Source organism: Balaenoptera musculus, chromosome 8 (genome assembly GCF_009873245.2).
Source record: "Balaenoptera musculus isolate JJ_BM4_2016_0621 chromosome 8, mBalMus1.pri.v3, whole genome shotgun sequence".
Taxonomy (NCBI): domain Eukaryota; kingdom Metazoa; phylum Chordata; class Mammalia; order Artiodactyla; family Balaenopteridae; genus Balaenoptera; species Balaenoptera musculus.
Window position 1 is genome coordinate 42583247 of NC_045792.1, and position 1153433 is coordinate 43736679.

The 1153433-nt window shown below is 37.4% G+C and overlaps 4 protein-coding genes, 2 long non-coding RNA genes and 1 other non-coding gene across 14 annotated transcripts; 4 read left to right on the forward strand and 3 right to left on the reverse strand.

Moving 5' to 3' along the window:
* The first annotated feature begins 358 nt into the window (after nucleotides 1-358).
* On the forward strand, nucleotides 359-143323 carry NOX4 (NADPH oxidase 4). 2 transcript variants are annotated; one of them, XM_036862588.1, is made up of 18 exons: nucleotides 359-525; nucleotides 2877-2972; nucleotides 23855-23965; nucleotides 25521-25605; nucleotides 29888-29985; nucleotides 33344-33371; nucleotides 39873-39945; nucleotides 41892-41972; nucleotides 56000-56216; nucleotides 58497-58661; nucleotides 58778-58840; nucleotides 75847-75907; nucleotides 104719-104800; nucleotides 122777-122896; nucleotides 124447-124555; nucleotides 128878-128946; nucleotides 130331-130431; nucleotides 140578-143323. In XM_036862588.1, the coding sequence occupies exons 1-18, from the start codon at nucleotides 469-471 to the stop codon at nucleotides 140696-140698; spliced, it is 1737 nt and encodes a 578-aa protein (XP_036718483.1). In that variant the 5' UTR covers nucleotides 359-468; the 3' UTR covers nucleotides 140699-143323. The 2 variants fall into 2 exon arrangements, with proteins under 2 accessions (XP_036718483.1, XP_036718484.1); XM_036862589.1 differs by lacking the exon at nucleotides 359-525 and having other exon boundaries at nucleotides 2890-2972; nucleotides 23859-23965.
* LOC118900326 lies at nucleotides 58031-58137 on the forward strand. The gene has a single exon (XR_005021105.1). It is a non-coding gene; the product is annotated as a U6 spliceosomal RNA (small nuclear RNA).
* A 22224-nt stretch (nucleotides 143324-165547) lies between the features above and the next one.
* TYR (tyrosinase) lies at nucleotides 165548-273843 on the reverse strand. Its single transcript, XM_036860937.1, has 5 exons — nucleotides 272909-273843; nucleotides 256714-256930; nucleotides 213430-213577; nucleotides 175234-175415; nucleotides 165548-166184 (listed from the first exon to the last, which is right to left on the reverse strand). The coding sequence occupies exons 1-5, from the start codon at nucleotides 273725-273727 to the stop codon at nucleotides 165958-165960; spliced, it is 1593 nt and encodes a 530-aa protein (XP_036716832.1). The 5' UTR covers nucleotides 273728-273843; the 3' UTR covers nucleotides 165548-165957.
* Nucleotides 273844-354914: 81071 nt separating this feature from the next.
* Nucleotides 354915-886583, forward strand: GRM5 (glutamate metabotropic receptor 5). 4 transcript variants are annotated; one of them, XM_036861062.1, is made up of 10 exons: nucleotides 354915-355012; nucleotides 369550-370411; nucleotides 562097-562346; nucleotides 749120-749355; nucleotides 798857-799103; nucleotides 806609-806777; nucleotides 811525-811651; nucleotides 833163-834102; nucleotides 866178-866273; nucleotides 881711-886583. In XM_036861062.1, the coding sequence occupies exons 2-10, from the start codon at nucleotides 369751-369753 to the stop codon at nucleotides 882606-882608; spliced, it is 3624 nt and encodes a 1207-aa protein (XP_036716957.1). In that variant the 5' UTR covers nucleotides 354915-355012; nucleotides 369550-369750; the 3' UTR covers nucleotides 882609-886583. The 4 variants fall into 4 exon arrangements, with proteins under 4 accessions (XP_036716957.1, XP_036716953.1, XP_036716955.1 ...); XM_036861058.1 differs by lacking the exon at nucleotides 866178-866273; XM_036861060.1 differs by lacking the exons at nucleotides 866178-866273; nucleotides 881711-886583 and adding an exon at nucleotides 834552-834771.
* Nucleotides 640686-745435, reverse strand: LOC118899394. 2 transcript variants are annotated; one of them, XR_005020939.1, is made up of 6 exons: nucleotides 745364-745435; nucleotides 742618-742679; nucleotides 714130-714219; nucleotides 705356-705504; nucleotides 660940-661003; nucleotides 640686-640982 (listed from the first exon to the last, which is right to left on the reverse strand). It is a non-coding gene; the product is annotated as an uncharacterized LOC118899394 (long non-coding RNA). The 2 variants fall into 2 exon arrangements; XR_005020940.1 differs by lacking the exons at nucleotides 640686-640982; nucleotides 660940-661003 and adding an exon at nucleotides 702926-703363.
* Nucleotides 886584-970128: 83545 nt separating the features above from the next.
* Nucleotides 970129-1047676, reverse strand: LOC118899395. Its single transcript, XR_005020941.1, has 3 exons — nucleotides 1047625-1047676; nucleotides 1019252-1019382; nucleotides 970129-971423 (listed from the first exon to the last, which is right to left on the reverse strand). It is a non-coding gene; the product is annotated as an uncharacterized LOC118899395 (long non-coding RNA).
* Nucleotides 1047677-1055393: 7717 nt separating this feature from the next.
* Nucleotides 1055394-1096318, forward strand: CTSC (cathepsin C). Of its 3 annotated transcripts, XM_036860974.1 has the most exons (7): nucleotides 1055394-1055668; nucleotides 1057870-1058015; nucleotides 1075690-1075856; nucleotides 1078893-1079048; nucleotides 1081272-1081387; nucleotides 1088257-1088388; nucleotides 1095171-1096318. In XM_036860974.1, the coding sequence occupies exons 1-7, from the start codon at nucleotides 1055497-1055499 to the stop codon at nucleotides 1095671-1095673; spliced, it is 1392 nt and encodes a 463-aa protein (XP_036716869.1). In that variant the 5' UTR covers nucleotides 1055394-1055496; the 3' UTR covers nucleotides 1095674-1096318. The 3 variants fall into 3 exon arrangements, with proteins under 3 accessions (XP_036716869.1, XP_036716870.1, XP_036716871.1); XM_036860975.1 differs by lacking the exons at nucleotides 1075690-1075856; nucleotides 1078893-1079048; nucleotides 1081272-1081387; nucleotides 1088257-1088388; nucleotides 1095171-1096318 and adding exons at nucleotides 1063268-1063352; nucleotides 1075570-1075675 and having other exon boundaries at nucleotides 1055398-1055668; XM_036860976.1 differs by lacking the exons at nucleotides 1075690-1075856; nucleotides 1078893-1079048; nucleotides 1081272-1081387; nucleotides 1088257-1088388; nucleotides 1095171-1096318 and adding exons at nucleotides 1063268-1063352; nucleotides 1065012-1067398 and having other exon boundaries at nucleotides 1055398-1055668.
* The last annotated feature ends 57115 nt before the right edge of the window (nucleotides 1096319-1153433 follow it).

The following is a 1153433-nucleotide window of genomic DNA, read 5'->3' on the forward strand; positions in this document are numbered from 1 at the left end:
TATGTCTGAGTACCAGTCTCCACATCTTGGTGGGTCTTTCGGAGCCGGGCAGGCCGGGCTGAGGCTGCTGGGGGACGCCTCCTAGATCCTAGCCCAGGACATCCTGCCCTGCGGCAGCCACAGCAACAGGCTCGCCCCCAGACAAAGGGGCCGGCGCGGCGGGGCGGACTCGCGCAGCCGGGGAGCGCGCGCTCGGCGCAGGGGGTCCTGGCGGCCGGAGGGCGCAGCGCAGACCCAGCGAGGGCCGAGTCCGCGGCGCTCGAGAGACCCGGCACCGGGGCGCATACCCCGCCCGGCCTGGCGCGGCGCCGGCGCCGGGCTTCCATTCAGTCTTTGACCCTCCGTCCCCACCCTGCCCGCCCCCCGCCCCCCACCCACGCAGGCCGCACCACTGTAACCGCTGCCCCGGCGGCCGCCGCTGCTTGTCGGGCTGGCGGGCGGAGAGCGCGGCGCGGCGGGGCCGGCGGCATGGCTGTGTCCTGGAGGAGCTGGCTGGCCAACGAAGGGGTTAAACACCTCTGCCTGGTAGGATGGCGGGCGAGGCTCTCCCGGCGTTTTGTCTCTGGGACAGCGATTTTGATTCATTCTCTGAGCGAGCGCGGGTGGGAAGCTGGAAGTTTTGCCTCTAACGCAAACATTCTCAACTAACAAAAACTTTCTGCCGGGAATACCTGGAGATAATAACCATCCGCTTCCTCCCTTCCTCCAAGTGCTGGGCAACTTTCCTACACTTTGATGGGAGAGCGGATGTGGAGGAAGGGAGAAGAGATCGCTGTTAGTGAACACAGCTTCTTCCTTAACCATTTAAACATCTTTCCCCCCACTTTGCTCTTTTTCCAGATTGCTTCTGTTGGTTTTATTTTATACAGCAAAGTCCTATTTTTCATTATCTATTGTTCATACAACTGATATTTTTGAAGTTTAACAACATGCAACGCCCGGGACGTGGTGATGTCGCTCATTTCTTAGTCTCATTTTGTCCTGCAAGGGGATATCTGCGATCTTTAGGAGACCTGTTTGCATCCCAAATGCTTAATCTCAGGTGTGCAGGGGCTGAGTGAGGTCAGATAGGTTTTCCTCTGAGTGGTTTTCAGCTTGCTGGTCAATTGAGAATGCTCTCCAAAGCCTTTCCTATTCTGATGTTTTTTATGACTTTAAAACTTATATTATTTAACATGGATTGCAATAGTTATGGCTTAAGATTTTTATGATATGTTTAGAAAGTGAAGTGAGACTGGGAAAGACCATCTTCTGATTCAGGCCTTTAGGAATGTCTACTGTGCACTCACACAGCTGGGTCAATTCCCTGAGAAATACTGAAGAAGCTGAAGCCCTCAAGGATCAGATACTTTGTTGGAAAATAAGGCTTGCTAATGAGAAGGCAATTTAAGAATGCCAGACTGAAGAGGCTCAATAAAAGTTTGTTGAATAAAACTGAATGATAATGAACTTTTGTTCGGAATTGCCCTGCATAGAACCCTTTTCCAAACTTCTGAATATCATAGACAAATAAAATTTCAAAAAGCAAAAACTAAATGGAAACCAACACAGACTATGCAAATTTTACTGCTAGTAAGGACAATTTATAAAATGAAAAACAAATAAATAAACCAAAATACTATTGCTGTGCTCATTAAAGAAAATTTACTTTTAACACAAAAATAGCTGTAAGAAATACTGATTACCTTCAGCTTCTACAGAAACTCATTACATTTCCTCCTCCCCCCACCTCCCTCTCTCTCGCTCCCCACTCTGATTATTTTTCATTATTTTATCCTCAGATCTATTCTGTAAGATAGGTAGGCCCATTCTTGACTTCATCCTAATTTTGTACACGAAGAATTTGAAGCACATGAACAGTAACAAATCTGCCCAAGGTCTCGGAGGCATTAAGTAGTAGATCCCCAGAAGCCAATACCCATGCTCCTCCTCTGCACCATTTAGTCATTGTTGAACTAGAATTTCCCTACGTTCTGAGCTGTAAAACTTTAGACCCCAAATGGAGCCATGGTTGGCAACTCCCCCCAATAATCTGAGGTGTGTAGGAACTTACCAATGTGCTGCTAAGACAGTACACATTCTCAAAGGACGGGCTTGTCTATTATTTATATTATTTGTCTTTTTATTGTGTGGCATTTCCTGAATGCAGCCATTAACAGAATAATTCCTGGATGTTTGCGTTATTTTATTGTTCTTAAAGTTTTAAATAGAAGTGTCCCAGGAGGCCCAAAAAATTATCTTAACACCTGCTTGCATGTTTCTGGTTGCATCCTCAAACAGCTTTGAAATGCTAAGGAAATAGGATTGGACTTCTTTCCTAGTCTCACTTCACTTTCTAAACATATCATAAAAGTCTTAAGCCTTAACTATTGCAATCCATGTTAAATAATATGAGTTTTAGAGTCATAAAAAACATCAGGATAGGAAAGGCTTTGGAGAGCATTATAACTTCCATTGAATTTGTTAGAGAGGAGATTGAAACCCTTTTCTCAGCCCTTTGAGTTCACCAGCCTCCCCCATCAACCCCTACCCCTGGGCCATTGCACAGCCTGATAGCCTGTATTTATATATTTTTTCATGAGTTTATTTGATTAATGTCTATTTCTCTCATAAAATGTGAACTCCCCAAAGGCAGGTACATTTCTGTTTTTGCTCATTCTTATTTCCCTGGGCTTGAAACATGAGTAGGTTCTCAGTAATTATTTTGAAAGCCCGGAGGAGAATAAATTTCCCAAGTTCTCTTCCAATAATGCTTTTTTGCAATGACTAATTGAGGTTCCATTGGAAGTACTGTGTCCAATGAATGTACTTGAGGTTTCCATTCATCAGGTAATGTTTATTTTTAATTTTTTCCTCTCACCCTTCGTATGATTTAGCTTATCTGGCTGTCCCTGAATGTCCTGCTTTTCTGGAAAACCTTCCTGCTGTATAACCAAGGGCCAGAGTATCACTACCTCCACCAGATGTTGGGGGTAAGTGGGACTTGGGTGACCTGTGGAATGGCTTAAATGTGGGCAGATGATGCTACAAAGCTTGGTCAGTTTTTACATTCATTAAAGAAACATTGTGTGGGTTGTTCATTTCAGAAACGTTTTTTACTCTCTAAAGGGGTCAAGTTTTCATGATTTATCGTTTACACGGGTCCAAGTTAAAACGATTGACTCTTTTAAGAGCCAAAGATAGTATCTTCTAAAGTGAACTGTTGGGCTAGCAGTATCTGAGAAAAGTGCTACTCCTTGCCAGCTGCAAAGTGTCCTGAGGTCTCCTTCACTTGGAGGACCAACCCATGACAGGATTTTAGTTTTTACTAATCAAGACTTCAGCCCGCCCATCAACTTACAGAGAATTTCTGCACTGCTTCATTTTACTGTCAGTTCTCACAAAGTATGTGTCTCAGGCGGTTATTCACTGCTGGGCATTTCTCAGCTGCTTGCCCTAGGTTAATGGCTGCTTATGGTGCCGGTGTTCTGGTCTAATAGGAGAACGATACTGTGCAAAACTTTGCTCTGATTTATCTCATGTCGATATTTTTCTTCTCTCCATTCCATGATGTTTCTGTTCTTATTCTTCCTCTCCTTCCCCTCCCTACTTGTCTCCTGAACAAAAGGCAGTGGCACTGAAGACATCTTTTTTGTACAATACAAGGAGACAGCTTTTTCTAAGCAAAAGCAAAAGATATAAAACATATTGAAAAATCTTAGGGCATCTGAAAAAGCAGATTTTGTCATTCCTTTTCATTGGGGAAGAAAATACATTCTAAATAGGAGATGCATTTTTTTTCATGGTTTAATGACTATTTAAAATTCTGATTAGTTCAGATGAATTTAGTGGAACCAGCCTTCCATTTCCTGCTTTACAGTTATAGATCTCATTTATCTTTAAACCTCAGCTCCTATAGTAGTGCTTGGCACATATTAAGATTGCAATCAATTGAGGCTGAATTAATTGATTTATATTTCATTTTATACAGTAAGGTACTGTCTTCGTTATCGGTTGTTCACACAGTTGATATTTTTAAAGTTTAACAACTGTTTTTTTAAAGAATTTTTTTTTAGAGCTGTTTAAAGTTCACAGTAAAATTGAGGGGAAGGCACAGAGATTTCCCATATGTTCTCCTATCCCCACACATGCATAACCTCTCCCATTATCAACCTCCCACACCAGAGTGATACATTTGTTACAATTTGATGACCTACACTGACACATCATAATCACCCAACATCTGTGTTTTCAACTGATGGATTGATAAAAATAGTCTCAAAGATTAAACTCATTTTATTGCAGATTCCTAAATCTGAACATTTCTTTCTTTTGTCCAACTAACCTGACATCCAGCCATCCAGAAAACTGTCATGAAACCTTTACTTTTCAAATGGGCACATAGAGAGTAACACCTCCCCTTTGCCCTCAGGTTGCTTACAATCTAATGGAAACTCCAACAACTAATTCAATAAACAAGTTAAGAAAAAATTTTCTCTAAGGAACACAGGAAGGTTTACTGGCCTATCATGTTACTTTGTTTCCTAGAAATTCCCCCTTCGGTATAAATTAGCAAACATGAGGTTTTTCAGTGAGAGCTATATCTGACCTATTATATAACTTATGAACAACTTGGAGAAAACTCTTGAAAGTTACGATGGTAAAATTTGCCTTTAAAAAATGGTAAATCTTGATCAGGACGTAGTTTTAATAATATAAAATCTAAGCCTAGACAACTTGGAACGTCATAATTGAACTTTGGATTTCAGCTCTATGACATTGTATAAGCTAAAATGATAACTTATTTAAAAATTAATTATGTTGGAAACCAACAAGTTAATTTTTTATGAATTTGGATGCTGTGTAACAGCTTCAAATTTATTTTGGTGACAAGTCAGATATGAAGAATACACACACACACACACATATATAACCCAACTAATTAAAAATATATATGTTTCACCTCTCTCTACCTCATCCCACTTCAGTGGTTTTGTTTGAATAATATGACAGGCTAGTGAGGTTCAATGGTGAGGCCTACAGAATAGCTGGCACATAGTAGGGGCTCAATAAATATTAATCAGTTGAATGAAGACAAAAATGATAAAAGGATTCAATGGAAGACTATGAGTAAAAAATGCAAGAGGCAGACTGAAGGAGAGAAAGGTCGTAAATTAGTTTTCATGGAAACATAAGAATGATCACAGTGAGTTGACCCTTAACCCATCAAGTCAGGAGTCAACATTTTATGAAGAGTCATAGTGGAAAGGAATAGCTTTTCTTCTTGGCATCATGGCGAAGGAAGAAGGATGACTTACAAATGTCTCACTTTTCAGTAATCACCTATCTGAATTTTCTAGTCATTAATTTATCTACACCATTTGGAATAGATATCATCCGTACTTTTACTGAAAAAGGAACTCTATGTATAGTTTGACTATTTGTTTAATGAAGGAGTATTTAATTTTATTTGTCCTTGGCTTATCTTTTCTAATCTTTTGATGATTGTGGCATTGTTGCATAGTATAAGAATTTGCAGGCATTTTTTCAAATTGCAAAGAAATACAGTATAACAATGAGATATAATTAATTTTAAAATAAATATTGCAGGCTCCCATGTTTTACATGTTTAATAACTATATATTATGAACTTAATGCCTTAGAGCAGGTTTTCTTAGAGCCTACCAAACACTCACAAGAACATGGTCCCACCGTGATAGAACTGTAGAAATCCTGAAAAGGACATAGGTACTCTGATATTATAAGTCCCTTTTAGGTAAATTTTAAGTTCATAAAAATTATGATGGTATTTTTGGAAATGAATTTGATTGCTACCACTTTAAAACACAAATGGAAACAGTACTTCCATTTGTTGAACATTTTGATAATAGCCTTTAGTCTAAGGTTGCTGTTATTCATCTGTAAAATGTAAGGTAATAATAAAGTTGGACTAGTATTATAGGAATAAAGGGTCCACAGGATATAGCTCATTTGCAGGAAGACATAGACATTCAGAAGCAGTAAATTCTTTGTAGTGGTGGTCTGACATCTCTGCTTTCTATTGAAAGATGATTTATTCAACTGCTTATTTATACTGATGATATACTAGTCACTTTACAAATGCTGTGTTTAAGCTAGGAAACTATTCTTCCCATTTGCACCTGGGGAAGTATAGGCTGAGGAATCTGAATGAATGATTTGCTCAGGTTCCTTTGGATGGTCAGTGTCAAAGCTAGAATTTGAATGCGGTGCTGTCTGGCCTTTTGCTTTTTCCTCGTTCTACACAGATTTTCTAAACCACTTCACTGGCCCATCTCAGATATTTATGTCACTGGTTAGTATTACTCTTTATCAGTGCTGCCCAATAGATATATAATGTGAGTCATATGTAATTTAAAATTTTCCAGTAGTAATTCAAAAAAGTAAGAAGCCAGTGGCATTTAACTTTAACAATATATTTTATTTAAAATAATATATCCAAAGTACTGTAATAGACTGAAGCATTCAACATGTGGTTAGTATTTTTTAAAACTATTACTGAGATATTTTACAATATTTTTGCCTGTTCTTTGAAATATAGTGTATATTTTACACTTATGTACATCACAATTCAGTCACTAAATTTTCATCAGAAATACTTGACCTGTGTTTAAATTTCATAAAATTTTACAGATGAAAAAGTGGATTCACATACCCAAGTTGTTCCAAACATATTTAAAGATTTTCCTATAACACAAATGAATATCAACTTTTAAATTTGAATTAAGGGACTTCCCTGGCAGTCCAGTGATTAAAGACTTCGTCTTCCAATACAGGGGGTGCGGGTTCAATCCCTGGTCAGGGAGCTAAGATCCCACATTCCTGGCAGCCAAAACACCAAAGCATAAAACAGAAGCAATACTGTAACAAATTCAATAAACACTTTAAAAATCGTCCATATGAAAAAAATCTTCAAAAAAAATTTAAGTTAATGAAATCAATGAACCTAAAAATTCAGTTCTTTTGTGGCCCTAGACACATTTCACATGCTCAATAGCCATGTGTGGTTAGTGGCTACCATTTTGGACAGTATATGTGTTGGCTGTGGTGGGGGGAGATTTTCCTACCTTCATGGCCAAATAAATGCATTTATCATTTTGCTTTAAGGCAACCAATCAGCCCAATAAAAAGACATCAGCATATGGGTAGTCCTCTTGTTCCCTCTCTCCTGAACAGGAATTAACATTGGGTAGGAAGTTGTGCACTCTAGTTATTGGCATTTAACTATAAAAATATCTCTGACTTCTCCCTAATCTTCCTAGCTTTCTGGGGTGGGAGCCTTTGAGAATGAAGGTAAAATTCAGAACTGGAGTATCCATTTTTATTACTAGTAGCCTTGGTGACTGTCCTCAGACCAAAATTAAGGGTTAAGGGAAAAGAAGAACTTAAATGATGGAAGATAAAATAATGTTGGGATTTAATATGTCTTAGTAGGAGTTTTCATCAGAATTGTTTTTTCCCAGACTAGGCTGACCCAGGCCTGGAGGCAACATGGTCACGGCTGGTTTATGCCTGAGTTAATGTGCTAATCAGACTGTGCACTTCCTAGGAGATGTTTAATTATGACATGCTGTGAATATTGGAATCTTAAAATTAGCTAAGAGGGAAAAAGAAGTCTTTTGAGGAAAGCCAAAACAAACACCCGAACAAACAAACCAGACAATAACTTTCCTTACCTTCCCATAACGATATTTTAAACAAAGGACTCCATTGATTACTTAAGTTGAAATCTGTCTTTGATTTATTTATTTTCAAAGAATGGAAAATGTATTTAGTACTTTAATAGCAAATACTAATGTGTTGTGACAGACTCTGAGAAATTCAGTTTCCTAAATTTTTTGAAATGTTGGGGCAGTTTAATTCAGGATACTACCTATAGAAGCCTTCATATTCATGTTCACCTATTTCTGAGTTCTATTTCTGACATTTTAACAATTAAAGGATATAATTTAATTGATATAAACATTTTAGTTTGCGAAGAGAATGCATTTTATGGTACCAGATTCAATTAGTCTTTGTTTTATATATTTTTCCCCAAAGCTAACATTTGGGGGAAAAAACCTAGTTTTTCTCACGGTGCCATGATGAGAATTTAATTTTTTTGCTTCATCTCACAATTATTCTTTTAGATTTGCTACATGGTCATGAAGATCTTTTCTTTCTTGTTTTTAAACTCTTATTGAGATACCTATGTTGATTGGTATCTCAGTAAGAAGTTGTGAAGAAGAAAGCTGTGAGCATTGAGGTTTTTTCTAATCTTACAATGATGATCTTTCTTTGGTCAATCATTATGCTTCAAGTGATTTAGAAACATTAACAATTTACCCTCTCAAGAGTCCTAAGAGTTGTATCATAATTAACATTTTTCAGAGACAGAAGTCTGCTGTCATGTGAGTTTCTTAAGGTTGGAGATTGGACAAACAGACCTAGGATTTTAAGTCACCGTTGGTTTTACAGCTGGCAGAATTTAATTCTGCTGAGAAGGAATATATGCCTCCTGTATGCCTCCTGTCATTTTCAGAAAAGGCTTGATCATTAACTCTTTCCTTCTATTGCACAGAATACTGTGGTTTCAATTCAGAGGATACTTTTAAATAAGTTGGTTTTGTTTGTTTATTTGTGTTTATCCTTAACATTCTGCGATTGAAAACAATTTACTTCTTGTTTATTGACAGGTGAAATGAGTTACATTACATTGATGCAATTGTTATGTACTTAATCCACTTACAATAGAGACTCATATAATTTTAGACTTGAAAGAGAGCTTTGTAATCTTTACTTAGATTTCTTCCTCATTTTCCCAAATAGAAATATGAGGTTGAAGTGATTTGCTCATTATTACTCACTCAATTAGTGGCTTGGTCACTATCCTGGTTCATTGCTTCTCTCAGTCCAATATTCAGCCTGTTATAATTAACAACTCTATAGATATATGCAAGACACATTAAACCCCATACTCTGTAGACCACTAGTTTTTCATCTTATGTGAAATGATATTTAGCAACGACGTTTAGCAATTTAAGAAGTTATGGAAAATTATTGATTTACACCCAAGATAACATATATTTCCAGTATTACAGTTGTTTTTGACAAATTGTTAAGGGTTATGAGATTTATTTTTATTTAAATTTTTTCTGATTCCATGATGTTTGGCAGAATTTTAGCACAATGATTAACCTCTTTGTTATATTCACCTAAATACCCACTGTATAATTCTCTTTTATCAATACCATCCAAAATAGCATAGAATTGGAATTTGGAATTAATTTCTGAGATTTTCAAATCTACTTCCTTCATTTTATTATTAATAGTATCAATTACATTGATTACATTCATTGAGGACTAAGTACCAGGTATTAGTCTAAGAGCTTTGCTTGGATAAATTTATTTAATCTTTTCATCCATCCTATGGAGTAGATATTTTTAGTTCTTAATTTTGCAGCTAAGAATTGAATTAAAGAAGCTCTGTAACTTGCTAGTGAGTGACAGAGCCAGATCTCTAGCCCAAACATCCTAATTCTAGAACTTGTACTCTTAACCATTGGGCTCTTCTGCCTCTAGGCAACATTAGTATTACTGTAGGCTGAACCATATGGAATTGTCATTTCGATAGAACAAAAATAATCCAATAGCAGCCATTGATGTGATTCAACCTAATAACAACTATAACCATTTGTTAATCACATATTATGTACCAGACACAGTTAGTTCTTTGCTCTTTTATAATCTCATTTAATCCTTACATATTTAATTTAATCCTTATAATAACACTGGAGGATAAGAATGATCACTTTCTACAGAATTGAGAAACAGGTTCTGAGTGGTTAGGTAACTTCCCCCAGGTCACACAACTAACAGCTGGAGAAGCCCAATTTGAGCCCACATTTGTCTCATACTAAGACCACACCCTCAATCACGCTACTCCTCCAGGGAGGTTTCTGAGACACAGAGGGTTAGAGCCTGCAATTTTCTACTCCTATCCAAGGTTCTTATGCATCCCACCACAGTGGCTCTGGGTAAGACTGTTTGTATGTATGTTTGTGTGTTTTTGTATTAATAAGTAAATGTAAGAATATAGTGTATAGATTATTCTTAAACCTGAAGCAGACTTATACACCTCATCCTAACTGATTCCTACTGCATTAATTTGCTCAGGCTTCCATAACAAAGGACCACAGACCGGGTGGCTTTAACAACAGAAATTTATTTCCTCATAATCCTGGAGGCTGTATGCTTTTTCCTAGGGATCACCCAGCCTGAGGGAATGAAGCTTGTAGAACTGCAGAATGTTATAGGTACCTTAGGTATTGTTCTAGCTCATTTATCTCATTCAATAGACAGATTTAGTATTGGGAAATGCCTTCTTTATGGATTCAGTGCAAAGTTGAATGTGGACAGTAGGTCTTCAAACTCTAGTCAGTGTTTCTAGTTCATCATGCTAAGCATTGTGTTGATCATAAAATTGACTTTAAAAATGCCTAGGTAATTCTGTGGAGGAAAATCAATCATCCTTAATTCCTTATTGACAATATCATAAGCTTTGGAGCTATATGGATATGAGTTTGAACCCTGGCTCAGGCATTTATCTCCCTTTATGATTTTGGCAAATTACTTCTCTGAGACTAAGTTTAACTCATCTTCCTCTTAGGTTAGTTGTGAAGATTCCCTGAGAAAATGCAAGTGAAATGTTTAGCACTTGGTGCATATGTGCTTAGCAAAAGATAGCATTACTATAAATATTAAGTAATATTATTTAGCATTAATGGTATTAATACTATTAATAGTAAATAGTAATAGAAATTATTTATGTTTATCAATAAAAATATTAAAAGGAATTCAGAGAAATATAAAGATGGAAGGAATTTGCTGAGCATCTGGCAGATGGCATTAAGACAGAGAGACTTTTCCTTTCCTTTGACCTCTGGCTGCCCCCCTGATCCTTGTGGACAAAGGAAGCCTATCAGTTGCTATTTGTAATTGGCACAAAATTTGTAGCAACTTGGTTATGATTGCTGAGTGGAATTTTATCTTGAGGTAGAACGCATTTCATTCAGAAAAGCTTGTATTAATCTTCATTGAATTTTGGAGTCTTCAGCAGATAAACAGGGAAATAATGCCTATTTCACAAGATTACTGTGAACCTTAAAGAAAATTAAAAGAAATAACCGCAATAATAGCTAGAGCCAAGATTCACTGAAATGTTCTCATGGGCCAGACATGATAAATTCTTTATACATTCAGTGTCAGAGTCCTGACTAGTCTACAAGGTAGGTTCTATTACAAAAGAGGAAGCTAAAGCACAGAAATTATAAATAATTTGCTCATGGATTAAAGTACCTTGCACAAAACCTGTTATGTAATGAGTTCCAAAAATGCCAGCTTTCCTCTTTCCTTCCCTTTTCTCTCATCCTTCATATTCATATACAGCAATTCACGTAACTGTTCTGTACTCCCATTAAAACATGATGAAATGATCCCACTTATCTCAGAGTGTTGTACTGAGGATTAGGTATGACTTAACAGGCAACTACTTTGAAGAATTGAAAGCATCACAGAGGTAAAAAATAATGGTTATTATTACATATTATTTCTGTCTCCTATTCATTCCTCCCAGCTTTTAAGGCTCCAGCCATTGGTACTCTAACAGAGCTCCTTTGGGAGTCGTAAAGGACAGTTTGGACAAAGAAATGAGAAGATTTCATTTTCATGACAGAAAAGCAACAAGTGGCCCTTAACATCTAATATGCTTTACTCCAGTATTGATTATTGAAGTGGGATCTTAAAGGGCTGTGACACGTTGTAATTAATAATTGCCGAGGCATGAACTAAGAGTGAGACTTTAGTATAAGAGTAAATTACCTAGAGGCGGAGTGAGCTTACCTTACTTCTTAGTATCCATGTCTTTTTTTTTTCTTTTTTAATTAATTAATTAATTAATTTATTTTTGGCTGTGTTGGGTCTTCGTTTCTGTGCGAGGGCTTTCTCTAGTTGTGGCAAGCGGGGGCCACTCTTCATCGTGGTGCGCGGGCCTCTCACTATCGCGGCCTCTCTTGCTGCGGAGCACAGGCTCCAGACGCGCAGGCTCCAGACGCGCAGGCTCCAGACGCGCAGGCTCCAGACGCGCAGGCTCAGCAAGTGTGGCTCACGGGCCCAGTCGCTCCGCGGCATGTGGGATCTTCCCAGACCAGGGCTCGAACCCGTGTCCCCTGCATTGGCAGGCAGATTCTCAACCACTGCGCCACCAGGGAAGCCCAGACTTGTACTGGGTTTTAAAGCTTGAGTGTGTCATGTTAAAGAAGAAAATATACTTTGTTCAACCACAAATTTTATATATATGAAATTTAATTTGTTAAAGTCTTGTGTGACAGTCATTCTAATTCTTATTAAAACCAAGTGCCTGCTATTGCTTTTTCCTAGCACGGAGCAACTATTAGCTTAAATTTCAAATAAAAAGTAATATCTGTAAAAATTTCAGAGTATCAATGGCAAAAGTATAATGTAGTGAAAAGAACATGGATTTTGTGGACAAATTGACCTAAGTTGAAATCTTGACTTTACCTCTCAATAACTGTATCTTTATTGAAATCTTCAAAACCTAGTTTCCTCAATTTTAAATTGAGAATTATATTATTAGATTGAACTACATGAAAATTTCAATATTGAAACATTTTGACTTACAAAAATGGCAATTTGGCATAGTTTAACCTAATTTCCCTCTTTTCGGATTATTATTATTATTATTATTTTGAGGAGAGGATTAAGTAAGATGAAAAAGAAATGAGTGTAAAGACCACAGATTGTGTTACTTCCCTTCTTTCTAATGGCTAGTTATAGTAGACAAATTCATGACAATTCTAGACTCATTTCTTTCAGGAAACACTGTTGAAGTTAAGAATGTTTTGATATTGCAATCTCCTTGTAAATGTTTGCTAATGACTAAAAGTTTCCAGTAACTAAGAGAAGTGTTAATGTCTAATTTTGTGCAATGTATAAATTCTGAAGTATTTAAAAAGATAGTTTGCAAATTACAGTATACATTTTTTCTTCATTATGGTTTCAGAAATATTTAAGCTCACAATTAATTGCTTTTCAATTGGCAGTAGTTTTCAAATTTTAGCTCCAAATTTCTTGGCCTTTTTTAAACTTTCCATCAAGCAAACCAAAGATTGAGGTTCACATGAAGAGGACAAATTTTATAGGACACTAGCAGTGAATCCTCTCTGTAAAAACAAAGGCGTTAGAAAACTATGTTTCTGATGTTAGGTACAGAGTGTTTAAACATGTACCTTAGTTCACAGCACACTGTCTTCATGGGTCTGTGCAAGGCCCCTGTTTGCTTTCTTCACCATTTATTTGGCAAATTTTTTAATAATGTGTGGACATGTATCATTCTATATTGAATGCTGATGACACAGAATTAGAAACTTCACTTCTAAGAGATAACCAACTATATATATAAAATCTATGTCAATTTCTCTATCTATATTTATGCCTGTATATGTAGATAAACATTTATATGCATGTATATTATTAATTCAAAAATATGTCACAGATATTATTATTTCATTTCCGTTACACAAGTTTAATTTATTTTTAATGGCTACATAGTATCCCATAATGTGTATGATAATTTGTTTTATATTTCTCCACTGTTGGCCTTTTTAATTCTATTCTTTGTATCACAGATTGTACTGCAGTGAATATCTTAGAAATTTATCCTTGGTTTGCTATTTTCCTTTTTTAAGAAAGTCCAAGATGTGATATTTTGGTCTTATTTAATGTTAGTATTTAGGGGAAAAAAGATTAAACTTTATTTACATCTTCTCTCTTATACCAATATATCATCTTGTATTTGATTTAATGTATTGTTCTACCAGCAGATGAACTAGTGTGGCCACTCTAAGTTGACCAATTAAACACTGAAGACTTTGTCAGAAGAGTCTAATGCTTAAATATGTGTGTATCAGGAAGTTTAAGTAAATGGTCTATAACAAATCATCCATCCATCCAGTCCATCGTTACTTTACCTATTCTGTTAGGTATTTGGGCCATTTTAATGCATCCAGAGTTCTTACTCTTAGAATTGATAACTTCTTGGAGACAGTGTATATATATATATATCTTTATCTTTATATTTGCATATATATATATTTTTTCCTCAAAGAAAGACTGGAAGAAAGTGAACTTGATTCAAACTTGGAAGTTATGGTTAAAAGATGCTGAGTTAGCTAACAGTGCTAGTATTTCAAAGACAAAGGCAGAACTTAAAGACACTTTTATAGTTTCAATTAAACATGTTATTAACTAACAGGATTGAGTTCGGCAGTTATAAAATAGATATGTTTAAAAGTAGGTTATGCTTGACAGACGTGTGAGAAAAATCTTAATTTTGAATATCCTATATTCAATATATGAGTTTTAATACATGTCATTATGGATATTCTGATTAAAGTTCTAACCAAGTGAATGGGTGCCATTGCTATGAGTATTGTTTCCTTCCAAAAATTACTCCATATGCTCAGGTTACTACTAGTATATCTGTTTTGGCTTCCAAATTTTAGGAGGAATATTGAGAAATTGAAAGTGGTGTGAAGATGAAGAAGAAAGATAGAAGAATGATTGTTTCTGATGAAGAGTAGCTTAGAGGTGGCTAAATACTCAATAATTGTGATCAGATATGCTGGACCTGTGATGTAGGAGAAACAAGGCCTTTCTCAGCTTTTTAGCCAACCAATCTCTGCAAAATACATTTCACTCCTCAGTGCTTTCCCCTGTGCATGGATCATTTCTGTAGGAGGAGGAAAATGTAACAATGACGTCCAATCAAATGCTCTGTAACTCTTGAGGCCCTTGTTGCTGGGCCTTAGAAAGGAGTAGAGGAAAAGGGATAGGTGTGAATATCCACAGGGATGTCATAGATGAATTTTTAAAATTCCATTTTAATAATGTTTGTCAGCTAAAGAGGTCAGATAATTTTTGCTTTATATGTTTTTACCTTTTAGAACAATTCCATGAGGGAAAGTGGAGGACATTTTTATTACTGTTCTGTTAAATTCTTCAGTGCTAGGTTTTGGAGACAAGTGACCTTGGTAGAGGTCACAGGTGTTAGCTGTGGTAAAAATTTCATACCTTTTAATCTGGTGACTGTTCACTAGACAGCGTTGCCTTTAGAAACCCATGAACGTGTCCATATGCAGTTCTGACTGCCATTTATGTTGAAGTTTAACTTTTCCAGACAGACATATAGTCTAGAAGTGAATCTCTTCTGCTCTCTGGGCTTTTGGTACAGGAAAAACAAGGTAGACAAAATCAGGACAGAACTATCATGTATCCATCTTGCTTTCTTCTCTCTGTGTAATAGCTACATTTCCTTCCAATTCATAATAGATTTCTAAGGAAAGACCACATTCCCACTGAAAATGGAAGAAAGTTCATTTCTAGAAAAGGTAGAATGAAGGATGATGACATATAAAAGGGAAGATTTGAGTTCAGCATAAGGATATCTGGATAAAGTATCAGGATGGACACTCTACTTTTGGTGGTCCCTTGAGCTATATGGAAAAAAAATTTTTCCCCCAGCTTCCTTCTTTGGAACTGATAGCTTCTTTTAGAGACAGTGTTTTTTTTAAAAAAAGCAGTTTATAGATGGGAAGAAAGGTCAACTTGAGTCGAAAATTACATCATAGTTAAAAGTCTCCAGGGCAGTTAGTTGACAGAAACCAGCTAGGATTATTTGGAATGAATTACAGTTTTTTATTATGGCATGAAGGGACATTCATGAGCTTTTGGATATACCCCAAGAGCACTGAATTGGTAGTCTATATTGGGATTATGTTAAGAAATAATTACTCCAATTATTATTAATGACTTTCTGGTTGCTCATGACATGTTATTCATTATTGTTTCCGTATGAAACCTTATCAAAATAGTTAGGTAATCCACTTTTGAAGTAGCCTTTCGTTGAAATGTCATTTTTTTATTCTTAAGTGCAATCTTGCTCCCATGGAATGCTCATCATATTCTAAATTCATATCCCTATTAGAATATATTAATGGTACAAACTAAACATTTAAATTAGAACCACAGTTTTGATTTATAGATAGAGGAAAAATAAATTGTTCTGATTTTCTGCCATGAACCCTTTTGGTTACTATAAAGACAATTAAAAAATTCCTACCATTGCCTTGGAAATCATATAGACTACTTTATGGGGTTGTCTCTTCTTGCTCATGTATTTGTCTCATGACTACTTTCTTTGGCTTTCACTGCTAAGGGAATATTTTCCCCAAGGAGTATTTTTTTGAAATAATTTTCTCTAGTATTGACCATGCGTTTTTGAGGTTCCCAAGGGTAAGAGGTAGTTTGGGCTTGTCCACTTACTATGCTGCCACTTGCTAGCTTTGTGGGAGAGATAAGGATATGATAAATAGGTAAACCTTTACAATATAGTGAGTTAAGTGTTCCAGAGGACGTATGGTGAAAGGCAGAAGGGAAGCTTTGAGAAGGATGCTCCAAATTTTTCAGGGTATTTGAAAAAGGGAAAAATGTGGAGGTGTAAATGAGGGTACTGTCGGGGGTGTGACCCTAGCAAGGCCTAAGAGAGAAAATGACCCTGGTCTGAGACTTGAAGAATAATAAAGAGTTCATCTGGTAGTTAGCACGGAAGTGGGTGGAAGAGGTGGAAAGCCATCACAAAGCGAAGTAATGGCCACAGCATGAGCTGTGGGTAGGCAACTGAGATACGCAGGGAAAGCTTGGAATAGCTGGTCTGGATAATGCATCCAGGAGCTGAACTGAGTCATATAATAGAAAAGTATAGCTGACTGGCCTTATGGTGTCATCAGTTTGGCTTATTTACAGGATTCTGATACAAGTTGGATGGAAAAGAAGGTTGGACTAGATGACTTATCCAGTCTTATCAGAGAGCTACAGTGGCCCTGAGGGTTTCCTTCAAACTGGGTGTTGCTCAGTTGCATACAGTTGATCCCAGTCTCTAGAAGGGTGGGTTCTGGGGGCGTGGACGTAGAGTTGGTATCCTGGGAGACGTGCTGTGCAAGAAAGAGCAGGTCCTGTGCTCTGGTCCTGGATGTTAACCAGATCTCTTGGGTAATCACTTTTGGTTTTGATTCTTTTTTCCTTTATTCCCAAAATGAGGGCATTGAAGGATCCTCTCAGAGGCTCACTCATTCATCATCCGCCATATACTTATTGCACACCTACTAGTTACCTAGAACTCTCTTTGACTTCTTTAGATACAGTTGAGTGGAATAAAGCTCAGCTCCCATAGCTCCAACTGTAACGAGAGCTGAGGATGAAAAGACAGGCTTGGAAAGAGTGATTTTCAGGAAACTATGCCATAAGAGCATTTAAATTCTGTAACTAGACCTAATTTGTGGATGGCCAGGGACCAGGATGATAGCTTCTATTTACTTCTTACTATATGCTGGGTACCACACTTAGTATATATATGTTCATTGAATACCATTACCCTTTGGGGTGCTTATTTTCATTTTATAGATGAGGAAAATGAGACAGAAAGGGTAAGAAAATTACCTAAGGCCTCACAGCTAATAAAAGTGCTTAAAACTCAGGTTTGTCTGACTTCAAAATGGATTCTAAAACAGTGATTGCCAAGCCTGCTTGTACCTCCTGAGGGCCCCACTCCAGATCTAAGGAATCAGAATTTCAGGTGGTACAACAGAGATATGTTTATTTTTAAATAGTCCATCAAGTGATTTCAATGTGTAGTTAGATTATGGAAATCTTAGATAAAGATTTACACAAAATGGGGCTTCCCTGGTGGCGCAGTGGTTGAGAGTCTGCCTGCCAATGCAGAGGACACGGGTTCGAGCCCTGGTCTGGGAAGATCCCACATGCCGCGGAGCAACTGGGACCGTGAGCCACAATTACTGAGCCTGCGCGTCTGGAGCCTGTGCTCCGCAACAAGAGAGGCCGCAATAGTGAGAGGCCCGCGCACCGCGATGAAGAGTGGCCCCTGCTCGCCGCAACTAGAGAAAGCCCTCGCACAGAAACGAAGACCCAGCACAGCCATAAATAATAAAATAAATTAATTAATAAAAAAAAAAAAAAAAAAAAAAAAAAAAAAAAGATTTACACAAAATGACAGGAAAACCTACTGGTTGGATAAGAGGCTAAGCAATTGAAAGAGTAAGAAAGTATTATGGTTTGGAAAGAGTTATACAAGGCATCTGAATTCACATCTCTTTTCTGGAGAGTGACCTGTCCTGTTCTGTTCTCAGGGAAGTAACAGCGAGGATAAACGGAGGCCTGGGTTCTAGTGCTTTGTGTCTTTACGAACTAACAGTGCAAATAGAGGCAAAAACGTTGGCCTGGATGATATGTAAGGCCCCATGAAAGAGCTAAGTTCTATGATTATAAAATATGTAAGAATTAGGTGTTGTATTGGCTTTATTTGGTTTGATTAAAAATATTTCCTTGGAGGAAAAGAGTCAATAAAATTGACCTTAATGAATACAAATTTACATACTTTTTGACAAACATAAAATGCCAAATCAGAATATAAACTCTTTAATAAACCTCTATGGTAATATTTATTTTTATTTTTTCCTGGAAATGACTAATTGTTGACCCACCAAGAGGTAGCTAGAAAATGGACCAATTATTAAAGCTTACTATTAATACTACTCTGGCCTTTTCAAATCCCTTTGAATACCAGTTTTGCATAGATATTTTCATGTAGAATGTCATTTTATATTTCCCTAAAATTGCTGAGAAAATTCCCAGCTGAGAGCAAAATGTTCATTTGAAAGTTAATTTACCAGAAAAGGTAGTTTTCAAGTCCTCTCTAGAGTCAACTATTTCAACAGAATTTTGTTACAGTTTAATAGCTTTGTCAAGAACTTGGATGAAGATGAGGAAACGTGAATTTGTAAAATTTTCAGCTAAGGTAAAATTGGGAAGGAAAAATATCAAAATACAGCATTCACACCCAATATAACATAATGGGCTGACACCAATAAATTCCTACATTTATGTACCTGCTCTCTCACACCTCCGTTTCTTTGTTGCTTGATAGCAAGTCATGTGAGAAAATTGTTGTAAACACAAGATGAGCCATTATGCCGCATGGTTGCCCCACAATATAACACTGTCTTAGAATCAGCAGGTCTTAGAATCAGCAGGTCTTAGAATCAGCAGGCCTTGGACCGTGTCCTTGGTGAGGGAGAGCATGATCTTAAGTACTGAATTCTGGTGAATGGGGAAAGGTCACTGAGATGATGAGGGAGTCTTAAATGTATATCAAGAATTTTAGAGGCCTAAAGAATTGTGTTTAGCCTGAAGAAAACAAGATTGAGCTAGGAAACCATCCTACTTTTACCTTCAGTTTTTTAATGTCTATTTAGGAATATTGTTATCCAGAGTAGCCTGGTGGGTAGAAGTTATAGAGACACAGATTTCATGTAAGTGTAAGAAAACAAAATAGAAGTTCTTGACAGTAGAACAGTCTGCTGTCTCTGGACACATTCAGCAGAGGGTGGGTCACCTTTGGTCAGGTGTCATAGAGGAGGTTAGTCACTGGGTGGATGGTGGGATGTGGGTTAGACCCTTTTAGTTCTCCAATCTTAGATGTATATGTTTTAGGAAATTATTTAGCAAAATAAATTTACTGATAAATAAATACTCAGTTGAAACTGAATCCCTTCTATATGTAAGGCTCAGATATAATTACCATAAAATGTAGTCCCCGTCTCAAACACAATTTCACTTCTGTGATGATTAACTACACAAAGTCCTGTCATTGCCCAAATTATGTCCTTCCGATTTGTTCTCCACACTTCATTCAGAGTTATCATTACCAGATACTAATCGCTCCTTACCACCTCCCTACCCAAAACACAATGCTCTGCATTGACTTTAGGATAAAGATGCACGTTCTTAATATGACCTACAAAGTCCATCAAGGTCTAGCCCTACCTGCTTTTCTGGTTTTATGTTGTACCCTCCTTCACTTCCAATCCAGCCATATTGGCCTACTATTAATTTCTCGTGTATACACCATGCTCCCATTTGCCACACATCCATTCTCATGCTGGTTTTTTCTGCACAAATGTCCTTCTCATTCCTAGATGACTTCTGCTCACGCTCTAGATCTCAGTTCACTTTTCACTTATCAAGGAAGCCTTCCTGACCTTCCTATTTAGATTGCATTTCCTGTTAGGCACGCTCATACTCTGTATTTCTCATTCACAGCATTGGTCACTGTGTATTGGTTACAATATATGTTTGATTATGTAGCTATTTGATTAATATCTGTTTCCCCTACCAAAATATAACATCCTAAGGAAGAAGGCATTTTTTGTTTTTAGTTCACTATTGAACTCCTGGTGCCTTGTGATATGTGCATATCATAATAAATATATCTTGAATGAATAATGTAAGTGGAATAGATAACACTTACTATGGAAGCACAGAAGAGACCATTTAGAGAAAGGATGTGATACAGTGACCCTAATCAATAAATTAATTTTATGTAGTGCTTGCATTTTTTAGACCAGTTTTGCTTTTCACAAAAGTCTTGCAAGCTAGGATTATTATACCATATCATATTATATTATATTAATTTTATGGATAAGAAAATTTTATTCCTCTCAACTTTACAGATAAGGACAGTTAACTAGCCCAAGAAGAATAGTTATTAGGTAACAGATTTAAGATTAAAAAAAAAAAAAAAAAGTGTTTGAGATTTTAAGAAAATGACCATGCACTTGTTATACCCAGATATTACATTCTTTTATAACTTGCTTCAAATGGCATACTTTCTTATAGGACTGTCTTAGTTCAAGCTGCTACAACAAAATACCATAGACTGGGTGGGTTAAACAACAAACATTTATTTCTTTCGGTTTTGGAGGCTGGGAAGTCCAAAATCAACTCTGCCAGCAGAGTTGGTGTCTGTTGAGAGCCCTTTTCCTGGTTTGCAGATAGCTGGCTGCCTTCTTGCTGTATCCTCACGTGGAGGAGAGAGAGCGAGCTCTGGTCTCTTCCTCTTCTTAATAAGGGTGCTAATCCCATCATGGGGCTCTACTCTTATGATCTTATCTTAACCTAATTACCTCCCAAAGGCTCCACCTCCAAATACCATCATGTTAGGGTTTCAACATACGAATTTGGGGGAACGCAAACATTCAGTCCATAGCAAGGACCAAACTGTGTATTATTTATACATATTCATCTAAAATATATTTATAGTTTAAAAAAATTACGCTTGGAATTTTCAGTTAATTATGTTTGCGACCTTCACAGGTAAGATGTGAAAGTAACGCTGCCATCTAGTGATAACTAACCTGAATGAGATTTGAAAACTAGAGTAGCAGGTTGAGCTCTCTAGGAATGGTAGAACACGTCATCCACATAGAATGGGCTGGGCACATAACGTAGGCAGTCATTTCTTTTTAGTGAACATTTGAAGTAGCTGATTCTTATGAAGGTCATGAATTAATAATGACTAAATAAAACAAATCTTAGCTGTAGACTATTACCCATCTAGTAAGTAGATAAAATGGTTTCCTATGATTTTGTCACTTAACTGAGATCTGTCTCCGTTTCCTTACCCTCTTGACTGCTTCTGAATGAGGGAGTTTTGTACTCTGATAACCTAATAAAAAGAATTTTTCATCTTGGTTTAAAGAGCTAAATATATTCAGGAATAAATATACATGAGGAGATGAGTCCTTGGTAAAATTTCCAGTAAGATTTTGCAGCATCATAAGGAAGAAGTGGAATGCCAAAATAAACTCCATTCATCCTAACAGGACACTTAAAGCCACGTTGAATTAAATTACTGTATGAGTTAATGTAAGCACAGCAATAAAACACTTCCAGACATGCAATAAATGGTTAGAAAATGCAAAAATATAGGAATGCTCTTTAAAGCACTAAACTGCAAAGATAATTTGGATAATTTATTTGTAGCTCTTAAGCCCTGAACGTATATGGTAGAAGTTAGCTGATATATTTTAAGTGAGTTATTGTCTTAGTACATTAAAATTACAGATAAAATTATTATCCAAAATCCCTCGAGCTAAAATTTTCTGGTTACATTCAGATGCCATATCAAAAAGATATAATTATTCCTTCTCTGGAGGCCTAAACAGCAAAACCTATCACTTTGAAATGATATTAATTTTGCTCATTGAGGTGAGAAAATTATACTTAACATTTTTTTAGATAGTCCAGTAAGGATTATTTCTACTTGTCTACTGACTGGTATACTCATTGAACTGTATCCCTTAGGTGTTCAAATTCGTGGTGTAGAAATAGTCTAACTGGAAATATCAATTACTTTTTATATAACTCAATGAAAATTATGGCTTTCCTGACATGAGTTATTACTCCGTCTCCCTTTCAGGAATAATAGTTCGTATGCTGACAATAAACACTGTGTAACAGAGTTGCTATTTTGCCAAGAGTTAAGCTGGGAATCTCAGGGGCATGAACAATTTTAAGATAAGAAAAGCATCTGACTTACACCTGTTTCTTAGTTGATATCCTTAACATAAAGTAGTTTTGTGTTTATTTCAGGACAAGTGCACAGATATGACCCCATCTCTTGTTTTTGTGTGATACATTCATCATATGAAGAATGTACCAGACAACAGTAGATGTCAATCTAGCAAGAATTTGATTTAAAATTAGTTGCCAAAAGTATTGGATCATACCAAGGGGACTGATACTTTGAAAAATATGTTGTACAATATGATTATGATCAGCTTTGTATGAGGCACAGCTGATCTGGGATCTCTCTTGGTTTTGGGTTGGGGAAGAACTTATTAATTTATTTTGTTAGTTGATTTACAATGTTGTGTTAATTTCTTCTGTACAGCAAAGTGATTCTGTTATGCATATATGTTATACATATATATGTATTCTTTTTCATCTTCCTTTCCATTATTTTTTATTATAGGATACTGAATATAGTTCCCTGTGCTATACAGTAGGACCTTGTTGTTTACCCATTCTATATACAATAGTTTGCATCTGCAAGTCCCAAACTCCCAATCCATCCCTCGCCCACTCCTCTCCACCTTGGCAACCACAAGTCTGTTTTCTGTCTGTTAGTCCCTTTCTGTTTCGTAGATAATTTCATTTGTGTCATATTTTAGATTCCACATATAAGTGATATCATAGGGTATTTGTCTTTCTCCTGACTTACTTCACTTAGTGTGATAATATCTAGGTCTATCCACGTTGATACAAATGGCATTATTTCATTTTTTATGGCTGGGTAATATTCCATTGTATATATGCACCACACCTTTATGGGTCAGGGGAGAACTTTAGAGGAGGAGTGCTTAAGATGAACCCTGAAAGATGGGTAGAGTCAGTAAAGTGAAGAGCTTAAAGGTGGGTGCTGGTGTGGAAGGGAGTTGTGGGGAGGCTCAGAGTGTTCTAGAGAGAACACAAATGAAAAACCTCTGTTTTAAATTCTTGGTACCCTACCAGTGAACAAAGGATTCAACGCTGCACCTGTGTGGAGGTACAGAATATACTGAAGCTCTCTAGGGCTCTTAACACCCGGAACAGTCCAGTGTGGGTACAATAAGAAATTGACCTTGCACTGAAACAATGTAGTGAGGTGATTGGAACACTAGTAGAAATGAGAGGAGGCTAAGTTTTATGGCAGTGCGGAGCAGAAAGAGACCGGTTTCTCTTTTGGTGAGAGAGAAAGTGGAGGGTTATTGAGGTCTCTTGAAGGAGTTGGCACTTGCCACAGTCCTGCAGGGTGAGGTCTGCAGCATGCTTGTAGTTTACTTTTGTCCTTGACTGTGTTTTGCCCCTTGCCTTATTCGTTCAGCTAGGATTGTGTCTAAGCAGAGCCTCCGCATCAGTTCTTAACCTCAACTGCAGCCTTATCCTCTTACCCATGTGCCGGACGCTCCTGGCTTACCTTCGAGGATCCCAGAAGGTAAGAAAAAAATCCGTCACTGATTCCAGCATAGAAATCAAGTGTAAAAGTGGCATGTTAGTCCTACTTAGTTTGCATGGTCTGACTTTCTGCTGGAGTGATTTCTTCAAAGATGATAGTAAAGACCACGTCACATGTCAAGGTGATCAGTGAGCTCTTCTACAACAGTAGATAAGGGCAGAGGATAACAGAGTATCAGGCACTGTGCTAACATCTATAAAATTCACATATATTGAATCCTTGTGAATCCTCACATGATTCTGTGGGTACTGCAGATGAAGAAACTGAAGCCTAGGGAGTTTAAGTAACTTGACCATGACCTTGAAACTAGTGAATGGTAGAGCGGAGATAAGCCCCAGTTCTGAGCTCCTTCTCATTCTTCACTGAGAGCTTGTATTTTCATTTAATTAAATTCAAGTGAGCAAACTAGAGCTGTGTGGACTTTGATTAATATATAGGATGACTGCTGGTATTGGTGTTAGTTTCTTAAAACACATACCTGTTTTGAGCTATGTAAAAGGCTTGAAATAGATTTCTTGATTAAGATGTGATGTCATATATGATATTTAGTATAAAACAAAGGATTTAAGAAAACAGAAAAGCCCTTTGAAAGTTAAAATTCATCTAAAATTGTTTTTTGTTTTCTCTTATCCTCGTGTGTGTGTGTGTGTGTGTGTGTGTTTGTGCGCTATATGTGTGTTTATTCCTTTCTTCAGTAAGATAGTTAGGCACTGCTGGATCGATACTGATATTTTAAAAGGAGTTGTTAACATGAGGTCATTTTGATGTTCTGTGAAGTTCATGTGAGTGGATTTACTGTGGTAAAACTTCTCAACCTTTTCACGTAATTATATTTAGAAACTCTTTGCTTTTAATGCAGTAATTTGTGGAAATAACTCTTTCTGTAGGTTGCCAACTATTGCGAAATGCTAGGTTTTGATCCCTGTGGCTGGCCATTGGCTTGGTGTGAAGAAAGAGAAGATAAATGGCAGGAAATGAAAACTGCCCACATAAGTCTCTCAGTATTTAATGTCTTAAAGAATTATCCCCCAGCGTGAAACCTAGGTATTTTATTTTTGTGTAAGATCAAGCAGGCATTTAAACCTGTAGATAAAATTGCTTCATTTAAAAATAATCATATTTTTTGACCACAAAAGGAAATTGTATATATTGTAAAATTAAAACGTTCCAGAAATATGCAAAGTAATCAGTGACGGTTCCCCTAAATGTTACTCTGCCAGAACAACCACTATTTGAGATAAATGCCTGCAAATATGTTAACATACATAATGTCATTAATTTTAAACAATATAGGATCGTAGTTTAGTTTATGTGTTGTAACTTTTTTTACCTAACAATATATCTTGTGTATGTTTCCATATCAATAATAAGCCTTCTCACATTCTCTTTAATGATTTGAGTGTTCCATTGACTAAATATAGTATACTTCATCTCACCAATTTTTAATTGATAAGCCTCTGCCATATTTACAAAGACTCATGCATGTATCTTATTTGCTACATCATTTTTATCATATTAAATGATTTTTATTTAGGTTCCAAGCAGGAGAACCAGAAGATTGTTGGATAAAAGCAGAACATTCCATACAACCTGTGGTGTGACTATCTGTATTTTCTCAGGTGAGAAAACCAAAAGATACTAAATATTATGTTAGAATAGCACATTTTATGAATGGTATTTTTATTGTTTATGGTTTTCTTATTATATAATTTAATTTTCTCTTCTGTGTATTTATCTAGTGGTGCTATAGAAAATGGGTGTGTTTTATATATATATATATATATATATATATATATATATATATATATATATATATATATATATATAAATGTGCAAAGTTTGGCCCCCAAGCTGGTAATGATTATTTTCTAAAAGTAAGTACTTTCATTTAGAAAGATTGGAAGAAAGTGATTAAAAGTTTTTAACCTCTAAAAGTAGTGATATGATAGAAACTTAAATGTGTGAAACTTAGAATGCAAAATGTGCATTCACAGAATATGATTCTATCAAAATTATATTTGTTAAGTGTTTCTTTGATATTAACACTTGGGCAGAAAAGCAAATGTCAAAATTTGTGGAAATTTATCCTGCTCAATTCCAAGTTAAAATATAAAGTGAGACTCTTGTGGTTTTTTAAGAGTCATTTTAAAATAAATATTTATCCTGAGCATTTATATGATACTTTTCAAATTTTTGAAACAGAAATTAATTAACATATTAAGTACAGAAGGGACTCTGGAGACGGATTTTGTAGGATCTATCCCCAGCCGCCCTTCTGCCTTACCGAGTGACATCATCTCTCTGATCTTCAGTTTGTTGTTAACTGTAAAATGGATCGACAGTAGCACCTATCTCGTGGGTTTAAGACTAAAGTAAGAACATGCCTATGAAGTTCTTAGGATAGAATTAGTTATTATAATTTACAACCTCAGGGGTGAATTATCTCAGTGGCATAGCACCTGACATTTTCATCTGTTCATTATTTGATAGGACATAGGTGTCTTGATACTTGGGACATTTGATCTGGATATGCGTGTATGGCCATTTTGAATCACAAGTGTTTCGGTATAGCTATTGCCAAGAAATCATTAAACTTTAAGCTTTTTAAAAATTGCCAAGTATTGTTGAAACAGGCATCTTCCCAGTGTTTTATCCCTCAACATCTTCCCACTGGTAGTTACCACCCTGGAAGTGAGAGATGGGGAGAGGCTCAGGGATGGGCTGAAGATTCCAGTATAGCTCAAGGCTAAGAACGGAGTAAGAGTCCAGGATATGATGAGGACCAAGGGTGTGGTCAGGGTTAGGGTTGGATTAGAGCTAGAGAGAGTGAAAGGTCAAAATGGAGGAGAATCGGGAAACGCTGGCACATTCCTAACTTGATTTGTTCTAAATGGTAGCTGTGTCCAAATATTCTGTTCAGTTGGAGAACAGCTGAAAGACTCAGATAGTGTGGAGTATTGCCATGAATGAGTATGTGTTCCAGAGGGTTTGCCTTCTGCCATTCACTAGGGGTCTGACTTTAGGTAAGTCACCTTTCTTAACCTTAGTTTTCTTATCTGTAAAATAGGGATGAGGGAATTCCCTGGCAGTCCAGTGGTTAGGAGTCCATGCTTCCACAGCAGGGGGCCCGGGGTTCGAACCCTGGTTGGGGAACTGGGATCCTGCAAGCCGAGAGGTGCAGCCAAAAAAAAAAAAAAAAATAGAGAGGATTCTACCTACCTCATTGTTTCGTTATGAGAATTAAATGGGGAAATCCATGCAAAGTGCAATGCTTTCGCTCTCTTGCCTAAAATTAGAAGCCCTGAAGTCTTTTTACCTAAAAAGCCTTTTAAAGAAGGTGAATGTATCCCTTAAGGCTGTATCTCATACAGCTGTTACCTAGGACTTTTTTTTCAGGAGAATTCAGAAAGAATGGTAATTCCTCTAAGGATGCCCTTGCACTTTTGAGCCATATAATAGGTAATGAACGTATCAACCTTTCATTTAAAATGAAGGAGTTTTTTTTCCTATAGATTTTAGAAGTGCTGAAGCTATAGGACACAGACAGTTTTGCTTCTATAATGTTTTATATCTGTGCCATAGTTGAGTCTCACCTAGACACCCTTTGTTTATTTCTTTGGAACCCTGTCCTTACTTGTTAGTTAACCCACTTTCAGTTTCCTGTCCATTTTTTTTTTAACAATCTTTATTGGAGTATAATTGCCTTACAATGTTGTGTTAGTTTCTGCTGTATAACAAAGTGAATCAGCTATACGTATGCATATATCCCCATATCTCCTCCTTCTTGCGTCTCCCTCCCACCCTCCCTATCCCACCCCTCTAGGTGGTCACAAAGCACCGAGCTGATCTCCCTGTGCTATGTAGGTGCTTCCCACTAGCCCTGTCCATTTTTTATGGGACCCTTTTCCCTCCTCTAATTTGGTCACTGACAGGAGTTTAATCCTTTAAATAACTTTTAGGTTATTTAGCATTCTAGCCCTTCTCTCTCACTTTCATTTGTCTTTGTGTGTAATTTGGAACTCTTGGCTTACCTATGTACATCTCGTATGTTAGGTTGGAGGGGTCATAGAATTTTCTAGTTTCCAGGCCATGTCTTCTTTTGAATCTCAACACTCCATATATCAGTGTAAATTGTAATAGTTTCCTAAGCAATTTAGGTTCACTTATCTCATTAAGTCTCTTATTTCTGTCATCACCATTTTACAGAGAAGTAAACTGAGGCATTAGTAGGCAAGCAATGTGGCCAAGAAAACAGGTTTTCTAACTAATTAAATATTGTTCTTTCCCATACATTACAATGTGCTGTTAATGTTAACTTTATTTCACCTACAAGGAAAGGTTGGGAAGGGAGGAGGGTATTACATTTCTGTGCAAAATGTCATTAGCTTCTTTCTTGTCCAGGCTTCTCAAGATAATTTACTTTTCCCTGACCATGCCGAAATGAATTTGTCTTCAACTCTCTAATAACTTCCTAACACTTTTATCTCTAAGTCAGTTGACTACTCATTACTGTGCCATTGTAGGTAGGTTATTAAATGCTGGTCATCATCTTCCTGAGTTTTTGTCCCATGAAGTGGTTACCAACACTTTTGCTATTGGGTTTAAACACTATGACTTGAATCCGTGGATTGTGAAAAATGTTAACTGGTTAAAAGCCTTTTCATGGGCCTATATTTTAGGTTGAGTGTCAGTGAAGTATACAAGATATATAACAGGTTTGGAACTATGGGAGAAGTGAAAGATGTGGAAAATCTACAGTACAGCGGTTCCCCCTTATCCATGGGGGGATGCTTTCTAAGACTCCCAGTGGATGCTTAAAACTGAGGACAGTACTGAATCCTATATACTGTTTTTTCCTATACAAACATACCTGTGACAAAGTTTAATTTATAAATTAGGCACACTTAGAGACTAACAACAATTACTAATGATAAAATATAACAATTGTAATAAAAGTTACTTGAACCTGGTCCCTCTTCTCTCTCAAAGTATCTTATTGTACAAATTTAATGCCTTTTCCATCTTAACTAAACATGAGTTGCAATTTGAGGTGTGACAGCAAAGTGAGCACGAATTTCTTTTTTCCTTCCCACTTTCCCGGATAGACAATTCATTCTTACCAAGAATCTTAGCAACCTCAACATACGAAATTTTGTCCTTTCCTTATTAAGTCAAGAACTTTCACCTCTTCATTTAAAGGAAGGACTTTATGGCTTCCTTTGGCATAAATGAATTGCCAGTATCACTACTCTTGCAGTTTGGGGCCATTATTAAGTAAAACCAGGACGACTTGATCACAAGCACTGCAGTACCCCAGAAAGTTGATCTGATAACCAAGCCAGTTACTGAGTGACCAACGGGTAGGATGTGCTGGACAGAGGGATGATTCACATCCCGGGTGGGATGGAATGGGATGGGTGGAGATTTCATTACACTCAGAACAGCATGCAATTTAAAACTCATGAACTGTTTATTTCTGGAATTTTCCACTTAATGTTTTCAGACTGCAGTTGACCACAGGTCACTAAAGCTGCAGAAAGTGAAACAGTGAATAAGGGGGGATTACTGTATTCAGGAGCTGCTTAAATGAATAAATAATTCCCATATTATTATACACATACGTGTGTGCATGTGTGCCAGTGTGTGTATGTGTGTTTCTAACTCTTGACTTACTAGGGTTATTTTATTCCAGCCTTTGAAAGTTCTGTTTCTTTACATGATTTCTCATACTAAAACTGTCTATAATTAAGATTCTTTGTGCTTTTAAAACTTCCCTTTTAATTGAACATTTTATTGCGCCCATAGCTGTCAAATTGTGACCCTGTGTTTACTTAAGGAGAGGAACTGACTCCCTCTTATAGAGCATATCTGAAAATCCCAGTGATTGGTGTGATTCTATAGGTGTGCACGTGGCCGCCCACCTGGTGAATGCCCTCAACTTCTCAGTGAACTACCGTGAGGATTTCGTTGAACTGAACGCAGCAAGATACCGAGATGAGGTGGGTAGTCTCTGTCTTCTCATTTTCCTTTCACTCGTCGTGAGATGACTAATGAGGGTCTGTGATTTTCACAGAAAATTTGTACCTTGCTGCTCCTTTTGAGTGCTTTTAAAATGCACTTGTCAAGTTGAGTTTTATTCTTTTCAGTAGAAAATATAGGTAATTACTGTTTCACAGTCTCTCCCGCCGAAAATGAAAGTTCGGAGAGGGTCTACTTTTTATATTCTGCCGTGTTCAGCAGGTTGCCACTCAGATCTGCTTTCTGCCTCCCAACAGCTTTTGTCCAATTCCTGTCGCTCAGTGGAGACTGTTGACAGTGCCATTACAGGGTAAAAATCCTTCAGTAACTCACACAGTGCTTGGGGGAAAAAAGGCAGAAAAGAAGGTTGACTATTTGAGGATCCTGGACCATCAGTTGATTTGACTTAAAAATATTATTGAGTTTTAGTGCTTTACTCTGTTTTATTTTGTTTTTAATCCTTAGAGTAGGTGACCTTGAGCTGAATTCTATAGTGGGCAGTATCTAAGTTAGGGGTGCTTTTCTCCATGTGAAGCTGCCCATGAAATGAAATTGTATGTGCAGGGTGCTGGGCTGGACCAATGAACAACACACGCACAGCCCTAGTTAGGCGTGTGTTGCTCGGCATTTTCATTATGTCCTCAGGCTGCCTCTGATTCCCAAAGCCAGGATTGCATCAACATCGAAATGTTCAGGGTCCCATGTGATCAGAACCCCACCCCGTTCTGCTAAGTGTGGTAGTGACTTAATGGATTGTTCTCCATCTTCCCCTTACATATCACCAGAGTTCTCTAGATTAATACTGCTGTGACCATGTGCTTGACCTCCCTCCCAAAACAAAACAAAGGTCAAAGTAACAACAAACAAGCATAGACATAGATCACGAAACCAAAATAACAAGCAGCCCTGGATAAATCCCATAACTATGCCAGTATTTTTTAAAACACCAATGTAATTTCATTGATCTGGGTTAGGGCCAGGCACTAATATTTTTAAAAAGCTCACTAGTGATTGTAGAGTGTACCTAGCATTAAGAACCATGGAAAAGTCTAGCTCCTTAGCATGCTGGTGGAAGCTCTTCACATGTAATGATTTCAGAGCAGAGCTTCCATCTCCGCCTGTCTCCCATCACTTCTCTCATTCCTCTATCCTCCTCTGCCCAAATCACATGGGGTTACTTGTGTCTTACTCCCTCCATGCAGTTTCCTTTTTTATCTTTTCCTTCTTTGCTTCTCTTGCTTTCTAAATTCATGTCTTCAGTAACTACAATAATCTTATCATTTTATTACAATATACTTTTGTTTAATGTTCCAATATTTTAGTCATTTTAAGATTTCTAGTTATTAAATTTATTTCACTTTAAGAGAGATATAGGCTCAATGGAAAATATTTTAAAACTCCCAAGTAAATGAAAAACAAAAGCTTCTCTTCCAAAACTAGCCACAGTTAATGATTTTATGTTTTCTTATAAGATATTTTGAGTGGTATTTTATGATATATATGCTTCAGCAATTTGTAAATATATGTATTGTGGCTTGCTGTATCAGAAAGTATACATCTACCTCATCCTCTTCATATGAATATAACACAATTTATTTTTAGCTTTTTCCTTATTCACAGATGTTTAGCTTGGTTCCAAGTTTTTGTCATGCACTGCATGCCAATAAATTTATTTTTTTGTACACTTCTGCTAGGCAGATTCATGGAAGTAGAATTTTGGTTTCAAAGTTATGCACATTTTTAGTTTTGATGGACAAATTACCTTCCAAAAAAGCTTCACCGGTTGATGCACTCTACCAATTTTATCAGAATGCTTATTTCTACACTTCACTTGTTTGTAAAAAAACGTTGCTGATCTGATGGATGAAAAATGCTAACTCATTTTAATTTACATTTTCCCTTTTTTCCCCTTCCTTCCTTCCTTCATATCTTCCTTTTTTCCCCCTCCCTCTCTTCTTTCTTGTAATAAATATTTTTGAGTACCTAGTAGGTACCAGGCCATGTACTAGATGAAGATGAAAAAATACACACATACACAAACACACACTCACACACACAGATACTGCATATATAAATGGTTATATTCTTCTGTGAATTGTCTTTGAAAATGATGGTTTTATGACATGCACCTTATTGTTCTGTTCTGTGCTTTCATTCTGTCTTCTCCACATCTCCAATGACCCCTCCATCCTCCAGTTTGTGATGGTGGAGCATTCCTGACGGCCTAGCTCAGTTGGCCTCATCTTGTCATCTGTGAAACAGTCTCTTACTCTTCTTCTATTCTATCTTCATTCCCTGGCAATATTAATTGTTCCATCTTCTGAGTTTCCATAGTTATTTATTCATATTTCTGGTATTACCACTTTGTTCGGCCCATCTTGTATTTTTACTAATTTTTTATGTATTAGGTTACTCTAGATTAGCCTTTAGTCATGTTTCTAACATCAGTGGTAGAATTCAGTTGACCTAAACTGGATGAGGAGCTATTCTTGGGCAAATGGTCCTCGTTCAAGACCCCTAAAATTGTATCATATAAATGGCTTCCTACTTTGTATATAGCCTGGCCTGACCCCAGATTCAGTGGAGGCATGAGGAAAGAAATTCAGAAGTTGTGCAATATTAGGCACCCTTAGGATGAAAAATTAATCCATATTCTACTGGGAATTGATCTAAAGTTTTCCAGAAGACAGAAAGGGAGTTGACTTCAGTCCATTATACCACAAGAATGTAGTTTAAAGGAAATACTACAATAACAATATTAATGTGTTATATTTCTGAGTAGCAGGAACCTGTCTTCCTTATTTGAATATCATCACTTCTTTTTACAGTAGCCTTTGAAACATTTTAGTTCTCAGTATTCTCTGTACTGAATTTACACAGTACAACCACCCCTACATATTTTATCATTTTTGATTCTCACTGTCTTGACACTTGTTAGGTGCAGTTTGGCAGTTGTGGTAGATAGAGTATATATTAACGTTTCCACAATATAGGTAAGGTATTGAGCCCCCAAATGGTCAAAGGGTGGGCTTCAGGCCAATGCCACTAGCTTATAATAGCTTATAACTGGCCATGAAGATGAAAGCCTAGGCCTTCTGACTCTTCATCCAATATTCTTCCTTTTTCAGATAGCTAAACTTCTTGGAATTGGGTTTTGTATGTATTATAATCTCCTGTGACATTGTAAAAACATTATGAAATTCAATTGCGTCTTATTTCCATTGGGAGAACAGTCTCTTACATACCTAATACATGGCTCTTATCTCTCTCAGACTCATTGCAGAATTTTATGTTATCAGTGTTTTATTTTTCAGTCAATTTTTTTTTCCTTTTTCTCAGGATCCTAGAAAACTTCTCTTCACAACTGGTAAGTTGTTACTCATTTCTGCTTCTGAAGATTCAGGGAAATCTTGGAAAATAAGCATCATCAAATTACACAACATTTAGATATATGCTAAAATATAACATGGAAAATTTGCATATGAGAACAAATGATTAGGAGTTCAAGCATAAAGTTGCAATGAAAACAGTCAGGGTTCAGATGAATGAAGAGTAAAAGTAAGCAAATGCATTTGCGTTTCATATATTCTTTCAAAGAAAATAACATAATGCCTTATGCTTATTGAGGGCCTGCTATGTGCCCACTGCTTTGGCAAGTACTATTGGAGATAATACATATGGACCAGTTCTCTGTCCTCAAGGCTTAGAAAGAAACACCAAGCACTCTGAGTGTCAGTGTAGTTCTTCTAATTCAGTAATTTAGTAGGATATTTTGTGATCTTAAAACCCATGGAAAAAGAGGAGAAACAGTCATTAAAATAAGTTATCTTTCTTGAAATGTCTTCTTTCTCATTTCTAATTTACTTTTCCTTCTCAAACATATTGTCCATGAAATCTCAGTATAGACTATTCATTTGTTAAAGCACATTTGAACATCTCAAAATTTTGCCCTGATGTTAGTACAGTTCTTACTATTTTCTTCTTTTTCTCAACCTTACACTTATAATAATGAAAAGGAAACTGTATTTGAGGGATTTTTAACTTGTATTTCAGGGACAAGGACGATTGTGTAGCGGAAATGGTCTATCATAAAGGCTTGGCTGTACTCCCTTATTAAGGATCAGAATTGCATATGGGACTGAGACATGGCTCTGTCAAATGCATTGTTTTTCTTTTGAATCAATTTTATGATGAAAATAAGAATAATTGGGGTGTTTTCCCCCTCCATGTCACAACTACATATTTAGATTGATAATATATATGTATATTTTCTGCCTATATTTAGATTGATTTTATATATATATATATATATATATATATATATATATATATTTTCTGCCTATCAATGTATGATGCTTACCAGTTGCAAAGTACTCATTTCAGTTTTCTGTGTAGGAACACAGTTTAGTTTTGTTTACAAATTTGCTCATTGAAAACATGTTTTTATTTAAGCCTTAAGAATTGGGTGAGAAGTAGAAGGGAGAAAAAGCAGAAAAACAAAACTTAATGTATGAATCAATGTATTTTTTGGTTCATATGAATCATTTTAAGAGAAATAAACAAGAATTTTGTTTTAATATTATCTTGTGCAGCACAGAGTATAGTTGAAGACTTGGAACATTTGAAATGCTTAAAAAAGTTTAGTTTACAAAGATATAAGAGGATTTCTTATATGACAAAGATATTACATTAAGAAACTTAGTAAAATTAATACTTCTTTATAAGTAGGTGATCTCTCCACCTAGCTTGAAACACCATCATCCTATGTTCTTTCCCAGAAGTGACCATGAGTGTATTGGGCTAGGTAAAGATGATACTTAAAAACACAAATTCCTGATTCCAGCCTAGAGAGAGTCCAGGTTGGGACCTGCCAATATGTTTTATTAACCTTCCCACTACTGTTTTACCCTTTAGTGAGCATCTCATTATACTCTAGAGCATAACTTCTCACCACTACCTACCTTTTACCTACCCTCTTACTATCTTTTTCTCACCTGGTCAACTCTTGCCTATCCTTTAAGCCTCAGTTGACATGCCTATCATGCACAGATTTCTGCCAAATTTCACTAAGTAGAGCTGGTCTCTTCTTGCCCTGGGTCCCTAAAGATACATAGTGAAAATACTATGAATAATTTATTTCCTTTCATATACTGTAGAATAATTATTACCTTACATATACTGTGTTTTCCACTCAAAGATGAGCTTCTCCAGGGTGGAAAAGGGATGCCCGTAGGGCATGCAAAGAAAATATTTTGTGTGGCATTTCTGTCAATACAAACAACTTGAATTATCCAAAATCAGCATGTCAGCATCACTTTAGTGGCCTAGTTACATAAAATTTCATGAAAGAAATACTGTGCTCGCCATCAGGAGCCATCTACTTCACAGGGACACAGACCCCCCTTAAGTATGAGGCTAGAGCTCATCAGGCATCTGGTCAACCCCACTGAATAGTAGCAAGTGAGAGAGCAAAGCAGAATCTAAGGATGGTAATGGGATGAGTGACACTGTTCACTTAGTCCAACTTTGTGTTATGAATACATCTCTGACTGAGTCTATTTCACAGCTCTCTGAATATTGTCAGGCACAATACCTAGGAAGAATAAAGTTCCTGATGAAGAAATGCATGCATGTTTTTAGGTGTTCTGATGATAAAGCATATTTTCTATTAGTTGATATAGTTCTTGAATTTTAATTTGTTTAATGTTACATAGAGTCTTCTCTCTCTCTGTCTTTAAAAGTTTTTCCACGTAACCTAGGCCTAAGAAATAAGGTTGTCTTGTAGAAAATAAAGCCTGTGGCAGCACAAGTGACATAAAATATGGGATTTAGACTCACTAAATAAGAAATGTTAAAGACATTTCAATTAAGAATTTATAGAATAAAGTAAGTTTAATAGATTGAATTTTTCAAACATTTTATAATGCTTACTACATATCTCCAAATTTGGTAGTACTTGTATGATGAGAATAAAATGCACAGTATCTAATTTTAATTAGAAAAACCCTCACAAACAAATACAATTATGTCTCCAATTATGTTCGTAAAAACAGGATAATGAATACAAGATGGTATATTTCTGGCTATATCTGGGTATGAATGAAAATGATCTTTCAGTTTCATCTAGAAATGGCAATATAGTGCAATTATTCATTTGAAGGGCTACTAATTAATTAACCTAATATGCGTAGATAAAAGAGTAATAAGAGTAAACATAACAAGCATGTTTTTTCCTAAGGAAACAAATATAGGTTTTGCTTCATAACTTGAAGACTGAGAGTTCGCAGTGTACTTCACTTTGGCAAGCAACTTTCCCCAGTGAGCTTAGACTAGCGCAATAATTTCTAACCTGTGCTTCCTGACTCTTGGAATATGTGTGGTAATAGAGGCTAATTTATTGGGACTTGGCTGCGCTGTCGTCCAGTGCTAGGTTAGGATGCCCTTTGATGTACCTCGAAAACACTCAATGCTTAGCATTCTTTCAGCACTTAATACCCTATGTTGTAGTTGCCCGCTTACCCTGTCTCCCACACTGGACTGGGATTTCTTTTAGAGCAGGATTCATTTTTTCCTCTAGCACTTAACAGTACAGTACAGATGCCTAGAAAATATTCACTGAATGGATAAAAGTCATTTATTTTTAAACTCTACTACTTGTTGCATAGATATTCTCTACAACATTCCAGATAATTGGTTGGCCAACCTGTTCGTTTAATTCCAGTAAAGAAAACCATAACTTTTTTTTCTTTTTTTTACTGAAGTATAGTTAATTTACAATGTTATGTTAGTTTCAAGTAGACAACGAAGTGATCCAGTTATACATATGTATACACGTATATTCTTTTTCAGATTCTTTTCCATCATAGGTTATTACAAGATATTGAGTATAGTTCTTTGTGCTCTAAAATAGGTCCTTGTTGTTTACCTATTTTATTCAATATATATATAGTAGTGTGTATATGTTGATCCCAAACCCCTAATTTATCTCCCCCCCCAGAATCCCCTTTGGTTTTTAAGTTACCCACCCCACCCTTTTTTTTTGACCACCATAATTGCAATTTTTTTTTCATTGCTAATTATAAGTCAGTTTTTCTTCTTCATCGCTCTGAAGTCTGTTACTCTATAAATTACAAACTCTGTTCCTTTTGTACTTCTGGGAGACAGAAGGGAAAAATGAATTCTTTAGATAAAAAAGTTAACTTCATAAATCTGAAAGAACCTTAAGAAGCATTGAATTGATCCTCAGTTTACAGGTGAGATTCAGTGAGCTAGGGGTTTGGCCTAAGGGACACTAACAGGACCGCAATCCCAGAATATACATACATACCCCAGGCTGTCTGGGGCCTCTACTTCATGTTGAATTCAAATGACTGAGGTCAACTATTTCACCCTCTCTAAGTCTTTCCTTTCCATGTTCTGCTCTAAAAGGTGTGCTCTAGTTAAATGTTTGAGGAAGTATCTGTTCATCTTTACACTGGTTTCTTGACTTTAGTACTTCTCAGAAGCTTTACATTAATGTGCCCTGTGATTCTTCAAGGAATGGTTATAACCTTTTTGAGTAATATAAATTAATACCTCAAGGAATTAATGTTTAGATAATACCCTTTGGAAATTATAACTTTGTTCTAAACATACTCCGTTTTCTCAGGTGCCCTGATGAAATGATTTGCAGACATTCTGTAACTAATCTTGGCATGTTCAGGACTACATAGGAAACCTTGTGTGTAGACACAGTAGACATTCATGAAGCCTCAATAAAATTACTGGAAAGGCCTCTCCAACCACAAATTTTACATTTTAGTGAAATTAGTTGAAGCCAGAGAGACAGACCTCTTTTTTTTTTTTCTTTAAATTTATTCAGTTACAATTGAAGCACTCAGAATTATACATATGTAAAGCATGCTACTTGATTGGTTTTGATATATGTATATACATGTGAAACCATGATCAAAATCAAGATAACAAATATGTCCATCATTCTGTCCTGCTCTCTACCCCTCCTAACTACAGATCTGCTTTCTATCACTAAAGAATGCTCTGAATTTTCTAGAATGTTGTATAAAAGAAATCCTAGAGCTTATGTTTTTTCAGGTTTTTTTGGTGGGGGAGGGCAGTCTGGCTTTTTTCACTAAGTCTAATAAATTTTGTGATTCATCTGTGTTGTCATGTATGCATAGCTATGTATCAGCGGTTCTTTTCTTTTTAAACTGCTGGTTAGTTTTCCAGGTACAGATAAACAATTATTTATCCATTCATCTGTTGATGGAAATTTGAATTGTTTACAGGCTTTGAGTATTAAAAATAAAGTGGTTATGCACATTTTTGAACAAGTTTGGGGTGGATATATGTATTTTGGGGGGGTAAATTCTTGGGAGTGGAAAGGCTTGGTCATTTTGTAGGCATGCTGTTCTTTTTAAACAGTGTTTTGCTGTGCTATTCGTCCTTTCGTGTGAACTAGTGTAGTTATCTTGCTCTTCTCTTACCCCCTAGGAAGTAAGTACTCACCTGGGGCAATGGGAAAGACAATGGGAAAGGGAGTACCCTATGAAAGAAGTGTAGAGAAGAGATGATTTGGATTAGGCACATCTGGGAAAGGCAAGGATTGTTAGGCTTCCAAATCTGTGTATTGGGAAGAGTGAAAGGAGAGCATACTCCAGTATTAAGTTCCAAAGACCAACTGCCTTATTTCTCATGTGTCCCTTTACAAGTGGAAACTTGTTTCTATTGTACTGGGATTTCTGACGTTATTTTCCAATGATTCTAAACCCTCTGTGATCCTAATGGTGCACATCACTGTTGCTCTTATATTGTCCCCAGCTTGTTTGCTTCTGCTGGTGGCTTACAGTCCCTGATGGTCCTTCTGTTTCATAGGTGGTTCCTTGTCAAGAAGAAGAGTGGGGGGATGTCTATACTTTTGGAGGCAGAATTGTTTCAATACCTTTTCTGCAAAGATTTAAGATGGAATCTCTCAGCTAGGTCATTTAGTACTTATTGTTGCTTGTATGATTGTAAGAGTAAATAAAGGTGACTTATAGACAATATTTTATTTGGTAGTAATAAGATAATAAGAAATGAGGCTATTGTGATTTTCACTCTTTGATAAAGCATACCACCTATTCATCTTGGACATGCTGTATGAGCTAACACTAGATTTGTAGCAACCTATTATGTCAGTATTAATTTTGAAAATTGACATGTTTGCACACTTTTAAAAATGTTATGTACTATCAGAAGCACTGATTTCAAAATGTTTTCCATTCTGAGGAGAAATAAGCCTGCAAGTGTTCTTAAAACATCAACACTGTAACTTTTTTCTTCAAATTCACCATTGTTTGTTCTACACTCGAAGTTGCAGTTTTTAGAAAGGTTCAGGTTTTGTTTATTTTTTCTTGGAAATTATTCTAGATAGTGAAGCCCAAAAGAAATTATTTGACATTGAAACTGAAGGAACTACTAGTTTCGTTAAAGCGGGGAGGTGAGAGTAAGGAGGGTTTAGTACTATGGTGGAGAAAACCAAAACAACAAGGGAGTTGAATGTCAACCCCATCCTGTTGTATTAATTACTGACTTTTGTTATAGTATGTACCTATAAAAGTATGCACATATTCACCATTCTGAGTAGAATATTTGAAAACACCAAAATGGACTCTTCTGTTAAAGGTGGAAAAGACTCTGCTTTGTCCTAAGTACCTTGAAACTTATGCTAATTCAAAAAAGGCTTTTTTAAGAGGGAACATACAAGGAGACATACAATTTGAATTGGGCTTCCCGCAGATCAGCCTAGTACTTTGAATTTTAAGGTAATAACTTTTTGTACATTTTTTCTCAGCATGACTTAAGTTAAACATACTTATGTACATTTTTATAGTTCCTGGCCTGACAGGGGTCTGCATGGTATTGGTGCTATTCCTGATGATTACAGCTTCGACATATGCAATACGGTGAGTGTCAGAGCCATTATTTTGATGTTTCTTGGTCAGATTATTTAGACTTCCTTAAGATTATCTTCATTTTCATATGTAGAAAATGTCTTGATTAACCCGAATGTTTAGCCAATGCAATATTCTGGTTACTGGACTGTTCTGTGTAACTAAGAGGGAAATAGAGAGGCATTTCTAGATATCATTTCCTGTTTTTGAAAAATCTCTTTCTTTCAGTCAAATATTCTGTCTTGTAAGGAATTGTGTATGGAGACTTTCCAAATACATGTTCCAAAGTGGAATAAAAGGGGGCGGGGTGTGGCTTACTAAATATTAAAATGATTATGCTTCAGTAACTTAAAACAGGATAGGGAATTACTATATTGTACACCTGAAACTAATATAATATTGTAAGTCAACTATACTTCAATGGAAAAAAAACAACCAGAATAGGACTTACTTGCAAAAAATGACCAAGACGTTGAACTAAATGATAGTAGACAGAAAGTGCTGTAAAAGACTTAGCTATATGTAAGAACCTGCTAAATAATAAAGGTGCCATTACAAACTTATGAGGAAAGTAAGGCTTAAGTGAATTAAATTCTAGATAAATTACAGAGTTTACTGTAAAAAATTATACCACTAAAGATTTAGAAGAAACTTTAAGTGGATATTTATCAGCTCTCATAATGGACAAGGAAAAATATAGGAAATATTTGGCTACCTAAAAATATGAAAACTAAAACTCCTGAATGTCAATATACATTATAAAAATTGAAAAATAAACATGCTATTGTGAAAATTATTACACTCATATGGAAGTAGTACATTCTTAAATTTGAATAGTTTAACCCACAGCAATTGAGAAATATACTATAGAAATGGGTAATTATTATGAACAGATAAGTCACAGAAGAATACAAAGTGAGTAACACAAAAATGAAATAATACCTAATTCCACTTATACAAAATACTGAAGATGTATAAAGTGGAGTCTGGGTTTGGGGAAACAGGCCCTCCTGCACTATGATTGGGTTCGTAATTTATAAACATGTTTCAGAGAGCAATAGGTAGTGTGTATCAAAAGCCTTACAAAATGTGTGTCCTCTGATGTCATAATTCCACTTCTAGAAATTTAGATTCAAAAAGAATCAGATCTGTGCAAAAAGGCATACGTTACAAGGATGCTAATGATCTTGTTTATGATAGCAAAAACTGTGACCCATGTAAATGTGACTCTATTGGCTCTTGCCTAAATTGGGGGTTCCTAAAGTTTCTAGGGGTTGTTATCAGAATCATCTAAGCTTTTACGAATACCTGCCCACCACCTCCAAGATTCTAATACATGAATATCTACCGAGATATATGAAATAAAATAACTGTTAGTCTTTTTACTTATCTCAAACATTCTAGGTTGTGTTTATTATACCCATTCCTCTTCAGACTCTTTGTCCTTCCCCAGGACAATAACACAAAGTGTTACTTTAAAGTTATACACTGTCCAGGAAGATAAGAGAAAATTTTAATGAACACTTATTTAGTTTATCTCCATCTGAGTTTCCTTTGAACTACTCTCAAAATATATATTGGGATAGAAACATTGGTTGTCTTAGAAGTCATTTGCAAATTGAGAATATTGATAAAAAGGACAGCAGAAGTACATATTAACAGACTATTGCCTGCGCCTTCTCCTTACATCATAATAACTTTAATATAAACAGCTTATTTTAATTCTTTCTGTGTATCTTTATTTGAAATACAAAGAACCTTCAAAATGATAAAGCGTTACTTATAATTTTTGTCAGTTCTCTCTGCAGTGGTATGCTAATACTTTGATATTAATAGATAAATCTCAGACGAACTCATACTTTAACTTTCAATTGTGACATGTATTTGAAAGGATGCACGATATTTTTAGTGAGATGGAGTGTAAAGTGGAATTGAAATTAAGTTACTTGTTTTTTCAGAGTTTCTAACTATGACATCTTCTGGTACACTCATAATCTCTTCTTGGTCTTCTACATGCTGCTGATGTTACATGTATCAGGGTAAGTTTAAAAAAGTGTTTTTAAAGCTATGTGTGCCTAAAAATGGGGTAATAAAAGAGAAATCTATAGAAATTTTCATAGGAAATGGTAAAATTATTTGGTTACTTGGAACTGAGGGTAGTGTCAAGAGTGGAATAAATAGTTCTATTTTCGACATAGCATGTTTTAACAAAACTAGCATAAAAGTATATTAAAATGGAAAGACAGAGTTACTTCTCCCTCAATGTTGTAGTTTTTAAAGCCCCCTATAGTTATATCCTGATAAGCCCTAAAAGAAAGTGAGTAGGAACTGAAGAACTTCAAGAAGATATTTAGTGTTTGAATTTTCAGGAATTTATTATGTCTTGCTGCTGCAGAGTTTGTAACAGTGGAGTTACCAGTTTACTAATATTTGCAGAGACAGCCAAAGATTTATAAGACCCAAAGACAAGGATCTGTCAAAAACACCAGAAAATCACAAAGGGAAGAGAGATAGCATCCCAAGTTGTTACAAAGGATTTACCCCAAATACTCTGAAAAGTATGTGGACCCAAGCAGTATACTCAAATGTATGGCGCTTAAAATAATTCATTAGGTCAGAGGATGTAAAAAATAATATATTTTTGTGTATGTATATGTCTGCATGTTTACAGAGTGGACCTGTGGTTTTGTCTTGGCACTCATACTAATATGACACAATAGGCTATTGTCTGGCATCAGGTTCACTTGGTTTAGTAGAAGGATACAGGACAGGAAACATGGAATGTCAACAGGATAATGTCAGGTGCTTCGTCAGTAGGGCTCCCTCTAGATGCACAGTGACCATTTTCCACCTTCTCTCCCTTACCTTGCATGTAGTAACTCAGTTTTAAGATGAGGAGACCATATGGATACACAAGGACTACCTTGCCTTGGGAAGGCTCATGGTCCACAGGAACCAGTCTCTTGGTAACAGTCCAAGTCTCCTCAAGGGATGCCCTCAGTTGCTAGAACACACTGCATCCGGAAGCTGAGGTCACTCAGTATCCTCCAGTTCCAGATGCTTTCCATCAATAATAATCAATGCTGGCTGGTAACACAGCTGGCACTCCCTGTTTATCTTAACTCAAAATGTTTCCAGGGAAACAGTATTTGGAGAAAAGTTCAGACCTGCTGTTAATTTTTTCTTCGGAATGTTTTCTAATGTACTTTGTCAGTACAGTAAATCTTATCCATAAATTATATAGTTATTTCAAGGTGCATGTTCAAAATGTTGTCCCCCCAGTTTTGGAGGCCATTGATTTAGACATCAGTATTATGTGGATCTCTGTCTCCTACGTCCCGGTTCAATTTGTTCTGTATCATGGTTTTAGAACATATAATCGTAGAGCATTAGACACATGGCCACACATAATCCTGACTTCCAACTAGCCATGGCTGCCACACAGGGAAGAGGGCCACAGTCAGTGGAACCTCTGGGTTCTGTTCTTTTCCCTTTGTGGGGCTAACACATTCTGTAGAGCATTAGGACACCGAGAAAGCCCTTGGTAGAGAAAATCTGCTTTATATTCTGTTCTTTAAATGGCTTGCATGCCTGTCCAGGGCTATTATCATAAAAATAGACTGTGAGTAAACAGACGTGCTACTAATGATAATACTAATTTAAAACATTTGCAAAGTGCTTACTATATGCCAAGCATAAATTCAAAATGATTTAGATGATTTATATTATTAAAGGATTATAGTTTTATAAGGATAAATAATATTGTTAAACCCTTTTTGTGGGTGGGAAAACAGATTTAGAGAGAGTACATAATTTGCTAAAGTTTGCTTAACTGATGTATCCTGGATTCAAATCCAGGCATTCTGACTCAAAAACTTATATTGTTATACTTTTTTTTTTGAGAGTTCAGTACTTCTAAGAATTTGGTCTTAAGTTTTTTTAAAAAGGTTAATATCTTGATTTATCTGGAATTGTTCTCTCTTCCTCTCTCTCTCTCTAGCTATAACACATGAGAGAAAAATATAATAATTTGTTAGTATAATTAGTTATGCATTCTTTTACCTTTATGTTGTACTAAATTAAAACTGAGAAAATCTGTTTCTTTGTAATTCAAAGTGGAGTTATTTTTCAAAGTTTCAGGAGTTCTAACAGGCTTCTGAAGGTAAAGAGAGTATTAAGAGTCCTTTCTCCATTTTTTTGGAAGTAAAAGAAGGTATATTTAAAATTTGATTTTACTTCTGTAGAACAGGAGTCATAAACAGAAAGTGACTTTATTTTATGTAAAGAAATAACCAAAGACATCAACAGAATGAGTTAAATATAATCACTCTATTATACCAACGGAATTAATAGTTCTTTACATATGATTGATAAAAATGAAGAAAACAATTATTAAAATACTGAAATAACTGTTGTGCAACAAATATACAATACTCTAAGCTTTCTATAGTGCACATTTTTTATAAAGTTTAATTTTTTAAATTGAAGTATAATTGGCAAATGAAATTGCATATATTTAAAGTGTACAAGTGAATTAACACATCTATCATTTCACATAGTTTCCTCTTTTTTTTTTTTCTGGTGTGAACTTTTGAGATCTACTCTCTTAGCAAATTTCAAGTATACAATACAGTATTATTAACTGTAGTCACCATGCTGTACACTAGATCCTTAGAACTTATTCATCTTATAACTAAAAGTTTGTAACTCTATGAAGTTTAATTTTTAATAAAGCTACATAGATTATGCTTCTGGTGTAGGAAAAATTATTACTGATAAATCTTACAGCTTTCTTAAAATGGAACATTTCTCAAAATGTTCCTTTTTATCTTTAAAGGATCTATCTACAAGTAAATCTATTGAAGCTATTATTTGTGCCAATGTAGAAGACTTAGACGTATCTTTATTTATGAAATACCTTGATAATGTCATTCTCTAGCTTTTGGTTATACAAGTAAAGTGCAGCTATTCAAAACAAGCTTTTTGAATTTATACTGAGATTTCTGTTAAACGGTATGCTTTAGGTTTGAACAGAAAAGCACTATATGTTGGGCATTTGCTTCTTTCTCTCTCAATGTGGTAAGTACTATAATAAGGTATGAAAGAACGATATAATATATGATACTTAGTCTCCCAGAATTAGTAATTGGTTTGACATTAAAAAAAAAAGAGTTGAAAGAGCTAAAGACAATTTTAAACTGCATAATTTCCAAGTGTGAACATATTTTATTTTCAAGAATTCTGGTAGCCTAGAGAATTGAAGGATGAATGTGGGCTAGAAATTTTAGAAAATTTTTGACTTCAACAATGAAGCAGTTTGAAATTGTCGACTGGTTTCCTTATATAAGCAGACTTCTGTAGTAAGGAGGAACAATTTCTTCATATGATTTTCTAAAGTCAATTTTATTTTTATAGTAAATATATAATTGTGAAAAGCCCGTTCTGTTTTTGGAAAGCTCTCACTTTCACAAAGTCATTTCTCTTTTGAAACAGAATCTATTTTACTTTAATTTCTACCCAATGATTTAAAAGTCTGTGACTCTGGAGGCCATGGAAATTGAGTTCTTCTCCTTCTTTAAATTCTGTTCCTCTGTTACTTTCTCCTTTGAATAAATTAATAGTTAATATTCATTGAGTACTTATCTTACTAATGGTTGATTTCATTAAGTCCTCCCAACAACTCCGGTAAAATTTGCTGTTATTATTATTATCATTATTATCATTCCCATTGTCCAGGTGAGAGAACAGGGGCACTGAGAGGTGAAGAAACTTGCTGAAAGTCATGGCTAGTAAATAGAAGAGCTTGGGTTTGAACCCAGGTATCAGATTCCAGAGCCCACATTCCTAACCAGTAAATCAAACTGGCTACAGTTTGGCATGGCTTCCCTGTATCCTTTTCAGATCTGGAAACCAAAATTAAATACGGTGTTCTTGGGGTATGCAATCTATATCGGCAAAGTGGAAGTCTTACCTTCTTTGCTCAAAATATTACAACTCAGTATTATTTAGTATCCAATTATCATGTTCCACGATTATGCATGCCTTTAGCTTAACCTAGTTTTCATTCCTATTACCTATGTTTTAGGGTTTTTTCATTAGTATAAGCAATTGTATTGCATGGCACCCTAAAAAACCCACATTTCATATACGCTAAATTCAGATGTTCTATCAGTGTTCAAATAGATCTTTAAAATACATTAATTTTGGGCTTCCCTGGTGGCGCAGTGGTTGAGAATCTGCCTGCCAATTCAGGGGACATGGGTTCGAGCCCTGGTCTGGGAAGATCCCACATGCCGCGGAGCAACTGGGCCCGTGAGCCACAATTACTGAACTTGTGCGTCTGGAGCCTGTGCTCCGCAACAAGAGAGGCCGCGATAGTGAGAGGCCCACGCACCGCAATGAAGAGTGGCCCCCGCTCGCCACAACTAGAGAAAGCCCTCGCACAGAAACAAAGACCCAACACAGCCATAAATAAAATTAATTAATTAATTAATTAATTAAAAAAAATACATTAATTTTTTTTTTTCCTAGGAGGTCAGTATAACATGGCAATTAAGAGCTACATCACTTAATAGCTGTATGACCTTGCCAGATAATTTGCCCTTTCTTTTTCATCTATTTTATGGGATTAATAATAAAATATCTATATCATAGAGTTGTCTCGTGTTTAAATAAGTGAATGCAGCAATGTAGGCAGAATATAGATATACTCAATAAATGTTAGCAGGAAAAAAAATTATACTGGTACTAATACTAATAACTGTGTAAGGAAGAAACTCCACATTTAATTTGTTGAAGAATCGTTTTTGTTTTGATAAAGACACTGCACTTTTGAAGAGCCCAGATTTTCCGATCAGCAAAGTAATTTGATAAACACATAATGAAAACTGCTTAGCAGATCAAAAGAATAATCCTAAAGGGCAACAGTTTTTATAATGTTGTTAGGTCTCAAAGGTTCAACTGATTTTAATGATAAAGGTTTATTTTGGGATTTGCAAGACAAGCCTTCCCCTGAGGAATTTTTTTTCTGATTTTTAATACACCTTTCTAGGAGGTTGCCATTTGTACACTGTACTGAAGATATTTCAATTCAGAAGACATTCAGAAAAAATTTTTAAAAGCCAAAAATGTTTCCTCTTTCCAGACATGAATGTAACTGTCCGTTTCTTTCTTCATTTTCATTTGAAAAACTCATCAGGAGGCGAGATATACTGCCATTCTCACTTACTGATAAAAGGGTATTGGAGGGAAAAGCAATTATGAATGTCACAGAGTCTCAGCCCAGAGCCTAAGCCCACTCCTTTGAAAGGCATGTGGAGGGAAAGCATCGTAAATGAGATTTGACACCCTAGCCTTTCAATTTTAAGACAGTCAACACTCCCACTGGCTTTAGCTCTCGGAAGTGTTGCGTGGGTAGTAATTGTATTTTATTTTTTATTTACATAAGAGAGGAAATATAATGTGAGAATTCTGGGAAAGAAAGGGAGAAGGTCCTTCTCAAATGTGTAGATGGCAGTGAGAGCCAAACAATAGTGAATAACTGAGCCAGCTGGACTTCCCAGACTATATTTTGTTACAAAAATGAGACCTGGATTATTCTTTTAAACAGAGCTTTCTGCCATTTGGGACTACTGCTGACAAGAGTTCGTTGTAGAGCATGATTTATATTCTGCTTGAATCATTTTTTTCAGAGAATTTAAAAGGAATGGTTTTCTAGGTGCATGTTTCTAAAAACATTTGTTCTTTAAACCCGAGGAACACAGTGAGCCTCCTTTGTCAACAATGACAATGAACCAGAGGTGCTGTCAGCTTCATAGGTATTGAAACTCAAGAAATTAACCCGAGGTAGACAAATACTTATGAGATTAGGCTTATTGTGTTGGTTTATCTTCCCTCTACTATGCCCTTAGGAGGAGAAAATTAAGAATATACTCTTGGGGGATGGAGGTATTTATGCAATATAGTTAAGTGTTAGAAGTTGCCGATTCCCAAGAATCTTCTCTTTTAGAAGCACTTGTACTGAGGGCTCCTTTTACCCACACTGTTGTGGAAGGAGGAGGGGCTTGTGGGATTTTCCTACTGGGGAGAGGCACCAGCTCTTCTTAGAATGTCAAATGGAAACTTGGTGAAGCCAAGGGAAAGGAAGGCCCAGAAGCTGTATGTTAAGCCAAAAGTACAGAATATTAAACACTATATAAAACCTTAGGTAAACGGGAGAAAGTCAGGTTATAGCTGAAGTTGTAGTTGAATAGTAGAAAATTCCAGTGTTCTCTGCAGCCTACCCCAACTATGCACCTGCGAGTTACAGTATGAAAGAGAAAAGAAAATTTGGCAGAGTGACGTATCCTAGGTAAATTATAGTGTTTTTGAAGGTAGGACTGTTTCTTACTTATCTTCATCAGTGGAATTCCTTTCATCATCGATCCTAAATCATCATTCACTCAGTGTTTGCTGGATTACGTGGAACTGTATTAATTGGCTTTTAGTTAGGAATGTGTTATTCTTCTAGGCCCTTCCAATTTTCCTCAAATATTAAAGTATTGCAGATAGCAATAAAAATAATCTGTGTATTTATTTAAATGTAACTTGGATTACCATTTTGGGCCTGTCACTTACATTTAGTGTTATCTAGGTAATAAGTTATTTTGGCAACTGGAATATCAATTCCTGTGCCTGAAGAATTAACTTTTAAGTCTTAACTATTTTCGTTGTATTGTAGACTGGCACATTTTTGCTGGAGATTTTTGTGTGCTTCTGTGGCTAAAAATTCTTTGGATCATGGAGGAAAATTTTTCATCTCTTTTTATTTGTCTTCTTTCACTTTTTTGGTTTTTTAATTTTTTACTTAAAATATATAGGGTGAATAAAATTCCTGAGGAATTAAGTCTTTGTTATGTGGAATTCAAATCCCCCTCCCATAATATTTACATATTCTCCATATGTTAATAAATATAGTGTTCTATACAACTATGATCTTTAGACATGTATGTGTTTTTTCTCATTTCTAATTTCCCATTCACAGGATTAATTTTCCTTCTTGTGTAAAAAATGATTTTTCTATGTAATAATTCCTGACTGAAGTCTTATGATTTATTTATTTTTGGTGATATTTTATCCTGAAAGCCAGGTAGGGGTGGGAATTGAGATCGTGGGATATTTTCTCCCATAAGGATGCCATTTGTACAGATAGAGATGTGTAGTATATTTGAAGCATTTTCATGTAAATGAATTAATTTATGCTATAAGCTATACTTATTAATGAATTTTTAATCTTCTAAACTGTGAGTTAACTTTCTCCCCACTTTGAGGATAGAGGTAGTGAGCTTCAGCCCAAATACTTTCTCACATAATTTGAACCTCAGTTTTTCTCCTGGGACCTTATTTATAATAACAAGTGGTTCTGGCTAGAGGTACAGGGTGAGAAAGTTGGGGAGGAAGGAGAAAGAACTAGGGCTAAATTTATTGTAAGAAATATTTTCAGTACATTAGTGTTTTTTCTGAAATGTGGAGTAATCATTTTCTCTCCCACTGCCCTTTTAGTAAAGCCTGAAAGCAGAGGAAATAGTAACAAATATTAGATGCTTACATATTTTTTCCTTCCCAAGAGATCAAAGTCCTTTCCTTTATATACCTGTGAAGTAGAGGGTAACAGGCACTGTCTCTCTCTTTCAGCTGAGAAAACATATTAAAATGACCTATTTTACTTCACACACTTAGGGAAGGTTGGATCTTGATCCTATGTCCTTAGACTCCAAGGCTTTGTTTTGCCAGCTGCATAGTGTCTGTGGCAGGGTGCTTAATTGCAGGGCTCACTGCAAAATGAAAATGCGAGGCCCTTTGATAGAAGATTATTAAGCATTTCAAGATGATGGCAACAGAGCATTGAACCAATTACAGTGCCTTTCTAAGATCAGGGTCCCGTGAGAGCACACAGGTCACACACCCATGGTGCTGGCCCTGTCTGTGTGGCCCAGTCTCGTACCTTGGGCATCACCACCAGCAAGAGCTAGACACGATACGTGCTCCAGTCAAGCTGCAGGTTGCGAGTACACTCAGGTATCTGTAGCAAGAGCCCAGCAAAGAATGCAGAGGCAAGTATCTGGCAAGAATCTGGCTAGACCCGACAAAGTGGGGGTGAGAGTAGAAGCTTTGGTTGGATGGGTATCCGATGCTTAGGGTTTCCCTGAGGCACGCTGGATCCTTAGTTTAGGAAAGCACTCTATTTCTAGACGCTGCTAACAGATAGCCTTGACTCTCTCGATGACTTGTCTACCTAGGTTAGGATGGGCTCAGGTTCAGGGCAGGGCTGAGATCTCAGGTTGGACTTTGCCGTACTCAAGGGTGAAGAGGGATGCTGTAAGTTGCAGACCAATGTAATGCTATTCCCTGCGAAGTTGAATGAACACACATGGTTTATTTTACTAAATGCCATTTGCTAAAGTCTAGACATCTTTATTGAAATTAGAATGAGTTCAAACTAACTTCTGTGTTTGTTAAAACCGGGTGACTCTTCAATCACGTGTTTCCAAAATAACCACAACAAAAAATTGTTTATATACTTCTAGCCATTAATCCATTCAGTGAATATTTATCGAACACTTGTTACAGATTATAGGCACTGTTCTAGACACCAGAAAAATAGAGGCACAGGACAAATCTTTGACCTTAAGTAGTGTATATTCTAGCGGATTCCTCAGAATCCAGTGAATTCCAGTGGGTTTTGCAATATTGAATTTGGATGTATTTTCTTAAGCTCTTTTTTTGTACTTGAAGCAAAGTAAAAAGAATGGTCAGAAACAAGTTGTTATATTTTTTCTGTAAAGAAAAGAAATATTTTGTATGTTATAGAATACAAGGTAAAAAATAGATTCCTCATGGGACAAGGATTTTTTTCTCCACTTTAAAAAAGGATTAAAATCACCACAAACATAAAGGTCTCATAAGCGACACTGCATTTGTTAGAAATTTGTAACTTGCAGTTAAAGTAGAGATGATTTTGTGATTCTCTTTTTGGCAGGCATAGTGTTTTGTAATATTTAACTTTTGCCGTAAAAAGTTCTTGTGATTTCTATGTTTTAACCTGGTAGGATTTATTCTGTGTACTATATTATTTTCTATGACTTTGTCACAGCCAGGCATTAAAAAATAGTAGTATAACTATAATGCCTAGGGAGGAAAAAAGGAAAGAAAGAAAGAAACCTATTTTGTGGAAACACTGTTGAGTGTTGAAAGCACATCTTGAAATCCTTATGAGTGCAAAAACAGTAGTGTCCACAACCATGTGTTTTGATACACCATAAAATCCTTGATCTCTCATGATTGAAGAACGCTAGACATTCCAGAGATACTTCAAAATCTCTCTTTTAGAACATAATGCAATATACCTAAAATAAATTAGTAATAAGTGTTCCTATTCCCACCTAGGCCATGTGCCTCCTTCCCCAATCCCCTGCCACATCACTGTCTTAACTTGGCAATATTCTCTGCTTACCATTCACTAACATCTTTTTCTTTTTTTTCACTTTCAAATGATTTTTCATTTAATTATGAAAGGTACAACAATATAAGAATGTTCCCTTTATTTTAACTTTTAGATGCACTTGCTGTATTCAAACAAATTATGTAGTTATTATTTGCTTTTAAAATCAATTCACTAGAAACGCACTGAAGACTTACTACGTGCAAGAAACTTGCTGGAGGGCTGATGAGATTTGGCAGTGAGTGTGGTTATAAGGGGGATATATAAATGCACAAGATATTATCCCTTCTACTAATTTGGGAATAAACAATGTGCTTTTGTTCATACTACTCCCTCATATTGGAATGCCATTTCCCTAGTCTCTAACATTGGAATCTCCACATCCTTTAGTTACTTCCCCGTGAAGCCCTTTCCAGAATGTCATAATCAGAGTTCATCATCTCTATGTACTCTCCAGGGGTCACTATACATCTATATAGCATTACGCATCTTGGTTTTTAGTTGTTGTTTTTGCTTTCATGCCTAATTATACCCATTAAAGTCGTGCTACTCAATTTAGATTAATTACAATGAAATAATATGAAAAATTCCATTTTTTGCCTGCACTACCACGTTTCAATTGCTCAATAGCCACATGTGGCCCATGGCTGGACAGCACAGATTTAGACCATTTCCACCACCACAGAAAGTTCTGTTGGATAGAAGTGCACTAAATTCTAAGCTTCTTAAAGACAGAGGCCATATCGTTTAAATTAATAAGTTTCAAAACTTAAATAATAATAAATGTGAAATAGGTATATCTCAGTGGTGATGTGGGGCAAGGAAGAAGATCAGGATTATTCGTCAGATAGATACAGCTGTGCATTATTTAAAGTGTTAATTAAAGTGGGCTCTGTTGTATTTGAAAAGATTGCATTAAACTCTAAAGAAAGACGAGTATGTTATGTTTGCTGAAATAAATATAGGTACTAGGGATTCAAAGAAATCACAAAGACCACATGTAATATTGAACTCAGTTTTAACAAATGTGGTCACAGTGAAGTAATTGGATTAAAAAGATGATATCTGATTTTTATCTATCAGTCTAATATCTATAATATCTAATATACATTCCTATTCAAAATTCTTCAGAGTAAAATTATTTTATGGACTTGAAATATAATTTTTAAAGAAATATTATATTCTAGGGTTGCAAATTCTAAGAATTTCTTCAGTAGTACCAAGGAAATTTCTAAAACTTCTAAAAAGTTCTGCACCAGTACTAAAAAAGTTTTATTTTTTACTAGTACAATGAAAAAGTAAGTTACTGCATTTATTTGAACTTGAAAAATAACATAAAATTATTGGTTTGGTAGAAATATACTACCTCCTTTTCCAGATATATAACCATGTAGAGCCATAAAGTTTATTCATTCATTGCACACATTGGCCTTCAATTTCAGAATATTGTTCATAAGTAGAATGGGAATTCTGCAGGGAGAGCAGGTCTAGTACATGGGAAGGTGTATGGCCTTTGTACTCTCTGACTTGGCTACTGACTGACAGTGTGGTCTTGGGCAGATTACTTAACAGTTCTGAATGTTTTCACTCATTCTGAGATGGGGCTACTGACCTTTACCACACAAACGTATTATGAAGTTTGTGGAAATAGGTATTGAAACATCAAGTACCTGTCTGGCATGTACTACCTATCCTTCCAATACTAAGTTCAATACCTGCCAGTGTCCTTCCTTTTGAACCCGTCAGTATCTTTACCGCCTAATTTATCCAAAAAACCCAGAGATTCCATGCTTGATTTTTTTCTGATGAATGATATTTTTTGCTTCTTATCATTGTTTGCCTGTAGATCTTTTCTCTCTTATCCATGTTTCTTCAATGGCAACAATTACTATCTGAGACAAAGAAAAGACCATTTTAATGGGCATAGACAGAGGTAACCTATGCCATTAAGCTTGATAATAGCTTAGAATAACATAAAACTCTCAAAATTAAAAGGGATTTTAGAATATTATATGCTACTTTATATACCAAGAACGGCAACATTGTTTATTTGATTGGGCTGTCCTGAAGATTTGTACTGCTTAGTAAAAACATTTGTCATTCTAAGGACCATTAGCACATGGGGTGATGTCCACCTGAATGCTGTGATGACATAGGAGAAGGAATAAATAACATTTCTTTGCCTGATGTGAAGCAACCCCTTCACACACACACACACACACACACACACACACACACACACACACACACACACACTCTCCCTCTCTCTCTCTATCTGACCTAATTTTCAGGCTTTTGTTCGTTTTGAACCCCTTCCCTTGATGTCTACTTCTTTAACCAACTGATTTGCTATGCACAGTATAGGTTTTTGGAGTGAGGGAGCTCAGGTTTCTGAATCCCATGCTTTGACTACTACTCAATTAATCTCTGACCTAAACATAGCCTTGTGTTTCTCATCTGTGTAATGGGAATAAAAACACCTGGTATGTTATTTTGTTTTGAAGTTTAAGTGGGAAATAGATGTTTACAAAATTCCTGACATACTTTCTTAATAAATATTGATCTTCCCCTCCCTTACCTTTTCAAAGGTATGTTGTGAGGATCCAATGATCCAATGAACTAACATGCTGTATAGTAAGAGGTGAAGAGCTTAGAATTTGAGTCAGACCTGTGTTCAAATCTTGGCTCTGCCACTTATTAGCTGTGTGACCCTAGGGTATTAATTTATTAAAATAGTTTCTTAATTTGTAAAATGGGAATAATAATTTGTATTTCATGTAGCTGTGGTGAGGGTAATGTGAAATGTATACAAATTGCTCTGGACTGGACCTCATGTCTTCTATACATTACTAAGCTCTTACTAAATCACTCTACTCAAATTATTATTTGTGATCTGAGTTATGTTCACCTTCTCTAAAGATATCTTCTAAACTGGATTTTAAGTTTTTGGAGGGTTAGGGGCCAGATCTGACTATCTGTAGCACCACCTAGGACGGTGCCAGTTGAAATTATGCCAATGTTTGTTCAACTTAACAACCAATAGAAAAAAATGCTCGAGATTTTTGGCCTGCCCACCCATCAGCCACTACCCTTGGGATAGTTAATAAGAGCAACAGGTTTGGGTAACTCATTACTTGTAATAAAAGCTGCATCAAATTAATGGATTTTTCAAGTATTAAAATGGCACAATTGTATTATATGACTAGAACTCTATAAAAGATTATGTACTTGGCTCACATTTATATAATATGCATTCATTTATTAAATACCTAGGCCATATCTACTGCATTACTGAAAAAAAAATGTGTGTGTGGTCTACCATGGATGTTATGTAATACAGCCACTACTTAGGTGCTCCTGACGTGTTCTCTGTGCTCTCCAGTGACTTCATAATGACTGGTTTTAGGGAAGAAAGTAAAATAAAGTGAGGAGAGAAAGGGAATTGAACATAAGCAAAAGGGGTAAAAGGGAGAATGATCAGGTTGAGTAGATGGTACATTCCACCAAAGACTACCTTAGTCATTGCTAAGTCATTGACCTATTTAGTATCATTTTTCTTGTTATAGTTTTTGTTGTTTGAAAATATCATCCTTGTAATATATCATTTGTAAAATTATAGCTGTGGTGAACTTAAAGATGTACTTTTTTAATGTACTAAAATTGATTATTTGAGAGCATGAAGGGTAATTTAAAAACACACTCAGACAACGAGGAAAAATAATTTTGGAAACCAAAATTTTAATATCTCGAAATTAAAATAAACATTTTCAATGCTTTTCAAAATCTTACATTTTTCTTCAAGATTTGCTTATGCAAAAAAAATTTTTTTTAATATAATCTGTGGTTTCATGCACTATCCCTGTGGGGTAGATCTTACTTAACTCCTTGTAAGAAATAAAGAGCACAGAAAGTTGAAGGCTTATCTTAAATCTCACAAAATATGAAATAATAAGAATGGTATTTTAGGGTTTTAAGTTCTCCTTCCTGATTCATTAATTTGAGCCTTTTATGTGGTCCTGTTTATGGAGAAATTGAAAAGTAAGCAGGTTTAGGGCCTGATTGCTGTGTATTGTTTTCAGATCACAGGAGATGCAAGCTTCCAATTTCTGTTATTATGTTTGTTTAACGTTTCTCTGTAAATCAACAAGGCTTGTTTTATCTAGTCTTAGCCAAATCAAATATGATCCCCATACTTTTCCATTTGTGTTTGAAATTATAGTGAAAGTACTCATCATTATGGTGTTTATTGAAGTGAAAACTTGTATGTGATTGTATGAATGCCTAATAGACTTGAAGTAAAGACTGTCAAATTCAAGAATATTTGGAAAGATTGCATGTGTCTTCTCTACCATGTATTTGTGGCATTTGTCGGGGGGGGTCTAAATTTTTTTATTTAGTTCCATAGTAAAGAATTTATTAAAAATTTTAAGATTTCTCAATTGCTCTTAAGTAAGATATATGAGAAGCATTTTTTTTTGATAAATGCAATGTAAAGTTAACAAGAAAATAAGGTTATCTTCTTGTACTGTGTTCTCTGATTTCAATCTCTTTTTCATCTCCTTGTTTTTATTTTTTTCTTAACTTTAGAGGGCTGCTTAAGTATCAAACTAATTTAGATACGCATCCTCCTGGCTGCATCAATCTTAATGGAACCCGCTACCAGAATATTCACTTACCAGAGTATGTCTCAGAACATTTTCATGAATCTTTCCCTGGAGGATTTTCAAAACCAGATGAGCTTACCCAGAACACATTTGTGAAGATTTGTGTGGAAGAGCCCAGATTCCAAGCTAATTTTCCACAGGTCAGATTAATTCTATGTCTTTACTGGTCTCTGCAAAGTCCATGTTTCCATAACAATTGATCAACATTGTATTTAGACATGTTTTTGAAGGTAATGAAGCAATTATTCTTGCAGAAGAGAATGTTTCAGGATGTTTCAATAGCAAGTTAGTACCTATTGTTTCATTATAGGCAGCCAACAGCTCAACGAGAAAGACCTATGATATTACAGAATATAGAAAATCCCTGCTTAACTGATCATATGATCTTTGCATACTGTGGCACTGGTACTTGCCACAAGAAAGGTAGCAAAGATATTTTCCTTATGCATTGAGAAAAATAAGTTGAATAAGGAAAACAATAGTGAAAGAACTAGTACTACTACTAATAATTATTATGGTATAATATTATGGTACAGTATTATATATAATATTATAAATACTAAGCTGTAAAATCAATTTATTGAATACTTAATATCATCTGCTAGGAACTATGCTAAAATATATAATATGCATAATTTTTTCAATATTCACAACTCTTTGAAGTAATTACTATCATCCTCAATTTTCTGATGAGGAAATTGTGGCTTAAATACATAAAATACCTTGACCAAACTCTACAAACTAACATGTGGGAGAAGTAGAGTGTAAAACCAGGTTGTTGATTTGCTCTTAGAAAACTTCTTTCCCAAATACCCAGCCAGTAGTTTAATTAAGGTCCTAATCTTCCCTTGTGGCCATGGGAGCTGCCCACATGCGTATTACGCCCTGTATTCTTTGTCTGTAGCAAGTGAAAATCAGGGAATAGTGATGTTGAATGTCTGTTTTAAAAAGAAGAAAGGGGGGTCAAAAGGTGGAGTTTGTAGATGACTTTGGAGTGAGTGAGTGTTAGTCTTGTGTTTATTATTAATAATAACCCTCTAGATTTCTATTAGACTTTACAACCTTCATTGCTTTTCTGGGCTTCACACAATGCTATATGTTAGGGAGGGCAGGTATTGGGACTCCCATTTTACTTGTGTGTGACCTGATGCCCGAACGTTGACTGTCCCAAAGTTGCAGAGCTTGTCCTGTGATACTTATTCTTCACACAGTTTCTAACCAAATGTGAGGAAGAGGCATGATTTGCGTGGAAGAATAGAATTCTGGAATAACTCTGTAAATAAGGTTTAAAAAAGTGACCATGAAAATAAGTTTGGGTTGGAGGCTTCCAGGTGTTGAGGGAGATAAAGTATGCAGCTGTAGGAGAAAGGTTGGCTACACAGGTTATGCAGTTATCCTGGGATCAGGGCTATCCCTCCAGCACACATGCAAAATTGTCATGGTTTCCAAATTCTAAATATTATCTGCTGTTCATATTATGTAAAAGTAAGTTGTGAACAACACATGTGGTATACCCATATTTAAAAACATGTGCATATACATATTTTACATTGGGTATACATTTTGTATATGTACATTATGCATATACATTGTGTGCATTAACAATATCTAGGGTTCTCATTTTTTTAACAAACATTGAACTGGTACATTTTTGTTAAAATCATCTTCAGATTTATTTGAGCTTATACTTCCCTTTCTTCTCTCATTAGATAAAGATATTGTATATATATACATTATATATATCTGGTGTGCACAGAAGGATATATGAAACAATGTATGCTTACCTGTTAATGGTAGTTATACCCTTATCAATGGCTAGAGGGTAGGGTCTTGATATTACTTCCCCTTTTATTTTATACTTTACTCTTGTTTAAGTTGCAGTGAGCATCTGTTGTTTTTTACGCATTTTTATTTACACTTTGTTATTTAAAATACAGATTAAAATATTATTACGGTTCTCGCTTCAGCAGCACATATACTAAAATTGGAACGATACAGAGAAGATTAACATGGCCCCTGCACAAGGATGACAGGCAAACTCATGAAGTGTTCCATATTTTTGGCCACGTAACTTGCTTTGGCCAATGGGATGCTAGTGGATGTGATGTGAGCAGAGGATATGATGTGTGTGCTTGTCTGATTGGGCTTGTCCTCTTGTACTTCTACCAGCACCATGGCAAGAGCATACCTGGGGTCGCCACTGCTCCTCAAGCTTTGGTCCTATGATGTGACACATGGAACAAACACCCCAGTTGTCCTACAGATATGTTACCAAGAAATAAATGTTTATTATTGAATGCTAAAAAATATATATTATTACTGTATTATTACTGTAATGTGTCAAATAAGCAGTTGGGCAGGATATAAAGATTCTTATAATACAAGTGTTTCTTAAAGTGTATTTCAAAATTCTCCGTTAGACCTGGCTTTGGATTTCTGGACCTTTGTGCCTGTATTGTGCTGAAAGGCTTTACAGGTGTATCCGGAGCAATAAGCCAGTCACCATCATCTCAGTCATAAGTCACCCCTCAGATGTCATGGAAATCCGAATGGTCAAAGAAAATTTTAAAGCAAGACCTGGCCAGGTAAGTCAGTGTCCAGCAACTTTTAAAATACCCTTTATCTTTACATATTTTTTGAAAATTAGCATCATTAGACTATTTCTTTTTTGGTCATTTAAAAATTGTTTGTTGCTTTTTAGTATATTATTCTACATTGTCCCAGTGTGTCTGCATTGGAAAACCATCCATTTACTCTCACAATGGTAAGAAACTTGTTTTTTGATTTTTTAATTTTTAGAATGAAATGTGTCTTTTTCTTTTTGTGTGTACACTCCACCTCATTCTAAAAATCATTCAAACCTGTCACAATATCCTTAATGTTTAAGTAAGCCATCTTTTTACAAAGAAATATAATTATTCAGAAACTTTTAAACTATTTATTATTTTCTACAACTTTAAACTTCAGGAAATAGTATATTTAATTTATTAAACCTTGTTGATTCAAAATGCAGAAAATTTCCTGAATATTTGGACTCTTCCTTTTATGAAGTATGTACCAAAATATAATATGTGCATGATTTTCTTTAGTGAGATTAAAATTATAGAAAAAGAAAGTACTCTGAGTTGAGGCGGAAGCATAAGAAAATGTTTAGAAAAGAAAAAGCCCAGTATAATTGGCACCCAGGTTGTGTATGGAGAAAGGAAAGGAAAATAAGGTCAGAAAAATAAAATGGAATAATAATGAGGGGAAATCTAACTAAATAACGGCATTATCAAATATTGTTAGCCCATTGTTTAACGTTATTTTTTTCCATTATACAAATGGCATGAGCCCATTATAAAAAAGTAAACAATTGACAAGCATGTAAGATCACATTATAACTTTCCCTCATTTCCCCACTCCCTAGTCCTTTTCTTGAGTTTGACCTATAGTCTTCCAGATATTTTTCTGTATACTTTGGCATATATAGGTGTCTGGCATTTGTTTTCTGGATCCTTTGTTTTATCATTTTCTCTTTTTACACAACAATATGTCATGGACAACTTTCCATGTTACTGTATTTGTATATGCCTCGTTCTTTTTGATCACTGTATAATATTTCACAGTAGGAATGTACTGTAATTTATTTAACATTCCCCATTGATGATAGAGGTTAAGATTTTATTCAGTTTCTAACAAAGGTAACTGAGACAGGGACCACATGTTTAAAATATATGCTAAGATATGCAAATAAAATTGAACAAATTATGGGGGAGAGGCCAGAAAAATAACTAGTGTCAAAGTGCTGAGGTTTCAGGATGAGGCTGTGCTGGGATTGGAACCGCTGTTAAATTTGATGTATTAGTCAAGTTGAAAACTTGGAAACATTGGCCAAGTTACTTCATCTTTTTGTACATTCATTTCTCAGTGTAATGTGATAAAAGCAACAGCTATTCACACATTTATGAGTTTAAATGAACTACTACAAATAAAGTATGTAGAACACAGCCTGGAACGTGAAGTGTCAGGTACATGTCGATACATGTTAGCAAGTATTATGATTTTTATTTTCAGTGTGAACTTGCCCCTTGAGAAAATGTACTTGTGAAGACGGCTAGACCAGAAAATTTTGTATTTAAAGGATAAAACAAGCAGAAAGGAAGTGTCAAACGGTTAGAGAAAAAACAGAAGTTATTTATCCAATAGCAATTCTTTAAAAAGAAAGAGAATTTTTTGCTTCATTTGCTCCAAATTTTGCATTCCGTTTGTATGTAGCAAATTTATTTATCTATTTATTTATTTTTAATTTGTCTTCCAGTTTTATTGAGATATGACTGACATATACCACTGTATAAGTTTAAGGCGTGCAGCATAATGATTTAGCTCACATATGTCATGAAGTGATTAGCACAATAAGTTTAGTGAACATCCCTCATCTCATACAGATTCAAAATTAAAGAAGTAGAAAATAAATATATTTTCCTTGTGATGAGAACTCTTAGGATTTACTCTGTTAACAGTTTTCATATGTATCACACCGCAGTGTTAATTATATTTATCATGTTGTATATTATATCCCTAGTACCTATTTATCTTATAACTGAAAGTATGTACCTTTTGACGGCCTTCATCCAGTTCCCCCTCCCCACGCCCCACCCACCTTCCCCTGGTAACCATAAATCTGATCTCTTTTTCTTTGAGTTTCTTTGTGTCTTTATTTACTTTTGAAGTATAATTGACCTACAGCACTATGTTAGTTCCTGTTACCCAGCATAGTGATTTGATATTTCTATATGTTTCTAAACGATCACCATGATAAGTCCAGTTACCGTCTGTCATCATACTAAGATATGACATAGTTATTGACTGTATTTCCTAGATTATTAATTATTGAGGAAATGTAGTTTGGTATCTAGTGAAATAATTAACAACATTCCATTTTATCAAGAAAGATGGCAACACTGGCTTACCTTGGAGACAGGTATAGTATAGTAGTTTACAGTAGTTACAGTATATATATATATATATATAGAATACATATAGTAGTATATATATAGTAGTTATAGTAGTTTCTCCAATAGTGATGATAGACACCCTTTCATCTGGTGCTGTGTGGGCTGCAGGTGACAGTGAAAGGGGAAATGTGTCACCATGAGGAATAGTGGAAACTTAGTTGCCCTCATGAGATATAAAACCAACAGGGACCTCGGAGTCCTGAGGTCATCAGGAGCCAAGTAGCCATGTCACACCCTTCACTCCTGTAGCATACACACCCTACAGGGTGGCTGAATAAGATTGCCCACATTCTATTAGGACAGCAGGAAGCTTGGGGAGTAAATCTGATCAACAAACATTCAGGTGTGATGTGTCAGCTCAGTCATGAAGCCATTTTCATGGGATTGAACCCACTACAGTCAGAAGCACTGTGCTTTAGTTCTGATAGTTGTAAGACATGTTTCTATTTCTCTGCATCCCTACATCCTGTAGGCATAAAGTTGGTAACATAAAAAGAAAGGGGAGAATGAAAAAGGGAGAAATACACAAGTAAAAGTTTGTCTTGATAGAGTAGTTTAGGAAATTTGGCCCAATCTTGGGGTCATATGAAATTTACTTCAGAAATTAACCTTTCTTTGCGTTCGAAACTTTTTTCCAGGTTTATTGAGGTATAATTGAAAAATGAAAATTGTATATATTTAAGGTGTACAACATGAGACTATATTTTGAAAATCGTTTCTTCATCATAGCATTAAGTAGAGAATATGGAATAAGAAAAGAAGGCAGTTGCTGAATGTCAACTACAGAGAAGAGAGGGATTTTTTATAAAAATGTTTTTCAACATACACAAAAGTAGAGAGAATAGTATAATGAACTCCCACATTCCCATCACCCAGCTTCAGCAACAAAAAAAAGAAGATTGTTTACTTTTTAGTACATATTCTGTCACTGAAAACTTTTATGTTCTCTCAAAACAGAAAATCCAGGAACTTTTCACCCGTGTTACACACTGAGTAGATGCTTCTAGATCTAGTCTCTTTCAGCTGGCCTAGAACTTTTTTTACAGGGCAAAGGAGAAATAAAATAAAGTGTTGTGTAGAATCTGAAGGACTTTAAGCAAATGCTTTATGTGGCCTGGTCTGCTTCCTGAAAGCTGATTGGGGAAGAGCTGTGATAACCCTGTAGCTGGCTTGAGGCACGGATGGGAGGAAAAGAAAAGAGAAGGGAACGGAGGGAACAGACAGAAGAGCAGCAACTGGAAATAGGAGAGAGAGCTAAGAAAGGGAGAACAAATTACATGTGAGGTAAAAGGTAGTAAATATTCACGCAAATGACAGGAACTTTAGAATTCAGTCCCAACTCTGTCACTTATTAGTTCTGTCTGTGAGTGGATCTCTGCTCTCATCAACTCCCAAATAGTAGTGTTTGGATATGAATCAAAAGAAAATATAGGGATAGCAGTCTAAAGATAAAACAAGCTAAAATGATATAAGAATTTTCTCAGGTACTTGACATTTTGTTGTGTGAATGAAGGACTATTTACATTCCCCACCGCCCCACCCCATGGAATCCTAAGGTGTAAGAATAGGAATAACAATACATTATTCTTGGAGAAAGAACATTGCTTTAGTGAATACTTTGAGAAATAGGATGTATTTGGCCGGGTGGGGAGACGGAAGAGCTTCTGCTCACCTCAGTGAAGCGCTGTTAGGTATACAGTCCTCCTGAGTACCCTATGAGCAGCTTCCTACAGCAAAGGACCATCACCCTGACTCTAAAGGAGGTCTGGTAAGTCCTCAGCACAAGGGCTCTGTGTCCAGTACAGGCTTGTTTCAGAAGATTCAGGGTCAGAGTGTGTTGGATGGAGGCAAAGAGGTTGGATGCCTGGGATTCCGTATCCATCATAGTTTTTCTTCTTTATTACTTTCTTCAATTAAGAAAAGATTTTTCCTTTTTCCTTCTACTTCTTCCAGGCCAGTCTTCCGTTCTCTTCAAGGAACATGGTTCTCTGAATATTCTCTAAGAAAAACAAGAAAGAAAAGACCTAAAATAGTTTGGAAAATAGTGCTTAGTATATATCGCTTTTAAAAATTCATAGTTTCTCTTACCATATTAATGGTTTTAAGACGTTCTTTAATAAATAATCTCATTAAATTTTATTCACCCATTTATTTAACCCTTTTTTACTTTCTCACTTTTAGATCTTTGTCTAGACTAATCTCTTTGCCCTAGAAACCAACCACTGCTTCTTCCACTTATTCACTCTCCAAATACCATACATTCTCTTGACCTTTTCCTTTTATAAGACCCTGTATATTCTCTTCAACAATTAGTGCCATTAAATTACCTGTTTAATACCTGTCTTCCTCCTAGACCATAAGCTCCAGGAACCCTTTCAAAGTTACGTTCATAGCACACCATCTGGTACACAGAGTAACCCAATATATATCTGTTGAAAGAGTGAAAAACACTTAATATATAATTCGTGTTTGGGACTTAACCTTGAGAAATACTTCATAGATGGATTTTCTTTTCCTCCCATCTCTCACTTGGAAGGTGAAGCGAGAGAAAAGGAAAAGCTAGAGGATTTAAGGAGAAAGAGGAAATGCTTATGGCTGATGTGGCTCTCAGTCAAAGAGCAGGTTTCCAGTCAGGTTCTGAGTCTAATCTTTAAGGTCATGATGACTATTTCTCTTTAGCTGATAAGAGTAATGGGAAATGTACTTAGGGGGGAGGTAGTTTGGGAAGAACCACCAAAGACAAAGGGAAACAATTTACTGAGAACATCTGGTTAGAGACAGCAGGTCAGTTTTTCACCTCCACTGCCCCATTCTCAGGGCTAACAATGGAAAATTACTTGCTCCTAATTTCTGTTGCTTATTTGACAAATGTTATCAATATATCTTAGGTTTGCCTAGCAACCTGCAGGTCAAAATGGATCTTGACTTTGCAAGTTTAGGTTTTGTATTCACATTTATCCTTATTTTAAACATCATTTTTTGTATGTTTTGATTATGCCCTATTAAACCTCAAATAAAGGTTTAATTGTTTTAAAAAGAATTATATCTCATAGATATTTTAAATTGCAACAATAGATGGCTTCCAAAAGAAATTTTAAGGCAAAGGAAGATTCTTTTCACCAGACCATCTGTGTACCTTGTACTTTGTGTAGGCTTAGGAAATGGTTTATAGCCCTCCCACATTTGGGGGAATTGCTAGCTGTCTCACTCATACCATGCCCCAAGGGAGTCTCTGTTTTTGTAAGAGGGAAAAGAGGTGAATGGTACTGCTGCCTGGAAATGAATTTGAGTAAAGCAAAAACATTTCTAAGCTAAATTTTACATTATGCTATTATGTTAATTTACTGTCTTTTCCTGCCATTTCCTTCTTTTTGTCCAATTACTTCTGTTTGGCACTTACATGTAAAATACATGCTTTTCAAGCATTTTCACTGGATAGTTTTAAGGGTTCCTTTGAAATAAAACAAAGCAAAACAAAGTGACTTCCCATATGCCAATTCCCACTAAAATTGTATACACACCCCATCTTTGTCAAGGATAATAGTACCTACTAATTAAATGCCTAAACAAACTTTGAAAATATTATATTATTTAGTTCTACTATATTCCTATGAGATGTGTATTGTTAGCTCTCTATGATGCAGAAAATAATGTGACTCAGAAATATTAGATAACACACAACTAATTAGTGGCACAGGTGAGATAGAAACACAGACTGCCTGGCTGAAAGGTGTATTGTCAGCTATTCTGCCCTGTCTCTCTCATGCCTCACCACCTAGCCATGTTCAGGGTATTCATATTTCTAAAACTCCTATTGCTCTTAGACATACTTGTTGGAGTCAACAAAAAAGAATTACCATTTAAAAGAGAAATTTACTGAAACTATAAAAATGTATTTTCAAGAGAAATATGAAGTTGAAAGTTTTATATTGCCCACACTACTAAGCTCTTCAAATACTGTGTAGAGTTGAAAGTCAAATTCCCCTGCTAGAAAAGTCTAATATTTACTTTAATATATTGTGTCAGTATAAGGAAAAATCAAATCTATAAAATATACATTGATCCCAAATTCAGTAGCTTGAATTTCAACTCATTTTTTAAACAGAGATGAAGCTTTTACAACTGAAAATAACAAAAAAAAGTTGGTGCAAAGATAAGGTACAGAAGCACTATAATATTTTTCATAATTTCAGTCAAAGTAAGGCTAAGTTTTGACTACTGATTTAATTAGGAACTCAAAGGTTGGACTTTTCATTACTTAAAGTGCTTCAGCATTTCTTATACTTGACATTGACTTTGCTACACATGGAAGCCATGCTAATTTGGTGGGTGTTCCCAGAAAGTTGTGATTGTTTTCTGCGATAACACTTGCATTCTCTCAGGGTGTAACCAGCAGGAACATTTGCTAACAAAGGTTGTTGGAGATCAGAGGGCACTGTACAGTAGTAGACCATAGATTTTGGAATCCTGGACAGCTGGGATTGGAGACCTGAATATCCCACTTATTAGTACTGTGACCTTGGACAAGATAATTAACACACTTACCTTTGGTTTACTTCTTTATAAAACATGGGTAATAATAGTAACTTCTCTATGAAGCTTTGAATATGAATTAAAAAGATATAATCAAGTGCTAAGCATGGTGCTTGGCACACAGTAGGTTCTCAGTCAGTTAGAAGTTGTTTTTGTTGTTGTTGTTGTTTTTCTCACTCCAATCCCACAATTTAAAAAAAAAAATTTTTTATTGGAGTATAGTTGATTTACAATGTTGTATTAGTCTCAGGTGTACAGCAAAGTGAATCAGTTATACATATACATATATCTACTTTTTTTTAAGATTCTTTTCCCATATAGGCCATTACAGAGTACTGAGTAGAGTTCCCTGTGCTATACAGTAGGTCCCTATTAGTTATCTATTTTATATATAGTAGTGTGTATATATCAATCCCAATCTCCCAATTTATCCCTCCCCCCGCTTATCCCCTGGTAACCACAAGTTTGTTTTCTACATCTGTGACTCTATTTCTATTTTGTAACTAAGTTCATTTGTACCTTTTTTTTAGATTCCACATATAAGCATTGTCATATGATATTTTTATTTCCAATAATGAGTGGACAGTCAAAACAGGATTAAACTGACTTTTTTTTTTTTTTTCCTTCTCCAGCATGCAATAACTGACTAAGCTCTGGCCATAGACTGGTTTAGAAACAGTCATTTGGGGGACTGATGATTTGCCTCTTGTGGTTTACTAGCCCGTGGGATGAAGGATGTTTCAGGTTGGGTTTCCAGGGAAACAGACTGGGAGTAGAGATTTGTGTGCCACAGGTTTGTTGGTTAGTGTGCTCAGATCAACACCTGGTAAGGAGTGAGGGACTAAGGAGGCAGGGCAGAAGTTGAACTGTGATATATCTCCACAGAGGCCTCAGTAGCTCACACAGGAGATCTGCAGGTAAAATGATAGTTCAGAGTTGTCCTGTCTTGAAGTCAGGAGGACAAATCTTTGTACTCCCAAATTACAGTCATTGGATTTGACGCTTAGACATGGGTGGGGAAGCGTTTGTCTGTGGATGGCAATTCCTGGGGAGGGTCTCAGAAGTAGCTCTCAGCAGGCAGCACTTTGAGCAGCTGGGAGATTGAGGAAATGAGTGTTTTAATACTGAAAATTGGGAAAAGGGAGAAGGGAAGAAGATCTGAACAGTGCACCACAGTTTCCACTACACACAACACTTAGATAGATGTATTTAAATTTATATATTTATATACATTTATATACCTATAAATATATAAAAGGTGTATTAAAATATAGCTTTTGTGAGATAATTCTATTTTTAAAACTTAAACTTGAAACACATATAAATTCTAATAGTTTATCTAATGTTATTGAACTTTACAAATTTGTAGTCCAAACAGCAGATTTACTTGTTTCTTTGCTGTGAGGGAAGGAGGTATCTAAAGCATAAATTGTTTAAAGGATCAAAAAAACCAAAGTAACACAATTGATGACAAAGTTGGAACCAAAATTCAAGTTTTCTGATTCTTTTCCGTCTTTAAACCTTTATTGACTTAAAACCTGGGTAGATTTTTCTTTTCTTTTTTTTTTTGACTATGTAGTTGATCTCTTAAAGTGTTTTCTAGCTGTGCTCTGTAATTACCAAACTTTGGATTTTCTGCCAAAACAAATATATTAAGGTATGCGCTCATCTAATTTGATATGTAAATCAGAGATGATTTTAAAAAGCCAAACTTAAGAAAGCATGAAACCTATTGCTTACTACAGAATGTAACATCTCTTAGTATTTAACTGAGGTAGATATTAATTATGTTTATTAAGATTTTTCATGGATTCTCAAATAAAGAATGCAGAATCTGCTTTTGTATATCAGTAATTGATTGAAGTTTGCATAAGTATCTCTGTATCCTTTCATTATTATTTTTATTCAGAAACACACATGTGCTTTCCTGACATCTGTATTTTAAATTGTATGATTCATTATTTTTAAACTTGGATAACCTGATTTCACATATTTTTCCATGAGTCACAGGAAAGTCTAGTTGTTAGTTTGTTATTGTCTGTACTTTTACATAGCATGCCTGCACTTGCCATTATTTTTCTGATTTTTGTTTTTCATCTCTCAACCAGTCACTTTGGGAATAGTCCTTCCAGTTTTCAATGAAAACCAGACAAGAATGGCCATGGATTTCTCAAGACTGGCAAACTATTTTTGTTATTATTTGTTTAATTCCATGGGTTTAAATATAACCAGGAAGTCTGCATCAGTTGTTTTGACCTTGGGTCTTGATCTCATCTATTTAACTCTTAAAAATTACTTTTCTCTAGGGTTTCACAAATCTTTTGCTTGCAAAATTTAGAAACTCAGCTGGGATGGATGATAGGCAAGGACCTATAAAACAGGACCTATACCTATAGGCAAAGGACCTATACCTATAGGCAAAGGACCTATTCCTATAGGCAAGGCAACAATGTGTCTTAACCACAGAGCAGACACAGTGGTGGAAATTGTTCCAGAAGGTCACTAATGTTCAGGAAACTTAACAGGGCATCTGAATTCTCTGAAAATTAGACATTATCTAACTGCTCTAGTTTGACTTTTTTCCAGGGGAAAAGAAAATATTCCTTCAGTGCCTAATGTGATCCTGCATGATAAATCTGATCTTAAATAGGTCAATGTATTCAGAGCAAACCTGTTGTTTAATATTAAACTTGGTTTATTCAATTGGTATTTTTGGATGCCTCCTTTTACCTAGATACCAAAGAGAAGATGATCAATAAAAGCTCCTTTCTTGACTTAACATCTCCTTTCTGCTACTGCCCCATTTCTCAGTTCTTCCTTTCCTCTTATTCTCTGTTAAATCCACCAACTTTGTCCATACCACTCTACTTAAACATTTCTGAGGTCAACAGTGACCATGTTATTGCTAGGTCCGAGGGTCATTTCCCAGTCCTCAGTTGGACTGACCTCTCAGCTCCATTTGGCACAGCTGATCACTTGCTTTATCGACACCCTGCTTTCATTTTGCTTCCAGGACATCCGCTCACCTGGCTTGTCTCCTAGGTTTCTGGGTACTTTTACTCGGTCTTTCTTTTTTTGCTATTCCTTGTCATCCCATGACCTCTAAATATCAACACTCCAGCATCCATTCCTTGAACTACTTTTCCTCTCCAGCTAAATTCATTTCTCTGGTGATCTTTCCTTTTGATGTATCTGTATGCTATCATCTCCCAAATTTATATTTCCAGCCCAGGCCCCATCTCTGAAATTCAGGATCCTGTATCCAATCGTCTACCAGGAACTTCCACTTGGATGTCTAATAGACATCTTAAATTAACATGTCTAAAATTGAACTAACCTTTGGCCTTCCAACCTATCCCACCCACCATCTTCTCCCACTTCAGTTAATGCCAACTCAATTGTCCATGTTGCTCGGGCTGAAAACCTGAACATCATTCTTGACTTTTATCAGTTTTTAAAAATATAGACAAAAATCCATCCACAAATTTTCTTGGCTCTACCTTCAAAATATGTCCACCATTTCCACCGTTGCCATCCTGGTCCAATCTACTACCATTGGATAGCCTCCTGACTGCTCTGCATCTGTCTGCCCTTACTCAGCTACCATTTAATCTTAACAAGCTGCCAAGGTGATTATTTTGAAATGAAAATCAGATTATGTCATTTTTCTGTTAAAAAAACAGGCAGTTTTCACCTTGAGCTATACTTGATATCTGTTGACTTGTATCTGTGTGAGTGTGTGGGTGTGGGGAGGGGTGTGAGTGGAGAAGGGAGGTCAGAGGTCAGAGTGTCTGGAATAGATTAAGGAAAAGGAAGGATGGTAGGAAATAATGTCAGAGAAGTCATGAGGAGTCAGATTATGTAAGGTTTATATGACACTGCAAGGGCTTTGGTTTTTACTTTGAGTGAAGAAGGAGCCATTGGATGGCTCTGGGTAGAGGAAGGACATGACCTGGCTTAGTTTTTAGCAGGAACACTCTGGATGCTATGTTAAGGTTAGATGAAGGGCAGAGCAGAGAGACCCGTTAGGAGGCCGTTGTGGTCATCCACCTGGGGTATGATGATGCTTGGACCAGGATGGTGACAGTGAAGCTGGTGAGAAGTATCAGGTTCTTAATATATTTGAAAGAGTTAGCAGGATTTCTTGATAGACTGGGTATGGAATGTGAAGGAAATACAAGAGTTAAGGTTTTTATTTTATTTTATTTTTTTTTGTTTTGTTTTTTGGTCTGAGCAACTGGAACTGCATTATCTGAGATAGAGAGGGCCCTCCCTATCAAATTCTCATCTACAAAAACTCTCATTCTGATGAGAATTTGTAGAGCTCAGTTTGGGATATGTAAATGTGATATGGCACTTAGTCTACTTATATCAAATATTTCCTGAGCAAATGAATGACATCTCAGCCCTACTTTCCACTGTACAGGTTATTCCTGTATCTTGAGCCCTCTTTTTCCCACCTCTACTTGTCCTACTTGTGTTTGGATTTGTGGGAGCGTAGCTGCCTGACTTGTGCTTGAGGTGAGGTAATTTGGGGGTCAAGTTATCCCATATACAGACATGAACACATTTCTTCTCTTTTTTAAAATTATAAGTCCAACCTCAGCTTTCTTCTATTGTCTGTGAGGTCTCTGAGACGTAAGTTTTCCCAATGAGGTGTGAGAAAGATGCGCTTGCTTCTCAAGGTGATCCCCTTTTTGAAGGTTGTGCGATTTCAGCTTTGGAATTTTTTTCAGTCAGTTCCCAAACCACCATGTCACCCACATTTCATCTTTCAAAATGTGTTGACACCTCTCTATTGTTATTATCATTCCCTGTGTTAGCTTTGATATTGTCATGTGTATTTTTATATTCATAAATTGTTATTTCAGTGTTTTGGTTTTTTTCTTTTGAGGGAGTTGAGATAAATGCACATATTCCATCGAAGTTAGCAAAAATCTCACTTACATACTTTTCCAGGATCTTTCTGTTTAATATTTAGCATTTTTTTCATGAAACTATACAAGTAAACACTAACTTTTTCCTTCAAGTAAACCAGTAAATATTGAAATGTTATGTTTGTCAAAACGTTTAGAGTCACGATGCTGCACTAATTGTGATGGATTTTGCGCTCCTGGCTCTTTATCTCCTCTCTTACTTTTAGAACAGTCCTCATTTGTGAAGTTACATGAGCTCCTAGTATAGTCTGTGAAACTTTTTAATACTCAATACATGTTTGTTGAATGTTTGAATAAATTGTAGAAGAATTGCCCATTGCTGGAGTCCTTATTCATTCTCAGGTTAATTCTCCAATATTTTATTAACTGATATTTGAATGCACACCCAATAAGGGTAAGATGTTATGGAATATATGATAATGATTTAAAAATAGTTCTTGATCTCAAGACACTTATAGTATATTAATACTGGAAAAATTACACAAAATTAAAGAGGTAAACTGTAATAAAGGGCATAAAAGTCAAGTAATTTGGAATTTCAGAGAAGAGAGGGATTTTTGTAGCATGGGAAATCAAGATTTCTTCATGAAAGTGGTAGCATTTGAGATGGGCCTTAAAGAATTACCAGTGTCCAATATGAGAAATGGGAATGAAGTCATTCTAAATGAGTATACTAGTAAGTGGGAAAATGAAGAGACAAGAAAATATATTAGTTGATCCATGTTGGCTTAGCTGGATTAGAGTGAATCAAAGAGGAAAAATAGAATATAAAATTGGAAAGAATTTGGAACAAATGTGGTTGGTCAGGGACCGTAGGAAAGAAAGAATGTGCGTGTTTTCCCATAAGAGGATACGAAAGGTTAATCAGTAGGAGATTGCTGTGATCAGATGTTTTCTTTGGTAATATTATTTGAAAGGACTTGAAAATTGATTGAATGCTGGCAGGAAGAGAAATACCTGGTATTACTCTGAGATTTGAACCTCTGTTCTGGTGGGATGTAGGTTCCATGTCCAGACCTAGGGGAATTAGAAGGAGAAGATAATTTGGGAAAGAAGATAACAGCAATTTTAGATATATTACGTTTAGAGCAAATTTCAAGTAGAAATTATCTAGCAGGCATAGAAAATGTGAAACTAGAGCTTTGGAAAAGAGGGTTAAAAATAAAGACCTGACAATAATGATTAAAGAACATCATATTCTGTGATCATTTTCTCTGGTTTAAGAAATTTGTTACATTGAAAATTTAATATTTAACATAGTAGCATCCATTTTAGAATTATTTTTATTTATTGTTGCAAAGCTCTTGATTTAAAATAAACACATGGTGGCTTTTAAATTCATTTTCCGTGTTGAATGAATTCTTGTGCAGTGACATCATTTTTACATTTTGTTCTCAAATGTAAGATGATTGTGTAATATCTGTTTATATTTTTGTGGGACTGTTGTAAAATCATTAGTCATTTGAGCACATTAAAAACCCAATGCCATTTTGAACAAATAATTTGAAAGAAAAGGTTGTTTTTCTCCAGGACATCAAACTACACATTCCCCCAGGTCTCTTGCAAATTCTGTTATTTTATTTTCTTCTCCTTGAACTAGGTGATGTGTATTCTGCTACTTATATTAAGGTCAACATCAGCCAAACTCCATTCTCTTCATCTAGGAAACTTAAGTGAGACTAAAGTGAGACTCAGGAATGTTTTAATGTTTATATTTTAAATTAAACTTTTAAAGTATTTAAAATTATAAACATTAAAAAGCTTAATAATAAATTTTAAAAATAGATGTGTATGAAATGAGTTATTTTCTCTGTCTTCAATTTTACTTCCCAGAAATTAATATTCTTAACAATGTATCATACAGTCTCATCAATGTATTTCTATGTATAGAGGAAAAACACTAATATCTGTTTTTTTTAATTTTATTTATTTATTTATGGCTGCGTTGGGTCTTCATTGCTGCATGTGGGCTTTCTCTAGTTGTGGAGAGTGGAGGCTACTCTTCATTGCGGTGCGTGGGCTTCTCACTGTGGTGGCTTCTCTTGTTGCGGAGCACGAGCTCTAGGTGCGTGAGCTTCAGTAGTTGTGGCACGTGGGCTCAGTAGTTGTGGCTCTCAGGTTCTAGAGCACAGGCTCAGTAGTTGTGGCGCACGGGCTTAGTTGCTCCGCAGCATGTGGGATCTTCCCGGACCAGGACACGAACCCGTGTCCCCTGCATTGGCAAGTGGATTCTTAACCACTGTGCCACCAGGGAAGTCCTCTAATATCTGTTTTAATTTTAATAATGTGAACTTTACTACATGTCCTACAACATTTTTTAACTGAAAATTTGTCATTAGCATATTTATTTTTAATGTTCTAAGAGAAACAAGGTAGCCAAAGATATGAATACTTTATTATTTCTTCCCTTTGAGAAGTTTTCTAAACACTTTTAAAAAGATAGTGAAACAACATTAAGGAATCACTACACTGTGCTTTAGACAACATTAATGAATCTGAACATTATTTGTGCAAAGGTACTAAAATGTGATTCTAAGATTTTCAGTCATGTTTTCAAACCACACATGCTGAAGTCATTCTGTGTGCTATTCTGTGCAGGCCCCCTTCAAATCTGGGGTGATATGATTGGGCAAAGACTCTGTTAAAATCTGTCTTCTTAATTCCTAGCTAGTTTGAGGAAGTATCAGTAATTTATAAAGGCATCATTCCCAAGAGTTTGAGAGGAACAATATTGTGTTCTACCTGTTCACAACCAGATCAGCCTTAAAAGCTATCCTGATACATTTGGCCAACACTTAGAAGAAGGAGGTTTATAGGCTCCTACAAGGCCTGAGGGAATGTTAAACATCATATGTAATTATCTTTTACAATGTCTGCACTGAAAGAATAGAACAGAGTTATGAATATTTGGCAAAATGTACATTTTCCTTTAGAATACATTATAAGATTAAATCAAGCCAGATGCGCACTCAGGCATAGAAAGACTAACTTTGTTGCTCCCTATTCTATCTTCTTGGCTTAGATCTTCTTTTCGTAACCTAAGATTTAGTTCACAATAAGGGAAACATCAAGAGACATGGGAACAATCAGATTGGTAGCTTGGAACTCTGTTGGGATTCTTGCTTTCTGGCAGCTACAACTTTTACAGCATAGAAGCTCTGGCCAGCGTTAAGTATTGATAGTACGAAGTAAAAGTGGTGGTGGGTTTTTACAGATCACATCATCTTATTTGGAGATTTACTAATGACAAAACATTGCTCTTGGAGTTATTAAAAACTAGAATGTAAATTAAATAATTAAACGTTAGAGTCAGAATTATAAATGAAGTAATATCATTTTAATAATATAAATAATATTTAAGTAATATGATTTTTATATTCTTTTCATTTATTTCAATATTTTAAACTACGGTTAGTAGTAATAATCCTATTAGAAACACTGATTGTGGAATAGTGGTTTGGAAATTCCATGTTATAATAAATCTCAACCCTGAACATGTGCTTTTTAGTTTGTTTATGATTTGTCATGAAGAAATGATTAATACCTAACTTTTTATTTAGTGTTTTCACTGACCTCCAAGCTACTTATCTGCTTTGATGAGTTGTTTACATATCTCCATGGTGTCTTCACCTTCCTTTATTTCTTTTCCTTAGAGCATCCCTATGTGACCTACGTTAATTAGTCAACGTAGTGAGCTCGAGGATCTTCAACTTACTTCATGTAACCCATTCTCTATCACAAGGCCCTCAGAGCCACTGGCATATTCTTTCATCTGTGCTTTAACTTCAGCCCATATTTCCCCTTAATTCATATTGTTGTACATTGATTCCACTAATTTTCAACAAATCCTTTTTTTCCCCCTACTCCATTTGACTTCTCATGCAATCCTTAGCCATTTTCCATATCTTTGCTTTAGTGGAGACAGTGGCCTGCCATAGTTACGAACTGTGTAGTCAGACAAACCCAGACCCAAACTCTGTCTTGGGCAAGTTGATTTATTTTTTTCCTTTTTAAAAATTTTTTTTTATTTTTAAAAATTTTTATTGGAGTATAATTGATTTAAAATGTTATGTTAGTTTCTGCTGTATAGCAAAGTGAATCAGTTATATATATATCCACTCTTTTTAAAATTCTTTTCCCATAAAGGTTGTTAAAAGTTGATTTGAAGTCTTAATTACTCAATTTCCTTAACTATGAAAGACAACTCACCAGGGTTATTGTGAGCTTTTAGAAATGAGGCACTTAGTCCTGCCCTTGGTACATGATATTCAATGAACACTGGCTAGTCACATGCAGATGATCCCTTACCCATAACCCTTATGCTAGATGTATTTTCGGAATTCAGAATTTTGAGGGTTGTAAAAGGTATGCATAATTAATATATTACCTAAGATCTCTAGTAGGATATGAGGCAGCATTCTTAAACAAATGGGCATTTCTGTAGGAAAATAGTTCTGTATGAACTTTTATACAGAAGTATTAACCTCCCATCATTACCTTCCCATCAATTCAGGTCTGATAGTGCCACCAAATGCGTTATGAAAAAACTCATTTTTGAAAATTTCTGAATTTTAGAATTGTGGAAAGGGATTGGGATTCTGTAAAATAAAGGGAGATACTGCATTTTCTTATTGTGAACTAAAAATTATTCTCTCATTTTTACTATGTGGCTGTTTCCTATATTTGCTAAACATGGGACCACAGGTACTTTTTCTTACCTCCAGTACCACAGCTCACTCCCCTCTTCAGGTACCCTTGCCACTTTACTCCAGATTTCTTCTGAGAATTATGGGAGGGAATGAAATAAAACTCTTTCAGTAGGAGTTTCTTCATTGGACACAGAAAATTCAGGTCACATTGATAATTATTTTTTTCATTTCCCCGGAATTTGTTAGGATGTGAAGCGTATAAGAATATCTGCAAAGAAAAAGACACTAAAATCATTAGTCTCCATTTCTTCCTTCGTGGTTAAAAGCTGTGTCCTCTTAAATATTTTAACTCAAAATATATTTAAGCAAGATTTATGGTTAGATGTAATGTACTAGCCGTTTTAGACTGTGTATTTTTTGTTTTATATAATACATATGGGCTTTTCGAGAAACGTATAGTGTCTTATTGACTGGTTGGCATTGCTTTTTTTCTCCCACTAATGAGGATCTGTATAGATTTTTTTTATTCCATTCCTTTCTATTTCGTATTGATTTTGGAGATTTTCTATGAGAATAAAAGTAGTAATTGAATCATATTCTGGTACTATATAATTATTATTCAGAATTGATTCCAGTATTTATTTATTTTTTTAGTGTCCTACTGAAACCAAAGCAACATTTGGGGTCCACCTTAAAATAGTAGGAGACTGGACAGGTATGTAGAACATAGAGTTTTAAAATATACGCTTTGAAAATAATGGGTCATACAATAATTTTGATGTCTAAGTAGTGGAATGGCCAGCATGTATAGAAATGTGTATGTGTTCTCAAGCTGTTGTTTTGTTTTCCTTCTTTCCTTGTACAGTTTTAACATTCATGTGTCTTTTTTTCTTCTGTAAGATGCATTTTTGGAATTGGAATACCTTGGATATCAGTAATTGTTAATAGTGTGTTGTTCATGTGATTGCAAATCATAGATTTCTACCTGCTTGTCAGATGTACTGGAAATAGTGGGAACACTGAAATGTCTTTGAGAAAATGTCATTTTAAAATTAGTGGTTGGTTTTACTTTCAAAATAATCGACACCTGGGATTGAGATCACACAAATCTTCCAGTTCTTGCATGACTGTCTGCATGGTATTATCTGTATGTATAGCAACTCTACAACATCTTTTGAATAGTGGTCATTTATAATAGCAGGTCTGTTGGTGATGTTTTACTCTTTTATTGATAAGATTTTTTTTATTATCTGAAAGGTGCATTGTATTAAGAGTTCTGAGTAAATAAACATTATTCATTCTTATATTCCCTTTGCCCAACAGAGTGACTGACAAGTGAGTGCTCAGTAAACATGAGCTTGTTGGCTGGTTGTTTACTTTGACTATTCAAAGGAAACGATGCAAATGTAAATAAAAAATAATTTTTAATTGAATGCTAAACTAGGAGTTGGTTTGTGAAAACTATACAGAATCAGAAAAAGGCAGATTCAGTGTAATCTCGGGCAATAAGAGAAGCTTCACAGAGAAGATAAAATTTGAGCTGAACATTGAAAATTAGACAAATGAAGAAAGAAGAAGGTCATTTAAGTGAAATCCACAGCACTGTCAAAAATCAAGGAAGGTAATGATTAAACCTTATTTGAGAAGTGTGAGTCAGTCAGCCTAGCAGAAGCAAAGATATTGTTCTGGGGAGTAGTATGGAAAAACCATTTAGGGTCAGCATGGTAAAGATCTTGAATGCCTTGACAAGATGTTAGAACAACTTAGAGATGTTAGGGAATCTTTGAAGGATTTGGAGCATCGTAATGTAAATGGTATTGATAACTTGCTAGTTGATTAGATTAGGATCAAGGGAAGACTTATTGGTACTGGAAGGCAGAGGAGAAGGAGTCAATAAAGGAGTGAGGATGGAAACTGAGGACTAGAAGAAATGTATTTGCAAATGCAGCTTAAGAAGTTAGTACTGGAAAGGGGGGGACTAATTATTGTAAAAATTAAGAAAGGACAAGATGTTATGTAATAGAGAAGAGATATTTTAGAAAGGACAGTTGAAAGAGCTTATACTATACAGTTAAATAATAATAGTGTGTATAAAATCCTTTGTCTCTAGAAAGAGCACTCAGCTTGGAAATGGAGATGAGAAGAAAATGGGGAAAATATGCAACATAGGATTTAATGGGCAAACAAAGAAACTAATCCAAAGATCTTTGAGCAGTGATGACCTATTTGGAATCATGAAAAATCAGGCTTAAATTCATATTATTCGTTTGATAGCTTTCGAAAGAGATCATTGTAGTCCATTGTTAGAAGAATACTGGTGTAGTATACAAATAGTAATTCTCATAAGCCCAGAACTAGTTGATATAATAAAAATTGTTTTGCACTGTTTGGCAAATAAAGAATGAGCTGAAATTCTTCTCTGGTAAGAATCCCAATATAGTAAGAATTAACTTCAATAATTAATGGTAATTGATAGAATTCTATAGCTGAAGGGTAACAAGCATAATGAAGTCATAATTTAATTCATCAGGGTAAGCAGAAAGTTCATCAGGGCTTATTTTTTTATTTTTTAAACAACTTTATTGGAGTATAATTGCTCTACAATGGTGTGTTAATTTCTGCTTTATAACAAAGTGAATCAGCCATACATATACATATATCCCCATATCTCCTCCCTCTTGGGTCTCCCTCCCACCCTCCCTATCCGGCCCCTCTAGGTGGTCACAAAGCACCGAGCTGATCTCCCTGTGCTATGTGGCTGCTTCCCACTAGCTATCAATTTTATATTTGGTAGTGTATATATGTCGATGCCTCTCTCTCACTTCGTCCCAGCTTACACTTTCCCCTCTCCGTGTCCTCAAGTACATTTTCTATGTCTGTGTCTTTATTCCTGTCCTGCCCCTAGGTTCTTCATAACCTTCTTTTTTTTTTAGATTCCATATATATGTGTTAGCATATGGTATTTGTTTTTCTCTTTCTGACTTACTTCACTCTGTATGACAGACTCTAGGTCCATCCACCTCACTACAAATCACTCAGTTTCATTCCTTTTTATGGCTGAGTAATATTCCATTGTATATATGTGCCACATCTTCTTTATCCATTCATCTGTCAATGGACAGATGTCTGGACTATTGTAAATAGAGCTGCAATGAACATTGTGGTACATGACTCTTTTTGAATTATGGTTTTCTCAGGGTATATGCCCAGTAGTGGGATTACTGGGTCATATGGTAGTTCTATTTTTAGTTTTCTAAGGAACCTCCATACTGTTCTCCGTAGTGGCTGTATCAATTTACATTCCCATCAACAGTGCAAGAGGGTTCCCTTTTCTCCACACCTATCCAGCATTTATTGTTTGTAGATTTTTTGATGATGGCAATTCTGACTGGTGTGAGGTGATCCCTCATTGTAGTTTTGATTTGCATTTTTCTAATGATTAGTGATGTTGAGTACCCTTTCATGTGTTTGTTGGCAATCTGTATATCTTCTTTGGAGAAATGTCTATTTAGGTCTTCTGCCCATTTTTGGATTGGGTTGTTTGTTTTCTTGATATTGAGCTTCATGAGCTGCTTGTAAATTTTGGAGATTAATCCTTTGTCAGTTGCTTCATTTGCAAATATTTTCTCCAATTCTGATGGTTGTATTTTCGTCTTGTTTATGGTTTCCTTTGCTATGCAAAAGCTTTTAAGTTTCATTAGGTCCCATTTGTTAATTTTTGTTTATATTTGCATTTCTCTAAGAGGTGGGTCAAAAGGATCTTGCAGGGATGTATGTCATAGAGTGTTCTGCCTATGTTGTCCTCTAAGAATTTTATAGTGTCTGGCCTTACATTTAGGTCTTTAATCCATTTTGAGTTTATTTTTGTGTATGGTGTTAGGGAGTGTTCTAATTTCACTCTTTTACATGTAGCTGTCCAGTTTTCCCAGCACCACTCATTGAAGAGGCTGTTTTTCTCCATTGTATATTCTTGCCTCCTTTATCAAAATTAACGTGACCATATGTGCCTGGGTTTATCTCTGGGCTTTCTATCCTGTTCCATTGATCGATATTTCTGTTTTTGTGCCAGTACTATACTCGCTTGATTACTGTAGCTTTGTATTATAGTCTGAAGTCTGGGAGCCTGATTCCTCCAGGTCCGTTTTTCTTTCTCAAGATTGCTTTGGGTATTCGGGGTCTTTTGTGTTTCCAAACAAATTGTGAAATTTTTTCTAGTTCTGTGAAAAATGCCATTGGTATTTTGCTAGGGATTGCATTGAATCTGTAGATTGCTTTGGGTAGTAGAGTCATTTTCACAATATTGATTCTTCCAGTCCAAGAACGTGGTATATCTCTCCATCTGTTTGTATCATCTTTAATTTCTTTCATCAGCGTCTTGTAGTTTTCTGCATACAGGTCTTTTGTCTCCTTAGGTGGGTTTATTCCTAGGTATTTTATTCTTTTTGTTGCAGTGGTAAATGGGAGTGTTTCCTTAATTTCTCTTTCAGGTTTTTCATCCTTAGTGTATAAGAATGCAAGAGATTTCTGTGCATTAATTTTGTATCAAGCTACTTTACCAAATTCATTGATTAGCTCTAGTAGTTTTCTAGTAGCATCTTTAGGATTCTCTATGTATAGTATCATGTCATCTGCAAATAGTGACAGCTTTTCTTCTTTTCCGATTTGGATTCCTTTTATTTCTTTTTCTTCTCTGATTGCTGTGACTAAACCTTCCAAAACTATGTTGAATAATAGTGGTGAGAATGGACAACCTTGTCTTATTCCTGATCTTAGAAGAAATGGTTTCAGTTTTTCACCTCTGAGAACGATGTTGGCTGTGGGTTTGTCATATATGGCCTTTATTATGTTGAAGTAAGTTTCCTCTATGCCTACTTTCTGGTGGATTTTTATTATAAATGGGTGTTGAATTTTGTCAAAAGCTTTTTCTGCATCTATTGAGATGATCATATCGTTTTTATACTTCAGTTTATTAATATGGTGTATTACATTGATTGATTTGCGTATATTGAAGAATCCTTGCATTCCTGGGATAAACCCCACTTGATCATGGTGTATGATCCTTTTAATGTGCTGTTGGATTCTGCTAGTATTTTGTTGAGGATTTTTGCAACTATGTTCATCAATGATATTGGCCTGTAGTTTTCTTTCTTTGTGACCTCTCTGTCTGGTTTTGGTGTCAGGGTGATGGTGGCCTCGTAGAATGAGTTTGGGAGTGTTCCTCCCTCTGGTATATTTTGGAAGAGTTTGAGAAGGATAGGTGTTAGCTCTTCTCTAAATGTTTGATAGAATTCACCTGTGAAGCCATCTGGTCCTGGACTTTTGTTTGTTGGAAGATTTTTAATCACAGTCTCAATTTCAGTGCTGTGATTGGTCTGTTTATATTTCCTGTTTCTTCCTGGTTCAGTCTCAGAAGGTTGTGCTTTTTTAAGAATGTGTCCATTTCTCCCAGGTTGTCCATTTTATTGGCATATAGTTGCTTGTAGTAATCTCTCATGATCCTTTGTATTTCTGCAGCGTCAATTGTTACTTGTCCTTTTTCATTTCTAATTCTATTGATTTGAGTCTTCTCCCTTTTCTTCTTGATGAGTCTGGCTAATGTTTATCAATTTTGTTTATCTTCTCAAAGAAGCAGCTTTTAGTTTTATTGATCTTGGCTATTGTTTCTTTCATTTCTTTTTCATTTATTTCTGATCTAATCTTTATGATTTCTCTCCTTCTGCTAACTTTGGGGTTTTTTTGTTCTTCTTTCTCTAATTGCTTTAGGTGTAAGGTTAGGTCGTTTATTTGAGATGTTTTTTTTTCTTGAGGTGGGATTGTATTGCTATAAATTTCCCTCTTAGAAATGCTTTTGCTGCATCCCATAGGTTTTGGGTTATCATGTTTTCATTGTCATTTGTTTCTAGGTATTTTTTGGTTTCCTCTTTGATTTCTTCAGTGATCTCTTGGTTTTTTAGTAGTATATTGTTTAGCTTCCATGTGTTTGAATTTTTTACAGATTTTTTCTTGTAATTGATATCTAGTCTCATAGCGTTGTGGTTGGAAAAGATACTTGATACAATTTCAATTTTCTTAAATTTACCAAAGCTTGATTTGTGACCCCAGATATGATCTATCCTCGAGAATGTTCCATAAGCACTTGAGAAGAAAGTGTATTTTGTTGTTTTTGGATGGAATGTCCTATAAATATCAATTAAGTCCATCTTGTTTAATGTATCATTTAAAGCTTGTGTTTCCTTATTTATTTTCACTTTGGATGATCTGTCCATTGGTGAAAGTGGGGTGTTAAAGTCCCCTATTATGATTGTGTTACTGTCGATTTCCCCTTTTATGTCTGTTAGCATTTATGTTATGTATTGAGGTGCTCCTATGTTGGGTGCATATATATTTACAATTGTTATATCTTCTTCTTGGTTTGAGCCCTTGATCATTATGTAGTGTCTTTCTTTCTCTCTTGTAATGGTCTTTATTTTTAAAGTTGATTTTGTCTGATATGAGAATTGCTACTCCAGCTTTCTTTTGATTTCCATTTGTATGGAATATTTTTTTCTATCCCCTCACATTCAGTCTCTATGTGTCCCTAGGCCTGAAGTGGGTCTCTTGTAGACAGCATATATACAGGTCTTATTTTTGTATCCATTCAGCCAGTCTATTCATTTTCGTTGGAGCATTTAATCCATTTACATTTAAGGTAGTTATTGATATGTATGTTCCTATTACCATTTTCTTAATTGTTTTGGGTTTGTTATTGTAGGTCTTTTCCTTTTCTTGTGTTTCCCATCTAGAAAAGTTCCTTTAGCATATGTTGTAAAGCTGGTTAGGTGGTGCTGAATTCTCTTAGCTTTTGCTTGTCTGTAAAGGTTTTAATTTCTCTGTCGAATCTGAATGAGATTCTTGCTGAGTAGAGTAACCTTGGTTGTAGGTTTTTCCCTTTCATCACCTTAAATATGTCCTGCCACTCCCTTCTGGCTTGCAGAGTTTCTGCTGAAAGATCAGCTGTTAACCTTATGGGGATTCACTGGTATGTTATTTGTTGTTTTTCCCTTGCTGCTTTTAATATTTTTTCTTTGTATTTAATTTTTGATAGTTTGATTAATATGTGTCATGGCGTGTTTCTCCTTGGATTTATCCTGTATGGGACTCTCTGTCCTTCCTGGACTTGATTGACTATTTCCTTTCCCATATTAAGGAAGTTTTCAACTATAATCTCTTCAAATATTTTCTCAGTCCCTTTCTTTTTCTCTTCTTCTTCTGGGACCCCTATAATTTGAATGTTGGTGTGTTTAATGTTTTCCCAGAGGTCTCTTAGACTGTCGTCAATTCTGTTCACTCTTTTTTCTTTATTCTGCTCTGTGGTAGTTATTTCCACTATTTTATCTTCCAGGTCCCTTATCCGTTCTTCTGCCTCAGTTATTCTGCTATTGATTCCTTCTAGAGAATTTTTAATTTCATTTATTGTGTTGTTCATCATTGTATGTTTGCTCTTAATTCTTCTGGGTCCTTTTAAAATGTTTCTTGTATTGTCTCCATTCTATTTCCAAGATTTTGGATCATCTTTACTATCATTACTCTAAATTCTTTTTCAGGTAGACTGCCTATTTCCTCTTCATTTGTTTGGTCTGGTGGATTTTTGCCTTGCTCCTTCATCTGCTGTGTGTCTCTGTCTTCTCATTTTGCTTAAGGGGTGTCTGTGACCTTATTATGATTTTAGGCAGCCTCTCTGCTAATAGGTGGGGTTGTGTTCCTGTCTTACTAATTTTTTGGCATAGGGTGTCCAGCAGTGTAGCTTGCTGGTCGTTGAGTGGAGCTGAGTCTTAACGTTTAGATGGAGATCTCTGGGAGATCTTTCGCCATTTGATATTACATGGAGCCAGGAGGTCTCTGGTGGACCAATGTCCTGAACTCGGCTCTCCCACCTCAGAGGCACAGGCCTGACACCCAGCCGGAGCACCAAGACCCTGTCAGCCACCCAGCTCAGAAGAAAAGGGAGAAAAAAAGAAAGAAAGAAAGAAGAAAATAAAATAAAATAAAATAGAAAGTTATTAAAATTAAAAATTAAAAAATTATTTAAAATAAAATTTAAAAATTAATAAAAAAAGTAAGTAGGAAAGAAGAAAACAACCAAACCAATAAACAAATCCACCAATGATAACAAGTGCTAATAACTGTATTAAAAAAAAAAAAAACCGGACAGACAGAACACTAGGTAAAATGGTAAAAGCATAGATATATAGACAAACTCACACAAAGAAGCATACACAGCACAAGATCTATAATCCTCCCAATGCAGACCACTAGCGTTCTCAGCCACACGTGCACTTATAAATGTTATTCACTGGCTTCACCTACACGCTTGTCTGAAGTTTGTGCGACATGGACATCTTCTTAGTAATCTTCCAATTACTGGCAATTTTCAAGTACAGTGAAGAAGGTAAAACATGTGGCAGGTGAAGTAATGGTCCCCCAAAGCCACGGACATCCAAATCCCTGGCACCGCCTGGCTGGTGTGCAGCGATGGGGACCCGGAGCCCCATCATGGCTTATTACTAGCTATTGTTCCTGAGTTTCTTCATAAAGTTATTTTCTATTGTCAGTGGCTCATTAAAATAAATGATTATCTGATTATCTCATCATTTATTTCAACCATCTCTATTAGGAACACTTAATAGTTTTAATTTTATCCTCTTTTTTAATATACAGTGCCATTGAGGGAGAAACAAGATCATTCTCTTCAGAGAGTTCAGTTCCAGTTAGATGCTTTTCAATTAATAGACTTTCTTGGTTGTTGACTTTAAATATTTGTTGATTTGTAAAAAAATGTCAGGCATTCATGCAGAGAACCACTAAATAGTTCTGCCACTATCTGGCACTTTAGTTCAAAAGACGTTTTAGCTGTCTTAAAAAAATGGAATTATAATTATCAAAGGAAAATTGGGAATATCATTGCTGAAATCAATGATATTGGGTTTTTATTCTAAAAGAATTGATTATTAAGTCTTACTCAGTATTAAGAGTAGTAAGTATAGAAAATACCAAAGAGATGCTTAAGAAGTTGAGTATCAAAGGTTTACTTCTCTAAACTGACTGAGAGATATTTTACAGTGACTATTTCTTCCCTGAAATATGTTCTGCCTGGGCACATCTAAAGAACAGGTTTAATACCACCTCCTGGGTCTAATGTAAGACTAATCAGCTACACCGAGCTGTAGAGTACCCAAGAAGCAAATGAAGCTGCCTAAAGAAGAGACCTGTAGTGACCTGAAATACACTTCTTGTTGTTGTTGTTGTTGTTTCTATGACTAGCAAATTATAATGGTCATATCTGTGGAAGATAACATTTAAACTATGTGTAATCTTGGGTAATAATCAAAATTTATTAAGCACTTATTCTATGCCAGACACTGCACTAGTCTCTGGAGATACAGCACTGACCAATGCTGTGTTCTAGCCAGTAGAGACCTCCAAGAAACAGAAAAGCAAATCAATACATAGTGTGTTAGATAGTGATGAGTGCTATGAAAAAAATAAAGAAAGGTAAGGGAGTAAGAATGATGAAGGGTGGTAGTGCTATTTAGATAAGGTATTTAGTTATGGACTTTCTGAACAGACATGTAAGTAGATGAGGGAATAAATCAGGTGGATTTCAGGAAGAAGTGTGTTTAGGCAAAGGAAACAGTAAGTGCAAAGTCCCTGAGGTGGGGGTAACTTTGGATAGTCAGGGAACTGCAAGGATCCCAGTGGGGCTGGAATACAGTCAGTGAAGGGGGATAGTAGTGGGAAATGAGATCAGAGAGGGGAGTTGGGGATCAGACTCTGTGGGTTACAGGAGGACTTGAATTTTAATCTGATTGAGATAAAAGGCATGATTTTGAAGTCTACATTTGAATGATTAGCCATTTTGTTATAATATATACTACCTAGTGTTTGCCAACCCAAGGGTTTTGTGTGTGTGTGTGTGTGTGTGTTCTGTTTGTTTGCTTTGTTGTTTCAAAAAAAATACTGAGTTTAGGGAGAAGGAGCACTGTAGAAAACAGATCAAAAAAAAAAAAAACAGGTCAAACTTTTTTGGTGAAGGGGGAGATGTATCATCATTTTGAGATGCCTCGCCTCAGTGGTGGTTCTATCTTCTGCCATATGGGCCTGGTTTATGGGTTCTGGTAGCCTCACCTACACCCTATATCCCACTAGCTTGTATGGATGATAGTAGCTTCCTGCTACTCTTTGGATTTCTCCCCTATCTTTAATATAGCTTCCCAATTCTTACCTCACCTGAGTTCCTTATATCAAATTCCTTTAATTAAATCATATAGAGCCCTTCCTGGTTTTGGCTGGACCCAGACTTAGAAGGTCAGCAAATCCTCTCTGAACAAAGCATTGAATCACTGAGAGGAGTGATATATGGGAAAGATAAGAGAAAGTGTAAACGTCCTGAAGCAGTCAAATGTTTACGTCCAAGGACCAGTAAGAAGTGCAGTGTTGCTGGAACTAAGTGGAAATGTTATAAGGAATAAAGTCTGAGAAATACCCGTGGACCAGATATTATAGGCATTTGCAGACTTCAATTTTATTATAAATGTTATGGAGAACCATTGGAGGATTTTGATTAGGGGATGACTCATATTTTAAAATGGTAATTCTGGCAGCTATGTAGAGAATATGTTGGGGGGTGTCAAGAGTGGAAATCAGGAGATAAGTTGATAAGCTCTTGCTGATGTCTAGACAAGAGGAAATGCTAGTTACGCATAGGGTGATAGAGACTAGGTCTTGAGAAGTGGATGTATTTTGAAGGTGTATCTGACAGGTTTTGTGGACGCATTGGAGGTGGAGTGTAAAAAAGTTAGGAATCAAAGATAACTCCAAGGATTTTAGTTCAGTAAGTAAGTGGACGGTATTGCTGCTTATTGAGATATAGAACACTGTGGCATACTGGGGGGACAAGAGTAGACATTCAAAGTTCAGTTTTGTACATTTTAAATTTGAGAGGTCTAAACTAGAGATCTAAACTTGGGAATCATTAGTATCTTCATGGATTTAAATCCTTGAAGCTGGACAGTGTCACCTAGGGCAGTAATTCTCAATCGTGTAAGATCCAACACCTTGTTTTATAACATTTTATATGCCCACTTTACATTCTTAAAATTCAATTTACAGGTATTATATACACAAATGATTTATAAAAAATCAATATACCTTAGTATAAAGGAGCTATGTAAATAATTTATAGTAAATGATTTACATTCAATATTTAAATTCTTAAGCATGACTACACTAGAAGTCATAAGAAATAGGTGACTTGTACCCATATACAGAATCATCATGAATAAAACAGTTCTAAATGCAGGCTCCCAATGCAAGTCAAATACTGTGAGCCCCAGTTCTTTTATGATGTGCTTTTCCAAAATGGTGAACATCTTTTGGTTAAGTTCTAGACACAGTAGAGTACAATAATATTTAGTTTACAGGGTAGTTACAATCCCAGAAATTCCAGTGCATATTTAAATCGTGCAAAAACTTTGCATCTTTTATAATTATAAATGAGTTTTTCATGTACATGAATGTCCAGAAAGTCATTTGAAAAGCATATGGGGAGTGAGACAATTTCTTGTTGCACAGTATTCTCCACAAATTGCAGGATGTCTGCTGTCTCTGACCCCTACTCTCTAACCATCAGTAACTTCTCATCATCATTGTGAGAACCAAATTGCCTCCACAAGCTCTCAAAAGTCCCCCTAAGAGGTGGTATTCTTCCATCAAGAGTAACTAGTTTAAGAAATGTGTATAGATAGAGAAGAAATCTAACAGAGGACTGAGTCCTGAGGCATTTCAACATGTAGAGCTCAGCAAAGGTGACTAAGAAGGAGTGGCCACTAAGGTAAAAGGAGAACCAGGCAAGTCTGAGTCCTGGGCACCACAGGACAGTGTTTCAAAAATGAGGAATGGACCAGTTGAAACAAATGCTGCTGAAAATCAGAGTGAAATGAAGACTGAATTAATGACCTTAGGAATCGTGTTTTTAGTGGAGTGTTGGGAACAGAAGCCTGACTGAGGTGGGTTCAAGAGATAATAATAGTAAGAGAAGAACTGGAGATGGTAAGTATAGATAAATCCAGTGTGTTGGGTCCAGCTCCTATGAGCTCACTGGGTTATAGGGTGCTTATTTTCCAACTCTGCGTTCAGTGAAGTCAAGTTTGATAGCTTTAAATCATCCACAATGTGAGTATTCATTCCATAGAAATTGACAAACACCATAAGGTAGGGATTAAAAACATTTTTTAAAGACCCGTCTATTAAATATTTGCCAAAATACCTCTGGACAAATTCTAAGGAGTTGGGATATAAAATGAAGTAAAGAAATAGGGCAGTAGTTGAAGGGGCGGAGGATATAAGGACAAGGCACATATGAGTTTGGAGTACATATAAAATAAATATATACATGTATTTTATATATTTTTATATATACACTTATATATTTAATATGAACTATTATGTTTATATATGTCTAAGGACAATATGAATAATAAGGTTAAAGTAGAGATGGAAACATTGATAATGCTGGAGAGATAGAGGTTATAATTGTAGGAGCAAAGCCCATGAGGGTCTCCTAATGGGTTCCAGAAGGACTAGATTACAATGTGCAAGTGGAGGAGTTGACCTCAGGTAAGGCAGCTGGGCAGTTCATGCTTTATAGGAAGACAAGAGAAGATGGTTATAGAGCATGGCTACTGATTGGTTGGTGGACTTGGAGTGAGAAGAATGGGATTTGTCTTCTGATTCCTTCTTTTTTTTTTTAATATATTTATTTATTTAGTTAGTTTTGGCTGCGTTGGGTCTTAGTTGCTGTGTGCAGGCTTTCTCTTGTTGAGGCAAGAAGGGGCTACTCTTCGTTGCGGTGCACAGGCTTCTCATTGCGGTGGCTTCTCTTGTTGCAGAGCACGGGCTCTAGGGGCGCAGGCTTCAGTAGTTGTGGCACGCGGACTCAGAAGTTGTGGTGCACGGGCTTAGCTGTTCCGCGGTGTGTGGGATCTTCCTGGACCAAGGCTGGAACCCGTGTCCTCTGTTTTGGCAGGTGGATTCTTAACCACTGCACTATCAGGGAAGTCCCTCCTTCTGTGTTCTTAGTGAAATGAATAGTAAGGTTTTCACTGAGAATGAGGAAGGGGAGAAGTACTTTGAATTTTGAGGAGAAGGAAGAAAGTGTAATGTATCATTTTAAATAGTAAATTCATGAGTGAAGCATGATGGCCTTTCTGAGTTGTGCCAAGAGTCCTACTGGGATATGTGGTCCAAAATTTAAAGTGAGAGAAGTCAGAATAATTGTGAGTTTTTTCCTGGCATGGTCCACTTCTTCAGATTAGCTATTGAGCAGGTGGGGATTTGGATTTAACCAGCATTGGTCCACTCCTGATTAAATTCACTATAGTTGTCACTTCCAATCTATTCTCTGCACTGTAACCATAGAAACTTCAAAGCATGAATCCAATTAAATCACTGCTTTTGCCTCAAACACATTAATAGCTTTCCATTGCTCCTCGGATAAAGCAAAAAACCCTTACAGTGGCCTAGAAAGGCATCCCTGCTTGGACCCTGACCTACTCTTATCTTGATTCAGTTTTTTCTTCTCTGCACAAGAGCACCTTGGCTTTTCTGTTCGTTTTGTTTCCCTTGTTACCTCCCACCATATATATATCATGATCCATATACCCGTAATGCTCTCCATCACTTCTTCCCACCCCTACCCACGTAGGTACCTAGCATCTTTAAATCATAGCCCAGGAGCCACTTCATCTGAGAAGCCTTCTAGACACCTCAATTTTGGGTGTTGTTTCTTATATGCTGCCGTCACTGTATTTCTGTTTTTGAGAGCACTTATATCCATTGGTAACTATATATTCAAAGTGTGATCATTGGTGTAACAAGTTTTCTTCGATATACTCTAAGCATTATCATGATAGAGACCTGTATCTCTTTTTGCTCACCGTTGTACTCAAGGGTGCATTAAAATGGTTGTTCCTAAAAAATGTAAATATTTGTTAAGTGAAGAGAGGAAGGGAGGGAGAGAGGAAGGAAGGAAGGAAGGAAGGGGAGAAGGCAGGTAGGCAAGCAAGAAGGTGTATCCTCTGATTTGTGAAAAATCACCAGTAAGTGGGGCAGGGGTCAGATACATAATGTCATACTGTGTTCACCAAAATGGAGGATGCAGATGCATTGGGAGGGAGGTTTGGGAGGCTTTCTGGGCCAAAGTGAGTGTAATGGAAAAATAGGACTTGTCTAGAGTGGGAGATTTTTCCAGGGAGAAAAATAGCTTGACTAATAGCACAGAGGGGTGAATTATCATGGAAAGTCAGGAAAATGTCATGCTGTTGGAAGGCAGGCTGGGACGGTATCCAGAGGTCATGTTATGGAGGAGCTTGTAGGAATTACTAAGAAGCTTGGTCTTTTTTCCTAAAGATGTTGGTGAAAAATTGAAGGGTTTAAAACAGGAACTGAAATCAAATTTGTACTTTATATGGGTGCCCCTGCTGGTTTTTTATACAGATTGGAAAGGAGAAAGACCAGGTTAGAAACAAAGAAACCAAATTAAAGGATTGTCATAGCATCAAGGAAGCTGAGGAGATAAAATGTTCTGTGGAGGGAATGGTCTATGGTGACCAAAGAAGTAGGACTGAACAATAACTTTGGGAGGGCATCACTGCTAACTTGATAAAAACCACCTTTTTGGGAAAATGCAGAGAAGAGGTTTGAGGATGGTAGAGGTTGCTGTGAATTACTGAGTAAAGCGGAGACCATTAAGTAGAGAGAGTTAGTGTACAAAGAGAAGCACATAGCAAATGGGCCTATTTCTAAATTCTTCCTATTTCTAAATTGCCCCAGAACTCTGATAGGGATTGAATTTATATTGATCTGTCCTTTTATTAGCGGGGGGTGATGAGTAGCAAATACATATGCAATTACTTGTGTATCTATCTAGGTAAATAGATAGATACCTATTTACCTAGGGAAGGGTGAGGATTAACATATTATGTCCTAAAAAGTATGTATTATTTGTATAATGAAACACTATAACTCGAGCGCCATGTAAGTCTATGTGGAAATCATTGAGGAGTATTAATTAGCTAATATAATGGAATTTAACATAACTCATTTGCTATCACAATATAATAAATCATTCAATAAATATGAGCTGTGGTTAAATTGCATATTTCATAGTCTCAGAAGTCAAGGAAATTTTTCTATCAGGGAAATGAGAAATTTGTATTACCATATAAATGCCCATCTTTCTCAGGAGCGAGGAGAAATTGTTTTCCCCTTGGTTTCTTGGTGTATGAACATGAAATCTATGCTGTCATTTTTTAGTAGATCATAGTTCACTTATAATGCCACAGAAAATATAGAGATTGCTTAGTAAGTGATTGGAATTCACTACTCATTAAGTTTTATTCTAGTTCAGTTATCTTACTACACCAAAGATAAGGAAAATACAAAATTTGGGGGTGTTTATCCAATAAAAAGTTTTACTTCTTATTTTTGAAAATAAGCAAATAATATAATTTCTGGACCTGGACGTAGAGTTATTATAGCAAAGTGGGTTTTTTGCTTGGATTGTTATGTTTTTGTTATGAACTGTTTGTTCCTAAGTTTGGATTCTCTGTTACCTACTATTTTCTGCTTGATTTACTATATAATATTAAGGAAAATAAGAATAGTGATGGACTTCCCTGGTGGTCCAGTGGTTAAGACTCCGTGCTTCCACTGCAGGGGGCACAGGTTCAATCCCTGGTCAGGGAACTAAGATCCCACCTCCCGCGCAGCCAAAAAACAAAAAAAAAGAATAGTGAGGAATTTTCTTGGTAACATAATTTCTTAAGCAATGTCAAAAATATGACAGTAATGTACTGGGTGGTCAAGAAAGAATAGGTCATTTTGCCAAGCTAGTCTGGTGGTAATGGACTAAATAATTCCAAAGCCAAAAAGACAAGGATTCTGTGCCATTATCATTATCATGAGGAACATTTTTAAGTACTCGTTTGATGCGATTGCTAAGCACTTTATAAAGGAAGCTAAATGCATATAGTTCCTGTATTCTAAACAAATTGTAATTTTTAAAGCAAAATTGTAACTTAATGGATTATAATCATACAGACAGTGTTCTTTAGGGTCATCCAAATGAACACACCTAAGACATTAAGTATGTTAATCCCGAAGGAATATACTTATCTTCCACGGATTCAAAGGCAATCAAGTAAGGGAACTTTGGGAATAGAGTCTAGTAAAAATGCTATTGCCCTTATTATGATTTTTGAACTTTTAACAGAGAAGAAGGGTGGGATTTCATAAACAAATATAAATAGAATGTAAAAACTAAACTCTTCCATGAAATGAGATTTTGAGAAAATTTGGAGGTGACAAATTATGGACATGGAATGCTAGGGAACACCAAGAGATGCACTTTGGATAGATAATAAAGTGAAAAGTTAAAATGGTCTGTCGTAGAGTGATGAAGAGCTTAATAACAGAAGGCAATCTTATTTTTTGCTGGCACTGTATTGAGAAACTAGTAAAATGTCTTGAGATGTGGCTACCCACATAGTTAGAAGGAAGGGAAAGCCAAGAAGGTCCACATAGAAAACTTTGCATATTCCAATATTTTCAATGACAATATGTAGCAGAACGTTATGCCTCTGATTGGAGCAAATAAGAAAATACATTTTAAGGGTTCGACTGTCCTTCAGGAATAGTCAAGTGATTTGTCATCCTTTCTTCTCCCAGCCCCTTCTTCTTATTTGTGATGTATTCCTCTGACATTACAATTTCACAATAACAGTGAAAACCTTTTGCTGCTGCTAGCATGGTGGACTGTTCAGTGGTGGTTTGGAATATCATGTCCTTGCTGGTTGAGATATAGTACTCAACCATACAGACTTGCAGAGTTTTCAGCGAACATAGTGGAAAAGACAAACAAGGTTAAGATGCAAACTCAATAGAAATGAGAATTTATCTTTTTCTTTTTTTTTTTAGGCCTGGGAATCAATTTACATAAATAAATATTCCTATTCTTGTTTCTTCCACAGAGCAGAAACAGAGGCAATATTTTTCAAATCATCCTTTAAAAAGAAGTTCTTAATTGTATCTATTATTTATTTATTTATTTATTTGAGGTCTTGGCCTGTATGATGTAAACTTCTAACAAAAAATTTCCTAAGCCTATCAAAGGCATCCATTTGGTGTTCACTATTTTTCCATATTAAGAGGAAGTCACAGAGGAAAAAGAAATGATATAACTTCAGTGAGAACTGAGAATCAAGTGATGTAAAGAAAATTAAAGATTTATTTTAAAGAATAGAAAAGTTGAAAGGGACATGCAGTTTTTTTAGATATAAAGGCAAAATATTTAAAACTCTTAATTCTTCCCCAAATAATTTACAGCCTTAATATAATTTCAATTAAAATCAGAACTCAAGATCAAAAATAGTATTATTTGAAGAAAAATAATATTTTTTTTTGACTTTTTCAACCACGTTTACTGGCTCACATGAATATCTGAAAACAAATCCATCTGTTTTCCCTTTTTGTCTCCTTGGCACAATTTCCCCTAGTTCTTAGAAAACAAACTACTATAAATATTCAGAAGGGGAAAATAAATTTATAAGGTGAAAGAGGTCAATAAATAGCCAAATATGTCAACCATTGGAAGGACTATTTTTTTTTTAAGATTAAGCCACTGATTTGCAACTTTTATTAAAATAAATTGAACCTCTAAACACAAGATAATTGATACCTTGATCTCAACTCAAGTTCTGATAGCACTTGAAGTTTTACGTAAACAAACTGAATAAGAAAACAATTAAAAATGAGTAACAAGAAAATCTAGAAAAATTTTAATAACAAGATAGGACTGGCTCTATTTAAACATGTTATAAAGTGAAATGATTTTTACAAACAAGCTAAGAATTTACAAGGCTAAATAATATGCCTAGGAACATGAAACTATTAAGTGGATGAGCTGAGATTTGAACTCAGGCTCATATTATGCTAAAGGATGTGCTAATTTATAATTTACTACACTGCCTCCTATAAAGTTCAGGAAGTTTAAGCACTGTGGCACTAGAGCAAAAGTGACAAGAAATATATTAACAAAGGAAAATAGCCTAGAAGCAGACCCTTTGATACATGAAAATATATATCATATGATAAAGGAAGCTCCGTAAATCAATATGAAGTGTTAGTTTGTAAATAGTTAAAGCATTTGGCACTTAACTATTTAAAAAAATTAAATCTTTACTTCAGACGACCAAAAATTACTTCCAGATAGGTTAAGTACTTTAGCATAAAAATGTTAATCTGTAAAGGCATCAGAAGAAAATATAGAAATTAAACTCTCCATATGAAAGAGCATTCTATTGTGGAAGAATTCACAGAGAAAAGTAAGTAGATTTAACTACATAAAAATTTTAAAATCATGCCAAAAAATAAAAGGAAATTGAACCAAAAAATATTTATAGTAAATACACACTAAAACCTTCAATATATAAAGAGCTTGTTTAGTTCAATAAGAAATAAGCTGCAAAAAGAAATGGATAAACTATGTGAACAGAGTAGATCATAATAATATTCAAACAAATGTTAATTAGAATAACTGTAATACCATATTTCATCTATCAATTAACAAAGATTTTCTTTATTGATAGTATCTATTGCTGGTGAGGATGCAAAATATTGACATTTTCTCTCATGGATATATAACTAGGGTTCTTTAAGAGGATTTAACTTATTCTGCCTTAGGAAATCAGAAAATTTATGTGGGCATGATGAGGTGCATTTGGGCTGGAACACAGATGTTAAAGTAGGAGCTTTCTAGGCAGAAAAGGACACTGTTGGAAGAAAGAACACATTGCCATAAAAGGCATGATGTCATAGCAAACAATAAGATGTTAATGCAGCTGAGCTTAGAATTCATAGTTAGAAATATTAGGAGATAAGGCTGCAGAGATATGTAAGAGCCAGTTGTTTAAAGAATATTCAACACCCAGCCAAACAAATTAGACTTCATTGTATAGTCCACAGGAGATTAAGAATCTCTGCTCCAGTACCTAACCTTATTATGCTGAAAATAAAAACAAAGGTTATCACTGGTAGGCATAGTTTGTGCAGGCCTTTTCAAGGAATGGGAATCTTAGCTGGTCCTGAAATCTTGGACAGGATTTGGTTAAAAGAAGGACAAGCAATCCTGGCATCGGAAATGCACATGCAATAACAAAGCCAGAGAGAAGGGGGGAAACTCAAATTTACCCAATGAAACAATCTCATGAAGGAAGTGAATTCATATATTTGCTTGTTGCTCTTCCCTAATCCATCATTTCATAGGCTTGGTCTTTGACCAGGAGGTCCTGTATTTAAGAACAGAGAAGATTCCCACTGGAAGGTTGGTTTTGATAGGTTTCAAAGGACCATGTATTTCATGCCAGTAATTTTGTTTGCCCAGGGTTTTAGGTTAGAACTTCATAAAAAGATTTTAAAACCCTCCAGTTTCTTTGGATAAAATTGCCTATTCCTCCTTGAATATGCACCCAGGGGGTATTGAGTTTGTGCAGAAAGCAGGGACTGAATTAGTATCAAGCTGAGCCTTGATCACTTTGAGGTGTTTCTTTTGTTGAACGCCAACGTTGTCAAAAAAGTGCATTTGCTGTGACAAATGAAAAGAAAACATTCTCCTTAAGAGGTAGATTGTGGAAAGCTTAGTAGCAATAATGTGTGCAACTGAAAATGCCTCTGTTACTTGCTTTCACCTTCCTTAAACCTCTGTTCTTTTTTTTTTTTTCACCCTGTCAATTTCTGTATTTAGCTTCAGTGGCAATAGAACTCATATTTTATAAGAAAGCCAGTTACAGACATTGATTCATTGATGTATTTAGAGGCCAACAAGTCTGTTTGCAGTTCTTTCAAAAGCTGATTTTTTTGATTTTTTTTTTAATAGTATGTTTAACAAGTAGGAACTAGAATAATGAATATTAAAGGAATAGACTTTTATCACTGGGCTTGCTCTGAAAATAAAAGCATCCATTAAATAGTTTTTCTTTGTGTAATACTGCATGGCCTACCTCCAGACCTTACACTGTTGAAAGTACCAGGTGTGGAGGCACACAGATTGTATATGACCTTGCTGCATTTTTCTCTTATTATGTAATCCTTAGGCAAGAAGAAAATAAGAGAAGGGGGAGGCCAGGAAAGGGGAGTACAGTATTTTCTCTCCCAAGAATGAGGCAATATAATGCAGTGGAAAGAACACTTGACTGTGAGTTTTGGGGGTTTGTTTTTGTTTCTGTTTTCTTTTTAAATCTCTTTGCCTCTTGCTAGCCATATGGCCCTGGGCCAGTCAGTCAGGCAGTGTGCTTTTTAGTTTCCTCACCTACAACCTGTTGCATTGATATAATTTTCTCATTTACCAGCTCATTGCTGATGTAAGGCTGTATAATTCTTTTCAGAGAAATATATCCTAAAATGTGGATAATTTAATTCCACATAGGGTAGGAATGATAACAGATTAATTGAGGGATAGTTGAGAAAATCTCACAGGGAATATTGTGGAGGATAAATGCCAAATATGGGGTTTTTATGTTTGTTTTCTTTCTAGCACCTATTAGTGTTCGTATTTATTTATTAGCTCTGGTTGTATATATTGTGCTCTATGTTCTTATCTTCTGAGTTACAAGTGTGGACTTGTTTTTTCCCCCCTTGGATAAGACAAGTATAAGATTCTGTTTTTTTTTGTATTCCTTTGATATTGGCCTTAATATTTGTGGAGAAGGTAGTTTTATATAACCAGAGCATGCAGCTGATTGTTTTTTTCTTCTAAAATCTCAGTCCATTTCCATTTGAATTTTATCAACAGAAGATTTGTCTATATCTTTAATAGGAAAATATTCTTGCTCTGCAGCTAGATTTTCTGATTTATCTAAAATGGTATTAATGTGAAAGCCTTTGATGTTGCTTTGAAAGCAATATTTTAAATAGCAACTATTGTTATTCAATACTGAGTTACCATGGTGATAAAGAACACTTACTTGATTTAAACTTTTCAGAAAAGGAAAGTTTATACTCCGTATCTTTCTAGTTGGTATGGATGTACCTCTCTCTAAGTTTGCCCTTTAATTCTCATTTTTTGAAGTAATTTGTTTCTTCTAAGATTAGTGCGCATGTTTCTTTTCTTAAGGAAAATAAAACACCAAATTTTGACAAACCATTAATTTCTTTGAATCCCTAGGAGAACAGCTTTTCTTTCCCTCTTTAAGTAATGTTGCAATTACATTCTAAATTCTTTTTCAAGTAGATAGGGGGAGGAAAACTTTTTCCTTCTTCCCTTCTAGATTCTTTGGCTGGCCTAATAATTAAATTGACCTTAGCCAGATTAACAAGAAAAAAAAAATTAATTTTGTATGTATGGGAACCCCAAAGAGATTAGGCTTCTTGGCAGTTAGGCAATTGAGGCTTATATGCCATGCTGAGCTAAGGAGAAGCAGGTAGGGGTCTTCAAAGGGGAGGAAGACAATTCACAGGAAGATGGGAAGAGCAAATGTTTGGTAAATAAATGTTTCCCATGCCATGCAGATAAGTCTTTCTGATGTAAAAAGTTATGGCTGGTAATACCTCTCTTCCTGGTAAGGCCCGTTATCTAAATTCTTTTAGGTAGTTAAGCGGGAGGTAAGAAGCTCTTCTTGCATCTGTTGGGCCTTGATTGTCTTCAGCTTGGAATAATCCACATGCCAAAGTGGCACATTCTGGGGCAGCCTGCCCTGAGCCCCATCATGACTGTAATTGCATTGCAGTTCTTTTGTTGTCCTGGCATTTCCTTGTGATAAACAGGGCTGCCCTTGAGAATTGCAATTTGTTTTGTTCATAGTGTGTGACAAATAATAGGTACTTAATGGAAGTTTGTTGAGTGAGTGAATAAATGAATAAAGGATGCTTTAACTGATTATATAGAAGACAGCAAATATGCTAGCAAAATTATTCATTTCATCTAACGTCATGGATAAGAAGGAATTCTTTTTGGTTTCTTTCACTTTTTTATAAAACCTCTCTGCCTCTTTTGCTTTTTATTACCGATGTATCCAGGCAAAGTTGGTGGTTCTATTCTTCTGGACTGTTAGAGTACACGTTTATCACTTATTTATTTGCGGTGTACATCTCTTTTGATAACACATATGTCTTCCTTACTAGACTTTTAGTTTATTGAGGACCTAACTTGGTGCCTTAGTTTTAGTACATGATCATAAATGTTTGCTGAAAAAAATATTTTCAAATATGCAAATTTTGTTTGTATATTTAAGTAGTACTTCCTAAATATTATGGGAAATATTAATTTGTACCTTCTTTTTTAAGCAGCATGTGTGTATGTGTGTGTGCCTGCATGCATGCTGTTTCTGCATCAGTGTTATGTCTTCCTCAGGAGGTAGAGGAGTGGATAGTGTTAGAAAAGCTGTACTGTAGGGAATGTAAATGACAAGTACCCTTGAAGGCGTGTGTGTGTGTGTGTGTGTGTGTGTGATAGTATACACATCTATCTTTTTAAAAATGATTACTCTTATATAAGTTCTCTTTAAAATACAAACAAGATACAGATAAAATAAAAGTTAATGCCTTTTAAACTTCCATCTCAAATCCTTAACCATATTTATTCTTAACTCTTTGGTATATATGCTTATAGACTTCTTAGATATATTGTAGATGAAGTTTTCCAATACCTTAGAGAGATTGGAAAGCTGAAGAGAACTTATTATATATGATGGCTATCAACCCCTTAACTAAATTCCCATGAACGATGCTTTCACTACAGATTTGAGAAGTACATTGGTGATAGGCATTCTAGAACCCTTGAAAAGCTCTATGGTGACAGTTTGCAGGCTGAGAATGACAAACGAGAGAGGCTATCATTGGGCTTCTTGAACTCAGTGGAGATGATGAGGTCCCTGAGAGGCAGGGGTTATGGGGCAGCACTTAACTGATAAAGTCAAGCTGGGTGTGGTTACCATTATGGGCAGCATGTCCAGAGCAGTGATCAGAATGGATTGACCTGTTGAGATCTTTGGTGTTGACTGACCATGGTGTCCTTAGGACTCAAGTAGATGGACAGCCTAGTAAAGTCTTACTTGATTTGTACAAATGAAAACTCAAAGATTGGCAAACAGAGGCATAACCTGAATCATCTCAGTAGAGAGTCACAGCCCTTCATCCAGTTCCTAGATCTGAGTCAGTTCATAGATTGTGAACACCTTTAATAAAGGGATGGTTAAGTCCCTTTGAGAAAAAACCCTTCTACATGTCAAAAATTAAACTATTAAATGATCCTCTTACCCTGTAGCCATTTGGCAGGGTGCTTGGAGCCATTTGGCGGGGTGACTGTGTGTGGGTGAAAGAAATATTCAACTTTGGGGGAACTAAACATTGACTCTAAGGTGACACCATTTTCTTAGGAACCAAAACCTTACTACAGTAGACCAGTAAGGTCTTATAGGAAGTTAATAGTTTTGGCTTTAGTCTGTATCACCATAGGCCCAGTGGGTCTTTGAATCCACCTTAATTCCAGAATGCATGAATTGAATAAATACACTTAGCCACTGTCAGAATCCCCTTATCAATATAATCTCCTTTTTTTCTCCTCTTTTGTATTTTTTTTTCATAATTTACTCTTGGTGTTTTGTACTTCTAGGTAAAAAGGAACATTTCTCATGTCTTATTGTTAGTCCTAAATTTACCTCTTCATCCATGCCATTGTTTCTTCTTTAACTCCAATAGGTAGACCCCATTCTTTTGTATTTGTATAAAAGTTGTCAAAGTGTATGTGTTTGAAGAGCTCGCCTCCAGTCCCTACCTCACTAACCAGAACATGGACTTGACCAGCTTCCTTTCTTCTGTATAATTTCCTTTCCAAAGAAAAGGATGTCTTTGGGAACTATTGATATTATTGGGTTTTTGTGATACAGTAAATGGAGTGGGTAGAAAATGACTAGAGAAGTGAGAGAGAAGAATTTTCATTGGAAGGGATTAAGTTTCATTTTTTAAAAAAAGAGCAAGAAGAAGAAAGAACAAGAAGTTGAGTACAGAAAGGAAAGTTAGGAGAGAAAAAGAAAAATGAAACAAGTACCTGTTCTTCCTAACATGAAAATACAAGTTAGAGACCCTTGGGGGATAAACTCTGCCTTGCAGTAGAGAATGTTGAGATAGACAATCAGTGGAAGGAGGGTAAGAGAGTTTAAGATGTTTGTGGACACTTCGAATATAATCTCTTCTCACTCCAAGTCACCTTCCCATGTATTAATGGTCAGTTTTTGAGCAGTTCTATAAAATTAGAATAGCTTTATTATCTTTTGATGAATAGCTTGGCACTATGCACAAAGACCAAGCCACCTGGATCCCACTTATTGTCAAGTTACTTTTTTTTCATGACATTGATCACCTACTGCACCTTCTACATATTTATGTGTTAAATTATCATCATTGGACCAGTCTTTTCATAAAATAATGAATAACTTTTGAAGTAGATGCTGATTCATTATCAACAGATTTGAGTGTTTTCATGTGTTCAGTGAAATTGTTATGGCTTCCAGGATGGATGGCAAGATACAAACACTTTGTTCAAGTTGCATGTTCATCACCAACTTTCTTGAAAAAGACAAATAAATTTAATATTTACTTTTATTTTTAATTTTTTTAAATGTTTATTTATTTATAAATTATTTTATTTACTTATTTTGGCTGCACCGGGTCTTAGTTGCGGCATGCAGGATCTTTAGTTGCGGCATGCGGACTTCTTAGTTGCGGCATGCGGACTTCTTAGTCGCAGCATGCAAACTCTTAGTTACGAGCTCTAAGTACAAAGTGGAGGTCTGTCAAGCCCACCTGTTGCAGGTTGGGTTCACCAGAAACTGATTCTGAGAATAATTTGTGAATATAAAATGCTTATTAGGGATCAACACCTGTGAAGGGAAGAGGAAGGCAGTGAAATTGGGTAGAGGAAGAACTTGAACCACCATGTAGTCTCTATGAAGCCTCAGCCAAAGTGGCAGGAAGTTTTGGAGGAAATTTTGCCCATCAGAGTTGCCTGTGTACAGCTAAACTACCCCTGCCTTGTTCAGTCACTGGATTTGAGCTGCTCTGGGAAAGGCATTTCCCCTGCACCTAAGGCAGACTCTGAAGTAACTGACAGCTGGAGGCTACCTGCTGACTGTGCTTTTTGCTTTTTTTCTTCCTTATTATTATAGTGGTAGAGAGAAGACTTTATTTTTTCTCATTCCAAGAATATATATGCATACTGTTTGTTGTTGCTATGCAAATTTTTATTGCTTTTGTTACATTCTGCATGTTGGGGAGGATTGCAGATTGCCTATTTTCCACTAAAGGAAAAATAAAGAATTTGAGTCACAGTAAATGTACAAAAAAGTTTGTTAAAATTGGAAAGAGTATTTTAGTTTTCTCATCTTTGTTTTCAAATAAATAAGTATATTGTCTCACAGTTGGTTGTCCAGGGAACCCAAATTAATGTAATTGTGTGCAGCATGTCATCCAGGTCTGGTTGCCTGAGAATCCTTTTGTTCATTGAATGAGAGAAAGAAACAGTGGGTGAAAGGCTACAAAAGCTTGTGTTAATTAAGATATATCCCCTACTGGTAGAAAATTATGGTCAGACATTATCACATCATTAGTCAACTCATCAAAATATCACTTTGCAGAAAATCCTCTGGTTCTCTTCAGTGGCTTTAATGAAATTGTTCTAAGAAGCCCTGTGAAAGGACTGAGCTCTAGTTTTTGGATAACTGCCATTTTCTTAAGAAACAGACTTTGGGCCTACTGAGAAAGCAGATCAGCTGGTGTGACATTTTACTGTAAGAAAAGAAGCATTATTTTAGAATTTTTGCTATTTAACAAGGAAACGTCAATTTATTTTGGTCTTTTCCTTAGCATCAGATAAAGAATGGGATGCTAATTAAATAGCTGAAATTTAGGAGACTAAAGAAGGATTAATGTAAGCATTTGAAACAATTTTTCATTCACTTGGACTTTTCTAAAGATAATTTTTATCATTTATTTTTATTCACATAAAGAAAAAAAAGCAATCATTATACTTTTATGGGAAAAAGTTAATTATTCTCATTTAGGAATTTATAAATATGGTATAAAAATAGAAAATTTTAGGGCTTCCCTGGTGGCGCAGTGGTTGAGAATCCGCCTGCCAATACAGGGGACACGGGTTCGAGCCCTGGTCTGGGAAGATCCCACATACCGCAGAGCAACTGGGCCCGTGAGCCACAATTGCTGAGCCTGCGCATCTGGAGCCTGTGCTCCGCAACAAGAGAGGCCGCGATAATGAGAGGCCCGCGCACCATGATGAAGAGTGGCCCCCACTTGCCGCAATTAGAGAAAGCCCTCACACAGAAACGAAGACCAACACAGACATAAATAAATAAATAATAAATAAATTAAAAAAAAAAAAAAAGAAAGAAAATTTGGACACTTAGAATGAATTAAACCTCAGAAAAATTAAAAAAAAATAATAGAAAATTTTAAAAGGACAGTTTTAAGGTACTGTGTATATTTTCTGTTTGTGTATATGTGAACTTTTTTTTTTTTTTTTTTTTGACAGTCGTACTAGCTACTCAAGAGTCTTCATGTTCACTTGGTATTCCTTGAATTTATGATACTCAGATTAAAGGATGCTCCAGATGTAGGAATACTAATTATAGATTTCATATTTTGGGTAGCTTAATAAATGATCTCTTATATGCTACTTTTGCTGTGTGTGTAGGGGGTGGTTTTTTGTTTGTTTTTTAGTCCTATCAGTATAATGTCATCTCCAGAGATTTTCTTCCAGATTTACAATCAAATGAGTTTTATGATTATATAAGCAAGGATAATCTATAGCTGTATTATATTATGGTTATTTTTATTAGTAATTCTGGTTTTTCTTTGCATTTAAATCAGTTTGGGAAACATTCAGTAAAACTTGAAGTGATATTAATTTTCAGCACCCAAGGATATATCATATTGAATATAGCTGTTTGATTGAACAGTTCTTTACTTGATGTGTAAAGTTCATATTTGCTGTTGGGTTTTGGTTTTATTTTTTCAAGACCCATTTTAGGAAAGGCATAAATGGGGGGCAAAAGAAGGAAAAAGAGAAACACTGCAAATCACTCATTTAATGGGATGCTACATAAATTGGCAAGTAGACTGAAAAGCATGGGTCATGTCGTCAGAAAAACTGACTAGTCATTCATTGAAATAATCATTAATTTTGTTGATGAAAAATAGCAGCATATCAGTTAATAATAGAATTTAATTTTAAAAAATATGAAAAATTAAAGAGTAAGTGTGCCTAAAGGAGAAAAAAATAAAGTATGCTTTCTTGGATTTGTAGACTGTAGGATACAGCCACCTCTGTTTGAATTTTCTTAGTTCCTCTCCAAGCGTATTGTAAGAACTATCAGAGTGGTGAAAACAAAATGCAGAGTAGAGGTCAGCTAAACATCTGATTCGATCTATTTTAATAAATATGAGGATAAAATCCACATCCCGCTTCTCAGCCATACTTGGTAACCCCTGTACTCACAAATGTTTGACGTCTGGCTATTCAGTAGCCTGGAAAGGGTGAGTCATCATCAAGTGTAGATTTTCAGTATTTTGTGGAAATTGCTCACCTTCTGCTAGTGATGGATTTACTGCAGTGCAGCGTTTCAGCTTTGTACTCTGTTCTCAGCCTGATAGTGTGACTCTGTCAAGGCTAGAGTACAGGTCCCCTGGCTTTTTATGGTTGATCGATGACCAGTGGGGCTCTTCTAAAAGGCATTAAGGTTAACCTTGGCAAGCAGTTTTCTGTATCCAGTAAAAATGGAAGTCGGAAATAGTCTTTCAACAAATATTTATCTAACACCTTAATATGTATCAGATAGTGTTCTGCATCCTGGTGCCACAATACCCATCTACTAGGAGGAGGGGGAGGGGTGGATAGACAAATGTATATAACAGTAAAAATGTAATATGATAGATTCTATGACAGCGTAGCACAGAGTGTACTAGGAGTACCCAGCAGGGCCATCTATTCCAGATTTGGCAGGAAGAAAGAAAGAAAGAGGAGGGATCAAGGAAGCCTTCCCTAGGGATGACTCTAGAGATAGTGACTATCTAATCCTAGAAACGTGGGATCAGTATTAGAGTGATAGATTACTCTATCAGTGCAGATAGCTTTTCGTTATAACTATTTCTAAGGTAGAACTGAGGATTCTTCCTTTCTCCACACTCCTTTTTTTCCTTCTCTTCTTTTCTGTTTCCTGTCTCACTTCTTCCCTCCCTGTCTCTTTCTCTTCCTCTTTCTTTTCCTCCCTTTCTCCCTCTTTCTTTCATTATGAATTCATGAGTATAGAATTGTATTAATCAAATTCTTGGTTCATGACCCACTGTCATCATTGGACAATTTCTGGCTCTCATTCATTCATTCATAAACTGATTTATGATGCTATAATGAATACATATGACTTTATTAACAATTTCTTTCACCTGCCTTTTTGCTTTTCTCCTATTTCATCCCCTCACTCCTTCTAAAAGGTAACCATTGTCCTGAATTGTTTATATCATCCCTTTTTTCACTGGTTTTCTTTGTTTCATATATAACATACCCAAATAACACATTGCTTAGTTAGTTTTTAACTCAACAAAAAATAATATTCTTGTATATGTAATCTGCTGGTATTTTTTTCACTCAACATCATACTAATATGATTCGCTGTGTTTTTATTTGTAACTGAATTCATTGTTTCACTTCAACGAATATTCTATTGTGTGAATATACCACAAATTATCCATTCTCCTGTTTCTAGGCAATTGAGTTGTTTCCATTTATGTTGTTCTGACCAGTGCTGCTATGACTATTCTTTTTCTTGCTGCCTGAGACATATTTGAAAGTTTCTGCAGAGTATATACCTAGGGAAGGAAATATTGGCTCATAGGGTATGCAAAAGTTAAACTTAAAAGATAATACTGAATTGTTTTCCAAAGCTATTGCACCAACTTGCATTTCCACCAGAATTACATAAGAGCTTATGTTGATACAATCCTAACACTTGGTCTTGTGAGATTAATTTCTGTCGATTGAATGCCACATAATGTGAATGCTATCTTATGGTGTGTGGTTTTAATTCTCATTTCCCAGGTTACTAATGAGTTTGTGCATCTCTTGGTATATTTATTGGTCATATATGTTTCCTCTAACCTTTCAATTATAAGATTTTAGTATTAGTTTATACTAATGAATACTTGCTATTTTTATATATGCAGTTGTTATGATATCTTAATTAGAAAAATAGGCATAGTCATTGAAGTGAAATAAAAACCTATTTTGGTAGTACATAAAATGGTGCGTAAATTTCTAATACAAGATATGCAGTCAAAATAGTTAAGAAATTAAAAGAATAGGAAATAATTCTATTTTGAAATTATTTTATGACTTTTTTCATAGCCTGTTGTTTATTTTTCTTTTGACAGAACGATTTCGAGATTTACTACTTCCTCCATCTAGTCAAGACTCCGAGATTCTGCCCTTCATTCAATCTAGAAATTATCCCAAGTAAGCAATAGGAGTTCCCTAGGTATTGTGAAGGGAATGGGCGTAGTGATGGGCGAGCTTTGGGAGGGCAAAGAAAAAATGTTTCCTTTTCAGGATTTCTGAAAAGGCCTGAAAAACCTAACCTAACTAACTAGAGCATCTCCTGCACTATAATGTCTCAGGCTCTTCACAGCTAATCCCTCATCTGGTTTCCTGTTTTCTATCCTTTAAATGTAAGGATTTATTTATATATGTATATATATATATTTTTTTAACATCTTTATTGGAGTATAATTGCTTTAAAATGGTGTGTTAGTTTCTGCTGTATAAGAAAGTGAATCACTTATATATATACATATATCCCCATATCTCTTCCCTCTTGTGTCTCCCTCCCTCCCACCCTCCCTATCCCACCCCTCTAGGTGGTCACAAAGCACTGAGCTGATCTCCCTGTGCTATGCGGCTGCTTCCCACTAGCTATCTATTTTACATTTGCTAGTGTATATATGTCCATGCCACTCTCTCACTTTGTCCTAGCTTACCCTTCCCCCTACCCATATCCTCAAGTCCATTCTCTAGTAGGTCTGCGTCTTTATTCCCGTCTTGCCACTAGGTTCTTCATGACCTTTTTTTTTTTTTAGATTCCATGTATATGTGTTAGCATACGGTATTTGTTTTTCTCTTTCTGACTTACTTCACTCTGTATGACAGACTCTAACTCCATCCACCTCACTACAAATACCTCCATTTCGTTTCTTTTTAATGGCTGAGTAATATTCCATTGTATATATGTGCCACATCTTCTTTATCCATTCATCTGTTGATGGACACTTAGGTTGCTTCCATGTCCTGGCTATTGTAAATAGAGCTGCAATGAACATTGTGGTACATGACTCTTTTTGAATTGTAGGTTTCTCAGGGTATATGCCCAGTAGTGGGATTGCTGGGTCATATGGTTGTTCTATTTTTAGTTTTTTAAGGAACCTCCATACTGTTCTCCATAGTGGCTGTATCAATTTACATTCCCATCAACAGTGCAAGAGGGTTCCCTTTTCTCCACACCCTCTCCAGCACTTATTGTTTGTAGGTTTTTTGATGATGGCCATTCTGACTGGTGTGAGATGATATCTCATTGTAGTTTTGATTTGCATTTCTCTAATGATTAATGATGTTGAGCATTCTTTCATGTGTCTGTTGGAAATCTGTATATCTTCTTTGGAGAAATGTCTATTTAGGTCTTCTGCCCATTTTTGGATTGGGTTGTTTGTTTTTTTGATATTGAGCTGCTTGTAAATTCTGGAGATTAATCCTTTGTCAGTTGCTTCATTTGCAAATATTTTCTCCCATTCTGAGGGTTGTCTTTTGGTCTTGTTTATGATTTCCTTTGCTGTGCAAAAGCTTTTGTTTCATTAGGTCCCATTTGTTTATTTTTGTTTTTATTTCCATTTCTCTAGGAGGTGGGTCAAAAAGGATCTTGCTGTGATTTATGTCATAGAGTGTTCTGCCTATGTTAATAAGTGGTTTTCAAAATAACCACATGCTAGATATGATTTCAGGAATTTATTCTTCTTTAGCATCTTGATAACTCTTTCTTAAATGGGATAGACTTTTTCTTAGATGCCACAAGTGTATTAATTGATTGAAGCAGTGTGCCTCATCTTCCCAGAGAATAAGGAAGTACCAGGCTTTTATTAGGTATTCTCTTCCCTAAAAGCTGATGTATGCTGGTATCTTGATCCTTCCTGTGGAAGCTTGGAGTACCCTCTACTTTTTGAGTAATCTGACTCTCTTTACTAGCTAGCATGCAACAGGCTAAAGAATGAATAAACTGTTATCTGAAATAGAAAAAACGGTCACCAAATTAAAGAATTAGAGCTTGGCTTACACATATTTAATCAAAACTCATCATGATGCTAAATGATTCATTCTTTGCTCAGTTTGACAGTTTATTCAAGTATTTACTGAACTTCACCTGAGTTAGTTTTTCCCTGATTACATAGCTATGATAATATTTACTTAATTCTGGTCACAAAATAAATATATAATCTGAATTATCTGTTCATTGTTTCAGATATTAATCCAGGTTTAATCTCTAGCAATAATCTTCCAATCTCCTCCCAGTACTCACAGGGACATACATGTGCCTGGACAAGCCTTGCATGGGTACATTACTCATGTTCATGTTGGCAGGGAGCATGGAGGTGCCTGAAGAGATCCATGCATGTCTATCAGTATTTTTGCCCACAGCCGCTATTTGCAGGGGCCAGTGATACTTGCTTTTCTGCCTCTTAGGCTTACTGTCTGACTGACACCATTGTTTAAAGGAGACTTACAATGGTTTCTCAGCTGGTAATCTGTCTGCAGTCTAGGTTTCCTTAGCTGTATCATTTTACAAGTATCCTTCTTGTTCTTAGATTTCTTTTCTGATAGTGATGTGATCCATTCTAATATTTAACAGACATCATGTGACAATCCTTTGTCAGTGTCTAACCCTTGGAGTAGATATACTTTTTGACATCTGCAGATTAAAGAAATAAAAATCATCCATTGATGCCACACACACCGTATTACGGCAGTTAAGTGTGCAGACTCTGAAGCAGATTGCCTTCCCTGCTGACTTGGTGACCTGGGTGACCTAACCCTCTATGCCTCAGTTCCACCTGTGTGAAAGGAGGAAGATAATAATACTTACCACTCAAGCATGATGCAAAGATTAAATGAAGTAATAAAAAAATATTTTGAACTGAGCTTGACACATAGTAAATACTGCATTTTAGCTGCAGATGTTATTTATTGCTATTTATTTAAAATTGCATCTAGAATTAACTAGATTTGCATGTTTCCAAACACCGTAGGAAATAGGTTGTTCATTTATCTTGCAGGATAGCTTTTATGCCAAGATACTTTCGTCAACCCACCCTTATTAATATTTAGGGAAGTACTATTTATTCAATATTTCTAAATTACTGCGAGATGCTGATGTGAGGCACTGCTTAGGTGACCACTTAACATCTTTATGAGCTTCAGTTTTCTGAACTATCAAATGAAAATATGCTAATTAAAGGTTTCTGGGGCTGAAAATATTTACATAAAATTCTGGATAAAATACAATTAGTTTATTTAAGTTACAGAATATTAAGCATTTTCATCTTCCCATAGCTGATTTAATGTCTAGTTTGGCAGAATTTTAGGAGATGCTGGGGGACAGAGAAAGGATAATATAATTCTGTTTGTGCTGTGCCTAGGCAGTGTTGAGTTGGTCCAGGGAAGGGCATAGGAGCAAAAACTCTGTGTGTGTAAACAATGCCCACTTAAAGAATGTTGCGGTAGAAGAGAAAGTTGTGGTAAGGGCCAATTAGTAAATACAAGTGGGCAGGGAATCTGTGTGTCTAGACCTAATTTAAACTAATTTTGTATTATTCATGGTTTTTAATACTCTCATTTTTTCTCTCATTTATATTCACTCTCAGATATACTTTCATTTATTCATTATTGAAGATAACTAAAAGTCAAGGAATTTGTAATTTTGTGACACACAAAGATTTCTAGAAAGCTGAAAGTTTAATCAAACCGTTAGTATTTGTTGCTTTTATTCACAATGCAGTATACCTATTTATATTAAGTTTTTTTTTTAGTAATTGTTTGAGAGTTTAATTTATTTGTATCTCGTTAAAATTTCAGCAGCCAGATCTGCTTTATAGTAAATGACATCATGTTTTTATATTAATAAACATAGAATTGGCTGCTGAATTCTACCAGATAAGTTTTTGGCACTTACAGATATAACCATATTATTTTTTTTTTAACATCTTTATTGGAGTATAATTGCTTTACAATGTTGTGTTAGTTTCTGCCGTATAACAAAGTGAATCAGCTATATGTATACATATATCCCCATATCCCCTCCCTCTTGCGTCTCCCTCCCACTCTCCCTATCCCACCCCTCTAGGTGGTCACAAACCACCGAGCTGATCTCCCTGTGCTATGCGGCTGCTTCCCACTAGCTATCTATTTTACATTTGCTAGTGTATATATGTCAGTGCTACTCTCTCACTTCGTCCCAGCTTACCGTTTCCACTCCCCGTGTCCTCAAGTCCATTCTCTACCTCTGCATCTTTATTCCTGTCCTGCCTCTGGGTTCATCAGAACCTTTTTTTTTTTTTTTTTTTGGATTCCATATATATGTGTTAGTATACGGTATTTGTTTTTCTCTTTCTGACTTACTTCACTCTGTATGACAGACTCTAGTTCCATCCACCTTACTACAAATAACTCAATTTCGTTTCTTTTTATGGCTGAGTAGTATTCCATTGTATATATGTGCCACATCTTCTTCGCACTACATTAAGATTATTAAGATTATTCTGATTCTTTTACTGACTCATTGAATATAGACTCCATTTGTGAGAAATACATTTTAAGAGCTAAAATATGGGTTAAGAAGTGACTTATTTGCCCTATATTACGTGGTGTTACAGAGTGATATTTACAGAGGATAATGTAGCTGACCTTCTTTAAGTGAGACTCACTCTACACTGGTTAATATAGGCTGATGAATGGACTGTGGTAATTTGGATTGGGGGTGGGTTCTCTAGTGAGCATAGTGTCCCTATAATCTTGAGCATCTTATCGAGACACCTAACAGATAATGAAACACGGAAAAGGGTGTCTTTTATTTAGGGAAAATATTCATGAAGAGAACTGACTAGTTCTTGAAATGTGTGTGTACGTGTGTTTTTTAAGGGAAAGCCATTTTTTAAAAAATGTTACCTGCGATGGTGCTGGGGAACATTGTTCTAAAATATAATAATGCTAATTAGTCACATTCTTACATTCCTGAATTCAAAGTTGACCCATTGCCAAAACCGGGCACATCCATTCTCATCAGAATGTCATAGAAGACGCTGCACCATGAAAATTCGCAGAGCAGGAATAGATGTGTCAGAAATAGACAGATGAGTGAAAAGCAGGAAATGAATGCATACTTAATACAAAGTAAATATTGATTCATAGGTTAGAGGAAAGAAATGGAGATAATGAGCTTAAGTTTTGTTGCTCATTTCTTAGCTGTCATCATCGTTATTAACTGTGAAGGCTTTAGGTTTATAATGTATTTAGAATAGAAGGTAGCTATAAATATTCTTATCCTTGTAAATGCAGCTTCGGGATGTAAAATGGTTGAAGACATTTGGCATAATTTTACTCACAAATGACTTGCAACCATGTTGGCAATTAGGCCAGCAAAACATATTCCAATGGCTCTGAAAGTTTAATCATAATACGTATAAAAATATTGTGGAAAACAGTAATAAAATGTCACGTATCTCTATTTGGTTCTCATAAAGATCAAATTCTCTGGAATGCTTAATGTCAGAACTGTTTAGAGAGGGGAATACTATTTATGACAAAATTCAGAGCTCTTTCTTTTTGGCTTGGTTTGCCACCAGAGGACAACCTTGATTATTTGGACAATAAAAGCAATGTCTCAACTCAATGTCATTTCCAATGGGCTGTTTAAAAATGGCTTAAAACAGTGATATTGAGTAATATACTTAAATTGCAGAGCCTCAGATGACCTTTCCAGATGTCATCTATTCTCCAAATTGTCTTCCTTTCTCTTCCCAAAGAAAGTTTTGAGTTCCTCTTCTTCCAGAGACCCTCCCTCCCACTTCAGTAATTTTTGTTCAATCTGCACATTTGTAATATATTTGTTACCTGAGCGAAGTTATTCTCACTCATAATAAAAAATAGCAATATTTAACACTTTTTACATGCCAAGATTGTGTTATGTGCTTTATATGCATTATTTCATTTAATCTTTAGCATCCCCTATGAGTTAGGTAGGACCATTTTCCCAATTTTACAGATTTTACAGATTAAGGGACTAAAATTTAAAGGGGTTAAGTGACTTATCCAAAGTCACATGGCAGAGCTGGGTCTCAAACCCAGGTCTGTTTGGCCCCCAAATTATACCTAATTGTGCTATACTGCCTCTCATTTATTCATCTGTCCATTTTTCCATTCTTCAAATATTTATTGAAAAACTACATGCACCAGAAGCAGTCATAATTACTGAAAATACAAAAATGATTAGGACATAGTATATGGCTTTGAGGGACCTAGAGTCCCATGGGGGAAAAGTAGAATCAAAGTTTAATGGAGAAATTAATTATAACAATATGATAAGTCTTATAAATTATAGAGAAGTACTAAATTCAATGGGAGAAGAGAAGATAAAGTGCCTTCCTGTCTAGGCAATTCATGTAAAGTTTAATTTTCCCTTTGGGGAAAATCTTGACAAGTGCTATGGAACCAGATGAAGAGGCTTTTTATAGATGGAACAAAGAGCATAACAGCATATGGAACCGTGAAAGTGGGTGGTTCATTGAGAGATCGTATTTCATATTCAGGGGAGAAGTGATAAAGGATCAATTCTGTCATAATAGTAATAGGGAAAAGCAGATAGATGTCTGAGAATGTTAGGAGGCACAGTCAGCAGAATGGGATGATTATTGGGCAAAAAGAAGAGGGGGGAGAGGATGAAAGGGTGAGGGGAGGGAAGGGAAGAGGAAGGACTTCAAGGAAGGAATTCAAGCAGTTTCACTTGTATCGCATGCTGACTTACTGCCCCCATGACTGAGGACAAGTGGGAGGTCTTTCTGAGCATGATTTTTTTTCCCTCTCTTTCAAATACAATATTAGCACTACAGGAAAAACTCCCTGTTTCTCCTTTACTCTCACATACCATACTTCTAACACCAGGTACGTGGGAGTTTTTCCCGCACCAGCCAATTCTTTGATACCAGATGGGTGTCTGGCAATTCAATTCAATTCTGACACTCACCAGAGTTAGTTGCAGACCCTACAGGTTAAGGGTTCAGTCCCATATGATTGCTCACTCCCACTTAAGATGCCAATCACAAGTAGTAGGTTCCCAAGTTACTTACAGCTTCTGCCCAAATTAGCTACAAGTCAGGGTTCCCATGACCCTCTTCTTGGATTCTGTCCTTCGCTCACAGAACTCAGGGAAACACGTAGGGATTTATTATACAATAAAGGATATGAAAAAGCATACAGATGAACAGCCAGATGAAGAGATACATAAGGTGAAGTCTGGAAGGGTCCCAAGTGCAGGAGATTCTGTCCCCGTAGAGTTGGCGTGCACCACTCCCTTGGCATGTAGATGTGTTCATCAACCTGGGAGCTCTCTAAACCCCTTTTTATGGAGGCTTCGTCACAGAGGCATGGTCAGTTATTAACTTCATTTCCAGCTACTCTCCCCTCTCCAGAGAATAGGGAGGTGGAGCTGAAACTTCCAAGCTTCTAATCACGGCCTGGCATTTCTGGTGACCAGCTGCATCCTGGAGCCCACCAAGAATTGTCTCATCAGAACAAGAGACATTCCTAGAATCAGGAAATTCCAAGAATATAGGAACTCTGTGTCAGATGCGCCTATCATGGAGGAAATTACAAAGGTCTTAGGAGCTCTGTGTCAGGAATAAGAGTCAAAGACTAAATACTAGAATAAGAGATTTTCCTAGTACCCATATGCACAAGAGTTTAGGAGCTCTGTGTCAGGAACTAGGGATGGGTGGGTAGATAGACAGATAAGTACCTTCCCTCTAATGTTGCTTTGAGGAACACACAGTGCCTGGCATAATTCTACCTCGTAAAGCTTTGTGATTGTTAAATAAAATGATGTAAAGTACCTGAGCTCTTGCAAATGTGAATTCTCATTAGTATCCCAATTCCCAGCTCTATTCTATCTTTTCCCAAAGCTATGCCTCACCTCAGGGCAGGGTGGTGAGGTTCTACCCCATGGTCTGCTTTAGTGTCTTCATTCCAGTCTAGATCCTGCCAGAATGGATATGTTCTGCCCAACAGTGATGGCTCTGGGTGATGGGATCTGATTGCAGAGTGATTAATCAGGAAGGGACTCTTTCTACTGTGGGCCCGCTTATGACGGATGCACAGCTGTTCTAGTAGTTTCCACAATCACAGCTAGTCATAACATTCTTCATAATGTACATAATATTAAAGGATTACTGTCTCTCATTTTCTCATCCCTAAACTTAGGTTTTCTTTTATTTAGTAGATGATATTCCAACACCTGGCTGGCAGGAGATCTAAAAAAATGGATATTTTTAGGATTCTTAATTCTTGAATATTTTCCAATCTAGGCAAGCATAATGTCGAAATTAAGCTGATCTATCCATAGATAGTAGGTCCCAGCCCCTGGGCTGGGATTCACAAGTAAAAACCCTGCCATCAGGACTGCAAAAGCAAGGTGGACCACCAAAAAGAAAAACACTGAACAATTCTACAAAAACTGAGGCACTGCTGAAATTGTGAAGATTCTGCTCAGACATATAAGTCAAAGAACTCTGTTAGTGCAAGACTAATGGACAAGGAATAAGGATGCGTCAGTGCCGAGTGAGAGAATAACTGGTTCTGGACTCAAATAAGAACTGGTTCAAGGATGGGGCCAAGATGAACCTGTAGCTGGGAGGTCAGGCAGCTGAAATCTTAGAACAAGTTGATGAAGTAAACACTTTCTAGGAGATTAAGTTAAGCATATTGGATTCTCCATCTACTGCCTCTGAGAGCTATTTACCTTCTTTGTTCTGCCTTATCTTGCATTGTCAGCTGTCATATATCTTCTCAGACATCAGCTGTTTTTAGTTTTTTTAATTTTTTATTTGTCTTTGACTCAGAAATTGTCTATCAGTTGAGAGAGAAAGTGGCCTGAAGTTCTTCCTTTGTTAAAAATCTTAAAATCCTATCTTAACATCCTTGGATAGAAACAACCTCCTTTTTGCATATATAGCTCCTCAACAATATTCTCAGCTCTAGAAGAGTGAGATATTATCAAAGTTAAGCCATGATTTTAGAAACAGTTTATGAGCCTATAGTAAAAATGAATATTAAAAAAGCAGTTAAAAATTAATCAATTCATAATGGTTATGGTAGTATAATTTTGATAATATACTTGTTTTATGGGAACTTCTTGCCAAAGAAGTTTTCTCTTTGCAACCCCTAAATTAATTAACGGTTTCTGTTGGAAAATCTTGATTAAATGATTCAGAACTCCAAGAAACAGACATCAATCAAAGCAGTTTTTCGAACAATGTTGCTTTTATTTATGCATGAGATTGTATTATGTATTAATCACTCACTCGTTAATTACGGAGATTTCTTAGCCCTCTACTGGTGAAGTTTTCTTCCTTAAGTTGTTCCTAAAGTCTAAGCAGTGTGGACCACTACCCACCACCTCCCACCAAGTCTTAACTTAAATGTTAAGGGCCTGCCTGGGTCACCATATTTAAAATCCCCACCTGCACCAGCTCACTCTCTATCCTCCTTACCTGCTCTTCTAGCACCGTCAATGTCACATGGGATATTGTTAGAAACAAAGTTCTCAGACTTTACCCCAGACTTACTGACCCAGAAAATCTGAGGGTGGAGGCCAGCACTCTGTGTTTATTAGCAAGCCCTCCAAACAATTCTAATGCACACTAACATTTGAGGACCATTAGAGAAAGATAGAAAGATTTCAAAGACTTTCTCAGGCTTTTTAACTCCCTCCCACTCCTTGTTGTTTTTATTGATATGATTACTTCCTGGGAATGGAATAGTCTAAAACTTCAACTATCCTTTCCAGGGAAACAGTTAATCACATTCACCTTTTTCCCAGAAACAACTGTTATATGAAGGATGGCTCTGCACCCTTCCATCCTGCAAAGCAGGAATTTCCAGGAGTTCCTTGACACAATGTGCCCTTTTCATATTTTGTTTTGCCTTTATGTATTATCCCTAACCAAAATAATTTCTAATTGACTGTAATCATTAATATGTGATCATTAAGAAGATGAGCTTTGGAGTCAGTCTTACAAGAAATTTAGTAACGCTTCTTAATAGAAACGTGGCCTTGAGGAAATTACTTAACATTTTGAGTTTTGGTTCCCACCCCAGTAAAAGCGAGATTATACCTTCCTGTGAAGGTTGTTGTGTGGATTAGGAGTGAAGGTGTATATAGAACATTTAGGTAGGTCCTGGGTTAAATTAAATGTTCAGTGAGGAGTATCTATTATTATGATAACTTATTTTAGGTTTTGGGAGGTAAGGGTCTCAGATAGTTTTTTATTTTTTTTTAAATTAGAATCATTTTTAAAGTAAAAGTTAATCAGGTGAAGATAACAAAGGCAAATAATTTTCCAGAAATGTACATTTGCACCAGCATTAAATGTATGTAAATTATAACTCTTTATTATTAATAATAAAATCTAACATTTATCACATGCTTACTATATCCAGGCACCATGTTAAAATATTTTATCAAATATTTGCATTCAGCTACATAAAACAGAAACATAGCTAAAAGTGATGAGGGCTTGTTTTTCTCATGTGACAAGAGGTACCAAGGTAAGTGATGGCTTATAATAATTCAGGGTCAGCATATTACATCTGAGGTGTCTGCAACTCCCCTTTCCTTCTCTCGATTGCAAGATGCCTCTTTCAGCTTCAGCCATCATATTCTCTTTCCAGACAGAAGAAAGAAGAGCAGAGGGCATAACAGGTGCAGGCAAGCTGAGTCAGCGTCCTCCTGTTCAAGGAGCTGCTCAGAACCCCAACCCCAAACGTCTTACATCTTATTACCCTAAAGTGGGTCTTATGTCTTTGTAAGAAAGGGTGGGAAATATAGTCATTTTTTTTTCTTAAGTGGATACATTACTGTAACGCCACCACCAATTGGGAATAAGGGAGAGAAAACAGATAAAGGGTAGACAACCAGTGGTCTTTACCTTGCCTGAATTATCTCATTTAATCCTTACAATAACCAGTGAGGTGTGTATTATTTACATCACCTTCTATTTACAAAGAGTGTAATTGAGGTACAAAGTGATAGGTAACTTGCTCAAGGTTACACAGCTACTAGCTGGTGAAGCCATGATTTAAACTCGATTTAGAGCCTACATTCTAATTTACTATATTACTATATAGTAAACACATAGTTTTATTCATCTTCCTTAAATTTTCTTTAATAACTCTTTTAAGTTGCAATTTTCCCTCCTACTTGGATTTTAAAAGGCTATTTTTTGCTGTTAAAATCTCTGTACTGAAAGTAATTGCTGTGAAAGTTTTGAGAACAGAAAATTTTACCCTACTGTGAGCATCCTTCCCTCTAGTGAACGAGGTTGCAAGCGTATTGTCTCTAAATTAAAGGCAAATGAACGTGTTGAGCATATTTTATTCTTTCAGTACTTCTTTCAACCAAAATTTTTTAGTGCCTATTGTACGCCAGCAACTGGAGATAACGACTGAGCTAAACTATTTTAACAGTGTCCTGGTTTTCCTGGGTTTTTGAGTTAGTAGTAAAACCCAAGGAGGAAATCTGGTGATTCCTAGACAATAGGGCTAGCTGTATTTATAAAATATGTTTTATTTTTATGGCATTTTATTGTTTTCAAAGCACTTTCATGTGTAGTATTTTGTTTGTTTTACCCATTTATTCTATGAGTTTATCTTACTTATATAATTTACCTCTTGTTTATTAATAGCCTCTAATCAATCAAAGAGTAAGCCTAGAAGCTAGAATGATAGAAACTTATAACAGTAGAGTGATTATTTCTTTCTGTCTGAAAAATGTTGCACCTGGTAAGTTGTGTCACAGCTGAAATCCAGCATTTTGGGGTTCTGTTATTCCAGAATCACCTAGGGAGGAGAAAAATGATGGCAGAGGAAGGTGAGACAAAACATTAAAATCCATATACTCACAAAATATGGTAATATTACACTTAATTCCCAAAGGCTGTCTAACTTTATAGGTTGAGATTTTGTTGATGGTATTTCTGAACTCTTACTTTCTTGGATTATATTTTTAAATATAGTTCTGTGTCATTGTTTTGGTTTTGATTTCAGAGTCTACAGTTATATATATGTATATATATATATATGTATATGACATTACTTGCCTGTCTTCCTTTTCAACCACTTTTTTTTTTCTGTTGGTATTTAGTGATCATTTTTCTACAATAGTTATTCTCTGTCTCCTGGTAATGCTGATATGAATTATGTGTGATTTTATTTGCATTCCTTATTGATTATACAATTTTGGGGAAGATTCACATTCAGGTAGCAGACATTACCCTCCAGATCTTGAAATAACTAAGTCATCACTTTCTATAAAGTCTCGAAGAAGATAATATTCACAGAATACAAAAGAAAAATAGAGGGAAAAATCTCACTTTATTATCAACATTAACGGAATTCTCTGGAAAGACGCGTTAGAGAAGTGCTTCTCAGACTTTAAGGTGTTTACAAACCACCCAGAGGCCTTAATAAAACACAGATTCTGATTCAGTAAGTCTGAGGTTGGATCTAAAATTCTGTCTTCTAACAAGTTCTCATATAAAATTAATGCTATTGGTCCAAGAACCACACTTTGGATGGAAACATACCACATATTAGTCAAAGCCTAATGGAAGGCTTTTCATTCCTTTCAAGGTCAAATTTTATCACATCTGTAACCAGGGAAGAGAGGAGTGCTCAGCATGCTGAACAGAAAAGAAGAGAGTAGAATAAAGAAGTCTCTCGCCTCATGGTCACCCATCTTTGATAACAAAGGAAAATCTGAAAGCACACCCCACCGAGCTGAATTACCAATGATTAGTAACATCATATCTGTAACAATGTTTTTTCCTTAAAGTCTATTTTATCTGAACTAAGTGTTGACTACAAATATTTTGCTTTCGAATAAATTTTCCTCCTACATCTTTATTCTTTAACTTTCAACTTTTTTTTACCCTATTTTTTAGCTGAGTCTCTTGAAAAAACCCATGACTCAATTTTATTGTCTTATTTTAGTCTGACAGTCTTTCCCATTGAGCTGAAGATGTTAGTTCATTTACGTTGAATTACATTCTACAGAATTATTTTGTGCTCATTATTTGTCCCACGTTTTCTGTTTCTTCCCCTACCCGCTCTTTTTTTTTTTTTTGGTCTGTGAAGACAAGATGCATAATAATGACATTTTACTTCTATTTCTTAATTGAATTGAGCTCTCTACACTAATGGAAAAGAAATGACAAAACAAAATATAGCATAAATAAATCTGAGGTTTAAGAGTTTATTCACACTAAAATTAGCCAGCAACTAAGCCAGCGAGCTATACACCTTGCTTTCAGCAGGAGGATAAGTTGCCATGTGGAAAAAAGAAGAAAGCTAGGAAAGGGATGGAATGATTTGTTTGAGAAAAAGAAATTGTAAAATATTTGCACCTAAATGCAGATAAGTGGACAGAAAATAAAAAGATTCGGTTATCATCTTAATAAATAACATTCCAGATTAAATACAATTTAAAAAATAGCACTCTTTGTTGGAAAGGCTGATGTAGTATAAAAGTCTAAACTAAAGATCTAAACTCAAAGTGTTTATTTTAACTGAATATATTCCCTCTAAAAGCTTTCAGAGGTAATTTTATTTTAGTGTGGCTTGCAGCTGGATTTAAATATATGTTGGAATGGGGTGTGAAATTTGGCTAGGTGTTTTACTTGAAGATTCACTAGGGGTTGGTCAGCTTATAATTCGTGTTTCCTGTTAACTACCTAGTGTGTGCACAGTTTGAAGAGCTTGGTAGCTTTTCTTTTATATTATTTGAACTAGTTTTTGCATAGTAATAAACATTTCAAGTCACATATTAGCAGATCAAGCCTAAGTTAGCCAGCACAATATAAAAAAACAAAATCAAAGGGCAAAAACAAATTCTCCTTAACTTTCTATAGGAACTAATTCCAATAGTGGGGATCCACCTATATGTTTATGTATGTGTATGTGTGTATTTAAGAGTGAAAAATAAACATAATATAGCATACTAGATGCTCAATAATAATCTTACTAGTATAGAAAGCCTAAAAATCTAAGCACACAAACATTAGTAATTTTAATACATGTTTGATATGGTAGGAGATAAAAATAATTGCTTGGGGTCGTAACTCATAAGGAATGTCCTACCTAGATGAATAAGTGAAGTGAGTGCTAAAGCTTCTATTTGCTCCTAACATCGTAGGTATTTATCCCCCAAAGTTAGAGCTGGTTTTAACAGGCCATATGTGTGATGGACAAGAGATAAGTCCTGGGCTCTGAGGAGGGTTGGAGAGCAGATCAGAGACCCCTGCAAATGGCCCAGTGGATAAACTAGAGATTAAATAGTCAGCTCGGCAGAAGGAGGTGGTAGAGATAATTGACTTATTTTGTCCTTGGTTCTGAGGGGAATTAGAAAAGAAATCTCCCCTGATATTTAGTAACCACAAGCTCCCTCTCACTTGAGTTGAAACAGTGAATTCACAATATGTATATAGCCCACTAAACACAGAGACAAAAATTTAGTTTAAAGTGATTCCAGATTCATGGCACCCTTTTGTGGCCTGGAAGAGGAAAATGAAAATGCTCTTTTGGAGGGACACGTTTTAATCCTCAAAGTATTCCTATACATGAGGCATCAAAGAGCTCATATTTTTTAAGAAAAAATGAAACAAATCACATGTTAGTAAAATTGTATATTTAAAAAGTATAAAACAAATGTTTAATATGTCAAAAGAAATAAAAGAGAGTATTAAAATAATGATTAAGAGACAAAGGACAATCAAATTTCTCAAAACACTTTTGAAAAAGAGCCAATAGACCTTCTAGAAGTGAGAGATACAATATCATAAACTTGAGCAGTTTATCGCAGCCATGGAGAGAACAATGAATTGTCAAGTAGAACTGAAATAATTACCCAGAATGCAACACACAGAGACAAAGGTATGGAAAATATGAAAGAAAGGTTGAGGTATGGTGGATGGAGTGAGAAGTTCATGCATTCCTTTACATTAACTGTTCAAAAGGAGAAAAAGAGAGAGTGAAGGAGATGTAATATTTGAAGAAATAATAGCTCAAATTCAGGGATATCAATGAATCTCAAGCAACATAATAAAAATAAATTCACCCTAGGAAAAATCATAATTTACTTACAGAAAGGTAAAAGCAGAGACCAACACTTAACATAAAAGTAGTCAAAAAAAAAAAGGGGGGGGGGTAAGAAACAAAAAGTTGGACAAACAGTACAGGTGATATTGTGGTACGTAATTCAACATCATTGGACTAAATTCTACAGTTCAAAGGAGAAGGCTGTCAGATTGAAATAAGAAAATGAAATAAGGCAATAAGCTGTTTTCAAGAGATTTGCTCAGAACATAAAGGTAAAGGCAGGCTGAAAAGTTAAAGAAGGTGAAGAATACAGCAGAGAAATTCTAACCAAAGAAATATTGTTTCAGATAAAATAGACTTTAAGGTAAAAATATTTTCAGACATAAAGAGAGTTAATATTCAGTGAAAAAAGGGTTCAATTCATTATTTCTCTGGTTGAAAGGATTAGAATGAACTTTTTTAAGAAGACAGTTTTGATTTGTTTGGTTTCATAAAAAGAAATGGAGTTCATTCTGGTGGTCAACATAAACCACTTCTTAGATGTGTGACCTTGAGGAAATATTTAAACTTCTAGAACCTCAGCTTCCTAACTGAGGAAGTAGAATAATACCACTTAACTCTTGTTTAATAATTACAAATAATTCAGCTAAAGCATGTAGCACTGTGCCAGTCACATAGCTCTATTGATGTCAGAATAGTCAAGGAAAAAGCTGTTGGTTTTACATTGTAGTATCTTTACATAAACAGAAAGATTAGGCCTATAAATTTATTTTGGTTAGAAAAATAACCCTTGGGCTGTCTAATTTAGTTCAAAGATAGCTATTCTCTTATAAAAACCTCACTACCCCAGAGGCTTGTTATATTTTAAAATTTCATTAAAAGTAACATTTCCTTTGACATCAACGCAGACAGAATATGTGGAGGAATGTCCATTTTTGCCAAACACAGGATTGATCTGAGATCAAATCAGAACTTTATAGAGATGTGTTTTGTAATCTTTAAAACACTATGAAGTTGTTCAGTTTTATTATCCACTTAATGCCAGCTAAGAAAAAATATTTATTTTTTTTACCTTTATATACTGTTCTTTTAAATTAAATTGCTAGGTTTTTAAATTTTTTTATTTTATTTTTTATTTTAATTTTAATTTTTTTATTTTTATTTTTTATTTATTTATTTTTGGCTGTGTTGGATCTTCGTTGCTGTGCACAGGCTTTTCTCTGGTTGCAGCGAGCAGGGGCTACTCTTCATTGTGGTGCGCGGGCTTCTCATTGTGGTGGCTTCTCTTGTTGCAGAGCACGGGCTCTAGGCGTGAGGGCTTCCTTGGTTGTGACTTGCGGGCTCTAGAGCGCAGGCTCAGTAGTTGTGGTGCACGGGCTTAGTTGATCCGGATCTTCCCGGACCAGGGCTCGAACCCATGTCTCCTGCACTGGCTGGCAGATTCTTAACCACTGCGCCACCAGGGAAGCCCTGGACAGTTACTATTTTTTAAGAAAGTTTTTTTTTTGTAATAGGAAAAAAGCTTTAAAATGGCAGTGTTTTATATATATGGGTCTTTTTTTTAACATAAAGATATCTGGAACTAGGCAGTCCATAGAGGGTATAGCAATTTTATAGTCATCAAAGATAAGTGTTTAGACCATCAAGTCAACATTTCAGGCACCAGGAAGGGGGAAAGAAGGGGACAAGGATAGAGATGCAACTTTCAACTGAGACAGCTTCCTTCAAGGAGCCTTCCAGTTTTCCTAACTACACTTCCATTTATATCACATTAGGCAGAACATAGTCACTCAACCGAAATAGATGCAAGACAGTCTGGGAAATGTCGTATTTTGGCTGGGCACTTTGCTTCCCTGAATAACGTTAATGTTTTGTTACTAAGCAAAAATGAGACCTAAATGTCCATCGACAGATGAATGGATAAAGAAGATGTGGTATATATATACAATGGAATATTACTCAGCCATGAATAATGGCTCAGAATGAAATAATGCCATTTATAACAATATGGGTGGACCTAGAGATTATCATACTAAGTAAGCCAAAGACAAATATCATATGGTACTGCTTATATGTGGAATCTAAGAAAATGATACAAATGAACTTATTTACAAAACAGAAATAGACCCACAGACATAGAAAACAAACTTATGGTTACCAAAGGGGAAGGGGGGAAGGGATAAATTAGGAGCTTAGGATTAACATATACACACTACTATATATAAAGTAGATAACCAACAAGGACTTACTGTGTAACCCAGGGAACTATACTCAATATTTTGTAATAACCTATAAGGGAAAATAATCTGAAAAAGAATAGATATATGTATATGTATAACTGAATCACTGGAAACTAACACAACATTGTAAATCAACTATACTTTAATCAAAAAAAAAAGCAAGAAAGAATGGGAGGATGAATATTGAGTGAACGATTTTCAAGTTTCATTGTAGTTAAGAAGGATTTCACACACATACACACACATACACACATACATTTGAATATACAATCACAAGTAGAGTAATCAGAGATTCCTTTGAGATTGTGCTCTGGCTATTTCTATACTAATAAACCTAACCAGGGTAAGAAGAGGAACAGTGTTAGTTTCTTTTCTGTTCATATGATAAAGGTTTCAGGAAATATTTCTGCTGCTGTGTTTACCATGGAGAATAATATTATTGAATTTAGATGCAATAAAACAAGATATTTTAATTTAGTCCAATATAGTAATAAAATAGATCAAAGCTTTAACTAGTCCTTCGCTAACTATCATGGTCCTATATACATTTCCCTACACTTTAAATGAATGTTTCCCTCAAAATAGGCATGCTTTGAAACAGATGTGCTTGTGTTAATATTGACAGTTCATAAACAACACTTCTTGTTCCTTTAAGCTTATCACTATGAGAAACAATGAAATGAGGCCCGAGCCATCACAAAGCCTAGACACTAGATTTATCATGTTTGCCACATATTATAGAAATGTAACTCATTTTCATTTTTTCCACCTTTGTCTGCCTTGCCTACAGGCTCTACATTGATGGTCCCTTTGGAAGTCCATTTGAAGACTCACTGAACTATGAGGTTAGCCTCTGCGTGGCTGGAGGCATTGGAGTAACTCCTTTTGCGTCAATACTCAACACTCTGCTGTATGTCATTTTGATCCATTATGTTAGTCCAAGTAGAGAACTGTCAATATTTCAGGCAGCTCTCTTTCAGTAAGAAGTAATTCCTTCCAGAATTCTTTTACTTACTGTTCAAGGAACTCCATTTACTGACTGATAAGGGGAATAACTGAGTGATTCTCAATACGTGGTCTGTGGCTTTCAGCGTGTTCTCTTGTAGAATAACGTCAGTATCACAATTATGCATCCCTCTGTCCTTTTCCTCTGTTAAAGTCATTCCACCAGCCTCTGTTTCTTTACTTCCTCATCAGGGGCAAGTGGCATTACTAATGCATTTAGTCAACAAATATTTTTGAGCACCTATGTGCCGATTGATCTTATAGTTTCTGGTAATACAGCAATGACTAAAGAGAGTCTCTGCTCTTAAAAAGTTTACATTCAAATGGGGCAGAAAGAAAATAAACCAGTGAAAAATTCATAAATAACATTATTTCAGAAAATATTAGAACTATGATGAAGAGAAGAGAGATTAATGGGATATAGAAATAAAGGGCCCAGGTTATTTTAGAAGTATGGTCAGGGAAAGCCTTTCTGAGGAGATGACAAATGAGCACATCATTCCTTGGTCTGTTACTCAGCAAATTTATAACAGACTGAAGAATAAAAATTTCAAAGGTAAGATTGCTTAACCAGGATATACTTATTCAGTTATTTTAGTTCTAGGATTATAAGCAATAATTAATGGACAGTAATTGTCATGAAACCCACAAACAAAATCTATTCTGTTCACTTTTCAAGAAAACACAATTTGCATTAAAAGTTTGTTTTATGAAGTACTAAAAAAGAAGTAATAAGTTGAAGTGATGTGTTTGAATGATATTTTATTTCAATCTTAAATACTTGATATAAATTTGGGACTTTTTTGGAGGTTCTTAGAAAAAAAACTATATTCCAAACCAGAAATTGTTTCTGAAAACATTTTGCAAGTTATTTGGACACCTAAAGTTTAAAAAAAGGAAGAATATTTTCTTAACCTCAAGCCTACTTCATAATTATAAGGAGGAATCCAGACTTGGAATTGTGAGTTGCTAGAATGCATTACATAGTAAGTGGTTGTGAAATCTCTTTCTTTAACAATTATTAAGATGGGGGTAAACAACCAACTTTCTGGAATGGTTTTGGCTCATTTTGCCTGGAAGCCAGGGCAAGATGACCATTGGAGCCCTGTTGAGTGATAGAATTCGCTGAAAATAGAGAACTTTTTTTTCCTGAGATGCAGAGCTGATATTATTCTAATCCAGGAGTTTAGTTTATTGCCTTCAAATGGAAATGGGTGATATGCATATAATATCCACAAGCATGAACACTTAAATTCATGGAGTATAGCATATCTTTGAGTCAGTATATTGCATTTTAAATAAATTTGGGAGTTAAAGTAAGTGGTATGTCAGATGCTAGAATGTAAATGACTTTTTTCTATAGGTTGCTTACTAATGAGAAGCAAAATTTCAAGTATAGGGATTCTTAATTTTTTTTGCCATCATAATCACTATCATGTTATTTTAATTTTAAAGGGATGACTGGAAACCATACAGGCTTAGAAGACTGTATTTTATTTGGGTGTGCAGAGACATCCAATCCTTCCGTTGGTTTGCAGACTTACTATGTGTGTTGTATAACAAGGTAAAATTAGGTTTGTTTTTACTTTTGCGGCTTTCTAAATTTAAAATAAATTATTTTATTTCAAATTGTAAAAGTAATAAGTGCTCGCTATAGAATAAACCAGAAAATATGCAGATAAGTTGGGAGGAGGAAAAAAAAAATCCCTTAAACTTAAAAAAAAAAAAAGAGGTAACATCTGTTAATAATTTGGTACACATCTTTTCAGATATTGGTATCTGTGAATTTGTGTGTGTATCTAGAACATGTTTTAACATGGAATGTTTTAACATAGAAATGTATGCATATGGCTGGTGATGTATGCATATAGGATACATATGCATGCAAATGTGAATGCATATGAGATTGTGACAGAGGACAGATAGAGGAAAACATCAACAGGCAATTACTATTACACCTTTCATCCTTTGTTCTAGTAGCTCTTATCTCTTATCTCCACCTTTGATATTCCAAGTTAGATCATCAGCAGACTTTTGGCACAGTATACAGAATTTCGAAAATCCCAAATTCTAAGTTTTATTCCTTACAGAGATGAAAGCAGGCATTTTCGTCTATCCTACATGTAACCTGTTACTTATCTATTAATGTATCTATCTTTATTTTTTAAGTTATTCAAGTAATACACATATGCATCTTTGCTACAAATTTTTCTAATAATCCACATGAAGCAAAATCCTCACCCAATCTGTGTAACCAGATGTAACTCACGAGCATTCTATACATTCTACCATACTATTTGTATTGTTCTGCACATTGCTTTCTATAAACTTATTACTATCTAACCAGACACAAAAGGACAACTGTTGTGTGATTCCTCTTATATAAGGCACCTAGAGTAGTCTAATTCATAGAGACAAAAAGTAGAGTGGTGGTTGCCAGGTTTCCAGGAAGGACAGATGGGGAGTTACTGTTTAATGGGCACAGAGTTTCAGATTGGAAAGATGAAGAAGTTCTGAAAATGGATTGGTGGTGATGGTTGCACAACAATGTGAATGTATTTAATGCTAATCAACTGTATACTTAAAAAACGGTTAAAATGATCAGTCTTATGCTATGTATATTTTACCACAATAAAAAAAAAAGTGCAGATTCCTGGGGCTCACCAAGGGCCTGCTAAATCAGGAGAAAAAAAAAGGGAGAGATGAGAAGCCATTGATTGGATTTGAGCATACTTATATGATTGTAGATCATCTTGAGAGTGTGTGTGAATATACCAAGCCTCGGGGTACTGCAGTTTCTAGAGGGGCAGAAGATGAGTGGTCTTCTGTAAAGGAGATTGGTCAGTAAAGGAGATTGGTCAGAGTGGCCAGTGAGGTAGTAGGAAACCAAGAGGTAGTTCTATCCCTGAGGTAAGGGAGAAAAATCTTTCAAGAAGAGCATACCACTCTCAAATGTGTGGGTATTTTTTCTAGGTTAATGCCTGAGGCTGGACTTCCTGAGTTGGAGGCTCTGAGGACTTAGGGAGTGAATTTAAATTTTTAACGTATACTAAAAGAATGTCCCCCAAGGAGGCTAAAACAATTTACATTTCCACCAAAGAATATAAGAGAAATTTATTCCAAACATTATATTACCAATCTTTCAAATTTCTATCCATCTCTTAAACAGTGGCGTCTCACTGTTATTTTTCCCTGAATGTTAGTGAGATTGAACTTCTCTCCCTATGCTTACCAAACACTTGTATTACTTCTCAGATTTCCTAATTCTACCTTTGCCTGTTTTTCTAGTTTAAAAAAATTGTTTTGAACTGATAGAGAGCCTATACTTTTTTAAATAAAAGGCTATAATTGGATCCAAGATGTGGAAAGGCACATTTGAATAACAGATGCTTTATAAGGCAAGTAGCAGGGCAGGAAAGGAATAAAGGAAAGAAAAAAATATAAATTGCTGGACATTCGAAGTAGTTCAATCTTAAGATTTCTTCTCAAATTTTTTGGTGGATATGCTTTACCCTTAGGATTCCATGGAGTAAATAATATGAAAGAGTAAAACTAGTGTAAATAATGTGGTGATGATTATCTCTACACACACCTCTGTATACCTGTTTCGATTTTTCACATCAAGAGGATGAACACTGGTCCTTCAATTGTGCCTCTGAGGAAGATGTTAAAAAGAAGTCTTTTTTTATTTTCTGTGTTTGCAACTGAGTTACCAAGTTCAGTGTGTTTGTGCGTGTGTGTGTGTGTGTTTCTTTAGTAGATACTATTGCTTGTTTTCAATGAGGGATAAGTTAAAATGGAGACATTGAAATCATTAAATACATTATTTAAGCCTGCATACTTCTCTCTGGAGGCTGTGGGCACCAAACACGTTATTTTTTTTCTTTTTGTTTAAATTAATTTTTATTGGAGTATAGTTGATTTACAGTGTTGTGTTAGTTTCTACTGCACAGCAAAATGAATCGGCCATACATAGACATATAGCCCCTCTTTTTTGGATTTCCATCCCATTTAGGTCACCACAGTGCATTAAGTAGAGTTCCCTGTGCTATACAGTATGTTCCCATTAGTTAAGAGAAAAACAAATATCGTATATTAACGCATATATGTGGAATCTAGAAAAATGGTATAGATGATCTTACTTCCAAACAGCAGTTATTGATGCAGGAGTTATTGGGGTGATCTCAGAGGAGCATCCTGGTAGACATTTAAGACAAAAATCAATGCAAGTCATGTGTTTTGTGAGGTGCTATCCATTACTGGCACCTGGAAATTCCTGTTTCCTCACAATTAAAATTCATAAACCCTGATCCAATTCCTGAAGGGCCTTAAAATGACTTTAGTGTTTGGGTATAACTTGAGGCAGCTGTGGTATGGAATTTAATGATTATATTTTAAGACTATTATGGGTGCTGAGAATCATCACTTATCACTTTAAAAGTAAAATATGTTTTTATTGGGATTTTATAACTTAGAGTTGCCACCTGTCAGAAAATGAATAGTTTTAGATCTGGAAGAAACCTGCAGGATAATGTCATTCAACTCTATCATTGTCCTGATGGAGAAACTGAGGCCCTTTATAAGTTGAGTAGCTCCCTAGAAATCTCAAGGTCAGACAGTGATGGCAGTAGAAACAAGTCTCTAGCCACCTGCCAGGTGCCCTTACTATTATAAAGGGTGCCGGAGGAGTGATGTAACCTCACTTAATTACTCCCTGTTTGCAAAATGACTTCTTTTGCATTCCTGAACCTTCTATTTTGAGCCCCAATATATGTTCATTAAAAAATTATTACTTTCACACTCTGTAAAAACAGTACTTGAAATCAATTGATCCTTTTGCTGCAATAAGGTCCAGCAAAGCCATACCATCTCCAGCAAACCTACTACGCCCACTGATGCTCAAGAAATAGTTTGGCTGTTGAAGAAGTGCTGGTCTCTGCTAAGCCTTTCCTCAGGTTCTACACATCAGATACTCACCTCTGTTCTCCAGAGCACACCATGGTTATGGTGTTCCTTCCATGGTGTTCCTTCCTTCTCTTCTACTTTTTGTTTTTTTTTTACTTTTTGACTCCTTTTCCTTATCTTTCAGCATCTCCTTATTTCAGGGTGGTGAAAGGAGGCCTTAAGAAGAATACTATTTTTTTAAATGTAGATTTCAGAAGTCAGGATTCAGTCAGAGCAAGGCCAGAGTCATTAGCAGATTCATTTTTGCCTTCTGGTAAAAGGATGTCTATGGGGACAAAACTCTTTTACCCCCTTTGTTGAATTCATTTCTCTTCAGATAGTTTTCTTTGCCAGTTTATTTTTCAAGATTTCAAAACGTTTGAGAGCTTTTCCAGACTATTTTATTTTGGCAGGTATATTTGCTGCCTCATACATTTTTATACAAGGGAAACCAGTGCTGAATAGGAAGAAGGTAGGAACTGGAACCAGGTTTTGTTTGTTTTGTTTTTTGTGATTCCTAGCATGCCTATTAAATATCACTTTTTACTTTTAAAACATCATATACTTTCTGAGTGCACTTTTGAGTAAAATTTAGAGGCTCTTAGGGAATCAAATAAGAAATAATTGGGGAGGATTTAGGGGAATATTAGTGTAACATTTAACGTGTTTGATTTTGTATCTATGAAGATAACAGAGAACTAATCCTGTCCACTACCTCCTTCATAACTAATTAAACCAGTAGGTGACAGGTTATTAATGTTAGAATCTGCCGTGTCTGTGGTACATATATATGTATGTATATATGTACATTTGCTCGTAGATGTTGGCTGTGATAAGACACGATACATCTTAACAAATCGTAGAATCACATATGTTAGGATAGGAGAGAGTCTGTGTATACAGAACAAATTTTAATGTCTATTTACTTTCATGTCCTGTCAGTTTTGGCAAGAGAACAGACCTGACTATGTCAACATCCAGCTGTACCTCAGTCAGACAGATGGGTTACAGGTATGTGATTGGATGTTATTGTAAATTAAACAAGCCTCTTGAGAATAGAAGATTTACTGTAGGGGCTGTGTGGAAGAAAATTTCTGCAGGTGGTTTGAAGAGACGTTTCCCAGAGGAAAGCCTGTTTTGGAATGTGTCCAGCAAACTCATGGCTTGTCCTTGAAGTCAACCGTATTCTCCCTTTCACAGGGAGCTGGAACAGACCTTTGAGTTCATCTCTCTTCTCTCCACAGTTGCCTCATCTAGAGATGAGGACATAAGCGAATAGTCTTGTGATTATGTTCATCGAGGGGAGGTTTTATGTGGAGAGAGAAGATAAGATCATACACAATTAAGCTTGTTTCTCTTCAAGGGAAATTAAATAAAGTAACAGTCATCACGCATTATTTACTTCACTGCTAGACGCTGTGCTGAGCATTTCATATACAGTATCTCATGTAATTCCAACATATTCCAGAGGTAAATGATCTTGCAATCCCCATATCATAGATGAAGAAACTGTTTACAAACAACATTGAAGAGCTGTATGGCCATATAAACCTGAGCATGAATGCTTTCACAAGTTTTATTGTAGTATTTTCCATCATACGTTTTCTATAATAGTTTGAATACAAAACATGAATGCTTGTCAGTTACTTTGAAACTAATCTAAGCCTATTTTTTTAGTCAGATTTCTACCCTACTTGGTATGTAAAAACATTTTATTTTATACTCTCATGAAGCAAGTCAGTATCATTATTCCTCATGGTTTCGCTGTAATTAAGGTACAGAGCATATATTACATCTGATTCTCAGTTTGTCTGCCTGAGACTCAGACACTTTCTCCTCTCTTCTCACTTCACTCTCTTTATCACCAATTCAGATCTAATAGTCTGTTAATTGCTAGCACCAGTACATTAGAAGTTGTTTCTTGATAGATCCCAAATTTGGAGCTCTTCTGTTTTAGGCTATCATGTCCAGGATCATTTCCCCAAATTTATGGTGACAATTTACAGTATTTTACTCATATAATGAGCCAAATATGATAACTTTGCAGTACAAAAACACTTCAATAAAGCTTATGTGCTGCGCCTTTTTTGAGAGTAAGCAATTAGAATGCATTCTTTAACGCTGCAGTTGCTTAAAAATGATGCAACTAACTGAAGTCTAGGAAAATCAGCCATTTGTAATAATGGCATTCAAGAAGGTAATGGATTTTAAAGGGAAAGAGGGAGGAAATGATGCTTGTAAATGACTTTACCTAATAGGTTGCCATATGATACTTATATTCTTTATATCACAGCAATTTGTTAGAAAGCCACAGCACCAGCAAAGATGATGTTAGAGAAATGGGTTATTTGTCCAACTCTGTGTCATATAAAATATAGTGCTTTCTTTTTGGCAGAAGATAATTGGAGAAAAATATCAAGCACTGAATTCGAGACTTTTTATTGGACGTCCTCGGTGGAAACTTCTGTTTAATGAAATAGCAAAATATAACAGAGGGTAAGTACTATTCCTCAAAAAATTTATGTGGCTACTGATCAAATTAAAATATTCCCAAGTCATCACGTGAAGTTTTTAAAGATTACTTAGTAATGGGTTTACAAATTACAGAGTCACTTAAACCCTCAATTATCACTACCAAAGGAGGAAGCAAGGCAGGAACCACCTCAAGCATCTGTAATGCCAAATACTTAAAATTTGGCTTAAAAATAGTCTATTTATGAACTAGACTCTCCTACCTACTTTTAAATTTACATAGATCCATATTATAAAGGGTGTTTATTCCAATAGCATAAATCAGGTAATCATTGGGAAAGTTTTTTTAAATCACGTTAGCAAGCAAGGGAGCTCTTCAAGTAGTTCTAACAGTGAATGCACTTAAAAATCAGATTTTTGGTACCTTTTTACCAGAATGAATATATTTCTTAAAACTGTTAGTTTTTAAAACTCTTTAATATGCAGTCTCTAAATCAGAAATATTACCAAACATATTTTTTTCTTTGAAGCTATAATTCTATAAAAAATTCTAGCATTATGGGCTATATGTCTATGATCTGAAGCGATACAGTTGAAGGAAAGCATTCATTTTGGGGCACAGACTAGGGAGCCTGTTTGTCTTCTGTAAAATTATCATAGTGCAGGGCAATGGTCTGTAAGAATTTTAAAAGCATTTTGAAAACCATGTACCCACTCACACATTTTAAAGTTGGCATCAAAAAAGTTTCATCATAAGTTTAAATAGTTCCAAAGGCTATAATTTCTGACATACTGCAGATATTGACATTTTAAAATTAATGTAACTCTTTTAAACATATGTACTGGAATCTAAATATCATAGTTTCTTGATACCAACCTCGTATATTTGTATGTTTTGTAGCTTTCACTATCAGTTAGAAATTTTACATCACTCTTTTGTCTAGTTGAACTTGTATTTCTATCCTGTTTATCCTGCAGAATTTTATTAAAATTCAATGTAATTTTACACCTGAACTAATCATACTTTTGTTGCTAAACTAAACACACCTGCAATAAGAATGTATATAAACAGAAGATTTAATTTTTAAAATTTCCTGTGACTCTAAGGCACCAGTGATCATCGTTTTCTTCTAGATTGAATTATGCTACAATTATTAGCATATATTTGATTAAGTCATAATTTTAAAAATACATTTTGATAAATATAAAAAGGGTATTTGATTGTAAATATGAATGAGGCAGCTTATTAGATGGAGAGTTTTTTTAAAGCCCCGATTTATAAATTTATGGATGAATGTGATCTACTGAAATAATCATGGATTCATCATGGCGTTTGGCTTCATCTTCAGAGATTTTGTTTTAGGGATCATAGTGTGAAGCCCCAGAAACAAAATCTACAAAGGAATACATTGACCCGTGTAATTCAGATTACAACCATGTTTGAAAGCACTCCTAGATTTCCTTCCCTTGATGAAGTAATTTGGGTTAAAGAGGAAAGCATTATTTGGAAAGCAGAGGTCCTTTGTAATATTCAGGGCCCTAGTTAAAGGTGAACTATAGAATAAAGAAAAAAGTCAACCCAGTTTTTGTTATATTTCTTTCCCTTTCTCCAGAATCATCCACCTTAGATGTGATCATCTTGTCATACTCACCTGGGTCTTGCTATGCACCACAGACTCCGTCCTCCCTAATGACATTTAACTAACTGACTTCTGGCAAGCGTTCTTTTGTTAGTTTTCATAGTATAGTGCTGAAAACGTTGATAGTTTGTTTCTTTGTTTTGCTTGTTTGTTTTTGCTCAATTCTGAAACCAAACCCCCAAACAGTAGAGGATCATTTGCAAGAAATTACATTGGGATTTTTGGTTTCTTTGGTTAGTTCTCAAGAGTCCTCATTTGTTATACTGTTCATACTGAGAGGGATTTTCTATGCTTATTTGGTTGTTTGTTCATTTTCTTTAAACAGCAAAGCTTATTTAAGAAGAGCAAGTGTGCACCATCTACGGTTGACATTTTGTACACTTTCATTTTGTGTATCTGCTCTGGGCAGGCACCTCAAATGCATTATTTTTTGAAGGATTTTTATGTAGCGTAGCTAGGAAAAGAATGGATCAACGTCTTAAGGTTTGTTAACTGGAAAAAGGCACTATTTAAATAGAAGACTTCATTTTAGATGTAAAATTTTAGTTAACTTCATGTACATAAATTGCTGAGAGAATATAAAGAGATAAAAATAGAGAAGAGAGGCATATTAATTTGCACACATGTATGAGAGTGGTCTCTTCCTTGTATGTCTTTTTAAAAATTATTTATTATACCTGAGATCCAGTTTCCTGTTATTTATAGTAAAAATGCATATCATACCTTAACTTAGTTGAATGTATGCATCACGGAAAGGGAGAAGTAAAGAACTTTACGTGGCCTTTGGAGTAGGGAAAACTCTTCTGGGATTGATGTCTGAGATATATCTATATTTTACTGCCACATGGTGTTTTAAAAACAAAACAGATTAAGGATACCTAGGTTTGGTCTCTTACATTTGCTCCTGTGTCCCTGGGTCAAGTCACTCGACCCTTCTGTATCTGTAATACAAGGAGTGAATAATCCCTAAGGCATGAATAAGCTTTCATTATATGAGATCACACACTTTAAAAATGAATGGAAAAACGAGTATTGGTATAATAGGAAAATATTCACCAATATGTTGAACATTTATGGAACTAGTTCCCAACATCTGCCCCCAAACAACATCCTCTGCTAGCATCTAAGTCTATCTCTACCCATCTCTAAGAGTTTTTGTAGATAAATCTCTAGATGATTGTTGGATTGCAGCAACCTAATCAAAATTAGTGCAAATTAATTACAAAGGTTAATTAAAAGTTGTAGGATTTCATTGTTAGTGAAAGTGACATTGGGGAACTCCTCAAATTACACAAACAAAGATCTCCTAGAGTTAAACTAGTTAATAGTTGGAAAACAAAATGTAAAAAAGAAAATGATCATATACGGTGCTTTAAAAATAATGATTTTATTATGAAGAATTTAAGATAAGCCTTTAGGAAATTTGCAAAATTTGAAAATCTAACTCTATATTTGCCCTATGAAAGCCAAAAAAGAAAATAATGGTATCTTATTGTCATAATGCAGTGTTGACAGAGACTATATACAGACAGCCAAAATGTCTCATTCCCTTTTCATCTTAATGAAAACTGCACTATGACTTTTTTTATTTTTGGTGGTATAAATTCAGTAGTTCAGTTTTATTCATTTTAAGTAATCCATTGTGTCTAGCTCTGGTTTTGATAGTAACCTAAATTTTATTAAGTGTAAGAGTTTATTTTCATACTTTTTTATTATTTTCTTTCTTCTCACTTTGGGTTTAATTAGCTCTTCTTTTACTAGTTACTTAAGGTGGAACCGTAGGTCACTGATTTTAGATCATTGTTCTTTCATAATAAAAGTGTTTAATACTATAAATTTTCCTCTAAACACCACTTTAGCTACATACCACAAATTTTGATATGTTTTATTTTCATTTTTATATAAGTCAAAATATTTTTTAAATTACCATGTAAATTCTTTTTTGACCCATTGGTTATGTAGAAGTATGTTGTTTAATTTCCAAATATAGGGGTATTTGTTCTTGATTTCTGGTTCAAATGGGTTTTAAGAAAATATACTCCTTGTTATTTCAATCCTTTAAAATTTATTGAGACCTGTTTTACTGCCCAGAATATGGTCTGTGTTGGTGAATGTTCCATGGGCACTAAAAACGAATTTGTATTCCATTGTTTTGGGGTAGAATACCCTATAAATATCAATCAGTTCCAGTTGGTTGATAGTGGTATTTAAGTCTTCAGTACACTTACTGATTTTCTGTCTACTTGTTCTGTCAATTTCCAAAAGAAGAGTGTTGAAGTCATTAACTATAATTCTAGATTTGTCTGTCTTTACAGTTCTATCAGTTTTTGATACATGTATTTTGAAGTTTTTTAGTTCTAGGGTTTAGTTGTAGTGTTTAAACTATTTACATCTTACTATTATATTGCATTCATTACAAAATAAATTACATTTTATCATTACATAGATTAAAAATATTCTTCATTTTTCCAGCTTTGTTGAAAAATAACTGACTTATAATATTGTATACAGTATAACAATTTGATATGTATATGTTGCAAAATGACTACCACAATAAAGTTAACATATCTATCACCTCAAATAATTACAACTTTTGTGTTTGTGTGATGAGAACTTTTAAGATCTACTGTCTTCCCAACTTTCAAATATACAATAAGTATTGTTAACTATAGTCACCATGCTGTCCATTACATCCTAGAACTTATTCCTCTTGTAACTATAAGTTTGTAACCCTTTGTCAGTCTTCAGTCATCCCCTACCTCCTCCATCTGCCTCTGGCACCCTCCAATCTGCTCTGTGTTTCTATGAGTTTGGGTTTTTTAGATTCCACAAATGAGTGAGATCATACAGCATTTGTCTTTCTTTGTCTGACTTATTGTGCTAATCATGATGCCCTCAAGGTTCATCCATGTTGTTGCAAATAAGAGGATTTTCTTCTTTTTTATGGCTGAATAATATGTCAGTGTGTGTGTATCACATCACATCGCATTTTCTTTGTCCATTCATCCATCTATGGACACTAAGGTTGTTTCCATGTCTTGACTATTCTAGATAATGCTGCAATAAACATAGGAGTGCAAATAACACTTCAAGAGAGTGATTTCATTTCCTATGGATATATACACAGTAGAGGGATTGTTGTATCATATGATAGTTTTATTTTTAATTTTTTGAGATACCTCCATACTATTTCCCATACTGGTTATACCAATTTACAATCCCACCAGTAGTGTACAAGGGTTTCCTTTTCTCCACAACCTCGCCAACATTTAAAATGTAAAAATGAATGAATAGACATTGTAAAAATGTCTATTCAGTTGTTCTGCCTATTTTTTAACTGTGTTGTTTGTTTTTGTTTTTCTTTTGATATTGAGTTTTATGAGCTGTTTATATATTTTGAATATTAACGCCTTATCAGTCATATCATTTGCAATTATTTTCTGCCATTCAATAGGTTGTCTTTTCATTTTGTGGATGGTATCCTTTGCTGTGCAAAAGCTTTTCACTTTAATTAGGTCCTGTTTATTTTTACTTTTGTTTCCTTTGCCTTAGGATATAGATCCTAAAGCATATTGCTATGATTTACGTCAAAGAACGTTCTGCCTATTTTTCCTTCTAGGAGTTTTATGGTTTCCGGTCTTATATTTAGGTCTTTAATCTAATTTGAGATTCTTTTTGTATGTGGTGTGAGAAAAGCCTCTAATTTCATTCTTTTTACATGTAACTGTACAGTTTTCCCAGCACCACAATCCAAATTCAACAATACATTAAAAGGAGCATACATCATCATCAAGTGGTATTTATGCAAGGCATTGCAAGGATGGTTCAGTGTCTTTATATCAACCAATGTGATACACTACATTAACAGATTGAAGAATAAAAATTATATGATCATCTCAATAGATGCAGAAAAAGCTTTTGACAAAATTCAGCATCCATTTATGATACAAACTCTCCAAAAAGTGGGTATAGAGGGAACAAACCTCAACATAATAAAGGCCCTATATAATAAGCCCACAGCTAATATCTTACTCAATGGTGAAAAGCTGAAAGTGTTTCCTCTTATTGGATTATTATTATTTTTTTTTTTTGCTAGCGAGTTATATGAATTTCTTATATATTTTACATATTAACCCCTTATCAGATATGTAGTTTGCAAATATGTTCTCCCATTCCCTAGCTTGCCTTTTCATTTTGTTGATCATTTCTTTTGCTATGCAGAAGCTTCTTACTTTGATGTAGTCCCACTTATTTATTTTTGCTTTTGTCGCTTGTATTTTTGGTGTCAGTTTCATGAAATTATTGCCAAGACCACTGTCAAAGAGTTTTATCCTCTGTGTTTTCTTCTAAGATTTGATGGTTTAAGGTCTTATATTCAAGTCTTTATTTCCTTTAGAGTTAATTTTTGGGAGTAGAGTGAGATAGGGTGCAGTTCCATTCTTTTGCATGTGAATATCCAGTTTTCCCAACATCATGAATTGGAGAGAGTATCTTTTCCTCATTGAGTTTTCTTGGCTTCTGTGGATTGTGTTACAGTCCAACAGTTTACTGTTGCTTTCTATTTATCTCATTTGTTCTTTCCTTTTTTCTTTCTTTCTTTACTTTCTTTTCAATTAGTGTTATTTTATGATTCAATCTTTTTCTCCTAAAGTGACATATTAGCCATACCTCTCTGTTTGACTTTAGTTATTTCTTTAAGGAATTGGTTCCCAAGTTGCAATCCTTGGACTAACATCACCTGGCAACTTGTTGGAAAACCAAATTCTTGGAGCCATATCCAAGATCTGCTGAATCAGAGGATCTAGGAATAGGGCCTTGCTATCTGTGGTCTGTGAAGTGCTTTAGGTGATGCTGATGAAGCTGAAATTGGAGAAGCATGGCTCTAGGTTTATGGTGTACACCATTAGCTTATCACAGTGTACTTCAAATAATATTATACTACCTCATGTACTTCCATTCACCCTGCATCTCTTTGGCTGTTGTTCTTGTTCATCTTTCTTCTACATATACTGTAAACTCCATAATGTATTGTTATTACTTTTGTTTTAAATATCAATTATATTTTAAAGAGATTAAAAATTAGACAAAATATGCAGTGTATTTATTCACAGATTCACCATTTTGGTGTCCTTCATAGCTTTGGGAAGATTCACATTTCTATCTGATTTCATTCTCCTTCCTGACGAATTCCCTTTATATACATTATAGTGCTAGTTTGCTGGTGATGAATTCCCTCACCTTTTGTTAGAAAAGTTTACATTCTGTCTTCAATTTTGAAAGTTATTTTTGTTTGGTATAGAATTGGCTTGATATAGAATAGTTGCTTTTTTTTTTTTTTGTCTTTCAGCACTTTGAAGATTTCACTTCATTGCCTTCAGACTTAAATAGTTTGTGACAAGAATTCTATCCTTCATCTTCTGTTTATTATTTGTAGTGTGTCTCTGCCCCCACCCTCTGTCAGCTGCTTTTGTGTTATTCTCTTTGTAACTGGTTTCCAGAGTTTTATTATAACTTGCCTTATGTTGTTATGTGTGTGTGTGTGCATATTCTCCTTGGAGTTCATTAGATCGTTGGATCTGTTTGTTTTCATCAAATTTGTAAAAATTTTGGTAATTATTTCTTCAAATATTTTTTTCTCTTTCCCTGTGTCTTCTTTTATGTTGAGACTATGATTACATATATGAAAGACTGGTTGGTATTGTCCCACAGGACCTTGAGGTTCTTTTCACTTTTCTGCCCAATTTTTGTTCTCTGTGTGCTTCCATTTGGATATATTCTACTGCTGTATCTTCAAGTTTACTTATCTTTTCTTCTTCAGTGCCTATTCTTCTGTTAACCCATCAGTATATTTATCATTTTAAATATTGCATTTAATCTCTAGCATTTCCACTTAGGCCTTTAAAAAATCTTTTTTCCTTTCTCATCATGTCGATGTTTTTCTTTGAACATATGAAACATGTTTCTCATCACTGTTTCAGTGACCTTGTCTAATCCATCATTTCTGTCATTCTCGTCCCATTTCTATTGACTTATCTTTCTTCTTGTATTAGTTTGCTAGGACTTCCATAATAAAATCCCACAGGCTTGATGGATTAAACAATAGAAGTTTATATTTGCACTATTCTGAAGGCTAGAAGTCTAAGATTAAGATGCTAGCAGGGTGATTTCCTCTGAGACCTCTCCTTGGCTTTCAGATGACTACCCTCTTGCTGCCTCTTCACATGGTCAGTCTTTTATCTGCATGTGTGTCTCTAGTGTCTCTTTAATTTCCTCCTCTTACAAAGACACTAGTCAGATTGCAATAGGGTCCACCCTAACAACATCGCTCTATCTTAATTACATCTTTAAAGACCCAATCTCCAAATACAGCCACATTCCGGAATACTGAGAGTTAGAGTTTCAACCTATGAATTTGGGGAAGGGGACAAAATTCAACCCATAACACTTCTAGTTATAGTACATAATTTCTTGCTATACACATTCCTGGTAATTTTTTTATTAAATGCTATACACTTTGAAGTTTAGACATCAAATTCCAATTGTTGGAATTGTTTTTGGCATACAATTCTGTTACTTGGGTTCAGTATGATCTTCTTTCTTTTTTAATTTATTTATTTTATTATTTATTTTGGCTGCATTGTGTCTTCGTTGCTGCGTGCGGGCTTTCTCTAGTTGCGGCGAGAGGGGGCTACTCTTCGTTGCGGTGTGCAGGCTTCTCGTTGCAGTGGCTTTTCTTGTTGTGGAGCACGGGCTCGTGGGCTCTAGAGCAGAGGCTCAGTAGTTGTGGCTCGCAGGCTCTAGAGTGCAGGCTCAGTAGTTGTGGCGCATGGGCTTAGTTGCTCCGCGCCATGTGGAATCTTCCCAGACCAAGGCTCAAACCCATTTCCCCTGCATTGGCAGGTGGATTCTTAACCACTGCGCCACCAGGGAAGTACGTCAGTTTGATCTTTTCAAGGCTTGCTTTTAAGCTTTGTTAGTATGAGTCCAGAGCAGCCTCCAATCTGGGCTAATTTTACCAACATCCTCCCTACCCTTTGCAAGTAAGGTAATAACTTTTTGAGTACATTATCCATTGCCAATGTATTATATATAGAGCTTTCCATTTTGGCTTGTGGGAATATGAATTGTTGACAGCCTTGCGTAAACTCAGAATTGTTTGGCCTACTGCTCCTTGGTAGTTCTCTACCCAGTTTCACATGGTTTCCTCTAACACATGAGGAGATTAGTACTCAGCCAAAGACTTGAGGATACTCCTCTGCAGATCTCCAGAGCTTCTTTCCTTTGATATCAAGTTCTAGCTGCTTTGGCCTTCGTGAACTCCATTCTTTTTCTCTTTAACTCAGTAAGACCGCCAGTCTCTGCATGAGTTTCCCTCTTCTGTGCTACAGCTTCTAAATTGCCTTCAGGCAACAAGAAGATTTAGCTGTCTGGCTCGCCTTGTTTTTTCTTTTTTTCTCAGGGATCACAGTTCTGTGCTGCCTGTTGTCCAGTATCTGAAAATAATTGTTTCATATGTTATTTGTTTTGTCCTATTTTTTTAATGCAGGAGAGTAAATCTCGTCCCTATTTCTCCATCATGGCTACAAGTAAAAGTTTATTTTGTAGTTCTTTGTTTCATTTTTCAAGGTGAAAAGTTTTAATAAAACTTTTTTCAGTATTTATTATAAATTTTGGTACCCATTTAAATGGATTCGCTGTCTTTTTTTCAGCAACAATTATTCTCAGATAATGAATACATACTGGATTTGTCCAAGATATGATAAGAATTGTCAATCATTTTGATATCATAGGAAGAATTCAATGCAAATCAACAAACTTTGCAGGAAATCAATGTGAAATAGTAATCATTTTGTGGGATTTATTTATTCTATTTGTTAGGGATATGTATAATTTATCTACCAAAATTTTATGTTAGCAAATAATAAAACCTGCTTGGTATTTGTTACAATTATTGTGGCACATAAATAAAAAAGAAAATGTATCCAGATTAGTATGCTTTTTGTTTTAATGTAGATATAAATTAGTCACTTAAAATTATCCTTTCAAATTGGTAATAGCTTTCCTTTCTTTATGCTTATTCACCACTTCCCATGAAAATCCATGGGATCTTTAGGGGGAAAAAATGTCTGTAAAACATTTAGCATGAGAAGAACTGATATGGTCCAGGGTGGATAGAAATCTATTCATATGTCAAATGTGGAGCAGTTGACATCTATCAATTGCTGCTCTTGACTTCGTTTCTGCCCTCATCAATGACATGCAGACTGCTCACTCTGTCTGATAACAAACAAATATGTGCTCATAGTTATATTCTTTGAATGATCTTGATCTCTAGCATGAAAAGCATGAGGTAAATAAAATATCTTCCCGGTGGTCACTTATATTTGGTAATAATTGGAAAATTATTTGTATGCAAAGCAGCAAGAAATTAACTTTGTTAACACCTTAAACACACTACTAAAAGATACTTCTTGTCATGTTCTGCCTAATTTTCCACCTGATTTTCCATTTTCTCCCTTTGTCTTTCCAGGAAAACAGTTGGTGTTTTTTGCTGTGGACCTAATTCGATTTCTAAGACTCTTCATAAACTGAGTAATCAAAACAATTCATATGGGACAAGATTCGAATACAATAAAGAATCTTTCAGCTGAAAACCTTTGAGATGAACAAGGACTCTAAAGAAGGAATGAGTGCAATTTCTAAAACTTTGAAATGCAGCTGGATCAAACAACTGTGTCATGCCAAAGTGTGGCCAGGTTTTCTTATTTATGATTATTTAAAATGGAAATGCAGAGAATGTGGCAAGATGACAGGTCACATTGCATGTTTAATCTGGAAACCAAAGAGGCCCTGAAGAATATTTGATGTGATTATTCACTTTTCACTGCTCAAATTAAAAGAAAACTATTAGATGCACACTGTTGATTTTTATGGCAGATTCAAGAACTCCCTAGTAAGGTGTTGCTCACTGAGAGGCTGATAGCTTTGGTCCTCTTTAAATTGTTTTTGGTTGAACAAATGCAAGATTGAACAAAATTAAAAATTCATTGAAACTCAGATTACATTTTCTATGTGAGTATAAACAGAGAAGCTTTGATTTAGAAAAGCTCCAGGTAAATATACTAGAAGTCTGAAAATACAGCACAGGACGCCATCGATATGGGTACTTTGTGTCAGTATCTAATCTTGCTCACTACTGATGCTAATACCTCTACTTAATATCCGTAGACTTTATGCTCAATGAACCTTTTGCAGATGTTGATATAATACCTATTTTTATATTTTTCTTTCTTCTTTGTCCCTTAGTCTAGGGAAATCTGCCCTCCCTTGGCATGTGTTAGACACAATGATTTAATCGGTCCTTTCTATCCCCAATTTATTTAATCTATTACTATTGCATTTTAATGAGGAAAATATCATTACTATAAATTATAAGGAACATATAGACTAATAACTTTTTTCCTTTTTCAGCATTTTGGCCTCTATTATTTTTATTTACCTTTTTTCCCAGTGCAGTTTATCATAGCCTCTTAAGGGGCTTTGTTTAGTTTGCACTTTGAAGACCAAAGGGTGTTATGTCTGCCAGGGTCACTGAGATATAATTTCTCTCTCTTTTGTCACACATTGGTTTATGCTGGAGACATTGAAAGTATAGTCACAACCCTGAATAGGAAACCTATATTTTACTCTTTATACAGGAGGGAATACTTTATTTGCTTATTGAAATTTAAGTGCAGAATCAAGAATATTATTGTTGCACTGTCTGGTATTCTGGGTCCTGATAAAGAATTACTGAGTTTAAAGTCACTGATAGGACGGTGCTGTGTGATCCTATCAGTTTATGCTCCCCGGCCATTATATTCTCGGCTCAGAGAATATAACTCACTACCTTAAAAATTAAGGCATTTTTACAATTTAGTGATTTTCTTTTGTAGACATCTATCAATTGCTATCAAATATAGCACATTGCTGAAATCAGCAGTGTAGCTTGTCGTGCCTTTGTTAAAATTTTGCATGATATAACATAACATGATAGATGCTACTGTCATTTTTTAGCTCTGATTCACCAGCAGCAATCAAGCATGTTAAACCATCTAGCATTAAATGCCCATGAACATATTACTTACAGGTATTTCTTCCTCTCCTTGGAACTCTTTCTTCTCCTTCTCCAGAAGGAAAGTGAGTCAGAAAAAGATATGGGAAATGTGCAATGTTCCTGCAGATTTAGCTCTGAAGGCATATTTAATAACCAGTACATCTTGGCAACACTTTCTAAAATAAAAACAATTTTCATAAAGACACATAACAGGAAAAACTAGTAAAAAGAAACTTGAGTTAGTACAGGCTTGATATGCAACACTCTTTACTAATTATAAGTTATTTATGTGATTATATTAATACACCTCATTTTAGTAAAACTGGTGGAAAACTTTTCAAGAAGAATGATCTTTCCAAGTAGGTCTGCTATACTAGATGAGCTTCTTTGCCTATTTTAAATTCTAGTGGATGTTCCAACGTTGAGCGTTAAACATAGGTAATTTTTGCTTCTGTAAGTAGGAATGAAACTAAGACTTCGTCATGCACGTACAAGAGAGCTTTGTTTTGTTTTGAGGGATTCTTTCTCTGGGGCTAATTCTTGTTGGACCAATCTTAACACAGTAATTTTAATGGCAATAAATGTTAAAATTGAAAAGGTATCCTTGAAATCTCTATAAGCTGACTTTACATTTGCAACAAATAAAGCAGGCAGAGTTTCTTCACAAGATGACACAAGTTTAAGAAACATAATTTATTTGAGTGTGCACTAGCATGAGTGGCCGTAAGGATCTCAGTTCTGGGGCTGTCGATGACACTGGCTAGTGGTGTAACTGTGGCAATTGCTCCTCACTCTGGGATGAAGACTTCTCATTCGGACGAGGTCAGTAGTTAGCAGTCTTTTTAGTAAAGTATATTTTTGAGAACCTGATTAAAATGAATACTATGACACACCTACAAAGTATTACATATAATTTTGGGGGGCCCACAATCTCCAAAAGCAAGGATTCCTTTTTAAGAAACTCTGAACAAATAATCATCATTATAGATGTTTTTTTTTATCCTATGCCTTTCTGTTCTCTGATTTTTTGGATGAAACTATCCTTTTTTTATAGGATTATACTAAGACATGAACTATATGGACAAAGGAAAGGAAATTATATGCCCCAAAACAAAGAATCCAATGGAATCTTCCATGCAGTTTTTAATCTTTTTTGGGTCTCCTGTTTTATGTAAGGGAATGCTGTGGTTTTTACATATCAATAATAATACTAAACTCAGATTCACATACACACACACCCCAGACATACACTTAGGGCATGTTTTCTGGAGTTGTTTTTTTTTTTACTTTTTTTTGTTTTTTTAAATTCAAGTTAAAAGTAAAATGACTGATAGTTTTTTTATTTAGTGACTTTAAATGCCAGTAGGGTGATTGTGATAGTGCAAGCACTTAAAACAAAAAAATAAAAGCAATGTAGACAAAGCATAGGCTGAATTGACTTAATCCATATGTCCATGTTACTTGTAATCCCCCAAATCAGTGTTTACTTGGAGGATTCACAGCAGGTAATGGATTTAAATTATAAGTCATTGTTAAAGAGGCTTGCTAGAAGTAAACGGGCCATGGTTGTCATCAATAGATGTTAGTGCTAAAGAATGTTCATTATATTAAGGAGAAAAAATTTTAAGTAAAAAAAAAAATTGTTTCTTTTTTCCTTAAGGATGGTAAACTCAGCTGAACAGTGATTTTTTTCTAAACAAACCGTGAGACACATTTTATAGTGCTACTCATGACAGATTCTTTTTCTTGTGCTGTCCAGGATACTTTCATATCCCGTTGTATTATAGAAACATAAAATGCTGAAGTTGGGAGTACTCTTATTTTGCAGTTGAGGAATCTGAGACCCAAAGGGAGATGGAAGCTTGCTTCAAGTCATCCACTGAGTTTGTCACAGTGTGGAAACTGGAGTCCAGCTTTTCTAATCTCTGCTACTGAAAAGGACTTTCCCCCTCCCTGTGACATAAACATCTATTAAGTCACAGCTGTTAGTTTGAATCTCCTATAAACTCTATTTAGTGCTACATGGAAAATAAAGTATGAGTGTTAATTCCAGATTCAGATACAGAAAATAAGTCTTTTTCCCTATATATCTTCTGATTATAATTTGTTAGTCTTATATGTTTTGCTTATTAGAACCTATTTCTAGATAATCACTTTTAAAATATGACAATTGTGATAAAGGGATTATATTCTCCATAAGTTTGTAGTGGAGAAATATATAATAGTATAGTTTCTAGGAAATGCTAATATTGTAATTTTAAATTGATTGATAGATAGAAGTCATAACCTCACCAGCTTTCTAACCACCCAGGGAAATGTTGATATTAAAACAAATGACTGTTGTTCTCTATTCACATGACCATAACATGCTTCTTGTTCAGGAGAAGAAAGTCAACTTTTTGTAAGCTCTTGAGACTAGAAATAAATGAAATCAAGCATAGTGAGATCGACATTTACTTCAGCTACCACAGAACAATGAGAACTCGCCATTTCCTTCTGTCTAAATCTCCCCTCCATTACCCCAACTTCTTTATTTCATTCTGTAGTATTCTCAAAGGACAGAGTTGCAAAAGCTAGCTAGATGAGGTTTTGCAAAAAGAAGCAGACTTCCAATACTTAGCAAAGAAAGGTCCATTAAGGGAAAAGAGAAAAAAGGCCATGTGAATCACTTAAAATTAGCAGAGTTAAGCAATGTTGTTTTAGAACACACACCAGTAATTTTTTTGAAGCAAATACACAGAATTTTTATTTTCTCCTATACAAAAGTTTGATATTCTTGCTTATAGAATCTGAAAATAGATTTTTTTAATTGTATTTTACACTGTTGCAAAATCCCCAATAATGTTAATGCAGTATCTTAATACTGCAATTTAAGAATCAGTAAGGGCAGGAAATGCCTCATAGGAGCAAAACTAGGAGGGAAAAAAAGGGAGTCAGAGAAAGAGAAATTGTTTAACAGATCAGGACACGATTATGCTTTTTTTCATAACGTAGATTCTCAAATGTGGGCAAAACTAGCTATTACTCTGGTTTGGTGAAATGTAGAGAATGTAGTGTTTGGTTTGTTTTTAGGAATCCTTTCACATTTTCATTGCTACTAGAATTTTAGCAGAAGCTTTACTTTTGATCAGAATTATATTTGGCTTCTATAAGAATTAGAGTTTGATGAGCTACTGGTGGGCCTGGAGACAACCCCAATATTTAGGTGAGAACCAGCACCACATAAATGCTCTAGTATATGTGGCAATAAAGAAGCCGAGGTGGCCATGCACTGCTGCAGCTACATACACTGCACATTGATGTTCTGTCATTGCAAGGTCATATTTCTCAGCGCTTATCCTTCCACCCAGGGAATGAAATCTTCCTAACAACGCAGAAGCTGAGAAAGATATTCTCTCTGCTGTAGCATAACAGTGTATCTGTTCAGCTATATCAGCACATTCATCTGAACCTAGTTATCATTTCAGGATGACTATATAATTCATTTTACTGGTGAGAAATATCCACAAGGCATAAAAATGGGAGCCTTGCTTGCTCCACTGGCTAGGGAGAAAGCAGTTAAATCTTCCAGGGTATCCTCTCCAGCTGAGCCTTAAGGAATGCAAAATACCTTACCACACATGTGTTGGAATGTGACCTGGGTTGCACTCCATTCTCCGTGATTGGATGTGCTACACAGTTTATTCTACAAACTCCCAGGGACTATCCAGATCAGGAAAACACCAGCTCTTGAGTCAGCTTGGCGTCTTTAATCACATAACTTGGTACCCACTCGGTACAATTACATCCGTATTTAAAGATGGCGATTATCTGCTTGCCAAATGGCGTTAGCAGGAAACTGTCTTTATGTTCTTCTCTTTTCATTAAAATTTAATTTAAATTCAGAGTTGGGAAACGTAGAAAGCACTTTAAAAAGTGGAAACAATTGACGGCAGTTCTTCCCAAGAGTGTGCCAGTTTCATCATTTTATTCAGCCACCTCCAATGTGTGGAGTGAACAGGATCCTGGGTTAGAAATCAGAAGACTTGTAGCCTTTACCCCTGGAAAGTATTAGACCATGTGCACAAAAATAGGAATAATATTTACCTCTGCTAAACTTACAGGGATGCACTAGGGCAAGAATGTGGGAGAGACGAGGAAAGGGTGATGAAGAAGGATACACTTCCTGAGCAAATCTTTCTTAATAGGTTTTTTGATAGCACAGTCAAAATAAAACACTACTCCAAGAGAGTGAAAACACAGGCTTTTCTGAGTCGCACTCCATTGTAACTGAAAGAACTAATATTTGTATTTTCAGGGCAAGTAAAGAAGTACTCACAAGCAAACTGGCACCACTATCTCTCTTTGTTCTTCTGAGATTTCCATAAACAAAGTCACCTGTTTGTCCAGTATAACTGCCCTCTGAATTCCTCTTGACTATTTTTGGTCAGGCCCAATGTGGCTGGAGATAGCTGTATTGATCTATGACAGTTGAGCTAGGAATTGCTGGAGGATGCTATAAGTCACTTGCTTATTTAAGGTTTGATGGAGAAAAAAGCAGGTGTTTTTGAGACATCCTACTGGATTAAAACCAAGGCCTTTATCTTAGAACTAGAAATAATTCTAAAAAAGAAAAAAAACACTGCATCATAGCTATTTCTTCCTAGATGGAAATAAATTAATTTATCTTTTTCTTACTCTTAACAAAGATACTTTGTATCATATATTTTCATCAAAGCTTACACTATTTTATAGATATTTGTATTTAAATTATGAATGTGCATGTGTATGTGAGAGAATATTTTTACAATGGATTGAAGGAAAATTGCCTATATGAAAATTACATTCTGCAATAATGTGTAATGATACTTTCCATCTTTCATTAATAAGCATTCAATGGCGGCAGGTTCACAATTGGAGGACGTATAGTCCACTCATCACAATATGAGACACTCAGCATTCTAGGTGTGGCATTTGATTCTTGTTGGGCTAAATGGAAGTGTGAGTTTACGCGGTGCTGGGGAAGAAGCACTAACTCAGATTCAATATTTGTAAAGAATTGGAAAAATTACACTTACTTTTATATGTAATTGTATTGTTGTAAAGTTATGGTACGTTTATAGAAAACCTTCATTGTTTTCCTAAACAAATAAAGGTTGGATAAATATTCTTAAAATTCCTTTCATTGTAAACTAATTGCTCACCTTTGGCAGTAATAATCAAGAATTTTTCCAGGATTTTGAGTGTGTCAGTATTGTTTTTATCCTAATGAAAGACCAGATGATCACACTAGTCTTACTTGTGAAGATATTAAACAAGTAATATTTAAGAAATGTCGCTTTGAAAAATTTTGAACGTGGTGTAGTAACAAGCTTGTCAACACTCTTGTAACTTTCAGTTCAGCAGGGTGTATAATTGGGAATCATGGAATTCTAATCTCTAAATTTACTATGCTGGGTTTGGGATTTGGATTTTATCTTTGTTTTCTTTGTTTTTTGGTATTATTCTCAAATCTCATAATTGTGCTTATTAAAACATTGAAATATTTAAACAATTTTAAGATGTCAAAACTATACATATTCCTCTTCATAAAAATTAATAAAATATAATATGTTCATTATGAATTCTAAATGTTTCATAGTTGATCACTGAGGATTTCTATTTTACCTAAACATTGACTATACTGTAAATATTTACACCTATATAGAAGCTTCTGCTTAAAGGATTTTGTTTATTTTTTCCAATATATCACCATCTCCCTTTTTTGAAATTTGTGCATTACACAAAATAAAGAATAATAAGACAATAACTCACAGGGATGTCTGACATTTACATAGGTGGAATATAAGCCGTTTGCTCTGTCTTATTTTTTACACCTGTGTTCCAGTACCATCTGAAAACTAGCTGTGTGACTTCCCCATCAGAAAAATGCACCCCAGAATTTTCTCTAAGATTTATTCCATTTTGTGTTTCTGTGTTGGCTGTGAACACAGAATTTATTCCCTTTTAGAGTGGACAGAATGAGTAAAAATGCTTCAGTATACATGATCATGGTCACATTTAGATCCTAAGGTATGCATAATTGGAAAAACTTCTTGCATCAGCAGGATGAAAAGATATTTGCTTCAGAGTATAAGACATTATGCTATCTGCATCTCTTAAATGTATGCTCTTGATATTAAATTATTTTTCATTGTCTTCTTTAATCTAGAAGTCATTCGTGGATCACATAAGATGCCACAGTGCTCTAATTTATAGAGCTTTTAGGAGTGGTGACTTGTTTGTAGGGTTTAAGCAGGTTACTTCACTACGTGGTACTGCATTTTTCTCAGTCAATTCCTGCCACGTTACAATCTTTCAAGTGATTTATTTTCAGGGAATCTGCTTTCCTGAGGTGGTGTCTTGCCTCCTGTATTTTGCCAAGCTGTCATGCGTACTGTAATGGGCATTCCAATAGGTCAAGTTCAAATGCATTTAAAAAGCAAAATTAGCAGTTATGTGCTTGCATTCCCCGTGTGCATTATTTGCTTTGTGTCACAATGGGGTCATGAGTGCATGTTTTAATAGCATTAGTGTTGTAAAATTACTCATCAGCAGTGGCCAGTGGGGAAAGAACACAAAAGATAATTGGGAAAAAATATTTTGGGGCGTGTGCAAATCAAGGAGACTTTGATGCAAACCTCAATTCTGAAGATTAAAAGTTCCTCTAAAATGCCTTCCCTTATTCATATTGATTACCTTGTTGTCAGGAATGTGTTTGCCAGAGCTCAAAAATATGAAAATGTGTGACAGTAAAAGTTTCTCATCAGACTTTTTATTAGGCAATGAAATATATAAGAAATCTTTTTTAAGTGGCTTGTGTTGCAGAGGCCCTGTTTGCAGCTTGGTGATAAATATGTCATCAACCGGGAGATATAAGCAAATATCCAAAGCTGGTTTTGCATTTCACATATGGACCCTAAGGTATTATGTAAAAAATAATTTTTGACTTAGAGTGACTGTTAATTGTGACAGATTTCCAAGTTACCTTTTATGCATTTTGACAGGGTGATTTCTGAAATTAAATTCCAGGTTTGTTCTGACCCACTTTGGTGGGAGGTTTAGTTTAGTAAACAAATTGAGACTTCAAGTTTTTAGAATAGCTCTCTATTTGCCTTGGGTTTCCTTTATGGTGTTGGTGAGAAATGGTTAATTATTTATTCAAATCTCTAGCAGGATACTTGGGGAAAAATATATTTGGTCTCCCAAAGTAGATGGAAATAATATGTCTAGTAACGTGCTACAACTGTGTAGGCTCTGTTAAGCTTTGCCTTTGGAGTAGTTGCCTGTACCCTTTAACTCTTATCTGTTAGTAACAGGAAGTGTGTCCCAAATTAGATTAGCTGGCAGACGAGCCATGAGAGCCACAGCCATACTTCGAAGTTGTACTTCTCTCCTCAGTTGTCCAATATAACTCATTTCCTCACCTGTTTCCTTTTTTTAAAATTTATTTTATTTATTTATTTTTGGCTGTGCCTCACGGCATGTGGGATCTTAGTTCCCCAACCAGGGATCGACCCTGCACCCCCTGCAATGGAAGCACAGAGTCTTAACCACTGGACCATGAGAGAAGTCCCTCACCTGTTTCCTTGAACTCAGCTTTAACCTGGGACATGTATCGGGAATCCTGTATATATATTTTTTCCTGTTGGTTCCTTAGCTCAGCTATAGACCATAGAACCTTGAGGTCCTATGCTATACTCAGCATAGCCTATTTGTGTGGGTCCTTAGATGAACCCAGGCTCTGCTTCTGTCTGTTTCCCACTCAGCTCCTGAATTAATTTATTGTCCTTGGTTCCGAGGTTTCCTTTGCCTCAGGGCTTAGGCAAATCATCCATGCACTGGCTCTGTTCGGTCACAGCCCTTCTGTGCCCCTGGTTGTTGTAGCTGCCCATCACATACCAATGTACTAAAGAAACAGGAATCTTTATGGCAGGCTTTTTGGTAGTTAAATTACATAGGAAGTGATGCCTGCAGGTACAATTGAGTCCTGTTTTTTTTCTGGTAGTTCTGTTCTATGAAGACCACACACACACACACACACACACACACACACACACACACACACACTGAATTAGTGAATATTGAACCATTGCTCCCAATTAGGTTCTTGTGAGCCTCTGATCACAATATTTTTATCAAACAGTCAATACATGACCTTGTTTATGTGTGTTTCTGATTGAAGACACCTTATTTAATATATATGGTTGATTCGTTAATGTTGAATTCACAGCCAACACCACTATAACTCATGCCTGAATGAAGCTTGTCTAACACATGTATATTCTCCAGAAGGCACATCATGGGTAGAGTGTGAAATTTTTATCGGCCAGCATTTATTAATAGTAGATATGGTTATTATGTGTAAAAAAAATGTGCCATACACTTGTGTTCAGAAAATGTTAGACTACCAGGCCTGAGACTGCTATTTTTCTTAGGAAGTCCTTCTTGCAGGATTGGCCATCTGGGAACATAGATTCAGGAGCATTCCCACCACCCTAACAGCTAAGAGTGGCTCAGCGTACCTAAACTTTTGTGCAAACAATGAGGTTTATTCTGAACACCTGCTTTCCTTCTGAGAGTCTGGAATTTTGATGAGTGCTAGGCAGAGGGTGTCTATATGATCAACCCCCAATAAAACCTTGGACACCAAGTCTCTAATGAGCTTCCTTGGTTCATAACATTTCACAAAGTTTGTCACAACTTATTGCTGGAGGAATTATGTATGTCTTATATGACTCTGCTGGGAGAAAGTTCTTGGAAGCTTGTGCCTGGTTTCCTCTGGACTTCACCCCACACATCTTTTCCCTTTGCTGATTTTGCTTTGTATCCTTTTGCTGTAATAAATCTTAGCTGTGAGTGCAATTATATGGGGAGTCTTGTGAGTCCTCCATAAGAATCACCAAACCTAAGTCATACTAGGCTCCCCTGACACAATCTGCATGACTTTTACTACAGTTGGCCCTCTATCCACAGGTTTTGCATCTGAGGATTCAACCAAGGTTGAATCAAGGTTGGCTTAGACTCAAGGTTGGCTGAAACTGTGAATGCATATCCCACAGATTTGGAGGGCTGACTGTATCCATTGTTTTGTGTTATTATACATAAGGGACTTGAGCATCTGCAGATTTTGGTATCCATGGGGGCTCGTGGAACTAATCTCCCAGGCAAACTGAGAGACCACTGTACCTGTTCTCTCACTGTTCTTTTATGTGCCTGGGAGGGAAGTGAATGCAGGACCTTATCCCATACTTTCAGCTCTCCCTTCCATTTCTGGTATTGCATTCATATGGCTGAGCCCTTAAAGCAGGTTGCGGTCTTCTTTGTTATGTCTCTTTTCTCTCTTTGATTTCTTTTCTCCATTTGACAGACCAAGGGCAGTAAGAGCCCTGATTTGGACTCATCCTTTACTAACAGCTGAAAGTTCCATTTGGAAGTATTTCTTAAGCCTCATGCACCAACCTAGGTTTACCAGAGAACCCCAGCTTGGGGTTAGGCACTGGCCTAGTTACTAATACCACTTTATTTATCTCCTCTTCTAATGCTGTGTATTGTATATAGCTCTTATATAATATCGGACACACAAAAGTAAGGGGTACCTGACACAAAACAGGGGCAGGGCAGGATTCAAACATTCTTTGATTCCCTTTTTAAAGTACCATTAAAATACTACCCCAAACCCTAATATGCCTCATCTGTTTCTCTCTTTTTGCTACTCTTCTTCAACCTATCTGTTCCCATCTTTCCCTTGAGTGGATCATGGTGAATGTGGTCTGTGTTGGTAGAATTGACTGTTCTCTAAGCTATTCCTTTTTCTCTTTGTTATCTTCCCTGCATTCTCCAGCCCATCACTTTTCACCAAATCTCACAGTTCCAACCATAACCTACAGAACAGGTTATATTCCCAAGAAAAACAAATTTTACTCCATCAGTCGTTCTTTATTACACTTCTGAAAACTACCACTTACCAGTTTTCCCACCAATATTTGGTTTATTTCAACACAGAAGAATCACTATACCTGAGACAGTAGTTTTAGAGTCAATACACAACACAGTGATAACGATTTGATTGCTTATCGGGTGTCATATTTTTAGTATTATACTTTATAAAGGAGCCTTTAGGTTTCTGTCAAGAGGAAGGCTGAGGATTTGTTTCAGCTGACTTCAGAGATCAGTGTCTTTCTGGACCTACAGAATTCCAGCATTGGCCATATAATGCAATAGTTAGAATTCCTTTGAGGCAAACCCTCTGGATTTTAGATTCTCACTGCTTAAGTTAAAATCTTGCCTCCACTAATGTGAGCTCTGTTACGTGTGCCATTTTTTTTAAAACAACTTTTATCAGCTTTAGTTTTCTTATCTGTAGAATGAGGGCTACATGAGTTAATAGATATGAAGTATTTAGGGACACAAAGTAAGTACTCATTGCTATTAATAACAATGATAATTTTAATAAATACAGAAAAATAAGTATGAAAGTCTGGAAACGGTATGGTATAGCAGGCAGGTATGAATTAAAAGTCCTAGTCCTACACTTTTACTAGTTTTGTGAACTTTGGGCAGATTTATGTTCTTCAAGTTTTCTCCTTATTAAAATTAAGATAATATATCCATTTTCAGGGTATATGAGAACTAACAATTATAAAATAATAGTGTTTAGAATTATGTCTAACATATAATAGATAAAGAGGTAACTATTACAATTATTATGAGAGAAATTAGGCCAACCTGAAGAAATCAGGTAGTAGACAATGGATAATTCATTACTTTTTCTGTATTATGATCTTATTTATGAAAGTGTGTTTTAAAATATTGCTCTGAGGTGATTACATTTCCATTACAATTTTGTAGTTATTTGCTTGCCTGTAACCTCCACTAATTGTTCATTTCTTCAATGAAGTGCACAGTCTTAAAGTCTTAATCATCTTTATATTCTGGTTCTTAGCAAGATATCTGATTCTCAATAGGTTCTCGGTAACTGCTAAATTAAATCTAGTTCTCATTGTGCTATTACAACTAAGGAGCATAACTAATAGGAAATATTGGGTACTGTTATAGGTACTTACAAGCATAGAAAGAATCCTAAAATTGTTGTCCTCAGGAAAGAAAACTATTTTAAAGAAAAGCTAGAAGGAATCAGTTAAGAATTCATATGATCAAAAGATTATTTTTTAGCACTTACACATTAATTACTTGACTAACTAGGGAAAAGGTAATATCAGACTTTAAAACTTGAATATTAATTAGTTTTCTCTGTTACTTATGCCAGCAAGTCCTCTTAATTTTTCCTTTTTGGAATTTCTTGCATCTGTCCTTTTCTCTTCCCATATCCACCATCTTAGTTGTAGATACAACCTCAACACCAGCTCATTGATTCATTGGCCAAACTATAGAATAGCATTAAATTTGAGACTGCTCACATTACATAATAGAAATGATTTTTCCATGTGTATTTGAAAACATTTTTATTAAAAAATCAATATCACTAGCTCTTGGCTTTCTTTTTGACTTAATACCAGTGGCTACACTCAAAATCCTTTTAGGCAGCAACTGGGATGCATCTCAAAGAAAAGTTTCCAGGACGCTCATCCCAGTGATCTATAGTCATTTGAGGAGGAGGAAAGCATTGTTTCCTTTTGCTTTGCTAGAAAATACCTCTTATTGTCAAAGGAAACAAATTTAACATTCTCAAACACACTCTTTTCTGTCTTGTCTTCAAACATTGATTCAAGACATACTAGTCATATAAATAACCAGAAAGATTACCTTAAATGTATTTTCTTCCTTGAACTTTTCTTGATGCTACCACCAGATGCACACACATACACAACACACAAAAACACACATATGGCAATAGCTATGAACATGGTATATTAGAAAAGTACATGAACTTTGGAGTCAGATGTAGGTTTGGATCCCAACTTCACACCAGCTGTATGACCTTGGGCATGGCATCTTGGCATTCTCGCTTCCTTATCTTTCAAGGAAAATGAGGATAATACTAAACTCAGAATTTTAGTGACAGTGGAATGAGATCAAATGCATTAAACACCAGATTCTGACATGTCATAAGATAAAACTCTACCTAAATATTAAGTCCATAAAAACTTTCAACTTTTATAATTCTTCTCCTTTGACCGTAAGCCAAATCTGCTGTATTTTTATTGTTTGTATGTGTACTTCTTACATTTCTTCCTGGACTCTAGGCATCTGAAGGACAGAACTTCTGTCTATTCACTTCTGTATCCCCTCAATCCAAGCCTGGGGATGCCTAATTCCAGCTCAAGCTTTCAACCACTGCTTTCTACCAAGAATGGTTCTGAACTAAACTTTTTTTTTTAAATAAATTATTCCACTACTGTCTATCATTAATGGCCTTTTCATCATGATTTATCATGCTATGGAAGCTCTAATGGGAATCTTCACCATCTGCATCTAAGAACATTGTCTTCTAGAGCCACTAGCAGACTTATCACATTGTTATGCTTTCACCTCCTATCAAGGATTTTTTTCTATGAACAATTTCTCTCGTCTCAGGGTCACTCTTTTCACTAGCTTCAGCTCTCCATCTTCTTTTATTAGGAGTATTCCCTAGTTTTATGCAAGTGTGACTTTTTCCAGTACTATAAGCAGTCCTTACTTTTTGAAAGTCCTTGATATGCTGAGGTGGAGCTGATCTTATTATTTTCTAAGTATTAACTGTGTTTATTCTATTTTTTAATTTTTATCTATTTGCTGAAGCCTAACTTCCGTGAGTTGCACTTTCATTCTTCCATTTACTATTCATCACATGCTTCCTAGGGGTCAGGCACTAGAAATATCATGTCTGAAAATCACTGCAGGACTTGTCTTCATGGAGCTTATAGTTTAGTGGAAGAAAATACATTAAACTTTATACACACAAATAGGTATATAATGAAAAGTGTGGTAAATTCTATGAAAAAAAAATGCGTAATGAGAGGTTATAAAAGAAAGATCTGAGTTAGATTAGGAAGGCTGTTTGGAGAAAGTGGCACTTAAGAAGAGATCTAAAAATATGAGTAAGAATTTGGGGCAAGCTTGGAGTGAAGTCAGAGGGAGGTCCTAAAATGGCAGAAAGAATCACACTTTTAATGAGCTAAAAACGTGTTATACGGCTAGAGCACTTCTAGTAAGATGCAAAGTGGCATGAGATAGACTGGAAAACCTGGCAGGGACCAAAATGGGAGGCCTTGGTTGAGGATTTGGAATTTAACTGGAGAGGAAAGTTAACCTTCTTTTTTTTTTTTTTTCCCCCTTAGGAAAACCACATGTTTATTTCTCCGTGATCAACTTCCAACCTACATCCATATGTGTACACATCTTTACATGGCTGTAGCAACAGCAAATCTTCTATTTTATGCTTTTGTTTGCCTTCTAAAGGGTTATAAACATGCTTAAAAACAGCCACTTCAGTTGCTATATGGATTAGAAAAAGGCAGCTGAAGCAAGTAGAATCCAGACAAGAGGTTATTGTAGTAGTTTCAGCAACAGATGATGATGGCTTAGACCAGAACTAAAATAGAGAGATTATTGTAATACCAAGGGCAGGTTAGACTGCAGTGGAGGCATTACAAACTTACTGTATTTTGAAGGTAGAATCAAGAGTACCACTCACAGATTAGATGTAGATTGTAAAAGAGCATGAAGTATTAGAAGGGATTTCAAGTTTCTTGCATGAGAAATGGCTTGGGTATAGGTGACTTTTATTGACTTGTGGAAGTCTGGAGGAGGAATTAATCTTTAGAAGGACATTAAGACTTCACTTTTAGATGTAAGTTTTAGTTCTTCTAGGATATTTGAGTAAATTTAAAAATAAGCAGCTAGATATATCATTCAGGAACTCTGAAAAGAAGCTTGGCCTAGAGGTGAAAACTTGAGGATCATCAACAATTATGAACATTTTGGAAAAGAAGACTCCAAAAAAAAGTAGAATGGGAAGATAAGAGAATCAATGTGTAGTAGATGCTGTGAACAGGTTGCTCCTTCAGGACTGAGGCACTGATTTCCCCAGCTACTGTCAGTGTTGGCTATTAATTGCTCAGAGCTGAGTTCTTCCTCAGGAATTGTGCTCACAGAAAGGAATCCTTTGTTCCAGTTTACATCTCTTTCCTTGGGACAGCTCACATGCAATGTGGAGAAAAACAAAACCTGAAGCCCCTTTGAAGGACTATCCCAGCTCCAGATAGCTGTTTGATCAGCTAAGATCTGAGGGGAAATCAGACGAAGACTGTTGGTGCCAGACATGGTCTTAGGAAGCAGCCTCTGAAATGGGATCTTGCTGCTGGATAACCTACCAATTAATTGGCAATGAAGACTCCATCACTAGTAGTGGTTGAAGTGTGCATTGGTCCTAGCATGCTGCAGTGGGCAGTTGTTACAAACTTCACCACTCTTTACTGGAATAGGCTGCCAGTAGAATGGAATGTACTTGTAACTAAAGCATAACTTAGGAGTTTGAGAAGTTCAAGGCAAATGGCTCTTGTTAGGTACTGTTGATACTTTGAAAGAAGACAATGAAAGACTGGAGGTAGTTATTTTAAGGTGACTTGTGAGAGCCAATGACCTTACAATTTAAGCTGAAATGTGAAAGCCAGAGATCCTCCTCGACAGAATAAAGAGAATCTCATCTCCTACAACCACAGAAGAGAAACACCTGATGATCAGTCCAGGACTTAATTATATGGGGAGCTGAGTTGCTACAAAGTTTGCATCTTCAAACTTATCAATTCTGATACCTGAAGATCAGGGTTCTGGTTGGAATATAGTGGGATCCTGAGTCAAGAGGGAGACATTACGATTGATGCACTTGGAAATCTTGAACCATCAGCTTCCCTTTAACCCGCTGGCTGCAGAAGTGACCTACTCATCCCTCTTAAGGGCTAGCCCTCCCCTCTTGCTTGAAAATGATGCCAAATTTGCTTTGCAAGACTACACACACCTCTTTCAGTATTGCCCCCAATTCTCTTCATGGACATCAGACCAATAAGTAGGGTCAAGTGACAACATAAACTACTTGGGGAAGTTACTAGGTCATTTAAAAGGGGGAAAAGATACAGGGTGTAGCTAATATATACCCAGGGAGATTTGGAATAATATATATGGGTCTGGATCTTGAGGGAACTGGAAAGATGGGAAGAACCATAAAGTTGGATAAGGAAGAATTCATTGAAATGGGAACATCTCCTATGACACAGAATTTAACATCTTTGAAAGAATCCCAGAAGATGGTGCTTACATACTGCTAGGATCACTCTTGGATATTTGAGAAATTTATGGCCCACACTAAATGAAAGAGCAATGTCAGAATGTCCATGGCTGATGGTGAAGGAAGGATCGAAGAGCAGGTCAGGAAGGATATCATAGATAAGGCTTGGAAAACCACCTGCTGATTATGTGGCATGGTAAGGTTTCAAGAAACCTCTATTTACAAAAGTGATAAGGAATTGCTGATGAGAAGGACACCAGTATTTCTGAGAAGCTCAGTGGCGTCTTTCTCTAAGTCAGGGCTAATTGTAGGAGATATAGTTTTAGAACTGGGATCACTGATTCCAGTGGGGATCATTGTATACTAACACTATATGGCAAAGAGAATGGGACAGTGGGCACATGACCATGGAATCCAATGGTTCACCACTAAGAAGCTGCTGGTTTGTCCATTTGATGGTAAATTAACAAGTACGGCAGCTGTGGCTTGAGAATGGTTCAGAGTATGGAGGGCTCGGTCTTACCATGTGTGATATCTTTTGCTGTGTCAACATGGCTATGATAAACTATAGTTCCCAGAATCTCCTTTGTAGTATGGACCAAGAGGAATGTTCTCTCACAAGAATTGGAGGAAGCATTTTGTAGCATACATACATTTTCTCCAGTTATTCAGTCAAACATTAATCTAAGTGCTGCTGTGAAGGGATTTTGCAGATATGATTAAAGTTTCTAATCAGTTAATTTTGTGTTAATCAAAAAGGAAATTATTCTCAGTGGACCTGACAATCAGTTGTAAAGCTTTTTAAACAGGGTTTTGGCCTTTGCTGAGTAAAGAAACTCCCCCTTGTAAACAAGTTTCACTTCATGCTCTTGGGGTTCCAGTTTGTTTATCTTCCCTTCCCAACTGCTTGCCCTAAGGACTTCAGATTTATTTCATCAGCCTCCCATAGTTGTGTCAGACAATTCCTTATAATAAACAAGTAGATAGATAGATAGATAGATAGATAGATAGATAGATAGATAGATAGATAGATAGATAGATATAGGTATAGGTATAAATATAGATATAGACATAGATATAGATATTCATCTTAGGTGTAGAGCTCCCTGTAGGGTTGGCTGAGGACTCTATTGTATCACATTTTCTCTTACTTCCACACCCTGCTTCCCTTACTCCTTTAGCTGTGTTAATCCTGCAAGTACTTCCTAACAAATCTCCTGCATGAAAATTTCTGCCTAGTTTGTTTCTCAGAGAACCCCAACTAAGAATCCTCCAATATTCAGAGGTAGAAGAGTTGAACCTATAAGAGATGCTGAGAAGGAAAAGCCGGGGTCGGGAAGAAGGAAACCACAAGGGGATTATCTCCCAGAAACCACGAGAAAGGTGTTAACGAAGAAAGCAGTAAGAAGTTTATGATGGTGCCCAAGGATCAAGTAAATGCGTCACAAAATGTCCTCTGATTTGGCAACATAGAGACCATTAGTGATCTTGGTAAGAAAAGTTTCATGGAGAGGTGGGGACAGAAAACAGATTGGGGTAGGTTGAGTAGTATGTAGGAGACAAAGAGATAACAAACACAAATTTAAAACCGTTAAGAAGCTTGACTATAAAAAAGAAATAGTGCAAAAGCTGTGTGGAAATGATATCGGTGGAGAACAATTTTCTTTTTAAGATCAGCATGTCTAAATGCTGAAATCCTACAGAGTGGGAAGAGCTGAAGACACAGGGAAGGATGAGAAAAACTAATGAAGTAGAGGCCCCAGGAAGTTCAGAAGGGTTGGGATCCCAAGATTACAGAGAGATGGGACAGGAAGGACATGTCCATGGAGACAGCAAGTAATAAAAATATGAGTAAAACTGAAATACAGGACTTTTATAGAGTCTCTGGCAGAAAAATAGATTTCCTATTTCGCAGTTTCATAGACATTATTCACAAAATTCAATATTGCAACCTTATCAATAGTTCCTAATCCACATATGTATGTATATGTTTATATACATACACCTGCACCTGCATGTATATATTATATATATATCTGCATCTGTAACTATAGCTGTATCTATAGCTATATCTATATTTCTATCTGTACCAAAGGACTTTATACCTTAATAAACTGGCAAAACAGTGGAATAAAAAGAACACTAATGAACTATTGTTGTCACAATTGTTAAGGTGGAATTCTTTCATGGTTTTACAATTACCTTCATCTCTCTTCAGCTACTCTGAATTTCTTGATTTACTTTAAGGCCAGGGGGCAGCAAACCTTTTCAATAAAGGGCCAGATAGTAAATATTGCAGGTTTTGTGGGCCATATGGTTTCTGTTGCAACTACTCAATTCTACCATTATATCATAAAAACAGCCATAGACAGCATGCAACATAAATGAACGAGTGCAGCTGTGTTCCAATAATACTTCACATACAAAAACAGGTGGCAGGCAGGAGTTAGGCCATGGGCCATCATTTGTCCACACTTGCTTTTATCCATGCCATGATTTTGTTGAGACTATCAATCACCTCATCTCATGGGTGAACTTGATGAATTCAAATCAATGATCAGTTTATCTTCGAAATCTTCTATATCTCCCATGATCATATTAGCTGTACCTCTATGGTATTATTATAGTATTCCTAAAGTACCTACAATATTCCTTTGTGATAATACTTGTTATGCAATAATTTGTTTAGGTATTTTACTCTGATTTCACTGAGAATGGAGATCAAATCTTATTAACCTTCATATCGCCAGCACAGTACCAACATAGAGCGGAAGTCCTATAAATATTTGTTCATTGAATAACTGAACAAACAAAGTATGAATCATTACTGTCCAACTCAAAGAGAAGTCTTTCCTGCTAGGGCAGTTGGCTTAACATGTTCATTAGATTCAATTCAGTACCACATTCACAGGTGGTTTAATAGCCAGCTTTTGTTTGTGAGCTGTGAGCCTGTTACTGGCATGATTTGTATTTCTATGTCTCAAGTGTTTCTCTGTCTTAAATGTATTGATATACACTTGTATTTATCGTGATATCATTTCATTAAATAGGTATGTTATATTAATATTCATGATTATGCAAAACAATTTTGCACAAACAAAATGTATGATTATATTTCATCTCCCTTTTTTTAAGGCAGTTGTGCTAAGTTAACGTGCTCTATGAGAGTTTATTAAATCACACTTGCTGAATACTTACGTACTATTGTAAATGCTTTGTTTATTCCTCCGACTATGTTGAGGAAAATACTATTACCTACATTTTAAAGATGCAAAAACTGACGAACAGAGAGGTAAGATAATTCACACAAGGTCATACAGCTAATGAGAAATTGAGCCAGGAATCGAATTCATAGAGTCCGACTTCAGATCCCACATATGTTAAAGGTTTTCTTGTATCTTTAATGTACTGATTATCGCAGTCTGTGGCATGTTAATCACACAGGAAGAGCAATTTATCAGCTGGCCAATTCTTACTACTTTTTAGGTCAGTACTAGGCAGAATGATGCTCTTCCCCATCTCCCCTCCAAATATCCCTACCCTAGTCTCCAGAACCTGTGAATACTTTATAATACATATATGGCAAAAGGGGCTTTTCAGATATGATTAAAAGTAAGGACCTTGGGATGGAGGCTCTAGGAGTACCAGGTAGGCCCAAACTAATTACATGAATAATTAAAAGCAGAAAACTTTTCCTGGCTGCAGTCAGTCAGAGAGAGATGTGACAGCAGACTAATGATCAGAGTGATACAACCTTACCTGGCTTTGAAGATGGAAGAAGGCCATGTGACAAGAAATGTAGGTGGCTTCTAGAAGCTGACAAAGGCAAGGAAATGAATTATTTCCTGGAGTCTCCACAAAGAACATAGCGTCACTGCCACTTTGATTTCAGCCATTTGAGACCCATATCAGATTTCTGGTCTACTGAACTACAAGATAATGGTTAGTAGTGATTTAAGCCACTGTGTTTGTGGTAATTTATTGCAGTAGCAAGAGAAATTCTATATAGTCAGCAACAAAGTTCTCTCCAGTATCAGAGAGAAAAAGATTTTCATTCTTTCTGTATTTTCTCGCTGTCTCCCTTTCTCTCTCTCCACACACATACACACTCACACAGACACATCTACTGTTCATAATTCCTCTGGCAAGAGTATTTTAAAATGACATGGTTCAATAATGAAGACTGACCAAATCCCAGGCAGAATGCAGTACTTTCTCAAAAAGCACTAAAAATAAATGGTGCAAACTTGACTTGGGCTTGGTCTTCAGGGCCTTTCCAGCCTTCCCTACCCCTGTCTCATGATCTCCTGTCCGTCCTAATAGCTGACACTGACTCTGCTTTGATTCAGACTATTTTGATGCCTTGTGCTTATTCTTCCAAGTGTGGATTTCTGGTTTTGCTGTTTTTATTCCTGTATGATTCTGAAAGGTACTCACACGCTTCTACCTAGACAAGATGTACACATATCTTATTTGAGAACCAAGTTACATGTGTGTTATTCCCTGTCTTTCTGAAATGGCTTCAGTCAGTATTTTCTTCTAATTTTAATAAGAGAAAATGCTCATTAAATAGATGTTATAATTTGAAAAAGATAGATTTATGAAAAGAAGCAATACGTGAAGTGGCAAGTAGGGTCTTCAGTTCCTCTCAAAGAGACTTCCAACTCCTCTTCCTTCTAAGTTCGTCACCTTTTCATTTTCTTCTTCATTCCTTTTGATCTCTTATTATTTGGTTCCATCTCTTTGCATTCTTTAATCTATGCAACCCTTTTCAAAATCACCATGGCAGTTCATTACAAAAGCCATGAAAGTCTTCATATGCTTTGACCAGAGATTCTACTCCTAGAAAATAACTTAAGTGAAGTCAGATGCCAAATGCACCAGGATTTTCATTACAGCACTAACCATAATTTAAAAAGTAGATGACACCTGAATATTCAGTAACAGTGAATTGGTAAATTATGACATGTCAACATAATTGAACAACAAACAATGAAATTTATAATCATGAAGAAGAACTGGATGCAAATCCCAGCTAAATTACCTAAACTACTGAACAGACATGTAAACAGGGAAGGTGCATCTCCTATTTAAGTCACAATGTCCTCATTTGAAAACATGAATAATACTTATTCTCATATTGATAACATGAAGATGAAATGAGTTAACATATATGATGTGTTTAAGCACAGTTCTTGGAACATCATGACCACTCACCGCATTTAACATCTTTGTTATTTATTTTTAAATAAGAAATTAGAAATCACCGTAATAATGCATACAAGACTTGGTAGATTAACATGAAGTTACAAGAATAATTTCTTACACTGCTATTAAGACAAGAACTCATAAAACAATTAGATAAATATGGGCTATATAGAGTTTTAATAAGGCTTTTATTTAAAAGAACATACTTAAAATATTTCTATATGGTTTTAAATAGCTGAAGGATTTGAAAGCCCTTAAGGCCCACAGTGGATGCCAAAGGCAATTTTATATTCATTATATTGTACAAACTGGCAAATGCTTTTGAAAATAAGCAACACAAAGTTAAAAAAAAAAAAAAGCTCTTTTTACTTGCATTTTAGCAGCTTTCAGAAGGAGTCTAATCAGAAAGTGAGTGGACCTTTGTTCTACTGATATGCCCCCCAAATAGCACAGGTTTACAATAGGTGACCCCAATGCGGTCTTTTTTTATGATGACAAAGAAAACTGTCCCTACATATCAAAGCCCATATAAACAAGGAAAAGCCTATTTAAAAACATTCACAATCAATGCCAGTTGTCAGTCTGCTAGAGACACTGGTTGAAATGACTTGTACCCATCACATATTTATTTCTACAGATGGAGAATTATATATTTGACTTGTTGGAAAAGTTGGGTTCTAAAAATACTCTTTTTTTAAAAAAAAGTAAAACACAGAAAGAGGAACAAAAAGAGTGGCAGCTGCTTATTTCTCTCTCTGTAACAAAATGTGACATATATGTAGCAATGGAAAAGAGCAGAGCTGAAATGAAGCAATTCAAAATATGCACACTATAAAACAATGCCACAGAATATAATGTTGATTAGAATTTAATGAAACTGCTAAGTATCTTGAAATATGTCATGTCATTTTGGTACCTTATTGAGAAAACCACAGAATGAATGTGGTGGTGGTTTTATCACAGATGTTGCTGCTACTCAAGTAGATAACTTGAGCCTCTAGAGAAACAAAATGATAGTCTATGTTGAATCTCAGTGATAAGGGAGGGAATTGCCTTGTGATAAGGAAGAGAATAACTTTATACAGATCCCTGTCAGTAACAATGAAAATTCCCTGGGTAGACTTTTATTCTAGATGTTTTGTAAAAAATGATTTAAACACCACCTGGTCTGAAATTTTGCCTTCAGATCAAACCTAGCTAAGTAATTATTTTGTGTTCTGAGGTCAGACTGAAGGCAACCACAATCACTATTACTGTTTCTCCAGAATCTTCTTCAGGCCTTATCCAAATTTATTTTCCTACTCCTTGCTCTCAGTTTTACTAGTTCCTATTCTCAACTAAATTGAATCCAGTTTTCAAATGTCCTTGTTAATTTATTTTAAATCTTGTATTTCTGGTTATGTACCAAGTGGAGGATATAACCCCTAGTATTTGCCCTCTAATCCCACAGACCTCTTCTGTGTCAATAAATATGCTACTCCCCATCCCTTGCCTGACTTTTCTCCTCTAAGCATCAGAAATTAGATAAGCCAGCAAATGTTGACTGACAACTAAAGAGAGTTAGAAGATGAAAGTTGCTCTATAACTGAATTTCTTAACTATTAGTCATCTCTGAGAGTTGATGGCATTACTTCAACAAGAATTGTAAATTTTTATTTGTTCTAGATGAAAATTAGCCAAAATCATTTGACCAATGTTTAAAATAAGATGATTTTTGCTTTCCTCTTAATTTCTAAATGTATTCATAAACAGTCTGAATCCTACGCTGCAGGCCTTATAGGAATTGTAAGATATTTTAATAAAAAAGTACCATACAGGTCGGTGGGTCTCCTTTTAAATATCATCCCAGAGATGTAGAGGTTTAGGTGTCAGACCCAGGCAGGTTTCTGGGAGCTAGAATTGGACAAGTCTGTCTTAAAAGCATGGCCATCTTGAGAAAGTGAAAAGATAGCGTTTAGGGATGAGGCTGGAAATATAAGTCAAGTAGTCAAACTGAGATACATATTTTAAAATGCTGAGCAGATACATACAAACTAAACATAAGGGAACTAAAGAGACTGGGGATACCAGGACAGAGTGATTGAGTTTGGATGAGAGAGTGAAAGTTGGAATCTGGTGAAACATCCTGAAATACTGTGGCAGAATCACAGGAACTTTTTACAGAGCATGTTTGGCCTCGCTTCTGAATGGAGAGTTGTTATGAGCCCTGAGCCAAGAATGACTATAGACCCAATACTTAAATTCTCTTTATAGAATTCAAGTCAAATTAGCCATCCAACCTCTATGTGAAGAATTCTAGAGTCAACCACTTATTATTTTCCAAGAATGTCCATTTTGGTTTTGGAAAGTTCTGAATATTGGACAGTTTTTCCTTTTATTACACCAAAATGGGTCCTCTATAAATTCCACCCACTGGTGCTAATCTTTTATGCTCTACATAGTGATAATACAAATGGAATATCAATTGGACTATTTTTAGAAATTCAACTGGACCTAAAATTTCAAGTAGCAAGATTATCTAGACATTCTAATTTAAGGTCTTAATAGCCAGGAAAAATAGAAATAAGTTATTTTACTAGAACTGCAGACAGGCTGATATTCACATAATTGTTCTCTACCATGAAATGTTTTATAGCATTTTAAACATTCTCTAATAAAGTTCTTCTTAGAAGATAAAAAAAACCTCTATAATAAGATTATTATCATCTTCATCAACATAATTAATGAGCACATCTTGAGACAGGTACTTAGCCAGATTCTCTTCAGGCGAAGGGCCCTTGATTTCAGTGGCCTTAAAATGTACAGTCAGAACTATGGCAGGAAAGAGTTGAAGATTGTTTTCTACTTGAAGTCCATAACATATTTTGGAGCAGGAATGTAAAATATAAGGGAAACATTATGCTTTCTTAGGAAAATTAAAATGTATTTCTCGAGCTCAAAGGAGTCAATTAGTGTAAATTTGTTACTATTTTATTAAAATCAAAGAAAGGGGATAATAAAAGAAACATGTCATTAAACAATCCAGAGGAAAATAATCACAATTCTTCTCATATTTTATAAGAGCACTTTCATTCAGATATGACTAGCAGACCAGCACCTTCATTACCAAATGGCATCCTTTCCTTGGAAATATGGGCTTGAGGAAAACTATTAAGGGAATGATCAAAATACAGCAAAGCAAGCACAGGTGGCTTCTACCTGAGTTGGAGGAGGGGTATATTTTGTATTAAGATAACAATTCTAATAATGATCTTCATGGACACATGCCAAGGATTTCTGCTGGGACAACCCCTAGGGACTTTGACATCATTTAATTTAGAGTGAGGTCAGGTTTTTTGGCCCAGCTCTATTGCTTAAGACTTTTATAACTGGCTCTGATACAACAAGCTGTGGTGGTCCTCCTTGTCCATAAGGAGTGGTTGCTTTTCTTCAGGAAGCTGCTTTCTCTTTCGATGACACAACAGGCTAGTGAGTCCTCCCAGCACAGCAGTGAGGACAGACCCTACCATGGCTGCCCCAATGAGCCATGGCCAGATCTGACTTGCTTGTTCTAAGTAGGGTTTAATGTAATCTTGAAAACTGTCTGGTCCTGAAATAGAAAGACATCCCAATGTTTTTACTATCATCATCATCATCATCATCATCATCATCATCATCCTTGCATAGTACTTTGGAGTCAGACGCTTGGGTTTGAAGGCCAGCTCTGCTACTTACTAGCTATAAGATCTTGGGAAAGTTACACCTAATACTCCTAAGCTTCAGGTTCTTCATCAGGAAAATAGGAAAACAATGCCACCTTGTTGGGATGTTTTAAACTTCATAGATATTATCTGATCTGTAAATGGTACAGTGCCTGCCCCCAAGTCAGCTCCTGTAACTCTTTTAGTTATTTATTCTGTTATTTGACTCCATATTTCTAAATAATAGGCAAATATTACTACTTCTTAATTCGTCAAGTTTATCTCTGGAGTTCCTCAGGTATAAACAATGATTTGAGCTCTCTTACAGCTTCCCTTTTCTTTCCTCCATATTTTCAGCATAATAATAGCATGATCTGCAGTCAAATCCACATCTCGGATTTTCATTATTTTTAGTATTTAAATATTATTCACAATTGAACCAAATATTATTCTATGATTACATTTCCTTTCTTACATTATTTTCCACTTGGAGTTAATAATTTATGATATCTATTTGCTTGATTTTAAAGTCCCCATCACTATTTACAAGACACTCTAAGATACTCTATATCCATTTTGTGATACAAAGGAAAGAAGAGAGTGCATCTTGGGCTTACCTAGTAGCAAATTATGGCTATGTGACTTAAGTCTTGAGCAAAAGTAATACATGTAACTTTGGAGCAGTTCCCTTAAAAAGAAAAGGTATGCCTTCTCCTTTTCCCTTTTCCCCTTTCAACTAATGCAAATAGTATGTTGGTGAGCCACCATAGATCATGTGATCAAGGGTAAACCCTAGGTCTTAAAGAACTACAAGAAACAAGCAGCTCTGGTCCCTGAAATTATGGAGCTTGTATTTGACAACATACCAAGACTGCCATTTGAGCAATAAATAAACTAACTTATTTAGGCCATGGATATTTGAGCCTATATCTGCTCCCCATCTCTACCTTCCCCCTGTTGCTGATGGGGGAACTACAACATTTTTTTTATGAATTATTTTCTTGGCTACTGTTGATTAGTTCATAGTGAACCACTGACTCAAGTTGGGCCAGTCAGAATCATTACTCAGAATTCACTGTGCTGGAACTAAGAGTCAGATGACTCAGGAGCTGATAACAGTCTTAGAGCTAGAGAGGGGGTAGGGAGGGGGGAAAGAGAGAGAGGGGGAGAATGAATCTTTAGGGAGTTTAGTTTCCTGGTTCCTGCTGTTCCTCAGTCTCAGCTGCATTTTTGTCTTTCTTACATTTCAAATGTTCATTCCTTCCTTGGATTTTGTAAACCAATAAATTATCTTTTTATCTAATCTTTTTTCTATGGAGTTTCTGCCTTTTGCACTTCAAAAAGTCCTAATTATTTTTAAAGTTAGTTAGATTCCTACAACAATAAAAGATAGAGTAAGTACCTTAGGATATTCTGAAATTACAGTTATATGTAAGCTTCATATATCATAAAAATTAGATCAACAATATAAAAAGAAAATTAATATTTATTTAATAAAATATCTTGGAAAGAATGGGTAGCAACATGAAGTGAAATGTAAAGTGGGAGCTTCACTGATCACCATAAACTCAAGCACTCAAAACAGTTAAAGCAGGAGAATTTGTCAAAAATTAATTTTATACTAAATTCCAATCTTCATTCAAAGAAGGTAACAGTGGCACTTCCCTGGCTTAAGTGGGGCTACAGGGCTCAAACCCCATTTCTCCTGTTACTTTCTCCTTTTTTGTCCTTAGTACTGTCCTTTTGCCAGCTGTCACTAAGATACCTCTAAAATTCTTAGAATCCATTAAGCATAATTTGAAACAATAGAGCAGATTTGTGTTTCTCTTCATCAAGAGGGGACAATAAGCTGCAAAGAACTAACATTATAAAATAAATTATAATAAAAAAGATTTATAACTTTGGATTAATATTAATTTAAATCTAAGAAATGAAAACTAACAAAGCTAAAATAAAGAAATTAAAAATGTGAAAAGTATTTTCATCAAACATAAAGGTTACCATTCTAACACATTTAAAAGTTATATTGAAAATGAAATTACAAATGCTTAGTTTGCATTGCTGTTAGTCACTTCAATATATAGTGCATTTTACATGTCTGACAAAATGCAGATTACATAGAGGTTACATAATAAGTATGATTTCTTTATTGCTTAAGGCTCAGCTCAAATTCTTTCACAATTTTAAAACACTGTTTCTTTGTCTGTCCTTCTGTTCTCCAGCTTCTCTTATTATTTCTCTACTTCAGTTCATTTCAAGTGGTCTTAATTTTACTGTCACCAATGGACTGTCTTCTTTGAAACACGCTGTATTTCTCAATGGCTTCAACCTAAAATTTAGACTTGTCTTCCTCAGTTATTTGCTTTTGAGACTCAATAGTGTATCTTTAAATTATTTCTTAATATCAAAAGTTTTCTATTTTTTTACCTACTTAAAATTCCATTTTTCTTGTTACCCATTCTCTTCAGAATAATCATATACTCTTCTTTTTTTCTGGTGCTCTGTCATTTCCAAAGCACATTCATATGCCCATTTATCCACACAACAAACGCATGAGGTAGTTAGGAATCATTACCCTAATTTAACCAATTCAAAATCTGTAACTTAGAAAGTTTTCCTGTAATATTTAAACTCTACAATGTATGTATAACTTTTGGAATGATGTCTTTCACATAAAAAGTAATTTATAATTGTTATCGATTCTTCTTACTCCATAATAATTCCATCAATATTTCAACGGAACCAGCTTCCAGTAAGAGTTTTTCTCTCTCACACCTGCTTTGATCACTGATTCTGCTCAGCTCTCTCTTCTGGATTCCCAGACTTTTTCTTTCATTGCTCCTTTGTGACACTTGGCACAATTGTCTACGTGTTGTAATTATTTATATGTATGTCTTACTTTTCAGGCTTCATCATGAACCCTTGAGAGCAAGTAGTATGTCTTATTTATCTTTCATTCTTCTGTTCATTCATTTATTCATTCATACAGCAATGCTTACTGAGACACAATAAATGTCAGGTGGTGGTCCAGGAACTGCATGTGAAAGGCTGAGTAAGCAGAGCCCTTGGCCTGAAGGAAATAATAACTGGAAGAGGAGACTGACAAGTAAACAAATGATTTTAAGAGCAATGCTGTTCCAATGCAAGTATATAAAAGATACAATGTGATCATGGGGAAAAGACCTCCTATAACTGCCTGGGGAGTCAGAGGAGGCATCCCAGGAGACTATCCCACTGAGTAGAAGAATAAATTAGGACTTGAGTGTGGGACGCTGATGGCAAGCCATCCCAGGCAGAAGGAACAGTATGCACCTGTGTATACACATAGGGAAGCACTAGTGAACAAGTCCTCATCAAACCCCATGTGCAGAATGAGACCCTCCAGTTACTGTGAACATGCCTCCTCCTCTCATTTTTAAAATCAAATGTCCAGGTCTTTTGGAATATATTGGAAGAAGGAAGCTCTTAACAAAGTAACACCAGGCAGAAAGCAGGATTACATTTGCCAACAGCATCAAGGACTCAGCCCTTCATTGCCAAAGGTTTTTGGTCTCACCTTTCAATCAGTTATGCATGCAGAAAAATCACCTGCTACTCACTTTTGAAAAACATCACTAAATTCAATTATAAGAGAAAATGTTTGACTAAAGCAAGAAGACATCAACTGCCTTTTACGGAAAATAATTAAGTAATTATAAACGTGAGTGCCTAAATGATGAATAATTAACTGCCTGAACTAAATTATATCAAGAAATTTTAAAGAATTTTTTAGTAAGCTTAAAGTTTAGCTTACTCTATTCTGGCATTGTGTCTCAGTATTATTGCGTCTCAGTAAACATTGCTGTATGAATGAATAAATGAATGAATAGAAGAATGAAAGATAAATCTTAAACTCCTTGAAAGTACAACAGAAGGAGCAATAGAATAATTCATAAAATAGAAAATAAGCAATTGCTGTTGCTTATTTTAAAGCAAAACTTCTCTAAAATTAGTGGCGTAAGCTCATAGCTATATGGAAAGGACTCTAAATAGCTAAAACATTTTGAATCAATTTTATTTTTAAAAATTTAACTATAAATAAATAATAAATACCTTTAATCCCCTAATGTGACTCTTTGAGCCTTCTTTCCCTTTTGTCCTCCAGTGGTTTCTGTTGCCTTTTCAGTAGAAAGTACCCATTTGGGACACTAGGGAAGGGACAATGAGGTGGAACATATGTGTACAAGGCAAGTATAAAGAGAACCTTCTCTTCTGTGGAGTCATGGAGAGAGGATTCATTTGGGATTCTATATTTGCCACTTACGAGCTTTGTGACTTAGAATTTGTCACTTTGTCTTTCTGTTCTCAATCTACTTACCTATAAAACAGAATAAAATCACGACTAAGCAAGATTGTAAAGATTGGCAAAGATAACAATTTATATGCTGATGTCTCTCACATTAGTATCTGCAGGCAGAATCTTTTCTGAGGCTCAAGGCTATCCAACTGCCTCAGAGATATATTTACCCTGATGTGCCATTCACTCCATTTCACTGTGTAACAGATATCACCATGAGATCCCCTCCATGTCTGGCCCTGCTCCTATTGTTTCTATCTCAATGAATTCAATCACCATTCATCATTTGCACAGGCCAGAAAGCTTAAGGGCAACTCTAATATCGCCTTCTTTCTCACCTATTATATGTAATCATTTTCCAAGTTCCATAAATTTTGTTTGCAAAATAATATCAAATTTTTTTGTCCTTTCTGCCTTGCCTCTTACCACCACTGCGATTCCAATTTCCTTCGCCTCTCCCCTGGATACTCGTAACAGCATTTTCACTGGCCTCCCCGAATGTGCTTTGCAACTGACACAAAACTTGCATGTTTTTGGATTTTATATGAATATAACCATCAGTATATATTCTATGATGTCTGGTTTCTTTGGCTCAACATTATGTCTTTAACATAGAGGACAGACTTGTGGTTGCCAAGGGGGAAGTGGGGGAGGTGGGGGAGGGATGGATTGGGAGTTTGGGATAAGCAGACGCAAACTATTATATATAGAATGGATAAACAAAAAGGTCCTGCTGTATAGCACAGGGAACTCTATTCAATATCCTGTGATAAACCATAATGAAAAAGAATATGAAAAAGAATGTATATATATATGTATAACTGAATCACTTTGCTGTACAGCAGAAATTAACACAACATTGTAAATCAACTATACTTCAATAAAATAAAATTGAAAAAAAAAACTTCCTACAAGCTGCAGCAACCGTAATCTTATGAAAACTCAAATTTGATCCTGATTTGTTTAAAATTCATTAATGGCTCTATTATCCTAGCAATATGGCCAAAATTCATAATCAAGACCTCCATTTCAACTAATTAATTCTTCCTGTTACTGATATTCTCTGAAATGTCACTTCACTGACCCCTAGAGATATGCACATCTCTAAACAAACGAGTCATTAGGTAAGTAGTGGTTTAAGGTCTTTCTCTTTCATTAGGATATAAGCACTGTGAAGAAGGAGACTACATTGTTTACCACTGTATCCATAGTATCTAAAAGAATGCCTTGAACAAGGTAGTTACTAAACATATGTATGCAGAAAAAATAAATAAACCAATAAAATCACCTAGAAAATATCTAGTGCAATAGAAGACTTGAAATACGTTAAAAATATCTAAAAATGCAACTCAAAACTACAATGAGGTATCACCTCACACCAGTCAGAATGGCCATCATCAAAAAATCTACAAACAATAAATGCTGGAGAGGGTGTGGAGAAAGGGAACCCTCTTGCACTGTTGGTGGGAATGTAAATTGATACAGCCACTATGGAGAACAGTATGGAGGTTCCTTAAAAAACTAAAAATAGAACTACCATATGACCCAGCAATCCCACTACTGGGCATATACCCTGAGAAAACCATAATTCAAAAAGAATCATGTACCACAATGTTCATTGCAGCACTATTTACAATAGCCAGGACATGGAAGCAACCTAGGCGTCCATCGATGGATGAATGGATAAAGAAGATGTGGCACATGTATACAGTGGAATATTACTCAACCATAAAAAGAAACGAAATTGAGTTATTTGTAGTGAGGTGGATGGACCTAGAGACTGCCATACAGAGTTAAGTAAGTCAGAAAGAGAAAAATAAATACTGTATGCTAACACATATATATGGAATCTTAAAAAAAAAGAAAAGGTTCTGAAGAACCTAGGGCAGGACAAGAATAAAGATGCAGATGTAGAGAATGGACTTTAGGACATGGGGAGGGGGAAGGGTAGGCTGTGATGAAGTGAGAGAGTGGCATGGACTTATATATACTACCAAATGTGAAATAGATAGCTGGTGGGAAGCAGCCGCATAGCACAGGGAGATCAGCTCGGTGCTTTGTGACCACCCAGAGGGGTGGGATAGGGTGAGTGGGAGGGAGACGCAAGAGGGAGGCGATATGGGGATATATGTATGCATATAGCTGATTCACTTTGTTATAAAGTAGAAACTAACACACCATTGTAAAGCAATTATACTCCAATAAAGATGTTAAAAAAATTTTTTTTTAATTTAAAAATGACCTGAGTATTAAGAGGTGTGACATTTTTCTAGCAAGCTTTACTTATATGTATTGGTAAAGAGACACCATCCTTCATGCTAAATATCACTTGCATTCAAGTTAATTCATTGGTTTAGCCCCATACCAGATACCATTTGGAGAAGACTGGAGAAGCTTGCAAGGTATCAGTCCTGATTTTGTAGGGCTCACAGCCAAGGTAGAGGGGGGAAAGATTCATATGTAGAAAAATTACCATGTAACTCTAATAAAGGAGTGATTAAACATGACTACGTATATGTATACAATGATTTCATATCTGAGAGTGTGACAAATGGATATGGATCAGAATTTAGCCAGAGAGAATAGTGTAATAAAAGCATGAGCCCGTGAAAGAGTCTGTTATGTTCTGAAAATGGAAATTATAAAATCCTGGTGGTGAATCTTTGAAAAACCATTACCAATATTCTCCTTTATTTATGCACTGTGGGTGTTTTTAGAAGGAGGGAAAAACACGTTACTTGAGACTGCCCCTCTTTTTGACTCACTGGGAGCCCCTCCCCTTACCATACCTCCACTCTCTGCAAAATCCTCTGTTCTTAGTGATCTCCAGGTTTTCAAAGAACTCATCTCCTCCACCAACCATTTTAGTATTCCTTCCACTGGCTATGGTCTTCAGATAAAGCAAAACAGGTATCGAACCCAAATCTGTCCAACTAATGGTTCCCCAAAGGGCAGGAAAAGGTTGATAAAATACAGTTTCTCCTGTTGGCCTTAAAATGTGGCTCTCCTATGCCACATACTAGCTAGATGGCCCAGGACAAGTTATTTATATTCTTTAAGCCTCTGTTTTCTCATCTATGATCAGGAAAAAGAAATAATAGTGCCTACTTCACAGGGTAATTATGAAAATTAAAGGAAATAATGCACACAGCATACCCAGAAGAGTTCCTGGCACATGAAAAGATCCATAATATATTAGCTATTATGAAATAACTCAATTTATCCCCTCAGTATAATTTTTCATTGCTCATACTACTCAAATAGGAGAATTTAGCATCTCAGAAATACGTAGTACACTTTACACCTCTATCTTTGTTATTCTATTAGTTTAGAATATTCCCTACCCTTTTCTATCTGCTACCTGCCTGCTCATCCTTCAAGGCCTTGTCTTGTCTTTTTAGGTTGAACTACTCTGAAGTCATTGCTTTCTCCTCTGTGCTCTTATAAGATTCGGTTTATGACTCCTTTATTGCACTTAACACAGCCTGATGTTTCACACTTTTTTGCACAACTGTCTGACATCCATACTGAATTTAATGCTCCTTGAGGTCTGGAGGTATGTCATTCATTTATGTGTCACTAAAGTTTAACAAGAGGTAGGAAATTGGTAAATGTCATTCATGTGTTCATTTTATTTTACTAATCTGTTTATGTTTCCATGAATTATCAGTGAATATAATGAAACATCAGTGCTTGTCGAATACCTCGTATCCACAAGCTCTGTGTTGTTTAACCATTTTTTTAGCTGTTGACCATCTTGTGTTGCAGTGGAGAGGACCCTGTAGTGTTGAAATCTGGCTCTTCCACATACTGGTGTTTGCTATTGGGAAAGTCATTTAAATTATTTTAGCATCAGTGTCCTTACCTCATTCTAGGTATAATAATACTTCCCCTAATATATGGTTGATTAATAATGCACGTATGGTATGTAGCAGGCTCACAGGTAGGGGGAGACATTACTACCTGTTCCGTATTTATCAAAAAGATACTGACATACTACTACTAAGGAAGATTATTTAAAGCCTAGATCTAGTTACAATCCTAGACTTAATCATAGTCAGAGCAATTATTATTATAATAGCTATTATCATTATTATTATTACCTGTGTTTAACATCAAAATGTTCACAAATTTTCTTGGTAACCCTAGCAGGAAGTTCCCAAAGATGATTTCAAAACTGCTAGACGTTTAACTTGTGCTGACTGCCCTAGGCTCTTAATGCATTTAATTATCAAATATCTCTTTGAGGTATTCTATTCCCAATATTTTAGGTTAAGAAACTGAAATTCAGGGAACTGAAGTCAAATTTCCCAAGGTCACACAAAAGTCAGTTTATAGTGTCACATCTCACACCCATTTTTTTTTCTGATTTTAATTTTAGTGCTCTTCCCATGGTTGCCATATGCAAAATGCTCTATATTAAGCAGAAAGGACAGAAATTTAAAGGTTCTTGCAACTTGGTCCATGTAATAATGAATCAGTGATGAGTAAAGGATCGTAATGCATTTTCCCAATTTAAATAATTTGGGGATAACATTGTAAAAACATAAGGTTTTGCACTCTCTCAAAAGAAATTGGTCACACCAGACTCAGCAATTCACATGAAAGAAACTGAGCTTTACCTGAATCTTGTAGGTAGCTATAGTCGTAACCCAGATCTCTGGATGAAATAAAGAAATCACCATTTCTGTAGAGAGGTATAAAAGGAACCATGTAGGATTCCCGGTTGTGCCCAATGGGTGCATTGGCTTCTGGATAAACTTCTTGAAGAGGATGGTGCCTTCGAAGCCACTGTTCAAAAATACTGCAGAGGAAAGGATTATTCAAGGTCAGAAACATATGGTTAGTAAAAGAAATATTTGGAATTCTTAAAGTAAAATAACAAGGCATATCTTAAAACCTAAAGCCGTGGAAAGATGCCAAATATAGTTTTCACGCTTTGAAAATATTTTGTAAGTCACCAGTTCATGCTGTCAGGCCCTGATGAAACTCATTCATTTGAGAGAAATATTAGAGGATAACTTTGAAAGAGAAATTTCTTAGAAAATAAATGAAACTTATATGACAAGTTTAGACCCTTCAGAATGCTGCAGAGCAAGTGTAATTATTGGTTGAGTGACAATTGAGACATAGTTGTAAATTAAATATGTCTCTTATCTCAAAGAAAGTTCACCTAAAGAAAGAACATGCAAAACTAAATTGGAATCAGTACTAGAATTTGGCCATTTTTTGGTCATGGTAGGGGACTTTCAATTATTTCAACCTCCTTGTTATGTTTGGTGCAGTGTATGCTTAATGAATCTTGGTGGGAGAAAGAGCTCACCTTCCATGATAGAGGCTAAAAATACTTACTTGGAAACTTGTGGTTTCCAAACTTCCCTGGAAGCTAGAGTATGACCACATGATCAATACTCAGCCAATCAGACATACCCATCCAAGACTTTGAAACAGGAGACACTGACACAAAGAAGCAAGGACAATGGAAAACCAACATCCTGTTTTTAAGGGCAGCGAGGCCAGAGGTATTAGAAGGTGTCCAGGGGTACCCTGTGTTCTAGAGCAGCGGTCCCCAAACTTTTTGGTACCGGGGAGCGGTTTCGTGAAAGACAATTTTTCCATGGATGGGTGGGGGGGAGAGGGTGGGGGGGGATGGATGATTCAAGCAGTAATGTGAGCCATGGGGAGCAATGCGGAGCTGCAGATGAAGCTTCGCTCGCTTGCCTGCCGCTCACCTCCTGCTGTGTGGCCCAGTTCCGACTGGGAGTTGGGGACCCCTGTTCTAGAGCATGGTTTTGGCAGATGATTGACTGCTGCCCTCCTCCCTTGTTCTCATCTGTTTCTCAACCTGCTTCTCCATGATCTCCTCACCTATCCAATATCCTTTCAGCAAATTTGTTTCCTGTTGAATCAGCCAGAGTGAGTTTCTGCTGCATGCAATTAAAAACTCTAACTGGAACAAAAGCTAAAAAACTATGGGATCAAAAAGGTCTAGTAAGAATGGAAGCAAAACTAAGCTACAGCAGAATTTATAGTGGATCATTAAAGGTGCGATAAAGAGAATAGCTTTGTGTTATCAGACCATATAACATAGAGAGAAGAACACTATATTTGGAGTCAGAGAACTCCCCTTGAGTCCTAGATCTGTGGTTTAAGAGCTGTATAAGTTGTATAAGCTCATAAGCAAATCACTGAACCACTTGAAGACTTAGCCTTCTCATCCTTAAAATGAAAGTAATAATATCTGTCCTGTTTCCAAATTATCCAATGTGATAATTTTTATGAAAGTGCTAGATATATAAGCTACTGTTGTTTAGCTCTAGAATTTAAGTTCAGAGATAAAAGTTTAGTGCACGGTCAAGAGGATGGGTCTAAAAAAGAAATGATAATACTTCAAGCAAACAAATAATTATTTTGAGAAAACATTTTGAAGTACAATAAAGAAGAGAACAAGGAAGTCAGATGGCAGCTGTGGTGATCACTTTTTCTGTGATGAAAACCAATTCTATTTGCTTAGAGAATCTGGACTTCAAATACTAGTTGTGGTCAAAGTTGTTTTTAATTGTGAATTAACTGAGAGATCAGCAAGCTGCTGATAAACACTGCAAATCTGGTCCATGAATACCAAATGGTCCCTAAATAGCTCAATTCTTAAATATGTTTACTGAGTACTTACTATATGTTGTTTTGGAGAAATTTGAACCTGTGCAAAAACCTGAATTCTGTGGGTTGTGACAAAGGAAACTTGTAAAAGGTCTTAACCTGTTTAATTTTCCTTTTATTCATCTGCAAAATGGGAGTAGTATTTATGTCTTGAAGGTATTGTAAGGATTAATTAAGCAACTTAAATGTCCTTTGACAGATGAATAGATAAAGAAGATATTGTATGTATATACAGTGGAATATTATTTAGCCATAAAAAGAACAAAATAATGCCATTTGCAGCAACATGGATGGACCTAGAGATTATCATATTAAGTGAAGTAAGTCAGACAACAAATATAATATGATATCACTTACATGTGTAATCTAAAACACAACACAAATGAACTTATTTATAAAACAGAAATAGACTCAGAGACATAGAAAAAAACTTGTGGTTACCAAAGGGAAAGGGAGGGGAGGGATAAAATAGGAATTTGGGATTAACAGATATACACTACTATATATCAAAGAGATAAACAACAAGGACCTACTGTATAGCACAGGGGACTATATTCAATGTCTTGTAATAACCTATAATAGAAAAAAATCTGAAAAAGAATATGTATATATGTATGTATATACGTATATGTGTATAAGCGAATAGCTTTACCCGGAAACATTGTAAATAAAAAAATTAAAAACTGATTAATTAAAATAACATAAGTAAGATATATGGTTAAGTGTTGGACAGATGGTAAACAGAAGCCATCCTCATCCCCATAGCATTTCTTCCTCTTTTTCCTTCTACTCATGATTCATGTTATACTGGAAGAACTCTACAATTGGTGAGAGACATGAGACATGCATAGAAATGCCAAAACCATGTATATTTGAGCTGGTTCTTTAAAAATGGTTATTATTCTTTAAGCAGAAATGGGGAAGCAGAGGATTCAAGAAGATTGTTTTTTCTGTGTGTACCTCCATTTCCTCAACTGAAGAAATTAGGAACTGGCTTAAGTCTATTCAAGTCCTATAATTTCATGAATTATTCTTTTTATTTTAACATCTATAGTTTTCTTTTTTTCATGAAAGCATTACTTGTTCATTATATATAATTCAGAAAATATAAACAAGCAAAAAGGAGAAAAGAAAAAAATCATATGTACTTGCTCCATATTTTTGTTGCAGTTTTTAAAATATACAAGTATAACATTAAATACATATTTTAATAAAAGAATTTTATTATAGACAATACTTTATAAGACATTTTATTTGTACTAAACAATGTTTAAATGATATTTAAACATGTTTAAACAATGTTCACCAGTTTTCAAGAGGTAAACCTATTTTTTAATGAGAAGGAGACCCTCTGATAATTAATCTCTTCCCCATCCCTATTAAACTTTGACTGACTTAGAAACAGCCTAATATACAATGAGCTACTAGATAAGAGCTTGATGCAAACATTGTGCGTTTTGTTAATTGAGAAAAATTACCCCTATAGTTCAATTTATAAATAATCTTATTTCTGCCAAGAAGTAAAAATTCTTTACCTAGGTAGAACAAGGACATCAATTCTCAGCACCAAAAGATGTAATGGATGAAACCATTAATGTGCTTACCCACCTTACCAACCTTTTAAAATGAAGGTATTAATCTTGCTTAAATTCTTCATCAGTGCGTCTCATCTTCAGTTAATTTCATCAAACCATGTCTAGAATGGCTCACATCGGAATACTAATGTTTAACGTGGATAATCACACTGACATTTTGGGAAGAAAATTATCTTCTTACCAAAGATTCATTTAAACTGTATTTAGATGGTTTTCTAGAAGTCTGAGCAACAATGAAATGCACAACAGAGAATTTAGGAAAAGGTTAAGATGATCACAGATGGAAACAAGAAGGGATGTGTTTTATGTATGAAAGTAACATGGACGTCTGGTCACACCCATCCTTACAACAAGACAAAGCTGGACAAGTAGAAAATCAACAACTTTTCTTGGACCCATGAGAGAACTGGGCAAACTGCTTCCCCCAAAACTGTAGAGATATTCTCTACAGTTTTGGGGGAAGCAGTTTGCCAGAGGAACTGCTACCAGAGGAACTCAACTGAAATTTGCTAACCAAGAGGAGAAACAGCTGGATCCATAAACTTAAACACTTTGATGAATGGCTGGAGGTTGAGTACGGACAACTTGTGATGTGAGAAACTCCTGGGAGACATAGTCTTCGGAGGATATTCCCACACATTTGGGGGTTTTACCTCCAAGAACTCTGCCAGATTTTCACAATGAAGACCTGAGAAAGATCCTCTCCTGGCTCTGTAGGGGGAGGGAGAGAGTGACCATTGTGAAATATGCCCAGAGTCTTCTCCACACCAAAGCCCTTTAATCCAGAGGAAATAAATACCAGAGACTTATCCCGGTAGGCGGAAGGGAATTTCTCTCAGTCCAGTCCCTTTCAGCCTTCCTGTCTCACCTAAGGGGAAATAAAACATAGGCCATGGGTCAGGGCTTCAAGGAAATAGATTGGGAATGCTACAACTGGAAAAAGGAGTAGAGGACAGAGGGGGCAAAGAAACCAAAAAGCTATACCATTGGAGAAACACTAATGAAGGTCACAGCCCCAAGACACTGGCCAACTAAAAGACTGAAATTTAATCAGAATATTGTAGAACACTTTCTTCCCCTATACTTTACCATGATACCAACAGAGCTCTAGTATAATTAGGTAGACACACTGAGTACATAAAACAGCAATACACAACTCCCTACTCCTTTTGTGTGGGCTGTGCATAGTAACTTTCCTCCAAAGAGCACAATATGGAAGGGTGGTAGAATCATTTAGGAGTTTGAGAAACCTGAGAAATATGACAACTGCCAAGTGATCAAGGTTAACATCAACGATGGTAAGCCATGTTGATAGCATGTTCCCTTGATATTATGTGAAGAGAATAGTGCTTTACCTCTCTCGTCTTCCTCCCCAAAACATGTAATTTCAGTCTGCAAGAGAAAAACATCAGACAAATTCGAATAGAGGGGCATTCTATTGAATACCTGAGCAGTACTCCTCAAAACTGTCAAGGTCATCAAAAACAAGGAAAGTTTGAAAAATTGCCACAGCCAAGAAGGAGGCTAAGGAGACATGATAGCTAAATGTCATATGACATCCTGGATGGGATCTTGAAACACAAAAATATATTAAATAGCAAGGAAGTAATCTTAAAATATAGATTGTGGTTAATAATAATGTATCAATATTGTTTCATTAATTGTGACAAACCTTCCATACTGAGGTAAATTGTTAAGAATAGGTGAAACTGGATGTGGGGTATATGCAAACTCTGCAACATTTATGTAAATAAAAAATTATTCTTAAAGTTTCTTTTTAAAAACAGAACAACTAACAAAGAAGCCTAGTGTAGTTGGATATTAGGGAACTGATTTGATTTAGTACATTCACTGCTACAGTAAAAAATGCACAAATACTATAGAATTCTTTCTCATTCATTTATTCAACCATTTCATAAATAGTTAAATACACATATTATGAGCACCTATAATAAACTGGTTCTCTGCCAGGTATTGATGTATCTCTCTGTCCTTGTGGTACTTAGATCTATTGATGGAGATAGATACTAACCAGTAATTTCAGAAATGCATCTGTAATTACAGACTGGCAAATACTATAGAAGGAAGCAACATGGTAATACAATTTAGTGAGGAGGCCTCATTGATTCTGCAGCCTTTGGGAAAGTCTTTGATGGTGTTGAAGGAGTATTTAGAGAAGTGGTATAAGAGTGTTTCTGAAAAAATAATAGAATTTGCAAGGGCCTTTGATGGGAGGTCAGATTCTCTCATCTGTCTCACTACTCCCATAGCTTCACTTATTATCTACAGGCTGATGGCTTCTCAACTTATAGTTACAGAGTAAATCCTGCTCTGAAATCTCGGTCCAAATACCCAGCTGCCTAAGTGACATCCCCATTGAAATGCCTCAAAAGCATCTTCAAGCACAGCACACAGTATCTTCAAAAATCATGATATTAATACCCCTTCCTCATGCTACACTTCTCCACTGATCTATGTCTTTGGAATAAAAATATCTGTCCAGCCAGAAGATGTAAAAAAATGACTGATGTATCTATGGAGAGAACAGTTTGAGATGAAGCCAGAGAGGAAATGGGGGCCAAATAAAGAAGGGCAGTTGAGAACATGTGAGAAATATTTTTAATTTTTCCTAAGAGCAATAGGAAGTCACTGTTTATATCTGTGATGGCAAGAGATAACATGAACAGATAACTTTTTTAAAGAGTACACACATTGCACTATGGAGAAGGGACTGAAGGACAGTCAGAATTGATGTGCAGGGAACAAGGGATGAAGAAATCAGCGAAAAAATTTTATCCAGGTAAAAAGATGATGTGTGGCTATCTAAGTAGTACAGCTCAGTGGTGAGATGTCACAGAAGATGCCACATGTTCTGGTTAAAGTGGAATAATAATAATAATAATAATAACAGAAAAAAGGAAACAGTGAACAAAGTTGGTAAGGCGCTTAAGGTAGATGAGAACCCAGATCTTCTGGCTGATGCATCTGGGCTTCTTCCTCTGACACTGCACTTGTCCCTGCCTGTGATTCTGTTTTCTCCTTCCTTATTCTCCCTGAGTGGGTCCTGAATACTTCTGTTACTCTCTGACTAAGCCTTGTATCTGAGGGCAGGGTTTTCAACTGGGCTGGAAAGGTACAGAAAAACAGATGCTAGAATATCAATTAAACACTCCACTTAACTTCAGAAATTATCTCACATCATCCTGTTTTCTTTCACTGTCGGGGGAACAAATCCAAACTGAGGCAGAGACATTGTTTTCAGAGCAGGCACAAGTACATTGGAGAATATCAGTGCTACCAACTAGCTGAGAAACCACATCTTTTTTATCTTCCTTTTCTCTGTGCATAGCACATAGTTGCAATATTTACATGATAATTGGTGCTACTCTTTTGAGTTAATAATCTAACCCAGGAGAATGTGTTCATAATAAAGCAATTTCTGTAACACAACCTCTTGATATATCTTGCTTATTGATTTAAGCCTCAGCAAATCAAGGAGGTAACTATTTTATTGATCCCATTTTACAGAAGAGAATATTGAGTCAAAGAGCTGAAAGTTTGCCAATGCTCACTCAACTAGAATGCAGTAGAAAATCTGGCATTTCATGTCAGATTTCTGTGAGTTTTACCATTATACCCAGCTTGCAGAGCTAGGGCCAGAGCCCAGGTGTTCTATTCCAAGTTAAATACTCTTCCACTAATAAGCAAAACATTAGCAATTAGTACTTAAAGCAGAAAGATGGACAAAGCATTAATGTTTTTCTCCAAGCATTTTAGAGTCATGCACATAAGTGGGAACTAGGCATCCTTTGTCATTTCACTTTACCTGAGAAATGAACATTTGATTATAAAATCTCTCAAGTGCAGAGAAGAGATAAATGCAGAGTTATGAAATATTAACATCTCTAGTCTAAAGACTTGTGATTTTTCTTTCTGGAACTGAAACCCTTTTTACTTCCCTCCAGAGGCCATGAGGACCCATAGACCAGCACTAGCTTAGTAGGTAACAAGTGGCAACAGAGAAGGAGACCAAAGAGAATGGCCTCTACATGGGATTCTGGGTCTAGGCCTTGACCTACGCATGAGGACCAGCTTAGAATTCCTCCTGAGGGAGGCCAGTGAGCACCCATGAAGTGACTCTGAAAGTGCTGAGTCTTATCTAGGCAGCTGACATTCACAGCAGGTGCGTGGGAGAGAGAGGAGCTGAGGGAAGAGGTACAGTACATGCTGTGAACATAGGACAGCCCTGCAGGATATGCAGACAAAAGGGCAAAATCCACCTTCAACCTGTTATAAGCAAAGGTTTAATAACGAGTCCTAATTTTCGCCCTGGGATTTGAGGGCACAAAAAGAAGCCAGAAACATAAAACTTCTTCTTGAGAAACCTGGATAAATTTCTGGTATTGGTTTGTGAAGGGTGAGAGGATAATCCGTGTGAGCCTCAGTTTATTCATCTGCAAAATGTGGATAATAACAAACTTCAAAGTGCCATGAGATATAACTGAGATTAAGTGTACAATACACCCAGGACAGTGCCAACACACAGTAAGCACCCAACAGTGGTTAACTGTTGCTGTTATTCTTGCACACATCAGAAACCATCATTTCTGCAGTTTAATACGAGGAGCCCACTTTAATTCCCTTAGAGCAGAGGTTTTAGATTTCTGCTCCTGGGGAATTTTGGTGTACCACAAGCAGGATGGAGGTGTCTTAACAAATAAATATGTCAATGAATTCTATTTCTCATTTTTAAAGAAATTATATAAACAGAGAGTGAATAAATTGTAGAGGTTAGCTTCATAGATTCTGAAGCTAGATTGCTTGGATTGAAATTTTGGTTGTGATACTCAGTAGCTGTGCAAACTTGGGCAAACTACTTAACCTTTTTGTGCTTCAGTTTCCTTATCAGTAAAATAGCAATTATAATCTGGGTTGAATTATGTCCCCACCCCCAAAGTTCACATGTTGAAGTTCTCAGAAATTGGTTTTGTATTTGGAGATAGGGTCTTTAAAGAGTTAATTAAGTTAAAATGAGATCCTTGGGGTGGGTTCTAATCCAATATGACTGGTGCCCTTATAAGACGAAGAAATTTGGACACAGGCAGGTACAGAGGGAAGACCCTGTAACGACACAGGGAGAAGAGGGTCATGAAGAAATCATGGATAGAGGCCTCAAAAGGCACCAACTCTGCCCACACCCACCTTGATCTTGAATTTCAAGCCTTCAGGATTGCAAGAAAATTTCTGTTGTTTAAGCCACCTAGTCTCTGGTACTATGTCATGGTAGCCCTAGAAGACTAATACATAATTGTACTTATCGGAAGGGATTCTTGTAAGTATTAAGTGAATTAATATATGTAAAACCATTTAGAATAATGTATAGAATAAAATACAGAATACTGTTATTAATATTGATATTAAAATGATACTTCCTTTGTTTTTGAGTTTTTCTTCCTTAGGATTTCCTTAAACTTTTATTCTCTACTACATTTTTTTTGCTTCTTCAAGGCTTAGGTCAAATGCTACCTCCATGAAAACATCAATCAGATTTACTGTTTCCCTCCTTTGATCATTACATTTGTCATGCTGTATTGTAATTACTTGATTATGTGTCATTCTCCAACAGTATATGGGTTCAGCCACATGTAGCCACATATATTCTTCCTTCCAGCCCTTCTGAACCACTTGCAAGACCCCCAAAGCATACCTCTGTTTCTTCATGCTTCCTAGAACATTCCTGTTCTTTCCCTTCTATCACTTTGCCCATACTTCTGCTATTCGTTTTTTCAAAACTTAGGTTCAAGTGTCACTTAAGGTGAAGGGCCTTACCTGATACCACCTGTGATGATTAATTTTAATGTGTCGACTTGACTAGGTCATTGTACCCAGCCATTTGATCAAACATTATTCTAGATGTTTCCATGAAGGTATTTTTTAGATGATATTAACATTTAAATTGGTAGATTTTGAGTAAAGTAGATTATTCTCCATAATGTGGGTAGGCCTCATTCAATCCATTGAAGGCCTCAGTAGGAAAAAACTGACCTCCCCAAGTAAGAAGGAATTTTGCCAGCAGATTGCCTTTGGACTTTAGCTGCAACTCTTACCTGGGTTTCCAGCCTGCTTGTCTACCTACCCTGTAGATTTTTGACTTGCCAAGTTTCCACAAATGTTTGAGCCTCTCTCTGTCTCTTTCTCTGTTTCTCTCTGTGTCTTTCTCTCTCTGTCTGTTTTTTTTTTCTTTCTCTCCCTTAATCTGTAAACACAATCTCACACACACACACACACACACACACACACATCCTATTGGTTCTGTTTTCCTGGAGAACTCTGTGTGATACACCGCCCATCCACTACCTAATCAGATGCTATCTCCTCTCTCCCTCTTTCTTGGTTCTACCAAGATGCAAGTCATTAATGCCTCTGCTTCTCCCATGGCACTCACACTATACTGTGCTGTGTGACTGACCAGACTGCAACTCTCTTGAGGACTGGGACAAGCCTTCATACGATTTTGTATTTCCAGCTCCTGGCAAAATGCTTATTATTAATATATGCCAGACACTGTGCTAACTGGTGTGGGTCAGAGAGTAACACCACCTATAGATATATACAACTCAAAATCATCAGCATCTCTTGGATTTCTCCTTCTCTCAGTTCTAATAGCTAACCGCTAAGTAAATGATTCTTTAATATTTAATTCACATTCTCTTTGAGAATTTGACAAAAATGTGGGCTCTCTCCCAAGAAGACTACACAACTCTCATAAATTTTACATATTTTTGAACTACCTGAATCTAGCCCTCTTGTTAGTGAGTAGGCACTGTGATGGACATTTGGTTTGCAGTGATCAATAAGACAACATCATTGTTCTCAATAGGTTCCTCATATACTGTTGGAGAATGACACATAATCAAATAATTGCAATACAGCATGACAAATGTAATGATCAAAGAAGGGAAACAGTAAATCTGATTGGTGTTTTCATGGAGGTAGCATTTGACCTAAGCCTTGAAGAAGCAAAAAAAATGTAGTAGAGAATAAAAGTTTAAGGAAATCCTAAGGAAGAAAAACTCAAAAACAAAAGAAGTATCATTTTAATATCAATATTAATAACAGTATTCTGTATTTTATTCTATACATTATTCTAAATGGTTTTACATATATTAATTCACTCAATACTTACAAGAATCCCTTCCGATAAGTACAATTATGTATTAGTCTTCTAGGGCTACCATGACATAGTACCAGAGACTAGGTGGCTTAAACAACAGAAATTTTCTTGCAATCCTGAAGGCTTGAAATTCAAGATCAAGGTGGGTGTGGGCAGAGTTGGTGCCTTTTGAGGCCTCTCTCCATGATTTCTTCATGACCCTCTTCTCCCTGTGTCGTTACAGGGTCTTCCCTCTGTACCTGCCTGTGTCCAAATTTCTTCGTCTTATAAGGGCACCAGTCATATTGGATTAGAACCCACCCCAAGGATCTCATTTTAACTTAATTAGCTCTTTAAAGACCCTATCTCCGAATACAAAACAAATTTCTGAGAACTTCAACATATGAACTTTTGGGGGGGACATAATTCAACCCATATTATAATTGTCAACAACAGCCAATTTGGGGTCTCAAAGGAAGTAGCCAGGTAATAGTTATATGACCTACTTGTGCTGAGACCACTGGAAAAACTTGGAGACTTTCTCTGGGTTTGAAATAACAGTGTCCCAGTAATTCCTTTTCTTCATGTTCCTAGCTAATGATAGAACTCATTTAAGGAATTTTTGGAAATTTTTACTGAAAAACAACACTTTTAAAAGAAATGGATACTTTAAGAGCATAAATTGTCAGGAATGAGTAGCTGCAAATGAAAAGCCAGTTATACAGCTAAGTAATTCAACCTCGATTGACTATAATTCCAAATATATACTTTACAACTTCTTAGCTTAGTTGAGGAAAGGGCAAACAGGTCTTTGGGGAATGGGTAAGGGAGCAAAAACCAGACTGAAACTACTTAAGCTAGTGATGAAACTTGAAAGAACTTAGTGTACAAAACCAAAATATCAATGATAATGAACCGAAAAGAACCAATGAACTAGAAGTCTAAGAAAGAAAGGCAGTTTCAGAAGTTATTTTTTCTTTTCCCATACTTACGGGTATCATTAAGTGGCCAGGCACCCTACTAGGAACTATTTTGAGAGAGGATTAAAAGCAAGCTATAGTGCTTCCCATGCAATCATAAGGTGCACCCAGGATTGAGAGCCACTACATTAGGCAGAAATTGACTCAAATCAAATGAGCCAGGCTGCACTCACAGACCACAGCTAGTCAGAGTGAATTTGTGAAAAGGTATCTTAAAGGGCCAGCCCTCCCAGATGAGGTTCAGTGTATCTGGGAGGCAGACTATTCATTTGGTTCTCAGTAGATGTTACTGACTGACCTTCAAATTCTCAGTGTTCTTACCTGTGAAGTGATGATAAGAAAGCTTACCGTGTTCCCTTCACTATGTTACCCATTTAATGATTGCATTAAATATTCCATCTTGAACCCACTACATGTCAAGCTCCAAGGATGGATAAGAATGGTTCCTACCCTCATGGATCTCACTCCATGTCATGATAAAGAGATACATACAATTTCAAAGCAAGGTAAACAACGCTCTTGGGGGCTTGTGTTTAAAACCTATGGGATTACAGCAGAAGCAGTTAACTGTTGGAGTCAAGGAAATCTTCACAGCAGGGATGGTCTTTAAACTGGGTGAGTAGATTATGAGGAAGGCACTGCACTCAAAGCACAGACCCATAGGGAGCCTAGGCACTGATGCAACTGACAAATGAAAGTGGCTTGGTGTGTCGGAATGGAATGTAGATTAGTGAAGGATCAATAGGAAGTGAGACCAGAAAAGTGAGAAAGGTCAGATTGTGAAAAATCATCTCTCCACCGAGGAGATGGAGGGTAGTGGGGACGAGGAGGTAGTTTGAACTTGATCCTCAGAGTTAATTTGCCATCTAAGTACATTAGATGAGGAGTGACCGTGATTGGATTTCAATTGTAGAAATACAATTATAGTGGATATGTATATTAAAATAAATAATAATAAATCAACATCTATTACTTCCATCTGTTGGAGATCACAGTGTATCAACATCTATTACTTCCATCTGTTGGAGATCACAGTGTATCAACATCTATTACTTCCATCTGTTGGAGATCACAGTGTATCAACATCTATTACTTCCATCTGTTGGAGATCACAGTGTATCAGTGGACCAATAGTGAAACATATGCAGACAGTTATTACTTTTCTCCAGATAGCTATGCTGCCTCTCTTCCATTCAAAATTTCTCTTCCTTTAGTTCAGAATTTTCCATCACTTCCTACTATTCATCATTAGAGTGATGCTTCTGAGGTTCATAAAACGATGAAAAACAGCTAATCAATTCAGTAACGATTCCCATTTATTAGGTAGCTATGTATCTGGTACTAGGCTGGGGATTTTGACATATATCATCATATTATTTCTCCACCAGTACTGCATGAAAGGTATTAGTAATAGTAGCAGTAGTGAGAGTTAGCTCATATAACACTCACTATATGTCAGGTACCATTCTTAGTACTCCTATATAGGAACTCATTTAATCCTCAGAATAATTCTATGAGGAATGTTTTGTTGTTATCCCTATTTCACAGATGAGAAAACTGAAGCACAAAATGGTTATGATACTTGCCCAAGGTTACACAGCTAATAAGTGGCAGGATTCAAAACCAGGCAGTCTAATCTCAGTACCTGCTCTTAGCCTTAGCAAAGTATGGCCTCATGATGGTATTCACATTAAAACACACAAAAAACAAGCAACCAAAATGCAGGAATTTAAATAACTTTCTACAGTTCATGTAGTTAATAAATGTAGCAGCAGGAATCAGACTCAGATTTGCTGCACTCAGTGCTTTGCATAAGTGCTTCCAATTGTGTGTTTTGCAAACAAACACACACACACACACAGAGGAAACCTGTGTGACTTGCACATTTTCCAATTTAGTCAGGAAAAGAAAAAGAATGTTGGAAAAGAGCTTTTGAGTGGAAAAACCTGTGGCATTATGTATTAGAAATGAAAGCTCAATCTGTTCACTGCTATATTCATAAAACCTAGAATAGCACCTGTATACAGTTGGTACTCAATAAAGAGTTGATAAGTAACTATCCCAGAAGGGTTCTAGAATCTGTCCCCTGGGGACAAGGAGAATATATATTATACATATTCAGTGAATAGTTATTGAGTATCTCCCCGTGCAGGCAAGTACAGGCAGTATATACGGTAAAATGGGAGAGAAAAGGTTGCAAAAGGCAGAGCCCTTCCTATAAGCAATGTTTAGGGAGGATTTATACCACTTATATATATTTTTTGTATCTTTACTTTAGCCAAGGCACTAGGACCTGTATCTGACGTGGAAAGGTGTTTTTAGGTACTTTAAAGTAAAAGTCATCATTCATGGTAATAACAGTAATTTCAAGGTGGGCATAATTAGTATAAATACAACTTCACTGACCCAACAGTCCTATCAGGAGCACCAGACAATACTCTGTGGTTTCCAACATCCTCTGTAAATTTTGCTTTTAATACCATATCTTTTTGCCGTAAGCATCACCGTTCAATATGATGTTAGCAGCTTTACTGCTTTCCCCCAACCATGATAGGATTCCCCTGATTCTGACGGTTACAGTGGAAAGTCCTTCATACTTCTATTACCTGTACAGACGGAGAACTCCTTTATTTGGAATGATAACTCTTTCGACAAAAGGATATTACTACCATTTTGGCATATTGCCCTTCAGACACAGCTTCTACATGTTCAGCCTCTCAAGGAATTGGTATTGGTTTGATGGGAACTCAGAGAAGTTATGGAATTATTCCTTCACCTAACAGCCTACATCACAACCTAGAGATACCTGCATTCACAGTTACACAAAGGCTATAATTCCATTAATCAACTTTATTTCCCTTGCTGGGTCTAAGAGTCCCTGTTAATAGAAATCACTAAGAACTTCATTCTTCATCTTGGATCACTAATAGGACATTTGTCAATTTATCAATACCCATACCTGGCCTGCATCTCTCCTGGTCTCCATCTCTTCTCCAGAACATATGATGAGAAAAATGAATAGGTTACTTTGGTACATATGGATTAAAAAAACGAGTAGTGAGGACAGTGAACAGATGGGAACAAAATAGCAAAAACCTATGGGTGTCAGCCTAAGGTGTCTGCATTTATTCCATACGTAATGAGAGTCTCTGTTGCCATTTGAGAAGGTGAATGACAGGAAAAAAACCTTGTGCATAGAAGGATTTATATGAAAGTGTTGCACTTTTTTTAGTTGGAGAAATTAGAGGATTTTTGGTTGGAGAGTTTGGAGGCGAAGGACTAACACATACTTATGGGTAGTTAAGTACCTAGAGCCTCTACTAAAAAGGTAAGAAAAATCAAAGGTAATGTCTGTAAGTGAAATACGAGAGCAAAGAAGGTCACAAATGTTTGAACACCAGGGATGCCATGTGGCAGAAAGAAAATTCAGTATGAGCTTAAATGCTTCTTTTCAATGAACAGCAAATATTCCATGCATGCCTAAGAATATTTATGATGTACAATTATAGAAACACATGGAACACAAATACATAAATAATTTATGAAGTAATAATACTAATATCATTAGAAATTTAGATGAGAAAAATATATAATGTGTTCAAGTCTAGCCTAATGAACAAAGAAGATAATGTAAAACATCCTTCAGAAAGCAAATTCATCTGGAGCTGACAACCTGACATCTTAATCACAGCAAATGATTCTGACTGTTGGAAGGAAAGAGCCCAGGAAAAGATAGTTCAAGGACTGAAAAAGAGATTACTTTCTGTGTTACTTTCTCTAAAATAGTAGTTATATACCCACCTACTCACTTTTTTTTCTGTAGCTGAAATCTTCATCTATGAGTATTTCCAAATCTCTGTCCTTTTCTACTCCTCTAATCTTCTATTCCATTTGAGAAAAATTGACAAATGTATTTCTTACAAAGGTCAGTGATCTGAGTGTCACCCAATCTGGAGTCAAAAATGTAAACTGCCACTTCAGGCAAAGGAGAAATCTGTTGGATCTTGGATCTTCACTATGGGGAGGGAGCTAATACAAAAAAAATAATCCCTATCTTCTGTGCTAAGCAATGATCTATAAAAAGGTGAGATATTATTGAAACCCCTTCTGAAACCAATGAATAACAGAGTTTAAAAGACCAAAGGAGCAAATGTAGACAATTTCAGGAAGAGTCAGGAATATAAACCAAAGGGTCTATGGCAGTAAAACTTAGGAATCTCTATAAATGTCCCAAGTTATCACTTATTACCTATTTTCCCCAAGTGATTAACAGTAAAATTCATGAAATGAGAGGGACCCTATTTGCGAACATCAGGGAAATAGGAGCTCTGGAGATACATTCTGCTTAACAGTCAAGTAGCAAAGAGAGAATAATTCTGCAGGATGGAACGAACATGACAACCATATTTGCAAACTCTTCCTTGGGCCCAGTTGACAATCCCTCTCTTCTTTTCGAAGGTTAAAGGAATGAACTTCCTGTTTGAAGCCTTTCCCCATACTACTTATACACTCCTAGACAGTGAGGGTTAATCATTCTATTTAACCCTCATGTCCCTGAGTTCTTACGATTTCCTTGTTTCCTTTTGAAAGTTGGGCTTTCCTGTGTAAGTGAGGGTTTATCACTTTCTCTTTGTGATGAACAAAACATGTGAGAATCTCTAGCTATTAAGAAAATATTACTAGATATAATCATCCAAAAAATTTAAAAATTTCTCAGAGACCTGATTACCTAATGGATCCGAACTCAAAATTAATAATATAAGGATAAAGGAAGTTTGAAGAAAAGTAACATACACTAAACACATAGATATCATTCACTGAAGACTCATATGATTGAGAAGGGAAGAAAAAGGTATTTAGCTGATTTCTTGAAGCAGTGGCAATAAAATGGCACTTTAGGAAAAGTGATTTTCCTTAGAAAGGAGAGAGAAGGTTTCACAGATGTAGAAATCACATGTTATCCCCATGTTAATATGATACATATTAGGACTTGAAAGAATGTTGTGATCTAACTCAGGAGTTGATAAATGAGTAGCTTAGAGTCATTGCAATGTTTGAAGTCTTGCCATCCAAATGGGCTCAATCACAATTAGAGCAGTTCCACTTGTATCTTGTTTTACATATAGAAATGCCATTTTAATATGTTATAATATAATAACTGAAATGCCATTTAATTTTTTAAAGGGTTCTTGACTTCTGCTTTTGGAAGGACAATGGGAGGACTTCTGTGGTGCTGCTCCCCAGCAAAACAAACATAACTGGTGAAAATTATGAAAAACAGCCCCAACCATTTAAAGTTTCTGGAAATTTTTCTAAAAGCACAGCATAACACTTATGCAAGAAAATCTTCTAAACTGATAAGAACAGCAAGAGTATGTAGTATTTGAGTCATGACCCTCTCACTCCTCACTTGACAGAGATTGTTTTGAATCTGTAGATTAATTTGGAGAGTGTTGACATTTTAACAATAAGAAGTCTTCCAATTCACGAACAAGGAATGTCTTTCCATTTATACAGATCTTAAGTTTCATTCAACAATGTTTTGTAGTTTTCAGTGTACAAGTCAAACTTCTTCAGTTAAATTTATTTCTAAGTGTCATATCCTTTCTGTTGCTAATGCAAATGGAATTGTTTTCTCAATTTCATTTTCAGATTGTTTATTGCTAGTTTACAGAAATACAATTGATTTTTATATGTTTTGTATTGTGCCACTTTGCAGAACTCCTTCATTAACTCTACTTTTTTAAGATTCATTAGGATTTTCCATATATAAGATCATACCTTATGTACATAAGGTATAAAGGAATGAACTTCCTGTTCATTCAGAAGGACCAAATTTAGTGTGAGATCTGTGGGTCAGGGACAGATGGGTGCTAAAGTTTATAGTTTTAGGTAGTCTGTCTGCTTGACATTTCTTTATCAGTGATAGAGGTTTTAAATAGTGTCAACCTTCTTGGAAAAAGAGGCTAGGAAGTGTTAGGCAAGGTACTAGTGTACTGGCCAAATATCCTTCACAACAGGGAAGAATTTGATTCTCAATATGAAGAGTGCTAAGCTTGAAAGAAAGAAGTCCAGCTGTATAGAGAAGAGGTTAATAGAATACTGTATATTGGTGGATATCTGTTCTTAAAATTCACTTTTGGCATGTCTGTGGTTATGTAAATGTTGCTAATTCTAACCCACTCATTATGGGCATGAACATAGTGGTTCTCAACCCATTAAGATGCTGATGCCCAAGCCTCCATATTTATTAAATAAGAAGTTCTGTGTCTGGGGCCTGCACCTAGGTATTTTTAAAAAGTATCCCATGGATTTATGCAGCAAGGATTGAGAACCACTTTCATAGTAGATTACCTATTCTGTCAGGTCTGATTTAAGAAATGAATGAGATAGACACTGAGCAGAATGTATTGAGTATCTCAAGCTGAGCAGGGCTGGAAAAATTATTGGCTAATTGATATTTTAAAAATAAGCCATTCATGGTTCTCAAAACATTAAAAATGTGTAATTGTGTTTTGGTGAAAACAAAATCCCAAGACACTGCTCTAATTGTTTCCACAGTATTTATTTTTATGCCTTTTAATTCATTTTGAGGGTGTGGCATTGTGACAATTGGGTGCAGATTGATTGCTGTGGTGAAAAATAAAAAATCTCCTTGTATGGACTCTACCTGAACACAGATGGAAAATGTTGGGGTTTTTTGTCTTTGTTTATTTTACTATTTATAACTTGAGGAATTATGACACCTTATATCTTGAAGTCAATAAAGAGGAAAAATTTTGCTTTCATATTAGCTATCTGGATCAAATCAAGCAAGAATAAAAAGAAATTAATTTATTTGCTAAAAGTCTGATGGATATAGTAACCTGTTTTAAAGAAGAAAATAAGGAAAACTTTTCATCACCTATATGTCAACATCTGGCCAAAGAAAATGTGCAAAATGGAAAAACAGTAAAATAAACTGGAGGTGTTACTTTTTTAGTGTGAAAAATGAAAAGATTTTAAATTTAGATATTAGACTAGAAAAAAATGAGGACTTAAGTGTCACCTCCTTTGCCACCTTTGATGATGTGCATCACAGACTATATTGGGGGGGGGAATCTCATGAAATTATGATTGGGATACTGAATAAATCAATCAATAAATAAACAAAAGCAAAACATAAGTGGGTGGATATTGGATGGATTTAAGAAAGACAGAGTGTTTTTAAGTAGAGACTCAACAAGCCCCTTTTACCCACATCTTGCGTAATTTCCACCCTGGGTTTAGGGTTGTCCCAGTTTTGAGGAAGAACTGATCTCAGTAGGATGAACTGGTAGATCAACCACAGTAGTCCTTAAGTCCTATCATGGACTGACCCTGATCATTTATATCCATTCCAGTAACTGTGCTTCTTCTTTTCTGCCATGTTTCCTTGATCTGGCTAATATCTTATTAACTTGTGAAATTCTTCTAGAATTGAGTCTCTACATATCAAAATAAAACTTCTCTTGACAGTTGGGTGTCTTGCCCCAAATTAAACCTGCTTGGGTAAGCAATTTTCATTTCCAGACTGTCCCTTTCAACTGTAGCTAACAGTATGGTATCTGGCCATCCCCTGCCTAGAATAGAAGCCTTAAATTCGGCACAGTCTCCTTCTGAAATTAAGGGTCAGCGTTTGTTAATCCCCAAACTCAAAGTCCCCACTGAAAATTCAGCAAATACTTCTGAGTGGTTACTGTGATTCTTGCACATAAACACCTCAAAAAATATTGTCCCTGCACTTAAAAGCACCACAGTCTGGAGAGGAGGACAGATACATGAATATGCAATTTTAATGCACACTAGGATAGAGATAAGTAAAAGATAGTAAAAAAAAGAGGATGTGATCAGCTATAATTGTAGGGAAGGAAAAAGAGAAGAACAATGTTTGAGCTAGAGCTCAAAAGGTTGCTAGAAGCCCAGGTGGTGAATTAAGACAGAGAGAGAAGCTGGTAAGAATTTCAAGGAAGAGATAACAGTTTACACAAAGGTCCCCTGGAGTAGGGCACATTTGTGATGATTCCACTTAAGGATATCTTGATTCTCCATAATTGAGAGGTAGGTGCATATACTTTGCCTTCAACTCTCAGTGCCTTGAGTTAAGGTATCTACTTTTCACTCTGTCCTCAAAGGTTCTATACTGCCCTTCTCTGCATTTAGAGGCCTGTAGGCAAATAAGAAGCATCATGATTCATCATGACATACCAAAATCTCTGGGGTCTGTCAGTCTAAGAGGGAGTGAAAGACACTTTGAGAAATATTTTACTTGCCTTTCTCCATAGAAATAATTCTCAAGGGAGGAGTCTCTGAGGGAATTTATATTTGGGGCGGGGTGGTGGAAACAATGCTATAGAATAATGGAATTTTATATTTAGAACCTGTGATTGTTATTAAGCTATTGCTTTACAGACCCAAATACACCCTACCATTATCAGTAATACGGTGGACAAATCGATACATTCTATTGATCTCATTCAGCCTCTTTCCCAAGTTGCAACAATGTTTGCTCAATAAATCCATGTACAAAGTAGCCATAGTGACAGAGATGGAGGCCTGGCATGGGTTCAGCAGTATAGCTTCTCTTCTCCCTAAGGCTGACCTAGCTACCACCACTGAGTGCCAAATCTGCTAATACCAGAGATCAACTATGAGGTTCTGATAAAGTAACATCCCTTTGAAGCAGAGGATAATTCACTCACCTGGTACATTGGTTATATTGGGCTCCTATCATCATAAAGCATGGCACAATTGCTTTCACCACAATAGATGAAAATCTGCACATGGATTTGCTTTCTGTGTACTCCTTCTGCCAGTACCACCACCCATGGACTCATGAAATGTTTCTTTACTGTCACACTCTCCACTCAACATTGCTTCTGACTACAGAACTCATCTCACAGCAAAAGCAGTGCAACACAGCTATTTCCTATGGAATTCACTAGTTTTACCATGCACTCCTACCTAAAAGCAACTAGCCTAATAAAATAATGAATTGGCCACTGAAGATACAGTTAGGGTACCAATTAGGAGAAAATATCCTAAAGAGTTGAGGTCTTGCCTTACAAAGACAGTATATACTTTGAAATACTGACCAATATTTCTCCTGTGTACATTCTCTACAGGTGCTAGAAATAAGAGTGGAAATGGGAATGGTTCTTTTCACAATAACATCTTATAACCCACTTACAAAGTTTTTTCCTGTCACCATAGTTTTGAAATTGTCTGGTTTTTAGGTATTAATTTCCAAAGTAGAAGGACTGCTTCAACATGGGTACACAGAAATATTGCATTGAATTGGAAATTTAATTGAAGAATATTTTAGATGCTTCATGCCACTGAGCATATATATACGAAAGAGGGATACTCTCTTAGTTAATGATTCGGTGCTGAATGATCCTGATGATCAAGGTGTATTTGGGTTTCTGCCACACTGTAGTGCAGGAAATACTATGTAAGAAATTCAGGGAATTCTCTGGAGAGTTTTTAGTGTTTCTATATTCAATAGTAAAATTTAATGGAAGACCTTAGCAACCAAAGAAAAGCAAAATAACTTAAAATTCAGATCCTCTAGGAATAAAAGTTTGATGCTAAATAGCCAATGGGTGGACTCTGCTAGTTATTAGCTGGTGTTTCTCAGCCCCAAAGATGTCTTACTCTACTTTGTGATTCTCAGGCTGAGACTCTGTAAGCTGCACATCTCCTTTGCTAGCTGGATCTCTGACAGACACTAGTAGTAGACTGGAAGAAGAAAAAGGGACTTGCTCCCTCTTGTGTATTTCAGCAATTTCTCCTTACCTTCAGAAGGGCAGTAGAGTTCAGTCTCCAGCTCTTTGTATCTAAACTCCCAGAATCATCATCATTCCCTCTAAGAAGTTTCAACATAGTTGGGCTATAACCACCCCCCACCCCACAGAAGTCTGTCTGATACCCAGTTCTGTAAAATGCTGCTGAACATTTGAAGTTATCAGGACCAGCTGACTAGAGCCCCCCACTCAGAGGTTTGAATTCCTGCTCTATGAGGCCCCTCTTCCAATGTCAAAATACCACGAGGTACTTATACTCACTGAACATTATCTCCCCATCAGAAGTCTGAATCTGCTTCTGTGAAGGCCCTCCAAATGCCACTCATCTCTAACCATTCCTTATCTCTCCCCAACCTTAGAGGGGGTACGGCTTCCTCCAGTTCCTATCCCTGTATATATTCTTTCAGTTTCTTTTTTCACTTTTTAATTCTCTAATCTATTTAACCTATTATTTGCATTAAATTACTTCTGTTAAGATAACTGGCATTGTTTCCAATTTCAGTCACGGAATCTTGACAGCTGATATGAAACACACATACACACACACAACTCCCTATCATTTTTGAAAATAAACTACAGAAGATAAAGTTCTTCTTGGCTAATTGGTTATAGGTTAATTTTTTTTCATACAAAGTTAAGAAAAATCCAGTCAGTTATTATAGAGTATACTTTGAGGGCATAAGACATAGGGCAGTACCAGAAATACTTGAGATGTATTTAGATATCATATATTTTACAGATGGAAAACATATATTCATATACTCAAATTGTTCCAGACATACAAGTTTTTCAATAACCAATGCACACATCCATTTTTAAATTTAAATTAAAAATTACAACCTGAGTTGCACAAGCGAAATTTCGAGTGCTCAATAGCCACATATGCAGACTAGATCATTAGCTTTCTTTCTCATATTAAACTATGATGATATAACAACCTCTGAATATAAAATTGGAGCCATATGTGGCAGTTGCATGATGCTAAGGACCAGAATACAAATTAAATCTCACTATTCAATGATATTTCCATTTTTCATCTTTGTTCTGATTTTTCATGTGCCCACAAGACAGACTGAGGAGGGAAGCACAGCCCTCCCACGTCAATCCCACAGTAATAACAGTGCTCCACGAGAATTATTCTGGATGGAAAATGGGACCACAGCAGTACTTGAGCCTTTTTTTCTTTCTTTATTTCTGAGCTCGGCTACTTAACTCATGAACTTTGATTCCTAGGTTTACAGCACTCCGCTTCAGCAGTTCCTCTGACATCAATTCTGTCTCAGCATGTGAACAAACTTTTATGTCTTAGCTATTATGCGCTGCTCTCTCAGGATCCATTCCTCACTCCCTATTCTCTGCCCCAAGGTTTTTGCTTGATTACTTCCATCTTGACACTTACCACTGACACTAGTATTGTTTTCACTTTGTGACTGGGAAGAGAGGAGAAAATTAATACTTGTCAGCAATCAGTTCTGTTTCTGCTTAAGAGGTAAAAATGTTGCAAGAGAATGTCATTCCTAATTTAACAATAAGAAAAAGTCATAATTTTTTTTTTTTTTTTTTTTAATTTATGGCTGTGTTGGGTCTTCGTTTCTGTGCAAGGGCTTTCTCTAGTTGCGGCGAGCGGGGGCCACTCTTCATCGCGGTGCGCGGGCCTCTCGCTGTCGCGGCCTCTCTTGTTGCGGAGCACAGGCTCCAGACGCGCAGGCTCAGTAGTTGTGGCTCATGGGCCCAGTTGCTCCGCGGCATGTGGGATCTTCCCAGACCAGGGCTCGAACCCGTGTCCCCTGCATTGGCAGGCAGATTCTCAACCACTGCGCCACCAGGGAAGCCGAAAAGTCATAATTTTTAAAAAAGATATTTTTGCCTCATCCAAGAGCTAGAGTCACAATGAAACCAGGCAAACTGATTCCAATGGGTGACAAAACATGTTGAGGAGGGACAGGATATGTGAACTGCTTCAACTTTGGCAAAATATGAGAGGAAAGGGTAAAAGCCATAAAACTGGGTAAGAAGGAAACCACTGAAATTGTAACAAATTGATTAAGCTACATGTGGGCTATGGAACAGTTTAGGATTCCTGAGAATCCAAGACACAGAGGAATACACAACAACTTCCCAGCTCTTTTCCCCAGACCTCTACTGGACACCCATGGAAAGACTGGGAGCCTTGCCTCAGTCTAAGGTGAAGGAGGCCCATTGTTCTCCTGAGCATAGGGTGTTAATTGGTTGCTGGTGAGAGACGGGCAGGCAACCTGCTCAGACTGCAGGTGCAGATCTTTCTTTCACATGAAGAAAAGATGTCAGCTACTGGGAAATGGAAAATGTTGGTTCACAAACCACCATGGGAACTTCCCAGCTGTAATCTGAAGCCAGCCCCCTTAGTAGAGAGCAGGGGGAGAGACAGAGGAAAGAGGCAGACCACTTCTGATTGGTAAGTGGCAAGTTTAATAAGCAAGGGAACTTACATTGGAGGTTTGTCTTGGGTGGCTGCAAGATGAGTAGATCTCTGCATCTGCCCACCAGAATCTTAAAAGTTTATAGAGAGGCTTTTTAAAAATATTTTTTTATTACTGGGCTGGCCAAAAAGTTCCTTCTGTTTTTAAGTAAAAATAAAAGACACATTTGTCATTTTCACCAAGATCTTTATTGAACAACGTATTCACCATTTTTTCCCACTACTTTCTGCCGTTTTTCAGGCAACTTCATAATTCCTTCTTCCCAAAACTTTTTGTCTTTTTGAGCAAAGAACTGTTCCAGGTGCCTTTTACAGTCTTGCAGGGAATTGACGTTTCTTCCATTAAGAGAATTTTGTAAATGGAAATCCAAATGTTCAATGTCTGGTGAATATGGTGGATGAATCAGAACTTCCCAGCCAAGCAGTAACAGTTTTTGCCTGGTCATCAAACATGCGGTCTTGCATTATCCTGTTGGAAGGTTGTGTGTTTTCTATTGACTAATTCTGCACGTTTTTCATCGAGTGCTGTTTTCAGTTGGTCTAACTGGGAGCAGTACTTGTTGGAATTAATTGTTTGGTTTTCCGGAAGGAACTCATAATAGAGGACTCCCAATCCCACCATATACACAACATCATCTTCTTTGGATGAAGACAGGCCTCTGGTGTGGTTGGTGGGGGTTCATTTTGCTTGTCCCACAATCTCTTCTGTTCCACATGATTGTACAGTATCCACTTTTCATCATCTGTCACAATTTGTTTTAAAAACAGAACTTTTTTTACGTTTAAGTAGAGAATTGTATTCAGAAATATGGTCAAGAAGGTTTCTTTTTCTCTTAACTTATGTGGAACCCAAACATCAAAGCAATCAGCATAACCAAGCTGGTGCAAATGATTTTCAGTGCTTGATTTGGATATGTTGAGTATGTCGGCTACCTCCAGCGTGGTATAATGTTGATTGTTCTCAATTAATGTCTCAATTTGATCGCTATCAACTTCAACTGGTCTACCCGACTGTGGAGCATCGTCCAGCAAGAAATCTCCAGCACGAAACTTCGCAAACCACTTTTGATACATTCGATCAGTCACAGCACCTTCTCCATACACTGCACAAATGTTTTCTTTTGTTTCTGTTGCATTTCTACCTTTCTTGAAATAATATAGCATAATATGCTGAAAATGTTGCTTTTTCTTCCATCTTCAGTATTAAAATGGCTACACAAAAATTCACCAATTTTGATAAGTTTTTTGTAAAATGCATGCTTATATGTCAGCTGTCACAATACAATCTAACAAAATTGGTTCGAATGACGTTAAAGACAACTAAGCGCTACTAGAGCTCTTATGGAAAAAACTGAACGAACTTTTTGGCCAACCCAATATTTTTATTGGAGTACAGTTGATTTACAATGTTGTGTTACTTTCAGGTGTAGAGCAAAGTGAATCAGTTATTCATATACATACATCCACTTTTTTTAAGATTCCTTTCCCATATAGGCTATTGCAGTGTACTGAGTAGAGTTCCCTGTGCTATACAGTAGGTCCTTAGTAGTTATCTATTTTATATATAGTAGTGTAACTGGATTCAGTCACATATGCTGTCCAGATGGTCTCAGTAGCACCTCATTCTCTCAAGGCTAGATCTTTGGAATAATTCCCACTGTGGGAATGAATGGTAGGCAGACTGTACGTTCCTAAGACAGGGGAGTAGGTTAGGAGCCTCTGATTGCCCGGGTTCAGCTCAAAGGTCAAACCACAGCAGTCATATCTTCTCGATGACCTCCTTCATCAGGGGGAAACATTTCACCTCCACCGCCCCACCTCATCTCTGCCTTGTTGCTAGACAAAAATTAGCTGCCTCTGGGAGAGAAAGAAGAATTCTGCCACAAAACTCCATGCTGTACTGATACTAGCACAGCCCCACAATATGAATCTGGAAGCTTGTTCTGCTATCTTTTTTATCCCTGAAATTAAAGGGGCTCTGCTGCTTCTTCTTCCTTTTTTGAGGGAAGAGAACTTTTCTTAAAAAACTGTTTTTCTTTTGGTAAATATTTATCTTTCTCCTGATAGTTTGCTTTGTATAAGGACACAGCTACAGAAAACTCTTTTCATTACGGCCGTTTGACGTCGTGAATATAGTAATGTGTCTTTCCTGAGATTCCAACAGATTCGCATCCCCATTGTTATTTGTAGATTATTGCGACATTTTGTACTTGACAATAGCTATATTGGGCCTTGTTGACTCCAGAATGGAAATAGCATTTGTATTGTACATCCTTGGTTTTCTCTGTTCTCTGCTTTGCCAATCCTATATGCAGAAATTTTGTTTTGATATTTCCAGAAACCCTCATATTATCTAAATTACCTTAATAAAACAAAGTCATATGATAAAAAGACATCTTATGAATGTTTTGACAAATGAGGTTCTGAATATAGCATTTCCTATGGATATTTTGTACATCAGTTATCATTCTTTAATTTTTCCTCTGGGGAAAATATGGGATAATTTCCCCTAGATAATGATCTTTTAGAATTGAAACCATATATCATTTTTCTTAGTTTACTTTTTAGAGCATTTCAATGTTCTTCATTTTTAATGCTTTTTTTTCTCATTTCCTTAGCAATAATTCCCTTAAATTATAAATTCAGGCATGTATCTCTTATTGTTAAAGGGGGAAAAAAGCCTCTCCAAAAAGCTCTTTTTCTTAATTCTTCTCCTCAAACAATTTGCTGTCCTTTCTATTTTAGTTTGTCATCACACTTTTAAAACTTTGGTCTAATTTGACATTTTCAATTCCTATTCTGTTTTCATTCTACTACAGTTTGACTTTCATCCTCACCACTTGTTATGAGTTGAATTATTCTCCTCCCACCCCGAATTCATATGCTGTAGTTCTAATCCACAGGACCTTAAAATGTAACTATTTGGAGATAGGGTCTTTGAAGAAGTAATTAAGTTAAAATGAAGTCATGAGAGTGGTCCTTTATCCAATCTGACTGGTGTCTTTATAAACAGAGGGAATTAGGACATGGACGTGTACAGAGGGAAGACCATGTGAAAATACTGGGAGAAGACAGACGTAAGCAAGCCAAGGAGAGAGAAGCTAATTCTGCTGATATTGTGATCTCAAACTTCTAGCTTCCAGAAATGTGAGAAAATTAGAAAGTATCTTAATGGCAAGGACCTTTTCTGTTGTGTAATTGTGTGCTAAGAACTTTAATACATATTTATAAAAATATCATATTAATTATTAAAGCTACAACTTCAGATAGGTACTAGTATTAGCAGAATTTTATGGCTGAGAAAAGGAAGGCTTAGGGGAGAATAAGCAGCTTGCCAGAGATCATTTAGCTAGATGTGGCAGCCTTGAGATTCAAAATGAAGCATGTCTGATGCTAAAATCTGTGATCTTAATCATGATTTACTGCCTCCTAGTCTCCAATTTCTGGCCTTTTGATTAATTTTAAAGTCCTGTTCATCCCTTGAATCTGATATTTGGTGCTATTTCAGCAGATCTGAACTCTGGATCTCTAAATGATGATGGTAAGGACCTTCCTATAGTCACACTGCTTCTGCCTTCCTTAGTTAAATATCCTCTGTCATGTTAAATATTCAACTCTGTCTCTGAAAGCTCCCACCTGCCCCACAAGGCCTTGAAACACTCTTCCCTCTACTTTGCAGAAACCTGTGTCCTTGGGTAGGTCACCCTTTCTGGGCCTCAATTTCCTTATTTGTTAAATGAGGGGTTAGATTATGATCTTAAAACTTTCTTTCAGATTTAAAAGTTCAGCAAAAATAATGACAACTCATGTTTCTTTATCCTCTTTCATTTGGGATTTTTAAGTTATCAACACTTTAAGCAATTTAATTCCCCTCATACTAAGACATATTAATCCTGCAAAGAGTTGGGAGATTCCCCACATTGTAGGAGGACTATTTTTTAGGTTATTAGTTATAGTACATGGCCTCTTCATCAATTAATCAAGTGCAGCAACACTTTAGTCTAATAAGTGTTTAATGATGTCTCCTATGTGCCAGGGTCTTTGTTAGGTGCTTGGATCTGTGTTTAGGTGCTACAGATGATCAATACACAAACACAACCTTAAAGGAGCTCAAGATTGAGTGAGAAAGACAGTCAAACCTACAAATACACCTAGCCAAAGCAGACTGGCATCAGAGCTAAATCCACTGATGACAACACAAAATCAGCTGTGGATATATGGATAAGTACAACTATAACGGTATAACTGCTACTTGTTCTAGGGAGTTAAGTCTAGGGAGCATTTTTAAAGCTGGTCAGAATCCAACAGTATGAAAAGAAACCAAGAAACAAAGGGGTCCTCCTCTGCCATCCCGTCTGATTCCCAGAGCAGACTTTAAGACATTTCTCTGGTTTCTGAGTTCACCTCCTTCCCTAACCCTGGGACTTCTGTCTTTCTGAGCAAGCTTCGGCCTTGCTATCACCAGCAGGCAGGCAATCTGCTGTTCATTCGTGAAGCTCCAGGGAGCTGCCTTCTGCCTGGACTATTTCTGAGCTGCCTAGTTGGCAAGGCATTTAGTTTGCAGGCATGTGGGTCGGGGCAGCCTTCTTAGCAGGATGGCCCAGGGGAGGCTTGGGGAACAGAATGGAAAGGAAGCCTCATCAGCAATGACAGCCAAGAAGTCACTCCAAAAGATGTAATTAATCTGTAGCTGAGGAGTGAGGCAGACCTGCCATCCATGGAATGTTTTGCTTCAGGTTTATACCTAGCTGGGATTCCCATGCACTCAAGAGACAGGTTACAGGAGAACCGAGGAAGTATTGTTGATCCTGGAGGGCGCTTGCAAATAGTGAGTACAGAATAAAAGTATCGCATATGCTTTATAAAAGTCCCTTATACTCTACTCTCTTTACAAGAAGCCAGTTGTCATATTATGAGTTATAAACTGTAAAGTCACATTCCTATGAGAAAAGTAATAATATTACCGCCATTTTGTCAGTGAGGAAACTGAGGCTGGGAGGAATTCAGCAACCTTCCCAGGGTCATATAAGTATCTCAAAACAGAGCCAGGACGTGCTCACAGGTATTCTGCCCCCAGGTCTCATGGTTCTTCCACCAGAGGACTTCTTATCCACACTTGGAATCTAGGAACTAGACTATGAGCTTCTAGAGGTGTCCCTTCCTGCCCTCTCTACCTCAGCCTCACTTAGTTCCTGAGTCAGTGCCTGCTCAGCCAAGGTGAGCCCAGCCCACATCAGAGGAGGGTTTAACATGAATGGATAAAGAAGATGTGAGATATATACAAATAATATATATATATATAATATATATATATATTCATGCAAATGACATCTTAGATGCATGGAATGCATAGAAACCTAGCATCAAAATATATTACATAATGATATGCCACAGGATATGTCCAAAGGATGTTTGAAGAATTTGGAAACGACATTGGAAACCTTTGCAAAGTTAAGGATCAGTTGTTCTATTTTGGGCAAGAACTAATGTGGTTGCAAACTTCTGTGTATATATATATACACACACACAATGGAATATTACTCAGCCATAAAAGAATGAGATAATGCCATTTGCAGCATCATGGATGCAACTAGAGATTATCATACTAAGTGAAGTAAGTCAGACAGAGAAAGATAAATATCATATGATATAGCTCATATGTGGAATCTAAAAAAAAAATGATACAAATGAACTTATTGCCAAAACAGAAATAGACTCACAGACAGAGAAATCAAACCTATGGTTACCAAAGGGGAAAGGAGGGGAGGGATAAATTAAGAGTTTGGGATTAAAATATGCACACTATATAAAATAGATAAACAACAATGACCTACTGTAGAGCACAGGGAACTACGCCTGTTTGCTGTACACCTGAAACTAACACAGTATTGTAAATCAACTCTATTTCAACAAAAATTTAAAAATCAGTTCATACTGCAGGCTTAAGCTTCTGGGCACTCTAAACTGTAACACTTACTCCAAATATTGGCCCAGTTTTTGTTCCCCTTCACATTCCCCACCCCTCACTGCCTAGCCCCTGCTTGCCCCCTGCACTCCTCCTTCCCGCTCCACACACCCCACCCAATTGGAGCTTGCTAAATTTTTCACCAACCTGTTCTGCTTGGTCAACCAGCCTCCTGCTGCAGTAACCATGCTGGTGACTAGTGTTCAAAATAACCGCCTACCCTGCTAGCTCTTGCTCTTGTGTTGGGGTAAGAGTATATTCTCTCTATATATAGACATGCATTTCTTCTGCTCTCCAAACACTTTATGAAGCAGTCTATAGTACAGGTTAAAAACATGGGTTCATATCCTGACAGGTTATTTAACCTCTCTGTGCTTTAGTCTATTTGTCCCTAAGATGGGGGTGACAATGCCACTTAAGTGGTAGGATTGTTGTTAACTATTAGATGGGTCAGTCCATTGATGCCCTTAGCTTTTGGTGTAGTCACTCAAACGTTAGCTGTGCTTTCAGTATTTTAGTTGGGTTTTAATTATGGCCTATTTCCTGAAGTTTCTATTAACCTCACACTTCTGAGGTTTTCTTGTTTTGTTCCACATGAATTGAATGTTGTTACTACCAAACTTCATGAGTCAATATCCTACTCATTCTTCATAAAGCCACCGGTCATAAGAGAATTCCAAACACTGGAATCTAACAGCTATTCATTGAATATCAACTCTGTGCCAGGCAGGCTGCTAGGTGCTACAGATCCAGGGGATGAGGAGGACCATTCTTATGGTCCCCACTTCCTTGATGCTTTTTTCTTCACTCCCGCATACTCTGGCCTATTAAACCACTACTATTGCAGAAGTTACATTTTGTTTTATGTTACTTAGTTTTTTACATATCTGGACCAGGAAGCATTAGGTGGGGAGGAATAGTATTAGTGACTGCTGAATCCCCATGGCCTAATATAGCACACAGAGCATAGAGGGGACTTAATGTTTGTTGAATTAACAGCTGAATGAATGCATGCATGCAGAGATGTGCTTGCTTTTGTCCACGTGAGCCCTCCTTGAGCAATGAAGTATTAAGGAAAAGGAAGTATTTCTAAAGCCCTTTTTCTGTTGCTCTGACATTTATCCATAGTGTACCATCCAGCACCAATGCTCATCTTCCTTCCTAAGGAATTTATAAGCATAAAAGTTCCTGATTCCATGGCTAAAACATCAGCTTTGCTTGATGGGTGTTGTAGTGTTAGGTTGGTTTAAAGTTTCAAATGTCTCTGTCTTTAGCATGCCCCAAATCTGATCTTCTTGGAGGAAAAGAATACACATTCCAACATATTCATTCTTTTAGGGTGCCCACTGTTCAATCCTCTCTTCTTGCCAGAAACTTTTTTACAAATCTGAGAAAAGCTTAGAGTCCTGTCAGACCTTAATCTGAATAGCAGAGAAAAATAATTTATACTATGAATTGGATTTACCTATATGTCAGTTACCTATTAATCATAACTAAAAGCATGATTAAGCTGTCACTAAGAAACCTGCTAAAGCCCTGTAATTGTACTAATGCATTCTACTGTCATTTCTTCAAAAACACATTATCCAGAGGATTGTAAAGTCCAGAAAGAACCATGGAGCTTTAGATCAATCCACTCTTTTTACAGATGAGAATACTGAGGAACAAAGAGTTAAAGACTCTGAAGCTGTGAATAGAGATTGAATATAAAAGATTATATAAAAGATCATATATTGGGCTTCCCTGGTGGCGCAGTGGTTGAGAATCTGCCTGCCAATGCAGGGGACACGGGTTCGAGCCCTGGTCTGGGAGGATCCCACATGCCGCGGAGCAACTAGGCCCGTGAGCCACAACTACTGAGCCTGCGCGTCTGGAGCCTGTGCTCCGCAACAAGAGAGGCCGCGATAGTGAGAGGCCCGCGCACCACGATGAGGAGTGGCCCCCACTTGCCACAACTAGAGAAAGCCCTCGCACAGAAACAAAGACCCAACACAGCCATAAATAAAAAAATTTAAAAAAAAAAGACTCAAGGGGCATCCAATCATGGGGCCTCTCACAATACTGTGAGATTTATCACCAGGAACTCAACGAGGGTCCACAGTAAATATCAGAGAAAAATCCCCTTGTAAAAAAAAAAAAAGATCATATATTAATTTCTGAATACCAAGAAACATACCGTAATATTTAAATGATGACTAAAACTGCAGAAAATATTTGTAATGTTTATGACAAAAAAGGTCAACTAAAAATTTATGAGGAGCCTATACAATTCAATAATAAAAAGACCAATTAACCTAACATAAAATAGCAAAGAATGTAAATAGACATTTTAGAAAAAAGTATAATTAATCTATAACATGCCTAGGAAACAGAAAAATACAAATAAATATTTTTCTACTTTTCAGAGTTAAAAAGATTAACAAATTTGATGACATCTAGTGCAAATGAGGGTACAGGGTGGCAACACACTTTCATTCTCTATTTGTGGAAATGTAGCAAGCACAATCATTTTTGGAAGGCAGTTTGGAAATATCAACAAATTTTAAATGTATTTAACCTCTCACCTTTCAATTCCAATATGAAAAATCTATTCTTTAGCTATACTCACAAATGTTCACAATTATATATATATACACATAGTATAAACACACACAAACATACACATATATATATAGTTTAAAAAAGAAAAGATAGAAAAAAAAGAAACAATCAAAATGCCTGTTAATACGTGACTAAGTGATTACTAAAGAATGGTGCATTCATACAATGGAATTCTTTTTTAAAAAAATATTTATTGACTCATTTAAAGATAAACAATGACTATCTTTATTAACACTGCATGTTAATAACATCTTAATGTTATAATGAAATTAGTGCATATCTTGTAGATCCCCTAAAATCTGTCTTAAAGTGCCAGTGTGTTCCAGGATATGAAGGAGCCAATGAAGGATGAAATTTGGAAAGTGAATTTTATTTGACCTGGTTTATAATACCTAAGTTTGAAAAATAAGTTGTAAAATTTGTTTAAAACCTTAAAATATTCTCAATTTTGAGGGCCTTACTGACTTGGCTTACTTACTTACTGACTTTTTATTTATTTATTTATTTATTTACTTACTGATTGACTGACTGATATATTGCTTATGGCCCTTGCCTACAATATAAAGGATTTTCTTTTTTGTTTTTTACTTTTTAGATAGCAGATATTTTCTGTCTAACTAGAATAATTTCCTGAGCTTTTTGTTGCCTGTATTATACTCTTGACTGTTTAAGAAAGAAAAAAAGAGCAAAGGTTTCTTGTTCCTCACTTATAAAAGAACTAAGGTTCTTTACAATCCTGTTACCTTCTTTTCTTTTAACTTTAAAATGCTTTATTGACACTTTCATTAAAAATATAATGAAATACTGTTTCTCAGATACTCATAATCTTACTTAATCGTGTCCAAGTTTCCTCTGACAACTTCTTTGATTTTGCCTTGCCCAAATCAGATCCTAAATATAAAAAATGTGACATAAATCTTGTAGAATATCTTTTAAATTACCTTTGTGATTTCTGGAAAATTACAAAGGTTTGTTATTTCACCTTACAAAGAGAGAGATGCTAGAAATACTTAGGTTCATTTATTAGTTACCATTGATGAGTAACATGGGAAGAGTACTCAAATAAGAAGAGCTACTCAGCCTTCCCTAGGTTAAATTTGTATAAGTAAATGTCGTTAATATTTTTCTAAATTGTATGCTTTACGACAAGTTCTTAGAGATTCACCAACGCCCTCACTGTCCATATCACATTTCTATTTATCAGAGTCCTGATGGTGCACTATCTGATATTAGGCAACAACAGTATAGTGTTACCAGTCATAATTTCAGTTATTTAAAAATGTTAAGTAGGTCACAACCATACTTATCTCTCTTTTTTAAGACTTTTTTAAAAGAGATGTTTTAGGCTTCCAACAAAATTAAAGGAAGATACAGAGATTTCCTAATATCCCCTTCACCCCCCCCCCCACGCATAACCTCCCCCTTATCATCATCCCCCAGCAGAATGGTGCATCTGTTATAACTGATGAACCTACGATGTCCTATCACAGTCACCTAAAATCCATAGGTTACCTTAGGGTTCACTCCTGGTGTTATACATTCTATGCATTTGGACAAATGTATAATGACATATGCATCATTATGCCATCACACAGTTTTTTCACTGCCCTAAAAATTCTTTGTGTTCTGCCTATTCATTCCTCATGCCCTCAACCCTGACAATTGATCATTTTATAATCTCCACAGTTTTGCTCTTACCAGAATGTTATATAGTTGGAATCATGCAATATATAACCTTTTCAGATTGGCTTCTCTTACTTAGTAATATATATTTAAGTTTTTTCATGGCTTGATAGCTCATTTCTTTTTAGTACTGAATAATATCCCATTGTCTGGATGTACCACCATTTATTTATCTACTTACACACTGAAGGACGTTTTGCTTGCCTCCAAGTTTTGGAAATTATAAAGTTGTTATATACATCCATGTGCAGGGTTTTGTGTGGACATAGGTTTTCAACTCCTTTGTGTAAATACCAAGCAGCGTGATTACTGGATCGTATGGTAAGAATATGTTTAGTTTTATAAGAAGCTGCCAAACTGTCTTCCAAATTGGTTGCACCATTTTGCATTTCCACCAGCAATGAATGAGAGTTCCTGTAGCTCCACATCTTCACCAGCATTTGATGTTGTCAGATGCTTCCAGTTTTGGCCGTTCTTATATAATTTAAGCTCTTCCTTCTCTGGATTCATATACCTCTTACACTTCTTTTATAGACAGTGCTACATTGCTATGTTGGTTTTTTTTTTTTTTTCCTTTTCTGTCTTTTTTGAAGAACTATAAGGCATCTGGACGTCATTCATACCAATAAATTAAAAAGGCATGGTACCTGGCATGGGATCTAGAATATAGAAGAAACTTAAAATGTTTGATGAATGAATGAATTTTTAATGAAAATGAATTATCCTCAGTCTCAGAGCAGTCAGAAGGAAAACTCGTCTTTGCATTTTCCAAGGAATTCTCCACAGTGGTTAGGAATATGTCTCTGTAGTAAGACTGCATTGTTTAACTCTCAACTCCACCCTTTACTAGCTGTGTAACCTTGGGACAGTTACTGAACTTCTCCATCTCTCTTTTTTAATCTAGAACATTACAGACTTGTTGGTGTGAATTAAATGAAATAAAACTTGTAAAGAGTTTATAACAGTGCCTAGCACATAGTAAAAACTAAATACATATTATCTTTTAAAATCATTGTATTAGATCAATTCTCTGATTTTTCCTTTTTTTTTACTTAAAAGTGGTAGAGATAATTGAAATTACTTTATGTCTTTATTTGCCCAACAATGGCACATTTTGGTGGTGAGCTAACTGGCCACTGGAATCATCACTTTCTCTGCATATGAGACTTGAGGCATATTTCCTTATTTTGGACCCTAAGCTTCATTTTCTTCTTCAGTTCATATTTTGAGCTTGTGCTTGGTTTCAGTGAGGTAAGAGTTACGTTCCCAATCCTTGAATATCCATTCTTGTCTTGTAGGCCTGCTGCTCTTCAGGGCTCATATATTATCCTTTTTATGTAGCTTTCCAAGAATGTCTCCTATGACTATGCGTGAATTATAATGTACTATAGTTGTTTACTTGTTTGTATTTCCCACTAGACTAAGCTTTTTCAAGCCAGTGATCTTGTCTCATTATTCTGTTCAATTAGTGCCTAAAACAAGGTCTAATGGTCTAGACCTTGCTAAATCTAAAACATGCTAAATCTTAAAACATGTTTATAGCATTGAATGATTTGTGTTTTACAAGACTTGCAAAAAGTTTTTTTTAGTTAAAATGATTTCTCTGCAGTTTCCTTTGTAGCTATGATAAATGTAACTTGCTAAGGTTGTCTTCAATCATTTATTCATTTGATAGAAATGTATTACACATCTACTAATTACAAGCTAAAGAAAACATTGTGAGAAAAGCAAATAGAATTCAAGGCGTGGGTCCCACCATTAAGTAGCTCAGAGATTAGTCATAGAGACAAAGCACAAATAATCAGTAAGGAAAGCACATAATCAATAAGAACGATATAAATGATGTGTCCAAAATAAGGAGAGAGAGAAAGTGATGTGAGTTAACAGATGGGAGCAGCGGTATGCCGGCCATTATTTTAACAACCAGCTCTCTCAGAGTGAAAGCCCTGATTTGTAGCACTTGCCAGTTTCCTGATGTAAATACTCCTACCAATACTGGTTTCAAGCTACAGCCTGAGGTCACTGAATGCAAAGTTGGGAAAATATGTACACAATTCAATCTTGCTAGCCAATTTGGACTGGCTCCAACACACCCTTGGATGAGAGAAATGGTTTTAGATAGGCATGGTCATTCTTCATGGAAGAGCTAAAAATTGAAACTAGTCTTGAAGATTATATAGAAATTAGATAAGTCAAGGAAAATATGTTCCAGATTTGGAGACTGGTAAATGCAATAAATAGAAGCAACAATGGATGTGAAATATTCAGGCAAATGTACTCAGCACATAGTAGGTGCTCAATAAATATATTTGTGAATAACTGAACAACAGTGAAAAGACCATCTGATTGAAGAAATGCATCTCTATAAGAAGAGACTTGAGAGGAAAGCTCAGATGCCACAGTACTTTGTGGCAATCCGCAGGTCTCTATCCTTCTTTATAATGATGCTTTTTCCTCCCTCTCCATCCCCAGAATCTTCATCAGCTTGCCTACAAGGGCTGAATGAGAAACTACTTTGACATTTGCTTATTATTTTTGAGTTACTTTAATAATCATGCAGGTATCTAATAGTAAGATAGGATTAATAGAGAATTCTAAGAAAGAGAAAATTTTAATTTTCAAAGGTGGGAGAGTGGCTTCTAAAAGCTGTATATCTTTGTAATAGCTTTATCTCTATTAAAAAAATGCCTCCAGACATTGAATTAAATTATAGCATTTTCTATAAATATAGATATAGGTGGGCTAGATAAAGATGAACCTTTTTCTCTTACCTGGCATATAAATATGGAATTCTTTGGTTTGGCAGGGGTCAGGAAACTTCCTCTGTAAAGGGCCAGGGACTAAATATTTTCTATTTTGTGCACTATATGGTCTTGGTTCAACTTGGCCACTGTAGCGTGAAAGCAGCCATAGACAATATGTAGATGAATGATTGTGGTTGTGTTCTAATAAAACTTTATTTACTAATAAGGTAGGAGACAGATTTGACCTATAAGCCATAGTTTGCATATTCCTTGTCTGGGGCATCAAGGTATCTAGGAAATCTAGCTTCTTTAAAGTTCATGGGATGGCACTAAAGGTCAAAAAAATGCCAAAAATTCACAAAGACAATATGATATAAAAATGACTCAGTAAACAGAGTTCAGTCTATCTGCTCTGGTAAGATGTTTCCCCCCACAATCTTCCTCCCTCCCTGATGTACAGTTTTGATGGTTTTGATGTTATAATAATTTTGGTGCTTATATACTTTCTTAAAAACTAACTTCTAAATAAAACTTGACTTGGGATATTATTTAATTCTTATAATATTAGAGTTGCCAAGAAGGCAATAAAAACCTGCCTAATAATCTTCCAGGCTAATAGTCACTTAGTTATTTGATATTATGTCCATGTTCCTGAAACATGAGTGAGGTGGAGATGGTGATAACTTCTTCAGCCATTCATCCATTGATGGACCCTTATGTTGTTTCCATATCTTGGTTATTGTAGATAATGTTGCTATGAAAATGGGGGTGTCCTTTTCAAGTTAGCGGTTTTGTTTCCTTTGGATATATTCCCAGAATTGGAACTGCCAGATCATTTGGCAGTTTTATTTTTAATTTTTTGAGAATCCTCCATGTTGTTTTCCAGAGTGGCTATACCAGTTTACAATTTCACCAATAGCACACAAGGATTCCCTTTTCTGCACATCCAGGACAGCATTTATCTCTTGTCTTTTTGATGATGGCCATTCTAACAAGCATGAGGTACTATCTCATTTTGGTTTTAATTTGTGTTTCCCTAATGACTAGTGATGGTGTGCATATCTTTATGTGCCTGTTGGCTTTTTTTATATCTTCTTGCCATCCGCTACATTTAAAACCAATAAGCACATAATTTATGAAGAAGTGCCAACCAACCTGTCAACAAATGCATGATGAAGAAGGAAAATGGGATCGTTGGCAGATCCCGGTACTTGGGACATCGTTCCATTCATGTAGATGTGCAAGGCATTGTGCATACTGCTTTGTGAGGCATCTGCTATCCCAGTAAGTGGACTAGCAAATCCTGTTGGCAAAAAGAAAATTGAAAAAAAAAATTAGTTTGCCTTAATGATTGAAAATCTAAATGATTTTCTCATTTGGTTTACAACTACAATTGAAAACCTGATTCAAAGTAATAACATCAACCATAAAATTCATTCTGTATTGGGATTCTGTACATTCTAGATGCCCAGTGAGTATTTAATAAATCTTTGTAGAGTTGAATGGTGTCGATCTGGTCACAACGGACTGATTAACCAATGGAATAGGCTGAACCAGTCTGTGTTCCATTCTGTTGCTTCTGCCTATTATTCCTCCTTTAGATCCTGAAAAGTAGTAAAACCTTTTTATAATAATCGGCACAGTCACTCTCACTTCAGTCTGTAACAGCACGTAGACACAGATCTTTCCAGCCTTTATGTGTCCCCTTGCTTTCCAGTTCTGGTGGTTACTTTTCATTTTTGTTTCTGGTTCCAGAGAAAACATGAAATTTGTGACTTTTGACATTATAATTCATCTTCAACTGTCTAGAGGACATCAGGTAATGCGTTTTATTTTGCAAAATATTTATTTCAGAGTTAAGCAGGACTCCATTAAATGGCTCCATTCATTGCAAAAGGAATAGTAATTATAATAAGAATTATTATTTTCTGAATGTTAATTGAGCTATTGCTTTTTGTGACATAAGTCCTTCAGCCTTTATAGCAACTCTGTTGATTAGAAATTATCCCCATTGAAAAAAAGAGAAAACTGAGGCTCAGGCAAGTTCTGAGTTTCCCAAGCCTACACAGGTCGTGGTTGAGTTGGGATTTTAACCCATATCAATTAGACTTCAACATCTGAGCTCTTGAAAGTTTGTGTTCTCTCCCACATACTCCCAGGGAAGAGGTAGAGTATGATATCATTTCAGAGTCCATTCAGGGAAAACACCAAACATAAGTAGAACTCAGATTCAGAGCCAGACAAAGAAGTAGGAGTAACAGAGTTAAACTGTAAGTAGGAGCCAAGTTGAGGGACTATGACCAAGGACATGCTGAATTTCAAAATTCAGAAATATAAGAATACAGAAACTGTAAGATTATAATTTTTTTTAAAAAGGTAGGATAGAAACAGTGCAGGCATTAGGGCTTGGGCAGAGGAAATCTAGCTTCATTTCATAGAATTAGGATTATTTTGTTGTCAACTTCATTTTTAAAGTGCAGCTCTTCACTTTTGCATTTGAAGCTTTGTGCTCTCCCACCATTGTGGCTCATAGTATTTCTGCCGCCTCAGCTGATGCTTTTTTTTCCCTCCTTTTGAGCTTTATGTACTCGTTCTCTGAAACCATACCAAGCCCCATTCCCTCTGGAACCATAGCCCAAGAACATACACTTATCTCCCCTCTGAAATCTCTTGTCTATGAAAACTTTTATGACTGTATATACATGGCACTTACTATGTGCAGGAATTTTTCTAAAAACTTAACATGATTAATTTCATGTAATCTTCACAATGATTCTACAGCTTATCTTCATAATCTCCATTATACAGATTTGGATAAAGCAGTTTAGAGAGCTTAAGTAACTTGTCTAAGATGAAAAAGATTAAGATTAAAAATAAGAGAAGGCTGGAACACCAGTGTGTTTTATTCCAGAGCTTAAGCTCTTGAATGAACTGGTATACTGTCTTTCTTATTAGCAATAAGTCATATCATGGAGGGAAAAGATCTGTAGAACAATGGTCTTTAAGCTTTTATCTTTGAGTAGCACCAAATGAAAGTTTTAAAACCAAGTTTTCTGTATGCTCTCATATATTTTTAAGTAGATTCTAAGTTGCTTTAATCATAATTGTATATAGTTTCAGAGAATAAAAGTTCAGGGATAGATGTTGCAAATAGTATAAGTTTTAAAGTAAAAATTTATTATCACTTTATAAAAATGTATGCACGTTAAATGATTTGATATTTACCAACATCCATATCAAAAGTACCTAAACAAACTCTTCTATTATAGTCTAAAATTTTATAGGATTTCCTTTTTCACTTGATCTCATGTTTTTATTCTATTTTCTTACAAAATTATACCTAAATGTTATATGTTATTCTTGAAATGTTTTTTTAAAAAACTCATCAGCCTATCATACTTTTCTACAACAAAATAGGTATAAAAATTAAAATTACTTTTTAAAAATTTCATGAGACCATTAATATAATCTGGATTGTTATCATTATGTTTTTTAGTAATACACAATTTATTAGAATGACATAAACATTAAATATTTTACAAAATAAGCTATTAAATATAAAAAGTAAAATTTTATTGAAAATGTATTTCTTAATAATATTTGTGAAAGATTGTTAATTAAAATTTATTGTATGTATCCATGGATGAATATTACTCATTGATAGAAAAGATAAGGCTCAGCATATTTTCTATTCTAAATTTTAAAAAATAAATCACAGTCCTGAGAAACTTTATTCTCATAAAAACTAGACGGTAATGAAAAGAGTTTTGTAGGAATTCCACTTAATTACTTGAACTCCTTTTTTAGTTATATATGCCAAAAATGACATAACTGATTCAGCATCAAAATAACCTGATCCATCAGTGACAACACAATAAAGAATTCTTTGATGAAAGCAATCTTATAATTTATGGATCTATTTACAAAGGACCCAAATTTCAAGACATTTGCTACCTAGTCATTAAAGTCATTCACTTCAGCGACAATGGCACCAATATTTTGAGTTCTCCACTGCTTTGGTACCTTGTAAGATTTTACCCCTTCTGTGAGTGCATAGTGATGAGAATGGATCCAGTTTAGGTGACAGGTATGACTTTCTTCTGAAAAGTCGAAGGGAGATTGTGAAAGGGGAGGTGGTAATGAAGAACATTCAGGAGGCTTCTCATTCAGATTCATTTTAGAAAACAATAGATGGGAGGAAGATTTGGAAATAAATTTCTTTAAAACTCTCTGTGCCATGTACCCTTTAGAGAGTCTTAGCGAACCTATAGTAATGTCTATCCCAATTTGAAGATACTGCTGTATAGAAAAGATTTTTAGAGCTAAGCAACCTGGGTTTAAATTCTGTGTTACTCAGTGAAAGTATTACCTTTGTCAAGTTATATTTTGTGAGCCTCAGTTTCTTCATTGGTAAGAGAGGGACTAATTAATGCCCATCTCTCGTATTCTGATGAGGACTTTTTTGATAACAGGTGTGATGCATCTAGTATAGAATCTGGCACAAAATGAGTGCTTCCTGAGTAATAACTATCATTTCTCTAAGCTTGTTGCATTTGATAAATGGGTGCCTATCATGAGAGCTGCTAGCCAAGAAGATGGGACACTCCCACTGCAGAAAAGCCTCTTTTGCCAGAACTCTCCACCACCAGGGTCCATCCTAGTACCAGACACTTCTCTCCTCCTGAACTCCATTTCTCTGCAGAAACCTGCCTGTTGCTTGCCCTCAGCCAACAATAGATGCTTCGGGGTGATTCTGGAAACTAGAATTGCTATTCTAAGAGTGTTTTCAGCAGGGCTAGTGTTTCTTTACTCACTTCTTTTGCTAACTTTCCAGATGTTTCACCTAGGAAAGTCTCCAATGTTATTATGAAGGATATGTGAATAAGAAGCACATGGGGGAGAGACCTTCAGGATGGCAGAGGAGTGAGACGTGGAGATCGCCTTCCTCCCCACAAATACATCAGAAATACATCTACATGTGAAACATGTAGAACACCTACTGAACGCTGGCAGAAGACCTCAGACTTCCCAAAAGGCAAGAAACTCCCCACGTACCTGGGTAGGGCAAAAGAAAAAAGAAAAAACAGAGACAAAAGAATAGGGACGGGACCTGCACCAGTGGGAGGGAGCTGTGAAGGAGGAAAGGTTTCCACACACTAGGAAGCCCCTTCACTGGAGGAGATGGGGGGTGGTGGGAGGGAAGCTTCAGAGCCATGGAGGAGAGCGCAGCAACAGGGGTGCAGAGGGCAAAGTGGAGAGATTCCCGCACAGAGGATTGGTGCTGGCCCACACTCACCAGCCCGAGAGGCTTGTCTGCTCACCTTCCGGGGCAAGTCTGGGCTGGGAGCTGAGGCTCAGGCTTCAGGCTTTGGAGGTCAGATTCCAGGGAGAGGACTGGGGTTGGCTGCGTGAACACAGCCTGAAGGGGGCTAGTGTGCCACAGCTAGCCAGGAGGGAGTCCGGGAAAAAGTCTGGAGCTGCCAAAGAGGCAAGAGACCATCGTTTTGGTGTGTGCGAGGAGAGGGGATTAAGAGTGCCGCCTAAATGAGCTCCAGAGATGGGCGTGAGCCGCGGCTATAAGCGTGGACACCAGAGACAGGCATGAGATGCTAAGGCTACTGCTGCAGCCACCAAGAAGCCTGTGTGCGAGCACAGGTCACTCTCCACACCTCCCCTCCCGGGAGCCTGTGCAGCCCGCCACTGCCAGTGTCCCGTGACCCAGGGACAACTTCCCCGGGAGAACACACGGCACGCCTCAGGCTGGTGCAACATCAGGCCGGCCTCTGCCGCCGCAGGCTCACCCCGCATCCGTACCCCTCCCTCCCCCTGGCCTGAGTGAGCTAGAGCCCCCGAATCAGCTGTTCCTTTAACCCCGTCGTGTCTGAGCGAAGAAAAGACGCCCTCAGGAGACCTACATGCAGAGACAGGGCCAAATCCAAAGTTGAACCCCAGGAGCTGTGCGAACAAAGAAGAGAAAGGGAAATCTCTCCCAGCAGCCTCAGGAGCAGTGGATTAAATCCCCACAATCAACTTGATGTACTTGCATCTCTGGAATACCTGAATAGACAATGAATCATCCCAAAATTGAGGCGGTGGACTTTGGGAGCAACAAAATATACTTTTTTTCCCTTTTTCTCTTGTTCTGAGTGTGTATGTGTATGCTTCTCTGTGTGATTTTGTCTGTATAGCTTTGGTTTTACCATTTTTCCTACGGTTCTGTCTGTCCATTTTCTTTTTTCTTTAGGTATCGTTTTTAGTGCTTATTATCATTCATGGATTTGTGTTTTAGTTTGGTTGCTCTCTTCTTTCTTTTTTTCCTCTTTTTTAATTACTTATTAATTTTTTTAATAATTCTTCTTATTTTTTTTTAGAGAGTATTTGATGTGGACCATTTCTAAATTTATTTATTTATTTATTTATGGCTGTGTTGGGTCTTCATTTCTGTGCAAGGTCTTTCTCTAGTTGTGGCAAGCAGGGGACACTCTTCATCGCGGCGTGCGGACCTCTCACTATCGCGGCCTCTCTTGTTGTGGAGCACAGGCTCCAGAGGCACAGGCTCAGTAATTGTGGCTCGCGGGCCCAGCTGCTCTGCAGCATGTGGGATCTTCCCAGACCAGGGCTCGAACCCGTGTCCCCTGCATTGGCAGGCAGATTCTCAACCACTGCGCCACCAGGGAAGCCCCCAATAATTATTTTTTATTTTAATAACTTTATTTTATTTTATTTTATTTTTGTCTTTCTTTCATTTTTCTCCCTTTTCTTCTGAGCCGTGTGGCTGACAGGGTCTTGGTGCTTCAGCCGGGTGTTAGGCCTGTGCCTCTGAGGTGGAAGAGCTGAGTAGGACATTGGTCAACCAGAGACCTCCCAACTCCATGTAATATTAAACAGTGAAAGCTCTCCCAGAGATCTCCATCTCAATGCTAAGACCCAGCTCCACTCACCGACCAGCAAGCTACAGGGCAGGACACGCTATGCCAAACAACTAGCAAGACAAGAACACAACCACACCTATTAGCAGAGAGGCTGCCTAAAATCATAATAAGGTCACAGACACCCCAAAACACACCACCGGACATGGTCCTGCCCACCAGAAAGACAAGATCCAGCCTCATCCTCCAGAACACAGGCACTAGTCCCCTCCACCAGGAAGCCGACACAACCCACTGAACAAACCTTAGCCACTGGGGGCAGACACCAAAAACAAAGGGAGCTACAAACCTGCAGCCTGTGAAAAAGAGAACCCAAATACAGTAAGTTAAGCAAAATGAGAAGACAGAGAAATACACAGCAGATGAAAGAGCAAGGTAAAAACCCACCAGACCAAACAAATGAAGAGGAAATAGGCAGTCTACCTGAAAAAGAATTCAGAGTAATGATAGTAAAGATGATCTAAAGTCTTGAAAATAGAATGGAGAAAATACAAGAAACGTTTAACAAGGACCTAGAAGAACTAAAGAGCAAACAAACAATGATGACCAACACAATAAATGAAATTAAAAATTCTCTAGAAGGAATCAATAGCAGAATAACTGAGACAGAAGAACGGATAAGTGACCTGGAAGATAAATTAGTGGAAATAACTAACACAGCGCAGAATATAGAAAAAAGAATGAAAAGAATTGAGGACAGTCTCAGAGACCTCAGGGACAACATTAAATGCACCAACATTCAAATTATTGGGGTCCCAGAAGTAGAAGAGAAAAAGAAAGGGACAGAGAAAATATTTGAAGAGATTATAGTTGAAAACTTCCCTAATATGGGAAAGGAAATAGTTAATCAAGTCCAGGAAGTGCAGAGAGTCCCATACAGGGTAAACTAAAGGAGAAACACACCAAAACACATATTAATCAAGCTAGCAGAAATTAAATACAAAGAAAAAATATTAAAAGCAGTAAAGGAGAAACAACAAATAACATACAAGGGAATCTCCATTAGGTTAACAGTTGACCTTTCAGCAGAAACTCTGCAAGCCAGAAGGCAGTGGCAGCACATATTTAAAGTGATGAAAGGGAAAAACCTACAACCAAGATTCCTCTACCCAGCAAGGATCTCATTCAGATTGGACGGAGAAATTAAAATCTTTACAGACAAGCAAAAGCTAAGGGAATTCAGCACCACCAAACCAGCTTTACAACACATGCTAAAGGAATTTCTCTAGGCAGGAAACACAAGAGAAGGAAAAGACCTACAATAATAAACGTAAAACAATAAAAAAATGGTAATAGGAACACACATATTGATAATTACCTTAAATGTAAATGGATTAAATGCTCCAACCAAAAGACATAGACTGGCTGAATGGATACAAAAACAAGACCCATATATATGCTGTCTACAAGAGACCCACTTCAGACCTAGGGACACATACAGACTGAAAGTGAGGGGATGGAAAAAGATATTCCATGCAAATAGAAATCAAAAGAAAGTTGGAGTAGCAATTATCAGGCAAAATAGACTTCAAAATAAATACTACAACAAGAGACACATAAGGACACTACATAATGATCAAGGGAGCAATCCAAGAAGAAGATATAACAATTGTATATATTTATGCTCCCAACATAGGGACACCTCAATACATAAGGTAAATGCTAACAGCCATAAAAGGGGAAATCAACAGTAACACAATCATAGCAGGGGACTTTAACACCCCACTTTCACCAATGGACAGACCAACCAAATTGAAAATAAATAAGGAAACACAAGCTTTAAATGATACATTAAACAAGATGGACTTAATTGATATTTATAGGACATTCCACCCCAAAACAACAGAATACACATTTTTCTCAAGTGCTCTTGCAACATTCTCCAGGATAGATCGTATCTTGGGTAACAAAAGAAGCCTTGGTAGATTTAAGAAAATTGAAATCGTATCAAGTATCTTTCCTGACCACAACACTATGAGACTAGATATCAATTACCGGAAAAAATCTGTAAAAAATACAAATACATGGAGGCTAAAAATACACTACTTAATAACCAAGAGATCACTGAAGAAATCAAAGAGCTAATCAAAAAATACCTAGAAACAAATGACAATGAAAACACAACGACCCAAAACCTATGGAATGCAGCAAAAGTGGTTCTAAGAGGGAAGTTTATAGCAATACAAGCCTACCTCAAGAAACAAGAAACATCTCAAATAAACAACCTAAACTTATGCCTAAAGCAATTAGAGAAAGAAGAACAAAAATACCCCAAAGTTAGCAGAAGGAAAGAAATCATAATGATTAGATCAGACATAAATGAAAAAGAAATGAAGGAAACAATAGCAAAGATCAGTAAAACTAAAACCTGGTTCTCTGAGAAGATAAACAAAATTGATAAACCATTATCCAGACTCATAAAGAAAAAAAGGAAGACTCAAATCAATAGAATTAGAAACGAAAAAGGAGAAGTAACAACTGACACTGCAGAAATACAAAGGATCATGAGAGATTACAAGCAACTATATGCCAATAAAATGGACAACCTGGAAGAAATGGACAGATTCTTAGAAAAGCACAACCTTCCAAGACCGAACCAGGAAGAAAGAGAAAATATAAGCAGAGCAATCACAAGCCCTGAAATTAAGACTGTGATTAAAAATCTTCCAACAAACAAAAGCCCAGGACCAGATGGCTTCACAGGTGAATTCTATCAAACATTTAGAGAAGAGCTAACATCTATCCTTCTCAAACTCATCCAAAATATAGCAGATGGAGGAACACTCCCAAACTCATTCTGCGAGGCCATCACCCTGATACCAAAACCAGACAAAGGTGTCACAAAGAAAGAAAACTACAGGCCAATATCACTGATGAACATAGATGCAAAAATCCTCAACAAAATACTAGCAAACAGAATCCAACGGCACAATAAAAAGATCATACACCATGATCAAGTGGGGTTTTCCCCAGGAATGCAAGGATTCTTCAATATATGCAAATCAATCAATGTGATACACCATATTAACAAACTGAAGGATTAAAAACCATATGATCATCTCAATACATGCAGAAAAACCTTTCGACAAAATTCAACATCCATTTATGACAAAAAAAAAAAAAAAACCTCCAGAAAGTAGGCATAGAGGGAACTTACCTCAACATAAAAGAGGCCATGTATGACAAACCCACAGCCAACATCGTTTTCAATGGTGGAAAACTGAAACCATTTCCACTAAGATCAGGACAAGGCAAGGTTGCCCACTCTCACCACTATTATTTAACATAGTTTTGGAAATTTTAGCCACAGCAATCAGAGAAGAAAAAAAAATAAAAGGAATCCAAATAAGAAAAGAAGATGTAAAGCTGTCACTGTTTGCAGATGACATGATACTATATATAGAGAATCCTAAAGACGCTACCAGAAAACTACTAGAGCTGATCAATGAATTTGGTACAGTAGCAAGATACAAAATTAATGCACAGAAATCTCTTGCATTCCTCTACACTAATGATGAAAAATCTGAAAGACAAATTAAGGAAACACTCCCATTTACCATTGCAACAAAAAGAATAAAATACCTAGGAATAAACCTACCTAAGGAGACAAAAGACCTGTATGCAGAAAACTGTAAGGTACTAATGAAAGAAATTAAAGATGATAGGAACAGATGGAGAGATATACCATGTTCCTGGATTGGAAGAATCAACATTGTGAAAATGACTATACTACCCAAAGCAATCTACAGGTTCAATGCAATCCCTATCAAAATACCAATGGCATTTTTCACAAAACTAGAACAAAAAATTTCACAATTTGTATGGAAACACAAAAGACCCCGAATATCCAAAGCAATCTTGAGAAAAAATGGAGCTGGAGGAATCAGGCTCCCAGACTTCAGACTATATACTACAAAGCTACAGGAATCAAGACAGTATGGTACTGGCACAGAAACAGAAATATAGATCAATGGAACAGGATAGAAAGCCCAGAGATAAACCCACACACATATGGTCAACTTATTTTTGATAAAGGAGGCAAGGATATACAATGGAGAAAAGACAGCCTCTTCAATAAGTGGTGCTGGGAAAACTGGACAGCAACATGTAAAATAATGAAATTAGAACACTGCCTAACACCATAAACAAAAATAAACTCAAAATGGATTGAAGACCTAAATGTAAGGCCAGACACTATAAAACTCTTAGTGGAAAACATAGGCAGAACACTCTACGACATAAATCACAGCAAGATCCTTTTTGACCCATCTCCTAGAGAAATGGAAATAAAAACAAATGGGACTTAATGAAACTTAAAAGCTTTTGCACAGCAAAGGAAACCATAAACAAGACAAAAAGACAACCCTCAGAATGGGAGGAAATATTTGCAAATGAAGCAACTGACAAAGGATTAATCTCCAAAATATACAAGCAGCTCGTGCAGCTCAATATAAAAATAACAAACAACCCAATCCCCAAATTGGCAGAATACCTAAATAGACATTTCTCCAAAGAAGATATACAGACTGCCAACAAACACATGAAAGGATGCTCAACATCATTAATCATTAGGGAAATGCAAATCAAAACCACAATGAGGTATCACGTCACACCAGTCAGAATGGCCAGCATCAAAAAATCTACACACAATAAATGCTGGAGAGGGTATGGAGAAAAGGGAACCCTCTTGCACTGTTGGTGGGACTGTAAATTGATACAGCCACTATGGAGAACAGTATGGAGGTTCCTCAAAAAACTAAAAATAGAGCTACCATACGACCCAGCAATCCCACTACTCGACATATAACCAGAGAAAACCACAATTCAAGAAGAGTCATGTACCACAATGTTCACTGCAGCTCTATTTACAATAGCCAGGACATGGAAGCAACCTAAGTGTCCATCAACAGATGAATGGATAAAGAAGATGTGGCACATATATACAATGGAATGTTACTCAGCCATAAAAAGAAATGAAATGGAGGTATTTGTAATGAGGTGGATGGAGTTAGAGTCTGTCATACAGAGTGAAGTAAGTCAGAAAGAGAAAAACAAATACTGTATGCTAAAACATATATATGGAATCTAAGAAAAAAAAAAAAAGGTCATGAAGAATCTAGGGGCAAGACGGGAATAAAGACACAGACCTACTAGAGAATGGACTTGAGGATATGGTGAGGGGGAAGGGTAGGCTGTGACAAAGTGAGAGAGTGGCATGGACATATGTACACTACCAAACGTAAAATAGATAGCTTGTGGGAAGCAGCCGCATAGCACAGGGAGATCAGCTCGGTGCTTTGTGACCACCTAGAGGGGTGGTATAGGGAGGGTGGTAGGGAGGGAGACGCAAGAGGGAAGAGATATGGGAACATATGTATATGTATAACTGATTCACTTTGTTATAAAGCAGAAACTAACACACCATTGTAAAGCAATTATCCTCCAATAAAGATGTTAAATAAATAAATAAATAAATAACAAATACCATATGCTGACAGACATATATGGAATCTTTAAAAACAATTTGGTTATGAAGAACCTAGGGGCAGGACAGGAATAAAGAGGCAGATGTAGAGAATGGACTTGAGGACACAGGGAGGGGGAAGGGTAGGCTGGGATAAAGTGAGAGAGTGGCATGGACATATATACACTACCAAATGTAAAATAGATAGCTAGTGGGAAGCAGCCGCATAGCACAGGGAGATCAGCTCGGTGCTTTGCGACCACCTAGAGGGTGGGATAGGGAGGGAGACGCAAGAGGGAGGAGATATGCGGATATATGTATATGTATAGCTGATTCACTTTGTTATAAAACAGAAACTAGCATACCATTGTAAAGCAATTATACTCCAATAAAGATGTTAAAAAAAAATAGCGCATGGGGTTTGTCAGAACACATTGTGTTATGTGCTCAGGAATAGTTCAAAGGTACACGTTGGACAAATAGCCGACCTCTTTGTGATGTACCAGACTGTTAATATAGACAATCTGATTATATTAACAATTTTTAATGAACTATGTATATCTTGTCTCTTAAAATAGACTGGAAATGCCTCAGAAGCAGAGACCAAAGACTTTGCTTTGATTTTCCACAGTCAAAAACAGAGCCTTGCATATCTTTATATTTAAAAGAAAAGTAAATATAAAATACTTCTCGATGTGCTATATATATATATATATATATATATATATATATATATATATATATATATATATATATATATACACACACACACACACACATACAATGGAATACTATCCAGCCATAAAAAGAAAACGAAATTTTGCCATTTGCAGCAACATGGATGTACTTGGAGGGCATAATGCTAAGTGAAATAAGTCACACAGAGAAAGCCAAATACTGTATGATATCACTTATATGTGGAATCTGAAAAAAAATACAAGCTAGTGAATATAACAAGGAAGAAGCAGACACAGATATAGAGAACAAACTAGTGGTTACCAGTGGGGAGAGGGGAGGAGGGAGGGCCAACATAGGGGTAGTGGAATAAGTGGTACAAACTATTAGGTATAAAATAAGCTACAAGGATATATTTTACAACATGGGGAATAAAGCCAATATTTTATAATAACTATAAATGGAGAATAACCTTTAAAAGTTGTGAATCACTATATTGTACACTTGTAACTTATATAATATGGTACAGAAAATATACTTCAATTTTTAAAAAAGGATTGAAAAAAATACTTCTCAATCCTTCACTAATACCATGCTATAAAGATTGCGAGTAGGAAAGATAACATTTCTTTCCATAAAATCTACAAGGGACCTTTAAAGAGCTCTACTCTGCTGCTTGTTAAGTGACAAAATAAAGAAAATGTCATGGATGTGAATAATGTAAAAATGTGAAAAATTATTTTCTATTTTACTTCTTGACACAATTCATTTTTTGGCTGGTAAATCACCTTGAAAAAATAGAAATGACTACACCAACATCAGTAGTTTCTCTTGCTGAGATTTTATTCCCTTTTGGAAGCACAAGTCAAAAAGGAAATTCTAGGCACAAATAATAATAATTTCTACATCAAACTTTTCAAATGTCTTTCATGTACATGATCTCATTTGAATCCCAGGGCTACTTGTGATATGAATATTATCATTGTCCTAATTTTACAGTGAGAAGACTTAAGTATATAGAAGTTAAAAAACACACTTAAATTCAAGCTAGAAACTGAGGCAATCAAAGAATTGACCATGGCTCTGATCGATTTCAAATCCCATACTCTTTTCTGTACACTAGAGTGGGGTAGTGTTTATACTGACTTGCTGACACATCTTGGAAACCTCCTTTTATTATGCACTATGAAATGAATTTAGTGACTTGCTATTTTCATCCATTGAATATCAGCAAGGCGCAGAATGCATTATTGGGTCTCTCTTGTCCAAGGATTCCCCACAGATGGAAAGTCTAATAAGCCAGCAGGGACCTTGTTAGCAGTCACAGATGCCAAAATGGCTCAGAGTTCTTTGTGAAGGGCAGTGACAGTTGCCCAAATTACACTGTGTTATGGCTTCAAGACTGTGTGCTACATTCCTATGGGAAATTAATAAACATAGTTTCAGGCTGATGATAAAAATAGGAAACTTCAACTTGTCCCTCCATTTCTTTTTCTCTTTCATTTCTTACCAATAGCACTCTGGAGACTTTTTGTATTTGTTTGTTTGTTTGTTTTTAATATTGATGCCTATCTCTGGCCCCTGGAGATCCAGATTTAATTGGTACAGAGTGGGGCTCAGACACTTGGAATTTTAAAAACACCTCAGGTGATTCTAATGTGTAACCAGGGTTGAAATTCACTGATGTAGGCAAAACTGCTCTCTATCTCTAAACTTGAACTTGCACTTTAAAAACTTTACCTCTGAATATATTATTTCCTTCACCTGAAATGTTCTCTCCTATATTCTGACAGTCTAAAAATGTTTCTTTCTTTAAAATTCCACATCATGAACTTCTGCCTTGAAATATTTTCCTGTTGATAACTGCTCCAACGTGTATCCTTGAAAATGATGTTTAAAAACATTGAGCAACTACTACATGGCAGGCACTGGGTAAGCATTTTCACATATATCATCTTTTTAAATTCAGAATACTCCTTTCTAGGAAACTGGGCTATATAGTTGTTGCACTTTATCATGCCTGTTGGAGTTTGAAATGTGAAAAAGTACATGGTTAAATCTTCAGAACAGAGTACATTTAATTTATTTGATTTAATTTTAAGTGCAATTCTAACTTATTTTAACATTTCATAGAGTTTCAGGGACATAACTGGAGAAAAGAAACCTAAAAGAAGATAGAAAAATGTACATTGATGCATCTAAAGATTGAAGAGAAGGGACTGTTAGGCCCCCTGGCTATATTCCCTCTAATTCACTATCCTAATGTGCAACTTTATTCTGGAACTATGAAGTGCATATCCTCACAAGGTTACACACAATGATTTTATTGTATTTAATGGCTGAGTACTTTTTAAAAGCTTGTAATTTAAGCTACTTGCAGCAGAAATATAATATTGCAGATCAAAAAAGATCCTTGGATCTAAGCAAGTCCCTAGGTGTAATGGAAGCCTTAACTTTCACTCCACCTTCAAGGTCTCTCAAATAAAGTGCTAGCTCTACAGCCATAGATGTAATTAATTAGCATTTATGTTTATTAGAGAATACTTTTAATTTGACTCAGGAAATTCCTTCCACTACTGGGAACAAAGCAATGAAGCAAATACTGTGGTGGGTGATCATTTCTTATCATATAATTATTAGATGCATATAATCACAAATGCTCCACAAGTTACATGGTTTTCAAAAGTGTGGTCCCAGAGCCTGTAAATTTGTTAGAAATGCAAATACTCTAGCCCTACCAAAAACTACTGAATCAGAAAGTCACTGAGATTCATCATTTGTGTTAACAAGTCTTCCACGTGATTCTAACGCACACTAAAGTTTGCATTAGAGAATCACTGCTCTATTTTCATTGTTTGCCCAAAGACAATGGTGAATTAGTCAAAATTATAGTCATCTCCATAAACTCAATGAAAAAGAACAGAATTATTTCATGTGTTATCACTTGAAATTGTTTATTATTTTAAACATCAGACTAATTTCTCCTCTTGGTAACATCAATGTTTGTGTGTGTGTTTGTGTGTATAAAGAACATGATGTGTAATTACATGCTAAATACACAGTATATACATGATTTACACCATCCAGTGATTTTTTTCAACATTTCTTAAATCTTATTTCCAGTTTATAAACACATCTGTAAAGTGATCTTACACATTCAGAATAATGGTCCATTCTTCATTTAAAATTTGTCTGAAACTTGTTTTAAGGTAAAACTTTATAATGGCTTTCTATATTCTAAGATTAGATTTGTGCATTTGGGAAGAGTCAGGAGTCAAAGCAGAGTCATTTAGTTCACTAAATTGCACAGACTGAACCAAGCAAAGATCTTTAAAGACAAAGTGTTATTCAAGCTATATTCTCTTCCCTGCTCTTACTTATGACTGAATTGATAGTACTTGCTACAGTTGGTATATTTCACTAGGTGTGCTAAATCTTTGATAATATATTAATATTAATGCTAACTATTTTTGAAGCAAAAGTAGGGTCACCAACCATCTTAGTCCCTGTTTGCCCCAGACTGTTCTGATTTTAGCACTGAAAGCCATGGGTCCTAGGTAGAGCCAGCTTCATAAGCATGCAACTGAGTGTTCCCCACCCAGACCTGCCCATACGTGGTTTAGTGCTTTGCTGTTGCTATCTTGAAATTTTTAATAATTTTTGAACAAGCTGTTTCATGTTTCCATTTTGTGCTAGATGCTGAAAATTATATAGTTTATCCTAGTTCTGGGAAACTCCATAGTCCTGGGAAAACAAGGATGGTTAGTCACCCTGCAAAAATTCTATATAACATCCCTTCATTGGCTTGATTTGATAGGGCATTTCTATCATACACAAGTCTATTAAATCATTTAAATGTGTCCTACAAGCTCATTCATGTCTTTGCTTTTTAATTAGACAAGATCATTTAATGATATTTTCATATGCAAGTCACAGATTGTCTCTATGTCCATAATTTTCCATAATGAATATTATAACATATTTGCATTACACGTTATATTTTACAAAGCACTTTCTGGCACATTTTTTCATCTGACATTCCCAGTAGTGTACTAATAAAATATTAGCCAGACCTCAGAGGGAAAATGGGGTTGGTAGTGGAGAAAATGTTGATTTGTAGCATCTCTCAATTTCCATAGTGTAAATATTCCCATGATTATTAATTTCAAAGTGCCAACTTGTTGTCATTGAGTAAAGGGCTGGGAAAAGACACTGTCAACTCTCCGAGCAGATATGAGTCAGCACACCTTTGGATGTTCCTCACATAAAGGAGATAGAGTAAATATCAACATGCTTATACTACAAATAAAGATACTGAAATTGGGAATCTAGATGACATTAAAAGTCACATGTCTTCTGAGTGGCTAATTCCAAAACTGCATCAATCATCTCATTCCAAATCCCATGTTTTTCCCCTTTTGCCATTCTGTTTTTCTTATCTCTCATGTCTATAAATTTGTATATAGTGGTTATTGCTGTGAATGTATAAGAGCGCACATATGCATGGATTAAAAAAATTAACATCAAATAAAGTTAGCTACAGGGAAGCATAATTAATAAAGATTCTACTTATATTAAATTAAGGGTAATTATTTTTTAAATGCTTTGATTAAAATCACTTGAAAATATGTTTGAATTGTTCACAGGTGTGTTTGCATTCATCAACCTTCAATTTCAAATATGGTATTCCCTATGCTAACAGATTACAAAGCTTCAACTTCACAGTTTAATTATAAATGGAAATATGATTCATACATTTTCTTATTTCTCTTTGTTACAACTTAATTATCACTTGGCAACAAAGATTACTGCTATTACTACACTCTCAACTCCTGAGTAGTAGGCATTAGGCTGTTTTATTACATCCTTACAGAACTTAATCCTCATAGTAACTCTGTAAAGAGGATACAATTAAAGCAATTTTCAGCTGGTGAAACTAATGCTCAGAAAGGCTAGGCAGTTTATCCAAGGTCATTCAATTGGTAGGTGGTGAAGCCAAGATTTGGGCTAATTATCTACCAATTTCTGCTCTCAATCATTCTGTTACACTCTCTTAGCTGGTGTAGAGCTATTAATTGTACTAAAATATAAAATCATTAAGATGACAACAGATCTTCTTTTTAACTACAACAACACCCTTGTTTCCCTTAATTGTTTTTATGAAAAGAGATGAAAAACTACTGAGGCATCTTATCCAGCCCAGCTTTCTATAATATACTCTTTCAGGATAGAGAAGGCCCTTAATATTATGGAGGTTCTCACTCTCCATCTTCTTTTGGATGAGTACCTTATAAGCTTCCTATCACAGGACTTCAAATGCATGAAGTCAGCAGGATCAATCAGATTCCTGTCATAAAACACAGAGAAGGTTGAAATTCTTTGGTAATGCCACCAATATATAAGGCCAGAGGTTTACCCAATGTTTGTCTCTGTCAAATTCCCTTACTGAATGTCAAAAGTTTGTAGAATATAGATATAATTGCATCTCAAAGTTTACTTTTATGAGTCTTCTAAGTAGAAAGTACTATCCTTTTGTTACACTTTGGATATCAGCTAAATTTAGGACTAATGCTTCTCTGAAATATTTTTATCCACTGGAGGTCTCAAATATGGTCTACTCCATTGTTTAGAATTTGGTTTCTATATGGAGCTAGAAAATTAGACTACACATTGATATGCAAGACAGTGACTTTATTATTTAATGAAAATTTTCCATTACAAAGACTGTTCTAAGTCATTTACAGATATCTGTAAAGATCATGTAATCTTTATAACAACAACACATGAGGTAGGTATTGTGATTACACTCACTTTGTAAATGAAGGATTTCAAGATAGGTTAAAGTGACCAAAAGTCATCCAGTTAGTAAGTGATAGTATCAGGATTTTAACCCAGGTAATCTGACTGTTAACCACTACTCTCTGTTTCCTCTGAAACTTTCTCTATTTGGAAGACCTGAGGACATGACGGACCCTGGTGATCTAATTTTTCTACCTATTAGCTGTGTGACCTTGTCAAGTTATTTAAATTCTCTGAATCTCAGTTCCTTCATCCATGGGTATAAGAATAAATATGTTATAAGATATTTGAGAGGAGTAATTTTTTTTAACATCCTTACTGAAGTATAATTGCTTTACAATGGTGTGTTAGTTTCTGCTTTATAGCAAAGTGAATCAGCTATACATATACATGTATCCCCATATCTCCTCCCTCTTGCTTCTCCTTCCCACCCTCCTTATCCCACCCATCTAGGTGGTTGCAAAGCACTGAGTTGATCTCCCTGTGCTATGCAGCTGCTTCCCACTAGCTAGCTATTTCACATTTGGTAATATATATATGTCAATGCCACTCTCTCACTTTGTCCCAGCTTACCCTTCCTCCTCCCCGTGTCCTCAAGTCCATTTTCTACATCTGTGTCTTTATTCGTGTCCTGCCCCTAGGTTCTTCAGAACCTTTTTTTTTTTTTTTTTTTTTAGATTCCATACATATGTGTTAGCATACGGTATTTGTTTTTCTCTTTCTGACTTACTTCACTCTGTATGACAGGCTCTAGGTCCATTCACCTCACTACAAATAACTCAATTTCCTTTCTTTTTATGGCTGAGTAATATTCCATTGTATATATGTGCCACATCTTCTTTATCCATTCATCTGTCGATGGACACTTAGGTTGCTTTCATGTCCTGGCTATTGTAAACAGAGCTACAATGAACATTGTGGTACATGACTGTTTTTGAATGGTGGTTTTCTCAGGGAATATGCCCAGGAGTGGGATTGCTGGGTCGTATGGTAGTTCTCTTTTTAGTTTCTTAAGGAACCTCCATACTGTTCTGCATAGTGGCTGTATCAATTTACATTCCTACCAACAATGCAAGAGGGTTCCCTTTTCTCCATACCCTCTCCATCATTTATTGTTTGTAGATTTTTTGACGATGGCCATTCTGACCGGTGTGAGGTGATACCACATTGTGGTTTTGATTTGCATTTCCCTAATGATTACTGATGTTGCGCATCCTTTCATGTGTTTGTTGGCAGTCTGTATATCTTCTTTGGAGAAATGTCTATTTAGGTCTTCTGCCCATTTTTGGATTGGTATATATGACAAACCCACAGCCAACATCGTGCTCAATGGTGAAAAACTGAAACCATTTCCTCTAAGAGCAGGAACAAGACAAGGTTGCCCACTCACACCACTATTATTCAACATAGTTTTGGAAGTTTTAGCCACAGCAATCAGAGAATAAAAAGAAATAAAAGAATTCAAATTGGAAAAGAAGAAACAAAACTGTCACTGTTTGCAGGTGACGTGATACTATACATAGAGAATCCTAAAGATGCCACCAGAAAACTACTAGAGCTAATCAATGAATTTGGTAAAGTAGCAGGATACAAAATTAATGCACAGAAATCTCTTGCATTCCTATGCACTAACAATGAAAAATCTGAAAGAGAAATTAAGGAAACGCTCCCATTTACCATTGCAACAAAAAGAATAAAATACCTAGGGATAAACCTACCTAAGGAGACAAAAGACTTGTATGCAGAAAACTATAAGACACTGATGAAGGAAATTAAAGACAATACAAACAGATGGAGAGATATACCATGTCCTTGGATTGGAAGAATCAACATTGTGAAATGACTCTACTACCCAAAGCAATCTACAGATTCAGTGCAATCCCTATCAATCTACCAATGGCATTTTTCACAGAACTAGAAAAAATTTCACAATTTGTATGGAAACACAAAAGACCCCAAATAGCCAAAGCAATCTTGAGAAAGAAAAACGGAGCTGGAGGAATCAGGTTCCCTGACATCAGACTATACTACAAAGTTACAGGAATCAAGACAGTGTTGTACTGGCACAAAAACAGAAATATAGATCAATGGAACAGGATAGAATGCCCACAGATAAACCCACGCACATATGGTCACCTTATTTTTGATAAAGGAGGCAAGAATATACAATGGAGAAAAGACAGCCTCTTCAATAAGTGGTGCTGGGAAAACTGGACAGCTACATGTAAAAGAATGAAATTAGAACACTCCCAACACCATACACAAAAATAAACTCAAAATGGATTAAAGACCTAAATGTAAGGCCAGACACTATCAAACTCTGAGAGTAAAACATAGGCAGAACACTCTATGACATAAATCACAGCAAGATCCTTTTTGACCCACCTCCTAGAGAAATGGAAATAAAAACAAAAATAAACAAATGGGACTTAATGAAACATAAAAGCTTTTGCACAGCAAAGGAAACCATAAACAAGATGAAAAGACAACCCACAGAATGGGAGAAAATATTTGCTAAGAAGCAACTGACAAAGGCTTAATCTCCAAAATATACAAGCAGCTCATGCAGCTCAATATCAAAGAGAGGAGTAATTAAGATAATGGATGTGGCAAGTTTTTAGGAACTGAAAAAGTAGGGCTATTGATGTCAGCAGTTGTTTTTAATTACAGGGACTCTCTGGGAATTTGCAAGACTATTTTATTTGGAAATTGGAAAGAATTTGTGCTTTTCCCCTTTTTCTTCTTTTGACTTTGCCTGACCTTTTCCAACTCATTCTTGCGGATATCAGATCCTCAGAGTTTCTCTGACAATAAACACTCAGTTAGGTCCCTCTATTTAATAACACTTATAATTCCCTCTTTTTAATCATTTATTTCCTTTAGATATTAATTACTTGTTCATGGTCCAGTTCTCAATTAGACTGTAAATTCCAAGAGAGAAAGATCTGCATTATATTCACTAGTTATTCCTAGTATATTGCAAAGTGCCTGCACACAGTAGATGCTTTATAAAAGTTTGTTCAATAAATAATTATGGAATATTTATTTCTCTTTCTAAGACATGTAACTCCAGTTGCTAGCATAATTTTAAAATCAATTAAGCTAAAATTTTTTGGAACATGCCCTTAATGTTCCAAGGTTTATGACTGAGTAAAATGGATCATGGCCCTGAATCTGGTTCTTATGCTTTTATTTAATAGGTGATTCTCTCAATATTCTCCTGATGGAGTAATTAATTACATATAGAGAAAGCCCTGAACAGCTTGTATGAAAAATAGTTATGGTGTTGCTCAGCATAAAGGAGATGATAATAGATGTTAGGAGAGAAGAGATAGGCAATTCTTCATTCAAACAAAGCATGTTAATGGAAATAATTATTCACCCATAAATCAAGGAATATATTTTGGGAGGTGTCATTGGAAAGAAAAATATGGAATGGCTAAGGAAAACAGAATTTCTTTGCTTTTTCATACTTGGTGGAAAATGAGATAAACAGGGAAAATATTATAGGAAAGAAAACAATGGGAAGTGAGAGAAAATCAATAATTTTTCTTAGCCAAGAATAGAGGCTTCAATGTAAGTGAAGCATCCTAGCCGAAAACTAAAGCTCCCAGCAATCACTGGATCCTAGAGGGGAAAAAAAATTGAAAAGGTTCAAACAGAAAGACCTAACACACTTCCATTTAATATGTTCACAAAACCCATTTCCTCAAACTCCTTTATGCATAACCAAACTCATATTTAGATGTGGCCCTGTTAACGAATCGTAGACAGTGGAATGTGGGCAGAGGTAGATGGACCACCTCCAGGCTTGACCTGTATATTCCTCCTGTAGAACCCTCCAAACACTCTCTTCTCTTGTCTCCCAGAAGACGCAGAAGATCCATCAGAGAGCTGGGGGACAGTGGAGTCACTAAAAATACCATGTGAGAGGCCACTCACCAACCATTAACATCCAAACTGGACTTGGTGTGAGCAAGAAATCAACCAATTTTTATTAGGTTAGGCCACTAGATTTGGGGGTTTGCTTATTACAGCGTCTGTATCTTGTCAGTATGGACTACTATAAAAAAGTACCATAGATTGAGTGGCTTATAAACAACAGAAATCTATTTCTCACAGTTCTGGAGGCTGGAAGTCTGAGAAAAGGGTGCTAACACGGTCAGATTCCAGTGAGGGTCCTCTTACAGGTTGCAAACTGCTGAATTCTGGTTGTATCCTCACATGGTAGAGATCAGAGAAGGGGAGCAAGCTCTGTTGTGACTCTTATAATAGCACTAGTCCAATTCATGAGGGCTCCACCCTCGTGACCTCATCTAATCCTACCATCACACTGGGGAAGAGGTAGGTTTCAACATATGAATTTGGAGGGAACACAAACATTTAGTCTATAACATCCTAGCATGTTACTCTGATACATTCTAATTTCTTGTTATAAAAAAAGTACTCATAAGTTTAATAACTTGAGTGGTCTGGAGTAAAAGAATATTTTGACACTTCATTTACCACTACAGAATTCATGTTGTTTTATATGAAACGTAGTAGACATAATACTGTGGTAAAGGTATATGATTTTAATTTTACGCATTTCAATGAACACTAGGAAAAGGGATTGTGACAGAAGCTGCTACTTTTTTCACCAATACTAATTCTCCTCTTTTTCCAAACAATGAATATACTAAATGTAGGGCACATGGCCACTAGATGGAGACCACATTTTCCAGTTTCCCTTTAGAGCAAATGTGGCCATGTCTGTGTGACCATAGAGATAAAATAGAATTGATGAGAGACACTTCCAACTTAGGTCTTTAAAGAGAAATGAGCATGTACTCTTTTCTCCATTTTGTGTTCTTCCTACTGATTAGGATGAAGACATTAGAATGAAAATCTAGAGATGGAAGTTGGGAGTTGAGGACCATAGAATTGTACCACCAGTTCTGGGTCATCTACCTCTTCATTGTTTCATGAGAGCAAAATAAATATCTACTTTTTTAAAGCCACATTATTTGGGTTTTCTTTCTTACAATATTTTAACAGAAGGAGAAATAGACTAATTCAACAATGTCCTGTGAAACTAATGGCATGTGGAATCTCGGAAGGAATACTTAGAACCACAGTTTCTTTTAGTGTATATACAAGTGATGCTTCTTATCCTGATTAATTACTATATTTCAAGTATTTATTACAACTGATCCCTTTATTAATACACTCTCTTCTACTTATTAAGCACTAAAGTTATAATTCCAAGTTCGCAAACTTTCAAAGCTTTTATTGTCAAGTCACCTACTGTGAGGTCACTGTCACAAGATTCTGAACTTACTCTAGGATGAAAAAGAAAAATAAATACAGTTTGGGGTAAAATTATTGACAAAAGATAACAAAATTCTAATACTTTGAATAAATCCTAAGAAGTACTTTCTTCATTGTAATATAACAGCAGTTTCCCACTTTCAACAAACATTATCTTATTTGATACTCACATGAACACTAAGAGATAGTACAGAACTATTATCTCCATTTTATAGATGAAAAAGATGTGCTATGTGAAGTTAAATGACATACACAGGGTCTCGAGTCTTGAGTTCAAGAGAGCAGAGAGCGTGTAATAGGGGCAGGGTGGCCGCCTGTGAGGTAGCTACCTTGGTTTGTAAAATCTCCCGAACAGCAGTGCCCTCAGCGACAGCTGGTGGGCAGCCCCGACGGGGAGCAGCGGCCTGTGGGCTACTGTGAGGAGAGATGGGCTACTGTGAGGAGAGATGACGATGGCGGAGGTGACCTTAGGTCTCGCCCCACACCAGCTGTCCAGCAGGTGCGACATGAGCCTGGTCTGACATCCAAGGGATGCTCTGTGAGCCCCTTCTCTGGCTTTTAACCTTTAAGAGCATGACACTTTTAGATAAAAATTTGCAGAACAGAGAATAATATTTGTTTTGTTGGAGGTTTACAGGAACATCATAACCTGACCATCACCTGACCTACGTGGACAGCTGAAAGAATAAAGGATCCAACACCAAGAAGTTCGCAACAACTAACCATGGCCCTCCCTCACCTTGCCTTTAAAAGGGCTTTGCTGAAAGCCTTTGGGGAGTTCGGGGTTATTTTAAGACATGAGCCACCCATCTCCTGCGATAAAGCTCCCTCTGCTCCAAAGTCCGACATTTCGGTATCGTTTGGCTTCACTGTGCATCGGGCACATGGACTTGGCAGTTGGTAACAGTCGCTCTTCAAGGATCTAAGTATCCTTATCATATGTCTAAGCATTTCCTGATGAGATTATGAGCTCAGAATTTGGTATTGATTTTGGATTCCAGCTTTTATGATCTATGTTTGGATTTCAGCTCTTATGATCTATGTGCTGTAAGCAGATGACCTTGCCTTTTGACATATTTTTTTCATCTATAAAATGGGGGTAATAAATAGAACTCACCACTTAGGGTAAGGTTGATACAAGGTAGATAAATTGGATACTGAAATAACTAACATTTAGTAACCTCTCAATAAATGTTAGCTATTAGGTTTTTTTAAGTTTTAATTTTTAAGAGAGAATAGATTTATAGTACAGTAAAAAACACACCCCTAGGGAGCACCATTTATATTATATTTTATGATAATTTCATTCCCTAGAGCACAATACAATAAAATTTGGATGGTGTCCCTAGAGTTGTACAATGCAGTAAACTTAATGAATTTTTTTTAACAATGGAATGGCTTTTATCTTGAGGAAAGTGGTATCTCAACACATACTCAAGCTTCTATTTCACATGTATTCCCTTGGATCCAGCTAAAGCTGTAACAGAAATTTCTGCTGAAACTGATACCTACATAAATAAAGAATCACTCTGATCCTCCTAAATTTAACTGTAAAGAAGGAAAGGATAATTATTCATAGTCTCTGGCATGAAATTGATTGGCTCTAAAAAGATGGAGACTAGAGTTAACCATTGGTATTTGCAACTGTGATCTTTTAAGAGCAGATTTTCCTAAGTAAGTTCCTTGAGATTTATAAATCAAAAGTTTATTTTATTTTTTAAAATTCATTGAGGTAACGTTGGTTTATAATGTTATATAAGTTTCATATGTACAACATTATATTCAACTTCCGTAGACACTATAGCAAAAGTTTAGTACCATCCATCACCATAAGTTGACCCCATTTACCCATTCTGCCCTCTTCCAACCCCTTTCCTTCTGGTAACCAATACTCTGTTCTCTCTATCTACCTGTTTGTTTTCCTTTGGTTTTGTGTGTTCATTTATTTTGTTTTTTGTTTGTTATTTTTTAGTATAAAATCATAGAGTATTTGTCTTTCTCTGTCTGACTTATTTCATTTAGCATAATATCCTCAAGGTCCATCCATGTTTTTGTAGATGGCAAAATTTTATATTTTTTATGGCTGAGTAGTATACCATTTTGTGTGTGTATGTGTCTGTGTCTGTGTGTTTATCTCATCTTTATTCCTCAACCACTGATGGACACTTAGGTTGTTTCCATACCTTGTAAATAATGCTACAAGGAACATATGAACATAGGGGTGCATATATCTTTCCAAATTAGTGTTTTCATATTTCTTCAGATAAATACTCAGAAATGGAATAGCTGGTTCATACAGTAGTTCTATTCTTAATTTTTGAGGAATCTCCATACTGTTTTCCATAGTGGCTGCACCAATTTACATTCCCACCAGCAGTTGTAGAGGGTTCTCTTTTCTCCCCATCTTCTCCATCACTTTTAATTTCTTGCTTTTTTGATAACAGCCATTATAACAAGTGTGAGGTGATATCTCACTGTGGTTTTGACTTGTATTTTACTAATAATTACTGATGTTGAACATCTTTTCATGTGGTGTAGATCATCTTTGAAAAAGTGTCTATTTAGCTCCTCTGTCCATTTTAAAATTAGGTTCTCTGTTTTTTGTTGTTTTTGAGTTGTATGAGTTTTTGTATATTTTGGACATTAACCCCTTATCAGATATATGATTTGCAAATATCTTCTCCCATTCAGTAGGTTGTCTTTTCATTTTGTTGACTGTTTATTTTTTTGCTGTGCAGAAGCTTTTTAGCTGGAGATAGTCTCATTTTTTATTTTTGCTTTTGTTTCCTTTAACTGAAGCAACATATCCAGAAAGATCTTGCTAAGACTGATGTGAAAAAGCAGAGAGGAATAAGGAAAAGTATATCTAATATACTTTCCCAGAAGTGGAAAACTGTGTACATTTATTAGTATATTGACTATGATTCTTTTGCTTTTTGGACATCTAAAACATCCATCGTTTTCACACAAATATTACTTCTAAGATTCCCACATAGAGTGATTAGTGCTGGGTGTTATAACAGATGCAGGATTGGAAGTGTATCAGAGATCTAAGTTCTGCTCTGGCAATCTAAGGAAGCCAGAATGGTACACAAAAACATAATATTTCTGCTGCATTTTGAAGTGTGATGGTTACTTAAAGAAAAAGCACTTGTGTTTGTGTTGAGAGCTGAAATAACCATACTTTTCATGGAATGCCATTTTTACCTAAATGCACAATTGAGAGGTAAAATACTGTAATTCAGATTTAAGCATTTGGCAGACAATTTCTTGAAAGTAACTATGTCACTTAAAATAAAACAACTGATGATATTTTCGCCTATAGAAAATTTGAGCTTTTAAGCAAAAATTAGAAATCTGGAAAATTTTATTCAATCACTGTAAGTTTGCCAGATTCTCAGTATTTAAAGACATTTCTGATGAGATTGTTGGTGATATTAATAAATGTGACTTTTTAATATTGTATAATGAGATATTACAACATTTGAAGGATCTGCATATCTCAGTGAACCAGTATTTTGTAAATGATCCATGCTTGATATTACAAACTAATTATAGGAAAAAAAATTTATTCATAATGTAGATAGATCAATGAAATTTAATGTAACAAATACAAAAAGTTTATTGATATGCTTTCAGCTTTGACAGTGCAACTAAACATTTAAGAAATTACCACTAGGTTGTTTGGCCTGAAGTGACCCAGGAGTGGAGCCTACAGATTCTTTGGTGGGGCTGATGGTGGACTCCAGGAAGGCTCATGCTAAGTAGTACTTCCCAGAACTTCTGCTACCAGTGTCCTTGTCCCCACGGTGAGACACAGCCACCCCCCACGTCTGCAGGAGACCCTCCAACACTAGCAGGTGTTTGAAAAGAGGATGTATCTTCTCTTGAAGGACACAAACTAGACTCATTACTGATGCATATTAAAAAGATATTTCAAATAAAATATTGAAGTTAGAGAGGTCAGACAGCAGAAGCAAGAAGAAATACAATCCTGCAGCCTGTGGAACAAAAACCACATTCACAGAAAAAGAGACAAGATGAAAAGGCAGAGGGCTATGTCCCAGATGAAAGAACAGGATAAAACCCCAGATAAACAACTAAATGAAGTGGAGATAGGCAACCTTCCAGAAAAAGAATTCAGAATAATGATAGTGAAGATGATACAGGACCTAGGAATAAGAATGGAGGCAAAGATCGAGAAGATGCAAGAAATGTTTAACAAAGACCTAGAAGAATTAAAGAACAAACAAACAGCGATGAACAACACAATAACTGAAATGGAGACTACACTAGGAGGAATCAATAGCAGAATAACTGAGGCAGAAGAACGGATAAGTGACCTGGAAGACAGAATGGTGGAATTCACTGCTGTGGAACAGACTAAAGAAAAAAGAATGAAAAGAAATGAAGACAGCCTAAGAGACCTCTGGGACAATATTAAACCAAACAACACTCACATTATAGGGGACCCAGAAGGAGAAGAGAGAGAGAAAGGACCCGAGAAAATATTTGAAGAGACTATAGTTGAAAACTTCCCTAACATGGGAAAGGAAATACCCACACAAGTCCAGGAAGTGCAGAGAGTCCCATACAGCATAAACCCAAGGAGAAACACGCCAAAACACATAGTAATCAAATTGGCAAAAATTAAAGACAAAGAATAATTACTAAAAGCAGCAAGGGAAGAATGACAAATAACATACAAGGGAACTCCCATAAGGTTAACAGTTGATTTCTCAGCAGAAACTCTACAAGACAGAAGGGAGTGGCATGATATACTTAAAGTGATGAAAGGGAAGAACCTACAACCAAGATTACTCTACCTGGCAAGGATCTCATTCAGATTCGATGGAGAAATCAAAAGCTTTCCACACAAGCGAAAGCTAAGAGAATTCAGCACCACCAAACCAGCTCTACAACAAATGCTAAAGGAACTTCTCTAAGTGGGAAACACAAGAGAAGAAAAGGACCTACAAAAACAAACCCAAAACAATTAAGAAAATGGTCATAGGAAAATACATAGCGATAATTACCTTAAACGTGAATGGATTAAATGCTCCAACCAAAAGACACAGGCTTGCTGAATGGATACAAAAACAAGACCCATATATATGCTATGTACAAGAGACCCACTTCAGACCTAGGGACACAGACAGACTGAAAGTGAGGGGATGGAAAAAGATATTCTATGCAAATGGAAATCAAAAGAAAGCTGGAGTAGCAATACTCATATCAGATAAAATAGACTTTAAAGTAAAGATTATTACAAGAGACAAGGAAGGACATTACATAATGATCAAGGGATCAATCCAAGAAGAAGATATAACAATTATAAATATATATGCACCCAACATAGGAGCACCTCAATACATAAGGCAACTGCTAACAGCTCTAAAAGAGGAAATCGACAGTAACACAATAATAGTGGGGGATTTTAACACCTCACTTACACCAATGGACAGATCATCCAAAATGAAAATAACTAAGGAAACAGAAGCTTTAAATGACACAATAGAGCAGATAGAATTAATTGATATTTATAGGACATTCCATCCAAAAACAGCAGATTACACTTTCTTCTCAAGTGCGCACGGAACATTCTCCAGGATAGATCACATCTTGGGTCACAAATCAAGCCTCAGTAAATTTAAGAATATTGAAATCATATCAAGCATCTTTTCTGACCACAACGCTATGAGATTAGAAATGAATTACAGGGAAAAAAACATAAAAAACAAACACATGGCGGCTAAACAATACGTTACTAAATAACCAAGAGATCACTGAAGAAATCAAAGAGGAAACCAAAAAATACCTAGAGACAAATGACAATGAAAACACGACGATCCAAAACCTATGGGATGCAGCAAAAGCAGTTCTAAGAGGGAAGTTTATAGCTATACAAGCCTAGCTCAAGAAACAAGAAAAATCTCAAATAAACAATCTAACGTTACACCTAAAGGAACTAGAGAAAGAAGAACAAACAAAACCCAAAGTTAGCAGAAGGAAAGAAATCATAAAGATCAGAGCAGAAATAAATGAAATAGAAACAAAGAAAACAATAGCAAAGATCAATAAAACTAAAAGCTGGTTCTTTGAGAAGATAAACAAAATTGATAAACCATTAACCAGACTCATCAAGGAAAAGAGGGAGAGGACTCAAATCAATAAAATTAGAAATGAAAAAGGAGAAGTTACAACAGACACTGCAGAAGTACAAAGCATCCTAAGAGACTTCTACAATCAATTCTATGCCAATAAAATGGACAACCTGAAAGAAACGGACAAATTCTTAGAAAGGTATAACCTTCCAAGACTGAACCAGGAAGAAATAGAAAATATGAACAGACCAATCACAAGTAATGAAATTGAAACTGTGATTTAAAATCTTCCAACAAACAAAACTCCAGGACCAGGTGGCTTCACAGGTGAATTCTATCAAACATTTAGAGAAGAGCTAAAACCCATCCTTCTCAAACTCTTACAAAAAATTGCAGAGGAAGGAATACTCCCAAACACATTCTATGAGGCCACCATCACCCTGATACTAAAACCAGACAAAGATACTACAAAAAAAGAAAATTACAGACCAATATGAGTGATGAATATAGATGCAAAAACCCTCAACAAAATACTAGCAAACAGAATCCAACAACACATTAAAAGGATCATACACCATGATCAAGTGGGAGTTATCCCAGGGATGCAAGGATTCTTCAATATATGCAAATCAATCAATGTGATACACCATACTAACAAATTGAAAAATAAAAACCATATGATCCTCTCAATAGATGCAGAAAAAGCTTTTGACAAAATTCCACACCCATTTATGATAAAAACTCTCCAGAAAGTGGGCATAGAGGGAACCTACCTCAACATAATAAAGGCCATATACCACAAACCCACAGCAAACATCATTCTCAATGGTGAAAAACTGAAAGTATTTCCTCTAAGATCAGGAACAAGACAAGGATGTCCACTCTCGCCACTATTATTCAACATAGTTTGGAAGTCCTAGCCATGGCAATCAGAGAAGAAAAAGAAATAAAAGGAATACAAATTGGAAAAGAAGGAGTAAAACTGTCGCTGTTTGCAGATGACATGATACTATACATAGAGAATCCTAAAGATGCCACCAGAAAACTACTAGAGCTAATCAATGAATTTGGTAAAGTTGCAAGATACAAAATTAATGCACAGAAATCTCTTGTATCCCTATACACTAATGATGAAAAATCTGAAAGAGAAATTAAGGAAACACTCCCATTTACCATTGCAACAAAAAGAATAAAATACCTAGGAATAAACCTACCTAGGGAGACAAAAGACCTGTATGCAGAAAACTATAAGACATCGATGAAAGAAGTTAAATATAATACCAACAGATGGAGAGATATACCATGTTCTTGGATTGGAAGAATCAATATGGTGAAAATGACTCTACTACCCAAAGAAATCTACAGATTCAATGCAATCCCTATCAAATTACCAGTGGCATTTTTTACAGAACTAGAACAAAAAATCTTAAAATTTGTATGGAGACACAAAAGACCCCGAATAGCCAAAGCAGTCTTGAGGGAAAAAACAGAGCTGGAGGAATCAGACTCCCTGACTTCATACTATACTATAAAGCTACAGTAAACAAGACAACATGGTACTGGCACAGAAACAGAAACATAGATCAATGGAACAGCATAGAAAGCCCAGAGATAAACCCACACACATATGGTCACCTTATTTTTGATAAAGGAGGCAAGGATATACAGTGGAGAAAAGACAGCCTCTTCAATAAGTGGTGCTGGGAAAACTGGACAGCTACATGTAAAAGAATGAAACTAGAACACTCCCTAACACCATACACAAAAATAAGCTCAAAATGGATTAGAGACCTAAATGTAAGACTGGACACTATCAAACTCTTAGAGGAAAACATAGGAAGAACACCATTTGACATAAATCACAGCAAGATCTTTTTTGATCCACCTCCTAGAGTCATGGAAATAAAAACAAAAATAAACAAATGGGACCTAATGAAACTTCAAAGCTTTTGCACAGCAAAGGAAACCATAAACAAGACGAAAAGACAGCCCTCAGAATGGGAGAAAATATTTGCAAACGAATCAACGGACAAAGCATTAATCTCCAAAATATATAAACAGCTCATGCAGCTCAATATTAAGAAAACAAACAACCCAATCCAAAAATGGGCAGAAGACCTAAACAAACATTTCTCCAAAGAAGACATACAGATGGCCAAGAAGCACATGAAAAGCTGCTCAACATCACTAATTATTAGAGAAATGCAAATCAAAACTACAGTGAAGTATCACCTCACACCAGTTAGAATGGGCATCACCAGAAAATCTACAAACAACAAATGCTGCCCATCGACAGACGAATGGATAAAGAAGATGTGGTACATATATACAATGGAATATTACTCAGCCATAAAAAGGAATGAAATTGGGTCATTTTGTTGAGACGTGGATGGATCTAGAGACTGTCATACAGAGTGAAGTAAGTCAGAAAGAGAAAATCAAATATCGTATATTATCGCATATATGTGGAACCTAGAAAAATGGTACAGATGAACCGGTTTGCAGGGCAGAAATAGAGACACAGATGTAGAGAACAAACATATGGACACCAAGTGGGGAAAGCGGCAGGGTGGTGGGGTTGGTGGTGTGATGAATTGGGCGATTGGGATTGACATGTACACACTGATGTGTATAAAATTGATGACTAATAAGAATCTGCTGTATAAAAAAATTTTTCTAAATTCAAAAATTTAAAGAAAAAAAAAAAGCTAAGCAGGAGGGTGTGCTACTGACCCACTGGTAGAGGCCAGGGATGTTGCTAAACAACCTGCAATGCACAGGACAAACCCACACCCCCAACAAAGAATTAAAAAAAAAAATTGAAGTTATATTATGGAGACAAACTTATTTTAGAATTTAGAATATTTTGTTATTTCTGGAATTAGTCTTTGTGATTATATAAAAAGAATTGCCAAGGAAAACTGTTGCCCCTCAGTTAATACAGGCTAAGAGATTAGACATTCATAGACTTAAATTACCTGCTTCTCTAGCCTGACAACAATTAAAACAATACCATTTATAGTTATAATATACATTTCATCTATTGGTTAAAACCTAGAATTAATAATACTGAACCTAATACTTAGAAGGAAAGATACTCATCCTTTTGTTTTATGTTAATACTTCTAAAGAGATCTAAACCAATCCAGAAAAATAAAGTCTAGACAATTTGAAAAGCTGGACAATTGTCTCCATTTTCACTTTACTACCTCAATAAACCTAGTCACCCCATAGTGTTACTCTTTGAAAGCCTATTTCTCAAATGTACATTATAGAATCAAATCTTTGAAAGTTTAGATTTTTCTTTCTACTATATATATATTTAGATTAATCAACTGTGAAATATAATACAGCTATTTCCTACAAAGTTTGCTACCTAAAGAAACTGTGTTAAATTGTATAATTTCTGTCTTCCTGAATGCCACCTTCCAATTTTTTTAATCTCAGACTCTGAAAATTCCTCTCATGCTGCTTATGAAACAGTTACTATCCTGAATGAAAGTGTTTTGAAAATCTTATAAAGTATAAGCTGTCTTAATGTACAATTTACTTGGATTAGTAGCAACTTGCCCACATGCTTGTCTGTGTTTTGGATGCATATTTTTGTAAAGTGCCTGATGTAGAATAAGTCATGATATTTGCTGTGTTGTGTGCTATTGCCAAGACACGACTTGTAAACACTAGTAGAATTTCTGATGCAAATGACAGTGTCATTTGGAAAGACTTCCAAGTTGATATCTTTGCAGTTTTATAGATAAAGTTATATATACATATTGTATATGTAATATGTATATGTTTAATATATAGACATATGTATACATATATATAACATGTATATGTTTAATATATGTATACATTATTTTAAATTATTTAATTATTACTTTAAATTAATTGCACATATATACATGCATATATATGCAATTAAAAACTTTTGCTCTGTGAAGGACTCTGTTAGGAGAATGAAAAGACAAGCTACAGACTGGGAGAAAATATTTATAAATCATATATCTGACCAAAGAATTTGTATCTAAAATATGTAAAGAACTCTCAAAACTCAACAGTAAAAAAAACTAAATCCAATTAGAAAATGGGCAAAAGATATGAAGAGGCATTTCATCAAAAAAGATATACAGATAGCATGGCAACTAAACAAATGAAAAGATGTTTAACATCACTAGCTATTAGGGAAAATCAGATTAAGTCCATCGTGAGATATCACTGTATACCTATTAGAACAGCTAAAATACAATGTAGTGAGAATACCAAATGCTGCTGAAGATGCTGAGGAACTGGGTTTCTCGTACATTGTTGATGGGAATGTAAGATTGTACAGCCACTCTGGGAAATAGTTTAGCAGTTTCTTAAAAAACTAAACATATACTTACCATACAAGCCAGCCATTGCTCTTCTGGACATTTGTGTTGGAGAAATAAAAACTTGTGTCCACACAAAAATCTGTACATGATTGTTCGTAGCTGCTTTATTTGTAGTAGCCCCAAATTGGAAACAACCAAAAGGTCCTTCAATAGGTGATAGTTAAACAAACTGTGGTATATCGAACATGGGATACTACTAGGCAATAGAAAGTAGACTGTTGACTGTTGATACAGGCAACAGCTGGGATAGGTCTCAAGGGCATTATGCCCCTGAAAAAAGCCAGTCCCCTAAGGTCCTATACTCTATGATTCTGTTTAACATTTTCAAAATGACAGAATTATAGAGATAGATAATAGTGCTTGCTAGGGGTTAGGGATGGTAAGAGAATGGGGGCAGATGTGACTCTAAAGAGGTAGCACAAGGGAAATCTTCCTGGTGATGGAATAGTTCTGTGTCTTGATTGTCATGATGGTTACCTGAATCTCCAGATGTGATAAAATGACATAGAATTTGGGACTTCCCTGGCGGTCTGGTGAGTAAGACTCCACGCTCCCAATGCAGGGGGCCCAGGTTCAATCCCTGGTGGGGGAACTAGATCCCTCATGCCGCAGCTAAGAGTCTGAATGCCACAACTAAAGATCCTGTGTACTGCAACTGAGACCCGGTGCAGCCAAAAATAAATAAATAACTGAAAGAAAAGGGGAGAAAGCAAAACAAACAAACAAAAAAACTCACAAGTTAAAAAAACAATGACATAGAATTTCCAGACATATGTATCAATATTAACTTCCTGGTTTTGATATTGTACTATAATCATGTAAAATGTACCCATTGGAGGAAACTGGGTGAAGGGTACCTAGGAACTTTCTGTACTTCTGCAACTTCCTGTATAATTGTTTTAACACAAAAAGTATTTTTAAAATCCTCCCGGAGTTATGTAGAATCCATAGACTATATATTAGTTATTCTTAACAAGGTGAAAAACATTGTTTTAATGAATTTATGCCCTAAAATGCATGTTAAGAGCCTGGATTCTGGTGTCAAGTAGCCTTGAAACTCAGCTCTTTATTTAGCAGCCATAGGTCATGAAAAATAACTTATTGTCTCCAATTTCCTTTCCTGTTAAAATATAATCATGGCAATAATAATAATAATAATAATACCTACCTTGTGGCATCTTTACAAAGATTAGAATGAATAATATATATATTGATCTTAGCACAGTGTCTGACATCTAAATATACCTCAATAAATGGGAGTTGAAATTAAAAAAAAAAAAAAAAAGAAATTATCACTAGTTAAGTTTTGGTAGAGAAAGAAAAAGAAGATCCAGAGTTATCAGAAGATATTTTTTAAAATACTGCTCCTAGTCCAATTTTATATGTGTGAAGATGTATTTTCTTCAAGTTCTTCAATCAAACACCACATCATAATATGTTGAGTATAGAGGCAAACGTAGAATCCAGATCTCTTCTTTTTGCAAATATATAAGTTAGTGCCATGCCATTTACTATTTTTTGAAAATATATTGTAATTATGTTATCTATACTAGCATGTAATGATTAATATTTATAATTTTAATGAATCAATAAATATTTTCAAATCTTCTCAGTTTTAGTTTTAAAAATGCTGAGTAGCCATCAATATAACTCACACAAACAAAAGCTTTGTGGAGTTCTCCAAAGAGCTGTAAATAGATACTGAAATCAAAATATCGTATTGAACAGATCAATTGCTGTAGAAGATTATAAAGCAGTCCTACGTATACATGAGACATAGCCAATTTGTCTTTGGTTCCTGAAGTCTCTCAACTCATATTTGTTAAGTGAATAAATGCATAAAATAGAATTCTGCTTTTTCTTTGCAGTGTTTATCGCTAATGAGTGGTGGCATTTTCACCAAGATTTGTCCCAACGAAGTGAAATCTCCGAAGACCAAATGCCTGACTCTATATTTAGAAGAGGCACGTTATTAATTTGCTCCTTAAAGATCTTCTAGGACCTTAAGTTGAATTATTGGAAAATGATATTATCCTTTAGCAAACAGCCATTTTCCACAGCAGTGAATTCAAATGATGAAAAACTGAATGAAAGCTGTCTATTATGAGTAAATACATATCATGAAGACTAGTAACCTATGCCAAATTATAAGGGAAGTTGGGATGACTATTGAAGATTGCAGAGAAGACAGGAGTGGGGAAAAAGAGAAACATATCTTGCATATATAGTAGGAGCTAGGTATGCATACATCCTCACAATAGCCTAAATATGTAATTATTAAATACATTTTTTAAATGAGGGAGAAGATACTCATAATGTTAGAATTGATGCTCAAATATATTGCTATATGCCTTCAAAATTAGTATTTCAATCCACTTTAAAGGGCCCTGTCCCGATATGGGATGTTTTTCCTCTCTCTTGCTCTAGTGTTGCTTTCTAAAGTGGTGTTTGCCAGTACATAATACCAGCACCTTTTAATTCATAGCGCAGCTGACATGTGTCTTAAATAAATTACTTTACTTTCTCAACATTCACATTTGGCAAGAACAATTTGCATGCCAGTACAACTGGTAGAAGTGGGAAGAAATGGAAGAGTCGTCTAAAAATGTATAAATACATGGGGACTGACCTTTTTTTTTTTTTTTACAGAGAGAGCTCCAGGGTATATTACTAACACATTTGTTGCTAAAACTTTACTGAGTATCAAGCAATAATATCCCCAAACTTTAAACTACTTATTCTGTTTTTAAGGGTTTTTTTCTGAAAAAATATACAACTGTGAGTTTCTACCACACAGATGTCTGAACAATGTCAATGGGTCTAAAAAAATTGTTTCTGCAAAAAATTAAAATGCTCAAACAGTCATAGTTTCTAGCAGGCTCTCACTGCACCCTGACTAGAGAGCTTCTAGTGGCCAGATAAAATGAATATATTCTGGTCTTGCCACCCTTCAGCTTTGGGAAGCAAAGCACTGAGTAAGAATTTAAAAGGCATTTGTGTATATAGGAATTAAGTTTGACTTGTTTTTTGTGAACCTAACACATAAGTATTAACTCATCCCTGAGAGCAGCTTCTTCCCTAGAAATCTTAAAAACATGCTTGCACATCCACAAAGCCTTCTCCATAATATAGCACTCCGTATTATTTCAGGCTTTTTAAAAAGGTAACATTATCTCCTAATAAAAGAATCACAATTCAAAGCAAACCCACTTGGAAAATAATATGCAGGACACTTGTTCGAATTTCTTACATGCAATAGGAAGGGTCCTATTTGCCCTAAGAACTTGGAGTAAAGAGAAAAAATGTTATTCCTCAAGTCAAATGAGTTGAATCAGCTCATTCAACTAGAAGAAGACAGGTTGTCTCCTAAACTCATTAGAATAACTACTTCTCTGAAGATGGTGCATCAGCTTAATCAGTGAATATTAAATATCTCAAGACTGTTGTGAGGATTAAGTAATAAAACACATGGGAAATGAGAATGTCTAGCACATAGAGGTTTTTGTTATTATTATGATCAGGGTCATTGCCTGTTCAGAATATCAACAAGGTTGGCAAGGTGATAATTCTGGGGAGCTAAGTAACCCAGGCTCAGAAAGGTTCTCCTGATCTGGATGAACTCTTTCTCAAAACCCTCCACCTCATTCTGAGTCAGTGTACACCAAACTATACCAAGCTACTCAGCTTTCTGATTCTCTTAGAATTGGTAAAGAAGGTGTGTAGGGGAGGACTTGAGCTTTCCCATCACTAGAATGTCTCACTTAGCTTAACCAATCTCCTTAGCATTCTGGTTTATACAACAGTTGTCAATTTAATTTATCTTTGAGTTTGTGTGACCACTTCTGGATATGCTAAGAAAGTCCATTTCTTAGGCAGGAAGACTGGAGACTAGATCATCCTTTGAGACGTCATTGTGCCTGGCCACTGACCTTTGTCTTCAAGTATGCATACTGTTACCTTAAGACTTCATTCAAAATTTCAAAACCCCAGTTAACTTTCATGAAAGCCCAGAGCTCATTTACCCATTTCCTAGACTGCTCCTCAAGAAATTCTGGCAAATGAGGAGGTAAGATACTTCCCAGGTAGTCACAATAAAATAGAAAGGGTGGAAGGGCTGCATGAAAAAACGTTCTAGAGAATCATAATAGATGGATTTTTTTAGAAGAGCTATTCCATAAAGATAAACTAGATTTTTTAGTGGTGTATACTTAAGAGGACAAAACAAGGACCAATTATTAGACGTCAGTGGCAGACATTTCATAATTCTCCTCAATGTGATGCTTACCTATCTGCCTCCTATTTAGTCATCAAGAGTTTCTGATACTCCATACTCTAGAGTCTAGAAGACTTTCTGTACTCTAACCAACTCATCTTCATTTCATTCTCCCTGCCTTGGATAAAGCCCTCACCATTCACCATCCTCCCACAGCTCATTAGTTAGTCTTTCTGCATTCTGCTAAGGGCACTAGATTCAAATCTTTCTGAAACATAGAATCATATCAAGTTCCTGCTTAAAAACCTCTCTTGACTCCCATTGTCTATAGCAGTGTTTCACACAAGGTATTTAGACATGTTCTTGAAGATATGAACATTATATCATGACTTTTAAACTTTGGGTTTTCAAACATATCTCTTCTACAGGGAAGATATGAATGATATTTACAAAGAATAAATGTTAGTTTCTTAATTCCCTAGGGATCTGTGGACATATTCTTAGGAGCCCATTATTTCCCTCTCTGGAGAAGATTTAGAAACATGGGTATTCACGGCATATTCTAAACTTTCCATACCTCTTTGTTATTTCCCATTACAAACTTAATATTCTAGCCATATACATTTTCTCATTTTGCTGTATCTAATCTTATGCTTTCAATATTTCTATTCCACTGCATATGTTGTTCCCACAGCTAGAAGTGCCTTTCCTTCTCTGCTCTTCTTGGTGAGAAATTATTGATATTTCAAGATCCGGTTCCAATTTCTCCAGGTTGGGAGATGTTTCTGGTTTAGTTCTGGGTTCCTACCTCATTTTATATTGAGCACGATATTGTGTTTTCCTTATGGGTTTGTGTGATGTTTTCTCACTAGCTGGTGAGCTCCTCAAGGTCAGAAACTGTGTAATAGTCATCTTTTCATGTCTTTGGACTTTTATAATTTCACAGAGTACCAGGTTCATGGAGGACTCTTTAAGTTGAATGCAATTAGATTTTGTCTTAACCTAAAGAACATCCTGTTCTCCCTTATGAGGTAGGTTGATCTCTGTTCTTGAAAGACCATATAGAGATACTGTTATACTGGGCATCTCAGCAAAATGAGAGATGTTGAACTGAACACATTGAGAAATGTCTTCCAACTATATGTTCCATGGTTCTAAGTTGCACTGTGCTTGGGGCTGAGAATACACCATTAAATTAGAGTTGTTCCTTGTTCCTGCACCTTCTTCTATTTTAGGTAACAGGAGCTGCCTTTGCTCTTGACTCCTTGCTTCTGGGAATTCACTCTGAAAAGCAGTAGCTTTTACCTTCAGAAATGCTCCCTCCCTGGGTCTGTCTCAAGAAAGTTCCTCTTCTATCTTTCCTCCTCCCTATTTTTTTCTCTGCACCTAGCACATCATGATTTATTTTCTCAGGATGCAGTCTATACTTAGTTTGTAAGCTAATTGTCAGAAAAATTAATGACTGATAACTGAGTTGTGAAAAACTAATTCCAGTTTAACATAATAATAGCTGCCATTTTTTGAAGAAATGTTATACGTTCCTTACATGTACTATATTATTTAATCCTTACATGAACCCTCTAAGTTATTATTCTTATCTACATTTTCCAGATGATGAAATGAAGGCCCTGAGAGTTAAATAGCTTACTGAAGGTAACAGATGTAGGAAGTGGTAGAGTTTAGATCAAATCCCAGTCAGTTTGGTTGCCTTTAACCACTTCCCTAAACTGCGAGCCCACCCCATTCCCCAATACCCACAGCAGTACAATTTTTGCATTATCATTATTATAAAGTGTGAAATACGGGACACCATGGGTAGTCAGAGATTTGCACATGAGAAGATTCTTCTTTGAACCGAATAGCCCATACTCCACAGGGACCACCTAATCAGAAGACTACCTTTTATAATGTATACTAATTCTTCTTTGCTTTATGTGTCTCTTCTATACAATTCATAAATCACACATTTTCAATCTTTACTTCAGCATTTAAATCCAAGAGGAAAGCTGAGGTTACATAAATAACTTCAGTAGACAAAAATGCAACAGTTCCTCCATCCCAGGGCTGGCTGTGGGAGCTTGTTGTATGGGAAATACATCACATACTTCTCATGAGACCCAAAAGAAAAAAAGGGCAGCAATAACTGTGAGGTTCAATCAAAACTGACAATTCAATTCCACCTGCATTTATTGAGAGAGGAGAGTGCAGGGTTTGCCAGTGCTTGTGCTTCTCCAGTCCTGCTTTCCTGGCAGCTGTACTCACTTGAGCACTCCTCGTAGACCAGACATCCCACATCCCCACCTCCCATCCTGGTTTTGAGATCAAATGTGTCTCTCGAGTGAGCAAAATGTTCTCTTGACCTTTGTCTTTGTCCTTACCCACTGAAAGGAATGAATGTTTCTTGGAGATATGGCTGATTCCAGGCTTTGGACAGTGTAGGTACAAGGTGACTCTAGAATATTTTGTTGTACCAGAAAAAAAGAAAGAGCTAAAAAAATGATAGGGTCATGAAACAGAGACATAAGAATTGGCTTGAAGGTGTGCCCAATGGTGAAATCTGGGACCGTTTTTGTACAGTGGGGAATCTGGTCCACACGTAAAACAGGTGATCAAATTAGCATCACCAAAGTGAGACAGAGGGTCATCGTGTGCCTTCAGATGTTATATGCTCTTAGAAAGACACGAAACCACTTCTGTAAAATTCTGGTTAAGAATACATTACTTGGATCCATTCTACTAAAAATTCTATTAAAAACAGGAGCATTCTGTTAAAAATAGGGGGACTGTATTCTCCAAAAATGTGAATCTCATCAGAAAAAAAAAGGCTGTGGAAATATTTCACATTAAAAGAAGGCTAAAGAGACATGGCAACTAAATGCCATCTGACCCTAGACTGGACTCTTTTACAGAGAAGAAAATGCTGTAAAGGATATTATTAGTGTATTGAAAAAAAATGCAATATAAACAGTAAATTAGATTAAAGCATTACACCTATATAGAATTTACTGAAGTTGGTAACTGTTCTGTGGTTATGTAAGAGAATATTCTTGTTCTTAGGAAAAACACACTGAAATATCCAAGGGTAAAGGGTTCTGATCTATGCAATTTACCCTCAGATGGTTCAGAATGAGAGAGAGAGAAAGAAAAAAAACAAGATAAAGTGTAAATGGTAAGTGAATCTCGGTAGAAGGTATATGTGTGGTTTTGTACAGTTTTTATTGTTGTAATTTTTCTGTAAGTTTAAAATTATTTCTAAAGAATAGAGTAAATAAATGTGTCCCTGATCAGGAAAAGCTCTTGTTGGTGGCTCAGATCAATGTTTTCTTACATTTTGCTACCCGTAAATAGGCTTCATACAACAGGTATAGACAAACTAAGTGATGGGTTAGGTGCAATTGGAAGAGCCCTAGATATTATTTATGTTTTCATTTATCAAACACATATTGAACACCTAGTATGTGCCAGATAATGTGCTATAATGTCTTTTCTCTCCTTCTCAAGAAAGCATACTAGACTATGAGTAAATAAGAATAGTTTATTGGAAAAAAAATAATTCACAGATATAACTTATTAGTATTCACAAATTACTGACAATAAATGTGATGTCCTCTACTGACTCTGCGCATTAGAAACTCATTTGGAAGCCACTGGCTGGGCTGACATGGCTCGAGCCAGCTTTCTTCTTTGACTTGAGGCCCAGAGAAGTGAGGCTCCCCTACCTTCTTTCCGTGATCAGCCCATGTTCCTTAATAACAAAGTGTATGCTTTCTCACTGTTAGAAAATCTACCTGAATAACCTATAATGTACTATAATTCCCTTAAGGATGGAGCCCCACTTTATAAAGTCATTAAGTCAGCATCTGGAATCCTGCTATTAACCCCTGCACAGTCCAACAGGACGCCCAATGCACCCACGTGGTGAACACCAACTTGTCTGTGTGCCTTCGTCGAAGTCTGTAGGCTCAGACTCCTGGGCATCAGGCATTGCCTTCTCGTGTTATATTATTGAAGGACTAGCTTGATATTTTCAACCTTCAAGAAACGCTCAACTCACTCAGGGTCATCAGAGTGCAATGGAAAGGACTCTTGGATTTTGGCACTTGCCAAATCTAGGAACAGATTTAGCTCTGCCACTTACCGAATGGGTGGTAGCCAAATTACTGATATCTCTGATCCTGTTTCCTCTCTTTAAATTGGAAATAATGATGCTATCTTCCTCAGAGGATGGTTGTAAGAATTAAGTGAGATGGTACGATACAGAATCTTTGGCACGGTGCCTTGCACATAGAGATTACTTGGAAAACGTTAATTACTAATATTATTTAAGGAAAATAAACACAATTTTTATTCTAATAGCTGCGCCGAGGTTCCTCTTTAGGGTGATACTCTCCTTGTTTAAATTGCTTCTGAGGTAGAGCAAGGCCCTAAGACCTTCTGGATTAGAAAAATATACGGAAATGAAAGAGACAGAGACACTATTCTGCACAGCTGAGCAACAGAAATTAGAGGACAAAGCAACAATCACAATGACAAGAAACAAACAAAAAAAGTTAAGGAGGAAGAAATAGGAAAAGAGAAAGTTTTGTCTCCATGGTAGGGTGCCAAAGAGTTTTTAGGAGGTGGAATGTCTAGTGTTAAATTTTGAGTTATCTGCCTTGCCAGAATTGGTCCCCTATGTCTCCCCAGAACTCAGATTAAACCTGTAACTTGAGTGAATATTCCTATTTTTTGTTTGTTTGTAGGTTTGTTTCCATAATGAAAATTGAGGTGGCAGAGATGGGTTTCATGACTGGGTCAGCGCTGACCAGAGAAGAATGAACAGGTGCTGAAGGGAAGATGCAAGTAAAGTTGAAAGCTTTTCAGGAGAAGTAGGTAGGCCTCAGAAGAGACTATGAGAAGGAATCTCTGACGAAACACAGAAATCTTGAGGGATAACGGGATGGGGCCTTAACCTTACATGGGGATTTTACCCTTATTATAGTTAAAAGAACAGACTTGTCTCAAAGAGGCTAGCATTCAGAATATTTTATTTTTTCTTTTCTTTTCTTTTCTTTATTTATTTTCTTACTAGCTCACCTGTTTATTGTAGAAGGATGTAACCCAGGAACAGCCAGATGGAAGAGATGCAGAGGGCAAGGTGCAAGCTACAGAATATCTTAAACTAGATAAAAATACTAAAAGTTAGAAAAATATGATAGGTCCACAGTCCTATATCTATAATTCCAAAATACAAAAAGGTCAAAAAATGTATTATTTTGTTTGGCGCCAATAATTTTTTAGTGGAAAACCTGACTTTATTCTCCATTAGGCTGCCTCTTGTCTCAATTTATTGACCTGGTGGGTACCTTCATACATTTTGCTGAAGAGTTATTCCTGTTTCAGATTATGTGTGCCCCCCACACTCTCCTAGGGTTATCGGTCATATATATATACACATGCCACATGCCCTTACTCAACTCAGAAAATTCTGAATTCTCAAACACTTCTGGACCCAGGATTTTGGATAAGAGATTATAAACATGAATTCAGAAAAAAAGAAAACTTAAATGAGTGGATAAAAGGGGATTACCTTCCAGTGTATTTCTAAAGCTGAAGTTGGCAGCTTTGTCCATGGAACCCGATTCATACTGGGTCAAACTCAGGCAAAATTCCACATCAGCTGAGGAGGGGAGCCTTGGGGTCCTGGCTTTGTCGTGGTTTCCAGGATTGCGCAGTATCGGTCCCTCGGACGTCCCATTGCATAAAGCGTGACGGCTGTTGTACTCCTCCAATTGGCTGCAGATGACCTGCACAAAACACCTTTATGTTAAAGGGGTGTTGCCTCCACTTCTAAGTCAAAGGGGGAAGGTAGGGAGGTTGAGGTTCCTGATTACCATATTTGGATTTCTAATTATCAGGAGATTAATGTTTTAAAGTAAATTGTTGAAGGAAGCAGCTTTCTGAGGGTTGCAGAATAACCCATGAATGTTAAAATTCAGAACAGAGTTCTAGTCTTGCATCTACCACTTGAGAAAATAAATTAAATTACATAGGTCTCATCTAGCAAATGGGGATAATAATAACTACTTCATATAATTGTTGTCAAACATTTATTTGGTGGGAAAATTAATTTGACAATCATCTGTTAAATATCCATTGTGTGACTTTCATATGCCCTTGAAGCTAGCCATGGCCCAGTGTTTAGGTCTGTACCCTCTTCTTTTATTTCTCTCTGTATCTTCTTCTTTGGCTCTGACGACCAGTTTCATGGCTTACAGGCCACTATATGATAAGAACTTCCTAATTCCTATCTGAAGTCCAAAAGCACTCCTCTGAACTCTAACCCTGTATATCCATCTCCAACTTCATATTTCAATGTTATCTCACAGGCATCTCAAATGGAACACTTAAAAATCAAAAATTTGTTCCTTTGTAATAGCCTATAAGGGAAAAGAACCTGAATAAAAAAAGATATATAGGTATGTATAACTGAATCACTTTGCTGTACACCTGAAACTAACACAGTAGATAAAGTGGTTGTTTGTCAAACTTGTAAATCAACTATACTTTAATTTAAAAAATTAATTAAAAAAAGAATTTTTAAAATAAAAAAACTTAAAATAAAAAGATTAAAAAAAAATTGTTCCTCTCCCTCTATTTCCTATCACATCAACTATCCTGCAGCTTAAACCAGAAGCCCATGAATCTTCATTTTTAAGCCAGAGATTGTTACCATTTGTATTTTGTTCCCCTTTATCTTTCACATTAAAACCATCAGCCAATCTTGTCAATTCTGCCTCCAGAATACATCTTGAATCTTTATTTGTTTACAAATTCTGTGATCCAACTGCTGAAGTCAGACTGGCTACTCTTCTCTGGGCATCACTCATGCTTCTCCATCCCACATCTTTGTTCTTGCCTAAGCGTGTTCACTCCTTGCCATTTATCTGATATTCTACCTAAACTTCAAGGCCAAACCAATATTCTGAAAAAAACAGACATTGTCAACTCTGACTTAAAAAGTAAATCAAAAGGGTCCAACTCTAAAATATGAAGAAATTTTAGAAATCCTTCACCAAATTATTTTGCTTACAGTTTCACTTATATGTAGGCAGAAGACTGAACTATGATAAAATTATTTGACTAAATAAGTCAAAAGGAGCTCTTTCAATAAATATGAAATAAAAATGCTAAGTGATTTAAAAAAACATTATAATTTAACTGGCAGATTTTTTTCTCAGTGGTTTATAAGTTAATTCTTCATCTTAAAATCATTGATGCCGGGCTTCCCTGGTGGCGCAGTGGTTGAGAGTCTGCCTGCCAATGCAGGGGACACGGGTTCGAGCCCTGGTCTGGGAAGGTCCCACATGCCGCGGAGCAACTAGGCCTGTGAGCCACAACTACTGAGCCTGCGCGTCCGGAGCCTGTGATCCGCAACAAGAGAGGCCATGATAGTGAGAGGCCCGCGTACCGCGATGAAGAGTGGCCCCCGCTTGCCACAACTAGAGAAAGCCCTCGCACAGAAGCGAAGACCCAACATAGCCAAAAATAAATAATAAATAAAAATAAATAAATTTAAAAAAAATCATTGATGCCTTAGGTTCCATGATGGCAATTAAGCAGGTAAGCAAGATATCAGCCTTAAACAAAAGCATAAAATGCAGGAGAGGCCACACTGCCATCCGTGACTGTTCACCGTGGGCACTTAGTTTGTAGGAGGCCTGTGCCCACTGAGTAGATAGTGGTTGTTTGTCAAACTCAAACTTGACTCATTTTAATCTCCCTTGATAAACAGTCAGTATCACTTCCTTTAAAAAAATAGTAATCTCCATGAGGATAACTTTCTTTTTTTCGTTACTGTTTATTCCTAGAATCTATAATAGAGGCTCTATAACAATTTGATGGGAGAATAAACAAGTCAATGGATGAACCAGTGAATCTTCAACTACCAACACGTGTTGCACATCGTTTTTAGCCAGTCCTGTTACTGATACCAACATTTGCCCTAGAAGATACTTCCAAAAATATATCGTTTGTATTAAATATATACTGAGGCCCCACTCTCAATAGGGAAGGCATCTCTGTGTACATTTTTTTCAATTCACAAATGACCTTGTAGGTTTATATGATTTTATCCCTATTTTAATGACGAGGAAACTGAGTGTGGAAGAGTATAAAAGGCTAGTAGGATCTAAAACCCTGTATTATGATTAATAATTTTATGGGCAACAGGCAAGGCACATGGAACAATATTTTAAAAGTGAAGTCTTCTTGGTCAACTGCTTGCACCACAGTTAGGAATAATTAAAACAATCCTATCAGTCTCCTGCTCCAGTGAGTTGGCAATCTATAAGAATGTAAAAGCAAATTAAATCACCATCAGATGGAACTGAATGAGCCTTGCCCCCCCGGGAATGGCTGCCACTGTGTTATACAACAGACACTTAGAGAAGTTTTTAATTTCTGGTCACTAAGATATCATTTATGAATTGAAGGGTTGTGTGTTGGAAAAGAATTAGTTTCCAAAGTCATGTAGGTGTGGGCTTCAACTCTGGCTCAGCTACTTACTAGCAATGGGGCAATGAGTATATTATTTAGGCTTGCTGAGTCTCAATTTCTTCAACTGTAATATGAAATAATAAATATTACATATTAATGTATAATTTATTATATTTATTATTATTATATTAATAAAATAATAAAATGCAGTTTCTGGCTCAACAGATGTCAGTTTCTTCATACTTCATGACATTCCTCAATCCTTTTACCCATGCATAATTGAGAACTTGAATTGTTGGGTGACTTGTCTAAGGTCATATGATGTTCAGAGCCAGGACTAGAACATTAATCCACAGTCCTCCTGACTCCAAAGCTACATCCAGTAGATTTATGACTGCCTGTAAATGGCTTAGGGATGGTTGAATAAAGCTAACTTAACTTTTGCACTGAGTGTAATATATTGGATTCCTTTAAAATGTCGATTAACTAGACATCACAGCAGGGATATAGATGAAATCATTGTCATTCCTGTTTGAATAATAAACCATATCAGGATATTTTCAAAAGATCCTACTGCCTAAAAGACTCCTACAGCAGGCTCAGTTAAATTAGAGAGGATTGAATGAAACTATTTTTGCTGAAATGCCAACAGCCAAGTGGCTAAATGTTCAGATGACAATGTATTAGTAACAAGGAAGAAATCTATCCCAGTTCCAGAAATAATTTGAAAAACTTAATCTCAAATTATTGTTTTTATATTTGATACAGAAGGAGAGGCAGGGTAGGAGAAAGTGTTATCACTATGGTTATCATGGAGATTGCAGTCAGACATGGTTTCCAAATTGAGGAAATTACTTAAGCTCTCTGAATATCAAGGTTTTTCATCTGTAAATGGGGGCTATAACAACTTTTTATGAAGGATCAAATAATTTTACCCAAGTAAAGCATTTAGTATATAGTGCCAGGTACAGAGTGTTTAATAATGGCAGCTATTATATTATTATTGAATACAAGACCATTGGGCAGGCCACCAAATTGTTAACCCTGACTCTGTAACACTGGATGAATAGTCATTATTATAATAACTGTCATCAATATATCATGTAAAGATATATTATGATAATTTCCATACATGGAACTCAAAGAATATGTCAGATACTAAACTAGTCATTTTACATTAACAGATTTCATTGAATCCCTTTACTATAATGCTTTAAGATATGTTATTCTAATTTTAAAGAAAAAAAGGTCTCAGAATAATTAAGTAACTTGTCCAGGATTTTGTAGCTAAGTAAGTTACAAAAGTCATGTTTTTATGACTCAAAAGACTATACCCTTTCCACTGCATTATTCTACTTTCCATTCCATTTAGTATTTTCATCAACACAAAAAACACACATATATGATAACTGCACCCCATTTTTTTCTGTTGAGAAAAAAAACAAAGGTCAAAGATTCCAAATAACTTGTCCTATAACATCTGGTAAGTAGCAGAGGTAGAATCTGGTAAGTGGCAGAAGTCTTCTGATGAGGAATTTGTTCTTTTTCTGTTTCAACACAGGTGACTTATAACATATGATTTGGGGGAAACAGATCAAGCTGTCCCAAGTCAAATGAAAAAAGGGAGATATAGAAAGAAGAAACAGATGTATTAATGGAGAAAGTGAACTTAGTGTTCTCTTAAACATAAAGAAATAGCAACAAACAACCAGCTATTAAAAGCTTTAGGAGCGGGATCTTGGGGCAAGATGGCGGAAGAGTAAGACGCGGAAATCACCTTCCTTCCCACAGATACATTAGAAATACACCTACACGTGGAACAGCTCCTACAGAACACCCACTGAACGCTGGCAGAAAACGTCAGACCTCCCAAAAGGCAAGAAACTCCCCACGTACCTGGGTAAGGCAAAAGAAAAAAGAAATAACAGAGACAAAAGAATAGGGACGGCCCCTGCACCAGTGGGAGGGAGCTGTGAAGGAGGAAAGATTTCCACACACTAGGAAGCCCCTTCGCGGGTGGAGACTGCGGGTGGCGGAGGGGGGAAGCTTCGGAGCCACGGAGGAGAGCGCAGCCACAGGGGTGCGGAGGGCAAAGCGGAGAGGTTCCCGCACAGAGGCTCGGCGCCGAGCAGCACTCACCAGCCCGAGAGGTTTGTCTGCTCCCCCGCCGGGGCGGGCGGGGCTGGGAGCTGAGGCTTGGGCTTCGGTCGGATCGCAGGGAGAGGACTGGGGTTGGCGGAGTGAACACAGCCTGAAGGGGCTAGTGCGTCACGGCTAGCCGGGAGGGAGTCTGGGAAAAAGTCTGGACCTGCCGAAGAGGCAAGAGACTTTTTCTTGCCTCTTTGTTTCCTGGTGCGCGAGGAGAGGGGATTCAGAGCGCCGCCTAAACGAGCTCCAGAGACGCGAGCCGCGGCTATCAGCGCGCACCCCAGAGATGGGCAGGAGACGCTAAGGCTGCTGCTGCCACCACCAAGAAGCCTGTGTGCAAGCACAGGTCACTCACTATCCACACCTCCCCTCCCGGGAGCCTGTTTAGTCCGCCACTGCCAGGCTCCCGAAATCCGGGGACAACTTCCCCGGGAGAACGCACGGCGCGCCTCAGGCTGGTGCAGCGTCATGCCGGCCGCTGCCGCCGCAGGCCCGCCCCGCATACATACCCCTCCCTCCCCGCATACATACCCCTCCCTCCCCCGGCCTGAGTAAGCCAGAGCCCCCGAAGCAGCTGCTCCTTTAACCCCGTCCTGTGTGAGCGAAGAACACACGCCCTCAGGCGACCTACACGCAGAGGCAGGTCCAAATCCAAAGCTGAACCCCGGGAGCTGTGCGAACAAAGAAGAGAAAGGGAAATTTCTCCCAGCAGCCTCAGGAGCAGCTGATTAAATTTGCACAGTCAACTTGATGTGCCTGCATCTGTGGAATACCTGAATAGACAATGAATCATCCCAAATTCAGGAGGTGGACTTTGGGAGCAGGATATATTAATTTTTCCCCTTTTCCTTTTTTTGTGAGTGTATATGTGTATGCTTCTAGGTGAGATTTTGTCTGTATAGCTTTGCTTTCACCATTTGGCCTAGGGTTTGGTCCGTCCGTTTTTTTTTTTTTTACTTAAAAATTTTTTTTTCTTAATAAATTTTTCCTTATTTTTTATTTTAAAAAATTAAAAAACTTTTTTCTAAATAAGTTTTTTATTTTAAAAAAATTAAATATTTGTTTTCTTAATAAATTTTTTCTTAATAATTTTTTCTTATTTTTTATTATAAATAATAAATGTATTTTTTTAATTTAAAAAATTTTTTTCTTAATAAATTTTTTCTTAATAATTTTTTTCTTATCTTTTATTATAATAGCTTTATTTTATATTATTTTATCCTCTTTCTTTCTTTCTTTCTATTTTTTCTCCCTTTTATTCTGAGCCGTGTGGATGAAAGGCTCTTGGTGCTCCAGCCAGGCATCAGGGCTGTGCCTCTGAGGTGGGAGAACCAACTTCAGGACACTGGTCCACAAGAGACCTCCCAGCTCCACGTAATACCAAACGGGGAAAATCTCTCAGAGATCTCTATCTCAACATCAAGACCCAGCTTCACTCAACGACCAGCAAGCTACAGTGCTGGACACCCTATGCCAAACAACTAGCAAGACAGGAACACAGCCCCATCCATTAGCAAAGAGGCTGCCTAAAATCATAATAAGGCCACAGACACCCAAAAACACACCACCAGACGTGGACGTGCCCACCAGAAAGACAAGATCCAACCTCATCCACCAGAACACAGGCACTAGTCCCCTCCACCAGGAAGCCTACACAACCCACTGAATGAACCTTAGCCACTGGGGACAGATACCAAAAACAACGGGAACTACGAACCTGCAGCCTGTGAAAAGGAGACCCCAAACACAGTAAGATAAGCAAAATGAGAAGACAGAAAAACACACAGCACATGAAGGAGCAGGATCAAAACACACCAGACCTAACAAATGAAGAGGAAATAGGCAGTCTACCTGAAAAAGAATTCAGAATAATAATAGTAAAGATGATCCAAAATCTTGGAAATAGAATAGACAAAATGCAAGAAACATTTAACAAGGACGTAGAAGAACTAAAGAGGAACCAAGCAACGATGAAAAACACAATAAATGAAATTAAAAATACTCTAGAAGGGATCAATAGCAGAATAACTGAGGCAGAAGAACGGATAAGTGACCTGGAAGATAAAATAGTGGAAATAACTACTGCAGAGCAGAATAAAGAAAAGAATGAAAACAACTGAGGACAGTCTCAGAGACCTCTGGGACAACATTAAACGCACCAACATTTGAATTATAGGGGTCCCAGAAGAAGAAGAGGAAAAGAAAGGGACTGAGAAAATATTTGAAGAGATTATAGTTGAAAACTTCCCTAACATGGGAAAGGAAATAGTTAATCAAGCCCAGGAAGCACACAGAGTCCCATACAGGATAAATCCAAGGAGAAACACGCCAAGACACATATTAATCAAACTATCAAATATTAAATATAAATTAAACATATTAAAAGCAGCAAGGGAAAAACAACAAATAACACACAAGGGAATCCCCATAAGGTTAACAGCTGATCTTTCAGCAGAAACTCTGCAAGCCAGAAGGGAGTGGCAGGATATATTTAAAGTGATGAAGGAGAAAAACCTACAGCCAAGATTACTCTACCCAGCAAGGATCTCATTCAGATTCGATGGAGAAATTAAAACCTTTAGAGACAAGCAAAAGCTGAGAGAGTTCAGCACCACCAAACCAGCTTTACAACAAATGCTAAAGGAACTTCTCTAGGCAAGAAACACAAGAGAAGGAAAACACCTACAATAACAAACCCAAAACATTTAAGAAAATGGGAATAGGAACATACATATCGATAATAACCTTATATGTAAATGGATTAAATGCTCCCATCAAAAGACACAGACTGGCTGAATGGATACAAAAACAAGACCCATATATATGCTGTCTACAAGAGACCCACTTCAGACCTAAGGACACATACAGACTGAAAGTGAGGGGATGGAAAACGATATTCCATGCAAATGGAAATCAAAAGAAAGCTGGAGTAGCAATTCTCATATCAGACAAAATAGACTTTAAAATAAAGACTATTACAAGAGACAAAGAAGGACACTATATAATGATCAAGGGATCAATCCAAGAAGAAGGTATAACAATTGTAAATATTTATGCACCCAACATAGGAGCACCTCAATACATAAGGCAAATACTAACAGCCATAAAAGGGGAAATCGACAGGAACACAATCATAGTAGGGGATTTTAACACCCCACTTTCACCAATGGACAGATCATCCAAAATGAAAATAAATAAGGAAACACAAGCTTTAAATGATACATTAAACAAGATGGACTTAATTGATATTTATAGGACATTCCACCCAAAAACAACAGAATACACATTTTTCTCAAGTGCTCATGAAACATTCTCCAGGATAGATCATATCTTGGGTCACAAATCAAGCCTTGGTAAATTTAAGAAAATTGAAATCGTATCAAGTATCTTTTCCAACCACAACGCTATGAGACTAGATATCAATTACAGGAAAAGATCTGTAAAAAATACAAGCACATGGAGGCTACACAATACACTACTTAATAACGAAGTGATGACTGAAGAGATCAAAGGGGCAATCAAAAAATACCTAGAAACAAAGGACAATGGAGACATGACGACCCAAAACCTATGGGATGCAGCAAAAGCAGTTCTAAGAGGGAAGTTTATAGCAATACAAGCCTACCTCAAGAAACGGGAAACATCTCGAATAAACAACCTAACCTTGCACCTAAAGCAATTAGAGAAAGAAGAACACAAAAACCCCAAAGCTAGCAGAAGGAAAGAAATCATAAATATCAGATCAGAAATAAATGAAAAAAAATGAAGGAGACAATAGCAAAGATCAATAAAACTAAAAGCTGTTTCTTTGAGAAGATAAACAAAATTGATAAACCATTAGCCAGACTCATGAAGAGAAAGAGGGAGAAGACTCAAATCAATAGAATTAGAAATGAAAAAGGAGAAGTAACCACTGACACTGCAGAAATACAAACGATCATGAGAGATTACTACAAGCAACTCTATGCCAATAAAATGGACAACCTGGAAGAAATGGACAAATTCTTAGAAATGCACAACCTGCCAAGACTGAACCAGGAAGAAATAGAAAATATATACAGACCAATCACAAGCACTGAAATTGAAACTGGGATTAAAAATCTTCCAACAAACAAAAGCCCAGGACCACATGGCTTCACAGGCGAATTCTATCAAACATTTAGAGAAGAGCTGACACCTATCCTTCTCAAACTCTTCCAAAATATTGCAGAGGGAGGAACACTCCCCAACTCATTCTACGAGGCCACCATCACCCTGATAACAAAACCAGACAAAGATGTCACAAAGAAAGAAAACTACAGGCCAATATCACTGATGAACATAGATGCAAAAATCCTCAACAAAATACTAGCAAACAGAATCCAACAGCACATTAAAAGGATCATACACCATGATCAAGTGGAGTTCATTCCAGGAATGCAAAGATTCTTCAATATATGCAAATCAATCAACGTGATATGTCATATTAACAAATTGAAGGAGAAAAACCATATGATCATCTCAATAGATGCAGAGAAAGCTTTCGACAAAATTCAACACCCATTTATGATAAAAGCCCTGCAGAAAGTAGGCATAGAGGGAACTTTCCTCAACATAATAAAGGCCATATATGACAAACCCACAGCCAACATTGTCCTCAATGGTGAAAAACTGAAACCATTTCCACTAAGATCAGGAACAAGACAAGGTTGCCCACTCTCACCACTATTATTCAACATAGTTTAGAAGTCTTAGCCACAGCAATCAGAGAAGAAAAAGAAATAAAAGTAATCCAAATCGGAAAAGAAGAAGTAAAGCTGTCACTGTTTGAAGATGACATGATACTATACATAAAGAATCCTAAAGATGCTACCAGAAAACTACTAGAGCTAATCAATGAATTTGGTAAAGTAGCAGGATACAAAATTAATGCACAGAAACCTCTGGCATTCCTCTACACTAACGATGAAAAATCTGAAAGTGAAATTAAGAAAACACTCCCGTTTACCATTGCAACAAAAAGAATAAAATACCTAGGAATAAACCTACCTAAGGAGACAAAAGACCTGTATGCAGAAAATTATAAGACACTGATGAAAGAAATTAAAGATGATACAAATAGATGGAGAGATATACCATGTTCTTGGATTGGAAGAATCAACATTGTGAAAATGACTCTACTACCCAAAGCAATCTACAGATTCAATGCAATCCGTATCAAACTACCACTGGCATTTTTCACAGAACTAGAACAGAAAATTTCACAATTTGTATGGAAACACAAAAGACCCCGAATAGCCAAAGCAATCTTGAAAACGAAAAATGGAGCTGGAGTAATCAGGCTCCCTGACTTCAGACTTTATTACAAAGCTACAGTAATCAAGACAGTTTGGTACTGGCACAAAAACAGAAACATAGATCAATGGAACAGGATAGAAAGCCCAGAGATAAACCCACACACATATGGTCACCTTATCTTTGATAAAGGAGGCAAGCATATACAGTGGAGAAAAGACAGCCTCTTCAATAAGTGGTGCTGGGAAAACTGGACAGGTACATGTAAAAGTATGAAATTAGAACACTCCCTAACACCATACACAAAAATAAACTCAAAATGGATTAAAGACCTAAATGTAAGGCCAGACACTATCAAACTCTTAGAGGAAAACATAGGCAGAACACTCTATGACATAAATCACAGCAAGATCCTTTTTGACCCACCTCCTAGAGAAATGGAAATAAAAACACAAATAAACAAATGGGACCTAATGAAACTTAAAAGCTTTTGCACAACAAAGGAAACCATAAACAAGACCAAAAGACAACCTTCAGAATGGGAGAAAATATTTGCAAACGAAGCAACTGACAAAGGATTAATCTCCAAGATTTACAAGCAGCTCATGCAGCTCAATTACAAAAAAACAAACAACCCAATCCAAAAATGGGCAGAAGACCTAAATAGACATTTCTCCAAAGAAGATATACAGATTGCCAACAGACACATGAAAGAATGCTCAACATCATTAATCATTAGAGAAATGCAAATCAAAACTACAATGAGATATCATCTCACACATCACACATTCTGATGATGGTCAGAATGGCCATCATCAAAACATCTAGAAACAATAAATGCTGGAGAGGGTGTGGAGAAAAGGGAACACTCTTGCACTGTTGGTGGGAATGTAAATTGATACAGCCACTATGGAGAACAGTATGGAGGTTCCTTAAGAAACTAAAAATAGAACTACCATACGACCCAGCAATCCCACTACTGGGCATATACCCTGAGAAAACCATAATTCAAAAAGAGTCATGCACCACAATGTTCGTTACAGCACTATTTACAATAGCCAGGACATGGAAGCAACCTAAGTGTCCATCAACAGATGAATGGATAAAGAAGATGTGGCACATATATACAATGGAATGTTACTCAGCCATAAAAAGAAACGAAACTGAGTTATTTGTAGTGAGGTGGATGGAGTTAGAGTCTGTCATACAGAGTGAAGTAAGTCAGAAAGAGAAAAACAAATACAGTATGCTAACACATATATATGGAATCTAAGGAAAAAGAAAAAAAAAAGGTCATGAAGAACCTAGTGGCAAGACGGGAATAAAGACACAGACCTACTAGAGAATGGACTTGAGGATATGGGGAGGGGGCAGGGTAAGATGTGACAGGGTGAGAGAGTGGCATGGACATATATACACTACCAAATGTAAAATAGATAGCTAGTGGGTAGCAACCGCATAGCACAGGGAGATCAGCTCTCTGTGCTTTGTGACCACCTAGAGGGGTGGGATAGGGAGGGTGGGAGGGAGGGAGATGCAAGAGGGAAGACATATGGGAACATATGTATATGTATAACTGATTCACTTTGTTATAAAGCAGAAACTAACACACCATTGTAAAGCAATTATACTCCAATAAAGATGTTAAAAAAAAAAAAGCTTTAGGAGCAAAACTTCTATCATGACATTAGTGGTTTAGCTAAATAAAAATGTAAACCCGATGACATTCCACAGAATCTTTTTCATAAAGAAAAAAGAGAAGCTGTTAATTCACTGAGCTGTTGCCATGGTTACCTAAACCCATGACTCTCTGCTGAAATGTAACTTTTTTTTCTTCCTACTGTTTGCTTCCATGTGATATGCTTTTCACCTGATGAGTGAATTCCCTGGTCACACTTCACTCATGCCTATCATCTTGGAAAAGTTTTTTCTCTTTATTTTGATCCATCATGACAGCTACCCTTTCCTTCTTACGGCTAGCTTATCTGCTGCTTGCATAACATTGGATCTAACTGTGTTGAGCACAGGTATTTGTACTTTAATGTTCACCCCCCACCTCCAAAAATAATGGACTGCTTTAATTGACGACAAACATGCTTCTAGTTTAAAAGCTCTTGGCATTAAACAAACCAAAAAATAAAGGAACAAATATACAAAAAAAGCATGTGAATTCTGAATATAGGCTTTCTATGAAAACTAACATTAAGCACATAATTTTTAATATATTATTTTATTGAATAAAAAACCTTATCAGTAAATATTATTAATCTCACTTAAGTAACACTCAGGTTGTAACTTGCCTGATCTTCTCTATGTGTGCTTTCATTTTTTGCATGCACACACACACACACACACACACACACACACACATAAGCCTAGAGAGAGCTACACAAAATGTTTTATTCCAGACAATAAGTTACTGCTTATTTTGGCATAATTGTGTCCTTGGCCTTGGGGATCCAGTGCTATAAATTATGGCTTAATGTTCTAGAAATCTAGCTATGTCTAGGCAGAGTTTAATTTTTTATGTGTGTTAGCACTGGAGCTAACACTTCTATGATTTTCAATTTTGTTCAATTCAACATATATTGACAAAGCCCATTCCATGTATATATTATGTTCCTGACTCTGTGGACATAAAGATAAATTAGAAATGGTTTCTACATTGGAGCAGATGGCAGTCTGTTAGACAAAGATAGGTTTGAAAACAATTACATGTATTGAAGAATTATAGGTACTATGATATAAATCTGTACAAAGTATAATGATAGTGCAAAAGGGTGAAGGTCAATTCTACCTGAGTAAGGGATGTGGATAAATAAATGTCTAATGGAATAATTTCACTCTAACATGAATGAAAAGGACTACATCAGAATATCTGCCCCAGTTGTCTGTGCAACTGAATTTTAAGGGAGTTAAAGTGACTACAAGTCAGAATTTACATCCATAAATCAGTGGCTTGTTTATCCCTTCCAAGCCTAAATGGCTCCTTAAAAATAGGAAACAACATGGTTAACTTGAAATAGCATTGGAGTCAAAGGCACTGGGGTTTAGTCCTCAGCTGTGTGACCTTAGACAAATCATCCTAGCTTTCAGGGTCTCACTATCTTCTTTTACAGAATGTAGGCAGTACACTACACACTACTGAAGGTCTCTTAGCTCAGAGTTAATAAATCTTATGAGTTAATAAATCTAAAAACTCTATTTTTGTGTGTGTCAAGTAAAAGATATCTGAAATTAAGGAAAAGCAGGAGGCTTTGTACCTAAGGGGCTGAGTCTAACTACTTAAGAAGATATTAATGAACTCACCAAGTCTGGAAGATATTTGGTCTCATCATCTCGCGTAAAACAGTCTAGTTCTTGATTTGAGTGTTCAATTCAGGCAAAAGCATTTAAACTAGTGGTGTGTTTATTATAGAACCCGAGTTTGTAAAGTGAAAGAGATACCAAAACAATTTCCATATTAATTAAATCAATGATTCTTAGTGGGGGCTGTGCATTAGCATTACAGTAGAAGTTTTTAAAAATACAGACGCTTGGACTTCACAGTGGACCCCCTGACTATGATTTTCTGGCAGAGGGTAGATGGGTGGAGCACATGCAATTTTTTAAGCTCCTGTGTGATTTAGAAGATACTGAGAACTGCTGAATTAAGTCAATATAAATAACTGATCTTCATTTTTAAAGGACTTTAACCAGAGATGCTCTGCAAAGGAATAGAAACAGCCAACTAGAATTGGGTTTGACTGTCACCTCACACAATGACACCACTCACGGTAGGTGAACGTAAATGTTCACTCATTTCACCTTCCTTATTTAAATCGTCGTTTGCTCATTTTTCTTCAGTGGTCTTTGTCCTCTGTATTTCCTAATCTTATTTTTACCACCAGTTACTACACAGTAGTTTAATCATAGAACAATATCGAATCTAATGTTGTAGCAATTTCAACTTAGTGTTTACCTACTAGACCCAAAAAGTTTTATTTAGAAGTAAAACTGGACACAATTGTAAAGGAGAAAAAAAACAGAAAAAAATGTCCACTCAATAATCAATAAATGAATAGAAAAAATTAGAAACATAATTTAGGTACTTCCAAGAAGCCTACATCTAATGTAATTAATATCAATTAGTATTTGCCTATTAAGCTTCAGTGTGGATGTTGTAATTTTTTGGTAATTTAGATAATCCTCCAGTTTTTCTGGGTCAAGAAAAGCAATTAAGGAAAGCATTATAACTGACTGAAAATCCCGCATCCAAGCTTAACCGTATTTTAAGCAATAACGGAGGATGTGAGAGTTAGATGAGAGTTTTGCACTTTATAGATTAACGTAGGAGGTCTGAAGACTTATTGAAATAGATTTTTTTTTTTGAAGCAGAATTTTTCCAGCCTTTCCTGCACAAATACACTCCTTTCTCTTGGTAAACAGCTGACATTAGTGACACAAGACATTACAGTGGTCATTTTCAATGAGCTTCAATAGGCTCTATTTGGAAGGTGTGTGAACTTAGTGCAGGGGGGCGGATGGGAAGCCATCCACATTTCAAAATTGCAGAGCGCCGGGTAAGAATGCAAGATTCTTCCCATCTCATTTAAATATTGGGGTTTAGTTCCATAAAGCACTGCTAGTCAAAAGTGCTGTATTAGAAATGTTTGGAATACAGGCAGAAAAACATTCCTTCCACCTATGGTTTTAAAATGATAAATAATTAAAAGCATGTTTCTTTGGCTACATTTTGCCCCTAATCCAGAGTGAAAAAAATCAGAATAGGAGAAACAGAAATTAAACTTCAAAATAACAATCCCTTATCTTGTACCTCAAAAGTTTGCACATATTTTGGAAAAAATTATAATTTCTTCTGCATCTTATTGAAAAAAGTGAGGTAGGATGGCCAGATCCTTTAGACATCATAGCAAACATGTCCTTGGAAATATTGGGTTGGCCAAAAAGTTTGTTCAGGTTGTTCCATAAGATGTTACAGAAAAACCCGAATGAACTTTTTGACCAACCCAATATTATAGGGTTGTCATGCAGCCAGGCTATCTGAGAACAAATCTTGTCTCTGCTACTTACTAGTTCTGCGATCTTGTGCAAGTTACCTAATGTCTTTATACCTCAGGTTGGTTTTTTAAAATCTTTGAGATGGGGAATGATTAGTAAGAGTATTAAATGAATTAAGACACATAAACACAACAGGGGCTCATACATGCTAATTGATTGATGAATATTAGCTATTTTCATTATTTACCTGTTTGAGCCTCAGGGTCTTCATATATTTTTTTAAAAGAAAATTTAATCTAAGTCATATTCCCCAAATTTTGCTGATGGTGATAATCACCATAGACATTTAGTAAATGAGGTCTTCCCAGGACCCTCCTTTGAAGATTCTTATCAATGGGATTCCTGGGATAAGGATAGGAATTTGTATTTTTAATTTGTACAATGTATAAATTTTATTGTGAAGAAAATTTCAGAAACATTGACCTAAATCATTTATTTACCTAATCATCTAAGTATTCATTCATCCATTGGTTCAACAGATACTTCATGAGCTCTTACCATTTGCCAGGTACCATCCCAGCTGCTAGGAGATACAGTGATGAACCAGGTACTTTTTATTCATTAGATTTTAGGAACCAAGTAGAGGATATTAGACAAATAACCACACAAATCTCTTTGGAACTACAATTGTGAAGTGTGCTATAAAGGGAAAATACAAGGTATGTTGAGAGCTCTTGACAGGGAAAATTTTCTAGGCTTGGCAGGAGATGGAGAGATGGGAAAGGTGTTTATGAAGATCTTCCAGAAGAAGTGATTGCTATGGTTCTTTTATGCTCTGATATTATATGTCCAGCACATCTTACCTGCCAAGAGGAGAAGAAGGATGCTGGGCTGAGTAGATTAGGGTTTGCAGGGTTGCGCCCTCCCATGTACTCATCTGTGCAAACGTCACAATTTTCTGCATCTCGCCAATCCCAGTATGGAATAGTGAAGTTCTCATCCCTTGTCAGCTTCTGGATTTCTTTTTCCCACAGCAGCAAGAAGAGTCTATGCCAAGGCAGGAAACCTGGTGCTTCATGAGCAAAATCAATGTCTCTCCAGATTTCAGAGCCCCCAAGTAGTGCGTCCCTTGACACATAATAATGCATCCAGACAAAGAGGTCATAAACGTTGATGTCATTAAACAGAGGTGTTGACCCATTATTCATTTGGTCATAGGTGCCTGTGGGGATGACATAGTCTGGGCTGGTAGTATGTTTCGCTAAAGTGAGGTAGGCAAGAAATTTGTTCTTCTCTGGGACACTCAAATCAAAGATGTTTTTTCTCACTAAAAGTCGCCTCTCTGTGCAGGTGGGTCCCCAAAAGCCAAACTTACAATTTCCGCAATTGAATCCCATGAAGTTGCCAAAGCACTGGCAGGTCCGATTATAAAAGACGGAGGGCCAAGACTCCCGGTCGTCCACCCCTGAGAAGGGGAACTGAGGTCCAAGTGGTGCCTTGGACAGAATGATGTCCTGACAGGAACCCCGGCTTGAAAGCTGGCCACAGGGACTCCCGTCACCCTCCCATGGTGGGCAGCATTCCTTCTCCATCAGGTTCTTAGAGGAGGTACAGGCTCGAGGGAAATGGCCAGCAGAGGTCTGGAAAGTCCACAGCAGGCAGTACAAAGCAGTCAGGAGCATTCTTCCTCTAGTTCTCACAAGGTCTGCCTGAGCTGGTTAATTGAGCCACACACTTCTCTTTCCAGCTACCCCTTCAGTGACTATCACATGCTTTGGCTAAGACCTATATAATACCACTCCCACCTCCAGCATCAAACACTCTCAGTCTTTATCTTAAGCTTTCATCTTCTGAAACCCACATGACTAACTTTTCCTTGGAGTTGGCATGTATCCCACCAGTGGGATAGGCCTATGTTAAAGTGAGAAACACTATTCACCATTAATAGTTTAATTCTTATGGTTAGGATAATAATACCACTTGATCTAAATAAACCCAGTTAATTGACTATAAAATTAGTGATGCTTTACATTTGCAAATGAGAAGCCATGTCAGGAATAGAGCTTCTTTTATTAAGAAAAGTCAAGCAGTGTTAGAGATTTTGGGTGCAAGATGGTTTGTTTCTCAAAGACCGTATATAGGCCACAGCATTGGTAGAATTTGTCTTTGCAGAAAGAGACACTTTTCAGAGCCTAGAGATTATTTCTTATATCTGAAGGTTATTTATTTTATACAAAGTATCAGAAGAAAATTTTTTTTCTGATACATTTCCTGATTATCTTGATGCTAGCTGCTTGCTTGCTGTCTAATCACTCATTTTCTGACTATTATTAATAAGAGGTCACTTTGATAGCCGGGTGGTCTGCTTTATTTTAGAAACATTTACTAGTGAATATTCCAAAGGAAACTCTTTTTTTTTAATTGAAGTATAGTTGATTGTCAATATTATATTATTTTCAGGTGTACAACATAGTGATTCAATATTTTTATAGATTATACTCCACGTAAAGTTATTATAAAATATTGGCTATATTACCTGTGCTGTACAATATATCTTTCTGGTTTATTTATTTTATATATAGTAATTTGTATTTTTCTTATTTTAATGCTATAACGATCTTGTTTAGCCCATAAGTTCTGGAAATTAGGAATTCATTTGAAATTTTGTTTGCAATATGGTCTTGCAAAGGAGTTCTCAATGTAGTGAGTGAATAAGGACTGATATATTCATTCAACAAATATTTATTGATCATGCAAATTTTTTCAAGATTTTTTTCTCTGTGTGTATAGTGAGCTAGATAAATTGAAATGCATCGATAAAAATATTATTTTACCACTACACCAGTTTTCAAATGAGTAGTATAGAGAATAAGCACATCAGACTTTTAATGGAGGGACATATTTGTGAACTGAGGATACTGGAAAGGACTGCATAATTTTGGATAATAGTATGCAAATTTTAATATGGGAGTACCCCTTGAGCCAAACCTTGAAGGATAGACATAAGTTGGAAAGACAAATGAGAATGGAGACAATACTTCAGGCAGGGGAAACTGTAGAGAGGTGAGAGCTGTACTTCATCTGCTGAGTTGGAGCATTGGCTTCAGATACGCCCCCATGCTATAGGGAATTAAACCTGGGCCCAATCCATGGAGGGGCTTAAAAATCAAGTGGTTTGTACTAAGGTGAGTTGAAGAGTTACAGGATGAGAGTAGTCAAGTCAAAGTTGCCCCTGTGAGACTTCCTTCCTTATCCTGCTCCATACTTAAAGCTGGTGGTCCCCGGAACTTGAGGAACAAGTGAGAGAAAGTGAAAGCTCTGAGGAAAGCAGCAGTGTCTGCAGTCTTAGCTGTAGGGATCCAGGGAAGGTCATCGCTACATGTGATGCTGGAATGTCAGCCTTTCTGCTCTCTACCCATTCTGCTGGAATTTTTCTCATTATTTAGAAGAAACATCGTCTCCTCCCTACAACTCTCTTGAGACTCAAAGCAGCCTTTTTAGGTAGAAGGAGCAGTGTGTGTGTGAGAAGAAGAGAAGAGTAGTTTCCATGGAAATGCCGCCTCTGGCTGGGATCAGGAAGTCATCACATGATCTCCACAAGGAGGCTTAATCTTTTTTCTTCCTTCTTTCAGAGCCACAGAGAGATTAACACAGGGCTTCTTGTCCCTGGGGAGTCTTGGTTCTGTGTTACTTATAACCACATGTGGCCTTTTATAATTCTGTTGCATCTACTTGCAGACAGAATTTAACTTCTCATGTTCAGTTTAATTACAAAGTTTGCTTTATGTTTGCCTCCCATCAGGCTTCCCAGTGAATAACTTAGAAAGCCTCCATCACACCACTGGGCTTCTCTGTCTACTCTCCCAAGTCTCTTTTTCATAATCTTCAGAGCATGCTTAGAGGAATGGCTAAAATGTACTTTGTCCTCTTAGTTTCCTTCACAAAGTTGATATCCTGACATTGACAGACCTCCTTATTACTCTCAAATATAGGACACTATCTCCTCTGGCCTATTTGTAAAACTGTCTTATTGTTAATACAAACTTCTTTAGAGAAATGTCTATTGGTACAGCCACTATGGAGAACAGCATGTATGTAGGTTGCTTAAAAAGCTGAAAATAGAGCTACCATATGATCCAGCAATTCCACTCCTGGGCATATATTCGGAGAAAACCATAATTCAAAAAATACATGCACCCCAGTGTTCACTGCAGCACTATTTACAATAGCCAAGACATGGAAGCAACTTAAATGTCCATCAACAGATGAATGGATAAAGAAGACGTGGTATACACACACACACACACACACACACACACACACACACACACACACACTGGAGTATTACTCAGCCATAAAAAAGAATGAAATAATGCCTTTTGCAGCAACATGGATGGACCTAGAGATTATCATACTAAGTGAAGTAAGTCGGACAAAGACAAATATTATATGATATCAATTATATGTGGAATCTAAAAATTAAAAAAATGATACAAAGGAACTTATATACAAAACAGAAATAAACCCACAGACATAGAAAACAAACTAATGGTTATCAAAGGGGAAAGGGGGTGGAGGGATAAATTAGGAGCTTGGGATTAACATATACATACTACTATATCTAAAATAGATAAACAACAAGGACCTGCTGTATAGCACAGAGAACTATATTCAATAATTTGTAATAACCTATAAGGGAAAAGGATCTGAAAAATTATCTATCTATCTATCTATATCTGAATCACTTTGCTGTACACCTGAAACTAACACAATGTTATAAATAAACTCTATTTCAGCTAAAAAAATAAGCACAAACTTTAAAAATGTCAAACCGCATTTAGATTGCTTCCTGCCTGAACTCTAGATGTACATTCACTAGGTGTCTCTAGTTTTCAGAATTTGAAAGTGTTCTGTCCTATCCTGGGAGATTATTGTACGTGTTAACACCTGAGCTAATGTGAGACTCTATTAACCAGAATTAGGGCCTCTGTAAATATTCTGCAATTATTTGTGGAGCATCAATTATCAAGCATACAACGAGAGGTAGGGATGCTATGGTAAGCACAACAGAGAGGTTTCTACCCTCATGCAACATATAGCCTATTAAAATAACGTCTTAATTTTAGTAATTTTAATAATATTTATAACTATGCATATTTTAAATAACTTTTTACTTGATTAAATTTACTATATATTGTTGATTCATTAATATTGAATTCCTGGCCAACAGCACTATGACTCATGCCTGAACAATGCTTACCTAACATGTATTTTCTTTAAGGCACATTCCTTGTGCTTAGAAACACTAGACAGCACATAAGCACAATGTTTGGAGTCAATTTTGGACCATAAAAATTACCAACAAAAAGCATAGACATGACACTAAATAGATCATGGGAAGAACATTTGTTTATAGTATGAGAGCTGAAATGAGAAGGCAGTGCATCACTTTGCAGACCTCATGCACATTGAGTGACTCCAAATTCTTTGTGGCTCTGCATATATCAGTGAATGAGTGTAAAAATGTTGTAAATATTGATTTGAAGTTTTCCAGTTTTAGCAAGTAGGAAAATATACTTCTTAAACTGATATAAAAAAATTTTTTTAAACCTATTAGGAGAGATAGCAAAGGGACCTATTTCATCTCATGAGGCATAGTTGAGGAATGCTTTCTGGCAGAAGTTATATTTCAAGTGACAGCCCAAAGATTAGTAGAAGTCTGTTTGGTGAAGAGAATAGTAGGAATGTGAGCATTCCAGGCCCAGGGAACACAATATGCAGAGGTTCCAACTTGGAAGCAGCATGGCATGTTCAAGGATCCTAAGGAGTTAAAGTGGCTATAACCTCCAAAGCTATGGACATGCGATATAAGTATAGAAGTGTATATATGGATGACATCATAGTCCTTGAAGCGTTTGAAGCAGAGTCTTGATGTAATCATATGCACATTTAAAACATTTCACTCAAGCTGCTGAGATAAGAACAGATATGGGGTGGGAGCAAGCGTAAATGTAGAAATAATTCTTAGGAGATTATTGGAGTAACCCAGGCAATCAATTATGTGGCTTAGACCAGAGTGATGACCCCTGTGATGAATATAAGTGAAGGAATTTAAGAGATAGATAAGTGATGAATTCAAGAGGAGTGAGAGGTGAAGAGAAAGAGATTTGGGGTTGACTTCTAGGTTTCTGGTTTGTGCCAATAACTAAAATAAGAAACAATAGAGGGTAAAATGTTTGTGGGAATTGAATATGGGTTCAATTTTTGACATATTGAATTCTAGAGTTTAAGTTATAGTCTAGCCTCAAACAATTGTCCTCTCTTTTCTGCTGTTCGCACTGATAATTCACCTACTCACAGGTTTTGATCTAGTCAACCTTATTCTTTTCCCTCACTCTGATCATTTGCCTTTGCTTTTTTATTTGATGATGGTTTGAACCTTCTTCTCCAGCTTTTTTAGCCCCCATTCTCTCAATTTTAACAGTAGCTACCATTTATTGAGTATAAGTAACATAATTAGCTCAGTTTGAGTAGCTACCATTTTTAAATAAATGTAACTATGCAAAAATGTAAAATAGATAGCTAGTGGGAAGCAGCTGCATAGCACAGGGAGATCAGCTCGGTGCTTTGTGACCACCTAGAGGGGTGGGATAGGGAGGATGGGAGGGAGACACAAGAGGGAGGAGATATGGGGATATATGTATATGTATATGTATAGCTGATTCACTTTGTTATAAAGCAGAAACTAACACACCATTGTAAAGCAATTATACTCCAATAAAGATGTTTAAAAAAAAAAAAGAGTTAAGTATACTCAAACTAGGAAAAATAATATAAGGAATTAACATGTACACATCATCAAGCTTCTTCAACCATCATCTTTTTTCTAGGCACTGTTTCTTCAGTCCCACCCATAAAAAAAAGCAAAAAATTCTTTAGTGTTTTAAAACACATCTCAGATAACATATCTTGTCTGTAATATCTCGTGTAAACTGTTAACTATTAAAGACTTAAAAATACAACCACAGTAGCAGTACAACACCTCAGACAAAAAGAGAGAAAAATAATTCCTTTATATCATCTGATTTCAAGTTTATGCTCAATTTAATTATCTTAAAAGTGTTTGTTTTCAAGATCCAAACAAGGTCTATACATTGCTTTGGGTTCATATATTTCTGAGGTTTGTTTTTTTAAAATCAATGTTTCTCTTCTTGTTTTTTTTTTTTAATGTAATATACTTAAGGAACAAACCAGATTGTGTCCTAACAGAATTCCCCACGTCTTAGGATTGACTAATTTTATCCTTGTGGCATAATTTAACATGCTTCTTTATCCTATATTTCCTATCACTTCATGAATATTCAATAATAATTTCATATTTTCTATAATTAGGGAATTAGATATAGGAGATGATTAGATTCAGGTTCAATTTTGCTTTTGTTTTTGTTAAGAATGACTTTATAGTTGTTTCTGTGTACTACTTATTCAAAGACACCAGAGGAACATATTGTCTGGTTTTTGCACTATTAGTTTTTAAATTGATCAGTGGTTTGAGGTGATGTCAGACCATCTTGTCTATTATATAGTTCTCTAACAAACTTTTACCTCATGGTTTTATCATTCACTGATAATTGTTTCTTACATCCAGCATTTCAATGAAAGATTACAAGAATAGTGAATTTTGTAATTCTATCATTCTATTTACATTTATCAACTGCGATTCTTTCGTAAAGAATAACTTTTCCTCATCAACTATTTGGCTACTCTGAAATACATTCTGTACAAGAAAGGTGGGATAAATGTTCAGTTCTTACCCTTTATTTATCAGTTTTCAAAATGATGATGTGATGCCCTATCAACCTCTAAACAGAACCTATGTATATATTTTAACTATCATGAAGACTTCTGGAGTTTTATGTATTTGGTGTGTTTCTTTTAGAGGTTAAAATTGATACAGTAGTCAGCTGATTAGTGACCGTTGGCCAAGCTACATTATGATATGTTGAGCAATGATTATTATGATATGTTGAGCAATGATTATTATGATTGTGTTTAGGTGTGTGCTCGTGTGGAGTTGAAGGCAGAAAAATGTAGCCACTAACTCTCTACAGTTTAAGTTTAAACTCATTAAATTTATTCAGTAAATATTGAGCATCTACCATGCACAAGACCTTGCACTAAATACCTGAGGGATGCAAAGTTGTATAAGTCACAGGCCTCAACTGCCCCTGGATTTGATGCCCTGGAGTCAGACTCTAAATTTTTATCTAAGGTCTATGTATTATTAGTTCTTAAGCCTCACGGCAAGAGAAAAGGGGGAAAAGAATAAGCATATACTTAGAACTTGTTCAGTAATTCCACTTATCACAGCTTCTGTGTACTCAGTCATACCACATAGGGCTCTTGAGTTTTAAATGATATAACACATGTTAAACACTCAGCACAAGGTCTGACACTTATTAAGTACTCAATAAATGTTGAAACTGTTATTATTAAAGACCACAAATTGGGTATGGATTATGTTCATTGCTATAGGTCTTACTTCTATGTCTTTTCAGTGTAAAGAGCTAGAAAATAGCATTTTTATTAGATATAATTAAATATCATTATTATAAATTGGTCCCTTCTTCTCTACCCAGTAAGCTCACTTGCTCTTTTCCTCCAATTAAAACCTTATGTTCTAAGATACTGAACTTTTGCCATTATACTGAGATGTCATGCTTCCTTAGGATTCTGAGCTTAGCACATGCTCTTTCCCCTACTAAGAATGCTTCCTTTTTTAATTCACTTCCATAATCTAGTTACACTATAAGACTCAGCTCAGCTGTTAAGGAAGCCTTTGCTGACGTACAGGCTTCCTTCAAGGGTAGGTTGGGGATCTTTCCTCTATTCTCTCCTTTTACCATGGGTTCACCTTTGTCATTGTACTCATCACACTCAACACTGGATTAGAAGGTTCATCCTGGTAAAGTGGAAAGCACTGGGCCACAGATTAGTTCAAATTAATTATGGTGCTGCCAAGTTCTGTGTGACTTTGGGCAAAACACTTAACCTCTCTGATTTGAACCTTCCACAATTGAAAGTGATAGTGCCTGCCTATCTACTTCCAAAGGTTGTTAATATGCTGTTGCTTTTGTATAGCTTTAGATAACAAAAACTCAATCTCATTGTCTCTTAAACTATTGCACCCAAAATCTGAGCCCTCATCACAGCCCACAATTTCTGATTGGCCATTTTAAACCCATTGTCTTTTGCTGAGCAGCTCCTGGGTATCCCATGATTCCTGTGATAAATAAAGAATGTAATTCCCAACATTAGTCTTACCCCACCAAATTAATATAATTAGCATATCTCTTATGGTAAAGAGAAAAAAGTAACCTACTGATGATGCTTCAAGTGATATCTTTCCAAATGGATACACCAGAATAATGTTCTATGCAAGACAATGGTTGAAAAAATGTTTACCTAAATGATGTATAGAATGCTTTCCTTCTCAATTCACTTTTCTCCAAATAGTTGCATAGATTACTAAACTAAGTACGGCTTTATGAACATATTCACCTAATCTCAAATTTTGTGCCCTCTCTTTAGAGTTCAAAGAGTCCTGACTATCCTTTTTTTTTAAAAATAAATTTACTTATTTATTTGTTTTTATGTTTGGTTGTGTTGGGTCTTCGTTGCTGTGTGCAGGCTTCTCATTGAGGTGGCTTCTCTTGTTGCGGAGCACGGGCTCTAGGCGCGGGCTTCAGTAGTTGTGGCATGTGGGCTCAGTAGTTGTGGCTCACGGGCTCTAGAGCGCAAGCTCAGTAGCTGTCACGTACGGGCTTAGTTGCTCCACAGCATGTGGGATCTTCCCGGACCAGAGATCGAACCCATGTCCCCTGCATTGGCAAGTGGATTCTTAACCATTGTGCCACCAGGGAAACCCCTGACTATCCTTTTAAACTAATTTTATATGACACTTAACCTGATAGCCCTTTGACTGCTCCCAAGATTAATTTGCCCAGAAACATTCCTTTTAATCATCTTATGCTCTTATTTCTGGACAAACTCACATTCATTGCAGCAAACATTTATTTATATTACGCAGTGTGAAGCTTTGTACTCAGAAGAATAAAGGGCAGTGCCTACTTTTAAGGGGTCAGAATAACATGCATTCCTTACTTTTTTCATTTAATCAACCAACAAACATTTATTAAGTGTTTATATTTTGCCAAGCAATGTATGTGACAATGTAGGATAACAGTGACAAATGAGCCACAGTCCCTGCTCTGAAGTAGTTCACAGTTTGGCAAGGGATTCAAGGAAATCAAGAGACAATTACAGAACAGTTTGTTAAGTGCATATTGTTAATAATATTGAATGTGGTGTCTGTCAGGGCCCTGGCAGGAAACAGCTGACACACTCAAGTTGACTCAAGTTGACTTTTTGAGGAGGGTTTAATAAAGGAACTATTTACAATGTTGGCAGCAGAGTTAACGGAAATGAACGTAGGATAATGCAGTACCCTGGGCATCAAGGGCAAAGGGAGGGAACAATTTCTGGAAGACAGAGAAAGTCACTGTATTGACTGAGCCAGCTGGCGGGAGCTGCGGCCTTGTAGAAAGATGCAGGCAACCCCTGGCTACGTGGCAAAGAAGAATTGGGAGATTAAATACACTGACCCCTGACTCCAATTGCCTTCTGCTTTCTGATCTTTCTGTCTGTGAACCTCTGTGGATGAAGCCAAGCTCAAGCCAGAGGAGCAAGGAGCCCATTAATACAGATCTTATAAATCATCTACTTGGGGCCCAGAACAGGGTAGAGAAGGCAAAGAATGGGCCTGGGAGGCCAAAGGAATGATATTTAGCACAAATTCCTATTCTGTGCTTTTCACATAACGTCATTCATTTTTACAACAAACCTGCATTAAGTGGTTGCTCTAATCCTGCAGATAAAAAAAATGAGGTTCAGAAATTATAGAGGACGTATCCAAGGGCATGCAACTAATAACTGGTAGATCAGGGCTTGAACACAGCAGTGTGCTTACACTATCTCTGTTCTTTTCACCAGGTCTATATGTTGGTATTTATGTGCAGGGAATCATGGGAATACAGTGGAAACACATAACCCATACTATCTTGTGAAAATGCCTGTGGAGACAAGATTGTCAGGAAAGGCTTCCTGGGGAAAGATGATGCCTGAACTGAGATTTGAAGGAAGACTGGTGTAAGTAAACAGAAGAAGGGAAGAAAGTGCAGTGCAGGTAGAAGTAGCAGCAAAATGCAGGGATGACAGATGCAATTAATTGATTATGGTTGAAGCAGACAAAGCAGAAATAATGAGAAAATGTGACTTCTATACAAGCAGTGTGAAAAATTGATAGGATTTAGGGTCTTTTAGGTGAGTTAAAGACTGGATGCTATTACCTCATTGTATATAGATAGTGGGGTTCATATGGACAGATGAACAGGATTATTTTCCATGAAAAGAAAAGAAAAGGAGATATATAGAAAGATCATCACAAATAATGACACAGCATGCTTCCTCATTACTGAAACCCAGTTCTTTCACCATTCCTCAATTCATCACCCTCAAGGACAAGGCCATAATTTTCTAGAAGCTTCATCATGATAAAATTTATAATTCTTATTAATGCCCAGAGTATAATAATTTGTGCTATTAATGTGGCTGACTGACCTAAACTCATTAAAATATTACATAGGTGAAAAAAATCAATCAATAATGCTAGGTCTATAAGGAGATTAATAAGACTTCTGGTTCCAAAGTTCTATAATAGCACATTTGCTATAGCTTGGTCCCCATACCACTTAGATATAAACTTTATGATTTTTGTCAAATGTTTCCCTTTTATCCAGTGGCCAATGATATATAGCCTTCTATATAGAGTCGATCATGATACCTAGCAAAATCCAACATAAAAACAAAAATAGTCTTTGAAACAAGTGAGTCCACCATACAAGACCAAAATTTTGTCTTATACAAGCCATTGACCTCATTTTGAGCCCTGGTTTGTTTGTTTCTTTGTTTGTGGTAAAACAAGGGTAATAAAATCAGTTCACAGGATTACTGTGAGAACCAAATTAGACAATGTCTTTCTTTTCTTTTCTTTTCTTTATTTATCTTTAACATCTTTATTGGAGCATAATTGCTTTACTAGACAATGTCTTCAAAACAGAAGTCTTCCATCCCTCAACACCTCAAAATTTCCATAACTTTTCCCTTTGTATTTTATCCATTTCTTTTCTGGAGGACATGCCATTACTTGACTTAAAAAAGACAGACAAATGTTTTAAAATGTAGAATTTGTATACACTCAATATTTTCCTCTTATTAAGCAATTCTAAAAGATCGTTAGGCAAAGAATATGAAAGAATTATACAGAATTTTGAATTATCAACTTCTCTCTCATCTCACATTATCTGAATTTATTAATAACTGAGCTTAGTGATAAATATGTCTTTATGCTACTAAGATTATACATCACATTATTTCTATTTTATTTGCTAGGAATCAGACAGTCTAAAGGATTAAGAAACTTTTTTCTGATCCTCTGTGTATTTCATAGTTGTAACTAAATTCCCAGGCATAGAATCCCCCATTCTTTCTGATCACTGTACTCCTCAAGGATCTGATATTTGTAAAGCCCTTTGATAGCATCAGATGAAAATCGCTACTCTACACAAAGGCATATTTATGTCATATGATCAAAAGAGTGAAACACGGACAAAACATGCTTCATGCCAAAGACAAGCAATTCTGATGCAGCCTCAACTTTTTGGCCTGGAAGAAGCTGGAGATGAAGCAAATGCCTCACATCCAATTCGGGCTATGAACTAGTTCAGAGGATAGAGAAACTGGGAAAATCTGCTAGTTTTCCATAGAAGCAGGAACTTCCACCTACACCATGTTCTACGCACTTCAATGCAAGTGTGTCTTCCCGATGGCTTGACTGTAAAACCAACCCGCTTCCTTTCTTTCATCCTGTCAAGAGATGATAGTTTGTTGTAAACTAGGAACATATAGACAGCTTTCAGACAGACTTTCATGCCAACTATATGACTGAGTTTCACTTCGTTGAGTAATAATGATTAAATGCAAAGCCAAAAGAAGGCCATCCTCTGCAAAGTGTGAGTGAAGGACATCAGGGCTGTGTCAGAATGACTGCAGAAAGGGCAATTTTCCTTTGATTTGACAGCCTAAGCCCTACCTCAGAGTCAGGCTACCTTGTCTACTGTTCTATTTAGTGACTTAGAATCTTTCCAGCCAAGAGCTGGCCTAACAGACTTATCTTCCTAGTGAAAGTCATATGATTTTCAATATAAAAGAAATAAGAGAATGTCAGATATAAGCTTTTAGTTATTAGACTCCTTGGGATACATGTGATTATTACCTTCCTTTTTTTTTCCAGATTATACATATATATTTATAGAAACATGAAGTAAAAACCTGATGCAGACCCTCAGCTTACTTTAAAATAAATTTAAATTTTGAAAAAAATGTTTAAAAATACATTAAATGGTAGAAGTAGAAAGAAAGAAAGAAAGAAAGAAAGAAAGAAAGAAAGAAAGAAAGAAAGAAAGAAAGAAAGGAAGGAAGGAAGGAAGGAAGGAAGGAAAGAGAAGAGAAGAAAAGAGAAAAGAAGGTGGAGAGAGGGAGGAAGGAAAGATGGAAGGAAGGAAGAAAGAAGGAAGGAAGGAAGGGAGGAAAGAATGGTGGAAGGGAAGGAGGGAAGAAAGAAAAAGAAAGAAAGAAATGAATGTAGGATAGGAAAACTTTTCTTTTCCCTTTTTCCTTTCTAGTTTCTTAGGGTGAATTAGATTGATGTGAGACAGATTAACAGGAGAAAAACAAATTTAATGTTGTACATATAGAAGCTCATAAAGATATGAGACTCAAAGAAGTGACCAAAGCAGGCAGTTTTTATACATTTTAGAGAAAGAACCAATTATTTGTGAAGATTTGACAAAACAAAGGGATTTGGGCTTGCAGTAGCAATTAATTATGAGGTAACAAAGTTTGTTTATACAACATTCTTGGCCTTGAATTTCCTATCTCTAGTGATAAGGTATAGGTAGAATACCTTCACATGGGAGATTTATTTCATGCTTTCAGGGGACAAAGAAAGGTCAGAGTGTCCTTCCTGCATTGGCTATTTCTTAAGTAACTTTAATTCAAAATAACATGTCAAAGGGGCATATTTTGGGGTGGTGCATTTTGCTCCCCCTCAGAAAGAAAGAAAGTAAAGGAGGAAGGAAGGGTAGATGGAGAGAAGGCAGAAAGGGAAATACTTGGTTCCAGAAATGAATAGAGAATTAAAAGCCAGTGTGGTAATCTATGAATCTGATGTACTTAGTGCCCATGAGGACAATAATACAGATATGGACTTAATGCTAGGAGATAAGGTTTTAACACCCAAGTAGGACAGGAAATTTGGCCTTTGGCTTATAAAAGAAGAAGAGATGAAATGAAAAACCCTGCAACAAAGTTGGCAATGTGGAAAGGTTGCCCCTCAGGGAGAGGTTGGATGAGACATCACACCCACCAGCACAGGGAAGTTGCAAAGATGACTAACAATTACAAATGACTGAAACTTTTACAGAATTATAGAACAACGTGAGTCCTCAACTTAAGAAGAACATTGAGCTGCAAGCAGAATAAATAAAATAAACTTCTAAAAATATTATAGTAAAGTAAGAGAAAATCAAAGCAAAACACAAATCCTGAAAAAGAACTTTATAAAAAAAGACAAATTACTTTTAACCATAGAATACTTAAGCAATTATAAAGTACAGAAAATAATAAAAGGATATATCCAAGGTACTAAAATAACATAGTCCAAAACATAGAATTTCATGGTTTAATTTATTATAAGAATAAAATCAAATAAAGCCATTTTGGGGGAAAGGCTGAGAATATTTAGCATCAGAGCTTTTCAGTGAAAAAGATGAGTAAACAATGAATGTATGTCACTTAGAGGGAAAAGCCCAGAAAGACGCAATGGCGGACAACTGGGTAAAAGATGTGGGGAATTATAAATGCACTGACCACAAAATTAATCACAATACTGAATAATTTGAGTGGTTTAAAAATGAGGTAGAACTATAATATTATATAACAAACAACATGAACTTTAAGCTAAAAGCTTTATTAAGATAGTCATTTCTTAAAGATGGAAGAGTCAATTCATTTACCAGAAAGCTAAAAATTTTCTCAATTTAAATACACCTATTTATTACTCAAACCAAAATCCCAAAAGTGAAGTTACCAAAAGGTTGAAGTACGGAGAAAAGAAGAAGAAAACCAGGGAATTATTAACCAAAATAAATCTGTTGTAACTTTATTATTATCAGATAAAATAGAGTTTAAGCCAAAAAGATTTATTAAGGATAAAGAAAGCTATTGTTGACAATAAAAGGAACAATTTCTTACCATATAAATTCAGGATTATTATTTATACTTAGTAGCATCTTATTTGTATAATATAAATTTTAATTGTAGTGTTTTTGTTGTATAATTTTAAATATTTTATAGTTTTGTACCAGCAACACACAAATTCTCTGTACTTTTGTACTCCCCCAAATTTATAGACTGAGCACTGACCAAATTGAACATTGATATCGAAATGTCCAAAAATCATAGCAGGGATCTCTCAGAAACAATGACACCAAAGTTCATCATTTTAGTAAAATATGAAACATTTTAATAATTGACCATCAACCAGGCCCAAAATTAAATCTCAACAAATATTGAGTAAACAAAATCATACAGAAGTCTTTTCTGACCATATTGCAATAAAAGTAATTAGATACAAAAAGCCAAAACTACATAACATATATTTATAAATGTGCAAATTATAGAAGAAATCAAAATAGACCTTAACTTATATTTAGAATTGACCACACAAGCTTTATGTAACAAAATCTAGAGGATGCAGGAAAAAATGTTTCTTAGAAAGAAATTTATAGTTCAAAATGCATATATTACAGTACAGGTAACACTGGGAATTAGTGATTTAAGAGTTCAGTTGAAGAAGTTAGAGGAAAAAAAGGAAGCAGAAGAAAGTAGAACAAAATAAATAAGAATAAATTAGTGATTTTGAAGACAATGAAACAATAAAGAGGTTCCTTTTTGTTTGTTTGAGAACTAGTAAGGTAGTGAAATTTCTAAGATTGATAAAAAACTCAAGTGAAATCACAAGTTAACTCTATTAAATTATAAAGGAAGCATAACTTAAATGCAGAAGGCATTAAACAAAGTCACAAAAAGAATTATATAAACATTTGTGATCAAAAATTCTAAGTTATAGATGAAGTGTATACATTTAGGGGAAAATACAATGAAGAAAACTGACTTTATAAGAAATAGAAAATCTGAATCAACTCTAAAACCATTAAATTTAGTCAGTAATAAAATATCTATGTAGTTGAAAAAAGCAACATGCCCAGATGGTTTTATAATTGTTTTGTTAAAACATCCAGGAACACATATCCCCTATATTACATTACAGATAATAAAAATGGGAAACAATGCTATAACTTATTTTATGAGTCTAGTTCAGTTCATTTCAAAACCAGACCAAGACAATATGAGACAGGAAGACCATAGAGGAATATCACCTATGGAAATCATGCAAAAATTGCAATTTTAGCAAAGAAAATTAGCAAAGTATTGTAATTAAAAAACAACACACTAGTAATTAGTAATTAGAAGACAATTTCAAATTATCTTAGTAATTAGAAGATAATTTCAAATTATACATTCATTACTAGATTTGGCTAAAGCGTACTTAATTTCATTTACTGCTAAAATTAAACACAAATAAATGATAAAAGGGATCCTTAAATGAATAAATTCACAAGGACATGACTAAAAGAAGAGACATTGACACATCTGGGAAGGGGGGATGTAAAGGATGGACGGTAAAGGCAGCAGACCCACCAAGTTGAATCTAAGCCAGAAGAAAGGAAATCAACAAAGCTATGGAATAAGGACTGTAGAAGTTCTGAAAGTTTCAAGAATTGACAACACAATGCATCTCTGGAAGTGGGTGTGGAGGGTAACCTGAAAACAGCGTGATTATGTGAAAGTCTTTTGAAGATGCAGTTTAATTCCAAGATCTTTAACCCCAGTTCTGAGAGACTTGTCTCCTCTGTGCTCCACTGTGGTGCCAGCAGAAGTCCAATGATTCTTTTCTGAGAAGGGAGTCAAGCAGCTTCTGCGTTGAGGCAGCAAGTGCACAGTTGAGAGTGGAGTATTGTATTGAAAACAGAAGAAATGGGAAAAGCCCAGCTGCTTATTGAAAGACAAGCCCCCAACCTCTCCTTGCCTCATAGACTTTGAACAGCTTTTTTTTTTTTTTCTTTTAGAGAAGAGATTAGATATATTCTCTGAAAAATCTGACCAGCCCTAGAAAACAACTCAGCGTTTCCAAATGAAAATCTCCTTCAGACTCCCTGTGATTAATCTTACAGGCTACAAGCCCCTCCCAGGGGCTCATGTTTTCCAATTAGCTTTTTTTTTTTAATTCAAGTTGAAGTGTGAGCAAAGATCACACAATACCCAAAGAAATCTTTAATGTGAAAGAGACAAAAGCAAAGAAGTGACAGTAACTGTGAACCTAAACTAACTGATACAAGATTCTATCTTCCAGAAACTCTCAATGTCAGAAGATTTCCCCATCAGAATATAAAGATGAATATCCATGAACTTCAGACATTAGCTTTTACAGAGAAATGTGAGGCCAGCCTCATTTATATTTCTTTACAGATAACTTATTTTATCTGTTTGGAGTCTTACAAGATTCTTTTTATCTTCATAGGAAGGATCAGAATTTTATAAATACTTTATAAGAGAGGAAAAAAAAGAAATATCATTGAGTATTTGCTAAAAGATCTTTCAGGAAATTTTTGGTAAAGAAGGTTATTATGAAGTCTTGCAAGGTAATTTTCCTTTTGCTGCCTCTTTAAAATACTTCAATAAAGATATATAATTTGTTGAGATTTTGACATCAATGCTTAGTTCTTTTTGATGGAATATTATGTCTCTAAGACTGTTCGCAAAGTGTCCCACTTATATTTGGGTAACAGGTGCAAGTAAGTGCCAATAATTTTTTTAATGTTTCCTTGGAATTGTTATATCTTTATGGATATTTCCATATTTGGGGGCATGGAGAGTGGAATGGTAATCTTGCATGTCGAATATAGCCTCCAACAAGAGATGGCGGCTCATTGTCCTCTCTGACAAAAACCTGGGGCTCTAAATGGGAGAATTTTAAATCAACAGGAGTGAGAAATTACCTCCCTAGCTTCTTCAGATGGATAGGACTGCCTACTTCAAGAGGTGATTCAGGAACAGGACACAATGATATTTGTTTGTGTATTGGTTTATCTTACCCAACTCTATCAGTCTTATAATTAGTGGAAATTCTTAGCTCTTAAACTGTCAGAGCCCATTAAATGATGGTATGAATATCTGTCTTTGTTCATGTCCCTATAAGTACTTTGGTGGTAAGTTTAAGAGGCTATGTCTGGAGCTTGCTAGTCTAGTGCCACTTTAAAGGAGAAGTCTAAATCATTGTTTAATAGAATTGGCAGTTCAAATTAAACATTCTAAATTAAACATTTATCTTCCTTACTAGAACTCTCTAACTCTCCAGTGGAAGAAAATGATTTGAAGTATTCATCCATATAGCGTATTTATTTTTTATCACTATGTCTCAGACTCTGTGTTTGGCCCTAGGGAAATAATTATTAATACGGTGTACGTCACGTCCCAAAGGGATAACAATCTAATGTGAAGACAGCCATGTAACAGATTAAATCCTATACGAATGGAAGGAGCTATAATAGTGGTCAGCACAGAGTAGCCACACATACCCCAAACATAGGGAATCAGAGAGGATTTCTTGGAAAGAACAACCAGGGCCAAGCATGGATAGAGGGTTCTGAGTAGGACAAAAGGCTCCCACATACTTCTTTCTTTTTTTTTTTTAGTGTGATGAAAATATGTTTCCCCATAATTTTTAACACCTTTATTGAGATATAATTCATATAGCATACCATTCACTTAAAGTATACAATGTATTGGTTTCTAATATATTCAAAGACATATGTAACCATCAGCACAGTCAATTTTAGAACATTTTCATCGCTTCAAAAAAAAGAAACCCCATACTCTTTAGCCATTAATCCCCTGTACTCTCCCCTCCACTTTCAGCCTTATGCAATCATTAATATACTTTCTGTCTATAGATTTCCTTGTTTTGTACTTTCAAATGAGTGAAATCATATAGTATGTAGTCTTTGTGACTGGCTTCTTCCACTTAGCATAATGTTTCCATTAAGCCTAGAGTTACCATATGACCCAGCAATTTTAATCCTAGGTGTATACCCAAGAGAAATGAAAACATATGTTTCAAACAAAATGTGTACATGAATGTTTATAGCAGCATTATTCAAAACAGCCAAAAAAGTGGAAACAAACCAAATATCTATTATCTCCCCCACCCCCTCTGTGCCCTTCTTTGTCTCTCTGTATTCCCTCTCTCTTTTTCTCTCTCTCTCCCTTTCTCTCTCTCTCGGAAATATTTGTACTTATTGAGGTTAACAGAATTCCTTAAGATTTTGGTGTCCATTTTCTAAAGCTTAGTGACACATTTCTTATTCACCTGAATCTCAGTTTCATGTACCTCACATTTGGTATAAATACCGAATATTTTTGAGCACAGATTTTTTTTTTGGAACAGTAAAGGATCTTAAAGATGATTTAGTTCCATTCACTCACATAGAGCAGGAAAATAAGGACGAAAGAAGTGTAATAAAATAACCAAAATTACAGTCAGATAGGAACAGAGCAAACAATAGAACCCAGTCTTCTTGACCCTTATTTAATGCTCTTTATCCCCTGCTTGTTGTGAGAAACGTGAAAGAATTCAAGATATGAAGCCTTCAAAAATTGCCTGTCTCCCATATCTATAAACCAACAGAAAATTTCCCATGTATGTTTTCTTATGAGGCACCTCCAGAACCCATTCCATTGTGAGATTTTCCTCCCACACCCATTTATTCTTCCCTCTAACCCATTAATGATGATTAACTCAGCGTCACTGCTATGCATGCAGTCTTTTACTTCTTCCCAGAGACCTCTCTGCTCACCACCAGTTGTTGGTCTGGCAAAAATCTGATTCCATGTGCAGTGGATATCGCATCGCCACTCCCAACAAGTTTGTGAGACTCTAGATTCAATCCAAAGAATAATTTTAGAGTGATAAAAAATAGAGCACTACTGAAAACCAGGACCTTCCAAATACCCTCTTCCTTCTTAGTTCCGACTCTTTCACTGGTGCTTACTGTGAAAACATTCTGTTCAAGTCAACATTTCCTTATTGGATAAAGGTATCTGCTAAAGAAATACTCAACAGGTACTTGATACGAAGAAAGAGGGAGTAAAAGCCTCTTTTCAAACTAATACAAAAAATAACCCCACTTTAGTTCAGTGATGTACAACACTTGTACCCGAGTGCAGACATGACTGCAGGAGAATCACCTGCAAATTACGGCAAAATGAAGATTCCCAGGCTCCATTCTTTTTTTTTAATAAATTTATTTATTTATTTATGGCTGTGTTGGGTCTTCGTTTCTGTGCGAGGGCTTTCTCCAGTTGCGGCGAGCCGGGGCCACTCTTCATCGCAGTGCGCGGGCCTCTCACTGTCGTGGCCTCTCCCGTTGCGGAGCTCAGGCTCAGTAGTTGCGGCTCACGGGCTTAGTTGCTCCGTGGCATGTGGGATCTTCCCAGACCAGGGCTCGAACCCGTGTCTCCTGCATTGGCAGGCAGATTCTTAACCACTGCGCCACCAGGGAAGCCCCCCCAGGCTCCATTTTTAAAGGTTCTCATTCAGGAGAACCAGGGAGAAGTCAGGAAACTTTATTTTTGAAAAATTCCCCAGATGATGCTGATATGAAGCCAGATTTGATTTCTCTCAACAATATTCTTCAGTTTTGGGCATACTAATTTTGCACATCCTTCTTGCACATATTCTGTTAGATTTATCCATAAGAAGTTCATACATTTTGATACAGTTGTAAATGGTACTGCTTATTTAATTTCATTTTTTTCAAATGCTTATTGCTATTAGATAAATATTAAACAAATATTTTTTGTGCATCTTTGAGATTTTCTGTATAATTAATCATGTCATTTGTGGAAAAAACAGCAGCTTTTATGCCTTCCTTTCCAATCCGTATGTTTTTATCTCTTTCACTTGCTGTAAAATTAAACCTTATATTCCTGGGATAAACTCCACTTGATGTATTTTACTATTTATAAGTTACTGTACTTGATATGCTTATATTTTCCTAGGAATTTTTGCATCCCTGTTATATAAATGATAGTAGAGTTCATAGGTTAAATGTTATAGAATAAGAAAAATATTAAGTTCTAGGCTAAATTCTGGCTAAGAATATGAGATATGATTCGTTCTAAGCCATCACTGCTCATCTTAACAACATTAATATAAATCCCTTGCTTTTATCATCCATTTACACTTTAAAATTTCTTTCATAAGCATTATTTCATAAGATTGTCACAGTAACTCTATGGAGAAATATTCTTTTTCTCATTTTTCAGATAAAACAACTGAAATTTGAGAAGATAAAGTTATTTGCTCAAGTTCTCACAGTTTATTGATTTTATTAGTAATTAGTGGATTGCACTTTACTATAGCTATTATTTTTGGAATATAACATTTCTAACTTTTAGTCAGTGTTTTTAACATCTTACCTCCTTACAAACACTTTGGCTTATAAGTTTAACCAGATATGTCGGTGTAAATTGTTTATTATTATGCTCCTGGCCACTGTACTCAGTACCTTTCTCTTTTTTCCTACCCACGTTCAGTCCTGAAAACCTAGCTATTTAGGGTATCCATAATCTATTTATCAAATCCTCCTCACACATCACAACACATCGCAACTGTCTCAACTATTAAACCTTTCATTCATAGCTCCTTAAAAGTTATATTTCACTGAATCTAAGACACTACTGGTTATCATATGCCTTATCAGTTACACCACTATTTTATGTTCTACTATGAGAGAAATTTATTATTGCAAATTACACTATGAAATGATGCCTCTTTATCACATTCATTATGATCCCAAGAGTAGAATTTTTAAAATATGAAAAAGGCTACTTCAGTTATTTATTGCTGTGTAATGATCCACTCCCAAATTTAGCGACTTAATATAAAAATTCATTAGTAGATTTTATGGTTCTGTGCATTGACTGGACTCAACTGAGGAATCCTCTCTTGAATTTTCTCAAACAATTGCATTCAAATGAGACTTAAAACTATAGTAATTCAAGGGCAGCACCGGGATGGGTGTCCCAGCTGCCACACTCACATGGATGGCAGATGATCCTGACTGTTGGATGAGATATTAGCTGGGACTATGGAATAGACTACCTACACATAACCTCTCCACATGGCATGTGCTTCTCACAGCCTAGAAACTGGGTTCACAGAGAGAGCTTTCTGAAGTGTGTCCCAAAAAGAGAAAGTAGAAGTTGCCAGTCTAATAAAGGGCTGAGCCTGTAACTAGAATAGCATTATTTGACTTATAATCTATTGGCAAAAGAAGTCATAAGGCCTCGCTGATTCAAGTGAAGAGAGAAATAGACTATCTTGATGGAAGATCAGCAACTGTGAATATTGTGTTGGCCAAAAGGTTAGTTCATTTTTTTCCATAAGATGGCTCTAGTAGCACTTAGTTGTCTTTAACTTCATTCAAAACAATTTTGTTAGATCATATGTGACAACTGTCACGTCAGTTTGCGTTTAAACAGACTTATCAGGGCTTCCCTTGTGGCACAGTGGTTAAGAATCTGCCTGCCAATGCAGGGGACAGGGGTTCAAGCCCTGGTCTAGGAAGATCCCACATGCCACGGAGCAACTAAGCCCATACGTCAAAACTGCTGAGCCTGCGCTCTAGAGCCTGTGAGCCGCAACTACTGAGCCCATGCACTACAACTACTGAAGCCCGCGCTCCTAGAGCCCGTGCTCCACAACAAAGAGAAGCCACCACAATGAGAAGCCCGCACACCACAACAAAGAGTAGCCCCCACTCGCCTCACCCACGTGCAGCAACAAAGACCCAAAGCAGCCAAAAAAAAAAAAAGACATCAAAACTGGTGAATTTTTGTGTAGGCATTTTAATATTAAAGATGGAAGAAAAAAAAGCAACATTTTCAGCATATTATGCTTTATTATTTCAAGAAAGGTAAAAATGCAACCAAAATGCAAAAAGAAGATTTGTGCAGTATATGGAGAACATGTCAAAAGTGGTTTGCGAAGTTTCGTGCTGGAGATTTCTCGCTGGATGATGCTCCACGGTCTTGGGTAGACCAGTTGAAGTTGACAGCGATCAAATTGAGACATCAGTTGAGAACAGTCAACATTATACCATGCAGGAGATAACGAACATGCTGAAAATATCCAAATCAAGCGTTGAAAATCATTTGCACCAGCTTGGTTACGTTCATCACTTTGATGTTTGGGTTCCATGTAAGTTAAGCGAAAAAATCCGTCTTAACCGTATTTCTGCAAGCGATTCTCTACTTAAACGTAATGAAAACGTTCCATTTTTAAAACAAATTGTGATGGGCAATGACAAGTGGATACTGTACAATAATGTGGAATGGAAGAGATCATGGGGCAAGCGAGATGAACCACCACCAACCACACCAAAGGCCGGTCTTCATCCAAAGAAGGTGATGTTGTGTATATGGTGGGATTGGAAGGGAGTCCTCTATTATGAGCTCCTTCCAGAAAACCAAACGATTAATTCCAACAAGTACTGCTCCCAGTTAGACCAACTGAAAGCAGCACTCGATGAAAAGCGTCCAGAATTAGTCAACAGAAAAAGCATAATCTTCCATCAGGATAATGTAAGACCGCATGTTTCTTTGATGACCAGGCAAAAACTGTTACAGCTTGGCTGGGAAGTTCTGATTCATCTGCCGTATTTACCAGGCATTGCACCTTTGGATTTCCATTTATTTTGGTGTTTACCAAATTCTCTTAATGGAAAAAACTTCAATTCCCTGGAAGACTGTAAAAGGCACCTGGAACAGTTCTTTGCTCAAAAAGATAAAGAGTTTTGGGAAGATAGAATTATGAAGTTGCCTGAAAAATGGCAGAAGGTAGTAAAACAAAAGGGTGAAGACTATGTTGTTCAATAAAGTTCTTGGTGAAAATGAAAAATGTGTCTTTTATTTTTACTTAAAAACAGAAGGCACTTTTTGGCTGACCCAGTACATTACATATATAAATATACCTCTATGAGTTCAAGAAAAATTTGAGAATATACACTGAGCTTGTTAATTGTGACTGCTGCTGGGTGTAGTGTATTAGAAGGGATCACCTTAACATCTTTATAGAACTAAAATTTGAATGTTGGAATTATAACAGATTTTCACCTTTTGTGTTTTCTCCATGTTTTCCGAATACATTTTAAAGAGTATTAAAGAAACATGTTCTGAATCAGTGCTAACTGCCCTCTCCCAATTTTTCCATGACTCTTCAAGGGATAGAAGTGAATATCACTACTGGAACTATAGTTTATCTGGATATTCCTAAATTCTTTCTCTTTTTTTAAAAAAATTGTTTAGAACACCATTGTTGCATTGTTAGCCCTCACCCTTCCACGGGAATCAACCCATCAAAGAAGTAAAACATAGTTCTTTGTTCTTCAAAGCCCAGTGCCTACATTTTTGGTGAAGGAGTAAGTCTTGGAAAGATGAGGAGAGGCGAGTCTTGGAAAGATGAGTTAGGGTTACAAATCTTTGCTCTTGGGCTTCCCTGGTGGTGCAGTGGTTAAGAATCCACCTGCCAATGCAGGGGACACAGGTTCAAGCCCTGGTCTGGGAAGATCCCTCATGCCGCGGAGCAACTAAGCCCGTGCGCCACAGCTACTGAGCTTGCGCTCTAGGGCCCGCGAGCCACAACTACTGAAGCCCGCGAGCCACAACTACTGAAGCCTGTGTGCCTAGAGCCCGTGCTCCACAACAAGAGAAGCCACCGCAATGAGAAGCCCGCGCACCACAATAAAGAGTAGCCCCCGCTCGCCGCAACTAGAGAAAGCCCGCACGTAGCAGCAAAGACCCAACACAGCCAAAAGTAAATAAAATAAATAAATTTAAAAAACAAAAAACAAATCTTCCCTCTTAATCCTTTGCATTATGTGGATTTCCATCATAATGAGAAGATGAAAGAATTGGAGAGGGAGGATCCTGGTGGTATTATTTAGCTATTTCAATAAATCTACTCTTTCTCAATTAGGCTTGGTCTAGGCAAGGCCATTTATCAAGAAAAATTCCTAAGATCTGCCAGGAAAATGACTTCTATTTCTTTCTAGATTATTTTTCCATCTCAGGATGTCCCCTTCCCTTCAAAAAGGCTGTATCTACTAAAAAGGGAAGGGATGGAGTGGGTACTTGTAACAGAAACACACTTAGTTCCTAGTTAGTGGAAAAAACAAGTGATTAATTCTGTAACCACTATAGGCTCACTATAGGCATCAATATTATTATTAAATCAACTTTAATTCTTCATCTTATTTTTAGTAAAACCTCATCAGGTGAAAGAACTGAGCATTGGAATGGAGGTTTCTGAAGACTTCAAAATGAAATCTGTGGGAGTTTAAAGATTGATATGCCCCAAATCTGTCATAGAGGCCCCTATGTTTTTTTGTTTTTTTGTTTTTTTCATTTACTGTGATGCTCTTGGCCACACTACTTTCTGAACTTCTTTCAAGCATACTACAGCAGTAGACACTGGAGCAACAAAAAATAAATTTTGCAATATTTATAGTTAACTCCCCCTTTCCTGATTTTCTCCCTCCCTGACCATGAAACCTCAGAGCACCCACTTATCTTCTACAGATAATATTGACACTGAGTAAGGTGTATTCAGAGTCTGAGGCTGAACCTGTTATGACAGATAATAAATCACTCGAAATTCTTACTGTGTTTGAGGAGGTGTTAAAATCACTTTTATAGCAAGTTGATGACAGGGATTATTTTTCCCTCAGACAGCAAGAACTTTCACACTCACACCAATTTTAGAATGGTTACTGAACAGATGATCCATTCTCCATCAAATACTTATGATATTTCTTGTCATCTGATTTGTGGTCATGAAGAAGGCGGACTGCTGAAAGTACTGATATTGGTTTTTTTTTTTCATATCTTTTAATATACAGAGAAAGCATTCTTATTCATCTCCTAAGTACTTCCTCCCTATGCTTTTCTACTCAAAATCCAGTGAGATTCATTAATAATATTTCTCTCTTAGATTCCCAGAGTGACATCACTAGGGAAAACAGTCCACAGGCCTGTGACCCTCTAGTGAAATACAAGTTAAATTTGTTCAGCTGGACCTTCAGTATTCCTATTCATTTTTCCTACAAATACTCCAAACCTTTTTTTTTTTTTTCTTTTAATGCTTCTTCTTGGCAGAGGACTTGATCTTTTACTTTAGCTAGAAAAGTCCTCCTTTTTTTCAGAGGAAGAAGACTTTGTACCCTTCTTCCCATTCCTTCTTGCAACTTGCACTTTTGCTCTTTTGTACCTTCTCCCAAGCCCTGCCCCCATTCTCATATTGTACCCTATGGCAGTCTTTGCATTCCACCCTGAAACTCATCAAATCTTTCTTTCTTCAGTTGTAGGAGAAACTGATGAGCTTCAAAGAAAAACTTTCTCTGGACTCTCTCAGGATGGCTTTTCCTTGTCTTCATTTCACAGCTCACTTTCCTTCATCCTCTAATCTGACTATAGTTTCCTTCAAGGTAGTAAACACATCTCTCACAGGTCAGCAGTAGATCCCTAGTAGCTACAACAATGAGTTTCCCCTAGTTCTCATTCTTTGACATCTCTCTGCCCACTGATCTGTTATCTTCCTCCTCTCTATTGAAAATCTCCCCACTTTGGTTTTCCGTAGTTTCTTCCCTCTCTGATCATTCCACCCACTCTTTCACTTGCTTTTCTTCCTCTTGTCATCACTTATGGGGAGGTTTCTCAAGGTTCTAGTCTCAGCTTTTTCCTTTAATCTACTTATTTTCTCTCCCTGGGAGGATATCTAAACTTTTATAGTTTTAAGCACCTATTCTTTACAAGATATTTCCAAATCTATATATCCTAAATTGTTTCTCTTGTATTTTAGCTTCCTAAGCAAAAAAATCTAGAAGCAAGTTGTAAAACTTTCCACTCTCTCATTCTTTGCATTTAGAACAATAAACATTGAAGGGGAGAAGAACTTGCCACCCCAAAATATGTCTCTGTGCATAAAGCTTATCTTAAGCTCGCTATATTTTGGAAACAGCAGACACAGAAAAGCTCTGAAAACCAAGTAGAATTTATCTTTTTGTAAGGATAGGAAACTTACATTATAAGGGAAGTCTCCATTTGTAAGGGCGACTGCCTCTGTAATGGGAAGAGGAGGATGACAAATTCTCTAGAAACTCTTATCGATAGAGAAGGCTAGGACTTAAACCTATGTAATAACCATGCCCTTGTTAACTGGATTTTCCAGATAGCCCTCCATAACTGGCTCTTCCCACCCCTCAATATCTTCTTTTATCTTTAACTGGAGATTGTATTTAAGGTGGTGGCTTGGGCCATTTCACTTACTCAGTTTTCCTGGGTATTTCTCATGTATACAGGAGGTACACATGTTAATAAACTGCTGCTCGTTTTTCTCCTGTTAGTCTGTTTTTGTTTTTGTTTTAACATCTTTATTGGAGCATAATTGCTTTACAATGGTGTGTTAGTTTCTGCTTTATAACAAAGTGAATCAGTTATACATTTTTTTTTAATTAATTAATTTATTTATTTGTCTGCGTTGGGTTTTCGTTGCTGCACACAGGCTTTCTCTAGTTGCGGTGAGCAAGGGCTACTCTTCATTGCAGTGCACGGGCTTCTCTTGTTGCAGAGCATAGGCTCTAGCCACGTGGGCTCAGTAGTTGTGGTGCACGGACTTAGTTGCTCTGTGGCATGTGGGGTCTCCCCGGACCAGGACTCGAACCCATGTCCCCTGCATTGGCAGGTGGATTCTTAACCATTGCACCACCAGGGGAGTCCCAGTCTGTCTTTTTATTATGGGGGAGAGAGGGTCTTAGCCAAGAATACAGAAGAGGGGAGTTATTTTTCCTCCACTACAACATCTAATCAAGACTCTAGCTCAAAAATACTCCTCCTTGGGATTGACATACACACACTAATATACATAAAATAAGTAACTAATAAAGACCTACTGTATAGCACAGGGAACTTTACTCAATACTCTGTAATAGCTTATGTGGGAAAAGAATCTAGAAAAGAGTGGATGTATGTATATGTATAACTGATTCACTTTGCTGTACACCTGAAACTAACACAACATTGTAAATCAAGTATACTCCAACAAAAAATTTTTTAAAAAAATACTCCTCCTTGAGTCACTTCCTTCATCCTGAGTGCATTGCTTCCTCTTTAAAAAGTCATAATCTCTTGTCTGGACATGTGAAACAGTCACCTAACTGTTCTCCACACCTTTACTTTCTCATCCCTGCATCTGTTTCTCTAACAGATACTTTGCTAGAGTAGTCTTTCTAAAAATATGCTTAAACCTGTCTTTCGTTTGCTTGTAGAGCTTTTTGCAGTGGCTCTTCAAAGTGTGCTCCACTAAACAAATGTAAGATATATTTCTCTTTCAAATTATTATTATCATGTGATAAATCAGTGCCTGCTTATTTTGTCATTTCTCCAATCGGAAAAATGAAACTTGAGAGATATAAGCCTGCATTTTCTCTCAGATCTGAAAATAGAAGAGAAAATATGATTATAATCCAGATTTCATTTTTTTTCGTTTAACATGCTGATTAGTTACACTTATTCAAACTCAGACAGCTTCTAAATAAGTAAATAAACAAACAAAAAATAAGTAAATCCCATTGGCATCTGTCCTGATACATGGGTACTCATTAAATAAGAAGCAGTCATAATTCAAAACACTTGCCGTCCATCTGGCTGGGTATTAAAATCACCTAGGGAGGTTGTTTGTTTTTTTAATGTTGATCCATAAGCTTCACCAGAATCTCCAGAGGTGGGTCTCTGACACACACACACACACACATTTTTTTAAGATTCCCAGTTGATTCTAATCACAGGCAAGGTTGAGAATTCAGCAGTCTCCCTTGCTAGTTAAAGTGTGATTCTCTCACCAGTAGTAATGTTCCCAAATGCAAGTGAGGCCAAACAAACCAAAATGTCAGAGTTTGGAGCAGAGAAAGGTTGATTGCTGGGCCAAGCAAGGAGAATGTGTGACTTGTACTAAAAAAAACTCAGACTCCCCAGTGGCTTTTAGGGAGAGATATTTATAGGCAAAATTTGGGGTGAGGGCTGCAGGGTGTATGGCTTTCTTCTGCTTGGTTGGTGGTGAGGTAACAGGGCGGTGCTCCAAGAATCGTGTGCTCAGCCTGAATTTACCATCCTCCACCTGCATGGGGCCCTTTGTTCTGCAGAAGAACTCAAAGATATTGCTATGTATATTTTGTCAGGAAGAACCAGGACCTTGCCCCATTGCTGCAATTGACTGCTCCTCTTTTGTGTCTGCATTCCCTCACTTCCTTGATTAGCGACTCTTGGAATCTGCCCTTTGGAACTCAAGGAACGTCTAGGAGGCTGAATGAAGCCTATTTCCTACAAACAAGAAATTGGGACATGGATAGGATTTGTACCTGGGAGAGCCCCATAGGGTCCTGCTTGGTTTCTGTAACAGTATTACTCTCAGAGCTAGTTAGAATTGCAAAATCTGGAACGTGGTCTGTGATTCTGTATTTCTGAAGCAATTTCTGAAAGTAGTCCGAGGGATGTTACAGAGAAATATATTTAAGGAGTATTGAATTATACAAAGTTAAACAGAACTGTTTAGTGCTTTTAATATGCAGATGTATGAAATGCCTCTCTAAGCACTGGTATGGTATTCAGAACTGAACAAACTCACTTATCACAGATTACTATTATTTTGTTTTTTGAATTGTTGGTTTGTTTTTCATAGAGTTTCCTCAGACTAAAATGTTCCACAGAATACACTTTAGCAAATATTGATATAGCCATGTTTCTCACAGAGAACTACTGGTATTTTGGGTGGTATAGTTATAATGGCAGTTATTATTAAAGGCCTGTCCCACACTTCTCAGGAAGTTTTGCCTCCCTGATCCTTGTTCACTAAAAGTCAGCAGAACTCCCTAGTGATTTTGGTAATTTAAAATATCCTGATAAATTACTAAACACTCTCAGGAAGGTGGTATTACCCCAGGTTGAGAGCTATCTTATAGTTAGTTGGTCATTAGGCACAAAGAATAGGAGAGATTAAGTTTACCAGTTGGGAATAATTCTCATTGCAAATCTCTGGTCTTGTTAACATTGGTCTATATCTTTCTTGTTGTCTTTGCTTGCCCATTATGTAAAATATTGATCCCTGCTAGTGCCTTATATAGATTTGTCGAGCCCTCCTTCAGAGCATTTCCAAGAGCCATAGAGGCTCAAACTTCTCAGAGGGGTTTTTGCCCTATGAAAAGATCACAAATCTTCATAGCTGATGGGGAGCGTTGCACCAACGATGCAGATGGGATTACCTGGGCCAGGTCACAATTGAGTTGCGATCATATCAACTTTAGCCTTCCATCCTCAACTTCCACGTGTCCACCAGAGATATTTCTTCCTAAATCACTAATTAGATTATGTCATTCCTCTACTAAAAAATACTTTATTGGTTTCCCTTTGCTAAAGATTAAAATCTAGATCCTTAGTGTGACATTTAAAAAAGAACAATAATATGTGAAAAATTTGCCTTTTTCACACACATTCATACACTCACACACACATACTCTCTCCATTTCCCTGTCAATTCCAGTAACATGAGCCTTTTCTGACTGAATTTTTACTATTTGTCAACTGACATATACTCTATATCTCTAAGTTTTTGCTCTTGTGACTTGGAATGTCTTTTTCAACTTGACTGCCTAATAAGATTCCTACTTAACTTTCAAAACATCTTATAAATGTCAAGTGTCACCTCCTCTGCAAAAAATTCCCCAACATTGCTACCTATTAGTCACTTCTTTCTGTTCATGGCTTCAGACTCATACCACTCATGGCAGCAAACCACTTGGAATTATAATGAATGGTGGGTATGGCAGTGGTGTCAGAAGGGGAACCCCTTCCAGGGCCCAAGAGTGGACTCTTGTCTAACACTTAGACATGAATCGTCTGAGGAGACACATGTGCTGACAAAGCAAGAGACTTTATTGGGCAGGGGCGCTCGAGCAGAGAACAGCAGGGTAAGGGAACCCAGGAGAACTGCTCTGCTATGTGGCTCAAAGTTAGGTTTTATGGTGATGGGGTTAGTTTCCAGGTTGGCTCTGGACAACCATCTTGCTAGTGCCCATATTTGGTCTGACTCAGGGTCCTTCCTAGTGGTGTGTGCATCTCTCAGCCAAGATGGATTCTGGCGTGAGGGTTTCTGCGAGGTTGTCAGGACATATTATGAGCTGGTGTCTCCTCCTTCCTTTTGGCCCCTCCCGAATTCTCTGGGTTCGTTTTTGGCAGTAGCACTGTGTTCCTTATCGGGACCTCCTGTTGTGAGACAACTCACCCAAGCAGTTATTATCCTGCCTGGCTGAGGTGGGTGGTTTAGGTCATTGGTTCCTTAACAGTAGGAGATTTTTTTTCCCTTCCCCACATTCTCATCTGGGCTCTTAGAGGAGAGTACTTCTGTAGACTGGGTGTCCTCCAGCATCATGCTGAGAAGGCAGCTTCCATCAACTGTGAATGACTCTACTTGTCCCAACTCAGAAGAGAAAGAGTAGTTAATCTAATTTGTGAGACTCTGGCATGTAATGAGCAATACGGTTCTACTAGCACTTAGGATGACTTTGCCTAGGTATTAGAAAAGACACTATTCATTTTTCTCATCTCTTCATAGACGAGAAGGAAGATCAGTGGAAGAACTCTCCTCTGTTTCCTCCATGTGGTAAGAATCTTGGGTCAACATCCTAAAACTGCCTTCCAAAAGTAGTAATCTCAACCTCTCTTTGTCTCTGTCTCTCTTTCTCTTTCTCTGTCTACCTGTGTTTGTGTGTGTGTGTGTGTGTGTGTGTGTGTGTGATTCTCTTTGCCTCCTCTTTCTCCTTGCCTGTTTGTGCATTCTCTGTCTCTACGTCTTCCTCCCTCCTTTCCCTGTGAGTAACTGGTAAGTGTGGAAGGCCTGAATTATTTGCAGCTGGTGAAGTCAACTCCTCCCATAGGTTCCAGGCTGTAAATATGGGTGGGTTATAAAAGGACTCTCTTTGACTTATACCTAAGCCACCATCTTCAGTATAATTTTACCTTGAGAAACTTGTTCTTTGGGGCTATTGGGGACTTTGCTTCACTGATTGAAAGGTTTCTACTTTGTTTTTATTTTCATGATTATTGTTTCAATTTTCCTCATAGAACCTGTAGAGAACCCTCCCAACTTGGTCTCCAGCACGTTGGTATATTGATGGTCACAGGGAGTGCTGGGAAAGAGGATGGCAGTAGCCCTATTTTGGTTATATTGATCCTGATTCTTTGGAAATGCAGAATAAATAAGAAAGCTTGGGTCTTCAGAAGACAACTATTATAAAGGAAACCATGTTCCATTTAAATAAGACCTGCCTTGGATGAGACTAGGAAATCTAAGATATTGATGCTGGAAGATATTTGGGCTTGATGGAGGAAGACACCATGGGGCAGACTCAGTAAGATCTGGTGTCTAAATATGACACTATTGCCAATTTTTGTTTTGAAAGAATACAGGAGCCTTTGAGATTCCGCATATGGTTTTCCTTTTTAATTCCCATCTCCCCAAATATCACCTATATATCTTTGTTATTTTTTTTGTAATGACAGTCTGAACTGCTCCTAATCCTAGTTGCTAGAAGCAAAATTTTGCTCAGCATAAGTTTTTTAAAGTACTATATTGTTTTTGCAATTTTTTAGAGAGAAAATGCATGTCTAGTTGTAGAGCTGATTATGGATATTCTTTGAGTCCTACTGACTTTTTAGACTCTTTATAAAAGTGGAACTTACAAGTCTTAGAGTAGGATTACTATAACTCTGAAGATGCTGAAGGAGTTATAGCTATGCTGAGGAGCCCAGATATTATTTGAGAGAAATTCTTTGAGTTGAAACTGAACGTATTAAGATATTAAGTTGTTGAAAAGCTCTGATTTGAATTTTTTTAAGCCAGAAAGAGTGGGCAATTTCATTTTTTGGACTTAAACTTTCTTACTGAGAGGAGAGAATTAATAATGTTTAAACATGAATTTTTTATGTTGTAAAAACTCTGTTATTTCAAATAATCTTATGCTGCTTCACAGCAGTCACTGTCCTACATGCCCTGTGAGACCCACTTGACTCCATGACAAGGAAAATTTAAGATTGAAAACTAAATTGGAATAAAATGTAATTAATATCCTTTTCTCACCCATTTTAGATTCATCTGAATATAAACACTGAACTACAGGCAACTCGATCTAGGAGAGTAGAGATTAGGGAACAACATGATGAAGGTGAGCACAGACCAAGCATGATTTGTTGCTGGTCTTTTTCCTTCATGGGCTTACAAATACTCCTGGTTGACCATAGATGTCCCTATTGACTATTAGGAAGAAAGAACAAAATCTGAAGAATGTGACAGGAAACGCTTTTTTCTGATATTCTCACTTCAGCCCCTCTGGAGAAGGACTGTTGGGAAATTTGTCTTATAACCCCACTTTTCCTTCTCATTCTTTCCTGTATCAATAAGAACAAGTAATTGGACTGGTGAGAATTTGTCATTCATTCAATAAGCTGTATTCTCCTCTACAAGTTGGTGTTCTGTATCCAAACTCACTGCTCATGTAAGAGATGGTCTCTTACTTGGATTATATTTGTTTTCAAGCACAGTGGGTACTCATATTCTCTTTTCTTCTCAAATATGCATTTTTTCCATGCAATAAACATACCATCAGACAAGGACAGAGCCATCTCCTGACTTTACTATCTCCCCCTTAGAATGTGGCCAGCCATTCTTGAACTCTCCATTTTGCACTAAACTTGGCACAAGAGCAGATACCTGACAAACTGGATAAAGCTTGTGCTACAGATACCTGATCCGCATCACTGTGCCCCAAGGTTTAGATTCAAGGAGGGAGTAAGCTGGCCCACTATAACACCAATTTAAATCCATACACTCTGATCCAGTATTCCAGAAATCCTTCATTTGAGGATAACTGAGCATTAACTTCTCTGTTAATAAATTTATTCTTTGATCTCCATTTAGACTGCCTCTGTGTGTATTGTTTCTATTATTTACAACTTGGATAAGAGGAGGGCTGAAGACAGGCTTTTGTTCCCTCTGTCTGAAGTGCTTATGTCCTAGATATTACTTGGCTTACTCTTGTCTTCATTCTGTTCTCTGTTCAAAAGTCCTTTTTTCAGAATATCTTCATCTGACAGTTCTCTCCAAATTCATATGTTTGTCTTGCTTTGGCCTCTTCTTTTGTTCTAATTTTCTAGCCTTGATTAATTGGTCAATTTTGTATAGCCATGCTGTGACATTTTTCTTAATTTTTGTTGTGCACTTAATTCTATTAAAACTTTATATATATAAAATTATATTAAAAGTATATAATTATGTAATACCTGAAAAGAAATTATGATATACATACATACACATATGTAAACACAAACACACACATGCACATTTACTCAATTATGTTTGAGTTGAGAATATGTACAAAGACCTTAAATAGATCATGCTTAGGGTTTGAATTGTTAGTAATTACTGACAGCAGTATCTCTAACTTGCAGGAGACTCTCTCTCTCTCTCTCTCTCTCTCTCTCTCTCTCTATATATATATATATATATATATATATATATATATATATTCTCTCTCTCTCTCTATATATATATATATAAAATTCATATATCAGATTATAGTTTGGGAAATGGTTTACACTCTAAGTCATACCCTATTTAAGGTCTTTATGCACAGCTCTCAACTCAAACCTAATTGATAGAGAGAGAGAGAGACAGAGTGTGTGTGTGTGTGTGTGTGTGTGTGTGTGTTTGTGTGTGTATGTACATACATATTACATTTTCTTTTCAGGTATTATATACAGATAATGTAGTATACTATATTTCTTATCTTATTACATGATAATTTATTATGAAACATATGTAATCATATAGTATACCTTACATAAATCAACCTTCATCATAAGAGCACATTTTGTTTTTCAGAAATAGTGCTGAATATTTTAAAAGTTTATGTTATTCTCATCAATTTTCACTTTTTATTTATCTTCTCACTCTGAGTCTTCGGTTGGAGTCTTTTTGATTGGTTTGACTTTCATCTTTGGTTTTATGAAAGAATTATAGAATTTCAGAGCTGGAAGGCCTTGCTGAACATCAAAGGACTAGAGCCGCTTGTCGTTGAAGCAGTCAGGCTCTGTCCACCCAGCCTGGGTTGTCTGACCTAATCACGGGGAAGGTTTTAATTCATTTTTCTGCCCCACTGCCCTCAGAGAACTGTTACTTTCTCTATATTCTGCATTAAGAAAACAGAAAGAAAAGGAAGAGAAATAGAATTCAGACTCCATGTGTTTAGCTGTTATGACAAGCACTCATGTTACCCCTACCAACTTGTCTTTGCTCTGATAAATTTTACCAGGTCATTCCTAGCAGCAGCTCAGAATTCCCATACAGCTTGGTCTTTGGAGCAGCAATACAATGGAAGGATGGACAAAGGTGGTCTTAAATCTGCATGTGCATAGAATGCACACAGTTTTTATTTAGATTATATAATACAAATACACAAAAAAGGAAAGTATACTTTCTAAAAATGGCTTTTTTCAGTTTTTACATAAAGTTGAGAAAATGTCCATTGTCTGTATAAATTAGTATTTGGTGTTGTGATTTGGATGTTCTTGGAAATTACTTAGGCGTGGGTGCTAAGGCCCTCCACAAACTATTTTTTGGCACTGTCACTAACCAAGTAATTTGACTTATTTATTCAAAAACAGTGTAAGTTTTAATGACCAATTTCTTGCAGTATCAACTGTCAAGTCTTGACAGATAAGGGTAGTCAGGATTAGTTTTTTTTTAAGGAAATATTTGTAAATGGGAAAGCCATCCATTATACCAATAATTCATAGCTTGAGATCCAAGTGCAGATGGACAGATTTCAGCTCATCCAGGGATACCTAAAATTTGAGCAAAATTCATATGGATATGCACTTTTCTGTAGAGAGGATCTATAACTCCATAGACCATGCTGGATTATACTGGTTCATAGGATATATATAAAGCTAAATATGAGAGAAAACCAACACTTTGAAATCTTAACATGACAGAAATTTATCTCTTTCTCACTTGAAATTCCAGGCTAATATGGTGACCTTTCATCCTGAAATGGTCACAGACACAGGATCCTTTCATCTTTTGTTCCACCATTCTATGATATTTATTTCCAGATAGTTCATAAATAGATCAGTGTTTCAGCCAATAAAGAGATCCCTTCCCTTTAAAGGCAAACATGAAAATTATACCATGCTTTCAATGAACACCCTATTAATTAAAACTTAAAGTCCTCATTCTGGGTTACCATGTATCTACCCAAATATCAAGTGTTCTATTACCTTACAGGAAGAAAAAAATGGATATTAGGGAGAATCAATAGTCTCTGCCACATATATACATTGTAAAGTGCTTAGAACAATACTTGGTACATAATAAATGTATAACAAATAAATATTAGCTATTTTAACCATGGATTCTTTTAAAGAGATCTATCTTATAAAGGCTGGAAAGAAAGTGGTAGAAGCAGAGGAGCCAAGATAATATGATTTATAAATTACTCCACAAAGAATTGCCTTCTCTGTCTCATATATAATTTGTTTGAATTCTGCCTTGATAAGAATCATCTAATAGAGTGGGATCCATAGCTGTTTCTCCCACAGTGCTAGGGAGGCAATAAAGGACTTGCTAGTTGACACAATTCCAGAGTGCTAACTTTAGTCTGTGATCACTGAAAAGCATTCTGCCTGGTGTGAGACTTCAGCCCTAGATATTATTTTTTCTCTACTACATGGGAACAGATATTCTAGATTTGAACTAAAGAAATCATTGTTCTTCAGTGATTATTCTTATGCCACCCACATTGTTCTATTTAATGCAAGAAGCAGGGTTCTTAACATTTTTTTAAAATTTCTCAGACCAAAGAAATACAGCTTTGTATATCTCAAAGTAGAGATATGGGGTATTATATGTCACTATTTCTAAACTCTCTTAGGAAATTATTTTTATATAAGTATTATTATTACCATTATCATTATTGATATTGTTTCTTCATGAGGAAGAAATTAGCCATCTAATCGAGAAGATGGCACATCTTAGAAGATTCTGAATGTCATAAAATCTATTTCTAAGCCCCATGAGAAATCAGATCCATTACTTTACAAACACACCACATGTTTGGCATCAAATAGCATTACTATTTCCCTTATTTAGTACACTTAGAATTAAATATGATTTATTATTCCCAATCACTATGAAAAATATTATAATAAACACGGCACATTAATTTGGTATTTGTTAGAGATTTTATCAAAAGCATTTAAGTGTTATATTGGGAATTAGAATGGGTGAGTTTTATTGCTCCTTTCAGCTCCAAAAGCTCATTAATTTGTTATTTTATCAATTACAAGTCCTAGATTCGAATTCTAATTCCACTCCTAACTGTGTGATCATGGATAAATCATCCAAATTTCCAATTCTGTAAGGTCAAATGATCCACCTCTAAAATCTAAGATTTATAATCTACATTTAACCATTAGAAGTATTAATTTGAAGGGAAAATTTTTTAAAGAATGTATTGATGAAAACTTGGAAATTTTAGTTGCAAGTAACAGAAACACAGTTTTAAATAAATTAATAAAATAGGTGGAAGAGGGATTTCTTGGAAGGCAACGGAGACATTTATCTTTGAACATTTTCATGACCAGATGAATCATATTGACTAGGTTCAGGGGATAATATGATTGCTAAGCCTTGGGCACAGGTCCAGCTTTGTGCTTGCAGAAGAGTCTTGGTCTATAACCAGAGAAGAAGGAAAAGTATTAGATGCCTTGGCTTGTCGATGGCCATCTTCATATTCACATGGAATTCTCTCTGTATTCACGTTTGTGTCCCAATTTTTCCTTTTTATAACACCAGTTATATTGGATAAAGTTTCAACCAAATGATCTAATTCTAACTTGATTACCTCTGTAAAGATCCTATCTCCAAATAAGGCACTGAGGTATTGGGGGTTAAGGCTTCAACATACGACTTTTTGAGGGACACAATTCAACCCATAACAACTAGAATAGGTCCACATTTAAACTTCAGTTACAGATATATAAACTTCACATCTTTTTAGTAATTCACTTTTCTCTCTACCTTTCCTATGTTAGTAGAAAAACATACTATCTCTTTTAGCCTAGATTCCTCCCTTAAGTTGCATAGTATAAGAATCCCACAGTTTATTCAGTGCCAGGGGCCAGTCTGCTGGAGAATACTCAGAACAAGAAACCCAATGATTTTGATCAGTCTAGTAGGTGGCCTTTATTCCCTGCTGCCATTTGTTCTTTCACTGGCACACAATGTCACTGCTGTAAGGAGACCCCGGATAGTAAGGATGTTCTCATCACCCACTACTACAGTGGCTCCACCACTGGTCAGACAGGAGTTTCTAAAGTTATAAGATGGGAAAGAAAATGTTTCTACAAAGTATTATGCTTGGCAGTCGTGGCCATATGGACAGTTTGGGCTGTCAAGCTGACTGTCCTTGAACAACCCATGTGGATGTAGATCCCTGCACAGTCTGTAGTGACTCTTAGTTGGAGAATAGCCAGAAGCACACTGCCTTTGTGTCTCCAGAATTACTGATTTTTATTTGACCTTATATGCTGTGTGACTATTCCCAGAGTACTCCCTCTGGACCAAAGTAATTGGGGTGTTAGGGGTGGGAGTAGAGGGTTTTCAGCCTTATCCACACAATTTTTTTTCTTTGTGACACTCCTTTTCTCCATGAACGTTCAGTTTTGGAAGTGAGCCGGATTCACTTGCCTGGACAATTCCAAGTGAGTAGCCCTTGGATGACCTTGATTTCCTTTCTGCCAGCATTCCTCACCTGGTTGATTTCAAGCCATGGGACCAGAGAGATTTTAATAAAATTGAGCCTAAGAGGGAGAGGGATTGAATATAGGCTCTAGCTTATGTTTTTCTCTCTGAGGCTCCTTGCCTCTATGTAGATATTTTTTGACCCACTTACCAGTTATATGAAATAGATAGATGTTAACAGTTCACCACCACAACTTACCAATAATGGTTTAGTCCACTTTTTTTGCTAGAGTGATTTTTGAAAGGGCCCCCTTTCCTTTTGTGACCTTAGCTGGAGGAGAGCATTCAAGAGATTATTCCTAGAACAACAATGACATCAAAAAGGTCCACTCTGTCAAAATAAAATTTTTTAAATGTTAAAAAATGGTGATTCTTGTACAAATATATATCAAACACATTTCAAAAATTTAATTCTTTGAGGGAGCCAGCAGGGTGGTAAAGCCGGTTCAAAGAACGTTTGTTCTATGAATCTCATGGATACAGAGAACAGACTGGTTGTTGCCAGAGGCAAGGGGTGCAGGGTGAGCAAAATGGGTGAAGGGGATCAAAATGCACAAACTCCCAGTTATAAAAAATCTAAGTCATAGCGATATAACCTACAGCATGGTGACTGACTATAGTTAATAATACTGTATTGCATATTTGAATGTTGCTAAAAGAATAGTTCTTAAAAGTTCTCATCACAAGAAAAAAAATTGTAACTATGTATGGTGATGGATACATTACTGTGGTGATCATTTCACAATATATACAATATATACAAATATTGAATCATGTTGTGAAACTACATATGAAACTAATATAATGTTATATGTCAATTATACATCAATAAAAAGGATTCATCAATAATAAATAAACTATGGTTATATACATAACTTGGATGAATCTCACAAATTTAATGTTGAATTAAAGCAGTCAGGAAAGAGCACATCCTCTAAGACTATATATATAATAATAATATATAATACATATGATATAGACAAGTTTTACATTACATATTATTTGTACTTTATATATATATACACATTCATTATATACATATGTATGTGTATGTATATATAAACGTGTATGTGTGTGTATATATATATATTATATATATATATATATATATATATAATGGAAAACTAATCTACATGACTAGAAGTCAGGTAGTGGTTATCCTTTTGTGTCTAAGCTGTGATTGGAGGGGCTTCTAGGATATTTGCCATGGTCTGCATCCTGATTTGAGTGCTGGCTACATTGGGTGAGTTCAATTTTTGAAAATTCATTGAATTGACATTTATTCTTAAAACACCTTCCCCCAAAAAACCAAAGAACATTTGTAGAACATATTTATTTATGCAGCTAGAAGAGAAATGTGAAAATACATTTGCTAAGTTAGATATAAAACTGGCTAATATCCTACATGTCAATAGTACTATAACCTTTGGGGTTATCTTTTCTACTGGACAACAATTATTTTATCTTTTATGAACAAAAAAATTTTCAACTTAGGAAATTTCTGATAGTTTAAAAAGTTTACAACTGTATTTTACAGAATCTATGAACAGAGCCCTAGTCAATAGTAAATAGTAAGTCAAATATACATTCACCTAGGAAATAAGATAATCCTGGGTTTTGTGTCTAATTTAGCAAACTTATTTTTGCATTCTTTTCCTTACTGACTATGTAAGTCTTTATTTCTCAAATACTCTTTGAATTCTTGGATGGGTCTGTTAGTGCCTGAGTATGACATTTAAAAATATGAAATAACCTTTTTGTGTTATTTCCACATTTTGAATAATTTTATCTTAATTACTCTAAAGTCATATGCTGCATAAATAATAGCCTTTGGAAGGAAATCAATCTTTAAAATGGTAAATTCTCTCACTTAAAAATAACTTTAAAAATTTTACATCACCATTCACCCAGCTATATGCTAATTATTATAAACAACCAAGGCCTTAAACTTTCTCGGTATCTACATATATTATCACTTCTCTTTCAACAAGTTAATGAACAACAAAAAAATTAAAACTTAGTTTCCTCTAAAACATTCGTTGAACATCAAAAATATGCCGATTTATCACGATAGAAGATTAATCCTCATGACGATTTGGCAATGTTGGTATTAATGTGTCACTAATTCACCAAAATATTTAAGTAATTAGTCCAAGATCACTTGACCTATAAGTAGTGGATTGGGACCATAAGCCCTCAATCTTTTTCCAATATCACCTCAGAGATGACTTCTCAACAATCTGCAAGGGGGCTTGTTGGAAGAGTGAAATTTAATGAGGTGATTTTCAAGAGTTTACTCTAAAAGGTCTAATAGGATGAAAGCAATTTTGTTTGAAATGGCTAAGTGAGCGTTAAAGAATGCCAACTATTCTAATTCCACATAATGGAAAACCAATGTCTGCTTCTTTTCTGTCTCACACTACATGTCAGATATGATAAATGTGGAAAAAGAAGGGCAGAAGGTGATGTCATTAGGGTTAGGGTTACAATCATTGCTACTGGCTTGAATTGATGATCTTTAAAAACCCAGGAAGAGACTGTTAATGAAAGGAATGCAGCATGAACATGTGGACTAAGTCTGGAGTCCAAGATTCTAATCGTACTCTACCACCAAATCTGTATGGTCTGATCATGTTAATGGTCCTCTCTGGGCTTCAGTTCTTTATTGTGTAAATTAAAATAGTTGAGCTAGGTGGTCTCTAAGGACCATTTCAGCTTTAATATCCCTTGAACCCATTAAGGAGTTAATAATAGAAGACAAACAATATATACACAGTAACATTATTTTCTTGCTTAAAATCTTTCAATGACTCCCCACTGCAGTATAGCATTGTAGTTAAGAAATTAACTTCTCTGTGTCCCAGTTTTCTTACATGGGTTGTGAGGATTTAAGTAAGATCAAGTATGTAAAAAATACCACCATGTTTAGAAAATGGTAAACATTCGATAAGTACTGGCTATTATTGTTGACTACAGGATTAAGTTAATTTTTCACCTGACTCACCTAACAGCCTTTAATCTGGATTTTATCCACCTCATTAACATTGTCTCTCACCATTCTCTGCCTTATACACAATGCTGAAATACACAAGTCTTTATTTTTCATTCATTTTTGAAGGATCATTTTCCAGAGTAAAGAGTTCTACATTAATAGTTTTTGTCTCTCAACACTTTAAATTATTCATTCTACTCTCTTCTCACGTGCTTGGTTTCTGAGGAGAAGTTGGATGTAATTGTCTTTTTCCTCTGGCTTCTTTCAGGATTTTTTCTTTATGTGTGATTTTCTTCAATTTAAATATGATATGCCTAGGTGAAAGTTTTTGGGTTTTATCCTGTTTGATGTTGTTCTCTGAATTCCTGGATCTCTGATTCAATGTCCGACATTAAATTGGGGAATTTCTCAGTCATTATTGCTTCAAATATTTTTAATGTTCCTTCTTTGTTTTCTTCTCCTTCTGGTATTCCCACTACAAGTATGTTGCAACTTTTATAATTGTCCCACAGTTTTTGGATATTCTGGGGTTTTTTTTTTTTTTCAGTCTTTTTTTCTCTTTGCTTTTCAACTTTGGCAATTTTTATTCAGATGTTCTCAAACTCAGAGATTCTTTCCTCAGGGGTCCACTCTATTAATAAGCCCATTAAAGATATTCTTCAGCTTTTTAAAAATCTCTAGCATGTCTCTTTTATTATTTCTTAGAATTTCCATCTCTCAGCTTACATTACCCCATCTATTCTTGCTCACTGTCTACTTTATCAATTAGAGTTCTTAACATATTAATCATAGTTGTTTTAAATTCACGGTCTGATAATTCTAACATGCCAGCTGTATCGGACTCTGGTTGTGTTGCTTGCTCTGTCTCTTAAAACTGTAAAATTTTTTGGCCCTTTTTTATGTTTTGTAATTTTTTCTTGGTACCTGGTCACAATGTATTGGGTTAAGGAACTCCTATAAATAGGCCTTTAGTAATGCGGTAGTGAGGTAACAGGGGATGGGAAACATTCTAGGGTCCTATGATTAGGTCTTGATCTTTTTTTTTTTCTTTTTTTTTAAGATCTCTGTGCTCATTTGCAGGCACTCCCTGTTCTTTTTTTTTTTTTTTTTTTTATTTATTTATTTGTTTATTTTTATTTATGGCTGTGTTGGGTCTTCCTTTCTGTGCGAGGGCTTTCTCTAGTTGCGGCAAGCGGGGGCCACTCTTCATCGCGGTGCGTGGGCCTCTCACTATCGCGGCCTCTCTTGTTGCGGAGCACAGGCTCCAGACGCGCAGGCTCAGTAGTTGTGGCTCACGGGCCTAGTTGCTCTGCGGCATGTGGGATCTTCCCAGACCAGGGCTCGAACCCGTGTGCCCTGCATTGTCAGGCAGATTCTCAACCACTGCGCCACCAGGGAAGCCCAGGTCTTGATCTTTTAATGAGTCTGTGCCTCTGGGCTGTGTACTTCACAAGTGCTTCTCAGTTCCCCCTGACCGCAGGTGGGAAAGGATGGCTCGAATGGGCTGGAGGTGGGTATTTCCTGTCTCCCATGTGGAAGGCGAGAAGGGTATGGACGTAGGTATTTCCCTTCCTTCCTGTGGAAGCTAGAGCTGGGTATTTCCCTTTTCCCAGGTCAGTTAGGCTCTAATAAAAACCCCAGCACATTAGCCTCTGGTTAAATAGGTTCTCCTGAGGCAGAATGTCTTAAGAAAAACAGAACGCTCTTTCATCTTTCAAAACGGTAACTTTTCCCCTTCCTCTCCTGAAAGCGGGAGGGAATTTTTCTCCCATATTTACTGTGAAAACCTGGTTGAGCTTCTGAGTTAAAACTTATAAAAGTGTAGGGCCCTCCCTTCTCCATGACTAGGGCCCCTGGAGTTTTCTACTCAAACTTATCCACACTGAGACTCCAGTAATTCATCAATTAACAGTTTAGTTTTTCCTATCCCAGTGCTTGTTCCCTCAGAGGTTTCTGCGCATGCGTTTCTGCTCTGCTAAGTTGTGACTCTCTGTATCTGCCTGTCTGTCTCTCCAGGTTTGGGGACGACAGTTTTCCCTGGGACCTCACTTTTCTGATGGAGGTAAAAGGAGCTGTTGGTTTTTCAGTTTGTTCAGCTTTTTGTATGTTGTTAGGATGAAATGACAATTTCCAGTCTCCTTACATGCCAGACCAGAAACTGGAAGTTGCCTTAGTGAAATTTGATGGCTTTGCTTGGTACACAAGTGAAGCTATCCATCAAACAACTAAAAGTTGGTGTTGATAGCTCACAAAAATGTAAAGCCTAAAGCTATCAATTTGGAAGATGGGATAGAAGTAGTATTAAGTGGATAAGCTTTCATCCTCTCTGTTTTAAAGATTTGATCCTGAAGTCGTTCAGAATACTGGCTGTGTAAACATGAACGTGGCTATATGTGGCAATTGCACATGTCATTTTAAGACACCATTTACATGGAAAATCAACAACTCTCAGATAATAATTTCACCACAAAAGACTTCGAAATCTTGATTTCATTGGCACTTTAATTATCAAGTGACATGTCTAGTCCTAAAGAAACAAGTCTGCATAATCACTCATGTGGCTTCATGTGCTTTTACTAATCTTCAATCTGCATGCAACAATTTGAAAATCTGTCTTCTGCCATGTGGGGAGCACAGACAAGAAGATTAATACACTTATCATTTAACATTTGGACTAATTCTTTTCCAGTGGATTCAAAGCCTAGAGCAATTTTGCCTTATGAGAAAGTGTTTTTATACAGTGACGTTGGCCTTTAGGTGTGTTGACTCTGTTGTGTCAGAATAATCAATTTGCTTAATTTCACCTTTCATGGTCCATTTAATTTTCTTTTGGAAGATTTCTTTCCTTAATCTGCTACCATTCCACTCCTCTCAGTGATTATTGTTAAAAAAAGGAATATTTTCCTATTTCCAGTTAGCATACACAGGTACATTTATTTATTTGGTTGGTTGTTTCATATCCCATGCCCCCTGCTCCCCACCCCTCCAAAAATTTTTGATATAGCCTCTGAGGTAATCTGTTTATATACAATGCATCTGGTCTTGGAAAGAGCAAATATTTTTTCCTGACATTGAATATCAACAAGAATTTAATGCATGGGTTCTTAGACACTGAACAACAAAATAGAAAATACCTAACACCTTATCTAAACAACCTATATTTCTTCCATGACACTTGTGAGGCCAACCAATATTGCAGAAGGGAACGCCACAGCCTAGATTATCTTTGCTGCTTAATATCTTGCTAAATTGACCACTCCCTTTTTGCTTGCTAACAACTAAAGACGCAATTGCATCACCTATCAAAGAATAAATGAACAAAAGTCATTTTGAGTCACGTGTCCAGATTTTCACTCCCTTTACATCTGTACCACCCAAAAGAGAAAATCTGTTGGGGTCACCACTTCAAATTTTATTTCAGCATCAAAGCACTAGTCCTGAATTTTATGGGTGAGAAATCCTTGCTGGATAAAGGCTGAACCGCTGAGAGCTATGCAATGATGTTGAGAAGAGAAAAGTATACAACTTAAATACTGACAAGGCCACTTCACCTGAGAAAAGAATTCCTTCCATGGTTAACTGGTTTTATTGTAAAGTAATTAAATTACAGGATTGCTATGTTTTAGTATCTCAGTGACTCACCTGGAAAAGAAAAGGAAGAAAACAAGTAAAATGTTAAATTTTGGATGTAATTTTATAGCAGTAAACTCAGTAAAGACATTTTCATAGGTCAGTGAAAAAAGGTAAAATCTTTCGCATAAAATCATGTGTTAATGTAAATTGACAGAATGTGTGGTACTGGAACAAGAATAGAGAGGACTGTGAAATAGAATAAAATTAAAAGTAAAGCCCCAATAATGTGGAACCCTAGTACATGATAAAAGTGGCATCTCAAACCACTGCTTCAAAAACGGGCTTTTTTAAAAAATTAATTAATTAATTAATTTTTGGATGCGTTGGGTCTTCGTTGCTGCACCCGGGGTTTCTTTAGTTGAGGCGAGCGGGGGCTGCTCTTCGTTGCGGTGCGCTGGCTTCTCATTGCGGTGGCTTCCCTTGTTGCACAGCACGGGCTGTAGGCGCGTGGGCTTCAGTAGTTGTGGCACACGGGCTTCAGTAGTTGTGGCTCACTGGCTCCAGAGCACAGGCTCAGTAGTTGTGGTACAGGTTTAGTTGCTCCGCGGCATGTGGGATCTTCCCGGACCAGGGCTTGAACTCGTGTCCCCTGCATTGGCAGGCAGATTCTTAGCCACTGCACCACCAGGGAAGTCCCAAAATGGGTTTTTTAATAAATGGTGCTAGAACAATTGGTTAACCATTTGAAAAAAATTATAAACGTCAATCAATCCTTCACCCTATACACAAAAATGTCTAAATGAATGAGCAGTATAATAGCAAATATCAAAGAAAGCAAGTATTGGAAGAATAAATCCTTTTTAAATGTTTTATTCACCCTTAATTTAAAATTTTAAAATTTAAAATGCATTCCTCTTTAACCTAGGTGCAGAGAAATGCATTATAACTATGAATCAAATCCGAATACAAAAAAGTAGATAAATTTGACTGCACACAATTAAAAAAAATTGTTCATGACCAAAAAATACATCATAAACAAAGATAAAAGTCTGTTTATAAAACAAACTGGGAGAAAATGTTTGCAACACATAATAAAGATACTTTCTTCGTACCACTTGCAAAAATTAAGTCAAAATGGCTTATAGACCTAAAATTTAAGAGCTAAAAACTAATAGCTAGAAGAAAACATAGAAGATCTTGGATTCAGCAAAGATATTTTAATAGGACAAAAGGAAACATGAGATATCAAAGAATAAATTCGACTTTATCAAAATTTAGAAGTTTAACTATTTAGAAGACTCATTGACAAAAGGAAAAAAAAATAAACCATGGGCTGGGAGAAAATATTTGCAAAACATGCATTTGACAAAGAAATTTACATCTAGAATGTAAAAAGAACACTTCAATTAATAATAAACAAGCCAGTTTTAAAATAGGCAAAAGATTTGAACAGACACTCCATAAAAGATGTACATACGGAAAATAAATGCATAAAAAGACACTTAATATCAATCATCAGGAAAATGCAAATTAAGACCACAATGAGTTAACACTACACAGCTGCTCAAATGCTTACAGCTTTAAAGTTGAGCCATGCGAAGTGTGGATGAAGAGCCACAACTCTAAGACACTGCTGATAGAAATGTAAAATGGAACAACCATTTATTTATTATTTCCTTTCCTCTGATTATTATGGACCTAATTTGCTCAACCTTTCCAAATGTCTTAAGGTGAAAGTTGAAGTCATTATCTGAGACCTTCCTTCTTATCTAACACAGGCTTTTATGCTCTAATTTTACCCCGATTACTGCTTTAGCTGCATCCACAAATTTTAACATATCATGTTTTCACTTCCATTCAGTTTAAAATGCTTTCTAAATTCTATTTTGATGTCTTTGAACCATGATCATTTTTAAGTGCAGTATTTAGTTTGCAAATATTTGGTGATTTTCTAGATATCTTTCCATTGCTGATTTTTATTGAAATTTTTATCGTAGTCAAAACACATATTTATAAGACTTATTTTATAGACCAGAATATGGTCTATCTTAGTAATGTTTCATGTGCATTTATAAAATATGTGTATACTGATGCTGTTGAGTGGAATGTTATATAAATATCAAACAGGTCATGTTAGTTGATAATGAAGTGAAAGTCTCCCATATCTCTACTGATTTCCTGTCTCCTTGTTCTATAAAATATTGAGAGACGTTTGTGGACTTGTTTCTCTCTTTACTTGTATAAGTTTATGTTTCAAGTGTTTTGAAGTTCTATTGTTCAGTGCAGAAGCATTTAAAACTGTTATATCTTCATGATAAATTAACTCCTTTATCATTATAAAATGATCCTTTTATTCATGGTTATAATCTTTATCCTGAAATATACTTTTTCTGATATTTAGTTTGCCATTCTACCTTCCTTTTGATAGTGTTAACATGACATATTTTCCATCCTTTCATCTGATTTGTGTCCTTACAATTAAAGTGAATTTTCTTTTAGTCAGCATAGAGCTGGGCCTCTTTATAAAATTTAATATGCCTTTCATACTTTTGATTGCTTGTTTACATCATTTAAATTCAACATGATTGTTGATGTGGTTTGGTTTAAATCTCCCATCTTGTTATTTGTTTCAATTGGTCCTCTTTTTGTTTATCACAATTTCCCTCAGTTTCTTCCTCATTTTGGATTAACTGAATATTTTTTGTCATAATTTCACTTTATCTTCTTTGCTAATATATTCGTTTTACCTATTTATTTGTATATTCAGTTGTTCTTTTAAGGTTGATATTATACATCTTTAGCTTTCTTGAACTATTTTAGTCGTGTAAATATGTAAAGTGATAACACCAGAGCACTCCACTTCGCCTCTCGGTTTCATTTTTGATTGTTTCTTTTCTGTGCATCAAGTCACAATTTTCCCTCAGAGTGTATACTCTTCTCTTAACCCAATCTAATATAGTTTTCATCTCAGACAGTATATTTTTTGTCTCTAGAAATTAAGTTTTGCATATTTCTGTTTTCTGTGTCTCTCCTTAACATGGTCATGGTTTTGCCTACTTTCTTGAACATATGAGATGTACTCTCTGTTATATCCTTGTTTACTTATGCTATTATCTGTGCCTTTTTCATTTCTATCAATCAATTTTTCTTTGTATTAGTGGTCATATTTTCCTGCTTCTTTCATATTTTTTCTTAGATGGCAGACATAGTGGATTTTATCTTTTTGAATACTAGAAAATAGATTCTTTAAATATCCCTGACTTTTATTCTGTGGTGCAGTTAATTTTCTTAGGATCAGTCTCAACCTTTGAGGCTTGGTTTTTAGCTTTGTGAAGCCGGTCTAGAGCAAGGCCAACTTTTTCCATACTATTCAGTTAATACCCTCCTGAGTCCTCTACCCGATGCCTCATAAAGTATAATGTTTTCCATTCTGGCTAGTGGGAAGAGAAACTGTTTCTGGCCATTTGTGATCACCACAGATTCTTCCGCCTGCTCCTGTATGGCAGCCCTTTCCCTGGCTCTGAATAATTCTTCACACTCTTGCACAGCTTTGTACTCAGCTGAAGATTCTGAGGAAACCCTCTGCAGAGGTTTTTTTTTTAGCTCTGTATGAAGTTTTTTCCACTTTGGGCAGCTTTCTTTACTCTAGTACCTGCCCCCAAAATTATATCTTCAAGTGTAAAATGAAGGTAAGGGGTATCATCACCTTACTGGGTTGTTGTGATGATCAAATGAGATTGACCATGATATAGATAAGGTATAATGTCTCTACCTACCAAGGGTTTACCAAATATTAGTTCCTGTCCTCTATTTTTTTCTCCTTACTCAAGAATAAATGAGGCTAGATTGAGTATGCACTTTAGCCTGTAGGGTAACATTGTTTTTAGAAGGAAGAACTAGAGGACGATTCACCTGCTTAAAAGCTCTGTCTTAAAAGTATAGCAGCAAGACATACTTTCCACTGTGCTTTGCTGGATTAGACTCACAGCTTCCACCCTTCTCCCCAAATTGCACAGAAATTAAACAGAATGAAAGTGGTTAATTGCTTATCCGTGCTCTATACATCACGTGGGCTGCCTTCACATATAAAGGTATTGAAAGTAGTCTATGACTATGCAACAGCCAGCCTCTAAGATGGACCTCAAGGATCCTCCCTCCTGATACTCAGAACCTTGTTTATCTGCCTCCAACGATATATCAGGTTTGGTAGTATGTCCAATAGAATAAAGCAGAAATAAAGAAATGACAACCTCTGACTCCGGAGACCATAGGTCATAAAAGACACTAAAGCTTCCTGCTTGCTTATTCTTTCTCTCTCTCTTTCTCAAATCATTCGCTCTGGGGGAAAGCCAGCTGCAATTGTTTGAGAAGTCATATGGAGAGGTCCATGTCACAGGGAACTGAGGTCTCCTGCCAACAGCCGTATGAGTGACTTGGAAGTGGATCCTTCTGCCCCAGTCAAGCTTCCAGATGACCGCAACTTCAGCATACACTTGACTGCAACTTCACAAGTGTTCCTAAACTAGAGCCACCCAGGTAGCCTTCTCCTAGAGTCCTGATCTTCAGAAGCTGTGTTAGATATTTAATGTTTAATGTTTTAAATCACCAAGTTTCGGAGTAATTTTTTATACAGACTGGATAACTAATGCTGATTTTGGTATTTGGATGTGGGAGTGCTGTAACAAATATCTAAAATATTGGGAGTGGCTCTGGAACCAGGCAGTGGGTAGAAGCTAGAATGATATTAAGAAGATTATTAGTGAGGAAACTGTCTGCCGAACATGATGGACTTTGAGAAGGCTTCTTGTGATGGCATAAAGGGATGTGAGGATAATACTGGAAAACAGGAAGGAAGATCCCAGTTATGTGGTAGCTAAAATTTTAGCAAAATTTTTGTCTACAGTAATGTGGAAAGTAGAAAATATGTCTGTTGAACTGAATGACCCAGTTAGGGAGATTCCTGGACAAAATGTTTTTCTCCCTGTTGCTTATAGTAAATGAGAAAGAAACCAAAAGCAAAGACTGTTATACACGAAAAAGTTGGGATTTGTTTTGAAATTTTTAAGCCTCTGAAGATAGCAAAGGATGTTAAAATTAATAAAATGATTTCTTAATTTTAAAAATTAAGCAATCCAGGGCACTTCCAGGAAAGCCAAAGATACAACAAATATGGTAACTGAAAAATATTCTGATAAGGTTTCAGAAAGATTGAAGGTGGTGTCTCCATGTACCTTTAAGTCAGGCAGAAGACCTTCCAGAGAGATTGGGGCTTCTAGGAAAATTAAGGGAGTTGTCCCTCAGCATTATCCAGCATTGTACAGGGACCCACAGTGGAGAAAGGCTTATCCCAAAGGGATTTGCGGTTGTAGCTTTTGTAAAATGGAGTGAACTCCAGGAAGATTCACAGGGGATCCAAGAAGTTTTTAAGAGGATTATATCAGTAGAAACAATGTCAGCTTGGAGCAAAAGGGACAGAAAGAGGACAAAATGAAAGGCCTTTGGACTCCCAAACTCTACGAGTAGGAAATAGGCTGATAAGACTGTAAATACATAGTAAGTCTCATAGAAAAGGAAGAACGGCTCAGTGTAAACAAGAGCCTAGAAGGCAAACCCAAGTGCTATAGAGAATAACTCCTGAACAGGAGTAGGACTATTTATATTAAAAAAACTTTCAACATTTTCCCAGCTGGATCTCAGAGCTTCCAGGAAATATGACTCCTATGTGCCACTCATGTCTCCCTTTTGTGAAAAGGGATGTAAATGTATGTAGAAATTGTTCTATGCTTCTGTTGGATGCATGAGGGCAGATAACTAGTTTCATTAATTTATAAGACCTCAAATTGAAAGGAAATAACTTTAGGATTTTAACATATGAAATTATATCCAAGGATCCTTATTGGGCTTTAGTTAGATGACAAGATTATGTACTTCAAGCAGATGCTATAATTGAATGAAGCTCTGGGGGGGCCTTGAATGTGTTTTGTGTATTTTTCATGTTAAGAGTGATGCGAATCATTGGATCCAGAGGGCAGACTGTGGTAACCAGCTTGTAAGATAGCCTCTACTGATCCCCACCTCCTAGTACTCATGTCCCTGTATATTTCCTACTTACATTATATCACAGATGCTCTGTGTGTACAATAGAACAAAACAGAAGAGACATTGTGAAACTTTGGAAACTGTAGGTTATAAAAGACATTGAATATTCTTCTTTTTTTCTCTCTCTCCCCCTCTTTCTCTTTTTCCACTAGGGGAAACCACCTACTATGTCATGGGCAATGCTATGGAACTGATATTTGAATGAGATTCTCTAGCCCATGTCAAGCCTCCAGATGACTACAGTCCTACCTGACAGCTTGACCGAAACCTCATGAAAGCCCTTGAATCCAAAATATTCACTTAATCTGCTCCAGGATCTCTGATTGTCAGAAACTGTGTGGGGAAAAAAATGCTGCTTTAAGTTGATAAGTTTGGGAGTACTTTATTAGCCAAAAATAGATAATTAATACACCACTTATGCAAAGTAATGGTGTGTGGTATAGCTGGTCTGAGCATCACCGTGTCTTATTGCTTCACCAGATAAAAATCAAAGCAGGAGATGGGAGAATCCATTATAACCATTGAACAACAGTAGCAACTAAACATGGCTTCTGCTGTTTGATTTGCACTCAGTCATTCCTTAGAGGACTACAGGAACCTTAACTGGGTAAGTGAGATGTACTGTGATTGATTGCCCACCTGCTAAGTCAACTCTGCTTCCATCACTCTCGTGTTGCAATCCATACTTTACCCGCATAGAATTACTCATATTTCCCCAATGTGTCATATTTTTGATATGTTTATATATGATTTTTCCTTTATCCTATTGTCTTCTTGTCCAGCTAACAAATTCCTTCTCATCCTTCTTCAAATATTTCGTCTTCTATAATGGCTTCTATAATGTTTTCAAGAAAATTGGCTTATTCCTTTGCCTACTAATGTACCTTGAATATAATTCTTCCTGATATCTGTAATACTACAATATCTCTTTATTTCCAGTGCTTCCTATAGTGTCATCCACAGAATAGGTGTTATTATTAAATATTTTCTGGGTTAAGGAAAGAATGAACAGATGAGACAGCACTCAGGATATCTGATGAATGGGAAATATACAATAAACACTTAATAAACTTAAGTTCTAGAATAAAGAGATGTAACATGCAACTAGAAAGTGACAATTTTTATGATACTGTTTCTAAATGTACCTTAAAATACAAATATTTAACACATCACAAAAACAGACCCCTTGATTTAATATATGGGACTGAATTTTTATTTGTGCAGAAAAAAAAAGCTGTATTTTCCACTCTGGAGATTATTGGTTGGGCTAGTTGAATATTATAAAGTTGCTGAATCCCATTTATATTTCCAGAGATTATAAATTATGTTTCATGACCAGCACGTCTAGCAATGGCAAAAGAGAGGCCAAGCAATTGGACTCAGCCAAACTGAATCCCAGATTCCAGCACACTTCATAAAACAGCAGGCAGCAGGGCCGGGGAGAGAGTTTCAGTTGACTTCTCAGCACACATTTACTAAACACCTACCACAAGCTTGAGCTTAATAATGGGTGTGGACCCTGTTCAATAGGTTCTTACAACAGAATATAAGAAATAAGGAAATGTGGCAAATGACCCTGATAGAATGATGGATAAGATGCCAGAGAGATGTAACAAATAAACAGAAATTGAAAAGAGGGAAAGAGGAATCGTAAAAGAATGGTGGATCATGAAGGGCGTGATGGAGAATGTGGCATCTGAAAGAGGTTTTGAAGTATAGTTACACACCAATATATTCAATCACTCATTCAATACTCATAAAAATCAGTACAGCATAGAATTAAGAGCATCACAGTGAGAGCCAGAAAGAACAGATCTGGAACTGTGCTTTTCCTTCTTACTAACTATATGACCTTGAAGATATGGTGTTACCTTTCTGGGTCTCAACCTCATCATACGTAAAATGAAGATAATAATATTTGTTCCTAGAATTGTCAGAAGGATTATGTAAGAAAATCTGTGGAAAATTATTATACAACCTACCACAAGTGCAGCTACAAATGCATCAAAGTTATTATTGCTGGTCTTATTATAGTTATTAATATTAATATTATTACTCTTATAGCTACCTGGAGACCCACAAAGATGAACTTATCCCTCTACTCATTCATACTGTTATGGATGCCAATATGATGCCTGAAGTGGAGGTAGCCTCCATGTGAAGATGAGAAAAAGCCAGGAGAATGATACAATGACAGAGATGTTCACTCTGTTTTCATTGAGTCTTTGAACCATACCATCAGCATCTTATTACAAGATGCTTGTTATATGAGAGTCACAATTCATGTATTTTAAGTCACTAGTGAACATATTTTATTTACTTGCATCCCAAAACACTCATGGCTGATCTATTAACCATCCAACAAAGCCCTTCCAGAATGATTAAGATATAGGAGACGCTACATGGCAGGATGATTTTGGTAGGTGAAAGTATCCCCATTCATTCTAGAAGATAATACTAATACAAAGGCTCACTAGATTCCGGGCTGGGAGTAAAGGGGACTATTGGCTCCTGGATTCAGACTGCAAGCCCTTCCCTCCCCTTCCCCTTATCTCCATGCCCATGACAGAATCTCTTTCTTCATTGGTAAAATGGAAATAAATAATAAAGACTTTATAAAGCTGTCATGAAGAATACATACAATAATATAAGGAAATTTTCTTCCTTAGTGCCTGGCAATAGAAATCACTCATTCATTGGTAGTTATTTGTGTTATTTTAGCATCATATTATCATTTCCTAGTGGATTTTCTTGAAAAATTCCCCAGTTATTTAATATGTAAGCAACTAGGCTTCTTATTTGAAGTATAAATTCCTCCTGGAGAGGACCCAAATATTCTACTTATTTATTTATTTATTTTAATTTTTATTCATTTATTTATTTATCTTTTGGCTGTATCGGGCCTTTGTTGCTGCGCACGGGCTTTCTCTAGTTGTGGAGAGCGGGGGCTACTCTTTGTTGCTGTGCGTGGGCTTCTCATTGCAGTGGCTTCTCGTTGCGGAGTACGGCTCTAGGGGTGTGGGCTTCAGTAGTTGCGGCACACGGGCTTAGTAGGTGTGGCTTGCGGGCTCTAGAGCGCAGGCTCAGTAGTTGTGGCTCACGGGCTTAGCTGCTCTGCGGCATGTGTGATCTTCCTGGACCAGGGCTCAAACCCGTGTCCCCTGCACCGGCAGGAGGATTCTTAACCACTGAGCCCCCAGGGAAGCCCCTCTATTTATTTTTGATCCCTTTCTCTTATCACCAATCCCACCTGCCAACCAGTCAGAGCCCAGCTCAAAGGCCAGCTTATTGAACTGAATATTTCCAAATTACCTTTAGGTATAAAAGCATCACTATCCCTTTACATATTTGAGGCTGCTTCCATGATATAAATGCAAAAAAACCTGAGAGTTTTTTGTTAAATAATTCTATCATACTAATTTATCCTTGGAAGTTAAAATTTCTAAAAGTTAAATAGGAACCTAAGCTTTTCCTTGACATATACATTTACTTCCTGGGTATAATGAAGAGAAGTTTGCAAACTGTGAGAGAATTTCATTAGAATAACTTGTTTTGATTATATTTTAAATGGTGATAATAAGGAAGCATTCTAACTAATGGCTCTATTAGCATATTTCTTGGAAGTCATGTTAACATTTTGTGACAGAGTTGAATCTAAATTAATGAATAACTTAGAAAAAGTTTCTGCTCTAACTATAATTATATTTGCAAGTTCTTGAAATTATGGAGTAGAACAGTTTCTAAGGTCACAGTCACTGGGATCAAGTAGACCTATCTGATCCTATCCTGATTCTGATTATTTCCCATGGGATTTTGAGAGAAATTACATAATATCTCTAAGTCTCATTGTTCATTTGTAAAATGTTGATGATCCTTTTATTCACTTAATAGAGTTATGAGAATTGGATAAAACCATGTACGGAAAATACATTAAACAAAGCTGACACATAGTAATTGCTCAATAAACACTGGGACGTCATACTGTGGACTGCAGGTATAATCTAGACATCAGTTAGGCTCTCCTTTCTTCTTAATACCTGGATTGAATTAACTTGACAAGCGCCCCCCACCCCCCATTGCATACCAAATTTCTTCTCCAATATTTCTGAAATTCTGAGGGAGGTCAATTGTTATAGTCACATTTAACCTTGGACTTCATGTCTATTCAATATAGTTCTCTGTGTGAATTTCAGGATTTTCCCTTTGTTGCTGTTTAGTGTTAATTCAAGCAAAACAAAGCACAGCCCCTGATTTTCTTCTGTAACAAATTTAGTTCTTTTTAGACCCTACTGCCAAACTCAGCCCTAAATTTCAGGTTTGTATAACCTTATCATTAAAAATTCATTAATGTACTCCACCAAACAACTGGACTGCCCCACCACTTGGTTTCTGTTGCTCACCTCCTTATCTGATAATAATGTCACTGCCACCTCCCTCCCCATCCCCTCCGCACATGTTAGAAAGCAGCAGGGACCGTGATTATTTTGTGTTTATTTTTGATGTCTTTTCAGCATTTTGAGTAAAGGAAATGCAATATTGTATGTTTTTAATCACCTTATGTATGGGCAGGTTGAGTTGCTATTAAGCACCCATCTAAGACTAAAAGGACAGATCTTATCTTGTAAAGACCTGTTGGTCTGTTCTTAGTTATAAGTTGAGCAGCCTGACCTACTCTACAAGGGCAGGCCATCTGTTTAAAGAAGATAAGATTTATAGTCAAAATTCATATGCTCCCATTCTGGCCTTAGTATCCTCATCTGTCCAAAGAAAGAACTAATATCTTATCTGTCCAATATAGTGCTTGTGGTGAATAAATTAGAAAACCAATATTAATATATTTTGTAAATTTTAAAACATGACACATGGGTTACTTTGTACTGAAGCATGGAGGAATAGAAAAAAACATGGACCCTAACATCAATAGACCTGGTAAGTGACCTTGAATGAGTCTTTTTATCTCTCTTTACTGCCTCCTAAGAATGAGGAAAATAATAATATCTTTCTACAGATGTGTTATAAAAACTAAGCATGGAAAGAAAAAACTCAATGAATTCTAGTCCTTTGACTTTCTCATGTATTTGGCCCTGGGAGTCAAGAATATTATCTTGCTTCTTGCCCAGAATTCTGTTAGTTCTCGTCTTGGGAGAGATGTTGTTAAATTTGCTGTAGCTGACGGGCGGCAGTATCCTAGCAATCAGGAGCACAGAGGATACTACTGACTTTTTGGACCAAGGGTCCTTGTTTGGACCAAGGGTCAGGGGGATGATCATTTTAAGGACATTCTGCTTTCCTCTAATGTGTCTGAATCTTCATTTGTTCAGTGTCACTGTCAGGTTGCTGCCCAAAGAGATCAGTAGGTGAGAGGCTTCCTCCTTGGTACTGCTGGCAAAGGAGGCTTTATGTCTGGTTTCTGCTGAGCATAAGGTAGAAATGAAATTTGTCATACCACATCCCCTTTTTAGAGAGAAGAACTTAAAAAATTGCCATCTGGGCTAATTGCCTTTTGTAATAATATGAAGTCTTGCAATAAATAGCAATGAGTGTCTCTAAGGTACCAGGCACTGGGCTAGTTGCTGGGATTGCAGAGAAGAACCCCACACAGTGGTCTCATTCCTGCCTTCATGTTATTCTCGAATAAGGGGAGGCTCTGAGACTACAGTTTTAATTCTGTATAGGCTCAACGTAAGCTGGGACTCAAGATGAATAAATGTTCACCAGAGAATGAAAAAATGTTTGAGTCTTAAGCTCTCTCAGAACACTTAGAAGCCATTGTGTTGTTAATGGGGTGGAATTTAATAGGGAAGGAGTAAAGAGGGGCCACAGTAGGGACAGACATTTATGTCATGGCATCTATGTTACTTAGCAAGAAATTGAATGTTTGTTAGTAGGTAAGAGAGCTTGTTAGAAAAGTGTATCAAAATTGTCACTTTCATATACTGTGCTCTCTCTTTTTTTCCAGGGCATGTGCAATTCCATACCAGTCCCAGCTCTTATAAAAGATGTTGCTGAGGCCAATGCTTTCCCCAGTGAACTCACCTCTTGACTTTGACTACCTTAGTGCTTTGTTTGAACAGAGCTGTGGGGGAAGATCTAGGCCGGCAGCAGCTTTTACTCTGCAACCCTCTGCTACCCTCTTCTGGTAGGAGTCTATCACTGCAATTAGCCCATCAAATCCAGGTGACTCTATCGTCTCTAGGTAGGGTTGGTAATGGCCAAACTGAGAAAAATGACATGGGGCAGACCTCATAGCCAGACCCAGCTCCAGGCTTTAGGAAAGCAAGTCCCATTCCAGAATTTGACATCTGAAGGCTATGGTGAGAGACTTCAGATGGTGGGCTTAGACAAACAGTCCACATCAGGCGGTGACCCATTCAATTATTGGCATGCTCCCCCAAAAAGTGTAGGCAGGACATTAGTAACAAAAGGATTATTTTTCATTAGACCACATTAGGAAGCTAAGGCAGCAGGTCGATCAACACCTTCTCATTACACCTTTCCCGATCATCCTATTTAAAATTAGAATCTTCCCACTTCTGTTTCTCTTAGTGTTTCATTTTTCTCCACAACGTTTAGTCATCTAACAGGCTATATTTAATTGCTTACTTTTGTTAATTGTCTGTATATGCTATTAGAAAACCAGGAAAGCATGGCTTTTTCTTTTTCTGTTGTCACTGCTGTATCCCTAACACTTACATTAGTTGCTCCATAAGCACTTTCAGAATAAAGAAATATCAGTAGGAATCAGAATCTGGTCACTGGACCGTAGGTTGGGGCCAGAATCTTCCATTACAAATACAATGAAGTCCTCCATTCCTGCTGCTTAGACGTGAGAACCAGGCACAGGACAGTAGATATGAATTGAATTAGCAAAACTGGGCCCAAGATTTCGCTTTTGGTAAGTGTGATTGCTGGGTTTGGCTATAGTTCTCAAAGTTTATAAGAACTACCTAGGAAGCTTGCTTAAATGCAGATTTCTGAATTCCTACCCCCAGAAATTATAATTCAGAGGGAATGGATTGTGGTTCAAACATCTGGATTTTAAACAAGCACCCACAAGATATTCTAATACAGGAAGTCTACTAATGACACTTAGAGGAAAAAAAAAAACATAAAAACAAGTCCTTCATGATTCAAGATTAAAATCATTCTTAGAGATTGAGGAAGATCCTTCAGGTGGGAATTTTGCTTGGTTGCAGAGGCTGGGAACACGTGGGGCCTGAGGGTATCACAGTAACACTGTAAGCTTGATTTCGGCACTTGTTAAAATGTACTTTCTGCAATCTTATTCTCAGGGGTTGCATTTTAATATACAACAGGTGATTTTGATGCTAGAAGTCCAAAAGTCATACTTTGAAAAATACTGGCTTAAAGGGAAGGGAAATTAGAAAAAAAATCTATTATGTGCAGATGTCAAACACTGTGCCAAAAGAGCTCTATACAGAGGTAAATTTTATGACCATTATTTTACAGATGAGAAAAATGAGAACCACACACTATATAATAAGACCCTTGAGGTCACACTGATTGGAAAGAGGTGAGCTTTGACTCAGATGAAGGAATTTCTGAATTCGCTGTCTATGATCCTTCAACTGCTGTTAGGTTTATCTAGTATTTACAGGGATCGTCTTGTAGTATTTATATAATTTGGCCAACTGTATGTAGTTGTGTAAACCCTGCCACAATCAAGATATAGAATCTTACTACATCCCAAAACGTTCCCTGGTGACATTTTGCAATTATTCCCTTCTCCCCTCACTGGCAACCACGTTTCTATTTTCTGTTCCTATGACTAATTTAAATACCTCATATAAGCGGAATCTTGCAACTTTTGTCTTTTAGCTACGGGATTATTTCACTCACCGTAATGTCCTTAAGGGTCATCCATGTTGTAGTATATGACAGGATTTCCTTTTTGAAGCCTGAATAATAGTCATATATATGTATATATATACACACTAGATATATAATGTATATAAAATATTAGGTTGGCCAAAAAGTTCCTTCGGTTTTAAAGAGGGGAAAAAAAAAAAAAAGATACATTTTTCATTTTCACCAAGATCTTTATTGAACAACGTATTCACCCTTTTGTTCCACTACCTTCTGCCATTTTTCAGGCAACTTCATAATTCCATCTTCCCAAAACTTTTTATCTTTTTGAGCAAAGAACTGTTCCAAGTGCCTTTTACAGTCTTCCAGGGAATTGATGTTTCTTCCATTAAGAGAATTTGGTAAACACCGAAATAAATGGAAATCCGAAGGTGCAATGCCTGGTAAATACGGCAGATGAATCAGAACTTCCCAGCCAAGCTGTAACAGTTTTTGCCTGGTCATCAAAGAAACATGCAGTCTTGCGGTATTCTGATGGAAGATTATGCATTTTCTGTTGATTAATTCCAGACGCTTTTCATCAAGTGCTGCTTTCAGTTGGTCTAACTGGGAGCAGTACTTGTTGGAATTAATCGTTTGGTTTTCCGGAAGGAGCTCATAACAGAGGACTCTCTTCCAATCCCACCATATACACATCACCTTCTTTGGATGAAGACAGGCCTCTGGTGTGGTTGGTGGTGGTTCATTTCGCTTGCCCCACGATCACTTCCATTTCACATAATTGTACAGTATCCACTTTTCAATGCCCGTCACAATTTGTTTTAAAATGGAACATTTTCATTCCATTTAAGTAGAGAATAGCATGCGGATATAAGGTCAAGAAGTTTTTTTTCGCTAAACTTTTGTGGAACCCAAATATCAAAGCAATGAACATAACCAAGCTGGTACAAATGATTTTCAATGCTTGATTTGGATATTTTGAGTATGTCGGCTACCTCCAGCGTGGTAAAATGTTGACTATTCTCAGTTAATGTCTCGATTCGATTGCTGTCAACTTCAACTGGTCTACCCGACTGTGGAGCATCATCCAGTGAGAAATCTCCAGCACGAAACTTCGCAAACCACTTTTGACACGTTCGATCAGTCACAGCACCTTCTCTATACACTGCACAAATCTTCTCTTGCGTTTCAGTTGCATTTTTACCTTTCTTGAAAAAATAAAATAAAATATGCTGAAAATGTTGCTTTTTTTCTTCCATCTCCAATATTAAAATGGTTACATAAAAATGCACCAATTTTGATAAGTTTTTTTAAAAATACATGCTGATATGACAGCTGTCACAATACAATCTAACAAAATTGTTTCGAATGAAGTTAAAGACAACTAAGTGCTACTAGAGCCATCTTATGGAAAAAACAAAGAACATTTTGGCCAACCCAATATATATTTTCTTTATCCATTCATTCACTGATGGACACTTAGGTTGTTCCATGCTTGGCTATTTTAAATAATGCTGTAATGTACATGGATATGCAAATATCTCTTTGAGATTCTTTTTTTAATTATTCTTTTGGATAAATACCCAGAAGTGGGATTGCTGGATTATATGGTTATTCCATTTTTAAATTTTAAAGAAATCTCCATACTGGTTTCCAAAGCAGCTGCACCATTTTACATTCCCATCAACAAGGGTTCCAATTTCTCCACATCCTCAACAACACTTATTATTTTGTTTTTTTGATAGTGGCCATCCAAACTGCCATGAGGTGATACCTCACTAGGGTTTTGATTTGCATTTCTCTGATGATTAGTGGTGTTGAGCATTAAAGAAAATGTTTTTAACGTCTTTCATCCCACTGCGGGTCCAGCACTCTTTTGGCACCACAGACCAAATCCCTGACTCTGGTGCCACCTCTGTGGCTGCGCCCACCCCAGCTCCTCCCGGCACCTTTAGTGTATTTAATGGCCATTTTTATATCTTCTTTGGAATAATATCTACCTAAATCCTTCTTACTTTCTCCTAGGGATGTTCTTATCCAGCTGATCTCTCAAAAAATTCTTAGAGGGGGGACCACGGACACCTAAGGGGACGGGAGGAACCGCCAGTGACCGGGTAGGACGTGGGGTGTGGGGGGAGTGAAGGGGGAGGAGACGTGGAAGCGGAACGGGACTGGCACCCCTGAGGGGCGGCTGGGGGAGGGGAAGGGATCCCACACCCGAAGGGGGAAATTGGGGGACCATTGGGAGGGCAGAGGATCAAAAGGGAGCGTGGCCAGGTTTCCCCTGCTCCTTTGGGCCCCCAGGAACCTGCTGAGATCCCCGGCCTGATCCTCTGCCCACCGAGGCCCCCTCCAGCCGTGCGGGTCCTGAGGGAGTGGGAGGGAGGGAAGGGGAGCAAAAGTAAAGACCAGATCTCCGGGACCGGCACCCCTGAGGGGGCGCTGGGGGAGGAGAGGAGTTCTACACCCAGCGGGACCCACCCACGGTTAGGGGTCCAGTGAGGAGGGGGGACACCCTGGGGGAGATGGTGGGGGGGAGGGCGCGGAGGAACGGAAGGGAAGCGTTTTCCCTGTCCACTTAGGCACTAGGGAGCCTGTTGGGCTCCTGGGACTAATTCTCTGCCCTCGGAGCCTCCCTCCTGCTGCACAGAGCCCAAGCCCCACCCCTACACCCCCAGCCAGGGCCCTACCTCTACACTCGGAGACCCCCTCCAATGCGCTGGGACTAAACCCCACCCGCACACCCTCACCCAGGGCCTTACCTCCAAACTCCGGACCTCCACACTCCAGAGGCCCTCCTTTCCATGTGCTGCCTCTCCTCTTCTGCACAGGTCCTAAGCAGAGGCCCCGCCCCACCTAAGCCCCAGGGCTTTATCCAGCCATGTGGGTGCTGAGCCTAGGCCCTGCCCCACGCTCAAACGACACCCCCCCTGCCTAGGAACTGCCCCACCCTAAACCCTGCCCCTGCCTAAGTTCCACCCCCACCTAAACTCCACCCCCATAGCCAGAACTTTTTTTCTTTTTTTCCCCCCCTCTTTTACATTAAGGTTCTGTTTTACCTTGTTGATTCATTGCTGTTGATTTTTTTTAAGTTTATTTTTCCTGATAAATCTTTTATTTTTCTAATTTTATTTTATTCTTTATACTTTGTTAGTGATTTCTCCTTTTGGCTTGTTCCCCACTCCCTCTATTTTTTTTTTTTTCTGTTACTGTTGTGATTTTATTTTACTTTGTTGCTGTTTTTTCAATTATAGTTTTATTTTTCCTAATATATTTTTTATCTTTCTAATTTTACTTTGTCTTTTATTCTTTGATATTGTATTGCTCATTTTTCTCTTTCTTTCTTCCTTTTTTTCTTTTTAAACTGCACCATGAAGCTTGCAGGATCTTGGTTCCCAGGCCAGAGGTCGAGCCTGAACTGCTGTGGTAGGAGCTCCAAATCCAAACTGCTGGACTAACAGAGAACCTCAGACACCAGGGAATATCAATCAGAGTGAGGCCTCCTGGAGATCCTCATCTCAGCACCAAGAGAGCTCTATCCAACTGCCTGAAAACTCCAGTGCTCGACATCTCAGGCCAAACAACCAGTAAGACAGGAATACAGCACCACCCATCAAAAAAAAAAAAAAAAAAGAAACGACAAAAAAAATATGTTATAGATGAAGGAGCAAGGTAAAAACCTACAACACCAAATAAATGAAGATGAAATAGGCAACCTACCTGAAAAAGAATTCAGAGTAATGATAGTAAAGATGATCCAAAATCTCAGAAACAGAATGGAGAAAATACAAGAAACATTTCACAAGGATCAGAAGAACTAAAGAGCAAACAAACAAGTGATGAACAACATAATTACTGAAATTAAAAATACTCTAGAAGGAATCAATAGCAGAATAACTGTAGCAGAAGAATGGATAAGTGAACTGGAGAAAAATGGTGGAAATAACTGCCAAGGAGAAGAATAAAGAAAAAAGAATGAAAAGAATTGAGGACAGTCTCAGAGACGTCTGGGACAACATTAAATGCACCAACATTCAAATTATAGGGGTCCCAGAAGAAGAAGAGAAAAAGAACGGGCCTGAGAAAATATTTGAAGAGATTATAGATGAAAACTTCCCTAACATGGGAAAGGAAATAGTCAATCAAGTTCAGGAAGCACAGAGAGTCCCATACAGGATAAATACAAAGAGAAACACACTGAGACACATATTAATCAAACTATCAAAAATTAAATACAAAGAAAAAATATTAAAAGCAGCAAGGGAAAAACAACAAATAACATACAAGGGAATCCCCATAAGGTTAACAGCTGCTTTTTCAGCAGAAACTCTGCAAGCCAGAAGGGAGTGGCAGCACATATTTAAAGTGAGGCAACGGAAAAAACCTATAACCAAGATTACTCTACCCAGCAAGGATATCATTCAGAATCGAAGGAGATATTAAAACCTTTACAGATAAGCAAGAGTTAAGAGTTCAGCACCACAAAACAAGCTTTACAACAAATGCTAAAGGAACTTCTCTAGTAGGAAACACAAGAGAAGGAAAAGATCTGCAAAAACAAACCCAAAACTATTAAGAAAATGGTAATAGGAACATACATGTCAATAATTCCCTTAAATGTAAATGGATTAAATGCTCCAACCAAAAGACATAGACTGGCTGAATGGATACAAAAACAAGACTCGTACATATGCTGTCTACAAGAGACCCACTTCAGACCTAGGGACACATACAGACTGAAAGTGGGGGGATGGAAAAAGATATTCCATGCAAATGGAAATCAAAAGAATGCTGGCATAGCAATTCTCATATCAGACAGAATAAACTTTAAAATAAAGACAAGAGACAAAGAAATACACTACATAATGATCAAAGGATCAATCCAAGAAGAAGACATAACAATTGTAAATATTTATGCATCCAACATAGGAGCACCTCAATACATAAGGCAAATGCTGACAGCCATAAAAGGGGAAATCGACAGTAACACAATCATAGTAGGGGACTTTAACACCCCACTTTCACGAATGGACAGATCATCCAAAATGAAAATAAATAAGGAAACACAAGCTTTAAATGACACATTAAACAAGATGGACTTAATTGATATTTATAGGACATTCCATCCAAAAACAACAGAATACACTTTCTTCTTAAGTGCTCATGGAACATTCTCCAGGATTGATCATATCTTGGGTCACAAATCAAGCCTTGGTAAATTTAAGAAATTGAAAATGTATCAAGTATCTTTTCTGACCGCAACGCTATGAGACTAGATATCAATTACAGGAAAAAAAACTGTTAAAACTATAAACACATGGAGGCTAAACAATACACTACTAAATAACCAAGAGATCACTGAAGAAATCAAAGAGGAAATCAAAAAATACCCAGAAACAAATGACAATGAAAGCACAACAACTCAAACCTATGGGATGCAACAAAAGCAGTTCTAAGAGGGAAGATTATAGCAATACAATCCTACCTCAAGGAACAAGAAACATCTCAAATAAACAACCTAACCTTACACCTAAAGCAATTAGAGGAAGAAGAATTTTAAAAAACCCAAAGTTAGCAGAAGGAAAGAAATCATAAAGATCAGATCAGAAATAAATGAAAAAGAAATGAAGGAGACAATAGCAAAGATCAATAAAACTAAAAGCTGGTTCTTTGAGAAGATAAACAAAATTCATAAACCATTAGACTCATCAAGAGAAAAAGGGAGAAGACTCAAGTCAACAGATTTAGAAATGAAAAAGGAGAAGTAACAACTGACACTGCAGAAATACAAAGGATCATGAGAGATTACTACACGCAACGATATGTCAATAACATGGACAACCTGGAAAAAATGGACAAATTCTTAGAAAAGCACAACCTTCCAAGACTGAACCAGGAAGAAATAGAAAATATAAACAGACCAATCACAAGCACTGAAATGGAAACTGTGATTAAAAATCTTCCAACTAACAAACGCCCAGGACCAGATGAATTCACAGGCGAATTCTATCAAACATTTAGAGACGAGCTAACACCTATCCTTCTCAAACTCTTCCAAAATATAACAGAGGGAAGAACACTCCCAAACTCATTCTACGAGGCCACCATTACCCTGATACAAAACCAGACAAAGATGTCACAAAAAAACAAAACTACAGGCCAATACTTCTGATGAACATAGATGCAAAAATCCTCAACAAAATACTAGCAAACAGAACCAACAGCACATTAAAAGGATCATACACCATGATCAAGTGGGGTTTATCCCAGGAATGCAAGGATTCTTCAAAATATGCAAATCAATCAATGTGATACACCATATTAACAAACTGAAGGATAAAAACCATTTGATAATCTTAATACATGCAGAAAAAGCTTTAGACAAAATTCAACTAGAGAATCCTAAAGACTCTACCAGAAAATTACTAGAGCTAACCAATGAATTTGGTAAAGTAGCCGGATACAAAATTAGTGCACAGAAGTCTCTTGCATCCCTATACACTAATGATGAAAAATCTGAAAGACAAATTAAGGAAACACTCCCATTTACCATTGCAACAAAAAGAATAAAATACCCAGGAATAAACCTACCTAAGGAGACAAAAGACCTGTATGCAGAAAACTATGGGACACTGATGAAAGAAATTAAAGATGATACCAACACATGGAGAGATATACCATGTTCTTGGGTTGGAAGAATCAACATTGGGAAAATGACTATACTACCCAAAGCAATCTGCAGATTCAGTGCAATCCCTATAAAACTACCAATGACATTTTTCACAGAGCTAAAACAAAAAATTTCACAATTTGTATGGAAGCACAAAAGACCCCAAATAGCCAAAACAATCTTTAGAAAGAAAAACGGAAGTGGAGGAATCAGGTCCCTGGCTTCAGACTATACTACAAAGCTACAGTAATCAAAACAGTATGGTACTGGCACAAAAACAGAAATATAGATCAATGGAACAGGATAGAAAGCCCAGAGATAAACCCATGCACATATGGTCACCTTATCTTTGATAAAGGAGGCAATAGTATAAAATGGAGAAAAGACAGCCTCTTCAATAAGTGGTGCTGGGAAAACTGGACAGCTACATGTAAAAGAATGAAATTAGAACACTTCCTAACACCATACACAAATATTAACTCAAAATGGATTAAAGGCCTAAATGTAAGGCCAGACACTCTAAAACTCTTAGAGGAAAACATAGGCAGAACACTCTATGACATAAATCACAGCAAGATCCTATTTGACCCACCTCCTAGAGAAATGAAAATAAAAACAAAAATAAATAAATGGGACCTACTGAAACTTAAAAGCTTTTGCACAGCAAATGAAACCATAAACAAGATGAAAAGACAACCCTCAGAATGGGAGAAAATATTTGCAAATGAAGCAACTGGCAAAGGATTAATCTCCAAAATTTCCAAGCAGTTCATGCAGCTCAATATCAAAAAAACCAACAACCCAATCCAAAAATGGGCAGAAGACCTAAATAGACATTTCTCCAAAGAGATATACAGATTGCAACAAACACATGAAAAGATGCTCAACATCACTAATCATTAGAGAAATGTTAATGAAAACTACAGTGAGATATCACCTCACACAGTTCCGAATGTCTGTCATCAAAAAATCTACAAACAGTAAATGCTGGAGAGGGTGTGGAGAAAAGGGAACCCTCTTGCACTGTTGGTGGGAATGTAAATTGTTACAGCCACTATGGAGAACAGTATGGAGGTGCCTCAAAAAACTAAAAATAGAACTACCATATGACCCTGCAATCCCACTACTGGGCATATACCCTGAGAAAACCATAATTCAAAAGAGTCATGTACCACAATGTTCATTGGAGCAATATTTACAATATCCAGGACATGGAAGCAACCTAAGTGTTCATCAACAGATGAATGGATAAAGAAGATGTGGCACATATATACAATGGAATATTACTCAGCCATAAAAAGAAACGAAATGGAGTTATTTGTAGTGAGGTGGATGGACTTAGAGTCTGTCATACAGAGTGAAGTAAGTCAGAGAGAGAAAAACACATACCGTATGCTAACACATATATATGGAATCTAAAAAAAAAATGGTTCTGATGAACTTAGGGGCAGGACAGGTATAAAGACACAGAGGCAGAGAATGGACTTGAGGACATGGGGAAGGGGAAGGGTAAGTTGGGACGAACTGAGAGAGTGTCATTGACATATATACACTACCAAATGTAAAATAGCTAGCTAGTGGGAAGCAGCTGCATAGCACAGAGAGATCAGCTTGGTACTTTGTGACCACCTAGAGGGGTGGGACAGGGAGGGTGGGAGGGAAACGCAAGAGGGAGGGGATATCGGGATATACGTATGCATATAACTGATTCACTTTGTTATACAGCAGAAACTAACACAACATGGTAAAGCAATTATACTTCAATAAATATGTTAAAAAAAAAGTTCTTAGACAAAGTTTCCTCTCTGGAGACCACAAGGTAGAAGCGACCTTGCTGTCTTGCTGGCTTCATAAATATCAGCGTTCATGCTGTGTGTGCACTGATTCAGAGCTTTTAGACACCTACAGTTCTATGCCAAAAATAAGATGAAATCATCGTTTCCTAGGCAACAATTTCATGGAAAATACATAGTTTTCCTCTGAAGGTGTCTTAAATGGTAAAATTTACTATTTACTATTTTAATGTGTTCACTTTTTAAAGGAACACTCTATAAACCAAATGCTTTAGCATGCGTGGATTGTTAAATTAGGCAACTAGACTCTGACCAAGTTCTAACTTGTGCACAAGGAGGGCCAGATATACTTTTTTGTGTAAACTCTACATGGCAGATAAAAATGGGGCAGGGTGTTAGGACAGAAGGAAGGATGGAAGAAAAGAAGGAAAGAGACAAGGAGGGAGGGTAGGAGGAAGAATTTACTAATGAATACCCATGGGATTGTTTTGAAATTTAAAACAAAATGCTCTTCATGATGCTAGTCACTTAGTACATGCTCAGTAAATGGTAACATTATTATTTTTTTATTTTGTTAAACTAAAAACAATTCAATAATTATACCAATATAGGTATAGGCATTATACCAATTCAATTCATTATAGATTATTACAAGATATTGAATATCACTCAGATATTATTAAAGCAACTTTCATCAAAATTGTTTCCAAATTTTCATAGAAAGTGCCAGAGGCTTCATAACTGATGCTTTCATGCATTTTAAAAAACTCCTCAATGGCTATGTTGTATTAGTCTAGGTGTTGCTATTTGGTGGTGCCTCTTTGATATCCACTGTTAGTAATTTCTGCAGGATTACTTTGATATCATGAACCAAAGGTCCATGAGGCACTTTAAGGCAGAGAATGGGCTGTTTCAAAACCCCTGAAAGGATTTTGTCATGATCCTCTTTTGTGATACTGCTCTTGCTTCCCAGTTTTATGTATTTGACTTTTAGTATAAGAAATTATGTGTAACAGTCGCTTTCTGACATTTGATCACAACATCTTAAATATGTTCTCCTGGATACCTTTGGGTAGCAGCTTTACATTGTTCTATCCTGGCACTCACCTGACCATATTGTCTCTGTTTTCTCCCTCATGTTGCCTACTAGACTGTGAGATTCCCAGAACAAAGGGTAGTTTGAATATATGGCTTAAAATTAAAATTGCCAGATTTATTAAATAAAAATATAGGACACCTGATTAAATTTGAATTTCAGAAAAAAAATGTAGCGTGTGTCCCATGAAATATTTGGGGCATACTTAGATGAAAAAAATGATTTATTAATCTGAAATTCAAATTTAGCTCAGCTTCCTGTATTTTGTTTAGCAACTCTACTTTAAAAATGTCTTAAAATCTGAAGAGCCTATAATTCTGTTTTTAAATATTATTTAATAATAAAGAACATGATTTAATCAGTAGCAATGGGAATTTTATAAATTACATGAATCCTATTATCGAATACTGTATTCTGGGACATATAAGTATATAAAACATGGGAACAAGTCTTTACAGGCAGACAGATAGGCTTTCACATACATTGGCTTTTAGAACACTGGGCTTAGTGCACCATAAAGTAGCCTGTAGAAAAACTAATGTTCCGGGCCTGTTAAACAATTCAAGATGTATCACACATTGGGTTTAAGTCCATTCACCGAAAAAACACTGTGCCAAAATTTTCTTTCACATAGCTATAGATTTCATATTACAGGGTCTGTTTTGTTTGTTTTTTTTGGTTTTTAAAAATTAATTAATTAATTTATTTTTTTGGCTGTGTTGGGTCTTCGTTTCTGTGCGAGGGCTTTCTCTAGTTGCGGCGAGCAGGGGGCCACTCTTCAACGCGGTGTGCAGGCCTCTCACTGTCGCGGCCTCTCTTGTTGCGGAGCACAAGCTCCAGACGCGCAGGCTCAGTAGTTATGGCTCACAGGCCTAGTTGCTCTGCGGCATGTGGGATCGTCCCAGACCAGGGCTCAAACCCGTGTCCCCTGCATTGGCAGGCAGACTCTCAACCACTGCGCCACCAGGGAAACCCCAGGGTCTGTTTTTTAACCATAGTATTAATAGGTATTAATTTCAGTTTCTTCATGAATCATCATTTATCAAAGTCAATGAAAATCAATACATGTATTCATTTCAGTAAAGATTTGTTAAGCTGCTAAAATGTGCCAGTCCTAACCTAAGCAAAGCCCTAACCAAACATGGTGGCATAACAGTGAGAAGAAAATAAGAATTCATAGAAATAAAATTAGCCATATGTTCATAGAAATAACATCAGATGATCCAAACAATAAACAGTTAATACCTATATTGTGGAATTCTGTGATTATAAAAATTTGTGGAACTTTGGGAACAAAATAGGAGGTCCACTAAGTACTTCAGAGCAGGAAAGTGGTCAAGTGATATGAGTGAGTTGGGGATACCAAGGTTACATAAGAAAGCCTTTAGTTTTTCCTATTATTCACATCTAAATTCAATGTATTATTTACCAGTTTTCAATTGGTAATTGATTCTTTATAATAAAATATACAGAATTATTAAATAAAAAAATAATCGGATTAAAATATTGAACTATTATGAATCCAAAAAAATTGACATCTTAAATTTAGATAGAACATGTTTATAGTAGAAAATACCAAAGTTTCTAGGGAACTTTCTTAATTGTATTTTGCATATTATTTGATGCAGGAGAGCCATATTCAGAATGTTTTAAATTAAAAAGTTGATTATAGGTTATTAACTTTATCCTCCTGAAGCACAGCTTATGCCCTCAATATAGTTCTGTTTCCTCACTGGCTCTTTACTGTAGTTCCTATGTTTCTGTGGAAGAAGGACATCTAAGCTTAAATGCATTTCATGAGAGAAAGAAACACAACGCTACTCTACTCTGTCTACTGTCTATTTAACTAAAACTTTAACTTGTAGAGCTCCTTACCTCTTGTTTACTTCACTTTCTCACACTTTTTTTTTTAATGAGATGATAATGTATTGCCTAAGTTAAAGGCATTTAAGTTAAAGACAATCTTCTTTGGGATGCCAAGAAGGGAAAAAAGATTTTAATTCTAAGATTCTGAAAATAAGTGATGAGAGAAGATAGATTTTTCTTATTGTTTAAAAGACTATGAAAATAGTCACCATGGAAACCAGACATGAGTCCATGGAACATCAAGAGATCAGAAGAGAGGTCTTGAGCTGAGACTCTGAGTCTTAAATTTGGAATGCTGACATAGATTTTAACCTTCATTTGAGGATAATTTCTTCATAAATTGTGTGATTTATTTTAGATTACACAGTCTTGGAATTAGATTTTTGTGTGTGTGTGTGAAATTCTACTCTGTGCTATTTTCTTTCTCTTTTTATTTCTCCTTCCCTCTCTCTTTCTCCCTTCCTTTTTTCTTCTCCCCCTATATTACTCTTCCTCCCTTCCTCCCTCCTCTTCTTCCTTTCTTTCTTTTCTTTCTTTTTTCTTTCTTTCTTTCTTTCTTTCTTCATTCATTCTTTTTTTCTGTTCTTTCGCCTCCTCCTCTATCTGTTTCTTCTTTTCTTCTTCCTCTTCTTCATTCTTTGATTAATGACCTATGGTAGGACATGTGAAAAGAAAGAAGATGAGAGAAAACTGTGGAAAATAGTACAACATATTAAAATCTAAAATGAGAGTAATACTTGGAAAATATATCACTTAAATATTCTGACCTAGTGAATATTCTAGCTAGCTCAGAGTGAACTCGTAAATTTTTTTTAAATGTTGAACTTTTTTTTTTGAGGATCTTCTTATATAATTACATACGAATAAATAATAATATGTAGTGAAAAATAATCATCAGTCAGCATATTTATAAATACAGGAAATTGTTTAGAAAACAATCTCAAGTAAAACAATCAAAATACAATTTACATACATGTACAATATAAATGTAACTAGACTCTCAGAAGGTTGAGGTTATTGCACTTTGTAACCTCTGTACTTAGTGCAAGAACTTATATGTAACAGCTGCTCAGTTGATATTTGCTTAAGAAGTCTACAGATACATCAAAATACACACACACACACACACACACACACGTATGATTTTAAGAAGTTGAAAATAAAATGCAAAAAAATAAATAAAACCTACTTTATTTCAAGTTGCTGGACAATAAAATATTTTTCTTCATTTTTTTGTTTTTACTTAGGACATTGAATCAATGATCCTGCAATATTTTGAACACGGTTATTCCTGAACATATTTTCATAAAATGTATTGTTAATGACTTTGTTTTCTTTCACTTTCCCAGAAATGAAATGATATCTATTTAGTTGAGATTTTATACTAAACCTATTTTATTCTAGAATACATGAACCTAGTATGTCAATATTTAAAATTTATACAATTTATGTGTCAAAAGGTAGGGGTGTTTACAGGGATAAAAGGCAGCATAAGATAATGGAAATAGCATGTTTTGGGTTTCAGGATGTTATTTTACTTTTTAGAGTTGCTATTTTAAACTTGTGTGATAGGGCAAAACTACTTCACCTCTCTGGGTTTTACCATCTACTTCCCACTACTGATATGAAGAATATTTGGAGATGATATGTGTGTTTCTGATTTAAAGTATGCCTTTAAAGTGTTTATAAATGTGAAATGTGGGAGTTCATTTTAAAAGATTCCAATACTCCAAAGAAGCTAAAAGGGCATTGATCTCATAAAAGTCATTTTATTTTCTTGTGGTCAAATTATGCTTTGCTTAATAACTTGGCACCTACACACTTATTTGATATAATTTGTGCCAAGTTAGTTTAAAATAAACACAAAGGGTTTAACTAGACCGGCAGTTGTTCTGAATATTAGCTGCCCATTAGAATCATCTGTGAAGCTCTCTAAACATCTAATTCCCTGGCTCTCCACCTGATACCAATTAAGTCAGTGAATTTTAAAAGCTATAGATGATGCTAATGTTTATCCAAAGTTCAGAACCCCTAAACTAGAAAGTCTACAGATCTGAACTCATTTTAACTTACTTTAGAATCTAGCTTATGAGAATCTGGATTGATTGATAGAATGTATTCATTAATTTATTCATTAACTATATGTCTGGTAACCACTGCATGCTAGGCACAATTCTAGGTATAGGGAATGTTTAAAATATGGTGCCTACCCCTAAAATGTTTGCATTTTATCAGAGAAGGTGGGGACCTAAATGAGTAATTATGATTTAATATTATACATGTTATGCTAGGGCTTTAAAGCAAAGCTGTATGGTAGCACAAAGAAATGGTGGGTAGTCCTTCAAGAGGATCGGGCAGTGTTTCATTGGAGCTGATTTTGAAGCATTGGTATGCATTCATTAGGAAAAGAGCAGGATAAAAATAAGAGCCTTTCAAAAATATTTTTTACCAAGTCATGATAAAAATACATACTGTGCTAGGGAATGGCAAGCCAGTTATGAAGAGATTAAAAAAAGAGGATGGGGCCAAACAAGGAGGAGACCCAGGTGCTGTGCTTCAGAATTTGAACTCTATCCCATGGGCACTGTAGAAATGAGAGTACACAGCAGTCTGTTAAAAAAAAATTGGATTAGTAAGACCTTCTATTCTTTCTGAGTGTCCTGAAGATACCCATTCTAATACAAAATTTAGAAAGCCCAGTGTTTCATAGTTCCTTGGATTACAAATTGCAATATAATTATAGGAAGCTTTTTCAGTTGAATGATGACTGGATCTAAAGTACTTACTAAATTATTATATGCTAATAATAGCTAATATTGCATGATAACTGTGTGCAAAGCACTGCTCTAAAGACTTAACAGTAGTTAACTCCTTTAATACTAACAAAGACCTTAGGAAGTAGTTGCCATTGCCCTCTGTTTACTTATAAATAAGGAAACTAAGGCACAGAAGGTTAACTAATTGGTTCACACACACCTGGTAAGCAACACAAGCAAGAGTCAAATCCACGTAGATTGGCTTCAGAGAGCATGCTCTTATGTAGTCTACTGCTTCTCATCTACAATAATTATAACTAACAATGTTTCATATGCTTACTGTGTACCAAGCTCTGTGCTTTACAAGTATAACTTATTTAGTCTTCACAATTAACTTATGGAACTAGGGTTTTCCCCATTTTACAGATAATTAGGTTAAGGAACAGAAGTGAATGCTGTATTACTTCAACTGTAGCATGTGCTCTTGGTCCATCAGTCAGGATTCTTGATGGATCCATGTGTCTAGCACAGCTCACTGTGCTAAATCTTAAAGAAATGTAAAAAATGAATATTTAGTAACATAATTTTAATTTTGTAGTATTACTAAACAAATTTTTAGTAACATAATTTCATAGTAAACACCAATTATCAAGTTTCTGTCATTGCGCTGATTACTATATAACTTTAAATCATTTACTTTAGCTCAATAAGCTACTTCTAAGAAAATGAAACATTGAAAACAACAGAAATCTCCTAAATCACTACAATGAATGTTAGATATAGTGTTGGATTTCAGGTGGTTAAGATTCTTTATAATTAAACATATGAATAGATGCAACAGCTGTATGTATACCATTGAGAGCATAATTGTCTCATGTATACAGTGTGAAGTTTCCAAGGATTCTATTAAGCAATGATTCCAAGGCTCTGCTTTGAAGAATAAAATCCTCTGTATAACCTTACTTGGTCATTTAAATGCAAAACAATGTTGCTGCCATTAAGTTTAATCTATTTTTAATTGTAGATGAAAAAAATCACTGCCTTTGCCAAAAGTATTGACTAAGAATACCACAAGACTTTGCACTGCAATTTATATGCATTAACAAAGAGATGAACTCTAGTAGACTGGAAGGTGTTTTCCAAATTCCCAAGTGTCTCAAAGAATAGACCTCAAGTCCCAAGCTACATGTCGAGTGCCTTGTCCATTCTAATGTATTGATGTAAATAGCTGGAAATTTAAATAAACTAATCCTCATTCCCATCATTATCATCACCAGATATCATGCACTTACCACATTTCAGGGGCTAGACAATTGCTTCACATCCATTATTGCTTATCTTAGCAGCAAACCCACTACATAGATACTATTATTTATGTTTTAGAGAAGGAAAATAAGACATTTCTGGCCAATTTGAAAACAAAATTGAGAGGAATTTCCTTTTGTTATTTATGATCCTAATAATCCAATACCATTATCAAAATTCTTGCCTCCACATAGTATTGTACGGGAACAACAGAGCCAGATTGTGAGCGAATGTGAGAAAAAAGAAACCATGATTCACCTGAGATCTCCATAACACTGTTTTAGTTGACAAAGTGACTTTATATATAACCAAGAGAAATAGGCATTTTTAAAATTATACTTTCCATTTTCCCATTTTCAGATAAGGAAATTAGGTTTTGAGACTCAATAGATTGGCCAAGTCCCCTAGTCAAGTAAGAGCCAGAACTAGTTTTCAAATGCCCATCTGTTAGGCTTGAAATCCAGTAGGCACGAAATCCGGTAGGCACTATGATACACCCTTTGGGTTGGGGCTCAGAATCTAAGTGGATCTGGCTATTCATTCTGGGCTATCAGGGAAGTGCTTTGCCTATTGTAATGACAGTTAAGCATGGCCAAGGATCACAGAGTGAAAATGAGGACCTGTGTTTGCCACGCGTATGACCTGGTTGGACAAGGGCTTTATCCTGGAAAACACTGACTGAAGTACTCGTAGTTTCCCAAGTATTGAGAGAAAAAAAGCTCTTTTATTATTGTATTTTAACCCAGTATCAAGACAAACTAAACAATTCCCAGGGTGATATTCTAAATTTGTCCTGCCTGGAGAATAGAGACATAAGTGACACTGGACCTATGGGTAACAACTTCTTTGAGTTAAATTTCCATGTTATGCCTGGAATTATTTAGTTTAGATTGAAGTTTTATATAAGATAATGTAACATGAAAAAGGTTTTTATTTTTGCTGTAAAATCTTCACTGAAGGCATTGAGTTTTTAAGGGTCATTTATGTAAGGGTCTATGTAATAATATTAGCATTTAGAGACAGCAAGAACAACACAGTTCTTTTTCTAATAATAGATGCTTTTTCTTATATTAGATAATGATAATTAGTTAAGACATTTTCCCTTTTCTTTTTGTTTGCTAGTGAACTCATCACTAAATATTTTCCGTAGACCACAGATACTACATTAGTCAAAACCACTTGGGTGTCAGCTCCTCTTTCTGCATGGTTTTCATTTTATATTTCTAATGACTTTTATATATAGTTGTTTCACATTTAGAAAGTAGGCAGATTAAAAGTATTGAATAAAATCAAATAAAATAACAAGCTCCATTTGCAGCTGAGCAAACTGAGATATACTGAAGATTGTCCAAGCTCTACTTCATTGACACCAATGTCTTTTCAGTTTTCAAAACATGGCAAGTGTTGTATTGCCTCAGAAGTTCCAATTGTCGTTTCGTATGCCTGTAAACGTCCTTCCTTTCTTCCTTCGCTCTGGTCAACCATACCTCCCCATCACCAACCCACATAAACACAAGCACACACACAACATTCTCTGCATAGTTGCCTCTAATGGATCTTTACCTGTTATTAAGGCCTCAGAGAGAATTTTTTTTTTAATGTTCTATACAAACAAGATACCCAGGCCCCTCGTCATGCCCTACTATTCTTTATAACTTACCTTGTCCAATTCTTCATTGCCTTCCACCCACAAGTTGCAAGACAAATTACTTAGTTAGTTTGTGTGTTCCTAACTTGACTTTAAGCTCCATGAGGACAGGGACTAATTCTATTTCAATCATCATTGTATCCCCAATATCTAGCTATGACTGGCACATAGTAGTTTAATAAATACCTAATCAATGGCATGAACAAACCAATAAACATATAAATGCTCATATGCACATACCTAATAACTATAGGTTTTCTAAAGTTAAGACAGTATTTACTTATTCGGTTCATCATTCTATTACAGTCCCTTGTATAGTAACTGGCAAGAAAAAGAAAAGAAAAAGGCGTGATAAGTATTTATGAAATGAATGAAAACAAAATTTTCTCAAATAAATTATTTTAGAAAGCCACTTATAATCTGTTATTTGGTGGGTGCAGATAAACATATAGTTGCAAGACCTTTAGAATCGCAATAACCCCTTTGTAGTCTAGAACATGAGCTGGTTATGTCGAGGAAGCACAAATGCAAAAACAAAATGCAAAAGGTGGGTAAGTGTGCCCAGGTTGGAAAAAAGTGCTGTCGCTTAGTAGTAGTATTGCAGACCTCCTACAAACATGATTTACTGTCAGTGATGTCAGCTGGGAAAATGAAGGGCAGCACGTAACATGTATACCTCTATTTTCATAAATATTCATTTAAACATACTTACTGAGTGGCCTCTAGGTGCTAGAATTATCTTCTGAGTGTTTGGAATACATCAGTCAAACAAACAAACAAACAAAGATTCCTTCCTTGAGGAGTCTACATTCTAGTGGAAGGGAAGGGAAGACACAGAAAATAAACAATAATAACACTGAGTACATTATATAGTACATTGGACTGTATTAAGAGATAATGGGGGAAAATAGAGCTGGGTAAAAGGGATCAGGAGCACTGAGACTGTAAGGGAAAATAGTTTACAGTATTAAATATGCTAGTCTGGGAAGGCTTCATTAGGAAGGTAAGATTTTAGCAAAGATTTGAAGGAGAGGAGTTAGCACAATGATTACTTGAGAAAGAGCGTCTCATGCAGAAGAAACAGCTAATGCAAAGACCACTATGTTGGAGCATGTCAGGCTTGTTTTAAGAAATAGCAAGGGAGTCCTGGTGGCTGGAGTAGAATGAGCAAAGAGGATGATAAGTAGGAAATGAGGTCAGAAGGGTACTGGAGTGGGGACAGATTCTGTAGAGTAATGGTAAAGATTTGGGCTTTGACTCTGAGAGACATGGAAAGTTACTGGAGGATTTTGAGTTAAGCTAACTTCTTAAAAAGAACACTCTGGCTGCTGTGTTGAATATTAGCCTGTAGAGAAAAAGTGAAGAAGCTGAAAGACCAGTTTGGAAGCTACTGCTGTACCCAGATAAAAGATGATGGTGGCTTGATTCAACGTGGTATCTGTGAAGGTGGTTAGAAGTTGAAGGATTCTGGATATATTTTGAAGGTAGAGCCAACAGGATTTCCTGACAGATGGTCACGTGTGAGAAAAAGAAAGGAATCAATGGAGACTCCAAGTTTTGAACTTAATTATAAGTATAAATAGCTTTTTCATTCTTTTTTACTATTCTACGTAAGAATTAAAATATTTTGATTACTAATAGCTCATCCTAAGGCAAAAGTCTTACCCTTGAGCAATTTATAATCAGAATTTGCTTTTGGGACTGAAAACAATGGTCCTTTTAATTTTAATTTTTACCTAATTCAGCACTTTACAATTATGAGATAAAGCTGTATCGTAAAATGTCACTGAACAATTTAAGATTATATGATATTGTTTTCCTTCTCACCTGAAAATATCACTGTTGTTCAACATGGGGAATATTCTTTGCATTCTAGCTTTTAGAGCATAGGACATGGATATGTCTTGATAAACTATATAATACATTTATGGAGTGCTTTATCATTTCTGACATGCTTTGAAATATCTTATTGCATCCCATCCTCTCCATAACCCTGGGAGACAGCCGGGCCGGAAATATGTGTAGGAAATTGAAGAATTTAAGTGACTTGAGTAGCCACCATGAGAACCCCTTCTTACATAGGCTCAGCCCACTCACTTGTGTGCTTTGAGCTAGTTCCAAATGATGAAAAAAGATGGGGAACTTATTGTGTTCCATGCTCATTCAAAGCTAAGTGGTCTACCCAAGGATCAAATCTATGATCGTCTTTATCGTCAATGCCTCAGTCAATTGGGCTAACAAATCATTTTACACATCAGACTTAATCACATTTCCAGAATCATCTAGTCATTAGTTCCCCTTTATATTCCTATTTTTGTATTTTCTCATCTATACCATCTTTCTCATCTTTCTTATTCAGGAAGGTCAACCAGAGCTTTACTGGCCCCTCTACAAAGTACTAAAGCTTGCTTTGCGGATTGCAATCAAAGAATATCAAAAATGAACAACACCACCATCAGAGTACACATGAAAACGGGGAGAAGAAAGATGCCATTGTAAAGATCAACGAGGTGTGATAGATGCATGTCTTTTTCTTGTTGAATCCTGAAGCTATCAAAGAACGACTTGCCTTGCTTTCAAGGGTCTTGTGGGAAACCTACATTAGCAATGAATACATTGTAACCAACCTCCTGACTTCAGTGTCCTGCTCTTTTAACCTTTCACCCAACTGCTGCAAGCACATGGCTAGGGAAATATAATGAGAAATAATAATATATTGTGCAATGTCTTTCTTTTCTTTAAGTCATGCGATTAATTTATACCAATCTCTTTTTTCAGAGGCAGAAATGAAGTCTGATTTCGGAATTTAAAGATAACCTCAGCATTTTTTTACAATCTTGGTCAGTTACGGGGGACGTGGGGGAAGAGAAGCAAAGTCATTTAAGGAAGTAAACAGATATTTAATTGCTACGGAGGAAGAAATTTTAATAGACGTAGAAAGACTCGTTTGTAAGAAATGGAGACAAATGCAAAATGGCATTATTAATAAGTAATGCCATTAAAGAGACAGTTCTTTCTAACCACTCACACCTCTGAATCATCTTGGGGTTCCCTGACTTCCTGGTTTTCTCTACCCTCCAGCAGTGACGCCCCTTCTCCCAATCACTGTCAGGGGTTTAAGTGCCATCGTTAGAGAGAAGCTTATTATCTATCTGCTCCCCCAGCTTCTCTATGACTGACACGCTACCCACGCCTCCTCACACAGCTCTTCTCCTTCCGCGGCTCCCGGAGGGAAGCCGAGGAGCTGCAGAGGGAGCCCGAGGCTACCCTCGCCCGAACCCCAAGACTACGAGCCTTCAAGACCCTCGTTACCCAGTGTGTGCGCGCCTGGTCGCTCTCCCGCCCCCGCCGCGCGCTGCAGGAGTAGGAGCCGGCCGGGCGCTGCGCTTCCAGCTGCGTCTACTTAAGCGCAGCACGCGCTCCCCGTGCTGGCGCGAGAGCGCGAGCGCCAACGCCGCGGGCCGCGAACGGAGCCGCTCCGCCTGCTGCCGCCACTGCCTCCGTCGTCGCCACTAGCGCCCCAGCTGCAGCCCAGGCTGCTCCGCGAGCGCGGGGAGCCCGCGAGGAGCGGCTGGCTCGGGGCGCCAGGCTCCGGGCGCGCACCTGGTAAGCACCGCGCGTTTTTCTTTCTTTCGGCTCTTGGGTCGCCGCGGCAGTAGGAGCCCTCCGGAGCCCCTCCCCCAGCGCAGGGATGGTGAGCAGTCAGGCAAGGGGCGGGAGCTTAGGCGAAGGGACCCGGGAGGGCAGGTGGTGGGCAGGTGGAGAAGTGGTGGAGCCAGGGACGCTACGAGGTCCTGCAAGTTTAGGAAAGTCACCCCACAAGGACGTGTGCTGTGTGAATCAGACATGAATCTCTAGTCGGGAGCCCAGGCTACCGCGGCGTCGCTCCAATGAGAGGTTTATGAATATCATTTTGCTTGTATTTGCATAAGTGAGGAATTTAAGTGGGCTCGTTTCCATAGAAAATGAACTAAAAAAAAAAAAAAATTCAGAGGAGAAAAAATAGAGCTCTGAGCCAAAGGGAGCGTTTGGACACCTCTCTTCCTCTCTCTCTCTTTTCTTGCATATTGATACATGTGCACAAAGGGGTGCATTTACCAAAGGAGGAGGGCTTCTCTATTTCTGAAGCCATTAGGTGTCGGTGGGAGGCTAATAAGAGCATTTGCTGGTGCTTCACCCTGAAAAGAGACAGCAAAAGAGGGACCTGGTTGGGTGTAAATGCCAGTGTTCCATATCTAAAATGACACTTCCATGACTACACTACCGAGGAGAGGTTTTTGAGAACAGGGGCCATTTTAAGGGGGTACACCTGCAACTCTGCACCTTTAAGCTCAAGTTTATGTACTCCAATTGGGGCTAGGAAGATGTCCTTACCCTAGGTTCCTTTATGGGACTTTGGCAAAGGATGGGGTCAGAGAGAGGGATATGGAGGGAGAGGGAAGAAAAGAGAGCTAAATATGACTGAATGGGCTGTGTAAGGTGGTATAAGGAGCAGGAGCCTGGAAGTCAGGTTTGGCATAAATGTGTTCGTTTAGTATCACCTGGGTAGTCTCTGGGCTGTCTCTAGGAAAGTGTGTGACCTTGAACAAGTCCCTTTACCTCTGTGTACTCCGTTTCTCCATCTGCAAAATGTAGAGGCTCTTCTGTGTTTTGGGTCACTAAGGTCCCATGCAGTAGCAGTGTCTATGATTTTATGGGTTTGACGATCTGCATACAAGGAAGGAAGAGCGCCCAGAAAATCTGGATAAAGGAAGCTTCAACGTATTTTCCCTCAAAGTATCAAAGGCATTTGTAAGCTCTTGGCTTTGCTGTTGGTGTAATGCATGCTAAGAGGTCTGTAGAAATGGGTGAGAAGGACAGTCAGACACCTAGCTTGTAGCCAGGAGAACCTGGAGTCCTGAGTACTGTCTGGAGAGGTTTGGATCCACAGAGTCTAAAGTCACATGCTTTTTTTTTTTTTTTAAATTAATTAATTAATTTATTTTTGGCTGTGTTGGGTCTTCGTTTCTGTGCGAGGGCTTTTCTCTAGTTGCGGCAAGCGGGGGCCACTCTTCATCGCGGTGCGCGGGCCTTTCACTGTGGGGGCCTCTCTTGTTGCGGGGCACAGGCTCCAGATGCGCAGGCTCAGTAGTTGTGGCTCACGGGCTTAGTTGCTCCGCGGCATATGGGATCCTCCAAGACCAGAGCTCGAACCCGTGTCCCCTGCATTGGCAGGCAGACTCCCAACCACTGCGCCACCAGGGAAGCCCATCACATGCTTTTTTAAAGGTAGCAATTAAAGAAGGAGGTTTTGTGGCAGGCTGTGATGGTCTTTGAATGAGGGTTTGGTAAAGAATCTGGAATTGATTCCAACACAAGGAAAATGAATGGCATCGTACTTTAAAGGTTGGGCACTCAGGATGGCAGGACGGCTTAAGAGTGATATTTGAGAAGACTGTAATCTGGACAGAAGGGTTAGGGGAGAGAATATTCTTCCTGAGACAAGGGTTCCTAGACTCCTAGGAGACTACTGGCATCTGCCCAGTGTCCTTGACACCTCTGCCACTTGTCTGAAGGAGGCACAGGTACATATTCCCCCTCAATACAAGCTCCTTCTTAGAATTTAAGGATCTGAATCCCAGCCATTGAGATGAGAAAGTTCACATGGGAAAACTCAAGTCCGAGGGGATGTCCCCCAACCCTCCCACCATGTGAGCATCTGGCCGTGGAGCCGGTTTGCCCATCCAGATTCGACCCGAAGTCTGTGTTCCTAAAGGAGCTCACTGTGCCACTTGGTGGCACCAAAAAGTTGCGCTGAGAACTGTTCTCTATAAATACAAACTACCACCCCTCCCTCCGCCGCGCTCTCCCCTTCCCCCCTTCTCCCCTTTCTCAGCAGCAGGGAGAATTGCTGCACACGCCGCCCTCAGCTCTGCTGTTCTGCGCGCACGGAGCGCAGGAGATGAGCTTAAGATCATCTTGGGGGGGAGCCCGGCACTGGAGAGGCCGGCTCTGCCCCGCTGATCCGCGCGGCCCAACTTTATGGGGGGCTAGCTAGACCGCGCCTCACTGCCTGCTGCGCCGCCAACAGGGGGGTAAGCTTGCTAAGTGTCTGTTTACCCAAGTGTCCCCGGGCCCGGGAAGGATGTATGAGCTATAAGCTTGCTGGGAGCTTACAGTTTGGTTTGGGGGAGGGGGACGAGGGTGGAGCAGCGGGGGTGGCCAGAACCTCGAGGGTGAAGTCCGCTCCATTTGCGGATGGCTTCAGTTAAACCTGTTGGGGAGAAAGGGCGAGAGCAATGGAGTAAATGAGGGAATGGCCGCAAGGGTTGAGAAGGGGATTCTGCATGCCTTCGGAGGCGAGTTCCCGCTCCCTGAGGGCCAGGTGCGTGCTTTTAGAATTCAGACTGGGCTCCTCCAAACCACCCGAGGGCTCAGAATTCGGAGAAGCGAAGGTGGAGAGGAAGAGGAAGGAGAATCGCTTCCCAGTAGATCGGTTAGCCGCGGTGACCAGGCGCCTGCTGCAGGAAGAGGGGGGACAGCGGGTGGTGCTGAAAGCACAGAGCTTTCGCTCAGGCTAGCGTGCTTCTTTCTGAACCCCAGTCTGCGCCCTCCCGCTCTTTCCTCTCCCGTGGATGTAGCTTTCCCTTCGGACACAAAGCCTGCTAGTTACCCCGGAGTGGCAGGCAGCATGAGCGGCATGCCAAGGAGAGAGCCCCGGCTACAGCGACTTGGGGAAAGAACCCGGGGCGGGCCCACGAGCTAGCCGGGTGAGCAGAGCCTACCTTGGCACTTGGGACCTCGAAGAGGGAAGTGAGGAATCTGCCTGGGGGGCTCTGGAACTGGTGCTGGATTTCCAACTGCCCCCATTTCCCTCCGGAGCGGGCGCTGTGGGAAAGGGAAATCGAGGAGAGGTTAACAAGTGCTTGTGCTTATTTAGGCACTATCTTGGTGCTGCCTCAGCTGAATCGAAAAAGCTTGAGCGGCCAGGCAGGTAGATTCTCCCACACTTTACTTTCCGCTAAGAAACTGACACAGGTCAGTGGGAAGGCAGTGGCTTCCTCCCACTTTCTTCATTCTCTACATACTGTTTCATTGTTCTGCGTCCCTTGAGAGTGATCTAGAGCTAATCTGTATCCTTAATGCTAACTGCCGGCCTTTTGAGGCAGCCAAGGAAACACTGCCTTGTGCTATGTGCAGCCCCCCACCTTAGCTGCCGTGGGGCGAAGCTTAGGTTTTCTGTAGAATCCTCTTAGTTATACAACATTCTAGACATCCTTTTGCGTTTTGGAGTGTTCAGGTATGCTACCTCTTGTTAGGTGTGCCTTGAGCTCCTCATTCCTTTCATGGAGCACAGGACATTTCCTCCTTTAATTTCTCTCTTATATCCATGCAGTTACACATTTAAGAATCAGTTGTGACTATTTTTGTCCTTTATGGATGTCAATTTCTGTTTCAAAGGATCTTTGGTTGGGACTTGAAAATACTGCTTTGTGAACTCATCAGGTTAATGCACAACCCAGCCTCCACCCTTCTCCAGTGGAAACCTTTTCAGCACTCCGGACAGATCCCACAAGGTTTGGTTTTGTTTGTTTGTTTTTGAAGAATGTGAATAGAATATAGTACTTTCTACATAATTGCTTTACTGCTTCTTTAAGAGAAAAGCTTTCCCTGGTCATTTAGAATCTGCTTGACAAAATATATAATTTAGGTATTTTCACTGCACCCCCTAGATCTTTGCTATCCCATGGTAATATTTTGGCTGTAGGCTACATTCAAAAACAAACCAAACTCTTGTTTGTTTGTTTGTCTTTTTGTCCTTGAACTTTTTATTCAGTATTGTACTGGAAGTCTATGATGGACAGATTCCAAGGTAGTCCCCACGGTCACCACCTCCTGATATCCTTGCCCTTGCATAATCCCCTTCCCCTTCAGTGTGCACAGGACCTGTGATTTGCTTTTATTTTTATTATGTTTTTTTTTGAATTTTATTTTATTTTTTTACTACAGCAGGTTCTTATTAGTTACCTATTTTATACACATTAGTGTATATATGTCAATCCCAATCTCCCAATTCATCCAAGAAACCAAACTCTTTAATGTTCATTTATTAAAGGGAATATTGAGATTATTTGGAGGAGAGGAGTAGTATTTGAATATTCAAGTACTTGCCCAGTTCTTCACTTTACTTTCATAGGTAGACATAAGCCTCTGCCATCACATCATGGTACACATTATGGACATGATGACAAATGCCAAGGTGAAAACTGAAAAATTCACTCATAGGTATTATGTCCAACCAGTACAAAATATACAGACTTTGAGAATATTTAAGTAGCTACATAATATCTTCAGGTTACACTCTGCTTGTTGACATTGTTTTGTTCCCTAGTCAATAATTTATCTCATTAAACATGTTTACTTTCATGACTAAAAGATTTTACTAATTCTAAGTTTTTTTACATTTCTTCAAAACATGTTGAAGATTTTATAGGAGTCGTATTATATTGTCTCTTATGGAATTGTCAGAGCATTTTATATAGAAAAACTAAATTAAGTGCCAATGAAAGGTAGGTGAAATTGCAGGAAGAAAAATATGAGATAAAGTTAATCGTGAAAAATATTGCACTTATTTGTGTACCATTTTCTCCCGGGATTTCTATCCTCATGAGATGAAGAGACACATCTAACTATTCCTCCTTATACTTTTTGCTCTGTTATTTTGGTAGATAGAGTTTAAACTAACTTCATAAAATAGTGAAGACTACCTTTTGATATATGTTGATATATGCTAAAGCTGATCAGTTTGGCATTTGGGTAAACTGAAGGTGTATTACTACAAAGCTGGAACATTCTACAATTGAGAAATATGTGTTATTTTTAATATTCACAGAAATGTTAATCCTAGTCCCGAGGCATCATTTAGTCATCACTTTCATTGCGTGGAGTTCGGAGAATATAAGAATATAGGAGCCTCAAAAGAAATACTTTTTAGTTTATGATGCGCTTGTATAACCCAGGAAAATTTAAATTTTGAGTTTGCATTTCAACTATCTGTAACTGAGAAAATATTTTCTTGATATTCCTTTCTCTCAGTTGGTTAGAACGTAGTTCTAAAAAACATTATGCCATAAGCTTGCTTCCATTTCCTTTAAATTCTCAAACAAGAGAAAAAATATCGAGATTTTATCAGTTCTAATCTCATTTGAATTGTATGTACCTTTAGTCGTGTATGTACCTTTGCTTGGGAAACAGGCAAAGGTCTTGGTGCGGGTTCTTCTCTGCTCTAATAACTATCATTTATTGAGCACATCAGGCACCGTGCCAAGCATTATATATCTTATTTAATACTCATAACAATCATACAGGGCAGTGATTTTTCTGTTGTTAAAATTGAGGGTTGTTTCCTTCCACTGTCATGTAACAGGGAAATGGAAGACTAAAATTATATGTATATATAATTTTAGACACATACACACACGTGTGTGTGTGTGTATACACACACATACATACGTCTGATTTGTTTGGGAACCCAGACTTATCCTTTTTTCCATATATATTAGATAACTTTTCCATTGTATTAGATAAACACCATGGAATTGTTTCATTGTGGTTTCCAGTGACTTGTGATGTGGTTGAGAGTACAGACCCTTGCACAAGATTGCCTGAGTTTGAATCCCAGCTTTGTGGCTTATTAGCTACGTAACCTCGGGCAAGTTACTTAACATTGCTTTGCCTCTCTTCCTCATTTTTAAATGGGGAAACAGGTTTGTAACACTATTAGCCTTATTGAGTGATTATGGTGAATTAGTTACACAAATATAAGTGAAGTGCCAGACCCAGAGTGAAAAGTACAGAACTGGTCGTTTCGACTATTAATCACATCTAGGCCTTTGAATATCAGATGTTTCCTAGGTTTCCTGTGTTATTGAGTTTAATCTTCTCAACAACCGTATGGTTGATACAAAATTGCTGTTTCAAATAGCTTCTTTTATTTTAGTCAAACTATTCAGGAAATTTAAAGGAAAAAGTTAGATGCAAGAAAATGTATTTTATGTTGATGTGATTCTGTTGGTCATATAAAGACCAAAGAATAATTCCCTAATGATTAGTTTTTACAGCTCTAGGTATAGGCCACTGACTTTAAACTTCTGAGCATAAATGTCCTGAGGAAAATTAAAAGTTCATAGTCATAATGGCACTAATGGGCCCTGTAATAGTAATGCAGCCCATTACATCATAATATTTTGCAGAAGAATAATTTTAAAATATTTTTTAAAAAATTAGTTTGTTTTAATACAAAGTATTACACAATACAGGTAATGTAGTAGAATCCTTTAAAGACCCAGAAGAAAGGTAAATAATATTATATTACTTTTTTAAAAATAAAATAATGATTTGAAAAACCAACGGTGAAAAATTACTATACAAAGTTATTATTCTTATCTTTAAAAAATATAATGAACTTTGTATTCACATAGCCTTTGAAATGGTGACGTGTACCATAGTGATACTCTTCTCACATTTATTTTTTGTAATTTGTGAATATTCAGAACTACGCTTAGTTAATGTAAGGCAGTGTCTTCTTTGACTCTGACAGTTTAACCTGTATTTCTCAAGTTGAAATTCCAAGCTCCAAAACAAGATAATGCAGCCAGAAACAAGTGGCAGTGTAAAGAAGGAGTAAGGCAAATCTACTTGCCTACTACTCTCCAAACTACTCTCCTTAGAATTATTAGGACATTTCAGAAAAACGCTTTGTGGGACTGACACAGCCAGTTGACTCTTAGTTGTCTTCTTTTTTGATGATTACATAGACCTTGACAAGGATGAGTTTTAAATAAATCAGCAGTTTTCAACTGGGAATGACTTTGACCTGCAAGGAACCTTTGACAGTGTCTGGGGACATTTTTATTCATCACGACTAGAGGAGGTGTGTGCTGTTGGCATGTGCAGATCAGGGATGTTTCTAAACATCCTGCAATGCACAAGATGGCAGCCCCCCAAACCAAAAAATTGTCTAGTCCAAAATGTCAACAGGTCTAAGCTTGAGAAGCCCTGATCTAAATGATTCCATGAGACAGAACTGTTACCTGTATTTATTTGGTTTGTTTGTACAGCTTCCGAATGAAGCTGACTGACATTACATAAGAATTTAGTGGAAAGCAGAGTCTCCAGAATGTTTTGCAGCCAGTGCGTAAGGTTTAACTAACCAACCCATTTGGTCGGATGGGAAACATTATCATCTGATTATGTTGAGTGTGAGCTTTGGAGCCAGAGAGAATTGGATTCATGTCCTGACTCTGCCATTTATTATATGTATGAGACTTCTGGCAAGATTCTTCACCTCTAAACCTCAATTTCGAGAGATATTTAATGTAGGTAGTAATCATACCTACCCCTCAGGGTTGTTGTGAAGCTTACATTAAATTATGCTTATATATTATTTAGCACAAAGTAGGCACTCAATAAATATTAGCTATTAATAAGTAACTAGAGATTGAGTTAAAAATGCAAAACCACATTTTCAAGCACCTGATGATAGGCAATATAATATGCACCATAATGCTTTACAGTCTTGAGAGGTGTGCCATAAATAACAAGAAAGCAGCTGAAGGCTGCAAAATGGGAAGAAATTTAGAATCCCTGCATGATAATTAAATTGAGACTAGTTAACAGTGGATTACATCATTTTTATTGCTTTGCTGTAGAAGGCTGTTTTAGGTCTTCATGGACTACTAAACCAGTCGTGTAATGATTTACAATGATTTAGTGAGCTTTATTCTACTGCCAGCACCTTTTAATTAATGCACAAAATTACAGATTTCACTTTGGTACAATGTTATTTTATGGCCCTTTTTTGCTTTAAGGGGGTTTCGGTTAAAATTTGGCATATTTTTTGTCCTGGGCTAAATGGAGGGGGTGCTGGGTTTTCTTGTTTACGAGGTCACAGATGTGTGCTTGAGATAGCTACAACAGTGGAGCTTTCCTCGGACTATAACGCTCTCGGTATCATTATACCTCAGGGTGTTCTCTATCTAGGGATGCACTGGTTTTAAGGAAAAATGTATCAAAGCCATCCATGCATATGCAACATTGACACCCTATACGTGATCAGGCTATTGCTCAGGCAGAAGGAATCATGTTAGTGTTGATGTCCGGAGCTGTTGATTTGCTTGTGTGGGGATTAAGTTATATAAGAGAAATTTGTGCCAGAAAGATGGTCAGCGTTTGAGAAGATTGTTGAAAATAAAAGACAATGCAAGCTGTGAATCTGATTACTATGTAAGTTGTCATTTATGGTAAATTCTACCCACCAATACTTCTTTTTCATATTCATTTATTTATTTTTTTATTAAAAAAAATTTTTTAACATCTTCATTGGAGTGTAATTGCTTTACAATGGTGTGCTAGTGTCTTCATATTCATTTAGGGTACAATATGAGACCGTATGATTACCTGAGGCAAAGTACTTTCATGCATATTAAATATATATTATTTTTTATAATGGGGTAGTGATTAATTTTATTATGCTATGAACCCAAAGTATATGATATAGAACATTGAATAAAGTAGCCTAGTGCTTCTGAAAATAGGACCCTGAATTGAAATATCATATAAGTTATACTATTTATATAAACTCCTATCATTTACTACTTTTGATCATAGATCTATAACATTTTGAAGCTTTTAAAATTATTGTATTAATTTCTTCCCATTATCTATACAAGAATATACATGTATAGAATATATATATTCACCTATATATGATGAATTAAAAAACATAGCTACCAACCTCTAACACCTACCACATCAGAGTTATAACCTAAAGCAAATAATTTATTATCTTGGAGACTCTGTTTTCTGATATATGAAATGGGGATAATCAGACTTTCTTAGTGGTAATTTTGTTTTAGTTTGAAATGGGAGTAAAAGGGAAAAGGCTCCGTACACTGAAAATAAAATAATATGGTTTTACTATTCCTCCTCCTTTTTTTTTTCTACCAGACTTTTGTTAAATGAATGAATGAACCTCCTGGTGAGATATCTAAGGAGAAATGGCCTCACTCAGGAACTTGTATAGAAGCAAGAGAAAGCAGGTTCTTATGGAAAGAACATTGTGTGGTACCCAGAATTGACAAGCTTAAGGAGAAGGGACTGAGAGTGAAGTTAATGCCACCTTTTACAATCTAAATTAATAGATTGTAAAATGTGGAAAGATTCATGCCAGCAGTATTATGCATTTGTCCTATAGAAATAGTTTTAAAAGTAATTAAAGTGCAACATTGTTTATGATAGTAGTAAAATCTATAAACAATCTAAATATCCAAAAATAGGGAGTAATTAAATAAATATTTGTGCACTCATATAATTAAATACTATGCAACTGTTAAAAAGAAATAGAAGCTCTAAGTGTGAATCTTGGCTCTGCTACTCACTTGCTTTAGAATCTTAGCCAAACTGTTCTCTCTCTCTCAGTCCCAGATACTTCAAGCATAAAATATACATAAAATGATCTATCTTACAGTTTTTATAAATGATAGTTAAATGACGTTTCATTTGAAACGCTAAGCACAGTGCCTAGAACATGGTAAGCTCTCTGTGAATTTTAATTATTCTTATCATTATCCCCATCATCAAAATGAACTAATCTCAAAAGGTATTTATAATATATTATGTAGAGAAGAATAAAAATATATTGCAATATAGATTTCATACTAATATTCCATTTAAATAAAAAATCTATGTATTAAAGTTTATATGCTTAGAAAATTGTAGAAGAACAGACACCAAGTTGCAGGATGTGATTAAATCTGGGTTTTGAGACGAGATTTTCTGGGTTCTGGTCCTAGGCCTGCTAAAAATCATTTATTCTCCATGGGTCTCAGTTAAACTGAATCATCTACAGGACTCTTTCTAGTTCTATGATGCTATTTTCCTTAATATATCGAAAAGCCACGGGGAACACCAAAGGTTTCTCCCTCCTACTTTGTTAGTTCGTACTTCTCTTTTTGATGTCCCCTGTTGCCTGGACCCATTTGAGTTTCAATATCCATTTTCCAGTTTTCCACAGTGGGGCAGGGGGCACTATCTTTACATCTCAATCAAGTAACTGACCAGAAAGCGAAGTGTAGGCAACTCCCTTTACTTATTCGTTCATTCAGCAGGATTTATTGAATATCTGTTAATACTAGGTGTTGTGTATGGCACAGATTTAATCTTTAAAGAGTTTGAAGTCTCTTGGAAGACAAAACATGTATAAATAGCTATAATATTAGCTTAGTAAATAACATAAAAAAGTATGGACAAAAATGCCACTTGCATTCAGAATAGAGCACATACTGCAAGGTGAGGGACCTGGGAAGATTTTTTAAAGGGACTATTGAAAAATATTACTTCATTCAATCCTCATTAAACCTCTTTGAAGTAGGTACTATTCTCATTCTAGTTAGGCTCAGAGAGGCTAAGTGACCAAGGGCACACAGCCAGCAGATGGCAGTGCCAGGATTCAAACCCGGGTCTACTTGACTCCAAGCCCATGCTCTTAAAAACTCTGCCTTAAGGCCATGAAACAAGAGCATATCAGGGCTAAGAAGCAGCGTGAACAGAACCACTGGGGCAAAGGGGTTCAAGATATATTCAGAATACCTAAAGGAGACCCAAATTTAACTTGACTTGCAGACTTCCAAGGAGGGGCAGATTGAGAAGAGATAAGACCGTAAGAGAGACTGGGGCAGAAATTTAGAAAGTAGATCCCTCAGTCCCACACTTAAAAAAATATCACAAATAACAAATAGCTTTGATAGTAGAAATTCAGAAACTTAGAAAACACAGATAAAAGCAAAGAAGAAATTAAAAATTATGCATATTCCCATCACCCAGAGGACATCTCATTAATGTCAGTGTGTATGTTTCCTGACTGTGTGCATACACACACACTCATAATATTTCTTGTGAAAACACAGCCATATCTGTTTTTATTTTTGCTTCAATAGAACTTGAATACTTCACATTTCATCCCCCTCCCCACCACACATACACTTTACAAGATAAGGTTTCTGTTCATAAAATTTTTCAGTCTCCTTTGCTGGTTTTTCCTTGTCTCTGGGTCTTTGGGAGTTTAAACATTGAAATTCCCCGGGCCTCAGTCTCAGAACTAGTTTTTCTCTTTCCAATTCCTAGGTGATTTCATTCGGTTTTATGTTTTACAAAAAGGAACATCTACATACTGATGCCTCCTCCATTTATATCTCCTATGCAGACCTCTCTCCAGAATTTCAACCTCTTATATCAGATGCTTATTAAATACCTCTTCTTGAATTTCTAACAAGTATTAAAAATTGATGTATCAAAACTGAATTTCGGTTATCTCCACCCAGATCTGTTCCTCCACAGTTTTCTCCGCCTCAGTCAACATGGCGCCATCTTTTATTTGCTCAGACTGAAAACCGTAGTGTCCTCATTGATCCTTCTCTTTCCTTCACAGCCCAAGTCAGATCTGACAGCAAACCCTTTCACTCTATCTTCAAGATATATTCAGAATCCTACCAGTTCTCACTACCTATACTACCATCTTCCTGATCCAGGCCACTGTCATCTCTCTCACCTGAATTATTGCAGTAGCTTCCTAATTGCTTTCTTGGTTCTGCCTTTGTGCCCTTATTCTTGTTGAAAAGTTGGTCATTGTGTGTCCCTCCCCTATTGAAAACTCTTCCAGAAAATCAGTCTCACACAATGTTAAAGCCAAAGTCTTTTAAAGTCCAAAAAGACTTTGATCATCATACTAGCTCTCAAACCTCCCTTCTTCCTCTCTCCCCACCTTTACTTCACTGCACACTGGCCTCCTTGTTGTTTCTCAACACACTAAGCATACATCTGCCTCAGGGACTTAGCATTTACTTTTTTTTTTTTTAAAACCTGGAATGTTCATCCCCTTGTTATTTGCATGACTCATTCTCTTACTTCTTTTAGTTATTTACCCAAATTTTACTTTTACAGTTTAAACTTCTTTGGCTACATTATTAAAAATTTTTTCCATATCTCTGATACTTTCTATCTTCCTTCCCTGCCTTCTTGTTTCTCTTTAACCCTTATTACTGTATGGCATACAATATTTTACTTCCTTATCTTGTTTATTGTCTGACAAACCACCTTGGATTACAGGCTCCATGAGGGCATGAATTTGTGTCTGCCTTGCCCATAATTGAATCCTCAGGGACTGCAGGAGTGCTTAGTACAGAACAGTTACTTAATAAAGACTTACTGAACAAATGAGTGATGCTGGTAGAGCTAGGATATACTCTGTCGGTCTATTTAGAATGTATGCTGTATTGATTTCTTGTATTTTGGGAGCACGTGGGATGACTTGTTGTTTAACCTTATAATAATCTGAGTTGTAGCACAACTCTGTCAAACTTCTAAGTCATAATTTATTTCAAAATATACTTTCCAGGTATCTGAGCTTCAGAGCTAGTATCAATAAAATATAGTCACTGTGTGTATTCAAGGCAGATTATGAAACAGTCATTGATTTATAATCTGGCAGGTCATAATCTACTAGGGGATGCCAGGGCAATAAAAATACATTTGTGCCAGATAGTCGTACACATTTGTACCTTCTATGTATGAATCATCTCTTTTCCTGAAATGTCCATCACTCTCTGTTTTTTAAGCAAACTCCTGTTAGATTCTATCTCCCTTGGAAGTTCAAACTGTGTTTGGGTGGCCTCTCTCACTTTTCATGGACTTTGGAAATACCTCTCTTGACAGAAGGGGTGGTAAGGTGACAAAAGATGATAATAAGACTATGTTATGGAGTCACTAGGCATAGACATGAATTCTAGCTCCATCATTCTGTGATTGGCTTGTTTTTAAGTTATTAAAACCCATTACATCATTAGGAAAATAGAGAGAATAAAATAATGCCTACATCTCAGGGTTGTTATAAGGATTATTGACACACACATACAGAGACATACCCACATACAGACGTAGATACACAATACACATAGAATATAATATCTTCTGGGGGAATGAGAAGCATGAAAGCCTTGCATATGTCTGCAACTATAAAGTGCCCAGGACATTCTCTTTTGGCTTCTCTGACATCACATGTTCTTGCTTTCTCTCCTTACTTTCTGAGCTGCCTCTGTTTCCTTAGCTGGCTTTCCCACAACCTTACCTCTCTGTGGGGCTTACTTTTCAGCCCCACCTTTTCTTTATTTATACTTGCTCTCTAGGTAATTTTATTCATTTCAAAGGGTTTATATATTGGTGACCCTCAGTTTACATCTTTAAGCCAAAAAACTCCTCTCGGTGCACGCTTACATATCTTCTTTCCTCTTTGACAGCTATACCTGGATGCTTCCAAAGCATCTCAAATTTAACATGTTCAAAAGAAAATCATTGTTTTCCCTTGACCCCATCTGTTTCTGTTCCAGTCAATCCTATCCCTTTTAATGATACCAGAATATACTAGTTTCTTAGACTCAAAACCTAGGAGTAGACACTGATTCCTCTCTACCTTACCCACATCCAGTCCGTCAGCAAGTCCAGTTGATTCTACTTGCAAAAGATAGGTGACTGTGTCCACTTCTCTCCATATCCACTGTCACCAATCATAGCCAAGCCACTATCATCTCTTACCTAGAGTATTATAAGAGTCTCAGATTTCTCAAGTCCATTATCCAGAACAATGAGCAGCTAGGAGAATCTTTTCTAAGACTGGATTGTGCCAGTCATTTGTTTACACTTCCTCAATGGCTTTCTGTTACACTTAAGCTCCAAATTCCTTAAGAGCCTCCAAGGTCCTACATGGTCTGGCCCTTTCATATCTTTCCAACCTCATTTTGCACCATAATTGCACTCATTATTTATGCTCTAGCCACACTTTTCACATGACTGACTTCATTCTTCATTTTATTGTTCTTTGCATTCATCAGGTTCCAGTTCAAATCACCTTTTAGAGCGGGGGTCCCCAACCCCTGGGCCTTGGACTGGTACCAGACAGTCCTGTTAGGAACCAGGCCTCACAGCAAGAGGTGAGCGGCGAGCAAGCACAACTTCATTGCCGCTCCCCATCGCTCTCCATTGTTCGCATTACCGCCTGAACCGTCATCCCCGCCCTGATCCCCCCCCCCTTCCGTGGAAAAATTGTCTTCCAGGAAACCGGTCCCTGGTACCAAAAAGGCTGGGGACCGCTGTTTTAGAGTACTGATTTGTAAGCCCCATGAGTATAGGGAGCGTGTACACCCTGTTTTCTCTTGAATATTTGATTCCCGGGAGAGAGTCATAGCATAGGCAGGCCATAAATATATGCTTAATGAGTTAGTGAATAAACGCCTGGTGTATGATGGGCGCTCAATGAAAGATAATGATGGTAATTATCAATGTACATCACTGTACTTCTTTGTTATATTAGTCTCTCCCACTCTGTAGTTAATAGATATTTGTTGAATGAGTGAAGTAATTAACTTAGCCTATCATAGGAAGTTACATATATATATGTGTGTGTGTGTATATATCTATATATATTCTCAATACATGGGCCTTGCTGGAAATAACTCTAACAAATAAAATGCATGAGATCGATATTTTAGGTTCATCAGTTTGATGGGCCACTTCTAGTCTCTCATGTCACTTTGATGCTCTTACATAATGAAAATGAGTCCTGTTTTGTTACTGGATTTGCTTACTAACATTCTGGATTTAATGAGAAATTGTGATTCCTTTTACTTCAGATTTTCTTTTGTCTGAAGTAGAATTCACATGACCATGATAATAAGCATTGGTCCCCAAGTCTTTGGTCTAAGTAAAGTGAAGGGAAAGCTTGAGAATATTCAGATAATTTCCCAACGAGAAAATTAATATGTCTTTGTTTCCTTCCCCCTTGTCTATGATGCCAACTTCCATACCAAAGCTGATTTTTCCCCTAAATATTGCTAAAAATCTAGTTATTCTGGAACATGTAGCTATTTGATGAGGGGTGTGTGTGTGTGTGCGTGCGTGTGTGCGTGTGTGTGTTTTAGTGTTTGGCACTGTACAGAGGGAGCATTTCTCTGTTGCCATTAGAAACAGTGGAAGGAAATGGTGAAAATGAGGGTGAGAGTGATTAGAAATGTGATTCAGGTTATATTCATTTTGTGTCTGGACTAGAATTTTTGCAGATCTCATGAGTCTTGAAAACCATTGGTATTCTTAAAGAAACATCATAATTGCAGAAATTCCTGAAGCAACATCACCTGTCTTTGAAAGGTGGTGCTTAGGGAGTTAGTCACTTTAAAACAATTTGAGATCTTTGGCTGGCAGAGCTGATAACTTACAAAAAAAGTCTCTTAAACAATCCTTTAAGTAACCCAGATCACTAATTGGTCAGTTTTCTTTTACAAATCATGCTAGAATTTGCTGTAGGCAACCTGGGACAAAATTTTCTTCTTCCCCAGGAGTTTAAACTGAAATAGATGACTAAATTCATAGCTATACTAAGTTTCTACTTGGAAGTATAGTTCCAAATATGCATCCCTCCAGCCCTATGAATCTTCATGATGTGGAAATTTTTCCTGGATCAGGGGTAAAGGACTGATAACTGTCAATTTTATTACAAGACTCTGTAATTACTTTGAAGACTCTGGAGAACTGAGTGTGTTGCCAGAGAATTTTCTGTCCTCACCACCTAGCCACAGAAGGCCCTTGGAAATTTAACAACAGAAAAAAATCATGTCTTGAATATATATAGCCGTTTTCAATATAGAAAACATTTGCATAGTTGGTATCTTATATTGATTCCCATAAGGGCAGCCTAGCACATATGATCCCCATTTTTCAGATGACAGAATTCTGGTAATGAGAGGTTAAACAATTTACTAATAGTTCTTTGTAGCAGAACTGGAATTTGAACCTGAATATTCTTTTCTGCAAAAATTGGTACCATTACACTATGTCTTTGTATTTGGGGGCATTTTACTTTGTAATCTTCCAACCCTCTTCTATCCTATAGTTCATTTAACGTGAAAATACTGATCTGGCCTCATTTGCCTTTGGTCTATATTGTATGGAAACTAAGCTCAATATTTGTTGGGAAGATTATTCAACTTGCTTTACACTGCATTTGAAGATGGGGTATGTAGGCTTTTTTTAAAGTAACTTTATTTTTTAATTGCATAATCAGTACATGCTTAATGCTGAAAATTTGGAAGGACACAAAGAGCATTTCTAAAACAAACAAACAAAGATACTGTCATTGTTATTGGGATCACCAATGTCTAATATTTTGGGTTTTTTTGAAGATTTTTGTTCATGGCATACTTCTTTTAGGTGCTTTCCCTCACCTTTGCGTCAGAGTATAGTTGGGCCTCCCACACATGAGATTTGGTTTTGTGTACTCCAGATGAACAAATGAAAAAAATATTAACCTAAGCCAGGTAGGATCAAGAAACTGTATCAGCTACTTTTATCAAATCACAGAATCACAAAGGAGACAGGCAAAGAAGAGTCAGAAAGATTTTTGGATTCCTTTTTTCAAGTTACCTACATCAGAATGACCTCTCTTTCTCTATTAGCATAGACTGTTCGAGCTTCCCAAACCGGTTGCACTTAACGTAGTTAAATCCCCATTCTATTTTTTTTTCCCCAGGTTTTGAAGATCATGATCACATGGATGCACCTAACTAAATGGTCCCCGGGGACATGGTGGTCCTTTAGAGAGCACGTCTAAATCACTGGCTGATTTTTTGGCTTGCCGCTCACCCTAGGACATCCCTGGATTCTATCTCTCAGAACTCTCCTAAATTTTCCCCACCATGCTGTCTTTATTAGCTTGAACTCCTTTCCTAAAATGGTCCTTCTGTTGATCCTGTCAGTCCTGCTTTTGAAAGAAGATGTCCGTGGGAGCGCACAGTCCAGTGAGAGGAGGGTGGTGGCTCACATGCCTGGTGACATCATTATCGGGGCTCTCTTTTCTGTCCACCACCAGCCCACTGTGGACAAAGTTCACGAGCGGAAGTGTGGGGCAGTTCGTGAACAGTATGGCATTCAGAGGGTGGAGGCCATGCTGCACACCCTGGAAAGGATCAACTCAGACCCCACGCTCTTGCCCAACGTCACCCTGGGCTGCGAGATCAGGGACTCCTGCTGGCATTCGGCCGTGGCCCTAGAGCAGAGCATTGAGTTTATAAGGGACTCCCTCATTTCTTCAGAAGAAGAAGAAGGCTTGGTGCGCTGTGTGGACGGCTCTTCCTCTTCCTTCCGCTCCAAGAAGCCCATAGTAGGCGTCATCGGGCCTGGCTCCAGTTCTGTGGCCATTCAGGTCCAGAACTTGCTCCAGCTTTTCAACATACCTCAAATTGCTTACTCGGCAACAAGCATGGATCTGAGCGACAAAACTCTGTTCAAGTACTTCATGAGGGTCGTGCCTTCAGATGCCCAGCAGGCACGGGCCATGGTGGACATAGTGAAGAGGTACAACTGGACCTATGTGTCAGCGGTGCACACAGAAGGTAAGTTCTCTTTACATCGAGTATGTCTTGTGCGCCTGATAGCTTCCCAGTTAAACTTTCAAGTTTTGGAGGGCTAAAATTGTCCTAATTATTTGAGATCTTTTGAGTGGCTCAGTTATACCAGTTATATAAGAAGGGACGGGATGGCAGATGTCTAGAGCAACATAGATATAAGCTAATATGAGTGATTATGTGACCATCAGTTGGCAAAATGGATACTTTTTTTTGGTTTACGTATTGCATTATTTGTACATCTTCTATAACGATGATAGGGATTTTTAAGATTTCTAGATCTTCTTTCAACTCCTTACATTTTAACACTGTCAGTTTGCTCTGAGTACCTGAGGGTTTCTGATAGTTAAAGGGAGGTACATATAAATACACATAAGGCCTGAAGGCAGCCAGTTCTGGCCCAGGTATGTTGTAATAGAAAATTACCAAACAGTTTAGTCTTACAACTATTTTTCAATAGAGTGTATAGTTAAATCTGAAATGGAGATGTGTATGAATTAGTTCTATCCTTCTATAGGACGTTCTCAGGAAGTATAAATTTTAATAATTCAACATTAGTTTGCTTTGAAATTTATTGCTTCTTTATGTGGAAATCATAGTGAGGAAGGAAAATATGACTGAAGTTCTATACCAGATAATAACAGTATTAGCCCTTATTATTGTTGATGGTGCTTTTCAAACGCGTTTGTATACATTATTTGTTAGTTCTCAACCAACGCTGTTTGGGATAGGTTTGATTTGACCTACAGAGGTTAAGATACCCAAATTGTGAGGCTTACTCATTATGTAGCACTCTTTCTGGGACAGCATACTGCCTATGCTAAACACTACAGTATACCAAAGAAGGTACACAAGACTTTGTATATAGCTCATTAGATCATTGTTAGGATTAGTTGAGATTTTTACTTTATTTTTTAAATTTATTTATTTTTTTCTGTTTTTCAAATTTTTTTATTTCTTAAAATCAAATAATAATATATTCATATCATTTAATCTCTTGTGTAAGTATATTTCATCCCATAGAGCCAATATGGACACATTGATACATTATACAAAGTCATTTCAGTTGGATCAATTGACCTGAGAATAACATTGAAAGTTAATTATAGCTATCAACTACTGAGGCACTATGAAAAGGGTTTTTTCATATATATATTCTATAAAGATATTTATTGATAGTACTCAAACAAACAAACCTATGAGATAGATTACATTTTGATCCCCACTTTACAAATGAGGGAACTGAAGCATAGAAAATGTAAGCCACATGCCTAATGTCAAGAATTAAGTGAAAGAGCTGAGATTCGAATGTTCGTGAGGTTCAGATCTCAGTTGAGATTTTTTAATTCTGCAATAATACTGTAAGTGTGTTCCAAACAATCTAATCTTGTAATGTGGGATTGAGTTATTGGGAAATTAATGAAATGACCAGAGTAAGACTACTTCAGAGATTGGGAGCCTGTCACCAATTAGACATAGCAAACTTTTCATTATAGTGACATAACATGGATTTCACTGTATGGCCACTCTTAACAATATTCAGAGCTGCACAAACATAAAATGGCCTTCTACACTGGATTGGGACTTCTATGCCTCTGGAAATTTTCATACATTAGTTTATAGTTTACGTACAAAGATGTTGATATATAGAGATTTTGATCAATGGATAGGTCATTGGACTGGGAGACCATTGATTTTTTTTCCTAATGCTGAGATTTTTCATATAAAACCACTATTTCATTTGATTCTCACAACAAGCAGTGATCTAGATAATCTAGATATTTTATTCCTTTTTTAAAATACGAATGTTTTACGAGTTTATATAGTTCATCCAATAACTACCTGATAGCAACTTCAGAGACAGGAGGAGGGCTCATAGCTACTAACTGCTAATTCAGTGCCCTATTATAATTCAGCAGAATCCAATAGAATCACACCCAGAGGATATATATTTATGCAGCACATATTTATTAAGTCAAAATATACAAAAGGCCCGCTAATAGTCCTGTGAAGGATAGCCCTATGTTTTATACATTACCACCCTCAATGGGCATGCAGTCTGGCAAAGGAGATGGAACATGCACTAATACTTCCATAACCATAATTCAAGATGACACGGAGTTACAAATGTTTCAAAAGTAAATTGAAGGAGAAAAAAAATCACATCCTGCTCTATGGTGATGGAGGCCATAGTGGAAGTCTTAGAGAAGGAAATGAATTTGACAGTGGAATTTTAATAGGGAGAATACTGACAACTGGTGAAAATTAAGAAGGCATGGGTTTCCAGTAAAGGGCATGAGGAAATATGAGAAGGTGAGAAAGTAAAAAAATATGTTTGCAAGAGACCAAGGATGAAGCTATGTTTGGTTTATCTCAGATCAATCATAAATTTCATTAGGAACTTCCATCTAGCTTCAGAAGAGTAGGCCTTGGTCAGTCTGTAGGAGATGCTAATCCAAGATAGTGTTCAAAGAGAAACTCATCATCATGACCTTTGACTCTTACTAATTTAATCTGTTTTTTTTCAACCTAATTATATTCCCGTACTGAGTGATACAATAAAATAAATTATAATGCATCCATAAAGTATATTATTAGGTAGCTATTAAAATGAATGAGACACTCTATATAGGTAATGAGATCATAATGATCTCCAAGATCATTTTAAGTGAAAAAAGCAAAGCACAGTTCTATGTAAATGGTATGTTATTTGTATAAAATGGTGTTTGTAAAAATCATTTGATTGAATATTCATAGAATTGTTCTCATAGAAGAGCAAAACTGGTAACAGTTGCTCCTTCTGGGTAGGAATTCTAAGGAATTAAGGAATAGGGTGGAATGGAAGAGACTTTCTTTTTTTTTTTTTTTAAAACATCTTTATTGAAGTATAATTGCCTTACAATGGTGTGTTAGCTTCTGCTTTATAACAAAGTGAATCAGTTATACACATACAATATGTTCCCATATCTCTTCCCTCTTGCATCTCCCTCCCTCCCACCCTCCCCACCCCACCCCTCTAGGTGGTCACAAAGCACCGAGCTGATCTCCCTGTGCTATGCAGCTGCTTCCCACTAGTTATCTATTTTACATTTGGTAGTGTATATGTGTCCATGACACTCTCTCACCCTGAAGAGACTTTCTTTTATATAATTTCTACATGCAAACATTTGAAGTTGTGTATTAAAAGCATAGACTACCTATTGCAACATAATAATTAAAAGAAAATATTCTATTTGTGGGCAAAAAAAGTCAATAAAAACTTGATTGCCAAATTCAGGCAAATTTAATTATTTTTTCAAAAATAGGCCAATAGAAATTTTGTTGACAAATTTGGGCAGAATATTTGGAAGATACCACCAGAATTTAGGAGAGAACAAACTTTGAATACAAACATTGAAGATTGGAAGAAATGCTTTTTGGTTTATTGTTTTATGTGGTTTAATCAAGAGGTATTTATATTGCTTGGATCCTCAGCAAGTAAGTGGCGAGTGAGGTTGCATGGTATTATGTCTTAAAATTTATCGGCCTAGGAGCAGTGGAGTGGGAAGTTTTACAAGGTAAAATTTACCTCCAGGATCAGAAAAGTGCTTGAGTAACAAGATACAGCTCTGCTGGGTACCGTGGAAGTCCCCAAGGTGATGCCTGGGTTTCTGCTGTCTGGCCCTTCAGGAAGCCCCTGCGGGATTTCCCATGAAATGACAATACCAGTTCTTACTTGAGCCTCTTTCTATGGCTGGATTGGGACAGTTCTCTTTAGCCCTAGATCACCCTACCTCAGTATCTCAACCTTATGCCCATGTCTGTATAATTACCTTTTTTCACTCAGTTGATATTCTTCTTTCTTGAAGAGTATGGAAATTTCCAGATGCTTTCACACAGGCATTGAGGTCTATAAAAAGACATTGTCTTATTTTCAAAAAAGCTCTTTGTTCCCCCCACGTTGCCCATTTACTTTATACCTAAACGTGCAGTACTTTGTCTCTCAGTCCTCTTGGCAGCTAACACAAGTTGTTCCTTTGAGAACGTGTGTGGCATCACAGAATTTCAGAGGAGGGCACAGGCACAAGCAGCCTTGGGTTTCAGCTTCAAGGTTAATCTCCTCCACTTGCATTTCCTTGGTTTATGTTTTTCCGTAGGCTACAGGACTATATATTTACGGTGGCTTGTTATATTATGCACACATATTGTCTAGGCCTTCAAGGCAACGGGATTAAATGTATGAAAACAAAAAAAGAAAAAAAATACAAACCCCTCTAGCTCTGCAGCTGTGAAAGGAGCGTGCAGTAACTGAGAAGAAAAAATTGTATTCTTTGTAAAGGAGACAGTCCAGCTGCCACTGTCTCTGCTCTAAGAAAATTTAAGGAGTCCTTTGCCTCCATACATTGGGAAACTTTGGTTCATGTGCCCATGATAGTACAGGGTCTATGGTGCTTGCCTGTTCAGGGGTGTGGCAGATCCATTGCTTTGGCTCTGATGATTTCCATTGATGACCCCTTTGCTTTGTAACTTAATAGTTCCCTTCTACTCTCATGCAGCACTAGCCATGTGACTGCTTTGGTCAATAGAATTCGGTGGAAATGAAGACTTTTTTCCTAGTCTGTCTGTCTTAGAACCCTGTCATCACCTTGTGAAGGATGAGTGCTGCCATGTTTTCCAGATGAGCCGTCTTAGACCACTTGACCTCAACTATGTGAGAGCACCCAGTGAAGAGGCACACAGTTGCCTACCTGACCCACAGTCAATTTCAATCAGATAATAGATCCTAACTGAAACTATAAACATTACCTACCTAACCATAAATTCATGTGCAATAATAAATACCTTCAAGATAGAGTACAGTATAAGCATTTTCATTCCAATGACTTTAAACTTGAACCCCCCTCCCAAATAGGATACTACGACAATGTTTAAACTTCAAAATCAAAACAAAATAAATGTGTTAACATGCATTAATATTTTTGAGATTTCAATGGAATAATTGCTGTGGGCAAGAAAGAACATTTAAAATGCTTCACCCATACTTCTGGTTCAAAACTAGAGGTCTGATAATCTCCTTAAAGTTTGTATGCTTTAAGTAGTCAGACACTTGCATATATTCCATTATTACATGCTTCCCCTTGATATAGCTCAGTTTCATTGAGGAAAGTAATTACAAATCGGCACAAACCATATATACTGTACTTTATGGATGACTTACAGGATTTTCACACTTCAAAGTTTTTGCTGACTTTAGTTGAAACTCCACTGTACCTGCCCAGGGCCTGTCAGAGTGCCTAGCACATAATAGGTGCTCAAAGACTATTTGGTGAATGAATGTATTTGTGTTAAAGTGGTATCCAGCTCACACTTAATGAATATATAGTATGTGGATAAATAGCAGTCACTTGTAATTTTTCACAGTTTTGCTTCTTTATAAAAATGAGGTGCCAAAATGCCTCCCTTGATTAATTGTAAAATGCTATTCACACCCAACTCCCTTTTTTGTTTGCACTGGTTCTTGAATTTGTTACTTCCACCTAATGAGAAAGGAATGCTAATTTTTTCTAGCCAAAAAAACATCTCAGTGATGCCCTGGGGGAAAAATGTACCAGTAAGTGGTACTGGTAATGTGACATCATTAAAACATTGTCTAACTTTCAGGTTATGATACATTTTTTCCATCAATTATTTAAAAAGTTGGTAACAATCAAGCTTTGGTTGAAAGACCTTGAATGTGATTCATAGTCTATGTGTTTAGTTTACCTTCTAAAAAGTGGGAACACGCTTTTTCCGTCACACCTTTTCTACTAACTGTGATTATATCAAGATAACAATTTAGTTTGGAAAGATGAGAAACGTCAGTATGGGCCCTACTGGGAACTTTTTAAGGGGATTTCATTTTGTTTCTTCAGGGGTTGAATAGTGTTGAGAGTTGAGATGACTTTTCAGATGGTCATGATGATAATTCAGACACAAAAACTACTGTTAGCTCTGTAGAATGTTAACACTGTGTTAACAGTGTGAAGTGTCTTAGGTAAGCATTTAATAACCCCTTTATCTTACATTTGAGGAAACAGTATGGACAAGTAATTTGGCCTTACTTGTACATGATTGTTAACAAAGTTGGGTCTCACAACTCAAGATTTCTGTCCAAAATTTTGTTTCCACATTCAGTGAAAGAATTGCCTCTCTTAAGAGGGAGGTAGTGAGTTAAATTCTTGGTAACTCCTGTGCACAAGCCTGGAATACATAACCACGTGGAGGGGATGTGGAAAAATGAACTTAAACCTCAGTTGGGAGATGAGGGAGTTGAATTATTTGTCCTTTTGGTAACTCCCTTTCTTGACAACCAAATGTTGTTTAATTGAGATTCTATTATTCTGTGTGTTAAAGCATGGTCATTTATACTATATGTCATTAATTTTCTACTTGATTCATTTATCGCATAACACAGTCTGATAAAGTTACCATTTTTTAAGTTAGAGAATAGGTATGGAAAGAGAAAGTGATTTTTTTCGCATAATACTGTAGCTACTTAGTGACAGAGCAAAAATTGAACCCAAGGCCAACTCTTTTTAATTAAGTCCAAACTCCCTCCCTGTATACTGGGGTAGTTGTGGCTTCAAGGAAAAGTAGAACGCACATCTACTGATTCTCTTCCCTCCATAGGAAATAAGAAGACACTATTCGTTTCCCTTCTGAGAAAATCTTTTGAGCATATTTCATGTGTCTTTTTATCTGGCTTTGAAAGCAACACCATTCCTTGTTCCCATGGAAGGATTTAATTACAGTAAAAAGAAAATAAATTAAGGAGGAGGCATGTGGCAACAAGTTAACCTCATAGAAGACCTTTTTGTGAGCCCGATGATAAGTACAGACTGTAGGTTGTTTCTATTCTCATCTCCACTGCAGACGCCACAATCCGTCCTTCAGATGCCAATTATGGGAGGAAGCCGTATGGTATGAAGTTTTTAAGAGCAGGAAGACATATTGTTAAATGCTGTAGCCTTATGTATAAAAAACTTCTTTGGAATTCATCAGAACTAGGAGTTATAAAATCTCATCTTGGCACATTTGCAAATACTCCAGAAAGACTTCTCAATTTAAGCAAATGTTGAATTGAGGATACTTTTTGGCACGAGATGTGATAGATATGTTCATGTGAGGGGACTTTAAAACCAGAGATCGTGCCCCAGTGATGCATTTTATGCATCATTTTTCACAAATACACAATGGATTTTTTAAAAAGAGAGAATATCTAGTCAGTGTTGTTTCAAAAAGTACATCACAGCCCATGAATTAATTGTGAAACCAATTTAGTAGCCTGAGACCAGCAGTTAGTATACAGTAGAATAAAATAGGATAGAGTAGAATATAAATATCAGTATATTACATGATAGTAAGAGTAGATATTGCTCTGTAAATTTTTATTTTAGTTGCATATAGCCATATGTATACTATGGTTACCATTTACAGTGTTTTTCTTACTATGTCTTACAGCTTAAAAAAAAGCTTAAAAGCAACTTACTCTACTTTTCTCTTTAACATTGTTAATTTTTTTATTTGCTAGAGAAATGCAAGTCACATACAAAGGTTAATTCTTCTGTGACAATGTCATTTGGTTTGTCTCTCCTAGATGGGTAGATCTTAAGCCTTATTATTAAGAGCAAGCAAGAATTCTAAAGTATCCATGGTGGGAAATGGTAGAGACTTTGAGCAAAATAAAAATAATTCATATATGGTTAATGATAAATGGCATAAGCATCAATATAGGACAGTGTCGAGGACACTAGTATAGGAGGTTGAAGGCAAGTTCCCAGTCCTAGTTTTTATCAGAGATCAAGACAAGCACAGGAACATTTTACTTTTTGAGTATCCCAATCCAGTATATTAAGAAATAAATGCCAAAAGGTATTATATAATTTTGGTGTTAAAAGTTTATATATAACACATTAACATATCTAACCCCCTCCAACACATGCATACACATAAACATATAAAATACAATGTGATGTAGTTACACTATTTATAATGTGATTCCTTGGTTATATAGAATATGTCATGATGCACCATGTGATGTGGTGTGTTATAAAGCACAAGTTTAAACATATAAAGTGACAGTCTTATTTCAGTTTTCTGAGTTTCCAATGATTATATATCTTTTTTTTTTTTAATGAGCTTATTTATTTATTTATTTTTATGATTTATTTTTGTCTGTGTTGGGTCTTCGTTTCTGTGAGAGGGCCCTCTCCAGCTGCAGCAAGCGGGGGCCACTCTTCATTGCAGTGCGCGGGCCTCTCACTATCGCGGCCTCTCTTGTTGCGGAGCACAGACTCCAGACGCGCAGGCTCAGTAGGTGTGGCTCACGGGCCCAGTTGCTCCACGGCATGTGGGATCTTCCCAGACCAGGGCTTGAACCCATGTCCCCTGCATTGGCAAGCAGACTCTCAACCGCTGCGCCACCAGGGAAGCCCCTATATATCTTTTGATTTGATAATATAGTCAAGTCTAAATTTAAGGTCTCTTTAGAACGTGAAGATCAGGCCAAATACCATTAGTAAAATAAAGTGAGGTAAGAAGTGAGACAGCGCTTTTAGAAGTAAGAGTTGTTTCATGAAATAGGCAAGCTACAGTGGAGTCATGACCTTAAATTCAGTTTGTTGCAAAGACATCGACATCTCAGGAATTTAGTTTCTTAACCCTCTGGAATCACTTTAAGTAGTAGTATGAACACAGGCAGGTTTGAATGAAAATCCTGATTAATATTCTTGCTAGTTGGAGGGACTTTGCACAAGTAAGTTAATTAAATTTCATCATTATTAAACTGAGATAATAATACCTGCCCCATAAGACCATTGTGAAAAGTAAATACAAAGCAGTTATTGTTAAGTTTGGCACAGAACAAAGTGTTCAATAAGTACCTTGTAAATTAGCCTGCCAAGGACTTGCCTTGCCTTCTCTTGGACATGAAGAAAAACTCATCAATAATGTTTCAGTTTGGCTTTGCTTAGTTAAAATTGATTATTGAATGAAATGGAAAATTAGCCAGGAAAGTGACCAGTAAATGTAGTGAGTTTTAGATTCTTCCCAATTTTCCTTTTGGAAATTGAGTCTGTAATCATACATTACAACATAGGATGCTTAGTGCTTTGGAACAATTATAACTAGATCCCAACACCTCTCCTCCAACTGCTGAGATGCATAATGGTGTAGTAAAATGAGCAAGGTCTGGAAAGTCCCAGAGCTGCTAGACTGTTAACACCGTAATCTTCAGTGTGTGTGGGGAGGGAACAGGGGTATGGAAATAGGACGTTGAAGATGGAAAATGAATGCTGTACTTTAAGCACTCCTGAATTGTCACTTTTATAAAAAGCATGAATATCTTTTGTAGTAAAAAAAAAAATTTGCACAATGGTTATATAACTTCTTTGTAAATTTCAAATTGGACATGCTCCAGCCCCATCACTAGTCAGTGACTGCAACTTTGTTAATGAAAGCTAAGTTGTAGCACATTGAGGCATGCCATAGGCTTGAGTTTAAAGACAAAAGGATATAATATGGACCTTGGAAATAAAACAGACTATATTTAAGAGCTATACTAGTTTGAAAACAAAACTGATGCTCTCTTACACATCATTATAGCTCAGATATAACAATGACAGTAATAATAACTTATTCATCAATTATTTAATGTGTTATCAGAAATTATCTGTTTTTTATAATCTATGAAGTGGTATCAAGATATAGATGTTTATGCTATCATTAGTATATTATTATTAATATTATCTGAAAGTCAGCCCTACCCATAGCTACAATGAAAAGTAGATAGACTATAAATAGAGTAAAAAGGGTATGTCTTTGTTCCTTTTCTCAAGGACTCTAAAAACAGAAGTATTTGTGTCTTTGACAATTTCTTCATAAACCTTCTTCATATTTCTTTGGTTATATAACTTATTTTCCAAAGTTCTATATCTGCTTTTCACCAGATGTGGGTTAGGATTTCAAGCCTTGATTCTCCTTTATGAGAGTAGAGGGCCATTTATTATTAAGGAAAACTGTATTATTGCATTGTCATATGGTGGCTTTTTATCCCTTAGAGAAGCTGGAGAAATATATAAGTAAGACATATTGAAGTATCGTGTTAGTTTAATTTCAATTTCATGGAATTTGAAAAAATTTAAATTAAAAATGAAGCTGATAATATGTTTTATTGAAGTAAATTGAGAAAAGAGAGAAAAACTATATCAAGACACTGAAAAAATTAAACAAGCTATCTGGCTATATTATTTGTAATCAAATTTAATTTGATTGTTTTCAGTTCCCAAGTTAGTACACTCATCCCTTATTACATTTTGTTCAGAGTGAGAATATAAACAATAATTAATTTTCCTTACATTTAATGTTGAAACTTTAGGTTTTATTTAAAAATATATGCTGAAGAATCAAGCTGGCAATATTAATTACATAAATTTATATTTATATATAATTGATAACAGTAAACTGTTATTGATAACTAATAAAATGAGAAAATTCCAAATTATTTGGCGGTTTGGAAGTACTTTCATTTGCTGAATTGCGTGAAATTATAAAAATAAGTGAAAACTGGTAGCAAAATTGTTGATGATTTGAGAGAAAACTTTACACAAAATATATTATAAATTTTTGACAAAGTGCAGTATGTTTCAATACAACTATGTAGTATATAAAAGCATGCCTAATAGAGCTTGAGGTCCATGTGATGCTACAACAAGTGAATTAATTTACTCATTAGTTTAAACATACCTATTGGGAATACGTTATGTGCTAGACTCTGTTGTACACACTATGAAAAAAGTAAGATGGAAGCACTTGTCAGCACATGGCTTTTCTCAGATGCATACCAAGCCCTGGTCTCATACTAATATAAAATGTACCTTTATAGAAAGAATAGGGTTATGTGTAAGCAGGAACCCATAAAGTGACACCTGTATGGCAAGGGATGAGTGTATTAAGCAACTAGATTGAAAGAAAGAAGTCTTTATTAAGTGTAATTTGGAAAATTATAGAGAGTTTAAAGATTTTTTTCTCAAAACAATCTCCACTTCCCAGTCCTTACCAAATAATACAAGTGAGATGTGCTCCTAGAAGCAGGATGTTTACATGACTAAGGTGACTAGGGATGGATATCTCTGTTGGAAGAAAAAAAAATAAGAAAAAGAAACAAGCAGTGTGTCATCCTTTTGTTTAACACAATATGATTTTATAATTGCCTTGTGCTTAATATTCTGGAATTGAGAGGAGCCATGTGAAGCATCACAGGTGACCTAGTTATGCTTTTGTTTATACTGTTTAATGCCCTCTGGTCTAGTATGAAGTTTTTGTTCCATTCAAGATAGGAAGCCTGATTTAGGTGCCAATAAAATTTTTTTTTTTATGAAAAGGAAAGATTTTAATCTTCCTCACTGATGGATATAGCAGGCAACCTCAAACAATAAATTATAAAATACATTGTCACTAGTAATTAAGACATTCTCTGGCTTGTTTAACAAAATTGAGATAATTTCTTTTTTTGAATTTTAGACTTCTGAAAATTACCTAATTATTTCTGTGGAACCCTAGGAAAACTTAAACAATTTTTGTCCCTTTTAATCATACTACATTTTTCTTGGTACAAACTTAACATTCTTTGATTGAAATTATTCATAATCTCAAACCTATCTCTGATTTTGATGTTACTTGGTATCTGCTTTCTTGAAATTCTCAAACCTCTCCCTCTTCTCTGAGTCTTAAACTCTTCTAAAATGTTTCAAGTTCTTTTGAGTAATCAGTAGAATTAATGATTGTACTAAATTGGTTTCACTTACTTGAAAAACACCTTCCTTGAAGGAGGCTGTGTTACTTTATGACTATAGGGAATAGTGATTTGGGTTTACTTGTCAGGAAATTTCTCTCCTAGCCTCAAAGTCTATTACGTGCCTTTGTTTTACCTTCACTCTATCAGAAGACGGCAAATTATTGCATCTGATTAGAAGGTTTAAAGAGTCTGAGGACAGTGTAACACTTGTTCCATCAGTAGAAAGAAAGAATATCATTTAGAAACATGAAGAAGAAAAATAAGCTCTCAAGTTTTTAATATACAATAAAGTGGCCATGAGTGTACTTTCAGAAATTGTACACATTTCTGATGAAAGGCAACTGAAATAAGACTTACCCATTCCAGAAGAAGAGCAGAAACTCATGCTGAAGTCACTGAATTTGAATATGGAAAACTTGACTTTTGATCCAGGTAGCGCATCGAAGAATTGGTTTTGAGATCAGTGGAAAGAGCATTAATCTTGGAATTATTCCAGAGACCATATTTGACTTCCCACTTTGGGATGACCTTGGGCGGTTCATTGAACCTTTCTGAATACACGGATCCTCATTTGCAAGATGTCAGAAGGCTATATCTGCACCTTCTGTACTCATGTTTTGTTATGATGGTCAATTGAATAATCAGTTAATGCACTTTGTAAATCTAAAGCTGCCTGATACATTAATTAATTAAATATTAAATGAACACTCACCATGTGCCAAGATCTATATGCTTGGACTATGCTTTTACAAAATATTGAGTACAGTACTGTGAAAATTAGATGCTAATCAAAGAGTTCATTAATGATATTTTCACCACGATAAAAACAGTAACAATAACGGTAACAATAACAGTTCAAAAAATCTTGGCTGTTGTTATTTTGCATTCTTTTTTCAACATCAGTTTTTGAAAAGAGAAACTCAGGTTTCAGAAATTTAAGTAACTCACCTAAGGTCTCAGAGCTCCTGGTGCCAGGACACCAGTTGGAAAGTAAGCTTAACATTCAGAGAATCTTTATTTTAAAGACACTCAGTTTTACAAGCAGCTGTCTTTTCATTATAATTGAAAGCTTTATTTATTTACTGCTTTTATCATTGAGTTTAAGGGCTTAGACTCTGTGGTTAAAGGGACCAAAATTTGAGCAAGTTACTTAACCTCTGTAAATCTCAGCTTCATCAGTTGTTCACTGATTGCCGATATTGATGGTGATGATGATGATAGAGAGCAGTTGCAGGGCATTCACCAGGTGTCCAGGCACTTTTCTGAGTACTTGTACGTACATGGATTCATTTAATACATCAATCTTATGAGGTAGTACCATTATTATCTCAGTTTTATAGATGAGGAAACTGAGTCACAGAAAATGAGAATAATGGTTGACCTTCATCAACTATCTATTGTGCAAATTATATGAGCCTTTTAAAATATAAAAACAATTATTTATGGTGTGCAGTTCATAGTAGGCCGTCAATAAATATCATCTGTTAATACTAATTTGGTTATTATAATAATTTTTTTTTTGGCCTAGTGATGGGTTCAAATGTAACTCCTTGGGTTACATTTGCACTTTGAAGTATTCCCATCCTATCATTCCGGTGTCTAAAAACAACCTAAATGATACTAAGTGAAAATAAGGAGGGCACAAATGATATATTTAAAAACATACATTATTTCCAAATACAAAAGTAATACATAGATATTATTTAACATTTGGAAAAGAAAAAATAAATTTAAAGATCATTAATAATGCAACAGAAATAAAACATTTTGATTTCTTTTTATCTTTCTTATGCACAATGTTAATAACTAGTTATAACCAATTTTAAAACTAGTTATACATAATTTTGTAGTTTTTGTTCACATTTTTAAAAAATAATTAATTAATTTATTTATTTATTTTTGGCTGTGTTGGGTCTTCGTTTCTGTGCCAGGGCTTCCTCTAGTTGCGGCGAGCGGGGGCCACTCTTCATCGCGGTGCGCGGGCCTCTCACTGTCGCGGCCTCTCTTGTTCCGGAGCACAGGCTCCAGACGCGCAGGCTCAGTAATTGTGGCTCACGGGCCCAGTTGCTCTGCGGCATGTGGGATCTTCCCAGACCAGGGCTCGAACCCGTGTCCCCTGTATTGGCAGGCGGATTCTCAACCACTGCCCCACCAGGGAAGCCCAACACATTTTTAAACTTAGCATTGTAAAGAGAACATTTTCCATGTCCTTTATGAACATTATTAACCATGGCTATCTAATATCCTTTTTTCCACAGATTACAGATTTGGGGGGCCTTAGACTGTTTTTATTTTTTACTATTATAAAGAGCATATAAATGAACATATTTTATGTGGTGTTTACCTTTGTGTTTAAAAAAATTTTCTTAGCTAAATTAACAACAACAACTATAAAGACCACAGTAAGAAGGAAGATTAAATTCCTGTATTAACTTGAAAGGGTATGAACAATTTTTAAGATTCAATATTTATGACTCTTTATATGTATAATACAGCAAGAGTATAAATTTTTTAAATAAATAGTTGCTGGCATAAAAGTTCAGGTAATATAAGTATATTTAATTAACCACTAGCTTGCTTAGGAAGCAAAACATTGCATTTCTCCCTGCCCATGTATAACTCTATCAAAGTTGCATCCAAAATAAAGTTTTAGGTACTGTAAAATAAATTTTGAAGATTTAAATATATAAAGTGTTCATGCACCAAGTATGAGGTTGTTATTAAACTATCATAGAGACCTTACCTCTATGGTAAGTCATCCTTTAATCTTCCTTCATGAGTCCCACTCTTAACCATACACATACATATTATTAAAACTCCTAGAAGAAAACATAGGCAAAACACTCTTTGAAATAAATTATAGCAATTTTTTTTGGTTCTGTCTCCTATGGCAAAAGATATAAAAGCAAAAATAAACAAATGGGACCTAATTAAAGTTAAAGGCTTTTGCACAGCAAAGGAAACTATTTACAAAATGAAAAGACAACTTACTGAATGAGAGAAAATATTTGCAAATGATATGATTGGTAAGGGATTAATATTCAAACTATATAAACAGCTCGTACAACTCAATATCAAATAGACAACCAACCGGATTACAAAAATGGGCAGAAGACTTGAATAAACATTTTTCCAAAGAAGACATTCAGATGGCCAACAGGCTCATAAAAATTGTTCAACGTTGCTAATCGTCAGAAAAATGTGAATTGAAACCACAACTAGATATCACCTCACGCCTATCAGAGTGCTATCATCAAAACGAACACAAATAATAAATGTTGGTGGGGATATGGAGAAAAGGGAACCCTTGTACGTTGTTGGCGGAAATGTAAACTGGTGCAGCCACTGTGGAAAAAAGTATGGAGGTTCCTCAAAAAACTAAAAGTAGGACTACCATAAGATCCAGCAATTCCACTCCTGGGTATGTATGCAAAGAAAAGCAAAACAGTAATTGAGAAAGATACATGTTCATAGCAGCATTATTTACAATAGCCAAGATATGGAAGCAGCCTAAGTGTCTATCAACAGATGAATGGCTAAAGAAGATGTGATATATGTATACTCACACACACACAGGGATATTATTCAGCCATAAGAAAGAATGGAATTCTGCCATTTGCAACAACATGGCTGAACCTAGAGAGTATTATGCTCATTGAAATAAGTCAAATTGGGAAAGAGAAATACTGTATGTTATCACTTATATGTGGAAACTAAAAAATAAATGATTGTAAATAACAAAACAGAAACAGACCTACAGATATAGAGAACAAACTAGTGGTTACCAGTGGGGAGAGAAAAAGGGAACGGGCAAGACAGGGTATGGGATTGAGAGATACAAACTAATATATATATATATTAGTGATATATATATATATATATATATATATATATATACATACACACATACACACATACACATCCTTGTTGCATATATATATATATGCCCAGGGAAATACAACCATTGTTTTGTAATAACTCTAAATGGAGTATAATCTATAGAAATATTGAATTACTGTGTTTACACCTGAAAAAAAAATCTTTGTAAAATTAGAACTTGGATTCATCTTCAGAAAAAGGAATCCCAAACCTCACTCATCTATAAGGCATATTTATTATTGAAAAAGCAGTTTGCATATCTGCATATAATATTCTAAATAAGAACCATCTGCTCATAAGAAAGCTAAGACAAGGCATAGCTCGCATGAAACAAAATATCCCTTTACTGAAAAATGCATGAAAAATTGAATGTTACCTGTGATCAAATGGTATCGGACTCTTAGGAATAAATCACTAATTATTAAGGAAGCCTAAGTTTTCTATTAACTTTCCCACTTATTAGGGGTGGGTTAATATATCTAACTTTCTTATATGTCACTAATTCTTTCCACATTGTTTCCTTCTTGTATTTTATTATTCCTCAAAAAATACTCTACTGACAGAAGAATCCAAAAATATTTTAATAGTACTTTTTTTTTTAATTAAGTAATTTATTTTTTATTTTTGGCTGCGTTGGGTCTTAGTTGCTGCACATGGGCTTCCTCTAGTTGTGGCGAGCAAGGGCTACTCTTCATTGCAGTGTGCGGGCTTCTCATTGCGGTGGCTTCTCTTGTTGCCAAGCGTGGGCTCTAGGCGTGTGGGCTTCAGTAGTTGCAACACGTGGGCTCAGTAGTTGTGGCTCATGGGCTCTAGAGTGCAGGTTCAGTAGTTGTGACACATGGGCTTAGTTGCTCCTCGGCATGTGGGATCTTCTCGGACCAGGGCTCGAACCCATGTCCCCTACATTGGCAGGCAGATTCTTAACCACTGCGCCACCAGGGAAGTCCTTTAGTAGTGCTTTTACCAAATAATTTTTAGCTCTCTTTTCCTCATTAACTTCTTAGGTTTATTCCTGTTATAAATTCTATAATGTTTTGATCAGAAAAAACTCCATTAGAGATGTACCAGGGCCCTTTTTTCTCTTTTAACACCTGACATTATGTTGTGTGTTTATTTAATGCCACTAAATACTTTGGTCATTGATATATAAGCTAAAAAGTATGGTAGTTCAATTCTGGTATTTGAATTGTTAAAAATTCTATTGGAGTAAGGTGTTACATAGATGTTAATTGTAATTAATGAGAGTGGAATCTTCTTTCAGTAAAGGATGACAAACTTCTTTGATGTCTTTCATTGCATAGTTCTGAGTATATGACGTTGCATGAATACTTGTTGAGTTTCATTTATTCAAAGTTGAATTTAATCACCATATAGTCTAATAAATATGCTAAATAATACAGAAATTTTTTCCTTTTAGGACCTAACTTGGCAACTAATTTATGAAAGCCTGGTCTGTATTGCAACCTCAGGGTTTTTGGTTTCTTACCAGTATGAAAATCTCAAACTTTGTCATAAGCTAATTTTATCTAATAAACCAACTGTTCTTGGCTTTCTTTGTTCCACTAGCCTGTTGGGCACTCTTAACTCGGTTACTAATTGCTACTAGGCTTTGAGATAGTTGAGTGAGTGGCCAGAGGTGGTATAGAACAATTAAGTATTTCCAGGCATGGCTAGTGAGCAATCATCCATTATGAAAGAGAAAGTGGAGGATGAGGAGTGAGAGTAAGCTGGTCCCTGCCCCTTGAAGGAGTATGATGAAGCCCTTTTCCTTTTATCCATTGTACAATCACTTGACCATTCTTTACTTCAAGACTTCTACTTTGTCCTGTGGGTTACTTGCAACATATGGCTTCAGTAGTATATGAAATATTGTAAGAATACTTATGACATTTAACTAGTCATAAAAACTGATTTGCCCAGATGACCGTGCATGCTACCTTGTGGATTTCTTTTTTCTTAAATTGTATTTGATTCACAGGGAAAAAAAGAATGATTATTCTACTGTATTCTTCTTGCTTTCTTCCAACAGGAACTGAGACTATGACAAATAATAATAGATCACACATTGAATGACAATCATATGTATACTCTTTCTTGTGTATGATCTCATTTGATATTCCTATTGACTTGTAATGCACATACAATGATTGTCATTTTAAGGAGCCAAGGAAACTAAAGTATAGAGAAAACAAATAATTTTATAAGGTTACAGTATGGCTGAGGCAAAATTTCATTTTTAGGCATTTCTGATTCCCAAGACTCTTTTCATTACATCATGCTATATTTAGTGTTCCAAATTAAAAAGCTGCAGAAGTATAAAGTATATCTATGAAACCCTGACCCTCCAATTCCACTCACAGAGGTAACTACGATTGACTGTTTTGTGAGTAATTTTCCAGCTTTTCTTTATAACTTTTCAAAATCAATTTCTTTTTCTCCTTCTCTCTTTTTCTCTATACTTTGTTAAGTAATATTTTTAACAAAAATTCAACTCTGTTTACCTTCTTTTGTAGCTTAATTTTTAAAGCAACAACAATATATTATGGACACATTTTCAAATCATTTGATGCACCTTTTAAGTGTAAACCACTTCCAGGGCATCGTCCAGGCACTATTGCGTTGCTCCTTTGTAATTTTTTTTTTTTAAATTTTATTCATTTATTTATTTATGGCGGTGTTGGGTCTTCGTTTCTGTGTGAGTGCTTTCTCTAGTTGCGGCAAGTGGGGGCCACTCTTCATCGCGGTGCGCAGGCCTCTCACTATCGCGGCCTCTCTTGTTGCGGAGCACAGGCTCCAGACTCGCAGGCTCAGTAGTTGTGGCTCACGGGCCCAGTTGCTCCGCGGCATGTGGGATCTTCCCAGACCAGGGCTTGAACCCGTGTCCCCTGCATTGGCAGGCAGATTCTCAACAACTGCGCCACCAGGGAAGCCCGCTCCTTTTTAATTTTATTGATTACATTCTTTATGTCTGTATTACCTGTCTCATATTTTCACTTTTTTTTTCTTGGTTTTTTTGTTTGTTTGTTTTTTAACATCTTTATTGGAGTATAATTGCTTTACAATGGTGTGTTAGTTTCTGCTTTATAACAAAGTGAATCAGCTATACATATACATATACATATATCCCCATATCCCCTCCCTCTTGCGTCTCCCTCCCACCCTCCCTATCCCACCCCTCTAGGTGGTCACAAAGCACCGAGCTGATCTCCCTGTGCTATGCAGCTGCTTCCCACTAGCTAGCTATTTTACATTTGGTAGTGTATATATGTCAATGCCACTCTCACTTCTTCCCAACTTACCCTTCCCCCTCCCCATGTCCTCAAGTCCATATATATGGAATCTAAAAAAAAAGAAAGGTCATATTTTCACTTTTGATGAAATCCTTAGCATTTTACCTACACTTTCCTTTCCACTATGTTTCTTGTTGCTATCCTCAGCAACTTCTAAACGTATGTTTGTGTCCATCTCAGGTACTGAGCTCACGATTCATCTTTGGCCAACAAAGTATTATCACTTGAGCAGACTACATTTTTTCCCTGGCAGTCAGGGACACAAACAGAGGTTTACCCTTCAGAACGGGAAAGCATTGTTCATGTTCCTTTTTCCCATAGCCCGCTACTCTACACATCCTCACATCCGAAGATGCAGAAGGATAAATGGAAGCCTATATAACATAAATAAGACTTTCTAGATATATTCTCACTATACTTGAATTTCAGCTTTCAGTGACTCCTGCCAATGTCTTATAGATTTCTGGCTAAAGAAAGACATCAAGAGGAGAGAAATTAATCTTTCTTGGTGGAGGATTTGCCTAATCATGGTGTAGAATTGATTTGATTACTTGTCATTTGAAATAGTCATCCATAGAACAGCTAGTTCTGGTTATTTAGGGGATCTACTATAAAGCAGGGCTGGGCCAAGGTGTAGAAGATAATTTATAAGTGAGTGTTAGGGCCCAATATTAGGTTTCAAGGCTTGATTCATAAATTTCAAGCTTATAGATAGCCCAGGCTATTTGATTTGTTCTTTCCAGTTATACAAACAACAATTGAAAATATGTCATTAAAAAGCTGAACAAAGTAGAACACATTGTTTTTCCAATATTGTTGGCCATAGTATATTGGAATAGAATAGAAATACTTTGTTATTTTGATTTTGAGATCTTTGAGCTAAAAAAGCGATACGGTGATGGGAGTGAACATGTCTGCTGGTATTTTGTGTTTAGTAAGTTCTATATCAATTGAAAAACAAAATACTCTTATTGGAACAATTAAATCAAATAACTAATTTAATGCTGAAACAGGCTATATCTTTAATTGGTAGAATATCATAATTATTTGTGATATATGAATTCTGAAATCAGAGACAGACTGGGGGATATTTTAAAGTAGTGATGGTGCTGTCAGGGGCCCATTCAGCATACCCCTCCCCCAATATCTCTAGCATGGCAGGACTAGCTGCCTGAGTCTTTATTTGTATAATGTTTCAATGAGTATCATCGGTTTAAGAGGAAAGACATTTTGTATGAGAGGGGCAACCTCAAGAGTAAGATGAATATTTTAAAATTTATTAAGGAATCCACCCTAGGGAAAAAGAGCATCAAGGAACTGATGGAACATATATGGCTGGTCAAGGAAAGACCCTGATGTGTGCGTCTGGGACTGGAGTTCCAAACTAGGCTGTGTCACCTTGAGACTAGAGCGTTTCTAATGACCTCAGTGGCTCTTGATCCCAATTTAACAGCAATATTCTATTTCTTTAATGTTATGGTAGGTAGTATGAGTCTGGGAAGTAGACGGAAGAGGGCAGAAGAAGAGTTGATAGGTCCATGTAGTATACAATGGAAAACAGAGACATGAAAGGGGTAACATTTTCCCCTAGTAGTGTAGTATGGACCATTCTCCAACTTTATTCCAATATTCTGCATCTACCCACATAATGAAAACACACACACACACACGACCCCACATATCTCTTACATCCCTTTTGTTCATGCCCCATGATAGAACGGTGGGGATGCAATGACATCAGCCTGGGATACCATACATCACTGTTTGGGAGAAATACCTGGAGACTTTCATGAGAATCACCTGGCAACTTGTCAGAAATACACATTCTTGGGCCCTACCCCAGACTTAGTGAATCAGAAACTTTGGGTACGGGGGCCAGCAATCTGTGTTTTAAGCATTCCAATGCAGGCTAATGTTTGAGAAGTACTGAATTAAGCTTTTGGGAATTTCATTTTAAACAATTCTTGAGAAGCATTTGCTCCTATATTTTCATTTTTAAATCTTTCCAGACCCAGTTCAAAACTCACTTCTTCCTTCAACCTTCCTGTAACCGCATTACAGAAGGAGCTCTTCTTCCTCTTGATAAACTGAGAGCATTTCACACTAAAAGACCTTATAAGGCACTGTCTTGTATTAGAGTTCTGTTTGCACATATTTCATGTCCCTAGCCAGACTAATGAGTGCAACTTTGTCTTACTTACTGTGTTTTTTTTTTTTAACCTTGTATAGCTCCTGGCTTGTGATGGATCATATTAAATAGTTGATGAATGGTGATTATAGAGTCAAGGTTCGGTAATACCAGAATGCTTGAATTTTCAGTTAGCCTGTATAGTGTACACTGAATTCTTTAGGCCATGGAAACCAGCTTTCACAAGTATAGAAAGAAAATTCATGAAGTGAGCTCCTATTGGGAGCCAGGCACAAATTCATTTAAAATTTATACTGAATAACTGCTACAAACCAGGCCTCATGTGACATACTGGGGAAAATTACGATATGGCATCTGCCCTTAAGAAACATACAGCCTATCTTTACTTATAGCTCTCATGTAGCTTTCTCAGTACCACTCCATCCATCCATACCAGGCCACACCCAATCTAACCAAACCCTCAAGACACTATCTACCACCTAACCTTGTTTTCTTTTCTTAAGAACATTTACCATTATCTCAAAATTTCATGTGGTTTTTGTTGTTGTTGTTCTTTTATTTATTGTCTACCCCTCTACCAACTTCATCAGAGTAGAGACTTTGCCCGGTATATTCACAGCTGTATCCCCAATGCCTAAAAGAGGACCTGGTCCATAATAGCCATTCATTAAATATTTTTGAATGGATGAATGGCTTCCAGGGTGAACAACATTGTGAGGAAGACATCATAACTCCCATCACAGGTAAGGAAGCTGAGGCTTCAAGAATTTAAATGATGTAGAGCCTAGAATTCAAGTTAAATTGTTTCTGATTCAAAAGCTTATATTCCTTACTCGCACCGTCTGTCTCCACATGATTTTTCTCCTTTAGTGTCTGTCTCTCTGTTTTCAAGGGTGCACAGGAATTTGAGCTGTGGTTCTCATTACTGATTGCCTATGCTTGAAAACTCTCTGCTCAAAATGTTAGAGGGCTTTGCAAGGTAGCATTTCTATGAATTAAAGTGCTACCTAGGAATGCCACGACCTTGCATAGAATCAGTTCTTCCAATAGTTTTGGTATATCTGCAGTCCCAGCTTGTGGAAGCTTCCTTGAACTGAATGAAGGAAGCAGAAAGATGGGATTCAGGAATCAGCTAGCCAGTGTATTGCCAGTCCAGTGAACTGACAGCAGGAACCTTGGATATGGGGTTGTTTTTAAAGAGGCCTGTGCAGGTGATGGGGTGACCTTCTTGGTGGTGATAATTTTTTCCCCTTTTCTGAATAGCTTGCTTTCTGTCCATGATACTGAGAGAAGAAGGCTTATGAAGAACTTTAGGAAGTTTTTTTTTTTTTAATAGGACTTCAAATATCCATTGAATATCATTCATTTTTGTCCTTTTATAGTATAGGCTTTATTTTTTTTTAATTTAATTTATTTTTTTGGCTGCATTGGATCTTCGTTGCTACGCACGGGCTTTCTCTAGTTGTGGCGAGCGGGGGCTACTCTTCATTGCAGTACGTGGGCTTCTCATTACGGTGACTTCTCTTGTCGCAGAGGATGGGCTCTAGGCATGTGGGCTTCAGTAGTTGCAGCACGTGGGCCCTAGAGTGCACGGGCTTCAGTAGTTGTGGTGTGCAGGCTCTAGAGTGCAGGCTCAGTAGTTATAGCGCACAGGCTTAGTTGCTCCTAGGCATGTGGGATCTTCCTGGACCAGGGCTCGAACCGTGTCACCTGCATCGGCAGGCGGATTCTTAACTACTGCGCCACCAGGGAGGTCCCTATAGTATAAGCTTTCAATCTGACCTTTTTCTCCATAGCTTCAAAATATTGAGTATCAGGTTGTTATAATAACAGATTCACTGATTATAAACTGATGGGGTTGTGTAAAGATAACTACGACAGGGAAGTCAGGTGGTGAAATGAAGCAATTCCTTCTTCATGGGACTCTCACAGTGCTTTGGGCAGGGAATAGCCTTAATAGGACGATGTCCTGGATTTGAATCCTAGTTCTGCCAACATTAGAAAGCCGTTATCCTCACTAAGTCTTAGCTTTTCTGTCAAATGAGATTCATCATGATTATATGGCAGGAATATTTGAGAATTAAGTGAAGTAATGATTGTGAAGGCCCTTAGGACCATGCTTGACACATAGTAGTTATGGCATAAAGGTGTGTTGGACTTATTATTTTAACATAGGATAGTACGTGATGAATGAGCTCCCAGGTATAACAGATCGGTAATCCTTCAAACCTAGACTGGGGCCTGGAGCTGGAATTGATGCTATATGCAGTTCTGTGTCAAGGTCATGTACACCAAATTACCTTCAGGTCCTGAAAAAGGCTACCTACTAGTCTAATTGAATGAGGATCATCATGGCCATACTTTGGTTTGGTTTTACTGCTCTAGATAATTGGATTTTTCTAACTGTTAACATCTGCTAATCTTTCGTAATTCCAAGAGTCTATCACTAAATTGTGCTCTGGTTTGCATTCTCAATATGAACCTCTATTATTTTTCTCCACTCACAGGAAAGGTGAAGACTTAGCTTAAGAATGTTTTTTACGAGTGAGCATGCTGTACAATTTCTATGGTGGTAAAAAGAATGGAATAAATATATTATTATTAATGAAGTTGGGTCTTTGCTTAAAATATGTTTTGGTGCTAAAAACATGGGACTGGGACTCCAAACACCTGGGTTCTGCCACTTGCCATCTGGTATGATCTGAGACTTGCACTACTTTGCTATAAAATAAGTCCAGTAATGCCTACTCCACAAGGTTATTATGTAGGTTAAATTAAATAAGATAATGTATATTCATCACCCTGAAAGTGAGAAATTAACAACTTAATGCTTTTGCTTACCTCCTTCCACAAACCATGGATAGCTGCACACCACCCTCTCTATGCACAGATTTTGCACTGATGAGATTATGAGGCACGTCCTAAGGATGCTGCAGCTGCAGCCCATAAAAAAGAGCTCTGTGTCTGTGTGAAGAAAATTGTAATAAGAGGGGCTTCCAGAGTCACTTCACTTCTTTCAGGCAATGCACCATCTTCCATTAAATCATACGAATAGTTAAACCAAAGGTCACCAATTCATCACTCTATTTTATGGCAGAAAAATTTCTGCAGATTCCAGCATCAGATAATTCTCCCACTTGGAAATTTGGGAAGTATCGGGGAATGTTTTTAAGATGGCATTTTCCTCTCTACTAAGCCCATATAGTATGAAATGGTAGAAGAGAGTAACTTTACAGTGGGAAAACCTAACAAACACTACTTCAGCCAGGTGATCAAGTTTAACATAAAAAGTCATAAATCGTATTGATAATATGTTCCCTTGATATGATGCAATGAGAATGGCAATTTCTTCTGTGGTCTTCCAAAAACACATAACCCCAGTCTAATCATGAGAGAAACAGTAGAAGAATCTCAATTGAAAGGCATTCTACAAAATACCTGATTAGTACCCCTCAAAAATGCCAAGGTAATTAAAAAAAAAGAAAAATCTGAGAATCAGTCAGTCATGAGGAGCCGAAGAAGACATAGCAACTAAACATAATGTGGTATCCTGGGTGGGATCCTAGAAAACAAAAAGGAAACTAGGTAAAAACTAAGGAAATCTGAGTAAAGTATGGACTTTGGTTAATAATAATGCAGCTAATTTGTGGCAAATGAACCGTGCTAAAGATGTTAACAATAGGAGAAATTGGCTATGGGACATATGGGGTTTCTCTGTACCATCTTCACAATAATTCTGTAAATCTAAAACTATTCTAAAAATCATCATTATTCTAACTTATCCTTCAAAGTTCAGGTCACTCCTTTAGGAAACCCTCCTTTTAAGTAATCCTGTAATCTCACATTTTCCCCCTCTCCCCTACCACCACGGTTTTATGAGCCTCTCCTGTCTATTCCATATTACGTTGTATTATAATTGTTTCACAGGACTAAATGCTCCTTAAAGATGGAATTTGGTTTTTTATCTCCATATTCTAGTGCTTTCCACAGTATTTGGGATCCATGATAGATAAATGCTCAGTAAGTGGTAGAATAGATGAAGAAAATTAAACAAATCAATGTTAAAATAAATAGATGAGTTTTTAAAGTGAATGAAAAAGTGAAGGGGCAGGGACGGTACAGCCAGTAGCTGCCATGAGCTGTGATGTGCTGAGATGATGTTGGAGAAAGACAGTGACTGACAGTCCTGGTCACAGCACATTTCACATGTTATTATATCACTGATACTGTCATTACTAACAAGTGGTTCATTTCCGAGGGGCAAGGCTTCAGTCTAGGGATTGGAAATGGTACACAGATGCCTGTGGGTATTAAGCACAGATGTTTCATCTATAGATACTCTGTGTGTCCTGCCTGTGGGCTTCATTCATTAATTCACACATTCATTCAACAAATGTGTAATGACAAAGCACTACTAACTAGCATTTATTGAATACTTACTATATAAATATGTACAGCCATATACTGTGTTAGTTGCTGTAGTGGAAGAGCTGATTTTATCCATGCAACAACTTTGGGATATAGATTAATACTATTAATCCTATTTTATACATGAGGAAATTGAGGCAGATAAGATAAATAACTTTGTCTCAGGGTACATGTGAAGAGTCTACTATGTTCCAAGCACTGGATATACAACTGTAAGAGTGGGAAGGAGGAAATGGGGAGAGGGGTGGTAAGCAGCAGAAACAAAGTGCTACTGATAGACATGTTGACTTGGACTTTCACCTGAAAATTTGGATCACTTATGCCCTTTCTTTGAAGGAACTGAGAAACCAAACCTTCTGTAGATTTTCTTCTCAAACTTTTCTTTTCCTTCTTCAATAGAAATTCAGTATTAAGTACTCAACAAATACGAGGTAACAACTATGCATCTGACAGTGCTTGCAAGAGAAAGCTCATTGTTATTTTATAGGGTTCAAGCTAGAGTCCAATCATCATTCTAGTATCCAGAGTCTGCCATTAATAGCTTTGTTACCTTGGCCAGTCAGCTTCCGCCTCCTCTTTGTAAGTGGAAATTCTCATTCTTCTCTTGCAAGGTTATTGGGAGGATTAGAGATATATGTCAAACACTGGGTGTATGGTAGGTATTTAATAAATGGTAAAATGGATTTTTATTATACATAGGCAGATAAGAAAAGCACAGTGGCTGGTGGGAGGAGGAGTTGTGCTGAAAGCCAGCCTTCAATTTCCATATGTTTTGCTAGGCCTTGTTAGAATTTTAATTTTATTGAATGAGCCTGCCCCGTGAACAGCATTCTCAATAGGGTTTATTTTGTAGGGAGAAAGTAATATTAACAGACATGTCAACTTATCTTTTATTCACTGTACATTGTTTGCAGATGAGAGCCATGGTCATGTCCAGAAGTCCAGTAGTTCAGCATAGATGATTTGAGGGTCATACTAGAGCCAGGATGTACTGATGAATTCTTTATTGTCAATAGAGTCAACCACAGGCTTACTCTTACATATAGTCTATTCTGTAGTGACGGACTATTAAAGGTGGAAGGGACTTGATTGCTTATCAAGTTCATTCTCCTTATATCCACCTCTGTGTAGTCATCCATATGAGAATATGAATGACGTCTTGGTGTTCATTGATAGTGCCAGTCTTGCTACTTATATATGGTAGTAAAGGTATGCAGCTTCGCTTTCTACCAGCAATTTTAAATACCCTAATTTTATAATCTCATCAGAAAGTTTATCTGCAGTTGGCTATTATCCAGTTCCTGTTTGCCTGTGAAAAACTGAGTGGAAGCAATACTTACTTTAGGATGGTATGTTCAAGACTATTTTATCCTTCTATCCCTCTAGTAGAACTTGGTATCCGTGTACCAAATCTCTATATGTTCCTCACTGGCTTGGCCTCTCAAAAGGAGCATGTTTACTGAATTATGTCCATATATATGGAAACAGCCACATGATAATGGCTTTATATTCCACCAGCTCATTGACTATAAGCCAAATGCTGGTTTCTTCCTTTCTAGAAATGGAGAAGACAATATCTACTTTTCAGAGCTATTTAAATGACTATAGAGTATATGTAAAGGACTACACATTGGCCAGCAAATGCCATGCCCTCAAAGTATTGAAATTTTGTTAATAATTTCTTTCTATAAGACTATATTTAAAGACAATATAAATCTTGTTGTTCAAAGTTTCATATAAAGGAACATCAGTATGAAAAAATTTTGACTGGAACAAATTTTATGAAAATATGTCTATGTGGAAAACCAATATTTTTCCAAGCACATGACATATAAATATATGTATAACAGATATATATAATAAATGTAACATATATGTTATCTATTATTATGTTCTATATACATGGTATATGTTATATATAAGTATATAAATATAGCATATAACCTATAAATAATGGTGATAGAGAGTTAAAGAGAGATTATTTTTTCTTTTTACCTAAACTTGCAGGGAACTCAGTGCTAAAATAAATTTTTAAACACACTATTATTTTTCCCTTAGGTGATTGATACCTTTAATTCTTTTTCCTTCTAGCTGAATTTTGATTGTTCAATTTCAGCAATCTGCTCCTTTTATTATAAGTCACATTAGATCACTTTTAGAAGCAGGAAGACCTCAGCTGCAAATATGTCATACCTGATATTTCAAGGTAAAAAATGAAAGCAGTGAGGTTAAATGACATGCTTCTGAAATCACATTGTTAGCTAATGGTGGCTTCAAGGTGAGAATAGCCAGGTTCTGCCTGGTGTTCTTCCAAACTAGTCTGTGTAGTCACACTCAGAGTTTTAATGAAAGCTCATGAAGCTATTTTCAATCAAATAACTTCTATCCAGTCAGGAAGCTATTCTAATGCAAAGTTCAATGAACATCCTCCAAAGTACTTAACGCCTATACTAGGAAATGGCAGTTAGTGCTATCTGTGCTTTTAAAAAATACGCAGAAGAAAGTATTTGCCTATGTTCTATTTAATAGCTTCAAAAAATAAAATTAAAGAACTGACAGTTGCCTGATGCAGAATTAGGCTCTGAGATATCCACATGAGGGCAGACTCATATCCAGAAAACTTTCTGTTTGCCCATGAGTAGCTACCTCTAAATATCACCTATAGTATACGCCTTCTGAATCCTGCCAGTGGAGCCCCATTGATTTCTTTTCAGTCATGAAGTGGCAGGAAGAAGCACAATAAAATAAACAGCCAACACATTCCCTCAGAGCTGGCACCAAAGTGGTACATGAGTTATCTCACAGTGAAGGGAAACAAAAGTAATGAGATGTCTGTCTATAAATTTCATCTTGTGTGCTTCATTATGAATTATTTTCCCAGGCTTATCATCAGTGCTGTTAGCTTAGTTTTCTGAAGTATCTATTCTTTTTTTTAAATTTTATTGAAGTATAGTTGATTTACAATGTTGTGTTAATTTCTGTTGTACAGCAAAGTGACTCAGTTATACATATATCTATTCTTTTTCATATTCTTTTCCATTATGCTTTGTTGCAGGATATTGAATACAGTTCCCTGTGCTATACAGTAAAACCTTGTTGTTTATCCATCCTATATATAATAGTTTACATCTGCTAATCCCAAACTCTCATTCCTTCCCTCCCCTCCCTCTCCCCCTTGGCAACCACATATCTGTTCTCTGTATCTGTGAGTCTGGTTTTGTTTCGTAGATAAGTTGATTTGTATCGTATTTCAGATTCCACGTATAAGTGATATCATATGGTATTTGTCTTTTGTCTATAAATTTTAAATTATATGATCTGATATCACTGACTTTTGTATAATGAAGTTGACAAAATTATATAATGTAGCAATCTCATGAAGTGGATTTATGGAATTTTAGAATGGTGTTCATTTAACCAGTAAGGAATTTGAGGTTTAGACAAGCTAAGTGGCCAATCCAAGTTCAAATAAATATTAAGTTATGGTATGTTATTAAAACCCAGATCTTTTGACACCTAGTTCTGTGCTTTCTTTTTTGTTTGTTTGTTTTGTTTTACTATCAGCTCATATTTTAAAAAATTTTTTATAGTAATCTTTATTTTCTATTTTTATACAATTTTTAAAGGTATACTCCATTTACAGTTATTACAAAATATTGGTTTATAGTCCCCGTGTTGTACAATATATCCTTGTAGCCCCTCTTACACCCAATAGTTTCTCCCACTCCCCCACCCCTATATTGCCCTTCCCTCCCTCACTGGTAACCACTCATTTGTTCTCTATATCTGTGAGTCGCCTTTTTTGTTATATTCACTAGTTTGTTGTAATTTTTAGATTCCACTTATAAGTGATATTACATAGTATTTGTCTTTCCCTGTCTAACTTATTTCACTTAGCATAATGCCCTTCAAGTCCATCCATGTTGCTGCAAATGGCAAAGTTCATTCTTTTTTATGGCTGAGTAGCATTCCTTTGTATACACACACACACACACACACACACACACACACACACACACACACCACATCTTCTTTATCCATGCATCTGCCAATGGACACTTAGGTTGCTTCCATATCTTGGCCATTGTAAATAATGCTGCTGTGAACATTGGGGTGCATGTATCTTTTCGAATTAGTGTTTTCGTTTTTTTCTGATATATACCTAGGAGTGGAATTGCTGGATCATATGGTAGTTCTATCTTCAGTTTTTTGAGGAACTTCCATACTGTCTTCCACAGTGGCTGCACCAATTTACAATCCCACCAACAGCGAAGGAGGGTTCCCTTTTCTCCACATCCTCGCTGAGCCATGTTATATTATGTTTCGTGTGATTCAGTTGATTGACATGAGCAACAAGCTATGGTTCTTAACAAGGTACTGGCCGTGCTGGGAACCAGCCTTGGTGAAAGATGAATGGGTGCAGGTTACCTGAATGAACACCTGCAGTGGGCACTCTGCTCACAAAAAGTTAGCCGCACCAGAACCAGATATTCAGGCGTAATTGAAGCAAAGAGGAAGAGGCAGCCCCATTATCAGGAAAAATTAATTTAGGCAACAACTTCTAAGCCACGTTCCTATCAGCTTAGCAAACTTTCTTTGTGCTCTTAGGATGTGCCATCATTGTTGGCCAGGGGTACAAATCGTTTTCTTTACCAGGTGTTGTGATACTGTATCACAGAAATGGTCCATGACCTTCACAGTTTTATTTCCTTAAGCAGGCTAAATGTTTGATTAAAACATAGAGGTTGAGTTACTAGCAGCTGTTGTGAAATGATAAGGAAAGATGTCTGTGGTGCTGTGTGTGGGTATATGTGCGTGAGTGTGATGCACGCATACATATGCACTCTTGTGCATGTATATGCACGTGGTACGAGTGATTGTGCTAGCAATTGCCTCCAGTAGAAAGCCTGGTTTATTAACGTTGGCCACTGTATCTTTCCTGAACTAGAATAAAAAATATATATAGCCTTACTAAGTCAAATCAGTTCATACCTTTCACATATAATGTACTTCGTAAGGACTGAGGGATCCCTCAGATATCTATCACATCACCTCTACTCACTAGACGTACTCATTCTAGTCACTGACCAAAGCACATACTCAGATAATTTCAATAATCATCTGGCAGGTTGTTATAAGTGCTATAAAAGGGTTACAATTGCTGAAGGATCACAGAAGAAGGACGTTAGATTTAGACTTGGGTGTGAAAACCATTTCTCAGTAGAAATGACATTTGGCTCAACCTTAATTGAGAGAAAGATGCTGACATGGGTTGATGTGCTGCCTTCACAGTTTACAGCTATTGGTGCAACCAGAAGCCGAAGGAGTCCTGCCTGAAAGTAGCGTGGGGCTAATTCTGCCCTCATAGAGCAAAGATTCGCCAGCATTTCAAAATATTTTGAGTTGTTGGGGGATTAGGGTGGCGTTTTGGTACCTGATTTTTATTATTCTCTTCTCCACTAGTATCCTGACCAAAATATGATGCCCATAGAGTTCAATGCAGAGATCCATAAATCAGCTTTATTCAAGGTGTCAAGGTTCTACCCTCCCCGCTCTGGTGCTATTTTAAAAAATAAAAGATGAATTAGTGAAAAATATAGATATTTCCTTCTAATATCCCCCAGAAGACAGAAGTATTTGTGGATGTTTTGTTCCCCTTGGGCCAAGGCAGGAACCTGGGTGAGGAGAACCTAAATATTTTTCCCTAAAATAGCTGACAAATATAGAAAAATGATAAGTGGCTATTTTACTTCTTATGTTTTTCATTTATCTTACCACATTTACAAAACTCTCACATAAGGTGAGCTGACGTGTCATCCTAAAGACTAATCTAATCTGAAATGAAAAGGGAAATAAAACTGCATGTATCAACTTGGTCCATAGGCACTTAGAGTCAGTGAAATATGGAAATGGATCATATTACATTTGTAATGATGCAGCTAATGAATAATGAATGTTCTGATGCTATCTTTGGGTAATCATCTGCAAACATATGTTTTTTTTTTCAGGACTTCAAGAGATGTTGATTTTATGCAAACTAGAAATTCTCCACCATCCGTAATGGTAAACAAGTTCTCAGTGCTTTGGCTAATAATAGAGCACCAAGTGAATTTATGAAATTACTCAAACAGTATGGAATGATTTCTTTAAGTTGTTCTTGAGCATTGCTTTCTAGCTCTTCGACCATTTGGGCTGGCTGGAGTGCTGATGCACTGAAAACTTTAAAAAAACTTAACGTTTGGTCTATGTAGGGTCTTCAGATTTTGCTCAATATTGTGTATGCTGTGAGTGCATGTCTCCTGCACATTTCCTTCTTTTTAATATTAGGGTGTGGGTTGTCAGAAGCTTCTGTGCAGCAGTAGCTCTTGCTTCTTTTAGTAGACTTGGCCCTACTGGAGAGAGAATTCTGTATGCACTCAAGGGAGAATTATAAGGAACTTATATCTTTCCACTTACCATGGATTGTACCAAATAGGCCCCAATTTGCAGTAAGCCGGATAACCAAATTCTCTTAGCATGCTAGGTTAAATGGTCCAGACTCTGCTCATGGTAATTTGATGACAGAGCTCACTGGATTGGATCTGAATGCTCTGACCCAGAGAATGTGAGCCAGTTTGTTAAATTCCTGCTACCCCTACAGTTATTCACTTGCAAATATTATTTGCAGGCATATTTGCCTTCTTTTGCCCAAAACTCCATTGCAACAAAAGTCTAACTCAGCTCTTTATCTGCAATTTCTTCTCCTTTGATCATAGATTTCCCACTTTACTTACTTTAAATTTATGATAATCTATCCCCCTTCCTTCCTTCCTTCCTTCCTCTCTTCCTGCCTCCCTCCCTCCCTCCCTTTCTTCCTTCCATCCATCTATCCATCCATCTTTTTTAACCAATATGGAAAATACATTAGTTAACCTATGCATTATTGCTATCAGATAAGTAATGTGGAAGACAAAATAACTTGGTGATTAATAGAACTAACTTTGGAATCAAAGTAATTTGGAGTCTAATCCAGACTCTATTCCTTACTAGTTATGTAAGAAGTTTAAATGATTACTAGTTATGTAATCATTTAACCTCATTAAATGCAAGTTTCTTCATCTATGAAAATATCTATGAAATGGTAGTGCTATTATGTACATGTTAATAGGAGTGATAGCATATATGTAATAGCAATGTCATGAATGTGATATGGAATAAGGTATGCAATACATTTAGCAGAGCGGCTCACAGTAAAATCTCAATTAGTGGTTAAGATGCTGTGACTACTATTGCTGCTCTGGTAGTAGTGTTGGTGATAGTGGTGGTGGCAATAATGGCAAAGATGGCAAATTGTGCTATTTCAAGTGTATCATACCTAGTACCATTTGAAAGTACTTTGCAGAGTCCAAGTCATCAGTGTTGGGATGCCATCATGACTGAAAAGATGAGTTAGGATTAATTTTTACGTGTGGACAAGCTGAAGCATTCTTCAGCAGCTCCTGCCAATTTCTTTGCAATTCAGAAATACTCAACTAGACACCACTGAGCTGATAATGGAGATGTCATCTCGTCTTTAAGTCATTCCTGCAAAATCTATAACTGTGTTAGCCTGAAAACCTTAATGAATATCTCCATTTAAAAAAAATTGCTTTTCCCATCCTCTACCATCAAAAACCAACATCCAAATTAACACTGCACTATAAAATAAGATAAGAAACCTGACTGTGAATTACTGAAAGTAAAGCTAATGAAGGATTACAGGAGCTGTAAAGTGGGAAAAGAAGACTAATCCATTAGGAAAATTAAGCAGAGACACTGTGAACATTAATTACAGCTCACTGAGGTTTTGTTTACAGAGGTTAGCAAGTTCTAAGTCATTGAGTTTTCTTAGAAAATGGCCACAGTTAGCCTGGCACCATAACTTATAAAGCAGAAGATATTGTTTCTCTCTACAAATTGAACCATGTGAAATCGAACACAGATTTTCTTATTAGTCCCTTGAAAAGCAAAGGAAGGAGGGACCAGGAATCCCTCCAGGATCCTTAACACCACTGAGTCTTCTCACTTTCTCATATCTGCGTGCCATCCTCTGCAGATACCACCTTAAATTTTGCAAACTCATGTTGTGGGGTATTACATATGGCCCTATGATATGGGAAAGAGTATTGGAATAGGAAGGAAAAGACCTGTGTTCTAGTACTGTTCTTCCACTGTCCAGCTGTTCAGCACCCCCATAGTCACTTTAGCTCTCTCTGCTTCCAATTTTTCATCTATTAAAAAGTTGCTTGTTTTTTAATCACTATTTCTTAAACATTTTCAAAGAGAACCCCCTTTGAGAGTACCATGGAATCTATGAATTTTCATGCCCAAAATGTAGAAATTTTACAAAATATATCTATATAGAGTTTCAGTACTTCTGCGCCACCCTAAAGCTTCTACAACTGCATGGAGCTTGGGCTAAGAACCCTTACTTTAGGTGATTGCTGTTATCCATTGTAACCTCATAATTCTGTGATCGTTGGGCATTTAAACTTTTTCCCTCAAATAACTTATGCTCTTTAGGGTCTGGTGGAAAAAATGTTTGTAAAAAGGCTCCAGCGGAGAATTTTGAGACTTGGGTATGTCCATTTTGTACTTCCTCTAGCTTTGGATTTACTGTGAGATTCGGGCAAGTTACGCAGTTTCTCTGGGTTGTCTTCATAGGATAATATAGTTGTGGAAAAATCTTGGACTTCAGGATCAGACAGATCTCAATCCAAATTCTGGTTCCTTCACATATTCACTCTGCAGCTTTAAGGGAGAGTACTCTGTGGGCATGTTTTCACTGTATATAAATCTGTCTAATAGTTTGTGGTCTTGAGGCTTAAAAAAATTCTCACTTAAAAACTATTTGCCCAATATTTTCTCAATCCCTTGCAACTGATCCCCTCTCAAATCTAAGAAGGTACATACAATGGTTAGCCTTGCATCTACTTTTCCTCCTCTTTCTTTGCGTCTCTAATCCCAGTCCTCTCTCAACTCATCACAAGTCATCCTCAAGTCACCACCTTCTATTTTGTTTTTTGTTTTGGGGGGTTTTTTGGCCTCTCGGTTTGTGAATCTTAGTTCCCTGACCAGGGATTGAACCTGGGCCCTGACCAGAGATCGAACCTGGGCCCTTGGCAGTAAAAGCGCGGAGTCCTAACCACTGGACTGCCAGGGAATTCCCGGATCACTTTCTATTTTGGATCAAGGTGTAGACTGTGATATGGTGTGCTTGCAGCAGCTCTGAATTCTTAGATAGGAGAAATAATACACATCAAAGCCATCATAAGACATTTGTAAGCCTTGGGCATCCTTACATGTAGAACTGCTTTTCTCAAAATAATATTCATAGTATAATACATTTACAGTCCACATTTTAAAAAGTTTTCTGTTTCTAAAAATGTGGAAGTATTTTTATGTTTTATAATTCTGAGGTTTGAGTTTTAAAAATTTATTTTTTGTTGCCTTAATATGTGCATGCATATAAGTGTATACAGATATATGTAATATGTGTGTGTGTTTGTGCAGAGAGAGAGTTGTAGCTAATTACTTGGTGTATATTTCAATTTGCAGATATTTCATGAAAATCATAAATTTCTGCTTTCACATTTTTATTTTATGGCTTAGAGACGATAGTTGTTTTTGTTTAGGTCTTATGCACTTTTAGTAGTCTCTACAATTTTATATGTGTTTTATTGTTACCTAATGGATACAATGGCTATGTTTTTTTCCAGCTTTATTGAAGTATAATTGACAATTAAAATTATAAGAGATTTGAAGTGTACATCATGATGATTTGATATACATATACAATGTGAAAGGATTCCTTTGATCTAGTTAATTAACAAATACATCACCTCACATACAATGACTATGGTTTGAGTCCTAGTTTTGTTATCTATTAAGTTAGTTGATCTTGGGTAAATTCTTGCATTTCTCTGAGCTTTAGTTTTCTTAATGGACTGCTCTTTGTCATTCAAGGAAGCTTAGGTTAATTAGTGATTAAAATGAAGCTGAATATAATGATCTAATTCTTGACTCTTCAGGTTTTTTTCCAAAATTAAAATGAGTTCATTCAACTTGAAAAGTCAAATATCAAAGAAGGAAAAGAGTTAAGAATAAAGCCTGTAATTATTTGATTTACAATTTAGTGTCTTCCATCTGTGTATGCTAACATGCTAACATGTCAGTTTACCTTTCTCTTGATGAATTAATTCATTTTAGAAGCTTAATTACATTTATTAACACTGAGAGTACCCTATAAATTTTAGCTTTGTTCGTATTTTGTTTTTGGTTGGGGGATGCAAAGGAGGAAGAGATACATAAGGGGGATTAGACATTGACAGTGTCTTTTATAAGGTGTTTAAAATGATAGGGCTAAAGACAATTTAGACTCTTCATTACTGATAAGTACAGAGGTAGCCTTTGTCAGTTACTTATAAAAAATTATGCCAGTGCCTTTAATTGGGAAACAAACTAAAGAAATAACAGAGACAAATGAAAGTGTAGGGGTTTTAACCTGTGCACATTTATTCCTTCTATCCTCTAAATGTACTTTCTCTTGATTGCTTTTACTGAAACCCTTACTTATGTATGACCAGTTGGAAATCATAACTTATTGTATAATGTGAAGAAACAAAATTTGTCTTGAGTTTGAATCAGAAATAAAGTGAGACATCTTTAAACTTAAACCAGGAAATATAAGAGAGTGGAGTACATCAAACTAGTTTTCTCCAGCATCAGAAGTTACAATGAAATTTTATACTGCCTAAAACTAGAGAACTTAAGTTTAGAATGAAAACAATAACAACAACAAAACTATTGTGTTTTTTGACTTCAGGTACTACTGAAAAGACTAACAATTGGTGAATTATCATGTCTACTCTAGCTGTAGTTTTGAGTATATGCTATTATCAAAAACAAATCTTCTACAACCTTGATGTCTATACAATCATAGCCATGAAGAATAGCATTTAGATGTTTGAATACAGACTATGTAGTAAAACAGTTTTACAGGAAAACAGTTCTTGTTTATTCCATATAATGGAGAGAAATAACAAGATAGAAAATGTGTTACTTATGATAGAAATCCTAGCATAGTCAAATTTAATTTTACTTGAAACATTTGCATAATTATCCAGCTAACCATAACTCTTATTTTAGTTAGTAAAATCAGCAGTTGAAGTAGTAAATATTTGCTTACTTATCAGCACTGGATAAGGGTTTTTTGCAACATAGGATCTCAAAGAATAAATTTTGATCCAAAGAGATTTCCTCTTCTCCATGCAGTACTATTTTTCTACAGATTCCTTTTTAATCAAGACTCAACAAAAAGAAAAATATAATTTTATTCCACATCTAATAGCAAAGATAGGTATTTTCTGAGTACATAGTAATCATACTAAAGTTTGGAATTCTGTTTTCTGAATGGTCCCAGGACTGCTTTTCCTTATTTGAAGTTATAGATGCTTTCATATTGTAAGTAATAGCTCAATTAATGAATGAAAGATCGCCACTTTAACCATCCAAGTGCAGTTATTAATGACACAGCAGTTAATCCAGGGTGATTGGAGAATTCAAAAACTCAGGACCCACAGCCCTAGTTCAGCACCTTCTTTTACTTCTCACTTTGATTCCGTAATAGACTTCTAACTGGCCTCCCTTCCTTCCCTTTGTCCTTCCAACCAGTTTTGTACTCTGAAACCAGGAAGTTCTTAAACATTGATCTGCTCACAACACTCTTCTGCTTTAACCCCTTAACTGCTTCCTCTTATACACCTGGATAAAACTCATATTACTTAGCAAGGCATACAAGATGCTCCATTATCTGTTCCCTTCCTACTTCCCCAAGCATTATTTTTCCTCCTTCATTGACTCGCATCTGTGCTTTATTTATAAAAAACCTAAACATGAAATAACAGCAGAAAAATAATAGTAACAAAACCCACACCCATTGATTCATTACCAACAATGTGATCAATCACTGGATTTGGAGTTTTCATTTATTCATCCAATCAAAAAATACTTCCTGAATGCCTATCATATACTTGGCCATATACTTAGCACAGATCCATTGGCAAGCAAGGAACACTAGTTATACAGGTCAAGCAACAGCACGTACATTCCCTGCCCTCCTGGAGTTGCAGTCTGAGGGGGTGGGGTCAGCGAGAGAATGTTATCAGACAAGCAAATGCAAAGTTTCATTTCTGTTGGGTGCAAGTCCTGGGAGATTCAATGATGGGGCATGTGACTAATCAGAAAGGATGGGGAAGATACATTTGATACAAAAGTTGAAGAATGACTAGAAATTACGTAGGCAGAGTGGGAGGTACAGGAGTGCAGTGTAGAGGTAATATGCAAAATACAGCGTAGGAGAGGGAATAGATATGTGTGAACTGAAAGAAGGCCAGAGTGGCTAGAACACAGAGAATGGGGAAAGGCGGGACATGAAAGTGACTTTTGGGAGACAGGGGACAAATCATGCGGAGCCAGTAACCCCCTCATTAATAATTTGGTTCAGGGGGCAATGGGAGGTCATTTGGGGCTTTTAAATGGAAGTGCAACTTTATCTGGTATTTATTTTGAAAGACCCCTCTGCCTGTGTGGTGAATAGGTGAGAAGCAGGGGTCCAGTTGGATGCAGGAGAGAGTTAGAGATAATGGCTAGAGTCCAACAGAGAGGATGTCAGCTTATACTAATGCTAGTTTGGAAATGATGAGTGTAAAAAGAAACATGTTTCTGGAGTAAAATATATGATCTCATTTAAGCCTCACAACAATGCTATGAAGTAGATCTTATAAAGCCCATTTTACAGGTCAGTTGAGGCTTAAAGGTGTTATATAAATTTACTTTAGTCCCATAGGGATGTGTGGCATAGTCAGGGCACAGAAACCAGGTCTCTTAATTCTAAATCATATTCTTTTTCAACCATGCCGTTCTTTTTCCGTATGCTGCCGTGCTGGGCTTCTCACATTGCTATAACTCCTAATTTACTGTTTTCTCAAATTGTAATGCCCTTCCTTTTGATGAATTCCTGGAAGCCTTCTCCAACCACTTGCTACTTCATACTCCAAGTCTCTGTTAATATCTGTCCTTCATGATTTCATAGCACGTTTTGCTTCCCTGCTGTTTCCTTATTTCTTTCCCTAATAGTTTATAAGCTCCTAAAGACAGGGAGTAGAGCTTTTATTTTTATAGCCCTAATGCCTAGCAAGATGCCAAGTGTATAGTAGGTGAGCAAAAACATTTAAATTAAGGGAATGCTCATGATAATCATCCTAGATCAAGCACTCAAACACCTGGTGGATCCTCTGTACAGCATTCCTGCCAAATGGGCACTAAAGACATCTGCCATTACCCTTGATAATACATTATTCAGCACTTTCTAAGTCTCAAGCACAAAACTAGACACTTAGTACATTATATTTAATACTCACAAAGTCTTTATGAAATACTAGCTATGATTACATCCATGTTACAGATAAGGAAACTGAGTAACTTATCTAAGGTCACCAGCTCCAGAATTCAAACCTAAATGGCTCTGAATTCAAACATCCTTGACCTAGATTACAATGGATCCATGCCTATTATACTTGTTTGGTCTTTTTAGCTATCCAGTGCTAGATGGGATATAACACCTTGACTTCCCTGACCCTAGTCTCACAAATTACATATCTTCTTCATGCCAAACAAACCTGATAGAAACACGGGGTTCTTTCTGACCCCTGTCATTTCTGCTCTTTCCAGCTCCTTCCACTTTTGGAATGGATAGCCTGCTTTTGGTATACAATGACACGCATTCAACTTCTGCTGAAATGATGGGAAATCTTTCAATAAGCTCTGGGCACCAGCTGTTATAAATCTCTGCCTTTTATAAATGCATTTAAAAATATAAGACATAGTAAAATATTTTAAAAACCAATTGTGGAATCTTACTTGTCAGCGTAAATCTAAAGATTGATTTCACCTGTGTAAAAGTTTTGCTAAATGTTGGCCCTGCTCCCAGCACATGAAATCCTGCAGTCATAGAAGGAGTACAGTGTCCTAAACCCAGAAGCAGTCTAGTCTGCCAGAGTGTGTTTCAGTTTCAGAGGTGGAATCATTGAGTTCTCAGTTGCATGTAACCCACATATTCTATCTCCAGGATTAAGAGCGTTCTGATGGGACTGAGGAACCGGGCAGAGCTCTGTTTGAAAGACAGCATCTCTCTACGAAAGGGAACAGGCTTCTAGTCTCAAAACATGAATTTTGCACCCAGTGTATCAAGGCATTGTAGATTTGGAGTGGATCTTAAAATTCACATAATCAAACTCCTTTTTTCAACAACCTTATAAATGGCTTCCTTGACCATGTTTTATAGAGGAGGAAAATGATTCCTAGAAAGATAAGTAACTTGCCCAAGTTGCAAAACTGGATTTCAAAGGTAGGTCTGAATGATTCCAGAACCTCAGCTTTTAACCATTAAGACTTTGTCCTACATGTGCTTTTTCCGTCAATATCTTAGGACTATTATATTTTCCCTTTTGGTTTCAGGTTAAATATTGCCATATCCTATCAGTTTTTCTTACCTGATGTGTCTTTATTCTGTCCTCACCAGTGGTCCCCAATCCTGGTTAACTAAGGGTGGAAAAAAACGATAGCCCTCCAACCTGAGTGCAGAGATTTTTAAGAGAAACAATCAAAACTATAAATATAAAATAATGTGAGAAATCCAATTTTATTTAAATTGCAGAATGTAAATGTCAATATTAGAGACTTTTTCAGGCTTCCTTGCATTTAATAATCTATCCCTGATAAAATCGTATATCAAAATATTGCAAACCACATTTTCTTCCTGAGTGAAGTGAGAAATCTACCTTAGAAATCTCTCTTGCAATTTAGCATAAAGGGTAATAGATCATTTGGTCCAACCTCTGGCATTTAGGAGAAAATTGTGGTATATTCATTCATAAAAAATAGCATTTAGCACCTACTAATTTGTCAGGACCTCTGATACCTTCTGTCTTTCTAGTTGTATTCCTCTAGTACTCCCAACTCCAATAATTCTTTGGTTCCATGAGGACCTACAACTCATGACCTTACTTACCTTTTAACGTCCATTATCCTTCTCAAGTCCTCATTTCCATCTTATTTAACCTATATTTCAAGTTCAACTTTATAATCACTCATTGGCAGATCTTTATTTTCCCTTGTACATTATTCCTACCACCATACTTGACTGGCATGACTCCAGCCTTGGCTAATCCTGATTTCTCCTGTTTAACACCTGCACCTGAACCTCTGAACAGGGCTGCAGAAAACACACAATGATACTGACTGGTTTCACTTTAACTTATGATCATCAACCTTATGTGGCCTCAATTTACTGCCTGTCAATCCTGCAACTACATTTTGTTAGTCAATTCACTCTCCCCCTGTCCTAGGTTACCATTTCACACCTGTTCCTCTCTTCTGGAATCTGTACTATTTCTCTTACTCCTTATTCTCAATAATGACCTTGATTCTTACTTCACTGAGGAAGTGGAGAAAATCAGGAGAAATCTTAATTCACTCACCAACACATCCATCAGGCCCTCTGGAATTCTACCCATGGATTTTGCTTTCCCTTCTGTTATGATAGATGAACAGTGCATAAGGTCCTAAGGATTATGTTCCTAGAGGTAGGAACATTCCTCTCCTCATGGAATGTGCTAGCTAATGGGGATGGTAGGTATTAAACAGATGACTTTGCATGACTTGATGTCAGAAAAGTTGGGCAGAAATTGTACATCTATCATCAACTAGCTATGTAACTTTGGAAGTAGGTAAAAGTAAATCCTTTAAACCTCAGTTCCTTGTCTTTTAAGAAAGAGGCAGCGATATCTATTGCCCATATTGTAAGATTTAATGAAATAACAAGTGTGAATGTGTTTTGTAAATTATGGAACATGTAGGCATGAAAAGCAGTACTGCTTTATCAGAACGAGGGCTCCATGGTCAGCTGCATGGGCTGTGCCCTGCACTAATCAGGTGGAGAGTGGGGAAAGAGGCTTTCACATAGATTTCAATATGATGGCACCACTTAGACTTGTGCTGCCCTGACTAATCCATTCAAATAACAAGTTGTTTAAATGTTCAAGGAGAGAGTCTCAGCAGCTTCCTTTGCAGCTCATTCTAGCTTTACAATTTGCAGAGCACTGGTAAAAATGTGTCATTAATCCTTTAAGGCCCAGTTCAAGTGTTACTCTTAGAGCTGCCCATGCCATCTAGACAGTCCTTCCTCCATACTCCAAGAATCCCCATTTTTTTTTGCATCCCTATTAATGCACACAATGTTGTCTTGTGTTTTTTTTTCAATTTTTCCTCTCTCTCTCTCTCTCTATACCATTACACAGTAGACAGTTTGATCCCTAAGGGTAAGGGTTTTAAGGGCTATGTTGTGTTCTGTTTGTGTTTATATCCCAGGATTTAGCAAGACGAAGAAGTCTGGCACTATAGCACATGTTGGACTGAAGTACTGCAGCTGTCTGTCTGTTTTCAATACCCTCCCCTCACCCAACTCCAGCTATTCTTCCACCATAAGAACCATGAGGGCAAAGGCTGTGTCAAGCACGTAGTTGCTTCCAAGGCTAGTATGATGCCAGGAACATAACAAGTACTAAGCAAATATTTGTGGAAATATAGCAAGGCAAGAAAAACATAAGTTCTTCCATTTAACACATTTTTTCAAGGACATGATCTGTTCCTAGTTATGAAAAAACTACTGAAGATAGAGCAGTGAACAAAAACATATAAAAATGCCTGCTTTTTGGAGCTTATATGCTAGTGGTGAAGATGGACAATAGAGGTAATATATGAACGCTGAAGTATATTAGCGTGGGATAGGTCAGATCAAATGTTAGACAAGGTTCCCAGGGCAGGCCTCGGTGGGAAGAGGGCTTTGGAGTTTAGTTCAAGGAGGAGAGGGAGTGAGGTATGTGGCTATCTGGGAAAGAGCATTCTGAAAAGTGGGGAAAAGTGCAGAATCCTTGGTAGAGATGGGAAGCCTTTGGAGGGTTTTAAACAGAAGACTGAGATTATCCAATTTATGCTAAAATACATATTTATACATATATACATATGTACATTTATTATATACAGATATATAAATGAAAATACAGGAAAGTACATTGATTGTAGAAATGTACAATGGTTGATTTTATTAAATACCAATTTCTGTTGCTTCTGTGTATTTTACTGATGCTGGACACATGCAAAACAAGGTTGCTCTTGTTGCAAATAATATGTTTGGTGAATACATTCACCAAATATATTCATCATATAATTGATGAATAAAGGAGCTAATGAACTTGAGTGAGAGGCTGTCAAAGGGATGGTCTACCAGGATTCATTGCAAAAGAGTTCTGTCTTCATGTAAGAATCAGAGGCAACAAATCTCGTTATTAACATTAGCAGCTTCTCATTTTTCAGTATTTTTTAGGAAGTAAGGACTCCAGAGCAGGATTTTCTGCATACTTTACCTAATGTTCTTAAATGGCAAGATCAATGCACATCCGGTTGGCTAAATATATCCACCAGGTCTTTCCTTGATGCAAATAACTTACGCATTTTCATAAAATCCCTCAGCGCCTTGTTATGACTTTATATAAAGTATAATCTTTTGGAATTCTTAATTGTCCCTACTTTGGCATCTTACATTTTTCTTAACCTAAATCCAGTTTTTTAAAAAAACAAGCCAAAAGTAGATACATTTGAAATAGAAGTCAATGCATTGAAGCCAAGAGGTTTAGAAGACAATATGCATGCCAGGCACTTGCTTTACGTCCACATGCCTTTTAAAATGTTATCACCATATTTCCAGAACTCTCCTGGGGGAGAATATAGCTCCAGTTCCAAGAAATATAGGTGCTTCTTGTTTTAATATAAGTAAAAGTCTCACTGAAGTGAGAACATGAAGAACAAATAGATGTGATATTTTTGTTTTAATAACGAGTCTTCCTAAAATATATACTGTGTTTTACTGACATTATTATGATTACTGTGTTGTTATTTAAAGTCTTTGCATGATTTATTTTTAATAAAGCAGATGCTGATGTTACGGGCTTTGTAATATAAACTTTTAATTTTGGGATAATTGCAGACTCGCATGCAGTTGTGAGAAATACACAGAGAGATCTTCCGTACTCTTTACGCGGTTTCTTCCAATGGTGACGTTTTGCAAATATCACCAGAATAGTGATATTAATGCAGTCAAGATACAGTGAAGTTCCACCACCACAAAAATCTCTCATGTTTTTTTTTCTAGCAGCATCTACCTTCCCACTTTCACTTCCTGGCCCCTGGCAACCGCTAATCCGTTCTCCATTTCTGTAATTTTGTCCTTTCAAGAATGTTATATAAATAGAACCATACGGTATGTGATCCTTTGGGATTGGCTTTTTTTTTCACTTAGCATAATTCTCTAGGGATTTATATAGGTTGTTGGATGTGTCAGTAGAGTGTTCCTTTCTATTGATGGCAAGATTCCATGGTATAGGTATATCAAGTTCCTTTAACTGTTCACCCATTGAAGGACATCTGATCTGATTCCAGTTTTTGGCCATGACTAGTAAAACTGCTACAAACATTCCAGTACAGGTTTCTGTGTCAACGTAAGTTTTCATTTCTCTAGGATAAATGTCCAGAGGTGCAATTGCTGGTTTGTATGATAATGGAAAGTTTAGTTTAGTCTTTTTTTTTTTCCCCAAGAAACCTCCAAACTGTTTTCCAGAGTGGCTGTACCATTTTACATTCCCGCTAGTAACATATAAATAATTAGTTGTGTCATTATTCATTTTTTTTCCATTTTAGCCACTCTGTGAAGTGTGTAGTAATGTCTTAATGTTTAATAAGCATTTCCCTGATGGCTGTTGATGTTGCACATCTTTTCATATGCTTATTATCAGTATATCCTCTTCAGTGCAATGCCTCAGCAGGACTTTTACCCATATTCTAACTGGAATATTTAGTTATTTATTTAGACTGTTGAGTTTTGAGAGTTCTTTATATATTCTAGATAGTATTCTTTTGTTGGCTATGTGGTTTACAAATATTTTCTCCAGCCTATAGCTGTCCTTTTAAAAAAAACCCTTTTAATAGGGTCTTGTGAAGAGAAGAGTTTTTAATTTGATGAGTCCCATTTAGCAATGTTTCCTTTAATGTTTTCCATTTCAAGTTTAAGCACTTTTTGCCTAATACTAGGCATGAAAAATTTTTCCTATTTTTTTCTAAAATGTTTGTAGTTTCAGGTTTTACTTTAACTTCATGATCCATCTTGAATTATTTTTGTGTGAGGTGTGGGGTTTAGGTGAAAGTTCTTCCTCTTACCCCTCCTCCTCCTCCTCCTCCTCCTTCTTTTTTGCCTATGGGTGATGACTTACTCCAACATCATTTGTTGAAAAAGCTCTGTTTCCTTCATTTAATTGCTCTATCCCTTTCTCACAAATCAGTTGGCATATTTGTGTTTGTGTGGGTTTATTTCTGAGTTCTCTTTTCTGTTCCATTGATCTATGGGTTTATCCCTCTGCCAGTACCAAACGTTGTTGATTACTGTAACTGTATAATAGATCTTGAAACCAGGTAGACTGACTTTATTCTTCCTCTCCAAAATTGTTTTAGCTATTCTAGTTCCTTTACTTTTCAATATAAATTTTAGAATTATCTTGCCTGCATCTACAAAAATTTGTACGTTTTGTTAGATATATACCTAAGTACATCATTTTTTGAGTGATTATAAATGATATAGCATTTTTACGTTTTGTATCCACATATTCATTGCTAGTATATAAAAATCCAATTGATTTTTTATGTTTATCTTATATCCTGTAGCCTTGCTAAACTCAATAGTTTAGACGTATGCTTTTAGATTCCTTTGGATTTTCTATTTAGACAATCATGTCATCTTCAAATAGGAACAATTTTATTTATTCCTTTTCAGTCTTTCTACCTTTTATTTACTTTTATTGCCTATTGCATTGGTTAGAGCATCTAACTCTATGTTGAGTAAGAATGGGAAGATTGGACATTTTGCTTTGTGCCCAATCTTAGAGGGAAGCATTCAGTCTTTCACCATTAAGTATAACATTAGCTGTTTTTTTTGTAGATGCTCTTTATCAAGATGAGGAAATTCCCCTGTATTCCTGTATTCCAGAGAGGTTTTTTTTTTTGTTTTTAATGAATTGATGTTGAATTTTGCCAAATGATCTTTCTGCATTGATTGATATGATCATGTCATATGCTGTATTACATTGATTGATTTTCAAATACTGTACCAGCTTTGCATCCCTGGAATAAACACCATTTGGTCATGGTCTTTAATTCTTTTTATATATTGCTGAACTCTATATGCTAATATTTTGTTTAAACATTTTTTGTGTATATTTATGACGGATATTAGTCTTTAGTGGGTTTTTTTTTTTTCTTTTTAATTTTGGCACTGGTTTTGGTATCAGAGGAATACTTTCTCTGGCTTGGGTATCACAGATTCATAGATTACCAGATTCATAAAGCAAATTGGGAAGGGTTTCCTCCTTGTCTCTTTTCTGGAAGAAATTGTGTAGACTGTGTTTTAATTCTTCCTTAAATGTTTGGTAGAATTCTTTAGTGAAACCATCTGAACCTGGAGATTTCTTTTTTTGAAATTTTAAATTATGTCTTCAATGTCTTTAATAGAGTATTCAAATTGTCTACCTCCATTTGGCTGAGTTGTGTTTTTTTTGTGTTTCTTTGAGGAATTGATTCATTTCATCTAAGTTGTTAAATTTATGTTTATAAAGTTGTTCATAGTATTCCTTTATGACCCTTTTGATGTATTCAGGTTTTGTGTTGATACCCCATATGTCATTTACGGTATTGATAATTTGCATCATCTCTTTTTTTTTTTTGGCTGTGTTGGGTCTTTGTTTCTGTGCAAGGGCTTTCTCTAGTTGCGGCAAGCGGGGGCCACTCTTCATCGCAGTGCGTGGGCCTCTCACTATCATGGCCTCTCTTGTTGGGAGCACAGGCTCCAGATATGCAGGCTCAGTAGTTGTGGCTCACGGGCCTAGTTGCTCCGTGGCATGTGGGATCTTCCCAGACCAGGGCTCGAACCCACGTCCCCTGCACTGGCAGGCAGATTCTCAGCCGCTGAGCCACCAGGGAAGCCCTGCATCATCTCTTTTTATCAGCCTTCTTAGAGATTTGTCAATTTTATTGATTATTTTAAAAGAACTAGTTCTTTGTTGCATTGATTGTCTCAGTTTTTCTGTTTTCAATTTCATTGATTTTTGCTGTTATTTTATTATTTTCTTCCTTTTGCTTGCTTTGGATTTACTTTATACTTCTTTTTCTTCTTAAGGTAGTGGTTTACATGATTGATTTGAGACTTTTCTGCTTTTCTAATGTAAGCATTTAAGTGCTATACATTTCTCAGCACTCCATTAGCTGTGTCCCACAAATTTTGATTTGCTGTATTTTCTATTTGATTTTTCAGTGTATTTTTAATTTCTCTTCAGACTGCTTTTTGGCCCTTAGATTATTTAAAAGTGTGTTATTTGGTGTCTAAGTGTTTGAAGATTTTCCTGTTTTCTTTCTGTTATTGATTTCTAGCTTGATTTCTTTATAATCAAATAATAAACTGTGCATGATTTCAAGTCCTTTATGTTTGTTGAGGTTTGTTTTATGGACCAGAATAAGGTCTATCCTGGTATATGTTCCAAGGGCACTTGAAAAAAGAAAAGTTTATTCTGCTGTTGTTGAGTGGAATGTTTTATAAATGTTCATTGGATGCTTGATATGTTCACTGATGGTGTTGTTAATTTCTTCTCTGTCCTTACTGCTTTTCTGTCTGGTTGCTTTATCAGTTGCTCAGAGAGGGGTGTTGAAGTCTCCTACTAAAATTGTGGATATGTCAAATGTTCCTTTCAATTCTGTCAGTTCTTGCTTTACATAATTAGTAGCTTTATGTTTGTTGCATATGTATTTAGGATTGGATTGCCCTGTTTATTACTATATAATGTCCTGCCCTCTCTCTCATAATTTTCTTTGTTTTGGGTTCAGAGTTCTTTTCTTTCAGCCCTTGAAAAATATTTTTTTACTTCTTTCTGGCCTCCTTGGTTTCTGATAAGAAATCTACTGATCAGATTACTTTTTCTTCTTAGGTGAGTTGCCCTTTTAGCTTTTAAGAGTCTTTGTCTTTATTTTCCAGGTTTCATTGAAATGAATGTCATTGGCTTTATAATGTTTGGAGTTTGCTCCAATGAGGTTTCCTGTTAATGGAGACCATGAATCTCTTTTTGATGTGTAGGCTTCTTGAATCTGTACACTTAGTTTCTTGCCAAATTTGGGAAGTTTTAAACCATTATTTATTTCAATACTTTTTCTGCTCCACTCTCTTTCTTGTCTCTTTCCAGGACTCCACTCCAATGACATGAATGACAGGGTGATTAGGTCCCTCCTTACAGCTTGGCAAGGGTGGAGGTGTAGTCTTTCACATGGCCTTTGGTAACGTAGATGGGGAAGTGGGGAGCAGTTTTTGCTGTAGATTTTTGCATGGAATAGAGTGATTATCATCTAAAGTTTTTCTGTTTTGTCAGGCTACCCCTTTTCTGGTCCAAGGGCTGGAGGAAGAAGGCTTTTGTTAAGGCTTTTTTGACTGTGCCCACTGGCATTTCTAGGTTTCCACCTTCTTCAGATCCAAATCCGGGATACATGAGGCAAAAAGAAAACCCAGGGAACTCACCACCATGTTCTTCCTTAAGTCTTGATGTCCATAGCAAATCTTTCTTCCTCTCTCTACTTTTAAGATGCTTTTTTATATTTGTTTTTTATATGATTCCTAAGGTTTTAGTTTTACCTAGTGAGATAAGTAAGAAAAAGTGCATCTATTCCATCTTTCCAGAAGCAAAAGTTGGGACTTGGTTTTGAAAATTTTGACAGTTTGAATCATTTAGGAAAATATAAATCTTTGTAGTGCTATACAAGTTCATGTGTAAAGTGAAGAATCTCATTTGACTGGGAAGATGAAAATGGGTGAAATTAAGAATTGAGATTTGTGTTGTCATAACTGGTAAGACAATAAATTATATGATCTATGGGAAGGCACCATCTGAAACTTTTAAATTTGTGTGCTAATTCTCTTCTTGCAACTCTTCCTTTATGTAGTGGCTATGAAACATTATTCTGTTATTTCTGATACTCTACTTCATCTTTCACTATTTTTTGGCCCTAGTATTTAGTATAATCTCTAGAATATATTAGGTGCTCGAAAAAAGGTAATTAAATAATCTGAACATCTCTGATCATATAGGCCCTGGCTTTGAACTCTGGTTGCAAGAGTTTGCCCTGCCTTTGACCTCTGGTTGCAAGAGTTTGCCCTGGTTCAGTTGGTGTGCTCGGTTTGTTTCAAAACATTTATTCTCAAAGAGATCTTATCCATTTTAATGCCTCTCAAGTGTTCAAACCCATGCCATTTCTAGGCTTTCACTTAAAAGACATATACATTATGAAAACATGGATAAACCTGGAGGACATGATCTAAGTCACAGAAGGACAAATACTGCATAATTCTACTTATATGATGTATCTAAAATAGTCAGACTCACAGAAGCAGAGAATTTCTGCTTCTGTGAGTGGTTTCCAGGGGCTTGGGGTTGGGAGAAATGGGGAGTTGTTGTTCAGTGGGTATAAAGTTTCAGTTATGCAAGATGAATAAATTCTGCAGTCTGCTGTACAACATGATACCTGTAGCTAACAGTACTATATTGTGTACTTCGAATTTTGTTAAAAGGGTAGGTCTCATGTTAGGTGCTCTTACTGCAATAAATAGACAAACAAAAACAAAAGGGACATAAGGAAACTCTGGGAGGTATTGGGTGTGTCCATTATATTGACTGTGGCAATGGTATCACAGGTTTTGCATATGCCCAAACTAATCAAATTATACACTTTAAATATTTTACACTTTACCATTTTACACTTTTATTTTAAAAGTGTATAAAATATTATATACTTTTAAGTATTTTTCTATCAATTGTAACTCAAGAAAGCTGTTAAAATGGCATATATACTAGATATCTTTCATCACCCCTAAATCTGCACATCTTAAGGCTTAACCAATCATTTCTTTATTAAAAACAACAATGTTTCTTTTCCTTATTCCAACTTTAATGTCAAAGATACCACTTTATCCCTGCCATCAAAACTTGAAATATCAGTCAGAACGAATTCTACGCTCTCCCTCAGGCTTTGTACCTCATTACCAACCAAGTTTTGCGAATTCTTTCTTCATGATGCTCTGTCATCATTGTTTTCCCTTACCATTCTACTTCTGTCAATCAGTGTAACCCAGGTCCCTAATCTTTTGTTCCTGGAATACTATAATTGCCTAATTGGTCTTTCTGTCTCATTGCTTATCAGTCCACCCACATGAAATTGCCACATGTATCTTATAAACACAAAATTTTTCATATGATTTCCCTGCAAATAACTGTTTAATGCCTTGCTATTACCCACAAGATTGAGTTCAGCATGCTTTAACTTGGAATTCTGTGGCCTTTTAAATGTAATTCCAATTCATCCTTCCTTGCTTCTCTTTGAAACTTCTTAGACAAACATGCATATATACCTAAAGTGGAAAGAGTCCCAGAAGACAGTCAGTTTGAGTTTTAAATACAGCTCTGCCATACAGTTCTGTCCATGAGAACTTGGACAATTGACTTCATTTGGCGACTTTTTTTTCATCTGTCAAATCAAGGCTGTAATTAGAAAATCCCTAAGGCCAATTTTAAATTTTACATTCTAAAAGAATATACAAATATAATAATATATCCTTCACCTTATTACATTTCCTCTTTTTCCTCTAGAAAACCACGTTTCTTTCCTACATTTGGATATTCAATTTGCTTTTATTTCTTTTAGCCAGTGGATATGCTAGGTGAAGCCCATTAATGGGTTTGGAAACTATTTTGTGAACAAAACCAGAATTTTTTAATGAACCAAAAAAGTATAGAACAGAACAGCATAGAAATATCAGAGTTCATTAAATGTAGTAAAAATAAATATATTTCATAAATTTTTGTTCTAAATACACACACACACACACACACACCCCATGAACATGATGTAAAATATATTTCTTACCATGGGTCAATGAAGTTGCAAGTCACAGCTTTAAGCCATACACCCGCATTCATAAATGCAGTGTTTAAACCATAGCAACTCTACTGGACAGTTCCACTAGATTCTAACACTTACCTTTCTTCCCATTGTCCTGTGCTTCCATCTCAGTAGCATTTGTTTCCTTCATCCTGGCCCTGACTCTTGGCTTCAGACCCCAGCTTTAATATCTGTCTCTGGCACCCTTTGGTTTGATACCATGTGGATTCTTTCCTGGCTTCTAGCATCGTTACTTTCTTGTGTAGCCTGTGACCACTCTCTCAGTTTTTGACATTCCACATATCCCGATATAGCCCCTGTCCTGATACAGCTTCTGTTAAATGTCAGACATGCCCCAGATAGCTTGAAATAGACAAATAGAGCAAGTGAGGAAAGATAAGGGGGAAGATTGAGATTTTTGAAAAAGGTAGCGGTTTCCTTTTATTATTTTTGTCTTCAAGTGCAAAGAGAAATAGAGAGTTAGCACCTGTTTATGGCATTTTGAATCCATTACCATTCACATTTGTTCAGTGATTAGTTCCAGTCATGCACGATGTTTCAGCGTATGTGTCTATGTGTGTTTGTGTGTGTTAAGGGTGTGTCGTTTCAACTTGAGCTATCCTGAATGGTTTATGAAGCCCAGGTGCACCAAGTACCATCATTTTGTCTCTTCAGAGGCGCTCAAAGGAGTCCTTTGGAAGTTCATCAGCATTTTTCTTTTTGTTTTTGAAGATGGAGTATTTTTTCCAAATGGAGATAGCTTTTCTCTTGGACTTCAGAGACAAAGACATAGCTGTAATCAAATTTTGTGCATAGAAAATAGGCCATTTTGTAGTAAGACTCTCCCACAGGGTTTTTCATGCTGAATTGAGCTGTGAAGCTAATAAATTGAATGATAATTAAAATTTCCCTGAAAAATGTGAGGCTATAAGTTCTCAACAAGTGTATATTTACTCTGACTAACAACTACATACCATTGTCCCTCTGATCTGTGAGGTTTGTTTTTGTTTTTTCTGTCTTTGGTTTTAAAGACCATGTCTGAGGAAGATGTCAATTTCTAGAATGTCTCTGGGTGAAGAAATTCAGGTGAAGAAAGCAATCATATATTTTCTCCCCCAATTCCATGCCCAAGGCTCCAGTTTATGATCACTCGTGCATTTGTACATGTTTTATCATTTGGAATTTCAAGATCTAGGACTTGCTGGGTACCCTTCCCATATTGGTACAGCTTATAAACTATTTTTCAATCGTATTATTAGAAATGAGAACTGTGTTTAGAAAATGCCAAATGATTTGCACCCTGTTTATCTTGATATTTCAGTAGCCATCATAGTTTTAAACCAAGCCAGTCCTGAGGTTAAATTGTCTCTGTCTGAACTATGTCCTACAACAGTAATGCATTAAGCATCTTTTACAACATGCAGCCTACACACGCCTTCCAAACTTTGCACTATATACTTCCCTGGCCTTATTTTAAGTCACATGTTCACACATAGCCTTTGCTCTGTCCAACCATTTCTTGGTTCTCCTGTTTTAGGTCCTTTCCCATGTAGGTGTCAGTTGTTTCCTATTCTCTCTGCTTAAAGGCCCGTCTCTCTACACTCACTCTCAAATCTCTCCAAGTTTTTAAAATCTTGATTGTAGTGTCATTTTTCTGGGAAATTTTGACTATCCTCATACCCACAAATCTCAAAGTTTAGGTGCTCTACAGCTAGACAGGATTAGTTTTGTTCATTTCTGTATCTCCATAGTCTGGCAAATTATAGAGACATAATTAACATCCTTTAAATGATTTAATTTTAATAATGGTTATGGGAATAAATGAAAAAATAGGTCAATGTTCTGAGTATTATTAAGAGGCAAGTTATTGGTGAAGCATTTCCCAGGATAATTAAGATAACTTAAGTCATAACTCATTGCAGCTGGGGAGCTTCATGGCTCTCAGTTGAACACTACCTTGCCAGTCCTTGTATCTTGCTCCTATGGAACCTAATGTACACCTGGGACACTGGAGTAATAAACAAAACCTTATGACATAAAGTAAATTCAAATTCTAATCCTAATCAAATCCTAGTCATACCAAGAACACCAACAGAGTGCTTTCTTGTTTTATTTAATTTCCTATTTTATATAATGGTCATGGACACCTGGAGGGGTCCTGAAGACCCTTTCAGAGGATGTACAATGTCAAAATTATTTTTCTAGCAACACTTAGACATTATAAAAATATATAATAGTGACAATAATTTAAAAGTAACAATAAAAATTAATAGTAATATGATTGAATTTTTGTGTCAGGCATCTTACAGGCACTTTAAGTATTTTCTCTCACTTAATTTCGCAGCAAATCTATAAAGTAAGGATAATAGTCCTTTTTTCTAGTAGAAGAAGAAATGGCGGCTCAGAGTCAAGTGTCATACCTCAGGTGACAGAGTTAAAATATGTGTGAAGGAGAAACTCAAATCCAGGTGTATTTTAATCCAAAGCCTATGCTTTTCCCCCTATACTACTTAACTGCTTCATCACAGTTTTGTGGAGAAGTAAACTGTGGGAACAAATCATTAGTCATGTAAGAGTATAGTATTGTTTCTGTGTAAGGTAAAGAAGCTAAAGAGTCATCAGCACTGCTGTGAACATGGTCAAGGACTAATTTATGAAAAAGATTTTGTCTGAGCTGGATGTTTAAAGGTAACTAGGTTTTATCAAGTGTAAAGAACAGGGAGAACAGAAGATCACTCTTGACAGAGTGGCTAGTCCAAAGGCATAAAAGGGTTGACCCAGCAAAACACATTTGAGGAACTGTAAGGCATTCTGTACTGATAAAGGTTCAAGGGCAGCAAACCAACTGCTGGAGATGAGTTTGGAAAGGAGACAGGTGCTAAATCACAGAGTACCTTGTATGCCTAGATAAAATACTTAGTATTTGACTAGAAACAATGGGTAGGGGACAACTCTTTTTTATTTTTAATTAATTTTTATTGGTGTATAGTTGATTTACAATGTTGTGCTAATTTCTGCTGTACAGCAAAGTGAATTGGTTGTACATATACATATATCCACTCTTTTTTAGATTCTTTTCCCATATAGATCATTATAGAGTTCCCTGTGCTATACAGTAGGTTCTTACTAGTTATCTATTTTATGTGTAATAGTTTGTATATGTCCATCCCAATCTCCCAATTTATCCCTCCCTCTCTTTCCTCCTTGGTAACCGTAAGTTTGTTTTATACATCTGTGACTCTATTTCTCTTTTGCAAATAGGTTCATTTGTACCATTCTTTTTAGATTCCACATATAAGCGATGTCATATGATACTTGTCTTTCTCTGTCTGACGTACTTCACTCAGTATGACAATCTCTAGGTGCATCCATGTCACTGCAAATGGAATTATTTTGTTCTTTTTTTATGGCTGAGTAATATTCCATTGTATATATGTACCACATCTTCTTTATCCATTCCTCCATTGATGGGCTTTATGTTGCTTCCATGTCCTGGCTATTGTAAATAGTGCTGTAGTGAACATTGGGGTACATGTATCTTTTCAAATTATGGTTCTCTCTGAATATTTGCCCAGGAGTGGGATTGCTGGATCATATAGTAGCTCTATTTTTAGTTTTTTAAGGAACCTCCATACTGTTCTCCATAGTGGCTGTACCAATTTACATTCCCACCAACAGTGTAAGAGGATTCCCTTTTCTCCACACCCTCTCCGGAATTTATTGTTTGTAGATTTTTTGATGATGGCCATTCTGACCAGTGTGAGGTGATACCTGATTGCACTTTTGATTTGCATTTCTCTAATAATTAGTGATGTTGAGCATCTTTTCATGTGTTTCTTGACCATCTGTATGTCTTCTTTGTAGAAATGTTTATTTAGGTCTTCTGCCCATTTTTTGATTGGGTTGTTTGTTTTTTTGATATTGAGCTGCATGAGCTGTTTGTATATTTTGGAGATTAATCCCTTGTTGGTTGCTTCATTTGCAAATATTTTCCCCCATTCTGTGGGTTGTCTTTCCATTTTGTTTATGGTTTCCATTGCTGTGCAAAAGCTTTTAAGTTTAATTAGGTCCCATTTGTTTATGTTTGTTTTTATTGTCATTACTCTAGGAGGTGAATCATAAAAGAGCTTGCTGCGATTTATGTCAAAGAGTTTTCTGCCTATGTTTTCCTCTAAGAGTTTTATAGTATCCAGTCTTACATTTAGGTCTTTAATGCATTTTGAGTTTACTTTTGTGTATGGTGTTAGAGAATGTTCTGATTTCATTCTTTTGCATGTAGCTGTCCAATTTTCCCATTACCACTTATTGAAGAAACTGTCTTTTCTCCATTGTATATTCTTGCCTCCTTTGTCATAGACTAGGTGACCATAGGTCTGTGGGTTTATCTCTGGACTTTCTATCCTGCTCCATTGATCTATATTTCTGTTTTTGTGCCAGTACCATACTGTTTTGATAATTGTAGCTTTGTAGTATAGTCTGAAGGGCACCTGATTTCTCCAGCTCCATTCTTCTTTCTCAAGATTGCTTTGGATATTTGTGATTAAAAAAACTCTCCAGAAAATGAGCATAGAGGGAACATACCTCAGTATAATAAAGGCCGTATATGACAAACCCACAGCAAACATCGTTCCCAATGGTGAAAATCTGAAAGCCTTTCCTCTAAGATCGGAACAAGACAAGGATGTCTACTCTTTCCACTTTTATTCAACATGGTTTTGGAAGTCCTAGCCATGGTAATCAGAGAAGAAAAATAAATGGAATCCATATTGGAAAAGAAGTAAAACTGTCACTGTTTGCAGATGACATGATATTATATATAGAAAATCCTAACGATGCTACCAGAAAACTAATAGAGCTCATCAATGAATTTGGTAAAGTTGCAGGATACAAAATTAATACACAGAAATCTCTTGCATTCCCATACACTAACAGTGAAAGATCAGAAAGAGAAATTAAGGAAACAGTCTCATTTACCATCATATCAAAAAGAATAAAATATCTAGGAATAAACTTACCTAAGGAGACAAAAGACCTGTACTCAGAAAACTATAAGACACTGATGAAAGAAATCAATGATGACACAAACAGATGGAGAGATACACCATGTTCTTGGATTGGAAGAATCAATATTGTCAAAATGACTCTACTACCCAAGGCAATCTACAGATTCAGTGCAATCCCTATCATATTACCAATAGCGTTTTTCACAGAATTAGAACAAAAAAATTTACGATTTGTATGTAAACACAGAAGACCCCAAATAGGGGACAACTCTTAACCATAGATTTTTGTTAAAATCTTTTTGGGGGATAATTTTAATTTTGTAGAACAGATGCAAAGATGGTTCCCACATACCCTTTACCCAGCCTCCCCTAATGTTAACATTTTACATATTCCTGGTACATTTGTCAAAAGTAAGAAATTTACTTGGGTTTAATATTGTTAACTAAATGACAGTCTTTATTTGGATTGCAACTGTTTTTCCACAAATGCCCTTTCTTTTCCCCATTTGAGGATCCAATTCAGGATATTATGTTGCATTTACTAGGGTTTACGAGTGTTGATACCTCCTGTGTTTGATGGTTTCTTAGTATTTCCTTGTTTTTATGACCTTGCCATATTTTTGAAGAGTATTACTTCCCCATAGATTTTAAAAATTAAACTCTTTTTTTTGTGATAAATATTAATTCACATGCCAGTGTAAAAAATAATACAAACAAAAATCCTGTATCCTTTCCACCGTTTCCACCAATGGTAACATCTTGCAAAGCTATCATTTCAAATTCCCACTAGCAATGTATGAATGATTGGGGTTGTTATTTTTTATTTTAGACATCCTGATAGTTGTGTAGTGATAACACATTATGGTTTGAATTTACATTTCCCTGTAACTGATGGTACTGAGCACCTTTTCATCTGCATACGCTCTTCAGTGAAATTCCTTTGCCCATTTTCTAATTGCATTATTATTATTTTTTACCATTCAGTTTTGAAAATTCTGTATGTATTATAGATACTAGTCCTTTGTCAGGTATGGATTGCAAATACTTTCTCCCAGTCTATAGATTTTCTCTTTATTTCCTTCACATGGGCTTTTACAAAACAAAAGCTTTTCATTTTGATAAAATCCTATTTATCAATTTTCATTTTATGGATCATTTGTTTGGTGTCAAGTCTAAGAGCTCTTTGTCTAGCCCTAGATAATGAAGATTTTCTCCTATGTTTGTGGTTTGTTGCCTAAAAGTTTTATAGTTCTGTGTTTCGCGTGTAAGCCTCTTATCTATTGAATTAGTTTCTGAATAAGGAATGAGGTTTAGATTGAGGTTCATTTTTATGCTTATGGATGTCTACTTACTCCAGCATCATTTGTCAAAAAGATAGTCCTTCCTCCATTGAATTGCCTTTGCATTTATGTCAAAAATTTGTTGGATGTATTTGTGTAATTCTGTTTCTGAGTATTCTGTTTCATTGACCTATGCGTCTATCCCTCCACCAATACCACTCTGTCTTGCTTACTGTAGATAAAGAGTAGATCTTAATATCATTAGCCATAGATTTGTAAAGAGATAAATCAAAAACTATCTTTATATTCTTGTTTATTGTGTATTATGAATTCACACCAAATGCAAATGATTTTTACTAACTTTATAAATCTGAAATTAGACAACAAGGTTTCTATAATGAAAGGATACAAACGGCAGCTTCTAAAAGGTTAGTTGCAATATAGCATCTGCTAGGCATAGCAATGAAAGTTTTGTGCTCTTTGACATTAAATCCATTGGCCAGTTTTGTACTTTGAATGAATATTTATCCTTGCATGCTTTTGTAACTCCATCCATTCATCATCTGGAAAATATTTGTTCACTGAGTTGTGGAGATTTTCCAAGTGTTGACATATTTTGTTATATATGTTCAAATATCTCATTTGTTAATATCACCATTGATCTCATTAGAATAGTATTTAAGTATTGAGAAGTTGTCAAGTTCTTAGCAGTGGATAAAAGTTTTCCAAATTAATTTTTTTCTTTTAATCTCAAGTTTTATTATTGGCATAAAATATGGTCAGTTGTTTTCTTTGAAATGATAGAGTCACTTTGTTAAACTTGGAGAAAATACCAACTAAATATCCAAGTCTGAATAACCATCATTTGTATATTGGTCATTCTTTCAAATAAAGTTACACTGCCATGAAAAAAGTGGCTAGTTCATCTTACAATTCAGTCTCACAGGTGCTGTTCCTAGAGATAACTGCCTTACTTCGGTATGCAGCAAAGTGCCTTATGAGTACCTGCCATTTCATTATACAGAATATTTAAAAGATGTATTTTGAAAAGGAGGGTTGATATGAATAAAACTGGAATTTTCTTTAAAATTTTTATTACAAGTATATGGTGGTAGAAAAACCAGACTTTTCCAGTTTCTTCTACTGTCTTGATTCATATTAATGCCCTAACAGTTTTACCAACCACTGCTTTTGTACCATCAATGCAAGTGTCCATATAGTGGAAAAACACTTAGTAATATTACGAAAATCATTTCAATATTGTGGATCCTCTGAAAGAGTCTTCAGGACCCCCCAGGGGTCCATGGCCATTCTTTGAAAACTGCTGAATTAAAGCACTATATAAAACAGGAGAGCACTTTGTTGGTGTTCTTAGTATGATTAGAATTTGATTAAGATTAGAATTTGAATTTACTTTGTATCAGATGGCTTTGTTTATTAAAACCATTGTCCCAAGTGTGCATTAGTTTCCTTGAGATCCAGATCCAAGGACTGGTGAGGTAGGGTTTGACTGAGAGCTGTAAAGCTCCCCTGATAAAATGAGTTATAGCTTTAATTATCTTAGAGAACTGCCTTAGTTTATGCTTTGGACATTCACCTATTATTTTACCCACTCCCACAATCATTATTAAAATGAAATAATTTAGAGGATGTTTATTACGTACTTACAACTTGCCAGACTCTGGGGATACACAAATAAATAAAATGAGTCCTGTCTTGCTGTGGTGACATGAGATGGGGCACTTAACCTTTGGAAGCTGTGGGCGTGTGAATAGTCAGAAAGTAATTTCCAGAAAAATGATGACACTGCAACCAGGTCTTAAAAACATGTGGGGCTAAGAGAATTGAGGGTGAGAGTGGGATAGCAGATCTTCTTCCTGGAGGGAAGCATTTATGACTCTTTGTGTACTTAATCCTTAGACAGGGCCTAGTGTCAAAAGCACTCAATAATTAAGTTGAATTGAGTCAAATTGAATACCAGATGTTGAGTTACAAATAATCATGCAATCAGAAAGAAAATGAGTCAAATTGTTAAAATGGCAGTTTGACAGAAAATCTTAGATATAAATAAAAAATTTTCTTTTCATGATATCATCAGGCAGGTGCCTGATCTAAAGAAATAAAATGGAATGTTTCTTTGAGATGTTATGCCCTAAAGTGCCTAGAGGCTGTCTTTAGGTTTTCCCAGTAGTACTGCAATTCAGATCTTAGCCTTCCTTTCTCTTAGTGCTTTCAATAAACAGTCTTGGTATTACATAGATTTTAAACCCTTTCCATTAAAAAAAAGTCTCTCTTACAAGTGTAAAGTGAACTTCATTTAGTCGGGTTTTATGAACTTTGTTTAAGTTTAGGGAAGTAACTCTCTTATAGTTAAGAGAATAAAGATATTGCTAATTAGTTGCATAATAGACATATAGTTGCTATGCACCTGGAAACTTTAGGTGCTAATTAAGATAAATTGAGAAAACAACCAAGGAGGAAGTAGAGTTTTGTGTGTCAGTTTAAAGCAGGGAGAGAATTGCTTTCAGGAAGAAAAGTTTATAATGAATTAATCCAAAAGTTATTATGTTCACAGTGCAAGACTCATCTGTTACTATTATAGCATACACTTAAAAATGTAAATGTGAATGCCTTGCAAAGGAAGAATTGAAAAAGCAGGCTATTCCATGCTTGTGAAGGTTAGCTAAAGTTTTAATTTCTTTGGAAGAAGAAAATCAGCAGAGAAAGGTGTAGGAGAACTACGTCCTTGGACTCAAGCTAAAACAGTGTGTGTTAACTTGGACTCTACTATAAACTGTTCATTCAGTCAAGACTTATTTATTGAGTACCTACTATGTGCTAGGCATTATTCAAGGGATATAAAAGCAAGTAAGTTGAATTCAGTTTCTAGCCTCAGGGTGCTTCCCCTATTGGCTCATGAATCTTTACTCTTCCAAATTGCCCCAGAATTAGTTTTCTTAAAACCAACATACTGCACCAACCTAACACTATCTCATTTGTCTTCAAGCTCTTGCTCACATATACCCTAAAAGAATTACATACACTCACACACACACACAATACATACACGGACATCTTTGAGCACTTTTATGTTGTTCTCTGAAATATTTAATTATAAGTTTGAATAGTTACAAAGGATGTAATTTCTGTTATATTTTATTTATATTTTAAAATAAACCAGAACATCATTGATTTAAATGTAAGCAGTGAAATCTAAAAACTATAGTGATTTGATATACAATGTTGAGCCATTTAAAAATACAAGTACAAATTTTTATTAATATCCATAAAATTAACATTGCTCCATTTCTTCTTGTTTGTATTTCCATTCTACTTCTTTCACAAAATTTTATCTTAATGTAGTATATTTTTATTTTTAATCTATTTTATGTCTCTAAAACAACAAAATATGCAGATTGTGTGTGTGTTTTTCTGTGATTAAAAATTATCCAGGTTTGAGTTATTCTTATAAATATTTTAGTATTAAATTTATCAGAACATCATAAATATATTATAAATTATGAAATATAATTATTACACATATAAAAGAATAATTTATTGGAAATGTTAATTTTTTTAAGATGGATGAAGTTTTTTTCCCCTTATTATTCATGAGACTGAGGCTAAATATTACTGAATGTTAGGATTGAGATTTACGTTAGCAAAATATTTATGTATCTTTTTTTCCTATTTTTAAATTTTATAAAGATAAGGACTATGAAATACCGTTTACATAAATAAAGAGATGGGCTAGAAGTTTTGTTATTACAATGACAGTAAATTCTTTGAACTCACTCTGAATTATTTGCCAAAAACCACGTGATGAACAAAAGAAAGTAGTTTTAATGGCCAACTGATCTGATAAATCCTTCTTCAGTTTTGATAAAAGCAGAGAATTGTAATCCATTTGAGTTGCAAAAATATTGGTTCCCCAACACCAACGCCATGATTTTGAAATGCCATTTTGCTTTGCCCAAGGTCTTTACACCTTGGGGCAATACATCATGGTAAATTTAGGAAAGAAAATGCTATGTATCTTGCATTGTAGGAATACTAAGGGGAAGAAGAAACCAGCATGACTGATCAATATCAGAATCTAGCTCAGGTGCAAACTTAATTCAGCCTCCCAGAGGCCAATTTCTCCCTAAACACTTCACCTGTGTGTTCTCATTTAACCCTCATATCCATTTAAGATACAAGATCTTATCCTAATTCTACAAATGAAGAGAGTGAGGCCTACAGAAGGTAACTGCCTGTTACAAATTAAGGGCAGAGCCCAGGTTTGAACTCAGCTCTTTTCACTTAAACATGTTGTCAGTTACCACTTTCAATTCTATAATCTTAAAATAAGAACCTGATGAGTATATGGTGGCACAGTGACCTGAGAAAGCTTTTAGTTCTACATACTATTTGAGAATAATAAATGTCTAAATCATCCAGAACAAATGACTGTCTTGGTTCATTGTTTGGATAGCAGTCCTTTGATAATTCATTCCAGTGTTACATGTGTAAATGGTAAAAGATCACTATTATCTAGAATAATCTTTCGTACAAAATATATGCCATTTAAAAAATTCAACTTTAAGGTGTACTGGTTCATTACCATTTCAAGATGGACAGTTTCGAATCTAGGATTTGAAGTCACACAGACTTGCACATGTTAATGCTTTATTGAATATATCAGGCACTGAGCAAGTTATCTAATCTCTCTGAGCCTTAGTTTCCTCATCTGTAAAATGTAGCTAATAATAATTTCTAATTTTAAAAATTAAAAATTTTTAATGAGATGACATATCTAAAATGTCAACAAAGTGAAGGGCATAGAATCCGCACCTGCATGTATTGACGAGGAGACAAGGGCAATCAGGCACTGATGCGAGATGGGGCTGAAAAGGCAGCAGAAACTGGATCCCAGAGTACCTTGTAGTCCTAAAAAAAAGGCTTAATCTTTGAGTAGACAATATGGGTAAGGAATAGTTCCTACTCATAGATTTAAAAAAAATAAAACTCATTTATTTGGGAATAATTTTAGATTTATAGAAAAGTTACAAAGATAGTACATACAGTTCTGGTATACCTTTCACCCATTTTCCCCTAATATTAACATCTTACATTTGTCAAAACAATGAAAGAACATGGTACAATACTACTGACTAAACTACTACTGGTCATATCATTTTTATAATGTAGGGACTACTAGGAAAGGCAAGAATCCTTTACTTTTATCAAGATAACACTTTTGGGATGTGTTTCTTAGACCTTCATTTTTCACCAACATCAGGTGGTCATTTCAGCTGAGTATGTCAGGACTCTTCTGCCCCGCTCAATGCTCAGAAAGCAAATTCAGTAAGAATCCTCTTAATTACATTAAAAATTGTCTAAATATAATTTAGGTCTTGTTAGTTAATCAGGCAATATTTATCTAAATTTAAATCCTTGCTTTTAACTATTTCAGTTGAGTGGGCAATTGAGATATTATATTTGTCATTAATGTTTCCAATGTCTTTAGTTTTTTTTTTAATAAAAAGCTAGGAGGTAATTATCAAAATGTGCACAGAAGATTTAGTCAGTGGATAGAATAGTAAGTGTGCAGGATTCATACTTCTGCACAGGAAAAGCCTCCTCTCTTCACTTCCCACATTCATATGTCCAGAATCTCCCAAATCTCTTTACCCAACATTTAAAATTTCGTAGTCCTTTATCAACCAAATAACCTATACAGTAGAATGCCTTTGATTTCTGAGCTTTTTGCCATGGTTAGGCCAATGTGGCTCCACAGTAAGCGGTTGGATTGGAAAATACGTTCATGTTTGTTACAGACCTCCATGTGCCTGCTTAGTTACCCATCAATTTCAGTCCAAACCCCTATCAGGAAGTGAGTTTTCCCACAAAAGAAGTTTAAAACGGCTCCTCTATGCTGTAGTGCAGGAGAGCAACAGAAGGGAATACACAAGAACCATCAGAGTTGAGCACAAAGAATGGCAGAAGCAGAGTGTTTAACAGATGAACTAAAAGACAACTTTGAGCAAAGCTGAAGGCCTTTCTGCAAATAGTAGGCAGGTCCCTGAGACAGTAGAAATGGCATGGGGACCTCAAGAGATGACCGGCAATAATCAGACATATATAAAAATGAATGTCAACCCAAAGAAAACTTTATCCTAGCAAGGATTATTGTTTTTTCAAATATCTGTAAGGAAATGATTTGGAAATTTATATCAGACTCACACAACATTTATGTTTGGTATGTGTATTTATATTTAAGTTAAAGAATAAATATTTAGCTCCTTATTCCAGTACATGGCTGGTCCCTGTGTCTCAAAAAATCATTTGGTTTATTTTTTGGAATCAAGAGTTAGATCCTCCAGGTGCTGTGAAAGCATGATGGTGAGACTAGTTTGACCCTCCATGATGTCAGAGGCTTCTGTTGCTTTAACAGACTGATTGCTCTCAGGGTGAGCAAAGCAGTCATCACAGAACTCCAGGGCCCTTATTCTCTTGTCACCTGCCCATGATTCCTGCCACCACTGAAAGTCATTCATTAGGTTTAGATTGCTTAGGAGTTCCTAGCAGCATCAGGAATGAAATTGCACTGCTGAACAAGAAAATGAATTTCTCTCGGGTCTTTGTGAAATGGAGTATTATTAGAACGGGGACTGTTTTAGAGAAAGTAGGAGGTACATGAAGGAGCTTGAGACACCCTATTGTGGTGATGCCTTCTCTAACACAGTAAAAAGCTTGCAATTTTAAAGGCCTATAAGTTGAAGTTAGGAATCACGCATTGAATCTCAGCTCTTCCACTCACTGGGTTGGCGTCTTTCGACAAGTTGCTTACTCTCTCTGAGCCTCAGTTTCCTCATCAGTAAAATGGAGATAATATACTCCTAATAGAGAATGTGAGGATTCTAAGACATAAAAGATCTGCAGCTCCTTGTATGGTAACTGACACATATAATGCACTCAAAGCATTAGCTATCCTCTTCCTTCTCTCCACCATCAAGCTTTTAGAGCAGACTAATTGTGAGGAAGATTGATCTGCTACAAGTGAAGGAACTTAACTACTACAGATGAAAACGTGCAGAATTTTCTATACAGTGGTAAATAAAGCAGATGATCTAAATTATTATAAACCAAAGAATTTATAAACAGAAATAATAAATGTCTAGAAATTACAAACTCTGTGCAAGATTTCTATGAGATTGAATGTCTTGGCAGTGGAGTTACGTTGATGGGCGAGAGAAAGCAAATCTTCTGTCTCTTACAGGGCATTCTGAAGTCAGATAACACTCCCATCAAATGCTGATACAGAGCCTAAGAGTTTTGAGGGAATTCTATGCATATTAAATGTCTTCCTATGCAAGATTTCCCTCCCTAGCAAATGACCCCTACTTAAACTCTGAAAGTGACACAGTGTGATAGTTTAAATTAAAATCTCAATCTTGTAACTGCAGAAAGTGTGCTTCTTTCCTGCTGTGATCATTTACTAGAGGTAGTCTTAACCTAGCATATGACACTACTTCAGATATGCAAGACCTTCATATCTGATAGCAAGTAGATAATACCCTTGAAATTGAAACTTGTGCATTCTGAGTGGAACTTATTTTTTTAAAATTGAGCCCAGTTTTTTAAAGACTTTAGCTCTCAATAATTATCAGATATTTAAAGGTGTCTTACTTATATTTGAAGCACCTGGGGTGAATTTCTCCAGTTCATTTAAAACCCTCCTTCATTTAGCAAAGGGGCTTTTTAATATTTTCAAAGGTATCTATTGTTTGAAAATACAGTTTTGCTGGACTCTCATTCTAGGCACACCAGAAATAATATTCCATTCAATCTATAAGAAAATTATAAAACAAAGAGTGCTCCAATACTGACTAGTTTACTAGAGATAAAATTATTCATTTACTCTTTCCAAGCAGGATTATTTAGGGCTAATATGCTAAGCCTAGAGGAAAAAATCAGCATACCTAAGTATTTTTAGTGTATTTATAGGAAAACTTTAGTGGGAATAAGTCTTCACTAGCAGTTCACTAAAAGAACTTCCATTTTTATCTCTGGAAAAAGAGAAATTTATGTTTGGATTTACTGCTAAATTGCACTGGTGCAATATAAAAACTTTCTCTGAATTAAGATTCAGCAAACAATTATTGTGTTGCTTCTATGTATAATAGAGTGGTACTAATAAAGAATGTAGTGTTGAAAAACTTAGCACCATCAGTTTCTTCACAGATCTATTGTGGGTGAAATTTACATAATGACAGCTATTATTGATTCCTTTTGTGCCAAGCCCTGTGTTCAGCACTTGGATTTTTAAGTGTATTTCTTATAACAACCCAATTCATTAGATGTTATTATCCCCACTTATTAGATAAAGAAACCAAGTCTTTGGAAAATAAAATTCAGGCTACCAAAGTCCTATTAAAGAAATTAGAGTTTAAAAAAGGAGAGGTTATAGTAGATTCACAAGACTCATAAGACTGAATTACATTTCAATAAGAATTTAGAGCTTATTTAGAGGTTATTGTGATGATTACAGGTACTATATAAGAAGTATGTGACATATAATTGGGGCTCAACAAATGATATTATACTTTCATTGTTATTGTTGTTATTATGTCTAATATTTTTAATGTCTAAGATCTCAAAGATTTGAATCTTTTCAAATTTCATCTGTATTCTATCTCTGCTAATATCCAAATCAATAACGCAAATGTCCAGCAGGACATGGCTGAGATTAGAGTTCATGGTGTACAACTAGATAACTTACAAGTTGTCCTAGATTATTTAATCTAAAATAGTATCTCACATGTATTGATTCTTAGTAAAATCCAGAACAAATGTGTTACAACTGTTCAATAAGGGAAGGAGGTACCATAACGATTTTACAAAGAAACTGAGGCATAGTAAGGAGGGCAATTATGATTCTGGATATGGAACCCAACTCCTAACCACTATAGACTCTCGATGTTTATTACCACTAGCAAACAACTTATGATTTTACCTGATTCTTCCATCTCACATTTTGACATCTTAGATGTGAGAATATTATGTCTTGTTAAATGCCCTGCCAAAATCCAGGTATATTTTGCCTACAGATACTCATAATGTTGTATTTCTAAACGTTCTATTAGACGTATAATAACAACAATGAAAGTATAATATCATTTGTTGAACCCCAATTATATGTCACATACTTCTTATATATTACCTGTAATCATCACAATAACCCAGAAGGGTAAACATTATTGTCCTCCTTTTATATATGAAGGACTTGAGGCACAGAGAGGTCAAGGAACTGACCTCCAGTCACACAGCCAGTTCATAGCAGTCCTGGGGAACAAAGGCCTGGGTCTATTTCACACCAACGCTCAGATCTTTCTGTTACATTCTGCTGCCCCAATGAGATGACATTTTATAGATATAAATTAAAAAATTTTATTTTAGGTTAAGACATACTATGCTTGAATATGAATAGAGTAAGTTATCTGTGGCTTCCTAAAGTTCTCATTAAAAAAATCATAAAGACTTTAATTTACTGTACATTAAACCTGAATCAATACTATGGTGGTAATTTCATGATAACCACGGAAGGCTCTAGGAATGATAAAAGATGTACTCTGTAAAGGATCTGTCTACCTTAGGCCTGGGTTCATGGGAGACAATTAATAAGTGGTAGTGATGATGATGATGGTTCTTTACACTGAGCAGCCAGTGTAATTGTATTTCGTTTTGAGTTCAGGGGCTCTTATTTAAGAAGGACCCAAACAAATTGGTAATGTCTCAGAGAAGAGTAACTGGACAGGTTTCAATACTATGCCACTTAAATAAGGTTGAAGAAACTAGAGGTATTTGGCTTAAAGAAGAGTTGATTAATGGGTGTCATGATAGAGCCGTGAGAGAGACTGACTCCCAAACATCAGTAGGCTAACTTCAGTTTAAGATTCGAAAGAAAATTTGTGGAATTGGAATATACTGTCTCATTCTGGAAACATTCAAGCAGATATTAGATAGCTATCAAAAATATGAGAAGGTTGAGAGTAAATAAACATTGGAGAGATGGCCCTACTTCATGTTACTTTCTCTCTGAGAATTTATATACATTTATGTACAGTATTTACATTATACACATGTATACTCATACATGTACACACACACGTACTAGAAGTATGTATAGATTAAAATTATAGTGTTTGACCAGCTTAAGGCCATGGGGGAAAGCAGTGAATTATTAAAATGTAAATTTTGCACAGCAGTACCTTCTATATCTTTAAAACTAAAAGATAATTCACTTTGAATTCCTGGTAAACCTCCTGTATCATTTCAGAACTTCAGCTGGCACAATGATAATCTAATACTGTGAAGTTTACATACAAGTTATTAAAGAGCATGAATGCAGTTATCACTGGAACAGAAGAGACAATGCATTCTATAAGCAGTGGCTGTGACTGAACCTTGTAAAACACAGAAATAATTTTAGGAAACCTCCTAGATTTAATTTGATGAGTGTAATACCCTTGAGTCTAACAGCATTGACTCAATAAATTGTTCTTCAAGGAGATCATCAGTAATCTTGTAATCTGCCCCTGCCTTAAGCGATGGCAGGCTTCACCTAGCAGGCACTTGAGCATTTTTGTAATATTATCTATATCCGTGGTTCCTTCAAGCAATATAAAATTTGAGGGGGCAAGTGAAGGCAAACAACTACTGAGTTAGGGTCAGTTTTGCTTAACTTTCCTTCTAGCACTTTTACTAACTCCCTTACCTCATGAGACCGTGACGCTTGTCAACCCATGAGATCTGGAATGAGCCAGATCTCCCAGGTCTTGGGTGCTTTTTCTGATGTGACCCCCCTAGCAGGATTACACTTGGGATCGTCATCAGAACTATATTCCTTAGCTGGCCTCCCATTTTGGCTTCTACTACACAGTCTTCCAGACTACTAGGGCAAAGCTTGTCCTAGACCCTGTTCTTTTACTATCTTTAACTCAGCCTGTGGTCATCTTTTGTGTTTTTTACCCAATTATGGGAACCTTCAGAGAAACAGTATTTAGATATAAACCATCAGGATCTTTGAGCAGGTAAAAATGACAAAACATGGAATAAGATACCTTTAGGGTAATAACACTTGAAGTATTCAAGCAGAATCTGAATGATCATCTGACAAGAATAAAGTAGAAAATGAGACAATCTAAAAATTCCCTTTCAATTTTATAAGGCCAAAATAGCATGATGTTTCCAGCAGTACCATTCCTTCTAAGCCCAGTCCAACTGTATTCCTCTCTTACTCTTCCTTATTAGACAATAGGAAGTCAGGGTGGGTGACTCAAGAGGCAATTCTCTCATCATTGCCCTGGTAATGTGCTGATCTATCCTGGTAATGTATTCAGTGCCATAAATGTGTTAATTAATGTAGCAGAGAGTTGTTTAACTTTGGTGGGGTGTTTTGCATAATAGGTTTTGCTTTGATGATAGTAGTAGGCAAAAAGCTTGTAACCTTATTTGACTAATTCCTCAGGGATAAGAGGTTCAAAGTATACCTTTAGGGGACTAACTAGAGCTAAGATTGAGATGTTATTGCAGTTGTTTTTCACTGTGTAAATTAAAGGTCCATTTCTATAGAAACGGATGGTATGTTAGAGATGTGGGGGACTATGGAGTTCATCACAGCCCAGTGCTTTCATTTAGGGTTAGGAAACTGAACACAGAGAAGCTCAAAGTCAGACTGCAGAAGCAGAATTGGAAAGCAATTTTTAAAATTAAATATTAAATTCAAGTCTGTAGCCTTCTGAAATTAATTGAATACTTGTATTTCCTATTTCATGAAATCCATTTTAACTGGTACAATCCCATCTCTTAAGTCTTGGAAGGACTTGCACATTTATTGAGGAGTGAATGTGCTATTTGGGGCTTGGATGCCATTTTTTAAAAATAATGATTGATTCAATTACTGTGTGATTTGTGAGCCAACAAGAATTTCCTAAACCCCTACTTTATGTCAAGTGTCATAGTGTTATTTTCAGATATTAAATCATTCTTAAAATATGGTTGTTTTTTGAGGCAATTGATGTAAAAAGTGAAGACTAAAAGCATCAGGAGGGGGAAAGTCCTATGCATTGCTTCTTCAAGAAACAGTCAAAATATAACAAGTTTTAAGAGTTATCAATTATCTTGATCACTTCAAAGAAAACCAATTGTTGAGGGTTTGTATCAGTTTTCTATTGCTGTGTAACAAATTACCCCAGATTTTGCAACTTAAAACAAAAAAACAAAATTATTTTCTCACAGTTTCTCTAGGTCAGGAGTCTGGGAGCAGCTCAGTTGGCTGATTCTGGCCCAAGGGTCTCTCATGAGTCTCATATGAAGGCTTGGCTGGGGGAGCAGTCGCTCCTAAGCTCACCCATGTGTTTCTTGGAAGGTCTCAGTTCCTCAATGACTGATGTCTGGAGATTTCAGTTCCCTACCACATGGGCCTCTCCATAGGCTTCCTGAATATCCTCACAAGTGTCAGTTAGTTTCTGGGAGACATAATGTGCCCAAGATGGAAGCTTCAGTCTTTTTATATCTTAATAATGGAAGTGACAGATCATCACTTCTGCTGCATTCTACTTGTTAGTTATGAGTCAGTCAACATTCAAGCAGAGGGTAACTAAGCTCCATTTATTGAAGGGAGGAGTATCAAAGAATTTGTTGACATATTTTAAACCATCACATGGACATCTTTGGGGAGAAACATTTGTAGACCAATGTGGCTTAGTTAGGGCAGCTAATTCCAGCTTTGGGAGAAACAGTCTGGTATATAGGAAAAAGCACTGCTCAGAAGAGTGAGGAGAAGCAGTCTGGTATATAGGAAAAAGCACTGCTCAGAACATAGTTTCTTGTTCTGATGTTAATTCAGTGTGCAATCTAAGTTAATGCTTCTCGAATTTTAGTGTGAACACGAATTACCTTGAAGCATTGGTAAAACATGCATTTCCAGGTCCCATGCCCAGATATTCTAATTCGGTGGGTCTTAAGTAAGGCCAGAGAGTTTGGATTTCTAAGAAGGTCTCAGATCACACTGATGCTGCCATTCTGGGACCAACTTTATATCTCAAGACTCTAATGAACTAGCTTCCTCAAAATGTGGCCCATGGGCCAGCAACAACAGCATTACCTGATAGCTGGTTGGAAATGTGAAATCTTATACCCTAGCCCAGATCTAATGAATCAGAAACAGCAGTTTAACATTATCCCCAGGTGATTCATATGGGCATTAAAGTTTGACAAGCACTTCGGTCTAGAAGGTAGGGCTCAGCATATCAGGACCTCAGTTTTATCATCTGTTGAAGGGGCAGTATTGATCTTATTTTGAATCCAACCTACTGTGGGGTGAAAAATTAGGACTTGAAGCCAGACATGTAGTGGTGAATTGATCTTCCACTAGCCTTAGTTCCCACATGGATAAAATGGGGATTTATAATAGCATCCTCTCTTGGTTATGGTAAATAATGAAGTAACCCTATGACTGTGATGTACCTAGCTTCCATTTAAACAGTCTGACATTCATTTTTACATGAATATTCAGGACGCAGCTATCACAGAACTGTTTGTGAAATTGCTTGTTTGTTATGTTGGTTCCACCTATTTGATTAGTTAATTTGGTAAGTGTAATGATGCTTTAAGTGAAATGATTCCAGTTAATGATTATTGATTTGAACCTCAAGAAGAGGGAAATAAATTGATTCCTAGGTAATTACAACTTAAAATACATACATTGAGTGTGTGCAGATGCTGTCTGATTAACGATAATGAATATTTAAAAACTGTTATAAAATTGGGGCCAAGTTGGAGGGAGGCAGATTGTGACTCAGAGAGTAATTAAAACAAAAATGAGAGATGACTGACCAAAAATTAAATGGGTTCGCCTGTCAAGTGGGGTGTTCTTCAAGCTGAGGTTAGATGCCCTGAGAATGTATACGGTAGAGGGTATTTTACTTTGAGAGAACGTTTAAAATAGATGATTTCCAAGGTCCCTGAAATTCTAAATTCTAATTTATAGCATCTGCACTTCTTTCTCCTGCTTATGAGGGAAGTGCATATTCTGATCTATAATTATTGTCTTCTGAGAGTTATTAATGAGGTCCCAATACAAATAGCAGGTTGTATTGTTGAGTAATTAAGAGTACATTATCAAGAGCCAGTCAGGCCAGAGTTATAATCAGAGCTCTGCCACTTAACAAGCTATGTAACATGGGCAAGTTATTATATACCTGTCGGCATCAATTTCCTCATCTGTTCATAGGCATGAGAATAGTACTTGAGTCGAAGGATGCTCTGAAGGCCGTATAAAATAAGCCATAGGAGGGATTTAACAAAGTGTGACACATGGTAAACTTTTAACAAATTCTAGCTATTCTTTTTTTTTTTTAAACAAGGCTGAGAGAGTGTTCGTTTCTTTTTCTTTATTTATTTCTTTATTTTTGGCTGTGTTGGGTCTTTCGTTTCTGTGCGAGGCCTTTCTCTAGTTGTGGCGAGCGGGGGCCACTCTTCATCGTGGTGCGCGGGCCTCTCACCATCGCGGCCTCTCTTGTTGCGGAGCACAGGATCCAGACGCGCAGGCTCAGTAATTGTGGCTCACGGGCCCAGTTGCTCCGCGGCATGTGGGATCTTCCCAGACCAGGGCTCAAACCCGTGTCCCCTGCATTGGCAGGCAGATTCTCAACCACTGCGCCACCAGAGAAGCCCAATTCTAGCTATTCTTATCTGAAATATTTATCTGGGATATATATCTCTTTTCAACTTTCAGAACCCTCACTTCTCTTGCTGGTCTTGATAAGGAAAACACATGCATTACAAGCTAAGTCTTTTCCTGCATTACATTCTGACCCTGCAAATTTCACCGTGGCATTATTCTGCTGTGTCCTCATTTAATATAGCCAGGTACCCAGAAATAAAAGTTCACATTCAGCGGAACCCACAAATTTATTTCCAGTGATAAGTTTTATTTGAGTTGGAGATTTTTTAGTTAGTTTGCAAGAGGATATACTTGAGCAAACACGCTAAACTGAATTTTGGCACATATGCCCTTTCTCTTCCCAAGGCATCTCCTCATTTCCGCTCCCACAAAATATCACCCTTTCTCTTTTTTTTCTCATATCATGCACCATTGTTCCAACTAATGTATTTCATAATCCAATCTGTGACCATATGTTACATCTTATCCTCCCATTCAAACCTAAAATCATGTAAATTCCTTTTTAGAGTTTATATAACTCCTTCGCGTATTTTCAACTGACATTTCATGGGCAAATATCATCAATGGTTTCCAAATTTCAGATCCAAGGCCTCTTTTTGATCCTCAGCCTCCAACATCCTTGTACCATTTGAGTGGTTAAGAATCCCTAAGCTCTTTCTTCTTGTGGCATTCATGGCCTCCTTCTGTTTCAGTGTTCCTTCCTTTGTTCAAGTGACAATGGCTGGTGGACTGTCAACTCTATCTCTAACCAAGGACAAATAACTTATACTTTCTGGCTTCTTTTTCCTTACTTGTAAAACTGAGACAGTGACAGTAATCTTGTACAGTGTATAAAAGATCTGTACCTAAATCTAGCATCATGGTGCTTTCCATATAGTAGTAATGGCGGCTCTTGTTATTATCTCCTTATAATTTCTCTTTCAGTTCTCTACCTGCCGTTAGGGTTTGTGAATCTTCAGGGTTTTATTAAAAATTTTTTTCTTCACACTTTTCATGGTTTCTTTATCTTCTCTGTTCACAAGCATCAGCTATCACTTACATGCAGAAGAATGGCAACTTTGTATCTCATGTTCAAACTTCTCTTAGTTTAAGACCCAGATGTCTAATTCTTAACTATCTGCTTGTAGAAGGATGTCCCACAAGCAAATCAAACTTCTTCTGCCTAAACATCACTCATCAACTTTACATAATCTGTTTCTTATCAATTAATCTCTTTTCCTGTGTTTGGTATTCTCATCCACTTAGTTGTCAAGGACAGGATCTTCAGAAAATTTACTGAGTACCTTATTAATCACTTCTTATACTTAGCTATTTACCAGGATTTGCCTTTCCCTTTTTCCCTCTCCTTTATGTGCCTACTTACTTGCCTCATTTAATGGGGTGAGAGACAAGACATTGAAGAAGTGAGAGCTAAGACAGTATTTCAACAATTCAGGAAAGAATTTAATATGGTTTTAATCTGTACCATTACAGTGGGCACAAAAAGTGAATCCATAGACAAACTGTCATGATACAATATAAAACTTAACGTAACAAAAGGCAGATGATAGCATAGGTGTAAAAGTATTCTGAAATATCAATGCTTTTAAAATGATTCTGCATTGGAAACTATGTTCTAATAAAGCTGATATTTATTTACATGGTTAACATGATCTCAGAGTATCAGATTCATTAATCTATTCATTCACATATTCTTTCATACATGCATGAATTAATTCTGTAAGCATTTACTGAGCACATATTTAAAGCATGTGGCAGGGTCTTTAAATACAGATATAAATATTTTCAAGGAGCTAACAATCTAGAAGGGGAGATAGGCAACTACATGTAAGATACATGGTTTATTGGCCAACTCAGCAGACATTTTCAATGTTTTTCTCCATTGTAATATCCACTCAAGAAGCTGGGAAAGTGAATGCTCACCTCCACAGACTCTCTTCAGCTAGATACAGTTCTAGCTACTGAGACTGAAACAGAAATTTTCTGGGGATAGCTAGAAAACTTCTGCTTTTCTGATCAAAAGAATAGACTCAACTGGGATGATGCCTTTTCCTCTTTCACCACACTACTAATCTTGAAGACAAATATGATATCTGTAGGTATTACAGCCACCTCATAAAGAGGAAGTAAAGAGCTTTTGGATAAAGGCCAAGATTCCAAGGATGAAACAGTAGAAATTTAGGAGTCTGAATCTCTCTAGAATTTTTTTTATCTTCCTCAATTTTCATATTACTTGAGTAATAGCTCTTAACCTTCACCAATTTAATCTTCTAATTTTTAAAGGTTTTTATTTTAAAGCAGTTTCAAATTTATTAAAAAGTTGAAAAGATATACAGAGGTCTTGTGTATCTTTTACCCAGGTATGTTTGTTAATATTTCTCTTACTCTGAAAAAGTTGAGAACAAGTTTCAGATGTGATGCTGTTACCCCTTGTGGGGTGGTTGCCTGTGGGTGCTCTAACAAATCACCACAAACTAGGTGGCTTAAAACAACAGAAATTTATTCTTTCACAGTTCTGGAGGCCAGAAGTCCAAAATTAGCATTACTGTGCTGACATCAAGATGTCAGCAGAATAGCGGATGCTTCAGAGGCTGTAGGGGAGATCTGTTCCTTGCTTCTTCCAGCTACTGTGGCTGCCAGCTTCCCTTGGCTTGTGTCCACATTGCTCCAATAAATGTCTCTGTCTTCACATTGTCTTATCCTCTTCTGTCTATGTCAAATTTTTCCTTTCCTCTCTCTTATAAGAAAACTTGTAATGTCATTTTAGGGCTCACCCGGATAATTCAAAATAATCTCCCCATCTCAAGATAATTAATTTAGTCACATCTGCAAAGACCCCTTTCTGTTATAAGGTGATACTTACAGGTTGTAGGTATTAGGACCAAACTCCTGTAGAAGATCATTATCCTGTCTACCATACCCTTTGATTCTCTAATATATGTTTCCTATGTATAAGAAAATTTTCTCATGTAGGCACAATATATCCATACAAATGAGGAAATATACATTGACTCAATATTATTATTTAGTCCACAGACGCTGGTCAGATTTTTATATTATATTTTTAATTTTAATTTTATTATTTAATTTTATTTTTTTAACATCTTTATTGGAGTATAAATGCGTTACAATGGAGTGTTAGTTTCTGCTGTATAACAAAGTGAATCAGCTCTACATATATCCCCATATCCCTTCCCTCTTGCGTCTCCCTCCCACCCTCCCTATCCCACCCCTCTAGGTGGTCACATAGCACCGAGCTGATCGCCCTGTTCTGTGAGGCTGCTTCCCACTAGCTATCTATTTTACATTTGGTAGTGTATATATGTCCATGCCACTCTCTCACTTCATCCCAGTTTACCCTTCCCTCTCCCCGTGTCCTCAAGTCCATTCTGTATGTCTGCATCTTTACTCCTGTCCTGCCCCTAGGTTCTCCAGAAACATTTTTTTTTTTTAGATTTCATATATATATGTGTTACCATATGGTATTTTTTTTTCTCTTTCTGACTTACTTAACTCTGTATGACAGTCTCTAGGTCCATCCACCTCATTACAAATAACTCAGTTTTGTTTCTTTTCTTGGCTGAGTAATAGTCCATTGTATATATATGCCACATCTTCTTTATCCATTCATCTGTCAATGGACACTTAGGTTGCTTCCATGTCCTGGCTATTGTAAATAGAGCTGCAGTGAACATTGTGGTACATGACTCATTTTGAATTATGGTTTTCTCAGGATATATGCCCAGCAGTGGGATTGCTGGGTCGTACGGTAGTTCTGTTTTTAGTTTTTTGAGGAACCTCCATACTGTTTTCGATAGTGGCTGTATCAATTTATATTCCCACCAACAGTGCAAGAGGGTTCCCTTTTCTCCACACCCTCTCCAGCATTTACTGTTTGTAGATTTTTTGATGATGGACATTCTGACTGGTGTGAGGTGATACTTCATTGTAGTTTTGATTTGCATTTCTCTAATGATTAGTGATGTTGAGCATCCTTTCATGTGTTTTTTGGCAATCTGTATATCTTCTTTGGAGAAATGTCTATTTAGGTCTTCTGCCCATTTTTGGATTGGGTTGTTTGTTGTTTTGATATTGAGCTGCATGAGCTGTTTGTATATTTTGGAGATTAATCCTTTGTCTGTTGATTCACTTGCAAATATTTCCTCCCATTCTGAGGGTTGTCTTTTTGTCTTGTTTACGGTTTCCTTTGCTGTGCAAAAGCTTTTAAGTTTAATTAGGTCCCATTTGTTTATTTTTGTTTTTATTTCCATTTCTCTAGGAGGTGGGTCAAAAAGGATCTTGCTGTGATTTATGTCATGCAGTGTTCTGCCTATGTTTTCCTCTAACAGTTTTATAGTATCTGGCCTTACATTTAGGTGTTTAATCCATTTTCAGTTTATTTTTGTGTATGGAGTTAGGAAGTGTTCTAACTTCATTCTTTTACATGTAGCTGTCCAGTTTTACCAGCACCACTTATTGAAGAGGCTGTCTTTTCTCCATTGTATACTGTTGCCTCCTTTATCAAAGGTAAGGTGACCATATGTGCTTGGGTTTATCTCTGGGCTTTCTATCCTGTTCCATTGATCTATATTTCTGTTTTTGTGCCAGTACCATACTGCCTTGATTACCGTAGCTTTGTAGTATAGTCTGAAGTCAGGGACCTGATTCCTCCAGCTCTGTTTCTCTTTCTCAAGATTGCTTAGGCTATTCTGGGTCTTTTGTGTTTCTATACAAATTGTGAAATTTCTTGTTCTAGTTCTGTGAAAAATGTTTCTATCATCTTTAATTTCTTTCAGCAGTGCCATAATTTTCTGCATACAGGTCTTCTTTCTCCTTAGGTAGGTTCATTCCTAAGTATTTTATTCTTTTCGTTGCAGTGGTAAATGGCAGAGTTTCCTTAATTTCACTTTCAGATTTTTCATCATTAGTGTATAGGAATGCAAGAGATTTCTGTGCATTAATTTTGTATCCTGCTACTTTACCAAATTCATTGATTAGCTCTAGTAGTTTTCTCGTAGCATCTTTAGGATTCTCTATGTGTAGTATCATGTCATCTGCAAACAGTGACAGCTTTACTTCTTTTCCCATTTGGATTCCTTTTATTTCTTTTTCTTCTCTGATTGCTGTGGCTAAACAGTTTTTCACCATTGAGAACGATGTTGGCTGTAGGTTTGTTATATATGGCCTTTATTATGTTAAGGAAAGTTCCCTCTATGCCTACTTTCTGGAGGGTTTTTATTATAAATTGGTGTTGAGTTCTGTCGAAAGCTTTTTCTGCGTCTACTGAGATGAACGTATGATTGTTCTCCTCCAATTTGCTAATTTGTTAATATGGTTTATCACATTGATTGATTTGCATACATTGAAGAATCCTTGCATTCCTGGGGCCCCACTTGATCATGGTGTATGATCCTTCTAATGTGCTGTTGGATTCTGTTTGCTAGTATTTTGTTGAGGATTTTTGCATCTATGTTCATCAATGATATTGGCCTATAGTTTTCTTTCTTTGTGACGTCTTTGTCTGGTTTTGGTATCAGGGTGATGGTGGCCTCGTAGAATGAGTTTGAGAGTGTTCCTCCCTCTGCTATATTTTGGAAGAGTTTGAGAAGGATAGGTGTTAGCTCTTCTCTAAATGTTTGATAGAATTCTCCTGTGAAGCCATCTGGCCCTGGGCTTTTGTTTGTTGGAAGATTTTTAATCACAGTCTCAATTTCACTGCTTGTGATTGGTCTGTTTATATTTTCTATTTCTTCCTGGTTCAGTCGCGGAAGGTTGTGCTTTTCTAAGAATCTGTCCATTTCTTCCAGATTGTCCATTTTATTGGCATATAGTTGCTTGTAGTAATCTCTCATGATCCTTTGTATTTCTGCAGTGTCAGTTGTGACTTCTTCTTTTTCATTTCTAATTCTATTGATTTGAGACTTCTCCCTTTTTTCTTGATGAGTCTGGCTAATGGTTTATCAATTTGTTTATCTTCTCAAAGAACCAGCTTTTAGTTTTATTGCTCTTTACTATCGTTTCCTTCATTTCTGTTTCATTTATTTCTGATCTGATCTGATCTTTATGATTTCTTTCCTTCTGCTAACTTTGGGGTTTTTTTTGTTCTTCTTTCTCTAATTTCTTTAGGTGTAAGGTTAGGTTGTTTATTTGAGGTGTATCTTGTTTCTTGAGGTAGGATTGTATTGCTATAAACTTCCATCTTAGAACTGCTTTTGCTGCATCCCGTAGGTTTTGGGTTGTTGTGTTTTCATTGTCATTTGTTTCTAGGTATTTTTTGATTTCCTCTTTGATTTCTTCAGTGATCTCTTGGTTATTTAGTAGCATATTGTTTAGCCTCCTTGTGTTTGTATTTTTTACAGATTTTTTCCTGTAATTGATATCTAGTCTCATAGTGTTGTGGTCGGAAAAAATACTTGATACGATTTCAGTTTTCTTAAATTTACCAAGGCTTGATTTGTGACCCAAGATATGATCTATCCTGGAGAATATTTCATAAGCACTTGAGAAGAGAGTGTATCTGCTGTTTTTGGATGGTGTCCTATAAATATAAATTAAGTTCATCTTGTTTAATGTATCATTTAAAGTTTGTGTTTCCTTATTTATTTTCATTTTGTATGATCTGTCCATTCGTGAAAGTGGGGTGTTAAAGTCCCCTAGTATGATTGTGTTACTGTCAATTTCCCCTTTTATGGCTGTTAGCATTTGCCTTATGTATTGAGGTGCTCCTATGTTGGGTGCATAGATATTTACAATTGTTATATCTTCTTCTTGGACTGATGCCTTGATCATTATGTAGTGTCCTTCTTTGTCTCTTATAATAGTCTTTATTTTAAAGTCTATTTTTTATGATATAAGAATTGCTACTCCAGCTTTCTTTTGATTTCTATTATGCATGGAATATCTTCTTCCATCCCCTCACTTTCAGTCTGTATGTGTCCCTAGGTCTGAAGTGGGTCTCTTGTAGACAGCATATATATGGGTCTTGTTTTTGTATCCATTCAGCCAGTCTATGTCTTTTGGTGGGAGCATTTAATCCATTTACATTTAAGGTAATTATCGATATGTATGTTCCTATTCCCATTTTCTTAAATGTTTTGGGTTTGTTATTGTAGGTGTTTTCCTTCTGTTGTGTTTCTTGCCTAGAGAAGTTCCTTTATCATTTGTTGTAAAGCTGATTTGGTGGTGCTGAGCTCTCTCAGCTTTTGCTTGTCTGTAAAGGTTTTAATTTCTCCATCAAATCTGAATGAGATCCTTGCTGGGTAGAGTAATCTTCATTGTAGGTTTTTCTCCTTCATCACTTTAAGTATATCCTGCCACTCCCTTCTGGCTTGCAGAGTTTCTGCTGAAAGATCAGCTGTTAATCTTATGGGGATTCTCTTGTATGGTATTTGTTGTTTTTCCCTCTCTGCTGTTAATATTTTTTCTTTGTATTTAATTTTTGATAGTTTGATTAATATATGTCTTGGCATGTTCCTCCTTGGATTCATCCTGTATGGGACTCTCTGTTCTTCCTGGAGTTGATTGACTGTTTCCTTTCCCATATTAGGGAAGTTTTCAACTATAATATCTTCAAATATTTTCTCAGTCCCTTTTTTTTTCTCTTCTTCTTCTGGGACCCCTATAGTTTGGATGTTGGTGTGTTTAGTGTTGTCCCAGAAGTCTCTGGAATTGTCCTCAATTATTTTCATTCTTTTCTCTTTATTCTGCTCTACCGTAGTTATTTCCACTATTTTATCTTCCAGGTCACTTATCCGTTCTTCTGCCACAGTTATTCTGCTATTGATTCCTTCTAGAGAATTTTTAATTTCATTTATTTTGTTGTTCATTGTTGTTTGTTTGCTCTTTAGTTCTTCTAGTTCCTTGTTAAACATTTCTTGTATTTTCTCCATTGTATTTCCAAGATTCTGGATCATCTTTACTGTCAGTACTCTGAATTCTTTTTCAGGTAGACTGCCTATTTCCTCTTCATTTGTTTGGTCTGGTGGGTTTTTGCCTTGCTCCTTCATCTGCTGTGTATTTCTCTGTCTTCTCATTTTGCTTAACTTACTGTGTTTTGGGTCTCCTTCTCAGTGGCTGCAGGTAGATAGTTCCCGTTGTTTTTGGTGTCTGCTCCTAGGGGGTAAAGTTGGTTCAGTGGGTTGTGTATGCTTCCTGGTGGAGGGGATTGGTACCTTTGTTCTGGTGGATGAGGCTGGATCTTGTCTTTCTGGTGGGCAGGACCACGTCCGGTGGTGTGTTTTGGGGTGTCTGTGACCTTATTATGATTTTAGGCAGCCTCTCTGCTAATGGGTGGGGTTGTGTTCCTGTCTTGCTTGTTGTTTGGCATGGGGTGTCCAGCACTGTAGCTTGCTGGTAATTGAGTGGAGTTGGATCTTAGCATTGAGATGGAGATCTCTGGCAGATCTTTTGCTGTTTGATATTACGTGGGGCCTTGAGGTCTCTGGTGGACCCATGTCATGAACTCGACTCTCCCACCTCAGAGGCTCAGGCCTGACACCCGGCCAGAGCACCAAGACCCTGTCAGCCACAAGAAAGAAAGAAAAAATAAATAAATAAAATAAAATAAAGTTATTAAAATGGAAAAATTATTAAAAATTAAAAAGTCATAAAAAAAGAGAGAAAGGAAGAAGAGAGCAACCAAACCAATAAACAAATCCACCAGTGATAACAAGCGCTAAGAACTATACTAAAAAAATGGAAAAAAAACCACGGACAGTCAGAACCCTAGGACAAATGGTGAAAGCAAAGGTATACAGAGAAAAATCACACAAAGAAGCATACACATACACACTCAAAAAGAGAAAAAGGAAAAAGAATAAAATATATATATATATAAAAAGGAAGAGAGCAACCCAATCAATAAACAAATCTACTAGTGATAATAAGCTGTAAATACTAAACTAAGATAAACATAAAACCAGAAACAAATAGAGGCAGAAAGCAAACCCCGTCTACAGTTGCTCCCAAGTCCACTCAATTTTGGGATGATTCGTTGTCTACTCAGGTATTCCACAGATGCAGGGTACATCACGTTGACTGTAAAGATTTAATCAGCTGCTCCTGAGGCTGCATGGAGAGATTTCCCTTTCGCTTCTTTGTTCACACAGCTCCTCGGGTTCAGCTTTGGATTTGCCCCCACCTCTGCATTTAGGTCGCCTTAGGGCATCTGTTCCAGGCCAGACAGGACGGAGTTAAAGGAGCAGCTGATTTGGGGGCTCTGGCTCACTCAGGCCCAGGGGAGGGAGGGGTACAGAATGCGGGGGGAGTCTTTGGCGGCAGAGGCCAGCGTGACGTTGCAACAGCCTGAGGCGCGCCATATGTTTTCCCGGGGAGGTTTTCCCTGGATCACGGGACCCTGGCAGTGGCGGGCTGCACAGGCTCCCATGAAGGGAGGTGTGGCTAGTGACCTGTGCTTGCACACAGGCTTCTTGGTGGCTGCAGCAGCAGCCTTAGCGTCTCATGCCCATCTCTGGTGTCTGCACTGATAGTCGTGGCTTGCGCCCATCTCTGGAGCTCGTTTAGGCGGCGCTCTGAATCCCCTCTCCTCGCGCATCCTGAAACAATGGTCTCTTGCCTCTTAGGCAGGTCCAGACTTTTTCCTGGACTTCCTCCCGGCTAGCTGTGGTGCACTAGCCCCGTTCAGGCTGTGTTCACGCTGGCAACCCCAGTCCTCTCTCTGGGATCTGACCTCCAAAGCCCGAGCCTCAGCTCCCAGCCCCAACTCTCCCTGGCGGGTGAGCAGACGACAAGCCTCTCAGGCTAGTGAGTGCTGGTCGGCACTGATCCTCTGTGTGGGAATCTCTCCGCTTTGCCCTCTGCATTCTTGTTGCTGCGATCTCTTCTGTGGCTCCAAAGTTTTCCCCCCACCACCCCCTGTCTACACCAGTGAAAGGGCTTCCTAGTGTGTGGAAACCTTTCCTCCTTCACAGCTCCCTCCCAGAGGTGCAGGTCCCATCCCTACTCTTTTGTCCCTGTTTTTCCTTTTTCTGTTACCCTACCCAGGTATGTGGGGAGTTTCTTGCCTTTTGGGAATTCTGAGATCTTCTGCCAGCGTTCAGTAGGTGTTCTGTAGGAGTTGCTCCACGTGTAGATGTGGTTTTGCTGTATTTGTGGAGAGGAAGGTGATCTCCACATCTTACTCCTCTGCCATCTTGAAGGCGCCCCCTCCAGATTTTTATAATAATACCAAATATATGCTTTGTAAAGTCTATTACCCAGTCCAGGGTCAAGTATTCCATTCATTGTCATATCTCTTTAATGTCCTTCAATTTGGAATAGTTCCTTGGTCTTTTCTTGTCTTTCATGTTCTTAACATTTTTGAAGCATATAGTCCAGTTACTGTGTAGGATGTCCTCCCATTTGGGTTTGTCTGATGTTTGTTATGATGAAAGAATTTGAATATTCTGGGTGAGATTACCACAAAAGTGATGCTGAGCTCTTCTCAGTGTATCTTATCAGGAGGCACACAATGTTGATATGTGCCATTATTGATGATGTTAACATTTATCACATGATTAATGGTGTCTGTCAAGTCTTCTCACTAGGAAATTCATTAATAAGTTTGTGATATTTATTAATTAATAAATAACCAAAATGTATCATATAATAGTTACTTTGAAAGCGCATGAATGTCCTCTCAGATCAATCTTTCACACACCAGATTTAGCATCCATTGATGATATTTGTCCAAATCAGTTATCACTATGATGATTGTTAAATGGTGATCTTCTAATTCCACAATTCATTTATATTTATTAGTTGGCATAGAAGCATTCCATTCTCTCCCATTTATATGTGTACCCATTTATGTTTTTATATTAATCTAGTTTCATGGATTCTTATTTTACTCAAAAGATTGCAACCTATCATCATCATTATTTATTTGATATTCAAATTTTTCCAGACTTGGCCACTGGGAGTTGCGACAAGTTGGTCCCTGTGTGCTTTTGACATGCCCCTTGAGTATTTCTGGCACAATAAGATGTTCTCAGATTATCTTGTATTTTTCCTGCTTCAGCCCTGGGATCAGTTATATATCTTCAGGAAGCTCTTCATCTTTGGCATTTAGAAACAAATACTTGGACACTGTGTATGGTCTTTGTAACTGGGATGTCATTGTATCCATGTCTTTTCAGCAGAGTGAGATAAGAAAAAATTCTATGTAAGTTATATGTGTGTATGCATATATCTGTATGTTTCTATACCTTACCTTAATTTAACTGGGGCTATACCATATTGGATCATATTTCACATTGATACTTCCAGTTGCTTTCCAACATCATATCTTTTCCATATTCATAAACCCCATTTTCAGTAGTGAGAAACTTGTCTTCCATTATCCTTAATGGATTTACTCCTTTGTTCAGTCCTGTCTCTATGTTACCAAACTCCTCACCATGACAGCAGAAAGCTTGGTCTTGGGCTCACTGTCTTCCCCACAGGGTATGTTGGCTGCCCTAATTTAGGTCCTCATTGTCTCCCACCTGGGCTAACCAACTATCTTGCCTTTCCAATTGTCTTATGCTGTCTACACGGATGCTAGAGTTTTCTTTTTAAAAATCCAATCTGACTGTTCCTACCTCTAAAAACCCCTACAGTGGCTACCCATACCCTATAGAAGAAATTCAGTATTTCTTGGCATAGCATATAAGCCCTTTGATTACATGCCTCTTGCCTACTTATTTTTTAATTTACTTTTTAAGTGTATAATTCAGTGGTTTTTTGTTTATTCACAAAGCTGTGCAACCATTACCACTATCTACTTCCAGAACATTTCCATCACTCCAAAAAGAAACCTTGAACCCATTAGCAGTCAGCCCTCCTGGCCTCTGGAAGCCACTAGTCTACTTTCTTTCTCTGGAGATTTATCAATTCTGGACATTGCATAGGATTCCATACAATACGTCCCTGCCTGCTTTTAAACTCCCTTTCTTTTATACCCCATCTCTCATACCCTTCTTTCCATCTATGCAATTCTAATTGTAACACACCATATTAATTTAGGTTAAGTACTGGGTAAGACATTCAAAATTAACAATGGCTTTAACAAGACATATGTGTATTTCCTTTGCTCGTAAAAGACTGGGCTGAGCTTTCTCACATAAAAGCCTCCATTAAATTGTCAGGGGTCCAGGTTCTTTCTATCCTGTTGCTCTACCGTCAAAGGTGGCTTCCCATCGCATCCAAATTCCAACTCAAAGGAAAGGCGAGACCCAAATATCCCTTTCATGTATATTTGTTTGTCATTCATTTAATGCTTTAAGCTGCATTCCTTTTTTCCCTGTTCTGCTGTGTAATCTGGTAGATGACCTTGGCAGATAGGGTAGTTCTCCCCTCCCTGTCTGCCTTGAGTGACATTCATACTGCTGCACTTCCTCTTGTTCCTGGTCTCAGACAGATGGCCCAGACCCCATAACTCAGTGCTCACTCCCATTTCTCTTGGTTCTCTCAGTTCCCAAGCAGCCATCAACAGGGAGCTTTAGTTTCTGGACTTCTCCAGTTATCCGTATATCCCTATGAGTTGTAGTGGTGTCCGTTTGTTGATAATATTTAATAGAAATAGGACTATTCGGCTTATCTGTATCTCCTTTAGCGAGTTTGGATAGTTTGTGATTTTTAAGGAATCAGTTGTGTTTGGCTACACAGGTCTTCTGTCGCTGTGTAACAGATTCATTCTACGAAATACTTTCTGATTGAAACACGTTGACTGGTCTCTGTTTTAATAGCTGAGCTATCCCTGATAGCATGACATTGAATTCTACACATCAGTTTTGCACTTCTGTTGGCTTAGCTGCATGGCCACAGCTAGCTTTAAAAGATGGTGGGGAATACAGTTTTTATTTTGGATGGCCATGCATACAACTAAAAATCATGGATCTTATTCTGAGAGAAGAAGACACTGAAAATTTAAGGACAACCAGCATTACCTGCCATGGTGTGCTCCTTGGTTACCCAAATGTATCTGTGCACACTTCCTCCCACTGAGAGAACATATCCATCTCACACCCAAGACAGACAGCCTCAAAGTCTCATCCAGTTATTGCACCTGGCTTAAAGTTTATGATCTCTAGGTTATGAGTGCTCACCTGTAACAGGTCTAGCTGTGGTTCTTCATGATCCAGTGACCTGTAACATACCAAAAATGCAACACTGGAATGGGAACAGAATAGCCACAAACTCCGATCTAACTTGGCAAATTTATGGATGCTAAGTTGCTCAGTTTTCCCTTATTATACTTTTAATGTCTGAGCGTATATAATAATATCCCTTATTTTATTCCTAATATGTGTCCTTTCTCTTTTTTGGTTACCAGTCTGACTAGACTTTTATCAATTTAAAAATTTTTTTCAAATATTCTGCTTTTGGTTAAATTGATTTTTTTTTCTGTTGCTTTTCTGTTTTCAAGTTCAGTGATTTCTGCTTATAACTTTATTATTTCCTTCTTTCTTCTTACCTTGAGTTTAATTGTCTCTTCTTACTCTAGTTTCTCAACTTGCAACTTAGATTGCTGATTTAAGATCTTTATTCTTTTTTAAGGTAAGCATTTAATGCTATAACTTTCTCTCTAAGAATTTGTTTAGCCTCATCTTGCAAACTGATATGTCTTATTTACGTATTCATTCAGTTATTTTTTTTTCCTTGAGACTTCCTCTTTGGCCTTTGTCAAAGTGTGTTATTTAGAAATGTGTTGTTTAATTTTCAAATATTTGGAGAGTTCCCATATATCTCTGCTATTTATTTCTAATTAAATTCAATTATGGTCCAATAACATACTTTATATGACTTTTCCTTTTGTAAATTTAAGGTTTATTGAATTTATAGTCTATGTTGGTGAAAGCTGTGTGTGTACCTTTGAGCAATATGTACTCTCCTGTTTGGAGGCAGAGCATTCTATGATATGTAAATTAGGTCAGGTAGGTGACAAGTGTTTTTGAGGTCTTCTACAAGTGTCCTGATTTTTTGCCAACTTGTTCTATAAATTATTGAGAGGAGTATTGAAGTCTCTAACCACAATTGTAGATGTGTCTAGTTCTCCTTTCTATAATAAGTTTTTTTATTTTTGTATTTTGCTGCTATCATACATACTTTTGTCAATATAAGCCTTTATATTTAAAGTGTTTCCTGTAGATAGTATATAGCCATATGACTTAGATTTTTATCCCATATGACAGTCTTTTAACCAATGTTTTTTATTTTAAAAATTTTTTATAAATTTATTTATTTATTTTTGACTGCGTTGGCTCTTCTTTGCTGCGCATGGGCTTTCTCTAGTTGTGGTGAGTGGGGGCTACTCTTCGTTGCGGTGCATGGGCTTCTCATTGCAGTGGCTTCTCTTGTCACGGAGCATGGGCTCTAGACACGCGGGCTTCAGTAGTTGTGGCATGTGGGCTCAGTAGTTGTGGCTTGCGGGCTCTAGAGCGCAGGCTCAGTAGTTGTGGCGCATGGGCTTAGTTGCTCCACAGCATGTGGGATCTTCCTGGACCAGGGCTCAAACCCATGTCCCCTGCATTGGCAGGTGGATTCTTAACCACTGCGCCACCAGGGAAGCCCTAATTGATGTTTTTTAGAATATTCCCACTTAATATTATTATTGTTAAGGTTGAATTAAAATCTACAAATCTGCTAGGTATTTTGTATTTGTTCCATCTGTTCTTTGCTTGATTTTTCTTCCTTTTTCTGACTCCTCTTGGGTTAACTGTGCATTTTTTAAGGGAATTTTCAGGTTTTTTTCTTTCAGCACTTGAAAGATGTCACTCCATTGTCTTCAAGTTCACATGATTTCTGAAGAGACATCATCTATAATTCTTACTCTTATTCCACTGTATATAATTTGACCTTATTCTTTGGCTACTTTGAAGAAATTGTCTTTGGTTCTCAGAAGCTTGAATATGATGTGCCTAAATATGATATTTTTGGTAGTTATCCTGCTTGTTATTCTGAGCTGCTTGGATCTGTGATTTGTTGTCTGTCAATAATTCTGGAAAATTATTATGTTTCACTTATGTCTGCAGGTATCTGTCTATTTGTAGATTTCGGGACAGCTGGTTGCCCTGTAACCACAGCACCTAGATGAGTTCAACAGAATTTGTGAACTTGCTATTTGCCTGGCTTGTTGCTGTTAGATTGAGAGTTGTGCACACTCTAGCTCTCTACATCCTTGAGCAAAATGTGGAATTTAGTGTAGTTGTAAGTCTTGGAAAATTTGGTCTTTTTTTAATCCTCTATAAGTCCTGTCCATCCCACTCTCTCTTAAAATAGTACAGCTATCTTGGAGTCATCTGAAATAACGGTTTGGATGGGAAAATAATTCCCTTAATTGGACTTTTACTACTGTAGTGGCTCCAATGTCACATTTTTTCATTAAAAAGATTTGGTGCCATATTCTTTTCTCCACTAAGGTGTTTTTGAAGCTTCCTAATAGGACTATTTCAATCTAAGATAAAAAAATCAATTCAGCTTTCTAATCCATAAGGCCACAAATTGCCAGATTCTCTATCAAATTAGATTGCAAGCTGCATAAACAGAATGGCTCACTTAGCATATCTGTATAGTCTTCAATCTGTGCAAACTGTTTAGCTCTAGCTCAGTGCCATGCACCTCTCTTGGGCCTTTAGTAAAATATTAAAGAAGAAACTGATACCAATATTCTGAATACTTCCAATCATTTCCTTTTAGGCATGGACTCTCAGAAAGTGGTCTTCTTTCTAGGTGCTGGGGCAAGTTTCACCAAATATTTTACCACAACATGCTGAGAGTTACAGCTTTCCAGAATGTATTATCTGTGCCTTCACAGCCTATTCGACTACCTCAAAGACAGTGCCACACATTTTATATTCTGTTAGAGAACCATATCGTTATAGGGTACCAAAGTATAAATTATTTAGAATATAGGTTCACATACCTTTAAAAAAATCTGCGTTAGTAAATTACAAGCGGCATAAGGCAAAAGCCCAAGCTAGAAGATGTTCAAAAGCACAAAGTCATCAGGGGCCCTGGATTTTTCTATCCTATTACTCTGTCATCTCTAGCAGGTTGCTTTTATCTGCTTGATCCAGGATGGTTCAATAGTACAACGGTATTCCAGCCAAAAGGAATACAAAAGAGAAGGATATGATTCTCTCCATTTAAAACATAATATAGATATTGCATACATCACTTCTGTTCACATTCAGTTATCAAAATTTATGTAAGTGGCAGTATTTAACTGCAAGAGAGGCTAGAAAATGTAAATTTGATTTTATGTAACTATTTGCATAGCTTCCATATTTCCCATTGCCTGAAATGATCGTTTCCCTTGTTTTCAAACTTGTCAACTCATATTTCTTTTGAAACTGCATTTGTATATCACCTACTTTGAGAAATTTTTTATTAAACCACCTCTTCTCTCCATACAACATAGTTGTTTTCTCCTCTGCCACCCAGTACTTTTTCTAGATTCTTTAAATTAGAGCAGAGACTATGTCTTACTCATTCTGGCATTCTATGTGTCTAGCAAAAATATGCTACAAATAAAGAGCTTAATAATGGTAATGCATGAATGTATTTTTAATTAATAGATGAATATGTGAGTGTATCATGTGAGTGAATGAATAGACAGATTAGAAATAGGTAAATAAATACATGAATGGGTGACTGAATAAATGGACAGATTTGCAAGAGGTTCAATATACAGATGAGTGGTGGAATTAATGAGTGAGTTAGGGAATAATTAGATGGGTGAGTAGATCAATGAATTAATGGATTGTTTAGTGTGTGCATAAATGGTTAGATGAAAGGATGGGTTAGATGAATGGATGGGTGAGTGAATGGATGACAGGGTGAGTGGGTGCATGAATAGATGAATGGATGAATGTATGGGTAGAAGGGAAGGTGGGTGAATGGATGAATCATTAAATTGATGGATAAATGGACACATAAGTGTATTGGTGAGTGAATGGTGAATGAATCATAGCTATAGTTATAGCTACAGCTATACATATATCTAAGTTGACACTTCTGTCGTGTTGGATCAGTTTGGGAGATAGAAAAATCTGGCTGGATTTTGATCACACCTCTGCCACTTTCTCTCTGATTTTCCCAAGTTACTTAAACTTATGCATCTTAATCTCTTCATCTCTAAAATCAAATTATAATAGATACCTTGAAAGTTTTTTGTGAAGGGAAAATAAGGCATTATATAATGTGACTGGTACAAAGCATATGTTCCATAAACAGTAATTGCTATTGCAGTCATCATTATCATCATCAAATACTTAACTAACTCTTGTTTCCCACACAGCATTTGACTGATCCCTGGACATATGTGGACATTTGTATGTAATCTTGGCTCTGCCTTCTAGGATCTCCCAGTTACTTTGGGTAGATAGGACATATGCATTAAAGGATAACCACCATTAAAATGAAGGGAATGCTCAGTGCCAGATGACAGATTTATGAGGAACTGAAAAAAGAGAAAGATCATAAAAAGTCAACCAAGTCTTGGAATGTTATATTGGAGTTTGGAAGGTAGAGAGAAGGAAGATTAAATTAGCAGGGAGCAGATGATAATATCTTGCCCATATTTCTCATTATATTGCAACTTATCTCAAGAATCTAAGAGTAAAAATGAATAAGTAGCAGGAGTTTCATTTAACTGTGGAAAAAAAATGAGGTCTCAAAACAGTTGTATGAATAGCCCAAGGACAGACAGTGACTTTGACCCTGGCACAGTTGCAAATGGCAGCATCAGTTCTTGGCTGCCAGTGTCTCTTTGGATTTGCCAGTTTTCTTAAAATAAGCAAAACATTTTTTTAATGCTGTAACATTTCTCAGAGGACAACTTGGCTGAATTGTTTTGACTTAAAAAAAGTAAATCACTGAGAACAGCTGAGGTGCTTATACATTGTACCCATTTGTTTACCTACTTGTCTAGATGCTAAGAACAATATTCTAAAACAGTGAATTCAGATATGCTGCTTAGTCTCAGTGTTCTCCTTTATTCCACCTGGTTCTGGTTAAGCCTCCTAGATTAACTTGACTTAATTTATTTACTTAGGTTATTCCTGAAAAATTTCTCACCCAGAGATCCTGAGGCTCCTGAACAACTATAAATCAAAGGGTTAGTGATATAACTGAGCAGTTATTTTAGGCCCTGAAGTCTAACCCAAATGGGTTCAAATCCAAACTCTGTAAGTTGTTACCTGTGTGTCCTTTAGTATATACTGCCTAATATCTCTGAGCCTTATTGGTATCCTTATAAGTATCACAGAAATGCCAGTATCTGTTGACTCACTTAGTTACTCTGATGGGTCTAGAATATTTTTTTTCATACACTAATGGAATCAGAAGTAAAAGGTGACTACCTGAATCCACTCTGGGTTTATCATTTATACTAACTACAGTCTGTAGGCTCACTTGGTTTTAGATCTGGGCTCTAATTCTCCTGGATTCCTTTACTGTTGTTTTTGTCCTGTGCCATCTATCAAGCGCAACTAACTCTATTAGGTCACCAGCAATGATAAACAATCCAGGATAAATAACTCTCACAGTTTCCCAATTATCCCAAAATTCTTGGATATTGTTTACCAAATTTTCTTCCTGCTTCCACATTTGTTCTGCTATTGTCTAGTCTCAACATACAGTGTGTTCCTTTTATGTTAGAAATTAGTTCTGTTGCATTGAAACATTAACCAGAAATCAACTTTAGTTAGCAGTGGATGTTCCTTCCTAGAAAACTTCACCCAACTGTCTAAAGGTGGTTTAGAAAGGCAATCTTGAGAACCCTATAAAGCTCTTTTTAATATTTAGCAATATTCTTTTTTAACAAAAATTGTATATATTTAAGATGTACAAGATGATTTTCTGTGTGTATATATATATAAATGATTACTAAAGTCCAGGTAATTAACAAATCTCCTCACATAGTTACCTCTTTTATTGTGATAGGAGCACCTGAACTCTACTCTCTTAGCAAACAAAGTTGCAGTTATTTATCAATATTGTTATTGTGCCTACTTCCTAGGGTTGTTGTGAGAATTAGATAAGCTTATATAAAGTACTTGGAATAGTGCCTGACACACAGTAATTGTTATATGTGTTAATTATTGATAATATCTCTGCTCTGTTTATAATCTTTCAGTATTTCCCAAACTCATTCTTAGTAAATATAAATCAACCCACATTCTGATCCCTTCTACTTCTCTGACCTCATGCCCTCACTCCACTCATTCACCCATTTAGTCAGATTAGTCTACTTGGTCTTCCTGAAAAACTCCAAGCACAGGTCTGCCTCAGGTCCTTTGCAAGTGAAGTTTCCTCTGCCTACAACATACTTTCTTCCAAATAGTCTGCTTGGCTTCCTCTCTTCCCTCCTCCAGATGTTTACTCACATGTCATCAATGAAAGCTTTTGTTGAACTCTGTATTTTAAGATGTTCTATGGAAAATAAGAGAAGAAAATCTTTCCAAGTTCCAACTGTATTTTTTTTTCTGGTCGGGAAGACTTCATTTGCTTTTATGATTTATTCCACCACATCTCATCTAGGCATAGAAGTCAGTACTATGATTAATAGCAATCCACTGACCTCTTATCACATTTCCTTCTTCTTGGCTGGGCAATGGTTCTAACCCAGAGCTCTATGTCTCTGGCTGACTCAACCAAGGTCAATACCTCAACACTCTCCCAAATAAGAGGTAAAACCTTGTGTGTTTATGTGTTTCTGTGTGTGCATGTGTGGGAGGAGTGTAGCCTCTTGATCCATTCCCAAAATAAGAATATCTCAAAACTGCTGTAAAAGAACTGCAGTTTTGAAATGAGTGTCTGTTTTTCAATTCATACCTGTAAAACTGTGTTTTCTCTGGGACTTAACATTTTAAAATTGAAATTTAAAATGCATGTGAAATGTAAAATTATTTCTAAAAATAACATGTATTCATGTACATTAAAGGTAATTAAAAATTTATATTGAGTATCTGAACTTTAAAAATTATATAAGCTGAATAACTATTATTGGTAAAATTTTATATAATTTTATCAGTCTTACTCATATCTGTCTTTAATAGAGTCACTGATATTTTTCTGAGTATATTTATTTATTTCAATGTGATGTCACTGTTTTGAATTTTTCTGTAAAACTGCTACAGTTGTCTCAAAATTGCATTTTGGGTTACTAAAGTTTAAATTGTTGATACCTTCAATTGACTGTTCCATGAAGAGCAACAATTACCAAAATGTGGTCCAAAAACTTCTGGGGAGTCTCAACATCCTTTCACAGGGTCCGTGAGATCAAACCACACACACACATACCCATATATATATATCATTACCTTTTTTGTTTTCATTCCCTCATGAATACATGGTAGAGTTTTCTACAGGCTTCTTGACATGGTATCACAATAGACTGAATCAGAAGCAAATATGAGAATCCAACATCTTCTGTAAATCAGATACGTTACAAAAATTGAAAAATGTAAAAAAAATCCACTCTTCTTACTAAAAAGTCTTCTATAGAAACATGCCAATCTTTATCAAAATATTTATGGTAACATGTAATGGTTTTATTATTATTTTAAGTAAGCTAATAAGTAAATATTTTGTTTAAATTTCTAATTTGGTAAATATCAATACATATCACCCACATAAACAAAAGTCATTCTTGGTACTCAACAGTGGTCCTGGTAGACATCAGAACAAATTCTGCTAAATGAGGGACATGTTCAGTTATATTATATTGAAATGTGTACATATTTAAGCCCAAATAGTCGTAGAGGTATGGTCTTTTCCCTTTCTTAAGAATATTTTCTTTAAAAAATATTTTTATAAGACAAACTCATCAAACAAGTTCTTTCTATGATTCTTTTAATTATTTTAGCAATTTTAGATTCTGAAAAACTCTATATCTTCTCAATTTCAATCCTTTGTGTTATAAGATATAAATTTCCGAAATTAAAATAGGAATCCTTAAAAATATTCTCCCCACAATTTGAGATAGGATAAAACACAATTATAGAATTTAAAAATTAGAACATTATGTATAGTTTGAGCTTTCTTCCTCATCTTTTTTGCTTTGGTAGGATAAAGTTAAATACTTGTTTTGGTAAGCTTTATTGTCATTTGCAGTTCTACTAAAAATTTTAAAAATCAATATTCTTGGTTCTCCAGTAATTGAATCACAAATTCTAAACTGGCGTTGAACAAAATGTAACCAAAATTTATATAACTCATTTATAAAATTCATTCAGTATCAAGGAAGGAAATGGAGATTTATGTAAAATTAGTTATTTAAAAGTTGAAATATTTCCAAATCTGATTGATGATGGGCAGCAAAAAGACAAAGGACATTCTGCAATATGTTGAAATTTTTAGAATTCAGTATCAGCTACAATTACAGATATTTTGAAGTTCAGTTACCCTTTGAATATGTGGTTGTGCTAGTGACCACTGTAGATTGTATTGAATTGGTAGAATATAGTAGCTTGTTTTCACGCTCGTATAATTTATGTGTATATCACAACAACTTGCAAGTATATTACTGATCCTTACTTTTCTTTATATAGCAAGAATATTGTTTTTCCGTGGTACTGTGCTCCATCAAAATTTATACTTTCATTAGCATCATAGGAACAAGACATTTTATCTTCATATGCTTATGTTTTGAACTGAATTTATATCACTCACAGTACTGCCAGATATTTCACCTTCAGTGGAAAGAACTTTGAAAAGTTTATTCCATGAAGTGGAAGAAAAAAATAAGAAGCCTCTGATGATTCTGCTGTGAACTGCATCATTTAACTATTGCAGTTAAACTATTTACCACTACCATTTTATTTTTCTTATCTACACAAGACAACTTGAAATGAAAATGAGCAAAATTAATATTGAACACAGTTATTTCATCTAAATGAAAAGTCATGCACCTTTTGCATCTATATGGAGGTTGCATTATTAGCTCAGGCATAGTGTTCTTAAATTAATGACTAACTTGGGAAGCAGGTGCTGGCTTCTTCAGAAGGTTTGTGTCATCAGGTTTTCATCTGGTCAGTGATAATGACTGACCGTCATGTCAGGTGGCAAACGTTCAAAAAAAGTTTGTTTAAGTAAGTTTCTATTATACATCAGTTTCTATAGAAATGGAAACCCAGTAACTTTTCAGTAAACGTGCCCTTCTATTTTTTTAGGTCATTGCTGCTGAAAGTTTACTTACAAAATAAAAAAGCATTACAATATAAATAAATGCATGCATAGTTGTACATCGATCGATCCCATTCACAAATGACCAAACCACTGCAGAAAAAGAGTTCAAATTACTGTCTTACACTCATCAGCAAGACTGCTTGACCTCTGTTTACTGAACATATCCCACATACACTTATTCATTTTCTACTTTTCCCCGATGCAGCTGACTGGCACAACAGACATCAGACAGCATCAAACATATCCCCTACAGCCGCCCCAGACCAGAAAAAGTTATCTATCCCTAGCCACTCATGTCAAAATATGCTGTGTGTTGTCAACCAGGGTCCTGCATGCTACCCTTGAAAGAAAAGTTAATTAGTTATATTGAGCCTGAAAAGCCAGCAGAGGAGAGAGGAACTGTTTTCTTTCCTATTTAACCACCTGTTACGGTGGAAACTGTTAACTGCCTGTTTTTTTAAACACTTTACTAGATGAGATCATGGACAAAGGTAGAAGTACAAAATAGAGATCTGTCAAAACCATCCCAACTCCTTTAATACAGGTTTGGTTTTTTTTTTTGAAACGAGAAAGATGTTTTGTGTTTTCTCACGCAGGTAAGAAAGATATTCAAAGGTTGCTAGGCAGTTTGGAGCAAGTAGGTGTCTCTGCCCTGTGAGGTTACTGGGGGACATAGGCTGCGTCTGTCTGGCTGCCCTCCAGTCTCTTAGGGTGTTGCCTTTATCTCACGGCTGAAGCTGACTGATGATCACCACCCGCATTTGAGCCTGCAGGAAGGGAAAAGAAAGCAAGTGCAGGACGAGCAGTTTCCCCCTAAGGAGGTAATACTGAAGCTCTGCACCTCTTTTCTGCGTACGTTCCATCTGAAAGAGTACGGTCATGGACCCCTGTAGCTGCAAGTAAGATTAAGAAATATAGGCTGGGAAATGGTATGGGGAAGATACCACCAACTTACTACTTGAAACCAGGACTTTGCTAATTAAATGAACTACGTTATCAAAAGGAAGGAAGGAGAATTCTCACCAGCCAGGCCTCAGAACCATATTAAATTAAATATCTTACTTTATGTATAAATATGCACAAGGGCCCCTACAATATTTTCCTTGAGGTTTAATGCAATCATTAAAATAATACTTTATTAAAAAATGAAAAATCCAAAGGAAATACTAAACCAAGGACACCAGGGTAACAAGTATGTACTGGGACAGTTTTGGGGAAACTGGGATAGTGTTCTCTGTATAATGGGTGATGGTAGAAAAGGGACTTACATTTATATAGCACCTAATACATAGCTGGACTATGCCAGTTACTTTAAATTTGCAGGTTACTTTGGCCTCTTAGCCATCTAAGTGTGTCAGTATTATTACCCTCAATTTCTATATGAATGAACAGGAAGGGTAGGTGACCTCCTCAAAGGTCATGTACTCACTAACATATTCAAGTCTCCAAATCATGCTCTTTCCACTAGACCAAACTCTCTCAATTCTTAAATAGATTCTAAATAAGTGCTTATCAGAAAACTGAAGAGTATTACAGGATTAGATAATGCTTTAAAAGATTTCCCCCATGGGGATGATATTGCTTTTTCTTTTCATTTTGAGTAATCTTAGTATTTTGTTACTTTCAATATTTAAGTCCTGGTAACCCAGAAAATATGTCTTATTTTTTGTGTATACTACTTGAGAAAATTCTCAGGCAGCAGCATACATAGTAACCTAACCCATCTTATTGCACTAAGTTCTCCCCACTGTTTCTAACATGATCTAGTTAGGTCCCAAGCAATGATTGAAATATACTATTTATCATTAGTAATTGCCATTCAAGCATTTGTATGTCCACTTTCATTATAGTAAATGGGTGAAAAATAGCTCATTTGAGGAATATACTTTCTTCCCATGTGTTATTATGGTGATGTCTCAACCGCTGTTACCATCATTCCATCATTTGACTCTTCCTCATCCCTCCCTCATCTCCAACCATGTAATCTATAACTAAATTTGAAGTTTTATCATAAATGGCCTGGCGTCATTGAAGTAACCTCCTAACTTTTTTTTGCATTTAAAACTTCAGCTCTCTAAAGTGTATTTTGTAAACTGTAGCCATACTGATCTTTGTAAAATGGAAATGTGTTCACAGCCCTCCTCTTCTGAATGTTTCTTGGATCCCTTTACCATGTTCTACAGTTCCTTCTCCATATGCCTCCTGCTCCAGCTCTCCTGGGCTGTTTACAGATCTCTGAATATATTCTCCTGTGTATGTTTCCTTAATGGAAAACAGCCATCCCTTTCCCAGTGATGTCACCTGGAAAATTCCTACTCATCTTTCAAGTCTTTATTTCAACCTTGCTCCCTCTGAGAAGCCTTCTTCCACTCAGTTTGACAGAATGAGGTCCTTGTGCTTTCACTTTTGCATAGCAGACTCTGTATTCCTTGGTCATAGCACTTTTCACCTTGAATTGGAATTATTATTATTAATAATTACAGAGAACTTGTTAAATTCCAAACAATAGACTAAATATTGTATGTATTTATGTACTTTGGCTTATTTAATCCTCACAATAACCCAATGAGGGTTATTCTTTTAGTATCCCTCATTCTAATAGATGAAGAAATAGGCTCAAGAGAAGCAAAGGGAGTTGCCCAAAATTAAATGATTAGTTGATCAAGCCAGGAAAGAAATGGAAGTCAGTGTACTTAAAGTTGTGTTTTGAACTATTATGTGATTCTGCCTCCCGTACCAGATTTTGAGTTCTTGAGAACGGGACAATGTAATACTTATAATCAATCTCTAGCCTAGCAGAGTGCCTACCATATGAATGCATGCTTAGTGAACATTTGTGGAATAAATGAAGAAAATATTTATGAAAGAAATGAAGAAAGTCATGGTAAATATGTTTCTTAGAATAATAACTGAGCAATCAAGTAATTCACTTAATTAGAATAAGTTTTATTATGATAAATGTCACCTCTCACTAAGATTTATTTTATTCTTTGACTGCTTTACTTAAGAATTCTGTTAAGGGAGTTGCATCCTGAACACTTTAGTTTTTACGTGCAAAGATTGTTAAGGCAAAGTGTTAGGTGATTATTTATGCTGACAGAATTATCAAGCTGAGGGAAGGGATCCTGTGCCAACCTGCTACTCGAAGCGTTGCACTTTCACATTCTCACTGAGGAGTAGTATCAAATGCTTGAGTAGAGGTTTGAATTTCTTTTGATGCTGTTTTGTGAAACTGATGGTCTAGGGTCAGTAAGACAAAAACAAGTGAAACGCAAGTGCTGTTTTCACATCTTGATTTTTAAAAATCTTTTTAAATTAATTAATTAATTAATTTTGGTTGTGTTGGGTCTTCGTTGCTGTGCATGGGCTTTATCTAGCTGCGGCGAGCGGGTGCTACTCTTTGCTGCGTGCGTGGGCTTCTCACTGCGGTGGCTTCTCTTGTTGTGGAGCACAGGCCCTAGGCACGCGGACTTCAGTAGTTGTGGCACGTGGGCTCAGTAGTTGTGGCTTGTGGGCTCTAGAGTGCAGGCTCAGTAGTTGTGACACATGGGCTTAGTTGCTCCGCGGCATGTGGGATCTTCCTGGACCAGGGCTCGAACCCATGTCCCCTGCATTGGCAGGCGGAGTCTTAACCACTGTGCCACCAGGGAAGTCCCCACATCTGGATTTAAAAAAAATTCCTTACAACTGGTGCTGTATAAGAATCAATTTTATAGGCAGGAATTTTGGAGGGATTTCAATGGTCCTCACCTCAAGGTGCTTTTCGACTACTAACTAGTAACAAGTGCATTCAGACATATATTTATTGTGCAAAACATGATGTCAAGGTCAGAATTGCTAAGGAAACACTGAAGAGGGAGTGATGAATTCTGATGACGGAAAAGACTTTCTCTTCGTGGGAGGCATCTGATCTAGGTGCTGAAAAATGTAAGATTTAGTAGGTGGAGCACCGGTGGGAAGAGAACTCCATATATAATGGCAAAAAAGCAAGAGAGTTCAGGATAAACTTGGAACATGGAGAGGAACAAGGTGTGATTAGAGAGTAGGTGAAATGTGTAGAAATTTGATAGAAAGCATATAAACTTTTAAACTAATGAAGAAGTTGAAGGTAGAGGAAGAAGGGTGGCAAATTATTTTTTATGTGCTGGGAAAATGCAGATATTTTAAAATTTTATAATTACGTATTATATATATATATATATAGAGAGAGAGTTTTAGTTATCAAGAGGTAATATATGTGACATACAAAATTTACTGATTTTCAAGATAGAATAATTAAACATACATACCGTTCCTGTTAAACCTGAATACTTGGCATGAGATTTTCCAGTATCATCATTTATGCACAGCAGTGATCAATGTACAACTCTAAAACTTAAGTTGCACTGTTCAAAATATTTTGTAGAGCTGAGTTTTAAAGATTTTTCTCCATCCCTCCTATTCTTCCAGAATTATGATATTGCACCCCTTGTGGTTATGTCCCTGAACAAGTTCTCTTATCTTAGCTTTAGTTTACATCTGTAGGAAAACAATACAAAGTTGCTTGTTTGCTGGCTTTTTTGTTACTGTTGTTGTTGTTAATGTACAATTAAAGTGTGGGGAAGGCCATAAATCATTACAAAATTTGTCCACATCATTTTTCAGAAACTTGGTGAATAGAAAAGGCATACAATTTTACTTCAAGCGCTCAATAGCCACTGATATTGGACAGCTCAGATTTATAGGACATCCATCATTGTAGAAAGTTCTATTGGACAGTGTTAGACTCTAACATTAGGCCTGCCTGCAGTACTAAGTTGTTAAGTAATCATTCATCAATTATCTATTCTCTCTGGGCATCATTTCTCTTTATATAAAATTATGATAAAATAATAACACTGGCTTTACTTACCTGAGGGAGAATACAAAGAAATATTAGCTAAAAACCCTTTTAAACATTATATTAAAAATCACTATAAAGTGTCAGGTATCACTGCATCATTTGGGGGGCACTCATGAGCTTGATGGTGGTTTTTGAGTCCTGCACTGATTTCCTTTCAGCTCTGCATAATTATATCTTAAATGGAACATTTTTGGTACAGGTAATATGAAAGGTACCAACACGATTTGCTATTGTGCTTTTTTCACTCTTCAACTGGGAAGGGAAAGCATTTTAGCTAAACTACAGATTCATATTTAACTTTGAATAAAACTGCTGGAAAAAGGCTGAAATGTGAGCCTACCCTAACAAAGTTGAACAGCATGTTGATAACCATTCTTTGAATAGTAACTTTGTGAACACCATTTATGACCACAAAGACTGAATTAACATGAAACAGAATGTGTTTCTTTCAGTGGTATTTACAGAAGCCTTTGCTCTATGGCATGCGCATTTAGGTGAAAACACTCTTGAAACCTTGCAAGGCAGGATGCCACCTTACAAAGGTCGTATGCAAATGGTTGCTGAAATACCTTTAGTAGCCTGAAACGTCCAATTTTATAATTTTCTGCCTCGCTGTGAATTCGGACCTTTTTCTTTCTCCATAAAATGACATTTTGTATTTTTTTCCCATAAGTGATATGATTAAACAGCGTAGATTTGGGATCAAATTGCCAAGTTAGGCAACGTTGGTACTGTGGATACTGAGGATTCTGTGGATATTGTGCTTGCCTGCTGGAGGCTGGCTGACAGTGTTTATTCAGGGGCTAGAGCATCCCATGGAGCCCTGTAGTAATGCCCATAACAAGGGGGGGGAAGGGAAGCGAGTGAGGGCACAGGCTCATATGGTCTTATGGCTTATAAGGGATCAGGATATGTGACTTTAAGGAACCATCAGAATATATATATTCAGGTTATACTTCTGCTTAGCACACCTTCTTGTAATCCTTTAAAATTATTAATGAAGAAAATATGATACAATAGGCTTTTGCAATTTAAAAAACAGGTTAGTTCTTCTTAAGTTGTCATTGCGAGAACTTATTTCCTGCCCAATTTTGAGCTAGGAGCTTTTGATCCACTTGCAGAGATGTGTGAGTGCATGCACACCTGTGTGTGTGTATACATCGCAGTGAATGAATAAAATTAGTTTAGAAACTAGAGTGTTGATGGTCATGTCTTGATCCTTCCTCTTTTCTCATAGACTTCAATCAGTAAACATGGGACTCTTACAAACTGCAAGGTGCTATAATGGGCTACAACAAATTTTATCTAAATATAACATCCAGGGGTTTTATTTCATTTTCTTTTCAGTGGAAATGGTAATTCAGAAACCTGGGTGCTTTCTGAACTTTCTATTCATTTTATCTATTACTATAAAGACAATTTAAGATTATAAGAAGTTAGGAGAACATAAGGAAAAAAGATCATCCATAGTCCTAACACTCAAATACAGTGACCATTACAATTTTACTTCTTTCCATCTTCTCTCTATTCCTGTTAGGAGATATTTTACAGATAAAAACAATCATGGGATAACGGATGGAAATAGATATCTATTCCTCTGTTTTGTTTTTATTCTCATGTAAGAAATGGAAACAGGTGCCCAAGGCTGTAGAGGAATTTTTCTGATTTATTTTTTTTGAAGAGATACCTATTATCTGATTTTCCTCTAGACACATGCATTGATAAGATAGAGAAATTCTTACAGCACCTGAGCCGCCATGACTTTCCAGGTTAGAACTGCTGGTGAAAAGAGCTCTCTTTCCCCAGTGGTCCTTTTCCCACTTACCATGGAATTTAGAGGAGGTAGTTGACTGAGAAGTTGATGATAGAAGTTTTTCTCCACGTTCTGGAACAGAAATTGTGCATTAGAATGTTAATTTATTTGTTCAGCCATTCAACCAATATTCATTGAGTGCATACCACATACCATTTACCGGTACAATTCACTGGCAATAAGATGGTGGGAGAGGGAGAAAAATCTCTGTGCTTGTCTAGCCTCCAGGCTTGTGTATGAGACGTACAATTAAACAGGCAATTACAATCCAGTGCAACCAATGCTACTGCAGAGACAATAGAAGTCCAGGAGCTATATGGGCCCCTTAAGGAATTTAGGAGGTCAGAAGAACCTTCAGCGAAGAAACCTGAAAAATGAACAAGAGATTTTCAGAGAAGAAGCAGAGAATGGTGTTCCAGGAAGAGAAGATAGTGTGAGTGAGCTCAGAGGAAAAGCAGAGAGCATGGTGCATTATACTGGGGTGTGTGTGTGTGTGTGTGTGTGTGTGTGTGTGTTGGAGAGGTAGACTTTGCTGAGAGCTAATACTGGAGACACTGGCAGGGCATAACCCAAAGGCCCTCCCATGAAGCTCTATCACCTTATTAAAAAAGCATGCAAAGGAAGCTGGGAAAGTTTAGTGAGTTCTAAGGAGGGAAGTGGCAGGCACAGAATTGCATTTTAGAAAGATCATTTTGCCAGAAGTGTCTTCTGTTATTTCTAGACAGTGATAGAAAAAGTTAATCCAGAGCAATCAAATCTGAATAGACTGAATGAAGCCGCCATGTTTGGAAGATGAGGTAATACATAGTCTGTTTAATGATGCATAAATACATACACACACAATGCGGACATAGATCTAGGTCAGAATCCGTAATCCGTAATCATAATGGCACTTAGTTATTGAGCATTTAATATGCGTACCAGCAAATACAAATAGAATACCTTTAGCCTCTCCAAATCCCTGCAGTATAGATATCACTGTCTATAATTCAGAGAAGACTGAAGCTCAGAGGGCCTCTTGCCTGGGCCTCTCTATTAAATGAATGACACAAAAACGCATATTGTGTCAACCACACCATGATCCTTCTCTATCTAAGTGTTGACCCAAGAGAACCAATATGAACCATTGTTGAGATTTGATAGATTGGAAAAGCAAACACAACATGAGAGTAAAGAAAGGGATCAACCAGCTAAGGGGCAGAGACACGCTATCCAATCCAGGGAGGCCTGAGCTTCTGAGGAAGGTAAAAGTTCTTTCCCTTTAACCTCTCATGCTTCTCAAAATCTGATTTTTCAACACCCTGATTAGTCCAAAGATAATGTCCTTATATTCCAACCTTAGCTCTTACCTCACAGTTCTTGAAAGCTGAGGCAGTTCTGGAAATGGAATTGATCCTGGAAATGTTAACCACTCTCTTTCTGGTTTGGATTCAACACAGTTTGCCTGCAAAGGAGAAAAGAAATAGATATGCATCTCTATTCACTGGTTTAAAAAAGGAGGCAATCTCATTCTCTGTCTCTCATTCTCTCTCTCTCTCTCTCTCACACACACACACACACACACACACACACACACACACACACACACACACACACACATACACATACACACACGCCCGCCATTTGAGGAAGAAATCCCTAGACCAATTTTCTGTAGTAAAGAAATTTATTTTCTGTTTTCAGTCCTGGCCCTTTGTCAACAGTGGTGATATCAAATAGCTGGAATATCATTCGTGGGCGCATTTGTACACTTAGACATTTCCAACTTCTCTCACAAGTAACATCTCCTTTGATCCTCACAATAAACCTGTGAATTGAATGTGAGTTAGACCTGTGAGGTGAAAATTCTCCTCAGTGATCACAGTAGAACCGGGTTTGCTACAAAATAGCTTTTTAGCTAGGTACTCAGAAAATAATGCCAAAAGAAGAGTTTTCTTGTAATAGGACAGGATGGTATTTTGGACTATATGGTGAAATCCGCACTAGCTTTTCTTAGTATTTTTCTAATATCTCAGTCTTGCTCTTCTATTTGCCATTCTAACAAAAGACTGTCCCATGTCAAAGGATAGCACCTTATAAACAGTAGTGTTGTTTTCAAGGGTTGTAACTCATTTTCTGAGTCTTTATTTTTTCCTTAAAATTAATGTCTTCATTGCAGAAAACTTAGAAGATATTTCTGATTAAAATAATAAAACAAAATAAAATTTCCCCAGGGATAATTTTGCTACTGTGTCTTTCTTTTTGACTTTCTCTCTCTCTCTCTCTCCCTCTGTCTGTCTCTGTCTCTGTCTCTCTGTGTCTCTGTCTCTCCATGCATATTATATACACACACACACACATCTCTCATACATACATAGCTCTATATGCACACACATGCGTATATCACATACATATGTCTTTTGATAGGCTCTTTTTATAAATTTTTTTTATCTGTATTTTTCAATCGACAACACTACATAGATTCAAGTGAGCTACAACTATGTGCCAGGAATTTTGCTGAACAGTTATAGAATTGTAATTGAGAAAAAATAGTTGTTCTAATGGAGTCCAATAGATAACAAACAGAAGACATACTGAATCATAAGTGATACATATATCATTTTAGGCTTCTAAAATATTGCTTCTGATGATTATGTGCTATCGTTGTATGGGTATATGCATTGGATATATATATATATATATATATATATATATATATATATATATACACTGCTATTTTTTAAATGTTGCGATGAATATCCTTATAGATAACTCTTTAACACATCCACAATTATTTTAAAAATAATATATTTCAAAGGTTTCCTTAAGGTTAGCCTTAAGTTTCTTTAAAAGTCTGTGCCCTGTTATTTTTCTATCTGGTATCTTATAATAACTAACTGGCCCACGTTACAGGGCCTCAGGCTCAACCATTGATCTGATCAATTGCTTGAAATAGTTCTTCAAATAGAATAATATTTCATGATTATACTTTCTATGGTAAAATTTGTTCATCTAACAAACGTTTATTTAGTATACCTACTACAGTTCAAAAACTGGGATACACACTGGAGGTGTAATGAAAATCAACTAGAACAAAATATTTCCCTCATAGATTTTATGGTAATGGAAGAGACATAGTAAACCAGCAGTTACGACAGTGTGATGGTTGTACTGATGGAAGACATTCAGAGCTGAAGGAGCGCACAGGTAGAAAAGGACAACAGTGAAGGGAAAACAATTGGAAGAGTGTGAGCTCATACATGAAAGAAGGCAAGTTCACTCTGAATAGCACTCAGATTTAAACTGGGTTCTGATGCCTTATCTGTTGTATTTTTATTATAAAACCCTAACCATAGTGGCCAGAGATTGCTCATATGTCTTAGGAGGGTAGCTTCAAGGGACAGCCAGGAAATCAGGTATCTGTACATCAGTCGTCATCCACACAGTAATGAAGGGGCAAAGAAAGCTGATTCTGGGCTTGATATTTAGTTGGGCACAAAGTAATGTCATTCCAGCTATAAAATGGGAAGGCAGCCATGTTTCATTTCACATCACTTGCCCCAATGGAAAGCAGTCATTCTTTTTTACTCCCTTTTCACTTTATTTGCACTTTGCCTTTATTGCTCTTCTTTCTTTTTTGTATTATATTACTTAGGTTAAATCTTATTTCCCCTTTTATTCTGCTCTTTGAATGATTTACCTGATTAACTCCCATCCCTTTGAGATGTGTTATTTTGCACATAATAGGAGACCAATAAGTATTTCTTGAATTTGTGTTGTCTTTTGGAAATTAGCCTGTTCCTAATGATAATAAAAAGGGGGTGTGTTCATATTAGTGGACAGGGTACAGGGGTGAATACTAGTCTTCAAAAAAATGTTTGCTCCATGTAATAGAGACTCAAAACTTCTGGGAACTTTGTGAGATCTTTGAGACTTGGATTCTGAGTCCAGCCAGGTTATACCTAAGTTAACCAAGAAAAATAATGCTTTCCCTCTGTCAGGTGAATTTCATTAACGTGTAAAAGAAGGAAAGAATTACTAAGGTTTCATTTTTTTCACTGTCATGGGTAAAATTTTGTTTCTTGTCATTGGAGAATTGTGTAAACTGGAAACAGCACGTCATCCTTAACTGAGGCTCTGAAACTGTAGCCATCTGTCTCTTGTGAACCACACTGGGAGCTTAATTAAAGAAACCTGCACCTGACACAAACTGCTTTGAATACCAATTCCTGATTCATTAATTGGGGAATGAAGTTCCTAATGCTTTGAACCACTCATGTGGGAAGTCAGAATGTTAATACCAGTAATTAAAAAAAAGATCAGCAGTTTTTTCCTTTTCTTTCTTTTTAGAAAGGGAATCTTATACAGAATGTCAATATGTAAAACAGATAAAAGTGGGACTTCTCTGCTGAGACGGAATTGGGTTGTCCCAAGGCCCCCTCCTTTGTCCTCTACCCATCCTTTTTGGCCTCCCTCCTCCTTGCAGTCTTGCAGTCACCTCTGAGCATTTCCATGGAATCAGGGTTTCTTCTGATCACATTTGAAAGCCAAGGGCTGCACAATCTAATTTTTTGGCTCTGACTCCAGAGTTTAGCCCTTAAAAATTATAGTCGTTTCCAAGGGCCATCTTCACACTCACGCAAATTATTGATATTATCATTGGTAGTTTTTGGATAGAGGTGGGGTGATTTGTAATAGTAGACTATTTATTTACTGCTTTTTCCTTAGCTCTGAACAAGGTTGTTAAGAAACAGGAGACGAGCCCTGGTGTCCCCACCCCACTCCCCTCACGCAGTAAAAGCAGATCTTCTCCTATGTTACTGATGGATGATATTGATCTGTCAACCCACCAGAACTACACCAACAGCAGAATGGGTAGTCAACTTAAAAACAAGAGATGATGTTTGAAAGTTAAAGCAGAGACTTAAATGATGATTTCACCCAGGGAAGAGTGTGGAAGAGATACTAGGAAAAGGGAGTACCAGTTGCAAGGGCACAGAGGTAAAAATAACACATTATATGTGGCTAAAACTCTGTGGTGTGCATGTGCGTTGGTAAGTACAGGAGTTCAGTCAGGAGGTAAGGCCTGTGAATGACTTTACTGTCCTAATGATAAGTTTGCATTTATCTCTGTATGGGAGGCACTGGCATGTGAGTAAATATGATTTTTTGGAGAACATTGCTGAATGTTAGCTCAGCAAACATTTTCTACAAAAAGAACAGACATGCTCAAAATAGAGATTTCTATCAACTTTAACTTGCAAGAACATCAAAATATTAATGCAGGAGGTAGTATGAAATGGAAAAGCTGTATATTTAAGTCAGACATGAGGCTTCACAAGTGATACAATCAAAGGGAATCACTTTTCAGAATTCTAGTTATAATCTCTCATTTAGTCATCCTATTAAAAGTCTTGTTAATAATGCTTTCTATTTCTTTGCTTAAAAAATTCAGTATGTTCAATCCATTTTTAAAGCCAAAGAGCATTTTACTGATGGAGTTGTAAGATTTTTCAGTGAGTCTACCTGTGCAGAGACTTTTCCCGTAGGTAAACATTCTCTCTCCTATTAAAGCATAAGAAGTAATAAAGCAGTTAGATTAAGAATGCTCCAGGTGATAACATTTCATTGATTGGCATTCCATCAGCAGTGTGAATGCCATCCTGCTTTCATCTGCTCCCAGAACCCTGTAGGGGAGCCAGATTGAATAACTAACCCAAAACAATAATAGTATTTTTTTAAAAGGTCACGACAGATTGGTCCCTAAGATAATTGATTACTTTGTTTGCATGTACAAAACCAGAATAGATGACATAGAAAATTTAAGGAAGCCATTGCACATATATTTGGTGTTTATATTTAGTTAACTGATAACTTACAAATTCTAAGCATCCTCATGAATTGCAGTCTTTGTTTTTTGGCTCTTTATAATCCAGTGCATCTTCTGTCTGGAATTTGAGTCAAAATGGCTAACAAGAATTATAAAATTGTTAGAGTAGAAATGTAGCTACAAGCCACACACAGCTGTCTTCTTTTAGAAAGTAAAGGAATAATTAAACAATTAATTTGTTCTCCCACTCTGATCCAACACACGTACACATACACAGACACGTACACACACAGATGTACACAATTTGACCATGCTCCTTTCCCACGTATAAACCTTCAATGGTTCTCTGTCATCCAAAATCCTGAGTTTGTCATAGAAGATCCTTTATAACCTGGCCTCTCCCTATCTTTCCAGCTTCAAGTTTAGCCTCTGTGTCCCTGCCTCCTTTGCACCTATCAAAGTAAACTCGTTGCTCACCTTGTCACAAGATAAGCCTGTAAGGATGGAACGCTCCCCTCCTAAAGAGCCTTTTCATGAGGTCACAGCAATGATCAATTTAACCTTCACCTGTATCTTGCTTCAGGTCACACGACTTTAGGAACATCTGTTCTCTGCCCAACACTCTCCAAGTGCCAAGCATTTGACACTGATTATTCATAGTTATGATTCACAACAACTTCTTGAGGTAAGGTTTGTCATGTCCATTTTAGAAAAGAGAAATCTGAGGCCCAAAACAAGTAAGGGTGTGGGCTCAGTTCAAGATGCAGCCAGAATTTGAATGCACATCTATTGACATGATTCTAGATCTATCAATACCTACTGTTTTGCTCTTTCCTCTACACTAAGCTTCTTCCCATAATGGGTGAGAGAGAAAGAGAGGGCATCTAGAGTTCTCACTTGGAATCCTGGTGAAACATCATTCACTGATGAAGAAATCACAGAAGAAAGAGCATTTCCATGGGAAAAAAATAATCTTTGTGTTTATTTTGAAATGTTTTCAGCGAGTAATAGCAATATTACATACTATTGTCGAGATGGATACAGAGAATAGAAAATTGGCCATATCCAGTCAGACATCAGCTTTCAAATTTCAGAATTAGTAGCCTTTATGCATTTATGTGGTGGAAGAAATGGCTGAGATTATCCGATTGCTGCTAACTCTGAGGGTAATGTAGAGAAGAGAGACCCAGATCCATTTTGTGATGATTTCTAGTTGTCTGGATAAATTTTCACCACATGGAATTTTCACAAATGAAAGTTAGGTTGGATCAAATGACTACTATAAATTTTAAAACTGTACAGAATCAAAGTTGTTACCTAATATATGAGAAGAGAGATCATATTGGTCATAGAGTTCGAGTTCTTTACTAATGACACCTATGAGAAGCCGTGTCAGACTACTTAATCTCTCTAAACCTCAAAGTAATAACAGTTATTAATAACAACAGACATAATGTACTCACATGATACCACTTGCCCCTTGCTTCCTAGGAGATTGTAAGGATTCAAGAAATGATGCCATTTAATAGGGCAATTGGAGTTGCTTACCTGATACATGTATTAATCTAAAATTTTTGACTTAGGCCTCTACTTTGCATCCTGCAATTTATTAGAACAAAAAATGAGAGACCCAGGATGACAACGATGTGGAAACCTATTTGTTGAGATACTAAACGAGCGAATGGCCTATTATGAAAATCAATTAAACTCAAAACATCAAAGTACTTTCAAAGTTCAGCAGTGTCATGTTATGTTTTTGAATTTCAGTACTGTCATTTTAAAGGAAAAATGAGATATCTAGGTCATCAGATCTTCAAACGGAAGATCTTGTATGCTGTGTTAAGCTTAAAAGTTGTCCAGTGGGGCAACAGAAGTCCTGAAAGTGTTTTAAATAGGTCAGTGACATGTTCAGATTTTAATTTATGAATAAATAATTCTGAGAGAACCTTTGAGGGACATAAAAAACTGGTGATGGGGGAGACAAGCAACCAGCCCCTAGTGCAGTTCTCATTCGAGAAGGAAATAGATGACGAACATATACTCTGGGATTTAGGATGGACGGTGATTGCCCAAATATGGTCTCTAACTTGTTTTTTTTTTTTTCATTTTGAAAAATATCAAACTAAAAAAAGTTGAAAGAAGGGTACAATGTATACTCACATATCTCTCACCAAATTCACCATCTGTTAACATCTTGCCCTGCAATTCCCTTTTGCCGTATCATTTGAAAATATCTACAGATGTCGTAGCATTTCACCCATAAGTACTTCAGCATGCATATTTCAAGAATGAGCAACTACAGCCAACCTCAGCACCCTATGACACCTGAGAAAGTCAACATTAATTCAATAACATCACCAGTACACAGGCCATACAAATTTCCCCAACCGTCTAAAAAAATGTTCTTTATGGCTATATTTGGTTTTGTTTTTATATTCTTGTTTTTTATTTTTGTTTTTATTTATACTATCCCATCAAGTTTCATATATTCACATTATTTCTCATCAGTCTCTCTTGATCAAGCAACAGTCTCCTTCAGTTGCATCGTTTCTCATATCACTGAATGCCTGAGAAAGTCCAGGCCAGTGGTCCTGCCGAATATCTTGTAGTCTAGATATGTCTGACTGTCTCCTCATGAGTAAACTTAAGGCAGACGTTTCAGGCAAGAACACTAATGGTGACGTTGCATGTCTCTCACAGCATGACATCACATGCACGAGATGCACTGCTCTTTGGTTAGGATGAAGACCATTAGGTATCTCCATTGCAAAGGTGTTTTTCCACTTCGTAAAATTAAAATTGATATTGTGTTCCCCAGCAATATTTCAGCCTGTGGTTTAATGATCTTGTCTGAAGTAATTATTACTACATTGGTTCCGCATTTATAGTTGGCATGTTTCTGTAAAGGAACTTCATTCTCTTCTCTTCCCTTCCCATCTCTTTTCTCTTCTCTCTCTCTGTCTGCCTGTCTCTCACTCATTGCTATGTACACATGATTTCTTTCTTTTTTCATTCAAATATGTTATATTCCATTATCATCATTATTCTTTTTGACGTTCAGTTTGTTCCAGTTTTGTTAGTGGAATCTCCTTTAAACTGTGCTTCCATGTCCTCTGTAATGTCCCCATTAGACTTTCAGCAGCTCCTAATTTTCTGGCACAACAAGGTGTTCCAGGCTCATATTGTACTTTTCCTGCCCCAGAGTAGGATCAGCCATTTCTCCAAGAAGCTCTGGTTTTATTATTAGAAAATGCTGATTAGAAACAAAGATCTAAGTTCTGGATGTTTATTTCCTCTGGTGTGTCATTGCTTTTTGGCCCTTGCAAGGGTTTAGTGTGGGAACAAATGTGTGTGCACACATGTGTGCATGTGAGCACACACATGAATGTGTTTATACTGATAGTTCATGCTGAATCCAATACCACAGGGTTCTTTTTCCCCTGCCTCCATTTGATATTTGTGTTTCTCCCCTACAGTTAATACTATCGCTCCCCAAAATATCCATATCTAGTCATACTTTTAATCCCACAATGTGCCCAAAATAGGTTCAAAATTAGACCACCAAGACCAGTACAATGAATTATCTAAATAAAGCTTAAAAGATTGTTTTGCAGTTCTTTTTATTCTTCTGTTATATTTCACATAGGTCTCACAGTCAAAATACTGTGATCATAAGTTACTTAAATTAATTTTTTCCTGGGTGAATATTTCATCAATTTTGCATGGAATTAGAATTACCTATTTCTATCTTTATTCACTTTTGGAGTTTGTTTTCTTTTCATTTTATATTTACTGTATTTTTGAACAATTAAGCCATTTCCATTGTTCAAAAGTTACAACTATGTAAAATGATAAACTCAGGGAACTCTTTTTCCCTTCCTTGTTCCAATCAAAAACATCTCCTTTTTCCCAAGAAAATGAAGTAAAAAATAATTCCTGACTCTCCCTGGAGAGAGCCCTGGAGGCTGAAATGCTTTTAAAAGTTCTTCCAAAAAGACAGAAACCTGGGATGAGATCACAGTATATGGGGTGATTTCAGATGAGGAAAAAAAGGGCCACTCAAATAATGCTGCAGATTGAAGCTAAAGCACAAGAAGAAAGAAAATTACAATCAGTTTATTTTGGAGAATTTTGGAGTGTGTCAGCTAAGGCCTGAGCCACTAACAGGGCCTGTTCTGGTATATCCAGACAGGCTTTTTAAATTTTGTGTTAAGAAGTTCCAAGTTTACAACTAAGGCACCGAGGTCTGAGAGAAATGATTAAACCTCACTGAATGGTATTTGACCAAGTCAACACAAAATACACCGCCTTCTACAATCTGGCTCCTTCTATTTCTGCATTTCAACTCTTCATGTTATCTTACTGCTCTTTCCACTCAGCCACTCCAACTTATGTTCTGGTCCTTGCACACACTCTTGTATTTCTCATTTCTCTGCTTCTATCCATTGCTTAGAATGCCCCTCCTCTGACTTATATTTTCAACTGGGAGGCTACTACTTTTAAGTTCAAGTATTAATTTAGACATCAGATATTTTGTTTCCTTCCTTTTTCTCAATATGTGTTTACCCAGTGGTTACTAAATGACAGGTGTGTTCATTTTATTTCAGCAAACACACACATACTCACAATTACTGTAATTTGTTTTTTAATATTTATATATTATTTATTATTTATTTATTTATTTTGGCTGTGCCGGGTCTTAGTTGCAGCACGTGGGATCTTTAGTTGCAGCATGCATGCGGGATCTAGTTCCCTGACCAGGGATCAGACCCGGCCCCCCTGCATTGGGAGCACAGAGTCTTACTCACTGGACCACCAGGGAAGTCCCTGTAATTTGGTTTTGTGTTTGTTTATCTGTCCTAAACTATGAACTCCTTGAGGGCAGGCCTTAAGGGCCTAGCATAATGCCTAACACATGGGGGTGTCCAATAAATATTTGTTAAAAGACCAAGTGAAAATTACCAAAGAGAAATGATCATGGTTTCTTCCTTTGGATCCTGCATGTGGAGATAAAACACACGATTTACAAGTTCCGAAAGTCCTTAGCTTCAATTGTCCTTTGATCATTTTTGGCCTTTTTTTTCTCTAGTGCTATCCCCATGAGCCATGATAGTATAATATTGGTATAATCTTGTTTGTTTGAGCTTCATGAAAATACAATCAATGTGGGCAAACTTGGCTATTTGATGTGAAAATTAATTGTTTTGTATTCTAAAGATACTATTTTAAAGTAGGTGCACCTGGCACCAAAGTTCTGATGATTCAAAATCAAACCAAACCAAATACAATTTTGTAAACACTTCAGACCTTAGCAGTGGCATTTGGGGAATGAAATTGGAATATATGTTCTGGTGATCTCAAGAGAAGAGAAATTATTTCAGATGTGCCAGAATAAAAAGGAATTCTTGAGTCATCCACAGATGAATTAGTCATCAACTAAAAATACAGAATATGCAAGGAAAATTATTGCAGAAGATGAAAACTAGAGCAATTGTGAATTTAAAATATAGTGCAATCAAGCACTTTTTAGGCAAATATCAGTAGGGTAGCAAACACAGCACAAATTCACAGTTACGGGGATAAAAGAGAATATGGACTAGAATTCCTGCTGGAAAGTGTTGACGGGGATGGTTTGTTTTCAAGATGCAAAGCTACTATAACTTAAGAAATCTAGAACCAATTTAAACTACGTATTTGATGCCAACATGCAGATGTAACAATATAACCAAGTTTTATGTTGGTTAATAAATCCCATTCACATGACCACACTGTTTTGTTGCAGGTGGGATAAGAAACAGTAAATACTGAATGTTTTGTACAGAGGTATTTGAGAATCAGAAAGACTGGATTTGGTTCTACCACTTATTGAATTAGACAAATTACTTCTCTGAGGCATAGTTTTTTCTTTTAAAAAAAAGGAATAATAAAAATTCTCTCACAAGATTATTGTATGAATTAAATTAGGAAATTTGTGAAAAGCATTTGTATAAGACTTGTAATACCTAATACATGCCCAGTAATGATCATTTTATTTTCTTGTTGAAGATCAGGCTCTTTCTTTTAGGTAAATTTTCTAAATAAAAGATGTTCAAGCCTTCAAAGATCAAAAATATTTTTCACCATTTAAATAATAATCTATTTTTTAAAATGCAAAATAATGTATTGCAAACTTGCCTGTCTGTCTACCTAAAATGAGTAAAAAAGAGCAAAGGCTAAAATCTTATGAGGCTCCTTGCTATGATTATTTGGAATCACTTTTTTGTTTTAACAACTTTATTGGAGTATAATTGCTTTACAATGCTGTCTTATTTCTGCTTTATAACAAAGTGAATCAGCTATACATATACATATATAACCTATCTCCTCCCTCTTTCGTCTCCCTCCCACCCTCCCTATCCCACCCCTCTAGGTGGTCACAAAGCACCGAGCTGATCTCCCTGTGCTATGTGGCTGCTGCCCACTAGCTAGCTATTTTACATTTGGTAGTGTGTATATGTCCATGCCACTCTCTCACTTCGTCCCAGTTTACACTTCCCCCTCCCCTTGTCTTCAAGTCCATTCTCTACTTCTGCATCTTTATTCCTGTCCTGCCCCTAGGTTTTTCAGAACCTTTTTTTTTTCTTAAATTCCATATATATATGTTAGCATACAGTACTTGTTTTTCTCTTTCTGACTTACTTCACTCTGTATGACAGACTCTAAGTCCATCCACCTCACTACAAATAACTCAATTTCGTTTCTTTTTATGGCTGAGTAATATTCCATTGTATATGTGTGCCAAATCTTCTTTATCGATTCATCTGTCGATGGACACTTATGTTGCTTCCATGTCCTGGCTATTGTAAATAAGGCTGCAATGAACACTGTGGTATATGACTCTTTTTGAATTATGGTTTTCTCAGGGTATATGCCCAGGAGTGGGATTGCTGGGGAGTATGGTAGTTCTATTTTTAGTTTTTTAAGGAACCTCCATACTGTTCTCAATAGTGGCTGTATCAATTTATATTCCCACCAAGAGTGCAAGAGGATTCCCTTTTCTCCACACCCTCTCCAGCATTTATTGTTTGTAGATTTTTTGACGATGGCCATTCTGAATGGTGTGAGGTGATCCCTCATTGTAGTTTTGATTTGCATTTCTCTAATGATTAGTGGTGTTGAGCATCCTTTCATGTGTTTGTTGGCAATCTGTATATCTTCTTTGGAGAAATGTCTATTTAGGTCTTCTGCCCATTTTTGGATTGGGTTGTTTGTTTTTCTGATATTGAGCTGCATGAGCTGCTTGTAAATTTTAGAGATTAATCCTTTGTCAGTTGCTTCATTTGCAAATATTTTCTCCCATTCTGAGGGTTGTCTGTTCATCTTGTTTATGGTTTCCTTTGCTGTGCAAAAGCTTTTAAGTTTCATTAGGTCCCATTTGTTTATTTTTGTTTTTAATTCCATTTCTCTAGGAGGTGGGTCAAAAAGGATCTTGCTGTGATTTATATCATAGAGTATTCTGCCTATGTTTTCCTCTAAGAGTTTTATAGTGTCTGGCCTTACATTTAGGTCTCTAACCCATTTTGAGTTTATTTTTGTTTATGGTGTTAGGGAGTGTTCTAATTTCATTCTTTTACATGTAGCTGTCCAGTTTTCCCAATACCACTTATTGAAGAGGCTGTCTTTTCTCCATTGTATATTGTTGCCTCCTTTATCAAAGATAAGGTGACCATATGTGTGTGGGTTTATCTCTGGGCTTTCTGTCCTGTTCCATTGATCTATATTGCTGTTTTTGTGCCAGAACCATACTGTCTTGATTCCTGTAGCTTTGTAGTATAGTCTGAAGTCCAGGAGCCTGATTCTTCCAGCTCCGTTTTTCTTTCTCAAGATTGCTTTGGCTATTTGGCGTATTTTTTGTTTCCGTACAAATTGTGAAATTTTTTGTTCTAGTTCTGTGAAAAATGCCAGTGGTAGTTTGATAGCGATTGCACTGAATCTGTAGATTGCTTTGGGTAGTATAGTCATTCGCAATGTTGATTCTTCCAATCCAAGAGCATGGTATATCTCTCCATCTGTTTGTATCATCTTTATTTTCTTTCATCAGTGTCTTATAATTTTCTGCATACAGGTCTTTTGTCTCCTTAGGTAGGTTTATTCCTAGATATTTCATTCTTTTTGTTGCAGTGGTAAATGGGAGGGTTTTCTTAATTTCACTTTCAGATTTTTCATCATTAGTGTATAAGAATGCAACAGATTTCTGTGCATTAATTTTTATCCTGCTACTTTACCAAATTCATTGATTAGCTCTAGTAGTTTTCTGGTAGCATCTTTAGGATCTCTATGTATAGTATCATGTCATCTGCAAACAGTGACAGTTTTACTTCTTCTTTTCCGATTTGGATTCCTTTTATTTCTTTTTCTTCTCTGATCGCTATGGCTAAAACTTCCAAAACTATGTTGAATAATAGTAGTGAGAGTGGGCAACCAACCTTGTCTTGTTCCTGATCTTAGTGGAAATCTTCGTTTTTCACCATTGAGAATGATGTTTGCTGTGTTTTCGTCATATATGGCCTTTATTATGTTGAGGTAAATTCCCTCTATGCCTACTTTCTGGAGGGTTTTTATCATAAATGGGTGTTGAATTTTGTCGAAAGCTTTTTCTGCATCTATTATCATATGGTTTTTATCCTTCAGTTTGTTAATATGGTTTATCACATTGATTGATTTGAGTGTATTCAAGAATCCTTGCATTCCTGGGATAAACCCCTCTTGATCATGGTGTATGATGCTTTTAATGTGCTGTTGGATTCTGTTTGCTAGTATTTTGTTGAGGATTTTTGCATCTATGTTCATCAGTGATATTGGCCCATAGTTTTCTATTTTTGTAACATCTTTGTTTGGTTTCTGTATCAGGGTGATGGTGGCCTTGTACAGTGAGTTTGGGAGTGTCCTCCCCCTGCTATATTTTGGAAGACTTTGAGAAGGATAGGTCTTAGCTCTTCTCTAACTGTTTGATAGAATTTGCCTGTGAAGCCATCTGGTCCTGGGCTTTTGTTTGTTGCAAGATTTTTAATCACAGTCTCAATTTCACTGCTTGTGATTGGTCTGTTTCTATTTTCTATTTCTTCCTTGTTCAGTCTCGGAAGGCTGTGCTTTTCCAAGAATTTGTCCATTTCTTCCAGGTTGTCCATTTTATTGGCATATAGTTGCTTGTAGTAATCTCTCATGATCCTTTGTATTTCTGCAGTGTCAGTTACTTCTCCTTTTTCATTTCTAATTCTGTTGATTTGAGTCTTCTTCCTTTTTTTCTTGATGAGTCTGGCTAATGGTTTATCAATTTTGTTTATCTTCTCAAAGAACCAGCTTTTAGTTTTATTGGTCTTTGCTATTGTTTCCTTCATTTCTTTTTCATTTATTTCTGATCTGATCTTTATGATTTCTTTCCTTCTGCTAACTTTGGGATTTTTTTGTTCTTCTTTCTCTAATTTCTTTAGGTGTAAGGTTAGGTTTTTTATTTGAGTTGTTTCTTGTTTCTTGAGGTAGGATTGTATTACTATAAACTTCCCTCTTAGACCTTTTTTTGCTGCATCCCATAGGTTTTGGGTCATCGTGTTTTCATTGTCATTTGTTTCTAGGTATTGTTTGATTTCCTCTTTGTTTCTTCAGTGATCTCTTGGTTATTAAGTAGTGTATTGTTTAGCTTCCATGTGTTTGTATTTTTTACATTTTTTTTCCTGTAATTGATATCTAGTCTCATAGCGTTGTAGTTGGAAAAGATACTTGATATGATTTCAATTTTCTTAAATTTACCAAGGCTTGAGTTGTGACCCAAGATATGATCTATTCTGAAAATGTCCCATGAGCACTTGTGAAGAAAGTGTATTCTGTTGTTTTTGGATGGAATGTCCTGTAAATATCAATTAAGTCTATCTTGCTTAATGTATCATTTAAAGCTTGTGTTTCCTTGTTTATTTTCATTTTGGATGATCTGTCCATTGGTGAAAGTGGGGTGTTAAAGTCCCCTACTATGATTGTGTTACTGTCGATTCCCCCTTTTATGGCTGTTACCATTTGCCTTATGTATTGAGGTGCTCACAAGTTGGGTGCATAAATATTTACAATTGTTATATTTTCTTCTTGGACTGATCCCTTAATCATTATGTAGTGTCCTTCTTTGTCTCTTGTAATAGTCTTTGTTTTAAAGTCTGTTTTGTCTGATATGAGAATTGCTACTCCAGCTTTGTTTTGATTTCCATTTGTGTGGAATATCTTTTTCCACCCCCTCACTTTCAGTCTGTATGTGTCTGCAGTGGGTCTCTTGTAGACAGCATATATACAGGTCTTGTTTTTGTATCCATTTAGCCAATCTGTGTCTTTTGGTTGGAGCATTTAATCCATTTACATTTAAGGTAGTTATCAATATGTATGTTCCTATTACCATTCTTAATTGTTTTGGGTTTGTTATTGTAGGTCTTTTCCTTCTCTTGTGTTTCCTGCCTAGAGAAGTTCCTTTAGCATTTGTTGTAAAGCTGGTTTGGTGGTGCTGAATTCTCTTAGCTTTTGCTTGTCTGTAAATGTTTTAGTTTCTCTGTCGAATCTGAATGAGATCCTTGCTGTGTAGAGTAATCTTGGTTGTAGGCTTTTCCCTTTCATCACTTTCAATATGTCGTGCCGCTCCCTTCTGGCTTGTAGAGTTTCTGCTGAAAGATCAGCTGTTAACCTTATGGGGATTCCCTTGTACGTTATTTGTTGTTTTTCCCTTGCTGCTTTTAACATTTTTTCTTTGTATTTAATTTTTGATAGTTTGATTAACATGTGTCTTGGTGTGTTTCTCCTTGGATTTATCCTGTATGGGACTCTTTGTGCTTCCTGGACTTGATTGACTATTTCCTTTCCCGTATTAGGGAAGTTTTCAACTATTATCTCTTCAAATATTTTCTGTCCCTTTTTTTTTTCTCTTCTTCTGGGACCCCTATAATTCGAATGTTTGTGCATTTAATGTTGTCCCCAAGGTCTCTGAGACTGTCCTCCATTCTTTTTTCTTTATTCTGCTCTGCCATAGTGATTTCCACTATTTTATCTTCCAGGTCACTTATCCGTTCTTCTGCCTCAGTTATTCTGCTATTGATTTCTTCCAGAGAATTTTTAATTTCATTTATTGTGTTGTTCATCATTTTTTTTTGCTCTTTTGTTCTTCTAGTTCCTTGTTAAGTGTTTCTTATATTTTCTCCATTCTATTTCCAAGATTTTGGATCATCTTTCCTATCATTGCTCTGAATTCTTTTTCAGGAAAATTACCTATTTCCTCTTCATTTGTTTGGTCTGGTGGGTTTTGACCTTGCTCGTTTATCTGCTGTGTGTTTCTCTGTCTTCTCATTTTGCTTAACTTACTGCGTTTGGGGTCACCTTTTCGCAGGCTGCAGGTTCGTAGTTCCCATTGTTTTTGGTGTCTGCAGCAGCAGCCTTAGCATCTCATGCCTGTCTCTGGGGTCTGCGCTGATAGCTGCGGCTCACACCCATCTCTGGAGCTCATTTAGGCGGTGCTCTGAATCCCCTCTCCTCGTGCACCAGGAAACAAAGAGGGAAGAAAAAGTCTCTTGTCTCTTCGGCAGTTCCAGACTTCTTCCTGGACTCCCTTTTGGCTCGCTGTGGTGCACTAGCCCCCTTCAGGCTGTGTTCATGCAGCTAACTGCAGCCCTCTCCCTGGGATCTGACCTCCGAAGCCAGAGCCTCAGCTCCCAGCCCCCGCCCGCTCCGGCGGGTGAGCAGACAAGCCTCTCAGGCTGGTGAGTGCTGGTTGGCAGCAATCCTCTGTGCAGGAATCTGTCCGCTTTGCCCTCTGCACCCCTGTTGCTGTGCTCTCCTCCGTGGCTCTGAAGCTTCCCCCTCGCCCACCCCCCCGTCTCCGCCAGTGAAGGGGCTTCCCAGTGTGTGGAAACTTTTCCTCCTTCACAGCTCCCTCCCAGAGGTGCTGGTCCAGTCCGTAATTTTGTCTCTGTTTTTTCTTTTTTCTTTTGCCCTACCCAGTTACAAATCATGTTATTTTTATTACAACTATGCTGTGAAATTTTTCGAGTTATTGCCGCTGTTTGCCCCTTTTGTAAATGACACTGATTGTATGTCATATAGATTTATTCATTACTCCCCATTTGGTCCACATATTCATTTCCTTTGCTTATAAATATAGTGTGTGACTCTAACAACCATCCCTTCTAATTTTCTACTTCTATCCCACAGTATGCTTGGACTGGATTTGCTTTAAAATCTGTTTATAAAATAAGAGGACATATACTTAATGTGAGTCTGGAGAGTTCTCTCAAAAGAGATGTGCAGAGTTGAAGGATTTTGTGGCACAGAATTTGTTTAGAAATATTTTTTTCTTTTAGCTACTGAGAGTCTATTTCCTTTAATTTAGTGTTTGAGACATACTGGTGCTAGATAAAAGAAGCATTACTATGGATATGTTCATTTGGTTTATTTATTATATTACTGTTCATTTATTATATACTGATAAATGGTGATATACAAATTCATATCAGAAATAAAGAAAGCTCTGTTGTCATTGTTTGTTTTGAACATGAGAAATCTATCAATTAGATTTCCAAGTCATTGTAAATGATGAAAGGAGAGAATTGTTACGAACAGCAAGTGTAAATATTGCTTTATCAGATACTCAGATTACTTTCATGTTGTTTTTGTTCTACTCAGAGAATATTATGATAATGTCATTTACTGTTTGATATTAAGCACCTTAGAGGCAAGCATATATGATAAGTACCATGTTTGGTACAAGAAATCATGAGGACATTTCCATGCATGAAGGTTGAAGCAATTTGGTTCCTCTGTGCTCAAATGAAGCTCAGTACTTACCTTCTTTCTTAGAGATTTCGTGTCCAAATAAACATTCTTCTTTTTAGATGACTTTGAGTATTGGGTGTGTGTGTGTGTGTGTTTGTGTGTGTTTAACCACTCATACCAATGTCATTTATTTATTATCTTCTATAATAAATTAGAAATTATAGTATGGCCAAGATTGGAACTACTTTTTCTTTCTTTAGTAATCTTCCTGATTCGAATTTCTCCAACTCCCCTTACTTGTACTTCAAATTCTAGAAGAGTTAAGTATACCATTAATGCTCAAACTGACTAATATTTAATAAACTGTGTCTGAGCTACCTCCTTCTCTCAATGGTAGGTTTAAATTTTAATAGTCCAGTTGGTTCAAATAAAATGAACTGACTGAATGAAGTGATTGAGCTCTTTAGGTGCCTATGGCTTGTTAATTGTTTGTGAACAAATGGATTAATGATATTTCTATTACCATTCATAAATATGGTTTAAAATTAGCAAGTTAAAATATTACAGGTAGGGATCTTTAATTTAATTACAGGTAGGGATCTGGCTTTAATATCCATAAAAGCTAAAAATATATTTTTTCATCCTTTGTGTAAAGTACTTTTTCTTACCACGCGTCTCACCTAGTTATGTCAGCTTTCCTTGGTTGTATGTTAAACACCATTTTATTTCACATTGTTTTTCATGTTTTCACAACTTTCGTTTCTTTCTTTGACATGATAGTAAACAGAAGAAAGTGTGAGAGATGATAATGGGAAAGAGCTGGATGACTCAGATGTGTCTTACTGCTACTGGCCTTGATAGCCAAGCCTCTGTTGCCTTCCACAAGGGCTTTTATTCATTAAGTTTTGACTTATGCTTAAAATAATGGTCTCCTGACCAATAACAATAGTCACTATATATTGACTTCTTGCCAATCCCAGGCACTTGGTTAAATACTTTACATATGTCATATTTAATTTCTGCAATCACCTCGCAAGGATGGTGCTATCTGGTTGAGGAACTTAGATCTTAGGGAGTTTAAATAACCTAATCAAGTCATAGAGCTGCTAGGTAGCTGAGATGGGATTTGAACACTGGTCTTTCTGACCATTTCCACAACTGCCTACAGTCTTGCTGCTTGTATCCATTAATAATCATCAGTTCCTCCTAACTGCCAGTAGTCAGAAAAAGGAAATCTGGGATTTACTTTGAGGAGGAAGATGTAACAAAACCTTAAAATAGACGTAATCATTGTGTCATCTAAATATTGCCAAAAGAGATCAGGATTAGTTGGAGTTTATTTTTATTTTTAATTATCCCTATCCGAAATATATGTTATACTAATCAGCCAACCCTGTTTTTCCAGGAATCATAGAATGTATGCTTTTTTTTTTTTTTTTGGTACGTCAGGCTCTTCTCTTTTATTTTATTTTATTTTTTTCTTAACATTTTTATTGAAGTATAATTGCTTTACAATGGTGTGTTAGTTTCTGCTTTATAACAAAGTGAATCAGTTATACATATACATATATCCCCATATCTCTTCCCTCTTGCGTCTCCCTCCCTCCCACCCTCCCTATCCTACCCTTCTAGCTGGTCACAAAGCACCAAGCTGATCTCCCTGTGCTATGCGACTGCTTCTCACTAGCTATCTATTTTACATTTGGTAGTGTATATATGTCTATATATACACTACCACTCTCTCACTTTGTCCCAGCTTACCCTTCCCCCTCCCCATGTCCTCAAGTCCATTCTCTAGTAGGTCTGCGTCTTTATTCCCATCTTGCCACTAGGTTCTTCATGACCTTTTTTTTTTTTTTTTTAGATTCCACATGTATGTGTTAGCATATGGTATTTGTTTTTCTCTTTCTGACTTGCTTCACTCTGTATGACAGACTCTGTGTCCATCCACCTCACTATAAATAACTCAATTTCGTTTCTTTTTATGGCTGAGTAATATTCCATTGTATATATGTGCCACATCTTCTTTATCCATTCATCTATCGATGGACACTTAGGTTATTCCATGTCCTGGCTATTGTAAATAGAGCTGCAATGAACATTTTGGTACATGACTCTTTTTGAATTATGGTTTTCTCAGAGTATATGCCCAGTAGTGGAATTGCTTGGTCGTATGGTAGTTCTATTTTTAGTTTTTTAAGGAACCACCATACTGTTCTCCATAGTGGCTGTATCAATTTACAGAATGTATGTTTTTAAAAAATCTTTTTAGAAAAAGTATAACAGAAAATAGCATATGAGAAACATGAAATGTATAGTTTACATATAAAGGTTATTCATCCTATAAAATTTCTATTTCCTTGAATGTTTTTGATTAGAGCATCTCCCTTTCCATTAATCCAGTGAAAGAGTGAGACTTGAAATGAGACCCATCTACTTTTCGCTCTTGGGGAGGGGCATCTGCCTATCACACTTTAGTAATGGGAGAACTTAACACCTAAACCCCATTGACAGCTTGCAGGAATCCCTTCCTGTTTATTTGGAAGCATGTTTGCTCATAATAACTAGAGTGCCACTTTAGAGCTAGATCAGCATGATTAATAATTCCTACTCTACGTCTTAGAACCATATAGCTTTTTCAGCCTTGTTTCCTTATTTGCAAAATGGGAAGTCATTACAAGGATTGGATGAGTGATCATTATATATATATATATATATATGTGTGTGTGTATGTGTGTGTATATATATATATATATATATATATATATATATATATATATATATGGTTTCTTATCATCATCCATGTCATCTTCTCTCTCCATTATTCTATTCACACTTGTCATCTTATACACTTATTTTATTTTTGGCACCCTCTAACCTGAAAATTGACAGCCAGCATAGTTCCTTTGGAGTAAAACATGGGCTTGTAGAAAAATAAATTCAGAGTTTGAATCTCAGCTCTGTCTTTTCCTAGGTTGGGACCTTGGTGAAGTCACCTAATCTTTCTATACTCCAATTTCCTCTTTTGTCACATGGGAATATTAATAGTTGCAGATTTATGGTGTTGATGTGAATGTTAAATGAAGTTGTTAATTACAGTAGAAGTTAGCACAGTGTTTGGCACATAGTAGGCCTATAGTAGGCAATTGACATATGTTAATTTGCCTCTTCCCTTTCCTTCACCAGAGCTTTAAATTGTAGAGTTTGGCAGAGCATCTTGCATATTGGTGGTCTGTTTCTGTAGCCCAGTGTTTTTCAGACTTAATGTTCAACTCCTTTAAAAGGAAAAGCATTCACCTGGGATCTTACCATTGACTTAAATTTTTAAAACTTATAATAATATTTAAAATATAAAAGCAGTCCATTATGAATTAAATACTAATGTTTATAATGCCTATTCAATCATAAGTAGAGCAGATTTTCAAATAAAGCTTAAATGAGATTAACAGCCAATAAAATTTAAATAAAATCATTTATTGTGATTGATGATGCTATTTTTCTGAAATGAAATCATGGTGTGCTACATGAGTATAATACTGGATATAATTTTGCATTTAGCATGATTCTATCTCATTGTTTTATGTGATAACTTGAGTCTCCTGTTACTTTTCTTTAATTATCCAAATTCTTTATTTGGGCATTAGGTCCTAGTATGACAAATTTGTAGACTTTATTGTGAACACTATTAGCATAGAATAGCAGATCACTGTTTGAAAATCCTTCCTTATTCAAAGACCAATGCAAGAATAAAAAATAAAGCCTCTCATAATTGTTTTGATAAGGTAGGAAAAACTAGACAAGCAGCAAGTTGTGGGGCAGTGTAAAGTGAAGGGCTTTTTGTTTGTTTGTTTTCTTTTGGTTTATTTTTTTTTAGTCATGCTAAAGGAAACATGACTTTTATTATGTTAAGCCCCTTTTTAAAAGAAGAAAAAGAAAATTATCAGTAAGATAAAAACCAATCTTATTACCCTAGACCTGAAAAGCCCTTTCCTTTTTTGCTAGTATCTCAGGGTACATTTTTATTTTAATAGGTCCAGGTCTGGTGCACTTTTATATTCCCTTTAATGCCTAGCACATGTAATAGATGTTCCAAGCCACTTACTGAAAGAAGTAGTGATTTTAATCTCTGAAGAATATTTTAAAAGAGGCTTTATTCTTATCTCCCTGGAGCAGTTTAGGCAGCCTATGTATAAGGAAATGAATGAATTAAATAATGTTTTTACACATGTATGATTTCTAGGTTTTGTGATTTGGATCTAATGCAAGAGTAAGTAATGAATAGGATTAGGAAAAATGTCAAATTTGATCGAGGCCATTGTGTGGTGTTAGACTGATTTTAAGACTCAGACTAAATAGATCCAACAAGTGAAAGTGAGTGGAATATATGACATGGGATGATAAATGAGAACATTAATGAAAGTATTTAAAATTTTAAAAGTGAGGGGAAATGTCCAAAGAGTAGCATGTTCATGGATTTTGAGAAATGAGAAAGTACAAACAGTTGAAAAGGAAGTTTGGCAATGAACAGTGAGACAGGAGAGTCACAGATAAGGTAGCAAAGACATTTGACAAATAGAAAAACACCAGCTTGTGGACTTTCACTTCACCATTCATTGCTGTTATTTAATTTTTTATTCTTGAGCCCCGCATTTAGTTAGATGTTAGTTGAGGGGAATAAAAGACACATTTCTTTTCCACTGGCAAATCGAAGCATGTGTTTAGCAAAAAGAATGGCCAAAAACATTTGAATTTCAGAGGTGAGGTATTTTCTGAAAACCTCTCAAGTTTTCTAGTTTATTAAAAGATAGGAAGTAATATGTAAAGTTTAAATGTTAATTACCTATGAATGACCTTTCTGAATTGCCCATTTGGGAGGCTTGTATCTGAGACAACTTAAAGGAATCTCAAAGAGTATGTTTTTCCAAATAAAATTGATTTGTAAAAAGGTCATCTACACGATTTAGAGACACATGAGTCAAGGCAAGTAGGTAAGTAATTGCAAATTAAATGTTAACAGTTTAGGCGGTCTTTAAGAAAAGCCTACCTGGCATTTTGGCAACATCGGGTTTTAAAAGACTTTTTATCTAAAGAATCAACAGGGCACTGAAACTTCCATGAAGCACTGCTTTTTCTAGAGTGGATTTCAATTTGAAGTGAGCCAACGTGATTTAAAAATATCGGTAACCTTAGAAAATATCTAGAGAGTACCAGCTATTTATAAAACAACGAATGATTTTTAAATCACTGTAATATCATGACATAAATATAACGACACCTAACATGTTATTTATATGGCTATTTATCTCTCTATGGTCATCCTGTATATACAGATATAAAACTTGCTTCTTATTATTTATATGTTTTACATTTTGCTACTAATAGAACGATAACAATAGCTAAGCAAGATCAAATGGTCACTATGCAAGGAACTCTGATAAGCATCACTTACACATATCATGAACATTTCCATGTCACTAATTATAAGTATATACATTGTAATTTAATATCTGCATAGTAGTATGCCAGTATGGTACAGATGACCCTAACACAACTATCTCTAGACATTTATTGTATTTCTAAATATTCTGTGATAAATATATCATAAATATGTACATAAGATGATTTTTTTCAGTCAAATCTTTCATGCATCTTAAATCATTACTTGGGATAAGTTGTTAGAAGCATAACTGAATCAAAACACTTACATATTCCATTGAAACATCATTATTTTATTGTTGTGTCAGAAAGGTATAAAAATAGTGAGGTTTTGATATGATTGATGAATTATCATCCAATAATCTCATGCCAGTTTACACCCACCTTAGTAGTTCATGACAATTCTTTCCCTACTTTCTTGCTGACACTGGTATTATCATGTGTTTCAATCTTTGGTGAGGCTGGTCAGCCTTGAAGCCCATCCAGGTGGATATGTTTTGGAGGCACTGAATTATTACTCTTTCTCCTAATAGGTGGGTGTATATATTAGGACATTTTCATAGATGGATGAAATAGTGGGCCCTCACAACATACACAGTATTGTGTATCTGGAGACAGAAGGGAAGATTTAAACAGTATTACCAATTTAGTTCAAATGTGAACCATGAAAAAAGGCTCAAGAATATTTCAGCATACTTTTTGTATAAACACAAATAACAAATGACAATAGAAGTAAGATATAAGGGTATTTATTCCTCAGATGGGGTATGATGTTATACACAATACAATTCTCAGGTTATAATATAGAGCTAGTACAGGGGAAAAAAACAACAGCAATAACAACTGCAACTTATGTCTTCAAGAGCCCAGATGAGGGCTAAGAATGTGCACCTTTCTGTCTTTGCTCACACTGTTTCCTCACCTTGGTTTTCCAGGCCTGCTCTAGGTTCCTTCCTTGTCTATTTACAGTCTACTTATCAAGGGGATAAAATTAAAGATTAAATACCAGTGTCTGCTTTGTTGCTTTCTTCATCTTCCTAATTAGCACTGTTTTTTTCCCTTTTGATTTACTGATAATATTTTTCTCTCTGTTTGCTTTAGTTTTAATTTTGTATGGTTCATTGTTAACAAGGTCATTTCTCCTACTTTGATGAAGATTCCTTGAAATAGGATCTATCTCATTCACCTTTGCAGTATAACCAGAACTTTGCCTGGCAAAGCACATACTTAAAAATATTTGTTGAAAGATGTTGAAAGATGAATATTTGTTGAAACAGACTCACAGACATAGAGAACAGACTTGTGGTTGCCAAGGGAGAGTAGTGATGGGGGAGGAATGGATTGGGAGGTTGGGATTAGCAGATGCAAATTATTATATATAGAATGGATAAACAAGACAGGGAACTAGATTCAATATCCTGTGGTAAACCATAATGGAAAAGAATATGAAAAAGAATGTATATATATATGTATAACCGGATCACTTTGCTGTACAGTAGAAATTAACACAACATTGTAAATCAACCATACTTCCATAAAATAAATTTTAAAAGAGTTATGAAATGAATAAAATATATTCAATCGCACTTATTTATAATGCTTATTTTTACAGTGCCTATAATATTCTAAAGTTCTTGGATTTTTCTTAACTGAATTATTTTCAGGAAAAGTTTTCAATTTGTTCTTTGACTACTTTCAAAGAAGAGTACATCTGTAGTATTATAGCACATCTATACATCTGTTGTGTATGTAATAGCATTTTTCTCATTCTGTCATTAGAACAATATCCTAAATGTACTTGGCCTAAATTTTCACAGCTAGAAATAATTAAATCAGAAATCACACTCCTTAACCTTTTTTTTAAAAAAAAAAAAAACAACCTACCACCATTTCATTTCATCTATAATTGAAATGGCTTTTATGTCTACTTGTCTACTTTCTTTTGTTCTCTACCTTCAAAGAGTTAGGAATATGACATGAAATCATACCTGAGGGCCAAATAATCCAAGTTGTCTTTCTTTTCCTTTGTGTACTGTGCCAGATTATAATTTAATCATCATTTCTCTTTCCCTGAGTTAACACAGCCAGTCCTTCTTTGGCATGTCTTATTTGGGGGGGTCTTGACAAACATGGACAGCAGTAAAGTTTGGAGAGATGATAGTCTCTTCTTTGTGTCTAACAACTTTACTCAACTATTTATATATAATTTATTTATTTGAAATACAAGTCTGACCCAATTATCTTATTTTAAGGAAAATTCATGTAATAAAACAAACTAAGATTCTGGGTGTGTTTAAACATAACAGAAGTGGGTGAGAATAATGCTTGTATCACTTATACATATAATGAATCAGTCCAGATGAACTGGGGAAATTTGTTCTCATTTTTCATTCTTTTTTATTCTCTTGATCAGATTATTTATATTCAATTAGAAGACATTTATAGCACTAGCAAATGATAAATACATTTAATTTGTTATCATTTGTAACCTATTTAAAAATAAGAACCTGTGAAGTCTCCTTGATAAATATAGGCTAACTTTACCAGGTCATAAAATACTGATAAAGAGACAAGATGTCAATGTCACAAAAAGAAACATTTATAAACCCAAATTATGTTGCCAGGCTCTTTAGTAGCTTTAAGTAGACCATTAGCCTGAACAAAAATTTTTCATGATAAATTAGAATGACTTCAAAATTTTGATCTTGCTTTTGGTATACATAGGAAAATTTGAGTCTGAATAAATGAATTTCCTAATTAAATTTGTTTAATACCAGTATTTTTTTTTAACATCTTTATTGTAGTATAATTGCTTTACAATGCTGTGTTAGTTTCTGCTGTATAACAAAGTGAATGAGCTGTACATATACATATATCCCCATATCCCCTCCCTCTTGCATCTCCTTCCCACCCTCCCTATCCCACCCCTCTAGGTGGTCACACAGCACCGAGCTGCTCTCCCTGTGAGATGCAGCTGCTTCCCACTAGCTATCTATTTTATATTTGGTGTAATACCAGTATTTAGCTCATGTTTAACAATGGTTAAAGATGAGTGGTAAAGGAAATTGTACATGGTTGTTTGTTTTCTTTAAGTCTTGCTTTAGAAATCATCTTTTTCATGACTGGTTTTTATTAATATGAGTAATTAACTAGTTACAATTTCATTTTAAAAGGATAATTGAGTATAAGAACTTACTTGTGTCTTAGTTACATATATCCATGGAAGTGGAGATTGAACCAGTAATCCAGAACAAAGGACCTATTAGCGGTAGGCTGTAGAGTCTAATTTTTGAGCAACTACTATGCCATGATTTGGTTATTATCATCTCAGTTTCACATGATGAAACTGAAATTAGAAATGTTTATTTACTTAGTCATTTTTTTGGCTAGGAAAAGAGCTAGAGTGTAAACTTAGGTTTGTCTGACACTCAATCTTATATTCAGCAACCAAAGTACCTAAGAAATAAACTCTTGAATGTATATAACATAGTTACACACCTCCAGATAACATTAAGGGAAAAAAATTTTTCCATCTACAACTCCTAATATCCTTTTACTGCAATCATCAAAAGCACATGCTAGCAAATGGTCTAAAATTTAGAGTCATATCAATGTATATTAAACAGAAACTTTAAATTTAAAACCCCAAATTATAGGTCTTACATTTGGAATATTTAGTTAAATGTTTGAACATCATGCTTATTGAGCTGTACGTAGCTAAGGGGTTATCTGGGCTAGTTCTTCCAGTATATTTTGTCAGAGCCCTCACTTAGCTGTCATTTTTTTTTGCAGTATTTGTTGATTCAGAAAACATGTAGTGATCAAAAACTAGACTGAACTGAGGGATGCTTTTAAATGTTTTTGTATTTTATGAATTGCAGTACAATCACCATTCATTAGAAACATGTATGGGTGAGATCAATTGTCAATCCATAAATGGAGCTTGGTGCACATATGGCTTCGTACACTCTCAACTCCTCTTTTTGGTACTACAGTTGATTGTAGCCCACAGCATGGAATCACTGTTACAGCCTGTTATTCTCATTTCAGATGAAGTAACTGTGGCCCAGAGGGGAAGTGATTTTTCACATTTACATCACTTGTGAGCATCCTACTACAGTTACAATCCAGAATTGCTAAATTTTGGTCTTACATGCTTTTCCCCACACTAAAGTGTCTCATCATTTTTGTTCATGGCTCTTTTAAGAGTTTGATGGACTGTTAGCCCAGGAAAATGTACCTGTGCCCATCCACATGAAGCGCTGCACGTAATCCTGAGAGAAGTCACAAACCTCTTAGAGGACAGTCGCAAGCCCAGGTAGTAACCCTCATCAAAACTACATCTTCATTTCTGAGTCAAAAACCAAGTAGTCTGGGAGGCAGAGTGAGAGTGGGCTCCTAGAACCTGGGTCTGAAATGAAATCCCAATGACTGAGGGAAGTTTTTAGATCGTATTTTTAAGTATATTTTTCCCTCGATTTTAACAGGAAGCACTTGATATAATGTGCATTTATTAGAGACTTCATTTGAACTATAAGTAGTGTCTTGGAGAATGTTTTTAAGAAATTTAAATCTCACTCTCATTTCATTAAAGTCAATTGAACACACACACACACAAACAAAATCAACAACGAAAACAAGAGAAAATAAAGAGTGAAAATCCTTCCTGACTATGTTGGTGGCTTAACTTTGTGGTGTTTTCCATAATAATGCCAGCCTTTAGTGGAGGAAAGATGGAGGAGTTAACACTGTAGCTTGTAAATATTGAGAAGCACGATCTTCCTCCAGAGACAGTGCCTACCAATTCGTGTGGATTCTGGTTGCCAAGAGACAAAGTTTGGCCCATTTAAATTAAGTTTAGTGGCCTGACACATGCCAGATTTATGATAAAATGCTAAGTCTTTTGTGGTAGAAAAATTTCCATTTAAAACATTTAGGCCTTTTAAAATATAATCTTTCTAAATGATGACAAATATGGGCAGCTTTCAAACTGAGGGTTTTTTTCCTTTTCTCTGTCTTTTTTTGGGTTAGCATTCACATTGCAAATTCTAAATAATGATGCCTTCTCCCAGATAGTCAAAACAACCTAACACTGAGGTCTTACTTCTAGACTACATTCCTGCTGCCAAAAATTCTGAAAGCTTGAATTTTCAATCCTGGGGTATTTGGCTTTTTGCAAAGAGCTAGTAGAACTGGGGGAGGGCCAAGAGGAGGACAGAGCTTCCTGGACCACTATACTGACTTCCTTCCTTTTGGTACTTCCTCTGTCCTGGTGGACTCAGCTAAGCTCTTCCAAACCACTGAGGGATAAAGAGGGCTTTCTTTGTTCAAGACATCATGAGCCTGAAAACGAATTAATATGGTATGCCTTAAGGTTCTAGCCTTCTGAAAAGAAAGGCTAAAAGAAAGGCTACAGGGAATAGGAAAGCGATAGTTCATAGCATTTTAGTGTAAATGGTTTAAATACGTAAACAGTTCCATCATTATATTTAACTGTTAATTACATATTAAATAGTTGAAATATAAGTGCTAAATATCCAATTATTTCAAGCAGAGAGGCCAGATTTACTTATTCATTGTACAATATTTGCTGAGGTGAAGAGCCATTCTAGGCCTGGGATCAACAGTGAACAGACCATGGGGCTGCCCTCATGGAACTTATGTTTTTGTGGGTTCAAGATTGAGGTACTGGGCTTCCCTGGTGGCGCAGTGGTTGAGAGTCTGCCTGCCAATGCAGGGGACACGGGTTCGAGCCCTGGTCTGGGAAGATCCCACATGCCGCAGAGAAACTAGGCCCGTGAGCCATAACTACTGAGCCTGCGCGTCTGGAGCTTGCGCTCCGCAACAAGAGAGGCCGCGACAGTGAGAGGCCCGCGCACCGCGATGAAGAGTGGCCCCCACTCGCCGCAACTGGAGAAAGCCCTCGCACAGAAACGAAGACCCAACACAACCAAAAATAAATAAATAAATAAATAAATTAATTAATTTAATTAAAAAAAAAAAAGATTGAGGTCCTATAAGGAGTGGATTGCTCTACGATGTGTGTGCACACCCACAACCTGAGGTTATTTGAGAAAAGCTTTACAGGGCAGTTTGGAGAATTGCTTCAGAGAATAGCTGTTGATATTTCTTCTCCTCCTCTTCTTCCTCCTCCTCCTCCTGCTTCTTCTTCTTTTACATTTCTTTTGCTCTCAACATAATTTGAGATTAAGATTTTTTATTCTGTCAGGAGGAGGCGGTGCTAGCCATACCCGATGTTGTACGTATTATAATGATCAACTCTTCTATCCTCTGAAAAATGTGGACATCCTCTTTTTCTTAAAAGTTGATTTTTTGGGGGCTTCCCTGGTGGCGCAGTCGTTGAGAATCTGCCTGCCAATGCAGGGGACACGGGTTCGAGCCCTGGTCTGGGAAGATCCCACATGCCGCGGAGCAACTGGGCCCGTGAGCCACAACTACTGAGCCTGAGCGTCTGGAGCCTCTGCTCCGCAACAAGAGAGGCCGCGATAGTGACAGGCCCACGCACCGCGATGAAGAGTGGCCCCCACTCGCCGCAACTGGAGAAAGCCCTCACACAGAAACGAAGACCCAACACAGCCAAAAATAAACATAATAAATAAATAATAAATAAAAATTAAAAAAAAAAAAAAAAAGTTGATTTTTTGAAAAGCCATTATAAATCTTATGGAGGAAACTTTGATTATCTGAATATTTTCTTACTCTTACCTGAACACTGAGACCAATTAAAGATGATAATCTTTTTATTTCCTTTTAGACAATTTTCAATGACTAATTCAATAAAAGGTTTTTCATTTGCCTTGTATTTTTAATTTTGTCATGGCCCCTAGGCAGCCAGTTATAATTTCATTTTCTTATGTTTGGGAAGAGAAAAAGTAATAAATATTGCTAAGCAAAAGGAAAATTATTTTCCTTGTCCTTCTGAAGTGGGCACTATTGACCTTTAATCAAACTATTCATACCTTGTTTGAAGTAAGCAAGTAAAGTGCAGATGGGGTATAGATCCTACCTTAGGATTGAGTGGAATAAGGCAATAGAGTCGGTAAGATGGGTGCTGAGGCCCAGAACTAGCCTTAGCAACCCTGCTGCCATGACCTTGGTCTGAGCTGCCATGACCTTGGTCTGAGCTGCCATGACCTTTCACCTGGATTTTTCTAACTGTTCTTCCTGCTTCTGCCCCTGGCTTCTGGCAGTCTGTTCTCAATACAGCAGCCCGAATGATTCTTCTAAATTGCGTCAGTCATATCACTTAGCTGCTCAGAGGCCTCTGGTTTATTATGTCACTCCTCACAAGAATATAAGCTCCATTAGGATAAGTGAATTTTATGTGCTTGGTCATTACTATATCCCCAGCTTTTGGAAGAATGCTTGGCATATAATAACTGTTTCTTCATATTGGTTTAAATGAATGAATTCTGGAAACAATTTGTTCCAAAGATAGAGATTTGAGTATTATCAGCCTACAGATGGTGATTGAAAACATGGAAGGAGACAGATCAGCTACTGAGTGAATCAAAGAAAGTCAACTTTAGCCTTCCAGAGACATTTCCAAAAACATATGCGAACCGGTTACATTAATTGATGCATGGTCTCTACACGCCATACGGTTTATCATTTTGGGTCTTGGCAGAATTTACCTCGTAAGGTTGAAATGAAAATACTTTAATGAGGGGACTACATAGTGATGTGTGATCAGGGTTAAGGGACCAGCAACAACTGGAAACCAGTACCACCCACTAGAGCTGATGGGACAAGGAGAGGACTAGTAATACAAGCCCAGTGAGATATGGAGCTGTGGAAGAGGGGCCAACCAGTGGGAAGTCTACTCAAGAAGGGATGCAGCTTCTATTAGAGGTGCAGCTCTGAAATGGGAAAGGAGGAGAAAGAAATATCCTACACTCTCTCTTCTACACCCCCGTCCCCTATTGCCTCCCATTAGCCAAACCCAACTAGAAGCCAAGCAAGAAGGGATCCCAGTCGCTGCCCCCTTCAGGGGTCAGCCTTCTTGGTCACAGAGCAGGGGTATAGAGACTGGACCTGGAGTGGGGGGTCAGGGAGACCCAGCGGATATCCACCCTGGAACATAATTCTGCTTCTAATTTTCTCACTGATCAAACCACACCTGGGACACTCTGCTTAATTCTGAGCACCACTTTCCTACGTGGTCATTGACAAACAAACACAAGCTCTTTAGTTCAAGTCATTGTGAATGTAGGAACTGGGGTTATTGAGTTTGAGAATACATAATTGAAGAGAATATACAGAACTGGCTATGTAATTTGCAAGGCCCACTGCAAAATGAAGTAGTGGGATCATTGTTCAGAAATCATTAAGACTATCAGGACAGTGACAGCAGAGAATTAAACCAAGCATATTGCCATTCTAAGTCACACTCCCAGATTGTATGCCCATGTAGGCAGCCCTGAGAACATGTTAGCCTCCATCAAACATTTGAAGGATTGGCATGTGGATGATGGGGTCAGTGGGTAAAGCTTAGTGTGTGTCTTAAGATGGTATGACCCAGATCCAAGGAAGGGCGTTTTATCAAATAGTCTTTGTTTGCTTGTTGTTGCTGTTGTTTTTCTTTTTTTAAAACAAGTTGATCTGTTTAACAGCAGAATATCCTTCCTATAAGCTGGAATTGTCTGTTCTGAATTAAGCTATGATCTGTCAGAGGTGCTATGGAAAGGATTTTGTGTTAAGCAAGGTGTTGGACATAATGAACAACATGGATGTTTCCAACTCCAAGGATTATAAATCTAACATATTCACGTGATGAAAATATTATCAGGAGATGACGTGTTATCCTAATTAGAGACAGACTAACTTGAGATTGATATAGATAGATAGATAGATAGGTAGATATCAGCAATGAAGTATACTTTTGTGGTCTTATTCCTATGGAGAGGTCTTGTAGGTCTTTTTCTTATATAGTCATGATGCCAACATTTTAGACATTTGCTGTCACATTATTATTGTTGTTCTAACTTATTATATTCATATAATTAAGCCATGGCAAAAAGTGACAATGTACAGAAATATAGGATAAATGCTTAGAGGGGGAATGCCAGCCTTTGACTGTAAAGTTAGTTTAGGGACCCAAGACCAGAATCAGAGGATCTTGATTTCCAGCCTAAAGTTATTTCCACAAAATATAAGGGAGCAAAGAAGTTCCTCAGGATAAGCCAGACCCTTTTTGAAAATAATAAACATGGATTTGTTTGATGACAGTAAATTGTCCATATAGCATTATCATTACTTTAGTTATACTAAAGTAAATTTATAATTTAATGTGTTACCTTGATGCAAAAAAACAAACAAATGAAACTATTGAAGAACAGAATTGTGACTTGTACTCCACAGTCTCAACTTTTTTTTTTAATTTTTTTAACATCTTCATTGGAGTATAATTGCTTTACAATGGTGTGTTAGTTTCTGCTTTATAACAAAGTGAATCAATTATACATATACATATGTTCCCATATCTCTTCCCTCTTGCATCTCCCTCCCTCCCACCTTCCCTATCCCACCCCTCTAGGTGGTCACAAAGCACCGAGCTGATCTCCCTGTGCTATGCGGCTGCTTCCCACTAGCTATCTATTTTACATTTGGTAGTGTATATATGTCCATGCCACTCTCTCACTTTCTCACAGCTTGCCCTTCCCCCTGCCCATATCCTCAAGTCCATTCTGTAGTAGGTCTGTGTCTTTATTCCCGTCTTGCCCCTAGGTTCTTCATGACCTTTTTTTTTTCTTAGATTCCATATATATGTGTTAGCATATGGTATTTGTTTTTCTTTTTCGGACTTTCTTCATTCTGTATGACAGACTCTAGGTCCACCCACCTCACTACAAATAACTCAATTTCGTTTCTTTTTATGGCTGAGTAATATTCCATTGTATATATGTGCCACATATTCTTTATCCATTCATCTGTTGATGGACACTTAGGTTGCTTCCATGTCCTGACTATGGTAAATAGAGCTGCAATGAACATTTTGGTACATGACTCTTTTTGAATTATGGTTTTCTCAGGGTATATGCCCAGTAGTGGGATTGCTGGATCATATAGTAGTTCTATTTTTAGTTTTTTAAGAAACCTCCATACTGTTCTCCATAGGGGCTGTATCAATTTACATTCCCACCAACAGTGCAAGAGGGTTCCCTTTTCTCCACACCCTCTCCAGCATTTATTGTTTGTAGATTTTCTGATGATGGCCATTCTGACTGGTGTGAGGTGATACCTCATTGTAGTTTTGATTTGCATTTCTCTAATGATTAATGATGTTGAGCATTCTTTCATGTGTTTGTTGGCAATCTGTATATCTTCTTTGGAGAAATCTCTATTTAGGTCTTCTGCCCATTTTTGGATTGGGTTGTTTGTTTCTTTGATATTGAGCATGAGCTGCTTGTAAATTTTGGAGATTAATCCTTTGTCAGATGCTTCATTTGCAAATATTTCCTTCCATTCTGAGGGTTGTCTTTTCATCTTGTTTATGGTTTCCTTTGCTGTGCAAAAGCTTTTAAGTTTCATTAGGTCCCATTTGTTTATTTTTGTTTTTATTTCCATTTCTCTAGGAGGTGGGTCAAAAAGGATCTTGCTGTGATTTATGTCATAGAGTGTTCTGCCTATGTTTTCCTCTAAGAGTTTGATAGTGTCTGGCCTTACATTTAGGCCTTTAATCCATTTTGAGTTTATTTTTGTGTATGGTGTTAGGGAGTGTTCTAATTTCATACTCTTACGTGTACATGTCCAGTTTTCCCAGCACCACTTATTGAAGAGGCTGTCTTTTCTCCACTGTATATTCTTGCCTCCTTTATCAAAGATAAGGTGACCATATGTGCGTGGGTTTATCTCTGGGCTTTCTATCCTGTTCCATTGATCTATATTTCTGTTTTTGTGCCAGTACCATGCTGTCTTGATTCCTGTAGCTTTGTAGTGTAGTCTGGAGTCAGGGAACCTGATTCCTCCAGCTCCTTTTTGCTTTCTCAAGATTGCTTTGACTATTCGGGGTCTTTTGTGTTTCCATACAAATTGTGAAATTTTTTGTTCTAGTTCTGTGAAAAATGCCAGTGGTAGTTTGATAGGGATTGCATTGAATCTGTAGATTGCTTTGGGTAGTAGAGTCATTTTCACAATGTTGATTCTTCCAATCCAAGAACATGGTATATCTCTCCATCTATTTGTATCATCTTTAATCTCTTTCATCAGTGTCTTATAATTTTCTGCATAAAGGTCTTTTGTCTCCTTAGGTGGGTTTACTCCTAGATATTTTATTCTTTTTGTTGCAATGGTAAATGGGAGTGTTTTCTTAATTTCACTTTCAGATTTTTCATCTTTAGTGTATAGGAATGCCAGAGGTTTCTGTGCATTAATTTTGTATCCTGCTACTTTACCAAATTCATTGATTAGCTCTAGTAGTTTTCTGGTAGCACCTTTAGGATTCTCTATGTATAGTATCATGTCATCTGCAAACAGTGACAGCTTTACTTCTTCTTTTCAAATTTGGTTTCCTTTTATTTCTTTTTCTTCTCTGATTGCTGTGGCTAACACTTCCAAAACTATGTTGAATAATAGTGGTGAGAGTGGGCAACCTTGTCTTGTTCCTGATCTTAGTGGAAATGGTTTCAGTTTTTCACCATTGAGGACAATGTTGGCAGTGGGTTTGTCATATATGGCCTTTATTATGTTGAGGAAAGTTCCCTCTATGCCTACTTTCTGGAGGGTTTTTATCATATATGGGTGTTGAATTTTGTCGAAAGCTTTCTCTGCATCAATTGAGATGATCATATGGTTTTTCTCCTTCAGTTTGTTAATATGGTGTATCACATTGATTGATTTGCATATATTGAAGAATCCTTGCATTCCTGGAATAAACCCCACTTGATCATGGTGTATGATCCTTTTAATGTGCTGCTGGATTCTGTTTGCTAGTATTTTGTTGAGGATTTTTGCATCTATGTTCATCAGTGATATTGGCCTGTGGTTTCCTTTCTTTGTGACATCTTTGTCTGGTTTTGGTATCAGGGTGATGGTGGCCTCGTAGAATGAGTTTGGGAGTGTTCCTCCCTCTGTTATATTTTGGAAGAGTTTGAGAAGGATAGGTGTTAGCTCTTCTCTAAATGTTTGATAGAATTCGCCTGTGAAGCCATCTGGTCCTGGGCTTTTGTTTCTTGAAAAACTTTTAATCACAGTTTCAATTTTAGTGCTTGTGATTGGTCTGTTCATATTTTCTATTTCTTCCTGATTCAGTCTCGGCAGGTTGTTCATTTCTAAGAATTTGTCCATTTCTTCCAGGTGGTCCGTTTTATTGGCATAGAGTTGCTTGTAGTAATCCCTCATGATCCTTTGTATTTCTACAGTGTCAGTTGTTACTTCTCCTTTTTCATTTCTAATTCTATTGATTTGAGTCTTCTTCCTTTTTTTCTTGATGAGTCTGGCTAATGGTTTATCAATTTTGTTTATCTTCTCAAAGAACCAGCTTTTAGTTTTATTGATCTTTGCTATCATTTCCTTCATTTCTTTTTCATTTATTTCTGATCTGATCTTTATGATTTCTTTCCTACTGCTAACTTTGGGGATTTTTTGTTCTTCTTTCTCTAATTGCTTTAGGTGCAAGGTTCGGTTGTTTATTTGAGATGTTTCCTGTTTCTTAAGGTAGGATTGTATTGCTATAAACTTCCCTCTTAGAACTGCTTTTGCTGCATCCCATAGGTTTTGGCTCGTCGTGTCTCCATTGTCATTTGTTTATAGGTATTTTTTGATTTCCTCTTTGATTTCTTCAGTGATCACTGGGTTATTAAGTAGTGTATTGTTCGGCCTCCATGTGTTTGTATTTTTTACAGATCGTTTCCTGTAATTGATATCTATTCTCAAAGTGTTGTGGTAGGAAAAGATACTTGATATGATTTCAATTTTCTTAAATTTACCAAGGCTTGATTTTTGACCCAAGATATGATCTATCCTGGAGAATGTTCCATGAGCACTTGAGAAAAATGTGTATTCTGTTGTTTTTGGATGGAATGTCCTATAAATATCAATTAAGTCCATCTTGTTTAATGTATCATTTAAAGCTTGTGTTTCCTTATTTATTTTCATTTTGGATGATCTGTCCATTGGTGAAAGTGGGGTGTTAAAGTCCCCTGCTATGATTGTGTTACTGTCGATTTCCCCTTTTATGGCTGTTAGTATTTGCCTTATATATTGAGGTGCTCCTACGTTGGGTGCATAAATATTTACAGTTGTTATAGCTTCTTCTTGGATCGATCCCTTGATCATTATGTTGTGTCCTTCTTTGTCTCTTGTAATAATCTTTATTTTAAAGTCTATTTTGTCTGATATGAGAATTGCTACTTCAGCTTTCTTTTGATTTCCGTTTGCATGGAATATTTTTCCATCCCCTCACTTTCAGTCTGTATGTGTCTGTAGGTCTGAAGTGGGTCTCTTGTAGACAGCATATGTATGGGTCTTGTTTTTGTATCCATTCACCCAGTCTGTGTCTTTTGATGGGAGCATTTAATCCATTTACATTTAAGGTAATTATTGATATGTATGTTCCTATTCCCATTTTCTTAATTGTTTTGGGTTTGTTATTGTAGGTCTTTTCCTTCTCTTGTGTTTCCTGCCTAAAGAAGTTCCTTTAGCATTTTTTGTAAAGCTGGTTTGGTGGTGCTGAACTCTCTCAGCTTTTGCTTGTCTGTAAAGGTTTTAATTTCTCCATCAAATATGAATGAGATCCTTGCTGGGTACAGTAACCTTGGTTGTAGGTTTTTCTCCTTCATCACTTTAAATATGTCCTGCCACTCCCTTCTGGCTTGCAGAGTTTCTGCTGAAAGATCAGCTGTTAACCTTATGGGGATTCCCTTGTGTGTTATTTGTTGTTTTTCCCTTGCTGCTTTTAATATGTTTTCTTTGTATTTAATTTTTGATAGTTTGATTAATATGTGTCTTGGCGTGTTTCTCCTTGGATTTATCCTGTATGGGACTCTCTGTGCTTCCTAGACTTGATTAACTATTTCCTTTCCCATATTAGGTAAGTTTTCAATTATAATCTCTTCAAATATTTTCTCAGTCCTTTTCTTTTTTTCTTCTTCTTCTGGGACCCCTATAATTCGAATGTTGGTGCATTTAATGTTGTCCCAGAGGTTTCTGAGACTGTCCTCAGTTCTTTTCATTCTTTCTTCTTTATTCTGCTCTGCAGTAGTTATTTCCACTATTTTATCTTCCAGGTCACTTATCCGTTCTTCTGCCTCAGTTATTGTGCTATTGATCCCTTCTAGAGAATTTTTAATTTCATTTATTGTGTTGTTCATCATTGTTTGTTTGCTCTTTAGTTCTTCTAGGTCCTTGTTAAACGTTTCTTGTATTTTCTCTATTCTATTTCCAAGATTTTGGATCATCTTTACTATCATTATTCTGAATTCTTTTTCAGGTAGCACAGTCTCAACTTCTGAGCACTCTGCAACTCTTCGTTTTTGTCCTTTTAGGAAGTTACGTAGACACATGATCCTCTGAACCTCACTTTGCACACTTACGGTACGGCACTTATTTATCACTGCTCATCAGCACCCCCAACTGGTAGATGCTGTCACTTCAGCTGGTTTATATGAAGTGAATAAATGAAGTTTATACTTGGATAACAAATAATTTATTATTGCTAAATAGTTCATATTTATAGGTTCCCCACTACTACCTCCAGTAAGAGCTTTTTCTTCTCCTCAAACAAAATTGTGCCCAGACTCCAAAAGCACAGGATAAGTAAAAGTAAAACCACTGTGTCTGAAGTAAAGATAAGGAGCCCACAGCCCCCACCAGTTTACCAACCCCTCACAACTAATTTTAACATCTGAGATAACCCAACGTTTAAACCAACAATCCAGTTCAAGCTCCTCAATTTATAAATAAGGAAACACAGCCCAGAGAGATTTTGGTGGCTCATTTAGCATCACACAGCTAATTAGAAACATAACCAGGATAAAAACCAAGGCTGTGAACCTCAGTGCTTTTTTGAGTATAGTATGCCACCTGGGCTAAAGTCCTGACGGTACATGAATGAACTACTCACTGTCAATCAAACAGATAGAAGAGTTTAGAGTATTACAACAGTGAGGGAAAGCTTCACCTTTAAGTGCAAAAAATCTGCATGCCTTCTAATTTGTTTGTGTTCATTTCACTTGGCTTGTTTCATTATTCTTTTTTTCAGTAGGACATGAGAGGAAACAGGATAGATAAATAAATAAAGATACAGACACCCACACAAGCTATGCAATTACAGTACTGAGTAGGTGAAGGACTTGTTAAAAATGAATCTTTTTTTATGAGTCCCCAGGGAGTTCATCCACTTATCCCTGTACCTGAAACTGAGTTGTGTACACAATGGGGACCAGTCCCTTTTTATTGTTATTAGACTCTATATTGTGGATTTTAATCTTTTTCATTTCTTTGGGAGCTGGTGTGTCACATGGAAAAATCAAGTGGCTGGGGAAAAAATGTGTTCCTATTTATAAGGAAACCGTTTTGTTCCAAATATTACATGAGGTATTTACTTGTTTAGGGTGTGTGCTCATTCTGGTAGAAGATTTAATCCTTAAGGGTCAAGAGGACTTTGAATTTTTCTTTCCCTCACCATCCCCTAGCCATCAAAAACGACAGAAACCAGGAATTCCAAAGCATTTCTTAGATTTCAGGTTGCATGGGATTTAGGACTTCTATTTGAAACTGAAATAAAATATGTTCTGCCACATATCTATATATTTATATCTATAACTGTATCTATCTATATCTTTATACACACTTCTGTGCATGGGTATTTCAGCTTCTGGGTTCCTGCTTAAAATAGGTCTTGAATACCTCTGCTGGTTTGTCATGTCTTTGCTTATAACTGCCACTGACTCAAATATCATAGGTGGCAATATTTCACTTTGTCTAACTGCTTGACAATTTTAGACATATATATGAGGAATTGCTTCAAGCTTTTGTTTGATTCATCCCCACCTCACAATCTCAGTTAAAGGAAAAGCCAATCTAAATTACACCCACCACAATATAAAATGGTGCAGCTGCTGTGGAAAACAGTTTGGTGGTACCTCAGAAAGTTAAACGTAGAGTTTCCATATGACCCAAATATTCCACTCTTAGGTATGTATCCAAAAGTAAAGAAGGGATTCAAAATGATACTTGTACACCAATATTTGTAAAAGTATTATTTTACAACACCTAAAAGGTGTACATAACTCAAGTGTCTATCAGCAAATGAGTGGAGAAACAAAATGTGGTATTCTGTCCAATGGAATATTATTCAGCCATAAAAAATGGAGTTTTGATACATGCTACAACATGGATGAACCTTGAAAACATTATATTAAGAGAAATAAGCTAGATACAAAAAAATCAAATGTTGTGTGATTCTATATGAAATATCTAGAATAGGTATATTGATAGAGACAGAAAGATTAGTGGTCACCAGGGACAGGGGAAGGGGGAATGGGAAATTATTGCTTAATGAGTAAAGAGTATCTGTTTGGGGTAAAAAGATTTTGGAGTTAGTGATGATGGCTGTACAACACTGTGGATGTAATTAATGCCGCTGAATTTTACACTTAAAAATACCACAATTTAAAAGAAAGATTGAAGTACACCCACAATCTCTAGAGCAAAAAGAAAGAAAAACACCAAGGAAAATCTTATTTGCCCTCAAAACTATGACTATGATTGAAATACCTGGGGCTGCCACTGCAGAGCTCTGGGTGCCTGATATCACATGAAAATATATTTATTTGTGTTCCTTATCTATGTGAGGCATTGCTAATGGGGACTCTGGATACAGAGGTGAATAAGACACACCTTCTGCCCTCTTGGAACTTATGTACCAGTGGGGAAAGCTGAGAAACATCAAGCAAACAGACACAAAAAGAGAAAAATGTAAGTTGTAGTAATTGCCATGAAGGAAAGAAGTGGGGGATTGAAATAGAGCATGTATGTGTGTGCTGGTGGGGCTGGGGGTAGAGGAGGATTCTCTTTCTAAAGAAACATAGGATTCAGAGTGAAACGAAAAAGCAGAGAAAACACAAAGTCAGAGGAAATAGGAAAGGCAAGTCGGTATAGCCATTCAGCCACATGGTAGTGGCAGGTAAAATAGAAAGAATAATAGGAACCGACCTTGGGACCCAGTGTACCTCACACATCAGCCACGTTGAAGGAGGAGGTAGGTGAGCAAGATGCCAGCTTCAGTAATACGTTAAGTGTAAGTGTAAGATGTGTAAGTGTAAGATGAGTTTTAGATTTCCATTAAATAGTATTTGGCCAGAGGAACCCAGGATCGCTAGAACCATGTCTTATAAATCTATTTCCCTTGAGGCTTCCAAGGCAATTATATACTCCACGAACAATGAATGAGAAATCAAAGTTCCACTTTAATTTTACTTAAGCTAGTGCATATAACTGCCAATTAAACTTGTTGAAAAAGCTGGATTGGAGTACGTGAATTGGTCTCAATATTCCCAAGCTAAGCTTCCTACCTCAAAGTCCAAATCTTACCAAGCCAAATCTGGCTGCCAAGTTCAAAGTGATTAGAGTTCCTGAGCCCCAAGGTAGTGAGAAAAGGCAAAGAAAGCTAGGGTGATGGGCTTCCTTGGGGAGTGGAGAGAAGCAAGAACCGCATGCTTTGGGGTGACTTTAACTCTTTGTCGATGTGACCCATTCAGTGGGTATCCTGAAATCTAACCTATGAGTTTAGAATCTACTCTTTGATGGCATGTTAGGTTAATCTGAGATATGAAAAGGATTTTCACAGGCAAATAAAAGGAGAAGGATAATGCATACCAGTCAGAGGGAGAAAATGACCAAAGGTTTGGGGATATATACCTAGAAAATAAAATATGGTAGTAAAAGAAAGTATAATAAGAAGCTGAAAATGGGATTTAAATCCATATTACTTTTGAAAAATAGGCCAAAAAATTAGCCTCCTTATCTTTATGCTTTGGGCAAGCATTTTCAAGTTCAGAGGAAAATAGTTACCTGACCTGGGGGTTATATGTGAAAGAGGGATTGCAGAGGAACAAGACTACGGCAGGAAGTGTAGGAAGGATGCGGTCACTATTGACCAGACCTGAAAGGATCATTGTTATTCATATTACTAAGAAAGAGTCTAATAATTTGCTTTCTCTTTCATCATGTAAGAAGAGATGTTGAATCATGATCATTATTTTCAAAAACCTATCGTGCGGTCCTAGGCTTTTCAGGAGAAATCTCTCCTGTTGCAGGTGCCAGACAGAAGGCAGGGAGCAGCAAGTTTACTCGACTCTGAATAGCACTGCAAAATGGGCAGTGTTCACATGGGACTCTATTCACAATTATTTGTATTGCATATGCCATTTGCTCAAGTACTGAAGATACAGTATTTGTAGAAAGATGACAAAACGTGGAAAAGTATAAATAAAAAACATTGCCCCAAGTTTTGTCTCATTTTGATAACCACAGTTAGTATTTTAGGGCATATTCTATTTTGTGTGTGTGTGTGTGTGTGTGTGTGTGTGTGTGGTATTGTTTTGTGATAGTTTTACCAGTAGTGGTCTTATTTCGCTTTTACCTCAGATAATATTGTTTCTAGTAGTGGTGGGATCATGTGTAAATGGTACCAGTCACAACAGGCAGAGCATGTGAAATACTTCTGAAGCTGTGAGGACCACCACAGCCAAATTTTCTGCTGTCAGATTCTGTAACGATGTATATGTACCCATACAAGTTTCTTTATATCTTTAACAGTTCCACGAGGAACACTTCATAATTACTACTCTCCAAATGAAGACACTGGGGCATAGAGAAGTTAAACGAAATTGCCCAGATTACACAGGGAGTAAATGGCAGAACTAGGATTTAATCCATATCTGCTTGATGCCAGAGCTCTAGTAAAACCTAAATGGTAAAACCCAATACAAACACTCCATGTAATTATAATGATGTCAAATATCCGGATGAACGAAAACAGCTGCAGCGAAGTTGTGACATTTTCAAGTCATACAAACATTTAGTGATAAGATAGAGCACTAGAGGCCAGGTCTTGAGCTGTGGGCTGGCACTCTGCCTTCTATGGTGATGAAATAGCATTTTTTCTATTTCCACCATTGTCTCTCTCTCTCTCTCTCTCTCAATCTTCTCTGTCCCGGTCGCTCTCTATGTCCATGCATGGCATGAGCTACTACTACTAGCTGACATTAATGGGGCTGGCACTGTATGCTAGACAAGCCTCTAAGCATGTTATGTGTAGTTACTCAATTCTCATAAACATCCCCATTATACAGATGAGGACACTAGTACAGAGAAGCCAAATAACCTGTGCAAGGTCTCACAGCTGGAAAAGTGGAACAGCCAGTACGTGAACTCTGGCATCTGCTTCCAAGCCAGCATTCTCCACCCATTAGCCGAACTATCTCAACTCCTCAGAGTAATTCTTAAATTACTAGAACAGCCAGACAAAATAAAGGTTCTAACTGGCAGTTATAAGTGTTCAAAATAGTAATGAGCACCTGGAATTACTTACTGCCTCTTTTTATGAATAATAAGTAACTGATTATCTCCTACCTTAACCTCATCTGGTGCGATTCCTTTCCACTTGCAAATGTGACAGTGTGTTTTAATCAGTCTAACTGTGCCATGCTAATGCACCCAGTTTTGAGCAGAGGAAGATGATGTTTAAGCAGGATTAAGTGATTTGCACAAGGTCACATAGCTAATATGTGACAAAGCTCAAAATTTATGCCACATTTCCCAACTCCAAGTCAGATGTTATAATCATTATACCCTGATTGTGGTCATTTTTAACAAAGGTAATTTCCAGTATTTGGTATATATTTATTTTTCAAAAACTTACTGACATCTGTTTCTCATAGGAATGTAGGTTTGCCTCTGCCTAGAAGGTGAAATGAAAACAGACAAAAAGAGATTTTACAAAGGTTTTTCTCCCAAATGGAAAGCATTGTTTCTAATGCTACTAATACCCCAGCGAGATATCTAGTGAGATAATCTCTTGACAGTAACTCTTGGATTTATGTATAAATATCCCCAAAATTTGGAGATAGCAAATAAAGTAATAAAGTGCGTCTCACCTGCTAGAAAAATCACTTGAGAGACATTCAAGTTTCAACTGCCCTATCTGTTGTGTCTTTCATCAAAATGGCCCAGTGTAAATGCTGGAAACTCCAATGTCAGAGGCAAGAGTAGCTGAAATTAACAAGCTAGTAATCTTAAATGTCTTTGATTTGATTGTCAATAAATATCAGTTATTTTATCTGCTTTACAGAGATGCTTTCAAATTAATTCATGTTTAGCAAACGTGGAGGGCCAATATAATTCAATTTCTACTTTTATATATTAAGTAGATTTAAGGGTACTTCAGAATTTTGAATGTATTTTTAAAGTTCCTTAGCAGTCTTTAGATAAGGCTCTTTGTTTCTACCTTCCCTTCTTTTTATTTTTGATTTTCGGAAAAAATTACAATATACTAAGATTTGAATGTAGTGAATGTGTATGTTTCTCACCGAGACCCCACCACCGCCTTCAGCCGTGCCCACTCCATGCTTTATTATGTTCCCTTGGAGACAAGGACTCTGTTGTGTTCATTTGTTCATCTCAGCATCTGGCATTTAGTAGGTGTCTAATAAAAGCCTTTTGGAATGAGATTTTGAGAGACAGTAAAAGAGCCCTGCACTCAAAGACAGATATCACTAAGACAATCCTCCAGGAGAACCAACCTAACAAGAGATTCCGACCTCTCTAATACCGATACATTATCTTCTTGGTTCTCTGGCATGTCTTCTGCTCTCTGGCAACCTCGGCTCTCAGGCCCCTTATACATAAATATTGCCCGATCGTTGGGAATATATACCCAGACATACTTTTTCTACTCTTTCCTACCTTCTAATCTTCCTCCAACTGAGAATGGTTTATCTGCAAGGGTAACATTTTCTTTTCCTCACAGAGTTTTCGTCAGATCAACAGATGAGACATATAAACACAACAGGCCTGAATCTTCTGATTGGATGCAGATGTATGATACATTCATTGTCCCAGTGGAACCCGTGTTTCAGTCACATAATCATATACCAATGAAAGATGACAACATTATTAATATAATAATCCTAGATGCTTAACAGGTAATGCAGCCTGGTAGCTCTCCTTTGCAATCCACTTTCCTAATATATATATTGGGAGAGATATATATTAGATCTATATATATATCTATAAATATATATATCTATAAATATATATATCTATAAATATATATATCTATAAATATATATATCTATATCTATCTATATCTATATCTATATCTATATATATATATGTAGGAGTTGAGTGGTGGTCCCCAAAAGATATATCCACATCCTAACCCCCAGAACCTGTGAATGTTACCTTATTTGGAAGCATTATATGCACAATATGCACATATGTTCTAGAGATACAATGTATTATATACATACTACATACATGTGATTTAATAAGACATATAATGCATTACACAAGACACAGGTATATATATATTTGCAGGCTTACATGCGTATTGAGTCTCAAACCTATGGTTCCTAGATTCCTAGGATTCCACCGAAGAAGTAAAGGGAATGTAAAGTTTTTTTCAATATTTAAAAGAACCCATGAGATAGCATATGATACTTGCGATTAGGTAACACAGGTTGATGACAATCGGAGATTCATTTGCTCTTGCTTGGCTTTGCTCTCGGCTAGAACGGTGATTCTGGGAGGGGGTGACATTTGTTTGCTCCCAACAATCAGAAGTTCAGATTGATGGTTACTTATGGCTTTGGTGAATAAAATATGGTAGCATGAATTAATTATACATTCTTTTTGGTGAATAAAATGTTTTAAAGTATGGGCTCCAAGAGGAAGATAAAATAAATGGTCAAAGGTTCTCTAGGGGGTGCAGGCTTGATATCTAAACCCAGACATGCGTACATACACTCACAATCTTGCACTGGTCACAGTGACTTTGTCTTAATTTTCCTTTACACAAATTCAGTCTAGTTCTACTATTAATATCTCATTCGTCAGTTCATCACCCTTTCCTGAACTTCATCTCTTTCAATGCATCCTTTTTATCAGCTGGCTACCAGGCACTTGATTGTCTATCTGAAGCTGCCCTTCTTCCCAATTATTGATTTTATTCTCAATTGAAGCATCATCAGTTCATGTCATAATCTTATTCCAGACTCCGAAATGGCTCTCCATCTCAGTCAGAATGAAATCCATAGTTCTTACCTGGCCAACAAGCCCGAAAGGTCTGTCACACTATCATGCTCACCCTCTCCTTCTAGCATACCCCACCTAAACTTCCCTCCCATCACTCTCCTTCTACCAGGTGCAGAATTGTATCAGGTGCAGGAGCTAATCTGGTTAATAAAAACTCTTCTCTGCTTTTAGACAGCCTATAGCTTTACGAGAGAAAGAGAAAGCAGCATGTAATATAATAGGATGAGGGTTACAACAGAGTTAACATGGGGACCCTTTGGGAGCTTCTCAGAGGATCATCTGAATCACACAGAATAAAGAGAATTTAGCCATGTAAAGAATGAGCAAAAGGATGGGACCACTCCCAGAAGTGGGCACAGCCTGTGTAATTCCAGAGTTGTGGGAAAACATGGCTCATCTGTAGAATTCATTTTGGCTGTCTGCATAGGAGGTGGGGTAACAAATTGAAGCATTCAGCTTGTTTAGTCCTAGATTTAAGATGCATTCAGAAGAGGAGGTTTCAAAAATGTGAAGTAATTAAAAATAAATAACCCAGAAGAGATAAAAAGAAAATATCAGAAGCTATGGGAAGATCTCTGATGAGAGCAATCAAGCCAATGATCACTTTTCAAAGGCCGAGGAGAAGATGGACCTCCCTCCTAATTAGTAAACTGGGGAATATTGCTGAAAAGTTAATGCGAAGACTTGATGGCAAAATTCCCTGCCATTTCCAGAGCTCGTTCACAAGGATGCATGTACCTGACAGGGCACAGCCTGGATCCTTGGTTACCACTGGCTTTGCTGTATTGCCAATACAGTAATTAAGAGAACATTCCGGGATGGCTCAGAGATCAAAAAACATTAAGGCTAGGAACTACCTCAGGAGATGTCTAAGCGATTTGAGTCAGGAAGAACTAGATTGGAATTCTACTTCTGTCCATTCTTAATTTGGGGATTTTATGTAGCTTACAGTCATCTCAGATTTCTTGAATATAAAAAGAGAAAGAAAGATATCCACTTTATAGGTTTGATGAGAGAGGTGAATTAATGTATGTGAAGGACTGAACAACATTGAAATCACACAATAAAAATAGCTGCTATTTTGTTATTATCCAGCCCAAACCATTTATTTCACTGATAAGGAAACAGATAAGGGAAAAATGACTTGACTTAAAGCTCACTAAGTTCACACATGGAACTCATTAATTACCTGGTCCACCAACCTCTCCATCTCACCATCACCCCAAATGGCTTTAGGTTCATTAAGGATCTTATATATGATCTAAATTTCTATTTGATTTTCAGCCTCTGTTTATCATCCTTACAAAATCATGGACTTGCTTCATCTTCAAGTAAGTCTTCAGAGATCACTTCAAATATGAGGGCCGGGTGTGGTTGACAATACTAGAATGATTCTAAAGTAACAGAATCTGTTTCATAAAGTGGCTCTGGCAGCACTATTTTTCCCAGAAAGCCATCCTGAACCAGGCTAAGCTAAATATCCCTTCTCCGTACTGCAGGACAGGTGCTTACCTCCATGTTACTATTTGTTCCATTACCTACTGGGATTACGTATTTCACTAGTGACCTTCTCTCGAATGTCAAGGCAGATGCAATGCCCAACTCATCTCTGAATCGCCTGTTCATAGCACTGTGCCAAATACATAGTATGTGTTCTATGTAATTTAATATTACCTAATATGTACTTTGTTGCAATTATTATGAGCTCCAAAGAGAAAGTCATTACAGTGTTTTAATAACATCAGTATTACAAGAATGACTATGCAAATGTAGATATTCAAAATGATAATTTTGACCACCATTCTTTTGGATGTATAGAATATTCTACATAGACTCCTTAATAGTATATCTGGCAAAATAATCATACCCTCTACACATTTATATCTAAGCAGTGGTGCATTGCAGTTTGTTCACCCCAGCTCACAAGGTCCAATTGTTCTTCTCTTCCCAGTTCCATGTTCAGTGACTTCATGTTGACAGCTTGAAATTGGCAATGGTGGGAGTATTTTATGCCATAGAAATCAACAAATGCTGCATATCAGGGCCTTTTATTTTCCAGAGATCAGGTTGTTGTACATTTACCAGAATATCACTGTATGTAAGATTCTTAATCCACTATAATTTGTGTAGTTTTGTGTTTAACGTTTTATCTATCTAAGGTAAAAGCTATGTCTAGTTTTCTGGCTCCACCTCATTCTTTACACCACCTAGATACCCGTAAATAATTCCCAGCAGAGTTGTTTGCATATATAGCAGACACCCATAAAATAAACAATGAATTAATATGGAAACAGTCTCCGTATTACCTTGCTCTTTTCCTAATATATCTTTTAAAGTCTCTTAGTTTTATTAAATGGCAGTCGGGAGGATCAGCTTTGTGAGTGGATCAAATTCAAAGTTCAGTGAACTGGACAAAAAAACTTTGTGGAACTGGAAAACAGTGATATTGCTAAAAGTGTAGATAAATTTAATTAGCTGACCAAACCTTTTCTTGGCCTTGTTTATTTGGACCAAAAAATGTGGAGTTAAGGTGGTTCTTTGGATTTTTTTGGAAAATATAAAACTGAGATTGTTTTACACCCCTTTACATAGGAAAGGGGTGAGGTTTTCCTCCCTTAACTTCAGATTTGTATGCAGGATAATACAAGATTATTTCAGGCTATTCCAGTATTATGAATAATTGATTCATGTCGCTAAATGAAGCCTGGATTTTGAACTGCAGGTCATTATTATAAAGCAATCTTTAGTGAAAAATCAGTCCATTTCCTCTGTCGTTACTTCAAGAATATGGGTGTGTTTTAAAATTCTATTACAATGCTGTTCTCAGTCCTTTTACTCATAAATAATCAGTGAACCTAATAGATTTTTCTTCCAAATATAGTAAATGGGAAAGAAATAATTTTTATTGCAAAATGTAAATTGGTTCCATATCTCCGCCATCTCAGAGAGTGTGAGATAGCATTTAACTGTGATTGATAGACGTCTGAATTAACCAGCAACATTACTGATGAGATTTCTCCCCATACACCCTCCCGCACAGAGTGTTGATGTCTTTGAAGATGAATTAACCTGAGAGAACAATAAATTATTTTGGCAGATATTCTAAAAGGAAACTCCTGGGAAACTGCAGTGGATACTATTAGGATTTAAAAAATCTAAGCTCATAGAATAGTGAAAAGATCTGAAGATCTCAATCAGTTAACTAGGAAACTAAGTAGTGAAGAGAAAAGAATATAAACAAAGAAATAACAAAGGAAAACATGTATATTCCTAAGATTACTTTGATACTACCTAAACTCTGACCCAGGAAGAGAAACTGAGGTTGAAAGGAGATAATTTTGGTAAAGCACAGGCATGTTTCATCTATCCATCCATTTGTTCATTCCTCCTTCTATTTAATCAATAAATCCTTAGTGAGTAGACTAAGTTATGTATTGGGTATCTAAAAATTACTCTGACAGTCTCTAAGCTCAAAAATAGTAGCAAGCTAGACAGACAAATAGATATGCAGTTTTAGTATAATGTAATACATGGAAATAAAATTGCATCATGCTTTATGTGAACACCAAGGAGATATAAATATCTGGGAGAAATGTAAATGAAAGGGAAAATTATATATATTTGAGCACCTGTGATACACCAACTGCTATGCTAGTTGGTTTTCTATATCTTATTTCTTTCACTCTTCTCAATAATACTGCAGACTGTACAATTTGCATTTTACAGATGAAGAAACTGAAGCTTAGGGAAGTTAACTAAGTTGATGTTTGTGTGTTGAATTGTGTCCTTTCCAAAAGATGTGTGGAAGTCCTAACCCCAAGTGTCTCAGAATGTGACCTTATGGAAATAGTCTTTACAGAAGTAATCAAGTTAAACGTAGGCTATTAGGGTGGGCCCTAATTCAATATGACTGATACTCTTATAAATGGGAGAAATTTGGATACAGAGACAAGCATGCACAGAAGAAAGACAATGTGAAGACATACATGTAAGATGGAGGATTGGAGTAATACATTTATAAGAAAAGGAAATGCCAAAGATAGCTGTGAAACCACCAGAAGCTAGAAATAGGCAAGGAAGGATTTCCCTGCAGATTTCAGCAGATCATGGCCCTGACATTTTGGACTTCTAGTCTATTGTGAGACAATAACTTTCTGTTGTACTAAGCTGCTCAGTTTGTGATACTTTGTTATGGCAACCTAGGAAACTAATAAAGTTGGGCAAAAAACATAAGGCTAGTAAGTAATGAGTCACAGTCATCCTTTACTGGCTCCAAAGCCCACATGTTTCCTCCTACACAGAGGAAGTGATTTCTACCCAAATCTTTAAGGATGAGTTTAAGGTGGAAAAGTAAAGAAAGTGCTTTCCTTTATTAGAAAACTCCGTCAGTTCAGGCTAAATCTAGAGGCCTTGAAGAATGACCCAACTATGAAATCAGTTCTGTCTTAAGGAGTCTTCGAAGATCTCAGTTTAATTTGAACAAGTTGTTAACATGGCTGTTATTAACCCCTAGAGTTGTCATTTTGTTTTGTTTTTGTTTTTAAATTTATGAAGATAGGGACTCAGTTGACTGGTATGTAGGATGGTAAAGCTTAAAAACAAGATATTTTCTGACCATTCCAGGCAATCATCGATAGCGACCTGACCCTCAGCACTCAAGTACTTATTGTCTAAATGACACAATTTTGACTACAGCATCCTGCCTTGTAACTGTTCTGAAAATGGATGTATCTGGCTTCCTATCCATGTTTTACTGAGCACTTATCAAATGTTTCCAGACTGTACTTATATATCTCATTTTCCTATTCAGAGTCCAACTAGTGATATTTAAAACCCAGGTTGATTGCGTGGCAACGAGTCTAGCAAATTTTTATCATCAGTGCACTTGTGTTCAGTGTCCTGAAATATGTATAGGATTCATTATTCTGAGGAAGGGAAGAATTTCTTCCCCTTTATTCCTATTGATAATTAGATAAAGCCAAATGCTTCTACTCAGCTTTATATCCAAAAGTAGAAGAAATTTTAAAATCATGTATGAATGAAGACTTAAAAAAACTTCTGTGAGGCCACATGAAGGAAATATACAATAATTATGTATAAAAAATATATAGGCACAATTTTAGGATTCCCATTGTACTAATACTATGCTTTACATAAAAAACAAAATACCAAAACACATATGCTTTTGGTATTTTGATTTATTTTTTAAATCTTTCTTCAAAATGCAAATATTTAGCAATATTCATGCTTAATTAACATAGAAATAAATTGATAACTGAGGAAATTATCACAGACTCTATTCTTACTACCCTAGCAGGTATTGTTCTTTTAAGATGGCAAAATATTTCTTAATATATTAAGCTGCAGAAAAAAAAAAAAGACATCTTAATTATATTTAGTTTTCATCAATATTTGGAAAATACACTAAAGTTTTATCTTTATATTTTCTTTCTATTCTATAGAAAAAAAATCACAATTTTTAAATAATAATCTTTATTACATTTTTGACCATTTAATACGATGTTTCACAGCTTGTTCTGGTTATTACAATAGCAATATGACCAATTAGAACATACGTTTCTTATTTTTTTCTTTCTGTCATCTCTTTGGTTCTCTGCAACTATTGGAAAGGTTCTCCACTTTTAAGGACTCATGTGATTTGATTGAGACGACCTGAATAGTCCAGGATAATCCCCCATCTAAAGGTCCTTAACCTTAATCACATCTGCAAAGTCTCTTTCCCCAAGTAAGGTAACATATTTCTTGGATCTGAGGATTAGGGCATGGACATATTTGAGGGCCATTACTCCGCCTTTCACAGGCAGAAAACAAGTTTAAATGCCAACTCAAATACAGAGGTGAAAGAAGCATTTTATAATTTCTCAAGATTTGAGTTGTGAAACCTCAAACAACAAACAAAAGTTGAAGTGAAATAATATTTATTTGAAAGGCAAATAAATGAGGACAATAATGTTAACTTGGGAGGAAAATTTCTATGTCTTACGGGAATTAAGTTAATATAAATCTGAAGTCGATTTTGACGTGTTAAGGTGTATATTGTAAGTCTTACAGGAACCACTAAAAAACAAACAAACAAAACTCACAAAAAATAAAGGAAAAACTGAGTTGATTTATTCTTTTTAGATGCCAATGATTTTAGATTGGGGAAATTTATATCACAGAATTACATAATAAACTCTGTGATGTACTTTCATCATCTGTAAAGTGGAGATAATCCTGAAAACCACTTCTCAGCTAGGTTGCAGGGGTGATGAACTTGAATGAGCTTTGGCAATAGGCAGACTGGTATTTTGAATCCCAATCTGCAGCTTTGTGACCTTGAACATATCATTTAACTTCAGGATGGCTGTTTCTTTCATTGTAAAGAGGGGATAATAACCATACTACCCATCTCTTATTTATACCATGAGGATTAAATAAAATAATACATTAAAGAATTTTGCACAGATAACAATACATTTTGACTATCATAATTGGGTTGTAAAAACATTTTTGAGGGCTTCCCTGGTGGTGCAGTGGTTGAGAATCTGCCTGCTAATGCAGGGGACACGGGTTCAAGCCCTGGTCTGGGAAGATCCCACATGCCGCAGAGCAACTAGGCCCGTGAGCCACAACTACTGAGCCTGCGCGTCTGGAGCCTGTGCTCCACAACAAGAGAGGCCGCGATAGTGAGAGGCCCGCGCACCGCGATGAAGAGTGGCCCCCACTTGCCACAACTAGAGAAAGCCCTCGCACAGAAACGAAGACCCAACACAGCCAAAAATAAATAAATAGGATACCATGGCCAAAAATTAGTAAAAATTAAAAAAAATTAAAAAAAATTAGAAAAAAACATTTTTGAGCTATAAAGAGTATGAATATTGCTATTCACCATTATTATTTTTCCACAAGCTACTTTGCCTATTATTCAGGCAAAAATGGACAGAGGCAAATCTGAGGAACCAACGTATAGTTATTACTTGGTTTCTTGGCATCTGTGCTAATCTTTAATTAATAACAATGTCAGCATTCTGAACTATTATAAATTGTCTCTGCTGTGAAAATATTTGCCGCTCAATGGCATGTACTACACAGCAATATATATCTCACATCTATTATAGAAACCATGTGTAGGAGGTCTGCGTGATCAGATGTAATTCAACAATATTTTTGGCATCTGCTATGTGTCAGGCACTATGCTAGATTCTGAGGATGTAGAAGTAAAAACGGTATGCCTCTATCCATAGCCTTGTGAAGGAAACAGCACTAAAATTGCAGAATATTAGGATAGCATTAGAATTTGACTTGAAGGATGAATTGGAATAAGCAAAGGCATTCTAAAATGTATTACCAGCTGCCTGTGAGAGAGTATCTACAATGTACTGGGAGTATTGTACATAATATATCACTTAGACAATGACTACTCCAATTTCATAGATGAAGAAATAAGAATTCAGAGAGTTTAAGGTATTTGGTCAGGTAACTACAGCTAGTAGATGGTGAGCCAAGGTTAAAATCTAAGCTTGCCCGTCTCCAACATGTGTACATTGAACCAGTGGCATACCTACAGGAATAAGGCAATTCTCAAAGAAGTATTTTAAACCTCCCCGAACATTCTAAAAGGAAAAAGGCATCACATCACGGAGACTCTGAGTTCCAGAGCACCATGCTCCAATCAACTGAACTAACCAACTAGTGCTACTGAAATCTAAGATGCCGGCATCAGTTCAATCATGATGGCTAAAGCTAAACAGTTCTTCCTTAGTGATTACCTTCATGTCTGGAAGGAAGCAACCTTACCAAAATGACAAAGTTGAGGAGCTGCAAAAGGAACTTCAAACTTCTCCTAAATACTGAACAGGCAAGAAAAAAAAGATGTAGTTTAACAAATTAACACTTAAAAATGTTTAAAATTTTAAAACAAAGGGTTTTCAGTCCTTTTCTTCCACCTAGAACTTCTAGCTGGAAGTCAGTACTTAACAGGAAAGCCCATGACTTTCCCTCCTGGGCCCATAGCAGATATGATTAACTGATAATAAAATCTTTCCCCACTGGTCTGTAAAAAAGTCTAATAATCCTTTTTAGTACCATATGTCAGGCAACTACTACTTATCAGGTAAGATGACAGATGAAATAAATTTTTCTTGCAATACTGTTACCAAGTGAACATCAGCTATTGCTTTATGGCAGTGGTTCTCAATGGGGAGTCCTTGCTCTCCTATGGATATTTGTCAACTGGAGACATTTGTCGTAGCTGAAAGGGGTGCTACTGACATCTATTGGGTTGAAGTCAGGGATGATGTTAAACATGCTACAATGCACAGGAGAGACCCCCATAACAACAAAAAAATTATCTGGCCCAAAATACCAGTAGTGTCAAGGTTGAGAGACTGAATTTATGGACAGTTCATTAAGGAAAAACATCATGCTATCCTATTAAGTTAATTTGTTGAAATATAGAAAGAGGTTTTGTTCTTAAAGGGCTGTGACAAGAATTACAGTGGTAACTGGAATACATAAAAATGAAGACACAGATGAGAGCTGAATTTCACAGCATCATTGTCCTACCAGCTGGGACCAAGACTCTCTTACCCAGTACCAGTGACCTGACTGATTTTTATAAAAGCAGACACTCCCAGCTCCTGACAGCAGTATATCAAAAGACAGCACCCACGTCAGATATTGTAGAGTCAGCCCAGTGATTTTTCTTCCACTCCAGAGCCCACGAAGAAGTTGCCTGGATAAGTGGCTGCCATTCATTTCTTCACCTAGAGAAGCTGACATATAGCAAACGGCTTTTTGTACTTTACAAACTAAATGAGTTTTTGTGTGTCCTGCAGCAGACAGTACATTGCAATTTGTATGTATCATAAATACGATACATATTCTAATTCCCTGAGTTACACCCAGTTTTCTGAATTATTCTGAATCTACAAAAGTTTTCCACAGTGTGTTCAAATGCACTCTTTAATTTCTAAGCAAGTAAAAGGGGAACATATAGCTTAGCTCACCAGTTAAATTAGGTTGATTAATAAGTAATTTGATGAACAGTCCTTTGGAGGAGTTTTGTTGGGCCCGGGAAGCTCACATTTTAAAAAGCATACAAATCTCAACAGTAGGTGAGCCTGCTTCTGCTTTGACCAGAGCCAAGGCAAGGAAGGAGTTGTATAAACTTCAGCCAATCTGCATTCAGTGAAGATCTACCAAGTATCCCGAATCCTTTTTTAAATAAATTTTTTATCAAAATACTGGCCCTTTACATACTTCATACCAAGGGAATAACTCCATTTTTTATTAGGTTAAATATCTCCAATAAAACTTGATTATTCATCATTACTGACATCCACAAATTCTAAGATTTTGGTGCATCCATATTTATACTAAATGTTTATTTTAAGGGTCCCATTTTTACCTATATATTAAAATATTGTCTGACAGATGTGATAATGTAATCTCAAAATATTATGAATTTGCTTTTTATCCAAGAAATATTGGAAGAATGTCATCTGAATTTTTTTAATATGCAGATTTTGTTTCAGTTACATTGTAATATTTTACCTTTAAATGTCCCAAACCAGTTTTTTAATTATATAGGTAATAAAGTTTGATAATTTCCTTTCAGTTAAATATAATTCTTTAATGATGAGTTTTCCTCCGTGACAAATTTAATCTGACTTTAAAAAAATATGGTACTCTGCTTGGGGTAATTGCCCACTTATAGATACATACATTTGCCTCTGCATGTTTGCATTCACATCTTTTAAATTCCTGAAAATGCTGTGCATTACGTTAATGTACCCCAAATCTTATTATTCAGAAGTGAATAATAAAGCCTAACATTTGTTCTCGAAGAACTTAAATTTTCTGACAACACAGAAGTCTTTAATGACCGTTTCTCCTTTCTTTTTTTAAATACCAAAGTTGTACTTTTTAAAAAAAAATACTTTAGCCCCTGTTCAACCATACATTTTTTACTGAACATTACATGCAAGGAACTCTGCCAAGTCCTGTGCATACATCTGGGGGAATAAAAATATAAGATTAGATCCATTCCTTCAGAAAGTGTGTTCTACTTAAGATAACAAGAGATAACAAATGTTGGCAAGAATGTAGAGAAAACTGAACCCTTGTGCACTGTCGGTGGGAATGTAAATTGGTGTAGCCACTATGAAAAACAGTATGGAGGTTTTTCAAAAAATTAAAATAGAACTACCATGTGATCCAGCAGTTTCACTTCTGGGTATATACCCAAAGGAAATGAAAACAGGATATCAAAGAGATATACGTATTCCTATGTTTATTGCAGCATTATTTACAATAGCCAAGATATAGAAAGAATCTAGGTGTACTTCAATGGGTGAATGGATAAAGATGTGATATATATACACCCCCCCACACACACACACAAAATATTATTCAGCTGTGAGAAAGAAATCTATTACATGCCTATAAATACAGATAAAGCTAACACTAATTTTTGAAGTGGAATTACTAGTACAAAGATATAAAATATATTAAAAATCTTGAAAAATATTTCCAAATTTATTAAAGTCTTGACCAATTTGAAAAGAAAAAAATGTCTCAGTATTGCTTTAATTTTATATTTGTTAGATATTCAATAAAACTGTATTTTTCTTACATTTACTCATTACTGTCAACTTATCTTTTATAATTTGTTATTTTCCATTTCTACTTTTCCAGTGCTGTGGCCATGTTTTTTCTTATGAATTAATGTATCCATTTCTAAGTTAAAGAACTAAACTCCTTTTGGTATGTCTATTCAAAATTTTTGCCAGTTAAAAAAATTGATTTGTTTGTTTTCTTACTGTTGGTTTTGAGAGTACTTTCTATATCCTGGATACAAGTCTTTTGTCATATTTATAGTTATTCAGATACTTTCTCCAAGTCTATGTTATTTGTAACACAGGAACTTTTTACATTTTGATCCATTTAAATCTATTCATGATCCTTTTTATTGTGCTTATATTTAGAGAGTCCTTCTCGGTTAAATATTTAGGGGAAAATTCCCTCACTTTTCATGTTTTTATTTGTATTTTACATTGTACTCCTTATCCCATTACCGGCTTCTAAATTTATATCCAGTAAAATGTATTCATTTTGATAAAATCATTCTTCATAAGTTTTGACAAATGCACAGATATCCATCACCAGAATCAAAGCACAGAAAAGTTTCTTCACTCTTTAAAAATTGCCTCATGTGACTCGTGACCATCCGCTTTCCTTGTCCCTCACAAGCACTGATCTGATTTCTATCCTCATAGTTTTACCTTTTCCAGAAAGTCATAAGTGGAATCATATATTATGAACACTTTTGAATCTGATTTCTTTCACTTAGCATACTACATTTGAGATTAATCCAAGTCATTCCATGTATTAATAGTTTGATCCGTTTTATAAATGATTGGTCTTCCACTGTATGGCTGCACCACAGTTTGTGAATGGATTCACATGTTAAAGAATATTTGTGCTACTGGCGATTATATGTACTTGGTGTAAATAAACATTGCATAAATTTTCTATGAACATAAATTAGCAATTATCTTGGACAAATAGAGTGGGATTGCTGGGTTGTACGGTATGTTTCTTAATGATAAACTGACAAATCTCTGTCCAGAGTGGCCGTACCATTTGGTATTCCCACCAGCAGTGTATGAGAGTTCTTGTTGCTTCACATTTTTGCCAGCACTTATTATTGTTATTTTGTTTGACTTTAGCTTTTCTAATACTTACGGGAAATTTTCTCTGTTCCTAATTGAATTCCTCTAATGACTAATGATGTTGAACACCTTTTCATGTGCTAATTTACCATTCATATATCTTCTTTGATAAATTATAAATTAAATTATTTTGCCTAATTTAAAAAATGGAATTATTTGTTTTCTTATTATTGAGTATTGAGAGTGTTTTCCATATTTCAATACAAGTCCTTTGTCAGACTTCTGGTTAGCAAATAATTTATTCCCATCAGTGGCTTGTCTTAAAATTCTGAGAATATCTTTCATAGATCAAAGGTATTTCCTTTTGATGAAGTCCAATATATCAGTGTTGCTTTAATTTTATGAATCACATCCTGATATGATATGTAAGAATTACTTACCTACTTGTGGTCACAAAGATGCTCTCCTATTTTCTTTAAGAAGATTTATAGTTTTAGGTTTTATATTTATGTCTATGACCTGTTGGAGTTAGTTTTTTTTTAACTTTTGGGTTTATTTATTTATTTATTTATTTTTGGCTGTGTTGGCTCTTCGCTTCTGCGTGAGGGCTTTCTCTAGTTGCGGCAAGTGGGAACCACTCTTCATCGCGGTGTGCGGGCCTCTCACCGTCGTGGCCTCTCTTGTTGTGGAGCACAGGCTCCAGACGCGCAGGCTCAGTAAATTGTGGCTCACGGGCCTAGTTGCTCCGCAGCATGTGGGATCTTCCCAGACCAGGGCTCGAACCCGTGTCCCCTGCATTGGCAGGCAGATTCTCAACCACTGCACCACCAGGGAAGCCCTGGAGTTAATTTTTAATAAGGTATAAATTTGGGGTAGAGGTCCATTTCTTTACATATGGATGCCCAATTATTCCAACACCCTTTGTTAAAAAGACTATCCTTTCTCCTTTATGCCTTTGTAGCTAAGTCAAACACCAATTTACCATATATCTTAGGGTCTATTTCTAGACTCTCTTTTCTATTCCATTGATCTGTGTGTCTGTACTTTTACCAGTACTATTTGATCAGTGTGACTTTATAGTAAGCCTTGATATCAGACAGTGTGAGTACTCCATTAAAAAAAAGATTTTTGGGCTATTCCAGGTTCTTTGCTTTGCCATATAAATTTAAAAATGAACTTGTCACCATCTACAAAAAAAAACTTCTGCTGGAATTTTGATGGGAATTGTGTTGAATCTATGGATAAAGTTGGGAGAAAATGACATCTTAACAATATTGAGTTTTCCAATTCATAAACATGTATCTCTCTATGTATATCTCCATTTGTTTAAATCTAATAATCTTTTCATCCATGTTTTGAAGTTTCAGTATGCAGATCCTACACTATTTTGTTCAGATATAATTTATATCTAAGTATTTAATTTATGTGGGGTGCTATTGTAAATGCTATTTTTTTAAACTGTGAATTCTAGTTATTCATTGCTAATACTTAGAAATATGATTTCTTTTGTATACTGATCTTGTGTCCTGTGACCTTGCTAAACTCACTTATTAATCTAGAAGCTTCTTTGTAGACTACCTAGGATGTTTTACCTAGACAATTATGTGAAACAATGTCTGTGAAAGGAGATATTTTTATTTTTTAATTTCCAATCTAAATTTATCTTATTTATTTTCCTGCCTTATTGGACTGGTTAGGACCTTCCAGTATAATGTTGAATCATAATGATAAGAAGGGATATACTTTCACTGTTCTTGATCTAGAGGGAATGTATTCAGTCTTTTACATGAAACATGGTATTATCTGCATGTTTTTGGTAAATGCTCTTTATCATGTTGATGAAGTTCCATTCTATTCCTGATATGCTGAGAGGCTTTTTTATGAGTGGATGTTGAATCTTATCTAAAGTTTTTTTCTGCAAATATTGAGAGGATTGTATTACTTTTCTTCTTTATTCTGTTAATATGGTGAATTATATTATTTGATTTTTGAAAGTTGAGCTAGTCTTGCATTCCTAGAATAAGCCACACTCTATTGTGATATACTGTCTCTTTTACATATTGCTCGAGTTTATTCATTAACATTTTATTGAGAATTTTTCTTTTCCATGTTCATTAAGAGGATAGGTCTATAGTTTTCTTGTAATATCTTTTTCAGACTTTGGTTTAGGACAATTCTGGCTTTATAAAATGAATTGGGAATTGCTTTCTCTTATCCTATTTTCTGGAAGATACTGTGTAAAAATTGTATTATATCCCCCTTAAATGTTCGGAAGGTTTCAGTAGTGAAATGGTCTGAGCCTGCAGCTTTCTTTTTGGAAGAATTTTAAATATTAACTTAATATTTTACCAGATATAGAACTATTCCAATTATCCATTTTTTTTCTTGTGATAGTATTGGTAGGTAGGTGTGTCTTTGAAAGAATTGTTCCATTTCCTCAAAATCGTCAAATTTTTGTTCAGAGTTGTTAGTAGTATCCTTAAATATACTTTTAATACATGTACAGTATGTAGTGATGTCCTTGTTTCATTCCTGATTATTTGCGTCATCTCCCTTTTAATCACGGTCAGTATGGCTAGTGGTTCAGCTTTTGGTTTCATTAATTTTTTCAATTGTTTTTCTGTTTTAGTTTTTATCAATATCAGTTCTTATATATACTGTTTCCTTCCATCTGTTTGCTTTGCGTTTAATTTGATCTTTCTTTTTCTAGTTTATTAAGGTTGAAGCTTAGGTTATTGATTTAAGATTTCTTTTCATTTCAAATTTAAGCATTTAATACTGTCAATTTCCTTCTAAGTGTTGGCTTACTGCATTCCACAATTTTGGTATGTTCCATATCATTTTTGCCTAACCACATTCATGAATACAGTGAATTCTACCTGTAGACCCTTTGAGACCATGGAGACAAGGTGAGATACCCTGTAAATGTAGAGTAGACCAAGAAATGCAAAAGAACATCTCTTCTCCTCTGAATGGTCCATGTAAGAATAAATGACAATTGGCTATCAGGGCAAAAGTTTCTCAGACCAGTTGGTTTTGGGCTAATTTACTCAAAACACACTCAGAATCCTCTATAATTTGCCTTTAAGTTCTGTTTTCAGCCCAGTGACCTTCTCTTATACTATGGGATTATTCCACTTTAAGCCAAACTAGATTATACAATATTGACTAAAAATGATCTTATACCCTCTTATCTTGCGTCTCTCTCTCTCCCTTCATTTGAAATGCCTTCCTTTTAAAAATTTTTTTAAACTTTTTATTTTGAAATAATTTTAAACTTACGAAAGAGTTGCAAGAACAGTACAAAGAATTCTCATGTACCCTTCACCAGATTCACCAATTCTTAACAACTAATTATATTTGCTCTCACTCTTCCACATTCTCTTTATTTTTTTAAATATCTTTATTGGAGTATAATTGCTTTACAATGTTGTATTAGTTTCTGCTGTATAACAAAGTGAATCAGCCATATGTATACATATATCCCCATATCCCCTCCCTCATGAGCCTCCCTCCCACCTTCCCTATCTCACCCCTCTAGGTCATCACAAAGTATAGAGCTGATCTCCCTGTGCTATGCAGCAGGTTCCTACTAGCCATCCATTTTACATTTGGTAGTGTATATATGTCAGTGCTACTCTCTCACTTGGTCGCAGCTTCTCCTTCCACTACTGGTCCTCAAGTCCGTTCTCTATGTCTGAGTCTGTATTCCTGCCCTGCCACTAGTTCATCAGTACTGTATCTTTAGATTCCATATATGTGCATTAGCGTATGGTATTTGTTTTTCTCTTTCTGACTTACTTCACTCTATATAACAGACTCTAGGTCCATCCACCTCATTAAAAATAACTCAATTTCGTTCCTTTTATGGCTGAGTAATATTCCATTGTATATATGTGCCACATCTTCTTTATCCATTCATCTGTCAGTGGACATTTAGGTTGGTTCCATGTCCTGGGTATTGTAAATAGTGCTGCAGTGAACATTGTACTACATGTCTCTTTTTGAATTACAGTTTTCTCAGGGTATATGTCCAGTAGTGGGACTGCTGGGTTATATGGTAGTTCTATTTTTAGTTTTTTAAGGAACCTCCATAACTGTTCCCCATAGTGGCTGTATCAATTTACATTCCCACCAACAGTGCAAGAGGGTTCCCTTTTCTCCACACCCTCTCCAGCATTTACTGTTTGTAGATTTTTTGATCATGGCTATTCTGACTGGTGTGAGGTGATATCTCATTGTAGTTTTGATCTGCATTGCTCTAACGATTAGTGATGTTGAGCATCTTTTCATGTGTTTGTTGGCAATCTGTTTGTCTACTTTGGAGAAATGTCTATTTAGGTTTTCCACCCATTTTTGGATTGGGTTGTTTGTTTTTTTGATATTGAGCTGCATGAGCTGCTTGAAAATTTTGGAGATTAATCCTTTGTCAGTTGCTTCATTTGAAAATATTTTCTCCCATTCTGAGGGGTGTCTTTTCATCTTGTTTATGGTTTCCTTTGCTGTGCAAAAGCTTTTAAGTTTCATTAAGTCCCATTGGTTTATTTTTTATTTTACTTCCATTACTCTAGGAGGTGGGTCAAAAAGGATCTTGCTGTGATTTATGTCATAGAGTGTTCTGCCTATGTTTTCCTCTAAGAGTTTTATAGTGTCTGGCCTTACATTTAGGTCTTTAATCCATTTTGAGTTTATTTTTGTATATGGTGTTAGGAAGTGTTCTAACTTCATTCTTTTACATGTAGCTGTCCAGTTTTCCCAGCACCACTTATTGAAGAGGCTGTCTTTTCTCCATTGTATATTCTTGCCTCCTTTATCAAAAATAAGGTGACCATATGTGCGTGGGTTTATCTCTGGGCTTTCTATCCTGTTCCATTGATCTATATTTCTGTTTTTGTGTCAGTACCATACTGTCTTGATTGCTGTAGCTTTGTAGTATAGTGTAAAGTCAGGGAGCCTGATTCCTCCAGCTCCATTTTTCTTTCTCAAGATTGCTTTTGCTATTCGAGGTCTTTTGTGTTTCCATACAAATTGTAAAGTTTTTTGTTCTAATTCTGTGAAAAATGCCATTGGTAATTTGATAAGGATTGCATTGAATCTGTAGATTACTTTGGGTAGTATAGTCATTTTCACAATGTTGATTCTTCCAATCCAAGATCATAATATATCTTTCCATCTGTTTGTATCATCTTTGATTTCTTTCATCAGTGTTTTATAGTTTTCTGCATACAGGTCTTTTACCTTCTTAGGTAGGTTTATTCCTAGGTATTTTATTCTTTTTGTTCCAATGGTAAATGGGAGTGTTCCTTTAATTTGTGTTTCTGATTTTTCGTTGTTAGTCTATAGGAATGCAAGAGACTTCTGTGCATTAATTTTGCATCCTGCTACTTTACCAAATTCATTGATTAGCTCTCGTAGTTTTCTGGTGGCATCTTTAGGATTTTCTATGTATAGTATCGTGTCATTGGCAAACAATGACAGTTTTACTTCTTTTCCAATTTGGATTCCTTTTATTTCTTTTTCTTCTCTGATGGCTGTGGCTAAAAGTTCCAAAACTATTTTCAATAATAGTACTGAGAGTGGGCACCCTTGTCTTGTCCTGATCTTAGAGGAAATGGTTTCAGTTTTTCACCATTGAGAATGATGTTGGCTGTGGGTTTGTCATACATGGCTTTTATTATGTTGAGGTAGGTTCCCTCTATGCCCACTTTCTGGAGAGTTTTTATCATAAATTGGTATGGAATTATGTCAAAAGCTTTTTCTGAATCTATTGAGATTATCATATTGTTTTTATCCTTCAGTTTGTTCATATGGTGTATCACATTAATTGATTTGTGTATATTGAAGAATCCTTGCATTCCTGGGATAAACTGCACTTGTATGATCCTTTTAATGTGCTGTTGGATTCTGTTGCTAGCATTTTGTTGAGGATTTTTGCGTCTGTGTTCATCAGTGATATTGGCCTATAATTTTCTTTTTTTGTGACATCTTTTTCTGGTTTTGGTATCAGGGTGATGGTGGCCTCATAGAATGAGTTTGGGAGTGTTCCTCCCTCTGCTATATTTTGGAGTACTTTGAGAAGGATAGGTGTTAGCTATCTCTAAATGTTTGATAGAATTCTGCTGTGAAGCCATCTGGCTCTGGGCTTTTGTTTGTTGGAAGATTTTTAATCAGTTTCAATTTCAGTTCTTGTGATTGGTCTGTTCATATTTTGTTTTTCTTCCTGGTTCAGTCTTGGAAGGTTGTACTTTTCTTAAGTATTTGTCCATTTCTTCCAGGTTGTCCATTTTATTGGCATAGTTGCTTGTAGTAGTCTCTCATGATCCTTTGTATTTCTGCAGTGTCAGTTGCTACTTCTCCTTTTTCATTTCTAATTCTGTTGATTTGAGTCTTCTCCCTTTTTTTCCTGATGAGTCTGCCTAATGGTTTATCAATTTTGTTTATCTTCTCAAAGAACCAACTTTTAGTTTTATTGATCTTTGCTATTGTTTCCTTCATTTCTTTTTCATTTATTTCCAATCTGATCTTTGTGATTTCTTTCCTTCTGCTAACTTTGGGGTTTTTTGTTCTTCTTTCTCTAATTGCTTTAGGTGTAAGGTTAGGTTGTTTATTTGAGATTTTTTTTGTTTCTTGAGATAGCATTGTATTGCTATAAACTTCCCTCTTAGAACTGCTTTTGCTGCATCCCATAGGTTTTGGGTCACTGTGTTTTCATTGTCATTTGTTTCTAGGTATTATTTGATTTCTTCAGTGATCTCTTGGGTGTTTAGTAGCATACTGTTTAGCCTCCATGTGTTTGTATTTTTTACATTTTTTTTCCTGTAATTGATATCTAGTCTCATAGTGTTGTGGTAGGAAAAGATGCTTGATACGATTTCAATTTACTTAACTTTACAGAAGCTTGATTTGTGACCCAAGATGTGATCTATCCTGGAGAATGTTCCGTGTGCACTTGAGAAGAAAGTGTATTCTGTTGTTTTTGGATGGAATGTCCTATAAATATCAATTAAGTCCATCTGGTCTAATGTGTCATTTAAAGCTTTTGTTTTCTTATTTATTTTCTGTTTGGATGATCTGTCAGTTGGTGTCAGTGGGGTGTTAAAGTTGCCTACTATTACTGTGTTACTGTCGATTGCACCTTTTATGGCTGCTAGCATTTGTCTTATGTATTGAGGTGCTCCTATGTTGGGTACATAGATATTTACAATTGTTATATCTTCTTCTTGGGTTGATCCCTTGATCATTATGTAGTGTCCTTCCTGGTCTTTTGTAATAGTCTTTATTTTAAAGTCTATTTTTTCTGATATGAGTATTGCTACTCAGCTTTCTTTTGATTTCCATTTTCATGGAATATCTTTTTCCATCCCCTCACTTTCAGTCTGTATGTGTCCCTAGGTCTGAAGTGGGTCTATTGTAGACAGCATATATAGGGGTCTTGTTTTTGTATCCATTCAGCCAGTCTGTGTCTTTTAGTTGAGGCATTTAATCCATTTACATTTAAGGTAATTATTGATATGTATGTTCCTGTTACCATTTTCTTAATTGTTTTGGGTTTGTTTTTGTAGGTCTTTTCCTTCTCTTGTGTTTCCTGCCTAGAGAAGTTCCTTTAGCATTTGTTGTAAAGCTGGTTTGGTGGTGCTGAATTCTCTTAACTTTTGCTTGTATGTAAAGCATTTGAATTCTCCATAGAATCTGAATGAGATCCTTGCTGTGTAGAGTAATCTTGGTTGTAGGTCTTTCCCTTTCATCACTTTAAATATGTCTTGCCACTCCCTTCTGGCCTGCTGAGTTTCTGCTGAAAGAGCAACTGTTAACCTTATGGAGATTCCCTTGTATATTAGTTGTTGCTTTTCCCTAGCTGCTTTTAATATTTTTTCTTTGTGTTTAATTTTTTGTTAGTTTGATTAATATGTGTCTTGGTGTGTTTCTCCTTGGGTTTATCCCCTATGGGACTCTCTGTGTTTCCTGAACTTGATAGACTATATCCTTTCCCATTTTGGGGAAGTTTTCAAGTATAATCTCTTCAAATATTTTCTCAGACTCTTTCTTTTTTTCTTCTTCTTCTGGGACCCCTATAATTCAAATGTTGGTGTGCCTAATGTTGTCCCAGTGGTCTCTGAGACTGACCTCCATTCTTTTCATTCTTTTATCTTTATTCTGCTCTGCAGCAGTTATTTCCACCATTCTATCTTCCAGCTCACTTATCTGTTCTTCTGCTCAGTTATTCTGCTATTGATTTCCTCCTAGAGTAATTTTTATTTCAGTTATTTTGTTGTTCATTACTGTTTGTTTGCTCTTTAGTTCTTCTAGGTCCTTGTTAAACGTTTCTTGTATTTTCTCTATTTCCAAGATTTTGGATCATCTTTACTATCATTACTCTGAATTCTTTTTCAGGTAGTTTGCTTATTTCCTCTTCATTTATTTGGTCTTGTGGGTTTTTATCTTGCTCCTTTGCCTGCAAGATATTTCTCTGTCTTCTCATTTTGTCTAGTTTACAGTGTTTGAGGTCTCCTTACCCCAGGCTGCAGGGTCGTAGTTCCTTTTGCATCTTTTCTCTGCCTCCATTGGGTGAGGTTGGTCTAGTGGCTTGTGTAGGCTTACTGATGGGAGGGACTGGTGCCTGCGTTCTGGTGGCTGGAGCTGAGTCTTTTCCCTCTGATGAGTAAGGCCGTGTCATGTGGTGTTTTGGGGTGTCTTTGAGCTTAGTATGACTTTAGGTAGTCTGTGTGCTGATGGGTGGGTTTGTGTTCCTGTCTTATTTGTTGTTTGGTGTGAGGCATCCAGCTCTGGGAGCTGCTGGCAGTTGGGTGGAGCCGGGTCTTGGATTCAGAAAGAGGCCTCCATGAGAGCTCTCGGCAATTAACCTTCCCTGGGGCCAGGTATTCTCTCGTGGTCCAGCATCCTGGACTCTGTGCTCCCACCCCAGAGCCTCAGGCCCGACTTCTGGTCGAGGGACCAAGACCCCGCAAGTTGCTTGTGTCAGCAATAAAGGAGATTTAAAGAAAAAAAAAAAAGACTAACAAAACCCCAGACAAATGGTAAAAAGTAAAATCAAACAAACGGAAACAGTAATAAGGAAACACTCACACAAAAGAAACAAAAACAGAACCAAATAAATCAAAAAGCAAGAGAACAACCAGACAAACAAAAGAACCCAAGAATGATATGTATAACTGATTCACTTTGTTATAAAGCAGAAACTAACACACCATTGTAAAGCAATTATACTCCAATAAAGATGTTAAAAAAAAAGAACCCAAGAATGAAATCAAACAATTAAAAAGAAAACTGACTAAAACAAAAAAACAAAACCAGAGTGCCAACTGAAGAATGAAAGAAACAAAACAAACCGATAAAAATGATTAAAAAAAAAGAAAAAGAGAAAGATGAAAGAAGACAGACAACAGAAAAGCAATATAGTAATAGAAATAGAAAAAAAAAACAGAAAATATATTAAAGAAAAAAAAAAAAACACAAAACCCCAGAGAAATGGTAGAAACAAAATCGAACAAACAAAGACAGAAGCAAGGAAACACACACACGTAAAAGAAACAAAAACAGAGCCAAATAAAACAAAAAGCAAGAGAACAACCAGACAAATAGAAGAACTCAGAAATGAAATCAAACAATTAGGATTAAAACTAACAAAAACACATACCCTAAAAACAAAACCAAAGCAGCGTGCCAACTGAAGAATAAAGCAAGGAAACAGAACAAACAAATAAAAATGATTTTAAAAAATAATAAAATAAAATAAAAAGGGAAAAATACAGGACAACAGAAAAGCAAAGTAGAAATGAAAATATTAAAAGAAAGAAAAATATATGAAAGAGAAAGAAGAAAAAATAAGGGAAAAAAACACAGAACAACAGAAAAGCAAAGTAAAAATAGAAATATATAAAAAAATAGAAAATATGGTATAAAACACAGAGATCCCAAAAGACTAAAAAAAAAAAAAAACACTAAAAGAACAACAAACAAGGAAACAAAAATAAAAGAAAGGGAAAAAAAAGTCAGAACCAACAACAGAATGAATCAAAACATAATAAAATTAATAGTAATAATTATGTTTCCCTGGGGTCTCCACTATAAGTGTCCTTGCACACGCCGTGAGCCACAGCCCACCTCCGCCCCCACAAGAAGCTCTTCTCTGCCTCTGGGCTGGTCTCTGGACCTGCTGTGAGCCCTGTTTGGACCACTCAGGCTCTGATCTGGCCCAGTTCCTGCATGTGCTTGTCCTCAAAGTCCACAGCTGCCAGAGCTAGACAGTGTTCATTTGTGGGAGCACTCATTGTCTGCTCAGATATTCCATAGACGCGTTGTCTACCTAGCTGATTGTGGGGATTTAATCCGCAGCTTGTACAGCTGATGGAAAGATTTTCGATCTTCTTCCTTAGTCACCCCATCCCTGGGGTTCAGCTTCGGTTTTATCCCCACCTTTGCTTGTGGTCCACCTACAGGAGTCTGGTCCTGAGGCTGCCTTGGAGGTCTTGGGTCGCCCCTGTGAGAACCGGGCGCAGAGGTGGTATGACTGCTTGGATCGCAGGAGCCCCAGCGGCGCCAAATGCACAGGGAAGCCAGTGGCCACAGGCACAAGAGATATGGCCCTAGTGACGGCCTTTTCTGGCACCTGGCATAAGACGTGTGAGGGCCAGCTCTGAGGGGGCTTTTCTTATTGCTCAACAGCCAGTGGGCAAGAGAGCCAGCCCTGAGCGGGCTTCTTTTATTGTCATTGGCAGGCGCTGGAGTGTGGGGAAAGAATGGTTACAGTAGTGGCTCCGCCCCCTGTCTGTGACTCAGCAGTAGCGCCCTGCTTCCATGGCAGTCCCGTCTTCCTCCATAGGCATTCCCTGCTGTGGATTTCCTCCCTCCCATCCCCTCAGTCCGTCTCCCCACAGCTAGCAGCATTTCTCACTCTGGGTCTGTTCTCCAGTCCCCACGCACCAGCTCCCAGCCCCCTTGCACACCTGTGAACACACGTCCCGGTCTGGGGCACATAGGGCCACAGTACGGACCGTCTGTGTATTTCTCACTCTGTCCCGTCTGCCATAGATCGGCCGCTTCACCCTCTTCTGACAGCCTCAAATGCTTCCCTTCTGTCCCAATCGATTTCCCCGTCAGAGAGGGGGTTTCCTCAAATTCGGGAATCTGTCCTCTGCTTCAGCTCCCTGGCCCCGGGGTGCAGGTCCCATCCCACTTCCTCTCCTCCTCCTTCTCCCTTCTTTTTTCCATCCTACCCAGTTATGCAGGGATCTCTGTAGTCCTTTCTGGTGTTCAAGGTCTTCTGCTAGTTCTCAGCCGGTGTTCTGTGAGAATTGCTGCATCTATAGATGTATTCCTGATGCATCCGTGTAGGGAGATGAATTCCACATCCACCTACTCCTCTGCCATCTTGAATCCCCCCCTGCCTTCCTTTTTGAACTTCAAGTTTTATGAAATAGTAGCCAAATTCCAGTCTGCTTCTTTTACCATATATTGTATTGAATTATTATTTCCATTTTTAAGTGAGCATTTCTTTCTTTCTTTTTTTACTTTAATGTAGCCTTCTCATAGTCATGGGCTGTCTCAACTTTCTGTATATGCATCTCAGTGCCCAGGGCCTCCCAATGTAAATGCTCAATAAATACTTACTGTTTAATTTCTGATCTGTCCATCTTTCAGCTTATTGTCATTTAATGGAAGGCTTTAAGATTAAAGCACTGTAATAGCATGCCTTGTCCTATAAAGATAGATCTGATTACCTTAAAATATCTTATATGGTCTATTTTACTTTCATTAATATTCAGAATATAATTAACATATGAAATTATTTTGATCTATTCTAAAAGATTTCCCATTTAAAATATAGAGGTGCTTTTTTCTTTCATTTTAAATTGAAGTATAGTTGATATAAAAATATTAGTGTCAGGTGTATAACATAGTGACTTAACATTACAACTTGATCACCACAATAAGTCTAGTAACCATCTGTCACCATAGAAAGTTATTACAATATTACTGACTGTATTCCTTATACTACACCTTATATCCCCATGACTTATTTATTTTATAACTGGAAGTCTGTACCTCTTAACCTCCTTCATCTATTTTGCCCAACATCCCACTGCCTCCCCTATGGCAACCACTAGTTTTTCTCTATATCTATTAATCTGTTTCTCCCTTGTTTTGTTTGTTCATTTGTTTTGCTTTTTAGACTCCACATGTACGTGAAGTCGTATGATATTTGTCTTTCTCTGCCTGATTTATTTCACTTAGACCTCTAGGTCTATCCATGTTGTTGCAAATGGCAATTTTTCATTCTTTTTAATGGCCGAGTAGTATTTCAGCATGTATGCATGCATGTGTGTGAGTGTGTATGTGTGTTTGTGTGTGAATGTGTGTGGGTATATCTTCCTCTTTATCCATTCATCTATAGATGGACACTTAGATTGCTTCCATATCTTGGCTATTGTAAAGAATGCTGCAAAAAATATAGAGGTGCATGTATCTTTTTGAATTTTTTTGTTGTTGTTTTCTTCAGATAAATACTTAGAAGTGGAATTGCTAGATGATCTGGTATTTCTGTTTTTAATTTTCTGAGGAACCTCCATATGGTTTTCCATAGTGGCTGCAGGAATTTACAGTCCCACCAACAGTGCACTAGGGTTCCCTTGTCTCCACACCCTTGCCAACACTTGTTATTTGTTGTCTTTTTGATAATAGCCGTTCTGATGGGTGTGAGGTGATATCTCATTATGGTTTTGATTTTCATTTCCCTGATGTTGAGTGATGCTGAGCCTCTTTTCATGTGTCTGTTGGCCATCTACATATCTTCCTTAGAAAAATGTCTATTCTGGTCCTTTGCCCATTTTTTAATCTGACTGTTTTTTTTTTATATTGAATTATGTGAGTTCTTTATATAATTTAGATATTAACCCCTTATTGGATATATCATTTGCAAATAAATTCTCCCATTTAGTAGGCAGCATTTTTGTTTTGTAGATAGTTTCCATCACTGTGCAAAATCTATTTGGTTTGATGAAGTTTCATTTGTTTATTTTTGCTTTTGTTTTCCTTGTGTGAGGAAACAGATCCAAAAAAAAATATTGCTAAGACTAATGTCTAATAGCATACTGCCTGTGTTTTCTTCTAGGAGTTTTATGGTTTCTGGTCTTATAAAATATAGAGGTTTTTTTTTTTTTAATTAATTTTTTTTTTTTTTTTGGCCACACTGCATAGCATGTGGGATCTTAGTTCCCCAGCCAGGGATTGAACCTGCACCCCTTGCATTGGAAGCACGGAGTCTTATCCACTGGACCACCAGAGAAGTCCTAAAATATAGAGGTTTTGAAGGAGAAAAACATTGCAGCTTCACCTTAAGTTATCATGAATTTACCATTTAGAAGACTCAGTTTGATAAAATGCAAATTTTAAATTATCCCTGATTTCTATAATTTCTCTGTATTATAATTCTTGGATGACTGAATTTATCTCATCATATTGTGTTTGTGCATTGTTTCCTGTATCTTGACATGCTTTTCTTCCTTGGCTATTAATTTTATTTCTCATTATTCTTTGCATAAATGATAATATACTGTCTTCTAGAACATGTAGCTCTCATTAGTCTCGCAAAGATTTCCAGGAATACCCTGACAATGCTAAATAAAGTTAATTTCTTCCTTTCTGTCCTTCTCATTTTTCTTCTAAGTGATAATGTAGGTTTTCCTAATAGCAAAGTGATAATTGGATTTATAAGCTTCTGTGTGGTAAAATGGAAATAGCATAGATAGATTCCAGAATCCTAATTTCGATTCCTAATATTTATTAGTTTTGTGATCTTCAGCAAGTTATTGAAGTCTTCTGAACTTCAGTTTATGTGTATATGGGATGTAACCATCCTCATTCTCCCATGGTTATTATGGAGTTACAATATGTTTAACTGCCAGTAAAATGCAGGTGAAGTCATTTAGTTTAAAATTATAACCATTGGTTTAATCTCTGTAAATTCTTTTTTAGTAAATAGCATTTTATGTTACTCTTGACAAATGAAAATATCACACGGATGAAAGCTTCCCTAATGTGCTAGTGTTGATTTACCTAATTTAGATTGGTTGCCTCTTTACTTCAACCCCATATACTAGACTTTTCAGTCTGTAAAGGCTCTCTGTACCTCCTATTCCTCATCTTACTTTTGCACTCTGGAGTCTGATCTGTGCTCCACCACCCTCTATGATGCCAAACACTGTTTTCTTCTTAGAAGTGCCTTGTTCTTCTCCATTTCTGCTCCCTGTGTCCTATTTCAGGCCCTTGTCATCTCACAGTTGATTCCTTCAGTAACTTCTTATGAGATCTCTCAGTATTCTCACCTCCAATCATCACTACAAACCTCTTCCAGGACAAAAAATAAGTAATTTAATACAATTTTTATTCTGGAACTTTCCTGCTTGATATGTAAAATGGTTTTGCTGTCTGCTGCATTAGCTTGGAACTCTCTACCTGGCTTTGAAACCTTTCTGTATTTTAGGGCTTTATCCTACTGTTAACCCATATAAATCCCTGTGATTCAGAAAAACCTGATGACAACTACAAACATTATTCATCTCCCTTATCCCTCCCTTCAAGTCCATATAAGGTTCTGTTTCATATGTGGAATTCTCTATAATCTACTAAACTATTTACTGTCTCTACCCTTCCTTTGTGGCTTAACTAATGTTCTAATACCTCTGTGAAATCATGTATTCCTTTATCTTATACTTGTTTCTTACTTCGATTAGAATGCCAGTTAGGACACTATCATTGTAAACAGATTGGAATTGAAGTCAAACTAGCTTAACCAATAACGGGAATTTATTTAAGTAATGGTGAAAGCCAGGAATGTAGTAGGAGAAACTAACAAATACAACCAGGAGTCCAATATAGACAGATCCACTCCCTTCACCTCTTAATTCCTCTCCTTTTCATGGGGGCATCGTTCTTTCTTTTCATTTCTTCATGAGTCTAGAACCATAGCTGCTGACTACTCTTGGCTCATATTTTTGCAGAGAATAAAGAGACTCCCTATATTAGCTTGAATTAAAAAAAAAGAAATCCAACCAAAAAAAAAAAATCCAGTTTAGGTAACATTTCACCCCTTTAGGCTAATCACCGAGGCCAGGGGGCTGAAGAGCTGTAAGGGTAAAGTAGACTGTACACTCATCTCAAATAAACAGAGAGGCAGGGGAATCTATTGCCAGGAAAAGGGACTATACACAGACATGGCACTAAGGCGCTTCTTGGAAGCTGGGCAGATACCATGTTTGTAGCAACAAGAATAGGTTCTTATTAAGCTTAAAACATGACCATGGTCATTTCCTTTTTTTTCATAGCTGGCCTACAATTCCATGAGTTCATGACCCAACATAGTCTTGAATCCTAGGATTATTACTAAACCTGACTCACTTTTTCAATGCAAAGTTAGGAATAGAAAGGACTCCCATATCACAGATTTTTCTCAGCCAGAAATGCCCCCTGGAGGCCTGGGAAGATTCAAAGTTATCTTGAGGGACGGAGAGGAAATAAGCCACGCTGGCAGCCTCCGTATGCTTTAGAGAGTAATTTGCTATCCCTGTGTGTTAGGTAATCCCAAGTGGTTTACTACACTGGAGTATCCCAAAGGTATGATTAAAGGATTAGAGTGTGGGGAAAAGAGCAGACATTAGTGCAACTGAGTGAAAAAAGCCAACACTTTGGTACTATCCTGGGATTTCATTAGCAGCAAAATGAGGACAAGAGAATTGGACCATGAGTGATTTTATTAAAACACTGGGTAAATCCAATCAAGATGCTTTAGCTATTAAGTTCCCTGTTGACTGTTCTAATTTGCTCTTTGAGGTGCCTACATGGGCAATAGGGATTATGTTTTTAAGAAACATTAAAATGTTGTTACTTTGTAGCAGTACTACTGAACACTCAGTGTACCACCCTATCTAATGAGCAGCTTTAGTTTTACATTTCTTGGAAGAATGCTTGGCAATAGTTGATTGAACATTTTCCAGGTATCTAACTGGAAGTATAAATTGGGAGCCGTAAGTGTTAGCTGAAGAATTGAGAATAGAGGCGACAACACAGGGAGAGTTTCTATTAAGAGGAGCTGGTCATAGACGGTGATGGCAAATACTAGCATGTAAAAAAACAGAACTGATAGAAAAAAAACTTATAAAACTGTGTATGATTAATAATAGCAATACTTGTTGAGGCTTTTTTATGTGCCAGACTTTGTTCTTAGAATTTCACATGCAAAATCACATTTAATCCTTATAACCACTTTATGAGAATTTTATAGATAAGTTAACAAAGACTTAGCAAGACTAAGCAACTTGCCCAAGTACTGAAATACATGAGAGATGGAGCCAGGATTTGAGCCAGGTTTGATTAATTCAAATGGGACTTAAACTTAACCTAACTTTAGAGCCATTTTCTTAAGGCCTGTTTTGTGACTGCCTATTAGGAACAAAAAACAAACAAACAAAACCAAAAAACTAAGAAAGAGCTAGGATAGGAAGTAACTTTTGTTGAGTACCTATTTTTGTGCCAGACATTGGGCTGGTGGTTGTCCTACCATATCTGATGTGATTTTAAAAACTGAAGCTCAGAGAAACAGCAAGTCTAAATAGAACAAGGGTCATAGAGGAAATAAAGAAGTTAAAAAGTTCCACTACAAAAAAGCACCAGGCCAGATGATTTCACAGGAGAATGCTAACCAACTTTTAAAGATCAGAAAACCTCAATGTTACTTTAATTATTCCAGAGCATAGAAAAAGAAGGAGGTCTTTTCTATGCTCTGGGCTCATATGCTCTGAGTTGTCTGGGCTCATCTATCTAGGAATCTGCAGATGCAAGATTCAAATTCCATCTATATTGCAAAGGCCAGTGTCTTTTCCAGATACTACGATGCCTCTGACAACAAAATTATAGTCATTTTTGTCTTGCCTAAGAATTTGGGTACGTTTCGTGACTGGAAGTTTTGGTAAGCTTCAGAGGGCTGTATTCATTTGCTAGGACAACCACAACAAAGAACCATAAAGTGGGTGGCTTAAACAACAGAAATTTATTTCCTCAGAGCTCTGGAGACTAGAAATCTAAGATCAGTGTGTTAGCAGGGTTGGTTCCTTCTTAGGACCTTACTCCTTGGCTTGTGGATGCCTGTCTTCTCCCTGTGTCCTCACATGGTCTTCCCTCTGTGCATGTCTATGTCCTGATCTCCTCTTCTTAAAAGAATACTGGTCATAATGGATTTGGGACCATCCATCCATATGACCTCATTTTACCTTAATTGCCTCTTCAAAGGTCCTATCTCCAAATGCAGTAACATTCTGAGGCACTGGGGGTTAGGATTTCAACATATAAACTTTGGGAACACACAATTCGACCCATAACAAGGGCAAACATTGCTCTGGGATCATGACCAAAACTGAACAGTCCATGTAGGATGTAATGTCCACTGCCACCACTTTCAAGTTACCATCGTTTCTCACCTGGACTAACTCATTAACCTCCAAACTAAGCTTCCTGCTTTCTCTCTTATCTAATCTCACATGAAGCAATAATGTGTCAGTGTTTTGTCTTAAAGACCACAAAGCATAATTTCCAAAGACCATCATTCACTTTGTGTTCCATGTGAATGTCAGTACTCTCTGAGCAATATTACCAAGTGGCCCTGCATACTATCATGTCTTTGCTTCCATTGTCCCCATCCTAATTCAGTCCCTTATTACTACTAAATTTGTAATTATAAAACTCTGTTGTTTCTCTCTGGACCATCACTCCACTCTCTTGTCTCATTATTGCTAGAATACTCTCTCTTAAGTGCAGTTCACATAATGTCACTGCTCTCGCAAACCCCTCCTATTGTACCTCTTTATCTGATAGACTAGGGTCTCCCCATTGTGATCCTAGCCTACTTCTGGTCCTCCCTTCTTATAGCCTCTGCAGTGGGAAGACTGGAACTTCACCACACACTTACCCACCTCAGCCTGCCTGTGTCATTCTGTATGCTCCATCTGGAATGCCATCTCCTGACTGCCAAAATCCACTCCTTCTGCAAGGCCCAACTTAAATTCTACTTTATGCACAGGCATTTTCCCGACATATTCAGTCAGAAGTGATATAATCTTCTTCTCTCCACCATCAGACTTTCACCTTTATTGTACTGGATCTTTTTACAAAGGAAGTCTCTATTATTGCCACTGTAAGCACAGTGGCCCTTTAAAAGCCCTGGAGTAACTGAAAATATGACACATATTGGCTAGCAGAGTCTTAGGAGATTCTGTTGGCATAGTCCAGTGTTGGCGCTGGCAATAACTCATGGAAATATGCACAAGAGAATTGTTAAATTTGCAATAGCCTTTTGTTAAGCATGCCCATTATTAAACATTAAGTTATATTACATAAATTATTTTAAAGAAGTAAAATATCAGAAAATTCTAATTAAAAACATTATTGCTAATGATTTGACCACATTTTACTGTTTTCTGTACTCTTTAAGCTATTTACAGCCATAGTATTTATATGGTCAATATACTATATATTGGTATGCCACTGTGCATCTTTTTCCAGCTCCATGTTCAGTCACCTACCGTTGGTAGCTTGAAATTAGTCATAGTGGGAATATTTACACCATGGAAATGGGCACGCTAAAAATCAAGACTTGATTTCTATTGTCTAGACTTAAGAAAGTGATGAAGAAAATGTTAATTCAGATTAAACATAGAAGTGTGTCATGTCTGTAACCACCATGTTGGGAATAGCACAATATAAGAATATAAAGGAATATTCTAGTTTTTGAAACTATTTCCCAGTTTAGCAACGGAGTTACTTGTATCATTGATTGGTGAGCCAAGTTCTGACATACAACTTATTTGGTTTCACTTTCATCAAACATCTTAACATATATAAAAATTTCAGTCACCATTCATGTCAGAAATACACTGATTAGTCAATTGTAACCATACATTGGCTATTGACAGAAGATTTCGGCAAAATTCAGTGAAGGCATTTTATAATAAAGAGGATTGTATATTTTATTATTTCTAAATTGTGTGCTACATTTATTTTATAATCAGTAAAATTTGTAACACACACACACAAACATACCCCTCCAGAGAGGTAGTCTTTAAACATTTACCACCAGATGTCCTTCATGTCATGGGAGTCAAGCAAACTCCTTGTCAAAAGCTAAGAAACAGAGGCATTTGCAAATAGTTTAAATAACGCCAGTGTTTTCCCTCTCCTGTATCAGATATCACTTAAGATATCACTTCACATCTTGACTTCACCGATTTCTAGGTCTTTGTTCTTTGTTTTACTCTCGGCCAATGATGCAGTGACCAACTTTACATGGACTTGAAATAATTGCACATGGGTGCAGCTCAGCAGTGCCTTGCCTCCTGTCTGCTATACACACCTATGACTATCTCCTTAGGAGCTACCTTGCTAAGGCAGCGTGGAGCCAGTTCACGATAAGAAAGAATATGGGAAATAATGCCCTGTGGAGGCAATCTTTAACCATTGGCAAGTAAGAGACTGAGGACATATTCTTCTCCCTTCCTCCTCAACAGAGCCTTGAGAATCAGTCTTTATGACCTCTGAAAGATGGTCCCATGAAATGAGCAAACAGCCTCAGTAACCCACTCTTGTATTAGCTTCCTCTCCTTCCCTGTCACTCTTTGTTTCCCTCAGCCTTGCGTTATGGAGGAGCAAGGCTAAGATACTTCTCATAATCATGTGGGGCAGGTGGAGAAAAGCTTGATAACATCTACTTCATTTGACTAAACTAGTCCTTTGAAATAGGGCATAACTAAGCTATTTGCCATTCAAATATAAAAATTAAAATTACCCAGACATCATTGAAGAGGGAAACAGAAGGTGTAAAAGGATGTGTAGTATATAGGTCTCATCACCTGTGTCCAATTAGAAGTAATTTTTCCTTCCTTTGAACTCTAACACCTATGTCCAACCAGTACTTTGTACCTTTATTATGGTATATACATATATATGTATACATATGTATGTGTGTGTGTATATCATATATGGATATGAATATCTGTCATACATATACAAACATATATAAAAATGCCTATCATTATATATATATAGACATTCTTATATCAGCCCCCTCTATATGCTTATTAATATTATATTAACAGACATATTTATTTATGTACCTGCCCCCTCCCCCAGCCTTATATAGTTTTTATTTTTTTATTCATTTCAATAAATGCCTGGACATTGAGTGCGATTCCTCTTAAAGGTATTGAATCTGGGATCAGTGGAAACTGCCTAAGATTAGGAAGCTAGTTAACTGGTCAATCTTCCTCCAACTACCCCCTTTTTTCCTCAGATTAAGCAAGAGTTTTAGTAGCATTTATCAGTATATAAAACCCTGGAGTCAACATACAAATGCTTGCAATTGGGCTTCTTTCTAGAAGAGAGCTAAAATCACAACCCTTGTGGACCCAGGCCAGGAGATTTTTGCCCTTGCTTTAGAACAGATACTCCTTGGGAATTTTTGGTATTTAAAAAAAAAAAAAGCAAACAAACAAAACAAAACAATAGTTGATGACTCTGATTAACAAGGAACTGTACATTTCTTCCCCACAGGGTTCCAATTATTATCAGCAAAACTTTTAATTCTTTTAGAAATATATTTAGTGAGTTTTGTTCTCTTTGGCTTGATGCATATGGTCAAAATGCATGTCTTGTGTCTGGTGGAAAGTTATTGCCATTATTGCAATCTTTTAACAAATGGACGTGAGTAACTGGAGGAGGAAAATAAAATCTTGATCAGAATAAGCAGATCTTACAAAGGGTGGAATATCTCAAAAGACCAGTTGATACTTAATATAATGTCTGAGAAATTAGGTGGAACAGATGACTGAATGAGGAGTAGTTACATAAGTAGCAGAATTTCCCACTTTAGTGAAGACTAGTTTTCATAATGTTACCAAACACCTTTCCAGTAACTCTGCATTAAGTAGAATTTCTGACTCTTGAAACATATTTCATTTTACAAAGCAAACTTAGCTTGGGAATTATCCACAAGATTCAGTGATGAAATTTGGAATGGAATGTATATTGAGAAATGGAAAATGGAATTTGAAATGGAGTATATATTGAGAAACAGAAAATTGAAATTTGAGCAAGCACGTGTAAGAAAAATGAATAAAATAGCTAAAACTCTCTTTATAATTATTACAACTTAATAAAACAATGTAGGAGACAGATCTAAAATCCCACTTTGTGGATCCTGTGTATATTGTATTATAGATAAAGAGACAAATTCACAGAGACCATGCAGGTGATAAGTTGAAGAACAAGATTTCAATCACTATCTCCTCACTCTGTCCAAGGCACAGGTTACTAAACTGTGCTGCCCTTCCTCATAGGTCTTATCTAAGTCCAATTCTAGCCCTTTTGGGTCACAATGAATGCAGAGTAGCTTCAATACCAGAGCTTCTTTGCACAGCTATTCATAGTCACTGCTCAATAATAATTTATGAATGACAAGTCAATGAACCTTGAGGGCTATGCTAAGTGAAATAAGTCAAGCAGAGAAACACAAATACTGTATGATCTCACTTCTTTGTGGAATAAAAAAGCCAAGCTTATAGACACAAAGAGTAAATTGGGGGGTTGCCCAGGGCTGGGAACATGGGGAAAATGGGGAGATGTTGGTGAAAACATACAAACTTCATCTTATAAGTTCTAAGAATATCATATACAACACAATGACTGTAGTTAACAGCACTGTATTGTACACATGAAAGTTGCTAAGAGAGTAGATCATAAATATTCTCACCAAAAAAAATCAGGTAACTATGTGAAGTGATGGATAGGTTAGCTAACCTCACTGTGGTAATAATTTCACAATAAATATGTGTATCAAATCATCACATTTGCACCTTAAATTTACACAATGTTATATGTCAATTATATCTCTATAAAGCTGGTGAAAAGGTCAGTACTCATCTTCTAAAATGCATTTATTCAACAAATACTTAGGCCACCAAGGCTCTGGAGAAAAAAGGGTAATTAATTAAGATGTGATCGCTTTTGTTGATTAGCTCACAGCCTCTTAGAAAGTCAAACTAATAAATAATTACAATTAAACATGAAAAATCTTGTGACATTGAAGTGAGGGTTGGCAATGAGAGCACAGTAGAGGATATCTACTTTGAATTAGGGTGCTAGAGAATTCTGTCACTTTCAGCTGAGTCTTGAAGTATGAGCAGGAATTAAACAGAAGAACATCTCAAGAGCAAGGAGTGTTGTGAAATTTAGAGATGTGAAAAAGCATGGTGTATTGGATGGTCTATATATTCTTTGGTATGGCTGAAGAATGTGCCATATATTCAATACATAAAGAAAAGGCAAGCAGTGAGGCTGGAGAAAGAGCCTAGATGATAGATAATAAAAGTCCTGGATGTCATAGAGTGTCCTAAGAAGTTTACATTCTACCCTGAAATGTACAGGATATAAAGCTTCTCTTTATATGTATAATTCAGTACTCTCTAATAAAGATATAATTCTAGCCATGTGTATGATTTTAAGAAAGGGTAAAAAGAAAGAAGTGAAATTAATTTTTAAACCACATTTTATTTACCCCAATACATCCGAAACTTTGTCATTTCAACATGTAATCAATATTATAAAATATTAATGAGATATTTTACATTGTTTTTTTCATACTGTCTTTGAAATCTATTTTGTTTTTATGCCGACAGTGTCTCAATTTGAACTAGCTACATGTCAAATGCTTATTTGCCACATATGGCCAATGGCTGCCATATTGGACAGCAGAGGTCTTATCTACAGATGACAGTCACTAAGGCCATAATCCTAGAACACAGCATGGTTGACCCCCTCCTGAATGGAGCTCAGAATTTGGCAACAGTAACAACAGCACAGCCATTACACTACACTTCAGTTCCTTCTACTCATTTCTGAATCCTCCAGTGAATGATGGTCCAGACAGATATTTCCAAAATGAGTTCCTCCTCTCAATACTGTGGTAGTCACTGAGTTCTTCCAGAGGGATTCTAGCAACCACAGAACCCACACAGTGCAGCTCTAAACTGGAGAAGGTTGTGGCAGAGGCCACGAGCTGCTGTCAAAGAAGTTACTTCTTTTGAGCAAAGGCTGTCAAGCGTGAGTGGTTTTGGCTGCGCAGCAAAGGATTTTCTGCCTTCAGCTGGTGATGAGTGAATTTCTGGGTTGTCATTAGATCCAGTTAGAATCGAGGATCAGAGGTGACTAGTGAGATAAAACAGAGGCACAGTGAAAAACTCACCAACCTACCCGACCCGTTGACACACAGTTCCGTACAGAGATTTGTCCTTTCTGTGGAAATGGAATCTCTCTTAATGAGACATGCACTGCAGCAGGTTTCAGCTCTGAAGTTGACAGCTTACAAAGAAAACAGAGGAAGTTGAATCCTGGAAGGTTAGAGTGGGAATTTGGGTCATAGCTTCTGTCTCAACTTTTTATTTTCCTCTAGGAAGAATAGCCAGAAAAGAATCAAGGCAAAAACACCATTTTTTTTAGAAGATTAATAAAGTGATATGTTTTCACTTTGCAAATCTCAATTTAAGCTATAGTAACAAGTATTTTAATAATTAAAATACTGTATAATTTTAAATATAAAAATCAAGTTTTTCCATTCCCACTGTCCCTCTGAAGTCCTTCCACCCTCCACAGGGAAGATTTAGTTAAGTAATTAGTAACACGTGTATGGCGGGCGTGTCTGTTTCCGAAGCCTTCTCTATTTACAGGTCTTTGTCTATAGAAAAGCTACAGTTAAGCATTGTATATTTGTAGGAAGACTCTGATATTTAAATATCAATTCTCAGTAATGATATGGATTGGATCATTTAGTGCTAAATCATACATGTCTATAATATTTCTAGTAATTGGGCAAAAAACGTATTTGTTAAATACTATGTTTGCTTAGATGAATTCAATTTGGTAGTATCTGGCATTGGATTCAAATGAAATACTTAGTGGTGGGTGAGCACCTTTGGAAGGACCACAGAACTAAATTGAGCAATTCCCTTTCAGTGCTTCAAGGGTAATAATCTACTGTAGGAAAAGAGCATGGGCTTTGAAATTTAACAGATGAAAGACGAAATTCCAGCTCTTCTGTTCAGTAGCTATCAATTATTTGGCAAATTCTCTCAGCATAAACTCTGTTTAGAAATGTGGAAAATAATAGCTACCTCATAGGATTGGTTGGTTTAAATAATAATAGTAAGAGTTACTATTATGACTATTTTTATTTGAAGTGACTAGTACAGTACTTGGTACATATTATTAACCTTTCACCAGTTAATTCCACAAGATCTAGATAAATGTTGTTGTTGATGATGATGATGGTGATTAAAACTATCATGTACTGTGAGTGCTTACTCTGCCCCATGTTCTGGTCCAAGCACTTTCCCTAAGGTACCCCTCTCTAGAAATAAGCAAACAAAATCCCTCCTTTGATTTCCACATTCTCTTCCAATTACCATCATACTTCTTTGCTCTTCTTCACTGCCAAACATCTCTCAAAAAAGTTGTACAAATATACTGTCTTCACTCTCTTGACTCCTATTACACACAGTCTACTCCTTTATGGCTTGGACTGTGTTGCCAAAATCAGTGGATTTTTTCCACTATGCATCTCACTTTAATAGTCACACTGTTAATGTCCAAAAGAAAGTAAAAGCACGTTGTTATTTTCGTTCCCATAACAATACGTTCTCTTGGTTTCTTCTTCTCCATTGTCTTTGTCAGCTTTGCCTTCTCAATTAATGCATAAATATTTGAATTCTTTAGGGTATAATCAGAGCTCTCTTCTTTCACATCCTACACTTTCATCTATTACTGTTGCTATCCATATTCTGATGATCCCAAATAGTTCCAATTTTAACTTCTATTTTCTGAGCTGGAATGTCCTTATTCAATTTCCGATTTGGCATTTCTACTTGGCAGAAATTTTAAAGTAAATTAAAAATAAATTCTAAAACTTGATTTTTTCTCAAAACTTGATTCTTTTTCAATTTTGTCTTTCTCAGTTCAACACAATTGTATGAACTAGAGTTATTGGAGGGACTAGATATCACAACTTTTGATTCCAAGGTTCAGCAACCTACATTACTGAACCAAAGATGACACTCATACTTGCTGTAATTGACATGTGTGACAGTTATAACTCTCATATATTTTTATTTCATTGATTTGATTTCATGTCATCTGCCATGTATGAATTTGAATGGTCAACTTGCACCTTTGCTCTGAAGATCAAACTTCTTTTTCTAGCCCCATTCCTGGTAGCCAAAAGAAAAATTCAGCAACATAGTATACCACTCAGTAATGCACTTGGCACTTACTTTTCTGACAATATCTAATATCCCTGGTTAGTATTCCCATAAATAATATTTTTATATGTAGTTCAAAATCCAAGTTACTAAGTTATGCTCTACTAGATTTATTTTTCTGAATTCATTATTGGAGTGTTGTTCGAATGTTGCTTACATACTCCATGCCTGGTGTAGTGCCTAAAGTGAATTCGCTAAATGAAATCCTTCTAGTACTTCCAATAATAAAACACCCTGGATGAGATTCAGTAATGTCCTGCCTCACACTGAGTACTCTGCTATGTGGGTCATGTCATAGAAAAACTCGTGGGTAAAATATAAAAAAAAAAAAAAAAGGAACCAAAACTTGGAAATCTGTTTGTTAGCAAAGATTTTCATGGCAAAGGCATTTGCCATAATTTGTGGAGTCTTGATGAGAGTATATGATATATTTATATATAGTTTTGTTGTGAGGATAGAAACACCTACCTTGAAGAACTTTGTTGTCTAGTGCCAGGAAGTAAACATAAACAAATGAATGCAATATAGAGTTTGAAATTGCCATACTCATTGTACATGTGGCTATATTGGGAAAAGACATACATTTTTGAAAAGGGAAACATCTTTATAAAGAGACAGTAATAAAATAAGAAGAGGTGTTTATCTCTCTGGCTTTTCTCCCTCCTGGCTGTTTAACTAACCACTAGCTTAACTAGGACACAGCACACTCAATATGGGCAGTTTTGGCTAAGATCCCTTGATGAACACTTATGGCCCCATGAAAGGATGGGAAGTGGTGATGACACTGACTGATGAATCCTGCCCACACATATTTTAGGGGGATGGTATCATGCCAGGCAGTAACTCCAATGAGAAATGGCAGCATTTTCCTTCACTAGTAGTTGTCAACAAAATACACTGTTTATAATAGCAACAGGATATTAGGAGTAAAAGCCATTTGGAATGTATTTATAAATTATTATTTATATTGAGAATCATAACTTCCTTTTTGAAAAAAAAAGACAATTTGGGTCAAATAAAAGGGAAAAAAAGCTCTAATGTGGAAGGCCAAGCTCAATAGTTTCTTTTTAAGTGAATTAAATTTCCTAAAGTGAATACTTTCTGAAAGAGTAGTTTTTACATTTTTTTAGCATCCACTTGATGATTGTATTTGAACAAATAAATTAACTCTTCCAAAATTTTACTCTTATCTTTCTGTACCATATTTTCTGTTCAAGAAATCCCTGAATAACTATTATGTGATGATACGTAGTTAAATAAGTGCATTTAGTACTCTCAAGGGGCTTACAGTTTTGGAAACTAGAATATACAAATATATCCCAAATATAATAAATAAATATATAAAGCAAGTAACATAAATATATGTACAGAATATAGAATACAGAATTTATATTTCAAATTAAGTCTAATACATTATAATACTTAGCACCATAACTCATTATCTGACTCTGGGAAATCTCCTTAGGAGTCCCCTAATGAAACACATTATATGAAGTGGATTATGTTTTCCTAAGGAAAAAAAAATTAATATCATGGGTTATAGTTTTAATCAAATTCTCAATATCAAATAAATCATTAGTATGAGCAGCCTTGTCATAAAGGTGAAGGAGGGACTTCTCTGGCGGTCCGGTGGTTAAGAAGTTAAGACTCTGCGCTTCCACTGGAGGGGGAGTGGGTTTGATCCCTGGTGGAGGAACTAAGATCCCGTATGGTTTAAAAAAAAAAAAAAAAGTGAAGGAACTACAATTATAAACTTTTCTAGCAATTATAAGTAACAAAAATTATGCTCTTCAGTATTATAAGTTGGCTCACTAGGCTAAAATGTGTAAATATCTAGAGTCTCCACGTGCCTAGTATCATACCTGTACGTAATTAATTAATCCTTGAAAAGCATGGTGGAGTGTGTCAGTTTAGTTCCACAAGCATCGCTAGGTGGCGCTATGGAGAAGATGTGGTCTATATCCTAAGTAAGTTACAGTCTGGGCAATTGAGTTGAACCAGAAAGAATGGGTAAGATTTCAACATAAAGAAATGGGAAAAGGGTATTCCAAGTAGAAAGAACATCATGAATAAAAGTAAATAAGTGGGAACATGTGAAACGTCTGAGCTACACATGAAAGAGCATAATAAGAAGTAAGACCACCACCCCCCCCAAAATGAGACATAGGAGATGATAAGAGGTAAGTTCCCAAGTAAGTTTCTATGAAGGGAATAATGAGGGTCTGATTATGGAGGGAGAAGTAAGAGTACAATGGAAAAAAGGAAACGAATGTCAGAGAAAGGAAAATTATTTGTTATCTTTTCAGTATGATTTTATTAATTTAATTTTTATTCTTACAATCAGTTTCTTCAACACACATATTTATAAATTTGAGCCATATCTCCAATAGATATTTTGCCAGAAAAATACCTCATTTACCAGATGTAGCCTATCTATGTTGCCATTCTTTATTATCTTTATCCAGAAGTATGTTTAAGCCACAGTAGCACAGTATTTACTGAAAGTGAATTGGTGCCACCTGAAATAGCAGTGGTCTATGGTTATGCATTGCATACTAAAGGATTGTTCCATGCCTGTGCCTTTAAACATAAAGTGCAAAGAATCTCTCTTAGGTTAGAAGAAAGATTTAAAGTTATTCTTTAGCAAGTCTTGTTTGCATTGTGTACTTTGTAGGCACAAATGGAGTCAGATGCTTCCAGATCCCAGCTGACATAATACAGGTCAAATAGTACTAGTGAAAGCAACTAGCTTTAAATAGCATTTGAGTTTAAAATATTAGAATCTCTTATTATCCAGGGGAACATTGAAGCCATTGGAAAAAACTCTAGATGTTCTGACTGTTTTGACTATTGTACAATTCTGTCTTTCAGATTTTAAGTGGAATAATATTACATAATCACTCAATAGAGTGATACATTCTAGACACAAATGTTGCAATTCTGATGACAGGTAGGATAATTAATTGCACAAATATTTTCATCTGGCAAATTCCCACTTGGTGCTGATTACTTTGTACCACTCATTCATTCACTTATTTTTTTACTCAACTTGTGTTAGTTATCTTCCAGGCCCCTTTGAGGAATTAAGAATTCACAAGAGAATAACATTTATGTCCCAAAGGTATACAGTCTTATAGGAGCAGACACAAGTAAAGACAATTTTCTATTGTAAGATCAAATGAGGAACGTAGGAAGGGACACATAGGTTGGGCAGACTTTGCAGAGGAATTCCTTGAGCTTGCTATTAAAGGAACAGTAAGTAGAACGTGATTTGACAGGAGGAAGGAAAATTAACTGGACTTTTTAATTTTAATTTAGATGTGACATCTTGTTGAAAACCATCTCAATTGTAAAGTCTTTCTGGCATACTAGAAATGACTAATATGATTTTAAGTAGAGCATCTGCTCTTAGAATAAATGTGAATTAAGCATTCTGCCATGGCTTCAGGATTGGTATCTTTCATGATATAAGAAAAAAAATAACCTTGATCCTATTTTACATTTTTATCCATTAGGCTCTCATTCTGTGGTTGAAATGGAAAAAAAAAATGCGTACAATGTAGCCAAATCTAACTGATGTGATAGAAACATAGAACCAAAACAAAGTGATATCTAAGCAATTGGTTGAGATAAAATTTGATTCTGATCAATTTTGCTCTATAATAATGCTATTTACAAAATTAGCTACCCCCAAGTTCTCAAGTTATTTTCATTATAGAGATTGTATTTTAATAATTGCATGTGAGTATATCTCACCAGAAATATACAACAATATCTAAAAGTTATAAATTAATATTTACTCTTACATTTGATTTAAGGAAATTATAGGAAAATTTTATCCTATCAGCATGCTGAATTTCTTTATTCAGTAATGTTCACTTGGCATTCCATTTAAAATTTTCCATATCTCTCTCCAATTTCAATAACTTTTTTAAAATTAATTAATTAATTAATTAATTAATTTGTTTATTTATTTATTTATTTATTTATTTATGGCTGTGTTGGGTCTTCGTTTCTGTGCGAGGGCTTTCTCCAGTTGCGGCAAGCGGGGGCCACTCTTCATCGCGGTGCGCGGGCCTCTCACTATCGCGGCCTCTCCTGTTGCGGAGCACAGGCTCCAGACGCGCAGGCTCAGTAATTGTGGCTCATGGGCCCAGTTGCTCCGCGGCATGTGGGATCCTCCCAGACCACGGCTCGAACCCGTGTCCCCTGCATTGGCAGGCGGACTCGCAACCACTGAGCCACCAGGGAAGCCCCTCAATAACTTTTAAGTCTGTTATTTAAAATATTTTCATCAAACTTGTACTTTAATATTTTTCAAAATCATGTCATGCAGAATGGCTTAAAGTAAGAAAGAGCACTTTACGTTCTTCTTTTCTGGTTTTCACCTTCATATTTCTAAGTAGTATGAATATATGCTTACTTTTTAATGCCTACTTTTTAATTTATGGAAAGTAGACATCTCTTAATTCACATATATTCTTATTTCTTCTCAATATAATTGTATTATTAGATTAATCTCATTTTTTTCAGACTCAAATAATTCTGTTAATCATCTCTCTTTTGTTTTCTGTATATCTTGACTTCCAAATAGTGAGTGGAGTATTTTAATATCCTTCCCTTTCTCATCAACTCTCCCTACTTCCACATCTCAACCTAAAATCTTCCTCTGTTGTAATTTTCATTGGAAAGATTGGTAACATATATTTTCTATTGCATAATAAGTTTTCTACCTTGCCTATATGTGGACTTACACAGTTGAAAATTAATAATTGACATTTGCATCATTACAGTTATAAATAGTGTGAGCTAAGAGTCAAGTCGGACTACGATTACATTTTCTTCTCATAATTCCAAGCCACAGACCCTCTGCTACTTAAAGAAGAATGTCTAATAGATTCCTTCTTACTTTTGCCAGATGCTTAGTTGAATCCACAGACTAGTTTCATATTTTACACCATATCTTCCTTTCTCTGTCACCTTTGTTTCCTTGTTGGAAAAATAAATCGTTGCTTCCTCACCTTTTTTCTCATTCTATACAGTGCTTGAAATCTATTTCATTTTCTTCAAGAAGCCTATGAAATTTTTACAGTTTCTCCTTTATTTTTAAATATACAATTCTAAAATGTAGTCATTATATCAACTACTGAAAATCTAAACACTTAAAGCTTCCCAATTTTTTTGGAATACATATTCCCATTTTTAATTCCCAACTTAGAATGGGTTTCTTTTATTAACTCAGAATTAGTATTCTGCAGAAATGTTTATGTTACACATATATTGCAACTGTTTCCTATTTCAATTTTAAAGGATAATTCTTGGGCTTTGCTCTAACAAAATCATATTTCCCCCACTAGTTTAAGCTTATTTTTTAGTCTAATGTTCAGTATTAATGCCATTTGCTCCATGATTTGTTTTAGTTGCTCCAAGAGAGGGCATCTTAACTTTGTCTAGAATATTCTTTATAACCCCAATATGTGCAATTAATTAGGTTCAGGCTATCTATAAGATATTTTACATACATAAAATATAATATACAAAATACTCATATATTAGGCAGTGTTATCTGTGATTTTCAGGTGATAAAGCTGAGATTTAGAACAACCCAAGCTAAATTAGAACTCAGATCTCTCTAATAACAAAGTTCTCTATTGCAAGCTGCTTCTATATATAACTTACTGTATAAGCAAAAAAAAAATGTTAAAACAAGGCTGTTGGGGAGGTGCTAAAGATTATAAATCTGTCAGGTATTTTTTGTTGTTTAACTATGAATGTATTGAGAATTTTCATTATTGCCATCACAATCACTATGCACCTAATATCAAATTATTTATCCAAATGCCCCAGCGTTAATTAAAGCATCAAGTGCAGGGTAGTCAATTGAAAAATAGAGTTGGCTAAAAGTAATCAGAAAATAATAGATTACTCAGGTTAGTGTAAGACTAATAATTTAGGCCCCTTTGCACATTTTTCAGGAAGAGCCCTTTAACCTTTGTTAATTGCAAAATAACTACGTCGCCTACCTGCCATCCTCATAGAGGTTTCTTGTTACTTTAATTCTGGAGAAGAAGGAAAGATGCAGCTGGGCCTACCAGTGTTTTTGGCTGGGACTCAAGCTGGCTTGCTCTGCTTTGCCCTTTACATTTTGTTCATGAGGATAAACCTACACGAAAACCCACCCTCAAAGTCTGAGGCTCTCATTTGCAACAAGGCACCCCTGCTAAGATGGAGCACACACAGGGCCAGGAGGGAGAGGATAGATTTTCAAACCAAGACTCTGCCATCTACTTGTTAAACGCGAACTTCAGTTTTATCATCTGCGAAGGGAAGATAATAGTACCTTTATCACAGAGTTGGCGTAAGGAGCGTGAGCTCAGATATATGAACTAACTTTCCAAACATCAAAATGTTGCATGAGTAGAGTTATTTATAAATTATCTCTATTATCGTCATACAGTGAAATGTATGCAATCGAATGACTTGTACTTCCTTATTCATTTGAGATTAACTCCTCCTGATGAAATGCCATTTCCTAGGTCTAGTTGATTGCTAGGCCGCTTACATCCCACAGCTTGGTTGTCTTGTAATAGTCTCCTGTATTTCTCAAATCAATCGCCCTTACCCACCTAGTCTTTTGAAAACTCAGAAAATGAACCCGTCATGATTTATAGGGCCTCAGAAGGCTCCCCAAATATCTAAACTTGAAGCATCATGACCTTTAAATAGGAAAGAGAAATGCAGATATAATTGGGCTTCTGAGTCTCGTAAAAGTCAGCCGTAGAAGAGTGGAGGGAGCAGATTCTGCACTCTTAGACAGATCTGTGAATGGAACGGAACTTTCCACCTACTGGGGTTATTAACTCTGGGCAACTGTAAACCTAACTGCCTCATCTGTTTTCTTATCTGTAGAAGGAGGTCATAATATATTTCTCAATATATTATTCTGAGAGTTAAATGAGGTCACATATATAATAATCTTGATACACTTCCTGGCGTATAAGTGATTGTCAATATTGATCCCCATGTTCCGTAATTTTAAAAGACCACCATCAGTCCTTAACCCCAAAACGTTGCAAAATACTTTGGAATTTTTCCCCCATATATCGGTAAATTTTCAATGGTTATATATAATAAAACTTTAAATGTTTTACATGAGCTAATATATTTATCTGTGACAAGACTAAAATCTCAATCAAGGATCTGGAATTTTCACTTGGGATAAAACCACAAACTCTCATGATTATTTATAAAATATATGGATAATATTCTATAAAATAAAATACTCTAAGATATTTGTACGTCTATACTATATAAAGTATATGTATTGCATCTGTGTGTAATGTCTTTAAACACAAAAATCTGAATCGGTGGGGTAAGAAGATCATATAATGAGAAACAGAAGGAAGTGAGACAGAATGAAAAGATAGCAGATAAATATTTTCCATCATCTCACATTAGAATATGAGCTTTTTTGAGTCAAAGGGGGAGCCGAATTGCTTGTATTTTTGTAATGTTCTGTCTTAGTGAAAAAGTTTTAAAAGATCAATGCATATATGTATCCTGTAGTTTCATTGTAAATTACCCAGATAAGCAAGTCAGTGAAAAAGCAAAACCTCACTCAGGTCATCAGGTTCCAAATCCAACACTACCAGGTGACCTTCACGCTCCCAGCACTTCTGCATTCCAACTCTACCCAATGAATCCAACATTCTCCCCTCTGCTTATGTGTTTCCACACAGGCAACTATGGAGAAAGTGGGATGGAAGCGTTCAAAGATATGTCAGCCAAGGAAGGGATTTGCATCGCTCACTCTTACAAAATCTATAGCAACGCGGGGGAGCAGAGCTTCGATAAACTGCTGAAGAAGCTCAGGGGTCACCTGCCCAAGGCCCGGGTGGTGGCCTGCTTCTGCGAGGGCATGACAGTGAGAGGTCTGCTGATGGCCATGAGGCGCCTGGGGCTGGCAGGAGAATTTCTGCTTCTGGGCAGGTAAGTGACGAGGAGAAAATTCACATGGAAGTAAAGGCAGGAATTTGGGAAAATCAAAGGGTGTCTTTTGGTGCCTAAAGACAGATGCTTTGGAAGCTTAATCTGTGTAGTGGAAGTAGGGCTTAAAAATCATAAAACACCAGAGCCTGAAAATAATCATGGAAAATAAGTAGATATGCCACGTGCTGATTACTGATAATAACAAGAATCAACATATGAAAATGATGAGTCCTTCAGTCCTCAGAAACTAATTGTAAGGAAATGAGAAGGATCTTTAAATTCTTGCATAATCCCCTTGGAGGTAAACACCTTTCAAACTTTATGCTGTTGCTTCTGAAATTGATTCTGAGAATGGCTATGCAAGCTTGTTTTATAAGATAGAATCTTAGAATTTGGGGCTGGAACGTGAGGAATTGCTTCTAGAACTAATTGTAAAAGCGTTCGTAATTTGGCTCATTATTTTATATTGCAAAAGTGTTATCACATTGCCTGGTCACTCACATTGTTACCAGACCAGTTTCTAAAAGATTAACTTCTGCAGGGACTGACTTCCATTATCTGGATAATGCACTTGATTGGCACAGCTCAGCTCATTTCCTCCTGATCCTGTTGAATCAGTGTATTAGTTGGGGTTCTACAAAGAAATAGAAACAATAATGTATGTCTATGGAGAGAGATACCCAGGAGAGTCGGTGTTACAGCTCTGGTCTGAAAGCTGGCAGGCTTGAGACCCAAGAAAAGCCAATGTTCCAGTTCAAGTCTGAAGGCCAGAAAAGACTAATATCCCAACACAAGCAAGTCATGAAGGAGTTCCCTCTTACTCAGCCTTTTTCAGGTCTTCAATTGATTGGACGAGACCCACCCAATTTAGGAAGAATAAACGTCATTACTCAGTCTACCCATACTAATGTTAATCTCATCCAGACACACCCTCATAGACAGAATAATGTTTGGCTAAATGTTTTGGCACCCTGTGGCCCAATCAAGATGTCACATAAAATTAACCATCACGGTCCAAGTCAACACCATAGTTTTAACAGGTGAATGCAGTTCACCATTTCATACCTTTAAAAAGTTATCATGTTATCACATATCTTTTCTCAATAGGTAGCCAACTTAAAGAACAGAGAAAACCTTCAGAACCCTTGCATCTTTCTCAGTATTACTGTCCAAAATAAAAAGCCAACTCACTTGTTATTAACTTTTGCTGGCTCATTATAGAAAACATGCTTCCTTTATTTTCGAAAATGTGTAACTGACCTTCTGTGATCAGACTCGGCTACATTTTATGACAGCCAGTTTATGTACCTAATTCTTTTCTGTCTGAGCTGATGGCAATAGATTGATGGGACTGTTTTATATGAGGCCAACCATCCTTCATAAAAATGATATTGAGATTCCTTTCTCATCGATGCCATACATTTTGTCTAAAATCACCCCTAGTTGGCAAGAGTGATGCATCAGTTCATTTCATGTAATCCAAGAACATTCTCACTGCCAATACTCTGAAAGTCCAAAGTGCAGTGTTACCAGTGGGATAAAAAGAACAAGAAAGAAAGACGCTGGCTTTAAACAGTCCTGTTTTTCCTTGGGGCTGGGGGATGGGGGATAAGGGATTCTGTAGCTCCTATCTGCTGCTTTGCCAACATTAATAAAACAAATCAGCAGCACTTGTTTTTCAGCCATATGTTTTGTCACAAACAAATGTTTTTTGATCACATGTACCCAAGAAAAATAGATTGGTATTTACTGTATTTGCCATTTTCCATCTACATTTTTTGCCAGCAGTATCACAAGGCCAAAATTCAATATTTTGTATATTTAAAATTTTATTCTGTATATGCTGTTTATAAGAAGTTCTTTTCAAATCATTTCATCCATGAAATAATAGATTTATAACCTTTAATTATATTTCCTAATTCTCTCATTTATTGGCCAATAATAATTCAACATTTGCTTGAGCACCAGTTCATCTTTGAGCAATGTTGTTAGAAAACTCCTCCTTTCTCTGAATTTTAAAAATGTCTCTCTGTAGTTTCCACATCTTGGATCATATTATTTTCTTTGCAGGTGACATGTGATACTCTTTACAATATTTGGAAACAACATTATGGTCCTTAGTCCCCTTCATCTTCTCATGAAATTCCCGCTTCTTCCATTCCTACTTCTTCATAGTGAAAAGGCACTGTGGGTATTAATAAAACCATTTATCAGGACCATTTATAGGATCATTTATCAACTGCTGTGTGCCAATTACTGCACTAACCACTTTACATGCATTGTTTCATTTAATTATTCATTTGACAAATATAGAGTGGCTAGTTTCTGTTAAGATGCTTGGAATACATCAGTGAACAAAATAGACAGTAATCACTACCCTTATGGACCTTACAAATGATAAGTTAGATAGAAGGAAATAAGTGCTGTGAAAAAAATCTGAGAACAACTTGCATGATGAGTACTATTATCATCTCCATATTATAGACAAGGACTCTTAAGACTCAGTAAATGCTGAGAAATAATAATATGATATATAGACGTATGCCATGAAGGCAAAATTTAAAATGTCTATGTAAGTCTAGAGATGGAGCAGTTAGCACTATGTTCTGCTGCTTCTTAGTAAGTTTAAAATATTCCTGTTCGTAAAAGTGGAGGTCTAGGACACTGAGCAGAAAAGCAGAACTTAATAGTTGTAATAGAATTTAGAACATCTATTCACTCTCATTTTACAAGTGAGGAAACTGATACCACAAACATTTGAATGACATGGTCAAGGTCACACAAAAGCCCAATTACCATGACTCAGAATCTTGTGCTTTTCTCTACTAACCTGTCTCCTATAGAATAGAAACAGGGGAGAAGTTATAATCTGACAGCAAATCCCTGGTTCTTCGTAGATCCTCGGTGGAGAAAAAGAAAACTATCCTAGATAACTCCAATTGAAGTTAGCATTTTTATATTAATGTTCCCTCCTAAAAACTCTTATTCAACTCACCCTATACTCCTCCTAGAGCTTTAAGAAAATTTTGTTTGCATATACTCCCCCAATCTCTCTTTATGTTCCTTCCTTCCCCTACCCCCAACACAAACTTGGGTGGGTAGTTCCTATAAACTGCAAGTCAAAGCTAAGAGAAAGACTCTATATTCAGAACTTCCTAGAGGTTTCCACATTTAACAGCTATAGTTACTTAAAAATCTATCCAGCTGCCTTGGGACAGGCATGTTTAATAGGTCATTCAACTAAAATGTTAGGAAGGTCTAAGAACTCTGCTGCCAAGGCAACCTCATCTATCAACATATCTCACCATCTGTGTTGCACATCTGTAGAATGTTAGAGTGACATAGACCTGGCCACTGGGTCTTCTTATTTAAACTCTGGTTAATCTGTTGTCTTACTGCCAATAAAAATGTCCTCTCCAGGTCCCGGAAATAGTCTTGCGAAACGCTTTAGCCCTGGCAGCAGGATGAGATCAATAATCTGAACGGTAATGACATTTCTAAAGGGGCTTATTTTTCTAGAATGGATACGGTGTTTTAGATCTTGACTTGGGAAAATATTATTTGAGATGTATTATTTACAAGTTGTAAGCCTAAATATTAATGTGGAAACAAGGACCAACTTTTAGCAAATTAACAATGTAAAGATTGTTTTATCTTATCTATGATTAACTAAAACTATTTAGCTATTTGAATTAAGATTCTGTCCTTCAATGTTATGTAGGTTACCAGGACGCAAGAAAAAATGTACTTAAATTTCAAAACTAATTGGGAATTATTACCAGTGTTTCTTTTCTTTATCCAGAGGTTACTTATTTCAAGCTACTTTTTTTTTTAGCTTTTAAAATGTTTTCTTAAATTGAAGTATAGTTGATTTAAAATGTTGTATTAATTTCTGCTGTAGAGCAAAGTTATTCAGTTATACACACACACACACACACACACACACACACACACACACACACACATATATATATATATATATATACTTTTTTCATATTCTTTTCCTTTATGGTTTAGTCTCAGGATATAGAATATAGTTCCCTGTGCTACAAAGTAAGACCTTGTTGTTTATCCATTCTACATATACTAGTTTGCATCTGCTAACCCCAAACTCCCATTCCATCCCTCTCCCACCCCCCCTTACCCTTGACAACCATGAATCTGTTCTCTATGTCTGTGAGTCTGTTTCTGTTTCGTAGATAAGTTGATTTGTGTCATATTTTAGATTCCACATGTAAGTGATATCATATGGTTTTTGTCTTTCTTTTTCTGACTTACTTTGCTTAGTATGATAATCTCTAGGTCCATCCATGTTGCTGCAAATGGCATTATTTCATTCTTTTTTATGGCTGAGTAATATTCCATTGTATTGATATATATGTACCACATCTTCTTGAACCATTCATCTGTTGATAGACATTGAGGTTGTTTCCATGTCTTGGCTATTGTGAATAGTACTGCTGTGAACATAGGGATGCATGTATCTTTTTGAATTATAGTTTTGTCTGGATATATGCCCAGGAGTGTGATTGCTGGATCATGTGGCAACTCTATTTTTAATTTTCTGAGGAACCTCCCTACAGTTTGCCACAGTTGCTGTACTATTTCACCCCTCTAGTTGGTCACAAAGCACCAAGCAGATCTCCCTGTGCTATGCAGCTGCTTCCCATTAGCTATCTGTTTTACATTTAGTAGTGTATATATGTCAATGCTACTCTCTCACTTCGTCCCAGCTTACCCTTACCCCTCCCTGTGTCCTAAAGTCTGTTCTCTATGTCTGTGTCTTTAGTCCTGTCCTGTCCCTAGGTTCATTAGAACCATTTTTTTTTTTAGATTCCATATATATATGTTAGCATATGGTATTTGTTTTTCTATTTCTGATTTACATCACTCTGTATGACACACTCTAGGTCCATCCACCTCACTACAAATAACTCAATTTCGTTTCTTTTTATGGCTGAGTAATATACCATTGTATATATGTGCCACATCTTCTTTATCCATACATCTGTCGATGGACATTTAGGTTGCTTCCATGTCCTGGCTATTGTAAATAGTGCTGCAGTGAACATTGTAGTACATGTCTCTTTTTGAATTATGGTTTTCTCAGGGTATATGCCCAGTAGTGGGATTGCTGGGTCATATGGTAGTTCTATTTTTAGTTTTTTAGAGAACCTCTATACTGTTCTCCATAGTGGCTGTATCAATTTACATTCCCACCAAGAGTGCAAGAGGGTTCCCTTTTCTCCACACCCTCTCCAGCATTTACTATTAGTAGATTTTTTGATGATGGCCATACTGACAGGTGTGAGGTGATACCTCACTGTGGTTTTGATTTGCATTTCTCTAATGATTAGTGATGTTGAGCATCCTTTCATGTGTTTTTTGGCAATCTGTATGTCTTCTTTGGAGAAATGTCTGTTTAGGTCTTCCGCCCATTTTTGGATTGGGTTGTTTGTTTTTTTTGATATTGAGCTGCATGAGCTGCTTGTATATTTTGGAGATTAATCTTTTGTCAGTTGTTCCATTTGCCAATATTTTCTCCCATTCTGAGGGTTGTCTTTTCGTCTTGTTTATGGTTTATGTGGCTGTGGAAAAGCTTTTAAGTTTCATTAGGTCCCATTTGTTAATTTTTGGGTTTTTTTCCATTTCTCTGGAGGTGGGTCAAAAAGGATCTTGCTGTGATTTATGTCATAGAGTGTTCTGCCTTTGTTTTCCTCTAAGAGTTTTATAGTGTCTGGCCTTACATTTAGGTCTTTAATCCATTTTGAGTTTATTTTTGTGTATGCTGTTAGGAAGTGTTCTATTTTCATTTTTTTACATGTAGCTGTCCAGTTTTCCCAGCACCACTTATTGAAGAGGCTGTCTTTTCCCATTGTATATTCTTGCCTGTTTTGTCAATGATAAGGTAACCATATGTGCATGGATTTATCTCTGGGCTTTTGATCCTGTTCCATTGATCTATATTTCTGTTTTTGTGCCAGTACCATACTGTCTTCATTCCTGTAGCTTTGTAGTATAGTCTGACATCAGGGACCTGATTCCTCCAGCTCCGTTTTATTTTCTCAAGATTGCTTTGGCTATTTGGGGTCTTTTGTGTTTCCATACAGATTGTGAAAATTTTTGTTCTAGTTCTGTGAAAAATGCCAGTGGTAGTTTGATAGGGATTGCACTGAATCTATGGATTGCTTTGGGTAGTATAGTCATTTTCACAATGTTGATTCTTCCAATCCAAGAACATGGTATATCTCTCCATGTGTTGGTATCATCTTTAATTTCTTTCATCAGTGTCCTATAGTTTTCTGCATACAGGTCTTTTGTCTCCTTAGGTAGGTTTATTCCTGGGTATTTTATTCCTTTTGTTGCAATGGTAAATGGGAGTGTTTCCTTAATTTGTCTTTCAGATTTTTCATCGTTAGTGTATAGGAATGCAAGAGATTTCTGTGCATTAATTTTGTATCCTGCTACTTTACCAAATTCATTGATTAGCTCTAGGAGTTTTCTGGTAGCATCTTTAGGATTCTCTATGTATAGTATCCTGTCAACTGCAAACAGTGACAGTTTTACTGCTTCTTTTCCGATTTGGATTCCTTTTATTTATCTTTCTTCTCTGATGGTCGTGGCTAAAACTTCCAAAACTATGTTGAATAATAGTGGTGAGAGTGGGCAACCTTGTCTTGTTTCTGATCTTAGAGGAAATGGTTTCAGTTTTTCACCATTGAGAATGATGTTGGCTATGGGTTTATCATATATGGCCTTTATTATGTTGAGGTAGGTTCCCTCTCTGCCTACTTTCTGGAGACTTTTTATTATAAATGGGTGTTGAATTTTCTCGAAAGCTTTTTCTACATCATTGAGATTATCATATGGTTTTTATCCTTCAATTTGTTAATAAGGTGTATCACATTGATTGATTTGCATATATTGAAGAATCCTTGCATTCCTGGGATGAAACCCACTTGATCATGGTGTATGATCCTTTTAATGTGCTCTTGGATTCTGTTTGCTAGTGTTTTGTTGAGGAGTTTTACATCTATGTTCATCAGTGATATTGGCCCATAGTTTTCTATTTTTGTAACATCTTTGTCTGGTTTTGGTATCAGGGTGACGGTGGCTTTGTAGAATGAGCTTGGGAGTGTATCTCTGTCTGCTACATTTGGAAGAGTTTGAGAAGGATAGGTATTAGTCTTCTCTAAATGTTTGATAGAATTTGCCTATGAAGTCATCTGGCCCTGGGCTTTTGTTTGTTGCAAGATATTTAATCACAGTTTCAATTTCAGTGCTTGTGATTGGTCTGCTCATATTTTCTGTTTCTTCCTGGTTCAGTCTTGGCAGGTTGTACTTTTCCAAGAATTTGTCCATTTCTTCCAGATTGTCCATTTTATTGGCATATAGTTGCTTGTAGTAGTCTCTCATGATCCTTTATATTTCTGCGGTGTCAGTTGTTACTTCTACTTTTTCACTTGTAATTCTGTTGATTTGAGTCTTCTCCCTTTTTTTCTTGATGAGTCTGGCTAATGGTTTATCAGTTTTGTTTATCTTCTCAAAGAACCAGTTTATAGTTTTATTGATCTTTGCTATCATTTCCTTCATTTCTTTTTTATTTATTTCTGATCTGATCTTTATGATTTCTTTCCTTCTGCTAACTTTGGGGTTTTTTGTTCTTCTTTCTCTAATTGCTTTAGGTGCAAGGTTCGGTTGTTTATTTGAGATGTTTCCTGTTTCTTAAGGTAGGATTGTATTGCTATAAACTTCCCTCTTAGAACTGCTTTTGCTGTATCCCATAGGTTTTGGGTCGTCGTGTTTTCATTGTCATTTGTTTCTAGGTAGTTTTTGATTTCCTCTTTGATTTCTTCAGTGATCTCTTGGTTACTTAGTAGTGTATTGTGTAGCGTCCACGTGTTTGTATATTTTACAGTTTTTTTCCTATAATTGATATCTAGTTTCATAGCATTGTGGTCGGAAAAGATACTTGATATGATTTCAATTTTCTTAAATTTACCAAGGCTTGTTTTGTGACTTAAGATATGACCTATCCTGCAGAATGTTCCATGAACACTTGAGAAGAAGGTGTATTCTGTTGTTTTTGGATAGAATGTCCTATAAATATCATTTAAGTGCATCTGGTCTAATGTGTCATTTAAAGCTTGTGTTTCCTTATTTATTTTCATTTTCGATGACCTGTCCATTGGTGAAAGGGGGGTGTTAAAGTCCCCTACTATTATTGTGTTACTGTTGATTTCCCCTTTTTTGGCTGTTAGCATTTGCCTTATGTATTGAGGTGCTCCTATGTTGGGTGCATAGATATTTACAACTGTTATATCTTCTTGTTGGATTGATCCCTTGATCATTACGTAGTGTCCTTCTTTGTCTCTTATAATAGTCTTTATTTTAAAGTCTATTTTGTCTGATATGAGTATTGCTCCTCCAGCTTTCTTTTGATTTCCATTTACATGGAATATCTTTTTCCATCCCCTCACTTTCAGTCTGTATGTGTCCCTAGGTCTGAAGTGGGTCTCTTGTAGACAGCATATATAGGGGTCTTGTTTTTGTATGCATTCAGCCAGTCTGTGTCTTTTGGTTGGTGCATTTAATCCATTTACATTTAAGGTAATTATTGATATGTATGTTCCTATTACCATTTTCTTAATTGTTTTGGGTTTATTATTGTAGGTCTTTTCCTTCTCTTGTGTTTCCTGCCTAGAGAAGTTCCTTTAGCATTTGTTGTAAAGCTGGTTTGGTGGTACTGAATTCTCTTAACTTTTGCTGGTCTGTAAAGGTTTTAATTTCTCCATCAAATCTGAATGAGATCCATGCTGTGTAGAGTAATGGTGTTTGTAGGCTTTTCCCTTTCATCACTTTAAATATGTCCTGCCACTCCGTTCTGGCTTGTAGAGTTTCTGCTGAAAGATCAGCTGTTAACCTTATGGGCAATCCCTTGTATGTTATTTGTTGTTTTTCCCTTGCTGCTTTTAATATTTTTTCTTTATTTAATTTTTGATAGTTTGAGTAATATTGTCTTGGATTTATCCTGTATAGGACTCTCTGCACTTCCTGGATATGATTGACTATTGCCTTTCCCATATTAGGGAAGTTTTCAACTATAATCTCTTCAAATATTTTCTCCGACCCTTTCTTTTTCTCTTCTTCTTCTGGGACCCCTATAATTCAAATGCTGGTGCATGTAATGTTGTACCAGAAGTCTCTGAGACTGTCCTCAATTCTTTTCATTCTTTTTCCTTTATTCTGCTCTGCAGTAGTTATTTCCACTATTTTATCTTCCAGGTCACTTACCTGTTCTTCTGCCTCAGTTATTCTGCTATTGATTCCTTCTAGAGTATTTTTAATTTCAGTTTTTGTGTTGTTCATCACTGTTTGTTTGCTCTTTAGTTCTTCTAGGTCCTTTTTAAACGTTTCTTGTTTTTTCTCCATTCTTTTTCCAAGATTTTGGATCATCTTTATTATCATTACTCTTAATTCTTTTTCAGACAGACTGCCTATTTCCTCTTCATTTGTTTGGTTTGGTGGGCTTTTACCTTGCTCTTTCATCTGCTGCATATTTCTCTGTCTTCTCATTTTGTTTAACTTACTGTTTTTGGGGTCTCCTTTTTGCAGGTTGCAGGTTCGTAGTTCCCTTTGTTTTTAGTCTGGTCCCAGAGGGTGAGGTTGATTCAGTGGCTTGTGTAGGCTTACTGGTGGAGGTGACTGGTGGCTGTGTCCTAGTTGGTGAGACTGGATCTTGTCCTTCTGGTGGGCAGGGCCGTGTCCAGTGGTGTGTTTTGGGGTGACTGTGAACTTAGTATGACTTTAGGCAGCCTCTTTGCTAATGGATATGGTTGTGTTCCTGTCTTGCTAGTTGTTTGGCATGGGGCATCCAGTATTGGAACTTCTGGCCGTTGGGTGGAGCTGGGTCTTAGTGTTGAGGCGGAGATCTCTGGGAGAGCTCTTGCTGATTGATATTACGTGGGGCTGAGAGGTCTCTGCTGGTGGTCCAAAGTCCTGGACTTGGCTCTCCCACCTCGGAGGCTCAAGCCTGACACGTGGCTGGAGCACCAAGAGCCTGCCAGCCAGCTGGCTCAGAAGCAAAGAAAGAAAAAAAGGAAAAAAAACAAAAACAAAAACAGATAGAACCCCAAACCAAATGGTAAAAGCAAATATAAACAGACAAAAGCACACAAAGAAACACACACACACACACACTCATAAAAAGTAAAGAAACAACAACAAGAAAACGAACAGTGAGAACCCTAGGACAAATGGTAAAAGCAAACCTAAACAGATAAAATCACACAAAGAAACATACACATACACACTCACAAAAAGAGAAAAAAGAAAAAAATATATATAAATAAAAATTTTTTAAATAAAATTTTTTAAAAAGGGACCAACCAAACCAATAAACAAATCCACCAATGATAACAAACACTAAAAACTAAACTAAGATAAAGAGAAAAACCAGAAACAAATAGATGCAGAAGGCAAACTGCAAGTCTACAGTTTCTCCCAAAGTCCACTGCCTCAATTTTGGGAATATTCATTGTCTATTCAGGTATTCCATAGATGCAGGGTTCATCAAGTTGATTGTGGGGATTTAATCTGCTGCTCCTGAGGCTGCATGGCGAAATTTCCCTTTCTCTTCTTTTCTTGCACAGTTCCTGGGGTTCAGCTTTGGTTTTGTCCCCGCCTCTGCATGTAGGCCGCCCTCAGGTATCTGTTCCCTGCCCAGACAGGAGGGGGTTAAAGCAGCGGCTGATTAGGTCTCTCTTGCTCACTCAGGCTGGGGAGAGGGAGGGGTACGGTAGTCATAATTGACATGTAGGCCGAGCCTGTGGTGGCAGAGGCCGGCGTGATGTTGCAACAGCCTGAGGCCACTGTGTGTTCTCCCGGGGAAGTTGTCCCTGGATCTCAGGACCCTGGCAATGGCAGGGTGCACAGGCTCCGGGGTGTGTGTGGGTAGTGACCTGCGCTTGCATGCAGGATTCTTGGTGGCAGCGGTGGCAGCGTTAGCGTTACATGCCCATCTCTGGGGTCCGAGCGGATAGCTGAGGCTCACACCCATCTCTGGAGCTCATTTAGGTGGTGCTCTGCCTTCTGTGGGTGCACAGAGCAGGAATCCCCTCTCCTCGCGCATCCAGAAACAATGGTCTCTTGCATCTTAGGCAGGTCCAGATTTTTTCCTGAACTCCCTCCTGGCTAGCTGTGGCGCACTAGCTCCCTTAAGGCTGTGTTCACGCTGCCAACCCCAGTCCTCACCCTGGGGTCTGACCTCCAAAGCCCGAGCCTCAGTTCCCAGCCCCCACCTGCCCTGGCGGGTGAGCAGACAAGTATCTCAGGTTGGTGAGTGCTGGTCAGCACTGATCCTCTGTGTGGGAATCTCTCTGCTTTGCCCTCTGCACCCCTGTTGCTGTGCTCTCCTCCATGGCTCTGAAGCTTCGCCTCTGCCCACCCCCTGTCCCTGCCAGCGAAGGGGCTCCCTAGAGTGTGGAAACTTTTCCTCCTTCACAGCTCCCTCCCAGAGGTGCAGGTCCTATCCCTATTCTTGTTTTGTTTGTTTGTTTTGGGTTTTTTTAAAAATTATTTATTTATTTTTGGCTGTGTTGGGTCTTCATTGCTGCGCTCGGGCTTTCTCTAGTTGCGGCGAGCGGGGGCTACTCTTCGTTGCAGTGTGTGTGGGCTTCTCATTGCAGCGGCTTCTCTTGCTGTGGAGCACGGGCTCTAGGCGTGCAGGCTTCAGTAGTTGTGGCACACGGACTCAGTAGTTGTGGCTCGCAGGCTCTAGAGTGCAGGCTCAGTAGTTGTGGCGCATGGGCTTAGTTGCTCCATGGCATGTGGGATCTTCCCGGACCAGGGCTCAAACCTGTGTCCTCTGGATTGGCAGGCGGATTCTTAACCACTGCGCCACCAGGGAAGCCCCCTGTCCCTATTCTTTTGTCTCTGTTTTTTCTTTTGCCCTACCCAGGTACGTGGGGATTTTCTTGCCTTTTGGGAAGTCTGAGGTCTTCTGCTAGCATTCAGTAGATGCTCTGTAGGAGTTGTTCCACATGTAGGTGTATTTTTGATGTATTTGTGGGGAGGAAGGTGATCTCCACATCTTACTCCTCCGCCATCTTGAAGGTCTCCCATTCAATGTAATTTAATTGTAATGTGAAAAAAAAGTTGTTTTTTGTAAGATATTTATAATTTATTTACAATTCCCCCCAGTCCAGATTCAGTGTACCAGTCAGGGGTCATTTTTATCAAAGGCAGTAATGCTGGGAAACAGTTGACATTCTACTTTTACCAAGTTGCCAGGAGTACAGTGCCGAACAGTTAGGCAGAAGTTAAATACTCATGCAGAAGGGTTAAAGGCGTTGGCTAACACTTTACCACAAAATGTATCACAGTTTATTCAGCCAGCCTCCATCTCTATGGACCTTTTGGTTGTTTCCAGTCTTTTATTACTATAAATTATGTTGTAATATATAACCACAGGCATGTGCTTTTTCATATTTATAGAGATGAATCATCATGGTAGATTCTTGGAAGTGGGATTGGCTAGATCAAAAGAGAAATGCAGATGTACTTTTGTTAGATAGTGTCAAATTCCCCACCATAAGGGTTGAACAATTTTGTTTTCCCTTCAGTAATATATGGAAAGTAGCTCTTTCCCTTCAGCTTTTCTGACAGGATATGTGTCAAGCTTTTCATTTATGAATCTGATATTTGAAAAATGGTATATCAGGGGAATACAATTTGTATTTTTTTTTATGCACAAGGTTATACCTTGTTTTCTGATGCTAAAGTCCAATTATATACTTCTTTTTAATGAACCATCTATATACATCTTTTGTCCATCTTTTATTAGGTTAAAAAAAAAAGTAATTTTCATTGAGTTCCCATTGTGTGTTAGAGGACAAGGAGAGTGGGAAGGAGAGGAGGGGAGCAGGAGAGGAAAGGAGATGATGAGAGGAAAAGGGGGGGGGAATTTAATGTTTTAAGTAATATTGGATGTGTCAAGTTTTAGATGCCTTTAAGTTTGCTAATAATATCCCCATTTTATAGGGGAGAAAATTGAGACTCAAAGTGGTTAAATGACTGGAAAAGATCACACTAGTTTCTTATCCTAGTGACCATTCTAAGTATCACAAAGAGAGAAGTCTTTTCACAACGTCAATGTTTGTACGTTTATGATAACGTCAATTTAATTTTGATTCAGTTTTGTTTTTGTTGTTTTAGGTTATCCTTTGAAAATTAAATAAACCTAGTAAAATGCCTTAAAATTTGTTGGAAGTTTTGTGATAAATTTGTAATGTAAATAAAGCCAGCCAAACTATGTCCCACTTTGCCTGGAGTTGTTTTACTCCTTATCTTCATTTGAGTTGGGAAGACCAGACTAATTGCATAATGTTCAGTCTATAAACAGCCTGTTCGTTGTTTAGATGCATCTGCCTCAGACCGTATGCAAAACCCTCTAAACCATATGGGTTGAGCACAGAGAATAAGGAAAGCATTTGTGAAGAAATTTGGAGAGGAACCTAGGAGACAGTATTTTCAGCCTTGTAGTATTTTGATATTTATTTCATCATTGGAGAAAGCTTTTTTGTGGGTATGAGAATATAACAGGTGTGATTTTCCAAAAGATAATCCTGGGATATGGCTTATGGATTAGAAGAGGTGAGATGGATATAGGGGAACCAGTGTCCCTAACAAAAATTATACTGTGATAGACTAAGGCAGTGTGGATGATGAAATGGAGGGCAGACCATGATCTACTTACTAATTAAAATACGATTATTACCTTGTTTGTGATGATGGTATCGGGGTATATATGTATGTCCAAACTCATCAAAATGTATTCACTAAATATGTGCAACTTTTTGTACATTATGTACAACTCAACAAAGTTGAAAAAAATCTGTAGGAGCTGCTGATGTGTTTATATTAAGGAGTGTAGGGAAGATATCAAGGGTGATTATCTAGATTCTTACATTGTATAACAAAATAGATGATGGTACCTTTATTGAGATGAAGACAATTGGACAAGAACTAGGTATGAGGTAGAGAGCAGATCATGAGTTTGGTTTTAAGTAAGTTGACCTAAGGTGCATTTCGAACATAAAAATAGCCAAGAAAGCAGGAAAAGATGTAAGTCTGGAGCTCAAAAGAGATATATAGGCTGTAAATAAAAATGAGCAAATCATCTGAATAATTTAGCTTTATTAATGGAAGACATGGCTGTGTAGAATTAAAAGAGGAAGCCTAAGAACTTAGCTTTGAGGGACCTCAAAATTGAATGATTGGAAAAAAGATGAACTTGGCAAAGGAGGTAGAGAAAAAGCAAATTCAGAGATCGGGGAGGAAAACCCAGAGAGTGCTGTGACCAATGGAAGAGCATGTATAAAGAAGAGACCACCATCCAGTGGTTAGGACTCAGCGCTTTCACTGCTGTGGCCCCAGGTTCAGTCCCTGGTCTGGGAACTAAGATTCCACAAGCCATGCAGTGAAAGGAAGGAAGGGAGAGAGGGAGGGAGGAAGGAAGAGAGGAAGAAAGGAAGGAATAAGAGACTACGGTGTCAAATGATTCTAGGAAATCAAGTGCAAATAATTTTGAGAGGGCCTTTTGGATTTATTGCAGTGGAAGTAATTGATGATTTAGCAAGAGTTGGCTGAATGGAGAAATAAAAACAGAGTCAGAATGAAGTGGCTAAGGAGTAGAAAGTAAGAAAATGAACCCAGGGCATATAATCCCTTTGGGGATTATATTATCACTGCTTTGGGAAGTGAAACTAATAAGGAAAGAAGAATGATAAAACTCTATATTGAGAGAAAATGAGGTACAGAGAGGTTTTTAACATAATATTTTAATCATTTTCCAAAAATGTAATTTATGATCATGAAAAATAATTTAAACCGTGAACAAAGCTATACAGTAAAAAGCACTTATTTCCACATCTATATCAACACAGGGTACTATTAAATTTTTTGGTGTTTGCTAATGTTATAGGTGAAAATTGGCATCGTAATGTTTAATTTGTAGTTCTTTAATTATGAGTGAGATTGTACATCTTTCATATTTCAATCAATAAGTGATATATATTTATATTTTCTGCAAGCTATCTAATCATGCACTTAGTCGATTTGTTTCTGTATATTTTTCCCTACTGATCTATACAGAAGTGCTTTTATAAATTAAGGAAAGTAGATAATTGACATTTGTAGCAAATATTTTATCTCTTGTCATTTAATTTTACTTTATTTATTGCATTTTGGACAACGCCAAACTTAATTTTTTAGCTATTTTCTTCACATTTTTCTTTTATGATTCTTGGGATTTGTATATTGCATACAGAGGCCAGTCACAGAGGTTTTTGTTTAATTGGTTGTTTAATTTTAGGATCCAGGTAGAATAGGAGCATTTAATAAATGAAGGGGGGGAAACAATTTATAATATAAGTCCCTAAAAATGTGAAAATGAGTGACATTTAAAGCATAGGTGGAAGGAGCAAGTTGAGAAGGTCAAACTCCAGAATTGGAACAGAAATAAAAAATTGTGTCGGGGCAAAGGTAGGGTTTAAAATTTTGAAAATAGGAAATACATTTAGTAACTCCCCTTTCTTTGTAAATTTGGAGGCAAGAAGGGAGTGTGTGTGTACATGTGGGTGTTGCTGAGGGTGGTACCAGTGGTCTTAAAAGTTATCAGTAGAGATTAGAGAACCAGGAAAACTATACTGTTAATAAGTGGTTTTATATATCATCTTTATTTTATATTACTCCATCTGTTATAAACAATGGGGAGAGGAAGAAGATTTGGCTATAATGTAATAAAGAAATGTTCTTGAAATAATAGCAAATTTAACGTTTGTACACGTACTGTCACATCAAGTATTGTAATGAATTCTGTCTGTTAGGGTTTTAAAGTTTGATTAAAACAACAGCCTTGATTCCAAATTAAAAACCAACAGGGAAAAAAAAAAAAAAACCCAACAGGAATGAGTCATGGAGATGAGTGTATTTTAGCTAATTAGAGACCAAGTCTTAGGTCTGTGACCAAATGGACCTCCTAACACTGCCCTGAAACCTCAGAGTCACAGGCAGGGCTGGACAGTGCAGAACTTTCCTGCTTTAGAAGATGGCCTTAAGAATGACAATAGGAAAACTCTTAGGTTCAGAGCGACAGATGGCTTCAAAAAAGAAGAGGCTGAGTCCCACACGCTCAACTCTTTCTCCAGTCTCCCCAGACAGATGTCAGTCATTCCCCTGAGCCGAAGAGAGGGCGATGGAGGAGAAAAGCTGTGTGTTTTCCTTCCATGCTTTTTTTTCTCCTGGAGAGTGGGAAAGCCCTCTGAAGTACTCCTTTCTGAAATGTGAAGAGTGAGATATATTCTTCTGAAGCAGATACATAATATTAACTTCAGTTTTAGATGAAGACTCTGACTCTCAGAGACATCACTTGTCTCATCAATGTCACCATCTGAAGTTTAAATGAAACCAGTTGCTTTGTAAGGTGCTATGGATCTGACAACGGGAAATGCCCAGAAGGAGAACAGAAGGTCTTGATATTATTGGACAGAGAAGGATTCCTGTGTGAGAGATGAAACTAACTGATGTCTTCAAAGGCTCTTCCAGTACTTGGGCTTGTGCTTTAGAGGCATCTGCAGCTCGAAGGGGTCTGGTAGATTTAAGGCCGATTGCACTTATAAAATTTTGTTTAGATGAATTTTTTAAATTATTGGATGGTAATAATAGCTCTTTATGGAGTGCTCTTTGTGTCGCAAGCACTGTTCTAAGTGGTTGGGTTTCATGTATTTATTTATTGACTTTTCGTAACGATCCAATTTGAAAGCTATTGTTATTAACATCATTTTATTGCTGAAGTAACTGAGGCACAGGGAGACAATGAATTTTCTCAAGATCACACAGGCAGGATGTGGCAGAGAGGGCATTGGACGATTGTCTGTATCCTTAATCACTGTGGTAAACTATCTGGATCTTTTATAATCTTCAATCTCAGTATAAATTTGATCTGTATGGTATAAAATATTTTGTTTTTCTCCATCTTTATTAAAGAAATAATAGTAATTAAAGGTGATTCTGAAAGAAAGATTTCTTTTTTTAAGTAAGATAAATAAAGCCTGGAGCAATCTAACCTTCTGTAAACTGGAAAACTTCAGTGATTAGATGGACTATTCAACCTGCATTACTATTTTTCCATGCACAACTTATTAGGAAAACACTCTGGTAAAATTTAGCTTTCAGGAAAGAGAAAAGTTTAAAGTTGTTTGTAAGAATGATCAAACATCTATGAAGAAACAAAGGCAAACATAAAATGTTATTCTGTGGTGAAACCGGGTGAAATTCATTTGTTCTTCCACTGTTTTCCAGAAGACTAATCTGCTTTGGTAGAGTGTCTTGTGTACATGTTTCTTTTAGTTGGAGGACACTGATATATCATTCTAAAGCAGTGGCTGGCAAACTAAGGCCCATGGGTCAAATCATATTTTTGTAAATAAAGTTTTATTGCAAAACTGCCACACTCATTTACACAATGTCTTTGGCTGTTTTGGGGCTACAATAGTACAGTTGAGTAATTGTAACAGAGACTGTATGTGTCATAAAGCCTAAAATATTTACTGTCTGGCCCTTTGCAAAAAACGTTTATTGACCCTTGATCTAGAGGTTTTTTTTTTCATCTGTGAATCTGGCTCTCCTTACTTACACAACTCATCAGGACTTAGGCTTTGAATATTTATTCAGCAGTACTCATGATGTGCACATAATTTCCACTTTCTTTTCAATTCTTCTTGAGGTTTAAAGGCGCCTACTGGGACTTCCCTGGCGGTCCAGTGGTTAAGACTCTGCACTTCCACCGCAGGGGTCAGGGGTTCGATCCCTGGTCGGGGAACGAAGACCCCACAGGCCGCGCGGCGCGGCCATAAATAAATAAATAAAATTTTAAAATTAAAAAAAAATAAAGGCACCTGCTGGGTCATGGGATCAGATAATTCTAGGAGTATTGGTCGAGTCAGGGGTACAGGTCTGAGTTCTGTGTTTAACAGTGGAGAGGAGACCTCGAACAAAGGAGCTTTTTTTGATTGAGCATCCTGAAACATAATGTCCAAAGCAATTGGAACATACACTGCACTGGAAATACCTCCTTTGAATACCTATTCAATCCTGAGTGATTTAATTTTATCTAAAATAAAAGAATGTGCTAAATTTAATAAGGAATGTACTATTTAGGTATAAATGTTAGTCTTTGTAATAAAGTTATTCTTAGTCCTCTCATTTGCTGACATGGAGTGATTGATGACATGGATTAAAAATTCATCCTTCTACCTCTATCCATCTTCCCCATTTTCCCAAGAGTTATTTTTCTCAGAAACAAATTTAATTCTGTAATCCTCCTGCATAATCATCTTAGTTGACTCCCCTTTTCTTTCATATTCAAATCCCTAATTTGGCATCCATGGCCCTTTAAAATATGGCCCAATCTGCCAGTTATTACCCATTGTACTCGGAGATGATATTAAAATATTTAACAGTTAGTAAGACATGGGTCCAATTAGAACAGGTGAAAATCATGAGCAGTGGGTAAATCCATGCTGATGCATGTCACCTAAGTATCAAAACTGATACAGATCTATATATCCTTCCCACCACTACCAAATCTTCACCTCCCCTACATCAAAAGTCTTATAATTCCCCAAACATACCAGGCTGACAGTATCACCTACACTGTCTTCTCCCTGGAATGACCCCCTTGTCTTTTACCAGTGAAACTCAAGTTTATCATGTAAGACATTCCCCAGCAGTTTTGAAGACTTCCTGAATTCTACTGGGACTTCCACTGACCCCTGAAAATCCCTGTGACTTTTCATTTCTAGTTTTCTGTTTTCCTCCTCCTCTTCTCCACTGGCATGTGAGATCCTTGAAGTGTGAGCAAAGGTTTATTGATCTTTGTTCTTCTAGTACCTAATATATTATATATATTTGAGAATGGCTGTGGCTGCAAAGGACAACCATGTGTAGCAGTTATGTAGAGGTAGGAAAAGGTTCTCTCCAACTCCAGTCAGCCTAAGTAAAAGGCAGGTTTCTTGGGTTCTAACAGAGTAGGAAGGCAGAATGAACACATGCCGCTCTGCAAGGAAGCCAACTGAAAGTGCATAGTAGAGGGCAGAGGTAAATCCCTGGACGCACTTCCTATGATTTTATGAAAGAGTTCCGTTTCAGAGGTTTTAGTACTAGAGTGGTGAGCTTCTGGCCTTCACAAAACACATCAGCGAAAAATGAGGGACTTTCCAAGAGTCTAAAACACCAATAACCAATCAATCACTTGCAGTGGGAAAAGTCAAATTACTAGTAAAATGGTGAGACAAGGAATACCATGAACATGTTTGAACACATGTCTGTGCTGTTTCAAAGGAAGGCTTCCAAGGTTTGAGTTCCATTCAAAGGGAAACAAAGTTTTAGTTCCTTCAGTACTGTGAACTTGGTTTAGCCTTGCCAACTAAGCAGGTGAATGTTGATTAGAAATGGTTCAATTCTGTGTTCAGAACATTTTAAAACTTTATTGTCTTCTACTGTCTTTCAAGACATAAATGCAAATCTTTATTTTTCAAGATGATTTATAGAGATTCTCTCAGTTTAACATTCTTAGGCCGCTAAATCTGTTTTCTTATCTGTTTTTTTTTTAAATTTATTTTAACAGACAGTTTTTAAAGCAGTTTTAGGTTCATAGCAAAATTGAGAGGAAGAGATTTTCCATATTCTCTCTGCCCACATACATTGGTGGGGGGCATCATTATCAACATCCCCACCCAAGTGGTACATTTGCTACAGTTGATGAACCTACATTGATACATCATTATCATCCAGAGTCCATAGTTTACAATAGGGCTCACTGTTTGTGTTGTACATGCTATGGGTGTGGACAAATGTATAGTAACATGTATCAACCATTATAGTGTCGTACAGAGTATTTTCATTGCCCTGAAAATCCTATGTGCTCTGCCTGTTCATCCCCATCTCCCCACTAACCCCTAGCGACCAATGATATTTTTACTGTCTCCATAGTTTTACCTTTTCCAGAATGTCATATGGTTAGAATCATACAGTAGGCAGCCTTTTCAGATTGTCTTCTTACACTTAGTAGTATGCATTTGTTTCCTCATGTCTTTTTGCAGCTTGATAGGTCGTTTCTTTTTAGTGCTGAATAATACTCCATTGTCTGGATGTACTACCATTTATTTATCCATTCACCTACTAAAGGACATCTTGCTTGCCTCCAGGTTTCAACAATTATGAATAAAGCTGCTATAAACGTCCATGTGCATAAGTTTTCAGTTCATTTGAGTAAATACCAGGGAGCATGATTGCTGGATTGTATGGTAAGAGTACGTTTAGTTTTGTAAGAAACTACCAGACTGTCTTCCAAAGTGGCTGTACGTTTTGTATTCCTATCAGGAAAAAGTGAGAGTTTCTGTTGCTCCACAGTCTTGCATTGGGTCTTGTCAGTTTCTGGATTTTGTATTTGTTTATTTTCATATGTTTTTACAGATACTGTATAGATGTAACAGAAAGTCAAGAAGAATATTTCCAAAATCCAATCTCAAAATCAAATACTTGTTTTCATTTCATTTGCCTTTTCAAATTTAAGGCTTTGAAATATGCCCATTCATCGTTCTAATGTGTAGTAGTAATATAAGTAGACATTAGGCTAATGCATATTTCCCCATTTTTCCAGTATTTCTTTTTTTTTTTTTTTCCTTACATCTTCCTTCTCACTCTCTCTCTCTCCCTTCCTTTCCTTCTCCCCAAGTAACCAATATGAATAACTTGGCTCTTTTCTTCTCACATTTCTTCTTGGTCTTATAATCATTGACATACATATTTTCTTCCAATTTTGGAGGGTTTTGACTATGATTATGTTAAATTTTGTCATCTTTTTGTGTATGTAATCAAATATTGTTCTTTTATAGCTTCTGGATTTCCTTCTTTGATGAAAAAGATTTCTCTGAAACCAGGAGAGTATTGTTTGTTCTTTTACCTTCATTCATTTAATCCAACCAGCAGTTTTTAAATTAAATCTATAGAGTGAGAAAGCCAACATTATTTTCTTTAAGATAGATGTGCCTGCATGATTTATTAAATAAATAGTCCTTTCACACTGAAATAACAATATTTCATATATTAAATTTTACATCTTAAAAAGTATATATTTTCTGTATACTAGTATATAATTTTAGATTCTCTCTTTGGTACCATTGTTTTATTTGTCTTTTCTAATGCTGGCAGCATAGTGTTTTTTTACACTGTCTTTCTAGTATACTTTAATAACTAGTAAGGTATACCACCCTAATTATTCTTATTTCCATAATTTTATTATTTTTATTAAATATTTTTTGTCTATAAACACTTTAAGATTACTTTTCTAATTATAAGAATAGGTTTCTAAATATTAATTTTGGAGAATTGAAATTTTAATGATATAAAATGTTCTAATCCAAAAATAGGGAATGAGTTTTATTCAGATTTTTGCATCTTTCCATAAAGATAGATTGCTTTATAAAGATTTTGTATTTTTTGATTTATTACTGTGCTTTATACCTTTTCTTAGCATGTTTTTTTTATTTCAAGCTAGTTATTGCTAGTATAGAGAAAAGCAACTTGATGTTTATATAATTCAAGTTCCTTTTTTATTATTTGTAGGTTTTTCCAGAATTTTTGGATTTTCTAGATATGCAATAATTTTATCAAGGCAAACTAACTGAGTCACTTCTTCTTCATTACTTATACTAATTATGCCATTTCCTGAACTTACTGCATTCACTAAAATCTCTAAAATGTTGGTGTATAATTATAGTGATAACAAGTATCCTTTTCTGTACTTGATTTTAATGGGATTAGTTTATTATTTTACTATTTAGAATGAAATATTATATTTTTGTCCTTAGCATATTTACTTATTTTTTTCTTCTTACATTGTTGTTTTAGTCATCCTGGATGCTCACATCTTCAGATCTGAATACACAAGTTAAAGAAAACACACACACACACACAAACTCAACAAGCTAAACACGCAAGTTTAGACTCCCAAATATATATCTTCCCCCTCCCCACCCATGTCCTATTGCCCTTCTCCTCTTTCACTCCAGTCTAACCACAATGGTCTTCTTGCTGTTCCTCAAAAAATCCTAGTCCCATTTCCACCTCAGGGCCTGTGCATTTACTATTCCCTTTGCCTGAAACAATCTTCCTCCAGATACCTCATCACTGGATTCTTTATCTGAAGTCTTCACTCACATGTGACCTTCTCAGTGAAACTTCCCTGAAAACTGTATTTAAACTTGAATCATATACTCCTACCCACACTTCCCACTGTCTACCCACTTTATATTTGTCAGTGGCACTTACTACCTTCTAATATGCTATGTAATTTTCTTATTCACTCAGTTTACTGTCACTGTAGTCTGTGCTAAGAAGATAAGCTCCAGGAGGGCAGAGATTTTCATCTGTTTTGTTCGTTGCTCTATCCTCTGTCCCTGGAAAAATACCTGGTACATAATAAGCACCTAATAAAATCATCTTAAACAAGCTGGAGAACCCTTAACCCATATTTTGGCAGGTAGAATTTTTAACAGAATTTCCTGGTTAAAGCCCTGAATGAGCTGAGATCAGAGATAGTGGAGTTGGGAGAAGAAGCAAGTTTCACATCACCAGACAAGTGTGTAGTTTTATGATCTCAGAACAGCTGAGCTAGTTCTCTTTTTCTCACCAGCCTCATCTCACCCAAACTCTCTTTGACCAGCTGACTCTTTCTTTGTCCCCAGACAAGCTCTGGATAGGAGGAGAGGGCTAATATATTAGGAGAAAATTAAAAGCTAAGAGTTCTAGAGATCTCCATGATATATGAAGATGTGTGTGGGGATGAGTCATGTGAGTCCTATAAAGATGAGATGTCCTTGAAGATTAGGGTATGAAAATGCAACAGTGCTGGTGTGGAGCGGTGCCCAGGTCATGGCCCAAGAGGTGGCACTAGGAGAGGGTGACTGAATTAATGTAGAGGTGAAAGATATTGCCGTTAGGTCACTGATTAAGTTATTTGCATTAAATGTTGGATTTGCTAGGGGTCTCTGTGTTTGTAGTGTTCAGATGTCCTCATATTTCAAACAAAAAGACATTTGTCATGTGTACAAATCACTTAGCCTGAGAAGAGAGCATTATTTTTTTAAAAACCCATTACAAACAAACCTTTGTTCCCTACAATAGAATCTTAGTTCAGATGACATGCCCCAAAACTTTTAAAGATGTATTTACATTTACTATGGTAGTCTCAAGAGATAGTTATAGCTTGACAATTCCATTTTTACATTTTTGCAGTTTTATAGCAGGCTAGATTATGTGGCAAAACTACTGAAAAAGGCAGTGGTGAAAACTCCTGTGGGGAAATTTCATTTCTAAAAGTGCTACATAATCTTGATTTCTAAGTACACAAGGAGGATTTTTTTTTTTTTAGCTTAGAATTTACTACTGTGCATTTGGAGGCAATATCATAACCATAGCAGTGCTAATACCTTATACTTCTGTAGTGCTCTACAGATTACAAATGCTTTTATATGCATTATGCCATTTAATCCTCCTTGTCCAGTAAATGCATGACAGTCATCAGTAAAAGTATGTCCAGATGGCTGAAAATGGACATCAGCCACCCAAATAAACACTAGACTAGTAGCTACCAAATACAGGCCTACAGGCCCTTAGAAAGCTTTAATGAAAGTTTCAAAGGTCCAAAATGAAATGAAATAAATAGATAAATAAATAAATACATAAACAAACAATTATATGTGCATGCATCCGGGAATGTGTGTATAGTTACTGTCTGCCCTTATTTATTTATTTATTTATTTATGGCTGCGTTGGGTCTTCGTTTCTGTGCGAGGGCTTTCTCCAGTTGCGGCGAGCGGGGGCCACTCTTCATCGCGGTGCGCGGGCCTCTCACTGTCGCGGCCTCTCTTGTTGCGGAGCACGGGCTCCAGACGCGCAGGCTCAGTAATTGTGGCTCACGGGCCCAGTTGCTCCGCGGCATGTGGGATCTTCCCAGACCAGGGCTCGAACCCGTGTCCCCTGCATTGGCAGGCAGATTCTCAACCACTGCGCCACCAGGGAAGCCCCTGCCCTTATTTTAAAAAAAGGTATTTTTCATTTATTTATTTCTTCAACAAGTATTTATTTGGTACTATATTACAGGCATCATACACTGAATATAATATAGCAAAAATGACCAATGTAACACTGTCCTTCTGCAGCTTAAGGTCTAAGTAAACAATAGATAGGAACCAAAGATTTAATTTTAATTCTATGGTTTTTAGCTTTATCGAGGTATAATTGATATACGAAAAATTGCACAAATTTAATATATACATCTTAATGAGTTTGGACATATACCTAACCTGTGATACCATCACCACAACCACGGTACTAAACATCTATCACCTGCAAGAATTTCTTTTTGTTCTTGTGTGTGTGTTTTGGTAAGAACACTGCCCTTTTAACATATTTTAAAGCGCACAATATTGTACTGTCAACTGTAGGTACTGTGCTGTACAGCAGATCTCTAGAACTTACTCATCTTGCATAACTGAAACTTTATACCCATTGAAAAATAATTCCCCATTTCTCTGTACCCTAGGCCCTGGCAACCACCATTTTATTCTCTCCATCTACGACTTTGAATGGAATTATGTAGTATCTGTCCTTCGGTGACTGGCTTATTTCACTTAGCATAAAGTTCTCTAGGTTCATCCATGTTGTCATAAATGGCAGAGTTTCCTTCTTTGTTAAGGCTGAATAATATTGCATTGAATGTATATACCACATTTTCTTTATCTATTCATCTGTCAATGCACATTGAGTTTTTTCCATATCTTGATTATTGTGAATAATGCTTCAGTGAACATGAGGGTGCAGATATCTCTTCAATATCCTGATTTCAATAAGCTTGGACATACACTCCGAAGTGGCGTTGCTGGGTCATATGGTACTTCCATTTTTATTTTTTTGAGAAACCTCCATACTGTTTTCCCTTGTGGCTGCATCAATTTACATTCCCACCAACAATGTACAGGGTTCCAGTTCCTCCACATCCTCGCCAATACTTATTATCCTTTGTTTTTTTATAATAACCATCCTAACAGGTATGAAGTGATATCTAATTTTGGTTTTGATCTTCATTTCCCTAATGATTAGTGATGTTGAGCACCTTATCATATACCTGTTATCCATTTGTATGTTTTGTTTGGAGAAATGGCTATTCAAGTCCTTTGCTACTGAGTTGTATGAGTTCCTTATATACTTTGGATATTGTATGAGTTGTACGAGTTCCTTATATACTTTGGATATTAATCCTTTATCAAATAGATGACTTGCAGATATTTTCTCCCATTCCATATGATGCCTTTTCAATACGTTGATTTGTTGTTTTTTTTTTTTGCTGTGCAGAAACAAAGTTTAATAAGTACAGTGAAGAAATCTTTTTTTTTTATTTTTGGAAATAAAATATCCTTTTTTATATTAATGATGATAATTAATGGTAATTTGTTTTGCTAAAATATTTTTCAAAATAGAAAATTGAATTGCCAATGTTCTGTTGGCTCTAAAATAATTTGTAACCATAATGGTATTTGTAAACCACCATTCAAGGCTGCCAGTGATGTGCATGTACCTTTAAAGATACTATTTCAGAGGGAGTAATGATGAGTTAAGAACCAGCTCAACACCTACAGTGAGACTTGTCCTTTTCTTTTACGTAAATATAATTACTTCTTCCTAAATAATCCAGTAACTATCTAAAAAATATGATATATTTGTATTCTAAATTAGAATGCAGAGTATGGTTAACATTTATAATAGTGCTTCAGTAATACAGTGTTAAAGGTGAAATAAAGTTAGGATGAATGAAAATATCAAAGAAACCATGTAGTATCATTCGCACTAAAACCCAAGCTGCCTTAGTTTCTTTTAGTGTTCCTTCAGATATATATAGATGGTGATAATCTTTCTTATGACTAGAGCTAGTATTTGCCCTAATTAATTTTAATTCCAAAAGCTTTAATCATTCCAGTCCAGCTTGTCTTTTCTCGTTCATATTTTAAGTGATTTATTCATATTTAAAACACATAGCAGCTTTTTCAGATGTCTAGCATTCACTGCATCCTGCTTGTGATTTATGTTGTCAGTCTCATTTTATAAGGATCGTTGAAGTATTATGAGAGAGACCCACAGCTGTATGTCAAATGATATCTAGTCCTTCATCTTGAAAAAAGTCATAGAAAAGGTTGATTTGCTGATTTAAGACATAACTTATTTCTAAATTAACATAATTATGATGGCAGAGTGGTAAATAAAGCAAATAAGACTGCCTCTAGTATTCCTTAACTGATTGGGCTAGTGCTAATGTAATGCCCCTGGACGGAAAAACTGAAGGCAACTGATAACATAGATGAAGTGTCTAAAACCTTTTGACCTCATTTGGGTGGCATTCACCTTGTTATCACTGGCACAAACAGTATAAATCAAGGAAGAAGAAGCTCAGCAATAATTAAGAAAAGAACACACCTTAACTCAAACAAAGGATTAAAGATCCAGCTTAGTTGATCTTTATCCTGTTAATTGAAGGTATGGATAATCCTTACCTGAAGGTAAATTGAATAACCAACAGAGAGGTAAAAAAATAAAAAGTTGCAGATGAAAATATAAGGAAAAAACAAATGAACACATCAGACTAAGGCACTAAGAATTGTGTAGGATACAGAGTTTCAGATTGCACTCATGGTCAGAAGTGGTAGTTTTCACATGAACCCATAAGTATTAACTCATGTGTTTATATATCAAAGATTAAAACATATAAAACATAGGTGTACACATACGGTTCTGCATGCAAGATCTGTAACTGAAAATGAGACACAAGAAATATATACGACTCCCGAAGGATAATGGTAGTTAAGGATGTTCAGTTCAACGTACACACATACATAATCATATATACATACATGCAGAAGCTGGTTAATGAGTTAGAGCTTTCAAATAGACCATAATGCTTGTCTATGGGCTGGTGGGAGGAAGGGCAATGCATATAGAGGTTCAAAGAGATGAAAGGATCCCTTCATATAATCTAGCCCTGTAGTTCTTGATGCTTTCATCAAATATTAAATCACTGTGCTGTACATCTGAAACTAAAATAATATTGTATGTCAATTATAATTCAATTTTTAAAAAAACTATTATCTGCAGTCCTAGACAGGCTCAGACACAGTGTCTCCAACCTTTTTTTTAATGTCCCACCATTAAATATGAAAAGACCATTGTACAACCCCGGACATCTGAGAAAAGCCTCTAACGTGGAAGACAGAGCACAGACCCAATCAACACAAAAGGTTGTTTGGAGGAAACAGGGACTCTTCAGGGAGATGACAAGTTCAAATAAAGGACTGACCATAGTATCTCAAAGACATGGTAAGCTATTGCATCCTTGAAAACAGAGGAAAATACTGCACAAAGGAATAGAATAAGAAAAAGACCTAGAAATAAAAAGCATATGTACTAATAGAAATAAAACATTTAATAGAAGGGTATGAATAAACAAATTGAGGAAATATATGAAAATGTAAAACAAAAGGGCAAAGGAATGATAATATAAGAGAGAAAATACAAGAAAACTAGATAACTGACCCAGGATGCTCCAACATTTAAATAAGAAGAGTTTGAGAAAGAACAGACAAAAAAGGGAATACATCATTAAAACTATATTTGAAGAAAATTTCCCAGAACTAAAGAACATGAATCTCAAGATTGAAATGGCCCTATGAATAGCTCAATGGGTGGAAATCCCTCCCCCCTCTCCTGATATTGAGGTATGTTTTTGTCAAATTTCAGATAACTGGAAAAAATGAGAAGATATATCAAGTTTCCAGAGAAAGAAGGTGAGAGAGTGGAGGGGGTTGGAGAGAAGAGAGAGAGAGAGAGAGAGAGAAATAATTTAAAGAATTACGAATTAGGAATCACTGAGAAACATTGTAAAATACTTAAAGAAATGAGAAGATATACCACAATCAGGGATTGGAAGAATCAATATTGTGAGAATGACAATTCTACCCCAGCTCTGCTGCCATACTTTCTCACCACGGACCAGCTGAGCTATAACTGTTTGAGTTCTTAAAATATACCAGGCCTTTCTCTGCCTCAGAGTGTTTGCACATGCTATTCTTTCAATTTGAATGCTCTCTCATAGTTTTTAGCTCAGCTAGTTCCTAATTATCCATCAAATATCAGTGCAGATGTCACTCCGTCAATGAATTTTTACGTTTTTACTTAAAATAACTTCACTCTTGTTGCATGATCTCATATTATCCTGTAGTTTTTAATCATTGCATTTATATAATTTGTAATTATATATGAATTGGCATTTTTATCTTCAGTTTTATTTACAAGATTATAAGCTCCACTAAACCTAAACCATGGCTAGGATCACCTATCAAATTATGGTCCCCTATCAAATTATGAGTCATCCTATGCTGAAATTACCTATTTTTTGTAATCCTCTTTCCAAATAAGACACAAATTCCATGAGGCATCGATTATGTCTGTTTTGTTTACCGTTGCATTCTGTGTCTGGCATTTAGTAATTGCTCAGAGAATATATGTCATATGAAGTCACTTAAATATTTGATCCAAACAAAATTCTGAGAGAGAAACTATCAAAAGATGTTTGAGTAACAACTTCCACTGAAATTATTTCCCATGAAAAAGGCATCAAAAAGGCAAGCTTCTCCGTAAAGCATTGGGCACAAGCTGCTTCATAATAAAATTTGTGTATCAAATAAAGGGAATCTATTATTCACTAGTTCATTCAGCACCAAGCATTTCTTTTTTTAAATTATAGTTGACTTAACAATGTTGTGTTAGTTTCAGGTGTACAGCACAGTGAATATATATGTATTCTTTTTCAGAATTTTTTCCCTTATAGGTTATTATAAAATATTGAGTATAGCTCCCTGTGCTATACAGTAGGTCCTTATTGGTTATCTATTTTATATATAGTAGTGTATATGTTAATCCCATCCTCCTAATTCATCCCTCCCCCCTCCTCCTTCCCCTTTGGTAACCATAAGTTTGTTTTCTATGTCTGTGGGTCAGTTTCTGTTTTATAAATAAGTTCATTTGTATCTTTTTTTTAAAGATTCTACATATAAGTGATATCATATGATATTTGTCTTTCTCTGGTTTACTTCACTTAGTATGATAATCTCTAGGTCCATCCATGTTGCCATAAATGGCATTATTTCATTCTTTTTTATGGATGAGTAATATTCCATTGTGTATATATAACACATCTGCTTTGCCCATTCATCTGTCAATGGCCATCTATTTCTTATAGACCTACCATGTGTCAGGTCCAAGAGGGACAAATGAGTTCATGGTGGAAAAGAGGTGAGGTATGTGGGTAAACGCTATGGTCATTTCATGCAGACTGCACCTCTCTGTCTACTGCCTTCAGAGTCATATCTGAACTTCCTTCATGTCCTGGAATTTTCTCACCAGTCATCTTGGTTTATCTAGTCCCTCTCTCCTTCAAAGTCACCCTAAGGGTCTAAATCTTCTCATGTCAAGCCCACTATCTCTCTTGAGACAGGGGGTTTTGTTGCTCATTTTTGCTTCCGTTACTGTTTTCACTGGGAACACTAGCACCTTTGCTCCTCTCCATAATACCTACCAGTTTTTAAAGAGCCTGCCTTTTCAAGTCCAAATTCCCTATGGCTGGAGAAGATTCTGGAAACATATACTAAGTTCAAAATTCGAGTTCATTTTTTTCCCAGGTTAGACTTCATCCTGAAGGCAATGGACTTATGGAACATTTTAAGCAGGGGAAATACAGGAGCAGATTTGGTATCTTAAGGATCATTCCAGCAGTAAAATGGAAGTGGATCAAAAGGAGAGCCAGACTACAGATGGGGACAGTCAGCTGGGATACCATTGCACTAATTCAGGATCTGCTAAGAGCCTGAGGTATAGTAGTAATAAGGGAAGAGCAGAGAAACTAAGGATCGTGGCTGTACCGCATGGAAGAAGGTGGCAGTGAAAACTGAGCTTCTACCTGTCTGGGGCTGGTCCGGGAACCGAGGGCTACCTGCTCAGGTGGTAAACATTTTAGACCTATGCCCACTCTCCCCTTGCCTTATTCCTCCCTTTCTTTTTGGCTCCTCAGGAGAATCCCCAAAGATGCAAACAACTTGAAAGATTTATGAGCATCTTTTTTTTAATAGGAAACAGGAAGCCAGTGAAGTTAAGGAGCCCAAACTCTGTGCTTTCTCTTCTCTCTTTTTGATGCTTTTCTCTTTTGTGCTTTCACTTACTCTCAGAAACTTCGAACAGCCCTTTTCAAATGGATTCTCAGGACACATGCTTAATTATCTTGTTATTTATGGCCATTTTAGCACTGATGTAGAGACCTTTCGGGAACTCAACTGAGGCCATCAGATCATTACCTTTGCTGACAAACTTCCTGACTTCAATGATGCGTGTCTGCAGGCAGTGCCCTCTATTTGTATATATTTCTAAAATGAGATCCTACATGTCTGAATAAAGAGAATTTTGCCTTTCCTGTATGAGGCTAAATTGTCTAGTGCCCCAAGGAAAAGGCCTGTTGACAAAACCAATTTGGGTGCTTTTGTTGGCTTATGCAAATTTTAGAAAAGTCATTCTCTTAGTATTCACTGTATTTCCTAGTTAGAATATATGTTTAGGAAATCATGCCTTTAAAAGGTATACCTGGAAATATTTCATTCTCTTTCAGAGAAGAAAGGGGGAGGAGGAGGGGAGAGAATGTAAGGCGGATAACATTTGGTGTGGGTCAGACATTAACTAAATACTAACTAAATGCACATATTATTTCATTTAATTTTCATACAGAACAGTCAAATTAAAAATTTTCTGCATTTCTATGGATGAACAAGCTAATTCTCAGAGAAGCCAGGCTACTTGCATGATTAATATAATAAATGTCGGAGCCAGGTTCAAATCATAGTTTTTCAAACTCCAAAGTTCTTTTCCTAATATCTAACTGCAGATGAGTCAATTGACCAGTGAATGCCTCATTTTCAAAAGGTATGTAGTTGAGAGAGAAGGATAGAATTAATAGGAACATTAATTTTGCTGATTATATTTATATTGGCTTATTTTCAAAAATTTGGTTTTGGGCCCTTAAAAAGGGAATTATATGATACACAGGAATCACATGGATTCACTAAGAATGACTTAAGCAAAAGTAATGGATTTTTTCTTTACATTTTTAATGGTATTGCCATTAACAACATGTATTCTTTCAATCATTCTTTCAAAAACTGGCAATTGAGATACTGAATTTAGCAAGATATCTGGTAAATATCTGTACAGATATTATTCATGATATAAAAATATGAGTTTAGGTGAGTTGATAGATAAATGTGAATTTAGATGAATTCATTACTTAAATAATGTTTATACATTAATATCAACTAAAAGATGTCTTCAGTGATATATCTACTGTATGATATGAACACCATCTGTACATTTATATAGTCATTTGCAGTTGATGAGGTATTTTCATATTTTTCTCACATTATCTCTGTTTCAGAGGAAAAAGCTATGACTCACAATGTTATACATTTTACCCAAGGTCACAAGCTCAGAAATTATGTCATCAAGCCTCAAACCTAGTTATTTTGATTCCAAGATCTATGTTCTTTCCTCTCTACTTAGACTGTCTTTCTTTCCTTGGAAACATTTATATTAGTGATTTGTATGAAGTCATGGAAGTGTTGCGTATCAAATTTGTCCTTCACACAGAGCTGCAAGTTTCAACTAATGTGACTAATGACAGAACCAAAATCTGAAGGGAGAAAACCTTCCTGACTGAAAAGTTGAACTTAAACTAGAAAGCTGAAATTTAGTAAAGATAAATATAAACTCTAGCAATTAGGTTCAATTAATGGATTCAGCCACCTTGGAGGTCCTGTCCAACTATAAGAATTTTTTGAGTCCACAAAATATTTAATGCTTTCTTTTTATTTCCTTTCCTACATTATAGAATTGAAATCTATATTTACCTTTGATATATACTGTGCTGCTTTTATTTAATATTTATATAGGAAACCATGATTTAGAGAGATATATGATTATTAGCTTTGTTCTGCAAATGAACTGATTGATTATAGCTATTTTGAGGAGGACAGTGAGCTGAATGATTATAGCTACTTTGAGAACTTGATGTAGAATGACTTAGGGTTGAATAATGCCTACTACATACGTACAAATGGAATATGTCATTCTGTTACAATTCGTGAAACAATAATTCCTATGTAATGAACGTTTAACAGCAATGAGAAAATTGTATGACTATCAAAGCAGCCATACATTTATAAGTCTACTCTTGTTACCAAAAAGGGCATGACTTAATCACGTTTGAAAGACACATTCATCATTTGTGAACATACTTTAAAGATATAGGTTGACCATACTTATGCACAGAATAGAGGCATTTATAGAATGTCAAAGGCTGATTTTTTTTCCCTGTCAATATCTTGAATACAACCTATTACTGAATAAAGCCAGAGATAATGGTGGCAGGTAAACTAAATATGCTATTCCAATTTAGATGTACAGGATTCTATCTGTCTTCCAAAGCATCATCAAGATGAGACTATTACAGATCCTTTAGACTTAGTTCATTTTCATTTTTTAAATATTTTATAATGGAGGTGGCTTTGTTGTTTTGTATGTTTATGTTTCATAAGCTATCTTACTTTTCTTTTTTTTAAAAATATTTATGTATCTATCTATCTATCTATCTATCTATCTATCTATCTATCTATCTATCTATCTATCTGGCTGTGCCGGGTCTTAGTTGCGGCATGCGGGGTCTTTTTTTTAGCTGCGGCACGTGAACTCTTAATTGTGGCATGCATGTGGGATCTAGTTCCCTGACCGGGGATCAAACCTGGGCCCCCTGCATTGGGAGCGCAGAGTCTTAGCCACTGGACCACCAGGGAAGTCCCTATCTTACTTTTCAAAGCGAAGAGGAATTGAGGTTTTGATCTATTTAAATAGTGGAAATGTCAGTGTACCACTTGTTCGTTATTATAATAAGTATTCTGTGAGTGTTTACTACTTCTAAGTTACCATGAAAGGTGAAACTATATAAATGAAAGAAATGGACTTAGGGAAGTGCTATAGCATGCTGGCTGAAAACACAGACTTCAAAGTAGAACAAAGCTGATTTCAGTTCTTAGCTCGTGGATTACCAGTGAGATCTCAGGCAAGTTATTTAATTTATCTGAACCTCATTTTTCTCATGTTTAAGGATGATTATCAGTTAATCTCATACTTTTTGTAGTAGAGGCAAAAAACGTAAAGAACTTAACACAAGGCCTGCCACAAAATAGACACTCAATAAATTGATAAATAACTGAATATTATTATTTTTCCCTCAAGGAGCTTACAGTTTGTTTCCTCACACATTCAGAGTGATTTTTTGCTTCTGTTGGTTGGTCGGTAGGTGGATGATAAAAATATCCTTAATTAATTGATATTATTTTTTAAAACCATTAGAGAAATTAGAACCCAATGTAAAAATTTAAATATGGTAAAATATTAGTACTTTTTGAGTTGATATAATATAATGACACCAAACTGGAAATTAATTCTTCAGCGTTTGGAAATTGTTTTAAGTATAGCTGAAAACTGGGTAGGTCACAAGTTTAAGGCCATCTAGCAAGAAAGAACATGGATAAAAAAGGAAGAAAAAATTGCTTAATACTGTCCAATATTAAACTTTCTTAAATCAAAAGGATATTTTGTACATTGGTTACACTTCAGTGGCAGAACTAAGGAAACATATCCAAAATTATTTGAATTATTTGTGGAAAATTCCCATCTGTGTTTCTACTGTAAACTTCCAACCCAATTCAAGGACATTTTAAGACCAGTCAACTATATGAACCACAACTACAGAGCATTACAGAGCCAAATTTTGTCTTGATAATTTGTTGTTTAGTTTGTTGTTATATTTCATAGGCATTAATTTATTTTGTGTACATACATGTATATGTTTCCTGGTAATATTTTGTTAATGGCTTTATTAAGGTATAATTGGCATAGAATTAACTGCACATTTTAAAATATACAAATGAGCATATCTGTAATCCAGTCTATGTGCCCTTAATTTCTTTTTCTTATCTTACTTTATTGGCTAGAACCTCTACTATAATGTTGAATCGGTATGTGGACAGCAGACATCCTCTTCTTCTTCCTGATCTTAGGAGGAAAGCATTCAGTCTTTCACTAATAAATATGATATTAGCTTTAATTTTCTTGTAGATGCCCTTTATCAATATCCCTTCTATTCCTAGTTTACTGAGAGAATTTATCGGGAATGGATGCTGGATTCTGTCAAATGCCTTTATTGTGTCTATTTAAATAATTATATTATTTTTATTTTTCAGTGTGTTAATATACACTATTAAATGGGTTGGTTTTTGTATGTTAAACCAATCTCAAATTACTGTAATAAACTCCAGCAGTGAAGCAATGAGCTGTTTTTTGTTTGTTTACTCAAAAAGTTTTAAATTACTAATTCTTTTTTAAATCACTACATCTACTTGAGTTAATCTATTTCTTCTTGAATGAGTTGTGAAGGAATTTTTCCATTTCATCTATTTTGTTAACATTATTAAAATAAGCTTATTAATAATGCTCCTTTATTATCTTTTAATATCTGTAGAATCCATAAGAATGTCACCTCTCTTATAACTCATATTGGTAATTTGTGTCTTTTCTTGCTCTTGTTTTTCCTTGATTAATCTGGCTAAAGATTTATCAATTTTATTGATCTCTAATAAATAGCTTTTGTTTCATTGATTTTCTCAGGACTTTTTCTGTGTTCTCTTTTATTGATTTCTGCTTTGATTTTTATTATTTTCTTTTTTCTTGCTTGCTTTTAATTTCATTCATTCTTCTAATTTCTTAAGGTGGAAGACAAGGCTTTTGATTTGTGACCTTTCCTCTTTTCTAATACAGACATATAATGCCCTAAATTTCCCCTTAAGTAGTAGTTCTCTATTGTTATCCGCAAATTTGATATGCTGTGTTCTTATTTTCATTTATTTCAAAATACCTTCTAATTTCTAATATCTCTTCTTTGATGTGTTATTTTAAGTGTGTTATTTAGTTTTCAAATAAAGAGGGATTTCCCCAATATCTTTCTGTATTGATTTCTAATTTAATACAGTTTTAGTCAAAAGTGTAAACTTTGCATGACTTAAATTGTTTAAAATTAATTTATTGAGTTTTTAAATTTTTAAATTTTTTACACAGTTTTAAAGGTTACACTCCATTTACAATTATTACAGAATATTGGCTATATTCCCCATGTTGTACAATACATCCTTGTAGCCTATCTCTCCATATATATACACATACACACATATATATATATACATATATATTTTTTATTTGTTCTATTTTATTTGTTGTATTTGTTGTTATTTAGGGATAAAGTTCAGTTAGTTGGAAGCAGCTTGGTCCTTACTGGTCTTGTTTTGTAAATTTGTTAGGCAGGGCTTTAGCTGCGTTTAGTCTGCAGGTAAATATTCACCACTACAGAGGCATGAACTTTCTGAGTATTCTTCTCAATGGCTGTGAATTATGAGTTTTTCCATTTGGCTTATGGGAACAGGCACTATTCCAGGCCCTGTATGTTCACTGGGTACTAGTTCAATCTAATACTTTTGGATGGTACATTCCACAGCCTTTACTAGATAGCTAATTTGCATGGACTGAACAATACCCTGCTAAATACTTGAGGCCGACCCTCTGTAGATCTCCAGGGTCCTCTTCTCCAGTCCTCTGTCTTGGAATTCTGAGCAGCCTTTATCTCCCCAGACTCCTTGTGCAATGGCCTGGAAATTCCCTCAAGGCAGTTGGCTGGGGAAATTATAAGGCCTATCTTGATTCTTTCCCATCTCTCATGGATCACTGTCATTTATTGTTTTTTTTTTGTTTTTTGTTTTTTTTTTAATGCTATTCTTGTCTGCTTACATTCTTTTTATGTATGTATGTATGTATGGCTGTGTTGGGTCTTCGTTTCTGCGCGAGGGCCCTCTCCAGTTGCGGCAAGCGGGGGCCACTCTTCACCGCGGTGCGCGGGCCTCTCACCATCGCGGCCTCTCATTGCCGAGCACAGGCTCCAGACGCGCAGGCTCAGTAATTGTGGCTCACGGGCCGAGCCTGTCCGCGGCATGCGGGATCCTCCCAGACCAGGGCTCGAACCCGCGTCCCCTGCATTGGCAGGCAGATTCTCAACCACTGCGCCACCAGGGAAGCCCTCATTTATTGTTTGATACACAGTTTACTGAAAATTTTTTTTTTATATTTTGTCCAGTTTTTTGCTATTTCAGATGGGATTGTATATCTGATCTCTGTTAGATCTTGGTCAGAACCAGAGTCCAATGGCACTGATTTCTGGATAATTTATTAGTTGAAAATACTATTTCATCCTAGAAGCAACTTGAATTTAGAAAACCAAATCTTGCTTTTCTTTATCTTTTGGATTAATGGTTAAATGAGAAAGTAAATGTTATTATAAAGATTCAATGTGAGATATAGAGGTAGAGTCAATTGAAATGGAATACAGCATATTTCTTTACTAAATATTTTTCAGCTACTTTATTAAGCGTTGTACATTCTTGCTCAAGCATGGAATTATCTGGATAATCGAACATTTTACATGAATCGTGTATTGTATATGGAAATGTGTATGCACAATTTGTGTATCTGCTTTGCTTAATTTCTAAGGACACTATGAATTAATTCAAAAGGTTCATAGTCTATTTCACTTTTATCATGAAGCAGTTGTATTATAAAATCATGACTTGTCAAGATATATTCAGAAAACTTGCACTGGAAAGAGATGAGGAAACTAGAAGACATTCTACCAATGTGAGCCTCAAAATGGTTTTAGTATAAGGCAGACTGTTCTTTGACATTTAAAAAAAATTAGTTGTAGAAAATTAAAGTGAAGTAGATGATAGTAGAGAAAATTAGACTGGAGCTGGTTGTAAAGTGGTACCTGAAGTGCGCTGATTAAAAGATAGCAAACAGCCTGGGGTGCTGTCCTTCGTGCTATCTCATTAATCATTCATGTACTTAGCAGGCTGTATGTAGTAGCCCCTATCTGCAAGTCACAGGAGACACAAACATGAGTAAAATGTCAGTGACTTATTGGAGGACTGAAAGACAATGTTTAACACATTTATGAGTGGTGCAAACCTGCTAAAAATCAATCTCTTGGGCAAGAAATTCAGGATTTTGTAAAATATTAGAATGCTAAAGCAATGTACCGGAAAAAGAAAAAAAGATAATATTAAAGTGAGATAAACATAAAGTCTTATACTGGGGTTAAAACAAAAATCAAATATAAATATATTAAATTGTGGATAAGCATAAGGATGTGGGACAGGAAAGCAGGGCTTTACCAGCATTTAGGTAAGTAAGGATATAATGCATAGACTGAGATTCAGAAACCCTGGATTCAAGTCATTTCTAGATGTGAAAACATGTCCAAACATTTAAAATATTAGTGTTTCCATTTCCCCATATGTAAAACTGGGTGTGTATTGTTCTATTCTAGCTTCAAAAGGAGTATTTTAATTTCTAGAGTTCAAAGCCTTCTGTGTTAAAACCTAGGTTTGAGAGAAAAAAATGGAATTTTGACTTTTATTATTGAAAGTGTTTTTTAGGGGTTTTTTTTTTGCATCTTCTTATAAATATCTTCAAGGTATAGACACAGCATCATCTGTATTTATATTAATAATAATAGTTTATTGCTGGAAAGAATTTAAGTCAAAAGAGCTGGTTGTGGACCATCTCCTCCACTTATTGGACTACCCTAAAGAAATAATCTCCAGGTATCAGTTGTCTTATCTCTCCAAAGAACGCATTAGAAATGATCCTCTTCAACTAGAGCATTCTAAAATTCTAGGATTCTTATTCATTTATAATTGAGCAGCTCTCACCAATATGCTTTTGGTAGTTGATGTATCACATGTAATTATCTCAAGTTTGTGGGGACTCTTCAGGGCTTCATCACTTAAATGGCTTTTCCTGCTGAGCTAACTACAATATATATGAATATTGGGACAATTTCTCTCGGATATTTATGGAACTACTATTGAAATATAGTGTTTCTTTTGGCAGAAAAATAGTTACTATTGTATGTAGGTTATCATTATAATATTGCACCGTTCAGACTTATAAAACATATAACTTCTGAAGCAAGGGAAATTAACTTAACCTTCCTCTTGTTACCACTTAGCAGTATCACCTAGATATTGCCTAGAAGTGGCTTAGCGTGTGCTCATTTCATGTTGAGTCTTATATAACTGACCTAATTCTCCCTCTACACTCTGGAAAAAACGTCTGTCTTCAGAGAAAGAATCATTTCATTCCTGGCCAGTATCTCTGAAAGTGTCGTAAATTTGTACCACCGGGCGCTGGTTTTTTGGGTATGCTGTACTCTTGGAAGGGGACAGGCATTGGGCCTGAAAGGGTAGATTTGATGATTTGATTGGAGAAGGGAGGAAATCACCATTTATTGTGTGCCTGTGGTATGCTTTGTGTAAGATAGCTCGCTTAATGATTAGACAGTATATATATATATATATATATAGTATTATTACTTCCCCAACTTGTCAAACCTGTATTTTGTTCTATAGGTATTAAATTACAGATGTAAATGTCTCTAATTCTGCAAAATCCATTCTACTTTCACTATTCAAGACAGAGTAGGCCTATTCAATCTGCAGAAGTGCACCAGGGCTGATGTCAGACAAAACCATTTTCTTCTCTGCTTCTCAGGGAGGCCTCCAGGAATCCTATCTTCCCTCTGTGTCTGGAAGGACCAAGACTCAGAGTTTTTATATGCATACAGAATACTAGAGAATACTGTGCGTTCCATGAAAGGTCTTTTTTTAATAAAATATTCATAACTGAGTTTATGATTCCTTTTTCAGTTTACCAAAGTCCTTGTTTCTTTACATTTTACATTTCATTTTAAGCCTCTTATTCTCTCTATCCTCTTTCTTCAGTCTGTCATAAAGTCTACTAAAAGTTATGAATGTTTTTCAGAAAAGATCTTTCATTACTTGTCCTTAATGACACCAGTTTAATCCATGTCCTGCTGGAGACACATTTGGATGACTGAATTATTGTCCTTCTAAGTGTCTAACTTCTAAATTATCCTTCTAATCTCTCAGAGAATCATAGTATGGAAAGAACAATAGAGGCATTTCTAGATCAATGGCATTTTCAAGTTAGGAAACCTAGAATATTAGAGCTAAGATAATTTTTGCTCAAACCGTATCCAATTTAGTCTTCATGATCTTTCTCGAAGTAATCGTATTCCCATTTTACAGGTGAATAAACTCTGTTAACATGTTAGTTGCAGAGTCAGGTTTCCAGACTCTAGTTCTTTTTCTCTCAAATACTGAGATAATTTTGAAAACTCTTCGAGGGCAAGGAGACCATCTGCCAGTATTGACTTCCTTCCTGGACATGGTTGGCTGGTTGGTGACAAACGGATTAGGAAAAACTCATATACAACAATCCTGGATAACACTGATTATCTCTTTATTTTACAATGAATTTCATCATGAATATTCTATCTGACAACATACAAAATTACTGACACACATATAAGCTCTCAATGAAAGTTGTTTCTTTTCTTCCTATTTAGTCTCTTTGTTGGAGAAATGCTGACTCTAACAAGCCCCCTAGCTGATCTTCAGAATCTTCTTTCCTGACTCAATCCCTGGTTTCCAAAAGCCTCACTCTAACTTGCTTATTATTTATGGGCATTTATGCTCATCTTAGCTGTTTCTTCCTACAATATAGAGCTACAGAGGATATTAGTACAGCACTGATGTTTAAACTCAGTCTCATATTTTGATTTTTGCTAATGCTGCCAGGGAGAGACTGATCCTGCTTTATATCTCTTCCGATTCCTAAATCCTACTCATTGTTCAAGATTCTGCCCACGTTCTTTTCATCAAAGCCTTTCTCAATACCCGAACCTCATAATTACTGGCTTTCTTGGATCCTGATGAGACTACCACAGTACTCTTCCATTAACTCACACTTACTGGTCTAGACTTCAGTTATATCCAAATAGTTTTATCCAACTATTTTGCTCTGAAATCTTGTGCATACTTGGGGCCTCATCCCTAAGACTGAGGGTCATCATATCAGAAATCTAACCCAAACATAGAAATCCTGTTATATAAGCTTCTCCGGTGGTTTCTATCCTCAGTAGCAAAGGCCTCTCTAACCTTTATTTCTTGTAGGTGAAGTTTCCTGAATAGGGATGTCAAATAAAATGATACCCACTTAAATTTGAATGTCAGATTAAAAAAAAGAAATATTTATTTAGTATAAACTATGCCAAATAGTGCATGGGAAACACTTATGCTAAAAAAAATCATTACTTTAATGACATTCACATTTAACTGGTAATTCTATATTTTTATTTGCTAAATCTGGCAACCCTATCCCTGAGGAATCCTCCCAACTTTTTTGACATATTAATTGTATGATACCTGGTCTCAATCAATCTTGATTTAGTTGACCTTATGTGATGCAGTACCTTATATCTCAGTAATGTTGCATTGTTTTCAAAGCACATTTATTAACTTATTTGTTCCTCAAAGTTGCCCAAGTGTATGGTTACTATCTTTACCACTTATTAACTGGCTTGCTTAATATCTCATGGTTTTAATTTTCTAAGTTATATCACAGAGTTAATTACACCTACTTTGATCAATGGTTACAAAGAATAAATGGGATGAACTACATAAAACAAATTCCATGACAGATAAAAAAAACAAATGATAAAATGAACCTATATAACCTCCACACTCCTCTGTCATCACCCTAATTAGCTTACTTAAGATCACAGAGCCAAAAAAAAAAAAAAAGAAGAAGATCACAGAGCCAACACATGGGGAAGCTGGGGCTTAAACTTGAGTGAGCTGGTGACAGTTAAAGACTTTTTGTAATATGCTCCACAGTGTGTAAGAAAGTCCAACATGAAGGTTAAGAAAATACACATAATCATCACCTTCCTTCCTTTCCTTGGATATTCCCCTATCTTCATGATGAGACTATTTTCCACTTAATTTCTCAATTATAAGAAATATATGAAATAATGTTCTTAATTTGAAACAGTTTCTTTTCAATGACTTGAGAAATTTTTTTTTAAAAAATGTTTTTAAGGAGTCTTGGGTTAATTAATTGACAATCTCTACCCAGGAACAAACAGGTTATTCAAAGGTAAAGGAAGTGGATTGTAAGTCTGTGTCCATTCTCCACCAGTAATCAACAAGAATGTTAATTAGTAAAACACTGATGCCAACAAATGCAAAGACCTGTCTCTCATAAATCTTTGTGAAATGTGAAAAATAAAAATATATCCTGGGGAGCAGAATGAATTCATGTTCAAAGATCATATTTCAAGGTACTTGGTTAGTATTCATGAACAGGGCATGAGCAGAATTCAGAGATTTATGCCAGGCCAGCAGTTCATCTAGGGAGCTTGAGAGATTGAGAAGAGGAGCTGGTAAAATAGCTAATTTTGATGCTATTACTATTAGTATTTTTCCTGCAGTGATATTTTAGATTCCAACACATCATGCTGACGCCTAGGAGTGTCATTTTCTACAGTCACTGTGTTGAAATGTGTTTTGAGAAGTTGGTCACTTCTTAATAAATTCTAGGGAGAGTAACTTTTTCACTTCACAAAAGCTATTTTTCACAATGCCAGCCATTTGACTTTAAAGATCCATGCCATTCTCTGCTTTTCTCTCCCTTTTAATGTGGAGAAATTAAAATAATGCAAATACAGCTTATAATTTCAGTATGTTTTCTGTTCAGTTCTTTGTGTGCCTGCATATTCTTTCAAAAAGCAGTTTGTGTAGTAAATAGACACTCTACGTATTGCATCTAAAATTCTATGACTATAAAGTATATATATATACAGTGTGTAATAGATTTTCTTATATGTTGCTGGTTTTTTAGAGTGTTATAATTAGAAATTAGAAAATAATGTCAAAAAAAAAAAAGAAAAGAATATCATTCCAAAATTTATTTTCTGGCAGAAAATTCAAATATAAGATATTAGGTAACAAGGCTTTAATACATATGTACAAGTGCATTCCATGTTTATATATAGACTATGTAAATATGTCTATGCTATAAATAATTGCCAGTATATAGTGTATATACCATAACAACCAATATGATTAAATAATAGATATTATAGTGTTATTTGTATATATGCATATTATAGAATAAATAACCCTCAACTAGAAATTCATAATTGAATATTTTACTAAAATACTTTACCAAAATATGATATAAAATGTCCAATGTGCTTTTTTTTGGATTAAAATTAGCACTCAACAAATGATAACAAATACTAAGAAATAAATGTTCTAAAGTGTTAGAAAAACTGCATGGCAAGTGAGATATGGCTTGTTAATTGGATAGTAGATACAATTCAACTTTTTAGCACAGTATACTCAAATAATATAGAAGGTCTTAATTGAAAGTTACATTTCCTAACTTTCGAATTCTTAAAACTTAAGAGAAACTTCCTGCTTACTCTCTAATTATTTTGGGAAACACTAAATGCGATTTGCATATCAGATCTCTCTCCGCAGCAGACTTGCTTAACAGCCTGATGGCCAATAATTACTTAGCGTTTGTAGGTTTCTCAAAAAGATGACAGACATCAATCACTCCTGACTGAGGGGCCCAGCAGTGAGCGCTTACCGGAGTGGTGGTATCCTCTGGTCGCGAGTGATTGATGGTAAATGTCACATTAGCCCTTAGCAGAGCAGGGAGGTGTTTCATATAACAATAGCAGAACAGTATCACCCTAAGTACCTGGGAAATATAGGTCCTCGTCTTGCTGTCCTAGAGCACTAGCCCAGCCTTGATTGCCTCCCATTTGAGCAAAAGTCCCCTAAACAGTCTCCTTTTCCTGTCTCCTCAGATTTCATCTTCACTATAAACAGGACAATCTTTCTAAAATAAAATACCGTGACAAGATTTTATTGAGTGAATATTAGGACCTAAGGTCCGAACATTAGGACCTAAAGCAGTGTTCAGTGCTTGAAAGGGATTGCTTCTTTAATCCTTCCAGTAGCTAACAAAGGAGGTTATGAACTGGCTCTCAGAGTGTTTAAGTAACTTGCTTCAGGTGACTCTAATAAGTAGCAGAGCTGCTATTTGAATTTAGGTTTGTCTTATGTGAGAGGCTTTTCTCTTTCTGATAATGTCATTTCCCCTGATGAGAAATCAAGTGGTTTCCCACTGATGCAAGAGGACAGAGTTCAAACTCAGTTGCACACCCTCAAAGCTGTACATGACCTGCCTCCATCCTATACCTTTTCAAAGTTTTCTCCCACCAATGGAAATATGTATGAACCCCATACATGTTTCACTCCCCTCCTTGCTTTTGTATATGTATCCTCTCTGCTTGGAATACCCTTCCCAACTCTCTGCTTATTCAAATACTATATTATTTAAAGATCCAATTCAAAGTTCATTCTTTCTGTGATTCCTTTCTTGATCACTTTCTCCAAATCATTGCAGAACTTTCTTTGTACCTGAATTACAACATTATATTACTATTATTCAGTTATGTGTTTTATCCTTCCCACTAGACCATAAATTACTTGAGGGGAGAAGCTACTTCAGACTCATCTCTGCATCTAACAGTGTCTATCTTGAATGGGACTGCGGATGCAGTTGGCCTGACCAAATAAAGGCATGAGTGAATGGATGCTATGTCTTTGCCTGAACAATCTAATCATTCGATGATACAATTTTTTTCTTTCAGAAAATGTAGAGTACAAATTTACCAATTTGTTCAATTGTGAGGGGATTTTTAAAGTTCCCTTTTAAAGGGTGCCTGAAGTTTTATGAAAGTTTGTAAAAGTTGTCTGAAATTCTCGTTTTATCCATTCACTCATTTGTTCAACCAGCAATTTTTGAATGCTGACTCTATCCAGGAATTATGATTGGCAATGCAGATACAGAGATAAAAAGGCAATGTCTTTACCATGGAGAGACTTCTAGTGTAGTGAGAAATCCATGTCAGCAGATAATCAGTGCAACATATAAAATGCAGAGGCAGCTCAGGGGAAGTAGAACTTTGATTTGCTTAGCCAAGTCAGGGAAGACTTCACTGAAGTAGCATTTGAATAAAGTCTTGAAGGAAGAGGATTGATGTATTGAAGCTCTTTTAAAATTTACAGTTAGGGCACAGTTTAGGGTAGGGAAATGAAGAGGTGGACAGGGAACAGTATTAGACATTAATGACCCTGCAGAACAGTTGATTTATTAGGACTATAACATATTAAACCAATACAGGTACAAAAATTTGTGGGTAAGCGTCATAGGATGCCAAAAAGGTAGCCCGAGACACTGCATTTCCTTGTGGAAACTCAGGACAAGGGTGTTGAAGGTAAGAAACGGCACCAAAGTTGATGGATTTGATCCACACCATACGTAGGTATAAATCCAGCTCCATCTAAAGTGACCTGAGTAGTACTAGCCACAGAGCTAGATTCTCTCCATCAATCAGTCAATTCTCGGAAGCTAGTTAGTGTTCACAGTGGAAGCCAACTGAAATGGAGAGTGTACTTTGCGTATTGCTTCCTTGGCTCCAGAACTTGATTAGCAAGAGGCAGAGACCAAAGGAGTTAGAACTCATGTGTTAATAATTAAATTGACCATTAAAATTTATGATTAATAGGATAATTAAAATTAATGGTTAGATTAATGTTGAAACAGCCAATGCATTCCCTCCAGAGGATTTAGAATAATACAGAGTACACCATTCCTGTTTAATGAATTCTTGTCAAATACATGATAGGGAATTCTGAAAGTTCTAGGATTTCCAACTTATGTTTGAAAGAAATTTATGGATCATGTTAGAAATACTGATGTTTATCCTGCCTCCCTCTCCTCAGGCCTACTGAATCAGAATCTCTGTGGAAGGACCTGGGCTTGTGTATGTTAATAGAGTCCCACAGGTGATTTCAATGTGCCTTCCTGGTTAAGAACCACCATTAAAGATCATTCTCTATATTGCACAGATGAGGAAACTGAGGTCCAGAGGGATTAAGTACATTGTTCAAGCCCATACAGCTAGTAAATGACAGAGCTGGGATTTGAATTGTTATTTTCCTTTCCGGTACTCTTGGCAGTACTCCATAGCTGCCTCTGAAGGACTTGACCACTAGAGACATGGGGAAGAACTAGCAAATCAAAGCTAATTACAGAATAGAAACCCTGATCAGAAATTTAAAATGGCAGTGTCAAAGAAGCAGAAAAGCAAAGAGAAAAGACTACTCCCAAAAGATCAAAGAACCCTTAACTAGAACAAAAGGTGGAGAGATGGATTCCCTCATTGAACAAACATTATTGAGCATTTATTATGTGCTAATTCCTGAGAACAGGAGAAAGGAGAAGGCAAATGACGAAGCCTAGGCTTTACTCTCTGGGGTTTTAGAGTTTTTTTAAAAATAAAAGTATTTTTGCCTGGAAGGGTGAAGATTCATAGATCAATAATGTTTGATTTGCCTTGAAGTCTCTCTTTTGCATGAGTAAAGCTATGCAGATGGTTAACCTGCCCTATTTTTCTGGAAACCAACACTGAGTGTACTAAGCAGCAGCATTTTCTGTTTTCTATCATTATACAGAGAAATGTCAGCACTCATGAGCTGATACATGTGAAAGCTTATGAAATACAGGAGAACTTCAGGCTCCGGCTCCTTAATAAGCCACCTACTAATGGTTGCAACGGTCTGCATTAGGTCTCCACTCCATGCATTTATAGGGAAGACACCTGGACAAAAAAAACACCTGGACAAAAAAAAAATTGTTACATTTGAGCTTTTGGCATCAACTTCTATTTGGAATGTCTGTTTTTTATGAGCTGAGCTGGAAGTCATAGAGCCTTAAAGCCTAGACCAAGTGCAGAAGAAACGTTATTCTTGGTCCTTTGTCCTCTATGTCCTTAGTCCTAAATCTTGATCCATGATCTCTTATCACTCTGTTTGCAAGAGCTGAAAAACAAACAAACACATAAATTCAAGGAAACCAGGAAAAGGGTGAGAATTTGTCTCCCTGAAGCTTAGAAGATTTATCGTCAAGCATCCTTCCACTTTTCCCTTCCCCACACTTGTCCCTGCTTGGCCAGCCAAGGGAAGAGGTTTTCTGCAGCCTGGGAATATTCCTGGCCCTTACTGAATCATGCATATGGAAGCAACCAAGAAAGAGTTTAACCTCTGCTCTGAATACCAAAATCTCTGGCTCCTGTCAGCATGGCCTATATGAGCTTTTCTCCTCATTCAGTTTATGAAATTTAACTGAGACTGTATATCAAGTAAATGGCAGGACCCGTATTTAAATCCAAAGTTAGGAATACCCTCTGTGTGAAAGAAATCTAATTTTCCTATTTTATGGGTTTCTTGCCTATGCTTTACTTTCCCTGCATTGTCCTCTTGCTACATGCCTTTGGCACTTAAGAGAAAACTAATGAGGCTTTAGAGATCAATTCACAGAATTTAGGTTGGTTGGTATACTTAGAGAGTCCTAATTTTTCTTCTAATAGGACTTGGATGGATGATTATTTACAATAGATTTATTTGCTCCAAAGAACTACATTGGTCTCTGTACTTACAGCAGGATGTTGAGGTTCTTGAATTTAGCTTTTGCAATGTCGCCTATGAAAAAGGGAACCCAGAAGCCTGTGATATGGAGTAGTTTACTGCTGTATTGAGACACAAAACAGGAATGTCCAATCCAGAGTTATATAGGAACAAGTCCTTTGGCCAATTGCCAAGTACCTGCATGGAAACATCCTTTCTTATCCTCCATTTGCAATTATTTATGCATTTTAGGAAAAAGAAAATTCTGGAATTTACAGCCTTTCACGTTTATGGGAATCCCAAAATCTGTGGATGTATCACTCTCAAATGTCAGAGGTTGACTGATATGCCTCTGAACTGTCATTCTCGCAGGACTATATAACCTATGACTTTGGATTTCTCAGCAGGGCATACTTGAGACATAGGTCATAGACCAGTAGAAATAGTTCTAAATGTTGCATTTTGTATAATGGCATGCCCTGTAAAAGCCAGAACATGCTTAAAAGCCCTCTGCCTATACCCACATCCCTTCCATTCATGTAACAGTTCGCTATTAATAAAAATATTTTTAATTTCAGATGTTTCACATTTGATCCTCATGGCCAAAGTGGGAGGTAGAATAGCAGGTATCATTTCTTCAGGTTTATTGATGAGGAATGTCTTGCTCAGGGCACTTAAGAGTCTTGCCTAAAATCTTGCACTTAGGGAGTGATACAGATGAGACTTAAATCCAGGGCTCTTAACTATCAGAGCCAACTCTTTCCATCATTTCATGATATCCCTTGGTTAATGCATCAAGAGTTCCTCTCATCACCAGCTATAATAGAAAAAAAAATCATTTATTCATTTATGAAATATTTACTGAGTGCCTGCTATATTCTGAACAATGTAATTGGCACTGGGGATTTGAGGTGAATAAAATATGATTCTTAGCCTCAAGGAACACATAATTTGCTATGGGAGATAAATAAATACATAAATAAATAAAGCAATTGTGTTTTGCAAGTAATCTAACAAAGGTTTAAAAAAGAGTACCGTATAACCACAAACTATTACATAACTCCGCCTGGGATGATCCAAAAAGGATTTGATATGACATAATCTCCTTTTGTCCAGAGAATTACATGGCCCACAGAAACAGTAGTGTTTTAGCTTAGGAGTCCTAGATAAGAACTGTACTAATTTGGGGATCAGGAGATTTGATTTTAAAGAACTAATTTACAGAGTGACTTTGGCAATTTTTTCCCCTTTTGGGCCTCAATTTCTTCATCTGTGAAATGAAAGGATTAAGCTAAATGATAGGTAAGTTCCTTTCCTGCCCCAAGGCTTTATTTTATTTTATTTCTTTTGCTTTTCTCACAGATGTGCATAAATTCCCTGTAGGGCTGTTTTCAGAAATTGCTTCTTAGATTTTTTTCAAGTAGAAACTCATTCATGATGTCAGTGTCTCTTTTCACTGGGAGGTTGGCTCTAATTCCCATTGTCTATCAGCCCACAGAGCCTGTTGTTTGCCAGGAAGTCTGGGACCAAAGCCCAGACTGTTTCAGTTGGGATTACTGATATGTGCTTCACTGCATTATTCAGTATTTGGTTTGAGCTGGGCACTTTCTAAATTATGCTTGCCATTCTCATTTCTGTAGGTAAAGGATAAGAAAATGTGGATTGAGAGATCTTTTGACTTCTATTATCCTAGAACTGCTGTGACCATAGGTAAACAAAAAAGCCAACATTGCTCCTGAGAAACCCAAGGCAGGTGGCCACGTATGTCCATATGCAAAATTAGACTGAAATCGTATCTGCTTCCCATTAAAGGTGCTGAGGGTCATATTTTATGTTTGGAATGTCTTTATGGTATGCACTTCTAATTATTTATATTATTCATTTCATTGTCTATTTATCCATATTATCTATAACCTCACTCCCTCAAAAGAAATAGGACTAATAATTTGGACCTTATCCTTCAGAACTCTCCATGTACCTACCTATGGATATCACAATTTATCATATATATAATAATATATAATTCTCTTGAAATACACATTTGCATAGGCTTTTATGAAAATGAGATAGCACTACATATACTGCTCTGTAGTCCCTAATTATTGCTGATGAGTTGCCATGTTAAATGGTTAGTTTTAAACGTTCACTTCTAATCTTCACAAGCAATTTAGAGAGTCAATAATAAAGATTTAGGTTGGATCAAATGTATACTATTATAAATAGAAATGCAATAAAAATTCTCATATGAAAAGATGCAGACAGTTTTCTTTAAGACCAATTTCTAACAGCAAACTGAATTAAAGGCTACTCACTTTTTAGAACTCTTATGCACATTACCAATTTGCCCTCAAATAAAGGACATGAGAGTCTCTGCTTTCATATCTTTGTCAACACTGGATACTAAGTAGCAATTAATTTTAGGAAAACAAAAGCCTACCTGTTTTTCAATATATACCTTTCTCACTTAATATACATGTAGAGTTATCTTAGAACAAGTGTCAAGGTTGCACCCTTGACTCCTCTTGAGTCTTCTCTAGTTTTTCATATAGACTAGGTTCCACATTGTACTTTTTCATGCTTTTAGAAGATTAATAGAGCACAGCAACACAACTTTGACTGAAAAGCCAGGATTTTAAATCTCAACTCTTTCCCAAACATCCCTATCTATAAAATAATTATGACCATCTTAATAATTTTGTACAGCACCATATGCTTTTCAAAAACTTCCCGTATTTATTCTCTCATTTATTTTCTATACCAGTGTTGTTAAAACTGCAGAAAAGATCTGACATTTAAAGATTAGAAGTTCACTTTTGTTGAACAGAGAATTATGAATTTAACGATGCGAGATGAAGACTGCTGTTCTCTGTCCTGCCCAGTCACCCGACAGTGACCAACTTTCCCTTTAAGATTTTTCTTTAAAGTGAGCTACATTTTAAAATGTCCTTGACTTATTGCAAGTTCCCACTCATTCACACCACAGAACTATTTTCTATGTAATATACCAAACTTAGAGTCAAGATTCCTAGCTCCAAATACAGTGCCTCGTAAAAATAAATGTTCAATAAAGCCTTTGGAATGAGTGGATGAAAACTAGTAAGACATAGTACCTACCCTCAAATGATTTTTCAGACAAGTGGAGAGGACAGAAGGAAAAAAGTTAATTAAATGATGTTGTCATATTCAATGATAAGATCGAGAGCAGAGTTGAATGCCACCTAACACTGATTTAGGTGGGAGGAAAGCATTTAGTGTCAGAAAAAATTTCCGTCAGAAATTGATATTGACCTGGGACTTAAGGCCTGAATAGGAGTTTGTTACTTGCTAAGTGAGAGAGGAAAGACCAGGCAAGAAAGGTAATGGGATTTCAGCGAGTGAGAAAAGTACAGGGTAAAAAAGTATTATAAAATGCATAGATGGAAAAAACAGCATGGTATTGTATCCTACACCACAGTATTTTAGGTTTATTATTTTGTATGCTTATGTCATACCTCCAATTAAGTTTATTATTTTGTATGCTTATGTCATATCTCCAATTAAATTTACATGCTATGAATCAGGCATGTATAATGCAGGACCCATGAAAAACATCCTGGCACTTAAAAAATAAGTGGGGCATGGTGGGGGGGGGGGGAGAAAGAGGGGGCAGAGAGAGGGGGAGAGAGAGAGAGAGAGAGAGAGAGAGAGAGAGAGAGAACGCCTGTAAATGTTACCAGCAATTCATGAAACTGTTCATTTAAGTATATACTGTAAATCATACTTTCAAAATCAATATAGGAATATAGGTATCCCAACACCCAGCTCAAATGTCTTATACCACACTAGACTCCTACTTTGTGACAAGCAGGAGGACCCAGAAAATTTAGAACGTACTTCAAAAAGTACTTCAGTGTTGTGATGCCTGAGTTATTAAGTTTTAGATTTGGTGGCTCACAGAGTTTTTGGCATGGTCTCAAGCAAATCTTAGAAGAATTTAGTGATAAGACCCTCTGGGCTATTGCTTAGATCACTTAAGACATGCTTATTATACTTGGCATTTCTCAGGAATTAGTTCTTTGATTTGCATTCATTTTAAAGAAAACTGACTCGATAATGAAAACCTCCATCTTCTCATCTTGAACACCTAAATTTTGCAGGGATGGTGCCCATGCCACTGGAATTAATTTGGCATTCATTAATTCAATAGCAAGCATTTCTTGGTTGCCTACTGTGTACCAAGAAATAATCCAGATTCTAAGAGTGTAATAAAATTATGCCCCTTTCCTAATATAAATATGTATACCTTTCTCCCACCTAATTCATCAGGAAGAGAGATGCAGGCACCTGTTTATTCTGCATCTTCCCTAGACAGCAATAGTACTTCATGGCCCTCACACGAGATAACTTGTGACAAAGGAGAAACGCATATGACCCTAACTAAAATCTCAAGGATATTGTTTTCCATCTACCAGGTTCAAATGTTTCTAGGCTATGAATCAGGCATGTATAATGCAGGACCCATGGCAGATATAGTTGATTCCTCTTTTGTGACCTCTCATGCACAATGGAAATCAGTCATGAAAAACATCCTGGCACTTCAAAAATAATTACATTCCTTTACCTGCCTGTTTTTTTTTTGTTTTGTTTTTTTTTTTAAGGATTGATTGATTGATTGATTGATTGATTGCTATGTTGGGTCTTCGTTTCTGTGCTAGGGCTTTCTCTAGTTGCGGCAAGCGGGGGCCACTCTTCATCGCGGTGCGCGGGCCTCTCACTATCGTGGCCTTTCTTGTTGCGGAGCACAGGCTCCAGACGCGCAGGCTCAGCAGTTGTGGCTCACGGGCCTAGTTGCTCCGCGGCATGTGGGATCTTCCCAGACCAGGGCTCGAACCCGTGTCTCCTGCATTAGCAGGCAGATTCTCAACCACTGCGCCACCAGGGAAGCCCTACCTGCCTGTTTTTATCATCATGAATTTCTACAGAAGTGACAATATGGAATTGAAGCCGTATGTGATTTTCTGATCCAGTTCTCTATCGCATGAAACTGCATTCATTCACTAAATTATGTAGCGAGTGTCATGTATGTCTTTTAAATTGTGTCATGTATGTCTTTTAAATTGTGTCTTCCATAAAATTTGGAAGAAAATATTATTTTTTATAAAGATCAAATTCATTTATTCGACATATATTTATTAAACATCTTTTGTTCCAACAACAAAAGATGGTAGCTGCCCTAAACAAAACAAAACAAAACAAAAACCCTTAGAGTTTGATGATTATTTTAAATGGGTGATTCCTAAGAACTAAAATATATAGCAGGAAACCCAAATGCTGGAAACAGTTCAAATACTGACGTTGCTTTGCTTTCATTAGCTAACCACAGGACTGATTCCTTAAACCACATTTTGCTCATGGATCTTGTCTTTCCCACCACTTATTTTTAATTATGCTGGAAATGCAAGCAGTCCTGAAGATCAGTAATAGTGTTTATGCTAGCAGTAATAGTACACTAGGCAATTTAATTATATCCTTGAGATGATTTTCTGGACCAATTAGTTGAACCCTTTTTCTCTGAGTAATTCATTGTAGTCCATTTCAGATTACTAATACGTTTCATTAAATAAGTAACAATCCAGAAGATTGGCTAATTGTTTTTGTTTGTTTTACCAAGAAAGCTTCTGAAATGTCTCTCTAGGGCCCTTCTATGCAGTAGGGACATACGCGTAACTATGAAATATTTTGTTTACTCAGGCTAAGAGACCCACCATGGTATGCACGTTGGCAATGTAGCAAAATGGCTAAAAACATGGACTGAGTTCCAAGTCTCAGTACATGCACTTACTAGAGAAATTATTTAGGGCAAGTTACATAATCTCTTTAAGCCTTCGTTTACTCATTTGTAAAATGAGTAATAATAATAGGATCTAACTGATAAGGTTGTTGTAAAGATAGAGTAATATCCAGGCTAAGAATGTATCACAAAGCCTTGCACGAAGTAAGTGTACAATACTGTAGGTACCTTTATTATTATTATTACCAGTAATTAGTTATTTCAAATGACTTCACAGATGTCTTCAAGCAGTAATGTCATGAAAAATAATTCTTTATTTACCTTTCCCTATTAGATAATCCATCTTAATAGACTATATTAATGGTCAAGTTACTTGCCCTTCTTTTCCAGCTGCATGGTCCAGTTCAAGCCTTCCCTTTGTGGTGTCCCTGTGGGAATCACAACACTGCTGCTTGAACTTGAATAGCTACTGTTATGTAGTATGGAGGGCATTGGGATGTGCATCAAATTGGATCAAATACAGTCAGCAGCTGTCTAACCTTGGTCAATTCACTTCCTCCTCTCTGGGATTCTGCTTTCTCTTGTGAAATAAAGGCCCCTTCAGTTCCAACCTGCTGTTATCTCTCTTGTGAAATTCTACCAATGAGGATCTCCATTCCTTTCAACTCATTCTCATATTCCTCTAACAGGGGTCCTACCATCTTTCCACATGTTCCAGCTCTGAGTATTAAAATACTCTTGCTCATCCTAATCTGAAATTTTTGTAAATTCTACTCATTTCAGTTTGGTCTTTGGTCATTATAGCCACAGAGCCAAAGTTAGTTCTCATGTAATGCACCTTGGAGGATGGTAATCAGGCCCTATCAGAGTTCTCTGGGCTTTACATCCACAGTTGTCTTAGCTATTTCTCATATCAACTGGGCTCCAGACTCATGGAGAATATGGACCCTTGATGTAGTCCATCCATGAGGCAGATCCATGAGGATAAGAATGTACTTTTGGGCCTATTTATTTATGCAACTTGGCAAGGCACAATGACCCTACAGTGACAGGATGTGACTCCTCACCGTAATGCCCTCCTTTAATAGTACCTTCATCCTCTTCATTGTTCAGCCTTGAATCTCCTGGAAGATGCATATATTTTGTTTTCAAGTTTGGTTGAGTTTACCTCCATGATGTTTCTCACATCCATTCCCACTGATTCCCTTTACTTCAAGTTCTTATCTCAATTGTAATAAATTTTTCACTGGTCACTTTGCTCACAGTGTCTTCACCTTGGTTCATCTTCTAAAGTTCTAGCAGAATATTCCTCTCAAAATATCATTCATCCAAAAGTCTGTGATCTGACCCCAACCCGATTCTCCAGACTCACCACTCTATCCCAGATCTGCCAGAGAATTTTAAGCCATGGCAAATAATTTTGACTTAATAAAAGCAAAAAGTACCTACAGAAGAGTTTTTCAAAAGGGAATAAAATAACATTATTAGAAAGGTTGTTTTAATTTCAGTGCAAAGAATGGATTGAATATGGGTAATAGGTAATACGAGAGTCAGATAAACCATTTGGGAGGTTGTTGCATCAGTCCACGTGAGAGATGCTTGTGCCCTAAAGAAGGGTAACACAGATGGGAATACATAAAAATGGGCATGCTCCAGACATGGTGAGGATTCCTAGACCAATATTAATTATTCCTCCTTGTCTGTCCTTTCCCACCTGTTCCTGGTGCCTTCGGTCCCTTCCTTTTTGCCTCACTGCCTGAATGTGTCTGTATTCCAATGTGAGAAAATACGATTGGCTCTCCTGGTAGGTTTGTCCTGGCTCTAGTTCTACAATATTAGACAATGACTATATAATAAAATAGAAAGAGAGTCTAAACTTTACTCAGAAATACATTGTAATTTTTATCTCCATATCATGTTTGGCACTTTATAATTTTTAAGGAATTTTTAAAATACATGCATATATTCTTAAGTCTATGACAATTTTTTTAATTCTATGAGAATAGGGAGTGGTATGATTCCTTATAAGACCACTAAGAAACTTTTTTTCAAGACAATACTATTAGATGGCAGTAGTTTAGGATCAAAGCCATGTCTTATACTTTTCTTACCTTTCCTAAAGTACCAAAATATATCAGGTGGGACAGGCTAAATGTTGGGTACCAACTAAATAGTGATCGAGTTGTTGATAGAAATTCCTGACTTTAAAATTTCCTTCTTAAAACAGAGATGTAAGTTGGAGTTTTATTAGTGTCATATCTAAAAAGTCCCCTTATTTTCAATGTCACGGTCATCTGTACCAGAAATCATAGAAGTCCTGTCATAGACATGTTTTGCTTTTTTGAATGCAGTATGTTAATGGCAAGTCATAAAAAGAGTAGTTTCCCTGGCCACCACATTTGTTTAGTTCTCTTCTACTTCGAGATTTGGCACCAGTTGTGCTAATTCCGGCCCATAAATAGCTCAAATTAGAATAATGGAACAAATATCTCAAGTTCCCCATGACTGATTTTGCCCAGGTAAAATTCATACATGCAGACTCATCTAAGCATGAGATGGACTATTTCTGGAGCATAAATGTCTGTGAGATTTGTCAGGTCCCCACTAAGTAAATAGTGCTATTGGTTTCATTGTAGGACTCAACCCTCTAATGCCTCCACAAAAACAAGAGAAAAATCACATTTTGGGTAATAAAATTGGCCGCTGAGATGAAGCAGCCTAAATGCTGTCTTGTTCCTGGGATTCTACATTCTATCTCACTTGATCTCCCAGCTTTCTTTGATTTCCACAGATGTCCTTCTGCCTAGTTTGCATATAATCAGGTAATGGATGCCTTCAAATCCATTTTACTCTTCTTTCAGCTAAGCTAAAATGGGATGTTACAAATAATTGAATAGGAAATAAGTGACATAAAAGCCCCGGAGAAAAACAAATGAATTTACAGAGCACAAGGTAAACACTAATTAAATGAAGGAATGCAAACTTCTGTCCGAAGATTAAACATGAATCAGCGTCAGCTCCATTTCTGACTATGCCACAAAATTGTAAGCTTTTAAAAGATTGATATAATGCCTTAAAATAATTTAAACCTCCTTTATTTAATAGTACTGTGTCCCCGTATAATTCAGTATATATTATAATGATGACGATTTATTATGTATCGATATTTCATAATTCTGAGATAATAGGAAAAAACCCAGCTGTCCAACTTATCTATGGTATGTCCATTTATTGAGCCGCTACTTTGTAACAGGAGATTTACATCTGTTACCTATCTAATCAAGAGAACTTGGAGGTAGCTCAACATTAATGGAAGCAGCTTAGCATTTGTTGAAGAAGGTTCCAGGCTTTAGGTTTTAAATAAAGAATACAGAGAAAATAAGACAAAGTTACTCTTATTAAGCATCTTATTATGTTTCCCCACATTTATGTTTTCAACCCACAATTCTCTCCTGAGATCTTCACCCACATATGCAATTTTCAATTCATTTTTCATAGGCACCTCAAACTTAGCTAGAATGAAGCAAAGTTATTATCTTAATATCTAAAGCTCTACCTGCCTTCTTTGGAAGTTTCAATCTTGAAAAATGAGAGTCATTGTAGAAACTTTTTTAAAAACCTTAACCCTAAAGTCTAATTCGTTCCTGTATGTTCATTCCTCTGCATTTACACCACCCCTGCTTTCAGACCTTCATTACCTCTGGCCATTGCTATTGTTTCGTATTTGGTCTTCCTGCATTCCCTCCACCATCCTTGCAATTCATCTTCTTTATTGCTGCCAGAGTGATCTTTCTAAAATTTAATTCTACTGTTCCAATTTCCAGAGGCTCCCCCATTGCCAACAAGATAAAGTTCAAATATCTATCACTGCATTTAGAGCTCTTCATAGTCTAGCCCTTGCCATCCTCTCTAAACCTGTCTTTTGCTGTGTTCACTCTTGATGTTACATGTTCCAGCTTCACTTTTTCAAAGTATATCACGTTATTTCCTACATCCAGGTCATTACCTCTGTTGCCTAAAATGACCTTTCCCCTTATCTTTATTCTTCGTTTTTACTTCATGATTTTTCTCTATCTTCCATCTTAGGTATCCTGTCCTCTCATACTATCCTAAAAGTCTATTTCCATGTCATAGACATTTAAACCCATATATTTGTTTTTAAAATGACTTGCTACACCTTATCTCCCAGTGATTTTTTATATTTCAAAAGAGAAAGTTTCGTGCTTCATCTAAAGTTATAAATCTGATAGGGTGAGGTTTTTCACGGAGTGAGTATTGCTGATCAATGTGGCTGTTACACAATAATAATATATAAAATTATTTCATGCGTAGGTTTTTTGTTTATTTGCTTATTCAATAAAGATGAGTAAGACAGAATCTAGGTACTCAACAAATTTAGAGTTTGATGGGAAAAACAGTCACATAAATTGGTAAGTACAGTACAGTGTGGTATTGTGTGCAAATAATGTGAATCATATATTATGAGTGAATTAATGGGTAGATGGATGGGAAAATAAAATATAGTGCAAAAACTACATAGAGGGCTTCCCTGGTGGCGCAGTGGTTGAGAATCTGCCTGCTAATGCAGGGGACACGGGTTCGAGCCCTGGTCTGGGAAGATCCCACATGCCACGGAGCGGCTGGGCCCGTGAGCCACAACTGCTGAGCCTGCGCGTCTGGAGCCTGTGCCCCGCAACGGGAGGGGCCGCGATAGTGAGAGGCCCGCGCACCGCGATGAAGAGCGGTCCCCGCACCGCGATGAAGAGTGGCCCCCACTTGCCACAACTGGAGAAAGCCCTCGCATGAACCTAAGACCCAACACAGCCAAAAAATAAAATAAATTAATTAATTAATTAAAAAAAAAAAAAAAAAAAAGAATTTAGAGCTTAAAAAAAAAAAAAAAAAAAAACTACATAGAAGGTCTGGAAGAACACCTAGAAGTTGCCTGGCACATAATAAATGATCAATAAATAATTTTGAGATGAATAGGTTTTAGACATTAGTTAGTGATTTTAATAGCATCAAGGAAGACTTTATTTGGTATGTAGTACTAACTAAACCTTGAAGAATATGCAAGGTTTGTGTAGAAATACAAGGAAAGGAAGTATGGTGTAGGCCAGAGGAGTGGTATGTGCAAAACATGAGGGCATAAAAAAGAGCATGGGAAGCAGCAAGTACTTTGACATCACTACAGCACAGAACTTACTATAGGGAGAAGTGGAATAAAGATCTCTGGAACTGGTGAACTTTTAATTTTGTCTCATAGCTATTCTGTCGACTAGGGAATGCCACAAGTATGTGGTTTGAAGACTTAGAAGTTTTCCCTTGAGTTTTTAATATGGTACCAGAAGGAGGTAGTTAAGAGGTTTCTGTCACTCCAAAAGATAGAGATTTTAGAAATGTTTACAAATTCTCTTGTATATTAAAAAATCTTTAAAAATGGCTAAATATAATAAACTTGAATAATAAATGTTGTTTCAATTTATGACACCAAATGAAAAGTATTCTATATGGCAGATAGCTTTAACTGACAGATAGGCTTTACCTAAATAACTCATTCTTAAATTTTCACTTAAAGAAGATTTTGGTTTTTGGCTTCTGTGCTACTTAAATTGAACATTGCCTCTAAACCCTGACAGTTTATCTCACTACCCACAATTTCCTTCTTATTAAGGATATTATCCTTCTTTACTTCCTGGGTTGCCATTCATCTGTCAGTCATAGATTATTATAGCTAGAAGGAACTTTGGCAATTATCTGTCCTGTATTCCTCCTTATCCTGATGTTGTAACTGAGGACCAGAGAGAAGAACTAACTTTACTAATTTCACATCTGGGCCTGGTTTGGAGCATGGTTCTAATTCTTGGTCCGGTGATCTTTCCTTTAATGATGTTATTAATCCAAGAAGACCCTGGCTTTTCTTGTAAGTTAATCACCCTCTTTATCAATACACTCCCCAAGAGGCCAATAAGAAGATGGATGCCCACACAAGTACTGATAATTTATGGTAAAGGTGCCATAGAATCTCCATCAAAATATCAATTTTGATATTTTGATATTTTTCAACAACAAAGAAAAACAAACAACCCAATCAAAAAATGGACAGAGTATCTGAATAGACGTTTTTCCAGAGAAGACAAACAGATGGCCAACAGGCACATGAAAAAATGTTCAGCACCACTAACTGTTAGGGAAACGCAAATCAAAACCACAATGAGATATCATCTCACACCCGTTAGAATGGCTGTTTTCAAAAAGGCAAGAAATAACAAGTGTTGGAGAGGGTGTGGAGAAAAGGAAACCTTTGTGCACTGTTGGCGGGAATGTAAATTGGTGCAGCCACTATGGAGGACAGTATGGAGGTTCCTCAAAATATTAAGAATAGAACTACCAGATGATGCAGCTATTTGACTTCTGGGTATTTATCCAAAGAATACAAAAACACTAGTGCAAAAAGATAGATGTACCTCCAAATTCATGACAGCATTATTTACAATAAGCAAGATAAGGAAACAACCTAAGTGCCCATCGAAGGATGAATGGATAAAGATGTGGTATATACAACCCCCCCCCAACAAACACACACACACTGGAATACACTCAGCCATGAATAAAGAAGGAAATCTTGCCATTTGTGGCAACATGGATGGAACCTGAAGGTATTATGTAAGTGAAATACGTCAAATGGAGAAAGGCAAATACTATATGATTTCACTCATGTGGAATATAAAACAAGACAAAAAACCAAAATAAACAAACAAACAAACCAAACCAAACCAAAACAAACACATAGATACAGAGAGAAGAGTAGGGATTACCAGAGGGTGGAGGTGTGGGAGGACGAAATGGGTAAAGGGGTCTGACAAATGGAAACTAAACTTTTGGTGATGAGCATTCTGTAGAGTATACAGAAGTCAAAATACAATGTTGTACACGTGAAACTTACATAATGTTATAAGCCAGTGTTACCTCAATTATATACGAGCTTTCATTCTCCCCTTAGGCTATTCTGCATTTTATTGTCTCTGAAAAGTTATACCTAACTGCTTACATCTCCACTTGTATTTTGTAATATAGCTTCCCATATACAATTTAATAGCCCTTTTTCCAGTTTCCCTAGCAACTGACCAAACTGGAAAACAACATAGTTGCTTTAAACAGAACTGGAAATTAGGGAAAAAATTATAACCTGTTCCCATCATAGTCACATTTTCTGAAATCTCAGATAATTTAAACATATTTTTAAAAATCTGCTCTCACTACTTTTACAGCTAAGTACGACCATGTCTCTCTTTGTTCATAATTAGAAGAGATGTCATGTGAAACACAGATCCTGTGGAACACAATATAAAACTGTAATTTCAGTATTTTTGGTAATGGAATTATTAGATAAATATGATTTATTTATTCATAAAAGTCCTTTCCACCACCCCAACGTTTTCATATACTTTACCATCTCACATTGTCCCTGGCCTCTCCCCACTCTATTCTTACTCTTTTCTGTTCCTCCAATTTAAAATTCTTCGTATTTTCTTTCTTTTTTTTCTTTTTTTAAAATATTTATTTATTTACTTGGGCTGCATATTTTCTTAACATACAATTTTACCCCTATGTTTGATCTGCTTTCTTTCTTCTAAAAACTTACCATCAGGTTTATCTGTCATATCCAAAGGGCCCATCAGGTTTATTTTACAAAACAAAGAAAAATCTTTTTAAAAAGTTATTCTGATCTAAGGAGTAAAGAAGAGTAAGGAGATGTTTCTTTCAAACCTAACGTTCAGCAACCTCAGCTACTAAGACAGTAGGATGTAAAGAGAATAGTATTTGCAGCAACATATAAAACACCCACTTTGCCAGAGAGATGAATAAACTATCTCCCCTTGAGAAATGCACAGCTTAATGGTGAAGACGGGCATAGTTGGAACCTATATATCCACCTACCTACTTGACTTGGATATTACACAGGCCTTTCAAACTTAAAATGTCAAAAAAAGAAACTAGATTTTCATCCCTTTCCCCCTAATTGGGTCAGACTCCCCATTTCAGCAAATAACATTATTACATTACAAGGCCAGAAAATGGAAAGTTATCTCTTTTCTTCAGCTCTCAAATTCAATCCACCAGCAACATCTGTTAATTTATCTTTAAAGTAGGTCTTAAGTATACTTACTTCTCACCACTGTTTCTGTTATCCTTCTAACCCAAACCGTTGGATCGCACCTAGACTGCTATAGGAGCCTTCTAACTATTATCCTAGCTCCATCCTTGCAACAGTCCCATTTACTCACCACATAGAATCCAGAAGACTTATTTTAAAATTAATAAGAGATTATACCATTTCCTTAATCAAAACCAATCAACACCTTCTAAAAAGTCCTCACATAAATCCCAATACCTTCTCATGTCTCCTAAAGCCCTGCCTGATGTAGCCTCTACCAAAGACTTACTCATCCCACTCTCATCCATCCCTCTCCTTTTCAGTCGTCCTGGCAACTAAAAGAAATTTTCCAACCCTTTCCTCCCTAGACACTTATACTTGCCCCATCCCTTGTTTTGATTGCTACCGATCCCTGCTCACCAGCTCTATAAATTAGTGTTCCATCTTAGACATTAGATCTCAGGTAAAATATCATCTCCTCCAAGAGGGATGACTGCCCTAAATAAAACATACACACACACATGCAATATTTTTAAGTAAAGAACTCTTTATTTCCTTTACTGTATTAATTACAATCTGTAATTAATATGTTTTTATTTATTCTTCTGTATGTTGTCAGTCTCTTCCATCTAAAGGTCATCTCTAATGGGCATGTGAAATATTGTAAGGGCTTAATATGTCTTTTCAATAAATAAATACATGATTTTAGTTTTAATTTATCCTATAAACATTTATAGAGTACGCCCCAGAAACTCTTCTTGGCCCATGGAGATCCAGCAATGAGCAAAACAAAGAAAAGTCCCTGACTTCATGGAGCTTACATTGTAATTTATGGTAAATAAAATTATTGGATAAAAATATGATATACTTATCCATAAAAGTCCTCTCCATCACCCCAACTAACAGTAGGGAGGGGAGACAGATGATAAACACAAAAAAGTAAAGTACGTAATGTAAGTAAAATAAAGCAGGAAAAGAACATTTGGAAAGTGCATGTGAAGGTGGTATTTTTAATAAGGCGGTCAGGAATGACTTTACTGAGAGGGTGATATTTGAGAAGACTTAATGGATGGGTGGGAGAGAGCTATGCTGGTATCTGTGGGAAGAGCTGTCCAGGCTAAGGGCACAAGAACAATGGCCCAGAAGTAGAGATGGTCCATATATTTCAGGAGCAGTGAGAAGCCCAGGGTGGCTGACACGGCATGAATGATCAGAAGAGTTGAAAGAGAAAAGTACAAAAACCCAAAGGGAGTGGACTGAATAATGAAAGAATTGTGACCACTTCGGCTTTTACTTTTAATAACATGGGAAGCCCTTAGAGAATTTTGTGGTGGTACCTAATTATACCAAATCATGGCAGTGCAATACATTAAGCATTCTGTGAGCTCCGATTCATTCTGGGTGGTGCAGGGAGGCCAGAGTCAGCAAAGAATTCTTGGAGGAAATGACAGCTGAGATGACTTTCATTTACCTATCAAACCCCTACCCATCATTCAAAACGCATCCCAAGTGTTGCCTCCTCATGCTGCCACTGTGTCTTATGCATACTTCCATTTCATTATGCCACATGTTTATAATCTCTTTCTCTCTTAGGCCATGAGCTTCTTGGTGCCAGGGACCAAGTCACATTCCTGTCTGCATGTTCAAAACCTGGCGCAGTGCATGGCAAACACTTGATGTCTCACGGACAAATAGGCATAAGAGTGGAGATTAGAAAATGTGTGCTTCCTATTGGTGCTTCTGAATTAGCAGGTTTTCAGACTAATTGATTGGGCATCTCATCTGATGTGTCAATATATGATTAGATGATATTGCATTATCTTTGAACCTGAGGCGAGCATGAGTGCTGACAATAAAAGCACAGGATTAGCCTGTTTTCTTTCCAGTAGTTACTTTTCACCCTTCCTGCAGCCAAATGGTTCACAGTCACTATCACTGTTGCTAGCCATGTCAAAAAAGACAAAATATAGATACAATAAGTCCCCTGCATACGAACCTTCAAGTTGTGAACTTTCAAAGAAGCGAACGTGCGTTCACACATCCAATCACGTAAGTTAGTTCACGTGTCTGGCGTACATTTTCACGTGTGTGCATCGTCTACAAGTGGTTGTGCTTTTGTGTACTTTACTGTACAGTACTGCATAGAGTACAGTAGTACAGTATCTTTATTTCAAGCCCAGGATGTCCAGAAGCAAGCGTAAAAGGAGTGGTGATGTATCTGGTAGTAATGTACTTTTCAAAGTACTGTATCATAAGGTTAAAAATGTTTTCTTTATTTTTTGTGTGTTTGTTTGTTTTTTATGTATTATTAGTGTGAAAAGTATTATAAACCTATTACAGTACAGTACTATATAGCCGATTGTGTTAGTTGGGTACCTGGCCTAACTTTGTTGGACTTACGGACAAATTGGACTTACAAATGCACTCTTAGAATGGAACTCGTTCATATATAGGGGACTTACTGTACTCTTTTCTTGCTAATTTCTTTAACGCTAAAATTATCAATAAAAATTTGAGGCTTCATTTCATCAGTTACAGCAAGCATTTCCTAGACATTTATTATTTGCAAATATCTTTAGTAAAAGTGACTAATTGGGTCAAGCAACCGAATGCTTTGACTGCATAATACTGTGTGTATGAGGATTATATATCATTTACCAAAATGTGTTTTTAATAACAAAACTACACACACGATATTCTTAGATATGATTGCTCAGCAGCCTTAATTGCCCAATGGTTTTTCTTAACGTGTAGATGTTTTGAAGTCACGAGGAATATGACAGTACAAATCTTCATTCCATACTTCTCAGTTCATTTCTTAAAAAAATTTTAGTCCATTTCCTTTTGCTCTATTCATCTCCACACTGAGCTTTAGCATAAGCTAACCTTTCTTCTTCAGAATGGAGAAAAGCATTTAGAGACCATGCTCTCTACATTTAGAAACTGAGTGAAGTAACTACCAATACAGAAAGAATAAAATTCTGGTGAAGTATGTAATTTGTTCACAGAACTATTTATTTGAAGGTCGTTAATTATAAGGGAACATAATTGCAATTTTAATGTTACTAAGTAACCAAATGCTTACCATGGAATCATTTCAGTTGAGATAGAAAGATAATCCCATACACTCTACCTCCACTGACAATCCTCTGCAGAATATATTTGGAATCTTTTAAGAGCTCTGTCTAATGCTAGTAATCAAAATGTTCTGCTTTTTGGGTGCATTAGTTACCATAGTGTGATAAACTGAATATAGAATTTTACATCTGAAGATCTCTTGAGAATGGTTTCAACATGTTAGCTTCGGTTGGGTCTTGTGAATTATATGGCATAGAGGGAGCTGTAAAAATATTTCAAGATAAAATTGCCGGAAGGGATTATATGATGGAGATAACAGTTAAAATATTTGCAGCATGTGACCTTTATCTGCTAATCGGGTTTATGGACTTGCCTTTTATTTTGGATAATTCTGAAAGGAGAAATGCATTCTGCGTTTACAGAATCATTTTTTTTTAACTTTCATTTCCTAATGCCTCTGTTATCTTCACGCGTAAGGTGAGTAACATCTGCCCATGTCAACACAGTTTTGATTCAGCAGAATGGGAGAGGATATAATATAGTGATAAAAAGTACAAGCTCTGGCGTCTAACAACCTGTGTTCTAGCCAGTCAAGTTCTGTGATATTGGGTTATTCACTTAGTCTCTCTGGACTTCATTTTCCTCCCCTGTATTTAGTGGAGGGCAATATCTACCACACAAAATTACTGTCATAATTAAACGTGATTCGCATTCAAAGCACTCAGCACAAAATCTGGCAACTAAGTAAGAGTGGGCTCAGTGGAAAGAGAGCAATGATCAAGTACTCCTCCACTGGGCACAAGAATGGAGAGTAGAAGTGTGCTCCCATGGGTGGTTGTGAACAAGCAGATTTTTTTTTTGTCCTTTTTTTTTTTTAACATCTTTATTGGAGTATAATTGCTTTACAATGGTGTGTTAGTTTCTGCTTTATAACAAAGTGAATCAATTATACATATACATATGTTCCCATATCTCTTCCCTCTTGTGTCTCCCTCCCTCCCACCTTCCCTATCCCACCCCTCTAGGTGGTCACAAAGCACAGAGCTGATCTCCCTGTGCTATGCGGTTGCTTCCCACTAGCTATCTATTTTACATTTGGTAGTGTATATGTGTCCATGCCACTCTCTCACTTTGTCACAGCTTACCCTTCCCCCTCCCCATATCCTCAAGTCCATTCTCTAGTAGGTCTGTGTCTTTATTCCCGTCTTGCCACTAGGTTCTTCATGACCTTTTTCTTTTTTTTTTTTTTTCTTAGATTCCATATATATGTGTTAGCATACGGTATTTGTTTTTCTCTTTCTGACTTACTTCACTCTGTATGACAGACTCTAGGTCCATCCATCTCACTACAAATAACTCAATTTCATTTCTTTTTATGGCTGAGTAATATTCCATTGTATATATGTGCCACATCTTCTTTATCCATTCATCTGTTGATGGACACTTAGGTTGCTTCCATGTCCTGGCTATTGTAAATAGTGCTGCAGTGAACATTGTGGTACATGTCTCTTTTTGAGTTATGGTTTTCTCAGGGTATATGCCCAGTAGTGGGATTGCTGGGTCATATGGTAAACTATTTTTAGTTTTTTAAGGAACCTCCATACTGTTCTCCATAGTGGCTGTATCAATTTACATTCCCACCAACAGTGCAAGAGGGTTCCCTTTTCTCCACACCCTCTCCAGCATTTACTGTTTGTAGATTTTCTGATGATGGCCATTCTGACTGGTGTGAGGTGATACCTCATTGTGGTTTTGATTTGCATTTCTCTAATGATTAGTGATGTTGAGCATCCTTTCATGTGTTTGTTGGCAATCTGTATATCTTCTTTGGAGAAATGTCTATTTAGGTCTTCCACCCATTTTTGGACTGGTGGTTTGTTTTTTTGATATTGAGCTGCCTGAGCTGGAACAAGCAGATTTTTACACTAAGTGGCTGGGCATCGTGTCTAATGGATTGGTATATGATTAGATGACTTTGCCTTATCTGTGACACCTAAGCAGAGCATGAGATTGCTGTGAACCCAAACAGGGTATCTGCTTGCTTGCTTTCCAGTAGTTGCTTTCCACCCTGCCTGCTGCTGTAAGATTTCCCAGACGGAAGAATATGGAAGGTAGATTGTGTGTTGTACTGGTGAATGTGTAGCAAATGGACCTCTGGGAGAAAAACAGGGAATGGGGAGGTGACATGGAGGGAGCTTGGTCTGTAACATTATGAGAACTTGGGAAGAAATGTGCATCAAAGTGGGTTCCTGTAAACTGCTATGAGGCTGGCACAGCACTTCACTGATTATGGGGAATTATTTTTTCTTTTGTGTATAGAAGGATTCACTGCTAGCAGACTTATGGGATCAAAAGATGGAATGTAAAAGTAATCACTAGCGTTTCCTATGTGCCAGCATGTAAGGTGCTTTGCAAGCACTCACCCATCTAATCCTCCCAAAACCCTGTAAAATGGGTGTTTTATACATTTTAGAGATAAGAGAATGAAAGTTAAGATATTTTCTAAGTGCAAATGAAAAAGTAAGGACTAGAAATGCTCCTTCGATTCTGTCATAATATGTCAGCTGCTGCCTCAGTCATAAGGATGTTCTAGCATTCAAGATGAATATGGGTAGAGTTGTCCTCCTTACAGAGAGGAAAGGAAAAAAAACATTAGTATCAGAAGTCAGGCTTCCGGAAAGTCACGGTTATTGTGTAGTAGACCTAACTCTGGGATACACACACTGCTCAAACTAATACCTCTGCTTCATTGCTTCCTTTGTCTTTGCTTTTACTCTGATTTCTGCTCAGACACACCTACCTACCTGCATTCTTTTCTTTTTCTTCTTATTGCAGTGTTCTAGAGCCTGCAGAATTTTAAATAGTCAACTTGTATTGACAAACAGACAACATCTAGGGTGACAAACTATTATTATGTAATGGAAGCTCAGTCATAATGTATATGGACAATGAGGAAATGACCCAATATTTAATACTGGATTGTTTACAGGATCCTGAAGACTCAGGGATGATTCTAATGAGCGAATCACTTGAACTAAGTCCATCACGTTGAGTTTAATGTGAAGATAGCTCCAAATTACTGTAAAAGGATGGTTAAACTTCACTAAATCTAAGAGACAGCATCCGTATCTCTAACTATATGTAAAGATGCCTTCACTCTATTTTGGAAAGTGTGGAAACAAACACAATGTTTAGAAAGTAATTAATTTGGGTATGAGTCAGCTGGATCTAGTGTCCAGCCTTTGGAGTCAGGAAGATTTTAGTTTCAGTCCTGGCTCTACCACAGTCTAGCATGGTGATCCCAGGCAAATGGCTTAATCTTCAAACCTCAGCTGTCATCTGTAAAATGGAAACAATATTAATTTTTAACTAATAAATTTGTTGCAAAGATAAAAGCCAACAATGTCTGTAAAGGGCTCAGCACTCTGCCTGGCATACTTAATGAGTGGTCCATGAGGGTGTGCTGCCATTATCACTACTGATGTTTCCTCGGAAACCTGTCGGAACCACAATTGATCAGTCTTGAACCATTTGAATCGACATTTTAACTATTTGGGCATTACGGTAATAAAGACAATTTTTCCCCCATAACATGGTGAAACCTAACATTTTCCAGTACCCAGAGCATAGAGAGCTATAGCCTCGTTTACAATAAGGACAATCTTAAATGAGCCAATACATGTAAAATCACAGGGTACTGTCTGGCAAAAAATATGTACTTAGTAAAAGTTAGCCATTGCTATTACTGCTACTACCACTATTACTACTACTACTCCAAGTATAATTGATGTTTTCTTATTAAAAATTCAATTTTTCTTCATTTTGAAAAAATTAGACCTCATATATTTTCATAATTATCATGTGATACAAGGAGAAAAATCTGTAAAAACCTAAATAAATACAAATTATAATTTTGTGAATCAAAATATTTTGTCAGTGCATAAACGCAAAATTTTTATCCAAGAGGGACAGCATATGAAGAAGCCTTGGAAATGATGTGTGTAAATCCAGTACCGTGTCAGTGAGATTCTCAGGCTCCTGCTGTCTTGCAGCCACATTGTTGGCAGCTAGGAGTGTCCCTGATTCCTCTGCACAGCATGGGATCTCAGCTCTGTTGGCCTGTCAGTTTCAACAGGTGTCACTGAGCTAAGAGGTGATTAGACCCAGGACGCTAGTTCCCCTGTGAGGCCAGAATGCCATGCCTGGGCTGTTGTATGGTCAGCACCTTGAAGGTTCCTTTCTATGTTCACACTTAGCAGGAATCCAAGGACCCTTCTGAAAGTCACTGGGCAGCAGAACAAGCTCACTATTTGCCTGACAAATGGGCCTGGTTGGAAGCAACCAGGGGACCATCTGTGAGAATCAAAGGTAGTTACAATGACTGGAATCATGGCCAGGAAAATCCAACCTGCTTGGAAATTCCAAGCAAAGGGCTGTACCCCTTTGCTTCACTTAACTGTATATCCGACATAATATGTGTGCAGAAGTGTGGATAGAGCGGTTTGAGTTCTGCATGTATCTGTGAACAAATGAAAGATGCGTGCCTACACAATAAGGACTCAAATATATCTTGTGAGGTCCATCTCTGTTTACGTAGTGTTTTCAGTTTTCGGAGTCAGATGTAAAGAGTGCTGATAATCAGAGAGACAGATCTTAAAAATGTTGAATCTTCTCTTCCCCTTCATGCTTTCTTTCTTAGCTACCCCTACGCCCCACATACTCTTCAAAATAAGCCTTGCAACAAAAGATTACATCAAAAGAAAATACAGAACACAATAGCTTGATTGCTTCTCTACTGTCCCATTAATTTGTTTTTCCAGCTCTGAATGCCATATGTACAGCTTCTCAGAAAGACTAGGATCAGCCTAAAGTGATTTTCAAGAAGTTTTAAGATTTCCTAGTGAAAAAAAATCTCCATGTTTTAATGACTACAGAAATGAGGTGTGTGAATAGCTCAAAGAACGATGTAAATGTGTCTCACCCTTGAGATCTGCTCCCATTGGTAATGGCAGTTTATTTTTGAGAGGTTGTCATATTTTCTCTGTTTCTAAGAACTCATCTGAGATATATTTATATATCTCCTAAATATATAGATAGTCCAAAGAGTCAAACTAATATTTGATAACATTCATGGACATTATGTATGTACCCTCAAATATATTACCTGAATTCACTCTCTTCACTCTAAAATAGATCCAGTGGTATTATTGTCCCCATTTTCAAGATAAGCAAACTGATCCACAAAGAAGTTAAGACACTTTCCCAGTATTATATGACTGGAAAGTAGCTTGGTCAACCCTATCTAGACAGGCTAAGAAAAGGAGTCTAAAACCATAACTAGTCTAAACCGTGCTCACAGCCATCTGTAGTGGGAGTTAAAAAAATTAACAACAACAACACTTAGTACTTTTACTAGTATTTTGGAAATTTTTCAAAGATGGAAGTAATAGAGGAAACCCTTGATGAGAAAAAGCAGCACAGTATAGTGGAGAAGCAGCCTGGCCTGATATTTAAGAGCATTCCAGCAGGGAAGGCAAGTACTAAAACATAACTGCACAATTAACTGTTATCCTTATAAGTGCTACAAGGAAAACACACAGGATACCATCAGAGCCAATTCAAAGAGGACTTTCCTAATCTCCCTTATTTCTGCAGGAAAGGATTCTGCAGAAGAATCGACACTTGGAGAATGGGTGAGACTTTGCTGGAGAAAGGAGGTATAGGGAGAACACTCCAGGCATAGGGAGTAGCATCTCATTTTCTAGGGATGAAGAACCCAGAGGGGCTAGAACACGGAGAGCCAGAGGGAGAAGCATTAGTAGCACTAGTCCAGGAAGAGGTGCTGAGGGCCACGACTGGGGTGGTCCCCATGCTCACGAGGGACAGGATGCGAGAGACAACGTGGAGTCGGTATTCATGGGCAGTGTTGAGCTGTGTGGTGAAGAGGGTTGAGCTGAAGCTGCGGCTTTTGATGAGCTATGGCTTTTGCTTTTTCTTTTCTTTTTTTTTTTAAAGGTAATTTTAAATTTATTTATTTATTTATTTGTTTATTTTTGGCTGTGTTGGGTCTTCGTTTCTGTGTGAGGGCTTTCTCTAGTTGCGGCAAGCGGGGGCCACTCTTCATCGCGGTGCGCGGGCCTCTCACTATCGCGGCCTCTCTTGTTGCGGAGCACAGGCTCCAGACGCGCAGGCTCAGTAGTTGTGGCTCACGGGCCCAGTTGCTCCGCGGCATGTGGGATCTTCCCAGACCAGGGCTCGAACCCATGTCCCCTGCATTGGCAGGCAGATTCTCAACCACTGCGCCACCAGGGAAGCCCCTGGCTTTTGCTTTTTGGTGACTAAGAACCCAAATAAGGAAAGCTTTTAGTTGCAGTATAGAAGTTAGGAGGAAGAGCAGTTTCAGGGGTGAAGACCCTCTTCCAGAGCTGTATGTGTAGGCAGGCATGAATGTGGGTGTGTGAGGATATTAATTTCTTTAATTCTGGAATTAGAAAGCTCTGATGTCATTTCCTCTTTCTCCTGAAAGAGCATAGAACAAAATGCTATTACTGAAACCTTCAGATAATTGGGGGTGTTCTAAATAGCAGGAAAGTTGAACACCAATCCAAACCCAAGACAGTGTTCTCCTGTTTCCTTAGCCTCTGTGGCAGTGTGATCCTTTATCCCCAGCACAACCCGATACATTTAAGACACCGGAGAGCAAAACATGGTACGCTTGTTTTCTTCAGAGCAAGTGCCACCCTGGCTAGATTCAGCCAGATGAAGAATTGAAGGGATCTCAACTTGTCTGCTGCTCCCAAATAGCTGTGAAAGGCTAAATTATCCTTTCAGGGCTCCTGTTTACAGCTCCAGCAGCTTAGCTAGACACTTCTGCATGCACCCAGGAGGCAGTTGAGAACAGTGGATAGAACACAACTTGAGACTGAACACCCCACCATTTTCTCACTAATGTGGTTACTTCAGTGGCTCTCTGAGCCTCAGATTCTTCACCCATCAAGGATTTTGGTGAGAATTAAACTCCATAAATTCTGCAAGTTATTTATTATACAAAGCGCAGCCCTGGTCTAGATAGAGTAAGCACTCAATAAATGGTAGCTTCTTTCATTTAACCCAGAAGAGCATCAGGCAAGATCCTGCCTCAGTAGGGAGCCGTGAATGTGTTACACAAAATATATTTAAGCTCCATGAAACCTAACTGAAACTGTCCTAAATGACACATAATTTCAAACAACTCCTCTCCCCATTTTAACAGAGAAACATCTTTGCTTAAAAATACACAGATTAACTAAGGACAGGACGGACCTTGAATTGATCATATAAGCTCTGCGGGCCATAGTTTCTTCCCTGATACAAAAAACAAACAAGCTGTCCAACAGAGCCACATGTATGATTTTAAATTTTCTAATGGCAACGTTAGAAAAGTGAAAGGAGCAGGTGAAAATTTTAATGTTACATTTAATTTAATAGACCTAAAATATTACCATTTCAACATGTAACCAATATAAAAATTATTGAGCTATTTTTCTTTCTCTTTTTTGGCACTAAGTCTTCAAAATCATGAGTTTGTTTTACACTTTCAGCACATCTCAATTCAGACCACCAGTCACATGTCAAATGGCTAGTGGCTACCATACTGAACAGCTCAGGGCTAGAGGGTCTCTAAAAATCTCTCATCCTACGGTATTAACTACATATGTAGCCATTTGTTTTTTCTTTTTTTATTGAATGTTATTTTTCATAAGCACATGGGTTTACAGTGGAGCGAGGGATGAAATTCTGATTTAACTGAGTTAAAAATGAGAAAAGGACATTTAAATTGCTTAGCAACTGCCGAGTGGCAATATGGTAATATCTGTCTAGGAATCCATTCTGAGGCTAAGTGACAAATGTCCCTCTGTTATTCTTTTTAGAACTGAATACATTATAAAATGATTATATTTAAATTAACACTCTGCCAAATTCTACTAATACGTGTGTTGTAAATGATTTAAATCATTAGATGCCCCAGAATTGTAACCCTTATCAATTTCTGTCAAGAATACATTCTTTGCTGGAAGCATATTCTTGTTACTCCTTTCATGTGATAAAATTCTGTTCAGTTTTAGTGACACATACTATCAATCATAAAGTAATATAACAAATGTATAATCAAGCCAACACAATTTCTGATTTCCATGTTAAAACAAACTATTTGGAATTTTCATCTATTAGGTTAAAAGCAAGGAATTTTTTTCAATAGATTTCTTTATGAATAGACTACTTTTTAGAAGTTTTAGATTTATAGAAAAATTGAGCAAATGGTTCCCTATTACCTCTGAAACACACACATAAACAATTTCCCCTACTAACATCTTTAAATAATACATTAATTGTAAATAAATATGGTACATTTGTTTAATTAAAACGTTGATACATCATTATTAAGTAAAGTCCATATATTAAGATTTCCTTAGTTTTTACCTAATGTCCTTTCCCTGTGCTCAAATCCCATCCAAGATACCACATTGCATTTAATCATCATGTCTCCTTAGGCTCCTCATGGCTGTGATGGTTTCTCATACTTTCCTTGTTTTCTATGACTTTGAGAATTTTAATGAGTCAGGTCTTTTGTAAAATATTCCCAAATTGAGATTTGATTGGTGTTTTTCTCATGGTTAACTGGGGTTATAGATTTTTGGAAGGTAGAGCATAGAGGCAAAGTACCATTTTAATGGCATCATATCAAGGATGCAAACTGTCAACATGATTCGATATATGACTGTTGATGTTGATCTTGATCACCTGGCTGAAGGAGTGTTTATCAGGTTTCCCCACTGTAAAGTTACTCTCCCCTCCCACTTCCACCCTTTACTCTTTGGAAGAAAGTCACTACACATACTCTCACTTTAAGATTATAGAGTTTTGCTTCCCCTCCTTTATGGTGGAATACTTACATAATTTATTTGGAATTCTTCCAGAGAGGAGATTTGTCGATTCGCTCTCATTTATTAATTTACTCAATTATTTATTTACACTGTATCAGTGTGAACTTGTGGCTATTTATTTTATACTTTACATTATAATCTAATAATACTTTTTTGTTGCTCAAATTGTCCTGCTTTGTCCATTGGGAGTCCTTTCAGTTGGCTCTTGTGCCCCTTTAATATACCCCCATTTGTTTGTATGTGTGTGTGTGTGTGTGTGTGTGTGTGTGTGTGTGTCTGTGAGCACTTCCTAACTTTATCATGGTATTACAGTATGCTCCAGGCTCATCTTTAAATATTTTCTGCACCTAGAATCAGCCATGTCTCCAAGCAGCCCTTGTTACTTGTGTTGGAGAATGGTAATAGAAATCAAGATCTGGATGCTGGGTGTGCTCATTACTACTAGGCTGTTTCGGCCACAAAAGCAAAGAAATGTATGTGTGTATACTAAGCTGTGTATATACATATCTATAAACATTTCTATATGTAATTATCTGTATGTCTATTAAATTAAACATGACTTCTTATTGATGTCTCCAGTTCTAATCTATTACATAGGGATCATTATAGCCTCCTCACCTTGCTGATCTATAAAATCCCACCCCAACAGTGAGAAACCAGGCTTCCATCATCTGCTGTCCATTTACTTAATTCTTCAATTGAGGAATACTTATATATCAGTATCATCATACTTAAGTCATATTTCCACAGTAAACAGCTTCACTGACTTCAGCACAGTACTTCTGTGCAATTCCTTTTGCCTTATAGGCTCCATTTATTTCCAAATATACTTGGGCCAGTACCTCCTTCAGTGAGGTTGTTTCATATGCTTTTGATAAAGTTAGATACTCTTGTTACAGTCTGCATTCTTTCCTGGTATCCCCAAAATCCTAAATGGTTTTTTATTAAATGGTTTGCATTAAGATTCACTTTTGTTATCAATTTCTATAGATTTTTGACAAAGGCGTAAAGGCATATATCTACCAATATAGCAGAGGTCCGCAAGCCCTGAGCCGCGGACTGGTACCAGTCTGTTTAGGAACCAGGTTGCACAGCCGGAGGTGAGCAGCGGGTGAGTGAGCGAAGCTTCATCTGCCGCTCCCCATCGCTCCCCATCGCTCACATTACCGCCTGAACCATCCCCCCAACCCCCGTGGAAAAATTGTCTTCCATGAAACTGGTCATTGGTGCCAAAAAGGTTGGGGACTGCTGCAATATAGGATCATACAAAATAGTTTCACTGCCCTAATAATCCCTTGTGTTTTATATATTCATTCCTCCTCCCTTCCCAAACCCTTAGCAACCACTATACTTTTGGGTGTCTCTATGGTTTTGCCTTTTCCGTAATGTAATACAGTTGAAATAACATAGTATTTAGCATTTAAGACTGCTTTGTTCATTGGCAAGTCATTTAATGTTCTTCCATGTCTTTTCATGGCTTGATAGCTGATGTCTGTTTATCACTGAATAATACTCCATTGTATGGATGTACCACAGTGTATTCATTCTCCTATTGCAGAATATCACAGTCATTTCCTATTTGGGGGCAATTATGAATAAAGTTGCTGTAAACATTTGGCTGCTGGTTTTTATGTGAATTAAGTTCCCAACTCAATTGGGAATAAACCTAGGAATACAATTGAATCATATGGTAGCTTTGTAAGAAACTGGCAGTCTTCCAAAGTTTACTATTTTACATTCCCATCAGAAATGAATAAGAATTTCTGTTGCTCTACATCCTCGCAAGCAGTTGGTATTGTCAGGTTTTTTTTGTTTTTTGTTTTTAATTTTAACCATTCTAATAGGTATGTAGGGGTATCTCGTTATAATTTACAATTCCCTGCTGACAAATGACGTTGAATATCTTTTCATATATTTATTTGCCATCTGTGTACCTTCTTTGGTGAAGTGTCTGTTCAGGTCTTTTGTCCAGTTTTTAATTTGGATTGTTTATTTTCTTATTGTTGAGTTTTAAGAGTTCTTTGTGTATCTTGGATACAAATTCTTTATCAGATATGTCTTTCAAATATTTTCTCCCAGTATGTGGTTTGTTTCTTTGTGCTCTTAAGAGTGTTGTTCAGAGAGCAGAGTTTTAAATTTAATAAAGTTGAATTTACCTTTTTTTTTTGCCCATGGATTGTGTTTTTTTGGCATTGTAACTAAAAACTCAGTGCCAAGCCCAAGATCACCTAGATTTTCTCCTATACTATCTTCTAAAAGTTTTATATTTTTGCATTTTACATTTATGTTTATGACCCATTGTGAGTTAATTTTTGTGAAAAGTGTTAAGGTCTGTGTCTACATTCATTTTTTAAATGGGTGTCCAGTTGTTGCAGCACCATTTATTGAAAAGATAATCTTCTCTCCACTGAATTTCCTTTGTTCTTTTTCATAGTAAGTTGTCTCTATTTGTGTGGGTCTATTTCGGGTTCTCTGTTTTACTTCATTTATCTGTGTGTCTATTCTTTCACCAATACTATGCTGTTTTTATTACTGTAGCTTTATAAGAAGTCTTGAAGATGGGTAATGTCTGTCCTCCAACTTTTTTCTTATTCTTCACTATGGTGTTGGCTCTTCTTGGTCTTTTGCTTTTCCATACAAAATTTAGTATCAAATTTTTGATATCCACAAGTATCTTGCATACAGAGGCTAAAACTGAAGGGACAGAAAAAAATATTCCATGTAAATGGTAACCAAAAGTGAGCAGGATTGGCTACACTTATGTCAGATATAATAGAATTTAAGTGAGAAGCTGTCACAAGAGACAATGAAGGTTACCATGTAATAATAAAAGGGTCAATTAATCAGGAAGACATAACAATTATACTTTAAAACAACTATATGTGTGTTTTTTCTGCATCAACGGATATGATGATATGATTTTTCTTCCTTAGCCTGTGGATGTGATGGATTACAGCACTTGATTTTCAAATGTTGAACCAGCCTTGCATACATGAAAATCATCTGGCTGGGTAACTTCTTTTCTAGGGGAAGGTTATTAATTATTGATTCCATTTCCTTAGTAGTCATAAACCCATTCAGAAATACTTCTCCTTGCATAAGCTTGTGTGAATTTTGGTAGTTTGTATCTTTCAAGTAATTGGTCCAGATCACCTAAGTTATCAGATATGTGGGCATAGAGGTGTTCATAATACTCCTTTATTATCTTTTAATATCTATGGTATCAGCAGTTATCATCCTGTTTCATTTCTGATATTAGCAAGTTGTGTCTTCTCTATTTTTTATTGGTTAGCTTGAATAGATGTTTATAAAGTTTAATAGTCTTTTCTAAGAACAAGCTTTTAGTTTCATTTATTTTCTCTGTTGAGTCTTACTTTCAATTTCATTGAGGTGCACTAAAATTTTATTACCTCTTTTCTTCTGCTTTCTTTAGATTTAAATTCTCTTCTTTCTTTGGTTTTGAAGGTAAAAGTTTAGGCTATTGATTTTAGATACTTCTTCCTTTCTAGTATGTGCATTCAATGCTATTAATTTCACTCTAAGGTCTGCTTTTGCTGCCTCCTACAAATTTTGATATTTCATTTTCAAAATATTGTTTTATTTCCCTAAGATTTCTTCTTGGACGTATGTGTGGGAAACATCTGACACTGTACTCTAGCATGTATCTACACTCTTGGAAAGAGTTTTGATGTCTTAACTTTTCATTATCAAGAAATGGGATGCCAGTTTAGGGGCCTATGGTTTCAATGAGAAACAGAAGGTGAATACAGATGGAATTTTCTCATTAAAAATATTAAAGAGGGTATCTTGCTTATAGAATCACAGTGTTACACTGATGGTACATTTAGTATGTACCATCACTGTAATCTCTAAATTTCAAAAAATGTATAACATTTTAAAAAATTCTGCTTCAATTGGATAATCTCTGTACCTAAAAATTCCAGGGAAAATATAAGTTCTAGAGTGTGTGGTTAACAAAGTTTGCATTTTCCTGGCTAGATTTCTTGACTTCATTATCACTTTAAAATTTTTATATTGGCAACAGCAACCGTAATTCTCCTTCATTCTCAAATGCTTATATGCTATATATTTTCTCTGCTTACAGTTAGCTTTGATGTGTGAATGTACAGAAAATGGTTATTCTAGCCATATAACAAGAGATCAGGAATTCTGGAAATTTATTGTAAAGTGCATATAATAAGACTACTTATCTCAAAGAGTTTTTTAAGAATTAGAGGAAATAACACCTGAGTTGAGGTGTTTGTTGGGACATGCTAAAGAAGACAAAGAGGAGGGGAGGGAATCTGAGGATTAGCAAACTCACTGCAAAGGCTGGAAGCAAGGGGGGGCCATAATGGTCAACATTTATTGAGTGCTTACTGTATACTAGTCTCTCAGCAAAGGGCCATTTCTTCTAATTCTCAAACAACTCTTTGAGATAAGTAGTCTTATTATATTCATTTTACAAATGAAGGAACTGAGACACAGAGAGGCTAGAAAAATTGCCCAAAGTCACATAGGTAGTAAATGGAGAAACCAAAACTTGTTTAACCTAAGCTAATGCCAGAGACTTACCATTTGATTATTTTGTCTCCACAGAAAATGAAGATCAAAGGTTAACTGAAATGCTAGAACCAAGGAAGCAATCTAGAACAAGGGTTCATACAGGAGTATATGTCAAAAAATAGAAAGTCAAATCACAATGGTTAATTAGAACTTTGGAACATTAATTCAGAAAACAGAGAATAAAGCAAGGTGGGTGATCATAGGTCATCCAGGAAACAGTCAGGAAGCTGTTTTCTATCCCAGACATAAGTAATCAAAGAAGCTTCTCAGTGAAGTGTCCCTGTCTGGCTAACCCTGGCCACATTAGTGATAATTCCTCATCTTACCATACCAGAGACATCCTGACTACACTTCACAATGAAAACTGGTTTTACCAACTTTTGAATATCAAATAAGTATTAAATAATATTAATAAATGATTCTTAATACTTTACTAGGTATGATTATGATATTATAAAATATATATTTAAAAAATATCTATTAGAAATAAATACTAATGTATTGCAGGTAAAATGCCTTGATGTAAAGGATTTGCTTTAAAATACTAGAGCAAGAGAGAGAGAGTTTAGGTGAGACAAGATGATTGGCAACATTTTGAAGAGTAATGAAGCCTGTGATGGATAAATGGGGATTCATTATATGATCCTGTCTCTCTTTGTATATGTCTGAAACTTTCTGTAAGTAAAAGGTTAAAAAGAAAAGTGGTTTCATTTCAAGATTTTATGCTTATTGGTGATGGAGTTGGGTAATTTTATCTCAAACAGTAGGTGTCTGTTCGACAGATTTCAATTCAGCAAGGTAACTTGTAATGAAGTCTTATTTAACATATATTAAAACCCATTAAGCATATCAAACTTTGTAGCTAAGAATACCCATTTTTGATCAAGGCAAGAAAAATACAATTACTTTTATGATATTTGAATATTTTTGAGGTCAAATTATACAGAATTTTTGTATGCAAGACTAAAAAGAGGAAAAGGAACATTTTTGAAAAATATTATTTCCTTCAAAGAGTCTGCTTCTAATCCCAGTGGGAAACCAAAATAAGGAGAACTTAAAATTTCAAATCACTTAATTCAAGTAAGTTTCCCTTCAAGCTTGTTTCTCGAAATGAATTTGATTTTATTCTGAATTTAAATCTGTACCTAAATTTTATTAGTCCTTGCCCTTGGACCACTGATTGGTGTCATTAAGTACTCGTCTACTTAGAGTTTTCCATTTTGGTCTCATTAGCGGAGGCAGATCTATCTGCTGCTTCTATATTTTGAAGCGTTTTCTTAATTTCTGTTGCCTTCCCCAGGGACTAAGGCTCACTGTCACCGGCTCTTCCTCTAGACTGGATTCTGGGTTGTGCAGTACCTGCAAAGGAGAAAATCAGTTGAGAGAAATGTGGTATGAGAGAGATGAGGAAATGAGATAAAGGTTACAAAACTTTTTAAACAGAATCATTTGGGAGATCCAGTCAGTTGAAGTCAGTTGGCTCCTGTTCCCATCTATCGTACAAAGGTTGGGATGTTTATAGACAAAGTTGGGTCCCAGGTCAACTGGATATTATCAGACCCTTATGGTTTATCCATGAACCACTTCCTCTAGACCTTGTAAGTGTGCTTCCCTCTTGAAGGCCTCAGGAGGTTCTCAGCATGGGAAGAAACTAACTAAATAAAAAAGCCAGGGTTGAGGGTGGATGCTGGGAACCCTTTGCCCAGAGCTTGCCTATCGCAGCCCTTTGCCACCAATATCACTACTGATATGGGCTGTGTCAGCAGTATGTGCAGTACCATCCTTGATGTTGAGGAGAATATAAAGAGGTATCCAAGCTTGCCGTCTTCTTGGGGACACAGGGCTGGCACAGAGGAAAAATCCTTGGAAAGGTTTATATAACAGGATATATACCAAGGTCAAGGGTCCACATGAATTATTCAGACTGAGAATGTTATGGGAATTCAGTGGAGATTTAGGGAATGTCAAGAGATATGAGCAGTAGAGAAGCAAAAACAGGGGCTTTGGAGCCTATAGGCCTGGATATTAAATCTGGCTTTGCCACTTCTTGAGCATGTAACCTTGTGAAAGTCACTTAACCACTCTGCAATGCATTGATTTTTTTTATCTGCAAGGCCTGATAATGGTTATACTATCAGATATTAATAAAAGTAAATTGCTCTTATTATAGAGCCAAGCGTATAGTTGGTGTTCAGTCAGTGGGGGCCAGCATTATTAATCAATGTAGTCTAGTGGACTTGCTTAGTTCTAAATTGGCATGTAGATATATGACTGTTCTGGGATATTTTGAACTTACCCTGTCTTAAAACCCAACGGTCATCAAATGGTTGCATATTATTTTTGAGATTTTAGAAAGTGTCTCTGATAGAATTGTTACGGGTTGATTTCTGGGTCAAGAATAAACAAATTCCTGAGACTGGAGTCCAGGCCTAGCACTGGCACTGGTTCATCAAATGGACCAGCCATGATTCCATTCCTGCAGGACAGCATGGAGTGACAGGATGAGCTCTGCCACTTTTCTGAAGGCTTAGTTTTCTCTCGTTTCCTGGGACAGTGACACGTGCCTTTCAAGGCTTATATGGGGATTGAATGAGCGGGGTCTGGGAAAAGCATAGCAATGTGTATCTTTCTGCGATAGGTACTTAATAATTGTTAGTTTCTTCCCTCCTCTTCCATTCCCTATTTCTGGGCTTCAGTTGCAGAAGCTGTAAAATGAAGGGGATGGATTTTGTAACTTTTAAGGTCTCCACCAGCCTATAACTCAATGGTTGCTGAATATCTACTTACAGCAAAGGTGACCTTGTCATAAATAATGGTTTGTTGCACAGAATGTCTGGCTGTTAATGTCTCTCTGTCTGTTTGTAATGCATTGCTATTAAGTCTCAGTATCATTTTTTCTTGTCCTGCCTTTTTTTTCCCTCTAGCCTTTCATTAGTATTATTCAGTTGGGAATATTTAATGTAAATCAAATTGCTTTCATTGCACTTTCTACTAGGCTGTGGTGCAAATTTATTTATCTAACTATGGTCCTAGATTTATAAATTCAGACCTTAGTAAATGGAGGGTGCATGATTATTCTCCTTTTGTAATTATGATATAGAAGAGAATTTTACTAGCATGTTTCACATACTAATGTTCATTTGACAGACCTGCAAATAGCTCCGTTGTTCACCAGCTTTCAGTATCATTTCAATCTTTTCTTGAAACAGCTTTGAATTTTGCTCTTGATATTTGCTTAACTAGTCAATATAAGCTTCATTACCATTGGCAATTAACTGCAGTTCCTTCCAGCGTGTATAGTCAAATCAGTGTGTGTGGTCAATCATCTAGAACAAATTAGAAGTATCTGCTGCTTTGGGGGCTACAGTCTGCCATTTTTGGTTAGTGATTAATTGTGGAAAATTGTTGTTAGGTTTCTGATATGATGCAATGTGATTTTACTTGCCTTACATCTCTTCCAGACAGGCTGTTTGGTTTACTTGTAATTTGCATCCTGGCAAAATGGCCCAAAGCCTATACTAAGGCTTTACAGTCATATCCCTTTCACTGTCACTGAATCCTGCAAGCCTGCTCAGACTGGGGGAGCCCCCAAAATGAAAGAGACAATGTCCTAGAAGAGGTCACCATTGAGGGTCATTTTGGGAAAGGCCCAGGCTTTGTCATTTCCAATCCTCCTGAGTGTATCCAGCAGTGGAGAGGCAAACTGTTTAGCATAGGAGGTAAAGTGTGCAGATCCCAGATGTCTGGAAATGAAGGTGGGGTAAAGGTCTAACAAACTCAGGTTATCAAATTATCAACTGCCCACTACTCTCCTTTCTCCCCCAGAATCCTGTGTGCCTCTAAAAAGCTCCTGTTTTTTAAATCATGATCTCTATTGTGTACCCAGATTATGTGCCCAAATTCTGTGCCAAACAGTGACAGCTTGGGTGATTATTTTCTGTTGGGGTTTTCCTCAGAGCTTTGCACATTTACTTACCTATCAGAGTCCTATGGGGAGGGTGAGATGGTTCCTCACACTCTTCCCTGAATACCTTGGGTCTGACGTCATAGCCCATGCAAGGGCAGATATGGAGTTTATATAAAAGTATGGTGTAATGGGTGGCAATCTCTTCATTAGAAGCTGAGTTAAGAAGAGTTTTCTTTTTTTTTTTTTTTAACATCTTTATTGGAGTATAATTGCTTTACAATGGTGTGTTAGTTTCTGCTTTATAACAAAGTGAATCAGTTATACATATACATATGTGCCCATATCTCTTCCCTCTTGCATCTCCCTCCCTCCCACCCTCCCTATCCCACCACTCTAGGTGGTCACAAAGCACCGAGCTGATCTCCCTGTGCTATGTGGCTGCTTCCAACTAGCTATCTATTTTACGTTTGGTAGTGTATATATGTCCATGCAACTCTCTCACTTTAACTCAGCTTACCCTTCCCCCTCCCCATATCCTCAAGTCCATTCTCTAGTAGGTCTGCATCTTTATTCCCATCTTGCCCTTAGGTTCTTCATGACCTTTTTTTTTTTTTAGATTCCATATATATGTGTTAGCATACGGTATTTGTTTTTCTCTTCTCTTACTTCACTCTGTATGAGAGTCTCTAGGTCCATCCGCCTCACTACAAATAACTCAGTTTCGTTCCTTTTTCTGGCTGAGTAATATTCCATTATATATATGTGCCACATCTTCTTTATCCCTTCATCTGTCGATGGACACTTAGGTTGCTTCCATGTCCTGGCTATTGTAAATAGAGCTGCAATGCACATTTTGGTACATGACTCTTTTTGAATTATGGTTTTCTCAGGGTATATGCCCAGTAGTTGGATTGCTGGGTCTTATGGTAGTTCTATTTTTAGTTTTTTAAGGAACCTCCATACTGTTCTCCATAGTGGCTGTATCAATTTACATTCCCACCAACAGTGCAAGAGTGTTTCCTTTTCTCCACACCCTCTCCAGCATTTATTGTTTGTAGATTTTTTGATGATGGACATTCTGACCAGTGTGAGATGATATCACTGTAGTTTTGATTTGCATTTCTCTAATGATTAATGATGTTGAGCCTTCTTTCATGTGTTTGTTGTCAATCTGTATATCTTCTTTGGAGAAATGTCTATTTAGGTCTTCTGCCCATTTTTGGATTGGGATGTTTGCTTTTTTGATATTGAGCTACATAAGCTGCTTGTAAATTTTGGAGATTAAGCCTCTGTCAGTTGCTTCATTTGCAAATATTTTCTCCTATTCTGAGGGTTATCTTTTCGTCTTGCTTATGGTTTCCTTTGCTGTGCAAAAGCTTTTATGTTTCATTAGGTCCCATTTGTTTATTTTTGTTTTTATTTCCATTTCTCTAGGAGGTGGGTCAAAAAGTATCTTGCTGTGATTTATGTCATAGAGTGTTCTGCCTATGTTTTCCTCTAAGAGTTTGATGGTGTCTGGACTTACATTTAGGTCTTTAATCCATTTTGAGTTTATTTTTGTGTATGGTGTTAGGGAGTGTTCTAATTTCATTCTTTTACATGTAGCTGTCCAGCTTTCCTGGCACTACTTATTGAAGAGGCTGCCTTTTCTCCACTGTATATTCTTGCCTCCTTTATCAAAGATAAGGTGACCATATGTGCATGGGTTTATCTCTGGGCTTTCTATCCTGTTCCATTGATCTACATTTCTGCTTTTGTGCCAGTACCATACTGTCTTGATTACTGTAGCTTTGTAGTATAGTCTGAACTCAGGGAGTGTGATTCCTCCAGCTCCGTTTTTCTTTCTCAAGGTTGCTTTGGCTATTCGGGGTCTTTTGTGTTTCCATACAAATTGTGAAATTTTTTGTTCTAGTTCTGTGAAAAATGCCATTGGTAGTTTGCTAGGGATTGCACTGAATCTGTAGATTGCTTTGGGTAGTAGAGTCATTTTCACAATGTTGATTCTTCCAATCCAAGAACATGGTATATCTCTCCATCTACTTCTATTATCTTTAATTTCTTTCATTAGTGTCTTATAATTTTCTGCATACAGGTGTTTTGTCTCCTTAGGTAGGTTTATCCCTAGATATTTCATTCTTTTTGTTGCAGTGGTAAATGGGAGTGTTTCCTTAATTTCACTTTCAGATTTTTCATCATTAGTGTATAGGAATGCAAGAGATTTCTGTGATTAACTTTGTATCCTGCTACTTTACCAAATTCATTGATTAGCTCTAGTAGTTTTCTGGTAGCATCTTTAGGTTTCTCTATGTATAGTATCATGTCATCTGCAAACAGTGACAGCTTTACTTCTTCTTTTCCAATTTGGATTCCTTTTATTTCTTTTTCTTCTCTGATTGCTGTGGCTAAAAATTCCAAAACTATGTTGAATAATAGTGGTAAGAGTGTGCAACCTTGTCTTGTTCCTGATCTTAGTGGAAATGGTTTCAGTTTTTCACCATTGAGGACGATGTTGGCTGTGGCTTTCTCATACATGGCCTTTATAATGTTGAGGAAAGTTCCCTCTATGCCTACTTTCTGGAGGGTTTTTATCATAAATGGGTGTTGAATTTTGTCAAAAGCTTTCTCTGCATCTATTGAGATGATCATATGGTTTTTCTCCTTCAATTTGTTAATATGGTGTATCATGTTGATTGATTTGCGTATATTGAAGAATCCTTGCATTCCTGGGATAAACCCCACTTCATCATAGTGTATGATCCTTTTAATATGCTGTTGGATTCTGTTTGCTAGTATTTTGTTGAGGATTTTTGCATCTATGTTCATCAGTGATATTGGCTTGTAGTTCTCTTTCTTTGTGACATCTTTGTCTGGTTTTGGTATCAGAGTGATGGTGGCCTCGTAAAATGAGTTTGGGAGTGTTCCTCCCTCTGCTATATTTTGGAAGAGTTTGAGAAGGATAGGTGTTATCTCTTCTCTAAATGTTTGATAGAATTCACCTGTGAAGCCATCTGGTCCTGGGCTTTTGTTTGTTGCAAGATTTTTAATCACAGTTTCAATTTCGGTGCTTGTTTTTGGTCTCTTTATATTTTCTATTTCTTCCTGGTTCAGTCTCGGAAGGTTGTGCATTTCTAAGAATTTGTCCATTTCTTCCAGTTTGTCCATTTTATTGGCATAGAGTTGCTTGTAGTAATCTCTCATGATCCTTTGTATTTCTGCAGTGTCAGTTGTTACTTCTCCTTTTTTCATTTCTAATTCTATTGATTTGAGTCTTCTCCCTTTTTTTCTTGATAAGTCTGGCTAATGGTTTATCAATTTTGTTTATCTTCTCAAAGAACCAGCTTTTAGGTTTACTGATCTTTGCTACTGTTTTCTTCATTTCTTTTTCATTTATTTCTGATCTGATCTTAATGATTTCTTTCCTTCTGCTAACTTTGGGGTTTTTTTGTTCTTCTTTCTCTAATTGTTTTAGGTGTAAGTTTAGGTTGTTTATTTGTGATGTTTCTTGTTTCTTAATGTAGGATTGTATTGCGATAAACTTCCGTCTTAGAACTGCTTTTGCTGCATCCCATAGGTTTTGGGTCGTCGTGTTTTCATTGTCTTTTGTTTCTAGGTATTTTTTGATTTCCTCTTTGATTTCTTCAGTGATCTCTTCGTTATTAAGTAGTGTGTTGTTTAGCTTCCATGTGTTTGTATTTCTCACAGATTTTTTCCTGTAATTGATATCTAGTCTCATAGTGTTGTGGTCAGAAAAGATACTTGATACAATTTCAATTTTCTTAAATTTACCAAGGCTTGATTTGTGACCCAAGATATGATCTATCCTGGAGAATGTTCCATGAGCACTTGAGAAGAATGTGTATTCTGTTGTTTTCGGATGGATATTTCCTATAAATATCAATGAAGTCTATATTGTTTAATGTATCATTTAAAGCTTGTGTTTCCTTATTTATTTTCATTTTGGATGATCTGTCCATTGATGAAAGTGGGATGTTAAAGTCCCCTACTGTGATTGTGTTACTGTCACTTTCCCCTTTTGTGGGTGTTAGTATTTACCTTATGTATTGAGGTCTCCTAAGTTGGGTGCATAAATATTTACAATTGTTATATTTTCTTCTTGGATTGCTCCCTTAATCATTATGTAGTGTCCTTCTTTGTTTCTTGTAATAGTCTTTGTTTTAAAGTCTATTTTGTCTGATATGAGAATTGCTACTCCAGCTTTCTTTTGATTTCCATTTGCATGGAATATCTTTTTCCATCCCCTCACTTTCAGTCTGTATGTGTCCCTAGGTCTGAAGTGGGTCTCTTGTAGACAGCATATATAGGGGTCTTGTTTTTGTATCCATTCAGCCAATCTATGTCTTTTGGTTGGAGCATTTAATCATTTACACTTAAGGTAATTATCGATATGTATGTTCCTATTACCATTTTCTTAATTGTTTTGGGTTTATTATTGTAGGTCTTTTCCTTCTCTTGTGTTTCCTGCCTAGAGAAGTTCCTTTAGCATTTGTTGTAAAGCTGGTTTGGTGGTGCTGCATTCTCTTAGCTTTTGCTTATCTGTAAAGGTTTTAATTTCTCCATCAAATCTGAATGAGATCCTTGCTGGGTAGAGTAATCTTGGTTGTAGGTTTTTCTCCTTCATCACTTTAAATATGTCCTGCCACTCCCTTCTGGCTTGCAGAGTTTCTGCTGAAAGATCAGCTATTAACCTTATGGGGATTCCCTTGTGTGTTATTTGTTGTTTTTCCCTTGCTGCTTTTAATATTTGTTCTTTGTATTTAATTTTTGATAGTTTGATTAATATGTGTCTTGGCGTGTTTCTCCTTGGATTTATCCTGTATGGGACTCTCTGTGCTTCCTGGGCTTGATTAACTATTTCCTTTCCCATACTAGGGAAGTTTTCAACTATAATCTCTTCAAATATTTTCTCAGTCCCTTTCTTTTTCTCTTCTTCTTCTGGGACCCCTGTAATTCGAATGTTGGTGCGTTTAATGTTGTCCCAGAGGTCTCTGAGACTGTCCTCAATTCTTTTCATTCTTTTTTCTTTATTCTGCTCTGCAGTAGTTATTTCCACTATTTTATCTTCCAGGTGACTTATCCGTTTTTCTGCCTCAGTTATTCTGCTATTGATCCCTTCTAGAGTATTTTTAATTTCATTTATTGTGTTGTTCATCATTGTTTGTTTGCTCTTTAGTTCTTCTAGGTCCTTGTTAAACGTTTCTTGTATTTTCTCCATTCTATTTCCAAGATTTTGGATCATCTTTACTATCATTATTCTGAATTCTTTTTCAGGTAGACTGCCTATTTTCATTTGTTAGGTCTGGTGGGTTTTTGCCTTGCTCCTTCATCTGCTGTGTGTTTCTCTGTCTTCTCATTTTGCTTAACTTACTTGTGTTTGGGGTCTCCTTTTCGTAGGCTGCAGGTTCGTAGTTCCCGTTGTTTTTGGTGTCTGTTCCCAGTGGCTAAGATTGGTACAGTGGGTTGTGTAGCCTTCCTGGTGGAGGGGACTATTGCCTGTGTTCTGGTGGATGAGGCTCGATCTTATATTTCTGGTGGGCAGGTCCACGTCTGGTGGTGTGTTTTGGGGTGTCTGTGGCCTTATTATGATTTCAGGCAGCCTCTGTGCTAATGGATGGGGTTGTGTTCCTGTCTTGCTAGTTGTTTGGCATAGGGTGTCCAGCACTGTGGCTTGCTGGTCATTGAGTGGAGTTGGGTCTTGGTGTTGAGATGGAGATCTCTGGGAGATTTTCGCCATTTGATATTACATGGAGTTGGGAGGTCTCTTGTGGACCAGTGTTCTGAACTTGGCTTTCCCACCTCAGTGGCACAGCCCTGACGCCTGGCTGGAGCACCAAGAGCCTGTCCAAGGAGAGTTTTCTTGAAGCAACGTTTGCATAGCAAGCTTCCTGTTTTCATATGTCTTTTCAAGCATTGCAAACAGAACATCGAAAAGATACTTGCATTCCCATGTTTACTGCAGCATAATTCACAGTAGCCAAGCTATGGAAATAACCTAAGTGTCTGTTTACTGATGAATGGATAAAGAATATATTATATATATACACACACACAAACACACACACACACAGTGGAATATTATTCAACCACAAGAAAGAAGGAAATCCTGCCATTTGTGACAACATGGATGGACCTTGAGGGAATTATGCTAAATGAGATAAGTCAGACAGAGAAAGACAAACACTGTATGATGTCACTTACATGTGGAATCAAAAAAAGCTGAACCCTTAGAAATAGAGCAGAATGGTGGTTACTGGGGGCTGGGAGATGAGGGAATTGGGGAGATGTTGGTCAAAGGGTACAGACTTGAAATTAGAAGATAAATAAGTTCTGGAGATCTAATGTACAGCATTGTGATTATAGTTAACAATAATGAGTTATATACTTTGAAATTGCTAAGAAACTAGATATTAAATGTTCTCACCACAAAAAAATGATAGTTATGTGACTTGATAGAGGTGTTAGCTAATGCTATGATGGTAATCATATTACAGTATATAAATGCATCAAATTACCATGTCATATACCTTAAACTTACACAATGTTATATGCCAATTACATCTCAAAAATTTTTAAAAGAGGCAAAACAAAAGGGTTGATGGAATTTGTGGAAGAGCTAAGCCCTCTCCAGTAGAAACTGAGTGCTTCCTCCTCACCTTTCTTCTGCTTCATCTATTCTGATTAGGGGGAGGGGTTTTATGATGACAGATCTTCCAAATCTTTGTAGAAGCAGTTCTCAAATTTCAGTGTGCATCAAAATTCGCAGATGGGCTTGTTAAAAATGCATTCCTCACACCCCCAGATTCTCAGTTAGAAAGCCTGAAGTAAGGATAAGAATGTGTCTTTTTCAAAAATTCTTCAGGAGATGCTCAGATGGGTGTTCCAGAGGGGTCGCACTTGGAAAGACTTTCTCTATATGATGCTACTACTCCCCCTCCTCATAAACTTTCCATAGAGAGGAGAAGGTAGATAGATAGGGAGTTGCTAAAAGAGAATATCAGACTCTCCATTTCAAAGTATAAGTTGCTCCTTGGTTAACTGGCACATTGAAGGATTTGGTATATGGAGAGAATGCTGGATGAGACGTTAGAAACCTTTATGCCAGACTTGGCTCTACTTCCTAACGTTTTCTTCTCTAACCATGAAGTTTTCTGGCTCCTTTAGTTTCCTCTTCTGGGAAAGAAGGATTTTAATGATATCGTTTCTGCTTATCTCACAAAATTGTTGTGAAGATCAAAAGAGATAATGGTTATGAAAGTGCTTTATAAAGTATTATGCAAATGTAAATAATTATTATTATACCTTGTCTAGAATTAGAAATGATCAGAGATTGAACTCCATGGCCGCCTAGATCTTTTGCAGCTCTAATCCCTGTTATTAGGGAAGGGGTTACACAAATGTCATTCCATGCCATGCTTGACAGCTATTTAAGGGTCTGTAAATATGTCTGCACAGCTTAACCTTCCTTCCATTTCACCATAGCTGAACATGCTCATCAGAGATGGTAATGGGGGGGCTTGATGATGTTCTTTCACTGAGGTGGTCATCTTGCTTGCTGGGCCACTTCATTTTTTTTAATGTCTTTAATTTATAACAAGCGTGTACTTCTGTGGGTGCTTGTCTCAATTTCTCAGCCTCGATTATCCTCACAGCTGGATCTATTTCCTCCATGAAATCTTTTCTTAATCCTCCTACCCAGACACACCACCGCAAGTTTGAGTCTCTGTTCCCTCCTATGTGCACTCTGTGTTTATTACTGGAGCACTGCCTCACTAGAATATGAATTTTCTGAGGGTGTAGATCGCATCTTGATCATGGTCTATTCCCTGTGTTTATGCATGGCTCACTGTAGGCACTTGATATAGAGTGAATGCATGAATGTAAGAAAAAATGAATGAAAGAGCCCCATCTATAGGTTCAACTATATCCAGTTCTTGAGTCATTTCCTGGCAGATTCAATAAGAAACTCAGCAGTCTCAGCCCCACCAAAAGAAATTTAGTGTGAAGTCTAATCACCCCAAGCCAAACTCTGGCTGTGAAATTACTGTGCCATGACACCTACCAGAAACAGGTGCCTTGAAGGTTGTGTGGTTTCCAAGTTACAGTGTTCCTTTTTCTCCTCCTGTGCTGGCCCAGGTGTGGGACTGAAATTTTGCTTTCATTTTCTACTCTCTAGTGTGCCTAATTGCTTGCCTGATATTTCAGACCATTGATCTCACCTAGTTTTGACTAGCCCTATTTCTAGACTTGGATATTAAGTCTTTTCATCATAAATATCATTGAATTACTTATCACTGAACTCCTCTTAAGTGTAAGTGGTTGCTGCCTAGTTTCCCAACTCTCGGTCTGCCTTCTAGATTTGACTGATTAACTGCCACAGGTGTAGCCGTTCTCACACTCTGCACCCAGGTACACACTCCTGGTCAGTTACAGCAATGAGCCTGGTTAAGACAGCACAGCAGGAAGATACTACCAATAGAACATATTTGGGACATGATGAGACCATCCCCTGTTGTATCTCTGATTGCTTTACCATTCTTGCTAGGATCTGCCTGTACAGCTAGATTTTCATCCTCCAACTTGCCCTTGTAAGCAAATTCTGCCTCTTGGTCCCATGATACTGAGATCCTAGCAGGCCTTATGCACTTACTGATCTTGGCTACAGACATGTGAATGACAAGAGAGAGAAAAAGAAAACTCCTCCTGATTCTCACCAAGCCTTATTAGAGGAAATGTAGTATTTTGGTTAAAAGCATGGACTCTGGAGCCAGACTGCTGAGGTTCTAATCCTAACTAACTCTGAATGACTTGGGCAAGTTATGTAAGTTTCCTGTGCCTCAATTTCCTCATCTTTAAATATTACCTACCTCATAGGGTTACTTTGAAGATTAATGAGTTGAAATGTATGGAACATTCAGAACAGTACCCATCTGAATCCTAACCATATAGTCTCTAAAAATATATGTGCTGCTCCAACATATATTTAATTCTATTAAAAATATTAAGTGGAAAATATTCATGAATAAATAGTAGAATTAAATAATTGAATATGAGTAAATGAGGGATGAGGTGGAAAGATATTCCGCATGGTAGAATTTGAATTAGTGAGTGTTGAAAGAGTGATGAAAATAGAAAAAAAATCATCATCTGGTAAACATCTTAGTAATAATTGTTTCAGCCAAGTATCATCAGTGGATGCTAAAATTTGTGTGTTAAAGTAATGAGAAATAGGATATTTTCATATTCTGAAAGCATCTCTCTACAATGTACTTAGCTATTACCAAGGAGAAAACAGTAACTTGATATCAGAGAGGCCAGACAAAAATCATCTTAACCAAGTGATGAACATCAAAATGAACATCATTAATGAGACATATCAATATCATGTACCTCTTGATATGATTCCCTAGGAGGGCTCAAAATAACTTCTGTGGTATTCTTACCAAAAGTATGCAATCATCTAAATTTAATCAGGAAGAAATGCAGACAAACCCAAATTGAGCAATATTCTACAAAATGACTGGCCAGTATTCTTCAAAAGTGACAGCCATCAAAAATAAAAGAAGACTGAAGATCTGTCTTAAACGAAACTTAAGGTGACATGACAACTAAATGCTGTATACGATCCTAGATTGGATCCTTGTCCAGAGAAAGATCTTTAGTGGAGAAATTGAAAAACGTTGAAAAAACTCAGTAGACTAGTTATCAGTTTAAAATTGAAGTCAATTCCCTGGTCTTGAAAATTATACTTGCTTATGTAACCTGTTACCACTTGGGGAATCTGGGTGAAGGTTACATGAGAATTATTTGTACTACTAGGGGGATTTTTATAAGTCTGAACTTATTTACCATATGCCAAGAAGGGTACTAGTTCTACTTCTGTGATAGTTACATAAAGCAAACATAGGGGTTTATACTCTAGGAACTAATAGTCTAGTAAAAGATATAAAATGACAATGTAAAAGGTGCTAAATGCTATGAAATGTTTAACTCTATGTGAAGGTTAGAAATAAAGAGATCTTTTCTAATGGGAATAAAAATACTTCATGAACAAGGCAGCATTTTAGTTGCACTTTGAATGATATCTGGAATCAAAACATTTAAATTTAGGGGAAGAAGGGAAGTCTCGGTGTAACAGTGGCATTACCAAAGAGCCAAGAGCAGGTAATTTCAGTGAGACGTTTATTGTGGAGCATGGGGAATTTGTAGGAGGTAAGTGGGACATGGGTATTAAAGTTTCATTGAAAAGGGTCTTGAAAACAGTGACAAAATGTAATTTCATCCAGTCGTCAATAAGGAGCCATGGAAGGATTTTGGACAAGATGATGTCAAGATCATTAAGTAGAGAGGTACAAGGGTGACTGTGTTATGAGGTGGAAGTGAAGATCATGGCATAAAACACTGGCTACTTTATGTTATTTATTTATTTATTTTGCATTTTAAAATTTTATTTTTTATTGAAATATAGTTGATTTATCAATACAACTTTGTGTTAGTTTCAGGTGTACAGCAAAGCAATTACACCTTACAAAATATTGAGTATACAAAATATTGAGTATAGTTCCCTGTGCTATACAGTAGGTCCTTGTTGTTTATCTATTTTATATTAATATATAGTAGTATGTATATGTTAGTCCCAAATTCCTAATTTTTCCCTCGGCCCCCCCCCGCCCCAACTTTCCCCTTTGGTAACCATAAGTTTATTTTCTATGTCTGTGAGTCTGTTTCTGTTTTGTAAATAAGTTCATTTGTATCATGTTTTTAGATTCCACATATAAGTGATATCATATGATATTTGTCTTTCTCTGTTGACTTACTTCACTTAGTATGATAATCTCTAGGTCCATCCATGTTGCTGCAAATGGCATTACTTCATTCCTTTTTATGCCTGAGTAATTTTCCATTGTATATATGTATCAATACCACATCTTCTTTATCTACTCATCTGTCGATAGACATTTAGGTTGCTTCCATGTCCTGGCTATTATAAATAGTGCTTCAATGAACATGAGAGTGCATGATATATGCCCAGGAGTGGAACTGCAGGATCATATGGTACAACATTCAGAGAAGGAAAAGTAGTCTACAGGTATGAGCATTGCTTTCTTAACTGTGAAATAGTTGCTCATGTTTAAATTGACCAGTCAAGAATTGTGAACTCAGAGATCTTCACATTTGCAGAGGCAGGTGGTGGAATTGAAAAAAAGTCCTCTTATGAGCAGCTCTATCACTAATACATTTGCTCCTCAGCTATCCCAAACAATATATGGGGCAGTTTTAAGTAAAGGCTTGGAAGTGGATGAATATTTTATTATAATGCAAATTTAGGGAAGGCAGCCCATGAAATGCAATTCAGGAAACAGAGGACACCATGTTACCGAGGTTCTGACCATTGATTTCTCTATAACATTTCTTAAATACCCATTTATTGCACAAATGTTGAAACATAATACTTAGGTTACCAGCTTTACATTATATAATAAGTCTTTTTATACTCTATTCTTACATTTTATATTCAGAAGAGATTTTATAATTATGCTAAAATACAAATAATAAAATGATAATACTATAAAAATACAGAAACATGAGTTTAAACATTTCAAAAATGCCCTGTGATTTCAAATGTTAGTAAAACTAACTAAAATGTTAGTTTGCTTCAAAACTACCCTTTGAATAGCTGAATTTTTAAAAATCTATTTTCACTAGATAAAATTTCCAACTTTCTTCATTCTAGTTTATTCATTTTCATATGCAAGTTTCAAAAATATTGTAATTATGAATTCTGCATACCACTTTTTATCACTTTAACATTTTAAAGATTTTCCTGTGTGTTATGCTTTTACTTATATATTGGTTTCAGTGACAGCAAAATATTACATCATGTAGCTAAACATATTTACCTTAATCATTTTACTGTCACTGGAGATATAGGTTATTTTTACTAATTGTTATAAGCAGTGCTAGAACAAATACCATTGTGCATGTAAATAGTTTTTTCCTAAATTAAAAAATATTAAGTATCTAGAAGTATCCACTTCTAAAGTGATGTATGTTCTAGTTCCTAAAAGTAAAGTTGGTTTATTTAACTGATCAAAAAATATATGGCATTTTTGCAATTGGATTAATTCATGTAATTTAATTATCAATAATTATTAATATTGTTCAGTTTGACGGAAATTATTAAAATAATGAATACATTTGTTCTGAAGTCCAGAGAAGGAAATCTTCCAAAGATATGAAGCAAATTCACACAAAAGATAGGAATGTAAACTAAGGTTTCTACTTCTTGTTTAACCTTTCTTTCAAAACATTTGTTTAACTGCATACCATGAATCAGAATCATCATTGCTGTCTCTTGGATACTAGGATGAATAAGACCATCTTTGCCCTCAAGAAGGTTACAGCCTATGGTGGAAAATGAGCAAGAACATTCATTGTTAGTGTAGTAAGTTCTATTGGAATAACATACCCAGGTATCATTTGACAATAATTATTAATATCAATTTGAGTGTTTGGTATTAGATTCTTGATGTGTGATTTTAATCCTCATAATAATCCTATAAGATATAAGTAAAATTAGGCCCATCTAATAGACAAGGAAACCAAGAATTAGAAAGGGCAAGTAAATTGCCAAAGGGCACGTCAATAGTCAAGATTCAAACCTAAGTTCATGATTCCAAATTCTCTTGTATTATTGAAAAACCAGCACTGTTGTGACTTGTGTAATTTTTTTAAATTGAGGTCTAATTGACATATAACATTATATTAGTTTCACATGTATAGCGTAATGATTCAATGTTTGTATACACTGAAAAATGATCACCACAATAATTCTAGTTAACGCCTGTCACCTTAACATAGTTAAAAAATTTTTTTTCTTATGATGAGAACTTTTAAGGTCTGCTTTCTTAGCAACTTTCAAATGTGCAATACAGTATTGTTAACTAGAGCCATGACACTGCAGTATATCCCCATGAGTTACTTATTTTATAACTGGAAGTTTGTACCTTTTGACCCCCTTCACCCATTTCTCCCAGCCCCACCCTCTGCCTGTGGCAACTACCAATCTGTTCTCTGTATCTATGAGCTTGGTTTGAAAACTAGCATTGTTGATTAGAGTATTATAACTCCCCAAATAAACTTTGAAATATAGGTCCCTAATTCCTTAGAGTTTCTCGGGGAAAGTAACAAATCCATTACATTTCTCCTGTGCCCTTTTTTTGCAATTGGGCCATAGTTTTTCTTTGCCTGGCCCTGCACTGTCCAGTTGGTATGTCAACCATATTATTGCCGTGGCACATTGAGAAAAAGTAATGTTTTCCCGGCATAATGCATACACAGATGGCTGCAAGTGTCTGGCTCATGCTCTGCCCAAGGCTGAGAGGATCCGTATCTCAAGATGAGCCAACCAGCATACCTTAGGGTGACCACTTTCACTTCTGAAAGTGCCATTAATAATTATGCCAGGACAACAGGCTTAAATCCAGTCATGCTGGGCAAACCAAGACTGTGGAGACACTAATTATGCAACAGCAGTTAGAAATTCTGGTCTGTATTGTTTGTTATTAGTAGAAGGAAAACAAAAGTTTCCAATGAAAATACTCCTGTGTCAAAAGCAAACACTAGAAATTCTCCCTGAATTAAAACCAGTGTCTCTGGTAGTAGCTCGTTTGTATAGTTACCTTTGTTTGAAAGGTTCATGGACATAGTAACTAACTGTGCAATTTGGGAATTACATAACTGCTGCTCCCATTTATAAAGCTCCCAGATATAACTTCATAACATTAAAAATATTTTCAAGCTGAATTTCATTTAGTCTTTTAAAATCTGTTAAAAAGGAACATGTATCCTGTAGTATAGCTTGATGTTAAAGAAGATTAGAGACTAAAATCATGACAAGATGCCCCCCACCTTTTAGTTTCCACACACCTGCAGTAAAATACCACAAGGCGTTCTGTACAAGTCTCTCATGTAGCTCTCCTCTTGTTGACATGCCTCGTATGATATGCCTCTATACTCCCATATCAGTATAGACGACAGATCACTACACGTGAAATTAAAAAACAGTGATTCTTGCTTTACCAGTTATAGGCATTGTGAAATATCTGAGGCTCAGTCTTTTTGTGAAAAAAGAAAAGACGTGAAAGAACTTAACATATATTAAACCTCTTCTATATGTTATACATGCCCCTAAATTTCATCAGGTTTCATCAACATTTAAGTATTTGTTGAATACCTCCTGGATGTAAGGCACTGGGGCTTCCCGAGAAAGACACCATTCCTGACTTCAACTTAGTTCTGGAGGTTGGACCTGCAGGGTCTATTCAACTCTTAACTCTGCCTGTGACAAGGCTGAGACCTAGATGTGCACCCTAATGGTATTGAACTGTCTGAAAGAGCCATCAATAACGAAATCTGGATCTGAACACAAGAAGCAGCATTTTATAGACCTGACTATTCTCTTAGCAGACATGAAATTTTTTCACAACTTGAACTTGAAATTGCAGGCTCATATCCAGACATAATATCTGGGATTCATATTCTCTCTTTCTCTAGTGGCTTTCTCTTTTTAAAATCCTGGATTCCACAATCAATTTATTTAGGTAGCTTAATGGGCCAGAATTTAGTTTGATCTGTCCAGTACATTTATTTCCTAGATGAACAGACAGATTTGGAGGCTACACGACAAGACTGCACAGCCTCAACATGGGAGCCTTGGGACAGGGGCCAGAGGTTTTCCAGTACTCTTGTTAAACTGTGCTGCCTCATTCTCGGTATACTGATGATAAATAATTTTGCATCCTGATGGAATGACTACTGATACCATGAAAGGACCACTCCAGCTTTGTCATGGTGTATTATATCGTTGCCATGCAAGGGGATTTAATGACAGAGGATCAGAAAATTATACAGTTTCCCCATCCGTTGTCATCCTGCAGAGAAACATGCCTGAGTGGGCCAACTGAAGGCACCACAAAAAATGCTAGCAAAGCAGGACCCTGCCTTCTTCACACTCACATATTTGTAAGAAAATAATTGGAAAGGAAAGCAGGGAACATCAACTCCACTATGTAATTACAGAGGCTTCTTGTTTGAGGAAATAGCCTTGTTGGAAAGGGGACCTCCAGAGTGAAGCTACAGGAATCAGCTTGTTCTGTCTTTGAGCTGACTCAGACCTGTACACCTAGCTTCTTGCAAAGCGATGCCGAGCAAGAGACAGAGAGAAAATAAGCCTCCAGGGCCATCAGAACTTATCTTTCTTCACCTGTGTAAGGTCGGGTAGACATAAAATCAATTTGCACGTGAAAACACAAAATCCCTGGAAAAGTTAGTCTGTGAATCCAAAATTAAAGCAAATTTCATATTATTACTCGGGATGGGCGGATTTCAGGAAAGTTTTGTTTTGGTTTTGGTTTTCAAAATCCCTTGTTTGTTTTTCTGTGTACTTGAGGTGGGCTTTATTTCTTGCAGAATGTTAGAACTGTAAGAGTCTTTAGAAATCATAGTGTTCAGTCCCTTTGATTGTGGCTAAGAGAGGTGAAGAGGTTTTTCTAGGGGCATAAATAGAGTGACCACAATTTATTGTCTAAATCAGTACAACTTTGAGAGTGCTCAAACGTATTATCACTCTGGGAGAACAGGCATGAAGGGAAATATCACAGGAAAACTAGGCCGCATGGTCACTCTAGGCGTAAAAGTAATTAATAATTGTGTCTTTTGAGTTTGGTTATCAGTTTTGCAAGTGTACCCCCCTCTGGACTGTGGGTTAGAGCCTGTGGCTGGATGTACGTGTTGTGTGTCAGCAGGATGGAGAATGGCATTACCCCAGGCTATATCACCTGCACAGTCTGACATTTTGACATTATGACTTTGCAGATTTGAGAATAGGGTGAAAAAATGATGAACTGTTTTCCAGTTATAAACTAGGGGAAAAACAAGAAGCACACACGGATGGGTGTTCGTGCTAGTGTGAAGCTGCAGCTCAGTGTATACCCAGGGGCTGCCTCCATACCCAGGATATTGGGCGTGGGGGGAGCAGACACATTTCAGACCCTGTTTACCTGTCAAAGGGAAGGAGGCCCCAACCTACTTCCAGATTCTTCTTGGCTCAGGGTCCAGAGAACTAAGACAGGACTAAGAATAGCCTCTGGGCAGGCTACTATTACAGACTGCTGTGTGGAAATAAAGCTGGCAGGGATGAATAGAGACAGGTAAGAAGTGACATGGAACAAAATAAAAGTTTTACCCATGCGAAATCAAACAAGTTAATGGACATGGAAAATGTTTATCCTGAGCACTTGTTTTATTTCATTTTCCGGCAAAATGAAATGCTGGCAAAACTACATTTTCAGGCTAAGTTTACTGCCACTGCCCATAGAGAGCCAAGGAAGCTGAGAGATTTCATTTCACTGTTAAAGTAACAGTTATTTTTGGGCAAATGCAGGAAAAGCCCATGAGACAAGGGTGAGAATGTGGTGAACATCAACATTTTTAAAAAATATGACTAAATTTAATATATTTCTTAGCGTTATATAATGAGATGATTTCATTAGAGTGAATAACTCGTGTTATAAAAGCAGTGATAGATTAAGATAGGTTTACTTTGAATGTGCACATTGAATGTAGAATCTCAAAAATATGAGACCAGTTTATGAGTATATTATAGAATTCATTTATTTTCATATATTGTTATCTTATTAAATGTGAATTTAGTGAACCTAGACTCCATCTACGATGTCACTCTCTGATCATCCAGCACAGCCATCTGGTTCCCAAACGCTATCAATTACAACTCTGGAATCTGTTTCCAATTTTCTGTACACATCATCAGTCACAGGCTCTTTAAAAATGCCTAACTTGCTGCCTTTATTTAGCACCTACTATACCAAGTAGTGTGGGTTTTTTTAAGAAAAATGATACAGAAAACTTTCGTTTTAGGTTTCTAGCCTTAAAAGAAATGATCCAAATAGTCTCAAATTTAAATCAGGTTCACATGCTGAGGAAATGCAACTGTGGGAGCCTTTTATTTCACAAAGGAAGTTGGGAGATAAAGACTACTTTGGTCAACTTATTCTGTAACCTAGTGTTTCTTAAATGTCAGTCACGATTGTTTCATTTATCAGAAATAGTTTTTCATATCCATGAAAAACTACCTATACTAGAAGTTCTTTGTTGTTTCTGAATCAATCACTTCTATATTGAAATAAGTTTTTTAGAAGGATAATTTGCTTTACTTCTATAAATGGAAGAATGCAGTAATTTTAATAAACATAACTTAACCATAAAAAAATGCAGAGCTGTTGAAATAAAAATATCCATCAGTAAGTACCTAAAATCATCTTGTATATTCCCAGTGGTCTTTACACCACACTTTAGTAAACATTATTCACTCACCGTCTTAGAAATGCAGAGCACACAGGCATCAGAAGACTTGGCTGATTTAGAATGTGCAGGAAACCTGTAAGGTAGGGGTAGGGTTGGTTATAGGCACTCTTTTTTCTGTACTTTTCTTCACTACTGCATTTTGTTCTTACAGAAGCCAATTGCCTTCTCTAAAGCTTATTAATTCCCTTGAGCTTCTCCAGAACCATGAACATTTGCAATAGTAAAATCTACTCGGGTTCCTGAGAAGCTTCTCTGCTATTATGTAACACAGACAAGCAGAGAAAACATCTGCAGTCCTTTGGGGTCAACTCCCAGAAATCTTAATATCTAACCACAAAAGCTTTGCTATTTCCAGCTTTTTCATTTTCACTTGTTAATGTGTCTAAAACTACCATAGTATATAGATGGCAGCATTGCTCATTTCTCTGAAAAGAGAAACATCTCACAGTTAGAAATTTGCTGGGCTCTCAAGGTATGCCATGTATGACAACACCTAGCCTCCAAGATGCTTAAATTGCAAACAGAGAAGACTGAGGGTCAGAAAATGTGGGTTCCAGCCCTCACAATATATGGAATCTCAGTTTCTACACATACATACACACACACACACACACACACACATACGCGCGTGTGTGTGTGTGTGTGTAATGGGAAAAAGTATTCCTCATCTCAAAGTGTATAATTTTATGAGGCTTTCCAGAACCTTCAGGAACAGATGGGAGACATATATATGTTTTCATTATTCAATGACAGACTTTTATTTACATCTATTATGTTTAAGATACTGTTCTAGATGCTGGGGATGCACAGCTAAGGAGAATGTGGTTCCTGCTTTCAAAGACCTTACAATATAATGAAGAAAATAATGTATAAATACCCAGAGAAATGACACACAATAATACAAAGTTTGCTTGATCCTATAGAAACTAAAAATTTTTCATCTGCCATTACATCTATTATTGCTAAATAGCTTTATTGGGCCATCCCTATGAAATCTATTTGGCAAGATCAGTAAATTGTACTAAAATTAAAATGTTCAGGAAATTCAGAAAAAAAAAAAAAGAGAGAGAAAATGCACTTAAGTAATCACAGCTTTGAAAGGATTCTTTGACAAGAATCCTAATCTAAGGCATCTCTGATGTCACCCAGTCCTAGAAAACTACCACTAGGACAGGCCTTCCAGGTTCTCTGGGGTGGAGTGAGCTCTATCTGCTTAGATACAGAGGAATGGTCGGGGACAGTCAAGGGGATAGAATGAGACTTTGTGTTCTGAGGCCAACAAAGTTTTGAATGGGGAGGAATACTTTTGACCCTTAATCGGAGATCCCTTCATCTTTCTCCGTGGATTCCCTCCCATTCTGAATATTTTTCTCTTCAAATAATAGTCTCTCAATAGCAGGAAAAGGAACTTTGGTGTCAGACATTTCTTAAATGTATAACCCCGTTCTCTGAATTCATGTTTCCTCATCTGAAAAATAAGGTGATTGTATCTACTTTGACAGACTATTATAAAGATGAAACAAGGTAATACTGACAAAGTGCTTAGAACCCAGCATGGTACATAGTAGACATTCAGTAAATGTCAGTTCTTCCCCAGAGCCAGTGTTGGAGATTATATTGTATTTTGCAAATAGCGTGGATTTCTTTCTTTTTATATATTTATAACACCTATTCGTAACTACACTCTACTTATTCTTATTGTACATGTGGTCATTGGTTCATTCATTTGAAAAGTATTGATGGATGTGTCCATGGAATAGATTCTTGGGATTTAGAGATTAATGGAACAGAACCCTGCCCTCAGCGAGCTTGCAGTCAAACAGGAGAGACATACGTGTCAACAAGTGGTTTGAATACAACTCGGTAAGTGCTGTTATGGCAGCGTGTATAGTGTGTGCTAGAGCGCAGAGGAAGGAGTGCTCACATTTGGTGGCAGGCGGGGATGTTTCAAAGAGTGAATGGATGAATACTGATTGTGTCAGTCAATGAAGGAGGAACTAGGATGCTATCCAAGAGAACCTGGACAAATCTTACTTTTGGTCTCATTTTTGTGAGGTGTCTAACAACAAGGGCCTTGATTCAGTGGTCCTAGGTCAGTTTAGACTGAAGCTGGGACATAACGGGACATATCACCCCGTTCACAGTCTAGAAGATATACATGCTGGCAGCTGTTGGGGAAGTCAGCAAAGTCATACACACACACACACACACACACACACACACACACACACACACACACACACACACACTATTTATGTATTTACACTGAAGTATAGTTGATTTACAGTGTTGTGTTAGTTTCAGGTGTACAGCAAAGTGATTCAGGTATACATATACATATATATGTTCCTTTTCAGATTCTTTTCCATTATATGTGATTACAAGATACTGAATATAGCTCCCTTGTAGGCCCTTGTTGTTTTATCTATTTTATATATAGTAGTGTGTATATGTTAATCCCAAACTCCTAATATAAGCCCTTAAATTATCAAGGCTGAAAAAAAAGGAGGCTGTGATTATTTCAATAGAAAACTCAAGTAAATCTGACCTTGCTTAATACTGTTCAGCACTGATCACTCAGTTAATCTCAGTAAACTTAGGTCAGGTGGCTATTCCATGCCAGGCACTGAAGACAGAGCAGTGAACAAGACAGTTTCGTCACTGATGTCACTCCCAGTCTCAAGGGAAGATAAGAAGATAAAGAAAAATATTCCAGTGATGTTGGTGTAATTTGGTAAAGGATATTCAGTCTCATTTGTTAAATGTTTGTCGAACATTTGCACCATGATATAGGGCTACACAGAGTGACGTGGCAGCACAGAGATACACCTAGCCTCAGCTGGGGGTTCATAGAAGGCTTCCTGGGGAAGATTACACCCAAGTTGTATCAAGAAGAATGACAGGTGATTTGCCAGGCAGTGAGGCTCTTTCAAGCAGTAAAAGAAGACTGTGCAATGTCACAAGGCTGTAAAACAACATAGCGCCTGTGAGGAATAGCAAGCAGTTCAGTCCAGCATTACTGGATCATCACACATAAGGCAGGTGATGAGGCCGGAGAAGTAGCATGAGTGAGGTCATGAAGAACCTTGTACATGGGGCTATGTGTGTCTGATAAAGGACTTTGTCAACTTTCTGGAGCCATTTAAAAGATGGCAATTTTTCTGGATAACAGAAGTTTCTGTTTCCAGTATTGCACTGATAAAGATTTTCTTTTTAATTTATAGTTACTATCTGGAAGTGTAATATTTATATCAATATGTTTGTTATCCATTCATGTACTCAATACATGTTTATTGGTTTCCTGCAATGCCCAATCACTGCGACGGCTTCTGAGAATAAAGCAGAGAGTAAAATACATGCGATCCTACCCTTCTGAGACATACTGTCTAGAGAGGAAGATAAATTCAAATAGATTACTATGAAATAACAATTATGAGACATACTGTGAAGAGGAAGTATGGGGTATTAGGAAGCCAGTAACTTTAGAGCCCAATGTGAGCAGAGTGCCAGGGAAGGTTTCCTGGGAAAAGGTCAGTCTGGTGGAGACCTGAAGAATGAATATGATTTCAGTAGGTGAAGATGGAGTGAAGGGGCAGACAGGTGAATGAGGAGAGCACGGAGGATGTTTAGGGCAGTGAAACTATTCTGTAAGATACTATAATGGTGGGCACATGTCATTATACACATGTCAAAACTCATAGGATGTACAATACAAAGCCTGAAGTTTAATGTAAACTTTAGTGGACTTTAGTCAATAATAATGTATCAATACTGGTTCATCAGTTGTAACAAATACACTACACTAATGCAATATGTTAATAATAAGGGAAACCAGGGGTGCAGGGAGGGGGATATATGGGAACTCTGTACTTTCTGATAAATTTTTCCATAAACCTGAAACGGCTCTAAAAAATAGCTATTAATTTAAAAATATAAATAAATAATGGCAGAGCCACAAAATGCTAGAAAGCCCAAACTAAACAATTCTGTCATACGGCAAACAATGGGAAATTTCTGGCTTTTTGCCCAGGGATCTCCCTTGTCCCAGTGCAGAGAGATTCATTGTGCTTGTTCCTCCCGGACAAATGTGAGAGATTTAGGAAGTAGAAGCAGCTGCACTGAGAGTTCTGCATGTTATGGCCTCTGAAAAATACAAAAGCTACCATGAAGTGATTCCTCACACTTCTGGGTTTTCCTTCTCGACGCTTAGAGATGTGACCAAAAGACGGTCACAGCAAGGGCCCGGAGCAGGATCGAGCAGTGTCAAAAAGCTCGGCAGGTTCCCCAGGAAGCTATAAGTGTTGCAGGTAGATGCTACATCAGGCCCTCAAGGCCCTCTGTGGCAGTACCAACTCAAATGATCACAATTTTACAGGAGCGGCTTATTAATATCATTCTGCTATTCCATACCTCTCCCCGCCAAAAAAGGCCAAAACCAGAGAAAGGTATAAACACAATGTCAAATATGGGTACGAGCTAAAAGCACAAGTGCTAATTGTTAGCGATTCTCAGGCATGCCGCATAATCTTGACTAAATGTGGACCAAGAGAATATTCAGTTATTTGATGTTTTCTTCTAATTGCTTTGCTAACTGATTCAGAAATGTGAATTGACCCAATACTCAGGGACGGGCCATGTGTTCAGCTTGTGATAATTAGGTATCACCAGTCACGCATTCACACCTTACATCCCCAGTCTGTTTTTCTGGAAAGAAATTAGGAAGCAATGAGGTGTGTCTTCATAAAAGTGAACAGTCTTTCAAATTTGCATCTACTATTGTGAAGAACAAAAGTTGTCTTTTCCTATGTCAGTTTCTTTTCACATATTTGATAATCTTGGTACAATAGGACAGTCTTGTCTACATTAACCATGGAAGCATAAAATTTTCATTACAGAGAGAGACTTCATAGGTGCTCTGCATTCATTTCCAACAAACTGTCAGTGGCTGGACGTCAGTCACAAACTGTTCAGTTACTTAGGTGGCCCACGATAAAGCTGGGTATGCGCATGTGTAACAGTATGATTCTCGTTTGGAATAATTGCTGATATTTATCTTAAAAGTATAAGTATACATCATTAACGCCAATTACAATGAAAGATAATGCTACAACTATGTTAAACTACATTCTTATAGTTGCTAATTTGCACTAAACATGTTTTTCTGAGTTAGGAAGAGAGCTCCCACTTTTGAACAGTTCCTAGTTCTATATTCCTCAGTTAATAAAATCAGGAAAATATGAAACAATGCATTATTATGTTCAGATTCCCAAATGTTGCTGAGGTGGCCGTAATGATCAGATGCTGTAATGATCAGAAAGGTCCGTGGACCTGTCTCAACCCCATGTTCACACCAAAAAAAGTTCAGTTCCTACAAAGAAGGAAAGTTAGTTGCTCTTTCCATGACAGAAATACTATTATAGCTAACTGTTGCTGAGCTCGCTTCTGTGTCGCAGGGCATGATGCTAAATGTCTTACGTGTATTCTCTCATTTAACCTTCCACAATCCTATATTCAAGTTCTATTATTACCAAATTTATAGCTGAGGAGAAAAAGTTTCAAAAAGGTTAAATAATGTACTTAAGGTCAGGCAGGAAGTAAAATGGCAATGCCAGGATTTGAACCCACATATTAAAATGCTACATCATAGCTATCCTATATTAACCACTGTGTATTTGTTCTACCTTATGGAAAAACACATCTGAGGTTTCATAGGCATTACTGAAAATTTGTCGCTCTTGATAGGGACTGGTTTTGAGCCCAGAATGATTTTAAGCTCAACATGGAACATCCCACCAACCACACATACACACACACACACACACACACACACACACACTCCACACACACACACACACACACACCCTAGTAATGATTGTCCTACAGAAACTGCATGAGTCTGAGTCCATAGAATGGTCTTCAGATAGGGCACAAAACAATTTTTCAGAGAGGTTAAACAGAAAGTTGCTCTCCAACATTCTTTTTAACTTTTTCTAAAATGTGTTGACTTCAGTTTGGATACACTGGATATGTCTCATTACAGGGAAGAGAATGCCCAGTGGTCTTTTATAGCAGCCAGTCTGGTTTTATTAACTAAAAACGGGAAAGGTCTGAGCAAGCAATAGGTCATGTTAGCTTCATATTGCCGAAAGGAGAGAAGGGGGTCAGCGAATGTTCTAAAACAAATGTATCTTTTGTTATTGCTCCCAATCTGTTGCCCAGGCTGTCATGTCAGTAAGGTACCTTGGTTAGTTACCTCAGGGTCTGTTTCTCATTCCCTTTATCCTGGTGGACTGCAGGGAGGAAGCCTAGTGCTCTAAAAGGGGCTTTGTTGAGATCGTACCCTGTCGAGGATGGGTATCTGGTTATACCTGCGTTAAGTATATTTCAAGCTAAAACTCTTTTGGCCAGGATTCGCGGGGTATGACTTTACAGCCTTCTTCACCCAGCTGATTGTGTGAGAGGCAGGGTCTAAGCAATTTTTTAAGGTGAATGGCAGGCTGTTGGGCAGATATTCCCTCAAGTACCTTGTATGAGAGGCCTGGGAGTGGCCTCTTAGTAGGTCATCTACATTTAATGAAAGGATGCTCACCCTTCCCTTTACTTAATTGCCCGCTAGGGACAGCTAAGATTCTGATGAGGTCTGCACTCATCCGTCAATATAAAATACTCCCACTCAAACCTCTTTCCAGGGTAGGATCTTGAGTTCACTGCCACTCATTGGTTGTCAAAACAATATTCAAGAAAAAGGCTTAGATTTGGTACAGCAGAGCCATGCTACTCTTCCCACCTCCTGTGGATCTCTCCGTAATTTTGTACATGGCATTCATTTATTCCACAAAAATCAACTGGATACCTCCTGTATACCAGGGCCTGTTGTAGGCTCTAGGGATATAGCAGTGAATAAAACAGACTCATATCTCTGTCTTCATACAGCTGATATCCTAGTAAGGAGAGACAAGCAATAAAGAGATAAGTAATGTGTATACTAGGTTAGATAGTAGTAGGTACTAAGGAGAAAAATATAACAGGGAAGGGACAGAGAGTGATGGACAAAGGATGGTATGAGGCCATTTTACACAGGGGGGCCAGGCATGCTTTACTGCATAGGGGCATTGGAATAACAACTGGAAGCAAATGAGGAGTTTGGTCAAACGTCACCTTCTGGGTGAGGTCTTTTCCAGAGTCTGTGAGTTACCTGAGAAAGGAGTCCTGTGCATGTTCAGTCATTACAGGATGTACAGTGTGAGTTAGGTCTTTAGAGTAAAATGTCAAGCAGACCTTGTGCTCTCCCTCACATAAGAGCATGGAAAACAGTCATAAGTAAATAATTGCAATGCACTGAAATATGTAGAGATAGAGGCAAAAAAAAAAAAAAAAAGCTAAATGGAAAACAGGAAGATAGAGAAGCAAACTGGGCCCAGGGGAAATATGGATACAAGAAGGCTTTAGGAAAGAGGTGATATTTGAGCAGAGGAGTAAAAGATAACACCCAATAATAACAACTAATCTTTTCCTTTCTGTCAGAGAAAATTTCAACAAAACATCTTTTCTCATCTTTATATTTCAAATTACCTAGGTAGTATATGAATACACTTCCACTGTAAAACTTCCAAACAGAAACACATATAGAGTAAATGTGAAAGCTACACACCACTCTTCCAGTTCCGCTGGCTTTAAAGCCTGGACCTAACCACTCTGTTATGCTGAAAATGGAGGGAGAAGTAGGTAAAAGAAGACCTTTTATTTACTCAAAAATATGTATTGAAGGCTTACTGCATAGTAAGCACTGTGTTGGGTAATTGAATACCAGTGTAAGACAACATGACCCTTGCCCTCAAAATGGTTACGCTTTAGTGATTCCAGGCAAATGGAACCCCATGTACCGGCATTGACTTAGGAAGAAATATGGCACCCTCAAGTGGTTTGATAAAACCAGAGAGTAGAATACATCTCAGAGAGAGTTTTAGGGATTAAGTCTTGAAAGATACCCAGAGGCTAGATTATAAATCTGGAAAGAAGATAGCTAAGGTCTAGGTTATACAGGATCTTGTATGGTATCTAAGGCATTTGGATTTTAAAAATACTTTCTGTGAGGAGCCTTTAGAAATTATAAGTAGAAGAGTGATACGATTGCATGTTCATTGTTCTTTTGCCTAAATAAAAGCCTTCTCAATATTTTGATAAATTTCCTTATAATCTTTCTAATACGTTAATAGATTTTATTTTAATTAGTAACATATAATTATCCTTCCGACTATAAATAGTTATTATAGAAATTATGGGAAAACACAGAGAAGTATTGGGCAGAACACAAAATACATCTGTAATTCAACCGCACAGACAAAAATGCTAACACATGATGTATTTCCTTTAAACATACGTTTTCCTAAATGTTTATATATGTTTTTCTATGTGTCATATGAACTTACTACTGTACCATGGACATTTTCTCACATCTTTAAATATTCTTCAAAAACACAATTTAATGACTAGAGCAGCGGTCCCCAACTGCTTTTTTGGCACCAGGGACCGGTTTCGTGGGAGACAATTTTTCCATGTAAATGGTGGGGGCGGGGGGCAATGGTTCAGGCGGTAATGCGAGCAATGGGGAGCGATGGGGAGCGGCGATGAAGCTTCACTTGCTCACCCGCCGCTCACCTCCTGCCGTGCGGCCCAGTTCCTGTGTGCACTGCTACCAGTCTGCAGCCCAGGGGTTGGGGACCCTTGGACTAGAGAATAATATTCTGTTGTATGGAAAGATCTATTTTATTTACTTGGAAATAATTCAGGGTGGAGTTTAAAAACATGGGCTGAGGAGTCAAACAGAAGTAGGCTTGAGTCCTTGCCCTGAACTTGCCCGCTAGATGTCTCAAAGAACTCAATTTCTATAAACCTCCATTTCCTCATCAATAAAATGGGCACACAAAGGGATCTAGTTGATAGTCTTCTTATGAAGATTGAACACATTGTGGAAAAATGTTTCAAAGCATAGTGACTGGAGATAGTAAACATTCAATAAATACATGTTAACTACTATCATGGTTAACAATACTAACAAATGTAATTATTATATGTAATAAAATATTAACAACTGTTTTCCTGATGTTTCGATAATGCAATCTTAACATACACAAAGACTAACAGATGTTTTTTATTAGTATATAAAAATACTCAATAGCCATTAATATTGGCTTTCTGTGATAAAGAGAACTGATTCCTATTTAAGCGGCTTAGTCTATGGTACAGAAGGCCGTTTTTGTACTGAGTTCTTTTTCTCTAAAGAAAGGAAGCAATTGCATTGTGTAGCTTTGCTAGTAAGGCACAGACACACGTGATGATTTACTACTTTTCTAAATAGGAAACGTTAGAAATACAAGCAACTGGACGGGCTTAGTTTTCATAATTAGTCTAAGTCACTCCAAGTTAGACTAACCCGAACAAACAGTCTAGGGAATCTACCTCTGGCCTCAGCCACTCAGGATTTGGGCTGGTGCTGGCCCAAGTTGCCCATGACTTTCCAAATCAAACTCTCCTTACCAACAATTCTCATCCTTTTTGCCCTAATGTTCCTTCTTAGAGCAATGCTCTGCTGGCAGAAACATACATCTTTTTATGACTATTTTTGTAAGAAGCTTTTAGAGTAACAGAAAATCACAGACTTCTAAAGCTTGGAAGGGATTTTAATGTGCATCTAATTCAGTGCTTCCTAAATGTGGCTGTGAATCATTATGATCTAGGGCTATGATCAAGACAGAAATTCTCAGACCCAATCCCAGAGAGCCTAATTCTGTATTTTTAATATGCTCCATGGGTTATTCTTATATGCAACCAGGTTTAGAAAACACTGATTTGATCCATCTTCCCACCTAAAATAAAGCTGTAAGCTAATTCAGGCAGGAATGGCATCTTTCCTCCATTATGTCTCTGATCCCTAATACCACATACCCAATGCAGAAATCCAGACTTGGCACCTAATAAATACCAGTTAAAATGAATATGAAACCACAGCATATCCTCGGAATTACTTATTTGTTTATTGTGTTTACGCATCCTTGTTTCAGACAGGATTTAAGGCAGCTTACAAATATCCATATAAAATCTCTCTCCATTCTGAATCAAGAAAGGATTCAATTGTAGAATAATCCAGGAGGGATGAGCAGCTCTGTCTGCTTCCTAGATAAATTCTAATTCTCAATTAGTAACATCTCCCTTTCTGAGAATTGTATATATTTTTTTTCTTTCATGAAAAGTGTCATCATGGAGAGGTATCATGACATAGTTGAAAAATCATGTGTCGTGCAGTCAGATAAACCTACCTTCACATCTTCCTCTATGCACCATGCCTAGCCCATGGTAGCTCTGAAATACATTTAACTGTTCTTTACTACTGTTTCTTCAAACATAAGATTTAACTCAAATCATTTTTATCTCACAAATATTTATTGAGCATCTAGTATGTGAGGTACTATATTAAGCACTTGGACAAAACAGACAACGACCACTACCCTCATGATGCTTTTATTCTACAAGATATAATTATGCCTATTTCAGAGAATTATTATGAGGGTGAAATGTACGTAAAGGTTTTGTATATTCACAAGCATTCCATTAAGGTTAATTCTCTCTTCCCCACCTTTGATTCCCTTCCAGTGATACACACACCTCAAAATACCACTGAGAAAATAATTCTCCCTAATATCCCTTTTCCAAAACACTTCTAATTCTGAAGAAGAATCAGACAGAGGCTGGAGTTCAAAAAAAAAAAGTCCCTTGACCTGTATGTGGGCCCTTTCTTCCATGCAGAACTAGTGGAATTTACAGCCACATTTGGAATTTTTCAACTTGACCGATGCCAGGGGAAGAGCAAGCAAGTAGTCACATCTTTACAGAGTTCTAAATGCAGCTGCACTATAGATGCATTCAGTATACATCAACAGAAAACACACATCCAGACTCATTCTCGTGCTCATGAAGCTCCATTTCACAAGATAATTTATGACGTGACCGCAGATGCACTTGCAAGCAGCAGAGGCAAACTGATTACCATCGAGATAATGATCAAGCTGCAACTATTGATACATCTCAAAGAAGGGAACATAGTGATTTGTAAAACTGCCTGGCTCTTCAGTGTTATATGGCCATACCTGTGAGCTATAAGACATGCTCTAGATTTCCATCACTGTTTCCCAGAATGTCTCCAACAAAATAACTTTCTTCCGTTTTCACCCTGGATGAATACAATGCTTCTAAAGTCAGTGATGTTTACGTCACATTTTGAAGCTGACTTGCTAGCTGACACTCCCACTCCAGCACCTCCATGCATGCCTAACATTAGGCATACCTTTCCTACTCTTTGAGAAATCTTCGTACCCCTCCCCTCCTACCCACCACTGTTCTAATTGTCCCCAAAGCCTAGTTCATGACCTACATCCTTTAGAAAACCTTCCACAGCCCCCTGCAACCCACGATGGCTCCTTCACCTTCTAAATGTCTCCAAAATTTATTCTCTGTGCTACTCCTTCACTAGTTATCTGGAGCTATAAAACAAAACCCTTAGATCTATATCAAATTAGGAACCATGACTGAAAGAGGTAAAAACTAAAATCCGTGTTCTTTGCACAAAAAAATGCACCTATTTGAAATCTAAAAAAAAAAAATCTTTGATAAGTTAATTATAGCCCTTAAGATTCATAAATCTTAAAATTTCACAGTGTCAATCTTGTCCTTGTATTGTCTTTGAAAAATGTACTGTTTTCAACGGAAAGAAAAAAATACTGTTTGTTGAAGTTTTATGGAGAACCATCAACAATTTAGGGGATTTTTAGAAATAATTGGGAGTGTTTGTCTCCTATAGCATTTTAAACATTTAAGCCCCCAAATCAATTGAAGTCTCCAAAGATGGCCCTGAGTGCCTGAGCCAAGTTTCACACGCCTGCAGAGACAAAGCTGCATACTTTCTACTGGAGAAAATAACTGCTCTTCTTCCTTCCGTGGAACATATACAGCATCACATTCATGACTCTGACACTGGAAGCTTTGGTACACAGCAAAACGTGTTTGTACCCCAGGATAGAAAAAGAAGATGGGTAAAGATTCTCTAGATGACCACACCACCTCTGTTCTGTCACTATGTAGCACATGTCATGGTAAGATCTGTTTCTGTATGTGCCTTTCCTAATAAAAATTTTAAAAGCCATCATTACTTGAGCACTTATTATGTGATAGACACTGTGCTCGAGCTTTATAATTATCAACCTCTTTCATCTTCACAGCAACCTTAAGGGGTAGATACAATTATTATCCCATGACATGGGATATGGCATGACAAAAATGGATGCTTGGAGAGAAAGGATCAGGTTATTTACTCAAAGGTCTTACTCTTAATTGCTGCACTAGATTGTAATAAACCATGAATTCCCTTGGGAAAGAGGACATTTTTATTAATACTTATTTGGAGCTCAGCTGGCTAACAGCAAGTGGCTCTTAATACATGCTTAGTAAATATTTGTTATTTTGAGTAAATGTTCAAAGTGAATTAGAGGCACAGTGTGGCACTATGCTTTCTGGAATGCAATTGCAAACTCTGAGTGTTCCCAAATTTTGCTACTGTCTGCTTAGATCTGCCCAAATCTAGGAGGGAATGGAAGGCAGGCATTTCTTTTCCTACACTAGGGACCTTTCTATATCCAAAAACAAACCTAGATGAATAGCAAAGGCACCAAATAGGAAAAACAATGTATAACTGTCAAGTTTTTACAAACAGAAAGATAACGTTTGGGTTTTGCATTGGTCTTCATATTATTTACAGCATGCTCACAGATAAAACTGCATCTTATTCTAATGCCGTTACTGAGATGGTGGCAAAGCAAGTTATTATTTTCACTTTATAATGTAGTGAAATTGCCCTGTCCAACCATCAATGATATGGCTAAAGTCTTCTAACTCCTCGTCTATTTTTTCCTTATGGATTTATTGACATCAAACTATGAATAGGATTCATTCTAAGACCATTCTAAGATCTCGGATCACTAAGTAACCTCTTATCATTTAAGATGCCTATCTTACTCCCATGCAAGTAAGACATTAAGTCACAACTCTGGTTCTACTCTTGCAGCCTTCAATTTCCCAGAGAAGCTGCAGGCTGTCTACACACTCAATGCCAGATGAAATGAATAAAACTCCAGTGAGACCACTGAAAGATACTTTGAATGATGCATCATTCCTCCAGCAAACAATAACAAAAACCCTATAGAATGCAGAGAATGTTGACTCTAGTGAGTTCCCTACAAGCTATAAAGCATCTCTACTCCCTGTATATATGGGATGGGGAAGGGGATGGGGAGGGGCTTCAGAAATGGTGACTCAAATATTTCAACCAAAGTAATGGACCTCAGAGCAGGCATACAATATGTCAGTTGTTTAAAATTTATTACTAAATCTCAGTACCTTCTTGAAGAAGCCAAGTTACATTTTGTTATTTATAGCATTATTTATACAGGATAAGAGAAAAGGAATTTAGGCTTTCAAGGGATGCTCTCCTCTCCTCCAGTAATTACTTCTGTACTTTCTGTCACAGTGCTTTATATACTCATTCATCAAACATTTACAGAGCAAAAATGGTGTACTATCATGGGTTCTTGAATGCAAAATAATCCTTGCCCTCAGGAAGTGACAATCTTGTGGGAAGGGGGGGGGGGTGACAAGCAAACGTGTAGATCACCATTGTTAGAGTTGGCGTGTTGTAGTGGAATCTCTACCCCTCGGTTCTGTCATTGACTAGTTGTGTAATTTTTCGAAAAGTCTCTAAACTTCGCTTCTTCATTCTTTGAAATATCGATAATATGAATCAGAAGAGTCAGCATTTTGTAATGCCTACTATTTGCCAGCCACTGCTCTAAATGCTTTAATGTATTATTGAATTTAATGCTTTCACTAGTCCGAATCAAAAGTTACTATTATTAGTTCTATTTTATAGATGAGGAAACTGAGAGATTAAATAATTTGGCCGTGGTCTAACAAGTGGTAGATCCAGGTTGTGAACCCAAGCAATCAGAATCCAAGGCCTCTGTACTAGAGGAGTGCACGCCCACATGAGGACCCTGGGAACTAAAAGGCAAAGGTTTCTAAGCCCAGAAGCTTCCATTGCTGTTAAAAACATATTCCTTTATCTGGACCACCCCTTCCATTTGTCACTCAGATTCACAGTTGCCTCTTTTCCGCCCCACCCAACGCCCTGAAAGCTGACACACACGACTGCATCATGGGCTTTTTCGCCTTCGGCTGCAGAAGGATTCAGCCAGTGGGCGGCACCAGCAAGAAGCTGGAGGAAAGAAGGAGAAAGAGATCAGGTTGTTTGAGCCTCTGGTAGACTCTCTTTCTGTGACGTTATTTTGAACTGGCTGCATCCTTTCCCAACGTCTCCTGCCAGGGGCCCTCTTTACTCAGACCTCTCGATCCCTGGGTCTCTGTAAGGTCACAACTCCCTCCCCTCACTCCTTTGCTTTAGGGCTGGTAACTAGGTTCCATTATTACTAGGATCTGGGTATTGCCGTGTCCCTAACGATTTCACCACACCCTGCCTACACCTTCATAAACAGCCCCTTTATTAACCTTCCTCAAATTTTCCTAATTATCCAAATCTGAGTGTCCCATCTGTTCCCTCCTGAGATGCAGACAAATACACTGGGTTTATAAGGCACTAAATGATCAGCATCTCTGGCCCCAGCTCACCCTTAACAGTGTAATTTTTCTATCTCAATTTTCAGTGCTCCTGTAACATGGGCCTTTTCAAATCCTCAAACTTGCCTGGGCCTTCTTTTTGCAGGGACTTTGTATACCCTGCTCCCTCTACGTGGAATGCCCCCTTTTTAATACTACCCCCTCTCCTCCCCCAACCCGCCACCACACACACTCATACCTAATTACATAAGCCTACCTGTTACATAGAATTTCTTTTTTTTCCCACAAATTGTGGTTAAGAAGTGTCTTATCCTTTTTAAAAAATTTTATTTTATAGTAGAGTATAGTTGATTAACAATGTTGTGTTAGTTTCAGGGGTATAGCAGAGTGATTCAGTTATACATATACATGTATCTATTCTTTTTCAAGTTCTTTTCCCATTTACGTTATTACAGAATATTGAGCAGAGTTTCCCGTGCTATACAGTAGGTCTTTGTTGGTTATCCATTTAAAATACAGCAGTGTGTACATGTCAATCCCACACTCCCAATCTATCCTCCCCCCCACATCCTTCCCCCTGGTGACCATAAGTTCATTCTCTAACTCTGTGAGTCTGTTTCTGTTTTGTAAATAAGTTCATTTGTATCATTTTTTTAGATTCTGCATATAAGTGATATATGATATTTGTCTTTCTCTGTCTGACTTCCTTCACTTAGTTTGATAATCTCCAGGTCCATCCATGTTGCTGCAAATGACATTATTTCCTTCTTTTTAATGGCTGAGTAATATTCCATTGTATATATGTACCACATCTTCTTTATCCATTCATCTGTCAATGGGCATTTAGGTTGCTTCCATGTCTTGGCTATTATAAACAGCACTGCAATGAACACTGGGGTGCATGTATCCTTTTGAAGCATGTTTTTTTCTCCAGTTATATGCCCAGGAGTGGGATTGCTGGATCACATGGTAGTTCTATTTTTAGTTTAAGGAACCTCCACACTGTTCTCCATAGTGGCTGTACCAATTTACATTCCCACCAACAATGCAAGAGGGTTCCCTTTTCTGCACATCCTCTTCAGCATTTATTGTTTGTAAACTTTTTGATGATAGCCATTCTGACTGGTGTGAAGTGATATCTCATTGTAGTTTTGATTTGCATTTCTCTAATAATTAGTGATGTTGAGCATCTTTTCATGTGCCTTTTGGCTATCTGTATATCTTCTTTGTAGAAATGTCTATTTAGGTCTTCTGCCCATTTTTTGATTGGGTTTTTTTTTTTTTTTAATATTGAGCTGCATGAGCTGTTTGTAAATTTTGGAGATTAATCCCTTGTCAGTGGCATCATTTGCAAATATTTTCTTCCATTCTGTGTGTTGTCTTTTTGTATTTTTTATGGTTTCCTCGGCTGTGGGAAAGCTTTTGAGTTTAATTAGGTCCCATTTGTTTATTTCTGTTTTTATTTCCATTACTCTAGGAGACAGATCGAAAAATATATTGCTGTGATTTATGACAGTGTTCTCCCTATGTTTTCCTCTAAGAGTTTTATAGTATCCAGTCTTACATTTAGGTCTTTTTAAGTTTATTTTTAAGTTTTCCTTCCTTTTTAAGTTTATCCATTTTAAGTTTATTTTTGTGTATAGTGTTAAAGAATGTTCTAATTACATTTTTTTTACAGTTATCCCAACACCATTTATTGAAGAGACTTTCTTTTCTCCATTGTTTAGTCTTGCTTGCTTTGTCATAGATTAACTGACCATAGGTGTGTGGGTTTATTTCTGGGCTTTCTATCCTGTTCCATTGATCTACATTTCTGTTTTTGTGTTGATACCATACTGTTTTGGTAACTATAGCTTTGTAGTATAGTCTGAAGTCAGGGAGCCTGATTCCTCCAGCTCCGTTTTTCTTTCTCAAGATTGCGTTGGCTGTTGCGGGTCTTTTGTGTCTCCATAAAATTTTTAATTTTTTTTGTTTTGGTTCTGTGAAAAATTCCATTGGTAACTTCATAGGGAGTTATGAAGGAGTTATGAGTTATGCACTGAATCTGTAGATTGCCTTGGGTAGTATAGTCATTTTGACAATATTGATTCTTTCAATCCAAAAACATAGTATATCTCTCCTTCTGCTTATGTCATCTTTGATTTCTTTCATCAGTATCTTATAGTTTTCTGAGTACAGGTCTTTTGCCTCCTTAGGTAGGTTTATTCCTAGGTATTTTATTCTTTTTGATACAATGGTAAATGGGATTGTTTCCTTAATTTCTCTGATTTTTCCATGTTAGTGTATAGGAATGCAAGCGATTTCTATGTATTAACTTTGTATTCTGCAACTTTACCAAATTCATTGATGAGCACTATTAGTTTTCTGGTAGCATCTTTAAGATTTTCTATGTATAGTATCATGTCGTCTGCAAAAAGTGACAGTTTTACTTCTTCTTTTCCAATTTGAATTCCTTTTATTTCTTTTTTTCTCTGATTGCCAAAGCTAGGAATTCCAAAACTATGTTGAATAAAATTGGCAAAAGTAAACATCCTGGTCGTGTTCCTAATCTTACAGGACATGCTTTCAGCTTTTCCCCATTGAATATGATGCTAGCTGTAGGTTGTCATATATGTCCTTAATTATGTTGAGGTATGTTCCCTCTATGCCCACTTTCTGGAGAGTTTTTATCATAAATGGGTGTTGGATTTTGTCAAAAGATTTTTCTGCATTTATTGAGATGATCATATAGTTTTTATTCTTCAATTTGTTGATGTGGTGTATCACACTGATTGATTTATGGATATTGAAAAATCCTTCTATCCCTGGGATAAATCCCACTTGATCATGGTATATGATCATCTTAATGTATTGTTGGATTTGGTTTGCTAGCATTTTGTTGAGTATTTTTGTGTCTATGTTCATCAGTGATATTGGTTTGTAATTTTATTTTTGTGGTATCTTTGTCTGGTTTTTGTATCAGGGTGATGGTGGCCTCGTAGAAGAGATTGGGAGTGTTCCTTCCTCTGCAATTTTTTGGAATAGTTTCACAAGGATAGGTGTTAACTCTTCTCTAAATGTTTGATAGAATTTGCCTGTGAAGCCATCTGGTCCTGGACTTTTGTTTGTTGGAAGATTTTAAATCACAGTTTCAATTTCAGTACTTTGTGATTGGCCTGTTCATATATTCTACTTCTTCCTCGTTCAGTCTTGGAAGGTTGTACCTTTCTAAGAATTTGTCCATTTCTTCTAGGTTGTGCATTTTATTGGCATATACTTGCTTGTAGTAGTCTCTTATGATCCTTTGTATTTCTGTGGTGTCATTTGTAACTTCTCCTCTTTTATTTCTAATTTTACTGATTTGAGCCCTCTCCCTTTTTTTTTAATTTTATTTTATTTTATTTTTACTTATTTTTTTTTGGCCGCGTTGGGTCTTCATTGCTGCACGCAGGCTTTCTCTAGTTGCGGCGAGCGGGGGCTACTCTTCGTTGCGATGCGCGGGCTCCTCTTTGCCGTGGCTTCTCTTGTTGCGGAGCACGGGCTCCAGGTGCGCAGGCTTCAGCAGTTGTGGCACGCGGGCTCAGTAGTTGTGGCTTGTGGGCTCCAGAGCGCAGGCTCAGCAGTTGTGGTGCATGGGCTTAGTTGCTCCACGGCATGTGGGATCTTCCCGGACCAGGGCTCAAGCCCGTGTCCCCTGCATTAGCAGGCGGGTTCTTAACCACTGCGCCACCAGGGAAGCCCTCCCTTTTTTTCTTGATGAGTTTGCCTAAATGTTTATCGATTCTGTTTATCTTTTCAAAGAACCTGCTTTTAGTGTCATTGATCTTTTCTATTGTTTCCTTCATCTCTATTTCATTTATTTCTGCTCTGATCTTATGATTTCTTTCCTCCTACTAACTTTGGGTTTTGTTTGTTCTTCTTTCTCTAGTTGCTTTAGGTATAAGGTTAGGTTGTTTCATTTGAGATTTTTCTTGTTCCCTGAGGTAAGACTGTATTGCTATAAACTTCCCTTTTAGAACTGCTTTTGCTGAATCCCATAGGTTTTGGATTGTTGTGCTTTCATTTTCATTTGTCTCTAGGTATTTTTTGATTTCCTCTTTGATTTCTTCAGTGATCCATTGGTTGTTTAGTAGCATACTGTTTAGCCTCCACGTGTTTGTGCTTTTTACATTTTTTTCTTGTAGTTGATTTCTAATCTCATAGTGTTGTGGTCGGAAAAGATGATTGATATGATATCAATTCTCTTAAATTTACTGAGGCTTGCTTTGTGGCCCAGCATGTGATCAATCCTGGAGAATGTTACATGTGCACATGAGAAGAATGTGTATTCTACTGCTTTGGGATGGAATGCTCTATAAATATCAATTAAGTTCATCTTATCTAATGTGTCATTTAAAGCCTTTGTTTCCTTATTAATTTTCTGTCTGGATAATCTGTCCCTTGATAAAAGTGGGGTGTTAGAGTCCCTCACTATTATTGTGTTACTGTCTATTTCTCCTTTTGTGGCTGTTAGCATTTGCCTTATGTATTGAGGTGCTCCTATGTTGGGTGCATATATATTCACAATTGTTATATCTTCTTGGTTTGATCCCTTGATCATTATTAGTGTCCTTCTTTGTCTCTTGTAACAGTCTTTATTTTAAAGTCTTTTTTTTTTCTGATATGAGTATTGCTACTCTAGCTTTCTTTTGATTTCCATTTGCATCAAATACCTCTTTCATCCCCTCACTTTCAGTCTGTATGTTTCCCTAGATCTGTAGTGGGTCTCCTGTACACAGCATATAGAGAGGTCTTGTTTTTGTATCCATTCAGCTTGTCTATGTCTTTTGGCTGGAGCATTTAACCCATTTATGTTTAAGGTAATTATCAATAAGTATGTTCTTACTGCCATATTGTTAATTGTTTCGGATTTGTTTTTGTTTTTCTTCTTCCCTTCCTCTTTTGTTCTCTTGTTATTTGATGACTAACAGTGTTGTGTTTGGGTTGTGTTTTCTTTTTTGTGTATCTGTTGTAGGTTTTGATAAAGCAGTCTATACATAAACAAGATTATTTTAAGTGGCTGGTGTTTTAGTTTCAAGTGCATTTCCAATATCCTGCATTTGTACTCTCCTCTTCTCACAATTGCTGGGTTTGATATCATATTTGTGTATGGATGATTTGCTACCTTTACTGTATGTTTGCCTTTACCAGTGAGCTTTTCCATTTGTAATTTTCTTGTTTCTAGTTGTGGCCTGTTCTTTTCCACCTAGAGAAGTTCCTCTAGCATTTGTTGCAAAGTTGGTCTGGTGGTGCTGGATTCTCTTAGCTTTTGCTTGTCTATAAAGCTTTTGATCTGTCGAATCTGAATGAGAGCCTTGCTGGGCAGAGTATTCTTGGTTGTAGGCTCTTCCCTTTCATCACTTTAAATATATCATGCCACTCCCTTCTGGCCTGGAGAATTTCTGCTGAGAAATCAGCTGATAACCTTATGGGAATTCCATTGTATGTTATTTGTTGCTTTTCTCTTGTTGCTTTTAATACCTTTTCTTTGTCTTTAATTTTTGTCAGTTTTATTACTATGTGTCTCGGCATGTTCCTCCTTGGGTTCATCCTGTATGGGACTCTGCACTTCCTGGACTTGGCTGACTGTTTCCTTTCCCATGTTAGGGAAGTTTTCAGCTATTATCTCTCTCGGGTCCTTTCTCTCTCTCTTCTCCTTCTTGGACCCCTATAATATGAATGTTGGTGTGTTTAATGTTGTCCCAGAGGTCTCTTAGGCTGTCCTCATTTCATTCTTTTTACTTTATTCTATTCCATGGTAGTGATTTCCACCATTCTTCCAGATCACTTATCCCTTTTACTGCCTCAGGTATTCTGGTATTGATTCCTTCTACTGTATTTTTTATTTCAATTATTGTATTGTTTATCTCTGTTTGTTCTTTAGTTCTTCTAGGTCTTTGTTAAACATTTCTTGTATCTTCTCAATCTGTGCCTCCATTCTTTGTCTGAGATATTGGATCATCTTTACTATCATTACTCTGAATACTGTTTCGTGTAGTTTGCCTATCTCCACTTCACTTAGTTGTTCTTCTGGGGTTTTATCTTGTTCCCTCATCTAGGACATATTCCTCTGCCGTTTCATTTTGTCTGACTTTCTGTGATTGTGGTTTCCATTCCTGCAGGGTTGTAGTTCTTCTTGCTTCTGCTATCTGCCCCCTAGTGGGTGAGGCTATCTAACAGGCTTATGCAGGCTTCCTGGTGGAAGGGACTGGTTCCTGCCCACTAGTGGGTGGAGCTGGGTCTTGTCCATCTGATGGGCAGGGCCATGTCAAGGGCTGTGTTTACCGGGCAGCTGTGTGCTCAGGAAGACTTTAAGTGGCCTATCTGCTGATGGATGGGGCTGTGTTTCTGCCCTGTTGGTTGTTTGGCCTGGCTTCCAGCATTGGAGCCTATAGGCTGTTGGGTGGGGCTAGGTCTTGGTGAGAAAATGGTGGCCTCCAGGAGGGCTCATGCCAATGATTACTCCCCAGAACTACCACTGCCAGTGTCTTTGTCCCTGCAGTGAACCACAGCTTCCCCCTGCCTCTGCAGGAGACCCTCCAATACCCTCCAGCAGGCCTAGGCTCTTATGAGATCACTGCTTTTTTCCCTGGGTCCTGGTGTGCACGAGACCTTATGTGCACCCTCCAAGAGTGGAGTTTCTGTTTCCTCCAGTCCTGTGGAATTCCTGTGGTCAAACCCCACTGGCCTTCAAAGCCAGATTCTCTTGGGGTTCCTCCTCCTGGTGCCAGACCCCTAGGCTGGGGAAACTGATTTGTGGCTCAGAACTTCAATCCTATGGGAGAATTTCTGTGGTATAAATTTTCTGGTTTGTGCCTCATCCACCCAGCTGATATGGGGTTTGATTTTATTGCAATTGTGCCCCTCCTTCCAAACTGTTGTGGTTTCTTCTTTATCTTTGGTTGTAGGATATCTTTTTTGGTAGGTCCCAGCGTTTTGTTGTGTTCTGTGTTTTTCTTTTGTTTGTTTGTTTTTTTTTTCGATGGTTGTTCAGCAGTTAGTTGTGATTTTGGTGTTTTTGTAAGAAGGGTGTGAGCTCACATCCTTCTAGTCTGCCATCTAGTCTCCATCCAGCAAATATAATTTCAATGATATTTCTGAATTAATTAATGGACTAGGGGCCAAAAAGAGACTGCTTTCTTCACGTTTTTAGCAAATAACTTTGATCCTTTAGAGTCAAATAGCTCATTATACTTTGCAAAGCGATTTATAATAATATGCTATATTTTCATCCACACGTATTCTGTGAGGGCAGAGAAAATGAGTTCTGAGGATCTTTAGTGACTAGTCTAGGATGCTACAAGTAGTAAGTGACAGAGCCATGATTTGATCCCAGGCTGTTGGGAATTCATGTGCTGCTATTACTGCTTCCTTGGGCTCTTGAGGAAGCCAGTCCCAGGCAACACGGTCAGTTGCTCAGCAAAGTTTCTTTCAGGCCCTAAAAAATAAAAGGGCTTCAATAAAATTTTCTTAGGGATGTGCTGGAAACTATTCTTCTCCAGACCTTTCTTTTTTTTTTTCTATTTTTTTGCCAATATGTTCTTCCCACCCACCATTTTTATGAAACCAAACAACACTTTCTGTGGTGAACACTTTGCAAGTGCTTTATTTTTGAACAGATGAAGGAACAATGCCTGTCTTTAGGGAATCTTGTTTGAAACCTCTTGATTGAGGAGTGCCACAAGGCTGAGAAACATTAGCTGAGGTAATTCAACTCCTGGGGCAGTTTAATTTGAAATGTTTGGAGTTGTGAATGCGAGTACGCAGCACTTTCCCTCTGGTTGGTAGAGGAGAGAGAACCGAAGGGGCCTTTAGCAAGAAGCTGGAAGAGGCAGCTTGGTAGGCAGCAGAATTGTTACTTGCTTTCTTTCGAACTTTGTCCTGCCAACTCCAGTGGCACAGTTGTTTCCTGTTTGAGAGCAGATGCCATTTGTACAGTGCATGTTTGTGAAGAGAGAGATTTTCAGACACTCAGATATAATGCGGCATTCACACATTCAAAGCCCCTTTAAATTTTCCCCCAGGGCACATGGCGATGCTGCCAGGAGCACACACTTGCTTAGAAGTGGTCATGGAAATACAGCCTCTGTTGACTTAGGTTGGTTAGGCAAATAACCCAGCACATGCCGGTTTCTGCTCTGACCAGTCAGCATGACACTTAGGTAGCTTCCTTTCTAGAACACTTCCTTGGTAACCTCACTCCAGACAACTGGGTTTGAATTCCATTTCCAAGAACGCCCTTCCTCATTCTGGTCCTTACTGTCATTGCCTACTTTCTTTCATGCCAGCAGTCCAGGGAAGTCTATCAATATTTGCAAATCCAAGCTTGTCAGACCCTGCTTAAAAGATTCCTTATTGCTCATCAGATAAAGTCCAGATCAATTAACCTGGCTCTATATGACCTGATCTCCAACTAACCATTAGCCTCATGATCAATTCCTTCTTCATTCTCCCCCATGCTACTGCTACACAGAACACTTCACGGGGCCCTGAACATGATTACTAATCTGATTGTGTCTTTGCACATGCCACTCTCTTCCTTGCTTTCTCCTTCCTTAGTCCACTCACTTATCCCTCAACATAACTAAGCATCTTCTCCTTTGGGAAGCTTTCTCTGATGTCTAATCTCTCCTACCCTTCCCAGAGCAGCCTAGACTTATTTCCAAAACAGTATTTACCATGTTTATCATGTACAAGGTGCTATCAAATGTAAGTCACATTTCACAAAAATGTAAAAAAAAAAAAATCATGGAAACTAGAATTGATAAAATATGGTACCATAATTTTCTGTTTACTTGCCTCTCCCATTAGACCTTTTGAGGGCAACTATTCTATCATTCATTTGCATAAAGCAGCTCCTACCATTGTATCTGCTTCATATTGGGATCTTGGTAAATGTTTTCTGTTTTTTACTAAGCAAGTGAGATTTTATGAGTGGTTAACCAGGTGATGTCTCTAAAGTGTCCAGGTGTGATACACAGTAGAGCCAGGAAAGCCAGTCTTTATCACTCCTAAAATTTGGGAGCTAAAGTCACTTTTCCCATGCAACTCTAAATAACTTTAGAAAGAATAAGTCAGAGAATAACAGAGTTATATATACCTACCAAATGGCAGGCATTGATCTAAGTGTTTTGAGATATTAACTTAACATAATAACTATACGAGGTAGGTACTACTAATATTTTATAGATGAGGAAACTCAGGCATATTAAATAATTTTCCCAAGATTACACAGCTAACAGGTAGAAAAACTAGGAGTTGAATCCCAGACATTCAAGTACCAGTGACCATATTATGAATGACTAAGCTAGGACCAGTCAGATTATCCACTGGTGTTCCCCTCGAGGGACTCAGAAAAGAGGTACACAGAGAGATGCAGAATTATTCCTTGGGTGTCATCTAGCAGGAATAAGAGAGAGAGAGTGTTCAACTTCATTAATCGTCAAACACTGCAATCTGTATACCAAGTCAGTCAGCAGTTATCTTTACTGTAAGATCACCGATTTCATGAGCTTTCTCTTAACAACGCCAATGATTTGTCACCACTAACTAAATACCATGTCCTTTAATGAGACACCAATTCTATACATGACTACTAATTTTTGATTTAAACTTAGCTATTAGAAAAAGTATAGATGTTGTAGAATTAAAAGCATTTGTACCTTGGAGAATTAGTACAAACTTTCTTGCAAAATAAAAGGATTTACTTAAAGGTAGATCAATTTCAGTATTCTGTCTGAGAGAATATGATTTTAAGACATGGAGGAAATCACCTTAGCAGTTTTAAAAATAAGGTAACTATACATCCAGGTTTATACCTACTAATCCCTGGACAGCTGTTAACAGTGCCCCGTTTCACCCTCAAAAATGTCCTGGGTTGGATGATAAATTATATGGCTACTCTACAAAAACACCCCGTCAGGACTTTAGTCTCAGTTGCGGTGGATGATAGCAATACAAGATGGAAGACACCTCTGCTGCCCTCCAGGATTTCACAAATTGTATTTCACTCCACTTTGAGGGAGATACATAAAAATTACACTATAGTACAATAAATGCCAGGATAGAGATGTTGAGACCGGTGCCTGGATAGCAGCAGAGAGGTACTGAAGGCAGAGTGAAGTGTGAGGGCTTAGAGACTGTTTCTAAAAGAGAAGACACTTTAGCTGAATCTTAAAGGTTCAAAGATATTAATCAATATCTGATGATCTGGTGAAAGATGAACTTTCAAAACAGAACAACAAATGAACTTTGATAAGATATGTGAGAGAGGCAATAACATAGTGGTCATGAAGCGCAGAATTTGGGATCAAAGCGTCAGATTTTGAATCCCAAGTCCATGAAATTCAAGCTGTATGACTTTAGGAGGTTACTGAACCTCTCTGAGTCTTGGTTTCTTCGTGGATAAAATGGAGAACAATGGTATCTAACTAACTCATAGGGTTGTTGTGAGTCTTTAATAAATTAATGTATGTAAAAACCTTTAGTTTAGACATGTAGTAAGTGCTATAAAAGACTGGTTATTACTGGTTTAATAAGACTGAAATATGTAGAGTGTATGTGAATATAAGTTGGGAGAGGAAGGCAGTTCCTTGTGTGACATGCCCCAGGAGTTTGCACTTGATCCTGAGGAAAACAGCAATTATTGAAGGGGAGTGACATACAGAGGAGTGATATGATCAGATTGGATTGCGAAAGATTATCTTTCTTGGCAGTGTACAGAGGATGGATTGGAGCTGAGATTAGCAGGAGGCAGAGAGAAAAGCTACTGCAGTAGATGATGAGTGGCAGCAAGAAGGAGAAAAATACCCCTGCCCTATTTAGGCAGCGTCACCTAACTCCACGTCAAAACCTTCACTACACTGGGGGCAAATCCTCACCACAGAAGCTGATTAACCAAAGTAGGGGTGTGGAGATGAAATCTGAGCCTGCCACACAGTAATACTTTTAGCATCTTTTTAAATAAAGGTTACATTTAGGGGTGACTGAATGTTAAAACCATAAAGGACCAAAAGAAATCCTCCAGTCCAGTGGTTGTCTACACTGACTACCATTAAAATCCCCTGGGGAAATTTCACAAAATACCAATCCCCAGGTCCCACACTTGATCAATTAAGGAAGGGTCCCTGGGAGTGGGGCTCAAGCTCTGATGTGTCTTCAGACCTTCCCAGGTGATTGGGATGGGCAGCCAGGAGAGACAACAACCATTGATCTCATCCAAACCCCACTCCGGACACATGCGGAAGGTGAGCTCCAGACTTCTTTTAGGATGTGGGTGGCAATCGTGTTACCTGTCTTACCTACAATATGTAGTTTCTTAGGTATTTATAACAAGATTCGAGCCTCTTGGACACTGGATATGGAATCATATTTTGTAATAAATGTATGCTGATGCTATAAATTGGGAGAATAAATAAGGCCTGAAAAGAAAATGTGAAAATTAGAAAACAAAGAGAGGAAGAGATTTATGTAAACAAAAGGAAGTGAGACCACATATGCATTCCACTGACCTAGGGTATACAGGGTTTACTAAGTTATGCATAATTGGTTTCTTCCTTCGGTAGGTTGAGATAAAGTAATTAGGAAAGAATAGAAAAAGCAGAGATAAGAAAAAAAGTCCTACGAAAGCAAGGGGTTGTGTCTGTCTTGTTCACTTTTGCATCCCCAGCTTCAAGAGCAGCACTTTGCAAATACACTAGTTCCAGGCCTTTGCTACGTACTAAATAAGTGCAAGAAAGGAAGGAATGGAAGGGGAACAAAAGGGCCAGGCAGAGTCACGCATTCGCTTTTTCTCGTAGGCCTATTAAATCTTTCCGATTTTCAACATGTTCAATTCCTCTTATACTCTGGGCTTCTCTTTCTGCCAGAAGCAGCTTTCTTTGGGAGAGGAATATGCGATGGTCCCTGTCCTGGGTCTGATGCTCTATGTAGAGAAGACATTTACTGATGCTCTGTGTATAAAAGTGTAGGCTCGGCAGAGAATTAAGTTCTGAATTTAAAATCAGGCCCCTTGCTTATCATGTGACCTGAGGCCAGGTCCTTAAGTGCTTTTACCAACAGTTTCCTTAAAATGGATATTTCTGTGGGCTGAATGCTTGTGTGCCCTGCCCCCCACACACACCCACAACCCAAATTCATATGCTGAGGCCCCGATATGGTAGTATTTGGAGGTGGGGCCTTTGGGAAGTACTTAAAATTAGATTATGTCATGAAAGTAGATTCCTCCTCATGGGATTAGTGCCCTTCTAAAAGAGAAAGAGACAGGAGCGCTCTTTCTCTCCCTCACCCCCATGTCCCTCTCCCCCCTCTCCCCCTCCCTCTCTTTCTGTGCATGCACTAAGGAACAGCCATGTAAGGGCATAAGAAGACAGTCGTCTAGACACCAGGAAACAGCCCCTCACCAGATACAGAATCTGCTGGCAACTTGATCTTGGACTTCCCAGGCTCTGGGCCATGAGAAATAAATGTTTGTTGTTTAAGCCACTCAGTCCATGGTATTTCGGAATAGCAGCCCAAAGGGGCTGACTGGTATACTCAGATTATTATAAAGGTTAATGAGGTGATGCACATAAAGTTACTAGGACCTTAGCCAGAACATAGTAAGTGTTCATAAATGTTAGATGTTGTATTATTGTGCTCTAATTGTTATATTGTTATTTTAATGATAATTATTATTAATTATTATCCCACTTCTTACGGAAGAAAGCAAAGAACCAGGATGTGAGAAACTACAGCTATTACAAGGAGCTCATAGGGGTAGCTGCAATTTTACTGTCCTTTGCCCGGCCTTTTACGTTGGACTCAAAACTCCTAACTCGGCTTGGTTTGGCCTGCCTGTGGTCCCACTGTGATCATAGATTGGGGATCGGGCATTTTAAGGTAATACTAGGTGTTCCTATCCCATTCTTCAGGTGTCCAATCCTAGACACAAGGTGATAAGTTTCTTGGAAAGAGATTGCAATTCTTATTCTTTAGAATATAATAAAAAAAAGTAGGGAAGATTAGGACAGAGAAGAGGCTTCTTTCTCTCTTTAAATATTTGCTTTAGGGATCTTGATTATTCCAAGCGAGGTAACAACACATGCCAGGGAATGGTTATCTGGTGGGACCCAGACCTTTCTCCTGGATATTGACATCTACTAATGATTTAGAGTTTATATACAGCAAGATTTTAGACTGAATTCTCCATTTTGAGTTGGCCATCTTGAGAAAATATTTGCTTATTAACTCAAACAGGATCTGCAATCCTCTCATTTAAAACATCCCTGCATGTTATTGGTTTGCTAGAGTGGCCATAACGAAATACCACAAACTGGGCCTTTAAACAACAGAAAGGATTGTTCTGGAGGCTGGAATTCCAAGATCAAGATGCTTCAGGGTTGGTTTCCTCTGAGGCCTCTCTCCTTGGCTGGCAGCTGGCCACCCTCTTGTTGCCTCTTCACGTGGTCATCCCTCTGTGCATGCACACCCCAGGTGTCTCTCTGTGTGTCCGAATCTCTTCTTCTTATAAGGCCATGACTCCAATTGGATTAAGCACCCCCCAAGACCTCACTTAACCTTAATTATCTCTTTAAAGACCTTATCTCCAAATATGTTTATATTCTTAGATACTGGCGGTCGAGACGTCAACATATAAATTTGGAAGGGACATAATTCAGCCAATAACACCTTAGTAATGAGTCTTAATTCAAGGCATCATATAGTTTTGACCCTAAGAAATGGTCCCAAAGCACCTTTTAAGTTACCCTCAAGTACACGTCACCTTCCCATAAAGTCAAATAAACACCAAATATGTAAGATTAGTTGAATTTCCTTTGGGGATCGTAACACAATGTCATAGGCTGGGTCTCCAGGATACAGACACCAAAAATCTGAGGATTTTGTAGGAGCTTTACTGTAGGGTATTCTTGGTAACAACACCTATGAAGGATGAGCAAAGGAGAACTGGACAGAAAGAGAAGCTAAACTGTGAGGCAGGTGGAACAGAACACTTTCTCTGATCCTTTAGTACTCTTGAGCTTGATAACCTTTCCCCTTTTGAAGCAAGTTGTCTCCCTTTGTACCTCTGAATTGCATGACTGCGCCTATGGATGAGGTGTAGCTTGGACAAAGCAGCTTCCCTGCGTCCACCACAGTCTGTTCCCTGTACCGTTTGAATCTAGTTGCTTCATATACTGAGTTGACCAGAAATAGCTGTGCCAAGATTTTGATTGGTCTACTGTCCTGGGGAAACATACCAAAGGGAGGTTGGTGGAACAAATTAGAGGCCCCATCTCTGATGCTGACCTTGAATCCTTAACTGACCCAATCCTTCCTCAATCCTCTATCCTTCTTCTACTACCCATTTTAGATTTCCCTCACTCTTGGCAAGCACCCTGGGCTATGCTTGTCCTAATGGCTTACCTACTGATGGTGATCCAGAGCTTCATCCCTGAGGGAGCTGAGCTCCTGAGCTATGACTATGTCCTTCATAGTCCATGCACTTGATCATTTTCTGTCAAGATGGAACAGGGAGGTACCAGAAGACACTCCAGTGATTCACCCAAGTGGCAATCATACTCTTCCCTGTCATTATGGCCATTGTGTATTGGCAGCTCTTCCTCTTCTTGGTGATTGGGTCGATTATCCAGGCCAAGATGGTGGTTCCTTTCCTTGCTTGTGGATCTCTTCACCCAAGAAGCCTAAAGTGACCAAGTGGCAGCTAAAGCTAAAAGTTTATTAGGATACTTGCTTGTCCCGGCTGGAAGCATCCCTCTTGGGGAGCCAGGACCTCTAGAGTCACAGAACCTAGATGTCTAGGGTGGCAAAATACAAATACCCCAAGTGAGACACTTGGAGTGATGGTAAGTGGTACCTCTCATAGTTCCAATGCTTGGTTGATGAACCAATGTATTCTATCTACTAGAGACAGAGCACCACTTCATACATCAAAGATGTTCACTAAGTCTTAGAGAATGATATCCCATCCTTGCAGGGCATTGTACCCAAGCTAATACCTCAGTTGTACCTTCAGGCTGCTATCCCATTACTCTATAAGGCGGGCAGCTTCTGGGAGGTGCAGTATGTGATAGGACCAGTGAATCTAATGGATATTTGACCACTGCCACATCTCTTTGGCTGATCAGTGAATCCCTTGCTCTAATGCAAAATTATGCAGGATCCCGTGTTGGTGGATCAGACATTTTGTGAACTGTCATTTAGTGATGCTGGCTGAGGTCCTGTGGGCAGGAAAGGTAAATCCATAAATGGATTATGTGTTGATATCAGTGAAAATAAATCACTGACCATTTCAAGATGGAAGAAGTACAACACAGACAACATGCCATCAAGTGGCTGGTGGGTCTCCTTGAGCAATATTGCCACACTGGGGACTTGAACATGGTCTCTGTTGCTTATAGGTTAAACCTTGGACACTGCCAGTAGCTAGATCAATCTTGGAGGATGAGAGCCCATGCTGTTAGACACATGCATAATCAGTAGGTACCCTTCTTTTGAGCCCCTTGTGCCCTGTGACAGAGAATGGCTTCTATCAAGTGGTTGTTTGGTGCCTCCTCTGTGGTGGATGCTCTCTGATGAACTTTAACATGCAACACAAAGCTCTTCACACTCTGGCCACTCTCCTAGGACCATACACGTGTCTTTTCCCCAGACCTCCTTGCTGCTGATTTCCTTTTCTTTCCCTTGCAGGCCCCTGATTAACCAGACATTCAACACTGTGCAATAATCCATATATATTCTACTTTAGGCCACTCTTCACATAAGTGAATATCCACCAAACTTCTGCCCACTGGGAGGATTTTCTCTCACCACCATTTTTCAGGGCCACCCTAAGGAGGTCTGTGGTGTAGCAACAGCCCAGTTTTGCCTTGTACCCATACACCAGTTCATCCATTAAGCAAGCTTAGCTTTTTTCTCTTCTGTCATTGGGTCAAGAGAGACTCCCCATGCAGACATAGGTATTGGCTTTGGGAGAATTACTGATTTAATAGTAGTGGATGGCATGGAATCTGGAGTATCTACTTATTTGGCACACGAGTGCTTGCTGGGCTTGCTCATGCCTGATCCAAAATCTACCACTTTTTCATCTTACAGTGGATTGCTACTTCACCCCTCAGAGTTGTCGCAATTCGAGTAACAGGGTCTGCCTTTGTGCCTCCCCCTCTACCAGTCAATGGAAGCAGGGTGCTCGCATGGATGTTGAGTGCCTGGTGCGAGGCAGCTTCCTCGCTCCTTTAGTTGAGGTAACTGTTGGGAGAGGGGCTCAGTTGGGAGCCGTCAGCAGTCAACACTCCTGGCAGCTGAGAGAATGAACCCCTTGGTCCTGGAAAGCGATCTTCATGGCACCCCACCGCAACCACTGCACATATTTTAAAGGATAATGCTGACAGAGATAAGGCCTAGAAAATGAGGGAAGTTTGGTACCTCTAAACCTTGCATGGGGTCTGAGTCCACAATCAGATTTTCATTTATATACTTGAAAATAAGAAGCTTCAGTAAAAAGTCAGATCCAGAGCTTCTTCTTTTTCTTTTTGCTTTTAAGCCTTTCATATTTATTTTCAGTGAACTGCTAATTCCCATTGTTTGCTCAATTTTCTATTTCTTCTTTTTCTTTTTTAACATCTTTATTAGAGTATAGTTGCTTTACAATGGTGTGTCAGTTTCTGCTTTATAACAGTGAATCAGTTATACATATACGTATGTCCCCATATCTCTTCCCTCTTGCATCTCCCTCCCTCCCACCCTCCCTATCCCACCCCTCTAGGTGGTCACAAAGCACCGAGCTGATCTCCCTGTGCTATGCGGTTGCTTCCCACTAGCTATCTATTTTGTTAGTGTATATATGTCCATGCCACTCTCTCACTTTGTCCCAGCTTACCCTTCCTCCTCCCCGTATCCTCAAGTCCATTCTCTAGTAGGTCTGCATCTTCTTTTTTTTTTTCACACACACACACTGTATTTTATTTTAACAAGAGATAAACTGACACCAAGCATTGTAAATGGATGACCACAACAAAAGCAACAATGATTGCAATTACCAAACACGAAACACACTCATACTATGTCATAATATTGACATTCAGTCCAGTAATCCTCCACTGTAACAGCTCCTTTACTTTGCAGTGAAAATTCATTTGTATATTTTTTGCCTCTGAGTCCTTGTGGGATTTTTTTTTTTTATTCAAACAGAAAGTCACAAACATTATAAGCATCCTCATCAGTTCACTCAGTCCCATGTAATTAATTTTTCTTATCTTGATCTTTGTTAGCACTTTTATGAATTCATCAGTTTTCCATTAGAGTTCTGAAAATACTTATTCATTCAGTTCAGCAGTATAGTCAGTTACCAGAAACCTGAACTTGTCAGAGTCTTTTCCATGAATTCCTTGAAGATGAAACCCTTTTATAGGAATATTTTTGCAAAAGCATCAGAGTACACCCGGAACTGTCTGTAAATAACAAAAGACATAAAAATGACCACGGTTAAAGATCTGATGAAAGTTCATAATAATGCAATTGACAAGGAAATTTAGTTATTTCTGAGATATACATTTTAAAGTAATAACTAGAATTATGACTTATAACATTATACGAGAACATATAAGATTTTTAGAAATTTCATGTAATGTCTAAAACATTTATATTAACATATTTCCATACGAATAACCCAAAGAAAGTTTAGTATTAGTTGTTTTTTTTGTTTGTTTGTTTTTTTATACTGCAGGTTATTAATCATCAATTTTATACACATCAGTGTATACATGTCAATCCCAATCGCCCAATTCAGCACACCACCATCCCCACCCCACCGTGGTTTTCCCCCCTTGGTGTCCATACATTTGTTCTCTACATCTGTCTCAACTTCTGCCCTGCAAACCGGTTCATCTGTACCATTTTATTAGGTTCCACATACATGAGTTAATGTACGATATTTATTTTTCTCTTTCTGACTTACTTCACTTTGTATGACAGTCTCTAGATCCATCCACGTCTCAACAAGTGACTCAATTTCGTTCTTTTTTATGGCTGAGTAATATTCCATTGTATATATGTACCACCTCTTCTTTATCCATTCGTCTGTCGATGGGCATTTAGGTTGTTTCCATGACCTGGCTATTGTAAATAGTGCTGCAATGAACATTGGGGTGCATGTGTCTTATTGAATTATGGTTTTCTCTGGGTATATGCCCAGTAGTGGGACTGCTGGATCATATGGTAATTCTATTTTTACTTTTTTAAGGACCCTCCATACTGTTCTCCATAGTGGCTGTATCAATTTACATTCCAACCAACAGTGCAAGAGGGTACCCTCTTCTCCACACCCTCTCCAGCATTTGTTGTTTGTAGATTTTCTGATGATGCCCATTCTAACTGGTGTGAGGTGATACCTCATTGTAGTTTGATTTGCATTTCTCTAATAATTAGTGATGTTGAGCAGCTTTTCATGTGCTTCTTGGCCATCTGTACGTCTTCTTTGGAGAAATGTCTATTTAGGTCTTCTGCCCATTTTTGGAATGGGTTGTTTGTTTCCTTAATATTGAGCTGCATGAGCTGTTTATATACTTTGGAGATTAATCCTTTGTCCGTTGATTCATTTGCAAATATTTTCTCCCGTTCTGAGGGCTATCTTTTCGTCTTGTTTATGGTTTCCTTTGCTGTGCAAAAGCTTTGAAGTTTCATTAGGTCCCATTTGTTTATTTTTGTTTTTATTTCCATTACTCTAGGAGGTGGATCAAAAAAGATCTTGCTGTGATTTATGTCAAAGAGTGTTCTTCCTATGTTCTCCTCTAAGAGTTTTATAGTCTTACGTTTAGGTCTTACGTTTAGGTCTTCCAGTCTTACATTTAGGTCTCGAATCCATTTTGAGTTTATTTTTGTGTATAGTGTTAGCGAGTGTTCTGATTTCATCCTTTTACATGTAGCTGTCCAGTTTTCCCAGCACCACTTATTGAAGAGACTGTCTTTTCTCCTTTGTATATCTTTGCCTCCTTTGTCATAGATTAGTTGACCATAGGTGCGTGGGTTTATCTCTGGGCTTTCTATCTTGTTCCATTGATCTATGTTTCTGTTTTTGTGCCAGTACCATATTGTCTTGATTAAAGTACCTTTGTAGTATAGTCTGAACTCAGGGAGTCTGATTCCTCCAGCTCCGTTTTATTCCCCTCAAGACTGCTTTGGTTATTCGGGGTTTTTTGTGTCTCCATACAAATTTTAAGATGATTTGTTGTAGTTCCGTAAAAAATGCCATTGGTAATTTGATAGGGAATGCATTGAATCTGTAGATTGCTTTGGGTAGTATAGTCATTGTCACAATATTGATTCTTCCAATCCAAGACCATGGTATATATCTCTCCATCTGTTGGTATCATCTTTAATTTCTTTCATCAGTGTCTTATAGTTTTCTGCATACAAGTCTTTTGTCTCCCTCGGTAGGTTTATTCCTAGGTATTTTATTCTTTTGGTTGAAATGGTAAATGGGAGTGTTTCCGTAATTTCTGTTTCAGATTTTTCATCATTAGTGTATAGGAACGCAAGAGATTTCTGTGCATTAATTTTGTATCCTGCAACTTTACCAAATTCATTGATTAGCTCTAGTAGTTTTCTGGTGGCATTTTTAGGATTCTCTATGTATAGTATCATGTCATCTGCAAACAGTGACAGTTTTACTTCTTCTTTTCCAATTTGTATTCCTTTTATTTCTTTTTCTTCTCTGATTGCTGTGGCTAAAAATTCCAAAACTATGTTGAATAATAGTGTTGAGAGTGGACATCCTTGTCTCGTTCCTGATCTTAGAGGAAATGCTTTCAGTTTTTCACCATTGAGAATGATGTTTCCTGTGGGTTTGCTGTATATGGCCTTTATTATGTTGAGGTAGGTTCCCTCTATGCCCACTATCTGGAGAGTTTTTATCATAAATGGGTGTTGAATTTTGTCAAAAGCTTTTTCTGCATCTATTGAGATGATCATATGGTTTTTAGTCTTCAATTTGTTAATATGATGTATCACATTGATTGATTTGCATATACTGAAGAATCCTTGCATCCCTGGGATAAATCCCACTTGATTGTGGTGTATGATCCTTTTAATGTGTTGTTGGATTCTGTTTGCTAGTATTTTGTTGAGGATTTTTGCATCTATATTCATCAGTGATATTGGTCTGTAATTTTCTGTTTTTGTAGTATCTTTGTCTGGTTTTGGTATCAGGGTGATGGTGGCCTCATAGAATGAGTTTGGGAGTGTTCCTTCCTCTGCAAGTTTTTGGAAGAGTTTGAGTAGGATGGGTGTTAGCTCTTCTTTAAATGTTTGATAGAATTCACCTGTGAAGCCATCTGGTCCTGGGCTTTTGTTTGTTGGAAGATTTTTAATCACAGTTTCAATTTCATTACTTGTGATTGGTCTGTTCATATTTTCTGTTTCTTCCTGGTTCAGTCTTGGAAGGTTATACCTTTCTAAGAATTTGTCCATTTCTTCTGCATTGTACATTTTATTGGCATAGAGGTGCTTGTAGTAGTCTCTTAGGATGCTTTGTATTTCTGCGGTATCTGTTGTAACTTCTCCTTTTTCATTTCTACTTTTATTGATTTGAGTCCTCGCCCTCCTTTTCTTGATGAGTCTGGCTAATAGTTTATCAATTTTGTTTATCTTCTCAAAGAACCAGCTTTTAGTTTTATTGATCTTTGCTATTGTTTTCTTTGTTTCTATTTCATTTATTTCTGCTCTGATCTTTATGATTTCTTTCCTTCTGCTAACTTTGGGTTTTGTTTGTTCTTCTTTCTCTAGTTCCTTTAGGTGTAAGGTTAGATTGTTTACTTGAGATTTTTCTTGTTTCTTGAGGTAGCCTTCTATAGCTATAAACTTCCGTCTTAGAACTGCTTTTGCTGCATCCCATAGGTTTTGGATCGTCGTGTTTTCATTGTCATTTTTCTCTAGGTATTTTTTGATTTCCTCTTTGGTTTCTTCAGTGATCTCTTGGTTATTTAGTAACATATTGTTTAGCCTTCATGTGTTTGTGTTTTTTACGTTTTTTTTCCCTGTAATTCATTTCTAATCTCATAGTGTTGTGGTCAGAAAAGATGCATGATATGATTTCAGTTTTCTTAAATTTACTGAGGCTTGATTTGTGACCAAAGATGTGATCTATCCTGGAGAATGTTCTGTGCGCACTTGAGAAGAAAGTGTAATCTGCTGTTTTTGGATGGAATGTCCTATAAATATCAATTAAATCTATCTGGTCTATTGTGTCATTTAAAGCTTGTGTTTCCTTATTAATTTTCTGTTTGGATGATGTGTCCATTGATGTAAGTGAGGTGTTAAAGTCCCCCACTATTTTTGTGTTACTGTCGATTTCCTCTTTTATAGCTGTTAGCAGTTGCCTTATGTATTGAGGTGCTCCTATGTTGGGTGCATATATATTTATAATTGTTATATCTTCTTCTTGTATTGATCCCTTGAACATTATGTAGTGTCCTTCCTTGTCTCTTGTAACATTCTTTATTTTAAAGTCTATTTTATCTGATATGAGTATAGCTACTCCAGCTTTCTTTTGATTTCCATTTGCATGGAATATCTTTTTCCATCCCCTCACTTTCAGTCTGTATGTGTCCCTAGGTCTGAAGTGGGTCTCTTGTAGACAGCATATATAGGGGTCTTGTTTTTGTATCCATTCAGCAAGCCTGTGTCTTTTGGTTGGAGCATTTAATCCGTTCACGTTTAAGGTAATCATCAATATGTATGTTCCTATGACCATTTTCTTAATTGTTTTGGGTTTGTTTTTGTAGGTCCTTTTCTTCTCTTGTGTTTCCCACTTAGAGAAGTTCCTTTAGCATTTGCTGTAGAGCTGGTTTTGTGTTGCTGAATTCTCTTAGCTTTTGCTTGTCTGTAAAGCTTTTGATTTCTCCATCGAATCTGAATGAGATCCTTGCTGGGTAGAGTAATCTTGGTTGTAGGTTCTTCCCTTTCACCACTTTAAGTATATCATGCCACTCCCTTCTGGCTTGCAGAGTTTCTGCTGAGAAATCAGCTGTTAACCTTATGGGAGTTCCCTTGTATGTTATTTGTCGACTTTCCCTTGCTGCTTTCAATAATTTTTCTTTGTCTTTAAGTTTTGCCAGTTTGATTACTATGTGTCTCGGCATGTTTCTCCTTGGGCTTATCCTGTATGGGACTCGCTGCGCTTCCTGGACTTGGGTGGCTATTTCCTTTCCCACGTTAGGGAATTTTTCGACAATAATCTCTTCAAATATTTTCTCTGGTCCTTTCTCTCTCTCTTCTCCTTCTGGGACCCCTATAATGCAAATGTCGTTGCGCTTAATGTTGTCCCAGAGGTCTCTTAGGCTGTCTTCATTTCTTTTCATTCTTTTTTCTTTAGTCTGTTCCGCAGCAGTGAATTCCACCATTCTGTCTTCCAGGTCACTTATCCGTTCTTCTGCCTCAGTTATTCTGCTATTGATTCCTTCTAGTGTAGTTTTCATTTCAGTTATTGTATTGTTCATCGTTGTTTGTTTGTTCTTTAATTCTTCTAGTTCTTTGTTAAACATTTCTTGCATCTTCTCGATCTTTGCCTCCATTCTTTTTCCAAGGTCCTGGATCATCTTCACTATCAATCATTATTCTGAATTCTTTTTATGGAAGGTTGCCTATCTTCACTTCATTTAGTTGTTTTTCTGGGGTTTTATCTTGTTCCTTCATCTGGTACATAGCTCTCTCTGCCTTTTCATCTTGTCTATCTTTCTGTGAATGTGGTTTTTGTTCCACAGGCTGTAGGACTGTAGTTCTTCTTGCTTCTGCTGTCTGCCCTCTGGTGGATGAGGCTATCTAAGAGGCTTGATGGGAGGGACTGGTGGTGGGTAGAGCTGACCGTTGCTCTGGTGGGCAGAGCTCAGTAAAACTTCAATCCACTTGACTGTTGATGGGTGGGGCTGGGTTCCCTCCCTGTTGGTTGTTTGGCCTGAGGCAACCCGACACTTGAGCCTACCTGGGCTCTTTGGTGGGGCTAATGACAGACTCTGGGAGGGTTCATGCCAAGGAGTACTTCCCAGATCTTCTGCTGCCAGTGTCCTTGTCCCCACGGTGAGCCACAGTCCGCCCACACCCGCCTCTGCAGGCGACCCTCCAACACTAGCAGGTAGGTCTGGTTCTGTCTCCCCTGGGGTCACTGCTCCTTCCCTGGGTCCCGATGCGCACACTACTTTGTGTGTGCCCTCCAAGAGTCAAGTCTCTGTTTCCCCCAGTCCTGTCGAAGTCCTGCAATCAATTCCCACTAGGCTTTAAAGTCTGATTCTCTAGGAATTCCTCCTCCCGTTGCCAGACCCCCAGGTTGGGAAGCCTGACGTGGGGCTCAGAACCTTCACTCCAGTGGGTGGACTTCTGTGGTATAAGTGTTCTCCAGTCTGTGTGTGAGTCACCCACCCACCAGTTATAGGGTTTGATTTTACTGTGATTGTGCCCCTCCTACCGTCTCATTGTGGCTTATCCTTTGTCTTTGGATGTGGGGTATCTTTTTTGGTGAGTTCCAGTGTCTTCCTATTGATGATTGTCCAGCAGCTAGCTGTGTTTCTGGCTTTCTCGCAAGAGGGAGTGAGAGCACGTCCTTCTACTCCGCCATCTTGGTTCAGGTCTGCATCTTTATTCCCGTCTTGCCCCTAGGTTCTTCTGAACATTTTCTTTTTTTTTTTTTTTTATATTCCATATATATGTGTTAGCATAAGGTATTTGTTTTTCTCTTTCTGACTTCCTTCACTCTGTATGACAGTCTCTAGGTCCATCCACCTCACTACAAATAACACAGTTTTGTTCCTTTTTATGGCTGAGTAATATTCCATTGTATATATGTGCCACATCTTCTTTATCCATTCATCTGTTGATGGACACTTAGGTTGCTTCCATGTCCTGGCTATTGTAAATAGAGCTGCAATGAACATTTTGGTACATGACTCTTTTTGAATTATGGTTTTCTCAGGGTATATGCCCAGTAGTGGGATTGCTGGGTCGTATGGTAGTTCTATTTTTAGTTTTTTAAGGAACCTCCATACTGTTCTCCATAGTGGCTGTATCAATTTACATTCCCACCAACAGTGCAAGAGGTTCCCTTTTCTCCACACCCTCTCCAGCATTTACTGTTTGTAGATTTTTTGATGATGGCCATTCTGACTGGTGTGAGATGATATCTCATTGTAGTTTTGATTTGTATTTCTCTAATGATTAATGAAGTTGAGCATGTTTTCATGTGTTTGTTGGCAATCTGTATATCTTCTTTGTAAAAATGTCTATTTAGGTCTTCTGCCCACTTTTGGATTGGGTTGTTTGTTTTTTTGATATTGAGCTGCATGAGTTGCTTGTATGTTTTGGAGATTAATTCTTTGTCAGTTGCTTCATTTGCAAATACTTTCTCCCATTCTGAGGGTTGTCTTTTCGTCTTGTTTATGGTTTCCTTTGCTGTGCAAAAACTTTGAAGTTTCATTAGGTCCCATTTGTTTATTTTTGTTTTTATTTCCATTTCTCTAGGAGGTGGGTCAAAAAGGATCTTGCTGTGATTTATGTCATAAAGTGTTCTGCCTAGGTTTTCCTCGAAGAGTTTGATGGTGTCTGGCCTTACATTTAGATCTTTAATCCATTTTGAGTTTATTTTTGTGTATGGTGTTAGGGAGTGTTCTAATTTCATTCTTTTATATGTAGATGCTACCAGAAAACTACTAGAGCTAATCAATGAATTTGGTAAAGTAGCAGGATACAAAATTAATGCCCAGAAATCTCTTGCATTCCTATACACTAATGATGAAATAACTGAAAGTGAAATTAAGAAAACACTCCCATTTACCATTGCAACAAGAAGAATAAAATATCTAGGAATAAACCTACCTAAGGAGACAAAAGACCTGTATGCAGAAAATTATAAGACACTGATGAAAGAAATTAAAGACAGTACAAATAGATGGAGAGATATACCATGTTCTTAGATTGGAATAATCAACACTGAAAATGACTCTACTACCCAAAGCAATCTACAGATTCAATGCAATCCCTATCAAACTACCACTGGCATTTTTCACAGAAGTAGAGCAAAAAATTTCACAATTTGTATGGAAACACAAAAGACCCCGAATAGCCAAAGCAATCTTGAGAAAGAAAAACGGAGCTGGAGGAATCAGGCTCCCTGACTTCAGACTATACTACAAAGCTACAGTAATCAAGACAGTATGGTACTGGCACAAAAACAGAAATATAGATCAATGGAACAGGATAGAAAGCCCAGAGGTAAACCCATGCACATATCGTCACCTTATCTTTGATAAAGGAGGTAAGAATATACAGTGGAGAAAAGACTGCCTCTTCAATAAGTAAGTGGTGCTGAGATCCAGAGCTTCTGTTCTTCTGTTTCTGTCTACAGGTTTAAGTGTCTATCCCAAATGACCTACTGAATGTAGATAACAGACTATCTCAAGCTACAAAAGCTTTCATCCCAAAAGCTTTTAGAGAACATAATCAAGAATGATGCTTAGAATGTAACTAATCCAACTCTTTTATTTGTAAGAATAGAATACTAACAAACACATAGGAGGAATGGTTTACCTGTTTGTTTGCTGTTACTAAGCCTCAGTTTTCTCCGTCTGTAAACTTGAAATAACAATAGTTCCTACTCATAGGTTGTAACCACTTCTAGAACACAGAGACTCAGAGGGACCCAAGACCACATAGCCAGAAAGTGAATGGAGAGGGCATTTGATCTTAGGGAAGATGGTTGAAAATCTTTCAATTTGTTCAATCCACTACAAAGCTATAATTTCTACTTCTAAAAACCTTATATTTCAATAGAAGAGACCATCCATTCATTCACTCAGCAAATACTTACTGATGCCTCCTCTGTACCAGGAAGAATGCCAAGCTGTGGAAATTCAACAATAAAGAGTACTTGCTTTCATGAAGCCTAGAGTCTAATTGGAAGGATTCACATTTATCAAAAAATCACAAAGTAAATAAAAACTTACAATTGTGATAAGTGCTCTGAAATAGAGAAGTGTGGTTCCATGAATGTGTATATAGTGGAATGGACCTAATCATGGAGGTCATGGAAGATTTTGCTGAGGTAATGTCTACTGCATGTACAAATGAAGCATTACTACAATTAACTGGATGAACAAAATAAAAAGGAGTATTCAAGGCAGAGGGAACAATATGTGCTGAGGCCCTTTGGCAAAAGAGGACATGGCACATATGAAGGATTAAAAGAAGGTTATTCTGGCTGGAGTGTGTAGCATAGCAGGACTGCAGGGGTAAGCAAGGCCCACACCATACATGGTCATGTTCAGGACTTTCGTCTTTCCCTGAGAGAACTTATTACTAAATCATCTTAATCAGGGAAGGATGTAATCAGATTTGCATGTTTAAAAGGTCCCCTAACTGCCCGGTGGAGAAGGCATTGGCAGAGGACAAGACTGGATGATGACAGAGAGTTATGGGGCTATTGCAGCTGTTCTGATGAAAGATGATGGTAGCATAGCCAAGGCTCAGCTTGTAGAGCTGGAGAAAAGTGAATGGGTTTGAAAAGTATTTAATCAGTAAACTCGACGGCACTTGATGCTAGATTACATACGGGAGAGATGATGTGTAGAATGACTTTCTAGGTTTTTGGTTATCATAACTGACTGGAAATAGTGCCAAGATATACACATATAAACATTTTCAGGCAAAATGTGATTAAATATTTAATGAGTGGACTTGCATGCAAAGAGAATTCTATGAATTTAGCACCTTGGTCTTGAATATGGGCCTTAATTTTTGAATTGTGGATTCTGTAAGAAATTGATGAAAGTTATGAAACCTCTGTCCAGACAAAAGCACTTTCCCATTGACTCACAATTTTGCACTTATGTTGTAGTCAGCTTCATCCATGTAGATTTACATTCACGTGGCATGGGACTTCGCTGGTGGCGCAGTGGTTAAGAATCTGCCTGCCAATGCAGGGGACACAGGTTCAATTCCTGGTCCGGGAAGATCCCACGTGCCGCGGAGCAACTAAGCCCATGTGCCACAACTACTGAGCCTGCGTGCCGCAACTACTGAAGCCCACGCGCCTAAAGCTCAGGCTCCTCAACAAGAGAAGCTACCGCAGTGAGGAGCCTGTGCACCGCAACGAAGAGTAGCCCCCGCTCACCGCAACTAGAGAAAGCCCACGCGCAGCAACAAAGACCCAACGCAGCCCCCAAAAATTAATTAATTAATTAATTAAAAAATAAAATAAAATAAAATAAAAAATAAAGTAAAATAACTTCACATGCCATTTATGCAGTCCATGAATCTGAGGCCAAAAATACTCTACTAAATCTTTACCCTGTAACATGTGCCCTGTTGTGTCACTTGTACACTGCACCACCCAAAGTTGAAAGATAGATAGGGAACATTGGCTTTGCACGGCTGGGCTGCTACAGTTATCCATTTATTGTATTTTACTACTGCTTAACAAATGAGTATTGAATGGGCACTCGCAAAGTGCTATTCTAATCCTCACAGGGAATCAATCACAAAGCATAAATGCTTCTCTGGGAACCCATACACAAGTACATCAATCCTTAATGACAGAACCAAACACAAGGGTCACTCCAGCACCACTGTCAGGAAAAAGCAGCTCTCCCTGAGATAAAAACTGCCTTCTGTCAGCTTCTCTTCATGTTCCTGGCTTCTTGTGGCCTTGGAGGGAAAATAAAATATTTCCTTCCCCAGGGAAAGATTCATTTGGATGCAGCTGCATGTGAAAGAGAATTGCTGACTTAGGATCTGATTCCATGATGAGCATTTTATAAACATACTATATATAACAGTTATATACACTACATACTGAATACACACGAGACACAAATTATATGCTAAATCAGCTCCTGTGCCAATCCGGAAATGATGAGAAAAAAATAAGGGCTTAAATTGCAGCTGGCAGTCTGGGAAGGAAAAACATTTTAAAGGAAAATCACACACAAGGTACACTACCACCTTGTCCAGAAAACCTTTTAAAATTACACAATCATCTGATGTGAAATTTAAGCATAATCTTCTCTGGAGTTTAGGGATAAGTTTGATGAAGTTCAAAGATTTCTTCTACTTCTCTCCTTCAAAGGTATTAACTCCAAATACATATTGAGGGCTTACTGCATGCCAAATACTGTGCCATACATTATCCCATTCAGTCCTCACAAACATTCTATGAGGTAGGTACCATTATAAAACCCACTGTACCGAGGAAAAAACTGAAGCTTAGGAATGTTAGATAATTCTCCCAGTGGGACTCCATTATCAAATATCAAATGCCATAATCAAATCCAGGTGTGTCTGACTTGGACTGCCCAAGCATGGTCTTCTAAATGACCATTTCACCTAAATCACACATCCCACCTAAGGGGAAATAATGATGAGTAGTTTAATACCCGAATCGTCTGTCATTCTTAACCATTATTGTAACACAACTACCAAAAATATGTGTTGATTCCTTGATATTTGTAATAAATTACAAATATTCCTTTAGGACCACTGTAATTGAAGGACACAGAAAAACCCCACCAGGAAACATTCAAATATTAAAAGCAAGTGTAGTCTAAGTCACTATGTTAGAATCCTATCAATGCTTCTGTGGGAATGGGAGAGGTAGAATTACTTGGGATCTAGAATTCCTCAAAAAAGAAGTCCCAGTTATTTCCTAAAAATACTGACCTGGAGCCTTTCAAAGTAGCAATATGACCACACAAAGTCAAAATAAGCTCTTGTTTGAAAAGTTTCTTCTTAGTGAATCTCAGTATTTTGTCTTAGAAAGCAAGTGGGACATCTGCACTGTAGAAGTAATGGAAGTACATCTTTGGAACTAAGAGCTGTACATTTTTAAAAGATAAACTCACTCCTACACATTACATAATCATTTCTAGAGGCTGTTAAGTTGCAATCAGACAAGTCCCTTCAGCCTCCTTCTAAAACTATATTTGATGGAAATTAAGAGGCATGCAAACTCTCTGTTATCTTCTTTCTCCTTATCAGATGTCACACCTCGATGGCTGCAAATAATCCCTCCCGATTGTTCTATAGCCATTGACCCAGACACATAACTTATCTCTCTGAACTCAGCCATTAAACTGACACAAAGCCGAGGTTTACATGGTTAAGTTCAGAGCTCATTTAAGAGCAGGTACTTCATCAGGAAGCGTAAAATCATTTCCATTTGAAGATCTCAGTTTGTCACTTAGTCTTCGAAAAATAATCTGTGTGACAGATGCCCTTTGGCATTCTAACATATTCATATACCAGAGAAATAGTTCATCTTTTCCTAATAGTCACAGGTAATCAATAGCCTAAGATGATTCTATAGCCATAAACATTTATATTTATATAATAAAATAAAAATACCCATAACATTGCTTTCTAAAAGACCAAGAAAGTGTACTCCCGACTAACCTTCAGCTGTGTGGTCATAATGGTCTTCTGAACGTTCAATCGTGCATTTACAGGCATTTAGGGTCCTGACGCATTGCAGATCCCCTTTGCTGGTTTGGTTTAAAGCTTGTTCAGGCTCATTAGCCTGGTCCCATTGAAAAAGTTAGAAGCTCTGAGAAGGGTGGAACTGAAAATGAAATTATGCCCAGTGTTCTTTCCACCCTCATGCCCCTTGGCAGTCTTCATTTACATGCACACCACTTCACTTCGACTGTGTCAAATCCTTGCTCTTACCTCTACACTTTTTTGGTGCTATTCATCATACCTGCTGTGCTTGTGGTGTTCTTCTCTCCTGCTCCACAAATTCAAACCAGAGTCTTCCTATACACTACAGAAGTATGGTGGATTAAATGTGTTTAATAGGTCCAGTTCACTTCGAGCAAACCCAATACACAGGAATTTGATCTCACCAAGCTGATAAATTAGGAAGAAACAGATATTTAATAAAACTCAAAATCCCAAAGTCACTTTGTGGAGAAAGTTGTCCAGTTATTTAACATACCCCCAGAGTCCAGTCACTCTGGCAGTTGACATAATCACGGCTACTATTTATTGAGTTCAGTGAAATGGGTACTATTATCTCCAACTCGAAGATGAGGAAACCAAGGGTCAGAGAATGTAGGTGACTTGTTTGCATCAAGAAAAACATTAGCATCGGTCATTACATTATTCCACCTGCTCAGAGCTTGCTTACAAAGTTCACGTTCAGCTGTTCCCCTCCCCAGTCTTTCATCACGCAGATCCTATCATATGTTGGGAATGTTTCTTCCCTACTCCTAAGATTTTCTTCCTCAGACGGAGCTTAATTAGCGTGGCTCTGGGCTTCTCTCTGAGGAGGTAGAGTGACTTCTCTGATTGGTAAGTTCGGGAGGAATAACTAGGATCAGCTCATCTTTGCCTTCCTTCATAGGGAGTGATTTTTTTTTTTTTTAGGGCAAGGGCTGTCCTGGGTTCCTAAATCTCACCTGGCGCCTTGTCCATGTGGAGAGGTGTGCCCAGTCCAGCACTACCGTGGTAGGCAGGTAAGTCTGCCTAATTCCAGGGAACAGTTTCACCAACCCCACTTGGCTCTTCACTAGACTAGTCTCCCAACTAGATTCTATACTCTCTGCAAAGCTTTTCCCAAACCCCAAATCAGAGATCACCTTTCCCTTTCTCTTCCCACCATACTTTGTATTTCCATACAGCCATTATAACAAGTTTATTTCTACTAGTGACACATTCTACTACTACTTATGTGAAAGTGCAGAGGCTTGGACCTATTTCCCATCCATTCATTGATGTTCCTTCCACAGCACTGAATGTAGTGTTCTATATAGACAGTAGGACCTCAAAAAGAGGTTTGTTGAATTGGATTGGATTGAATTGCTTTTAATGCCATGTCATCTTTGTATGTAACTTTAAACTGTTTTTAAAAAATGTGCACGTTCCTTAATTCCCTAGTTGGTTAAAAACGGTGAGAAATACAAACTCCATTTTCTCTCCTCTGCATTGGACCACTCATTGCAGTGATTCAGGTCCAGTAAAGAAACTGTAAAACTGCCAGGCTGCTGACTGACAGTGAGCCACTAGACTGTTTCCGTTAGAACTGCCTGTTTGCCTCTTTCTCCCATTCACTCTGATTACTCATCCTGCACCGGCCCCAGGTGCAACCATCATGGAAGGTTGCCCTGGAGTTAAGAGAAGGGACTTTGTCTCTCAGAAGTGGTAACATTCCCATGTTTGAAGCTGAGGCATCTTCGGGCATAGCTGGGAACCAGCTGCCATTACGTCTATTTCAGGCAAGAGGGAGCCTAGCATTTTTAATTGAAAATGGAGTATAGTTGCCTATCTTATAGTTTTATTCCAAATGAATATGAGCGTGACAGTGTTTCTGAAGCAATGAATTGAACATCTAGCATTTTAAGGGCTTGCACTTACTGCTGAAGCACTAATTAAGCTTTACAGATGAGAAACTAAGTGACTCATTAGAGGTCACAGAGAACATCAGTAACGGGGCCTTTAGAATGTCATAAGGGCCTTGTGTGAAGGTTGGATTCTGTTCATTCAGCATTATATTTTACTTGAAGTTCATTCTGCAACTAATCATAATCTAGGTCATTCATTTACTCACTCATTCATCCATTCCTGTGTCCATGCCCTAACACAAAGAGCCCTTTTTGAGCACTTGTACTATGCAAAACCCAATAGGAGGTGCTAAAGACAGAGAAAAACAAATCATCACTCCTGCCCTTAAGGAGCCCTTAGGGAAGGACAGATGAGAAAAGGAAGTATTAGAGCACACTGGCTATGAGATAAAGGTGCTAAAGGAGGATGAAAGAGAGTCTCTAACCTGCCTGGAGTCTAAGAAAATTTCCTAAAGGAGATCAGGTTTGAGCTAACACTGAGGGTTTTCACAGTTTTCCAGAGACAAGAGAAAATGGTGCAGAGGTTCCAGTGTTTCCAGAGCAGATTATCCCTCTGAGAAGAGCTAGAGCAGGTAAGGACTGAGTAAGAGATGGGGCCAGCTTAGGAAGAGCAGCATAGGACACGGTAGGTAAGTCAGCAATTTAGACTTCGTCCTGCTGCTCCTAGGGAGCTGCCTTAAGCAGGAGGATGATGTCATCAATGACATCATAAAAATTGCATTGTAGAACCATGTGACTAGATCGTAGAGAGTTGTAGTATTCCTGTCTAATCGGAATCAACGGGATGGAGAAGAGACTTGTCTGAGGGACATTTGTGATAGAATGACAGGACTTGGTTCTGATTAAATGCCTATTTTATTGGGAGTTCATAGGAAAGACAATAGAAGAGAAGGTGGGAACTGTGAATAACTCCTAAAATCCTGGCTTAAGTACCTCGGTGGGTGGTAGCATCTATTAACAGTATTACGAAACACAAGATGACAAGTAAGTTTGGGAAAACAAATGCTAAGTCCAGGTGTTGAGATTGCAGTGTCTGTGGAATAGCCAAGTTGCAGTGGGCAGACGTAGTAGACAGCAGCTGAGGAGTGTGGTCAGGAAGTATAAAATAGCCATCTATATAGAGATAGTGGTGGCCAGCATATGGATGTAGGTGGGATCTCTTCTGCAGGCAACCATATTTCTAATTGCTTTGACTGCGTAGATAATGCTTCTTACTTTTAAAAGTATAATAAGCAGGTCACTCTTGGGTCTTCCTACATGGCTGAGCAAAGTAACTATTATTCTTTAGAAAAACCAAACACCAGAATTATGACACATCTACACATTATTCACAGGAATATAGAAAAATGACTACATCCATAAGGACAATAAGTAAAATAAGTTAAATGTGATCCTTTCTCTGCTAATAGAGAAAAAAATAAAACTATGGTTATAGAAGAAGAAGTATTTGACTCAAGCCCCTATTTGACTTTATTAGAGATATAATGTCCTCTCCTACACCACTCTTTCACTGCTCTCCTTATCCTTCTCCAGTCGCATCCTATCACCGTATGCAATTTGCAGAACTGCACTGCAGTTGTAGCCCTCTCTTCAAGTGTTAGTGGCAACTTATTTAAAAAAGAACCAAAAAGGCAGGGGCCTCTTTGCTTTCCACAACCTTCACACGTCAGGTTAGGTATACTTGTCCATATGCTGGTTTTAAATTGGTTCTCTTTTGCACAGCAAAGAAAACCATAAGCGAGACGAAAAGACAACCCTCGGAATGGGAGAAAATATTTGCAAACAAAGCAACTGACAAAGGATTAATCTCCAAAATATACAAACAGCTCACGCAGCTCAACATCAAAAAAAACAAACAACCCAATCAAACTATGGGCAGAAGACCTAAATAGACCTTTCTCCAAAGAAGATATACAGATGGCCAAGAGGCACATGAAATGATGCTCAACATCACTAATTATTAGAGAAATGCAGATCAAAACTACAATGAGGTATCACCTCACACTGGTCACGATGGCCATCATCAAAAAATCTACAAACAGTAAATGCTGGAGAGGGTATGGAGAAAAGGAACGCTCTTCCATTGTTTGTGGGAATGTAAATTGATACAGACACTATGGAGAACAGTATGGAGGTTCCTTAAAAAACTAAAAATAGAACTACCATATACCCAGCAATCCCACTACTGGGCATATACCCTGAGAAAACCATAATTCAAGAAGACACATGCACCCCAATGTTCATTGTTGCACTGTTTACAATAGCCAGGACATGGAAGCAACCTGAATGTCCATTGACAGATGAATGGATAAAGAAGATGTGGTACACACACACACACACACACACACACACACACAATGGAATATTAGCCATAAAAAGGAACAAAATTGGGTCATTTGTAGAGACGTGGATGGACCTAGAGTCTGTCATACAGAGTGAACTAAGTCAGAAAGAGAAAAAAAATATTGTATATTAATGCATATATGTGGAATTGAGAAAAATTGTACAGATGAACCTATCTGCAAGGCAGGAATAGAGACGCAGATGTAGAGAACGGATGTGTGGACACATGGCATGGGGCGGGGAAGGGGGGTGGGATGAACTGGGAGATTGGGATTTACATATATACACTACCATGTGTAAAACAGATAAATAGTGGGAACCTGCTGTGTAACACAGGGAGCTCAGCTTGGTGCTCTGTGGTGACCTAGATGGGTGGGATGGGGAGAGAGGAGGGAGGTCCAAGAAGGAGGGGATATATGTATACACATAGCTGATTCACTTCGTTGTACAGCGGAAACTAACACAACATTGTAAAGCGACTATACCCCAATTAAAAAAATGGTTCTCTTCCAAACTCCTCATATGCAAGTTCCATCTATAAAGCTAACCCAAACCACTGAACAAAGAGATGAATAAAGAGGTGAGATCAAAACTGAATGTGGGTTCAGTGACTGTAGAATTTACTTTCAAGGCTCAATTCAGGTTAGTCCTCTGGCCCAGAAAACCTTCTATGGCTCCTCTCATTCCCAGCCCCAGTGTGATTTAGAAGAGCCCTTTACCATACCACACCAGAACAACTTGTATCTCTGTGACTAGACTGACAGTTCCTTGAGGACAGGGACCATGCCATCCATTTCAGTTCCATCAGCACCTTGTGTGGCATCGAATACAAAATAGGAATTTAGTTATTCCTCTACCAATGCCAAACGGTGACAAGTCATGTGAATTAGGAACTATTTCTTTTACATAAATTGGAATTCATTCCAGAATTCATCTTTTTAAAAAGATAAATCAATGTGAATAAAACTGTCATTGGCGAATTGCATACAATATCCTATTTTAATGAATGAATCTATTTCATTATGTCAGTTTCTTTGTTCAAGGTTTATAATATGCTTTCCCACAATGATGGAGTTTCTCTTCTCCCCCCCCCCCAAAAAGACTGAGTTCTGTTCAAAGAAATAAAATGTGAGCTATTAAGTTAGAATAAAATATTCTGAATCATTTATCTGAAATTCAGGGTCAAGAAAACTGCTTATATTCTAAAATTATTTCTGTAATATAAAAGGATTGATTTGGCCATAAATAAACAGAAAATAGCAATACTGTGATGCCTGATATATGCATTTGTGTTACATTTACTCAAAGGACTCTTATTTATCTGCATTAGTAAACTGACTGCTAGATAAGAATCATCTCTGTGTTACTAGACCTTTACATAGATTTTTATCAGCGCCTCTCTTGCTGTGCTATCCATTTGTTTTCATGTCATTTACCCAGCTGGATAACGAGCTCCTGAAGGACAGGTTGTTCTGATTCCCCAGCATCTATGACGGTGTCTGGCATAAAGAAGGAACTTCAAACATATCTCCTCAATTAATAAAAAAACAAAAAGCCTCCTAGGTTAAGGACATCAGGACCACTTTTACCTCCCCAGCTTCGTCTTGGATGGTGTCTGGTGATCAAGTATATCACCAGGCTCCACAGCCGAGCTGCTGTCTTCATGCCAAGAGCAGTGCACAGGAAGGAAGCCAGAGAAGGGTCGTGAACTGATGTCCAGACACCAGCAGGAATAGACACAAACTCAAAGCTGAGTAGGTAGAAGACAAACAGAGCTGGAGATCAGAAAGTGATCTGCTAAAGCTCAGTCCAGATGCAAGTGAGAAAAGTAGTGCCTGAGGGATCCAGAGAGGTTAGTGGGATAAAAACTGAGGAAAATTAGCAAGTATATTTGCAGTGTATAATTTCCTCACTGTAGCCATACAGACCCATAATGAGCAGGCTTTCTCTAGTGTTTAGGTTGTTCCCTCCACCTATAATATGCTTTCATCACCCCAGTTCTTCCACTGTTTTTGTAGAGGCTCATGCATCTCAGTCATTCTCTGAGAAGTCTTAACAAATTCCTCAAAACTAGATTGGCTGCTTCCTATAAGTTCATATTATTCTTTGTGCTACTGAACTCATCACAGTGTATGGAAATTGCATATTCAGGGACCTGTTTTACTAACTTGTCTGAAAGTTGCACACATTCACTATACCCAGAGCCTAACACAGTGCAGGCATTTGATATATATTTGTTGAATGAAATAAGGATGAATGTTTTGTTTTTACATGTGGAGAACTGTTGAAACACTGGGTTGTCTTTTCAGTATGGCAGTGAGCAGTTTCTAGTATTCATTCATTCAACAAATATTTCTCAATATAATTAGGGGCCAGGTACTGTACTAGATACTGTGAACATTATGGTATGAATTTTTATCCTATCTACACGATGACCCTTTCATGTGGTGTCTGTTTTGTATGGTGCTTTTTGTATTTTAACACTAATTATAACAATAACTATGTAGATGTGGTGCTTTTGTCTCACATATTGCAAATGATGAAAGTGAGTTTCATGGAAGTTAACTACCTGCTCAAGATCTAATCTTCTAAAAAGTTGAGGAGGCGGCTGGAATCAAACTCAGCTCTGTCTGATTCAAAGTCAATTCTATTTCTACTACGCATCTATGAATATTTATTATAATTAATATAATGCATATAATTCATATAATTATATAATATATTATATAATTAATTATATAATTAATATAATATAATATACTTGGTGAGCAGATAAATTATAGAGATTGTGTCCCTCTTTGATATCTTTGGGACAAGTGAATAAAATATTTGGGTAATCTTTTTTTCCTTTAGAATTTGTCTATATAACAAAGAATAGTCTCAGGATAACTGAAAAGTTTTCTAAGTGGATATTTCTGTGTGCCTTAAAAATTGACTTTCACTAGGCAATATTTCATTATGAAATAAAATAAACTTTGTTAAAATATAAGACATCCCACTCTTGGTCGATATTTTATGAATGCTCCTGAGGTCCGTACTGAAATTTGGAGAATATAATTCTGAGTTAGAGCCTGAGCATCAGAAAATAACTCGTTCATTGTCCACTTGCACCTTAATTATAGCTACTGGGAATACAATGATTTAAGATTAAATACAATTAAGGAAAATTGCAAGAGATTATGTAACAATAAGGTGTTAAGATGTAAACTTTATTTTATCCACTATTCAGTGCCTTTGGGACATTTATTTAAATACCCAGTGATCTGATCCTCAGAGTTGAAGTCTTTAGTATTTGAGTCCAGTACTGAAGGTAGATCTTTATAGCGCTTCACTTTACAGGTCTGTAATCATACCTGTCATACTGCCCTTCTCACTTCTCATCCAACACTTTTCCAGATGGTCCAGACTGTTTGACCACTTAATGTAAATGAGTATGTATATATAAATGCCTGTGAATGTGTGTATGTAAATACACCTAGTGAAAGGAAGATTAAAAATTAAGTCAAGGCTAAAATGAAACATTTGGGGCTCCAGAATAAGCTGTTAGAGTGGAAGGAAGATTGCAATCATAGGGACTTCTGGATCTGACTCTCAGTACTGTCACTATCTTGCAATTTAGATAAAATTTTTAAAGGCTCCTAACGTTTACTTTTCTCATACATAGTAGTATAATAATACTAACAGTTAATTAGCATGAGAACTCTAATGAGTTAATTAAATAATGTTGGTGAAGGGACTTTTCTAAATATAAAGCACCATATAGATATACATATGGAATTGAAAATTCCCATTTTTCCTAGTGAAACTATATAGAAATACATTTAGATGCAAAGTATGTATAATTCATTTTCCACCATCATGTGTGTAGATAGGTGTGAAATACCTATTTTTTAATGATGGACATCTGATTTGGCTTTCCTTTCCTGGGAGAACCTAAGTCTGGAGTTATACCAGAGCCTCATATAGATTGGGAGGCTAGGGAAGGTTTGGGGGAGGAGAGGCCCTGCCCAATGAACACGTGTAGCCTAGATAAAATGCTGGGGGAAGAGCAGGGCCTGGGAAAGGAAATAACATTTCCAGGCAAACTGATCAGAAAGTCCAGAAGCTTCCAAGTGGGACTCTTGTCTGAGGGTCTCGTAAAGGAGATAAAGATAAAACATAACTGTAATAGAAAGCAAAACCTAGTCAGTGCTGTGAGAGCGCCCTGAGATGGGAATTTGAAGGGAGTTTGGAGAAGGACCACTTCCAGCTGAGCAATCAGGCAGGAGGGTGTAGGGGTCTGGGAGGGTGGGGAGAAGGAGGGGAGGAAGGAAGAAGGAGGGAGGCTTTGTGAAAAGCAGAGTACAGCTGTCCTATGCTCTTTGCTTCATATTCTCATTTTTCCTATGGTTTTGAAGGTCATCTCTCTTGCTGCTGATTCTGAAATTTATCATCTCCAGGCTGGAACTCTCCCTTTGAGTTCCAGACTCGTCTATTCAGCTGCTTTCTCAACATCTTAACTTGAACGTCTAATAGGCATTTTATATTTAGCATATTAATATAGGTAACTTGATCTGTGCCTCTAAACCTTGCTCCACCCCCAGACATCTCCACTTTAATTCTGTTTCTACCATGCATTGTTCAAGCCAAAACCTTTGGGCTCCCCCTTTACTCCTCTCTATTTATCACTCCTCATATTCAATCCAACAACAAATTATACTATGTTTAAGCTTCAAAGTATATATCCAGTGCAATAATTGGTATCACCAACATTTGTACCTCTCAGTTCCAAGCCATCATCATTCCTTACCTGGACTACTGTATTAGGTTCCCAAATGAACTCTCTAATCACGTTCTTGATTCCCTGTAGTACAGTCTCCACAGAGTATCTGGAATAGTCCTTAAACATAAATCAGACATGTGACTCCTCTGCTTAAAACATCCAAAAGGTTTCACATCACATTTAGTATAAAAATGGCCTACCGGTTCAATGTGATTGGACCCCTGGCTGCATCTTCAAAGGAATCTCTAACCCACTCTCCCTTTGTTCATTATGCTTCAGCTACATTGTTCTTCATTCTATTCTTAGAAAAGAATGCTTATTTCTGCATCAGCGCCCTTGCATTTTTCTCTGCCCGGAATATTCTTTTCCCAGACTTCTGTGTGACTGCTCCCTTTTCATTAGTCAGGTCTGAGTTCAAATATCATAAACTCAGAACACTCTTTTCCTGATCACTCTAACGGAAATACCACTGTCCCCTCCACGATATTATTTAATCCACTGCACTTTACTCTTATTAGAGCAAATATTGCTATCTAAAGTTATTATATACGTGTGTGTCTGTATTTGTTTTTTCTGCCAGTCCCCCTTTAATGCACTTCAAAAGAGAAGCCACCCTTCTTATCCCTTTACTCCCCTGATTTGCCAGTGCCTAGGTCAGTGCTTGGCACATAATAGGGCTCATTAAATATTTTTTTAGCTGTTGAATGATTTTTTCCTATGTAATCAGTTTTCATTTATCCAAAGTAGTTAATTGAATCTTGCATGAGAGCACAAAGACTTTTTAAACTACCAATCTTAAATTAATTTATACAGAAAACTAATTTACAAATAATAAAACTTATTAAGAGATTTTGAGTGGGTATTCAAGAATTTGAGGACAATGCCAACTGACAGACTCCATTCTGATAATTCCATGCATAGCTTATCACATTATAACTAGGAAATCATGAACATGTTTTAGTCTAGCAGAAGAAAAATAAATAAGTAAATAAATAAAATTAACAGGCACAATATAAAATGCTTAGGTAATATAAGATGATTGTGTGCATAGCTACATGATCTGCCATTAGTCATTGTTTTTCCTGTTGACAACTTAGTGGGAAGGACTTCTTGGTAAAGGACTAGAGTGCAAGCCAAGTAATCAGGAAACATCAGGGATTCACAAACACTCATACCTCATGAGGGTATTGACAATACCATTAATAAACCACAGTGTGAAATTAATGCACTGCCTTGTGGCGACAATGATCCCCTGAGACCCACCTGTGGTGGCATTGTTGCTATGACTCATTGTCAGAAATTGTTAGGAGGAAAAAAACCTTGAAAATTGGACTAAAACTTTATGAATAACATAATGTTTACATGAGTTGGGAGAGAAGTATTTTGCTTTTGTTTCAGAGTTGAGAAATTAACTATTTAAGTTAGTAATGAAACTGACATCATTGAAAATGCTTGACACAAATGGTTGCCTAATATGTCAGCCGATTAATAAGACTATTCAGTTTAAACACCAGTAAGCTATTGAGCAGCTATAATGAACCAGACATGGGGAAAATGCGAAGAAAGAAAGAAGAACGAAGGGAGCGAGAAAGGGAGCAAGGAAGGAGAGAAGGAGAGAAAAAAGGAAAGATTGAAGGAAGGAAGCCTCCTTTAATTCATGGAGATCACAAATTAGTGACAGTATACACAAGTAAACACCTAACTATACCCTGTCCAACTCTAATTAGAAGTAACTGCATTAATAGGCATACAAACGAAGCATCACAAGCAGGTGTATGAAAAACTGATTCATTATTGAGACAGAAGGGAGGACTGGATAAAGTGTCAGGAAGTAATTAATACCAGAATGTGTACTTGAAGAATAAGTAGGATTTAAAGAGAAAAAAGAGATGGTACACAAACGTTTCTTTTTAGTGTTTGAATAACTGATAGATATTATGGTGGTAGTTTCCATAGAGCTAAATAGAGAGGTAGTCCACAGTCCTATATATTATTGCAAGACATGATTATATATAATGCCATACCTGATTATAATCAGTGTTTACTTTTTACTGATTTGAGTTGTAAGCTCAGTATTTTTATTAAAATAATTATTCTCCAAGGAAAGACTGTTGCTAAATTTTTATATTATATTCACAAGAAAGTTGCATGATGCTGCTTGCATCTTTCAGGCTCTGCCTCTTTACTTCAGCCAACTTGCCAGTAGCCCCATAGACGTGTACCGATACACAGGGAAATAAGTTACCTATTCTGCGCCCTGACTCCTAGTTTACTTAAAATCAGTTTATTGGATTTAAATCATACAGTAACCATAAATTTTAAATTGCACTAAAAATATTGGTAATCTTGTTCTATGTGAACACTAGATTTTTCATGGGTAAATATGTGACAGGCAGTTGGTGGCTACAATTTGGATAATTCAATAAGTAGGACAAGCAATTATCATGAGAATGGTAAGACTTCTCAAGAGAAAGAAAATGTGATATGATTAACAAGAAGAGAGGTGCTCAACCTCTAGAGTGTGTGGACAAGAGGGGAAATATAATCCAGAAATGTAAAGGAAGAAAAGGAGTAGAAAAGTAACTCCAGGTCAAGTAGCAGTGGATCGTGAAACCAAAGAGAGGAAGGAGTTTCAAGTAGAAAGGGCTCCAGAGAGTCAAAGGGAAAAAGGACAAAAATTGCAAAGAAAAAAGTCAATATTTATTTACTTTGACGAAGCAGTTTTTGGAGGAAGAGTAGAAAGAAAGATGACTTTTAAAAAGTAAGGAATTGGAGAAAAAATGGAAGTATAAATTGTGCTTCATAATGGATGTTTGAAAGTGAATAAAAAGGAATAAATACGATGTAACGGGCAGGGACAAGAGCAAATTAAGACGGTTATATTTTTTAAGATGTTGAGACCTCTGCAAATTTGAAGATCCAGGAAAGAAGGGGATACAAAGAGAAAAACTGAAATGCTTACAAGGATTCTGAGAGCAAGTCCACTCAAGTGTCTTGAAGAGGAGGGTCTAAGATGCAATGAAGGACACTGAATATGAGACTTAGAATTAGTCATGAGGATGTCTTACAAAAGCCACAGAATCTTGCAAAATTCTAGTTGTAATCTCATCTATAATTCTCAACTACATTTTTCACATAGTATTTGACACCATGATGAATTTCCGATTTCCAACTTTGTTCCAACATACTCTCTTCCTTTTGTTAAGTGATGTAGGCCTCTTCATTAAAGGGATCTCTCAATCCAGCTCTCGATTAGAAAAAAAAATCTTATGTGTAAAGAAATAGCCTCTTTGGGACTTCCCTGGTGGTCCAGTGGTAAAGAATCCACCTTCCAATACAGAGGACGCAGGTTCGATCCCTGGTCGGGGACCTAAGATCCCACATGTCGCGGGGCAACTAAGCCCACATGCCACAACTCCTGAGCCCAGGCACCTCAACTAGAAAGCCCTCGGGCTGCAAACTACAAAGGCCATGTACTCTGGAGCCCACGTGCCACAACTACAGAGCCCACATGCTCTGGAGCCCGAGTGCCACAACTAGAGAAGAGAAAACCCACATGCCACAACTAGAGAGAAGCCCACGCGCTGCAATGAAGAGCCCTTGTGCCACAACAAAAGATCCTGCATGCCTCAACGAAGATCCCACCTGCCGCAACTAAGACCCGACACAGCCAAAAAAATAAAAATAAATTAACTTAAAAAAAAAAGAAGTAGCCTCTTCAAGGACCTCCTAAGAGTCAAGTGGGACATTTATATCATGAGGTACTCCTGACGGAGTGGACCCATATCATCATTCCTCCTTCACCATCTTTCTTATACACTTCTTTCTGAGTGCTTTTCAGAACATCGGGAAGGCTCAAGAAGGAAAATGGTGAGGGTGATGTGACAGAAGTGAGATGTAAACATGATGAAAGATCAAGAAGGTGTGAAATTTTGGTTTAATGCTGAGAGTGTCACTGAAGTGACTGTTCATAGAACACCAGCACAGCATCTGGAGAAGCCAGGAGAAAGGTAATAGGCTTGGTTTGTGTAAGTAAATCAGTGGTTTAATCATTGAAACTGTAGCAATTCTCAGGACTTTGGGGGTTTTGTTTCTTATTAAATGGATGAAAAAAAAGTGAAGAGTAAGGAAGGTGCCATGAAACATAGGGCTGAGGGAGTGAGTTCCAAGTTTAAGAACTCAAAAGCAGAAAACTGCCTTACTTAAAATGCGTTTGTCCAGCCTGTGGTCAAGCTTGTGTCTTACTGAATTTAATTAATACAAATCAAGTATGGTGAAGTCAAGTGGCATCAATAGAGTTGTTCCTCAGCATAATGTCACTTGTTCGACTTACCTTCCACATAGTTTTCAAACCAATTTAATCCAACTTCCCTCCCAACTTCTAAATTAAAGGAGTTAATAAAATATTTTGAGCCCCAGGTTATAGTGATAATGTGAAACCAACTCTATGAGTGGACTTCTCAGTAATGAAAGGCAACAGAATTCAGATAGATAGATAGATACTTAGGCAGCCAGGCAGATAGACAGACAGAATAGTTAGGATACATACATACATACATGTACTTACACAGTTAGTTTGTATTTGGTTTCTTTTATAACCTGAAAGTCTAGAATCCTCATTCTCAGATTCATGTCTCCAATGGAAAGTCTCTGGAATCCCAAACTAGCATATCTAACATCTCTACTTGTATACTAGAAAGTCACCATATTTAAAACAGAATTCTTCTCCCCCAAACTGATATTCTCTGTGGACCTTCTCTCAATGAATGCTACAAATAGCCCTCCAGTTGTTTAAGCAGGAGATTTGAAAGTCATATAATCCTCTGTTCCTCTCCATATAGCCAACAAGTCTGAAAATCCCACGATTCCATGCTTCATTATCTCTCAAATTTCTTTACTATTTTCCATCTCCACTACTATCATCCAAGCTACAGTGACCTGTCTACTGAATCAGTGCAACTGCATCTTCATTTGCAACTGCATCTTCTACTTTTGCCTCTCATCACTAATTTTTTCATATTTTAACTAGTATATAGAGTGATGCTTCTAAAATGCAAATCTGATTGTGTCACTGCTTACCTGAAACTCTTCAGTGACTTTTCTTGTCTTTAGGACAAAGGCTAAAATCTTTAAAGTGGCCTGTGAGGTTCCTATGATATGGCTTTTGGCATGCTGTGCCATTCTCCCTCTCACTCTCTGCCCTGGCCGTCTTTCATTTCTGTAAATGAGTCATGCTCCTTCCTATCTTAAGGACTTCAAATAATGGCTTCAAATAGGCTACTTCTTCCTAGGATACTGCTTTACCTGGTTAATTATTACTGGCATATTTCATTACTTGGTTAATTATCGCTCATCTTTTGAGCTCAGATTAAACACTGGCTTCAGAGAAGTCTTCTTGGTCCCCAGACAAGGTCAAGTCAGCTTCTCATATTTCTTCATTGTACTTCTTTCCCTTGTTGTAATCAACTTGTAATTAAAAATTATTATGTGATCTTGATGTTAATACTTGTATTTACTGTTATGGCCTCAAATATATCTTTTTTGTTATATTGGGTGTTTTGTACATAAGTTCATTGCATAGCATTTAGGAGCTACTAAATAAATATGTAGAATGAATGAATTAATAAACAAATGAGAAAATTATAGAGAGGAAAGAATTAGCCAATTGCTGAAGTATGTTGAAAGCGTGAAAATCAGTGCTGATGGCCAGCGGACTAAAGAAGCAACAATTTGGATGGTGTGGTTCAGATAATGGACAAGTGAGGAGAGGTTCAGGGTGGGCTAGACCAATTAAAAATCCATCATGTTTGTAACCTTAAGTCCACATTCTTCTGTGTGTTGTGATTTTTAATTAGTAAGGATCACAAGTTCATTATCAATACTACATATTAATTCCAATATTTTGAAACATATACAGCATAATTGTCAGTAACTGATTATCTGGAAGTAGTAATAACACTCCATGTATGGTGATAATATGCAACATTAATCTAAAAACTTGCCAACTTTTAGTATTCAATAAAATGAAAGTCTCTTTTTTCCAGTTAAACATTTAATGTAGCAAATCACGCATAAAGATACAGCCTTATGATCAATGATGAATTAACAGCCACATTTCAATTTAACACCTACTTATAACATTTAATGTTTTTGTTTTTGATACAAATAGCACATAATTCAACATAGACTGGTTTCAGCATTAAAGAGGATTGATTACTTTGTGTAATTAAAAAGTCCCAAGGTGGTCAGGGTTTGGTATGGTGTGATCAGGACTCTGACTCCATTTCTTAGTGACTCTTCGTGTTTCAGCTCCACACTCAGGATGGTTTCTCTCTCGTGGTGGAAGAATAACATTCAGCAGCTTTACAATCTCATGTGACATTGTCCAAATGGACAAAGAGGATATATGCATCCCACATTCCCAGCAAAGGTTCTGACTAGGTCAGGATAAATATAAAGTCTAATTATATTGACTAAGGTTATCTAAATCAGTAACTATGGCAACAAGAGAGATTACCCTGATTGACTGAAACCAATCAGCCCACAGCTTTGGAGTTAAAGCATGTGTTTAATACAGGAGAGAACAAGAGTGAATATTGACAGGAAAAAAATACCTACTCTAAGTCAGGGCTTCTGGATGATGCTGCAAATGTACAATTAAAAAAAGAACCCCCCCCCCACACACACACACGCCTTCTAATCACATAAATGCATATAGTAAAATTAACTTTATTGGACATTATCATAAAAATATGAAATTACAGGTTGTCCACCAATAAAATACTTTTAAAAGTTATTCATTAATTTATACAGCAACTTGTTATCATCTCATTACTCTAACTGCATTTCCACAGATTTCAAGTATGTTTTAAAGCAGTTAGGTAATCAGGATTTTCATTTCTCAAATATATATTACTTTTATATAATTTCAGATGAATAATCACTGAGTTATTTCAACAAAAATGACCATGTCTTGGTCACCATTTGACCACAAACATTAAGTGCTTTGCCTAGCACACAGTAGGTTCTAAACAAATAAATAGGTGTTGATTAAATTAATGAATTTCCACTTTAAAAATAATCACTTTTATTATCTAGCAGCTTGATGGTGATGGAGTACTTGAGTTGAGGATTTCACTGTGTCTAATTCACTTACTTATTCTAAAATTTATCAACTAAATTGAAAATCTGCTCTCTGAAATACACTATTCTAGGTAATAAACAATAAAGTAAGTAATATTGATACAAAAGTAATAAAAAGTCATTATTTCCATATTTCTTATAGCATCCTGTGCATATAAATGCAATCATAGCATTTATAATGTTTAATTTGTCATCTATTAATTCAATAAATATTTATACACTGTTTACTATTTGCCAAGTACTCGGATATAAATATAACAAAGATACAATACCTGTCCCCAAGGAACTTAAGTGTGGGTGGGATGGGGGTGAAGGTGGATAAAGAATATGTTATTTGTCATTGTAACTCAAATGATAGCATAGATATATAGTAGGTGCCTAATAAACATTTGTTAAGTTTACATTATAATCATTGAAGACTGAATTAATAATGTCCTTTGGAGAATTTTACAACTCACTCACTTCTTCTGGAAGGGATTAGAGTGGAACTACAGTCAATCACGATTCTAAAGCCAATCAATTAGGAATTAGGGGGATGAAACACTGAATTAGACAGACTGAAGTTTATGAGAGTGTTAAAAATAAAATTCAAGACATTAAGTTTTATGGAATGCTGGTAAATTCCCTAAAGGATAACATACTTTGACTTTCCTAATGATCCCGGTTGCCAAGTTCTTTGTTATAATTAACCTCAGGGCTTTAATCAAGGGTTCATGAAAACAGAACTGCCGTTCCCAGAACCTGATGTTTCTCTCTCCAAACACTGATCATCTTGCATGTGAGGATGTCCAGACCCTCAGTTATGACCAGCTATTCTTTCTGCATTTCCAAACTCAATCCATCCATCCCTGTGTTTAACCTTCACATGGTCACACTGGACTCCCAATTCTTTTGTTGATTCTACAAACATTTATAGAATGCCTATTATGTGCCAAAACCATTACTTGACTCTGTGAGGGATGTGTGAGAATGAGTCCAAGCTCTGACATCTGGGTGACTTGAAAGAAGTCTAGACAGAGCAACTGACTAGGGAAGAAAGAAGATGAGTTTGAGTTTAAGTCTAGAGTTTCAGATGACGATGGGACATCTAGATAGAACTACCAGGAAAATAGTTATAATTGTGGGACAGAATCTTTGGAGAGAATTTGGATCTCCATAAATGCAATAGTTAAGATGGAATTCTTAACCACCACTCACACATGCCATAAAAATCTCCATCCTTGTACCTGATGGTCCCTTTGCCTGAAAAACCCCTTTTTTCTCAACCTATACAAAACCTATGGATATATCAAAACTTAGTTCAAGTCCTTTCTTTTCTTTAGAGCCTGCTCTGCCTATCCTTATTCCTGTAAATATTCCCTGTTGCTAAACTTCTCTTCTAGTGTGTATCATAACACTTGTCATTTGCTTACAGATAGCCTTAGGTTGTTCTAAATTAATTTGTGTACCAAAAGTTTATCAACCAAGAAGACTTTAATTTTCTTGAAGACAGAAAATATTACTCCCTCTCTGAAACCGCCACAGGCCTTAAACCTCAGCCTGTCTTCCAAAATCATTATCCATTTAAATTGCTAGCATATCTCTTTTTTGCTTGTCACAACAAAGTCCTTCTTCCTTAACAGGTGCCACACTCCTTCCTTTTATCCAATACTACGGAGTCCCTGTTTTACTGACAAACAATGGGTTATGTGCTGGGGCTATAGAACTAAAACAGCATCCTTAAGAAGTTCACTATTTCTTGAAGAACAGAAGCATATAGGGAATTCCCTGGTGAACCACTGGTTAGGACTCCGCGCTTCCACTGTTGGGGGCACGGGTTCAATCCCTGGTAGGGGAACTAAGATCCCGCAAGCCGCACAGCATGGCCAAAAAAAAAAAATATATATATATATATATATATATATATATATATACACAATTGAAATGCAATGCAGTGTATGCTAAATTGGAATTAAACACTGGGAGTTTTAAGGTACAAAAATGAATATCTCTTTCAGACTGATCAGTCACAAAAGGTTTAGAAGAGAAGGCTCTGAAATGAGGTTAGAAAAACAGGTAGAAGTTAATAAAATGAAGGGAAGAAGAGTGTGACTAAGCAATCATGAGTGATTATTAAAACTGGTAGTTGCGAGGATTAATAAGAAACCATAATGTCTTCTAGGAACTTAATCAAGGCATACAGAAAGAACAGGCTAATGATGAGACATAACATTGAGCAAGGACAATATCATGAAAGATCTTATGTGATGTTAAGGAGTTTGGACTTTATTTAAAGGCAAAGAGAGCCAAAGAAAATGTTTATACAGAGATGTAGTATTATTAAGTTTGTGTTTTATAAATCTCACTGATAACAACAAAGGAAGACCTGCACACCTATTCCAAGTGAGAAAGGATGAATTTCTAAATAAACTCATCATGGGAAAAGGAATAGGTTCCCAAGATAATAAGGACATGGAATCACAATGACTTTGTTTCTGGAAGGAGAAGATCCCTGGTAAGGAAGAGTGACACTGCCCCTCTCTCCCCTAAGGCTCTGATTTAAACAATTAGTGGAATAATGGTAGAATCCATCTAGGGATGTACAGTAGAAAAGGCAACCATTTTCTGTCAGGGGAAATGACGAGGATTGTAGTTTGGGACAAACTGTATTGGAGGTACCCTTGGGTTGAGCTGTCTCATAGGTGTTGAATACTCTGATTTAGAGCTTGGGAAGAATAACAAGGCTGGATGTAGATATTTAGAAGTAATTAGAAAAAAAGAGCAGTTGAAGTTATAGCATGAAATGTAAATGAGAGAGTATATAAAAGTACAGGTAAAAAATACCAAAGACAAAAGAAAATGCGGTATATATATATACACAATGGAATATTATTCAGCTATAAAAAAAGAATGAGATCTTGCCATTTACAACAACATGGATGAACCTTGAGGGCATTACGCTAAGTGAAATAAGTCAGACAGAGAAAGACAAATACCATATGACCTCACTTAAATGTGGAATCTAAAAAAAAAAAAAAATTCATAGATACAAAGAACAGACTGGTGGTTACCAGAGGTGGGGGGATGGGGGGGCAAAATGGGTGAAGGGAGTCAAAAGGTACAAACTTCCAGCTATAAAGTAAATAAGTCATGGGAATATAATGTATAGCATGTTGACCGTAGTTATAATACTGTATTGCATATTTGAAAGTTGTTAAGAGAGTAGATCTTGAAAGTTCTCATCACACACACACACAATTCTGTAACTATGTATAGTGATGGATATAACTAGACTTATTGTGGTGATTTCACAAGGTATACAAATACTGAAGCATTATGTTGTACAACTGAAACTAATATAATGTTGTATGTCAATTATATCTCAATTAAAAAAATAAAAAAGACAAAACCCCGGTGAACACTAATACCTAAGGTGCAGGTGTAAGAAGAGAGGCTCACCCAGAGGATGGAGAAAGCAGGGGGCAGTGAGAAGAGTGCCAGGAAGAGTATGGTACCGCAGAAGCCACAGGATAAGAGATTTTCAAGGAGAAAGTGATCAAACATCTAAAATGCAGCAGAGGTCAGTGACCCTCAACACCCCTTCCCCAGCCAAATGTAGCACAGAATGAGTCTCCACTACACTCTAATACTTCTTAGATCCACCATGTAAATGATACGCTGATTCTTCCCTCATACTTCTCTGAATCTTCTCAATGCTTCTTTATAAGGTTATGTGCCTTGTCTTCACATCTGCTTGTTTCAAATGCTGCAACACAGTCCCACATAGATGCTTGATAATTACACTTTTTTTTTTAATACTGTGGTATTTCTTGGTCTGAAATTACAGATATTAAACTATGAACTATTTGGCCCTGTCTACCTCTTCTCTGTTCTTCTCTTATTGTCTGGGTCATATTTTCTACTAAAGATAAAATATACTTCCCTTAATACCTTTTTCTCCCTTTCTACTTCTGAAACATGACTTTTGCTCTAACTGGATATTCAGGCACACACAGCTAGTACATTTAAACCATTTAGGGACAGTAGCAAACTAGAAAAATGATTTCATTAGCCTAAAAAACATCTATAATAAATGAATTTGGTAAGATGAGGAAGAAATGAGTCTATTTCTCAGAAATAAATTACTCTTAACTTGCCAAGCTTCTCTAGGGTGACTTTAATAATAGACATGGGTCCAGAGAAGAATGACTGAACTGCCTCAATTCACAGTGTTATTTTGTTGTTGTGGTTGACCCTTCTGTATTGAATTCTGAGTAAAATCTTGTACTCCTCATTGACAATAATTTTACAACTGCAGATCATCAGTGTCCCAACTCTTTGGAACAAATGATTTTCTTTCTGCCCCTTTCCAAAATATCTTATAAGGAATAATGTCTCAAATGAGGTGAAAATAACAGGTTCTGTTTTTCTTGTGCAAATGTATGTGCATCCATGTGTATGTGCATGCATATAAGTGTGTCTGCATGTGTTAGTATATATATTGATGTGTGTGATTGTTTGTGTAAAATCCCAACTGCTCTACAGGACAGATACTATTCAGTGCTTTTCTGGTTAGCAGAAAAGACAAGAGGGTCATGTAGCAGGTTAGATAAAAATATTCTGTCCATCAGATGAACATTACATTGTGTTAAAACAACTCAACAAATAAACCACAAGTAACGATGATAACAAACAAAATTACTTCATTATTAAAATGTTGTTCACTGATGCCTGTTCAAGTAAAATTTCTTTACTTTAATCTGACGTGGCAATCTATGGGTGCTTAAAAATAATTTGTTGAAATGAAATTTAATTGAAAAGAATACTGCTGCATGATAGGTAAGGAAGATAAACATCCAATCTATGCTGTCATGTGCATTATGGCACATCCTCAATTCTTCCATCACCTAGAAATCGTAAATCCACTATCCTTCTTTCTGAATAAGCACCCTTTTATCAGCTCTTAATTTCACTTTTACCATCTAGTTTTTGCTTTTACTGTCTCTCATTTTCACTGCTCCTTCATATGCCCTTGCTCTCATAGAATGCCCTTGTTTTATAATTTCTCCATTTCCCCCCAATATCTCAGCTCTTTCCAGGCCAGCCAGACTTTCTTAGTGATCCTACACCATAGTTAATTATTCAAACCACTTTCTCAGCCAAACCCTCAAATCTCTCATAAGCCTGATCATTTAGCAAAATCCATTCCATAATCCATCTTCTGCACTCCTATTTCTAAACCATTTACTAGAGTAAAACATACAGCACGATTCTGTCATGATCCACATCAGCTCTGTCTTCTTCCTCACTTCTCCTTCAGTCCTTCCTCCACTAAAATCTGGCTTCTGTCCTTACCTTTCCACCAAAACTCCCCAGTCATGCTGCCAGCTCCTAAAAACTGTTTTAAGTCCTGTGCTCTCTGCTGGATCTGACATTGTCGGCTATATTGTTCCTTTTGAAGCTCTTGCCTTTCTTGGCTTTGTGGTAGCACTCCACTCCCCATCACTACTCCCCATAGGTATTCTCTTCCCTCTGTACCTTTTCTTTATCAATTTCCTAAAACAATATCTCCTTCTCCATGTATTCCTTAAGTACTGGTATTACCTGGACGTCTACATTTTTCCCTTGCTTGTATTATGCAAAACAGTGTCATTGGGTGATCATATTTCTTCTAATAGTTCTACCAAGTATTGATTTGTTGACATTTAAATTAAATATCTCAGACCACATTTCTCTAAGTTTCAGATTACATGTGTAACTATATTCTTGACATAATCCACTTGAATGTCTCACAAATATTTCAAAGTCAACATATCTAAAACTGAACTCCCCTAACACACATTTCTCATTAGTAAATGGTACTGATCACTCAAGTAAGAAAATTCGGTCATTCTAGACTCCTTTTCCTACCTCACACTCCAAAGAATACTGATCAACAACACTGTCTCTTTGAACCTCTAAAAATAGTGTTTCTTACTTTAGTTCATTACTTTTCATCCTATGATGACTTCTCTTTATCAAACCCTCATCAGTCCTCACCTGAGTTACTGCAGCAACCTCCTAATAAGTATACCTGCCTTTCTTTCTTCAAATTTATTTGTATAGAAGAACCATCTAGCAAAACTGTAAATTGAACGTGTCATGTTCATGTTTAAAATTTCTATAGAAACTAAACTGCTGGCCAGAGTGTCACCATCAGGATGGAGACACAGGCAGTTCCATACTTCAGGTGTGCTCCAAGAAATCCAGCTAGCAACTATCCATCGACAAGACACCAGTGTGAAAATCTCAGAACCTAGGAATGAGGCTAAAGCCCTCCCTTTTCTCCCAGAGCACAGAGACTGAGAAGGACCCCAGCAGAAGGTTAACAGGAGCAGCTACACTCTGACTGCATCACCCCTTCCCCAGGCAGGCACAGTACCACAGTGAGAGGGCTTCCCTGAGCCTATAGCTTCTCCAGTGGAAAAAAAAGAGCCGAAGGTGGACATCCTGGTCCCCCAGTGTTACAGGATACTTTCCAGCAGGTACACTTGGGTCCTGCCTCACAAAGGTCATTGGGAAATCTGCGGCACTTGACCACTGAGGATCAGACAGAAACAGAGAAGGACAATGGGGAAGCAACTAGTGCTCAGATCTTGGCAGACCACATTCCTCCTTGCATCTGTGCCCCAGTGGAGACCCCAGCCAGTGACTCTGCCCATCTGCAGAGCTGAGCCGGTTGCCCTGTCTGGTCAGGGGTCCAGTGGGCAGTCCTGCCTGGCTCGGGTCCAGGGAGCTGTGCTGGCCTTGGAGCTTGTTCTACAGCCCCACTCCAGCAGGAAAACGGATGTGAAGCCCTGCCTTCACAGAGTCCAGTCAGTGGCACCATCTGGTTGAGGATCACAGCCTGAGACTCTACTCGACCAGGAGCAATTGCTGAGCCAAGCCCACAGCCCTGCCCAATCTAGAAATCCAACCAGTGGCACTGCACTGCCAGGGAACAGAGCCAGCGACCTCACCTGACCAGAGGTGGAAACTGTCAACCAAGAATACGATACTAAGCAAACCTGTCCTTCAGAAATGAAGGAGAGATAAAGACGTTCCAAAACAAACAGAAAGTAAGGAAGTTCACCACTAGACTTGCCTTATAAGAAATTCTAAAGCGTGTTCTTCAAGTGGAAGTAAAAGAATGCTAATTGACATTTTAAAACATATGAATGTGTAAAATTCACTGGTAATGTCAAATACATAGTCAGATTCTCTAATATTGTAATGATGGTGCATAGTTCACTTACAACTCTAGGTTAAAAGTTTTTTTAAAAAACAGCATATTAAAAATATGCAGAAATACAAAGCATCCTAAGAGACAACTACAAGCAACTCTATGCCAATAAAATGGACAACCTGGAAGAAATGGACAAATTCTTAGAAAGGTATAACCTTCCAAGACTGAACCAGGAAGAAACAGAAAATATGAACAGACCAATCACAAGTAATGAAATTGAAACTGTGATTAAAAATCTTCCAGCAAACAAAAGTCCAGGACCAGATGGCTTCACAGGTGAATTCTATCAAACATTTAGAGAAGAGCTAACACCCATCCTTCTCAAACTCTTCCAAAAAATTGCAGAGGAAGGAACACTCCCAAACTCATTCTATGAGGCCACCATCACCCTGATACCAAAACCAGACAAAGATACTATAAAAAAAGAAAATTACAGACCAATATCACTGATGAATATATATGCAAAAATCCTCAACAAAATACTAGCAGACAGAATGCAACAACACATTCAAAGGATCATACACCATGATCAAGTGGGATTTATCACAGGGATGCAAGAATTCTTCAATATATGCAAATCAATCAATGTGATACACCATATTAACAAATTGAAGAATAAAAACCATATGATCATCTCAATAGATGCAGAAAAGGCTTTTGACAAAATTCAACACCCATTTATGATAAAAACTCTCCAGAAAGTGGGCATAGAGGGAACCTACCTCAACATAATAAAGGCCGTATACGACAAACCCACAGCAAACATCATTCTCAATGGTGAAAAACCGAAATCATTTCCTCTAAGATCAGGAACGAGACAAGGATGTCCACTCTCACCACTATTATTCAACATAGTTTTGGCAATCAGAGAAGAAAAAGAAATAAAAGGAATACACGGCACGGCAATCAGAGAAGAAAAAGAAATAAAAGGAATAGCCACGGCAATCAGAGAAGAAAAAGAAATAAAAGGAATACAAATTGGAAAAGAAGAAGTACTGTCACTGTTTGCAGATGACATGATACTATACATAGAGAATCCTAAAAACGCCACCAGAAAACTACTAGAGCTAATCAATGAATTTGGTAAAGTTGCAGGATACAAAATTAATGCACAGAAATCTCTTGCATTCCTAAACACTAACGATGAAAAATCTGAAAGAGAAATTATGGAAACACTCCCATTTACCATTGCAACAAAAAGAATAAAATACCTAGGAATAAACCTACCTAGGGAGACAAAAGACCTGTATGCAGAAAACTATAAGACACTGATGAAAGAAATTAAAGATGATACAAACAGATGGAGAGATATACCATGGTCTTGGATTGGAAGAATCAATATTGTGAAAATGACTATACTACCCAAAGCAATCTACAGATTCAATGCAATCCCTATCAAATTACCAATGGCATTTTTTATGGAACTACAACAAATCATCTTAAAATTTGTATGGAGACACAGAAGACCCCGAATAGCCAAAGCAGTCTTGCGGGAAAAAAACAGAGCTGGAGGAATCAGACTCCCTGACTTCAGAGTATACTACAAAGCTACAGTAATCAAGGCAATATGGTACTGGCACAAAAACAGAAACATAGATCAATGGAACAAGATAGAAAGCCCAGAGATAAACCCACGCACCTATGGTCAACTAATCTATGACAAAGGAGGCAAAGATATACAATGGAGAAAAGACAGTCTCTTCAATAAGTGGTGCTGGGAAAACTGGACAGCTACATGTAAAAGAATGAAATTAGAACACTCCCTAACACCATACAGAAAAATAAACTCAAAATGGATTCAAGACCTAAATGTAAGACCGAACACTATAAAACTCTTAGAGGGAAACAAAGGAAGAACACTCTTTGACATAAATCACAGCAAGATCTTTTTTGATCCACCTCCTAGAGTAATGGAAGTAAAAACAAAAATAAACAAATGGGACCTAATGAAACTTCAAAGCTTTTGCACAGCAATGGAAACCATGAACAAGACAAAAAGACAACCCTCAGAATGGGAGAAAATATTTGCAAAGGAATCAACAGACAAAGGATTAATCTCCAAAATATATAAGCAGCTCATGCAGCTGAATATTAAAGAAACAAACAACCCAATCCAAAAATGGGCAGAAGACCTAAATAGACATTTCTCCAAAGAAGACATACAGATGGCCAAGAAGCACATGAAAAGATGCTCAACATCACTAATTATTAGAGAAATGCAAATCTAAGCTACAATGAGGTATCACCTCACACCAGTTAGAATGGGCATCATCAGAAAATCTACAAACAACAAATGCTGGAGAGGGTGTGGAGAAAAGGGAACCCTCTTGCACTGTTGGTGGGAATGTAAATTGATACAGCCACTATGGAGAACAGTATGGAGGTTCTTTAAAAAAGTAAAAATAGAATTACCATATGATCCAGCAATCCCACTACTGGGCATATACCCAGAGAAAACCATAATTCAAAAAGACACATGCACCCCAATGTTCATAGCAGCACTATTTACAATAGCCAGGTCATGGAAGCAATCTAAATGCCCATCGACAGATGAATGGATAAAGAAGATGTGGTACATATATACAATGGAATATTACTCAGCCATAAAAAGGAATAAAATTGAGTCATTTGTTGAGACGTGGATGGATCTAGAGACTGTCATACAGAGTGAAGTAAGTCAGAAAGAGAAAAACAAATTAACGCATGTATGTGGAACCTAGAAAAATGGTACAGATGAACCGGTTTGCAGGGCAGAAGTTGAGACACAGATGTAGAGAACAAACGTATGGACACCAAGGGGGGAAAACCACGGTGGGGTGGGGATGGTGGTGTGCTGAATTGGGCGATTGGGATTGACATGTATACACTGATATGTATAAAATTGATGACTAATAAGAACCTGCAGTATAAAAAAACAAACAAACAAAAAAACAACTAATACTAAACTTTCTTTGGATTATTTGTGTATAAATATGTTAATATAAATGTTTTAGACATTACATGAAAGTTCTAAAAATCTTATATGTTCTGGCATAATGTTATAAGTCATAATTCTAGTTATTACTTTAAAATGTATACCTCAGAAATAACTAAATTTCCTTGTCAACTGCATTATTATGAACTTTCATCAAATCTTTAACCGTGGTCATTTTTAAGTCTTTTGTCATTTACAGACAGTTCTGGGTGTACTCTGATGCTTTTGTAAATATGTTCCTATAAAAGGGTTTCATCTTCAAGGAATTCATGGAAAAGACTCTGACAAGTACAGGTTTCTGGTAACTGACTATACTGCTGAACTGAATGAATAAGCATTTTCAGAACTCTAATGGAAAACTGATGAATTCATAAAAGTGCTAACAAAAGATCAAGGTGAAAAAAAAATTAATTACATGGGACTGAGTGAACTGATGAGGATGATTATAATTTTTGTGACTTTCTGTTTGAATAAAAAAAAAAATCCCACAAGGACTCAGAGGCAAAAAATATACAAATGAATTTTCACTGCAAAGTAAAGGAGCTGTTACAGTGGAGGATTACTGGACTGAATGTCAATATTATGACATAGTATGAGTGTGTTTCGTGTTTGGTAATTGCAATCATTGTTGCTTTTGTTGTGGTCATCCATTTACAACGCTTGGTGTCAGTTTATTTATCTCTTGTAAAAATAAAATACAGTGTGTGTGTGTGTGTGTGTGTGTGGAAAAAAAATAATAAAAAAATAAAGAACTGCTACTTAGCAGGAAAAAAAAAACAATAACCATAACTACAATGATTTGACATTGGATACATAATATAAAAATATGGAAATTGTAACATCAATAACCTAAAATGTGAAGGGGAAGAAGTAAAAGTCTAAAATTTCTGTATGCTATTGAAGGTAAGTTGTTATCTGCTTAAAATAGGGTGTTACAAATGTAAGATATTTTATGTAAGTCTCATGGTAGCCACCAAGGAAAAACCTGTAGTAGATACACAAAAGATTATGGTAAACGAGTCAAAGCATATCACTACAAAAGGTGATCAAATGACAAAGGAAGATAGCAAGAGAAGAAGCAAGGAACAGAGATCCAATGATACGCTGCCTATAAAGGACTCACTTTTGTTTTAAGAACATGCATAAACTGAGGGTGAAGGAATGGAGAAAGGTATTTCAAGCAAATGGTAACCAAAAGAACACGGGGACAGCTGTAGTTATATCAGACAAAATAGACTCTAAGTTAAAAAAGGACAAAGAAGGTCCTTATATAATTTTTTAAAAAAAAGATCAATCAATCAGGAAGATATAACAATTTTAAATATTTATGCACCCAACATGTATTATGCACCTAAATAGATAAAGCAAATACTAACTGAACTCAAAGAAAAAATAAACATCAAAACATTAATAGTTGGGGACTTTAATACCCCACTCTTAACAATGAGTAGGTCATCCAGATAGAAAATCAATCAGGAAACAGGATGTGAACAACACTATAGATCAAATGGTCTATATGGTAACAGACACATATAGAACATTCCTTCCAACAGCCGCATATTACACATTTTTCTCAAGTGTACACAGAACATTTTCTAGGATAGGTCATAGGTTAGGCCACAAAAAAGTCTCAACAAATTCAAGACAATAGAAGTTATATCAAGTATCTTCACATACGGCAATGGAATGAAACAAGAAATCCATAACAGTAAGAAAGCTGGAACACGTTCATCAAAAGGAACCAATATCTTAACTTCTAACACTATAGGTTAGTATTGTCCTCTTTTAACTTTATATAAATGGAATAAGTTTTTCTCCTTTGTTTATATTTTTCACTCAATCTTATGCTTATGTGTTTTACTTCAGGTAGCTGTAGTTTGTTCAATTTCATTGCTATCTAGTATTGCATTATAAGAATAAATCACAACTTATTATCCTTTTTGCTGGTGATGAGCATTTTTGTTGTTTATAATATAGGCCTATTGCAGATAGTGCTAACATAAACATTCTTCTACATGCCTTTAGTGCAGCGGTCCCCAACATTTATGGCACCAGGGACCGGTTTCATGGTAGACAATTTTTCCACAGACGGGGGTGGGGGATGGTTCAGGCGATAATGCGAGCAATGGGGAGCGGCAGATGAAGCTTTGGTCGCTCACCCGCCGCTCACCTCCTGCTGTGTGGCCCAGTTCCTAACAGGCCACGGACCACTACCGGTCCACAGCCGGGGGGTTGGGGACCCCTGCTTTACTGTATCTGTGATAGCATTTCTACCGGGGACATATCTAAGGGTGGAATTGCTCCATCATAGTGTCTGCTTATATTCACTTGTCATAGACACTGCCAAATAGTAGGTTACACCAGGCTATACATGTCTATCAATGTTTGAGAATTACAGTTGCTCCAGCTTTTATTTTATACTGTGTCAGTCTTTTTGACTTTAGCCATTCTTGTTTGTGTGTAATGCTATTCATAGTGGTTTTACTTTGTGTTGCTGTAATGAATAAAGTTGAGCATTCTTTTTTATCTATTGGCCATTTCAATCGTATTTTGCAAGGTGTAAAGTGTTCAAACTTCTTGACCCTTTTTCTCTATAGGGCTTTTTTTTAATATTAATTCATAGAAATTCTTCATATATTCTAGATATGAATCCTTTCCAAATTATCTATCTACCTACCTATCCATCTATCATCTGTCTATCCACCTACACATACACACACACACACACAGAAACACACAAACACACACACCACGTAGAGATCTCCTAAGTAGTGGTGTCTTTTGATCAAAATAAGTTATGAATTTTATTATAAATACATTTAACAATCTTGATTTTTATGATTAGTCCTTTATATGTCCTGTTTGAGAAATCTTTCTTATCCTAAGATAATGAAGATATTCTCCTTCTGTTATATCTAGAAGCTTTTTGTTATCATCTAAAAGCTTTATTGTATAATCAGCAACATTTAGATCTACAGTCTACCTAGAATTGACTTTTATGAGTGGTGTGGATTAAGTATCAATGTATTTTTCCAAAAAATATAAATTTACCCAGAATCATTTTTTTCAGAATCATTTATTTAATACAACTGTTTTTCCTACTTCTTTGCAGTGTAGCTTTTGTCAAAAATCAAGTCTCTATATACATGTAGGATTCTGTTCCATTAGTCTATTTATCTCTACAAATTGTATATCGTTGTAACTTCATAATGTCTTACTGTCTAATACTGTATTTCCCCAGCTTTGTTCTTTACCAGTATTATCTTGGCTATACTTGGTCCTTTATATTTCCATACAAATTTTATAATTTGTTTATAAATATCCTCCACACCTCACCCCCCATCCCCCCCCAAATAAAACCTGCTGGAATTTTGATTCGGATTGCCTTGAATCTATAGATCAATTTCAGGAAAATTACCAACTTTACATTATTGACTCCTCCAGTTTATGAATGTGGCACTTCCTCTATTAACTTAAGTCTTCCATATTTCCTCTTACATGCATGGAGAAATCCTACATATCTTCCTTAGATTTATTTCTAACTATTAGGTGGTTTTTAAATAGTATATTTAAAATACTATTTTCTAATTGTTTGTTCCAGATATATAGAAATTAATTTATTTATGTAGGCTGAACTAGTATCCACCAAACTTACTAAATTCATTTACTACTAACTGTAATAATCTGTATTTTAGATATAATTTCAGATTTTCTATGTAAACAATCAAATTGTCCTTGAATAATGATAATTTACTCCTTCTATTACCTTATTGAATTGGTTAGAACATTCAATAAAATCTTGAAGAAAAGTGGTAAGAGAAGATATCCTTTGCTTGTGGAAGAAATCTTTCAACATTTCATTGTTGTGTATGATCTTTACTATAAAACTCTTGCACAAATTAAGGAAGTTCTCTCTCTTAGCTAGTTTGCTACGGACTTTTTATCAGAATGATGTTGAATTTGTCATATTTTCCTCCATTATTCTGATAATGTGGTAAACTGGTTGATTTTAGAATATTAAACTTCATATTTTCTTTATCCATTCATCTATTGATGGACATTAATGGATGTTGTTTTCACACTGTGGCTTTTGTAAATAATACTATAATGAACATGGGGGTACATATCTCTCTCTGACAACCTGATTTTAATTATTTTGGATAAATACCCAGAAGTGGGATTGCTGGATCATATGGTAATATATTTTAATTATTTTAGGAAACTCCGAGCTATTTTCAATGGTAGTTGCACCATATTGCCATATATGACAACACGGATGAACTTTGAAAACATTATGCTAAGTGAAATAAACCAGTCACAGAAGGACAAATGCTGCATGATTCCATTTATATGAAGTGTCTAAAACAGTCAAATTCATAGAAGTGGAAAGTAAGATGGTTAATTGCCAGGGGCTGAGGAAAGGGAAAAATGGGAAGTTACTGCTCAATGGGTACAAAGTTTCAGTTATGAAAGAATAAGTTCTTGAGCCTCACGTGCTGCTTTTGATCCAACTTCTTAGCCTCGCATCCTTGACTTTCAGTGAATTTGTCACATACCTCAAGGGAAAGTCTTACCTCAGTATATTTTTTTTTCTCCCCAGGATCTTGGCCACTTGAGTCCCAGCTGCCTACATAGCATTCTGATAGCTTATATAGATTTTTTTAAAGTTTATCCAGCCCTTCTAGTTGTTTTCAGAGGAAGGTTTGTCTAATCTATCATAGCTAGAAATGGAAGTAGCTGTTCAGTTTCTAATACGTGATTTACAGTTTCAGTCTATTTGGATTATTGGGCATGTCGCAACTAAATTTTTCAGGCTTTCAGGGTCTGACTTTTGTCTGGATTCTTACATAATGACTATTTCTAAAACTTAATCTCACACCCTGAACAATTTTTGATTATTTACTGGTCTTCTATAGCTTGTAAGTGTTCATTTGTAAACCATATCTGATAGATGTGAGAAGTTAACAATAGACTTGGTTTCAGTGGGTGTCATGGGGATAATTTGTCAATGATGAACAAGTTGCCTCAAAGTGAAATGTGAAGAGAGTTCATTCTGTGTTTATGTACAGATATCAAGGTCTCTTGAGCATCTTCTAATAGCTCTTTACCTTGTCAGTAGAGAGACTCTTAATAACTTTGCCAGTGTATTCTAACACTACAAAGATGGCCATTTATCAGAAGATGAATGCAATGGTTTAAGACAATTCTTTGTTTATAGTCTCAGAAAGGAAAAAAAAAATAATTCGAAGGTGTGTGTGTGTGTGTGTGTGTGTGTGTAACAGAAATTAAAATAACTCTTCTCTCTGCAGTTTCATGGACAAAGTCAGATAAGTTTGGACACAGATTTGGATCAAAGACCACACTGATAGGTTGCACTGGTTCAGTTTTGGTTTCTAGATTTAGGCAGACTGAGTTTGAATCCTGTTTAACTCAGGGTTATTTCCTACTTTTCAAGCTGAAGATTCCTAAAGTGAAATGTGAAAATGTTAAAAAAAATATATATATATAAATAGATATATGTGGATATAAATATATATACACATATATATAGGCAGAGAGTAAGCGTGTGTATGTGTGTGTGTGTGTATGTGTGTGTATATATGTATATACACACACGGTGCCTAGAACAATGCCTGGCAGACAGCAAACCCTAAATACATGATCACTGTTATCACTCTTAAGTTTTCATTTGCCTGACTCTAATGTGGGTAGGGAATGCCAGTTTTTCTTCTCTTTATTTCTCATATGCAGTACTCTGTAGGGAAATTGGCATGTACAGTGTCAGCCACTAGATTTGGCTAAATGAAAGAACAGTATCAAATACTGGAGGACGTTGAGGAAAGTACAAGAAAAACATAATAGATCTGAAATTATGAACTCCCAGGTGACCTGTTATAAGGGGTAAGGGAAGAAAACAGATTGGACACTGGGAGTTATATTCACTAACATCATCATAAAGTCTGCCTTACTGCATGGAATTTAATAGAATAAATAAATTATTGATTATAATAAATAATAAATAATTATTGACTATTTGGCTGAACATTGTGCTCAGTTTAACAGCATAAAAGAAGAAATCAGCGCAATTCAGCAGGAAGGAGTTTGCAGACTGAAAACTAGAAGGTTATCCTAAGTAAGGAAGCTTCCAGAGAAAACATAAAAAAGGTTACGTAAAGCAGTGGATACAATAGCTTACCATAACATGCTTTCTCTATTTAACTGAATCATTTCGCTCACTATATTGCACACTTTACACAATTGCCACAATTTCTGCATTTCCCCAAATGGCTATAATATGACAAGAGAAACAGAAGATTGTGTAATTCTCAAAATAATCTATTTACAATGATTTTTCTCAGCTTCTTTCTCTGTGAAGGATGTGTTTGGTAAGGAAGCATCCCTGGAGGGACAAGACTTTAAACCAGAGGGGAAAATGACTACCTCAATTTAAAGCCTAAATTGAGACAGGATGGACGTTCCAAGTATTCTAATATGTGTAATACTCTGTTACTTTCTGTGATCCCAAAGTCTTTGGAAGTTTGTCTGCTCTGACCAAACCCAGAATTAGGTCAGACCTCCTAAGATTATATCACTTCTCTTCTGATATTAACATGCTTTGGCCTTCCAAGTGAGGAAATGTAGAAAAGAGGTGGCGAGTGAGTAATAACTTTCTATTGCTGTGTAACAAATTACCACAAATTTGGCAACTTAAAACAATATTCGTTTATTATCTCATACTTTCTGGAGGTCAGGACTCCATGTATATAGCATAATTGGGTTCTCCACTCAGGGTTAAACAGGCTGAAATCAAGGTGTATTCCTTTCTGGAGGCTTTGTGGAAGAATCTGCTTCCAAGCTCATTCCAGTTTTGGTGGAATTCAGTTCCTTTTAGATGTAGGCCTGAGTCCCCATTTCCTTGCTGGTGTCACCCAGGGGCACACTCAGCTCCTCAAGGCCACCTGCACTCCTTATTGTACAGCTCCCTCCATCTTCAAAGCCAGCAATGGAGCGTCTCCTCCAGCTCTCTCATGCCAAATCCTTCTCATGTTTGAATCTCTTTTGTCAGGAAGAGGTGGTCACTTTTCAGGGACTCACCTGATTAGGTCAGACCCATCTCCCTATTTCAAGGTCAATTTTCTTGGGATCTTAATAATAGTTTCAAAATCCCTTCCCAGCAGTCCTGATCTAGATTAGTGTTTGATTGAAAAAGTAGGAGAAGGTGTGAATATACCAGAGCCTGAGAATCTTGCCCATGTATTCCCAGCCCGATACATTGCTCCCTGTCCTCCATCACACGCCTCTTAAATAAGATCCCCTTAACAAACATTTCTCACTGCTGTCGTCACTGTATGTCATTATTTTGGAGGCTCCATGAAGTATGGAAAGTACTGGAGTGTTGGAGCTAGAAAGATCTGGGTTGAAATCCCCTCTATGCTAGCTGTGGGATTTTGAGTAGGTTATTTCATTCCTCAGAGCCTCAATTTCCTCAATGGTAAAAACTAGGGCTAATAATAATTATCTCTAAGGCCTGTAGAGAATCAGGAAAGCCATATAATGGAAATCACCCGACTTGCACAAGACAGCAAACTTTAGATTCCTGACTTTTCTTCCTTCTTTTGAATGTTCTGATATAGCTCCTCCAATTCACACCTACTTATCCTCAGACATGGGAAAAATTAAGATTTACAAGCCCTGGAGATAAAGTGATTTTCAGTAAATAACCTAACAATTTTCTCAAAAATTCTACATTGTATTTCATTTTGGAATCAATTCATTAGTGTTGACTGGTGTACATTCATAAGAACTTTTACTTAAAAGCTCAATATCCTTCTTTGTTTTCACTATTTTTTTAGAGATTCTAAGACCTTCTACTCCCCCAGGGGAGGAAAAAAAGGAATATTATATGAAGACAGCCAAGCAGTCAGTAGACAGACTCCCACTATTAGGAAAAAAAATCCCAAAATACCTGTCAGAATGCTACTGGTAAGAGATTTGGCAGGGTGATGATTATGATTACATGTGAGTAGAACAGCAGTTTCCATAATAAATGTGTGGGTTGTGAACAGATTTTGAAACAAAAAATGCTGGGATGCAGCCTAATGAATGTACTCATTAACCTTAATAGCATCAGGTAGAGAAGGGAGAGGACCATTTTGGAGGGGGGAATGAATTCAGCCTTTCAGAGTCATTTTATAAGACACATCAAACAGTGCTGCTTTCTCAATTAAAAATGAATATATGCAGCTGGGACTTCCCTGGTGGTGCAGTGGTTAAGAATCCGCTTGCCACTGCAGGGGACACGGGTTCGATCCCTGGTCCGGGAAGATCCCACATGCTGCGGAGCAACTAAGCCCGTGCACCACAATTACTGAGCCCACATGCCGCAACAAGAGAAGCCACCGCGATGAATAGCCCGCGCATGGCAAAGAAGAGTAGCACCTGCTCGCCGCAATGAGAGAAAGCCTATGCGCAGCAACAAAGACCCAACACAGCCCAAAAATAAATTAAAAAAAAAAAAAGAATATATGCAGTTATCGGAAAAGAATTCTCTAAAATTTGAAATTTGCCTTTTAAAGTCTAATTTTCTAATAAGTTATATTAAACATTTAAGTCCTTAGTATGTTCAAGGAATTATAATAAACATAAGGATGAGATGTCCAAAACATAAAATTTACAGACAATTTAGGGAAAACAAATAAATGTACTTAATTTTAATATGATGACAAATGCAAAACTAAAAGCATCAAAATGTTACCTCTATGAGAGCAGAAATCTTGTCTTCTTGTTCACCACTCTACTCCCACATAACTAACAAGTTATTAGTTATTAGTTACCCAATACTTGTTCAGTGAATAAGAAATAAATGTCACAGTATTTTGGAAGCAGAGAGGAAGGAACTATTACGCCCAGGGGAGCTTGAGAAAGGTTTTAATAAGCTGTATTCAAGTTCAGTCTGTCTGCTTGATAGATGAATTGGATTTTATCAAATCAGGAAAAATGTAAGCAGTTGAAGGGATGACTCTCTGTGCAGAGGGAACAGCATGCTCAAAGGCTTGGAGGTATGAAAGTCTGATGTATTTGAGGAATGAGAATCAAGTGCAACGTCTCCAGTACACAATATATGTGTGATAGTCTTAGCAGTGCCAATACCATCACACTAACTAAAGGTTTCAGTGATCAAGAATAATTGTATGTGCCTGGCATACCCACGTCCCCCGCCCCTACACCTCCCCAATGCATAAACTCACACCTCCTGACACAAATTTAACGTCTGCTAACTGCTAGGAACAGTCATTCTGATGCCTACATTTTTGGTCTGGTATTGCTCCTTTTGAAGCAGACTGAGATGATTTATTTATGTTGTTTGCCCCCGGCAGACGCCTCCCCAAGAACTCTGCGGAGTTATGCTAAGTAACCATGTTGCCATTTGAGAGTTCAGCTAATGAAACCCATACCCACTGTATGTGATTAGCGTTCCAAGTAAATAAACCAAGGGACTGTAAATGTAAGAACTAAGAGTGTGGAAACACCCAGGATACTAATTGAGGGGATGGGGGAATAATCTCAGGAAGGCAGGACAGGAATGTGATTTTCATAAGTGATGATTCAGTGACTGGGAACCTAATGAATTGTACTGTTAAGGGGAAGACTTGAATAAAAAGAAAAGAGGATGTTCGGTCTGGAGGATAAATGAGGAAACTTCCAGTGGGCTGGAAGTCAGCAATGCGCATCCAGGCAGGTCATACATAATGGACTGCTGAGGACATGTGCTGGGACCTACCACGGTGTCTGTGCAGTTTGCCTGCACAGAATATGCATTCAAAATGCTTACTGTATTAATGCATTAGAATGAAAAGAACATGGAGACTGTTACAGAGGATCACCCAATGCAACTTTCTGTGCGACATAAATTTTTTTGTTTTCCATAGCAATAACTTAAAACGAGGACAGGAAGGAAAGAGTGTATTGTCTGCATTGTACAGATTTAGATTTTGATAAGAGAGACAAATTTTTAAATTACTGAGCATCTCTATTCTAACATTTGATAATTACTAAACCTTTTTTCTTCAGAATTTTCCAAGAATTTTTTATGCCCGTTACCATGTATCCTTAGGGGCTTCTACATTCCAGAAATATAGTCTGACGTTAAATCTACTGATTGTAAACCCCGCAGTAATCATATTATAACCATAACCATTGGTCTGCTTCAAATATCTATAAGTTAATACAAAAATAATAATTCTAAAGTTAAAACGTTTATAAGGATATAATTGTATAGAGCATCAGATCTTTAGAGTTCTATAATTTTCATTATTTCTCTCTTTTTTTTTTTGAGTGCCAACAGCTATTGCTCAGCATACAAAACCCTAAACATAATAGAATAGGGTGGGTTAATATGGTACTGGACCACAGGTAAGAGAATTGTTAACTTGTATTTTTTTTTAACACTCAAATTAATTTTATACGTAGAGAACAGATAGAAATCCAGGAGAAACAAAGTGCTAGAGAGCATATAAAGGGAAATCTGATCATTGTAGATCGCTACTTGTATTCATTTTCTTCCTTTTTCACCCCAAACCTATTTTCCTGTATTTTACAACCTAGGACATGGAGCTACAATTGTCACTTACAATATCACTAATGTCTCCCATAAACCAACAACATCCTCCTTTACCCCCTATTCTCCACGTATCTAGTCCTAGGGACTCTGAGAATTCCTTACAAATAGGCTCTTCATTCCCACTCCTTTAATACAAACATCCATTAGATCCCTTAACCACTGTAACAACTTTTCTAACTTGATCCTCTAACACTCATCCACAACCTTTCTTATCTGTCACTCGCACTGCTACCACGGTTCATCCAGTTCTCATCGTCTCTTCGTATCACTTCCCACTTTAAAAGCCACCACTGGCTCCCCTTCACCTGAATGATAAAACTCAAAACGTTTGGAATGGCCCAGAAGACCATTCATAATTGGTCTTCCTCAGCTTACTTTTCATTAGTCACTATCCGGTGCACTCTATATAGCTGCAATGCTTAATATTCACTATTCCCTGATTCACAAATACCTACTTGTTATCTAAAAAATAACATTTCAAAATACAGTTATCACTCCATTACCCATATTTTTCAAACTCAATTCAAATCTTACCTTTCTACGAAGAGTTGGTCAATTATTTACTGATCTTCTCTCTCGACGCGTTCATTTCATACCTATAACAATATTCGTTCGTATGTGGTCATTTATTTACATGTCTCTCCTCCTCTCCCATTCCTCCACTAGACTGTGAACACCTGGAGTGTAGTGTCTAAAACCTAGTTAACATCGAGCTGATCTCCCTGTGCTACGTGGCTGCTTCCCACTAGCTATCTATTTTACATTTGGTAGTGTATATAGGTGCTTTGTGACCACCTAGAGGGGTGGGATAGGGAGGGTGGGAGGGAGACGCAAGAGGGAAGAGATATGGGGATATATGTATATGTATAGCTGATTCCCTTTGTTATAAAGCAGAAACTAACACACCATTGTAAAGCAATTATACTCCAATAAAGATGTTAAAAAAAAACGGAAAGAAAAATAAAAAACCTAGTTAACATGTTTTTCTAAGTTTAAGTACAATTTCAACACACAGTAAATGTGATAGATTGCATTTTCCTTCACAATATGCACTGATCCTCTCTGTGGGAAAAACTGTACACACCTGTCCCATTCAGATCAGGTTTGGCCGTATAACTCGCTTTGGTCCGTGAAATGTGAGCAGAAGTGACATGTGCCACTTCTGAGCAGAATACTTAACAACCACTGCATGGGTCCAAGACACTCTCTGTTTTTCCCTTCTGCAAGATAAGCCATGTCCCAGAAGGAATGTCTCAGAATGAAGGTGCAGAGTTATAGGCCATCTGCAGTGAACCTAAAGGCTGAGCAAGAAATAAACTTTTGTTCTAAACCACTGAGACACAGGAACCGTTTACTGCCACAGAATAATTTAGTCTAAGATAGGTAGGTATTTCATAAATGTTGAAGAAAAGAAGGAAAGTTATAGAGACATAGAAAATGAATTTTGGCTGGAGAATTCCAGAGTCAATTTTGTTTGAAACAAGAACCTTCTTTTGAAAAAAGATAAAAATTAAACTTTCATGAATTGCTAATTATGAGAAATAATGGAAATTGGGGGTTGAGAGGAGAAAGAGAAGAGGGTAGATGGTAGAGTAAGAGTATATATTTTAGTAATGCGATATTGGGAAGAAAATGAAAGTAAATTCTTGCTAGATGAGCATGTCCTTAAGATGTCTGCAGGCAAGATTTAAAGGAATCTGAGATTTCTACTGAGGAGGTATTTTGAGAATGGGTACGTATTTAAGATTTCTCTTTTAGTTATGTCAATCTAAGTAAGTTTAAATTTTTTTTTTCCTATTTCAAATGTCTAAAGTACTGTCTCTATAGCAAAAAAATTGTTTTAAAAATTAAAAAACTGGGGCTTCCCTGGTGGCACAGTGGTTGAGAATCTGCCTGCCAATGCAGGGACACGGGTTCGAGCCCTGGTCTGGGAAGATCCCACATGCCGCGGAGCAACTGGGCCTGTAAGCCACAACTACTGAGCCTGCGCGTCTGGAGCCTGTGCTCCGCAACAAGAGAGGCCGCGATAGTGAGAGGCCCGCGCACCACAATGAAGAGTGGCCCCCGCTCGCTGCAACTAGAGAAAGCCCTCGCACAGAAACAAAGACCCAACACAGCCATAAATAAATAAATAAATAAAAATTTTTTTTAAATTTAAAAACTGGAAACCTGACCATAACAACATCCAAATATATATATATGTACATATATATGTGTGTGTGTATACATATATATATATATCCACTTAATTCTTGCTATTCACAGTAGGTATGTTCTATAAACAGGCACCAAACACTGAATTAGTGAATACTGACCATTACTCCTAGGGGAAATATAGGTTTAAATTGTCATGAGCCTCTAGTCACATTTTCATCAACTAGTCATTACATAACCTTGCTTTATGGTGTTCTGGTCTAAAGACACTTTATTTAATATTTAATATCTAATATTGTTGATGAATTAATTTGAATTCACAGAAAACAGCATTTTACTCATGCCTAAATGCAGCTGCCTTTTTTTTTTTTTTTTTTTACTTTTTAAGAGTATATGTATTATCAACCTACGTTTTAAAACAAATATTTATTTATTTAACTGCACCGGGCCTTAGTTGCAGCACGCGGGATCTTCGTTCCCACATGCGGGATCTTAGTTGCGGCATGCCAGATCTTGTTTCCTGACCAGGGATCGAACCCGGGCCCCCTGCATTGGGAGTGCGGAGTCTTAACCGCTGGACCACCAGGGGCAGCTGGTTTTCTATGTAAGGTATAGCACAGCCTTCTTGCACTTGGGAACTCTAAATAATGTATCAGTATGATACTTGGGGATATTTTAAACAGCAAAATCAATTTTAAAAAACACAAAAATGCGGGCTTCCCTGGTGGCGCAGTGGTTAAGAGTCTGCCTGCCAATGCAGGGGACACGGGTTCGTGCCCCGGTCCGGGAAGATCCCACATGCCACGGAGCGGCTAGGCCCGTGAGTCACAACTGCTGAGCCTGTGCGTCTGGAGCCTGTGCTCCGCAACGGGAGAGGCCCGCGCACCGCGATGAAGAGTGGCCCCCGCTCACCGCAACTAGAGAAAGCCCTCGCACAGAAACGAAGACCCAACACAGCCATAAATAAATAAATAAATAAATTTTAAAATGGTCCACATCAAAAAAAAAAAATCTTTAAAAAAAAAAAAAAAAAAAACACAAAAATGCAAAAACTTGGCACTTAATAGACCATGAAAAGGACACTTCTTTAGAGTATCAAAGCTGAAACAAGAAAGCAGAGGTTCACCTTGTTCAGCCTCAGCCGGGTATATGCACATCAGAAGAATCAACTCTTTTGCCACTCTCTGTATATCTGAAAATGACCATAAAAGTGCCATGAGTATCAGTATGGGGGTTGCAAATAAATTTTAGCAAGTAGGTGAATTTACAAATACAGATTCTGCAAATAATGAGAAACGACTGTAAATCAAAGAATTGGAAAGAAAATAACGAAATGGATTATAAGGAGATGGGTAAAATGCCCATCAATGAGAAGAAATTGGATGGATGGATGGATGGATGGATGGATGGGTGGATGGATGGATGAAGAGACAGATAGGTAGATAGATAGATAGATAGATAGATAGATAGATAGATAGATAGATAGACAGACAGATAGATACTAAATCTAGAAACTTGACTGAAATGTGGTACATTTTCAGTTTCTTTCCTTATCTTCCTTCCCCCTTTTTCCTGATTTGGTAAAATATATGTCACCCAAAAGCATTAAAGTAGCACCAGAATCTTGATAGTCCACTCTAACAATGCAATGGAAAGCATCAGATAGTAGAAAGGTAAGCTCAAGTTTTCTTGGCTATTCACTTATGAATTTATTATTCCTTACTTAGACATACCCTATCATCTTAATGCAAATCTTAAAAGCACATTTTTATGAAAATGTTAATATTTAATAAGCTAAGGTCAATATAGCACCATCTAACTTAGCCAATATGGATTGAACTTTCTTTTTTTTTTTTTTTTTTTTAAACATCTTTATTGAAGTATAATTGCCTTACAATGGTGTGTTAGCTTCTGCTTTATAACAAAGTGAATCAGTTATACATATACAATATGTTCCCATTTCTCTTCCCTCTTGCATCTCCCTCCCTCCCACCCTCCCCATCCCACCCCTCTAGGTGGTCACAAAGCACCGAGCTGATCTCCCTGTGCTATGCAGCTGCTTCCCACTAGTTATCTATTTTACATTTGGTAGTGTATATATGTCCATGACACTCTCTTACCCTGTCACATCTCACCCCACCCCCTCCCCATATCCTCAAGTCCATTCTCTAGTAGGTCTGTGTCTTTATTCCGTCTTGCCACTAGGTTCTTCATGGCCTTTTTTTTTTTTTTCCCTTAGATTCCGTATATATGTGTTAGCATACTGTATTTGTTTTTCTCTTTCTGACTTACTTCACTCTGTATGACAGACTCTAACTCCATCCACCTCATTACAAATACCTCCATTTCATTTCTTTTTATGGCTGAGTAATATTCCATTGTATATATGTGCCACATCTGGATTGAACTTTCTTGAGACTTACACAGCAGATACTCCCCAGTAAGCTTAAACAGAATAACCATCTTTTGCCACACAGATACTGGAATTTTCTGTTTATATACGAACTCTTTTATGGTTTTTATTTTGCTGTTGAATGGAAATATCTGGAACAAAACTGTTTTAAAAATCACCACTCTAACCTATAGACTACTAAAAAACATCATCTTTTGCTAAATTAAATGTAGAGATTTATACATGGAAAAGAAAAAGCTAAAGAACATGATGAGAGATGAGTAAATTAACACACTACGGTCCTGACATTTTTTTTTTTTAATGGAAATATCACCTCCAAAAAAGTTTATCAAGACAGGCTTTTTACAATCCCCATTAAATTCAGTGAATGAATTGTGAAGGGTAAATTGGACCCATTATGATCTTACATTTCTTATGTAATATTCATAATCACAGCGTTACATAAGAGCGAGCTCGCATGAATAAAAGGAGCAATTTAAATTCCCACTTCCTTGGAGAACGGGGCTCTGCTTGACAAACAGGGTTTCCGGTCCCATTTGCAGCACGCCCAAGCATCTCCTCGAGTGCCAGTGAGACCCACACTCTCCTATCAGTGATATAATAAACCCTCCAAAACAGAGCAAGAAAATGAAGCAAACAAGCCCACTTCATTTCAACTTGTCAGCTTTAAATAAAATCTGTGCAGCTGAGATGAGAAACTTCAGGGAAGATAATGTGTGAAGTAACCACATTCAACATTGGGACAAAACGTATTGCATTAGTTATTATTTTTTTTCCTGATTTGCCACAAAAGTTTTTGAAATTTCAACATAGATAATTTTCAATGAAATCTCTTCTTGTCAAGGAGGACTTGGAGGAAGAAATGGTTTATTTTTTTCATTTGTTTATTTTATTCTCCTCCTCCACCCACAGATGCCTTAGGAATATCTCAAGCCCCTATGATATCTTAATGAGTAATATATGAACTTGGGAACAACTCTCATTATCAATTTTTAAGTCAGAGCATACTGAAGAAAGTACATGCTTTTTTTTACTTATTCTAATTAATTCCTTACATAATACCTTCCCTGGCACAGATTTATGCAAAATATTGGCGCATGCTCTCTGCCTCCCAAAAAAAAAAAAAAGTATAAAGGACAAAAATGCATTGGAAGGAAGATTAAAAGAAATTAAAAAGAAATTAACATTCCAATAAATAGAAATATCTGAACATTGATGAAATAAACAATGATTGTTAATGTAAATCCTTTCATTCACACTTTCCCCAGTACCCACTCCCTTTCACCCAGCTAATCTCCAAAACCCTTCCTGCCTTGTGTTCAGGAGGCTCTATTCTGTTCTTCCCTTCAACTGTCTCCGTACCTTCTCTTCCCTCTTTGTTGTTACTTTTTTGTTTGCATTGTTACATTTCCCTTGACTTTCTTTACTTCTCCTGAAAGAGCACTTGCACCTCTTCAAAGGAAGGATAGTACCACTGGGTCCCAGCAGATGCATAGCACAAGTTGTGCATATTCCAAATGACAGAGAGGGTGGGAAAAGTCAGAGACACTTTTTTCCTAAATGCCCCAAGGTGTGTCCAGATTTGATATAAACACCTTTTCTTGTCTTTTATTTCCAATGTTGTGTCTCATGTGTTTTACAAATAAGCTTAGAATATTTTTCCTTATTCTGTTATACTCAGGAACTCTCTGATTTCAAACTCTTTTATTTTAAAATTCCTACAGTACTTTGAGTGATCAGTGCATAGCATGATATTAATATTGAGGAGTATGATCCCTGCCACCATCTTTGATGGCCTATTGATAAGAAGTTCTTTCAATCACTCTAATGTAAAACATGACTTCATATGCGTATTTTAAATGTGTTAGAGAAGAACCATGGGATAGGAAAGAGGAGTATGGAGTATAAGGACTTCAGTTTGAGGCTCTGATGAATCAATATTTAATAGAATGACCATAATCAGAAAGTTTTTCTTTTTTAACCTGTCATCACATGGAAACATGGAAACAAGTGAATATCCTGTCATAGGATGGTTAAATTAACATTAGGTATATTTTAGAAATATTTTTCATTTTTACTTTATGATAACTATAATGATTATGATTAAGTAAAGGAAAAGAATGTATTTAAAGTTAACTTGACGTAGCTATTAAACGTTCAGTAAATAGTGTGAATGGTGATATTATGCAGCTTCTATGCATATACTATATTCTACAACCAGTAAAATTCTGCCAAAAGCATAAGGTTATTCTCTGCAGTTCAAGGTAAGTGAGATTGGTACCTTTCAGCATTCTTAGATCCAAAGTTTCCATTGTGTTTTGCACTTTTTATCCTAGCAAGTTGCTGTCTCTAGAATCACATAGTATGGCCTGAGTGCCATTTAATGACTGTTCTCAAAATGACAGCAAGTAGAATAATTTTCTTAGAAGATATCTGTTCTAAGCTGAGGGGTTTTTTGTTTCCCCACAGTGATGGCTGGGCTGACAGGTATGATGTGACAGATGGATATCAGCGAGAAGCTGTTGGTGGAATCACAATCAAGCTCCAATCTCCTGATGTCAAGTGGTTTGATGATTATTATCTGAAGCTCCGGCCGGAAACAAACCTCCGAAACCCCTGGTTTCAAGAATTCTGGCAGCATCGTTTTCAGTGCCGGCTGGAAGGGTTTGCACAGGAGAACAGCAAATACAACAAGACTTGCAATAGTAAGCAGATATATTATTTCATTTAAAGTGGATATGGCTAAGGCTCCAATTTAAGTAAATTGTGTCATGGGGATAGTGGCTGTAATCTGTTAGAGAGGAGGACTCTTACATAAAGTGGGTATTGCTTCTTAGAGTGGTAAGAAAAACATATGAGGGTAAATGTTCACTCTATTAAGATTTCAGACAATTTATTTGTATTTATATCATTCAGGAAATTGGTACTGTGCTTAAATGATAATGTGAGCTCCAGAAAGAACTCTTCGTGACATCTTTGAAGGCAAGAACTACATTCTGGTCATTTTGATTATCTTTAGCAGTTAGCACAGTGTAAGGCACATAGCAAGGGTTTCATGTAATATGTCTGAAGAATGAATGAGTGAATGTTGAAGGACAGAGCCAATTCCTACTTCCATCAATAAACTACAAAATAGTAGCAAGGATTTGCTATGTATAATTATGATGTTTCAGGAGACATAATCTAAGCAGAGCCATTCACTCAGTCATTCAACAAATACTTACAAGGATTCACAACGTGCCAAACATTGCTTTACTTTTAAGGGTATCAAGATGAGGAAGACTAGATCCTGCCCTCAAGGGGTTTAGTGTCTAGTTAGGGAGATCGTCATGCAAACAAAAATTGTAATTCAGTGTTGTAAGCAACATAACATGGGTTTTAAACAAAGGGTTTGGTTAGTTTTATTTGTAGCACATCCAAAGGGTATCTTGACTCTAAGAACCAGGTAGGGTCAATGCTGATTTGTAAGTCAAAGTGTAAAGGTTAAGGTTTGTTAAAACCAATAAGGGATTTGTTGAGACTGACATCCCACATTGTGTAACATGCACCTCATATGCATTTGCCAAGGAGTAAAATGTTTTAGTTGGCGGTATAATGTCTTTATCATCATGATGCTGGAACAGAAGAGTGCACTGGGGCAGTGAGGTTGAAATCCTGGCCCACGAACTAATTCCAGTCCACGGAGAAGTGGGCTCACCAAAATGAGGAAAATAGGAACAATGTAGTGAATTTTTTATAATGCATTTCCTCCCTGAGTTCACATCCATACTATGTTTCTTCTATCAGTTCGTTCTTTTGTGAAAATGAATGAGGTAGTAAGTGGTGATTTGTAATTATCTTTAAATGTCAGTACAAGTAAAATGAGAACTTGGCAACCTTGTGTCAGTTCCTCATTCGGCAGTGGTGGAGGAGAGGGATGCTGGAGTGTGGCGTGGTACTGCCCAATGAAATCCAGAAATCATAGAAGCCTGGTGTGAGACTACATTTGCTTCTCTCTTGCTTTGGATACTGCTAACTCTTGTCCAAAATCTTCAAATGCTTATTCATTTCCTTTGTTTTTATGTTTTACTTTCATGAAAAAATGTGTGTGAATACACAGGATTGTGTTTCACAATTTCAATGTCTATAGCCAATTTTATATTTTTCACAGTTCTATCCAGTTTCTGAAGGACACAAACTTCTTTCTTCTCTTGAGATTTGGGGAGTATGTGGTCTCTGAGTACCGATTCTATGATTGTGTAGAGATTACTCTATGGCGCTACACTGGAGGAGTTTTAGAGGGTCAGCAGTAGTAGATCCAGTCTCCTCTCCAGTTTCTCTTTACTAAGGAGTTAGTGACAACCCCTAACCAGTGTGACTAAGTGAATTTTTCCAGTTGGTCTTCACCCTCTTTTGTACTAATGTTCTTCCTTCCCCACTCCTTTTTGTCTGAAATGTCTTCTCCTTGAAATAATTCTTTGTTTCTCTATTTTTTTTTTTCTATTGGAGGTCTTATTGAGATATAGTCTTGAAAAACTTGTTGACTGATTTCCATAGAAACATTATTTCTATGGAAATTGTTCTATAAAATTCTCCATTTGAACTTGTTGCTATAGCTCTCTGTCTTTCACATGAGCACCCTGATATGACTTCTCTGCACAGGATCTGTTCCTTACTCTAGCTCTGGAAAGCATTCTTTAGTCCCGCCCCCTTGGAATCTTATCTGTCAACGGATGTCATTTTGTACATAATAATGAACAGTTGTATGTAATACCTCTGTTATTCTTCTCAATGAGGGAAATACTATTACTATCCTCACTTTAAAATAACAAAACTAAGATTTGGAGAGACAAAACAACTTGCTCAGGAAAACATTAGAACTTAGAATTGAGCTCAGATTTGTCTAAAGTTTAACCAATATGCTATTCTAAAGAGAGAGAATATTATAGTTTTAAAAATCACTATCAAATTTGCATTCTATAATAGTTAACATATAGGTCCTCTATCATATAGAAAAGAAAAATAAATCTTAAAATTATTTGGGTACAACTATGGAATGCGATAATAGATACCTTGATATTCCGTACTCTCTACTTTTGACCATATTTCCTTATTTACTCAAATGTCCTTTCAGCATCCCAGTCCATATCTTCAAAAAGACCCCAGGTAGTTTATTCTTATCTGTAACACTACTGAATATGAGTAGTGTTTTCCTAAATATAATGTACTTTCATCAAGCAGTGTGCATAAGACAACCATTTCTGAGCTGGAGTGGTAAGCTGGAGCTTATAATTCATGGATGGCAGGCAAGAAATCTTCACCTTACTCACTGTCTACAGTACCTAAAACCTAATAGATAGTTCAGTAAGTAAAATGGCTTGACACAAAGAGTGGAAATACCCATAGCCGAATTACTGCTTATTTTTCTTAGAAGCTTCTTGAAAGGCAAAGTATAAAAGCTAGGAGAGGTATCTGAATCTGGTAGTCCAGAATTAGCAGTAGCCTTGTACAGAATGAGGTATAGAAAAGTTCTGAGTAACCAGAAAGTTAAAGGAAAACACTTAATATTGAATAAGTAACAGAGCCATCTTGGAAACGGACCAACTCCTAGAAATTAATTCCGAATAGATTAGAGCTAAGTGATTATAGGTGATTCACTTTGTTGTACAGCAGAAACTAACACAACATTGTAAAGCAACCATACTGTAATAAAAAAAAAATTTGTAGATTTTTTGATGATGGTTATTCTGACTGGTGTGAGGTGATATCTCACTGTAGTTTTGATTTGCATTTCTCTAATGACTAATGATGTTGAGCATCCTTTCATGCGTTTGTTGGCAATCTGTATATCTTCTTTGGAGAAATGTCTATTTAGGTCTTCTGCCCATTTTTGGATTGGGTTGTTTGTTTTTTTAATATTGAGCTGCATGAGCTGCTTGTAAATTTTGGAGATTAAGCCTTTTTCAGTTTCTTCATCTGCAAATATTTTCTCCCATTCTGAGGGCTGTCTTTTCATCTTGTTTATGGTTTCCTTGCTGTGCAAAAGCTTTTAAGTTTCATTAGGTCCCATTTGTTAATTTTTGTTTTTATTTCCATTTCTCTAGGAGGTGGGTCAAAAAGGATCTTGCTGTGATTTATGTCATAGAATGTTCTGCCTATGTTTTCCTCTAAGAGTTTGATAGTGTCTGGCCTTACATTTAGGTCTTTAATCCATTTTGAGTTTATTTTTGTGTATGGTGTTAGGGAGTGTTCTAATTTCATTCTTTTACATGTAGCAGTCCAGTTTTCCCAGCACCATTTATTGAAGAGGCTGTCTTTTCTCCATTGTATATTCTTGCCTCCTTTATCAAAGATAAGGTGACCATATGTGCGTGGGTTTATCTCTGGGCTTTCTATCCTGTTCCATTGATCTGTATTTCTGTTTTTGTGCCAGTACCATACTGTCTTGATTACTGTGCAATAAATGCTGGAGAGGGTGTGGGGAAAAGGGAACCCTCTTGCACTGTTGGTGGGAATGTAAATTGATACAGCCACTATGGAGAACAGTATGGAGGTTCCTTAAAAAACTAAAAATAGAACTACCATACGACCCAGCAATCCCACTACTGGGCATATACCCTGAGAAAACCATAATTCAAAAAGAGTCATGTACCACAATGTTCACTGCAGCTCTATTTACAATAGCCAGGACATGGAAGCAACCTAAGTGTCCATCAACAGATGAATGGATAAAGAAGATGGGGCACATATATACAATGGAATATTACTCAGCCATAAAAAGAAATGAAATTGAGTTATTTGTAGTGAGGTGGATGGACCTAGCGTCTGTCATACAGAGTGAAGTAAGTCAGAAAGAGAAAAATAAATACCATATGCTAACACATATATATGGAATTTAAGAAAAAAAAATGGTCATGAAGAACCTAGGGGCAGGACAGAAATAAAGACGCAGACCTACTAGAGAATGGACTTGAGGACACGGGGAGGGGAAGGGTAAGCTGTGACAAAGTGAGAGAGTGGCATGGACATATATACACTACCAAATGTAAAACCGATAGCTAGTGGGAAGCAGCCGCATAGCACAGGGAGATCAGCTTGGTGCTTTGTGACCACCTAGAGGGGTGGGATAGGGAGGGTGGGACGGAGGGAGATGCAAGAGGGAAGAGATATGGGGATATATGTATATGTATAGCTGATTCACTTTGTTATAAAGCAGAAACTAACATACCATTGTAAAGCAATTATACTCCAATGAAGATGTTAAAAATAATAATAATATGAACAAAACACTTGGAAGACAAGTGCTTAGGTACAACCTACAAAATAAAATCAGTTATTTGTGAAGTACTGCCATGCATCTACACACGTCTTAAATAAATCTATTTTGTATTCTGCAATAAAGTCTTTTTAATTTTGTTAAAAAACAAATCTGGATGGAAAACCAACATGACTAATAACAGCACAGTGTTAATGGCAAAACCACTAATACTACCTTAGTATAATTTTCCAAGTACAGTTTATTTTTCTTTAGACTAATGATTTATTGTAACACCTGGACAGCAGTCTTTCATATAGCCTCTTCCAATTTCTCACTAAAGTATTGATGAATACATCAATAACAAAAACAATAATCTTAACTAAGAACGTCAGCCATCAGAATGCCAGTGCCTGGAGGACTTCCACTAAATAGCTATAACTCCTGTGAAATCAGATGTTGGTGCAAATGGCTAACTATTGAGAAAAAATGTTGGTGGAGCCTCATGTCACAACGTGTATACATGTAAATACACACACATTCGTATACATACACACACATCCTGATGAGTAAAATAGTTAAGTGTGAAAAAGAAAACTAGAGACAAAAGAAGCTACTGTAGGGGGATGAGGAAGGTTTTACTCAAAAAACAAATGATAAAGCATATGAGATTGGGAATATTTGGTGGTTTTAATTAAATAAAAATTTTAAAGTCCTTGTGTTAAAAGGGAAAAATGGGCCAATGTGAGAGTCTAAATATTGATTTTCTTACAAGAAAAACTCATCCAACTTTAAAATATAAATATTAAAAAACAGATAAATGTACAATGGATAAATTGTACTTCGTAGAACAATTAGAAATGAGTAATAAACATAAGAAAAAATTCACTCCCACTGTTAATCATAAAAATACAAATGTTCTTCTTTTTTATCTTTCTATATTTTTGAAACATTCTAAAATGAGAAAAAGTTATTTCTTATCCAAAAAACAAAAGAAAAAATAACATTTTCAAATCATCATTTTAGGATGCTTTCCCCACCCCCCCCACACACATTTTTAAGGAAGGCACTTTCCTTTATATGTGTGTGGTGTGTGTGTGGTACGTTGTAGAATAATGTACATATAATGTACATAAAACACACAAATCTTAAGTGAATTTAAGCTTTATACATTTTTACATATATATATACATCTCTGTAACTACCATCCAAAGCAACAATATCAGAAAGTTCTCTCATACCCCATCCCAATCAATATCATGCTCCATTAATATAAATTTTTTCACCGCCCATCAGTTTTGCCTACCCTGTACATCATATAAATGGAATCTCACATTATTTACTTTTTGTGTCTGGCCTTTTCCCCTCAAATTAGTGTTGTGGGATTAATCCCCGTTGTTATGTGTATCAGTAGTTTATTCTCTATTGCTGTGCAGTGTTCCTTTGTATGAATACACCAGAATTTATCTATCAGTTCTCCTATAGATGGAAATTTGGATTATTCACAGTTTCAAGTATTATAAATAAAGCTTTTATGAGCATTCTTGTACATATCATCTGGCAAACATATATCCTAATTCCTGTTAGATGTATACCTGGTAATGGAATTGCGAGGTCATAAGCTAAGCATATATTTAGCTTTCATAGATATTGCCAAGCAGTTTTCCTAACTAACTGAACTAACAAACTTCCACTGAAATGCATGAGAGTTCAAGTTGCTGTGCACCCTTGACAACAGTTGGTATTATCTTTTTTACTTTCAACATTCTGTCAGTGTTGGGTTATCATATTGTGATTTTTTTTTTAATTTTTATTTATTTATTTATGGCTGTGCTGGGTCTTCGTTTCTGTGCGAGGGCTTTCCCCAGTTGCGGCAAGCGGGGGCCACTCTTCATCGCGGTGCGCGGGCCTCTCACTATCGCGGCCTCTCTTGTTGCGGAGCACAGGCTCCAGACGCGCAGGCTCAGCAGTTGTGGCTCACGGACCCAGCCACTCCGTGGCATGTGGGATCCTCCAAGACCAGGGCTCAAACCCGTGTCCCCTGCACCGGCAGGCAGACTCTCAACCACTGCACCACCAGGGAAGCCCTCATATTGTGATTTTTGATTGGCTTTTCCATCATACATTATGAAGCTAAGTTCCTTTTCAAATGCTTATTGGAAATTTGGGCATCCTCTTTTGTAAAGTATCTGTTCCAGTCTTTTGCACATTCGATTACTTTTTAATATCTATTTTAAGAGTTCCTCATATACTATGGATATGAGTTTTTTATTAGATATATGTATCATGAAAATCACCCAATTGGGAGTGTAGCTTATTACTATTTCCTATTTCTCTCATTTGCTACTTGTTTTTTTTGCTACTTGTTATTTGTCCAATTTATTCTTTATTTTTAAAATATCTATCTATCTATCTATCTATTTGGCTGCGCCAGGTCTTTAGCTGAGGCACGCGGAATCTTCGTTGCTGCATGCAGAATCTTCACTGCGGCATGCAGGATCTTTTAGTTGCGGCATGCAGAATCTGGTTCCCTGACCAGGGATCGAATCCAGGCCCCCTGCATTGCGAGCGTGGAGTGTTAACCACTGGACCACCAGGGAAATCCCTATTCTTTAATTTTTTAATTCTTCCTTCCTATTGTCTTCTTCTGGATTAATCAATATTTTTTATTATCCTATGTTGTCACCTCTATGAACATTTTTGTTTCATCTCAGTATAATTCATTTAGAGTTTTCAATAAAAATTCCTAAATGAATCCTTAATTTAATACAAACTATTTTAAGTTGGCTCTTGTTTATATTCAAGAATCTTACAAATATTTAAGTCTATTTATCCCTTTTCACTGTTTTTTGCTATTGCCATATAATTTACTTTTATATGTACTATATATACTACTTTGTTATGATTTATTTGATTTGTTATAATTGTTGCTCTGAATGGTCAACAGTCTTATATTTACCCACGCTAGTGTTCTTCATTCCTTCTGCTACTTCCTTGCTTTCATCTCTGATTCTTTCAAGCTGAAGAATTTCCTTTAGTGTTTCTTATAATGTAGGCTACTGCCAACAAATTATATCAGCTTTTTTTCTCAGAATATTTTTATTTTCCCTTTATTTATTTTTTCAGTTTTATTAAGATATAATTGACATACAGCACTGCATAAGTTTAAGGTGTACAACATAATGATTTGAATAACATACATCATGAAATGGTTACCACAATAGCTTAGCAAACATCCATCAGGTCACACAGATACAACATTAAAGAAATAGAAAAAAAATTTTTTTCTTTGTGATGAGAACTCTTAGGATTTACTCTCTCAGCAACTTTCATTTATAATGTACAGCAGTGCTAATTATATTTATCATGTTGTACATTACATCCCTAGTGCTTATTTATCTTACAACTGGAAGTTTGTACCTTTTGACCATGTTCATCTTAACCCCTCTCCTCCCTCCTCCCACCTCTGGTAGCCAGAAATATGATCTCTTTTTCTATGAGTTTGTTTGTTTTGAAGCATAATTGACCTATAACACTATGTTAGTTCCTGACACATAACATAGTGATTTGATATTTCTATACATTTTGAAATGTATTATTTTTGAAGGATATATTTACTGAGTATAGCATTCTGTATTGGCAGGTTTTCTTTTGTTTTGTTTTGTTTTTTAAGTTTTGTAGAGTTTATTATGATGAGCTTTATAATTTATTTATTTATTTTTTGGCTGTGTCGGGTCTTAGTTGTGGCACGCGGGATCTTTCGTTGTGGCACGCAGGCTGTTCGCTGCAGTGTGTGGGCTTCTCTCTAGTTGTGGCACACATGCTCCAGAGCACGCGGGCTCCAGAGCACATGGTTGTGGTGTGTGGGCTTAGTTGCCCCACGGCATGTGGGATCTTAGTTCCCTGACCAGGGATCAAACTGGCGTCCCCTGCATTGCAAGATGGATTCTCAACCACTGGACCACCAGGGAAGTCCCTGGCAGGTTTTCTTTTGTTTAGTTTTTCTCTCAGTTTTTTTTTTTCCTTTAAAAACAACATTCCATTTGTTTTCCTGAAATCCATGATTTCATTGAGAAGTTAGCCGTAATTCTTAATGTTGTCCCACTGTTGGCAATATGTCTTTTTTTTTCTAGGCTTTTAAGATAGCTTTTTTTTTTAAAGTTTTTGTTGACTATGATGAAAGTAGGTGTGATTTCCACTGCATATTTCTTTTATAGGGTTTCCAGAGCTTCTTAAAACTGTGGATTAAAGACTTGCATCTGTGTTGAAAATTTTCCAGACGTTATTTCCCGAAACAGCCCTTCTGCCACATTTCTCTCTCTGCTCCTTCCGGTACCCAGTTACACCTGTGTTATATCATTTAACTATGTCTCACATGTGATGTTTTCTCTAGGCTCACTTTCTTCCTTTCTTTCTTTTCTTTTCTTTTCTTTCTTTCTCTCTTTTTCTTTCTTTCTTTTCTTTCTTTCCTTCTTTCATATCTCTCTTTCTCTCTGTGCTTCAGTTTGACTTTTTTCTACCATTCTTTCTTCAGTCTCACTAATTGTATCTTCTCCTATGTCCAGTCTGCTGTTAACCATAATAAAAAGTTCTTAATTTCAGATATGGCATTTTACAATCCTAGAATGCCCATTTAATTCTTTTTATAGTTTCCAATTTTCTGTTGAAGTTCTCCTTCTCATCCATTTTTTCAACACTTCATTTGCTTGAAAATATTGATTATAGTTATTTTAAGGCCCTTTTTTCAAATCCTAACACCCAAGATCTTCCATCAGTCTACTTCTATTGACTTATTTTTCCTAGTTACTAGTCACATTTTATGCTTCTTGACACATATGCAATATGTTTTCTTTTATGCCAGACATTGAGTATAAAGTAACCATAAGGACTGAATTTTATATTTTTTCCCCCAGTGATGGTTTGCCTTTTCCAGATTCAAAGCAAATGAGATGGGGTAGGTTGCAGCAGAAGGCAGAAGCAGTCAATCTCTGGTTAAGAATATCTTTACAGGACAATTGGCATGGAATTTTAGAGTCTTGGCTAGTATATCCCCTGCCCTGGATTACTGACTCAATCAGATTTTTACATTTTTGAGTTTCGCCCTCTAGCCTCTTGCACCATACTGTTTCTAAATTGGGCATGAGAAAAAAAACTAATTGACTAATCAAAGTTTGAGCACTTTTCATTCCTCAAGTGGTGTTTTTCTGCCAAATATTACAAAACAATGGGAGATTTCAGTCTTCTTCAAAATCATGAGCCTCTCATGAAGCTTCCAGAATCAGGAAGTGAAGCATGAGGTCAAATGGCTGTCATACATTTAGGGCTCCTGGAGTTTACAAACTGACATACCAGATCATTTCAATATCCAAACGTTTTTCCAGTTTCTCTTTTTTCCAGCAGTGTCATATACTAGGTGGAATTACATCTCCCCCTCCCCCAGCCCCAATACATATCCTTTCCCAGAACCTCAGAATGTGACTTCATTTAGAAATAGTGTCATTGCAGATGTAATTAGTTAAGATGAGGACATACTGAAGTTGGATGGGCTCGTAATCCAATATGACAGGTGTTTTTATAAAAAGAGGAGAAGGGACACAAAGACAGAGAGACACACAGGGAAAATGGCATGGGAAGGCACAGCAGGAGCTTGAGTGATGCAGCAGAAAGCCAAGGAATGCCAACGATTAACAGCCACCACCAGAAGCTAGACGAGGCAAGGAAGACTCTACCCAGCGTCTCAGGCGGAGTATGGCCGCGCTGACAACTTGATTTCGAACTTTTAGCATCCAGAACCGGGAGAGAATAAATTTCTGTTGTTTTAAGCCATCTAGTTTGTGGTACTTTGTTATGGCAGCCCTAGGAAACTAACGTCCCTTCATCTAGACCAAGCTGGATCGTCAGCCTGGGTCCCTAATCTGCAGATACTCTCAGACAATAAAGCAGCTGGTGATACCTGTCCACTTTTGCAAGTTTCCTCTCTGTTAGTTGATTTTGTCTTTGTTGCTTCCACACATCTTCACTGCCTTTAAATTTTTTGGTTTTTGCATTTCTTTGACGTTTTAAAGTTATGCAGTAAAAGAATTTTCATTTGCTTTCTTCTCCATTCTAACACCAGAAGTTCCTCCTTTACTCTTTATTCTTAATTGCCGTGCAATCCCAATTTTGATGTAGAGATAAAGCCTGCAATTTATAATGTCTAAAATGTTTATACTTTTGTTAATTTGTGTTTTATTTTTAAGCATTTAAAAACTTAAATCAAAATATAACTGTATCCCTTAAGTGTTTTAACTATGTGGTACTGTTAGAACACAGATTTTATCTACTATTAACAGTGAGCCTGATTTCAGTAAATTTTACTTGAAATGCACAATTATTTTAGACTTACATGATAAATTAATGAATAATAATAAAAGTATTAAGAGTATAATTTAATTATTCTAATTGTTCATTTAAATAACCCAGTAATAAAAGCTACAGAGAACTGAAATAAAACTATCTTCTAGTAACTGTATGCTATTCTATTTTGGAACCAATTTAAGGACCCATTTCCTTTACAGTTATACTCTGTCACCCACTGACATTCATTTACCATCTCTTTTCTATGATTTCTCTCTGTCACCTCCAGTAACCTCTAGAGGTGTCATTTATGACATTAACACACAATTATTCTCACCTCCATGTCCTGAGGGCACCTCAAACTTATATATCTAAAACTAACCTCATTATAACTGCTCCAACCACAGCCCCAAACTTTGAGTTCCTTCTTTTTTGCATCTCCAGTTTAAGTAAATGATACACTCATCCACCCTGCCGCCCAAGATGTGGGACTAAGGGATCCTCTTGTATCCCCTTCTCTCATCCTCACAGCCAACTGGTGACCAAATACTGTTAAATTCTAGTGTTTGAACATCTTCCACATCTGTTCCCTCCTTTACATTGCTGCCTGAATTCAAATCTTTATACTACTGCTGTGGTTTAGATCATCATCTCTTTACCTCGGGTATTCAAATAATCTCCATATTGAATCTTCTTTTTGACACCGGCTTCTTCCTGCTCCATTTTATGCTGAAAACTAGTCCCTAAACTGTCCATCTAGAGAACAGGTCTCATCATGTTACTCACATTCTTAAAGATCTTCTTTGGTTCTCCAGTGTCTACAAAAAGGAATCCCAGCTCCTTTGCTCCAGTCAAAACTCTTCAAATTCATCATTTACATTTTTCAAATCTCATCTTTTATTTCTTAAACCCATGGAATCTATGCTCCAGCCACTTCCTGATTGTGTTCCTCCATTTTTAAGTGGCATGCCCACTTAAGTCCCTGTGCTTTTGCACATGCTAAGTCTTGCTCAGTGAAAAGCCTACCTCAAGCTATTTGTCAATTCCACTGAGCTCACATTCTCCTGGTTTCTAATAACTCCAGCTGCCCGTTCTCAAAGAAACTCTGTTTCCCTCACATTTCACCTCCTGTGCCTTTTGTCTTCTTTTTGTCACATACAACCCAGATACTGAACATAGATCTTCCACTTCATTTAGCTTTATGCCACCAAGTAACCACTCATACAGGCATCTATGTGTGTGCCAAACTACTATCAACAAAATGAGGATGAAATAAATGGGTTCAGAGCAACATAAAAGTACTTTGGCCCCGAGGGCATTTCTGGGGCTCTAATAATGTCCTATTGCTTGAGCCAGGATGTATTTGTTTTGAGAAAAATTAATGTATGGTTATGATTTTTACCCTTTTCTGTGTTAATGTTTTAATTTAATAAGAGTTTACCTTAACCACCCCCCCATCCAGATAAAAGTCCTCAGGCCACTATATCCAGTCTAACATTTCTTCTGGTCCACATTTTACCACAGTACTCACTCCCACTCCCTCACCAGCTTTCTGCCACCATGTTGACTGATTCTTCTCCCTTTCTCTCTTTATAATCCTTACTTCCTTTCTTCTCAATATTTCTACACACCAAAATAAATAAGTTCCTTTGCCCCACAGAAGGCCATATACTCCAGAGAAAAAGAAAACAATGCCATCCCCATAGGGGATAAAGCAGCTACAGCAATGTAATTTTTTCCACGGTATTACACCAACATACAAACAGAAATTTCACATTGTTACACCAGCATGTAAACATGTTATGTTCCTCTTTCTCCATCAAATTATAAAGTTCTAGAGAAGAGAAAATGTCTTACTCATCTCTGCTTTCCAAATTCCTAGCAGAATGCCTTGTATATGGCAAGTATTTGATAAATATTGCTAAAGAAATGTGACTTTATTTCTCGTAGACCTAGGTAGGGTTACAATGGCTATAGAACCTAGAACAGTGGTTCCCAGTCTGTGGGCTGCAAGTCCCAGGGATCACTGTTGATCTGTTGACTGGGTCTAGAATTCTTAGGTGGTTGAGCACTGTCAGTAGACCGAACTTTGTCTTGCATATCCTTGTGTGAACATGTGTGTGTTTATACACACATGCACCTTATTTTTATGCACAAGCTGTTGCAGTTAACAAATTATAAATTAATTTTTAAATTACTGAAATCATAGTAATTTCTTTCTACTATGTGTTTTCTACAACAAAAGATACTAAAAGTACAAATAACATTTATGGAGTGTCTGGAATATTTTGACATGAAAACAATTTCCTTTATTTAAAAAGGCTGGTTCCACTAGCGTGGCGGTGTTTCTTTGCCCTTTCTGTTACAGTAAGTTTCCAGATGGAGGTGTCCACATTTTCTCTAATAAAAATGTCTCATGAGGGATTTGAGCCACCTCAAATTACAGGTTAGTTACAGGTTACCTCCTTATGCATCAGAATTTTTTTTCTGCCATCTTGTTTGCTTTTAAAATGCTTTTTAGTAGTTTAGCCATTACTCAAAACACTTCAGCATCTCTCAGTATGAAAACATGGCTGGAAAAGCCAAAACAGTGCATTGAGAGGAAAGAATTGTCTGGTAAGAGTAGCTGGACTATAGGAAAACTTTGACAAGGGCTAAACAAAATAAACTAAGTGTCACAGCTACCCCCAAATTAGAGGTTTCTTATCATAATGTACACCAACCTGTTGAAAAAGGACAAATTTTGTTGTAAAAAAATTTAAGTATCTTTCTTTAATCTAGCGTTTCCTTTTCTTTGTTTTACTATGTATGAACACACCTTTTTATGTAATGCTGATTAGCACATACTTCAGGAAAGACTACACTAGAACAATATTAATAACCATACATTAAAGAAGAAATTTCATCACATTATATTAGTGTATATGGTGAAAACTGCTGAACAGAAGCCCCTGTCTTTCTATTAGCCAAAGAATTAAGTTAGAATTTGACATGACAGTTTTGGCTTAATATAATTCTTGGATTTTTTACACTTTGATACTTCTCATTGCCAGGGGAAATAAAAATTTCTCTATCTTGGAGTCTGCTTTAAGGAAATGGAACATAGAGCCAGATCATGGCCTCAGATACTAACATATCAAAGCTTTGAGAAACATAAGCTGTAACATTTCTTGTTTCAATTCCAGAGTTTAAGAAATGAGGGTAATTATCCATCCAAGTTAAGTGTTAGTGCATGTAATTTTCCACGATGAAATTCCACCATCAAAAAGTACTCAAAGAGGACTTCCCTGGTGCCACAGTGGTTAAGAATCCACCTGCCAATGCAGGGGACACGGGTTCAAGCCCTGGTCCGGGAAGATCCCACATGCTGCGGAGCAACTAAGCCCATGCGCCACAACTACGGAGCCTGCGCTCTAGAGCCCACGAGCCACAACTACTGAGCCCATATGCCACAACTACTGAAGCCCGCATTCCTAGAGCCTATGCTCCACAACAAGATAAGCCACCACAATGAGAAGTCTGTGCACCGCAAAGAAGAGTAGCCCCCGCTCACTGCAACTAAAGAAAAAAAACCCGTGAGCAACAATGAAGACCCAATGTAGCCAAAAAAAAAAAAAATGTACTCAAAGAAATCCCCAGAAGAAAGTCCCTTGAATTAGAAACTGCAAAGGCTTCCAAACTCTTAATACACTGGAACTGAAACCCAAGATGTATTAAAAATATTTAAAAGAAATCAAAGAGAGACCTGACAAGCTTGCTGAATCAGTCACTTGAGGCACTGGATTTAGACCCAGAAGATCTATATAAAAAAACTTAGTCTGTAGCTGATACTAGGTCTCCGTGAGTCTCAGTTTTCTCATGTGTGAGATGGGGATGATTACTAAAAACAACACCTAACTCACAGGACTCTAGAGAGGCTTAAATAGGATGATGTATGGGAAGAAAATGCCTGCTTCCAACAAAGATGAAATAATAGATCCTGGATTTATTCTCCTGCTTGAAATAACAACAACAAAATAAGACAAAATATATAAAACAATAGTTTTCAAGACACTGGACATCAAGCAGTGAAGGACAGTTATTCTTAAGAGACAGAAAATAAATGAGGTGAGCCCTCTGAGCTGAGAAGATGGAACTGTGAGTTCAGAGAGACCAAGGAAGCTAGAGTTCACAGAGCACAAGAACAAAGAGGAGAGAGCGGCATGAAAAGAGAACTCTGGGGATTTATGGAGGCTCCCTCTTGAGTATTCAGCTGAGTGTTGATCACTACATGCATGGGAGGATAATACTTGAGACCCGGGAAAGAACCACCCCAAAGGATTAGAGAGAACAGTGCTCCTGGCACCCACATGGGACAATGAACAGTGTCTGTCCCCAGCAGTTAGACTGGAAAAATCTACAATTCTTTGGGCTAAAACAGTACTTAGGGGAAACTGTATAGCATTAACTAGATATATTAGAAAAGAAAAATATTTCAACTCAATGACAACAGATCCACCTTAAGAAATTTGGAAAAGAAGAGCAAATTAAACTCAGAGTGAGTAGAAGAATGAAAGTAATAGATCAGAGTGAAAAATCAATGGAATCTAAAACAGAAACACAATAGAGCAAATCAATGGAACTAAAGCTTGGTTCTTTGAAAAGATCAATAAAATTGAAAAAATAGACTGATCAGGAAAAGAGAGAAAACACAAATTACCAACGTCAAAAATGAGAGAGGTAACATCACTACAGGGTCTACAGATACGAAAAGGAAATATTTTTTAAAACAACTTTATCCAATAAATGTCAACTTAGATAAAACAGAGAAATTCCTTGAAATTCACAAACTATGTATGAGAGTTCACAGAAGACAGCCTGAATAGTCTTATATCCAGTAAAGAAATTAAATTTGTAGTTAAAAACTTTACCACGCACAAAAAAAAACCTCTAGGCTATATGGTTTCACTGGTGAATTGCCACCAAATATTTAAGGAGGAACTGCTCCAAATTCTACATAAACTCTACCAGAAAATTAGAGAGGCAAGAATACTTCCCAATTCAATTAATGAGGTCAGCATTACCTTGATACCAAAATCAGACCAAGATGATCACAAGAAAAAAACCTACAAACCAATATACTTCATAAACATTGGTATAAATATTCCAAACAAAACTTTAGCAAATCATATGCAACAAATGTAAAAAGTATACTATATCATGACCAAGTAGGATTTATCCCCAAATGTAAGGTTGATTAAATATTCAAATATTGATAAATGTAATTTATTTTATGAAAAACCTACAAAATTGTTAAATGTGTCAGAACCTAATATTGATTTCTGATAAAATTCTCAGCAAACCAGGACTAGACAGGAACTTCCTCAAGCTAAAAAGATTTTCCCCTATGATCAGGCAAAGAAATTAGCTCTTACCACCAGAGATGCTACTCAGTGAAATATGCATCAGCTAAAGAAATTAAAGGCACCCAGATTTGAAAAATAAAACTGTCTTTATTAACAAATTGCATGATTTCTTGCCTAGAAAATCCAATGGTGTCTGCAAAAAGTTCTAGTGAGTTTATTAAGTTTGCATTATGCAAGATTAATACACAGAGGTTCTATACAATAACAGTAAACAGAAAGTGAAATTAAATATTAGTACTACTTAGGGAGATTGGTTCAAGATGGTGGAGTAGACGGACGTGTTCTCACCCCCTCTTGCGAGAGGACCAGAATCACAACTAACTGCTGAACAATCATCAACAGGAAGACACTGGAACTCACCAAAAAAGATACCCCACATCCAAAGACAAAGGAGAAGCCACAATGAGATGGTAGGAGGGGCGCAATCACAATAAAATCAAATCCCATAACTGCTGGATAGGTGACTCACAAATTGGAGAACACTTATACCACAGAAGTCCACCCACTGGAGTGAAGGTTCTGAGCCCCACGTCAGGCTTCCCAACCTGGGGGTCCAGCAACGGGAGAAGAAATTCCTAGAGAATCAGACTTTGAAGGCTAGCAGGATTTGATTGCTGGACTTCGACAGGACTGAGGGAAACAGAGACTCCACTCTTGGAGGGAACATACAAAGTAGTGTGCGCATCGGGACCCAGGGAAAGGAGCAGTGACCCCATAGAATACTGAACTAGACCTACCTGCTAGTGTTGGAGGGTCTCCTGCAGAGGCAGGAGGTGGCTGTGTCTCACTGTGAGGACAAGTACACTGGCAGCAGCAGTTCTGGGAAGTACTCCTTGGCGTAAGCCCTCCCAGAGTCTGCCATTAGCCCCACCAAAGAGCCCGGGTAGGCTCAAGTGTTGAGGCGCCGCAGGCCAAACAACCAACAGGGAGGGAACCCAGCCCCACCCATCAGCAGACAAGCAGATTAAAGTTTTACTGAGCTCTGCCCACCAGAGCAACAGCCAGCTCTACCCACCACCAGTCCCTCCCATCAGGAAACTTGCACAAGCCTCTTACATAGCCTCATCCAACAGAGGGCAGACAGCAGAAGCAAGAAGTACTACAATCCTGCAGCCTGTGGAACAAAAACCACATTCAAAGAAAGATAGACAATATGAAAAGGCAGAGGGCTATGTACCAGATGAAGGAACAAGATAAAACCCCAGAAAAACAACTAAATGAAGTGGAGATAGGTAACCTTCCACAAAAAGAATTCAGAATAATGATAGTGAAGATGATACACGACCTTGGAAAAAGAATGGAGGCAAAGATTGAGAAGATGCAAGTAATGTTTTACAAAGACCTACAAGAATTAAAGAACAAACAAACAGAGATAAACAATACAATAACTGAAATGAAAAATACACTAGAAGGAATCAATAGCAGAATAACTGAGGCAGAAGAACAGATAAATGACCTGGAAGACAGAATAGTGGAATTCACTGCTATAGAACAGATTAAAGAAAAAAGAATGAAAAGAAATGAAGACATCCTAAGAGACCTCTGGGACAACATTAAACACAACAACATTCACATTATAGGGGTCCCAGAAGGAGAAGAGAGAGAGAAGGGACCCAAAAAAATATTTGAAGAGATTATAGTCGAAAACTTCCCTAACATGGGAAAGGAAACAGCTACCCAAGTCCAGGAAGCACAGAGAGTCCCATACAGGATAAATCCAAGGAGAAACACGCCGAGACACATAGTAATCAAATTGGCAAAAATTAAAGACAAAGAAAAATTATTGAAAGCAGCAAGGGAAAAATGACAAATAACATACAAGGGAACTCCCATAAGGTTAATAGCTGATTTCTCAGCAGAAACTCTACAAGCCAAAAGGGAGTGGCATGACATATTTAAAGTGATGAAAGGGAAGAACCTACAACCAGGATTACTCTACCCAGCAAGGATCTCATTCAGACTCGATGGAGAAATCAAATGCTTTACAGAGAAGCAAAAGTTAAGAGAATTCAGCACCACCAAACCAGCTCTACAACAAATGCTAAAGGCACTTCTCTAAGTGGGAAACACAAGAGAAGAAAAGGACCTACAAAAACAAACCCAAAACAATTAAGAAAATGGTCATAGGAACATACATATCGATAATTACCTTAAACATGAATGGATTAAATGCTACAACCAAAAGACACAGGCTCACTGAATGGATACAAAAACAAGACCCATATATATGCTGTCTACAAGAGACCCACTTCAGACCTAGGGACACATACAGACTGAAGGTGAAGGGATGGAAAAAGATATTCCATGCAAATGGAAATCAAAAGAAAGCTGGAGTAGCAATACTCATATCAGATAAAATAGACTTTAAAATAAAGAATGTTACAAGAGACAAGGAAGGACACTACATAATGATCAAGGGATCAATCCAAGAAGAAGAAATAACAATTATGAATATATATGCACCCAACAAAGGAGCACCTCAATACATAAGGCAACTGCTAACAGCTATAAAAGAGGAAATCGACAGTAACACCATAATAGTGGGGACTTAACACCTCACTGACACCAATGGACAGATCATCCAAACAGAAAATTAATAAGGAACCACAGGCTTTAAATAACACAACAGACCAGATAGATTTAATTGGTATTTATAGGACAATCCAACCAAAAACAGCATATTACACTTTCTTCTCAAGTGCGCACTGAACATTCTCCAGGATAGATCACATCTTGGGTCACAAATCAAGCCTCGGTAAATTTGAGAAAATTAAAATCATATCAAGCATCTTTTCTGACCACAATGCTATGAGATTAGGAATCAGTTACAGCGGAAAAAACGTAAAAAACACAAACACATGGAGGCTAAACAATACGTTACTAAGTAACCAAGACATCACTGAAGAAATCAAAGAGGAAATTAAAAATACCTAGAGACAAATGACAATGAAAACATGACAATCCAAAACCTCTGGGATGCAGCAGAAGCAGTTCTAAGACGGAAGTTTAGAGCAATACAAACCTACCGCAAGACAAGAAAAATCTCAAACAATCTAAACTTACACCTAAAGGAACTAGACAAAGAAGAACAAACAAAACCCAAAGTTAGCAGAAGGAAAGAAATCGTAAAGATCAGAGCAGAAATAAATGAAATAGAAACAAAGAAAACAATAGCAAAGATCAATAAAACTAAAAGCTGGTTCTTTGAGAAGATAAACAAAATTGATAAACCATTAGCCAAACTCATCAAGAAAAAGAGGGAGAGGACTCAAATCAATAAAAGTAGAAATGAAAAAGGAGAAGTTACAACAGACACCGCAAAAATACAAAGCATCCTACAAGACTACTACAAGCAAATCTATGCAAATAAAATGGACAACTTGGAAGAAATGGACAAATTCTTAGAAAGGTATAACCTTCCAAGACTGAACCAGGAAGAAATAGAAAATATGAACAGACCAATCACAAGTAATAAAATTGAAACTGTGATTAAAAATCTTCCAACAAACAAAAGTCCAGGACCAGATGGCTTCACAGGTGAATTCTATCAAACATTCAGAGAAGAGCTAACACCCATCCTTCTCAAACTCTTCCAAAAACTTGCAGAGGAAGGAACACTCCCAAACTCATTCTATGAGGCCACCATCACCCTGATACCAAAACCAGACAAAGATACTACAAAAGAAGAAAGTTACAGACCAATATCACTGATGAATAGAGATGCAAAAATCCTCAACAAAATACTAGCAAACAGAATCCAACAACACATTAAAAGGATCATACACCCTGATCAAGTGGGATTTATCCCAGGGAGGCAAGGATTCTTCAATAAACGCAAATCAATCAATGTGATACACCATATTAACAAATTGAAGGATAAAAACCATATGATCATCTCAATGGATGCAGAAAAAGCTTTTGACAAAGTTCAACACCCATTTATGATCAAAACTGTCCAGAAAGTGGGCACAGAGGGAACCTACCTGAACATAATAAAGGCCATATACGATAAACCCACAGCAAATATCATTCTCAATGGTGAAAAACTGAAAGCATTTCCTCTAAGATCTGGAACAAGACAAGGATGTCCACTCTCAACACTGTTATTCAACATAGTTTTGGAAGTCCTAGCCACGGCAATCAGAGAAGCAAAAGAAATAAAAGGAATACAAATTGGAAAAGAAGAAGTACTGTCACTGTTTACAGATGACATGACACTATACATAGAGAATCCTAAAGATGCCACCAGAAAACTACTAGAGCTAATCAATGAATTTGGTAAAGTTGCAGGATACAAAATTAATGCACAGAAATATCTTGCATTCCTATACACTAATGATGAAAAATCTGAAACAGAAATTAAGGAAACACTCCCATTTGCCATTGCAACAAAAAGAATAAAATACCCAGGAATAAACCTACCTAGGGAGACAAAAGACCTGTATGCAGAAAACTATAAGACACTGATGAAAGAATTTAAAGATGATACAAACAGATGGAGAGATATACCATGTTCTTGGATTGGAAGAATCAATATTGTAAAAATGACTATATTACCCAAAGCACAGATGGAGAGATATACCATGTTCTTGGATTGGAAGAATCAATATTGTAAAAATGACTATATTACCCAAAGCAATCTACAGATTCAGTGCAATCCCTATCAAATTACCAATGGCATTTTTCACAGAACTAGAATAAAAAATCTTAAAATTTGTATGGAGACACAAAAACCCTGAATAGCCAAAGCAGTCTTGAGGGAAAATAACAGAGCTGGAGGAATCAGACTCCCTGACTTCAGAGTATACTACAAAGCTAGAGTAATCAAGACAATATGGTACTGGCACAAAAACAGAAACATAGATCAATGGAAGAGGATAGAAAGCCCAGAGAAAACACATGCACCTATGGTCAACTAATCTACGACAAAGGAGGCAAGGATATGCAATGGAGAAAAGAGAGTCTCTTCATTAAGTGGTGCTGGGAAAACTGGACAGCTGGTACATGTAAAAGAAAGAAATTAGAACACTCCCTAACACCATACACAAAAATAAACTCAAAATGGATTACAGATCTAAATGTAAGACCGGATACTATAAAACTCTTAGAGGAAAACATAGGAAGAACACTCTTTAACATAAATCACAGCAAGATCTTTTTTGATCCACCTCCTAGAGTAACGGAAATAAAAACAAAAATAAACAATTGGGACCTAACGAAACTTAAACGCTTTTGCAAAGCAAAGGAAACTACAAACAAGACAAAAAGACAACCCTCAGAATGGGAGAAAATATTTGCAAACGAATCAACAGACAAAGGATTAATCTCCAAAATATATAAACAGCTCACGCAGCTCAATATTAAAAGAACAAACAACCCAATCCAAAGATGGGCATAAGACCTAAATAGACATTTCTCCAAAGAAGACATACAGATGGCCAAGAAGCACATGAAAAGCTACTCAACATCACTAATTATTAGAGAAATGCAAATCAAAACTACAATGAGGTATCACCTCACACCAGTCAGAATGGCCATCATCAAAAAATCTACAAACAACAAATGCTGGAGAGGGTGTGGAGAAAAGGGAACCCTCTTGCACTGCTGGTGGGAATGTAAATTGATACAGCCACTATGGAGAACAGTATGTAGGTTCCCTAAAAATTAAAAATAGAATTACCATATGACCCAGCAATCCCACTACAGGGCATATACCCAGAGAAAACCATAATTCAAAAAGAGTCATGGGGACTTCCCCTGCAGTCCAGTGGTTAAGGCTCTGCCTTCCAACGCAGGAGGCATGGGTTCGATCCCTGGTTGGGGAACTAAGATCACACATGCCATGGGGTGCGGCCAAAAACTTAAAAAAAAACAAAAAAGAGTCATGTACAACAATGTTCATTGCAGCACTATTTACAATAGCCAGGTCAGGGAAGCAACCTAAATGCCCATTGACAGACGAATGGATAAAGAAGATGTGGTACATACATACAATGGAATATTACTCAGCCATAAAAAGGAACGAAATTGGGTCATTTGTAGAGACGTGGATGAATCTAGATACTGTCATACAGAGTGAAGTAAGTCAGAAAAAGAAAAACAAATATCGTATATTAACGCATATATGTGGAACCTAGAAAAATGGTACAGATGAACCGGTTTGCAGGGCAGAAATTGAGACACAGATGTAGAGAACAAACGTATGGACACCAAGGGGGGAAAGCGGCAGCGGGGTGGGTGGTGGTGTGATGATTTGGGAAATTGGGATTGACGTGTATACACTAATATGTTTAAAATAGACAACTAATAAGAACCTGCTGTATAAAAAAATTTTTTTTTAAGTTAGTACTATTTAAAATAATATTAAAAATGTGTAATACTGAGGGGGTACATCTGGCAATAGACATGCAAATCTTTATTCTGAAAACTACAAAGCGTCGCTCAGAAAATTGCAGATGACTTAAATAAATTTTTTAAAAAAGAGATACACTGTGTGTACACATCAGGAGACTCAATAACATTAAGATGTAAATTCTCCCAAATTGATCTATGGATTTGAAGAATTCCAATTAAAATCTTAGTAGCCTTTTTTAAACAGAAACTGACAAACTGATTAAATATATTTTATGGAAATGAAAAGGAACTAGAATACTGAAAACAACTCTCAGAAAAACAGAAGAAAGTTGGTGGATTAACACTACCTGACTTCAAGACTCAGTCTAAAAATAGAGTAATCAAAACGGTGTGGTAACAGCATAAAGACAGAAAAATAGATCAACACAACAGAACAGGGAATTCAGAAAAAGACCCACGTGTATATGGAAAACTGGTTTGACAAAGGTATACAAGCAATTCAGAGAAATGATGGCACTGGAAAATTTGGATGGCCATTAGTCCAATGGAATATTACTCAAATCAACAGAAAGCAGTAAACCATGGATACACCTAGCAATGTATCAAATCTCAAAATAATTATGCTGAATGAAAGAAACCAGGAAAAGGAAGATAAACACTGGATGATTCAAATTCTATGAAACTTTAGAAAAATACAAAGTAATCTACGGTGACAGAACACAGATCAGTGGTTGCCTGGGGATGGGAGGCATTAAGAAGTCCATGAGGAAAATCTTGGAGGTGATGGATACATTCATTATCTTGTTTGCTGTAATGATTTCACAAAAGGATACATAAATGAAAACTTAACAAGTTGCTCACTTTCGATATGTCTTCACTGTATGTCAATTTTATTTTAATAAAGCTTTTAAGAGGCATTTAAGTATATATATAGTATATAAATTATATAACAGTATATTATATTTTATACAAATTATATAATAATATGTAATATTAGAATATGTATAAAATATACATTATATAAAAACATTTTTTTAACAGATTTAGTCTCAGGCTTCAGAGAATTCTAGCAAATAACTGAATTCTTTCTCTCTTATATCTCTTGTAATTTTGATGCCCATAGTGAAATAGACATTTGTTTTAGAGAAGGATTTTTTTCCTCTTGCTTTTAATCCCTAAGCTCATCCCTTTTGAGCTGCACAGTGCAGCATTCTCTCCTGGCGCTGACTCAGGAGGCTGTGCTGAGTAACGGACAGAAGAGCTTCGGAGTGAGGACCTGTGCTAAATTCAGCTCCACCACTCACTCACTCTGTAACCTTGGGCTAGTCACTTAGCCTTGCCTTCTTTATTTATACAATTTAGATAATACTTATACTTTAGATTCATCATGAAGATAAAACAAGATGGTATATGTAAAGATTCTATAAAAGGATCTCTAGGAATGTTCTATTGTACCTTATGCTTATCAAGTTATCACAATAGAGTGTGCTTTAGAAAATACTGGCATTTACATTATTGTGAAAAAGAAATGCACCATGTGGTATTAGTAAATATATCTTCCAATAATCTCATGGCTAGAAGTGATGATTAACAGCATATTATTAGAATACAACATAAAAAAAACACACAAATGTTTCCTCTGCCTCTTGGTGGCCCTAGTCTTCATATTAACATAGGTGTTTCAGTCTAGTATACCTGCCTTATAACCAATGCCATTCCCTGAGGCACTATATAGAGCTAATCTTAACTGTAATCTTATGGCTCAGTGTCAGATGCTATATAGAGTTTACCCACATCACCACAGCAACTGTGTGGGATGGCTGTCACCACAACCCACATGGTTAGCCTGGAGTTTTGACATTTCAGTAATTGCCAGTGTCACAACCTTTAAAAACTGTAGACAACTGCCACCCAGGCCACATGGCTACTAAATAAAGAAGCTATTGTCCCCTAAAGCTGTGATGGGCATTGAGGTGACAAAAGAGCTTCTGTCAAAGACATGGTCACTGAGAAAATGATGTGAAGAGCTTGACTATTAAAAGATGATGTGTATTAGCAAATTATCGTTGCACCCTTATAACATGCTGGGGTGGAAACCAGAGGAAGCATATGATCTGGTACTTGACTTCAGGGTATCAATATAAAAGAATAAAAGCTGTACTATTAAAACTAGATAACTTATTTATCTCTTCAGCAAATACTCACTAAATGCCTATTATGTGCCCCTCATTATTTTTTTTAGGTGCTGGAACTATAGCTGTAAACAAAACAGACAAAAATACCTGCCTTAATGGAGCTTACATTCCTGTTAGAGGAAGATAGAGTAAAACAAAATAAGTAAGTTACACTATATTAGATGATGATAATTGCTAAGAGAAAGATAAATTAAGGAAGCAGGATTTAGAACATTAGAGAGAGCACAATTTAAATAGGGTAGTCAGGGACTTCCCTGGTGGTCCAGTGGTAAAGAATCAGCCTTCCAATGTGGGCGAGGCAGGTTCGATCCCTGGTCAGGGGACTAAGATCCCAAATGCCACGGGGCAACTAAGCCTGCGCACCACAACTACTGAGCTCGCGCGCCTCAATGAGAGAGCCCACGTGCCGCAAACTACAGAGCCCACGCGCCCTGGAGCCTGCGCACCACAACTAGAGAGAGAAAACACGCTTACCACAACTAGAGAGAAGCCCACGTGCCACAACGAAGAGACCACGCTGCAATGAAAGATCCGGAACGCCTCAACGAAGACCCCACGTGCCGCAACTAAGACCTGACGCAGCCAAAAAAAAGAAAAAGAAAATAAATAAATAAATATTTTAAAAATAAATAAATAGGGTAGTCAGGGACAATCTTACTGAGAAAGTGACTTGTGTAAATCTCAGGAGGAGATGAGGGAGTTACATGGGGGCAACAGGTAGACACAGGGGAGGATGATTCCAGGAGTAGGAAACCACAGGTACGAAGTCCAGAAAGGGTCATGAGCTGCCATATTTGAGAAAGTAGTTGGAAGGCCAGTATGGCTGGAGCAAAGTAAGTTCGGGAAAACTAGTAGATGATGGCAGAGGTTACAGAGGGTGAGATCTTGTAGAGTCTTATTGGCATTGCATTGACCGTGGCTTTTACTCTAGTGAAACATGAAACCATTAGAGGATTTGGGCAAAGGAAGGACTTGTACTGGCTTTTCTTTAAGATCACTTTGGCTGTCATGTTAAGAATAGATGGTAGGTGTGGGCAAAAAAGCAATCAAGGAGACAATTAGAAGGCTATCATGGGACTTCCCTGGTGGCACAGTCGTTAAGAATCCGCCTGCCAGTGCATGGGACACGGGTTCGATCCCTGGTCTGGGAAGATCCCACATGCCGTGGAGCAACTAAGCCCATGCACCACAACTACTGAGCCTGCGCTCTAGAGCCCGCGAGCCACAACTACTGAGCCCACGTGCCACAACTACTGAAGCCCGTGCACCCAGAGCCCATGCTCTGCCACAAGAGAAGCCACCGCAATGAGAAGCCCATGCACGGCAAAGAAGAGTAGCCCCCGCTCGCCACAGCTAGAGAAAGCCCGCGCAGCCAAAAATAAATAAATTAAACAAAAAAAAAAAAAAAAAAAAGAAGGCTATTGCAGTAATAAGATGAGAAATGATGCTTTGGATCCGCACAGTAGCAGTGGAAGCAGTGGGTATTTTTAATTAGTGAAAGTCAAGCAGAGGGAACCTCCATTTACTGAGTTCTTCTCTATGCCAGGCCCTTGAACTGCAGGGAGATTCAAGTACAGTTCTATCATTTATTCTTCATATAATTCTATTGGGTAGTAGTAGCATAGCTATTTTGTTCAGTAGGAAACTAAAGCCTGGGGAGGTTCACTAGTTTTTCCAAGACAGGTTGCACCACAAGTACTAAATTCAGTCTGACTCCAGAGTCCACACCCTGCTTACTCTGCCACAAGGCCTCTCAGGTTTAAAGCATTGGGGGAAAGTGTGACTCAATTAGTAAGAGTCATGGTAGTCTCTGGATAGGAGAAATCAGTGCAGATCAGGGTATCTAAGGATAACTGGAAGGGACAGCTTGGATGTGATATGGGTAAGTGGAGAGGAGGGGTCAAGCCAAAAGAATAGCCTGAGCAAACGAGAAAGCAGTGCTGGAGTAGAAGAGTCCGTTATGAAGAGGGCTTCTACTTGTTTAGGGACAATAATGAGTCATTAGAGGATGCATCTGTTTCCATGGTGACTCCCACTAAGCTGTTGCTTCCAAAATATTTACTGATTAATTCAAGGCTTCATGACTATCAGAGCAGTTATTAAATATGACCTCAGTGGAACATGATTTCTTTTCAAGAAATAAAGTATTGATACAAATTCAGGGCATTTATTAAACTCCTATTACAGCTTCTTTATTAAATTATCATTTTTTTGAACATCCATTAAGCAAGATCATGAGCTAGTTCAAGGGTTGTAAGAGAGGGTGCAAAGATTAGCTAGTGGTTGATCTCTTCCTTCAGGTATATTGTAATTTATCTGGGGATACCTTTAAAATAAGGTTATATATGTTAAGTAGAAAATGAGTGAAATGGGTCTTAAGAGCTCTAGGCATTAGAGAAGGTAGAGAATGCTTGTGTCTGGGGACATTAGGGCTTAATGATATGGCTAGCATTTGAGTTGAGTCCTGAAGTTTGGTTGGGCTGTGAGAGGGAGAGTTTGAGGCAGAGTATTCCAAGCTTAGAAGACTAGAAAAATTGGAGAATGGAGTTGAGAAAATACAAGGCCTGTTCAGGTGATGGAGGGTAAACTTGTTCAACCAGAGTGGAAGTGTCATATGTCACAACAGATAAGCCTGGAAATGAAAGTGGGGAAAGACTTTTTAAGGATCACATATGCTAAGCCATGATATGGGGAATTTTCTTCTACATATTAAGTAATTTACAAAAAATTTTGATCCAGAAAATTATATAATCAAAAATCACGTTTAGAAAGGTTAATCTGACAGTATCATTTGGAGTTTATTGGATGAAATAGAGGTTAGTATTGGATGTGAGCAAGAAATAAACTTTTACTGCATTAAGCTACTGGGAATTTGAGGGTGTAACAGCATCTACTGTCGGATGACAGAAGAGTGGCATAACCTTGGTGATCCTCTGCAGGGTTGAGGGGTGGGAGAGGAGTCAAGGGTGACTTCAAGATTTCAATTATAGGTTATTGAGAAATTTCGTTAATAGGGAAAATAGAAAAGGGGGATAGAGTGGGTAAAGAAGATGAGTTTCACTCAAAATATTTCAAGTTTGAAGTTACACAGGTAGAAATATGTAAAGACGAATAAGAGAAGTGGAACTGGTGCCTTAGTGACGTGCAGTGCTAATGAAGAACCCCTGGAGCAAAATTACTAAGTCAGTAGAAAATTAGAAACCTGGATGAAAGCACGAAGAACTCAAAGCTAGAAGCCAATGACAACTGTCCTTAATATCTATGTTTCAGACAGTAACTGCAGGAAGAGCAGGGACCATGAGAGACCTAAAAAAGTTTCACAAAGAAATATGAGGTAAATTTATATATTGATGAGTATGACAAATGTGCTTAAAATGATTCTTGAGTGGTGGATTTACATAAATGGAAAGTTAAGACATCACAGTAGATGGGCAAGCTTTGGCATTTGACAGGCTAGATTTATATCCTGGCTCTGCCACTTAATAGCTTTGCTACACAAGTTGCTGAAACTCTCTTTCCTCACTTTCTTTGGATGTAAGTTTGGGGTGATATTAAATGCCTACTTGATAGAGGTCTTATGAGAAGAACATCGACTAGTACCTATGAAGCACTTAACGGTGTCTCAGTCAGTTCAGGCTACCGTAACAAAATAGAGTAGACTGGGATATTTAAGCCCAACCGAGATCAGGGTGCCAGTGTGGTTGGGTTGTGGTGAGGACCTCTTCCTGGCTTGCAGACAGCCACCTCCTCACACGGCAGAGAGAAGGAGAGCAAGCTCTCTGGTGTCTCTTCTTATAAGGACTCTAATCCCATGATGAGGGCCCCACCCTCGGATCTCATAGGCCCCATCCCAAATACGCCCCAAAGGCCCTATCCTAAATATCAATACACTGGCAGCTAGGACTTCAACATGTGAATTTTGAGGGGACACAATTCAGTCCATAGCACATAGTCTCCAGCATTCAGTAAAATTCAATAAACAATATCATTATTAGCATTTTTCTTCTGCACAATATTTTTCTCTAGCAATTTCATAGAGCTAAGAATCTCAACACTTCAGAATAAATAAAAGCATGTGATTCTAAGAAAGAATTCAGCCAAAATTTACACTGTATGAAAAATGCAACTCAAACAATTGTAAGTCACAAACCTCTACAGGGCACAGTAGAGAGAAACACAAGAGGTTTGTGCAAGTATAAACCATGTGCAAACTCTTGCTTCCACAAATGTTAAAATGTTTTCCACATTCTGCTTGAATTGGCATATGTTACATCTGGAAAATTCTAGCAAAATATAAAAACAATATTCAAGGGTGCTTTATGGTTAGGACATTTTAACTAACGTATAGTAAATTGCTTCAAAGGGGGGGAATGTTTTTTAAACCCTGGATAACTAGCTGTAATTGGACACCATGTTGGAGATTTGGACAACAAAATTGGTGTTTGAACTGACTGTCTCAGAAGCACATGGCAAATTTTCTTTCCTAGGAGTTCCCTTGATGCCTGAAATTTTCAGTTTCCAATTGCACTTTCTCTGTTGTTATTTTTCCTTCCTTCCATGTCTCTCAGTTTCTTTGGATAAGGTAAAGAAGTAGGCATGGACCAGGGTTTCCTTTTATGCTCTAAGGCAGTATTTAATTAAACCTCAATTAGTGATGAGAGAGAAGAAAATTCATCTGGTGATTCTTTCTCTAAACTGAATTAGCTGGTTCAAATGGTCACAGGTAACTGGAGAACGTTCTCCATTGTGAAATCAGCTTCCACAGTGCAAGGCATCTGCTATCCTGGTGAGGAATTGTGAATTAAATTTGATGTCTGCATTCTCTTTGTCAAATAATTCAGCTCTGGAAATCTTTTGGTCCATGGTTCTACTTCAATATAAAATTAAATAATTTGCCTCTGTTGGACTGTAGGCACCCATATAAACCCATAGAATACTGGATAAATTTAAACGAGTAATTATCATAAAAATTAACAGTAGAATTGGAATTCAAATAATTAGTAAGTAGCTGCCCAGCTGATAACAGGTTGCTTTTCCAAACAAGAATTGGACTTATGTCAGGATCTGGGTTGTAATCACTGGAAACCAATGTTAGCTTGGCTCTCTTAAGTAAAATAAATAAATATAATTATAAATAAATACTATTATCTGGAAGAATATTGTGGCCTCCCAGGATCTACTGGTAGCTGGAGGACTAAGTTTGGAAACTTGGACCAGCTCCCAAGGGCCATGAAGCAAGAAACTCAGCTTTTAGCAATTTGGCCAGAGTATAACTGCACTTGGACCCACTCCGCTCACTTCACTGTAAATAAATACTGGCCATCCTTTGATTTACTTCACTTTCTCCAGATTCCTGGGAAGGAGCTTCCAATTCACTGAGCCTGGGTCACATTCCTATTACCTGGCAACCAGGGCATGGAGAATGCAGGAAGATAAGGCTACTTCAATTTCCCTAATGAAAGGAATATACAGCCTTCTAGAATCTAAGTACAATGAGGAGTTCATCAGTATTAGGAAGGGATTTGGATTCTAGGCAGCCGAATAGTGAAGATTACTATAGCTTAATTCAATAACAGGAAATGATATAAGTGGTCTCATTACCATCATCATTATCATAATTAGCATTTAATAAGCAGTTATTTGCTTGCTAGGCTCTATCTCATTTTATGCTCCCAACAATCTTAGGAGACAGCTACTCTTAGTGTCCTTTTATTGAAAATGGAAGAAAAAATACTTAGTGAGGTTAAATGACTTGCCCAAGATTACACACCTAGTAAGTAGCAAAGCAGTCTCAAACTATAGGCTGTGTAACTCCAAATAAGCTAAACCATGTGCACACACATGGAATTGACTTCCCTGCTTCCACTAGGCAATTTTATAGATTATTAAATACACTAGGTGCTTAACAAATACTTGCTGAAAACTCGGCTAGAACAGCTCTGATATATAGCTGGTGCTCAATAAATACCTGTTGAATGAATAAAGGAATGTATTTTACATGTTTACTGAAAGACCAGGTGTCAAGAGACAGGTGTCCCCTCCCTTCCATAGTTCCCCCACAGCATGCAGCTCTGAGCCTTGTGCTGAGTTGGTGATCCCATGAACCAAAGGGACTGAAGTCCAGGTTATAATGAAATCAAGGCATATTCATAATGGTACGGTAAACTGTATTTAAGCAGTTGCTTGTCTCTATTACCTCTAATACATGGTAATATTTTAGAAAATGGCTTTTTTAGATAAGAGATTGTATACAGTTGAAATGTCTTTGTGAATCCTTTAATGTTTTAACTCCATGGTTTTCCACTCTGCTTTTAAAAAAGTGGATCAATCCTGGAGACTAAGCAGAGAAGAATATTTCAGACACTGTGCAGAGACATCTATGGATGGGCCACAGTTAACATATCCAAGGACAGGTCTCACCTTGACCTCCAGCAATAATTACACTTAAGAAGCAGGAATTCTTTTCAAAGGACAATAAAGTCTCAGTTCTGAATTGCTTCACTGTAGATAGTTATCAGGCCAGAATGAGCCAGCTCACAGATTTCTTTGGAGAACTGGTATAACTTGTTCTCAGATCTATAGATTATAAAATAATAATACTAATTTATTAGAATTGTAAAACAGTTCATGGTTTCCTCTTGCTCATTCATTCACTTGCTCTCTCTTGATCCTCAGATATTATTATTGTTGTTGTTATTTTACAGATGAGCAAACTAAGGCTCAAAGAGACTTCCTGGCTTGCCCAGGCAAGGACATATAACTGACAAATAAAGAGCTAAAATTTGAATCTATGTTCTTTTAATTATATTGTGCTGCCTTCTGTAAATGCAAAACAAACCCATGGGACACAGAACCAAACAAGTAATTATTATAAAAATGAACAGCTGAATTGGAATTCAAATACAGTAATGAGTAAGTGGTTGTCCACTTGCTAACATTGAGCCATCACTGAATCCAATATGGAACTTTGCAGAATGATGGAAAACAAGAAAAATCAGTCTCTCACTGAGTAGTCTCAAGGAGATTTAGTCTAGTGCTTCCCATGTTTTTGGGTTTTGACTTCAACACACTGTGTTAGATACCAATCCATTGGAAAAGACCTAGGGTGTGTTGTATCTGTCTGGTGCTCTGATGGCATGTCTGGTGACATGATGGCATGGAGTTAAGTTGGGACTGAGTCTAGAAGATAAGAAAGTTAATACTTCAAAGAATGGTTTCTTATATTATACCCCTCCATGATTCTCTATGTTAATACAGTGCTAAAGTGTTTGAAAAATGTTCAGTCCAGATACTAGCAGTACTTTACAATTTGATGTGTTTTCAATCTATTAGTCCTTAGAAAAATTGTTTCGTGTCTGCGAACCTCAGTTTCCTTAAAAAAAAAAAAAAAAGAGAGAGAGAGACTAATGTTAACATTAGTTAACTAATGTTAACATATCCAAGTAGTAGCAGCTACTTACAGAGCTTTTGTAATGGCTAAATTAGAACAACAGTAATTTCTCAATAAATATTGCCCATTACTATTAATCAGAATCTTTTACATATAACTTCTCATTTATTTGCTCAAGTGCTATCCTCAGAAGTTAGTAAGGATGATTACTCTCATTTTCAAGTGAAGGAAACTGACATTTACAAAAGTAACCTTGTTGTGTTGATAAAAAGGGGAGATACTGGTGCAGAAAGGTCAGTCTGTAGAGCCAGATCAAACTGAGTTTGAAATCCTGCTTTACTCAGTTTTAGCTTTCTGTTACTGGGCATTTTATTTTAACTCTCTGAGCCCAAATTGTCTCATCTAAACAAAGGCAGAAATTAATGCTTAGCTTTTATGTTTGCTGTGAGGGTTAAATAAGGTAATGAATGTCAAGCACATAGCATCTAGCATGCGTGGGATACCTCCTTCTCCCATCTCTTCTCCATTAATGACTGCCTTTGAATAATTCAAAATAAAATGGTTTATAGAAAATAATCATTGTCATGGTCGAAAGCGACATTATTGTGATTGTAAAGTAACATCTATAATAAAGAAGCTAGTACAAGTGACACAGTAACTAGCACAGTCAGAAGAAGGTGCTTCATAAATACCTTTTGATAAAAATGATCCAATGTCTCATTTTATACAAATCCTTCTACCCTTCAAGTCTCTTGTATTAGACATGATAATTAATCTTCCATGTATACAATTTGCAAACTCTGCATCTTGTGGCTGAATTATTTGCAGGTTCATACACTGCAATGTAATTCTTTTTTTCAATTTTCTACTTCAATTATAGTGCTTACTATATGAGATAGGGTTTTCATTTAGCATGCTTGTTATATTTAATTAGAAGTAAAAGGTTTAATGGAACTTAAATTTTTAGCATCACTTATTTTCAGAAGCATAAACTCTGGAACATTTTGTGAATAAAATATACAGTAATTCTCAAATTTTCAAAGGTACGAAGTGCTAATTTTACAAATATCTTAGACTAATCTAGTGACTTCTTGTATTAAATTGTACTAGGTATACAACAACAGCAATAGTTTCCTATGTAGTACCGTTATGGAGTCTTGACTTCTACATGTATTGTCTCTAATTGTCACAACTCTACAAGAAGGTATTATTTTCTTTATTTTCCAAATGAGGAAGCCCTGGAAAAAGAATTATCGAATTCTACCTGAGAAACTCTAGCAAGGCTTCACAGTTAAGTGACCATTAAACCATGTTTTAAAATATGATAGGAAGCTCATCATATAGAGATGGGAAAGCCAAGTCTCCAGGAAATATTATGAAACACGATTAAAATGAAAAAGAATAGTGGTGAAGATGGACCAATGGGTAGAGCCAAATAAGAAAGGTCTGACCTAGGAGTCTGGTCTTAGTATAGGAAGGAGAGTGGAATGCTATGGCTTTCTGCCACATACTTTTTTTTAATAATATCATTACCACCAGCCTTCATATCCCTGTGGAATTCTTCCTTCATTTACATACCATATGGAAGTTCCTCAAAATACTGTAACGTGAATGAAAGAGATATGCTATCTGAAATAACATATCCATCAGAGGGCTGCCAACCGGCTGTTCATGGTGAATCATTTAAATTTAAAATTTGGTGTTCTGCACATAGAAGTGTATGATCTCTGTTGAGTTTCTGTAACTCCCTGAAGACACATCTTCTTTCTGCAGATGCTGCCTTCATTTGCATTTCAATATGAGCATTTAGGGGGTCAACTGCCTGTATTTCAGGCACAGTTTAAAGTGGAGTAGCTACGGATATTACAAACTGGTGTCTCTCTAGGCTTATGGCTACAGCTCTGGGTTCCCAGTGTTGCCATGCTTCCTAACACAGAAGAGCCCACATACAGTGTTGGGGAAAAGGCTGAATGATTTATATGATGTCATCAGTTTCTTTAACCCTTTTGTAGGCTGTTCCTTCCAGCTTGACATCACTAGTCTCTGTCCAAGCCCTACATCACCTAACCAGGTTTTTATTTTACTAATCTTAACCTATGCTCCCAAGAAGCTACCTGCATCTGCATCTTCATTATAACGTTCATTTCTCTGTCTGGATCACTATACAGTAAGTCTATTCGTATTCATCCATCATTCATATGACCCACCAATATATTAGTGACAATACTGACCATTGTCCTGGGTGCTGGAAATACAATATATGAAAGATCAATGTGGGCCCAATCTGCATGAAGCTGATGGTCTATTCTGAACTAATCCCTGAATCTCATGATATGTTTAGAGGCTTTTGCAGAAAAGAGGTGCTTAGTAAATGTGAAATGAAGGAATGGGTTGCTCACTCTATGCCACTGTGTTAGGAACTGTGGAGGATACAGTATAAACAAGACAGTTTTAGTCTTCAGGATGCTCATACTCTGTGGTGGGCACAGACAAGCACATAGATAATTCTAATGCATGGCAGAAAGCATTACGTGTCATAATAGAGGTATAAGCACATTTCTGCATAAGCACATGTAATGGCAGAAGATTAATTCTGGCTTGGGGGATGCTCTGCCCTTCTGTCACAGCAGGAAACAAATTATTGTCTTATCCACTGAGCATAAATGGAATCCGTCTGCCAGATGCATAAGGAATGAGTAGATTTGAAAAATAAATGAGGGTGGGGAGAATTTGTTTCACTGCAGTTTTTTTCATTGCAATGTTACAATATGTTATCCAATGGACTCTTGTAGATTTATAATCTCCTTCCCTTGAATCTCTTTCCTTACATCCTCCTTCCCTTTACTATCTTTCCCCTACTGGTGGGTAGAAAGGAAGTAATGAAGACAATCCCAAAGTATTTAAGTATCTAGTATAAGGGCTAACACAAGGAACTAACTTGGGATTTTTTTTTTTAATAAATTGTTGCTGGTTTCATTGCTCTATGGTCATAAGTTCATTTGCTGAAAACAATGTTAAATCATGGTTTCCTTTGCCTCCCATGTGAAAACAGCACTAGTCCAAGAGTCTGGACACAAAGGGTCTGAGGCCAGCTGCCACTAACCAAACGTAAGACTTCAGGGAAGTACTTTTCCCTCTCTTGGCCTTATTTTCCTCCATTGAGTTTATTGGACCAGATTATGAGGTCCCAATCTCCAATGAGTACAGAGCCAAAGAAATGATGTAAAACACAGAAGTAGGTCAGCATTTGCCATGTGAGAATCTGAAGCCAGTATTGTGATATCTTCTGATCTTTCCAAGAGAGCCTAAAAAGCTAGATTTTTATGTGAAATTTCCATAAAATGGCACTTAGGCCAAACAAAACATAACTGAAGGCCAAATTCAGCCCAAGAGATTGCTTTCTGCAGCTTCTAGAACTAGATGCTTTCTAAAGTCCCTTGTATCTCAGACATTCTCTGATTCTGCATTAAGACAGTCTGATTTCCCTTTGTTTAACAGCTACTTCAAAGTTCCGGCTCCCCAGATGAATTAAAGAACATGTTTTGAGTGCTGTAAAATTAAATTGTAATCACATATTGAAGGATTTCAGTTTCTGCTTATCCCTTTGGAGCCTTCTGATTTGATTAAACAATAGTAAAATTAGGATTGAATGTTAAGTGTTCTAAATCAGGGAATCCAGTTTTGAGGAAAGAAACAAAGAGGGAACAGCCATCCTTCCCTGCTTCCATTCCCTCTCTCCAGGCTGCTGTGGGGCAGATCCAGCCTGAGAGCAGCTGGCAAGTTTGGCCTGGCACAAATCCTCATGCCTACAGTGGGCCTGGCCTTTAGTAGACCCTAAAAAATAATCCTTGAACAAAGTAAATAACTGCTAAGTGAAGTCTAGTTCTTTTGTGCATTAACATGCCAAATAATTAACATGCCCTCTCTTTCCTACCACTTAGTAGATGAGAAAAGAGGGCTGGATAAAATGAGCCATTTCAATATGTGCACTAAGGACTTTAAAACTTGCCTAATAAGGTGAAACCCCTTGGGCCCATCACAAACTTCTATCACTGAGCCAGTCCCTTATAGGCTGAGTGTTTCTGAGGATAGAGATACCATGTTACTCATGTTGGTATTACCAGCATCCAGCAGAATGTCTGACATACAGTAAGGACTCAATAAATGTCTGTTTAATCAGTAACTTAATTAATCTCTGAATGAGTCAACAAATAAATTACCTAATGAGCCAGAATTTCTCTCTAGGGCCTAAGCAGCAAGAACAAAGGAACTGAATATAATTCTGAGTTCTATTAAGACAGCTAAAGAAAGGCTGTGTCAACCAAAGGAGAGTAGACAGATTGGAAATGTAGACAGAAGATCAGTAAAAGGTGGTGGGACTCTTACAGCACCCCCAAGTAATCAAAGACAGTCCCTTTACTCCAGGTGTCCTCTTATGATTCTAGATATTTCAAATGTAATGTTATCTTATAGAGAACACTGATCTTTAAAAAACGGGAAATCAGCCTGGTTTGCTTTAGGCTACAAGTTCATACCTGCCTTCTGTGGGCTGTGGTTCCATTGTCAGTGCAGTTTTCAAAGCCTTTGCGGATCTATCAGAGTTTACTGCACGTGTGCCCCCCACTGAGTGGTAAGTCTTGGACTTAGGCAGTGTTCTATCCTGTAGTTCACTTCTCAAAACTCTGGTGTGCTAAGTAGGGTCAAATCCATGGCTGCACAACTCACTGGGGAGCCCAGGAGTTCATATTCAATTTTGTGTGATCATTTTCTTGAGCTCCCCCCTCTCCATGGTCTCCCTGACACTTTTCAGCTCTTAGCCTCTCCCATCCCCTTCTTGGTCCTCTGGGCAAAAATCTAGGCTTTAGTTTCTACCTCTGCCTCACACATCCTATTCCCCAACTAGACTGCCATGGGAGCCAAGTGGGGGGAGGCTAGAGAGAGGAAAAAAGCAATCGGGAGTTTCCCCATACTTTTGGGACAGTTCCTTTGGTCACAGACAAGGGTTTCCACCCTGAATTATAGGCGCTTGCACAGCCACCATGGTCTTTGCCACACCATCTCTGCAGGGCTGCCCGGGGGCTTGCATAGGAAAACGAACAAATAAAGAACAAACATGGAATTTCCCCCACTCTCTCTGACTTGTAGGGTGCCCCTTTTCCAGTCTTCAGACCAGAAAGGAGAGCATCTCATAGAGCTCTTTCTGTCTGGTGCACAGTTCCAAGTTTTGGGCTGCCTTCGAGTCTAGGCCTGGAGACTCTGGAGGAGAAGATCCAAGAATCTCATGCATGGCTCAGTGGCGTTTTCAAGTCTGGTTTCCTTCCCCAGTCCACTTGTTACCACTTACTTTTCAGAATCCTCAGAAAGCTGCTCCAATCATTCCACGCGGGGTTTTCAGCTGCATTCCGTGGGAGAAACATGGCGGAGAGTGCTTACTCCATCTTGATTAGACCAGAATTTTTCGCATGAAGTTTGATTAGATGGTGAAAGCATAGAGGATGGCTTAATGGGATCGTATGGGCCACCTGGCAGATTCTGTTGTAAACTGGCATTGCTGTTTAGTTTTATTTAGTGCCATTCTACAAAGCAATCCAAGGATTGCTCTAATACACTGACTTGACAGTCTGAAGACCAGACCTGGTATTTGGTGACACCCTTTGAGACATCCTGTCACGCATCAGGCCTCATTCATATTCTTAACATATATTAATAGTGCCAATTATGTGTCAGATGCTGTGGAAGGCACAAGGGCTACCTCTGTGAATGGCACAGAATCTTTGTCCTCAGGGAGCCCACAGTATACCAGAAATCAGCCATGGGTCGCCATCAGTGCTACAAGAGGACAAAGCAGAACCTTAAGTCTAGATTAGGGACAGATGTGTAAACAGGAAATTTCTTTATAGGGTGCTTAGTATATGATAAACATCAGCACCAGTGCTATAGGAGAACAGAGCAAAACCTTAATTCTGAACTGGGAGAGGGTCATGAACAACTTCTGAGTGGAGGTGAGTCCTAGACACACACAAATTAATAAGTAGAAAATCTACAAGAAAGTATGTTCCAGATGTATGGCGGGAAATGCACAGATGCCCAGATACAGGAGAGAAGAGTTTATTACGTGGCGGCCAGAAGTTCCAAATAGCTGGTGCATAGAGTATGATGGATCAGAACAGAGATGTAAATAGAGGGCAAGATAGGAAAAGGTCTTGAAGGTCAGGACAAAGTATTTAGGGTATAATTTGGTTATCAGTTGAATGGTTTTAATAGAAGACTAACAAAATCAGTATTGTGCTTAAGAAAGACCACTCACTGTATATCTACACTGGAAATACAAAGGTTTGAGCAGGACAAGATTGGAGGCAGTCGGATCTGTTAGGAGACTGTTGTAGTAACCCAAGCAAGAAATTGTAAGACATTCTGAAACCAGTAAAAATATATCCATACAAGGAAACACTATACAGCCAGTAAAATTAGTCTAGCATCTCTACATATTTTGAAAGAGTGATCAGGAACTCAAAAAGAAGTCTGATATCTGCGACAGATCCAGTCAGTCAGCGGGTCACGTCAGTTCTATTTTCCAAGCATGTCCTGAATCTGAACACTTCTCACCGTCTAGACTGCTATCACCCTAATCTAAGCCACCAATATCTCTTGCCTGGTCAACTGCTTTGGACGCTGACTGATCTCCCCGTTCAACATGTCAGACAGCACTTCTGATTCCACACCCACACCAACCTATTTCTCACACTCAATGTCATTCTAGTCCATCTAGTTGCTTAAAAATGAAAACCTGAACTAATCCTTGATTCTTCTTTTTCCTTAACACCTCACATCCAATCCACTAACACATCCTATTCTCCCTGCTTTCTATATATAATTAGACTCCTATCCTGGACTAAGCCACCATCAGCTCTTAGTATCCTATTTCATTATTCCCTAGGTTTTCCCACTCTCATTCTATTTTCCATCCTCAATGTAAAATTTTTTAAATGAAAACATGATCTTTCTCTGATAAAAACACTCCAAAGCCCTATATCATACAGCCCTGTCTGGTTGTTTTACCTCGGATCCTGCTTCTCTTCCCCTTACTCACTGTTTCACCCTTTCTTTTATTCCTCAAAGAACACAGTACTTAATGTCTCTGCTTGGCAACATACTTCTTCCAGATCTTTATATTTTGAACCGAAAGAAACAAACCAGATCATTAGTAACAGAACCTGGGTCAGGGACCAAGTAACACAGATCAATTTATTTAATCAAATGCTTAATAAGTATAAACTCATTTAATCCTTGTATAAATCTATTAGTAAGTTACTATTATTAAACCCATTTTTTCAGGCACAGAGAGGCTAACGACCTTGGCCAAAGTCACACAGCTGGTAAGTAGCAGAGCTGTGACTCTAACCTGCTGCGTTGTTCCAGAATCTTATCCTCTTTGCTCTGCTGCTGTAACACAAAGTAAGACAGCATCGTACAGATTCACCCGCTTCAGATGTGTGATTTAGGGAGGGGGTGGAGATAGACAGAGATCTAAGTCTAAAGAGATAGGAGGCACAAGAATTCCCTAAGTAGCCAGTATCTCCCCCATAGCTACAAATACCGAGTCTATTGCATAAATTGCTTTCAAATGTGGGTACCAGACCCTGCATCCACAAAAAGATAAGCTTGTCAATTACTGACAGTCATCTTGATTTCCTTAGTTTCTTCATCTTTAGTGGAAATAGCTCCTAGCTCATTGAGTTTTATGATATTTAAGTGTTTTATAAAGTATTTATTTTGTTAGCACACATTTTAACAGAGCTCTCTTAGCTACCTGAAGGTCACAGCCCATCCATGAGCTGCTTCTTCTAATGGAGGAAAAAGACTGAAAAGTAGATGAAATGGTGTAAGCAGAATTCAAACTTGAATTTCACTGAATTGACCCCTGTTGCATCCTGAATGCTAAAACAGATTAAGATAACTTTCTTTAAAAACACATGCAAAAATACTGAATCACTGTGCTGCACACCTGAAACTAACAAAATATTGTAAATTAACTATACTTCATAAAAATAGATAGATAAATAGCTAGATAGATAGATAGATAGCTAAAATCAGTGAAGGGGGGGAAAAACCACCTGCATGAAAATGACTTGAGGAGAAATCACAAAGGTTAAACTTCCATTACTATTCTTCTGGCAGATTTTTTTCTTTTTTTTTTTTTTGAATTTGCAATCATTTGTAATGTCTGGGTGACAAGGTAAAATAGTCACCAGGAACTTCCTCAAGACCCTAATGCTGCCCAAAGAGGCCAATTGTTCCCAAATGCCCAAACAACACCAAAGGACTCGGCAGGCTGTGCACAAACGCGTGTGTCATTTGGTTTTCAAGCTCTTGCTCTCGGTCAGCTTCTGGGCCCAGGTCTTAAGCAGAGCTAGTGGGCACTATTTAAGGAAACAAAAAACACAGCACTTTCCAGGAAAGATCTAATCTTGTTACTGGTTTGTTTTCCCTAACTTTATGTCTTAATCAGAGTATTTTTAAAACGTGATACAGTAATATTGTTCAGGGAGTGCATATTTCCAGTAAAAAGCAATATAGTAGCAAAAAGGACATTGATCTTGGTGTTAGAAATTCTTGTCTACTTCTGATTTTTATTATCTCTGTGACCTTGGAAAACATACTTGACCTGTCTACAACTCCACTTCTTTATCTCTACAGTGTGGATAGAGTATTGATGCACATAACTGATATATGCAGAAATTATTTTTTAAAGTGTCATACAAATGCAAATTTTCATACTTGCCCCCATCCAATTCAACAAGCAGTACAGTAAGCAGGCCCCCGAGCACTGTGATTTGATTTACAAATGAATAAGGCTCAATTGGCCTTTGTGCCAATTGCTGTCCGTTGTCCACAAGGCATAAAGAAAAATCAGGAAGGGAGCCTGACAGATGACGGCCAGAGAGCTCTCCTGCGCGTCACATGAGGAGAGACCTTTGGCTTGCTTTCATTCTCCAAAGTCTTAACCACAAAACACAGTGGCTAAAGGTTATTATGATTTACATTTTGGTACAGTTACTATTTTATGAAGCATCTACCTTGTGCCAGGCTCTGTGCAAGGTATGGATGGCTTTTCTATAACATTTCATTCTCACATCCCCTTTGCAAGATAAAGGTCACCATTTAAAGGTGATTAAACTGGAATTTTAGAGAATTTAAGTAACTTGTCCAAGTCACAAAGCTAGGAAGACGTCAAGCAGGAATTTAAACCTAGATCTCTCTCTTCTGCTCATTAGAGGAAAAACAAAAGAATGAGAATCAAACTATCTACTATCTTTTAATAGCCACGGAAGCACCTACTGCTGGACCTTGATAGTTGGTTAGGAGGCCGAGTTGCAGTACCTGGCTTAGGCTCAAGGTCAAACCTCTAAGCATGGCCTCAGAGGCTACTGCTGCCCAGTGAGTTTTCTGGAAATAGAATCAGTCAGGTAGAGTAACTCTGCCTCCATTTAGGGAGTTTCATGGAAGAAGGTAGAGATGGACTGACTTGGGAACTGGATGTTTCAAATTCTCCTTCCCCTAAGTATGCCCACATTTCTATAATATAGTGTGTAGGGTACCTGGCAGAGGTACAGGCAGACCTATGAGATACTGCAAGTTCGGTTCCAGACCAACACAATAAAGCAAATACTGCAATAAAGCAAGTCACACAAACTTTCAGGTTTCCCAGTGCATATAAAAGTTATGCTTATACACAGTACTGTAGTCTATTAAGTGTACAATAGCACTGTGTCTTTAAAAAGGTGTACATACCGTAATTTAAGAATTCTGTATTGCTAAAACATGGTAACCATCATCTGATCTTTCAGTGAGTCACAGTAGTAGCAGCAAAGAACACTGATCACAGATCACCATACCAAATATAATAATAATGAAAAAAGTGTGAAATTAGGATTACCTAGTTAGGATTACCAAATGTGACACAGAGACATGAAGTGAGCGAATGCTACTGGGAAACTGGTGTCTATAGATTTGCTCAACACAGGGTTGTGAAAGACTTTCAATGTGTGAAAAACACGATATTCACAAAGAGCAATAAAACAAGGTATGCTTGTATAGAGAAAGTGATAGAGAGTTTGGAAGAGAAAGCTTAATTTTGGTATCTGCAACCATGGTGGACTTCATGAAGGAAGTGCTCTTGGGGCCCTGAAACATGGATAGGATTAGTGTTAGTAGGGTTAGGGAGGAAAAGAAAACAGAAGGGATAGTCTAAGTTAGAGGGGACAGTTCTTTAATTCACTCAACAAATATTTATTGAGGACCTACTATGTGCCAGGCATTGTTCTAGGAACTGTTCTAGATGGTGGTAAGGAAAAAAATAATGTCAGGAAAGGAAATAGGGAGTGCATTGGGGGAGTGGAATGGAGATGAGATTTAGACAGGATATCAGAGAAATCTCACAGAGAGGATGATATTAGAGGAAAGACCTGAATTGGGGAGGGAACAGCCCTGCACATCTCTGAGGCAGATATTCCAGGTAGAAGGAACAGCAAGTACAAGGGCCCAGAGGCAGGAGCATGCCTGGAATGCTTGAGGATCAGGGAGGGGGTCGGTGTAGCTAGAGAGGAATTATTTATTTGTTTATTTATTTAACAATCCATTTTTATTAAAATACAGCTGATATACAATATTATGTTAGTTTCAGGTGTACTACCTAGTGATTCAACATTTATGTACATCAGGAAATGATCACCACAATAAGTTTAGTAACGTCTATCCCTATACAAAGTTATTACAATATTATTGGCCATATCCCTTATGCTGTATATTATATCCTCGTGGCTTATTTATTTTATATAACTGGAGGTCTGTACCTCTTAATCCCCTCTACCTATTCTGCCCAATGCCCCCACCTCTACCCTTCCCTCTGGCAACCACCCATTTGTTCTCTGTATGTATTTTGTTTTGTTTTGTTCATTTGTTTGTTTGTTCTTGGATTCTACATATAAGTGAGATCATATGGCATTTGTCTTTCTAACTTATTTCACTTAGCACGATACCCTCTACGTCCGTCCATGTTGTCGCAAATAGTAAGATTTCTTTTTTTTTTTTATGATTCAGTAATATTCCACTGTCTATATATATATACCACATCTTCTTTATCCATTTATCTATTGATGGACATTTAGGCTGCTTCCATGTCTTGGCTATTATAAATAATGCTGTAATGAACACTGGGGTGCCTATATCTTTTCAAGTTAGTGTTTTTGTTTTCTTTGGGTAAGTACCCAGAAGTGAAATTGCTGAATGTATGATAGTTTTATTTTTACTTTTTTGAAGACCCTCCATACTGTTTTCCACAGTGACTGCACCAACTTACAAGCCCACCAACAATGCACAAGAGTTTCCTTTTCTCCACATCCTTGCCACCAGTTGTTATTTGATGCTAGCCATTCTGACAGGTGTGAGGTGGTATCTCATTGTGGTTTTGATTTGCATCTCCCTGATGATTAGTGATGTTGATTATTTTTTCATGTGTCTGTTGGCACTCTATCTGTACTCTTTGGGAAAATGTCCGTTGAGGTCCTCCACTGACTTTTAAATTTGACTGTTTATTTTCTTGATGTTAAGTTGTATCAGTTCTTTATATATTTTGGATAGTAACCACTCATCAGATATATTGCTTGAAAATACCTTCTCCCATTCATTTTTTCATTTTGTTACTGTTTTCCTTTTCTGTGCAAAAGCTTTTTAGTTTGATGTAGTCCCATTTACTTATTTTTGCTTTTGTTTCCCTTGCCTGAGGTGACAGATCCAAAAAACATTTCTAAGACTGATGTCAAAGAGCATACTGCCTATGTTTTCTTCTAGGGGTTTTATATTTTCAGTTCTTACATTTAAGTCTTTAATCCATTTTGAGTTTATGTTTGCATATTGTGTATGAAAGTGATCCAGTTTCAATTTTTTGCAAGTAGCTGCCCAGTTTTCTCAACACCATTTATTGAAGAGAGTATCTTTCCCCATTGTATATCCCTGCCTCCTTTGTCATAGATTGCCCATGTAAGTGTAGGTTTATTTCTGAGCTCTCTATTCTGTTTCATTGATCCATGTGTCTGTTTTTGTGCCAGTAGCGTACTGTTTTGATTACTGTAGCTTTGTATGATCATTTGAAATCAGAGAGTGTGATACCTCCAGCTTTGTTCTTCTTTCTCAAGATTTCCTTAGCTATTCAGGATCTTTTGTGGTACCATACAAATTTTAGGATTATTTTTTCTAGTTGTGTGAAAAATACCATTGGTATTTTGATAGAGATTACATTGAATTTGTAGATTTCCTTCAGTAGTATGGTCATTTTAACAATATTAATTCTTCCAGTCCCTGAGGAGGGTATATCTTTCCTTTTGTTTGTGTCATCTTCAGTTTCTTTCATCAATGTCTTATAGTTTTCTGAGTACAAATCTTTTACCACTTTGGTTAGATTTCTTCCTAGTATTTTATTCTTTTTGATGTGATTTTAAATGGGATTGTTTTCTTAATTTGTATTTCTGATAATTTGTTGTTAATATATACAAATGCAACAGATTTCTGAATACTAATTTTGTATCCTACAACTTTAATGAATTCATTTAATACTTCTAACAGATTTTTTTTTTTGGTGGAGTCTTTGGGGTTTTCTATGTATAGTATCATGTCATCTGCAAACAGTGAAAGTTTTACTTTTCCCTTTCCAGTTTGGATTCCTTTTATTTCTTTTTCTTATCTGATTGCTGTGGCTAGGATTTGCAATGTGATATTGAATAAAAGTGGCAAGAGTGGGCATCCTTGTGCTTTTCCTGATCTTAGAAGAAATGCTTTCAGCTTTTCACTGTTGAGTATGATGTTGGCTATGGGTTTGTCATATGTGGCCTTTATTATGTTGAGGTACATTCCCTCTACACCACTTTGTGGAGGGTTTAATGGACGTTGCCTTTTGTCAAAAGCTTTTTCTGCATCTATGGAGACAATCATATGACTTTTATTCTTCAACTTGTTAATGTGGTGTAGCACATTGATTGCTTTGTGAATACTGAACCATCCTTGCATCCGTAGGATAAACCCCACTGGATCATGGTGTATGATCCCTTTAAGGTACTATTGAATTCAACTTGCTAATGTTTTGTTGAGGATTTTTGCATCTATGTTCATGAGTGATATTGGTCTGCAATTTTTTTTGTGTGGTGTCTTTATTTTTGGTATCAGGGTGATGCTGGCCTCATAGAATGAGTTCAGAAGTGTTCCTTCTTCTTAAATTTTTTGGAATACTCTGAGAAGGATAGGTGTTAACTCTCCTTTAAATGTTTTGTAGAATTCACCTATGAAGTCATCTGATCCTGGACTTTTGTTTGTTGGGAGGTTTTTGGGTTTTTTTAAATGACTGACTTAATTTCATTACTAGTAATTGATCTGTTCATATTTTCTACTTAGTTCTGATTTGGTCTTGGGAGACTGTATGTTTCTAGGTATTTATCCATTTCTTCTAGTTTGTCCATTTTATTACCATATAATTGTTCATAGTAATCTCTTATGATCCTTTGTATTTCTGTGGTGTCAGTTGTAACTTCTACTCATTCATATTTTATTTATTTGGGCCATTTCTCTTTTTTTCTTGAGGAGTCTGGCTAAAGGTTTATCAATTTTGTTTATTTTTTTCAAAAACCAGCTCTTAGTTTCATTGATCTTTCTCATTGTTTTTCTAGTCTCTATTTAATTTATTTTCATTCTGATCTTCAATATCTTCTACTAATTTTCACTTGTTTTTATTTTCTAGTTCCTTTAGGTGTGAGGTTGGTTGTTTATTTGATATTTTTCCTGTTTCCTGTGGTAGGCCTGTATCACTATAAACTTTCTTCTTAGAACTGCTTTCGCTGTGTTTCTTAGATTTTGGATCATTGTGTTTCCATTTTCACTTATTTCCAGGTTTTTTTTTGACTTCTTCAGTGACCCATTGGTTGTTTAGTATCATAATCTTTAGTCTCCAAGTGTTTGTATTTTTTGTAGTTTTTTTCTTGTAGTCAATTTCTAGTCTCATACTGATATAGTCAGAATTTTATTTATTTATTTAATAAATACTAAATTTATTACGGCTTGTTTTATGGCCTAGCCTGTGTTCTATCCTGGAGAATGTTCTATGTGCACCTGAAAAGAATGCATATTCTGTTGCTTTTGGGTGGAATATGCCATATATATCTATCTATTAAATCCATCTGGTCTAATATGTCATCTAAGGCCAATAATTCCTTATGGATTTTCTGTCTGGATGATCTGTCCATTGATTTAAGTGTTAAAGCCCTCTTCTACTATTTATTGTATTACTGTCAATTTCTCCTTTTATGTTTGCTAGTATTTGCTTCATATATTTAGGTCCTCCTATTTTGTGTGCATATATATTTACAATTGTTATATCTTCCTCTTGGATTGATCCCTTTATCATTAGGTAATGTCCTTCTTTGTCTCTTGTTACAGACTTTGTTTTAAAGTCTATTTTGTCTGATATAAGTATTGCTACCCCAGCTTTCTTTTTGTTTTCATTTGCATGGAATATTTTTTTCCATCCCCTCACTTTCACTCCATGTGTGTCTTTAGATCTCAAGTGAGTCTCTTATAGGCAGTATATAGATAGGTCTTGTATTTCTATCCATTCAGTCACTCTATGTCTTTTGACTGGAGCATTTAGTCCATTTACATTTAAAGTAATTGATAGGTATTCACTTATTGCCTTTTTGTTCTTTGTTTTGGAGTTGTTTTATAGCTCTTTTTTGTTCCTTTTTACTTTTTTTCTCTCTTGTCTTATAATTTGATGACTGTTGTTAGTGTTATGTTTGGATTCCTTTCTCTTTTTTGGTTTGTATCTATTATAGGTTTTTGGTTTGTGGTTACCATGAGGTTCATATATAACAACGTACATTTATAGATGACTATTTTAAGTTGATGATCTCATAAGTTTGAATGCATTCTAACAACCTTATGCTTTTACCACCACTACCCCTCCACCATTTTATGTTTCTGATGTCACATTTTACATCTTTTAATTTTGTGTATCCCTTAACTACATGGCAGGGAATTTGGGTTTTACTTTCAGTAACAACGGAGCCACTAGAAAGTTTGATCAGAGGAGTATCATAATCTAACTCTTATTTTAAGAGAATTTTTATGGCTATTGAATTAAAAATTGGCTGGAGTAGGTGGAGAATAGTTTAAGGCAGAAAGAAAGAGTCCAGTTAAAAGACTATCGCTGTAATCCAGACAGAAGATGATATATCTTAAACCTGGTAGAAGTAGATTTGTGTGAAACAGTTTAATTCTGGATATTCTGAAGACAGACCAAATAAGAGTTAACAAGGAATGAAGGAAAGAAAAAAGTCAAAAGTGACTCCCAAGTATTTGACTTAACACCCAGAAGAATGGAGTTTCTAGTGGTATGAGGTGAAATGTGGAAGTTTGAATAGAGTCTGTGTAGAAAAGGAAATTGTAAGATTTGGTTGGAAAGTGGCCTAGGGCCAGTGTCTAGTCCTGAGATGGAAACAAGATTTCCCATCTTATACTTATGCCGGTTTCCCTAGGAGCCTCTGTGCCTCTACAGTTTGAAAGTCATAAAAATCATGTCATCTTTGGAGAGTTGCTATTTATCTCTCTTTAAAAAACTTCTCCCCAAATGGCATGCTCTGTCCTTAGCTCAGCTGTTACCTTTACCTTATACCCATGCTCTTCCTGTATGTTTCAGTCCTCTCCATTCCTCAATCACCAGGCCTGGTAGTAGATTCCACCTCCTAAACACTCCTGTCCATAATCTTGGCCTCTACCCTCAGCAAAGCCATTTTCACCTATCACTGGGATTGTTGTATTACCACTTGACGGGTCTTCATAATTCTACTCCTATAGCCCTTTAAATCTTTCTCTAATGTACCCAGATTGATCTTTCTAAAACAGAAATCTGATCGTGCTCCTTCCTATTTTAAGCACTACAAAGGATCCCAGTGCTTATGATAAAGTATAGTGATCTTAATCTGGCCAAAGCAATCCTGCCTTCCTCTACTACTTCAGTTCTCCCCATTCTCCTGCCTCCTACCCCATGTTCCAAACATTCCAACCTTCTTAAAGTTTCCCAAACATAGTGTGCTCTACCTCATCTATGAACCTTCAAACATGCTTTCCTCCACTCTTCATCCAGCTGATACTCAGCCAGAATGCTCAGCTTCAGTGAGTTTCTTGGTCTAGTGCCCCTCCCTATTCAGTCCTGCCCTAGCACTTAGCCTGCTTAGATGCGCTTCTGTCCTCTAGACTCTAAGTAAACAAGAGCAATAATCATGTCTATCTTATTCTACATTATGTCCCACACTTCCAGCAAGTTCTGAGCAGTCAGAACTAACAGGCACTCATTCCATATTTGTTTAATCAGTAACTCATACCAAATGTTCGTTCTTTAATGAAACATTCCCAAGAGCCCTTCATTGGAAGAGACGGCTTCCTCTTTGGGCCTCCACTGAAAGGGATCACTCCCTCTTTGGGCCTCTATAGATTTTAACTCCACATCTATTACAGATTTATCACCTTCTACCTTTAATGTAGTTACGTAACTTCTATTACTGAACCTGTTTCCTCTTAAGTGCAGAATCCATGTCCAGTTCATCTTTGTATTTTCCCTAGATCATCATACACAGAGCTTTATGTATACTCAGACTCCAATAAATTTTATTTAATTAATGAATGAATTAATAGGGCTTAAATATTATACTTCAGAATTTCCAAATAGGTCAGTTTATAGGGCACATATGCTTTGAGGCAGGAAATGATGGGTGATAAATCCAAATAGGTAAGTTGAGGCAAGATGGGAGGGGATCTACTTTGCTCAACTAAGACTTAATAATTTGGAAACTGGAGATTTTTTTTTTTTTTTTGGGAACTGGAGATTTTCGGAGGATAAACCAAGGAGGTATATTATCACAGCTGAATACTTGGGAGATTAATCTGTCCTTAAGATAAATCTTGTGGTACAGAAATGGAGTGCTATCCTGCATTTATCCCTAGAGTGTGGTAATAGAGGAAGTGAATCTTGGTACTGGTGAGGATTCAGCTCTGTCTTTTAGGTCTTGGGGAAAAAAATTGGGTATAGAAGACAATTATTAGGCATACTATTTTGGCACCTGTTCTTACTATTTCCTCTGGTTTTAACTCTTGATAAATTGTTCCAGTGCACTCTCAAATTATTCAGAAGCCATAGAGATAGCTATAGTAGAAATAAATCTCAAAGTTAATCCCTAATTTGTTTTCCAACAGGTTCTCTGACTCTGAGAACACATCATGTTCAAGACTCCAAAATGGGATTTGTGATCAATGCGATCTATTCCATGGCCTATGGGCTCCACAACATGCAGATGTCCCTCTGTCCAGGATATGCGGGCCTCTGTGATGCCATGAAGCCAATCGATGGACGGAAACTTTTGGACTCCCTGATGAAAACCAATTTTACTGGGGTTTCTGGAGACATGATCCTATTTGATGAGAATGGAGACTCTCCAGGAAGGTACTGTTACAATTCACCTCTAGACAATAGAGCCTGATCAAGCTATCTCTTGATCCTCAGGAGCCTGTTTCTCTCCTTTGTGGTTATCTAGGCTTCCTGGCCATGTCTGGCTAGTTCTGACATCACAAAGTGAGTAAAGACAGAGAGGGGAAGCCCCATTTCCTGTGGCCAGGAAAAAATATTAATGCTCATGTCGAAAACGTGCTCTTGGAATCATCACCACATTTCAGAGACCCAAACTTAGAGGCAGGAGCCTCACTTTATCATAGATAATTAAAAGCCGGCTCTATGGTTTCCCTGTACATGTTTGCCATGTTATTCCATGTAGTCTGATCTCTTCTTAGGCCACAGAACTATTCTGAAACAGGAACAATTCCATTTCTGGTAATCCAGAAATAGGGCTGCGTTGTTATTATATTGTTTGCTGTACCTACAGTAAGTTACAAGTCATTTTATTTTAGTATCCTCCAGCTGGAACACTTTCTCCCTTCTTGAGGACTAAAGTGCCTTTCTCTCTGAAATTTTACCTTTCATTATTTATAGAGAGGAACCTGAGAAATACGAACTTACTCATAATTATAGGTCAGCCTCCAGGGAAGTCATTAAGTACTTAGAACCTACCAGTATTCACATCTATCTCAGACTCTAAACTCTTTTTTTTTTTGCCTTCTTTGTGTGTCTATTTATCGGCACGTGTTTCCCATCACAGTCCTTTCGAATAATAAGAGCTAATGTTTATCTGACACTGCTTATGTGATAGACCCTATTCCAGCTAGTCTAAAAGACTTAACTCATTTCATCCTCACAACAAATCCTTGGGGCAGGCGCTGCCCTGGTCCCCATTTGATGGCCAAGGAGACAGATGCTTTGGAGAGGAAGGATCTTGACTGAGGAAGTCACTGCATCTTTGGCAATAGCTGTGATGTGTTCAACACCAAAGTCCAGACTCTAAATTCTTAAGTGACTCTTCACATGAGACTTTTAATCCATGAGGGATAATGTCATTGAAATGATATTCTGACTTGTAGCAGGGCTGGGTCTTTAATCTGCCCTGCATTAGGACAATCAGGGTCCTTTGGTCGCCTGCTGTAAAATCCCTGGTATTTTTCCAGCAACAGCTTTTGCTTGACAGGTGTGCTTGGAGAGGGTGTGTTTACACTCTTTTTGCAGCTGATCCTGCCAAGAGAAGGTCCCATGAGTCCCTCCATGACTCACATGCCATGTGCCCACACATTGTACCAGCCACCTTGGTCTAGCTTGTTTCCATATTCCTGATGTGAACTGGAGTTTGTCCCTGATGCAGCTGTTACTGTCTCACGAGCCAAACTTTTTAAGTGACAGCAGTTCCAAGTCATGCAGCCAAGAGGAAAGCTGGATATTTTCTCTGTTTTAGAGAGTGGAAGAGTATTGCTCCAAGCAAGCTGTTTGTCAAGATAAGATTTTTCAAATATTGTTTTCTACTTTTTGGCTATTCAGTACATTCATGGGAGTGGGGGCAGGAATACAAGCATTTTCCCAGGGCCATAGGGAACTTCATATTTGTTGTAAGGCTTCTTAGGGCAGGTCAATGAATGAGCTCAGTCTTTAGGCTCAGGTCAAAGCCTAGGCTCTGATATCTTCACATGGATTTATTATTCCTGTGTGCACCCCTAGATCACTGACATCACCTTGGGATTTGTTCATAGACTTTGTTGACTGAAGTTCCATCGGTTCAAACAGTTTTCATGTCATATACCCAAGCCAGTTCCACAAACCAGACAGTGAAGAAATGGCTCAGATGGCTCAGCTCTATTCCAGTGGGAAACCTTAATAGATCAGAACATCACTACCTCATTCACAATCCTCCAAATATGCTGGAATGGGGTACATTTAGGACATTGGTTCTTAACCATTGGGGGAACATGAATCTCTTTAAGTTAAATGAAATTTATAGATATTCCCTCAAGGACAATATCCATAAAGTTCTGCAAACAATTTCATAGTTGTTTAGAGACTTTTCATGTATAACTAAGGTTGGGTATTACATTAACCCACTAATAAATGATCAGAATCTGCCTCTGAGGGCATAAGCCAAACTCAGGAAAAGGTGCTTTGCAACTTTTCTGTTTTTCCAATTAATCCAGTTATAGTTACAAAATAATTATAACTAATATTTACCATGTGTGTTCTGAGCCAAGTACTTAGCTAAATCCTCTATATTTTAATCCTATGAGGTAAGTAATACTATCATGTTCTTTTCTAGCCGAAGGCTCACAACTGAGGATTACAAAGATTAAATAACTTGCCCAAAGACAGTCTAATACATGAAAGAGTCAAGATTCTAACTCAATCTTGTGGGCTTCAATTCCTGACCCTGTACAACAGCCTGCCAATTACAGTATCAGAATCAAAACACCACTATTCTCCTAGAAATGTATTTGTAGGCACTATGTTGTTATTTCTCTAGAGTAGAAGTTGCAGCTCAGCTGGATCAAAGACATTCCAACCTGGGCAATGAACTAGAGGAGACTAGGGTGATTAGGAGTTCCCCTAAAATGCCAGAGTCACAAGAGGAAGATCCTAAACAGAGGAAGCTGGGAGAGGTGACAACTCATTCTGGCACACATACCTATGGATAGTTAGAGTCTAATTTAATCATTGTTTTTAAGCCTCACATAATCAGACTACTATCAGTACACACATCTTTAATGAAACCCTTGGGTCAATTGTGTCACAGAATTCTGAATTTTTTTTTTTTTTTAACTGTAATGAGCTTTTTGTTTTTTAACATCTTTATTGGAGTATAATTGCTTTACAATGGTGTGTTAGTTTCTGTTTTATAACAAAGTGAATCAGCTATATGCATACATATATATCGATATCCCCTCCCTCTTGCATCTCCCTCCCACCCTCCCTATCCCACCCCTCTAGATAGTCACAAAGCACCAAGCTGATCGCCCTGTGCTATGTGGCTGCTTCCCACTAGCTATTTTACATTTGGTAGTGTATATATGTCCATGCCACTCTCTCACTTCGTCCCAGCTTACGCTTCCCACTCCCCGTGTCCTCAAGTCCATTCTCTACATCTGCATCTTTATTCCTGTCCTGCCCCTAGGTTCTTCAGAACCATTTTTTTTTTTTTTAGATTCCATACATATAGTGTTGGCATACAGTATTTGTTTTTCTCTTTCTGACTTTCTTCACTCTGTATGACAGACTCTAGGTCCATCCACCTCACTACAAATAACTCAATTTCATTTCTTTTTATGGCTGAGTAATATTCCATTGTATGTATGTGCCACATCTTCTTTATCCATTCGTCTGTCGATGGACACTTACGTGGCTTCCGTGTCCTGGCTATTGTAAATAGAGCTGCAATTCTGAATTTCTGATTTTACAAAAGTCATATAATGCCTCCTGCATACCGTGGAGCACACTTCTTAAACAACTCATTAATATTTCTACAGTAAAACATATGAATATTCATAGGAAGTGTGATAAATAAAGTATAAATAGTCTCATGACAGTGTGGGTCAAGTTCTGTCACTAGATAAGTTGAGAATGGGTCATGTTTTGCTGCCAAGTGAGTTATGAAAAAACTTATGGTTTTCAGAGCTCTGAGGATTTCAGGAATTATAGATAAGAAATGTGGACCTTTACTGTTTGCCATCAAGGGGACAGACCACAGGTTGGCAAGCTATGGTCTACAGGCCAAATCAGGTCTGCTATCTGTTTTGGTAAATAAGGTTTTACTGGAACACAGTCTCTCTCATTTATTTAGAGACTATCTGTAGCTATTTCATGCTACACTAACAGTGTTGAGTAGTTTCAACAGAGGCCTAAAATATTTACTGTCTGTCCATTTATAGCAAAAGTTTTCTGACCCCCGATAGATATACAGAGAGTCCACTGACGACTAAGGCTTAACAAGCCTAGCTGTTGCCTAGGACTGACCATAAATGGGCAGAGGAAACATGGAGAGTCAACATCAGCCTAAGTACAACTGACTATTTAAGGCAAAAATGTTAACATTATATTGTGGGGTTTATAAGTACGGGGGTGTAAAACATTTGACAATGTGGCATAAAGGAATGGGGTATAAAATTATACAGGGGCAAGTTTCTTATATTTTACATTAAGTGACACAACATTAAGTAGAATAAGTTAAGAATGCCTATTAAATCCCTTGGGCAGTTAAAATTTTAATACAAGAGAAATAACTAAAAAGCCAAGAGAAGAATACTTTAAAAAAAAATTGGTTAATACAAAATAAGGCAGGAAAAGAGGAAAAGATGGACAAAAACAGATATGACAAGTAGAAAATAAGGCTGGAACACTAGAAATTCGCAGATGCTGACCTGGTTTGCACACAGATTCTTAATATGTGACTCTGTCCACAGAAGGACTTAAAAAAGCACCTTAGCCTCAGAACTGTAGACTGAGAGGACCTTAAGGGTCATATAAATCTAGTACTCTCCATAGTCCCTTCCTCCAAATGATGTTTCAGTTCCCCTGACAACAACCTTGCTTCAGCCCCTTGGGTAAAGAGAACCTCACATCTTATGAGGAAGCCTGCTCTAATTTTCAGAGTTATAACCACTTAGAAATTTCTTTATTTCTGTTCAACTGAACCCTGCCTTCCTCTAGTTTCTATTCTGTGCTTTTTTTTTTTTTTTTAAACATCTTTACTGGAGTATAATTGCTTTACAATGGTGTGTTAGTTTCTGCTTTATAACAAAGTGAATCAGCTATACATATACATATATCCCCATATCTCCTCCCTCTTGAGTCTCCCTCCCACCCTCCTATCCCACCCCTCTAGGTGGTCACCTAAATAGACATTTCTCCAAAGAAGATATATAGATAGCCAACAAACACATGAAAGAATGCTCAACATCACTAATCATTATTTTGTGCTTTTAACTGAACTTTTTTCTCTTTGGTTGCAATACATTTTATCTGGTTTTTTGGTGTTTTTTTTTTGAACACTTTAGGAAATTCATTCGAACAAATTTTCAGTATATTTCAACTCTAAACTGTGGCCAGTTAAGGAAGAGACAGACGTGGGGAGGCAGAGAGAAAGGGGAAAGAAGAAAGAGGTATTAAAGAAGACATTACACAAACCCACACTCAGTGATGAGAGAAAAGGTTCAGGAGCAGAGATGGAGAAACCAAGGGGCCCAGTGAGAGAGGGTGAGAGAGCAAGAGTGAGAATGAGAGAGAATTAAACAATGGGTTACAATGGCAGAAAGCCATTATGTACTTTAATTCTTATCTAAAATTTAAGTAAGAGTATTTTTCAAACACTCACTCTCACTTTTGATGGAGAATAAAATCTATATCCTATCTCTGAAAACTAAAAGAATTCATATTAATTGACAAGAGAAGGGAGGAGGGGTCTTCTTTTACAGAGAATTATTCTGAGCTATTTCTTTTTTTCATGTACTGCTACCAAAGATTTTTACAATCATGTTGTATTTTCACAGCTATAACCACTAGTGATAATATCTCTGTGGTTGTCTGGTAAGTAAGAAATAATTACCATAAATCTAAGGGCTAATTCCAAAGGGAGGATTCAGTATCTGTAATAAATTTAAAGTAGGTTGATTGGTTTGAACCAAAATTAAGGTTTAACTTTTCTCAAAATCACTTCCCTGTCAAATATGCCATTTTCCATTCTATAGAGTTATCATGTTTATTTTTCAAAAATTGGATCCCTTGACTTTTTACCATTTCTCCAATATAAAACAGATTTCTACAACAGTTAAGCAATGGAAGTTGATCTTTTAGCTCTATTGAGTTTATTTGGAGTAGTCTAACGGAAAAGAACCAACAGCAGACTTGAAGTATTAAGAGTGAGTATAGACTTGCATTCTCTCCAATCTGGTATCACTCATTACCTCACCAAGCTTCAGGTCCATTATCTGTACAATTGACAGTTTGGACAGACCTCGTCAAAGTTAACAACTGGTAGAAATGGGTTGATGGCTCATTTGGGGGTGAGCAATGAAACTCTCTTCATATCTCTTCAAATCAGTAGCAGCAAAGAAAAAAAATCTTCCTGACACTAACATTTCTTCCTTTCTCCCAGCCTAGAACATTCAAAGGTCATTTGCTCACAGGCAGTCAGTCACCTTTTGAAGCCGTAGAGGCCCATGTAGCCAATTTGAAGTAGCCAATGCCATAATGTATGAGTTCTTTTTACCTCAGTGCTCTGTGTTCTAATATCTCAACTCACTGCATGCTTAGTAGCCACTGCATAACTGTGACAGAGTGGAAATGTGTTAAGACTCAGCTCTGTATCCTACAGATTGGTACTTTTAGAAGTGGAATTTAGACAGTTACTCAAAATTGCTACTGACTGCAAATAAAACACTGTAGGATAACACTGAACAGCTAACCAAACTTAAGAATAAGTTAACATTCTGAAAAAAACACTACAGTAAAAAATGTGATTGGGAGTGAAAACAGAATAGTATCATTTTCAATGTAGGTCCAAACAGATTGATGTCAGCTTTGTTCTTAGCATTTCTGTACTGAGCATTGGTAATCTGGTCACTTGAACCCAAAAGCTAGAAAGTTTTCCATATATATCAATTTTCAGATAGTTCAACATGCTGAGCATGGAGGTTGAAGGAAGCATTTAGAAGAGCCCGTCTACCAATCCTACAAGTCCTGGAAAATAAAAGCACAGGGTACTATGTGACGACACTGTATACCTAAGACATACCTACAGATGTGTCTACAGGAACTGACAGTGGTGGTATTGCTCATCCAGTGTCCTCAGATTGGAAAATTATTTCAGAAATGCTTCTCTGGAAATATGTGTGTGTGTGTGTGTGTGTAAAATCCTATAAATAATCACATTAACTTTCCCTCTTTACATCTCCATCCCCATATAAAGGCTGAGAATTCACGAGGTTCTAGTATCTTCCAGCATTTTTACATTGCATGAGGTGCTTTAGAAGCTATCGATTTTCAGAATTATTTTAAACATCATTCCTGAAAGTATCTTTATACAATGAGTTTAGCCATTGATAAAGGGTAAAATGAGAAAGGTAAAATCAGGTCATATCCAAATTACCTCCTCATTCCCTAAAGCTGAAGACAAGATTAAAGATTTACCAAAATTCTCCCTTGGTTATTAGCAAAGGAAAATTTACCATTTTATTTGAGTGGAGATGAAAACCTTGCTATCTTTTTAAGAAGCCTAAAAGTAGTACTTGTTTAAACTTCTTGAAGTTATTCCAAAACTGTCTTTCATCATGCTGAGGTCAAGTCACCTTCTCACATGGGATTATTTTCTATTTCAGGTATAAGCTTGAAAGTTTAAAAAAAAAAAAAAAGGTCTCTGAAGAGAAAGTGAAACAGACAGGCTTTTTGTTATTCTAAAGTGTACTGTCATGGAAAATTCCAGTGTCACCAATATGACAATAGGTACATTTTGGAGGACAGAAATCTATTGCTTCTTCATAGCTGAATATTTATATTTTTAGCTGAATAATTATTATATTCTTGTTCCTAAGGTATGAAATAATGAATTTCAAGGAAATGGGAAAAGATTATTTTGATTATATCAATGTTGGAAGCTGGGACAACGGAGAATTAAAAATGGATGATGATGAAGTATGGTCCAAGAAAAGCCACATCATCAGATCCGTGTGCAGTGAACCATGTGAGAAAGGCCAGATAAAGGTAAAGTGGAGTCTGTGTTTCTTTAATTTTTGTTGTAAATTCAAAAGTATTCACTAGCATTGACTGTTTTTAACAAGTTTAGATATTTGTTTTGCCTTTTCCACTGTAAGCTTCTAATTTTTAGAAGAAATTTTTTAATTCTTTTCTCATTAATTCCTTATGATATCTAGTAAAACCCACAATAGCCTTAGTAGTTGGACTGGCTGAACCAATTGATGAGTCAAGCCCACACCCTTTCTACTCATATAAGCCTTTAAAGACATGCTTCCTGGGAATAAATAGCTCACAGCTGGAAACCACATCAATTTCTAATTAACTTAAATATTTACCAAACTCCTACTAATGTAATAGTTTACATTAATGGGACAAAAATAAGCCAGACACGTTTACTCTTAGAAGATTTATAGTGTAGATGAGGAAAAATATCATGGGCACAGATAAGTAATGTCATGTGAAATGTGATGACTTCATTAAGAAAGAAAAAAAAGGGAGCTAAATAAGTTCATACAAAAGAAAGGGACAAGGACTTCCCTGGTGGTGCAGTGGTTAGTAAGACTCCACACTCTCAATGCAGGGGCCCCAAGTTTGATCCCTAGTCAGGGAACTAGATCCCACATGCATGCCACAACTAAGAGTTTGCATGCCACATCTAAGGAACCTGCACGCCACAACTAAGGAGCCCAGGAGTCACAACTAAGGAGCCTGCCTGCCGCAACTAAGACCCAGCACAACCAAATAAATAAATATATATTTTAAAAAATGAGTTAATATATGTCAAATAGTACAGTGTTGTGTACATGGTGCAGTAAAGGTGCAATAAAAATTTTTTTAAAAAAGGGACAGATTTCTTCCGAATAAAATGTCAGACACTGAACCAGGAAAAATGGATATGACTTCAGAGACATGTAGGGAAATGATCGTTTATGTAGAGGGAATAATAACAGGAAAGGTACAGAAGTAGTCAGATTGTTCTGGAATAACAGTGAATAATCTAGGGGGCTTTGCTCTAAATGGTTATGGTAAAAGAGAAAGTTGCAATGATAGATTGAAGCCACATTTGCGGAGAGTTTTGGATGCCATACTGAACAGGCTGAACTTAATTTTTTATTAACCAGGAGTCTGAGAATAATTTTGACCAAGATGCTGACATATAATAGGTGAAGATGCATGGGTAGAGTTACAAAACATAAATAAAGAAAGAAGAGACAAGTTAGAAGGACACTGTGATAGTGGTGACAGGGTCCCTGAATTATGGAAGAAACAGTGAGAATGGAAAGGGGGTAGGGGAGGTATTTGAAAGAAACATTACAGAGGTAGCCTCAATCAGCCCTGGCTATCAACCACAAAGCCTAAAATATTTACTGTCTGGTCCTCTGCAGAAAAAGGTTGCCGACTCTTAATATTCAGTGACGCTCTGCATCTTGGCCAGTCATCTGGCAGTTAAACACTTCATGTGAAGTTCTTTTTAGACTCACTTAGAATATCAATTGTTCATAATTTCCAGTTCTTCCCAGAGAAAGATTCATCTGTGTAAATTACTACATGGAAGTTGTCTCTGTTTTGACCCTTCACAGCAATATAGTTTGAGCCTGTAACTTCAAAATATTGAATATCTGTTTCAAGAGATTTCTTTATATATACTTTGCTACCCCCTTCTCCTGGGAATAACTTACCCAGTGGAAGAATCTGACTCCCTATTATCATATTTTCAATACTAGTTAATCTGTTAAAATGGTTATAGAGTCTTTTTTTAATCCCAAATTCTGTTCTCCTAACCAGATCTCATTTTCACTCCATTAAATATACAATTGACTACATTTTCTTGATATGGTTTAATAAGGTCACTGAACAACTACACTAATGATATCAACACATCACAGAATTGTTCAGATTTGTTAATAACTCAGTGCCCACGAAAGGACACTTAGTCTAGCAAAGGTTCAAATATATAACATACTGTTATTCATAAGGAAAGCATCACTACTTCCAGGGTGCTTTTTTACACTTTTTAAAAATTTATTTATTTATTTATTTTTGGCTGCGTTGGGTCTTCGTTGCTGCGCACAGGCTTTCTCTGTCTGCAGCGAACATGGGCTACTCTTTGTTGCGGTTCGCAGGCTTCATATTGTGGTGGCTTCTCTTGTTGCAGAGCACGGGTTCTAGGCGTGTGGGCTTCAGTAGTTGTGGCTCGTGGGCTCTAGAGCACAGGCTCAGTAGTTGTGGCGCATGGGCTTACCTGCTCCACGGCATGTGGGATCTTCCTGGACCAGGGCTCGAACCCGTGTCCCCTGCATTGGCAGGCGGATTCTTAACCAGTGTGCCATCAGTGGAAAAAAATGGAAATTAATCTGAAAGAGAATTGTCACCACCTCCTGTATTCAAAATGAGTGTGCGGGGCTTCCCTGGTGGCGCAGTGGTTGAGAATCTGCCTGCCAATGCAGGGGACATGGGTTCAAGCCCTGGTCTGGGAAGACCCCACATGCCGTGGAGCAACTGGGCGTGTGAGCCACAACTACTGAGCCTGTGCATCTGGAGCCTGTGTTCCGCAACAAGAGAGGCCGCGACAGTGAGAGGCCCGCGCACCGCGATAAGGAGTGGTCCCCGCTTGCCGCAACTAGAGAAAGCCCTCGCACAGAAACGAAGACCCAACACAGCCAAAAATAAATAAATAAATAAATAAATTTATTTTTTCAAAAGTCTGATAAAAATGAGTGTGAAACAGAACATAAATAACAAACGAAAAAAAGTAAAACAAATCAGTTCTGAATGATCAGAAGAAGACAGTAAGTTGTCACTATTTATTCAAAAAAAGATTGTAATATTGGAATTAATCTTGGAAAAGGGCATGAACTTATTCTGGTAAAAAACCTGAAATTTACAAAGCAATGCAAATTGAATCACAGAAAGTTAGCACATTTCTAAGAGGAAAAACGCAACTACTTTTGTTTGCCAGCCTACTAAGAAAGAATCCTTCAGCATTTGAAATGTGCCTCCTTGCATTACAAAATCTAGTAACTGTCCAGTGATAGTTTTACCAAGTGTGGTTGAAGTCACCCTGAAAATGAAATTCATGTCTCTATATGGATACTTATATGTATATTACTAATAAAACAGTTAATATTTTTAAAGTGTTCTACAATTTCCAAATCATTGTGATATTCTATTTAATCCTCAGGAAACTCTATAAAGGCAGGTGTTATTTTAAAAGCATTAGTCTCGGTTGGATGAAACAGGATCAGCTGGGAGACTGCTCAAGGCTGCACATTATTTAGTGGCTATAAGTAAGCCTAGAACCTTGGTGCCTCTTGATTCTCAAGCCAGTATTCTTTCCTCCACATCTTTCAAAATATCACAAACTCTATCTTTATACAGACCAATAAGGCTCAATATTTATAAGCATGGCCACGAAGTCCAACAGGCATTATTTGATCCCTCATTTACCCACGTGTTGTGTGAACTCACTACGCGCCTTAGTTGTCATCCCTAAAAAAAGGAATAAAATAAAACCAACCACCTTATACAGAGCTGTTCCAATGTTTCAATGAGATGACACGACATGGCGTGCACTAAATCACTAGCGAACAGTCAACATTATTATGAAGAATGCTTTCAATAGATTAAGCAGGTCTAATTAGCAATTTTACCTAATTGATCTGGTTATTTTAGGGAAAGGATGTTTCAGGCCCTTCTGTCATCATTTCCTACTTGTATTGTTGCGATGTCAAGAGTCAGCACGAGGGACAGTACACAACAGAAGAAAGGGGTGCCAGCCTACAACTGTATTTGGCTATAGATATCTAGACATTATTATCAAAGGTCATTAATAGAGTCAGCATCTAAGACAAGGATAAGAAGTGTAACTACTCCTGCGTCTGGTTATTAATCAGAGTTTTAATTATTTATAGGAATGTTTAATGAATGCTATCTCTATTCCACAGAGGCTACTCATGCACCAGTGGTGGAAAAAAAATAAAAGACATCCACGTCTAAAGGATAACATCTAGGACTCTTTCAACTGTTAAATTATTTCAATTATTTTCCATTGCCTTAAAAAAATTAAACACATGAAGAGGTATATAATAGTCTCAGTGACCTTAACCATCTTCATCCCAAGCAAATCAAAACTACTAGTATAGGAAGGAATGGGCTGAATTATTGATCCAGATTTTTAGTAGAAACAGTCCAAGAGGTGATCTCCAGAAAAAACTTCATCTTCTGCCTCTTAATTCAAAATAAATTCCTAATTACTTTTTATCAATATGGATAGATTTGTGAACTTTAGCAGGTATACAGTGTGGGTTTTTTGGCTAACAATTATTCAACTAGTGGAGGGAAGCCAAGGTAAATCCAGAGAGCAAAAGTTCTTAATTTGAAGCAAAGAAAGGCACTAACTCTGGGAAAAATTCAGTTACATACACACATACAGAAATGTATATATATTTACATGTGAGCACAAACACGGACGCTTAATACAGGTATCTAAAGCTAATTACCAAAGATTTGTACTTAATTTCGTTCTTGACCCTGTCACCAACAAATTTTATGATGTTGGACTGGTTGCTTAAACTCAGCCTGTTTCTTTAATTATAAAATGAGAATATTAATACTTACACTGCCTATCCGAAAACATTTGAAATAACTTACGTGAAAGCCCCCTTCTGCTTTGTAAAGCAGTACATCTGAATAAAGGATTGCTGGATTTTTATCTATGTGAAAAAGTAATCAAAATTTTAAATATTTGCCTTAGGTGATCCGGAAGGGAGAAGTCAGCTGCTGTTGGACCTGCACACCTTGTAAAGAGAACGAGTATGTCTTTGATGAGTACACCTGCAAGGCATGCCAGCTGGGGTCCTGGCCCACTGATGACCTTACAGGTACATGTATCACAATGTCAGCACAGGTACATCCCCCAAAATCAACTCAAAAAGGACACAGACATGGGAGGACGGGGGTCACATCTCCAAGCATTTCTCATCTTGGTGGAATTGTTTATGCAACAAAGAATTCCCTTAGGAACAGACGCCTTCCCAACACCTGGGCTAATCATGAAAATCTTTAGATCGCGCGGAAAAATCGGCCTATATTCCTGCCCTCACCCCCAGACTAGATCAGAATCCTTAGGTTTTTCTACTGGGCATTTTCAGTCCATCTTCAGGATATTCCCTGAAGTTCCTAAGCAGGGCCCCAGTTAACTGTGATTTGAGGTGTAGAGAGAGAAGTATTAGCCGGAAGAGACTAAAATATGCCATGACATATCCAAGAACAAAAAGGTAGCACAGAATTAGGCAGAATTTGGTCTAAAACTCTTTGTTTCTCTTATTGCTTTTCCTTAATCTAAACCACAAACTTCCAACTAATGAGTTTTCAAATAATGTCAAAACAGGGTAAGGCTCATCTCTGCTTGGTTTGGGGGGAGTTTGGGGAGGGGGGTTACTTTTTTGTTTGTTTCTGTGATGTTTTGGTTTAGGAGTTTTTTCCTCCAAAAATGTGAAGGAATTATTGTCATTGTGTTCTCAATATGATATTTCATAGCTATTTCTAACCTTTACATTATGAAAACAGGATACCTTCCATCTTTCCTTCCAATTCCTTCAATAAACATTTAGCAAATGCATATTAGATGCCTATTTGCCTACCACCGATATAAAGACGTAAAAATGAAGCTATGCCCTCTATCGTCAAGAAGTTAATGAGGGAGGTAAACAGTAAATGTGATTACAATAAAGGACACAAGTTTGCAGACATGGAGTATGAGGAGGGGACCTGTGAAACTAAGTTTTCCAGGGAATTAAGAGAAAAAGACGTTCCAGGCAGAGGGCCCACCACGTGGTATGTCAGGTCACCTAGTGGTTTTACAGTTAAGGTGGATTAAGCACAAACTCCTAGAGGCTAGAGAATTATAACGTCATCAGTGTTAGACTCGACCCCTCATAGCACAAGAGATTATCCATGGTAGTTGTATTAGCTTATTCCAAAAACCTGGTTCTAAAAATCCTGTGATTCTGGGCCTTTTGAGGCCAGCTCACATTAAGACTTGTTTTCAGTGATTGGTATTTATGCAGAAGACATTCCTTTTCTTAAAAAAAAAAATTTAAAAATTCTGATTTAATAAAACACCCAAGTACCTTGTGTCCTATTTTCACCGTTAGATGATAAGCTTTCTGATACTCATACATCCTGCTATCCCCAGAGCCAAGTCAGTGCTGAACACAGAGTCTTTAATAAATTTAGTTTACAGATAAACTAAAGCACACACACACACACACGCACGCACACACACATACAGTAAAAATGTAAGAAAGAAAAAAATATGATTGGTTCTCTTGTGAGGGAAATGAAGAGCAGTTTTGGTGATATTTTCCTTTATACTATTTGTTTACTTTTTTCTAATTTCTAATTTCAATATGGATTATCATTAAACTGAAAAACTATTTCACAGATTCAACTATCCACATGGCTAAGCACCTTGAACGTGAATATGCAGATGTTATTTTTTGTCCTATGTTTTGTAAAACTACCAGAATGAACATGGTCTGCTTTTTCATTCATTCAACAGAAAAGTATTTTATTATTACTATTTGCACTACAATAATAGGTGCTGGAGAAATTGGGGTTAAAAATAGACATGGTTCTTATATCACCATCTTGTTGGGAGAGACATTTCTTTCTCTCTCTCTCTTTCTCTCACACACACACACACACACACACACACACACACACACTCTCAGACACATACAGACAGGCATGGACAAATTGTGTTAAGTAGTATGAAGTAAAAGAACAAGAGTAAAAAAAAAATGAAAATATTAGGGGAGACATAATGTAAATTTGTGGTCATAAAAGATCTCTGAAGAAGTGAAGATTAGCTGAGATCTAAATGATAAATACAGAAATAGCTATCAAAACATGATGAGAAGGGCATTTCTTGCTGAGGCAAAAGCATATGTGAAAGTCTGTTTATGGGTAAGCCAATGGAAAAATGATGTCAGAAGAGATTAGAAAGGTAGCAGGGGCTAGATCATATACTGTATAGCCTTGTAGAACAGGTTCAGGATTTGAGTGTTTAATACCAAGTACAATGAGAAACCTTTGCAGGGACTGTAGTAGAAGAAGAAAACATGATTGGATGTATAATTTTAAAACATTACTCTGGTTGCTGTGAGGGAGAATAATTTGGATAGGGATGGAAAGTGGAACCAGGGAGATAGGCAGGATGGTTACTGCAGGTTGCCACTGCAGGCACCAAGAGCTCTTGGTGTCTTGGGCTAAACAGTGCATTGGAAGATTTCAGATATACTTTGGAGTAGAACCAACAGGACATACAGATGAATTGGTTCCAACAGATATTAAGTAAGGCCACCAAATTTTCTGCCTTGAGGAAAATTTGCATTCTTTGATAAGGATCAATAGTTTGGTTTTAGACAAGATCAGCTTGAGATGCCTTTGAGATTTTCAAGTATGAATTAATTAATTTAACAAATTAAGGCCTTAGTTTGTGCCAGAAATGTAATAGAAACTGGAAATGTAAAATTTAGTCTAAGTTTCCAAGAAACTTATAATCTAGTGGGAGAAAAGCATATAAATAAGTAACCATGCAGTAGACCAAGTGCTGTAGGTGAGAAATGAGCACAGTATTATGGAAAAATGGAGAAGGGCACACCTAACCCTGGAGAAATTAGAGAAGGTTTAGTCTTGAGGCATAATCTTTAAGCTCATTTTAAAAAAAGTGAAGAAGATCCTATTGGGAAAAGTGTGCAGCACTGAGGCTATGAATGGCACCATCATCCTCCTAATTTCTCCAAACAAAAAGAAGTGAGTCATCTGAACTCTTCTCTCTTCTTGGCAACCCGTATCCAGTCACTTAGCAAGTCTGCTTATTTGCATTGCTAAATATTCTTCTCCCTCCTTCCTCTCCATTTATTGGTACAACTCTTCCCTTGACTAAGTTATCATCTCACGTTTGACTACTGCAGTAATTTCCCAGTTTATTTCCCTACTCCCAAATTTATGCTACATGCCTCCAAGTTTGTTTTTCATCTTGCTACTAGATAATGTATCCAAAATACAGATTTGTCCCTTTCATTTCATTGCTCAACACTGACCAGTGTTTTCATATCTCTATGGGATATGTCCAAGTTTTTCAACATGGCATACAAAATTCCCTCTCTCCCTCACCCTCCTATGATCTTTCTAATTTCAATCACCACCACTTTATTATTTTATTTTTTTTTAAATTATTTATTTATCTATTTATTTATGGCTGTGTTGGGTCCCCGCCTCCGCGCGAGGGCCCTCTCCAGTTGCGGCGAGCGGGGGCCACTCTTCATCGCGGTGCGCGGGCCTGTCACTATCGCGGCCTCTCTTGTTGCGGAGCACAGGCTCCAGACGCGCAGGCTCAGTAATTGTGGCTCACGGGCCTAGCTGCTCCGCGGCATGCGGGATCTTCCCAGACCGGGGCTCGAACCCGTGTCCCCTGCACTGGCAGGCGGACTCCCAACCACTGCGCCACCAGGGAAGCCCCACCACCACTTTATAATTCTCATTTTACATTCTAGTATCAAGGGCTGCTTATAATTCTCATCTACACACAATGCTATTCGACTCCTCCACGTCCATACAGGTGTTAACCTTCCTTGCCTGGAACGCATTTACTCCACTTTGTTTACTCCTGCTCACCTTTCTTACTCAGCCCAGATGTCACCTTCTCTATGATGCCTTCTTTGTGGTAGTTAGACTAGTAAGTCCTCTATTCTGTATTTCTTAAGCAAATTCTGCTTCCCTCTTTACATCATTTTCAAACTGGATTTTAATGGCCTATATCCTTATCTGCATCCCCTACTGAATCATTAGTTTCTCAAGGACATAACCATATCTCAATCACCTTTGCATTCCTAGCATCTAACACAATGCCTGACACAGAGCAGGCACTCAGTAAATGAGTGTCAATCTGCAGTAAATGATGGGGAGCGTTACAAATGAAGATGGAAGTAAGTATTAGGGCCATCCTCTGAAGACAGCCTTGAACTAAGGAGTTTGGGCTTTATCCTAGAGACAAGTGTGAGGCCAGTGAAGTTTTTCAAACAGAAGAATGAAATGATTTTCCTCTGGCTACATGCATACATGTGAGGGTGTGTGTATACGTGGGAGGGGAAAGAAAGTGGGAGGGGAGAAGGGAGAATAAATACCAAACCTGAAAAGGTCTCCACATTGATATTATGTGAGATTTAACCTTCCATTAAGATCTCCAGCACTTTTCCAAAGAGCCTATAGCTGTTTGCAGCCCATCTCATTGACTCTGATTCGAAGTAACTTGGCGCTTGGCACTGCTAGCTAAGCCAGAAGACTGCTCTGATGGCTTCAGCTATTCCAAAGCCTGCCACAGAGATGCGTGGGGCCGGCTTCAGAGGATACTGTAAGTCTTTCTTCTACCCACCCGGCTTACAGTTACCCCACTTCAGCCTGTAACGTGACAGCTCAGGTCACTTTGGGTCAGTGCCCCCATTGTGATAATGGCAACTGACACATACATGTTTCCTGTGTGCCAGGAACTCTTTGAAGCACCTCACAAATGTTAATTCATTTAATCCCAACACAGCTCTGTAAGACTGTTAGCACAGTTAGAAATCTTAGAATTGAATAATTGTTTAGAGAAACAACTAGGAGTGGCAATCAACTGACATTAACGTCTATATTCTATTTAGCCATTTACTTTTATATATTCATAGAAAGATGTCTGAAGTGAACATTACCTTAAGAAAAAATGCTTATGAGTGGTGAGATTGCGGGTTACTTTTTTGCGCACACACATACACACACGCGTATGTGCGTATAATATTGAATTATATTAAGAGCATGTATTTTCATCAATATATCCATGAAAATAAATCTTAAGCTAGCCATACTTTTAATAGTCATCATAAATTGGCAGGAACCAGGAACCGGGGATTAAGAAGAGAAAGAAAGAAAACCAGGCATGAAAACCAGGAAGAAAAGAAAGAAAGAAGATTTTAAATGGAGGATGAGGGTGGTTACCTAACAATATTCCTAATTCAAATTATTTTCATTAAGTACAGCAAGTAGTTATTCTTTCTCTAACAATCTTCAGGTATCCATGTTAGCAGTGAATAGGATAAACAGGACCCCTGCCCTCAAAGTGATTATCATCCTAAATATTGACAAGTAATAATAAGATGCTGAGCGTTAACAGAGAAGACCAGAATGGTGTAGAAGCCTGTATCAGTGGAAGCTACTCAGATGAGGTTTAAAGTTGCCTCTTCAAGGAACTGTATACATGCAAGAATTAAAGTAAAGATGGAAGTCGGCCAGATTCAAATGAAAGAGAGGAGTGTCTTGGACACAGAATACAGAAACTGAGGAGGAACTGGGAGCATGGGGGCATGGGGGGAGGGACTGAGACAGGCAAGCCAAGCAAAGGCCAACTCTTGCAGGGCTTCGTAAGCCATGGTAATTATTTGAAAGTTTATTCTAAGGGAAATTAAAAGCCATTATTTATTCATTCAGCTATCTATCTAGTCATTCACTCAACAAACATATAACTAGCACTTCCTCTGTTCCCGGCAATGTTCTAAGTGCTGAAAATATTTCTCTGACCAATACATAAAATTCTCTGCCCTTATAATGTTTACATTCTAGAGAACAGTTTTAAACAGGGCAATTATTATCTCCAGGAATATCCAACAATTGAATAAGAAAGGAAATGCAATCATGATGGACTGCTTTATAAATATTATGCACACAGTCAAAATGCAAAGTGTAAATATTGTTTAAAAACATGAGTAGAAAGGATACTGATTTCAGAATGATGGTTTCATCTGGAGAGAGATGGGAGGGAGTCAGGTAGGATTTACAAGAGAGGTTTCAATTATATCTGCAAGCTGTGTGTATATGCAATTTGAAACAAATATGACAAAATATCAACATTTGTTAAATCTGGATTTTTACGTTTGTTCTGCACTTCCCTGCATATTTAAAATTTTTATAATTTAACTACTTCATATGATCTGAGCTATTTAAATACTGAATACTAGAAGATAAAATTTTTAAATAAAGACTAAATTGGGGACTTTAAAAGAAGGAAGAGAGAAAACCACAGGAAGGAAATGTTGCAAGTCACAATGTGAATCTGTTGGTGGTTTGGACTGTGATGATGTAGTGGGAATAAAGGGCAATGAAGAGATCAGAAGTTTAAATCAACAGGAGGAGGGCATTGTTTCGCTGAGAGAAGAACAACTGCAATGTGGTCTGGTTTGAAAGAGGAAGGAGGAAAAAATAGTGGAAGGCAACAATTTGGCTAGGCACTCAGATAATTCCCTACAAGATTCTGCCAAGACAACTCTTTCACTGCACACCGTTCCCCACCAGATACGTGCAAAAACTGTCCTAGAAAGAATCTTTGTTTTCTCTCAAAGAATTTGGGATGGGTTATAAGTAGCAGATCTTTAGCTGCCCAGTCCAAAGCTAAAGCCATGGAAACCCTTTCAGGTGGGTTTGCCAACTCTGGCAACCTTCCAACAAACCCAAGTAAAAGGAAAAAGAAAAAACAACACGGCTTTCAAAAAGTAACTCAGTGGGAAGCTTTATGACAGAAAGTTAGAATGATTTCCTGCTTCTCACGCGCAAAGAAATGTATCTTATTTATTTTAAGTGCAAAGCTGTAAAATGGAAGGAGGGCAGTGCCTATCAACCTTTGAATGTCAATAGGAACATTCTCTAGGAAGTTCCTTTCGTTCCCTAAGTTACCTAATTGCTTGGGAGGTTGGAACCTTTGTATCTTCACTTCAGGGGCAAAAAGAGAACAGAGTCAAACAAAAGGGAGTTGGTGGGAAGCTGGGAGGGAGTGGAGGATGAGCTCCAAGGAGGCAGAACCACTGACAAGTTTTACAACTCCAGCATTTGAGTTACTCTCTTCCTATAAATACTTCCTTCATTTGTGTTCCTCAGTTTGTCCCGCTTTTCTTGGGACTTTTTTTTTACCTTTTAATAAATAAGTAAATAAAAACGTGGGGAGAAGCGCTTTTCATCACCAATATTTTTTTAACATCTTTATTGGAGTATAATTGCTTTACAATGGTGTGTTAGTTTCTGCTGTATAACAAAGTGAATCAGCTATACATATACATATGTCCCCATATCTCTTCCCTCTTGCGTCTCCCTCCCTCCCACCCTCCCTATCCCACCCCTCTAGGTGGTCACAAAGCACCGAGCTGATCTCCCTGTGCTGTGTCATCACCAGTATTTTTAACTATCTTATGCATTATCCTTTTGAATCCTATGAGGTAGACTTTATTATTTTACAGCTGAATTAATTAAGACCCAAGAAGATTCTATAAGTTGCTCAAGGTCACAAAACTAGTGGAAAATCAAACCCAGGCACTGTGATTCCACCATTTTCTGCTACACCACATGCCTTTCTTCACAATCACGTCTTGGAGCCTCATGTTTCCAGGAAATTACAGAAAGAGAAAAAATTCAGCTTTCAAGCTGGTCACATGTTAATTATCCCCAGGTTGCTATGATATTTTTCATTTCAAATGTGTGTAAAATGTGCTGCCCATTTGATTACTACAATTCAATTTGGATGAGGAAAGGGTAAAAAAACCCTTTCCATTTATTATGTGTTTCTGATTCTTTAGGGGAAATCTGTTACGAATTTAGATGAGAAATATGTGTTTTTTATTATTACAATTTTAATAAATAGTTCCTGTTAATATTTTTAAAGGAACAGGTTTTCATAATGGCGACCTCTAATTTCTTGGCTTATCTAGGTTACATAATAATCTGAATAGGAACACATGCTCTACAAGCTGGTTATCCTATCACTCATTCATTCAGCAGAAGTTGTTTTTTAATCAAGTTTCTACACTGTTTTCAACACTGTGCTAGGTTCTATTGATAAAGATACAAATGGAAGGTGTTTGACCTTCCATTTCCATGCCATCAAATGTCCACAGTAGAAGAAGGCTGACTTACATAATTGCATTAAAAGTATAACATATGATACATACGATAACTGAATTGTGCATTGGTGGCATGCAAGATAGAAGTACTCATTAGCAAATAGCTCCAACTTGGTTCAAACAAAGCACTGGGCACTGGACACATAGTGATCATGGAGCCACAATTCCTACACTCGAGTATTCCAGAGCCTGGCAGACACACACACAAATAAAGAGCAATTTCAATACATTAAGTATGCCAGGCATATAGTAGAAACTGATTTAATGTTTGTCCAATAAATAATGAGAGAGAGGAGGAATAAGGCAAAGAATGAATGAATGAACAGACCAAGAAAGGGAAGGAACGAAGGTGCAAGAAAATAAAGTGCTAGCCTGAGAGTAAAAACTAATTACACTAAGGAGAGAAAATTAACCAGGTCTTGGAAGTTCAGTGGTACCTTCTGGGAGGAAATGGAAATAATGCATGTGAAAATGAGAAGTTAACCAGGTAAAAGGGAGAAGAATTTTCAAGGAGAAAGAAAAACCCTAACGAATATATCTAAGGAATGTGTATTCAAAAATATTTTTCCCAACATAACCAAGCTGTTTTGAGTCAAGTGAATCACTATTTCACATTCACTTTTCCTATCAAAGCCTATTTATGGAAACCATCCTTTTCTAAAGACCAAGCATCATAATGGTGACCAGCTGTAAAAGGAAGTGACTACTTTGCTTAACAATAGAATCCCCCCTCCAAGGTCCCTAAGCACGTTCTAGATTTTCCTTACATTCGTTACATAGACTCACCAATACTATCTAAGGAAGGTGAAATTTATGACAAATGTAGTATTAAAAAATACAGCTGAAATTTTTGGCTGAATGTGAGACATGTCCGGAACAATTCATCTTTATTATCTTCCAATAACATAGTGGTTTAAATCTCAAAAGGGTTGGAATTAGACACATCCATGTTGAAATCCACACTCCACCAATGACTCACTGTGTGACTTTAAGCAAAAATAAATTTCCTTCTCTGAGCTTCAACTTCCTCTTACATAAAAATGGAGGTAACAGTAGTAACTAGTTCACAGAATTATTGGAGAGGTTAAATAGCACACAAATAGTTTGGTACCTGTTAACAGTTAAGTTATATTAACGATTATCACTCTACTGTTAATTAAGTTTAAAAAATATAGTGATGAGAAATGAATATAGAGATAGATTGATTGATTTAAAGATAAATGAGAAAATTTGGAGAAAGTTCCAACCTCTATTGAAAGTCTTCCCCATTTGAAAGTAAGATCCTCTAAGTCAATGATTGTCTAGCCCAGTAAGTGGCACAGAATAGGCAATGAATCTGCATTTGTTGAACTAGCTTACTATTATAAATATCTCTTTTAATGTCACTTACATTACCTTCTTAGCTTTCTGATTCCAAATGAATGGGTTACACAAGGTTAACGTGATTTGGAAACTCCAGAAAGATAGTCATGAGCCACAACAATACTAAAAGGCATCTGGCATGTTTTTTGTTTTTTTTTTTTTTTGATTTCTTGTTGTTTCCCATTTATTTCTTTTAGGTTCTAGAGTGCTGATAAATTCAACTACAGTGCCCACTCTTTACTGATTTTCTTTAGATTAATATATTTTGCTCCTATTTTGTTATCAATGCATGCATGACAAGAAGTACAATAATCACGGCTTGTACATTAACAACTGGACGCATAAACTAACCACATTTGTTATTTTCTGTTAATGTTGGTTGTTTCCAGTTTGCCAAAGGACATTAAAAACATATTATGTGAACACTAAAATTAACATATTTTAATACAGTCACCTGTTTTTGTCTTCCATTCTAAATTGAAATCTATTACTAAGACTGATGTTTTTATTCCTCTTATGCTTGAAATTGAATTCTTTTTCTTTTCCTGCCATCTTTTTTTTAATCACTCTCCCTGATCAAAAGATTTTCTGATTTCAGTGGATAATAATGGCATCATTATCCACTTTTCCTGTTTTCCTCAATGACAAGAAAAAAAATTAACCTTCTCAGAGGGAATCTAGCATCTATTGCCTTCAGTGTTTTTACATTTATATCTAACTCTGTGTTTGAAATAAAAGTAAGAATAGAGTTTTGGAGTGTCCCAGGGCTCAGTCTTCACCCTCTTTTCTATCTACATTTGCTTCACTGGTGATCCTACCCAGTCTCTTGTTCTCAGTTATACACTGAAGATTTCTGAATTTAAATATGTAGCCCAGACTTCTCATCCAATCTCCAGACTTGAATATTCAACTGCCTACTTGACATATTTATTTAAATGTGTGATAGATATATCAAATTCTACATTTCCAAAACTGAAATCCAGGTCTTTACCTTCCTGATCCCCAAGGCTGCCTATCCTTAGCATTCTATATTTCACCTGATGGCAAATCCATTCTTTCAGTAGCTCAGGCCAATAACTTTGGAATCATCTTTTGCGTTTTCTCATATCCTTTGGTCAGTTGGTCAGGAAATTCCACTGACTCTTCCTTCAAATACAGAAGTCTACCACTTCCCATTACCTCCACTGTAAGATCCTGGTCCTGGCAATCATTGTTAATCACCTTTACTAGTGAAATAACCTCCTAATTCATCTTCCTGATTCTCCCCCTGCCTCTACCTACAGCCACTTGTCAATAGCCCGGGCAGAGATACCGTTTTAAAAAGTAAGCCAGATGACATTATTCCATTGTCTAAGAATCTACAATAGTTTCCTCTCATTCAAAGTCAAATTTATGTTCTATATGACGTAGCCCTTTGTTATGTATCTGGACTATTTTCCTCTTTATTACATCTCCCTCTATCCCCCAACACATTGGTCCTTTTGTTCTTCTGTTAAGATATGTGGAAGGCTGTTCTCCTAGGGTCACTGCCCTAGCTGTTCTCTCTGCCTGAAATGCTCCACCGCAGATACACATACTGCTGCTATCCTTGCCTCCTTCAAGTCCTTGCTCAAATGTCTACCTTGACCAACGTGTTTAGTACTACAAACTGTCCCCCTTTACCCTCTCTTCTACCTCTTACTTTCCCCACTTCATATATAACCTTTTATTCCATTATATTGTTAACGTATTAACTTATTTTTGCTGATCATGTATTGTCAGTCTCCCCAGTTGGAACACAAGCTAAAGGGTAGGGGGTTTCTGCTTGTTTTGTCCACTTGGGAATAACAAGCTCCTAGAACACAGCAGACACTCAATAAATATCTGAGTCACAAAATCAGAAAGGACATTTGGATGGAAGATCAACCACAGGAGGAAAATGCTTTTTACTATGCAGATTATTTGCAAAAAAAAAAAAAAATGACTGACTAAAACCAGAGGAAAGGGAGCCTGAAAAGAGTCTAGCAAACCAGGAAATTAATTGAAATTAATTGTAAAACACTCATTATAGCTCAGATCATGTGTGTAAAATTCCCTTGATCCTCTATTGGTTTTAAAGTGATGACTTTAATGTTTTATTCTAGTAAAGTACAAAAATAGTTTTAAGCATTTTATTTTCTCAGTCCTGAAAAATTGCTTCACTGCTATTTTTCAGGTAATCGGTCTTTAATTTCTTATATGCAAATTCTTCTACAAGGGTTTCTCCAGATTAAAACCCTCATTATAGGGAAGGGAGTTCTGTATTTCTAATTTAGGTATAGAAAAATGGAGACACAACTAAAACATGCAAGGACAGTTCAAATATAAAGAGATCCTTGGTAACAGTCATCCACGGGCAGAAAGCAGGCTGAAGAAGCTACCTGGTTGTAAAATGTGCCCTCTCTCATAAAAATGGAAAAAAGACTCAGATGGAAGGATCCCCATCCAATGAAAATATCTCTGAACGCTCATTGTTACTAAATAAATTCCAAAAAAGTAAAAAAAAATGGAGACACAAATAACTAGAGGAAGCGTCTCGTATTCACCAGAAATACTTGTGTGCAAGCTGAAAATGAAGTGCATGTCTCCTGATTCAATTGTTCTCTCCTCCATTAACGTAATCATTCATTCATTCAACCTGTTGAACTGCACGTTGTGTACTGGCTACTGGCTTGGCACAGCAGAGCAAAAGGCAAACAGTCCCCTGCTCTCAATTTGCTCTCCGTCTACTACATGAAACAGAGAAGCAAGCTCACTCTGAGCATAACAGTTGTGCTATTATGTGCAAAAAAACGTTGTGCAAGCGCTGTGATAGACACCGGCACAGGGAACTGCTTGACCACATGGGAGGAACCTGTCACTCACTCCAGGAATCAGAAAAGCCATCCTCAAAGAAGAGCTGGAAAATGAACAAGGAATAAGTTAGCTAGTGAGGGGAGAGGGGAAAGGTAAAAATGGAGCAAAGTATTCCAGTCAGCACATTTTATTTAAATTCATGTGCTGTGTTTTTCCTCTCTTATTCATCTGCAGTATGACCGGAAGTCATATTTTTCCAAAGCTGGTCCCTGCAAATGTGCGTCTGTGATAATCCTTCCCCTCAGCACTCTGCAGAACTATTAAATCATTCTTTATGTCTAATTATGAAATTAATCTTTGCATACAATTTCAAATTCCCCTATAAAATGTAACCAATAAAAAAAATATAAAAGCTAAATAAAAACTATAGCCCTGAGTTGTTAGCTCTCTGAGGGAATTTTATTAAGGGAATCTAAAACAAAAAAATATGCAATAAACCTTGAAGGGCGTGAAATAGGCTGGGTCCAATGATAAATGGGTGGCTGTGAGGCCTCTATGTGGCAATGTTAGGAATGTCCTAAAATCAATCCTTGTTCTCGTGTGCTGTGGGTACTTGGTGCCCATTCAGAAAAAAATTTCCACACTAGAAAACTTTAGGGACACAAAAGTAAAAATTTACCAATCAGTGTCTGGCTAGCAACCCTCAGGACATGTAAGCCAGGATGAGAACCTTGCTGAAGAATTTGAACCAATGAGATTTCTCAGAAGGGAGCATGGATCTATGTCAAATATTTATGTCAAATATCAAATACTTATGCCACCACTAGCCCCTCCTTGCACGTGGCAGACATTGCTAATTATTCATGATTCTCCTTCCTACTAAGTAACCTCAAGGCCCCTTTCAAAGGAACACTTTGATCAGTTTGTCTCTACTGATGTAACAAAGTCAATCAGTTAATCAATCAATCAAAAGGTTCACAGGGTTTTAATCTCAGCCCCAACACATCAGATTAAACCTCATATCCTTCCTCTGTAAAACAGAGTTAATAATACCTACCTCACTTGTTTATTATGAAGATTACCTAAAATATCTAGGATAACACCTGACATTTAGTAGGCATTCAATAAATGTTAGTTTCTGCCCTTTTTCTTAATGCTGGCATAAACAGGAATAAAGTGGCTTCCCACTGAGGCAGTTTCCATAAAACCTACCAAACATTTTGGATACAGACTACATTTTCATTTGAGGGAGGAATCATGGTTATGTTTTATTTCATGCCAAGGTAATGGTAAAATCAATCAACTCTAGAAAATGCCTTTTTGGGAATGCCTTTTTTTTTTTTTTGAGAGAGAGAACAACTCCAAATTATCTTTTATTTATACAAAAAGGGCATATTTAGCAAAAGACACGCTGAGAAAAGAGTCGCCATGGCCCAGGAGACAGGGCAGGGAGGCGACAGGCCTTCTGAGGCCCTGCTGGGGAGAAGGGGTCCGGGAAAAGCGGTGAGAAGTCCTGGCTAAGTGCTGAGTGGCGGGGGCCCCAGAAAGGAGAAAGCTCCAGTCGGATCACCACTGTTGGCAGGTCATGGGTGGGATTCACAGTGACCTCGCTGCTAACTCTTTTGGGGGTTTCCAGTTAGTGCTGCCGACTGGAGTGAGAGCCGCCCACTGGTTCCTGGAGGGCACCCACCAAAGGACACCAAAGGACAAAGTCTTCCCTGGTGGTGCAGTGGTTAAGAATCCGCCTGCCAATGCAGGGGACACGGGGTTCGAGGCCTGGTCCGGGAAGATCCCACGTGCCGCGGAGCAACTGAGCCCGCGTGCCACAACTACTGAAGCCTTTTTGGGAACAGTGTATCTGAACTTTATACTAAACGACACTTGTTAAAGAATGACTTCTGTTACTGCCTCCCTCTTTCTTCTGCTCATAATTCCCAGATCCAATGAATTACTCAAAATTAGATTAATCAGTCAATCACAAACACTGATCACTGCCAAGTTAGTACCTGGAATATTTCTAATGTGAGACATGTCACACCCCTAGGCAGAAGGAAGCCTTTGAGGTGCTTACTTAGTTTTGACCTCTCTGGTTCAGAATCCTGACTCTAAAATTCAGGTGGAATGCACTGAATTTAGATTTCTATGTTTAACAGTACATAACAGTTCTGCAACTTGGACTTCCTAAAGGCAACAAAAAGGTTTGCTGAGAATGACTTGACCCAGACACCAGAATGAGAATCTGATTATACTTTGATTATATAGTAGATATATTAATTTGTAAATTGCTGTACTAACCACATGAGTGAGGCACCGTGCTCAGTACCATGGTTCCATTCGTGAGCAAAAGAGGCAAAGTCTCTGACATCAGGGTGCTTTAGTGAAGTAGGGAGGATAGACCTAAACAATATGATGTCTCTCTCAACCTCTCTCTCTCTCACACACATGCACATATACACACACAAAATAGATTAAAATTATAGTAAGTGCTACAAAGAAAAATAAGGTACCTAAATATTACACGCACACACACACATCACTTCCAGTTCTTCTGAAATATGGAAGTAATGAAAAACTTTAGCTTAGGCTAAGTGAAGAGAAAATATTAAATGGGCAGGGTTATGAACAAGGCAGAAAGAATTCTGAGTCTGCATCACTCTGCTATCTCAAACCAACACCCTAGAGATCCAAATCCAGACACGTAAAGAAGGGAGGAGAGGCAGACAAATGGTCTACTGATGGAACAGATTGCAAGCAGGCGTGATGTTGTTAGTCCCCAGTCAACACCCTGTACTCTGGGCAGATCTATTGTTCACATATGAGAGGAGAATTCCACAACAGCCCCGAATGAGTTTCATATACTTGAAATGGCCTGACCAGCAGCGGACAACACATACATCTGACTCTCAAAGATTCTCAGCAGCAACTTCCTTTCCTCCAAAATTATACAGGAAATATGGAGCTTGTTAAGGAGTTCCTGCCTAGTCAACTTACACAACATCAGGCAACTGTCCCAGGATCTTTGACTCCTCATTCCTTCTGCCTGAATAGGCACTTGGAAGAGGGTTTGAGAATGCAACAGTCTAGGAACTATTAACTACAGGAATATTACTCCTGCAAGACTAATACCCAAACAGTAAGCATGAGTACCAGTTATTGCTAAGCAGTCATATCATTTTTAGGTGTCCAGGAAATCAGTGAGCCATCCATCTCCCATTAGATGTATGGGAAGCACAGTAGTGGAATCATAGGATAATGTAGATAATACAGTTTTGGCAGCTCTCCTTCCCTTTAAAAAAAATTGTTGTATTTTCTGCTGGAGAGGGTGTGGAGAAAAGGGAACCCTCCTACACTGTTGGTGAGAATGTAAACTGGTGCAGCCACTATGGAGAACAATATGGAGGTTCCTTAAAAAAAAAAATAGAACTACCATATGATGCAGCAATCCCACTCCTGTGCATACATCCAGAGAAAACTCTAATTCAAAAAGATACATGCACCCCAGTGTTCACAGCAGCACTATTTACAATAGTCAAGACATGGAAATAACCTAGATGTCCATCGACAGATGAATAGATAAAAGAAGATGTGATATATATATATACACACACGTGTGTGTGTGTGTGTGTGTGTGTGTGTGTGTGTGTAATGGAATATTACTCAGCCATTAAAAAGAATAAAATAATGCCATTTGCAGCAACACTGATGGACCTAGAGATTATCATACTAAGTGAAGTAAGTCAAACACAGAAAAACAAATATCATACGACATCACTCATATGGAATCTAAAAAACGATACAAATGAACTTATTTACAAAACAGAAACAGACTCGCAGACAAACTTATAGCTACCAAAGGGGGAAGGGGGTGGGGGAGGGATAAATTAGGAGTTTGGGATTAGCAGATACAAACTACTATATATGAAATAGATAAACAAGAAGGTCCTACATATAGCACAGGGAACTATAGTCAATACCTTGTAATAAACTGTAATGGAAAAGAAAAAAACTGTTGTCTTCAATACATGTCACCTCAAGCTATGAAAGGATGAATTATACTGGAGAATCACAGAATACGGATCAAGCATGAAAGGGGAGGAAAGTGAGAAGTGGATAGCCACCTAAATAGATGTCATCAGAAAACAGGTCTTGATTTTATAATTTATGCCTCATATGCATTTCTAGAAAGGAATGTAATAATATTGTGCATCTTCTAAGAAACTCTAATATGCTTGTTAGGAGGGAACTTCACCAATATGATCAAGATCCTTTAATCTGAAATATAAAAAGCATACGCTAAACTGATTATAGTAAAACTATAAAATATATATTCTACAGATTCTTAGTTAACTTCTACATACCCTTCCAGTGATAACTTACCAGTACACTGAGTACTTCCAATACTGAGTACTTACCATTACACTAAGAATGAAACAGGGATAAAAAAGAAAACCATTAATGCAGAAGAGGCCCTAATTCACATAAGAAAATAAGGAAGAGATTTAGGAAGAATAACAGTGTATTCAGATGTTTGTAAACCAATGCAAAGTAGGCGTAGTAATTAATGAGAATCTAAACTTATATCATAATAAGGTTAGCAGTATCTCAATATTCTGAGATTTGATAGAACTTGTTCATGATACCACCCCCTGTTCAGAGGAAACAGAACTAAAAGTAGTAAAGGGGGAAAATATAAGAGATTGATATGCCACAAGGAGAGATATCTGGAAAACTGAAGCTCAAAGCTTTGCGCAAGCTCTTTGGGTAAGGATTTTTAAAAAAAAGGAAAGAAAGAAAAACTGAAGTGACATTGTTAGAGGAGGATACGGTGGGCCATCCAAATAACCACTTTCCTTTGGCTTCTGACACACTTCCTTCCTTCTAGCTGATCTAGCTTATGTCTTCCCTGACATATCCTCTTCCTCTGCGCTTCCTTAAGTTTGGTGGCATACCAGACTTCCAGGCTCTGCTCTCATCTATATCCATGAGTTTCCTTACTGATTACATTTACTTCCATGTCTCTTATTTCCACCTATAAACAGATGACTCCTAAAGCTATAACTTCTACCCTGATATCTCTTCTAAGCTTCTGCTCCCATCTGCTCTACTCGTCATAAACATTTCAAACACAACACGTCCAAACTGGAACTAGATATCATTCCTATAAAATGTGACGCTTTTCTTCCAACAGCCTGCATCTTAGTTAACAGCACTGCCATCAGCTTGGTTAGAAGCCTCTCTCCTGACTCTGCTGTCTGTCTACCTCATCATTTCTTTCAGTCCTAGCTCTGAAATGTCTTTACCAGCTGAATGTTCTCAGGACCGTGGCTTTTAATTATTGCCCTAACATCCCCTGCCTGTCCTATTGTGATAATCTTCTAACCATTTTATCCACCTCCAGTCTCTACCTGCCATCCAGACCTCCTGTCTTTCCAGTCTATCTTCCCCCACTATTAATCCCGGCCTTGAGACAACATAGCTCATGGAAGGCCTTAGGTAGGGTTAGGGTGATTGCATCTAGTAATTATCATATAAGACATTCACACACTGGATGAGGAGTCAGCCTGATAATCTCTAAGGTTGGGCTGCCAACCAAGGACCAGTTGTATAGTCACTGAGCTTGCTGATTCAAAACAAAATTCTTTTGTCCCACCCCAAATGTACTGATTCGAAACCTCCTGAGTTTAGACTCCTGCACTGTATTTTTGTAGACTCTCCAAGTGATTGTGATGAACATCCACTCTTGGAAACTCTAAGATCTTATCCAATTTATAAGATTCAGTGATTATAACACTATAATCAGAATCCAATATTTTCTATTCCAAGAGAATAGTTTCAAAAGTATTTTGTGCAATGGCAGCATCATTAAACTGAAGTCTTTGCAGTGGTTCACGTTAAATGAAAAAAACATTCATCTGAATATATAAATTCTGACAACTTTGAGAAAATAATCACAACACATTAGAGGCATCCCTTATACACATTTCTTCCAATGCATGTATCTAATGGAGATTTCTTAAGTTTCACACATCATGTTAACAGGTGGCACATGAAGAGTTCAAGAATATATTTGACATAAAAACAGTGGTGAATGTTATCATAGAGAAAACATTCAGGAATTAGGGTGCTAATGACGTTTAGATAAAAGCAGTTAAGATTTAGCAGAACAACAGGGGGGAAAAAAAGGAGTAAAGTGAAAGCCCTTAAATATTTATATATTTTTTCAGGTGATTCTCTTTAGCTGTTGAAAGGATTCCTGCTTCATGTACCACATAACATCTTTCCTATATCAGTAAATTACTATGGACATTTAGTAGCTCATGACCTAGCAGGGGAAACAGACCCCTATAGAATTAACTACAGTAGATAATGAATTTCACTGTCACATCAGTGTTATAAATAAGCTGTCATGGAAGAATAAAGATAGGAATGATTAGTCCCTATTTTCTTGTCGTAAACTAGTCTCTATGAAGAACAAATTTGTAAATATGAACCTAAACCCTATGGTATACTAAAGTCTCAGAAGTTGATATCCTACATAATAAGCAGCATACATGAACACAGGGGCCTAAAAATATAGATACAGGTATATTCATTAGCAATGAGATAGGCGTTTATTTATAATCCTATACACTATATAAAATAACTGTCATATTTAGTCTGGGCTATCCACATACACATTTTTTAAAGTTAAAAGCACAGGTTTTTAAACTAAGCATACATTTTCCCACAGAAACTATTCTGTAAAGTGTGTTGAGGATCCTAGGCTAACTCACAAATCCTATTAAACCCGTAATGCATCTTACTATAAACTAACAGTACTATTTGAAACCTAAGACCTTGAAGAAAAAGACTGGCAAGGCGGAAATACGAGAAAGAAGAAAGAATGTTTTCGTTTCTTTCTACAACAGAGCTGCCCTTAGACATATTTTGAAAGAACCCCATGCTTCTTTGTCATTGTCAGGGAGGAAGAAATTTCCCTCTACCCTTCTAGGTTCTTCTGGCTGACATCAAGAGAATTAAAATGACATGAGACATTAAGAAGAGAAATCAAAGAGTTTAACAACCTGTAGACATGGGAGAGACTCAGGAAAAATGAGTAACTCACCAAAATGGCCAAAGCCCTCATCTTAAGTACCATCCTCAGCTAAAGACAACAGAGGATGTTGAGGGTGGAGACAGTCAGCTAGGGGAGGAAAAGCACAGTAAGGGTAAAGGTTTTTATGCAGATTCAAGTCTTTGCCTTCTCCACTGACAAGAATTTCTAGAGGTTTGGTCATCCTCCTCTTCTGTACAGTGAGGGTGCTACCCTTCCAAATGGAGATTTCCCTTTGGAACGCAAATGTTTCTTACAAAAGGGTGTCTCTCCTAGTGGGGTTTTCAGAGTTTTTCCCCCCCGTCTGCCGTTTCTTAGAAAATAACCAGCTGAAAGTAATTAATATCACAAAGAGACATATTTGGGGATGGCAAATTCTGCTCCCCCACGCCATCATTACATACTGTTATTGTTGTCTCCCTTACCTCCTAGTAGCCATTGATATTCGAAGCCACTTACTACAATACCCTTGACCAGGAGATACAGAAGTTACAGCTATATCAATTAGGATTTGGTTTGGCTGCATATATAAGGGAAATAGAAGTTGTTTAAACAAGGTAAATATGATATACACAGTCCAGAGCTAGTCAGTGATTCCACGGTTAACAGGGACTCAGGCTCCCTGCATTTTTCTCTTCCAAATCCCAGAACATGTTTTCTGACCTTAATGTTACCTTATAGTCCAAGATAACTCCTGGAGCTCTAGCCATCATGTGTATAGTCCAGTCAACAGAAGGAGAAAGCCAGGAAGGGCAAAAAAGGTACTTTCCAAGATGAGTCATTTTCCTTGAAGGAGTTCTCTGCTTACATCTTTCTGGCTAAAACCTATCACATGGCACACCTGACTGCAAAGGTTGCTGGCAAATGTAGCGTTTTAGCTGCATCCTTTACCACCCCAAATGAAACGGAGATCTGTTGCTGAGGATAAAGGGGAGAATGGATATTTGCAGGCGGTGAATAATCTCTGCCACATTGCTGAAGTGTCCAATGCTCCAGATTACTAACTCCTCTCCTACTCACTCAATAAAGCTATCTCAATTCTATTTTAAAAATCTAATTGACAAGAATGATCCTTTTAGAGCAATGGTTCTCAACTCTGGCTGCAAGTTTAGAAGCACTTAGAGTGCCTTTTAAAAATCCTGACGCCCAGGCCAATGAAATCAGAAACTCTGGCACTGAAACCCAGGCCACAGTACTTTTTTTTAAAATATCTAAGTGATTCCAGTGTGTAGCCAAGTTTGAGAATCACTGTCCTAAAGAAATTTAAAAAGAAGGCACATAACCCAAATGACGCCAAATTGTCATGGTTTTTTGCAGTGGATTCAAGGACCAATGTTGGTCATCCTTGATGCCTCTGTCTTTCACGTATCCCCACATGCATTTAAACAGCCTATACTGCTTCCAATATTTCTCAAATCCCTCTACACCTTTACCTCATCCAAAATCCACACAGCAACCAAAATAATGTTTAAAACACACGCACACAAATCTGACCATGTGATTCCTCTTACTCTACATAGATCCCTCCAATGACTTCCCATTGATCTAAGACTCTCTGCCCTGCAAGATCCCCTCCTGCCTACCTTCCAGACTTATCTTAGGCCACTCATCACATTACTGTATGGAACCTCCTTTCATGCCTCCAGTGCCCCCTAGCTCTTTCCTTACAATTAATTTCTATTTGCCAAACCTACCAAATCCACAAATTCAGCCAAACCACAACACTTGCATTTGCTAATTCCTGTTGAAGGAGATTTTACTGCTCCCACAGACTGAGTCAAGGTCCATGCTCTACTTCTTCATGGTCCTTATCCCACCTGTAAGTAATTCTATAAAAGTCCCCCTTACCCCCACCAATTTTTTTTTTTTTTTTTTTTTGGAGGGCAGGGAATATGTTCTTCATCATTTTGTTTTCAGAACCTAGAACAGCTCCTGTCACAGAGTATGTATTTGATAACCTAAAGATAAATATTTTATGACTGGGTATATGAAGAAAGGAGTAGTATGGGATACTGAGATTAGAAGGGTAGACCGGAGACAAACTCTTAAGGATCATAGGCACCTGCTTATAACTTAGGCACAAGTGACCCCAGTCAATATTTCTTCCTTCTTTTCCAATATGTGTCTGTGTCTCTGCAGGCTGTGATCTGATCCCAGTACAGTATCTTCGCTGGGGTGACCCTGAGCCCATTGCAGCTGTGGTGTTTGCCTGCCTCGGCCTGCTAGCCACCCTGTTTGTCACCGCAGTCTTCATCATTTACCGTGACACACCAGTAGTCAAGTCCTCCAGCAGGGAACTCTGCTACATTATCCTTGCTGGCATCTGCCTGGGCTACTTATGTACCTTCTGCCTCATTGCAAAGCCCAAGCAGATTTACTGCTACCTTCAGAGAATAGGCATCGGTCTCTCCCCAGCCATGAGCTATTCGGCCCTTGTAACCAAGACCAATCGCATTGCAAGGATCCTGGCTGGCAGCAAGAAGAAGATCTGTACCAAAAAGCCCAGATTCATGAGTGCCTGTGCCCAGCTAGTGATTGCTTTCATTCTCATATGCATGCAGCTGGGCATCATCATCGCCCTCTTCATAATGGAGCCTCCCGACATAATGCACGACTACCCAAGCATTCGAGAAGTCTACCTGATTTGTAACACCACCAACCTGGGAGTTGTCACTCCGCTTGGATACAATGGATTGCTGATTTTGAGCTGTACCTTCTATGCTTTCAAGACCAGAAATGTTCCAGCCAACTTCAACGAGGCCAAGTATATCGCCTTCACGATGTACACCACCTGCATTATATGGCTGGCCTTTGTGCCCATCTACTTTGGCAGCAACTACAAAATCATCACCATGTGTTTCTCCGTCAGCCTCAGCGCCACAGTGGCGCTCGGCTGCATGTTTGTGCCGAAGGTATACATCATCCTGGCCAAACCAGAGAGAAACGTGCGCAGCGCCTTCACCACGTCCACGGTGGTGCGCATGCACGTGGGGGATGGCAAGTCCTCCTCGGCAGCCAGCAGATCCAGCAGCCTGGTCAACCTGTGGAAGAGGAGGGGCTCCTCTGGGGAAACCCTAAGGTAAAAGTCTTGCAGGTGTTGTGGAGCACTGGCCCCTAGGGCGGTAGCAGGGGCGTTTGTTTCCCAGGCCTTTTAGATGCGAAATACCTGAATAACTGAAACTAGGGGAGGCAGGGTGCTGGGAAAGGGCTTTGGACGTTTGCACTGAATGGTTTTTATGGAGTTAATTGGGTATGGGCCTAGTGACTTAACCTAAGGCCAGAAACATAAAAGTTGAGATAGAGAAAAAAAAGCAAAGACTTACAACAAAAGGGAAGTGAGGTCAGAAGGACAGGGAGAGCACAGCTAAATCCCTAAGGCAAGGCAAGGACCTCTGGGTCCTGAGGGGACAGAGATACACTGTGGACTAAATTCTAATTCACCCGCACAGAACAGAGAAAATTAGTGTTAACAAAGATTATGCTGAGAGCAGAGCGCCAAGAGCCTTACACATCTGACTGCACTTACAGGTGCCTGAACCTCTCTCAAGCCCAGAAGAAGCCTTGACTGCCCATCCCACAGAGGCACAAGAAATGTAGAATTTATACTTTCATTCTTAATGGGCAACTTGAACTCTTTGGGACATGTCTAAGTAGCTGAAAGGGGCAAAACAACAAAGGGACTTTGCATATAACCTCCCTAAACAACCAGCCAGTTTCCCACTTTCTCTGTTGTCCATAGTCCCATCCCATCCACCAAGGCCAGTATCCCAGGTAGTAGTTATCGCCCAATCGCCATCTGAAAAGAATCTGAAGCCAACAGCCAATGATATCCCTCCATGTGGAGGGCTTTCTTATGTGATAAATGCCCCCTAAGGCACTTCAAAAGGCAATGAGATCATCTTATCAGTGGCTTGAGAACAAATTTGGAGGTATTAAAAAGGCTACATAGATTGTTACTGGGAATAGTATTTAAGAAAACACATCAAAAGAGCTAGTCAGAGCATCAGTCTGCAAACTCTACAGAGATTTGAGAATTTTCCTAAAATCTAGACAAATAAGTGGAAGGTAAACATTTTTCAAATGGAAGATAAATAGCTAAATACTAATCCTTGAACGATTCTCGTATACCATCATTTAGCCTGCCTGAAAAATCCTACTTTCCTATCAGCCCTGATTCTTCAAAGCCTGAATTATGAGTGATGGTAAAGGTACTGTGTCTGCTGAGGACTAAAAAGGACTCACAGGATACTTGGGAGTTTATCCGCATGGCCCAATTCATTTGCATTATTAACTTGTATCCTTGCCTCTCTCAATTCTTTTCTGATTCCTATATGCCTCTCATCTCTTTCCACGTACACTGTGCAAGGTATTCAACTAAACTGTAAACCTTGGGAAAAATAACCTCTTCTACTTCCTCAATAAATCCTGGGTATGTCATGGCCTATATATAGAAGACCTTCCATATATCTAACTGCTGGCATATTTTCCATCTGCCTTCCTGACTTCTAAAACATTCTTTTTCTGCAACTTCTGCAAGATAAGCCTTTTATTTTGTCCAAGAAAATTTATTTTTTCCAAACTTTTATTCTATCAGCCTTTCTTTAAACTCTCTCTTCAAATAAAATCTTCCAGGGCATCCTGATAGATAAAACAAACCGGATGCTGGAGGGATGGAATTGTGAGACTGTGCCTAAACGCCCCAAAAACTCACCAGGGCAGGTTCCTTGGAGAGGACATGGAGCAATGGTGAAGAGCACTGGCCTTGTAGCCAGCGTGTTCTGAGTTTGAACACTGGCACTACCATTTCTTGTCTCTGAGCCTCGGTTCCTTCATCTGCCAAATTGAGATCATATCACCTACCGCACAGGATTGTCAAGAGTGAAAGAAATAGTGTGTGCAAAGGCCGAGCACACAGCTGACACTTCATTGGAGGTAGCAGAGTGCAGAGCCGGGCAGCACTGGGATTAAACATCCCAGTTAGCTGGGCGGCATCACTTACTCGCTGTATAACCACAGGCAAATCACTTAACGTCTCTATGCCTCTGTTTCCTCCTCTGATGAGTGGAGTTAATGAAATACATATCACATACAGTGGTTGTTAAGACTAAATAAGTAAATACATGTAAGTGTATGCCACACAGTAAGTACTTCTTAAGTGTTTGCTATTATTATTAACTAAGTTAACAGCTGTCAGTCTTTTTCCATACCTGAATGTCTCTGTGTCAGGTATGCAATGAGGATGATCTTCAAAACAAACAGAGCATCATATAAGGCAGAACAGACCTATACATACATTGATTGTATAGCCTGGGCTTTCTAGAGCATCTCCATTTTTACATTGTCTAGCTTCTAGCCAGACAGTAGAACATACCCTTTGTCCCAGTCTAAGCAGGATAAGCTTGGGAGTGGAGGCCTTGTCTACCTTGTTCATCACTGTGCCTCCAGGGCCTAGAAGTACTGAGAAGGGTGCTTGACACATAGAAGACACTCAGTAATCATTCACTGATATGTTTGTTGAATGAATGGACTGGAGAATGTAGTAATGTGGTAGCTACTTTTTGCTTGTCTTCAAGTGTGCACGCTACTTCCCCCTAGTGGTTCTACTAACTTTCATAAGATTAAGCCTACAATGATCAGTTGTTTTTTGTTTTAATTAATTTTTAGTGGAGTACAGTTGCTTTACAATGTTGTGTTATTTTCTGCTGCACAGCAAAGTGAATCAGTTATACGTATACATATATCCACTCTTTTTTAGATTTCCTTCCCATTTAGGTCACCACAGAGCACTGAGTAGAGTTTCCTGTGCTATACAGTAGGTTCTCATTAGTTATCTATTTTATACATAGTAGTGTATATATGTCAGTCCCAATCTCCCAATTCATCCCACCCCCCTTCCCCCCTTGGTAACCATAAATTTGTTCTCTACATCTGTAACTCTATTTCTGCTTTGCAAATAAGTTCACCATTTTTCTAGATTCCACATATAAGCGATATTACACGATATTTGTTTTTCTCTTTCTGACTTACGTCATTCTGTATGACAATCTCTAGGTCCACCTTCGTCTCTGCAAATGGCACTATTTTGTTCCTTTTTATGGCTGAGTAATACTCCATTGTATATATATGTACCACATCTTCTTTATCCATTCCTCTGCCGATGGACATTCAGGTTGCTTCCATGTTCCTAGCTATCATAAGCAGTGCTGCAATGAACATCAGCATGCATGCATGCATCCTTTCAAATTATGGTTTTCTCCGGATATATGCCTAGGAGTGGGATTGCTGGGTCATATGGTAGCTCTATTTTTAGTTTTTTAAGGAACCTCCACACTGTTCTCCACTGTGGCTGTAACAATTTACATTCCCACCAACAGTGTAGGAGGGTTCCCTTTTCTCCACACCCTCCCCAGCATTTATTGTTTGTAGATCTTTTGATAATGGCCAATCTGACTGATGTGAGGTGATACCTCATTGTAGTTTTGATTTGCATTTCTCTAATAATGAGTGATGTTGAGCATCTTTTCATGTGTTTGTCAGCCATACGTATGTCTTCTTTGGTGAAATGTGTATTTAGGTCTTCTGCCCATTTTTTGATTGGGTTGTTTGTTTTTATGATATTGAGCTGCATGAGCTGTTTGTATATCTGGGAGATTAATCCCTTGTCAGTTGCTTCATCTGCAAATATTTTCTCCGATTCTGAGGGTTGTCTTTTGTATGGCAACACAAAGGACCCCGAATAGGGAAAGCAATCTTGAGAAAGAAGAATAGAACTGGAGGAATCAGGCTCCCTGACTTCAGACTATGCTACAAAGCTACAGTAATCAAGACAGTATGGCACTGGCACAAAAACAGAAATAGAGATCAATGGAACCGTATAGAAAGTCTAGAGATAAACCCACACACCTATGGCCACCTAATCTATGACAAAGGAGGCAAGAATAATAAATGGAGAAAAGACAGTCTCTTCAGTAAGCTGTGATGGGAAAACTGAACAGCTACATGTAAAAGAATGAAATGAGAACACTCCCTAACACCATACACAAAAATAAACTCAAAATGGATTAGAGACCTAAATGTAAGACCAGACACTATAAAACTCTTAGAGGAAAATATAGGCAGAACACTCTTTGACATAAATCACAGCAAGATCTTTTTCAATCCACCACCTAGAGTAATGAAAATAAAAACAAAAATAAACACATGGGACCTAATTAAACTTACAAGCTTTTGCAAAGCAAAGGAAACCATAAACAAAGCCTGCTGTGATCTGTATTACAAATATCCCCTGCACTCCTGTGGTCATCAGTTTCTGCTCAAGATTCCCACCCACTGATCTCATGTTTTGCTATAATTCTAACATTCCTCTAGTAACATTAGATTACTATTTTCAACTATTTCATTTCTCATTTAGTAAATAAAAGGGCAGCATAAGCAACAAAATTCACTGATAATGCCAATAGAAACAGGAATTCTTAGGATTTGGGGTCCTATTTTAACTTGTTTTCCCTACAGGGTCACGTAGTTTTTTGGTTTTTTTTTTTTTGGAAGTTCTTAAACAGAGGGCTTTATTTTTATTTTATTTTTTTATACAGCAGGTTCTTATTAGTTATCTATTTTATACATATCAGTGTATACATGTCAATCCCAATCTCCCAATTCATCACACACCCCCTGCCGCCACTTTCCCCCCTTGGTGTCCGTACGTTTGTTCTCTACATCTGTGTCTCTATTTCTGCCCTGCAAACCAGTTCAACTGTACCATTTTTCTAGGTTCCACATATATGAGTTAATATACAATATTTGTTTTTCTCTTTCTGACTTACTTCACTCTGTATGACAGTCTCTAGATCCATCCACGTCTCTAGGGTCATGTAGTTCTTAATGACTGGACTCTGTAGTCAGTACATCTGGGTATTAGAATATGAAAGAAGGTACAGAGGGACCTTTGGCAATTGTTGGCTTTTCTGTATGAGGTCTTGGCAAATGCTGGTCTGTCTATATGATTATAGCTGAGACTGCCTATCCTCTGATTATACAGAGACTTCTTTTTGCCATTAACCAGGATATTCACACTGGAACCTGCTTCTGATATAGAGAAGAAGAAAGGCCAGAGAAAGCTATAATACCCTTGCATCACATACATCCCATAGCTGCTCCCTGCTTTGAAGCTATAATTCTAAGAAATAAAGTTAGATCCAAACTAAGATTCCTCTATACCTCCCATGAGCTCTCAAACTAAGTATTCCTTCTCTGTGATCCAAAATCAAGATGTTCAGAACATTGTAGATGTAACTGCTTATGTATGGATTTATCTCTCCTTTTAGTTTATAGTTTTATAAAGGCCAGTATGTATCACATTGCCTTTCACACTGGGGCTTAATTAATGGGGAACAAGTGAACTTGGGTGCTCCTAATATTTTCACATTTTAGTCTAAATTACCTTCATGAGTTGTGCTTCTCAGGCTTGAATTCTGTAATATGCCAATAAGTCTATCTGTTGGGATCTAGAGTGACATTAAATACGTAACCTAAATCTTTGGATGTAGGTCTTTGGGGAGAAGCAGCTGCTCTGCTCGGCCTAACCTGGTTCTGCTCGCTTCCATCTAGTGTATGGTGAAGTAGGCTGCTATAAATCCAGATTGGGTTTGGGCCCTGTTTCCGAAAAGGCTTATATATGTCCCTTCCACATCTCATGGCAGACGGTGAGGGCTCCATTTTAAAGAGGACACTAATTGCCTAATTTAGAGTGAAAAAGATAATAATAACTTCTGAGGTTATAGTAACTATATTTCCAAAAGTTAGTGCACACTCCGCGTGAATTTGAACAAGGTACTTCAGTCTGTTTCCTCACCTGTGAAATGGTAGATAATAACCCCTGTTGTGAGGAGTAACTGAATTTATATGTATTAAATGCTTTCTATCAGCACATAGAAAGCACTCAATAAATGGTAGGTAAATCTTTAGAAGTGTGTTCAGCTGCAAGTAAACCTGCTTTTCAGAGATTTACATGACTTGTTTGCATTTCATTTTCCTCGTGTTACAAGAAATATGCAGATAGCCTACTCCTGGCATTCCTCCAGGGCTCAGTGATGCCAGAGCCAACATCTCTGCTATTCTCTAGGCCTTTTACAGATGAATGCACAAGAGCTCCATGCATTGTACCCCTTTATGAGGGAAAACAATAATCTTCTCAGAGTCCCCTAAGAATTGCCTTTATGTCTTATTGGCCCAAACTGTCTCAATATAGCTACCCCTAGCTGCAAGAGAGTATTGGAAAACATGCATTTAGCTTTTACATCTTCTGAAATGGAGACTGAAAGGGAGGAAGGTGTCAAGTGCTTGTTGGATACACCAGTGAATAGTGTCTACCATGGAAAGTGAAGTACCTAGTAGTATTAGTGGCAGTAGTAATATTAACAGAATTGTCTAGTGGTCACAAAATACTGAAAGTAGAAGCAATAATCATTCCCATTTTTCAAATGAGGGGCTTGTGGTCCAGTATGGTTAGAACACCTGTCCATGGTCTCATGGCTAGTTAAGTTACGGAGCAGTTTTTAACTCAGGCCTTAGCTTTTTGGCATCGGAGTGGAGCATCTCCCAGAATGTATTCTTTGGAAAGCTAGTCTGACAAAATTGCTCCTTGAAAAAAAGTTATTTGGTCAGACAACCTTGAAAAAACTCTGACTATTCTTTTACTGGAGATAAACACTGAAAAGTCTTGCAGTGTATAAACCAATCATTCATGTGTTAATTCTTTTCCATCTTTCCCCAAGCTTACTGAACACAACACTACTTTTTCAAGTAACTCCCTTAACATTCGGGAGAATTGATACTACAAGGGTGATTCTCTTTGGAAACCATCATCATAGCCAAAAGAGAAGAAAGGTTTCTGGGGGCCTGAAGAATAGTTCATATCTTCAGTGAGAAGGGGGCTAGAAAGAGCCAATTCCACCTCCGATCTTGGAGAGAGAATCACTTTTGTTCTCTGAGTACCTAAGGGAAGAACAGAGCTAATTCTAACAGATCTGAGCAGTTTTCTGAGAAGTTAAATAGGCTCACCCTAGAGCACAAAAAAGAAAGGTGCCCGGAGTCAGTCATTCAGTTCACTGAAATAGCAAGGGGAGATTTTTATTTAAAAGGGAGTGAGTCACTACAGATTTTTTTTATAGAGAAACATACTATTTATGCCATCAATGTATAGAGGTCCCTGTGATTAACATTTTGGTTCTAGACACTAATTTTCCGGCACGACATGGTGCAGCATGAAATCACTGTCAGGCGGATAATGCCATGCTTCCGTTTAGGGCCTTCACTTCAGCTGCAAATTGACAAATGAACGCAAAACCAGTTCTGACCTAAATAAAGCATTGAATTTGATGAGTCTAAAGTTCTGGCTCTACAACATTCAGAATTTCCAGGGTCATGGAGCTGAGGTTCTGAGAAGCAGTGGGCCTTTCATGGCTAAATTAATGACAGAGGCCTATAGCCCTCAATTATAAATTTTATCAGAAGGTAAAACCCTCCCCAGGGTTTCTAGTCAGGTGGCAGAAACATTAGCATTGTCTCCACCTTAATTTTAGAAACTATCATTTGCTACTTTTGTTTTAATTAACTAATTAACTTGGCTTTAATTAACATTGGCCTGAAGGCCCACTTAGGCTATTTGCTAAAGCAACTGCTAGTCCTTTGACATACACTGCCCACATTACAATTTGCCTGGAATTGGCTCTCTTGTGTGAATTCCAATATACCCAACTATTAACAGGGCTTTCATGATTTCCAATTGCTTAGATTTCATTAAGTGGTGATTAGTCTTTATGAAGTGATGTTCATGCTATTTCTCCCTCTTTAGAATCCTCTGCCTCTTTCTTCTCTCTCTCTCCAGATCTTTTTTCTCTTCCAAGGCCCAGGTTCCTCAATGAAACCCTATGAGATTAACCCTATCTCACAGACTTTCCCTCAACTGGACTCAGGACGTTTAGCAGACATTCCTCACACCTTCTTCAATTATTATGTATTCACAAACATTTACTGAGAACTGAGCATTCCCAGACACATCCTGGGGATGTGAGGGTTGTTTTGTGTATGTATGCAGTAGTTTCACAACTATCTAATGAGATCTTAAAAGTATTTGGATTAACATATACACACTACTATATATAAAATAGATAACCAACAAGGACCTACTGTACAGCACAGGTAACTCTACTCAATATTTCGTAATAGCCTATAAGGGAAAAGGATATGAAAAGGAACACACACACACACACACACATATAACTGGATCACTGTGCTGTACACCTGAAACTAACACGATATTGTAAATCAACTATACTTCAATTTAAAAAACATCTCCCTCAATGCCGAGCATAGTGTGGACACACAGCAGTGCTCGGAGATAGATGGATTATGAATCTGGTGGGCATCAGCTCTTAGGGATCACACTGCCCCCGTGAGAAAGACCACTCGGTTCACTGACTTGATTGCCCAGATTTTAGCTGATAACACTTTGCTCTAGAAATATAAGAAGAAACACATTTTCCTAAAATCAAACCCTGTTTTTTAATCAAGCCTCCGTGAAGTGCCTGCTCTGTGCCAAGCACCGTTATAGATTCTGTGGATACAGAGATAAATAAAACATAGTCTTTGAGGTGCTTTCAGTCTCCTGAGACAGAATTAAAAACAGGTAAGTTCAATAAAGGGCTACAGGGCCGTGATAGGAGTCTACAGGGAAACAGCGGGGCCTAAAAGTAGCAGCAGTAAATTCTACATGCTGGGAATTAGCAAAACTTTCCAAGGGAACCAGTTCAAATGATAGAAACTATCTAAACATTTTAATCTCTGCTAAGATGTCATCAGGGCTTCTCTACTGGCTAACACAGGATACAGCCAAACTCTCATTACCTGGCAGGAAAGGCCCCTGGTGGTATAACAACTCCTTCCCTGGCCAGACTTGCATCTAGTCACTCCCTGCTTGACTTTCCATACTGACCCACTCACAATTTTCTTGCTTTCAGGCTTCTATCAAGGTGGCTACTTTGGTATAAAATATACCTGCCCCACTCACCTTCAACTCTCACTTGGCCAACTCATACCCATCTTCAATATCACTTCTACTGGAAAGCCTGTCCTGACCATCTGGAACTGCATTAGGTCCCTCTCTTCATGGTCCAAATGAGCATGTGCTTCTCCGTGTAGAGCACTTATCAAGTTTGTTAAAATTACCTGCTTAACTGTAAGTCTCCCTTACCCACGCACGTATGCACATGTGTGTACACACACACACACACACACACACACAATACTGTGAATTTACTAGGCACAGGGCCATGTCTTACTCATTTTCTGTGCCATTGGCACCCAACACAGTACCAGACACATAGTCAGCACTCAAAAATACTTGTTAAATGAAAGCATGGACAGATGGATAGATATACAAATAATGATGTTTGAGCAATTGATACCCTGGCATTTGACAATGAACAAAGAAGGACTAAAGATAGTGAATAATTATATTTATTGAGCACTTGCTATGGGCCAGGCACTGCTTAAACCCCTTACAAGTATTTACTCTTTTAATCCTCATTTTATAGATGAGGAAACTGAGGCAAGCAGTCGAGAATTTACTTGCTCGAGTCCATACAGAGTAAGTAGAAGACGCAGGATTAGAAGAAAGGCAGGCTGGTTTCAGAGCCCAAGCGGGTAACCACTAAACGGATGTTCCCCATTCCAGCTCTTATACATTGTGGCCTGAACTGAGAAAAACTGAGATTGAATGAGTGTGGAGACCGACTCTCCTCCAAGGAGTTCCCCTGAAATCTTCTCCCTGGCTCTTTACTGCACTGTACTTTCTCGACATGGTCTTACCTTCAGCTGAGCCTGATAGGACTTACTTTTATGCTGTATATGAATAATGTACACAGAAGCCTCTGAGGTAAAATTTGAACTTTAAGGGCTGCCTGAAATCTTTTCTGTGAGTGGCGATATTTAAGTATCTGTATAGATGTTGCTTGTAAGGAAAAAAAAAAATCTGACTGACCCACTTTTACTACTTATTATAACTGGGAATTATAAAGATTTACACTACTTTCCTGTATAATAATAATTCTTCTCCTCCCACTCCCCCCCCCCTTCTTGTTTTTCTTCCCGTCTAATCTCATATACAACCTCATGAAATAGACAAGGAATCCTGATGTTTCCCACATTGGTCCAGTCCAATTTAATTCCAACCAGAGTTTCTAAAGTAATCCCTTTACACTGGGAGCACTGCTGAATTCTAGGAATATAAAGATAAATAAGACAAAAACCCTGCCCTTAGGAGCAGCTCACAGAAGAGTGGGGAAGACCGGCCCATACACAAATCATTAATTTTTATAGTGTATGAAGTAATAAAGGAAAGAATGCACAGAGGAGGCAGAGGTCACTAAAAAGGGCACTCTGTCCAATCCGGAGGTTTCAGGAAGGCTTCCTGGAAGGGTGACACCAGGGTTGAATCCCAAAGGCTGGAAGATAAGTGAGCCACATGAAAACCAAGGAGTACACTGTTCCAGGGAAGAATATGAATGACAGCCCAGAGGTATGATCCAACTGCTGTGTGCAGGGAATTAGAGTGTGTAAAATGTGGGTCAACAGACGACAGGAAACGGGCTGGAGAGGCTGATAGGAAAGAGGTTTAGCCCGAGGATCTGTCCGCTGACTACCTCCCAGCTCCCTGGATTCCCTTTCAATGACCTCTTTGTTTAACACCCACTTCAGATATCTAATTTCCTCACACTCACTGCCACCTCCCAACAGCAACTCAACGCCTCCCCACCCGTCCCCAAGCAAAACTTAGGTGTCCTCAACCCTTTCTCCCTGCTAGAGAACAGACAGATTCATTTGCGCTTTTTACAATAACAGTTATTAGTGACCTGCTTCATCCTTTATGTAGTAAACACTTATTGTGCAACTACCTCGTTACAGAGACTGTGCCAGGTACTTTGATATATATCATCTCATTGGATCCTCACACAATATTGTGTAATAAAAAGCATTACCCACATCCACAGGAAAGAAACAATAATAAGTGAGACATGGAGAGGTTAAGCTACTTTAATTTAGTGCATATTTAATGAGTAGTAAGTTTCAGATTCAAACCCAGGTCCATAGGTTTTCATAGCTTTTTTTTTCATTCTAATATTGCCTTCCTGCAGATTCATTTTCTCAACCACGTATCTCATTTTATTGCTGTTGTTCATAAATAAGGTCACTGTGAATGTACTTCTGCCGCATAAAATATTCATATTTTGATTCTGATTTTCCACCCAGGGAAATGACCCCAAAGGTGACCTTTTTTTTGGTACACAGACAGACCAGTCGAGGTGACATCATGGAACAAGGTAGCCTGTCGGTGCCGCTTATGTTCCGCGTCAGCAGAAGTAGCGCGGTGTGGGGAAGTGAGCCTGGTCGGCAAGGACGTGGATTCCAGTCCTGGCTCGGCCACGTCCAAGCTGGGATCTTAGACAAAACACTTAACTCTCAGAGCCTCTGGCCGGCGAGGACAGTAATACACATCACTCTCTGTATTATGCTCACCGGGTCCCTGTGAGCGTAACACAGAGTATGTCCCACAGTCCAGGTTCATGAGCTGTGATCCCTAATCATGGTGTCACCTCAGCTCCTGTCGACCCCACACACAGCTCTGGGGGCATAATATGTGGAGGTTCCATAACCTCATTCTTCGGGAAAATTACTGAAATAGAAATATTTGACCTTGGATATCTGGCCTGAATTACTAGGAAATCACTGCTATATCCTGGGGCCACTTGCCTTCCAAATTTCCATCATATTCTTAGGTGGTGGGTTAAGAAGTTTCCCTTAAACTAGTGTTTTACAAGTTAGGCTTTCCTCAGAGTTTAAAGGTGATTCGTGGTTTAGCCATTTTTCTCATTCTCCTTGTGGTTTTGGTAGTGCATTTATATTTCTTCATGAAAAAAAATTTTGACTTTTAACTTGACCTAGAATATATGGCTCCATTTCACCTAATGTATAGAAATGAGATGACGAATCACTGTGGTAATATTTATACATAACATAACATGAAGCTCTCTTTGGTGAGGCAAGTGTGTGCTCACATTGTTCACTTAACGTTTAACCAAAAAAATAGGAATAGATGGAAAGTATCACAACATCCCTCACATGCACAAGCTTGCTGCCCCGCCTGGCTCTGAGGCAACACAACTGATACCCAGGATGGTGGGAGCTGCCAGAGAACGTGACTCTCTCTGCTGAGTTAAAATGGCAGAGCCAAAAATGCAAACTAATAACACTATTTTCTCTAATTTGTTATTCATGTGGCTTTTTTAGTTGGAGAGAAAAAGAGAGACCATGACTTGGTAAACAAACAGATCTGTCACTGACCTTGCTCTTCCGAGAAACAAACAATAACTGAAAACAAAGCGTGGTAAACCTAATGAAGCTCCCAGGGAAGATAAGGAAAATTACAACCCACATTTGTTAAGCAAGTCCCAACTACCTGTGACAGGTAATATTGATTAATATTGATTAATGTGCCACCGACACAGGCCCCACACTTTGAGAACCACAAATTTCCATATTCTAAGCTCACAACAACCATGTGAATTAGATATTATCCTTCTTCTCTGCTTCAAAAGTGAGAAAACTGAACACCAGAGAGGTTAACTGATTTGTCCAAGACTGCACAGCTGTTAAGGGAAAACAGGTGGGATTCAAACCCAAGGTCCTCTGAGTCTAAACACCATGTTTTTTCCATAACAGCATGACTGATAAGCTCTAAAGGGGATACATCAAGTGGGTGATTGTTCCTCCTTCCTGTTTGCCCCATATTAGGACTTCGGCTCTGTGGACTCATTAAACTCTAGGGCATGGCCTGCCCATTCTCTTACCTAGGGATAAGATAAATAACATTGCTATTACAGGAGGCTTGCTGTTGGTTGGATCATTAAGCATACTTTCCACTCTCTGCTCATCTAGAGTCGGAGATGACTCTAAAATGTTCTTCCACCCCCTTCCCTTTCAGCTGTGGGGCATACACATCTGCCTCCCTGAAGCCAACATCCAATCAGGAGATCGGCCACCATTCCTCTACACTCAGGTCCAAATACACAACTGCACCAGTGCCAAATGGGGGGACGTGGTTAACTCACAGGAGATGTGAAAAGGCCTTGGGATATGAATTGGCCAGAATTTCAGTATGTGGTCCTCACATGAAATTGCCCTAAGAACAAAAGCAAGAGCAACCAAGCAAAGACACTTTCTTTAGTCTTAGATGGCATGGATAGAACAAAGGAGGTAATGGAGTGGTACAATATCAGCATGGATGTCCTCTGGGGTGGGCAGAATAATGACTCCCCAACATGGTAACATCCCACTTGCTGGAACCTATGAGGATGTTCCCTTCCATGGCAAAGAGACTTTGAGGATGTGCCTATGTTAGGGCTCTTGAGAAGAGATTATCCTGGATTATCCAAGTGGGCCCAGCACAATCACAAGGGCCCCTATAAGAAGGAGGCAGGGATATCAGTCAGAGAGATCTGAGGATGCTGTTCCGCTGACTTAGAAGATAGAGGGAGGGTCTAGAGGTCAAGGCCACTGCTGGGAGTTAGAAAAGGCAAGGAAATGGACTGTCCCCTAGAGCTTCAGAAGGCATGAGGCCCTGCTAACACCATGATCTTAGCCCAGTGAAAGCCATTTTGGACTCCTGATCTACAGAACTGTGAAATGATAAATTTGTATTGTTTTAAGTCACTAAGTTTGTGGTCATTCATTACAGGAGCAATGGAAAACATACACCCTCTGTAAGATCTGGAGAACAAATACTGACCACAGCACTCCCAGAAAGATACCTTGCCTCAGGCAGAAAGAGAGGAGATTTTGGCCTTCTCCACACAAAACTCCTGTGAGGTTCCATGACATTCATGACATTCTCCAAGGTTTTACTCTGGTCAAATGTGACTCTCTCTCTCTCTCTCACACACACACACGCACGCACGCACGCACGTACACACTCTACCAGAGATCACTGAGGCAAGAACATTTCTTTATTCATCCCGAGGTCGGATCTGAGCAGGAACTCAGTAAACTGTCATTGTGGTCGCACAGGAGATAAAAAGGAGATCAAGCCCTACTGAGGCCCTACTTTCGCTCCTCAAAGTATAAAAGGGCCACCCTGTGCTACACCATCCATCTCAACTTCTCCCTAGGTTATGTGCTGTCCACTTCACTCTGGATCCCACCAGAGTCCTGGTCAGAAACTGAGGGAAGCAGGGACCACTTGACTCACTAGTGAGAGTCTGGCACACCGGAGAGCGTGTTCTGACTCAGACAGACACCTTGTGACATTGCGGGAGTTGGGGGCGGGGATGGGGAGGAAGGAGCATCTGAGGGAAATGAGAGAGAACCTGAGTTCAAAGTGAACTGCAGACACGTCCCTCAGGGACTATCCAGCCACTGGGTACAGCCAAGTGTGCGGCCAATTGCTGAAGAATGGTCCAGGGCAAAAGTAGGCTTTTCTCCTCCAGGCACAGAGCTAGTGGCTGCCAGCACAGCGCAACGAGAACCAAATGCTCCAGTCCAAATGGACTAGCAAGCACTTTTCTCTTTCGATCGTTAACTAATGAAAATATAAGAAAAAAATCGATTTCAACCTCCACTCACAACAGGAGTCTAACTTTAGGACTTGTTTTAATCTAAAGGATGTTGGAAATATCTGATGATACTTGAGAAAAACTGAGCAAACTGACTTCAGCGAGGAACTTGCAAAGACACATCAGCAGAATGTTAATGTGCCGAATGGGAGCGGAGCAGATGCAGACTTCTGATGTCTTGCCTGTCTCTTTCACTTTCAAACTCCAAATCCCTGAATCAAAGCACATGTTATCTAATTTCCCCTTGGGTATTTCCAGAGGCTTTCGTTTAATTGTAGTCACTGTACAGATACTGCATTGTGACTGCTTCTCTGGGGCGAATGGTGCCAGGCAGAGAGCGACCTGTGGGCTGAAAGGAGCAGACAGCCTTTCAACTCCAGGGCATTTCTAACCATCCTCAGTGATGCTACTGAACGCCCAGACTCTCCCCTTCTTTCCTCCTTTCCTTGTCCCCCAACCCTCGTCCCCAACCCTCCAGCAGTCAGCGGACTAGATCCCCCTCCTGCCACCAGGTGGCAGGCAGGGGGTCTCTAGGCATCTCCGGTGGTAGAGAGCGTTTCCGTTCTAGATGCCCTCAGCTTGTGTAGCAGTGATAGAGAACTGCCACTGTGGGCTTGGACAGAACTTGATGCACGCAGCCGGAGGCAAACTTCTGCAGAAGCAGCGCTAACAGTAGACGCACTGATTCCCAGCTGTACCAACTGAAGAAGACTCCTAATACAAACTTGTTGGTTTTCTCGTCATTGTTGATATCACATTTCCACTCCTATAAAAATGGTATGGCATATAAAAGCTGGGAAAAAGCAGTATTATTCCCTAGAATATGGATGCCAGATTTTTATAACATACATATTATTCTCATACATCATAGAGGAGCCTTGCCTAAATATTCTCCCACCACTCACTTTTGCCACCAGAAATGCCTTTCAAATCCAATAGGTCATGTTCCCAGTGTTCAGTCTTCAGGAATCAAACTGACTACTATCAAGATCTTCCATTTACTGAGGATGCACCAAGTGCCCATGAGTGCTATTTATTTAATCCAATTCATTTCTTCCAATAACCCTGTTCAAAAGTTTCATTGTGCCCATTATACTGATGAGGATTAGAGAGATGAACATACTTGCCCAAAGTGGTGAGTGGCTAACCCAGGGCTTGAACTCAATTGTTGCAGTTAAGAACTTTAGCCTTAAAATGCGCTAAAATTTAAGGCTTTCTCTAAAGCTTGACCATCGGAATCAGAAGCCAGTCTGCCCTGTCACAGGCTTAGTCACATCATTTCTGGAGAGGAACAAAGCATGATAAAGGGGCAGGAAGCCTTTCACTTCAGTGAAAATTAATGAGTTAGATTCTGCAGCATTTTATATCTGGGGCTCAGTGCAAGTGAGGTGGGGCTGGGGTCTGCTGGCGGGAGGGGGATGAGAAAGGACACCGAGGATGGGGTCAGGCAGTCACTGCTTCTGGATTTAAAATCAAGCTTGTAGGCACTCCCGCCGAAAGTTTAAACAGGCAGAGCCTAGAAAAGAGAAGGTGAAACATAGGATGTAGGAAAAGGATAACCCCAATGATGATGCTGATGACGACAGCTTACTGTTATTGAACATTTACAATGTTTCAGGCACGATTATCAGTGCCTCATAAACATTCACTGAATCCTTAAGACAACCCTGTGAAGTAGGTAACATTAACAGAGTCATTTTATAAATGAGTGAATTGAGAGACAGTGCAGTAAAGCCAATTAGCCAAGGACAGATATCTGGAAAGGATTTGGACCTTGAATTCTAATCCAAGCAGTCCACAGCCTTCACTATCAGAAATTATAAGCACCAAGACTGTATTTGAAAGGATAGTAAAGAGTTTGTATGTAGGAATCAACAAAAGGTCAGGATTGAGAAAGACTTGAGAAAGTGTCATCATCACTGTAATTTGATTTAGGTTGGATATCCTCCTGTTTAACTTCCTCGACAAACTAAATGATTATCCGTTGCCCCATTTTCTTTTGTTAACCGCTTCCCTCACTACTTTCTCTTTCTGTGAGTCTTACAGCCACTGTCTAGCACACCCCGCTGAGTTATAATCCAGTTACGGCCCAAAGCCAATCTGGCTTGGTCATCAGAGCAAGAACACATGAGAAGGACATTTCAGTTTCTTGGCTAAAATGTCTGCATAAGGCAGACAGCACTGACTTGAACTAAACTGCTCCAGGAATGGGATATGTCTCCTAAAGGCAGATTCAGATTGAGTATATGGTTTCATTTTTCTCAGTTATGATTTATGTTTTATGATTTCTTTTTATTCCCTTTCTTCAAATGAAGACGATTTCTAAAGTTGCCAATTTAAAACTGTTTGAGATGGTGAAGGTTTCTTTTAAAAGTGATTAGATACAGTTAAAATTCACCAGACATTTCTTAAGCACCTACTTTATGCAAATATTTAAGTCAAATTTTTAGAATTAAATGCATTTGACATCCTGGATAATTACAACATCTAAGAGACAGAAGTCATCAGAGGAAAGTGTTATTTTGACCAAGAAATTAAATAATGATTTCATCATCACTTGTGAAAGTGCTAAGTGAAAGAACTTGTCAGAAGCTATGTACAATTCTCATTGCCTTAAAAATGGGTCTGTTGCACTATCTCAGAGTATATATTTCTGCAACTTAAGACTTGGTACTAGTTTTAATACTTGATACTTATTGCCCCAACAGCAAGTTTGGAATTACCTTGCATATAAAAAAAAAAAAAAAAATCGACGTTGAATAAAATGAAAACTTCTCAAAAAAAAAAAAAAAAAGAAGTTATCATTGAAGGCTCTTCTTCCTCTGATATTTCCTCTCTGGATAAAAGCTACACCTTCAACCTACTTGCCCAACCCTGTGTCATTCCTGACTCTTCACTTTCCTCAACCATTTTCTCTACTTATTTTACCTTATCTTTGGCATTCTCAATGATAGTACCCTGGATCAGGACCCCGTCACCTATTGTCTGAATTACTGACAAAATGTCCTAAATCTCTATTATTGATGTACACCCTGTCCCAACAGCTGCCAGAGTGATCTTCCTAAAGTACAAATTTGATCACACTACCCAGCATTCAAATTAGTAGGTATACATGCCTTAAAATATAAAAATCATAAACTCTTTCACACGGCTCACAAAGCCCTTTAAGACCTGGCCCTTGAAGACTTGACCTCCTCAACCTGAGGCCCGGCCACCAAGCTGCTCCACCAATCCGCCAACGTTCCCGCCTGACTAGTGCTCCTCCAAACACATATTACATATTACATATTACATATGCTAGCAATGCCAGCCTGCACATAGTTCCCCAAATATTCCATGCCTCAGCCATTTCTTTGTTTGTCATACTCCTGCTGTGTATATTCTATTCTTTCTGCCTCTACTAATATCTGCATTTATCTCTCTTCCTTTTACCTAGAGAACACCTTCTTACCCTCCAATTCCTAACCCAAATATAACACCTCTTTTATAAACTGTATTTCCCCTGGACTTTCTGGATCTCCTCATACAGAACTCTTCAAGTTGTATTATAGTGTTAGTTTGTGTCTTTCTCCCTGGTAGACTGTAAGTTTCTTGTAGGCATTGCCTTCTATGTCTCCATCACCAGCAACTAACACAGTGCCTTTTTTAACAAGCTCTCCAGTACATATGTGTTGCGTGAGCAGCAAAAATTCACTTCTCTAGTCTCTGGTGAAGACCTAGTCCCTTCCCTAATGGTGAATCAGCACTCAATGGTAGTTCATTCTCCAAGAGAATAAGTCAACTTTTCAAGTCTTGCTCTACCACTGCCTAACAATATACCATTTAAATGTATTTCTGTCTCTCACTGGGCATGTAGAAAGCAAATGCTAAGAAGATTTAGATCTGGTGGGTTATAGTATTACAAATGATATGTTTCAGGTGTTTAATTTTGGGGAAGAGAAATGCTTTGAAATGATTAATTAAATGGTTTGGCTCTGCAATAATTGAAGTATATTTGTGGAGCTATAAAAGGCTATGTCTGGATGAGTTTGATGAATTGCATCTAAAACCCTCCCTTTGTATAATGAATTGATATTCTTGAATGCTGCGATTACAGTGAATTTTAATTTGCATGTGATGTTAGTGGTCTCATTTGTTACTACTTGAATTTAAATGTTTTTGATTAACTGATATAAATTGTTGGATGGTGGGGTAAACTAAGCATTTTTTTCAAAGTTCTGTTTTCAGAAATGTTCCTTTTATTTGCATTAGCCCTGCTTGGCCTAGCTACACCATATCTGGGGCATGCGAGTCATATCTCTTGCAGAACCATACCAGAAAAGAGTATGGCTCAGGCATAATTCTGTGAGTTAACAATTCCTTCTCCTCCCTCAAATCTAGTAGTCTAGTTTCCCTTAGTAAAGATGGAATATCCTTTTCTCTAATTTCTTGGCTAAAGTAAGTTCTCTACCTTTCCTGAGTCATTTGCCCTGCCCCCATCTGTCTGGCATTCCTCCCAACAACTCCTAACACATACACACATACAACAAAAGAACAAGCTCCTTCAATGTGCTCTTTGATCTTACGTGTAATATGTTATTTAATTTGTACAGATTCCGAGAGATGAAATAATTTTTCTAAGATTGTATACTTCGCTTGGGACTGAGCTGATCTGATCCCATGACTCTGGGCAACTCCTCAAGCTCCCTGCACTGTGCCCTGTTATATCCTCCATTACTCCTTAGCTGGAAAAAAATTCCTGTCGGTCTGCAAAGGGAGAATCAGTTATAGAATTTCAACTCTCAGTGATATACTAAAGAAACTCACAAAGGAGGTAACATGGAAAAGAAAGATTAGTAGGAGTGTTTGAGTTGCTTAGGTGGGGGAAGAAGTTCCAGCAAGGATAATAACAGACACAGAGGTTCAGAGTTCAGGGCTGTTTGGGGCCACTTCCTGTCTCCTAGCTGTCTGTGTTCACTAAGGTCAATCCATGGTCTCTGGCTCCTTTCTCCTTGTGTTCTCTTCTTTGGAGAACTCAGCCATCACTGTACTTTCAAGTCTCAAATATTCTTCCTTGAGCTCTAGTTTTGACTATCCAAATGACAATCGGATAGTTCCATCTTCATACCTGGCATCATCTCAACATCAACACATCCAAAAATCACTCTTCTATAGATTCTTCTATAATGGTTTGTTTTTTCTGTGTTTCTGTTAAATGTTAACAAGTGCTACTTCCCACCATCAAAAAGTTAGCCATGCTTAATTTGTCCTTGTCCTTAACTTAAACATACTTAGAGATTAGACGCTATTGAGACATTACATGCTATTTTAAATGTTTTTTAAAACATTTTTATCCACATTTTTATTTCCATAGCTGCTATACAATCCAATACCTTATCTCTGTACACCTGAATTATTGCAGTAGTGATAAACCCAATACATTTGACCAGCTCAAAAACAGCACTTCCTCAGTTCCCACATGTTGAAAAATACACTACTGACAATTCAAAGCTCTTCAGAATGTCTTCAGGTTATCTTTCTTACCTTTTCAACCTTACTTCGTTCTCCTCCTGAGCTTTAATCTTCTGCATAAATCAAGCTGCTTCACGCATGGACCCCAAACACTCCTTGTACACTGCTGCTTCTACAGATGATTTACTGACCATGAAATTCATTCGTCCTCACCCTTCTTACCTGATCCACCTTATGCCATTTATAAAGCCATTATTCACCATCTGGTCCACAGAAGTTCTCAACATATAGAGCCCATTATTAACGACTTCACCATTCACTTAGACGGAGATATGTATGTGTTTGTGTTTGTGTGTCTGTGTGTGTATATGTGTATATATATGAGATAGAGACCCTTTAACTTATTATAACGTGTGTGATTTCTTATCTCTGTAATAAAAATTTTTAATTTCTTCCATACCTTCAATCTTTATGAATTCTCCATAGTACACAGAAAAATTCTGCCTTCGTTTTGAATGCTATAGTTTTTATGCAGACATCTTTCTAAAAGGAAGAAAGTTTTATTTAGACAAATTACCACCAAACTGCATTACGTTAACTATTCTACTGCAATAAAAGTACTAATACGTAATACATTATATATATATTTCATATATATGTGTGTGTGTGTGTGTGTGTATATATACATATATATATATGGTCCCATTGAAGATAAAGCAAAAGTTATGTGACAGAGGACTTGGAATACGTTTCAATACCCTAACTTTGTTCACCACTACACCCAGCAATTATTCACTGAGAATGTGCTGTGTACCAGGATCTGTTCTCTCTTTGAGGATAACGTGGTAATGAAAACAAAATCTCAACCCTCACAGAACTTCAACTGCAGTCAGAGAGAATGACAATAAAAAGTAAACAAATGCATAATACAACTCCATATAGGTATAACTCCTATTAAAATAACGAAGAAAGGTGAAGAACTAGAGTGGGCTGGATAGGGAGTGATTTTAGACATTTTTAGCTATGGTGTCATAACAGCCTCTCTGAAGAAGTTGAACAGAGAGCAAAATGAAGAGAGAAAATAAGATACATAAGGATCGGAGAGGTGGAGGGTAAGTGTTCCAGGCAGAGGGAACAGCAAGTGAAAAGATTTTGAGGCGGGAATCAGATTGTCATTTTAGGGGACAAGCAAAGTCCACTGTGCATGGAATAAAATAAGAAGGTGAGAGGATGGTAAGAGAAAATTGTAGATGGGCACTTGGAGATCTGATGAGGTGAGGTACAGATTTTGTACTTTGTCCTGAATATGATGGGAAGCTTTGGCAGGTTCGAGAAGTTACATGATGAGATTAATATGTTAAAGAGATCCCTCTGGTTTACACAGATAGAATAGAACATGGAGTGGAAAGATGAGAAGGGAGAAATCAGCTAGAAGACCATTGGGATGGGCTAGGTAAGAGATGATGATGGTTTCAAGTAGAAAGTTTAACAACAGGACTTAATCATTGTTATGTTGTATGTGAAGGAAAGAGAAAAATTAAAGATAAAGATGAGCCTTAGGTTTTTGGCCTGTATAAATGGGAGTATTGGGTCTTGTGTAATTCAGACTTGGGGAGGAGAAGCTTGAAGGATAAAATCAAGTGTGAAGTTTTGGAGATGTTAATACTATGCCCCATGAAATCAGCGAAGAAGTCCAGGAGGGACATTAAAATAAAAGGCTGGGGGAGCCATTCACATTTGACGATAATCAGACTAAATGAGCAGAAATTTGGGACCAAAGATGGTAAGGTAAAGGAGAGAAAGTCTGAAGAAAAATGAGCTCCGTTTTGGAATTGTTAAACATGAAAATCCTAAGAGACATCTAAGTGAACAAATCCAAGAAGCTGCTAGAAAAACTGGCCTGCAGATCAAAAGAGTTTGGTGGTTCAAGTACAGTTTGGAAGAGCAAAGGGCAGAGCCCACGGACTAGATAAAGGAAAGTCTGATAAATAGACAAAGAATTCCCGAATGTTAGTATTAAGTACATCTGAGACCTAGATACAAGTGATAACACAAAAGAAAAAAGAATGATCCATACATGAAGGAGTGATCAATAGTTCCAGTGTTACAGAGAAGTCAAATTAGATAAAGCTAAGAGTCATCACCACTGGACATGGTAACCAGATATTGGTTTGGGCTTTAACAACAACCAAAAAAAAAACCAGAGGCCCCAGCTTTTCTTTTTTTTAAAAAAAAAAAAATTATTTATTTATTTATTTGGCTGCATTGGGTCTTCGTTGCTGCGCACGGGCTTTCCCTAGTTGCGGCGAGCGGGGGCTATGCTTTGTTGCGGTGCGCGGGCTTCTCATTGCAGTTCCTTCACTTGTTGCGAAGCACAGGCTCTAGGCGTGCCGGCTTCAGTAGTTGTGGCACGTGGGCTCAGTAGTTGTGGCTCATGGGCTCTAGAGCGCAGGCTCAGTAGTTGTGGTGCACGGGCTTAGTTGCTCCGCGGCATGTGGGATCTTCCCGGACCAGGGCTCGAACCCGTGTCCCCTGCATTGGCAGGCAGATTCTTAACCACTGTGCCACCAGAGAAGTCCGAGGTCCAACTCTTTGAGGAAGTTCGTTATATCACAGAGGCCCAAGCAAAGATGGAAATCATCATCCATTTATCAGGTAGAACACTCTCATTAGTCGGATGCTGGATTCCATAGAATAAACTTTGACATAATATGCAAACTACCAAAATGCAGGTGGGATACTCACAACTGAGGATCCTCTCGGTACCAAAAGCACTGAGATCCCATGGCAACCTCCTCAAAACCTCCACTTGTGGTAGGTTTCAGTTCTTCCCAGCCTCCTTGCTTGCTTATGCCCCAGGTTCATATTCCTAAACCCATTATACTAGACAGCCACAAATTTATAAACTGGGGGCTGCAGGAGCAGGCATAGGAGCCCTGGGGGTTGGCAGCCCTGCCATAAGCCCAGCAATCCCAACCAAGGTCTGTGCTGCCAAGTGCAGATCAAACTGGGTCCCGAGAAGTATGTGATGAACAAGGCCCCCTAGAGGGCAGCAGAGACCCGCAGGAGGGGGCAGAAATGCCAAAAAGGGGTTCCGGGGCAGTTTCACTAAAGGAGACACAAGGAAGCAATACACACTTTTATGGAGAATGGAATCAAAATTAAACTTAGTGAATGAAAGGGAGTCGGTAATACAAGAGGTAGAAAGATGTAAGCTGTATAGCAGGCAAGAAAAACAAGTTAGAAAGAGGAAAGTTGGGCAGACGTGAGTCACAGGAAAGCAAGGTTCTCTACTCAGTGATGTTTATTATCCAAACAACAATAATAATTAGGTACTCTTTGCTGAGAATCTATTATTCATCATGTTGTCTGCTGAGCTAGCTGATATTTTAGGCACTAGAGATATAGAGATGAATACAATACCTTCCTTCCCCTAGATAACTCCCCTCCTCTTAGTAGAGCCAGAGATGTAAGGAAATAATGCCAGTAGCTCCTTGAGCTCCTTGAGCTCAGAGGCTGTGAAATGTATGTTTCTTAAAGCCAACTACAGAACCAAGCACTATGCTACAAATCTGGATGCACAATATGTGCCTGAGTGTGTTATTTATAATCAGAAGGACCTAGATTGAATTGCAACATCAACATTCATCAGCTATGTGAACTACAGTTCTCCTTTTAAAAAGGTCATCTCTATCCCTTCCCAGGATTGTAAGGATGTTTTGAGACAATGTATAAAAACGCCTAACAGTGCCTGGCACATATGTTTCCTCTTTCTCCTTTTCCTATTCTTTGGCTTCTCCTTGATTTTTTTAAATTGAGTTTTATTTTCTCTTTTAGTCATCCCTTTGGCAATTTCGGTTATTTTCTTTAATCTAATGTTCTAGAGTACAAGTGTTAGAGTTCAACAGCCCAGATATGTGTCTGACTTTGCCCCCGCCCCGACCATGTGAGTTTGAGCAAGTCACTTAACCACTCTGTGAGTCAGTTTCTTTATCTGTAAAATGGGGATGATAATAGTACCAACCTCATAATGTCTTTGTGAAAATAAATGCTAAAATCCATGTAAAACATCAGTGTTGTGAGTTAAGTAGTACCGCTCTCATTATCCAAAGATGAAATTTAAGAAAAGTTATATAAGTTACCCAAAATCACACAGTGAGTAAGTGGTATTGCTAGAAATCAAACCCATGTTGATTCACTCCAAAGCCAGTACACTCAATTACCACGATGTATTGCCTATCTCAAGCAAACTAAAGCCCAATGCATTTAGAAAAACTTGGAGAATTACTGTATATCTATCTGTATGTGTGTATTTGTGTATGATTATATAGAGATATGTGTGGTATTTTGTGTGTGTATATGTGTAGTATGTGTATATATGTATATACATGTAATATACATGATGCTGTATAACTGTATACATTATTTTATTACAGTCTATCATTATAAACTCCTGAATTTCTAGATCACCATGCAACTACTAGTTCAGTATCTGGTACATAGTAAGTACTTAAGAAACACAAGAGACTAAACACTGAAGATAAGAGCTTAGAGCATCATTTTTATGTAATGTTTCTTTGGTTATCTACCATTATGAAATTAAATCTCACTTTAGATTTATTGTGATAGACACTGAACAATGAGGAATCTGCTTAGAAATGGCAAAATTAGTAAATACATCTGTTGTAATTATATGTGATTATAATAAACCACAAGACATTATCCTAAGACCAGGAAAAATATAATTTCCTCTATTAAAATGATACTATTAAAACAATGGGATGAAGAATAGAAGGAAAGTGGACAGGCGGTCCCTAGCCATAGACCTGTGATTAATACCTTGTGTCCAGTATAATGGAGTGGAGATGGTTCTCCTGAAGCTCATGTAAGAGCACAATCTGGCAGACCCAGGACTTGCTGAGACTGCTTCCCTCTCTTTGGGTTCCATTCCCACTCTTAGGCAACTGTAACTGTCCCAGTAAGCATGCCTTCGCCCAGCCCTCGCCCCTCACATACATACAGGGACCAGGAACTCCCCAACCTCCCTCAACTACCACTACCTCATCTTGGTCTTATCAAAATCAAGTGATTTTAAAAGCTGAGAGAAATGGGAACTAAGATTTTTTGCAATATTTGGAAACACTTTGTGTGTTCCTCAGTAGCCTAAGAGACAGAGGAATAGAAAAAAGAAGGAAAAGTTTTGTGTGCAGATGTGAGATGGGAACAACCAAGGTGAAGGAAGAGGACTAGAGGAAGAAAGGAGGGTGACAAACACAACAACTCCGTTGAGATAAGAAGAACTGGTGCATGACCGTCTGTGTACAACAGAAGGGGAGAGCCGCTTTAGTTGGAGTCAGGTTTGGATAAATATTACTGCCTCACCTTTGATAAATGTTCTTGCTTTTACCATCTTCGTGGTTGCACACGTGCAGAAAAGCATTTGTTGAGTTGCTACTATATGCCAGGCCCCATGCTAGGCATTTGTGAAAAGAACAGACGTGACCCTGCTCCCATGAACTTTACAGGCTAATGAGCAAGACAGATCATAAACTAGTAAGCAAACTGATATCAAGTTATAATTTGAAATGAGGGTATGAAGGAAGAGAACAGGGTTCTATTTGAGATTAACAGGGGTGACAGGCTGAGATAAAATAAAGAGAACATCACCTGTCTCCAGATCATTTTCAAATCCAGCCTAAATCACAGCAGCCTAAGTTAGGGCATGTGGGAGCATGCAAGCCAGGTCTGGATGGTGCTAAAAATCAAAGATTCATTAACCCACAGGATTTAATGGAGAAGATACAGGTCATATCCCATAGGAGGACTCACAGTTTCATAAGTATTAGGGGACATGTAGAGAAAACAGGACAAAATATTTTGTACCAGAACTGTCTGGGGAAAACCTGCCGGGACATAGAAGTTATTAGAATGACAGGTAGGAAAATAACAGTAATAGGCACCTACTAAGATCAAGAATCTTTCATAAATTACCTCACCTGATCCCCAACATTTTTCCATTTTGCAGATAGGGAAATTGTAACTCAGAAAGCATCAGCAAGTCTCCTAATGTAACACAGCTAGTTTATGATATCCTTATGAGATGGAGGCAAACTCTGGGAAGCAGGGGTAGATTGAAGTTTGGTGAGACTTAAAGTTCATGCAGTTGGGGTGGGCGGTGGGGGGGCTCTATTTAAGAGAAAGGTTGAAAAATGTGAATACAAAAGTGGGAACAGGGCCTTGCAAGGGACTGCTGTGAATGAGGGGCCCCGATTCCCCATTAGCTTCAGAGCAAATCTGCTTCCATAGAGAAGCTCTGAGGTGTGGGCTCCAATGGCTCTCAGATGGAGAAAACCAAGTTGCTAAGGGCAAACTGTAATCGAGGTCAACACTGAAGAGGGATCAGGCTTCCAATCTTCTAGGGTAGTAAGGGTCAAAAAAAAAGCAAAGGCAGCGGCTCAAGCCAGATCAGGAAAAAGATGAAAAGATTTGAAAAATAGCACACTTGCCTGTGTACCTTAAGCCATTTAAAATTTAAAGACAGAATAGCCCAACAAATGGCCCAGTTAGTGTTTATAACCAGCATTTTAGTGATAATATGCATCATAGTTAACCAATCCAGTAACCTTGGGCAAGTTACTTAATCTCCCTGTGTCCTAGTTCTTCCTCATTTGTAAAATAGGGATAATAGAAGTACCTAATTCAAAGGGCTGTTGCAATGATTAAATCAGTAAACTTTGGTATAGAATGTGTCTGGTCTATTCCAAGGGCTCAGTAAATATTGGCTCTCACTGTCATTATTACCCAGCTTGGTCTGACTCCAAAGCTTTTCCAGTTTCCATGCACAAAAATGTTAGGAAAAATTCCTGCTGGAAAACTACTCATCGGTCTTTAGGAAGAATAAATTATTTTGTCTGAAAACTCCTCAACCCTAAGATAGCAACCAGCAATTTTAAATTAATGCTACTGCAATGTTTCTTTCGGTGGATCCTGTTCTCATATGGAGACCCTCCTTCTGGTCAACATTTTGCTCCTCCCTGAAAAGTTTTCCCTATCGAGGATGTTGTGTAAGCTTGTAAAGCACCTTGGAATTAGTTTTAAAATCTGTATCTTCCTGAGTTTCTACTGATTGTGAAACAGTAGCAATGTCAAAGGAAGTACACAGTGAAAAGGCAATGACTTAAGATGATTCATATCTGAAAACAAGTTCTTATCCTAAGTGGGATTAAAATACAACCTTCGAGAGTTCTCTGGAAGCTAAATGAAAGGCTTTACTCAAAACAAAATTTAACACATTTCCATAATATTGCTTTGCTGTAATTTATTAAACTATTCTCCAGTGGTTTGTTTTTTTCTTGTTTTGTATAGTTTTTGCCATTTTACATATCACTGAAGGGAAAAATCTTTGCAAAGGAGCCTTCAAGCTTCTGTTGAATTATTTCTTTAGGATAAATTCCTCTGAATAGAATGACTGGGTCAATATAGCTGATTCTTTACATTTGAATTGCTTATTTGCATCGCTTCCCCAACTGTCAACGTCTACCTTCCTTTTATTTGATAAAGGACAGGGTACTATGTTCCCTGGTAGCTTCTCAAATACTTCTGCAACTTATATTCATTGCTGACATTATTTTCTGGGCCTATTGATCGTGCTCAGTTTTTGTTTTTAATCTGAAATCTCTGGATGAATCAAATTGACATTTCAAGTCTGGGCAAATGCTGTTTTTCTGTACATGGAGACCACAAGATCTGCCAGAACATGTAGTAAACCGCTCTAATATGTTTACTTATGTATGGGCACAGAGAGGGCAGAAGAATGAGACTGGAGTGGGGAATTCCTTTGCAAGATTACTTTGTGATAATGAACTAGATTTGGCCTTACTCTTCCTCTCTGAAGATTCACTCATGAGAACTTCCCTTCTGCTTACATCTAGAATTCTCCTTTGACCAGTTTGACTTGAAAGGATGACTTGGGCTTTCCTTCAGCTCTCTTTGTAACACCTTAGAGTGGCTGAAATACCCTGCCACTTCATCCTGTCTGTCTTCTGCTGTCACACAGTCTCCCACACATCAACGCTGATCTTCTTCTCAGAGATGCCTCTTTCACAGCCTTCAGACTTCTGTGTATTCCTGGGTATATGCAAACTCCCATCAGAGAAATGGTGGGGGCCTGGAGGGTGATTTATTCCACTCGGCCACTGTGTAGTCAAATTTGACCTTTGAAAAAATAAGTTTATATTGTGCTCAAAGCCTAACTCTACTAAGTACACACGGCTACTTTCATGTGTGACCTTTTCAGTCTCTCAAATGGGTTATCAGATTATTTAGATAAGGGGGTTTTTTCAGCATAAAATGAAGAAAAAGGTGAGGCGTTAATAAGGAGCATGATATCTGGAGGTAAGACGTCTGGTTTCTAGCCCCATTTCTGTGACTTACCGCTTATGGGTAAGCTTATGGGTTCTCACATGAACTATTGCAACAGAATGAGTCGCTCTATCTCTAGTTCCATTCCCTCAAGTCTATAGTATTTTATCTAAATGTCAACTCTGACCACATTTTTTTTCTTAGCCTCTCCATCCACACTGTGCATTTTACCTTGTGTTATTTACCCTAGGTTACAGTAAAAAATACCAAGCACTGTTTCCCCATGTATACTACGCTGTTTGCTCTTGATTTTTCTTCTGCCTGCCTACCCATCTTTTCACACTGCATTCCTACTCATCTTTCAAGATTTACCCTAGGATCATATCTCACTGAAGTTTTTCCTGCCATTCTAGTATGGATTAGGAGTCCTTCTTGTATTCGTTTCTATAATAAAACTTCTCACGTTGTTTAAAAATTATCTGCTTACATTTCATCCTCCCACTCCAGGCTATGACCTTATCAACGGCATAGAGCTATCCACGTGCTCCTTATCACAGTGCCTTGCATGTGGAGTATTCAGTAAATCGTTTAAATGCTGTAAATTAGACATATGTAGTGCATCTATAGGAACCCAAATGAGGGAACACAATATAAAGTCCTACACTAGCTCCTCCACTGGCCATCCTTATTAACTCTACTACTTATTTGCAAAATGGGGCCTAGAAGAGAAAAGGTAAATAATAAGTCTTCATAGTTTTGTTTCTAAAATTACTGACACTGTTACTTATATGGAAGATGAATGGAAATAAGATGAGCTTTGGAGTCAGAGAGGCACATTTTCTAATACTGGGTTCCCCATTCATAAACCTTGTAAGCTTGGGCTTACGGACCCTGATCCTCAATGCCTGCCTCTTTGGAGTAAGGATAATAGCACCTACTTTGTAGGGTAGCTTTAAGAATTGAAGATAATATACCAAAAAGAACCAGGAACATTCAATATTCTGTTATCATTATTATTTCTATTATGACCTTGACTATAATCACAAAGCATTTTATTTGAAAACTGAGTTAATATTTGTAAAGCACGTAAAACAGTACCTCAAGAGTATGTGTGTACATGTGTGCATAACTGTATGTATATCTCTGCTTTAGTAAGTGCCTAAAAGATATATGAATTTATTATATAAGAGAAGTAATTTTCAATGATATTTTATTAGCTATAAATTCTGAAAATCTTTAACTATTTTAATTGACAGTTCTATAGTTCTGAAATAAGCCCAAATGGAAAGAATTATACACCTGCAGCAGAGACTATAAAAGCATCATTAGCTACTTTAAACAGTACATTATGGTGAATGGAATAATGAATAAGTGAATGAATGAAAATGTGGTTTATTTAAGTATCTGGTAAACATAGTTAAGCTGTAATTATAGTTATAGACAGGAAGAAGGGTCCCATCCAAAAGCAAAGATAAGCTTCCCAATCTGTAAATGACATTTTCACCTTGAATACAAGAACTATTTGAAAGTTCTAAATAAGTCTAATGTATCTCTTGCTTTATTGGAATAAGTTGGGATTTGTATTTTTTTATTTTGTTTTGTAAAATCTTTTACCAAAAGAGAGTGGGTTATGAGAGAATAAGATGTTTCAAAAGCAGGGGCACCTGGCAGAGTGTGTGTGTATGTGTGTGTGTACATGAGAGAGACAGACAGAGAGACATAGATAGAGACAGAAAGAAGAGCTTTGGGGCATGAAGAGTGTAGATGTCCTAAATTAGCTATGAAAAAATTTAAATTAACTGGAAATTAGCCTAACAGAAGATATTCAAAAATACTTTTAAGGACCCCTTTGTAAAGAACCATGAATACTTCTATTATTCTATTAATATTAATATTCTTTTAATTTAAGCTCTAGAGCAGCATTCTGACTATGCAACCCAATTCACAAATAAATACAAAATACTTTCTATTGAAATGTGGAATGTCCTTCAATGATTGGTACTTCACAAGGGATCCTCTTCCAAGGTGTTTTCTTTGGTGAAATAAAAGCTGCTCAGTCTGGTTTGGTCTGTTGCTTTATCTTCTCAAAGAAAGTCTTCTAAGTTCTTTTCCTCTCTTCTTTATAGCTTAGACCTAAAGTTACTGTGTACATACTGTCTTCTCCCCTTCCTTCTCCCATGAGACTGTGAGCTCTATGAGGCAGGACCTGAGGATTACTTATCTCTCTACCCCTAGGACAAAGCCCATTGCCTAGAATTTAATAGATGCTCAACTAATGTTTACTGAAGAAGGTAATCCATTTTGCTGGATTGAATGAGCCATTTCACTTTCACTCGAATACTAAATACTTTTCACATCTTAGAAGAGAAAAAAGTTATGAGGAAGCCCTTTGTCCCAGGACAAATAATGATTTTAATTTTGTTGCCTTTTGTTTTATTTAACATGAATTTTGAGACAGCAGGAAAAGAAAACTTTTTAAAAAAGTGACTATATCAAGGGTAAACAGGTCTTCTGATAGTCACTTTATCACTACCTGCTGAATACCAGGAACATGGATGAAGTGGCACCAGATCAGGCTCCAGATTTAGAAGGGAAAATGTAATAAAGATAATAAACCTTAAGAGTCTTGGACGCTTGCAACCTCTACTATTATTCTCTACTCACTAGGCTTGTGATTTTGGTCAAGTCAGTTAAGTAAGTCTCAGTTTCCTCATTTGGCAAATGGGGATAACAATGCCTCTTTAATTACCCCACAGGCTTAAACTGATGAATTAAAAAAAGATTATTTCTGTGAAAGCATGTTGGCTCTGAAAACTGTCATACAAATATAAGGGTTCATCTTGATGCACAATGTAGCAGACAAATTTTGGAAATCTCATAACTTATTTTAGATGAAACTTCTAGTACCTTCCAGGTGTGGTGAATTGCTAACTCTGATATAAAAGCTGTTTTAAGCCACTCACCACAATGCAAGCAGCCCAATACTGACTGTCACACTTCAGCTTAATGGTTATGTAAACCTCTCACATCCAAGGAACGTCTCTTTTCTCTTTGGGCATCACCAGTCTCTACTATCACGCTCAGACATAGTACCACTCAATGAAGGTTCATTAATGATAAGAATGACTTTTTAAACTAGAAGGCAAACACATTATAATGGCTAAAAGTGTAGGTTCTGAACTTAGATTCCTATGTCCAAAATCCTTGATCAATCTACTTAATCCTTATAATCTTAGGTGTCTGCTTCAGTAAAATGGATATAATAATAGCAGAGGCTCTGCCACAAGTTGTTGCCAGGACTACATTTGGGTCAAATTCCAGCACCAGGCCTGGCATATGGTAAACACTAAATAAATTCTAATTTACTGATATTCATCTTTTTCTTAGATGCTATGAATTACGTCCTTTTTACCACTGACTATTAAGTGTGATCAATAGGCAATGTAAAAGGGTAGATCACATGTGGCTCAACCAAGGAGTAACCAAATTACCCCCCAGTGTTATCGATACACCATCACAACCATCTATAGCATCACAGGCCAGCCACCGCAGTGAAAGCAGGAGCCCTGTGCGGGCGAGGGGCCACCCTCTGCAGCCCCAGCTCTGCCTCAGCCCGGCCAGTGAAGCACACAATCACATCTTTCTGTTTGCTCCTGTCCTTGTTCATGCTCACCAGGTACAAAGACAGGAGACTGGCCCAGCACAAGTCGGAAATAGAGTGTTTCACCCCCAAAGGGAGTATGGGGAATGGTGGGAGAGCAACAATGAGCAGGTAAGCAAACTGTGAGTGGCCTGAGGTGGTGTGAACTACATGTACGCAAGCTACAGGAACAGGTGGCTCCCTGGTCTGGGTCCTCACTCAACCGCGCCTCCCATGCAGTGCGTCCAACCTGGGCCACCACTGGGTTTCTACGTGCGTTTGATTTGCAAAAAACCCACGCCGCCCTCGTGTGAAGTGATGGGAGCCTCCTGTCCCGGACGCTGCTGTTCCCCAGGGTTGTGCGCTTTGCATGTCTGAAGCCTTAGCTCACAGTCAGTGTTCCTGTGGGTTTTAAATGAGTGGTTACACGCTTCTGTGGAGTTTGCAAAGTGGAAGAGATTGGAGGAAATTCACATTTCAGGACTGTACAATTGCTTAACAAAAACAAATGCAAAAGCCTAGGACTGGTTTTGAGGGAAGGCCTGCAGTGGAGGGGAGACTCCAGCCCTGATCCCACAAGCCTGGGAATTAACCTGACTTACTTTGAATGAAATGTCATCTCACGGCCAAGGGCAAATGCCAGGCCAAACGAGTGAACTGTAGAGGCCAGAGGCTTTTCATGAACTGAAATCAGGAAAGCTAGTCCTCCTCTAGCTACCGTAGCTTTGCAGCTCCCTTCCTTCTCTGTGTTTGGTGGTGAACACCCCCTGTCACTGCGCTGTGCATGTTCCGTCATACCAGGCCCTCCCAACCAAGCTGTGCCCAGGAAACTGGGGTAGCTGGAACTATAAGCATCGACTGAGCTTTGTTTGCATGAAATAAACGTGCTTTATTGCATGGGACTGGGTTTCAAGAAAAGGGCTCTGGAGATAAAGACGGCCAAGATTGGCATTAAACAGTTCCAGAAGGCTGGAGGAGTCGTAAGTTGGGACATTGTCCCCCATGAACTAACTCCCCACCTCTAATTTGCTGTGGCATTTCCCAATCCATCTGTGGTACTGAAGTGTGGGAGGGAAGCTCTCGCAAATCAGCCTGGATTAAAGGCAAGGGCAAGTGCAGAAGGTACAGTGTGTACATATGTGTGCCCATGTGCTGAGAGCAGAGCTTGAGATCCCGCTGCAGAGCAAGAAGAGAATCTAATCCCGTGAACGTTCACCTCCAAACGTTGCTTGATTCCACAGTAGTGGGTGCCTTCTGGTTTTCAAAATAATGTCTAACTTTCTACAAGGACACTGCACAACTTCTGGGGGCCGTTCACATCACAGTCTGTGAAAATGATGCCCTGAACTGTGCAGTGTACAGCCTGAGCCATCATTCACAGCAGCCCTGGTCAAGAGCTTGGCTGACTTCGTTCACAGCTCCCAGAGACAAGGCAGTGAGAGCATGTGTACACGTGTAGGCACATATGTGTGCACACTGGTGTATCTGATAGTCTTATGCCCACAATCCCTTTATACAGCTTTCTTTGGATCTCAGTGTGTCTGGAAGATAAGCCTCAGTGGATCATTTTGTGGCGGGTAACTCAACAGACTGCTACTGGGGCTCCTAGTTTCCTTCCATTCAGATATGACTAAGTGGCACAATTCCTCTACTTGAAAATCATTCAGACAGCATCAGAGTTGACAGGACAAGGTGAAAATGACTGCATCAAATGAGCGCAGGGGTTCTGTCCAAAGTGACTTGTAATTTGAGGCACTGTCTCGGACTGGAGTTCCCAAACATAGCAAACTTGGCTGCCTATCAAACATCCTAAGGCAAAATCTTGGGCAGCACAACCTAGGAATCTGTAGTGTAACAAGTTTCCAAGGTCATTCAGATTTAGTCAGTCCATAAACCGATATTCTGAAATAATCCACTTGTGTAGGAGATGACGTGAAGCTATTCGTGGCAAACATAAGGTCTCAATTCCGTCATGCGGTATTCTTGAGAGAGTTTAGTCAGTGCTTGGAACTCTCAGATCTGATCAGCCTAGCGATTAGATTTGCTCAAGGCTGTCTTGTTTGAGAATGGGGGCGGTGGGGGGAGGAAGGAGACAGGAGACAGTAAGGGGACCCCAGCTTCCTTGGGTCAAGTCCAGCTCTACAAAGGTAGCCACTCAATGTGTCTACACTGTAATGGTCTAAGTTTCCCTACAACAGTAAGATACCATTTAGCATTTGTTTGAATATAGCCAAGGTAATGGCAAGGCTTATTACACTGATATGTCCTGCTAGGCAGAGAGGAACAGTGTATGCTGTAGTTAAGAGCGTTATGATGGAGCAAACACCTCAGCCTCACAGATAAGCATAGTTAAGTAGGAACAAATGATCTTCCCTTCCTACTTTTTCTTTCCATTTCTTTAACATCAAGTAAAAATTGACAAAGAGAGAGAAAGCATATATGGGAGGAGTCCTTCTATTTGTTTATACGAATACACACACAAAATATTTATCCAAAAGAAATAAGTTTAAAATGACTATTAAGACAAAGATATTAAGATATCAGAGAGGAGACAACTGCAATGTAAACTATTTCTAAATAAGGGGTTAGAGTAGTTAATCCCAATTTGCTTGCTCTGGAATAGAATGGAAGGGCTGGAAAAAGAATAACTGTATGAGACTTTCATAGATACTTTTAGTACCAGCTGATAAGGCCCTCTTCTTATCCATTCCCACTCCTCCTCCCAGTTGCTTCCCAGAGTCACAGTCAAGCATCATATTTACTCTGCAAACATCTGGGCCGATTCTGCGGCCATTACCAAACAACCAGTCCCAGGGAGGGGCTGAGGAAAGCTCCAACAACCACAGAAAACCAGGAGTGTCGCCCGGCATCTCATTTGCCTATGTTTTCTATGATGAAACTACAGAATGGACCAGACCCTATGAAGTCATGCCTGGGGAGATTCTTGCAGAGCCACGTTGCCTGGCAGGAGAGAAGGAGTTTTACAAGGCATGCAGTCATAGCACAGCAGAACAGCATGACCTTATCTGCAACATTGGCAGGGCCTTAGAGACACCCCCTCACATCTCCCCCCTCCCCCCCCCACTTGGAAAGGAAAAGGAACATTGTATGTATCCATAACACTCTAGCTTCCTGAAATACTATGTCGCCATTTTCCCTTTATGTGAACATTCTTTTTCTTTCTGCCTGACTATAGCAGAACTTGTCACCTTTTCATATTTTCACAGTGGACAGTCTAAGTGTGTTTCAGAGCAGAGTCTTCCTGATTGCAGGAGAAGTGAGAGAGTGTCCTAAACAGGGAGGTGCTCTAAGAACCAGAAATTCTCTAAGCCCTGTTACGTGGGAGTTCATACGGAGATGGTCCGCTCTCGGGATTGGCTAAATCCTCAACAATGAATGTTACTATTGCCTGTCTCAGCAGGGGGATTCCGCCCCAGTGCTCCCTGGAATCTGCATTCTGATGTGCTTATGTTATACCTCATGAAGGAGAGGCACAGACATTGAGTCTCGCAGTCTCTCTTTGAGAAAGGGCCCCCTTAATCGAATGATACAGATCTAAAGCCCCCATTCAGTGCTTGAAGGAAGGAGGGTGGTAGGGGGTTATTTTTACTGTTGCTACGTCATGATATCAGCTTTGTGAAAGATCAACCCCTAGTCAGTTGAGTAACTGATTTTCACCTAGTAGATGCAGCATCTAATTTTAGTGGATATAATTGTACAATAACACCTTAGGGAATCTAGTAGCAGCGATGTAATAATAGTCATTATTAAATGAGTAAGGAACTCAGATTTGAAAGTAACCCCAAAATGTGATATCTGTGTTAGGATTTTTTTGCCTCTCATTCCTTCAATTATTTCTTCCTCCATGTAATGATCATTTACTAAGCACCTACTATGAGCCAAGCACTGACAAGACTCTGGAGATAAGTGGATGACCAAGTCAAGACTAATGCCCTTGAAAATCAATTGTCTATTGGGAAACAGAGTCAGAAAAACAGATCACTGCAATGCAATATGGAAGCCCTCTCCCATAGAACAATTATTTATCAGATTAACTCCTCATTTAATACCATAAAAAATAACCTATGCCAGTGCAAATAGAATTAAGAGTAATAGAAACCTAATAATAATAAACCTGAATCGAGTGTTCAGAAACAGCTAGGCACACAGTTATATACAATTCAGAGTCCATAAAATGCTCAATCTAAAGACAGAGAGTGGCAGATCGGATAAAAATACAAGAGCCTACAATATGCTGCCTACAAGAGACCCACTTCAGGGCAAAGGACACACACAGATTGAAAGCAAAGGGATGGAAAAAAGACATCTCATGCAAACAGAAATGACAAAAAAGCAGGGTCCCAACACTCGTATCAGACAAAATAGACCTTAAAACAAAGGCCATAAAGAAAGATAAAGAAGGACACTGTATAATGATAAAAATTCAGAGTCCACAGAAGAGAAAGAGGCTGCCTTTGCAGCACAGCAGAGGCCAGCTGGGCGCTGAGCCATAGGTTAGGATGGCTGCAGTAGTCTTCTCTTCACTCCTCCCCAAAGTCAACTTCAAATTAATGTTATAACTTATATTTAGAGATGTTCTAAAACAAGTAAGACTAATAATAACAATTGCTTCCATTACTGTAATTACTATGCATCAGATACTGGGGTAGTCCCTTCACAAATGTTATACATTAAGTTCTCACAAGAACATTATAAGCAAGATATTTTTCCTTTCCATGGTATATATGAGATCATATAGTATTTGTCTTTATCTGCCTTATTTAACTTAATATAATGCCCTCAAGTTTCATCCACGTTGTCACAAATAGCAGGATTTCCTTCTATTTCAAGGCTGAACAATATTTTCTTTATCCACGTTTTCTTTATCCATTTGTCCATCAATGGACTCAGGTTGCGTCCATATCTTGGCTATTGTAAATAACGCTGCAACGAACATTAGGGTACAGATATCTTTTCAAGATATTGATTTCATTTCTTTGGATAAATACCCAGCGTTGGAATTGCTGGGTTCATATGGCAGTGTGATTTTTAACTTTTTGAGGACCCTCCAAACTGTCTTCCACAGTGGCTGCACCAATTTATATTCCCACCAAAGTGTGCAAGGGTCCCCTTTTCTCCACATCCTTGCAAACGCTTGTTATTTCTTCTCTTTTTGATAAGAGCCATTCTAACAGGTATGATGTGATATCTCACTGGGATTTGGATTTGCATTTCCCTGATGATTAGTGATGTTGAGCACCTTTTCATGCACCTGATGGCCATCTGTATGTCTTCTTTGGAAAAATGTCTCTTCAGAAGGGACACATTTTCTTTATCCATTTATCCACCAATGGACATTTAGGTTGTTAGGCTACTATGAATAATGCTGCAATGAACATGGGGGTGCTAATACCTCTCTTGAGACCCTGATTTCAATTTTTTTTGGATATATACCCAGCAGTGGGATTGCTGGATCAGGTGGCAGTCTGTTTTCAATTTTTTAAGGAACTTCCATACAGTTTTCCACAGATGTTGCAACATTTTGCATTTTGCACAAGGGTTCCAATTTCTCCACATCCTCACCAACACTTGTTATCCTTTGTGAGATTTTTTTAATAGTTATCCTAACAGGTGTGAAGTGATAATACTGTAATGTACACTAAAAAATTTAAGAGGGTAGGTCTCATTTTAAGTGTCCTTACTGTAATACAAGGAAGGAAGGAAGGAGGGAGGGAGGGAGGGAATAAGGGAGGGAGGAAAGGAATGAAAAGATACATCATGAAGCACGTGAAGCAACCCAAAGGGAATGGAACTGGAATTGACTTAGTGCCTCACATCTGTGGCATGGCCCATTTTATGCAATAAGAAAAAATAATCCAGAAAATTGCTTTCTTAAATGAGGAGCTTTGTATATGTAATAAGCATGTTAGTGGTAGATGTCCAATCAGGATTCAAGCCTCGAAACCAGAGTACTCTTCATACATCAGATTTAAGTTACATGCATTAGCTGAGGTGCTTTAACTAAGGTCAAAAGGAATATTCTGTCTAAAAAAATCATTTTTTCAGCAACCACTGTAAAATTCCGGGGACATTCTCTTATCCTACAGTCCCTCAGGAGTCATCTCTGCAATGTTCAGGTGATTGTTGACACAGAGCTTTGGAATTTATTATCAGGTCATTTTATGGACACAAACTTGGGTGTTGCCATTTCCCTTGCTGCTCCACAAAGGTATGTCTTGTCAGCCCTTTGGTTCAGTGTGTATCTTGCCCCTCAGCACAGAGCCAATATTGCGTGGTGGCAGTGATCTGGATTTAGGGTCATATTTGAGGCACTGTTCTGCCTTTTATTTGAGTTAGACAACTTAGTTAAGTTCCATAAACCTCAGTTTTTGCATCTATAATACAGGTTAATAATACCTGTCTACACCAATCACTCAAGGTGAAAGAATTTACTTCATTTGCTTGACACTCCCAGCCCACCTACTCTGCATCAGGTACCATACTAAGCACAGGAGATGCATGTAGGTGCTGCCCTTGGAGTGTTCCAAGTTTTGTGCAGGAACAGACCTATAAATATGTCATTAGAAGTGCTATGTCAAAACAGCTGTTGTGAAGGTCAAATATAATAATACAGGTGAAAACACCTTGTGAAGTAGAAAGTTCTATTCAAACGGGAGCTACTATCATTCCAAGACTCTCCTTTGCCATCAATCCCAATCCCATGTTTTATTCAAGGTTTAAATCAAGCTGGATTCTTCCACAAAGTCTTCCTGGCAGCTTCAGCCCATAGGCACGAAACAGCTGTGTCTTCTTTTGTTCTTTCTTTACCCACTTGCAATCTGGGCATTATAGTGATTGCTGGGGGAAAAAAAAAATCATTTCCTGTTTTGGAAAAAAAATCTTCTAATCTTAGTTGAAGCACCTCAACTAAACCTAGAACTTATATCTCAGTATGAGGAGTCTAGTTTTGAGTCTGGCTTACTGAATTATGGATCGAAAGAAATAGCTTAATTTGAGAAAGAAAACTCTGTGATGATCCAACAAACTGCCTCTGCTTGGCACACGCTCCTGCATGCCCTTCGTTAGATGCTTCCTCTTTATAAGAACTTGGGGGAAGCAGCAGCAATCCTAGACCATCAGGCACTTTAATAACCCACCCTGATTGGACATGGAACATTCTGAAAAGGCCTCCGCTGCTGTTAGACCAAAGACAAATTAAAATAGGGCTGAATGGTTCTCCTCCCGCTAGGATTTTATTAGGGACTAAATGCCTACTAAGAGATGTCCTCTGAGGGAATTATCTTAGAAGCATGCCGCCACTACTCCCGCTCCAGCTACTTAAAAGAGAGGTCAAAGTCCACCACAGGGTTGTTGGAAGGGTTTCACAGTGTTAAACACATGGAATTAGTTTCTTTGCCGTATATGCAAGATGTATATTAACTGGATCGTGTTTATCCATGTTATTTTAACACTCCCCAGGCTTTAAGGCCTCAGTAAGCTCCACTTTATTTGCAAATCCTTCCTTGAAACTTCTTTCCCCCGTGAGCAACCCTTTCTCTGAATTCCTCTAATACCAACAAGAAAAACCCAAAGCGCAAGGACAAATGTCTTTTTTTCACAATGGTTTTCATATCAGTATGTTCCTTTCCATCCTCATTTTGGCCACAATTGTTAGCATCTTGCACTGTATCCCTGCACTATTAAAACAAGCTCTTAAATCTACTCTGGGTACCATTATTGCTTGTGTCAATCTTCTTGGTTCCTCATTGCCTGAAGGACTAATTAACTTAAATATTAATTAGTCTTGAACGTTTTCCTGAAGTAGGACCAGGACTGGGGCCAGACAAGGAATAAGGTCAATGGATGAAGCTGTGGTGAAGGTTTAAAGAAGATCATGGCATATATGGTTCCTGTGCTCAACTGTTTTTGTTGAGCTCAAGAAAGAAGATCAAATGCATAAAATATTAAATAACAACAGAGAATTCTTACAGCTGAAGAATAACACAGAAGAGCGATGGGTACTCCTTGATATATTCATTTATTGATTGATCAAGCATGTAGATGACATATGCATCTAATAATCAGACCATCTTTCTGGTCTAACATATTAGACCACCCATTTATTCCAGACACTAATAAGAAGTCCAAGGCTGATTACTCATGAGTTATTAAAATAGCAAAAGAAAGTATTGGGTTGGCCAAAAAGTTCGTTCGGGTTTTTCTCTAAGGTGTTACGGAACACCCGAACGAACTTTTTGGCCAATCCAATAGAAGAAAGAAGATTCTTGTAGGTCAGGGGTGGCCAGGAAGAATTTTTACAGCAGACAAAAAAAGTCTAAACTCTACCTTCTGATGCCTTAACTTCTTACTCTATACCCACACAGTCAAACTGGACTACTGGTTATTTCCTGGAAAATTCTTTGTGGATTCCTGGACTTCTGTCACTGCTATCCTTCCTGGAGAGCAATTCTTAGCACTCTTTTTTGGATTTTGCCATAACCTACTAATTATTCAAGGCCTAGGTGCAATCTGTCTCCTGTAGGCAGGCAACATTCCCTGGCCAACCCCCTCCCACTAGAAATGATTTCTTCTTGTTGTGAAGTTCTGAATCCCTTGTGATCTGTCCCCTCTAAGAACTCAACGAACTGACGGCTTGTTCCCATGCTCCATCATCCCTCACTCACCTCATGTTTAGCATCCTTCCTCCTGCCATCTGCTTCCTCATTTCAAGGTCCTAGGTAAAAGAAAAACAACCTCTATCAGAATACTGTAATTCATATTGTTAGCCTTCTTCTGTAAGTATTTTCTCTTGACATCAATTATACCCTCTTTGAGGGAAGTCTCTTACATCAGTAACTTCTCAGCCGCAATATCAAAAAGCACTGATGAATCAAAATCATTGGCAAAGGTACCACAAATCACTTACTACCAATATTAGTTGAAATACCAAAATTTTCAAAATAGTGCAGATTTAAGATTATCCCTGAAATTACACCACTCTCATTTACTGGTATTCCAAAATAAGTCAGAGAGAAAATAAGCGTGCTATACACAGGACAACTGTCTTCTGTTGAATCACAACATGAAAAAAAAAGGCTGAAACTGCCTTATAATATTAATGTATATGGCTGTAAGCTTCAAGTGCCTTCATCATCAAGGCATCCAATCATTATCCTTGACAAATATAGGTGCTCAATCAACCTGTGCTATTTGAGTTAGCAACCAAAGAGAGATGCAGGGTGTTTTCTTGAGACTGCAAAATATATTGCAGTGTCAAGATTAAGAAGTAAAGCAATACAGGGTGAGTAAGACAGAATACAAATCAAATTACTACTAACTTATCTACTTAAACACACATACCATCACAGGTAACATCTGAGGCTCTCTGCCATGGAATAAGGAGAGCTCAGTTCAAAAAACAAATATGGACAGTGTACTGTCATGGAAAATGGAATTGAAAATCATGACATGGTATTAGTCCCCGCTTTGTCATTTTCTGTGTAACCCTGGGTAAATCACCTATTCTGAGTCTCGGTTTTCTCATTTTTGGAAGGAGGATAAACACTTTGAGCCTATCAACCTCTGACGATCAGTGTTCCTAAAAGTGCTTTATAAAGCACTAGGAAAACAGGTGGTATTGCTTTGATTATTATGTCTCTACCAGGTAATTTAGTCCTTGACTTCATTTCCATTTACCCAAGTGTTTTTCTCTATATGTGCATCTCTAATGCATACATCATCCTGGCCATTTAAATTGTTTTTGACAGCAAAATAGCTATTTACATCCATTTATGCTATAACTGGGTAAATTTATATAGATGATTCTGCCATTTTCTTATATATTACGGTGTGTTTTTCAGTGTAATTGTCACAATCAAGATGTCAGGTTTTAGGCAAGGCTCAGAAAGAAATTCTCCCACCTAATTTAGAATGTCTGAATATAAACGATATCAGATTCCTCAGTATTTTTTAAAACTATATTTCCATATTTTGTAGTTCAAAACAAATTACTGAAAGCAAAACAGATTGATTTATAAAAGTTTAAGATAAAGCAGAAACTAACACACCCCTCTAAAACAATTATACTCCAATAAAGATGTTAAAAAAATTTTTAAATTAAAAATAAAAGTTTAAGAAAATGTGCAGAAAATGGAACTGAAATTGCAAATTTTCTGCTTCTAATATTCTTAATTCATAAAATTATTTTATTGACCTAATATTGTCTGATGTCATTCCAAAGACATATTTGCTAATGATGTTACAAGGTTTTTGTATTTTTTAAATACGTTTTTGTATTAGGAAGCTCATAACCTTACTATACCTCTCTCCTGGCTACCCCTGAACTCAAAATCACAAAAAAGAGAGGTTTAGTAATGAAGATAATTTTTTCATAAAAATAATTTTTTGATTTTCAGAGGATACATTTGATTTTTCTTATGCCCTGAAACTACGCAACTTAGGAAAGTATTAATAAACAATGTAATGTAACAAAAGGAGGATACGGACCTACTTTTTTTTTTAATTTAGTGAAATATTCTGAGAATTTTAATTGCTTATATGCCATTAATAAAACCCTAAATGAGTTCTGAGGGAATAAAATCACACAGATCATTCAACAGCCATTTAAAATGAACACAAAAATTCTAAATTCCTGGATTTTTTTGACAGTCAAACTCTCTCTTTATTAACATTTGCTTCCTAATGATGGTGTGCCATGGCAGTATGCCCTAATGCCTGCAGGTTTTGGCAGATGAGTAGAGAAATTGGGAGAGGTCGTTGAGCTGACATTTGGAGCCTGCTTGAAATGAATAAGTTAGTTAAGTGTCCCACATGGGAGAAAAGAGGGAGAACAAACTTCTGAGAATAAAGGTAGAAGGTGTCGTTTTGGCAAACCCAAAATATAAACAAAAAGCAAACAAACAAAAAAACCTAACCCTCTAATAACCCTCTTTCTTACTGAAAGGCTTAATTTTGTTGTTTTTGTTTTTCCAGAAATAAAGAGCAAATCATCATAAAAATGAGAACATTAGACTACATAGTATTATATAAGGCAAAAGGGCTAACTGGTGCCTGCAAAGAACAAGGTTTTTGTGTTGTTTTCTTCTCTTTTGTTTGGCCAGTTTGTCCTCCTTCCCAGATGTAGCAGACCACTGGTTCTGTCTCTCCCTCCAATCTTCTTTCCTCTTCCTCCTTTTCTAATGCCCAAAATATTAGCTGGGGAAGGTGAAGTGCTGTAGACAGGTAAGGAAAAGTTTGTTCCTTTTTCTTACCTCAGGCCCTAGGACAAATGTATAATCCTGATGTTTAAAAAAAAAAAAAATTATCAGCCTAAATACTAATAAACAACATTTTACCTCCATTGAATGGAAAGTTTGATGGTGATAACCCCTTGCAGAGGTGCTATGCTTTATAAAGCACCCTAATGTATATTACTCTTTTGGTTCCTCCCAGAAATCACATGAGGTGAGGAAGGGTGGTTCACTTCTTCTATTTTTTACCAATAAGCACAGAGGTTCAAAGGTATTAAGTGACTTGCCCAACATCAATCAAGGCCAGATCTTGGAGGCACATTCTGGGTCCCCTACTGGTACTGCCTCAATAAACTGTCATCACTGAGAAGTTTCACTAAAACAGATATATATGAACTACAAACAAGAAATCAACACTTCCTTTGTGATTTTCATGATAGATATCAAGATCTGTCTTGTTGTACTTAGTTTATGAAATACCTTTTCATACATCCTTTTCAGTGCACACTGAGTACTAATGATTACACTGAGTTATATAAGAAGTAGATGGATCCTCAAGACAAAAAAATTTCATTAATATTGAATTATTTTTAAAACTTAATTCTAACAAAAGTAATTAGTATGAATTTTTAAAAATGGAATGCATTTATCCACTCAATTATTAGCCAAAAAATATTATTGAGCAGGCAATGCACTGGGTATTGTGGATATAACAGGAAATGAAGAAACTTCTGTCTCTGCCTTCAAAACATTCCATCCAGCAGATGAGATGGACATACAACAAAGAGTTATTCAGTGCCTGTGGCAGGGACAATGGGAATCTAACCCAGTCAGGAGAGGGGTCAGGAAAGCTTCCTTCAAGAAAAAGCAATTAAGGTGAAGTCAAAAAAAAAAAAAAAAGATAGGAAGTACTTAGGTAAAAAAGAAGGAAAAGGCAGAGGAGGCAGCTCAATGAAAGAGCAGGAAGAAGTAAACTTTGGAAGCGGAATAAGAGAAAAGACACATCGCAGATAAAACCCTCTGTAACTCCAAAGCTGGGTACAATCGGTCAGGGTAAGAAGGAACAACCAGAAGTATGTTATGGCCTTACCATAAATATTTACTTTGCACTGAATTCTCTGCTCCTCAACCAGAGCTCAAAACAGCATTGGGTACAGTCGGCCCTTCGTATCCCCTGGGTATTAATTCCAGGAGCCCCAGCAGAGACCAAAGTCCAAGCTGCTCAAATCCCTTACATAAACGGCATAGTACAATGAATACAGTCGGTCCTCAGTATCCTCAGGTTTCGCATCCGCAGATTCAACCAACATTAGACCTGACTGCTTTGAGTTGCATCCGCAGATGCGAAACTGCAGAGGGCCGACTGTAATATGTTATTTTTGTTTCTTGAAGCTTAGTATTCACACAGAATGCAAAAAATAACATCTTAGATACCTTCTCCTTACCAGAACCTTTCACTTTCATTGTCTCATTTAATCTCCTCACAACAATCTTCACCAAATGATATACTATCTGCTTTTTTTACTGAGGCTTAAGGAGATTATTATTTTCCAAGCATCCAGAATGGCAGATCCAGGATTAGAATACAGATTTTAGGATCCTTTGTTCATTGCACTTTCCATACACCACACAACAGGCCTGTTGCCTTAAGAATCTTATTCATCCATCAAATGCTTATTAAGATCTTGCTGTGTGCCAGTGAATAAGGTAGATAAGGTCTCTGTCTTCATAGAAACTACATTCTACTCATAAACAGACTAACGTCTGTTGTAGGTCAGTTTTTTCTTAAGAATCTCCATTTGCTTTGGAGAAAAAAATATTCCATGACCCAAGAAATGAAATGAAGTGCTCAGATTTGGACTCCATGGCTCTGGTGTGTCCTGTGTCCATTTCCATTGTTATTCAGATTGTCTGGTGCTCTCTCTCCCAAGTGGCCATAGACCCTGTGACACTGTGAGTAAAGACATGGCCAGGAAAGATGGCAGTACTTTGTACAGATTGTTTGGTTAGGACAGTTTCCTTCTGCCACACTGAAAACCCAAAGGTTTTTCAATCTGCTATCATGTTTTGGAGCCCGGCTACATGTGATTCCAATGACTGTCACTGTTAAAGTTATGTTCCATCAAAACCTCTCTGTGCTGGGAGCAAGAACTTTCCTAGAGCTTGGTAGAATGAATCCAGTTATACTTCTAGCTTCTAGCCCATGCTTTGTGTCAAAAGTGGCCTCAGCTACCTGAAAAACGAATTGTCCCTCCGGACATGTCTGTTTCTTATCTTGCCAGTAGGAGAGAAATGGGGATGTTGGCAACCATCCTCCCAATCAAATCATCTGGCCCATTTCTTCTGTGCCATGTTCCAGAAGTTAGTGGACACTTGGGAAAAAGAAAAGTAATGCACTGAAAACATAAAGGGTGGCAGGTCAGGTTAATGCAAAAACATAAGAACAAACCCTGAAACTCTCTGGAAAGGAAGTTAACAGGTTGGCAGGGTCCCTTCTGCTGTGCTGGGAATGCACAGCAACCTCCAAACTTGGAAATAATTTGTTCATTATTTGCAGGAAAAGGGGTGAGGGTGGAGGACATTTCACATTCAAGAATTTTGAAGGACAACAGGTTGCAAGACACTGGGTATATTAAATGGAATGAGATTTCAGTGCAAGGAGCAGAGAAAGGAAGACCACAAAGTGGAAGGGGACAGATGAAGACATGGGAAGCAGTGTGGGAAAGAGGCAGGAAGCATGTTGTTATAGGGGCTGCAGAAACAGTGGTCCCTTATTAAGGCAGTGGACGTCTCAAGCAAAAGAGAATCTCGAAGTTGCAGTTTGCAGTCCCAAGGCAGGTGGGCTCCAAACACAATTCAGTCCCTTGTCTGCTAAAGGCAGGTCAGCCCTCCAGCAAGGAGGCCAAGGGAGCAATGGGAACCCAGAAAGAAAGGATAACTTCTTGTTAGAACTTCTCAGTTTGTGAAACACCTGCTGCAGAATCACTTTACGGAGCAGGGGGCAGAGTGCTTGTAAAATGCATAGATCCGTGGAACCCAATCTGGACAATCAGAATCTCCTGGGGTTCACCCGGTTATTTGACAAATACCCCAGGTGAGTCCTATGCACAATTAAGTTTAATAACCACCAGCTGAGATGATAAAATTGGGTGGTCAAAGCCTTCCTTCAGAGACTGCCCAAGGCTATCTCTTGGTCACAGCACCTAGAACAGAGCTGTCTGGATGTAACAGAACCCCTAGCTACAGAGATCTTGTATTGCTTTGTGGGAAATCACATGAGGATCTCTCCATATAACATCCCTGAAGGTCAGAGCACATCACCTGACCATAGGTGAGGCTCTCGATAGAGAGTTTGTAGTTCCAGGTAAGGAAGGCACAGTCAGGCTCTGAGGCTGAGGCATCAGCCTCATTAGAGGCTTTCTTCACCAAAGCAGATTTCAGTTCCCAGAGTGGAGACGAAAAAGGACTACTTGGGAAAAAGAAGAGGGAGAAAGGTCCTAAGAAACCATGTCAGTCAGACAACACTCATCGAGACCCTAATTCGAAACTATACGCTAGGTGCCAAAAGCAATAATACTGCATGCTCTCTCACAGAATTGTTATTCAAGTTTTAGGCCTTCAAATAAATGCGTGAGGAAATTTCTACCAAGTAGAAAAGTTCTAATTAATTACAAATTAGTGTATGTGTTCACTGAATTTGTATCTTCCACCAGATAAGCCAGACTAAGTACAAACATGTTCAAAGCCAGGAGTTCTTACAGAAATCCCTAGTTAAATGCACCAACCATGGGCGTGCAGAATAAAAACTGAATTGGAACCACTATCTACTTCCTGGTAACCCCTGACTCCTACCCCTTCCCTGCCCTCTGATCACTGGGTTGAGCTGAGGTCCTAGTTCTATTTCCTTTCAGAGGCTACCAACTTCGGGAAGCCCGTGCCCTGTCCCGGGCACGTCTGCACACAACCGCAATACTGCAAGCCCTCGCTTCTAGGTTTGCAGCCTAACCAGCTGTTGCACTCACGGGTGGTCTCAGAACTACTGCAGAATCCCCATACACAGCCCTTTATCCACACTAATATCCCCTTTGACACACTTCCGTGGTCATGATGAACGGAAGACCAGATACAAGAAAGCAGCCTTTCACTCAAGCAAGCAAAAGCCACGTCCAAGATCTCTTTCCCTGGTGTCCTTTGATGCCTTATTTCCTGGGAAAACAAGAAAAGTCCTCCCCAGTCCGAGTCCCACGGCCGCCCACCACCGGGGAAGCCCTCCCGTCCGGGGCCTCGCGGAGTCACCTCTTGTCTCCCTTCTCTCCGCAGCTCCAATGGAAAATCTGTCACGTGGGCGCAGAACGAGAAGAGTAGCCGGGGGCAGCACCTGTGGCAGCGGCTGTCCATCCACATCAACAAGAAAGAGAACCCCAACCAGACGGCCGTCATCAAGCCCTTCCCCAAGAGCACTGAGAGCCGCGGCCTGTGCGCGGGCGGCGCGGGCGGTGCGGGCGGCGGCGCGGGCGCGGGCGGCGCAGGCGCGGTAGGCGGCGGGCCCGAGCCCCCGGACGCCGGCCCCAAGGCTTTGTACGACGTGGTGGAGGCCGAGGAGCACTTCCCCGCGCCGGCGCGGCCGCGCTCGCCGTCGCCCATCAGCACGCTGAGCCAGCGCGCGGGCTCGGCCGGCCGCACGGACGACGACTTGCCGTCGCTGCACTCGGAGCCCGCGGCGCGCAGCAGCTCGTCTCAGGGCTCGCTCATGGAGCAGATCAGCAGCGTGGTGACCCGCTTCACGGCCAACATCAGCGAGCTCAACTCCATGATGCTGTCCACCGCCTCTCCCGGCCCCGGCGCGGGCGCCCCGCTCTGCTCGTCCTACCTGATCCCCAAAGAGATCCAGCTGCCCACCACCATGACCACGTTCGCCGAGATCCAGCCACTGCCCGCCATTGAGATCACCGGCGGCGCGCAGCCCGCGGCCGCGGCCCCGCCGGCTGGGGGCGCTGCCCGGGAGCCCCCGGCGGCCGGGCCCGAGGCTGCGGCCGGCAAGCCGGACCTGGAGGAGCTGGTGGCTCTCACCCCGCCGTCCCCCTTCAGAGACTCGGTGGACTCGGGGAGTACCACTCCCAACTCGCCAGTGTCCGAGTCCGCCCTCTGTATCCCATCGTCTCCCAAATACGACACACTTATCATAAGAGATTACACTCAGAGCTCCTCGTCCTTGTGAATGTCCTTGGAAACCACGCTGGGTTCCCAAACGGAGCCGAGACCTCCGGTGTTCCCACAGACACAGTCGCCTGATTAAGACCCGAGGTGGAAGACGCCAAGTACACCTGTAATGGAAACAAGAGATTAATAGTGCTATTTAACATCAACCGACGAAGACACCAACTACAAATTTTTTGGCAGATCTTCTTCTAGTGGCCTTAGAAAACATGGGCTTTTAAGAAACACTGCTTCTGTTTTTGAGGGCTGACAAGGAGTCTGTTGAAACAGTTACATACTAAGTGCTTTGCTCTAGGGAAGCAATGAGTGTGAAACAGCGTAATGGAGGGGAAAAGGCATAGTTAATAAGCAACTGTAAAAAAAATGTTTTGTTTGTTTACTTTCATTCTTTTCCCAGAAGATTCTTTGATTCACCAAACATGAATGTACATTTTCTAACAAACTCAAAATCTGGGACCAAAACGTCAACTTTTCTCTTCCTCTTTTTTTTTTTTTTTTTTTTTTTTTTTTCGTTTTTTCTTTCCTTTAAAGACCTTGGAAAGCAGTACTTGGGCCCAGTATTTACTGAGGCCTTGATGTGAGTGTGTCCCATACACAACACACAACTGTATGAAGAGGGCTGTGCTGATGTATGTAGGGCTTTTACCAGACTTTCCTCTCCAATTTGGTTGTGACATCCTCTTCCAAACGCCTGCATCTTGGATTCCACCTAGTTATTTCAATTCACCTCCATTAACCAAGAAAACCAGTGGAAGATTTCTTGACTATTTCACCATGTTGCCAATCAATACTGGAAGTAAGCAAAAAATAGTTTCTGGAATACTGTTTGTAATTCCCTCACTGGGGTGCGTTGTGTAGCTGGAAATTCTCTTTATAATAATAATAATTCTTGAGCTCCAGCTTGGCTATCTCTTTCATGAAATGTGGCCACTCCTCATTATGAATGCATTGCCAGCTAAAATATTTAAAGTACGCATTTGGGCTTCTTCATTCCTTTCTTTTGAAAACCTGATGCACAAAGAGCTCCTCTGTTCTTTTCAAGTCCCACCACTGGAAGAACGGTCCATAGACCCAATGAAGACATTGTCATGATTGGAGGGACTGTTCAAAAAATTAACACGATCTTAATACACTGGAAATTTTAAACTGTGTCAAGTCGGCGTAGCAGAGATTTAGCTATGCCAGTGAGCAGTGATTTTAACTTTTCTTGGCTGCTTAAACAGGGCAGCTATGAACTATGACAAATGTAGATTTTTCAGAGCAATACAGAAAACTAAAACAGAGGAACCTTAACGAATATAAACCACACAATCTTTCTTAGCCATTCCAAAAAGAGGCAAAGCAATTATGAATATTTTCCTTTTTAAAATAATTATTAATATAATTTTGTGCACTTCATACTGTCACTTTTTAAAAACTGAAGAAAAGAGATTTAAAGTTATAATAGAAATACCTGTGCTTTGATAGGCTGATACAGGTAGAATTCATAGCTCAAGACCTGCATCCACTGTCATCTCTTTCTTCCTCCCATTACAGCTATCCTCAGGTGCCAAATGTTTTTGATTTTTAAATAAGGATAGTAATAAAAGGAGGAGGTGTCCTGTAAATTTAAATCCAGTTGACCCAGCCTTATACTAAAGATAGCCTTATGAAAAAGATTTGCTCTGAGGCAGAAGTATATTTTTAGCAGAGAGAAAGATAATAAAAACCTTTTTCCTTAGCTCAATATCCTTATTTTGGTAAGTATTTTTATCTCACATCTACTTAAAAAAGGAATTGAGAAATGGAAATATATCCATTAACGTAATTTATCATTCCCCCACTTTTAAAAGTTATAATAAATATAGTGCTCCACTTTACTCGCCTGATAACTGTTCTTATATTAAATTATTTAAATCAAATCTCCCAATATAAAATATTAAAAGCTAACATTAATTTACTAAAATATAAAATGTTTTAAATCAGACCTCCATGACAATTTAAAATAGCAATCATCAGAGCCCCTCAATCCCAAATATTATAATAAGACTCTTGAAACAGTGAATCTAGCTAAGTTTTATGGTTTCATTGAAAGCAAATGTCTGCCTCTACTTTAAAAACAAATGTAAATATTTTGAGTATTAATATCCCTGGATTCTCATCAAAAGGGTGGCATTCACCTGGGGATTACTGTCTTTATGTCTTAGGTATCGAAACCTTTCTAAGTATGCTCTATCTGAGTTTAAAATTTTGTTTCATAAAACACTTACGTTGGTTTCCATTGTATTCTTAAGTACAAGTTTCACTGTGTTGACCAACAGAAGAACATTTTTAAAACTTTCTCCATGATCAAATTCCTTTCTAATTGTTCAGTAACATATTTCTTTTAAAAGTACACTACCTTGTGAGAAAATCCATTAGAAATTAAAATTTAATGCAAATAAATTGCCATCTGATAATTCCATATGAAATAATAGTCAACTGTAATAAGAAAAATAATTTATCCAATTAGAGGAGAACAAGATGTATTTTTCTGTGTATTTATATAACCCTTTGTCACTTCATTCAATCCATTGTATAATATATAATATCATTAGTAATGCATTCTTGGGATCTTTTATTTTGGAATGATGCTAACTGTCTCTTTGCCAATTCTAATACCAGGTTCCAAGTAATAAATCTACAATACAAAGAGAACTGAATATTCATTCTAGGGCTAGGATATGAACTTCACAATTCATTTGAGTACCTATTTTCATTGAATTTCCTTGAAAACAGTCTGTTCCTGGTGCCCAGTGATAATTCAGTCAGGACCAGCATGACTAAAAGGAAGGGGAAAGTACAGTGGAATGCTAAGTTTCAGAAAAGTGACCCTAAAGGACAGTTTGGTCCCAGAATGAAAAAAAGAAGACCTGGTTTGATCAAATTATACGGACTATCTAAGAAGTCCACCCTTCTTCTGTTGTGGGAAAGAGTGGTGGCAGCCTGAGAAGACTGCATCTGCATTGGGAAGAACCAGAACCATCTCTCTGGGGTAGGGGTGGGGAACAGAAAGGGAGTGTGGAAAGGAAAACGGTATGAGATTTGATTGAAGCAAAGAAAAAAAAGAAACCCCCCAATGTGCTAATCCTTGTTAGTAACAGTCTTTCCCAAGTTTCTGCTGTTACCAGCATGTAATCAGGAAGACTAGGAGCTATTTCTGACTGTCCATGAATTGTATAATGGCTCTGCTGCAGTTCTGTGACTTCCAAACCAGGAATTAAACACTTTTTAAGGAAAAAAACATTTCCTGTGCTAGTCTCCCGGCAAAATGTACATGTTTTGGAGACTTCAAAGGTATTACCTGAGTTCACATTTAGCCACAGCTTATTAATAACCCTCAAGCTGTCAGAATCTCTATAGTTACCATTTACAATTTTATACTGTGAAAAAATACAGATCAGTGAAAAGCATAAAGATAAGTCGGAATTCACTTTAAAGAGGGTCTGAGGCCTGGCAGATGCTCTACTATCTGTTGAAGAACGAGGCATGTATAAAATAGTTGGCTGAATTTCACTGATCTTCCCAATGTGAACAAATATACTATGTATATTGTGTGTATTTCTAGAATTCAATGGCAGCTGCTGGTGGTGTTGTAATTAGAAATCTATATAGAATATAGATGTTTTAGAGAGATGGTGCCAATCCTAAAAGATTTGTGTGGGCTACAAGTGCTTGTACTTACTTTTTTCTGCACTTTAACTGATTTGGTTTTAAAATGATGTGCGCATATCTGTCTTTTTTTCTGTTGTTGCAGCTTGTGCTATTAAAACGATAGAGAATGTTAAATTATTTTGATGTGAATTGCAAATGATTTTTTTTCATAAAGTTTAACATTTTTATCAGCATTGTTTTGCTTTGTACTTGTATAAATGTGTTTTATTTTAGTATTTTAAAATACACTTGCCTGTTTCTCAGTTGTCTAAATCATGTTAGAGCTGGTGTTTGTGAAGTCAGTTACTTTTTGAAATATATTAAAAAAAGAAACTATGATATGACTTTAAGATTCTTCCCCTTAAATGTTTAGATTGTTGTCTTAATAGCGTTTTCTATGACCCAAAGAGCCATACTATTAATTCATCTTAAATTCTGAATGATCTACACATTCGAGTTATGGGGTTTACAAAGCAGCCTGTGGACAACAGATTAAAATGAAAATATAAACCAACCACAAACCAACCAGAGATGCTGTCCCCAGAGGCACCTACAAATACCTTTTAAGACATAAATAAATAGTTATATTAAAACAAGGAAGCATGTAGGGAATATAAGTTCTTTCTGTATCTGGAAATACTAATACAAATTATAGGTATAGTTCCACAATTATCTGTGTTGATAGATGTAACGTCACAAAAATAATATAGATTATGCACATGTGTGTATATATATGTGTATGTGTCTGTATATGCATACAAACACACACATCAATATAGATATTTTACTTTGAGTCCATCTGTATATGTTTATATGTGTATGTATGTATGTATGTTTGTGTGTGTATGTGTGGGCATGTCTATATAATTTTGCCAGAAAAAAAAATTACTTGTCAAATCACTTTTTACTTTGATAGATCCTTAAGCAAATTTACACCCCCTGAACACAACTTAGCTAAAACCTAAAAGCATAATGTAGACTATATGAATGATGTATGGAAGAGAAAATGTAAATTTTAAAATATAGCCTCTCTCTGCTTCCCTACATTGTATTATTTGTACACATTTAATATATATATACATATATTCTTATATAAGTTGATACAAACTATGTTTGAACTTAAAAAAGAAAGCCATTTTTTGGTCAGACTCTCTAATTCAGTGTCTTCTATTCTGAAGTAATCCAAATGGGCATATGTTTATATAAACTTGAGGTTGAGGTAAGATATCTGGACTACATACATTATCTCCTAAAGATCAAAAGAGTTTTGTAAGACTCCGTAGAACCAATGGAAGCCAGATAAAACCAGCTGATGCAATAGAAATAGCATTAAATAGATGTAAAAGTCAGGCTCTATTGCCCTGTCCCATATGATATTGGATAAATTACCTTGACTTCTCCATAACTCAGTTCCTCTTTATTTAAATGCTGACGTGAGTTACAATAAGCTGTGAAGTTTATTTCATTTCCAGCATTCCTGGTATGTGGTAAATGCTTAACAGGTGATAGCTGTTAGTTGCAACATAGTATTTATTATACAGTTAATATCCAGCAGGCAGCTTAGATATGTTATGTCCAATATTACTTGTGGAGCTGTAACAAATTCTTGTCCAACTTAAAGCATATATCATTGGGGGAAGATCCTATTGAGGCTTGAACTCACATACAACCTTGGAACTGTCCATCTAGGATGAGTTAGTAAATTGATCTTAAACACCACAGAAAGAATGCTTTTCTTCTGTTATAGCCTATGCTGAATGCTGGCCAGTTTTTTGGTTATACTGTACACAAATGATCAGTTTTTAAAAATAAACAGTTCTCAAACGTTTACTTTTTTATGGTAGCTAGCTAGGTAGGTAGGTAAATAGACAGAATTATATTAATGAAATAATCTCCTTAAACAAAAGCATAGTAAGTACATTTTTTTCTCAAAGTATTTTGAAATTCAGAATCAGTTACTACATTATTTTTTAAGAATAATTTCAGTAGATAAATTCTAAGGAAAAACCTTTAGACTCAGCTTCTCTGGCCAGGTTTAGACACCTAAACAAACAGTATTACAGGAAAACTTAGTTTAACCTCCACAAGAATAAATATTTTAAATTAGCTTTTACTCCAGACCCAACACATTTGGTTCTGTCATGACATCTAAGTCTTTTTGTATGAACATTTATACAAGTAGACTAGTTATGTGGTATATATATCAGACACATTGGCTTATTTATATATAACTTGTATTTTTACTCATTGACATAAAACAAAGCCTTACATAACTAGCATGTTTCTATAACAGGATAAATGTTATATAATAAATTATAAGACTGATATGTCCATGAAAATTGCCATTTAATATAGTAAATTGTCTTTTCTGAACTGCTGAACAGTAATAAGTGTTTCACAAAATAAAAGTTTTAGATTTTTAAAAGTTTGGAAATCATAATAACTCCAAGTTGGATGGCTGCCTTCACCTCAGAACTTGCCACTCTTCTTTAAATATGCTAATATGCATTAACCCTGGAAGTTTCTTTTTTTTTTTTTATGAGTAGTCTCCTCAGAGTAGAACTTCATAGTATGAGTTTTGGAAATGCTATGATATAAAATTTATAATTTGTAGACACTTTTTCCTTTAGTCTTGAAAATTAATTGCTATTTCCATGATGATCTCCTAAGGATTTTGGAGAAGAAAACATGGATTTATATCATCAATCATTTCAGAGCCATTCTACTGAATCATGGAAAGCCTTGCTACATTTTATTATCCATTTTCCTCCTATTTTCTGATTTCTCAGAGCTCTACCAGCACATTAACTTTACTCCCAGGGGTCAAGCTGAGGATTTTCTTTTTCTTTTTCTTTTTTTCAATCAACATGTTGGATGGTTTCCTTAACTCCCAACAGCCTCAGATGAAGCAATATGTGAGATAGTAGCATTAGTAGATGTTAAGTAGCCAGTGAACTATATTCCAAGAGCAGTAGAAGGCTATTGGAGTATCATCCAGAAGTTATTTAAGAAACATTTTTCACGTGTTTTCTAATTTACCTAAGTAATCAAAATTACACGGCCACATCTAACACATGTACCATACTAATGCATTTCTACTCCTGCATGTTCAAAATAATGATTTCTACCTTTTACCTCCCTGTATGTTGTGGTACTCTCTGTCATATGCTTTCTCTCTCTAAAGAGCTCAAATCACATCATTAGCCCTAGTGCATTAGCCCACTCTTCAAGGAAGCATGAAACACTCTAAATGTATGCAGAGAGAAAAGGTCTTATTCCGGGAATACAAATACCCACTCTAATAATACAGGACAAATCAGCAACAAAATCAGGGGAATATCCTGACTAGTTCTATTCTGTCCGTATGAGAGCAAGAAGGCTTTCTTGCTCTTTGCATGGTAACAAAAAGCCCCAAATTCAATTTTTAAAATATAAGAGAAGCCTGAGATACAACCATTTCGAACTGACAAAGTTGGGGTCAGGAACCCAAGAAAAATGCAAGTAATAATGACTAGGCTAATAAACAGATTAAAAGCCTGAATAAATTAAAGGAAGCTGAGAGGCCCTAAAAAAGAATAATGCAACTGTGTTACTGAGTGATGTTATTTGCTGAACCAGCACCATCAGTTAACCCAGCCCTGGTATATGCAAAACACTGAGAGAGGCAAATGCAAAATAAACAAAGGTGGGTATAGGAATATTAATGTCTGGCAAGAAGTAATTCAAAATTAAATTTATTAAAAGGGCCAAAAGGGATATTTTTAATTGATAAACATCTACTCAGAAGATAGAACAGTCATGAACCAATATGTGCTTTAAAATATGGCTTTAAAGCATACAAAGTAAAGATTAATAGAAACACACACACACACAAATTCCACAATCACAACAGACCTCTTTAATATATTTAAATCACAAATACATCAAGAAGCCAAAAAAATAATAGAGGAATCAAGTAACAAAACCATGAATAATCAAATTTATTTAGAGCTTTGTTCATATTAAACAGAGAATAGACATTCTTTTCATCATCCATGAAGCATTCATAAACATTAACCTTGAATTTGACCACGAAAGAGACCTTAACACATTTCAAAAGGCAAAAATCATACAGGCTACATTCACTGACTAAAAGTCATAAAATTTTGAAATTAAAAAAAAGAATGATATCCAAAAGAAATCCTGGGGATCTCTCAACTAAGAGCATTTTTGGACTGAAGAGGAAAACTTAACTAAAATTATATCCTACATAGAAATGAACTTAGTGAAAACCCTGCATACAGTACTCTAAAGAAAATGTTTTACTCTGTATACATTAAAAAATAGACTAAAAATAAATTAACTAAAATTTCAGTTGAAGATGTTGAAAAATAAACAATAAAAAACAAAGAAAATATAAATAACATTGATTAAATTGAAATTAATAAAAGAAAAAAAATCTACTCAAAAATTTAAAGTGATCATTAAAACCAAAGTCTTTTAATTTGAAAAGACCAACACATTGACAAACGTTTGTCAAGCGTAATCAAGTAAAAGAGAAACCACAATTAATATTGTGAGAAAAGAGTCATAGCTACATATATACAAGATATAAAAGAAAGCACTAGGTAAAACTTTGAACAAATAAATTTGAAAATATAGATGACATGATATTCTAGGAAAACATAAATTATCAAATTGAAACAAATACAAGTTGAAAACGCAGATAAACCAATAACGATAGAATATCATGAAAGGGAATTTAAAAATATTTAACTCTAAGTGGCATATGCCTAAACATTTTAGGAGAATTTCATCATGGTATAGAACATGGAAGTACATGGAAATATCTATAGCTCATTTTATGAGGCTTTTATAACTTTGGTACACAAATCAGATAAGGAGGGACATAAATAGAGTTATAAGCTATTCCCATAAACATCGATTTTAAAATCCCAGATAAACTATTCACACATCAAATTGTGAAATGTAATAAGATAATAATACTTCATGACTAAATATAGTCTACCATAGGATTTTGTGTTGTTCAATATTAGGAAATCAAAAATGTAGTTTACTACGTTAACATATTAAAAGAAAAATGTAATCTATACAATAGATAAGAGAAACATTTGATAAAAGTAAACACCAATTCCTGATTAAAATAAAATAAAACAAATTAACAACTAAAAATAAAAGGAAAATTTCTTAAGGTGAAAAAATTCTATTAACAACCTACTGCCAACATGATACTAACAGAAAAATATCAGAAGAGTTCCCATTACATCAGGAATGAAAGATGTATTCCATACATGCACAATTCTAAAGTGACAATGAAATTTTTGTCTCAAACAACACATTTTCTGAGAGTTAAATAAAGTGCAAGCATCAGTTGTATTGAGACAGTGGATTTACTTGGGACAACTGCTTATACCTGCACTGTCCTGAGCAAACCAGGACACAGGCCCACTCTAAATCACTACTATTTAATATGGTATTTGATGTCCTAGAGAAAACTCTAAGTCAAGAAAAAGAAAGTAGATATTAATATTTTGAAGAAACAAATCTATATCAGCAGATTCATCAGCCTATAAAATCTAAAACAATCAAAAGATAAAATATTAAGATTAAAAATAAAATGTTCAATGTAATGATATGAACAGGCAAAAATAACTAGATGAGCTACATGACTTTGGGCAAGCAATTTCCTGTCATGGCTTGTTCAAGAGCATCATAAAATCTGCTAAACTAGTAGGAAAAGTTAAAGATATAAAGAATAATTTTTTAATTGTGAAAAATACTGTAAATTGTGCTTGACAAAGAGGAAGTAAAGGGGAAGAACATAGGTGAGAACAATATCTTGGAACACTTCCCTAAAAGATTTCTAAAGAACAGAATTTTAAAGGGTCGGTAGATGCTGACCAGATGGATACAAGAGAGGAAAACATTCAGGCACAGGGAACAGCCCATCCACTGACACAAGATCGTGCATGGAGTGCTCAGGGAAGTAGCATTAGTTTAATAACTAGAGCTCTTCGGGAGGCTTAAACAAGATAATGTACATTATGTGTACAGTGTTGTGCACATGGAGTATGTTCCTTCGATGCTATAGCTGCTTTAGTAGCAGTACTGGCAGTGCTAGATATTTAGATCTAATGGAATACTATATAAAATACATGTAATCACGCATCTATGTAAAACTGGTTATTCTACTTTTATTCCTGAGCATATATACATCATTCTCTAACAACACAAATAAATTCAACCATTCAGAACTCAGAAGGATCCTAATCTCTCATGATCACACACGTGCATGAAATTGTTTGCTGTAGAAAATATCAGAACTAAATGTAAGAAAGAACTTGATATCGACATTTACGATCAAATTAGATGAAATGAAAAAGTGAATTAGTAAATCACCTATGCTTCGTAATTAATAAAAGTAAAAAAATAATACTCAATAACAACAAAAAATACAGAGAATGTAACAAAGGCATGGCATTTGAATCAAGATATTTAAAACTGCGAAGGAAAAAAAAAGAAAGGACTTTAGAAATACATAAACTACATTGTGTATGACTTTAGTCAAGCATCTCCTTCAGTTCTGCAGCCTCCTCCGCTCAGATAAACGCCCTTCTCTAGATCTTCTTTTTTCTTCTATAAGCTGAAACAGTTGTCTTAGATCAATCTTTCCAAGATTTTCAAAGTTATTCTAGGGCCTTCATGCAGTATAATTATCCATTTTAATCTCTCTGTCTCTTTTTTTTTTTTTACTGTGGTGATAACACTTATCATCAGATCCACCCTCTTAAAAAAATTTTAAGTGTACAATACAAGACTGTTAACTGTAGGCAACAACTATGTACAGTAGGTCTCTAGAACTTATTCATGTTGTATAACTGAAACTTTATAACCATTGAATAGCAACACCCCATTCCCCCCTAACTCCTGTCCCTGGCAATCACCATTCTACTCTCTGCTTCTATGAGTTAGACTATTTGAGATACCTCATATGAGTGGAATCATGCAGTATTTGTGCTTCTGTGACTGGCTTATTTCACTAAGCATAATGTCTTCAAGGTTTATCCAGTTTGTTGCATATGGCAGGATTTCCTTATTTTTTTAGGCTGAATAATGTTCCATTGTATTTATCCACCACATTTGCTTTTTCCATTCATCCACTGATGGACATGTAGGTTGTTTCCACATCTTGGCCATTGTGAATAACTAAAAAAGAATTAAATATTCAAAACCATGTTGCCCAAGACCCTCCTAGAGGGTACCTTTTTTATTGTTTGTTTTTAGGGAAGTCTGTGACTTTACTTGAAGGGGATGAAAGGGAAGGAGTGGGTGACCCTGATGCCAAGCCAACTGTGGTCCATGGGCCTGTAGGTGATGGAGTACTCGCTCAGGTAGCAGTGGATCATCTCAGGCTTGATTTCCAGCTGGTTGAATGTCTCACGCTGTGTGGACACCCACCGTGCCACCCACTGCCTCACACAGAATGATCACGCCCTGCAGGTGCACCTTCACCACCTCTGGCTTCTCCGCGGGGGCCTTGTGCGGGCCCGTAGGCAGGAAGCGCTACCTCCCCTGCAGGTTCCGTTCAGCAGTCACCATTGGCTGCTGATAGGACATGCCCAGCAGCTGGTCAAGGTCCCCACCACGTAGGTCAACCTGAGGAAGGTCTACTCCTTCTTCTACTCCACTTCCACCATCCCGGCAGTTGTTCAGAAAGATTGTTTTGTTTTGTTTTCACTGCATTTATTAGTAACATAAAGAAAACATTGAAACCAAAAAAAGAAAAAAAATTCATTCTCAATTCTCCAAATGGCTCTCCTGCCTCCCTCTTGCCCATACAAACTCTGAACCCATTTCCTCAGGGCCAGTTCAAAACTGGACCTGTTTACTGCCATTTTCACAGAAACCAACCAATGCAGAGAGCAGCAGTACTGTCTAGATTCCACCCAAATGTAGGCTGGGGGAGGGTTACAGAATTCAAATGAAAGGGCTGGTGACCTCACAGTGACGTAGTCTAACTAAAATGGGCTGGACGGGAGATAGAGTAAGCCTATCAGGGGCCTTACAGAACATCTCATGGGCCTGAGTCAAACCCAGATTCACAGACACCAGGAGAAGGATGCGAGGACCAGGGGTGCAATTTTCTAGTGGAAAGTTTCACAATTCTCCCATGTTGGGAGGTGGGGAAAGTCCAGAGGGCACCAAGAGCCTCACTTGTTTTGGCAGAAAAACTTACTCTAGTGTTGGAAAGTCACAAAAATGCCACGGATACTGAGAAAGGCTAGGAGGGGATTCGCAGCTAAGAATGAGATGTGTGGCGTCATTACACCTTCATTCAGGCTACTAAACACTATTAGGTATTGAGTTGCTTTTGACTATTTTTCAGCTTAACATTGGTTTAAACATAAACGTGTCTGGCTTAATTTAGAAACAAATCATGAACATTATAAATATAAGCAATTTGATTTTTTTAAACTCCAAATATACTTCCTAACATCAGATCATGAAAGCAAGTTGTTTTTGCCATAATATGTAGTGTCATTTCAACCTACCTTTAAATTACATTCAATATCTAAACTACACATGAAATAACCCCAAGTCTTATTTTGTCACCAAAACATGATTTTTCTTGCAAATATAATTTACAGTAAATTTTAAGAAGCTTTTTGATAAATGGAAACAAATTGAAATTTGCCTTTATATACAATTTATTCAAACAACAAATACTTAATGGGTGTCTGCTATGTGCCAGGGCACTTTTCTAGATTCTGGGGGTCCAGCAATGAACAAAACAAAAATTATGTTTACATGGACCTTACTTTTATTATGTGCATGAATATGTGTGTGTTGGTGGAAGAGACAAAAAACACAAAAATTATAAAGGAAACTCTAGTATATATTATAAAATGATAAGTGCTATGGAGAAAAATATGATGGATAAAGGAGACATAAATTCAGGAAAGGGGAGTAATTTTAAATTCGTTTATCAGGAAAGATTTTACTTCTAAGTGATATCTGAGCAAAGACTTGAAGAAGGTGCAGAAGCAAATCATGAACATATCATGAAAGAATATGCCAGGCAGAGGAAAGAGTAAATGCAAAGATCCTGAAGAAGGGGTAAGTCTAGAAATGTTAGGAACTGCAACGAGTATAGTATGGCTGAAAGAGAATGAGCCTTGAGTAGGATAGTAGGAGCTGATTTCAGTAAGTGCAGAGTCAACTCGTACAGAGCCTTGGAAAATGATATAAGGAAGTTGGTTTTTATGCTGAAGGTTTTGAGCAAAAGAAAAACATCTGGTTTATTTTTAGAGGAGCAGTATGGAAGCCCTGGAATAAATTGCTAGGAGGCAAAGTTAGAGGCAGTGAGGCTGGTAAGAAGCTCTTGCAATAAACAGACAAAATGATAGTGACTTTTAGACCATGGTGGTGGCAGTGGAGGTCATAAGAAGTGGTCATAATTGTCTATGTGTATAAGATAGACTCATCAAGATTTGCTGATGGACTGGATGTGGGACTTTAAAGAAAGAAGAGTAGAGAATGGTGAAGGTTTCTTGGCCAGGATGGAGTTGCCCTTAACTGAGTTAGAAAAGGCTGCATGCAGTTAGAGCAGATTTTGGAGCAAGGATGAAGACATGTTGAGTCTGAGGTGTCTTTTAAGGAAGATAGTTGTGTATTAGAGTTTAGAACTCAAGGAAGAAGTCTAGACTGGAGCTGTAAAACATATATTAATTACTGAAGATAATAAGCAAATTGAAGATAAGAGCAAATCCTACCATATTATATAAAATTATTATATAATACATAAAGATCAAGATTAAATTATCTAACTTACAGCTACTTCTTAATCATTTACCACCTAAAAATTATGAGTTTTTAATTCTAAGGGATGTTGTGAGATTACATATCACTGTGAAAGTGATGGTATTTCATCCAACAGAACAGTGCACCTTGCCCTAGGATATGCCATCACCTGAAGCATAGGGGCCACTGGAAGCCTTAAGACACTCTCAAACAAGTTGCAGAGGTTGTGGTTATCTGGGAAAGTTCCCTGGAGAAGGTAATGCTGGAGGTAGGACTTGAAGGACTGTTATGCAGAGGATATTCTTGGCAAAGGAAATAGCATGTACAAGTGCATGAGTGTGAAGTTCAACCATCTATGATAAACATGAAGGGACTTGGTAGTACTCAATATAGAGTGCATGAGGAAGGATCAGGAAAATGGCTACGAAGGTAAAAAAAAAAAAAAGACAGAAAGAAAGAAAGGAAGAAGAAAGGAATAAAAGAAGAAAGGGAGGGAAGGAGAGAAGGAGGGAGGAAGGACAGAAGGGAGGGAGGGAGACAAAGAAATATGGGCTTACATGCTTTGTTAAGGAGTTTAGACTTTAAGGTGATAATAAGCCATTGAAGGTTTTATAGAGTAGTTGGCATGGACAAGTTTTGTTTTTTTTTTTTGTAATATATGATTCTGAGAAGAGAAAACAATGGAAAATAAATGGGGAAGGAGAGCTAGAGACAGGTGGATCCATTGGGAGGCAATCTACTTGACAAATAATGAGAACAGGAACTGTGCAGATGGTGAAGAAGTGGTAAATTTAGGAAATCTTATGAAGGAGAATTGATATAAATTAGTGACTGGCTGGATAAGTGAGATGGAGAGGACAAGGATGACACCTGGGTGTCTGGGGTGGTAATTAATAGAAAGTAGCATCTATTACTGAGTCAGGCAACACATCAGGAAGAGCAGGTTTGTGATGAGTTCTGTTTGGGAGTTGAGATGACTGTGAAACTACAGTCAACATGTCCAGTAAGTAGTGTACAATACAGGTAGAGCTCAGGAAAGAGAAAAAGTTAGGATCTCAGCAAATAACACGTGACCAATGCAAAAAGGTAATTGAAAAGGTGTTACTAAAGGAAATATTTACAAAGGTATGAGCAGGGCTAGGCAACTAACTAGGGATTGGCAGGGACTGGTAACAGTAGGAAGTGGCCATGACCCTTAGGACTGAGGGGGTAAGAAGAGAAAGGGTTTACTGAATGGGTAAGACCTGCAGCTGTAGGAGAGGGTCACCTGAAAGGCACTGTGGTCTTTGGGATCTGGGCGATGCCACATTCTCCCTATTCAAAACTGCCCACGCATCTCAGATGGGCTGCCTAGAACTATGGCAGTTGACTGTATGAGATACACTTACTCAGGAGAGGGTAGTCAGTCAACTCTAACAGCTGGTCCTTTGAAACAGCCTAGGTAGACTGCCCATTAACAACACTTGAACCAATTGTCCTTGCATTAAGATGGCATTACATTTCCAAGTAACACTGATAACTGTTCATCTATATAATCCTAACTGCCTGATAACCAGTGCAATTAGTTAAACCTCTAAATCATTAAAATTAGAAGGAACTATAGAGACCACCTGCTGAAGTTTATTATTACCACATCTCTGGATGTGCATGCTGTCTAGGAACTAACACATAAAGGGAATACATAGAACCAGAAAATAAACACAACTATAAGGCATTCATTTTATAATAAAACAATTACACATACACTGTAGGATAGAATGCAACTAAATCCATATGAATTTTAAAGATAAAACAGAAGACTTGAAACAATTTCAAGCGTTCATGTTCCTCTTCCACGAGGAAGAATTTGAGAAGCATTATTTCCACTTTTCTCATTGGCCTTGATATTGGACCCTACAAACCCAACTCTGTCGGTTTAAAGTTTCCATGACTTTGGGCAAATTATTAAAATTCTCAGAGCCTTGGATGTCTCATTTGTCTCCTGATGATAACCTAAACACAAGTGTTGGTATAAGGATGAAATGAAATAATTTATGTTAAACACCCAGCGTAGTGCTCGGCAACATAGTGTCTAAATGTGTGCTCTTTCCATTATCAGCAATTCTTCCACTAGAAATGTGGTTGCAGAGTGTTGTTGATGTGTCCAATGCCACAATTAATTCATGAACGAAGACCAAGAAAGGGAAAGATTGAGCATCTGCTATGTGACTGTAACTGGACATAGAACATACTTAATGGCATTGAATCCATACAAATGCCCTTGTGAATTAGACTGGAACCCACTTCCTAGCTCCCTTTCCAGAGGCTTTCTGCTCCAGCATGCTGATTCTCTTTGGTTTGGATCCTCTACTTATTCAGTATGTAATTGCATTAACTTCCAATGACAGAGAAGCCCACAAAGACATTCACATCTAATTTGCCCTCTCACTGCAGCCTCTCTCCTGCTTACCATGGTGACAGGTGGCTTGAAAATCATAAGTGGATGGGATTCTGGAGAAGCAGAACAGAGCAGCTGGCAGGCCAAGGTCATACATAAAGGCACTCAGATTCAAATGATTTTAGAATATTGGAATCAGATTTGAAAATCTTTCTTCTTCCAGCTTCTTTCCTAGAGAGAATAATTTAGGATGGTCCCAGATGACTCCTCACTCTTCTTAACTAGAGAATATCATATGCTTATGCAATTGCTAACTTGAAAAACACTAGCATCAAAGGGGTGAGACATGGTGTAGAGCAGTATCTCCCTCAGCATACTCCAGAGATGTGTCTGACACACTTCTGGCTCAGATGCCCTGGCCCAGGGATTGTAGCCCCTGCTAACATCATCCATTTGTGGACAATAGGCTAAAGATTTGTTCTGCCAACAGATGGCAAGGCTGCATGGGATAGCATCTGTACACTAAAGGAAAATGGTCCTCTTTCAAGATCATTCCGTTATACCCCATCTTGCCTCCCAAGACTACTGTGATTAATTTAAGTCAGTTTTGCCAACACTGCTGCTCAGGAAGGACATGCGGAGCATCAAGAGGGACATTCAGAGTGCTGAGGAACATGCAACTATCTGAACCAGGCAAAGAACTCAATATAAACTCACCTTGCCAGGTGTCTGGCCCTGACTGAAGTGACAAATTGTGTCTGGACAAAGGATGGGAAGAGAGGAAGAAAAGGGAGAGGATAAAGCTTAGCAAGTTTTTAGCTAACATTTTTATTTCAGAGTTTTCAATAGATCAAGAGTTCATGAATCGTAGCCAAAGTTCTTGCAAATGAAAGAAATAGAAGGTTGGCCCAAGTTTTTTCAGAGGACTAAGTATGACAAGCTTTCTACAAAGAGCAATGGACTTAACATGTCCTCAGCTCTGTTTACTAACATTGTTTACTAACAGTCTCAGAATTCTCATCAGTAAGATATCCTCCTTTGCAGGATTAGTGGCAGCTAAAGCAAAATAATGTTTGCGATCAACGTCATTCATGAGTTGTTAGTTATTATTATTAATTTTAATAATATACAATCCCATTCTAAATTAGACTTGTATCGGCTTTTTGACAGGAACGTCATCAGACAGCTAATATGCTAAAATGCTAAAACTTGAACTAGGTCTTCTAACTTTCAGTCTGGATATAAGGGCTACCTCCGTGACACCCATTCCCTCCTCTTTCTAACTGAACTCTTGCTATATCACAGCAATTTGCAAAGGAAGTTGCTCTTTCAGGTCACAGATGTACATGGTTAACTGTGTCAATTTCTTAGAGAAGCAGAGTCACGCAGTTAAGCCTTTCTCTCTCTCACCTTTCCCCTGATGTCTGCATCTCCCCAGAATGGCATTAGCTGTCACCTGCTTTGGTTCCGTAGGTTGGAGTATGAGAAAACAGTGTGCAAGCAGAAGTACTTTTAGTCTGAGTAAACACTGGATACACAGCAAATTGAAAGGCAAACAGACAGACTGTGACCTGGATTGGGGTCCAACAGACCTGGGTTAAATTTCGAGTCTCATCACCAACTAGCTGTGAGATCTTAGGCCAAGTAATTTAATTTCCCTGAGCCATGTTTTATTTTCTGTAAAATAGGAAAAATAATAGCGCCAAGCCTATCTCAAGGTTGCTTGGATGATAAAATAATGTAATAATATATACAAACGCCCTTGTCATTATAAAGAACTATAAAATGATTAGCCGTTAGCTGTTATGGTAGGCATTAAAATGCTAAAATGTTTCTGCTCAATCTGCTGTCAACTCCATTCTTCTAATCGCTCAGCCAAAAACTGCACCCTTCACTCCTCTCTTTCCTTCCTTCCTTCCTTCTTAACTTTTTCATACCTTCATAACTGTCATTTGATCTACATTCAAAATACATACAGAATCAGAACACTTCACACCAATCTACTTCCATAACCTCTTGTCTGAATTTCAGCAGTAGCATTCCGACAGGTCTCCGCTTCCAACTTTGCCTCTCTTCCTCCCCTTCCTTCCCTCCCCCCACCCCAATTTTTTCAGCACACTAGCCAGAGAAATTCCTTTCAGTACAAGTCACGACACTCTATTGCTCAAAACCTTCTGGGACTTCCCATATTACTGGGTACAGAACCTGAAATACCTACAATAGGCTTCAAGGTCTTTTTATTCCTTTAAGGCTATCTTGCTAATGAATCAGAACATATATGTCAACACAGTTTGTGGTCTCTGAAGACTAACTAAGAGGCAATGAAACCATTCACCTCCAGCTTTAACCTTCCATGGGGCTGGGACAGATCTCAAGCCAGTTTCCTATCTGTTATTATTTCTTTGTTAGTTGACAAGATGTGGTTTTGCACGAGGCTCTCAAAGTCCTAGAAACCAACCTTTCAACATAAGCGACATCTGGCACCCACATGGAATCCTCCAAAGCTCAGGGGAATCACTTTACAGTCAAGTCAAGGGAAGGAAGAGTTGACCTCTGGTCCAAGCCCCAAAGAGACCACGCTACAATGTCAGGCCTCTGTGTCTAGGTGTGTGGTGTTCCCTTGGCCTGGACTACTATTTCTCGTTCGTCACTTGTCAAAATCCCACCCACTAGCCAAGGCTGACCTTATATAACACTGCCTTCCTGGGTCCTTACCTAATCTATCCAGTCAAGAGCGGTTGTTCCTTCCTCTGCCCCACCAAAATTTCTCCTTCTCAGTTAGTTTATAAATAATTTTCCCCATCTTAAACTACTGAGCAAGTCTGCTAAGTACTGATAGATTGTCACTTCCTTGAAGACAAAATCAGCAACAGTAGCTCATTATAACATTAATTCTCAAGGCGAGTAGGGAAAAGCTCCTTCAGAATTTCATAGTGGGGATTAAAGGATGATGAGAGAAGACCACACTTTCCTGCAGGGTAAAATATCCTCTCAAAAAGATCTTTGCTCTCCTCTCCCCCGCAAAAATTTCTCTTCAATTTATTGACTCGATTAGGATGTTGAAGGCTGTAGAATAGACCAGCAATTTCCAAAAGCAGGTCAGGGATAATTGTCCAGCAGAATCATCTGGGGTAAATTTTAAATACCTGGATTCCTGAGCTACTTCTCTAGAAGTCCCTAGAAATTCAGATTAAGTATAAATTAAGATTAAGATTAATTAAGATTAAGATTAAGGTCCTGAGCCAGGACCTAGGTATAATATTCAGCATCAAATGATCAGCAAAGTTTGGCAATAACTAATTTAGGGGTGATTTTTAATAGATTTTTAAGGGAAAGGGAAGACTATAAATGATAGAGGAAAAATAAATAAAAGGAAAAAGCAGATGTAGAAAGTCATCAGTGTGACTCAGCATGGCACGAGAGAGAAGGTGACCTAGGTAGAGGATGCAATTTTCCAACTGAAGCTGATTTTATTTTCTTTGTCATGGAGGTGGGGAAAAATTTGGTTTAGGCTTAGGTCACCACAGGGAATAAATATGTGGACCAAAGATTATGGTGTTCTTTCCTTTGGAAGTTATATTTCTCAGTGTACATTAATAAATTGACAACCTAGTAACTATACGTTAGTCTATGTGGGATTGTTTACTGTCTGTTCTAAGAGACAAAATTAGGTTTCTGAATCTGCAAACCTCCAGGCCTTGAAAAAGAGGACCAGGCAGAGATTCACCCCATTAAAAACCCATACATTGGCACATCAAAAGCTGCTCGACATCACTAATTGTTAGAGAAATGCAAATCAAAACTACAACGAGGTATCACCTCACACGGGTTAGAATAGGCATCATCAGAAAATCTACAAACAACAAATGCTGGAGAGGGTGTGGAGTAAAGGGAACCCTCTTGCACTGTTGGTGGGAATGTAAATTGATACAGCCACTATGGAGAACAGTATGGAGGTTCCTTAAAAAACTAAAAATAGAATTACCATATGACCCAGCAATCCCACTGCTGGGCATATACCCAGAGAAAACCGTAATTCAAAAAGACACATGTCTTTGACCCCATTGTTCATTGCAGCACTAGTTACAATAGCCCGGTAACAGAAGCAACCTAAATGCCCATCAACAGACGAATGGATAAAGAAGATGTGGTACATATATACAATGGAATATTACTCAGCCATAAAAAGGAACGAAATTGGGTCATTTGTAGAGACGTGGATGGACCTAGAGACTGTCATACAGAGTGAAGTAAGTCAGAAAGAGAAAAACAAATATTGTATATTAACGCATATATGTGGAACCTAGAAAAACAGTACAGATGAACTGGTTTGCAAGGCAGAAATAGAGACATAGAGGTAGAGAACAAATGTATGGACACCAAGAGGGGAAAGAGGGGGTGGTGGGAGAGGGTGGGATGAATTGGGAGATAGGGATTGACATATATACGCTAATTTGTATAAAATAGATAACTAATAAGAACCTGCTGTATATAAAAAAAGTACATTAGTAACTGGTAGAAACCCCTAAGTACCCTAACATGCTTTAGTCATTCATATATAATTAATACACGAGAAATGAATAATAGGAAAGATCTGGAAATCTAGATACAGGTCTTGACTCTGTGACCAACTTGCTTTGTAATATTGGTCACTAGTAAGTACCACTTATATACTCAACTCCTATGTCCCAGATATTTAATTATCCCACCAACCCTTCAAAAGAGTTATGTGGCATATACCACCAGATTCCTACACCTTAGCAATTCTCTCCTTTGTACTTAGAAAGAGAGCCCCAATTTGATTTCAGGTTCTTGATGCATAGAATGTACACAAAATGACTGGAACTCTAGCAGCTGTCTTGGACTCTAAGATGACTTTAAGGATGGAAGCCACTTGCTAAGGATTCAGAACAGAAATAACCTGGGTTCCTGATACTAGAAGACACTATACATTCCCTGGATGATCTCCCTCTGTAATTCTTTTACAAAAGAAATAAATAAACCACTGTAATTTTGGATTTTCTTTTTATGCTGCCAAACATAATTCAAAGTGCTACAGAATTGGATTCTCAGTTTAGATTTAGGAAACCAGATACAGAAAGGTTATGTAATTTTCCTGACATTACACAGCTAGTGAGTATTGAACAGAAATTATTCACCTGGCAATATGTTTCTAAGGCCAATTTTCTTGAATCTATGCTATAGGATCTCCAAAAAAAAAAAAAAGATATTTTGCTTTTATGTTTGGTATAGAAGAAGCAAACTAATATCTATTGATACTGTTTATGTGCCAGGCATTATGCTAGGTATTGTCAGATATATTATCTTGTTTGCCTTTAAGCTTGGCTTTCTCTATATCTAAAAATTAAGTGATTTAGTTAAATTATCTCTTCATTTCATCTCTATAAACCAAACCCAAAGACCTTTCCTACAGTCTAGCAGGGACCACTTGCCAATCTATAACCAATGTTTTCTCCAAGTCAGGCAGCTCCACAGGAGAAAATGATCTCTTCATCTTTGATAAACACTCATACATGAGAGTCAAACAAGCCAAACTTGTTCTTTTCCTCGCTTTCCTTTCAAAGTCACTCTCACACTGTAGAAGTGGTATTAGAACCTTAACACCCATTAGAAAGAGGACGAAAGATAATAGAAATAAACAGCTCCCCTGCCAGAGGAAAGAGATGAAAAACGAAAGAGAAAGGCTCTTTCTCCAAAGCAGCAACTTCACATCACAAGGTTAAATAAAGAAGAAATGCACACACACAGCACGCACACACACACACACACACACACACACACACACGTGTACATACCACATAAAAATAGAGCAAGTAAAAACTTCAACTAGAGAATTATGAAACCACCAAACACCATTCTACATTTAAGTACAATTAAAGTGTTAAATGTAAATATAATTAATTAATTGAAATTTTAAAAAAGAAAAAAATGATTAAGCTTGAGATAAAAAAGGACTTTCTAAGCTTAAAAGCAAGGAAGAGATCACAAAGGTGGGAAAATCAATATATTTGATTTTTTTTTAAATTAAAATAAATACAAATGACAAATGGGAAAGAGTTGAATTTTATGAGAAATAAAAGAATTGCACCTTACAATGATAAATAATAATTTCTAACACATTAAGCAAACATATTTAAATGATAAATCTTAATGTTAGGCAAAAGATAATTAAACAGGTCCCACTGAGGATGGGGAAATAAAATACACAGCATCTGTAAAAAGAATTTTGGCAATGACTGACTATTTACCCAAGAATTCAGACCAAAATTTCTATTATAAATATTTTCATTTTTTCAAATATTTTATCAAGTATGAACTTGGACTCTTTCTTTAAATAAAAAGCACTCTTAAATTATAAATATTTACTTCCACTGAAGATATTTATCTAACAAAATGCACGACAAGCTCTGTAGACTTCCAGAAATGATGGTAATGCTAAATTTATCATAAGAAGCATGAAGTTTCCCAAGGGGGCTACCTGGAAGTGTTCCAGGTAGCCCCCTTGGGAAAGGATTTATCTACAGGATAAATCCTTTAGAATGTGAATGTTTTAGTATGATGGCTAGCACAAGAGTCTCACCCATTCATTCACTCATCCATTCAACTAATTGTTTTTGATTATCTACTATGTATGAAGTATGGTGCTAGGCACTATGGATGTGATGGTGAACAGAAAACGTGTCAGCTGCCACCCTTGTGTATCATCTAGTGCAGTGATACAGATAAATTAATCAAATTATTACACAAACTAATGGGAAAACTGCAACTGTAGAGATGTCCATGTCTTCAACGAAATTACATGGTACTCAGAGAACAGATACTAGAGAAATGAGGCAATGACAAACTCTTATTTTGTTGTGAGTGTAATAGAAACTTTACATTCACAAATTTGATGGTCTTAATTTCAACTATTCCCTGACACACTTGAAGGTCTCTGTTATTTAGCTAATGAATGAGCCTTCCTCACTGTGGCTTTTCTGTTCTCTCTTCAAGGCTTTGGAAATTTGTGAAAATATCTGAATTCATCCCTTATGAATCACAGGGTCTATCCTATAGCTAGTATTTCTCCCAGGATTGGAGCTGTCTTGAAATTAAGGCTTTAAAGAACCTACTGTCTTTAATTGCCATGATATCAGGATCTGTCTTATTCACAGCTGTATCCTCCCTCTACACCTAGTGCCTACCATATACGTAATACATGATTCTTTGTTGATGAGCTATTGGGATGGCTGATTTAGAAGAGCCATAAGAAGGTTCTGAAAAAGTGACTTGCAACACTGTCCGTTAGTCAGAATTAGCTGGTGGGCTTAAAAAAGAAAGAAAAAAGAAACCATGTCCACGTGTACTGACTCCTACAAATATGGAACCAGGATCTCTAGGCATGGAACTCAAAAATCTGTATTTGTTACAGAACCCAGGTAATTCTGATGCAGTCCATTGGAAAATTGTGTAAAGGAACATTTTGGGGGGTTTAAGGATTACTGAGTATTACTGTCCTTTTATTTTATTTTATTTTTTTTTACTGACCTTAGCACTGTGACAAAATTGATGGGATACCATTAAATATGACACTAATGATGTAACAAGGTAGAAGAGTGCCCCATGTGAATGGCCAGAAATGTATAGAAAAAGAAATAGAAAGGAATCTATTTGTCTACAAGAAAGGCTAGATATAATTCATTTTTCAAAAATAGAAAGATAGTTATTGTCAAACTCCACATGCCATTTATTTCCCCAATAATCACGTCATAAAGTATATATTGAGTGCCAATGAGGTTTCCTGAACCTGCCTATGCTGGGAGTGGGAAATCTGATTTTATAATATTTGTACCTCACATCCTGAGGACATTTAAATAGGGATATGGATACTTATGCAAATACACAACTGAGAAAATAATATATGATGGGAAAGGGGGACAGTAGAAAAGGTCTTAGATTCTTTGAGCATTAGGTATAATGCTGGGTTTTGATGATGTTGAGTAATCTACAAATATCTCATTTAAGGATTTGATAATAATCACTTTAGAGATGAGGAATCCGAGCTCTTAAAATGAACTGAGATTAAGATGGTGGAGGAGTAGGACATGGAGCTCACCTTCTCCCCACAGATACATCAAAAATACATCTACATGTGGAACAGTTCTCACAGAACATCTACTGAACGCTAGCAGAAGACCTCTGACTTCCAAAAGTGCAAAAAAAAGTCTCCACATAACTGGGTAGGGCAAAAGAAAAAAGACCAAAAAAGAGAGAGAGAGATAGAAACGGGGATGGGACCTGCACGTCTGGGAGGGAGCTGTGAAGGAGGAAACTTTCTGCATACAGGGAAGTCCCCTCACTGGTGGGGACAGGGCGGGGGTGAGCTTTGGAGCCTCAGAGGAGAAGGCAGTGGCAGGTGTGCGGAGGGCAAAGCAGAGAGTAACCAACACAGAGGGTTGGTGCTGACCAGCACTCTCCAGCCTGAGACGCTTGCCCGCTTGCCAGCTAGGATGGATGGGGGCAGAGGCTCGGGCTTTGGAGGTCAGATCCTGGTGAGAGGACTGGGGTTGGCTATGTGAAAACACCCTAAGGAGGCTAGGGTGTAGTGCACCAGAACTGAGGGAGTCCGGGAAGAGCCTGAGCCCACAAGAGAGGAAAGGGACCATTGTTGGGGACTACACAACGAGAGGGACGAGCTCACCATATGAGCTTCTTTGTTCAGTCACAGGCAGCAGGGCACTGCCTACATGAGCTCCAGGGGTGGGCGTGAGCTGCGGCTGCTATCTTGGACCCCAGAGGTGGGTGTGGACCACTAATGCTGCCACTGCTGCCACAGAAGGTCCTGTGAGCAAGCTCGGGTCACTGCCCACACCTTCCCAGGAGCCTGCACAGCCCACCACTGCTGAGGGTCCCGAGATCCAAGGGTCCCACGATCCGGGGCTAACTTCCCTGGGAGAACACATGGTGCACCCCAGTCTGTTGCAACTTCCTGCTGGCCTCTGCAGACACAGGCACTTCGTGCACGTCCCAGTTTTGCCCATCTTATCCCTCCCTGGCCTGAACGAGTATGTGTACCCCAATCAGCCTCTGCTTTTGCCCCCCTCACCTGGGCAGGGAACAGACACCTGAGGATGGCCCACATGCAGAGGTGGGGAAAAAACAAAGCTGAGCCCAAGGGACGGTGTGACTAAGGAAGAGGAATGGAAATCTCTCCTTGCAGCTGCTAAAGGCACAGATTAAATCCCTGCAATCAGACTGGTAAATCCTGCACCTGTGGAATATCTGAATGGACCATGAGTGTTCCCACAACTGAGACCAGTCTAGCCTTAAAAGCTGTGGACTTTGGGGGCAAGTACACATGGGAGTTGGGCCAGGTCAGAGTGTGATCTGCTCCCACAGTGCCCACAGCAGGTCCAGAGACCTACCTAGAGGTATTGGAGGGCCTCCTGGGGAGGTGGGGGTTGGCTGTGGCTCACTGTGGGGACAAGGACACTGACAACTGAGGACCCAGGAAAATATTATTATTACTCTTATCTTTTTGTTTCATTTTGTTCTGTTGTTTTTTTATTATTTTTTAATTTTTTTTATTTTTTCTTTTACTTTTTAATTTTTAATACACTTTCTATTTTTACTTTACTTTTTCACTGTTTTGTGTTTTTTCCATTTTTGTCTTTCTTCTTCATTTTGTTTTTATCTTTTTAAATATATTTTAAATTTTTCTATTTTTACTTTACTTTTTCATTGTTTTGGGTTTTTGCCTGGCTTTAGTTTTTTTTTCACTTGTTTTGTTTGTATCTTTTGTCTTTTTTTTTTTCTTTTTGGTCGTTTTTGTGTGTTCGTTTTATGTTTTCTTTCCTTTTTTATTTTCTTATTTTTATTTTTTACATTTTTTAATACTAAATTTTGAAACCCGGTATGTATTTTATTTTATTTTTCAAATTTATTTTTGGCTGCGTTGGGTCTTCGTTCGCTGCTGCGCGCAGGCTTTCTCTAGTTGCGGCAAGTGGTGGCTACCCTTTGTTGTGGTGCACAGGCTTCTCATTGCGGTGGCTTCTCTTGTTGCAGAGCACAGGCTCTAGAGCACAGGCTCAGTAGTTGTGGTGCAAGGGGCCTAGTTGCTCTGTGTCATGTGCAATCTTCCCAGACCAGGGGTCAAACCCATGTCCCCTGTATTGGTAGGCGGATTCCAAACCACTGTGCCACCAGGGTAGTTTCTGCTTTTTTAAAATTGCTTTCTGCTTTGGTTTTGGTTTTTTGTTTTTGTTAGTTTTGTTTTTATTGTTTGTTTTTTTTCTGTTCTTGTGTTGCTTTGGTTCTGTTGTTTTTTGTTTTCTCTGTTTTTGTTTCTTTTCTTTTTCTGTGTGTGTTTCTTTGTTTTGGTTTTGGTTTTTTGCTTTTGCTTTTACTATTTGTCTGGGGTTTTGCTTGTCTGCTTGTTTTCTTTTCCTTTTTTTAATTGTGTTGTTGCTGTTTGTTTGCTTTTGTCTTTGCTCTTTGCCTTGGGTTTTCTTTGTCTGTTTGTTTAATTCCCCCCATTTTTTTCCCATGCTGTGTGGGTTGTGGGGTCTTGGTTCCCCAGCCAAGGGTCGGGTCTGAGCCTCTGGGATGGGAGCACCACGTCCAGGATGCTGTACCACCAGAGAATCCCTGGCCCCAGGAAATATTAATTGGCGAGGGCTCACCCAGAACTCTCCATCTTGACACCAAGACCCAGCTCCACCCAACTGCCTGCAGGCTCCAGTGCTGGAAGCCTCACTCCAAACAACCAGCAACACAGGAACAAAACCCCACCCATCAGCAGACAGGCTGACTAAAGTTTTACTAAGCTCGCAGACACCCCAAAACACACCACCTGATGCGACCCTGCCCATCAGAGGGACAAGACTCAGCTCCACATACAAGAGCACAGGCACCAGTCCCTCCCACCAGGAAGCCTACACAAGCCCCGGACCAACCTCACCCACGAGGGGCCAGACACCAGAAGCAAGAGGAACAACAAACCTGCAGCCTGCAGAAAGGAGATCTCAAACACAGTAAGTTAAACAAAATGAGATGACAGAGAAATATGTTGCACATGAAGGAGCAAGGTAAAAACCCACCAGATCAAATAAGTGAAGAGGAAATAGGCAATCTACCTGAAAAACAGCTCAGATTAATGATAGTAGAGATGACTCATGATCTCAGAAATAGAATGGAGGCATGGATCAAGAAAATACAAGAAATGTTTAACAAGGACCTAGAAGAACTAAAGAACAAACAAATAGTGATGGACAACACAATAGCTGAAATCAAAAATACACTGAAAGGAATCAATAGCAGAATAACTGAGGCAGAAGAACAGATAAGTGAGCTGGAAGATAGAATGGTGGAAGTAACTGTCATGGAGCATAATAAAGAAAAAAGAATGAAAAGAAATGAGGACAGTCTCAGAGACCTCTGGAGCAATATTAAATGCACCAACATTCAAATTATAGCAGTCCCAGAAGAAGAAGAGAAAGAAAGTGTCTGAGAAAATATATGAAGAGATTATAGTCGAAAATTTCCCTAACATGGGAAAGGAAACAGCCACACAAGTCCAGGAAGCACAGAGAGTCCCATACAGGATAAACCCAAGGAGAAACATGCCAAGACACATATTAAACAAACTAACAAAAATTAAACACAAAGACAAAATATTAAAAGCAGAAGGAAAAAGCAACAAATAACATACAAGGGAATTCCCATAAGGTAATCAGCTGATTTTTCAGCAGAAACTCTGCAGGTCCGAAGGGAGTGGCAGCATATATTTAAAGTGATGAAAGGGAAAAACCTAAAACCAAGATTGCTCTACCCAGCAAGGATACCATTATTCATCATCAAGATTCAACAGAGAAATCAAAAGCTTTACAGACTAGCAGAAGCTAAGAGGATTCAGCACCACAAAACTGGCATTACAACAAAGGCTAAAGGAACTTCTCTAGGTGGGAAACACAAGAGAAGAAAAAGACCTTAAAAAAAAATAAACCCTAAACAAATAAGGAAATGGTAATAGGAATATACACATTGATAATCACTTTAATGTAAATGGATTAAATGCTCCAACCAAAGGACACAGACTGGCTGAATGGATACAAAAGCAAGACCCATATATATGCTGTCTACAAGAGACCCACTTCAGACCTAAGACACATACATACTGAAAGTGAAGGGATGGAAAAAAATATTCCATGCAAATGGAAATCAAAAGAAAGTTGGAGTAGCAATACTCATATCAGAAAAAATAGACTTTAAAATAAAGACTGTTACAAGAGACAAGGAAGGACACTACATAATGATCAAGGGATCAATCCAAGAAGAAGTTATAATGATTGTAAATGTTCATGCACCCAACATAGGAACATCCCAATACATAAGGCAAATGCTAACAGCAATAAAATGAGAAATCAACAGTAACACAATAGTAATGGGGACTTACACCCCACTTACACCAATGGACAGATCATCCAGAAAGAAAGTTAATAAGAAAACAAAAGCCTTAAATGACACATTAGACCAGAAAGACTTAACTGATATTTATAGAGCATTCCATCCGAAAACAACAGAGTACGCTTTCTTCTCAAGTGCATATGGAACATTCTTCAATAGATCACATCTTGGGTCAAAAATCAAGCCTCAGTAAATTTAAGAAAATTGAAATTGTATCAAGCATCTTTTCTGACCACAACGCTATGAGGTTAGAAATCAATTACAGGAAAACAAAAAACTGTAAAAAACACAAACACATGGAGGCTAAATAATATGTTATTAAATAACCAAGAGATCACTGAAGAAATCAGAGGAAATAAAAAAAATACCTAGAAACAAATGACAACAAAACACAACAACCCAAAACCTATGGAATGCAACAAAAGCAGTTCTAAGAGGGAAGTTTATAGCAATACAACCCTACCTCAAGAAACAAGAAAAATCTCAAATAAAGCAACTAGAGAAAGAAAAACAAACAAACAAAACCAAAGTTAGCAGAAGGAAGTAAATCATAAAGATCAGAGCAGAAATAAATGAAATTGAAATGAAGAAAACAATAGCAAAGATCAATAAAACTAAAAGCTGGTTCTTTGAGAAGATAAACAAAATTGATAAAACTTTAGCCACTCTTAAAGAAGAAAAGGGAGAGGACTCAAATCAATAGAATTAGAAATGAAAAAGGAGAAGTTACAACTGACACCACAGAAATACAAAGGATCATAAGAGACTACTACAAGCAACTCTACGCCAATAAAATGGACAACCTGGAAGAAATGGACAAATTCTTAGAAAGATACAACCTTTCAAGACTGAACCAGGAAGAAATAGAAAATATGAACAGACCAATCACAAGTAATGAAATTGAAATCGTGATTAAAAATCTTCCAACAAACAAAAGTCCAGGACCAGATGGCTTCATAGGTGAATTCTATCAAACATTTAGAGAAGACCTAATATCTATCCTTCTCAAACTTTTCCAAAAAATTACAGGGGAAGGAAAACACCCAAACCAAACTCATTCTACAAGGCCACCATCACCCTGATACCCAAACCAGACAAAGATATCACAAAAAAAGAAAATTACAGGCCAATATCACTGATAAACATAGATGCTAAAATCCTCAAAAAAATACTATCAAACCAAATCGAACAACACATTAAAAAGATCATACACCATGATCAAATGGGATTTATCCCAGGGATGCAAGGATTCTTCAATATATGCAAATCAATCAATGTGATACACCATATTAACAAATTGAAGGAGGAAAACTATATGATCATCTTAATAGATGCAGAAAAACTTTTGACAAAATTCAACACCCATTTATGATCAAAACTCTCCAGAAAGTGGGCATAGAGGGAACCTACCTCAACATAGTAAAGGCCATATATGACAAACCCACAGCAAACATCATTATCAATGGTGAAAAACTGAAAACATTTCCTCTAAGATCAGGAACGAGACAAGGATGTCCACTCTCGTCACTATTATTTAACATAGCTTTGGAAGTCCTAGCCATGGCAATCAGAGAAAAAAAAGAAATAAAAGGAATCCAAATTTTAAAAAAAGAAGAAGTAAAACTGTCACTGTTTGCAGATGACATGATATTATATATAGAAAATCCTAAAGATGCTAGCAGAAAACTACTAGAGCTCATTAATGAATTTAGTAAAGTTGAAGGATACAAAATTAATACCCAGAAATCTCTTGCATTCCTATACACTAACAACAAAAGATCAGAAAGAGAAATTAAAGAAACAATCTCATTTACCACTGCAACTAGAAGAATGAAATACCTAGGAATAAACCTAAGGAGGCAAAAGACCTGTACGCAGAAAACTATAAGACACTGATGAAAGAAACCAAAGACAGATGGAGAGATATACCATGTTCCTGGATGGGAAGAATCAATATTGTGAAAATGACTATACTACCCAAAGCAATCTACAGGTTCAATGCAATCTCTATCAAATTACTAATGGCATTTTTCACAGAACTAGAAAAAAAAATTTCACAGTTTGTATGGAAACACAAAAGACCCCGAATAGCCAAAGCAATCTTGAGAAAGAAAAACGGAGCTGGAGGAATCAGGCTCCCTGACTTCACACTATACTACAAAGCTACAGTAATCAAGACAGTATGGTACTGGCACAAAAACAGAAATATAGATCAATAGAACAGGATAGAAAGCCCAGAGATAAACCCACACACATATGGTCGCCTTAACTTTGAAAAAGGAGGCAAGAATATACAGTAGAGGAAGGACAGCCTCTTCAATAAGTGGTGCTGGGAAAACTGGACAGCTACATGTAAAAGAATGAAATTAGAACACTCCCTAACACCATACACAAAAATAAACTCAAAATGGATTAAAGACCTAAATGTAAGGGCAGACACTATCAAACTCTTAGAGGAAAACATAGGCAGAACACTCTATGACATAAATCACAACAAGATCCTTTTTGACCCACCTCCTAGAGAAATGGAAATAAAAACAAGAATAAACAAATGGGAGCTAATGAAACTTAAAAGCTTTTGCACAGCAAAGGAAACTATAAACAAGACAAAAAGACAACACTCAGAATGGGAGAAAATATTTGCAAATGAAGCAACTGACAAAGGATCAATCTCCAAAATATACAAGCAGCTCATGCAGCTCAATATCAAAAAAACAAACAACCCATCCAAAAATGGGCAGAAGACCTGAATAGACATTTCTCTACAGAAGATATACAGATAGCCAACAAACACTTGAAAGAATGCTCAACATCATTAATCTTTAGAGAAATGCAAATCAAAACTACAATGAGGTATCACCTCACACCAGTCAGAATGGCCATCATCAAAAAATTTACAAGCAATAAATGCTGGAGAGGATGTGGAGAAAAGGGTACCGTCCTGCACTATTGGTGGGAATGTAAATTGATACAGCCACTATGGAGAACAGTATGGAGGTTCCTTAGAAAACTGAAAATAGAACTACCATATGACCCAGCAATCCCACTACTGGGCATATACCTTGAGAAAACTATAATTCAAAAAGACACATGCACCCCAATGTTCATTGCAGCACTATTTACAATAGCCAGGACATGGAAGCAACCTAAGTGTCCATTGACAGATGAATGGGTAAAGAAGATGTGGTACATATACACAATGGAATATTACTCAGCCATATAATGGAACAAAATTGGGTCATTTGTAGAGATGTAGATGGACCTAGAAACTGTCATAGAGAGTGAAGTAAGTCAGAAAGAGAAAAACAAATATTGTATATTAACGCATATATGCAGAATCTAGAAAAATGGTACAGATGAACCTATATGCAAAGCAGAAATATAAACACAGATGTAGAGAACAAATGTGTGAACACTAGGGGGGCGGGAGAAGGGGGGTGAGATGAATTGGGAGACTGGGATTGACATATATACACCACTAATTGTAAAATAGATAACTAATGAGGACCTGCTTTATAGTGTAGGGAACTCTACTCGGTGTTCTGTGGTGACCTAAATGGGAAGGAAATCCAAAAAGAAAGGGATATGTGTATACATATGGCGGTTCACTTCACTGTGCAGCAGGAGCTAGCACAACATTGTAATGCAGCTATACCCCAATTATCAATCAATCAATCAATCAAATACCAAAAAAAAGAAAAGAATTGAATCACAAGACTAATTCATTCCTGAGTCTATGCTGTTTCCTCTAGGAGACACAAAACTAAGATGACACATCCTGTTTTTCCTTGGGACAGCCCCATTTTATGCCTATTGTCTCAACATATCTTTGACAGCATCCACTTTCACTCTCAAAAATATCCCAATTTAGTTGATAATTATGTGGTCTCTACATATGCTTAAATATTAGATATAAGTAGACTATAGATGTCAAAAATGGGCAAGATTTGGTGGACCTCTATGAGACATACTTGGAGTCAGACAAATCTACATTCTAATCGTTGCTCTTCCACTTAGTAGTAGTACCATGTGTTAGACAGTTAGTTAAAGTGGAATCTTGGGCCGGTGACTTCACCTCCCTAATACTCAGTTTCATCAACTACAAAATGGAAATAATGATGCCACCTTCCTCATAAGACTGTGGTGAGAATTGAAATTTCAGGAATAACGTTTACATGACACAAACTAAAGTGTATATAAAGAAATTAGTTCCTCTCCAAGACATAACAAGGACAGTTTCCCAACTGACTGCTGACCTTAAATAATGGAATGAGACCCATACTCTTGAAAAGGGGCAGGGATAATCATTCAAACATGACATGCTTAATGCCTTGTGGGAAAGCATTTTCACTTCAAATCACTATTTTGTTCAACATGTCTGGGATGTGGTTTCTTTCCAGAGAACTAGCATTTGACCTGAAGATGACACGTGCACAGGGCCTTCTCTTTTTATCCGGTAGAAAATAACGTGGTTTAAACTGTCCAGTGTTTATCTCTTTTCAACCTTCTTCTGTGATTTGTTTTGGGATTAAAAAAAATATCAAGTTCCTCAGTTGTAGCCTTTCAGCAGCATGTTGGTTCACATTACCTGAGAGATGAAGTCTACCCATCTAATGTCTGCAAGTTTTGCAGCCTACCAGTGAGCATATAAAAGCCAGAAAAAGAATGACAAGTGTTAGGGACTGTTTTTCTCTCTCTGAATGATTGTCACTTTAGATATTACTGAATCCGGCATATGAGAAATGTCACCTTAGGTCTCAGCCTTTCACACTTTTTACCTCTCCCAACTGGCCTTTTTGTTGATCTGAGTTTAACCCCATTCTACCCTAAATGGTTGGTCTTGAGGCAATAATTGAAGTGACTGTAATCCCATTCCCAGGCCAGTCAAGGCTTGAGGAATGGGTGTGAGACACCAATCAAGCCTATGAGATCCTTAAACATCTTTCCATACAATATCCTCACCCCCCTGCCATAGTTCTCTATCCCTTTGTCCATTAGGATACTGCCAGATGCAAATACTAGCACATGTCAACTCCACATGGCTTACACTAGAAAGAAATGCATGATCTTAACTAACAAAACATCCAGAGTGAAACTTGGTACCAGGATTGTGACTCTGGTTCTCTGAGATGCCATCTTCCTCTCTGAGAATTTTATCCTTGGATAAGTAGTAAGATGGCTTCAGCAGTGCTAGGTGTGACATACAAATATGCCAATGCCCAGAGAAAGAAAGAGAATGTGTCTTCCTAGATCACCCTCTTACTAGCAGATAAGCCTTTCCCAGAGCCCGTAGCTGACTTCCTTTATACTCATGGGTTTGAATTTTTCTGATATCAGTTCCTCCGACCTTGACTGGCATGGGAATGGGATTATATAGTTATTTTCTTATTGCCTCAAGACAAAGCACTTAGAGTAGAATGGAGTTAAAAATCTACCACATGACCACTACTATCCTCTTACATTCATTCTATTACACTGTCAAAGTTTGTTGTTTGTGTGTTGATTTGTCTGTCACTTTATCACTGAAATTTTAGACTCTCCCACATAGTTGGCACACAATAAATATTTGTCGAATGATTATTTTGATATTATCTGCAATAAAGGTCACTTCCTAATTGAAAGAATTTTTATGACATTTTACATTCAGATGAGTACCATTACACTTAGCTTGCAGCAAGTTAAGAAAATGAGGCCATAAATGCATAAAAAAATAGGAAACGGTAGGATGACATATGATCAACCCCATGCTGAGGAATGTAATGCAGACTTCCCACAGTCTAGCCTTCCGAGAAAGTAGTTCTCTCTAAGGACAAGGACGTTCTTTTTTCTGGAGGTCGTTCAATTTGAGTCCAAATTTATTTATTGGCAAACAAGAGGCAGTGAGCAGAGAGGAAAGAATCTGTGTCTTACAATGAGACTTGGCCTGTAAGTCTGCTTAACACTTTCTGTCAGTGATTTTGGTCCTTCCTCTAGCACTCACTCTGAACCTCAGTTTCATTATCTATAAAGTAGGAAAACAGTCATAACCATACAAAGTTTGCACACCTCATGGATCTACCCACAGTCAGTTGTGATCAACTAGGGTCACTATAAAAAGAATATTTCCTGCGAGTTATGTAGATTCTAGGTAATTGACTTTACTTACCCGCACCTTTTCCTCAGTTTTTTCCTCTGTGTTTGCTTCTGAGTCTTCTGATTTTGCATCCACCTAATTTTTTTAAATTCAATGATTAATTTTTCCTAGCCTTTGACCTAAGGTGTACTTGTGGATTCTACTTTGACTCTCCCCTCTTTGGTTTGTGATGATATAGATTGCCTTCTGGAAACCACTACCTGTATCAAAATAACCCCTGACACTTACTTTCTGTACTCTGCCCTCCCAGGTAAGTTAGCTTAACCTGATATTGGGGCTAGACGCAGGCAAAGTCATATATGGAAATAGCATTTCTGGCAGCTGTTATAAACACTATAGCAGTAGCTCTCAAACTTGAGTGGGCATCAGAATCACCTGGAGGACTTGTCAAAACATTAATTGTTATATCTTGTCCCCAGAGTTTCTGTTTCAATAGGTCTGGCATGAGGCTTGAGAATTTACAACTCTAATCAGTAACGTATCAGGTGACACTGATACTGCTTATTGGGAGACTTTGGGAACCACTACCCTAAGGACCTTACAAATGTTCATTGTAGCTGGAGAAGGAGCAGCAAAGTAGACCTAGAGAGGATCTTTCCCCTCAAGTTCAGTTACATGAGCAAACAGAGAGAGGTAACTATGTGCCAGGTATTAAGCTAAGTATAGGTTTACTAAGGTGAAAATACAGTTCCTGCCCTTAGGGAGCTTATAATTTAGAGAAGTGAACATGTGAACAGATGTTGTCCAGAACACACAAAAAAAGCCTGTGCTATAACTATGCACAGGGTACTACGGGAGAGTGGATGAAGGGAGATAACCTAGAAGGCGGGTCAAGGAAGGCTTCCTGAAGGAGAGGATGGCTTAGCTGTCTCATTAAGCTTACAGTATAGCTTAATGGTGGAGAGAGGTGTATGGAAGTAACCACTGTACCAACAGAATTAAGAAAGGACATGATGAGGGTTTATGAGAGGTAGATGCACAGCGGAAGGATCATCAGTCAGCCAGGGACATTCTGAAAGGCTTCTTGGAAAATAAAAGTTTGTGATTCAGCCTTAGGGAATGAATAGGATTATTACAGGCAGAAAAGATTGCAGAGGGAACAAGTTTTCAAGATACGGAAGATCTATCAAGACACAGATTTAAGGAAAGTAAATAATCAGTCCAGTGAAGGTAGAGTGTAAGTGATGTCAAGTATGCCTTGGAAAATGAGAACTGAATGCTGCATAGGGGCCTGATCATAAAGGACTTCAGACTCTAGATTAATAAGCTTGGACACTCTTCTCTACCTGGAGATTCTGGGGAATAGGAGAGCGCAATGGTCACCTGTTACTCAGATATGGCAGATCAGCCCCATTCTACAATGCTGTTCTGTGCCTACAGTTACCTGCTCTGGAACCAGTGTAAAAGACAGATAGACACAGATCTGCAGTCTAACAAGCCTTGTGATGAAATGAGGCTATATGGAGGAGGACAGTAGCAAAGCATCACAATGCTAGAATCAGTAGGACTTAGTGACTGATTAGATTTGGAAAATTAAAGAAAAAGAGAAGGCAGATGATTCTGATTTTCAAGTTGGATTGTTTGGAAGATGATGATGTCTGAAGCCACTTCAGTGGCTGGCCATTTTGACCTGGCATAAGCTCCAAAGGGGAATTTATTATAAGCAGAGTAACACCTAACAGTTATTGAGCATTTACAGTGCCAGGTACTACTCTCAAAACATTTTAGTTATCTCATTTCCCTCCCAAAATAGTATTGATGAGCTGGGACGAGCTTCATCCCCATTTTACAGAGAGGAAAGTGACACCAGAGCTTTTTTTTTTTCTTTTAAATTTTGTTTATTTTATTTTTGGCTGTGTTGGGTCTTCGTTTCTGTGCGAGGGCTTTCTCTAGTTGCGGCGAGCGGGGGCCACTCTTCATCGCGGTGCGCGGGCCTCTCACTATCGCGGCCTCTTTCGTTGCGGAGCACAGGCTCCAGACGCGCAGGCTCAGTAGTTGTGGCTCACGGGCCCAGTTGCTCCGCGGCATGTGGGATCTTCCCAGACCAGGGCTCGAACCCGTGCCCGCTGCATTGGCAGGCAGACTCTCAACCACTGCGCCACCAGGGAAGGGAAGCCTCGACACCAGAGCTTTTAACCAAGGTCACATAGCCAGTAAGTCGTAGAGGTAAGATCTGAATCCAAACAGCTCAGGCCAGAGTCTGTGCTCTTAATCACTAGTCAACATTTCTTTGCCACAGCTAATCTTTGTCTTACAGAATACTCCCCTTCCCCGAAGGAATATTGCCAGCTCTCAGGAAGGGCTGAAAATAGAGATGGGAAACTGCTGGCAAAAAAGTGGTACTCATCTTTTATAGCCACCTGGTGTAGTATGGTGATACTGCAGTAACATGGCTGCCCGTAGTTCCCAAGTTTATATGGCCGAGTTTTAGCCACAGTGGGTCTCTGGCTCTTTCTCTCTCAATTTTATTCTTATTTTTACTCTCTCTTTCTAGACTCCAAATTCCTAGCGAAATAATTCTGACTGAACTATGATTACATGCCCAACTGTGGTTTAGTCATTGGGGGCTGGGAGGGCTACTAACACAGCTGCTTGAGGGACCATCTCTATGTGTAAGAGGCATTTTATTCCTTGACAATCACTGTAAATTGTATAGAGAGTTCCAAAATTTTCTATTATCAAACATCCTTGGACTTGAAATTTAAAAGGCCTGATTTTAGATCTGTTTTATACAAAAGCCATTAACAACAAGTTGTTTATTCTCTCTGGGTCTTCATTTCCTCAAAAATAAAGTATCCATAATGATCCTTGCCCAGCCTACCTCACAGGGTGATTGTGAGGACTAAATAGAATAACTCTTCCTCCTCCTCCTAGTATAGCCAAGGCGAGTAAAGTACTTATCATACATAAGCACTATTTTAAGTCCTTTACATATTATTGACTTAACTCTCTCATTAATCCTATGAGATAGGGGCTGACTTATTCTCATTTCAAAAATGGAGAAACAGAGAAAAGAAAAACTTGCTCAGGTATACAGCTATAAGCAATGGAATATAGCTTTTGAGGCCATGTTTCAACAACTCCTATCATGGATGTGAAAACACTTAGTAATCTATAAAGCACGACTCAGACATGAGAGATTGTTATTACTCTTAAGCACCGCATTTTAATACCAGAAAACAGTGTTATGGTCAGAGGATCAAACAAATGAAATGTGATTGAGCGTTTGGATCTTTGTTTATACAAGTTTTTCATACACTGGTGTTGTCCTATTTTGGTAGTAGTAGGAAAGAAATGTTTTCAATTTTGGCTCAAATTATTCCATGGAAGTCTTTTGGGAAACATTGTGTTTGGCTTTTGTGATAAATATTTTGATGCCTCCATCAGAAATTTTGGGTTCATTCTGTTTCATGGCTCATAAAATTTGCATAATTTATTGCTGTTTTGGGACCTCCGTCTCACTCAGTTCTAGTTACAGAGTAAGGTCCCATGGCAAAAGAAAAGGAAAGTGTGAGAAAAATGCTAACGGTGACTGAGTCAAGGAGCAAAGAGCCACAGGACCATGGCAGGGAGCCAGGGAGGTGAGGAGAATCTCTACCACTTCCCAAAGGAACATGCTCTCTTGAAAAAGATTAATCAAGACGCTTTTTATTTATAGGAGAGTTACCAAATTAAGAGAAAAGGGCAGGGGTGTTGTCAGGATACAGTGGGGCTCAAAGAATGATGTATAGGCCCTGTGGGACCCCTGGGCACCTGGAAGCTGGGCTGGAGCTCCGAGGAAAGGGCAAGAGTGTTGACCAGAAGGCCCACCACTAATGTGATTGTGGGCACAATTTGCCTTTCTTTTCTGCGTTTAACTAATTTAGTTCATCAATAAGGATGAACCAAATTTAAACTACAGCTTATCTTTTTGCAGCAATTTGGATGGCCAAACTTTGATCCAGGCTTTCACCCTGGACTAATCAGCTGTTTCCCAAGTGGATATTCAAGGTGTGCCCAGTGTTCGCTCAGCCAGAACTGTGGGCAAAGGGTATTCTAGTAGAAAAGGTTGTGGCTGGGTAAACACAGTAAACTATCCAACACCATTCCCTAGCCCTGACTAATTGTGCCTTTATGTAAAGGTGGAAAGATAGCACAAGGCAGATCATTTTTCTTCACAAAACTTGAGCTTTCTTTTGAAAGATCAGAGTATCTAAACAAACAATAAAACAGAATTAAAAGAGAAATTGATGACTATGAAACACTTTATGGTGCAGTAAAGACAGCAGATGCCATAAAAATTTGGAGAAAATGAATCCAAATGAACAGAGTGGTAGGAGAGGGCTTCCTAGGGGAGCTTGGACATGCCCTAGACCTGGAAGGACTGCTGTGTTTGGAAAGAGATATGAAAAGGCCATTCCATGTAGGAAAGAGTGGGAAAGGGGAGGTTTCTTTGATTCGTAGATTCATTTATGCAACAGGTATTCATTGAACTTCTCTTATGAGGCAGATCCTGTGCTGGGATGTGCAGATGTGAAAGGTGCTCCATACATTCTTTATGAATGGATCGATGGAGAATCTGCATAAATTGGAGAGATATGTTAGAGAAAGTAGAAGATGCAAATTTGAGATGAGGCCAAGTAATATAGAGAGGCTTGAAAGCCAAGCAATGGATTTTAGGAAACAGAAACCTATTAAAGATGCATAACTTAAGAAATATCAGGATGAAATTGGCACTTAAAAAAGATGAATTGAGCTGAGATGTACACCCAGGAGGTAGAGAAACCAGCCAGAAGAATATGGCCACAGACTAGGTATGAATTATTGAGAACCTGGTCCAGAGCACAGAGAGAGGAAAAGACTGACATGAATGATATTCTAAAGGAAGAAGACAGGAGAAGATAAATCAGTGATCTTCTGAGGTCTTCCTGCCATAACTGGAGGTGGTAGACAGGTTAAAGACTGAGGAATTCGGAGGAAGGGTGTGTTTGGGCATCTTCCTAAATGTGATGTGATACTAACAGAAAATAGTAAACACTTAAAGCCCCGATTATAACTCTGTTAATGACATGGTTGGGGTGTTTCTTTTCTTGTTCCTTTCTATTTTTTCCCAACTCATTTCTGGCACCTGATTTCCAGTGGATGCAGAGAAAAGAAATAGGTCTAACATCAGGCTTCTTCACAACTTTCGTGAATGACAAGACTGCACTTAGAAGTCCTTGTGAAGAGGATGGCTGTCCCCAAGTTGAAAAGTGTTCCTATGTGGTGTGGAACAGCTGGCTGTTTCCTCTAGAATACACAGTTCTTTCACTGGATCATTTCAGCAGAGGCCATGACACTGAGTTAATGTCTTTGGCTGAGCAGGTGAGAGGGATGGGGAACAATGCCCAGTTACCTAGGATGAATGCCAGCCTTATTTCACCCCACCTCAAAGGAAACATTTGTTTGTTACTCACCCACAGAGTAAGGTGTGCTCCAAGAATACAGCACCAAGGACGTATATCCAGATTAGAGCAGAAAAGTTCATTTGAGCCAACTTACTAGAAAAAATAAAATTAAAAGTATATTACTAACTGCCAAAATACTACCTTTCTTGCCCCCAAATGTTTCCAATTCTTAAGCCTCCTTCTTTAGCCAAAGTAGAAGACTGCCATGCCATGTTCCTTGTGATCTCTATTGCAAAACTCTTGTTTTCCACCAGAAAGTAAGTCAAGCATCTTCATAGAGAGTCTAACCCAGAAACTCTGTCTCACAGGCAGTGTCTGGGGACAACAAGTGCTGTGTGTTGGGATCCCCCAAAGTTCACTGTCAGTAGAATTTCAGTTTTTGAACAGAATAATTTTAACCCAAACAGAACTGGGAAACCATGACAGCTAGGCTGTGGATGGCACCAAATAAATCTGGTTGAAACAGGGACAATTCAATCCTGCTGATGTCGAATTTTTGGAACATGTCTCTCAAGTGAGCTTTTGAGTCCATTTGGTCAGGGCAGCTTGGGGAATGATTATATGTTTCACGTTACAGTAAATCCTTACTCAGATTCAACCTCATTCTTAGAGTGAGATAAGCATCTCTAGCCATTGCGGTCTCTCCATCTTCAGGTGTTTCCCAATCTTAATCCATCTTGAGTGCATCCATTAACTGCAACTCTGCTAGCAGCTCATCAAGGCCTAAAACACAAAGTCTGAACGTTACAACTTGATACCCTCCACAGCCCAACCCAAATCTTTACTCTTCCTCTGTCTTCCCAACACAGGCTGTATCTCACCACTTCTCTCCACTTCCTCGTCATGTTTTTCCTGCTGCCTGGAAAACACTTGCGTCCTGATTCCAAATATTTACATGAAATCTTTATTTCAAACTCCAAAGTGTGGAGATGGGGGAAAGGGGGGAGAATCGTCATTAACTACCTGCAAGACACTATGCTGTGTACTTTATATAATTATCTCATGTAATCCCCCCAACACCACGATGCTACTATTCCCATTTTAGAAAAGATGTAAATGAGGCTCGTTGAGCTAGAGTAATTTTTCCTGATATCGCAGCTAAGATTCAAAATCAATTTGTCCAAAGCTTGAGCCCTCATTCTCTTTGATGCTGTTTCTTTGACTTTTATTAGCCTGTGCCTGGGATCAGCCCAATTCACTCTCTAACCTGGCCCTGCTGGTAGTCACTGACTGCATCCTCACTATCCTCTTCACCACGGAATTCCCTTGCCCACTGACAGCTCCTTGAACAAAGAGCCTCTGAAGAAGGCGCCTTTATGCTCATACTCCCTGTAGGTGTTTCAGAGTCCCCTCTTTTTGACCAGTACCCTCAAGGACCCAAATGAGTCCATCCTTACTTGATTCCTAGGGTTGCGCTGTTTCAAAGGCCAACCCAGGGCTTCCCTGGTGGCACAGTGGTTGAGAATCTGCCTGCCAATGCAGGGGACACGGGTTCGAGCCCTGGTCCGGGAAGATCCCACATGCCGCGGAGCAACTAGGCCCGTGAGCCACAATTACTGAGCCTGCGCGTCTGGAGCCTGTGCTCCGCAACAAGAGAGGCCGCGATAGTGAGAGACCCGCACACCGCGATGAAGAGTGGCCCCCGCTCGCCGCAACTAGAGAAAGCCCACGCACAGAAACGAAGACCCAACACAGCCATAAATAAATAAATAAATAAATAAATAAATAAATAAATAAATAAAAATTTGAAAAAAAAAAAAAAAGACCAACCCAAGGGAGGCTCCAAACTAAAACACATCTGACCATATTTAAACAAATTAATAGCCAATGAGTGTCAGCTTTGTGGTTTTAAGAACATGGGTTTCTAGAAATTTTTTTATTATTTGTGTACTGATATATTTAGGTATTTATAATAAATACATAAGACAGTCCATATCAGAAGTGTAGGCTGAACACACAGATGTGTAACCATCACCCTAGAAGCCCACCTCATGCTTCCTTTTAGTCTCTGCCTCCCCTAAATATTAACACTGTCTTGACTTCTCATATTCTAGATTTCCTCTTTCTGTAACTTATATAAATTGAATAATACACTTTATACTATTTGTGTCTGGCTTCTGTCAATTAACAATGTGTCTGTGATATTCATTCATGTGGTTGGAACATTTGTAGGTCATTCTTATTGCTCTTTGGTTTAGCACTCTCTTGATTTGCTTAGTTTTCTACTCTTAGAAATGATGAAAATGCTTTACTTCCAAAGGTTAGAAGAATCCCATATACCAAATGTGCAATATTTAATACATAATTAGATTTCTAATTTTTTAATTATACTGCTTTTTGGTTCAGCTTTATTGAGGTATACTTGACACATAAGAACTGTATATATTTAAGGTATACAATGTGGTGTTTTGATATATGTAAAACATTGTGAAATGATTACCAAAATCAAGCTAGTTAACATATCCACCACCTCACATAGTTATGATTTTGTGTGTGTGTGGTGAGAACACTTAAGATCAAATCTCTAGGCGTATTTCAAGTATGCAAGATGGTATTAACTATAGTCATCATGCTGTACATTAGATATCCAGAACTTACACATCTCTTATTCAAACTAAACCTTTGTGCCCTTGGATCAACATCACCTGATATCTCTCACATCCCTACCCCTGGCAACCATCATTCTACTTTCTGCTTTTAGGAGTTCAACTCTTTTAGATTCCACATATAAGTGAGATCGTGCAGTATTTAATTTTCCTTGTCTACTTATTTCACTTAGCATAATGTCCTCCAGGTTCATCCATGTTGCTGCAAATGTTGCAGGGTTTCTTTCTTTTATAAGGCTGAATGTTTCATTGTATACACACACACACACACACACACACACACACACACATTTTCAGTTAGTGGACTATATAGTTAGAAATTGATTAATAAAATCATAACGTTTAAATATTCATTTGCTTGTTCAAATATCATTAATCAAAAGCTTCCTCTGTGCTGGAGAAATAAATATTTTTGTCCCACTATTATAATCTTGTTATTTTGCCCTCCCTATTATGTCCCTCAGAGCACCTCGATTCTGTGTTAATGAGTACAAACATTTAAATGAGAATTATACAAGTACCAATAAATTCTTGATAAGAAATTACTTTAATAATTCCATTAAACCAAACTAATTTCTTTTTTTTAATTGGAGTAAAATTGCTTTACAATGTTGTATTAGTTTCTGCTGTACAACGAAGTGAATCAGCTATATATATACATATATACCCTCCCCCTTGGACCTCTCTCCCATCCCCCTCCATCCTGCCCATCTAGGTCATCACAGAGCACTGAGCTGAGCTCCCTGTACTATACCGCATGTTCCCACTAGCTATCTGTTTTACACATGGTAGTGTATTTACATCAAACCTAATCTCCCAGTTCATCCCACCCTTCCCATCCCCCCCTGTGTTCACACGTCCATTCTCTACATCTGCGTCTCTATTCCTGCCCTGGAAATAGGTTCATCTGTACTATTTTTCTAGATTTCACATATATGCGTTAATATACAATATTTGTTTTTCTCTTTTTGACTTACTTCACTCTGTATGATAGACTCTAGGTCCATCCACATCTCTACAAATGACCCAATTTCATTCCCTTTTATGGCTGAGTAATATTCCATTGTATATATGTATCACATCTTCTTTACCCATTCATCTGTCAATGGACATTTAGGTTGTTTCCATGACCTGGCTATTGTAAATAGTGCTGCAATGAACATTGGCATACATGTGCCTTTTGAATTATGGTTTTCTCACTGTATATGCCCAGTAGTGGGATTGCTGGGTCATATGGTAGTTCTATTTTTAGTTTTTTAAGGAACCTCCATACTGTTCTCCATAGTGGCTGTATCAATTTTCATTCCCACCAAGAGTGCAAGAGGGTTCCCTTTTCTCCACACCCTCTCCAGCATTTATTGTTTGTAGATTTTTGGATGATGGCCATTCTGACTAGTGTGAGGTGATAACTCATTGTACTTTTGATTTGCATTTCTCTAAAAATTAGTGGTGTTGAGCATCTTTTCATGTGTTTGTTGGCAATCTGTATGTCTTCTTTGGAGAAATGTCTATTTAGGTCTTCTGCCCATTTTTGGATTGGGTTGCTTGTATTTTTGATATTGAGCTGCATGTGCTATCTGTATATTTTGGAGATTAATCCTTTGTCCATTGCTTCATTTGCAAATATTTCCTCTCATTCTGCACATTGTGTTTTCACCTTATTTATGGTTTCCTTTGCTGTGCAAAAGCTTTTAAGTTTAATTAGGTCCCATTTGTTTATTTTTGTTTTAATTTTCATTACTCTAGGAGGTGGCTCAAAAAAGATCTTGCTGTGATTTATGTCAAAGAGTGTTCTTCCTATGTTTTCCTCTAACAGTTTTATAGTGTCCAGTCTTACATTTAGGTCTTTAATCGATTTTGAGTTTATTTTTGTGTATAGTGTTAGAGAGTGTTCTAATTTCAGTCTTTTACATGTAGCTGTCCAGTTTTCCCAGCACCACTTATTGAGGAGGCTGTCTTTTCTCCATTGTATATTCTTGCCTCCTTTGTCATAGATTAGGTGACCAAAAGGTGTGTGGGTTTATCTCTGGGTTTTCTATCCTGTACCATTGATCTATATTTCTGTTTTTGTTCCAGTACCATACTATCTTGATTACTGTATCTTTGTAGTATAGTCTGAAGTCAGGGAACCTGATTTCTCCAGCTCCGGTTTTTTTTTTCAAGATTGTTTTGGCTATTTGGGGTCTTTTGTGTTTCCATACAAATTGTAAAAATTTTTGTTCTAATTCTGTGAAAAACGTCATTGGTAATTTGATAGCGATTGCACTGAATCTGTAGATTGCTTTGGGTAGTGTAGTCATTTTCACCAGAAAGATTTAGAAAATATAAAGAGACCAATCACAAGTAATGAAATTGAAACTGATTAAAAATCTTCCAACAAACAAAAGTCCAGGACCAGATGGCTTCACAGGCGAATTCTATCAAACATTTAGAGAAGAGCTAATACCTATCCTTCTTAAACTCTTCCAAAAAATTTGAGGGAGGAACACCCCCAAACTCATTCTACTAGGGCACCACCACCCTGACACCAACACCAGACAAAGATGTCACAAAAAAAGAAAATTACATACCAATATCACTGACGAACATAGATGTAAAAATCCTCAACAAACTACTAGCATACAGAATCCAACAACACATTAAAAGGATCATACACCACGATCAAGTGGGATTTACCCCAGGGATGCAAGGATTCTTCAATATATGCAAATCAACCAATGTGATACACCATATTAACGAATTAAAGAATAAGAACCATATGATCATCTCAGTAGATGCAGAAAAAGCTTTTGAGAAAATTCAACACCCACTTATGATAAAAACTCTCCAGAAAGTGGACAAAGAGGGAACCTACCTCAACATAATAAAGGCCATCTACACCAAACCCACAGCAAACATCATTCTTAATGGTGAAAAACTGAAAGCATTTCCTCTGAGATCGGGAACAAGACAAAGATGTCCACTCTCACCACTATTATTCAACATAGTTTTGGAAGTCCTAGCCATGGCAATCAGAGAAGAAAAAGAAATAAAAGGAATGCAAATTTTAAAAAAAGAAGAAGTAAAACTGTCACTCTTTGCAGATGACATGATACTATACATAGACAATCCTAAAGATGCCACCAGAAAACGACTAAAGCTAATCAATGATTCTGGTAAAGTGGCAGGCTACAAAATTAATACACAGAAATCTCTTGCATTCCTATACACTATGAAAGATTGAAGGAGAAATTAAGGAAACAATCCCATTTACCATCACAACAAAATTAATTTCTTGATCAGTTTTCTATATAGTACACTTACAATATTTCCAATTTTTTCATGTGAATAAAAATATTGAAATTAAAAGAAAAAAGTTAGAAGAATCTCATATGAACATTATCTTAAGGGAAAAGAATCCTAAGAGTTTAGAGATTGTTAGGACGTATGGACCATTGGACCCAATATTTTTCAAACATTTTTGCATCCAACTAAACTTAGTGATGGTGTGCCCATGGGCAAGTCAACTGACTTTATCTATAAAGTGGAGATGATTCCTATCCCAGAGAGTTGCAAACCAGATTACAAATTATGATGTTTGTGCAAATTCCAAGTAGTATGCTTGACATATAGTAGAGACTCAAGTTTATATATATTGAGTTAGCCAAAATGTTCGTTCATTTTTTTCCATAAGATGGCTCTAGTAGCACTTAGTTGCCTTTAACTTCATTCAAAACAATTTTGTTAGATTGTATGTGACAGCTGTCATATCAGCGTGTATTTTAAAAAATACATCAAAATAAGTGAATTTTTGTGTAGCCATTTTAATATTGAAGATGGAAGGGAAAAAGCAACATTTTGGGCATATTATGCGTTATTATTTCAAGAAAGGTAAAAACACAACTGAAACGCAAAAAAAAGATTTGTGCAGTGTATGGAGAAGATGCTGTGACTGATCAAATGTGTCAAAAGTGGTTTGCAAAGTTTCATGCTGGAGATTTCTCGCTGGACGATGCTCCACAGTCGGGTAGACCAGTTGAAGTTGATAGCAATCAAATCGAGACATTAACTGAGAACAATCAAAGTTATACCATGTGGGAGATAGCCGACATACTCAAAATATCCAAATCAAGCATTGAAAATCATTTGCACCAGCTTGGTTATGTTCATTGCTTTGATGTTTGGGTTCCACATAAGTTAAGCGAAAAAAGCCTTCTGGCCCATATTTCTACATGCGATTCTCTACTTAAATGTAATGAAAAACTTCCGTTTTTAAACAAATTGTGATGGGCGATGAAAAGTGGATACTGTAGAATGGAAGAGATCATGGGGCAAGTGAAATGAACCACGACCAACCACACCAAAGGCCGGTCTTCATCCAAAGAAGGTGATGTTGTGTATATGGTGGGATTGGAAGGGAGTCCTCTATTATGAGCTCCATCAGGAAAACCAAACGATTAATTCCAACAAGTACTGCTCCCAATTAGACCAACTGTAAGCAGCACTCGACGAAAATCGTCCAGAATTAGTCAACAGAAAACTCACAATCTTCCATCAGGATAATTCAAGACCACATGTTTCTTTGATGACCAGGCAAAAACTGTTACAGCATGGCTGGGAAGTTCTGATTCATCCGCTGTATTCACCAGACATTGCACCTTCAGATTTACATTTATTTTGGTCTTTACAAAATGTTCTTAATGGAAAAATTTTCAATTCCCTTGAAGACTGTAAAGGGCACCTGGAACAGTTTTTTGCTCAGAAAGATAAAAAGTTTTGGGAAGATGAAATTATGAAGTTGCCTGAAAAATGGCAGAAGGTAGTGGAACAAAAGAGTGAACATGTTGTTCAATAAAATTCTTGGTGAAAATGAAAAATGTGTCTTTTATTTTTGCTTAAAAACTGAAGGCACTTTTTGGCCAACCCAATATTTCAAATATAACTGGGTAATTGTGCTTGTCTGGTCAACCTCACTCAACACTTGAGGCCATCACTATAAATTACCAGTTAAAAGCATGGAGGCAGTATGGATGTGCTATAAAGAAAATTTGTCTTCATTTCTGAACACCTGAATTTTATTACTAACTTCCCCTCTTCCTACCTAAGGCTTAACATTTTGAGCCTCTATATTATTATCTGTTAAATGGGGATATCTTGCATATATACCTCACAGATTTATTGTAGTAATATTTGCATGCAGAGGTCCTTGTAAAATAAAATGCTTTTAAAATCCAAATGATTCATTTTACTATAGAAAAGACTACAGAGAAATACTGTCGCATCATCACTTAGGGGAGAAGCCAGAGTGGTTTTATTAGATTCTTAATAGCTACACCTTATAGAGAATCTACAGTATGCCAGTCACTGTTAAGAACTTTATAAAAACATTCACTAAATTCTCACAACAATCAGGATTTAGCATTTCTCCCATTTTCACATGAAGAAATTGAGGCTCAAAGAAGTTAAGCATCTTATTCAAAGCCACTTGGCAATGAGTAGGAGCAAGGCACAAGTCCAGGTCTGTCTGGCTCCAAGGCCCATGCTCTCTGTACCACGTGGCACGGCTACAGCAATGTGAAATAACAGATGCTGCCCAAATTAAAATTACTTGGAGTTATGGTAAGAAGATTGGCATGGGCTGTGCAAGGTGGGTGGGACAGATGCTAAGACTGGGCAGAAGTATGTGTACTGTCTGAGGGAACCAGGACAAACAATCAAAGAACGTGCTTATGAAAAAAAAATATGGTGCTCTCAAAATGTTAAAACATTTTGTTTGAATAGAATCCTCATTTCACTGTAATGAGGAGCAGTCAGAGACTCAGTGAGGCAATCAGGAACGCTGTTGAAAATTACAGCGTGCCTGGTCTCAGATAAACCCCCTAAGTAGAGAGTGACCTTTAAATGGGCCTCATTTAAATGTGACCCTGCAGTCCATTAATGTCTCCTTTGCCAGCATTTTTAAATTGCTTGTAAAAATGTCACACAACTATTTAAAAGAAACATGGAGGAGATTTTCAACCCTCTGGCTAATACAGTCATAGAATACCTCAGGAATAAAATGTTTTATTGGAAATAGCACTCTTTTTTTTTAAATTTATTTATTGATTGATTGATTGATTTTGGCTGCTTTGGGTCTTCGTTGCTGTGGGCGGGCTTTCTCTAGTTGTGGTGAGCGGGGGTTACTCTTCATTATGGTGCACCAGCTTCTCATTGAGGTGGCTTCTCTTGTTGCGGAGCACAGGCTCTAGACGCTCAGCCTTCAGTAGTTGTGGCTCGCGGGCTCTACAGCACAGGCTCAGTAGTTGCGGCTCCCCAGCTTTGTTGCTCCATGGCATGTGGGCTCTTCCTGGACCAGGGCTCAAACCCGTGTCCCTTGCATTGGCAGGCAGATTCTTAACCACTGTGCCACCAGGGAAGCCCACTCCTTCTTTTTTAATTGTGAGTAAAGGTACTAAAGCAACTTCATTAATTTAGCTAAAGTTGAATTTTAAAGGAGCAAAGAAACTACTCAGTTTTGTCTATACTACCTGGTTGAACAGTTCTTCCTGAAAATATCATAAAATGGAAACAAAATGATAGGGATTCTCTAGGAAAATCTTTGTTGTATCTTCCAAGCAAATTTTAGAGGAAGTCATTTCTTTTTCTTTTCTAAATATCAATTCGGCTCTTTTGTGTTTTTACTGATCATAAACAATAATGCATTCTTGCTGTAAATATTCTACGTGATACCAAGATTATACAGAAAAATGTCATCATCTAAACATTGTTAGCATTTTGATGAACATTCCTCTGCACACACGTATCTTCTGTCTCTCTCATGCATATGCTCTCACACGCACGCACATATATACACATAATCCTATATAAACAGAATTGAACACATGTAACACATTTTATTGACCTTCTTTGCAAGTGTCCATGGATATCTTTCCAAGTTTTTATTATCATGTTTAGTGTATGCTTAGCATTTCATTTTATGTATAGATGAGGCTTATTAATAGTACTGATTAAATATGCTGAAATCAGAGTCCACAGTTTCTATCAATTCATAACAAGTCCCTTTCTCTCATACCTTTTTAAGGTCTTTACCTATAAAATAAGGAATTTGAAGTAGGTGACGTACCTAATGCTGATATTCCACACTTCTTGCACATCGTGCCTTGAATTTCTCTTTCCACTTTTATGTGCCCCATCTTCCCTCACCTCCCAGAATGAGAGAGACAGAGAGAGAGAGACAGAAAGAGAAGGTAGGGAGATAACTTCATTTGAGAATCAAGAGATTCCCATGGAGAGCTTTAAAAAATACCATGACTTTGGAGAACTGGTAGGACTAAGCATGCGGCAGGATGTGGATAAAGGCATTTGAAAAGCGGCAACAGCACAAATATGGGCACTGAGGCAGGATAGAGCATACTGGTAAAACTGACGTAAAGGCTACTTAGAGGAAAGTAACAATGAGGAGGCTGGGATCATATTATGGAGGAAATTTGTAAATTGGGGGAGCTGTGAGAGTGGGAAAGAGAGGGATAGGTGATGAATGTTTTGAGGATTTTAAGTGGGAGGAAGATAAAATAATAAGGTCAAAAGAATTTTTCTTGCCCCCATTCCCTCATCTTTTTCAAGTGGTTCAGCAGAAGAGAGTTACTAGATGCAGAAAGACCAGTTGGGAGATTGCAGAACCTGATGGTATTAGCAGTTCTGGGATGGGCAGGCAGCAGAGGTGCCCCACAGTGCAGTCAGTCCTTAAGAGCACAGATTCTTTTGAAAAACAAGGATAATACTATTGTCTACCTTCATGAGAGTCTCATGAGGATTAAATGTGGTAATGTTTGTGTATAGCAAGCGCTATATGTGTTTGGCAGAAGTCATATAAAGAAGTGAAGAATGAAAGAGACACTTCAGAAATAGAGTAGGTGGGGCATTTAGAGGAAATTTTTGATGCAATGAGATAAGGAAAGTAAAGGTGACTCCAACATTTCTAGTTAAGGTTACTGAGAAAGAAAGCGAGCTAGGAACAAGGGAAACCAGGTTTGTAGAGGGAGACCATGAATGATATCTGATTCATGCTAGGTGAATTTTAAGGTATGCAAAGGATATTCACATGAAATATGCAGCTAGAGACTTGAAACAGACTATGGGACTCAGGAATCCAAGGAGAGGTGTAGATTTTGGAGTCATGAGCTTCATGTACCATTAGGAGTGATTTTCAGCTTGGGATGTGATCAGTAGAAAATTCTATGTGTAAAGAACGCATGCAGCCATCCAATAAATATATATTAGAGGTATCTAAGGTATTAGAGGTGTCTAAGATGTGCATGGTAGGAATATAATTTTAACATTGGTCCTGGATAACAAGGATCCATTTGACACACAACTTAAAATGGTCTGTTATTCCCTCCAAGAAACATGAATGATACTGTGTTTATGACACTTGACTAGCCTGTAATTTCCAAATGATGATCTTCTGACTGGACTGCATAAAACAAAGACAAATTCTCTACTTAATGGGCCTCAATGCAATCAAACCATAGACACATCAGAGAATTCTACTGCACTATCACCAGAGACAAAATAAACAAAACTGCACTGTGATGATTAAATGAACTTGATAAATCAATTAAAAGTTAATTTCCAGGAACTTCCCTGGTGGCGCAGTGGATAAGAATCTGCCTGCCGAGATTGGTACAAGATGGTGGAGTAGAAGGACGTGCTCTCACTCCCTCTTGCGAGAGCACTGGAATCACAGCCAACTGCTGAACAATCATCGACAGGAAGACACTGGAACTCACCAAAAAAGATACCCCACATCCAAAGACAAAGGAGAAGCCACAGTGAGATGGTAGGAGGGGTGCAATCACAATAAAAGCAAATCCCATAACTGCTGGGTGGGTGATTCACAGACTGGAGAACCCTTATACCACAGAAGTCCACCCACTGGAGTGAAGGTTCTGAGCCCCATGTCAGGCTCCCCAACCTGGGGGTCTGGCAATGGGAGGAGGATTCCTAGAGAATCAGACTATGAAGGCTAGTGGGATTTGATTACAGGACTTCAACAGGACTAGGGGAAACAGAGACTCCACTCTTGGAGGGCACACACAAAGTAGTGTGCTCATCAGCACCCAGGGGAAGGAGCAGTGACCCCATAGGAGACTGAACCAGACCTACCTGCTAGTGTTGGAGGGTCTCCTGCAGAGGCAGGGGGTGGCTGTGGCTCACCATGGGGACAAGGACACAGGTAGCAGCAGTTCTGGGAAGTATTCAATGGCGTAAGCCTTCTTGGAGTCCACCATTAGCCCCACCAAAGACCACGGGTAGGCTCCAGTGTTAGGTCACTTCAGGCCAAACAACCAATAAGGAGGGAACCCAGCCCCACCCATCAGCAGACAAGAGGATTAAAGTTTTACTGAGCTCTGCCCACCAGAGCAACACCCAGCTCTACCCACCACCAGTCCCTCCCATCAGGAAGCTTGCACAAGCCTCTTAGACAACCTCATCCACCAGAGGGCAGACAGCAGAAACAAGAAGTACTACAATCCTGCAGCCTGAAGCATGAAAACCACAATCACAGAAAGATAGACAAAATGAAAAGGCAGAGGAATATGTCCCACATGAAGAAACAAGATAAAACCTCAGAAAGACAACTAAATGAAGTGGAGCTAGGCAACCTTCCAGAAAAAGAATTCAGAATAATGATAGTGAAGATGATCCAAGACCTCAGAAAAGGAATGGAAACAAAGATCGAGAAGATGCAAGAAATGTTTAACAAAGACGTAGCAGAATTAAAGAACAAACAAACAGAGATGAACAATGCAATAACTGAAATGAAAACTACACTAGAAGGAATCAATAACAGAATAACTGAGGCAGAAGAGCGGATAAGTGACCTGGAAGACAGAATGGTGGAATTCACTGCTGCAGAATGGGAAAAGAATAAAGAATAAAGAAAAAAGAATGAAAAGAAATGAAGACAGCCTAAGAGACCTCTGGGACAACATTAAGCACAACAACATTCGCATTATAGGGTCCCAGAAGGAAAAGAGAGAGAGAAAGTACCCGAGAAAATATTCGAAGAGATTATAGTTGAAAACTTCCCTAACATGGGAAAGGAAACAGCTACCCAAGTCCAGGAAGCGCAGAGAGTCCCAGGCAGGATAAACCCAAGGAGAAACACGCCGAGACACACAGTAATCAAATTGGCAAAACTTAAAGACAAAGAAAAATTATTGAAAGCAGCAGGGAAAAACGACAAATAACATACAAGGGAACGCCCATAAGGTTAACAACTGATTTCTCAGCAGAAACTCTACAAGCCAGAAGGGAGTGGCATGACATATTTAAAGTGATGAAAGGGAAGAACCTACAACCAGGATTACTCTACCCGGCAAGGATCTCATTCAGACTCGATGGAGAAATCAAAAGCTTCACAGTCAAGCAAAAGCTAAGAGAATTCAGCACCACCAAACCAGCTCTACAACAAATGCTAAAGGAATTTCTCTAAGTGGGAAACACAAGAGAAGAAAAGGACCTACAAAAACAAGCACAAAACAATTAAGAAAATGGTCATAGGAACATACATACCGATAATTACCTTAAACGTGAATGGATAAAATGCTCCAACCAAAAGACACAGGCTCACTGAATGGATACAAAAACAAGACCCATATATATGCTGTCTACAAGAGACCCACTTCAGACCTAGGGACACATACAGACTGAAGGTGAGGGGATGGAAAAAGATATTCCATGCAAATGGAAATCAAAAGAAAGCTGGAGTAGCAATACTCATATCAGATAAAATAGACTTTAAAATAAAGAATGTTACAAGAGACAAGGAAGGACACTACATAATGATCCAGGGATCAATCCAAGAAGAAGAAATAACAATTATGAATATATATGCACCCAACAAAGGAGCACCTCAATACATAAGGCAACTGCTAACAGCTATAAAAGAGGAAATCGACAGTAACACCATAATAGTGGGGACTTAACACCTCACTGACACCAATGGACAGATCATCCAAACAGAAAATTAATAAGGAACCACAGGCTTTAAATAACACAACAGACCAGATAGATTTAATTGGTATTTATAGGACAATCCAACCAAAAACAGCATATTACACTTTCTTCTCAAGTGCGCACTGAACATTCTCCAGGATAGATCACATCTTGGGTCACAAATCAAGCCTTGGTAAATTTGAGAAAATTAAAATCATATCAAGCATCTTTTCTGACCACAATGCTATGAGATTAGGAATCAGTTACAGCGGAAAAAACGTAAAAAACACAAACACATGGAGGCTAAACAATACGTTACTAAGTAACCAAGACATCACTGAAGAAATCAAAGAGGAAATTAAAAATACCTAGAGACAAATGACAATGAAAACATGACAATCCAAAACCTGTGGGATGCAGCAGAAGCAGTTCTAAGACGGAAGTTTAGAGCAATACAAACCTACCGCAAGACAAGAAAAATCTCAAACAATCTAAATTTACACCTAAAGGAACTAGACAAAGAAGAACAAACAAAACCCAAAGTTAGCAGAAGGAAAGAAATCGTAAAGATCAGAGCAGAAATAAATGAAATAGAAACAAAGAAAACAATAGCAAAGATCAATAAAACTAAAAGCTGGTTCTTTAAGAAGATAAACAAAATTGATAAACCATTAGCCAAACTCATCAAGAAAAGGAGAGAGAGGACTCAAATCAATAAAAGTAGAAATGAAAAAGGAGAAGTTACAACAGACACCACAGAAATACAAAGCATCCTAAGAGACTACTACAAGCAACTCTAGGCCAATAAAATGGACAACCTGGAAGAAATGGACAAATTCTTAGAAAGGTATAACCTTCCAAGGCTGAACCAGGAAGAAATAGAAAATATGAACAGACCAATCACAAGTAATGTGATTCAAAATTGCAACTGTGATTCAAAATCTTCCAACAAACAAAAGTCCAGGACCAGATGGTTTCACAGGTGAATTCTATCAAACATTTAGAGAAGAGCTAACACCTATCCTTCTCAAACTCTTCCAAAAAATTGCAGAGGAAGGAACATTCCCAAACTCATTCCATGAGGTCACCATCACCCTGATACCAAAACCAGACAAAGATATTACAAAAAAAGAAAATTACAGACCAATATCACTGATGAATATAGATGCAAAAATCCTCAACAAAATACTAGCAAACATAATCCAACAACACATTAAAAGGATCATACAACATGATCAAGTGGTATTTATCACAGGGATACAAGGATTCTTCAATATACACAAATCAATCAGTGTGATACACCATATTAACAAAATGAAGAATAAAAACCATATGACCATCTCAATAGATGCAGAAAAATCCTTTGACAAAATTCAACACCCATTTATGATCAAAACTCTCCAGAAAGTGGGCATAGAGGGAACCTACCTCAATATAATAAAGGCTATATACGACAAACCCACAGCAAACATCATTCTCAATGGTGAAAAACTGAAAGCATTTCCTCTAAGGTCAGGAATGAGACAAGGATGTCCACTCTCATCACTATCATTCAACATAGTTTTGGAAGTCCTAGCCATGGCAATCAGAGAAGAAAAAGAAATAAAAGGAATACAAATTGGAAAAGAAGTAAAACTGTCACTGTTTGCAGATGACATGATACTATACATAGAGAATCCTAAAGATGCCACCAGAAAACTACTAGAGCTCATCAATGAATTTGGTAAAGTAGCAGAATACAAAATTAATGCACAGAAATCTCTTGCATTCCTACACACTAATGATGAAAAATCTGAAAGAGAAATTAAGGAAACACTCCCATTTACCATTGCAACAAACAGAACAAAATACCTAGGAATAAACCTACCTAGGGAGACAAAAGACCTGTATGCAGAAAACTATAAGACACTGATGAAAGAAATTAAAGATGATACAAACAGATGGAGAGATATACCATGTTCTTGGATTGTAAGAATCAATATTGTGAAAATGACTATACTACCCAAAGCAATCTACAGATTCAATGCAATCCTTATCTAATTACCAATGGCATTTTTTACAGAACTAGAACAAAAAAATCTAAAAATTTGTATGGAGACACAAAAGACCCCAAATAGCCAAAGCAGTCTTGAGGGAAAAAACGGAGCTGGAGGAATCAGGCTCCCTGACTTCAGACTATACTACAAAGCTACAGTAATCAAGACAATATGGTATTGGCACAAAAACAGAAATACAAATCAATGGAACAAGACAGAAAGCCCAGAGATAAACCCACGCACCTATGGTCAACTAATCTATGACAAAGGGGGCAAGGATATACAATGTAGAAGACAGTCTCTTCCACAAGTGGTGCTGGGAAACCTGGACAGCTACATGTAAAAGAATGAAAGTAGAACACTCCCTAACACCATACACAGAAAGAAACTCAAACTGGATTAGAGACCTAAATGTAAGACCGGACACTAGAAAACTCTTAGAGGAAAACATAGGAAGAACGCTCTTTGACATAAATCACAGCAAGAGCTTTTTTGATCCACCTTCTAGAGTAATGGAAATAAAAACAAGAATAAACAAATGGGAGCTAATGAAACTTAAAAGCTTTTGCACAGCAAAGGAAATCATAAACAAGACGAAAAGACAACTCTCAGAATGGGAGAAAATATTTGCAAACAAATCAACGGACAAAGGATTAATCTCCAAAATATATAAACAGCTCATGCAGCTGAATATTAAATAACAAACAACCCAATCCAAAAATGGGCAGAAGACCTAAATAGACATTTCTCCAAAGAAGACATACAGATGGCCAAGAAGCACATGAAAGCTGCTCAACATCACTAATTATTAGAGAAATGTAAATCAAAACTACAATGAGGTATCACCTCACACCAGTTAGAATGGGCATCATCATAAAATCTACAAACAACAAATGCTGGAGAGGGTGTGGAGGAAAGGGAATCCTCTTGCACTGTTGGTGGGAATGTAAATTGATACAGCCACTATGGAGAACAGTATGGAGCTTCCCTAAACAACTAAAAATAGAATTACCATATGACCCAGCAATCCCACTACTGGGTATATACCCAGAGAAAACCATAATTCAAAAAGACACATCCACCTCAATGTTCATTGCAGCACTATATACAATAGCCAGGTCATGGAAGCAACCTAAATGCCCATTGACAGATGACTGGAAAAAGAAGATGTGCTACATTTATACAATGGAATATTACTCAGCCATAAAAAGAAACAAAATTGAGTTATTTGTGGTGAGGTGGATGGACCTAGAGTCTGTCATACAGAGTGAAGTAAGTCAGAAAGAGAAAAACAAATATCGTATATTAACGCATATATGTGGAACCTAGAAAAATGGTACAGATGAACCAGTTTGCAGGGCAGAAATTGACACACAGATGTAGAGAACAAACGTATGGACACCAAGCGGGGAAAGTGGCGGGGGTGGGGGGGGGGGGGGGGGGGGGGTGATGTGATGAATTGGGAGATTGGGATTGACATGTATACACTGATATGTATAAAATGGATAACTAATAAGAACCTGCTGTATAAAAAAATAAATAAAATAAAATTCAAAAATTCAAAAAGAAATCCGCCTGCTAATGCAGGAGACACAGGTTTGAGCCCTGGTCCGGGAAGATCCCACATGCTGTGGAGCAACTAAGCCCGTGCGCCACAACGACTGAGCCTGTGCTCTAGAGCCCATGAACCATAACTACTGAGCCCGCATGCCTAGAGAACATACTTTGCAACAAAAGAAGCCACCGCATTGAGAAACCCGCTCGCCGCAACTAAAGAAAGCCCACACGCAGCAACAAAGACCCAACACAGCCAAAACAAAAAACAAAAAAACAATAGTACCTTATCTTTAAAAAAAAAAAAAAGTTAATTTCCAGAACAAATTTCGAAGGCTACAGACCTCTGGTATGACAGGGTTGTAGGTAGTTGTTCAGTTCTGACAGAATGAGAAGGAAATAATGGAAAAAGTACTTAGCTAGGACTTAGAAAAACTGGGTGTTTGCTTATGCTCTCCAACTAATTTCATGACTTTGGTCAAATCTTTGTATTTCTCTAAACTTCAAATTTCCTTATATCAAATTACACTAAAATATCTTTGTGATGAACATAAGTGAGACAGTGAAGGTAGAAATTATTTTGTAGTCTACTGATCAGTTTTCCTAACACATGCAGGGACCAGGTGGGGTGGGTCTTTGGTGTCTGTGGCAAAGAGGGCAGGCCTAGGTGCCAAGAAACCACCTCACAATTTCACTGTCACTTTGGTGTGTTTAACTTACTATGGCTCAAGGTCTGGACCTCAGCCTTGCAGGCTCAGCACAGGGGAACAGATCCATTTCTCAGTGGCAGACTCATATACACAAGTGAATAAAACAGGAAAAAAACCAGAATTCCAATGTTCTAATTTATAACAAGACATGAGGATCAATGAGAATTAAACACTTGAAGTAGAAATTCCATCATATTCTCTCTTCTGGCAGACTTTCACAAGAAGACAGATATTGATAATTTTAATATATGGAGTTAAAAATATGAGGAATTACATAGAATGCAAAGTATCAAAGTATAACTGGGTGACATTATACACTAACCTGCTGCAGGAGTCTCATAATAGAGAAGGTCTTGACTTGGTGAAGTACCTTGGGTGGTACTTAGGTGGTCATGGCTCAAAGCTTACCTCTGTGATTCTCCTTTGCTAATCTTTAGTGACTGATCAAACACCATTCTAAAAGTCCATCATTAATCTATTATTATAATCAAGCATCTTAGAGTTAAGTCTATTGGGGGAGCCACTACCACTAGATCTTTCATTTCTGTGATAGGATCAAGCTGGCCTTGATTCTACAGGTTCCTCCTCAGAGGAAAATCTTATTTCCAAGCTCTTGAGGAGCTTGTGCTCCCCCCTCACCCCCTGCATAAGTATATGGTAGCAAAATTTTTTCCTTTCTACCCAGTTAGGCTGACTATGAGATTCCAACGAGCAGAATGAGATAGACCAGCAGTGCTGTCCAATAGAACTTTCTGTGATGATGGTAATATTCTATAATCTGGGTGGTACAATATAGTAACCACTAGTTGTATGTAGCTATTGAGCACTTCAGGGGTGTAGCCAGTGTGACTGAGGAACTGAATTTAAACTTTATTTGATTTTAATTCAAATGTAAGTAACCACATGTGACTAGTGGCCAAGCTATTGGACAGTAAAGGTATTATGGTATTTCCCAAAGTCACTGAACCAGATAACTTTGTGAGCAGGCCTCAGGCATCTCTACTTTAAGGAAAAAAAAAAAAAAAAAAAGCTTCCCAGGGAACTCTGATGCACAACCACCTTTGGAAACTTCTCAAGAAAAAGTAGTGTACTTAGAATAGAGAAGCCTAATCCTAACTTTGATCTTTTAGTTTTGGACAAGTAACGTAGCTGATCTGATTTTCAGCTTCTTTTTGTGTAGAGAGAAAATTACCTTGGGGTCACTGTATATATTATTTAAATTAATACTTGTGATAAATTGTTAGGTCCACATTCTTGGTAAGTCCCAAAATTTCTAGCACAGTAGAAGATGCTGCATAAATGACTGAATGATTTAAACTATGCTGCGAGAAAATCCCTAACAAGATACTTCTTAGTTGTTCATAAGCATCATCTAGCAATAATACTTAAATGTGTTAACCAGTTACTATACGCCAACCAATATGCGAATAGTTAACTCGTATTGCTCTGTGTAGCAAATATTTTGCAGGGGTGATGTCTAAGATTCAGGGAGGTTAATTTTTTTACCCAAGACCACACAGCTAACAATTCACTGGGAAGGGGGTCAACTCCATATCCAATTGAATGTAGTATCCATGTACATGATCAATAAACACTACTTCAATTTCATGGTATCACCAGCTCTTCTTCCATTGGGATCTAAATTAGGGCAATAGAAGAAGCAGCACTCAGGATTCAACTGCTCATATCCTGACTGATTTGAAGTCGCCATCAAAATGAAGAGACTGGATGTATTCAAAAGCAGAGAGACTTGGCAGGAACCACATATGAATTGAGAGTAGAGTTGGTGGCAGGGCACCAGCAAGCTCTGGAGGTGAGTGTCAGGCTTAAGGAGCCTCCAAGTATCTGTGCACATCAGCCCATGGTAACTCCCTGCCCAATTCTTAGTTTTAGTTAAGATATCTGAAATCTAACTCTGACAGATTTTTATGAACGTATTACAGTCAAGTACCAAATTTTCCCAAAGCTCTCTCAATTTTGACATAAGATATTTTACATAATTCAGTTTTGTCCCTTTTAAAAATGTCCAGTTTCCTCCACCAGAATTTCTCTTCTGTCAAATACTGCTTTGCCATACATTATAAAATCTTGAGCAGTTTCTCTATTTATGCTCATGTAGCAGTTACAAGAGACTGACTTGTATAATATTAATTTCTTGGCTGTTTCTACCATGGAGGCTATAAAAACTAACTAGTCAATTTCCCACTCCTTCTAGTGAGGAGCAATCGTTATCACACTGGCCCAGGAGATATAAGCAAAAGTCTAGTTTAGATGCACCTTTGCCCCTTTTACCCTTCATCACACTTTAACCCTTGGAGGCTGGAAGTGCAGGGGCCATGTTGAAGGAAAAGCCATTGAATAGGAGAGCTATTGGATTGAACTTTCAAACCTAGGGAACTAGGTTCCCCTGACTTGGGCATGCTTGTTTTGAGGCTAACATAGCATTTATTTTTATCCACTGTAGTGAGGTTTTCTAATATGTACAGTTAAAAGGATCCCTAACTGATATAACTAGCGTTATCAAATGACTTGGGCTATTATCCTTCTTTTCAATGATCTATAACTACTGACCATTGGAATTATGTATATATATATATTTATTTATTTAAACGTCTTTATTGGAGTATAATTGCTTTACAATGGTGTGTTAGTTTCTGCTTTATAACAAAGTGAATCAGCTATACATATACATATATCCCCATATCTCCTCCCTCTTGCGTCTCCCTCTCACCCTCCCTATCCCACCCCTCTACGTGGTAACAAAGCACTGAGCTGATCTCCCTGTGCTATGCGGCTGCTTCCCACTAGCTATCTATTCTACATTTGTTAGTATATATAAGTCCATGCCACTCTCTCACTTCGTCCCAACTTACCCATCCCCCTCCCCATGTCCTCAAGTCCATTCTCTAAGTCTGCATCTTTATTTCTGTCCTGCACCTAGGTTCTTCAGAAGCTTTTTTTTTTTTGATTCCACATATATGTGTTAGCATACAGTATTTGTTTTACTCTTTCCGACTTACTTCACTCTGTATGACAGACTCTAGGTCCACCCACCTCACTACAAACAACTCAATTTCATTTCTTTATGGCTGAGTAATATTCCACTGTATATATGTGCCACATCTTCTTTATCCATTCATCTGTCGATGGACAGTTAGGTTGCTTCCATGTCCTGGCTATTGTAAATAGAGCTGCAATGAACATTTTGGTACATGACACTTTTTGAATTATGGTTTTCTCAGGGTATATGCCCAGTAGTGGGATTCCTGGGTCATATGGTAGTTCTACTTTTAATTTTTTAAGGAAACTCCATACTGTTCTCCATAGTGGCTGTATCAATTTTCATTCCCACCAAGAGTGCAAGAGGGTTCCCTTTTCTCCACACCCTCTCCAGCATTTATTGTTTGTAGATTTTTGGATGATGGCCATTCGGACCAGTGTGAGGTGATACCTCATTGTACTTTTGATTTGCATTTCTCTAATGATTAGTGATGTTGAGCATTCTTTCATGTGTTTGTTGGCAATCTGTATATCTTATTTGGAGAAATGTCTATTTAAGTCTTCTGCCCATTTTAGATTGGGTTGTTTGTTTTTTTGATATTGAGCTGCTTATAAATTTTGGAGATTAATCCTTTGTCAGTTGCTTCATTGCAAATATTTTCTCCCATTCTGAGGGTTGTCTTTTTGTCTTTTTTATGGTTTCCTTTGCTGTGCAAAAGCTTTTAAGTTTAATTAGGTCCAATTTATTTATTTTTGTTTTTATTTCCATTTCTCTAGGAGGTGGGTCAAAAAAGATCTTGCTGGGATTTCTGTCATAGAGTGTTCTGCCTATATTTTCCTCTAAGAGTTTTATAGTGTCTGGCCTTACATTTAGGTCTTTAATCCATTTTGAGTTTATTTTTGTGTATGGTGTTAGGAAGCGTTCTAATTTCATTCTTTTACATGTAGCTGTCCAGCTTTCCCAGCACCACTTATTGAAGAGACTGTCTTTTCTTCATTGTATATTCTTGCCTCCTTTATCAAAAATAAGGTGACCATATGTGCGTGGGTTTATCTCTGGGCTTTCTATCCTGTTCCATTGATCTATATTTCTGTTTTTGTGCCAGTACCATACCGTCTTGATTACTGTAGCTTTGTAGCATAGTCTGAAGTCAGGGAGCCTGATTCCTCCAGCTCTGTTTTTCTTTCTCAAGATTTCTTTGGCTATACAGGGTCTTTTCTGTTACCAAACAAATTGTGAAATTTTTTGTTCTAGTTCTGTGAAAAATGCCATTTGTAGTTTGATAAGGATTGCATGGAATCTGTAGGCTGCTTTGGGTAGTAGAGTCATTGTCACACTGTTGATTCTTCCAATCCAAGAACATGGTATAACTTTCCATCTGTTTGCATCATCTTTCATTTCTTTCATCAGTGTCTTATAGTTTTGTGCATACTCCTTAGGTAGTTTTATTCCTAGGTATTTTATTCTTTTCGTTGGCATGGTAAATGGGAGTGTTCCTTAATTTCTTGTTCAGATTTTTCATCATTAGTGTATAGGAATACAAGAGATTTCTGTGCATTAATTTTGTATCCTGCTACTTTACCAAATTCATTGATTATCTCTAGTAGTTTTCTGATAGCATCTTTAGGCTTCTCTATGTATAGTATCATGTCGTCTGCAAACAGAAACAGCTTTACTTCTTCTTTTCCGATTTGGATTCCTTTTATTGTTTTTTCTTCTCTGACTGCTGTAGCTAAAACTTCCAAAACTTTGTTGAATAAGAGTGGTGAGAGTAGGCAACCTTGCCTTGTTGCTGATCTTAGTGGAAATGGTTTCAGTTTTCCACCATTGAGAATGATGTTGGCTGTGGGTTTGTCATATATGGCCTTTATTATGTTGAGGTACGTTCCCTCTATGCCTACTTTCTGGAGGGTTTTTACCATAAACATGTGTTGAATTTTGTCAAAAGCTTCTGCATCTATTGAGATGATCCTATGGTTTCTATCCTTCAGTTTGTTAATATGGTGTATCACATTGATTGATTTGCATATATTGAAGAATCCTTGCATTCCTGGGATAAACCACACTTGATCATGGTATATGATCCTTTTAGTGTGCTGTTGGATTCTGTTTGCTAGTATTTTGTTGAGGATTTTTGCATCTATGTTCATCAGTGATGTTGGCCTGTAGTTTTCTTTCTTTGTGACATCTTTTTCTGGTTTTGGTGTCAGGATGATGGTGGCCTCGTAGAATGAGTTTGTGAGTGTTCTTCCCTCTGCTATATTTTGGAAGAGTTTGAGAAGGATAGGTGTTAGCTCTTCTCTAAATGTTTGATAGAATTCACCTGTGAAGCCATCTGGTCCTGGGCTTTTGTTTGTTGGAAGATTTTTAATCACATTCTCAATTTCAGTGCTTGTGATTGGTCTATTTATATTTTCTATTTCTTCCTGGTTCAGTCTAGGAAGGTTGTGTTTTCTAAGAGTATGTCCATTTCTTCCAGGTTGTCCATTTTATTGGCATATAGTTGCTTGTAGTAAGCTCTCATGATCCTTTGTATTTCTGCAGTGTCAGTTGTTACTTCTCCTTTTTCATTTCTAATTCTATTGATTTGAGTCCTCTCCCTTTTTTTCTTGATGGGTCTGGCTAATGGTTTATCAATTTGTTTATTGTATCAAAGAACCAGCTTTTAGTTTTATTGTTCTTTGCTATTGTTTCCTTCGTTTCTTTTTCATTTATTTCTGATCTGATCTTTATGATTTCATTTCTTCTGCTAACTTTGGGGCATTTTGTTCTTCTTTCTCTAATTGCTTTCGGTGTAAGGTTAGGTTGTTTATTTGAGATGTTTCTTGTTTCCTGAGGTAGGATTGTATTGCTATAAACTTCCCTCTTAGAACTGCTTTTGCTGCATCCCATAGGTTTTGGGTCATCGTGTTTTCAATGTCATTTGTTTCTAGGTATTTTTTGATTTCCTCTTTGAATTCTTCAGAGATCTCTTGGTTATTAAGTAGTGTATTGTTTAGCCTCCATGGTTTTGTATTTTTTACAGATTTTCCCCTGTAATTGATATCTAGTCTCAGAGCGTTGTGGTCGGAAAAGCTACTTCATACAATTTCAATTTTCTTAAATTTACCAAGGCTTGATTTGTGACCCAAGACATGATGTATCCTGGAGAATGTTCCATGAGCACTTGAGAAGAAAGTGTATCTGTTGTTTTTGGATGGAATGTCCTATCAATATCAATTAAGTCCATCTTGTTTAATGTATCATTTAAAGCTTGTGTTTCCTTATTTATTTTCATTTTGGATGACCTGTCCATTGGTGAAAGTGGGGTGTTAAAGTTCCCAGGGGCTTCCCTGGTGGCACAGGTTGAGAATCTGCCTGCCAATGCAGGGGACACAGGTTCGAGCCCTGGTCTGGGAAGATCCCACATGCCGCAGAGCGACTAGGCCTGTGAGCCACAACTACTGAGCCTGCGCGTCTGGAGCTTGTGCTCCGCAACAAGTGAGGCCGCGATAATGAGAGGCCCGCGCACTGCGATGAAGAGTGGCCCCCGCTTGCCACAACTAGAGAAAGCCCTCGCACAGAAACGAAGACCCAACACAGCAAAAAATAAATTAAATAAATTAATTAATTTTAAAAAAAAAGTTCCCTATTATGATTGTGTAACTGTCGATTTCCCCTTTTATGGCTGCTAGCATTTGCCTTATGTATTGAGGTGCTCCTATGTTGGGTGAGCAAATATTTACAATAGTTATATCTTCTTCTTGGATTTATCGCTTGATCATTATGTAGAGTCCATCTTTCTCTCTTGTAATAGTCTTTATTTTAAAGTCTATTTTGTCTGATATGAGAATTGCTCCTCCAGCTTTCTTTTGATTTCCATTATGCATGCAATATCCTTTTCAATCCCCTTACTTTCAATCTTAATGTGTCCCTAGGTCTGAAGTGGGTCTCTTGTACACAGCATATATACGGGTCTTGTTTTTGTATCCATTCAGCCAGTCTGTGTCTTTTGGTTGGAGCATTTAATCCATTTACATTTAAGGTAATTATCAATATGTATGTTCCTATTACCATTTTCTTAATTGTTTTGGTTTTGTTGTTGTAGGTCTTTTCCTTCTCTTGTGTTCCCTACCTAGAAAAGTTCCTTTAGCATTTGTTGTAAAGCTGGTTTGGTGGTGCTGAATTCTCTTAGCTTTTGCTTGTCTGTAAAGGTTTTAATTTCTCCATCGAATGTGAATGAGATCCTTGCTGGGTAGAGTAATCTTGGTCGTAGGTTTTTCCCTTTCATCACTTTAAATATGTCCTGCCACTCCCTTCTGGCTTGCAGAGTTTCTGCTGAAAGATCAGATGTTAACCTTATGGGGATTCCTTTGTATGTTATTTGTTGTTTTTCCCTTGCTGCTTTTAATATTTTTTCTTTGTATTTAATTTTTGATAGTTTGATTAATATGTGTCGTGGCGTGTTTTCCTTGGATTTATCCTGTATGGGACTCTTTGTGCTTCCTGGATTTGATTAACTATTTCCTTTCCCAAATTAGGGAAGTTTTCAACTGAAATCTCCTCAAATATTTTCTCATTCCCTTTCTTTTTCTCTTCTTCTTCTGGGACCCCTATAATTTGAATGTCAGTGCGTTTAATGTTGTCCAAGAGGTCTCTGAGACTGTCCTCAGTTCTTTCCATTCTTTTTTCTTTATTCTGCTCTGTGGTAGTTATTTCCACTATTTTATCTTCCAGGTCACTTATCCGTTCTTCTGCCTCAGTTATTCTGGTATTGATTTCTTCTAGAGAATTTTTAATTTCATTTATTGTGTTGTTCATCATTGTTTGTTTGCTCTTTAGTTCTTCTCCTTGTTAAACGTTTCTTGTATTTTCTCCATTCTATTTCCAGCATTTTGGATCATCATTACTCTGAGTTCTTCTTCAGGTACACTGCCTATTTACTCTTCATTTGTTTGTTCTGCTGGGTTTTTACCTTGCTCCTTCATCTGCTGTGTGTTTCTATGTCTTCTCATTTTGCTTAACTTACTGTGTATGGGGTTTCCTTTTCAGAGGCTGCAGGTTCGTAGTTCCCATTGTTTTTGGTGTCTGCCCCCAGTGGCTAAGGTTGGTTCAGTGGGTGTGTATGTTTCCTGGTGGAGGGGACTAGTGCCTGTCTTCTGGTGGATGAGGCTGGATCTTGTCTTTCTGGTGGGCAGGACCATGTCCGTTGGTGTGTTTTGGGGTGTTTGTGACCTCATTATGATTTTAGGCAGCCTCTCTGCTAATGGGTGGGTTTGTGTTCCTGTCTTGCTAGTTGTTTGGCATAGGGTGTCCAGCACTGTAGCTTGCTGGTCATTGAGTGGAACTGGGTCTTAGTGTTGAGATGGAGTTCTCTGGGACAGCTTTTGCCATTTGATATTACGTGGAGTCAGGAGGTCTCTGGTGGACCAATGTCCTGAACTTGGCTCTCCCACCTCAGAGGCACAGGCCTGACACCTGGCTGGAGCACCAAAACCCTGTCAGCCACATGGCTCAGAAGAAAAGGGAGAAAAAAAGAAAGAAAGAAAGAAAAAATAAAATAAAGTTATTAAAATAAAAAATAATAAATATTTATTAAAAATTAAAAATAATAAAAAAAGAAAGAGGAAAAAAAAAGAAAGAAGAGAGCAACCAAACCAAAAAAGAAATCCACAAATGATAACAAGTGCTAAAAACTATACTAATAAAAATAATAATAATAAAATAAAATAAAAGTGGACAGACAGATCCATAGGACAAATGGTAAAGGAAAGCTATACAGACAATATCACACAAAGAAGCATACGCATTCACACTCACAAAAAGAGAAAAAGTTCAAAGATATATATATTGTTGCTCCCAAAGTCCACGGCCTCAATTTTGGGATGATTCTTTTCTATTCAGGTATTCCACAGATGCAGCGTACATCAAGTTGATTGTGGAGATTTAATCAACTGCTACTGAGGCTGCTCAGAGAAATTTCCCTGTCTCTTCTTTGTTCGCACAGCTCCTGGGGTTCAGCTTTGGATTTGGCCCTGGCTCTGCATGTAGGTCACCTGAGGGTGTCTGTTCTTCACTCAGACAGGATGGGGTTAAAGGAGCAGCTGATTATGGGGCTCTGGCTCAGTCAGGCTGGGGGGAGGGAGGGGTATGGAATGCAGGGCGAGCCTGCAGCGGCAGATGCCAGTGTGACGTTGCAACAGCGTGAGGTGCACCATGTGTTCTCCTAGAGAAGTTGTCCCTGGATCATGGGACCTTGGCAGTGGCGGGCTGCGCAGACTCCCGGGAGGGGAGGTGTGGATAGTGACGTGTGCTTGCACACAGGCTTCTTGGTGGCTGCAGCAGCAGCTTTAGCATTTCATGCCCATCTCTGGGGTCCGCACTGATAGCCGCAGCTCATGCCCATCTCTGGAGCTCGTTTAGGTGGTTCTCTGAATCCCCTCTCCTCGCGCACCCAGAAACAATGGTCTCTTGCCTCTTAGGCAGGTCCAGACTTTTTCCCGGACTCCCTACCCGTTAGCTGTAGCGCACTAGCCCCCTTCAGGCTGTGTTCATGCAGCCAACCCCAGTCCTCTCCCTGGGATCTGACCTCCAAAGCCCAAGCCTCAGCTCCCAGCCCCCACCCGCCCCAGTGGGTGAGCAGACAAGCCTCTCAGGCTGGTGAGTGCTGGTCAGCAGTGATCCTCTGTTTGGGAATCTCTCCACTTTGCCCTCTGCAGCCCTGTTGCTGCGCTCTCCTCCATGGCTCCGAAGCTTGCCCCCTGCCACACCCCCATCTCTGCCAGTGAAGCGGCTTCCTCGTGTGTGCAAACTTTTCCTCCTTCACAGCTCCCTCCAAGAAGTGCAGGTCTGATGCCTATTTTTTTGTCTCTGTTTTTTCTTTTTTCTTTTGCCCTACCCAGGTACATGGGGAATTTCTTGCCTTTTGGGAAGTCTGAGGTCTTCTGCCAGCATTCAGTAGGTGTCCTGTAGGAGTTGTTCCACATGTAGATGTGTTTCTGATGTATTTGTGGGGAGGAAGGTGATCTCCACATCTTACTCTTCTGCCATCTTGAAGGTCTCCGGAATTATGTATATTTTAAAGTTAGATCTTAGCTATGAATCCATCTAGTCCTATTGTTTGTTAAAATGATGCATCTTAGTTACATCTCTTCTTGGAAACTGGTTGATTCAAGTGACATATGAGGCAGTCATTTTTGTAACATATATTGTTTGGAAATTATATATTTCTTCTAGATTTGAATGTTTGAGTTTTGGGCCAAAGAGTTCTACATAATATTTTTATATATGATTTCCTCACTTTCAAAAAAAAACTTTTTTACTACCTTTCATACTACCTGAGATTTTAATATATTCAATCTCTTTACTTTTGACTAAGTGAAAAAAATCATTTATTAGATTATGTTAAGGGATGAAGATTATTTATTAGAATATCATATTTAAATTAGTTGCCTTAATTTTATTAAGTTATATTTTACTACTAACTGAGAGTTTTACAGATATCATTGAGCCAACTTTCAGAACTCAATAGATTAAAAGAAATACAAAATTTTGTTATGCCTTTTATGTTTCATCTTATAAGCACATTTTCATATTAAGCAACATAAGCTTCTAGGAATTGTTACTTTGTTTTGTTTCAAATGGTATGTAATGTCTCTTCATTTCTAGAGTTTCACTTCTCCTTCATGGATTCTTTGTGTTGATTTATACATTCAATCACTTTAACTGTTTATTGAATTAATCTTTGAAGTTTATTACTGATATGTTTCTTTTTGGTAAAGAGAAAAAAATGAGCACATTTGTGAAAATAGCATTTAGAAAAGCCAAATTTAGCTTAAAATTTATTTTTCTAATTTTTAATGACTTCCGTTTCATAATTTTCAGCAAATTGAATATCCAAGGGCTGATACCATTTCTAAACCACTTCTCCAGCTACAGCAAAAGGAGCTGTCAATTTGGCTTACATATATATTCTTCCAATTTCCGATTTCTAGACCCTCAGACATATTATTTAATCCTCCTTGATGTTTATGTTTTGACTAGGAATAAATATAAAGTTTATTGGAAAAGATGATTGAAATGATTTACCTAATTTTTGTGTGATCTAGAGATACTTTTATTTGGAGACAGTGCCAACTAAAGCATCTGGAAAATTTCAGAATCTTGGCTGAAACTCCCATCTCTCTCTTTAGCCTATACTGCACAAAGATTTAATACTGTTTTCAAAGTTCTCAGTAATCCCATTTTTCTGTCATAAATAATAAAACTAGATATATTATTTCAGATAATGTCCTTTCCAGTCCACAGCACCAATATAAACCATAAAAATCACTTCAAAGTTATAAATTTTACGTTTTAAGTAGTTTTAAAACAAGTGAAACAGATGAAATATTGTTGATGGTGACTAAATTTTTAAAAGCATTTCTGAAGTATAACAAACACACATAGGGAAGTGCACACATTATGAGTTCATAGCTCTGTAAATTATCACAAAAGAATGACGGTTACTGACTGTTTTTTGGAAGCCTGCCCTGACTATCCCATATGAAAAAGAAACTCCAAACTCAATGTCTCCCAGCACTCCTGCTTCCTTTTCTCTCTATAACACTTACTGCCATCTCACATAGAATGTATTTCCTGTCTTATTTGCCTGGACTCTTAAAATAGCCACCTATTATACTTCCACCCTTATACCATCTTGGTTTTTAAGTTCTCAAAAATTCATTTTACCATTTCAGTACTGAAATGGCCACACTGTTTAGTTTTGTTTTTAATTGAAATTTGTTCATATCACTTGGTAACTAATGTAATAGTACTTGTGGTACACAGCAAGGTTAATTAATAATAAACATTATGACTTCATGGGTTTACGCTGATCATCTTAGGATGCCAGAGACTGCTTGTGGATTGGATTCCCATCATGGTGGCATCTGTGAAATACTCAACACTGCCTTCCATTTGGCCTAAATCATGATTAGTTGCAAGGCTGCTCCAAATATTGTTTATGAAACACTCTGTGCGTTAAGTGAAGCACCAATTCATCATTATCCTTGAATTATGCTGTGAATAATACTTCTGAGTTTAGATGAATCCTCTGAATGTATAGGAGAAAAAAAATGACATTAATAATGAACTAATCTAGACATTTTTCTGATATTGTGCAAAACTTAGAAGAGCCTGGAATATCTTTTGATGATGTGGAAGTTAGTAAAAAATAAAGACAAATTAATTTGTATTTGGGGGAAGAAAAACTAATTTATTATTTTAACCAAAAATATGAGTGACTTATAATTGCTAGTAACATAAAGGTTGGATACAAATGACACTCAAAAGTTTTATCATTAATAATTGAAAGTGCTAAGCATTTATTATTTCTCTCAGGATGCCACTCATGTTCTGTTTAAAGTTTATGGTTCAGATAAAGAATATGTACAATTATCAATGAGGAAATTTTCTTTAAAAGAACATGAATCAGTTTCACATAATAAAGCAGTCAAAAAACGAAAACTTGGGAAAAATTCTTAACCACAGATGGTCTACAAACCCTATTGGAGACGATCTTCAAAGCACCTTCTTTCAGATGAATTTTTGTCTGTCTAAAAGGTTCTATAAAACATCACCTTACATATTTTTGGTGTCTTAATAAAGGACCTCACAGCCCTACCCTAATTTTGATCTCTGACTGGAACCCATTTCTTAAATTCAGAATTTTTCAACATCTGGAGAATTTGAGAATGAGATGCAGTTATTTTATTTTATTTTTTAGCATCTTTATTGGAGTATAATTGCTTTACAATGGTGTGTTAGTTTCTGCTTTATAACAAAGTGAATCAGCTATACATATACATATATCCCCATATCTCTTCCCTCTTGCATCTCCCTCCATCCCACCCTCCCTATCCCACCCCTCTAGGTGGTCACAAAGCACAGAGCTGATCTCCCTGTGCTATGCGGTTGCTTCTCACTAGCTATCTATTTTACGTTTGGTAGTGTATATATGTCCATGCCACTCTCTCACTTTGTCACATCTTACCCTCCCCCCTCCCCATATCCTCAAGTCCATTCCCTAGTAGGTCTGTGTTATATTTTTGAACCCAGAAAGTCCTGATTCCTTTAGATTTAACTTTTTTTTCCCTTTAACTCATCTGTTTCCTCTCACATTGGCAGTGAGAGAAAAACATGTGGCACTTTCAATACTCTTCCTGGAAACCTCTGTGACTACATCATAGAGTTCATTAGGTATGTATCTTATTTTCCACATTGATGCAGGTGACAGTGTTGCCAAACTCTCCACTACTAAGTAACAAGGGTCCCCTTTCCTCCAACTACCAATAAATGTTACTCACTTTCCTTCAAACCTTCACCGATGGCCTCCTCAAAACTCTTGACTTCACTAAAAACTCTTTTTTTGAGTCCCTCTGACTCTCACTCACTGCATAGTTCCGAAGTCAATGATCTCTGTTTTAGGTTTTTGTTATAGTAGTACTCAACTTCTGGTACCCAAATCTCTTCTAGTTACTCTTTTGCTGCATAACAACCCCAAATCTAATGACATAAAGCAACTACCATCTTATTATAGTCATTGATGCTGTGGGTCAGGAATTCAGAAATGCTACTGCAGGAACAGGTTGTTTCTACTCTATATAGAGTAGGGCCTAGGGCCTGTCTAGGGCCTCAGATGGGAAGGCTCAATGACTAGGATTGACTCAGCAATTGAGATCTGGAGTCATCTGAATGATTACTCACATGGGTAGTGGATTTTGCTGACTATCAGCTGGGACCTCATACCTACATACAAACACCTAAAGTGACCACTCTGTATGGCTGATTAGGCTTTATCATGCCTGGTGGCTGAGTTCCAGGAGGGAAAGTCCTCCAAGAGAATAAGGAAAGTCCAAGAGAATAAGGAAAGAGCTGTGTCACATTTTCTGACCTAGCTTCAGAGGTCATACAGCATCACTCAGCTGTCACAAACCCAGCCAGTGTCAAGAGGAGAGAACATAAGTCTCACCTACGTATGGGAGGAATGTCACATTGTAGGAAGAGCATGTATGATGGGAAGATTTTTGTGGCTGATTTTGGAAAATACAGTCAGCAACAAGAGTATTTCCAAACTAAATACACCATAATTTCAAGAGTTGAATCAGAGAGGAATGCAGCAGAGATGGCATATATAAATTATAAATTTTGAGAAGAGTTTACAAGGGGCTATTTGCAAATGTGCAACTAGGGTATACTAAAATTTCAAGGAATAGTGTACTATCCAAGCCAGGGCACTGTTACCACCCTTAAGTTGGAAACGGCATACCTAGTTTTGAATTATGCTATCTGCATTATTTCATGTATTGCTCCTTTTTTTTTTCAGCAGTATATTTGTAAGATTCATTCATGTTCTTGCATGTAGCTCAAGTTTATTTTCCTAACTGTGTAGAATTCTCTTTTATGAATACAGTACAACTTGTCCATCCTCCTGTTGATGGTCTTTTTTTTTTTTTTTTTTCTAGTTTTGGCCATTGTGAACCAGGCTGCTCTAAATTTTTTTTTAATTAATTAATTAATTATTTTTGGCTGTGTTGGGTCTTCGTTTCTGTGCGAGGGCTTTCTCTAGTTGTGGCAAGTGGGGGCCACTCTTCATTGTGGTGTGTGGGCCTCTCACTATCGCGGCCTCTCTTGTTGGGAGCACAGGCTCCAGACGCGCAGGGTCAGTAGTTGTGGCCCACGGGCCTAGTTGCTCCGTGGCATGTGGGATCCTCCCAGACCAGGGCTCGAACCCATGTCCCCTGCATTGGCAGGCAGATTCTCAACCACTGTGCCACCAGGGAAGCCCCTGCTCTAAATATTCTTAAACATGTATCCTGGTGCACATATGCATGGATTTTTTTTTAGGATATATACCATGAGTGGAATGACTGCATCATAGATCATGTGCATCTTCACCTTTACTATTATAATGCCAAACCATCATTTTGTGCAATTGGGTCAGTTTACAATACCAATAAGACGTTATTGTGAATAAGATTATCTTTTGGTTGACATCCTTGATAACACTTAGTATTCTCAGACTTTTCTATTTTTGTTTACCACTCTGGTGTAGTGGTGTGGTTTAATTTTTCTTTCCTGATACTGATACAATTGTAGTTTTTTTAAATGTGTATTGACCATTTCGATTTCCTACTTATAGAAGGAAATTACAGTTCAGGTCTTCGGCTTAATATTCTGTTGAGTTTCCTGTCTTACTTGTACTGTTTTTTCGGATGTTTTAAATACTCTCAGACAAGCCCTTTGCCAGGTATATGTGTTGCACATATCTTTTTTACTTTTCTTAAGATGACAATCTTTCATCATAAGGTTATTTTTTTTCTTTTTTGTTTTGCTTAAGCAATTTTTCCTTAATACTAGGTGGTGATGTTTTCTCATGTGATCTTCAGAAAGCATTATAGTTTTTCCATTTTTATTTAGGTCTACAGACTATCTGAAGGAAACACTTTTGTTTCATGTGTGGGAAGCATCCAATTTTATTTATTTCCCCATGAATACTCAATTGTCCAAAGCATTTATTGAAAAAGATGTCTTTTCCCCATTGCTCTATATTTCAATAAGAGAAGAGTCATCTCACATTTGCTGTAACAAGTGATATATTGGTTTTATTCCCTGCATTTTACTCTGTGTTCATTACATAAGTTTTTCTTTTTATTCATTAAAAAAAATTTAGTTTGGCTTTCTTAAATATTCCTAACAGTGAATCTTCTAATTATTGCATCAGTTGCAATCTGGATAGGTTGAGAATGTTCCAAATCATGAAGTCCTTGTTCCTTTTTGCTTAACAGTTCTTCCCTCAATCTCTCTTCCTTCTCTTATTTTACTAAGCAACAAGAAGGAACCAGTTCATGCCATCAATCCTTTGCTTGGAAAGGTACCTGGGTAAATATCCAATTTCATTGTTTTACAGGTTCTGCTTTCTGCATAGCTGTAGGATACAATTCAGCTAAGCTTTCTGCCACTATATAACAAGGCTCTTCTTTCCTCCATTTTCCAATAACATGATCCTCAGTTTCTCCTGTTCCTTCATCAGCAATATCTTTAATGCTCATATTTCCACCAACAGTCCCTTTATAATTATTTATGTGTTCACTAAGACAATATAGGTTTCCTTTACCATGATATTCACTTTATTCTGAGTGCTCACGAGAAGAGTCGTAATGTCCACATTTATACTAACAGTCTGTTCAAGGCAATGTAGACTTTTTCTATCATGTGCCTCAAAATTCTTTCATCTGCTGCCTACTGACCAATTCCAAAACTACTTCTACATTTTTAGGTATCTACCTAGCAGCACCCCACTTCCAGGTACCAAAATCTGTGTTAGCTTCCTATTGCTGCTATAACAAAATGTCACAAACAGTGACTTAAAACAATACAAATTTATTATCTTATAGTTGTGGATGTCAGAAATCTGAAATAGATTTCATTTGATTAAAATCATGGTGTTGGCAGGGCTGAATCCCCCTGGAGACTAGGGGAGAATCTGTCTCTTTGCCTTTCACAGATTCTAGGGGCCTCCTGAATTCCTTGGCTGATTTTCCCTTCCTCCATCTTCAAAGTCAGCCAGGTAGCATCTTCAACTTCTCTCTAACTCTGCCACTCCTTCCTCCCTTGTGATTATACTGGACATACTAGATGATCCAGGGTAATCTTTCCATCACAAGATCATTAACTTAATCACCAAGTTCCTTTTGCTTTCTCAGCTCAGGTAACATAGTGTATTATTGAGGGTTCTCCAGAGAGAGAGAGCGAACCAGTAAGATACACACACACACACACACACACACACACACACACACACACACACACGTGTGTGTGTGTGTATATATATATATAATTTTTTTTTTCTTTCTTCACTGGTGAACATCAGTTTTGTTTTCTATTAAGGCCTACTCACATTATAGAGGATAATCAAAGTCTACTGATTTAAATGTACATTTAAATGTACATTTTTTACATTTCAATCTCATGTAAAAAAATACCTTTACGTATGTAAAATAATATTTGACCAAATAGCTGGCCTAGTTGACGCATAAAATTAACCATCACACATACAGTCTAACTTCATTTTATCGCACTTTGCTTTATTGCACTTCGCAGACACTGTGTTTCTTACAAAATGAAGGCTGGCAACCCTGCATTTTTCAGGTGATGCTTAGCATTTTTTAGCAATAAAGAATTTTTAAATTAAGGTATGTACCTTTATTAGATGTAATGCTGTAAGACACTTAATAGACTACAGTATAGTGTAAACATAACTTTTATATGCACTGGGAAACAAAAAAAATTGTATGACTCACTTTCTTAGGATATTCACTTTACTGCGGTGATTTGGAATGGAATCCACAGTATCTCCAGGGTATGCCTGTAGTAATAGGTTTCAGGGATCAGTAGTTGAAAATCTTTGGAGGGCCATTATTCTGCCTACCACAGTGATGATTTTAAAATGTGAAGAATGAAAGGAGTGAAAGAAGACAAAAGTGACAGGGAGTGGAGCACAGGTATAAACAGAGTTGTAAAAGAGCATTTCAGACAGATAAAATGTGATTTGCAACAGTGTGGAGGTGTGGGGGGATAGATGGGAATGTGGATGTCAGAAAAAGTGACAAGAAACAAAGCTGTTTGTAGAGGTGGCCATGGGCCAGCTTATAGACATAAGGGGTTTGTCTTTATACAGGGTTTTGATTTTTACCCTAAAGTGAATGAATCACTGGGTATGGAGAGTGGGACTATCCATTCTGTATCACTAAAGAGTTTGAAGTAGGGAATGATGAGATCATAATTGTGTTTAAGGAAGACCACTCTGGTACCAGTGTGAAGGCCTGCCTTCCAGGGAGAACCATTGTGGGTAAAGGAAGAATGAACAGTGACTGAAAAAACACTGTAACAATGGCACTGAAGGGAAGGCGCACAAGGCATGATCAATAAGACTTGGTGATGGATGAGTTCAAGATGATAAATCAGGAAAAATATGCCTGCCAAGCATTTTAAATATTATGTTCCTATCTGAGACAGAAATGTGATTATAAAGACAATTGATTACATTATTAGAAGACAGTGTAGGCAAAAGGCAGTGTTTTGTTAGAGTGATGACATTTGTTTACATTCTAGGAAAATGTCATGGTTGATTGGCAGGAAATGATGGGGTCTTCTCATTACCAGAGACTCTCAAGGGAATTTCAAAGAGTCTGCAGTTAAGATTGCTTTTTTGGTAGTCCCACGGTGAGAGTAGAAAAGGAGGGTTTGTTGAGGATCCTAAGAATGAAGTGGAAGCAATGGAAGTCTTCCACCTTATAAGACAGAGAAAATGTGGAAAAGACTCACTGACATTTAGTACCTATTTGTGATGCACTGTCACAGGCAAATTACATATACTATTTTAAATCTTAATAATAATGACTCATCTTTTATTGAGCATGGTGTCAGGCTTCAGCAAAAAAGTTTGCATGCACTTATCATTTAATATTTACGTATACCTGGTATGGTGTATATGTACTGTTAGTATTACCATTGAAGCTTAGAAAGCTACAGCATATTACCCCGAGTCACATAGTGGAGAAACAAGAATTCAGACTGAGACCTCTCAGACTCTAATAGCTGTTTGTTTGGTTTTTGTTTAAGGAAGGAAAGGCAGGTTCCATCTTTCTTTACTGACAAGGTCTCACTTGATCTAAATAATGGGCCAAATCGCAGCTATGGTGTAATGTACAAAAAGCATAACCAATAGCCTCAGGGTTGCATCTACAAATAGACAATGGCTAGCTGTGCAACCTTGAGCAAGTCTTTACTCTCTCTGTGTCCCATTTTCCTCATCTGAAAATTAAGTCTGTTTTCCATCCCACTGATCCACTGACCAGTACAGCAAATTGTTTACCCTTTTGGGACTATTCCTCTCACCATTCTTCTCTGTGGGAGTGTAAGGCTCAGATTTCCCTTCTTCCTGACACATACTCTGTATTCCACTTGGTGGATGGTGACCACCGAGTCTGCAGTATGATTTGGTTGGCAAAATATCAGACAATGGATCCTTGAAAGTCCCTTCCAGATCATAAAGCCTAGTAATGTGATGTAGCTGACAATTTTTGCTTTTTTGTAAAAACTGTAAATGTATTCAGCTGTGAAAGAGAAACACTATTTACTGAGACTCTTCTGAAGGTGCATTTCATTTTGTGCAAAGGAGAAAGCCCACCGGAAGAAAAAAATAAGGCTGGGGGAATTTTTTTCTCTATGGGAGAGATTATAGAAATGCTAAAGTTCATCAAGGACAATGGAATGTAGACAATATAGATTCACTCCAGAACTTTGAGATGTCTTCATACTCTGGAATTAATTATAGAGTGGATAAAAAGAAATGAAGCCTTCCTGGAGTGAACCCAGAAAAAGTAATTTGACATTTGCAAAACTCTTTGGGCCTGGATCCCCCAAAGATGAATTGTTTATTTTACTTAGAAATTTAATTTAATTTAACCACAGCTGCCAGTGACATGGAAGTAGCAGGTGGGCTTTTAAAGGTAAACACTGAAGTACAGAAAGCTATTATACCAAGGGAATCACAATCTGTGACAAGCTGAAAAGCAGTACCTTCCTTCAATAGAAGTGTATGACAGGGTTTGGGGCTGTTAAACCATTGAAGTTCCTTGTAATTGGGAAATTGCCTCTTTCACACTGTCTCTCAGACACTCACTTGGCTGTTTTTAATGGAATATGCCGATGGAAAGCCACAAAGGTGGCAGTGGGGTGACGTTTCCTTTAATGCCATCCTCAAACAGACAAAAGTTTGAGCTCTCCAAGGGGAGGCATCACCCCTGGGCTGGAAACAGGCAGGATTATAGCGCAGAACCTGACCGTGCAGGAGAGAGTTCTACAGCCCAGTGACTTAGGGATGGGGCTCAGTGGGTAAGTTGTGTCATTGATGCTTGTAGATGGATTTTGTGTCCCTCTTCCAATACCTCTCCAACTCTACCTACTCCCTGGAGAAAGAATGCAGAATATGGAAGCAACGTGTACTTCTGTTTGAGAATTTACATAAGTGGAAAATAAGGAGTGGAAAGAAAAACACAAGTCCATGTGTCCTGGCATGAAAAGTGGGTTAGAGAGCAGAGGAACAACTCTTTTTGTGGCCTTTCACAATGTGACCTCCGTTTTGTCATTAATGAGAGAATTGCCTTAGATGATGTCAAAGTCAGCCCTAAAAGTTTATTTCTGTGGATTAATAATTGCTTGTTTATTTTAGTTGGGGAGAGGAATTTGAGGAATAAAACAAGAGTAAGTATATAGGAATTGGGAGGTCCTTTTAAGAAATAAAAGAGAAAATTGACCTAAATTGATTATGGTGGCTGGTGATAACATGACATTGTACCTACTGATGCTTGAATCCGTCTCCCTGTCTCCTTTGATCAGCTACCCATCACTATTCATTGTCTCAACCATTACAAACTTCCTCATGGATTTTCCTGCCTCTCTCTATTCTTATCATCTTCCAATTTGTTTCTATACTGCAACTGCTACCGAGTCCAAGCTCATACTGCTTGCTGCACAACAGGTCAATAAATTGAGAGATGAGGTGCTAGGGCAAGGAACAGTGACTTTATTGGGAAAGCCAGCAGACCAAGAAGATGGCGGACTAGTGTTCCAAAGAACCATCTTACTTGAGTTAGAATTCAGGCTTCTTTTATACTAAAAGGGGAGGAAAGGGGTGGCTGTTTGTTTAAAACTTCTTGGTGCAGGAATCCTTTGTTCTTATAGCTATCCACCAGAGGTCTGGTCATAATGTTACTGTAAATCTCCAACAAGACAAATATTACTCTCTGTCCTGCAACTTTTTACATCTATATGAAAGGGAAAGTGTTATACCTTTAAAGGTAAGAGCCTGGAGAATGGACTACCATGTACCAATCAGGCTACAGGCAACATTCTTTCAGTCATTCTTAGCCAGCATGACTAAACACAGGCAACAGAGAACAAGGGTTAGAGCTAAAGGAATACATCCAGTATGGAGTCAGGTTTGTTCTTCGCTGTTACATAACCAGAGAGATATTTCCCAAAATGCAAATCTCCCCATGTCACTCTTTGGCTTACAAATCTTAAAATGTTCACCATTAGCTTCAAAATAAAATCCAAACTCCTTAGCATGTTGCACAAAGCCTTTTGTGATGTGGCCTCCAGGAAGTGCCACCAGTGGCAGGGCTAAGGACAAAACCTGCAAGGATTGTGAGTTGTACTTATCTGAAGTACTCTCAGAAATATTCTTGGGAGAGGGAACAGGAGTCATGTACAAAAGGAAATGCATAGCAGCTAGCAAAAATGCCTAGCATCAAATCTGAAGGGTTGAGGGGAAAACGCATGAGCCCAAATTAGAAAGAACTGAAGCAGAACATATAGAACTGGTACAAAGAAAGGGTAGCAAGGAAGCTGCTGGACAGTTCTGTAAGGTGAAGGTGGAGCTCTTCACTTACGTGCTATCATCTGTCTGTTGTGGGACAGAGTGAGAATGTAAGGGGGGGCAGGAAAGTCTCCACAGAGCATCCCTTTCCAACCTCAACTCCTGCTGCTTGCCCCCATCTATGCTCTCCTCCTTCAGTGAAAGAGGATACTGAAAAGTACTCTGCTCTCTCGCATGACTTTGTTCATGCTGTCCTCACTCTGGAATAGACTTTGTTTTGTTTTGTTTTCTTCTGCCTAACAAACTATTTTTCAACCTTCAAGACATGGCATAGATTTCAAAAACTGAGTGAACCCTTCTACAGGCCCTGACACAGTTAACTGTTCCTTCTCTGTGCCTCAATAGGACTTGTACATACCTAAGAGATATCACTCATCACATACTATTATTATTTGTTAATGTAGCTGTGTCCACACTAGAATGTAAGTTTCTAGTAAGGATATGACTTATTCAATATACTAAATGTACAAGAGAGTATTCAATATACTAAATGTAGGAGAGGAGAGAGAAAGGCATTCTCCTTTCTCATTGATTGAACCCAAAGGACTAAAATCGAGTTCTATATTAAATATTTTTATTTTTCTGACTTCATATAACCTCAGGGAATGTTTTCTTCTGATTTAAAACAGCTATACCAAAAATGTTCTTTTCCTCTACCCATTAGAGGGAGACCTGCATAGAAGAAAAGGTTAAGGAAACTAAAGGACTTTAGATCAAAATTCTAAAGATATGGGGTAGATTCCAACTTGAATCTGGTACTGCATTGACTTAAAGAAATGGTTTTAAACTGCCTCCCAGAGAAAGATGACTTAGCCTGCCTTGGGTGGGGGGTGAGTAAATAGTAAAGGGAGCTGGAGTTGGATCTAGTACTGCTCATATCTCAATAATACCTCCCTTGGGATGAGAGGCTACATATCTAGAAAGCTGGATTTGGGGAGAGAAAGCACCTCAAAAGACATGAATATCAAAAATCTTAGATTGATGGTTTTTTTCATTGCTCTATTATCTTTCTGGGTTGAGGAGACTATTCACTGTGAAGAAGGATTCATTTAAAAAAAATTTTTTTAATTTTTAAATTATTTTTAAAATATTTATTTATTTATTTATTTATTTATTTATTTTTGGCTGTGTTGGGTCTTTGTTGCTGCACCCAGGCTTTCTCTAGTTGTGGCGAGTGGAGGCCGCTCCTCATTGTGGTGCGCAGGCTTCTCACTGCAGTGGCTTCTCTTGTTGCAGAGCACGGGCTCTAGGCACGCAGGCTTCAGTAGTTGTGGCTCGTGGGCTCAGTTGCTCTGCGGCATGTGGGATCTTTCCGGACCAGGGCTCGAACCCGTGTCTCCTGCATTGGCAGGTGGATTCTTAAACACTGAGCCACCAGGGAAGCCCCAAGAAGGATTCATTTTAAGTAAATTCAATTCTGCATCTATTTATTGGGTTTCTACTGGGATAAAAATTACTGTACTAAGTTGGAATTATAAAGGATAGATGGAGTCATGTTTGAATGAATGAATGAGGCAATACAGAAGAATGATTAAATGCTTTTGCTTTGGAGCCAGATAGATGTGGGCTCACAAGTCAAGTCTTCCATTATTCTGTATAATATATCTTGGTGTTATAAGAAAAATTAAAAGACTAAGGCATGTGGATCGGTTAAGGTGATTCTAGCTGAAAGTAACAGACTACCTATCTAAAAGTGGCTTAAACCATACGGTAACAAAACGTCTCACACAACAGAGAAATCAAGAGAAAAGGTGGTGCTAAGATTAGTGCTATGACCTATTGACATTAACAAGGACCATATCGTCCCACTGCGTTGTGGGTTAAGTTGTGCCCCTGCAAAAAGGTATGCTGAAGACCTCTCCCCCAGTGCCTAAGAATGTGACCTTATTTGGAAATAGAGTCTTAACAGAGGTAGTCGAGATAAAGTAAAGTGGGCCCCAATACAATATGACTAGTGTCCTGATAAAAAGGGGGAATTTGGACACAAAGATGGACATTCACAGAGGGAAAATGTGGTTAACAAACACAGGGAGAACACCATGTCAAGATGAAGGACTGGAGTGATGTATGTACAAGGCAGGGAAAGCCAAAGGTTGCCAACAAATCATCAGAAGTTAGGAGCAAGCTAGGAAGGATTCCTGTACAGGTTTCAGAGGAAGCATGGCCCTGCTGATACCTTGATTTCAGACTTCCAGCCTCTAGAATTGTCTAGAAGTGAAAAAGTCTGGATTATTTTGCCCAAGATGGATGGGCAGGATAAAAGAAAAGGCACATTAATTTTTTCCTTTTATTCCACTTTTTAAAATTTATGATTGTATCTCAAATCTTCCTGATGCAAAAAAAAAAGTATTCACCTTGTAGAAACACTTTTTTCTTACATGATAAAATATTAGACATTCTTGTATAATTTAGAGATATGAAACATATCTAATATTTAAATAGATAGATATTATTTACTATTCTATAGATAGTAAATTTATTCCCACTTAGATAACTTAATACTCTTTTAAAAAGTTTATATAGTGGGACTATAAATCCCATGTTTATAAACTCTTTGAGATATTCAGTCGCTCAGTAGTCTTTTGTTATTGACTCTCAGTTTTACATTAAAATAAATTATCTCAACAAATATTAATGATCATTTTTTAAGCACAAACCCTATGCTTAGCATTAGGAAAAGAAAGATAGCAAAGTTCCTGCTTTCAAGGAACTCATAATCTAGGATGGGATACACATATAAATAAAATTAATCATAAAATACTGAGTTAAGTACAGTAAGAGGACTGCAGAGGTGTGATTATTTTATTGATGTTTCTTTTTTAATGAATTTTTATCCCCATGTCTTAGTTTTCTTTCCTGCCATAACAAAATATAAGAAACTTAGTGACTTAACACAATACCCATTTGTTATATCAGAGTTCTGTAGATCAAAAGTCTGGGTGAATTTGAATGACTCCTCCGTTTAGGGTCACATAAGACAGAATTGAGGTGTCTGTAAGTCAGGCTATTATCTGGAGGCCCTGGCAAAGAACCCACTTCCAAGATCATTCAGATTGTTGGCAGATGCAGTTCCTTGAAGCCATGGGACTAAGGTCCCCGCTCCTTTCCTGACTATCAGCTAGAGATCACTCTTGGCTGCTAAAGACTAGTCCTCTACACTGGCAATTCACAACATGGTTGTTTGCTTTCTTCCACACAAGCAGAGCCTCTCTCTCTGACTTTGTCTTCTGACCTTGCTCCAATTTTAAGGGTTCATGTGGTTATGTTGGGTCCACCTGGATAATCCAGGATAAACTCTCTATTTTAAGTTCAATTGATTCTATTTTTAATCTCTTTGCCTTTCTTGTGGGTGATTTTATTAACTTTAACTTCCAAACATTTTTCTTTTACTTTGAATACTATATTTTAATTTCTGGGAACTCTTTCTTACTTTCTGATTGTTCAGTTTTAAAGCTGCCTGATCACTTCTCATGGATACAATGTCTTTCCTTATCTCTGCAAGTATTAATTTTAATCTCTTACAAATTTTTTTCTACTCCTTTCATAGTCTCTGTTTCTTCTGAGTATCCATCACTTTTCTTGTTTATTTTTTGTTTTGATTTCTCTCTTTTATTTTGGAAGTACTGTGTACATATTCAGGGCTTCTTGACTGATATATATCACTCTAAACTAACTGGAAAGTATTCCAGCCTTTATGTTTGGCTTCCCCAAATTTCAATATATATTGGTCTTTTTTCTGTGTCAGTTAGCGTTTTTTTCCTCTAGAGAAGAATCTTCCAGTCTTCCATCAGGGATATAAGCTTAGCTACTTTCTTTCTTTCTTTCTGCCTGCCTGCCTGCCTGCCTGCCTGCCTGCCTGCCTGCCTGCCTTCCTTCCTTCCTTCCTTCCTTCCTTCCTTCCTCCCTTCCTCCCTCCCTCCCTCCCTCTCTACCTCCCTCTCTCCCTCTCTCTCTCTCTCTCTCTTTCATTTATGGCTGTGTTGGGTCTTCGTTTCTGTGCGAGGGCTTTCTCTAGTTGTCGCAAGTAGGGGCCACTCCTCATCGCGGTGCGCGGGCCTCTCACTATCATGGCCTCTCTTGTTGCGGAGCACAGGCTACAGACACGCAGGCTCAGTAACTGTGGCTCACGGGCTCAGCTGCTCTGCGGCATGTGGGATCTTCCCAGACCAGGGCTCGAACCCGTGTCCCCTGCATTGGCAGGCAGATTCTCAAACACTGAGCCACCAAGGAAGCCCCTTGTTCTTCTTTATCAGCCCATACTGATGACTTCTGAGATGCTCCTTGACCTAATACCCATGATCCCACCCTCCTGATTCCCTGGGGCATAGGCATCTTTTCTAATTTGGGTAATGACAATGGTTGCTATCCATGCTCTTTAGGTGCACTACACAGGTATTCTCTCTGTGATCTGGGGAACTTCCTGGAGGGTGGTCATTAGTTGGACATGAGACAATGGACCATGAGAACAAAGAAGAACCATAGCTTCTGTTTCCCAGTTTAGAAAAAAATTTATGAGGAATGAATTAGCTTGACCATTTTTTTTGAAATGGGAAATGCAAAAATAAGAAGTGAACAAATTAATAGTTTGATAAATTATTCTGCCACACACTACTACTTTAAAAAAATCTGGTCACTTCAGCACTCTATACAATGCCACTGATTTTTAAAATTATGTCCTGTTGTTCTTCACTGAGGCGACTTGCAACTGTACAATGTGAATTGCTTCTTTGGAGAGCTTTGCAATCTTTCTAGTAGACTTCCCTTCCAGATGTTTCATGATGCTGTGTCATGACTTTTTTTCTCTGAACCTCTTGAAATCTACTTCTTGAAGCAAACTTCAGACTGCTGTCTTCCTTTCTCTGGCTATGAGATCAGCTAACAAACCTGGCAGCTTCTACCCAAAGGCCAATCTCTTTCTTTTCCCTATATGTTGAGGCCCCAAATATCAGTTCCCTGAGACACTTTATCTTCTTCTCCAGAATGAAATTATCTAAAAGATGGTAAAGAAGACAGAAACTCTTCTTTGAGCCAAAGGAGTGTTTTGACAAATGTTACACGTTGGCTTTGTGTCCTTTCTTGGCCAAGATGTGTTGTTCATTTCTGTAGCTGGTTCCTCATGCTTATAATGGGCACCCATATGTGATACACCTCTGTTTCTCTCCTGCCATCCTCATGAAAATGGACTCTAAAATCTAATGGGCAGATTTCCACAGTGTATACACTCTTGATACACAGAACTCCAAATCCCAGTGTTAAAAAAATAATAATAATAAGGCTCACACTTAAGTCACCATATTCCAATCTTGAGTTTCAACCCAGCAAGTCTCAGTAATCCTTATAAGATTAATATTTATCATCTGAGGTAATAATCTCCATTTCATAATTTAATATATAGGTTTTATCCTATTTATTACTTTTTTTTTTTTAATGAGCTGATACTTGATATATTTTCCTTTCTTCACTTTATCTCAATGTATTTTCCACTCACTCTCTCCCTGGTTTGGTGCTGTTTAATTGACAGATAAACTATCTAGTAGACCATAAATTCTCAAAGCTCACAGTACATAACGAGCATCTGTAGAATTAATTTAGAGTTGCAAATTCAATGACTTCCAATCCCCTTTTCCCAATGGGCTCAGTAGGTTTACGGTAGGGGCCAGGAATTGGTATTCTGGGCAATAATTCTGATGCAGACTACCCTTTGAGAAGTACTATTCCAGACAAATACTCCCCCTTTAGTGAGACAGGCTACATTATCCAAGAAGCCATTATCCCAGTATCTTAAGCTACTGTCCAGAAATCCAAATGATTGCGAATACCATCTGTGTAGCCAAATGTTCAACTTCAAGACAGTTTTTCTCTTCTAAAATCTTATGGATAGAAAAATACGTTGAAAATACCTCCTAGGATCTGTAGTCCCTTTACTTCCTTCAACTTCCTACCCAACACTTCCAAAAGAATTCTATTTTCAGATGTCTTTAATCCCGATATAAGTCAGCAAGAGTGAGAAATGGTTAGCCATCTTGCTTAAAGCTATCCTTCATATCCTTCCCTTATACGATACATGCTTTGGAAAAAACAAGACATCTCCTAAATGATAAAGATGCTTACATTCACTTGCATCTAAATGAGTCAGTAGAAAGTTACCAACAGCCATGCCAACTTATCCATGCCTCCTGTGATCAATGTCAAGCTTTCCTTTTCCCAACAGTGATTGAAAATCATACTTATTGGATCATGTCTTTTCCAAAAGATCTGAAATCTCTAAGTCAGTGGTTCTAAACCAAGTGCAATTTTGGCCCAGGGGACATTTGGCAACGTCTGGAGACATCTGTGATTGTCACGAATGGAGCTAGGAGTGCTACTGGCACCTAATGAGTAGAGGCCATGAGTAAACATCTGACAATGCACAGATAATAAATATAAATTGTACTGATACTGAGAAACTCTGCTCTATATAAAAGAAGCCTCACACCTGCCGTGAATACACAATAACTATCATATGCTCTTTAACAATTTTTGTTGCTTATTAAGTATATACATCCCATTAGATCAGTATTATAGCTTCTCAAATTTCATTCTCATGTCAGCTGAAGCAAAATGCACAACCTGATTATGTCTTATTCAGCGAACTTGCTGAGGACTTAAGCCCAGAGGACAGCCTCTCAGATAGCATTGAGGGACTGCTCCAAAGAGGTAAGGGAGGAGCCAGGGTACATAGGAGTTCAAACAAACAAAAAACCAGGTAGTTGAACATCAAAAGATTACTGCTAATTAAAGAAAACCAGACATCTCAAGTTAATGAATTTAGTGCTTCTCTGTGTATGGGAAGATGCAAGAGTCTGGGCTCCTTGAAATCATTCCTTTGATATGCACCCTAACCATCTGGGGCCAGTATCCTGGTTTTCATCATCCTGAATCCCCTCAGGGTGCACAATTGGGGGTGGCTGCACCGCTGATGGCTAGATGGCCTCAACATCCTTTGTTTACTGATGCGGCAGGTGGCATTTTTTTGTCCACACTTGTAACTCAGCTTTTGGCTTCCTTATACAATCTTTTAATTCCATACATGCCTCTTTTTCTTCACCTGTCTATATTAGAAACATGACTGTGGACATCTTTGTTTTTGTATGTCCAGCAACTCTTCCTTTGGAAGAACAGTATCTCGCCTGCTTCATCTATGTGATTTTTACAAGTCTGACATTCACGTAGTTCCCTGCTCTCCCGAACACATGGGTGATCATGGGGCCCAAAGCTAGGCCAATCTGTCTTTTTCTACTGGCAATGACACACTTACACACTTGTGTGAAGACACACAAGAGCACAAGATAGTTGTAATTGATTTATCCAGTAGCAGCACTAAAAAGAGGAGTGTCATACATTGCTGCTGTTACAAGCTGAACTGATTCCTCTATCTGTGAACTATTCAGAATCCTTCCACTAAATACCCTTTCCTAATTTAAAATCATTAGAGACCCACACTGCTGCTAATAGCCAAAGAAACTACAGTGAAACAAAGCAGGACGCTATGATCCTCCCCACCCTCTACCATGTCCTCAGCCTGCCTTTTGTCTGTAGAAAAACTTGAGCCAAAAAATAAGTTTAATCAGAGAGGTGAGAAAATGCAAAAAGCAAAGGAAAGCAGTCAAACAAGACAAAATAATAATAGTTTGGTCGTTAAGCAAAGTCAAGGACCTTTAGTTCCTCCTCACAGGTTATAGGTAATATTCTGAGCCATATCCTGTGAGCTGTTTTGTAGATACTGAAAACCCCACCAGGTGGAAGAAGTTAACTACATGATGCCCAGACTGTAGCTATGACATAAGCTGCCACAATTCCGAGAACTGGCCTCAAAAAATGGAAATAAACTGACCCTGGAACTGAAGATTAACTGTACTTAAAACAATCAAGATGACGCTGATCAGACCACTGCATGAGCAATTTCAAGATGACTGTCGGAGCTGACCGTGCTGTTTCTGCATGTACCCCCTCCCTCCACCTATACACCTCTAAACTCCCCTTTAAAAGCTGTTGCCCACTGGTCGTCAGGGGAGGAGTTGGCCTTCGGACATGAATCCGCCCTCCCTGCCCCTTGCCTCTTCATTGGCTTTAGAGCAGCGAGCAGACCGGACCCCACTTTCGGTAACAAAAGGATACATTTTTCTTTATCACCGGTCTGCCGATACAGAGAAGAAATATTCTCCCAACTGCTTCACCTCTTCTTTTGGAAAGAAACCAGCTTGAATTAGTTCACAATTAGTTAGAACTTACCTCTGATGAGGAGAAAAAACTTCGCAGGCATCCCTCAAAGCTCTGAAGTGTGTGTCTCAACGTCCGCTCAGGGAACAGAGTATTTCAGAGGTGCTACTCAAAAGCTGGTCTGCTTTCCAAGGCCATCAGCTACACCTGTGGCTTGTTAGAAATGCAAATAAGGAGCTGACTGCAGTGGTTCTCAAATTTCAGCATGCTGAAAAATCACCTGGAAAGCTTGTTAAGGATCCCTGGGGGCACCCCAGAGATTTAGTAGGTCTGGAATGAGGCCCAAGAATTTGCTTTTTCTAACAGGTTCCAGGGTGGTGCTACTATTGCCCTTTAGACCACATTAGAGCAGAACAGGGAGACTTTGTCACTTCTTCTGCTTCTAACCTTTATCTTATCTGACATAAAGCTCAGCTGCTTTCAGTGGCAAATAACAGAAACTGGCTTAAATAACAAAGGGAATTTATTTCCTCCTACAAATTGTAGTTTAGAGGTTTAAGGGCTTCAGCTGTAGCCCAATTATGTTGCCAGCTATCTGGTTCTTTCCAAGTAAATGACCTCTTTTTGAATGTAACTGAAAACTGTGAAGCACCAGGTGTGGACGTACTTACCAACTAACCACCATTCCTCAAATTTATCTTCAATCCTACTCACAGAGCATTTTTAGCACATTTTAGGGCCTCAAAAAAAGTAAATGTTAAACTGTCCTTCCTCCTCCTTTAAGGATGTCTATCTATTATTTCTACTCCAAACAATTTCTTTTTTCCATTTCCACATCCTTTTGCAGTACCGGAATAATTCCTATGCATAGAGAGTGGAGAACAAACAGACATGGTCCTTCTTTAAATAGCTTTAAAGTCCAGCTCAGATGACTTCCTAAGTTTTCTTCACCCTCTCCCCAAACCAGCTTAGGAATCCTTGCTAGTCCAATCTTTCCTCTTATACAATGTATCACATTTTACTATGTATATATAATAAATGCTGTGTATATAGAAAAATATGAATAGGTATAAATTAGGCTCAATCATGTAGAAATGTTACCTGAAAACTGGGTTAGCCTCTTGGTGGTGTCGCCAAAAGACACAACCAAGCCAGATTGCTGGAGAAGGACTTATTACTTGCTGCAAGTAAGGAGAATACCAGGGGTTTTTCCCAAAGAAGTGTCTCTCTGAACAGCGAAACTGGGGAAGTTTAAGCTATTGGTACATGCATATTCATGAAGGGGTTTGGATGATAGAGTCCAAGCTTTAGTTGATTGAAGTCATGAGGGTCAGAAAAGGTCACCGTCATCATCCCTTCGATTCCAGTTGATCTGGTTGTTGAGATTTAAATTCTGCAAAACAGCCAAGACAGAGCTTTAGGTTAGTCTTTACCATTGAAAGAGAACTGGGAGTCTTTACAACTGATATATTATCTTTGCTCTTGTTATTTCTCTCGCCTGATAACCGTCCTTTGTTTCTGCATTCTTTTGTCCCCTTAAGATCATTTATTACTGAGACCTGTTCAACGTCAAGCATTATGGCCAGGCTTAGATCACAAAATGGCTTAGGCCTAAAATGGCTTCTCTTATGTCAAGAAAGCCATGCTTGGTTCTCTTTCTCCAAGGACCCCCCTACGCTATCTGCCTACAGAAAGAGATAACTGGAGGAAAATGACAATGTTCCCATGAATGAGGTTCCCATGAATGACAATGTTCCCATGAAACCCATGAATAAGCCAATGGGTTTTTGTAACTTGGATCAGGATCTGTTCAGTTGATCTTAGTGGGATACTCTCACTTTGAAATATGAAACACACAAGGGTGATAAAGATTGGTAAAACATAAAAATCCCATAAAAGAAATCAGATTATGTTTTATTAAATCCAAATCTTAAAATATCTGATGGTGTCTTGAGAAATCAATAACATTGTATTCTTTTTTAACAATACTCTTCTGCCTTGGGATAGTTAACTATATTAACTGTTATTTCTCCATGTAAGCAAAAAGGAAAGAAAAAGCTATAAGGTCCTTAATTGCATATGTCTTCAGTTGAATAAATGCTCTGAAGAGTACAAAGTTGATTTATAACTCCACTTGAGCCATTTGCTTTACTGATGGTCTTTTCTTCTTCCATCCAGCCTGGTAAAGCCCTGTCAAAGAAAACAAATGACTTGGACTCTGTGTGTCCTGTCAGTGTCTACTTTATCTGGAGGCCTTCATGTTCTTCTCTTGTGCATGTCTAACAGTCACCTCTCAAGGTAAAGGAGAGAGTGAGCACACATGGCTGAGCAAATGGGAAATAAAACTACGGAAGTTTTCAGAGAAAGTGCTGAAAAGGAGAAGCTGTCTCACTCCCAACTCATATTGCCTTTAGGTTTCTCCTTTTTGTCCTTTCCTTCTCTCAGCTCATTAACTCAGGCACTGGCATAGCCAAGATGACCTTTTTTTTTTTTTAACATCTTTATTGGAGTATAATTGCTTTACAATGGTGTGTTAGTTTCTGCTTTATAACAAAGTGAATCAGCTATATGCATACATATATACCGATATCCCCTCCCTCTTGCGTCTTCCTCCCACCCTCCCTATCCCACCCCTCTAATGGTCACAAGCACCAAATTGATCTCCCTGTGCTAGGCGGCTGCTTCCCACTAACTATCTATTTTACATCTGGTACTGTATATATGTCCATGCCACTCCCTCACTTCGTCCCAGCTTAGCCTCCCCGACTCGTGTCCTTAAGTCCATTCTCTACATCTGTGTCTTTATTCCTGTCCTGCCCCTAGGTTCTTCAAGACCATTTTGTTTTTTTTAGATTCCATATATATGTCTTAGCATACGGTATTTGTTTTTCTATTTCTGAATTACGTCACTCTGTAGGACAGACTCTAGGTCCATCCACATCACTAAAAATAACTCAATTTCGTTTCCTTTTATGGCCGAGTAATATTCCATTGTATAAATGTATCACATCTTCTTTATCCATTCATCGGTCAATGGACACTTAGGTTGCTTCCATGTCCTGGCTATTGTAAATAGAGCTGCAATGAACATTGTGGTACATGACTCTCTTTGAATTATGGTTTTCTCAGGGTATATGCCCAGTAGTGGGATTGCTGGGTCATATGGTAGTTCTATTTTTAGTTTTTTAAGGAACCTCCATACTGTTCTCCACAATGGCTGTATCAATTTTCATTCCAAGCATGAGCGCAAGAGGGTTCCCTTTTCTCCACACCCTATCCAGCATTTATTGTTTGTAGATTTTTGGATGATGGCCACTCTGACCAGTGTGAGGTGATACCTCATTGTAGTTTTGATTTGCATTTCTCTGATGATTACTGATGTTGAGCATTCTTTCTTGTGTTTGTTGGCTGTCTGTATATCTTCTTTGGAGAAATGTCTATTTAGGTCTTCTGCCCATTTTTGGATTTCGTTGTTTTTTTGATATTTAGCTGCATGAGCTGCTTGTAAATTTTGGAGATTAATCCTTTGTCAGTTGCTTCATTTGCAAATAATTTCTCCCATTCTGAGGGTTGTCTTTTGGTCTTGTTTATGCTTGCCTTTGCTGTGCAAAAGCTTTTAAGTTTCATTAGGACCCAGTTGTTTATTTTTGTTTTTATTTCCATTTCTCTAGGAGGTGGGTCAAAAGGGATCTTGCTGTGATTTATGTCATAGAGTGTTCTGCCTAAGTTTTCCTCTAAGAGTTTTATAGTGTCTGGCCTTACATTTAGGTCTCTAATCCATTCTGAGTTTATTTTTGTGTATGGTGTTAGGAAGTGTTCTAATTTAGTTCTTTTTTTTTTTTTAAAAGGGAACGCTATTTATTTATTTATTTATTTAGGCTGTGTTGGGTCTTCGTTTCTGTGTGAGGGCTTTCTCTAGTTGCGGCAAGCGGGGGCCACTCTTCATCGCAGTGCGCGGGCCTCTCACCGTCGCGGCCTCTCCTGTTGCAGAGCACAAGCTCCAGACGCGCAGGTTCAGTAGTTGTGGCTCACGGGCCCAGTTGCTCCGCGGCATGTGGGATCCCCCCAGACCAGGGCTCGAACCCGTGTCCCCTGCATTGGCAGGCAGATTCTCAACCACTGCACCACCAGGGAAGCCCTAATTTCATTCTTTTACATGTAGCTGTCCCGTTTTCCCAGCACCACTTATTGAAGAGGCTGTCTTTTCTCCATTGTATATTCTTGCCTCCTTTATCAAAAATAAGGTGACCATATGTGCGTGGGTTTATCTCTGGGCTTTCTATCCTGTTCCATTGATCTATATTTCTGTTTTTGTGCCAGTACCATAATGTCTTGATTACTGTAGCCTTGTAGTATAGTCTGAAGTCAGGGAGCCTGATTTCTCCAGCTCTGTTTTACTTTCTCAAGATTGCTTTGGCTATTCGGGGTCTTTTGTGTTTCCATACAAATTGTGAAAATTTTTGTTCTAGTTCTGTTAAAAATGCCATTGGTAGTTTGATAGGGATTGCATTGAATCTGTAGATTGCTTTGGATAGTAGAGTCATTTTCACAATGTTGATTCCTCCAATCCAACAACATGGTATATCTCTCCATCTGTTTGTATCATCTTTAATTTCTTTCATCAGTGTCTTACAGTTTTGTGCATACAGGTCTTTTTTCTCCTTAGGTATGTTTATTCCTAGGTATTTTATTCTTTTTGTTGCATTGGTAAATGGGAGTGTTTCCTTAATTTCACTTTCAGATTTTTCATCATTAGTGTATAGGAATACAAGAGATTTCTGTGCATTAATTTTGTATCCTGCTACTTTACCAAATTCATTGATTAGCTCTGGTAGTTTTCTGGTAGCATCTTTAGGATTCTCTATGTATAGTATCATGTCATCTGCAAACAGTGACAGCTTTACTTCTTCTTTTCCGATTTGGATTCCTTTTATTTCTTTTTCTTCTCTGATTGCTGTGGCTAAAAATTCCAAAACTATGTTGAATAATAGTGGTGAGAGTAGACAACCTTGCCTTGTTCCTGATTTTAGAGGAAATGGTTTCAATTTTTCACCATTGAGAACAATGTTGGCTGTGGGTTTGTTATATATGGCCTTTATTATGTTGAGGTAAGTTCCCTCTATGCCTACTTTCTGGAGGGTTTTTATCATAAATGAGTGTTAAATTTTGTCAAAAGCTTTTTCTGCATCTATTGAGAGGATCATACGGTTTTTCTCCTTCAACTTGTTAATATGGTTTATCACATGGATTGATTTGCATATATTGAAGAATCCTTGCATTCCTGGGATAGACCCCACTTGATCATGATGTATGATCCTTTTAATGCACTGTTGGATTCTTTTTGCTACTATTATCTTGAGGACATTTGCATCTATGTTCATCAGTGATATTGGCCTGTAGTTTTCATTCTTTGTGACATCTTTCTCTGGTTTTGGTATCAGGGTGATGGTGGCCTGGTAGAATGAGTTGGGGAGTGTTCCTCCCTCTGCTATACTTTGGAAGAGTTTGAGAAGGATGAGTGTTAGCTCTTCTCTAAATGTTTGATAGAATTCACCTGTGAAGCCATCTGTTCCTGGGCTTTTGTTTGTTGGAAGATTTTTAATCACAGTCTCGATTTCAGTGCTTCTGATTGGTCTCTTTGTATTTTCTATTTCTTCCTAGTTCAGTCTCGGAAGGTTGTACTTTTCTAAGAATTTGTCCATTTCTTCCAGGTTGTCCATTTTATTGGCATATAGTTGCATGTAGTAATCTCTCATGATCCTTTGTATTTCTGCAGTTTCAGTTGTTACTTCTCCTTTTTCATTTCTAATTCTATTTGATTCTAATTTCTAATTCTATTGATTCTTTTTTTCTTGAGGAGTCTGACTAATGGTTTATCAATTTTGTTTATCTTCTCAAAGAACCAGCTTTTAGTTTTACTGATCTTTGCTATTGTTTCCTTCATTTCTTTTTCATTTATTTCTGATCTGATCTTTATGATTTCTTTCCTTCTGCTAACTTTGGGGTTTTTTGTTCTTCTTTCTCTAATTGCTTTAGATGTAAGGTTATGTTATTTATTTGAGATGTTTCTTGTTTCTTGAGGTAGGATTGTATTGCTATAAACTTCCCTCTTAGAACTGCTTTTCCTGCATCCCATAGGTTTGGGTCATTGTGTTTTCATTGTCATTTGTTTCTAGGTATTTTTTGATTTCCTCTTTGAATTCTTCAGTGATCTCATGGTTACTAAGTAGTGTATTGTTTAGCCTCCATGTATTTGTATTTTTTACAGATTTTCCCCTGTAATTGAAATCTAGTCTCATAGCGTTGTGGTCAGAAAAGATACTTGATACAATTTCAAATTTTTTAAATTTCCCAAGGCTTGATTTGTGACCCATGGTATGATGTATCCTGGAGAATGTTCCATGAGCACTTGAGAAGAAAGTGTATTCTGTTGTTTTTGGATGGAATGTCCTATAAATATCAATTAAGTCCGTCTTGTTTAATGTATCATTTAAAGCTTTTGTTTCCTTGCTTATTTTCATTTTGGATGGTCTGTCCATTGGTGAAAGTCCCCTACTTTGATTGTGTTACTGTTGTTTTTCCCTTTTATGGCTGCTAGCATTTGTGTTATGTATTGAGGTGCTCCTATGCTAGGTGCATAAATATTTACAATTGTTATATCTTCTTGGATTGATCCCTTGATCATTATGTACTGTCCTTCTTTGTCTCTTGTAATAGTCTTTCTTTTAACGAATATTTTGTCTGATAATGAGAATTGCTACTCCAGCTTTCTTCTGATTTCCATTTGCATGGAATATCTTTTTCCTTCCCCTTACTTTCAGTCTATATGTGTCCCTAGGTCTGAAGTGGGTCTCTTGTAGACAGCATATATACAGGTCTTGTTTTTTGTATCCATTCAGCCAGTCTTTGTCCTTTGGTAGGAGCATTTAATCCATTTACATTTAAGGTAATTATTGATATGTATGTTCCTGTTACCATTTTCTTAATTGTTTTGGGTTTGTTATTGTAGGTCTTTTCCTCCTCTTGTGTTTCCTGCTTAGAGAAGTTCCTTCAGCATTTGTTGTAAAGTTGGTTTAGTGGTGCTGAATTCTCTTAGCTTTTGCTTGTCTGTAAAGTTTTAAGTTCTCTGTCGAATCTGAATGAGGTCCTTACTGGGTAGAGTAATCTTGGTTGTAGGTTTTTCCCTTTCATCACTTTAAATATGTCCTGCCACTCCCTTCTGGCTTGCAGAGTTTCTGCTGAAAGATCAGCTGTTAACCTTATGGGGATTCCCTTGTATGTTATTTGCTGTTTTTCCCTTGCTGCTATTAATATTTTTTCTTTGTATTTCATTTTTGATAGTTTGATTATATGAGTCTTGGCATGTTTTTCCTTGGATATATTCTACATGGGACTCTCTGCTCTTCGTTAACTGGAATGACTTTCCCATATTAGGGAAGTTTTCAAGTATAAGCACTTCAAATATTTTCTCATTCCCTTTCTTTTTCACTTCTTCTGGGAACCCTTTAATTTGAACGTTGGTGCGTTTAATGTTGACCCAGAGGTCTCTGAGACTGTCCTCAATTCTTTCCATTCTTTTTTCTTTATTCTGCTCTGCGGTAGGTATTTCCACTATCTTATCTTCCAGGTCACTTATCCATTCTTCTGCCTCAGTTATTCTGCTATTGATCCCTTCTAGAGAACTTTTAATTTCATTTATTGTGTTGTTCATCATTGTTTGTTTGCTCTTTAGTTCTTCTAGTTCCTTGTTAAACATTTCTTGTATTTTCTCCATTCTATTTCCAAGATTTTGGATCATCTTTACTATCATTATTCTGAAGTCTTTTTCAGATAGACTGCCTATTTCCTCTTCATTTGTTTGGTCTGGTGGGGTTTGATCTTGCTCCTTTATCTGCTGTGTGTTTCTCTGTTTTCTCATTTTGTTTAACTTACTGTGTTTGGGGTCTCCTTTTCGCAGGGTGCAAATTCATAGTTCCCATTGTTTTTGGTGTCTGCCCCCAGTGGCTAAGGTTGGTTCAGTGGGTTGTGTAGGCTTCCTGGTGGAGGGGACTAGTGCCTGTGTTCTGGTGGTGGAGACTGGATCTTGTCTTTCTGATGGGCAGGACCACGTCCAGTGGTGTGTTTTGGTGTGGGTGTGATCTTATTATGATTCTAGGCAGCCTCTCTGCTAATGGGTGGGGTTGTGTTCCTGTCTTGCTAGTTGTTTGGCATAGGGTGTCCAGCACTGTAGCTTGCTGGTCGTTGAGTGGAGTTGGATCTTAGAGCTGAGATGGAGATCTCCAGGGGAGCTTTCACCATTTAATATTACATGGAGCTGGGAGGTCTCCTGTGGACCAATGTCCTGAACTGTGCTCTCCCACCTCAGAGGCACAGGCCTGACACCTGCCTGGAGCACCAAGACCCTGTCAGCCACACGACTCAGAAGAAAATGGAGAAGAAAAGAAAGAAAGAGAGAAAAAAAATAAAAAATAAAATAAAGTAAAATAGTTATTAAAACAAAACAATTAAAAAATTATTAAAAATAAAAAAATTAAAAGTAATAAAAAAGAAAGAAAGAGCAACAAAACCAAAAAACAAATCCACCAATGATAACAAGTGCTAAAAACTATCCAAAAAACAAAAAAAAAATGGACAGAGAGAACACTAGGACAAATGGTAAAAGCAAAGCTATACAGACAAAATCACACAAAGAAGCATACACATACACACTCTCAAAAAGAGAAAAAGGAAAAAATATATATATATATATATATATTTTAAAAAAGGAAGAGAGCAACCAAATCAATAAACAAATCTACCAATGATAATAAACTCTAAATACTAAACTAAGATAAATATAAAACCAGAAATAAATTAGATGCAGAAAGCAAACCCCAAGTCTACAGTTGCTCCCAAAGTCCAGCGCCTCAATTTTGGGTTGATTCGTTGTCTATTCAGGTATTCCACAGACGCAGGGTACATCAAGTTGATTGTGGAGATTTAATCCGCTGCTCCTGAGGCTACTGGGAGAGATTTCCCTTTCTCTTCTTTGTTCACACAGCTCCTGGGGTTCAGCTTTGGATTTGGCCTCGCCTCTGCATGTACGTTGGCTGAGGGCGTCTGTTTTTTCGCTCAGACAGGATGGGGTTAAAGTAGCAGCTGATTAGGGGGCTCTGGCTCACTCAGGCCAGGGGGAGGGAGGGGTACGGAATGTGGGGTGAGCCTGCAGTGGCAGAGACCAGCGTGACATTGCAACAGCCTGAGGCGCGCCATGTGTTCTCCCGGGGAAGTTGTCCCTAGATCTCAGGAACTTGGCAGTGGCGGGCTGCACAGGCTCCCAGGAGGGGAGGTGTGGATAGTGACGTGTGCTTGCACATAGGCTTCTTGGTGGCTGTAGCCTCAGCCTTAGCGTTTCATGTCCGTCTCTGGTGTCTGCGCTGATAGCCGTGGCTCACGCCTGTCTCTGGAGCTCATTTAGGTGGTGCTCTGAATCCCCTCTCCTCTCACCCCCTGAAACAATGGTCTCTTGCCTCTTAGGCAGGTCCAGACTTTTTCCCGGACTCCCTCCCGGCTATCTATGGCGCACTAGCCCCCTTCAGGCTTCAGGCTGTTTTCACGTAGCCAACTCCAGTCCTCTCCCTGGGGTCTGGCCTCCGAAACCCGAGCCTCAGTTCCCAGCCCCCACCCGCCCCGACGGATGAGCAGACAAGCCTCTCAGCTGGTGTGCACTGGTCGGCAGCGATCCTCTGTGCTGGAATCTCTCTGCTTTGCCCTCTGTACCCCTGTTTCTGTGCTCTTCTCTGTGGCGCCGAAGCTTCTCCCACACCACCCCCCGTCTCTGCCAGTGAAAGGTCTTCCTAGTGTGTGGAAGCTTTTCCTCCTCCACAGCTCCTCCCAGAGGTGCAGGTCCTGTCCCTATTCTTTTGTCTGTTTTTTCTTTTTTCTCTTGCCCTACCCATGTACGTGGGGAGTTTCTTGCCTTTTGGGAGGTCTGAGGTCTTCTGCCAGCATTCAGTAGGTGTTCTGTAGAATTTGTTCCACATGTAGATGTATTTCTGATGTATTTGTGGGGAGGAAGTTGATCTCCACATCTTACTCCTCCGCCATCTTGAAGGTCTCTCCAAGATGACGTTTAATGGTTGCATTTTAATCTGTTGCTGTTAACAGTTATGATGGATATTGTGATCTGGTGAGTTGGACAAGAGCCAAGAAAGTGCCAAGACTTTACAGTGAGAAACACAGACTGTCCTTCTATTGTTTGGGTCATTCACCCTGGACAGATGGGCAAACCACAACTAAAGCAAAGTAGTGAGACACCTGCCTGCTATTTATATAGGAGAGGATCAGTATTTTGTGGGACCAAAAGTTCTTATAATTTGGAGCACCTAAAAGGACACAAAATAACAAATAAAAAAATGGGTAACAAAGTGTTTAGAAAATGGCAAAAGTAATGGGGAAAATTGCAAATATAAAAGGGCTGACAGATACTGTAACCATCACAAAATCCAGAAAAATAACATAATATTCTTATTAATAGGCTGTCTCTTCCACCACTATAATGGTTCCCCCCCCCCCATATGTATGTCCAATTCCTTGTGCCATATATGGAGCACTTTTATATCACAATAATTCTGGCCCTGCAGGCTCTGGAGTTAAAAGACACAATCGACTTAACTGATGTGGTTAAAATGTATTATGACTGCAAATTTTACAAGGGATATCAACATATTAATAGTGCTCCTAGAAGATGACCTGGAATGGGCCTGCTATAGACTGAATGTTTATGTCTCCCCAAAATTCGTATGTTAAATCCTAACTCCCAATATAATTGTGTTAAGAAGTGGTGCTTTTGGAAGGTAATTAGGTCATTAACGTGGAGCCTGCATGAATGGGACTAGTGCCTTTATAAAAGAGACCCCAGAGAGTTCCCTTCCCCCTGCCACATGTAAGGACACAGTGAAAAGACAACTGTGAACCAGGAGGCAGGATCTTAGCAGACATCAAACCTGCTAGCACCTTAATCTCAGACCTTTTAGCGTACAGAACTATGAGACATTTCTGTTGTTTATATGTCACCCAGTCTAGGGTAGTTTGTTATAGCAGCCTGAACAGGCTAACACAGGGCTCAAACAAGAGAGGGGCCCTGATGTTTTAGGTTCATTATCTTTACAGTAAATCCATCCCATGTGCTAAGTGTACTTTGCTAGGAACTTGACTGTTACAATTCAGTGACTATTTTGAGATACTGTACTAGAAAAATTGGAGAGATTTATGAGGCACATGACAATGTGGAAGGTATCCTAATTATTTATTTACTTTCATCTTAGAATTCTGATCTATGTGAATGCATTGCATATTCAAAAATTAAGTAAATCATTTTTAAGTAAAAATTTAAAAAGAAACATATAAGACATGGTTGTACTCTTACCCTTGATAAGCTTCTTCAAATTATGCTGGGGTGGTAGAAGAGAAGAAAAAAACTGAGAAGTTTGAGAACTCTCGGGAATCTAACAGGGATACAGACTCTAGTTCCTGTGAAAGTATCAGGGCATCTCAACTCCCTCTTAGTTCTGATCGGAAGGAAAGAGGATGAGAGCAAACAGGATAGAAAGGTCATCAAGAGGGGCCACTGTGGCCTCAGGAGATCAGTCCATTCACGAAAGTCCATTCATAAAATCTGGTTTAGAGTGAGAATAAAGGCCCAGACAAGACACTTGGTGCTAAACAGGGGTTCTGCAACTGGAAGGTCATGTGAGGCCCAGTTGAATGGGCTGGACCAAGGTAACCAGAGGAGGAAGTCTGCCTCCAAGAAGACTCTTGCCCCTGGCTTGCCCCACGCACCCTACACAGATCAAGTGGTCCACCACAAGACAGATTCTACACTCAATAGGAGATAGCCTTAGGCCACAGATGTGTGACAGGCTTCCTCATCACTCCTGTATGAGCTCCTGACCTACACAATCTGTAAACAAAATAAAATAACTGTCATTTTAAGCCACTACCTTTGGGGTGGTTTCTTATATAGCATAGTAACCAGAACACTTTTCTCCATCCATTTATTTCTGAAGCAAGATACTTGGTAGGCACTTTGAACATAAATTATTTTTAACATGTTAGGTGAGTACACTGAGAAGCAGTGTAAGACCAGCAGTTGCCCTAATTCCAGAGGCGGAATGCATTCCAGTGCTGCTGTACAAGCGCATTCCAGGAGTGCCGAATTCCCACCCACCACCTCTCCAACCCAGCTGTGTTCTTGTTTCTCTCTGTCCTACATGCACGCCATTGCTTTCACCAGAATACTCTCCCCCGTATCTCACTCCTTCCATTATGTTCCTCCCTTCCATCACCACCTTCTTCTTTATCCAACTCCCTACAGTATAAATGATCCTCTTCTGATTGCACAGACCCCTGCTTTCGTCATTGTGAGTGACCAGCAAACAGCATAATAACTGCCTTTTTGCATATCTCTCATATGATTATGAAATTGTGAAAGAATTTCAATCCAAAATGGAACCAGATGATATGAAATGGAGAATCTCATACATGTGCTCTCAGAAGAATGGAACTTAAGAGCTGAGACTGATTTCTCTATATGTCTGATTTACTGAAAACCAAGACATCTCCTGATCAATGATCATTTGCTAAGAATCTGTCCCACCCTCAAGCCAGTGAACTTACTGCCTGGACTCTGGCTGGACTTCTCCCTCTTCACACCATTGCCCATAAATGCAGCCTGCAGCCTCATGGACTCACCTGTAACTTGCTGCAGCACACGTTTCCTGAATTGCAATTCCTCTGCTATTTTCAAATAAACTCAATTTCTGGTAATTTGAGCTTGCTCCAGTTTTACCTCTTTATTTATGGTTGACAAAATCTTGAAAAGGTGTGGAAAAATTCTTGTTCATTGTCATACTTCTAAAGCTCTAACATGCACATAAAATTTGGTATATAGTAAGTGCTTATTATTTACTCGCTAAAAGGATTAATGAACTATAATATGTCCTTTACTGCAGGGATTCAGTTAGGTGACTCCTTACCCCAATATAGTTTTTCTTAGTATGTATTGTCCAAATGGAACTGAACCTTCATTCCATTCTTAGAGAAGAGCAGGAACCATTCTGTGAACCAATATGAAGACGTGGGCTGGTAAAAGCCACTGGATCTATTGATCTGGTCATATAAAGCCACTGGTCATATTGACCTGGCTCCTTACATTCTGTGACCTCCCTATAATGGCCCAATATGAAGGGAAACCCAGCAATCCTGTTGGAAGTAATGAGGGCACCCCTCATTATCCCTAGAAAGGATTGGTTCCAGGACCCCACTGATACCAAAATTCATGGATGCTCCAGTCCCTTATATAAAATACCACAGAGAGGCCCTCAAGATGGCAGAGGAGTGAGACGTTGAGATCGCCTTCCTCCCCACAAATACATCAGAAATACATCTACATGTGGAACAACTCCTACAGAACACCTACTGAATGCTAGCAAAAGACCTCAGACTTCCCAAAAGGCAAGAAACTCCCCACGTACCTGGGTAGGGCAAAAGATAAAAGAAAAAACAGAGACAAAAGAATAGGGACAGGACCTGCACCTCTGGGAGAGAGCAGTGAAGGAGGAAAAGTTTCCACACACTAGGAAGCCCCTTCACTGGCAGAGACGGGGAGTGGTGTGGGGGAAGCTTTGGAGCCACAGAGGAGAGTGCAGCCACAGGGGTGCAGAGGGCAAAGCGGAGAGATTCCAGCACAGAGGATCGGTGCCGAGTAGCACTCACCAGCCCGAGAGGTTTGTCTGCTCACCCGCCAGGGCGGGTGGGGGCTGGGAGCTGAGGCTCGGGCTTCGGAGGTCAGATCCCAGGGAGAGGACTGGGGTTGGCTGCGTGAACACAGCCTGAAGGGACTAGTGCACCACGGCTAGCCGGGAGGGAGTCCGGGAAAAAGTCTGGACCTGCCTAAGAGGCAAGGAACAAGTGTTTCGGGGTGCGCTGGGAGAGGGGATTCAGAGCGCTGCCTAAACGAGCTCCAGAGACGGGCGCGAACCGCGGCTATCAGTGCGGACCCCAGAGACGGGCATGAGACGCTAAGGCTGCTGCTGCAGCCACCAAGAAGCCTGTGTGCAAGCACACGTCACTATCCACACCTCCCCTCCTGTGAGCCTGTGCAGCCCACCACTGCCAAGTTCCTGAGATCTCGGGACAACTTCCCCAGGAGAACACAAGGCGCGCCTCAGGCTGTTGCAATGTCACGCTGGTCTCTGCCACCGCAGGCTCACCCCACATTCTGTACCCCTCCCTCCCCCCAGCCTGAGTGAGCCAGAGCCCCCTAATCAGCTGCTACTTTAACCCCATCCTGTCTGAGCGAAAAAACAGACGCCCTCAGCCAACATACACGCAGAGGCGAGGCCAAATCCAAAGCTGAACCCCAGGAGCTGTGTGAACAAAGAAGAGAAAGGGAAATCTCTCCCAGCAGCTTCAAGAGCAGCAGATTAAATCTCCACAATCAACTTGATGTACCTGCATCTCTGAAATACCTGAATTGACAACGGATCATCACATAATTGATGTGGTGGACTTTGGCAGCAATGACATATATATTATTTTCCTTTTTCTCTTTTTGTGAGTGTGTATGTTTAAGCTTCTTTGTGTGATTTTGTCTGTATAGCTTTGCTTTTACCATTTGTCCTAGGGTTCTGTCTGTCCTTTTTTTTTTTTTTTCTTGGTATATATTTTAGTGCTTGTTATCATTGGTGGATTTGTTCTTTGCTTTGGTTGCTCTCTTCTTTGTTTTTATTTTTTCTTTTTTAATAAATATATTTTATTTTAATAACTTTATTTTTTCTTTTTTTCTCCCTTTTCTTCTGGGCTGTGTGGCTGACAGGGTCTTGGTGCGGCAGTGGGTAGCAGGCCTCTGCCTCTGAGGTGGGAGAGCTGAGTTCAGGACACTGGTCCAATAGAGACTGCCGGGCCACATGTAATATTAAACAGCGAAAACTCTCCCAGAGATCTCCATCTCAATGCTAAGACCCAGCTCCACTCAACAACCAGCAAACTACAGTGCTGGACACCCTATGCCAAACAACTAGCAAGACAGGAAAACAACCCCAACCATTAGCAGAGAGGCTACCTAAAATCATAATAAGGTCCCAGACACCCCAAAACACACCACCGGATGTGGTCCTGCCCAACAGTAAGACAAGATCCAGCCTCATTCACCAGAACACAGGCACCAGTCCCCTCCACCAGGAAGCCTACACATCCCACTGAACCAACCTTAGCCACTGGGGGCAGACACCAAAAACAACGGGAACTACGAACCTGCAGCCTGTGAAAAGGAGACCCCATACACAGTAAGTTAAGCAAAATGAGAAGACAGAGAAACACACAGCAGATGAAGGAGCAAGGTCAAACCCCACCAGATCAAACAAATGAAGAGGAAATAGGCAGTCTACCTGAAAAAGAATTCAGAGTAATGATAGTAAAGATGATCCAAAATCGTCGAAATAGAATAGAGAAAATACAAGAAACGTTTAACAAGGAACTAGAAGAACTAAAGAGTAAACAAACAATGATGAACAACACAATAAATGAAATTTAAAATTCTCTAGAAGGAATCAATAGCAGAATAACTGAGGCAGAAGAACGGATAAGTGACCTGGAAGATAAAATAGTGGAAATAACTACCACAGAGCAGAATAAAGAAAAAAGAATGGAAAGAATTGAGGACAGTCTCAGAGACCTCTGGGACAACATTAAATGCACCAACATATGGGGGTCCCAGAAGAAGAGAAAAAGAAAGGGACTGAGAAAATATTTGAAGAGATTATAGTTGAAAACTTCCCTAATATGGGAAAGGAAATAGTTAATCAAGTCCAGGAAGCGCAGAGAGTCCCATACAGGATAAATCCAAGGAGAAACACGCCAAGACACATACTAATCAAACTATCAAAAATTAAATACAAAGAAATAATATTAAAAGCAGCAAGGGAAAAACAACAAATAACATACAAAGGAATCCCCATAAGGTTAACAGCTGATCTTTCAGCAGAAACTCTGCAAGCCAGAAGGGAGTGGCAGGACATATTTAAAGTGATGAAAGGGAAGAACCTACAACAAAGATTACTCTACCCAGCAAGGATCTCATTCACACTCGATGGAGAAATTAAAACCTTTACAGACAAGCAAAAGCTAAGAGAATTCAGCACCACCAAACCAGCTTTACAACAAATGCTAAAGGAAGTTCTCTAGGCAGGAAACACAAGAGAAAGAAAAGACCTACAATAACAAAACCAAAACAATTAAGAAAATGGTAATAGGAACATACATATCAATAATTACCTTACATGTAAATGGATTAAATGCTCCTACCAAAAGACATAGACTGGCTGAATGGATACAAAAACAAGACCCGTATATATGCTGCCTACAAGAGACCCACTTCACACCTACGGACACATTAAGATTGAAAGTAAGGGGATTGAAAAGGATATTGCATGAATAATGGAAATCAAAAGAAAGATGGAGTAGCAATTCTCATATCAGACAAAGTAGACTTTAAAAGAAAGACTATTACAAGAGACAAAGAAGGACACTACATAATGATCAAGGGATAAATCCAAGAAGAAGATATAGCAATTGTAAGTATTTGTTCACCCAACATAGGAGCACCTCAATACATAAGACAACTGCTAACAGCCATAAAAGGGGAAATCGATAGTAACACAGTCATAGTAGGGGACTTTAACACTCCACTTTCACCAATGCACAGATCATCCAAAATGAAAATAAATAAGGAAACACAAGCTTTAAATGATGCATTAAACAAGATGGACTTAATTGATATTTATAGGACATTCCATCCCAAAACAACAGAATACACTTTCTTCTCAAGTGGTCATGGAACGTTCTCCAGGATACATCATATCTTGGGTCACAAATCAAGCCTTGGTAAATTTAAGAAAATTGAAATTGTATGAAGTATCTTTTCCGACAACAACGCTCTGAGACTAGATATCAATTACAGGGAAAAATCTGTAAAAATTACAAAACCATGGAGGCTAAACAATACACTACTTAATAACCAAGAGATCACTGAAGAAATCAAAGAGGAAATCAAAAAATACCTAGAAACAAATGACATTGAAAACACGATGACCCAAAACCTATGGGATGCAGCAAAAGCAGTTCTAAGAGGGAAGTTTATAGCAATACAATCCTACCTCAAGAAACAAGAAACATCTCAAATAAACAACCTAGCCTTACACCTAAAGCAATTAGAGAAAGAAGAACAAAAAAACCCCAAAGTTAGCAGAAGGAAAGAAATCATAAAGATCAGATCAGAAAAAAATGAAAAAGAAATGAAGGAAACAATAGCAAAGATCAATAACACTAAAAGCTGGTTCTTTGAGAAGATAAACAAAATTGATAAACCATTAGGCAGACTCATCAAGAAAAAAAGGGAGAAGACTCAAATCAATAGAATTAGAAATGAAAAAGGAGAAGTAACAACTGACACTGCAGAAATACAAAGGAATATGAGAGCTTACTACAAGCAACTATATGCCAATAAAATGGACAACCTGAAAGAATGGACAAATTCTTAGCAAAGCACAACCTTCCGAGACTGAACCAGGAAGAAATAGAAAATATAAACAGACCAATCACAAGCACTGAAATTGAGACTGTGATTAAAAATCTAACAAACAGAGAGGGGCTGAGGGGCGGAAGGGTGGAGGGGTGGAGGAGGGAGCATGAGTCGGGCGAGAGCCAGTGGAGGAGTCCGCCTGCTGTCGCCTGCGTAAGCGAAGCAGCGACGCCAGGCGGCTACACCGCGGAATCGGCATAGGCGGCTTTGGAGAATCCGCGGGCTGCGCTGCGCCCGGGCTGGTCGTGGAGTGGGGAGGGGATGTCAGTCAGTGCGAGATCAGCTGCTGCTGAGGAGAGGAGCGTCAACAGCAGCACCATGGTAGCTAAGAACCTTGAAGGCTATGTGGGATTTGCAAATCTCCCAAATCAAGTATACAGAAAATCAGTGAAGAGAGGGTTTGAATTCACACTTATGGTTGTGGACAGTTCTGGGTGTACTCTGATGCTTTTGCAAAAATGTTCCTATAAAATGGTTTCATCTTCAAGGAATTCATGGAAAAGACTCTGACAAGTACATGTTTCTGGTAACTGACTATACTGCTAAACTGAATGAATAAGCATTTTCAGAACTCTTATGGAAAAGTGCTAACAAAAGATCAAGATGAAAAAAAAATTAATTACATGGGACTGAGTGAACCGATGAGGATGATTATAATTTTTGTGACTTTCTGTTAGAATTAAAAAAAAAATAAAAAAAGCAATAGTGCAGCGATGGGGCGAGGTCCTGGTTCCTCCTCAAGGAATATACACAGCAATATCTTTGAGTTCTTCTGTGGAACTAAGGCTCCCACCCATGTGGAAGATGGTAACTTCAGGCTGAGCACAAGATTCCTGGAATGTCACCCTGTTACCTCACCACCAACCAGTCAGAAGAAAGTCTGCACACAGTGGAAGATAATAAGGACCCTGACCCCCTCCGCTAATGAGTCTCCCTTTATAAACTTTCATGGTTGAGCAGAATCTTTGGAGTTGGTTTTTGGACACAAGTTGCCAGTCTCTTGCATAAAGCAACCTTTCCATTCCTACCAGTACTTGTCTCTCAAAAGTATTAGCTTTTGAGCAGCGAGTAGTCAAACCTGAGTTCAGTAACATGGGGGCAGGAGTCCACACACCACCAAGCAATTCTCGGACACCATCTGAGTTTCCTACAATCAACTCAATTCTGAAACTATCTACCTGGAGATAGCATCAGATTCTACAAGTTAAAGGCTCAGTCCTATAAGACTGCCCCCTTCCCCCAGTTGCCACTTCAGACACCAGTCACCACTTCAGACACCAGTCACAAGTCCAGGTCTTTCTGACCCACCAGCTGTGAAGTCGGAGCTTCCAGTGACCCCTTCCTTGAGTTTACATACCAGGGAAGAGCTAAATTGGAATCCTTGTTGGATCTGTTTCTTTGAGTTTAACCTTTGCTTTTTGTTGCTTTTGTTATTATAATCATACATAATGGCCTGCCTCGGGACCCTGACCCTCTGTCTGAATGTTAAACCAAAGTGCCTTTGTTCAGGGAAACATCCTGACCCTGTCTACCTGTGAGTTGCTGCAGAAAAGAGGAAATTAACACATCCCCTCCCCGAGGCTGGCCATTCTAGGAGATATTTGCAAGGCTTATGGCCTTTTTACTTTACTTGCTCACCTCCTCCCCCTCTCTGTTCTATAAAAGAAACTGGCATTCAGATCAAAATAATGTGGTTTTTTGGGGACCCTTGTCCGCCATCTTCTCGGTCTGCTGGCTTTTTGAATAAAGTCGTTACTCCTTGCCTCAAAAAAAAAAAAAGAAAAGCGATACCGGTTTACAGTTCCAAGAGCCACTCTGAAGGTTGATCTATTTTCTTTAGGCTTAATTAGACCCAGGTTTTTCTCTGAACACCACTTTAGTCATATCTCTTAGGTTTTTGTATATATTACTCATTTTGTTTGTATTTGAGTAGTTTTTCAGATAAGAAGAGTTGAGGGGAGATACTGTTTTATGTCAAAGTGGGCAAATGGATTGTGTTATTTTGTTGTTAATTTATAATTTCACTGCATTGTAGTCAGAGAATATGATCTGTAGATTTCTGTGTTTTTCAGTACTGATTGATTTTCTTTATAGCCAAAACATGATCTGATTATGTAAGTGCTTCATAGGTATTTGAAAAATATGTTTTATTCTCTGTGTAGGAATTTTTGTATTTTTTTGAAAATCAGCCATATTAATTATTTAGATCATTTCCATTTTTTAATCACTTTATCAGTATCTGAAAGGCCTGTTTGCCTTTCACTGTATATGTTCTCTTAATTCCTCATTGTTCCTAAGTTTTTGTCTTATGGAATTTGTCCTTTTCATTTATGTTATCCAGTTTATTGACATACAGTTATTACTAGTACTCTTATAATTTTTTTTATTTCTGTAAAATTGGGAGTAATATCCACACTTTCTGATCCACACTTTCTGATTTTTTTTTTGTTTGAGTGTATTGTTTAATTTCCTTATATGTGTTAATTTTTTCATTTTCTTTCTGTTATTGATCTCGAGTCTCATTTCCTTGTGATAGGAAAAGATGATTTAAATCTTTTAAAGTTTATCAAGACATACTTGGTTTTATGGTCAGTCTTGAAAAATACTCCCTGTGCACGTGAGAAAAATGTGTATTTTGGTGTTGTTGAATGGAGTATTTTGTCTATGTTTATTAGGTCCACTTGGTTTATAGTGTTGTTCAAGTCCTCTGTTTTCTAATTTATTTTCTGTCTGGTTCTTCTATCCATTATTTAAAGTGGAATATTGAACTCTCCAATTATTATTGTAAAACTGTCTATTTTCCCCTTCAAAATTTTGTCAGTGTTTCCTTTATATATTTTGGGGCTCTGATGTTTGGTGTATATATGTTTATAATTCTGTAATAATATCCACATCATGAATTGACCCTTTTATTGATAATAAATCCTAATTTGTATCTTGTAAAAAAAAAAAAAAAATCTAACAAACAAAAGCTCAGGACCAGATGGCTTCACAGGCGAATTCTATTAAGCATTTAGAGAAGAGCTAACACCTATCCTTCTCAAACTCTTCCAAAATATACCAGAGGGAGGAACACTCCCAAACTCATTCTACGAGGCCACCATCACCCTGATACCAAAACCAGACAAAGATGTTACAAGGAAAGAAAACTACAGGCCAATATCACTGATGAACATAGATGCAAAAATCCTCAACAAAATACTAGCAAACAGAATCCAATGGCACATTAAAAGGACCATACACCATGATCAACTGGGGTTTATCCCAGGAATGCAAGGATTCTTCAATATACGCAAATCAATCAATGTGATACACCATATTAACAAATTGAAGGATAAATACCATATGATCGTCTCAATAGACGCAGAAAAAGTTGTTGACAAAATTCAACACCCATTTATGATAAAAATCCTCCAGAAAGTAGGCAGAGAGGGAACTTACCTCAACATAACAAAGGCCATAGGTTGACAAACCCACAGCCAACATTGTTCTCAATGGTGGAAAACTGAAACCATTTCCACTAAGATCAGGAACAACACAAGGTTGCCCACTCTCACCACTATTATTCAACATAGCTTTGGAAGTTTTAGCCAGAGCAATCAGAGAAGAAAAAGAAATAAAAGGAATCCAAATTGGAAAAGAAGAAGTAAAGCTGTCACTGTTTGTAGATGACATGATACTATACACAGAGAATCCTAAAGATGCTATCAGAAAACTACTAGAGCTAATCAATGAATCTGGCAAAGTAGCAGGATACAAAATTAATGCACAGAAATCTCTTGCATTCCTATACACCAATGATGAAAAATCTGAAAGAGAAATTATGGAAACATTCCCATTTACCAATGCAACAAAAAGAATAAAATACCTAGGGATAATCCTACCTAAGGAGACAAAAGACCTGTATGCAGAAAACTATAAGACACTGATGAAAGAAATTAAAGATGATACCAACAGATGGAGAGATATACCATGTTCTTGGATTGGAAAGGTCAACACTGTGAAAATGACTATACTACCCAAAGCAATCTACAGAGTCAGTGCAATCCCTATCAAACTACCAGTGGCATTTTTAACAGAACTAGAACAAAAAATTTCACAATTTGTATGGAAACACAAAAGACCCCAAATAGCCAAAGCAATCTTGAGAAAGTAAAACAGAGTTGGAGGAATCAGGCTCCCTGACTTCAGACTATACTACAAGGCTACAGTAATCAAGACAGTACGGTACTGGCACAAAAACAGAAATATAGATCAATGGAACAGCATAGAAAATCCAGAGATAAACCCACATACATATGGCCACTTAATTTTTGATAAAGGAGGCAAGAATATACAATGGAGAAAAGACAGCCTCTTCAATAAGTGGTGCTGGGAAAACTGGACAGCTATATGTAAAAGAATGAAATTAGAACACTCCCTAACACCATACACAGAAATAAACTCAAAGTGATTAAAGACCTAAATGTAAGGCCAGACACTATCAAACTCTTAGAGGAAAACACAGGCAGAACACTCTATGATATAAATCACAGCAAGATCCTTTTTGACCCACCTCCTAGAGAAATGGAAATAAAAACAAAAATAAACAAATGGGACCTAATGAAACTTACAAGTTTTTGCACAGCAAAGGAAACCATAAACAAGACCAAAAGACAACCCTTAGAATGGGAGAAAATATTTGCAAATATAGCAACTGACAAAGGGTTAGTCTCCAAAATTTATAAGCAGCTCATGCAGCTCAATATCAAAAAAACAAACAACCCAATCCAAAAATGGGCAGAAGTCCAAAATAGACATTTCTCCAAAGAAGGTATACAAACTGCCAACAAACACATGAAAGAATGCTCAACATCACTAATCTTTAGAGAAATGCAAATCAAAACTACAATGAGGTATCACCTCACACCAGTCAGAATGGCCATCATCAAAAAATCTACAAACAATAAACGCTGGAGAGGGTGTGGAGAAAAGGGAACCCTCTTGCACTGTTGGTGGGAATGTAAATTGATACAGCCACTATGGAAAACAGTATGGAGGTTCCTTAAAAAACTAAAAATAGAACTACCATATGACCCAGCAATCCCACTACTGGGCATATACCCTGAGAAAACCATAATTCAAAAAGAGTCATGTACCACAATGTTCATTGCAGCTCTATTTACAATAGCCAGGACATGGAAGCAACCTAAGTATCCATTGACAGATGAATGGATAAAGAAGATGTGGCACATATATACAATGGAATATTTCTCAGCCATAAAAGGAAACGAAATTGAGTTATTTGTAGTGAGGTGGATGGACCTAGAGTCTGTCATACAGTGTGAAGTAAATCAGAAATAGAAAAATAAATACCATATGCTAACACATATATATGGAATCTAAAAAAAAAAAAAATTGGTTTTGAAGAACCTAGGGGCAGGACAGGAATAAAGACGCAGACGTAGAGAATGGACTTGAGGACACGAGGAGGGGGGAGGGTAAGCTGGGACGAAATGAGAAAGTGGCATGGACATATATACACTACCAGATGTAAAATAGATAGCTAGTGGGAAGCAGCCGCATAGTACATGGAGAGCAGCACAGTGCTTTGTAACCACCTAGAGGGGTGGGATAGGGAGGGTGGGAGGGAGGGAGACACAAGAGGGAGGAGATATGGGGATATATGGATATGCATAGCTGATTCACTTTGTTATAAAGCAGAAACTAACACACCATTTTAAAGCAATTATACTCCAATAAATATGTTTAAAAAAATAGCATATTACCATGAAGACAGTCAGCTCACCATATCTGTGGATGTAAACCCACAGAAACAGATGGCCGCCTGTACAACTTGAGGAAGATCTGTGCACTCTCTCCTTTAGGCAGCTCTTAGATTAAGCCTGGGCCAATATGGGCCATGCCCCTGCCCTGGTGCCATAATTTGACCTTTAGGTAGCTGAGGTGAAGGGAAAGGTCTGGCCCTACAAAGGCCCTGAAAACCCCAAGCTGACCTTGAATGAGATTGGGCAAGGTCGTTCAGCGGCCTCAGGTAGGGAGAAATCTATAATCAAATCACCTGACCCAATATTGGCTCTGCCACATACCTCCTATGGAATGTGGGGAGTCAAACTCATTGATAAAATGAGTCAAATAAGAATAACAACATCACAAAAGTCTTTTTGACATTAATGAGCTGATGAATGGGTAAAATGTTAATCCTTTTACAAATGTTAATTATTGTTGCAAGCAAAATGGTAGGTAAAACATAGTAATAAAACATCAGGAAAAGATGGAGTACTATCTCTATCTATACAGCAAATAACTGGCTCTACCATTTACCAAAGGCCTTGGGCAGGTCACCTAATTTCTGCTCAGATACAAAATGGGGATAAAAGTTGCATTTACCTACAACATTAATACATGTAAAATGTTTAACCTAGCACCTGACATACACTAAATTCTCATCATAGATTCATGAAACATGACTATGTACTCTTAAATCCTATTTGGAAGTTTAAGGGAGGGAAATATATATATATATATTTTTTTTTTAAATTTATTTTTTGGTTTGTTAGAATTAGAGGAGGCTTCATGATGAAGGAAGTATGTTGACTGTGTTTTGAAACATAGGTATCTTTTGACATAGAGAAAGCTCCCAGAATTTGCTTCTAACCCAGAGCAGTAAAGAGGTACATGTTGCCAGCTAGCTGTCTTTCTCAAAAAGTTAGGATGATATTCTAACCTTTCACTATAGAATATGGCAGGAAAGAGGCAATGGGGGGAGGAGGGGAGGGGAGGCAATCTGGGGATTTCTAGTCTGTCCAGCCCTTAGCATTTCACAAACTGGGACCCTGAGAGGCAATGTAGGAACTGGACCCAAAGCCTTTGTTCCAGGGAAATTTCAAATAGAGGATCAAAACTTAATTTCAAAATTGTTCAGTGAATCACCCACTCTGCTCTGAACAATTGGAAATATGATAATTAACTTTTCCTACATCAGGGTTAGACAGACAGACAGACAGACAGACAGACAGACAGACACACACACACACACACACACACACACACACACAGTTTTACCTGCTCATCAGCGCAGGAATCCTACTCTGACTGGCTTTCTTACTCTACCACCCACCCTCCCTTAGGCAACTTCAGCCACTCCCAGAAAAAGACCTAGCTAATAGAAGTGTAGCCCAAACAAATACTTTACCAAAAAAATGAAAGAAAGAAAAGGCAAGAGAAATGTTATTGTATATCCCTGTGAACCTAACCAGAATTAAAACTCTAAAGTAAGCTTTATTCTATTTCATAGGCAACAATTCTATTTTTAAAAGGAAATCTGTTAAGGGTAAGGGATTAGGAAAATGGTAATAAACCGAAAGAAAAAAAAAAAGTCCTCGAGGGGGTGTTTCACAAAAGAGAGAGTTGCCTGCTGAGGAGGAAAGGAAATTGCTGGCTTCTCTGAGCCACTTTGGAGGATGGGGCAAGGGAGATCAAGGTAGATACTCCTGCCTTGCTAACAGTGAACTCCTTTAGGACTTGCTGGCAAGACGAAGCTGCGGGTGAGGTGTTTGCTAGGCAAGTCTTCTCAGTAAAGTGATTCCTTAAGTCTTCAGGTTCCTGGAGGTCATGTGACAGGTTATTTCCTGGTGTCCAATCTGAAGACTTTGGGGCCAAAATTAGCTGTCACCCCACCTCCACCCCCCACTGCCACCTTGTTATATTTCCTGTGCTTGGGGCTTTTTTTTTTTTTTTTTTTTTTTTTGGCTGCATTGGGTCTTTGTTGCTGCACGTGGGCTTTCTCTAGTTGCGGCGAGTGGGGGCTACTCTTCGTTGTGGTGCGCGGGCTTCTCATTGCGGTGGCTTCTCTTGTTGCGGAGCATGGGCTCTAGGTGCGTGGCTTCAGTAGTTGTGGTTCATGGGCTCAGTAGTTGTGGCTCGTGGGCTCTAGAGCGTAGGCTCAGTAGTTGTTGTGCACGGGCTTAGTTGCTCTGTGGCATGTGGGATCTTCCCCGACCAGGGCTTGAACCCGTGTCCCCTGCATTGGCAGGCGGATTCTTAACCCCCTGCACCACCAGGGAAGTCCCGCTTTGGGGCTTTTTGACTAAGAAAGAATTTTCGCTTGAGTTAAAAGAAATAAACACACGAAGACACCACCCTCCCAAATCCCAACTATACTTTAATGTAGGGCTAGAGCGTGGCACATCCTTTTGAAATTCAGAACAGGCCTCACTTAAAAAAAAAAAATGCATTCCTCTGATTTTTACCTATGGCTTTCTCTGCTGGTTCAGTTTAAATCCTGTTACCCTATTGCACAAAACTCGCTCTTGTAGGTTTCTCTAATTTTCTGCAAAAGTTCCAAATAATTGTTATTTTCAGACCTCCTGGTCTATGAAATCTAAATGTACAAATGGAAAGAATCTTAGGGATTACCTGAGGTTTGTCCAACCCCTTCAGACCTAACCAGAGGTTTGATTTTCCCAAGCAGCAGTGCTCAGAAAGCCCTTCAGAGAAAAGATGCTGGGGCCCTCTCTGGGCATGATTTCGGGGGGCAGATGTCAGTGCTTCAGACCTCCGTACCAGGCTCTTTGCATTCTACCTCAAAGCCTCCCTGTGTTCCTGACTCCTTGTATTAGGGGCTCTCTTACCCCTGCCCACATCCAGCCCACTAGCAGGAAGGCTGAGACCACTTACCACTTGGTTTGGATTTCAATACCAATATTCACTCTGTTTATGGAAGAAGATTTGTCCCTTACTTGGAGGATTTTTAGGCAGTTCCCATGAATATGATCAGAAAGAGGGGTTTAAGAGAAAGCCTCAAAATCACACCAGGAAAGTATTTACTCACTTGCTGCAAACATAAAGCAGAACTTGGATGAGGTAAAACATGGGCCAAAGAGAGTTTGGGAATTTATTCCTCCCTGTACCCCATGTGCCTCCTTAGCATGGACAGTCAAGCTGTTTCTAACTGCCAGCAAACTTGTCCTGACATCCTGTTCTCACGCACTCAGGCTCTTTGCTTTCTCTTTTAATTCCTGACTGTCTTTATGCCAGCTAGAAATTCTGCTGTTACAAAAACTAAACATGACTCAAAAAAAAAAAAAAAACCACAAAAAAGCAAAACAAAAAAACCCAACTCCTTTCTCCCTTCTCAAGTTCACATCTCTGCACAGCCTGTTCTTTGACTACCCATGTGACCACAGTTGCTCATCTGGCCCTGTCTGCCATTAAGGCCGGGGTGGTCCTCCCCTGGAGTCTCTCACAGGCTCATTGCTGTTTTCCATCTCTCCACAGCTTCATTCTGGGCCAGAGGGCAGCATTTTCTAACCCCGACTGCCTCCTCTGGGCTCGCAGAAGTGAGGCCTAAGCCAAATTATGAAATCTTCCAAGGTCTTTGGGTCTTGGCCTTCCCACGCTCTTTGGTACTCTTTTTGCAGTTGGAAAATCAGGCAGGTGTATTATGTAAACACCTAAGTATACTCTCTTATATGAGTTGTAGTGTTACTAAGTTAGCCATACAGTATGACATAGGCAGAATGGGAAATAAGCCTTAAACATTTCTTAATTATCTCTAAAATATTTCTCTCCATTCTCACTACGTTGTTCTGGTCCAGACCTGTATCATCTTTTACTTGGACACTAGCATCCTGAGAAATCTCCGTGTTTCCTGTCTGTCTCTAGCCTCTTTATTCTATGCATTTCACACTGCCACCACTGTAATCTATAGAAAATGAAGGTCTGACTATAATGAATCCTCTGCTTAAATGCCTCCGTACTTAAAAGACAAAAGCTAAGATCCATAGCATGGCATTCAATTCCCATCTCCTGGTCCAACCCAAGGCACACTTCAGGTGACAGGAACTGCACACGTAATATTGTTTCTGACCACTCCATGCTCTACTCACCCTGGGTCCTTCTCCTGGAATGTCATTCCCTAAGTTCTTTCCTAAAGAACTTTTTATCCCTCTAAACTAAGCACAGAGATTCTACCCAGGCATCATTTAATTCAGAAACATCCACTCGCATAACATCCTGTGAATAACTTATTCATAGCACTTGACACTTTATATTTTTCTTAAAATGTGTTGGGCTACTTTACTGTCAATATTTATAAAATGTATTTATTGCAGACGATTTGGAAAATACAGGAAATATGAAAAGAAAGCCAAATGAAAGCATCTAGCGATAGTCTACTAACGGTTTGAGGTATATTTTCCAATCTTTGGCTCTATGCATAGATTCATATTTTCTTCTCTCTTGTTCCTTCTCACACAGCACACACATATACACAAAAACACCCACTCGCCGATCTAACATATTTTGTAATCACTTTTATCTTCCACTTAAAAATACATTATGAGCTTTGTTACAAATCCTTAAGTGTCCAGAGAGTAAGCTCCATGAGGGACTGGAATGTGTGTGTATAAAACAAATACGGACAGACATTTAGATGAGTGAATAGCATAGGCTCTCAAGGATTATTTGTTGAACTAATTTAATAAAGAAAATGATGAAAGGAGAGAGCAAAAAGAATATGAGAAGAACTAGAGCACATGGAAGGTAGAGAGACAAAGAGAAGAAAGTCAGAAATCATTTGAGCAGGGTGTTTAAGACTTTTAAAGTTTTTATATACTTTATAGTTGATGACCACAATAGCCTTCTGAAGTAGCTATAATAGTTATTTACAAATCAGGAAAAGGAAACTCAGAAAGGTTAAGTGACTTGCCCTAGCTTGTGCACTTAATAAGTTGCCGAGCTGGTTGTGGGAATCCATAACCTGCATTTATCTTACTCCACATGACTTCTGAGAAAGAAAGAGCAGCAACAAGATCCCTGCTAAGGTCTGGGAGCTTGGAGAGGTGTTCCTGCCACCTGTTGTGGCGCCCGGCACATAGCTGGTGCTAAGTAAGTGACTTTTGAACTGACTGAGGAGAAGGGGTGAGAAAGAACTAACAAGCGGATGATGGTCAGTATCTGGGGTTAGGCATCCTCAACCCACTTTTCTTCCTCCTCACCATGCTTGCCTGATCTGACAAAGCAGGAGATGCTAAATGCCTGCTTCCGGTCTACGCCACTTTCATAATTCTCCATAAACGCAAACTGATTATGTTCAATTTACTGGTTCCCTTTGCCCTTGGAAAATGTTCAAAATATTCTCCCAGCTTAAAAGTCTCCTCATGATCGGACCCACAGCGTCCCTGTCTTTATGTCTCATTTCTGTTCTCTTCTTCATTCCAAACACCTCTAAATCCCTTAAAGTACTGGCACATTCTTCCCCTGCTCTTCTTGAGTAACTATTACTTTGATCCTTTCTTTACTGACTGTATTAGTTTTCTATGGATGTGTAGCACATTACCACACCAGGAGCAGCTTTATACAACTCTCACTGCTTCTCTGGGTCAGATGCCCGGCATGGTGTGGCTGAGTTCTTTTATTAAGGTCTCACTGGTCTAAAATCAAGGTATTGGCCAGGGCTGGGGCTCTCCTCTGCAACTGAGGTTGCTCTTCCAAACTTACTGGTTATTGGCAGAGTTCATTTCCCGGTAGTTACAGAACAGTGGTTGCCATTTCCTTGTTACATTGTTCCCTTCCTCTTCAAACCAACAACAGTGCATCAGATCTTTCTGGTGCTTTGAACCTCTCTGGTTTCTGCATCTGCCTCTCTCTTCTGTTTTAAGGGTTCATGTGATTGCATTACACACACTTGGATAATCAAGGCTAACCTCACTATCTTAAGGTCATCTAATTTATTTTTATTTACTTATTTTGGCTGCGCCATGCGGCTTGTGGGATCTTAGTTCCCCAACCAGGGACTGAACCTGGGCCCCCGACAGTGAACGTGTTGAGTCCTAACAACTGGACCTCCAGGGAATTCCTGGTCGTCTAGTTTATAAACCCAATTAGATCTGCAAAGTCCCTTTACCATGTAACATAACATATTCACAGACATAACACCAGAGGGTGAAGGTCATGGGGGTCAAATTTCTGCCTACCCCACTGATCATTCCAAATTTGGCTTAGTGTCCTTATAGGACCCATGCCCATTCATTTCTGGACTGTAAGCTTCATGAGGGCAGCAACTGAATCTATTGCACAAGTCAGTGATGTGTTGGAGCCAGCTTGTACCAACTAACAAGTGCCTATCAGTAAATATTCAGACATTTTGCAATCCGGCTGTTAAACATAGATATTATCAAGAAACAAAAGTTTGTAATCAAATAAATTTTATTTTCAAAAGGGAATAAATAATCAGACTCATCCCTTCCTATTTATTGTACTCCTGTTTACTCTTATCTTTTCTCTTGAGGTTATCTTCATTGATTGTGTCTCTGGTGGAAACACTCTTTATTGATGTGCACATCTCTTCCTAACTCCCTGTTCAGTGATGTCACATTGGTAGCTTGAAATTGGCCATAGTGGTTGTATTTATACCATGGAAGTCAGAAAACACTAGCTGATGGCTTGATTTATTGTTTTTTTCTCTATTTTTTTTTTTTTTTTTTTTTTGGCCGCGTCAAGCGGCTTGCAGCATCTTAGTTCCCCGACCAGGGATTGAACCTGGGTCCTCGGCAGTGAGATTGCAGAGTCCTAACCACTGGATCACCAGGGAATTCTCTAGTGTTTATTTCTTTTGTCATAGGTGAAGAAACTAGGTAGGAAGGGTAATAAGTTTGTCCAGACTCAATCAGCTAATATAAGGTAGAAGCCAACGTGGTCTGAACCCACAGACTGGACTCTGAACGACTACACTGAAATTGAAGCGAGAACAAGGCTTCTTGAGTAGGTAGAGTTTAAAGCCTTGCTCCTGGCAGTGTGTTCAAAGGGCCGGAAGAGGCAGCACCTGGGAACCTGTTAGAACGTTGACGTTCGAGTCCCACCCCAGATTTACAAAGACAAAATGTGTCTTTTTAAAATGCTTTTACAATATACCCTAGAAATTCCAATGCACCTTAAATTAGAAAACCACTGTTTTGGGAGGCAGATGTGCCAACAGGTGACTACGCTACGGATTGTCATTAGAGCTAAAGAAGTAGAGAAATACTGTCGGGGGTTTTGCAAAATTGAGGTGGGTGCTTCCTCTATCCTGTGGCACATTACAATCACCTAGAGGGCTTTATGTAATACCGGGGCCTTGGCCATTTAAAACTAATTCCAATATATAGCCAGGATGGAGAACTTGTCAGAAGTGCCATGTTACTTACACCAGGCTTAGATGGATACAGTCGTCCCCAGTTATCAAAACAAACAACCAAACCAATGTCTGTGGCTCTGACCTTGGATCCTAGAGGCTCCAACCATCTCCTGCCCAGGGCTGTAATTGCCCCTCTCCCCCAGTGTGGTTTCCTGGTCTTGCTCTCCATGCAAACAGCCTTGCCTTCCCACCCCAAACAGACCCTCTGGCTCCTAGGATTTCACATCACATGCCCCTCACCTAACACATCCTCTTTTCTCCTTGCCGCTAAGCCATGTCCTTTCCTTTTTTTTTTTAGCTCACATGACATCGCCTCTGTCACCAGGATCAAATTTTACCATGGATCCTTGAAAACAAACTGTACAAAATAAACAGAAAGATTTAAGGGAGGCTACATAGCTGTTTGTTCAAATCAAGCATTCTCCTTTTTTAAAAAAGCTAGATTCCTTTTGTCTGGGTCCTGTTGTGTGGTAACAATCCAAGGCCCACAAAAGAGTGCCGAGCTCCCTCCCACACGTACTGCTTTTTCTCCAGTAATAGACTGTGTTCTGGTCAACCACAAAGCAACAATACTCGACTCCTGCTGGCCAGCTTTCAAAACAGGTCTCAGAAGAAGCCAGGAACAAATTGATGCTTCTAGTTTTCTCCCAACAATCCCTCCCCAGGGTTCAGATTTACACATGGACTCCCGTTATCAACTTTGATCTCTTTAAAGAGGTGCCTTGTCTCTGCTTGAGTGATACAGAGCCTCTGTGAGAATAGCAGTAAGAAAGCTTAAGATCTTCCTCTCACATGATCAACAGACTGATTGCATCTTCTGGTTTAGCAACTTCCTCTTTATTCTCGCCAGCTGCTGAACAAGTTGCCAGTAACCCTGATTGGGGATGTAATTGGTTCTTTGGATTTTGTTCCATTCCTAACCATATTTCAAGCTTGTAATTAGGTAGTGGGTTATGTAGACTGAAAAAAATGGTTCAGCTGAGTGCAAGAGAAAGTCTTTCCAGGTTATTCTTTCATCCTAAAAATTCATTAAGGCATGCAAACCAACTTCACTTATTTCCTCCGAGAAAAGGTTTTTTGTTTGTTTGTTTTTTGGGTTTTTTTGGAGGGGGGATGGGTGTTAGAGGTGATGGGTGGTGGCTTACAGAAATTCTAGGAAAAAGACATGGAAATGAATTATATTTAAAACAAGCAAACTGAAACAGTCTCTAAGAAAGAAGTCCACCAAAACTCCTTTTGACAATTGAAAAGTTTCAGCTTGATATGAGCCCTCGCTTGAACTTTGTTATTTAAAATTTCCTATATTTAGATTATAAATTCTAGGAACATAGATATTTATTTATGCATACATACATTTAACCATGAATTCATTCATTTATACAATAGATATTTACTGAATGTTTGATATAAACGATAGGTTCAGAGTAAACAGAAATCCCACAAATCAGCTCTATTTAAGCATTATTTCACCTTCCTTGCGTAATGCCCCCGATTTACACCACTTTGGCTCAGGTATAGAATTTCAAATCTCTTCCTTGATCTTAAAAAGCACCACCAACAAAATCATGTTGGTAGGGTTCTCATACTTGTAACAACAGTGTAAGGAGCAAAGAAGCAAATCCCTGTGAGAACCCATGACCCATTTGAACCAGTCCACCTTTGTCTTTTGGCCACCAGGACACAGTGGTGTCACTTGCTTATTTTTCATCTTGGTGGTGTCCATCTGCCTTTCCCACTCTCTTCTCCTTCCAGGTGGGCCTCCTTGCTTGCTCCTAGGAACTGCAAATTCTTTTTACACTGTTCATTATTATATGGTACTCTCCAGTCCCACTCCCAAAATTCAGCTCTACGTTACTTTTGCTTATTCAAAATCCTACAGGGTCTGAGTAACCCTGGGATGGTGCTTTTGTTCTCAAGAGAAATTACACCTCTAATACAATCTGCTTTTCTTAGAAGGTACTTAACAGTTTTATATAGCAATCTCCTCCTACATTACACCCAGCACTCTTCACATTTGAGGATGACATTACTATTCATCAAACCCTGCTTTCTTTTCTTCTTACTTTTGTTCTGGTTTTCTTTGGAACTGGTTTGCAAGAAATCCAGTTCTGTTACCGTACAGCCATGCCTCACTATGAACTCCAAACATAGTCAGATCATGATTTTGTTGAATCTGGATGTCTTAACTCTCTAGACACCCAAAACACCCAGGAACAAGTATTATCCACCAGTCATGATATTTAAAATGTGCCTCTTATCTCTGGATTAATTTACTTGTTCTATAAACTTGAATCATGCACCATACTTTAAATTAATCTTTGTTCCGTTCTAGATGAGTTCACAGTGTGACCAAATATAAATCCCAAAATACTTTAATGAAAGGCACCATCTTTGGAATTAGTGCAAAGCCTCTCAAGGGGGTGGCTTTAAAGGGACAATCTTCTTTTATAGCCTATTTCCCAGTTCATTAGTTAGAACATTAATTCCATGCTTTGCAGTTGTGCCTCGTACTACACGCTCTATCTCCTGGGATAGAATGGTGGAACACCCTTTGAAAAGAAAAAAGAGTTGTGGAAATGGAAGGTTTAAGATTCTTCCCACACCCCCAGTTGTGACTTAGAAAATCCTCTGCAATGTTTTTATACAGCCTGAAGCATTATAAATATTACTCTATATTATAATCATGCAATTACTTGTCTGTCTCCTCTCCTAGACATGAACCTCTGCAGGGCAGGGTTAGGGTTTACCAAAACTCAGTTCCTAGCATAGGAGACTGAAACTGGCAGTGTACTCACAGGAGCTTTATGGAAGAAAAGGGAGGGGAGGGAAGAGAGAGAGAAAAGAAGCTATTATGACTATCCTTTGTGGGAGGGAGATTATTCTACACAATTGCTTCAATTTGGCATCTGGGAAAATCTCCCTTCAGCGGTGTGGTCAATCTTATAGTTTGTGGATGGCTTAGTACCACGATCTCAGTTGTCAGCTACCTCAAGCTGGGTATAGTCTAGGCACTGGGATTAAAGACATTTTGTAAGATGGGCAAATAATATTAAAGTCTTGTAGATATTTAAAAAAAATTTTTTTGGACATGTGGGATCTTAGTTTCCCGACCAGGGCTCCAACACGCACCCCATGACGTGGAAGCTCGGAGTCTTAACCAGTGGACCGCCAGGGAAGTCCCGAAGTCTTGTAGATATTTTATGCCAAACTCTACTACATCATACTCCATGAACATCACTGCTGCTGGTGACCAAAATGGGATTCTAACCCTAAGTTTTATTTTGTTAAAATGCTTTCAATTTTTCATATCTTAGTGTTATCGGCTGAACTTTGTCCCCACTCCCCAACTGGTATGTTGAAGCTGTTACCCCCAGTACCTCAAAATGTGACTGTATGAGGAGATAAGACCTTTAAAGAACTGATTAAGGTAAAAAGAGGCTTTCAGGGTGAGTCATAATCCATTTGACTGTTGTCCTTATAAGAAAAGAAACCAGGACACACAAAGAGACACCAGGGGCACACGTGCACAGAGGAAAGACCATGTGAGGACACACACAAAAACAACCATCCGCATGCCAAGGAGAGGGGCTTCAGAAGAAACCAATCCTGCCGACAGCTTGAGGACTTCCAACCTCCACAACTATCAGAGAATGAATTTCTGCTTAAGTCACCCAGTCTGTGTGGTATTTTGTTATAGCAGCCCCAGCAAAGTAACACACTTAGAAATAGCACTGATATCTAGCAAAAATTATTAAGGTTAATCTTGGTTCTTCCATTAACCAGAAAATATTCACTTTTTAAAATTTAACTTTAAAAATTGAATGAATGGAGTGAGTTACAAAGTACAAGGATCTAGAAAAATACTTCCAAGTTCAAATTAAAAAGAAACCTACCTGGATGCTCCCAGATAAATCTCTTATCTTTGGAAAATCTGAGTTTTCTCATTTCTGAAATAAGACTGTTGGAAAGATAACATTTTATCCCTTAACTTTAAGAGTCTGTAATTTACTGCTAAGTATATCATTGGTAATGCTGGTTCTGATGGTGGTGGTAAAAAGTAAAGGGATTCAAGCCAGGATTTCACCAGCCACGAGTATAAGAAGATTTTATAATCAACATATGGCATGTGTTTGCATTGACTTGAAGACTATCATTAGAAACTAACTTTTTCAGAAGACTAGGAATCTATCATGTGATTATACTTTATTACCATCGGCTAGATTATGCTTCAGTAACAACCAACCTCTGAATCTCCATGGCTTAACAGCTGACTTATTTCTCTTTTCACTGTACATTTGCAGTGTCTCTCAGCACTGCTCATACTACTCACTCAGGGGCCCACACTGATGAGGGTTTAATCTTCAACAATTACTTCGGCAGGGAATAAGATGGGGCAAATTGAGCACGGCTCTTAAAATTTCTGCTCAGAAGTAGCCATATGCCACTTTCATTCAGATTTCATTGGGAAAAGTAAATCACATGACTATGCCCAATATTAAAGTAGGTTAGGAGTATAATTTTTCTATATGACAGAAAGGACAAGAAATGAAATATTTGTGAATAGCTTGGAGATGGTAACAACCAAAATGCTAAAGGATACTCCCCAAATCTGATTGTATTCATGGGTAAACATAATTTGGAAATTTTAAGCTATCAGCTCTAGGAAATGCTGCTTTAAGCTTGAGAGTTAATTTTACTACAAGAAGAAGAAAAAGAAGGAGGGGGAAGAGGGGGAAGAGGAAGAAGAGAAGGAGGAAGAAGAGAAGACGTATTCCACATACTAGGAAGTAAGCTTCTGAAAGTCATTACTTCAAGAGGTGGTATAGACTGAAAAATGGCTTCAGAAACAGTCTAAATTAGTACATGGAGTTGAATCCATGCCAACCAGTAATGAGACAAAATTTATGATATCCCAATGTCGCCAGTCATTGAATCACTCAGTTTTTTGTTTTGTTTTAAGCTGGGCATTAACACATTAATATCCAATGTACTAATAATAATTCAGTAGTAACAGCACTTCTGGGTGCTCATAGAAACAAATATAATGTATTGAAATTTGAATTTTCTGTCAGCTCATGTTTTATTTATTTATTCAGTCAGTGAAGGGGGACAATCAATTTCGTAGCATAAAATACAGCGGTGCCAAAAAAATCTAGGAAAGCAGCTCTCAAAATTGTTTATTATGTAAATTGTTCTGAATACGTAGTGGATGTAGTCTCTCTGCTAGGCACTTCACACATAGTATAATGTTCACTCTTCTCCCCAACCTGGACCTGCAACGTGTATGACCCTGAGCTGTTCCTAGAGGCTTGTAGGGCCAAGACTGATGGACACTTGACATGAAACCATCCTCCCTTTTTGGGAAAAATGTGGGTTTGATCAACTGTCATTAGTGGGAGTAATCTAGGGTACAGTATCAAAAAAGCCATCACCCCAAAATTACTTAGATAATTAACAAGGAAAGAAAATCATGTCCATGAATTATCAACTGGGCAGACTTTAGTCCCCACTCCCTAATTTAAGATAAGAAGAATATCATCTCAATACACCTTTGAAAAAAAATAAAGAATTCTCACCAGAGGAGGGCCAAGAAACAAACATAAGAGATATCTGAAAAGATTCCTTTGATGATATACATCTCTTGAAATTCCAAATTTTACACTGTTCTGTAAAAAGAACAAATCAGTTAGCTAACTAGTCTGGCAAAAGAAAGAGTACCTTCTGATCATTGACCAAGACTCTCTGAAAAATGTTATTGGTTCTATTTTACAGATGAAGAAACCGAGGCTCAAAAAGGTCAAATCATCAGTTCAAAATCCAAAGTTGACCTTCTTTATTTACCTCCTTCACTTTCTAAGCCCTTTTTACTTCTTCCTATCTACCTCAAATGCCTTTCTTTTTCTGCTCGCTGCTAGAATTTCAAAATCTGGGATCAGAGAAGACCCCAGTGGGCTGCATTCTCAAGAAACAATGACACACATCATTCCAGCTTTTCCCCAGGCCCTTTATTTGCTTCCTAAGAGATTCAGACAGAATTTTGCTTTTTAATCCTTATACCAGGATTTGCATTTCAAAACGAAGTTTGAGATATTGATTGATTTTTGATGAAAGAAGGAATCCTTCATGGTGAGATTATGAACTTCAGGGAGAGAGAAATGTCAGTGAGGGCTTTCCTGGTATCCTTGAAATCACACCACCACAGCATCAGCCTACACAGAGGGATGGCCTTGCTCTGATTCTTCCAATCCAGGCACCAGAAATCTGCTAGGCAAAGACGGTCATTCTTGAGTAGGGCCCACGAATCAAGAAATTTAATCCCTCCCGCAAAAAAAAAGCTTTCAAAAAATATAGGGGGGCTTCCCTGGTGGCGCAGTGGTTGAGAGTCTGCCTGCCAATGCAGGGCACACGGGTTCGAGCCCTGGTCTGGGAAGATCCCGCGTGCTGCGGAGCGACTGGGCCCGTGAGCCACAGTTGCTGAGCCTGCGCGTCTGGAGCCTGTGCTCCGCAACAAGAGAGGCCGCGATAGTGAGAGGCCCGCGCACCGCGATGAAGAGTGGCCCCCACTTGTCGCAACTGGAGAAAGCCCTCGTACAGAGGCGAAGACCCAACACAGCCATAAATAAATAAAAAATTTAAAAAAAAATATAGGGCATGAGGGAGGTGATTTCAGACACCTAATCCGACCACAGTGTTTAAAAAATGGGAAAATCCACAAGCATCCGTGTTCTAATCTGCTCAGAGGTGAGTCATCCACTCTTTCAGTCTTTTCTGTCATTCACTCAGCCTGTGATTCTCCTCTTATTAAAACATCTGGTTACTCCTACAGATGTTTCCAGACTGACTAGTGTACCCTTTCTTCACAGCCGGCTGGATCCCCATCTTGTAAAAGAGTCTGATCTCTTTCAGCTGGTGCTCAGGAGCAACTCAACACAGGACTAGCATAGGGATAATTTGAACTAATCAGAGGTCTGCAAAGGAAACAGCTATGTACCAAAATTTGTGCTACAATCCAGTCAAAGAAAGACAGGGACATGAATAGAGGGGCTACTTGCCAGAAAGCTCTGATCCTGCCCTGCTTTTCCCAGAGCTATTTGGCAAACAAGCAAGCACTTGAGTGTAATTTCTTCATTGGTACTTGTCTCCTTTTATTCCCCAGTGATGCAACTCGCTTACTTACCTAAGTCTCAACAACCCACTTAAGCAAGCAGAAATGGGAATTTCCATGGAACATATTTCTAGAGAACTTTTGATGTTGGTCATTGAACTGGAAGCAGCTGTGTTATCTAATGTATACAAAATGCTAATTAACCCCTTTTGCTACCATCACTCTTCCACTCCAATATTTTAATGTTCAACCAGAGAGATTAAATTTAGAATATGCCTCTTTTCTGGGAGCTCTAAGTACATCTAAAGAGCTAAATCTGAGAAATAAAATCAGAAACTGAGACGTGACCTGGAAACGGGATTTTTCTGGGGCTCCTCATTAGATGTCTTGGCTCAGGGTTCTTTCAGTTAACTCACAGCTTAACAAACTCCTATGGAAACCTACTATGAGCTGTTGAAATAGTAACATGGATACAAGGAGAAAAAGACCAGTCCCGGACTAATGTTTTTCAGTCTGATGGAGAAGATAAGTAAAATAATTTGTATCTATACACTAGATGATTCTAGAAGGCAGACACTGCCAACTGGTGTTAAAAATCATCTTCAGAGAAGAGCTCTAAGCTCCTCAGTCCATGATGCTGATGATGTGTGTTTCTTGATGTCAGCATGCTCAGTTTGTGCAGCTACATGCATTTTTCTGTATGAATTTTTTAATGTATATCTGTATTCTATATGTACTATTTTAATTCAAAAATGTTTAAAAACCCCTTCGACTAATTACATAAATTTGGCTCTAAATCCCCAGCATTGTTTCTAATAATCATCCTAATAATATTTAACATTTGACCAACTTAAATACTTTTGTCCAACAAGGAGGGATAAACACAAGTAAGCAACAACAACAATGACAACAAAAATGGCTTCTTTGATTAAACACAACAGTGTGTCAGGCACCGGACCAGGCACAGGAGATCAAAAGTCACAGTGCAGGGGAGAAGTCTTTTGGCCATCAGAGGTCTCAAACGGAGACTTAGACTGCCTGTGCTATTTTCAAGCATACAGTTCAAAGCGGGGAGGTGGGCAGAGAAAGAAGTATTTGAAGATTTTGGGGTAAAGCATGCTCTTTCTGGTTAATTGCTAACCACATGACTAGCTAGTGTCATGTGCCCGCCTGCTTCACACACTTATGCCCACTTGCAGGGCCCCAACTAGTTCTAGGCTCTTCTATTCTCAGGGTTGCCATCTCCAATTCTAATTCTCATGTCAGCATCAAGCTCTATGAGGAATCACTGAGCAACCTTTAAGATCTTCAAGCAGCAATTGTGCAGTTAACACAAATCTATAGGCCGGGCTTGGTAGTGACCACACCAATAAAACAAAAATCAACCATCCCCTTTATAGGCGGTGTGGAAAGTCCAGTGGATCTCTCATTAACCTTCTAAGTAGCCGCGGTCATAGTCAGCACTAACCATCCTCATAAAATGAAGGAGTAAAAGTAAAAATCATAACCGATCTTTACTATTGTTTTTTTTTAAGTGGTGGACTTATTTGTATCTCAGGAAATTGTAAAATGTTTTCTCTTGCCCTTGTCTTTTTCACTTTGTCTCCATCCCGGCTTCCCTCCCCCAGCCATCGCTTCTGCTCCAATTGCCTTGTTGCTGTTTATAAAGCTGTGGCCACCCAGCCTGTGAGGTGGAAGATGGCAGTAATTTTATCTTCCCCATCTTGTATGCCCACTGCCTAAAACACTGTTCAAATATCAAGCAGTCACTCAATAAACGTGGATTAAATGAGGAAGAAAATACAAAGAGCAATCAAATTATGTGAGACTAAATATGCATGCGGACTTAAAACATAAGAATCCATTTAATCTGCTAGAAAATTCTAGCCCTCAATAAAATGTTAGAATTGGAAAGGATCTTATGTATCATTTGGTCCAATATCCTTATTTAAAAAATGAGGGTCATGTGCACAGAAGTCACAGAGCCAGCCAGGGCAAAGCAGGCACAGACCTCCCTCCAGGAGTTATGTAAATTTCTTCACCTCAAAAGTAGTCTTTTCTGATTAACTTCTTATTCTCATCACTTGTACCTCTGGTATTGTCTCAGTCAGCCATCCAAAATGGTCTCAGGATTTTTCTTCTGATTTGTTTTAATTGTCAGTTAATGTGGTTTTGTTTTTTAATGAGTCACACTCTTCTCGCTAACTGTAGTGACCTTTTCTCAACCTTCCACTACTTCTCTTTCGTTTTAAATGTTCTCTAAGTTGCCTAAATTTTCACCATCCTTTTCCAGTTTAAGGGGAAAAAAAATCATGCATAGTGGAAGGGGGTTTGGAAACTCTATTGTCAAAAATGATGTGAATTGATTGGGGGTGGGGTTGGCAGTGGGGGGAGGTGCAGTGTCCCAGACTGGTGAGGAAATACCAGAGCCTAGAAAATGCCAAGCCAGACGGGATAGGGCACACCTTCGAGATCTGGCGAAGAGGTCCCAAAGGACACTTTTTGCAAAGGAATAAAAATAAATGGATGAGAAAGCTCACCTGGGATATCTTTCCAAAAAAGTAAGCAATGTAAAAATAAAACAAAGCCCATAGTTGGTAAATTCATTCAAATATTCATTTATTCAACTGACATTTAGACGGCACGTTCTTTTGTATCTAACCTCATACTAGATGACTGGGCTATAGTGGAAAGAAACAAACCCTTCCTCAAGGAGTCCAGGTTCAAGAGACAAAGGAATGTTAAAGGAAACTTCTCAGATGCATTGATTTTGAGCAAAGGTCTAGGTTTATTTGAAACTTGCCACATGGGTACTAACTTCAAAGAAAGCCTGTTCAAATCTTGCTTCCACAAAGAGAATCTTTAAATTGATAGAAATAAAACAAAACAAAAACACTGTCTTGATGAGATTGTTAGTCTAGGTGCTAGAAAGGAATTCTAAAAAAGGTTTATTGATCTAGTCCCAAGATTGTTTAAAGGGTTTAAATTTGTAAAACTATCATACGTATATCCATTTTTGTAGGCTAAACTCTAATTTCACTGACCTGGGAATTAATCAGATAGACTACCAATTAGTAATGAAAGATTGCCCAAGTATGTTATCAAAAAGTAATTATGTTTTTCCTCAGGTTTGAGGCACTTCATTTCTTGTTCAATTCCTAAAATTTATCCTCAGAAAAAGGTGAGACAATATAAAATGAACATTATAATGTATACTCTATCATGAATAAGGATAGTGACAGAAGTTTTTTGTGACTAATAAGAATTATTAGCAAACACAAAAAATAATAGTATTAAATATTCAATGTCTATTGCAACAAGTTATGAAGACACATGATCAGTCCCTACTAGGAGAACTTCAGTGGTTTTCTATCCTCTACCACACCCTAGATGGAATGTTCTATCAATTAACAAATTCTCTTCAATCTGACTCATTCACCGAATAGTCTTACCAGTATTTGACTGTCAGTAAAAAGTACTTTGTGGGCAGGGAGACCTGGTTTGAATATCTGCCCCACCAATTAACCAGGTTTGAAGGTTAGAAAAGTTATTTAAACCTTTGAACATCAGTTTCCTCATTGCTAAAATGGAAATAGTTTCTCACTTAACAGAGTTGTTAAGGTTACATAAAATAATGCATGTGAAAGTATTCGGCACAAAGTAAACATCCAATAAATTATAATCATTTTAGTTAAATCGTCATCATCATCATCACTTTTTTTTCCAGGCAGTGTGGGTACACCCTGCCCATTGCATGGGGTAGAAATCAAAGCATTAGATTTGAATCTAAGCTCCATAACTTATTAGCTATGAGATCAAGGTAGATCATGTAATATTTCTCATTTAAATTCCCCATCTATAAAACTGGGATAAAGTAAGAACTACATCACAGAGTTGTGGTGACAAGTAATTGAAATAATACAAGGAAGTGCCCATTAATGAGTGGTTCTTCACTAAATGATATTCCCCTTACTCAGCGTGTCCAGATCCGGCATTCTGGCTAATGGAGAGGCATCCCTATGCTATAAATGAATGCATTGCCATTTAATTTGTCAGTTCAGTAGTTAAGTATTTTTAGTGTGAGGTTTGTCCTCTAGAGCCTCTAGGGACTGCTCATCCCTGGAGAAGGTGATCAAATCACATTAAAGAACCTGCAGAATTGTGGACAAAATCAGTTATATTACCAATCCTTGTCCACATAAGTCCTGTCCCATGAAATCATCTGTCCTCTGGTTTAAAATGAGTATAAGCATATTAAAAAGAAATGAAAAACAGAGTACTGAGTTCCACATTGTACATCTTAGAGGGAAAAAAATGGTTGGAAAATTCCTGTGGGTAGAGTCCAGGAGACTGAGTCCAATTTGGGGTTCAGCTGGTTGCTAGGCATGAGAGTAGTTTCTCAGGAAGTCGCACCCTCTGTTGTTACACCCCAGGCTCATCCCTGGGCCCCAGGCATTGATCTCTGCTGCATGCTCCAGTCATTCTGAACTACCTGCTATTCTCTGATGATTTTGTGATTCCTCATTTCAATGCCTTTGTACCATCTAATCCCTCTAGTAGAAGTGGCTCGGTGCCCCTTTCCCTTACCTTTCTTCTGCATCTGCATATCTTTATGACTCAGCTCAAGGGTCACTTCCTCTGGAAAGACTTGCTTCTATCACACCATCAATACCCTTGTCTGTGTTTCTTTGGACTCTGTCTTGACTTTCACTACAGTCATCCAGGGAATATCTTTTTAGTCTCCGTCATCTTTAAAGCACTGAATGTAGATACCATGTCTATTCCCCACCCCCCCCACCCCCTTTTTTTACCTCAAGCCTAGCCCACAGTAAGTTCTCACTAATACTTAACTGGAGACTGACTGGTCAAAAATAGAAATAAAAATATGGTCAAAGTTCCAAGCAGAGGTAAAAATAAGCAGCTTTATCTTTAATTGGAGGGTGGAGGGCAAGTGCTGGGATTTTCCAGTATGTTATTCTTAGCAAATTTTCTGTTATCTGTTTCATTTTGGTTTTACTATGGGGCACATGTTTTTTAATCTCTAAAAGGGGAATAATAATTACCATTCAAGATGACTGTAAGATTTGAAAAAGATAACATATGTGAATGTGCATAGTGTAGTACCTGAACCAAGGTTAGGGGTCAAGAGATGTTGTTATTCTAACTAAATTATCAGCAGTCTTTTTATAGAAAAACAACTTACACACAATAACTAGTGACTGACATAGACCTTACTGAAGGTTTTAAGGGAAAAATAGAGAAAAATGTTTACGTGTCACTCCCCACCACAAACCACAGAAAATCTACAGTGGAAGACCTCTTTTTGGCCATAATACTATTGGAGATTTCCTCTTGGACCTTTGAGTAACTACCCAGGAGTAGAATGTCTGGATTATATGATAGATGAACTTTTAAAAACATTGCCAAACAGTTTTACAAAGTGATTGTGCCATTCTACATTCCCATGAAGAGTATATGAGAGTTCCAGTTTTTCCACATCTTTGCCAACTTTTGGTTTAGTTGGTCTTTTAAAATTTTAGCCATTTTATACCTGATATCCATAATGGTCTTATATCTCTAATACAAAAAGAACTGCTTAAGTTAACATGAAAAAAACAAAAATGGTTATGAGTCTTGAATGAGCACTTAACTAAAGATGAGACAGCTAATTCATCTGCTGAGAGTAGGAGCAGGAAAATCCTAAGGAGAAAGATGAAACTTTAAATTAAGCCACGAAAGGAATGAGAACAGTTCATGACCAGTAGAACACAGAAGGATTCCATGGCAACACTGGGAGCCCTGTTGAGGCATTATTCAACAAGGCTGCACAATTTCTCCAACACTGTTCAGTCTGTTGGGAATAGCAGTGGACAATCAGGGTCCAAGTCAGAGATAATGATCATCACAAATTATTCAGCCCGGCATATCAGGGTGGGATAACTGCTGAAAGAAATAATCCCCAAATTCCAGTGACTTATCTCAAGATAGAGTTTGTTTCTCACTTGACATTGAAGTGTAGGTCAATGGATGGTCTCTGCTCCACACAGTCACTCAGGTACCCAAGATCTTTTTATCTTGTCTCTCCTGCAGGCCTTTTAAGTTCTCTTCATTCATCCAATGGATGCAGTAAAAATGCTGGGATTAGACACGGAAGGCCTTAATGAGCCAGGCCTGGAAGTACTGCTCATCGCTTCCACTCAAACTTCACTGGCCAGAACTTTATCATTGGTTTTAATCTAATTGTCAGGGGAAGCGAATAAAGAAGTTGTACGTCCTGGAGATGAGGATAATAAAGCTACTGGTGACCATTTTCAGTCTCTGACACACAAGGCAAAAGTCAGGTACCAGAATATTTTTCAATATAAGATAAAAACAGAGACATGGGAATTTTTCAAGATCAGTTCATATAATGACATCTCTCATTTCTCCTGAAAGTCGGTTCATGCCCCCACCTTCTTAATTTCCTTCACACTTAGTGCCCAGTCTTCCTTTTTATCTTATTCTTGGCCTCATTCTCAGTTGTACATTAGCGTTCAGGTAACCCCATCAACTCTCAGCTCTGTGCCAAGAACTCACCTTTATGCTTGAGTTCATTCCCTTTACAGAGATCCATTCCAGCTGCCTGTGGTCTTATTTACACTTGTGCTCAGGTAGTTGGTTTCCTCTGACCTTTTCTTTGCCTATTCAAAATCCTATTCACTTTTCAAGGCTCAGCTTAGTTCAAAGGACACTTCTCTAGAAAGCTTTTCCATAATAACCAAATATCTGGGCCATAGACATGCTTTTTGATTCTAGATCTTTCATTTATTTATTTTAATCTTGGATTGTGAACTCAAGAACTTTGAGGACCTTTTTCATTCATTGTCAAAATGGAAATAAGAGTTGTTTTACATAATAATGGTAACTATTCAAACCTAGTATATAAAAGTGCAAAGTATCTGATGTATAATAGATACTCAAGAATACTAAATGATAACATCTATTCTGCTCAGAACTTCTTTGGCATTTTTAGTTTATCAATCCTTTCACATATTACCACATTTTCCTTTTATTGTGGGTGTCTATGCACTTGTCCTCTCTTTGTATTGAATTCTGGATCATGAGCAGATGTTTTTTCTTAAGAGTGTGTGTGTGTGTGAATTCTTAATTGTACTGAGCACATGTATTCATGGCACAGATCCAATAAATGTGTTCGCATCAGAAAAGTTCTGAGATTCTCATCCCAAAAGGAGATGGTGAAAAGACTTAAGCTAATGTGTAGAAACACACAGAAATTCTTTTTTAACGAGAAAGAATCCTGTATAAGCAAGCACAAAATATATCTCAGTAAACATGGAAGTACTATATGAACTCTATCATGTTACACAAATACAAAGGATTATTATTACAAAGTAGAATAAAATTGAAGTTAAAATTTTGTGTGTTTTCCAGTTACCATTAAGAGTCCAGTTCATAACTCCTTTTTTTAAAATAGCTTTCCTTCCCAGGAAGTGAGGCAGAATGATTCCCTGTTAAGAGAAATTAAACTTGTTGGTCATTTTCCACCAAAAAATTGCTTGATAGAGCCAAATACAATTCTGTAAGCGTTCCTCTTTCCTAAATACTGCAGGAAAGCCCCATGGGCATCTGGTTTAAGCAAATAGAGGGAAACATGTGACCAATTATGCATGTAAGCAGGAGAGAAACTTGACGGAAGATTCAGAAATTGAGGGTCCACAGCAAAATAAGTGGTCTTTACCATGTTTTGTGTATTTCAGATACATAGATTTTTTTCCATCATACATGAAGCTGAAAAAAATAAATATACTGAACTCTTGCATTGTATGTAATGTTCATCTTTTTATAGATCTTGTTTCCAAATTCGCTTTTCAGGAAGTGGATTTACAGCTTTGAAGTTGCTGTTCCTTACGTGTTTCTAAGAAGCTAAAAGTTACCAAGTTAGCAAATGGAATTAAAATCTGGGGCTCAAATAAAGAATAAAGACAACTAAAAATATTTCATGCCCTCATTTTTTTGAAGCTTTGAAACGATTTTTTTTACGAGTTAATGTTATGGCCCTAGTTGAAAATACTTTTATCATTGCCATTTTATTCTGTACAGCGTTAAACTAACATGGAATCTAGGTTGCTTCTGATTAAATAAAGATTGGAGGAGACAGAGCCTTTTCAGGTTTCAAGGTCTCCTGCCTACTCTAGGGACTTTGGTAGTTAAACAAAATGCAAGGGTATCAAAAATGTTTATATAACTTAATTAAATTAAAACAGACACTTCCATAAAAGAAATTCTAGAACCAGTCATCTTGGGAAAAGATATGGCCCGCTAAATCTATCACCCTGTTTTTCTTGGTCATGTCCCAAGATTTAAGGCTCTCTGCTCATCTGCCCTTTTAGGTACTCAGTCACTCTTATCCATCCATCCATCCTTCCACCCATTCAAAATGATTCAAAAGTATGCATTCACTTAGTGTGAGTTAGGTATTTCTTTAAGGGATGCAAAACAGATATGGTTCCTATTCCCACAGTACTTTAGTAGAAGAGATAGTAATTAAAGTTACCTAAATGCCTAAGTAGTTATGTACTAAAATAAGAGCTATGGTAGAAAGATATCATATGCTATGAGAGAGAATAACAGTGAGGTCTAATTTAGTTTGGGGACTTAGAAAAAAAAAACTTTAAGAAAAGAGCATTTAAACACATATATATGGAATCTAAAAAAAAAAAAAAATTGGTTCTGAAGAACCTAGGGGCAGGACAGGAATAAAGACGCAGACGTAGAGAATGGACTTGAGGACACGGGGAGGGGGAAGGGTAAGCTGGGACAAAGTGAGAGAGTGGCATGGACATATATACACTACCAAATGTAATATAGCTAGCTAGTGGGAAGCAGCCACATAGCACAGGGAGATCAGCTTGGTGCTCTGTGACCACCTAGAGGGGTGAGATAGGGAGGGTGGGAGGGAGACGCAAGAGGGAGGGGATATGGGGATATGTGTATACGTATAGCTGATTCACTTTGTTATACATCAGCAACTTACACACCATTGTAAAGCAATTATACTCCAATAAATATGTTAAAAAAAAAAACCAAATAAATTGGGTTAATGTAATAAAGGCCAGGTGTGAGGGATTTGTTCTGTTGATGTGACTCACAGCAGAGCAGAGAGGTTACAGAATTGGCTGTAGCAGCACCTTCTTGATTCAACAGGAAGATTCCTGATCATGATGGAAGCAGCAGCATGTAGAGGTACAGTTTTTGGGGTTTTTTTTTTACATGTGGGATATTAGTTCCCCAACCAGTGATCGAACCCATGCCCCCTGCAGTGGAAGCATGGAGCCCTAACCACTGGACTACCAGGGAAGTCCTGAGGCACAGTTCTATGCTGAAGCTTTGGGAGTCATTGTTAAAAGTTCAGCCTAAAGTCTGTTACATAATTTATTCCCAGATTTCTGTAAGTCATTTAACACACATTAGTAAATTTCTTTCTCTTTGCATTAGCTACAGTGGATTCAGTACTATGCAACCAGAAAGACAAAGTATTGATTTATAAAAGGAAAACATGCCTAGGAAGAGTTGTGAAAATAGTCGAAGTCAAAATTTCCCAAACTGATCTGAAAATGTTAGTGATCTGAGAGATGTTTAAATAGGTATTTAAGAATAATGGATTTCTTTTCCATAGGACTTCTCAAAAACTTTGAAATTGTGAATTTGTGTTGTAAATCACACTGTGCATCATTTCCCCAATGCATTTCACCAGGAAATTATTCATTTCAGGGGAAACCTATTTTCGGCTTGAGAAACACAGAAAGAGTTTGTGAAACATTGGTCTAAATAAAATACCCAGCAGTCTGAGCCAACAACCTTTGCTGTTGTTCCAAGTCTGTTTGTTCCAAGCAATCTGTTTTCAGACTTTTTGTTTCCATATCTCTTGTTGTCATGCTATAGTAGGCAGTTTTCTGTATAGGGATATCAATATCCAAACAGTATAAAAAGTATATACACATTTTGTAAGTTGGCAGCATTATTTATTTGGACAAAGTAATTTCATTTCAGTTTGTCTAGAGTAGTGAAAACCAGATACAAAAGGAAGCCCAGCTTATTTTATGACCCCAAAGAAATCAAAGTGAAAACATTAACGTAAATATATTTTGTCTTTATTTCTCAGCTTACTTGTGGTTCCAGAAGAGTTCAATGGGGATAAGAATTTTACAAGAGACAGAAGGTACTGAGTGTTTTTGTGGTGAGATAGTATTTGAATACTACATTTGAATACTAGAGCTTGTAAATGTATAGGCTTGGGATCAGCCTTAGCTTTGCAAAATTAATGTCATTCTAGTGCAATGTCATAAACATTGTCATTTTCTAGAATAGAGGGAAAAATTAATTCAGCCTAAAGCGATAAGGAAAGACCTCCTCATAGAAGATGTGATGTTTAATACCTAGAAGGCTTGTTAGAGCTTGTGTTGTATAGGGTAGAGTGGAATGTAAATAAGATGACTGAGGGTGGGTCAGTGTGATTATGGACCCTGAATGTAATTTCTGCATGTCTAATGGATTCTGAAAATCACAGTCAAGGCTTATACCTTGGCCATATAGCATCATGTGAATTAAGTGATTAGAAAAGAATCATAACGTAGAATGTCATTACTATGATTAATTATTGTGAATAAACTTAATTTTTCAGCATTCCTGCTCCCCTCCAGGTTGTTTTTTTTTTTTTTTTTTTTTTCTATCAGTGTCAGCTCTTGGACAGGGAAGAGTTTCCTACCTATCTCCCAGTAGTAGCCGAACTCTGCTTTGTATCAGTCCAGGAACCAGGGTCCAGGAGTTTTTCTTTCACCTTTCTCAGAGGCAGATACCCTTCTCCCAGAAGGAGAGGATTTTTTTCCCTGGGTTCCAGGGATGGGAGAATTTCCTATTTTTCCTTGGGAACAAAGAGCTTTTACATCATCACTTTCACGTAAGTAGAGAACCTTTTCCTGGGCCCTACGCATCGGAAGGGGTACTGCCCCTCCCCCAGTGGGTTAAGAATTGTGTTTTATGTGAGACATGTTTCCAAGGAAATGAGTGCAAAATTTGCAACTTTGCCCCAATGACAACCAATCACTAACTGAACACCTGCACACTAGTTTCACCAAGGGGTCTCTGTGCTGCCTTCAGCCATGCAACCAGTCTTACATGGGAACAGCTCTGGAGACCTGTGGAATAGAACTTGTGAGTTAGGGTGAACTCTCCTTGTGTCTAGGTTCTCGCAGTCATTCGAAACTGATAAGCTCTCCTACACATTGATTTTAAGTATTTGGTAGCTGATTTCCTCTTTACCTGCTTTGATGACAGCAATACTTTCCTCTAATGTTCTGTCAGGAATGAAATCATCCTTTAGATTCATCTCTTCTCAGAGCCGTATGCCATTCATTGGAATTCAGTTGGTTTACCTTGCAGCCTCAGCTCTCCTATGGTTTCAAGAAAATTTATGATTTTATAAATTACGTAACTTTTTCTCATTGTTAAGCCAGTAGTGACATTTACTTGCCACTTTCTACATCCTAAGCTGACTTGGAAATCCTCATCCACTAGTTTTAGCATCAATTGACAATTCTTGCCTGAGACTGTTACTACTATTGTGTTCACAAATTTTTCTAATTTCATCATTCTTTCTCATTTATTAATTGACATTTGAGAGCTTGTGTTTTGGGAAAAAAACAAGTGGGAAAGGGTTGTCAAGTGTCAATGAGTAACAAGGAGGACACCCACATTATGTTTCCTGAGATATATGAACTATGAAGAAAAAATAATGACTGCTGTCAGTAAGATCTAGGAATCCCGGAAACACCACTGGCTACTGGTCAGTTTCTGTTAACCTCTCTTTAATTAATTAATTAATTAATTAATTAATTTTAAACATCTTTATTGGAGTATAATTGCTTTACAATGGTGTGTTAGTTTCTGCTTTATAACAAAGTGAATCAGCTATACGTATACATATAACTCCATATCTCCTCCCTCTTGCGTTTCCCTCCCACCCTCCCTATCCCATCCTTCTAGGTGTTCACAAAGCACCCAGCTGATCTCCCTTTGCTACGCGGCTGCTTCCCACTAGCTAGCTATATTACATTTGGTAGTGTATATATGTCCATGCCACTCTCTCACTTTGTCCCAGCTTACCCTTCCCCCTCCCTGTGTTCTCAAGTCCATTCTCTATGTCGGCATCTTTATTCCTGTCCTGCTCCTAGGTTCTTCAGAACTATTTTTTTTTTTAAATTTAGATTCCATATATATGTGTTAGCAGACGGTATTTGTTTTTCTCTTTCTGATTTACTTCACTCTGTATGACAGACTCTAAGTCTATCCACCTCACTACAAATAACTCACTTTCGTTTCTTTTTATGGCTAATATTCCGTTGTATATATGTGCCACATCTTCCTTACCCATTCATCTGTCAATGGACACTTAGGTTGCTTCCATGTCCTGGCTATTGTAAATAGAGCTGCAATGAACATTGTGCTACATGACTCTTTTTGAATTATGGTTTTCTCAGGGTATATGCCCAGGAGTGGGATTGTTGGGTTGTATGGTAGTTCTATTTTTAGTTTTTTAAGGAACCTCCATACTGTTCTCCATAGTGGCTATATCAATTTACATTCCCACCATCAGTGCAAGAGGGTTCCCTTTTCTCCACACCCTCTCCAGCATTTATTGTTTGTAGATTTTTTGATGATGGCCATTCTGACTGGTGTGAGGTGATACCTCATTGTAGTTTTGATTTGCATTTCTCTAATGATTAGTGATGTTGAGCATCCTTTCATGTGTTTGTTGGCAATCTGTAGATCTTCTTTGGAGAAATGTCTATTTAGGTCTTCTGTCCATTTTTGGACTGGGTTGTTTGTTTTTTTGATATTGAGCTGCATGAGCTGCTTGGAAATTTTGGAGATTAATCTTTTGTCAGTTGCTTCATTTGCAAATATGTTCTCCCATTCTGAGGGTTGTCTTTACATCTTGTTTATGGTTTCCTTTGCTGTGCAAAAGCTTCTAAATTTCATTATGTTCCATTTGTTTATTTTTGTTTTTATTTCCATTTCTCTAGGAGGTGGGTCAAAAAGGATCTTGCTGTGATTTATATCATAGAGTGTTCTGCCTATGTTTTCCTCTAAGAGTTTGATAGTGTCTGGCCTTACATTTAGGTCTTTAATCACTTTGAGTTTATTTTTGTGTATGGTGTTAGGGAGTGTTCTAATTTCGTTCCTTTACATGTAGCTGTCCCGATTTCCCAGCAGTACTTATTGAAGAGGCTGTCTTTTCTCCATTGTATATTCTTGCCTCCTTTATCAAAGATAAGGTGACCATATGTGCGTGGGTTTATCTCTGGGCTTTCTATCCTGTTCCATTGATCTATATTTCTGTTTTTGTGCCAGTACCATACTGTCTTGATTATTGTAGCTTTGAAGTATAGTCAGAAATCTGGGAGCCTGATTCCTCCAGCTCCGTTTTTCTTTCTCAAGATTGCTTCATCTATTCGGGGTGTTTTGTGTTTCCATACAAATGGTGAAATTTTTTGTTCTAGTTCTGTGAAAAATGCTACTGGTAGTTTGATAGGGATTGCACTGAATCTGTAGATTGCTTTGGGTAGTATAGTCATTTTTACAATGTTGATTCTTCCAATCCAAGAACATGGTATATCTATCTCTCCATTGTTAACCTCTCTTTAGTTTTTCATCTGAAAAATGGGGAAATAGTACCTATATAATTAAGTAATTAAAACAAAATACAGAGTGTTTTAAAAATCAGTATTATGTCTGACAGAATAATAAATCAATTAACCCTTAGTTTCCTTTCCATTTCCCCTTCCATCAAGGATCTTGATTTAGTGCAAGTGAAATATGTATAAGTGTAGCAGTGCTCTGACAAGAGATGTACAAAGGGCTATCCTAACACAGGGGAATTATTTATTCCCAACTGGGGAGAAGATTAGAGAAAGATACACAGGGCAAATGAGCCTGCAGTGCTGGAAAATGCATGGCCTAATCTGTCTACTTGAAATGAATGATAATAATCACAATCTAACGCTGACTTCCTCTCAATCTTCTCAAAATACTTCACTCACATTTGGAGATGGAGCTGCTATATACGCCTTGATAATAGTTTTAAAAAGCATTAGACCCTGGAAACAAAACTTTTTTCATGAACAAACTGTTGTTGGTCCTGACTCTGGACTCTGCTGTCTATTGTTAATACAGAGAAGACCACTCTTAAGTCCACTCCAATTGTCCACTCTTAAGAAACTAATAGATGGGATCCCTGTCCCCTTTAGGTCTTTTATGCCCTGCAAAACATCTCAAAGTCTATTGCCTATCTTCCTCTTCTGTACAGTTTATTTTTTCTAGCAACATTCACTGTTGTACCAGATGCTAAAAAAGGCGTTGGGAATACAGGAGCAAGTGCAAGTGTATATCCTGCTCTGGAGGAGTGTACAGATGAGAGAGAAGTCAGACAAATGAACAGACAGTCTTTTAGAGTGCTATGGATTCCAGGCCCTTCTTCCTCCACATTTCCATCTCTAAACAAACACCACCAGTAAAACATGAGCAAACTTCATGTTTCAGTCACATTTGATAAAGTGTATAAAATTCTTGGAACTTTAAAAAAAAATAGGACATTACAGTGAAATTATCTCTCTCTTATCTGGCACTAAGATACCCCTAGTTCTGGTTCAGGAAAAAGCTACAGAACCGGAAAAGCAAATGTGACTAATCCTGCAGAAAAAGAGACAGAACTTGGAGGCAGGAGAGAGCAAAGCTGACTGGCTCAGAATCAGTTTAGATGACAATATAAACCATTTGATATAATCTGAACCTAAGGCCAACATATTTCCTGTTCTCATGATTATATGAAGTATCTTCCCTAGTGGAGATGAGAGTATTGTTTTGGTTTTTTTAGGCACTCCTATGACTCTGCTGACTGAATCCCTAAAGAATCGACATCAATCAGCTGGATTCCTTAAGCAGTGGCTGTTAGTGTAATTTCAATGAATTCAGTGGAATTACTTCAATAATGCTTGACCCAGTCACACTCTTTTCATTCCCAGTTTGTTGACTGCACTGTACTCAAAGAGAGATGGAAATATCTTGGCACATAATTTCCTATTGGTGAGAGAGAAAGTCGGGGAGGAAGGCTCTTCCTCACTTTGAATATTCTACATCCCTCCCTCATGAAGATGAGACAACTGATCCACTATCAATGGTTTTCCTATTTCGCACGCTTGTGACCAAAGACTCACATTTACCAGATGGCCAGCCAATGGTTAGCAGTTCATTCTGTGACCACAGATTAGTTTTTCTCTCTATGCATAACAAAGGAACTTCTGCAGACACCAAACCTTGAAAACATCATGTCTTTACTGGACAAGATCATAATTAACTAGCCCAGACCCCTGAACTACATAGTTATTTTATCACCACAGCTTTGAAATCAGGAATGATGTAAGTCCCCCAATTTTCCCAAAGAAAAATAAAGTTTTGTGTCAGAGGGAAGGTACTGACACTTTAAGGGGAAGACCATGATTGAATCAGCTTTTTCAAGACTTCTTTTCAAGTAGTCTCAGAAGAAATAGGTAGGTTTCATAACCTATGCCTCCTTGGACCTAAGAGCCAAAGGGAGAAGATCATACTTATCACTTAGAATTATGTGAAGCTTGTAGAAGAAGGAGAGACCAGAGTTACAGCTTCAACAAAACAGACTTCTGAAGACACCAACTGGAGAAAAACTTAAAAGCTAATTTTAGGATTTTAATTTAAAAACTAATAGAAATAAATGTCTTTGTCATGATGTATGTATGTATGTATAGTGTTAGGGAAATACTGAAGTACTAGGCTATAAGGTTTATTCTCTTCATCTCCAAGAGTGGTTATAGGAAATGTATTGATTTCTTCACAATTCCTTGTTTGGAGAGATTGCAAGTAAACATGATAAACATGATAAATGTATACCCAACCCCTGACTAAACTAAAGTTTTACTAAATAGTTTCACTTTGGAACTCTGTGGACCTTTGAAGCCCCATCCCATTTATTTCATCAGTCTCATGCATGGCTCATTAAAAGTCACATTAAGTCATTTTATTCAAGAAAAATATATGAAATATGTACCTTGTACAAGGCATTATACAAGACCTCATTTGGCAGAGAAATATAGAGATAAATTACATATATATGTATATATATATATATACATGTGTGTATATATATATATATATCAGGTACAGATACAGATAAAGGAAATGATGGAGAGGAAGAAATCATTGCTGCTAGTGGAGCTGGATAAGGAAGAACCTTAGGATTTGAATTGGCTCTTGAAGGATGGGAGGATTTGAACATGGAGAGAGAGAATAGGACATTCTGAAGAGAGAAAAGAATATGAGTAACAGCATGGCTCTTGGGGGCTGAGACATATATTTGAAAGAAAATATTCAGCAACATGTTTGGAAAGGAAGATTGGGGTCCAAGAATACTGAGCAAAGGGCAGGAATTTCACCACCAGTGAGAACTGGAGTTATGCTCATATAAAACAACTTGACTCTATAAAACATACTGTCTTCTTTTCACTCAGGATCTACTTTTTTGAGTTTATTCCCTTTGTCTGAAATTCTCCCCCATCTTCTTGATGAAATAAAAATTCATATTTTAAGGTAAGACAAGAAAAATTTAAACATGAAGTTTTCTCTGCCTATCTGGAGTCCCTCCCTCTCCTCTAGGGTACATTGTGCATCTGCATGAAGCATAAACCAGACCTCCTCAGTGGCAGAAATACCTGCTTAACCATAAAGGTCAGTTTTTCTTCTTCTGGCACCACCCATGTAACTCCTTAGAAGATAACATTTCTTTCTCAATCCTATAAGTGGTCACAATGATCCATCATTCATCTTGCATGTGCAGACATCTTTGGTGAACTTTTTGTACAGTGCCAATAGATCGTTTCCCTTGAAGATAGCAACTGGTGCAGAACAGACTGGTCAGACAACCTGGGAAAATACCGGGCTGCACCTAATGAAAGTTCTTAGCTTAAATACTTACTTATGACCTTATTTATGTTACTAGCTATATTACTTGTATTCTGCCTATTTTATAAGATTATTGTTTCTTGCATTACCAAATATGTGACTGAGCCTCAGATAAAATTAATGATGATTGGGTACTTTAAACGATTGATCAAATATATAGTTCTATAACATCAGTAATTGTAATAGTGTAACTCTAAGATACAGGAAGAAGCAACAAGAGGGAACCATTTCCTGGACCATAACAGACTAGTTAGACAGGCGGCCCAGAGGCTTCTGATTACTGTTCAGGGCCTAGTCCAATAATAGCACATCGAGTGGCCTATCAATGAAATCCTCTCCTGACCTGGGGATGAGCATTCTTAGCACCGGGGGACAAATTGGTCATGAAATGCTTCCCAAATCTTGGTCAAAATTAAGACTGAAAGGGAGAGGATTATAAAATAAAGAATGTTGCCACCATCCAGTTCTACAAGAATCAAGTCATTAGCCACTGCAGTCGCTGGAATTCAGTGCGAAATCAGGATGAGACACTTTGTGCTCTGGGAAACTGACAGAGCTGGCCCTCAAACAGTTGGATGTTTTCAGGAGAAAATTTATGAACCCAGTTTCTTGCATCTTCCCATATTTAGAAAAAGCACTAAAACCATTAATCAAGATATCTGTTCCATGTGAATAGTGGTAACCTTCTACCATGATGAGTGCTTGACTGCACGTACCCCTTTGCCAAAATCACATATATAGTGGCCTCCCACTTCACCTCTTTGGAACAGTCCTCAGAGCTTTATGAAAGACTGTCTCCCAGGTTATAATCCTCAAGTTGGTGCAAATAAAATCTTCCATTTCTTTCTTAGATGCTATTGATTAAATTTTCATCATTATTCTCATCCTCCCACCTCTCTCAATATCCCTGACCATTTTTTTCTACCTAATTCATATCCATTCTTTGGGTGTCAGTCTAAATATCACTTCCTCAAGGAAATGTTCCTTAGCTCATCTGATAGAGTCCCTTTTTGTAAGCAGTCATAACACCCTGCTTCTACATAGCAGATATCAAATTTTAATTACATAATCTTTACTTAATGTTTATTTTTTCTGCTGTATTCTAAAGCTTCATGAGGGCAGGAATAATTTTTGTTTTACTTCTGTATATCCAGGGCCTAGTAAACTGTCTTGTCCATAATGGAGGTTCAATAAATAGTTCTGTAACAAATGAACAAATTAAATGAAGATATAAAGATAATAAGCAATGTGATAAGCTAAAAGCAGAGAAGATAAAAACTTTTAGGATTCACAAAAGCATAGGTAAGCAATGTGATAGTACAATTTTTAGCCAGGGCTTAGCTGATAGATAAGCCTTTAAACTACGTGCTATAAGGAATTCACTAATTGGAGCAAAATCAATTAAATACCAAATCTGTAATATACATTTGAGGAGGTACTAAGAGTGTAAAAAACAAAATAATAGTTCTATATATCAAGAGCTTACTGCTTATCAGGTTATCCATGCATTACCTTATACAGAGATGAATAAGACATGATACCAGCCTGAGGAACACATCATTGAGAGGAAAAATGGTAATGGGTAATGCAAATAATTATCTCTAAATTAATGTGTAAACATTATCTCTAATTTAGGATAGAAGTAATTACAGTGAGTTTTAGAAAACAGAGAGCATGGGAGAGATTAGTTCTGTCTGGTAGGAACAAGGAGAGATTCAAAGAGGTGGTATTAAGCTTGGCCTTGAGTTCAGAGGGTAGATAAGACAGAGAGTATAATTAAGGCTATTTTTGAGAAAAGTTGCCTGAAAAAAGGCATGAAGGTTTGAGAGTGGTTGGCATATTTCAGGAATGAATGAGTAGTCTCTTGCAAAAGGGAAGAGAATGGGGAAGTACAAGATAAAGGAGGAAAAATAAAATTGGGGTCAGATTATGGAAGTCTTAGCATATGCTGCTAAAGAGTATGGACTTAGGGCTTCCCTGGTGGCACAGTGGTTAAGAATCCGCCTGCCAATGCAGGGGACATGGGTTCAAGCCCTGGTTTGGGAAGAGCCCACATGCCACAGAGCAACTAAGCCCATGAGCCACAACTACTGAGCCCACGCGCCTAGAGCCCAGCTCCGCAACAAGAGAAGCCACCGCAATGAGAAGCCCGTGCACTACAATGCAGAGTAGCCCCCACTTGCCGCAACTAGAGAAAGCCCACGCACAGCAAGGAAGACCCAACACAGCCAAAAATAAATAAATAAAAAATAAAAATAAATTAAAAAAAAAAAAGAGCATGGACTTGACAATATTCCATAAACTGTGTGGAGACTTCCAAAGTTTCTTTAAGTGAAAGACTGAGTGAGATCAAATTTATGTTTTAGAAAGAGCTTCCCCTTTGATCCAAGTCCTTCTGATAACTAAAAGCTTAAGAGGAGATCCCAATCAGAAAAAGGCTGGAACTGGTTTATATGCAGGATAAATATCACATGATTTTGGCAGTCGAAGACAGCTGATTCTACACTAATCTTTCACTCACATATCTGCACAAAGATCACAACTACCCTCAGCAATACCACCTCCACAAATCAAGAGTAAATATACAGTCATATATCCTCTCCCTTTCTTATATTGAAGAAGTCAGTATTCCAAGGTTCACAACTGTTAATAAATGTATTATTTTTCATGTCTATATTCCCTATAGAATTGTAAAATCTTAAAAGATAGAATACAAATTTTGCATAATTTGAGCACATAAAATGAAATTAATATTTTCTCCTTAGATTTTTTCTTTTTAAAAAAGAAAACACGTTTTTAGAATATTCAAGCAACCCGTTAGTTGCTTACCCCACTCGCCACTGAAAAGTACCAATGACACTTGCTTTAATGTATTATCATATTTTTTTTATGCATAGACAGACATACCCATATATTTTCTTTGAGAAATAAGTTTGCCAGACCATGCATATTTTTAGCAATCTAACTATTTTTTAATTCAACAGACTATCATGGATAGTCAAGTTAATACTTGCAAATCTGACATATACTTTTATAAATAACTGTATAAAATTATACAGTTTGAACATATAAATACACTATATAAACAAACTATTTTTAAATTAATGGACATTTAACTGGGTTTCTAACTATTAACTCAAAAATTACACTGCAATAAACATTATTTGACTATATTTGCACACTTTCAAGTATTCATTCACGTGCTCATAATCACTACTCTTAGCATTGTGTCTGCCTTTTAAATTTTGATTTTTCCAAATCACTCTTCAAAACAGGTATATGAATTTATACTACCACAAAAGGTTTAATGGACTGCCCATGTTGCTACCTGTGCTGTCCCACATGGGAGCCACTAGCCACACGTAGTTGCTTAAATTTAAATTAAATAGAATTAAAACTTCAATTCTAAGTCACACTAGCCATTTTAAGTGATCAATAACCACTTGTGGTAATTGGCTGCCATATCAGACATCACAGATATAGACCATTTCAATCATCACAGAAGGTTCTATTGTATAGTGCCACTCAAAACAGCTAACACTGGATATTATAGATCTTTTATATTTTGGGCAATATAATAAATTTAATAAGGTCTCATTTTAAATTTTATGTTTTTATTCAAATTGTAAGCATTTTAAATGTGTTATTGATTATATTTCTTTTAGTAAGTGGCTGTTCATAGTCTTTCTCCATTTTTCTACAGGATTGTTTGACTTTTATTGTTAATATGCAAGATAGTTATTAAATGACAATATATCAGAGCAAGAATAATTTAAATAATATTACAGTGACATTATTTGACCCATAAAAAGGTTTTTGCGTCATGATAAGTTATAAATTATTTATCTATTCATCAAAATAATTTTCTAAAGATCTTAGATCAAGACTTGATTAATAAACTTGTGATTGTAAATAGAAACTAAACTGCTTTTCTTAAAGAATTAAATACGTCTTAAATAAGCTTAACTTTATTCCCAGTTTTCCATAACTAGGAAGGCTTTATTGAATTGAAAGACAAAGAGGCTAGATAAGTCCTCAAGTATCTGGAAAAGGACCCTACAATAAAGATGATGTTGTAAAACCCTCTCCCTCAAAATATAAGTAAATGTGTACCTCTGTCTGGTGTAGATGTAGAAGTGTAGAAAAAAATCAAAACATGAATAGGATTTTAATGCTTTAGTTTTGTTTTTGTTTGTTTGTTTTTTTTGGCTGTGCCACGAGGCATGTGGGATCTTAGTTCCCCGACCAGGGATCAAACCCACGCCCCCTGTGTTGGAAGCGCAGAGTCTTAACCACTGGATCGCCAGGCAAGTCCCAATGCTTTAGTTTTTTTCTTTTTTTAAATTTTCCTCTTACTATATTTATTTTTTTATTAAAACATTTTTATTTATATTTTTATTGCATATATATAATATACAATATTTATGTTATATATTTATAGTATATATATACATATATATATATAACAAAATTTACTATTTTAACCATTTTTAAGTGTACAGTTTTGTGGCATTAGGTACCAATGCTTTAGTTTTAATAATCAGAATTTTGTGCTAAGAGTTACTAACAGCTGGGTGGAAAACAAACAATAACAATTTCAACATTTCTACAGCACTTTATAATTTTCAAAGCATTTCACATAAATCACTCTTGAGCCAGAATTGACTAAAGACAACACTTAAAGTTTTGGGAAAGCCTGAAAGTGCAGAGTTAGAAGGTTGAAAATTTAAGTTACAGAAAACAGAAAAGACTTTCTTGGAATCTTATCCTGGCCAACATGCAAGAAACAGAGGCTTGTTCTGATTGGTCCTGATAGCACTCAACAGAGGCACTGCCCTCCAGGATGTCAAGGAGCAACTGAGCCTTCTAGTTCTGAAGGCTAGAAAAGCACCAGGAGCACCGGGGGCACTCCCAAGGAAGTCAGGGGAGATGAGAAACGAGTCACAGTTGAAAAGCAAAGTTCAAGCCTGGGATCAGAAAGAGTGGACAGTATAACCCAACATAAAAAGGTTTTTAGACCTGCAAAATAATAATGATGGTGATGATGATAATGATGATGATGACGACAGCCCCCTATGCTAGGTAGCCATACTTAATATTCACAACAATTTAATGAAAAATATAATAGCTCTGTCATTTTACAGAACTAGCTCAGAGGTGTAATACATTGCCAAAATCTAATCAGGAGCAGACCAGTGATTTAATTAAAATCTTTTAACTTGAAGTTCTATGCCCATAACCACCACTCTCCTGCCTCTGGAGGAGTAAAGTAGGTTGGCATAACTTAATACTAACTTAATATCCTTAGGCACAACTGAAATGAGTGACAAGCCTGTCCTTTAATAAGTGAATATGCACAGTTTGAACTCCAAGATTCCAGATGCTGTTGGGAAGCAGTCTGAACCCTCTTTGGTGGACGTAAAAAAACCCCCATGGGCTCTGCAGAAGAGAAGGAGAAAGACCACACAGTCTAGGCTGTGGCCTCTGGCGGGGAGAAACCTGTTCTTCATTTAGGTGTTTTTCAGAGGCAGAATGTGTGGCGCTTTGTGTAAGGAATGTAAGCTTCTATTTAGGGGTGATCTCAGCCTCTCCATTAAACTCATGCCTCCTCTTTGCCTTTGCTCCCCTCACATCAAGTACCTCATCGGTGCCTGGTCCTGTGTTCTTTTCATCCTTCTTGCTTCCACCAAAATGTAAAGGGAAATTTGGGGACAAATGAGGGAAGAAGAATTACTTGATCCTACCTAAGGAGAACCAATTGAGGATGTCCAGGGTTGCGGTAACAACAATCAAGGAAAACTTGCCACACAGAGTTCATCCCCACTTGACTCCCGTACTTGGGTGGGGATGCATTTACTATCACAGTGAGATGGCATCACTCAGTAGTGTTGCTTGACACCCTTGCTAACAGCCTGTCAAGTCAGTCCCGGATGTGAACCTAAGGCTTTATTTTCTCTGAATTTCCTCAAATATAAATTTGAGATATGTATCTAGCTGGAGCTTTTGGAGGATTAAACATAATGATTATGTAATCATTAATCAAGTTCCTGAATTGAAAGAGGCAATTTAGAGTTGTTTTTTTTTTTTCTAAAAGTAGTACTGAATCATATCCTCCTTACAAAATCTCTCTGAACTTACCTTTCTCATTGGTAATATAAGAATACTAATACTGTAGTGTTATTGTGAGAATGAAAGTAGGTGTATATGCAAAGTGCTTGGTTAGTCGGAGATACACAGGAAGTAAAAGGTATCCATGTAACTGATTCCCTTCTAGAGTAGACCATTCACTGAGAAAGGGTACATATATCCTAAATGCTCACTTATAGGGCAATAATTATGCCCATTTTGGAACTTCTTTTTGATGGAATATTCAAAATAATAATTATTAAATTAGGTAATAAAATGTTAGGAAAAATAGTAGCAGGTATGAGCTCTATGCAAGAGTGAAGGAAAACATGTGTGCACACAGTCTGTTAGCTCCATGAGAGCAGAGATATGTGTGTGTGTGTGTGTGTAAGCAGAGATGTGTGTATTTGCATATATACTGTAGTTGTCTGGCAAAGTTCATGGCATAGATAAAGTATTCAAATAATATATGTGGGGGGAATAAAGAAACATAGAGAAATTTTAAAAATTACTTTAAATGCATTAAGGTTGAAATTTTGCTTTAAACGTTTTCTTTGAGCTTACAATATAAAAATTCAGGTGATAAAACCATTGCCTCATAGACTATTAGAGATAGTCCTCATTTAGAAGATTGCGGTGCATGCATCTCAGCTTCCCCTACCCTCCACCTCAAAGCAACGATTGTTAAGAGCTTTCTGGTTATCTCAGACAATTTATTTCTTTGTATATACAAACCTGAAATTACACATATTCTTTTATCAGGTAACTTTTCATATCATGCATTATATCCACCTTTCCATGTCTATATGTAAAGCTCTATCTTATTTTTTTTGAACAGCTCCAAAAATGTCCATAGTACCCATTTTCCTTAATTTACTTAACCATTCTTCTATTACTCACCATTTCACTATTATAAGCAATGCTATAATGAACCCATAACCCATGGAAGTGCAGTGTCAAAGCACTACATGTCCTTAAAATTTTTATCAATACCGTCAATTGCTCTTAAGAAAGGCTATTTCCATTGTTGTGCCCATCAATAATGCAGCAAGGTACCTATTTTCCAACATCTTAACCCAAAGTGGATATGATCAGTCTCTTTATTACAATTTTATCACCTTTATAAGCAAAAATTGATCTCATTTTAATATGCATTTTGAATTAATTGGTAAAAATTAAACTATTTTTATTTCACTTAAACTGCTAATTCATATCCGTGGTTCATTTTTCTATTGGATTTTCTTTCATTATTAATGAAGAATATATATCTGTTCAAAAGGAAGATTGAAATGAAGTCACTAAAGAGCCCTGTTAAAGGTAAGTCTTTTCCCGGGAGAAATAAATCATTTACAGCTGGGGAGTAAAGAAAAGTCCAAAGGGGAGCACGAAAGATTCAATTTGACAATTATAGCAAGAGCTGGCTTTGCACTTATTCCTTCCCTAAAAGCAGAGAAACCCTCTCGTGCTTGAAAACAAGCAGAAAGTTGAGGACTGGACTGGGGCCTCAGTTTTCTACTGGGGAAGGAAGCTTCTACCAATGTTTCAGGTACTTCAGGTTGAAGAGATGTCAGTTCATCCACTCATTAGGTAATTGCTAGTTAACAGGGATACTACAGGACAAAACAGCTGTGACTTAGTCCTCAAAAGCTGGGGAGAAAGATAATTAGAATTCTTCTTTCCTTTTTTCCTTTTCTTCAGTAGAGGTTGGGGCATAAGGGCAGGTGGATGCATGAAGAGCAAAGGTGGAGAGGGCTAAACATACAGACTGATAAATTTTGGGAAACTTGTCAGAGTGGGGAGAGACAAGATGCAGAGCTGGTGAACGTGTTTGGGTTATGAGCAAACATAACAATGGTAAAATAGTTCCTGAACTATAATTCTTTTATCTAGTTATTTTTAATGATCAATTACTTAGCAAAGTTAATCGAAAACAGTTCCTGCATTGTTTTTCTCTTATCTGGTTACGTTTTCTTTGGGTTAAACATCCATGTTTTCCTCATCTCCATTCCACACATGCTGATGTTTGCATTCAAGAAGTAGACAACTCTTAAAACAGTATTAATCTACGCAACTGTATTAATTTATCAGAAAAAAAAACAATAGATGCTTGGTGCTTTCCATGCTTGGAAGAAATAAGCCTGTTTCTGTCTATCCCTAAAAATGTAAGATGTTTTAAAATGTCTTATACATTACTAACATAAAATAAATTTCTAAATTTAAAACTGTGATTTCAGCATACCAAAACTAAAAGAATAAACTTAGTCCAATTCTCTACTTTTAGAGAGAAGCAAGACACAAAAATTTAAAATCTTTTCCCATATAAAAACATCCTACTTCTTTCTTTCAAACCCTTCAGTTGTACAAGAAAAGGTGAAGCAAAAGAAAAAAAATAAGTTAAAGGGAAATTCATACCGGGTTTGGGTGGCATGTATATTTTGATTGGGCATGTGAGAGTTTTGTCAGCATCTACAGAAACCATTTCCTCTTTTCTTAAAGCCACTCCAGTGTCAGTTTACTCTTCCCCTGGATCACTACCCCACCTTCCAGAGCTGCTCAGCCCCTCTCACAGCCACAGTACACCCCTGTGAGCTTATGGGATCTGCTGGGGTGGTATTTGCTCTCATTTCACAACAAAGAAAGTTAAAAATGACTCCACTCACCAAAAGGTGAGAGATCTTGCAGTTTTGGAAGCTCTGCCAGACTGATTTTGAAGTTTTCCCTATGAAAGAGATACTTGTTAAATAATAGAAATATTTCTTAAACTGTTACAGATTCTCAAGGGATAATATGCACAGGGAAATAGAAGCTCACAATAATGTTAGATAATGTTAGATTTTTCAGGTCTTGGAGGATAGGAAAGTTTAATTTCATTTTTATACAATAAAAATTTGGGTGCATAAGGCATGTGGTATAATGAAAGAGCATGAGAATTGGACACTGACCTGGATTGAATGCTTACCACTACTTACAAGCTGGGGGCTGTCTGCAAGGTGGTAACGTGTACATTGTTACACTTATTTCAGGTTTTTATGAGGACTGCATCTTTTAAAAATTAATACAAAATATCTGAATTAGCAGGTACTATCCTATTTGTGCTGAGATTCAAGTAACAAAATTTCAAATGGCTGGAATTTTGTTAAGTCTTTATACAGGGAATTATCATTCCTAAATCTAATTCAGAGACTTTCATAATTACAAAATACTCTTTCCTGATTATCCTAAGCCACATTTGACTCACACAGAACAGTTAAGCCAAGGCAGACCCAGTGAGGCAGGGTGACTTAGCCAAGATCGCCAGCTAGATAGTAGTTAAGTTGGGCCTGAAATCTGGTTTTCCTCACTCCTGAGCAGAGAATACCAAAAGCTGCTTCTCAAAGATGGTATGCAATAGTCCTTTCCACCTTTTCAAATATAAAATAACCACTTTAAATAATTTTTAAAATGTCACTGACAACCTCCATTTCACCTCTATCTTATTAGCTGTACCTTTAGAGTTAGTTGCTAAAGAACATACATTTTGGCACTTCCCTGGTGGTGCAGTGGTTAAGAAACCGCCTTCCAGTGCAGGGGACGCGGGTTCGAGCCCTGGTCCAGGAAGATCCCACATGCCACGGAGCAACTAAGCCCGTGCACCACAACCACTGAGCCTGCGCTCTAGAGCCCGCAAGCCACAACTACTGAAGCTCGTGCACCCTAGAACCCGTGTGCCGCAACTACTGAGCCCACGCACCGCAACTACTGAAGCCTGTGTGCTCTAGGGCCTGCGTGCCACAACTACTGAGCCCGCATGCTGCAACTACTGAAGCCCACACAGCTAGAGCCTGTGCTCTGCAACAAGAGAAGCCACAGCAATGAGAAGCCCGCGCACCGCAACAAAGAGTAGCCCCCGCTTGCCGCAACTAGAGAAAGCCCACAGCAATGAAGACCCAACGCAGCCAAAACAAACAAAAAAAAAACATTTTGACTAAACATTTCTATAAATTGCCTCACAAATTTGTATCTTATTAATCACAACAGGATCTATTAATACACACATATGAAAAAGAGCCATGCATATGAATATGTGACATATTACCTATTCACATACATATTGATGCATTTTGCTCCCTACATCCCATCAAATAACTTCATATGATTTGTATTTGGAAATTATGGTAATACAGTTCTCCTTTTTTTCTTTTTTTAAAGAACACGAGTTTGTTGAAGGCACGGAGGGCAGATTCCTGGAAGAAATATGAGGAAGGTCGATGTTGTTTATTTTGCTCCATTTCCCCTTTCCTCCTATCTAGCTCTCAGGAAACCTCCCACACTTGAGGGCTCTCCTGCTATGATGCTCTCTCTGCACTTTACCCAACTCTGAACCCCCTTTTCATCCCTTTTCCTAGTATCACTAAGGGGTTGTATAGGAAAAATAATCTTAGTCAACAGTGAAATTAGAAGTGATTTAAAAATTTTTTTTGGTGGAGAGATTATGATTTAGGCATGTTTTGTTGTAGTTTTCAGAAATGTTTGCATATGAACCAGGGGCAGTTCAATTCAATAATCCTTTATTAAAACCTAGTCCAAGCCTGTATAGTACTAGTTATGGGTGTCCCTCCCCACATATAGAATAATAACATGACAGAATTTAAAGTAGACTAGAGATTAGATAGCCGACTAGTCTTGAACTGTCATTTAATAGAAACCAGAGCCCAGAGAAGTTGTTACAATAATTAGTGGCAGAAACTTCCCTAGATTGGCTAACACTTATGGGTCACTATGTAGCCAACTTCCCATTTTTCACACTACTATGAGTATTATGTGCTTGTTATAATAATCTCTGCTGAAACAACACTTAAGAGTTATTATCAGTTAAAATGATAAAAATAATGAAAATAACGGCTTTGAGGAGACAATTCTCCATGGCATTTCTATACCTCTTGTGATAGATTACCTTTTCAAGATTGTTCTCTTGGCAAAAAGCCTTGGAAGCTAGAAATACTGTCTCCCTAGAGGCCGAAGAACAGACTTGTTTGCTGACCAGGATAGTAAAGATGAGATGATTCCCTCTTCTTCCTGGAGACATTCCAGACAATAAATATAGTATCTTTCTTTGGAGGAGAGGTGAAGCTGATCTGCCAGTAACCCTACAAAAGATCAGGATATCCTCATCTGAGAGTTCCTCAGCTGTGACCCAGATCCACGGCGTGAGCAGTATTTACCTGGACCCACCCCTGCCCTGCCCCTGCTTCTTTTAGTACTATAAAATAAATTGTAACAATTTTAAAAATATTATTACAAACTCTTCATAAACAGACTTTTATTAGCTGTATGTATTTCCTAATTTGCACACACTATATTTCTGCTCATCTCTGTATAGGCATTTTTCCCCTGATTTTCCTGTTACAGATGCACCTTAATATCTTTGTTCTTAAATTTTTTCTGTATTTTGTAAGATTTTTGGCAGGATAGATATCCAGATATGAAATTGTTGAATCAAAGGCTAGAAATATTTTTGAGGTTCTTATTTCATGTTACCAGAACACTTTCCAAAATGTTTGAATCAATTTACATTCTCACTAGCCATGTCACGCTGTGTTTTCATAACTACTTACCTTTCACTTCTTCCCCATCACTCATCATGATAGCTATTCTGAACTTTTCATACTTCTTCAAATTCTTCCTGCCTTTCTATATGTTTTCCTTACTACATAGAATGTTGCTGACATATACAACTCTTACCCTGGAGATCTCAGCTTATGTGTCATTTTCTCAGAGAATTCTTTCCTGACTCCCAAACTACCATGTACTACCATTACATCTGATACTTCCCTTTGTGATATGTATCCACATGTAGCTGTTTAATTTTTTTTTTCTTGGCTTGAATTTAAGCTCCAGGAAAGCAGCAACCTCATTTGGCATGTTCTCCACTGAAGCCCTGGTGTTAGAACAGAGCTTGACACACAGTAAGCACTTAATAAATATTTCTTGAATCAATCTTTTCAAATTTCATAACAATCCAGTGAAGTTTCAAGGGAAGAATCACAGGGATAGTTTGAAATGATCTCCTCAAGATCACCATGTGAGGGGCTTCCCTGGTGGCGCAGCGGTTAAGAATCTGCCTGCCAATGCAGGGGACATGGGTTCGAGCCCTGGTCCGGGAAGATCCCACATGCTGCGGAGCAACTAAGCCTGTGTGCCACAACTACTGAGCCTGCGCTCTAGAGCCTGCGTGCCACAACTACTGAGCCCATGTGCCACAACTACTGAAGCCCGCGTGCCTAGAGCCCGTGCTCCGCAACAAGAGAAGCCACCACAATGAGAAGCCTGCGCACTGCCAACGAAGAGCAGCCCCCACTCGCCACAACTAGAGAAAGCCCACACGCAGCAACGAAGACCCAACGCAGCCAAAAATAAAATAAATAAATTTATTTAAAAAAAAAAAGATCACCACGTGAGTTAGTGGCACAGATATAATTATAACCCAGCTTTCCTGGCTTCTGGCAGATATAGGAAATACAATCAATGCTTCAGGAAATTTTTGAATATTTTTATCATTAAAAATAACATATCTCATGCAAATTGAGATCTTAATTAGAGATAATCATAGAGATTCTCTAAATATATTACTGTCTCTGTAGAGATGTATCATAATACCTCTGAATCAATTATTTCCCTATTAATGGATTCAGCTGAACCAAATCAAGAATTATATATAGAGGGTACAATTGTTTTCCTGGTCTTCTAGGGAGCCAGAATGTTGAACTTAACATTGTACAGGAAATGAAATTATACTTTCTTTTTGACTTTGAGACATGTCATGTGAATCATGTGCAAATGACCTTTTTATTAGCTCTTGCAATTATGCAACAGGTCTGCTGTCTATAGCCTAAGTTTTTCAAAGAAAAATCAATAAAGAAATTCAAACATGGCACAATAATTCCTGTTTATTCCTATTTATTCAGGTTCTAAGCAACTAGAAAGTTCAAGCTATGGTAATACGTCTGCTTCCTTTTATAAGGATATGCAAATGATAGCTTGATGTGAGAAATTTATTTTTTAAGGCAACTCTCAGCATGTGCCACATTGTGGTATACTGGTATAATGGAACAGGACAGCTTCAAGATGCTACTCAATCTATATCTTAGAACCACAAAATATGAGCCAATGCTTGTAGTAATGTCCATCAGGAATGGCCATGCTGCAGTCTCAGGTAGCTCTCAGTTCTCTAGAGGATTTCAGGACTGTCAACTCCAGGTTTCTGATCAGTTTTGCAAAGAGCTGGGGTCTCTGCCCTGAACCCAAGAAAGAGAACACCAATTTGGCATGTGGTCCTGGAAGTAGAAGCTAAAATTGGTTCTGACTTGGGAATGGTTGAAGCAAAAACTCATTCTTCAAATTTTAGACACTCAAAATGTCCTCTTCCTCACTTTCAACAAAGTATTAACTTTCTTGGTCCTCCTTCTGATTCTCTTAATTTTTCCTTCATGAACTCCTGTTCTTTAGCTTAGCCCTTACATTTCTGCTAATTGTTAAGCTGTCTTCAGCCTCTTCCCTCCACTTTCCCCTGTGTTCTATGGGCTTGCTTTGGGTGACCTCTACTCCCACGTCAACTCTCATTTATTTGGTGAGGGCTAATAAAAACTGTATTCAGCCAATACCTAAAGTAGTCTGAATACCCTTGCAGCTATTCTCATTGCCTGTCTATGCCCTGAATAGAGTAGATGCCCAATAAATATGTTTTATTGATCTGAATGACTGAATGACCCCTTCCCAGAGTAAGCAATATTTCCAGCTTATCACTAGATATCTCCATTCTGACATCCCACAGGTACTTGAAATACATGTCTCCATTAGTCTTTACTTTCTTCCGAAAACACCTACTCTACCATCATTTCCTCTTACTTTGTGGCTGTAACATTAGTACCATGTTGAATATATATTTATTAAATAAATACAGTTTCTATAGTTAAAGAAGTATTATGGTTTTTATTTACGGACAACTGTTTATTCAGAATATCCCCTTAAGTCTGCATGTAAGTAAGGTAGTGTGGTACACTGGGAAGAACTGGGCACTGGGACTCAGACATACTTTGGGAATCAGCCAAGCTTTCTAGCTCAGCCACTTAACATGTATGACATTTACCATGATATTTAATCTCTCTTTTCTAAATACCTTTTCATTTCTAAAATGAAGTGAATAATACGTACCTTATGTGCAGCTGTAGGGAACAGACAGTGTGCACATGTACATAGTGTCTACACATAGTAGACATTCAATAAATGGTAACTGTTATCATAACAATTACATCTGCACATTTTGCCTCTCTCCATGTCCTCACTTTTCATTCAATATATCTGTTCCACTTAGTTCACTGCTAATACTCGTCAGTATTCTGTATTCTACACTGTTGAGAAGGCCTGTTAAAATCATAAAAATCAGGGAGGAAAAAATATATTAAATGAAAAGCCTAAAGCACCTAATAGCAGTGTGAATTTGCATTTCAAGCATTCTCTCCCTCTAAACTTAATCTTAACTAGGTCTTGGAACAAGACAACACCCACAGAGGCAAGTAGGAAAAGGTACTTTTGAGGTTGCAGGCCTAGGTAGAATTTCTAGAGGAGAGGGCTATTGTGGGACACCTATGAATAGGCAAAAAGCATAGGTTTCAAAGTAGATAAAATATGCTTACATGGAAATGTACTAAATAACAATGCAAATAAAATATTAAGAACAAAAGAGATAAATGAGAAGTTTATTAGAATAAAGTTACCTTGAGATATTTCAATTGATCTTTTAGAATTGAAAGATGTAATAGACAAAAAATTAAGCATGGTCATACAGCGACTTAATCACTTTGACTGTATATCAAAGTTCTTTTGAGTAGAGAAAATGTAATTTTTAAATGTTTCTTTTACAAAACTCAGCCATACATTAAGCCAGAAAGACATTATTAATAAAATTTTAAATGCTGATATTATACATGCCATATTCTTCAAACATAATCTAATAAAAAGAAGAAAACAAACTAATATAACTAGGTAAAATAAGAAATGAACTCCTAAATAACCTACGGAATCAACTAGAAATCAAACCTAAATTATAAACTCTTTAAATTACAAAGATAAAAAAAGTATGTCATGTAATAACTTGTGGGATACAGTTAAAGCTTGCCTCAGAAGAAAACTGTGAGGCTAATACACCTTTATTATTAAAGGAAAAGACTGAAAATTAGGTGCTAAGTACTCATACTAACAAAATTAAAAGAAAAATAAAACTAACCAGATAAAGTAGGAACAAAAAATTTTTCCAAATAAAAGATGAAATCAGTTAAACAATAAACAAAGATGTTCAGATGGATGAATATATCCAAAATTGGTGACTTGAAAGTAATATCCCAAATTTAATTTCACTGAATGCTCCATTAAGTTAAAAAAATAGTAGAGAGGAGATTGGTTCAAGATGTCAGAGTAGAAGGACGTGCACTCACTCCTTCTTGCGAGAGAACGGGAATCACAAATAACTGCTGAACGATCATCAACAGGAAGACACTGGAACTCACCAAAAAAAGATACCCCACATCCAAAACCAAAGGAGAAGCTGCAATGTGATGGTGGGAGGGGCAAAATCACGACAAAATCAAGTCCTATAACTGCTGGGTGGGTGACTCACAAACTGGAGAAAACTTATACCACAGAAGTCTACCCACTGGAGTGAAGGTACTGAGCCCCATGTCAGGCTTCCCAACCTGGGAGTCTGGCAATGGGAGGAGGAATCCCCAGAGAATCGGACTTTGAAGGCCAGCAGGATTTGATTGCGAGACTTCAACAGGACTGGAGGAAACAGAGACTCCACTCTTGGAGGACACACACAAAGTCTTGTGTGCACCAGGACCCAGGGGGAAGGAGCAGTGACCCCATAGGAGACTGAACCAGAACTACCTGCCAGGGTTGGAGGGTCTCCTGCAGAGGCGGGGGGTGGCTGTGGCTCACCGTCGGGACAAGGACACTGGCAGCAGCAGTCCTGGGAAGTATTCCTTGGCATGAGCCCTCCTGGAGTTCGCCATTAGCCCCACCAAAGAGCCTGTAGGCTGCAGTGCTGGGTCACATCAGGCTAAACAACCAACAAGGGGGGAAGACAGCCCCACCCATTAGCAGACAAGAGGATTAAAGTTTTACTGAGCTCTGCTCACAAGAGCAATACCCACCAATCCCTCCCATCAGGAAGCTTGCACAACCCTCTTAGATAGCCTCATCCACCAGAGGGCAGACAGCAGAAGCAAGAAGTACTACAATCCTGCAGCCTGTAGCATGAAAACCACAATCACAGAAAGACAGACAAAATGAAAAGGAAGACGATTATGTCCCACATGAAGGAACAAGATAAAACCCCAGAAAAACAACTAAATGAAGTGGAGATAGGCAACTTTCCAGAAAAAGAATTCAGAATAATGATAGTGAAGATGATCCAGGACCATGGAAAAAGAATGGAGGCTAAGATCAAGAAGATGCAAGAAATGTTTAACAAAGACCTAGAAGAATTAAAGAACAAACAAACAGAGATGAACAATACAATAACTGAAATGAAAAATACACCAGAAGGAATCAATAGCAGAATAACTGAGGCAGAAGAATGGATAAGTGACCTGGAAGACAGAATGGTGGAAATCACTGCCGCAGAACAGAATAAAGAAAAAAGAATGAAAAGAAATGAAGACAGTCTCAGCGACCTCTGGGACAAAATTAAACGCAACAACATTCGCATTCTAGGAGTCCCAGAAGGAGAAGAGAGAGAGAAAGGACCCGAGAAAATATTTGAAGAGATTATAGTTGAAAACTTCCCTAACATGGGAAAGGAAATAGCCACCCAAGTCCAGGAAGCACAGAGAGTCCCAGGCAGGGTAAACCCAAGGAGAAACACACCGAGACACATAGTAATCAAATTGACAAAAAGTAAAGACAGAGAAAAATTATTGAAAGCAACAAGGGAAAAACGACAAATAACATACAAGGGAACCCCCATAAGGTTAACAGCTGATCTTTTAGCAGAAACTCTGCAAGCAAGAAGGGAGTGGCATGATATATTTAAAGTGATGAAAGGGAAGAACCTGCAACCAAGAATACTCTACCCAGCAAGGCTCTCATTCAGATTTAAAAGAGAAATGAAAAGCTTTACAGACAAGCAAAAGCTAAGAGAATTCAGCACTAGCAGACCAGCTTTGCAGCAAATGCTAAAGGAACTCCTCTAGGCAGGAAAGAGACTAGCAACTTAAAACAACCTTGTACATATATAGATTGCTATATCGAAACCTCATGGGAACAGCAAACCCCAAAACTACAATAGATACACACACAAAAAAGAAAAAGCAACCCAAACACAACACTAAAGATGGTCATCAAACCACAAGAGAACAAAAGAGGAAGGAAAGAAAAAAGATCTACAAAAAAGCCCCAAAACAATTAAGAAAAATGGCAATAGGAACACACATGTTGATAATTACCTTAAATGTAAATGGATTAAATGCGCCAACCAAAAGACACAGACTGGCTGAATGGATACAAAGACAAGACCCGTATATATGCTGTCTACAAAAAACCCACCTCAGACCTAGGGACACATACAAACTGAAAGTGAGGGGATGGAAGAAGGTATTCCATGCAAATGGAAATCAAAAGAAAGCTGGAGTAGCAATAGTCATATCAGAAAAAACAGACTTAAAAATAAAGATTGTTACAAGAAACAAAGAAGGACACTACATAATAATCAAGGGACCAATTCAAGCAGAAGATATAACAATTGTAAACATAATATGCACCCAACATAGGAGCACCTCAACACATAAGGCAAACGCTAACAGGCATAAAGGGAGAAATCTACAGTAACACAATGATAGTGGGGGACTTTAACACCCCACTTTCATCAATGGACAGATCATCCAGACAGAAAACCAATAAGGAAACACAGGCCTTAGGTGACACATTAGACCAGATGGACTTAATTGATATTTATAGAGCACTCCATCCAAAAGCAGAATACACATTCTTCTCAAGTGCACATGGAATGTTCTCCAAGACTGACCACATCCTGGGCCACAAAGTGAGCCTCAGTAAATTTAAGAAAATTGAAATAATATCAAGCATCTTTTCCAACCACAACGCTATGAGATTAGAAATAAACTACAAGAAAAAAACTATAAAAAACACGAACAAGTGGAGGGTAAACAATATGCTACTAAATAACCAACGGATCACTGAAGAAATCAAAGAGGAAGTCAAAAAATACCTGGAGACAAATGAAAATGAAAGCACAACGATCCAAAACCTATGTAATACAGCAAAAGCAGTTCTAAGAGGAAAGTTTATAACAATATAATCTTACCTTAGGAAACAAGAAAAACCCAAAATAAACAACCTAACCTTACACCTAAAGCAACTAGAGAACAAAGAACAACAAAAACTAAAGTTAGTAGAAGGAAAGAAATCATAAAGATCAGAGCAGAAATAAATGAAATAGAGACAAAGAAGACAATAGCGAAGATCAATGAAACTAAAAGCTGGTTCTTTGAAAAGATAAATAAAATTGATAAACCTTTAACCAGAATCATCAAGAAAAAAAGGGAGAGGACTCAAATCAATAAAATTAGAAATGAAAAAGGAGAAGTTACAACTGACACCACAGAAATACAAAGGATCATAAGAGACTACTATATGCAACTGTATCCCAATAAAATGGGCAACCTGAAAGAAAAGGACATGTTCTTAGAAAAGTACAGTCTCCTAAGACTGAACCAGGAAGAATTAGAAAATATGAAGAGACCAATCACAAGCACTGAAATTGAAACTGAAAGTTAAAAACTCCCAACAAACAAAAGTCCAAGACATGATGGCTTCACAGGTGAATTCTATCAAACATTTAGAGAAGAGCTAACACCCATCCTTCTGAAACTGTTCCAAAATTTGCAGAGGAAGGAAAACTCCCAAACTCATTCTATGAGGCCACCATCATCCTGATACAAAAACCAGACAATAATACCACAAAAAAAAATTACAGACCAATATCAATGATGAACACAGACACAAAAATCCTCAACAAAATACTAGCAATTCAAATCCAAAAATTCATTAAAAGGATCATACACCATGATCAACTGGGATTTATCCCAGAGATGCAGGGATTTTTCAATATCTGCAAATCAATCAATGTGATACATCACATCAACAACTTGAAGAATAAAAACCATATGGTCATCTCAATAGATGCAGAAAAAGCTTTTGACAAAATTCAACACCCACTTATGATAAAAACTCTCCAGAAAGTGGGCACAGAGGGAACCTACCTCAACATAATAAAGGCCATATATGACAAACCTACAGCTAGCATCATACTCAACAGTGAAAAGTTGAAAGCATTTCCTCTAAGATCAGGAGCAAGACAAGGATGCCCACTCCCACCACTTTTATTCAACATAGTTTTGGAAGTCCTAGCTATGGCAATCAGAGAAGAAAAAGAAATAAAAGGGATCCAAATTGGAAAAGAAGTAAAACTGTCACTGTTTGCAGATGACATGATACTATACATCGAAAATTGTAAAGACACTACCAGAAAACTACTAGAGCTCATCAATGGATCTGGTAAAGTTGCAGGCTACAAAACTAATACACAGAAATCTGTTGCATTACTATACCCTAACAATGAAAGATCAGAAAGAGAAATTCAAGAAACAATCCCGTTTACCACTGCATCAAAAAGAATAAAATACCCAGGAATAAACCTACCTAAGGAGACAAAAGACCTGTATTCCGAAAAGTATAAGACACTGATGAAAGAAATTGAAGAAGACACAAAGAGATGGAAATATATACCATGTTCTTTGATTGGAAGAATAAATATTGTCAAAATGACTATACTACCCAAGGCAATCTACAGATTCAATGCAATTCCTATCAAATTACTAATGGCATTTTTCACAGAACTAGAACAAAAAATCTTAAATTTGTATGGAGACACAAAAGACCCCAAATATCCAAAGCAATCTAGTGAAAGAAAAATGGACCTGGAGGAATCAGGCTCCCTGACTTCAGACTATACTACAAAGCTATAGTCATCAAAAGAGTATGGTACTGGCACAAAAATAGAACTATAGGTCAATGGAACAGGATAGAAAGCCCAGAAATAAACCCACGTACCAATGTTCAATTAATCTACAACAAAGTAGGCAAGACTATACAACGGTAGAAAGATAGTCTCTTCAACAAACAGTGCTAGGAAAACTAGACAGCTACATGTAAAAAAATGAAATTAGATCATTCTTTAACACCATACACAAAAATAAGCTCAAAAGGGATTAAAGACCTTAAATGTGAGACCAGACACTATAAAACTCCTAGAGGAAAACACAGGTAGAACACTCTCTGACATAAATTGCAGCAATATCTTTTCCAATCTGTCTCTCAGAGTAATGGAAATAAAAACAAAAATAAACAAATGGAACCTAATTAAACTCAAAAGCTTTTGCACAGCAAAGGAAACCATAAATAAAATGAAAAGACAACCCACAAATTGGGAGAAAATATTTGCAAATGATGTGACCCACAAGGGATTAGTCTCCAAAATTTACAAACAGCTCACGAGGCTTAATATCATCAAAACAAACAACCCAATCAAACAATGGGCAGAAGACCTAAATAGACATTTTTCCAAGGAAGACATAAGAATGGCCAAGAGGCACATGAAAAGATATTGTTAATGATTAGAGAAATGCAAATCAAAACTACAATGAGATATCACCTCACACCAGTCAAAATGGCTATCATCAAAAAATCCATGGGGCTTCCCTGGTGCGCAGTGGTTGAGAGTCTGCCTGCTGATGCAGGGGACACAGGTTCAAGCCCTGGTCTGGGAAGATCCCACATGCCGCGGAGCAACTGGGCCCGTGAGCCACAACTACTGAGCCTGCGCGTCTGGAGCCTGTGCTCTGCAACAAGAGAGGCTGTGATAGTGAGAGGCCCGAGCACAGCGATGAAGAGTGGCCCCCGCTTGCCGCAACTGGAGAAAGCCCTCGCACAGAAACGAAGACCCAACACAGCCAAAAATAAATAAATAATTAAAAACAAAAACAAACCAAAAAAACCTATAAAAAAAATCCACAAACAATAAATGCTGGAGAGGGTGTGGAGAGAAGGGAACCCTCCTACACTGTTGGTGGGAATGTAAATTAGTACAGCCACTATGGAGAACAGTATGGAGGTTCCTTAAAAAACTAAAAATAGAGTTATCATATGACCCTGCAATCCCACTCCTGGGCATATGTCTGGAGAAAAACATGGTCTGAAAAGATACATGCACCCCAATATTCACTGCAGCATTGTTTACAATAGTCAAGACATGGAAGCAACGTAAATGTCCGTCAACAGAGGAATGGATAAAGAAGATGTGGTACATATATACAATGGAATATTACTCAGCCATAAAAAACGAATGAAATAATGCCATTTGCAGGAACGTGGGTGGACCTAGAGATTGTCATACTGAGTGAAGTAAGTCAGACAGAGAAAGAGAAATATCATATGATATTGCTTATCTGTGGAATCTTTAATGATACAAATGAACGTATTTACAAAACAGAAATGGACTCACATACTTAGAGAATGGACTTATGATTATCAGGGGGGCAAGGGTGGAGAAAAGGGATAGTTAGGGAGTTTGGAACTGACATGTACACCCTGTTATATTTAAAAAGGATAACCAACAAGGACCTACTGTATAGCACAGGGAACTCTCCTCAATGTTATGTGGCAGCCTGGATAGGAGGGGAGTCTAGGGGAGAATGGATACATGTATATGTATGGTTGAGTTACTTTGCTGTGCACCTGAAACTATCATAACATTGTTAATCGGCTATACTCCAATATAAAATAAAATAAATAAAAAATAGTAGAGGGGTAGCCAAAACATCCAATTTTAAATTGATACAGAGTGGGAGCTGAGAAAAATATGAAAAAGAAGAACAGGAAGCGAACTTACTTTAAAATCAATCAGTAAAACAAAACAAAACAAAATATTCCAGTACTTATAGGAACTGAATATATTCAAATTTGGTGTTTAAATTTAGAGGGAAAATAAGGTTTATTTTATAAACAGCACCGCTACCGTTGCCTAAATAAAAAGACCTGTATGATACCATATACAAAAGCAGACCTTAGGTGCTTCCAAGATACAAATTTAAAATTAAATGACAGTTATTTAAAACATTTCAACCAATTTAAAACAACTAAAATATCAAAATTTAAATGTACAATAATTTTTTAAAACAACTCAGGAAAGAAAGTAAGCTTATAAGGAAGGTACATGGTTGTCACTTTCCTATGGAAAGAAAAGCAGCTGTAGAAAGGATGTATATTCAAAAATTCTTACTGCAATGTTGTTTGCAATGGCAAAAAATAATAATGCTAAAATACCTGGAAACAACCCAAATGCCCATTTAATAATAGTTAGATTTGTTACATGCCTTAAGTATTGTTTAAAAACAAAATTCAACCTGTTAGGGAACTGTTGACAGAAACCACCTGCCTTGGCCGGGCCTGCTTGCCTGAGTTGTCTCAGGATAGGAGGTCCAGATAAGGAACACAGTGCTGCCGCTGAAAACTAATGGGAGAATTTGGGAGGCGCCAAAAGAGGGAGGAGATGACCAACCTCCCAGAGTCCTTCTCGCTGGAATCCGTCTTGGCTGAGAGATGCGCACGCCACCCGGTAGGACCCTGAGTCAAGCCAAATATAGGCCAAGCAAGACGACTGGCCAGAGACAACCCGGAAACTAACCCCATTACCATAACATCTGACTTCGAGTCATGTCGCAGAGCAGTTCTCCTGGGTTTCCTTATCCTGCTGCTCTGCGAGAGCCCCTTTCCAATAAAGTCTCTTGCTTTGTCAGCACGTTTCTATCCTTGGACAATTCATTTCCCAGTGTTAGACAAGAGCCCACTCTTGAGCTCTGGAAGCAGTCCCCCTTCTTGCAACAAACTGTGTAAATTTGAAGACCTGATTGGCTTTATTTAAGGATTCATGAATCTGGCAGCATCACAACTAGTAAACAGAAGAGAGCTCTGAGAAGTGGCACAAAATGGAAGGCCTTTATAGAAAGGAGGGTGGGGCAAGAAAGTCACTAGCCAAAAAACCACAAAAAAAAGGTTCTTTTGGGCCAGGACATTTTTTGGAGGGCAGGGACTGGCAAGGGTTTTATCATGCAGATTGCCTCTTCTTCCTCTGAGGAGTAGGCTGGAGAGGGCTGAGATTACCTCATTGGTTCTAACCAGAAAATTCCAAACTGGTTGATTAAGATCACATTTGGGGGGAAAATCAAAACTGCAATTAAGTTAGGTATTAAATCTAGGTTTTGGTATCATGGGCTTTTAGCACATGTGATGCCATTTCGGACCTGTGGTGTTTTTTTTTTTTAGCAGTACCGTGTAGCTACTTTCCTTAAAATGAATTCAATTTCTTGATGTGAAGAAACCTCTGTTATGTGTTTTTAAGAATGAATTTCATTAAGAATGAAATAAGGTTGACAAGAATGAAAGAATGGAAACTAGGTGACAGTATTGTTCTAAGCATTTCACATTTTAACTCAGTCAAAACTTCACTACAACCCTATGAGGTAGGTCCTATTATTATCCCAGTTTTGCTAACAAGGAAACTTGAGTCAGAGAAAATAAATAGCTTTTCTAAAGTCACACAGGCAGTAAGAAGCGGTATCAGGATTCAAACCATGGCATTCTGGATCTAGACATTATGTGCCCTGCTCCTTATGCATCTTTTAAGTGGCTGGGTAATTTTAGTAAAAAATTTGTAAGTATACACACCAGGGAGGGAACATAGGTTGCCTTGCTTGGCAGGGTATAGATGGAAAGAAAAAGGGGGGGGTGTAGAGGAAAAAATCTGTAGCACAATGGCAAAATATATTTAATGTAATTTATTGAATATTATTATCTCATCATATAATAAAAACATAAATACGTCCTTTTAAAAAAAGGACTAGGAACAAATGAAAATGATGATAAATTTGAAGGTTTTTTTACTCAATTTGTTACCTTAATTGTATATGAACTAAAGTTATTTATTTATATATTGAACTATTTTTAAATTCTAAGGGTTGTTTAAAAAATCAGAGAAATGCATAAATCAGTGTTATGTTGGCAATTAAATACGTAAAAAGTAATAATAAATAGTAAGTCAGCTTATTTTCAACTTATTAAAATGAAATATTTTAAATATTCCCATACCATTACCTGGGTAAGTAATGTGATTCTTGGAAAAGGAATGCCCTTTCTCAACTTGGAGAAACTGATAGTCTTGACCTTTAAATCAGTCACCCTGTTCTGGTTTTGTTCTCTTCATGCCAAGACTCTCTACAGTTTGCTATTTTAGAATTTACCTTGTTTGACTTCATATTTCCCTTTCAGCAATAACCTAGAGAAAGAAGGGAAGTCAAATTGAACTGCAAAACTTTGAAACTAAAATGCTAAAACATGGTTTAGCTTTCTTATTGTCCAACATGTGTTTATAACTTGACTTCCTGATAGCATATGAAGTAGTTTTAGGTCAACTTCTACAACTTATAAACTAATCCACACAGGCATATAAACTTAAAATTCCAGATGTTGCTGGGGCTGAAAAGTTGGTCCCTATACTAGTTGAATATCTCTGAAAGTGAACAGTATGAGATGAGAAATATAAAATTTATCATCTAGTGACTTAACATTTGCCCCGTGAAAATTTGCTTCCAATAAACCTGATTCTTAAAGTTGGAGAGTAAGGAGTTTCAATCAACATTTAATAAATACTTATTGAGCATCTACTATGTCCTGGTAATACAGTGGTGAACAAGACAGACAAGGCCCAAACCTCATAGAGTTTCTGTTCCAGTGTGGCAGATACATAATAAACAAGAAAGTACAATAATTATAGGCATTTATAATTTTTATATAGAAATAAACAGAGTACTAATAAAATGAATAGCTAGAGAAGGCCACTTCAGATAGCATGGCTAGAGGAGATAAAATATTTTTCAGTGAGAATGTCATATAGTGACAATGAGCAGTCATGGGAAAAACAGCAAATGATGTCAGGCAAGGAGGATAGCAAAGTGCAAAGGTAATGGAGACAGAAGGAATCTAGAGGGTTTGAGGATCAACAGAAGGCAAGGGTTTCTGGGACAACTGGGAGGATGAAGGGATAAGTTGGGCATATTGTGCAGGGTCTTGCAGAATTTTATTCAAAGATGATACAAAAGGTAACCTATTGGGAAGTATTCCACTTGTCAATATTGGGAGTACCTTGATATGGTTTACATTTAAATAAAAAATAACAATGGTGAGAGTAGACTCAGTATGATACACTGGCTGATCAGCTTGGGGTGGGGGGGGGGCCTGGGGGAAGGAAGAGTCAAGGATGACACTTAGGTTCCTGGCTTTTACATTGAATTCAAGAAAAAGTGTATGAAATTATAAGGTAATTTTGGTTGACTAGCAAGAAATGATAGCCTATTGGACCAGAGTGGTGTTGGTGAAAAAAGAGCAAAAGAGAGATATTCGTTAAGTTCATTGGCTCTTTAGGGTTGCTCTTACTCTGTGTGACCTATAGGATAATCCTGGTGTATCAGTAAAAAGTAACGCTTCTCAAAATTTTCATTTCAAAAACATGGTTTATCTATTTTTTATTTTTTAAATACACATTTCTTCTTTTATTTATTTATTTATTTAATTTTATTTTTGGCTGTGCTGGGTCTTCGTCGCTGTGCGCAGGCTTTCTCTAGTTGTGGAGAGTGGGGGCTACTCTTCGTTGCAGTGCGTGGGCTTCTCTTGTTGAGGAGCACAGGCTCTAGGTGCGTGGGCTTCAGTAGTTGCAGCACACGGGCTCAGTAGTTGCGGCACGTGGGCCCTGAGCGTGCGGGCTTCAGTAGTTGCGGCATGTGGGCTCAGTAGTTGCAGTGCGCAGGCTCTAGGGCGTGCAGGCTTCAGTAGTTGTGGTGCACGGGCTTAGCTGCTCCGTGGCATGTGGGATCTTCCCGGACCAAGGATCAAACCCGTGTCACCTGCATTGGCAGGCAGATTCTTAACCACTGTGCCACCAGAGAAGTCCTCATGGTTCATTTAACAGAAGGAAATAATGAAGTGAGAAAGGGATCAAATAGTAGAGATTATCTCAGTAATTCCTAGTTTCACAGCTGCCTCAACATGTAGCTTCTGTAGAACTTTTCTTTCTCTTAATTTTATATCTGACTCTATCAAGAAGCAGACAAAGCTTCACTTGCTTAATTCCATTCTAACAATCTAACTTAAAAACAGAAGCCTTTTTTGGTTATCAGATCTATACTTACTAGCAGTTTGACCACGGAAAAGTCACTTATCCTTTCTGAGCTCCAGTTTTCTTATCTGTAAAATGGGAGTAATACTATCTGGGAGATTACTATCAAATGGACATAATATGCGAATGTACTGTGCAAATGATGATGAGCTTCCTTCCCACTTATCTTCCTGCTTTCCTTCCTTTCTTTCATAAATTTTATTGAGGATGAATGAGTAAATATTGGCTACTGGCTAACTCTGACAAAAACCTTGAGGTACAAAAATAATATAGTCCTGCTGTCAAGAAGCATAGACTCTAGTAGAAAAGGCAGTCAAATAATTACAGTGAATTGTGAACTCAGGAACATGAGGTCACAGAAGAGAGAGTTTTGACATCTGCCTAGGAGATCAGAAGGACAGAAACAAAGTACAGTACTTGGGGCATCACAAGACCTGAACAAGTGGTGCTCTCTTTCTCACACAATTGTGTAATAATTAAATGAGATGATACATGTGAATTACCTTGGTAAAATGTAAAGTCCTAAATAAATGAAATTATTATGGTTGTTATTCTGACTACCAATGACAGAGGTGTATACAATACCAAATGGCATTCTACATTGATATGTCAAATTTTTTCTCTATTTCTTTGATCCTTCTTTGTTTTGATATACATTCCTGAACAGTGGCTTTCAAACTTATTCACAAGGCAGGGAATATGGGAATCATGATGCTCTTTGCCAAACACCATGAAATACAGAAGTATTTATGTCCATGATACTATTCATTCATTCAACAGATATATGAGAACTTACTGTGTGCCAGAAATTATTCAGGGTGCTAGGATTACAAAGGAGAACAGGATTTGGAATCTACTGTCTAACTAATAAGGACAGTTTTCTAGTAGAAAGATACACAATAATAAATGTAGTCAGTCAGTTCTCTGTAGAATCTGTATGAACTCATTTAGTCTTCTCAAAACTGGAGGAGGTAGTCATAGGTCTATAACAATTATGCACATGCTATAGATGAGAAAACCAAGGCACAAAAAGAAGTAAAATAACTTCCTCAAGATCAAATAGCTGGTGAGTAGCAAAGCCTTGCTTCAAACTTAGGCAGTGTACCACAAGTCCTTGCTGTTCATCTCTAAGCCAGGGATTCTTAAGCTGTAGCTGTGTCAGGATCCTCTGAAAGGGGATTGTTAAAACATAGATTGCAGGGACCTGATTCAGTAGGTATGGGGTGGGGGTCAGGAATTTGCATTTCTAGCAAATTCCAAGGAGATGCATATGCTGCTGGTCCTTTTGGTCCTGGGACCACAGTTTGAGAACGACTGCTAAGCAATGCTGCTTCTCTATAAACCTACTTATAATGATCTGAGACTAGTACCAAAATCTGGTTTGCATATAAACTGACTTTTATATCATTTTAAATATACCAAATTCTTAGGAATGCAACTTCTAGATAAATCAACAGGAAGGTACTTTGTTCTGCTGGGAACTTGACCAAAAGTTTTCTAGCATGAATAATGGAGGTATGATATTTGAATGACCATCTGATAAGGCAACTGTGACATTCATCAAGTTATTATTATCTCTGGATCTTCATTTCCCAGGAGTAAAATGAATCCATTAGATTATGGGGTATTTGAGTTATAGCTCAGTGAAAGAATTTCTGTTCTCAGAGGAAAGGTACCTGTCAATTTTATTGTGATTCTACAATTTTACATAGAGACATAAAGTGCAAGTATCTGAATGTCTCATTCTATTTTCCAGTACATTCATACATGAGCATTTTAGATAATGAAATACATGCGTTTGTATTAGAACTTTACCTAAAATATCTTTTTTTCTCAATATTTATACCTTTTTTTCTTACTTTTCATGGTCTTATCAGTGAGGTTTTTTTCTGTTTTTTTTTTTTTGAATATCTTTTTATTTGTCTTTCGTATTATTTGGTATTTTCTTTTTATTTTTAAGCAAGTAACATATATGAATTTCATTTCAAAATACCAAAAGGTCTCTGTAAAATATTTGTTATAAAAATAAAACTTTAGGTCTGATCAATTTGAGAATCACTAATTTCTCTCCCTGCTAATGGAGAGAGGGCTAGTAATAGTTTGGGAATTATTAGATTAGTGGAAATAAACTAAATTGAAATTCAAAGTACCTCAGGTTTATTCCTAAATCTCAGTAAGTGGCAATGTGACATTCATCAAGTTATTACATCATCTCTGGATCTTCATTTCCCAATAGTAAAATGAATCTATTAGATTAAGAGGCCTCCAAGATCCTTTTCGATTATATTTAGTCATTGAATACAGATGTGTTTTCAACTTTCTTCACAATTGTTTGTGCTACTTTGATCATGCCGTCAAAGAAATTTCCAACTTGACTGTTCAGCTCTTCAAAATTGATGATCTAGTGAAAGTTTTAACGTTTTAACAACCAATGACACATTTTCCCAGAGATTAGGAAGGTAATGTTACTCTGTCAGTTCATCTCTAAACAGTAAGTGTGCTAGTTTAATTATATGCTCCAGCTTTTCATCCTAAGTAACGGGGAATAAAACCTAGAAGTAGGGTGTTGGCTCCACCCTTGCCTTTGCAGTTTGTGACTACATTAGAGAGCATTTTCATTTATGAGCTTTCAAGGGAAACTCCTTTTGCCAAATCAAAATTGGCTTTCGAGCCTAGAAACCACGATAAGGCTATTAAGTACATTTATTTTAACACCCCAGGACACTTCCTAAGTATTTTCAAGCCAGAATTTGGAAGACAAAGGTGAATAATGTGGACTTGCTCCCTTCGAATGCTTACAATCTGGTGGAGAAGGTGGACATCCAAGTATTTATTTGTAACCAGTGTTTTGAGGGCAAAATGTTCGTGCCCTAGAGGGCAGGGGCACAGAAAAGTCTGTCTTGTTCATCACTTGTCCTTGATGTTGCACAGAGCCTGACACCTAAAAGGCTCTGTGCACAAAAGGAGCCCCAACTTCCAACAACAGCCAGGAAAGACAGAGGAGCTCTCACAGAAAAGGATGATAATTAAACTGAACGAGGAGGCACCTGGAAATAGTGCTACCTTATAATTACTGGCGATCAGACTGGCACCCTGCAACCTGCTCATAAGACCAGCATTCTCTCACCAGCTCCCTTCCTCACCCTGGGCGACTTGTTTCCTCTCTCTGGGCCGCCTGCTCTTCAGCTGCAAAACAAGGGCTTTAGTGCCTGTGCGTGTTTGTGTGCGCGCGTGCGCGCAACTAAACCCTATAACGTTAGCAGGCGGAAAAAAATCCTAATACACAAAAACTGCAAGTTTGCACTACAACTGAATTCCCCTGTGGATAACAGGCAAGCAACATTAACAGGAAACCGACAAAACCCAGCAAACAAAAGGAAGTGAAAGTTTTGGAAAACGGAAGGAAGAGTAGTTCTCAAACAGCTGGGCTGGCTCGGGGTCGCACGTAAAATAGTTCTGAGGATAAAAGTTAACTGAGTGAGGACGAAGTGGGAAAGACAAGCAAGTAAAAGAAAGCTCCACTAGTTAGGTCGCTCTCTCTCTCTGGGCCTTTTTCCCACCTTCAGTCCCCCCTCCCCCCCGCCTCCCTCACCTCGCTTCTCTCGGTCTCTCGCTGACATTTAGCCTCCCCTCCCCCTCACCTCTCTGTCTCTGTCTCTCTCCCTCTTTTTCTCTTAGTCTCTCTCTCTCTCTCTCCGTTACTTCTCAAGGAGCGAAGGAGCGCAGTCTGGGGCGCGCACGGACCAGCTGTGGCTCAGCAGTCCTCTTCGGAGGTGTCCCTTGGCAACTGAACCTGGTGCTGGGCTCTCTGGGCCTGAGGTCCGACGGCCGCCAGGTGACGGGCGCGCTCTCCAGAGGCCCCCACCTAAGGGGCGGCGCCACTGGCAGGCGCCCAGCCCACCGCGGCCCCGAGACCCCGCCCCCCGCCGGGTTGCCGGTTTCCCGCACCTCTATTTTAAGGCACGAGCACAGCAGCGGTGGCCTCAGTCTCCGCCTGCAGTGCTTTGGCTCGCGTCCCTTCCCCACTTCTCCTAAGGGCCTTGCCAGCATGGGTCCCTGGCCCGGCTCGCCGCTCGCCGCCCTCCTGCTGCTCCTCATCCGCGCTAGCAACGTGCACTGCGACACTCCTGCCAACTGCACCTACCCTGACCTGCTGGGCACCTGGGTCTTCCAGGTGGGCCGCAGCGGTTCTCAGCGCGAGGTCAACTGCTCGGTTATGGGTAAGCCGCCGGCGCCCTTGGACCCGCTTCCTCCCTGTACCTACCCGGGGCTCCTTCCCTTCGGTCCCTGAGCCCTTCTCGCCGCAGCGCCCCCGCTAGCGGGAGGCCGGGAGGTCCTGGCTGGACTTGGGGTCCATGGGGGGCGTGCCCTCTCCCGCTCCAGGGCAGCGACGTCAACGTGGAGCTGCTGAGAACGTCTCACTTCACGCGGTCTTGGTTATTCCCGGGCCCCCAACACTATTTGCAAGAACTTTTTTTCCTCCCCCTTGATTTCCGTTTCTTGTTTTGGGGTTTGTTTGGTTTGTAAGAGAGTTGAGACCGTGCAATCTTATCTCCCCATCCCATCTGCAGTATTTTATTGTGCCAGTGAAAAATGAGCTCAAAGACTCTTGAGAATATAGCTTTTAAAGTTTTCTTTTATTAGGTTGTGGGAAAGAGCCCTTAAGCCCAGAGATTTTGATGTGGACAGTTTCATGTATTGCCGGGGGGGGGGGGGGGGGGGGGTAGTGATACCCACCAGGGTTCTTGGCCTTCGCCAATCAGAAATTGACTACAGGCCAGACAGGAAGTTCAGGCAAGGTTTTATTGGGCCCCTGCTGCATCAGGGCTAGTGAGAACAAATAACAAGCTTGTACCTTATATGGGGTGAGGGTAGGGGGTGTTCCATTGGTGGGGGGGAGGGGTGGCTTGGGTTGTTTGCCCACTCCTCTGGGGGTGTTGAGTGCAGGGGGCATGCTCAATACCCAGTGTTTGCTCCGGACACACAGTTTTTGCTCAGGGCTCTTCAGAAGTGGCAGTTAAGTTTTTTGCTTTTTTGTATCTTTTTGTCCATAATGGGGCCCAACTGTGCATGCACGCAGTTATTTTCAGTCCCATATAGTTTCTTTGTATTTTGTTGCTGGAGGAGGTTTGTCCAGGTGCAAGCATTGCAGCACTTCAGCAGAGGGTCCCAGGTCCCAGCCTGTTTCAGTAGTATATAAAAGTTTTGTTTTTTTTTTATACCTCTTTGGCCAATAATTATATTTTGAAATGCCCAGAGCCAAGCACAGTGCCTAGCTCATGGAAGGCTCTCAATAAATATCTAGTATTTGAACACTCTGGAACATTCCATATGCCCTCAGATAACATGGCTATCCCAAGGACAAAGAATTTAGTGAAGGGAGAAGAAAAAACACACAATCTTGGGTCAGGAGAAGCACTCTCGTTCTGCCCAAACCTTTACCACACTGTGGCTTGTGCAGAATGAGTGAAGCTCTCAACTGCAATTTCCTTGTTAACAGAGACTGCCAGGTCATCTGTCACTAGACGGACTTACTCAACTGTCCAACTCCAAATGACTGTGTGGCATTTCATAGTACTGGGCATTATAACCATTTTCTCTTTTAAAAGTTGAACTTGGAGATCCAAAGCAGAAGGGAGATGAGGATTTGCAGTGTTGTGTCCCATGGAATCTCCTATTTCTGAGCATTAATCTGAAACATGGAAAAATTGTCCAAAGTGTGGAAACCTCCAGACTGGACACAGCAGAACCCTTTTCAGGCAGCCTCTGCCTATATTCCATACCTTTGACCTTAATCTAATCAATTAAAGACACCCACAGATCTGAGTCCCCATTTTCTGAAGGTTAAAAGTTTAGTTCCCTTCAGCACAAATTAGCTGTATAGGATAAAAACCTTGAGTTTGCTGAATACTTTGAAAGGGTTCAGATTCCGAGGTTCTGAACTGTACAGCCATTTAGAAGAAAGATATCCCATTTCTTCTCTGAAGAGATCATTTCCTTTGTTCTTATGATCTGGTAGCAAGTCTTTTTATATTTCCACTTTTTGATTACCATTTTGTCTTCTCATTTCTGCTGGTCATTTTCAACATTCCCCATTTCTCCTTTTCTTCAGTGGAAAAATTTCTTCAGTGTTTGGATGCTCTGGGAAGGTAGTAGCTGTACTTTTTGGGGTCTCTCTGCCTGCTGGGCTACTTGGACATATCTTTTGAGCCTTTGCTTCACATTCTTGCCTGAGATCCCTCTGGGATTATGCAGAGGGAGGCAACAAAACAGGGACTCTCATACATTCACAAGCCAGATCCACCCACATTCAGTAGCATGAAAGGAAAGCAGCTTAAAAATAATGGAAATTATAGAGGAGCTTTTACCTCCCATTGAAGTCCACATAATTTTCCTTTGTTGTGCATTTTCTTTTTTTTAGGACCACCAGAAAAAAAAGTAGTGGTGCACCTTAAGAAGCTGGATACGGCATATGATAGCTTTGGCAATTCTGGCCATTTCACCATCATTTACAATCAAGGCTTTGAGATTGTGTTGAATGACTACAAGTGGTTTGCCTTTTTTAAGGTTAGTGTTGTTGGAATATACATTCATATTTTCAATGATTTGGTAACTGAAGCTTCTTCTAATGAGGAGACCCTCAGTATTTTAATTTTAGATTAAGAAGATAATCAGAATTGATACCAATTTTCTGAAGAGAAATTAGATGGTGTAATTTTGCCACTTTATTTAAAATTATGACTTGAGTAGGTTTAAAAAAAACACACATGATCTATATTTGAGTATGTATGATCCATCTCTATTTAAATTTACATTTTGGTAAGTATGACTAAATTCTTTATTTTCTTTATTACTACACCTTTATCTCTAATTGTTGCCTTAGTCACTTGGCTTTGTACCGAATCTGTTGGAAAGATAGGGTTTTTATTATTATCTTGAGGTTATTATACTGTCCCTCTTATCATCGTTTGTTAGCTTTGAGAAATTGACCTAAATGACTCATTGAAGTAGTATAATGTACTAAATGTATTTATGTGAATAATTTATTTGACTAAAGTGGGACAGAGATGGAGAGCCTTGGAGTTACTCCTTGGGCTAATTAAAGCAAAAGGTAGCCTAGCCAGCCCAGCTTGTTTTCTTCTCTCACTAGGGAAGAACTATTGTCCATTCTTATGGTCTTACGCATTGCTTCTAATTACAGACACACTCTAGGGTAAAATAGTTGAGCACAAATTGCAGTCCATCCCCGATATCCATCTGAAGTTGGAACGTTTCCTATTAGCAGGGTATTAAATGGTTTAACTAAATTGAATATGCAAACCTGAGACTAGCTATTTCTTTTTTTTTTTAATTAATTAATTTATTTATTTTTGGGTGTGTTGGGTCTTCGTTTCTGTGCGAGGGCTTTCTCTAGTTGCCGCGAGCGGGGGCCACTCTTCATCGCCGTGCGCGGGCCTCTCACTGTCACGGCCTCTCTTGTTGCAGAGCACGGGCTCCAGACGCACAGGCTCAGTAATTGTGGCTCACGAGCCTAGTTGCTCCGCGGCATGTGGGATCTTCCCAGACCGGGGCTTGAACCCGTGTCCCCTGCGTTGGCAGCCAGATTCTCAACCACTGCGCCACCAGAGAAGCCCTAGCTATTTCTTATTCTAAATAAAGTATAAGTAAAGACAGTTTTTCATGGGTTAGTGTCAGTAGCCTTTAAAACATCTGGTAAGAGTTGGCCAATTACAGGAATTTGTGGGAAGGTGAGGGAATGATTCTGTTAAAGATTATGAAAGACAAAGCACCAGCAAAAGACTAATTTCTAAATTTATTGTGATTACTTATGTGGGTTGTGGCTTAATCACTAACTAGGATATGTTGTTAACATCGGAGCCAACCAAATTTCTTAGAATAGTAATGCCCAATACTTTTTTTTTTTTTTTAACTACGAGGACCCCTTCTTAATTGAAAAAAGAAAAGAGAGATGGGAAAAGTTGTCTCCCCTCACCTGGATTGGCTGTCTGATATTCAGCTGGTGGGAACCAATCCATCCATGCTGGCCATTGAGGGCCAGCAGTCTATTTTATTAGTTGAAGGCCATGCTTGACCAGTTATTAAATATTTTTAAATATCACCCCTAGATACTATGTATTTTTAAAAATCATAGCAGTATCTGTATGAGTTTTAAAAATTGTAGTGTGTATGCAATAAATGTGATTCCATCTGAATATAATTCTTGGTCTGCATATTGATGAGCCTAGGGCTTTGTAGACCTCTTGTAGGTACTCTGTTACAGTCCTTCAAAAGTTCTTTGCCTTCAGGTGGGGAGTGAATTGCCTATGGAATTGAGGCACAAGGAAAGAAATATTCAAGACAGTTGTTACCGTGTACCTTCCTCCTTCCTCCACTTCTTCCTCTTGCCCCTCCTTTTCCCCACCATTCCCTTCCCCTTCTCCTTTTGTTGATACAAAATAGGTAATCGATATTTATTTAAAACATGAAAAAGAAGTAGAATTCAGTTGAGAAATAGGTTGCATAAATTACTTAAGTACAAGATAGGGTGTAGTATATAAATAGATGAGTGAATAGTTTTACCCATTTGGCTTAGAAGACTTTTCATTCTTCACTTCTGTAGAATTGGAGAAACTGGTGGTGGAACTTCTAATGACACCATTAATTACCTGAGACATAATCAGAAACAGGCAAGGGCAGTTTCCCTCCGGTAATATTTTCCCATCAGTCTGTCTGCTCTCAGCTTGAATAGGAGTCCGGAGATGGTGGGGACAGAGGGAATGGCTGGTAGCTGAATGAGGAATCAGAACACTTCTTTGTACAGTTGACCCTTGAACAACACAGGTTTGAACCGCGTAGGTCCACTTATACAGAGATTTTTTTTTCAATAGTAAATACTATAGTAAATATATACACAATCTGAGGTTAGTTGAATCTGCAAATGGGGATCCAAGGTTGGTTGATTCCTTAGATGTGGGAACCTGTATATTGAGGGCTGACTATAAGTTATAGGTGGGTTTTCAACTACTTGGAGGGTTGGTGCCCCAAACCCTGCGTTGTTCCTTTGTTCAAGGGTCGACTCTCTTTCTCTTTAAATCACAGTATAAGCAAATTTGGTATTTTTCTGTAGCCTCAGAACATTAGTTGCAGGTCAATAAAGGCTTTTTAAAGCCAAATGAAGTTGTAAGTGTTCTCAACCATATGTGGGAATAGTCAGTGTATACACTGCTGTAGGGTAGAACCCTACCTGACCATATGCTTCTGGACAGCATTCTCTTATTAGGAATAAAAGTAGAAGAGTGTTCTTCTGCTACTGATTTCAGTGTATTTTTTAAAGTGTCCATTTGACCAGAACCATTATCAGGACCATGTTTTCTTTTCTTCCTAAAAAATCAGCCACTCTGGTCAATAGTTAGATCATGTGATAAGGATCATAATTTCAATAAGCAGAGCAGAACATACACAAGATACTTGATTTTAAAATTTCTCTTAACACAATCAAGTAGTTCCAGATAAACATATTTTGCAGAGTGATAAAATGCCATGTTCTTTTAGCAAATCCAACTGAAAAAGTAATGGGGAGTAGCAGAGTTTAACAGATTTAAGAAAAATGATAAAGTGGAGTTGACTTTACATAATAGGGCAGTCAAACACTTTTGGAGTGATACTTATTAACATAAAAGGCTTGCTGGATTTTACCCTAAGCCTCAGGGTATTTCCTACAGTGGTGCTGGGGAATCCATGCTGGGTGTGTAACTCAAGAGAGCTCACCTGTTTAATGAATAAAGCATGCGAGATTTTTTTTCTACAGATTTTAGAAGTATCTTTTCAATGAAAAATAATTTATTTTTAAAAAAGAAAAATTATCAAAATATAAGCAGTGTTTTACTATTCAAGTTTAGGTGTCTTATGTAAACTACACCATAATCCACTCAACCTACTGCTATTGCTGAAATATCTGACAAATTTTTGCCATTTATACCCTCCACTGTTATTCTACAAATCCGTTGGATTTCCAGGTGTCTCCCTTAACTCATACCAGACCCTACCACTTGTTTCCTTTTGCCCTCTTCAGATAGGCTTTCATGAGGTTGTTTCTTAGAGTTGTTCCTGCTGGTTTGCTGAGCGGGTGTTACATGCAAGGTATTCTATTAGGTTCCTGCTCCGCCTTCTGTTCCCCCAGATCAGCCCGCAGCTCAACAGAACAGACAGCTTCCACATCATTCTCCCTGCATTCCAACTTCGGAGCAGTTGTGACACCACTTTTATTGCTAGGAACTTGCTTTTATTAAGTTCTACTTATTCAGGCCTCACCTGGAAAATAAGCAGAATTTTTCAAGAATTGAGGTTCTTCGACCTTTTTTTCCTTGGTTTTAACTGCTTAAGAGATTGGGAGTGGAGTGGGGATGGTTTTTTTTTTTTTTTTTTTACATAGGACTTCAAGCTAGATAAAAGCTTGGAAGGAAATCTTGACACTGGAAATTTATACATAGTTTGAGTTAGGCAGGAAGCACTAGGTTTATATTTTTGAAAGACACTTTTTTTCTACTCAACTTCCAGCACAGATTCAGTTATCAGAAAATTTTGGCGGGGTTACAAACTCAAATGAATTTAGGGCTCACCCAGGCAGATACCTAAGCATTTAAAACAACTTTTGTGAAACAATAAGGAGTTATTCAACCTATGGCAAAATGGAAACTTTCCTAGAGGCATTCAGATTCAGTTTTCCTTTAAAATAATGCGCTGGCCAAAATAAAAGACTATCTACACAAGCCAGTTTCTAAGACTATCAAATTTTAATAGCATTACCATTTGATTATAATTGGCACACTCCAATAAATTTGCACCCTTTAAAAGTACCTGCAGATGAAAAACAACCAACCTCTTATATAGAAACACACAATGTAACAAAACAATGTAAAGGATGTTTGATTATGGCTGACTTTGTGATGGGTGGGTAAGCGATTGTTATTTTCTTCTTTACACTTCTGTGGAATTTGTTCATTTTTTACCATGAGCATGTATAAAGCTCCTCTACACCATCCTCTACCGAATTGCCAAGGAAGGAAGTGGTATGAAACAAACTCAGCTTCAAAGAATACCCTCAAGTTGAATAAGCTTTCTAACCTTTTACTGTTTCTCATTTTACTTTCTCTGAGGCTGTAAAAGGGGGCAGTAGCGAATGAACTCAGGTTTTATTTTGAACATTAAGCTACTCAAGGGCTGAAGATGCATAGAAGGGAAACTAGACTCATTAGGCTGAAAACTGAATTTGGGGATAGTTAAGCAGACTTTACTGATTTCTAATTGAGTTTTTATTTGGGACCTACCAGTCTTAGTAGAACTATAAGCTAAAAACACTACCGTGAGTATTTCTAAAGCAGGTTGGTACTCAAAACAAGAACAGTATGTTGGGAAATCCATACCAGAGGATTTATTTACCCATTTTGTGTGCTAGTGACTTACAAATTTCAAGCTTGTCACAACAGTTAGAAATGTGAATCATGTGTTCCTACAGTAAAGGATTTGGGAGTCTCGTGCGATTTTTCTGTTGTGCCTTCTGGGTTCATTTTTAAGATATAACAAACTTTCAGAATATTTGTTATTGGGATAGATTTACCTGTTTTATTATAGATTCAACACATCAAGATGAGTTTGTCTTTTTTTTTAAAAATAACTTGATGTTTACTTTTAAAAGTGTTTAAATTGAGGAAAAGAATCAGAACTTAAGCACTTAACACATGTCTAGCTATTTGTTTTCTCTCATGATGTTGCTTAATCTCAACATAATGACTCAGTTTTCCATTGTAAACCCTTCGTAGGATGTCACTGATTTTATCAGTCAGTTTTTCATGCAACTGGGAACTGTGGGGATATATGATATGCCACATCTGAGGAACAAACTGGGTGAGCTCCATTGAAATATTTTTAACTTTCTTATTAAATGCAAGCTTCCCTCCTCCTTGGTGGCTTATGCAAATTAATGTTTGTTTACTCATCAGGGAGAGGAAGATGGAGAACAGAGAGATTATGGTTTTCTTATAGATTTCTTGCTTGAGCCTGCTTATTTGCTACTTCTGATCTGCCTGCACTATTTTCATATTAGTATGTTCTGTTTGCACACATCAAATTAGCTTTCTCAAGCATGATGCTTATAATGTAAGTGGACATGAAACCAAAAAGATAAAGACCCAGTTAAGGAAAGGTTGGCTCAAATTCAGTTCACATCCTTGAAGTAGCTATGCTGCCTGAGGTTGCTCATTCTTTTCTAAAAAGACTCAAGAGGGACCCATGTGAACCATGGCATTTTAGTTGTCTTCCAGTAGAGAAGGTGGCTCTTCCAGAGAAATTGACGTACCTGTCAGTCATCCCTTTGAGACATCACCTACCTTTTTCTAAACTGGTTCCTTCTCAGAACAGACTATTGACCAGGGAGAAGAGGATCTTCTTCACTCTGTACATTCTCCTCACACTTTCAGAATAGATGTTTTAATCATTGCTCTCTCTGGATCCATAAATTTAGATGTCTAAAATTTTGATGGAAAAATGGGTGGTTAGAGAGAAAAAGTTGATAGGGACTTACCCTCCCTTACATTTCATAAACAAATTTTCCCCTTTCCCTTCCTCTTTTACTTAGCTCTTAAGTAAGGAAGTAAGATATGAAAAAGGGAACTGGGGCAAGTGTTGAAAGCACCATAGCCTTATCCTGTATCAGCGTTTTTCAAACTGTTTAATGGGCCAGCGGTGGCCCACACATGTGCCAGGAAGGAATTGCTCATAAGTTGTATCACTTCATCTTGTTAAGCTTTAAAGGTTGTTCTAGGCAGCCACTAATAACACATCAAAGTGAAACTTAGAGCTGAAACCAATAAGCTCTTTCTTCTGAATTTATTTCTGGTAGTTGAATAAGTGTAGCCTGCATTAAGTAGTTTCCTTTCAGAACTTCTCAAAATCTTTAATATAGTGTATGGTGGTAGCTGAGGAGGGAGGTATAATAGGAAGGTTTTCTAAAATAAGTTTACCATTATTTCCTCACAAAAATTTAAGGTATTCTCAGAATGCAGTTTACAAAATTCTGTCTTAAAACTTTCATTCTTTCTCCTTATTAGGGAGATGCTTCTACCAGCAGAAAAGATTGACCCTAGTATTTGCTCTGTAAATGGGATAAATAGCCTTGTACCTAGAAATACTGATCAAAGTAGCATTAAGCCTACATTGAGAATTTGTAAGGTGTACATGTTATTATGTCTCGGTTGCTAGATTAGCCTCTTTATTAACTACATTTCAAAACTATATTAGGCTTATTTGGTAGCATTTAATTTAAAATGCATCTGCATGTGCTTCTTGAGCATGTTGGCTGCATGCACGATATGTATTGCTTAAGCATTCAGCTTTTGAGAATGGCGGCTTTTTGTGAATGTCTTAAATAGCATTAAAAAATACCAGCATCTGAAATACTAAATACTAGTATTTTTTTTTTTCACTTAAAGAAATTAATATGTTTAAATTTTTAAGAGACAGTATGATCCTTGTTGGCTTGTAACTCTAGTTTTTATTGTCTTTTAGTTATTAAATAGAGCATCTGTTGAGGGCCTCTTTTAAAACCACAGCCAAAAACAGACTTTGGGGCTAAGAGGCAAGAGGCAGAGCAGCATGCGGCAGTGGACCTACCTACCTCTAACAGCTAGCAGAGGCCTCTAGCAGCTACAGGCCCTTCTGGAGTCTTTATGTGCATGTAACATACAGAGGAGTCCTGGTAACCTACCTCCAAGGCAGCTGCCCTCCTGAACACTTCCTTGGAAAGCAGCAACTGCCATTTTGGAATGTGAACAACCAAAGACCAAGCAGGAAAAAGAAAAAAAATCTGGAAGTCTTAGGTGGCTTCACCATTCAGCCTTTGAATAAAAGGAACAATATGCAACACACATTTCTTTCTTATTTTCTCTTTTGAAAACTCTTCTGTTGAAATGATTTTTTTCAGACTGCTTTTAGGACTTGACTTATTTGTTTTATTTTGTTAGCAGTGCAAATTTTACTCACAGTTAAATGGACTTCCCAAGTGCCTTCTCTTTCTCTAATGACCTTGAGGAACCCCAACACCTATTATAAGAATAAAATTAGGCTTCAGCATATCTTGAGATGCACAGATACATTATGGGTGGGAAGATGGTCCCAGGGGGACATGTTTGGGGGAGGAGGCTTTCTGAGATAAACCAAACCGCTGAAGGGTCTCTTTTTATAGATCATAGATCTGCAGTACCCCTGTCCAGAAAGATGGTATGATTAATACATTTTTTTTTTGGTGTTTTTTACAATTAGGTGCCAGCCTTGTGCTAAGAACTTGACATGCTTTACGTTACAAAAATCCCATGAAGTAGATATTACTAGCTTCAATTTTCAGATAGGGAGAATTAGTCTCATACAGTGCTTAAACTCACACAGCTTCTAACTGTAGAATGATATGGGCTATTTGTCAAGTTTGTTTCACAAAGAAGTATTGGTACTTGAAGTCACATTTGGGCAGGTTTTCTGGTGAATCCTAGTCTGTAAGCATCACAAATGTTCGTTCAGTGCACTGCATTGGCTCTTGCTGAAATTTTAGGAGAAGAATTGGCTTGAACCTTAGATTTCCATACCAAATGAGGCTACTGACTTTCTTTCCTAAGCCCAGATCCCTTATTCAAGACAAAAATTTACTTTCTCCATCTCTTTTTGGTTCTCCAAATTGAAGGAGAGTTTTGTAAACTTCAAATTAAGTACACTTGCTAAATTTACTTCTCTTAATTACACTATTGTTCAAACTGATTGCTGTCTTTTAGGTCTTTCCTGCTAATGAACAATGGACTAGTTTCCTCCTCATTGGTTTAGAGCTGATTAAACATCAGCCTTGGCAAACCAAAAATGTGGGGCTACACCTAATTCTTATTGTCTGGGAGGACTTGTCCGCATCCCTTGAATTGCTTCTTGAGCGGAGGAGTCTTTCTCTAGATAGTAGGTTGTCATCATTACTTTATTGGTTCAGATAATTATTTATATCATTTGAGAGGCACTGGTCTGCTGTTCTGGGAAGGTTATATCTTATAAAAACTAAATAAGAGTACATCCGACTGCCACCTGGATACTTTTTTCTATCCTGATAATTCTTTATCACTCAGGATCTTGATGCCACCTCTGTGAAATTCCCCACCTTTCTCCCTTACTGGGAGGAATGCCATTATTTTGGTTCCAATTATACTTTGCAGGTATCTCTGCCTTGGTAGTACTAACTCTGCTGTAAATGGAATGACTTGATAGCATGTCATCTTCTTCCAGACTGAAGATCTGTGTATCTTCAGCACCTAATGCATGTAGAACTTTATCTTGGAACTTTAGTTTGGAAAATTATCCACATTTCTTTTGTCTTTTCAAAGACTTCAGAAGTAATGCCAGCTTACAAAGAATTAATTCTATAGGGTTCTAGAAGCCCAAATTAGGAACGGTGCTATGTTTATATTTTTGGTCCTCTGTTCTAAAAAAAATATTAGGTTACATAACTTACAGGGTTCTGTAAGAGTTGTGTGTTTTCAAACTGATTGTCCGGATGTAAATACTGACAAAGCAACCAATGTGTTTAAGAATATATTTAGCAAGGCATCTAAAATCACCCCTACTAAAGTGTTTTTTTTCCCCCTGTTTCTTTGAGTATCTTTGCATCTAAATGTTTGTTTTGATTATGGAAGAGAAAACTTGGGTACAAAATTGCAGGTATTTGTGTTAGTAGGCCCCATAATAGATTACTGTTTAGCATTCTCTGTTGTTAATAGCCTGTTTGTCCTTTCCTCTGGCCTTTAAACTCCTTGAGGGCAGTGATCAACGCTGTATTAATGACCATTTTATTCCTTATGTATAGTTCAATATGTGATAAATAATAGGCCTTCAATAAATATTTGTAAGAGAAAGAAAATTGAATAATATACCATTGTGTTGTTCTGTTGTTTTATTGTTGTGTTTCTGAAAGTATTTTTACCTTTGTGTGCTTAGAGGCTGTGGTGGACCCTCAGGCCATAGTTGTTGAATGACTTTGTAGAAAACAGATGAGACTTTAACATTTTATTCTGCTTATATATTATATTTTAATTTTTGTGTGAGACTGTAGAGGCTAAGATAAACCTCAGAGTTAAAAATAGTAAAGTTCTAACTTTCAGAATTACTAAAAAGTAAATTAGCTGTCAGGGGAAATAGTGAGCTTTATCTGTGACTGCAGTGGTTCCCCAAAGCCTGGATAACCAAGGACTCAAACTAGCCTAGGGTGCTGTGGGTTGTATCCGCCCCCCCCCCCTAAGAAGCACCAGCTAAAGGTGAGAGTCGATGAACTCTAAGATTTCTTCCAACCTTACAGTTTAAGAGATTATGAGCAAGTAAGTGAGGAATGAGCCAAGGGACTTTGTCTACCTTGCTGGGTGTCAACTTGCTGTTTTCTTAACTGGTTCTGGAACATATGTTTTGGTTTAAATGGAACATCTTTTCAGCCCTGGAAATAAATTTATGATCCTCCATTTTCATATGTAAATCTGATTGCCAGTTCCTTCAGTAAAACGCTGGAGGTTATTTGGTTGCAACCACTGCAACAATTTCCTGGCAGTTTCACAATTCATTAAAATTCAACTTTTTAAATAAATGGTTAAGTCTGGTTAGTGGGCAGAAAAGGAAAGCTAATCCTTGAAACTGACAGGGAAGTTTGTTTCTGAGGTAAGATGTGACACTCTTGGTTGGGTTGGAAAAATATCAATTTAGGAAAATATGCCTTGTTCTCCTTTGTTGCCATCCAATGGCTTCATTCACACTCCAGACCTGACAGCAGATGGAAGCAGTTAATTTGCACTTATGTAGACATATACAGTAAACAAACGGCAAAAAATTGAAAAAACACTCTTTGTTCTTCAGTATTACTGGAATGTAATCTCTCTATATGTATGGTGTATCATCAAACCATTTAACTTCATGCAAGGTGTTCTTTTCTGAAATGGTGAATGATATTGATGGATTAGACCTAGATGTCCAAATTTTTAATAGGTATTCCACAGTATGTATACATACATTTAAAAAATTATATACATGCACTACTATACTAACATGTTTGCTATCGAACATGAAATAATATTAAATGATTAACTATTTGATTTACTTATTGTCACAAAAACATGTCCTGCCAAAATATATCTCATTATGATATTCTTTGGAAACAATGTAAAACTATGTTTCATTATCATGATTTTGTTGCCAAAAGCAATGTAAGGATTTCTGTTATCCCATCATTTTTATTACTGCCAATTTTCAACATTTGGAAACAATTTTCTAGTTAAAATGTTTCAAGTAAAGAATTTTAATTTTGACACATTTTGTTAAAAGTATGAAAGTGTCACTGGTAGAGTTTAGAAGAATTACTGTTTGGTATTTAAATGATGTTAAATGATGTTTGGTGTTAAATGATGACAATTCAATGGGCAAATTTTAAAACAGAGACATTTGCTTTATTGATAAAACAGATTAAAAAGTGAATACCACAACGATGGAACCATTTCAAAACATGTTTTCAAAAACTCGTACCAGGAATAGGGCAAATGTAAGCTTTGTTATTTTCTTATGTTTTCTTATATTTACTTCATTAGTATTTGCAAATCCTGGTTTCTTTGCAAGTATTATTTTAAGCCACTTGTTCATTTTGTGCGAGTTAGCTTAATTACATCAGATGTACATAAGTGAGTTTAAGCAGGCACATGTAAAAGGGAATGTGCTGTGTCCTAATAACCATCTTTAGGCAGCATACTGCATATAACAGGTGAACATCTGACACTGGAACTGAGTGGGGTTATCAGTGTTGCTTTGTATATTAAATAATAGTGGAGGTTGGTTTTCAATTTTATTTCTATGTTACAAATAGAAATAGAAATTATAAGATTTTTCTTTCTAATATTTTAATGGATTGTCTTCTCATTTTGGAAAATCACTGGTTGACAGGATAAAACCCATATCAACTGCTCAGTTGACAGTTTGGGCTAGAGTATAAGTTCTTTGACAGCATGAGTAAAGTCTTAAATGGCTTTGTATCCCATGTGGTTAACAGTTGGTAGTGTTTATATTGTTACTTGTTTAGTGTTTTATAACTTTTTAAACTCTTCAAACTTCAGTGTCATCCTTATCCTCGATAGGAATCCAGTGAAGTAGATATCATTCCCATTATCAGCTGAAAAAACTGAGGCTCCTTAGTTGTGACTTGCTCAAGGTTACGTAAATGATAAGTGGCAGAACAGGGATTTAAAGGGCAAAGTCCTTTTTAACTAAAGTGCATTTTTCTCATAGCTAGTGCATTACATAAAGGAAGTATTCAAATATTTGCTAAGTATAATCAGGAAACCAGTGGAACAAAAGGTATAAGTGGTTTTTTTCCCCCCTTAGTGTCAAAAAGCAGTTGAGAAAGAGATCCAGGATAAATAACTTAAGTTCTAAAATATCCCAACCTTTTCTTTTTCAATTGGTTAACATTAGTAGGTAATTGGATGGAATTGGAGAATTGATAAAGTGAATGGGAAATTGAAGAAAGGTGGTTTCAAGAATGTTTGGCAACCCAGTGGTAATCTTGAAGAAGCAAATGGAGATTTACTGAATCCTAGTAGTTTTCTAAACTCAAGTGCTAGGGTTTGGAATTTCTTCAGATTTTATGCAATTATCTATTTGTTGCAATAGAAGTTGGCATAAATGAATAGAAACTTAAATTATGCCATCTGTGCAAGGCAGTATTCAGAGACTGATGCTTATATAAATAAAATAAATAAAAACCCTTAGAAAAAAAATTAAGCTACATTTCAAGCTGGATAGTGTGGCCAAAACTTCAACTTCTTAATTGGTAATAATGTCAGAAATCACAAAAGATGCATTTTACAATAGCAGGAAAAATGACAAACATTGAGAACATTCAAATCAAGAAAATAACGGGGGCACAGTGTGTGGTCCTCTCAAATTAAGGTACTGAATACTTGGCTTCTGGGGGGGTTAAATATCTCTTTTCTACTAAGTTGTAGCTGTCCCTGCATAGTGGTATCACAGTCCTGTCCTACCTTTCATAAGGTAATTTCAGGTTCTAAAAGAAGACTGAATTGTTTTAGACTGGGAAAACTACAGAATAAAATAAAATAAAAATTTTAAATGGAAAATAATTCCATCAATTTAATGTATAAGAAGTGGTACATAAATGGATAGCATCTCAGTAATTTGCTTAAGTAAAAACAGTTGTAGTGTTTTAGGATTATTTAGGGTTACTTAGAATGTATAAATATTCTATATAAGTAAGGAGTATGTCTAAATTATTTACCTGGCTTTGTGAATAATAAATAAGAAATCCACAGATGTAAGGACTGTGTAATTAGGAAACTTGAAGGGATATTTTGGAACTTTCAGGTCAATTTAAATTTACAAGTGGGGAAGCTGAGGTTTGGGGAGGAAAACTGACATTTCTGAAGTAATACGAGAAGTCAGAACTTGGGTCTCTGTGACCCACTTCTATTTACTGATTGATTGATTGATTGATTGATTGATTGCTGGCTGTGTTGGGTCTTCGTTTCTGTGCGAGGCCTTTCTCTAGTTGCAGCGAGCGGGGGCCGCTCTTCATCGCGGTGCGCGGGCCTCTCACTATCGCGGCCTCTCTTGTTGCGGAGCACAGGCTCCAGACGCGCAGGCTTAGTAGTTGCGGCGCACGGGTTTAGTTGCTCCGAGGCATGTGGGATCTTCCCAGACCAGGGCTCGAACCCGTGTCCCCTGCATTAGCAGGCAGACTCTCAACCACTGTGCCACCAGGGAAGCCCCTGACCCACTTCTTTTAATTATAAATTTCTTTTAATTATAAAAGTGTCACACTTCTTTTAATTATAAATTTTTCTAAGTTTCTTGTGTTATTGTTTAAATAGGACTTGGCATTTGTTGTTCTTTCTATTATTCATTTATTTATTCACTCATTCAATAACTAATTGCTTTCTAGTGCCAGTGTCCTAGTTAATGAATAAACAAAAAATCCTCTTCTCACAGTGGTTATGTGGAAAGAACAACCCTCACAGGCTATGAAAATTAAATGGGTTAGTATATATAAAATACAACCTATGAGGTTGAGTCTGTTATCATCATCCTGATTTTATAGATGAGGACATTGAAAGTACAGAGAGGGTAAGTAACTTGTTCAGGATCACACAGCCAGTAAGTGGCAGAGCTGGATCCAGTCCAGGTAGTCGAGCCTGCAGACCACGTCCTTTACCTCTGCCCTGTATCAAAAACCCTTGACAGAAAGGGTAAAAAGACTGGACTAGCCAGGACAACATAGACACCTGAATAGTGGGAAATCACCATTAGGGCTACTGGAGAATTTAGGTGACCCCTAAAAAGGGTCTTGGGCAACAATTTGGATCTGACTCATGAGAGCCAATTACTTTCCAGCCTTTTTTTTTTTAAAGGAAATAATGAATAAAGCAATGATTCTTGTAACCTTTAAACTCATATTTTAATTCTCTGTTCTCTAACTTTGCAAAGTCACTTTTTTTTTTCCCATGAAAAACATAATGCCTATTATCCCAAAAGATCATTGTGAGGCTCACATGATATAGATGAAAACCCTTTGCAAATTGCTTAAGCCTTTCCTGCATGGTTTCTAGGTATCTCCTCTCCATGTTTTTGGCAATTGACCTGTATGTTTATTTCTCTAGCACTTTGTGAGAAGACAAAGTGTATGAAGAAATGTTGCATGGTATTTGGGAAGAATGCTTTGTTATAAATTCTAGTTCAACCATCTCTTTTAGGTCTCTTTTTTTGTCCCCTGAGACTGTATTATCTTTATGTTCTCTTGAACCTCTAAGATTTCTGAGTAATCTGTAAAATGTTTATAAAGTATGATGTGATAGGTAAATGGTAAGGTCCTGTAGTTCTGTAATACTGATGGTGAAGGGTATAGCGTTGTTGAACAAATATGAATGGTAAGGATCTTTAGCACGATCGGTCACGCTTCAGTGATATTTTTCCCCCTCCAATCAAAATAACAAATCAGCCTTTCCCTCACAGGGGAAGTTCATTTGGTGTTAGCCATCATGCTTATAAGTTGTGCCAAGTAGGTGAACAAAAACCACACTGATGAGAAACATGGGGCCCATTTCTTCTAACTTGAATGCCCCTGACTCTTTTGGTACATTGGGAAAGTCATTTCATCTGTGATCGAAATTTTCTGCTTAGGTGGGGAAATTTCCCAGGCTCTTTCAAGCATGGTTAACTTGCTGGACCACATGATTTGGGTTCAAATAAATAACCACATTATTTACATGTTTATTTATTTCATTGAATTCCCAGCATCTTAAGGTCTGGGGCTGCATCAATACATATGTGCATGTGTGCCTGGCACCTAGCACCTAGCACCTAGCACCTAGCACCTAGCACCTAGCATGATGCCTGGGAAATATTATGTGGCCAATAAGCATTTGATAAATAAGTGAAAGAACTTAGCAAAGTACAAAATAGGCTATATAAATCATGGTTTTTTTCAGGAAGTGTAATCATAATCCTAGACAGGTCAGAGTTCGTCTCTAGCAACATCTGGACCATCCTTCGTAGGTGTCCTCTTCTAGGGCTTTGTAGGCTATGTTTCTTATCCTTAGGAAATAGGAATATTTTTTAAAGTGATGAATTTCACGAAATGTATATAACTATCTTCATTTTGTAAGTAACCAAGAAAATCCGACCCAAAGACCATTTTCACCTTTCATTTTTTAAAAATCATATTTCATAAAAATTTTACTTATTTGCACTCCACTTGGGTACTATTTTGTAAAGTTTTTTGCCTCTTAATACATCATAGGTTGTTTTTCTTTCTTTCTTTTTTTTTTTTGGCTACACCGCACAGCTTGTGGGATTTTAGTTCCCCAAACAGGGATCAAACCTGGGCCCTTGGCTGTGAGAGCGTGGAGTCCTAACCACTGGACCACCAGGGAATTCCCAGGTTTTCTTTTTTTTTTAATTGTTCTATGCAGAGAGGTCAGCAAACTTTTTCTTAACAGGGTCAGATAGTAAATGTTTTAGGCTTTGTGAGCCTTATGGTCTCTGTGGGAGCTCCTCAGTCCTGCTGCTGTAGCACCAAAGCAGCCAGAGATAAGATATTCAATACTATAAACAAGTGGGTCTGGCTGTGTTCCAGTAACACTGTATTTATAAAAGCAAGCAGCCTTCCCTAGCCTCTTCTACTGTAATGAACATCTTCCTGTGTTTAGCCTTTTTTTTTTCATTTATGTGTATTTGACAATTTCTACAAGTGCATCATACGAGGTTGCTGATATCGAACAGTTTTTGATCTATAAAAATAGTAGTTACAGATAGTTCAGCATAATAAATATAAACTTTATTAACCTTTTCACACAACATACCCTCCGGTGTTGCAGCCTGGTCATGTCCTAGGCCTTTATTTCAGTGTTCCTGTATCCTGAGTTGGGGCTTTAACAGGGAAATAAGGAGTGGTGGGCCAAACTCATGCTAGTGGAGATATTCTTAGCCAGAGGTAGGGAGACTGGCTTCACAGTGTTATGAACCACCAAGGAAGAAGCAAAATGTACATATGAATAGCCCAAGGTAACTTAATCTTGTGTAGCTTAGTGGCAGTGAATCCCAGGATTCAGACCTAGCTCTTTTGAATTCTAAGGCCATACATTTTTAACTCTATGCCTCAATATGATTTGAATTCAGAGTCTGATGCAGTAAGGTAGTTTTACCTTTAAGTGTAGTTTAGTCCACACATTCTTTTAAACTTGGGGTTTGCAAACTATAAGTCTGTTTTTGTAAATGAAGTTTTATTGGAACACAATGTAGTTCATTCACTTATGCATTTCCTGTGTACCTTTCACACTGCAGTGGTAGAATTGAGTGGTGATGACAGAGGACTGATAACCTGCATTTACTGTTTGGCCCTTAAAAAGAAGTTTGCCACCCCCTCAGCATAGGTAAAGTAGCATCCATTATATTAGATTGAGTCCACAAACTACATCCTGAGGGCCAAAACCAACTGTGTACTTTTGTAAAGAAAAGCATTGAAACACAGCTGCTTGCCGTGCTGATTCGTTTGTGTTGCCTTTGACTGCTTTTGTGCTTCTGTTCCGTTAAATTAAGTCAATGCCTGAAATTGTCTGTATCCAAGTCCCTTCATAAAGAAATTTAGCGTGCATTGTTTTCTTTTCTTCCTCCCATGCTCTCCGCTCTCATTCTGGATTATATATCCTTCCTCCATGAGGACATGTTATAACATGAGGGTTTTTAGGCTCTGGAGCCAAAGCATCTGAGTTCAGATCCTAGATCTATCACTATATACAGTTGACCCTTGCACAACATGGGTTTGAACTACGCGGGTCCACTTATATGCAGATTTTTTTCCCATAAATACGTACTTCAGTACTACATGAGCCGAGGCTGGTTGATTCCCTGGAAGCAGGGCCCAGGATAGGAATGGCTGACTATAAAGTAGTATGTGGATTTTTGACTGTGCAGAGTCGGTGCCCCTGCGTTGTTCAAGGGTCAACTGCAGTTATTTTTCAGTGTTAACATCGACATAAGACAACGGGCCATATTAGTGAAATAAAGTGGAGAGAATATTTAATAATCAGATTACTTTAACTCCCTCATGATTAGAATATGCTAATAAATTGGGAGGTTAACAGAAGAAAAAATTTTCACCATATGTTCTTGTACTTTGCTGGAATATGTCTTCTCTGAGTGGAAAAGTATAGTCTGACAAACTGAACAGAATTTTGTTTCTGTCACTTCACAGCTCTGTTACCTTAGGTAGGGGCTACTTATCCTCTCTGAGCTGAACCTCCACTTACTCACTGGTAAAGTGGGAATATTGGTGCCTGTCTCCTCATAGGCTTAATGAGGTAACTTTTGTAAAATGCCTGGAATGGGGCAGATGCTCTAGAAATGTTAGTTTCTTTCCCTGCCTTTCGTTCCTCAGAAGTGTTTGTTGTGTAAATTTTGCTTGGTAATCAGTGATGCTAATCGTAGAAAAGTTTATTTCTCTTCCTTTTCTAGAATAGTTCGCAAACTGAAACCTCTCAGTTTTTGTTTTGGTTGGCAGTGGCTGGTGCCTAAGATGAAACAAAAAAGGGGCATCTTTACTGTGAATGGGAGACAAGGAAACAGACCTGAGAGAGGAACACAGATTCACTTGGCTTTTCCTTTTCTTATTTGATTGCAGTATAAAGAAGAGGGCGGCAAGGTAACTAGTTACTGCCATGAAACCATGACTGGCTGGGTGCATGATGTGCTGGGCAGGAACTGGGCTTGTTTCACGGGAAAGAAGGAGGGAAATACCTTTGAGAATGTGAACGTGAACACAGCACACCTTGAGAATCTCCAGGAAAAGTGAGTTGTCGTAAATGAAAGATACATTTAGTTTTTTATAATATGTATGTGTCTATATTAATTCTTGGAAAATTTAATTTGATTATATAAAATTTATTTGACTTAGAAACATAAGCCATGTTATGTACAACTTTCCTGGAAAAATACGTTGAGTGATATAACAGAGAAGCAAGTAGTTTTTCAAAGTACTTCAAAAGTAATGGACCAATGATAGCTTTAAAGAATATTTATATAAAGGGCCACAGAATTGCAGTGACTTTTACAGAAAAGTCATTTTATTATTGCCATGTAATAATATGTTGCATAATACTTGTAGATACGGATGTTTATGTTGCAACAAATATAGGTGATGCTAATTGAACATAAGTTTTAAACAAGGACATAAACAACTGAAATTAAAGTTCTTAGTATTTATGTAGTATATTAGTTTCCTGGGGCTGCCATAACAGTGTACCACAGACTGAATGGTTTAAGCAACAGAAACTTATTTTCTCACAATTCTGGAGGCTATAAGTCCAAGATAAGGTGTCAGCAGGTTTAGTTTCTTCTGAGGCCACTGTCCCTGGCTTGCAGATAACTGCTCACTGTTGTCCTACATGGTCATCCTGTCTGTGTCCTAATCTCCATTTCTTAAAAGTACACCAGTCATATTGGATTAGGGCCCACCCATATGACCTCATTTAACCTTAATGTCCTCTTTAAAGGCCCTGTCTCTGAATACAGTCACATTCTGATGTACTGGAGGTTGGAACTTGAACTCATGAATTTGAGGAGGATACAATTCAGTGTATAACTTTCAGTTAAAGTTTTTGTTGAGTTAGGTCCAGTTTAAGTAACTATGAACCACCCAAGAGATTTCAGACTTTTATTAGTTTGGAAGGAAAAGGTAAATATTAGCAGTAGCAAATTTTCTGTTTTGTTTGGTTGTGAAATCCACTGAAAGTGTACACGAACAAATCATCCAAAGCCAGACCACACTGGCAGTGAATGACTCTGCAGCAGAGAAGGTGGGGGGGACATGAGTTCAAAGAGGACAAATTGCACTTGTCTGGGGAAGTACTCCCCAAGATTTAGACTAATTCATCCCCTCCATTTTGAACTTAGATTTTAAATTGCTTTGTTTGGATTGATCCTTGAGCAACACATTTCCTATGAAGCTGTTCACTTTTCACCCTACCACTTAGGATACACTGTGTACTGTGTACTTTTCTGACATTTCAAACATTGCCTCATTTAGTGAAGAAGCTACTAACCGGAGTGCTGAGAATCTATGTTGCCTCACTTGTAAAGTAAGCATTTAGGACTAAATTACCATCAAGGCCTCTTTCAGCTCTTAATGATCTGATTTCAAGATAGACATTTACAATTTAAAATATATTCCTGTGTCTTAAGAAACAACAACTGTAACTGGCTTTTGTTGTGTGTTAGTGTTGTCAGAAATATAATGCAGGCAGTTTTATAATCTATTTAATAAGGTACCTCTCTGGTTTCACATTTTGCAACAAATGGGAAAGGATTTTGATAAAAACATTAAAACATTATCAATGTGGTTGCACATTTTTCTTATTATTTTCAGTGCTCCCAGGTTTTTTGACTATATCAAAATACTCTCTCTGTGAACATCTAAATTAAAAGAGAAAGAAAAGTTCAAAATATGCCTAACATGTTACTCAGGTTAGGTATATCTTGCTTTGCATAATTGAATATTAATGAAAGTCTTGGATAGTGAGTCACACTTAAGTTACAGAATGTTATTTATTTATTTATTTATTTACTTATGGCTGCGTTGGGTCTTTGTTGCTGCGCGCGGGCTTTCTCTAGTTGCGGCGAGCGGGGGCTACTCTTCATTGCGGTGTGTGGGCTTCTCATTGCGGTGGCTTCTCTTGTTGCGGAGCACGGGCTCTAGGCGCGCAGGCTCAGTAGTTGTGGCTCATGGGCTCTAGCGCGCAGGCTCAGTAGTTGTGGCTCACGGGCTTAGCTACTCTGCGGCCAGAATCTTTTTTAGTAGAAATAACATGGTGAATTCTGTAATTCCTAGCACCTGGCACATGCGTGAGATACATGTTTAAGTTAAATGAATAATCAACTCCCTCAGTTTTTTTGCTTTGTAAACATGCTCTTTGTGTGTTAGACTTGTTTACATCAGTATCCAAGCATTTGGCATCAGGTAAACCAGTGCCTTTCAGATTTTAATGTTGCTGTGAATCATCCGGGGATCTTGTTAAAAATGTAGATTCTGATTCAGGTGGCCTGGGTTGTATACTTAGAGTCTGCATTTCTAGCAAGCTTCCAGGTGCTTCTGCTGGTACCGGCTCAAGAACCAAATTTGAGTAACAAGGATATAAACCAAATGTCCCTATGGAACCATTTTTTTTTTCCATCATGTGGTTATAATGCTTGCCATGCTTATATATATATTGTATACAGTTTTGCTGTCCTCCCCCCCACCTTTTTTTTTATTATTACAAAGTTTAAAAGGTACATTGTAGAAATTGTAGTGGGTGGGGGAAAGATGATGATCCTATGTTACCACTCAGAGATAACCACGGTTGTATGTACTTATGGTATAAATATAAATGTACACTTTCACAAAAATTGATTAATTCTGTATAAGCTTCTTTGATATTCTGCTTTTTTGTTTAATATAGCGTGAAGTCTTCCATATCACTAAATAATCTTCCAGACATTTTTACTGAATAAACTATATAGCAAATGAAGTACCATTATTTATTTAATCCATCCCTTATCTTAGAATATATATGTTTATAATCTATCACTAGTATAAAAATGTTTCACTGAACATCCTTATACATACATCTTAGTTCACTTGAACTTTTATTTTCATAGGATGCATTCCAATTCTAGGCTATTGATACAGATACAGGTGTAGAGATACAGAGATTGACATATCCAGTTGCCTTCCTGAAAGATTATACCACTTTCCACTCAGGCCCACAGTATAAGAGTGCCTATTTTAATGGGATCTATTTACATCAGTAAAGAGTGTATCTGAAGCTGTCTTACTTTTGCTGGCAGGTATTCTAATAGGCTCTACAAATACAACCACAACTTTGTGAACGCTATCAATGCCATTCAGAAGTCTTGGACTGCGACCGCATACATGGAATATGAGACTCTTACCCTGAAAGAGATGATTAGGAGAGGTGGTGGCCACAGCCGGAGGATTCCAAGGTAATAAAGCACATCTCTTTATCACTAATAAAGATATGTGTATCAATTGATATCCTCCTCCCTGGGCTGTTCATCATTTTATTGGTCATCCTAACTTAGACTTTTTATGTTATCTTTCCTCTGACCATCTCCCTTTCCTATTCATACATACTCGGATGTTCTCCAAGCCCTATTTATGGGTTTTGCTTTCACAGCATCTGCCCTTTCCTTTACTCTCTTTCCATTTTCTACACTTTGGCTTAGGGCTTTGTCATCTCTATCCTGTATGATGGGTCAGCTTCCTGCCTTCTCTCTCTTTGGTTTCTACCCCTCCCTGTCCCCATTCTTAGCCATTCTGTGAAATACTGCCTGTTACATCTTCTTATACCCAGCTATGATTGGGATACTACCTATTGTCTAATGAATAAATTTAGCCTGGTAATCAAAGCCACCTAAATTTGCCCATAACTGTATTGACTACCTTGACCTGCTTTCAAATAATATGACAGAAAATTACTGAAAACTTTCATCTACCTCCATTCATGACACTCCCTTTGCCTCATATACCCCTGAACTTACCTATAGAAACTGTCAAATTTGCCACCTGTAAAAATCTCAAAATCCTTTCTCTGTTTTTAGGTCCAGCAAAAAATATTCCATATTTATCAATATATCTCTGCTACCTTCAGCCAGAAGTGGCATTTCCCATCTTTAGTTTATATACCCCATGTTGTATTTCTTATGGAAAATTATATCATTCTTTGAATTTATATAGTCAGGAATTTGGTAGATTTATTCCCTCAAAACTATAGCTGGATTTAGCAGACGATGTAGTCTCTCTCACAGTTCTACCCATATCTAAAAAGAATCTTATACAGTGCTTCTCAAAGTGTATTCTGAGGAATGACTAGTCTATGAGATGCTCTGGTTAGTCGAAATTGGGAATGGGAGCATATCGTATTCCTTCTCAGATGCACTAAAGTGAAAGAGCCATCCTGTATCTGTGTGAGACAAGAAGTTGAGACCTGTTCAGTAACAAGCCAAAGGAGCACCTGGAGGAGGTGGGGTCAGCATTGGCGCCTCGGGAGACTGGGACTCCTGTCTGGAAGATTGAGCCTCAGACCCAACTGCTTTGCCATGTGTCAGGCGCCATGTTTCTGAAGAACTCTTGTAGAAAAACGTATCGTTTATGGACATCTGAGTCCAGAGCTTTCTCCAGATTCTTAAAATAATCTGGACCCAAATGATTGAGAGCCAATAATGTATAGGGTGCCTGTGACGTTTGTAATTCTCACTTCTCCATCTCCCTAATTTCTCTTTCACGGTCTTCATTTTCACACCATTGAGCTTTGTTGTCACCTTGCTTCTGTTTTATCTGTGTGTGCATTGATGGGTAAACACTCTGCCTTATAGGATGTTAGGAAGAAGGAAGTTAACAATTGCCTGTTTTGTGCCAGATAGTCACCTAAATGTATCAGCAGCATATTTAGTCTTACTGACATGGATGATGATGATGGTGGTGGTGATCATCATAATAGCTTAATAATTTAGTTAGGACTTACCAGAGACAAGGCCATGTTTTAAGCACTTGTTAATCATCATTACATTGAATTTTCATAACAGTCCTTTGCGGTAGGCATGATTATACCCATCTTAATAGGAGGTGATCATAGTTTTGTGATGTTAAGGTCTTTGACGAATGTTACACAGTAGTGTAGTAGTAGCAGTAGTAAGTGGTAAAGCCATTTGTGGCCATCTTGGTGTCTTACTTTCATCTGTTTATGGAGCTAGTCTGCCTGCTTCTACTTAGATATTTTATTTCTGTGCCTTCACTTATTTTACAGCTACCATCGCCACCATCTCCAGAGTCAAACATCAGTAATTCCTCTATTTTCTCTAAATCCTTTGTAGGCCATCTTCAATTTCTCACATCTGCTTTCTTGGTCAAAATCTATTAAAAGTAAGAGAATGCAGCTATTTAGGCATACTAAAATTAGCAATGGCAATATACAAAACCAATATTATTTCACTGGGGAAAATTACTAGATCCTGAAAAAGAAATGGGTAATTTATACAACTTAGTTGTATAATTGACACGTTGTATAATAGACACATTGAAACACTGATAAGACAAGTGCTCTTTGGATCTGAATCTACATTCTAGCCGGCCAGGTGGTTGAAATCATGGAATCATCCTCAAAGGAAAGAATATATATTGACATCAAATGTCTATTTCCATCCTAGGCCCAAACCTGCACCAATAACTGCTGAAATACAGAAAAAGATTTTGCATTTGCCAGCATCCTGGGACTGGAGAAATGTTCATGGTACCAATTTTGTTACTCCTGTTCGAAACCAAGGTAAAAAAAAAGTCCGATTTTTTTTTTTCATTAATTCATTCTGAAATATTTATTGAACATTTACTATGTGCCAGGCTCTCAGATTTTGGGGATACAGAGGTGAATAGGTATGATCCACTTTAGTAAAGAAATGGAAAATATATAACTAATGAATACTCACTTCTTTTTGTGTCCATGACAGACTTTGGTAGTAGATAATCTCTCCAGCGGAGCTCAGCATTTCTTCAGTATCCTTCTCAGTATGTTCCAGGTAGCTAATGAAATTAGAGTGATACGTAAGCCAAACTCATTTGCCCTCCTAGTCACAGAGACTTGTGTAGAAACAAAGAATTGCATGCAGCCAAAATTGGTCTTCCTTGTCTTCCTTCTGCAAGTGGTTTGGTGGAATCCTTTTTTTTTTTTTTTTAAATTGAAGTATAGTAGATTTACAATGTTGTATTAGTTTCAGGTGTACAGCAAAGTGATTCAGTTTATATATATATATATTCCTTTTCAGATTCTTTTCCATTATAGTTTATTAAAAGACATTGAATATAGTTCCCTGTGCTATACAGTAGGTCTTTGTTGTTTATCTATTTTATATATAGTAGTGTGTATCTGTTAATCCCAAACTCCTAATTTATCCCTCCCCTTTCCCCTTTGGTAAACACAAGTTTTTTTTCTATGTCTGTGAGTCTGTTTCTGTTTTGTAAATAAGTTCATTTGTATCATTTTTTAGATTCTACATGTAAGTGATATATGATATTTGTCTTTGATTTACTTTACTTAGTATGATAATCTCTAGGACCATCATGTTGCTGCAAATGGCAATATTTCCTTCTTTTTTATGGCTGAGTAATATTCCATTGTGTATATATACCACATCTTCTTTATGCTGGAATCCTTCTTTACTACCTGTCTGCCCACTATACCCCCTTTTCCTCCCCCATCATTTAGTCTTTAATTACTATAGGAGCCCAGAAAATGAATCCTTAAATTTTTTTTCTGGTAAAGTAGATTTTTTGAGCTGTGTAAAGACCTTTCAATTAACTTTACCCCAGGATAAGACATACAATGGTAAGTATTAACTCAGCTTCCTGAATGGTGGGCTGGAGGCAGAGCCCAGGTTTACCAAAATTATCACTATAATTGCATTTTATCAGTTACTTTTGGAAATTGGATACAGGATGAGTAGATGTAATAACTTTTCCTCTAATAGCACTTGAGAGCAAATTATCTTATCCTAAATTTTAGCCAACAGTGATTGGAGAATCATTTATATAATACTCAGGTTTATTACTTCTAAGCTCATTTTGAAGATAATTACTGTACACATGACTGCTTTGTTACTATAAAATGGGTGTAGTATTTACTGTCTGGAAACATTCTGATTAGTGTCTCCTGAGAGAGGATTATAAATTTGTAACACCCAAAGATAAATTGTCCTTCCCCTTTCCTAAAATTCAATGCTCATCAGCCTCTCCCACTTCTCAACATTCACCACCAACCCTTCAGTTCATCCTCACTGAATTCTTGCAAAGTGTTCTGAATATCTGGAGCTTTGAGCAGGTCTTACAGCAGCAGTGTTCCTGTCCTTCATCTGACACCAGAGGTCTCATCTCTTTGTCTTTCCTTTGTACCAGTTATTCTGGGACTCTTTGGCTCTAGAGAAAGTGTGGGTCCTGAAATCCATCCCTACCTTTTCTGGAGATAGCTTCCTTGGAAAGGAGGGATTGGAAATGAGAGAAATTTGAAGGTAATTGAGAAATGAATGGAAAGTCGATTAAAGGTTTGACATTAAGAGAGGATTAAAATTTATTCTGTCATCAAACAGGTTTCCTATCCTTATTGGAGAAGATTAAGTAAATACTGCATGTCCAGTGTTGGTTATTGAGGGCTTGGCACATGGTTGTTTCCACTGTGTTGCAGTGTTTATAGAGTATCTAATATGTTAGCAATTTTTTTTTGGCTGCGTTGGGTCTTTGCTGCTGCGCGTAGACTTTCTTTAGTTGTGACGAGCAGGGGCTACTCTTCGTTGCAGTGTGCGGGCTTTTCATTGCAGTGGCTTGTCTAGTTGTGAAGCACCAGCTCTAGGCATGTGGGCTTCAGTAGTTGCAGCACGCAGGCTCAGGAGTTGCGGCACACAGGCCCTAGAGCATGCGGGCTCAGTAGTTGTGGCGCACGGGCTTAGTTGCTCTGCACATGTGGGATTTTCCTGGACCAGGGATTGAACCCAAATCCCCTGCTTCTTAACCACTGTGCCACCAGGGAAGTCCAGGAATTTTAATGGCTGAGGACATAAAGACCAATATGACATGGCCCTCCTCCTAGAAACTACAGTTTAGCAAGACCTGCAAGCAAAACATTAAAATACAATATGATAACTGCTTTAACAGGGCATTTTTAAAATTCTTTAGGAAAAGGTTGAAAGAAATATTTAGTTCCATTCACTTTGCAAAATATATGATTGACTACTGATGAGATAATAATTCAGGGGAAGGAAATCAGACTTTCTAAAGCTAGATCCTTTGACAATGGTTTTCTTGTGACTTAGTTAAAGGTATTGTCATCTCTAATATTCCATATTCTTTGAGTGTTATAAATATGGTTTGTACAGACATGGGCAATTTAAAAACAGAGGGCTTTGACAGATTAATTGCTTTTAAATTGATCCCTCATCTGTAGTATCTTGTTAGGTGTCTGAGAAAATAATGTACTTAGTTGTTCCTCTTTTGATTTCTTTTTGGTTTTCTGTACTTTAGGTTGGGAAAAAATTATTTTCTGTTCCTACTAACTGGGCTGCTTGGAAATTTCCACTAACTTAAATACACCAGTGTTCTATATAACCTAGAATTCAAAATTACCCACAGTTAAGGGAATTCACAACTTTTCTCTATTCGGAGAGCAAATCAAGATTAATGAAAAAAAAATATGGCGGGGGGAGCAAATTCTTGCCTTTACACGTGTTAACATCTCTAAGCACGAGCCATGTAGCCAGGATTTACTTTGATATGTGTGAGAGGGAAGAGAGCTAGGAAGTTGCAAGAGATGGACTTTCTTTGTTGTTCTTCTCCCAGCTGTGCTGTCTTTATTTATTATTGTATCTTCAAGAGAGAAGGGGAATGTCTTTCAGGTCACATTAATTAGGAAATGCAGAGGGTTTTCCTAACTTTAAAATCTAGTTCGTTTAAGTCTTGTTCTAACTCCTGTTTATATTAAAGCTGGAAGGCAGGGGCCATTCAACTGCTCCACCCTATTCCTTTTACACACAAGATAAAAAGAAATGCCAAAAAGGTCAAGTGACTTGCCCAGAGTCACACAGCTGAGTGACAGGGTGGGAGGGAAGGGAAAAAAAGAATCCTGGCTCCTTACTCCCAGTTCAGTGTTCTCTCCACTGTTAGAGGTTACAGCTGAATATAGTTAAACCATGAGACAATCACATATCTACTTGAGATTGTGGAAATTTGATTACTGTAGAGCTTTCTCTGGATCGGCTCCCCTTCTTCTTCTTTATTGCCCCGTAGTCTTCTTAAGAGAAAATGGTCCTTTTATTTATTTGTATTGTTTATTTATTTACTTATTTGTTTACTGAAGTATAGTTGATTTACAGAATCTAGACTCTGGCCCTGACTTTTGAAGAGGCATTAATTACCTTGGCAGCTGACCTTCTGGGAACATCAAGGGCTTGAGGAAGGTTATCTCCTTTCCTCATTCCTGTGATTTCTCTGTTAACAGAGCACATTCTGAGCCCTTGAATGTGCATGTAGGCCTGTCCCTCCCACAATGCTGGATGGTCAGATGATGAGGGTTTAATAGTTAATACCAAGAGAGATTATTTCTGTGGCTGCCCTGGGCCAAGAATGCTAAATGGCCAAATTGGGGCCATTTCTAGACTCTTGTGACGTTATTTATTGAAAGATCCTGATGTCTCAAGAAAGGAACACTGACCTTGGCCATTTACTGTCACTCATCTAGTTCTTTGACATTCTGTCATTTGAAAGAGGAGTCCTAAGGATAGTGTTATTTGGATGGTTTTGAAAACAAAATGTGCAAGTTAATTTCATTCTATCTAGTAACTAGAAGACAGGGAAAGGAAATTTGAAAATTCTTTAAAGTAGATACTGATCTATAAATGGAAAAAGACAGTGCTCTGCATTAGGAGACATTTAGATGCTAGCACCTGCCACCCTTTATTTTTCTGACTTTGGACAGGTCAGTGCTTCTTTTTGAATCTCAGTGTATGTATTATTGAGTAGGTTGTACACTAGATGAATCCCAAGGCCCCTTTCCAAATGTTTCTCTTCTAATCTTCATAATTTAGGTGATCCCTCAGTGGCAAAAGCAGTATGGATAAATCTGAGATGTTTATGGGGAGAATTTTGGGGACCATCAGAATGGTAGCAGTTACAGCATGATAGGGGTCTAATGGACTAAAAGTAAATATTAACTGTTTCCATTGAAATAACCTTCTTTCCTGGATATAAATATGTATCCACTTGTTCATAATTTGACTCTTCTTTCTACAAAGATGCAATGAGTTCCTTCATTGCATCAGGGATCAAGGTGAAGAAAACAGATTTCCTGTAAACACTCAAGGAAATTCACAATTTAGTTTGAGGAAAACGGTATTAAGTAATTCAAGTAGGCTTAAGAATGTTGGAGGCTGAGCATAGAGTATCCTGGCTTTCCTTTGTACTCAGGGAGGGACATGAATGAACAGTTACCTGGAGAAGAGAAAAACAGTGCCCCTCATATTTTTAATTCTTCTTAATACTTTTCGGAGGAAGACATTCACTAACTAAATTCAGACTTATTAAAGAGAACAAAGGCAGCATTCTCTTTATGTAGAATGAGTGTTTTGAATTGTAATATTGTCTGTTCGTTTGTCTTACTTTACGTGCACAAGGGAGTGCTTACCATTCAAGTAATTTGGTAACTAATATATTAGTAACTTGAATAACATATCAACTTGGTTTAATACCAGTGTCTTGGGTTTGGTGCAAGCATATCTCCATGTAGAATTTGTATCAGTGGCAGAGGTGAAAGAGGCTGTATCATAATAGGGATATTAGGTTCTGTTCATTTCTTTCTAGAATTGTAACAAGTGGAAATCCAAGTTTTGTTACATACATTCCATATTTTATTCTATGTATTTATTTATTCTACTCACACATATTGAAGAAACAGATAAAAAATATTTTTATATAAATTACCTCATAATACAATATTTTTTCTTCTCTTGAAGCAGCAACTATATTCCTAGCATATGCTTCTTAAGTAAATTTATTTTGTCTTGCCAGAGCATCTACATATTAAATAAAGCTGTTTTCTTTTACCTTCTCCCCTACCTCCATACAGCTAATTTTCAATTTATTTTCCATTTCACTACCTCCATCTGCTTTATATCTTTATTTCCTTATTGGCCACCTTAAATACCATAACCATCATTATAATTACTCTCTTACCGTCTTGGACTTTGTTGTATTTTGCCTCCTTGACCTGGTTGAATCCAACTCTCTACTATAATACATACATACCTGAGCCATTATTAGGGTTAATTCCACCCAACAAGGGCTTTAGAAAATACCTCTCTGGAGATATTTAAAAGCTTAGCTCATATGTGTCCCTCCATTATTTTCTCTCAACTTGATGGCTCAGAATGTTGCAAATGTAAATCATTTCTGCATTATTAAGAATACTGTCAGGGGCTTCCCTGGTGGCTCAGTGGTTGAGAATCTGCCTGCCAATGCAGAGGACACGGGTTCGAGCCCTGGTCTGGGAAGATCCCACATGCCGCGGAGCAACTAGGCCCATGAGCCACAACTACTGAGCCTGCGCGACTGGAGCCTGTGCTCCGCAACAAGAGAGGCCGCGATAGTGAGAGGCCCGTGCACCGCGATGTAGAGTGGCCCCCGCTTGCCAAAATTAGAGAAAGCCCTCACACAGAAACGAAGACCCAACACAGCCAAAAATAAATAAATAAATAAATAAATAAAATTAAAAAAAAAAGAATACTGTCAAATGGAAGCAACCTAAGTGTCCATCGACAGATGAATGGATAAAGAAGATGTGGCATATATACAGTGGAATATTACTCAGCCATAAAAAGAAACGAAATTGAGTTATTTGTAGTAAGGTGGATGGACCTAGAGACTGTCATACAAAGTGAAGTAAGTCAGAAAGAGAAAAATAAATGCTGTATGCTAATGCATATATATGGAATCAAAAAAAAAAAAAAAAAGGTTCTGAAGAACCTAGGGGCAGGACAGGAATAAAGATGCAGACGTAGAGAATGGACTTGAGGACACAGGGAGGGGGAAGGGTAAGCTGGGACGAACTGAGAGAGTGGCATGGACATATATACACTACCAAATGTAAAATAGCCGGTGGGAAGCAGCCGCATAGCACAGGGAGATCAGCTCGGTGCTTTGTGACCACCTAGAGGGGTGGGATAGGGAGGGTGGGAGGGAGATGCAAGAGGGAGGAGATATGAGGATATATGTATATGTATAGCTGATTCACTTTGTTATAAAGCAAAAATTAACACACCATTTTAAAGCAATTATACACCAATAAAGATGTTAAAAAAAAAAGAATACTGTCAAATGCTTTGCAGAAGTTAGGAGGTTTTTTTCTCCCAAAATATTTTCAAGGAAAGCCCCGTATAGTAATGTTTGCCTTTTGGTGAAAAAACTAAAATCTTAATGTTTGCGTGTAAGGTCAGTAGCATTCTTTGATTGAATCTTCTTTATTGTGCTGATCCTTACGAACAAAAACAGCAACACTCAATATAAATATATTAATGTATGTCATGCACTTAAGTTTTCTATGATTCTTTTAGAGTGCGTCAAAGGTCTCTTGGGTTATATAACTTTATTTTCTATCACCAGGGTCTTGTGGAAGCTGCTACTCATTTGCTTCTATGGGGATGATGGAAGCAAGAATCCGTATACTAACCAACAATACCCAGACCCCAATCTTGAGTCCTCAGGAGGTTGTGTCTTGCAGCCAGTATGCTCAAGGTATGTGTTGTATTTCAGGCACTGTTTACCTGTGTGTAGTTTGCCATTGTTGGCAAAGCCATAAGGATGGGATAGTAGAGAGAGCACAATGTCTTCTGTCAGAAAACCTGGGTGCGATTCACAGAAAGATAGACAAGATGAAAAGGCAGAGGGCTATGTACCAGATGAAGGAACAAGATAAAACCCCAGAAAAACAACTAAATGAAGTGGAGACAGGCAACCTTCCAGAAAAAGAATTCAGAATAATATAGTGAAGATGATCCAGGACCTCGGAAAAAGAATGGAGGCAGAGATCGAGAAGATGCAAGAAATGTTTAACAAAGACCTAGAAGAATTAAAGAACAAACAAACAGAGATGAACAACACAATAACTGAAATGAAAAATACACAAGAAGGAATCAATAACAGAATAACTGAGGCAGAAGAATGGATAAGTGACCTGGAAGACAGAATGGTGGAATTCACTGCCACGGAACAAAATAAAGAAAAAAGAATGAAAAGAAATGAAGACAGCCTAAGAGACCTCTGGGACAACATTAAACGCAACAACATTCACATTATAGGGGTCCCAGAAGGAGAAGAGAGAGCGAAAGGACCCGAGAAAATATTTGAAGAGATTATAGTTGAAAACTTCCCTAACATGGGAAACAGCCACGCAAGTCCAGGAAGCGCAGAGAGCCCCATACAGGATAAACCCAAGGAGAAACACACCAAGACACATAGTAATCACGTTGGCAAAAATTAAAGACAAAGAAAAATTATTGAAAGCAGCAAGGGAAAAATGACAAATAACATACAAGGGAACTCCCATAAGGTTAACAGCTGATTTCTCAGCAGAAACTCTACAAGCCAGAAGGGAGTGGCATGATATACTTAAAGTAATGAAAGGGAAGAACCTACAACCAAGATTACTCTACCCAGCAAGGATCTCATTCAGACTCGATGGAGAAATCAGAAGCTTTACAGACAAGCAAAAGCTAAGACAATTCAGCACCACCAAACCAGCTCTACAACAAATGCTAAAGGAACTTCTCTAAGTGGGAAACACAAGAGAAGAAAAGGACCTACAAAAACAAACCCAAAACAATTAACAAAATGGTCATAGGAACATACATATCGATAATTACCTTAAACGTGAATGGATTAAATGCTCCAACCAAAAGACAGAAGCTTGCTGAATGGACACAAAAACAAGATATATATATATAAACACACACACATATATACCCATATATATGCGGTCTACAAGAGACCCACTTCAGACCTAGGGACACATACAGACTGAAAGTGAGGGGATGGAAAAAGATATTCCATACAAATGGAAATCAAAAGAAAGCTGGAGTAGCAATACTCGTATCAGATAAAATAGACTTTAAAATAAAGAATGTTACAAGAGACAAGGAAGGACACTACATAATGATCAAGGGAACAATCCAAGAAGAAGAAATAACAATTATAAATATATGTGCACCCAACATAGGAGCACCACAATACATAGGCACCTGCTAACAGCTATAAAAGAGGAAATCGACAGTAACACAATAATAGTGGGGGACTGTAACACCTCACTTAACACCAATGGACAGATCATCCAAACAGAAAATTAATAAGGAAACAAACTTTAAATGACACAAGAGACCAGGTAGATTTAATTGGTATTTATAGGACATTCCATCCAAAAACAGCATATTACACTTTCTTCTCAAGTGCGCATGGAACATTTTCCAGGATAGATCACATCTTGGGTCACAGATCAAGCCTCAGTAAATTTAAGAAAACTGAAATCATGTCAAGCATCTTTTCTGACCACAATGCTATGAGATTAGAAATCAATTACAGGGGAAAAAGCGTAAAAAACACAAATACATGGAGGCTAAACAATACGTTACTAAATAACCAAGAGATCACTGAAGAAATCAAAGAGGAAATCAATACCTAGAGACAAATGACAATGAAACGACTATCCAAAACCTATGGGATGCAGCAAAAGCAGTTCTAAGAGGGACGTTTGTAGCTATACAAGCCTACCTCAAGAAACAAGAAAAATCTCAAACAAACAATCTAACCCTACACCTAAAGGAACTAGAGAAAGAAGAACAAACAAAACCCAAAGTTAGCAGAAGGAAAGAAATCATAAAGATTAGAGCAGAAATAAATGAAATAGAAACAAAGAAAACAATAGCAAAGATCAATAAAACTAAAAGCTGGTTCTTTAAGAAGATAAACAACATTGATAAACCATTAGCCAGACTCATCAAGAAAAAGAAGGAGAGGACTCAAATCAATAAAATTAGAAATGAAAAAGGAGAAGTTACAACAGACACCGCAGAAATACAAAGCATCCTAAGAGACTACTACAAGCAACTCTATGCCAATAAAATGGACAACCTGGAAGAAATGGACAAATTCTTAGAAAGGTATAACCTTCCAAGACTGAACCAGGAAGAAATAGAAAATATGAACAAACCAATCACAAGTGATGAAATTGAAACTGTGATTAAAAATCTTCTAACAAACAAAAGTCCAGGACCAGATGGCTTCACAAGTGAATTCTATCAAACATTTAGAGAAGAGCTAACACCTATCCTTCTCAAAACTCTTCCAAAAAAATTGCAGAGGAAGGAACACTCCCAAACTCATTCCATGAGGCCACCATCACCCTTATACCACAACCAGACAAAGATGCTACAACAAAAGAAAATTACAGACCAATATCACTGATGAATATAGATGCAAAAATCCTCAACAAAATACTAGCAAACAGAATCCAACAACACATTAAAAGGGTCATACACCACGATCAAGGGATTTATCCCAGGGATGCAAGGATTCTTCAATATACACAAATCAATCAATGTGATACATCATATTAACAAATTGAAGAATAAAAACCATATGATCATCTCAATAGATTCAGAACAAGCTTTTGACAAAATTCAGCACCCATTTACGATCAAAACTCTCCAGAAAGTGGGCATAGAGGGAACCTACCTCAACATAATAAAGGCCATATATGACAAACCCACAGCAAACATCATTCTCAATGGTGAAAAACTGAAAGCATTTCCTCTAAGATCAGGAACAAGACAAGGATGTCCACTCTCACCACTATTATTCAACATAGTTTTGGAAGTTTTAGTCACAGCAATCAGAGAAGAAAAAGAAAAAGGAATCAAAATCAGAAAGGAAGAAGTAAAGCTATCAGTGTTTGCAGGTGACATGATACTATACATAGAGAATCCTAAAGATGCCACCAGAAAACTACTAGAGCTAATCAGTGAATTTGGTAAAGTTGCAGGATACAAAATTAATGCACAGAAATCTCTTGCATTCGTATATGCTAATGATGAAAAATCTGAAAGAGAAATTAAGGAAACACTCCCATTTACCATTGCAACAAAAAGAGTGAAATACCTAGGAATAAACCCTACCTAGGGAGACAAAAGACCTGTATGCAGAAAACTATAAGACACTGATGAAAGAAATTAAAGATGATACCAACAGATGGAGAGATATACCATGTTCTCAGATTGGAAGAATCACTATTGTGAAAATGAGTATACTACTCAAAGCAATCTACAGATTCAGTGCAATCCCTATCAAATTACCAATGGCATTTTTCACAGAACTAGAACAAAAAACCTTAAAATTTGTACAGAGACACAAAAGACCCCAAATAGGTAAAGCAGTCTTGAGGGAAAAAAGCAGAGCTGGAGGCATCAGACTCCCTGACTTCAGACTATACAACAAAGCTACAGTAATCAAGACAATATGGTACTGCCACAAAAACAGAAATATAGATCAATGGAACAAGATAGAAAGGCCAGAGATAAACCCAAGCACCTATGGTCAACTAATCTATGACAAAGGAGGCAAGGATATACAATGGAGAAAAGACAGTCTTTTCAATAAGTGGTGCCGGGAAAAGTGGACAGCTACATGTAAAAGAATGAAATTAGAACACTCCCTAATACCATACACAAAAATAAACTCAAAATGGATTAGAGACCTAAATGTAAGACCGGACACTATAAAACTCTTAGAGGAAAACATAGGAAGGATGCTCTTTGACATAAATCACAGCAAGATCTTTTTTGATCCACCTCTTAGAGTAATAGAAATAAAAACAGAAATAAACAAATGGGACCTAATGAAACTCTAAAAGCTTTTGCACAGCAAAGGAAACCATAAACAAGACGAAAAGATAATCCTCAGAATGGGAGAAAATATTTGCAAATGAATCAACGGACAAAGGATTAATCTCCAAAATATATAAACAACTCATGCAACTCAATATTAAAAAAGCAATTAACCCAATCAAAAAACGGGCAGAAGACCTAAATAGACGTTTCTCCAAAGAAGACATACAGATGGCCAAGAGGCCCATGAAAAGCTGCTCAACATCACTAATTAGTAGAGAAATTCAAATCAAAACTACAGTGAGGTATCACCTCACACCAGTTACAATGGGCATCATCAGAAAATCTGCAAACAACAAATGCTGGAGAGGGTGTGGAGGAAAGGGAATCCTCTTGCACTGTTGGTGGGAATGTAAATTGATACAGCCACTATGGAGAACAGTATGGAGGTTTCTTAAAAAACTGAAAATAGAATTACCATATGATCCAACAATCCCACTACTGGGCATATACCCAGAGAAAACCATAATTCAAAAAGACACATGCACCGCAATGTTCATTGCAGCACTATTTACAATAGCCAGGTCATGGAAGCAACCTAAATGCCCATTGGCAGATGAATGGATAAAGAAGAAGTGGTACCTATATACAATGGAATATTACTCAGCCATAAAAAGGAACGAAATTGGGTCATTTGTTGAGACGTGGATGGATCTAGAGACTGTCATACAGAGTGAAGTAAGTCAGAAAGAAAAACAAATATCGTATATTAACGCATATATGTGGAACCTAGAAAAATGGTACAGATGAACCGTTTTGCAGGGCAGAAATTGAGACACAGATGTAGAGAACAAACGTATGGACACCAAGGGGGGTAAGCGGTGGAGGGTGGTGGTGGTGGTGTGATGAATTGGGAGATTGGGATTGACATGTATACACTGATGTGTATAAAATGGATGACTAATAAGAACCTGCTGTATAAAAAATAAATAAATTAAAATTTTAAAATTCAAAAAAAAAAACCTGGGTGCAAGTTCTGGCTGTATCACTTATTATCAAGTGGTTTCTCATGGAATTCACTGCACCATCCAGCAAGATGTCAATAATTGCTGTATTTTGAGTAAGCACTGGCTCTTTGGAGCCTCTTACATGCATTACCCAACAGTGCTCAAACCCTGAAAAGAGTAGCTGTTACTCTATAGACAAGGAACAGACATGAAGTTGTTCTATAGTATTTTGAAGGCCACTCAGCTTCTAAGCATGAATTTCAGTTCCAAATAAGGTCTCATTCTGAAACCTAATTCTTATTAAAATCATACGAAACTGGTTTCTCTCCAGAAGGATTTAAAAATTGTGTACGTAGGCTTCTAGAACAGGCTATACGTAAGGTGTGTAGAAAGCCCAGCTGCCGTTGATTCAGGGAGAAACATTCTCATGTTAAAGTTTTCTGCTGTCAACCGCAGGTTTGGCCACTAGAGAGTTTCTCAGTTCACCAGTGAAACTGCTGGTGAATGATTGTCAGTGAGCCTTTCCTTCTTTCTGAAATACTTATTAAACTCTGACATTGTGACTTTTGGGCCCTGGGGACTCTGAAGTATCAAGAGAGTCCTTACCCTCATGAAGCTTACAGTTAAGTGAGGAAAATAGAAATTAAATAATTATAAGAACAATGAAGAAAAAGGGTTCTAGATGTGTATACAGGCATACCTCATTTTACTGTGCTTCTCAGATACAGCATGTTTTGTTTTTTTTTTTTTACAAGTTGAAGGTTCGTGGCAACCCTGCATTGAGCAAGTCTGTCAGTGCCATTTTTGCAACAGGATTTGCTCACTTCATGTCTCTTTATCGCATTTTGGTAATTCGTGAAATATTTCCAACCCTCTGCCCAGCAAAAAGATTATAACTCATTGAATGCTCTGGTGATGGTTAGCGGGTTTTTTTTTAGCAATAAAGCATTTTAAAATTAAGGTGTGTGTACTGTTTTTTAGACAAAATGCACACTTAAGAGACTACAGTAGACTGTAAACATAACTTTTATATGCACTAGGAAACCAAAACATTTGTGTGACTTTATTGTGATATTTGCTTTATTGTGGTAGTCTGGAACTGAACCTGCAGTGTCTGTGAGATATGCCTGTAATAGGGCCAGGACTGGAGGAAGGATATGGGGACCTGGTTTAGACTTTTCTGCAAGAGGTGGTCAGAGAAGACTTCCTTGAGGAAGTGTCTGGCTATTTAATAATGACAATAATAGCGAACTTTTATTGCTTTTACATGAAGTAATTAATTTAATCCTACAAGGAAGGTGCTATTGCTATCTATATTTTACAGATAAGTAAACAGAGGTACAGAGAAATTATCAATTCTTAACCCAGTTTTGGATTGAACCTATATAGTCAGGCTTCAGAGCCTCCCACTTAACCACGAAGCTAACCTTCCACATCAGGTGCCGAATGAATGTCTGTCAAATAGATGGCTGATGGATGGATGAATGAAGTGGTATTTAAGCTAAGAAACAACTTCTAGGGGTGACATAAAGAATAATTAATGGCGTAGAGAAGAAAAAATATGAAATGGGACAGTTTCTTTTGTACCCCTTTCTAATAGAGGGTGATAATAACTCTGTGTGTTCTTCATCTTCAGGCTGTGAAGGTGGCTTCCCATACCTCATCGCAGGAAAGCATGCCCAAGATTTTGGGCTGGTGGAAGAGGCCTGCTTCCCCTACACGGGCACAGATTCTCCATGCAAACTGAAAGAGGACTGCTTCCATTACTACTCCTCCGAGTACCACTATGTAGGAGGTTTCTATGGGGGCTGCAATGAAGCCCTGATGAAGCTTGAGCTGGTCCATCACGGGCCCGTGGCAGTTGCCTTTGAAGTCTACGATGACTTCTTCCACTACCACAAGGGGATTTACCACCACACTGGTCTGAGAGACCCTTTCAACCCCTTTGAGCTGACCAATCACGCTGTCCTGCTGGTGGGCTATGGCACTGACTTGGCCTCTGGACTGGATTACTGGATTGTTAAAAACAGCTGGGGCCCTGGCTGGGGTGAGGATGGTTACTTCCGGATCCGCAGAGGAACCGATGAGTGTGCAATTGAAAGCATAGCACTGGCGGCCACACCAATTCCTAAATTGTAGGGTGTACCTCCCAGCGTTTCATACTGACCACCATCAGTCGTGAAAGGAAACTGACTTATTCACAGACTAGAGACTTTTACCGTATTGCTACTGCAATGTCAAAAGGTTACAAACAGATTCCTATGAAGATTTGTGCCTTTAAAATTAAAACTGCCCTTGACTGTAATATACTTTACCATTGAACACCAGCCTGCTTTTTCCTAAGTATTCAGTGAAATGAGGTTTTTATGGATGATGGTGAACTATGAAGTAATGGATTTTGCTAATCATTTGTGATTCAAACAGATGCTGTATTTTAAAAAATCTGTGTGAATGCACAGGCTTATTTTTAAATTGTATAAATCATGAGAAAATATGGCAATGATTATTAAATTTAAAGATTTTTTGTAAGTATTCAGGTGATATGTATTATGAAATTTATGTATGTGCTTAAGAGAATTTTTAATCTTGACTCCTTCAGTTGTATTTACTTGTCTCACTTATGTAAATACTTTAAAAAGGAAAATCATTTCAGCGTATTTCAACTAAAAACAACAAAATTATGAACGTTTACAATAGGGGGTATACTCAGTTAATGTCTAGTGAACCCTGAAATTATCTCCTGGATATTTGATGAGACAGAGATTATAAAGAAAAGATACAGGAGTTTTTGATAAGAGTCTGGTTATTGGTTAAACCTTCTTATGGTGTATCTTGCATTTGGAAGTATTGGTTAGCCTTCATTGGCTGAGCAGTAATAGCCTAATTAGTGGAATATTAGCAGTTTATATTTGGTCAGATCTTTGGGATCTCCAAGGGATATTTCACAGTGATATGAAATCTCCACACTGAGTAAACAGATAGGATCCATTAGAAATAATAGATTAGGCAAATTAGAGCTCTGAACCATAAACAAGAACTACAAGGCTTTTAGAGCTGAAAGGGACCCTGGAGATGGTTCAGTGTAACTACCTCTTAACCAGAAAAAGACACTGAGGCTTATACAGAGGGCAAGTGACTCATCCAAGGTCACACAGCTGGTAAATGATGAGTCTAGATTAGAACCTAGATTTTCTAAGTCTGGTTCTCCTTGAGTGACTTAGACACTGAACGTCTGCGCTTTCCAACAGAGTATCCAAAATCACCAGGGATACTAGATGCATAGTTGGAAACTTCACATTGACATGTTAAGTCTCAGAGTTTTGTCTTAAACCTCATGTACTTTTTGTATTGCAATTCACTACAATGACATTTTTACTCTTAAACTGAAGGGTTATTCCAGGAGTTTGCCTCGTATTTAAAGTGTGGTTTCTTGGGCCTCCTGGTACATGGCCACATACCTTTGACCTTTTTACCACATGATGACAAAGAAGCAGACACTCTGAATGGCAGGCATAGCCAGAGTCCTTATTATCTGGAAGGCCTCCAAGGAGGTATATTTTCTTTGTTACTGTTACTGGTGGGATGTAATAATTATAATCCTAATTTATGCCTAGCCTTGTTGCTACATGAAAGTGTAAATAGACTTTGAAATCAAGCAGGAATTTATTTTTCACTAAAATTTATAAAGATATATACTACCTGTCAGCTTAATAGCTAAGATTTTCTTTAACCCGTTAAGTGTGAGGTCATCCTCTGGTATTTACTTGGACAGCAGTCAGTTGACACATGTGAGAGCAAGTCCTGAAGGTGAAGAGCACCCATGCTTTTGCACAATTTCATGGGGGCCCTGGCTGAGCTCTGAAGGAAAATCATTGCTCGTATCCTTCTTTAAATACTCTAGGAAATATTGAAGGACTAAATGATAGTTGTGAACTTAACTGGCAATGGGAAGCAGGTCTCACAAGCATGATTAGTTGAGGACAAACAATGGTTTGAAAAGGCCCTAAGTTTTCAGAGGTGCTCGCAGGATTGCCCAGAGAGCTCAAGTTACACTGCCCTTCAACTTGCATTTTCTGCTGTTCGAGGTCTGCTTTTCCTATCGCTCTACAAGGGAAAGATCACCATTTCATCCACAGTGGTGGAATTCATTCAAGATGTGGACTGAATCATGGTTCCATCATGGTTCCTTAAGCCATGTAATTAAACTGCTAAGCTATACAAAAAGCAAATTTCATTATCTGAAACTTGTTTGTATTGGTGCTAACAGAACATATCATCAAAGTCTGTTGAGAAATGAGCTCTGGAAAAAAATGGGTTGGGAACTCTGGCTAACCTCCCCGAACACATGCCCAGAAAAGCTACAGTAGTGACGTGCGTGGATGACACCATTGGCCACAAAGCAAAAAATAAGTTTAGCTGGGCCATCTAGCACAAGCATGGTCCTGACCCTGATGCCTCAGTGCCTGGGTAAGATTTCTTGCTCTGCCACATGAGCCATGAGAACTTGGGCAGTTTACTTAACCTATCAAGTGCTTCTGTTTCCTCATCTGTAAACTGGGGATAATGGGATAAATATCTATCACTGTCTGAACTCTCCCTAAACTCTTGCTATTATAATAAAGGAACCAAAAGGGTTTACACTTCTGAATGACATTTATTTGGTTTAAGGTCAGGCCTTATTACCCCATCCCAAGTGGGGAAACTAACGTAAATTCAGATAATGAGGGCTTCCCTGGTGGCGCAGTGGTTGAGAATCTGCCTGCCAATGCAGGGGACACGGGTTCGAGCCCTGGTCTGGGAAGATCCCACATGCCGCGGAGCAACTGGGCCCGTGCGCCGCAACTAATGAGCCTGCGCGTCTGGAGCCTGTGCTCCACAACAAGAGAGGCCGCGATAGTGAGAGGCCTGCGCACTGCGATGAAGAGTGGCCCCCGCTTGCCGCAACTGGAGAAAGCCCTGGCACAGAAACGAAGACCCAACACAGCCATAAATAAATAAATAAATAATAAAATAAAAATTAAAAAAAAAAAAATTCAGATAATGAAGTTTCCTTGGCCATTCAAGCTTGCTCACTGAACTCTGACTTCTAAACACTGACCTCAGGAACTGAATAGATTTGGATAGTAAGGGATATGTGTATCTACTTCACAGAGCTCTGAGGGTTGAACACCTTCACCTATGGAAAGTAGGTACACCAGTGCTTGGAACGTAGTAAGGAGTATATAAGTATTAGTTACTGTTCAAGTCATCTTTTTCCCAATTCAAATTGTAATCTTTTGCTATGAGGAAGCAGCTCAGATGTATTCTATTAATAAACAAGCTGTACTCTGAGCGGGTACAGGAGGGGCTTTGGAGATTTTTTTTAAAGGGAGAAAAAACCAACAGAGGAACATGGCGCAAAGAAACCCACGGAGAAAAATCTTCGAAAACGTTATGAATTAGGGAGATGATTTTGATTTTCTGGTACAGAGGTTTTTACAACCCGCACCACATCATTGCCTCTGCTGCTGCCTGTGTGGAAAGAATAAGTGTGAGAGGCGATCAGGTTTAGACTGCTACAGCAGAGATGAAAATCAGGCCCCAGCTGAGAGCAAGTAACTTTGAAGCAAAAAAAAAAAGACTAAAGGTTAAGCTAAGGTTGTAACAATTTGATTTTCCTAATCAGGATTTTCCTATCAGGATAAGCATAGCAGATTCACATAACAATAGAGCTGGAAGGTCGTCTAAGCCACCTCTGTCATTAAAATAAAAATGGGTTCAGTGAGGTGAAATAACATGCCTGGGGTTCCGGCTAATAAAGATAAATCTAGACCCCAGTGCGTCAAGAACTTCCTACTGTACCTGCTGCCTCCCAATTAAGAAAAATGGAGAAAGAAAGATAAATGTTATGAGACAACCTGACCTTGTACTGTAAAATCATTTCTAAGATCCTTTCCAGTTCTCAGAAATCCTATTCTGAACTCTTGGTGGCAAGTGCTCTAAGCTCTAAATCCATGTGTGGTGGTTTCGGAGGTTTAATCTAACAGTTTTCCTCTAAATATAGTGATGTTAATATTTATATTTCTTAACTGTAATAAAGATTTATTTTTGGCCTAAAGTTAAGTAGAAACTTCCAGACCAAGACGGGAGAGCTTTAGACATAACAAATTCTTCAGTTCTGATGGGAAGTGCATGCACTGGAAATTGTACGTTGGTTGTGCGTTAGTTAGCCATTAGGCCTTAATTTCATTAGCTGTAAAATACTGACGTCATTGAATTGTAGTTCTGATTGAAAGTGGATTTGCCTAAAATCGCCTGGACCGTAAAATAGTTGAATCCTCAGCAGACATTAGGACTGCCCTGCACAATGTCCTCTTGATGACAGCAAACCAAAACTGCAGGAGATAAACTAGCCCTTGGACAGAACATGCAACACATGCCTTTGTTGATGTCTTTATTTCTCCCTTCAGAAGTCCATTTATCAAGATCCCTTTTCCCCACATGCCTTTGAAGAGCTAGCAGAAGTAAGAAATTTAATCTCTCCTTTTCCGATTTTGAGGGTGTGATGCTGATACACTCTGATTTTGAACTTTTGGTCCTAAAAGGCAATTTATAGAATTGAAATTCAATTCTATAGGTAGTTAAATAAGGAAAGACTGTGATAAATGCCAACCCCCCCCCCCCCAAGTTGAGGGGAAAAAAGCAGACTTGTTTCTTCCTCTAATGCAAAAGGTCTAAAGTGATTGAAATCCTAGCAAATCAATTGAAAAGAAGTAACTTGGAGAAACAGCCTTCCCCTGGGGAAATGAGGGAAATGCCAGGAAGCTAAGGCTGTGCATTAAAGTAATGATTGAGATGATTTGTTTTTTTCTTGCAACGTATTTTCTGCAGCTTCAAAAGTATTGAATAGTTTCAAGTGAAGTATAAGATAAATGATAGAAAATGAATACTTTTAGTATCATATTTTTATAACCCCCATTCTCTCATTTTTGGGGTTTCTGGAGAGCTAAAAGAAAAGCCTGTTTTCCCTGTAGATAACTATTCCTATGCCACCATAAGAAATGCACAGTATTCCCAAGAGACAGAATCCCAGTTCTGCAGACTAAAATTCAGTGGAGTAACAAGGATGGGTCTATGGAGAGAAAGTAAACAAAATAGTGCTGAAGATATCATGAACTCAGATATTTTTGATCCTCCAGTGTTTGTTATTTAGACCTTAGTCCAGTTATCGAACATAGATCTCTAGTCTTCAGCGTTCACTTGTTAAAAGGTGATGCCAAGGGCAGCGTGGCCAAAGTCAGGGCTGGAGACACGGACACAGCCAGAGCGGGGCGCCCGTGTTGGGAGGCGAGTGGTGGCCGAGGTCTGTCTATGGATTTTGAGCATCTGAAGGTGATCTCTGAATTTAAGCATTCCTTGCTGCTCCCTCACCCTTAAGAAAAAAAAAAAAAAAGTTTCAAAGAAGCTGTGAGTGTTTATATATTACCTGCCTTGTAAAAAATGTTTACAATGGTAAAGGTGCCATACAAAATAAGTTAGAAATAAGTGAGCGAACTGAAGCAAAAAGAAGATAAAGGTAAAAAAATAGGATGTGGCCATGAATAAAGTCTGCACAGAGTCTAGCACATTACCTGATATGTGAGGATCGTGCTTCAACAGTAGGTCTGAACCGGAAGTGATTTTTGTCCCTCATGGGACATCCGGCAATGTTTGTAGACATTTGGGTTGTCACACTGGGGGAGGAGATGCACTCCACCATGAAGAATTATCCAGCGCCAAATGTCAACAGTGCCAAGGTGGAGAAAGTCTGCACTACGACATGCCAACTCCTTTATGCTTTCTTCCCCACCACCAAATGAATGTGATGGACTTTGGTGGAGAGAGAGAACTCTGAGGGTATCTCGGAAGCTTCCAGAACTTGAGCTGAACTTTGAAGCATCAAGAGGAATAGTAAAAGGCAGGGAAGGCCCACGGAGTGGGGGCACATTGAAGTTGTGAGACAAGATAAGAGCACTGCCCCTCAGTTTCAAGACAACAGGCTGAGCCCATTCTGTAGTAGCCCCACCCAACAGGAACCCAGTGATAAGTTCCAATAGGAACTTATTAAATATATAGTCTTAACTTACAGTAAGAATGGGGCTCATTGATGGATCAGAAATTGGATGAATCCTTATTTTAAAAAAGGAGGAGGGCAGCAAATGGGAAGGTAGGATCATAATTGGAGGCCCACGTGTGTGAGAAAATTCTGCCATAGAAGATGAACACACCATCTCAACCCACCAAACATTTGATCAAGATAACGATAAAAAGAAGAGAGGTTGTAGTATTTTTGCTTACAAAGAGCATTTACTTGGGATTTGAACCCAGGTCTCTACGTTGTAGAACCACGGCTCTTAACTACTCTATACTTCCTCCCTTAAGATGTCCTTCCTGTGTTTCTCCTTGTGGTGTGTTGATTTTTCAGGTCCTGGTCCGTTTTATTCTTCTTTGTCATTTTGTAGGTAAATATTATACTTGCTCAAGCCCTGAGAGATGCCTTCATCTTAAACCAGGATGAATAAATGAAGGGTGGTCTCAGAGACAGAGGTTAAGTCAGGAGAGGAACGGTGAGAAAGGAATGACATACTCTATCTTAAACGTGTTGCATTTCAGCTGACCACTGCAAAAGCAGGGAAAGCTTTTCTTTCAACAAGTGTCTCACCAGAAATGTGATAGCTATTCTCAGGAAGGATTTGGCAAACCTAATATTTAGCAGATTTGCAACAATAACTCTAAGCTCAAATGGAAGATATTTTCTGGCAGTGCATCCAGCCCTCCAAGGGAGGGTGGATTCTTTTACTTGGAGTGATATGGCAAGGAAGGTATTAAGGACAGTAACTTCTTTCCAATATAAAATTAATTAATTAATTAAAGAAGAAAGATGACTGAGGCCTTCTCTGCTGTATTCCATGTACCTCGGGATGTTGGTAGAAAAGGTATCAATGCAGGATGGGTTCACAGAACACATTTGGGTTCACAGGAAGTTTAAAGTCAATCTGGGCACTCAAGAATTTCTTTCTATATATTTGAACTGCCTACCTGTTGGGATTTTAAAGTTTGGGATAATAAAAAATAAATTAAAAAAGAAATGGCTCCTGCAATTTTTGCGTAAATTTTTACTGAATTCAGCTCAGAGCCCTTCAGCATGAAGAATGCTGGCTTTGGCAATCATCCAGAAAACACCCGTTAGGAGGAGCCTCTCTGTTTTTGTTTTGTAGCAACTTTGCACAATTAATGACAGCATTATTTACAGTTATAAGAAGTTGGAAACAACCTAGTGGTCCAAGAAATAGGAAATATGTCATTTATAGTACACAAGCTTGACAATATATTATACAGTATTAAAAATAACTATGCCTCCAATATAACAACATTAAGAAATGTTTATGTTATAATACATAGAAAAATGATACCATGTTTTGTTACATAAAAAGCAAATGGACATGTAAGCACCTTCAAAAGGGCAGGAGGATTATGAATGGATAAAGTTATTTCCTTTATTGGTTTTGTTATAACAGCTATGTTATAAATAACAGAAAATGTAACCAAAATTTGCATGGCCAAGAAGCCCTCATCACATAAATACGCTCAAGTCTCTCTCCCCTCATAAAAAGCCACCAACTTTTCATCCTACAGCAAATATCACATTATTTTTTCCTTCTTTCAACAGCTAAGCCTCTTCAAGGAAGCTTTTTTTTACCTTCTCACTTTGTGTTTTCTCCTTAATGTCATGAAATCTGCCTTCCACCAGGTCACGTCATTGAAGTTGTTCACATCAAGGTAAGCAAAAAAACACCCTGTTACTAAAAGCAGTTTTCAGTCTTTTTCTCAGCATTTGATATTTGGTCATGCCTTCCTTAACCTTGCACCTCTCAGCTTTCAGATTTCTATTTCTTTGCAGTTCCCTTTTCAGACTCCTGGTCCTCCACCTATACCCTAATTTTACTATTCCTCCAGCTTCTATACAATCCTCTTTCCCCGTCACTATATATTATCTCAAGTTGAGCTTTTTCACAGTCAGTATATATTATCTACGTGCTGGTGAATCCCAAATCTAGCCTCCATCTCCAGAGCTCATGTATTAGTTATCTAATTGTGGCATAACACAATACCCAAAGACCCAGTGGTTTAAACTAACACACATTTGTTATCTTATAATTGCTGTGGGTCTGGAATCCGGGTGCAGTTTCACTGGATTCTGTGCTTTATGGGCCTCTCACAAGGCTGCAATCAAGGTGTCAGCCTATGGTCTTCAGTCTCATCTGAAGGTTCACCTGGGGAAGGCTCACCCAGAAATTGTAGGCAGTATTCAGTTCCTTGCAGATTCTTGGATTAAAGGCCTCAGTTTCCTGCTGGCTGCTGACCAGAGGCTACCCTCAGTGCCTTGCCATATGGGCCTCTCCATATGATAGCTTGTTCATCTAAGTGTGCAAGCTATGATAGCAATAGAGGGAGTGTACTAACAAGATAGGATTCAAAATCTTTGTAACCTAATCATGGAAGAGATAGCTCCTCAATGTTCCCACATTCTATTGGTCAGAAGCAAATTACTCAAGGACAGAGTATTACAGAAAGCCTGAATACCAAGAGATGGAGATCATTGGGGCCATGATAATGATGCCTACCATAACTTTAAACCAGATATCTCCCTTCCTACTTGTACCTAGATTTACAAGTCCCATTAGCCAGTGCAAAATGCACAAATCTGAGTACATCATCTTTGTCCCATCCCTGACGCAAGCTCATTTCCATTCTTTTAGTTATTGGCAGCCTCATTCACCCAGTTTCCAAAATCAGAAAACTAGGTATTTCATTGATTTATTCCTCTTCCTCACCCACGATGTTCAATTAGTCGTGACCTCCTACCAATTCTAATTCCTAAATACCTGTTAAATCTGTCTCTCCACACATCTGCCTTAAACTATCATGATCTGTAAATTGTGTCACTGGTATATCCTCCTAACATACCTTTCTACTTCCAGCCTTGCTCTCTCCAATCCTCACCACAGCCAAGTTGACAATGTCACATCTCTGTTTAGAATCTTTAATGGCTTCCCATAGCTCAGGAATATTTCAAGGTGGACAGGCTAGTAACATAAAAATGCACATTCAATAAACCTGTGGTTTTCATAATGCAGACTACAGAAATTTAAACTCAGCAAAATCTTCTTGGCTGGTAGGGATACACAGAAGTTGAGTGACAAATATTATGAGGAAAATAGTTTTCTATTTGAAACTCCTAAGCAGGATGCAAGTGGTTTAGTGTGGTATATCAAATATGGGAGATGTAAGGTCAAAACAGTTGTATCTGTCTGTAGTAACTGCCACCAATTTTTTTTAAAAATGTTATCTTTTTGGAAGCCAGAATTCCTTGAAGATATTTTCTATCAAATAACAAAATTCAACCATATAACTTTCCAGGTATTTTCATTTATTAAAAGTTTCACAACAGTTCTCAGAAACTCAGACCTATTTATTCCAACATTTTAATCTCTCAAGAGTCTTTGCTAGCTCACAGGATGACAATGTAAGAACAGGAAAATGTTCCTGTACAGTCTTGGCAAAGGCAACGACCTGCACATACCAGATCAGAAGTCTAATTCCTCCCCAGACCATATTCGATTATAGTTGCTTGGAATTCAGCAACATTGTTGTCTGCTTTCAGTAAACTTCCCTCTTTTTCTACTCTGGCCATGCGGTTGGGATGACTAAGAGTGAAAATGGCATTTCCTAATCAGTTATAACATGACTGGTTGTTAAATATTTTCCTAATTGTTGTCCCCAGGAGGCGCTGACGCCAGTTCTGGAATGTTTATCTGGGAGTTGTCTATGCAGAAGCAGACCTGATGTGCCAGCACATAACTCATGGGATTCCCTAAAATACTCCTCAACCTTAAATTCAGTTGAACTGCATCAATTTCCCAGGCCTGGAAAACAGTTGATACTTGTATTCCTGACAGCCCCATTCAAAAATGAGATAAGAAAAATAACATTTTCATAGAGACATATGGGAAAGAACTATACAAACCCCGAAGACTTGGTTTGGCAGAAATATTTTCCCATGCAAAAATGAGTAGTGTTTCTGGCACTTGCTATAGTACTTTGTAGCTGGCAGCTGAATTATCTTAGTCTCTGCTCAAAACTCTGGTCTCAAAAGCTGATCTTCAACTCTCCTGTGTTAAAAAGGATTTAAAACACTTAATGACCAATTTACATGTCAAAACTGAAACATTATGTTGACCTGATTATGAGTCACTGTGCCTGTTCAAGTGGCCATAATAATAGACAAAATAATTACCTTTTGAATGGAAGTATACTGTTTATATTGTTCTTCAAATAATCTCTGAGATAGATAGGAAAGGTTTTAACAGTCCATTTTACAGATATAAAACTGAGGTTCTGTGATACCAAAAGCCTGGCTCACAGTATTTGTAAGAACCAGTACTTGAGCCCATAGCTTTAGACTTAAGCCTACTCTCTATCTTGCCACATTCTTTTCAATGTTTATTTTCTGAAATGCAATGTATCATGCATTAAGTTAGTAATTCTTCCTTTAACTGTACCTGACAGAAAATTATACACCACTCTTAGTCAATAATGACTCGGAGAATTATTTACGCTTTCCTTAGCATTAGTACTTTTACGCTATTTTTGAAGGTAATTATCCTACCTGTGACTGATGTACTATTATAAAACAAGCGTGGGCTTGGTTGTCTACAAACGTACCCATAAATAAATATGTCCTGTTGCCAAAATTAGGATCACCCATGTTCTTTTTTCCTAGAAAATTTATTTTAACCAGGATTCCCTGCCTCTGTAAATTAACCATCCTCTAACCCATATCCTCATATCATTTAATGCTTTGGGACCTCCAAGTGGGGTGTTTGTTATGAGACAAGGACATAGCCTGTCTCCCCTACATTAAAAGCCAATGGAAGAGAAAGAGATATATCACATGATATTGCTTATATGTGGAATCTAAAAAGAAATGATACAAATGAACGTATTTACAGAACAGAAACAGACTCACAGACTTAGAGAATGAGCTTATGGTTACCAGAGGGGGAAGGGTGGAGGGAAGGGATAGTTAGGGAGTTTGGGAAAAGAAAAAAAAAAAAAGCCAATAGCATTAATTCACTGTCTTCCAATTTGATAATTGAAATTCTGGCTTATTTCTATCTTGTGCTTACTGCTTCTTATCACCCTCTGTTCTTTTTCTTGGAGAAGGAAGATTAGAAGTTGATGAGGGAAGAGTCAAAGGGAACAATGTGATAAACCTATGCTTGTAAAGCAATCTAGGACCTCAGAGGTGGGTTGGTGTGAAATAAAGGGAAGCAAGAGTCCAATATATAAATTCCAATGAAACATGGTGATGTGATCTAGGCAGCATTGATATTTAAGGGGACATCCTAAACAGCTGATGGAACACGGTGGCAGGAGCCTCCTGGGCACAAATGGGAGCAGTAACATGGTTTAAATTTTGGCAAAAGATTCCCAGTTAGTGCCTGGCTGCAGTAGATAGGCATAGTGTCAGGACCCAATAAAATAATAGATAAGCAGGATATCTGGACCCGGGAAAATGAGCCAGAGCTCCAGGAGTGAGGTGTGGGGGAGGGGAGGGCTGGAGTACAATCTAGGACAGTGTTCAAGGTTCTGGAGAGGAAGAAAGCCTGCAGCTTTGGGCCTGGGTTTCATTCCACATACGCTGGGTCTTAACAATACTAAATAGACCCACCTGCTGGTGAGGATAGGGTCAGTGGGGAAAAAGATTTTGAGCAGGGAAAGAATATAATTAGATCTTTACTTTGGTAATATTTTTACCTGTTGTTAAGGAAAGTTTGAGAGGAAGGAAAAACTAGAAACAAGGAGACCAATTAGAGGGGCGTGGATATCTTCAAATAATGATCTGCCTCACCTTCATCTTTGTCAGACTTCTTTTTCCAAATATCTGTACCTTACCAAATCATCTAACACTTATCATCTGTTTCTGTATTATGAGGTTGTGAACTGTGAGCTATTTGATGAATTTAGATGTTTCATAGTATTATGTTTATAACAAACAATCAGAAAAATACATGGGTCCTGTTCAGTGAAAAATAGAAAGTGTGGCAAATAAAGCATGGCATGAGCAGAGAAAAGGAGGCTTAATAATAATAATAATAATAAATAATATAATAATATATTAATAATAATATAATTATTATATATTATATTATATAATATATAATAATTATTATATATTATATAATTATATATATATATATAATTATATAATTATATTCAGGGATACAGATATGTCAAAAGGGAAAGGTTGATTGATTCTTATAGCAACGTGTTATCAGGTGGGAAAACATTTTGCCTCACAAGTCAATTCAACTTCATTATGTTTGAAGAATATATTATTTTATATATTTTTCATTTAACTTGTTTGTGTTTTTATGTGTTACTTGTAAACAATATACAGTTGGGTCATTTTATTTATTCATCACTTTTTTTTTAAACATCTTTATCAGAGTATAATTGCTTTACAATGGTGTGCTAGTTCCTGCTCTATAACAAAGTGAATCAGCTATACATATACATATATCCCCATATCTCCTCCCTCCCGCGCCTCCCTCCCACCCTCCCCATCCCACCCCTCTAGGTGGTCACAAAGCTCTGAGCCGATCTCCCTGTGCTATGTGGCTGCTTCCCACTAGCTATCTATTTCACATTTGGTAGTGTATATATGTCCATGCCACTCTCTCACTTCGTCCCAGCTTACACTTCCCCCTCCCTGTGTCCTCAGGTCGATTCTCTACATCTGTGTCTTTAGTCCTGTCCTGCCCCTAGGTTCTTCAGAACCATTTTTTTTTTTTTTTTAGATTCCATATATATGTGTTAGCATACGGTATTTGCTTTTCTCTTTCTGACTTACTTCACTCTGTATGACAGACTCTAGGTCCATCCACCTCACCACAAATAACTCAATTCTGTTTTTCTTATGGTTGAGTAATATTCCATTGTATATATGTGCCACATCTTCTTTATCCATTCATCTGTCGATGGACACTTAGGTTGCTTCCATGTCCTGGCTATTGTAAATAGAGCTGCAATGAACATTGTGCTACAAGACTCTTTTTGAATTATGGTTTTCTCAGGGTATATGCCCAGTAGTGGGATTGCTGGGTCGTATAGTAGTTCTATTCTTAGATTTTAAGGAACCTCCATACTGTTCTCCATAGTGGCTTATCAATTTACATTCCCACCAACAGTGCAAGAGGGTTCCCTTTTCTCCACACCCTCTCCAGCATTTACTGTTTGTAGATTTTTTGACGATGGCCATTCTGAATGGTGTGAGGTGATCCCTCATTGTAGTTTTGATTTGCATTTCTCTAATGATTAGTGGTGTTGAGCATCCTTTCATGTGTTTGTTGGCAATCTGTATATCTTCTTTGGAGAAATGTCTATTTAGGTCTTCTGCCCATTTTTGGATTGGGTTGTTTGTTTTTCTGATATTGAGCTGCATGAGCTGCTTGTAAATTTTAGAGATTAATCCTTTGTCAGTTGCTTCATTTGCAAATATTTTCTCCCATTCTGAGGGTTGTCTGTTCATCTTGTTTATGGTTTCCTTTGCTGTGCAAAAGCTTTTAAGTTTCACTAGGACCCATTTGTTTATTTTTGTTTTTATTTCCATTTCTCTAGGAGGTGGGTCAAAAAAGATCTTGCTGTGATTTATGTCAGAGAGTGTTCTGCCTATCATTTCCTCTAAGAGTTTTATAGTGTCTGGCCTTATACTTACGTCTTTAATCCATTTTGACTTTACTTTTGTGTATGGGGTTAGGGAGTGTTCTAATTTCATTCTTTTACATGTAGCTGTCCAGTTTTCCTAGCACCACTTATTGAAGAGGCTGTCTTTTCTCCATTGTATATTCTTGCCTCCTTTATCAAAAATAAGGTGACCATATGTGCGTGGGTTTATCTCTGGGCTTTCTATCCTGTTCCATTGATCCATATTTCTCTTTTTGTGCCAGTACCATACTGTCTTGATTACTGTAGCTTTGTAGTATAGTGTGAAGTCAGGGAGCCTGATTCCTCCAGCTCCATTTTTCTTTCTCAAGATTGCTTTGGCTATTCGGGGTGTTTTGTGTTTCCATACAAATTGAGAAATTTTTTGCTCTAAGTCTGTGAAAAATGCCATTGGTAGTTAGATAGGGAATTGCATTGAATCTGTAGATTGCTTTGGGTAGTATAGTCATTTTCCCAAAGTTGATTCTTCCCATCCAAGAACATGGTATATCTCTCCATCTGTTTGTATCATCTTTAATTTCTTTCATCAGTGTCTTATAGTTTTCTGCATACAGGTCTTTTGTCTCCTTAGGTAGGTTTACTCCTAGGTATTTTATTCTTTTTGTTGCAACGGTAAATGGGAGTGTTTTCTTAATTTCTCTTTCAGATTTTTCATCATTAGTGGATAGGAATGCAAGAGATTTCTGTGCATTAATTTTGTATCCTGCTACTTTACCAAATTCATTGATTAGCTCTAGTAGTTTTCTGGTAGCATCTTTTGGATTCTCTATGTATTCTATCATGTATGTATTCTATTCTATGTATTCTATCATGTCTCTATGTATTCTATCATGTCATGTCTCTATGTATTCTATCATGTATTCTAAAAACAGTGACAGCTTTACTTCTTTCCCGATTTGTATTTCTTTAATTTCTTTTTCATCTCTGTTTGCTGTGGCTAAAACTTCCAAAATTATGTTGAATAATAGTGGTGAGAGTGGGCAGCCTTGTCTTGTTCCTGATCTTAGAGGAAATGGTTTCAGTTTTTCACCACTGAGAACGATATTGGCTGTGGGATTGTCATATGTGGCCTTTATTATGTTGAGGTACGTTCCCTCTATGCCTACTTTCTGGAGGGTTTTTATCATAAATGGGTGTTGAATTTTGTCAAAAGCTTTTTCTGCATCTACTGAGATGATCATATGGTTTTTATCCTTCAATTTGTTATTATGGTGTATCACATTGATTGATTTGCGTATATGGAAGAATCCTTGCATTCTTGGGATAAACCCCACTTGATCATGGTGTATGATCTTTTTAATGTGCTGTTGGATTCTGTTTGCTAGTATTTTGTTGAGGATTTTTGCATCTATGTTCATCAGTGATATTGGCCTGTAGTTTTCTTTCTTTGTGACATCTTTGTCTGGTTTTGGTATCAGGGTGATGGTGGCCTGGTAGAATGAGTTGGGGAGTGTTCCTCCCTCTGCTATATTTTGGAAGAGTTTGAGAAGGATAGGTGTTAGCTCTTCTCTAAATGTTTGATAGAATTCGCCTGTGAAGCCTGTGGTCCTGGGCTTTTGTTTGTTGGAAGATTTTTAATCACAGTCTCAATTTCAGTGCTTGTGATTGGTCTGTTTATATTTTCTATTTCTTCCTGGTTCAGTCTCGGAAGGTTGTGCTTTTCTAAGAATTTGTCCATTTCTTCCAGGTTGTCCATTTTATTAGCATATAGTTGCTTGTAGTAATCTCTCATGATCCTTTGTATTTCTGCAGTTTCAGTTGTTACTTCTCCTTTTTCATTTCTAATTCTATTGATCTGAGTCTTCTCCCTTTTTTTCTTGATGAGTTTGCCTAATGGTTTATCAATTTTGTTTATCTTCTCAAAGAACCAGCTTTTAGTTTTATTGATCTTTGCTATTGTTTCCTTCATTTCTTTTTCATTTATTTCTGATCTGATATTTATGGTTTCTTTCCTTCTGCTGACTTTGGCGTTTTTTTGTTCTTTGTTCTCTAATTGCTTTAGGTGTAAGGTTAGGTTGTCTATTTGAGATGGTTCTTGTTTCTTGAGGTAGGATTGCATTGCTATAAACCTCCCTCTTAGAACTGCTTTTGCTGCATCCCATAGGTTTTGGGTCGTCGTGTTTTCATTGTCATTTGTTTCTAAGTATTTTTTGATTTCCTCTTTGATTTCTTCAGTGATCTCTTGGGTATTAAGTAGTGTAGTGTTTAGCATCCATGTATTTGTATTTTTTACTGATTTTTTCCTGGAATTGATATCTAGTCTCATAGTGGTGTGGTTGGAAAAGATACTTGATACGATTTCAATTTTCTTAAATTTCCCAAGGCTTGATATGTGAGCCAAGATATGATGTATCCTGGAGAATCTTCCATGAGCACTTGAGATGAGACGGTATTCTGTTGTTTTTGGATGAAATGTCCTATAAATATCAATTAAGTCCATCTTGTTTAATGTATCATTTAAAGCTTGTGTTACCTTACTTATTTTCATTTTGGAGAATCTGTCCATTGGTGAAAGTGGGTTGTTAAAGTCCCCTACTGTGATTGTGTTACTTTCGATTTCCCCTTTTATGGCTGCTAGCATTTGCCTTATGTATTGAGGTGCTCTTATGTTGGGTGCATATATATTTACAATTGTTATATCTTGTTCTAGGATTGATCCCTTGATCATTATGTAGTGTTCTTCTTTGTCCCTTGTAATAGTCTTTCTTTTAAAGTCTATTTTGTCTGATATGAGAATTGCTACTCCAGCTTTCTTTTGATTTCCATTTGCATGGAATATCTTTTTCCATCCCCTCACTTTCAGTCTGGTGTGTCCCTAGGTTTGAAGTGGGTTGCTTGTAGACAGCATATATATTGGTCTTGTTTTTGTATCCATTCAGCCAGTCTGTGTCTTTTGGTTGGAGCATTTAATCCATTTACATTTAAGGTAGTTATCGATATGTATGTTCCTATTACCATTTTCTGAATTGTTTTGGGTTTGTTATTGTAGGTCTTTTCCTTCTCTTGTGTTTCCTGCCTAGAGAAGTTCCTTTAGCATTTGTTGTAAAGCTGGTTTCGTGGTGCTGAATTCTCTTAGCTTTCACTTGTCTGTAAAGGTTTTAATTTCTCCGTCAAATCTGAGTGAGATCCTTGCTGGGTAGAGTAATCTTCATTGTAGGTTCTTCCCTTTCATCACTTTAAATATGTCCTGCCACCCCCTTCTGGCTTGCAGAGTTTCTGCTAAAAGATCAGCTCTTAACCTTATGGGGATTCTGTATGTTATTTGTTGTTTTTCCCCTTGATGCTTTTAATATTTTTTCTTTGTATTTAATTTTTGATAGTTTGATTAACATGTGTCTTGGCGAGTTTCTCCTTGGATTTATCCTGTATGGGACTCTCTGCGCTTCCTGGACTTGATTGACTATTTCCTTTCCCATATTAGGGAAGTTTTCAACTATAATCTCTTCAAATATTTTCTGAGTCCTTTCTTTTTCTCTTCTTCTTCGAGGACCCCTATAATTCAAATGTTGGTGTGTATAATGTTGTCCAAGAGGTCTCTGAGAATGTCCCCAATTCTTTTCATTCTTTTTTTCTTTATTCTGCTCTGCAGTAGTTATCTCCACTATTTTATCTTCCAGGTCACCTATCCATTCTTCTGCCTCAGTTATTCTGCTACTGATTCCTTCTAGAGAATTTTTAATTTCATTTATTGTGTTGTTCATCATTGTTTGTTTGCTCTTTAGTTCTTCTAGGTCCTTGTTAAACGTTTCTTATATTTTCTCCATTCTATTTCCAAGATTTTGGATCATCTTTACTATCATTACTCTGAATTCTTTTTCAGGTAGACTGCCTATTTCCTCTTCATTTGTTAGGTCTGGTGGGTTTTTGCTTTGTTCCTTCATCTGCTGTGTGTTTCTCTGTCTTCTCATTTTGCTTATCTTACTGTGTTTGGGGTCTCCTTTTCTTGGGCTGCAGGTTCGTAGTTCCCATTGTTTTTGGTGTCTGTCTCCAGTGGCTAAGGTTGTTTCAGTGGGTTGTGTAGGCTTCCTGGTGGAGGGGACTAGTGCCTGTGTTCTGGTGGATGAGGCTGGATCTTGTCTTTCTGGTGGGCTGGACTACATCTGGTGGTGTGTTTTGGGGTGTCTGTGACCTTATTATGATTCTAGGCAGCCTCTCTGCTAATGGGTGGGGCTGTGTTCCTGTCTTGCTAGTTGTTTGGCATAGGGTATCCAGCACTGTAGCTTGCTGGTCGTCGAGTGGAGCTTGGTCTTAGAGTTGAGATGGAGATCTCCGAGAGAGCTTTTGCCATTTAATATTACATGAAGCCAGGAGGTCTCTGGTGGACCAATGTCCTGAATGGCTCTCCCACCTCAGAGGCACAGGCCTGACACCCGGCCGGAGCACCAAGACCCTGTCAGCCACATGGCTCAGAAGAAAAGGGAGAAAAAAAGAAAGGAAGAAAGAAAGAAACGAAAGAAAGAAAGATACAAAGAAAGAAACAAAGAAAGAAAGGATAAAATAAAATAAAGTTATTAAAATAAAAACTAAAAAATAATTATTAAAATTAAAATAATTTAAAAGTAATAAAAAAAACAAAAGAAAACAAACAGAAAAAAATGGACAGACAAAACCCTAGAACAAATGGTAAAAGCAAAACTATACAGAGAAAATCACACAAAGAACCATACACACAGACACTCACAAAAAGAGAAAAAGGAAAAAAATATATGTATCTTTGCTCCCAAAGTCCACCGTCTCAATTTTGGGATGATTCGTTGTCTATCCAGGTATTCCAGGGATGCAGGTACATCAAGTTGACTGTGGAGATTTAATCTGTTGCTCCTGAGGCTGCTGGAAGAAATTTCCCTTTCTCTTCTTTGTTCACACAGCTCCTGGGGTTCAGCTTTGGATTTCACCCCGCCTCTGCGTGTAGGTCACCTGAGGGCGTCTGTTCTTTGCTCAGACAGGATGGGGTTAAAGGAGCAGCTGATTAGGGGGCTCTGGCTCACTCAGGCCAGGGGGAGGGAGGGGTGTGGGATGCGGGGCGAGCCTGTGGCGGCAGAGGCCAGCGTGACGTTGCAACAGTGTGAGGTGCACCATGTGTTCTCCTGGAGAAGTTGTCCCTGGATCACGGGACCCTGACAATGGTGGGCTGAACAGGCTCCCAGGAGGGGAGGTGTGGATAGTGACCTGTGCTTACACACAGGCTTCTTGGTGGCTGCAGAAGCAGCCTTAGCGTTTCATGCCTGTCTCTGGTGTCCGCGCTGGTAGCCGTGGCTCGCGCCCATCTCTGGAGCTCGTTTAGGCGGTGCTCTGAATCCTCTCTCCTCGCGCACCCTGAAACAATGGTTTCTTGCCTCTTAAGCAGGTCCAGACTCTTTCCCGGACTCCCTCCTGGCTAGCTGTGGCTCACTAGCCCCCCTCAGGCTGTGTTCACGCCGCCAACCCCAGTCCTCTCCCTGGGATGTGAACTCTGAACCCCGAGCCTCAGCTCCCAGCCCCCGCCCGCCCCGGCGGGTGAGCAGACAAGCCTCTCGGGCTGATGAGTGCTGGTCGGCACCGATCCTCTGTGCGGGAATCTCTCCGCTTTGCCCTCTGCACCCCTGTTGCTGCTTTCTCCTCCGTGGCTCCGAAGCTTCCCCCACATCACCCCCTGTCTCCACCAGTGAAGGGGCTTCCTAGTGTGTGGAAACTTTTCCTCCTTCCCAGCTCCCTCCCAGAGGTGCAGGTCCCGTCCCTATTCTTTTGTCTCTGTTTTTTCTTTTGCCCTACCCAGGTATGTGGGGAGTTTCTTACCTTTTGGGAAGTCTGAGGTCTTCTGCCAGTGTTCAGTAGGTGTGCTGTAGGAGTGGTTCCACATGTAGATGTATTTTTGATGTATTTGTGGATAGGAAGGCTATCTCCACGTCTCACTCCTCCGCCATCTTGAAGATCTCTCTCAGTTGGGTCATTTTAAAATCCAGCCTGACAGTCCTTGCATTTTTGTTAAGTGTGTTGAATCCATTTACACTTAATATCGTTATTGAAATGGTTGGGTTTAAGTCTCCCAAGTCTACTATCTTGTTGTTTAGTTTCTATTTGTCCCATGTGCTGTATATCCCCCTGTTCCTTCTTAGCTGCCTACTTTGGGTGATCTAGGTTTTATTATTGCTTTAGTTATATTATAGGCACTACAGTCTTCAAATTCCACAGGAGTAGAGTGATGTTGCCTCATAATTTTTATGAAGCCTGGAGTGCTGGACAGTTTCTGGCTCTTCTCCTGTAGACTTAGGTATACCCTATGTACCTATCTCTTAGGAGGGGCGAACTCTTGCAGAACTCTTGCAGTCCTTCCTCCAGTGATAGAATGTAACCTCCCAGATCTCAGTGCCTGGGATGCAGAAGCCGTCCCTCAATTGTCTTTCTTCACCCTCAGACCTACGTAGCCATGCACACTTGCACCACAGAGAGTCTCTTTTATATCCTCTTCTCTGTCCCCAATGTTTCTTGTGAGCTCTCAGTGAAGACCTGAGAGAAAGAGCCGGTGGGTGGATGTGGAGATCTTTGTGCCTCTGCATTTAAAAATTAATTAAAATTCCATCTACTTTCTTCTTACCCCTACCTATGGCAGCTTCCTCTTCCTCTCACTGCCCTCCCAAAGGCAACTGCTTTCTCTCATCAGAGAGGCTTGTCACCTTTTGCATTTCAGTTCAAGACTAACTTGTCCCCTCAGTTCTCTAATAGACTAAAAAACTTTTATGGTTTTGTATGTTATCCAGCTAGGTTTCATTATTAGAGTGGAAGCAACATTTGCCCCAACTTTCTACATCCTAAGAAAACGTAGAACTCAGATGATACATTTTCCACACTTAACACAATTGTTGGCACATAATTGGTGCTCAAAAATATTTGTTGGTTGAGTAATATGAATAGTTTCATCTACTAATTATATGTCTTCAAATTATTGTTTAATTTCACCTGTGCTTAAATCCAAATATTGTTTTGGAGAGAAACAGTGAAAGAAACTAAAAAATCACTCTGCCATATCATGTCCTTGAATATGAAGGGGAAACAGAGAATTCTTTTGTTGTGCTGGCTATTAGTAAATAAGGGCAAAGAAGGAGAACCTTCTACATGGCAGGTCTTTATGATAATCATAGATACTCTGGGATGATTTGTTCCAAATATGACTATGAAATCTAATAAAGAGCAAAAATGCTAGTATCTCCATAGTTCCTTTGTCGTGGGTAATACATCTCTCCACCTTGCCTCATGTACACACACATAAAGTGCCTTAGTCATGCTTTATTTCTGGGTCTTGGTAGTGAATCTGTGGGGAATAATTGCTATGTAACCTCATGTTGAGCTCTGATAACTACACAGACATTCCAAAGTATGAAGGTTTGGGATATATTTAGAGGTCATCTAGAGGTTATGTAATATTCCACATAATAACATCTGGAAGTGTAGTCAGGGGAAGTGATCAGGTCACAGCCCTACCGCTGAAAAATAGGCTGGTTGCCAAGGAGGGAGAAGATGGACTTCTTTTGTCTTGTGACCAGAACAACAATGCCTTTATGTCCTATAAAAGCAAAGCCAGCCTGAAATATTATGAAACACACCTGGGTTACTAGAAATAAAAAGGCTATTATTTCTTATTGTTTTGAATCTACTACTTATAGACGTAGATCCTGAGCAGACTTACACAGTATATCAAAGGAAAATCACTAAAATATGCATGTATGTGTATTTAGATATATGCACATGTGTATATGTACATGTATGTATATACACATGTGTGTATGTGTGTGTGTGAGAAAGAGAGAGAAGAGAAATTGAGAAGTAAAGGCCAATTGCCAAGAGAAATCTGAAGTTTTTGTCATCAACTTACAAACGGAAACTGGGGCTGTGCCTGATAGGAAGATGAAACATTTTGAGTTGATGAGGCTTTCCTCCAGTTACCATTGTTAGGGTGTTAGAATTTGCAGCACGTGGATCCTTCCTTTGCATGCCTGTGCTTTGGAGATACTTAAATCAGTCCTCATGCATCCTGCTGGAGCTCCCTTGCAATCTGATCCTGGAAATACCGGATACCTGACTGATCTCTTCGTGAGTCTGAAGCTGTTTTATCTCAAGGCTTGACATGCCATCTGTAACTCAAAAGTTCTTAGTCCTGCCATTTGAAAAATCGACCTGTAGGTTGACATTGGTCTGAACTCTTTAAAATCATCAGATGGTTTCAGGGCTGTTATATATTCATCTGGGTTATTTGAGCTTCATCTATTTCTATTATTTATTTATTTATTTTGCACAGTAAAGTTTATTCTTAACTTTACTAGCAATACTAAGAGCTAAACTTTGTATCATGGAGTATTTATTTTATCACCTGAGTGATCCTTATAAAAACCAAATCTGTCTCAAATTGTTTCTAAAACTGTATTGGTTAAAACCTTCACAAGATTACTGCTGTCTTTGGGTTAAAATTCAAGCTGAGCATTAGCGTAATAGAGGTTAAGAGCCCAAACCCTCACGTCAGACTGGCTAGCTTCAATTCTAGGTTCTACATACTTACTCACCTGTCTGTATTTCAGTTTCCTCATCTGGAAAATGAGGATAATGATAGCATCCACCTCATACATTTGTCAAGAGTATTAAAGAAGCTAATTTACCTAAATCTGTTCAAAAAGTGCCTGGCATACAAGAAGTGATTAATGAATGGTAACTAATTTTAAATTGACACAGAACAAAAGGTGGTTGGATCCTTACTTGACTTTTAACTTAGTATGTGTCAGGGACTGTTCTGGATTTCCCCATACATAATTTTGTCCAATATTCATAACAATCCTATGGAGAGGTATTATCCTGATTTTCAGACAGTAAAAAGTAGGTACTTCATCATCATAAACATCATTATCATCATAATCCTATTCGTCTTCATCATGTATTATTCCAATTCTATAGAGCAAGTAATCTCTTCACATGAACTTGATAATGTAAACATAGGGCATCAAGCTGCAGAGAGACAGAAAGAGAGAGAGAATGAGAATGAGGATATCTGTTAATAGGAGTTGAGATAAAAGACAGGCCATTCAGTTTTCTAATCTTGGTTCCAATATCTTCTAGAGACACAGCAGTACTAAAATTTCTCTTAATTTACCCTGTGTCCTTGTAAAGTATTCCCTCTTTGTTTAAAGTAACTTTTTCCATGTAAATTACAAAGTCCTAACTGCTACCGCAGTTAGAATGGGCGAATTCAGAGGATTCAAGTCTCAGAGTTGGTGTGACAGATGGTCTTTGAACAAGGAATTAGTTTTGTTGTGGGGAAGACAAGAGACAGATGCCAGCTCTGCATACCAAAGGGTACTTAAAGGGATAGCCTATTTGAACCTCAAGAGATCCTATCCATCTTTCATCACTTAATTCAATGGATGATAGAGGTCTGATCACTTTATATTTACACATCTAGCAGTTGCTACTGAAAAAAATTCTACCCATAATATTGAAAACTTACTCCAAGTGGACTTGCAGCCTCCACTTCTAGACATGAAGTTTTATTTCTATCTCCCCAGAATATTTTGCTACATGACTAATTCACATGCCTATTAGGTGGGCCACATGCTGTTGAGATAGATAAATGCTGAGATGAATACACAGAATTGATAAGGTCTCAGAGAGAATCATAATAATGCTTGAAGAAGCCCAGGGTACCCAGGGCACTGAGGCTATTCTCCAGGTTGGCTGGGATAATGAGCGTTGTAACTGTAAATGTTCTGTCCGTATTTACCAAACTCACGTTCCTCATCCACTAATTCCCATTATAAACCCTTGTTCTGCTTGGTCCCATACAAAGTATTCTCAAATTTTATGTCAGGGAAAGAGTCAAGATCTACACTTCTGTATGGAAAGTCATACTCTAAACTGGATACTAGTTTCTTCAATAATTGTTGGTGGCTCAAAACTAAGTCATGCTCTTTTGATCTTTCCCTTTTCTTTCATGTCACCCGTTTCATTTTATCTCTTCCCTTTTACAAGTTTTCTTTTCTTTGCATATATATGTAAAACTCCAAATGAACAAAATTGATTCAATGTTGAGTTTTGAATTCTGAATGTAAAAAGTCTTACTCTTAAACTCTGTGATATGGAAAAATGTGGTTATTTAGTTATATAGATACAAATAGGCTAACAGAGTCAGTTAAGAAAACACTTAATGTAAGCTTATTTTTTAATGCAGCACACACATATATGGTTTGCATTAAAAAAACATAGATAGGGGCCTCCCTAGTGGCGCAGTGGTTGAGAATCTGCCTGCTAATGCAGAGGACACGGGTTCGAGCCCTGGTCTGGGAAGATCCCACATGCCGCGGAGCAACTAGGCCCGTGAGCCACAACTACTGAGCATGTGCATCTGGAGCCTGTGCTCCGCAACAAGAGAGGCCACGATAGTGAGAGGTCCGCGCACCGCGATGAAGAGTGGCCCCCGCTTGCCGCAACTAGAGAAAGCCCTAGCACAGAAACGAAGACCCAACATAGCAATCAATCAATCAATCAATCAATAAGTCTTAAAAAAAAAACTACATAGATAAAAAGTGCAACACAACAACTTCATCCCTAGCTATAATTCCTTCATACATAAAACTATGCATAGATATTTTCAAGCATCTCAGATCTCAGGAAATATAAAATCTATGAGTTATTATTGTAAAAAAAAAAAAAGAATCACTTGATAATGAGATCTAGAGTATCTACAGCTGTATTTTAAATAAAAACCTCAGAAATGAAAAAAAATGGGGTAAAAAGGCTAGCACTGAATTATTTAAATACAGAACTAAAGTTAAACATCTGTAGCAGCTATTGTTATAGGACAGAATTTATATACTATAAACATAAAAAATTTTAAATATAATGATATAGGTATCAAATGGAGCAGAAGAAAGAAAGAAGGAATAATATATAATTTTACTAATTTCTCACCTATCACGGATGGCAATTAATAGAAATTCTGAAGTTGAAAAAATACTTTAAAAACCATGACTCTAACATCTCAACTTTAAGTGTACATGTAATAAATAGAAATATATTTTAGGAAATATCTCTCATGATATAAAAAGACTTTTAAAGTACAATAATTCCTTTGGTGCACTTCATTTTTAACAATAAACTTTTCCCTTTAGAACAGCTATAGATTTACAGAAAAACAGTGAAGATAATGCAGAGAGTTCTCATCTACCCACACAGCCAATTTCCCCTATTATTATCATCTTATATTGGTATGGTTCATTTGTCAATATTAATAATTGTTATTAACTAAAGTTCATACTTTGATTCCGGAGTTAAAATTCCTTAACTTTCACCCAATGTCTTATTTTACTACAGGATATCACGTTACATTTAGTGAGCATGTCTCCTTAGGCCCGCCTTGGCTCTGACAGTTTCTCAGACTTCCCTTGTTTTTGATGACCTTGACAGTTTTGATGAGTACAGGTCAGGTATTTCATAGAATGTTGCTCAGCTGGGATTTATTTAATGTATTTTCATGGTTGGACTGGGGTTATGGGTTTTGGGGAGGAAGATCACAAGGGTAAAGTGCAATTTCATCACATTATATCAAGGGTCCATACTGTCAACATGATTTATCACTGTTAACTTTAATCACCTGGCTGAGGTCACGGTTGTCAGGTTTCTCCACTGTAAAGTTATTATTTTTACCACTTCTCATACTCTACTCTTCAAAGGGGAGAGCAAACACAAGAGTTGGGAGTTATGTTTCACCTTTTTGAGGGTGAAGTATCTACATTAATTATTTAGAATTCTTCTGCAGAGGAGATTTGTTTGTTCTGCTTATCTATCTATCTATCAGTCATCTGTTTCTCTATGTAAATCAGCATGGTGAATGGTATTTATTTTACAGTTTGGGTTATAATCCAATACAACTTTACTTATTTTGTTGCTTATATCATTTCAGCTTTGGCCACTGGAACTCTTTCAGTTGGCTAATGTATCCCTTTGATATACCCCCATCATTGTGGGGATTTTGGGGGGGAACACTTTGTTACTTTCTGGCACTACAAAATGCTCCTGGATCATCTTAGATATTTCCTGCCCTGGACCTAAAGTTGGTCATTTCTCTAAAGAGCCCTGGTTCCTTTAATTAGAGAATGGCTTTAGAAACCAAGATATGGACATGAGGTGTGCTTGTTGCAACTGTTAACATCTTTGCTTCTAGGCCTTCTCAGCTGACAGCACAAGGAAATATTTGTGTGTATACTAAGCATTTTGCCTTATTTCATTTTTTCTGTTAAAGTAAAAATAAATTTAATATATTAAATTAAGGAAAATATGCATAACTCAACCCACATACCTTAGCATTTTAAATTTATCTTTATTGATCCCTTTATCTGTACATATGTATATGTACAGGAATACATATGTATTCCATAGATAATTCTGGCATGGTATACTCCTAATATTACTGATCATTATTTTTGAGTGATAAGATGTTGTGTTTTATTTTACTTTCTTCTTTATAACTTTATACATGCATTAAATTTTTAATGATGTGAAGATATTAAAAATAAAGTCACTTATTAAAAAAGGAAGAAGGAAGGAAGGAGAGAGGGACGCAAGGAAGGAGGGAAAGAAAAGAAAGGAAGGAAAGGAAAAAGAAAAGAAAGTTTAGAAAGATTTCTGGCACTGAAGTCACAGTCATTCACACATGTGACCTGATCAGATCTATCTCTCCTAGCTTTCACTATTTCATTACCTGCCCTGAAAGAGTTGAAAAATATACTACTTTTTATTTATTGACCTGTGTATGACAGGAAAGTGTTAACATTCATAATAACTGTTTTTATCAATATGGCTTCCTACTGTAATATTTTTGAAGGCATTTTTAGTAACAATTAGGGTTCCAAATTTTAAAGTTGAAATTTAACCCATGGTATAGTGCAAGTAACTAAACTTAAATGAGTGTCAGATAAAAAGTTATCTCCTGACACACACATTTCAACTCAGAAGTCACAATTTCAACTCAGATCTTCTTTCTCCAAGAGAGTTCAATCTGTGTACCCATAGACATGGACAGCTATGTTACAACTTAGGCTAAGCCCTTTTGGCTTTGACTTCGAGGTGTCTTGATTTCAGAAACATTAAAATGTGGAGAAAGAATAAGGTGAACCTTAGAATCAAGACACTGTGGTATTTATTGTTTTCAGCCAAACATAGAACTAAATTATAAACTAGAGACAGCTGTATAGATTGGAGACTTCTGCCTATGCAGCAAAAACAAACACTTTTTTCCCCTTAGCATAGTGTTCTAATAGCCAATACTTTCTATTTATTCATTCCCTGTATCTATAATTCATTGATCATCTAAATTCTTCACAGTGAATTAAAAGCAACCTAATAAAAACCCTATGAGATATATCTTGAGAGAACAATTTATCAATTTACTGTTAATATAAGCTTTTGTATTTTAGTTAAAAATTGACAATTTATATGAACCACATTTGGAAAAATCCCCTCAAAAAAAAAGGGTAATCAAAGAAATTGAAGCAAGAAAGTCTTGAAATCAAATAAGTTAAAGTTCTGCCTAAATATACATACTTCTGTTTCTCAAGATAAAGCAACTAAGACTTCCAAGAATAATTTTCTACATTCATGGCAAAGTCAGACCTGAAATCTACATTTCCTGTCTCTCCTAATGTCCTAATCTCACACTTCCTATGTCATCCTAACACAGTGCATCTTATTCCTTGACCTATAACAGATGACTAAAACTCCACAGTAAATAACTCAGCCTGTTATTGAGAGCAGACATTCATACAGTTGGTCAAGAACAGCTTATCATCCATAGGATAACACATGAGACATCCAATTTGCCAATAGGCCCCATGATCCCTGCTCCATCCTTCCTGGCTTGTCTCTGAACGTGTTCCCCCGTTAGAGCTACTTCTATGTATACATGTGGACTGGGAAATAGAATAAATTATCTGGTTTAATTAAAACAACAACATTGTACATATTATCAAGAAAAAATATTATTTTGACCTAAAAGTTTCCTTCTGGGAGCCCAGGAGAGACTATTATGGAATGTTCTGCATTTTAAAGGCTATGTTTGTTTTCAGTACATTTTAAGTGGAATATTTTTCACCCTTCTCAGTAGGGCAGACAAAGGCTTTAATTAAACAAATGTCACATGGGAGCTCTTGCCCCAAAAGCCGTTATTGGCCCTAATTAGCAGATACAGCTGTAGACTCTATCAATATTAGATGGTCTGTTTATTGTGTCCATTTATATCACATTCATCAGGGAGCATGTGGAAAGCACCCCAGAATTACCAGCTTTAATTAAAACTAGTTCAGTTGGTGGAGAAAATATGCCATGCAAAAATGGGTCAGGTAAAAGAGGAAGATTTAAAAAAAAAAAAAAAAAAGGAAGAAACAGTCGCAGCATACAGGGACTATTATTACCAAGGCTTCTTTAAAAATCGAAAGGAGGATATTTGAGGAGCTGATTCTCAGCAACTGCCTGAGAGAAGCATAGTCATTTCAGGCCAGGCTGAATTACACAGACAGGGGGCCCTGAGTCAGAATGTTTCCTTCCCCTGCCCAGGGTCCCTGAGTAACTGCCAAGGCTCCACTAGGTTTCTTTCTAAGAAACCTAGAAAGGAAGGAAGGAGGAGTGGCACATTCATTTAGACATATTCACTGAATTCATCATTGAAGGAATTATATAAAGCTAGATCTAGAATCTCCTAGAAGATTATTTTATGTATCTCAAATACAATATTTAACAAAATTACTATTACTTATTCAATTTCTGCTGTGCATTTATATTTTATTCTTAACCTAACAACTCAGCACTGGTATTTTGAATTTTCCAGATAAAATATCTGAGGTTCAAAAATATTAAGTCCTTTCCAAATGTCATAGAGTTAATATACAATAGAACCAGGATCTAAACATCCATCTGATCCCAAAGCTGAGATACTTTTCTCTATATTATAGGACTTCTATATCAGTCAAAAGAATTTAATATTTTGGCCAATAGCTTATTTACATGGGTAAATGAGCTGTAGCTTTGAAGACCAGCAAAGTTGAGTTTAAACTCTTTCCCATTTTCTTAACTTCTCTAAGCCTCAGTTTCTTCATTCATCAGATCAGGATAATAAATACTTCTTGAAAGCCGGATTACAGGGTATAAACTTTGTGAAAAGATTTTTGGCTTGTGGAAAATGCTTGATAAATACTTTTTCACATCTTATTCTCACTTACATTCCACCATGATCCTATTTTGGAAGACACTGAGACAGAGTGTTCTTCCTATCATTTCGGAGTGTCACTGGGCTTGCTAACACACAGCCCCTTTGAAGGATAAGATATATTGTCATTCACTTTTAGTGCTCTACAGAAATAATAAGCCTTCTTTATATGCTCTATTTCCCAAGGAAACAATTGGTAGAGGTGTGTCTCTTCAGTATAAAAATTGTGAAATTTGAAAGAATGATCGGCCAATAATGGGAAAACTGTAAAGGTTTAGAGTAGGCTTCTCAAACTTTTCCAGTGAAGCCCCCTTAAAGGCGTGGCAGAATGACCTTGTATCTCCATGTGGTTTGAATGCTCTAATATAGATTTAAATGCTTCTTTACATCTTATTCAAAGGATATTGTTTTATCTTTAAAATAGTACAGTTTTATCATCCTTAATATATATGCTTTTTTAATTGAAAAAATCATAAAATTATTAAGTCTGCTCCCCTCCCTGTCACCTTTTCAAGTCATCCAATCACATCCATGCTCCATAAGATGTGTCATCTTTATCTTGTGCCTCTTCATGCTTCATGGAAACATCCCTAAGAAGTTCAGGGGAAATTTGATATTCAATCTAAGAAGTTCAAGTTTAGAAAGTATTTCAACCAAGGTAGAAATAAACCAAATAAGAATTTTTGCCTTCTAGGAACTATTTCTGAGGTGATTGTCATGAGAATAAGTTCCTTTTTGGCATTAGACCTAACAGTCGGATAGTAGTCCCTGGGGGGCCAATTATTCCTGGATGAGGACAACAGAGAAGCAAGAGAAAAATAATTCAGGTTCTACGCCAATGATGTAGTTTTCTATGAAGTTCATTGTTTATATATGAGAATACTAAACATTAACTGCCTCACCTAACTTACTTTTCAAGCGGAAGCAAGATTTAATGAGCAATAATGACAAGTCATAGTTTGGGGTCTTCCAGTGTTATAGCCTGTTCCATTTCCAGGTTTACTTTTAAAGGTGGATCCTGTGGTCTGTTACTTAGATCCCTCGATTCAGGCCTGAAGCCCTCAGTCCCCCAGTTTCCCAGCTGCAGTGAGTGTTGCTGGTTAGGGTGCTTACTTAAGTCCCTCTCCAGAAATTCCCCTCTAAGGGTACCACCTGGCCCAAAGTCAGGCCTGATTCCCTTGCCTCTATCCAGAATATCCCTGAAGGGCCATCTCAACTCCCCAGCTCCCGGGCAGACGTTCTATTACTGCTGCAACACAAGTCAACTTTTCTTCTTATCCAGTCCAACTTCCCTCATCCCTTTGCCGGTGCCATTCCTACAAACAAGTCTTTACCCTAGAGTCTGTGTACAGAGGGACCCAGCCTACGACAGCCTCTCACACTAGCAAGTTAACTACCTTCAATTCTCCGTACACAGTGATTTCCCAAGTTTCATCAGACACCATCTCTGAATCTAAATGTGCAAGTAAAATAACTCCGTGAATCTGAAACATCTCTGGTATGTGGATACGTAACTGTAGTCAACAATGTGATTATTTCTAATTCTACTAGTTTTAGTGAGAGCATCTATTATGCTTCAGGCACTAAATTGTTTGAATGTACGTATTTGGTTTTGTTTGATTTTCACAACAACCATAGGGTGTAAGTATTATTCTATTTAGGAAATGAAGAACTGAAATTTATTCACTTGGTTAAAGTCATAGTGTTAGTACCTCTTGAAGTCACAATTTCAACTCAGATCTTCTTTCTCCAAGTCTACCTGCAACCAGTCTATCTGCGACCCTTTGTGCTGTTCACAAATATTTCCAGTTCTCTGCCTTCTGAACACAAGGCAGAATAGACTTTCCTGCCCTCCTGATGTTAGGCTTGCCCGTGCCACTTGCTTTGGCTAATGAAATGGGAGCAGAAGGGCTGGTGGCTTTTTGCTTTACTTCCCTCTCCTGCCACAGGGAGCAGTGACATTCCAGATGGTAGTGGCTCTGCCACTTTGTGTCCCTGAGTGAAGACAACATGGAACAGAACCCCCAGCACAACTCAAGATGAGCATGGAACATAAGTGAACAGGAATCTGCGTTAAGTCACTTCTCCCCAGGGGTTGTTCGCTATCATGGCATAACCTACCTTACGCGATTAATTCATAAATTATGACTAAAGAACAGATTAAATTTTAACTTAAGAAGTATTAGTAGTAGGGAATCGCCATTTTTGCTAGAAGTGAAATATCCTCAACACTAGAATTTATTTTATAATGTAATATAATTGAAAGAGTTTGGGTTTTGCAACCACACAGAGGTATAATTTAATTTGAATCTCTGATCTAACCCATACTTGTTTAGTGACCTTGAGTTTTAATTTCTTTTTCAGGCCCCATTTACTCATCTATAAAATGAGGCTAGTAATATTTTCTGTTATAGCATTGATGTGATGGTTTGATAAAATAAGTCCTATAAAGCCTTTAGCAAATTGTCTGACACATAGATGATATCAAATAAATGTTTTACAGGAAGTGTACCTTTTTGTAACTCCCTGCATCTGAAAGTCATTATTATACATACAGATTCCTGAGGCCCATACCAGACCTACTGAATTAGAATCTCCGGTGTGATCTACATTTTTAACAAACTCCTTTAGCAATTCTTTCCTGAGATCTGAAAACAATCATACTAAAAAAATGTTAAATATTTCTGCCATATATATTTATCTCAGAGAGCCAAAAAGCCTCCAGTGAGAATCTTGAAATGATCTTAGAACCATCGACAGAAGTATCACCCACAGCACTGTAGATGAATCAAAGCGAGCTCAACAGAGGATTTGGGGGAATGTGATATACGCTTCAAAGTAGTAACATCTAAAAGAAAACCCTTTGTGAATTCTTTGTGTCTCTAAGTATCACATGAATGGTAAAGTCTGACTAAAGTAATCTTCGCTGATGAGAGGCGGGTTGGGGGCCAGTCTGGGACTGAAAGACTGGCTGAAATCAGATGCCTGTGAAACGAGAGTGACAGCCAGTGACATCAAGGCAAGGACTATTTTAGCAGAAACCCAAATGAGTAAACAATTATAACTCCTGAAATTTTCTGGTGGAATTCTAGGATAGAAATTTTATTTCTGTTGCTTTTAACCACTTGATGCCTTTGATACCTGCTGGTGCTGTTTAGTAGTGGTGAGTAACTTTGGAGCTGTGTGTTATCCTTCCAACCCCCTTGTCACCAATTCACTTTCCCTACTTCTCCTCTCTTTCTGAGTTTATGTTGATATATATGCCTACTGATAGGCCAAAAAAAAGGAAGTTGAAAATAACTAAGGAAGAAGAGGCTGCTCTAGTTCCAGTGAAGCAATTAGGCTTTCTTGTCCAAAAACAGGAGAGTAAAGAGGACTTTTGACTTTGAGTCTGTGGATTGGGGGTGGGGATGGGAAACTCATAGCCAGTAGGATCTTGGAGAAAAGAGCAGGAGGGATGCAGGTCAGTTCTGGGCATTGTGACCTAAGACCATTGTGTGAAGAAGCACTGGGGCTCAGTTTAGCTTTGAGGTCCTGGAGTCCCTAAAGAGCGGCCCTCCTGGGCAGAGAGCTGGACAAGGACACTCGGCTACTGCTGGATCAGAAGAGGAAGGGGGTCCAGTACTCCTTCAAGGCATCACACAGCTGCAAGGGGCAAGGACAGCAGAGACAGGCATACAGCGATCGTGCTTCTCTCTGCTCAAGATTGTGATGCCTGGTAGACACCATTTCAGATCCGTATAAGCCCTCCCTCCCACCTGCCCTGCCGGTGCTCTTATATCATACAAGGGAAGAGAGAAGGGGACCCACACCAACAGTCCTCCAAATAACTGATACTGGATTTCCTATGAATCTGGGTAGGTGGGGAAGTCTTTAGTAGATCTTAAATAAAACAGAAACATTTAAACAAATGTGATGTTACTTCCACTTTGAATACTGAGAAGTTGGGACTTCTAAACTTCTAGACCCATCACGCTTGCCTGAATGATACTGGGGTCAGCTGGCAGACCCCCATGCTTTGATTTCTGCCAGACATTGAACTGGAATGTTATATAAGGCAAGGTTGTAGCCTGGTGATTTAGCATTGCTTGGGGGAATAAGTTGCTACAGTCATCATTTCACTCTTCAGGTGAGATGTGCTTAAGGCCAGAGCTCTTCCTCAGTATTTGATTTTTCCCATCTTTGTTTTGTTTTGTTTGTTTGTTTTTCACAGATAGGTGCTGCATTTATATCTGCTGGTTTAAATTCTGTCATATTTTACTTTTGGGCTTTTAGTGTGGCAAATTATGTTTTACTTTCAATTAGGCATTGGTAATGGAGTATCTGGTAAGAACTAGGAAATAATTCCGTAATTGAGTTTCGTACTCACTACATACGGATCATTCCTCATGTGTAATGTGCCCCAAATGCAGCTTCATTTTCTAGATACCTTGAAACAGAATAAAGTTTTTCATCATTACGTGTGAAAAAAAAAAAATCGCAATGCGGAGAAGTGGAAATCAGTAGCAGATCTGCTTTTACTTCCTTCTTTCTGGTGTCTTTTGGGGAGCCAAATCCAAAACCACAGAGAAGAGTCTTGCATGGCTTTTACCATTCTGGGTGAACTGGATTATCATTTAGAATGATGTCTAGTCATTATAAGCATGTGAGAGTATCAGTTGTGCTTTATTCTTTCATGACCCACCTCCTATAGCAAACGCAGTTGGTTGCCCCATTCATCACCCTCACCCCTCTCTGGCACTCCCCTATCAAATACAATGCCTACACAGTTCTACTGAAAACCCTTGTGATTCCCACCTGAAAGTATTCTCTAGGTTCCAGACCCTAATAGCCAGAAGTGCCATGAGATGATGCACCAGGTAATAGCCCTCAGCCAAAGAGAGATGGGAATGAGAGGATAAATGTACCTCTTCTTTGCCCATGGGGACGGGGAGGTGAATAACTCTGTACCATGCCCTTCATTGTCTCCCTGAGTTCCCACTGGGATTAAGCCCTAGTTGCCCTCAACATTTACTTGCTTGATATTGTAAACTTTACTGGCTTTCTTCCATTTCCTGGCTCCTGTCCCCACTTTTCTACTGGTGCTTCCTGGGACCACCTCCCCAATATATTATTTGTCTCAGAGACTACTTCAGGGAGTATCCAACCAAAGACAACTCCTTGGGATAGAAAAGGGAGGTAATGAATAGTTCATGAGTGACTAATATGGAAACTAAAACTAAAAAATATTCAATATCTAACCTAGCCATAAAGTGATGTTGGGTTGTTCCATCAAAGAAGGCTGTCAGCTAGCCTCTAAAAGCCTCTCTCACTAGGGGACACTTATTGCCTTGGTGAATTTTCCCCAATCTCAGGCCTTGCTGATCTTGTCAGCGCAAAGGGCAGATTCATCTCTTGGGCAGGGTCATATCGAGTAAGCTCATAGAACAGAGGGATAAAACTTAAATACCAACTGATGAATTTACCATAAGAAATAATGGCCACAGGGATTGGAATACTCAGCCTCCAAGTGAACACTGCATACTGTTGTCAGAGGCTGACATATATGGGATTCCAAATAAGCATCAGAGGTTGCATGAATGGCATGGAATCAGGACAAAGTGAGCCAGAGGCACCCAAGGTCTAAAGGCATTAGTCTCAGACACCCCGATACCCACATCTGCAAGTAAGGATGACAGTGCCTGTGAAAACAGGAATCTCAGGCTCCTTGGCAGAAAATCCCTCCAACCTTTCCACATTGGGGATCCCCTCATGAACAGGGTATGGAGATTACTGGCTAAATGCAAAACTCCTCTGGAAAATGTTTACAAGTGGAATGCCTCTGAGATTCTCAACTCCCCCTTCTGAGCCTCACATTCTTTCTTTAAATGTTAATAAATTCAATCAGACACGACCAGTTCTGCTGGACTGTAAATTATTCAGACTTGTTCAATGATGTTGCATATGTCAGCCCCAATTTTAATTTCCAAGGGGCAAACTCGTTTCTGTCGTATTTGGTTTTGAGAGGACTAACAAAGTACAGCCCCCGCTTACTAATACCACCTGCTATATCCAGGCTGTATTTCATTTGTTCTCACATCCAGCCTTTGAAGTCACTGTTAATTATCCTTATTTTATTCACAAGCAAGCAGAAGTTCAGGTCAAGTTCCTTGGCCCAAGGATGGAACTGGAATTCAAGCCCTGGTTTAAGTTTCGAACTCCTTCTCTTTCTGCATACCGCCCAGAAGATACAGTATCAAGCTTCTATTTAAGAGTTGATTTTAAAAAAGGCTTTCAATGCTAGAACAAAGTTTGACAACTCCTAAGGGTCCATTGAGCTCTAACAGTGTATGATTCTTTACAGCACCTGGCTTTGTTACACCTCAGAATTGAGACATCTTTCTAAATAATTCTGACAAAAATTATTGCTCCTGGTTATTCAGGGACAAGAAACTGCGACTGAGTTATCTTTCTAAATGCCTCAGTTTTTCACTCCACTGACCTTGGGATCATGTTATTCATCCATGTTACTCACCACAGCTCCTTCCTAATGCACATTGCATCTGATATTGATGTTTCACAAGGAATGAGAGTAACTTTCTAAAGATTGTAAAAGATCTAATTACCCATATTGACCCTGCCCAGAAGCAACCACAAACAATGCTGTAATTAACTGAGTTTGTCTATAAATGGGAGATGTATGGGTGATTTTTTATTACACAAGAAAAAAGGCAAGCTCAGTAACTTATTTAGCATTCTGAAACGTGTGCAATGCTTCTATATCTACCTTTATGTCCTTCTTCATTCCTTGCTTCCTCTCTCTTCCACTTTTCCTTATTTTAAAAAATGTTTATTTTTCCCATTAAGAAATTAAATCATCAAAGAACATTTCTGAAATTACAGGAATATGGAAAGATTAAAAAAATACCCATTTTTACTATTTAGAAATGACTAAAGATAACCTTGTAATGTGTCTTTCCTTTTTTGGGTGTGTGTGTGTGTGTGTGTGTGTGTGTGTGTGTGTGTGTGTGTGTGTGTGTGTGTGTGTGTGTGTGTGTGTGTACACACGTAATATAAACTATTTTTTGTTTGTTTGTATGTTTTAAAGAATATCAGTGTAGATGTTGTCACCCATATCAGCCTCTATGAGCTAAAGGATCTTTACCTTGATTTATCTCTGTGTTTGTTTCAAAACCACTTGGTATTTGACAGAGATGTTTTGCAGCTGTTCTTTAAGAGATATGCAGTGGTCAACCGCCCTGACCTGGCTCTGGCTTGACCACAGGAATGCACCTGCTCAGATGAGGCCTGGAGGTGTCTGCAAGTTACCTTTGCCTGACTACCATGCTAAGATCTCCGCTCAAGGTGGGTCTTTGTATTCTGTTAGGCACAATTCGTGCTGTGTGCAAAGAAGACTGGAAGACTGCGCTTGCCCCAGCTGCCCCAGGCTGCTTCTGAAAATCTCCGCCCCTTTCCTAGAGCCCTGATGACAAGGCTGTGTCCTACCCCTTTAAAATTCCCTTTCTCCCCTCCCTTTGGGAACAAGGTGTTTTTAGAGCAGAGCTCTCCCTTCTCCATTCCCTGTTCAATGAGTAAAGTTTCTGCTCTGCCATACGGAGCCCAGTTTTGTTTGACTGGCATTTGCAACTTCGGGCAAAGGACCCATTGAGGGGTCACCTACCCCTTGGGGATCAGTAACAATGCCCTTTGGAGATTCCAACTATCCCACAGTCTCCTTTTCCCAGAAGAGGTGAGTTTAGAACAGGCCAAGAGGAGACAACCAGACCAAGAAAGATAAGCATTCAATCAAAGGCTGTGAGGAGTGTGAACACAGGGTACCCAGGAGAAAGCAAGCAGTGCAGTAGGGCTGGGGTACCAGATGCTGGAAAAGGACTGGTCAGGAGATGAGCATGGCCCAGATAAACATGAGCCCTGAGAGCCATACTAAGGGAAGGGAAGTAAACCCCAACAGGAAGGCCATGGGGAGGAGTTTAAGAGGGGTAGTAACATGATCAGAGCTCTAGAACAGTGCCTGGCATGTAGCCGGAGCTCAGTACATATCTATCCAATGAATAGATGGAGGACTACATGGCAGTTGTATAGAGGTCGGGAGGCAATAAACTGAGCTAGAAGTAGGGAAGCCAGTTAGGAAACTGATTTCCTTAATGACTAAGGGTCTGAACTGAGGTTCTGGAAATGGAGATAACAAAGATAAAATGGATTACAGGGAAATTAAATAAGGTTCCTCCCTCTCACTAAGGGTCCCCCCCCTTGTCAGATGGGTAGAATCCCTTTGCTTGGCGCCCCAGCCTACTCTGCACAAGCCTCTATTATCCCACTTCTCACATTGAATTGAAACTTCCGGTTTAATTAACTAGTAGATGAATTAGTGATTAAATTAACATGCGAAGTGTGTTGGTGGCTTTAAATGCACATACACGTGAGATAAATTTTTACGCCCCAGGCATCTACTCTATTAAATTCCTATAGATCTGAGTTATCTGCCAAGTCCTTGTTTGAACTAGAAACATTCCTATACAGAAGAATTTTGAGATTCTCAGGGCGCAAAAACTTACTCTTTGTGTAACAGAGATTTGAAAATTGATATTATACACTTCAGGACGTAAGGTTATGTTACTTCCTGTGATTGTTTTAAATGCAGTTAATGAGAGAATTGCGAGCAAGGCCTCAGGGTACAAGCATTTGCAGGAAGAAGCTTGCAATGCAAAAATTCTTTAAGCCATTAGGTGGTACCCACCTTTTTTGGGGGGGGCGTTCTCTATTATTATGTTTTAGACAAAATATTTATACTCATATGTATTAGAGTAAATTTAACCAGCATAACACACTTGTGATTTCATGAATGATAAGGCTAAGTAACAACCAACTTAATCAATTAAGAAAATAACAGTACAGACAATACTCAGATATGGCAAAGATTACCAACGTGATTCATGAATGTTAGGAAATAATCAGTTCTCAAATGCAAGGAGTAGGACTGACCCTTCCTGTATTTCTTAGTAAATTCCAGTTAATTTTCTGCAGTGAGTCAAGGTTAATTTATTACTATTATTATTATTACTTTTTAACTCAGGCAATTAGAGTTTTCACCACTAGGATTTAGGTGTGTGCAATCTTTCAAGTCTCCTCCCCATTCAGGGCTCCACTCTACCAAGTACCTCCTGTGTATGTACAAGGAGCTGATATGTTATATCATTAGATTATCATATGTAACTTTCACATCACAAACTTACAAGGAAGGCATTGGTATTTCTCATTTCCATGAGAAAACTGAGCAGTAAGAATGTTGGGTAAATAATGAAGCTGAGATTTCTACACAAATCTGCGGAATCAAATGCCCATGTTCTTTCCACCACACACTGTGCCTCCTCATCAACTCATCCTGTGGAATTCCAGGCATTATGAGATGGACATGCTACAGCTGAAGTTAAAAACAAAACAAAACAAAGCTGACCAGAGGAAAAACCCAGCACTGCATACCTAAGAAGAGAAACAACATTTAATAACAGTCCTTTAAATCTGCATCATGCTTCATTGTTCACAAGCCCTCTCAAATACAGCACCTTCTCTTTTTTTTTTTAGTTTTAATTATTATTTTATTCATTCAACAAACATGTACTGAACCGCTATTTATGTTCCCAGCACAAATAAATACATAGAAAATGTCACACCTGCTAGATAGGTGATGTGAAGAAACTTAAAGGAGGTAAGGGTAACAGAGTCATGGGGAGCAGGGCAGGACACTCTGAGAAGGAGGCATTTGAGCAGACACCTCACGAAGTTAAGGTCAGAACCATCATGATATCTGGGGGAAGAGGGTTCTAAGCAAAGGTAACAGCACATGCAAAGGTCCTGAGGTAGAAGTGTGCTTGGCATGTTTAAGGAACAGCAAGGAGACCAGTGTGGCTAAACTGAGGGAACTAGTGGTAGAAAATGATTCTGGAGAGGAGGCCAGATCATGTAGACTTTGTAGGATATGACACAAGTTTGGACTTTACTCCAAGTGGGATTAAAAGTCAGTCAGAGTTCTAAGCAGAGAAATTCCATGATAACATTTACATTTAAAATATCACATTAATGTGATGCACTGTTTAAATATACCTGCCAAAATCAGGGGTCTGCAGACTTCTTCAGTAAAGGATAAATCAGTAAATATTTCAGGCCTTGTGAGCCACACAGTCTCTGTCACAACTATTCAACTCTGCCATAGTAGGGCAAAAGCAGCCAGACAATTTGTAAACAAATGGGCGTGGCTGTGTTCCAATAAAAATTTATTTATAAAAACAGGAAATCAGGTCAGAGTTTACCAACTTGGCTCCAGACCTAATTTCGGGTTTACAGGAAATATAGGTACATGGGAACAAAGTAAAAAGCACCTAATAGGAGTGTGCGACTTTCTCTAAGAGAGCTAGCCTGGCTCATAAAAAAAAAAAAAAAATCAGTGTCCTGAAAGGAAAAAAAAGACAAAAGGGCTGAGTTAGGTTAAAATAGGCCAAAGAGACAACATGTATCATGAATGAATCCTGGTTTGAAACATAATATTTTGAGGACAACTGGGTACATTCAAGTATGGCATGGATATGGAGAGGATATTAGTAAATCTAGAGTGTAAACAATCATCTCAGGTGTGATAATGACACCATGATTCTGTAGGAGAAAACCCCTATCTTAGGAAACGGCTGCTGAAGTGTTAGTGAGGAAAGTGTCAAAAGTATGAACAGAAATTCAAGAGTCAGCATAAAATACAGCCAGATGAGACAAACATGGCAGATGTTGAGTTGCTGTACAGGGGATCTGGACTTCATTTATTATGCTATTATTTCAACTTTTCTGTAGTCTGAAACAAGGCGGTGGGGTGGAAGAATCTCTCTAGCTTCCCTGGGGAGCACCGTCTGGGGAAGGCAGGAGAGGCTACTGGGAGCCCAATGAGCAGGCCACTGCATCATCTAGGCAAGGACCCGTCACCAGTGTGGCCTCTGTCTGTCCTCCATCCCCACCCCAACTCCCTACCTCTCCCCAGGCTCGGGAGCAGCCTACTGCCTCAGGCCTATGTGGGGCAGGGCAGAGAGGACAGCCAAGAGAGCAGAATGGCCTCTCTCTTGCTGGATTTCTGGCTCACACCTCCCCTTGGGCAAAGGTCAGAAATCTGCAGTTTGGTCTCAGATCAGACCCAGGGGCAGATTTCTCTCCAGTCGCAGAGGAGATGCCCTACCCCCCTACTCCCCCAAGTCTTAGGAAAGGGATTCTTCTCCACACTGAAGGCCATGGTATCTCACTATAATGGAAACCAGAGCAGGTCTCTTCCCTATTAAAAAGCTTTGCCGGCTCCCCACTGCTCCTTTTCCAGGCTTGCAAGCTGTGTGCCAGGTACTGCTGAATCAAGGATTTCCTGTTTATTACCCCCCTGAATCTTTTAGCAATCCTGTGACGAACCCCAGTTGATTCATGGTTTGCCAAGCCCTGTGGAGATCTCCATCTAGAGACCAGGCCCTGGCTGAGCTCTCCAGTTTCAAGGCTTCCACTTCCCCTCTTCCAAGATTCCTGGCCCTTTCATTCATTGGTGATGCAGAACCCTCTGTGGTCCCCAGAAGATGAGCTCTCTCAACTCTTGGGCTTTGAATATGCTGGTCCCTTTTCCCAGAGTCACTTTCTCTTTCCTAACTCCGTGGTCAACTCCCACACACTCTTCAAAACTCAGCCCAACACCCAGGTCCTATGCACTTACAGGTCTCAGTTTGCTTTCACTGGCAGTCCATGTTTTGGCCCCCAGTTTTCAGCTGAGTAACACCTAGCTGGCTTGAGATGGTAATTCTGTTTCCCTTGGTGGGGCGAGTATATTTTAAAACTTAGGAAGGTAGGTAACCATAATTACAGTATAGATTGTGGCAACACATTTTGTGATATTGTTTTGTATATGGTCTAGAAATGTATTGTCCAAGAGGGCAGCCACTAGCCTTATGTGGCTGTTTAAATGTAAATTAATTAAATAAAATAAAAATTCCATTTCTCAGTCATACTAGCCACATTTCAAATGTTCCACAAGCACATGTGACTAGTGGCTACCCTTTTAGACACCAAGGGTATTAAACATTACTATCATGGTAGAAAGTTCTCTTGGATGGCACTGTTTTAGGGTTCTCCAGCAGGTCAGCTGAATCCTCATCTCACAGACAAGCTAAAGGAGTGTTTCTCAAAGTCAGATCCAAAGGGACAAAGTGGGGAAAAAATATTCACCACTCATTACAAAGGGTTAAGCTCCCTAATATATAAAGAGCTTTCAAAAATAAATAAGAAAAAAACCAACTACCCAATAGAAAAATAGACAAAGGATATGAACAGACAGTATAGAAACTGACATGGCCTTTGAACATATGAAAAGACACTCAAACTCACCCACAGAAAGAAAAGCCAAAACTACCCTGAGGTGCCATTTCCGACTGATCAGATTGGTAAAAAATCCAACATTTGGAAACAAGGCTGTGAGAACGCTCTTAGACATGGCCTAATAGAGCCATTTCTCAAAATTACAAATGCATATTCCCTGTGACCCAGAAATCCTACATCTAAGAATTCATCTTACAGATTCACTTGCACATATGTCAAATGAAATAAACACAAGGTATTGGGTTGGGCAAAAATTTCGTTTGGTTTTTTCCATAAGATGGCTCTAGTAGTGCTTAGTTGTCTTTAATGTCATTTGAAACAATTTTGTTAGATTGTATTGTGACAGCTGTCACATCAGCATGCGTTTTTTTAAAAAACTTATCAAAACTGGTGGATTTTTGTGTGGCCATTTTAATATTGAAGATGGAAGGAAAAAAGCAGCATGTTTGGCATATCATGCTTTATTATTTCAAGAAAGGTAAAAACGCAACTGAAATGCAAAAAAAGATTTTTGCAGAATATGGAGAACGTGCTGTGACTGACAGAACATGTCAAAAGTGGTTTGCAAAGTTTCGTGCTGGAGATTTCTTGCTGGACGATGCTCCACGCAAGGTCGGGTAGACCAGCTGAAGTTGATAGCAATCAAATCGAGACATTAATTGAGAACAATCAAAGTTATACCATGCGGGAGATAGCCGACAAACTCAAAATATCCAAATCAAGCACTGAAAATCATTTGTGCCAGCTTGGTTACGTTAATCACTTTGATGTTTGGGTTCCACATAAGTTGAGAAAAAAACCTTCTCGACCGTATTTCCACACGCTATTCTCTACTGAAATGTAATGAAAACATTCTGTTCTTAAAACAAGCTGTGAGAACGGAAGAGATCGTGGGGCAAGCGAAATGAACCACCACCAACCACACCAAAGGCCAGTCTTCATTCAAAGAAGGTGGTTATGTATATGGTGGGATTGGAAGGGAGTCCTCTATTATGAGCTCCTTCTGGAAAACAAAACCATTAATTCCAACAAGTACTGCTCCCAATTAGACCAATTGAAAGCAGCACTTGAAGAAAAGCGTCTGGAACGAGTCAACAGAAAACACATAATCTTCCATCAGGATAACGCAAGACCACATGTTTCTTTGATGATCAGGCAAAAACTGTTACAGCTTGGCTGGGAAGTTCTGATTCATCCGTCATATTCACCAGACATAACACCTTCGGATTTCTATTTATTTCGGTCTTTATAAAATTCTCTTAATGGAAAAAATTTCAATTCCCTGGAAGACTGTAAAAGGCACCTGGAACAGTTCTTTGCTCAAAAAGATAAATTTTGGGAAGATGGAATTATGAAGTTGCCTGAAAAATGGCAGAAGGTAGTGGAACAAAACAGTGAATATGTTGTTCAGTAAAATAATTGGTGAAAATGAAAAATGTGTCTTTAATTTTTACTTAAAAACCAAAGGAACTTTTTGGCCAACCCAATACTTCACTGTGGCATTGTTTGGAAACAACCCCAGTCACCATTAATAAAGAACTGCTAAACAAACTTAGGAACATACATGTGCAGCTATTAAAAAAAAAAAAAATGTAGCAGCAGTTCTCTATATATGGAAGCAGAAAGATTCCTCTAGATAACTTAAGCGAAAAAAGCAAGTTCAGAACAGTTTGCATACAATGCCACCTTTTGTGTAAAAAGAAAAAACAAGGAGAGTACAACCCAAAAGGATCTGAATGGATCTGTCCATGTGTGAAGAAGCTCTTCCCAGACACAGAAGAATAGCAGTTAACTCGGGGGTGAGAGCATATGAGGCAGAAGTGAGAGCAAAGCTTTCACCAGACACCTCCTTATACGATTTGTTTTGATCTAAGTGATTCTACATCATCTCTTCCAGTTATTAAATTAATCTTTTAAAAACTGATTCTCTGGGCAACCTGTCTCAAAATCAGTGAAGATGCTCATTAAAAATGCAGCCCCCTGACCCTCCGCAGATCTCCAGACAGGCAGAGGCCCCGCCCCAGTACTGTCAACAAGCTCCGCCCAGGATTCCCACGAACCCGCCAGTCTGACGACGAAGAACCGGGTCAGTGGACTAAGAAGCCCTGCTCTTCCCAGCTCGCGGAAGGGCTGAGACGGTAAACTCCTAATCTGTCCATCTGCGCCCCTTCTCACACTGGGCTTGGAAGCTCTCAAAGCGCGGCCTCGAGGAGGCCCAGACTCACCTCCCTCTGGAGAGTCCACGTGGATGGTCCTCTTGATGACCGTGGTCCACTGAAGGCAGCGTATGACAAAGGTGTTGGGCCCCGTCTCCCGGTCTTCATCAGAGACTTTCTGCGACAGAGAAGTTGTTGAGAGGGGGCAGGGTCTGGTCGGGGGCTCGGGCGCTCCTTCCATCCAGCGAGGAGCCATCACTCCAGGTCTTAATGGATTCGCTGCGCTCGTGGAAACAACCTTCTTTCACGACAGACACCTAGTTCATGGTGGCAGCGGGACATGTTGTCACCTAGCTTAGGGCAGCTCAGGGCCGCAAGACCTGCAGAAGGCTTGGTGCAGAGAGCACAATCTGTCGCCCGAGGCTACCCAGAATCCCCGGCTGGGGTCTACTCCCGCCGACACCGCTACCGCCACCCTGCGCTCGCTCCACCTCTTCCTGTTTCCAGACGCACCGCCCTCTCCTGGCCAGGCCCCGGGCTCCAGCACCTTCGTAACACCGTAACGTGGAAATAAATAGACTGGACTTCCTATTCTCATTGTGGATGAAGAAACAGAATTTTCTCAGGAAAATTACAGAGACTTGCCCAAGATCACGGGCTAATTTAAAGCAGAATTTTGCTTAAGAATTTAAGGCAGGGTTCTTCTGAGAAGCAGAATCCAAGACTGCTAGTTTCTGACGCTGTGAGGCTTTCCTGTGCACTAAGCAGCCTCCAGTCTTCCCGTACTTCATTTAGGGTGGGGCTGCAGACTCCGTTGGAGCAGCCAACCCAGAGGTATCCACAGCGAAGGAGAACAGGACGGAGGGTTTGCGCACGCGCCACCCCAGGCTCCAGAGTAGATTTCTGGTTGGCGGGATTTCAAACATCTCACCTGCCGTTGGTGTATACCCTTTCATTTATTCATCCATTCATCCATTCATGAAGTTATAAAGTCAACCAGGAGTTTCTGCTTTTAAGGATCTCAGAGTACAAAGGAAGAGATAGCTATATAAACAAATAATTATATTATAAAATGGGGGATCTACTGGGATTCGGAAAGTACTGGGCCTTAAAGATGGACACCGAGCAGAGATTGTATTGCCCACCGCCCCCCGCAACCCTCCCTGCCCCCCCGCCAGCGATGCCAGACACGGAGACAACAGTCTTTCGCAGGGAGAAAAAGTCTTTATTGCAGAGCGGCCACGCAAGGGAGACAGGAAGCAGAACTCTCAAATCTATCTCCCAGATGGCAAGGTGAGGTGGATATTTAAGGATTGGGCTCTGGGGCTGTGAAGAAAAAGGGAGGGTGTGGTGCTTACAAAGGCTAAGGAAGTGCCAAGTTCCTATGCACAGGCCCAAGCAGGCTTCCTGTCTCTGCACGTGCAAATTCCAGGGAGTTGGTATGAAGCAAGAGGTGGCAATTTGGGCTGTGATATTGTTACTGATCAGGGTTCTTGGCCTCCTTAATCAATAGAAATTGATCAGACGCCAAGAAATTCAGGCAAGACTTTATTGGGGCCCCTGCTGCGGCAGGGGGGAGCGAGAACAAACAGGTTCCCGCACTTGCTTGCCTGCTTGTGGTGGTGGGGGAGGGGAGGGCGGAGAGCTGGTTGCTTATATGGGGTGAGGGTAGGGGTGTGTCCAGGGGTCGGGCTGGAGGGGTGGCCTAGGTGTTTTGCCCACCTCTTAGGTGGTGTTTTGTGCTTCGGGCACTCTCAGTACCTTGCTTTTGCTCCCGACCCCCTGCTTTTGCTCCCGGCTCTTCAGAAGTGGTCGTTGGTCTTTTTTGGTCTTTTTGTATCTTGTTGTCCATAATTTGCCCCAGCTGCACATGCACAAAGTTATTTTTAGTCCCTTATAGTTTCTTTGTATTTTGTTGCTTGAGGAGACGTTTGTCCAGGTGCAAGCACTGCAGCAAAGTGTCCTGGGTCCCAGGTCCCAGCCTGTCTCAATATCAAAGGGTCACCAATCGGACAAGCAGGTTTATTCTGCCCAAAGTTTGATCAGCCATCTTGGCTCCAACTGGTTTCAGCCAGTCTTGTTGTGTTCGACGCAGAGGGGATTTCAACAAGTTGTTTCTTCATCTGCTGTTCTGTAAGACAAGCTCAAGAATTTGTGTTCATTACCAATTTTTTTGTTTTAACCCTATGGGGCAGGCTTTCACTAGTGGGGAGGGAGAGTGTGATGTAGGGAAGGCTTTAAGGGGGAGAGGTCACCTGAAGAATATGTGATTTGGGATGAGGAAGAAGAAAGGATTTTTCAGAGGGGAGGCATGTAGGAAGGCACAGAGTTACTGAACATGCTGGTGTATTTGGAAAAATGCATGTGCATCCAAATGACTGCAATATAAAGTGTGAGGAAAGAAGTGTAGACGTCGAATTATATATAGGATAGATAAACAACAAGGTCCTACTGTATAGCACAGGGAAAAATAGTCAATATCTTGTGATAAACCATAATGGAAAAGAATATGAAAAAATGTCTGTATGTGTATAACTGAGTCATTTTGCTGTACAGAGATTGGCACAGCATTGTAAATCAACTATACCTCAATTAAAAAAAAAAAGAAGTGTAGAAGTCGAGGAGGAGAAGGGTGGGGGAGAGATAGTTCACTGCCAGAACAGATCTCATAGCAAGAGGGAACCCAGGAGGAGGAGAGCTGATTTTAGAAAGTAGGAAATATGGCAATATTTCTGTGTGTGTGTGTGTGTGAGATGTTAGAGCACTAGATTCTGAGAACGGAAATAGAGGGAAGAAAAAAGGGTCTCAGACTTACCTGGAGTAGAAAGATAAGTTGCTGGGTTTTTCAAGATTCTTAGATCCTTTTACACTAACTGCTCTCCAGTCTCTTTAATGCTCTTCCTTTAAAGAAAGTTTTAAAGCAATGTCACTCCATAGGGAAAACAAAACAAGGGAAAGAAGTATATATGTCACTGCTACTGATCAGTACACATGTCACTGATGATCTTGTTCTGTGATTACTTTTCCGGTAACAAGTTTGTGTATTTTTTTCCTGTCTTGTTTTTATATCTGTTGCTAGAAAATTCAAAGCGAGAGAAAAGAATCCTCAATAATCTACCACTATGAGAGCAATTAATCACTTGGTTCCAAAAAAAAAAAAGGGAAAGAGATAGAGTACAGAGGACCTAGAAGAAATCAGTGGGATCAACTGCTTATCCCTCTGTTTGTCCACTCTCTTGTCTCATTGTGGGTCTTCTCAAGGTCCTGGGATTACCCTTTAGAGGGGATATAACTCATAATGGGTGTGATATTACTATTAATTTTTAGGCAATGATTTTACCGTATGGAACTCCCTTCTTTACTTGATGTTCTTAAAGGAGAAGCTAAGTGGTCAGATTTCAGTGCATCCTTTAAATAAGCAAGGGGTGCACTGCAGCAGTATTGCCTCTCCAGGGTTCACCTTCCGCCTTGTCATCACAGGTAGGGGGGCCTGCTCTTCTCCAGCTTAGGTCCCCCTGTAGGGACATCAGAAGCCCAGGCTTTATTCTTACAAGCGTCATTACTTCTAAAACCTACTTATCAAAAACAAGGATATAATTATTATTGTCTCACATGCTTGGTGAGACAAAGCTTAGTAATACTAGGCACTAAAACGTTCTCATAATTAGAACTTGCTGATCAGAATGAGTTTATTATGTTTACCTTCTTATTCTAGTATATATCATGCATCAGAAACGACATTTGTTCTCTTTTCTTTATCTCCGAAATGGAAATATATACAAGAAATTTTCAAAAAGAATTAGTATAGATTTATATCATACTTTAAAGAAGTTATTATACAATAAGCATTTTTCATGTTTTTATCTATAAAGATATAGGAGATATATATATATATATATCCTTTCATAATTTACTCTATTTACTATTGTTTTCCACTATATGTACTTTATTTGGCTTTTAACTTTTCACTATTATAAATAAACCTTTATATGCAAGTAGCTTTTTCCATAGTTAATTTTCTTAGCTTTGAGTCCAAGGAAACAAATAATGAACCTAAGTATGTAGTAGTTAGGAGCACAGGTTTTGGAGCCAAACAGACCAAATGGCAAATTCCAACTCTGACATTTACCTGTGACACAATTTATTTTTATTGTTGTCTTGGCATTTTCTTCTGAAATATTGGGGTAATGCTACCTAACTCACAAATTTGGTTGTAATAAGCAAAATAATGCTTCTATATAGCAGTTGAAACAGTGCCTGGAATAAGTAAGTGCTTTGTTATTGTCTACGTTTTAATTATTGTCTACTAGATTACAAAAATGTTTCTCAAATGTTTTTAGTAATATGGAATGACACTAACAAAGTGTGAAAGCACCAACCTGCTTTGCATATTTTTCTCTCTGTAAATGTTATAGGAAGTTTCTAATTTACTTTTTACTTTCAATTTACAAATCTAAAAAATGAAGATACCAGAGCCTAATTAATCCTTACATTTGGAGCTATGAAGTATCTTTAATAAGAGTAGCTATTACACATTATGCATAAATATTTAACTGACACAAAAGCTCTCTGTCAGAAGACCCGATCTCTTCCGTTATAGAGATAAAAAGATATTCTCACTTTTGTTTTTCTTTAATTGTAAACATATCGGAGAGCAATGAAGCAGCATAGAAATAGCAACCTTTTTTTTTAACACTGCTGTGTATATGCCAGAGTTTTTGCTAGACATTTGAATCATAGTTTTCCTAATGTCATAATCATCCCTATTGTATTATTTCCATTTCTCAGATCACTGTATGTAATTGTGATTTATTTGCCACGTTCCCTTCTAGGACAGAGGCATGATAGAATGAGGACAACTGTGGGAAAAGGGATAGAACTGAAGGGGCAGAGAAGCTACCAGTGATAACCTGTGATGATCAGTTTTCTCCTGTAATCATCTTATCCCAAAGCCCCATAACTTCTTGTTCTGATTGTGCCCATTAGGCAAAGCAGCCTGCACCATTTTCCCCCATGGAAACAGTGGGCAGGAAACTTGCCTCTGAGACCACACAGTTTGTCAGTGGAAAAGCTACAGGCAGTCCTTTCCACTCACTCTGCCCAAACCCCTTCCCAGAGTTGAGGCAGAACAGTGATACAAGTTCCCTTAAATTATCCAGTAGAAAGAAGCCTAGATACCTTCATTCTAATGCACACTGTTGCAGGCACTGACTATGAAGCTCACTTCCTTTGGCTAAAAGTATGTGACTCCAGAACACAAGCTAATTAATGTTATGCCAATATTGCTTTTCTTTGCCACTGAGGAGATTGATTAGGTATGTATCTTGTTTTTATTTAAGCTGTACAGCTTTTCCATTCATAACTCTAGGGGAAAACCATTGCTGTAGCAAATGCAAAGACCCAGGGCAATGCAGACTCTGGGTGCTGATTTGGGCTTTCTACTGCTGTTACCAGCCAGAGCCAGAACCGAGCTCAGGGTCAGCTGCTCATTGCTCAAAAGTCAATGTTTGAGAGACAAGGGTTGGTGGAAAAAGAAAGATGCTTTCTTCGGGAAGCCGGCAACCTGGGATGATGGCAGACTGTTGTCTCCCAAAGCATCTCCCTCTTGCTGGTTAGAGGGAGAGGGTTGTGTAGGGAAAAGCCGGGACGTTTGTGTGCAGGCGGGGGCCACGTGCAGAACAGCACAGTCAGCTCCGACAGTCGTTCTGAAACTGGTCAAAATGTGGTGGTCTGGTCAGCGTCATCTTGATTGTTTTAAGCACAGTTAGTCTTCAACTCCGGGGTCTCTTTGTTCCCATTTCCTTGAGGCCAGTTCCTGGAATTGTGCAAGCCATAGATTCAGTACTGCTCAAGATGCAGCAGCTTACATTATGGCTATAGTCTGGTCATCTGGCCAGCTTTTTCCCTCTGGTGGTGGTTATAGTATCCGCAAAACAACTCAGGAATGTGCATTGGACACTGTTATCTATGGCCTACAGGGAGGAACTACAGATTCTGTGACTCTATTGCCCTAACCATTAATTGCTTGAGCCTTTTGTGACTCAGAGGATGCCTGGGAGACGGCAGCTTTTCTACAAACAAGAGACAGGGGACACAGAAGGGCTTTCGTAACTGGGAGGGCCTCACGGGGTTCTGCTCGGTTTCACTAATGTGAATGTGTGACCTAGGTTGGTTCTTTCCCTGATTGGCTCCCAGATTCCTCCTCTGTGAAAATGAAGGGGTTGGTTCCTTGCTTTCCTTGGTCCGTTCCAGCATTAGCGTCCTATGGACTAAAGTGTTTAATAACGGGCAGGAGATGACCATAGATTTTATGGGGCTCCACCTAGTGGCTTTGCCCCATATTGCAGCTCTAAGTTCTACCCGGTTTTCTTAGGCCTTCAGTGAGGTGCCTCAGATAGTTTTGGTTTGCCCATCACACAATATGTTCGTAATTAGTAGAACAGGGGAGAATGAAGCGGAGTGGTAAGAAGGGGAGAAGGAAAAATGCTTATTTTGACTCTCACATTTAGTAAAACCTCAAATTTAGATCAAATTTAGACTTTGCTATTATCTGTAATTGAGATAATATAGACAGCTATTGAGTCTGTGAATGCATATGTTTAAGCATTAATTAATTAAATGTAAACATTAAAATGTGATTCAATTTTTGAAGCCATGCATCAGTATCATCATTTAAAATAATTAGAACTGCAGCCTCAAATAATGGAAGTTTAAACTATTCTTACTTTCGAGAAATTTCATACGTAGAGAGCACAGTCAGTTCATGCCAAGCAAAGTTCTGCTGTGGTGGATTCCTTGAGAGAAAAGTTCTTAGGGGAGGTAAGAAAAGCATGTAAAAATAATTAGTCCTATAAAATAATGAAGATGTTTTCACCGTGCACCTCCTCTGTCATTATGTTGACAGATGCAGGAGACATGGTTCCTAATATCCTCAAGAGATTGATAGTTCATTAGGAGAGGCAGATGTTTATAAACATATTCACAATATTATATATAAGTATATAAGCTATAATAGAGAGTTTTTTTTCAGTAACTACAGTGGTAATACAACAGAGACATTTATTTTGTTGGGAGAGTTAAGGAATCCTTCATGGAATCAAAGACACAGAATACTGTAGAAGAATAGAATAGAAAAAATCCTTCACAGAATAGAAGCTGGTGCTTAAAGGATAATTCAGTATTTTCTAATAGGATGGGAGGAGCTCTTCAGAGAAATTGAAGAGCATATAATGGCACATGTTAAGTGGAAAATGATTCACAGCACTGATGTCAAATGTGTCAGTGTTTAGAGACTGAGGAAAGTAAATTTATCTTTTTCCTGTTCCATTTGCTTGGACAAAAGCCCTGCCTCTACATGCATTTTTTTTTTTTTTTCTGAAAGGACTGAAATCAGCATAGTCATGACTACAATGTATGTTTGAAATGAGTGTTGATGTGTTTGTAAAGAATATGGGCTTTTGAGGCTACAGACCTTGCTTTGAGTCCTAGCTCTGTGCCTTCTAGCTAATTAAACACGGGCAGCTTTTTAGCTCTTTGAGATTCCTTTACTCCTTTGAAAACATAAGAAATAATAATAATCACTACATAGGATTGTTATGAAGATTAAATGTGAGCACAAATAATATCAGGAACGAAAGTGAGGGCATTATTATCAGATATGAGAGAAATTAAAATGACAGAATAATGAAAGACATTTGCTAACAAATAGTGAAATTTTGATAAAATGAGTAAGAGTAAGTTATTTTATTTATTTAAAAAAAATTTTTATTTATTTGGTTGCCCCGGGTCTTAGTTTGTGGCAGGCTGGCTCCTTAGTTGCAGCTTGCCAGCTCTTTAGTTGTGGCACGTGAACTGTTAGTTGCAGCATGCACCTGGGATCTAGTTCCCTGACCAGGGCTCAAACCCGGGCCCCCTGCACTGGGAACTTGGAGTCTTAACTGCTGTGCCACCAGGGAAGTCCCAAGAGTAAGTTACTTTAAAATGCAATTTACTGTAACATACACAGATGTATTATAAAAATTGAATAGTCCTATATCTAGTAAAGAAATGTGTCTCAAAATAAAAACCTTCCCACAAAGGAAACTCCAGGCACAGATAAGTCTAGCGGTGAATTATTCCAAACATTTAAGGAAAAAATAACACCAACCTCTGCTAAATTTTATTAGAGAATAGAAAAAAAGGGAACACTTCCAATTTTACTAGGCCAGTATAATCTTGATAACAAAACCTGATACGGACATTATAAGAAACAAATATTACAGGTTAATATCTCTCATAAACACAGAGGCAAAAATCCTAAATTGTATTAGCTGATAACTGAATCAAGTGAGATTAAGGTGGGTTTATTTCAGATTGTTCCAATCTTCAAAAATCAATATAATTCACTATATTTAGAAAATAAAGGAGAAAATCATATGATAATCTCAATAGTTGCAGACAAAAGCATGGATTCTTCTCAACATCCATTCATGTTATAAACTTGTAGCATACTAGAAATAGAAAGAAACTTCTTTAATATGTTAAAGAAGATCTACCAAAACTTCACTGTATACTTCACAATTAATGGTAAAATCTTTGAAGTTTGCACCATGAGATCAGGAACAAGATTAAGATGCCCACTATCACCTTTTTTGTTTAACAATATACTGGAGATCCAGTTAGAACAAATGGTGTGATTATTGGAAAGGAGGAAGTAACTGTCATTATTTGTGGATAACATGATTATAGATGTGGAAAATCCGAAAGGATCTCCAGATAATCTATAAGAATTAGCAAGTGAATTTAGTAAATTCAGCATACAAATATCAATTTGCATTTTATATACCAGCAAAAGTGATTAGAAAAAAATTTAAAACTACATAGCTAATGAATGAGGTACAAGGTCTCCCTCTACACAGAACACTATGAAACATTATCGAGAGATTTTAAACGTACTCGGCTGGATCCAGATCAAAAACAGAAACATTCAAAATTGCCCATAGAATGTTAGCACTAATTGCACGCAAGCCCCCATTAGGAGACAACCTATTAATTGCTCATCATAGGATGGTTTTTAAAAAAGTTCTGTGAAAACTGTCATTGATTTCAAAGCTTTGTTCATGTCTGGCAGGAAAGGTTGTGGTATGTCTTATGAGTGTCTGGAACATCAGAGGAGCTAAAGAAGGTAATGTTACTAGTGATCTTCAAACTGCAGCTGAGGGAGGGTGAAGAAAATAGAATGGGCTAGTGGAATAAGTTAATTTTTATGCATGTAAAGCTACCATGAGGATCCAAAGGCAAGCAGCAGGTCACCTGACTTAGTTTTTCAGCTGCAACCAAGGCATTGTAAATATTAACAATAATTTCTGTCTTTTGATTCAAGATTAATGTGTACCCCAATCTAGCTTTTTTTGTAAAAGTCATTTATAGTCTGTCCTCTAACTGGTGACACTAAGGCCACATGGTGAGAAATATTAGGACAATGGTATTCAAAGCATGGATAAATTTTTTGTACCTACTGTTAGGCTTGTAGATTTATTGAGCACATACTATGTGTCAAGTGCTTTAGAAGAGGTTTTACACATATAATAGCTGTTAGATATTTTGGTACCTTTCTTAAAGATAAGGGAATGAGACTCAAAGAGGATATGCAACTTGTTCAAGGCACCCAGATAGTTAAGAGTCAAAAGTCAGTTTTGAACTCAAACTTACCTGACCCTAAAACATGAGCTCTTTTCTTTATACCATGATGCCTGCAAACTTGATGTGTGATAAACTGTTTAGCCCAGTATCTGATACAGCATTAGTATTCAATAAGTTCTATTATTATTATTGTTATTAAAATATGACTAAGTCTCATAAGAGCCCCTCTTTTTTTTTTAATGAGTTAGAGCCTGAATCTCTATCCAATCAATGATTGCTTCTTCTTGGCAGCACACATTATGAAAAACTATAGGAATGATAATGCAAAGCATGGTAGAGATAGATCTCTCTAAGCTTTTCTCTCAAGAAGTGACAGTTATGATAGTAAGTGAAGGAAGCTAGGATTTAACAAAATCTGTACAGTGGGCTATTTTCCCTCTACTAATATTCCCTTGGTAACAAACCCTTAAAAGTCTGTGACACTCTTCAAAGAGAAAAAAGGTTTGCTCCAGAACTCTGAGGACTGGTCTTTCCCTCCGGTGTGTTAGTCATCGGATAAAACCTTAATTTATTTCATAGATAGCAATCCTGAAAGCACCATAAATAAACTGCTAGTAACTAAATTAGTTCTTCCATCTTGAATGGGTTAGATTCTTGTGGCCAATGGATTTGCAATAAAGGAATCTCTTTCTGCCTTTTGAGTAGGTGACAGATTAGAAAGATCCAAGATAAAATTCCTCGTACATACTAGTGTGAACTTTAGAATTACTCCTGAGTAGGTATATTTCAAACAGTAGGATGATTATGGAAAGTTACAAGTACTTGTCTTAAAATTTTTATATAAGCTAGACTGCTTAATATGGTTAAATAAAAAATCAAAAGGAAGAGGGACCATCTACGTTCTTTGATATTTAGTTAATGCAACACATCAAAATTATACATTAGCTTTGTGCAAACAAGAACAATAAAATCTTGAAATTTAACTCTTTATAATTACTCAAATTTTCAGGCAATGTTTCCTCCTCCTCACTTCTCATTTCTACCTGTACAGATCTTAAATATCTTCATGGCTCAGTGCTGCATCCTTAGCCCACTTGAAGATTTTTTTCACATAAGGCCTGTTATGTGGTCATTTGTATGCAAAGTTTCTGTATAAATATCTTTCTTCCTCACTGAGATACACAGGCCTTAAAGACAGTGATTGTTTTCTTTTTTTTTTTTTAACTTTGGGTTTATTTATTTAATTAATTAATTTATTTATGGCTGTGTTGGGTCCCCATTTCTGTGCGAGGGCTTTCTCTAGTTGCGGCAAGTGGGGGCCACTCTTCATCGCGGTGCGCGGGCCTCTCACTATCGCGGCCTCACTTGTTGCGGAGCACAAGCTCCAGACGCGCAGGCTCAGTAGTTGTGGCTCTCGGGCCCAGTCGCTTTGCGGCATGTGGGATCTTCCCAGACCAGGGCTCGAGCCCGTGTCCCCTGCATTGGCAGGCAGATTCTCAACCACTGCGCCACCAGGGAAGCCCGTGATTGTTTTTAAATTTAGTTTTGTAATCCCCAGAGAGCCTACCAGAGTGCCTTCCATCTAGTAGGTGCTTGACAAATGTTTGGTTGTTGAATAAATAGCAGAAAGATTACTTTGAAAAAAATGCAATAGAAATTAGAAACTGAAAAGACAAGGTAGGCTTAAACTCTCCATGGGAAAGGACTATTTTTCTTTTTGCTATTCTGAAAAAAAAAAAAAGTCCAATAGAAACAGAAGAAGCTGTTTAAAGTGTTTGCATGATAACAAGTAGGAATGAATAACAACATTTCTAATTCACCAGTTATTTTCAAGGAGAGAAAGGCAACTTTTTATTTAAAAATACAATTAAAAAATATTACCCACATGTGAACCCACATTGTGGATTGTCTGTGACAAATACTTCATCTTCAGTAATCTTTTTATTCATGACACTAGGTATTCCAGGTAAGAGACAATTCCTATCAGAGCCCATTTCTCTCTAGGAAGTGCAAACTCTTTTTTTATTTGAAGGTAACAGTTACTAATTCTCTGATCATTTCTTCCTGGATTCATTTCATGCCCCACAACATAACAGCCACTAGTGTTCCCACTTTACACCTCTTTCTCACAAATCTCATCCACTGTTACGAACTCAATTAGCACATTATATAGATGCCTGTTGTTTCAATGCTCACCTTTATCCCAAGCTCCAGTCATACATCTGTAAATTCATCAGGCAGTGCCATTTGAATACCCCATGACAACCCCAAAATCAGATTCAGATTAAATAGACCCTATTTTTTATTTTTTAAATTTTATTGAAGTATAGTTCATTTACAGTGTTGTGTTAATTTCTGCTGTACAGCAAAGTGACTCAGTTATACATATATATAATATATTCTTTTCCATTATGGTTAGTCACAGGCTATTGAATATAGTTCCCTGTGCTATGCAGTAGGACCTTGTTGTTTATTAAACTGATTTTAAATACCAAGTATTTGCTAGGCACTTTCTAGACATGCTTATCTCTGTCATCTAACTGCAAAATAAAAAACATCTTAAATTTAAATACATAGTCTTCTTTCACCCCATATAATGTTGCACTATTATAAGAGCTACTGTGTATTGAGCCACCTAGTGTGCTCTATGTACTGTACACGTTGCCCTTTATACCAGAGATCTTTTGAATTAAAAAATAAATAAAGGTAGGTGGTATTATTTTCATTAAAAAATATTTAGACTCAGAAAGTTTCATATGCCCAAGACTTCATATAGCAGAGAAAGGATTCAAGCCACAATTATTATGATTTCAAAGGTAAAACTCTTTCCACTACTCCTCACCACCTCCAACATTCACTGTCTTATTCTTAAAACATAGTATAGTGGTTAAGAGCATTTACTAGAGTCACCTACTTGAGTCTGAATTCTGGATGTTATACTTGCTATGCTTATGACTTGAAGTCAAGTTACTTTCCTTTCCTCTGCCTCAGTTTTCTCATCTATAAAATGGAACTAATAAAAGTCCATACCTCACTGAATTATAAGAATTAAATGAAATATAAATAACCTAGTACAGTAACTGGCACATGGTAAGCTCTCAATATATTTTCCCTGGGAATCATCTAAAAGTCAGTTATGCTATCTTTATTCAGAATTCTCCTGTATCCCTTTTCATCTTTTTTACCCTTAATGTCCATGGTCCAAATATAGGAAGCTATCATGTTGAATGACTCGTCCATTTTCTATCCTAGCAACAAACTCAACCTGTATCTGCAGCCATTCTGGGGCTGCACTTCCCTCCAGAATACCCGCTCTGTTCTTCTTTGTCTAATCAGATCCTACCCACCTCTCCAGGCCAAGCTCAAATTGGTGCTTAACCAAATTCTTCTCTGATTAATCCAACCAGAAGTCTTAATTTCTTCTTCCCACTGAGAAACCAGGAGTTAACCTTGTTTTAGGATTGAGGCAGGGGATAGATGGGCCCCTGGGGCAAATGGTTTGAGTTCCTTCCTTGTGGACCCATACTCCGAGATGGGAATAACAGGATAATTGAGAGAGGAGGCTGGGCACTGCCCAGATAGAAGATAAGACACCACATATTTCTCACTCTCGAAGTCAGGAGACCTCCCCGACTACACATGTGCAGAAAGGCTCCTTGGATGTCAAAAGGGGAGTGATACTAACTGATGCCAACTGATGCTCACTACCCATAGGCCTCTTTGGTAGAATCCATCTTGGCTAAGAGATGCGCACGCACACATGGGAAAATCCTGAGATACACCAAATATGGACTTTGAGCCAGGCAAATTAAAATGATTGGCCAAAGGAAACCAGGAAGAAATGCCCCATATAAGTGACTTAAACTGCCACGAGGGTGTGACTCTCTGAGCCCCGCCCCGTGTGTCTATCCACACATACTGTACTCTTTTTTCCCTAATAAATACTTTACTTGTTTCACTACTTTCCGTCTTTGTGGGAATTCTCTTTCTGCAAAGCCATAGGGCCAGGGCCTTGTCAATGACCACTGGTCTAGCGGCTAGGATTCAGTGCGCTCACCATCGCGACATGACCTCAGTCACTGGCCGGGAACTGAAACCCTCCTTCAAGCCGCTGCAGGCCGAGGCCACCAGAGATCAGGATTGGATAGGGTTTAGAATTCTCAGGTGGTCTTAACCGTTCCTGTGGACCTCAGATTGATAAACACTGCTCCTCTCTCCACACAACAGCCCTATGACATAGGTATAACCCCGTCCACTAAAGGACGGATTTCTGTGAGTCGCATTTGGCTTTAGGGAGAGAGACTCTTGGATACTTGGTTCTCTACAGACATCATTCTCTACTTACTGTTACCATTCACTGATTAATCACAATCAGTTGTGAATACGATGCATATAAGTGCTGATATTATCAAAATTTTGTGGAAAGAGAATTAGGCTGTGTATTCATCAGGGTAATTAATTCTAGCTGCTGAGGAAAACAAACTCAAATCAGTGGATTAAAAAAAAATTAAAGTTTATTTTTTGCTCACATTACAGTCTGCCTAGGGTCAGGTGATTTGCTGGAGATCTTTAGGTAGTGCTGGCTTCCAAGCAGTGACTCAGGGATATTGATTTCCCATTACACAGCATGATTTCCCTCATGTATAGTCTCCCTCATTTCTAGGCATAGGTCAGGAGAAAATTAGACTGGGAATCATTGGAGTGGTTTATAGCG

Bases quoted from the DNA above. Each gene is read 5' to 3' on its own strand.
- GRM5 (XM_036861062.1), top strand. From the start codon at position 369,751: ATGGTCCTTCTGTTGATCCTGTCAGTCCTGCTTTTGAAAGAAGATGTC. The intron at 799,104-806,608 runs GTACTGTTACAA...CTTGTTCCTAAG, and splicing joins AATGGAGACTCTCCAGGAAG to GTATGAAATAATGAATTTCA. The intron at 811,652-833,162 runs GTACATGTATCA...GTGTCTCTGCAG, and splicing joins GCCCACTGATGACCTTACAG to GCTGTGATCTGATCCCAGTA.
- CTSC (XM_036860974.1), top strand. From the start codon at position 1,055,497: ATGGGTCCCTGGCCCGGCTCGCCGCTCGCCGCCCTCCTGCTGCTCCTC. The intron at 1,081,388-1,088,256 runs GTAAAAAAAAAG...TTCTATCACCAG, and splicing joins TACTCCTGTTCGAAACCAAG to GGTCTTGTGGAAGCTGCTAC. The intron at 1,088,389-1,095,170 runs GTATGTGTTGTA...CTTCATCTTCAG, and splicing joins TTGCAGCCAGTATGCTCAAG to GCTGTGAAGGTGGCTTCCCA.
- NOX4 (XM_036862588.1), top strand. From the start codon at position 469: ATGGCTGTGTCCTGGAGGAGCTGGCTGGCCAACGAAGGGGTTAAACAC. The intron at 75,908-104,718 runs GTATGTAGAACA...TTCTTTTGACAG, and splicing joins AATAGTAGGAGACTGGACAG to AACGATTTCGAGATTTACTA. The intron at 128,947-130,330 runs GTATGTGATTGG...TCTTTTTGGCAG, and splicing joins GTCAGACAGATGGGTTACAG to AAGATAATTGGAGAAAAATA.
- TYR (XM_036860937.1), bottom strand. From the start codon at position 273,727: ATGCTCCTGACTGCTTTGTACTGCCTGCTGTGGACTTTCCAGACCTCT. The intron at 256,931-272,908 runs GTAAGATGTGCT...TGTTTTGTGCAG, and splicing joins CCTTCTTCTCCTCTTGGCAG to GTCATCTGCAGCCAATTGGA. The intron at 213,578-256,713 runs GTAATCCCCTTT...TTTTGCCAACAG, and splicing joins CTTTAGAAATACACTGGAAG to GATTTGCTAGTCCACTTACT.